The 1,134,352-nt window shown below is 48.7% G+C and overlaps 2 protein-coding genes and 2 pseudogenes across 2 annotated transcripts; 1 reads left to right on the forward strand and 3 right to left on the reverse strand.

The window, feature by feature from the left end:
* Positions 1–1,095: 1,095 nt before the first annotated feature.
* Positions 1,096–2,154, forward strand: LOC119395171 (uncharacterized; annotated as a pseudogene).
* A 39,210-nt stretch (positions 2,155–41,364) lies between these two features.
* LOC119395172 (dentin sialophosphoprotein) lies at positions 41,365–58,583 on the reverse strand. The gene is made up of 2 exons (XM_037662453.1): positions 58,578–58,583; positions 41,365–42,453 (listed from the first exon to the last, which is right to left on the reverse strand). The coding sequence occupies exons 1-2, from the start codon at positions 58,581–58,583 to the stop codon at positions 41,365–41,367; spliced, it is 1,095 nt and encodes a 364-aa protein (XP_037518381.1).
* A 214,798-nt stretch (positions 58,584–273,381) lies between these two features.
* LOC119395174 (nucleolar and coiled-body phosphoprotein 1) lies at positions 273,382–948,801 on the reverse strand. Its single transcript, XM_049416108.1, has 18 exons — positions 948,798–948,801; positions 948,321–948,351; positions 947,849–948,003; positions 886,577–886,675; positions 844,667–844,855; positions 826,332–826,528; positions 771,695–771,818; positions 760,385–760,642; positions 743,669–743,906; positions 720,641–720,885; positions 640,815–640,942; positions 582,700–582,763; positions 520,025–520,285; positions 483,645–483,859; positions 453,516–453,673; positions 357,631–357,669; positions 319,988–320,103; positions 273,382–275,279 (listed from the first exon to the last, which is right to left on the reverse strand). The coding sequence occupies exons 1-18, from the start codon at positions 948,799–948,801 to the stop codon at positions 275,230–275,232; spliced, it is 2,571 nt and encodes an 856-aa protein (XP_049272065.1). The 3' UTR covers positions 273,382–275,229.
* Positions 494,036–494,690, reverse strand: LOC125758508 (uncharacterized; annotated as a pseudogene).
* Positions 948,802–1,134,352: the final 185,551 nt, after the last annotated feature.

The following is a 1,134,352-nucleotide window of genomic DNA, read 5'->3' on the forward strand; positions in this document are numbered from 1 at the left end:
TATGTTCTTTTCGGGCGTCCTTTGCGCTAGAGTGACGCCCTGGAAATTTCGAGCTGCTTTCCGTTCTTCGCGTTACATTCGAATTCGTTGCTATCGCATTCATTGCTTCGCCGTTACGGCGAAACTGTGACTTTTTTCTCACCGAGCTTGCATTAGTTGATGAGAATTGCAGACGCTGGCAGACTGTTGAGGCCGGTAATCTTTGCAAACTTTGGGGGTTACAGCTGATCATGTTGAATGTTCCTTTATGCGATCGACAGGCAAGTGGTCAAAGAGTTAACAGCGTGCTTGAGCGACTGTAGTTCATCAAACATTTCAAGCTAACCTTTCTGTATTATTTTTTTTTTCAGCAAGAACGGTACAATGTGGCTTCCCACAAAATATTCAAAGATATGCTGTAAGCACTTTGCCGGCAACTGTATATCCGATGAAGGGAGGCATCCAGCCTACAACCCCTCTATCATTCCATCCATCTTACAAGAAGAGGGTGACAGGCGGTTCGCTTGAACGCTATGAAAGGCAAGTTTACGCTTGTCTCGTTGCTTAAACATTTTCTGCTTGATGGAATGATTGTAAGCGCGCTGCGTGACAAGTAACCTTGTCATTAACCAGGATTTACTCCACTTGTCAGAAACAGACGCTAGTTTAGACCGCTATGGAAAATCTCTTTCAGTTTATTGTGATGTTATGCACAAGATATTTCTGTGCATCCTTGGCAAGACAGATTTATCTGAGATTAAGATGTTTGCGATTTGATGTGCGTTCTGGATGTTTCTCCAATTGTGGTGCGTCTTATTTACTCGGAAGAGAACATGTGCGAGCATTTTTTTTTCAGTGAGAAGGGGGGGGACTTAAGAGACGGTTTTTGTAGTGGTTGAATATTATCTTGCGTTAATTTTCAGACAAAAGGAAAGGAAGAAAACAATGTCGGCTAAACTACTGCATGACACCATCAGTGCCGCGAGCGATACTTCTGCTTCTGAAGATGTAGTCAGCAACGACGCCGTTGCTGTCGAAGAATTTCACCTACAGGAGGCAAGTGCTCCTTACTACGAATTAACCGCTTATCGCTCAATGCAGTAAAAACGTTTTTCCATGCAGGCATCCACAATGACAGAGGGGCCAGACGAGTGCGTCATGGGTGAACCTATCTTCCTGTCCACCACGTCTAGTGGTAATGCGAGTTGCTATGTGTGCCAGCGGACTGTGTCGACTACAGATCAAGGAACCATTTGCGACATTAAGGTTTCCGACAAGTGTGTGGGTCCAGTGCAGAAAATGCCATTCTTCGGTGGCTTTCGGGCTCTTGGGAGTAACGAATCAGCGCTGCAAGCATTCACATCAGTTTCATTTCAAGCTTTTGCACTGTTTCTAAGTATTCTTCCTTCCTCAAGACATAGAGTGGCTGAGCTTTCTCTTCAAGACAAGCTCCTTCTCTTCTTCATCAAGATGAAACATGGTGTTCCTTTTTCTTTTTTAGCTGCATTGTTTTGCATCCATCGCTCAACAGCATCTCGAATGTTTAAATCTGTTGTTAGCAACCTCGAAACTGCTACAAGAGATTGGATATTTTGGCCGCCACGTGCCGCAGTACGCAAAACTATGCCTGCAAGTTTTCGCGCTTTTTACCCAATGTGCAGGATAATTATCGATTGCACTGAATTGGAAACAGAAATGCCGCCAGGAATAGAGAGAAACCTTTGGTTTTCGCAATATAAGGGAAGGTATAAATTATAGTATTTAATTGGCATTTCACCAAATGGAGCAATTACATTCCTCTCTGAAGGATTTGGTGGCAGAGCTACTGATGCTACACTAACAGTTGAAGGTCAGTATTTAGCAATGTTGGAGCCTGGTGACGTCGTACTAGCTGACAAGGGCTTTCCAGGTATTCGTACTGGTGTTGGTGACCAGCGGGCAACCTTAGTTATGCCACCATTTGCAACCAGCCCCCAGTTCACTGAATCTGAATCTGAAACAGCATCTGTTCGAATCCACGTTGAAAGAGTTATACAACGACTGAAGACTTTTTCCATCATTAGTCACAGAATACCATATGAAGTATCAGGTTACGTCGACGACATAGTACATGTTGCTGCTGTTATCACAAATGTGAAGCCAGGTATCTTTGCAAACAATGATAGCAATTCCTAATGACCAAAATGCGTCTAGTATGTACCAAAATGTTCGAATAAACAGGGAAGGCAAGGTTGATTCTGGATGTAAATTGTGGTTGTACGAGTTCACGACAGGGGATGTGATGTGGCACGGACAATGCTCAGTTCCTTCAACTTTTGTCCGGCATGGCCTTCGTGCAAGTGTCCCAGTACAGACAAAACCGCACAAACGTTTCTCATTCGACATTTTTATTCTGTCCTACACAACATTGCTATCTCGTTATCGCCACGTTTGGCAGATAATGTGTAAAATAAAAATCTCCAAGCTTTGGAATTGCTTCCGCCAAGTACTCCTCATCTCTCACAATCCTGAGTGTCTTTGTGTCTTTCGAAGTATAAATATACAACCAGCACTCTTTCAACTGCAGTACATATAATGACAGTTGAATTTGTGAATAATATGTGTGTCTTTTCTCTAACTGTTCGCCCTCTATAAGGTATGGAAGTGGTGGGGCTTCTTTCAATTTCCCATTCCTTCTACTGTATGGGCACTTGATTTCCAAGAGTGTCGTTTGGTCATCCTGTGTCCTACAAAGCAATAAAAACGAAAATCACACTTCATTGATCTTGTCTCGGTTACTTTCAGTAATGTCGACATGCACTTTCAAAGTTGATTCACACACCGGAATATGCCATCTGGGCTACAAGCAAGCCATGGTTCTTTTGGACAGACTATTAAGCCGTACAACGAAACTGTGACATTGTTTTCTTTTTCAAAAGATGCCCGTGCGGTTGATTCCATTTTATTTCCATATTGCACGGATGGGCCGTTGAATTCTTTCGGTGATATCAAGAGCTTAGCGCGCTCTTCAAGACTCTTCGTGCAGGCAAGTATCCTGTATGCCTGAAAATATAGAAGTTAATTATTTGTTTCGTGACAAAATGTTTCAAATGTTCCTAGATCATCTTGATCTCTGTTATCCGCGGGACTCTTTCTTCTTTCCACCTTCCTTTATCCTTCAAAGTTGTTTCAGCCAGAGAAGGTACATCAGTTGGTGAAATTTCGACCCGTGCCTTATAGCGCGGTTCCTGAAAGGCTGGACAAAATGCAATTTTAGCATACTCATTATCAAAGTGTCGTGCAGAAGCTTGGAGTGAGAAAAATAAAAACCTTTCAACAAAGTTTTTCTTCTTTATCACAACGTTGCCACCGTCCATTTTTCCACAGAATACGAAGGAAACTCCGTGTTTGTTCTCTGCCATTGGAAAAGTTCAATCTTATCATTTGCTTTCATCGGTTCTTCATGTTCCTCACTTGCACATGCCTCTGCTGCGAGCAGGTCGTTTGCAGCGCATTTCATGTCGCCAAAGTGGCGGAGAACACATTCCACTGGAATGGGTGTCACAACAGTTGAAATGTGGCAAAGAATTCAACAGGTTTGACATTTCTTGCGGTCCTATAAAGCCAACTACAACAAGGGCATTACAACTTATGACACTTTTCAAAAATCTAACTTGGCTTCCTTGCAGCAAAGCTTTTTCCGCCAAAAAAACTAGCTTACCGAAATAGATGCAGTATCTGAGCCAAGCTTCTCAATTGCAAAAGCACGTTCAAGGAAAGCCAGTTAGATTTTTGTAAATTGCCACCTAGTGCATACTGCAGCTGCAGCAATATTTTGCTACCGAGGGAATGAAAAGCCATTCTACAAAACGCCGGTGTTTTCCACTCCGAGTAGTGCTTACCTTTTTTTTTTCCTTTGGTTTTGTTGGCTTCGCGTACTTCCCATAGACCTTTTTTTGGTTTGGTACACCCCAAGCCTGCGGCAAACTTGTTTTGGATATGGTCCCACTGCGCTGCAAAAACACAGCTACCGCGGCCGCGTGTTAGCATTTGCCGGCGATGCCGGCTCTATACAGTCACATGTGGCGCCAATCACTTGCCTGCCTGCTGGAGATAACTGCACACACAAGCAAGAATAGAAGTATAATTCCTGACAAAACAGTGTAGCCATGCGAGACTAAACTCTCGTAACGCGTAAGTGCTTCGCCAAGAAAAGAACCTTTTATTGCGATAGCAATTATATGGACATTCTCGGCTGGATTTTGCCGTCGCCGTCATACACCGTATATGTATAAGTATGTATATATATATAAAAGCCCCAAAGAAAAATAATTCAGGAAAATGCTTCCGAAGCGCGGAATCGAACCAGGGACCTCTTGCTCCGCAGCGAGTGGCGCTAACCACTGCGCCACGAAACGCAGATCCTCCACGTAGCTAACGGCGAGCGTTATATACACACCCTTTACCGCTGGACGGACTCAGAGACGCTACGCGCTTATAAGCGTTTCTTCATTATCAGCGAGGTGGCGCTAGGAGCGCGACGGGCGGATTTAAAAGTCGTCGGCGAGCTCGCTCGCTTCTTCTTATATTTGCGTAGGGAGAACCTTGCCCTTCCGCTGTCTGCTCGCGTGGTTTTCTCGTGCTGAGGGGAAGAGGGATGTTTCACGCTTTCACCGTGATTTCCGCGCTCATGTTACGGAGCGTACGAAAGTCACTCGAGCTCAAGGGACGCCGCTAAACGAACAAACAGAACATGAACGCGAACTGTCAAGTGTCACAGCTCGACACTTGAAGCACGCTAGTTTCCTTCGCTCTTTCGGCCGCCTTTGCAAAAAGAGCGCTGTTCAAACTGAGAGCATCAATTGGCGAGCCTTACTTCGTATAGCATTAAATTCTTCCTATCGCATTCATTGCTTCGCCCTTGCGGCGAAGCTGTGACTTTTTATACTTGACACCAGCCTTTTTTTTTCTCACAACACAATGTTGTTACGAACTACTTTCGGACATATAGTGCATAAAAGTAACAAAAAGGTAAAACTTACCGTCAGCTTGACGTGCTTCGATGGTGCATTTATCCGAGTTTGTGCATACAACGGCCGGTGATTTCGACGCCAGCTACGGTGACTTCTTCCTTCACGTCGTGCACATGGCCAGCTTCGTAGAGCAGTTCACCCTTCGTTATATTTGCACCTCGGAAAAAGTTCTCGATTTTGCGTAGAGTTCGAAAACTGGGTGTTATGACCAGCGGTACTGCGCTCGGCGAAAGCATTGCATTCAACTCCTTGCGCGAGTTCTCCCGACGCTAACGAGCAAGTGGCGGTAGTGGCGCTGCTGAGGCGGCGCGATGGTGGAGGCTCCTGGCGACTGCATCGGACTCGGATATATAGAGTACAGTGTACTAGAACACTGTATTCTAGAGCATGCACAGATTGTTCAAGCTCTAGTATATCAACGTATAATAAACATTCAACTACCTCTGCGAGGACACGGTTCAGTTCAGTGTTATACCGATTCCTATGACGAAGGGATCAACTATCTTTTTTTCCCTTTCTGCCTCTCTTTCTTTCTTTAATTTTTTTATGTCTTTCTGTCGCCTCTTCCTTCTCCTTCTCTCTTTACTCGTTCTGTCCTCCTCACCTTGACATCTTTCCCGTGCCCATGCTGTACTATACAAGGATATATGACGTGCTCCGCCAGCGTGCCTGGGTAGCCCAGTTGTTACGACGCTCGCCTTCGGACCATGGGGACGTAGCATTGAATTTCGCCTCGCCAAGAATTTATTTCTTCGCCTTTCTTTGCCTTCCTTCCTTGCTCTCTCTCTCGGTATTCGCCCTCTCGCTCATCAAGCTATTGCATTCCACGCAGGAGTAATCGGCGACTAGAATGGACGCGGAGCGAAGGCGATGAAGAGGAGGACGAAGAGAGCGGTTCATAATGATGATAATTTTCTATCTACCCCACACGGCATACCTCGGCCGTAAATGCTCTGCTGTTATAAAAACTGTTACAGAACATTCTTTTTTAGTTCCGGAACAGAAACGGAACCCAAGTTGTTTCGATGGAAGGAATATAAAACCTTTGAAGAGTAGAACGTACAACGCCTCGCCTTCAAGAGTACAACGCGAAAGCTCAATCGGGCCCCGTGTGCATCGCCTTTTCAATTGCTAGCCTTGCTTCGGTTCTCGGTGCATGCCTCAACCGCGCCGTTGGCCGTTTCAAACTATCCTGGAATGCTTACTGCAAGTACAGTTGTTAAGCGCCCACTACGCCATAATTCGTTCTTCTGCGAATCAGCGAAGGGCCCTCTGCGCGTCCGCAACACGCGATCCCACGCAGCTGTTCACTTTGTTGAAGCGCTGGCTGATTATGATGAATAAATACGTCTGAGCGCTTTCTAATAGGTGGGCCTTTGAAACACCCAGCCGTTGCGCAAATCACATGTTTCGACAACTGGCGCTATTCTACGCTTCTGCCACGCAATATTGCATGCGTTAAGGAGACTCCTTCCACTAGATGACATTCATAATATATATTGTGCTTTTCCAAAGCAGTTTCATGCAGTAGCGTAGCTCTGTGGTAGAACACCTGCTTGGCACGCAGACGACCTGGATTCGATTCTCACTCGAACCTGAGATATTTGGTATTTATTCGCACCTTCTTCGAGTTTTTGGTGACGGACAAGATGATGAGTTTGTGCTCACAACCAGTGACGCCGATACCGACGCAGGAATTTCTGCGAAGCGAGCGCTTTAACGCTATTGTGTTAAAACGAAACGCCAGGCCCCTAAACCACCAACAGACGCTCGTGCTTTTGGGCTCCTCGGCTAGGAGATGCGCGCGTACTGTGCGTTTTCACCTCGGACTCCGACGAAGGGCATTCAGAGAGGTGGGCAGACAAGCCGACGAACGCGTTCGCTATAGGCTCGTGCACAACTGCAACGCCATCACTAAATTACGACCGCTGAGGGGTTTAGGCAAATGGCATATCTTTCTTTGCAATCAGGCATACAGCGTGGAGCTCAGGACTAGTTGTAATACAGAAGACCACAAAACAAGCATCAAAACCCGTGCTGGGTGATAATGTGCCTGTGAACAATGGGAACATCCTGCTCCGCGTTCCCTGTAAAGATTATGTTGCAGCTGCTTTGCACTTCAGACGAAGGCTTCAAATGACGTCAAACGGCTCTTCCTTCTCCCCGCGTGTGTTTCGCGCTTTCATATATAAAAAGGAGACCCGTCTGGCAAGTCATGCAGTTCACTTTAAGACCATCATGGGTAGGCCACGCAAATTAAAGACACCAGAAGAACAGCGTGAATACAATGCTGTACGAAAGCAACAAATTCGTCTTGCTGAAACTGGTCGCGGATCCAATCGCGGTTCACCACAGCGACCGCAAAGCGATTAGGATTACCATTACTCTAAAGTAATAATAATACTATGCTAATAAGTTAGGCGGTAGGGTACCCAGAACACGTCGGACCTTAATTTTAAGATCTTTCGGAATTACTTTCCCTAATGTAGCTGGAGTATTTGATCAAATGCAATCGGCAGTTTGTACGTCTTGCGGCGAGGAGAGAACGAGATGTACTGCTGCCCTTGGCGTTTGTTAGTCATTTGTGTTTGAGTCGGGCATAACTGAGGAATAACGCAAGCAATGAGTCGGGGAGACTCTCAGTCTTGAGGTTTCTAGCGGAAACAAACGATCCGTCCCCTCAAGACTTTGCAAGGTCCCTCAGAAATTTGTTTTCGCTGACCTTTCAGTGGCCGTACAAGCGCGCAACGAAAATTCAAAAAGACAAGATCAAGTGCATCAATCATGACAGTAAAATGTGCACCACTCACCTCGAGTGCGATTGGCCTGGCCGTTGAAAATCACAGACTCAGCTCGGCTGTTATGCCGCTCATCATGCTCACACAGTGACTAATTTGTGTCGTGCCGCCAATGCACCGTTGCAGCACCGCAGAAAAAGTCCAGACTGTGAAACGTGGGCTGATATTGCTTACTCCTTTGGAGCTAAAATATGCCAAGTCACTGACAAAGAGTGGCAAGTGCTTTTCAAATAATTTTTTTTTTGTTTAATAAAAATGCCGATGAGACAAAAAGTTCGGAGTGTTGGGGCTGCAGCAGCTCAAAAAAACAACAGAAAACTGCTGCTTTTTTTGTGAACGTGTCTTTGTTAAGGGCGTAAAAGAGACCTTTTCTATACGGGAACAGAAAATTTCAGTTAAGATACCTGTTATTTTGCACACATTTCTTACAGTGTAGTGACTTTTCGGAAAGGTTGAAACGCTTCCCGTATATAGCTCTTTTCCAATCGTTCGGGAAGTCACAAGAGCTGCATCTTGACTTCTGGCTTCGGGTCAATGATGATGCAGCGGCGGTTTTAAATGCGAATGCATTTCTTAGTCGGGCTATGTAAGGCATGCGGCGTTGTCAGCGCGCCGGCAGGTGTTATCTCATAATGCTAAAACTTTAGCGCAAAACGAGCACAGCGGACAAAGAAACGACGAAGACAAGCGCTAACTTCCAACTATCGTTTATTAAAGCAACACACACATATACAGGGTGTCCCAGCTATCACGCAGCACGATTTAAGAAAAGAGGAACGGCGTTACGCGAATCAAACCTACAGCATATTGTTCCTAGTACACTAGAGTAGCCACTGCTATTTTTTGTTAATGAGGTTTAATTAATTAGTCATAATTATATTTCTAACTCGACAAGTACTCGCCTAATTGTCAAAATGTCAATGAGGCATATGTAGGCATGTTCAAATGGCATCTAACTGCGCTACTTTCAACAACGTGCTAATTGCGCGCTCATTTTTTCCGGCTGATAAAGAAAGCCCGCTAAATATGAAAAATAACACGTGACTACGCTCCCACCCGCAAAGGAAACCAGCGCCCTCAAATAAGCTTACTGCAAACAACCGCTTTGCCTGTTGCCTGTTGCGAAAGACAGCGTTCCGCATTTTGGCAAGGGTACAGGTCGGGCGCCAGCGATATGCGTGCAATTTCACTGGAATTCAATCCGTTCGATAGTACGCCGCAATCATCCATATCTCAAGGCCGACTGTTCTCATTGATAACGCGGCAGGTGTTCTTATTACGGCCTGACTCTATAAAACCAAGCGGTGCGTTTCTTAGGCCGGTGAGTGGCAGATAGGGCAATGCGCTTTTTTTCTTTCTGCATTTTTTCCTTGATAGTGTCTGCCTCATAGGGAGCCTGTTTGAGGGCGCTGGTTCCCGACGCGCGCAACACTCTAGTCACGTGTCACTTTTCATATTTCGCGGGCTTTCTTGATCAAGCGGAAAAAATGAGCGCGCAATTAGCACGTTGTTGAAAGTAGCGCAGTTAGATGCCATTTGAACATGCCTACATACGCCTCATTGACATTTTGACAATTAGGCGAGTACTTGTCGAGTTAGAAATATAATTATGACTACTTAATTAAACCTCATTAACGAAAAAAATAGCAGTGTACTAGGAACAATATGCTGTAGGTTTGATTCGCGTAACGCCGTTCCTCTTTTTTTAAATCGTGCTGCGTGATAGCTGGGACACCCTGTATACCTGTCACATGTGATTACACAGATATCAGTCAACGCAAAAGGGGACACTTATATAAATAAAAAGCAGCAAAGTGTCCCTTTTTGCGTTTATAAGTTATACGTTAGAAGTTTTGCGTATATAAGTGTCCCCTTTTGCGTTGACTGATATCTGTGTAATCACATGTGACAGGTAGATATGTGTGTGTTGCTTTAATAAACGATAGTTGGAAGTTAGCGCTTGTCTTCGTCGTTTCTTTGTCCGCTGTGCTCGTTTTGCGCTAAAGTTTTAGCATTATGGAATACCAACTAGCCCGCTCCCACACCTTGCTAGGTGTTATCTCTCCGCTCTTACTCCCTCTCCCATAGCAACAGCTGCGGGCGCGCGCTTATCCTCGCCCCTAGCAACCGGAGCATGTGGTGCGAGAGAGTGTAGGAGAGGGTAGGTGCAGTGCTTCGCCGCTCCTTCTCTCGCCATTCGCTCTCTCTCCTCCCTGCGCCCCACTCTCCCGTCCGCTCGCGCCTCACTCTCGACCGTTCGCTGTCTGGGCGCCTCTCAAGAACATCCGGAAATGTGCGCTCGAGACGCCGCTGTGAAACGCCAACGCCGAGCCGAGAACGCTGGCGCCCCACTCTCCCGTCCGCTCGCGCCTCACTCTCGACTACAGTGTACTACTCTCGACCGTTCGCTGGCTGGGCGCCTCTCAAGGCGATTGCAGAAGTCGGTGAAGGCGAATGTCTGACGGCAACGGTACAGAGTCTTTGTGGTGACCGTGTATACATACCTCGCGCCCAACCTCGCTCGTGACGCCGTTGCCGTGCAACTGGACGCGGCTATGGAAAGTGTGTGTGTGCGCTCCAAAGTATCTGACCCCGTCGTCTTGGTTGGTGACTTTAACGTGGACGTGAGAAAGAAGAGTGGCGAGTGGTTGGTGGAGTACATGCGGACAAAGTACTCTATGCAGTGTGCCTCCGCCGAGTGCCCGACTGCCATTCACGGAAGTTGCATTGATCTCGCCTTTACCCGAAACTGTGACGTGCGCATGCTTCTCAATGACCCTTTGACTGTGCACTTTAGCGACCACAAGGCTGAGATTATGGCCGTCAGGTACAATGACAACACAAACAGATGCTGATGAATGTGTAAATAAATGGTTACGGTACAAATCCTCGTCTCGTCATTTTTTACGGCATTAAAATTACTACGCCGTGTATTCTCGGCGCAAGAAATGCATTCGCATTTCCTCACGATTCCCTTCAGGGAGGTGGGGGCATTTTTCCACTTAGGATCGGGGTCCATGTGGTCACGTGCCCCAGGGACTGCCGACTATGACGTCGTACAGGGTGTTTTCCAAATATTTTACAATAACGTGACCACTGAAATAGGGTGAAGAGATGGTGACTTTCCCTTCTGGAGCTTCGATCGTACCCCATCCGCGAGCAGCAGGTTTGCCTTAGTTCCGATCAAGGCTCTAGCGGGGACCAAAGACCTGCGTACAACTAGACTGTTGCTGCCCGTGTCACGTAGAACTAACACCTTCTGTCAAAACACCTCTCCTGGCAAGACAGGCATGTTGTACATTTCAGTGGCTTGATATCCAGACGCTTTTCCCGTGTTTTGACTGCACCGCATCGGTCTCTTTTGTCCTGAAGTCCTGACACATCTACGGGCGATGAAAGACACGCTGTCGCTTCCTTCCCACCACCAGCTTTCCGCTTGCAGGACTGAGTGTCATGACCCGCTTTCCGGCAGGAGCCACAATAGGGTTGATGCGATTTGATGCGACAATCTGACGCTTGATATCCTGGCTTACCACAAATGAATCATTTAGCTTGAGATTTGCCTGGTTCCCCATGGTTTTTCTGTCGGCTTTCGTCTTTTGGTCGAAAAACAAGCAGGTTGTTTTGCCGCTGGGCTTCCATGAAGTGGTCAGCTGCTTCTGCTATCTGTTGAACCGTTTGGCAGTTTCTTTCACGAAGAAACAAAGAAAGACGGCTGTGGCAGTCGTTCAGACGCTGTTCTGCGACGATCAAATCTCGCACTGCTTCAAAAGTTTTACCGTGCTCGGTCATCTCTACCCATCGATCGAAAAAAACTGAACAGCCTAGTAGCGTACTGCTTAGCTGTCTCATTGTCGAGGGGCCTGCTGCGACGGAATTTCTCCCAATAGCCGTCAGCGGTACGACGAAAACGCTGGACCAAAGCCTTTTTCTCAGACTCATTGTTTAGCGAGACCTCAGGCGACAAACGGCCAAACGCCTTGAATGCTTCACCATCCTGGCACAAACTCAGGGCAGTGGCCCATTTCTCTTAAGGCCATTCGTGACTATTAGCAACAAGCTCAAATCGCTTTAAATAAGCGTCCAAGTCATCCCGATTCTCGTCGAACACGGGAATCAAACTGTGAGGGCTTACGATCGATGGACGTGTTCCCTCCGGTTGACGGACTCGAGTGGTTGACAGGGCGGAACCTCCACCTTCAACTATCTTAAAGCGTAGCTCCAATGCTTTCTGTTCAAGTTCCAATCACTGCCTTGTTGCCTCGCGCTCTGTGACCCGTTCCTCACGCGCTTTGTTAGCCTCCACCTGAGCTCTTCCGGATTGCTCATGACCCATTTTTTGAGTTCCGTGCCGTCCAAACTCATGCGCTCGCCCAACGCTACAAGCTCCGCTACACTCATCGCGGTGACTCTCTAGTGATGCAAACAGGAAAAAAATGGCTTCGTCCTGTCCCGTCCTGTCGTAGCGGACGCCAATTTTAAATGCGAATGCATTTCTTAGTCGGGCTATGTAAGGCATACGGCGTTGTCCGCGCGCCTCTCCGCTCTCACTCCCTCTCCCATAGCAAGAGCTGCGGGCACGCGCGCTTATCCTCGCCCCTAGCAACCGGAGCAGGTGGTGCGGGTGGAGTAGCGGAGAGTGAGTGGAGAGGAGGAGCGCGCTCTGGCGTGTGTGGAGAGAGTGTAGGAGAGGGTAGGTGTAGTTATTCGCCGCTCCTTCTCTCGCCGTTCGCGCTCTCTCCTCCTTGCGCCACCGCCTCAATACAGTGCGTTTGAAACGCGTTTGTAGCGTTTGTGCTGCCTTGGCACAGCCTGAAAACAGCGCGTTCTAAACGCGTTTGTGCTGCATTGAAGGCGGTGGCAACATCCCTGAGGTGATTACGAACGCACGTAGGAAGAGTTCGTTGAAAGAGGCGCCCAAAAGGGAGACACTTGAGCGCGTCGATGTGTCCAGCTGTACGCCATTAAAATTACTACGCCGTGTACTCTCGGCGCGAGAAATGCATTCGCATTTCCTCACGATTCCCTTCGGGAGGTGGGGGCATTTTTTTAACCGTCACTCCACTGAGTGCAACGAGCTTGGCCTTAGATAACGGCAACTTGCGAGTGAGCATCAAGAAACCTGACATCTGGAACTGTCCAATTAAACTTATCTCCTTGAAGCCTATGGCATTCCTCGGGACATCTCTAATAATATTAATAATATCTGGGGTTTAACGTTCCGAAACCACGATATGATTATTAGGGACGCCGTAGGGGAGGACTCCGGAAATTTCGACCACCTGAGGTTCTTTAACAAGCACCTAAATCTAAGTACACGGGCCTCAAACATTTTCGCCTCCATCGAAAATGCAGCCGCCGCGGCCGGGATTCGATCCCGCGACCTTCGGGTCAGCAGTCGAGCGCCATAACCAGTAGACCATCCGTGGCGGGGCTCAGGACATCTCTAAAGTCTTGGAATGGAGATCAGCGTGGAGAAGTAGTCTGTGACGAGCCCACCGGTTGGTAGACGCAGAACTACGGTGCAATATTCATTACCGCTAGCAGCATCCTGAGCAGTACCTCGGCTAGAAGCCGATCATTCCATTGTGGCCGAGAAGATAAAAACTGATATAGAGTGTTAATGAGGGCTTCTCGGTACACGATGGACTTCGGAAAAAGAACGCTAAGACGGGACATAGACAAAAGCGACAAGACCACGCGCTGACTAACAACAATGAGTTATATTTCGCCGTACCCTTGACCAAGCAAGCAGGGGCGTAGCCAGAAATTTTTTTCGGGGGGGGTTCAACCATACTTTATGTATGTTCGTGCGTGCGTTTGTATGTGTGCGTGCATATATACGCAAGCAAAACTGAAAAATTTCGGGGGGGGTTTGAACCCCCCCAACCCCCCCCCTTGGCTACGCCCCTGCAAGCAAGCATTCTAAAAAGACAGAACCAATACACCAGATAGATTTTTTAGGCCCTCGTGATTCACACGCGCAATGAGACGCATCCGTAAGCATGTTTTCCGTAGACCTGTTGAAGAAAGAGCATGGTCTTCTTGATCATCTTTGCTCATGTGCCGTTCAGAGTGGTTTTCTTCTTATCATTTCTGTTCTTGTTTGTTTAGGCTATATATTCCGCTACGGCGAAATAAAACTCGTTGTCGATAGTCAGCGCTGTTTTTCCGAAGTTCAAGATAAAGACTGCATTCGACTAAGAAGACTCGAGTACGAAAGCCATCTTCTTCTTTTTCTTCTTCGCAGTCCATGTATTGATCTTCTCTCCGCCCCTCTCCGAAAGCTGTCTGCACCTAACGTGGTTTTGCACTGCCTCCAGGATTGGAGTCATTGCAATTTTTCTGCACCTAATGTGGTTTCGCATTGCCCCCGCGGTCGGCACCTTTGACGAAGCAATTATGTCATGTGACGTCACACTTATGTCATACAGACGGCATGGTGACGTCACAAATATTGGTGATCTGTGACGTCATGCTGACACTATATGGTGACGTCATGAAATGATGATTTTTTGCGTCACTCGTGTCGACGCCGCCGACGGTCAATTTACGCGTTTTACGAAGCGTCTAAGGCAAAAAAAAAAAAAAAAGAGCGCCAGGCCTGCGCGGAAAGCGCAGCCCAGTCACAACGAAAGTTGCAAGAGCAGCATTTCTAGAGCCCGCCGTAAACTCTCTTGGGGCTGCTAATACAAGTACACTATAGCAAGGTACCCACTACGCCATAAATAATAATTTTTATGAAGTTGGGAAGCACCCAATACGCCATTATTCGTCAATATGTTGAGAAGCGAGGTACCAGCTGCACATCTCTAAGGCATTGTGAGCTTTATTGATGTGATGGCTGAGAACGATGATGATTATGGCTGGGCCCTATGTAATGGGTTGGAAGCTTTAAACGACCCACTACTTACATAATTCGCATTGTGTGACGGCTGGTCGTTATTTCACTCTCCCACCGCGCTATATAACATGCGTAAAAGAGAGGTAGAGAACATTATTGAGACCACGAGGAAATGGATCATGGGGGGCCTTTCCATGGCAACCAATACAAGTGCACTTGCGAGGAACCCACTACGCTATAAATCATAACTTTTGAGAAGTAGGGCAGCAGGCACAATGGCATTTTTCGTCATTCTACGGAGAACCGTGGCATCTGCTAAACACCTATAAGTCATTATGTGCACTTTGTTGATGCTGTGCCTGATGATGAAGAATTACGGCAGAGCTCTTTGTAAGAGCGTGGGGTTGGAAGCATTCGACTTTTAATATTTTACTACGCTACATTACATGAGTTAATGTGGTTCCTTCCCGATGTATGGAGCCTGTATAGGGTCTTTTGGCAAAACAGTTTCAAACACCGGCATGGCTCTGAGGTGGAATACTGGGCTCCGACGCAGAGGGCCCAGGTTCGAACCCCGTTCTATCCTGGAATTTTTTTCTTATTTCGCGCGATAGCGGTTACGGAAACCGGCGGCGGCGGCGGACAACTAGGGCGCCAAAACGGCCGTTGTTGTGATCTCATAACAGCTTTCGCTGTAAAACAAAACCATTCGGAACGTGTCGTCTTTCTCAAACCCCACGCTCACAAAATGCCAAGTCGTTGCTTGCGAGCGTCCAAGGTCTTCTTTGCGAGAGCAGAACGAACTGCGGGAGTGCCGAAAATTTGGCGAAGCCGTTGCCTGAAATGAGTCCAGTCCGTGAAATCAATTTCGTGATTAAAATACCACGTTTTCGCCACGTCCGTGAGGTAGAAAGAAACACGGCGAAGCTTGGCCGGATCATCCCAGTTGTTGGTTGAACTCACACGGTCGTAGTGGTCCAACCAATCCTCCACATCTTCACCTCGAAGTCCGGCGAACATGGGGGGATCACGCTGGTGCCCACTGATAATCCATGGTGGATAGGCCGTGGTAGTCGGGGCAGTGGCAGTAGATGCAGGTGCGCCGGTTGGCTCGTCCTGAGGCATGGTACCGGACACCTGGTACAGACGGCGACCTGAGCGGAGCTCCAGGAGGTAGAGCAGGATGGGAGAGGAAGGAAGATCGCTTAGCAGCCTCCACCACTTGTGACGCAACGGTTAACGCGACCTTTATTAGGCCCTGAATGCACGGTGAAGCGACCACACCCGAGGCACAGATCTCACAATCAAGCAGCGTTCCCACCACCGATGAAGATGACGAACACTGATGATGATGAACATGCATGAAGAGGGTAGATGTGTCTAATGAACGCCCACAATATATCTGAACCATACGAATTGACGTGCCCGCGGTACAGAAGGGGAACGCTTTCTGCGAAGGGCTAGGTTGTATTTCGTATATAACAGTGGAATAAAAGTCATCTTTAGCTCAAGATGTGGAGCCGACGCAGCAGGCATCGGGAAAATGTCAACTTTGTGAGAGTGTGGTACCAAACGTCCGCGGCGGCGGGAAGCATGGGGCCGTTCAAGACGAGCGAAGGAGGATGAATGACGCCCGACAGCAACGTCCTAGCAAAGGTCTTTTAAATCCAGATCATCTCAAGTCCTTGTTTCCGCGCACTGGAACTTGTTACGACTGTTATAGCATGTTACGCGCCTCGCAATAACGCCGTTCGCACTGCGAGTGTTGTATGAACGCAATGAATAAAGAAATGAATAACTCTGCGCTTATGCTGACCTCACTCGCGCGTGTCTATTGGGTGACGGGACTAGCCATGATGATGATCATGATGAAACATGTTTCTTGACAGGGATCGGGAAAGGAGGAAGGGCTACTTAGTTTGGGACTGAGATGGCGCCGTCGCAAAATACCTTTTCCCGCAATTCTGAGCTCGAAGAGGAAGGGGGAGGGGCAAGATACAAGGGTTATGCGAAGATCTAAAGAAATGCTATTCGCATTTACAGAATCACGCACCGTCAGTGTGTTAGCTATTCAGTGCGTGCAACTAGCGCATCATCGGGCGACCACAAACCGTGCGATGTCATCAAGATCTGTTTGCCATGCGCGTGCACTTATTTCTAACGCAGCGGCCTGTATCGCGTACCAAAATACCCAGTGATTCACTGCTCCATTTCAGTTCTCTCGAGCGCGAGAAGGACAACTCATCAGATTTGCGCTGAGCGTGCCTCGAAATAGCCGCATCAACGGGCGGCGACCCTCGACGACGATGGGGCGCCTCGTTGCGCACTCGCGCCAAAGTCGAGCGTCTAAAGCCAACAAATAAGCGTTCAACACACAAGGGTGCATGACCCGCTGGGCGAAAAAGAAGTGACAGCGGTAGCTTTTAGACCGAATCATCCTCCGAAGTTGAGTGCAGCACGATGAACACTGAATGCCACGCCGTTTCAAAACTTAAAGCATCCAATTTGTTTGCACAAAAAAAAATGCGCTTCACCTGGACTTGAGGTGCATGATATGTTTGCTCGGCTATGTACCTGCCGCACTGCTGAAGGTAACAAAAGTGGTAAGCGATGTGACCTGCTGATCGTGAAACACATGATGCAGCGAAGGAGTGGTTTCTCGGGTGCTTCAGGCTGCCTCGTACTGCATGCGCTCAACTGATGAGCAGTTATGGTAAAAACAAAACTATGTAAGGGACACACGGCCTCCAAAGAGCAGGGGACGTTTTTCACTGCCCCAACTTGACCGCGACACGCGGCTGACTCCGAAAGCTCGGCTTTGTTCCTCGGACCGGTGCGCAAGGAGGACACCGTCAAGGGGTCGCGTCTGGCTCCACATTTTGCAGCGTTTACCGCGGCGAGGTGTCGTCCGCGGTTGTGCAACGCGCAAGTACCTTGCGGGTCAGCAGCACTCATGGCCCTTGTCGGCGGTGCGGAATGGGCGGCGGCTACCGAATCGCGCACATCGCTCTAAACCCAGGCGCGGCGTGTGTAAGCATGGCGGCCTGACGCATTGTATCCGGGTGTCCCACTTCACCAGAACGGGAGAACCTAATAGAATGCTTTGCTGGGCGAGTGCTCTCGTAGTCTTAAATTAAAGCAGAGACAAAAAAGAAAAAATGCAGTACAAGAGAGAGAAGCGTCCGTCGCGTCTTCCTGTGCTGTCTTTTTTTATCTCTGCTTTTATTTTGAGAAAGGGAGAAATATGTGAGAGAGACCGCGTTCTTGCGAGCGTTCCGTGAGAGCCGAGACGGCCAGTGCGAGTCGTTTGCACGCAATATGCGCTGGAATGTCTTCTCACGGCGCCTCGGCTGTGGGCCATTCAGACTGCGACGCCGGAACTGCGTGCTGCCTTGTGACAGATTGAGCCAACGTGTGCCGATTGCAATAGCAACGCACAAGGGTGAGCCTTGCTCCGTTGTCCGCCTTGGATGCTTCTGTCAGGGGCGTAGCCAGGGGGGGGGGGGGGTTCAACCCCCCCCCCCCCCCGAAATTTTTCAGTTTTGCTTGCGTATATAGGCACGCACACATACAAACACACGCACGAACATACATAAAGTATGGTTGAACCCCCCCCCCCCCCCCCGAAAAAAATTTCTGGCTACGCCCCTGGCTTCTGTACAGAGACGTCGTAACCCTTTCAGGCGCCACCTATGGCGAACTGTCTGCAAATGCGTCAAACTCACACAAAATTACTTCAAGGCACTCAATATTTTATTGCAACAAACATAATCTCATAATACGTTGATTTATGCGTTTTATAGTAATTAATCTTGCTTAAATTGTAAATTATTATCCAGTTGTACTGAAGTCATTCAGGTACTGTTTATGCATAAATAAAACCATATTTTATCCTAGAAATACTGTGCAATTTGGTTTTCGATTACAATAATGTTGAACAAAGAAAAAGTATACTTTTGATTTGGCTCGCGGAAGGCGGCACGTTGAACGACTCGTCGAACACACAGTGCATTCAGCAAAGTGATCTCTTGCAACAGTACAACGCGAAATGAAGTTAAATGAAGACACATTTATTGTGTAGGGGGTTCAGTTCATCCAAACCTCAATGTATCTTGCTCTTTTTAGCCTTTAGTAGACGCAACTAGCCAAAACAAGTTGTGTGCACAATTGTGCACAAAGCGCCTCAAAGGGTTAAAGGCGTGAAATTTGCGCATGTTCCGCCAGTTTCGTGGATAACAATAATAATAATAATATATGGGGCAGGGGCGTAGCCAAGGGGGGGGGTTGGGGGGGTTCAACCCCCCCCCCCCGAAATTTTTCAGTTTTGCTTGCGTATATATGCACGCACACATACAAACGCACGCACGAACATACATAAAGTATGGTTGAACCCCCCCCCCCCCGAAAAAAATTTCTGGCTACGCCCCTGATATGGGGTTTAACGTCCCAAAACGACGACATGATTATGAGAGACGCCGTAGTGGAGGGCTCCGGAAATTTTGACCACTTGGGGTTCTCTAACATGACCTAAATCTAAGTACACGGGCCACAAACATTTTCGCCTCCATCGAAAATGCAGCCGCCGTGGGAGGGATTCGATCCCGCGACCTTCCGGTGAGCAGTCGAGCGCCGTAACTACTAGACCACCGGGGCGGGGAAGTTTCGCGGGGACAATATTATCGCGGGCGTTCAGAAAGAATTGACATAACCATCTGTGTCTTGTCATACCTTTCTGTTCACAGAAATTAATGAGCACTAACAGACAATAATGCCAAGGAAAGTATAGGGGATGTTTTTAGTAGTAAATGTAAGGTAAGTGTGAAAAAAGAAAAGTGGACGAAAAGATAGCTTGCCGCGGGCAGGGACCGAACCTGCGACCTTCGAACCTGCGAACCGAGGGACCGAACCTGCGAAGGTCGCAGGTTCGGTCCCTGCCCACGGCAAGCTATCTTTTCGTCCACATTTCTTTCTTCACATTTACCTTACATTTACTACTGAAAACATGCCCCATACTTTCCATGGCATTATAGTCTGTTAGTGCTCATTAATTTGTGTATAACAAAGAAAACGAGCCCTTAAAATTAACACTTCTTTCCTTCTTTCTGTTCACAGGTCCCTTAAAGCAGTACGCGGGTTTTTTCTCCGGCATTGCAGAGAACGTCGCGCGGCATTGAAATGAAACTGCAGAATAGCCACGAAGAGGTGTTACGACAAATGAGCGTGTAATTGTTTGCGGATGCTGTGGCCGTGACATTTGTTTCTATAAGCGGTCTCTAAAGTGAACAGGGCGAGGAACGCACTCTTGAATATAGGCTAATTTTGTTATGATGAATGCGGTCAAGTAATATGTTTATATATGCGAAACAACGTAAACCGCTCTGTCGGCCTTGCACATATCCAATTTAAAAAAGTTCTGGCAGATCCCACGCATTCTGGGAATCGATTTCACGCAAAAATGTCAGCTCATTATGCCACCCTTTGAGTCACATCTTTGTGTAATTTGTGTAGTAATGGGCACACCATAGGCTTACTAGGCACGTTGACTGCACTGGCGTCCAAAGGATAGGTCATTATCGGGCGTAACTCCTGTCCTACTGTTTGAAGCATACGCTAGGGATGGTTTATTGAGCGAATTAAATGCCTGAAGTTTGGTGCCTGAAGTAGCACGACATAATCAGCGTTTGAAAACGCCAAGCTTACTTTGCTAGCGAGCCCCGCCACGGTGGTCTAGTGGCTATGGCGCTCGACTGCTGTCCCGAAGGTCGCGGGATCCAATCCGGGCCGCGGCGGCTGCATTTTCGATGGAGGCGAAAATGTTTGAGGCCCGTGTACTTAGATTTAGGTGCACGTTAAAGAACCCCAGGTGGTCGAAATTTTCGGAGCCCTCCACTACGGCGTCTCTCATAATCATATCGTGGTTTTGGGACGTTAAACCCCAGGAGGAGGAGGAATAAACTTTTATTGAGACCAGCAATTTGTTTGGCTGGGCCTAGGCCTCCCACGTGGGGACGTCGAGGTCTTGCCTCTCCGCCGCCTCGCGGGCCTGCTGGGTCGCCCCAGATATTATTATTATTGTTATTTGCTAGCGACTAATTACTTTGCTAGCGATTAATTCTACGTGACTATTCCATTTGGGAGTTGTTGATTAGTTATTCGTTCCGCGATAAATTTAAACCGTGACCGAATTTAATGTGTTTAGTCTTTTCAACGTTAATTTCTATTGCTCAATAAGGTGTTGCGCTGGGCCAGTTGGTACAACATATTGTAGAGTGTTTGAGCGGAAACAGCAGGAATAGAAGGAAGGAATTTCACAGAACAGACGCTCAACTTACAACTGCAGTTTATTGGAAATATTTCTAAAACAAACTCAACCACGTGCATCAGTGTTGCCTCGGCAGCGTTGAATGATAGGGAAATAGGTTTTCTAAATAGTTAAAGCGCGGCACATATCAGTTCGGATAAGTAACCTTCCTGTTGGCCTTGTCTTTCTGGTGAAAAGGTGGTTGCACATGCGCGATTCTCTGCTCTCATGTGAGTAATATTTCCAATAAACTTAAGTTGTAAGTTGAGAGTCTGTCCTGTCCTTCTATTCCTGCTGTTTCTGCTCATAGAATCTACAATATTCCACTTGTCATTCGCTGCCCCATTGAGAGAGTGTCGTTAAGTCAGATTGCAAGGTTAAAATGGCGTTCTAGTTGTATACTTTTTTATATACAGGGTGTTTCAAGAAATGTGTCCAGTATTTTTTAAAAAATCACAGAAAGGAGGTATCTGCTTGCTACCTGCGGCGTTACCTTTACTGTGGGAGAGGGCATTTTGAGATGCGTACAAACATTAATTACGGCAGTAATTATAGAAATTACGAAAATTAACTTTTTAACCAGTGGAAATAAGTGGTCGAGTCAAATTGGCGAATGGAAGCCCTTCCTGAAAAATGAAATCTGGCTCATTTTTCTGGCGATACCGAAACCTATGCACCAAAAAGCCATCTGCCATTCACTGCGGAAACGCCCTCCGTGACGACACTGTTCCCCTTGCACAGGGAGAGGGGAGGAGGATAAGCGAGCGCCGTTATCATCCGTTGATCTAGATACTTCGTTTAGTGGCAACGCTTATCCTCCTCCATCCCCCCCCCCTCCCCGTGCGAGGGAAACAGTGTCGTCACTGAGGGCGTTTCCGCAGTGAATGGCAGACGCGCTTTTTGGTGCGTAGGTTTCGGTATCGCCAGAAAAATGAGCCAGATTTCATCGCTCCGCGGTGATTACCAGTGGCCGCCTTTCAGAAATTTCAAAGCGGCGATGGGCTATTCGCAGGAAGGGCTTCCATTCGCCCATTTGACTCGACCACTTAGTTCCACTGGTTAAAAAGTTAATTTTCGTTATTTCTATAATTACTGCCGTAATTAATGTTTGTACGCATCTCAAAATGCCCTCTCCCACAGTAAAGGTAACGCCGCAGGTAGCACGCAGATACCTCCTTTCTGTGATTTTTAAAAAATACTGGACACATTTCTTGAAACACCCAGTATTACGCAGACATCTGTAAAAAGTCGTACGGTAGACTGCATGGTAGGAGATGTATCATTGATATAGATTAAAAATAGCAGCCGCTCCAAAAACTGATCCTTGTGGTACGGCCGACTTGACCCGCGTCTGTTTGGCACGGGATCGTGACGTCGACGAAGGCAGCAGTCGGCGTGTCCAATATGACACTATTTCGCCGAACTTGTGGCCGGGAAACGGAAAGTCAAACTACACACACTGCGCACTGCACACTGATAGCGGCGAACAGAGCGTCGGCCGTCGAAAAAAAACTGCTCAGCGGTAAGGCGTGTCGGCATTTATACTTGCGGCATTGAACATTCGAGCGTTATCGCTGGTGGCCGCGTTGGTTCCAGAATGAACTCAACTGTTCGCGTTTGCGCGCTCAGGCCTATAAGAAGATTCTGAAATTATCTGGAAGGTTCCCAGACATTCGGGCGTGGTTTGCGCAAGACAGTGATGATATGTAACAGACCAGTTAATAAACAGAGCAAAAGAAGCGCACGTGGCAACATCAAAATTAATGTACGCCTACTGGCGCATTATTAATGCGAAAGCTCTGGATGCCTCATCAAACGCTAAAGCTGACCGTCGGCGGCGTCAACATGAGCGATCCAAAATGTCATCCCGCGACGACTTCACCAAATGACGTCATCATGCGCAAGACAGTGATTATACGTGTAACGGACCAGTTGCATAAATATAACAAAAGAGGCGCGCGTGGCAATATATAGGAATTGATTATTACTCATTGAAGTCTGTCAGTTAGAAAGTGTCCATCCACTGAAATGCTTTTTTTATCTAGCTGCAGACTACGTAGTTTTGTTAAAAGACGTTGATGAGGGACGCGATCAAACGCTTTAGAAAAGTCAATAACGATTGCATTGAGGACCTGTTGATGGAGTTGTACAAATCGGTAACTATCTGAAACAGCTGTGTATTATAGGATTTGTGTTTCTGAAAGCCGTGTTGCTTTTCAAAAAGTACCTTATTCGATTGAAGGTGAGACATTATATGGCTGTATAAGATATGTTCTGGCATCTTACAGCAAATGAATGTACGAGGGGAGATCAAAAAGTTGTGCAACTCGCATATCAGGAATACTGCCATATCTTGTAAAAAATGTGTTTTTGAACGTAATCTCCTCGCACATTAATGCACTTCTCCGATTTTTGCGGAAGGCTTTTGATACCCTGCGAAAAAAAAAAAAACTTTCTACCGGGTTGCCAAGTCACTCTGCGGGAGTTTGAAGTGGGTTCAAGTAATCAAGCCTCGTTCCCTTGAGGTTTTGTTCAAGTTCGGAAATAGATAACAATCACTCGGTGCCAGGTGGGCACTGTAGGTTGGGTGGTTCAGCTGTTCGAAACCACACTCTCGAATGTCAGCCTGGGCAACACGAGACCTGTGAACCGAAGCGTTGTTGTGCAGGAGGTGGACACCTCTTGCAACCAATCCTCGGTTACATCCCGGTCTTTCCTCTCTCCCGTTTTCCTTCCTTCCTTCCTCGGTGTTTTTCCAGGATGGCTTTAAGCAGTTTTCGAAGAACGTTGACCTAGTATTCGTCTGTAACTGTCTCACTGTTTTCGTGATACTCAATGAGCAGGATGCCCTTTGCGCCCCAGAAAAGTGTCCCCATCACTTTCCAGCCAGAGCGTTGAGTCTTTATGCGGGTAGGAATTTCGGATGCCTCCATTGCATAGACTGGTGTTGTGTTTCGGGGTCCCAGAGTCGCGTCTCAAACTCAGTCCCAAGGCGGGAGAGAAAGTCTTCTGGGACGCTTGAAGAGGGGTTCAAAAGATCCCTTTGATGCACACCTTGATGAATGAACCCGGTGGCGTACATCTTGTGCCGAGGGGTTAAGCGGAACCCGTGGCGCCGAGACCTTGAACATACTCAAAATATTGTGCATGATAGTGAAAGCACTGCGATAGGAAATTGTGAATTCTCCAGTAACTTCGGACAGATTGATTCAGCGATTATTCATGATAAGACTGCAGACGCTGAATTGTCCAAATCAGTTGAAGTTGTCGGCTGCGCTGACTTTGGGTCGACGTCCACGTGCACACGGCCACGTTTAAGCTCATTGAACCACCGTGTCACTGTAGCATATGAAGAACACTCACTGCCATACATATTCACCCTCCTATTGTGGATTTCTCTGGAGCAACTTCTTTCTTTGCACAAAAATTTCATAACGCTCCAATACTCGAGCTTAAAATTAAGGGAGGACGCCATGTTTTACTGACTGATGCAGACCAAATAACGAACTGGAAGGCTTGATACGCAGACCATGTCCGGCTGCAGAGATGACTTTGAGATATCAGTGTGAGATATTTGGTTATAGCCAAGTTGCAAAACTGCAAAAGTTGCAAAGTGAAATGGGACCATAATTGTTAACAAGGTGCTTGTTTCCAGACTTAAAGCAAAGAATGAAATTCGCAATCTTCCAGTCATCGGGAAGGCACCCACAGTTCAGTGACTGCTGGAATATTAGTTTAAGAGGTAGGATGAAATGACTGACGACCGCTTCAAAAGCTTTGCGCTGATACCGTCCAGACCAGGACAATTTTTGCACGGTAGTCTCTCTATAGTGCGTGCTACGCCCGTTATCATGACAGATTGAAACTCGTGGGAAATTGCATGCATCGGTGTTAGTAGCGACAATTCACCAGAAAAAGCCGAAGTAAGATGTGAAATTTTCAGCCGATTCTCATATCGACTGTAAGTCACCATTTTCACATTTATGCTGTACGTTGGATTGCTTTCATTGCGATAGCAATTATATGGACAGTCTTGGCTGATTTTTGCCGTCGCCGTCGCCGCCGTCATGCACTGTGTATGTATATGTCTATATATATATATATATATATATATATATATATATATATATATATATATATATATATATTGTAAAGGACGAGACAGAGAACACCCGTTCCTGGGCCAAGCTGTTCTATTCTGTCCTCGTCTTTCTCTTCCTCTGCCCCCCGAACTCTCGCGGAAGCCGCCGAGCCCTAGCGCCGCTCTTGCTCTTCACACTCGGCCACGCTGCGGACCTGGCAAACAAAAAAGAAACGACAGTTCAATCCAAACGGCGCAATCTTTTCTTGAAACGCGACACGTGCACTGCGAAATTATTTCTCTTCCGCCGGTCGAGTGCAAAGTTTGGATCCGCGGTGCTAACGCGTCACGTGTTCTCTCCCAAGCGTTCGGTGATTGTGAAGGGCCCCTCGAACTTCGCGAGTAGCTTCTTGCCCACACAGCTGGCGCCCCTTTGAACCCACACCTCGTCTCCGATGTTGTACGTCGGGGCAGGTCGCCGGCGGCGGTCATAATTGCACTTTTGTTTCTCTTGGGCTTGTGTGGCTCTTTTCCTCGCCGCAGCTCTGATCTTCTGGCAGGCGTCCGTACGGCTGTCATGGCGTGTGGTGCTAACAGGAGCGTCTAGCTTGAGGACAGCTTTCAGTTGTGGCAGCTTCCCATACACGACTTCGTACGGCGTCGAGCCAGTCGATGTCTGCACCGCCGTGTTAACCGCATAGCCAACAGCCCGAAGGTGGACATCCCAATCGGCCTCTCCTTTCTTCTCTACTTTAGTATACGGAGCGAGTCTTGCCTGAATAGTTTGATTGGTTCGCTCGATAAGGCCGTTTGCCTGGGGATGGAACGCAGATGCATAATGGTGCTGCACCCCCGCCTTAAAGAGGTACTTTTGTAGTTGCCGGCTACGGAATGTTCTTGCGCGATCAGATATCAACTTCTTTGGCAAGCCATGCCTCCATTCAAATCTTCGTTTCAGGAAACCGACTAGATGGTCAGCGGCAAGGGATCGTACGGCTGCCACTTCCACGTATTTGGAAAGATAATCCACAGCCGCAAGAATATAGCGGTTTCCAGCAGATGTGATGGGGAGCGGCCCTATGTAGTCGATGCCTACCGTGTGAAATATCTGATCGGGCACCTCAACAGGTGTCAACAGTCCTGGCTGGCACCCTGGCAGTCGCTTACACCGTTGACATGCTTCGCAACTGGCGACGTAAGAGCGCACATTGCTTTGCATTTTCGCCCACCAGAAGCGTTCTTGTAGTTTGCGGAGCGTGGCTCATTGTCCAATGTGCCCTCCTTCGGGGTCGTCATGAATGGCCCGTGGTATTTCGGTACGCAAACATTTCGGAACGGCCAGAAGGTAGCGTTCTTCCGAGAGGTCCTTGTGCCACTGACGACGGCAGAGCACATCATTGCGTATTACAAACATCGGGTTTGTTTTTTTACCCGTTACAGACGCAATGATTGGGGCCAATTCCTTGTCCTCTTGTTGGGCTTTGGGCATGTTTGCTTGAGCGAAGTAGATGTGATTCCGTCTACTTCCGTCCACACGGGTGAGAGGGTTGCGTGACAAGTCATCGGCGATATTGTTCAAGACCCCAGCGCGATGACGCACGTCAAAATCGTACTCTTGGAGCGTAATAGTCCACCGGGCAAATTTGTGCTTGACCCAGTAAACCACGAATGTCCATGGTACGTAGCGGTATAATCCAAACATCTAGGACGAAAGAAGATGTCTTATTTGCGTCTGAAAGATGTCCCATTTTCGCTTTGCGCAATGTGGACGTCTAAAAGATATACAAAGGCTTATTGTAACGGACGTACAATGCACATGTACGCTGTGTGAACGATGGACGCATTTTGGACGTCAGTAACAGACGGTGCACATTTGTGCTTCTTTTTCACAAAACGCCGACCTTCAAGGGATTAGAAATAATCAACGAATGTTTCAACGACACTAGATCGGCGCATCAACTGAAGTCTGGCATTGATTCCTCGCGTTAGCTCGCAGAAACGGATGCAACAAAAGAGAAAGAAAAAGAACGGAATAAATTGGGCGTTTGCTGATGAAAACACCGCTGTCGTCTGCTCCTCAACGCTGCCAAAGGCGCGCGTTGCGTGTTCCCCCACCTCTAAGCGGCTCGCGGTTTGTTTTTTCCCCGTCCCTTTTTGGTTTTCCTTTCTGGGTGGCCTCCGACATTAACCGGCGGTGCACGCGCCTGCCAATCTCGGAGGCCATGCTTCCTGCACCGTGGTTGCGGCTCTGCGCCGCAAGGCGCCGTGTCTGTCGGTACGGTATGAGTTGTGCACACTGTACCATCGGTGCATTTTATTTGTGTTATTTTTGTGATGTTATCTGGCCTTCCACGGACGCCCGTTCTAACGGGAAAGTGATATTTGTTGATCCCGGCCCACATCTTGAAGCCTACATTTCAAGTCTCAAAGGCTATGCTTACTTCCGTTTGCAACGCAAAATACGTCATGGCCGCCATGATTTGTACAAAAAATCATTACTTTTGTACAAACTTAGTACAGTTACTTTTAAATTAAAATTAGCGGCAATATAAAGCATGAATTTGTACATAATCTTTCCCTAAATTGTGACCATGGTTGTGACACGCGTCGACATCGTCCCCATCACCGCCATCGCCATCACGTTTTCTTTCGCACATGCACGCATGTGTACGCACATGGCGCACATGTTTGGACCAGTTGTGGTTTGGTCTGTGGTTTGGTCCTGCCGGGGCCAACGCTGCCAACAGCGACGTTTGTCCGCCGCTTTTTATCTGACGTATGTGTACTTACGTTGACCGCTGTTGGGTGTTGTGTGTTGGATGTTCTCTTGCTGTGTCGCGTGCAACAAGAACGGTAGAAGAGTTTCTGAACTCCGGTCGCCTCGGCAGTGGGCCATTGGCCAGCAAAGGTACGTGCATACGTTCTCTTATGCTTTCCTTTAGTGAATAAGGCCGTTGTGTAATGCGTGAATGAAGGTTTTTGTTTCTTTTCGCAGTCGCGTTTTCCTAAACCCATAGTTCATACCGTGTCGTCTGGCGTGGACGTAGACCACTGTTGGGTGCTGTGTCGCGTACAAGAACCGTGGAAGAATCAATGGCCCCGGCAGTGGGCCATTGGCCAGCAAAGGTACGTTCTCTTATGGTTTCCTGGCGCAGTGATTTATCCACGTCAAGAATAATGGAAGTAGTCATGACGAAATTTCGTTGCCACGTTAGCTCCCTCAACTTTTACTTACATAGAGCAGGTCTAGCGATTTCCCCACTGTGCCTCTTCTGCAATCAGGAGGAAACAATCGATCATTTCTTTTTATCCTGTCGACGGTTCACGACAATAAGGAAAAAATCATAGAACCACCTCTTCGAAAGCTGGGCCTGGAAGTATCGGAGTCGGTTATACTTTCTTTTGGGGCCACCACTCTGGGATACAGCCACAGGGATGTTTTCTTCGCCATTGAGGAATTCATTCGACAGTCTAAAAGAATATCTATCTAAATTCTGCCTGAGTAAATATTTCATTACCAATAATTGAAACATCAATTCAGTATATTAGTTAATAATAGCTTCTACGAACGACACCCTGAAGATAATTTTAGCAAAATTCACCCTCTACTCGGCCAATCCCCTGCATTGGGTATTAGCCATGTACAGAGGACAACAACAACAACAACAAGGCCGTTGTGTAATGCGTGAATAAAAGTTTTTGTTTATTTTCGCAGTCGTGTTTTCCTATACTCGCGGACAACTTTTCTTGGCAATGAAGCGAAAGCTACGGGGGCGGAGCGTCTGCACATGTACTACTACGCGAAGTAGTCCGGTGTGGCGCGCGTCTCGTAACTCCGTGGAAAGTGATGGCTAGCGTTGCATTTCGACGCAAACGCTGCTTAGCGTCTAAGGTACGGGTAAAAGGCGCCACTTTTTCACGCACGCAAAAGCGCAAAGTGAGAACGTATAAAGTAAAAGAAATGCAAATATCTCGCTTGTGTGGGCTGCGTTCCGCCTCAAAAAGCTACATGTAGAAAATGAAGGAGTATTTTATATATTTCACGCAGAAAATACGGACGCAATTGTGGGACTACATTCATTAGCGGTAGGATACGTGCATTGTGGCTTTGTAGCCTTCGCTTCATTGCCAAGAAAAGTTGTCCGCGAGTATAAACGCACAGTTCTGTATCGCCGTGCATGCCTCAGTGATATCGACATCATTACTTCTGCTTCGTTTCCTTGATGTAATGGTTTATAGCTGCCAGAGTAGCCATGATAAGCTTAGTTTAGCGTGCCCTTTTCTAGTACTGTGCATTTGTTAGCGTTGTTTTTCGTGGTATGTCGCAGCTGTCGTTCCATTTTTATTTGTGTAGCTGTGTGCGCTTGCTTGTTGTCTCTTTCTCTAGCATGCCAAAGCTTAGTTGGAATAAGCGCCATGCTCAAATCAGCCAATGGCGGAACTGTGCACAAACACGCTATGATTTGTGGACTAACACATCATTTGTCGAGAGAAGAGGGAGAATTTATTGTACAATCCAGGGCTCGTGCTGCGCTATATTTGGCTCGTGTTTTTTCGGGAGCCTCGACTACCTATTGGCAGCGCTTTCTGACCATGCTCAAAAAGTGTTGCGGGGCCCCTGTAAGGTAGTGATACCGGCTAGGTGAACTGATTAGCTCCTACATTGAGAATTAGAAAAGGGGAAAAGTACAGTTTGCCTTCATAGAATGGGGAAATTCTCTTGCAGTTCATTGCAGTCAGTGATCCAGTTCCTTAATTCGCTCCTGAATACTGCTTGATCGCATGCTTATTCAAAGGCTGTTACCTAAACAGTCTACACGGACCTCATCGAGGTTGTGTGCAAGCTAGTATTTGGAAATCTGGATATATATATATACATACATATATATATATATATATATATATATATATATATATATATATATATATATATATATATATATATATATATATATATATATATTGTCTCGCAGAGAAAACGAGCCCTAAAAGTAATCGTCTGTCCTATATATATATATAATACAGCGTTTGTAGCCGTATTTAGTGCATAACATACCTTTCCTTTCATGTTAGCAATTTTAATAAAAGCAGCGCTTCATTGTTTGCACCTGACTGGGAACTAATGCATCACACACAAGGCTTAGTCGTGTCCAGTATGAATGTTCTCAAGCTGGCAAGAAATGTTCTCCGTAACCATTTAATGATGATGACACCATACTCGACACCCTTGATGGAAGGCTGTTTGTAGCAGGTTTCAGCTTTGTACTTGACTCTTCACTGCAGTTAATGCCCTGACTCATTTTACATTGACATATTACATTGACATATTACATATTACATTACATTGACATATTGACATTGACATATTACAGACATATTACATTGGATAATAATTAAACTTTCACCTCCACCAGTTAGTTACTTAGCTGTCATGTTTTTTTAAATAATTTAATCTACTTTTCTTGAAGCAGTGCGCCTTCATGTCACATTTTTTGGGGGAAAGACCGACAGTCTCTGCGTATCTTAATACTTTTTCAATTTAGGATAGTTTTGGGTGCCCTCTCAAAGTCATAGAATTGGGGCTCCATTGATGTGTTTTGCAAGACAGCCACTTTAAGGCATAAAATAGAAAGAGCAATGCGACAAGTTTCTCTGGTTCAAGCAGTTTCATGAACTCTCGAGTCCTTTACTGTACCGGCTCTATTTTTTTTAACCTTCCTTTCTACTTGAATCCAGGCACACAGCGATCGGACTGAGCATATCAAGTAGCCCCTCCTGTGACCCACAAGACCACACTAATTCGGCCGAGGAGCCTGTCTGGACTTATGTTGGGACTGCTGGCAGACAGTTTGTTTTTTCTGGACTTATGTTGGGACTGCTGGCAGACAGTTTCGGTTTTAGTCTTCAGCTGGTTCACAGTTCACTTTTATCATACCGCCTCATTTCTTTTTAGTGTATCTGCGTTCTCTAGACATTTCGCCTGTGTTCTTACACGTTGAGAGTACTCTTATGGTTTACAACATTGCTTTGCTCATATAAACTTTTGTGATACTGCCTTGTTACTTTCGACTCGCTTCATTCTCTTGTCATTTCGCCAGTATTGAAACACTCTTATGATTGCATGTGCAGTAATCTTTCGGGGCAATGCATTGTACTCATTGTGTGTAACAAAACATTGCAATAGCCTGAGAAGAGTATTGCACATTTGATGTGTTATCAGATGTGTTATGTGCTAATACCTAAAAGGAACAATGGGAGGCATGCAGCGTGCTCTCCATAGAAGGCAGTACAATACAACTGCTCTTTTATGCCGAGACACCTACACCTACTTCCAAAATCATAAATACTAAATTTACAAAATAGTGATTCGCAACAGTTACTTTCAGGTGACAACATTACATATAGCGAGCACTCAAGCGAGCGAAAAGTATTGTGGCCTACAGTCTGTCGAGCGTTCGTTTTTGAGAGCCATAATTAGTGCACCTCACAAGCCGCTAGACGTCATGTGGATGCGAGTTTAAGGAATGAACATCTTTTAATATGTACTGATGGGCTAGTTGGTGAGCCATGATTTTCGAATAGGCAGTGCACAAAAGGGCAACAAATACGCACACATAAGACTCAAACACAAGCGCTGTCAGCGCTTGTGTTTGCGTCTTTTATGTGTGCGTATTTGTTGCCCTTTTGTGTGCTGCCTATTCGAAAAACATCTTTTAAATGTACAGAACATCCAGCCTTAATATCCATACAACGTACTGAGAGCGTTATCCGGGTGCATTTTAGATGATCTATAGTACATCCGTGAAATGTCATATGGAGAAATGTAGATATCCAGAAGATGTACTGAATATCCCGAGACTAGCATTCTATGGATATCTAATGGACATTCATGGTTTACTGGGGAGCTGCTGCTTGGAAAACATCCATGTTAAAGCAGCATTATCTGTTACCACGGTGAACCTGCGTCCAAACAGATAGTGCCGAAATTTGTCGTCCACGCTCCACAACACCGCCAGACATTCCAGCTCATTGGAGTGATAGTGGCGCTCGGTATCGGATAGCTTCCGGCTGGCATAAGCGACGATGTGCTCGACGCCGTCTAAATCGCGCTGAACGAGCACTGCCCCTAGACCGACTTGGCTAGCATCGGTGTGGACTTCAGTGGTCCAGTCATCATTAAAGTGACTCAATACTGGACAGACAGTGAGCTTCTGCTTTATCGTCCGAAAAGCGGTGTCTTGCGCATCGCCCCATTCAAATTGGACGCCCTTCTTGAGGAGATCGCTCAGGGGAGCTGCAATCCGAAGCGAAATGGGGAATAAACCTCCGCAAGTACGACGCCATGCCCATAAATGATTGAACCTGCTTCAAGCTGGTTGGTGTGGGATAGTCTGACACTGCCGCAATGCGCTCCGGGAGTGGCTGTATACCGTCAGGAGAAATATTATGTCCAAGGTAGGCTATCTTAGACAGACCGAACTGACACTTGTCGCGGTTCAAGCGGAACCCCGCCTCGTAGAGTCTGTGGAGCACTTCGTCTAAATTTCGCAGGTGTTCGTCCTCGGTGGTGCCAACGACCAGGATGTCATCCAGGTAGACCACGCAGGCTCGGATCTTGAGGGAGCCTAGGACTGAATTCATCGCACGCTGAAATGTGCTGGGGGCCGTTCTGAGCCCAAACGGCATGCGATTGAATTCATATAAGCCTGATGGAGTGCGAAAAGCTGTCTTGCTTTTATCTTCTTCTGCGACGTTAATCTGCCAGTACCCTGCACGTAAGTCAAGTGACGAGAAGAATTTGCAGTGGCGAACTGCATCAATGGCGTCGTCGATGCGGGGTAATGGATAGGAGTCGGGCGTCGTACACTTATTGAGCTGCCTAATCTACGCAGAAGCGCACGGATCCGTCTTTCTTTCGCACGAGCACGACAGGGGCTGCCCAAGGACTTGACGAAGGCCTAATTATGCCTGCCGAGAGCATCTCGCGCACTTGATCTGCGATAACGGCGCGCTCCCTCTCAGCGTATCTTCGCAACGGCACGCATATCGGAGAGTGGTTGCCCGTCGGTATTCGATGCAACAACATTTTAGTGCCCGGGAGATCGGCTGTTGAGTCGGCGAATATCGCTTTATGACGAGACAGTATATCACCTAATCCAAGTGGACTAGGCAGCTCACCTCGCGGCGTTGGCAGGGCCGTCGCAGTAGTCTCGGTAGACGAAGACCGGAGCTCAATGTGGCCGCGATCGATGGTGATCTGGATGTCATCTGACAGTAGAAAATCTGTTCCTAGAATCATGTCGGCAGGCAGGTCCTCGAAAACAGGAATGGCTGGGAGAAACTTTGTCCCCGCTGTCGTTCGGATGTAGACTTGAAGCATGCCCACTGGAGTCACGCTGCCTCCTAGTCCGCGAAGTGGTGGCTGCGTCCACGGGGAGATGGTGTCGGGAGCGTGACGCCGGTGCAGTGCCGTTCGTTCAGCGCCGGTATCCACGAGCGCGGACAATTCGCCGATTCCTTCGACATGTACAGGTAACAGTGGTGTTTGGAACGCCTGATATTGAATCCGGGAGTGCGGTGGTTGGCGGCATTCCTTGGCGTTGTGTCCAATACGGCCGCACGAAAAGCAAGCCCGTCGCGAGGAGGTGGGTGGCGGTGGATCGGGCTGCTGAGGCCTGCCGAAACTGAGACGACGTCGAGTACTCTGCTGGAGTTCCGCGGCCTTGTGTGGGAAGATGGTGGGTGAAGTCTCCGGAGACTGAGAAGACAGGATGGCCGCATGAGTAGCATCCCACATTCCGTCGACGACGTACTGACGCGCTGCTGGAGACTGCCACGTGATCCTACAAGCGCTTAGGAGCTGGAGCTTGTCATAAATGTAGTTGGTGACGTCTTCAGTGGGAGCGTGTTGGCGCGATCGCATCCGCATGAACTGGTCATCATATGATGATGAGAGCGGGGTGAAGGCGCTCACCAAAGCTGCACTCCATTCCGTCCAAGTGTGGTGATGACAGCCGTCGTACCGCTGCCATGCTTTGGCCGAGTCGCGCAGTCGGCTTTCGGCGAACGACAATTTGCCGTCCTCAGGCCAACATTGGTGACGGGCTAACGTATCGATGGTTTGCAGCCAGAGGGTTCGGTCGTCCTGAAACCCTCGAAATTCAGGAACTTCAGTAAGATATGGCGAAGGCAGCGCTGGACGTGCCAACGCTCTTGTAATGCAGGCATTGGTGTCCTCGAAGGACTTCCTTAAGGTAGTAATTGCCTGCGTGAACCCGGCAAAGTCGCAGGAAGCCGCATTCGAGGTAGGACTAAGTACCTCTGGCATGGATGCAGAGGGCGCTTGTGTTGTTGTTGGGGCAGTGAAGTCCGAGGGAGCGTGGACAGCGTCCCTTGGGACCGAGGTAGCGTCCATCTGCAAGGCAGAGGAGTAGGCGACTTGAGGTACGGGGAAGCCTTCCGATGATCCGGTTGGTACAGGAGCGGGGTTGAGCTCGAAGCCCGAAGCCACCGTAGGAGAAGGAGCGGATCGCGAAAAAGTGCGTCCGCTCCGTAGCACGGTGTGCGGTTGCAGGTCGCCGAGCAGAGGTTGGTCGGTCGTAGGCTGCGCCATTGTAAAGGACGAGATAGAGACAACACCCGTTCCTGGGCCAAGCTGTTCTATTCTGTCCTCGTCTTTCTCTTCCTCTGCCCCCCGAACTCTCGCGGAAGCCGCCGAGCCCCAGTGCCGCTCTTGCTCTTCACAATATATATATATATATATATATATATATATATATTGACACGGACATGTAGTCGGCATCTGGCTGTTGCGCGGCTAGTTTCGCCATTATTTGTGCGTGGCAAAGAGATCGCTGGTTTGGTTTGGTTTGGTTTGCTTTATTCAAGGCAAAATTGAACAACGTTGCCTTGGGGGACACGACTAAAGGCTAAGTAAATGCCTGACTGGGTCGTGCCACCCTGGCAGCAAAGCAGAAACATACAGTATGCACAGTACGCAGAAAATTCTTACACGGGTACCATAGTACCCGTGGAGAATTTTCTGGAGAAAGACGAAGACGTGCTGCTCGATCGGAGCTGTTCCGCTGTTCGCCGTGTTTCTACTTGTTTTCCTTTATTTACCGTGACAATATATATATATATATATATATATATATATATATATATATATATATATATATATATATATAAGCCACAAAGAAAAATAACTTGGCAAACCTTTCCGACGCGCGGAATCGAACGGGCGACCTCTCGCTTTCCAACGCGCGGCGTTAGACGGTTACGCCACCAACAGTACCGTCTTTCAGCCTGCTAACGGCGGGCTATTTATATAGACCATTTCCTTCAGCATGCTTTCTTAGCCACCACATAGATGGCGCGATGTGCGCGCGTTGCGCGCTTTAAAGATCGTCGCCCCGCTCCTGCGAACGCCGTTGCTCTTCGCCCTACAGGGCGTGGTCGCCTTCGTTCGCTTATCCCGAGGAAAGAAGGGGGCGGCCAGGAGGCGAGCTTGTAATACGCAGAGCGCTCAACGCATGGCAACGGCAGCGGCGCGCTATTGGCTGCGCGCACACAGGGACGCCGCTGCGGACTTCCGCCTAGCAACGGCCGCCACGACGAGACAACGCGCTGTCCTTCTCGGGGTGTCTTTGGCGAGAATTTTAAACGGCGAACGCGGCCGCCGGGCCCCGTGGAATTTTCGTCGCCGCTTGTGAACTGCTACTGCTCTCGCGTTGACCGCAGACGCCGTCGTCGCCGTACGGTTCGGCTCTGCTTTGTGCATTTTGTTTTGTTATAACGGTGAACACGTTCGCCCCTGAACATTTGTGTGGTCGGCCACAGTCTTTTGTGTCTTGGCGCTGCAGCAATACGCGATCGGCCGTTGTGTTCTACAGTGCGTTTCTTGTTTTTCTTTTTTTAACTGTGAACACGCTCGCCCTTGAATATCTGTGCTGTCTGCTGTGTCTTTTGAGCCCTCGCGTCGTGGCAAGACATAATCGTTGTTTTGTTGTACTGATTGCTTTTGTTTATTTTTTTAACGCTGAATACGCTTTCACGTGAATATATGTGTTGTCGCCAGTGTTTTTTGTGATCTCGAGTTGTCGCAAGACGTGATCGCCGTGGGTTCCAGTGTGCTTTGCGTTCTTTTTATTATTTTTTTTCGCGGCTGTTCGTGCCAACGCATTTCGCAGCCCTGCAACGCCGGTGTTGTACGGCTATGGCCACGGAAAACAGCGCATGTGACACGTCGGCGTGCCGCGCGATCGAATGCGTTGAAGACAATGACAGTTCATCGCCTGACGTTGACGTCGTTCGGGCGAACATCACTGATGAACAAGACGCCTGCAGCTGTGTAGAAGATTACGGCTTGAAGACAAACACATCGTGGGTTGTAGACTTCGTGAAGTCAACAGCAAGATGTGAAAGGTAATCCAAAAATGGTGTTTCATAACTTCAAAAATAACTTGCGGCATCTTCTGTGGTAATTTAACCTCATGCTTTGAGGATAATGTCCAATGATGAGCCGTCTCAATTAGGTCGTATTATGTGTGCACTTGGCCCCCCTTATACGTGGCGTAAGCGGTGGGCGAAACAAAATCGAAAAAGTGCCGCAGCCACATAAGTAAATGTGTTCTAGTTATTTTCCTATCCTATGGCGTAGGTACCATATAGGATGAGAAAATAATCAGAGAAATCAGAACACAATGTGAACCAGAGCTGCATTATGGTTGGATCTCACGAAAGTATTCCACAAACCTGCACATTTGGCCATACTCACTTAGGTCACCAACTTAAACCTAGGAGAAAGATCATACAATTACATCCGATATTTCCTAACGAATAGGAAGGTTACCTTCAACATGGGGGAACTCGGGTCTGAGGTGAGGAGCATGGACGGTTTAGTTACACTTCAGGGCTCATTATAATCGCTCGTGCTCTTAATCTCATTATGACAGGATTGTCAGAAAAACGTGACGACATCGAAGGAATCAATCGCTCCGTATACACGGATGATGTTGCCATATGGATCTCGCAAGGCAGTGATGGGTAAATAGAACAGAAGTTACAGGAATGGTAGATAAAGTGGAAGTCTACCTCACAGGCACTAGGCTTGAATTTTCACCAGAGAAATCAGAACTCTTTTACAGACTCATACCATGGTCCCTCAATACTTTGACTGGTCATGAAACTCCCGCGTAACTCAATGGGAGAGCTTCATATACCGCCCGCACTTTCCGTGCCGCGGCGCTGGCGTAGCTAGAAGGGGCACGAGGCTGCTGCTGGCCGCCATTAACGGAGTGTCGGCGCGGAGTGGTGCCGTTTGTGCTGGTTGCGCCCTTTTTTTCTTTTCGCGGTCAATTCGTCGTGACAGCGATGCCCAACATCTGCTTGTATCCCGGGCTGTCGCTCAGGATACAAGGGCACCGTCGAAAAAATCTCTCTGTTCCGTTTGCCAGCCGACGCAGAACAACGCGACAGGTGGAAACGTGCAATCCCGCGACAAGAGACTGTCGGATTTTCGTTCGACTCCAAGTAAGTTCGCGTGTGGGTAAAGCATTTCGATGCAGGTGACGTACGTGCGGAGGTGTGCACAGTGAATGGAAACATCGTTTCACTGCTTTGAGATCGACCGAGACTGGCGGAAGACGCCGTGCCTAGACATGTGTGTGTGTGTGTGTGTGTGTGTGTGTGTGTGTGTGTGTGTGTGTGTGTGTGTGTGTGTGTGTGTGTGTGTGTGTGTGTGTGTGTGTGTGTGTGTGTGTGTGTGTGTGTGTGTGTGTGTGTGTGTGTGTGTGTGTGTGTGTGTGTGTGTGTGTGTGTGTGTGTGTGTTTGGAGTTTTATGTGAAGTGCGGTGTTCGGAGTGTGTGCGCTTGCTTTTGTAGCCCTTTTGTAGTTCGCGCATGTTCCATTGTGTTTACACGGCCGCGAAAACAGTTCACAGTATCCCGCAGAGCAAGTATGTGCACCGAAACGCGGCAAGTGTGTATGCATGACCTGGTGCATAGTAAAGGGTATCGTTTTATGAGCCCTCACTCGCCACGTAAGCGATGGAAATGCGCGAGCGAGTTTATCGCCACTGCTGATCTTGAATATATTTTTCTCGCTCGCTCTCTTTTTTTAAAGGTTTTCGCGGAAGAGATTGAGGCCTGACGCACTTCCGACACTGAACTTGCCAAAGCGCAAATTTGACAGGCATAAGCTACCTTGCAAGTACACGGGTGTCTTTGTGTACATTTCACCACAAGTTATAATTGTGCAAGGCAACTCAGTTTTGCGATTTCCGTGTCATTCCATTTTCTGTTCTGTTTAGGGGACAATTTAAGTACCGAAGTGTCAGACGTGGCTTGACAGAAATATTTCTCTGCAGTGGGACCAGGACCGTACACAACTAAAGCTCGTCGCGTATCCTGTAAACGACAGTCCCGAAGTTATACACCTAACCACAACGCGCAAGTGCATGAGAGCCTTTTTTTTTTAACCACCGAGCCGCTACAAGGCTATAGTCACATGAGATTTAATACTTCTCGTCTTTAGGGCAACGCCAAGTGCACTTTGCAATGCGCTTGAACCACAGAGCGGCACCTACACTGATATGACTCTCGTGAACGGACGGTACGACGACCACACACAGCACTCTCGACAAGCGCACTCACTGATCTTATTACAGTACATATACAGCCGATGAAGGCCAAATGCTTCTTTACATGTTGTTAGGCATACGTACGAGCGGTTAAAGTTGCACCAACGCAACGGAACAAACCGCCTTTTGAGGCCCTGCATGACATACGCGCACATGCAAACACAACGCGGCTAGCAGACGACGCATGGAGCAATCCACACTAGGCGCGCTTCAGCCAGTAGCCGCCAGGCGGCGACTCCGCTCGATCTCGCGGCCAAGCCTCCCAAGCTCGGCCAGGGGGCGCTGCGTCGCACGCGTTTCGCCGCCTTTCTTGCAAAAACCGGTCGCTTCTCTCCCCGCACCTGCCTTCTGACTGCGCTGTCTCAGCACGTTTCCGCACTCTGCACGCGCTGTTCTCTGCTCGCCGTGCGCGTGCAGCTTCACGTGTCGCTTCCTCTGAAGGTTTAGAAAGATCCCAGAGATGGAAAAAAACGTTTTGACAGTGGGAATCTCACCAGAGGAGGACGGTTGATCGACCACCTTTTCGGGACCGAGCAGGTCGTCAAGCGCGATGCTGTTTGTGTGAGCTACGTGCGGGCCGATGCTGAACGGGCACATTTTTTTGACATGAATAGGGAGGTGACTGCGCGAGTTCTGTAATTATGTTACCGGTAAAACGCACATTCGTTGCGGCAGTCGTGTCTACTCGGAGCTGTCAGCAAACATCCAGCACGCTTTCGCGTGCGTTTTCTATTGACAACTTTTCGATTGCATGGATGCCAAGTTTGTCGTGCGGCTTTAAATTTATTATGAGCTCAGTGTGAAGAGCATAAATTTACATCTGTCCTGTTGATTCACTGGCTGCATCGCAATGCGCAGTGTTCAGTTTCGTGGGAGTTTCACTTTTGCCGAGGTTTGCATCGAATGATAACAACGTCGGATCGCAAGTTTAATGTCACCTTGGATTTTTTTAGAGCTCCCTTTGACAGCATCATGATACGCGCAAAAAAAAAAAGAATTCATGCCCACTTCGACCATGCATGTTTCTTGCAGAGGCGTGTTTCATTTCGAATAATATCGACGCTGATCACGCACCGTGTTCGCTTATTCTAACGTCGCTTTGGTTGTTTCGACAGCTCGCTTGGTCAGCATCATACTATACAGGGGCGTAGCCAGGGAAGGGGGGGGGGTTCAAACCCTCCTCGAAAGTTTTCAATTTTGCTTGCGTATATGTACACGCACACATACAAACGCACGCACGAACATAAAGTATGGTTGGACCCCCCCTCCCCCCCGAAAAAAATTTCTCGCTACGCCCCTGATACTATACAATACCCACTGGGATTACGAATGTTTATGATTATGCCGAGATTTGTGCCCAATGATAAGCGCATCTGAATTCGCGAAGCCACCGAAAATTTAATTGCCGCCTTGGTGGGGGACTTCGGATTAATTTCGGCCACCTGGGGTTATTTAACGTGTACGTAAATCTAAGTACACCGTTGTTACTGCATTTCGCTCCCATAGAAATGCAGCTGCCGTATGCGTGAATCGAACCCATGACCACGATATTAGCAGCGCAAAACTTCAGCCTGCTATGCAATCACGGCGTGTCGTATGCAAGGCCAATATAAGCGCTCAGTGCAAACATGCAACTTAATTCTGTTTACAGGGAGCCGCGACGGGAAATGTACCGCAATCAGCTGAATTAAACACTTAGTACTCACGGTACGTTATTTAAACTGTGGTGTAAGAAGCCCACATGCTCCGCTGCTGTCACATTACAAATGGTTGACTCGGAAAGCCAGGGCGCAATCTCGAAACGTACAGCGGCTGTCTATTTGTTGTAGCTTCGCTTCACAAACGCACTTCCCTTTCAAATGAGCACGATCATCGCGTTTCTCCCCGTTAATAGTTCGTAATACTGTGTACGACAAAAATTGCTTCAAGGTGACAAGACCGCGAAAGCATCGCGGCGAACTGCCATAATCCACTCTTGATGCCTCTGCTCCTCGCACTGCTTGCATTGGAAACGGTAGAACTTGACGGGCAGTTTTCGGCCCTTCGTCATTTTTAAACTTTTGTGACAGTTCACAATGCAGCAGGACTGCGTGCCTGCTTTCGAGTACGACGAAGGAACGGCACACATAGCGTGAAAAATGCGAGATAAAAGCCCCGGGGAGCACGTTCTCCGCGTGCGCAATGGGAAAACAGAGCAAGAGCGACCCGTCCGAGCTACCGGAGCTTTCCCCTCTCTCCGCTGGGGCGGTGGACGGCGCTGCGCAAACTTGAGCGTTGGAGGCCTATGCGCTCACAGCCGCCGAGCGCCCCCATACTGCCCCCTCCCCTCGGAAAAAAGTGAGCGAAAAGGACGCGAACTTCACAAAGGTAGCCCGCGCAAGTGTCCTGGCTATCCTTGACCACGGCGGACTGCGCGTGGCACACAGGACCACCTGCCAGAACTGTCCGTCCACAACTCCTTGTAGGAGCTCATGAGCTGTCGGATGTCATAACCGCTGACTTGTGTAGCGGTTGTGCCGCTGACTTGTGCAGGCTCACCGGACTCGCTCAGGTTGACGACCACGTTCATCCGCGAGAGCAGGACCGCGAGAGCCCGGTGCAGCACCACACCCACCGAGCTAACGGGCACAGAGTTGTCACGGTAGACCTCCTGGCGCTGACGTTGTTGCTTGTTGCTGGTGCCGTTGTCGTAGATGTTGCGCTGTGTCACTCGCTGTGTCGTGTTTTTCCGTTGTAGCCGCCAGGACCAGCCACGTCGGGGTGGCGGCCACTCCTCCAGGTGGTAGTCGTTAAATGCTGGCGACCTCCGTTTCTTGAGCTCGTCTTGTCCTCAGCGTCCGACGCTTTCTCGCCTTGTTGCCGCTGTCTGTGGTTGCCTGCTCTTTTACTGTTGTTGACGTCTGGTTCCTTTTCGTGATCAGTGTCGGCATCCTCGGTATCTGCTTGCCGAGCCTTGCTTGAATCCCCGTCGTTGTTAGCCTCCTCCGCGTTTTTCTTGTTCTTGCCGTCAGCTGACTCATCCTCGTTGGCGGCTGCCGTTGGAGCCACCTCATCAGAGGCTGCCTCTTCTTCGTCATCCTCACTCTCGTACTTCTTACTCTCTACCCCGTTCTTTTCTTGACCACCATCCTTCTTAACGTTCTTCTTCGGTTCGCGTTTTGTATTTGGGGCTGTCTCGCCGCTGACGCCTCCATGCTGTGCGAGTTCGTCTTCTTTGTCCACTGCACCACCATTGGCTACTCCTTCCCAGTTTCCAGTGCCGTCGTCACTTCCTGCGTTGTCTTCGTCTTTCCTTTCCTCCACGGCCGCTACTTCGCCATCCCGGGACTCCTCCGCCTCTTCGTTGCCGTCGTGGCAGTCAACGGGCGCATAAGCAACGCTCACCTCGTCCACTTCAGCGTATTTGTCGTCACCTGCGTTCTCCGTGGCCTCCACATCACTGCGCCGCCCATCGTGGTCTCTCTTTTTCTTCCTTTTCTTCTTCTCAACCTCACTGTTTGCGCCATTGGCTGCTCTTTCTGGGTCCGCAACGTCGTCTCGACGCGCGGCGTCTGCACACATGGCGTGCGCCGCCACGCCGACCTCGGCGACCTCCCGCTCGCCGGTCCGACACTCACCGGTCTCCTCCTCGCCGCCTCGGAAGTCATCGGCTTCGTTCCCGGAGATCTCGACCGCCGCCGTGGATTGCGCGGCGTTCACGTTCTCCGGGCCCTCGCCAGCGCACGCGTCGTCGCCGCCTTCGTCGTCGGCGCCAGGTGCCGCCGCGGCGCACGAGCGCGCCAGAGCCTCCTTGACCTGCACGGGCAGCGGGACGCCGAAGGAAGCACCGAGGTGCTCCAGGGCGATGATGGCACGCCGCTGCTCGTCGGGTGTCATTTTCCCGGAAAGGCAGAGGCACACGAGGGTCTCGACCGGCTGATGTAGTAGGACCAGGTCGTAGACCCCGTAGGCGGCCATGTCCAGGAACGCTCGTTTCAGCGCCCATAGCTCCGCGAAGGCGATATCGCCGTGCCGGGGGCCGAAATCAGGAGCTGCTGGGATCCGGCGGGCGATGACCGGGCAGAACATGGCGGGGCGGGGTCCTACCCGTTGGGCGCCAGATGTAGGGTTTTGCGGCTATAGCTAGCCCTGAACCCTTCAGAGATGAGGCCGAGACCCAAAAAGACACATCTTTACTGGTCCAAGTCTCGGCCGAAACTGCCAGCTGCCAGCGGCTGCCGCGTGACACGAGCGCACGCGCGATCGTCGTTGTCTTCTATGCGCTCACAGCCGCCGAGCGCCCCCATACTATCTATCTATCTATCTATCTATCTATCTATCTATCTATCTATCTATCTATCTATCTATCTATCTATCTATCTATCTATCTATCTATCTATCTATCTATCTATCTATCTATCTATCTATCTATCTATCTATCTATCTATCTATCTATCTATCTATCTATCTATCCGCCTACGTCTGGGTGCTCTCATGATCGCCTCCTTAACTTGGTGTGGACCAAAATTGACATCGGAGGGTAAGATTTCACGAATATCACTGTCGGGTCATGGCATGACTAATGTGAAAATCCTGTCGCGTACGTCGTCAAACGCGTTCCTCTAGACATGTGTGGCACATACCCGTTTACCACGGGCCGCGGTGTACGGGAATGCACCACAGGGGATTGACAGTTTATATGTTGCCAGGAATGGCAAGAAAAGACATCCGTAATTTAAATGCTAGAGCGTTAAGAAAAACCGACATAGGCAACGTTGACTCGACGAATGGAAAGTATAAAAATTCGGCAGATCCCACGTACCGTGGAAGTCGACGTTATGTGAAGCATGCGGCGAGAAGGTGACTGTGGAGTAATCTTTTTACGGAGAGAAACGTTACAAAATGACGCTAAAGATATGTATAAATTTTATACGCACACATATATATTGAAGAGGCGCATATGTGTTATATAACCAGTTTAAAGTTGGGTAACGCTGCCAACTTCAACGTGGGTATTACCAACACCAGAACGCTTGCGGCCTGAATGTCCAACGAGACGGAATGTACAACGAGACTGAATGTCCAATAGTGGAAATTCAGTCTCGTTGGACATTTCGTCTCGTTGGACATTCCGTCTCGGTTGGACATCCAGTCTCGTTGGACATACAGTCTCGTTGGACATTCAGTCTCGGTTGGACATTCCGTCTCGTTGGACATTCCGTCCCGGTCACAAATTTCACTTTTCCGTTTTCGTTCCACACATCCCAATATTTGCTGTGAAAATTTGCCGAATGTGCCCTAACATTTGCGACGTGCGTGAAAATTCGTTTCGCCGTGATAGGACGTGGCGCTGAGACTGCGTATTACGCACGGCAAGGATATATATATATATATATATATATATATATATATATATATATATATATATATATAGAGAGAGAGAGAGAGAGAGAGAGAGAAAGCGCAAGGACACGAGGGAATAAAATAAGGACACAAGACGCAAATAATAAGTATTTAAAAATAAGAAAACATATTTAAAGAACTCCCTTGTGCACCCGTTTTCTCGTGTTCATATAACTCGATGCCTTTTCCACAAATCGAGTTGAAAGTTTGCGCTTTTCATGTTTTTTTATGTGCGCCCTCTCTAAAAATATGTACCTGTAACTTTAGCACAGTTTAACAATTATGCAAAACCAAATAACCCGGTACCTCACGTTGTTGAGCAATTGATTAGCTTTCAGTTTTTTCTTCGTAATCCGTTAGTTTCTTTTAAAAAGTAATTGTAATCGCTGACGCTCTTTCACTGTAATGCGTACAAGTCTGTTCCCGACCCAGTTTTTTTTTTCACTTGAGCTTCACAGCACTAATACCGACGTCATTGGAAGAGTATTAGAAAAGCTCGTGTTCAGGCCGGTTCTGAAAAGTACTCAAATGATTTTAAACATCATAAAAAGGGTTTTATTGTCGCCAACGATTACCTGTATGCTATGTGTTGCAATGAAAAATTATTCACGCGAAGCACTTTGCAAAACGCGAGCAAGGTTGGCTACTTCGGCAATAAGCTCAGAAAAAATGAGCAATTCACAGAGGATGGCCTGATGCTCTCTTGACCGGCCCGGTGCAGCGGAGCTGTAGGTCACCGCTCATTGCCCGTCACTTTAATGTGGTGTGACGTCACTAAAACTTTCGTTACGCTTCCTACGCAGTGACGTCGGTGTCAGTCGCGCTAGCGATGGGTCTCGATCGCGAGAATGAGCATTTATACAGACTTTGGAAGTGAATTAAAATATATTCTAAACGTTTGCTGCGTGCAGTACTTCGTGCTGAGCGTCCTTGCTTACAGAGAAAACCTACAGCAGGCTTTTTATAGCCTCAGAATTTGGTGACACCACCTCTTTACGGCATGGCCTTTCCTAGACCGGCCTGCAGTTCTCTTGTAGCCGAAATGCCATGACACGTTTCCATCAAGGTAGTCAAAACTAAAACTGATATCCCACACTCAGCATGCTTCATAATCATTTCGTGGTTCTGGCGCGTAAAACCCAAGAATTTAATTTAAAAGGAAAATTTCCTCCCTAGCTTCTTCGACCCGCATTCTTTAAGAGGAAAGAAGAATTGTTCTAGGGGCTCGTAGAAAGCCAACAATCAAGCCAAGGAAAGCATAGGTACGTTATTTGTTGATGTTTTTTAACTGTAGTGTAACGAATATGACCTAAATTGAAAGGACTTAAATGGCACGAAAAAGCACACTTTCTTTCGGTGGGATTCGAACCCACAGCTTTCGCATTACGTGTCTGATGCTCTAAGAATTAAACTACGACGGAGGGCGCTCCCTCGTCCACTTTTTTGGGTATTTACGTGAGCTTGATCCCTGGGAGTGTTAGCAAGCGCAAATCGTCGCCGTAATTATAAGGTTGTGGGTTCGGATCCCACCGATGCAAAGGGTGTTTTTTCGTCTACTTGGATTCCTTTGAATATGGGCTATAATTATTACATCGCAGTTTAAAAAAAGCAACAAATAATGTCCCCAATGTTTTATTTGGCTTAATTGGCTGTTGGTTTTCTAACAAATAACTGAGTCTCTCGAACTATTCTTCTTTCGCATTTTCATAGCAAGGGCTTCGTCCTGCCTCGTGAAGCTTTCTGGCAAAAATAGTGTTTCACACTCGCCGCCTTATCTACGAGTGGCGCTGGTAACACTCTGAGGGATTAAACGCAGATAGATACCGCACAAAGTGGACGAGGGAGCGCCCTCTCCCGTAATGCTTTAAGGGGCTGTGATGTCCGATTTATGACAAAGATAAACAGGAACAGCAAAGTATGCAAACAACCAAAATAAAGCAATAAAGTAACATATTCAACGCACATATGAAAACTAAAAATACAAAATAGAAATAAAACTAACAAAACTTGAAATTATGATAAATGCAGTAAAGCGAATACGGAAACAAAAATACGACAGCCGACGCCACAGACAGTCAATATTTGCAAAACACACACACAAAAAAAAGACGGCAGATCCCACGCATTGTGGGAATCGATGTAATGCGAAGCAGCCAGCAAAGAGCTGAATACATCGTCTTGTATGTCATGGTTTTCATGTTAACTCCTATTATTTATGTTCGTCACACAGTAACGTCGCGCAATACCAACTTCGGGGATCAAGCTAGCGAAACGGCCGCCAGCGCGCCATGAGCGTGGCACATAAGTCATGCTGTACATGACATGCGTGTCATGATTTTCATGTTAACTCGTGTTATTTATCTTCGTTACACAGTCACGTCGAAACGGCCGCCAGCGCGCCATGAGCGTGGCACGTAAGTCATGCTGTACATGACATGCGTGTCATGATTTTTATGTTAACTCGTGTCATTTATGTTCGTTACACAGTCACGTCGCAAGATACCAATTTTGGTGTAGATCAAGCTAGCGAAACGGCCGCCAGCGCCCCATGAGCGTGGCACGTAAGTCATGCTGTACATGACATGCATGTCATGATTTTCATGTTAACTCGTGTTATTTATGTTCGTTACACAGTCACGTCGCAAGATACCAATTTTGGTGTATATAAAGCTAGCGAAACGGCCGCCAGCGCGCCATGAGCGTGGCACGTAAGTCATGCTGTACATGACATGCGTGTCATGATTTTCATGTTAACTCGTGTCATTTATGTTCGTCACACAGTCACGTCACAAGATACCAATTTTGGTGTAGATCAAGCTAGCGAAACGGCCGCCAGCGCACCATGGGCGTGGCACGTAAGTCATGCTGTACATGACATACGTGTCATGATTTTCATGTTAACTCGTGTTATTTATGTTCGTTACACAGTCACGTCGCAAGATACCAATTTTGGTGTAGATCAAGCTAGCGAAACGGCCGCCAGCGCCCCATGAGCGTGGCACGTAAGTCATGCTGTACATGACATGCATGTCATGATTTTCATGTTAACTCGTGTTATTTATGTTCGTTACACAGTCACGTCGCAAGATACCAATTTTGGTGTATATAAAGCTAGCGAAACGGCCGCCAGCGCGCCATGAGCGTGGCATGTAAGTCATGCTGTACATGACATGCGTGTCATGATTTTCATGCTAACTCGTGTCATTTATGTTCGTCACACAGTCACGTCACAAGATACCAATTTTGGTGTATATAAAGCTAGCGAAACGGCCGCCAGCGCACCATGGGCGTGGCACGTAAGTCATGCTGTACATGACATGCGTGTCATGATTTTCATGTTAACTCGTGTTATTTATGTTCGCTACACAGTCACGTCGCAAGATACCAATTTTGGTGTATATAAAGCTAGCGAAACGGCCGCCAGCGCACCATGGGCGTGGCACGTAAGTCATGCTGTACATGACATGCGTGTCATGATTTTCATGTTAACTCGTGTCATTCATGTTCGTCACACAGTCACGTCACAAGATACCAATTTTGGTGTAGATCAAGCTAGCGAAACGGCCGCCAGCGCACCATGGGCGTGGCACGTAAGTCATGCTGTACATGACATGCATATCATAATTTTCCTGTTAACTCGTGTTATTTATGTTCGCTACACAGTCACGTCGCAAGATATCAATTTTGGTCTATACAAAGCTAGCGAAACGGCCGCCAGCGCGCCATGAGCGTGGCACGTAAGTCATGCTGTACATGACATACGTGTCATGATTTTCATGTTAACTCGCGTGTTATTTATGTTCGTCACACAGTCACGTCACTCAATACCAATTTCGGGGTAGATCAAGCTAGCGAACCGGCCGCCAGCGCGCCATGAGCGTGGCACGTAGGTCATGCTGTACATGACATGCGTGTCATGATTTTCATGGTAACTCGTGTTATTTATGTTCGCTACACAGTCACGTCGCAAGATACCAATTTTGGTGTATATAAAGCTAGTGAAACGCTAGTGAAATTTGGAGGAAGGTGATGACCCACTGGTGAGGTGAGGACGGTGATGACCCACTGATCAAGCTGGCTTAAAAAATGCCAGCCTATACCCAACGCGGTAAGTTGTCTTCTTCCGTGGTAGCTCCATAGATGACTAGTTAATTATAATCTCCGTATCTGTTGTATTGTAGTCCTGACGCTGTGTGCTTCACTAGACTTTGTTTCTATGCAGTCAGGTAAATGTAAAAATGAAACCTGCAACACCTGTCTAAGCAATCACAGAATGCCTGCCGCGGGGCATGCAAGGACATTTTCTCTTTGTCCAAAGAATATGGACTGGTGAAAATTAGCGGCCACGGTGGCCGCATTTCGATTGAGGCGGAATGTAGCGGCCCATGTGCTTAGATCTAGGTGCACGTTAAAGAAAACCAGATGGTGAAAATTTCCAGAGCCCTGCACTAAAGCGTCCCTCACAATCATGTCGTGGTTTGGGGATATAAAACACCAACATGTATTCTTATTGGGAAAAATGAGCTATAGTCCGCTTTGCACATCAGGTGCAAAGCTGTAGAAGCTATGCAAGAAGTTCGGCCAGCAGAATGTACAACTCCAGGCGTCTCATGCCGGAGCTTTTGACGTTCTCAAACGCTCGTGCAAGCCGAGGAGAAGCCTGTGCATGACTCGCCAGGACGGGCTGCGAATGAAAGCAACTACATGCTAAGCAATGTAGCTACGTAATAACAGACGTACAACAGCATTTCTTATTTGTTAGATACAAAACATTTTCAGTTAGCACTCATTGCAAAAATGAAAAGAAAATCCTCTTCTAAATGATAAGGACATTTAAATATTTCTTGATGTGAACGCATATACTGCAAGAAGTCTCGCAGGCCTCCACATTGTTGCACCTGATGTGTGGAACGGAGTATAGAGGTAGACGAGGCGAGGCACATTGTTGTCATTCAGTTGCCCTGGTGCTCTTTGGAAGCGGCGTAATTGATCGCATTGCACTGTTGTTGCATTTCTGAGAAAACCTGCATGTGTGCCTGAGGAAAGTGAGGGTGCCTGCTTTCTTGCCCTGACGAGCTGCTTATAAGATCCATGAAAATAAAGCACAAGAATATACAGATGGTAGGTGTATGACAAGTGAGCAGCCTTGTAGCTCGTTATGCAAATATTAAAGTCTCTGGGAGACGTGGAAACGGCTGGCATAACAAAAATCTAAGACAGCCTCACTGCAGCGATTATCTCAGTCTGATTGTTGTATGAGGACTGCACACGGGTACTTAATATTTGAGTCAGATGCTCAGCACTACATCATCTTGCAACTGGGCAAGCCTAACTTAGGTAGGTCAAAAGAACTAAGCGTTGGGCGAGTTGGTATTGCATTCCGGATTGCATTTTGCATGAAAAACATGAACACGAAGGGAACAACCACGAGACGAGCGCTCGTGGTTCTTCCCTTCGTGTTCGTGTTTTTCATGCAAAATGCAATCCGGAGTAGTTCCAAAGGTATCACAGAGCCTCTTTAAGCAATTTTTCTGTAAACAGAAATTAATTGCAAAAATTTATCCTATGCAGTACAAGAAATTCTAAAAAAAAATAACCCTACCAGATTTTTCAATTATCTGTTTATAGAAAATGGATGAGCACACTCCAAGGCAAAAAATTAGAGTGAACTTGTTCAGTGTGCCTACACTAATACTCAAGTAGGAGAATTGTCCGAGAGGCTCGTCTTTTCTGTCGGAGCTATGCAAGAAGGCTGGCAAAAAGAGTGTGCCACACTCACCTTTGCTTTGAGTGGTGCTGGGCTAACACTCCCAGGTATTAGGCACACATAAATACCCTACAAAATAATAGTGGACGAGGAAGTGCCCTCCATTGTAGCGCAAATGGTAGAGCATCCGACACGTAATTCGAAGGTTGTGTGTTCAGATCCCACTGACAGAAAGGGTAATTTTTCGTCTATTTTAATTTCTTTCAATTCAAGTGAGAATGATTACAATACAGTTAAGAAGCAACAAATAACGTCCCCTATGCTTTCCTTGGCTTAATTTTATGTCGGTTTCAATTGTTAACCTAATGCTAATAGCACACCTGTACAAAACACTTCTGTGCATATACAGTGAAACCTCGGTGATACGGATCTCACGGGACCACCAAAAATATTCCTATCATCCGAAATTCGTATCACCAGAAAGCATGAAAAATTAGCATGTGGCAAAAGAAAGCTGGCGTACATTTTCATTTATTGTTTTTCAGCGCCGCAGCAACGTCAGGAAGAACCCTGAATGATTGTCAGTTAAGTTTTTAGACGTCGGCAATCATACCATCACTCGTAAATATAAGGTCCGTACGTGCGTATTTAATTAATGAACTAGGTGCGTTGTGACCCGCGACAACAGCAGCCCCTTCCATATGTTAGTTTGCTTTTTTGCATGCGACCGGATTACTGCAGCGAAAGTACCAAAAGAAATGCTTTCACGCGATGGATCAAGGCCACAAAACTACACACATGGTCCTTTGTTCTGATTTTGTTATCGCGGAGGTGTTGGGGATAATTTTTGGGAGATTTACGGCCGTGCCCGCACAAGTGCAACCCCAACGGTCGCGCATGTTGACGTTGTGAGGCCTGACTCCTTCACCAAGACTGTTCTCGCCTTCTTTCGGTCTTCGTCCACCTTTCATAGGATGTCTGATGTACGAGGCAGGCACGTGTAAACACAATACAACGACAGCAGCCCGCGTCGACGCGTTAGAAAAACAGAGCATAGCGCTAATGTACATGTCCTCTGTAATCTAAACGCGAATTCACACGGAGGCACATAAGAGCCTCAAAAATTCACGCACACAATCTCGGAGGCCGTGACGCGTCTCTGAAGGTTTATTCTGACCATCAGAAAAGTGTTTTAGGGGCGAAGCTCCTTAAGCCATGGGTCGTGCGTCCCCGATGTATCTAGTAGCCACCTCTCGTTTAGTTCGCGGAGTGTCCGCTAGATGGCAGTACTTGTATATGATTAGTTCGTGGAGTGTCCGCTAGATCGCGGTACTTGTATATGATGAAAACACGGCTCAAGGCCGGCTAGATAACTGAGGACGACGAAGTGGGAAGCTCGAGCAGCAACCACGAATTCTCTGAGGAAGATGACGCTCGGGTCTTCGGTTCTTCGGACGTGTTCAAAGCCGGCTAGATAACTGAGGACGACGAAGTGGGAAGCTCGAGCAGCAACCACGATTTCTCTGAGGAATACGACGCTCGGGTCTTTGGTTCTTCGGACTTCAATGCCTGATGCTCACCACCCCTTCACGAAGCGGTTCTGCCAGTCCGATCCCGCAACCCGTTCCTGCAGTGGATACTCCTGTCCACCGCTACAGTCGCCGACTGCGAGGCGTTAGTCCCGAGGCCATCCCTCTGGAACTTCTCCAGCCAAGCCCTACATCAGGAGAAATGGCCACCGCCGGCGCTTCACAGGTGACTGTTGAGCAGCCGATGCGAGAAAGTTTGATGTTTAACATTTCTCACGTGTTTACTTTAGTGGGGCAAATTACTCGTATTCACGGTTTACCGATGATGCCCTCCGGAGCTTCGCCCCACTCATCATCATTCACCCCGTGGATATACTGTAATTTTTTTCTTACACCGTGATTCTGACGATTTGGCGATGCGGCGCGCATGCCCATGCTTGCGTTCCCGCGCTCGCATGTGCTTGGCGCGTCTTCCGCGACAGCGCGGACAGCGCCTCTTCGTACCTGGGCGGTTGCGTACGTTCGTATCAAACGTCCCTGGGTGATAATCGGTTCGCAACAACCGTACTCCATTACACTGCAGGCCAATGGGCCTTGGCCGGGACCAACGAAAAATTCGTATCAGCCCGAAATTCGTATGAGCTGTGATCGTATCACCGAGGTTTCACTGTATAAACAAAATTGGAGGAATGGCAACCCATGCTTCAGTAAGTGACGAAAAAATGCACATAAATTCCACTTGAAATTGTTCATTGTTTCTTTGACATGTTAAAAATACACTTAGTAATGTGCGCTATTGCCTAGTCATTACTATCGTTTGTCGACGGCCGCTGTAGGACAAAGGCCCCATCCATGGACTTGCAACAGTTCCTATCCTGCACCAGTGTTCATCCATTCTTCTACACACATGCATTACACGTCAAACAGATTGAGCTACTAATGCAGATGTTCACAAAAATGTACACTTTTGCTCTGCCCATCAGACTAGTTTGCTAACAGTGTTTGTTTTCAGTGCTCGTGACTTCTGAACAGTTTTCCAAGTAACATTAATAGGGTTATTTTATGTAGCTCCTACAAAAACCTTGCCAGATATGAAAACATACACTGTAGCAGCATACTTGTACTCATGAGAAGACGCTCAAGGGAGCCTTTCACAAGCAAAACTCTAGCATCAGGTGCGAAGAGTTGATAGCAACGGGTCATACCGTTGGATGGTCAGCATACTCTGCTTTGCTCCAGAACCAAAGCACATAGCAGCATCTGGTAAGCAAGGTGCCAGCAATGGGAAACCAGCGCTGGATAGGTGGCACGTCGAATAAGGCGGCTGGCGGGGAGTCGCGACATAACTCAGCCGCTCGCATGGCCTCCGCGCCACCGGCTTATCTCGGAGGCCATGCCGCTCGGGCTCAGACGACGGCCGCACTGTAACGCGGTGAGCGCACGCGCGTGCGCCGTTCCCGTGCTTCATTTTGGCACGAACAGCTCGAGCAGCCATTGCGCCAGTATTACTGCTCTATGGTTGAGAAAAAAGTAGCTTTGTCTGAATGTTACTTTCTCAGGAAAGCACTGGAAAACGGAGAGAAGCCCTGCAAAGCAGACTACGTCTGTGCATAAGGTGTCGAAGAGACAGTGCTGTGCCGTGGTCACGACTCCGTCGTCACCATTTTCTGCTTGCGTCCTGGGATTCGTGTCAAGCTAGTGCAGGCTCACAGGCCTCCATTGCGTGCTGCGTCGATACCAGATGCCCACTACTGCAGTAAAAAAAGTAAGAGGCAAGGGGTAGCTGCGTCAACGTTTTTCTGCCGTGGTATGTATGCCCAGCCCGCGGTATGTATGCACGCGGACGTTGATCAAGCAAACCACCGTGCTAGCATAGCATGTATGGTGGCGCGCTGTTATGCTCGAGGGCGCGGTATAGATTCCCGGCCACGGTGGCCGCATTTTGATGGGGTTTAAATAAAAAGAACACCCGCGTACACTCCAAGAAAAAAACGAGTATTCGGGGAGTATTTCTGCCACGCAACAATAATCGTCACCTGGCTTGATCGCATTTCCTTTATTGAAAACCCGGCTCTCGTCACTTTCGAATCAAGTATGCTATGTGACGCTGATAACTAGCGCCGTTCGTCACCAGGAATTTGCGGGACCGCGGTGATAATGCGAGGAAAGTACGCGAGGTGGATGACGGTTCTTGTTGTGTGGCAGAAATACTCCTCAAATACTAGATTTTTAGGGGCGTAGCTCCTCTTAGTCTAACCTTGTCACGCGTCAGGCGTAACCGGCAGTATCTTCCGAACAGTATAATATATGTCGCTGTCTTATAGACGTACTATCGCGCTCAGTATGAGCTACATCCCGCGAGCGCGTGGCCGAGCGCTCTGCAAGGTTGTACAGTGACGCCGATCTTGGCATATTTTCGAGTTATTGGGAGAGAGTTTGGCTGTTCCTGCGAACGCGCATCGCCTGCACTTGCGTTCTCCCTCGCCCTCGTTTTGCCCAGCGGTGATATCAGCTTCGAAAATGATAACTTCGCTCGTGAAAGAAAGCAAGTGGGGGCGATACGCGCTCGCACGAGCAGCCAAACTTTCTCCCGATAACTCGAAAATATGCCAAGATTGGCGCCACTGTACAACCTTGCAGAGCGCTCGGCCACGCGCTCGCGGGATGTAGCTCATACTGAGCGCGATAGTACATACAAACTGCAGTTGAGTGATGATATTCTAGATGGCGCTGCACACAATCTGTGTCGTCATCACCATTTCTCGTCTCATTTCCTAGATGGCGTTAGTCCAATAGAAGTGTGTGCAATAGTGCGCTTGTGTGAATCGCCACAAGATGGCGGTGGAAGTGCCGCTACTCTCCGACAGGCTGCTGCGCGGGCTGTGCCTGGTGCGCGGGGAACGAGTGCCTCTCTCAGTCTCCTGGATCGTCGCCGTACGTGTCGGATCGTTGGTGGGCGAAGCGAGCGCCGCGGCGAATCGAGCGCGGCGCCTGGCGGATCCTGTGACGGTGCGCGCCAATGACGCCGCGGCGCAACGTGCACTTCGAGCAGCGGACCCCGAAAGGCGAGCCCGAGAAGCAGCGGCGAAGCGAGCGCGGCACCTGGCAGACCTTGATGGTGCTCGTGCGCGGGAAGCGGCGACCAAGCGGCGCCAGCGGTCTCACATTCAAGGAGCCGACGCGCGGTTCGAGCGGGAATTTCTCGCTCATTCATTTGGCCACAGTTGCGACGTGTGTGATCGACTTTGGTTCGATGATGACCTCACCGCGGTTTCTGGCATCAGGAACGAGATCTTCACCGTACCTCACGTGGTTGCATGATGATTTTATCGGGCGAACTTCTCGGAAGATTAACGGTATCACCCATAACCTCCGGAGCTTCGCCCACCTCACCATCATTCACCTCGTGGATATGCTGTGTTTTTTTTCTTAGAGTGTACTGAGATTTATGTGCACATTAAAGAACCCCAAGCCGTCAAAATTTATCATGATTCCCACACTACGGCGTGCCTCATAATCATACCTTGTTTGGCACGTAAAACGCCAGCAATTGGCGATGTTGATCAAACACGTTTATTCTAAACAGACACAGGCAAGCGAAAAAACTAACACAGTACGTTAGGCGAATTAAACAACGAGTAAAAATCCAAGCCATTTGACCATTTTCTAGCGAGGCATCAATTGCGATGTCACTTTGCCGCGGCAGCCAATGCACAAAGAAGCTTTACCGCATCGGCTGACTCCAGAAAGCTAAGCTTCGAGTAGTTCGCTGCTTTGTTCGTGTCAAGAGTTCTGTCTGTAGCACAAGTGAAGTTCAACGGAGGCATCCATCGCGTGCGTATTTCTCATAACAGTTCAGCGGCTTCGGCGAACGTGCCCCCGTACGCATCTCGTAGACAGACAGCTTTCCTTCTGCTTAACCGTTTGCAAATAATGTAGACTACCTGCCTATCGTATCATATTCACTGCACGCGGTGGCATCAGAAGGAGCTTGGTGGTGGTCAGATGAAAATATTGTTACATATGCCGCATGCTGCATAATATGTATGCTTTATTGACGACAAAACACCGATTAAATTGTGCTTGTTGGCCGCGGTTTCCACTGGTGGCCCTCACTAACGAATAAATCTAGCAGACACGCGCAATTTGGTTTAGAGACCAGCCCGACGCCACTAGGCAAGAGAGCAAGAGCAGAACATACTGTGCTCGCCTGACAGCCGGGATGCAACGCCGCATCCGTTCCTATTTATATGTTTTAGAAAGAAAAGCATAGAATGATACGTCCTCCCCCATTTTTACGTATTGTGGCACTTGAATGCGCAACAGTAGCGCCAGCGTCCTTTGGTTTTGTTTTGACGATACGCGCCCGCATCGGCTCAACCAGTCGCCACTCTCGTCCGCTGGAGTGGCTGGAGTATGCGCTCTTTGACCGCCAGGGCGGCACTGCCCGCATCGCGGAAACTCCAGCGCTGGTTCCCTATGGCAACCACCTGAATAGGCTTGATTTTGTATACAACCTGCACTAGTGCTTCGTTCATCTGTGACCCACTCCAGAAAGCTTTTTCTCATTCATTGAAGAGTGCATTTTTTTCTACAAGTGCAAGTACACCATGATGTCATCAGCTCAATCTGGTGCACCTTATTTCCAGCCAGGAAAAAACCTTTGGAGTTGGATCGATGCACACAACACAGTAGGGTTTTTATGAGTACACATTAAAATTTCTCTGTTCACACCTATACCATAAAACAAACGTTTAAACGAATTGGATAAGAAATCATAGTTTGTGAATTAGGTTCTCTGCAACAAATATTCTGAATATCTGATGATGGCTATTATACTCGAGGAGAGCGAAGTCCAGCTTTTGACGGAAGCCTGCCTGGTTGGGAAGTAACTTCATAAAATGTAAAAGATGGACACAGGCTATGATAAAGAATGCGAAAAAGGTGTCTCATTGTGAACAAGGCTCCCGTTAGCGGAGCCGAAGCGTTTTGTTTGTAGTCGGTGTCCATAGAAGAGAAATTTGGGCTAGTTGGTGATTCAACATTGTGAAGGAAAAAACAGCGCGGCATTTGTAACAGCGGTGTCCCTCTTACATTTTATGATACTCGGGGACAGCTCATCTCTGCAGTGGAGCGAAGGCTATGGAGGTGGGGCTTCTGCACAATCATGTTACTCAGCGAGCTGTACAGCAGCTTGTGGCTGACTTCACTTCCATTTTCAGGTTTGCTTGCTTGCAGCATTAACACATTAAAAAAAAACATGAAAACTTATGAAAATTTTTCGCGGGAGAAAGACATTTCGATTGTTCATGGTACACATCATTGTCAAATTTTAACACGGCGGCGTTAAAGAGCTTGTTTCGCAAAAAATTCAGTGTCGGCGCTGGTGTCGTTGCTTGTGAGCGAAAAATCAGCACTGTCCATCAGCCAAAAGAAATTCGAGATAGATGCAAAAAAAGAAATAAAAAAAATGTTTTGTTCAAGTAGGAATCGAACCCAGGACTTCCGCGTGGCAAGCTGGTGTTCTACTGTAGAGGCACGTCCATGCTTGAAGCTGTTTCAGAAAAACGCCCTATACGAATGTCATGTACTACGAGGAGTGCCTTTAATACATGTAATATTGCATGGCAGCAGCGTAGAATCGCACCAGGCATCAAAACATGTGAATTGCGCAGCTAGTGATTTGTTTAAAGGCCCATTGATTACAAAGCATGCGGGCGTAATTAATCATCCTTACCAACAGCAGCATAAACAACTTGTGCACCTGCACAGGTGCAGGTGTTGCTTTACGGGCGCCTATTTGCAAAAGGATGAATTATGTCGCAGTGGGCACTTTGCAACTATACTTGCAGTAGTCATTATAAGATACTTTGAAACGGCCACTTTGCATGCATACAGACGTTCCTTTCCTTGTGGCACAGTTGAGGTGTCCATCAGAGAGCAAAGCCAGGCGGCCAATTGCAAAGGCGATACGAACGGAACACAATTACACTATCACGTTCTACTCTTAAAGGCAACACTCAAGCGTCCTCAACTTTTTAGAGTATATTTTTCTTGGATAAGTAAACGGCACGTTTGTGGCCATACACAGACCAACAAACGTCGGGGACATCATGTTTACTTAGGGAACAGGCATGCAGAAAAGAAATGTTTGAAAGTACACAGTAACTTCATTTTACCTACTACTTGCTATTACTGTTTATGCCTTGCAATAAATAAAGCAGTGCTTATTTGAGCAAGGCAAATGAGAAAATTGTCAGGAATATTAGGCACTGCTCCTTGGTGCGCTAGCACGCATGCGTGTTGGTTCTGTGGCTTCCACAGAAGTGCCAAGAAAAGTTGTCCCCCCATATAGTGCACCTTTGTTATCGTACGGCCACAATACGTCACTTTTTTTGAAATCTTGTAAAGAGGGGAATTTTTTCCTTGTTGTGTACGAAGTTTTCTACCGAACCAGGCGGAGTTCTGCTGAAGGTAATCACTTTAATTTCTAAGGTAGTTTTGTATCATGATGCTGCTGAGCCATAATACTGACATATGCATGAGACATATGCATGAATAAAGGTGTGGCAGTGAATGTCTAAATATTTGTTGTTTTGCGGACGTACCACCAACTGTAACTTTACCATGACAAATTTTGCTGAGAGGTTAATTCGTTTAAGAAAGAGAGTCCCATTTACAGTGATTCGACCGAGGACTTCTGATTTGGAGAAATTTTCGGAGCAGCAATATTTCCACTTTGGAGCAGCAAGAATTTCCATCTTGGAGCACTTTGGAGCAGATAATTTTCCATCTCGGAGCACTCTGGAGCAGCTAATTTTACATATTGGAGTGCACTAGAGGAGCAAATTGCATTAACATTCAAGCACTTGAATAAATATAACAGGGCTCTTATGAAGAGCTAAAAATATTTCGATTCACTGCAAACCTCATGGAAAAAATCACCTCGGGAGAACTCCATATTTCCTCGATAATAGAAAAATAAGGGCTCATGCAGTTGAGTGTTCTGGCTTAACCACTTCAGTGGTTATTTTCAGTAGTATCAAATAAACAAAATACCGGAATAATAAAATTGTACTTTATGAAATAATACTCTAAATACATCTATGTGGTTATCAGCAGACGTGGTAGACAAACGCCGTGACATACAACAGTGCCTCAAAGCCAAAGTCACACTATTTCTAATGCATTCCCCTAAGACGACTCCAAGGTGAAAGCCAGGTTCTTTTTCTTCTCGATCGATGTGTTGATCCCCCCTCCCTCTCTGCAAGCTTTCTGCACATCACCTGGTTTTGCACTACCTCCATGACCGGCTCACCGATCACGGAAGCATGACGCCATCACGTGACATTACAATATGTGACGCCATGATGACGTCACAAGGTCTGACGATCTATGACGTCACAAGTTTTGACGATCTATGACGTCATGATGACGCCATCACGTGGTGATTATTCTTTGCATAAATCGTTTCACGCTGCCGACGATCAATTTCCGTGTTTGGTGAAGCGTAGATCTAAGGCTTTCGCATTTATATTGCGTATTGAATGTTAATAGCCTGGCCGTTAACAATCTGGCCTTACATACCAAACTGTCCCCTATCATGTCACCTCTGTGCCGTGCGCAAAACAGCTTCGCTTATCATTCACTTCACAGAGTGGAATGGCTCCTGATTTTTAAAAAATTTTGTTCTGATAGCAATTATATGGACACTCTCGACGGGGTTTTGCCGTCGCCGTTGCCGTAATTTTCCGTATAAAGTCTAAATTGATAACATCACCCCGCGCATTCTACCCGCGGGTAAAAGCTCGCGAGCGATGGCGACGAACGCGGCTGAAGCAGAGATTAAACGAGCCGGCCGTCTCCGTCGTACGGAGTGCCCATGCGATAACATCTTCCCGCGTGCGGGCCTGCCGTCGATTGCTGAACAAACAGCGAGAAAACGCCCCGCCTGTCTTTAGTAACGAGCATGAAGGGGCGCCAGGGGAAGGGTGGCGGGATGACATCGCTCGAAGCGCTCAGTCGCTGGCGCGCGCTATCTTGAGGCATCGGGACACGGCTCGTAAACTTGCTGTGCTCTCAATGCCTACTTTGCATTTAGAGAACTCACAAAACGAAAACCGCTTCGGTTCCTGGATGGCCATATTCTCTTAAACAAGCGTTTCGTTCAGCTACGCGAGATCGGATCCAATAGAGTTAGCTGCTAGCCTTACTGCGTATAACAATACAATTTTTTGGTATCGCATTGATTGCAAGCGAAACTGAGTGTTTTTAACCGTCAGTTATTGACCCTGGAAAGCGAGAGGCGGACGAGTAACATGGCGAAGCCGCTTCACAGTTGGCCGTCAGCGACGGGCTCGCTACTGACAGCTGAGCATATTAAAACGCCATTGCGCCTGCTCCGACCAGGAGGCGTGTTTTTATTAACAAGATGAGATTTTATTGCGATGGCAATTATATGGACACTCTCGAAGGATTTTTGCCGTCATGTCCCGTATAAAGTCCAAATTGATAGCATCCCCCCGCACATCGTATGTTTTCCCGCGAGTAAAAGTGCGCGAGCGCGGCCGACGAACGCGGCTGAAGCAGAGATCAAACGAGCCGGCCCATCTTCGTCGCTCGGAGAGTGCATGCGATAACATCATCCCGCTCGGAGGCCTGCCGTCGAAGCAGAGAGGAAACCCCGCGCCCTTCTTGAATGTGCATGAAAAGACGCGAGAGGAAGGGGGCTGCCGCTAGGGCAGCAACTTTGAACTTTGATTCTAAGGGCGCGGTCGCGATCGCTGGTGCGGAAAGAGCATCTCTCCCTGGAGCGGCCGTGCTCTCTTACACCAGCGTTTTGTACAGTTACGCGAGATCGTATCCTTGCTATCGCATTCATTGCTTCACCCGTACAGTGAAACTGTGACTCTTTTAAAAAAACAAGCAAAGAATTCGAATCGGAACACTAACACTGACGACCTCGAAAGGGCAGGGCCTTCTAAGGGGTATTTACGGCAGAGTGATTAAAAACCCGGATGTGCTGGTGGAAGGAATTATGAAAAAGGTCTTCTGGATGAAGATCCATGGATATAGTATATGTGAGGAAAAGTGTCAATGCGTTCCCACCCTTCACGTGCTCTTCCATAGACGCGAAGCACTGAAAATTTGATATTTTACCATATATATTTTGCTAGTGATCCCATACTTCATTCCGCGATGTCCAGAAAGAGAAGTGACAGACATTTTAGTGGCACGCGTGTAGTTATTACTGAACATTGCTTTCATTACGTGCCATGCGACGCTTGAAACGAGCTATCAGCGGTGTTTCTGGAACAGATGACGTCCGCCGATGAACCGCCGCCATACTTTCACGCTGCCGATTGGCCTAGACGTCACGAGCGTCAGCGGAGAGCGCGTTTTGCTGTCAAGCCGACTTGCAGAACAGAAGCTGCGTCGGCACCGTGCATGGCATCACGGCTTACTCGGCACGCATGCGCGAGCGCTGTTTATTCAGCGTAATAATTCTTGGTGCGTGGTTGTAAGTGTGACAGCTCCAAGATCAAACTGCACATGTTTTCATGCGCCGGCGGTGCGATTGCCGGTGATAGACGCCCCCAAACCCTTGGCTCTGGTGCAGTTTGGCGCAATTTTCGTCGATATTATCAGGATGGCGCAGTATATACAATTTGGCGCACTTTGGCGCAGTTGGCGCAGCAGTGGAATCGCTGCATTTAAAAATTAACTTGGCAACTAACGACGGATTGAAACCTTGGGTCAAAATAGTAACAAAAACAAACATTAGTGTAACGCTGAAGGATAAGAAGAGAGCATCGTGGATTCCAGGACATACTCATAGAATACATCTCGTAGAGATGACCAGAAATAGCCTACGAAGTGGACGGGGAAACGCCTTCCGCCGTAGCTCAATTTCGAAAGTAGTGGGTTCAGATCCCGCCGACTGAAAATGTGATTTTTCATTCACATCATTTCAATTTATGCCAAAATGAGTACACTACAGTCAAAGACAACCATTACCATGTTTTCCCTGGTCTAATTGTCCGTTCGATTTATTTGGTAGTGTGTTTTTCTAGTTGCATTTTAATTTTTGTACGAGTGTTCTGGTCTATGTATATTTGCTTTCATTCAAGTGCCTATCTTTTCTTTTGAAAGTAGTGTGTAACAATGACAGGTTTTATATCTATACCCTGCTTTGTTCTTTGCAGGAGTTGGTGTGAAGACTTCAAAGTCCCAGGATGACAGCTGCTGGGCAGTGCTGGTGGTAACACCGATAATGAGATGAACACAGGCATTGGATGCTGCAAGGGAAATTGTGCTCCTGGACTCTACAGCTTCCTATGATGAGTCTCAAACCAATGTGACAGTGGTGCTCGTTGCCACTCCAGTGGGTGCCCTGCCTATTGTGGTACTGCTTCACAGTGCGCAAAGCACAGAAAGTTACAGCAGAGCATTCAGTCTCCTGAAACAGAACTACCCGTTTTGCTTCCGTGGTGCCCATGTAAGTAAGCTGTCAGCCCTATTTCCAAAAGACCTAAGCAAACAAATTATAATGACAGTAATGAAAAAAATTACACCATCTCCCGCTAAAGGGGACCATGAGGCGATGCGAAGCCGGAGCACTTGCACGATCGCGTTCTGTTGGCGTTCGTTGGGCATGCTACCGACCTCGCGTCGTGGAACGCGAAGAGGGACGCTACGCGCGTCGTATCTTCCATCTAGCCTGGCCGTTAATTCTCACAGGGCGAGCGGGGAACGCGGTCGACAGGCGGGTGAGAGGGGGGCAGCGTAGGAGAGGAGAGAGAAGGGGAGGGGACGCGCATGCGCTCGAGCTCATCGCGGCGTTGCGCAGGAGAGAATTTCGGCATGTCTAGCCCGCGTTTCAGAGGAAGAGTGGAAAGGGGGAGGGGAGAGGGGTATGGGAGACGGGGAGGGGAGAGGGAAAGTGGAGAGGGAAGGTAGAGAGGGGAAGGGGAGAGGGAAAGTGGAGAGGAGAAGGGGAGAGGGTGAGTGGAGAGGAGGTGTGAGGAGAGGGTTTGCGCATGCGCAGTAAGGGTGGTCGCGCCGCACATCACCACCACCGGATTGAGCTCGGCCTTAAGATACTTCGCATTTAAAAAAATCACAGCATATCCACGGAGTGAGTGATGATGAGTGGGCGAAGCTGCGGAGGTTCATCGGTAAACCGTGAATCTTCCGTGAATTCTGCCCAGTACATCATCACCGACGTGAGATCGGGCGCGTTTATACTAACGGTTCGATGAGAGTTATGACGACTTGCAGCTCACTTTAATTTTACATATACGCTGTGAATTTTCATTGTTTAATCACGCACAGGAGAAATCGCACACACGCACTACCTTGGAGGTCAAAATCGAGTGCCTATATATACGGGGCGGTCAGTGAACGGTTGTGCAGCGCGAGCGGTCGGTTTTTTCAATCAAGACGCTGCCGCGACGCTGCCTGCGTCGGCGCCGCTGCGCCGCGAGGCAAGATACGGGGGGACCATAGGAGAGGAGATACGGGACCGTAGGAGAGGAGAAAGAGGGGGAAGTGTAGGAGAGGAGAGGGCGATACATATCACCTACTGTCGCAGCGCATTGTCTTTAGGGAGCCTTCATGTGTGCACGTTTTTAAGACTGGTTCCACACTACTACGGGACGAACGGGTGCCGCTATAAGGAGCTTCGCCCCTAAAACGAAAGATGCTAGGCAACGCAGATTAAGTATGGCAAAAAAGTAATATTTCAACATACTTCGCTGCATCTGCCTATCACAGCTGCTAAACGGTTATAAAAAGAAGTTGCCTTCAATCTATAGATTCAATCACAGTAGTAATTGTTGGGCTATTTTGTTTGACATATCTTGTGAAGGAGAGCCTAGAAATGTTTTGGAAACAGCGAACAAAGCAGGATAGACACTCACTTGTAAATTAGTTGGCGTAAAAGACACTATTCACCTTGTGCATTACGCTGATGCACGAGTGCATGCACTGACATCGAATTTGTTTATTGCAAAACTTTAGTATCTGTCACAAGAAATCACTTGTGAGGAAACATCACTCCATTGAATTGACTTCACTAGAGTGAGTGGAAGCTTTGCTTGCACATGCAGGAATCCTTGAAGGGTACTTAACTGCCCCTCGTGCTTGGTGAAGAAACACACAGAGAAAAGTACACACTGCTATGAACAGTTCAGCCTTGCGCAGATGATGTGGGACGACGAATAAAAGTTCCGCGTCATCGGGGTGTAAGTTGTGGCGGTACAAAATGTTGTCTTGAAGCAAGAACATGCTCAGTGCCGGATCGAAGACGGTCATTGATGGGGAGCAACGATGCATCTCGACGTTGTTCATCCGCCGCGAGCAGAAAGTCAGTGATGGCTAAGGTGCAGGCATCGGCTTCCACCTCGCTGGAATTGGGTGGATAAACAGGGTGTCGGGATAAGCAGTCTGCATCGCTGTGCAACTTGCCAGATTTGTACACCACTGAGAACGTGTTCTCCTGCAATCGTAATGCCCACCGGCCAAGTCTTCCTGTAGGATCCTTAACTGTTGACAGCCGGCAGAACATATTGTTACGTAAAATGACACGAGGCGTGACTATTTATAAGTGTATTTGCACTGATGTGCACAAGATCGGTCAAGATGGAGGACAGCACCCACAGCCGACCGACAGGCCAGTGCTCTTTGTCGTCTTCTGTATGCAGAGTGTCTGGCTCTTGATGGGTTAGCTACGTAGCATAACCCCCGGCGGTAAAAGCACCGTCTCGGTGCACTTTAAACATGTTCTTCAGAAGGAGGGCGGTATTGTTTGAGCCGACTGACGTGCACTACGTCACTGGGCGTGTTTGCAGGCGGGTTAGTCTCCGAGACGGGAACGATCTCGTAGGTGACGTCCGTTACCTGGCGGACGATACGGTATGGACCCATGTAGCGGGATAACAATTTCTCGGACAGGCCAACACGACGAACTGGGCACCACAAGAGAACGAGGGAACCAGGCGAGAAACGAACGTCGGCATGCCTGCTGTCGTAGAGGGTCTTCTGGGTTGCTTGTGAAGCCGACAGCCTAGAGCGGGCGATCTGACGCGCGTAGTCTGCACGAGCGATAGTATCCCGTGCGTATTCGCTCTGCGGAGATGTAGTAGCCGGAAGTAGGGTGTCCAGTAGTAACGTCGGATCACGGCCATAGAGCATATAAAAAGGTGAGTAACCGGCGGTATCATGACGGGATGAATTGTGAGCGAAGGTCACGTGAGGTAGCGCCAGGTCCCAGTCATGGTGGTCAGATGAGACATACATGGAGAGCATGTCCGTGAGAGTGCGATTTAGGCGCTCGGTGAGGCCATTTGTTTGGGGATGGTAGGAAGTAGTCAACTTGTGCTGCGTTGAGGATGAGCGCAAAAGATCGTCAATTACTCGTGACAAAAATGCGCGGCCACGTTCGGTGAGCAGTTGACGAGGAGCGCCATGGTGTAGAATGACGTCGTGGAGCAAAAAGTCGGCAACGTCAGTATCAGTGCTGGTGGGGAGCGCTCGAGTGATGGCGTACCTGGTCGCATGGTCTATAGCAACGGCGACCCACTTGTTGCCAGAGTTGGACTCGGGAAAAGGGCCGAGAAGGTCTACACCAACACGGAAGAAAGGTTCGGTAGGGATGGAGATCGGGTGGAGGAGTCCAGCAGGGGGTTCGGCAGGTCGCTTCCGACGTTGGCATTTATCGCAGGAGGCCACGTAACGTCGAACGGACCGGGCGAGACCGCGCCAAAAGAAGCGGCGCCGGACACGGTCGTACGTGCGAGATATGCCCAGGTGGCCGGCAGTGGGCTCGTCGTGAAGCTCATGTAGGACCGTTGAACGCAGATGTTTAGGCACGACGAGAAGTAACTCAGGGCCATCGGGCAGAACGCTACGACGGTACAGCGTGCCATTCAAGAGGACGAACATGCGGAGTGAGGCGTCGTTAGGGGCAGATTCGAGACGGCCAATGAGTGATGAGTGAAGGAAGCATCGCGACGTTGTTCGTCACCAATCTGAAGAAACTGAGACATGGACATGACGTTGGCGCTAGGCTCGATGACCGATCCGTCTGGCTGTTCAACAGGATAACGGGACAAGCAATCGGCGTCCAGATGGAGGCGTCCAGACTTGTAGGCAACTGAGTAGGAGTACTCCTGAAGACGCAGCGCCCACCGACCAAGTCGTCCAGTAGGGTCCTTCAGCGAAGAAAGCCAACAGAGTGCGTGATGATCTGTCACGACACGGAATGGGCGGCCATACAAGTAAGGGCGGAATTTTGAAACCGCCCAGACAAGGGCAAGGCATTCTCGGTCTGTTATAGAGTAGTTGCGTTCAGACTTCGAGAGGAGCCGGCTTGCGTACGCAATAACACGATCAGTGCCCCGCTGCGTTTGGGCCAATACTGCGCCGATGCCGTGACCACTAGCGTCTGTGCGCACTTCTGTAGGAGCATCGGGGTCAAAATGTGCAAGAATAGGTGGTGTCGTTAGAGCGGTGATTAGCTGAGAAAAGGCGTCATCTTGGAGAGGACCCCAACAAAATGGGACGTCTTATTTGAGAAGGTCAGTGAGTGGGCGTGCGAGTGCCGTGAAGTTTTTCACGAAACGGAAAGTACGAGCACAGGCCCACGAAACTGCGAACATCATGGACAGAGCGAGGAACGGGGAAGTTCGTTACAGCGCGGACTTTGGCCGGGTCTGTTCGTACACCGGAAGCGTCAACGAGGTGGCCCAACACAGTAATTTGACGAAGACCGAAGTGGCACTTCGAGGAATTGAGCTGGAGGCCAGCTTGTCGGTATATTGATAGAATGGTCGAAAGGCGTTCAAGGTGTGTTGCGAAGGTGGATGAGACGATGATCACGTCGTCCAAGTAACACAAGCACGTCGACCATTTAAATCCTTGAAGCAGCGTGTCCATCATTCTCTCGAAGGTTGCTGGAGCGTTGCAAAGACCGAAGGGCATGACCTTGAATTCGTAAAGGCCGTCAGGGGTAACGAAGGCGGTCTTCTCACGATCCATGTCGTCTACAGCAATTTGCCAGTAGCCAGATCGGAGGTCGAGAGATGAAAAGAAGGTGGCGCCATGGAGACAGTCGAGTGCGTCGTCAATACGTGGAAGAGGATACACGTCTTTCTTGGTCATTTTGTTGAGGTGCCGATAATCAATGCAGAAACGCCAGGAGCCGTCTTTCTTCTTTACTAATACCACGGGGGAGGCCCAAGGGCTAGACGATGGCTCGATGATATCTTTCGCTAGCATTTTGGCCACTTCTTTTTGAATCACTGCTCGCTCTGATGCAGACATGCGGTAAGGCCGACGGTGGATGGGTGCAGAGTCACCGGTGTTAATTCGGTGAGTGACAATCTTAGTCTGGCCCAAGGGACGATCATGGACATCGAAAATGTCCCTATAGGAGGCCAAGACCTGGGAGAGAGCGTCGGCCTGATCAGGAGAAAGGTCTGATCCAATCATGTTTCGAAAATGGCGGCGTCAGAACCGGGCAACCGTGAGACTTCAGCTTGGTCCGGAGCAGTTACGGCGACAACGTTGATGTCGTCGTCGGTTATAGCTGTGAGTTGGGCGAGTGACATCTGGTAGGGCAACACTTGGGGGATGAGGCCGAAATTGAGGAGCGGAAGGAAGACGGAGTTATCCACTATGGTGGCGATGGTATGCGGCACAGTAATATTGCGCGTAACTCGTGCGTCTGTTATAGGTGTAACAATGTAGTCGCCGTCGGGAACTGGAGGGGTCGATGACAAACAGACGTACGTCACTGCTCGAGGTGGCAGGCGAACAAAAGTGGTTGGGCTCAAGCGGCTGACGGGCTTTTCACAGTTATCGGCGAGAAGAGGAAGATCGAGGCTGAGTGTACCAGAAGAACAGTCACTTAAGGCCGAGTGTGCCGAAAGGAAATCAAGGCCAAGTATGAGCTCATGAGGGCAACGAGCTAGAACGGCGAAAAGGACGACGGTGTGACGACCGGCGATGCTGACACGAGCAGTGCACATTCCGATTACTTCTACAGTACCGCCATCGGCAACACGTATTGCCTGTGTCGTGGACGGCGTCATAATCTTCTGCAAACGGCGGCGTAGAGGGGCGCTCATAATAGACAGGTGCGCGCCTATGTCAACGAGGGCGGTCACAGGAACATTGCTTCAAGCAGGCTGTGGTGTGTGGGCAGCGTCAGTAGAGGATTTGTAGGCGTCGACGGTATTGCAGCTTCACCTCCATAAGCTGCAATATCTAGTTTTCCTGCTGCGAGCGTCCAGAGAAGGTCGGCGAGGGAAAGCGTCGAGGCTGCGGAGAGCGGGATTGGCGGCGTTGCGGCGACGGCGAGCGGGAGTAGCGGCGAACGGGCGAAGTAGCGTCATTGGTGAGAGGTTCGTGAGAGGACGAGTAGAAATTGGAGGGTGCAGCGGCTGAACGTGTAGAAGTGGTAGGGCGCATGTAGGTAGGGTAGGTCTGGCGTGGTGGGTTTGACCAACGGCGACGGCAATAGCGAGAAACGTGCCCTGGATGGTGACAGGAAAAGCAGATAGGCTGGTCATCGGGTGTTCGCCATTCCTTAGGGTTGCGGAAGGGCACTGTAGAAGAGGATAGGCGAGCGTTGCCTGGGGGGTAAGGCGGTACTACAGGGCGAGTCAGGGGACATGCTGAAGGAAGGCCGAGGTTTGCAAACTCCTGCCTGACCACAGCTTGAATGAAGGCCACCGATGGCTGTGAAGGGTCAGTGGTGTGTGCTGTAAAAACGGGTGGTTGAATGGGAGCAGGACAGGCAGCTTCGATCTCCCGACGAACAATGCGCGTGACATTGTCATAGGTGGGCGGCTGGGGAGCGGCTTCACAAGATGAGGTTGCGGCCGTGTTGGGAAGCCGCGTAAATCTCTGAGTTATACGGCGGCTCTTGGCTTGTTCAAACCGTCGGCACTCTTTGATGATTGAGTCGACGGTGGCAACGTTGGTATAAACAAGCAGGTTGAAGGCATCGTCTGCGATACCTTTCAGCACATGCGATACCTTCTCCGACTCACGCATGTGCTCATCAACCTGGCGACAAAGGGCGATGACGTCGTGAATGTACGCGACGTACGATTCCGTAGAGGTCTGTGCTCGAGTTGCCAGTTGATTCCGCGCAGCCATCTGCCGTCCAGCGGTGTTGCCAAAAAGGTCGCGGATCTTCTCTTTGAAGGATTCCCTGCTCGTAATGTCAGATTCGTGCGTCTCGAACCACACCCGCGGTGGGCCATCAAGGTAGAAAAGTACGTTGGCGAGCATAAGGGTCGGGTCCCACATATAGCTGGCGCTGATGCGTTCATACAGGTTGATCCATTTGTCAATGTCAACGCCATCCTGTCCGGAGAATACGCCAGGATCACGAGCAGGAGGTAGGACTACGTAGGTCGAAGCCACGGGAGGGGCAGGCGGTGACGACGATGTTCCGTCAACTTGTGACATGGTCGGACCCGCGATGATACGGCCGTTGCGGAGCTTCGTGATGGGTACAGGGAACAACCAGCGCCTCCACCACAAAGATGTTACGTAAAATGACACGAGGTGTGACTATTTACAAGTGTATTTGCACTGATGTGCACAACATCGGTCAAGATGGAGGACAGCACCCACAGCCGACCGACAGGCCAGTCCTCTTTGTCGTCTTCTGTATGCAGAATGTCGGGCTCTTGATGGGTTAGCTACGTAGCAATATGATGGTCTGTGATGACTGCGAATGGAATTTTGCAATAGCCCAAACAAATAGCTAGGCATTCCCGCTCACTTATGGAATAATTCTTTTCTGACTGTGACAGAAGGCGGATAGTGTACGTGATTACACGGTTTGTGCCATTCTGTATCTGACCGAGTATAGCATCAATGACATCGCCACTTGTGACGGTGCGAAGCTCTGTTTAAATCAACATATTGAAACGCGCGAGCGAAAATTCGACGAAGAGGAGAACGAGGCTGGACTGGCTCGCGAGCGACGCCGTTGACTCTTGGCCGAGCTACACCTCTGCAGTTTCCCATCTTGTAAATAAACGCTTTCCATCGTCACAATTGTGGTGGAGGTGCTGGGTAAGCCAGCTACTACCAAGTGATACCGGAGAGACACCGTCCCCTAACGACGGAACCGCAACAATACGAGCTTCGCCGCAGCCGTCGACTAGCGGGCTTGGCACCACTACCTCAAGAAATGAGCTCTGACGGAGACAACCAGCAACCATCCGCAAGGACGTCGCCCTACCACTACAGGGAGCCGCGGACCTTCACAGGGAAACCTGGCGATGACGTGGACGAATGGCTAAGCCACTATCAGCGGGTGAGCCGATCGAATGGTTGGAATGCGGCTAGCCAGCTGTCTCACGTGGGGCTCTTCCTAGATTTCACGGCGCTGGTCTGGTTTGAGAACCACGAAGACACTTTGACAACCTGGGACCACTTTGTAGAGGAGATTAAGAAATGCTTTGGAGACCCAGCAACGAAGAAGAAACGCGCCGAGCAGACGTTGTCGCAGAGGGCTCAAGTCACCGGTGAGACATGCAGAACCTATATTGAAGAGATCCTGAAGTTGTGCAAGTCGGTGGATGCCCACATGACGGAAGAAGACAAAGTGGGCCATATACTCAAGGGCATCGCCGATGACGTCTACCACTTCCTCATTGGCAAGGAGAGCCTGGAATGTGTGGCCGACGTGATTAACCACTGCCGAACCTTCGAGGCCCTTAAAACTCGTCGCATCACATCGAAGTTCGGACGTCTGGCCAACGTCACGACTGTTGCCACCGTCGATGTCTGCCAAAATTCCCTGCCTGCCGACCTTTCCTCCACCATTCGTCAGATTGTACGGGAGGAACTGCGTCGCCATGTCTCGGTTCCCATGCAAGCTGGAGACCCGCCGTGTAGTGCACCGTCCGCAAGCATCAATGCTGCGAGTTTCGACGAGCGCAGCTACTCCAACCGCAGCCCACGGCTGAGGGCTCCGCCACCAACGCCTACTTACGTCGAGTCGTCTTATGCGCCCCGCAGCAGTTATAGCTTCGACAGCCAACCACCTTCGTTTGTCTCCGAGTGGCAACAGTTCCCTGAGTACCCTCATCACGCCGCAGCATTCAGTGTACATCGGGAACGCCCCGTGTGCTACCAGTGCGGCGTTCGCGGACATATCGCCCGGTTTTGCCCATCGCGACGTCGCCCACGCACGACGTTTTCTGACCGACCAGCGATGCTTCCACGGCGAAGCCAACAGTCGGATTACACCTACTGGCCTTCGGATTCAACTGCCCAGAAGCACGGGTACCGGCCGAACATCCGCAGCGACTCGCCTGCCTCTGTGAGGAGCTTGACTCCACCTACTACGCGCCAGCGACGGTCACCATCCCCCCGACCCCGGCCGCGGCTTTCATCTCCGCCACCGGGAAACTAGCCGGCGCGGCCGATGGAGGCGAGGTCGCTGGACGTACCGCTTTGCTCACAAGTATGCCTCCTTTAGTTTCAATGCTTCATAACAAGGTTCACGTACTCATTGACGATATTCCCACGATGGCTCTGGTAGACACCGGTGCAACTGTTTCTGTGATGAGCTTAGTTTTCAAGGAAAGACTTGGCCGCAAGGTTATGTTTTATTGGGATAAATCTGCTACCTTTCGAGCAGTGAGCGGCACGGCTTTGTGTCCAGTAGGTGTGTGCACTGTGTCAGTCTGTGTTGCTGGCAAGGCGTTCAAGGCAGAATTCGCAGTGCTCGCTCATTCGACGCATGACGTTATCCTCGGAATTGACTTCTTGCAAGAGTGCCGTGCGACTGTGGACTGCGGGGCAGGCGAGGTTCTGTTGTCTGCCCTCGCCCAGCAGCCTCAGCGTAGCAGAGACGACAACCTCGTTGTAGTTAAAGACGCTGTTCTACCGGCATGGTCTACGTCCAGCGTGCTCGTTGCTGCTTCGAATGCCGACTCGAGTTTCAGGTCTCCTGACATTGTGATTGAGCCGTTGCCTTTACCTTGCGTGAAGAAAAACGTCTTTCTGCCGCGCTGTGTTGTGTCTCTTACCGAGGGAAAAGCTAAATTATGGATAGTGAACTGCTCGTCTGAGTCTGTTGTACTACCAGAGGGAATGCGCCTTGCCATGTTTGAAAGGCAGTGCAGTATCTGCATAGGAGCTCTCAGCAGTGCGGCAAATTCAGACTATGCTGATGTCTCCGGCACGGAAAACGAATTTTATAAAATGGTTAGCAAGTCTATTCCCTCGCATAAGCGCAAAGTGTTGGTTACACTGCTGGCCAGGCACGCTAAAGTATTTGATTTTGCACAGAAGTCGCATAGACCTGAGGCGCCCAGCACACGCACTCGTCACAAGATCGACACCGGATCTGCGCACCCCCTCCGACAGAAGCCTTATCGAGTTTCCGCGTCAGAGCGCAAGGTAATTTCGCAGCAAGTCAGCGAGATGCTAACCTCCGGCGTAATCCAAGAATCGTCAAGTCCCTGGGCCGCGCCTGTTATCTTGGTCAAGAAAAAAGATGGGTCCTGGAGGTTCTGCGTTGACTACCGACGTCTCAACTCTATAACCAAGAAGGACGTGTACCCGCTTCCACGCATCGATGATGTCATCGACTGCCTGCATTCAGCGTCCTATTTTTCATCGGTGGACTTGCGATCCGGGTATTGGCAGATTCCCATGGATCCGGCTGACAAAGAAAAGACAGCTTTTGTTACACCCGACGGTTTGTTTGAATTTAATGTTATGCCATTCGGCTTGTGTAATGCCCCCGCCACATTTGAAAGATATATGGACACCGTTTTGCGGGGCCTCAAATGGGAAATCTGCCTGTGTTACCTGGATGATGTGGTGATTTTTGGCCGAACATTTGAAGAACATAATCATCGCCTTGACCTCGTTCTAACCTGTCTGGAGGAAGCTGCGCTTACACTGAACTCAAAAAAATGTCGCTTTGGAGAACGTGAAACCTTGGTTCTGGGACACCTGGTGGATAAAAATGGCGTGAGACCGGACCCGCAGAAAATCGCCGCTGTCAGCAACTTCAAGCAGCCGCAGTCCCTCAGGGAGCTGCGAAGCTTCCTGGGCCTGTGTTCTTACTTTCGCCGCTTTGTCCCGAATTTCGCTGATAAAGCACAACCCCTGACTGACTTGCTGCAAAAGGACGTCCCTTTCCACTGGACACCGGATTGCGAAGCAGCCTTTAAGCAGCTTCGGTTCATACTGACTTCAGGACCGGTACTACGCCATTTCGATCCTTCTGCTGAAACGGAAATTCACACAGATGCCAGTGGAATCGGCCTTGGTGCTGTGCTCGTTCAACGCCATGACAATGCTGAACACGTGGTAGCTTATGCGAGTCGTTCGTTGAGCAAGGCAGAGCGAAATTACACAGTCACAGAACAGGAGTGCCTCGCCGTCGTTTTCGCCGTGCACAAGTTTCGCCCATACGTCTACGGCCGTCGCTTCTCGGTAATCACCGACCATCATTCTCTATGCTGGTTGGTAGGCCTCCGAGACCCATCTGGACGACTGGCGCGATGGGCTTTGCGCTTACAGGAGTTCGACTTCACTGTACGCTACAAGAGCGGTAACCGGCACGCAGACGCCGACTGCCTATCGCGCCTTCCTCTACCGACGACTGAGTGCGACGCTGACAACTTCGACCAGTATATCGACGCTATTACCTCCGAGTTCCCTGACCTCGCGACTTTCCGGACAGCCCAACACGAGGACCACTCCCTAGATTCTCTGTTCGCCTCCGCGAATGAACACGCAAACCCAAGCTGTTTCGTGGTTCATGAAGGCGTCCTTTACAAGAAGAATTATTCCGGACAAGGCGCCCGTCTGCTTCTAGTTGTTCCACGCACTTTACGGGCTCACGTCTTTCAGTCCTTACACGACGACGCAACCTGCGGCCACATGGGCTTCGCCAGAACGCTTCAACGAATCCAGCAAAGGTTCTATTGGCCCAAGATGCGACACGACACGGAAAAATACGTTGCTGGATGCGAACAATGCCAACGACACAAGCGTCCCACGGCTACACCGCCAGGACTTCTCCATCCTGTGCCACCTCCTAACTCTCCCTTCGAGACAGTTGGTGTCGATCTTCTCGGTCCGTTTCCACGATCGAGCAGTAACAATCGATGGGTCGTCGTCTGTGTTGACCACCTGACGCGCTACGCAGAAACTGCTGCAATACCTGCTGCAACGGCCATGCACGTGTCGCAGTTTATGCTTCGCTTTATAATTCTCCGCCATGGTCCTCCACGCGTTGTCATTAGCGACCGCGGACGACAGTTCGTTGCCGACGTCGTTGAAGAGATCCTGCGTCTGTCTGCCTGCCATTTCCGCCATGCCACACCATATCACCCGCAGACCAATGGCCTCGTAGAGCGCACGAACCGGACTCTCACGAACATGCTGTCTATTTATGTCGATTCCAAGCACAAAAACTGGGACGAAGTGCTACCTTACATCACATACGCGTACAATACCGCGAAGCATGAGACTACAGGTTACTCTCCATTTTACCTGTTGTACGCTCGTTCCCCACGATGTTGTCTCGACACTATACTACCTTTTACGCTAGACGTGGAAACCTCGGTAGCCGAGACGCTCTGCCGCGCAGAAGAAGCCCGTCGCATCGCACGCCTTCGAACTTTGGCATCCCAACAGCGTTCTAAGAAACGTTACGACGCCTGCCATCGCTCCGTATCTTATACTAAGGGCGATCTTGTGTGGTTATGGACACCAGTCCGCAAACGTGGTTTGTGCCAGAAGTTCTTGGCACACTATTCAGGTCCATTCGTCATTCTTGACCGCCTCAGCGACGTCACGTACGTAATCTCGAGCGTCACAAGCAATGGTCACCGCTCTAGCAAAACACAGCTGGCACACGTTGCGCGCCTTAAACCGTGCTACCATCAACCATCTGAGTGACTCGCCCAGAGGGCATCGTCTGCGAACCGGGAAGTGAAACGCGCGAGCGAAAATTCGACGAAGAGGAGAACGAGGCTGGACTGGCTCGCGAGCGACGCCGTTGACTCTTGGCCGAGCTACACCTCTGCAGTTTCCCATCTTGTAAATAAACGCTTTCCATCGTCACAATATATACCCCAGAAAGTGGACGGGAGGATGACCGCCGCCGTAGCTCAGTGGTAGAGCATCGGACGCGTTATTCGAAGGTGGCAGGTTCGGTCCCTGCCGGCGGCAAGTCATCTTTTCGTCCACTTTACTTTCTTCACATTTATATTCTAAATACTACAGATAACAACCCCTATACTTTCCTTGGCGTTATTGTCTGTTAGTTCTCATTAATATTGTGTCTAACAAAGAAAAACGAGCCCTTAAGAGTCATCTCCTTTCCTTCATTCATAGCGAGGGTCTCGTCCTGGCAGACTTAATGCCTTCAGGTAGTATGCGAGGGATTATTGGTCAGCTGCCAGCTCGTAAAAAGATGACGTGCTACGTGACGCCAACAGGCAAAAAAAAGAGTGTTCCACACTCGCCGCCATGGCTGCGATTAGCGCTGACTAACACTCCTTGGTTTAAATCAACATATATACCCCAGAAAGTTGGCGGGAGGATGACCGCCGCAGTAGCTCAGTGGTAGAGCATCGGACGCGTTATTCGAAGGTCGCAGGTTCAGTCCCTGCCGGCGGCAAGTCATCTTTTCGTGCACTTTACTTTCTTCACATTTATATTCTAAATACTACAGATAACAACCCCTATACTTTCCTTGGCGTTATTGTCTGTTAGTTCTCAATAATAAGCGCAGAAAGTGTAATTCTTTAGCACTCAGGGACATTGAGGGATTGCCAACACAAGCGTCTCCAAGATAATCGATTTGTTCGGCTTCAATGATCAGCCTTGTAATTTCGGACCGGTTCCTGCTGACGACAACGGTTCCCTGAAAGTTCGGTTTGCACGCACAACCATGGCAGTGTTGCGCCAGGAAGCCGTCAGGTGGGAAGTTGCCCACATTATTACAGTGCTCTCCGAGCCGGACATTTAGGCAGCGGCCAGTCTGCCCAATGTAAGCACGGCCACAAGACAGAGGAATGCGGTATACAACGTTAGTCACACACTGCACAAAAGGTTTTCTGTGCTTAATGGAGCATTCAGACTGAGCTGTCTTATCTGGATAAGTTTTCTTGCACAACCTACTGAGTTTAAACGGGGCGGAAAAGACAACACGGGTGTTAAGTCTGGCGGCTATTTTTTTTAGATTGTGCGATACTTGATGGATATACGGAACGACTGCCACGTTTCTATTTTCAGGCGTGGGGCGATCATTGGTGCTGGCATTACAGTGCATACCTTTAGATTCTTTAAGCGGTATCGTGGTGGGAACCGTGGAACCGAAGCGGCAGCAGCAACAAGTGGGGCGGCATGGTGCTCAGCGTTATGGGCGGGAGTGCACATGGGGTGGGGCATGTGGCTGGTGGTTTGGGGAACTGCGACGCCCATGTTGGCAAACTCTTGACACACGAGGGCTAGAATAAGCAATATTGTGGCCAAGTTGTCTTGCGCAGGGAGCTGATAGGAAGCGGGAGCCATGGCTTCCAACTCCTAGCGAACAATCCTTGTGAAGTTGGTAGAAGCCGCGGGGGGATGTGGCGTCGCAGGATCTTCGCGCGAGGTAGTCGCAGCGGTATTCGGAAGTCTGTTGAAGCGGTGGGTAATCCTTTGTTCTAACCGCCGACATTCAGAGATGATGGAGTCGACAGTTGTGCAGTTCGTACACGTTAGTATGCTAAATGCATCGTCAGCGATGCCCTTCAGCACACTGCTGACCTTGTCCACCTCTGTCATGTCTGTCAGTCTTACAGCACAAGGCTAGCACGTCTTCTATGTACGCGACGTATGACTCCGTGGATGATTGAACTCGCAATGCGAGCTTATGCCTGGCCACCATCTCATGGGCAACTGACTGATCGAACAATTCGTGGAGCTTCTGCTTGTACACGTCCCAGCTTGTTAGTTCCTCCTCGTAGATCTCATACCATGCGCTTGCTGTAGCCCTTAGGTAGAAAACAATATTTGCCAGCATAAGCATGGGATCCCACCTGTAGTGCTTGCTCACGCGCTCATATAATACGAGCCATTCTTCGACATCAGTGCTGTCTGTGCCACAAAAGGTGCCAGGGTCGAGAAGATGGGAAGTGATCACGGGTGACGGAGCAGGCGCGGACTGTGCGCAGTCTTCTGTCATCGTGGCTGGGCGAAGGTGGCGTCCGCTGCGGAGATCTAGAGCCGGGTTGTTGGAAGACCCGCAACCTCCACCAAAAATATGTTATGGGGAGGATTTATTCAGTTAGAAATGGTTGAGCTAACGCTGCACAGAGCGCACAGGTTTACAGGCCCACAGGGCAGCTCTAGACTCCCATAACAGCAACGTTGTCATCTTCATTCATTAGGTGTCATGTCAGTGCCCGTGCCTGAGTGACATTTCCATACCCGTGACAATATACTAGGCTTTGTGTGCAAGTTCAAAGTAAACATTTATGAGAATCAATCTGTGAGTTACCCTCCCTTCTTAGTGCTTGCAATGACGCTATCTGTAACAAGAGCCAGCACACTATTACCTCCAGGCAAATAAAAGCTGCCACGCCAGCGCCAGCCACCACCGTGGCAACCGACCATACTATACTCAGTCACAGCCCAAGAAAAATATTATCGTCTCTGCCCACAGCCATCACTGTCCCTCCCTCGGAGATCTTAGTAGCGGTTATAGGGGGAAGTGATTCTTGGTAGTAAAAAAAACAGGAAGATAAGAAAATCGAGAGCCCCGCAACTGTCTATCTCAGTGGATGACACCTCAGCAGTAGCTCTCAGGGGGGAGGGATAAGGAGGGATAAAAAGAGTAATAGGAAAGAGTAGGAGTGGGGGTCTGGTCAGCAGAATTCAGGGATGGGGCAACGATTGGCTAGAGGCACGAGGCCATCACGGAAAGGCGAACCTTGATCGGTGAGAGGTGCTCGGCTTGGCGGACGAAGCAACCGTCATGACACGACGTTCGGAGAGAGGCGGAGGACATCACGCAGAGTCGGAATTCTATCGGTGAGCGGTGCTCGGCCTCTCGGACGGCGGAACCGTCCGTAATGGCACGACGATCGGCGAGAGGCGGAGAAGACTCAGCATCGCGGACGACGCAACCACCACGCACGAAATCCACGGAGTGCATTTCGGTGATGTCAAGCACTTACAAGTGTTTCAGATTGTTGACTTTCCCATACAGACACACATTTGTGTCACAGGTCTAAGGTAGGAAGCTTGAACGTCCTGATAAATTGCATCATCACCAGCCTGCCTACGCCCACTGCAGGGCAAAGGCCTCTCCCATGTTCCGCCAATCAACCCGGTCCTGTGCTTTCTGCTGCCACGTTATACCTACAAGCTTCTTAATCTCATCTACCCACCTAATTTTCTGTCTGCCCCTCTCGCGTTTGCCGTCTCTTGGAATCCGGTCAGTTACCCTCAATGACCACCGGTTATCCTGCCGACGTGCTACATGCCCGGCCCATATCCATTTGTTCTTCTCGATTTCAGCTATGATGTCTTTAACCACCGTTTGTTCCCTGACCCACTCTGCTCTCTTCCTGTCTCTTAAGGTTACGCCTATCATTTTCCTTTCCATCGCTCGCTGCGTCGTCCTCAATTTCAGTTGAACCCACCTTGTAAGTCTCCAGGCTTCTGCTCCGTAGGTAAGTACCGGTAGGATGCATCTGTTATATGCCTTACTCTTGAGGGATAGCGGTAGACTACTATTCATGATTTGTTAATGCTTGACGAATGAGCCCCATCTCATCCTTATTCTTCTAGTTATTTCACTGTCATGGTTCGGCTCCGCGGTTACTACCTGTCCTAAGTAGACGTACTCCTTTACAACTTCAAGTGTCTCGCCACCTATCGCAAAGCGCTGTTCTCTGCCAAGATTGTTCCACATTACTTTAGTTTTATGCATATTAATTTTCAGACCTACTCTTCTACTTTCCGTATCCAGTTCAGTAATCATGAGCTGTAATTCGTCTCCCGCGTTACTCATCAATGCAATGTCATCAGCGAATTGCAGGTTACTGAGATACTCTCCATTAACTCTTACCCCTAATTATTCCCTAATTCATCAGGGCTTCTGAAATTGCCGCTGAGCTGGACGTAATGCTTCGTGTAGTAAAATGAGCCTGTAACTCTTAATATGTGTAGTATTTACATTAGCCGACAAAAAGTACTTTCAGTTCAAGCAAAAACGATCGGGCACGACTGTATTTCAGTGGTGAACGGCAGGTGCACTGTGTTTCTGTGGGCGGAGCTGACATTTTTTATGTTGTAACCGAGTGTAGATGACACTGCTTTGTGGTCTGTCTTGGTAATTATTCGTGAAATCTTCGTTACATGTCCAAAAAAATGATGGAAATGGAAAGAGCAGCCAAGTTTATTCACAAGCAATTAAAGCATTGTTTTTAGAGAGCAAAAGCAAAGAAAAACAACAAAAGGTATGGCCTTTCAGTCCAAGCAAAAAGCTACTTCAGTGTTTTTATGTTACTTGCTCGCAGCCTAGAAAAGCATCATACAACATGACCTACTACTTTTTCAGTATGCCATAACTGATGCTTCGACATTTCTCCCACTCTAGGTAAAAATAAACGCTTACGTGTGTTTCCTAGGCATTCTAGTGGCTGAAACACGTTGCTGGAGTGACTCCCACTGGATTAAAATTTTTTGCTGCACAGTGCCACATATTTAGCTCGGCCCCACGTGGTTTACGATAAGTGTTTTGTATGAGAACAAAATGAGCATGTGCCGGTGTGTAAAGAGGAACATTGTGCAGATGCTCTTGATAACCCCACTGGCTACATGGTAACAGTGAATTGCAATTCTGGCACGAGTTTGTCAGCGCTGCTTTTTGGGCAAGTTGGTTAAATGCATTGAAAGGTGTGATAGCACTAGCACACACGGACCAGGAAAACACAAAGGGACAAACGCTAATTTTAAACCGAGTTCAGTTGAAAGTTACGCCTGTGTCACACGGGCACTTGGAAGTCCTTCCAACCGATTGTCTATTGACTCAGCTGTCAAGCACGAGCTGCTACACGGAACGTTTGGAAGGCCATCAAGTCAGCAGTCTATCCGAGTCAATGGAGCACCCCAAAACTCTATCAAAATTTTGATAGCCATTGAGCAATGGAACAGGACACAGCGTGAACGTGCCCTCTCGTTCACAGTGTGTTGTTACTCATTATTAGAAGGAAGCAATCTAACCAGTACGCTTTAAAAGCAGTGTATGGGACAATAAAACATTTTTGCCACTTCAAACGTGCGAGCTGCACATACTCTTGACAACAACAACAATGTGCTAGTCTTCGTTGTGTCGTCTTGCCGTGCACGCTTGCCACAGTTTCGCTCCTCAACAACTTAACAGCTAAATATGCATTCATGACTACGAATAAACATTTCATTGAAATGTTTTATTATTTAAAGAGGTTGACAACTAATTTTTAGGGCACTTGTTCTCGTTAGCACATTGAAAGCTAAGTGGTCAGAGTGTCTAGCCACGGAATGGAAACGTGGAAAACGCTGCGAAATATTTTTAATCAAAATTTTTCTAGCTGCGGCGAATATGAAGTCTTATACACACTTGACAACACATGCTGCAAACAGTGAGCGCGATAGCTGTTCGTGTTCGAGCGCGGCGGTTTACTGCGCATGCGGGCACTCCGCGCGCATGTGCTGCGGCTCTACACGGGCCACTGGCAGCCGCGAAGGCAGCGCCGCTTCTCACTGTGCAACTCCTTTGACCTCGTAGGCAACCCAGAACAGAGCGGTAATAGATAATAATCGCATTACAGCATCAGACTACGTACAGCAAAGTGACCATCTTCATAATCCTGTTTCAAGGCTCTTCCACTAGTCTGCGCGACATGCCAGTTTTTGTTAGTTTTAAGCACGAATTAAAAATATAAATCCTACTCACAACGCGGAAAGGATGCTAGAATGTATCACTATATTTCACGGCCTTTTCATTTCTACCAAAATCTAATCACGCGTTCTGTCGAGTTGTCGGTCCCTTTAACTTTAGGTGGCATGAGTACGAAAAAAATTACACCATTTCCCGCTAAAGGGGATCATGAGGCGATGCGAAGCCGGGGCATTTGCACAATCGCGTTCCGTTCGCGTTCGTTGGGCATGCTACCGACCTCGCGTCGTGGAACGCGAAGAGGAACGCTACGCGCGTCTTGTCTTCCCTCTAGCCTGGCCGTTAATTCTCACAAGGCGAGCGGGGAACGCGGTCGACAGGCGTGCGAGTGGGGGGCAGCGTAGAAGAGGAGAGAGAGGGGGAGGGGACGCGCATGCGCTGGTGCTCATCGCGGCGTTGCGCAGGAGAGAATTTTGGCATATATAGCCCGCGTTTCAGAGGAAGAGTGGAGAGGGGTATGGGAGAGGAGGAAGGGGAGATGGTTAGTGGAGAGGGGAAATGGGAGAGGGGAAGAGGACAGGAGGAATGGTGAGGGGGAGTGGATAGGAGGTGAGTGGAGAGGGTATGCGCATGCACAGTAAGGGTGGTCACGCCGCACAGCACCAGCACCGGATTGAATTCCGCCATAAGATACTTCTTAAATACGTCTTAAAGATACGTCTTAAAAGATACGTCTTAAAGATACGTCTTAAAATAAAGAAATGCCTGAACCACTCAACAGCCATTCAAAACTGTTGTGTGGCAGCGCAGACAGGACAACTAGCGGTTGTCCTGTCTCCTTCTTGTCGTCCTTTGTTTGTGTTCGCTAGCAATATCGAAGCATACAATCAATACCAACTAGCCCAGCTTAATGCATTAGCGGCATCTGCATGAAGTCGATAAAGTTGTGGTGTGACAAGAGTTGTGAAGGGCCATCCAGCCATCGACTGGATGGCCTTTCAAAAGTGCCCGTGTGAAACGGTTATCAGCGTTGTCCCGTTGTCTTCCCCATCCGTGTGTGCTATTACTATGACACCTTTGGTTCTGGCACGAGTATTTTGGAATTAACACACAACAAACGAAGAAATCAGCATTTCGCGATTTCACTGAATTCGGTTGTAGCAGTATGCCAGCAGGCACCACTGTGCGAATGCCACCTAAAGCTGTGTCTTGCAGTCCATACACTGCAGACGTCGCGTGTCGTTGGAGGCTAAAACTATTGCAACCACAATGACTATGATTACGGTTGAACATGTGAAACGTCTGACGTACTTTCAGAAACTCGTACATCGGGTTTATTCGGCCTTGCCACCAAAAGCTCTAACTTTCTTAAGCTCGCCCATAAGCAAAACAAAGGCGCATAAACTCATGCACAAGCTTGGCTAAAGCATGTCAGGCCTTTTCCAATGCTACTGGTAAAAGATGCGCGACTTAAGCAAGGGCAGAGTACTGCAAAAACATAACTAATGGCACGAACAGCTGTGCTAAACAAAAGAAGCGATGACGTTAGTACGTTGTATTGCGGCCACACGCTCCCTAAAGTGAGGCAGAACATTAACAGAACTGCAGCAAGAAGCAAATCAAATATTGTTTCCATACGTGCCTGCCATATGCAGGTGTGTCATTCCATGCCAAATCACACAGCGTTTTCCCGACCATCACAAATATCGCTGAAAAAATTTCCACGTTCTTGTTGAAGTTCGAAACTCGTTCTGCTCGTTTATTTCTGTTGCCTAAAATTTTCCCGCCTGTTTGTGAGAGTCCGTAGTTTTGCGCCGACTGAGCTACAGGGCATCAAACAACAATTTTTTTTCAAAGGACGTTTATGGGATGCACTCGATAAAATGGTATTTGTGGCAAGCTAATGGAGTATGTAACTGTAAAAATAAAAACTTATTTATGTATATCGATTCTTCGAGGGCTTTTCGCACGAGCAAAATTGAATAAAGTTACAGGAACAAAGCAAACTCAAAGGGTAGAAATGAATTATGTACTGGTGGCCTGTTCGACATACTACGAAATAAAAATAATTTAGTTGCTGAAGGTGTAGAAGATCGTCTGAAAAAAAATTGCGAATTTCACTTTTTTTTAGAAACGCTCTGTATTCAGCACCAAAAACTTGCTTTGGTGGTCAGAATAAAAATATGCACGATACTTCATTTGAAAGCTCTATGTATTAACTGAAGATAGGCAAAGTAACAAAAGGGTATTATTTTTTTTAACTTGAGAAATATTTTTTTGAAATTTTGTATCTCCACCAGCTTTTCGCCGACGTAACTCAAGAGGCATGAAGCGCTCACAACGGCAATCTTCAGTCCATGCCCACTGACCTGGGATGCAGACGTCAAGCATGGTACTGTCTATAAACAACCCCATTTCCTTTTTCATTGCTTTATAGACTGTACTATGTTTGACGTCTGCATCCCAGGTCAGTGGGCATGGACTGAAGTTTGCCGTTGTGAGTGCTTCATGCCGCTTAATAAACGTCGGCGAAAAGCTGGTGGAGATACACAATTTCAAAAAAAAATATTTTTCAAGTTAAAAAAAAATACCCTTTTGAAACTTTGCCTATGTTCAGCTTTCAAATGAAGTATCGTGCATATTTTTAGTTCGACCACCCCAGCAAGTTTTTTGATGCTGAATACAGAGCTTTTCTCAAAAAAAGTAAAATTCGCAATTTTTTTCGGACGATCTGCCACACCTTCAGCGACTAAATTATTTTTCTTTTGTAGTATGTCGAACAGGCCACCAGTACATAATTCATTTCTACCCTTTTAGTTTGCCTTGTTCCTGTAAAAAAATATCAGACTTTGCACCTTTTTTCAATTTTGCTCGTGCGAAAAGCCCTCGAAGAATCGATATACATAAATAAGTCATTAGGTTTACCGTTACATCACTTCATTTGTTTGCCGGAAATACCATTTTATCGAGTGCATCCCATAAACGTCCTTTGAAAAAAATTGTTGTTTGATGCCCTTTAGCTCAGTCGGCGCAAAACTACAGACTCTCACAAACAGGCGGGAACAGTTTTGGCAACAGAAATAAACGAGCAGAACGAGTTTCGAACTTCCAGAAAAACGTGGAAATTTTTTCAGCCGTATTTGTGATGGTCGGAAAAACGCTGGATGATTTGGCATGGAATGACCCAGATGTTTTGCCGTAATAGCAAAGCTTCACAATTAAGGAGCGAAAGCCCTCACCTTCGCCCAAGCTCCATGCTGCAACGACGTCATTCGTGAAAGACACATGGAACAGTGGAAAACGTCTCTACTACGACGCGCTTTACCGATGGCTTGTTAAACGTCAGATGGCAAACATCATGAGCAAATTATGGAAAAAGCGGCCGGAATGCGAAACAGGTCGCAATGCGAAACAGGAAAAAGCGGTCGCAATGCAAAACAAACTGAAGGCGTTACAAACGTTCGCGCAATTCGGTAGTAAAACACGTGGTTTCAAGCGTACTTAAGGCAAGAATAAATGTGCTCTAAAGAATTTAAGCTAGAAGAATAGTAGTTATAGACGAGCATCCACTGGCTGAGTTTTCGAACAAACGTAAAAGAAAAATGAAAGGCGATACTTAACATTATGAACTGTGTGTGCGCCGCCATCTTGTGGACCGCGCTTGGCTTGGCTTGGCTCAGACGCTTAGCCTAGCCAGTTGAAATTTTAAGTTAACGATAGACGACATTGTATTTCTGTAAACGTTTGTTTTGAAATTAAATAAAAACTGTTATTGCATGTCGTAGCGCAGATCTTAGCGCAAAAAATAAAATTGCAGTGGCTTAGCTCGGCAATGCCAGGATATACGTAGCGTTAGCAAAGGTTCAGCTGATTATTCTTAGCTTTCCAGATTGTCTAGGATGATTAGCCTTCTTCTGTTCATTCTTCGTACGCTGAACCTCTGATTGCCAGGCAACTACTTCGGGATGCGATGAGATAAGCTTCTCGGCTCTTCTGCGCCGTTCAGCAGCATTTGCGCTCTCCTTCTCCATGGCGTTACCAACCTGCAAACGCCAGTCAGAGGCGCTATCACGCGGCTCCAGCGGAGTGTCAGACGGCGACTGCACAGCGAAGGCGAATAGCTGCGCGCGCGCTGGCGCCAGTGTGTCTACCACGGCTACGACGTCACTCCTCTCGAATGCGCAGACCAGCAGCGTCGAGTCGCGCGCGGCGGTGGCGGAGAGCGCGTGAGATCGCGGTGGCGGAGCGCGCGGAGGGCGGTGTGCCAGTTGTGACATCACTGAACCTTGCGCGTGCGCAGCACGGCTCATGAGGATCCATGCGAAATCGGCTCCGGCTAGGCAAGTGTAGCTAACACTACAAAAAACCGGATGCTTGAAAATAGTTCCGACATCTGCCGGCCCAAGAACAAAACGTGCGTTGGTTACGTTGGTTACGGCCATTGTGCTGCCTTTCAAATGGTGTGCGTGGAGCGGTTTCCGAAAAGACACGCTGCGCGCACCATATCAAAGCCCGTTCGCCAGTTCAGAGAGCAATTATAGGAGTTCAAACAATTCGGCAAATTATTCTGTCGTTGTGGCACATTGACAGGTGGCATCGCTATTTCGAAGCGCCTGCTTTTCGATAATGTGGTCGGCGCTGCTCTAGACGAGTTGCAAAACCTACAAGGCAGCTGCCTGCGCACCAAAAATTCGTGCACAGTGGCGTAGCCTCCTGTCCTCGCTGGAATTGTTACGTGCAGTGAGAGGGGGGTGCGTCGCGTCTTAGTTCGACACAAGTGACAGTTGACATCACTTGTGCACAAGTGATAGTTGATTTGCCGATTCTCGTTCCACTGACACGAAGAGTCACGCAGCTGCTCTGAATCATCTGAAATGGAGAGCCTTCACTTTGCTGCTAGGTGTCACCATCCTCTCGCAGAAAATACCGACTGTCCTACTATAAATCTGAAAATTAGCACATGTTCACTAAGCGCAAAATGCTGCATAGCATTCTGTGAATGCGTACTTGGGGACCGCTATTTTTAAGATGCGCTGTACTGAAGCGGTCTAATATAAAGCCACCCATTCTAGCTGCACCCACTCCTAAATATACCTTGTTAGGTGATGTATAGCTACGAGTAGTGATAGCTCGTCTACGTATGGATGCAGTGCGACGGGAGTGGCTCAAGTCTCACTGTACTGTAGAGCTGTTTTTCATTCTGGAACTGTACTTCCTGCACGTTTTTAGGATAACTGAAATACTCAAATACATTTCAGTTAGCATATTTCATAGGTTGCTCACAAGTAATGCTTTTAGTATGCCACAGTGATCCTGCTGATGAACCAGTATGAGCCATATTATTACATTATAATCTCAATCATGGAAAATGATATTGTCTTTAGTATCACTTGTATCTTTTATGGCATCATTGTGCTTCAGTCATGGAACATGGATGAAGAAGTAGTCGTCTTAAAGCGGCCCTGAAACACTTGTTCAGCACTGTCAGAAAACGCTGCCGATTGGTAGTCAATGCCCCCGGGAACATGTACGCCAAACATAATAGTGCAGCACGCAGCCTGGAATTTGCAATTACTTCTCAAAGTCTGATAGAAATCGCTTGCTCTTTTCTCAACAAATCATGCCATAAACCCAAATGATCGCACCATAAACACAAAGTTCACGGCCATTGACTGATTTGAGCGTCGTGAGCTGTATAGTTACAGCGGCTGCCGCGGGATCTTGTGATGTGCCCGCACGCTTGCTCACGATCACGCTGAAAGTAAGCTGTGCGTTTGAAGAAAAAAAGGAATGTGATCAAGGTCATGACGCGTGCTGACGAATGAACGTGGCTTCTTGCTTGCCCCCTTGTCACACCTCCTCGCGTAGTTTTCAGCGCACCCGCTGGTACGAAAGGAGAAAGCACTTAAAGTGGCCAACAAATACTCATAACTCGGCTCATACTTGATGGATTCTAAAAATATTTGTGGCTGTCAATTCGTGAGGCTCTAAACTCCATCGGTGAAATCATTTGATGATTACTTATAAAAGTGTCGCAGGGACCTTTTAAATAATAACAAAAACAGCTCTTTGTACTTCTCTCAGGAAGAAAAATGTTTATTCCATAATCAACCATTGCATATACATGAATGCTTATGTACACAGTAGCAACTGGGTGCAGCCAACAAGCATTGCAAGGGGTCTCCCTGGTGTAACACGAGGATCGGGCAGAGTTCCCGCGGGCCGACCTTCTAAGAGTTCAGCTAGCAAAAAACAAAGCGAGCCCATGCCCTGCATTTGAGTGTAAAAGATGGAGTGCCTCATGCAAGATCACACGGAGCAGGGCACTAGATGTCACTCGAAATACACCGACAGTGCTCTAATAGGTCGTCACCGCTTAAAAGGGGCCCTGCGATACAAATTAAGCGTGTCATTTTGATCGCTTCCTCTGAAACTGTGGAATGCACCGATATTGTTGCGCAAATGGCAAGATGAAAAACAAAGCTGTCATAACTTTATTGCAACTGAGAAACCACATTAGTTTCGGACTAGAGCGACACACAATCGCTATTTTTGTGATCGAAAGTGAAGTTTCATCTCATGGGAGTGACGACATTGGCCGGGTGTTTTGATTGTTTTTGACGCGGCAAGTTGCATGTAATATTCATATGGTCCCAGCTACGCCACACTATTGAGCGATAAAGATTATAAAAGTACTCTTTATACTTTCTCAGGTACAAAAGAATTTCTGTTTTTAAATATCAAATTTTGAAAACAATTTCAAAACTATGCTAGGTGCACTGTACAACAGCCACCACGAGGCGAGTCTTCCGGCATCTCTGTAAGAGGTGCGCGGTGATTGGAGCCAGCCTTTGACGTCAGTGGGAGAGTGAAATGCGAAAGGGAACTTTTTCTCATTGTTTGCTCAGGTTTTGAAGTTTGAAGACAAATAACTTCCATTACCGTGCACCAATTTTGATAATTCTTTTAGGGGCGAAGCTCCCTATAGTATCACCAGGTCGGTCTTCGCTCCGTCCGGCGTTCCCCCGCCGTCGCGTCTCCCGTATCATTCAATAGATGGCGCTGTCCCACAGAGATGCATGCAAACTACAGTTGGGTGACGATATTCTAGATGGCGCTGTCCCATAGAGACGTGTGCAATATGGCGGTTGGGGGAATGCACGCTAGATGGCGTTATAGGTGCCGCTGCTCTCAGATTGGCTGCTGCGCCCGTTATCTCTCATTCTGCTTGATTGTCGCCGTACGTGGAGGAGCGCGCTTGCCGGATCGTGCTGCTTGGCGGACTATGGACGACGAGGAGCGCCGGGTGCGGAAGGTCGCTGCGTCTCGTGCTCGTCGGCAGGATCCCGAGCGAGCGCAGCAGTAATCAAAGCGGCGTATCGCTTTGATTACTGCTGGGCAAAACCACTGAACATTTCACGGTGTAACCATGATTGCTTCAGGAGCTTCGCCCAAGCTCTTCATCATTCACCCTTGGATATGCCTTAATTTTTTTTACGTTCATCTCAGTATTCAGCACTACATACACTCTAGTGCTGCAGAATGCAGACTAAAAAACGTTTCAGGGCCCCTTTAAGCATTGCAGCGCCGTACCAGTAAAAAAAAACACTTCCTGTGCCCAAGAAGACCATCACAATAGCAGTGTGCAGCCATGTCAGCATTCAAACACAGTTACATTGGCGATTCTTGCCTCTTAAAGGCAAGAAGACTAAAGACTAAAGACTAAAGGCAAATATTAAGTCGACGTTGATTGTTGAAATAGTGCCCCAGAAACATCGTAGTGCTACTTTTGTGCCAAGGAAGGGCTTATTTTGAAAAAATATCACGTTGTAGTGGCCGCTATCGCGTTACCGCACTTCAAATCACCCGCCTGAAAGCGGTCTTTCTGACGGCACTGTTGCCGTGCCCAATGTTGACCGCCTTTACTGCGCAGCGGAGCGCACCATTCGGGCATCCAGCAACATCACATGCATTTGGCATTTTGTCGAACTTTCTGTCAGAGCGACTTTCACGAGCATGCAAAACACACGCAGCAGTACGCGATACCGAAACTGCCACTGAGACGCGCCCGCGTGAGCGAAACCGGGCGAAGCACAGTTCAGCGAAAACGGAACCTTTGAACCACGCGCGCCGAAGAGGTTCTTTTTTCCATGAATGAAACAGAAACAACCAAGCTGCATTTCATTACGTCTCTTGGTGCACGGAAGGTTCTCTTTATTGCAGCTAGTTTGATTCATTGTAGACCGACGCTCTTACTTCATCGAGATCATTTCCAAAATGTCCCTCTCATGACTCACGTCGTGTGATACATTTAGCTAATTTCTCGGTAAGTAGGGCACTGCTGTTGATATTATTGCCGTTTTAGACGCCATACATTGAGCTTTCACTCTGCAATAAATTGTTATTTGCCTTTAGTGTCCCTTTAAATCTGGTAGTGAATGGCCATGGCTTATAAACAGCTCAGCAGGCTACATCTATGTATAGTTTATGGTCCAATAAGCAATAATTTCTCTTGCATGGCTCTTTCAAGCACCGAGGGCTGCCATCGGCATTGCGTAGCATATGTCATATACGTACTGGTCTTTGTGAGTATTCTTTTTCTGCATTGCTTATAATATTGAACTTGCATCATTTTAACCAGCACTGAAAGGTAGCATAAACGACATCTAGATGAGCTGGAGGCATTGGATGTTTATAATTGAACACAGTAAGGTAAAAAGTTGGGCGAGTTGGTGTTGGTTCATGATAAACTGAAGGGCGCGATAATACGGTACACAAGGAAGAAGATGGACACGGGACGACGCGCTACTAGCAACTGAAAATTTTTTATTGAGGAAAGAAATATTTATACTACTATGCAATCATACCTAACCAAACGAGTCGACACCAAAAAAACCTAAAAAGTTAAAATCTTGCGCTCAGCCTGCCTACGTCAAGTGACGTTCTAGATAGGCTGTCTCCCCCTCCTGCAAACTGATAGCGCGTCGTCCCGTGTCCATCTTCTTCCTTGTGTACCGTATTATCGCGCCCTTCAGTTTATGATGTTTATAAGCTGCAGCAGAAAAACTGGTTCACAAACAAAATAGGTGTATTTGTCTCATAAAGCAGACATTGCAGTGTTTGCGTCATTTCCTGCATATGCTGTTCTCTGCTGACCGTGTCACTGGGTGCACTTGTGTTGAATGTGGATGCTAGAAATAGCAGGTTCATGTTACCAAAGCATGCGTAACTCTCAGACAGTGAGCTAAGTACAAGATGAGCCGTGCATGCTAGGTTTGGAGCCCTGCTAAGCGGAAAAGCACTGCCACGCAGCAGTCGAGGTTTTCAACATTTGCTGTCATCACTGCACAGGTTTGTAAGATGTAAGTGGTCCAAAATCACAAGTAATATGCCAAATCACTAGTTCTGTTTTAGAGCATGCAGTTGCAGCATATTGTCACCATGTGAGTGCACGTACTGGAACTTATCCAGCATGCTCTCATCTAAGCTTATTTAGCAAACAAAATTCATGTTAATAAAGCTGGAGTAACAAAACCAGGACATCCCGTTCAGCATGCTCTTTGCTTTAAGTCAATAGCCAAGTATTAAGGGGATTGGAGCATGCAAGCAGTCCACTTAAGTGGTTAGCCTCACATATGCATTCTCATTAAATCACTGGAAGTGTTCTTCTCGCTGAACCCATTATAAGGTTTATTTCCTATCTACCTTCGAGCCACGGACAGAAAGAAAGCTCAAGCTTAATTTCCATCTGCTCTTTGTGAGCAGACTTAAGCTGCCCACTGTTTCCGGTATTAATGTAAGAAATTCTGGCATTTAACGTGCCAAAACGATTATCAGATTATAAGGCATCCGCATGTTATAATGCGGAGTCATTATTTTTACCACCCTGAAGATCTTTAACAAGCATTAAGAAACAGACAAGCAGTTTTGCATTTCGCGTCCATCGAAATACTAGAAGTACACGTTGCTGGGCTAGTCGGTTCATGTCCAAGTACAAGCCACAAAGTATGGCTGTGTTTGCGCGAGGAAATAACGAGGGAAGGGATCCAGGGGAGCGCAAACTTTCGACTGTTTATTCAAGAGACAGTGCAACCAAATATATAGGCACAGACATGCGCAGCAAACTAGGCAAACGAAATACTGCTGCCGGAGCTGGGACTTGATCCCACAACCTTGTGTTCAGCTGAAGAATGAGCTACAGCAAGAGCTGAGTGGTAATGTCCCAAAACACGCGAACGTTTACATACTCCATCTCAGCTACATTACTGCGATTTGTAATACAGCAACACACTTGCTTCCTTTTAATAAAAGCAACAAAATTACTGTAGAAACCAAAGGGTCATAGTGCAACAAAAGCCGCACTCGGGCACCGGAGGTGAGCTTTGTGTCAAGCCTTTGCCATGATGTCACACTAGCATTAACTGGTTAACACCTATGGAGCTCCCTATGCGTGTGTAATTCGTTATCTGTTCTTTGTGTCTTTATCCTAGAAGCACACCTGTGTTCATTGAGTCCTCAGACTAGGATTTTATTCATTTGCTTATTTGGAAAGACTGGCAATGTCGTCAGAGACTAAGCAGAGAACGCACATGAAAAAGCTGTATGGTTACGCAGAGTGGTACATGGTTAACGTTGTACATTACTATTTGAAGAACATTATTAAACCAATTTTAATAACAGATTCATCTACGAATATATCAAAATAATTCTTTATAAAAGAGAAGATCTATGCATTTGTAACTTCACAAAGGGTCAGCAGTTAAAGGCCAACTCCGGCGATTTTTTGGCCATGTCAAAGTAATGGTGCTTTTATGTTCCTGAGACGCTCCTGTTACGGGCCCGATAGCAGAAATACTCGGCAAATTTGAGAATAATTTTAAATAAGCAAAAAATCGCAACACCGAAGCCGAAACCCAACCGAGTGTACTGTCTGCGTATGATGTAGACGTCGGTATGAACGAACCGGAAGTCGTGCATGGCATGCCGGTGACGCCGGTGCGGAGTATGAAAAGTGTGACAGCCGGGATGAGCAGGTGCACAGTGGAGAGGTGAGCACGCCGCGCATCAGCTGTAATGTCTGCGACTGACAGTGCCGCGTCTGATACTGACAGTGTCTCGGCCAGCACAGCAGACGCTCGCTGTAGCGGCCGAAGTTAGCGGTGCCCTCGGCGGAGTCACTTCCGCCGCCTTCCCAATACTCACGTCACAGACGCAATGTTGCCAATAATTGTGGGAAGCCAGGAGGGCGTTTGCAGACAATCTTTAAAATTCATTTGCAAACAATCTGCGCATGTCTGAAGCCTGTAATTTGGCATAAATGACGGAAACGTGCAAAGGAACGTACCCAGCAACTTTCATTGAGATCCATTGACCTCAAAAAATCGCCGGAGTTGGCCTTAAAGATTGCTGTTAGAAGAACACCTTATTAAAACAATTTCAACAAAAGATACATTGAAGAGGAGGTTGCTGGAAATAATTATAAACAGTGAAGTTATGCGAAAAGCCTTAGCATTTAAGAGAGTCTAATCATTCTACAATGATGCTATGCTAGTTGTAAATTAAGCAATATATTTTCAATCACAGGTGTGAACTTGCTTAAGGGTAATTAGCTAGTTGCTGACGGTTTCACTGAGTTCGAGGTTTAATAGCTAAAGAGAAATGCGAATATTCAAGAAATTGGTGTACTGGAGTGCTCATGACATGTTGGTCCTCCAAGCGAGTAAGACAGAATTCTCGAGGTATCAATTTTCAGTTCTTATTATGTCATGTAGTAGCTGGAACATTAGTTTTAGTTTGGTTCTGTTTTATAGTGTTGCGATGCCAGCGTCGTTAAGCAGATGTGCTAGTGAATCTCTCGGCCTATACTTATTGAAAACAAATCTAATTGCTTTTATGTGTAGTGCTTCTGTTTTGTTCACTTGTTGTTACTTGTTGAGAAATTTAAATGAGTTATGTCATTAAATGTGAGCATACTTGTAGAGCAATAGCTGTGTTTCGAACCTGCTAATTAGCGCACATTTTATATCTTTTTTTTCTTGCAGCAGATACTGCAGTGATTGTTCCCATAAAAAAACCTTGAATAATTGATATATTAACAGTTCAACACAGGCTTGTCACCTGCAATAGTTGCTTAATTGCTCAAAAAAGACTCTCCATAGTAGCATTGTCTGTGTAGTCATTGTCCATGTACTGCATTTGATCTGTTTTAACGCGATAGCGTTAAAGAGCTCGTATCGCAGAAATTCCGCCGTCGGCGTCGGGGCCGTTGGTTGTGAGCGAAAAATCATCATCTTGTCCGTGACCGAAAAATCGAAAAAGCTGCAAATAAAATAAATAATAAAAATGTTGGGTCCTAGTGAGAATCGAACCCAGGCCGTCTGCGTGTCAAGCAGGTGTTCTACCACACAGCCACGCCTCTGCTTGGAGCTGCACTGAAAGTAACTTTCATGCTTCCCAAAAATACGCGTCCGGTATACAGGTGTCACAGTACGAGATGTAATATCGCAGTAATATTGCGTGGTACAAGCGTACGTTGCCATCGGGCGTCACACCATGTCAATATCATAACGACTTGGTGGTTTAAAGACAGCCACCCATTACAAAAGCCACGCATATCTGCGCGTATTCCCTTAAGACCACGTAGTGGGTGCATCACAACTTCGAAAAAGTTTCTCGCGCATAATAGCTCCTGGTTTAAAGCATGCTACCCATTACATAAGGCACACACCTTAGTGCGCGCATTCTCTTAAACACTCGTAATGTTCGAAGTGCGCACTAGGGGCAGGATATCGTTATCGCGTTCAACTCTTAAAGGCGAAGCTTAAGTTCCCCCCAATTTTGTGTATCGCTTTCTTAATATCTCCACAGTGCAAATAAAGTTATTGTAAGTTGTCCTTTCCCATCTTTGTGTGTGTTCTTTGGGTTCACTATTCAAAAAGTATTGCTTCCAGAAACCCGAGGCTACCAGGGTGATTTCCTTGGCAAACCTGAGCACCAAAGTTAAGAAGCACATTAGTTTACACCTGACTAACAGGTCATCAAAGGGTCTTCAGCATAGTTCGGCAAACTCACTCAGATTCCGAGCGGGCCGCGAGTCTGAGTGAGTTTGGGTGAGCAATATTTTGGCGAGTTTGTGTCCGAGCATGTGCCAGTTATGAAAATACTGGCTAGTCTGAGTCAGTCCTAAGCGCAAAATATATTTCTTGAGTGAGCTCCACCTTTTACTGCCGACCGAGGGCCCTATCTACTCATCATCAGCATTACTATGAGCGTCATATCGGCTTACGTTTATACTCAGGTCTACTTGCATATCTCAATGCACTAGCGCACATGCGCCACCTCAATATTTATTGAGGTGGCACATATGAGTTAGAGAAGGAATCACCTTGCCGCGCAAACTCTTTCACGGGGAGTTCTTCATTAAGATGTCTTGTGTGAGTCACGTATTTCATCAGAATCTTCTTACAGGATTGAAACCATGATAATCATATTTCAAGGTACAAGATCAAAAGGCGTATCGTACAGCACCGATTATGTGAGATATTGATCTTAAAGAGCATTGACACCACGATTGAAAAATCTAATTTGACACGGACTCGTGAGTCAACTCAGTCAGGCTCGGGTCAAGGTGTGAGTGAGTGAGTTCGGATTTGTAATGTATTGGTGAGTTTGAGTCCGTGTGAGAAAAGGTTTAGCGAGTCTGAGTGAGCCATCAGAGCAGAATGTATTTGTTGAGTCCAAGTGAGCTCCAATCTTTTTGCGGACCTATGGTCTTGAGTGCAACTATATATATCTGCCTTATTTGCAGAAAAAGTGACTCTCCAACAGCACAGAAAAATGGGACAGTATCACTAGATGTATCGCAAGAGGTGATCATACTGTGAAGGTAAAAACAAAACATTCTAGAAGTAAGAAAAAATGAGAAATAGGAGTAAGACAAATGGAAAATTGATACAAAGCTATGATGTGCTGGAAAAAAAATTTGACTAGTTTCTCTTCGAAAAAAGGCAAGGCCACTTATCGGAAGCCTTGTCAGTAAAATAATTACCTTCCCATCGAGAGATCCTGAAGTGAAACCAGGCAACATGATTAAATGCAACGACACGTTTAACATAGCAGAAATTACAATAATACAACATTGTATGCAATGGATTTTAATTTCAGCTTCACAATTCTGAAAACTAGTGCCGCTACATAAATCTGAGCATCTAAGAACTTCAGATAACTTGTACAAGAACCACTGCCCTCAACCAAAAAAATACAAGGCAGGAAAGAAAGAAAACCTCTTTTTCTCAAATATTTTGATCTAGCTCTAATAATGCCTGCACGTCACTTGAACTCCATGACACATTTCGCACTCTGTCTTGTGAAAAAAAAAATGTGATCTCGTGAATTGCCCCTGTTTGCCCTGCCCCATCTTATATTTTTGTATGCGCTGTCATACTTTCTAAAGGATCAAAACAAAACCTTTGCACACTTAAATTTGAACTAAGCGACTTCGTGATTTTCAAGGTGCACACCTATGACAATTCTAGCATGCGCCCCACGCACACTAATTCGTGATATTCATAGGCGATGCGTCCCAGTCAGTTCAGTAACGCTGTCTTTCATCGTTACTTCAAACCTAACAAGATCAAAAGTCATGCAGACAATCCGCGCTTAAGCAGGCGATGCCGCAGCGTTAGTGGCGTGCTCAGCGTAGTTTCCTCGACACGGTTCCCACACATAAATTAACAGCAGGATCACATGCAGACAATTGAAAAGTTTCCGTGCTGGCGCAGTAACATTTCAGAAGTTATGCAGACAATGCCGCAGCGTCTTTCCGTGCTCGCCGTAGGACGTCCCTAGCCACGTTATTTGTGCTCGCTAACCAAAACGCAACAGTTGGTTCAGAAGCCATTTTTCCTCACCGCTGTTCAGGCAAGGCCCACAACCGTACAACAGCCACTAGTTGCTGGCCACAATAGTTGTACGCGTACTGTCAAGTACGGTCCCTAGAATATACTGGCTAGTCTGCCGTCTCCGCGCCGTCCCCATGCAAGGCCGCGTCCGCGCCGCGGATGCTTGCGTAGGGGGCGCTGCGATCCATCGGAGCGCCTGAACGGTGCATGTAGCGCAGGAGAAATCAGTGGAGTATCGCGCCTTGCCTTTTATTTTGCGCTCCCGCATGAACTCCACGTTTTCGTTCTGTTCGTGTGGGCAGAGACTGGAACGTCTTGAACCGACCAAACATTGCAATCAACGTCGTCTCTTATCTGGACACTGCCGTGATCACACTAAGATCAGTGGTGGATCCAAACACTCATTTAAGAGCGCGCAGTTAATCGAAGCAAAACCAAAGGGCGAAAAATTTACTTTTATTTTTTTTCTTTACTGTTACTGTTTTCACAAGACTGCCATCATAATATATATGCTGTTAAATTGTCCTTACGAAGGCACCAAACATTTCTAAGATCAGTTTTAATTCAGCAAGCAATTCTGAGAGTAAAAACGTTACTTCAGATATATTTAGTGTGCTAAGTCTCGTAATCATAAAGGTTGGTTCTCGATATGTTACGGAGACAATAAACGCAATGCAGGTCTCAGAATGGGTGAGTATATTAATTACAGACATTTTAATGTTGGAGAAGATTTTTTTTCAACGATAAGCTATAGGTTCATACAATTTCGCTCAAAGTCTTATTACATCTATTTACTGTCCTATTATATATATATATATATATATATATATATATATATATATATATACACGCAGTGAAACAGACGCGCGTACGAAGCGATTTATTGACGTTTCGGCCGCGGGTCCGGCCTTCATGAAGGCCGGACCCGCGGCCGAAACGTCAATAAATCGCTTCGTACGCGCGTCTGTTTCACTGCGTATATTTACCCGGACCTAGAATCATCTTTTCTCGACATATATATATATATATATGTATATATATATAGATATATATATATATATATATATAGACAAAACTTTATTGTTGTCCTTGCTGCGGTCAAGGTTGGCGGGAACCGGGAGACTATATAGCTATGCCGCCACAAATAAGTTGCGCCTCCAACGGGCTGAAACATTTAGAGCAGCAGCTTGGCACATCAGAACCATGTGTATCAGCCGAAGAACAGACATATCGGAACTTTTCCACGAGTATCTTGCCACAAGGTTCGAAATTACAAAACGAAAGGTGTGTTGGCTTTCATAATGTGCGTTGTATTTGGTTTTTGGCGCCTCCACTGAAAATATATAGGTTCGTTCTTTAATGACACTGTTGTATGCCGGAATAACACATTCGCGGCACAAGAAATACTCCACAAGATGTGTCGTTCAATGTCAGTTTGTCGACTGCTCGCCCACCGCACGTTTCGCGCTGCTTATTTCTTCCGTTTGCTTTTTTTTTTTATGTATAGAGATAGCTGACCGTTCTCTCGCATCGTAGTACAAGGTATTCAAAATCGGTTACATTTCCCAAACAGAGAACACACATGACAGACTCTCGCTGCTTTTCGCCTTTCGGCTATTCACGTTTAGGTTGTTCTTTGCGGTATAGGTCTCCCTTTCGCAAGCTACTAGCGAGCACACATGTTCTCATGAAAGTATGAAAATAGAAATACTATTTTTTATACGCTTTAGACCACCGAAAAAGAGCCTAAAGTGTCCCTCCAACAAGCGACGAGGATTCGTCCCTGTACAATGTCATTAGGGGGTTATTTTTTTATTCCGACAAGGCCGAGAAAGCTTGTGGCCCCGTGGCGCCAACTCAAAGCTTTATTACAAATACGAACAGGTTAATTATAATGACCTCCCGAACGCCAAAAAAAAACCCTCTGCCCAAATTCGCCTAACTGTGCGTTTCTGAAAGAATTTCTGGGTTATTTAAAAGAATGGGAGACACATGCCACCAACACAATTGGCGGTTTGCTTTCATCGAGCAGCAGAAGGGCTCCGTGTCACAATTGAGAGCACAGTGCAGCTGCTCGAATTCCTCAGGTCTTCTGGCTTTAGATATTCGATGACCTCAAATTTAAGCCAGGACAAGCTGGAAAATATATTTGGAATTGTTCGGCAGTCTTCTGGCACAAATAATCATCCTACTGCTGCTCAGTTTTTGAGTACTATAAATGCCCTTGCATTTTATAACGTCGCAAGACCACCAAAGTCGGGGAACTGTTCGCCGCAAGTCATCAGCTCTCTTTCATTTGGGAATGACATAAAATCACACACGCCTGCCACAATTGACGTCGTTGACAGCCTCATTGTGACTTCAGTGGCGCGGAGACTGCACTAGCGTCAGGCACAGACCACAGTGCATACGTGGGAAAAAAAAGCCACGATATGCTGACCTACTACATTACTGGTTATGTGGCGCGTAAGACAGAAGACACAGTGTGAGACTTGCGCAATATGTCTCACATCAGACAAACACATCTACGGGGGAGTGATCAGGCCTCCCTATTCACAGCGCACTTTGATAACGGAGGCCTGATATACTCCTCCGGACCTCTCAAAGCAGCTATTGCAAAACTTGAAAATAGTTTTAACACCTATTTCAGCGTGAGTAAGCTGCATGAAAAGAGCATTGTGGATTTTAGCGCTTTCTTGAAAAAAAAAAAAACAGATTTGCCTCATCTGGGATGTGAACAACATCCAAATTTCATCACAAAAAGCCACATGAATTTCTACATTTTCGCAGTAGAACAGCGCCGGCGAAAACAACAGACCAGACGAGGAGAAGGACACGTAACACAAGGCGCACTAACAACTGAAAGTTTCAGTTGTTAGTGCGCCTTGTGTTACATGTCCTTCTCCTCGTCTGGTCTGTTGTTTTTGCCGGCGCTGTTCTGCTGCGATTATGAACCAACTAGCCCAAAAGTACATCTTCACATTCTTCATTTTACTTAGATACCGCTTCTTCACGAAATCACTGAACAGTGAAAGAGAAGTGAAGCGGCAAAGAATGAAGCTGCTAAAGTTGAGAAGATGCAATTAAATGATGCTGACCAAACCCATGTCGAGGAACCAATAAAGATTAAAAATTCTGATGCTCTCAATTCTGTCTCGTGAAGTGATAAGCAGGACGGATGCACTGAGGGATGGTGGTCATCACTGGGAAACTTGTGTGACGCCAGACTTCGTGCTCTTCTGCAACTTTAACTAGCGCTAAGGTATTATTTACTTATTTGTACTCAATGTCACGTTCTGTAATAAAAGCAAACACCGCAGGCCTTCGACATGAAAAGGTAAGCAAACGCGAGAGCGCAGTTGTAAACGGAAGAGAGTCGCGGGCGGGACGTCTGCTCAAGGAACTCCGACTGCGCGCAGCGCCACCGCCGCAGGCATCCCCGAGAGGCCGCGGCGGAGAGCGGAGATGACCGTACTAGAGTGACCTAGAATAGGGGGAGTGTCCAAAGCGCCGGCTCCCGCGTGGGCCTTTTGGCGTGAACTCCCGCGCCGCGCCGCTGCTGCGCCGGACCCGTGGGCTTTCCGCGCTCGGGAAGCGCGCAGAAAGCGAGTGGCGTCTGCTACGCACTGTAGTTTTTTGCGCCTAGTTTCCACACAGGGCACTTGAAGTCTACTTAACTTTTATAATGCGGTGCGGAATGGAGCTTATCCATCTTTAAGCGTTGTGTTAGTGCGCGGGTAACAACAGAATGCAAAAAATCATGTGTCAAGCGGCATCAGCGTGGCCTATAGTTCCGGTCACAGAGTTCGAGAACGTTGGTGCGTGTGTAAAAACGCGCAAAACGGACATGCACAAGCAAAGAACGAAAAAAAAAACCTTATTCGCACGAGTAATCGGGCAATAGCATCACGCATGCACGAATTAAGAGTAATAACAAAAAAGTAGATTGCACGCGCAGTCAGCTGAAATACTTGCGCGCAGTGACCGCTTCACACTACGAGCTTTTTACTCATGGTCGCCACTGGTTTGCTAGCCATACGCACACCGCTTTATTCGACAATTCATTAGCCTCCACTTGCTCTTTATTATGGACGGAGCACACCGGGAAGACGCAAGGGAAACAAAAGAAAAAAGACTATAGACGGACATACGACCGCAATGCTGTTGGCTTATTTTTGCTTCTGAGGTAGCGTACAACAAGGCTCACCGTGCGCAAACATTTGAAGGAAAAGCAATGCCAGGTAAACTAACCTTGTTCCACAAGTTTTTGCATAAAAGGCTTAATATAGAAAATGCTTTAGAAATATCCAGATATCATGAAACAAAGTTACAAATGCGTCCATTATTGCTGTACAAGCTGCCTGAACTGAAAATACGGTAAGAAATTGAAAAATAGAAGTGTAATATCTCAATCACTTCAGAAAATTGTTCAAATGCAAAGATCCCTTATGTACCAAGCCTTAAAAAAATGCGATAATATATATATATATATATATATATATATATATATATATATATATATATATATATATATATATATATATATATATATATATATATATATATATCCACTGGATCGCTGAACGTTAGTATGGAACGTTCGCGCGAGATGCATGCATTGCTTCAAGCCTTCGCCATACGAAATGAAAACAGTTTCAAACAACTCATTCTCAACTTCAGACGTTTTCATGGTTCTCGGAGGTTAGCGTTCGCCCGGTTGAGAGACTTTACAAAAAGATGTGGACGAGTAGTTACATAAAATACAATTGTTTCCGCGGCAGTTGAGCGCGCCAACAGGGCACCCGACCGCAATTTCCCACTTTTCCTGATGACCCAATATAGCGTCCACGGCAATTTCGTGCTGAAGCTCCGGAGTACTTAAAGAGCGAGTCTGCTCATCTCTTGAATAAATATAAAAAGAGGACCAAACGGGTAAAGCACGCCTCTTTTGTCTCGCAGACGCGTGCAATCAGCTGCTCTGAACTGAGAATAACGTTTGTTTTCGGGCGATCGCTCGTAACATGAAGTGAGGCATACACGATGTTGCACTGTTATCGTTTCATTTTCTTTGGTTTGTCTTTTTTTAAAGGCTAAAGCCTTAGATTCCTCATCAAACACGAAAATTGACCGTCGGCATCCCGCGTAGCAAACACGAGTGATGCACAAAATCATCACGCGATGACGTCGACAGAACTTGTGCCGTCACTATGACGTCATTCAACATGACGTCATATGATGACGCCACCACGTGACATGGTCGCTTTGCATTGTCTCCGTGATCGAGGGACATCATGGAGGCAATGTAAAAGCAGGTAAGGTGCAGAAAGCTTGCAATGCCTTCGATCCTGTCGGCAGTCCGAAACCACGTTATGTGCAGAAAGCTTTCGGAGAGGGGCGAGGGAGGATCAGTGCATCGACTGACGAAAAAGATGGCTTTCGGTTTCGAGTCATCTCAGGCGAATGCATAAGGGACCATGTTTTTTTATGTTTACATGTTTACATGTTTACATGTTATGTTTCATGTTTTACATGTTGACATCGATATCAGTGACCACCACGTTTTTTATAACCTGACGGAAACAAATCGTCAGACCACACATCGTCAGAATTATTTCTTGCTACAGAAAGCGGGTTTGCGCGCCACACACCATATTATTATTGTTAGTCGTTACGCAAACGGCAAGCATGTCAAGTTAGTGATGCCATGACGTAACGGTCGTGTTGGGCATACGTACATTCGTGCCCCTCCGTGCCAATTTTCGTGTATACCAAGTGAACGAGACGCGAGTTACGCGAGTAATTTTTTACTTTTGGTACCGCGGCCACGCCGACTGACACATTCGGCTTCGCATGAAATGGCTTGAAACAGCAGAGCGCCGGAGGCAGCCTTGTAAAACAAATGGAATGCACGAAATGAAGGACAGGACATGAAGGGTGCAAACGTGTTAGCATGCATGAGCTAGTTACTATACGTGCATATGTGCTACGTTGTCCTGGTTATCTCCAGTTTATTCTCTCCTGCAACAAGTTCACGTTCGTCATTGCACACCAAAGTAAGTTAAGCGCCTTTTCTGACGAGAAGTGCGCGCAGGATGCGTTCCTCAAACAGCCACGGAAGTGTGGACCAATGCGGTGACAAACCAGCTGAAAGGATGTATACAAAATCCTCGTTTCAGAACACACAAACTAACAAACGCATTCTCTGTGTGATGAGTCGCTGCAGTATTTTGTTGCAGTGACGCAGTATTAAAAATTACACCATCTCCCGCTAAAGGGGACCATGAGGCGATGCGAAGCCGGAGCACTTGAACGATCGCGTTTCGTTGGCGTTCGTTGGGCATGCTACCGACCTCGCGTCGTGGAACGCGAAGAGGGACGCTACGCGCGTCGTATCTTCCATTTAGCCCGGCCGTTAATTCTCACAGGGCGAGCGGGGAACGCGGTCGACAGGCGGGCGAGAGAGGGGCAGCGTAGGAGAGGAGGGAGAAGGGGAGGGGACGCGCATGCGCTCGAGCTCATCGCGGCGTTGCGCAGGAGAGAATTTCGGCATGTCTAGCCCGCGTTTCAGTGGAAGAGTGGAAAGAGGGAGGGGAGAAGGGTATGGGAGAGGGGAGGGGAGAGGGAAAGTGGAAAGGGAAAGCGGAGAGGGGAGGGAGGGGAGAGGGAAAGTGGAGAGGGAAAGTGGAAAGGGGAAGGGGAGAGGGAAAGTGGAGAGGGGAGGGGAGAGGGTGAGTGGAGAGGAGGTGTATGAAGAGGGTATGCGCATGCGCAGTAAGGGTGGTCACGCCGCACACCACCACCACCACCACCGGATTGAGCTCCGCCTTAAGATACTTCGCATCTAATATAGCCCAAATCTCCGCAATTTTAGCTAATAGCGCCCAAAATATCACGCGCGTAGCAGACGCTCGCCGGATTGACGCGGCTTCCGCCGCGGAGAAAGCCCACGGGTCCTAGAGTTACTGTATATGCTACCTTTAGGTAGCAGAGTTGCGCATCTGTCTTCCAATGCCGCTAGCAACCATGCATTGCGGAGAAGCTGCCGTTTGAGCCATTTTTTTTATTTCTCGACGCCGCCGCTGCAGCGAACTGAACTAACACTCGCCATCGACAGCCAATGTTTATCGCCGGTCTTCGACACGCCAGACAGGTTAATCGGTGGCACGGTAGGCATGCCGCCTGCAAAAACGAAGTGGGACTTCACCGCATAGTTGTGGTTGCTAGCCGGACCTATGCGCAACTCTGCTACCTAAAGGTAGCATATACAGTGACTCTAATGGGTCCGGCACGGCACCGCCGCGGTGCGGAAGTTCACCGCAAAAGGCCCTCGCTCCTCCCATGTATTCGCGCGGCGCTTTGGACACTCCCCCTATTCTAGGTCACTCTAACCGTACTGGCAAGTACAACTACTAGGGACCGTAGTACAACCGCGCAAAGCAGGGGCGGCGGCCATATGTTCTCTGCGGTGGCGACATGCCGCGGTCGCCGGTCTGATTAAGCCGGGTGTGCAACCGAGCAGCGGAACAGCCGTACAACACACCGGTTTCCTCCTCGCACTCCTCCCTTTTCTTCCTCGCGTGCGCGATCCCTCGGAGGAACAAAATTACTCGCACCGGCCCGCACCGCCGCGATGCGATCTTCGTTTGTCGAAGCGCGCTGCATGACAGCTGCTGTAGAAGAGAGCGCGCCGGGGGGAAGGAGAGAAGAGGGGAGGGAGTAAGGTCCCTGTATAGACCGTTTTCACGGAGAGGAGGAGCGTAGCCTCGAACTGGTGTATTTTCACCGCTTTCTCTCTCTCCACCTCGGCCGACCGCTGCCGCTGGTGTGTGCGGATTCCCGAGTTTTGCACTGCGTGGTGCGTGAGAGGTCAGCGTGTTTCCATTTTTCGACGCGCTGAAACAATTGTGCCGCCGCAAATCGAAATGTCGGACGAGAACAGGTCGACAAGCTACCACTGCGCGGTGTTTGGCTGCGGCAACAGCTACGGAAGCCTGAAAGACTGGCAGCCAAGGCATGCGAAGTGCACAATGTTTTTAAATGACTTCGCTTCTCTCAGGTCGCACGCCTTCTTCTCCGACAAATAGTATATTATTATGTGGGGTGTCTGCACTTATGGCCATTTCTCCAAGACACCACACCAGCTTGTGATTGTGCTTGGGTGCTGGTACACCTTATCATCTGCTCCAAAGTGAACCAATGTCAAGGCTGACGATTAATACACAAAATGTTTGGCCAAGAGTTGTTCTCATTAACCTCTCTGATTTCTATGCTACAGCACATGATTTACAATGCCTGCGGCTAGAAAATGTTCCATCTTAGTGCGTGCAATTTCGAGATTGAATGAGCACTTTTCAATTTACATGACAGAAAGGCCCGCATGACATGTGTTCTTTGGCGTAGGTACGCGTTTCTAACGTTTCGTCGAGAGCACGTTCTTTCTCGACTTGTCAATTTCGTGACGATAACTTGGGTAGCGTTATGACAACCGCACTTTTTTTTTTCGCGCGGCAGCCTGGGTGTCGTGAATAATCGGCCCACGTTCGTTAAAGCCAGGTCGTTACCTGGACACGTGCGCTCGTCGTAATGCTTCTGAAATACTCACCAGAAAACAAAATTGACAATAATGTTACCAAAAACGAGCGCCCTTTCGGTGTATCGCTAGTGGCGGCGGCTCGCGCCGAAGCGAACTTACGCCATGCCACTCTTCCAGGCGTGCAACAGGCTTATTTTTATTTTATCATCGGCGTTGTTTCTACGCCGAATTTTGAGCTCACACGTCATACTTCTGTTCCTTATCCTGCGCAAGGATCAGAGGCCACAAGCTACGACGGCGACACGAATAAACACAGGCATCGGTGTTTGTGCTCCTGTCGTTCCGTGAACATTGTATTGCAACTTGCCAAGCGGAACCAAAAGGGTCTGTGAGGGATTAGAGTTACGTTGAACTTGAATAATCACGGCATGGGAACACGGGAGCCATCTTAAACACTAATGTGCGCACCTAGCGCGCAGCCGGACAATGGCCTACGTGTTCGCTCGTCTCCATTTACGTTTCTCCGATTATACTTCGACAGTTGTTCTAAATGTTAACGCTCTTTTATAGTGATTATTCCAAGAAACTCACCCGGCCAGCTATAACAAAACATGCAATTACCAATTTACACATGCTGCTTAATTAAGAACTGCATTGGCATTACTCTCATCGTTGGCGCTGCTGCGGGAACCTCTCGTGGGCCGCCGCTGCTTGCTGTTTCAGCCATTTTGAAGCTGTAAGCTTAGCGATTATTTATCAGCGCCTTTACACGCGAAAAGCGTTGCCCTGTTTTGCCCGTGTACCGCGAAGAACAGCAATACCTTGTGAACCGAGCGCATACGCTGCACACACCGCCGCGGAACCCCACACACCGGAAGGGCGGCGAAACGTCGCAGACGATAGACGGCGCTGCGGCGGTGGAGTGCTTTAAAAATGGCAGCCTCCTTGTGAAATTGGGACTTTAGGATGGATGGACGGATGGATGCTATGAACGTCCCCTTTATAACGGGGTGGTGACAAGTATGCCACCAGGCTCGACAAAGAAATCTTTTTCCTTTTCTTTTTTTTCATTGTTGGCATAATGCCTCTAGGTGGATAAAATCTATCTTACTACAGAAAAAAAAAAAACGTAAATTCTAAGCCCAGTTCTCTGCCCTTACGGCTGGCTGTCCTCATTTTTTTCCCAATATTTATTTTTGTCAATTCTCTCTAATTTTCTGCCACCATTACTCTAACCGTCTCTTACTTATTTCAATCGCGGGTGTGTTCAGCTTTCTATTGTTGTGCCTAAAGCCCAAAGCTTCATGTAGGCTCGTGCCCGAACGTACACCTGGGTACGTTCGGGAGGGAGTAGGGTCCCTTTAGGAGGGAGTAAAGTCCCTCTATCTTGGGAAAGTACCTCCATTCATTGTACTCGCCTCCTCTCTCCCTTCTCGCCCCTTACGCATGCTCCCGTTCTCCGCCGCTCTTTCCGCGCCGACGATTGGTCTCCTTCGCGGTTGCCCTTAGAGACGCGTGGGTCTTGCGCTGTGCTGGTATTTTTCTTTTTCGCTCGCGCCATTTTACGCCGGGGCTCCGCGTAGCGAACGTTGCGCGCGCTTTGTTTTCTGTGCTTTGTGTCGGCGCCATGCCGTGCTATTGCGCCTATAACTGCAACAACGAGAGTGCGAACAGTTATGCACTTTTTACAATTCACCAAGGTAAGCGTGATGGCTTGCGCAAGAAGCAGTGGCTGCAAAACATCGGCCAAAAAAACTTTGTTCCGACAAAGGACAGCGTTCTTTGCGAGGTAAGGTGCCTGTCCTATTGCTGGTATCAAAGCATCGCCGAATGCTACATTTTAAATATCGTTCCGGCCTGCTCATCAACGTCTTTTTTTCCTAGGCTATTTGCACGTTGCTTAAAAATGGGGTTGTCCTCAATATGCTGAATATTCAGCTGAGAGTCCATCACCTCGCACGCCGGCAACCGTTATTCAGCGTGAAGTACACAACTATAGGATCCGCTTTCCGCTGCGAACAATTACGCGCGATGATACAGCTTCTCGATCGCGCTTGTCGTGATTGTTAGATTCCGTTTAACGTGAATGTTTGGTGTAAAAAACAAACAAATGAACGACTAGAAATGACACTTATTGGCGCTGGCTCCCAAATGAGGTTTTTTGAGGAGAATTCACACATAAATGAGGAGAATTCACACATAAAATTCGTGACGCAAATGCGATCAGTGGCGAGAACAAAAGAAGCACACAAACAGAGCGCACAGAAAAACAACAACATTCTGATAGCGAAAGTAAGCCGTTATCTAGCATGCCGTGACCGAAATGGCTCGTCTTGGTCCCGCCTGCATTAGCATGTCTTCCGTTCACTAATGAAAAACTAGATTATCTCTTCTACCGGTGTCACAAGGGTAGTTTCGATCGCGATCAGAATCAGTCCGGATCGGATTTCTTGATCGCGATCAACAATCATCGCTGCTATTCAATCCAGACTAATCCGGATCGAGTTTGGCGCAAACGTCAGTCAAATCGCAATCTGGGAGCCAGATATCGTTGAGCAGATCGCTGTTATCTTGATCCCGATCGGGCCTGATCGCGATTATAAGTAACAGCGTAACAGCACCTGATCTAGAACGGCCCTGATCGCGATTAGAAGTACCCCTGTGACACCTGTATTACTTATGGCGTTGTCTTCTGCATGACTACTCACTTTAGTGATCAGTTTTTTTTTCCGTGCCGTGTTTGTGCTTTCCTATTTTCCTTGCTCACATTCGCATTTGTGACTCTACTAATATGCGTGCTTTTCCAAATAAACCTCAGGTAAAATTCAGCGCTTATCCGTGTGGCCTCTACTCGCCCGTTCGTATCTTTTTCCGCGCGGTAACACTTTTGCAGGATACGTTGTCTGTTTTACTGAAAATTGGAACAGCGGCTTGTAGAGGCGTTATCTTTCCAGCTTACTTTGATATGCTCTTCAGCCACCCAAATGCAACGAATGCAGGCCCTGAAAGAATGAAATGAATGAAAGAATGAAATGAAAGACTGCAGGCCCATGGTATTGTATGAGCAGCGCCAGCTAGCTAACATTGCTTTTTTTCAGTTCGTCAATATGTTTTGAATTTGGATGCCACGCACGCATACCTGGAAGACGATTATAATTTGGTTTTCTCGCGGAGACGACGTGCAGGGGGTGTTCTGATCGCGCTCGCTTGCTTTCGATATCGGCTTCCAGCCAGAGGCCGAAAATTCTCGCTCTGATAGCAAACGCTTTAAAATCACCCTTCAGCGTTTTTTTGGAGTGCTTCTTTCTGTTCATGTAACACGAGCCAAAATCATCGCATCGATGTGTTTTGACATTCGTACGGAATGTCTCGTCTCACAGGTAAACAAAATGCTTGTTTCTTTGACACAAACGCCAAAATACTATTCTGAAAAATCTTTCTCCGGCGCTTCTGTTATTGCGGTAGGTGAGTCACTGTTGGCGCCGCTTGATCGTACTGACACTGCGCAAGCGTCCTGTTCAGTTTGGAGACCACCGTGCAGGTCTGCTTTCACGTCAGATAACACATGGATGGACAATGTATTATCCACGAAGTCATTTCAAGATGCGACGCTGTAAGTACCTGACTTGCACATGCGCGCACAGGAAAGAGGCATAAACTCCAGACACAGGCGGGCATGACGCAAGCTAAACTACATCAGATGCAAATGTAAAGCATGTTATCATGTGGCAGAAAAAAACACCTGCATGATAGAACGCTGCATAAAGCTCCTTTTAAATTAGCATGCCCTATATACACGGGTTTGGAAAGAAACTAATATTTTAATAAACGTTCATTTCAGTGTTCTCGATCTTGATATTACTATTTTTCAAAGTTTTCTACAGCACCGGGGCGCGAAAGTGGCCCGACATCACGCGCCTCCATTGATTTCTACGGCGCGCCCGCGGGAGCGCCGGCGAAAAGTGGTGCCGTGCGCAGCGCGCGCCGGCGGCGGGCGAGGAGAATCGAGGAGGAAACGCGCGCGCGGAGGAGAGTGTCGTTACTCTCCTATACTCCGTTGCACACATCAGGTGTGGAGGCTAGCGAGACTTCTTGCAGTAGATGCGTTCGCACCAAGAAAGAGTTCAATGATCTCACCAAACGTAACGTGATTGGTTTTTTTAGGCTGAATAATAAATTAAAATAACGTGTGCCTTAGAAACAAACAAACCTAGTTAGACGGTTGTCACTACGTTGTTCTGGATCGCTTATCGTCTCTTTGTTTTCGATTGTCTTGGTGTTTGATTTGCAGCCCGTCGCGACCACTCACGCGCAGGCTCGTGGTCGGCTCGCACGAGTGTTTTCAGCGACGAAAGACAAGCGAGTGATGTGCAGACTGACACATATTTCTGTCCGAAAGTCTCGCATAGCATCCACAGCGCTGCACCTGATATATGAAACGGAGTATAGATCAAGGGGCTTTAGGAGGGAGAGGAGTGGAGCGCCCCTAGCGGTGTCCGCTCAAACTAGAGCTGGCGCCGGTGTGGAGCGAGCGCTCTACCGCTGAGCCATCTAGTGGGCGCTCCGAGTACTAGCGGCGTACTGGCTACGCCGGGGGGACAGGCCTCGTTCATAAGCTGCTTCGCTCCTAAAACTCGAACGGAAATGGGAAACCCGACCTGTTAGTCGTCCCTTCTGACATGCGCGACGACATTCTTCTTGCCTGCCATGACGAGCCCACATCCGGTCACTTAGGTTATTCACGAAACATCGCCAGAGTTCAACAGGCGTACTACTGGCCCAAACTTGCTGCATACGTGAAGCGCTATGTAAAAAGCTGCCGTGAATGCCAACGCCGCAAATCTCTGCCACCGAAGCCTGCAGGCCTTCTGCAACCAATCACACCACCTAGGGCGCCATTCGATCGAATAGGAATGGATTTACTGGGGCCATTTCCGCTATCATCTGCCGGTAACAAGTGGATTGTCGTAGCGCCATATTACCAAACAAGATACGCCGAGACAAGGGCCCTTGTGATGCAGGTTCTTTTTCTGTTTACGACAGCTCTCTAAGACCGAGCTTGGGAGAGCTTTATTGAGGACAAAGCCGTTGGTTTCAACACACACAAAGACATTTAATAAACCATTAGCGCGAAAAACAATCTAAAGCCAAACATTCAACAAAAGGTTCACTGCACACGGAAAAATATTCTTAACAACCAACAAAAGGCGAGTTCAAAGACCTAAACTAGACAGTCTAGTTCTGACGCGGCTGAGCAGCGGAGCGGTGAAGAATACGAGTTCATTCTCACCAAATGGCTTCGGTCGGGGTGACTCACACGCGACAGGAACGCGCTGGCTCCGGCATGGAGAGTTGACGCGGGCTAACTGGCTGCTGGCCGGCACGATGAGACGCCAGGGGCAACCTGGCCCGGCAGCGCATTTACAAAGGCGAGCGGATAAACCCCCCCACAATGCACCGCGCCACGGCGCTCTCTGGGGCTATGCATTTTGGCCAGCCTAATTGTGTCGGGCGGCTGCCAGTTCCCGTACTTTCGTATCAGAACAGCGACGGCGGTGAGCGCGCTGTACGCCTGTACTGCAGTGCCAATGCCTCCTTGGCTGTGCAAACACAAGTGCTGGAACGACGCGACCATAGTAAGCGCCCTACGATGAATCGGATACACGCGAGTGCTTCGCGAGACGCTGTGCAGTGTGCGCACACTTCTCGCTGCCGAAGGCCGTCTCGTTCAGGACGCATTGAAGCGGACACAGCCTGCAGTGAAGAACAACACGACGGCGGGATGACGGATTTCTTGCGAGTCAGCAACGGTATTGCAGATGTGGCGAAGCTAAGGAAATGTGGGCACTGGGACGATGGGATCAAGAAAAGCCCTCTACGATGGATCGCATACGCGCGAAACTGTAGATGCTTCAAGCAACGTTAGTGCGCGCGCCGTTATCGACCTTGCCATCATCTACCGAAAGTTGCGTCGATCTGTTTGCAACGACGTAAGTATCGATGTTGACAAAGCCATATGCGGTTAAAACGACGGCATGACGGATTTGTGCAAGCCTTGACGCTGCTCAGAAAGCTGGTTTCGAAGAATGTCATTCCCTACGTCGCGGTCGTCACTTCAACATTGATTAGCTTCAGCTGATGGCCCAGCACTGGCTTCGAATTATTTTAATTAGCTACGCACTGTGAATGGGGACATGCGATGCAATAGGAATTCAAGACCTTCGAAACGCCATTGTGCTCCTTAAAACACGCTTTCGGCCGTTCGTATATTTTTGATTATATATATAAGATGGTGCGCGATCATTAAGAGAAAAATACGCTTCAGGATATCACCTATGAAAAAAATAAGGTTCAAACATAAACGAAAATTTTCTGGTGTGCCCTTCAGCCGTGCTCCTGCCGGTTTCTTTTTTTTTTTTTTTCTTTTGCAACCCACCCTCATGCAACAAGCCGTCATGCATACTTGAAGGCAAGTAAAAAACCTACCTGGCCACAAGTGCCACATAGTCGTCACATGAAAGTGAAGTAAAAATAGGAGTGCATACCATGGAAGTCGCCCACGATCTTGCAAATACACAAACACACCTTGCTTTATTTTTTGCATTACTTAAACCCAATGCATTGCAGGTGAAATGCCACCTGGAGTATCACAGGGATCATTGCTTGCACCCTTCGTCATCCTACCTTATATAAGTGATAGCCAGTTTTGTATGCATGTGCCTGTTCAAATGAACCTTGCGTATGACTGCATGATTTGTGCATGATTATAATACAAAATCAGACTTCACAATTCAATATTAAACACTTTAGAAACACATAAAATTGAATGCAGCAAATAGCAATAAACTACCTCTAGCGACACAGCATGTGCCAGACAGAAAATACTGCAAAGGCAAGTATATTCCGGAAATTCTAGCACAAGCCTTCACAGGGAACCTGGCAAATATCTCTTATGCCAGCGATGTGTATTTTCTGAGAAGCCTTGGAAGCTCTTTTCTTGCAGAAGTTGTGTCAAATGCCTACAGACCCCTTCAGCCTATAATCTTGGTGCTTTACCACAAGCACGTAATGCAAAAATCACGGGAAATATTAAAACTGGCTCAAAGATTTATGAGCTGTTCTATAAAAAAAGAAAGCAATATATTTTTTTTTGCTTTTGCAGAAGCATTCTGAACAAGAGTAGACCAATTGAGGCTGCCACAAGTGTCCTTGAAAACGTAAAAATACTTGCCAGTGGAAGCTGCTTGGGGAATGTGGAGGCCATGCGTTTTATTCAGCTGTACGCATTTCTGCTAAATCTTTTTAATGCTATGAAAATACACAAGATAACACCTATGACGAGACAGCATAACACACCCAGTTTATGTCTTTTGGCGTTGAGGATAAAAGGTAGCTTATTCCTTCATATAAATTTCGCATGTTTACAGTTATGTAAGTGAAAAGCTTGACAACTTCTTGCATGCCAGTTTATATGTCTCTCTACGAGATGTGGACATCTATAAATCCAGAAGCCCGAAATATCACTTTTGACAAATGTGAAGATGTAGAGATGCAGAACTGTGAAATGTTATTTATTCTTTAAACAAACTTCCAATTCAGCGAAGCATTATACAAGTACCAATGTTCATATGGCTCATGACTGGCATGTGGAATGGTTTTTACAAAGGTTCTCCACTGCCAACCAGGGTTGTTGCAAGTGTTGTACTAGGCATGCGTTCCCCTCTCCCCACAAAAAAAAACCCTGTGACAGCACTGCTGCCAGCACCATGGATGAAACAATGCAAGCAACGACTACAGTGCTAAATGCATGAAACACCTCGCCATCAAGGTCGAATCATTGGGCTATGGCCCAAGAGGAGCAAGGTATAGTTGCACAGAGAAGTAGATCGGGCAATTTGTAAAATGCATTGCCACGAGGCCCTCTGAGCACGCAGTCAGTGGATGCTTTATGACTTCTTCGTGGCACTCTTTCCATTATGAGAAAGACATTGATATGCTGCTTTGTTGATGTAATGATTTCTCCTAAGTTACAAAGACTACAGTGACTGCAAGCTGTGCTTAAAAGGGAGGGTAGTGTAAAGCCTGGCGATGCAGCTTTGCACCATTTTTATAGAACTCTCCCTCACTGTGTGGCAAGAGGCATGCTTTGGAGGTAGTAGCATCGACCTACTTTCTAAATTTGAGCAAACACCTTTGTATGGCACTCAAGGCATGTCAGAAGGTATTGCATGTTCTTGTAACCTACTTTGGCAGCCCAAGATACACCCCAAATTTGGTAATAAACTGCCATGAAGATTGCATCCTCTTACAAGCGGGGGCTTTTATTTTAGATGTGCAGCAATAGTGCAGGCATATGTGCCATGAATTGCACATATATTGTGAAATGGCCAGTCATTAATGACCATTTTGTAATTGTCATAATAACACTAGCATTTGTTGTTTTTATTTAAATCTTCCCAGAGAGCAAAAAATTTATTTGTAATGCATATGGCTATTATTTTAGAAGTGGCAAATTGTAGCTTATCGAGCTTAATGGGTCAGCAATGGTAAGCATCATTTCTGCAAAGTTTGAAATTGTGTTCTTGCTGTGTTATACTGATGCAATGCTGCAGAAAAGATATATTGCACATGTTGATTGCCAATTACTGTATTCATTCATCACTAGTTTATAAAATCTTCGCATGGGAAGAATGTATTATGTAGCACAGTGTTAATGTGGTGCTACATGGTGTGACAAATGGCGGCTCCTAAATATAAAAAAGGACCTTGAACCATACGAAAGGCCATGCTGTAGTCTTACTAATGGCCAACATAACTGATGAATGTGAACCATAATTAGAGTGGGTGTACCATCAACTCGGAGGTTACTTTACAAAACATTTATGCAAGACACGGTGTGGCAAAGCTAACTTATCATTAGTGTAGCTTACATATCTTGTTGTGCAAAAAGGCTGCATGTTTTTTTTTAAGAATTCATAAATTCAGAAACTTGTGAACTGCTTTTTATGAGACATCAGCGTTGGTTAGAAGGGATAGGTTACAAGGAGCGCTGCTCATATTGCCTGAAGTACACTAGTTACCCCAATTAGAATAATTTATTTACATGTCTGACAGCTTGTACATGTTAAAAAAATTTTAAACGTTGAGATATTGCCAGCAAATAGCATTTTATTTAAAATATTTCAAATGCATTAAAGAAAAACTGAATTTGTTGCACTTCGTAAAGTACACTCAGCACTCAAAGGGTTCAGGTGTGTCCGACTTTGTGTTCATCTCTGATGACAGACAGTACTGTGGTGTAATTGTGCTCATGGCTTACTTAAAGGGCCCCTGACACCAAAATGGAAACATTGAGATCTCTGTGTTGTTTGGTTGTCCTGTATAAGTGGGTACTTGTGACAGATTATTAGTGGCGAATGTTCCCTTTAAGATATTTTAATTTGGTTTTAAATTAAACGTGAATGCTCATCTGGGTTTTCAGCACCTCCTGACATCGCCACTAGTACGATGTAGACAGAGGTCCCTTATGACGTTCCACAAGAAGAGCTAGTATTGTCGATCGAAGATACGCAGGGCGCACACAATACCACGACTAGCACCCAACGAGGACTATTGTTTGTCCCCCCTCTTGCTCTGTTGTCGGGCTGCTCTCAAGGTGGTTCTGGCTGCTTACACCAGGAATGATTTTCTTTTTTCTCAAGTGGACACACCCAAAGCACCCACATCGTTTCATTCTTCACCGCGCATGGGCCCAGCGATTTGAAAAGTTTGCTTTAAGTCCCATCAGTTCTTGTTCATTATGGCTAATGAAGCTAAATCACTCCAACACTAAACTTGTCTCCTTTACACAAAATTCTAGGCGCCTCCTGACCACGTATGCACTTAACCACACCCGTAGAGTCAGCCACATCATACAAATATCTAGGACTTCACCTACAATCCGACCTATCCTGGAACTGTCACATCAATTACATTCTTGCAGCTGCTAACTGCTCCCTCGGCATGTTAAAACATGATCTGCGTCATGCTCCTGCACACATGCAAAAACTTGAGTATATTACCCTAATCCGCCCTAAAATTGAGTACTCTTCAGCTATACGGGACCCGGAACAAGCATAAATCATTGATAACATAGAATCCTTGCAGAACCATGCTGCTCGCTTCATTTTCTCTGACTACTCTCATTTCACTAGCTTCACTGCCTTAAAAGACTGTGCAGGTCTTGATAACCTTTCCCATCATTGTAAACTTGCCCGTTTATCTCTTTTTCATAAAACTTATCATCTGTTCCTTCATGACGATTTTTTTCAGTCACCCTTAGCCATCTTTCCACACAGTGATCACCCTCTCAAGATCAAATGCTTCACATGCCGTACTTCATCTTTTGCTAATTCAGTCATACCAAAAACCATCATTGAATGGGACCAGCTGCCTCGTAAAATTGCAATAAAAAGCAACATTTAGAAATTTAATGACCTTTTAAACAATGATAACCTTAAAGTTTAATGTTCTGCTCTATTCTCAATTACCCATTTGATTCTTATTTTGTACTGTATTATTATGTTATTGTTATTTTGTGTTTCGCTTTTTTAAATATCTTCTTCCAATATTTTCAATATGTGTTGCGTTATTGTGTTGCCTTTTTCGTTATGCTTAAGCAAGTCTTGTATTTTTGCAAATTTTTATGCTTGCTGTGTCTTCTATTGTATCTTTTCTTCTTTTGCTACCCCCCTATGTAATCCCTCCCAGGGGTTTCTTGAAATAAAAAAAATAAATAAATGTCACCCCTTTAAACCCTTTCAGACGCCACCTATGAAGAACTGTATGTAAACGTGTCAAACTGATACAACATTATTTGACGGCACTCAATATTCTATTGCAAAAAAAATATTGTCATAACATGTTAATTTATGTGTTATAGTAACTCATCCTAATTAAGTAGTAATTAAAAATGTATTTATCCTAACGACGTTGGTGCTCTCTTTCGGCATAAATAAAATGAAATTTTAGGCTAGAAATATTGTTCAAATTCATTCCTGGTTATGTACATTTCGAGCAAAGAAAAATTATACTTTCCACATGGCTTGAAGGCAGCGGTACATCGAACGACTCAAACAATTCGTCATCTGCTGCGGTCCACTCAGGCATACCACAAGGATCAGTCCTTGGTCCAATTCTGTTGCTAATTTATATTAACGACCTCACGTCTTCGATTTCTTCTAACATTCATCTTTTTGCAGATGATTGTGTCATTTTTCATTAAATAACCAGTGATAATGACAGTTCATTCCTCTAGTCTGATCTTAACATCGAGCAGCTTGGTGCAGCACATCGCGAATAAATTTAAACATTGGTAAATGTAAGGCATTGCGCGTAACAAGATCTGCCACCACCCCGCTAACATACTTCAACAATGTCGCACTCAATCCGGTCAGCTCGTTTAAATACTTGGGTATTCTTATCACATTGAACCTATCTTGGGCACCTCACATTGAATACATTACTAATAATGCCAATCTCATGTTAGGCTACATACGTCGCAACTTCTCAAAAGCACCATCTGCACTGAAACTACTCTTATATAAAACATGAATAAGTTCCAAACTTCAATATGCCTCTTCTGTGTGGGATCCTTACCACAATAATTTGATTACGTCACTTCATGTAGTACAGAATAACTCCGCCCGTTTCATACTTTCCAACTATAATCACATTGCCAGTACGACGTCAATGAAATCCAGTCTAGGCCTTCCTTCTTTTGCATCCCGTTGGAAAATATCCCGTTTGGCTACATTTCACAAGTTATTCCATCATCCCACCCTGCATGACCAACTAAACCTCAATCTTCCGTACATATCCCATCGCATCAACCACCGTCATAAGGTTGGCATCGCATTATGTAACTCCCAGTGTTTTTATCGATCATCCATACCTCCTACATCAGTAGATTGGAACTACCTACCTGAAGACATAGTAACTATTACTAATAGCCATCTTTTCCGACAAACTTAATATTTTGCGATAAGCAATTGTATTATGTTATGTATTGTGTTTCGTTGTCCTTTTGTCCTTACGCAGCTAACATTGTATAATGATGACTTTATTGTTTGTTGAATAACTTATTTTCATGCTGTATTTTATTTGTCAACTTGGTAACCACTCCCCTCTATAATGCCCTATGGCCTTGAGGGTAAATAAAATAAAAATAAATAAATATGCACAGTACACTGCAAAATGAAGTTAAATGAAGAGAAATGTATTACGCAGAAGGTTCAATTCATCTGAAGCTTGATATATCTTCATGTTTCTTAGCCCCTAGTTGATACAAATAGCAAAATCAAGTGGTGTACATAATTGTGTACATAGTCAAACGGTTAAGATTCCTTATGGCATTCCTTGCAAGCACTGAAAACTTATGCTGGAGTCCTTTTCATGTCAAGTTACAGTCCGATTTTAGGTGTCAACACTCCTTTAAGAGATGCAGTTGGCTTGTTTTGGAATAAACAAAAGCAAGAACTTCCTGCATTAAAAAACTATATTTTTATTATTTTTTAGTCAAAGTAGTAATATGAAGTCTCAACACTTCCAGGCTTGCTCTTGTAATTGTTGGGCCCATTTTTTATTTTAGTGAAGTAAACAAAGGCTAAATTGCACAACAGTTTTGCATTAGTCACAATGAAGAAGCATTCAGAAGTATTGCACAAAGGCAGGTGCTGTCTTCGTCGCAGTACTTGTCCACAACGAGCAGAGCATTGGTACCTGGTGGCATTCAAGCTCCTAAGGACCCAGATTCACACTGTTTTGGTGGTCAGCCTGTAAGTGGAGGAGATACCAAAACATTTTTAAGTACCGAGTTCCGCGATTTGCTCTCTAGTGACTTTTTATTCGAGTTTCTCGGAGATTTTCAAAGGAAAATGAGGAAATGGAAACAATCAGGAGTCCCAGATATGTCAGCACCATAACACAAGTCAAAGAGAAGGCATAAAATTGAATACAAACACAGAGAAGCACACAAGCAGCACACCAAAGAGAGGACCCCAGAAAAAAATGCGTACAACGCTATGCATTGCTAATGAAATTGTGCTCTTGATGACACAGATTTCTATCACTAAGCTTATCCAGGTATACTTTCAGCAAGCAGCACATCTATTGGGCACTGCACATGGAGATACATGTCAACTATGGGCGTACGCTATTCAGTTAACGTGGCTCACATTTTTCTAATGCTGCATGGGCATGGAGGACTGCCATGTGGATGTGTGTGGCAATGATTGACAGTGCTTGTGCATTGAAAAGCAGCAAAGGTGGCTCAATAAGCAATGAAAGCACCATTTGCAAGCAAAAAAAAAGAGATCAATTTGCATTAATAGTGTGTTGTTACTGCTATGTATGTCATTATTGCACCAAAGCCATTAAAATCAACTTTGGTGATTTCATTATTTATAAATAAGTGAATAAATACACAAATGAAATAAAAGCTGTGTTTTGTTTGCATTATTTGGTTTCTTCCATACCCCATGGGCGTCGGCGAGGCTTGACGAGACCATCAGAAGATTCTGGTGGATGAGGTATATTGAAGATAACCCAGTTCTGCCTTAACTAGTGCTTATGAGTAATTAAGTTTTTCAAAGCATATGCAAGTTTTGAAGGCCAAAATGCAAGGACTTTCAAGAATGTGAGGCAGCACCTCAAGTAAAAGTCTTTCGCTTTAACAATTTTACCAGAACATTACAGATAGCTTCATTGCACTAAGAATACAGGAAATCGATTGGAAATGTCCAGTCCTGCTCACAGTGAATTCCCAATATGCACGAAAATTGACGATTTGTATGCTGGGTAACCTTCAGTTCCCCCATTCAACATTTAAATGTAACACATAGGCCTGCAGCAGTCTGCTCTGTCAGAAAACATGCATGGGATTTTCGGCCACTTCTTCACACACTTGTCCAGCCCAGCCAGAAGAAGCAAGAACTCCCCAGCTGCTTCCAGTTCAACTGGTCATGGTTCCCGTTGGTGGCCAGCTGAGTTGTAACTGGGACCAGCTGCTAACTGGAACCAGTTGAAACTGGAATCAACCGGGACCAGTTGAGTTGTAACTGGTACCAGCTGCTAACTGGAACCAGTTGCAACTGGAATCAACTGGGACCAGTTAGTTCCCAACTGGTACCAGTTGATCCCAGTTAATACCAGTTGAAACCAGTTGGATTCCCAGTTACACATTTTCACCTGGGAAGTCTAGTGATTGGCAAACAGTAAATGTGAGGGATTGGGCTAGTTGGTATTCCATTATTAAACTGCTCAGCGCAAAAAATTTTACACGGTACACACACAAACGACGAGGACAAGCGCAGACTTCCAACTGATTTTTATTACAAATACGCACACATATATAGGCTAAAGACCAGAATAAGATCACATGCTTATCCAGGCACTTAAAAACAAAAAAAAACAAAAACCAAAAAACCTAAAAGGCAAGAAAGAACCCCCAAAAAACCAAGATATCACCTTGGGACACCACGTGCCGAAGAATTCAAATACGTCAATTCTTTTTCCGATAAGGAAATGGACGGTTTACTGATGCAACTTCCTTGAGCTATTGTTGCGGCTTCAATTATGATTCTAGTGCCTTCATTAGGCTGCGTCGCGAGAACACTTGCTTTTTCTAACAAAGGCTGGCATCCGCATTCAGAACAATGAGAAGCCAAAAAACCGTCCCTCCCCACATTTCCTACTTTTTGGTCATGTTCTTTCTTGCCTTTTAGGGTTTTTTTTGTTTTGGTTTTTTTTTGTTTTTAAGTGCCTGGATAAGCATGTGATCTTATTCTGGTCTTTAGCCTATATATGTGTGCGTATTTGTAATAAAAATCAGTTGGAAGCCTGCGCTTGTCCTCGTCGTTTGTGTGTGTACCGTGTAAAATTTTTTGCGCTGAGCAGTTTAATAGAAAATGTGAGGTTCTAAGGAAAGCAATTTGGTCAAATAATTTGAAGTAAAGTAGTTGGAATTGAATATATAACATATTACAAAGAAAAACGAGCATTTTATTATGATCCAACGACTTTGCACAACAATTTTACGAACGAGAACTAGGCTTGTGCGAATATCACTTGCGCTAGTGTCGTCTGGTCTCCTTTTGACAGTGTCCTTTTGTGCTGTTATACCAGGAATGTCTCTTTCTTGGTGTGAAGCGAAGCTGAAGCAAACTTATATTGAGTTTAGGATTTGAATATGAGTAGGTTGCAAGTTATACATAGTAAAATATTTGTGTTTAAAATTTTCCTACCTGGCCCATATAACAAGCTTTTAAACATAAGGGCACAGGGTAGGCCCTATACCTACTTAAGGTACATTTAAGACCAATTTCCTCGGAAACTACTACCATAAAATACCAAGCAAGCACCCCTACCTAAGCAAGCGCACCCTTCCCCTTTTCGAGAGACTTGAAATATGCGCCAAAGAATGAGCAAGCCCCCTCACCCCTCACCATTTTTTTTTCCAAGCTGTCCTCGACTATAGACTACTGCAGTAGTGGATTCTATGAACCCTAGTTTTGGGAGTCTCTCGATATGTGCACAGTTTCTTAGTACCTTTACAGTGTGTTGACTCAAGGTTGCATTGCAAGTTGTCACAAATTGTTCGTACATTTGAAGAACATCTTTCCCCCATTGTCATAACGCACAAAATTTCACACGAGGGTTCCCTCCGGTTCATTAAAAATAGCAAGTGCATGCATATTGAATAAAGCTTAGTTGGTTAGTTCGTTTTTCATGGCGCAAAAGCAGCTGAGGCTATGCTGTGCCAGTCACAAGGTGTTAAATAATGGGCAGTGATATGATAGTTTTAGAGCTTACTTAAAAAACCACATTCTTTAAGAAAGTTTAGCACATCAGACAATGGTACTAGAGGATGATCTCCTAGAAGAAAAGTAGGGCGTAGAGGTATGTGTTGTTTGTATAATTTGCTGAAGCATTTTTGTCTCTGCGTTACAACGTCGGGGCATGAGATTAGAATGTGTATGAGTGTTAGCAGTTGTTGGCATTTTTTCACATGTTGGTTGTTCTTCTTTTGTGAGTAGAAAGTTGTGTGTCAGGTGTGTGTGCCCAATCCGAAGTCTGCATAAAATGACCTCAACAAAGCATTCTTGGTGATGACAGGTCTTCCATTCTCCAAGTACAGGCTTTACCGCATGGAGCTTATTTTTGCATGAGTCTCACTGTTGCTGCCATTTCGCTAACAGTGCTTGACGAATTGTTCTTTGGTTGTCTTTCAGGAGAATTTTTATTTTTGCGAGTGCTTTGTGTGCTGCCAAAGAGATGCATTCATCTGGTTTTTCGTTTCCCCGTATCCCAACATGGCTTGGCACCCAGCAGAAATGGATAGAAATTACTACGCTATTTAAAAACACCATGTTTAAAATGTCGCCAACTAATGGCTCACACTTGGATTTAACATGCAGGGATTTCAGTGCACTTAACGAGTTGGTGTATATGACTGCTTTCTTGTGTTTACCAGCAATGATTTTCCGAACTGCTTCATATAAGCCGTAAACTTCGGCTGTAAAAATGGAAATAATATGTACTCTCACACTAAGGGCACTTTTCCCAGTCACAATCCCAATACCCACATGGTTTCTTGTTTTTGAGCCATCTGTGTAAAATTCGGCATAATCCCTATATTTATCCTGAAGTGCACGAAATTCCTGGATTAGGTGTTCTGATGGGGTGTATTTTTACTTTAGACGGCTTTATGACAAATCGCAGAGCTGCGCCAGGTCGAACCATGGCGACAGTCTTGGTGGTTTTTTTGCGACATTTAGTGCCTCTTCAGGGATGACATATGTGCGGCAGTACTCCTCAAAACGTAAGATAAGTGGCTTGATTAAGTTCAGTTTGTTTAGGTATACACTTTGTGGCAGCATTTTGGAATTGAACCGCATCTACTCTGTCGATACCTTCGGACACACGTGCCATCAAATCGGCCTGAGGAAGGATGTAATAAAGATCTTTGAAATTGATTGAAAATGCTAAATGATTAGCTTTTTCCTTGCCTGTGAAAAAATCTAGCACCTGTTCCGACTTTTTCACCAAAAAAGGATCGTTAAGAGAAGTCAACTTCAAGTACTTTTGTAGAAACAAAGCAATGCACTTTTGCCAGTTTTCATTTTCTGAAATGATCACTCGGAAAGGGCAGTCAATTTTATGCGTTTTCGCCGTGAAAAATATGTCTAGATCCACTTTTATTGTATTCTCCATTAACCTAGCCAGGCCTTCAAGAGCGTGTGAAGCACACGGATGTTGTTGCTGTTTTTAGGTTCATAAACGACTATCTGATGCTAATAATGAATGTAACAGTTTTGATGCGGTAGTTTCAGAAACACTAACCGTGTTCGCGACAGAGTTATCTCCCCTAGTGCTGATGCATGAAATAGCTAAAGACAACTTCAATAAGATTTTTAGACCTCGGTCTGTATTTTTCGCCGGCAGTAGTGTGCTGGAGCTATGAACCGTGAGGAAATAAACCGGTTCTTCCGTTTACATCCGCTCACTCAAAATTGGTAAAGCGTGCTATGATTAATTTCTGTTTTCAAAATTCACTAATGAAGTCGTGTCACCACAAGCTTGATGCAAGCTTGTGGGCCCAGGCTAAATGTTTAATAGATTCTGGTTATCCCATGCGCCTGTTGACCGCCGCAACCGAGAATGTGAGCAGGAAGGGAAGGGCAAACGCCGGGGAGCAGGCAGCCGCTACTAAGGCAGCCAAGGTTGCTGTAGTGCCCTAAATGCACGCCATTTCGCATAATTTGCAAAGGATAGCGAGGAAGGCCGGTGCGGACGTGGTTTTTTCTGCTCCCGAACGATTAAAAGGGATGTGCAAAAAGGTAAATGCAGGGAGTAGCGGGAAGTGGGATTGTATGATCAAGCACCGGGAAAAATTTGTCAATTGCAGTCGAGGCATTGTGTTTTGTATCCCTTTGACATGTGAACGCATTACACAGGCCAGACTGGAAGGTGTGTGAACCAAAGACTTAGGGAACACCAGTACAATGTATAAAAAGCTCTATCTGGTCATTTGGGAATTCACTGTCAGAGGTGTGGTTGCGCCCCAATGGTTCAATATACCCGTATTCTCGATAGGGCCTGCAGCAGAACCACGCGGGAAATAATTGAAGCCTACGAAATCGACAAAAGGAAAGAAAAATGTGTGAGTGTGCCATCTTTAGCTTTGTCAGCTAAAGAAAAGATGTATCTGGAATCATCGCTCTGACGTCGGCGGGTGCAGATTGTTGCGATTAGTGGTACACACGCAGGCTTTGTGCTGTATCTTTACATGCTGTTCTCTCGATTTTATCGATCCACTCTTATTGTATAAAAGTCATGTGTGATCGCAAATAAAACCATTAGTTGCAAGTTAGCGGTGTGTGTGTGCGTCCCTCTTCTCTGTTGCCGTCGTGGTGCGCTACGCCATATGAATTATGATAGTTTTTAATGCGTTTATGTGTGCCAGAAAGTTGAGTTTTCGGTCGAATGTAATTCCTAGAAATTTATATTGTTTTACTGGCATTTCGATGTTGTTTAGTTTAAGAATAGCGTCAGGGAATAGTCCTCGTTTTTGCGCAAAGAGAACAGCGGTAGTTTTATGTGTGGAAAATCGAAAACCATTGTGGTCAGCCCATTACGTCAGCTTATTGATGGTAAAGTGGAGTTGCCTCTCACAGGATGATTGGTTCGAGGCACAACAGGCGATTTGTAGATCGTCAACGTAGAAGGAGTGCATAACTGTGTGTGGTATGACCATGTTAATGGAGTTCATTTTAACTATGAAGAGAGTTGTGCTCAGAATGCACCCTTGTGGTACACCATTTTCTTGGACAAATATTCGTGACAGTACTGTGCCAAGACGTACTTGAAATGTTCTATTTGACAGGAAATCACATAAGCAGTTCAACATTCTTCCGCGAATCCCCAAGTCAGCTAGGTCTCAGAGAATTCCATATCGCCAAGTTGTATCGTATGCTTTCTCTAAGTCAAAGAATACCGCGAGACAGTGCTGTTTGTGTAGAAATGCATCTCGTATTTCGTCTTCCAGTCTCACGAAATGGTCAGTTGTTGAACAGCCCTTTTTGTATCCGCGCTTGTGTGAGTCTATAAGGTGTCTTGTTTCAAGAATGAAGGTAAGATATGTATATAATGCTTTTGTATGTTTTTGCGATACTTGTTAATGCAATGGGCCTGTAGCTACTCGGGGATGTTGGGGGTTTACCAGATTTGAGGAAAGGTATAACCTATTGCATTTTTCCAATCTTCAGGCATTAACCAGATTCCCACATTTTATTGAAAAATTGGAGAAGTGCCTCCGCCGATGCCTGGGATAGGTGCGCCAGCATTGTGTAGTGCACATGGTCAGGCCCTGTTGCTGTTTTTTTACCAGCGGAAAGTACCCTGTTTAATTCTTCTGTGAGATCATGGTTATAGAATTCCTTTGAGGCACTTATATTTATTTATTTTCTTTTTTATTTATTACAATACCCACAGCGCCTTTCAGCATTACAGTGGGGGGGGGGAGTACAATAAAAACATAGCCAACCAAAAGCAGGTAATTGAATAAATGTACAGCAGCAAGTAGCCAAATGGACAAAAGAAAAGCAAAACATTTTTAGTACTAAAAATACACAAGCAAATACCCCTCAGGGGATCACGAGGACTATTTACGATACGAGTTCTGTAAAGAGGAAGCAAATACTTCAGGGGAGATAACAGTGGCAATGTCATGAGGCAGTTTGTTCCACTCGCGAATTGTTCTGGAGAAAAAACGCCATCCGGAAATAGTTCGTCCTACATCTTATCTCCTTTATCTTGTAGGCATGATCAAGACGGGGTTAGACGTAATCAGGATTGTGCATGTAAAAATCCCGGTTAATACCAGTGTTGTTATGGAATATACTGTGAAAAAATTTTAACCTTATGTATTGCCTACGCTGCTGCAGTGACTCCCATCCAAGGCTTTCCTTTGCACTGGTCACGCTAAAGTGGCGGGTATAATCGGCATGAACAAATCTCACAGCTAAATTTTGAATTCTTTCAATCCTTTGAATGTCTACTTGCTGCCAAGGGTCCCAAATGCAACAAGCATATTCATGTATTGGTCTAACATTGGCTTTATACAAGAGCTCTTTTGCGGCAATAGGTAAATTTCTTGCATTTCTTCTAAGAAAATCTAGAACACTTGAAGCCTTGCACGTGACATACTCGATATGGCGATGCCAGGATAATTCTGCTGTAAAATAAACACCAAGATAGTTATGGTCGAACACTTTTGCCAGTTTTTCTGCATTAATAGTGTAACTAAAATCATTACAGCACTTTTTTCTAGTGAAGCACATATAAACAGATTTTTTCACGTTTATGTCCATGCGCCAGGTATTACACCAGCTAGAAGGGCCATGGTAGGGGCTAGTTGATTGTACATATTTGACACTTGCGACGCGCTGTTTTAACACGAAGACAGCGCGTCGCAAGTGTCAAATATGTACAACCAACTAGGCCCTACCATGGCCCTTCTAGCTGTTATTTCAAGTACATCGGGCTTCTTTGTTCCGGACCTGTCGCCCCTTCAGCGGTTGTACTAAATTCGCGCTCGTCTGTGTACTACCTGTTGTTTTTCGTGTGTCTTCGTGTTAAAACAGTGCGTCGCAAGTGTCAAATATTACACCAGGTGCTAATCAAATACAAATCGTTCTGTAGTGCAGTGTGATCATCTACGGTATGAATAACACTGTATAATACACAGTCATCTGCGAACATTCGGAGTCTGGACGAAATACCACAACAGATGTCATTCATGTAGACAAGAAAAAGAAGCAGCCCCAGCACTGACCCTTGCGGCACACCTGAAGTAACATCTACTTGATCGGACTGCATTCCATTTAAAACTCTGTATAATACGCAGTCTGACTGATCTGCCGTCTGAAGTTCAAATATGCTTTGATCCATTCAATAACAGTAGAGTTTATGTTGTACCAGGGCAGCTTCTGAATCAGTAATGAGTGAGATACTAAATCAAACGCTTTATGTAAATCCAAGTACAAACAGTCAACAGTATACCCGTTATCCAGTGCACTAGCCAAATCATGTGTGAATTCAGTCAATTGTGTAACACAAGAAAACCCAGGTCGAAATCCATGTTGCTGAGGCGATAATAAGGAGTAATTTTTTCAGGCGATTCATAATGTTTGTAAAGAGGATGTGTTTTAGAATTTTACAGCTGATGCAAGTGAGTGAGATCGGCCGGTAGTTTGACGCATTGCTGCGCGGGCCAGATTTGTGCACTGGCGCAACATAAGCAAGTTTCCAATCATCCGGCAAGACACTTTCACTCAGTGACTTTGAGAAGATAACAAACAAGTATTTTGATACAGAATGTGCGCACATAGAAAGTAAAGCAGATTGTAGGGCGTCATTTGCTCTCCACTCACACAGGTTTGTGCTGAAATGGCACCGCCACTTGAGCGGCCAGCAAAGACAGAGCTAAAATATTGGTTAAGATGTGTGGCTTTTGTAATGTCACTATGAAGTAAGTTTCCGTCTAGTTCAAGTGGAGGAATAGACACTATCTTTGCCGTTCAGTTTGACTAGCTGCCAGAGTTTTTTAGGACTTCTTTGTATTCCTATTTCAAAAGACCCGAAGAACTTCTTTTTCTGTATGCTTAACACACTTTTCATGTGCTTGGTTATTACCTCAAGTCTTTTGCACAAGTGCGATGAAGGTGTTTTTCTGTATGCAGTGTAAGCAGTTGCTCGTTTTCTGGCTAAGCTACGCACTTCCTTTGTGCACCACGGCTTAGATCTGCTGCGCCGTGGCGTCATTATCCATGACAGCACATATCGGTCGCGTAATTTGAGAAGTTTTAGCTTAAATATGTTCCATAATTCATCTGCATTTTTGGTTTCCGCTAAAGTTTCAAAAACATCGTAATATGCATCCAAAGAACTTTCAATATCACTTTTACGGGCTTTCTGATAACTATAGATCCGTCGTCTAGCGCAATTTGCGATTTTTGCATACTGTAAATTTAACTCGCAGTGAACAACAGCATGATCACTAATGCCTGGAAGTACCAGAGAAGACTTCACAGCTGTGGGGGTGTTCATGAGCATGAGATCTAATATAATGTTTCCCCGTGTTGGCTGCAAGACCATCTGTGTTAAGTCATAAGTGCCGCATAGTTCGATAATCGCTCTGGTTAATTCACTCTGCCCGCTCGATGTGGGCCCGTGATGAGCCCAATTGACCTCCGGGAGGTTAAAGTCGCCTCCTATTATCACGTAGTTCGTTTTGACAGTTTCAACCGCATCGATTAGTTCATACAAAACATTAGCTGTACTACTTGGTGGACGATAAAACGAACACAGAGAGACAGTTTTGCCGTTTGAAAGTCTAATCAGAGCCCAGACAGCCTCGCCCTAGAGTTAATCGCTTCATCTATTAGACACCACCTCCACGACATTTACGATCCCTCCGATAAGAAATATATTTTTCAGGAAAGATTTCCGTATCACTAATGGTTCCATCAAGCCAGGATTCTGTTCCCAGCACCACAGAAGGCTGAGTCATGTCTAGAAGGGCAGCAAACTCGTCTGTTTTATTCCTAATGCTCCGACAGTTCACAATCAATACTGAAAGCAGTGATCTATTTGTCGACCGTAGTCAGTCAGCACGCCTTACTTGGTCTAGCGATTCATCAAATATATATTCAGGAGAGTTGCTTGTTGGGCAAGTTGGTACATACTTAGTTAACTACAAAAGAAGCCACAAAACGTCGAAAAACGGAAAAAGCAGAGCGGCAGAAAACAGAGACAGAGTGCAGAGACGTGGCACTAACAACTGGCGTTTATTTCGGAAAAACCTGCCCCCCCCCCCCCCAAACCGTACGACGCATGCGCAGCTGACAAACAAAAACCAATCAACCCAAAACCCAAAAAGCACAAACAGCTAATCTAAGCAGATCACCTCTGTGCTTGAAACAAAAATTCTTTCCTGGTAAGATAGACCGAAGCCGCACTAATGCATTTGTCTGGACCAAGTTTCCAGATATGGAATGCCTCAATAATCTCCCGTTCTCGCTGCGTCTTAGTTTTACCTAAAATTGTCACCTTATCAAATAGAGGCGAACAACCACACAACTTGCAGTGCAGCGGCAAGTTACCACCCGTGCCCGTGGGTAGAAGATTTTCATGCTCCCTCAACCTAACATTGACACATCGACCTGACTGTCCAACGTAAAACTTGTCACAACTTAAAGGGATGCAATACACCACACATGTGTTACATGCACAGTATTTTTTGACATGTTTTATGTCACAAATCCTGCTCATCGTGCCACGCTGCACAACCTTTTTACAAAGACCCAAATATATACCTGACACCGTTTAAGTACAGGGAGTCGAATTTAAGGCATATTTTATCATTTTCCTTTTTATTTGCCTTACTGTATTCCAGCAAACGCTTTCTATTTAGTCTAACAGCAGCAGAAAAATCTTCCGATATGCTTATCTTGGAGCCCTTTAGTTCTTTCGCATTTGACAAAACAGCATGCTTACCTTTGAATGAAGCAAAACTAGCGATAACTGGTCGAGGTCGGTTTCCAGTGAACTTGCCTGAGCGATGTGCCCTTTCGATTGTAATATTATCGCATGTCAGAGTGGAAGAACATATCTCTAGCAATTTCTTTTTAACTACGTCATATGATTCACTCTTGTCTGTGTCCTCAATAACAAAAAAGATTAAATTACACCGCCTGCTACGGTTTTCAACATCACCCACTTTTTGTTCAAGAGAGTGCATTCTCGTATCCTGATTTTCACAGGTTTTTTTACACTGTAAAATTGAACTTTTTATTTCGTCCATCTTACCTATGGTCGATTCTAGTTTCGTTATGCGTACAAGTAAGGCTAGCCATTGCTGATTTGGTTTCAGCTTGCGACTTCTCAATGGCACTAAGTTTGTCTTTTATCTCCTGCTGACCACTTAGGAGCTGTTGCAGGAGTATGTCGGAAGGACCCAGGTTTAATTCTACGTCCCCACACAAAAGCAGCAAAAGCAAATAGAATGCAATGCGGCGAAAGAGCACAAAATGACGTCGTTTTCGGTACACACGAACATCGCGTAGCGAATGACGAGCGACACTTGAAAATGCCACTGGGGGTGGAACCGGCAGGGAATATACTAAGTAACCATGATAAGAGTGCTTACTAACCTGCAGAAAGAACAGTGTAAGCGTAAGCGGTGCAGTCATATCTGCACCGGTTCCATGCCCCAAGCGCCGAGTGAAGATCCGTGCTATTTGTAGGCTGCAGTCGTCTGTGCGATCAGTCCACGGTTGGTTGACCGGCAGCGGCCAATTTCAGCTGCGAGGCACACTCGTTGATTTCCGTCGTTTTGGTGAATGTCGCTTGATTCCCATGTCGAGCAGTTGAACAAAGGTTCACCGTCCGGCAAAAACTGAGCTGATAAGTCATCAGGCTGTAGTTCGAAAACTGGTTTGCTTGTGGTTGATCGGAGCAGTACCTGCAGAAAGAACAGTGTAAGCGTAAGCGGTGCAGTCATATCCGCACCAGTTCCAAGCCCCCAGTCTGTGTCGGCAGTCTGTGTCTTTCAGACGATTGTTTGTATTTGAGGAAAGCGTTTGTGTAATTCCCTGAAGATGATACCTCGTAAAAGTGTTCGCCTAATAGGTTGGCCTGGTCTTGTAGTGTTGTTTGTGTCTGGACTTGTAAGAAGTGGTATTGTGTACGATGAGTCTTCTCCTCTAAACTTCCTCACCTGGTCCCAGATACATTTGGTGTGACCGAACTATTAATTGATTATTTTATTTATTGTTTATTTATAAAAGCACATTTGATGATATATATTTTTGCCACGAATCCTTTTCCGCCTGCCTATGGATAAATCGTGCTTTGGCTTTTGCCTGTTTGAAGCTTATGATGTTGGTGTAGGTGGGGTATCTTCATAGCATTCCCCAGGACTTATTTTGTTGGTTTTTTGCCTCTGTGCACTCGCTTGTCCACCAAGGATTCAATTTAATGCGCGCAATGCCGGATGACTGCGGTATCGCCTTTTCTGCCGCTGAGATTATAATTTCAAAAAATTTTTGTTAACTTCCTGAACAGAAAGTTCCGATGAGAAAACTTCTTCAAGCTTTGCATTTTCTGTAAAAAGCGGCCAGTTCGCGAGCTTCAATTTCCACCAGCGTGGCTTGCTAGATAAAGTTTGATGGGATGACATGAGTTTGATGATGGCAGGTTGGTGATCACTACCATATGACGTGTCGAGGACCTCCCGTTTAAGATCGTTAAAAAGACATGGTGAGCACAAAGCAAGATCTAAACAATTAAAAGTGCGTGAGGTTGCTGAAAAGTAGGTCAAAGCGCCTGTGTTTTAAAAGGCAGATATCGTTTGACAAGACAAAATCTTCAACGACCTGTCCTCTTTAATCAGCTTTGTCACTACCCCAAAGAGTAAAATGAGCATTAAAATCCCCTACTAAAACAAATGGCTTTGGTAACTATTCTACTAGATTTCCTAGGTTTTTAGTGGTAAAATGGGTGTGGGGTGGGATATAAACTGTACAAATGGTAATAGTTTTGTACGATAAAATGGTGACTGCTATGGCTTCAAAAGATGTACTGAGTTGGACATCTCAGGTAGGAGTGCCACCCTGGAACACAATAGCTACTCCTCCTGACAGACGGCTAGAGCGTTCGCGGTCCTTTCGGGCAACTGTATAGCCCTTGAGAAATTGAGCATGTTTGCACCTAGGTTTGTCTCTTGGAGGCACAAAGCCACTGGTGAGAACTTATTGATGATGTCCTTTGAGTCACCTAAATTATGCATTAATCCTCTACAGTTCCAATGTATGATAAAAGCCATGATGGAATAAAATTAAGCAAATATACCTGTGGGGATTGTTCGATTAAATTAAAAGATGATAGGTGACATTATTAAGACAAAAGGGATAACTGCGCTACCTGACACACATGTACAAACCACATACACACACATTATTAGCATTATTAAGAACTTAAACTACAGACAAATGTGATAATCATTATGATTATCGCTTGCTTTGCGTGGTTATTGGGACCTTGTCCAGTTGGCGCACTCCAGGGAGCGCATGTCCTTCGGTGTCGATGACACTAAGGTTCTCAGTTGATCTCCATCGCCCTGTCAGAGGCGCTGGAAGATCGAGAGTTTGGCGCTGAGACGTGGATCTCGGGCCTTGGCATTCGAGTGATTTTAGGGCCCAGGGAGACTGGAGTCTGAGGGCCCTTTGAGGTGGATGGAGCAGCAGACGCTGCTTCCATGACGGGGGCAGAAGGAGTCACAAGTGGACCACTCTGTGTGGACCCGGAGGATGTCTGAGGCCTCTGTGACGCTGCCCCCGACTGCGTCACATCAGTGTAACTTTTGCGGAAAAGGTACGACAACCGTTTCCGCGCTTCATAAAATGAGATCTTTTTTCGACGGTGAGAGCAATTACTTCTTTTTCTTTTTTCCAGGATGGGCATGAGCGTGAGTATGCTGGGTGATCCCCCTTACAGTTCACACAAAGTGGCAATGATGCGCAGTTTACGGCTGTGTAGTCGTTTTCACTGCATTTTGCGCATGTTTCTTTTCCCCTGGATGAGTGGGATGCGTGACCGAACGTTTGGCATTTAAAACACCGTCTAGGATTAGGAATATAGGGCCTGATGTTTATTTTCACGTAGCCTGCCTCGAGGGAGGTGGGCATTTCGCTCGTTCCAAAGGAAAGTACAACGTGTTTTGTGGGGACTTCCTGATCGTTGCGGCGGATGACAATTCTCTGTACCTTTATGACGTCTTGATCCTGAAACCCCTCGAGGAGCTCCTTGTCACTTAGGCCTAAGAAATCTTCTTCAGATATTCCTCCCCTGCTGGTGTTAAGGGATCTGTGGACAGAAATTGTTACGGTAGTGTCACCAATGCGGGCGAGTTCGGAGAGCTTTGATACTTGTTCTTTTTCGGCTAGCTCTAGGAGCAGGTGACCGCTTGACATTTTCGAAACTTTGTACTTGGGTCCAATTTCTTTCTTTCAGGCACTTGGCCACCAAAAATGGAGATAGCTTTCGTACTGGTGTGCCTTCGCTGTGGATGACATGGTACTTTTGGAAGGATACTTTGGATTGTGTGTTGAAATGAAAAGTTGCCTCAGTGTGGCCTCTTTTGCGAGACTGATCAAAAATAGTGGATGCTTGTGAAGCCATAAAAAGATGAAAGTGTTCGGCAACAGCACCAACCGCCCACCATGGAGCCCAACAAGTGGACACGGCTGGACTTGTCAACAAGCCTGCACGATGCCAGCCGTACGCTGTTACTATAACCTCATCTAACTACTCATGGTAGGATATTCACACCAGGTTAACCCTTGCCGCCATGAAACACGGAAGTAAATTCAAGAGAGAAGAGGACAGGAAAGATCAAAAGTGAGAGAGAAAGACGAAAATGTGGAGACAGAGAGAGATAGGAAAAGACAACAGCCGATTTCCTCTGGGTGGGTCAGCCCAGGGGTGCCGTCTACGTGAAGCTGGGGCCAAAGGGGTGTGTTGCCTCTGCCGGGGGGGCCTTACAGGTCCAATCACCCGGCGTCGGCTCAACACCCAGGATCCCCTTTTTCTCGGACACAGCAAAGCCAAGCATGGCGAGGCGTGGGAGGGGGTCGAAACCCCCCTGTTGGCTCGGGTCTGTAGTGACGCCATTCACCAAACGCCTGCTTGCGCAGACGCCCCTGCGGGGTATTGAATAAAGCATTTCATTAGAAGCACAGATGGGTGTTCTTCTCCACCACCACATCGAATTTTGGTCTGCGACCAAACGAGGACCCCACTCCACATTGTCCAATTATCTTTCACCGTGCTTGCTCAGAATTTTACAGTATATGTAAAGCATTCATTTGATTAATTTTATTTATGAGCATCTCTTGTAATACAGCTAGAATTACAATTGCATTTCAAGTGTTGACATTTTTGCAAATTTTTAAGCAAGGCAATATTTTTTTGTTATTTTTTAATAAAGCTGCCAAAAAATGAAAGCTATTTGCATATGTACAACATTCTAGCTCAGCAGCTTTGTACTGGTGTTCACTTTATTCTGTTAAAAAATCAGCCTTCTGTCCTTTAAAGTTGTTCTGATAATGAGGCACACCTGGCACACAATTGATTCTTGAGATATAGAGACCTAAAAAGCAAGTTTATTTCATAATTTTTCAAGAAGAATATGTACTTAGCAATTTAATAGCAATGAGCCATATTAGTGATCACATGAATAAACCTTTTGCTTCTTGTTTTCTTGGTTCCCTAGCTTGTTCTATCATCTTCCGTCTCTCTTTTGGCAACATATTATCGACGGTGGTCAATCTCACCCAACCATATCACAATGTTGCGGCTTGATGTGTGAACGGCCTTCAGAACATTTACTCAGGCCATGCTGGCCTTTTTCAAAGTTAGAATGGTTTCAAAGGTGGCCGTTCTGAGGGTTTTCATTCCAAAGAACACAATCCATTGTGTTGTCTACGAGTGCGATCGTTCCTCCGCATTCTGTGCAGACACAGATACTCGTAATCACGGTTTGTATGAGCTCCACATCAATCAAAGGATAGCCATTGTCACTACAGGTAACATTTTGTCCTTGTGGCGACACCGTTTTTAGCTTACTTGCACGAGTGCTCCCAGTCTCGTTCTGTTAGTAGCTGAACAGTGTCGATTTCCAATTATACTACGCTCTCCAAACGGTGGTTTTGTCAACACGAGCATATCTTTTCCCATTGCAACAAAATCAACAAAGGTGCAACTAAACTCAAGATACGTGCGCAGAACCACGTCTCGCACACACAAGGCAAGTGGACTCGGTAAATGCTGCGAGTGTTAAGAAAACTGCACCATGTGCCTTTAGGTAGCCAAAGTGATTTTTTTAAAACCTGCTAAGCTCAGAGAAACTACCAGTTTTGGTTTTTAAAAAATTCGTTTGAGGCAGAAAGCTCAGCTTCTACACGACCTAAGAGGGCGTGGCTGCTCGTCAGCTGGTCTCGAAAACCTTGTAGTTTTGGCTCAATCAAAATGCGGTAAAATGTGTGGGGCACTGGACATTATTAAGGAAGGCCTTATTTCACAAAAGCAAAAAAAAAGAGAAAGACCAAATTTCAATAATAAAAGAAATTTACCTTAACCCGTGTCTGAAAAAAAAAGATTGGGGCAGCTACGCACCAGTGTTGCGATGGCTTCGGAAACAGTGGAGCTACATGGTGGCCTTGTCTGCAACCTCCAACTCATCTTCCTCTTCCACTCACCTTCACTAAACTATGCTAAACTCTCCCTTTCCTTTCCCGCCTTCTCACCCCCCACATCACTTCCCTCGTTACCGGACAGCACGCACTGACGGAGACAAAGAGAGAACACGACACAAGCGACACGACACTTCCCTTTCCCATCCCCTTTATACACTGTACTATACATGGCTATGCTGTACCCTCTCCCACCTCCTCACCTTCACATCACTCCTCTCCCTCACTTCCCTTTCCCACCCCTTTGCTGTACTCTCTGCTTCCTTTGTCTTGATGGCGAGTTTCTCTGAGGTCTCTTGTTTCAGTAGGGGTGCACAAATAGTGAAATTTCATTTTGAACCTAACGCTGCCGAATAGTGGCTGAAAATGTCAAATATCGAATACAGAAAGCTTTACTTGAAATTGAAAGAAAGCACAACAAAATAAAATCTGCTCATGTCTTCGAGCACATAACGTGGTGAGTGACTACTACCAAAAGACTACGAATTGTCATGACACAACCAGTTTCACATGACCTGGCTTCAGGCTTTCTTGCCCTGATGTTACAGTGTTTCCTGCAGTTGAAAACGTGCACTTACTGGGCACCTCAGTAGCAGGGTTGGGAAGGTATCGCAAAGCGATTATGGCGATACCTTGATAAAGTGCAGCTCCATGCTCTTTCCAGTCAGCTAAAGTATCATCCTTTCCTGCAATTAGGGGCTCATTGAAGTATTTGTGAACCTCTTGACTATAAGATCTGAGCTCAGTGTGCTGGTTATTTTTGAGTGCCAGCAATTTGGGTCTCACAGAATGTTCCCTGACCATGAGCAACGGTATAATCGTTCTTAAAATGAACATGCGCTCACTTTTGAACCAGCATATCGATGAAAGTTTTAACGGCAGGTGAAAATTTAGCGACGTTATTGTTACTTTTTGCCATCCCACCCTAATCAAATTGCACTGTTGGCCTTTGTCGCGTCTTAGATATTCGTCGTGTTGAATTATTCAAAACGTTGAATACTTGCTATTCGAAAGTCAAATCGAATATTCTTACACCAGTTATCAGACTTTGCCAGAGTGCGGTCGCGCCTTTCCGGTTGTCTTCCGAACTTCACAGCACTACAGAATTTTCTGTCATGTTTGCTCTGCACACATTTACAAGTTATTTACCTTGCTTCAACAAGCATTAATGTCTGTGTGTGTATATATATATATATATATATATATATATATATATATATATTATATAAACATGTTTATGCTTGTGATATACCAATAATTACCAAAAATCTTATTTGCTTGTTCTTACTTCATGGGACACTTTTCACGTTAATAAACTGTTATCTCGTATGTATTTTTTTTATTTTGCATGGGTATAGTGGTTACTACAGTGGCGGAAGTGATTTGAGTAAGCCTTGCCCTAATACATATTTTTATTGTGATGAAGCGTCAAAGTGTAGGCATCATGGAGAGTAGAGCCTATTGAGTGCACTCGACAATTTCATAGAGGAGGGTTGCACAATATTTCCTGATCACACAATATACAGCGGGAGGAAAGAAAGCTGAAACCACAAACGAGTGCGGATAAGTGAAGTGCGAGTCTCACTCGCCTTCACCGCGGAACACAGAGCCGTATTGCGGTGAAGCTATGAAAAAAAAGAAGCATATCCTCGAAGAGCTCTCAATTAAGTTCAATTTTGTCCTCTTAAATTTATCCCACTAAAGGCAGTGCTTTAGGGCTGCGTGCTTTTCTTTTATCTTCGCAAATTTGGAAGCGGCAGCACGATAAAGTTTGCGCGCAGGCTTTTATGGTCGCACGCATGCATCGCCGCTAGCTAGTGGAAGATGCGCTTGCTGCCCGAGCAACGTTCGTAGCCTTAGATATACTGACAGTAGTATCAGAAACGCGCTTTTTATAGCTTCATGCTGAGCAGCAACAAAAACTTACCGTGGAGTAGAGCAATGTCCGTCGCGTTGTTCTTCGCTGCAGGCTGTGTCGCGCTTCAATGCGTCCTGAACGAGACGGCTTTCGGCAGCGAGAAGTGTGCACACAGCGTCTCGCGAAGCCCTTGCTGTCTCTTCACGAGTATCCGATTCATCGTAAGGCGTTTGCTATGGTTGCGGGACTCGCGTCGTCCCAGCACTGCGCGCAGCAGCACCAGCAGCACAGCTGGCACAGCCGCGGTCGCTATGTTTCCGCTGATACGAAAACACGGGGACTCGCCGCCGCCCGACACAATTAGGCTGGCCTAAATGCATAGCCCCAGAGAGCGCCGTGGCGCGGTGCATTGTGGGGGGGTTTATCCGCTCGCCGTTGTAAATGCGCGGCCCGGCAATGGATGCGCAGCTCGGGCCCGTAGCCCAACTGCTGCTGCTAGGTTGCCTGCCGGCACCGGAGTCCGCAGGCCTTGGGCAGGAGTTCGCGTACCATGGCTGTGGTGCCCTCGCTCGGGAACGCGACGGCAGGAGGCTCCGGCCGGTTGAAGTCCTAGAGGCTCGGGTCCGAAACCCGACGGCCTGTCTTCAGCGCCCGGTCCGCTTCCAACCTTCCGCTTGTCTGGTTCTCTTCGAACCGACTATCGCTGGGTTCCACGCTAGTGACCTTTACACATTGGCCATCCTGCTCGGCCGCATCAGCATGCACAAACAAACGCGCTTTCGACTCGATACTATTTGTTTTGATGAGTGCTTCTGCCCTCTCATCCTGCTCTCTCAGAGAAGTAGCATCTGCGCTATTCCCAGAAGTCACACTCTTTCTCTTTAAGAGTGAGTTGTTCACTTCATCTTCGACAATGCTTGTGGCGCCTGAAACCACATCCAGCGCTACACAAGAATATGCGGCCACCACCTTAAACCTTTCTTCACAGCACTTGCCGTAATCACCCAGGTGATCTTTTTGTGCTCCTTCAGTGGAGCTGTTGAGAGGCAATCCTACCTCTTCCTGATACCTGCTTGGCCTCTCAGAGGTACCAAAGCACGACTTACAATCAATGGAACTACCTTGTTCCATGCTTTCGAAGCTGTCCTTCGCTTCATGAAGCTCTGCAAGATTTCCGCTTTCTTGGCTGCCCACCTCTCTGCCATCCTCTATCTGAGCTCCTGGCTCTAACGAAAGGCTATGGCGAGGTTCAAGGCTAACCTTACAGAAATCTAATTCGCTCCCGCAAAAACTGCTATCCGAGCAAGCATCGATCACTTGCCCATAACTCTGGCTCTCAAGGTGCGTCTTCTCATCCATCGCCACTTCGAGTCGCCGCTCAAGTGCTCGCCTCTCCACTTCGAGCTGTTCCATTTTAGCCCTAAGCTCCGATTCGAGCTTCTCCTTCTTTGCCTTTCGCTCTGCAGCCCGTTCCTCTCGCTCTCGCGCCATCCGCTCTTCATACCACGCTCTGAACTCCGCGCCCTCGAGACCCATGCGTTCTGCGAGTTCCAATATTTCCCACGTGCTCGTCATGGCTTTAACTATTCAAACGTCAAGGTGAAAAACAAACAGCTTTGTCCTGTCGCGGACGCCAATGTAACGAGCTGTATAGCGAGACAAAGATCTATACAAGACGCTCGTGTTTCTGTACGGATAATCGCGATGACTTAATCGTCATCGGGCAGTAACGAGGCCGTTTATGCAATCACACCAAAAAATGTGTTTACAAAAGACTAGAAAGGTCTAATAATAAATGAAGTAAGAAAAAATTAACAAATGCTTGGAATGCTGGAGTAAGAGTCACGAGGGCCTAGTACAAAAACCAGAAAGAGTTCACCGGAGAGGAAAGCGGTGGTCAAGTCCCGGCGGCAAACTCAACGCTGGGAAGGGACGGCCGACGCTTGGGTAGCCCGGTAGGTCCGATGACAGCCGCGGCCAAGAACGCGGCTCACTGCGGAGGTCGTTGACCTGGAGCCCGCAAGGCGTTCGCCCTGCCCATCTCGAACGCTGGCCGGCGCTCGCTGCCGTAGATGCTGGACTTGCCTGGAGGAAACGTCCTGGCGACGTTTCACCCACGCCAGGCCCGAAGCGTAAGGACGACTGGTATGGTCCCAGGTGGGAGCCTGCTGAGACCTCGAGTCCGCAACCCGACGGGTCACTGCTCCCACGCCCTGGTTCTTCGACCTCCAGCCACGTCTGCCTCACTTCTTCTCCTTCTGCCTCGAACCAGCACGTTCCCCGATTTTCGTGCGTCGTCTTCTTCGATGGTTTCTGTGGCACGCACTTCAAACACGATTACGCCACTTCGCCTCACGCACGGCCACTTCACTTATCACAGCCCTACAACGAGCTACAGCTTCCATTGTCGCCCAGTTTTTCATCGACCAGATCGGTCTTCGGCATGACGCCCCGTCGTGCGTCATCTCATCACTGATAGAGGAACAGCTTTCACGGCCCAGCTTACTGACGACGTATTCCAACTCAGCTACATGAACCGTCGCAAGACGACGGCGTATCATCCGCAGACTATCGGCTTGACGGAACGATTCAACAAAACCATCGGCGACATGTTATCCATGTATGTGGACGTTCAGCACAAGACGTGGGATCCGGTTCTGCCGTACGTATCATTTGCGTTCATCCAGGAAACAACACGATTCACGCCGTTCCATCTTGTCTACGGGCGTGAGGTCCAAGCCATGCGGGACGATATTCTGCCACACGACTACGACGCTTCGCTTACACCTGACGCTGAGCAGCTTACCCAATACGCCGAAGAAGCTCGCCAGTTGGCACGACTCCAGATCACGCAACAACAAACTGCAGACGCACGCCGCTATTATCTTCGCCATCGACAAGTCGAATACCACCCAGGTGATCAAGTTTGGGTATGCACTCCGGTTCGCCGCCAGGGGTTTGCGAAAAGCTCCTGACTCGCTACTTTAGACCGTACAAAGTGGTGCGTCGCATGAGTTATGTGAACTATGAGGTTGTCCCGCATGAAACCATGTCGCCCCAACGTCGAAAGCACTACCCAGAGATTGTTCACGTTGTGCGACTCAAGCCGTACTTCACGCGTTAGTGCGACTGTGCCTCGGCCTTGTCACATTTTTTACGAAGTGCCCACACTGTGCTCTTTGGTCTTTTATGCTTAGGTATGTCCACTTGCACGAGCATCGGGGCGATGTTTTCTTTTTTTTTTCAGTGGGGAAATAATGCCACCTGGCCATGAACTGCGGCGAGCGCGAGCCCGCATCGAGCAAAGGCAAACGAAGTCGTTTGGGACAGCGCGCGCTCTCGCTCAGTCTTTTTTTTCTTTTGGCGCGGCCATATTGTCAGACCTGCGTCAGTCTTTCTGCCTGCGTGGTATTTCTTGCCCGAGGACCTTCTTTTCGCACGTTACATTATGTATGTGCCTGACTTACTTGTGTATATGTGTAGCCTACAGCGTAATCCCACACGCGTCAGCGCATTTCCTTCTTAACTCCTATCTTTCTAGTCTTTATATTGCCCTTTCTCTTTCAACGAGCACGGGGTTGCCAACCGGTTCGCGCGGAGCGAACAGAAAACTGTCACTATAATGAGCCGGCACGTGCTCTCTTCTTCCTCTTCTTCATATTTTGCTTCTCTTCCGGAACACGTACCGCCATTTGTCAGGCGTGGGATGCAATAACTCTGATGAGCGAGAGAAAAAGTACTGAGAGAGAAAGAGAAAAAGTGAGATGGAGAGAAACCCTGGGCGAGGCGGGATTCGAACCCGCCTATCCGCGACCCAAAGGAGTGTCGTAACCACTCGGCTATCCAGGCATGCGAGCAGAGCGTAGCGTACATAGCCTTGCATAGTATAGTATAGCAAGGGGGTGGGAAAGGGAAGTGATGTTGAAAAGAGGAGGGGAGAGAGTAAAGCATCGTGTGTACTGCCCTTCCTGCTTGGGCCGAGTTGACCTGTCGTATAGTGAAATAAATAAATAAAATAGAAGGAAAGAGAATCAGAGAAAAAAAGGGAAGGAAGAGAGAGATAATTGAGGAAAGAGAGAGAAATAAACAGAGAGTGAAAGAAATGTAAAGAGAGAGAATCAAGGAAAGCGAGAGAGAGAAAGAGATAGAAAGAAAGAAGAAGCGAGAAAGAAAGGAAAATCAGAGAACGAAAGACAGAAAGAGCGAGAAAGAGGATGAAGTGCATAAAGGGAGAAAAAAAGAAACAAAAATAAAGACAAAAAAAGACCAGTGAGACGAGAGAAAAACAAAGAATCAGAGGAAGAAACTGGCTAGTAGCATAGCGCGGGAAGACACAAGGACAAAGTAGAAGAAGTACGAGACCAAGTGTCTCGTACTTCTTCCCGCGCTATGCTACTAGCCAGTCTACGATGAACCCACAAGCCCATATTGGTACCCTTGCAGATGAAGAAAGAACGAGAAGAGAAGCAAAGAAGGCCGCCCAGTGTGGCTACCAGGTCACACGTGTTTAACCCTCAATGATTATGCAGATGCACTTGCGGTGACATCACATAATGGTCGCATGATCTCTATTTTGCCGACGTTGGTGTTTGTCTCAGCGGCGCGATTTGAAAAGTTTGCCACGTCGGATACCTTTGCCAAATCGGCTTTGGCAACATCTGAGTTTCCCCACCTTAAGTATCCATGGAAAAATCGTTGGTCCTGCACTGGAAGGGCAGAAATATCAATTACGAGGATACGATGCCGAGTTCCCCCTCTGAACTTTTACCTACACAGGTCGGGTCTGGTACAGTCACCCTTATGCCTCCACTGCAACGAGAGTGAATCTCTGCATCATTTCTTTTTAACATGCAGATTGTTCACAAATCAAAGAAAACGATTGCTAGAACAAGCTCTCCGAAGAATGGGCTTAAGTTTATCCCTTCCTGTGGTTCTTTCCTTTGGTGCAACTAAAATGGGCTTTAGCCACAGGAACGTTTGCGAAGCCGTGTCCGATTTTTTTACAGAAAACAAAAAGAATATAACGTTAAGTTTATGTACACTTTCACTGTTTCAACCTATTGGTTTCATAATTTTTTTTGAAAATCTGAATTGTACCAGTGAATTTATTTTTAAATCATCCATTCCTAAACATATTCGGATTGTAAAACAATTTTATTTCTAAAATAAGGTACCACCCGTTTCATGGCCGATCCCCCACGGTGGGTTGCGTCAAGTAGCTGAGGATCAACCAACCTCTTCAGTTCCTTCACTCGTGGGCCGACCAATGCGAAGCTGCCTTGATTTTTGTTGTTCACCTCCCTGAATTTCGGTTTCCTTTGTTCTTACGCCTCGTTTTGGTATTTGTTTATATATTTTGCTATGTAGATGTGTAGATGTATGTAGATGTGCGTGAATCTGCACAACCTTATCAGTGAAAATTGGAACTTAAAGGGGTGGTGCCATCAAATTTCTCGCGTGCGCGCTCTTATTGCTCTATTAGGTATGATACACGCTCCAAGATTCATCTATTCTTGCTAATTAAGTTGATATCACCTCATTTATATGAAGGAAGGAAGATGACTTTTAAGGGCTCGTTTTTTTTTCTAGACACAATATTCATGAGAACTAACAGACAATAATGCCAAGGAAAGTAGAGGGGACGATAACTGTAGTAATTAGGATACAAATGTGAAGAAAGTAAAGTGGACCGAATGACAACTTGTCGGTCCCTGCCGGCGGCAAGTTATCTTTTCGTCCACTTTACTTTCTTCACCTTTCTATCCTAATCCCTACAATAAACATCCCCGATACTTTTCTTGGCATTGTTGTCTGTTAGTTCTCCTTAATATCGCGTCTAACAAAGAAAAACGAGCCATTAAAAGTAATCTTTCCTTCATTTATAGCGAGGGTCTCGTTCTGGCTCTGGCAAACTTGGTGCCTTCAGGTAGAATGCGAGGGATTATTGGTCAACTGCCAGCTCGTAAAAAGTTCACGTGCGACGCGACGCCAACAGGCACGCAAAGAGTGTTCCACACTCGCTGCCATGGCTATGATCGGCGCTAACACTCCTAGCTTTAAATGCACATATATACCCCTTAAAGTGGACGGGAGGATGATCGCCGCCGTAGGTCAGTGGTAGAGCATCGGACGTGTTATTCGAAGGTAGCAGATTCGGACCCTGCAGCAAGTTATCTTTTCGTCCACCTCACTTAAGAACAAGTTGACAGTGGGCTAGTTGGTTAGAAAGGATCAACGTTTCTTGCGGAAATTACAAAAAGGAACTGAAGACAGCGATGAAGGACGTACAAAACACATCAGCGCCACTCTACTTTCTTCACACTTGTATCGTAATCACTACAATTAACATACCCTGTACTTTCCTTAGCATTATTGTCTGTTAGTTCTCATTATTTATATGAGCGACTTTCGGTTTCGGTTCCTGGGCGCTGAGTTGGACAGTGACGTCACTGTGTAGGAAGCTTGAACACATGGGCCTACAAAGCTGTGACGCACGCAGTGCCCCAGGTGAAAATGATTCCCATTCCCAGCTGGGTTATGAAACCTGGAAATCTTTCCAGGCTGGAAAATTTCCCAGCTGGGAATGGGAAAATTTCCAGCCTGGAAAAATTTCCAGGTTCCATAACCCAGCTGGGAATGGAAATATTTCCAGTTGGGAATGGAAATATTTCCAGCAAATATTTCCAGCACGAAATGGCAAAATTTCTAGTTGGAATCCTTCATTCCCAGCTGGAAATGGAAGAGTTTCCAGATTTGACCTCGTGGCTATCGCATGCGTCTTAGCATGGTTCCTACAGGACCTGTTCGTCCAGTGAACTGCACACAGTCAAAGAACATAGTGGTGAAATTTAACAGCATTTATTTGAACGCTTGTAGCAAGTGTTAGACCATATCTCGAGACGTAGAATGAGTATGCTCATATCCTCGTACACCACCTGAAAAAAAAATATTTATACATAATGAGCAAACATCAAAACCACAATGACCCATAAAACGCAATTCTAGCAAAAGTATAGTTTTACCAAATCACATGAACAGCATCAATACAGCTTTCAAAAGCAGTACCACAATACAAAGTCAATGCAGTGCAAAGCAAAGGTGAGCAAGATCTGATGAGCACTGCGGTTCATACTGTAGGTGCTATGTAACGATTATTTATATCAACCTTAAACTACTCCGAATAGGCGTCCAATGAGTTCACTCGAACATATGTAATTACTCGCGTTTGTTGCATAGACGCATGCGCACCAGTAGGCACAAGCATTGCACGGCACAGGGCTACTGGAGACAAAGGCTGCTTACACAAACCGGCCTGTAGTGTACTTCGCGCATATGTAAATATTACACGCAGCCAGGTAACATGACATCGTGATAACGAAGCCCACAAACATTCGAGACAAACGTTCACTTATACTTGAAATATATAAGTGCAACTTACCTCCAAATGGAACAATTAGAGCTGAGAAAATCGCTGTCTCGGCGCTGGTGTATCCAAGACATATCGCACACAGTACAGCAATAAAAACTGCTCGAGCATGCTGGTCATCACTCGTAACACTTTCCAGAGATAAACCTGACCACAAAGAACTATTCCATGTAACTGTCACACAGATATTCATCAAGGAAACTCCCTACAGTAGCGAACACCGAGCACACACATGCACAGATATCACCAATATCACCACGACTAGCCACCATGTGCTGTACGAAACTGTGGCTGACTGCGGCGACATAGTAATTTATGTGGTCTATCGGACCGCTGTTTTTAATGGTGTTAACCTTAAAAAAGAAACATAACTTTTGTACGCTGTATTTATATTACAGAGTAGGTTATTATTTAGCATTAACGTCATAAGTCACCGAGAAATGATACGAGAATAGCGCTACTGAGACACCAACAAACATCGCGGCAGTGCGGCGTTTTTCATGGCCGCGGCGTCGGAGGGAGCAAGTTAGCAAAGTTCACTGCTATTCGATCGTGGCAGGCAATGGCGAATGCTGAAAATAATGCCCCTTTTCACAAGGAAGTAACTACTATTGTTTAAACACTAGCTATTGGCGCAACGGCTCAATGATGAACTGAGCAAGCACCTGGTTGGACGTATACAGTTGTAACATATTTGTAATGCCGTGTCGACCGGGCGCACGACTACTGAAAAGGTCAAATAAAAGTGCGTGTTACCCCAGCCATACATATTTTTCAATTTTTTTGCAACCCAGCCGTACGGGGCGCGGAAGATCACGGTTGTAAAATGTATCCTATGTGCCATGTGATGAATATTCAATGTGGTTCTCAGACATGGATGTTTCAGGGGGACCCCTTGCAGTCAGAGGAAGAGGGGGTGGGTGGGTTATACGCAATATGCAGCGTGTGAAATAGGTGCCTTTTATTTCTACGTGGCCAAGAATGGTCAGGCAAAAGTGTCACGTCAATTCGATCTGAACAACTTGTCAATAAGTTCTACTAGCCTGCAGCCACATTCAACCTCTTTATCGCGATGTTTGTTGTTCAAATATGCAAGCCTGGAAAAAGCATGCTCGCAAATGTCGTAGAAAACTGCAACAGAAACTTTACAGCCACCTCATGAAGGAGAAACATAAGTCAGCTCCGTCGCACTGCACAAATGTAATGCAGTGAAGCATACCAAAAACTAGAAGGGGCCGCTGTCACGGGACATAGTGGGCCTTCAAAAAACTCTCTCTTTTTTTGCAAGCTTAATTGGGTGTTGCAGACCCCGAAGAATGACCTCGCGGACCCCCATTTGAGAACCACTGTTCTAAGTCATGTCCAAATGCACGGTCTGCATTATACACTTAATCTGCTATCACTTAATTAATTGTATGTAGATCAATCTTTGGGCAGCTGGAATTCCTTTTGTCAACTAAACCACTTCCTCGCTCAAACAAGAAAATTTCATGCTAGCAAATTATTTCCCAACTGAAGCTGGAAAAATTTCCAGCCGGAAATATAACTTCCTAACTGGAACTGGAAACGTCAAGCTGGAAATGGCTTTCCAGTCGGGAATTATTTCCATATCCATGCTGGAAATACCATTTCCAGCCTGGAATGGGTTTCATTCCCAGCTGGAAATTGTATTTCCAGCTGGGAATGGAAAACTTCCAGCCTGAAGAGCCATTTCCAGCTGAAAACCAGGCTGGAAACCCGATTTCCAGCTGGGAATTCACATCCCATTTTCACGTGGGGCTGCATCGTCTGCTCTCGCACACACACGTGAGCAACCTGTCCAGATGCCCTCAAAACTCGCTACAAATATCTAATAGAGAATATTAGCATGCACGGAACTGCGCGCTGTACGCAGAGATCTTTGCGTAGTACCGGGTTACCGGACAATGTTATCGACATCTCGCGGCACTTCGTGTAACCTCCATTATAGCTGAGTCTCTTTGTTTTCGATTAGTGACCGTGACGAAACAATTTGAAAAGGCAACGCATTCGAAACTACGCCGCTACCGAGAATTTACACAAGTAGAAAAGGAGAATACATTAGATTTCTGCAACAACAATGCTGTGCTTGCCTGGTTCATTCTAGCGCCGCCAGGTGGCCCCGCCTATCTAGTCTCACTAGGGTGCCTTGATGCGCGTTTTGTCTCTTTAGGGTGAGGACATCTGCGGCGTCTACTGCGGCGCGGCTGCCATATTTTAGCTCACGGCTTCTTACCGGCGTCTCACCCCTCTACGGCAGCTGCGCTGAGAGGCACGAGACGCGGGGCAAAAAATGGCGTCGTGGCGGCATCAGCCCCTTCAAAGAATGGCAACAACCTAAGGGCGGCGCACACATCGAGGCACACTAGGTCTCACGCCTACGGCTACGGTCACCTGGTATGCTAAAGCAAACAAGTGCGCTAACAAGCGAAAATTTTCTAAAGTCGCCTTCGCAGTTTCGCGTGACGACTTTGAAAAATGCGAGCAAGTCTGTCTGCTTCCGTACCACGTTGATAGCAACTGAGTGTCTGTTCGCAGCCGATGCTCTCTTGGCTTGGCTGGGTACAGCAGCAGTGGGTCACCGCTATAGTGAACTAGAATATAGTATATTCCAGTTCACTATAGTCAAAGCTCAATGCACGTCTCTCTAATATGGTCTGACGACAGTAAAACTTTCATTACACTTCCTACACAGCGGCGTCAGTGTCAGTCACGCTAGCGATGGGTCTCGATCGCGAGAAGGAGCATTTAGGCCCACTTTGAAAGTGAATTAAAATATATTCTTAACGTTTGCTGTGTCCACCACTTGGTGCTGAGTGTCCTTGCATACAGGGGTAGCCTACATCAGGCTTTTTGTAGGTTTAAAATTTCGTGGTACCACCCCTGTAGTGTCCTTGGCAACATTTCTGCCAACTTTCACTTTTACGACTCAACTGTCTGCGCTTTTACTCATTTCTGTGCTTTCCAGCTCACGTGTGCGAATCCCATCAAGCATTTGTGACGGTCACTCCCCATTGCGTACAAAACTTCTCGTTCTCTTCAAGAGCTTTCTTTTCATGCGAAGAGTAGTAGCCACAACAAAGGTCCCTTCTTTTCTATAGAATACCTGCAATAAGAATAAGAACTTTATTGTTGACACGCACTTCTCGCTAAGCGGCGCCTGTGGCGCCTGAGCCATTTGTGCTTGCTCTGAAGAGGGCCAATTGACCGGTCAGTCGAAGCACTTACTGCTGGCCTGCCAGCGCGCAGACGACTGGCGCGGTTGGAGGAACGCGCTAGCGAAAACTGATAAAAAGGACTGGCGGCTTTCACGGCAAGCGCATGGTGGATCAGAGAGCATCCGCTGGCGTTGAGCGCCAAGCAGGGTTGCCAATGGAGGCTACTTTTCGCCAAATTGGCGAATTTGAGCAGCCCGTGGCGACCTAAAATTATGAATGCCGACATGGCGAATTTTTGGCGATTTTCGGCTTAGGTCTCCGCTGAGTTATGCATCCTAAGCCCAGTGTCTTCCCAACGAATGAGCGGCAACACTCTCTGTATTTTTCTTGGTTTTAGACCCACAAGTAGAATGTGCACACTACGCGTCATTCGGTATGTCCGTACTGTAACTCGTGTGTAACTCCTCAATTCATCTAGATGCAGGAGGTACTGAAACGTCCCCCAGCGACTTTCTAACAAAATGTAAGTCAGCTGACTGCCCTGCAAACCGCGAGGGGGAGTGTTTCACTATAAGTTTATGGCTTTAGGTGCTTTAAGCTTCTGTAAAGCGCCGGTGTAGAGTAGCAGGCTAGAGCATACTATCGCTCAGGCCGACCTCTCTGCCTTTCTATAAATAAACCTCTCTCTCACTTCTGAAGGGGCTAGATGACGGGTTGGCTGCGTGTTCCGACCATTTGTTCCGCCAAAGCCCCAACTGTTCTGAATAGCTTGGCGACTCATTCACTGTTGCAGTACCCCCAATTCAACCCGTAAAGACAGTTTTGGAATAGCGAATAGAGGCGGATACGCGGCTATTTGTGCAATAAAGCAACACTTATTGGGGCATTTTGCACGGTTCTCGGTGAGCGTGGGCAATGAAAACAATTGCTATAAATGTTTTACATTGTCTACCTGTTCATTATTAACGCATCGGATTGACGCGTGTAGGTATAAGTGACTATAAGAAAGGGTCGGTGGCGTCCGGTATCATATTAGTTCACACTGAAAAGGTGTAAGACTCACTAATGATCGGTACCTGTAAGAATTCTGTCGTGTTACCTTCAATAAACATTTTCATCCTTTTAATTCATATAAAGGTGCATAAAGTTGTCTACGGTATCACGGTTTTCGCCCAAGGTTTACACACAGCTTTACCTTTGAAACGAGCGGACAGGGATGGAAGGATATCATGACCGTTTCATTCATTCAACTTTGCGCCACCACACACATCCTGCGTCTAGTCGGAGAAGCAGCACCATGCACTTCCATGGAGAAGCGGGCGACTGGCATTGAGAAACGTTAATATAATTTAAGGCTCTTGGATGGTGCTGTATTCTACGGGGTTATACGTGGGTGGAAATTTTGATTACTAGGTATGCCGCACATATCTAGGATGGCGACTTTTTTGGCGAAATTTGTAAAAACGTGGCGACTTTTGGCGACTTTTTGCTCGTCGTTTGGCGACATTTACTCGAAAGTCAATGGCAACCCTGGCGCCAAGTAACACTTCGAAGACAAGGTAGACGCGCCGAGGGAATCGGCGGTGCACGTTTGGCACATTTTCCCCGTGGACAGCGCAGCCGGAGCGAAATTCCAAGTGCTTTTCCGAACCGGAGAAGGGAGGGTAAACGCCACGCGTCGTCATATAAGAAACAAAAGCCCCGTGGCGCCACGGCGGAGGACGCGGTCGCTGCCCGGCCAGGGAGAGCGCTTCTTTCGCGCAGGCACGACAGCTCGATTCGTGCAGCAAGGGCGGGGAGCACCGCGCACACGAACCTGGCACGGCGGGGAAGCGAAACGGAGGCCCTCTCGTCCAACACGCACGCGGAAACGGGGTGGCGGCCGCGCTGCTTAGAAAAACCGACGGGGAGTGGAGAAAATTAGGCTACTCGTAGTCTGTGACGCATACATTAGGAACGCTTCTCACATCGCTAATGCATACGCCGGGGAACCGGCCGTTTGCCCGTTGCAGCCACGTGTGAATGCGTGCCCACGACACAAGTCTGCGTGACCACCGTCTAATTAAGGCGAACCCAAGTTCAGCTCTAATTACACTCTGGCAACACGCTCGCTGTCTTCCCCTTCTCCCCTTTTCGAGAGCCATTTTTGTGTCTTTCGCCTCCCACACCATCCACCACATTTGTAAGCAACAGCGCACGCCTGAAGATGCCCGAATGTTAATAAAAAAGATGTTTCGTTGGTGTACACGCATAGCAAGGCGTTTCATCCCAGCTGCGGATCCATTCCTGTGTAACGCGCGGCACGGGATGTCGAGCCTGTGAAGTGCACCGCACGCGTCTTAGGATTGCCATTACGGCACCCTCCATTCATGGCTCATACGATGCCGCTAATTAAAAGGCTGACGAAGTGGTAATGACTCATTCTTGAAGGCCGCTTTAACTTGCCCCACATTGTCACGTGGTTGTGAAGTTGCCGAAGGTGGCAAGAAGACTGGGAAATACGAAACTATTTGGGTGAACTTGTGTCCAGAAAATGAAAGCTCAAAGTATAAGCTGTACATGCTGTGCACTAATAGCCGCGCGAAGAGTCGTCGGTCGTCGAGTAATCGGATCTGCGGTTAGGCGCATAGGCATTTATACTCGCGGCGTCGAACATTCGAGTCTTATCGCTGGTGGCCGCGCTAGTTCTATAATAAACTCAACTGTTGGAGATTGCGCGCTCAAGCCTATCAGACGATTCTAAAATTATCCGGAAGGTTCCCAGATATTCGGGCACTGTTGCGGAAGTCAGGGGTTATACTTGTAACGGACCAGTTACATAGAAATAGAAAGAAGAGCGCGCGTGGCAATACTATAACGACTGCCTGAGGGCAGGCCCGTAGGCAGGAATTTTTTTTTTTTTTTGGGGGGGGGGGGGGGCATTTGCTGAAAACCTTGACTATTTCAGAAAAAGGCCTATTTTCATGATTTATTTTCGATAAAACCGCATGTTTCATCAAAATTACGGAGGCCCCCCCCCCCTGGCTACTGGCCTGCCTGAGGGACTTCGGAGGGAAGCAGTTAGAGAGCGCGGAGTTGCTGCTTTCGGCTCTTAGTTAATGCGGCGTCATACACGTTGAGTTTTCCTTCCGCAGCTTCAATAACAGCCAGTAAAGTTTTTTTGTCGCCGTTTTTTATTGTGGCACAGGAGGAAAGTGCAAGACAGGCTCTCTGCTTACATGGTTACATGATCCGTGGCTTGCCAGAATATCGACTGTGAGCAAAAGCTAGTTGAAAAAAACTTGGTACTGCGAAGATGGTGTCGTCTTAATCTCAACTCAGCTAGCGTGCCGCAGTCAAGAGTCATGGGCCGCTACAGTGACGAAGCGGGGGGAGGGGGGCAGAAGGTGTCAGCTAACATAGCCATTGTTAGCAAGGCCTTTCTTATATCTCATATACTAATCTCCAAAGTCAGTGAATTGTGGACGCCGATTCTGCAATACAGAGCTTTTGTTGCTCTGTTATGGTTTAACACATGGTGAAAGCATGGGGTTCCTCACGAAAAAAAATAAAAATAACAAGAAAAAACGCATCAGACTAGACACGTCTGTGTAGCTCATGAACATACTTAATATGAAAATTTTATTGCGATAGCAATTATATGGACAGTCTCGGCTGGATTTTGCCGTCGCCGTCATGCACCGTATATGTATAAGTATGTATATATACATATATATATATATATATATATATATATATATATATATATATATATATATATATATATATATATATATATAGTCACAGTTTCGCCGCAACGGCGAAGCAATGAATGCGATAGCCATAAATTGTAATGTAACGCGAAGAATGGAAAGCAGCTCGAAATTGCCAGCGCGTCGCTCGAGCCCAAAGGACGCACGAAAACAACGCACACAGGACGAGCGCGAACTAATGCGTCACAGCTCGACACTTTGAAGCGCACTGCTGAAACGTAAAGCAGGACGCGCGAAACGAACGAACAGGTACACACAAGACGAGCGCGAACTAATTGTTACTTTTGTTACTTATTTCTGTTTGAACAGCGCGCTCCTTTCGCAAACGCGGCCGCTGCAGCGAGCGAAGCGAAGCACCCCACCAGCCGCCCCCTTCTTTCCTCGAGATAAGCGCACGAAAGCGACCACGCCCTGTAGAGCAAAGAGCAACAGCAATCGCAGGAGCGGCGCGCGTACGTCGCGCCATCTATGTAGCCACTAAGAAAGCATGCTGAATTACATGGTGTATATAAATAGCGCGCCGTTAGCAGGCTGAAAAACGGTGCTGTCGTGGCCTAACGTCTAACGCGGCGGGCTGCAAATCGAGAGGTCGCCCGTTCGATTCCGCGCGTCGGAAAGAATTTCTGAACTATTTATCTTTATGGCTTTTCTATATATATACATGCTTATACATATACGGTGAATGGCGGCGACGGGGACGGACATTTTCCAGCCGAGACTGTCCATATAATTGCTATCGCAATAAAAGCCCCAAAGAAAAATAATTCAGAAGAATGCTTCCGAAGCGCGGAATCGAACCAGGGACCTCTTGCTCCGCAGCGAGTGGCGCTAACCACTGCGCCACGAAACGCAGATCCTCCACGTAGCTAACGGCGAGCGTGATATACACACCCTTTACCGCTGGACGGACTCAGAGACGGCCGGCGCTTATAAGCGTTTCTTCATTACCAGCGAGATGGCGCTAGGAGCGCAACGGGCGCATTTAAATTTCGTCGGCGAGCTCGCTCGCTTCTTCCTATATTTGCGCAGGGAGAACATTGCCCTTTCGCGGTCTCCTCTTCCCCTCCGTGGTGAGGGGAAGTGGGATGTTTCAAGATTGTACCGTGATGTCGGCGCTCATGTTACGAAGCGTACGAAAGTCACTCGAGCTCAAGAGACGCCGCTAAACGAACAAACAGAAGATGAGCGCTAACTATCAAGTGTCACAGCTAGACACTTGAAGCACGCTAGTTTCCTTCGCTGCTTCGGCCGCCTTTGCAACGGGAGCGCTGTTCAAACTGAGAGTATCCATTGGCGAGCCTCACTTCGTATGGCATTAGTTTCTTGCTATCGCCTCCATTGCTTCGCCCTTGCGGCGAAACTGTGACTTTTTTTAACACGAAACTGTTTTATGCCGGCGTCCACCAAGACTTCGGTGACGTATTTCCGTGACGGAAATGACGTAGAAAAAATTTACACGATCAGATGTCAAAGAAAAAAAAAATTGGCCGCGTATCTGCGTGCTTCGCTGCAAATGTCGTGTAAAGACGATAGAAGAGGCACTGTGTGATATATGGACGCCATCTGGCAATACGTCGGGAAACATGAGTGCTGTGTTGCGTGCTGGTAGACCCGGCGCAGCAGCAGGCGAAGACCGTCGGTGACCAACGCGACCGGCGGGGACGCCAGCCAGCCCGAAAACGCGGTTTGGCGCGAAGCGCTGAAGCAGAGAAACGTCCGCACTCAATGAGTACTCTCCACACACTCTTTTATTTACACGTCGCCTGAGTAAAACAGGCACGCCAGAGCGGCGCCCACAACCGGCAGCCTGAGGGCCGCCCACAACGCTGCTTTTTCATTTTTTAAATTTTTTTTTCACCTTCTTGGCCTTCTCAAAACGAAAGTTTTTCGACACCAACCCATGGCATTCGTACAGTGCAATACAAAACCGAAACCGAAACACAACAATGAGCTCATGCGAAGGGCACGGAGGAAGGCAAATTTCAGCGCAGTCGCATTTTCAGCTTTGTTGAAACAGCGCTCACTAGACGACGACGAAGTAAAAGAAGGCACAGCAGCGCCTGTCCTGTGCCTTCTTTTACTTCGTCGTCGTCTAGTGAGCGCTGTTTCAACAAAGATGAACGCATACCAACTCGCTCAAGCTTCCATTCTCATGCATTTTCAGCGCAGCTTAAGAAACTAGGGTCCTTAAAATTACGTATGTATGCATTTTCTATTAAAGGAACACGCCACCTAATACTTACCTAGTGATGTTGCACCTCAGATATGCATGATATTTACTTTTTGATCGACAACGATCACAAGTATGAACAGCCGTACCAGTTCAAGACGGCTGGCCCTTGGGCAAGTGGTTCAACTTTGGCCGAGTGGCTGAATCGAGGGACGTGCCGACAAACAGAAAGACAGACAGACAGAAAGACAGACCAAAATTTCTGCGTTTAAGTTCCCCAAGAAAGACTATCGTCTTTAAAAGTTCCGTCAACCGGCATCGAACCCACGACCGCTCGGTTCGCAACCACAGATGCCGGGCACGCTATCCACTGCGCCATGGTCACAGACTCTAGAGGCTTTACAAACGCGCCTTTTATATCTACCAGTCTCCCGGTCGGCGGAGTGGTGTCGCCCTCTAGGAGCGCTAAAGTATTTCGTCATTACTGTGGCCTCCGCGATTAGCAGCTGCAACGCGTTACACGTCCGTCCCATTCGGCGCGTTTTCAATAGAAGTTCAATTTTGTCAATGCCTTAACACACCGCTAGGTGGCGACCTTACCCCAAGCGTCGTAAAAGCGTCGGCCTCGCTCATAGCATCATGCTAATCAAATCAAAAATAGCTGTGCGACGCGCGCCTGCCTCACCTGGCTGTAACACCGCGTTCCCCGCCTACGCGCTCGCCCTGAGAAAAATCTCGGCTGGTCGCTACCTGGGCGGCAGGACGCGCTTTGCGTTTCCCTCTAGTCCGGCCGTGGTGTTCAAACACATTTTAACATGCCGCGGGATGGCGACCAAGTTCAGCGTCCAATATGCGACGCTATGCTGGCTGTGACACCTCGTTCTCTGATTACGCTTTCACCGTCAACTACTACAGCTACCACAAGGGTTTGTTTAATCATTTAACATGGACATAAGTCGTCGGGAAGGAGATGCACCACCGATCATCAAATTGGGTGCATCCACGTTCAAACGGTGCTATAATAATAATAATAATAATAATAATAATAATAATAATAATAATAATAATAATAATAATAATAATAATAATAATAATAATAATAATAATAATAATAATAATAATAATATCTGGGGTTTAACGTGCCAAATCCACGATGTGATTATGAGGGACACCGTAGTGGAGTGCTCCGGAAATTTCGACCACCTGGGCTTCTTTAACGTGCACCTAAAGCTAAGTACACGGTAAACGGTGTTATAGCTGCCAGACATCAATATACATTGTGCAAACTCTCTTACATCAATTCAGTCAATTCTGCAAACATTCAGCTACTTCTGTAAGGGCACGCTTTTCTTTCGTGTTATTCCGATTCCTATGAAGAAGGGATCAACCATCTTTTTTTTTAAATATAGGACCAAGTCAGTCAATTGTGGGCCGGGTGGCAGCCGAGAGGTCTGCGAGCCGCGTGTTCGAGGCCGCTGGTGTGTAGCTCTTGGGAAAGATTAAGTGCAAAACAGACGCCCACAAAGCCGAGGTTCACAGGACAGGCGGAAGTTGGCTTTGCGAGTGTCTGTTTTGCGCTTAAGTTTTCCCGAGGTTGAGTAAAATATTTCGAGGAAGCATAAATTTTGTCAGAAACCACCCACTGTCGATGTTAGGCGAAGGAATCTGCGAGTAGGTGGCTAAGCCGCGTTCTTTGTCGCTGACCCAGGCCTTGCCAGGCGGACTGACGTCATTTTGCAAATCGTTGTGTGCATGGTGACGCGAGCGCGGTGGGCACGTCGTCTACGCTTGGCCCACTGACGCCGCGATTGCTGAAGGCTATGTCGCTTATGGCCCCACGCACCGTCGGCAATCGCGGGTGAGCGTAGACTTGGTCAGAGATGAGCGATCCGGCATAACCAGTTTACGCCGGTGCATTTCGGCAAGATCAAGCAACGCGACACGTTTAGGGTGAAGCAAAGACAGTATAGATATGTATCGATACACGCTGAACATTACGTCCTATGGGCACCGTGCATGCGTTAGGAGCCGCCACAGTCGCGCGCTGCCTCCAGCGCCAAAGCGGCAACGGCAGCAGGTTTGGCGGGATAAAGGCTCTGTTATACTCCGACGTCCGACGCGAGCGCCCGCGAGGACGTTGGGTTTCGTCACGCCGAGCTGGCGACGCTACGCCAGGCGCAAATCGGTCTCCGCTACACCCGAGCCGGCTCCAACGCGCCGGTGCGATCGAACCTCGAGGAGCGCATGCGCAGTAAAGCGAAGAACGCGCCGCGCCACCTGTCGGGAACTGACGAAACAGCCCGGGAAGCAGGTTTCTGTACATGGGAGTCCGGCGAGGCCGGCGCGAAATGCAGCAGGATCTATTCGGAGCCGATCGACGTCCGAGCGCGCCAGCAGCGGTCAGCCGCGTCAGCGGTCAGCCGACGCCGGACTATTGGCCGCGAGATCGAGCGGAGTCGCCGCCTGGCGGCTTCTGGCTGAACCGCGCCTAGTGTGGATTGCTCCATGCGTCGTCTGCTAGCTACGTTGTGTTTGCATATGCGCGTACGTTATTCGCCGCGAGATCGGGCTACAGGTGGCAGCACCGTCGCCGCGCTAGTGTGGATAGGCGGTTGTCGGCAAGCGTACAAACGTGCACAACAGCGCTTCGTTGTGAGCAATGTGACCCGATTTCCGGCAAACAAAATGCGTTGACTGCAGCTTTGTGGTAATATGTGCGCTCTTCATTACCTAATAATGCAGGAAGCGAGCCGAACGTTACAATTACTTGTGAGAGAAGCGCATTCTACCAACGAACGGGTTGCTCGCCTTCGGCGACAGTCAGCGTTTTCACAATAGGTGACGTTTTCTTGTTGTTTTATTTGTACATGTTTAGCTTGTGTTCCACCTACTACGCACTACTGTATTGCGCGACTGAATTAACTATTTACTTGTTCATTTGGATGCCCCTCAACAAAAACAAAGCCCGTATTCCTGCACGATGAGCTGAAATAGCACTTTGTGCACTGCCTGCTCAAATATTCATTCGCATTTCTTATTCAGTTCACTATGAAATGTAGGACAGTTGATAGGTTTACTGAGGAAAGCTACGTGGCTGACAGCACTTTAGCGCTACGGAGACGTTTAACACGCACACGCTTGTTTTTATTCCAGTAACAGTACACAAAGGTAACTGTACAGCACGAAAATTTCTTCGATTGATTACTTACACGACAGTAATGAAACAAAGGTCCGGTTATTTCACGGGACCAAACTACGTTTTTTCATAGGAATGATGTCCGCTGTCTTCCGTCAATGCAACACAAACGTTCAAGGTAATGTAAAGAAAAAAAGATGTGGCTTCGCTTGAAATTACTACGACATAAATGTAAACTGCGCCGTTTGGATTAATTTTGACCATCAGCGCTCTTTAACGCGCACCTTTTGCGCAAGGCAACTCAGTTTTGCGATTTCCGTGTCATTTCATTTTCTGTTCTTTTTAGGGGCAATTTAAGTACCGCAGTGTCAGACGTCACTTAACAGAAATATTTCTCTGACTAGTGAGACCAGGACCGTACACAACTAAAGCTCGTCGCGTAACGTATAAGCAACACCTAACCACAACGCTCAAGTACATGCGAGCCTCTGTTTACCACCGCGCCGCTAAAAGGCTATATTCACAGGAGATATAATACTTCTCATCTTTAGGGCAACGCCAAGTGCACTTTGCAATGCGCTTGAACCACAGAGCGGCACCTACACTGATATGACTCTCGTGAACGCAGGGTACGACGACCACACACAGCACTCTCGACAAGTGCACTCTCTGATCTTAATTACAGTACATATACAGCCGATCAAGGCCAAATGCTTCTTTACATCGTGTTAAGCATACGTACGAGCGGTTAAAGTTGCACTAACGCAACGGAACACACCGCCTTTTGAGGATCTGCATGACGTACGCGCACATGCAAACACAACGGGGCTAGCAGAAGACGCATGGAGCAATCCACACTAGGCGCGGTTCAGCCAGAAGCCGCTAGGTGGCTACTCCGCTCGATCTCGCGGCCAATACAGGTCCTCAAAAGGCGGTTTTTTCCGTTGCGTTAGTGCAACTTTAACCACTCGTACGCATGCCTAACACGATGTAAAAAAGCATTTGGCCTTGATCGGCTGTATATGTACTGTAATAAGATCAGTGAGTGTACTTGTCGAGAGTGCTGTGTGTGGTCGTCGTACCCTCACTTAATTCACGAGAGTCATATCAGTGTAGCTGCCGCTCTGTGGTTCAAGCGCATTGCAAAATGCACTTGGCGCTGTCCTAAAGATGAGAAGTTTTAAATCTCATGTGAATATTGCCTTTTAGCGGCTCGGTGGTAAAAAAAGGGCTCTCATGTACTTGGGCGTCGTGGTTAGGTGTATAACTTCGGGACTTTCGTTTATAGGTTGCGCGACAAGCTTTAGTTGCGTGCGGTTCTGGTCCCACTACAGAGAAATATTTCTGTCAAGTCACGTTTGACACTTCGGTACTTAAATTGTCCCTTAAAAAGAACAGAAAATGCAATGACACGAAAATCGCAAAACTGAGTTGCCTTGCGTAATTTTAACTTGTGGCGAAATTTATACAAGAACACCCGTGTACTTAGATTAATGTAGGCGTAAGAGAGCCCTCATGGTCAAAATTAATCCAAACGGCGTACTTCAGATTCATGTCGTAGTAATTTCACGTGAAGTCGCATTTTTAATTTCCTTTACATTGTCTTGAGCGTTTGTGTTGCGTTGTCATAGATTGACGGAAGCCAGCATTCGCATGAAAAAACGTACTTTGGTCCCGCGAAATAACCGGGCCTTTGTACAGTTACCTTTGTGTACTGTTACTGGAATAAAAACAAGCGTGTGCGTGTTAAACGTCTCCGTAGCGCTAAAGCGCTGTCAGCCACGTAGCTTTCCTCAGTAAACCTATCAACTGTCCTACATTTCATGGAGAACTGAATAAGAAATGCGGATGAATATTTGAGCACGCAGTGCACAAAGTGCTATTTCAACTCATATAGTGCAGGAATACGCGCTTTCTTTTTGTTGGGGGTATCCAGATGAACAAGAAGTAAATAATTAGGTCGCGCTACAGAAGTGCGTAGTAGGTGGAACACGGTAAACATGTACAAATAAAACAACAAGAAAACGTCAACCATTGCGAAAACTACGACTGTTTTCCAAGGCGGGCAACCCGTTCGTTTGCAGAATCTGCTTCTCTCACTAGTAATAGTAACGTTTGGCGCGCTTCGTGCAGTAATTCGGGAATGAAGAGCGCACATATTACCTGAAAGCTTCAACGCAATTCGTTTGCCGGAAATTGGGTTAAATCGCTCACAACAAAGCGCTGTTGTGTGCGTTTGTATACGCGCCGACAACCGCCTATCCACACTTGCACGGCGACGGTGCTGCCACCTGTAGCCCGATCTCGCGGCGAATAGAGGGCTGTTTTGTGGTGACGTCACGTCGCCATGACGCGTCGACGTTACGCTGGAGTATATCAGAGCCTTAAGTGAGCAGACGACGCAGGCGGCGGCAATCCACTGCGCCGTGGTTTGGTACGTCGTTTGAGGACGTTTTCTTTCCCGTTTGCTTCGTGGATTGCCTCGTCGTGACAGAGCCCTCTTATATAAGCTAAGAGTTCGCTCTGTATTAGTGCGTGAGCGATTATACCTACAAGGTCGTGTAGACAGTCCATCATGTACGTCGTGTGGCTCCTGTGAGACACTAGAACACATAATTTTTAGTGTACCGCATTCGTTATGCAGCGAGGACTGCTCATCAAGGAATATGGATTTATTGGCCTAAAGTGTACGAACCTTGATGATTGCCTGTTCCCAGGGGGTTGTGCTGCTCGGCGTGACCAGGCCCGTCAAGCCCTACTTACGTTCCAAAAAAGTACCGATTTGGCCTCGCGCAGACATTTTCCATGTGACCACTTATTTTTGTTTACGTCTGTGTTATTTGTTCTTTGTTTCTTATTTTCTTTCCTCTTTCTTTCCCGCCTATCTTCCTTTCCCCTATGTTTCCGCTTTCCCAAGTTAACAGGCAGGCGTTGTGCTCATTTAGGTGGCAGTTGTCAGCCTGTTCGCTCTCTATTTCCTCTGTCTTCGTGTTTTAGATGCGAAGTATCTTAAGGCGGAGCTCCATCCGGTGGTGGTGGTGGTGGTGGTGTGCGGCGCCACCGCCCTTACTGCGCATGCGCATACCCTCTCCACACACACCTCCTCTCCCCTCCCCCTCTCCACTTCCCCTCTCCCCTCCCCCTTTCCGCTCTTCCTCTGAAACGCGGGCTAGACATGCCGAAATTCTCTCCTGCGCAACGCCGCGATGAGCTCGAGCGCATGCGCGTCACCTCCCCTGCTCTCTCCTCTCCTACGCTGCCCCCCTCTCGCCCGCCTGTCGACCGCGTGCCCCGCTCGCCCTGTGAGAATTAACGGCCAGGCTAGATGGAAGATACGACACGCGTAGCGTCCCTCTTCGCGTTCCACGACGCGAGGTCGGTAGCATGCCCAATGAACGCCAACGGAACGCGATCGTGCAAGTGCTCCGGCTTCGCATCGCCCCATAGGCACCCGTCACTGACCAGAGGGCGCGATGGAGCTCTTATCGAACGCCTAAGTGTTGAGGGCACCAGCCGCCAGGGATACCAAGAAAATGAAACGATCGCTGGACACATCGACGCGCTCAAGTGTCTCCCTTTTGGGCGCCTCTTTCAACGAACGCTTCCTATGTGCGTTCGTAATCACCCCAGGGATGTTGCCATCGCCTTCAATGCAGCACAAACGCGTTTAGAACGCGCTCTTTTCAGGCTTTGCCAAGGCAGCACAAACGCTACAAACGCGTTTCAAACGCACTGCATTGAGGCGGTGGCAAGTCACGTTCAAGTCAAGGAGCGTTTCTGAACATGGAGGATGCGGAGGATAGACACTCGATTTTGCTGCGTCTACTCGCTAGGCTATGTTTTCTGGCGCTACCATCGTATCTCGGAAACTGCATTGCCGGGTGCCTATGGTCCCCTTTAGCGGGAGATGGTGTAATTTGTCTATGCATTCAAACCAAATAAAAATTACACCATCTCCCGCTAAACGGGACCATGAGGCGATGCGAAGCCGGAGCACTTGCACGATCGCGTTCCGTTGGCGTTCATTGGGCATGCTACCGACCTCGCGTCGTGGAACGCGAAGAGGGACGCTACGCGCGTCGTATCTTCCATCTAGCCTGGCCGTTAATTCTCACAGGGCGAGCGGGGCACGCGGTCGACAGGCGGGCGAGAGGGGGGCAGCGTAGGAGAGGAGAGAGAAGGGGAGGGGACGCGCATGCGCTCGAGCTCATCGCGTCATTGCGCAGGAGAGAATTTCGGCATGTCTAGCCCGCGTTTCAGAGGAAGAGTGGAAAGGGGGAGGGGAGAGGGGGTGTGTGGAGAGGGTATGCGCATGCGCAGTAAGGGTGGTCACGCCGCACACCACCACCACCACCGGATTGAGCTCCGCCTTAAGATACTTCGCGTCTAAAATAGCTCTGCGACGCGCATAGAGTTAAAAATCACACCATCTACCACTAAACGGGGCCATGAGGCGATGCGAAGCAGCGTTTCGGCATTTATTTCGGCATGTCGAGCCCGCGTTTCAGAGGGGGAGTGGAGAGAGGGACAGTGGAGAGGGGTAGTGGGGAGGGGAGAGCGGAGAGGGGGAAGAGAGAGGGGAGAGCGGCAGGGGACAGGAGGAGAGGAGAGGGAAGAGGAGAGAGAGGGAGCGGAGGGGGTGAGGTGGAGTGGAGGTGCGGGGAGAGGGTCTGCGCATGCGCATTACGGGTGGTCACGCCGCACACCACCGGTTTGAACTCCGCCATAAGATGCTTCGCATCTAATAATTAAAAGGCGTCAAATTGTTAGGAGCTGCCAGAGAACGTAGCGTTAGCGCATGTGCTTCTTTTCGCCAGACCTGGTATATCCTTAGGCGAACGCGACAACATAAAATGCATGAGCTGGGGGAAGCCAACGCAGGTGACGAGCCCGCTGAGCGAAACTACGCACGTGTAACGCGGGCCGCCTCGCTCACTAAACAATCACAGCTTATCACCCTCAGGCTAACGCGGCAGCGAACTCAGCGGCAGCTTGAAACTGGCGATACCAGCAATTGCACTGTCACGGCCGCAGAATGAAAAAACGCTTTCCATCTGTGTGAACCTGTAGCGCTCAGGAAATATCGATGGATTGTATGCTGGGTGCGCCTCTTCGTTTGACTTGGCACTTAATACAAAGTGCCTGCTGCATATTCTGCTGCACGGCCCCAGTGTCCAATTAGACCCATCGTTGCTGTAATGCAATATAGCATTCATAAATTCTCACTCGCAAAGAAAAAAAAAATACCCCATCTATTCACAAACCTCACTTTTGTCGTCGAACGACTGCGATTCACCGCTCACGCCGATACCTTTCATATTCTCTAAATGGAAATCGGTAAAAACGCGTGCCCGGATAATTCCTGCAGGTGTTATTGCACCCAACAACTCAGCAATTATTCCTGGAGTTCGGCATTCCTACGAACAGCGCAACCGACAACAAACGAACTGCCCGCGAGAATACCTCGCGCCGTCACGGCGGGAGCGTGGTGAGAGCTGGGGTGCAATCGCGGAGCGATGTTTTATGCTATATTATTAGGGGCGAAGCTCCTTAAAGCGGCACCCGTTTGTCCCTCGTAGTCGTAGTGCGTAACCAGTCGTAACGCTAGTACCAGATCTTGACCTCCAAGGTGGTGCCGGTGGGATATTTTTCCTGTGCGTTGTTGAACAATAAAAAATTCGCAGCGTGCGCGTTAACTAAAAGCCGAATTCTTCTGTCTCTCATTCCCCATTAGCAGCCATTGGCATGTTCCAGTAGGAAACGTTAGTAGAAGTAGAAGTGTAAGTGTTAGCTAAAAGCCGATTTCTTCTGTCTCTCATTCCAATTAGCAGCCATTGTTTACCTCCAAGGTAGTGCCTGGTGAGATTTCTCATGTGCGTGATTAAACAATAAAAATTTTGTTCAAAACGCCGTTGATTGATGAAATAAACCAACGAAAGACGCCACATGTTTTCTAAAAGCAAAACGAAAGAACGCCAGATGTTTCTAAAGCAAAACGAAAAGACGCCAGCTGCTTAACGAAAGACGCCAGATGTTTTCTAAACCAATGGTTTTATAAACAATGAAAATTCACAGCGTACATGTAAAATTAAAGTGAGCTGCAAGTCGTCATAACTCTCATCGAACCTTTAGTATAAACGCGCCCGATCTCACGTCGGTGATGATGTACTGGGCAGAATTCACGGAAGATTCACGGTTTACCGATGGACCTCCGCAGCTTCGCCCACTCATCATCATTCACTCCGTGGATATGCTGTGATTTTCTTATCGTCCACCACCTACGGCTGACTGATCGCGTTGATGACGAAACACGATTCCCTGGTCATGACATAAATAACGCAAATGGCCTGTTGCTTACGTCATGAAACCCTTTCTCTTAGTCCCGTCTGCTGCATACCACCATTCCTGTTATGCGGGTATGTGTCACAGGTGATTCACAATGTCAACACAGTAACCGAGAACATACACATTGAACCGCAAGGCAAGTGAGGGAGTTGAAGGCAGAACTACCCTGCAATGCGCTCGACTGCCATCCACTAGTCCACGTGGGCCGCCAGAATGACGCAGTGTTATCTTCATTTCTTATGAGGTTGGGCGATGGCCTCATGCTGACCGAGTATGACGTAACATTGATTGGCAGTTTGCCGTCAGGGCACTTAGCGGCTGCTTTTTAACGTGTCGCGAAGCGGCTCTCAATCCAAGTGCCCTGACGGCAAACAGCTATACTATAGCAATGCGGACGTCGACCGCTATAACGCACATTGTCTCGATGCTGCGGACAACGTGTTATGTCTTCCCGCATGCGATAACACAATATAGTGCAACAGAGTGGCTACTTGGGCTGGTTGGTACTGCATTTAAAAGGTAAAATACATTCTTTGTGCGCAAAACGTATCAGAAAAGAAGTAAGATAGGACAGAGCGCACATTTACAACCAGTTTATTGCTCAGATGGAGCGAAAATATATACAACCATGAGGGCGAGGAGAAGACACACAGAGAAAGTGAAAGTGCAACAACATCTTATTCACATCTTGAAATCATATTTCAACGAAGAATATACTCGTATTCATTGTCCAACAATTTGATAGACGGGGCACTTGCACACTCAGTTCCTGCCTTGCGAATAAAAAAAGCTTATGAATTTCACGTACCCTCTTGTCCCTCTATCTTGCCATTGCTTGGCAATCATCAAACATGGAGGTGCACCCACACTTGGCACAATGATTTGCCAAGTAAGTGCCCACTGATCCGCGCATGAGACTTCCGTGGTGCTCCCTGAGGAGATCGCTCAGACAACGCCCCGTCTGACGGATGTAACATCGACCACATAATGAAGAAATGCAATACACAACTCCTATAATGCATTCTACAAACATTTTTGCATGCTTCTTATGACACCCAACACTTGAAGAGCGTTCGGAGTTCACTCTTTTGCATAGGGACGCTAGCTTGTTTCTTGCCGTGAAAACAACCTGGACCCCTGCTGTTTCAACAATTCTTTTTAAGCAGTGCGAAACTTTGTGCACATAAAGTATGGCCCAAACTTTTGGCTTAGGCTTTTCCTGAGTTGCGTGTTTTTTATCCTTTCTCTGCTTCAATTCTTTAAGAAGTATGGGGGCGCTCGGCGGCTGTGAGCGCGTCGAAGAAAACGACGATCGCCTGTGCGCTCGTGTCACGTGGCAGCCCCATGGCAGCGGTAAATTATTGTGGAACTGGATAAGTAAAAACAATTATACTTGTTTAAATTCTAAAGTAGCTACATTTATTCGATGTAATACGAGATCTGTTTTAGACTTATCATTCGCCAGCTCAAGCCTTTTTATCTCTTCTTGGGCTGTGGTTGATGCTGCAACAAACAGCGATCACCGTCCCGTAGTTATAGACATTAATATCCCCTTGGTCCCAACGGAATGTCAATCGCACACTTTTGTAAATTACTGACAATTTAAAAAAAGTTTACAGTCAACAATATCCTCTCTGACTAGCACTGAAAATGAAATTAAATCCATGAGTTTGTGTTCTGTTTTAAAAAGCACTATGAAAAAATCACAGTTTACGAAACCTTCCACAAATTGAAAGTCTGTAAGTGCATGGTGGAATTCTGATTGTGATCGAGAGTACAGGCGCAGAAAGGCTGCATGGAAAAAACTTTTAATTAACCAGAATCCTACTAATTGGAGTAATTATAAATATGCCAAAGCTAAATTTAAGAGAACTGTTTCCGAAGCTAAAGCTAAGCATGACAATAATCGTTATGCTTTTCTATCGAAAAGCAAGAATAAACAAGCTCTTTTTAGATTTCTCAGATCTCGAAAGGCTATTCCTTCTCCTATTAACGCAGAATCAGTTGTTCCAACTTCAAAAGAATTGGCTGATTTATTAGATGAAATTGCATTGAGACTAAAACAGCGATTTGCCTCTCAATTACAAACAAAATTCCAAAAACCTTTATATGTAAATGATTTCGTTGACGTAACCATTGAAGAACTGGCGCATGCTGTTCAGTTACTCTCGAATTCAACCCCCGGTCCTGACGGTATTACGTCAGGCATGTTAAAAATATTATTTGATGTGTCTCCTCAGAACCTTCTTAATCTTGTAAATCACTCGCTCGTATGGTTGGATCCCTCCAGACTGGAGACTTGCAAAAATAATTCTCTTGCTTAAGAAACAAGGAGCAGGTATGAATATTGATAATATAAGACCTATAGCATTAACTTCGCATGTCATTAAACTAATTGAAAGAGTATTATACATTAGAATCATTAAATTTATTGCAGATAACTCGTTATTGAGCCCATGTCAGATATGATTTAGACCTGGATACTCCATCTGGCATGCACATGTAGATTTAGAGGGACGTATTAAGCTTGCTCGTCACAAGCGGCAATTGGCATTACATTACATTAGAATGATTAAATTTATTGCAGATAACTCGTTATTGAGCCCATGTCAGATAGGATTTAGACCTGGATACTCCCTCTGGCATGCACATGTAAATTTAGAGGAACGTATTAAGCTTGCTCGTCACAAGCGGCAATTGGTAGCATTAGTCACTCTAGATTTGGCTAAGGCGTACGACAGTGTTGAACATGTCATCTTGCTCAATGCCTTAAAAAACTTGAATTTTTCGGGATATATGATCAATCGGTTGTATGAGTTCCTAAAGGATAGGAAATTTTACTGTTCCCAACGTGGCTTATCATCCTCGAAATATGATCAATGTAGAGGGGTCCCTCAAGGTTCAGTTCTTTCCCCTGTTTTATTCAATATTCTATTAAGCTCAATTCCGTTGAACAATAACGTTACAGTTTATGTATATGCAGACGACATTGCATTCTTCGCTTCTGCAGGTAATATTCACTCACTGTATGCAGTGTTACAATCATACTTGGGAAATTTAGAATTCTGGTTTGAACATATTCGAATCACTCTAAACGTTAGCAAAAGTTCCTTGATTGTTTTTCCATGGAATGCTCCAGTTAACATTTCCCTTCAGTATGGTCAAGAAGTAATTCCCCAAAATGACTGTGTCAAATATTTAGGAGTTTTTTATGATGAAAAACTCAGCTGGCGCAAACACATTGAGCACGTCAAATGTAAGGCAACACGCGCTGTTGCAATGTTACGTAAGCTTGGTCACCACCCTTCTGGGCTACGCAGAGACAAGCTACTTATGATTTATCGGATGTATGTTCGACCAATTTTAGAATTTGGTTGCATATTATACTCAGGGTGGCCTGCATACAAGTTTCATCCCCTGGTTCTCATAGAGCGAGAGGCCCTTCGAAGTTGTCTAGGGGTACCAAAATTTACAGCAAACAGTATTCTATACCTAGAAGCCCGAATCCCCACTCTAGTTTCCAGATTCCCCATTCTCACCGTTAAAACATATTTAAAAATTTTTGCGTACTCACAAAGTCGAGTGCAGTTCGCATTCGTATCTGAATCGTCAACGTTTTTTAATGAGCCTTGGTCTCGAATATATAAACCACAAGTTTTGTTCGTACAGGACCAACTAGAATCATTAAATGTTAACATACGCGACATCGTAGCAAACGATAAATCATCGGCCATAGGAAAAATTGAATTTGATGATATCTTCCCATCTAATGCCAAACTTTTACCTTGTAGATATTTAATAGGATTGTTAGAGGATCATTTACTTCGATTGGGTATAGACAACATAGTTGCCACTGATGCATCCATGTGCGAAGAGAAAGCGGGAGTGGGCATATTTTCAGAGGCTTTATCATGGTCGTTCTCCTTGCGCCTCCCAGATTATACTCCCATATTCGAAGCTGAGCTCCTCGCAATTGTATTGGCGCTTCGAAAACTACCAGTAAATGAGTCATCAGTTTATTTATTTATTTATTTATTTAAATACTCTCAATGCCATTTGCGGCGTTACAGAGAGGAGTGGTTACAAGTTAGAGATGGCAGTCTTGAATGATGCATGATCAGGGTTGCTGGCGATGGAGGCAGGAAGGTGGTTCCATTCGGATGAAGTCTTCGGCACGTAGGAGTGGAAGTATATGTTGGTATGGCAGAATGGCACATGGACTTTGAAGTTATGGTCGATGCGAGATGAAAGGTAAGACGGTGGCGAGAACAATGTGCCTTTTATTTCAGGATTCATGAAAAAAATTTTGTGGAAGAGACATAGGCGGGCCTGTTTCCTCCTGTTAGAAAGGGTAGGAAGGTCTAGAGAATTTTTAATTGATGAGATGCTAGCAGTACGGGAGTAATTAGCGACAATGAAGCGAGCTGAGCGATTTTGGATGGCTTCCAGTGCATTAACAAGTAAACAAGTATGAGGATCCCAGATTGATGAGGCGTATTCGAGTTTAGATCTGACTAGTGTTTTATAAAGAAGAAGTTTTAATGAAACAGGTGCTAATGAAAAGTTCCGGCGCAAGAAGCCGAGAGTGCGGTTAGCATTGTTAATCACATAACTGATATGATTATTCCATGTTAAATTGTTATCTATGTGAACACCTAGATATTTGTAAGTATTGACAGACGACAACTGAAAATTAGAAATTGAATAAACAGGGCTAGTGCAGTCAGTACTTGCTCGAGAGATCATTATTTTACATTTGTTAATATTCAGTTTCATTGACCAGGGTGAGCACCAAGATGTAATGTTATCAAGATCAGATTGAAGTAGTGATGAATCATGAGAGTTAGTTATTATGCGGTAGATGACACAATCGTCGGCAAATAGCCTGATTGTTGATGCAATGCTGGATGGAAGGTCATTAATATAAATTAGAAAGAGTAAGGGTCCAAGGACAGAACCTTGCGGCACACCAGATGTTACTGAACAATTGCGTGAGTCATGATCGTTAGCTGTTACATGTTGGGTTCTGTTAGATAAGAAGCATTCAATCCATCGTAATATGTTTGAGTCAATATTTAGCATGCTTAGTTTTAGTAGGAGCAAACGGTGAGAAACGGTGTCAAAAGCTTTTTGAAAATCAAGGAAAATGCAATCGATAATGGAGCCAGTGTCAGATGCTGAAAATAAGTCGTTGGTGAAGAGAAGTAGTTGGGTTTCACATGAGTAGTGTTTCCTAAAACCATGCTGACTGTTATGAAAGAAGTTATTTTCTTCGAGAAATATAATTAGGTTAGAATAGATTATGTGTTCGAGAAGCTTACATGGAATACTAGTCAAAGTGATGGGCCTGTAATTAGAAGGATTAGATGAGTCACCTGGTTTAGGCACAGGAACCACCTTCCCCGCCTTCCAGTCACTGGGCAATGAGGCATTTTGCAATGACTGTGAAAAGAGCTGTGAAAAAATGACTGAACAATAAATGGCAGTTTGTTTGAGAAATTGGGGAGCGATTCCATCTATGCCAGGTGCTGAGGCTTTCATTTTTAGTATGAGGTGAAAAAGCCCCAATTGATCAATGATGATGGGTTCCATTCGGGTATATCCAGGATCGGCTTGAATTGGTAAATGATTGGAGTTGTCAACAGAAAATGAGTTTTTAAATACGTCTTGCAAAGCTTCGCAGCACCTCTCACTTGCAATCGCCAAACCAAGTTCGTCACAAAGATCAATGTTCTTATTTTTTGGACCATTTACTATACACCAAAACTTACGAGGGTTAGACTGTAGAAGAGAAGGAAGGGTATCGCTAAAGAAACTATGTTTAGCAACTGCATAAGGTTTTTTGTATTCTAATGTTGCGCTGTGATAAGCCGCCCATCTCTCCGTGGTATCAGATGATGAAGCGCTGCGGTAAAGTCGTTTTTTTTTATTACGTAAGCGAAGAAGTGCTGATGTGAACCACGGAGAGCGGAACGCCGTTAGAACAGTTCGCAAAGGAACATAACAATCTATAAGTGAATTAAACTTATTTTTGAACGATACCCAGTTCTCCTCTACAGTGTTATCAGCGGCACATGCAATGTATTTTTCAGTGAAAACTTCTAACTCAGTACATATAGATGCATAATGAGCTTTCGCATAATCTTTTATAACTTTAGTTGCGTGCATAGGACGCTGTGGTTGCATTGCGCAGGTGAAGTGTACAATGCGATGATCACTAAGCCCGGGTAGGTAGTGAATCGATGAAATGACCGAAGGATTAGTTGAGAAAACCAAATCAAGTATATTGGAAGAAAATGCTGTGATGCGCGTGGGTTCATGGATTACTTGGGTTAAATTAAAATCATTGCATATATTTAAAAAGCGATTACCTTCCGCTGAAAGACAGCTAGCCGTTCCATCCTCACTGCTCCACGTAACTTCTGGGAAATTAAAATCGCCCATGACAAATATATGAGAATTTGGGTATCTTACAGAAACTGCGTGCAAACAGTCATGGAAGTTTTCGCAAAAGTCTGAGGGGCAGTGAGGCGGACGGTAGCAAACACACAAAATCACTTCCTGATACGCAAAGCGAACGCACGCGCATACGATTTCTAGTGGCGAACATATAGGAACAATATGAGAGGAAAATTTATCTGATATCGCGATGAGAACACCGCCCCCTGTTCTTGTTATTCGATCTGATCTGTAAAAATTGTAGGCGTTTTTGCAATGTAAAACCTCAGTGTTGCGAATTTTACTTGACAACCAAGTTTCTGTTAACACTACTATGTCCGCAGAACAGTCATCAATTATAGAAGATAACTCGTCACGTTTGCTTAGCACACTTCTAATATTTGTAAACAAGACTGAAACTGGTTCAAGTGTTGCGGCACGTTTAGTAGGTTGGGATTGCTAGGAAGAGGGAAGAACACTGCTAGGAATATTGGTACCTGAAGGCCAAAGTGAAGAAGCAAATTCACGGGTAAGTTCACAAACGCTGTCGGTCTGACTGCAGTAAACGAAGCATTTTTTGTTAATGAATAACTTGTTGTAACGCACTGCAAACTGTTGACCAGTCGACTTTCCGTACTCGTACAATTTTTTACGCGTGTTCCTAGTTTCTTTGCAAAAATCTTCACTTAAGCTGACACCGGTACCTTTTAATTTGGCCTTGTTTGCCATAATACTTTCCTTAATCTTAAAAGTAGAAAGCTTTACAATTACAGGACGGCACTTCTTATTTGCGTATGAACCAAGCCTGTGCGCACGTGAAATGGCATCGGTCGGCAGTTGGAGACCTAGAGTGGACACAATCTCGCGAACCTTATCTTCGGACTGCGACCATGTTTCGGCTGCAGCATCAGGTATTCCGAAGAATAGAAGGTTTTCTCGCCGTGACCTATCCTCGAAATCATCTAGGCGTGAACGTAATTCAGCGTTCGCCCCACGAACAGTATCAGTTATAGTTTGCTGCAGGTTACTTGGAGGCATTTTGTCGAAGGAATTTACGCGAGCTTCTACAGCAACCAATCTTGAGTTAATATCCGACACAGTTTGCTCCAAAATCGCCTGACTGGACTTCACTTCATCAAGAACTGTTTTTAATTCGTTATGGCGTGCGTCAACGTGCGCATTAATTGCCTTCACGACTTTAGCCAGCTCATCAGGAAGACTAGAAGAATTATTGGGACCTGGATTGGATTCGACGTCACCACTCAAAAGCAATAGTTTCACAACATGAACACATTCGCAAATACATAAGTAAAGTACACTTGGGCATGGTACAAGCAGCAGACACAGGTCGTTTGACTTTTTAGAGTGGCATGAATGAAATTTACCAACCTGGAGTAGAAGAAAAAACGGGTTCTTAGTCGACTGCATAGCTGCTGCTCGACCATGCCCACTGAAGTCGCGCGGGGGATGACGGCTGCTTATAAACTTGTGGCTGGGTGATGACGATGCTGATGAGCATTCGGAGATTATCGGAGTGACAACAGGCAGGCTTGCTGTGCTATCAAACACGGGGCACTGCGAAGCATGATTCCAAGCCGAAGAAGAAGACTGCAGAAGCGTTGGCGGTCCGCCCTGAACAACTTGCTCCCGTGACGTGAGGCACCACGAGGGGAACCTCGCCGTGTCGTTCCAGTTGGAAGCGCCCTTCGAAGGTAGGTGAAAGCCGTCCGTTTGAGCTTCTTGGCAGGGGGCGGAAGCCAGCATCGTCAGCAACTGGAGTAGAAGAAAAAACGGGTTCTTAGTCGACTGCATAGCTGCTGCTCGACCATGCCCACTGAAGTCGCGCGGGGGATGACGGCTGCTTATAAACTTGTGGCTGGGTGATGACGATGCTGATGAGCATTCGGAGATTATCGGAGTGACAACAGGCAGGCTTGCTGTGCTATCAAACACGGGGCACTGCGAAGCATGATTCCAAGCCGAAGAAGAAGACTGCAGAAGCGTTGGCGGTCCGCCCTGAACAACTTGCTCCCGTGACGTGAGGCACCACGAGGGGAACCTCGCCGTGTCGTTCCAGTTGGAAGCGCCCTTCGAAGGTAGGTGAAAGCCGTCCGTTTGAGCTTCTTGGCAGGGGGCGGAAGCCAGCATCGTCAGCAACTGGAGTAGAAGAAAAAACGGGTTCTTAGTCGACTGCATAGCTGCTGCTCGACCATGCCCACTCAGTTGTTATAGTTACTGATTCGCCGACAGTATGTACATCTTTATCTTCTACTGCTTCTGAGTCTCCCGTTCTGAATGCATTCACTTCCTTAATCCCAAAAAATTTGACTACCGTGCGGTTGGTATGGGTCCCAGGTCATTGTGGCATACTAATAAACGAGATGGCAGACACTCTCCCGCGGTGGTCTCTGGGTGGTCCTATTTTGTCCATTGTACCTGACACAGCTTTTATTACTGATTCGAGATTTCGGAAGTATTATTTAATTCAAGATGCCAAAAGTATGAAATTACCAGTTCCCGAATATGGTCATCTTTCATTCGGCTGGAATAATAAATGGTGTCCCACTCGAAGACTGGAAGTGGCTATTACGAAATTGCAATGCCGGATACCCCCACTTAATTTTTATTTATACCGGTCTGGTCTGGTGCCATCTCCTATGTGCTATTTTTGTCAGGAATTTGAAAACATTGACCATTTCTTGCTTACCTGCCGTCGATTCATTAGGCATAGAAAAAAGCATTTCGAAATGTTATTCCGCAACTTAATGATTAGTCTGAATTCTCAAAATATTCTTTCCCTTGGGGCGTCTTCTCTTGGCTTCAGCAACAGGAACGTCTGCTCAGCCCTATGCGAATTTCTCGGTGAGACACGAAGAATTCCCTGTTAACTTATTCCTTAGCGAAATTTGGTACTCCAGACTTCCTTTCATTCATTCGTTCATTGTTTCTCATATTTTGGTATTATTCTGCTCCTTATTCTATATCGACTAGTCATTCTCAAAATTTCGTTTATTCATTCGGCTATTGATTGATTCCTAATTATATATATATATATATATATATATATATATATATATATATATATGTATATATATATATATGTATAATAACTTAACCGCCGGTTTCATGGCCGATCCCCCGTAAGCAAGCAAGCAAGCGGGCAGCTGCGGCCGAGGCTCGATGCAGTAAAGACGCATCTCTTTGGGTCTTGGCCTCATCTCTCAAGGGTTCAGGGCTAGATGCAGCCGCAAAATCCTACATCTGGCGCCCAACGGGTAGGACCCCGCCCAGACATGTTCTGCCCGATCAACATAAGCCGGATCCCACCAGCCCCTGATTTCGGCCCCCGGCGCGGCGATATCGCCTTCGAGGAGCTATGGGCGCTGAAACGGGCGTTCCTGGTATGGCCGCCTACGGAGTCTACGACCTCGTCCTCTTACTTCAGCCGGTCGACACCCTCATGCGCCTCTGCCTTTCCGGCAGAATGACCCCTGACAAGCAGCGGCGTGCCATCATCGCCCTGGAGCACCTCGGTGCTTACCTCGGCGCCCCGCTGCCCGCGCAGGCCATGGAGGCTGTGGCACGTTCGTGCGGCGAGGTGGCACCTGGGGCTGACGACGAAGGCGGCGACGATGCGTGCGCTGACGGGGTCGGCGTCGAGGCTCGTGCGGGCTCGTGCGGCGGGCCGGCACCGCGGGACGACTAGCGACGCAGTGGCGATGCATCGTCCGCCAGCGACGGTGCAGCGTCCAGGAACGGTGAGGAGAACACGGCGTTGGACGACGCGATTTCTGGGGACACGGCCGGTGACTGCGACGACCTTGACCCAGAGGTCAAAATGTCCCGGGATGACGACGATGCGGCGGCCGTGAAGAAAAGGAAGAAGACGAGAAATAAGAGGAGGAAACGGAAGCACAGGAACACAGACTAACGCCAGGCGAATCGGAGTCCGGCAGCGAGGTGGTCCGCACTCGTGACTTTGAGAGGGACAAGGCTGCCCTTGAAGCTGAGGTAGATCGTCTCAAGCAGGACACATCGCAGCCTGCTACCCGCATCAGCCAGCTGGAACGTTAGTTGGCTAACTTGACTGATGCACATGATGGTCTCAAGCACGGGCACGACGTCTACAAAGCCAACGCAACCACCATGATCACCGAAAAGGACCGCCGCATTTCTGACCTGAAGGACAAGGTCCGTAATCTGGAGAAACAGCTCGAACAGCAGCTGGACGAGTCGCAGCAACGATTCGTCGAGGCCCAGACATCCTGGAATGACAAACTCCACATCCTTGAAGCTCAGATCTTCAACATGGACCGGAAGGTGGCCCAGGACTCGCTGGAGTACAGTGGCATGGAGAGGCTGCTTGCAGATGCTCAGCAGTGCCTCAAGGATCAGCAGCACCAGTGTGCCAAGTTCGAGGAGCAATTTCTGGAGCGGGACACTCAATTGGCAAACATGCGGCGCAGCCTTGAAGAAGAGCTGCAGCGGCAACGCGCACTGCAGTACTCCCAGCTGGACGAGCTACGGATGCAAGCGGCTGTTCTCCGTGCGCAGCTCGCCCAGGCCCAACAGGACCGCGACCGAGAGGCCAGTCAAGCGCAGATACTAATTTTGAAACTGAACCGGAAGGAGGCAGAGTGCAAGAACCAGGAGCAGACCCAGGAGCTCGAGGAGGGCCAGAGGACTTTGTTGGCAAAGGTCTCCGAGCTAGAGAATCAGCACAATCTAGCGTCAGACTCTGAGACAATCCTCAAGCACGGTCTGAAGAGGAGTGAGGCTGAGCTAGAGACCATGCAGGAAGGGCTTGCAAAGCTCAACCAGGTGCTGGCCTCGGCTGAGATCGAGAACAAGCGGCTGATGGAGGAGCTTGAGGCAAGACAGCAGCAAGCGAATAAACAACAATCCAGGCTGAAAGCGGTAACCTAGCTGCTGGGATCCCGGGAGACGACGGAAGAACAGGTGGATCCGCTCGAGGTGGAACCTGCCTCGCACGCGCGCAATTTCACCAGCGTGTCTGACCCGCAGCGCAACATCAACGAGGGAGGCGTGCGCGCCGGAGGCATATGCAGTCGGGGCTTCGTTGGGGACGTCGCGCTGCCGTGGCTGCCAAGGTCACTGGCGTTCAACGATTACTACCTGGAGGAGTGGCCGCCACCCGCACGTGAATGGTCTGGAGGGCTACAACGGCAACGACACACGACAACGACAACGGCTTATGACTCTCTGGGACCGGTGCTGCATCAGGAGCATCGGCGTTCCATCATGCTCTCGACCGTGGTCATGCTGACGACCGTGGTCAACAACCTGAGGGAGTACGGTGCGCCTTCGTCTTCGGGCGGCAGCAGAATTGCCTCTGCTGCACGCGTCAGCTGTTACCGTGACCGGCAGCCCATGAGGTTCCACAGAGAGTTGTGGGCAGACAGCGCCGGCATGTGGTCGTGTGTGCCACGTGCAGTCCGCCGTGGCCTAGGATAGCCAGTACAGGACACTTGCGCGCGCTACCCTTGTGAAGTTGCCCGCGTACTTCTCGGTCACTTTTTTCCGAGGGGAGGGGGCAGTATGGGGGCGCTCGGCGGCTGTGAGCGCGTCAAAGAAAACGACGATCGCATGTGCGCTCGTGTCACGCGGCAGCCGCTGGCAGCAGGCAGTTGCGGCCGAGGCTCTTTGGGTCTTGGCCTCATCTCTGAAGGGTTCAGGGCTAGATGCAGCCGCAAAACCCTACAGAAGTGACTCCGCTATGCCTGAGAGCAGGTGGTCAGGAAAGCCTGCTGTCTGAAGTCGGTAAACGTGGTTACCAAAAGTGCTCTCAACCTGGTGATGGCAGGACCTTGACGGTGATGCCATCACGAATGCTTTTGCAATTCTTCGCTTTACAAGCTTGGAGTGTGCTGAACTAAAAGGAATCAGGGCTTTCCGGGAGCGGAGAGCGTATTGCCAACACACTTGTTTTGGCAGGAACATAATCTGTAGGTCTAAGAATCTAAGCTTCAAGGAACTCCGTCGTCAGTTGCAGGTTAGTCATGTTGTCCGAAGAAATTCTGAAAATCGTATCGACGTTCTGCCGTGTGTCACACTGTTCTGTATTATATATGACTACACAATCATGAACATAGTGGAATACCTTAACGGTATTTCTCTCAGCAAGTCTCGCTTGTATGAATTTGTCATAACGAGATAATAAACCATCACTGAGGACTGGAGCTAAACCCAATGCAGACGCCCCGTCTTCGAATATACCACTTGTCGTTCCTCGTGATGAACGTCGACTGCAGATAAAAGTTCAAAAGATCAAGAAAGCTTTCTGCGTCTGTTCCACAAAGTTTGCAAACTTCATTCTTACCGTAGCGTTGGTTGCAGCCTTTCGCCTCCTCGCACAGAATGTCCTGAGGTAGAGAAGAAATAAGTCTTTGATGTCTACAGAAAAGACAAAAAGACTTTGGGTACATCCATCACCGAGAAGGTGAAACATCCTGCGGTTTTCTTACGAGAAATGGATCCTCAATGCTCAGGGCTGTAATATGCGCTTCAAGATACCGTCCAACAAGTTTATGCCAGGAATCATTGTATTTATTCCCCACCTCAGGACATTCTACGCGAGGAGGTGAAAGACTGCATCCAACGCTACGGTGATAATGAATTTTGCAATCTTTGTGGAACAGACGTGGAAAGCTTTCTTGATCTTTTCAACTTTTATCTGCAGTCGACGTTCATCACGAAGAACGACAAGTGGTATATTCAAAGACAGGGCGTGTGCATTGGTTTTAGCCCCAGTCCTCAGTGATGTTTCATTATCTCGTTATGACAAATGGATACAAGCGAGACTTGCTGAGACAAATACCGTTAAGGTATTCCGCTATGTTGATGACTTTTAGTCATATATATTACAGAGCAGTGTGACACATGGCAGAAAGTCGATACCATTTTCAGAATTTTTTCGGACAACATGACTAACGTGCAACTGACGACGGATTTCCCTGAGAATAAGAAGCTTAGATTCTTTACCTAGAGATTATGTTCCTGCCAGAACATGTGTGTTGGCATTACGCTCTCCGCTCCCAGAAAGCCCGGATTCCTTTTTGTTCAGCACACTCCAAGCTTGTAAAGCGAAGAATTGCAAAAGCATTCGTGATGGCATCACTGTCAAGATCCTGCCATCACCATGTTGAGAGCAGTTTTGGTAACCACGTTAACCGACTTGACACAGCAGGCATTCCTGACCATCTGCTCTCAGCCATAGGGGAGTCAGTTGTTAAAGATTTGAAGCAGGGAAAGGATGCAAAAGATGCAACTCAGGACAAGCCTAAGCCGAAAGTTTGTGCCATACCTTATGTGCACAAAGTTTCGCACTGCTTAAAAAGAATTCTTGAAACAGCAGGGGTCAAGGTTGTTTTCACGGCAAGAAACAACATAGGGTCCCTATGCGAAAGAGTGAACTCCGAAAGCTCTTCAAGTGTTAGGTGTAATAAGAAGCGTGCAAAAATCTTTGTAGAATGTAATATAGGAGGTATGTATTGCGTTTCTTTATTATGTGGTCGATGCTACATCGGTCAGACGGGGCGTTCAGAAGCACACGTTGTTGGGCTAGTCAGTTCATGTTCTTTCACAAGCCACGGATGTGGCTATTTTGCGCAAAAAAATCACAAGGGAAGGGTTAAAGGGAGCGCAAACTTTCGACTATTTATTCCAAATTTACTGCAGTAGTATATATATATGCGAAGGCATGCGCGGAAAGGAAGGCAAACAACGAACAGATAACGTTTTGTGCAATGCAATACATAGGTATGGACATGCGCAAAAGGGCAGGATTACAAAGATCGGATACCATTTTAATCACAACCTGCGATGCAAGAGCATGCTCTCTGCCTGCGAAAGGAACAATGAAGTGTCACTAATGCATAATAAACCTCGTGGTTTTATGTGAAAAGCTTCCAACACTTCTCGAGCAGTGGTGTCCCTGGTTCTCCCCGGAATCTGAATTTTGTGGAGATACGGCTCACAGTTGTGGGAATTGCAGTGGGCCGGCAAATGTGTCCCATCCTTACCTTTTACTGACTGCTCGTGTTCCCGCGCACGCTCATTCACGCACCTTCCCGGCTGGCCGACATATGTCTTGCCGCAGGACAGCGGAAATTCGTAAACAACACCGGTGGCACATTTTGTGTATGAGTTTGCGCGCTTCTTGCCACAGCCACTTTTTTTTGTTCTCGTCATTAAGAATACGCGGGCAAAGCTGAGATAGCTTCCCTGGCGCGGAAAAAACAATTGGCACGCCGTGTCTGCTCGGAACCTTCTTGAGGTTGTGTGAAATCCGGTGCATATACGGGAGGACCTGAGGTCTCACCGTTCCTCGCTCTTGCTCAACCCCAGCACTGTGGTGTTCACATTTGGACTTCTGGAGGAGCGACTCGGCTACGGCGTTAGTAAGCGTGCGAGGGAAACCAGCCGAGGTCAAGCGATCCAATCGGTTTGAAGGCCCTTCTGCATGACGGGGGGCGGGGGGGGGGGGCACGACCTGGTTAGTGCAGACTCTAGACAGTGTTTGGCTATGGCCCTTTTCACGGTCTTGCAAAGCGCCGACTCGTATGGCAGCTATTCTTTTTTAGACCTAGGCAAATAAAGCAGGCAGGCGTGGCGCTCGTGGAGGTTGGTACTCATATCCAGAAACTGCAAAGCATCATCGGTCGGCAACTCGTGTGTAAACACCAATCCCTTCCCGAGACGGCAAAATGCCGTTAAAACGTTGTTAACGATGGGCTGTTATGAAGTGGTGGTTAGTCGCTCTAAAATAATCAAAACGTCGTCAACATATCTAAAACTTTCAACCCCCCCCCCCCCCCCCCCCCCCGTTAAAATGTTAGCGCAAGGCACTGTCAATAGGACACAAAAACAAATTACACGACACAGGAGCGACACAGGAGCCAATGCAACTGCCTTGTCTTTGTATATAAAAGTCTCCTTTAAAACTGATGAAGGTGAATTTAAGATAAAACTCGAGAAGGGACATAAAAGCTTCTATCGTCATGCGCGCGGCATTCTGAAAGGCAACAGCACCACTCTCTTCTGTGCAATTTTTTACACATGCAAACAATTCATCGTGCGGCACAGAGTTGAGTTCAGTTGAGTTGAATAAACTTTATTTGCCCAACGGTTGATATTGTGCCCGGGGCTAGGCTGCCAGGGATCCACCATTCGAGGAACATCTTTCGAGGTCCTCGGCGACGGCCCTGGAATAAAACAAGTGCTCAACATCAATCGAGAAAAAGTAGCCTATCGTAGGATTTGTGGAAAGAAAGCGGGTAACGCGCGTGGAATTCTCAGTCCGAAACGGGTCTTTTACAGCAACACGGTTTAACTGCTTCATTAAAAAACTACTAATCACATTTTGCCAGGTGCCTCGTTCGCTAACAATTGTCCTGAAAAAAACATTCGGTTTGGGCGTTTTGTCAGGAAAGAAAGCTGCTTGCTAGCTCCAACGGACCGGGCAAGTTTAGCAAGATACAAGTCCTTACACAGAGCCACTGCCTTGCTTTTCACTCTTGTTTCACCTGCTTTTATCTTTGTCAATTTCTTGTCGACTGCCTTTCTTGCCTTGGAACTGTATGTATACGAATCCATTGCCACGAAGCCACCTGTTTTATCTGCTTGAAGCAAACACAGATTGCTGCGCTTAAAAAGTGAGACTACTGCAGCCGTAGGGTCCTTGTTACGTGAGACGGAATGTTCTTCTCCCATTTTTGCTAGAGCTTCCACTCTCTCTTGTAAGCACCGGTCCTGAGCTTCTGCATAGCTTTCCCAGCCACTCGTCTCTTCAAAGCCGGCAATTCGTGAGCCGGCAGAGAAGGCTCGTGGCTATATTTCGGGCCTTTGTTGAGCACACTGCGTATACTGTCTGGGATGCGAACGTTTCCCAGCACAAGCAGGCCTTCTCGGACCGTTTGCGCAGGCTTCTTGGTAATGAAACGTCGGGCATCCCTTAGAACTTGGCTCCACTTTTGTTCAGTGATGTGGGTTGCTGATCACTTGGCTTCGCAAAATTTCCTCAGTGCCAACCACTCCGGGTCCAAACTAAACACAAGCGCTCGAAGCAGGTCAAACAACAAGTTCTGATGTCACGCGAAGAACGGCCAGCAGCTCGAAACTTCCTACGCGCTGCTCAAGCAGAAAGGACGCACGGAACGAACATACACAGGATGAGCGCCAACTAACTGTGACAGCTCGACAGTTAAAGCGCGCTGGTCAAATACAAAGGAGGACGCACGAAAAGAACGCACAAGTATACAAAGGATGAGCGCGAACTGTCACAGTTGCAACTTATTTGTTTTTGAGCAGCGCGCTCCTTTCGCAAAAGCGGCCGCTGCAGTGAGCGAAATGACCTCCGTGCTCTCTGTAAGTTGAACGTAAAGTTGCGGTGAGAGCGCAAGACGTACAAGATAAGCCCGCGCGCAGGAGCGACCACGCCCTGTAGAGGCACACACAGACACACGCTCATCTCAACACGGGGGGCGACGACCTTTAAAGCGCGCTCTTCGAGCCCTTCGCGCCATCTCGCTAGTGATAACGAAAACACGCTAATGTACCCTGATCTGTGAGTACCGCCACTGGCAAATGGTGTATATAAATAGCACGCCGTTAATACGACGAAGAACGTGCCGCTTGTGGCGGAGTCGTTTCGCGCTGCGCGCTGGGGATCGAGGGGTCGTAAGTTCGATTCCAGGTGATGGAACTTCTTCTTCTAGATTTTTCTTTGCCATATGTTAGTCTATATTTTACAACGTCATATCCGTGACGGAAACGCGTCAGTGGAGCCGTCGTGGACCCCGGCATAAAACACTTTCGTGTTAAAATGAGCGTACCTGCTGCCACAGTTCAGACTTTAAAATTTTACGCACCCGCTTAACATGACCAAATGAAGGTGTTGCAACCCCAAACAGGGCACTCACATCTTCTGGCATATGGCCTCTCCGCAGACAGAAGGAGATGAGCCTCGCACGATAGGTTGCGTGAACGATTTACGAGGGCTTTTACTTTCAAAGCTGGGTTTTCAAGGTTCAGACACGGGCCCACTGTAGAAGAAATGTTATCCAGAAGCACACGCTGTTGGGCTAGTCAGTTCATGTTCTTTCACAAGCCACGGATGTGGCTATTTTGCGCAAAAAAATCACAAGGGAAGGGTTAAAGGGAGCGCAAACTTTCGACTGTTTATTCCAAATTTACTGCAGTAGTATATATATATATATATATATATATGCGAGGATGAAGTTCAATGGATCCGGTGGGAAATGCAGTCGAGAAAGGAAGACAAAACGTACGAAACAAGCTTTACTAACGTTTCGGCAGGAGGGCCTGCCTTCGTCAGAGTGAATTCACTCTGACGAAGGCAGGCCCTCCTGCCGAAACGTTAGTAAAGCTTGTTTCGTACGTTTTGTCTTCCTTTCTCGACTGTATATATATATATATATATATATATATATATATATATATATATATATATATATATATATATATATATATATATATATATATATATATATATATATATGCGAAGGCATGCGCGGAAAGGAATGCAAACATCGAACAGATAACGCTTTGTGCAATACAATGCATAGGTATAGACATGCGCAAAAGGGCAGGCTTAATCACAACCTGCAATGCAAGAACGTGCTCTCTGCCTGCGAAAGGAACAATGAAATGTCACTAATGCATAATAAACCTCGTGCGTTTATGAGAAAAGCTTCCAACAGTTCTCGAGGAGTGGTGTCCCTGCTTCTCCCCAGAATCTGAATTTTATGCAGATACGGCTCACACTTGTGGGAATTGCAGTGGGCCGGAAAATGTGCCCCATCCTTACCTTTTACTGACTGCTCGTGTTCCCGCGCACGCTCATTCACGCACCTTCCCGTCTGGCCGACATACGTCTGGCCGCAGGACAGCGGAGATTCGTAAACAACACCGGTGGCACATTTTGTGTATGAGTTTGCGTGCTTCTTGCCACAGCCACTTTTTGTTCTCGTCATTTAGAATACGCGGGCAAAGCTGCGATAGCTTCCGTGGCGCGGAAAAAACTATTGGCACGCCGTGTCTGCTCGCAAGCTTCTTGAGGTTGTGTGAAATCCGGTGCCAGGGGCGTAGCCAGAAATTTTTTTCGGGGGGGGGGGGTTCAACCATACTTTATGTATGTTCGTGCGTGCGTTTGTATGTGTGCGTGCCTATATACGCAAGCAAAACTGAAAAATTTCGGGGGGGGTTTCAACCCCCCCAACCCCACCCCCCTTGGCTACGCCCCTGTCCGGTGCTATACGGAACGACCTCAGGTCCCACCGTTCCTCGCTCTTGCTCAAACCCAGCACTGTGGTGTTCACATTTGAACTTCTGGAGGAGCGACCCGGCGACGGCGTTAATCAATCAATCAATCAATCAATCAATCAATCAATCAATCAATCAATCAAAATCTTTTATTTTCACCATTTCATACATAAGGTGAAAAAGGGAGAACTGGAGAAAAAGCCGAAAGTTCTTCGGCTTGACAAAGCTCCGGTCCCCCAGGCAGTTGGTTTCAAAACAATTTGTTGGTTTCAAAACAATTGAAGAAAGCATGTTACAAAGTATAAAGCATTAAGGAAATAATAACATTTCAACTGAATATAACATGAACATTGGGATGAAAGGAAGGGAAGTGTATAAATGAAAACAAGTATACAGCCACTACAAAGTACAACCGGGAAACACTTTTTTTATAACATAGAGAGAAAAGTACAATAGCAGCAGCATGTAAAAAAAACCGCTGTGATTTTTTCCTTCCAAACACATGCTGTCATTGAGCCGCTACAGGAACAAGTCCAACATTTTATTTTCGTTTAGCGGTAACACATCAACACTTTGTTTGTTGAAATGATTAAGCAGGGAAGGCAGTGTATGACAAAGGCGCTGTTGTCCATAATTAGTACGCGAAAAAGGGATTTGCCATGGGGCCTGACGGCGATATGAATATGTACTTTTATTTTCTTGTAGATCTGTGAGGGTTAGAAATGAATCTATTTTTTCTAGCATAGCACTCTTGTAGCATTGCAGAGTTTTCAGTTTCCAAATGTCACCAGCTTTTATTATTTGAATTTGCCGGAAAAGCTCTTCCGTATGTTCGGAGAAAGAAACATTTGCAATGGCTCGAACTGCTTTCTTTTGAAGTGTTTCCAGCATCCGAATATTTTGTGCGGTGGTGTTACCCCATATGAGTGAGCAATAAGTGAGGTGTGAGTGGAAGAGAGCATGATAAATGAGGCGCCTAATTTTATAGGGTAATGTATTTCGGTAGCGATTTAAAAGACCAACAACTTTTCGCACTTTTGCCAGGACATGTGCGCTGTGAATATAACTCCGAGGGTTTTCATAGAGGACGTAATGGTAATCGTATACGGACCTAGAACAATGTTATCTGGGAATGCAGTAGAACTTCCTTGGGCACGGAAAATGACACATTTTGTTTTGGCTTCATTGAGTATCAAGCAGTTTGCCCTTGAACAGATTTGAATTTTGTTACAGACAGTGCTAGCTATACGCGTTATTTCTTCTAAGTCTTTTCCTGTAAAGAAAATGGAGCAGTCATCTGCATATGCGACAAACTTACACATATCACTAATTTCTACAATATCATTATTGCAATAAAGAAAAAATATCGGGCCAAGGATGCTACCTTGAGGCACACCCGCTGTTATAGGTTTTGTTTGTGACCTGTTGTCGTTAATTTCGACAAACTGATGTCGACTTTTTAAATAAGAGCGAATAAGTTCAAGTGTTATTCCTCGGAAACCGTATCTTTCTAGTTTCGTAAGAAACAGTTGGTGGTTTACTGTATCAAAAGCTTTGCTAAAGTCTAAGTATAACCCTAACGTTAGAAGCTTTTTTTTTCAATGTTCTGAAGAATGAGATCCTTTTGCATATTTAATGCACTTTCCGTAGACCGTTTTTTTCGAAAACCGTGCTGACTTTCAGTTAGCAAGGTATGTTTCTGCGAAAAATTATCAATACGGACGTTGATAATTTTTTCGAGGCCCTTCGATAACACAGGAAGAATAGAAACTGGTCTATAATTGCGAATATTGTTTTTATCACCCCCTTTATGTATAACTATTACTCGCGCTACTTACATATTGCGCGGGAAAGCTCCAGTCGACAGGGACGCGTTAAAAATGTGCGTTTTAACAGGAGCAAGAAGGTCTATGGCATACTTAATTGGTCTGATTTCTAAATCGCCCATATCCCTACTGCGGCTATTTTTCAGACATAAAAATGTCGAAATCACCTCAGAAGTGTTAGTAGGCTTTAGAAATAGAGACTCCCTTAACGAGGTTAGGTGCAGTGTGGGCTGAATATCATGATCTACGCATCCCACTTTCACAAAAAAATCATTGAATAGGTCCGCAAGTTCTGTGCCGCCTATAGAAGTACCATCGATATTCAGTGTATCTATTCGTGTAGTAGCTGGCCTGCGATTTAGTGTATCGTTCATTTTTTCCCATACTTTGTTAGTTTTGCGCATGCAATCATTATTAAATATACGCGTGTAGTAGTCATTTTTTGCCTTTTCTTTTTCTTTGTTTAATTGTTTAATGAGGGTGCGAGGGAAACCAGCCAAGGTCAAGTGATCCAATTGGTTTTGAATGTCCTTCTGCATGACGTGTGGGCACGATCTGGTTAGTGGAGACTCTAGACAGTGTTTGGCTATGGCCCAAAAGAATTGCTGCCATACGAGTCGGCGCATTCCAAGAGCGTGAAAAGGGCCATCGCCAACCACTGTCTAGAGTCTGCACTAACCAGGCCGTGCCCACACGTCATGCAGAAGGGCCTTCAAAACCAATTGGATCGCTTGACATTGGCTGGTTTCCCTTGTACGCTCATTAACGCCGTAGCCGAGTCGCTCCTCCAGAAGTTCAAATGTGAACTCCACAGTGCTGGGGTTGAGCAAGAGCGAGGAACGGTGGGACCTGAGGTCGTTCCGTATATGCACCGGATTTCACACAACGTCAAGAAGGTTGCATACAGGCACGGCGTGCCAATTGTTTTTTCCGCGCCACGGAAGCTATCACAGCTTTGCCCACGTATTCTAAATGACGCGAACAAAAAAAAAAGGCGCTGTCGCAAGAAGCGCGCAAACTCATACACAAAATGTGCCACCGGTGTTGTTTACGAATTTCCGCTCTCCTGCGGCAAGACGTATGTCGGCCAGACGGGAAGGTGCGTGAATGAGCGTGCGCGGGAACACGAGCAGTCAGTAAAAGGTAAGGATGGGGCACATTTGCCGGCCCACTGCAATTCCCATAAGTGTGAGCCGTATCTGCATAAAATTCAGATTCTGGGGAGAAGCAGGGACACCACTGCTCGAGAACTGTTGGAAGCTTTTCACATAAACGCACGAGGTTTATTATGCATTAGTGACACTTCATTGTTCCTTTCGCAGGCAGAGAGCACGTTCTTGCATCGCAGGTTGTGATTAAGCCTGCCCTTTTGCGCATGTCTATACCTATGCATTGTATTGCACAAAGCGTTATCTGTTCGATGTTTGCCTTCCTTTCCGCGCATGCCTTTGCATATATATACTACTGCAGTACATTTGGAATAAACAGTCGAAAGCTTGCGCTCCCTTTAACCCTACCCTTCTGATTACTTTGCGCGAATAGCAACATCCATCGCTTGTGAAAGACGGGGCGTTGTCTGAACGATCGCCTCCGGGAGCACCACGGAAACATTATTCGCGGATCAGTGGGCTGTCATTTGGCAAGCCACTGTGCCAAGTGTAAGTGCACCCCCATGTTTGATGATTGCCAAGTAATGGCAAGATATAGGGACAAGAGGGCACGTGAAATTCACGAAGCTTTTTTTATTCGCAAGGCAGGAACTGAGTGTGCAAGTGCCTCGTCTATCGACTTGTTGGACAATAAATACGAGTATACTCTTCATTGAAATATGATTTCAAGATGTGAATAAGATGTTTTTGCACTTTCCATTTCTCTGTGTGTCTTCTCCTCGCCCTCATGGTTGTATATATTTTCGCTCCATCTGAGCAATAAATTGGTTGTAAATGTGCGCTCTGTCCTATCTTACTTCTTTTCTGATACGTTTTGCGTACAAAGAACGTATTTTTCCTTTTGGAATGATAACAGAACTGGCTATAAGAATGAGCAGGTATACAGAGGTGCCCTGACCAAGGTGGCCAAGATAAACGCAAGCGACATGGGTACCTACCGGTCTCAATTTTCCTGAGCATTGGCAAGCCGTACATGATCACAAGCCAACATCAACGTAAGCGCAGCGGCCTCGTTAATGAAAACATGGGCACCTTGTGGTACATCGAACGTGACGAACACGGCAACCTCGTGCGTCTGTGACTTGAATTTTCAACCTTCGTGGAAATCACTGTCGTCCCAGCCAGGACGATGGACGTCACTACCGCAGACTCCTCAATAGAATCGAAATGGGTGCCCGTGGCAATGCTAACCACCACGACCACGATATACGCCAGAAAAATATCTCGTGTAGAAGACACAGTTTCCTCTTGCGTAAGTAAACACCATAACTATATACAAGTCACAAAGGGCCACATAAGCCCCGGTAGTCTATGGATACGGTAAGCGCAGACCACCGAAGCTGGTCTACGTAGCAGTTTCCAGGGCAACCAGCCTCGATGGGCTACACCTCAACAACGCAAAAGGTGACTTCATGTTCCGGCGTGTTGCTGGCTCTATCGACAGATGTCGATGACATGACCCGGCTTGCAAGCAGGTCTCTTGCCATTGTCTTGGACCGGGCTACCACCTTCATTTAATGCCACAGCCGAAACAATTATCTCACGCTCACCGCTTTCAACGTACAGTCTGTGCACGCGTACGTGCGTGACCTCGAAAAAGACGCTCTGCTCACAGAAATTGGCATTTTAGCACTTTCTGAAACCTGGAGCGATGACCCCACTATGTCATCTACAGCCATAGGTCGGCCCCGTAAGCAAATACTCACTCACTCACCCCAATTTGTTAAGCCTTTGCACTCACTCACGTCTACACACGCTCATAGGCACTCACTCATGGTCATACTCACGCCTACTCAGTCATAGGCACTCACTCACGTTCATACTCACGCATACCACTCATTCACTTTCATACTCACGCCTAATCACACTCATACGCACTCACTCACATTCATACCCACGTCTACTCACACTCACGTCTACTCACACTCATAGGCACTCACTCACGTTCATATTCTCGCCCATTCATACTCATAGACACTGACTCACGTTCACGCTCACGTGTACTTGCACCCATAGGCACTCAGCCACTTTCATACTCACTTTCCCGTTAAACGGCAGCGCACACCGGGTTAAGACAGATACAGAAAACACGAAAAAAGGACGACACCAGCGCTGACACCATCTTAATCACAACCCTCTTAATCACCATCTTATTCACAACCATCTTAATCACAACCATACTCACGCCTACTCCAACTCACCGGCATTCACTCACGTTCATACTCACGGCTATTCACCCTCATAGGCACTAGCGTACGTTCGTACTGACGTGTACTCACACTCATAAGCACTAATTCACGTTCATAGTCCCGTCCACTCTAACCCATTGGTAGTCGCTCACGTTCATACTCACACCACTCACACTCATAGGCACTCCTTCGCGTTCATACACTAATATGCACTTACTCGCGTTCATACTCACGACCACTCACACCCACTGATGCTCCCTCAAGTTCATACTCATGCCTACTAACACTCATAGACACTCAAGTTGATGCTCCCACCTCACGCCCATTGGTACTCACTAGCGTTCATACTAACGCCCACTGACGCTCATAAGCACTCACTCAGGTTCACTCATGTCTACTCACATCCATCGGTACTCATTTCAGTTCATACTCATGCCCACGTACGCTCATATGTGTTCACTCACGTTCAGTAACGCCTCTCACGCTCATTGGTACTCACTCCCGTTTATACTTACGTGCACTCACTCTCAAACATGCTCACTCACGTCTCGTACTCACTCATGCTCACACTCACGCCATCTCACACTCACAGGCACACACTCCCGTTCATACTCACACCAAATGGTGCTCACTCAGGTTATTACTCAAGTGTACTCAAGTGCACACTTATGGCAGTCGCTCACGTTCATACTCATACCTGCTCGTACCCATCGGTACTGATCGCCTTCAGTTCTTCTCGCGCCCACTCACACTGATAAGCACTCACTCACGCCTACTCACACAGGTTGACGCTCACATTCATTCACGTCTACTCACTCCCATGGGCACTCACTCACATTCATACTCATACCTACTGCACTCGTAAGTTACGTTCATACTCATGTCTGCTCACATCCCTCGTCACTCACTCACACTCACGCCTTTGGAATGAGCGTACTCGTGGATCAACATGCGAAGCTTTCCGCTCTACTCACACTCGCAGGCGGCCCCTGACGTTCATATTGCCAAGTGTGTTTCTTATTATCACACTTACTGTATTCGGTTTTCGCCCACAAAGACTGTCAGCAACGCTCAGCACAAACCGCGCATCATTGTTCAAGATGCTTCGCGATTATTGTAGATCGTTTTTTCAAGATTACGCGCAAGACGCGAACACTCGAGCTTATTCTAGAACTTGCGCGACAACCAGCGATAACACTGGAATATTCGACGGCACATGTATAAATGCCGGCACGTTTCACCGCTTGTCAGTTGATCGACGGTCGACGCTCTGTTCACCGCTATCAGTGTATTGCTGTAGTTTGACTTTCAGTATCCCGCCCACAAGTTCGGCCAAATCAACAGTTTCATCTCTGAAGTATTTACTGCTGCCTTCGTCGACGTCACGACCACGTGACACCTGGTGGAGGTGCTCGTTCGTCCATGTTCCGGACGCCCACACGCAGTCGGGATCCAAGTCCAAGTATTCAAGAAGAAGAACTTCAAGACATCCCAGACCGTCGAACTAGCCGCCGGCAGCTAGGACTCAAGCCAGAGTACGGACTTCTTCCCGGCAACGCCAGGCAACCTAACGCTGTGACCTCGACTGTAACGATGACTGCCCCTGTAGCTCCAACGTCGATCCGGCTACATCAGCCCCGGGAGCCGCCAACCTTCCCTGGGTCATCGCTCGAAGATCCGGAGAGCTGGCTGGAAAGGTACGACCGGGTCACCGTTTTCAACAATTGGACAAGTGAAGACAAACTGCGGCACGTGTATTTCGCCTTAGAAGACACCGCTCGGACATGGTTCGAGAACAGAGAAGCCACGCTAACGACCTGGGACCTTTTTCGCGCCGCATTTCTGGACACCTTCGGCAGCATCATCCGCAAGAAAAGAGCCGAAACCCTGTTGGAGACCCGTGTACAGCTGCCGAACAAAACCATCGGGATGTACACGGAAGAAATGACTCGATTGTTCCGGCACGCGGACCCCGCTATGTCCGAAGAAAAAAAGCTTCGTTTCCTGATGCGGGGAGTGAACCAAGAGCTATTTGCCGGACTTGTACGCAACCCGCCCAAGACAGACACGGAGTTCAGTTCGGAGGCCACAACGTTGAAAAGGCCCTAGAAATGCGTACGAGGCAATACAACCGTCGCATGCTGACGACGAACTACGGGGAAGAACATGCACTGGGCTCCGACGACTTGCGTGAGACGATAAGGGCGGTCGTGCGCGAAGAGCTCCGAATGATGTTTCCTGCATCGCAACCCCAGGTGCATTCCATAGCCGACGTCGTTCGCGAGGAACTTCAGCATTCGCTGCGAGTTGCTGCACCGCCGCAACCTGAGCCGGAAGCCATGAGCTATGCTGCCGTGGCACGCCATGCTGCCGCCACTCCGCGCAATCACCAACGCCCCGCGCCGTCGCAGTTTCGTCGCCAGACACCGCCGCCACCTCCAACGCCATACCGCCCGCCTGCAGGCCAAAGCTACACCCCCCGAAAGACCAACGTTTGGCGCGCCCCTGACAACCGCCCGCTCGGCTACCACTGCGGGGAGGCCGGCCACACATACCGCCGCTGCCAGTACCGACAGATGGGACTACGCGGATTCGCCGTCAACGTTCACGTTGACATCGACGACTACATCGCGACATCGACGACTACCTCACCGGAACACAGTGGGAAGAACGACGACCTTCCCGCTGGCCGTCGCCCGCCCGCTACATGTCACCGCGCGGTCGGCAGCAGACTGGCCCAAACCGGGGCCGGTCGCATAGCCCGTATACGGGAAACTAAGGGCAGCAACCGATGGAGGTGCGGTTGCTGTACGACGAAATGCCGAAGATCCTCCGCGGCCGCCGACGACGACAACGCGACGAGACCTGCAGAACACGGCGCGAAGCAGACGAAGCCCTGACGACGAAACATCGCTCCCTGAAGAAGACCTGTCGACGCGACGTAGAAACAGCGGGACAAGCCGACCTAGCCGTGACCCGACGCCGCGATGTCACCGCAACGCGAGACGACGGATTAGCGACCTCGACGTACTATGCGACGGCCACAACATCACCGCTCTCGTCGACACTGGAGCCGACTATGGGAGACCAGCGCTGGATAGGTGGCGCGCCGAAAAAATGCGCCTGGCGGGAAGTCGCGGCATAAGTCCGCCGCTCGATCCGACGGCATTTGTTGCAGCTCGCATATGTTTCGGCTGTGCGCGTCGTTTCGCTTCGGTTCAAGCTTCTGAGAGAGAGAAAATGAAACATTAACAAGGTTCTGCGAATGCTCATTCAGCTAGCGCCATCAAGCGAAAGAATACTGAAGAAAATTTGCAAAGCTTTATATATTTTTCGCAGGGTGCCGCGGCGAGCGCGCCTGCGTAAACCCGCTAGAGTGGTTCCCGGGTTCGCGGTCCTGTGCTTGTTTAAGTTGTCGACAGCTCTGGCGCTAGTTGTGCTCCGCTATGGTCTTAGTAAAATAACATGGCCTGAGGACCACTTCCGCAGAAAGGCACGTGAAAACGGGGCGAAGCTCTGCAAGGCGATATACGTGTACAATGTGGAAGAGACGGTGTCGTGCCGTGACAGCGATTCTCTAGTTGCAGCGAAATGCCACTCGCAAGTACACCAAGCCATCTACGATGTCACACTTCAGGTAAGCGAGCATTTGATGCTAGATCGGTTATTACCGCGTGTTCCTGTCCTGTTTCTTTACGGCGCGTGTAGTTGTGTAAAATAAGCGCGAAGCTGTACGCAGTAAATCGCACAGTTGGTTTAATCGTACAGCGAGTTGACTTCCGTGCGTGATCGCAACGCTGGCACTACATGTTTTCATTTCGAACGAAAACTTGTGCACGTTTACTTAATGCAGTTTTTATGTGTTCGCCTCTCGTCTCAGCGACGGCGCCTGCAAGCACGTCGCAGCGGTAGCACTCGAGCTCAATAACTTAGCCGATGCAACGTCGTCAACTTATATACGCTGCAGTAACCGTCGGCCTCCTTTTTTTTTTGTTCGGCGTTCAGTGCCCGCACCGCCTTCGCTAGCCATCCTTGTGCGTGTCGTCCGCGGGAGCGGCTGAGAAGTGCGCGCTTTGACCGCCAGGATGGCACGGAAACTCCAACGCTGGTTCCCTATTCCGTCGTCAGTGGACCATTCGCCACAAGGTTAAGAAAGTTAGGACCGCTTGGCAAGGCCCTGAAATCCGGACCGCTGGGGGCCATATAATAACTCCGGCTGGAATCCGCACCCCAAGAGTCACCATCAATAACCGGACATATTCTGCGAGCTTTGTAATCTTACAGCATTGCTCCAGGGATGTGATACTTGGGATGGACTACCTTAGCCACCACGGCGCCGTCATCGATTTGAGGTCTGAGTCAATAACACCACCCTCAGGAAAAGCGCTGCCGCCACACACGACGCCAGGAAACGCCGTATGGAATGTGATAGAAGAGCGCGTCACCATTCCGCCTCTCTCCAGCATCATCATTTCCGTCGGCACCGAAAAACCGGCAGACCTTGAAGGTGTCATCGACGGCGATCAGCACCTACTTCTGAACCGTCAGATTTGCCTCGCAAGAGGCATAGCCGAGCTGCGTGATGGCAAAGCAAAAGTAGTGCTGACAAACTTCAGCCACGAATATAGGCACCTCAACATCGGTACGACGGTCGCCTACATCCACGAATTCATGGAAGCCAGCAATGCTTTCGCCCTCTTGGATAATACTGAACCTGCTTCTACGGATCAACAAACCGAACTCGATTTCTACGTCAACCCGAGCCTCCCGAAGCACAAGCAAGACCAGCTAAACGTCCTGCTCCTACAATTCAAGGACTGCTTCTCGTCGTCGTCAAGGATTCGACAGACCCCAGTCGCGAAACATCGCATCATAACATAAGAAAGTGCCCGGCCAATCTGTCAGAGCCCGTACCGAGTTTCGACGTGAGAACGTGAGGCCGTCAAGAAACAGGTCGACGAAATGCTACTCGACGACATCATCCAGCCGTCCAAGAGTCCGTGGGCGTCACCTGTGGTGTTAGTGAGGAAGAAGGATAGAACCCTGCGTTTCTGCGTCAACTATCGTCGCCTGAACAAGGTCACGAAGAAGGACGTGTACGCTCTCCCACGAATAGACGACGCCCTAGATCGACTCCACAACGCCAAATACTTTTCGTCGATGGACATCAAGACCGACTACTGGCAAATCGAAGTCGACGAGAGAGACCGCGAAAAGACTGCCTTCATAACACCAGACGGCCTGTTGGAGTTCAAGGTCATGCCCTTCGGTCTTTGCTCGGCACCCGCGACTTTCCAACGTGCCATGGATACAGTATGGCTGCCTTGAATTGGCAGATTTGCCTCGTGTACTTGCACGACGTCGTTGTGTTTGCCTCAAACTTCGACGAACACCTACGAGAACGGATAACTGGGCTAGTTTGTGGGAACTCATGTTAAGGCAGGTAGCGCAAAGAGACACGGACACAAGCGAAGAATAAATGCACAGGACAAGCGCCATCCTGCGACGGCTTGAAGCTGTACTTCAGGCAATAAAGAGCTCCGGATTCACCCTGAAGACAGAAAAGTGTCGGTTTCCGTACGAACAGCTTTTGTTCTTGGGACACGTGATAAGGAAGTCCGGAGTACGCCCTGACCCGCAGAAGACAGTCGCCATCGCTACATTCCCGCCGCCTGCTCACAAGAAGGCCGTGCGTCGATTTCTCGGCCCTTGCGCCTATTACAGGCGGTTCGTCAAAAACTTTGCCCGCATCGCCGAGCCACTTATTAACCTTACCAGGACCGACGTCGACTTCAAGTGGGAAACGCCGCATGAGGAAGCATTTCAAGAACTAAAACGACGCCTGCAGGCGCCTCCGTTACTCGCGCATTTCGACGAATACGTCCAAACAGAAGTGCACTCCGGAACAAGCAATGTAGGACTCGGCGCCGTTCTTGTGCAGAGGACTGATGGATTGGAAAGGGTAATCAGCTATGCTAGCCGGTCGCTATCAAAGGTGGAAGCCAACTATTCTACGACAGAAAAGGAGTGTCTTGCCCTAATCTTAATGATCAGCTGCCAGCTCGTAAAAAGATCACGTGCTACGTGACGCCAGAAGGGCAGAAAAGAGTGTTCCACACTCGCCGCCATGGCTGCGATTGGCGCTGACTAACATTCCAAGGTTTAAATGCACATATATACCACATAAAGTGGACGGGAGGATGACCGCCTCCGTAGCTCAGTGGTAGAGCATCGGACGCGTTATTCGAAGGTCGCAGGTTCGGTCCCTGCCGGCGGCAAGTAATCTTTTCGTCCACTTTACTTTCTTCACATTTATATTCTAAATACTGCAGATAACACCCCCTATACTTTCCTTGGCGTTACTGTCTGTTAGTTCTCATTAATATTGTGTCTAACAAAGAAAACGAGCCCTTAAGAGCCATCTTCTTTCCTTCATTCATAGCAAGGGTCTCGTTCTGTCAGACTTGATGCCTTCAGGTAATATGCGAGGGATTATTGGTCAGCTGCCAGCTCGTAAAAAGATCACGTGCTACGTGACGCCAGAAAGGCAGAAAAAAATGGTTGGTTGATCCCTCCGTCATAGGAATCGGTATAACACGAAAGTGAAACGTGTCGTCACAGAAGTAGTTTATTATTTATAGTGCATTGGTATATGAGAGCTTGTACAATGTCTTCTGTTGTTTGGCAGATATAGCACCGGTTGATGTGGACGCATCTCACTCACGTTGACGCTTAGTGGCACATCTCCGTAACGACGACAAACGCCTATGATACTGATTTAACCCTTGCGGTAGCTGAAGTTCTTAACGTATACGTGGACTCCGCATATGGTGAATCCCGCGCAAAGATGGCATCAACAAGCACACAATAAACACTAATGATATGCACTCCTTCAAAGCATCGCGAAATGCGTAGAGAAACGCTACGCGCGTCGAGTCTTCCCTCTAGCCTGCACGTTACTACTCACAGGGCGCGCAGGGAACGCGGAGCGACAGCCAGGCGAGCGTCGGAGAGCAAGGAGGTTAAAAAAATTGCTGTAGTGGCGATTATTGCGCAAGAGTGAAGCCGTGCCCACCAAAAGATGGCGGCTGCGCCCGCCATCTTAGTAGGGGCACGATAAACCATCGGCGTTTAGCGAAGGAAAGCGAGCGTTATCCTCGCACGCCACTCGAGTTTATTATAGCAACTTTTACGGGTCAGATACTGCTCCAAGTGTGTCTCTGTGTTTCTAGTTTTCGAAAATAAGCCTCAAAGTCATGACAAATTTTTTTGGAGATCAATCGCCAATACTCATCTCGACGGGTTACCTTTGTCGGGAACAACGATCTTTTATTTTATAATTAACGTAGTACTTACACTAACAGATCAAAGCCATTTGATCTCCAAGTAGGCACCACCAGAAAAGAGCATGTTTCCGAGCTCTTTGGTGGGCAAAAGCTGGCTTCACTTTCGCTGGCAAGGTGTTGCAAGAGCTTCCACTCCAGAATTTTTTTTAAAACCTCCTTGCCGGAGAGCTATTTGTCGATATGGATGGATGCTATGAGCGAGGCCTGCGCTAAAACAGCCACCACACGGTGTGTTAAAGCGTTCACGAAATTAAACTTGTATTGGAAACGCGCCGAATGGGACGGTCGTTGCAACAGCGCGTTTTTTTAAAGACGATAGTCTTTCTTGGGGAACTTAAACGCAGAAATTTTGGTCTGTCTTTCTGTCTGTCTGTCTTTCTGTTTGTCGGCACGTCCCTCGATTCAGCCACTCGGCCAAAGTTGAACCACTTGCCCAAGGGCCAGCCGTCTTGAACTGGTACGGCTGTTCATACTTGTGATCGTTGTCGATCAAAAAGTAAATATCATGCATATCTGAGGTGCAACATCACTAGGTAAGTATTAGGTGGCGTGTTCCTTTAATAGAAAATGCATACATACGTAATTTTAAGGACCCTAGTTTCTTAAGCTGCGCTGAAAATGCATGAGAATGGAAGCTTGAGCGAGTTGGTATGCGTTCATCTTTGTTGAAACAGCGCTCACTAGACGACGACGAAGTAAAAGAAGGCACAGGACAGGCGCTGCTGTGCCTTCTTTTACTTCGTCGTCGTCTAGTGAGCGCTGTTTCAACAAAGCTGAAAATGCGACTGCGCTGAAATTTGCCTTCCTCCGTGCCCTTCGCATGAGCTCATTGTTGTGTTTCGGTTTCGGTTTTGTATTGCACTGTACGAATGCCATGGGTTGGTGTCGAAAAACTTTCGTTTTGAGAAGGCCAAGAAGGTGAAAAAAAGATATTTAAAAAATGAAAAAGCAGCGTTGTGGGCGGCCCTCAGGCTGCCGGTTGTGGGCGCCGCTCTGGCGTGCCTGTTTTACTCAGGCGACGTGTAAATAAAAGAGTGTGTGGAGAGTACTCATTGAGTGCGGACGTTTCTCTGCTTCAGCGCTTCGCGCCAAACCGCGTTTTCGGGCTGGCTGGCGTCCCCGCCGGTCGCGTTGGTCACCGACGGTCTTCGCCTGCTGCTGCGCCGGGACTACCAGCACGCAACACAGCACTCATGTTTCCCGACGTATTGCCAGATGGCGTCCATATCTCACACAGTGCCTCTTCTATCGTCTTTACACGACATTTGCAGCGAAGCACGCAGATACGCGGCCAATTTTTTTTTCGAGCCTGGTGGCACAGATCTCACCGCCCCGTTATAAAGGGGACGCTCATAGCATCCATCCACCCATGATCCCTGCCAGACGCAAGTGTGAAAGATAAAAGGTGCGTTCATGCCGCCTCCGTAATGTGTTTGGCGGTAGCTCAGTGGGCTAAACGCCCGGCAGCCATCGTCGCGGACCGAGAGGTCATGAGTTCGATTCCCGTTATCGGAACTTTTTGTTATAGTTTTTTCTTTGCCATCTGATGGCATTCATTTTGCTGACCTACTTCCGTGACGGAAATACGTCATGAAAGTCTTGGTGGACCCCGGCATAAAACACTTTCGTGTTAAAAGAGTGTTCCACACTCGCCGCCAAGGCTGCGATTGGCGCTGACTAACGTTCCAAGGTTTAAATGCACATATATACCACATAAAGTGGACGGGAGGATCACCGCCACCGTAGCTCAGTGGTAGAGCATCGGACGCGTTATTCGAAGGTCGCAGGTTCGGTCCCTGCCGGCGGCAAGTTATCTTTTCGTCCACTTTACTTTCTTCACATTTATATTCTAAATACTACAGATAACACTCCCTATACTTTCCTTGGCGTTACTGTCTGTTAGTTCTCATTAATATTGTGTCTAACAAAGAAAACGAGCCCTTAAGAGTCATCTTCTTTCCTTTGCCATAATCTGGGCTACATGAAATTTTCACCCATAACTTTACGGTAGGCCCTTTAAAGTTGTGAGCGACCACCACGCCCTGTGTTGCCTAGCTAACTTGAAGGACCCTTCAGGTCGTCTCGCACGATGGAGCTTGAGACTTCAAGAATTCGACATTGCCGTCGTTTACAAGTCCGGAAGAAAACACTCTGGCGCCGACTGCCTGTTTCGTGCCCCCGTGGAGCCGCCACCGCAAGACGACCAGGATGATGACTACTTCTTGGGAACCATAAGTGCCGACTACTTCGCTGAACTACAGCCATCCGATCAGGAACTCAGAGGCCGTATGGAATACCTCGAGGGAAAGAACGCCGTCGTTCTAAAAGTGTTCAAACGAGCACTGGCGTCGTTTTTCTTAGGCAACGTTGTTCTCCAAAAGAAGAACTTCTCACCACTTCGAGCCAAGTACCTTCTCGAGGTGACTTCAGAATTGCGACCAGAAGTCCTCCAGGCCCTGCACGACGACACGACAGCAGGACACCTCGGTGTTTCCCGAACGCTGGCACAAATACAGGAAAAGTGCTACTGGCCGCGCCTTGCCGCCGTCGTCACTCGCTACGTAAGGACATGCCGAGACTGTCAGCGACGCAAGACCTCGCCAACAAGACCAGCGGGCTTTCTTCAGCCGATTGGGCCACCTCGGTCACCATTCCAGCAGATCGGGATGGACCTCCTGGGACCGTTCCCAACGTCGACGAGTGGTAATAAGTGGATCGTCGTATCTACCGGCTACCTGACCCGATATGCCAAAACAAGGGCGCTACCTAGAGGCAGTGCCGCCGAGGTAGCAAAGTTCTTCGTTGAAGACATCGTTCTGCGTCATGGCACCCCAGAGGTCCTCATCACCGACAGAGGTACGGCGTTTACTGCGGAGCTAACTCAGGCGATCTTGAGGTACAGCCAGACAAGCCGCCACCGGACCACTGCCTACCACCCTGAGACCAATGGCCTCACCGAGCGGCTAAATAAGACCATCGCCGACATGCTGGCCATATACGTTGACGTTGAGCACAAGACGTGGGATGCCATCGTTCCATACGTGACCTTCGCATACAACACCGCTGTGCAAGAAACGACGCACATGACGCCTTACACGTTGGTCTATGGAAGGAGCCCAGCGACGACGCTCGACGCAATTCTGCCAACAGCCACCGACGAAGACAATCTCGACGTCGCTGCCTATTTCCAACGCGCCGAAGAAGCTCGACAGCTCGCCCGTCTGCGCATCAAGAACCAGCAGAGGGTCGACAGCCGTCACTATAATCTTCGACGACGTCACAGGGAATACCAACCCGGTGACCGTGTGTGGGTTTGGACGCCGATACGCCGTCGGGGACTTAGCGAGAAGCTTTTTTGGCGATACTTCGGGCCATACAAGGTGCTTCGACGTCTCGGCGCTCTTGACTACGAGGTTAACCCGGACGGCAGAAGTCGTTCATGTCGTGCGCCTTAAGCCGTTTCATGCGCGTTAGCGAACCTTAGGACTGTACCTTTTGCTTTATTATTGTAATAATGCTTGTACTTATTCCTTGTTGTAATTTATTTGTGTATGCACTTGTTTTTCTATGTTCTGTTTTAAGCATCGGGACGATGCTTTTTCAGAGGGGGGCATTGCCACGTGCGTTTCTTATTATCACATATACTGTATTCGTTTTTCGCCCACAAAGACTGTCAGCAACGCTCAGCGCAAACCGCGCATCATTGTTCGAGAGGCTTCGCGATTATTGTAGATCGTTTTTTGTAAGATTGCCCGCAAGACGCGAACACTCGAGCTTATTCTAGAACTTGCGCGACAACCAGCGATAACGCTGGAAGATTCGACGGCACATGTATAAATGCCGACGCGCTTCACCGCTTGTCAGTTGATCGGCGGTCGACGCTCTGTTCGCCGCTATCAGTGTATTGCTATAGTTAAACTTTGTTTCCCGGCCACAGGTTGGGCCATATAAAGAGTTTCATCTTTGACGTGCTGACTACTGCCTTCGTCGACGTCACGACCACGTGTCAATATTGAAGTACAGTGGTCAACTCTCATGTCTATAACGCCGGAGCGCCGTGCTCGGAACTGCATGAGCGACATCTACAGCTTGAAACTGGCCACATCAGAGCATGCGCAGTGTCACTGATGCGCTCGCCATGTAATTTTTGTCCTTGTTATCGCCGCGGCTGCGACAACTGATTTCGCCGTCAGAAGCGCTGTCAACTGTATAGCGCCTAAAAAAAAGAGAGAGTGCAATCACCGGATCGGCGCGTTTTATACTGCGCACTTATTCTCGGTTCGCAGTATCATATCATACCGACAATGCGCCGGACAATGGATAAACTTATAAGTGGGCGCAAATCTGCTGCTGGGACAATGTGACCGCGAACGCCAAATCAACACGCAGCATAGCTTTCATCGCGCGCTGACAACGGTTCGCTTCGCTTCGCTTCGTTTCCTTTTTTTCTTTTTTTCTTTTTGATAAACTGTTGACAGCGCTTCCGACGGCCAAAGCAGTTGTTGCTTTCGCGGTGATAACCAACGATCGAAAATGCAAGGTAGGCGCATCAGTGGGGCTGCGCATGCTCAGAGGTGCCCCGTTTTCAACTGTAGATGTCGCTCGTGCAGTTCGGAGCACGACGCTCCGTCGTTATAGATATGAGAGTTGACCACTCTACATTCCCTTTCACAGATACTCGCGTTTACACGTCTGCTAGCTCCCATCTTCGATCATTACCACTCTCACCCACTCAACCTCGCCGCGTCTCATTCCTGATCTCTCTGTCACACTGGACGTTTCGTATGATTCGAATGGAATGGCATTCGCATCCAAGATGATCTCTCAGATATTCTAGTTATATCCGAACCGCAGATTTGTAATGGATAGTTTTAGGGACAAACTGTCACGTATCTCGGGAGTGCTTGCAACGCGGAATGAAATTGAGAGAGCGAGAGAAGAGAGATTCGGGAGACACCGTGGTGGCACTGCAAACAAAACTTTATCTAACACACCACGGCACACAAAAATGAACACTCAAAATTTACAATAGTGGTACATTAGGAAATTCCAAGGCTAGTACGCTATCGCTGACAAAACATTGAAAAGCATTCTAGCTCTGCCTATCTCATTTCGACTCGAGAGTCTGTCCACTATGGCCTCTGTCAGTCGCGAATCGAACGTTCTTACTTCGTGCGTGTTCGTCGCCTTGATTCCGTGCGATAGTCGACGTTCGTCCCCGTCGTCGCAGCTACTGTCGACGTCTTAGGGTCATCATCGTCGATCCGCCGCCTCGCTAGACGTCCTCGTCGCCGATCCTCCGGCCCTTTGTCGAGAACATCGGTCTCCTCCAGTCAGGCCTAACTCTGGGCCTCCCCTTGGTGCCACCGGGACAAACTGCCGATGTGGCTCTCTGGTGATTGTCGGTGGGTCGCCGTCGTCTTGCCGAGCTGTGGTAGTGCCGCAGGTGCCACGAGAACTGCGTGATGAGGCTGCCGCAAGCCCGGGACGCCTCGCTCGGTAGACACCGAGGTCGACGGCGACCCTACCGGGGCATGCACAACGCTTCCTCCAGAACTCAGCCCTGCTGTTCGCGTCGCGGACGCGACGCTCTCCTGCACCACCTTGCTCCTCGACAACTCCACCGAACAATGCCTGCTCCTTCCTCTGGGGTTCCGCACCTCGGTTCGGGTCGCGTAGCACGCGCCTTTCTCCGGCCAATGGCTTGCGTCGACGTGGCGGGGGTGCACACCATCGGGTACTTTTCCATTCCCCGCACACCATCGACGCATTGCGCTGTCCGGCACGCGCCCCGTGCCCCTTTACTCATGACATTCCCTCATGAAAAAAAAATCACAGCATATCCACGGGGTGAATGATGATGAGTGGGGCGAAGCTACGGAGGGAATCATCTGTAAACCGTGAAACTCTTCCGTGAAATGCGCCCAGTACATAATATAAAGAGTGTGAAACATCGTGTATATATTAAACATCAAACTTTTATTGTACTGTTGGTTTACGTGGTCCCTTCATTATCACTTGTGATCGGTGAAATGCAAGGAAGAAGTCCGCTCCCGAACGAAAGAGCGCCAAGAGCGACCGCATTCCCCGCTCGCCCTGTGCGAATTAAAGGCAAGGCTAGAGGGAAGACAGGACGCGCGTTCCACGACGCGAGGTCGGTAGCATGCCCAACGAAAGCCAACGGAACGCGATCGTGCAAGTGCTCCGGCTTCGCATCGCCTCATGGTTCCATTTAGCGTCCCAAAACCAAATATATTGCTCAAGGTGTGCCTTGCGTTTTTCGTAGAAATAATTTCTTTATCATGTACATTAAGACGAAAAGTAGAAAGCTCACTAGAGTGTATCGCCCGCAAAGTATGTCTTTTAGTGTGATTTAACTCTCGTACGGCAGGGTCCTCGCGCCGTTGCCGGTCCACCTCGCCCGTTGACGATCGGGCGAGGTGGCCACATACAACTACAACTACTACACTTTAAGAAAAACATCTGGCGTTCTTTCGTTCTGCTTTTACAAAACATCTGGCGTCTTTCGTTGGTTTATTATAATCAATCAACGGCGTTTTGAACAAACTTTTTATTGTTTAATCACGCACAGGAGAAATCTCACCAGGCACTACCTTGGAGGTAAACAATGGCTGCTAATGGGAATGAGAGACAGAAGAAGTCGGCTTTTAGCTAACACTTACACTTCTACTTCTACTAACGTTTCCTACTGGAACATGCCAATGGCTGCTAATGGGGAATGAGAGACAGAAGAATTCGGCTTTTAGTTAACGCGCACGCTGCGAATTTTTTATTGTTCAACAACGCACAGGAGAAATCTCCCACCGGCACCACCTTGGAGGTCAAAGCGTAAGACTTGTTACGGACTACTACGATGACTACGAGGGACGAACGGGTGCCGCCTTAAGGAGCTTCGCCCCTAAAATGCTCTAGACAAGTCATGCCTGTGTAGCTCATGAACATACTTATTCGAAAAGAATGTGACGAAGGCAGTCACGTTCGGGCGTCGGGCAGCTTGTTTGGAACCCCTGGCTTATGCGATACTCGTTGGTCAGCACTTGCCTGAATAAGGCGACGTAGATCATGTTTCGATGGCTGACGGTCACTTTTGTAAATGCTGCGTTTAACGATAGGAATAGTGCTTTCGCCTACTCGGTTTTTCATATGTATTAAGGTGGTGTAGCGCAACACAAGACACGTGTCACTCGCCTTGCTTCGCACTGCACCGCATTTACAAAATACCACTTCACATATTGAGCATGGTTTTTGTACTGCACGTTATCTTCCTGATGCAAAGCACAGCGCCTGCAGAAGTTCGGCGCGCAGAGCGGCCGTACAGGCTTCTGCTTTCGCGTTAGCCACACGCTATGCATAAACATGCGCCGCTGGCATGTGAGGGACAATTTTCTACACCTGTCCCCCTGAAAGTGCATTGCGCTTGAGCGCTGCTCGACCGTTCTAGCACTGAATGCTTGGTTTTGCTGGTCCAAAATTGTGAAAATCCAGCGCACAATCACGATGTAGACGAGGGAGAAGCACACCACCACAGCGCTCATAAGCGTTGTGCCACATTGTGATTTCTGTGCGCCACACCAGTAGCCCCGTTAATCCTTGGATTATGCCGCTTTTTAGACATGCGACTTGACGCAGCAATATGAACGTCTGCGTTACGCCAAAATTGCGCATTTACTTGAAATACGTGGCGGAAGGTTGCAACTGAGAAGAAAAAAAGAAGAGAAAGAATGAACGCCAACTCACAACTAAGTTTATTTTCATGAAGCGTTCACAATATAAAGGCTCTTGGAGGACATGCGCAGAGCATTTCGTCAGCGCACTTAAGCGCAGTGTGTGTCCTGTCTCTTCCCTGCCCGCGTTTTCAAAGCGCACCCACATCGTAGACAGAGCATTTCATTCAAAGCACGTGCAGCCATGATCAGACGAGGTTTAAAACGAAGATCGCAAACAAGATATGTGGGAACCAGCAACAAACACATTTTCCTAAAGTAAAGTCGTCGAAAAAAAAAACCCAAGCACAAGCCTGCGCAAAGGTCGAAGAAAAACAACAACAAAAAGACTGACAGACACTTCGTAGCAATACCATCTAAAGTACATCTAGATCCAACCGTTGTAATTCACAGTTATGCAGCAAAACTGACGGCACGCTGACGCAAGAATCACCTTTCTTCCTTATGTGAAAGGCTTCCAGTAACTCTCGCGTCAGCGCATCCCGGCTCCTTCCAAGTAGTCGCGTACGATCGAACTGCGGTGTGCAGCCACACGAAGCACAGTGGAAGAGTAAATGAGACCCTGTTCCATTCCCACTTTCCAGGAAAAAGCCCGTTCTGCTATTGTGAAGAATTTTCTGCCTGCAAGTGTCAAAGCCTTAAAGGTAAAAAGTCGTGCAATTGAATTGTGCAAAAGTTTTAATTTAGCCAATCTTGCTAAATCAGTTTCCGAATGCAAAAATACTTCCTTGGAAGTCTTTTTCAATGTAAAAACGCACAAAATTGACATGCCATTTAGGTCAATTGTCACGGAAAATGGTACTTGGCAGTTGCAAGTGAGTCACTATCTGTTGATGAATTTATATGCGTTAGCGTTTGCAGGTCTTTTCGCAACAAAAAGCTCCTCTGACGTCATAGATTTCTTGAAAAGCAGAAGTGACATCAGTTATCTGTTTTCAGTTGATGTTGAGGATCTTTTTTATTCAGTGCCTCTTAATGAACTTTTATCCTGTGTAAGGGACTGTATCGAAGAACATGGGGCCACAATGTTTATCAGTACTTCTGGCGTATCCGTTACCAATTTCATGTCACTTTTATAATTTTACCTTCGTAGCACCTTTGTCCATTTTCATAATGATTTGTTCATTCGAAGAAAGGGCATTTGTATTGGCTCGTGTGTTGCACCTGTTCGGTGTAGCATATTTTTGGCGTGTATTGATCGTGCTTTAGCAAATGCCGTTGACCCAGGTAATGTCCCTAAGATTTTTTTTATATGTGGACGATTTCCTCGTGGTGTTAACTTCTACTAGCGAGGTAGATTTGGTTTTGAACCTTTTCGGACAACATGGAAAAGGCTTGTTCTTCAGCCATGAACTGCCCATTGACAAGAGCTTGCCGTTTTTAGACATTGCCTTGACTCTCGGCGAGGGTCATGTCTGTTGGAAGTTCAGCCCTAGAACGAGAAAAGGACTTCTTTCATATGATTCTCCACATTCGAAAGTGGTAAAAAGGGCTATAACTGCTATGCGTTTTCGTTCTGCGCTGTCCAAGTTATGCGAGCACACATTGTGTGATAGTTTTTCCTGTCAGTTATCGCGGTTCACTGCAGCCGGGTTTCCTTATTCGGCCTTAGTCAGTGTGTCCGAAACGTTGCTTCAGAGGCTGAAAGGGGAACGCAGGAGGCCAGAGCCATTGCATGGACAGAGAAAAAGGCCGCATGTTGCACCATACATGCACAAAATCTCCCACAACCTAAGAAAGTTTGGAAATCGGCACCATGTGCCCGTGGTCTTCTCTGCTCCGAATAATCTTTCAAGGCTATGTGGCCGCATTTCTTCGAGAGGTGCCAAGGCGGCGTGCGATAAGAAGCATGCCAAGCCTTTCTGCGTTGTGCCGTGGGCACTGTTTATGAAATTCCCCTGAGCTGTGGCAAGGTTTATACAGGCCAGACAGGGCGCTGCACAAATGACCGTTTAAGGGAGCATTCTTTATAAATTAGGAATGGAACAGGGTCTCATTTACTCTTCCACTGTGCTTCGTATGGCTGCACACCGCAGTCCAATCGCACGCGACTACTTGGAAGGAGCCGGGATGCGCTGGCGCCAGAGTTACTGGAAGCCTTTCAGATAAGGAAGAAAGGTGATTCTTGCGTCACCGTGCCGTCAGTTTTGCTGCATAACTGTGAATTACAACTGTTGGATCTAGATGTACTTTAGATGGTTTTGCTACAAAGTGTCTGTCAGTCTTTTTGTTGTTCTTTTTTACTCGACCTCTGCGCAGGCTTGTGCTTCTGTTTTTTCGACATCTTCGCATTAGGAAATTTTGTTCGTTGCTGGTTCCCAGATATCTTGCTTGCGATCTTCGTTTTAAACCTCGTCTGATCATGGCTGTACGTGCAGTGAACAAAATGCTCTGCGCATGTCCTCCAAGAGCTTTGATATTGTGAACGCTTCATGAAAATAAACTTATTTGTGAGTTGGCGTTCTTTCTGTCTCTTCTTGTTTCTTCTCAGTTGCAACCTTGCGCCACGTATTTCAAGTAACCATGCACCAACTAGCCCAACATAACGTACTGCTATGCGTATTTACTATATTGAATCAGTGTACTTGATATAAAATTATTCGCATTAAGGTGAAAGTGTTATATGCCTCATCAAACGGGAAAAGTGACCTGTAATGCCATATGACGTTCCCTTCTAGTCCATTTCCTTCGTCCATGTTCAAGGCCAATGATTAAAATAAGAAACACAGAAGAGATAGATTTAACAGATGAGATCATGGGACAGACATCATCTAAACATTATGTGCAAGGGTGAAAACTTCGTTACAAACTCATAATTTATTCCGGCGATAGCCTTGTATGTTTCACGTGAAGGTGGCCTTGGACGAAAAGCTGATTAAAAAATATAGTCACTTTCAAGCGCGGAGCTTTGCGCTAACTTCGCCTTTGCAGCCTTTGTGTTCAAAGAAAAAGCGGCGTTTGTGTGATATAAATGGCACGGTACTATAGTCGCATTCGATGGCCTTGGTATCCAAGCAGTCTTAGGCGAATGCATTAGGCGCAATCTGAACTTCTTTTTCTGCGTTCTAGAATATTCACGGTCTCTCGGTTCCTTCAAAGCCATCGTACTGAGGTAGCCAAAATTCCTTTCTCATATTGTCGCGACGTCAAGACAGAGGTCGTAACGCACATATCGAGGGAACAGCAGTAGGTCGGTATTTTTAGCATCCCGCGCGAGTGAGTTCTTCTACGTTGCTCTTTTTCCCTTCTGTACACGGCATTTGTGTTGTCGTCTGTCTTACAGCACGCACGTCTCAATATATTCAAATGTGGTGTTTTTTTTTTAATTTTTGCTTTTACCTGCATGTGAGAAGCCGGGGATGCGTGAGAAAGTGTTATGAAAGAAGCAAACTGACGGGCCAGCCCGACCTTTACGGACAACGAACTGGCACAGATACAGGTTGTCCTGTGATGCCATTTCCGGCTTTTATTTTTCGCACTTTGAAGAGTATTAACGTGAAATGTTTTCGATATAGCCGAAGTGAAATATAGTGATGATTGATGCCAAGGATTGCCCTCAACCTGAAGAGAAAAAATTACGCCATCTCCCGCTAAAGGGGACCATGAGGCGATGCGAAGCCGGAGCACTTGCACGATCGCGTTCCGTTGGCGTTCGTTGGGCATGCTACCGACCTCGTGTCGTGGAACGCGAAGAGGGACGCTACGCGCGTCGTGTCTTCCATCTAGCCTGGCCGTTAATTCTCACAGGGCGAGCGGGGAACGCGGTCGACAGGCGGGCGAGAGGGGGGGGGGGGCAGCGTAGGAGAGGAGAGAGAAGGGGAGGGGACGCGCATGCGCTCGAGCTCATCGCGGCGTTGTGCAGGAGAGAATTTCGGCATGTCTAGCCCGCGTTTCAGAGAAAGAGTGGAAAGGGGGATGGGAGAGGAAAAGTGGAGAGGGAAAGTGGAGAGGGAAAGTGGAGAGGGGAAATGGGAGAGGGGTAGAGGGGAGGGGAATGGTGAGGGGAAGTGGAGAGGAGGTATGTGGAGAGGGTATGCGCATGCGCAGTGAGGGTGGTCACGCCGCACACCACCACCACCACCACCGCCGGATTGAGCTCGACCTTAAGATACTTCGCATCTAAAAAGGGAAGTAAACCGGCAAAAGACAGGCCAACATAGATACAGTCAGGATAAAAACAAATTTGGGATTTTCCCTCACAGGTCACACGATGCTTTAAAACAAGAAGAAAATATGGACCTGGAACCATGAACAGTACCTTAACCACATTGATTTACGAAACAGCAATTTGGATGTAAATCACCAAGGCAAGCATTAGGCGATTTCTACAAAACTTCAAAAAATATTAAAGTGATCAAGTAGAATTAGTAGACTGTAGAAACTAGAACACCACTCTTGACGCAATCACTCACTGTTGCTGAGCGCCCACTTTTCTCTAATATTATTTTATGGGGTTTAACGTGCGAAAACCACGATACGATTATGAGGCACGCCGTAGTGGAGGGCTCCGGAAATTTTCACCATCTGGTGTCCCTCAACGTGTACTCACATCGCACAGTACACGGGCTTCCAGCATTTCGCCTCCATCGAAATGCGACCGCCGAGGCCGGGTTCAAACCCATGCCCTTGGTGTCAGCAGCCGAGCACTGTAACCGCTACACCACTACGGCGTACCCTTATTTTTGCGTAGGGCAGGAGCGCGGCGTAACCCGCGGCAGGCCGACGGAGAGGCCGAACGACGGGAGGGCGCGTAAAGTGACGATGCGGAGACCAAGCTTCGGCGAAACTGAAGGGAGACTGCTCTCCCGCGTTTATTGCAGGTGGTTTTAAGGAGGAAGAAGAAAGGCTATTGGTCAGCGAGGCACGGGTCACATGACCGGCATGACCACGCCGGATTGGTGGTAGCTAAGAGGCATGGCAGAGACCCAGCTCCCCCCAGTAGCATGAATAGAGAGCACAACAGCACTGGTGTTTTAGCATGTCGCCAGGGGTCGCACGACACAACACCTATTATCTCTCGTATTAGCAGAATGGTCGATCGTGGTGCTGTTGCACATGTCACCGTCCCCAGGAAAATTAGTAGCCGAAACAGTGCTACACTCTAAGAAAAAAAGAGTCAAAAGGGGGTTACGGCAACCGACTCTCTTCGGTAAATCATCTGACCCCTTTGGGAAGGTAGAATCAGAAAATAAGATTCAAGTTTTCTGCAAGAGTCAGTTGTCACTCGTGTAGCGCATTTAGATCGACTAGCGTGTCGAAGAGGCCGCCGTATGCGTCGTATACATCGCGTGGCATACGTTCGGCGCCGTTCGCGTACGCTGCCTGGCGGGGCGCCGGTGCTCGCCGTTGCGTCGGCGCCTCGGCGCGACAGTGGCGGCGGCACCTGCACTCTGCTTCCTCTGTTACATGAAGTGCCTTGCGCGTTTCGTAGTTTTGTGTTCGTGAAAATGTGCGCATCTTCGGTTGCGCCAGTGATGCCAACCCTAGGAATTTATCCCTAGGTCTAGGAATTTTCTGTCTGTTTCAGGGATTTGGCGTCTTTTTATTGGATCTATGGACTGTAGGGAGGCTCTGGAAATGCTATATTAAGCGGCCTATGGACTGGCGTTACAGTAATCACGATTTTTCAACTAGATAGGCTATAAAAAACACATGTTCTCGCGATTTGCTGTTTTTCATTTAAGAGAGTTTTGGCGTTCTGCTGGGCCTAGTGAAAGCGATAGCACATCTGTAACGCGATATTATAATATGCTGAATACTGGGGGAAAAAAAACATTTTGTCGTATAGTGCTTAGCAAGTTTGCTGAACATATCGTAACTGGCGCGAAGCTAGAGACATGAAATAGCCCAGGAGAAAAGAGAGAGAAAAGCGCCAATCACCTTTCTAGCTTCGCGCTAGTTACGAAATGTTCAGCAAAAAAACGCACCAACTCGCCCAAAAACAAGTTTTTCTAGAATATATTGCTTAGCAAGCCACACACGTATCATCGTGAGTGCCCTGCAGTGGCGTACCAACTCATTCGCGAGTGGGGGGGCTGGCGTCGCTTACTCTGTCCGCCGCATATATATATATATATATATATATATATATATATATATATATATATATATATATATATATATATATATATATCTATGGCCGCCATATACCGCAACAACACAGCAGTGTTTAATAAAATTTTGGAAATGTTACCGTGAACTTTAAAACGTACACGCAAATTTAACCTGATCATCTGAGCATTGCATCAGCAAACTTCCCAGTCTTAGTTTGGCGTTGTAGATACGATGAGTATGAAGAACATGCTATGACTCTAGTACTTTAAATTCTCGCTTATTAAACAAAACATGTGGCTGACAAAGCAAGGTACTTCGCAGGAGTCTTCAGGATAAGCCGAGTGCCAATTTCTTTGCTGTTAGACCCCTCTAATATAAAATCTTTCTTAAGAAGAAGACCAAGTTCAGTCGAATAATACTTAAGCAAACGACATTGAGCTGGTTGTGTATAGTTATAAGATTCTAAATGACTATGAATTTATATACTAGGTGTCGTTCCTTGCCCTCCTATTTTTCCCAGCTTAGGTGGGGGGTGGTCGGAAGAGCGGTGAAGTGACCCTTTACTCCTCCCCTCCGGTACCTCCAATTAAATAGCCTACCTACGTAAACTGTGTAAGCTCAAATTTTCCTTAAAAAATGTGGGCGATTATAACGTTAAACTATCCCGCATTGTTTCCTGCCGTATAGGTCGTTAGCTGTTAATGATTGGTCGAAATTTTCTGTGTCATGCTCACAGCACCTGCTCCTAAAACGACGCAACAAATGACGCGTAAGTGATCCACCGCGTAATTACCACGTACGCATGGCTGCGTAAAAAATAATAATGAACTATTTTCAATACGGCGAATTGTTTGTCATTGCTTCTTCGCTATTCGTCAAAAATTTTCGATGTGCCATAAAATCGCCTCCTTGTTACGCGACGTCACAAGTCTGCGAAAACTCGCGGCGTTAAAATGAAGTGTGCACAATAAGCCGCACATTACTGTGCTGAACAATGACTTTTTTTTCGGAATAGCCAGACAGTGTTTCTTTTTGAACGTAATTTAAGAAGGCTGCCAGCCAATCACATTGGCAGCAGCTGCTTATAGCAGCGGGTGAGATGGATTAATATGTGTATAATAAATACTTTCAGCTGTAGTATAACGATGTTGAGCTTTTTTTTGCGCGCGTACAACTTTCTGTGAACTCATCGTTGGTGACAAAGAGGTAGAGAGAGAAATAAACATTAATAGGAACAGACACAGTCCTTGACAGGTAGTCAGCCTTCTTCGTCCAGAAAACCGTGAACACTGATCATCTCCCTGGTGAGGTAGACCAAGTAACGGGGCAAACATGAAAGCTGGGCTTCTCAATGTATTCGAGTCCACTGCCTTGTTACAAGCCGCCGCGATCGCTGCAGGCTACCATACGAGGTCTGTTAGAAAAGTATCCGACCTTTGGCTGAATAAGAAAACTAGCATAACCTGGAGCGTTGGAAACCTCATCACTGTCAAAGTAGTCTCCTTGGGACTGCACACACTTGTCCCAGCGGTGCTGCCATTGTTGAAAGCATTCCGAGAAGGCTTCTTTCGGAATGGAGTTTAACAAAGCCGTCGCTGCAGCCATAACGTCCTCTCTTGTCTGATATCGCGCTGCCTCCAATGGCCTCTTCATTTTGGGAAACAGGCAGAAGACGCAGGGGCCATATCAGGAGAGCAAGGAGCCTGTTGAACTATAGAAGTCTGGTTTTTCGCCAAAAAAGTCTGAATCAAGTGCGAAGAATGTGCACGAGCATTGTCGTGAGGGACGCGCCAATTTCCTGTTGACGACAACTCCGGTCTCTTGCATCGCATAGCATCACGTAGGCAACGGAGGACATCCCTGTAGTTCTATTTGGTGATTGTTTGACCCTGTGGTGCGTATGTGGTATATAATGAGTATACTCATGGTGTACCACACCACGGCAGTCAAAGAAAGCAGTCAGCATCACTTTGACATTGCTGCGCACTTGGCGGGCCTTTTTTGGTCTTGCTGACGTGGAATGCTTCCACTGTGACGACTGGGATTTGGTTTCCTGGTCGTACCTGTACACCCAAGACTCGTCACCAGTGATTATGGTGTTCATGAAGTCGGGGTCACTGTTAGTGGAATCCAGCATGTCGTGTTGCTTTTGCTCCACTGTGAGCAGCTTCGGCATGAATTTCGCCGAAACACTTTTTTAAGGTCGAAGGCTACGGTCATAATGGAATGTGCAGAAAACGTGCTGATGCCCACCTCTTCCGGAATTTCTCGGATAGTTGCACGACGGTCCCGCATTACCAGAGCATTCACTTCGGCAATGATCTGGTCAATTCAGCATGTTGATGGCCGACCCGAGCGTGGCTGGCTCTCTACCAATGTGCGGCCATTTTTAAACCGGTTGTACCACTCCTTAATCTGTGTGCTGCTCATAGCATCGTCAGCGAAAGCCGTCTGAATCTACCGAATGCTTTCGACTTGGCGTTCGCCAAGTGTTTGGCAAAATTTGATTCAGATGCGCTGGTTCAGTCGCTCCGTCATTTTCCTTGAAATGAAAAAACCGACGAGAGCACTGCGCACTACCTCACCCAAACGCTGCGTCCCAGTGACTGACGCTATCGGCAAGCGGGAAAAAATTCGCGCATGCGCACGAAGGTTCAAGGTGGGCTTGTGCAAGCGCGCTTTTTTCATATCCATCAGGTGTTTGAAAAAAAAATACGGTCGGATACTTTTCTAACAGACCTCGTATGATAAGCCAAGTGAAGCAGGCTAATTGGAGACTAAAGTGGGAATGTATTTTAGCTGTCCTGGCTAGGCACAACTAAAATACTGGACACACCTGCACACTCATCAACTCACAGCAGCTTGAATATGGAGCAGTGGCGATGCTATTCTTTTTCAAAGAAAGAAACTGAATTTCCTGAAAAAGGAGAGAGTTTGATCGGGCTATAAAACGTTCACTGGTTCCCGCCCATATTTGCGTCGCCAATTACCTAAATTTCAGACCAGGCAGAGCAAAATAAAATCATGACAGATTGCTGTAATGTTATAGAGCCCTTGCTGAGAGATACCCTCCTCTGCAATGCTCGAGCGCAAGGCGCGCAAGCGTGGAATAGGCAGCCCGCACCACAGCGGTAGCCTACAGTGCGTGGTCATGGCACACGGAGGAGAGTCGTCAAGGCAGAATCGTAGGACAAATTTTACTACAAAATTACGTTATTGCTGCGTTCAATGAAAACTTAGCCTGACTTGTTAGTTTCCCAGTCTGCAGCCGACAATAACCACTCTCGAAAGTGGGGGGGCTCCGCCCCCCCTACATTTCCTAGGGGGGGGGGCTAGCGCCCCCCTTGCCCCCCCCCCCCCGTAGATACGCCTATGGTGCCCTGTATGGTTGCTGCATTGTCAAGCAAAGAGAAATTTTTTCGTGTAATGCGCATGAAAACGTGCCAAGTTACCGCTCGCCAGGTGCCTTCACCATGCAATGTCTTCATGTCTAATAACTTCTCGACCAGGAGCCTTTGGCAGAAAGAAATCAAAGGTAGGATTTACAATTGGGCGAGTTGGTGCGGATTCATTATCGTGGTAACGACGTGAAAAAAAGAGACGAAAACAGTATTCTTGTGTATTAATTCAGTCATTCCGTCGCACCGTTTTCATAAGAACGTAAATAGCAGCCAAAAAATTGGGGGACCCTTAAGCTTCGCCTTTAAGAGTTGAACGCGATAGCGAAATCCGGCCCCTAGTGCGCACTTCAGCCACTAAGTCCATACTTATTAATGTGTATTGTTACACACACACGCACACAGACACACACGCGCGGGCGCGAATGGTATTTTGATCTAAAGCAAGAGTCGCATGGCCTCCAAGATATACGCTGCGCGCTCGCCATCTCGGAGGCCATGAAGAGTCTCACAATGCCTCACAGATGACAGCACATTATCTAGACTTTGCTGTTTGCTTGATCAACGCCTCCGCAAGCCAGCGTTGGCTTGATATGTTTTCCGCTAGATGGACATAGTTGTCCATTTTTGTTTGAAAGTTCGTGTGTGTTTTTAGCGGCGATGGCTGCACTATCCCAGCCTTTTTCGACGTAGTTTCATGGCCTCCCAAATGCGCCTACAAATCACCGAATGGGCTCGTTTTTGTCGTGACATTTGCCGAACAAAATGCGTTAGGAGACTCCTTCCACTACATGGCATTTTTGTAGTGTTTTTTTCCGAAACAGCTGCAAGTAACATCGTGGCTGTGTGGTAGGACACCTGCTTGCCACGCGAACGGCCCGGGTTCGATCCTCAATAGGACCGAATATTACTTTGCTTCTTTTTCGATTTTTCGGTCACGGACGATTTTTCGCTCACAACCAACCATGGAGGAAGGAAAAATAAGGAGAGGCCCTGACGTCACATTCGTGAAGCCTCCACATCGCAAAAACCCGCATCGCCTCCTAGCAAAGGAGCCTCGAAACATTCGCGATTTCCGCCGTGTCGTTTGCAAGCGCATGCGCGATTCAAGCCTTCTTTTTTTTTTCTTTCGCCGTGCAAGTGGCGCCGCGGCGCAGTCGATTCACGCATGCTGCTCCTTGTGTGTGTTCTTTAGGAAAGCTACGCAATGCCCAGCTGTTGCGTATGGTTGCGTATACCCGGTGCAAATCGCGTGCACTGCGGAAAGTACCGGGTGTCACTTTTCATGTGTACGTACACGTTCGCTTCATTGCTGATCACTAATGCATGGTGTTTGCATGCGAAGCTCTCGGATATGCGCTCTGTTGCTTCTTACTCATTGTGTCAACTCAGAACACACGTGAACTTTTGTTTTTGGCGTCTGATGCGCAGTACATAACATGCGCCGAAGGCATCGTACATTTTTAGAGGCTGTGCCATTCAACGAAAGGGCAATAAACTTATGTTGTTGTTATCGGACTACGTGATGTATGTATTGTGCGGTGTGCGCTCGCTGCGTGCTTGTTGTTGTGTGCGTACTGGAATGACAAACTTTACGTGCACAATCGCGTATACAATACAGCGGTGTCCTCTTTTCGACGTGAAGTTACGTCAACCATAGGTTGGCGTTGCGCCGAATAGCTACTACGCTCACTCCATATACATGAACAAAGAACCGCTAATCCGGCAACAGATCGGGAAATCGGGCTACGAGAAAGGGAAGGCCTAACGCCCAGCAGAACGCGTAAGTTACTGCTAGGTGAGTTCGAATACGATGATGCAGGGGTTGAACGTTTTTGATCACGGAACGTACCGGTATTCTGTACTGTTGCACAAAAACACTCCACGAAGAATTTCAGCACGCAGTACTCGGGCCTGCCACACACGAACAGCCTGGTAAACGTCTGCTTGCAACATTTTACTGCGTGCGAACCGCACAATACGCGCTAAGTTTACGCCGGGACTACAAATCTGCGCTGAAGCTAACCACAGCGGAGAGCACGCCGCGGGGTGTCTGCTGTTCTGTTTGCCCCATACCGGTTTGTTTGCCCCATAAATCTGACGTCGCTTCCGCCACACTTTTCGCAATGCATTGAAATACGATAGGGCCTCTCCTTAGTATTCCTTCCTCCATGCAACCAACGGTGCCGACGCCGACGGCGGAATTTATGCGACACGAGCTCTCTAACGCTATCGCGTTAAAAATATTTGGCCATATGGGAATCTGATCAACGGTACACAGGATGGCTATCAGCAAAAAAAATTGGCCGCGTATCTGCGTGCTTCGCTGCAAATGTCGTCTAAAGACGATAGAAGAGGCGCTGCGTGAGATATGGACGCCATCTGGCAATACGTCGGGAACATGAGTGCTGTGTTGCGGACTGGTAGTCCCGGCGCAGCAGCAGGCGAAGACCGGCGGTGACCAACACGACCGGCGGGGACGCCAGCGAGCCCGAACACGTGGTTTGGCGCGAAGCGCTGAAGCAGAAGAAACGTCCGCACTCAACGAGTACTCTCCACACACTCTTTTATTTACACGTCGCCTGGCTAAAACAGGAATGCCAGAGCGGCTTCCCATGACATTCGTACAGTGCAATACAGAACCGAAACCGAAACACAACAATGAGCTCGTTCAGAGGGCACGGAGGAAGTCAAGTTCAACGCGCAGTCGCATTTTCAGCGCAGCTTAAGAAACTAGGGTCTTTAGAATTACGTATGTATGCATTTTCTATTAAAGGAACACACCACCTAGTACTTACCTAGTGATGTTGTGCCTCAGATATGCGTAATGTTTGCTTCTTGATCGACTATGTACACAAGTATGAACCTAGTGAGCCGTTCAAGATGCCTGGCCCTTGGGCAAGTGGTTCAACTTTGGCCGAGTGGCTGAATCAAATGACGTGCCGACAAAGAGAAAGACAGACAGAAAGACAGACCAAAATTTCTCCGTTTAAGTATCCCAAGAAAGACTATCGTCTTTAAAAGAAAGGGCCCTGTATATCTACTGCTAATCATGGAACGCTGATTGCAAATGTAGAAAATGAGAAATGAATCGCCACCTCGCAAGTTGCAAGTACAATAAAGCGGCTACAGGCTTGAAGCTCTTTGGCTTTCAATGATTGGGCAAAGTGAACTTGACAAATTTAGCTGTATCTGTAGCCAGTGCCCTTCGGCGCCTGTTAATACGACATTTTAGGGGCGAAGCTCCTTATAGCGGCACCCGTTCGTCCCCGTCGTAGTAGTGTGTAACCAGTCTTATAAACGGAGGGGGCGTGCACACGTGAAGGCTCCCTAAAGACAATGCGCTGCGACAGTACGTGATATGTATCGCCCTCTCCTCTCCTACGCTTCCCCCTCTTTCTCTCCTACCCCCCTATCTGCTCTCCTCCCCCCCTATCTTGCCTCGCGGCGCAGCGGCGCCGACGCAGGCAGCGTCTTGATTGAAAAAATCACAGCATATCCACGGAGTGAATGATGATGAGTGGGCGAAGCTGCGGAGGTTCATCGGTAAACCGTGAATCTTCCGTGAATTCTGCCCAGTACATCATCACCGACGTGAGATCGGGCGCGTTTATACTAAAGGTTCGATGAGTTATGACGACTTGCAGCTCACTTTAATTTTACATGTACGCTGTGAATTTTCATTGTTTAGAAAACCAATGCATTAGGAAACATCTGGCGTCTTTCGTTAAGCAGCTGGCGTCTTTTCGTTTTGCTTTAAAAACATCTGGCGTTCTTTCGTTTTGCTTTTACAAAACATCTGGCGTCTTTCGTTGGTTTATTTCATCAATCAACGGCGTTTTGAACAAAATTTTTATTGTTTAATCACGCCAAGGAGAGATCTCACCAGGCACTAACTTGGAGGTAAACAATGGCTGCTAATGGGAATGAGAGACAGAAGTCGGCTTTTACCTAACACTTACACTTCTACTTCTACTAACGTTTCCTACTGGAACATGCCAATGGCTGCTAATGGGGAATGAGAGACAGAAGAATTCGGCTTTTAGTTAACGCGCACGCTGCGAATTTTTTATTGTTCAACAACGCACAGGAAAAATCTCCCACCGCCACCATCTTGGAGGTCAAAGCGTAAGACTGGTCAAAGCGTAACACTGAATCGTCAGGACGGCAGATCACAAAGTTGCCACGCACTACGACTACTACGACTACGACTACGAGGGACGAACGGGTGCCGCCTTAAGGAGCTTCGCCCCTAAAAAAACACTGAATCGTCGGGACGGCAGATCACAAAGTTGCCATGCGCACCGAAGCCGCAGTTATAAGGACATTGTTTTTGAACTGCTCTGATAGCGTCCGCGCAACAGTAGTTGTTTGTTTACTCAAAAATTCTCATATTTTGCGGCCTAGAGTTCACAGCGCGGTGCCAAAAGGCGCTCGTAGCAAAAGCGAAACCATCAGTACGAACATACATGCATACGCTCATACATGCAGAGGCACCGTCAGTCGTCGCGAACCTGTGCGATCGCTGGCTTGAGGATTCTTTCTGTTATGCTCCGTTTGGTTATACAGGCGGTCTACTCTAACGAGATATTTCACATAGTTTGCACTCAGCGAGTGACTACCTTTCACGCAAGAAGCCGGTTCAGGGGTCTCCAACGCAGTGACAGCGTGAAGCGGGTGCTCGGTTTTCTGCAAAGAGACAGCGACTGTAGACTATCTTGTGCTTTCAGTTCGTCGAAAATAATTATTTTGACAGTAAAGAACACAGTTCATTTCGAAAGTACTTACAGAAATGCCCTGGAGGGGTTCCGCGAGGTGTTTTTGTAGAGCGCCGACAGCAAAACCTATGGGGAGCGCGCCGGCGGTATCCTGCCTAGCACGCAATCGAGGCGCGTCCGATAGAGGGCGACTCCGTAACTCCTCGAGGCCAATAGGCACTGGATTTTGACCTCCAAGCTAGTGCGTGTGTGCGATTTCTCCTGTGCGTGATTAAACAATGAAAATTCACAGCGTACATGTAAAATTAAAGTGAGCTGCAAGTCGTCATAACTCTCGTCGAACCTTTAGTTTAAACGCCCCCGATCTCACGTCGGTGATGATGTACTGGGCAGAATTCACGGAAGATTCACGGTTTACCGATGAACCTCCGCAGCTTCGCCCACTCATCATCATTCACTCCGTGGATATGCTGTGATTTTTTTATTTCTCATAAGACTCAGATGAATTGGGCCACAGAGCGAACTATCTTTCTACCCTGTTTAATGTGAATTGACCTGAACGACGACATTAAAAAGTCATTCGAGGCATTTTTCTTTCAATCCAGAGTATATTCTGGGGCCAATCTAAGGAAAAAATCACAGCATATCCACGGAGTGAATGATGATGAGTGGGCGAAGCTGCGGAGGTTCATCGGTAAACCGTGAATCTTCCGTGAATTCTGCCCAGTACATCATCACCGACGTGAGATCGGGCGCGTTTATACTAAAGGTTCGATGAGTTATGACGACTTGCAGCGCACTTTAATTTTACATGTACGCTGTGAATTTTCATTGTTTAGAAAACCATTGCTTAGAAAACATCTGGCGTCTTTCGTTAAGCAGCTGGCGTCTTTTCGTTTTGCTTTAGAAACATCTGGCGTTCTTTCGTTTTGCTTTTACAAAACATCTGGCGTCTTTTGTTGGTTTATTTCATCAATCAACGGCGTTTTGAACAAAATTTTTATTGTTTAATCACGCACAGGAGAAATCTCACCAGGCACTACCTTGGAGGTAAAGAATGGCTGCTAATGGGAATGAGAGACAGAAGAAGTCGGCTTTTAGCTAACGCTGCGAATTTTTATTGTTCAACAACGCACAGGAAAAATCTCCCACCGGCACCACCTTGCAGGTCAAAGCGTAAGACTGGTTACATACTACGCTACGAGGGACGAACGGGTGCCGCTATAAGGAGCTTCGCCCCTAAAACGTTGACTTAGGTTGGCATCACTGGGTTGCGCTCACGCGGAGGCTCCGTGCTGGAAGTGATGCTTGGAGGGGCACATATTCATCAAGCTGCGGACACGGGCAACGTGCATCTCTTAATAAGGAGTTTTAGTTGAGCGTCTGCAACAGCTCTGCGGACGCAGACTGCCATCGCGAATGGCTGGGGCAGCGGACGCCCAACTAAAACTGTGAGTCAACGAGTTGGGACCATTATGCGCGTCTTTGTTCAGGCTCCCCTTATATGAGCGATGCGATAAATTATCGAGGGCGATTCTTTGCTGACTGCAGGTTGTGTCTGCACTGCTGAAGGCACAATATGTCGCTTTGAGATGCGGTTTCGTGTAAGCCTTAACATTTGCAGTGATATTCAAGGTGCAGCGTGCATCCGCTCGCGGAAACAAAAAGTAAATAATGTGCAGTGGCTTAGCTCTACTATGCCAGGATGTACACTGTCATCCTTTATGAAAGGGAACAAGCGAGAGCGTGGCCTGCGCTCTGCGGCGGCTGCCTACAGCTCCATCAACCGACAGCGAAAGAAAGCAGGTCCGTTTTTGGCGTCATCTGCAGGAATCGCCCATCGGGTGAGCGGAGAGGGAACGTAATCTAGCAGCGCTTGTCCACCGGCCGTGACTCGTTGTGTTGTTTGCCAATAGATGACGCCAAAAGTGGACGTGATTTCTTTAGCTGTGGGTTGATGGAGCTGTAGGCCGCCGCGGCAGAGCCCAGGCACGCGCTCGCGTGTTCCCTTTCATAAAGGACGACAGTGTACGTAGCGTCAGCAAAGGTTCAGCTGATTTTTCTTAGCTTTCCAGATTGTCTAGGATTATTAGCCTTCTTATGTTCATTCTTCGTACGCTGAACCGATAATTGCCAAGCAACTACTTCAGCATCCGATGAGATAAGCTTCTCGGCTCTTCTGCGCCGTTGAGCAGCATTTGCCCTCTCCTTATTCATGGCGTTACCCACCTGCAAACGCCAGTCAGAGGCGCTATGGAGCGGCCCCAGCGCAGTGTCAGACGGCGACTGCACAGAGAAGGCGAATAGGTGCGCGCGCACAGGCGCCACTGTGTCTATGGCTACGACATCCTCTCGAATGCGGCGCAGACCAGCAGCGGCGAGCCGCGCGCGGCGGTGTCGGAGAGCGCGTGAGATGCCAGCTCCGGCTTTTCTTTATTGAAGACGATAGTTCGAGGCGCAGATTCAGTACAGCCGTTAAGCACGTATGCGGCATTTGGTTAAATTGGACACGCCTTATCGGGAAGGTGAAGAGTTCCAGATAAAACAATATTGACGGCACGCGTTGCCGGGGCCACCGCCGTGCACGCTTTTGCCCTCGTTTCTGGTTGCCGTTTTCGGGGTTTGTCTGCATCTGCGGTGACGTTTTGCACAGAATAGAACACAATGAGAGTACGTGGCTCTGTGGGTGCTATGTACGGTGATTATGTATCATATGATATGTCTGATCTCAACGTAGACAGCTTCAGCGCGCCTTTGGTGTCGTTCTACGCTCGCACACGCATGTTTTTATCTGAATCTTAAGGACGGTTTACGTTTATAAAACACCCGGCAAAAAAACCCTCACGGCGTGCCCATGAGTGCCAATGGGTGCGCTTGGGCGCCATATGTGCCGCGTAAAGCCGGGCTTACTCCGGGAGACTTTGCGATTTTTTAGAATTGCTTTCATTTGCGCATAGCCTGTGCCTATTACAAATAGCCTGGGATTATTACAAAGCGAGGTCACCGCATTCTTTTTCGTGATAATTTGTTTTCGTTGAGAAATTGTTTAAAGCAAAACACTAGATCTATAGATATAAGTAGCTACGGTGCGTTGCATAACGAGCGGTCTTAAATCCAAATCACTCTTAGGCTCACACTCATCGGGGCTCACTCAGGTTCATTCTCATTTCCACTCGCAGTCGTCGATACTCACATTTATACTCGCATTCATCTGCACTCACTCAAGTTCACACTCATGGCTGTCTGTGTCAGCGCTCTGTGTCCTCTTCTGTCCCCTCCTGTCGGCTGCGCTGTTTTGCACTCATAATCACACTCATGCCTACTCACACTCATGGGCACTCACTGGAATTTTTACTCACGCGTAGTCACATTCCTCGGCGCTCGCTTACATTCACACTACGCTCACACTCATCGGTAGTCACTCACTTTCTTACTCACTCCACTCATCCTCATTGATATTCACCCACATTTATACTCACTTATACTCACGCTCATAGGTACTCACTCACGTATTCTCATTTCCACTCTCACTCGTCGAAACTCAGATACATACTCACATCTACTCACGCTCATGAGTACTCACTGAGATTCATACTCACGTCCAGTCACATTCATCGGTCATCAATCACATCCATACTCACGGTAACTCACGCTCATAAGTGCTCACTCATGTTCATACTCACGGCAACTCACGCTCACCGGTACTCACACACGTTCATTCTCACGTCCACCCGCACTCGTCAATACTCACTCACACTCACCTCACGACTTACACATATGTATTCACATACGTATTCGTTTTATTCACACATACGTACTCACTCACGTTCATACTCATGTCTACTCAAACTCTTGAAATGGTATAGCGCATTACGGGGAAGAAGAAACGGCCTAGCAGACCGACACAAGAGGACAGAGCGCTAACTTCCAACTGAGATTTATTGTCAAAATGCATCAAATATGTAGACTTGCGCAAGCATACAAAAACACCCTAACGCATCGCCAAGATTAGACACCATCGCACCGTCACACACCACAAATTCACAGACGGTTTCCCTGATTAAGAAAGGTCACTTCATGTTCAGATAAAGCCAAGGAAGGAGCGCTGATACACGTGATGCCAGCTCTGGCTATACAATGCGCTTCTATTATTTCTCGAGTGATTTGTGACGGGTGCTTTTTTAACACTTCACATTGATCAAACATGGGGGAACATCCACAATCGCGGCAGTGAATTCCAATATGGCCCTGGATTGCTTTGTGAACATTGTAATGGTGCTCTTTTAGCCTTTCATTAAGGCAGCGTCCCGTTTGGCCGATATACCTCTTACCACATGAAAGTGGTATCGAGTAAACAACCCCCACTTCACATGGCACAAACCGAGTTTTGTGCTTGGTTGAGCAAACAGTGGCACGTGATTTGAGGGGATTGACTGCTTTGCAAAGCCGCTGTAACTTATCCGGCGCCGAAAACACCACCTTCACGCTGACTTTCTCCCCTATCTTTTTTAGTCGGTGGGAAATGTCATGCACGTAGGGTAAAACTACGGGTCTTTTTCGACGACGAAGAGCATCCACTCCCTCCAAAAGGCAACGTTCTTGGTCTTCACTACTGGCTTTCTTCGATACTCGTCTATTCAAGGCTAGGAGTTCGTGGACTGGTATTACAGGCTGATGACTGTATTTTGGCCCTTTGTCAAGAACGCGGGTGATGTCCTCCGGGATAGCGACATCTTCAGGCACCAAGACACCTGCTTTTCGGACCACCCTCTTGTTAGTTGGAACTTGCAGAAGACTTCTCATGCATCTTGACCACCAGAATTCGGTTGCCTGGGATGCCTGGCGTTTGAAATTACGAAATTGTTGCTCAGCAATTCAGGGAGAGTGGGAGGCGTAGCAAGAAACTCACAAATGGTCCCAGCAGAGTCTGACTTGATTCCACAACTCCGAGCGGATAATCTTGCAAACGCGCTTTATATGAGATCCAGATAATAGGCAGGAGCAGTGACATATTAGCGCGAGAGTTATTAACGCGGTAGCGTTAGAGAGCTCGTGTCGCAGAAATTCCGCTGTCGGCGTCGGCACCGTTGGTTGTGAGCGAAAAATCATCCGTGAGCGAAAAATCGAGAAAGTAGCAAATAAAATAAACGATAAAATCTTCGGTCCCAATGAGGATCGAACCCGGGCCGTTCGCGTGGCAAGCAGCTGTCTTACCACAAAGCCATGATATTATTGCAGCTGCTTCGGACAAAAACACTACATAAATGTCATGTAGTGAAAGGAGTCTCGACGCATTTTGTTCGGCAGGTGTCACGACGAAAACGAGCCCATACGGTAGGCGCATTCGCGAGGCCATCAAACTACGTCGAAAAACGCCGGGATAGTGCAGCCATCGCCGCTAAATACACACACGAACTTTCAAACAGCTCTAAAAATGGACAACTATGTCCATCTAGAGGAAAACATATCAAGCCAACGCAGCAAACGCTAGATAATGTGCTGCCATCTGTGAGGCATTGTGAGAACGGAGCCTGCAGTTATACCTCAAATACAAGCTGGCTCCAGACTGTGAGCCATTTTACAGGGGCGACCGGGAAAGCGCCCTTCTGTTCCAAGCGAGGACGGGGTCACTGACCACGCAGCAGCGGCGTTGGGAACTGTTTGACGCGGACCCGTCGTGCCGCCTATGCGGGGCCACGGAGGAAACCATCCAACATATCATGATGGACTGCCCGCGACTCGGAGCAAGGGCGCACTCCACGCTAAGCCTGGCGGAATGTCTGGGTCTCTCAGACGATTCCGTCGACACCCGAGTCGAGCACACCGAGAGCGCCAAGCGACGCCTAAAACTCTGGGACACACTGTGCCGGCAAGTGGACAAACACCCCGACAGAGTCCAGCGCAGCGACGGTTTGGTGACGGGCCGACAGCACGTCGGTAACGACGACACCAACGCACGACCGAGGAGGTCGTGCACCAACGACACCGACGCCACTGGATAGACTTGGCTTGACTTGGCCGGGGGCACGTTTCCCCTGGTGGCGAAACTGGCGGTGCAATACCAGGCCCAAATTTTTCAACAGTAGGGCTGAAGGCGTGTGTGTGTGCACGTGAAGTGCGTGTGGAGCGCGAAGTTTTGTCTGGTGGCGCTGCGAGCGCCTGCCTTGTGTGTGCGTGTGTGTGTGTGTGTGAGTGCGTGTTGGAGCGCACAACATTTTGTCCTGTGGCGCTGCGAGCGCCTGCCCTGTGCCAAAAGGGATTAGGAACACTTACTTACTTACTTACTTACTTACTAATATGTCTCGCCTTTTCATGGCTTCCGAGAGGGCCGGCGCGCGGTGCATATCTTGGAGGCCATGCGACTCTTGCTTTAGATCGAAAGCCTGTAAAATTCGCGCGCGTGCGTGCGTGTGTGTGTGTAACAATACACATTAATAAGTATGCACTTAGTGGTTGAAGTGCGCACTAGGGGCCGGATTTCGCTATCGCGTTCAACTCTTAAAGGCGAAGCTTAAGGGTCCCCCAATTTTTGGAGGCGTTCCACATTAAGAAGAGAGGCACGAGTTGTATCAGTGATACGTCTGTTTGTATGTTCCAAAACGAGATGGAATTATTTGACATGAAAGTGTGATTTTTTCCCTTACTGGCGCGCGCATGCGCACATGGTTATTTGTTGTTGGCCTCACCTTTCGAATAAAGAGTTGAAGTTTAGCCCTCGAGCTTTCTGCTTTCCTCTACTCTTTTCCCGTGCTTTCTTTCACAGTTTGCGCTAAAATGTACCCCATGCACTATATATAAGCTTACCGCGTATGGTGCGACAACACAGAGCATGCTGTCCTCTCATCTTTTAGTCCCTGTCTCGTTTGTGCGATTCCACACTTAAGATTATGAACCAAAAAGCCCAACTGACAGCCATTCTGAAAAATTGAATATTTGGGGAGTATTCTGCCACTTCTCACCTAAGTCAGGCGATTCTGAGAGCGACCCAGACAAGTCACCGCTGCACAACCGCCTACCCCAAACAGACAAATGGCCTCACTGAGCGTGTAAACAAGACACTCCCTGACATGTTGGCTATGTACAGGTGTCGTCACCGTCAATAAAGTGAAGGAAACCAGAGGGATGCACAGGTACACTTTTCGCTTCGGCTATTTACTTTTCGAATATACATAAAAAATAGAATACACACAGAAGGTACTGTCATCAATATTACATTGCTAATGGCTTATTCGATATTCAACATCGCTAAGTAAGAGTCCAAATCACAAACTAATTTCGCTTCTGCACGTAAAAGACAATAAAGTCCGAATTTACTTCTTTTGTGGCAGTTGGCGTCCGGTGTTGCACTTGACACTTGCTGGAGCCCTCGTAGCATAGCCGGGGGAACGACTTGGAACCAGGGACCGGAGCGTAGCCGATGTTGGTTCTGTCCAGCTCGAGTCGCGTACGTCTTCCTTTCGCCCAAGCCAAGGTTCGACTGCCCCGAGCTCTAGGTCGTCTTCGTCGAAATCCCTCTCCCGAGATTCCTTGGGGTCAATTGTGGGAGAGGAGCCTTTCCTCCTGCCGCGCCGGTGCGCACGGTGTTTACATTGAACTTTGCGCGGCGCCGGGACCGTGGGGCCCGCGCAGGGGGCAACTTCACGTTCTGCTTTAAGATACGGGGGGCCCGCTCACGGGGGCGGCTTCGAATTCGCACTGTCTGGCGACGTCTTCTTTTGGCGCAAATTCACTTGGCATTTGGTTATTCAACGAAGTCCATTTGAATATGCACACTCATGACAATATCTTCCCTCTTAAGAGTTTTACCGTGAGGGGAAACTGCTCACTGCCAATACAACTAATACAATGCATATGCAGCAACACTTCAAACATGGAACATCACTCAAATTACACATTGCTCCCATAAGTATAGATATTCACTCACAAAACACAAAAATGACAAAAAGAAAGACGCTGAGCAGTTTAGGCTAGCCTGCTCATGAAGTCAGCTCCTACGTTTTCCTTGCCTTTGATATACTGGATGTGGAATTCGTACTCCTGGAGTACCAAGCTCCACCTCATCAGGCGGCTGTTCGCCAATTTGCTCTTGGCTAAATACTGTAGCGGCTGATGATCGGTTTGCACGGTGAAGTGCGTGCCGTACAGGTATATGTGAAATCTTTTAATCGCCCACACGAGAGCCAAGCATTCTTTCTCTATGGTGGAGTAGTTCCTCTCGCATGCGTTCAGTTTTTTGCTTGCATAGAAAACTGGATGCAGCACTCCCTTCTCTTCCTGCATAAGTACAGCTCCTAGAGCGTTGTCTGAGGTGTCCGTACGCAGGACAAACTCCTTGCTCACGTTCGGTGCAAGTAAGACGGGCGGCTCTTCCATTCGCTGCTTACCATACAGGCAATTTTCTGATTGTTAGGGGGGCTTCTCTCTTCGTATTTTTTCAGCATGTTTATGTGAAAAATCTTTTTGTTTCCATTTAACTGTAGCTCGTAGTCGACGTCATTTTTCTTCCGTGTCACCGGAAATGGTCCTTTCCATTGCATGGTCAGCTTATTTCTGTCACTTGGGAGTAAGATAAGCGCTCTTTCTCCTGGCTTAAGCTGACTGTCTACCGCCTTGCGGTCGTAGAACTTCTTGTACTTTTCCCGGGCTTTATCCAGATTCTCATGCGCCATCTTGCAGGTCTCCTCTAATCTCTCTCGAAGTTCCAGCACATAGGCATACGTTGTCTTCAGTTCAGCTTCAAGCTCTTGGTTGGTCCAAAGTTCGTGAAGAATGGCTAGTGGCCCTCTCACGGTTCTGCCGTATAACATCTCGAACGGTGAAAATCCTAAGCTTGATTGTGGGACCTCTCGATAGGCAAATAACAGTGCAGGTAGGTACCTGTCCCACTCAGCGGGCCTTTCTTGACACATCTTCTTCACCATATGCTTAATAGTCCCATTGAATCCTTCTACCAAACCGTTACACATGGGGTGGTAAGGCGTGGTTAGCAGTTGCTGAATGGACATCAGCCGGTTGATTTCCCTCATTAGGTCTGATGTAAAGTTCGACCCTCGGTCGCTGAGTATCTCCTTGGGAACTCCATACCGAGCGAACATCTCCAGCAGTGCCTCTGCAATCTCCACAGTATTGATAGTCTTCAGAGCCATGGCATCCGGGTATCTAGTGGTCATATCCACCAAAGTTAGTACGTAGCGGTTGCCTTTCCTCGATGACGGGGAGATGGGTCCGATGACATCGATCGCTACTCTCTGGAATGGGAGTTCGATGGTGGGCATGCTCCCGAGGGGCGCTTTTCCCACTCGTCCTTTCGGTATAGTTCGTTGACATATGTCGCAAGATTTGACGTAACGTTTTACGTCGCTCTGCACGTCAGGCCAGAAAAATTCTTCTGTTATCCTGGTCGTTGTACTTTTCGCACCTTGGTGTCCAGCCATGACTGCGTCATGCCCGAGATTCATCACAGCGGCTCTCAAACCCTCCGGTACAACAAGTTGCAGAATTTCTCTCCCTGTGCAAAACGTGCACTTTCTGTACAACAAGTTATCTCGAATGAGGTACTCAAACGTTGTTCGACCCCTCTTCCTCTTCTGGACTTCCCCCACCGTTTTGAAACAGTGGGCGAGTGATCCGTCCTCTTTCTGCTGTTTTGCTACCTCCGCAGGTGTAACTTTCAGCGCCTCCGCCGCCGGCACCTTCAGCTTCGGTGTTTTTTCTCTGTTCGCAGTGGCCGCTCTAGCTTGCACCGCCGATGAAACCAAGGGGTTGCTTATTTCCAGCTCCTTGACCTCTGTTGTCTCCTTACTTTTTCCCTCCTTCAATTTTCTTGAGGGGGCCGTTCCTGCGTTTCTTCCGGTTGCCCGCATCTCCGCGTATTTTGTCCGGTTTCGTATGTCGCCCTCCATTCCGGATCTGGGTCATCTACCTGTCTTACGCCGGGGACATTTCCAAGAATTAAGTCGTACAAGGGCTCTTCCACGCACTTCGCCGCCACTGCTCCTGAATAGTACGGTGCAGACACGCTTATGATGACCTCGGGCAGCCACCTCACGGTACCGTCAACCAGCGTCACCGGCGTTTGCTCACCTGTGAGCTCTTCATCCTTGACGAGATTTCTTTTTACAAGGACGGTATTCGTTCCGCTGTCCCTCAAAACTGAGACACGCTCCCCGCGAATATCTCCGTCTACCACGGGCATGCTGAGTCCACAGCCGATCACTGGCTTCGCCATTTCGGTTCCTTTGATCGTGTCACCTTCAGTTTTATCGGCATTTGTGACGTCATTGCCTGCCATCCATTCCTGCCTAGGGCTCACGACGCATGCAGCCTTTTCTTGGGTCCTAACCCTGCATTCTTCGGTACTGTGACCCCTTCTATTGCAATTCTGGCAAACGAGCTGCGCCTTCCCCATTGCTCCTCCAAACCGACACTCTGCCATACGGTGTCCTGTTCTGTTACAAATAAAGCATCTAGGAGCCGGTCTGTGCGTATTTTCCTGCGATCTCTGCTTCATCGTATCGGTACCTGGCGATTTCGGTGCCTCTTCTTTCGCTTTTCCCAGGTTTCTCAGGCCCTGTGCTTCCATAAACTGGTCAGAGAAGTCCGTCAATTCCTCCACTGTCTTAAGCCTCCGCTCCTTTAGGAATATGGCCAACTTCGGGTGGCAGCAGGACAAAAACTGCTCCTTCACCATTAGAGCTTTGATTTCTTCGTAGGATTTCTCCGTACCTGACATCTCGATCCATCGGTCGAGATAACCTGACAAGCGGGATGCAAACTGTTTCCCTGTCTCTGAATCATTGGGCTTGCTGCCTCGAAACCTTTCTCGGAATCCCTCGGCCGTTAACCGAAACCTCTGTAGCAGGGTGACCTTCACTTTATCATAGTCCGTCGACTCCGTCGCGGGCATCCTTCCAAACACTGTCAGTGCCTCGCCAACCAAACAAAGACTGAGAGCTGTCGCCCATTCGCTTCGTGCCCATCCTTGCCCCGAGGCTATTCTTTCAAAGCGATGCAAATACGCATCCAGATCATCGCGCTTATCGTCAAACGTGGCCATCAACTTCCTTGGACATATTTTTGTCGCTCTCGGCACCTCTTCGCGGGCTGTCGATGAGGGTCTCTCTTCGCTCCCTGCTCGTGCCTCTGCCTCCGCTGCACGCAATCGCAGCTCTAGCAATTCTTTTTCCTGAACCGCCTTTTCTTTTTCCTGCACCGCCTTTTCTATTTGCAAGGCCGCTTTTTCTTTTTCTAACGCCGCCATTCGTACGGCTCTCTCCTCTGCCTCTCGGGCCGCTTCGCGCGCTGCTGCTCTCTCATCTCTAAGCCTCTGTGATTCCTGCTCATATAGCTTAAGCACCTCTTCTTTGCTTAGCCCTAAATTCCCAGCCATTATCATGAACTTTTCCAAGTCCATCGCTCTGGTTTCAGTACGAGCGCAAGCCTACCGACATTCACGTAAAGACAAAATGACTGGTTAGATTGTATCCTGGCAGGCTCGCCAAATTGTCGTCACCGTCAATAAAGTGAAGGAAACCAGAGGGATGCACAGGTACACTTTTCGCTTCGGCTATTTACTTTTCGAATATACATAAAAAATAGAATACACATAGAAGGTACTGTCATCAATATTACATTGCTAATGGCTTATTCGATATTCAACATCGCTAAGTAAGAGTCCAAATCACAAACTAATTTCGCTTCTGCACGTAAAAGACAATAAAGTCCGAATTTACTTCTTTTGTGGCAGTTGGCGTCCGGTGTTGCACTTGACACTTGCTGGAGCCCTCGTAGCATAGCCGGGGGAGCGACTTAGAACCAGGGACCGGAGCGTAGCCGATGTTGGTTCTGTCCAGCTCGAGTCGCGTACGTCTTCCTTTCGCCCAAGCCAAGGTTCGACTGCCCCGAGCTCTAGGTCGTCTTCGTCGAAATCCCTCTCCCGAGATTCCTTGGGGTCAATTGTGGGAGAGGAGCCTTTCCTCCTGCCGCGCCGGTGCGCACGGTGTTTACATTGAACTTTGCGCGGCGCCGGGACCGTGGGGCCCGCGCAGGGGGCAACTTCACGTTCTGCTGTAAGATACGGGGGGCCCGCTCACGGGGGCGGCTTCGAATTCGCACTGTCTGGCGACGTCTTCTTTTGGCGCAAATTCACTTGGCATTTGGTTATTCAACGAAGTCCATTTGAATATGCACACTCATGACAACAGGCGTGCTCAGTATGACTTGCAACACGGGTGCTCGAGGCCTCACGAGTTTATTGATTGCGCACGGCTTCAACATGCTTCATTTCTGTAACTTAATATTATGTTCTTATTTGGGAGCATGCCCCAGTGAGAGAACAGCGCTTAGTTGTAGAAATAAGGGCTAGTGGAAGGAATGCGAAATCTTTAAACTCGTGAGGCCACACGCTCCCGTGTTGCAAGCCATATTGAGCGCGACTGTACGTCTACGTCAAACACAAGACCTGCGATGTCATCCTTCCGTACCTGACCTTCTCATACAACACGGCCGTACAAGAAACGAAGCAAATGACGCCCTACAAGTTGGTCTACGGAAGGAGCCCGGCAGCGACGCTCGACGCCTTGTTACCCAACGTCCCCGATGAAGAAAACCTCAACGTCACTGTTTACCTTCAGCGCGCCGAAAAAGCCCGACAGCTCGCCCGCCAATGTATCAAGAATCAGGAGAGATGATCGGCAGCCGCCGTTACAATCTGCCATGACTGTCCGTACAATACAAGCCCGGCGACCGTGCTTCTGTCTGGACGCCGATACGCCGACGTGAACTCAGTGAAGAAAACGCCCCCACCTCTCCGAAGGGAATCGTGAGGAAATGCGAATGCATTTCTAGCGCCAAGAGTACGCGGCGTATTAATTTTAATGGCGTAAAGCTGGACACATCGACGCGCTCAAGTGTCTCCCTTTTGGGCGCCTCTTTCAACGAACGCTTCCTACGTGCGTTCGTAATCACCTCAGGGATGTTGCCACCGCCTTCAATGCAGCACAAACGCGTTTAGAACGCGCTGTTTTCAGGCTGTGCCAAGGCAGCACAAAAGCTACAAACGCGTTTCACACGCACTGCATTGAGGTGGTGGCGCAGGGAGGAGAGAGAGCAAACGGCGAGAGAAGGAGCGCCGAAGCACTGCACCTACCCACTCCTACACTCTCTCCACACACGCCAGAGCGCGCTCCTCCTCTCCACTCTCCGCTACTCCACCCGCACCACCTGCTCCGGTTGCTAGGGGCGAGGATAAGTGCGCGCGCCTGCAGCTGCTGCTCTGGGAGAGGGAGTGGGAGCGGAGAGGCGCGCGGACAACGCCGGATGCCTTACATAGCCCGACTAAGAAATGCATTCGCATTTAAAACATCTTCGGCGATACTTCGGGCCATACAAGGTGCTTCGACGTCTCGGCGCTCTAGACTACGGGGTCATCTCGGACGGCATTACGAGCTCCCAGCGACGCCACGCACGACCCGAAGTCGTTCATATCGTGCGCCTTAAGCCGTTTTAGGTGCGAAACAGCTTTTGCGCTGGGCTTTGTCCGTAGTTCTATTGGCGACCGTCCGCTTTCTAAAACTTACCATAGCCATCTGTAACACATTGAGCGCACGCTCGCGCCAAGGAGAAGTCTTCTTCGTCTTGTTGTTCGACCGCCTTGATGATGATACGTGCAGAGCGCGCGCTCGCGCCAAGGAGAATTCTTCGTCTTGTTCTTCGACCGCCTTGATGATGATACCTGCAGAGCACTTTAGGGGCCCGGGCTGCCGTATGCTGTCTTAGCTTGGCGTAAGGCAGACAAAACCACGTGTGCTGGCACGCGCTAGCGCGTTCGGGCCTGTGTAAGATGCTTGGTAAGACGCTATGGCCGCTCCCCCTTACATTCTCTCAGCAATCATGTGATGGCGTCGGCGAACAAGATTCTGCAGACGGGCGATCAACCAATGCGTTCTATCCTAGTCAGAACGCGCTGGCACGCGCTCGCGCGTTCGGGCCTGTGTAAGGGGCTGGATAAGACGCTGTGGCCTCTCCCTCTCACACTCTCTCAGCAATTACGTGATGGCGTCGGGGAACGAGATTCTGCAGACGTGCGATGAACCCGTGTGGCTCCAACAAGAGTTCGGGACGAGTAACAGCAACAGCAACTACAGTGAATTCATGGTGTGCTCCACATGCAAGGACGCGTTAACATCAGGCAAGGTGCCCGTGATGAACGGAACTTTAAAGGCCTAGATATAGTCCGGCGCATGCAGACAGGGGCGTAAGCAGACATTTTTTTTCGGGGAGGGGGGGGGGGCACGGGCCCGGTGTGCCACCCCCTGGCTACGCCATGCATGCAGATGCCAGAAGAGGGTAGTTCACCATCAATCGAACGTTACTGGTGAGCTACTCTGGGAATATCGTTTGCCGTGTGGGAAAAATTAATGACAAAGAGCGCCGTTCTACGTGGCTGCATACTTGGCCTGAACGAATTCGCCCCCCTCGAATAGCACTCCTTCCTGCAGTGAACTACACTAACTTTGCTGGAAAAGATCTTATGGGACAGGATACTTCACCTTTTCGGTTCGCTATGGTCAGCGATATCGAAAACTACATACCTTTCTATTTGCTCGGCTGTTTATATCTCGATCTGTTGAACAGATTACGCATGCTCTCCGGGTTATAAGGGTGACACGCACGAGAGCGAAATCGAAGATCTATTAAAATAATAACTGTTTACTGCAATAATAGCGAAAGTTGGGCTAGTTGGTGGTTCATGCTTGGGATGAAAGGGAGGGGGAAAGGTGTGTAAGTAAGCCGTCTGTGGCCCTTGGTGAAAAGGAGGTTCGGTACCGGGGTTCAGCGCTGCCACGTTAAAATGATCATTAGTTTGTTATGGACTGTTGCGCATGTTTTTTGGAGAGTATGAAGGTGGTTTTTTGCTTGTTCTCGGTTGTTACACACGTGTTGATGTTCACACTGATAAGGCATGTTTCGTACCTTGTTTGCTATGCTGCGCAGACGCCTTTGGTTTGCCACGTGCACTCTAAAAACTGAAACTCCTGCAGTGAGAGTTATAGAGCTGTGTTACTCCCACAGATCTCATTATACTCTCTCTCTCAGGGAGGCGCTTTACTCTCTTTTGGCCAGGAGGAGTGAAAGGGCCTTTCACTCCTCCTGGCGAAAGAGAGTAAAGTGCCTGTTTCACTCCCGCATCTCACGAGAGAGTAAAAGGTTGTTTTACTCTCTTGCCATATAAAAGCTTGCTTCAGAGCTTGTTTTAGTCTTGCAACTCTCCAAATATAACGAGCTGTAAAGAAAAGTTCGTGCAGTCTATTATCTTTGGCAGTAGCTCAATCGATGAAGTGACGGCGATAGATTCCTCGTCAACTTATCGCGACGAAAACCGCTGACATGCACAAAGAATCTGCGATCATAAATGTACGCGATTATACTCACACGTACGCACACTCTGAGTCAGGTCCTAGTTATTAACTGACTAGAGACGGCACGCCGCAGCGTACGCAATAAAATGCTGTGGACAGAGAGCACGAGAAAAAAAAAAGAAAAAAAAAGGGGGGGAATCTTAGTTTCGCCTTTAAAACACGACAGCGGTATTCGTACACACGCATGGTCGCGCGCGCGCGCGCAGACACACACACACACACACACACACACACACACACACACACACACACACACACACACACACACACACACACACACTATCGCCTTCTCAATCGCTAGCTTGCCTGCGCTTCTCGATGGAGACGTATACACAGTGCCGCAAGGAAAGCCAAAGTGCGAACGCCCTCTCTCTCTTTGCATCTATCTCGACTTTTCGCTCACGATCAACCAACGCTGCTTTTTCGCTCAGAACCAATGACGCCGACGCCGCCGACACCGGAATTTCTGCGAGACGAGCTCTTTGACGCTATCGCGTCCAAAAAAAAAAAGATATATATAAACGCGACTTCCTTCAAGCAGCCGCTAAACGGGAGGGCTGTTACATGAGCCGCCGAGAGAAACACGATAACGCAACCTTACGATGCAGGCACGCAGGCGCGAGCGAGGAAAGACAAAATAAAAAAAAAACAGACACACACACACACACACACACACACACACACACACACACACACACACACACACACACAGACGCGCGCGCACCAGGAGAGGAGAAGCGTGCGTGCTGAAGTCGAAGTCTCGCCGTCGCCCGTCGCTGCCTTCGCCATTTTCTCCCGTTGCCCGGTCATCGAAGTTTCCGAATTGCTCAGTTGTGTCGGCTTGTGCGTGCCCGTGTACTGTGTGTGCGCGACTCTGATCTCAACGCTGGACGTGAACGGCATTTAGCGACGGCAGTGCAACATCGCGTACTGTGAGCGTGTTCGTGTTGGTTTCATGATGGTCTGAATACTCAAGCGTGCTTGCACCTTCGTGTATTCGTGTTCGGCCAGCACCTGGTTAGGCACAGTCGGAAATGCGAACGGTAAGTGGTGCTTCTGTGTTCTCAGTTTCGCGTCGCTCACGTGTGTAGTGCTGCACAGTGTGTCGCGTGGAAAGTACAATAAAAAAAAACATGGCTGATCCCTCCGTCATAGGAATCGGTATAACACGAAAGTTCAACGTGTCTTCACAGAAGTAGTGCTTATTGTGTAGTGATATATGAGAGCTTGTCGATGTCTATTCGTGTTTGGCAGCTATAGCACCGTTTGACGTGGATGCACCCATGTTGACAGCATGTCTCTATTGCGACGATCATGATCATTATTAAACCGTTGTGGTAGCTGACGATGTGAACATATATTTGGACACAGCGAATCGTGAATCCCGCGTAAGGATGATATCAACAAGCTCATAATCAACACTGGTACCCGGTATGCGCTTCTTCAAAGCGTCGTCAATTAAGGAGAGAAACGGCACGGTGTGCGCTTTCTAGTAATGGGTAGCCGACGCCTGTGCTCATGCATACGTAACACACACTGCGATTCAGCAACACGGGAGGTAGAGGTTCGTAGCCTGAGGCGCAAACGCGTGCGTCCCGCTGGCCTCTGTCTCGCAGGCGCGGCTCTCGCTCCACCAAGGCACGACATTCGCCCGTCGAAATCGCGTCCTTTCTGCAACGCATATTACAGCAGTTTTTTTAGTCGGTGCTGTCGCAATTGAAGCAGTCGGCCGCGGAGAAATCCCGTTGGTTCACGTGGAAGCTGCGCTACTCCGATGAGCCGATGCACGCTAACACGAAGCCAAAGGCAAATAACGTAACTGCGTCAAGCGTGCCTCGGCGACGCCAGCGCGGCCAGTCTACCTCTCTGGTATCGAGACGCTTTAACCATTACCTCCAATAGCGCGTGCAATCTCGGAGGAAGCGCTAGTAAGTGTCGATCGTGAAGCATTACTTCTTTTCACACCTCACAGACGGCGGCACCGCCCCGCTCCGCCCGCCGCGAAAGAGAATGTGTGAAAGATATAAGGCGCGTTCGCGCCGTGTCTAGCATCTCCCGAGTTAGCTTAGTCGGTAGGGCGTCGGGCGCTTGCCGTCGCGGCCGCAACGTCGTGGGTTCGATTTCCAGCGGGGTATATTTTTCTTGGTTTTTTTCTTTCTCACCCGTTGGCGTCCATTTTATCAACGTCATATCCGTGACGGATGTACTTGGTGGACCCCGGCATAAAACACTTTCGTGTTAAAAGCAGAATGGAAAAGCATTAAGCGCACATACGTGTGATGCCTGACGCGCGTTTAAAAAGCTTTTGTGACGGCACACACTTCGCACGGCCAGTCTATCGAAGAGCGGGTACGCCTCAATGAAGACAATTTATGCTATACAATTTAGAGCTGTGCACGGGCCGTATTTCCGAGCCCGAGCCCGGCCCGGGCCCGCTGACTTTGTCGAAGGCCCGCCCGAGCCCGACGGCAAAGGGCTGCGAGCCCGCCCGGCCCGGCCCGACGTACGAAAACACAATCCCGGGCCCGGCCCGGCCCGGCCCGGCTTTTTGAAAGTTCGCTGCGAAAACAAAAGATCGTTTTCCGGCAATTTGGCGTTTTATTGAGCATATAGAATATGATCAAAGGACACACGACGAACAGTCTCTAATAGAGACTGTTCGCGGCACTTTTGCTATACAAGTAGACGGCCTCATGCCAGCAACAATTGAGTTCGCTCGCCAAAGCCATCACGTGTCTGGGGTATGCCCATGCAAGCGTCAGCTTGCACGAAGGCGATCTACGTCGGGTCGCTCGTCGCTGTCGCGTGCATTTTCACTGGTATGCGATTTGGCCTTAAATCCAACGCGGAACAGTCGCGTGGCGCCGTCACCACCTCAGGTGGTGCTACTTCTCTGTCTGTCGGAGTGCAACAGAGGCAGTGCTTTACCTGCTCCCCTTTTTAAAGTGGCGAATGGAAAGGAAAAGCGGTAAAGGGCGGTCGCGGAAAAGGCGCTGTATGCGTGCTGGAAAACAATTCCCGCTCATTCTCTATATTTCGGGCTTGAATCGGGCTTTGCGCCGGGCCCGAGCCCGGCCCGATAAAGCTCCAAGTAGCCAGAGCCCGGCCCGGGCCCGAGGTGAAAGTACGTCGGCCCGCCCGAGCCCGGCCCGCGGGCCGGGTCGGGCTTTCGGGCTACCCGGAGCCCGTGCACACCTCTAATACAATTTCTTTGCTTGCCATAAAGCGTGAATGCGGCAGCGTGCTTTCAGAAAATATAAACAAGCGAGAGGCCGCGGTTATCACTCCGTCATGTTTGCATTAAGGCTAACTTTTGTTTTCAGTTGATTCAGTTATTGTAGTTGTCAGCCTCGGTTGTACGATGGTTGCGGTGCTCGGCTGCCGCCCCGAAAGTAGCGGCTTCGATCTCGGCCGCGGCGGTAGCATTTCGGTGGAGGCGAAACGCTAAACGCCTGTGTACTCTGCGATGTCAGTGCACGTTAAAGAAAAACAGATGGGCGAAACTTCCGGAGCCCTTCGTCGCGTCCTTCACTTTTTTAGAAAAACGCCTATTTTCATAATTCATTTTCGGTAAAACACCCCCCCTCCATCAGAATGTCGCTCCCCCCCTTCCTCTGTGGCTACGGGCCCGACGTACGCTATTCCAAACTCCCTAATATCAGTAAGTGAGAATACTTTTCGATAACAATTTTGCATTGCGCACTTTGTTCGTCTCTAAGACAAAAGAAGAAACAGCATACCATAGGGTAATTACATCATTAGGTTGGACTAGAGCGAATAAATTATGCTGCAGAGATATGACAATGGCCATATTATGTGAAAGTTGTCTGCTAAGTGACAGCCTTTATGGTGAAGCACGTGCATTTTACGATATTGTCACCTAATTAGTGACAATTTTATGACATAATTAGTGACATCTTGAACTTTCCTGGATTTCATGTGAATATTCTCATCGAGTTGAAGATGTGCGAGCTGCCAGGCTTATTCAGTCACATCAGTGCAAGTCAGCTCAATGCAATACTGATGGCAGAGGGACAATAATTAAAAAAAATGTGACTCTCATAAGACTATTATGAAGCTTTGAAGCAAGGCTAAGCAGCCATTAAACATTATCACAGTTAAAAAAAAACTAATGTTCAGCAAGAACAGAACAACTTTAGTCATTTCTTATGGTTTACTTCTTTAAGTCATATGTAAGCTTCCTACCTTCATGCTTCTTGATGAATGTGAATATTGTGTTTAGTGCAGCACCAGAAGCAGTAGACAATGGCACGCAGATCACCAGATGACTCTATCGCAAATTCTCAAAGGATGTGCTGTTGTGCTCCTTGCTGTATCATGCTTTGTTTTGAGCTCTTTCATTAGCATGATACACGGCAAACAACTTAATTTATCAGAAACTCAAATGCTGTGTTTTTGACGAAGTGGTAGTTGTGGAGTGAACTTGAAACCACAAGTATTTGCTTTCTAGTCTCGCACAGGCAGCCAAATTTTTGGTTGGCTGTAGGTTGGCTGTAGGTTATGAATGTTTGTGCAGTTGGCAACACTGCACTACTGAACTTGATGTGTATATTTGTAAATGCTGCAAGACTTAAAATGAAGGAAGGAAAGAAAGAAATAGATGGGAAGACAGGCAGGTTAGCCACTTCTCAAACTGGCTGGCCATGCTGTGCAAAGGAAGAGGGTACGAGGAATAAATGAGAATACAAAAGAAACTTTACAGAAAAAGAACAAAGCAGGAAAGAAGAGTATGATGCCTCGTAAAGTCTGTCTCTAAGCTCCCGTTTGCGTAAGAAGCACAGCAGCACTTTCAATGCTAACATCAAACGGGAGCAGCAGTGAAAAAGCTCTGGAATCTGTTTTCCCTGAGATTAAAAAAAACGCTTTATCTACACTGCCAGTTTTGTATTATGTACTGAATTAGTTCTTGGTGTTCGAGTGCATTAGGATAATAAATTTAGAGTTAAAAGATTGTTACATGCATGGACGTCTAACTGAATTTATGCCGGTTATCTGAATTAGATATTGGTGTGCTTTACAGCTGTTTAGTGCAGCATGAAATAGTGAGTCACTGCAAAAAATCTGTACATTTTTTTTTTCTTTGCAGATGATGTTCAAGATGGAACATGCAACGCTATGCAGCTGTGGACACCAGCAGCTTGATAAGAACTCTTGAAGCTCATCTGGATGCTTCACAGTACCTTGGTTGGTAGCAGTAATCTCGTTAGGAGAGAGTGATCAAATAGAATCCATTTCTGAATTGTGCAATGCATACCTGTGTTTAATGAAGCAAGTCATTGATACATTGGAAACATTGGGAGTATCACTATTTTGAGTCCAATGTCATGGTAGCTCTTATCTCAGTAATCCGATACAGTATGCAGAATCTGCACCTGCACTCTCACGCCTATAACACTATATTGAATTTACAGTGGAGTGCCTCGATAATAGACACCTGTAGCATGATATTGACTGTATTGTGAGGGATTCATAGTGTTCCTGGCGAAATGGTCAGTACTTATATAACGGCAGTGCTACGAAGACAAGGACAGAAAGTGCACATCAAGAGCGCTTACTCACAACTGAAAGCTTTATTGCCTAAACTTGAACCTCGCCTAGCTATTACCCGCCAACTAGTTCACATTCCCGTTTTGCTTCAAACGGTCAGTATTGTGATGCATTACCTTAACAATGAAGTGGCATATACATCGATATACATTGAAGCTCACTAGCGTATTGTTATTATGGTGTTTAACTTTATTTTTGTGTTCGGTAGTTGCAAAACCGTTCACAATTTGTGACACAAATGTTAGTCCTGTTGTGAGTCACAACAGGACTAACATAGGATGGGCTGCATGCGCCTTGTGATTTCAGTTATCACTGTTAGGAAAATTTTTACATTCATTTCCACTTGATAGTTATATTAATTGCTTGTCTAGTTTGTGTTGGCTAGGGGAGATTTAAGGTAACAGCAAGCAGTAAGCAGCATATAAAATTTTCAGTATGCACGCATTTCATAGCTGGCAGAAGCAGGATGGTGCAGTGCTTACAGGCAGGTGCTATATGCACAGTTGGTTTAGTCCGAAGCGCTGTGAGAAGGACAACATCTAGATGTTGCTTTGGCATAAACAGAGTTTTATATTTAAATGTAAATTAAAAAATCGAGGCTGTCCACTGTGGCATGCCTCATAAGTACTATATATCTATATTTTGTCCCGTCGAGCCTAGGATTTTAAATAATTTATTTGGGAGAACTTGCACTAAGTTTTGAGGATAAATGAATTATTTTTGTAATAGGAGCTGCCTCCACAGAACAAGCAACACTGCACACTAGTTATTGTACCTTGTTCTTTTGCTAGGTGTATAAAAACATGGCAGCAAAACATGGACAAGCAATTGAGCCTCGTCCTTCTGTATTATAATGCTGCGTCTTTCTAGATATTACAAGAATGAAAGTGTGCTGCACACTCATTGCATATCTCACAAGAAAATACTTGGCAGCTTCTTAATTTTGTATTTTTCTGTTTTTTCGGAAAAGTCTGCAGTAAGAGAAGACAAGTGGGTATTTTGTATGCATGCAGAAAGCTTAAGGGACTTCTTTGCTTGATATCTTTTTCAGGAAGACTGAACACTTTTGGCAAAGCAGCAACAGTTCTGGCCCACCTGTTTGTCTACAAGACGGTCTCTTCTGTGAACACTCCTGTGCTTTACAGTATACTATACTGATGATCTTGTACATCTCTCAGTATTTAGGATTGTCAGCACTTGGACTGCTGCACTGTGTTATGCACGGTGCTGAGTCCAAACTTTCCAATAACAGTGTGCATTTGAAAATTTTACATGGCTTGAAAAGATGCTGAATGTAAACTCATTTAATTTACTAAGCATGGTTCTTGACTGTTTTACAGCCGTTATTTATTCCCTGTTCAATTTTTATTCAACCTCATGACATGTCCAGTCCTTGGCTCTAATGTGCCAAGCCACCATCAGTATTGATGGGCAATTTTTATTTCAAAGCATGTTATTGCCTAACTCCGAGGTAACTTTCCTGTCACGGTATTCGCGGATTCATTTTCAATGTGGCACTTCTGCATGAGCCATAAATTGCGCTGTTGAAGGTGACGAGAAACTAATTTTGCGGTCGCATTTCATGGCACTAGCTGGCATGTAAATATTGTAACCATTGGTCTACTATTTATGCATAATAATGCGGGTGAATAGGGTTGCGAAATAATGCCATGTTCCCAAGCTTAACTTTATAAATTTACATTATTTCTTAAAAATATGTGAATAAAGGCGACTGTGTTTACAAACCTTGGCAGATGGATCTATGGTCGACACCACAGGTCTTTATACAAAACATTGAACTGCACAATCATGCGTAACATGTTTTCATGCCTGAGGGCAAACTAATGCTATATATAAGAAAAATGGTACACCACCATGCCTAAGTGTTGCAAGCCTTTATTACTTATCGAGTTGCCTTCATGTGTAAGCAGACACCAAGTTCTCTGTGCATCAGAGGCATAGGCAGAAATTTTTTTCGAGGGGGGGGGGGTCGTCTCCTTGATTTGAAGTGGGAGCCGGGCAGGCAGATGTGTTCAGTTGTCATTTTGGGCTCTGTATGCCATAGCAAAAAAAAATTTCGAGGGGGGGGGGGGCGAGGGAGGCCCGGTGTGCCCCTCTGTCTACGCCACTGCTGTGCATGCCATCTCTTTGGATTGTACTTGCATACTGGCATTTCGAAGTGTATGTGTCTTGCTTTGTGATGAATTTTCGAACTATACTTTCATAATATTTTACTGCTGTGAATTAGTGCTCAGGTTGCATTGTGTATGTTGTTTCATCTGTTCAATAATGAGCATAGGTTCTGTGGTAGATGAAAATGTATAATTTACATTGACACTGTGAATGTTATTGTTTTGATTCTAATAAAGTGCTACAACCAGCATTTATTGTATCATTTGAAGTTTTAAGAATTTGTAATGCATTCAAACAAAAAAGTCCTTGTACATGTAAAAGAAATTGTTCAGGCTCTGATATATAGGTCGTGGTTCTCAGCCATGGATGTTTTGGAGACCCCTTGTGGACTGGTGGAAGTGATGAGAGACCCCTTGCAGTGAGAAGTAAGGAGGGGGGGGTGAGGGCTTATAAATTAGCACAACATGCAGCGTGAAATGGGTGCCTTGCGTTTCTCCGTGGCAAAGAATGATCAAACTGAAGTGCCACGCCAATTCGATCTCAACAGCTTGTCACTAAGTTGTGCGATCTGCCGCCACGTTTCAGCTGTTTCTCGCTACGCTTTCTCTTAAAATATGCGAGCCTGGAAAAGCACATGTGGTAGAAAATTGCAGTAATAGCTTTACAGCCATCTCATGGAAAGCATAAGTCAGCTCCGCCGCAATGCATAACCGTTATGCGGTGAAGCAAAACAAAAAATAGTGGGGGCCGCTGTCATTGGACATATTGTTTCTTCAAAAAAGGCGTATTTTCTTTTTTGTTCGAAGATGCGTTTCGCGGACCCGCGGAAATGGCTTCGCTGACCCACCCCCCCCCCCCTCTTGAGAACCACTGCATGCTACAGATAATGCTTGCGTTACCAGATGGCTTTAACCGATGATTCTTGCAAAACATCGTGCAAATAAGCGACAGGCAGTAAAGGGAAACAGATAAATCACTGTGATCGAACATTGATGGGTTGATCATTTATCAATGGTAGCATAATTTGTAGATTTGGAATCAACTACAGGTACACGAGGTAGTAGGAGTGCACATGGCACCCACTTTTTTCAGTTTTTATTTATCTGCTGCACTCATGTTCGTGCTATGTGTAATCCTGAATCACGAAAAAGTAAAGTTGTGTCCTGCCGTGACAAAAATATCCTACCAATTAAAATCAAACCTTATTTTATGAAGAACAGCTGTTTCACTGAGGCATACAATAATGCCATTTTTTTAATAGGTACTGCACAATCTCTTCAGGAGTAGTGCCAACTACACGCGGACGTTCGCAATACAGAGGCGCAACAGTATTATCTTTTCTATTTTAAGGGAGACATGTCACTCGCGAATTAATGGACATCGTGCCTAACCTTGGTGGACGCCTTCGACATACATTTTAACGGCGGCGTGATACGGAAGAGTAAAGGTTAGTTAGTAAAACGTAGCTAGTCTCCGAGTATAAAAGCAATTAAATACTGACTATGACTAATTCAGAAGCACTGTATGTCGTGCTTCAGCGCGCGTAAGTGCTCATCACGCAAATATTCGTCTAAGTGCTCAGAGGTGCCGCTGACCCTGCGTGCAGATCGCAACAGCTCCTACACGCGCAATAAATGCACATGTTTGTATAGGTGCACGCTAAAATACCCTTGGAACTCTGACATCGACGTATGTAACAAACATATGCGACATATGATGGTCTTCGAACAGCTGAGAACGCACTGCCGACACTTGCATCTCGCGGCAAAAATAACCAAAACTGCTCCAACAGCACACGCTCGTATAATACACATACATGAGTTTCGCTACCTAAAGGTACTTTTCACGCCGGTATGAGCAAATTTTTGGGCGAGCGAGACATCCACGATGTATGGTGAACACACAAAAAACACACGTTTATCATTTCTCTTGCGGCACGACAAACGACGAACAGAAGTCGGAGCTGAAGGTGCTAACGGTGGCCTTCGTGAGTTCATGGCGCCGCGCTAACTATTTACTAGCCTAATCCACGCGCAAACTCACGCCGATGATGCAAAAAAAGAAGTAGCAAGCTCCGCCCACTCGTTGCAAACCACTTTGTAAATATATAAGGCCGTGAAAAGTCAACGAAGCATGCGGTGGCTCTGTGGCATAGTGTGTCTGCTTTCGGTGCTTGTGGTCATGAGTTCGATTCCTGTGTCGTGTGCGATTTGTATGTGTTGTCATATGTGCGTGTTTACATTGATGTCCATTTTCTAATTACCCCTAGAGATAAGCTTTACAGAAATTATTCCGTGAAACGCTGTTCGAGTGCGGAAATTTTTCTTTTTCGCGCTTTGTGTGCCGTAGCTGCCGCCACGTCAAGTTGCGCCAGCTATGGAGGATAAAAACAACTAACCGACACATAATGTATGACCTTCGAGATTCCGGGATTGTCACTCGCTAAGTTGCATATTTGAGTATGGCTCTCGAAAACGGTGCCGAATCGACACGAATACCTTGCTGTCGAAGCTTAAGGACGTGAACCTAAAGCAAATAAAAGCATCAGTTCGGAGATAACGAGCGACAGCGCGCGCGAAGGCCACTTGATAGATTCGAGGTGGGCGGCAATCGCTTTCGGCGGTGCGGCCATGTTTACTGGGCGTGCGTATGCGCAGTTCACACCCGGTATTCTGGTGCAAAGCATTTTGCGTATACCGGTGTGCCGGACAGACTAAAATCCTCTAATGTATGCGTTTCGGTTGCGAGCGCTCTACGTGTTTTGGTTGCGTGAATGTGTGCGCGTATGAATGTGCCATTTTCTGTGCTCGATTAATTTTATTTCAAAGCTGTTTCAACGTGATAGCTTTACTCCCTCGGAGGAGTGCTTTCACTCTATCGCAGACGGAGTACTGTACTCCATGAGGAGGCGTTGAATCACTCCCTGTCTAGAGGGAGTTGTTTCACCCCGGAAAAGGGAGTGCCCAGCGGGACAAGCCAAAACTCTCACAAAGGGAGTGCCCCGACGCCCTTTGTTCTGAGAGTGTGACCGGGTCGAATGCTTGATATATGTGCGTGTACTTTCCAATAAAGTTTAGTTGCGAGTTCAGCGCGGTGTCGTCTCTTCCTCTGTCCTTGTCCATATTTTGCGCTGTTTTTACATCCCAAGAATAACTGTTTACTGTTATACCTCGAAGGCAATTGTGGCATGATCTTTGGCATTGCACAAAACAGAAGCGTGGAACTCTGTTGATAAAGTTGGTATAAGGCAATATTATCAAGCGTGTTTTTAAATTTGTTGCAAAAAATGCTGCTATTGCTGCATTGCACCGAGCGTACCCTTAAAATACTGTATAGTTGGTGAGAATGGTCACAGAAAAAAAAAGCAGATCCCACGCATTGAGGGAGTCGATTTTATGCGAGCCCTAGGTCTATTCATATATATACTGTGTTGCAGTAGCGTGCGCTTTAAAAATTGCGGGATGTGCTATTTCTGATCAAAAGAACATAAAGCACCGTGCCGATGAAGTTTTAATAAGAGTGCATTATGAAAAAAAAAAGTGCAGCAGTGCAGAAACCGAACCCCAGCTGTTTACGCGCTGGCAACGCCAAAAAGGAACTGTTTGTCGGAACACAGCAAAATATTTGCAAATTCATTGCAACGTTGGGAATATTAAGGAGAGAAGAAATAGGAAATGAAACAATTAAGTAGTGATGTCAAACATTTTTGATGGCCTACTTTCTACGTGTCGTAAGATAAGATGCACCTTACCTACCGCACGCCGATTCGCCCGTGCGTTCGGCTGCTGGCGTTCCGAATCAAGACGTCGCGCACAACTTCCAGTTACTGTACACACACAACTTCTATTACACATATCAACCAGTTGAACAGCCAGCACGGTGCGCAAGCAAGCTATATGTCAGCGATCAGTCGAAGGACGCAATGTTGAATGTTCTCGATGTTGTTGGATAACGTTCTCGAGTGCAGTGAACCTGAACACCGACTGCAAAACTAGCGCAAAGTGTTAAGATTCACCAAATGTCGAAGTAAATGGCATCTCGCACAATGCCACTGCGCTAATGCAACTATGTTTACAGATCCGAACCTAGGGAACACGCCCGAGCGTGACACGACGAGACCGATGAAGCCAAGAAGAGAGTTCGCGAGCACATGGCAACATTCGCCGTACGTTTCATTAGTTACACCGCTAACCGCGCAGTAGATCCATACCTGTCGATGACTCGAAATCACTTCTAATATCCTCTTGAAGAAACACACACACATAACGCCGTTCTGCCGAGCGTAACACGGCACTGAGGCTAAAAGATCGGTCACTTCTCAACACACGCCAGCAACGCGCCGTACGGTCTGGAAGGGACATGGCCGCCGCCACCGAATGTTGCCCGCTTGCAGCCTACATTTGCGGTACTCTGATTTTCAAGTGACTCTAGCTACGCGACGACGGCTACGCCACCTGCTCCGTGATTTCGCACTGTACTGTCGCGCGCGCACGCCGCCACACGGATGGATGGATGGATGCTATGAGCGTCCCCTTTATAACGGGGCGGTGACATGTCTGCCACCAGGCTCGAAGGAGAAAAAAAAAATAAAAAAAACCTTCCTTGTTTCAAGTTGGCTTAATACCTTATGTACACTGATTAAATCTATGTTATACCAAAAAAAAATATCAATTCACGGTCCATCTCTCTGCCTCTTAAGACAAAATGACGTTATTTTTCCCCATTATATGTTTTTGTACTTTATCTCTACTTTTTCGCCTCCAATACTCTAACCGTCTCTTACTTATTTCTATCGCGGACGTGTTCAGCTTTCCATTGTTGCCCCTAAAACCCAAGGCTTCATGTATACTCGTGCCCACACGTATACCTGGGTGAATATCGCCACATTCAATCAGTACATGTTCCATCGTTTCCTCAGTTCCCCCGCAGCATGTACATTGTTCTTCTTCGCTACTGAATCTCGCTTTAAACTACGCGTTTTAAGGCAGCCCGACCTTGCTTCAAACAGCAAAGCGCTTCCCCTTGAATTATCATAAAACCTTTCCCTCCTTATTTCGTTTTTTTTCCCTTTCGGTAGTTACTCAGAGCCGGCTTCTTTTCCATCGCTGCCATCCAATAACTCCTCTCCGCCTCTCTGACCTTCCGCTTAATGCTCCCTGTTGCCATATCGCCCGCACTGCTAGCCGTATATTTACTGGTGAGCCTCCTAGTTCTTTTTCTCCACTGCGTGTCAACGCTTTTTCTATACAAATACCTGAAAACCTTCTCTGCCCATCTACTCTTCTTCATTTTCCTCAGCCTCTCTTCGAATCTCATTTTGCTCTGAGCTTCCCTCACTTCAAAGCCTGTCCATCCCATATCACCCTTTACAGCCTCATTTGTCGTCTTCCCGTCAGCGCCTAACGCGAGGCGGCCCACCGTCCTTTGATTTACATCCATTCCTGATTGTACCTCTGACTTCATGCACACCACTGAGTTCCCAAATGTAAGCCCCGGGACAATCACACCCTTCCACAGCCCTCGAAGCACCTCGTGTCTATTGCATCCCCATAAAACTCTGTGCTTTGCGCGAAGCCAGCGCCATCTTCTTGAAAACTCGCTCACTTTGACCGCTGCTGCAATCAGCTGATTCAGTGGCGCATGCGCAGTTTCCACCTGACTACGCGCCCGCGGCCCCGCCCGCCCGCTCTTTTTGGTTTTTGCGCGCGCTTTTGGTTGACACACGTCGTGTTTTTTCTCGCTATGTGCACTGTTTGACTTTGCATCGGAAACGACTTTCCTCACAAGCATTGCATTCAACGCTCTGGGAGCCAGAAAATAGCTACATTGCTTGCATCAGAAATGTAAGCGGATCACGTACATACGAAAGCGAATTCCACAGGCTTCCCAGGCGTTCATTTTCCTCTCCGTGTCACAGCAGTCCATGCTGTTGCTGCTCTGCACGCACATGTGATTTATGATTCCTTCGAGTAGGCGCACAATTGTGGCATCGTCGAACAATGTGGAATAAAGCGCGGCCGCACTTTCCGAACGCGGGCCACATGCCGCCATTTTGCCGACCGCGCTGCCGCGCGCAGTGCATTGTGGTCTAACGCCTAGAGCACTGCACGGGATCGGGCCTACCCGAAAACCCGGGCCCGGCCCGGCCCGTGGGCCGGCCCAGGCCGGGTAAGGTAGCTTTCACGGCGGGCCCGGGCCGGGCTCGGGCCCGAAGCTCCAGGCTTAGGGCCGGGCCCGGGTTTGAGGTGGCGGGCTCGGGTCGGGCCGGGCTTGCACTTTGTTCGGTTCTTAAATGGACACTATAGTGAAGCACTGAATCGTTTTAGAGTGATGGAGTGTACTCTAAGAACTCTAATGCCATTCATTTCGCCGTCATATCTTTATTATCAGACGAGAAAATGAAGGTCAAAATTCCATTCTTTAAAATTTCGCGCCGAAACTCCAAGCATGACGTCACGGATTTCAAACTGTATTTGTCGTATTTGGGGGATACTGGCTCTACAAAATTTCCTGACACTGGGTATGTCAAGTCAATGGCCCCCTCAGAGATCAATGTACTTCATTTCTAGTGATTAGGAACTACGTAGGCCTCATTAGACGCCGTCAGAATCTAAGATGTCACGGAGTCTGCTGCGCGAATTTCGAAGGAGCGTCGCCACACGCATTCATCTTTTTGCGCGTTTTCTCGCTTACCAAGAGTCTTGTCCCGGCGAGCGTGGTGGTTTATAAACTGCAAAATAGTAATTTACTGATAATAGATATATTGTTTTTCTTTCTAGTACCCCTTGTTCCACATATGTTGTGCATACATATATGTTTCACGTTTTCTCTCTCGAAAAAAAAAAAAAACGCTTTTTTCATGCGGGGCAAGCTAGTTGGAGAAATTTTATTAAGGAAAAGTACTGAACTTGTTTTGCTCCTTGCATATGGGGCTACTCGATTTATCTTAAACGGGTGAGCGAAAAGTAGGTATACCAGGTGCTTATATAGTTAACATGTCGTTATTCTGTGTTTTATTTGCATTAGTTATCATTTTATATCCAAAATGCTAATGGGGGGACAGGCTAGGTCGTATCAAATGTCAGCTAACGTTGTCATTTAAAAGAAGAGCTTTCCGATATATCACATATGGGTCGTTTCTGAAGGGTATTTGGCGGCAGTATTCCAAAACCATATCGATACCTATCTTCAACATGACTAAAATCTGGACGCCGATTTTGAAATATAGAGTTTTGTGTCACGGTTAGGTATCAACACACGGTAGCCGCAGGGGATGCCTCACGACAGCAAAGCTTTAGACCTGCCATGCCTGTGCAGCTTAAAGGGGTAGTGACACCATTTTTCGAAGGCGCGTTTACTCTGCCATTCAAATCTCCTGTATGCAGAGACGGCTCTGAGCAAGTGTGAAGCTCAGCAAATGCTGATAACATATTTTATTTTGATATTAAAGTCAATTTTTCCATGGCGCATCTACTGACATCGACAACAGCTTCACATCAAGCTACAGTACAAATTCTGGTGACTTCACGCAGCAGTCTGGCTAGTTGTGATGACGTTAGGTATCAAAACTTCCAAGATGGCTGCTTGTGCGTCATCAAAACTTCCAAAATGGCCGCTTGTGCATCACCAACGGAGCCGCGGTGCGGAGCGGCCGTGGAAACGTTACCATATATTGTGCGAGCACATGACGAGAAGCTCATACCGTGTTGTGACGTCAGGGTACAGTAGGAACCGAAACTAGCTTTTAAACACATTCTGCAATTAATTTTTCAGGGCACACTCGCGCTTAGCACTACAGGTTCTTGAAGGAGTACTGACACGAATTTTAAAAATTTTCGGATTGTTGCTCTAAATAAAAATACTAGTGTCGAGAAACCTAAAACGAATATTGTGGTGCCTGGGAATGCATCGTATATATTTTAATTACCGCTACCTTAAAAAGACACTTTCGGTTTCGATATCGAGGGGGCGGCTTCTCAGTGACGTTCCATGTCAGTATGACGTCACAGGGATACAGAAACTCGCGACGTACTAGCGGCAAATCCGTCATCTGCTCGTGGTGCACATAAACAACGATGAGTGAACTGTCGTCCAGTGACCCTGACAGTGATTTCTACGATTTAGGCTGCATGCAGGACGCAGAACTCGCAAACTCGGGGCAACTGTCTTGACTCGTCGGGATAATGTCCATTGCAGTGGGGCTGGCTTGCAGATGCTCAGCGACGAAAACTTCAAAGGCAAAATAAAATATTTTATACGTGTTCTCCGACACCGGTGTGTGGACAGCGTTTACACTGCGTACCAAGGAAACGGAAAATGTCCCTTTTGCGATGTCTCAAAATCGTGTCAGTACTCCTTTGAGGGCTTGACCTTCCATTTTACGCAAAAGAAAACGACAACTGAAAATATTTGTTTCAGTATCCCTTTAAACACATACTTATCAAGAAAATGGGACGAAGCCAGTCATGTGCGGGCCGCGGGCCTCTAGGGAGAGGCCCACGGGCCGCGTGTTTGGGTCCCCTGCACTATACAGGTATAGTGTGCAGATCTACATGATACTGCTGCAACACCGTCGGAATGTGTAGGAATAGCATAGGTTCAAACAGCATAAGGCGCGAGGCAAAATATATTTGCTTGACGAAATATCACGCTTAAGAAAAGGCAATTACGAATTACGTGCCGGGTGATGTCCCTTTACCTCAAAACATATGCATCCAATGAGAAAGCGCCGAGAAGCTTATTCAAGCATTTATTACCAAACTGTAACGAACACCGAAAATAGATCAAGATCGCTCCGTCCACCTCCTGCCAATCCTACCCGCGTATTCCAGTGATCATCTTCTACCAGTACAACATCGTTAGAAAGGCATAGAACATTCACAATTTGCCGACACCTTCACAATTTGCAAGGCAGATGTGCACCCCTGTGACAAGCGCATGCAGTGCGAAAAACTTTAGCGTGGCAGGATATGTGAAGCAATGGTGGATGGCGCGCCTAAAGCCGGAATCTCTAGATAATTTGATTTTTTGCACACTAACACGTGAAGAAATAAACTACAAAATATGCCACAAAAGACTTATGGACTGTATATAGTAGCAGTGGTGTGATAAATGAAAAGAATTCTACCACAAATACATTTTTGTCCTTTCGGCTGCCTATACGTATTTCTGAGAGTACACGAGGTGCACACGCTTCGTTATAATTTTTATCTAGGTTAGTGTATTTAAAACAAGGTAATAAACTTGGCTTTCTTCCTGTATATTGCTGTGGCAAGGTGCTGCGATGCTGAAGACAGGTGCTACATATCCAGAAGCCGGGTGCACGATTGTATTTGTCGTTGGAGCATGTTTTAAGTTTCAATGAAGAGCGCAAGGAAAACAAATTGAAGAGAGCGTTCTGTTCTCTGTCTGCTCTGTTTTTATTCACTTCTTATCGAAACTGAACTCATGCTAGAGATCACTTTCCTCGCTGCAATATCTGCTACAAAACGCTCTTGATGATCCCCATTGCATTTGCAAAATAAAAAAAAAAAAAAAAACAGTTATAGTATACCATTGCCGAGCAAACATTCATTGTACCCAGTATACTCAACTGTTTCCACCGTGAGCACCTTTTTACATGAAATTGCCGTAGGTTAAAGTATAATTGTTAGCGAAACATTCGCCATCAAAGCGTCGATGTTTGCTACATAACACTGGCTGTAGATTCTATGTTCTGGCAACACCACCTATATTATTGGATCGGGCCTCTGTTGGGCCTGATCTGCCGTCGGGCCGGGCCGGGCCGGGTAGGCGAAATTTTTTCTCGGGTTCGGGCCGGGCCCGGGTCGCGCATTGAATCACCGGGCCGGGCTCGGGCGGGTAAACTTGAACGAGGTCCGGGCCCGGGCCGGGCCCGGGCTGGAAATCACGGCCCGTGCAGTGCTGTACTAACGCCGGCCGCCTGGAGCGCATGAAATAGGAACATGCTCTATCTTCACGCCGGCCACGCAGAGCGCGCCGAATGTCGCCGGGCGCGCCAGCTACGCCGTGGCGCCAGACTATAAGTTCTCCGCCTTTGGCCGGCGTAGCTTAACCGCGTCGCGCGTGCAAGCTACGCTGGGCTATCTCTAGGCCTTAGGCCAACCCATGCGCTCCTTCGCATCCCCACATGGTTCCCTTTAGTGGGAGATGGTGAAATTTTTTTATACGTTAGCGAACGTGTGGACTCTACTTTTGTTTTCCTATTGTAATTTAGTTGTGTATGTACTTGTTTTTTCCTCTTCTATGTTCTGTCACAAGTATCGGAACGATGCTTTTTCAGAGGGGGGGGGGGGGCATTGCCACGCGCGCTTCTTTTGCTATGTTTATGTAAATTGTCCGGTACACGTATAATCACTGTCTTGGGCAGACGCGCTGGAATGTCTAGGAACCTTCCAGATTACTTCAGAATCTTCCTATAGGCTTGAGTGCGCAAACGCGCACAGTTGAGTTCATTCTAGAACTAACGCGGTCACCAGCGATACGGCTCGAATGTTCGATGCCGCACGTATAAATGCCGACACGCCCTAGTGCTGAGCAGGTTACCGACGGCCGACGTTCTGTTCGCCGCTATCAGTGTACAGTGTGTGTAGTTTGATTTTACGTTTCCCGCCCACAAGTTGAGGCAAATAAAAGGTTTCATTTTCCACACGCCGACTGCTGCCTTCGTCGACGTCACGACCCCGTGACAATATGTAGCGCTTACATTCTTCAATACTTGGTAGCGCGAATTCGAATAGGAACAGCCTGGTGGCGCACGTCACGGCCCCATTAAATATCACAGCATATCCACGTGGTGAATGATGATGAGTGGGGCGAAGCTCCGGAGAGAATCATCGGTAAACCGTGAATGTTCTGTGTAACGCCCCATCAATCACCATATGAAGAGTGAGAAACACTGTGTGTATATGACAAACATTAAACCTTTATTTTTGTTAATTAGATGATGCTTGGCTTGCGTTGTCCCTTCATTATCACGGCGTTATGGTCCGTGAAGTGAAGGAACAGCGGTTCTTGTACGGGTTGCAACTGGAAATTATAAAATACCAGGTCTATACACGTCCCTCGGATGGTCTTCTCGGCGCAGCCCTGCAGCTTGTCGAGCAGCTTCGGCTTCGCGGGCTCGAACGGCGGAATCTGCTTCGCGGCGTCGACGTGCAGCTTCTGCTTCGCGGGCTCTCACCTCAGGATTCTGTCTGCGAGCGCGCGCTGCCGCCACCTTCCGTGCCCTCCGTTCCGAAGCCTTGTCTTCCATCTGGCGACTCCGAGCTAAAGAGAAAGCGTGCCAAGAGGGAGCCTCATGGCGCGTTACTTCTGAAACGTTGTCTTCGGGTGTCGTTGAGAACACGAGACGTAGTAAAGCGCGTCTTTGGTGAGTGTGAGTGTGAAGAAAGAACGCCACACAGGCGAACGCGCACGAGAGTGTCACTCGTCAACGTCGTCTTCTTCTACTGCATACCAGAACGCGCACTTCTCACAAACTAGAGGTGGCTACTACAAACCTACAAACGGAGGATGGACAGACCCACGGCATAAGGAGCTTCGCCCCTAAAAGGCCACGCTCATAGCGTCCATTCATCTAGAGAGATGTGCAAGGTGCCTATAGGATGAAAAGACTCACTTGAAGTAAAGAAGAAATTAGGCCAACTTAAGAAAGTGTTCTTTTCAAGCTTGGTGGCGCGCAGATTAGCGCCGCGTTATAAAACAAGCGCTCGTAGTATCCATTCATCCCTCCCTGCACTTGCGCACGTACATGTCGCTACACTCATAACCATAGGTCGGCAAACTCGTTCATGAGTCGACTCACTCGGACTCACTCAGACTCAGATCGAGCCGTGCGTCTGAGTGTGAGTGAGTGCGGGTGAGTAATATCTCGGTGAGTGTGAGTCCGAGTGAGTCCGGCTCCGGAAAAGTTTTCGTGAGCCTGAGTCCAAGTGAGACCTAAGCGCAAGATACATTTTTTCAGTGAGTGTGAGTGAGCTCCACTTTGCTTTGCCGACCTATGCTCATAACCAGTGTTTCTCTTAAAATAAAGCGTCTATAAAGAAAATATTTCGTTGCGGATTTCTCTAGGAGTTGAAAATTTATTTCATTGTACTCGCATCAACTTCCTATTTCAAACGCTTGTACAAACAAATTCGTTCCACTATGGGATCCTGTTGATGACACAGCATAAAAGCATGTTCATCAGCTTGATAAGAATGGCGTCTGCAGTGGTAAAGCACGAGGAAGCATAGATGCAGTGTGCACTAATACTACCTTATTAGCACAAGAAACCGTTCCGTCCTGCTTTTGAAGTTTTGGCTGTCAGCATAGGCAGCAAATAAATGAACGATTACTAACCATGTTAGCGCACATTACACATTTCCTATTAAGGAGATAATGAATTGATGTAGAGCACCAAGTTGGTCTAGTTTAAATTCATAATGACGACGAAAACTGCGCTACAAACACAAAGACAAAGACAAGGAAAACAGGACTCGCGCAGGCTCACAACTGAACGTTTAATGTTTGAAGGATGACATATTGATACTGGACTTTCGACGAAGGGTGAAAGAGAAGAAGGAAGAAGTGGAGTTGGATGTCGTTTCGGTAGTAGCCGTTCGGTGGCCAGCGATAGTCACCACGTGTACTTGTGCGACGTGAGGATGCAGGGGGTCGTTCATACTGCGGTAGAGACGCCCGACGTCGCTCCGGGCAGAAGCGGGCTATATGTCCACGAACGCCACAGTGGAAACACACAGGCGCTTCACGCACCACACGCTGCTGAAGGCAGTCAGCGGGATGATCTTGCCACGCTGTGATGTCGGTGGGCGACCTCCTGATGCCGTCGTTTGGCGGCTCATAAATATGAGTATGACGACGCGGCTGTACAGGCGTCCTTGCGTCGTCGAAGCCCGCAGCATTGATGGATACAGGAAGGGGGCCGCACGGCGTGAAAGCACCGCGGACATGTGCTATCGAAGTAGCAGCAGCGTCCCGTCGATCGAGTTCTTCGCGTACTATTTGTCGTATAGTGGACGCCAGATCACTGGACGGAGGGCCCACGTCGATGCTCGCGACAGTGGTGACGTTGGGGAGTCGACCGAACTTTGCCGAAATACGTCGAGCTTTAAGGGCCTCGAACGTCCGGCAGTGTCGGATGATGTAATTCGCCGACTGCAAGTCATCCTTGCCGATGAGGTAGTGATAGATATCCTCAGCAATTCCCTTGAGGAGATGCCCCACCTTATCCTCATCAGTCATGACTGGGTCCACACTTTTGCATAACTTGAGGACTTCCTCTATGTACATGGTACACGTCTCGCCTGGGACTTGAGCACGTTGGCTCAGCGTCTGCTCGGCCCGCTTCTTTTTCATGGTCGGGTCGCCAAAGCACTTCTTGATCTCGTCGACGAAATTTGCCCACGTTGTCAAATTCTCCTCATGATTCTCGTACCACATCAACGCGGTTCCCTCAAGGAAAAGTGGTACATTGTTCCGCTGGCTGGCAGTGTCCCAGTGGTTATAAAGACTCACCCGCCGGTAGTGCTTGAGCCATTCTTCGACGTCCTCTCCAGGTTTCCCAGAGAACGGGCGTGGCTCTCTGTAGTGTTGTCCAGGGGTGCTAGGCTGAGGCGGCGGGATGTCACCGTCAGTGTTCATCATGGTTGGCAGTGGCGGAAGTCCTGCGAGTCTGCGGCTTCGGCGAAGCTCCAGTGGTTTGTCTTCCGCCGTACTTTCTCGGGGCTCCAATGCGTTACCCAGCACTCTCCACCAATTCTGTTACGGTGAGAGATGTTTATTTTACAAGGCGGGATGATGGATGGTCGCGGAAGGCTTAGCCCAGAATCCAACTCCACTTCTTCCTTCTTCTCTTTCACCCTTCGTCGAAAGTCCAGTATCAGTCCAGTATCACCGTAACAATATATACACAGTTAACATTTGATGAAATTAGATCATTGGACGCAGATATGTCTACGTCACAAAGTGGCACCTAAATATTTCAGCTCACAATCAGCAAGTGATACTGAATGTCCACTTATACACACCAGTGAATTGTTAATCTTGAAAGCCTCGAACAACTCGCGTGTGCACCGGTCCTTGTGACGAAACAAAATCTTGGTTTGATTCACAAGCGGTTGGTACAACTCGCTGCTGCCGAAGCGAATCGGGCCTAGGCCTTAGTTTTACGACTGAGCTTCCTAGTAACAACGAGTTGCAGTTCCTAGACAATCGGCTTCGTTTTGAATCATCCGATACCCTGCTGGCTCTATCAACCTAGTTCTCAGAACAGTCCCCTCAATTTCTCATCTAGGCATTCAAAATTAGTTAAGAATGGAATTGCTCTATCCTGCACCGATGCTGCGGTGCGAAAGCCTTGCACGCACGCATTGACGGCAAGTGTGCAAATGCAGTTCAGCAGGCTAACTAAATCTGGTTATCCGTTACCTATGATTGCAGCAACCTGCGAAAAACTAATTAAGAAGTTTAATAGGAGCGGCGCGCAGTCACCCCGAAATCGCGCCAAGGATGGTGGGGGCTTTGCGGTTATCCCTTATCAGCATAAGGTAGCTCATAATTTGAAGAACGTAGCTCAACGTTACGGTGTGAATTTTGTGTTTTCGGCGCCTCAGGAAAAGTGCCAGGGTAATGAATGCCATTGACAACACCTAATTACAGCCCTTTTCTTTGCGGCATTGAACATAGGTCCAGGTTTGTCCCATGCGCCTGCGCAGTAGTTTATTATTTTCCTTTTTCTTGTGGGCAGGTGTACGTGGGACAAACGGGGAGGTGTATAAATATCCGGATGAAAGAGCATCTTAGGAATTGTTCTACAGATGGCTACTCGCACGTGTCCAAAAACTGTAGAGAGTGCAAAGTAGGCAGCAACGAGTTGTGCCAACCGCTTGTTAATAAAACCAAGATTTTGTTTCGTCACAAGGATCGGTGCACACGCGAGTTGTTCCAGGCTTTCAAGATTAACAAGACACTGGTGTGTATAAGTGGACCCTCAGTATCTCTTGCTGATTGTGAGCTGAAATATTTAGGTGCCACTTTGTGACGTAGACATATCTGTGTCCAATGATCTTATTTCATCAAATGCTAACTGTGTATATATGTCATCTTTCAAACATTAAACGTTCAGTTGTGAGTCTGCGCGAGTCCTGTTTTCCTCCTATTTGTCTTTGTGTTTTTAGCGCAGTTTTATCCGTCATTATGAATAATGAATTGAACAAAGGAAGGTTTTCTGTAGAGATTTTCAGCCTGTACTATCAATATAACATAAGTCAGTAAAGGTTGCATTGATTGATGGTTACAACGAACTCCGAGACATTCAGTACTAGTGCGCACGACTGCAGAGAATCATAACAAGCAGTAGCTTGAAAATTTGAATGCCGATTTTGCACTGGGAAGTTGTACTATATAATCCTGACAAGGACTAGTTTGGGGCATGGTGTTATCGGTTTGATGGAGGACCGTTGGACATTGTTCATAAGTAAATGATTGCATGAAACATTTGAGTTCATTATGATCGAGATTCGAGGCCAGCGTCGTCGCTCATTTGTTTGCTCCTATTCATTTCACTCTACTAGTAAGAGTGAAATGAATAAGCCCTAAAGGGAATGCAAAGAGCAGCTGGTGAGGATCAGGTAACATCAGACCTGTTGAAAGACGGTGGAGATATTATGCTAGAAAAACTGGCCACCCTGTATACGATGTGCCTCTCGACGGGGAGGATACCAGAATCTTGGAAGAATACCAACATCATCTTGATACATAAGAAAGGGGACGTCAAGGACCTGAAAAATTACAGGCCCATAAGCTTACTGTCCGTTGTCTACAAGCTATTTACAAAAGTAATTGCTAACAGAATAATTACGACATTAGAGTTCAATCAACCAAGGGACCAGGCAGGATTTCGTACAGGCTTCTCAACAATAGACCATATTCATACTATCAATCAGGTGATAGAGAAATGCGCGGAATACAACCAACCCCTATACATAGCCTTCATAGATTACGAGAAGGCATTTGATTCGCTGGAGACATCAGCAGTCATGCAGGCACTGCAGAATCAGGGCATCGACGAAGCCTATATAAACATAATGGAAGAAATCTACAGCGGATCCACAGCCACTATAGTCCTCCATAAAGAAAGCGACAGAATCCCAATAAAGAAGGGCATACGGCAGGGAGACACGATCTCTCCAATGTTATTCACCGCGTGTTTACAGGAGGTTTTCAGGGCCCTAGATTGGGAAAAATTAGAGATAAGAGTTGTGGGAGTGCTGTCGGCCCCTGTGGAGTTGGCTGCGCCTAGTGGCGCACGCGCGCCTCGCGGATAGGCCGTCGGCGGCAGTGGCGCTGGGCTCGCGAGCGTTGGGGTTTGCGCGTGAGCGACGGCCGCGCCATCGGAGAGAAGCGGGCGGGCCCGCCGTGGCCGCCGGGCGGGAAAAAGGAAGTCTCTTGGGATTTGGCGGCTGGCGTGGACGGGCGGCTTCCCGCGGTGGGGTCCCGCTGGGGGACGATACCGCGGCTCGTTTCCCTCGGGGACCCTCGTAGTGGTGAGTCGTCCGTCCTCGCGACGCCGCATTCGCGGTTATTACTTGTCGTATGTTATGGTGTATTTCATGTGTTACGTTGTTGAGTGTGTGTTATGTTATCCAAGTATTCATTGTCCGCGTGTAGTTGTTTTAGCGAGTGACTAGATTGTAATAAGATTCGGCCGGCGAGCTCGCCGAATGTAAAAGCAGTGTGTAATAAACTTGAATGTGCTTCGTTGAACCTACCGCGTCTGCTGTCTTCCGTGTGCTCTGAGAGCCGGCGATAATGAGAACACCCGATCACAGATCCCACACTGGCGCCCAACGTGGAGGCTCTTGGGGCATCGGACGACAGTTTTCGCGGTTCGGGGCATCCTTTGTGTGAGCCGGGTTAGAGTAGGCCTAGGGGGGAATTGTCATCGCAAAATGGCGGCGTGCTTTCTTGAGAGCGAGGAGATCGGTTGTTGTGGCATGTTTGAACTTGTCGGCCCACTAGTGTTTTTTTTTTGCTGTTTGCAAGTGGGGAGATTGGTCGTTGTGGCATGTTTGAACGCATCGGCACACTAAGAGTTCTTTTTCTTTTTTTTCTGTACGGAAGGCATTTTATTTTTTAAAAAAAAACGTCGTTGAGTTTTCGGTACGAGCCATGTGGTCCGCATCATGGGAGAACGAGGCATAGAGTACGTGGATTGTAGGCAAGCCCGAAGCGAGCGTGTACGGAAGCTTCGTAGGTGGTCCGGGTTTCTGTAAATAGTTTCTTCTGTCTCTTTGACTCTGGGAGTCGCGGCTTGTGTAGCCGGGTGGCCAGGGGCCACGGGTGTCGTTGCTGCTGGTATTGCGGCTCGACGCCGGGGCGTCGTGACATCGTCCGGGATGATGGGCGCCGATCGCTCGGTAAGCTGCTGTGTGCAGCGAGCGCGTAGGGCCACCTCACGGAGCTGATGTCTCCTCGCGGCTGCCTCCTCTGCGCCTGTGCGGGGTGCTCGTTTTGGATGCCGGTTGTTGTCGAGCGACTCGTTGGGCCTAAGGCTCTGCGGAGCCGCCTGTCGCGCGGGGGACACAACCCGTTGGATCGTGGCGATGAGGTGTTGCACAAATTAAGAAAAGCAACATTGGCTCACTTAAATTTGTCGTCTGCCGCCGCCGATATCATTCCTAGCCGTTGCTACGTGGGCGCTGCGCCCGTAGCTCCCTTCCCTTTGTTCTGCGGTATCGTTCTGTCGAGTGTTTTGAATGTACGCAGCGGGATTGACGTAACCCGCGGCTGGCTGTCCCCTGCACGTCGTCTTCGCCGTTGGCCGGGAATGCGGTCGAGATGTCTTGGGCAATGGACATGCCTGTGACCTGCGCGGCGGTCTTCAAGCTGGGGGGCCCTCGTGAGTGTTGCCCATAACCGGAGGACGTGTCGGTGCGAGCGACGCTCTCTCGCGCCGACGGCCACGTCGCCCTTGCGGTTCCGGGACGGAGGCCAAGCCGTCGAGCCAGTGCAGCGGTGTCGACCAGCGGCTGTATCGCGGTGCACGGACATTCTTTAGGGACATTTAGGCCACATGTGTTGTTTTTAGTAGAGCTTGTGTAGCTGTTTGTTTCCAAGTTCTTTTTTTTCGGGATATGTGTTGAATTAAGGTTGGGGGGATGTTTGTTTTCAAGTTTTTTTTCCGGGATATGTGTTGAATTAAGGTTGGGGGGATGTGGGAGTGCTGTCGGCCCCTGTGGAGTTGTCTGCGCCTAGTGGCGCACGCGCGCCTCGCGGATAGGCCGTCGGCGGCAGTGGCGCTGGGCTCGCGAGCGTTGGGGTTTGCGCGTGAGCGACGGCCGCGCCATCGGAGAGAAGCGGGCGGGCCCGCCGCGGCCGCCGGGCGGGAAAAAGGAAGTCTCTTGGGATTTGGCGGCTGGCATGGACGGGCGGCTTCCCGCGGTGGGGTCCCGCTGGGGGACGATACCGCGGCTCGTTTCCCTCGGGGCCCCTCGTAGTGGTGAGTCGTCCGTCCTCGCGACGCCGCATTCGCGGTTATTACTTGTCGTATGTTATGGTGTATTTCATGTGTTACGTTGTTGAGTGTGTGTTATGTTATCCAAGTATTCATTGTCCGCGTGTAATTGTTTTAGCGAGTGACTAGATTGTAATAAGATTCGGCCGGCGAGCTCGCCGAATGTAAAAGCAGTGTGTAATAAACTTGAATGTGCTTCGTTGAACCGACCGCGTCTGCTGTCTTCCGTGTGCTCTAAGAGCCGGCGATAATGAGAACACGCGATCTCAGATCCCACAGAGTTAATGGAGAGTATCTCAGTAACCTGCGATTCGCTGATGACATTGCATTGATGAGTAACGCGGGAGACCAATTACAGCTCATGATTACTGAACTGGATACGGAAAGTAGAACAGTAGGTCTGAAAATTAATATGCATAAAACTAATGTAATGTGGAACAATCTTGGCAGAGAACAGCGCTTTGCGATAGGTGGCGAGACACTGGAAGTTGTAAAGGAGTCCGTCTACTTAGGACAGGTAGTAACCGCGGAGCCGAAACATGAGAGTGAAATAACTAGAAAAATAAGGATGGGATGGGGCTCATTCGGCAAGAATTATCAAATAATGAATGGTAATCTACCACTATCCCTCAAGAGGAAGGTATATAGCAGCTGCATCTTACCGGTACTTACCTACGGAGCAGAAACCTGGAGACTTACAATGAGGGTTCAACTTAAATTGAGGACGACGCAGCGAGCGATGGAAAGGAAAATAATAGGTGTAACCTTAAGAGACAGGAAGAGAACAGAGTGGGTCAGGGAACAAACGGGGGTTAAGGACATCATAGTTGAAATCAAGAAGAAGAAATGGATATGGGCCGGGCACGTAGCACGTCGGCAGGATAACCGGTGGTCATTAAGGGTAACTGACTGGATTCCAAGAGATGGCAAACGCGTGAGGAGGAGACAAAAATTAGGTGGGTAGATGAGATTAAAAAGTTTGTAGGTATAACGTGGCAGCAGAAAGCACAGGACCGGGTTGATTGGCGGAACATGGGAGAGGCCTTTGCCCTGCAGTGGGCGTAGACAGGCTGCTGCTGCTGCTGATGATGATGATGATGATTCATTTCACCTCTAATTACAGATTTTAAATTGCCTTTGTTGGCCTCATGCGTTTCCCCTATGCTTCCAAGACGTACTAGGGAGGCAGAATAGTGTAAGTACTATGCGCCTAAAGCGATAAGGGCGGTGCATCGGCTGGATGCGAAATTGTCTGACATTGTGAATAAAGCACACAAAGGGCAAATACACTTTGAGTACATCGCATAAATAGCAGGGATTTCGCAGATTATAATAATGCAAAGGAACGCACCCACGTTTCCAACCATAACCAAGGCTACTTGGGCACATGCGGCAAAAGTTTAGCACTAGAGCTTCAGCGGATTTCTGACAATCTGTTTTCTAACAAACATATTGTAAGGTGGGAGACGTGGTGCATAAGTGAAGGGGGCCGGAATTGACAACACAGATTCAATAAAACATCTTCAAGAGACGACGTCCACTTAAACGGCGTTCACACTAGAGCTTTAGCCTCTGACGAGACATCAGCAGCGTTCGCCGAAAACGTCGCCCACACATTCTTTTCTGCGTTGTACATGGTGCCGCCTACTTTCCCTGCTCAGAACTGCTTGCGAGCGTATGGGCGTACGCCTCCTACGCTCACAGACAACGGGAGCATACAGGCTGATTCAACTATGGCAGAATTCTTAGCAGCAATAGACCAATCAAAACCATGCAAGACACCAGGACCGGATGGCATACCTTCTGAACTTTACAAAAACACGGAAGGCAAGGGTGTGCATGTGCTGCTGGATGTTGTAAACAAAGTTTGGTCTGCAGTAGCCGCCCTGACTCTTGGCCGCATGCAGAAATGGTTCCCATTCCCAAACCAGGGAAGCCTCCAGGCACTATCACCGACATGCGTCCGGTAGATCTCACCTCAACGTTAGGCAAACTCACAAGGCGCATGCTCGCGACACGCATCACGTGGTGGCTCAAGAGATACTCGTGGTATCATCCTGGCCAAATTGGGTTCCGTCCACATCTGGCTGCTGTGGATGGCCTTGCCTACCTCTTCTCCGTAGCTCTCATTGAAGGTCGCTCTCGACGGATTCGCCTAGCTTAAGCAATCTACGAATGTAGCAAACTTATATTTTTTGCAGCGGTAATAACTGACGTATTGCCAAGAAACGCATTAACCGGTCAACAGGGACACTGCTGAGCGTGCATGTACACGGTCTGGGGAACCAATGAAGGAGACAACTCATCAACAAGAGCGGCGGGGAGAAAGACGGTGGAGAGGGAGACAACCACTTAGAAGCGCTAGCTTCGCAGCCGGCCGGGGAGTTATACCTCCTGAAGAAGAGGGTCCCGAAACGTAGGGACAGTTTTCTAGATGCGAAGCAGCTTTTGCGCTGGGCTGTGTCCGTAGTTCCATTGGCGACCGTCCCACCTAGCATAGCCATCTGAGCGTGCGCTCGCGCCAAGTAGAAGTCCTCTTCCTCTTGTTCTTCGACCGCCTTGATGATGATACGTGCAGAGCACTTTAGGAACCCGGGCTGCCCTATGCTGTCCTAGCTTGGCGTAACGCATACAAAACCATGTGTTCTGGCACGCGCTAGCGCGTTCGGGCCTCTGTAAGGGGCTGGGTAAAACGCTGAGACATCTCCCCCTTACACTCTCTCAGCAATCATGCGATGGCGTCGGCGAACGAGATTCCGCAGACGGGCGATGAACCCGCGGGGCGTGCTCCAACAAGAGTTCGGGACGAGTAACAGCAACAGCAACTACAGTGAATTTATAGTGTGCTCCACTTGCAAGGACGCGTTACATCGGGCAAGGTGGTCGTGATGAACGGAACTTTAAGACGACCCATGCGCTACTTCTCATCCCCACATGGTTCCCTTTAGTGGGAGATGATGTAACTTTTTCAGCTCATTGCTGCCGTACTTCAGCGCAGAGAGCCATAAAGCAGATAAATATTGATTGCAGCATACAGCGGCGAATGTGAGTGAGACGTCACCCGAAAGCTTCAATCATAACTAAAGATACACAGCACACCAAGATTTATCGCCGTTAAAAAGGCTAAAAAAACTTCCGTTGCGCCTGGTTAGTACATAACTTTCAGTGCTTGTCTCATCTCTTTTTTAATTAAAGAACTAAAGACTAAACGTGGCTGGAGAGTCTCTTTATTCTTATCTATTAACCCTGCACATGCGCCTAAAGTTCGTATCTGCACGCACTTTTTATCATGAAAATTACGCAAAACGAAGGAATATTTAGGAGAGAGTGTTAGAGTTTCGACACAATATAAGTTGAAGTACGCCGCTCGAGGTTGTCAGTGGCTAGCACTGAAAACTGCGCATAATCAGATGAATGCTTTCGTGCTTGTAAATTGTGCACCTATTTGTCTTTACGTGAACTGAATACGCAGAGGTGAGGGGGCGGTTTCAAGACAGCACGAATGTAACGTTTGGCAGTATGAAACAAAGGTTGTCCTTTTCGGCCTGCAGGAATCTTATGCTCAACGGGGAACAAATATTAGTTTTAAATATTTTTTTTCTACTCTTCTAAGCCTAGTTATCACTATCGCAAAGTATGTTTGGCTTGGATTTGCAAAGGATCTGCGCCCAGTGTTGAACACATGGCACCGCTCCTGTCAATTTCCGAGCGAGCGCGGCTGCGACGCCTCTCTGCAGCAGATTACGTGGCGTGACGTCACGCCTGCGGCATATGCGCTCCGGTGTCCCACGGTCACATCTTCTCCTCAATCCTTAGCCGGGCTTCGCTTCTCGCTGGACACCTCAACTGTGCCGCAAGGAAAGAAACCCCCGTGTAAATTGGCCGTTTATAAATATCCTACATAACCTACTGCAAGTGCAATTGGGAAGCGCCACTGCGCCGTAATTCCCCAAATGGCAAAATTCTCACTACGCGTCCGTAAGGGAACATGCGCATCTGCCCACTTTGTTGATGCTGATGATGCTTTATTATGCTTGAGCGCTCTTTCATGGGTAGGCCTTTAAAACAACCACTCGTCGCACATTTCATGTTTTGACGCCCAGTGAAATTGTACGCTTTTAGCACGCACTGTTAGTTGCGGTTAGTAGGCCCCTCGCACTACATCACATTCGTATGTAGATTCTTTTAGATGCGAAAGTATCTTATGCTCGGGGCAGTGTCCGTTCTGCGGCGTTCGCACCCCTATTAAGCATGCGCCAACTCTCCGCACTCTCCTCGCGTGAGCGCGCGGAGGTGGGAGGAGGTGGCGTGAGCGCTCCGCTTCGTTTCTCCTCTCCCGTTTCTCTCTCTCCGTCACAGCTGTGCGCTCGCAGCGCGCGCTCGCTCTCGTTGCACTACAGTGTTCTAGAAGTTTGTAGTGCGCTCACTGAGCGGCGGAGCGTGACGCACTTCATGTCGCCGCCGACAGGCGGCGCGGCTCCCAGCGTCACCTGAAACTTTCCGGCGGATTGCTGGGCGCGGCTAGCGCGCGTTGCTGTTTTGCGCGCAAGAAAAGTCAAAGTTACGGTGCGCAACACATGGAGCTTCTTTTGATGCAACTTTTCTGTGAGTTGTGAAATAAATTACTGTCGCTGTGACTGATTTACGGTGGGTGGGCAATGTTTTAAGCGGCAATTGCATAGATGAATGCTCCTCCATGTAGCCGCTGCAGTAAAAGATAGGGCGTGTAGTTGCGTTTGAAGTTTTTTTTTTTTTTGTCCTGCTGATCGATACGATTTCAATGCCCTTTCGCCACTGTAACGATCATAGCGACTTCACTCTCGCCTTTCGAGCCCCACAACAACGCCTCACTTTTTTTTCTTTTTTTTTATTCGCATATATGAGCTGAGGAGAATCTGTTGCTGGGCCTGCTGGTACACATACTTGAAGAAACGAAAAAAACAGCTTACGGACGCTTACACAACAAGAGAAGACACTCGCTGGAACTAGCAACAGGTTTAATGAAACCACATAACGTTCCCTGATAAGCAAAGCGCGCATGCGTCGTACATAAAACACGTGTGATTCACAATAACAGAGAATGACATCAGTAACCACATTTTTTAAAAATAAGCAATCTCTTTCTTTGATAGTGACAGATACAGTAATTCATTTGTTCGAACCATATGTTTCCAGATTTCCGCTTCAATCACTTCCCGTTCGTATTAATTGCGTGGTTCCCTTACCAATAATTTGCGTGCCTTTCAGATCAGGAGAACAGCCGCACACCCGGCAATGGGCAGGCAGATTTGCTCCTCCTCCTGGCCTGATAGACGTCTGAACTGATTTTATTTACACAAACCCCTGCATGCCTATGTATGCGCAAATGCTTGCCATGATTAACAATGCAGAAATGGTCACGACCAATAAACAGCCGACGACGACGTTGATCTAACAGGCACTGAAGCATCCCAAAAGGAGCCCAATCCCTACAAGTCTCCCGTTTCCTGATGACAGCTACTTCAGTCTCCCCTCTACATCTCCTTTTTCTATACGAGTATGGTTTTGCTGTCACCCCCCTCCTGTTTTGTTTTGCTTTTTTTGCTTTTATTGTTACCGCACTTGACTACGCGGTCACTCCTAGCTTCTTTGGGTTCAGCTGTTTTTGTTGTCAAACGCTGCCCCAGCAATTTCTCTGCACGTACGCTGCATGCCCTATGTGCACGACCGCCGGAGGCTGTAGCGCGTCCCTCCCGTCCAGATGCAGCGGCGGACCGTCTTTGAGACAGTTGCAGTTTGCGGACAGACACAAATGCCGATCCTTCAGAAAAGCAAGCATACGTAAGTGCAGCAAAGCGGCACGAGTGGTGCCGATCGACAAAGGTCCTTCAAACGAATGAATGGCGTGAACATGCACTGCAGGGGAATCAGCTTAAAAGAAGAATAAAATGCTCGACCCCCTCAGCTGCCTCCATTTTTTTTTTTTTTTTTTTTTGTGGTCTCTCTTAAGTGTCATTGGGGTGGCCCTCTTACCGCCTTCAACTCCGCGTTTGTTGATCCCCCCGGAACTACATCGTAACCAGCGTAACCCCGACCAGGGGACGCGCTGCACACCCCGCAAGTAGGGTGCTTTGATGCGCGTTTTGGCGCACACATCGAGGCACGCTACCCGCAAGAGAAGTTTTCAGGAGAAACTGGAGGCAGCGCCCCTGGCGGGCGCCCAGGCTGTCGACGCGGAGAGGGCCATGGCGGCGCGGCGCAGGGATACGGCAGTGAGCCCACTGCCCCATTCTAGTACACTGTACGTTGCACTCTCCTTCGCAACGGCGCCCAGCTGACGTTACGGCTGTTACGGCGCGACGACAGCGCCGCGCTGCGGCTCTGGAGAGAAGCTCTGGCGCAACTGGGTGCAAGCGCAACCGGTTCAGCCTAAAGCCCCTTGATCTTGAGAAAGTACCGCCATTCAGTGTACTCGCCGCCGCGCGCGCGTCCTCCTCTCTCCCTCCTCGCCCCTTTCGCGTCCTCCCGTTCTCCGCCTCTTTTCCGCGCCGACGATTGGTCTCCTTCGCTGTTGCCCTTGGAGACGCGTGGATCTTGCGTTTTGCTGATATTTTTCTTTTTCGCTCGCGCCGTTTTATGCCGGGGCTCCGCGTAGCGAACGTTGCGCGCGCTTTGTTTTCTGTGCTTTGTGCGGGCGCTCTGCCGTGCTGTTGCGCCTATAACTGCAACAACGAGAGTGCAAACGGTTATGCACTTTTTACGATTCCCCAAGGTAAGCGTGATGGCTTGCGCAAGAAGCAGTGGCTGCGAAACATCGGCCAAAGAAACACTGTTCCGACAAAGAACAGCGTTCTTTGCGAGGTAAGGCGCCTGTCCTATTGCTCCTATCAAAGCATCGCCCAATGCTACATTTTAAATATCGTTCCAGCCTGCTCATCAACGTCTTTTTTTCCTAGGCTATTTGCACGTTGCTTAAAAATGGGGTTGTCCTCAGTATGCTGAATATTCAGCTGAGAGTCCATCACCTCGCACGCCGGCAACCGTTATTCAGTGCGAAGTGCACAACTATAGGATCCGCTTTCCGCTGCGAACAATTACGCGCGATGATACAGCTTCTCGATCGCGCTTGTCGTGATTGTTAGATTCCGTTTATAGTGAATGTTTGGTGTAAAACACAAACGAATGGACGAATAGAGATGACACTTTACTGGTGCTGGTTCCCAAATGAGGGTATTTTTTTGGGGGGGAGGGAGGAGAATTCACGCACAAAAATTGTTACACAAATGCGATCAGTCGCAAGAACAAAAGAAACGCACACAAGCACAACGCACAAAAAATAACATTCTGATAGCGGTATTGTAGTTGAGCAGCGCCAGCTAGCTAAACATTTTTTTTCAGTTCGTCAGTTTGCTTTTGAATTTGGATGCCACGCACGCATAACTGGGAGACTATTATAATTTGGTATTCTCGCAGAGACGACCTACACCTACAGGGGTGTTGTACTGATCGCGCTTGCTTGCTTTCGTTATCGGCTTCGAGGCAGAGGCCGAAAATTCTCGCTCTGATAGCAAATGCTTTCAAATCACCATTCTGAGGTTTTGTGGAGAGCTTCTTTCCGTTCATGTAACACGAGCCAAAATCATCGCATCGATGTGTTTTGACATTCGTACGGAATGTCTCCTCTCACAGGCAAACCGAGTGCTAGTTTTTTTGACACGAACACCAAAATACTACTCTGAAAAATCTTTCTCCGACGCTTAATTCTGTTATTGCGGTACATGGGTTGCTGTTGGCGCCGCTTGATCGTACTGACACTGCGCAACCGTTTTGTTCAGTTTGGAGACCACCGCGCAAGTCTACTTTCACGTCGGATAACACATGGATGGACAATGTATTATCCACGAAGTCATTTCAAGATGCGACGCTGTAAGTACCTGAGTTGCACATGCGCGCACAGGAAAGAGTAAAAAAAATCACAGCATATCCACGGAGTGAATGATGATGAGTGGGGAAGCTGCGGAGGTTTATCGGTAAACCGTGAATCTTCCGTGAATTCTGCCCAGTACATCATCACCGACGTGAGATCGGGCGCGTTTATACTAAAGGTTCGATGAGAGTTATGACGACCTGCAGCTCACTTTAATTTTACATATACGCTGTGAATTTTCATTGTTTAGAAAACCATTGCTTTAGAAAACTTCTGGCGTCTTTCGTTAAGCAGCTGGCGTCTTTTCGTTTTGCATTAGAAACATCTGGCGTTCTATCGTTTTGCTTTTAGAAAACATCTGGCGTCTTTCGTTGGTTTATTTCATCAATCAACGGCGTTTTGAACAAAATTTTTATTGTTTAATCACGCACAGGAGAAATCTCACCAGGCACTACCTTGGAGATAAACAATGGCTGCTAATGGGAATGAGAGACAGAAGAAGTCGGCTTTTAGCTAACACTTACACTTCTACTTCTACTAACGTTTCCTACTGGAACATGCCAATGGCTGCTAATGGGGAATGAGAGACAGAAGAATTCGGCTTTTAGTTAACGCGCACGCTGCGAATTTTTATTGTTCAACAACGCACAGGAAAAATCTCCCACCGGCACCACCTTGGAGGTCAAGATCTGGTACTAGCGTTACGACTGGTTACGCACTACCACTACTACGACTACGAGGGACGAACGGGTGCCGCCTTAAGGAGCTTCGCCCCTAAAAAATCCAGACACAGGCGGACATTACGCAAGCTAAACTATATCAGATGTAAATGTAAAGCATGTTATCATGTGGCAGAAAAAACGTCTGCATGATGGAACCCTGCATAAAGCTCCCTTTAAATTAGCGTGCCCCATTTACACGGCTTTCGAAAGAAACTAATATTTTATTCAACGTTCATTTCAGTGTTCTCGAACTTGTTATCACCATTTTTCAAAGTTTTCTACAGCACCGAGGAGCGACAGTGGCCCGACATCACGCGCCTCCATTGATTTCTACGGCGCGCCGGCGAAAAATGGTGCCGTGCGCAGCGCGCGCCGGCGGCGGGCGAGTAGAATCGAGGAGGAAACGCGCACGCGGAGGAGAGTGTCGTTACTTTCCTAGATCAAGGGGCTTTAGTTCAGCCTGTTTGTCGGCAGCGGGAACACGCGCGCGCGCGCGTTTCCCAGTCGGTGCGGGGAACTAGCGCGCCGTGCCGACAGCTTGGCACGCTGAACCGAGAGGCTTTCTGTGCGAAGGTGCATTTCGTTGGCAGAAGCGACCCCGCGGAAGCGCAAGCGAAGTCCGAAGTATTGCTCGGTCGTGGCCTGCCACAAGAGTGTAAACAACACCAAGGCACGCGATTCACGTGTGAAACTGTATCGGTTCTCAGGCATGTCGCAGGAGAAATAAAGGCGGCAAACGTGGGTAGCTGATAGCGCTGTCTCGCCTTCTATTTTGGCTGTCTGAGTTCATCGCTTTCGTTCGTTTCGACTACATGAATCAGTACGTAACCCGACGCACGAACGCAGCGACTGCAGTAATGATTGCTCGCAGTCTTCTCGCAATATGAATGTCCAGTTACGGTTGTAGGTGAAACAAGTTTGTGTTTTGTTACCCCGCGTTCGTGAGACGTACACGTCGTTGTTGAACGTTCACACTCGCGTTATCCGCCTCGTGCGCTGCTGCTTTCAGTGGTACTGGTGGCGCCACCAACGGCGGACGGTGGCGATAGGTGGATCTGCGCGGCTCAGAGAAGCCGTGGGTAAAGCGCCTGTTACTCTCCGTTTTTCTATTCATGTTTCATTCTGGTTTGATATTTGTACTGCCGACGCTGCTCCACTAGACAACCGTGCCGTCTGTTACGTCCATTGTTCTATATTATTTGTTTCAAAATGACAGGCCCGTTTTTTAATGCGTGCGCGCGATGCACTGCGTACGTTTCTTACGTGCATGTGTCCAAGTTGTTTGCGTGATCTGTCAACACAGATGATATAAAAATTGTTGCAGTACAAAACAGCATTCTTGTTTTATTGAACACCCCAAACAGTACAACAATGACTATTACGGCTGTATGCCTGCTTAAGAAACGCACAAAAGACACGCGATTTTATCTTCGCCCAACACTCGTAGCACTCAACTAGGCCAAGAAAACCAAAATCTAACTTGCTGAACGTTTTAACAGCCGTCACACAGCTGCATAATAATGCGTGAAAGTACTGTAGCAAATGACCAACAAACATTCACACAGCGTTTTTTTTTGTTCACAGACCGTATTAACATATGAGAAAGTTCTAACTGCATTGCAATCACATATTTCGGAATATCTAATCACTTTCACCATTGAAGCCACAATCCTCTAACACATGCGCTTTAAATTGAGCATGGTATTACTCAGACTTATACAGGAAATGCGCACGCGTGGCATTACTCAGATTTATATAGGAAATGCGCACGCGTGCAATGTATCTCGTATGCTAGATTCTCCTTTGGTACGTGCAGCTCAAAATAAAATGCGATTCTAGAAGTAATGTTCGTGGAGTAGCGAGCACATAGCGAAACAACTACTCACAGCTTCACTTACCTTTGCAAAAACGGTATTCCAATTGCAATTCAATATTAACCGACGCAACAACGATAACAAGACGCTTGTTGCACACAGGCGTACCAGGTTGACGCTCGAGGCCAAGCGCGGTATTTTAAGTGTAGCACAATCGTGCGCGTACAGTACGCTAGAATATTCTGGCACAATGTCGTCAAGCTTGCAGTCACTTCAGCGGTTCCCACGATGTAGCACCAGTTGACGTCCTCGCGTCATCAAACTTCTACGACGCCGAGAACTACGCACACAGCTGACTTGGAAAAACGCGGTCTTGCAGGAGGCCATCTTGTCCCGCAACCAACGGACAAAAGTACACAACTGAGGCGTCTGAAACATTGCCGTTGATGAGATGGCAGCTGAACGAAATCAGGGCTCGTCGTCCGACGTGTGGCCACCGCCTTAACACAATATTAACGTTGCAACGTTCAAGGAAGACGCGACGAGCCCAGCCGGTCTTGTCGGGTACGCTACAGCACAGTGCACAGCGCGCGCTCTCACGGCCACCGAAAGAAATAAAAGAAAGTGGAGAGAGGAGTTAGCTTGGAGCATGGCCAGTCGGTGGAAGCAAGAGGACGTGTTGCGTCGTCGGTGTGGCGTATTGTCGAGAGATGGCGCTAGTTTGTTTTTGCGCAACGAAATCGCAAACTTGATTCAAAATGCATGGGATCCTATGGGGGGTTGGGAGAGGGCACATCTTCCTTTCTCCTCGCTAGTCACCAGGGGAGCCGAGCGGTGGCGCCACCATACCGATGCACGAGGCGGATACCGTTAGCGTTGCGCAGTTGGTTGAATTCAACTGAAGTCGGCACATTGTCAGATGTTCGGCGCCTGCACGTCACGCGTCGGGAAGGCTGCTTTATCACACCGGAACGGACGTCTGTGCATTTTCAGCAATCTTTGACATCGCTCTGCAGGTTTGGTTTGTTTTTGTCACTTCATTAGCGTGATATTTAAGCCGCTAAATATAACTGGCACATAATAGATGCTTTGCAATTACAACCTTGAAGTAACCACTTTCTGACTTCGTGCGAATTTCTAGCCGTGTTCCCGCAGCAGGTTTTATACGCCTGTCAAGTCGGTATCCTCATAAGAAGAGAGTGCAAGCATGATGTGAGAGCCGAAAAAGTGAGGCGAGCAGTTCATCTTGCTTCACAGTGGTTAAAGCTCAGCTAGCTGCCTCGCGTCTTAATCGGCGGTTGATTCTCCAGCGGCGGGGAGGACTTCTCAGGAAACACTGTCATGGCCGTATAATTTCTTTTTTTCGCACGCCGCAAACGTTCGTTCACGACAGTACACGGCTGCTTCTGCAAGCACGCCATGTCAAAACAACAATCATATGATTCGTAGTCCACACCGCAGAACATCGACAGCGTACACGGCTTCATTTCGGAGTGCATGTGGACCATTACGCATCTTTAACATGACAGAAAGAGACTTACCTCGAGGTATACGTCCTAACGGTGTAATCGCGACATGGGAAATGCATTGCGCTTTGAGTCGGGCGTCGTTGTCGTCTATCGTCTGCTCTTCACCGTAAACGTGATTCACGAGCCTTTCTCCTTTTATAAGGTTCGCTTTTCGGAAGTGCCAGTCAAGCTTGAAGATCCTTTTGAAGCCGCACTGCAAGCGGTACATTAGCGAGTTTTAGTATAGCGGGAAACGCTTACGTTAGCGTTAGCGTGCGTCTCAACGCTAACGCTAAAACGGAACGCGCTGCGTGTCAACTGGTGGTCTTTTAGTACAGCGGAAGGCATTCCCGCTAACGCTAACGCAAGCACATACGGCGCCATCGAGACATAAAAACACTAAATGCACTGTAGAATTCACAAAAGCGCCACCGAGTCGAGCTGATCAAAAGTCACCACTCTTGCGTCTCCATGTCGCGTTTGCAGAAGTGTTGAGTTCTGACCACGGTGTAAGATATATACTCTTTAGGTGAGGACACTCGCGAGACGCGATCGACCAGATAAAGTAACAACGCCGAGAGCCCGTCGGACCGCTGACGGCAGCGGATACCTACCGGCGGGAAGATGCAACTTCAACACAAAAACGCGTTCCCGTAGCAACTGGCGCTTCGCAGGAAATCTGAATTTCCTAGTCAGCGAACGCGGCTACGGCACGCCAGCAACTCAAGTTAGAAACGAATACCGCGTTTTTCACGAGCAAAAAACAAGACATGCAGCGGACGCCGGCGTTGCCGCCGACTGCGTCGGTTGCTATAGCAACGGTGCAAAAGCATTTTCTCTCTTTAAGTTGCGTCTTCCCGCCGCTAGATACCCGCTGCGGTCACCGGACCAACAGACGCGCCGTTGTTACTTTATCTGGTCGAACGCGCTCTGCATGCAAGCCGAGGAGTGTCCACACCTAAAGAGTATATATCTTACACCGTGGTTCTGACACATTGGTTTCTGTCGACATGCAGCGTTCGAGAATTCTTCAAGACCCCTATTACCTGGCCTTTTTAAGCTGGGACGCATCACGCGTCATTTTTCATGCACTGCCGCGAAAGGCATGAAGGGAAACGAAGCCTGACATGTATGTATCTGCTTGACTTGTGGCCGTATCTTGGAAAGAGGCGACTAAAGACAGCGTCGCCATCTCTGCGCTGCTACAGAAAACATGAGCGAACCTTGCAAACAAATCTTGCTAAGCCTTCTGCAGCGCAAATCCACTTTTTATCTCAAAAACGGACCTATTTTATCGGCGGTACATGGTTGGCGAAGCCTCATTACTCAAATTTAAATCAAATGCGAACATTATTAGGGAATGAATAAGTTTAATAATGCAGGACGACGGCTACAAAGATTCGAAGTGGACGGCTCTCGCTTCAACAGGCACCGCCATCTTGCCCTACGTACGGGATCTCTTACGTGCGTTAGCGTTGAACGCTATATTGCAGAAATAGCGTTCGTACGTATGAGCTCGGGCTACGTTTACGTTCTGCTCATGCGCAATTAGGAGCACGCAACGCTAACGCTAACGCTAAATCCTTCCGTTTGCTGTATCCACTATACTAAAACTCGCTATTATGAGGCGCCGCAAGTCACCGCGACAGCTCTGCACGTGCACGGAAGCGAGCGGCAGCGCATTGGAGAGAAGGGAAAACGCGCGTTGCTTGCACCCAGTTTGTATTTTTATGCCAGAGATGGCGCTGCCTGTCAAGAGCAGCAGCGCCACTAAGCGATGCTTGGGGAGCCTGTTGACGCTTGCGAAGCTGAACGTAAACGGCTTGCCGGCAAGAGTTGCACACCCCTTCGCAACGGCGCTACGCACGCTCGTAAACGGCAACGCCGGCAAGCGTTGCAGTCTCCTTCGCAACGGCGCTATGGACGCTTGCGAAGCTGAACGTAAACGGCTTGCCGGCAAGAGTTGCACACCCCTTCGCAACGGCGCTATGCACGCTCGTAAACGGCAACGCCAGCAAGCGTTGCAGTCTCCTTCGCAACGGCGCTATGGACGCTTGCGAAGCTGAACGTAAACGGCTTGCCGGCAAGAGTTGCACACCCCTTCGCAACGGCGCTATGCACGCTCGTAAACGGCAACGCCGGCAAGCGTTGCACTCTCCTTCGCAACGGCGCCATGGACGCTCGCGAAGCTGAAGGTACACGGCTTGCCGGCAAGAGTTGCACACCCCTTCGCAACGGCGCTATGCACGCTCGTAAACGGCAACGCCGGCAAGCGTTGCAGTCTCCTTCGCAACGGCGCTATGGACGCTTGCGAAACTGAACGTAAACGGCTTACCGGCAAGACTTGCACACCCCTTCGCAACGGCGCCATGCACGCTCGTAAACGGCAACGCCGGCAAGCGTTGCAGTCTCCTTCGCAACGGCGCTATGGACGCTTGCGAAGCTGGACGTAAACGGCTTGCCGGCAAGAGTTGCACACCCCTTCGCAACGGCGCTATGCACGCTCGTAAACGGCAACGCCAGCAAGCGTTGCAGTCTCCTTCGCAACGGCGCTATGGACGCTTGCGAAGCTGAACGTAAACGGCTTGCCGGCAAGAGTTGCACACCCCTTCGCAACGGCGCTATGCACGCTCGTAAACGGCAACGCCGGCAAGCGTTGCAGTCTCCTTCGCAACGGCGCTATGGACGCTTGCGAAACTGAACGTAAACGGCTTGCCGGCAAGAGTTGCACACCCCTTCGCAACGGCCCTATGCACGCTCGTAAACGGCAACGCCGGCAAGCGTTGCAGTCTCCTTCGCAACGGCGCTATGGACGCTTGCGAAGCTGAACGTAAACGGCTTGCCGGCAAGAGTTGCACATCCCTTCGCAACGGCGCTATGCACGCTCGTAAACGGCAACGCCGGCAAGCGTTGCAGTCTCCTTCGCAACGGCGCTATGGACGCTTGCGAAACTGAACGTAAACGGCTTGCCGACAAGAGTTGCACACCCCTTCGCAACGGCGCTATGCACGCTCGTAAACGGCAACGCCGGCAAGCGTTGCACTCTCCTTCGCACGGCGCTATGGACGCTCGCGAAGCTGAACGTAAACGGGAACGCCGGCAAACGAATCTCGAAGCTGCGAGACTGCGAAAGCGCGCGTTCGCTGTGCTTCTGTCATTCTCTCTCTGTAATGGTGTGCGAAATGACATCAACAACGTCAACGTCGGCGCTAGTTGCAGTGGCTGTGCTACCGCCGCGGAGCAGAGGAAGGCTCGGGAAGTCGAACGTAAACGTCAGCGTAGGCAAGCGGTAATTCAAACGCATCGACAACCACCGTCTCATAAGTCACATCAGAGAAACGGAAACTCGATGCGCACCCCCCGCGATGCTTTCGCATCCCACCATAGTTGCCCGTAGGGGGAGATCATGTGTAATTTTTTTCGAAAGAGAGAGATACGAAGAGGAAAGGCAGGGAGGTTAACCAAGCTTTGGCTCGGTTGGCTACCCTACACTTGGGGTGGGGGAGTAATAGAAAGGAAAGGGTAGAGAAGAAGATTAAGAAAGAGATGGATGAACAGTTAGCTTGAATCTACACAACACGAACTCGCGCTGCTAGTTCGCAGGCGCTCGTGAAGTCCGGTGGTCCTCAAGAAGCACAAGAGTTTGAAGCACTGGCATGGCCATGTGGTAGAGAACCTGCTTGCCACCAGAATGCCTGGGTTCGATGTCCACGCGAATCAAAGTTTTTTATTATTTATTTATTTGCACATATCTCGATCTTTCGCTCACGGACAACGCTGATTCTTCGCTCACAACCAGCAACGCCGACACCGAAATTTCTGCTAAACGAGCTCTTTAACGCTCTCGCGTTAAAAGGTGGCGTATAAGAACCTTCGCTCTAAAACACATCCCTACAAAGCAGCGATGAGCACATGTCTCGTAGAGAGAGGGTTTAGTGGGAGGGGGCAGACCCCTCCATTGGGGGTCTTGCCTGTGTGTGTGCGTCGTTTTCCTTTTTTTCCGGGCAGTTCTCCGGATCTTGGTACTTAGACAACTAAACAACAAGTTCGCCTCAAGACACCCTTGGAGCTGTCAGAGCAACACTGTAAACAAAAGTTGGAGGACGCTTGAGCTTCGCCTTCACGAGTAAAATGCGGTTGCAAAATCGGGCCCCGTTGGCATCGCCTTCAACACCGGTAGACTGGCTTCGCTTCTGGGTCATTCCATACCACCCTAGAATGCCTACTACGCGTACAGTTGCGAAGAGCCCACTGTGCCATAAGTCTTCCTTTTGCGAATTAGTGATGCACCCACTAAGCATCCGTAAGTGCGCGTAGAGTGTACTCCATAGTGCATCAACAGCTGCACACATTGTTGATGCTGTTGGTGACATTGCTGATTAATTTTGGGTGCGCAAATTGTAGTCGGTGGCCTTTTAAATGCGAATGCATTTCTTAGTCGGGGCATGTCAGGCGTCTGTCGGTGTCCGCGCGCCGGCAGGTGTTATCTCTCCGCTCTCACTCCCTCTCCCATAGCAACAGCTGCGCGCGCGCGCGCTTATCCTCGCCCCTAGCAACCGGAGCAGGTGGTGCGGGCGGAGTAGCGGAGAGTGAGTGGAGAGGAGGAGCGCGCTCTGGCGTGTGAGGGCGCTCCTCTCCTCCTCTCCGCTGGCGTGTGAGGGCGCGTGTGAGGGTGGAGAGAGTGTAGGAGGGGTAGGTGCAGTGCTTCGCCGCACCTTCTGTCGCCGTTCGCTCTCTCTCCTCCCTGCGCCCCACTCTCCCGTCCGCTCGCTCGCACGTATATATAAATGGAGTGAAGCGCGCGCCTCACTCTCGACCGTTCGCTGGCTGGGCGCCTCTCAAAGCGATGGCAGATCCTCGTGTCGTCATTATTTTACGCCATTAAAATTACTTTGACGTGTACTCTCGGCGCAAGAAATGCATTCACGATTCCCTTCGGGAAGGTGGGAGCATTTCTAACGACCCGCTCGCTGCGCAATTCGCACGCTTTGACGCCAGGTGCAATTCTAAGCTTCTTCCACGCGTTATTACATGCGCAAAGTACCTTCCTCGCACAACATGACATTCGCGTTTGATTTTTTTTTTCGAACAGCTTGAAGGACTTCCGTGACTCTGCGATAGAGGTCCTGAGAAGAGCTATAAGGTGGGCTAGTTGGTGTTGATTCATCTTCAAAGGTGCGCTTAGTGAACACCAACGACACAAACGAAAAAGTACAGGACATAAGGCAACGAGCGCTCGTTGCCTTATGTCCTGTACTTTTTCGTTTGTGTCGTTTGTGTTCACTAAGCGCACCTTTGAAAATGGATAGAGCTCCTACTTGCCACACAGAAGGCCCGGGTTTGATTCCTGCTCGAACCGAATATTTTTATTATTTATTTAATTGTATCTCGCTCTAATTTTCGCTTGTGGACACTGCCGACTTTTTGCTCTCAGCCAACGACGGCAACGCCGGTGCCGGAATTTCTGCGAAACAATCTGTTTAACGATATCACGTTAAAATGGTTAAGTACAACGAAGACCATGTAAAAGAAAGAAAGGCCGCTCCTCTGTTGTGACTGTGCTTCGTGTTCGGCCCCGCCCGCGCCGAACACGAAGCACAGTCACAACAGAGGAGCGGCCTTTCTAGAGCCCATTGTAAACACTCTTGGGGCGACTACTGCAATCATCGTAAGTTTGCGAAGTAACTATTATTGATCATTTTTTTTCGATGAAGCGAGGTGCCCACTACGCGTCTGTAAGGCATTACATGCACTTTGTTAATGCTGATGACGATGAAGGCTTCTGGCGGAGTCCTTTGTAATGGGTGGGAAGCTTTTAACCACCCACTCGTGACGCGATTCCCAATGTGTGACGCGTGGTGCTATTCCACTGTTCTGCCACGCTGTATTACATCTCTGAACGCGATTCCTTGCTCGACGTGAACCCTGTATGGTCTTTTTGAGGAGTTTCAAGCACAGGCATGGCTCGGTGGTAGAAGGCTCGACAGGCACGTAGAGTGCCTGGGTAGAAATCCCATTCAAAGCGTGTTTTCTCTTGTGCGCGATGACTGTTACTGATTCCAGCGTCGGCGGACAACTATGCCACTAAAATCGGCTGCTGTGATCTCAACAGCTTGCGCTGTAAAACAGGCTCTCAGATGTCTGTTTAGTAAACTATGTTGCTGGTCCTGTCTTCGCACAGAATTTATCAATTTGCTTTAGGAAGGCTACGTCGCTGAAATTACCAGCAATCTTTCTTTTGCGAAGGCTGGTAGCAAATATTTCATAGTATCATCTGCAGGTTTTATTTTCTAATATTGAGTATAATTTATGCCATTTAGATTGGCTAGAATAAAATAAAGGCTGTGTACTTAGAATTAATGTCGAAAACGTTGTTCTGGACTCACCCACTACGGCTTGCTTCCTAATCCTATGGTCGCTTTGGCACGCACAACGCTAGCATAACAGAAAAGGTTACTGGACTAGAAAGGTCAATGTCAGAAACGCACTGAATTGCCCGAACCATATTGAACTACCAGGACAAAGCGTCGTCTCTGTCGTGAAGGCGATCAAAGTGCTCGCAGTGGCGCCACTACAGCTTGCGTTAGCAAAATCCATGTTAATGTGAACGTACGGTTACATCAACGTGTGCAGACGCTCAAGGTTCTACTTTCTGTCACCTTCGCTACGTAGATTTCGTTCACAAAACAAGTAATGGGCTGAACGCGCGTGACAGTAAACAGAGTTCTTCAAGTGGAAATGTCGTATTTATAATGAAGTCCTTGATAGTGGTTGTCACATATTACGAGGTTGACGCTGAAATTGTAGCGTCACAGACTGCTGAAAAGAACAAAAATACACGCACAAGGGAGTGAGCAATGAAACGTAGCACATGTGACCTTATTTAGCGCAGCCGCACGTATTATAGGCCCCAGACCTTCAGCCCTGCGTTGGAAACGGATACACATCACAGTAACGTTGGCTTTCCATTTGTATACATAGGTTTTGGAGGAGGAATGAAGCGAGGCTTTTGTGACCTTTTTTTCTTGTCGGCATTGCTTCAAAGGCATTGACTGCTTGATTTCAGAAGCCACAGTCCTTGAAAGACAATGTGTAGCCGTTATGTGCGCACACACTGCAGCGGTCCGTAGTAGTCGTGTCTGCGATCACTGTTCTCTCATGAGCAAAATCACACAGCAGCGCGCACACACCTAAAACACTGTTGGGATGGTCTAAGTCGGCAGTGCCAATATGTCAGCTTCTGCTGAACACACGCCCGTCCCGTCAGATGGCTAAACACTGTTCCGGGCCCCAATAAAATGAGCAAGTTAGTGGTTTAACCTGTGCATCACAATACGCGCGCTCTACATTAGCCACATGTCAAAGAAGTTGCAGGACGTACACGTGAGCAACCGCAAACGTCAATCGCGCACAACACCTCAGCTACGGAAACGTCCTGTGTTCCTCGCGTCACGGCCGTCAAAGGCGTGACGTTTTATTTTGTCTCAAGTCTACTTCGGAAATTCGTAGCGAAGAGGAAGCAGGTAGCTGGAGATAGCCATGGCTGTAATGTGGAGTGGCAGTGTCCTGCGACCGCCATTTAGCAGTCGATGATATCAGAACCGGACTTCCGGCGCCGGCCGAAAGCACCTGCAAAATAGAAAGGAGAGAGAATAGTACCGATCGGAAACGCGCAGCACGAAAGAGTTCTTCCCCGCACTCGCAACTTTTCCCATTTGTTACAAATTATTAGTCAGCCATCTCGAGCCAGTTTTTTTAATAACAAAAAGACATCATGTATAAAGTGTTACGAACTTTAGCGAACCACTTCGAACTGCTTTCTGTAATTACAAAAAAGACATCACGGATACATTTTTCTGCTAAGCGGTGCACACTGTACTAAAAATAACAAGCTATTTGTTTGTAACGCTAAATATGTTTTCTCTTTTCGATGTCAGACAACCATCACGCCCAGCGCACGGGATGCAGTGCGCAGAATCGGGATGCAGGAAAGAAATAAACCGCGCTGACTCGAAAACAGTTTGCAAGTTTTCCCCCAGTGGACCATTAAATTATCTTCATTTTCTATTTCTCTGCCTGATAGTGGCTTGTGTGACCATTTTTGATCAACCGATGTTTGTCTTTACATTCAGCCCCATGTTTCCAATTTTTTCAATGACATCGGTAGTTGAAATATCCAAAAACACGCTGTATTCATGTAGAGGCAATGCGAATGTAGGGTTTAGCAAACATTCAAAAACGACCAATCGGAAAGAGTATTTTAACGATTCAAGTACTAGCAGCACGAGGCACTAAATTTGAAATTGAAACGTTCCGCGAAACCGACACGTTCGCTAGGAAGAGTACGGGGACAAGAGCGCTCGTCCCTGTACCCTTCCCTGTGAACGTGCCTTTGTTTCTCGCAACCTTTTAATTTCAAGTATGCTTAACACACTAGGCCAACAACGATTGCTGCTATGGCACTAAATGTTCATAAGCTGAAAACAAAGCACTATACTCAGTCTAGCCGCCAACTTCCGCGGCAAGATTTGAGCAGAAAAAATGGCTTCAAGCTTGCGATAAGCCGATACACAGCGAAGCTGATCGGTGTCATGCTTATTTATGGCTGTAACGAGGCTGAACTTAGCTTTATCTAGGCAGAACGTGGCTGCAGCGAGCTTGAACTTGGCGCCGATCAGCCTCGCTGTGTTTGAGTTTTGCGCGTCTTAGTACAAGCTGGAAGCAATTGGAGACCGAAGTTCTCAGAACGCATACTCGTACGCTAGTTCTTTGACGATCCGATCACGCAATATATGTTTTTCGGAATCAATGTTGCATGCAATGATATTAGCTGCTTTAACGCACCCGTGGCTACTGACAGCTGGCAGAACGATTCGCTTGACGACATGAACAGCGCGTGAACCACACAAGGACGAGTAACCGACGAGGACTAGCGCTGTTTCTTTTAGGGGCGAAGCTCCTTAAGGCGGCACCCGTTCGTCCCTCGTAGTCGTAGTAGTGCGTAACCAGTCGTAACGCTAGTACCAGATCTTGACCTACAAGGTGGTGCCGGTGGGAGATTTTTCCTGTGCGTTGTTGAACAATAAAAAATTCGCAGCGTGCGCGTTAACTAAAAGCCGAATTCTTCTGTCTCTCATTCCCCATTAGCAGCCATTGGCATGTTCCAGTAGGAAACGTTAGTAGAAGTAGAAGTGTAAGTGTTAGCTAAAAGCCGACTTCTTCTGTCTCTCATTCCCATTAGCAGCCATTGTTTACCTCCAAGGTAGTGCCTGGTGAGATTTCTCCTGTGCGTGATTAAACAATAAAAATTTTGTTCAAAACGCCGTTGATTGATGAAATAAACCAACGAAAGACGCCAGATGTTTTCTAAAAGCAAAACGAAAGAACGCCAGATGTTTCTAAAGCAAAACGAAAAGACGCCAGCTGCTTAACGAAAGACGCCAGATGTTTTCTAAAGCAATGGTTTTCTAAACAATGAAAAGTCACAGCGTACATGTAAGATTAAAGTGAGCTGCAAGTTGTCATAATTCATCGAACCTTTAGTATAAACGCGCCCGATCTCACGTCGGTGATGATGTACTGGGCAGAATTCACGGAAGATTCACGGTTTACCGATGAACCTCCGCAGCTTCGCCCACTCATCATCATTCACTCCGTGGATATGCTGTGATTTTAATATTTTTTGTCGGTTACTCGTTTGGAATGACACGTGGCAGAGCCGCATGGCTTCGTGGTTAATCGCCTCCCGGCGAGCCCATTCGCCCACCACCAGATGATGAAACTGGGCGCGGTAGACGAGCGTTCGTTGCAATATAAAACGGACAAGGAGGCGAACCATGTTAGTGTTAGCGCCACCACATTTCTTCGCGATCAGACGTATGAAATGTATTAATTCTGAAGCCTGTTGTTTTGCATTCCTGACCAAAGGTCCTGCACATCCAGTGGCAGCAATTTCCAGGCCATGTATGCGGAGGTTTGAAGGCTCATGTAGTTGCTGCTGATACAAAATACACTGCTGAGGCCAGAATCCCAGTAGATGACGCCCATACTTGTTGGCAATTTACATAAATGTCTTTTTTCATTAGAGATTTGAAGCCCTATCTGGGTGCACCAGTTATGAGTTATGTCGAGGGCCTCTTGCAAAGCTTCTTCTTGGCGGTCGATTTCAGGATGCGCTCACCAAAGGGTAATGTCATGTGCGTACATGATTTATTTTCGAGCTGTGTCGTCGCCAGCTTCCATGCCATTGGAAGAGGAGAGCGTTAAAGAGAACTGGAGCGAGCACAGATCCCTGTGGCACACCTCTATTCGAGACGAACTAACTGGTTGCCCATCTAGGTCGATGGAGAAGGTGCGATCGTGGAGAAAGGCTTTGACGAATTTGCAGCCTCGACCGGGCAATAGGAACCAGTGGAGAATTTTCACAGCAGCATCATAGATAACATGGTCATATGCTTTGCGAATGTCCACGGACAGAATGGTGCGAATCCGTCAAGAGCGGCCTCTAGCGAGAACTACGGACGAGAGGGGCAAGGCCATCCTCAGTGGCCAGATGCGGACGGAACGCGATTTAGCCAGGATGATACCAGGAGTATCTCTCGTGCCACCACGTGATGCGTGTCGCGAGGCTACGCCCTGTCAGTTTGCCCAACATTGAGCTGAGAGCTATCGCATGCATGTGGGCCATATCGCCTGGAGCCTTTCCTGCTTTGGGAATTGGAACCATTTCCTCATGCCGCCAAGAGCCAGGAATGGCTCCCGTAGACGAAGGTTTGTTTATGACCTCCATCAACACAAGTAGAAGCTTGCCTTCCGTGTTTTTGTAAAGTTCATAAGGTATACCATACACTCCTGGTGCCTTGCACGGCTTCGATTGATCAATTGCTGCTAAGAATTCTGCCATAGTGAAGTCAGCCTTTATGCCCTCTATATCGGTGAGCGTAGGTGGCGTTCCTGCATATGCTGGCAGGTAGTTCTGAGGAGTGTTTCTAGTGCGTTGTTATTATTATTACGATTATTATATTAGTATTGTTGCTAACTTGGGAACCGCAACTTTCCTTTAAAAATGTAAAAATTTGGGGTAATAGACGCGTTGTACATTTTTATACTCGCCGTATTTGCATTTGCGGCATTGCTTACAGGTCTCTGCGGCACCTAAACGTAAATATGCCAATGTTAACGGCGTGACCAAAAATTTTACTTGAAAAAAAATCACCGACGATTACGATACGGCCTAATGCGCATTCGGAGTGCACCTGCGTGTTGGGGCAAGGTATCGACTACGCCATAAATCATAATTTTATGAAGTAGGACAGCACCCACTATGCCATCATTCGTCTTTCTGCGGATAAGCAAGGCACCCGCTACACATCTGTAGGGTACTATGTGCACTTTGTTGATGCGGCATGTGGCTGATGAGATGAAGAATTATGACTGAGCACTTTTCAGTGGGTGGGAAGCATTAAACTGCACACTCGTTGCGATATTCGCATTGTGTGATCACGGCTTGTTATTTTACTCTTCTGCCACGCTATACATAGATTCATGAGATTCGTTGCCGACATGACGCCTATCTAAGGTTTTTTGCAAGTGTGGTTCGAGCTCCAGCGTGGTTCTGTGGTAGAATACTCGACTTCCACGCAGAGGGCCCGGGTTGAAATCGCATGCCATCCTGGGTATTTTTTTTATTTTTTCATGTATATCGGTTACTTTCTTATGTCTATTCGCTACGCCACCGACGACGATAGCGACGCCACTAAGCGCAGGAACGGGCGCCGAAGAGCTGAGCTCTAAAGTGTGAGCGATTATACCTTTAAACTACCCCGCGTTGTTTCCTTCAGCATTGGTGGTTAGCTCTTTATGATTAGTCAGCATTTTACGGGTCGTGTACACAGCATTGGCTCGTAAGGCGATGCAACAATTGATGCGAAAATGATCCATCGCGTATCGACCACTTATGCACGACTACATAAAAAATTAGAGAATGGAATATTTTCAATTCAGCACACTTTTGCGCATTTGTTCTTCGCCACTCGTCAATATATGGCGTGCCATAAAATCGCCTGCTTGTTAGGCGACGTCACAAATCTCCGAAACTTCGTGGCGGTGACATGACGTGACGTGCACGCACTAAACAGCGCATTACTATGCTGAACAATACTTATACATTGTTGGAATAGCCGGACAGTGTCCGTTTCCGAATGTCATTCATGAAGGCTGCCCGCCAATCACATTGGCAGCGGTTACTTATAGCAGCTGGCGAGATGGATTTATGTGACTCTAATGAATGTTTTCACTTGCAGTATAACTATGTCGCGCTGTTTGTTCGCGTATGTGAGCGACTCCTTGATGAGAGAAACAGAGCTGCGCGTGTGTGCTTTTTTGCCGTCCCTGCTGTGTTTTACGCTGTACAAGTCAATCATACATTAATCAAGACGAACACCCGGCTGTATATTCAGTCTCCTTACTCCAGAAAACTTTGGACCTTGACCGTTTTCCTGGTCCGGCAGCTGCAGGGCAACCTAGAAAGCTGGGCTTCCCGATCTGCTCGAGCCGTATTCGTCGCCTTGTTGCAAGCCGCCCCACTCGCTGCAAGATACCATATGATCAGTTAGGCAAGTTAATCGGAGACTAAAGGGGAAATGTTTTAAAGACGATAGTCTTGAGGAACTTACACACAGAAATTTGATCTGTCTGTCAGTCTTTCTGTTTGTCTGTCACCGGATTTAGCCACCCGGCCAAAGTTTAACCACTTGCTGAACGCCCAGCCATCTTGTGAACATTGTCGATCAAAAAGCAAATGTTACGCATATCTGAGGCGCAACATCAACACGTAAGTATTATGTGGTGTGTTCCTTTACTGAAAAATACATAGATACGTAATTCTAAAGACCCTAGTGTTTCTTAAGGTGCGCTGAAAATGCTAGTGTTTTTGGGCTGCGCTGCGAATGGGACACTATGAGCAAGATGCGGCAATTCAACACAGAGGAGGAGGACTCATGTACTACGGCCGGCAGAAGACTATTGTCTTTGGACGACATTTGCAGCGAAGCACGCGGATACGCGGCCAATTTTTTTAGCTCTCCTACGCCAGCCCAATTAAAACGCTCAGCACTTCTGCACCCTCATCGACTCACAGCAGCTTGAATATCGAGCACCGATGATTCTATTTTCTTTCGATGAATGAAAATGAGTTTTCAAAACAGGGAGAGCGTTTCATAGGCACATAAAATGTTTACTGGTTCCCGCCCGTATTTGTGTCGTCGATGATGGAAAACAAAGGCATGACAGACTGCTACAACATAATACATAGCCCCTGCTCAGCTCTTCTGCGATGCTGGAACAAGGCGCGAAATGTTCGCTTAGGGGCCTACAGTGCGTGGTCGCGTGACGTAGAGGACAATCTTCACAGGAAAAGCGTCGGAAAAATGCCAGTATGCAATTACGTAATTGCTGTGTTTAAACAAAGCTTCACCTCAGCTGTTTGCTGGTTTGCTAGTCCACGTCCGACAGTGACCATTGTGGAAAGTGGGGCGCCTGCGCCCCCCTAACTGTTCTCAGTGAGAGCGGGCGCGTGCCCCTCCCCCCCCCCCCATAGATACGCCTATGGCACAGACATTCCCTAATAAAGGAGTCTGCCGACCAAGAAAGAAGGCGACAGTCGGAATTCGCACAGATCCGCCTAACTGCTGACTGAACGCTGTACGCTTTGTAAGCAGCTCTTCGAGCCACGCTACATCATAAGTGACTACGGACGCACTGCGAATAGTGAACAACTACCAAACCCACAAGGAAAGCCTACGGCCAATCTGTCGGCACTCCCTTGGCTATCCATAGCTTTGATCCTTAGATGCGCTCACACGCGATGGATTGTTTCATGAGTAGCCTGAGAACAAATAACTCTATCATAACATTTATATTTGTGACGACTGAGTTTCACTCTACCTGTTTTGCGCTGCTTCTTTAATGCCGAAACGCTATCTTGTTTCAGCTGCGTGCTTCCGCGGTTGCTGTGCATTGGTTATGCGACCTCCGAGGGCTTAAGATACCAGGAAGCTGGGCCAGGGAGCAGAGCTGAAGGCGCGTGTTTACCTCCGAGCCACGAACGTACTCGATGGATGAGGGATTATCTCCAGCGTATTAAGAAGCACAGAAAATCACTATAACCAGTTTTCCTTTTCTATAGGCATCTTATACTGCGCTGTTTTCCAGATCTTGTATTGATGCCGTTACCAGAGTGTCGGAACGGAACGAAAACCGAAAACGAAAAACGAAAAAAACGATATTTTTGACCGGAACGAAAACGTAACCGAAACGTTATTTATTATTTCGTTCCGGAGTGAAACCGAAATTTTTTCAATCGTTTTTCGGTTCACGAGAAAATTTCGCAATCCGAAACAACTGAGCTCATGCAATGTGAGCATATCTCAGGGCATAGTATTAGCGCGTACCTAAGACAGGAAATCCAAAGCAAAGATATGTTGAAATTGTCCGAAAAACGAGAACAGTGGCAACCAGAGATGTTTATATTAACGCAAGTGGACTTCTGCGTGCCTGTCAAGCAGGCCAAAGTGGAGAGGGCATTGTCGGCGCTGCAGTTTGTTACAGCGAAAGCTGTTATGAGATCACAACAGCCGTTTTTGGCTCGATAGTTGTCCGCAGCCGCCGGTGTACGTGACCGCTATCGCGTTGCATAAGAAAAAATTAAATGAGAAACAAATTTCTAGGATCCACGCCCTCTGCGTGGCAGTCGGGTCTTCCACCACAGTGTCACGCTGGTGCTTATAACTCCATCGCAAAAATACTCTACACAGGCGTCATGTCGCGCAAGGAATCGCGTTAACATATGTAATATAGCGTGGCTGAAGAGTAAAATAACAACCAGTCATCACACAATGCTAATAGCGCAAAGAGTGTGGTTTAATGCTTCCCAGCAGTGTTGCGGAGTTACCACTCCGGAATTGGAATGACTCCGGAATCTTCAACATATCCGCGACCCCGCAATGGAATGGGGACAACGCTCGGAAGAATGGAATGGGAATGGAATTACATCTTTTTCCGAAAATAGAGGACGTTTTCGTCTACGTGGTGTTTTTCAAGCTTCAAACGTTAGTAAGGCAGAGCCTCGCAAGTTAACACAAAAGCAGTATTTTTAAAATGGCTTAGCTGATTACAAGCACGGTGCATTTATAAGCAACGCGCCTACTACAAACGGAGGCATAAGTTAGTGTACAAACAAATGCATTGTCCCAGCAGATACCGAAGGGAGAAACAAATTACCCCTGCCCGTTGGTTCCCATTGATACCCTCACACGAAAGTGGCGAATACTCTATGCACAGCTTGATCTTTATCTCACGAGCAGTTTAGTACCTGACACACGTAAATAACCTTTGCGACAAGGAAGACATTGCATGCCTGTGCACAGGCGAACACAGAAAGTTCTCCTCACCCCATCCATGCTTGCGAGGCGCGCTTGACAAGCGTGAGTGCTGACAGGCAGTGCGGCCCAGTGTTCCGTATTCGATGCAAAGGCGCTTTTGTCAGCATAAAAATACGCTATGTCGTCATTTTAGCATTAACAGATTTAAGCTTAAACAATATTGAAACACCACCATTCGTTCAAACTTGTTGACCACGCAAATACTATAGGTAGCGGGAGAACTGCCCCTATGGGAATTAGTAGGGTGGTTGTACTACACGAGATATGTCACCAAGCTACTTTTGCAAGCGTACTTTCGCAGTTCCTAATGAATTCGATGACATCAGCTTTCTGGGGCGTTCATTCTCAACTCCATAAAACTATCAAAATGCCTTTCCTACGTTGAGGAATTACAGGAATGGAATCGGACTGCCAGGCCATTCCCTTTGTGCCAATGGGCTAAGTTTTTTTCATTCCGAGGAATTGAAAGGAATGGAATTGCGGCAAGTTCTAATTCCCCGGAATGGAATTGGAATCGAATGGAGGCGCCCATTCCGCAACACTCCTTCCCACCCACTGCAAAGTGCTCAGCCACAATTCTTCATTATCAGCCACAGCACAAAGTGCAGATAACGCCTTACAGATGTGTAGCGGGTACCGCGATTCTCCGAAGAATGAAGAAAAATGGCATAGTGGGAACTTCGCTACTTCAGAAAACTTGCGACGATTTATAACGTAGTGGGTACGTTGCATGTTTGCTTGTATTAGTTCCCCCAAGAGATAGCAACAGGCTCTACAAAGTACGCTCTTCTAGCTTTTGCTATGACTTGCTGCGTGTTTCACGCAAGCTTGGCGATCTTTGTTATCAGAACAGCGATCTCGCACATCAGACAGTGCACTCAATGGCGTGCTACTTCTGCGATCGTGCTCACTCCCTTGACACAAAGAATTAAGCCAACTAAAAAAATTCGTATTTGTCTTGTGAGAAAATAAATACTATGACTTTGAAATTAATACTGGATTGTGCTGGTTGATAGGAATTCGTGGTACAGTTACTTCCGCTCCTCTGAAGAACGTGTTTTACCCTTGTCCCACTTTCTTAAGAGGAGGGCAAGTAACTACATCACAAATCCAATGTTTTTTTTTAAATGATTGGTTTACCTTTTTCATACTTTCTTTTTTATACAAAGAAAAAAAACCGTTACGAACCGTTACGGAACGTTTTTTTTTTCGTTCCGGAACAGAAACGAAACGGAACTTTTTGCGGCGAAACGAAACTAAAACCGAAACGAAAAACATTTCGTTCCGACACCCTGGCCGTTACAAGCAAGTGAACGCATGTTTATGACAATGTCTAACATTATGAATTTAATTCCTTTATCTATCAGGTGCCCGAAGTGTAGCCAGGAGGGGCGGTGGCCCTCTGCGCTTTGTGATATTGCGCTTGTATATGTGCCTATATATGCACGCACAAATACGGAGAGTTAAGACACACCTCCCTATCCCGCCCTAGTGACAATATACGTGGAACGTCCCTGAGAACGGTCGTTACCTCTACGGGCTCCAATTACATAAGACATGATATCTTTGAGCCCTCATAATTTCGAAAAAGCGCGCTTACACAGCGCATCTGAAAAGAGACACACCATAGTGAGCTTCGCCAATCACCAATGCCTGTTCTCGCCGTTCCTGTGGCGCATACCCGCAGGCCGTCTTATACTAGTATGTGCCACCCGCATCTCGAGAAAGGATATGACGACGTACGCGGCGGGATTTTCACGTTATTCATGTCATGACCACACAGTCATATTAGTCAAACCCACTTACCCTCCAACACGAAGTTTGGTCTACACCAAGTTAATGCGGCTATCACGAGAGCTGCCAGACCTAGGCGGCTAGATAGATAGATACGTAGATAGAAGCGCTCAAGGTGCTTTAGGTTCGGTAAGAAATGCTTCGCATTTAAAATTTGGGGAGGGGCGAAGCATGTAGGGAAGGGTCTTCCAGCTCCACTAATGTTAAACCTGTGGAGCAGCAAAGCATGCAGTGTGCGTCGCTGTTTCCCACAGCAAAATCACTGCTAATGGGCAATTAGAGACAGAAGAAAGCTTAGACACAAAGACCCGCAATGTGCTTTTTGTTAACGTGCAGGCTGCGAATGTTTATTGCTCAACTACGCAGAAGAGAAATCTCCCAGCGGCACTACATTGCAGGTCAAGATCCAGTGCCTATATATACGGGGTGGCCGGTGAACGGTTGTGCAGCGCGAGCAGTCGATCTTGTAGCGTTAGCTACACTGGCCTAGCCGAGCCAGTTTCGCGTCGCTCCTCAAGAGCCGTCCTGCGCATGCGCGAGGATCAGTGATGTCACGCACCGGAGCCGGCACCTCCCGCGCTCTCCGCCGCTGCCGCGCGCGGCTCGCCGCCGCCGGTCCGCGCTTTCCAGACGAGTGACGTCGTAGCCGTGGCAGACGTATTGGCGCCGGCGCGCGCGCAGCTATTCGCCTTCGCTGTGCATTCGTCGTCTGACACTGCGCTGGAGCCGCTTGATAGCGCCTCTGACTGGCGTTTGCCGGTGTGGTATAGCCATGGAGAAGAGCGCAAATGTTGGTCAACGGCGCAGAAGAGCGGAGAAGCTTAACTGATCGGATCGCGAAGTAGTTGCTTGGCAAAATAAATATACATGTACCACATAATACGTATACCATGTGTGTGCCATTCGAGCAGCAGTAAGCATGATAATCAAGCTAATCCCAGACAATCAGACAAGCTAAGAATAATTAGCTGAACCTTTGCTAACGCTCCTGGCATAGCCGAGCTAAGCCAGTGCAACATTTTTTCAAGAAACTCGCTGGCATACGCTGCCTGCATCGGCGTTCTCTCTCGTGGGCGAGGGCGCGCTCTCGTTCCTCGCGAGCTTGCAGTTCAGCGTTCATCGCAGAAAGAGCTTTTCCTTAGTCAACGCGGCCCGTTCGCTCTGGTGTCACACGGTGCGCGCTGAGGCAGTGCCGCCCTCTCTTGCGCTCAAGCAAATGGACAGCAGACGACGGTGCACCACCGACAATCCGAAAGCCTAACTTGCTTCGCCCTTAAAACGCATCTTAACATGCAATGTAAGAGTGTTTTAATACAGTGCAGCATATAGAATGTAACCCTGCTGTGAGTGATGAAACGCATGTTCTATACTCATAATACGCACAAAAGTGGAAGTTATTTATGAATTAAAAAATGGTGAATAATCAAAATGACAAAAGGATAGTCACAGTTTCCCCGCAACGGCGAAGCAATGAATGGGATAGCAAAAAAATGTAGTGTTATACGAAGTGAGGCTTGCAGCTAACTCTTTTGTATACGATATCGCGCAACTACAATACGCTGGTGTAAGAGAACACGGCCGCTCCAGGAAGAGATGCTCTTTCCGCATAGTGACTTCGCGTTGAGAGCGCAGCACGTAGAAGGGGTATACCAGCCGCCAGCTGACGGCTCCTCAGATGGCGCGCGCACCAGCGATCGCGACCGCACCCTTAGAATCAAAGTTCAAAGTTGCTGCTCGAGCGATATCCCCCTTCCCCCTCTCGCGTCAAAACGGGCGGGGCGTTTCCTGTGTGCTTCGACGGCAGACCTGTCGAGTGGGGTAATGTTATAGCATGTGCTCTCCGAGCGATGGAAATGGGCCGGCTCGTTTCACCTCTGCTTCGGCCGCGATGGTCGCCCCGCGCGCGCTTTTACCCGTGGTAGAACATACCATGTGCGGAGGGATCTAATTATTTCGACTTTATGCTGGACATGACGGCGCCGGGGACGGCAAAAAGCCGTCGAGACTATCCATATAATTGATACCGCAATAAAATTACATAGTACGCAATTATAACAGCCCACCCCTACCTCTTAAGGTAGGTCACCACCTTCGAAAACGCGTTTTTCTGAAAAAAAAAATGATTTTTTTTGAATTCGACATTTTCAAGCTCGTTGTCTATTCAAGAATATTTAGCAAAAACAATTGTGTAGTTATCTTGAGCTGATGGAAAGTTATGACTAGAGACCGGGTTATAGGCAAATGCCTATTTTGTTCCTTGCATTCCTATCGTGCCACTTTGATATATGAGCATGAATTAGAGGTTAAGAAGGGGTTTTATAGTGTTTTTATAGTGCCTATAAATGCCTATTTTTGGGGGTTCGTGCCTAAATCACAATAGGTGCCTATAAATGACTATTTTCAAAAACGGCGCCTATACGAGCACCATTTAACCTCACATTCGCTTTCGAGTGCAGTTTGAAACCGTTATTCGTGTTACCGGGCAATATTGACCTTTTAAAACTCTATGGGGTTCAACCTAGCCCTCTAGTTCAACCAACAACCGCAAAAATAACCGCTAGCAGCAGTGAACCGGAATGGAAGCTCGTCTCAGCGTCTGCAGGGGAATAGGGATAGGGAAGTAAAGATGAAAATCAGAAAGAAGAGGAGAGTGGCGTCCATTGCCCAGTACGCGGCGGGTGGCTTGTACAGCCGGTTGTCCAGTCCAGTGTCCCCAAGGAACGGGGGCGTAGCCAAGGAGGGGGTTGGGGGGGGGGTTCAACCCCCCCCCCCCCCGAAATTTTTCGATTTTGCTTGCGTATATAGGCACGCACACATACAACGCACGCACGAGCATACATAAAGTATGGTTGAACCCTCCCCCCCCCCCGAAAAACATTTCTGGCTACGCCCCTGCCAAGGAAGTAAAGAAGAGCCTTAAAGACCTGGGTGTATCGGTGGGCAGGAAAAAGGGGGTCTCTCTGTGCAGCCGCGGGAAGGTGGAGAACGAATGCGAAACTGTGGAGTGCCGTCAGGGGAAAGGTGGGTTTCGATCAAAATAAATTTTAAAAATGTGGTGCGCACGTGGCTCTTGTTTTCTTTGTAAGCAGCTCACGAGGTGACATAAGCAATTGTACTTAGACACCGGGAGTTGCTGCGTGCCCAGCGTAGAGCGTTTTACCAAAAGAATGTTTCAGATTGGTTCATTATGATCCGAGAAACCGTGATGCGAGAAGGCGATCTTGAAACCCTTGCCAATAGGCCCTTGTAGCCTTCGCAAGCCAAGTCCCTTCCTTGCACTCTTCAGTATCGGAGCCGTAGGTTTACATGACGCACACGCATCAACATGTCATGCGCACGCAAGGTGACGTGCGCATGACGTGCCAGGCCCAGCTCGTGAACGCAATCGCTGTTGAGTCGTTTCGGCGTTCCTTTCTGTGGGATGGACCCCTCGGTGCGCGCACGTTTGGAGAGGCTGGATCGGATCATGTATCGTTACCGCGAATACACCGCGTCGCACACCTAGAACTGTTGTAAGGGACGATGCACCAAAAAGGCGCCAAGCGTTGTCGGGGCTGGCATGGCCACGACGCGGGAATGGCGAGAACACGAACGCATGCGTCGCGCAAACGCACGCAGAATAGTCTGGCATCTCGCTGCGATTAGAAGTAAAAAAAATTGGCCGCGTATCTGCGTGCTTCGCTGCAAATGTCGTCTAAAGACGATAGAAGAGGCGCTGCGTGAGATATGGACGCCATCTGGCAATACGTCGGGAAACATGAGTGCTGTGTTGCGGGCTGGTAGTACCGGCGCAGCAGCAGGCGAAGACCGGCGGTGACCAACGCGACCGGCGGGGACGCCAGCCAGCCCGAACACGCGGTTTGGCGCCAAGCGTCGAAGAAGAAGAAACGTCCGCACTCAACGAGTACTCTCCACACACTCTTTTATTTACACGTCACCTGGGTAAAAGAGGAATGCGAGAGCGGCGCCCCATGGCATTCATACAGTGCAATACGGAACCGAAACCGAAACACAACAATGAGCTCGTGCAGAGGGCACGGAGGAAGACAAGTTTCAGCGCAGTCGCATATTCAGCGCAGCTTAAGAAACTAGGGTCTCTAGAATTACGTATCTATATATTTTCTATTAAAAGAACACAGCACCTGTGAAAAGAGTGGCTGAACCAGGGAAGGTGCTCGTTCTAGGAGATACACCTGTGGATGAAGAGCAGACAACGGTGCTCAAGTTAGGACCCAAGTTCTGCGTGGAACCATCGCTACGGATACCCGACAGACTTGCTTTGGCGCGGGACATTTCAAGGAATGTGAGTGACGAAGAAAAGGATTCTTGCGTTAGAAAATGTGTAGAAGCCGTAGCGAGTGCTAGGAGCAATTGTAGACAACGTCCTATTGTGGGAAAGCTTGCTCGCTATTTGTACTCTAAGGGATTGAGGGTAGTAAAGTCGGACAAAGAAGGTTATCTTGTGGTAATGCCGGACGACTTGTATTCCAGTAAGGCTTGGAATGTGATGCATAAATGCTTCGAGGAAGTAAAAGTTAAACCACAAGAACTTAAGAAGCGTGCCGTCGAATTGTTAAAAAACTATGGATTAGAAAAAATGGTGTCACTAATGAAAAAAGAAAAAGGTCTTACTTTGGAAGTGTTCTTTGCGGCGAAAACGCATAAGTTAGAGGTTCCGTTCAGAGCAATTGTGTCAGAACACAATTCGTGGCAGTTTATTGTGTCTGGCTTTCTGCAAAGGATACTCGCGTCCGTGTCACATAATGACCCATTTTTCATCAAGAATTCTGAGGAGGTAGTGTGTTACCTATCTGATGTTGAACAGGGAGGATACAGAGGCTTTAGTATTGATATTCAAGATCTGTAGTATTCCTTGCCGCATGATGCTCTGTTAGATTCTGTAAAAGAGTGCACTGAACAGGACAATGACGAAGTGTCTTTTCGCAATAGAAGTGGGATGTCGCTGGAAAAGTTTCTGGAAATACTATGCATGTACCTTGATAGCACGATTGTTAAGTTCAAAGATAAATTGTTCCGTCAAGAAAAGGGGTTGTGTATCGGGTCGAAAGTAGCCCCTGCGCTAAGCACAATTTTTTTGAGTAAAGTAGACAGGTTGGTGAATTCGGAACTGGAAGGCAAGGGTTTGAAAATAAAAATAATCAGGTATGTTGATGATTATTTGATTTTGGGCTTAAACAAGGAATGGGATGAGGTTACCTCAAGTGTGTTGGATACATTCAGAAGAAGAGGCAAAGGCCTAAATTTCACAGTTGAACAGCCCAGTAATAACTGCTTACAGTTCCTAGACTTAAAGCTTATTTTTGAAAAAGACCATTTGTGCTGGGAGTATTCCCCGAGGACAGAAAAGCCCTTGTTACAATATGGCTCCGCCCATTCAAGGTTAATAAAAAACGGGATCGCAATGGGGTGTTTTCATTCAGCTCTGACGAAATCATGCAAGCACAGATTAAGGGAATCTTTCCTAGAGCAGAAGTTAAGGCTGGAAAAGGCTGGATACCCAAACTCGGTTCTCCTAACGGCAAGCGAAAGGTTATTGAAGAAAATGAAGTCTGGGAAGAAGGAGGAAAGGAGCCAAGAATCAAAAAAGATATCAGTAATCCCTTACGTGCATGGTCTCTCTCATAAACTTAAGAAGGTGGCAGCTGAATATGGCGTCAAGGTAGTATTCTCGGCAAAAAACAAAGTTGGAGGAGTGTGTTCGGCTGTGAATAATATGTACGAAGATAGGCCTAATGATATCGGTGCTAAATGTTCCAAACGTGAAGATCACCGGGTAGTAGAATGCAAAAGAAATGTAGTGTATAAAATTCCGTTCAATTGTGGCCACTGTTATGTAGGTCAAACGGGCCGATGCTTGAATGTGAGATTAAAAGAGCATTTGAACAATTTGAAGGGAAGGCCAGAAACACATCTGACTATGCATTGCGCGCGGTGTTCTTCTAGGTCGTGTAACCCGTTGTTTGATAGAACTGAAGTTATGTATGTAAACCCCAATCAGAAGACAAGAGAAATAGTGGAGGCGTGGCACATTTCTAGACTTAAGGACATGTGCGTTAGTCACCCTTCAGTATTGCTGCATGATAAAGAAATAGAATTGTTGAACAAGATGTAAGATTACGTCATCCTTTGTAAAGGTTTTATTTTTGTGAAAAATTGTACGATGCCAATTTGCTCATGCGCAGTGTTCATGAGGGCGGAAATTGAGTATATATGATGGTTTCCTGGTGAATAAAAAATCAGTTGATAGTCTGCGCTGGTCCGTGTGTTCTTTCTTGTGTGTCCTCGTGTGTGTGCGCTAAAGTTCCAATATGCAGCAAAACCAACTAGCCCGCTTTTCCGTATTATTACACCTAATACTTGCCTAGTGATGTTGCGCCTCAGATATGCGTAATGTTTGCTTTTTGATCAACAATGTACACAAGTATGAACCTAGTCATCCGTTCAAGGTGTGTGGCCCTTGGGCAAGTGGTTCAACTTTGGCCGGGTGGCTGAATCGAGTGACGTGCCGACAAACAGAAAGACAGACAGACAGAAAGACAGACCAAAATTTCTGCGTTTAAGTTCCCCAAGAAAGACTATCGTCTTTAAAAGAAAAAGAAAATTACACCATCTCCCGCTAAAGGGACCATGAGGCGATGCGAAGCCGGAGCACTTGCACGATCGCGTTCCGTTGGCGTTCGTTGGGCATGCTACCGACCTCGCGTCGTGGAACGCGAAGAGGGACGCTACGCGCGTCGTATCTTCCATCTAGCCTGGCCGTTAATTCTCACAGGGCGAGCGGGGAACGCGGTCGACAGGCGGGCGAGAGGGGGGCAGCGTAGGAGAGGAGAGAGAAGGGGAGGGGACGCGCATGCGCTCGAGCTCATCGCGGCGTTGCGCAGGAGAGAATTTCGGCATGTCTAGCCCGCGTTTCAGAGGAAGAGTGGAAAGGGGAGGGGAGAGGGGTATGGGAGAGGGAAAGTGGAAAGAGGGAAAGTGGAAAGAGGGAAAGTGGAGAGGGATAGGGGAGAGGGAACGGGGAGAGGGGAAGTGGAGAAGGGAAGGGGAGAGGGTGAGTGGAGAGGGGGTGTGTGGAGAGCGCATGCGCATGCGCAGTAAGGGTGGTCACGCCGCACACCACCACCACCCGATTGAGCTCGGCCTTAAGATACTTCGCATCTAAAAAAATTGGCGAGTGTTGCACTAAGCCGCGCAAAGCTCGAAACAGCGAAACTGGACGATTCTGAAGACTCATCCGGTCGCTTCGGATGTTTCTAGGCCTTAGCTAGGTGATGCAGGTTATTTATACGGGGATACTCAGCGTAGAGAGGTTCGAATGAAACCAGACAGTCACAGACACGACAAGTCGTCGTTGACTTAGATCTTCCATCGCTTCGGGGTCTTCTCGAAGCCGCCGTTGCCTTTCCCGTTCCCTAGTATTCTCTGGTTGTACGTACTCGGGCTCTTCGGCTCGCCACCACAGCCATTTGTTGGGCTAAATGTTGCCTTCTTCATCTTTAGTTGACCAGTAGTGAGTAGTGGGACTTACCCAATTTCTGGGGCACATACCCGTTTACGATGATGATAGTTTTCTGGTTGGCCACGCGCATTACGGCTAGCCTTAACAGCTTCGCTGTTAAAACGCGTGCAAATTCCGTTTCTGTCTTTTATTATTTCTCTCAGCATTCGGGTGTTCATTCAAGCAACAGATTAAACAAATTACACATGTCGTCTCGAATACTTCTCGCAGCGACATATGCTATTGTTGGTGACGTCAGAGACTCAGAGCATCAATGTCTACGTAGGTGAGCGACGCAAGAGCACAGGACCACTCATTGTTGAACGTCAGCCCTTCCTGCACAACGCAGGGCCACTCATTGTTGTACGTGAGCCCTTCGATCTTGGGGCGCGCGCCTACGAGAAGAAGGGCAACGGCGTTCAGTTTCAAATTTCACATCTTTCCGCGGCGCGTAGCGTTGTAAACTTTGTCAGACGTGATCGTGAGCGCCCAGTGCATGAATTGCACTTGTCAGCTCGAAATGCTCAAACATGGTGAGGGGCCCTCTGGGGTGTTCACCAGCAGGGAAGAAATTGACCCTACGCGATTAGCCCCGGCCATTACGAGGCATCCCTCCCTTCTGGCCTTTCAGCGGTCTGGGTATCTGCTCCTGTGCTGCCCTTCTCAGCCACGCCGAAAAGAAAGACCCAGGAGTGTGTTGATTCGGCGGTGGGCACTTGACTCACCATTTTAGGCAATAAAAGGAGAGACCGTGTTCTGCGAGCCGCGCGGGTAAAGGGACAATTGCATGGCTATGCTGAACCGTTGGCGCCTTTGTGCCATCATAAACAACATTATTTCTGGCTTTCCTGTCGTACATACGGGTCGGGCACATCTTTGTTTGAATTTATGTAAAAATATATTGTGCCTATATTTACGATTTTGGAGGCCTAAAACGGTGTTTTGCCTGCCTATTTTTGGCGCCTAACAAGCACTTTTTTAGTGCCTAAAGATCCGGCCTCTAGTTATGACCATTTTTACAACACCTCTGAGACGCATTCGAAACTTAAACTGAAGGTTTCCGATTTTACAGCACTTGCCATGCCGTCATAAATGTTTTACAGTGAAAGCTGTGATGAGGTCACAACAAGGGCCGTTTTTGCCGCCATAGTTGTCCATCGCCCCCGCCGCCACCGGTGTCCGTACCCACTATCGCTCGAAATAAGAAAAAAAAAACGAAATAAAAAATATCCGGAATGGAACGAGGTTCAATCCGGGGCCCTCTGCGTGGGAGGCCAGTGTTCTACCTCAGAGCCATGCCGATGCTTGAAAATGCATTGCAAACGAACCCTTTACAGGCTTGATGTCGGGAAGGAACCACATTAACATATGTAATGTAGTGTGGTAGAAGAGTAAAATAGTGACCAGGAGTCACACAATGCGAATTTTGTAACCAGGCGCAACGAGAGCGTTGTTGAGTGCTTCCAACCCGTTACAAAGGGATCTGCCATTAATTCTTCGTCGTCATCAGCCATAGCATCAACAAAGTGAACATAATCTCTTACGGGTATTTAGCGGGTACCACGGTTCTCCGCATAATGACGAAAAATTGCATAGTGGCTGCTTCCCTTCTTCACAGAAATTATGATTTATAGCGTAGTGGGTTCCTCGCAGTGCACTTATATTTGTTGCCAAGGAAGCACATAAGGCTCCCATAATCCATTTCCTCAAGGTCTCAATAAAGCTAATTCCCACTCTCTCAATCTTTCTCTCGTTAACTATTGTTATAAAGCGTGGTAGAAGAGTTCAATAACGACCGGGTGTCACACAATGCGAATTACGTAACTAGTGGGTCTTTTAAAGCTTCCAACCCATTACAAAGGGCTCAGCCATAATTCTTCATCGTCATCAACCGTCTCATCAACAAAGTGCACATGATGCCTTACAGATGGTACCTCGCTTCTCTGCAGAATGACGAATAATATCGTGGTGGGTGCTTCCCAACTTCCCAAAAATTACAATTTGTGGCGTAGTGGGTACGTTGCTAGTGTACTTGTATTAGTAGCCACAACAGAGTTTATAACGGGCTCGAGAAATGCCGCTCTTCCAGCTTTCGCTGTGACTGTGCTGCGCTATCCGCGCAGGCCTGGCGTTTTTTCCTTATACATATTACATATTGTGAAGTTGTCTAATTACATTCTTAAGCTTGTGGAGAAGAATGTTTTCGATTTATTTGAAAATTTCTACTACACGGCTTCGCCACTCTGTTTAAGTTGCGCGCGTTTTTGCTCCGCTATCTGCTTTTTCGTACACCACATCGAGGTCTTGGACTTAGTTCTGGCCTTTCAAGGAGAACGTTGTAGTACTCCATGAAATATTGCAAAGTATAGGACAATAAAGAGGCATCAACGCAAGTTATGGAATCAATATACTAAGCGTGCACCCGCTGTGGCGCATGTAGATTACAGTCAGCTGGAGACGCAAAACAGGCTAGAAAAAAATTATATGTTCTTCAGCTCACTCAAAAGGAGAATGCGCCGCTTCAGAGGAGGTCCCAAGCTATGGTCCTGGAGAATTTCAGACATATTTAATGTTTGCACAAGGGGAAAAATTCAGCCGTCTTGGTAAGACATTCGGAAAAAATTTAGTGCAAAATGACACAAGGACGAGAAGGGAGGACCAAAGACGTGCGCTAACTTTCAACAAAATGGTTTATTTCAACTGATGCACGAATATATACAGTGGTGATGGTCAAACGATAGAGCCAGATGTCATGCGCAGAGAAGTACTATATTGTCATTCTGATTTTAACAGCAGCCGTGCGGAGAAGTGATATTTTCTTATCATACCCTTTTATACAAAATATGCGTACCAACCACAATACTAATGCATGTTCAGAAAATACAGTTCTTTTTCTGACAGGAACAGGGACGGCGTACTTACACAACCGTTACCCAACTTTGTGATTTTGGCTGCTTCTTCTATTAGTCTCGTTAGTTCATCATGGTTAGTCAATAACACCATGGTGTTCTCAAAACCGAGGCGCACCCACAAGCTCTGCAGTGCATCGCGAGCCAGCCATCCTTACCCTTCTTTGCAAGGTTGAATTGCTCTCGTAACATGTCATTCAGACAGCGCACCATCTGTCTGACGTACTGCTTTCCGCAAGAGAGGGGAATCTGATACACCACCGCCTCTCTACAGTCCGTGCACGGGGTAGCCAGTTTCTGGCTACCCCTTGCACGTCCAGATGTCAGTCGCCGAGGCCTTTATTAAGAAATACCGGCACGCTAATCAAGGTCGTCGTTCGAACGCTGATGCCGCGCGTAACAAGACAGCTGTTGTGCCGTACATGCACAGAATCTCGCATAACATAAAACGGGTGGGGTCACGTGCTAATATGCAGGTAGTTTTTTCCGCCCCGTGCAAGCTTAATTTTATTTGCAGACTGAGTAGTCCAGCACCGCGAAACGCCTCTGCTTGCAAGATGAGACATAGCAGAAGAGTTGAGATCTGGGCCAGTTGGTTCATGATACTTGACGAAAGCCAGCAAAAAAACGGGACACAAGAAAAGGCAGACACACACACCGCTGATCCAGCGGTGTGTGTGCCATCTACCATGCCGCAAGACGCTGCTCAGTAAACGCCACCTCCTGCCCCAACCGCTTGTCCCGTTGTCCCCCGTATCCGCGACACTCCTGTCCTCACCGGCGCGGATGGCACCGACGTGGAGGACTGGCTTGCGACTTACGAACGGGTGAGTGTCCCCAATAAATGGGACGAAGCAGGCAAACTCAGCAACTTGGTTTTCTACCTCGCGGGTGTGGCAGGCATGTGGTACAACAACCATGCATCCGATTTCCCGACGTAGTTCGATTTCAAGACCACCATCGTCGACGTGTTTGGCCGCCCTGGCGTTCGTGAGCTGCAAGCCGAACAGCGTTGGCGTGAACGAGCCCAGCAGGCAGGTGAATCGTTCACGAGCTACATTGAAGACATCCTTGACCTGTGCATGAAAGCTGAGCGAGCATGACGGAGTCTGAGAGAATCAGGAATGTTATGAAAGGTATCGACGACGATGCCTTCACCATGCTGCTGGCAAAAACCCTCGCACAGTGGTAGAGGTCATTACGCTGTGCCAAAGCTACGAGGAGCTGCGCCGGCAGCGCTTGATGACCCGTCAACCGCCATCACGCGATACTGATATAGTGGTCTTGTCGGCCACTCCTGACCACTCCACCTTGCTCGCCGAAAGAAAGTTGTTCGTGCGTGAAGAAATGCCCGCCGAGTCTCTCCACTGGCTTTCGCTGCACCGCAGCATGCTGGCCAGCCCCCAACTGCATTTCTGCCTCCTCTCCGCCGAGCGATTCAGCAAGAAATCGCGGAGGTGATTCCTGAATACCACCAGTCCCCTCCAGTTCCTGCACCACTAAGCTATGCGCAAGCTGTAGCCAGGTCACCCCAGCGATACCTATGGCTGTCCCGCGAAGTTACGCCGAAGCCGTCGTCGGACCACAGGCCTTCGAAGCGGCTGTGCCGCCCACATAAGTCGACGTCGTCCCCAGGCCCCGCCTGCTGCCAACAATGCACTGATATCAGCAGCCGCCTCGTCCATCCATGTCGCAGAACGGGATGGACGAGGCGGCTGCTGACATGAGTGCATTGTGGGCAGCAGCATTGTGGCCCGCGAACCGCTGGCGCACTTCCGACAACCGCCCCATCTGCTTTGCGTGCGGTTGCGCCGGTCACGTCGCACGCTACTGCAATCGCGTGCAGCCGCCTCGGGTCGCATCAACCCTCACCAGCCCCTCAAACCACCCTTATTATGGCCAAGCGCCGCCTATGTCACCGACGTCCCGCTCCGCACCACCTACCCGCCGTTCACCGTCTCCACGCCGTCGCTCACTGTCACCGATGCGGCCACGTCCGGTCTCACGCGACCAGGAAAACTAGTCGCAGTCCACGAGGCAAGGGCTGCGGCGCTATCGAACTGCGAAAGCCCTCAGCGAAGCCCCTCGAACGTAATAGACGTGTTTGTGGACGGTGTTCGCGCATCTGTCCTTATCGACACTGGAGCCGCCGTATCCGTCATGGACGCCAAACTTAGCCGATTACTGCGAAAAGTGACGACGGCATTTTCCGGGCTCTCCCTCCAAAGTATTCACCCTACAGCGGTGTGCACAGCCCCCGTCATTATCCAGGATGCTCTGTACGCCATCGAATTGGTCATAATTCCTGCCTGCTCTCACGACGTCATCCTAGGATGGGATTTTCTCTCCCGCTTGATGCCGTAATTCATTGCGCACCAGTCCAAAATTGAGCTCTCACCATTCTCTGATTTGACGACGGCAGACAGTCCATCGGCTGCTGGCAAGGTACTTGTCAAAGACGACACCAAGGTGCCTGCAAACTCGTCAACGGCGGTGTCAGCCTATTGCGCCAGTCTCTCCGACACCGTTGCACTCCTCTCGCCATCTGACCGTGTTTGCACGAGGAGAGGCTTTCTGGTGCCTTTCGCAACCGTGCAAGTCACTCGGGGCAGCACCTTTGTTTTTCTTATCAATCCATCCCCGTACAGTGTCACGTTGGTGCGAGGGGAATGTCTCGGCAGCGTGGAACCCCTCGAAGACGCACAAGTTATGGATGAACCAGATGAAACGCACTACCGCAGTTCCAGTACGCTCGGTGCTGTTTCGACGTCTGGATCATCACCCGCTGATGTATTTGGTTCCTCCACTGCTGACAACCTTACGCCGGTCGAGCGTTCCCAGCTTCTGGGCCTGTTGGAAGAATTTCGCTCTTCTTTCGATGTCGCTCAAACTTCTCTCGGCCGCGCGTACGCCGTTACGCATCGCATCGACACTGGCGCCCAGCCGCCACTGCGGCAACGTCCATATCGCGTATCTCCCACGGAGCGCCACGTAATCAACGAGCAAGTCGACGACATGCTCCGACGCGATGTTATTCGACCTTCTAACAGCCCCTGGGCGTCTCCTGTCGTCCTTGTGGCGAAGAAGGACGGTTCTGTGCGGTTCTGTGTGGACTACCGACGACTGAAAAAGATCACTCGTAAGGACGTGTATCCACTACCGCGAATAGACGGCACGATTGACAGCCTGCAAGGAGCAGAATGCTTTTCATCTCTCCATTTACGCTCAGGTTACTGGCAAGTACCTACGGCTGATGACGCTCGACCGAAGACCGCCTTTGTCACGCCCGACGGCTTGTACGAATTCAACGTCATGCCGTTTGGGCTGTGTAATGCGCCCGCCACCTTTGAGCGCATTATGGATACCGTTCTGCGCAACCTGAAATGGCACACATCCTTGTGCTACCTCGAAGACGTCGTTGTTTTCGCTCCGGACTTCTCCACGCATCTTCAACGCCTGCGGCAAGTTTTGACGCGTTTGAGCGACGCCAGTCTGCAACTAAATCTAAAGAAGTGCAGATTTGCAGCACGGCAGCTGACAATACTCGGTTACGTCGTGTCCAAGGACGGTATTCTCCCCGATGCAGCCAAGCTTCAAGCAGTGACCGAGTTCCCCAAACCTACGTCCGTCAAAGAACTGCGCAGTTTCGTAGGACTGTGTTCCCACTTTCGGCGCTTCATCCGAAACTTTGAGAATATCATATTACCGCTGACGAAGCTCCTCGGAAGTAACGGGCCCCCCAATTCGTGGTCATCAGAGTGCGATGACGCTTTCGCGAAGCTCCGTCGTTTGTTGACGTCGCCTCCCATACTCCGCCACTACGACCCTACCGCCCCTACGGAGGTACACAGACGCCAGCGGTGGCCTTGGCGCTGTCCTTGCGCAGCGCGAACCGGGGTTTCCTGAATATGTCGTGACATATGCAAGTCGTACGCTTACCAAAGCCGAGACTAATTACGCCGTCACCGAAAAGGAATCCTTGGCAATCATCTGGGCCCCTATGAAGTTCCGACCTTATTTGTATGGTCGTCCATTTGATGTCATACCCAACCACCATGCACTATGCTGGTAACCGCTGGGCCATTGTCGCTGTAGACCACCTTAGGCCATCAGCGGTGTAATAATATAATATCTGGGGTTTAACGTGCCAAAACGAAGGTATGATTATGAGAAACACCGTAGTGGACGGCTCCGGAAATTTCGACCAGCTGGGGTTCTTTACCGTGCACCTAAATCTAAGTACACGGGCCTGAAACATTTTCGCCTCCATCGAAAATGCAGCCGCAGCGGCCGGGATTCGATCCCGCGACCTTCGGGTCAGCAGCCGAGCGCCATAAGCACTAGACCACCGTGGCGGGGCCATCGTCGCTGTAGACAACCTGATGCGATACGCCGAAACTGCCGCCCTCCCAGCGGCTACAGCGCGCGATGTAGCCTCCTTCCTGCTCCACCGGTTCATGCTGCGCTACGGTGCACCCCAGGAGCTGCTCAGCGATCGAGGCCGTGTCTTCCTGTCGGAAGTCGTCGAAGCCATCCTCAAAGAGTGCACGGTCCACCCCAGGAGCTGCTCAGTGATCGAGGCCGTGTCTTCCTGTCGGAAGTCGTCGAAGCCATCCTCAAAGAGTGCAACGTTGTTCCCCGCAAAACTACTGCTTACCACCCGCAGACGAACGGGCTCACCGAACGCTTTAACCGGATGCTCAGCGACATGCTCTCGATGTACGTCGCCGCCGATGACACAAATTGGGATTCCATTCTGCCTTTCGTCACCTACGCCTACAATACCGCCCCTGAAAGCACCACTGGTTTCTCACCTCTTTTCTTATTGTACGGCAGGCACCCGTCGCACACAATCGACACAATCCTTCCACACAAGCCGGATCGATTAGTGTGTGCGCCTATTTCTGCCAGAGCCAGACTTGCTGAGGAGTATCGCGAGCTTGCCAGGACCTTTACTACGCAGGACCAAGAGCGACAGAAGACCATTCACGGTGACACCAACACTTCTGCACTCACGTTCGTCCCTGGCGCGCTCGCATGGCTCTCGGTCCCTACCACTGCAACTGGCCTCTCTTCCAAACTACTGCCCAAATACGAAGGCCCCTACCGTGTCGTCGAGCGCACGTCCCCGGTCAACTACCTGATTGAACCCATCGAACCATCTTCGGACATGCGCCGTCGAGGGCGCAACATTGTCAACGTGGAGCGCCTCAAGACCTACCATGACCCGCTCACAGTGACCAGCTGTTAGGTCGCCAGGCGGATCCCTTTTCGTGCCCGGGGTAATTGTAGAGAAGCGTTGGAACGCTGTAATGGGTCGTCCTCTCGAGCGCCTTCTAGTGGGTCGCCCTCTTCACCGCTTCTCGGAGAGCACGCCCCTCGCGCTCGTGCTCGTGAGAGTCCGCTCTCTGTTGTGACTGTCGTCGTTGAGCATCGTCGCCGTCAATCCCGCCGTCAATAAACACCTTCACACAACACGTATATATATATATATATATATATATTGTGAGGAAGAAGGTCGGCAAGCACGAAGACCCATCGCCATCGGCAGGCACACACCGACAATTCGCAATCTTGCCACGCCCTGCGTGCTGCTGCTACGATTGTCACACTCGTAGAATCATGAATAAACCCCCCGTAACAAGTGGTGGAGCTGCGGGGTAAGCAAATCTGGAACTACTCAACGGGAAACTGAAGCCCGCCTATACAATGACGGAAGGGGGATCAATGCAACAACAACCGGTGCCACGGTGACTACAGTGCTCTGCCCTGGCCCGTTCCCTCAAATGCGACCCACCAATTCACCGGCGCAGAAGCGCAAGATGTGGAAGACTGGCTCGCTGAATACGAACGAGTGAGCGTGATAAACCGCTGGGACGACGCAGGAAAGCATAACTACCTGTCATTTTACTGGAGTGGTGTCGGCAGCGTGTGGCATCGAAACCACCAACGTGACCTCCCGACATGGGATGCCTTGAAAACTCACGCGAGGGAGGTATTCGGGCGCCCCGCAGTTCGCAAGCTTCGAGCTGAGCAACGTTTGCGTACTGGAGCGCAGCAGAGCGTTGAGAACTTCACAAGCTACATAGAAGACGTTCGTAATCTCCGTAACTGCGTTCATGTAGCAATGATCGATGCCGAGAAGATTAAGCATATCATGAAAGGAATCGAAGACGATGCCTTTCATATACTACTAGCGAGGAACCCATCAACAGTCTCTGGCCTAGTCAGCTTCGACTAAGCCAGAGACTGTTGATCTAGGCCAGAGTCAGCCTAGTCAGCTCTGGCCTACTCACCTTTGTCAAAGCTTCGATGAACTGCGTAAACAACGTGCAGCCACCCGCCAATCTCCGCCACCCGCGACTTCACTGTCCGGCTTGGCTGTTGCTCCCGATAACACGTCCCTGCTGCAACAGATTAAGGATTTCGTTCGAGAAGAAGTCGCTCGTCAGCTTTCGCTGATGCGGCTTATTCACGGCCCGTCGACTTCTCCATTGACGCCCGCTCACCAGAACATCATCAGGGATCAGGTAGTCGATCAAGTTCCATCTTCTCTCCTTTCGGCTTCAACTGCTGCTCCCCTGACGTACGCTGAAGTCGCAGTCGCTTCGAGGCCTGTGCTGCAAAGTTACGGCCCACGTCCGCCGCATATGCGCCCGCCAGTATCTCCACCCGCCCGACCAGCAGTACAGTACGCACGAGATGAGGATCCTTGGCGCGCACAGGACAACCGTCCTATTTGTTTTCACTGCGGTCTTCCTGGGCATGTGGCACGTCACTGTCGCTTTCGTGTACCGAACGTCTGGAACAATGTGCGTCCACCATGGGTCACGTATGCGCGACGTCAGCCCCGCTGTAGTTATTTGGGCGACCACGAATCTGGTACTGTCGCCGAGGTACCATTCTCTTCTCGCCGTTCGCCTTCTCCTCACCGCCGTTCCCCTTCACCCATGCAGCGACGGCGGAGCCCTCTGCGCCAAGAAAATTAACTAGCGCAGTTCAGGAGGCAAGAGCAGCGGTGCCAGCGAAATGTGTAAGGCCTCAAATTTCCCCGACGAACGTTATTGATGTTGCCATAGAAGGAACACGGACTAGCCCTCGTCGACACTGGCGCTGCCCTTTCAGCAATTGATGCCCGCATTTGCCGCCGAATCGGGAAAGTGATGACACCACTTTCTGGACTATCTTTTCGTACCGCCAACGCACAGCATGTCGCGCCGTCCGGCTTCCTGCACAGCCCGTGCCGTCATTCAGAATGTCGTCTATGTCATCGAATTCATCGTGTTGCCATCGTGTTCTCACGAGGTAATATTAGGCTGGGATTTTCTCTCCACGCATCATGCGATCATCAATTGCGCCCGCGCCGAAATCGAGTTGTTTGGGTTTTCACCATACATTATTAATGACCACATCGACTCTTATCGTAATATCGCCGTTTCCGAAGACACCGTTATACCGGCCTGGTCTACTGCTGTTGTCAGCATCTCTTGTACTTCTATCAACGACGGCACCTTGCTTTTCGCACCCTCTGACCTTTTACTTCGCCGCCGATCACTACCACTGCCGTTTGCCGTCCTTCAGTCAATTCTGGCACCTCGGTAATGTACGTCTCAAACCCAACGGCCGCATCAGTCACACTGCGCCACCGTGAAAGCCTAGGGAGAGCCGAACCACTTCCATCTTCTTCAATTTTCGACATCATGGAAGACTCCGCTGACCTGGCCGCCCACGAGACCTCGCCTCCTCAGTCCGCAGCAAACACTGCTGCGATCTTTCACACCAACTATTGCCAACGACCTTACGACGACGCAGCGCGACCAGCTTCTTCGCTTGCTCGAAGGTTTCTCATCCTCGTCTGACTCCCACGCCACGTTGCTTGACCGCACGATGACTGTGTCGCACACCATCGATACTGGGAGCCATGCGGCCATTCGACAGCGTCCTTACCGAGTATCGGCGAGCGAAAAGCGCGTTATCGATGAGCAGATGAAAGACATGCTTCAACGTGGTGTCATTCAACCTTCCAACAGTCCCTGGGCCTCGCCAGTCGTCCTGGTTCGGAAAAAAGACGGTACCATACGATTTTGCGTCGATTATCGACGGCTTAACGAGATTACCCGAAAGGATGTGTATCCGTTGCCCCGTATTGATGACGCGCTGGACTGTTTGCTGGGTGCGGAGTTCTTTTCTTCCTTGGATCTCCGCTCTGGCTACTGGCAGGTGCCCATGGCTGACGCTGACTGTTCGAAAACAGCGTTCGTAACACCAGACGGATTCTACGAATTCACTGTACTGCCGTTCGGTCTCTGCAACGCACCCACGACCTTTGAACGCATGATGGACAGCATCCTGCGCCGCTTGAAGTGGCGCACTTGTCTCTGCTATCTTGATGACATTGTCGTCTTTTCCCCAGATTTTCGACTCATCTGCATTGTTTACATCAAGTTTTGAACTGTCTTCAGAATGCTGTCCTCCAGCCTAACTTGAAAAACTGCCAGTTTACGGCTCGAAAACTGACTATATTAGACCACGTCTTCTCCAAAGAAGGCATTCTCCCCGACCCTGCTAAACTCCGGGCCGTATCCGATTTCCCAAAGCCCACTACCCTGAAAGCACTACCCAGCTTTATTGGCCTATGCTCCTATTTTCGACGAATCGTTCATAATTTCGCTAATGTCATCGCACCCCTGATTGAACTTCTCCACGGCGACAATGAACTGTCTACCTGGTCGGAATCCTGTGATCACGCGTTTACGACTCTTCGCCGCCTGCTTACATCTCCGCCAATCTTGCGCCACTTCGATCCCAGCGCAAGGACAGAAATTCACACTGATGCCAGTGTTGTTGGCCTTGGTGCTGTGCTCGCACAACGTGAGGACGCCAACACCGAATACGTGCATGGTCACCTATGCCAGTCGTGCGCTCACGAAACCTGAAACCAATTACTCCGTCACAGGAAAAGAGTGCTTTGCTATCATATGGGCTCTTCAGACATTTCGCCCATATTTTTACGGTCGTCCTTTTGACGTCGTAACGGACCACCACGCTCTTTGCTGGTTGTCGAACCTGAAGGACCCATCAGGCCCGCCTCGCTCGTTGTGCTCTCCGAATCCAGGACTACGACATCCGTGTTGTCTATCGCTCTGGCCACCGACACTCTGATGCTGACGCCCTTTCTCATTTTCCCCTCATCTCAGACGACAGCACTTCTACTCGCGATCAAGATATGTCGCCGCTTGACATCATGGACATGACCTCAAAACAACGAAACGACCCATGGATCGCCACCGTTTTGAACTTTTTGTCATGCCCTCCGACAGCGTCGGCCCCTCGCGCACTGCAACGCCAGGTGCAGCATTTCGCTACCCGCGACGGACTTTTATACCGCCGCGACTACCGCAACGACAGCCGCACATTGTTTCTAGTCGTACCCCGTAATCTTCGTCAAGAATTGTGCTCCGCTTTTCACAATGACCCACAGTGTGGTCACGGTGGAGTGTCTAAGACGTTCATGGGGCTCAGTGGACGATATTATTGACGGGCATGTACAACTTCGTCTGCAAGTACGTCCACTCTTGCATCCCCTGCCAACGACGCAAACCAGTCTCGCACCTCTCCACAGCACCTCTCCAGCCACTTCCATGCCCAGCCCACCCGTTTGAAAACGTCGGCATCGATTTATACGGGCCTCTTCTATGCACTGGTGCTGGAAATCGATGGATTGTCGTTGCCGTGGATCATTTGACAAGGTATGCCGAAACCGTCGCCTTGCCTGCTTCAACAGCAAAAGACGTTGCCTCGTTTATTCTACACAACTTCATTCTTCGCCATGGCGCACCTCGTGAACTCCTGAGTTACTGGGGACGTGTATTCCTCTCGGACATGCTGCAATCACTCCTCTTTGAATGCCAAATATTCACCGCACTACTAGCGCTTATCACCCACAGACCAACGGCTTCACTGAACGATTTAACCGGACCCTTGGTGACATGTTGTCTATGTACGTTGGCTCCAACCACTGCAACTGGGACCACTGCAATGTTGTACTTCCATGTGTCATATACGCGTACAACACCGCCTACCAAGCCACTACCGGGTTCTCACCACTCTTTTCCCGTTATGGCCGCCAGCCCTCCAGCACGATTTATACAATTCTCCCGTACCACCCAGACCCTGCGGACTGCCAACCTGTGTCCGAGCTCGCCCAGCACGCTGAGAGATGCCGAAAACTAGCCCGATCTTTCACCTATGGTGAACAGTGTCGCCAAAAACAGCGCCATGACTCCAAGCCACCTCCGGACCCTTTTCCTATCGTTTCCCTCGTGTGGCTTTGGATGCCTCCATTTGCTGCTCCCGGCCTTTCATCTAAGCTCCTTCCAAAGTACCACAGACCCTACCGCGTGGTTGCGCAAACCTCCCCTGTCAATTATGTGGTCGAACCCGTTACGCCATCTTCCGATCTCCGTCGTCGCGGGTGAGAGACAGGCCACATTGACCGCCTCAAGGCATATTATGATCCTCTAACCTCTATCTAGGTGGCCAGGATGGCTGCCTCTCCGTACCGGGGGTGATTGTGAGCAAGACGATCGGCAAGCACGAAGGCCCATCGCTATCGGCAGGCGCACACCGACAATTCGCACTCTGGCTTCGCCCTGCGTGCTGCTGCTACGATCGTCGTTCTCGTAGAATCCCCAATAAACCCCCCGTAACAGTACAGTACGAAGAGGAAGTACTCGGCGCAAAGGCAGCATCATCGAGTGTGCAGCGGAGGCTCGAGCTAGCGAACTGTTCTCGGCGCAGTGCGCGACCAGCGACCAGCTACACGCTCAATAAATCGCCTTTATATTTGGTGGAGCCGTGCTGTGTAACGTTCCCTCTACCGTCCCCCTACCATCCTGGATCTCCGTTCTCGGCGGCTACCTTCTGCTATGCCGGACGCCAACCAGCAGACGCCTCCATCGCCACCTGCCACCTGTCCTGGCACTGTTCCGCAGCGAGAGCCTCCAACCTTCAGCGGAACAGACGACAACGACGTTGAAGATTGGCTGTCGACTTACGAACGGGTGAGCGCTCTAAACAAATGGACGGACGCGGACACGTTAACACGCGTGTCGTTGTATCTCGCGGGCGTGGCCCGTCTTTGGTTCAAGAACCACGAGCGAGACGTCAGCACATGGCCGCTGTTCAAAATGTCAATCACGGCAGTCTTCGACCGACCCGCCGTCCGAAAACTCTGAGCCGAGCAGCGTTTGCGCACACGCGCAGAAGAGACAGGTGAAACGTTCACCAGCTATATCGAAGACGTTGTCGACCTGTGCAGACGCGTGAACGCTGCCATGACGGAAACTGAAAAAATCAAGCACATAATCGAAGGGATTGATGATGACGCTTTTCAGATGCTGCTGGCGAAGAACCCGATCACAGTCAACGACGTTATAAGCTTGTGCCAGAGCTATGATGAATTGCGGAAGCAGCGAGCTCTGACAAGACGTCCTCCCGCACACGATTTGGCATCACTGTCGAGTCTGACCAACGGCCACGACAACGCGTCGCTGATGGCCGAAATCAAAGTCTTTGTCCGCGAAGAAGTCGCGCGACAGTTCTCTCTGGTGCCCTTCACTCTGGAACCTACCACAACAGTACCATCGCCCCCCCCCCCCCCGTGGCGTCATTCAAGGAGAGGTCGCTGAGGCGCTGCCAGCTGCCCGCGAGCAAAACCTTGTGGCTGCTCCACTCACATACGCTGCGGTTGCTGCCATGCCCACTCGCAAAGCACCTGCACCACCATTCCAGCATCCTCTGAACTACCACCCACCTCCTGTTCACTGGGCCAGTACAGCCGCCGCCAACCCGTGGCGCACGCTCGACAATCGTCCGATATGTTTCGCATGTAGATGCCCCGCACACGCCGCAAGGTACTGCTGCCGCCGGGTTCAAGCCACTGATGACAACCCCCGAGAGCCCTACTTCCCATTTGACTCAAACGCGCATTACGCTCCCTCCGCGCCAGCGCAAGCTCGCTACCAGGCTGATCGCCGCCCCAGAATGGAACATCGCTCGCCCTCTCCTCGCCGCCGCTCGCTTTCTCCTATGCGTCGACGGCCCGCACCTACCGACGAGGGAAACTGGACGACGCAGTTCACGAGGCAAGAACTGCGCAAGTTTCGGTTTGCCCAAGTCCTCGTTGTTGTCCTGCCAATGTTATTGATGTATTTGTCGAAGATGTCGCTACAGTCGCTCTTGTAGATACTGGTGCTGCTGTTTCTGTCATCGAATTCGTAAAGTCACGACGCCTCTCTCCGGACTGTCGCTTCGTACAGCCAGCGCTCGGCCCATTCAACCGACCGCAGTCTGTTCAGCCCGTGTGACCATTCAGGACGTTCTGTACACGATAGTGTTCATCGTTCGTCCGTCGTGCTCCCATGCCATTATCTTAGCATGGCACTTTCTGTCGCGTCACAACGCCGTAATCGACTGTGCTCGGGCTGAAGTTGAATTATGCTTACTCGATGACCCAGCCTCCGTCGACCCTCAATCTTCCGCTAAACTTGTCGTCCATGTCGACATCTACATCCCGCCGTGCTCTTCGGCATTCGTACCAGTCTCGTGCAGCGCCATATCCGACGGGACGGTCTTCTTCACGCTATCCCGCATCTTCGTTACCCGACGAGACCTTCCGTTGCCTTTTGCTGCTCTTGACCTTGTCGAAGGTTTCACCACGATGCCCATTTATAATCATCACTCACCACCGCTGTCCTTGTTTTGCCACGAATGCCTTGGCCACGTCGAGACGGTCAACTCCTCACGAATCATTTCCGTCCCCGATGAGGTGTCTTCTACGGCCGTCTGTGAACTGGGTGCCCTCTCCGCGCCTAACCCAGCATTTACTGATATATTTCGACCATTCATCGCCGAAGATTTGACACCTTCGCAGCGATCACAGCTTCTCACCATCCTTCAGCACTACCGCCCTACTTTCGACGTTGCACAAACATCTCTAGGTCGTGCCGTAACAGTCGAGCACCACATCGACACTGGTTCTCACTCACCGCTGCGGCAACGTCCATATCGCGTATCCGCTACGGAACGCCGCGTCATTGCCGACCATGTCGATAACATGCTCCGCCGAGGCGTCATTCGACCTCCACAGAGCCCATGGGCGTCTCCGGTAGTACTCGTCAGGAAGAAAGACGGTTCTATCCGCTTTTGTGTCGATTTCCGGCGATTGAACAAGATCACGCTGAAGGATGTCTATCCACTACCGCGCATTGACCATGCTCTGGACTGTTTACAGGGTGCCGAATTATTTTGCTCGTTAGATTTGCGGTCAGGCTACTGGCAGGTGCCGATGGCGGAGGCCGATCGCCCAAAAACCGCTTTTGTTATGCCAGACGGCAGGGCTGGGCAAAGATACTTTGAAATTGTATCGCGATAGGATACAAGATACTTGGGCAAGAAGTATTTGTGATACAGATACAAGATACTGTGGTAATATTTGTATCCGATACGATACTTTGTAATTGTATCTTAAGATACTTCGATACATTCGCAAATTTGCTATTATAGATCAATACGGGGCAATTAAATTTAACCTTGATGATTTTCTTACAATGCCACCTCTGCAAATAGGTTGTGTGGTCAGGTGGACAGAAAATGAGATGGGAATTATCGCTGTCAGCCGCCCAGCTTACATGCAACGACGGACTTTTTATTTGCTGCAATGAGCAGGCATGTTTGTATGGAAAATTTAGAGGCAGTCGCTCTTCTACACAGATCAAGGTGAGTACATGGGTGCTCCGACATATCCAAAGTTCAAATTGTGGTTCGAATGGCTACGCATGCTATACAACGAGGATTGGAGCAAGGTTTCTAAGTTATGTGACGCGCAGTGATTCTTTCATATCGCCAGCTGGTAATAAAAGGGTCATCTTTGCATAAACGCCGCACGAAACTTCCGCGGCACTTTGGGGCGTTGCTTTGCGCCAGTCTGTATACTGTCTTGCGTGCGTAATCGTGCGAACCGCAGTTAAACTTCGCGGCTGGATATCTAGGGGCACGGACATGCTAGAAGAATTCTGCCAAGTGGAACTGAGTGAAAACACACTCTAACTTTTCAATACAAACGTGCCCACTTACAGCAGCCACTAAAAAGTTCATTGAGTAATCTTAGACAATTGGGCGGCTGTCGGCGATAATTATGATCCCACTTTGTGTCCCCCTAGACACGTAACTTTTGCGGAAAGGTAATCTTCACGTGCCTACCCGTGGTGAATTTTAGGAAAACCATAAAGCTTAATTCTGATCACCATCTATATCGTTGCATCAATTGTATGTGCACAAAATATTTGCATTGAAAATTTCTTAACTGCGACCAACTTTGTTTCATTTGAAAGAAATGTCTATTGGTATCTCAAAAGTTCTGTATTTCTTGCTCAAAGTATAATAGTTTCATTCCGAAACAACTTATTGGGGCTGTTTTAGGATCTTAACGTGACATCTGTTTATACACTGCGCTGTCAGTGGTTTTTGCTTGTCGCTTTCATAACTCATGGGAGCCGCTGCTGTGCTTGCCGACCAGCTAGGGGGCTGCCATATAATTATAAGCACTTCAATAGGAAGCCTCCACACGATGGCGCAAATACCGATGTGCTGTACCTTGTCCGTAAACGCATTACCGTATTCGCTGTACCGGATCACCGGACAGGGGCATAGCAGCCAGGGCTGTTAACGACATACTAACGTGCAGTCTTTTAGCATTCATTCGTCTATTACACAGCATGTGCTGAGCTAGAAACGTTGCAGACGCGTTGTATAGTTGCACAAAGAATCACAGGACACCACCGCTATTCACACTCTTGCCACTTGAAGCTCCCATCACTTGATGATTAATGTTGTATATTTGGTTTTGGTTTCACGATCACTGCCGCTGGTGGCACCAGTGTCGCCTAGGTATATAAGCATGCGTACGTTTGAATAAAGGGATTTTGTTATTGTGTTGGTTACTCGATCACTTCTTGAGTGGCGTCACACGCCGCCACTACACTGGCGACGAGGGTGGAACACTCGGCCGTGAGACTCTCGTGTATGAGACTTCGGTACTGTGAGACACTTTGCGACTGTTGCATGCAACTTCGTGAGCTTTCTGATACGTGCTCTTTTCCTTCTGTGGAAGATTCGCTGCGTGACCAGTTCGTTGCGGGTGTATCATCTCTGAGCTTGCGTGAGCGGTTTCTTCTGGAAGGGTCCTCTCCCTCGTTTGCTCGAGCTGTAGTCATGGCAACGCAGTTTGAGCAGGTAACAAACGATCTCCAGGAATTTACGCCTGCAAATGTTGAGCGCATAACTGCTCGGGGGAATACGCCAACGCATTCGCCCCATTCAGACGACAGCTCGAAGCCTTCACGCAACCACCAGACTCGTTGCTACCGCTGTGGTGCATCCCAGCACAATGCGGCCTCATCTCGCTGTCCTGCCAAAAACAAGCGTTGCCATCACTGTGGTATCACGGGTCACTTCCGGTCTGTTTGCAACAAACGATACGTCGCGCCTGTTCGTGAGGTAGAGAGCGACAATCCATCCAACGAGGAAGTTTTGAGCATTCTGGCTGTAACGACGTCCGCTCGCCTAGCGATCCACGTCACCGTGCTGATTGGTCGTACGGATATAACTTTCCTCGTAGATTCCGGATCATCCGTCTCTATTTTAACACATGCCCTTTTTAGGCAGCATTTTGAAGGACAAGCACTTTCTACTCCTAGAGTTAGGCTACTAGACTATTCAAAGAGGCCAATTACAGTTCTTGGTTGTTTCTTCGCAGACGTCACACATAAGGATTGCACAAAATGCCTTCTGTTCTATGTCGTGAAACAAGGCACTTCACTCTTGGGTGTAGACGCCATCAAGGCGCTCGGTCTCCAGATCGATGGCTCGACGCTGCGGTGCCTCGAAACGACAACGCTGCCTACTAATGTTGGAGAGGAACAGTCCTCTGACAAGAAAGAAGTGCAGCAACCCGTTCAGCTTCCAACAGAATTAGCTCAGGAGTATGGAACTATCTTTGATCCAGGGCTTGGCCTCGCGAAAGGGTTCGTTCACCGTGTCAAAACGCGATCCACAGTGCAACCTGTTGCATCAAAGCTCAGGCGCCTTCCGCTCTCACTGCGACCAGTCGTCTCGGAAGAACTACGCCGGCTGGAAGAAATGGATGTTATAGAGCGCGTGGAAGCATCAGAATGGGTGTCCCCTATTGTGGTAGTTAAAAAGAAAGAGGGAGGTATTCGTCTGTGCGTAGACCTTCGACAGGCAAACAAGGCCGTCGTAGCTGACAGTTTTCCCCTTCCTCATACAGAAGAGCTACTGCATAGTCTAGTGGGAGCAACACATTTTTCTAAGCTAGATCTCGCATCCGCTTACCACCAGGTCTTGCTTCATCCTGAGAGCCGCGATTTAACTGCATTTGTAACCCACGACGGCCTTTTTCGTTTTAAACGAGTGTGCTTTGGGCTGGCTTCCGCGCCCTCTGCATTTCAAAGTATGATGTCCAAAATTCTACAGGGATGCAGCGGCGTGCTTTTCTATATTGATGATATTATTGTCTTTGGGAAGAGCAGAAAAGAGCACATGGTAAACCTTGCCGCAGTACTTAGGCGCATTAAAGAGGCAGGACTCAAATTGAACAGGAAATGTGTATTCGATACGCAGGAACTTGTGTTTTTGGGCCACAGGGTCACGGCAAATGGTATTGTCCCACTGAAGGAAAAGGTAGCTTCCATACAGGACACGCCAGCGCCTACTGACGCAGCCGGCCTCCGATCGTTTCTGGGACTGGTCGAATACTACGCGAGGTTCATTCCAAACTTTGCTGACATTGTTGAACCAATGCGTGTTCTTCTGAGAAAGGGCCAGTTATTTGAATGGTCTGGCGAGGTTGAGGCCAGTTTTAGAATGGTCAAAGATGCACTTGCGTCCAGCACCATTCTTCGAATGTTCGATGCCTCCCTTCCAGTAGTCGTTTCCACCGATGCTTCTGACTGCGGGCTTGGAGCAGTGCTACAACAGAGGGAGGGACAGGAACTACACACTGTCGCATTCGCGTCTAGAGCTCTGTCACCAGCAGAGAGGAAGTACTCGGTAGGAGAACGGGAAGCACTTGCGTGTGTGTGGGCGTGCGAGAGGTGGCACGTGTACCTGTGGGGACGTCATTTCACGCTGATGACTGATCACCAGGCCTTAGTGACGTTGCTGACAACGCAAGGGCCAGGGAGGCGTCCCTTGCGGGTGGCACGATGGGCAGAGCGCCTGTTGCGGTACAACTACACGGTAAAGTACCGAAAAGGGTCGAAAAATCAAGTAGCAGATGCACTGTCACGTCTCCCCGCGGCATCTCCGCAAGAAGAGCCCTTGTTAGACGAAGTGGTATCAGTGGTCCAAATCCCTGCTTGTATTACCAGAGAGCAGTTTGAACAGGCCCAATCAAACGATAGAACGCTGCAACAAACCAAGGCCTGTATACAGTCGTCATGGCCCGCCCACAAATCATTGCCAGATGAACTGCGGCCGTTTTTCAAAATACGCGACGAACTTTCAGTTGTGGACAACTTGATCTTGCGGGACGAACGGCTTGTCGTTCCAACGTCACTTACATCTCAGGTAATTGCCGCGGCTCACGAGGCTCATCCTGGAGTAGTGCGAACGAAAGCGCGGCTGCGAGAGAAATATTGGTGGCCAGCGATGGACCGGGAAGTGGAGCTGTCGATCCAGAGGTGCAGCATATGCCAGACAGCAGACAAAAGCACCAAAGTGACGCCTGCACCATTGCAACCAGTCCCCTTTCCAGATCAGCCGTGGCTGAAGCTGGCCATTGATATTGTCGGCCCATTCGAAAGAGCGCCACACGATTGTAGATATGCAATCACGCTGGTCGATTACTATTCGAAGTGGCCCGAGGTGCACTTTTGCAGCGATACCACAACCCGCACAGTAACAAGCTTCTTGGTGTCTGTGTTCGCACGGGAAGGCTACCCGGAAGAAATTGTGTGCGATAATGGGCCTCAGTTTTCATCTCGTGAGTTCGAAGCGTTCCTGGAAGATCGTGGGATCCACTTGAGGCATTCGTCCGTATACTATCCGCAAGCAAACGGTCAAGTAGAACGGTTTAACAGGGTCCTTAAAAGCTTCGTTCAAGTGGCTACACTCGAGCAGCGTCCCTTACGGCAGGCGGTTACAGAATACTTGGGCGTTTACCGTTGCACACCGCACGCCACCACTGGAAGTGCCCCAGCCCTTCTCCTGCACAGACGGTTACCAAGAACTAGGCTGGATGTGATCGGCCACCCGTCTGCCGCATTCTCTGCTGACCCTGGTTCGGAGCTCCACCACCTACGTGAGCGGGTGAAGCAAAAGCAACAGTACAGCAAGCGATACACGGACGCTCGGAGGGCCGCAAGAGGAACCACAGTAGAGGTTGGCGACTTCGTCAGAGTGAAGAAACCCAAAATGGCCTTTAAAGGAGACCTGGAATTCAGTGGCCCCAGAAAAGTGATTAGCAAGAAAGGACCGTCTTCTTTCCGCCTTGATGACGGTAAAACGTGGAATGCTTCGAAGTTGTCAAAGGTGCCACGAGCTTCTGCTGCACTGCACACGTGGGGCGAAAGAAACGGTACAGCTGGCGAAAGCAGGGCTCCGCCTGTAAGTGAGGAACTTGTTCCGGAGGCGACTACCAGTCTCTCTTCGGCTGCTGCGGCCGCCGGTACTTCTACTACTGCGACAGAGCAGCCGTCCAGGCCACCCGTCACTTTCAGTGCGTCCGAACATAGTCTAGTCACCAGTGGTTCTCCTAAAGCATCGGAGCCGCCACGGAGGGTACAGCCACCAAGAAATAGACGTCCCCCAGACCGCTATGGCTACCAAGTGTAAGCGGCGATGTGGTGCTGTTGGGAGACTCCGCTTCGGTAACACTCGGCCGTGAGACTCTCGTGTATGAGACTTCGGTACTGTGAGACACTTTGCGACTGTTGCATGCAACTTCTTGCGATTGTTGTATATCTTGATAATGCCAATGAATTGTTTTCTCTTTGTTCTTCATTGTTGTGTAGAGCTAAGTGGATAACACAGACGTTGTTGTTAATGTACATAGAATTCTATGTGGTTACACTAACTTACTACATTACTAACACATGTAGCTGTTCTTGTAAGGAAGGGAATATGTTGTATATTTGGTTTTGGTTTCACGATCACTGCCGCTGGTGGCACCAGTGTCGCCTAGGTATATAAGCATGCGTACGTTTGAATAAAGGGATTTTGTTATTGTGTTGGTTACTCGATCACTTCTTGAGTGGCGTCACACGCCGCCACTACAATTAATAACAGCAAAAAAAAAAAAAGAAAATGAGAAGACCTAAAAAAGGAAAACAAATATATATCTAAGTAAAATAGAAATGGTGTTACCAAACTATCAGAGTGAATAAGAACAGAGACACGATACAGGCGGCACACCTACTAGCCATGACAATTAGGCATCAATTATCGTCAACTTAGCTGCCAAGGCTAGACAATAGAAAACTCATTGACTATGGAAAATATCATAACACAGCTCTTTAGGAAGCTTATGATAAAAAAGGGTGCATTTGGTATAACAATGCTTCTCGAATCTTCTTCCTAACCTTTTCAAGATGGTTTATAATGATTTTCTTAGTAACTGAAACTCAATTTCGCTATTTTACGATGTAGTGAGCAGAAGTTTTGTTACTGTACAGGCACCTCCGTTTCATTATATATCTGTCTTCAACATCGCCTTGACATATAAGTAAACTCGAGTAGAATGTAAATAATCAAACAGCAGCAGAAATGGCGCAGACAGTTAAAAGTAAGAATATAGCCAATAGCTCATTTCGACAGAACGTTACAAGACATATTGCTGTAAACAGACAGTGAAGAATAGAGAGACCTGAGTAATGTATGTCATTCAAAAGAAGGACAGTACAGCAAGTGTCATGGCACTGACAAAACTAAAAAGGAATAAAATCTGGAAAACAAAAGGTCAGCAGGGCGTAGACGTTCGCGCACTTGGTTTTGTCCGAGACGGCGCGAGCGCCACCATGTGACTGTGCTCCACCAATAGGGACGCGGAGACACCTTCGTCTGGTCTTGCTAGAAGACTCTGGCGGAAAGATCAGAGACTGTTACTGCGTTTAGTTTTATTCAGCTGTTTTAGCGGCAGCAGTATCACCATGAGAAACTGTCTTCAGCCAGCGTTTATTGTTTCGCACGGGTGTGTTGCGATGCAGTATCTTGTATCTTAAGATACACGATACATTATTGAATGTATCGGAAATACAGATACTGATACACGTCTTGCGAAACGTATCGCGATACAGATACAACATACCGAAAGAGTATGTAAGATAGTATCTAAGATACATGTATCTTCGATACTGCCCAGCACTGCCAGACGGATTGTATGAATTCACCGTCATGCCTTTCAGACTTTGTAACGCGTCTGCTACGTTCGAAAGAACGATGGACAACGTTCTGCGTGGTCTCAAATGGAAGATCTCCCTGTGGTACCTCCATAACACCTTGGTCTTCGCCCCTGACTTCGCAACACACTTTCGCCACCTTCAGCACGTCCTTACTTGCTTGACCAACGCCGGTTTGAAATTAAACCTTAAAAAATGTCGATTTGCCATGCGTCAACTCACCATTCTAGGCCACGTTGTATCCAAGGACGGCATTCTCCCGGATCCCGGGAAATTGCGCGCTGTCACTGCGTTTCCTAAACCTACTACAATCAAAGAGCTGCGCAGTTTCATAGGCTTATGCTCTTATTTCCGGCGATTCGTTCGAAACTTTGCGTCCGTTATATCACCTCACACACAACTCCTCGGCGACAGTAAAGATCTATCATCGTGGTCCCCTGCCTGCGACGAAGCATTCACCACCTTGCGACGGCTTCTCACGACGCCACCCATTCTTCGCCATTTTGACCCTCAAGCTCCAACTGAGCTCCATACCGATGCCAGCGGTGTAGGCCTGGGTGCTGTGCTCGCACAGCGTCAACCTGGCCACACAGAATACGTTGTGGCATACGCTAATCGCACACTTACCAAGGCAGAGACCAACTACAGCGTCACAGAAAAGGAGTGTTTGGCCATCGTATGGGCGCTTGGCAAGTTTCGCCCATATTTATATGGCCGTTCTTTTGACGTCGTGACCGACCACCATGCGCTGTGCTGGCTTTCGAAGTTAAAAGACCCTTCTGGCCGCCTTGCTCGCTGGGCGTTGAAAATTCAAGACTGACATACGCGTGGTTTATCGTCCGGGACGGAAGCATGCTGACGCTGACGCGCTTTCCTGTTCCCCTCTCTCCCTGACAGCCACTGCTGACTCCTCATGTGAGAGCACATTGTCATCTCTTGTCTTTGACAACATTGCTGTGGAGCAACGCAATCACCCGTGGACTGCTTCTCTTCTCGACCTTCTCTCCGACACCTCTAAAGTCGCAACATCGCGAACGCTCGGGCGCCAAGTTCCGCACTTTGCGATTCGCGACAAGCTCCTCTATCGACGCAATTATGCACTAGAAGGTCGCAAGTGGTTGCTCGTCGTCCCGCGAGCCTTGAGGTCGGAGATCTGTTCCTCTTTTCACGCTGACCCACAGTGTGGTCACGCAGGAGTCTTCAAGACGTACGAAAGACTGCGACACCGTTACTACTGGCGTGGCATGTATACCTTCGTCCACTCTTGCCGCGAATGTCAGCGCCGAAAATCTCCACCGCACGTCTCTGCCGGTGAACTACAGCCTCTGCCATGCCCTTCCCGACCTTTCGATCGGGTCGGTATAGATATTTATGGGCTGCTTCCATTGACTCCTACCGGCAACAGGTGGATAATAGTTGCAGTCGACCACTTAACACGCTATGCCGAGACTGCTGCTCTTCAAAGTGCTACAGCACAGGATGTCGCCACTTTCATACTGCGCCGTTTTGTGCTGCGTCATGGAGGTCCTCGAGAACTCCTCAGCGACCGTGGCCGTGCCTTCTTATCCGAGGTCGTTGAAAAACTGCTCGCTGAGTGTGCTATTGTACATCGCACATGCACCGCTTATCATCCACAAACAAATGGTACTGCAGAGCGCTTTAATAGAACTCTTGGTGACATGCTCGCTATGTACGTCACACCTGATGTCTAATTGGGACCTAGTTCTTCCATTCGTATCCTACGCCTACAATACCGCGACGCAAGCTACGAATGGTTTCTCCCCTTTTTACCTCCTTTACGGTCGTCACCCTTCACACACCATTGACACCATCCCTCCCTATCGACCGGACACGTCCGAGTGCCCGCCGATCTTGGACACCGCCAGACACGCAGAAGAGTGTCGCCCGCCGCTTTACCTCCGATGACCAGAACCGCCAAAAAGCAATCCACGATGCCCAGAACTCGACTCCCGTTTTTCTTCCAGGTGCCCTTGTGTGGCTGTGAGTGCCGCATCGCACACCAGGGCTCTCTTCCAAACTTCTTCCTAAGTACGATGGGCCATACCGCGTTTTAGAACAGACTTTTCCAGTGAACTACCTTATTGAGCCCCTCACGCCGCCGTCTGACGTGCGACGTCGTAACCGCGAGGTTGTACACGTTCAGAGACTCAAGCCGTATCATGGTTCTACGGTCCCTGCAGACGACCAGTCGCCAGGATGGCTCCTTTGTTTTTAGCGGGGCAATTGTAACGAAGAGAAAGTACTCTGGCGCAAAGGCAGCATCATCGAGTGTGCAGCAGAGGCTCGAGCTGGCGAACTGTTCTCGGCGCATTGCGCTACCAGCGACCAGCTACACACTCAATAAATCGCCTTTATAATATATATATATATATATATATATATATATATATATATATATATATATATATATATATATATATATATATATATATATATATATATATATATATATATATATATATATATATATATGAAGGCCACAAAGAAATATCATTCAGAAACACTTTCGGGACGCGCGGAGTCGAACGGGCGACCGCTCGCTTCGCAGCGCGCGGCGTTAAACGGCTGGGCCACGAAGAGTACGGTCTTTCAGTATGCTAACGGCGAGCTATTTATATACACTATTTACTTCAGCGTGCTTTCCTGCTCACCAGCTAGATAGCGGGAAGGGCACGAAGGGCGGGAGGGGCGCGCTTCAAAGGTCATCGCCCCGCTCGGAGCGTTGCGCGCGCCTCCGTGCATTTCGCCCTAAAGGCGTGGTCCCTTGCGTGCGCGCTTATCTCGTGGAGGGAAGAGGGGGTGTTGTGTGTCTTGTGTTTTCACCGCGATGTCCGTGCTAAGTTACAGAGCGTACGAAGGCTGCTCGCTGAGCGGCCGCATTTGCGAAACGAGCACGCTGTTCAAACAGAAATAAGTAACAACTGTGACACGTGATAGTGCGCGCTCGTCCTGTGTGTTTTCTTTTCGTGCGTACTTTGTACTTGAGCGACGCGCGGGAAATTTCGAGCTGCTTTCCGTTATTCCTGACACACTACAATTTGTTGCTATCGCATTAATTGTTTCGCTGTTGCGGCGAAACTGTGACTTTTTTTTTTTATTTTCCTGTCTCCAGTCAGCGTGCGCTGCGAACAAGTTAGCTAGGGTTACGGAGCCGATGCACTGGATTATCGCGCTCATCGTTTCGGTTATCACGGGCCCTCGTATGTTGTTCGCAATAGCGTACGGTAATTCAAACGCCACTGTGAGATACCAAAGCAAGGAGCGCAATATTGCAAAAAGATACTCAATGAACTCACATGTATAGCAGTCAAGAAAACAGGACGACAATACTAAATCCGGGCATTAGATCACATCCACAAGACATTATAAGCAACCAGTGTGTAGTAAAACACCATTACGAAGTCGGGCCGCTTTCTTTTTACAGTTAAAACGCACGCGCTTGTATTGCGGCGCACCTTTCACACACGTGTCCATATCTTGCTTCTTCCGCAAAAACAGCGAAACCTGCCACTGCCAAAGGTTAGTAATGCCTGTGGCTAACATAGTGAAGCAGCACAGCGTTGCACAGGTTCCGCAAAAACACCGTGATTTCGATATCTGATCTGTGTTTATAATCGCAGCCGGAAATACAATAAAGATGTATTGTAACGCAATGTTATCATAGAAATTGGGCAGTCGCATCTCCTCGGCAACGAAGATTTTCATGAACACCTACCTCAGATCAGAAGCGCACGTCTCTAGGAAACAACAGTTCGGCTTTCCCAAGTACCTTACAGCTCGGGTGAGTTTCTAAGCGCGCATAACTCCGATATCGCGTTCTCGCCGACTTGTGGCAGCACAGTGGTGTCCGCTAACCATTCGGCGCGGGAAGTCGAAATAAACAACCGCATTTTCTTGGTTCGAAAGCTCCGCCAACGAATGCGGTTCAAGCCCACCGTGGCCTCTCCTTACGGAGGCGCTAGCAGACGATTACGCAACTACAATAATAAAAAAAAATGCCGGACGCGCCCACTGTTGCCGGAGCACCAAGTATTATGGCTATCCCAAATTTGTCGCCTAGATTCTGTTTTCTTCATCCATTGGGTGTCGTTCTGAGAATGCTCAGAAAGTGAAAACTGACTTGTGTGCGTCCAACAATAGTAGATTAACCAGGCGCCAAAGCATGAAGTAAACTAACCTTGGGAAGAACGATCTGTCTCCGAGAACTCGTTTGAGGAACTGCCGCGCACCATGTCCACCTGACCAAACGTGGAAGCTGTTCCTTCACTTTCGTCGCTTTCGTCACTGGACAACCTGCGGGGAGATAGAAAGATCCCTCCGTCACAGAAATCGGTATAACACGAAAGTTAAGCGTGTCTTCACAGGAGTTAGTTGACTGTTTATTGTACATTGATGTATGAGAGCTTGTACAATGTATATTGGTGTTTGGCTGCTATAGCACCGTTGAACGTGGATGCAACCACGTTGACGCCAAGTGACGCATATCTATCCCGACGACTAACGCCCATGATCTTGACTTAACCCTTGTTGTACCTGTAGTAGTTAACATACAACCGGACACAGAATAGCGTGAATTCCGCGCAAAGATGACATCAAAAAACGCGTAATGAGCACCGGTACTCAATATGCGTTGATTCAAGGCGTCGTCATCTGACGAGACAAATGCCCAGGTATGCGCTCCCGAGTAATAGTGTAACGAACGGCTGTACTCATGCATATACCACACGGCGTTTCAGGAACGCGAGAAGCAGAGCGCTTAGCTTGAGTAGTGAACGCTGGAAGGCGTCCTGCTAACCGCTGGCAGCTTCTCTCGCTGAACTAAATCACTCACTGCGTGACATTCGTCCGTCGACGTCAGCGCCTTTATGTGCCGCTTATTGCGGCAGTTTTGTTAGCCGGTGCTCTCACACTCGAAGCAATACGCGGCGTAGAAACGCCGTTGGTGCATGTGGAAGATGCACTACTCTGTCGACGAGGAGTCGTGATGCTTACATGAAGCGAAAGGCAAAGCATGTACTGCGTCGTCACCAAACTTATAATATAGCATTGAAAGCCCCCACTGGATGGATGGACAGATGCTATGAGCGTCCCCTTTATAACGGGATGAAACATACAGCGCGAGTAAACAACGGGGACACATGAAGGGAGCACACACAGCCTGTCTCCCCGTTGTTTACTCGCGCTGTATGTTTCATCATGCTTAACCAACGCGCCCAAGTTCGGTCCTTCATAACGGGGTGGTGGCAAGTATGCCACCAGGCTCGACAAAGAAAAGTTTTTTCCTTCTTTCCTTCTTTTTTTAATGTTCGCGTAATGCCTCTACTTCGATTATATCTATCTTACTACAGGAAAAAAACAAATTCTCAGCCCAGTTCTCTGCCCTTTACGGCAGAATGTCCTTATTTTTAGATGCGGAGCAGCTTTTGCTCGGGGCTGTGTCCGTTCCTTGCCGACCGTCCACTTTCTACCACCTAGCATAGCCATCTGTAACATACTGAGCGCGCGCTCGCGCCAAGTAGATGTCTTCCCCTTGTTCTTCGACCGCTTTGATGATAATACGTGCAGAGCACTTTAGAGGCCCGGGCTTCCGTATGCTGTCCTAGCTTGGCGTAACGCAGGCAAAACCATGTGTGCTGGCACGCGCTAGCGCGTTCGGGCCTGTGTAAGGGGCTGGGTAAGACGCTGTGGCCTCTCCCCCTTACACTCTCTCCGCAATCATGTGATGGCGTCGGGGAACGAGATTCTGCAGACGCGTGGTTCATTATTGCAGCATTCTTCTTTCCTTTTGCTGCCGAGGCTTTTAGGAGCTTGCTCGCCAAGCTTCTTATGCTCGCGCCTTGCCCGCCGGCCTGTACACTACTGCTCATTCTCTCTCCGGTGGTTTCAAGAATGATTACTAAATGACGCTCAAGGCGGCACACACCACGCTCGGCGCAAGTATATTCTAGTTCACTGTAGCGCAAGTACAGTGTTCTAGAAGTTTGCACTGCGCTCACTGAGCGGCGGAGCGTGACGCACTTCATGGCGCTGCCGATAGGCGGCGCGGCTCGCAGCATCACCTGAAACTTTCCGGCGGGTTCCAGGGCGCGGCTAGCGCGCGTTGCTGTTTTGCGCGCAAGAAAAGTCAAAGTTACGTTGCGCAACTCACGGAAGTTCTTTTGATGTAAATTTTCTGTGTGTTGTGAAATAAGTTACTGTCGTTGTGATTTACGGAGGGCGGGCGATGTTTTAAGCGGCTATTGCATAGATGAATGCTCAGCCGCTGCAATAATTAGGGTTTGTAGTTGGGGGCGCTAGTTTTTTTTTTTTTTGTCCTGCTGATCGATACGATTTTCAATGCCCTTTCGCCACTGTAGTGATCATAGCGACGCCACTCCCGCCTTTCGAGCCCCACTATGCCGAATATAAACAACGCCTAACTTTTTAATTTTTTTTTCGTATATATATATGAGCTGGTGTGTGTAACTAACTCACTTAATGTTTTTTTTTTCGCGAAACAATAATGGGCGGAATCACTCGGATTCGTAATAAATGTATCCGCAACGTACTCTTAAAAATTTTTTATTTGCAGACGTAGATCGTATAAGGTTACCAAAACTGCAGTTGGACTCGTATGCCCAATGAGAAAAAAAAACATTTATACATAGTTATTACGAGTGCATAACAAGTAACATGCATCTCGTGCGTACACACATTTTTATTGCACCGTAGAATTGCACCAGTTCTTCAGCACCGCCGATAAAACAGGACACGAAGAAACACTCGACAGCGTCACGCGCTGCCAAACTGATTTTATTTACACAAAACGATAAACCCTGCCTATGTACGCGCAAATGTTCGCCATATCACAATATGGATTAACAATGCAGAAATTGTCACTCGTGGTCGAACAATAAACAGATGCGACAAACGTGTATGAACATCTGCTAATCGACTACGAAAATGAAAAATAAAGGACAGCAAGAAACGCTGGCGATGCTTGCAGTAGACAGCCGACGACAACGTCGATCTGCCAGGCACTGGGGCATCCCAAAGAGAGCCCAATCGCCTTGGACCTCCCCCGCTTCCTAATGAGAGCTACTTCAGCCCCCCTCTACATCTCCTTTTAGGGGCGAAGCTCCTTAAGGCGGCACCCGTTCGTCCCTCGTAGTCGTAGTAGTGCGTAACCAGTCGTAACGCTAGTACCAGATCTTGACCTCCAAGGTGGTGCCGGTGGGAGATTTTTCCTGTGCCTTGTTGAACAATAAAAAATTCGCAGCGTGCGCGTTAACTAAAAGCCGACTTCTTCTGTCTCTCATTCCCCATTAGCAGCCATTGGCATGTTCCAGTAGGAAACGTTAGTAGAAGTAGAAGTGTAAGTGTTAGCTAAAAGCCGACTTCTTCTGTCTCTCATTCCCATTAGCAGCCATTGTTTACCTCCAAGGTAGTGCCTGGTGAGATTTCTCCTGTGCGTGATTAAACAATAAAAATTTTGTTCGAAACGCCGTTGATTGATGAAATAAACCAACGAAAGACGCCAGATGTTCTCTAAAAGCAAAACGAAAGAACGTCAGATGTTTCTAAAGCAAAACGAAAAGACGCCAGCTGCTTAACGAAAGACGCCAGATGTTTTCTAAAGCAATGGTTTTCTAAACAATGAAAATTCATAGCGTACATGTAAAATTAAAGTGAGCTGCAAGTCGTCATAACTCATCGAACCTTTAGTATAAACGCACACGATCTCACGTCGGTGATGATGTACTGGGCAGAATTCACGGAAGATTCACGGTTTACCGATGAACCTCCGCAGCTTCGCCCACTCATCATCATTCACTCCGTGGATATGCTGTGATTTTTTTCTGTACGCCTCTATCCAGCCCGTTTCATCCGTCAGTATAGCTCTGTGCTTGGGACTTCGATAGCGAAACAAGCAGCGACGCACCAGCGTTCTTTATTATTTTTTAGAAGTACCCCTGACCCCCCCCCCCTCTACCCCGCCGTTTTACCAAAGCACGAGTATAGTTTTGTTGTCACGCCCTCGCGCGTTTTCTTGCTTCTATTGTTGTCGCACTTGACTGTGCGGTCACTCCTAGCTTCGTTCAGTCCAGCTGTTTTTTGTTGTGAAACGCTGCCCCAGAAATTTCTCTACACGTACGCTGCATGCTCTATGTGCCCGACCGCCTGAGACTGTAAAAAAAGCGCGTTCCTCCCGTCCATATGCAGCGGCGGGCCGTCTTTGAGACAGTTGCGATTTGCGGATAGATACAGATGCCGATTCTTCAGAAAAACATGCATATATAAGTGCAGTAAAGCGGCACGCGTGGTGCCGACAAAGGTCCTTCAAACGAATGAACGGCGTGAACATGCGCTGCAGGGCACACACAAATGCAAATAGTAGCTTCAACTCCTTGGGTCAGTTTAAAAAAAAAGATTAAAGTGCTCGACCCCCTCCACTCATCTTCTTTTTTTGTGATCTCTTCTTGTGTCATTGTGTGATCTCCGCGCCACCAACCCCGCGTTTGTTGATACCCCCGCAACTACAGCGTAACCAGTCTAACCACTACCGACCAAGGGGACGCAATTCACACCCCTCATGAGTTTCCAGGAGAAACTGGCGGCAGCGCTCCTGGCGGGCGCTCAAGCTGTCGACGCGCAGAGGGCCGCGGAGGCGCGGCGCAGAGATACTACAGTAGAGATACGGCAGTGCGCCCACTGCAAGCGCGGGCACCGTGCACGTACACTACTTCTCATTGGTCCCGCCAGGAGCGCAGCTGCGCTCTCTCCGGTGATTTCAAGAATGCTCACTAGATGGCGCGCCGCCGCTCAAGGCGGCACACACCATGGAGGAAGGAAAAATAAGGAGAGGCCCTGACGTCACATTCGTGAAGCCTCCACATCGCAAACACTCGCATCGCCTCTTAGCGAAGGAGCCTCGAAACATTTCGCGATTTCCGTCGTGTCGTTTGCAGGCGCATGCGCGATTCGAGCCTGTTTTTTTTTTCGCCGTGCCAGCGGCGCCGCGGCGCAGTCGATTCACGCATGCTGCTCCTTGTGTGTGTTCTTAAGGAAAGCTACGCAATGCCCAGCTGTTGCGTATACCTAGTGCAAATCGCGTGCACTGCGGACAGTGCCGGGTGTCACTTTTATGTGTACGTACACGTTCGCTTCATTCCTGATCACTAATGCACGGTATTTGCCAGGGGCATAGCCAGAAATTTTTTTCGGGGGGGGGGGGGGTCAGCCATACTTTCTGTATGTTCGTGCGTGCGTTTGTATGTGTGCGTGCGTGTATGTGTGTATGTGTGTGTGTGTGTATACGCAAGCAAAACTGAAAAACTTCGGGGGGGGGGGGGGTTCGAACACCCCCCAACCCCCCTCCCCCCTTGGCTACGCCCCTGGTATTTGCATGCGAAGCTCTCGGATGTGCGCTCTGTTTCTTAAACATTGTGTCAACTCAGAACACACGTGCACTTTTGTTTTTGGCGTCTGACGCGCCGTACATAACATGCGCCGAAGGCATCGTACGTTTTTAGAGGCTGTGTCGTTCAACGAAAGGGCAATAAACTTATGTTTTGTTATCGGACTACGTGATGTATGTATTGTGCGGTGTGCGCTCGCTGCGTGCTTGTTGTTGTGTGCGTACTGGAATGACAAATTTTACGTGCACGATCACGTATACAATACAGCGGTGTCCTCTTTTCGACGTGAAGTTACGTCAACCATAGGTTGGCGTTGCGCCGAATAGCTACTACGCTCACTCCATATACATGAACAAAGAACCGCTAATCCGGCAACAGATCGGGAAATCGGGCTACGAGAAAGGGAAGGCCTAACGCCCAGCAGAACGCGTAAGTTACTGCTAGGTGAGTTCGAATACGATGATGCAGGGGTTGAACGTTTTTGATCACGGAACGTACCGGTATTCTGTACTGTTGCACAAAAACGCTCCACGAAGAATTTCAGCACGCAGTACTCGGGCCTGCCACACACGAACAGCCTGGTAAACGTCTGCTTGCAACATTTTACTGCGTGCGAACCGCACAATACGCGCTAAGTTTACGCCGGGACTACAAATCTGCGCAGAAGCTAACCACCGCGGAGAGCACGCCGCGGGGCGTCTGCTGTTTTGTTTGCCCCATAGGGGTTTGTATGCCCCATAAATCTGACGTCACTTTCGCCACACTTTTCGCAATGCATTGAAATACGATAGGGCCTCTTCTTAGTATTCCTTCCTCCATGGCACACACCACGCTCGGCGCAAGCGCTAGTTAGGGGACTGCTCAAGGGCCGCGCCTCTCGTTTGGCTCGCTTCCTTTCTCTTCGCCCGGAGCTCACTGAGTGAACACTCTTCGTTGCCGCTCCGCAGCATGAACACCCCAGCCAAGGCAGCAGCGCGACGGGCTCGCAACGCAGCAGCATCTCGGGAAGATCTCGCGTTGCCAATAACCAGCCACAGCCCTAACGGGGAGCACGCCGCTGTGAAGCTCTCATCCGGGATAGTCGTCATGGCCATGTACTTGGCACCGAACTTTTCACAAGGAGACGTCGCGAAGTACATCCAGGAGGCAATGCATCGATACAGCACCGAGTTCAAACGCGGTCCCTTCGTACTCGTCTGAGATCTGAACGTTGACATCATGCAAAGGGATTGGCTAGTCCAACACATGATATCACGTTACGCTCTCTGATGCGTATCGTATGAATGCAGACGTCCCACCACCATCAGGGGCACCTGTATCGATGTTGCCTTCTCGAACTTTCCAATGCGTCCCATCATCGAATTCCCTTGGCAACATACTTTACTGAGCAAGGCGTTGCTTCGGGCTAGTTGGTAATCCATAATTACAAAACTTATAGCGCGGAACTTCAACACAAGGGACAGAGAAACACGACAAGCACAAGCGCTAACTTCCAACGAACGTTTATTATCTGCGCTCGAAAATATATACAGTGAAAGAGAAGAAAAGAAAAAAAACAACAGCACCCACTCGTCTGATCAAAACCACACGTGCTCGTTACATTGCATTTTTACCACGTGCCATCGAGAAAACGTATCTCTCTTTGGGATAAGAGAAGGGATGCTGCGCTGACACACTCGTAATCACCGCAGTTCATTGCTGCCGCTTCTATTATTAGATGCGAAGTATCTTATGGCGGAGTTCAATCCGGTGGTGGTGGTGGTGGTGGTGGTGGTGGTGTGCGGCATGAGCACCCTTACTGCGCATGCCCATACCCTCTACACTTACCCTCGCCCCTACACCTCTCCACTTTCCCTCTCCCCTCACCCTCTTCTTCCCCTCTCCCCTCCCCCTTTCCACTCTTCCTCTGAAACGCGGGCAAGACATGCCAAAATTCTCTCCTGCGCAACGCCGCGATGAGCACCAGCGCATGCGCGTCCCCTCCCCCTTTCTCTCCTCTCCTACTCTGCCCCCCTCTCGCACGCCTGCCGACTGCGTTCCCCGCTCGCCCTGTGAGAATTAACGGCCAGGCTAGAGGGAAGACAAGACGCGCGTAGCGTTCCTCTTCACGTTCCACGACGCGAGGTCGGTAGCATGCCCAAAGAACGCCAACGGAACGCGATCGTGCAAGTGCTTCGGCTTCGCATCGCCTCATGGTCCCCTTTAGCGGGAAATGGTGAATTTTTTCACGTGTGCACCGGTCTTTGTCTCTAAACAGCACTGCAGTATTGTCAAAGTACGGTATACACCCACAATCCTGGCATTGTTGTCTTAGGTGCCCTTGTCTTCCTTTTGCCACGTTGCCGCTGTGCTACCTTAAAGGGGCCCTGCAACACTTTTTGAGCAGGGTCAAAAAGCACTGCCAATCGGTAGTCGAGGCTCCCGAGAACACGCGAGCCAAATATTATAGCGAAGCGAGCGGCCTGGAATTTACAATAAATTCTCAAAACCAGCTGAAAATCGCTCCCTCTTCTCTCGACAAATGATGTATTAGTCCGCAATATATGACGCGATTGTCGGCAGTTCCACCATTGGCTGCTGTTATAATCACGATAACACCCTCATTATTACCTTCGTTGTTAATTTTGAGTTCAATAAGTAGATAATATATACGTTTATATTGTGTTATGCCGTTAAAACACCGAACAAACCTTAATATTAGCACTTCCGGTATCACCAACAGCTCGTCTGCTCGTAGTTGCGTGGTTGCGTTTTCTTCGCCATGCGCAGTGCCGAAATCGTGAATATTTCTGTGCTTTTGACCATTGCCGGTTGCCGTTGCGAGTGGCAGCCGTTCGAGTGTTGCCTCGTCAGCTGGAAACTGCATCGTCGGCACGTTCTCACGACCAACCGAGGCAGGTGCAGCATTTCTCCGATAACAATGCTGGCGCCGGCTAGCTTAGGATACCTGTGTTCGCTGTATGGCGAGAGTCCCGTTCGCTGTCTGTTCAGTATGTCATCCAGCCGTACCTCGGCGTATCCACCCCGTAGTCTCAGGTTCCCGAGAAACCGCGACACAGCAACCAAGCAGACTCGCATTTTCACGGTAGCTGCAGACAGCCGGGGGATGGGTCCTCGCCGGCCCGATGCCCCATGATGCCTTCTTCTAGTCTTTAGTTCTTTGTTGTCAGCCCGCACTCGCTGTTGCGCCCGCATTCGAAGAGCAAACAGCATCGAAGTACCGCCACTGGGAGAAGGGTGCACGCAGCTTTGCCGTGTTGAATACGATTCAACAGGGCAAAGTGCGACGATGCGGTGTATCGGAGTGTGGGTCGAAACCCATCTCTGCTGTCATTCGTTCCAAACTCAGTGGAGACCTAAGCCGAAAATCGCCAAAAATTCGCCATGTCGCCATTCATAATTTTAGGTCGCCACGGGCCCCTCAAATTCGCCAATTTGGCGAAAAGTAGCCACCATTGGCAACCCTGGCAAAAACCAACGTGCGTCGTACTCTCTCTCTTGTCCCTTATATATATATATATATATATATATATATATATATATATATATATATATATATATATATCCGAACATGACGGCGACGGCAAAAATCAGCCTAGAGTGTCCATATAATTGCTATCGCAATAAAACACCACGCTTGCTGTGAGAAGACGCTTAGTAAGCGAGAAAATGCGCAAAAACAAAATTTGGGTGGCGACGGCACCTAGAAGTTTCCGCACCATTCGCCGTGGCGTCACAAGTTTTGATGGCGCCTACTAGGGACTACGTAGTGCCTAATCGATAAAAACGAAGTACATTGTGGTCTGAGGGTGGCATACACCTAACATACCAAGTTTGGGGTAATTTTGTTGAGCCAATGGCGCCAAAATACGATAAATACACTTTAAAATCCGTGACGTCACGCGGGGGAATGTCGGATCGAAACTTGAAAATGAAACTTCGAACTTGATTTTCTCCTGTATGAAAAAACCTATGATGGCGAAATAATTGACATTAGAGTTGTGAGAGCATATTTTTATCGATCTAAACCGATTCATTGTTTCTCTTTAGGATCCCGGTAACTATACGGCTGGCAGTGTAAGCGATACGGGAACAAGAGCGTTATGCGAAAAGTCAGAGAGGCGGAGAGGATTTATTGGCTAGCAGCGATGGGAAAAAATGGCTCTGAGCAACTGCAATAAGGTACGCGTTTTGGCTGGTTGGTTCATGATTGACTGTGGAAAACAGCGCTAAAAGACGGGGCGAAGAAAGGACACAAACCACGGCGCTGACCAATAACCAAATGTGTTTTATTCTTCCAGTCCGCATGTATATACTCCGCCACAATCTCAAGTAAACAGAAAGGCAAAAAAACAAAGAAAAAGATGATCAGCCTGCGCAGACACAAAAAAATCCTTAATCGGACAGAAAAACTAACTCCTTCGGAAGGAGGGTGATCGAGGGGAGGCTGACTGAGTAACTACCGAAAGGGCAAAAACCAAATAAGGAAGGAGCCTGTAGAATAAAGGAAGCTTCGTCGTAGATGAGTGGAAAAAGGGGCGAATTTTAGGATAATTCAAGGGGAAGCACTTTACCGTTTGAAGCGAGCGCGGGTGGTCTCAGTACGCGTAGTTATAAAGCAGGATTGAGTAAAGAAGAAGAAAATATGGCAGATCCTACGCCTTGTGGGAATCGGTTTTATGCGAAGCAGTCAGCGGATATCTACGCTGAATTTTTTGCTTTGATCCAAGAGTTGCGAGGTACATTGACGTGTTTTTGAAAGTGTAGTAGTTGTGTTTACATGGTGGGCTTACTAGGCACGTGGATAACACTGGCGTTTAGATGCTAACTTATGGTCTGACGTTACGTCAGCACTGACGTTAGAGCACATACGTCAGTATTATCGAAACGAAGTGCACCTTACGGTGCGATGATATGGATATCATAGATAGCTTTCTTTAGCGTATCCCTCAAGGGTCGAGCCACGCTTGAATATAGCTTGCTGAATCATAGGAATAAAATATAATGTTCATTAGAATGCAATAAAAGCGGGATCAATACTGGAATCAAACCGACTTTAACCCGACATGACGCCTGTATCATAGGAGTACATATGTAATATTTATTGCTTTGTTATAAAATTAGACAGCCAGCACCACAACCACCATTCATGTTGCACCGACATTACGCCAGCCTAGGGTCCTTTTCCAAAGCAGTTTGAATACCTGGCGTGGCACCGTGGTAGAACACCTGACTGCCTCGCAGATTGCGTCGGTTCGATTCCACGATACTGATTTCTATTCTTTTCATGCGTCAGGTCCACGCTGCCGATGTCTGTTTTTGTGAACGCCCTCGCATTCAAAATACCAATGCATGTTCTCACCGTTCCTGCGTAGATATAAACTGTCAATCACCTGTGGCGCGTACCCGTACGGCCCCTGGTATACGGGTATGTGCCATGCGTGTCTGCAGGAAAGGGTTTGAAGACGTACGCAATAGGATTTTCATGTTATTAAATGCGAAGCATTTCTTAGCGAACCTCTGGCACTTTGAGCGTTTCTATCTACGTATCTATCTATCTATCTATCTAGCCGCCTACGTCTGGGTGCTCTCATGATCGCCTCCTTAACTTGGTGTAGACCAAAATTTGCATGGGAGGGTAAGAGGATTTGGCGAATATGATTGCCGGGTCATGACATGAATAACGGTAAAATCCTGTTGCGTACGTCGTCAAACTCTTTCCACTAGACACGTGTGGCACATACCCGTTACCACGGGCCGCGGTGTACGGGTATGCGCCACAGGTGATTGACAGTTTATATCTACCCAGGAACAGCGAGAACAGACATTGGTAACCTGAATGCGATAGCGTTAAGAAAAACCGAAATCGGCAGCGTTGACCCAACGAATGGAAAGAATAAAAATTAGGATCCCAGCAGGAATCGAACCCAAGCGCTCTGCGTGGCAATCAGGTATTCTACCACAGAGCCACGCTAGGTCTATAAACTGGTTTGGAAAAAGAGCTTATGCAGGCGTAGTATTGGTGCAACCTCAATTGTGGTTGTGGTGGTGCCTATCTAATTTTACAAGAAACCAATAAACACTACATATGTACTCCTACAATACAGGCGTCATATCAAATTAACGTCTGTGCTTCCAGTGTTGGCTCCGCTTTTATAGCAGTCTAATAAACATTACATTTGTATTCCTATGATTCAGCAAGCTATATTGAAGCAATGCTCGACCCCGGAGGAATATATTAACGAAAGTTACGTATAATATTCACATGATCGCACCGTAAAGTGCACTTAGTCCGCCAGAACAACGCACTGTCCTCTTCATTTTTTACAAGGCTGGGCGATGGACTCATGCTGACCGAGAATAATGGCAGATTATTTGACAGCCCCCTTTTAGACTAGGCTAGGTAGGCCACATACGCCCAGGTAGTCTACGAATACGACAAGCGGCATCCACTGATGTTGGTCTACGTAGCACTATCTAGGCCTACCAGGCTCGACGGCCTATAAATCACCAACGAGAAGGGTGACTTCAGGTTCCGACATGTCGCCGGCTCTATCGACAGACAATTTGTCGACGAAATAGCCGAGGCATCCATGATTTCCAACGCGCGTACTATACCTCATACTTCACTACACATGGACCTCTCGTCACCGCGTTTGCGACCGGACCCGATAACAAGTCATGACCCTGCTTGTGCTCACTGATCACGGTGATGATGCCCTTCTTCAAGAACTGTCAAGAACTTCTTCCACACATGCACACGGGTTCGTGAAACGTGCGTGCGTTCTCGGGACACGTATAGCACTACATATCAGCTTACCGCTTCTGGTGTTGGTAATACCCACGTTACCATTGTCAGCGTTACCCAACCGTAAACAACTGGTTATATAACACATAATCCATATGCGGCTATTCAACACATATATATGTGTGCGTAGAAAATTTATACAAATCTTTAGCATCATTTTATAATGTGGCGCTAAGTAAGAAAATGTTACGCCACAGTCACCTACCCGCCGCATGCTTCGCATAACATCGACTCCCACGGTACGTAGGATCTGCCGAATTTTTTCATGTTATGACCAGAGAGTCATATTCGTCAAACCCTCTTATCCTCCCATGCCAATATGGTCTACACCAAGTTAAGGAGGCGATAACGAGAGCACCGAGACGTAGGCGGCTAGATAGATAGATAGATAGATAGATAGATAGATAGATAGATAGATAGATAGATAGATAGATAGATAGATAGATCACAAGCCCATAACAGGACGTTGTCTGCCTCGGCCTGTAAACTTACGTGACGCGCCGTAGCTTTTCTCGTAGGTGCTTCTTTATTTCATGATTGATGCAGTGCTAAAGACGAAGGCGAGAGGAACACAGAGCGCACAGGACGAGCACTGTTTCGCAACTGAAACACTTATTTTCGAAACAACAAAACAGGATGCCAGGCATTGTTATACTGCTTCTGTTTTTCACGGATGGTGGTGGTGAAAAACGTCTTCTTAGCTATTTAGAAAGGCGAGCGGGTGAGCAGACAAAAACTTTGTCACCTGCTTGGTGAGACTCGGACTATGATGTGGGCAGCCCAGTGTGACGTCGTGTTTTTTTAAGCAGGAGACAACCTCTTCCAAGCTGTCGCTGTGCAGCTCGTTGTAACTAAATCACATTTAAAAAGTTATTTCAGGGGCGTCTACAATGAGAAGAGCTTCTCTGAAGGGTAAAGACGGCTTCTCTCGTTGTCGCAGAACTTGGTGAACCTTGCCATTTCTTCCTTAGCTTCGTTTCAAGGAAGAAGGCGCTCGTTAAAGCATTCCTTACATGCAGTCTTCAAGATAGTTTTGCGCGAAACATAATCTGCCATGAAAAAGACTTACCACGAGTCGCTTATGTTTTCAGTGTTCTCACGGTCAGGGAGCTTTGCAGCCTTTGTCAGATTATAAGCTTCTTCAACTTTCCAATTGTCCAGCAGCGCGTCCAGTTCCTTTCTGGCACCCTCAGTACCGAGGAGAAATATAAGATTACCGCTTTAACAGTTGCCACTGCTGGGAGCTTTGACCAAATTGTAGGAACAGAAGTAGTTCACGGTGAGCAGAGATTGTGCAGCAGTAGAATGGTGGTTGCAACCAGGAAATTATCTTATGATGCCAACAACTTCTCGAAGGCCGTCATGGCTTAGATGAGATATCGGCAGGTACTTGAAGCCAACCTTCTCGTGAAGGTACTTCATCAGATGAAGCGTAGCCTGAAGGGTCACTCTTAGCCCCTTGGTAGTGCTTGCTGTGAGAAATCCTGCTGTTGAAGTTTCTGCGTGAACGCGCTACCGGTTTAGGTAGCCTAACACATCCTTTATGTGCCTTTCATGTTCGGAGATATGTTTTAGCGATTCTGATGGAATGAGCAGCGTCATTGCTTTCACCAGCTTCCACATCAGCAGAACAAAGGCTTCCGTTGGTGCAGGGTCACCCCATTTCTCTTCTATTTCTTTCTTGCAGAAATACAGACCACGAATCAAATGTGGACTGAAAAGATGGAAGGCCAGGTCCACCTCCTATTCAAAGTTGTTAGGACTCACATGAGCAAGAGTGATCTTCGGCATTGCTTTAAACGTCAGCGGACACTAATCCTTATTGTGTGCTGCTATGATGTGTTCAATATATACAGAACCTTCAGGTGGTATGTATCTTGCTTTTAAAAGGCCGTTTCGAACACATTTTACCAAGTACGGAAAGTCCCAAGGGAAAAAGAGGCGCCTTCATGGTCGACGAGATGTCGTGCAGATGGCTTTATGGATGTCGAAGGGACAGAAATCCCGAATAGGCGCCCCATTGAACGGTTCCATGAAACTCCTTCCGCTCTCACGTGATCCACCTATAGTTAGGCCTTTTCTGCGAGGGAAATGGCCTCTATTAAAATCTTGTACAGAGGTTGTGCCTTCACGTTTGCTGTAGAACAGGTTTTGGCAACCTTTTGAGGCGAAGGACCGAGTTGCATGAAATCGACATGGCGGGGACCGCACGGCAACGCATGAAAGGGGGAGGGGGTGCGTGGGGGTCTTGCAGGCAAAGAGAAAAAAATTCGGTGAATTGGCAGTAATGCACAGAACTGGAATAAAAATAATGTTTATTTTCAGCACGCGTGGGACAACTTTGCAAGTTACAAACTTAGGTAGGGTACACCATTCGAGGTCAAAACTGCCAAGTCAGCCTTCATGTAGGAAGTGACGAAGGGGAAAAAAGGGGGAGGGCTGTTTGACGTCATGCCGGGGGCCGCCCTTCTACGTTCACCGCTTCCCTGGGCCCCACGAGCCCCAGTAGGGGAAACTAAGAGCAGCGACCTCGGGGGGTAGGGCAGCTATCCATCGCACTCCGAAACATCCTCCGCCGCGACACTCCGACGACGATAGCAACGACGATAACAACGACAATAACGGGGGAAATAACGACACCAGCTACTGCTTACCATCGAACCTTTGTTCGAGAACGGTGACACTGTTTCAGCCGACATACTCGTTTCTGTTGATAACGGAGGCGAAAATTTTTGAGGCCCGTGTACTTAGATTTAGGTGCACGTGGAAGTACCCCAGCTGGTCGAAATTTCCGGAGCCCTCCACTACGGCGTCTCTCATAAACATATCGTGGTTTTGGGACGTTAAACCCAAGATATTATTATTATTATTATTATTATTATTATTATTATTATTATTATTATTATTAGCATGCGTAATTTTATTCCCCAATATACACCTAAACAACATAAATATCCCCACTGGTTCTCATTTGAACTTATCAGTGCACTGAAGCATAAAGATCACGCACACAGGAAATCTAAATCCTCTCCATCTAGCGAGTGGAAGGAAGAATTCAGCTTCTTTCGAACTCTCTCTAAACGCCTATATAAACGGGATCATAGATCGTATATTGAATTCTTCAGAAAAAAGCGCCTCTGACAGGCCGGCTGAGTTTTGGAAGTATGTACGTAAATGGTCTAGCAAAAGCGGAGAGTCCTTCAGACTACTGGACTCAAATGGGGTAGAAGTGCATGCCGTCGCTGACTGTTTTGCCACGCATTTCTCATCCGTTTATAAGGCCCCAGACTCTAGCACTGATATCAGACAACAGCCCAAGGCGGTTAGCTCATCCAGTGCTTTGTCGCTGGATGAAAATCTTATCTGCGAATGCATTAAGCGCTTAAAACCATCCTTATCATGTGGGCAAGATGGCATCCCCTACGCCATACTAAAAGCTTATGGTAGTATATTTGTCCCAGTACTGACTACGATATTTAATAACTGCCTGGACACTTCCACATTCCCTAGCATGTGGAAAACTGCTCGCGTTTTTCCAGTATTTAGGTCGGGCTCTAAAACAGATGCTTCTAATTATCGCCCGATTTCTCTACTTTGTGCCACATCAAAGATTTTCGAGCTAGCTCTTCACAACATATTGTCTTTTAGTGTGAAAAACTCATTGATTCCTAATCAACATGGTTTTCTCGCTGGCCGCTCAACTACCACAAATCTTGCTAGTTTCATGACGCAGATCTCCACACCTATTTCTCAGAGAGGACAGGTTGACGTCACTTACTGTGACCTGAGCAAGGCTTTTGACGTAGTCAGCCACACACTGATTATGGTTAAACTTGCGCACTTTGATGTTGACTTGTCAGTTGTGAATCTCCTGCAGAGCTATCTGCTCAATAGATATTGTTATGTAGCCGTAAATGGCCAAACGTCTTCTTTGTATAAAGTGACTAGTGGGGTCCCTCAAGGGTCGGTATTAGGCCCACTCCTATTTTTAATTTACGTTAATGATGTTTCTTTTGCCATTCGTAATTCTTCTTTCCTCTTGTATGCCGATGACATCAAGATTTTTAAGGAAATTCATTCAGTTAACGACTGTCGCTTGCTGCAGTCAGACTTGCGCTCTTTTTCCGAATGGTGCAACGGTAATAACCTTTCTCTGAATACCTTGAAGATAAAATTCATGTCTATCACTCGCAAAATATCTAGCGTGTCATTTCAATACTCTGTCAATTCTGTGTCCTTATGCAAGGTTTATGAGATCAGTGATCTTGGTGTTGTTGTTGACAGCGCGTTAAACTTTTCTGCTCACGTTAAGCGTGCTGCTATGCGGGGCCTTCGTTCTCTCGGATGTGTTTGTAGAATATCACGAGAATTCAGGTCTCCCATAGCCCTCCACAAATTGTACACGGCAATATGTCTTCCACAACTTGAGTATGCGTCCGTGATATGGAATGGCATTGCTCAATCCAGCGGTAACACCTTTGAACGAGTCCAGAAAAAATTCCTCAGCATATATAACCATCGCTTTGCTAAAAAATGACTCTAGACCTCGTTCAAATACTGCTGAATTATTATCACTGCCATCACTTCGCTGCCGACGAAATCGCTCTGATCTCTTATTTCTTTACAAGCTAGTCCACAGTATCATATTGTCACGCAAAGGTCAAGAAGCACACTTTAATTAATAGCTTAAACTGGGCGAACTTGTGCCCCTCTAAACAAACAAGTTAGATCAAACAATGGCTGTGTCTCTCCTGCAGGAACGCCTTCCCCTTGTTCACCGGAGTTCGGCACCTCTTCTTCTTTTCTTGTCCCGTGCAGTTCGCACGTGCCTGAGTTGTCAGCGGTGATCCTGGCGTGCTCCATCGACGCTTTGCTTCCTCTGTTTCCCACGCACGCCGTAGACAACGTGGAGGGCGTAGCAACTGCTGGGGCGCGTAATTGAATGTATCTTGCGTCATTATTCCCCTTCCGAGGAATGCATCGTCCCGATGCTTGTTTTGGTTTGCAGGCTGGTATTTAAAGTAATTGCCGGTAGAAACAGGCATCAACCGGCAGTGGTGCTTGATACATTATTGCCTTTCGTAGTATGGCTTCATTCGGACGACGTGCACAGTTTCTGTGCGATGCCGCCGTCTCGCTGATGTTACTTGCTCTTCTGGGACAACTTCATAGTTCAATGGACCAAGCTGGCGAAGTACCTTGTAAGGACCAAATAACGCCGAAGTAGCTTTTCGGAGAGCCCACGTACGCGTACGGGTGTCCATACCCATACTTTATCTCCAGGAGCGTACTTGACGTCTCTTCGTCGCAAATTATACCGATTGGCATCGTCTTTTGTTGCTGCCGAATGCGATGTCGCGCAAGCTGCCTTGCTTCTTCAGCTCTTTGCGTGAAGTCGCTGGTACTATCGTCGTGATCGGAGTTGTCATCGACCGGTAGCATTGCATCCAGGGGGGGTGGTAACAGTTCTGCAAAAACAAGTTGAAAAGGTGTCATTCGCGTCGTCTCTTGCACAGCGGTATTGTATGCGAATGTTGCGTACGGTAATATTTTGTCCCATGTTCGGTGCTCTACGTCCACGTACATCGACAGCATGTCAGTCACGTTTCTATTCACGCCGCTCTGTCAGTCCATTCGCTTGGGGATGATACGCTGTTGTTTTCTATGGCAGGTGTGCGTCAATTTCATAATGGAATTTGTCAACTCAGCTGGTAAACGCTGTTCCTCGGTCCGTGATCAGCACTGTAGGAGCGCCATGCCGCAGTACGATGTTGGTCACAAAGAATTCGGCCACTTCGACAGCCGTTCCCCGAACAAGAGACCTGTCTCAGCATATCGCGTTAAATAGTCCGTGCAACGATGATCCATCGCTTCCCTGACAACGAAGTGGGAAATGGGCCAAGTAAGTCCATTCCCACTTGTGCGAAAGGGGCTTCTGGTGGCTCTATAGGTTGGAGGAGACCTGCTGGCTTCAGTGGTGGTGTTTTACGTCTTTGGCAATCCCGGCAAGTTCTTACGTAGTGCTGCACAGAATTTTGTAACTTTTGCCAGTAATATTTCGTGCGAATACGTGCCAACGTTCTGCTCACTCCTAAGTGTCCTGCTGACGGGTCATCGTGGCATGCTTCCAAGATCTCGGATCGTAACGCTGTAGGAACGACAAGCAGGAATGTCTCTGTACTATGTTCGAAATTTCTCTTATACAAGACGTCATTTCGGAGGACGAACGACGACAAGCCACGGGAAAAAGCCACGAGGAATATCGACAGGCTGTCCCTCTAAGTACTTGATAAGGAGCACTAATTCAGGGTCAGATTTCTGGTGCTGTGCCATTTGCGACGAAGTCACGGCTCCCAAAAAAGGAATGTCTAGTCCACTTTCCGTGGAGGCGGCTTCCGGCATTCAACTGGTGCACGTGCAAACAGTCCGCATCACTATGCTTGCGACCGCACTTGTAGACAACCGTTATGTCGTATTCCTGCAATCGCAGGCTCCATCTCGCAAGACGTCCTGACGGATCTTTAAGATTTGCCAGCCAGCAGAGTGAATGGTGGTCACTGATGGCTCGGAAAGGTCTGCCGTATAAGTATGGCCGAAACTTACTGATGGCCAAACCACCGCGAGACATTCTTTTCTGTCGTCGAGTAGTTGATCTCGCCTTCGAAAGTGTACGACTAGCGTAAGCAATGACCCGCTCTACACCATTCTGCCACTGAATGAGCACGGCCCGAGGACCTAAGTTGCTTGCGTCTGTGTGAATATCAGTCTTGGCTTTCTCGTCAAAATGTGCGAGGGACTGGGTGGCTCTGAAGGCGCTGTCGCAGTTCGTTGAAGGCATCCTGCTGTTCCTTCAGCCAAATGAAAGGCGCGTCGTCCTTTGTCAGCCGCGTTAGTGGTTCGGCAATCTTCGAAAAATTTTTGACAAAGCGACGTAATAAGCGCAAAGTCCCAGGAAACCGTCTAACCGCTTTTTTGTCCGTTGGTTGTGGAAATTTTTCTACTGCCGCTGTCTTCTCAGGGTCCGGACGAATGCCTTCAGCACTGACGACATGGCCAAGAAAGAGGAGCTCTTGGAAACCCGAAGTGACATTTCTGTGGCTTTATCGTCAGATCTGCCGTGCTAATGGCTTTCAGCACAGATCGCAGTCGTTCTACATGCTGCTCAAAGGTAGCAGGAAAAAACCACACATCGTCAAGATAAACGAGACAGGACTGCCACTTTAGTCCGGAGAGCACACTGTCCATCATCCGCTGAAACGTTGCGGGAGCTGAACAAAGGCCGAATGGAAGTACCTTGAATTCGTATAGCCCGCCGGTGTCACGAATGCAGTCTTCTCGCGATCTCGTTCGTCCACTTCGATCTGCCAGTATCCGCTTTTTAGGTCTAGGGAAGAAAGAAACTTCGCATCTCTTAGTCTATCCAGGTGTCATCAATTCTCGGAAGAGGATAAACATCTCGCTTAGTGATGGAGTTCAGCTTTCGGTAGTCAATACAGAAGCGTAGGGACTGGTCTTTTTTCTTTACAAGTACCACCGGCGACGCCCACGGACTGGCGGATGGCTGAATTACGTCGTCTCTGAGCATTTCCTCGACCTGATTTCCGATAGCTTCTCTTTCTTTTTGTGACACCCTGTAGGGGCGCTGGTAGATAGGTCTGACTGACTCGTCGACAATGATGCGATGTTTGGTAATAGGCGTTCGTCGGACTTTGGATGACATTGAAAGCATGCGACGAATTCTCTCACGAGGTTCTCTATTTGTTCTTTCTGGCTTGGCAATAGTCGCTGGTCGATGTCAATGGACTCGAGCACAGAATCCACGTCTTGGGAATCAGGTGGTGACGTCTCAGAGGCGCTCAGGTCCGCAACTTGGACGAAGTCATGGATGCTTGCAATGACGGTTCCCTTTGCTAGGTGCTGTACCTCCTTTCCAAAGTTTGTGAGCAAGACGTTAGCACATCCGTCACGAAGCTGGACAAGGCCTCTTGCCATGCAGATTCCCTTTTTGAGTATGAGTCCAGTGTTGCTGTCGGCGAGCCCTTTATGATCACTGAAGTATTGCTCCTTACTGTAACAGCTATGCTGGACCTCGGAGGTACCACCACGTCGTCGTCCGCAATGCAAAGATCATTCACTTTTCTTCTGTGTCAAACGTTTGCAATCGCGTGCCTCGTAGAAATGAGACGCATGATTCCGGCAAGTTAATTACAGCGCCGTTAGCCTTCAGGAAGTCCATACCAATAATTAAGTCCCTAGAGCATTCCGGGAAGCACCACGAAACTTGCGACGTATGTAAAGCCCCTTATTCCTATTCTAGCCGTACACATTCCCGTCGGGTCGATGAGGTGTCCCCCTGCGGTGCGAACTTGCGGTCTATTCCAAGGAGTCAGTACCTGTTCAGTGTCCTGGCAAGGTCGCCACATGATTACTGAGTAATCCGCACCTGTATCCACAGGGCGTTCACTTCGTAGCCGTCGACGAATACACGCAAGTCGGAAGCGACGTCGCGATCACTGCAGCGGCTTCTTAGTCCGTCGTCGTCGTTCGGAGTCAGCGATGGAGGTTCTTCTGTTTCAGCGTCGGCAGCGGCCTTACCTCCACAGGTCGCTGACTCTAGTTTTCCCGACGCGGACTCTGTGAACGGCGCCTTGGAGTGGGAGAGGCTGATGATCGACGGGGGCTCGGCGACCGATATCTCAATGGCGCTGTGGAGCGAGGCTGATGTTGCTGAAGGTCATGCGTGCCCTGACGAGTTGACAGGTATTGCTCAATTTCGAAAGGACGCTCACCGTTTCGAGGCCGAGGTGCATTCACTGCGAAACCACGAAGCCCCGCCTGGCGATATTGGCACATTCGATAGAGGTGGCCGGCCTCTCCACAGTGGTAGCAGAGAGGTACTCTGTCAGGAGTGGCCATATATCTGTCTTCCTTGGTCTCCTATCCGGTGGCGGGGGCGTGCTCGATGGCGCAGTGCTGTACACCGAAGTGGCTGCGATTGTCCCATACGGGCGGGAGGCCCTTGCAGTAGAGCGTCGGCATATGAGGATCTCTGCGGTCGCTGCGGTGGCGCTTCTGCCTGGGCGTATTGCTGAGGTCCCCGAATGGGTTTGGGGATCCCGAACGGCCATTCTCACTTCCTCACGCACCACGTCGGCCAGTGACGACACAGCTGGAGCGCTATGGTCCAACCGCTGCCTCTGGAGCTCCTCTCGCACTACGGATCGCACCAGTTCACGCAAGAACTCCACGCTGTTTCCAAATACAGCCGGCACTGAGTCATGGAGGCAATGCCAGATCCCGGTTGTACATCCTCGCTCGTTGCTGAAGCGTTCTTTCCATTGTGGCTGCCTCAGAGCGGAACTCAGCGACGGTAGACGGTGGACTCCGAACCAAACCAGCAAAACAGTTCCTGTTTCACACCTCGCATTAGATGGCGAAGCTTTTTGTCTTCGCTCATGTTCGGATCTGCTCGGCGGAAGAGACGGGACATGTCCTCTACATACATGGCCACACTTCATTATTCCGCTGGTTTCTTGCTTGTAGAGCAGCTTCGGCTCTCTCCCGGCGATCAGTACTCGGGTAGGTGGCAAGCAGCTCCCGTCGGAAGTCATCCCAGGACAAGATGGCAGCCTCGTGGTTTTCAAACCACGTTCGTGCAGAGTCTCCAGCGCAAAGTAAACACGTCGTAGCTTGCGATCCACATCCCAGCCGTTGACCTTCGCGACGCGCTCAAAGCGTTCGAGCAGTCCTCTGCGTCTTCGTATGCGTCCCCGTGGAAAGGTTCGGGCGTCATCGGCGGATCCACTATAATTTGTGCTGGCGTGACCTGAGAAGTCATTTTGGTAGCGTCTTCGCTGACAGCTGCTGCTGTTCTTGTGCAACACAAAGGTGAAAACTCGGGGACCTCACCGCGTAGGCGACGACTGCTGCGCTGATGAACAGGAGTCAGCTCGTCGGGTCCCAGTCTTCTTTGCTCCGGGCTGCTTCCTCCAACTTCAGAAGAGCTTGGGTTCATACCCCGCACCTCCACCAGATTTGTCACGCAAAGGTCAAGAAGCACACTTTAATTAATAGCTTAAACTGGGCGAACTTGTGCCCTCTAAACAAACAAGTTAGATCAAACAATGGCTGTGTCTCTCCTGCAGGAACGCCTTCCCCTTGTTCACCGGAGTTCGGCACCTCTTCTTCTTTTCTTGTCCCGTGCAGTTCGCACGTGCCTGAGTTGTCAGCGGTGATCCTGGCGTGCTCCATCGACGCTTTGCTTCCTCTGTTTCCCACGCACGCCGTAGACAACGTGGAGGGCGTAGCAACTGCTGGGGCGCGTAATTTGAATGTATCTTGCGTCAATATCCTGCCCTGTACTTCTCAATTGTGTTAATTTTCGAATTCCGCATAAGTTAACCAGAGAGAACAGACCGTTTAATGTACCCGCCTGCTTCTTCCCACACTCTACCGTTCACAGAATACGAAGTCTCTATATTGTTAATTTTCTTGATCTTGACGTTTTTCATAGCCCACAATCATTGTTTTTATCTGAGCTTTGCACTGTTTTGACATAGTGTGGCACAATGTACAAAGTCTTCCCTTCTCAGTCTTTCCACATAGTTGTATATATGCAATCTAATTTTTTATTCCCCGTCAATATTTCTCGTGTTGTCTTATTTTACTCCTCCCCTTTTGTGTTCATTTCTCTTTGTCTACGTGTTTACGCTCTTTTTATTTCTGAAAACTGTCTGTATTGTATTGTTTAATTTTATTGTTTTTTTTTGCTTGCGCCTGCACAAAGACCTTACGGTTGTTCCTGGGCACGTTAAATATGATTGATTGATTGATTATTATTACTATTATTATTATTATTATTATTATTATTATTATTATTATTATTATTAGTAGTAGTAGTAGTAGTAGTAGTAGTAGTAGTAGTAGTAGTAGTAGTAGTAGTAGTAGTAGTGCCACGGAGCACTATGTTCGTCACTGTGGAAACTGACGATGACACTCCCGTTCTCGGCGTAGCTGAGAATAATCTCTGTCTTGTTGGCTCGACAGGTTTGCGTAGCCCGAGGCATGCTACAGCTTTCGTCACGGACTGCACATATTTTAACGACGAATTTCAGCCGTGAATACCAGCACTTTGCGCCACGAACGGCGATCGCCCATTTTGAGCGAATCAATTATTCTGCTGATTGTCTTACGGTTGCACAAGATGTAGTGATGCACAACCATCGATGGTACTATCGATACTATCGATAGCTGAGTCACTATCGAACTATGATTGGTATAAAATACTATTGATAGCGCTATCGATAGTAGATTTGATGGTACTTTAGATAGTATGAAATCGACAGCGCTAACTCAATGTAGAATAAACTTGGTTCCCCGCGCGCGTGGTACATAGTGGAGCCAGAGGAGCACGTTGAAGCGCAAGAAAATTGACATGCTTGTGTTTTCGCCAGAGTGCATTGCTGACACATGATCAAAAAGTCAAACTGTTCAGCTGTGGCGGAAAGGAAGCCGTATCCTGTGGTGGAACTGCGCAGCTTCCAATTATTATTGCATTTTATGATTTCAAAAAAAAAAATATCCACAAATAAGTTCTAATTGTAAGGTGTAACTGGGTGCTTTTGGGCATGCATTTATTGATGGAAACACTCCGCCGTTTTCACTGCGGAAATAATTTATTTCTCTCATTGCTCATAATATAGTGAAGCTGATAGTAGGATATCGCAAATATTTTAATACGGCAGGCCAGCAACAGCATCATTATTCAGGCCACTATCGATAATACTGTCACGTGGTTGTGACGGCGAATAATGCTGCAGCAAGAGTGGGAAATACGGAGCTTTTTATTCCGGCGAACTTGTGCCCAGAAAATCAAAACTCAAAATACAAGCGATACACGCTGCGCACTCATAGCGGCGAGATCAGTCGTCGGCCGCCGAGTAATCTGCAAGGGTTGACGCTTGGGCAAGTTGGTGTGGATTCATTTCAAATTGTTAACAGCGCAAAGAACGATTAGGAAGGGACGAGACAACAGAGGTAATTTTCGATAAGAAGTGCATATATACATGGCAAGTCAGAGGGCGCTAGACAAGAACAGAAAGGAAAGGATGTACGGGTGCTGCCACAGTTGCCTCATTATCTCCAATACAGCGCGCATATCACCACGTGTGCCCTAAAACCTAGCCAGAAAATCAATTTCTTGATTTAGAAGCGCGATAGAGGGAGCACTAACGCATTTATCTCCTAGCTTATGTATCAAATCAGCTTCAATAACTTAGGGAGTTAGCTGAACCCTACCTGTGGTGTCTCGTCCCTTCCTAATCGTTTTTTGCGCTGTTAACATTTTTAAAAGAGTAATCTGATAATCGGTGGAACGCGTCGTCTTTTATACATGTCACCGAACCTTCGAGCGTTATCGCTGGTGCTCGCGTAAACTCTCGAATAAACTTGACTATTCGCGTCCGGCGCGTAATCTTAACAGAATGATCTTAAACAATTTTGAAGCCTCTCAAATATTATGGCGTGGTCTGCTTCAAACGTTGCTAACAGTGTTTGTGGGTGAAACCCGATTACATCAACACAAAGCAATAAACAGGCATCAAAGAAATTGCGCGAGGAAAACACGGACAGAGGAAGACAAGTACAAAACACAGCCCCAAACTTTCAACTGAATTTATTGTGCCACTGGATCTGCTTATATATTGCCACAGTATACATCACGCATGCGCGCAAATGGACGCGACGCGAAAAGACGTCATGGAACACCAACTAGCCCAAAATGCTGCTCTCAATAAACAGGCGTTGCAGTAGTGTCGCTGGTAATAATAACGGTGGTACTACCGATTAGTACTACCGATAGTTTATTTAAAATATTGTCGCGATGCAACGCGAGGAAAAGACAAGAAGACCTTTCGGCAGCGAAACAGCGTGTTGAAAATCAGCTGAACAGGCGAAATGTCTTCTTCGTCTTCAACTAATCACAGCCCCACTAGATGGTGTCCGTTAAAGCCCCCCATCGTCGTCGTCGTCCACATGTAGTATACACGCGTCATTTGCCTCTCCCTAAAGGAGCATCGCCCCGATGCTAAATCAGAAATGCAGCTTTTTTTTTTTAAACAAAGGTCTCGCACAGTCACTCGCTGACATATAGGCACCGTCCACTGACCAGAGGGAGCTGCGTTGCTCTCACAGGCCCGTCCCAAGTTCGCTGACATTGGCCGTTAGGGGCACGCAGAAGACAGACGCGCGAACGCGTCCCCCGTGTAGCCCGGCCACAGTTCACCCACTAATGCAGGGAGGGAGACGCGCGCACCGCGTTCCATTTTGAACGGCACCGTCTCAGAGTTGCTTTTTCTATCCGCTAGACTGTGCGTTCTGGCGCTGTAGTCACACGGGAAAACTCGACTGCACGGTGCCTATGGCTTCATGCGCATAACATGCACAAGTTCAGGACGGTGCTGGCCACGCCTCGTACACTGGGGACTGTCGGGACGACTTCGTAGGTGACATCACTTAGGCGTCGCAATACTCGGTATGGTCCGAAGTATCGCCTTAACAGCTTTTCGGATAGTCCTCGTTTGCGTATGGGCGTCCAAACCCATACTCTGTCGTCGGCTTGGTAAACAACTGTTCTGCGGTGAGCATTGTAGCGGCCTGCGTCGTAGTCTTGTTGCTGGCGGATCCGCAAGCGGGCAAGTTACCTAGCTTCTTCCGCGCGTTGCGCAAACACATCGGCGTCGGTGTGAGTGTCGTCACATTCGTGCGGTAGCATCGCGTCCAGCATAGTCCGCACCTCCCGTCCGTGAACGAGGCTGAACGGAGTCATGCGAGTCGTTTCTTGCTTGGCCGTGTTGTACGCAAACGTGATATAAGGCAAGATTTCGTCCCAATTTTTATGTTCAACGTCAACGTACATTGAAAGCATGTCTTCAATCGTTTTGTTTAGACGCTCTGTTAACCCATTCGTTTGCGGGTGGTAGGCGGTGGTCTTACGATGAGTTGTTCCACTCAGCATCAAGACGTGATCCAAAAGAGCTGCCGTAAATGCGGTTCCTCTGTCTGTGATCACGACAGTTGGTGCACCATGCCTCAGTATAACGTTCTCGACGAAAAATTGTGCAACCTCCGCTGCTGTGTTTCTCTGAATAGCCTTTGTTTCAGCATAACGGGTGAGGTAGTCGGTCGCGACGATAACCCAGCGGTTTCCTGCACTTGAAGTTGGAAGTGGACCCAAAATATCCATTCCAATTTGGTCAAACGGTGGTCGTGGCACCGGAACGGGTTGCAGGAGGCCAGCTGGCTTAGTCGCGGGTGACTTGCGTCGCTGGCAGTCGAGGCAAGTACGAACGTGGTGCTTCACGGATGTGGTGAGTCGTGGCCAGTAGTATCTTTGCTGTACTCTGGCCAATGTTCGCGCGTAGCCTAAGTGGCCAGAAGTCACCTCGTTGTGGCATGCTTGAAGTACTTCGGTGCGAAGTGATGCCGGGATGACGAGCAAATAGGTGGATCCGGTCGACGAAAATGCCTTTTGTAGAGTACTCTGTCTCGCAAACAAAACGATGACAATATTCTTGCGAAAACCCTAGGTGCTTTCTGAGATCTTCCGTCTAAGTAAATAATTAGACCAAGCAACTCAGGGTCGTCACGTTGCTGCTGCGCAATGGCGGACGTGTCGAGAACACCAAGGAATGCTGTTTCCTCCTCATCGGGTAGAGCAGCCGACTCAATCGGTGACCGGGACAGACAGTCAGCGTTCATATGTCGCTTCCCCGACTTGTGCGCGACCGTCATATCGAACTCCTGGAGCCGCAGACTCCAACGCGCTAATCGTCCGGTAGGATCTTTAAGATTTGTCAACCAGCACAAAGAATGATGGTCGCTAATAACTTTGAACGGGTGGCCATACAAATACGGGCGAAATTTCGTAACCGCCCATACCACGGCGAGGCATTCTTTCTCAGTTGTGGAGTAATTAGCCTCTGTGCCTGTTAGCGTTCTGCTTGCATAGGCGATTACTCTTTCAGCGTCCTCCTGCCGTTGCACAAGGACAGCTCCCAGTCCTACATTGCTGGCATCAGTGTGAAGCATCGTAGGGGCTCCCTCGTCAAAGTGTGCGAGCACCGGAGGCATTTGTAGACGCTGGCACAGATCATTAAAGGCAGCTTCCTGCTCCTCTTTCCATTCAAAGGCAACGTCTTCTCTTGTGAGACGAGTTAATGGTGACGCAATGCGTGCGAGGTCCGCGATGAACCGCCGATAATAGGCACAGAGGCCCAGAAAGCGCCTTACAGCCTTCTTATCGGACGGCACAGGGAACTGTGCTACGGCTGTAATTTTTTCAGGATCTGGACGAACGCCTTCGTGACTGACGACATGACCAAGGAATTGCAGTTCTTCAAAGCAAAAGTGGCACTTCTCTGGTTTCAATCTTAGACCCGCTGACCGTATGGCTCGTAAAACCACTACAAGCCTTTCAAGGTGCTCGTTAAATGTTGCGGAAAACACTATGACATCGTCAAGATAGACTAAGCAGGTTTTCCATTTCAACCCAGAAAGCACGGTATCCATGAGCCTTTGAAAGGTAGCAGGCGCCGAGCACAAACCGAAGGGCAAAACTTTAAATTCATATAAGCCATCTGGCGTCACGAAAGCGGTCTTCTCGCGGTCTCTCGGGTCTACCTCGATTTGCCAATATCCGCTCCTCAGGTCCATTGAAGAAAAGTAACGAGCATGTCGAAGTCTGTCGAGAGAGTCATCTATACGGGGAAGCGGATACACATCTTTCTTGGTCATCTGACTTAGCTTCCTGTAGTCCACGCAAAAGCGGAGGCTCCCGTCCTTTTTCTCGACTAGGACCACAGGCGATGCCCAGGGGCTCTTTGATGGCTGAATGACGTCATCTTCAAGCATTTTGTCTACTTGTTGTTGTATCGCTTCGCGTTCCTTTGGAGCCACGCGATAAGGGTTCTGGTGAATAGGTCTCGCAGTGTCTTCGGTGATTATCCGATGCTTGGTAAGAGGCGTGCGACCAACTCTTGATGTGGACGAAAAGCAGTCTTGGAATACCGCTAGTAGCTCAAGGAGTCTCCGTCGCTCGTCATTTGACAAAGTAGTGCTAACGTCAAGAACGGGTGCTGGATCAAGTTTTGGCGCTTCGTCGAGTACTGACAAACAGGCTTGGGCATCCACGACATTGTCAAAGTAGGCGACGGCCGTGCCTTTTGGGAGGTGTCGGCGCTCAGCACTGAAATTGGTCAGCCGCAAGTCCGTGCGGCCAGCAGTGACACTGACTATACCTCGTGCGACGGAAACGCCGTGGGTAAAGAGGAGCGAGCTTATTTGGTCTGCAACTCCTTCGCCGTCAAACGGGGCATCACCTGCCACGGAAACAAGCGTGCATGACCTAGGAGGGAGGACCACATCGTCATCAGTAAGACGCAGAGGGTTATGTCTCGCCTCCGGACAATCAGCTAGGCCAGGACTGTTGCAGAACGTAATCAAACTGTCCGAGATGTTTATGACGGCACCATATTCTCGTAAAAAATACATGCCAATGACTAGATCTCTGCAGCATGCGGCGAGAACGACGAACGACGCGACGAAAGGAGAACCTCCTATGTCAATTCTCGCTGTGCATCTTCCGGTAGGCATTAGTAGCTGGCCGCCTGCCGTTCTGATATGAGGGCCTGTCCACGGCGTTTCCACTTTCTTGAGGCGGACGGCGAGGTCGTGGCTTATAACAGAAAAGTCGGCACCAGCGTCAACTAAGGCTGTCACTTTCTGTCCGTCAAGGAGAACAGTAAGGTCGGTGGTCGCAATTCCGTCGATCTCACGTCTTGTCGGCTTTACGGCGTCGTGCACTGGGAAGAATGGGGGCTTTTTATTCTCTTCGTGATGGCCTGAAACCTTACCCCCGGAGGTCGCCGCGCTCAGTTTCCCCGGCGCGGGCTGGGTGACCTCCTTCCATTGAGGTCCGCGAAGATGCGTCGGTGCGAAGGCGAATGCGCGGGAGAGGGAGAGCGTGATCGACGTCCCAAACCCGCCTGGTGAGTAGGCATTGCTTCCGCGTCAGTGGTACGGCAGTCGTCAAACTGAGAACGAGGGGGCCCTTGAAAAGAAGCGTCGTCGAGGCGTGGTATGTATTCGTCGGTGGCGCGTCGGCCGTCAAACCATGCTCGAAGAGGTCGAAACGAATTACCGCGATGCCAGCAATGGCGGGAAATATGGCCTGCACCTCCGCAGTTAAAACAAAGTGGTCGCCGGTCTACTGTGCGCCATGCGTCTGTTTTTCGGATCTGTGGACGTCTGAACATCTCATCTTGCGGCACTGCCCATGGCGCGGTTGTGGACGGCTGGCGGTACGGCAAGACTGGTGGTCGCCTCAACGTCTCCTCTTGCGGCGGCGACCAAGGTGCTACTGGCGGCTGGCGGTACGTCGGCGGCGATGACTTAGCGAGTGGTGGACGTCGAACAGCGGCGGCGTAGCTCATGGGACGCTGCTCGGCATCAGGGTCAGCTGTCGAGAATGCTTGCCGGATTTCGTCGCGCACGACTTCGACGACGGACGCCATGGGTGTTTCAACGACCGGTGTCCGCAACTTCTGAAGTTCCTCGCGGCCAATCTCCCTAATCAGGTCTCACAAGGCACTCTGATTCTCAAACGTCATGCTGGCGGCACTGATTGGGGCGCTGCTGGACATTCGATCATACTGCCTGCATCTTTGATGAAGTGCCCGCTCGATAGCCGTAGCTTCCTTGATGAAGTCAGCCACGGTACTTGGAGGATTGCGCAGGAGCCCGGCGAAAAGCTGCTCCTTTACACCTCGCATGAGGTAGCTCAATTTCTTTTCATCCGTCATGTTCGGGTTAGCTCTGCGAAAGAGACGAGTCATGTCCTCGGCGAACATCGCGATGGTCTCATTGGGTTTTTGAACCCGTAGATCCAATAGCTGCTGAGCACGGTCCCGTCGGTCGACGTTGGCGAAGGTATCAGCAAACTGCTGTCGGAAGTCGCTCCATGTAGACAGACTGGCTTCTCTATTCTCATACCAAGTACGAGCACTGTCGTCAAGGTAAAAATAGGCGCGGGTGAGCTTTTGCTGATCAGACCACTGATTGATCTTGGCAACACGTTCATAGTGTTCAAGCCAGTCATCAACGTTTTCACGGGCACCGCCACTAAAGCGATCAGGCACCAATGGTGGAAAGAGCGTCACCTGGGATGGGTTCGGAAGAGAGCTGCCTTGGGGCACCTGTTGTGGGCTGGTGTTGGCCATTGGTAGAGGTATGCGGCGCCTGAGAGAAGGTTCCGGCGAGGAGGTGAGCTCCGGGGAGAGGCCTCGCAACCTCCGACTGAAGCGATGTACGGGAGTTGTAATAGGTGACAATGCGTCCGGGCTGGTTGAACGGCTCCCAGTAGGGGTGTGCAGCATCACGCAGGGTTGCGGTCCAGCACCTCCACCAGTGTCGCGATGCAACGCGAGGAAAAGACAAGAAGACCTTTCGGCAGCGAAACAGCGTGTTGAAAATCAGCTGAACAGCCGCACGTGTTCTTCGTCTTCAACTAATCACAGCCCCACTAGATGGTGTCCGTTAAAGCCCCCCATCGTCGTCGTCGTCCACATGTAGTATACACGCGTCAATATTGATAGTTTCGAGAAAAAAATACTATCGATGCTATCGATGGTCAACTTACCGATAGTTCTGAATCATTAAAACATGTCAGAGATTTTTACGGTGACGAACTGACGCACGTTAAGATCGACGTGAATTCGAAACTATCGAGTGTCCAACAAGCGAGCATTCGAAGCCTTTTAGAATCTTTTGCGGACTGTTTCGCCGCGACGTCAGAGGTGAACCAAACGCCCATCACCAAACACAGGATCATCACGAACCCTAATGGAAGGCCTCTACGCCAACGTGCCTACCGCATCTCTCGTCGGGAGCAAGACGCTATCCGAGACCAAGTCAAACAAATGCTTCCTGATGACATCATGCAGCCTTCGAACAGCCCATGGACGTCGCCAGTAGTACTCGTGAAAAAAAAAAGACGGCACGATGCGATTTTGTGTTGACTACCGCAAACTTAAGAAATTTACAAATAAGGACGTTTATCCCCTTCCCCGCGTCGACGACACTTCGGACCGCCCTCGACATGCCCGATACTTCTCGTCAACGGACCTCCGCAGCGGCTACTAGCAGACAGATGACGAGCGAGACCGCGAAAAAACAGCATTTATTACGTCAGACGGCCCCTACGAATTCAAGGTCCTTCTATTCGGCTTGTGCTAAGCTCCTGCTACTTTTTAGCGAATGATGGACACGGTTCTCTCAGAGCTCAAGTGGCAGCCACGCCCCGGCTATTTAGATGATATAGTAGTGTTTTGTGAAACGTTCCGATATCTGTACGGTCGACCGTTTAGAGTTGTGACAGACCAACATTCGTTGTGCTGGCTCGCGCTGGAGTCTTCGTTTACAAGAGTATGACATGACGATCACGTTCAAGTTCGGGCGTAGGCCCACCGACGCCGACTGCTTGTCACGTGCTCCGCTTCAACTTTCCCAAGTCGACGTTGATGGATTAGGCGCATTCCTTTCCATTCTCAGGGCGCGCGACATAGCAAGCAGCAGCGCGACGATTCAGAGCTCCGACCACTCATCGAGTATCTCGAGGGCTTTTTGTCGGAGCCACCTCGTACGTTCGTCCGTACATTGTTATCGTTTTGCCTCCGCGATGGCATCACGTATAAATTAGCTTTTCACTCTACTGCAGCCGGCTGACTCCTTCTTGTGCCGTCCATCCTACGTGACGACATTTTACGTGCCTATCATGTCAAGCCAACATCGGGACATTTCGGCTTCACACGGACGCTTTCGCGCATGCGCCAAAGGTACTTCTGCTCTAACCTTCGCAACGACGTGAAGCAATATGTTAAAACGTGCCGCGACTGCCAGAGACGCAAGACACCAGCCATGCGTCCCGCTGGACTTCTGCATCCCGTTGATCCTCCATCGACGCCTTTTCAGCAAGTTGGCATAGATATGCTCGGACCATTCCCCACGTCCAGGGCTGGTAACCGTTGGATTGATGTTGCCACGGACTACCTTACGCGATACATCGAAGCCCAAGCTCTCCCGCGAGGCACAGCTAGTGATATTGCCACCTTATTTTTACACAGCATCGTACTCCGCCACGGTGCTTCGACAGTAGTAATAACCGACAGGGGCACAGTATTTACAGCGCAGCTCACAGAACATATGCAGCTGAGTGGTACCGTTCATCGAAAAGCCACTGCTTACCATTCTCAGACAAATGGGCTCACAGAGCGGCTAAAGAAAACCATAGCAGATATGTGGTGCGATCTTGTACGCGTTACAAAATAAACACGGAGGCGTGGCATGACAACCAGCCGCACGTGACCGCACGCGATTGGTCAATGCAGAGTCGTGACGTCTGTCGCGGTTCAAATGGGCCATTCGCGTGCGGCATGTGCGGTCACGTGCGGCTGGATGTAATGCCACGCCTCCGTGGTTATATTGTAACGCCTACAAGATCGCACCAATGATTTCCATGCACGTTGACGTCGACCACAAAAACTGGGATGATGTTCTTACGTACGTTACGTTCGCATATAATACCGCCGTCCATGAAACTACCGGCTTCGACCCTTTCCGATTGCTGCATGGCCGGGAAGCATTAACAACGTTGGATGGAATGCTCTTTCCAAATCACTGCTCCAATGTTGCCAGTCATGCTGCTGAATTCGCTAGACGCGCCGAAAAAGCAGGCCAGCTCACACGAATGCGTATCCGCTATCACAAACACAACGATGCCCGCCGATATAACCTTCGCCGTCGAGACGCCACATACCAACCAGGCGATAGAGTCTGGGTGTGGACACCAATCCGTAAGCGTGGTCGGTCAGAGAAACTTTTGCGCTCCTACTTTGGCCCTTATAGGATCGTCCAACGGCTCAGCGACGTGACGTACGAAGTGCTTCCTGAAGACGAAGGAACCATCCGCCGTGCTCGGCGTCCGCGCCAGTCAGACGTCGTCCACGTATATCGGTTGAAGCCTTACTACTCCGGCTGAGAGCAAAACAGTACACGTCGTTCATCATTTCCTCTCCTTGTCGGAGTGTCGGCTCCGTAATAGTTCCGCATCGAGACAATGCTATCTAGGGAGGGGAGTAATGCCACGACCTTGACAGAACAGAAAGTAGCTCGGCGCAATCACCGAAGGAAACAACGAGCAGGTGGATTTAGTATACAAACCTACGCCGATTTTGTGTGGTTTTGTCCGTGACAATATATTGTCGCCACGTCAAGGGAGAGGTCGTAACGCCAAGATCGAGAGAAGAACAGCAGGTCGGTATTTTTAATACCGCGCGCCAGCGAGTTCTTCTTTCTTCTTTCTGGCTCCTGTATAACGCGTATGAGCCTTTGCGCTGTCGTCTTCGTCTTTCTCATATAGCACGCACGTGGCAATATATATGTAGGTCGCCGCTCTGCGAGCACCTGCCCCCCCCCCTCCTATGAAGGGAGACTTTAAAGGGACACTAAAGAGAAACAATGAATCGATATAAATAGATAAATTGTTCTCTGAGAACTCTAATTTTAATTTCGCCATCATAGATTTATTAATAAAGGAGAAAATCAAGTTAAAAGTTTCATTTTTAAATTTCGCGCCGTATCTCCCCGCGTGACGTCACGGATTTCAAAGTGCATTTGTCGTATTTTGGCGCCATTGGCTCAACAAAATTACCCCAGACTTGGTATGTTAAGTCTATGGCCCCCTCACAGGACAACCTGCTTCATTTTTACCGATTACGAGCTACGTAGACCCTAGTAGGCGCCTTCAAAACATGTGACGTCACGGCGAATGGTGTGGAAACTTCAAGGTGGCGTCGCCACCCACATTTTGTTTTTGCGCGTTTTCTCGCTTACTAAGCGTCTTCTCGCAGCAAGCGTGGTGTTTTTGGTATCGTGAAAGAGTACTTTACTGATATACGAAAAATCGTTTTGCTCTTTAGTGTCCCTTTAAGTCTTGCAACCCCTGAAAGAAACAATGGCTTTTCTTTTATTCGCGCCATGCGTATATATATAGAAGCGTTGGTGTCAGACTCCTACCGCGCAAGAAAAAAAAAAGAAAATGCAGTGGCTTAGCTCGGCTATGCCAGGATATACGTAGCGTTAGCATAGGTTCAGCTGATTATACTGAGCTTTCCAGATTGTCTAGGATTAGCTTGATTGTCATGCTTACTGCTGCTCCAATGACACACATTCGGCCACATCGTTCAAAACCGGTAGACCTGGCAGCATGGCCGGTTAACGATACCCATTGGTAACGCTAAAGAGCGGAATGCTCTGCTTAACGAGAAAGTTCTTGCACGTTGTACAAACTCGCGCCACGGTTTCACCACACTCAGGCGCCGCCACTAAACTCAACGTTTCACGCATGGTACTACTTAGCGGCGTCAAGTCTTTCATGTGCCATAGTCTTTCACACACATCGCGCACGTATCCAAACGGATTGTTTACGAAGTCCGTCTCGAAGGTCCGAGTCGCACTGGCGCTTTCGCTGAACTTCACAGTATAGGCAGTCGATCGGCGAGCCTTGACGTCATCGACGGCGCCTTGTTGCTGCTGCAGAGGTGGTTGGGCACGTCGCTCAGCATCCTGGCGACGCCGCTGTGCTAGACGTTCCTCCCTTTCCTCCAGTGTCTCCGCAGCACGTTTAGCATTCCTCTGTTCATTCTTCGTACGCTGAACCGCTAATTGCCAGGCAACTACTTCGGGATCCGATGGCATAAGCTTCTCGGCTCTTCTGCGCCGTTGAGCAGCATTTGCGCTCTCCTTCTCCATGGCGTTACCCACCTGCAAACGCCAGTCAGAGGCGCTATTGGCCGCGAGATCGAGCGGAGTCGCCGCCTGGCGGCTACTGGCTGAAGCGCGCCTAGTGTGGATTGCTCCATGCGTCGTCTGCTAGCCGCGTTGTGTTTGCATGTGCGCGTACGTCATGCAGGGCCTCAAAAGGCAGTTTGTTCCGTTGCGTTGGTGCAACTTTAACCGCTCGTACGTATGCCTAACACGATGTAAAGAAGCATTTGGCCTTGATCGGCTCTATATATAATGTAATAAGATCAGTGAGTGCACTTGTCGAGAGTGCTGTGTGTGGTCGTCGTACCGTCCGTTCACGAAAGTCATATCAGTGTAGGTGCCGCTCTGTGGTTCAAGCGCATTGCAAAGTGCACTTGGCGTTGTCCAAAAGATGAGAAGTATTAAATCTCATGTGAATATAGCCTTTTAGCGGCTCGGTGGTTAAAAAAAAAAGGATCTCATGCACTTGCGCGTTGTGCTTAGGTGTATAACTTCGGGACTGCCGTTTATAGGTTACGCGACGAGCTTTAGTTTTGTACGGTCCTGGTCCCACTGCAGAGAAATATTTTTGTCAAGTCACGTCTGACACTTGGGTGCTTAAATTGTCCCCTAAACAAAACAGAAAATGGAATGACACGGAAATCGCAAAACTGAGTTGCCTTGCGCAATTATAACTTGTGGCGAAATGTATACAAAGACACCCGTGTACTTGCGAGGTAGCTTATGCCTGTCAAATTTGCGCTTTGGCAAGTTCAGTGTCGGAAGTGCGTCAGGCCTCAATCTATTCCGCGAAAACCTTTAAAAAAAGAGAGCGAGCGAGAAAAATATATTCATCAAGATCAGCAGTGGCGATAAACTTGCTCGCGCATTTTCATCGCTTAGGTGGCGAGTGAGAGCTCATAAAACGATACCCTTTACTATGCACCAGATCATGCATACACACTTGCCGCGTTTTGGTGCACGTACTTGCTCTGCGGAACACTGAGAACTGTTCTCGCGACCGTGTAAACACAATGGAACATGCGCGAACTACAAAAGGGCTATGGGACTCTCGTTTAAACACTCATAGCCAAGCGCGAACAAACTTTGTATTCACAGCGCAGACGGTACATGAATGACATTGAATAAATTCCATGAATTAATTTTCTTCTTTCTCGATTGATTCTCGCTTAATTTTCCTGCGGAAGTGTAGGAAAGTCAAAGCACAGGGAAGCTTCCCCGAGCATTCGCTTACTACAACCGTCTTCACGCTCGTAGTGCACAGCAGCAACAAGCATATAAATGCACACATTAGCGAAGTTATCGCTGACTACTCACCATCCGTTCTCGTTCGCGAACGCTAGAATGCACCGTCGTCGAAGTGCTCGCTGCACACCATCGCGTACTTAGGCGTCTTGCCGTTACGAAGCCTAACGAGCCACAGTCGGCAATATTCCGCGTCGGTGGGATATAAATGGAAGCTTATCCCTGCCTCTGTGCAGTATGTGCGGCATTGTGGCACCGAACAAATACTCACCATCGATAACTAAGAGTTTTCTGCGGGTACGGAACACAAAATCACGATGTGAAAACAGAAGCCCCGTGCACCTCTACACACACCACACGAAACCAGTATCTACACTAGCGGGGTGACGGTGCTGCCACCTATAGGTCGATCTCGCCGCGAATCAAGCGGCACCAGTGCATTGTCAGACGGCGACTGCACAGCGAAGGCGAATAGCTGCACGCGCCATGGCTACGACGTCACCCCTCTCGAACGCGCAGAGCTGCAGCGGCGAGTCGCGCGTGCCAGCGCCAGTCTGTCTGCCCGGCTACGACGCCACTCCTCCCGCCCTCCGCCACCTCCGCCACCAGCAGCAGCAGCCAGCCGCGTGTGGCGGTGGCGGTGGCGGAGAGCGCGTGAGATGCCGGCTCCGCACTCATCCTCGCGCATGCGCAGCACGGCTCATGATGACCCACGTGAAATCGGTTTCGGCTAGGCAAGTGTAGCTAACGCTACAAAACGGAGACAAATGTGCGCGACTCACCGCCGGTCGAACTGCAAAAAAACGTATAAACGACTGCGCGCGCCCCCTCGCGTCTCGTTTGCAGCCGCTTCAATGCGCTCCGTAGGCGCGGCTTGCCGCTCATCACACTTCCAACACTTCCTCATTCTAGCGGTTATACGTCAGTTAATCACAGAGGCAGCGGTTTCGCGGCGTGCGCGGCCGCCTGCTTTGACAGATGGCGCCAGGCTGCGTGCGGCGCACCAGCCTAGTGCCACGTCGCAGTCGCATGCGCTGCACAAAGGCTGAGATTTATCTCACACAGTGACAGGAAATAATGAGGGCCTTATGAACGAGCACACAGTGTGGTGTGGTGTTGCTTGGTGGGATGTGCGCTTGCGAACATGCAGAACATTGTGGATAGTACTATAATTTCCAACCAATCTGTTTTGTCGGTAGCCATTTCATCTTACACCTAGTCTCGATTACGGTAGAGCCAGCCATTTTCTTTTTTGCTATGTACTTCAAGAAACTGTTGAGTGCCAGGACCAGCCTCAAAGACTAGAAGGGAGTATGACGGAAATAAAAATATTGGATTACTTTCTCTTCTTCATTTGGAGCCTCTCGCATAGTCAGTATGCTTCCTCTTCACACAGTGAGAAATTTCGCCAGGTTGAGGCGGGAAGAAAGAACCGTACAGTGTGTCCGTACAAAATTGACCCGCAGAAATTAGTAGCACGAATGGGCTTACCGAATGGCATGAGGACGCGTGCTTCGTGAGTCCGGGCAGCTGTTGGAACGGGAGAAATGGGTAAAAACGGGAGCCATGTCATTCGAACCAGACTCACTGCATGGATGAACTCGTAATGCGACCGGCCTAGCTACTCCGTCGAAACAAGAAAAAAATCCGTGCCTCCACAGCATTCGTTACTACAATACATCATGCGACAGCTGTGCGACATCACTACGCTAGATCACTTGTAATTTAAGATATAAGTATTCCTGTCTTAGAACGCCCCTGTTAGTTTTATCTAAGTACACACCTGCTGTTGACAGGCGTATTTTTTCTGATGAATGTAAAGTATTATTAAAGTTTGGGTAGGCCTATCGAGTAAATATATTTCTTCGTTTCCTTATTGGACACTGCTCCTCTTCACACCAAGCTCAGCCTGTCTGTGAGCATTCTTACCGAACATTTTCATATAACGCGTGCTCTCAGATGTGCCATATCATAACATTGCACACTACAGCCCGTCCCCCAGTTTTCTTTCGGTATAAGCAAGCCCGACAATAATTTTCACAATTTATACGCACTAAATATACACATTATTGATTCAATTCGGTTACCGATAAAAGATTGGTGCTTATACTTTTTTTCGGAACGAACAAGATGCTCGGGATCCCGACTGGCTTATAGCATCCTATGCGAACTGGCAGCTTTCAATTACTTCAGTAGAAAAACTCAGCGTTAGGCCGATCACGAACCTTGCTGCAAGTGCCACAGCTGCAGTGTTGCTTATTGTGAGCCAATGTGGCGTTCACTACGGTCGGTTGTTTTGTAATTTCGCGCATTACGCGTCGGTTCTTTTTCGCAGGCGGTGTGAATATTTTGGCTAGTCACGGTATCAGTGCAATGAACTTTGTTCAGAGTGAGCGCCAGTTTACATCTTCGTTGATACAACAGGGTGTCTGCAATTGCTGCCTCGCGCAGGCAGGTAGGGTTAGCGAGCTCTATAGTCAAGAACAGTGCGGCTACATCCCGTCAAAGGGCCCTTCTCTAGCCAACGGCGCCGTCGTGTCACTGTGATGTCGCGGCTGACAACCTTTGGTCGCGGTCACGAGGGAAATCTACCGTTCTTACGGACTTCTATAGAAATGATTACTTACGCTCTGTATTCATCGGCATTGTCGGTAAGATCGCGCTATCTCAAGCTGACTTTAGTGTCTCTCATTCGTACTACATGTAGAATTCCGTGAAGAGACATGTTCGTGTGTTGCGTACACTGTTTTTAACATGCTCGGTAACGAAGATCGGGGCGGTGTTTCGTGTGCTGCGTCAGTGCACGGCGCTTCCGCGAATAGCCGCTGCTGCAAGTACCGGGATATCGGCGCCTTTAATCGACGCTTTAATGTGCTGTGTGATGCGAAGCGGTCGTCATCATCCTCTGCGGTGCTGTGTCTTGAGCGTGAAGTGGTGCTCATTCTACCGTTCCTCCTGCGTCTGTGGTGCACGCTCCTGCCCAAGCCTTTTGTCAAACCAGTGAATGCGACAGCCAGCTCCTTCACTTACAAGCCACAAGAGTATGGCTGTTCTAACGAGAGAAGGGGCCCAGGGGACCCCTACCCTCTGTATTTTATTGCGCAAAAAAAGCCATACTCTTGTGGCTTGTAAGTGAACATGAACCGACTAGCCCAGCAACGTCTATAACTCCTTGTTTTACAGCAGCGCTCTTATAGCTGAGTTTCGCCGTGTGTCGTCGATTGAAAATTATCGCCATCATGAACCGGCTTTATTCATTTGGTCGCTGCATATATATGCACTTTTTATCTCACGTCCCAAATAAAACGATAGAAGGGGAGAAGAAAAGAGGAGGAAACACATGTCAAGTATACCTCACGTCAAAAACAAAAGCTGCGCCGAAAATTGCTTTCTGCGCTATACAGAGCAACAGAAGTGTCACTCACGCAGTTGTCGCCTAATTCCTTAATACAAAAAGCTTCTAGCAGCTCACGACCCACTCTCTCCTTGCTCCTTCCTAGAATTTTTACCTTTTTGAAGTCCGGCTCCCACCCCATGCATGAGCTGCAATGCGCGGGCAAGTTCGCTCCTTCTCTTCTCGTAATCGACGCAGCATGCTCCCCAACGCGCTCATTCACGCAGCGCCCTGTTTGGCCCACGTAAAAACGTCCGCACGTGAGAGAATTTGGTACACCACTCCTGCGGACGTTTTTACGTGGGCCAAACAGGGCGCTGCGTGAATGAGCGCGTTGGGGAGCATGCTGCGTCGATTACGAGAAGAGAAGGAGCGAACTTGCCCGCGCATTGCAGCTCATGCATGGGGTGTGAGCCGGACTTCAAAAAGGTAAAAATTCTAGGAAGGAGCAAGGAGAGAGTGGGTCGTGAGCTGCTAGAAGCTTTTTGTATTAAGGAATTAGGCGACAACTGCGTGAGTGACACTTCTGTTGCTCTGTATAGCGCAGAAAGCAATTTTCGGCGCAGCTTTTGTTTTTGACGTGAGGTATACTTGACATGTGTTTCCTCCTCTTTTCTTCTCCCCTTCTTTCGTTTTATTTGGGACGTGTGATAAAAAGTGCATATATATGCAGCGACCAAATGAATAAAGCCAGTTGATAGTTTGCGCTCTTTCCGTTTACTCTGTCCTTCCTTCCTGTGTCGTCCGATTGAATGCGCAACGATTCCCACCACGAACATGCACCAACTCGCCCAGCAAGAAGTTCTTCTAAAATACATGAACCGGCACGCGCTCAATGACAGCCCCAGCATTCTGTACAAATGGCTGACAAGAGAAATTGAAGCGCTGTGGGATTTGCCCAATTTCTGTGGCACAAACGCGCTATAGGAATTTCACAGCAGAGGAACGTGGCGTTTTAGGCGTGTTGCTATGTCATACTGAAGATTATAGCGCACGAAAAAACGGGGCAAAGGAAGACGTGACACACACAGGCGCTATTCACAGCGGAGTTGTTATTGCCGCGGTTTGCCGTGTGTCGTAGACATAAAATTATCATCATCATGAACCGGCACGCGCTCAATGACCACCCAAGCATTCTTTGCAAATGGTTAACGAGAGAAGCTGAAAGGTGCCTACTAGCTCTGCTGCGCCTTGTGCGGCCTAGTGCTAGCTATGTAATTTTTAGTATCTATCTATCTATCTATCTATCTATCTATCTATCTATCTATCTATCTATCTATCTATCTATCTATCTATCTATCTATCTATCTATCTATCTATCTATCTATCTATCTATCTATCTATCTATCTATCTATCTATCTATCTATCTATCTATCTATCTATCTATCTATCTATCTATCCATCCATCCATCCATCCATCCATCCATCCATCCATCCATCCATCCATCCATCCATCCATCCATCCATCCATCCATCTATCTATCTATCTATCTATCTATCTATCTATCTATCTATCTATCTATCTATCTATCTATCTATCTATCTATCTATCTATCTATCTATCTATCTATCTATCTATCTATCTGCCTACTTTTGGGTGCTGTCGTGATCGCATCATTAACTTGCTGTAGACAAAATTGGCATGGGAGGATAAGAGGTTACGTAACACAAACAAGAGATAGATGATCTAATCGCCAACATCTAATCGTTCACGTGGTTTTTATTGTTACTTATATTCCTGTTTCCTTCAATAAACTTCCGGTTGCTAGTCTGCCCTTGTGCGTGTGTCTTACCTGTGCCTGTTTATTTTGCGCAGTTTTTCGTAGTAATAGAGCACCAACTCGGCCAACGCTCAGTCCTTTTAGAGGATAAGAGGGTATGACGAATATGACTGTATGGCCATGGCATGAACAACGTGAAAATCCTGCTGCGTACGTCGTCAGGCCCTTTCCTCCAGACACGTATGGCACATACCCGTATACTACGGGCCACTGTAAGCGGTTATGCGCCACAGGTGATTGACATTTTATATCTTCCCAGGTAGAACGCTCACGTTCGGCGGGACTGTCCGGGTTGCCGTGCAGCCATGGGCGAGAGCCCTAACCACATGCCTACCAATCTAAGACCTGCGACCCTGGACGACTGGCTGGCGGACTCCTCCCCCGACATCATGAAGGCACTACTCCGACATCTGAAACCTTTAGGCCTGTCTTGTGGCTAATCCTTGCCTTTTTTATTAGTGGACCCGTACTGGGGTTCGTTTATTTTAATAATAAAGTTGTTCTCTCTCTCTATCTTCCCAGGAAAGGCAAGAACAGACATTGGTGCTTAAAGTGCGAGAGCGCAAAGAAAATCGGCATCGGCAGCGTTGACCCGACGACTATTAAACGGGCCCTGCAACACCTTTCTTAGTTATATTGGAATAGTCTCATTATTGACGTATGACTCTTCACGAGTCATATGCCGCAAAAATTTTTCGAATCCGTCAAATCTAAGTGGTGTTACCAAATTATAGAGATAACGTTCCGCAGCTTTCTCCCTCAACTCAACGCCGCGAGCGCGCGGAAAGCTGCGCGGGGCGTGAAGGGAGGGAGGGCGGAGGAGCGAGGAGGCGCCGAAGAGTTACGTAAGCGCCGGCGGCATTTTGCTTCATTTTTTTCTCTCTGGCGTCTCGGCGCAACCACGTGATCTGTGGCGCCACTTCCGGTCGGCTTGCGTGGTCGTCGTCGTGCGGAGCCCATCGCACCGTGTATCGCGCGTGCTTGAAAACTGCGAGTCGGTTTGGTAATGTTGGGTGTGCACCTCGAACTGCCGTAGTGTTTTCATCGCTCTGCGAACCATGGACGCAAACCTGCGTGCGCGTTTGGAACGAATGACAGCTGAGATGGGTTTCGACCCACACTCCTATACACCGCCTCGTCGCACTGCTCGCGCTTGAATCGTATTCAACACGGCAAAGCTGCGTGCACCCTTGTCCCAGTGGCGGTACTTCGATGCTGTTTGCTCTTCGAATGCGGGCGCACAGCGAGTGCGGGCTGACAACAAAGAACTAAAGACTAGAAGAAAGGATCGTGGGGCATCGGGCCTGCGCGGACCCATCCCCCGGCTGTCTGCAGCTACCGTGAAAATGCGAGTCTGCTTGGTTGCTGTGACGCGGTTTGTCGGGAACGTGAGTCTACGGGGAGGATACGCCGAGGTACGGCTCGATGACATACTGAACAGACAGCGAACGGGACTCTCGCCATACAGCGAACACAGGTATCCTAAACTAGCCGGCGCCAGCATTGTTATCGGAGAAATGCTGCACCGCTGCCTCGGTCGGTCGTGAGAACGTGCCGACGATGCAGTTTCCAGCTGACGAGGCAACACTCGAACGGCTGCCACTCTCAATGGCAACCGGCGATGGTCAAAAGCACAGAAATATTAACGATTTCGGCACTGCGCATGGCGAAGAAAACGCAATCACGCAACTACGAGCAGACGAGCTGTCGGTGAGACCGGAAGCGCTAATATTAATGTTTGTTCGGTGTTTTAACGGCACAACACAATATTAACACACATATTTTCTACTTATTGAACTCAAAATTAACAACGAAGGTAATAATGAAGGTGTTGTCGTGATTATAACATCGGCCAATGGTGGAACTGCCGACAATCGCATCATATATTGCGGACTAATACATCATTTGTCGAGAGAAGAGGGAGCGATTTTCAGCTGACTTTGAGAATTTATTGTAAATTCCAGGCCGCTCGCTTCGCTATAGTATTTGGCTTGCGTGTTCTCGAGAGCATTGCCCCCCTCGCCAACCCTACGCGAGAGGACTGGGAGGCGACGCTGCTTAGCTGCTCTGACCTGGGGGCCCAACGAGCCCTCATTGCGCATTGCAAAAGCAGCGGTGTCGTCCAATGACGTCCCGGACTGAGGATGTCACCTAGATCAGCAGGGCCCTTTCAGGGGCTCATACATTCTCTTTTATAATAAAGTTTTTCACCACCACCACCACCCTCGACTACCGATTGGCAGCGCTTTTTGACCCTGCTCAAAAAGTGTTGCAGGGCCCCCTTAAAGATAATCAGGATCCCCGCAGGAATCGAACCCAAACATTCTGTGTGGCAGTCAGGTATTCTACCACAGAGCGATGCTACGTCTTGAAACTGCTTCGGAAAAAGACCCTATGCAGGCCTAATGTCTGTGCAACATGAACTGTGGTTGCAGTGCTGGTTATCTAGTTTTATAACAAAGCAATACACATTACATCTGGTTCCAATGATGCAGTCGTCATGCCAGGTTAACGTCAATTGTGGTTCTAGTTTTGGCTCCCCTTTTATAGAAGTCTAATAAGCTTTACATTTCTTATTCCTATGATTCAGCAAGCTATATTTAAGCGTTGCTCGACCCCGGAGGGATATGCTAACGAAAGTTACGTATGATATTCACATCATCGCACGGTGAAGTGCACTTCGTTTTGATAATACTGACGTCTATGCTCTGACACGTGTGCTAACGCTAAGTCAGACCATAAGTTACCTGCCAGTGTAGTCGACGAGTCGACTACACTGGCGAGCTCTGTCGAGCCCGCCCAGTGATGCCAAGCTAAGTCAACGTTTTATCCCTAAGGATAAACATCAGGATCTCAGCAGGAATCGAACCCAAGCATTCTGTGTACCCTAGATTGCAAGAAAAATCCCTGGATTGACTTTTTAACGTCATCATTCAGGTTAATTAACCTTTAACAAGCTATAGGGATTGTGCGACAATATTGCCACGTGCGTTCCTTATGATCACTTTTGTTGTATTCTCTCAGATCTCACGTGGTCGTGACGTCGACGAAGGCAGCAGTCAGCACGTCCGGGATGAAACTCTTTATTTGGCTGAACTTGTGGCCGGGAAACTGAAAGTCAACTACAGCAATACACTGATAGCGGCGAACGGAGCTTCGACCGTCGATAACCTGACAAGTGGTGATGTGCGTCGGCATTTATACATGTGACGTCAAATATTCCAGTCTTATCACTGGTGGTCGCGCAAGCCCTGGAATAATCTAGGTTGTTCGCGACCTGCGCGCAATCTTAACAAAACGATCTTCAATAATCGCGAAGCTTCACGAACAATGAGGCGCGGTTTGCGCTGAGCGTTCCTGGCAGTCTTTGTGGGCGAAAAGAGAATACAACAAAAGTGATCATAAGGAACGCACGTGGCAATGCCCCCCTCTGAAAAAGCATCGTCCCGACGCTTAAAACAGAACATGGGGGGGGGGGGGCGGGTACGGTCAATGCATGCAACAATAAATAACAACAATAAAGAAAGAAAGTACAATAAACAATAATCGCAAGCAAGAAAGTACAATAATAAAGGAAAAATACAGCCTTCGGAATCACTAACGCGCGTGATGCAGCTTGAGGCGCACGAAGTGGACGACTTCAGGTCGCGCATGGCGCCGCTGGGAGTTCGTAATGCCGTCAGCGACAACTTCGTAGTCGAGTGCGCCGAAGCGTCGAAGTACCCTGTACGGTCCGAAGTATCGTCGAAGAAGCTTCTCACTAAGTCCCCGTCGGCGTGTTGGCGTCCATACCCATACACGGTCACCGGGTTGGTATTCCATGTGGCGTCGTCATAGGTTGTAGCGGCGGCTGTCAGTCGTCTGCTGGTTCTTAATCCGTAGGCGGGCGAGCTGTCGTGCTTCTTCGGCGCACTGTAGGTAGATGGTCACGTCGATGTTTTCCTCGTCGGTCACGTTTGGTAACATGGCGTCGAGCGTCTTTCCCGGGGTCCGTCCGTAGATCAACTTGTATGGCGTCATCTGCGCCGTTTCTTGTACGGCCGTGTTGTACGCGAAGGTGACGTACGGAAGGATGGCGTCCCACGTCTTGTGTTCGACGTCGACGTACATGGCCAGCATGTCGGCGATGGTCTTATTTAGACGCTCGGTCAGGCCGTTAGTCTGAGGGTGGTAGGCAGTAGGTTTGTCTGGCTGTACCTCAAGATCGCCTGAGTTAGGTCCGCAGTAAACGCGGTACCTCTGTCGGTGATGAGGAACTCTGGGGTGCCATGACGGAGAACGATGTCTTCAACGAAGAACTTCGCCACCTCAGGGCACTGCCTCTAGGTAGGGCCCTCGTTTCGGCGTAGCGGGTCAGGTAGTCGGTAGCTACGACGACCCACTTATTACCACTAGTCGACGTCGGGAGCGGCCCCAGTAAGTCGATCCCGATCTGCTGGAACGGTCGCCGAGGTGGCTCGATCGGCTGAAGAAAGCCCGCTGGTCTTGTTGGTGGTGTCTTGCGTCGCTGACAGTCTCGGCATGTCCTTACGTAGCGAGTGACATCGGCGGCAAGGCGCGGCCAGTAGTACTTTTCCTGTATTCTTGCCAGCGTTTGGGAAATACCGAGGTGTCCTGCTGTCGGGTCGTCGTGCAGGGCCTGGAGGACTTCTGGTCGCAATTCTGAAGGCACCACGAGAAGGTACTTGGCTCGATGTGGTGAGAAGTTCTTTTGGAGAACGCCGTTGCGTAAGAAAAACGATGCCAGTGCTCGCTTGAACACTTTCGGAACGACGGCGTTCTTGCCCTCGAGGTATTCCATAAGGTCTCTGAGGTCCGGGTCGGATCGCTTTTGTTCAGCGAAGTCGTCGGCACTTATGGTTCCCCAGAAGTAGCCATCATCCTGGACGTCTTGCGGCGGCGGGTCCACGGGGGCACGAGACAAGCAGTCGGCGTCAGAGTGTGTTCTTCCGGACTTGTAAACGACGATAATGTCGAATTCTTGCAGTCTCAAGCTCCATCGTGCGGGACGACCTGAAGGGTCCTTCAAGTTAGCTAGCCAACACAGGGCGTGGTGGTCGCTCACAACTTTGAAGGGCCTGCCATAAAGGTAGGGGCGAAACTTTGATGTAGCCCATATTATGGCAAGGCACTCCTCTTCTGTCGTAGAATAGTTGGCTTGCGCCTTTGATAGCGACCGGCCAGCATAGCTGATTACCCTTTCCGATCCGTCAGTCCTCTGCACAAGAACGGCGCCGAGTCCTACATTGCTTGGGTCGGTGTGCCCTTCTGTGTGGGCGTATTCGTTGAAATGCGCGAGTAACGGAGGCGTCTGCAGGCGTCGTTTTAGTTCTTGAAATGCTTCCTCCTGCGCCGTTTCCCACTTGAACTCGACGTCGGCCCTGGTAGGGTTAGTAAGTGGCTCGGCGATGTGGGCAAAATTTTGACGAACCGGCTGTAATAGGCGCATAGGCCGAGAAATAGGTGCACGGCCTTCTTGTCGGCAGGCGGCGGGAATGTAGCGATGGCAACTGTCTTCTGCGGGTCAGGACGTACTCCGGACTTGCTTATCACGTGTCCCAATAACAAGAGCTCCTCGAACGCAAAGCGACACTTTTCTGGCTTCAGGGTGAGTCCGGAGCTCTTTATTGATTGAAGCACTGCTTCAAGCCGCCGTAGGTGTTCGTCGAAGTTTGAGGCAAACACAACGACGTCGTCCAAGTACACGAGGCAAGTCTGCCACTTCAAGCCAACCAGTACTGTATCCATGACACGTTGGAAAGTAGCGGGTGCCGAACAAAGACCAAAGGGCGTGACCTTGAACTCGAACAGGCCGTCTGGTGTTATGAAGGCAGTCTTTTCTCGGTCTCTCTCGTCGACTTTCATTTGCCAGTAGCCGGTCTTGAGGTCCATCGACGAAAAGTACTTGGCGTTGTGGAGTCGATCTAGGGCGTCGTCTATTCGTGGGAGAGGGTACACGTCCTTCTTCGTGACCTTGTTCATGCGACGATAGTCGAGGCAAAAGCGCAGGATTCCATCCTTCTTCCTCACTAACACCACAGGTGACGCCCACGGACTCTTGGACGGCTGGATGATGTCGTCGCGTAGCATTTCGTTGACCTGTTTCTTGACGGCCTCGCGTTCTCGTGTCGAAACTCAGTACGGGCTCTGACGGATTGGTCGGGCACTTTCTTCTGTTATGATGCGATGTTTCATGACTGGGGTCTGTCGAATTCTTGACGACGACGAGAAGCAGTCCTTGAATTGTAGGAGCAGGGCTTTTAGCTGGTCTTGCTTGTGCTTCGCGAGGCTCCGGTTGACGTGTAAATCGGGTTGGGTTCGTCGATCCGTTGAAGCAGGTTCGGTAGCATCGAAGAGGGCGAAAGCATTGCTGGCGTCCACGAATTCGTGGATGTAGGCGACCGTCGTACCAATGTTGAGGTGCCTATATTCGTGGCTCAAGCTTGTCAGCACTACCTTTGCTTTGCCATCACGCCGCTCGGCTATGCCTCTTGCGACGCAGATCTGACAGTTAAGAAGCAGGTGCTGATCGCCCTCGATGACACCTTCAAGGTCTGCGGGTTCTTCGGTGCCGACGGAAATGATAATGCTGGAGAGGCGCAATGGTGACGCGCTCTTCTATCACATTCAATACGGGGTTTCCTGTCGTCGTGTGTGGCGGCAGCGCTTTTTCTGAGGTTAGTGTTATTGACTCAGACCTCAGATCAATGACGGCGCCATGGTGGCTTAGGAAGTCCATCCCAAGTATCACATCTCTGGAGCAATGCTGTAAGATTACAAAGCTCGCAGGATAAGTCCGGTTATTGATGGTGACTCTTGCGGTGCAGACCACAGCCGGAGTTATTAGATGGCCCCCAGCGGTCCGGATTGCGGGGCCTTGCCAAGCGGTACTAACTTTCTTCAACCTTGTGGCGAATGGTCCACTGACGACGCAATAGTCGGCTCCCGTGTCGACGAAAGCTGTGACGTTGTGGCCGTCGAATAGTACGTCGAGTTCGCTAATCCGTCGTCTTGCGTTGCGGTTAAATCACGGCGTCGGGTCACGGCTAGCTCGGCTTGTCCCGCTGCTTCTACGTCGCGTCGACAGGTCTTCTTCAGGGACCGAGGTTTCATCGTCAGGGTTTCGTCTGCTTCGCGTCGTGTTCTGCAGGTCTCGTCGCGTTGTCGTCGTCGGCGGCCGCGGAGGATCTTCGGCATTTCGTCGTGCAGCAACCGCACCTCCATCGGTTGCTGCCCTTAGTTTCCCGGATACGGGCTAGGTGACCGGCCCCGGTTTGGGCCAGTGTGCTGCCGACGGTGCGGTGATATGCAGCGGCCGGGCGACGGCGAGCGGGAAGGTCGTCGTTCTTGCCACTGTGTTCCGGTGAGGTAGTCGTCAATGTCGCGGGGCCGTTCGCCTGGCTGCGGGCGCGGCGCGTTGACGGCGAATCCGCGTAGCCCCACCTGTCGGTACTGGCAGCGCCAGTATGTGTGGCCGGCCTCCCCGCAGTGGTAGCAGAGCGGGCGGTCTTCATTGGCGCGTAGCGCGGGGCATAGCGCTGGGCAACAGGAGGACGGTAGGGTGTCGGTGGTGGTGGCGGCATCGGGCGGCGGAACTGCTGCGGCGGCGGGGCGTCTTGACGTGGACGAGGAGTAGGGGCGTTGCGTCGGGCTGCAGCAACGTAGCTCGTTGCTTGTGGCTGAGGCTGCGCTGGTTCAGGTGCTCCCAGAAATTGCTGGACTTCCTGGCGTACGACGTAGGCGATGGGGTCCACTTGAAGCTGGGAGGAGGGCAACAATTTACGCAGCTCCTCCCGCACGATAGCTCTGATGGTGTCACACAGGTCATCGGATTGCAGCGCGTGAACCTCCCTGTAGGTCGTCGTAAAAATGCGGCGGTTGTACTGTCTCGTACGCATTTCCAGCGTCTTCTCGATCGCTGTTGCTTCCGTCAGGAATACTTGGACGGTCTTGGGTGGGTTACGCATCAGCCCAGCGAAGAGTTCTTGCTTGACCCCTCGCGTGAGGAAGCGGACTTTCTTGTCCTCGAGCATGTCGGGGTCAGCGTGGCGGAATAGTCGGTTCATTTCTACTGTGAAGATGGCCACGTTTTCGTTCGGGTGTTGCGCTCGTGTCTCCAACAAGGCCGCGGCCCTTTCTTTTCGGACGACGCTCGTGAACGTCGCCAAAAAATAGCCGCGAAAGAGCTCCCAGGTACGGAGTGTGGACTCCCGATTCTCGTACCAGGTCCTTGCTTCGTCTTCCAAGTAAAAGTAGACGTGGCGCAGGTTGTCGCCGGAGGTCCAGTTGTTAAATGTCCAGACCCTTTCAAACGTCTCCAGCCAGGTCTCGGGGTCTTCACATTGTGAACCACGTAATGTCGGCGGCTCCCTGGGCGGCTGCATTACTATCGCTGCAGGGGACACTGCGGCCGTCATTGTGCTTGTTGTCTTCGTCGCCGTGGCTCTAGGCTTGTCCGGTAGGGGTCCGTATTGGGGGGGGGGGTAGTCCTTTCAGTCTGCGGCTGGCTCGACTGTCGCTGACGGTGTCGGTGCCTTCTTCGCAACGTGGGCTGGGTTCACGGCTTGACGGGGGCGTCCGGTACATGAACGAGCAGCACCTCCACCAGATGTCACGTGGTCGTGACGTCGACGAAGGCAGCAGTCAGCACGTCCGGGATGAAACTCTTTATTTGGCCGAACTTGTGGCCGCGAAACTGAAAGTCAACTACAGCAATACACTGATAGCGGCGAACGGAGCGTCAACCGTCGATCAACTGACAAGTGGTGAAATGCGTCGGCATTTATACATGTGACGTCGAATATTCCAGTCTTATCGCTGGTGGTCGCGCAAGCCCTGGAATAATCTAGGCTGTTGCGGCCTGCGCGCAATCTTAACAAAACGATCTACAACAGGGGCGTAGCCAAGGGGGGGGTTGGGGGGGTTCAAACCCCCCCCGAAATTTTTCAGTTTTGCTTGCGTATATAGGCACGCACACATACAAACGCACGCACGAACATACATAAAGTATGGTTGAACCCCCCCCCCCCCCGAAAAAAATTTCTGGCTACGCCCCTGATCTACAATTATCGCGAAGCTTGACGAACAATGAGGCGCGGTTTACGCTGAGCGTTGCTTTGTGGGCGAAAAGAGAATACAACAAAAGTGATCATAAGGAACGCAGGTGGCAATATCGTATTAACAGCCACTGAAGGTCTTTTTTCTGCACTTTCTATGGAGTAATTGCACACAAAGGGCTTGCAGATGGCGCAAGTTGCTGCAGAGACAGACAAGTTTGTCAAGTTCACTTTCCGACTAATTGAAGGCATAAATGTGATGATTCGATCGGTTTAATTGCAAGTCTGTATTTACGAGGTGGTGGTCAATTTCTAAATTTCCACATTTGAAATCAGCGTTCCATGATTTGCAGTAGATATACAGGGCCTTTTTTACTGGCCATCCTGTGTTCTTTTGATAAGCTTTCCATATGGCCAAATATTTTCGCCACTATTTTCGTTCTTATGAAAACGGCGCGACGAAAAGACTGAAAAACACGAACAGTCTTTTTGTCTCTTTCTGTCACTCCGTTTTCATATAATAACGAATCCGTACGAACTCGCCCAGTTGTCATACTTACTTTCGATTTCCTATGGAGGTCTCTGTTAGTCGTGAAGACATTGCACGGTGAAGGCACACGACGAGCGTGAACTTGGCACGTTTTCATGTGTACTACAAGATAAATTTTATCATTGTTTCACAGAGCAGAAATCACTCAGGGCCCTCACAAGGATACGCCTGTGCATGCTAAGCACTTCAAGACAACGAAGTTTAATTTCCCCCAGTATTCAGCATATAATAATATCGCTTCATAGAACTGCTATCGCCTTTACTCGGCCCAACCAGAGCTCTCTTATATGCACAACAGAAAATGGCGAAAACTGTTCTTTTTTATTGCCTTTCTAGCTGAATAAGCGTGATTACTAAGAAAACGGTCGTTATTGGGCCATATGATGTAATATTTCCAGAGCAATACAAAAATACCTAGATTCGATAAAAAGACGCCTAATTCCTGAAACAGATAGAAAATCCCGAGGTCCCTAGATCTAGGGATAAATTCCTTGGGTTGGCAACACTGAGCTCGCCCGAGTCGAGCCGGCGCGATCGCGGCTCGAGGAGCGCATGCGCAGTAAAGGGAAGAGTGCGCCGCGCCATCAGTCGAGAACCGAAGAAACGGCCCGCCAAGCAGGTTCCTGTACATGCGTGTCTGGCGCGGCCGCGTGCGGCCGAGGGGAAATGCAGCGCCAGGAGCCGTCGGCCGCGTCGACGGTCAGCCGACGCCGGACTTTAGAGGGCTGTGTTGTGCTGACATAACGTCGCCGTGACGCGCGCACTCGCGCGTCGACGTTACGCTGGAGGATATCAGCCCCTTTAACCTTTAAGCGGCAGTGTAGTCAACGTGCCTAGTAAAGCCACGATGTGCACACAACTACTACGCTTACAAAAACACGTCGATTCACCTCATAATGCTTGGCTCAAAATCCAAAAAAATGCAGCATCGTCAAATACTGGCTGACTGCTTCGCATGAAACCGATTCCCACAAGGTGTGGCATCTGCCGAATTTTCAATGCAGGATCTCTTAGCGAATCCACGGCACTTTGAGCGTTCCTGTATATCCGTCCGTCCCTATTTCTATCTATCTATTTTTTAATTTTTTTTTATTTACAGGTGCTGCAACCACCATTCAGTGATTTTATCAGGCTGGTACATAAGGTTAAGCTAGAAGAAATGGCACGTGCATTGACATAATTTCTACAAGATATACAATGTACAGCGCAGATACAAACTTCCACGGGCAAGAAAGATACGTAGAAGATTGCATAGAAGATACATAGAAAAATAGAAGATTGCAATGCAATACAATTCAACTGGCAAGTGCACCTTCTAATTCTTATGAAAGCAATGCCAATGAGGGTGATGAAACTATTGTATCAGTTTATTCCTCTCGACTATGGTGTGAGGAAAGAATGAATACTTAAAGCAATTATTGCGTGTGGAAAAGGGGGTTATCGTGAGGTCATGCATCTGCCTAGTAGAGTAGCCAAAAAAAAAGAAATAAATATCGTCTAACTTTACTTGATATTGGCCCTTAATTAATTGATAAAAAATCGCAGCATATCCACGGAGTGAATGATGATGAGTGGGCGAAGCTGCGGAGGTTCATCGGTAAACCGTGAATCTTCCGTGAATTCTGCCCAGTACATCATCACCGACGTGAGATCGGGCGCGTTTATACTAAAGGTTCGATGAGTTATGACGACTTGCAGCTCACTTTAATTTTACATGTAGGCTGTGAATTTTTATTGTTTAGAAAACCATTGCTTTAGAAAACATCTGGCGTCTTTCGTTAAGCAGCTGGCGTCTTTTCGTTTTGCTTTAGAAACATCTGGCGTTGTCTCGTTTTGCTTTTAGAAAACATCTGGCGTCTTTCGTTGGTTTATTTCATCAATCAACGGCGTTTTGAACAAAATTTTTATTGTTTAATCACGCACAGGAGAAATCTCACTAGGCACTACCTTGGAGGTAAACAATGGCTGCTAATGGGAATGAGAGACAGGAGGAGGCGGCTTTTAGCTAACACTTACACTTCTACTTCTACTAACGTTTCCTACTGGAACATGCGAATGGCTGCTAATGGGGAATGAGAGACAGAAGAATTCGGCTTTTAGTTAACGCGCACGCTGCGAATTTTTTATTGTTCAACAACGCACAGGAAAAATCTCCATCGGCACCACCTTGCAGGTCAAGATCTGGTACTAGCGTTACGACTGGTTACGCACTACGACTACGAAAACTACGAGGGACGAACGGGTGCCGCCTTAAGGAGCTTCGCCCCTAAAACATGGTTGATCCCTCCGTCATAGGAATCGGAATAACACGAAAGTAAAGCGTGCCCTTACAGAAGTAACTGAATGTTTACTGTACATTGATATAAGAGAGTTTTCACAATGTATATTGATGTCTGGCAGCTAATGGTACCGTTTAACGTGGATGCACCCACTTTGATGACTGGCGGTACATCTCCATCCCGACGACTAACGTCCATGTTAAATGATTAAGCAAGCCCTTGTGGTAGCTGTAGTAGTTAACGGTGAAAGCATAATCAGAGAACGAGGTGTGATAGCCAGAAGAGCGTCGCATATTGGACGCAGAACTTGGTCGCCATCCCGCGGCATGTTAAAATGTGATTGAACACCACGGCTGGACTAGAGGGAAACGCAATGCGCCTCGTGCCGCCTCGGTAGCCCGGCCGCGATTTTAGGGGCGAAGCTCCTTATAGCGGCACCCGTTCGTCCCTCGTAGCGTAGTATGTAACCAGTCTTACGCTTTGACCTGCAAAGTGGTGCCGGTGGGAGATTTTTCCTGTGCGTTGTTGAACAATAAAAAATTCGCAGCGTTAGCTAAAAGCCGACTTCTTCTGTCTCTCATTCCCATTAGCAGCCATTCTTTACCTCCAAGGTAGTGCCTGGTGAGATTTCTCCTGTGCGTGATTAAACAATAAAAATTTTGTTCAAAACGCCGTTGATCGATGAAATAAACCAACAAAAGACGCCAGATGTTTTGTAAAAGCAAAACGAAAGAACGCCAGATGTTTCTAAAGCAAAACGAAAAGACGCCAGCTGCTTAACGAAAGACGCCAGATGTTTTCTAAGCAATGGTTTTCTAAACAATGAAAATTCACAGCGTACATGTAAAATTAAAGTGCGCTGCAAGTCGTCATAACTCATCGAACCTTTAGTATAAACGCGCCCGATCTCACGTCGGTGATGATGTACTGGGCAGAATTCACGGAAGATTCACGGTTTACCGATGAACCTCCGCAGCTTCGCCCACTCATCATCATTCACTCCGTGGATATGCTGTGATTTCTTGTACGGCCGTGTTGCACGCGAAGGTCACATATGGAAGGATGGCGTCCCACGTCTTGTTTCCTGTGCGTTGTTGAACAATAAAAAATTCGCAGCGTGCGCGTTAACTAAAAGCCGAATTCTTCTGTCTCTCATTCCCCATAGGCACCCTGCAATGCAGTTTCCGAGATACGATGGTAGCGCCAGAAAACACAGCCTAGCGAGTGGACGCAGCAAAATCGAGTGTCTATCCTCCGCATCCTCCATGTTCAGAAACGCTCCTTGACTTGAACGTGACTTGCCATCGCCTCAATGCAGTGAGTTTGAAACGCGTTTGTAGCGTTTCTGCTGCCTTGGCACAGCCTGAAAAGAGCGCGTTCTAAACGCGTTTGTGCTGCATTGAAGGCGGTGGCAACATCCCTGAGGTGATTACGAACGCACGTAGGAAGCGTTCGTTGAAAGAGGCGCCCAGAAGGGAGACACTTGAGCGCGTCGATGTGTCCAGCAAGCGTTTCATTTTCTTGGTATCCCTGGCGGCTGGTGCCCTCAACACTCAGGCGTTCGATAAGAGCTCCATCGCGCCCTCTGGTCAGTGACGGGTGCCTATTAGCAGCCATTGGCATGTTCCAGTAGGAAACGTTAGTAGAAGTAGAAGTGTAAGTGTTAGCTAAAAACCGACTTCTGTCTCTCATTCCCATTAGCAGCCATTGTTTACCTCCAAGGTAGTGCCTGGTGAGATTTCTCCTGTGCGTGATTAAACAATAAAAATTTTATTCAAAACGCCGTTGATTGACGAAATAAACCAACGAAAGAAAGCCAGATGTTTCTAAAGCAAAACGAAAAGACGCCAGCTGCTTAACGAAAGACGCCAGATGTTTTCTAAAGCAATGGTTTTCTAAACAATGAAAATTCACAGCGTACATATAAAATTAAAGTGAGCTGCAAGTCGTCATAACTCATCGAACCTTTAGTATAAACGCGCCCGATCTCACGTCGGTGATGATGTACTGGGCAGAATTCACGGAAGATTCACGGTTTACCGATGAACCTCCGCAGCTTCGCCCACTCATCATCATTCACTCCGTGGATATGCTGTGATTTTTTCTCGGGGCAAGCGCGTGAGCGTGGAACGCGGTGTTACAGCCAGGTGAGGCAAGCGCGCGTCGCAGAGCTATTTTTGGTTTGTATTAGCGTGATGCTATGAGCGAGGCCGACGCTTTTACTACGCTTGGGCCACATATCTTACACCGTGGCTTGGGCAAAGGTCCGCACCTCGCGGTGTGTTAAGGCATTGACAAAATTCAACTTCTATTGAAAACGCGCCGAATGGCACGGACGCGTAACGCGTTGCTTGTGCTAGTCGCGGAGGCCACAGCAATGACGAATTACTTTACCTTACCACTCCCAGAGGTCGACACCACCTAGCCGACCGCGAGAGTGGCAGATATAAAAGGCGCGTTTGTAACGCCTCCAGAGTCTGTGACCGTGGCGCTGTGGATAGCGTGCCCGGCATCTGTTGTTGCGGACCGAGCGGTCGTGGGTTCGATGCCCGGTGACGGTACCTTTTTTTCTTTGCCATCTGATCGTGTATATTTTTTCGACGTCATTTCCGTGTCGGAAATACCTCACTGAAGTCTTGGTGGACCCCGACATAAGACACTTTCGTGTTAAAAAAACTCAAGCTTTGCGTTGCCGTATCTAAATGATAAGGGTGAAAGTTTAGCTTTATTTGAAAGGTCCGTAACAGAAGTCCTTAAAAATTGTTATAAACAAAACGCACTGCTCTTTTTTGCACGTTTTCTAATTTGTTGATATTAGTCCTAGTTAAAGGATCCCATATGATGGCGGCGTATTCTAATATTGGTAGGATAATTGATTTGTACGCTAAAAGGCGGACATCAGAGCACGACGCAAAAAAAAAACAGTTTACAATTTGCATTTGTTGTTACGTGTGTTATGTGTTTGTTCAAGCAGAGATCATTTGATATGCAAAGCCCCAAGTACCTATAGTTAGTGACTTCAAACAAAAAAACATGACTGATCCCTCCGTCATAGGAATCGCTATAACACGAAAGTGAAACGTGTCTTCACAGAAGTAGTGCTTATTGTGTAGTGATATATGAGAGCTTGTACAATGTCTATTCGTGTTTGGCCGCTATAGCACCGTTTGACGTGGATGTGACTGTTGACGGCATGTCCCTATCGCGACGACTAACTCCCATGATCATGATGAAACCGTTGTGGTAGCTGACCTTGTGAACATATATTTGGACACAGCGAATCGTGACTCCCGCGTAAGGATGATATCAACAATCTCATAATCTACATTGGTACCCGGTATACACTTCTTCAGAGCATCGTCAATTAAAAACGGCACGCGGGATGCGCTTTCTAGCAATGGGTGAATATCGCCTGCGCTCATGCATACACTACCACACACTGCGCTTCAGCAACACGGAAAGTAGAGGTTCGTAGCCTGAGCCGCAAAAGCGTGCGACCCGCTGGCCGCTGTCTCGCAGGCGCAGGTCTCGCTCCACCAAGGCACGACATTGGCCTTCGAAATCGCGTCCTTTCTGCAACGCGTATTGCAGCAGTTTCGTTAGTCGGCGCTCTCGCAATCGAAGCAGTCGGCGGCGGAGAAATCCCGTTGGTGCTTGTGGAAGCTGCACTACTCCGATGAGCCGACGCACGCTAAGACGAAGCGAAAGGCAAAGAACGAACTGCGTCAAGGGTGCCTCGGCGATGCCAGCGCGACGACGCACACCGAGACGTTTAACCATGACCTCCGATATCGCGCGCAATCTCGGAGTAAGCACTAGTAAATGTCGATCGTGAACAATTACTTCTTTTCACCTCTCACAGACGTCGGCACCGCCCCGCTCCGCCCGCCTACCTACATCGCCAACAGAGAGCAGCGTGCGAAAGAGAATGTATGAAACACATAAGCCGCGTTCGCGCCTCGTCTTGCATCTGCCGAGTTAGATGAGTCGGTAGGGCGTCGGGCGCTTGGCGTCGCGGCCGCAAGGTCGTCGGTTGGATTCCCAGCGGGGGATCTTTTTCTTGGTTTTTTTTTCGTTCTCACCCGTTGGCGTCCATTTTATCAACGTCATATCCGTGACGGATGTACTTGGTGCACCCCGGCATAAAACACTCTCTTGTTAAAATATTGTTATCATTGTACCTGAAGTGCAAATGATTTTCTTGTCAGTAAATCGCATAAAGACAGTTTTGTCAAAGTTAAAAAGTTGCCCTTCCTCGCACCAGCAGGATACTTTTAAAAAGCTTGATTTATTAGAAGTTCATCGAATGTGCTGTCAACCTCGGAGTACAAAACACAGTCATCTGCGTAAAGTTTCACTTTAACAGGAATTTGTTTTACAATATCATTAATAAGCAAAATAAATAGTAGAGGCCCTACAACTGAGCCTTGGGGAACGCCACAATCAACAGTTACGTATATTGAGTAACAATTGTGAAAAGAAACAAATTGTCGTTTGAAAAAATCCGTAAACAGGGGGTGGGTGCTCGAGCCGAATTGTCGTTTAGTTGTATAAAAATATAGTCAACCATTAACATTTGGTTTTAGGTGCTCAGTCTAATTTAAACAGTAATTTATTGTGCGAAAATTTATCTAAGACTAAAGCGAAGTCCATAAACATTGCATCTATTTGTTTGCCGAGGTTAATGGATTTCGCAAACTCGTGTACGGCTTCAACGACCTGAGTGCAGGTTGGAAAGTCTTCTGAATCCGTGCTGGTATCTTGTTAGGAAGTTGTGTTCGTTGAGAAACTCTACGATATGATTGCCAGTGATGGTCGTGACGTCGATGAAGACCGCAGCCGGCGTGTTCAAGATGGGACTGTTTATTTGGCCGAACTTGTGGCCGGGAAATGAAAAGTCAAACTACAGCAATACACGATGTATACTGATAGCGGCGAACAGGACGTCGGCCGTCGAAAAACTGCTCATGGCGGGGATGCGCCGTCTTTTACACATCATGCATCGAAATTTCCAGTCTGATCACTGGTTGTCGCGCAAGCACTGGAATAATCTACACTATTCGCGTCCTGCGCGCAATGTTAACAAAACGATCTTCTACAATCGCGAAGCTTCTCGAACACTGCGGCGCGGTCAGCTTCGAGCGTTGAGAACCATCCTTGGTGGTCAAACTCGAATACATCAAAATAAAAGAAGAAGCGGGCGCGCCATTGCCTCCCTCTGAAAAAGCATTGTCCCGATGCTTGCGACAGAATATAGAAGGGAGAAAAAAAAACAAGTGGATACACAAATATATTACAATAACAAAGGAAAAAGTAGAGTCGCCAGGTTCGTGAAAGCACCAAAAACGGCTTAAGGTGCACGATATGAACGACTTCAGGTCGTGCACGGCGTCGCTGGGAGTTCGTAATGCCGTCCGGGACGACCTCGTAGTCAAGAGCGCCGAGACGTCGAAGCAGCTTGTATGGCCCGAAGTATCGCCGAAGACGTTTTTCACTGAGCCCACGTCGGCGTATTGGCGTCCAGACCCACACACGGTCACCGGGTTGGTACTCCATGTGGCGTCGTCGAAAATTATAGACGGCTGTCGACCCTCTGCTGGTTCTTGATGCGCTGGCTGGCCAGCTGTCGAGATTCTTCGGCGCGTTGCAAATTGGCCGCAACGTCGAGATCGTCTTCGTCGGTGGCGGTTGGCAGCATTGCGTGATGTGTCGTTCCCAGGCTCCTTCCGCAGACCAGCTTGTACGGCGTCATTTGCGTCGTCTCCTGCATGGCCGTGTTGTATGCGAAGGTCACATACGGAAGGACGGCATCCTACGTCTTGTGTTCGACGTCGACATACATAGACAGCATGTCGGCGACAGTGTTGTGTAGCCGCTCGGTGAGGCCTTTGGTCTGTGGGTGGTGCGCTGTGGTCCGGCGGTGGCTTGTTTGGCTGTATCTTAGTCAGCAGTAAACGCCGTACCTCTGTCGGTGATGAGGACATCTGGGGCGCCATGACGCATGACGATGTTCTCAACGAAGATCGTCGCTACCTCGGCGGCAAAGCCTCTGGGTAAGGCCCTTGTGTCGGCGTAGCGGGTGAGATAGTCAGTAGCTACGTCGATCCATTTGTTTCCGGTATTGGATGTCGAGAACGGCCGCATTAAGTCCATCCCCATTTGCTGTAACGGCCGTCGAGGTGGCTCAATAGACTGCAGAAGTCCGGCTGGCCTAGTCGGCGGTGTCTTGCATCGCTGACAGTCCCGGCATGTCTTGACGTAGCTAGTTACGTCGGCGGCAACTCGCGGCCAGTACTACTTTTCCTGTATTCTTGCGAGCGTGCGAGAAACAACCAGATGTCCAGACGTCGGGTCGTCGTGCAGAGCCTGGAGGACCTCTGGTCGCAATGTCGAGGGTACTACAAGAAGGGAATCGGCTCGAAGCGGCGAGAAGTTCTTAAGGAGAACACCGTTGCGCAAGAAAAACGACGCCAGTCCCCGCGTGAATACCTTCGGAACAACGGTGGTCCTGCCCTCGAGGTATTCCACAAGGCCCCTGAATTCTGGGTGCGCTCGCTGTCGTTCGGCGAAGTCGTCGGCACTTATGGTTCCCAACAAGCAGTCATCCTCCTTGTCGTCCTGCGGCGGTGGGTCGACGGGGGCGCGGGACAGGCAGTCAGCGTCGAAGTGTTTTCTTCCGGACTTGTAAAGGACGGTTATGTCGAATTTTTGAAGTCGTAGGCTCCACCGTGCGAGGCGACCTGAAGGGTCCTTCATGTTAGCTAGCCAACATAAGGCGTGGTAGTCGCTCACAACTTTGAAGGGCCAGCCGTAGAGGTAGGGGCGAAACTTCGATGTAGCCCAGACGATGGCCAGGCACTCCTTTTCTGTTGTGGAATAGTTCATTTCTGCCTTTGATAGCAAGCGGCTAGCATAACTGATGACCCTTTCCAATCCGTCGGTCATCTGCACAAGGACGGCGCCCAGTGCTACGCTGCTTGCGTAGGTGTGGATTTCCGTATCGGCGTATTGGTCGAAATGCGCAAGTATCGGAGGCGTCTGGAGGCGTCGTTTCAATTCTTGAACTGCTTCAGCTTGCGACGTTTCCCACCTGAATTCGACGTCGGCCTTCGTAAGTTACGTCAGTGGCTCGGCGATCCGTGAAAATTCCTTGACAAAACGTCTGTAATAGGCGCACAAGCCGAGAAAACGGCGTACGGCCTTCTTATCGGTGGGCGGCGAGAAGGCAGCGATGGCAGCTGTTTTCCGCTGGTCCGGGCTATCACCATCCTTGCTGATCACGCGACCCAAGAGCAAGAGCTCCTCGTACGCGAAGCGGCACTTTTCAGGCTTCAAGGTGAGTCCGGAGGTCTTGATTGCTTGAAGTACAACTTCAAGGCGCCGAAGGTGTTCGTCGAAGTTTGAGGAAAACACAACGACGTCGTCCAAGTGCACGAGGCACGTCTGCCACTTCAAGCCGGCCAGTACTGTATCCAAAACCTGTTGAAAGGTCTCAGGTGCCAAGAAAAACCAACGGGCATGACCTTGAACTCGAACAGGCCGTCTGGTGTTATAAAGGCGGTCTTTTCTAGGTCTCTCTCGTCGATTTCTATTTGCCAGTAACCGGTCTTGAGGTCCATCGACGAAAAGTACTTTGTGTTGTGTAATCGATCCAGGGTGTCCTCTATCCGGGGAAAAACTGCTCATGGCTGGGATGCGCCGTCTTTTATACGCAATGCATCGAACTTTCCACTCTTATCACTGGTTGTCGCGCAAGCACTGGAATAATCTAGACTATTCGCGTCCCGCGCACAATCTTAACAAAACGATGTACTACAATCGCGAAGCTTCTCGAACACTCCGGCGCGGTCAGCTTCGAGCGTTGAGAACCGTCCTTGCTGGTCAAACGCGAATACATCAAAATAAAAGAAGAAGCGGGCGTGGCAATATGTTCTAATATTTAAAGAGGTTGAAGTTAAGGAAATTGGTCGATAGTTCCTAACCTTGTTTCCTTTTTAGGGGCGAAGCTCCTTATAGCATCACCTGGTCGGTCGTCGCTCCATCCGGCGTTCCCCCGCCGTCGCGTCTCCCGTATCATTCAATAGATGGCGCTGTCCCATAGAGATGCATGCAAACTGCAGTTGGGTGACGATATACTAGATGGCGCTCTCCCATAGAGATGTGTGCAATATGGCGGTTGGGTGAATGCACGCTAGATGGCGTTATAGGGGTCGCTGCTCTCAGATTGGCTGCTGCGCCCGTTATCTCTCATTCTCCTTGATTGCCGCCGTACGTGGAGGAGTGCGCTTGCCGGATCGTGCTGCTTGGCGGACCATGGACGACGAGGAGCGCCGGGTGCGGAAGGCCGCTGCGTCTCGTGCTCGTCGGCGGGATCCCGAGGTGCGAACTCGAGAGGCTGCCGCCAAGCGAGCGCAGCAGTAATCAAAGTGGCGTATCGCTTTGATTACTGCTGGGCGAAACCACTGAACATTTTACGGTGTTACCATGATTGCTTCAGGAGCTTCGCCCAAGCTCTTCATCGTTCATCCGTGGATATGCTGTAATTTTTAAAGACGATAGTCTTTCTTGGGGACTTAAACGCAGAATTTTTGGTCTGTCTTTCTGTTTGTCGGCACGTCAACCGATACAGCCACCCGGCCAAAGTTGAACCACTTGCTTACCGCCCACCCATCTTGAACTGGTACGGCTGTTCATACTTGTGAACATTGTCGATCAAAAAGTAAATATTACGCATATCCGAGGCGCAACATCATTAGGTAAGTATTAGGTGGTGTGTTCCTTTAATAGAAGATACATAGATACGCAATTTTAAAGGCCCTAGTTTCTTAAGCTGCGCTGAAAATGCGACTGCGCTGAAACTTGTCTTCCTCCGTGCCCTCTGCACAAGCTCATGTTGTGTTTCGGTTTCGGTTCAGTATTGCATTGTACGAATGACAGGGGCGTCGCTCTGGCATTCCTGTTTTACCCAGGCGACGTGCAAATAAGATAGTTTGTGGAGAGTACTCGTTGAGTGCGGACGTTTCTTCTCCTTCGGCGCATCGCGCCAAACAGCGTGTTCGGGCTGACCGGCGTCCCCACCGGTCGCGTTGGTCACCGCCGGTCTTCGCCTGCCGCTGCGCCGGGACTACCAGCCCGCAACACAGCACTCATGTTTTCCGACGTATTGCCAGATGGTGTCCATATCTCACGCAACGCCTCTTCTATCGTCTTTAGACGACATTTGCAGCGAAGCACGCAGATACGCGGCCAATTTTTTTATGTATTACTTTATTTGGCAGTCACCCAATCATGCGGTAGTTCGCTATCACGTAATGATTACATATAAATACTTTGATGCCCATTCTTCGTACCTTTTTAAAAAGGCATTGGGGATGCAATCAGGGCCAGGCGATTCTTTCCACTTTCTGAGATAGCAGCAGGCATGGGAGGAAAGGACACTTTGAAAGTTGGCCAGGTACCACTGTATTCGGTGAAAACAGATCTGAATTGTGCATTAAGAAGGTTCGCAATTGATTCTGGATCACTAATTTCTCTGCCATGGTCATAAAATATTTCACAATCGTTTGACTTAGAAGAAATCCTTCTCCAAAACTTATCTGGCGATGTAGTAATGAAACTGGGTAATGACTCACGAAAGTGTATTTGTGACTTAACTCTAATTTGACATGTGACTTCTACAATTTTCTCTTGACAACTCAAATCAACACGAGTCTTACTTTTCTTTTTTAATCGTTTTACCTGCCTTCTCAATTTTAATGACTCCCTAGAAATCCAAGCGTTCTTGGTTCTAGGCTTTTTACATATGGTTGGTACAATACGCTCAATGCTTTTACTCACAATGTCCATAAATTTTATCCAAAGATCAGTTACACTATCAGTGCTAAATCATCGAAATGAAAAGAAAAAATATCGAGTATGAACTCGTCATCAGCTTTACAAAAGTTATAAAAAAAATTAGTCATCTAGGGGTTTTCACGGACAGAAACATTTCATACTGTTAGCACTACAGCAATGTGAACGGAAATACCGGGGACATCGTCACAAGCACAATTATGTGTTATATTTACAGAAATCGTACTGAAAGGGAATGTCTATCATGGCATCTGCGGAAGCATCACAGTGACTCGTGTGTGCCATTGGTGACCACTCAATATTTGGCAGATTAAAGCCACCTGCTAAGAAAGCACGGTCCCCGGCTTTACATAAGTTGCCATATATATATATATCAAGATTGACCTTGCAAAATATACATTCAGCATTAGGAACATCTGGCATTTTAGTTAATTCTATTCCTTTTTTTACAGAATACATACGCCACCTCCTTTTGAGGTACGATCCTTTCAATATACACTGAAACCCGGTGGAAAGACTTCGCTGTCATAGATTGAATCTGCTAACCAAGTTTTAATTAGGAAAGCCATGTCAGGATTCTGTGACAGTAGAACTCTTTATAACTCAACAGCTTTGCTTACAACACTCAGGCAATTATTACTAAGAATTTTAAGCGAGGCGTTATGTGGCCCTCTTTAGTCAGTTTCTATTGTTGTTCCTAACGCGGTAACGAGATTCTTCAGTGTCGTCCCACCCATACGTTACTCCGTCAATGATTAGTTTGTCGTACGAGAGCTTGACTTTCGAGCCTTTGGCCCTTTTGGTAGTTGATGTTTGCCATAACCGCCTCCTGATATCCCTAACAAGCCTTCAAAAGTCTTCAGATGTAGGTAGGTCACTGTTCTTTAGTTTTGCTAGCTGCCTTAAGAATAGACACCTTTTCGCGATGATCCAAGACATTTATTGTAAGAGGTGGTACTTTCTTTTCAGCCTTTTTATCTAGTTTGTGGATTCTTTAAATGCCAGTCACTGACACCCCAAGCTTGTGTCGGAAAACTTCACCACTTTCTGTCTTTGCGAGTGTTTCCGCAGTCTAAGTACGTACGTACCTCAGTTAGACCATATATGAACAAGTAATTCCTGCGTCCCCTGTTTTTAAGCTAATCTATTTTTGCGTCGTGTTGTAAGCTGTTTTAACAGTTTCACAATATTCGCCTGAAGTGCTTTTACTCTACCTGACAATGCGCTCACTGTCGACAGCAGTTTTTCAATGCTATCGACTCGGTCTGCTAGAGTAGATTATCTATCTATCTATCTATCTATCTATCTATCTATCTATCTATCTATCTATCTATCTATCTATCTATCTATCTATCTATCTATCTATCTATCTATCTATCTATCTATCTATCTATCTATCTATCTATCTATCGATCTATCTATCTATCTATCTATCTAGCCGCATACGTCAAACCGCTCTGGTCGCCACCGAAGGGTACGACTGCATGAAAACCAAGGCTGACAGGTCATGATTTGAAAACTCACAGCAACCCTTATGCCTTACGCTAAGATGATTAGAATGTAAAAGTTACCTTTTTCTACTGAGAAAAAGACGGCATTCAAAAACATGGAACACTGCTTACTCTTCGTTCCAAAATGAGTGAAGTATGGGCTGTAACGCGTGGTAGTCGAGCGCCGCACCCTCCCCTTTGGCGCCTCGTTCCGCAGCTAGCGCGTGCTGGCCCCGCCGTTAATCGGCTACATGGCTACCGTGGCTACGCCGCCAGGCCTTTTTGCCTCGTGCTAGCCATGCGGCAGGGTTCCCCGCACGGCGCCACGTGTCCGGACATGTCCCAACCATGTTCGCCGCAAAACACGCTAGCATACGTCACTGCGCTTCGCCAGTCCTCATCGGCCGCCAGTGACAACCCCCTCTCCCAGGAGCTCGCTTCTGTCTGGCGCTGGCTTGCCGCGTCAGATGCTCCCAGGTCTACACGAGAGGTTGACGCGCTGCTCTGGCAGGCGCCTTCTCGTCCGTGCGCTCGACTGCTGCCCCTAGCGTGATAGCCGTAGCGCCGCTGGCAAGCGTACTCGACAGGTCTTGTGGAGTTTCCCTTTACGAACTGCAAGCCCGTGATTGTCGCACTGTGCTGCATCTTGGGTTAATAGACAGTTATAGTTTCGCGGGCTCGGCGGAATATCTGGCTTAGCGGAATAGCGGGATAGAAATGCGCATGCGCAGTACGCTAAACGACCTGTATTACTTACCGTACGTACGCTATTTTACAGATTTAGCGTTACTGTGTTTGCTTGGTTAACGTAGTGTACGTAAAGCATGGCGGTGGTTTTGGACGCCCGCTTCGAACTGAATTTAGCGTTGAAGTCACCGGATCCACTTTTTTTTTGTAGCAAACGACTGTGCAAAAGGGCTTCGCTTGGATTCAGGTAGGTTCGATGACCGAGTATTACGGATATCTTAGCGTAGTTTGTGTGAGATCGCTTCCCATTTTTAGCGCCCTTGGGCCTAGCTAGAACGTCGGTGTAAACAAATCTGCAAGATGAAAATTTTCACTTTTGGTGCGCGGTTCACATTTATTTACTTTTATTGTTAGTAAAATAAAGTAGTAAATTGCTGCGTGCGGGGATACAGGCGAGAATTTTCAGTTTTTTTTTTCTTTTTACTTTTTTAACGCATTCACCTTCCTCTAGGTGGCGCCACCGTCCCAGCCTGGGCGCGTAAACGCTATGCCGCGAAACTAAAACACGCTGTCCACAACGAACGTTTGCGGCACGGTAACGCTATTCCCTTAACCGCCGCTATCACGCTAACGCTAAACTATACCTGTCTAATAAACCCGTTCACGATGGTTAGCGCAAACGGAACATGGACGAAAAGAAGAAAAAAACGTCGTCCGTGTGCCGTTTGCGCTAACCATCATGGGCATTTTCCGACTCGCCCAATTCGCTACTCTCTTACAGTTTAAAAAACCCGCGTTTGTTGACAACCTACCTCTAGTGCTTTTTGTGCGCCGTGTTAGAGAGTCGACGAGCCCGGCCGTAGCGTCTTTGTGCTCTGCCGCAGTGGAAAACGTCACGTCCCTTCCCGGTCGCCTCGTAGGGTAAGTTTCTCGCAGAGCCATCTTCAAAAACGTAGAAACCCCGACGCATCAGCTGAGGTGGTTGAAGCAACTGCCATTGTTTCAGTATACGGCATTCCCTACGTTCTGGGCCCCAGCGAATAGCTCGTACGTGTTGTGTCGAAGCAGGGAATAAAAGTGGCGCATAAGCCAACTTCCTCACTCGGCCGCATCTTTCCGCGCCCAAAAGACGGACCGCCCAAACAAAAAGCGCAAGGAATGATTTACTATATTCGTTGTTAAACTGTGGCGCTTCATGCGTGGGGGATAGAAAGAACTTCCCTGAGAGGCTGCAACAATACAGGAACGTGATGTGAATGCGTGATGTAAAAAGACGGCACGTCCCAACCATGAGGAGTGTTCCGACGGCCGACGCCGCTATGAGTGTTGTTATGCCAGGGCTCCCAACCCAAACTTCCTTGCTTCGACAAGGAATTCAAGCTGGTAAAACGTCTGACGCAACCAGCGTCGACACCCGCTGATGCAACGAAGCGGGAGTCTTACGCAATCCCCGACAACTCCGGCGATGAGGCTGACTCAACCAGCGTCAACACCAGCTGATGCAACGAGGCGGGAGCCTTACGCAATCCCCGGCAACTCCGGCGCTGCGCCTGACGCAACCGACGGAAATCTCTCCCGCAACGTGCGGCAAGCCCTCCTCCCCGCGGATCCGGTTCGAGCCAGCGACCAACGGCGGTTCCTGATTGGAGGCTTCGCACTACTGGCTGATGCAAGCGATCGCCCAGGGCTATAAAAGAACCAAGCTGCGCGGAGAGAGGGAGACAGCGAGACAGCGAACGAAGAAATCGCGGGTCGTCGTCGCACCGCTGTGCGAGACCAATAAGCTGTCGGCCCCAGCGCCGAATATGTAAAGCCTCTGTATATATGTATATAAATTTGCCTTAACTCACCGTCGCCTTGATCGCTCCGTCTATCAGCTCTGCGCAGAAGCAGTCGCAAGCTGAGACACCTGTTACCCAACAGTGGTGGCAGCGGTGGGATCGGCCGGCGTCAGCTACCTCGATGCGGTGAGTGCCTGATGTTTTCCCTTCAGTTCACCAGACTTCTCTAGCACAGGTTATCGTAGTTTAGAGAAGGTTGTGTGAAGCATTGGAGTGAGCTTTGATTGTTTCGAGCCAAGTCGGAGCGCTTTGAAACCAAAGTTAATGCGGAGGGTGTAAACACGGCAGGTTGAGAATTGCCTGCGTATCTTTCTAGTAGACTTATAGGGGATACAGCAAGTAGATTCTAACGAGGGCAAATAGCAAGAGGCTAGTGTGAACGATGGAGAACCTTAAAGTGAAGGAACTCATCGAAATTTGTGAAGAACTCGGCCTTACTCTGGGCCGTGCGAAGCGAAAGCAAGCGATCCTTGAGATCATGCAGAAGGAGGGAGTAACGGCTGAGGAAGTCGATGAGGCCTGGGCGGATATCAAAGAACGCCGCGAGGAGGCCGAAAGACGAGAACGAGAACTTCGTGAGCGTGAAGAGGCGGAAAGGCAAGAACGCCGCGAGCGCGAGGAGGCCGAGAGACGAGAACTTCGTGAGCGTGAAGAGGCGGAAAGGCGAGAACGCCGTGAGCGCGAGGAAGCCGAAAGACAAGAACGCCGCGAGCGTGAGGAACGCGAAGAGCGCCTCGAGATGAAAAGAATGGAATTGGCGCTCCGTCAGTGTTCGCAAGCGCCTAACGTAGCTTCTGCGACGGTTCAGGCTAGTGGACAGAATTCGGGACCAACTGCCACCGTTCGTAGTGGGCGAGGACATGGCGAAGTATCTCGTGAAGTTCGAACACGTCTGCGATAGGAATGGCATCGAGCGGTCTCTTTGGGCACAGAACCTGTTAGCTCTTCTCCCCGGGGAAGTATCCGACGTGATAACGTGCTTGTCGAGGGAGGCGTCTGAGAGCTATGACGAGGTTAAGGAGGCCCTGTTGAGAAGATATAAATTGTCACCCGAGGCTTTCCGGCAAAGGTTCCGGTATGCAAAAAGGGGGAATGAGTCACACGTTGACTTCGCGTTTCGTCTTAAAGCCGATTTAATTGAATGGCTCAAGGGCGAAGATGTCTATGACGATCGCGATAAAGTGGTAGAGTGCATAGCATTGGAGCAATTCTACCGCTGTATCGAAGATGATGTCAAGCTTTGGCTGCAGGATAAGCTTGGAGAAGTACACCTAAACAAGGCAGCAGAGTTAGCTGAAGAGTACTACACTCGTAGAAACTTGCACAGTAGGGCCGTGCGTGTTGAAAAAGCTGAGAGAAAAGAGGGCTTTTCAAAAAAACCTGATGACCGAAAACCTGCTCCGCACCGTAATTTCAGAAAAGACCCGTCTTTTACGAAGGAGACTGTGAGGGAAGGGCAAACGGAAGCGCAGAAGTCGAGTGAGCTTCCCAAAGAGCGCACTGATACTACACGGGCGTTTAACTCACGGAAGCCGCTAATCTGTTACAATTGCAAAAAAGAAGGGCACATCGCGGTAAATTGTAAACAAAAGGTTGCTTTCGCAACGATCCGTGAATCAGAAAAGAACATGCGGTTGTTAGAACCGTATATTCAGGAGATTAGCGTCAATGGGAAAACGTGTCGAGCACTTCGAGACTCAGCGGCAACTATGGACGTTGTCCATCCTTCATTAGTGTCTCCGAACGACTTGACAGGAGAATGCGCAGGGATCAGGCAGGTCGCCGAGGAGCAGAGCACTTGCTTACCGATCGCTACGGTGATCATTGAAGGCTCTTTCGGTAAGCTTCACACCGAAGCGGCTGTGTCTGCTGCTCTCCCAGATTGTTTTCCTTATCTTTTTTCGAACAACTCGGAGCAGCTTCTCAAAGAGCAGGGTAAATCGTTCTTTCCCAGCGTTGCGTACATGGCCCTCACGCGATCGCAAGCGCGGAAGCTTTCACGGGAACTTGATCTCGTTCCATGTAGTACGCCACCACCGGCAAAAGCGGCCGAGCTGCGTGACCTTGGCAGCGAGTCGAGCGAGCCTCGGACAGAAAACTCTCGGGGTGGGTTACTCGAGCCGTCGGCAGCGGAAGCGGGTAGCGTCGTCTCCGTCGGCGGAGAAACCGAAGTGGCGCCGTTGGGCGAGGCGGGCAATACGCTCAAGCCTGTAGCTGAAAGTTGGTGTGAGCTGTCGAGGGTTGATCGAGCGACGCTCATTCGAGAGCAGCGTGAAGACATCTCGATAAAAGCGCTAATGGAAAGCGTAAAAGTGAGAGTAAAGAAAAAGAATGCTTCAGAGGAGGAAGGAGCAGAAATTCTGACTTCTAGCGATGTAAGCGAAAGGGGTTCAGAGGTAATGTTGGAACAGTTGAACCTGGAGCCAAGGTTAAGTCAAGTCCAGAAGGAGGACTTGAGGAGGATTGTTTCTGAGTTTAAAGACGTGTTTTCCAGCCGTCCCGGAAAAACGACGGTTATTAAGCACGACATCGAGCTGACATGTGAGGAACCAATCCGTAGTAAGCCATATCGATGTTCCCCTGTCCAGAAGCAGATCATGAAGGAGGAAATCGATAGAATGCTTGAGTTGGGAATCATAGTACCGGGTGAGAGTGACTATACATCTCCTCTAATATTGGTTCAAGTGCCGGGAAAGGATCCTAGGCCATGCATCGATTATCGGCGCCTTAACGCCATAACTCGAGACCAGACCTATCCGATACCAAATCTAGAGGAAAGGGTGGAAACAGTGTCAAAGTCAAACTACATTTCCACGCTAGACCTCGTGCGAGGTTATTGGCAGGTCCCTCTTACCGAGCGTGCTAGCCGCTACGCCGCGTTCGTTTCTCCATTCGGAACGTATCGTCCCCTTATGCTGAGTTTTGGACTGAAAAATGCGCCTTATTGCTTTTCGGGTCTAATGGACCGCGTTCTTAATGGCCTGTCCGAGTTCGCACTGCCGTATCTCGACGATGTCGCCATCTTCTCGAACACCTGGGAAGAACACGTCGAACATTTACGAGTCGTGCTGAACAAGTTGAAAGAAGCGGGTCTTACAGCGAAACCTGCTAAATGTCACCTAGGATGCGGCGAGGTGTCTTACCTGGGACACGTTGTGGGGCGTGGCCGGCGTCGACCATCAGAGATCAAGGTAGCCGCCGTCGTGAACTATCCACGACCAACCACCAAGTCTGAGATAAGGGCTTTCTTAGGACTAGAGGGATACTATCAGCATTATGTGCAAAACTACTCTACCATTGCCAGCCCTCTAACTGACGCACTTCGAAAGTCGGAGCCAGTTAAAGTGACATGGGACCCGGAGAAAGAGAATGCGTTTTGCAAGCTTAAACAAGCCTTAAGCGAAAAACCCGTTCTCATGGCGCCTGACTTTTCCAAGGGCTTTATCATTCAGTGCGACGCGAGTGATCGCGGAATGGGAGCTATATTGTGCCAGGAAGATGACACTGGTCACGAAAGACCAGTTTTGTATTTAAGCCGAAAACTGAGCTGCAGGGAAGAGGCATATAGTACCTCTGAAAAGGAATGTGCCTGCCTCGTGTGGGCCGTTCAAAAGCTGGCCTGTTACGTCTCCGGTTCCAAGTTTGTGGTCGAAACGGACCACTGTCCTCTAACCTGGTTGAATAACATGTCGTCCAAAAGCGGCCGGTTATTAAGGTGGAGCATGATACTCCAACAGCACAACTTGAACGTTCCTTACAAGAAAGGAAAGCTAAACGCGAACGCAGACGCACTGAGTCGCGCGTTCTAATCAGTGCCGTCTTCGGCTATCCTTTCGGTTTTCGCTGGCAAATTGGGGCAAAATTTTGTCCTCATTGCGGCCTCAGCTGAGCGCTTCCGTCCTGAGTGATCTCAAGGGGCCAAGATTATTTTGAATTCTGTTTCATTGCGTTTGTTACACGTGTAATATTTTGAGTTCTGTTTTTAAGAGTTTTGGTGTCTCACATGTGCCTCTTGATATAGAGGGAACAAAATTTCGACATAAAGGTAGCTAGGAATATATTATTCTATTTAGGTCTGGTGTTCTGTGGGGTGACCGAGGGCACTTGCTTGTGTCGTGTGTTGTCTGTTGTCGGACCGTTCTTGACAAGTTGCAGAACGATCAACAAGTGCTGATACGAAAGATCGTCAGAAGAGACGAGCAAAGCAAGTCGACACATCTTGGCGACAAGCCACTGGAGCCGGGATCCGGCCTGGCGACTGGGATCTGTTCACGGAACGAAGCGTGGAGCCGAATGTCCCCATGGCCCTGGAGGTGAACCTGGATGGACCTGGCGAACGAGCGCGCCCGGCATCCGAGCCACGTGGAAGCAGCTCGTCTTTCCGGCGCATTGTCTGGCGGCGGGGGTGCTGTTATGCCAGGGCTCCCAACCCAAACTTCCTTGCTTCGACAAGGAATTCAAGCTGGTAAAACGTCTGACGCAACCAGCGTCGACACCCGCTGATGCAACGAAGCGGGAGTCTTACGCAATCCCCGGCAACTCCGGCGATGAGGCTGACGCAACCGACGGAAATCTCTCCCGTAACGTGCGGCAAGCCCTCCTCCCCGCGGATCCGGTTCGAGCCAGCGACCAACGGCGGTTCCTGATTGGAGGCTTCGCACTACTGGCTGATGCAAGCGATCGCCCAGGGCTATAAAAGAACCAAGCTGCGCGGAGAGAGGGAGACAGCGAGACAGCGAACGAAGAAATCGCGGGTCGTCGTCGCACCGCTGTGCGAGACCAATAAGCTGTCGGCCCCAGCGCCGAATATGTAAAGCCTCTGTATATATGTATATAAATTTGCCTTAACTCACCGTCGCCTTGATCGCTCCGTCTATCAGCTCTGCGCAGAAGCAGTCGCAAGCTGAGACACCTGTTACCCAACAGTGTACAGTGTGTATCGCTGTAGTTTGACTTTCCGTTTCCCGGCCACAAGTTCGGCAAGATAAGGAGTTTCTGTTTTGGACACGCCGCCTGCTGCCTTCGTCCCCGTCACCACCCCGGCACATTATGTCCCGTAAGCAGTTGATTGTAGCCGTCGTGGTGGCTTGTTTGAGAGGGAATGCTTCTATCCACTTTGTATGAGAATCAGTTATCACCAGATCCATCAATTGTTCCGGCAAAATCCACGTGAATGCGTGACCGCTTCTCCCGCGTTTGTGGCCAGCTTGCTGGTGGTGCGACCGCCGGCATGCCTAAGTTATCGATGCAGTTGTTGCATGTCACTGGCAGTCTCTCAATTTCTCGGTCCAGGCCCAGCCACAAAAACAATGATCACGCGGTAGACTCAATCGCTGACGACCCTTGGTGATTTTCAAGCAGGGACTCCAGCCGGCGGTTAAAAAATGCCTCCATGTCCAGCTCCAGGCTCTTAGATCTTCTGGGCCAATCCTGCAGTACGTAATGCTCGGTGCGTGCGAGCATCGAGTCGCGGTCTGTCAGGTGTTGTAGTTCGCGCGTCGTTACTGTGCCTTCATCAAGGCTTTCCAAACAGAAGACATACTCTTGTGTCTCGACAGCGCGACAGGAACCCGGTAGTGGAAGCCTGCCGAGGGCGTCCGAATTCAGCAATTGCCTTCCGGGAGTGTACGAAGCTTGTAGTGATCACCACCGAGATATTGTACCCAGCGTTGAATGCGGGACGCTGCCATAACAGGAGTTCGGCCGTCGAATCTGATCAGTCCCACGAGTGGTTGGTGGTCCGTCACTAGCGTGAATGCACGGCCGAAGAGGTAGTCCCGGAACTTCGTGACACCAAAAACGAGTGCCAGCGCCTCGCGCTCTAGTTGCGAGTAATTTCGTTCGACTTTCATGAGAGTCCTAAAACGAAATCCGATTGGTCGATGAGTGCTGCCTTCTGTGTGGAACAACAGAGAACCAATGCCATGCTGTGACGCGTCACATTCCAATTTCAGCTCTTTCAACGGATCAAAGTGAGCAAGTACTTCTGCGTCCTTCGGACATTGTTTGGCCTTGACGAATTGTGTTTCCTGTGCGTGATTCCACTCCCACCATGCGTTTTTTTCCAGCAAGTGATACAACGGTGCTAACGTTGTTGACATATTTAGTAAGAATCAGGAATAGAATGTCAACAAGCCGACAAACGAGGGCAACTCGCTAACATTGCAAGGACTCAGTGCCTTCACGATAGCTTCCACATTTCTTTCGGTGGGGTGCCGGCTTTGTCTAACTATATGTCCCAGATAAGTTACGGATGGTTGGCTAAAACTGCATTGGTCGTACCTCAGCCTTACCACGTGTTGCCGGAAGCGTTGCAAGACTGCTTTCAGCCGAGCTCCGTTGTCTGCCACCTTTACAGACACAAGCACATCGCCCAAGTACGCTTGCACTCCAGGAACTCCTACCAGCATGGTATCAATTTTCCTCTGAAATATGGCCGGAGCCGAGGAAATAACGGACGGCAGCCTGTTGTAACAGAAGAGTCCCAGATGCGTGTTAATCACGCACAGCTTGCGTGCACCTTCGTCTAATGGCATCTGGTTGTAGGCATCTTTCAGGTCTAGCGTACTGAACACGTCCCCACCGCCTAATGACGCAAACATGTCCGGAATCACCGGAAGGGGATATTGCTCCGTTTCAGAAGCTTGGATCATTGTGGCTTAAAATACCCGGAAATACGAAATGCGCCGTCCTTTTGAAGCACTGGCACTATGGGAGTCTCCCAGTCCGAATGTTGCACGGGTGATATAATGCCCAGGGACACCAGCCGTTCAAACTCCTTGACTACTTTGTCACGGAGGGCTTACAGAAGTGATCTCGCTTTGCAAAATTTGGGAACAGCACCATCCTTCAGCATCAAGCTCGCTGGGGGCCCGTTGATCAGTCCCAGTTCCTCCGAGAAGACGTCTGTGTATTCAGCGCAAGTGTTGTCGTGGCTGATGGCTTGTACCGTGCCTGGTGTCACCCTTTTTTCAACTTGCAGTACCGAAACTCCAGCCTTGTCCAGCATTTTATGAAGTTTCGTCCGCACAGGCTTGGTCCAACGCAGTCTAGTACTACGAGCTTACAATCAACCGCAACGCCTCGGTACGTAACCATCAATTGAAGTTCACCTAGTACTGGTAGTCTTCCTGCGTAGTTCGAAAGGCTAAGCTGTGAAGGTTTCAGCTTTGGCTAGTGCTTACAATGTTCTTTCAAAAGCTTTCGGGCTATGACACACACCGGAGATCCTGCCTACCTCCATTCTCAGCTCCACACGGGCCCAACTGAACGCGCGCCGAATCGGCGGCTCGAGCCTGTTTTTCCGTTCTGACAGCAACGTCCAGATATGAGCATTCTCATAGTAATGTTCCGACGTTCCTTCTTGCACTGCTAATGCCTTTCCGTTAAGCCCCGGCGCTGTGGGTCCTGCTTCTCTGCCTCGGCGGCCGGGACACATTCTTGCGATACGCCCCCGTTGACAACATTGATAACAACGTGCCTTGATCCAGCTTGAGCTGTTAGCAGCGTGTTTAGAACTTCCACATCTTCCGCAATCCCGGCCTCCTGTGTTTTCAGCGCTTTCTCTGAGATTTGTTCGTCGACGCGCCTGCATTTTTAACAGCGGTGTTGCTTCGGCTGAAATGCTTTGCGCATCGTCTGCGGCGGCTTCGGCAGGTATTACTATCGCTTTAGCTTCCAGCGTCAGCTCTTCCCGCGATAGCAGTTGTTTTCGTACTGCGAGCGGCTGAAGAACTTGTAGCTCTCCGCAATTTCGTTGCGGTTAGGGTCATAGTACTCATTCAAGGTTTTGATAATATCGTCATAAGTCAAGGAATTCGGCTTCCAGGGAGCTACTCTTACGGCAAGAAATTGAATGGTCTGCGTGCTCAGCGCAGCCACAAGAAGTGGTCTTTTCTTGCTTGACTCAGTAATGCCGTTTCCTTCGAAGTACGCTTCTGCTTTGATCACTACGGGTTTCACTTCTCTGGGCTCTCGTCCAAACTCGGAAGCATCTGGAAAGCCATGGACGCCGCTGGCACGGCTGTCTGCAAGGTCCGAGTGCCCGGGTGTGCCTTGATTTTGTGGGTTTCGATGTGACTTGTCTTCTTCGCCACTGCTGTGTCGCCGCGGCCTATTGGCCACGGCACGAAAGGAACGCACGTTCACACGGTTAGCGAAGGCTAGCAAAGAATGAACGTTTATTACCTGTGGTAGGGCGTTAATATAAGATCGTGGTGAGGGAAAAGCGAGAAGGAAACAGCAAAGAAACATAACGCGTGCGCAGTGGACAGCCTGTCTGTGACACTGCAGCCGATACAACATATACATACCGTGAAGAAGATGCGACACCATGCAGCAGCATCGCGAACGCTCGGCGCGCGTTTCGGATTGCCGCTGTGCCTCTGGACGGTTCTCGCTGCCTTGCCGCTGACAACCACTACGTCATTCAACGACCAATAAACCTCTTCACATTTGTTGGAGCGTGCTGTTCATCCCCGTCGCTACACTCTGGAGCTGCGAAGCCGGACGCTTCCGCCGATCATGACTGACAACACAAACCCACCGGCGCCTTCGGCCCTGTCCGTCACCTGCACCGGGCTTCCTCGGCTCCGGGACCCAAAGGTCTTCAGCGGTGCAGATGAAACAGACGTGGAAGACTGGCTTGACCACTACGAACTGGTGAGCGCGTATAATAAGTGGGAGGACCCCGACAAGCTAGGCCATGTCATATTTTATCTGACTGGCGCCGCCGAATTGTGGTACAACAACCATAAACACAGCATCCCCACATGGACCGTCTTCAAGACGTCCTCCTCTGAAGTGTTCATTCGACCGGCTGCCCGCAAGCAGCGCTTGCGCGTCCGCTTACAGCAGACTGGAGAAAGCTTCACAAGCTATATTGAGGATGTCGTGGACCTTTGTCGACGTGACAACGACACCATGCCGGAAGCTGACAAGATCAAGCAAATCCTGAAGGGCATTGACGACAGCGCATTCCAAATGCTCTTGGCTCGGAATCTGGGCCCAGTTTCAGAAGTTGTCAGCTTGTGTCAGAGCTACGACGAGTTGAAGAAGCAGCGCGCTCTGACTCGGCAGCCTCCACGTGGTGGCGAGTCGCTGTGCAGTCTCCACACCATGCCTGACGATTCGACGTTGCTTCAGCAGGTTCGAGACTTCGTCCGCGAGGAAGTTGCCCGCCAACTTTCCCTAATGCCTTTTACTCACGAGCCTACCACCCGTCTGCCCGCCCCGCTGCGCAGTGTTATTTTGTACGTGGTTGCCCACGCTGTTCCCCTTGCGCGCCACGAGCCGCCTCCATCCAGCCCTGTTCACTACGCGCGTGCAGCGCAGCCAGTGGCCGCTCCTGTCGCCTATGGGCAAGCCGTGCAGCCTGTGGCCGTGCCCCTCACGTATGCGGACGTTGTGCGTAGGCTTCCGCAGCCACCTTACACCACGCGCTCACAGCCCACGCAATCGCCTGTCTATACTGCTTCTTGGGCAGCACCGACAATCGCCAATTCATGGAGGACGCCTGATAATCGACAGAATTGCTACGCCTGCTACACTCCCGAACACGTCGCCCGCTATTGCCGCCGTCGGCCCCAAACTTTCGGCGACCGTGCTCGGTCGTCGCAATCCGGCAGCCAGCCCTTTCCCCAATACGTTCCTGGCCCATCACCGCGCGATGTCCCTATTCACCGCCCTGACATCCAGCCGCAGCGCTCACCATCTGCTCGGCAGCTATCGCCCTCCACCATGCGTTGCCGGCCCGGACCCTCCGACCAGGAAAACTAACCGCCGCAGTTCAAGAGGCAACAACTGCGCGATCTTCGTACTGTCGAAGCGCTCACGCCTCTCCTGATAACGTGGTCGCCATAACTGTTGAAGGTGTTCGTACTTTTGCACTTGTGGACACCGGTGCAGCCGTTTCTGTCATAGCCCCTAATCTCTGCCGTTTATTACGCATGGTGACGACGCCGCTTTCTGGACTGTCACTCCACACCGCAAGCTCGCAGCAAGTGACGCCTCTTGCAGCCTGCACTGCAAGAGGCAACACGCCGACATTGAAGGCAATCTGTACATCGTCGAGTTTGTTGTCCTTTCTGCCTCTTCGCATGACGTCATCCTCGGGTGGGATTTGCTATCCCGCCTAATGCCGTCATCGACTGCGCACGTGCCGAAGTTGAGTTTTCACCATCGTGTGACGCCCCATTACTTGACGCTCTTCATCAGCCGCCTAAGTTAACCCATTAAGGCCCAAGCAAAAACTATTTGTTGAATATAATTGAAATTTCGCGCACTTATCTAACTACAGTAGACAATAACATCTGGCAAGTTTCATAGCGTTACATCTATTCCTTTAGAAGTTATGATACTGTACTTTAGAAAGTACGCTGGATTCTTGCGATAGCAATGCAAGCTGGCTCGGCACACGAATAGCCAGCATGCTTGGCCCTTGCCATACTAATACAAACGTTGTTTTGGCACATGCAACTTGTCAAAGCAGCGACGCATCATGCAAAGCGTTGCACCATACTTTTCGCAGCATCATTTCTATTTATCACAGACAGTGCACTTCAACCGTTTTTCAATCTTCTTGTGAAATGCCCATTGGATGGAGGGGACTGGCAGGCACACTGGACACGGAAGACCTCTTGATAGTTCTATTGTGTACACGGCACAGGTAGTGTCTTGCAAGTATGCAGGTGAATGACAGCAGTCGACGCATAGAGGGTCTGCTAACCTCCAGTAGGTAGGCAGATCTTCTATGCATTCAGTGCAGCAATGTTGATGATTTGTGTAAATAGGTGCTTCCATCTCATTTTCCCACGAATGAAAATTCTGAAGTTATACGCAGCTTGATTGTGGAGGTGAACCTCTGCCATGGCAATATTTCTCTAGCTGCTGACGATGTTTCGTGATGGCACTACGTTTTCCTTTTGAGTTGATGATCATCTGCTTACAGAGCGTAGTGGCTCGACTGTGTCATAGTTCACTGCCATAGCAACTATGCTATTGTCTTTGCCCTTTATGAAAAGAAACTCGTTTCCCGGATCAAAACAGAAGCAGTCTTCCCGATTTCTTTCGTTCCATCAGGCAGAAGGCATTCATTCGCACAGCCGTCTTCCCCCTCCTCCTCAGCTGTTTGGGAGTGACAATTACTTCACCAAGTAGCTCTCGTATAACCCTGCCGGCATCTGTTGCAGTCTCCCGAGTCTCAAATGACCGTAAAAACGGCATTTTTCTGAAGAAAATACCTGGTTCGCTCTCTGAGGCAACCTACAACGCAATGCACCTGTAAGCTCCCACAAAGGCCCAGTGTACTACAAAAAGTACACCAACATTTGATACCCCTCAGAGCAAAACTGTGCCTACAGCTGATTCTTGCGCTTCGCTGCGGTTATATGTACCTTTTGAAGCACAATCAATCTGTTTTTCAATATATACAGCGTGAAACCTAAATTAATTGAGAAAACGTAGTAGTCGTCACAGGCGTTCGACGGTCGCTCGTTTTCCCAAAAGTTTAACAACTCGTAGCACAGAAAAATTGATTTGAGTCAGTATGTTCGATTAGGAGTGTCCTTGCTGCAACCTTTAGCATCAAAATGCTAATCAGAAAATTAGAATATTGGATAGTGTTTTTCTATTCCAAAAAAATGAAGTGTACTTTGTAAAGTACGCTCGGCCCTAATGGGTTAATCGTCCGTGAGAATACCGACATCCCTGCTGGCACTTTCGTACATGTTCCCGTTTCCTGCAATGCCCACACCGACCCTACGGTCTTTTTCACGCCGTCTGATCTCTTCACGGGTCGTAGATCACTGCCGCTACCTTTCGCAACAATTGACATCGCCACCGGCAGCAGCAATATATTCGTCTTAAATCCGCTCTCCGCACCTGTTACGCTGCTTGCAGGCGAATGTATCGGCCGCGTGGAAGATCTCGGCTATTCGTCTCTGGTTGACGTCCCGGATGACTGCTGCGACCAACCAAATGCCCTGTCGGCACTCGGGGAGTCGTCCAGAGACATGTTTTCCAGTGCCAACGCCGATACTCTCAACCCTGCCGAACACGCCGACCTACTTGATCTTCTGCACGAGTTCTGGAACTCGTGTCGCACGTGGCAAGTGCAACATTACGTTGACAACGGTTTACACCGGCCGCTGCGTCACAGACCATACCGCGTCTCCGCTGAAGAGTGCCGCGTCATTAACGACCAAGTCGAAGATATGCTTCGTAGAGACGTTATTCGACCATCGCACAGTCCCTGGGCGTCTCCTGTCGTCCTGGTGCGAAGACGGATCCATCGGGTTTTCAGTACACTACCGTCCTTTAAATAAGATAGCCCGTGAGGATGTCTATCCTTTTCCGCGCATTGATGACGCCATTGACACCCTTCACGGAGCAGAATTCTCGTCGCTGGACTTGCGGTCTTGCTATTGGGAAGTGCCATTGGCTGAAGCCGATCGCCAGAAGACTGCATTTATTACACCTGACGGACTATACGAGTTTAACGTCATGCCCTTTGGGATTTGTAACGCGCCTGCTACGTTTGAACGACTTATGGATAATAGGCTACGTGGTCTAAAGTGGCCTATGTGCCTCTGTTACCTCGACGATGTCGTGGTTTTGTCGCATGATTTCCCTACGCACCTCGTTCGCCTCAGGCATGTTTTGACTTGTCTGACCAACGCTGGCCTTCAGCTTAACCTCAAGACATGCCGCTTCGCCGCCCGGCAGCTCGTCATCTTAGGCCACATCGTATCCAAACACGGCGTATATTACCTGACCCTGCAACACTTTGTGCAGTCGCGGAATTTGCCAAACCCACGACCATGAAGGAACTCCGAGGTTTTGTAGGCCTATGTTCGTATTTCTAGCGCTTTGTTCGCAATTTTCCATTCATCATGTCACCGTTAACCCAGCGTCTTTGCGGCGACGCCAACCGCTCCTATTGGTCCCCTGCATGTGACGTCGCCTTCGCTACACTGCGCCGCCTGCTGACCTCCCCGCCTATTCTTCGCCACTTCGATCCGACGGCTCCTACCGAAGTACACACAGACGCCAGAGGGGTCGGGCTTGGCGCTGTCCTCGCAAAACGAAAGCCCGACTATTCAGAATACGTCGTAGCCTACGCTGGTCACACGCTGACGAAAGCCAAAACTAATTACAGCGTTACTGAAAAGGAATGTTTGGCTCTGGTGTCGGCGCTTGGAATGTTCCGGCCGTACTTATATGGCCGCCCGTTCGATCTAGTCGTCGATCACCACGCGCTTTTCTGGCTCGCCACGTTGAAGGTCCCTTCTGGCCGCCTAGCGAGATGGGCACTCCGTACCAAGAGTTACGACTTTCGCGTCGTATACCGCTGCGGACGCAAGTACTCTGACGCTGACGCCCTCCCCCGCTCACCTTTACCTCCAGATCCAGCTTGCGCAATAACTTGCGTCCACCCCTTGTCATCTCTCTATTTCGACTCCATTGCCACCGAACAATGCTGTGACCCGTGGATCGCATCTCTTCTTGATTATCTATCTGGCACATCCACTCTTCCTGTATCTCGATCCCTCCGACGTCAAGCTTCCCATTTCACCGTCCGCGATGAACTGCTTCATCGCCACAACTACGCTGCCGATGGCCGCCGGTGGCTACTGGTCATTCTACGCAGCTTGCGATCGCAAGTAGGCGCCTCTCTTCACGATGATCCGCAATGTGGCCACGCCGGGGTGTTCAAGACATACGAATGGCTTCGCCATCGTTATTACTAGCGCGCAATGTACAATTTCGTGCGGAAATTCGTGCAGTGCTGTCCTGACTGCCAACGACGCGAATCGACACATTTACGTGCGACTAGCACATTGCAGCCGCTTCCATGCCCTGCCAAACCTTTTGGTCGCGTCGGCGTTGACCTCTATGGCCCCCTTCCAATGACCCCAGATGGCAATCGGTGGATTATAGTGACTGTCGACCACCTGACACGCTACGCCGAAACTGCCGCTTTTGCGAGCGCTACCGCATGGGATGTCGCCTCTTTCATTTTACGTCATTTTACCCTTCGACATGGCGCCCCTCGAGAGCTCCTTAGTGACAGAGGCCACGCGTTTCTCTCCGAGGTCGTCGAAGCGCTGCTCTCGGAATGGCACGTCATTCACGGGACAACCACAGCATACCACCCGCAGACTAACTGGCTCACGGAACGGTTTAACCGCACGCTGGGTGATATGCTCTCGATGTACGTCGCATCTGACCATAGCAACTGGGACCGTGTTCTCCCCTATGTAACATTCGCATACAACACCGCGATACAAACAACTACCGGATTTTCGCCTTTTTTTCTCCTTTACGGACGCGAGCCTTCACATACTATCGACACTCTACTTCACTACCGCCCTGATGCTTCCGAGTGTCCACCAGTCTCCGAAGCTGCTCGACAAACCGAAGAGTGCGGCCAGCTCGCCCGCACGTTCACCTCGCAAGAGCAGCAACGCCAGAAAGAAAACCGCAGCACCTCACTTCTAGACTGTAGCTATGCCTCAGGGGCTCTCTGTCCCATACCAAACTCCGGGACTCTCCTCGAAGCTCGTTCCAAGGGCCTTTACACCGTCTTGGAGAAAACCTCTCCAGTTATTTTACACCGTCTTGGAGAAAACCTCTCCAGTTAATTTTTTTTGTCAAGCCAGTTTCTCGACCGGATGACATGCGCCGGCGTGGACGTGACATCGTTCATGTTTCCCGCCTCAAGCCGTACCATGAGCCTCTGTCTGAAACTTAGGTCGCCAAGATGGCTCCTTTTTCAGTGGATGCGACTGCGAAGAAGAAGATGTGCCTCCATGCAGCAGCATCGCCAACGCTTGGCTTGCGTTTCGGATCGCCGCTGTGCCTCTGGACGGTTCTTCTCTCTGCCTTGCCGCTGGCAACCACTACGTCCTTCAACGACCAATAAATCTCTTCACAATACATAAATATACGCATATGGGACATGAAGGGAACGGCATCGGTGACGGCAAAAACCAGCCGAGAGTGTCCGTGTAATTGCTATCGCAATAACACGCGCGTGCAGTTGAATGCTGCATTTTAACGCGACAGCGTTAAAAAGCTCGGTTCGCAGAAATTCCGATGACAGCGGCGGCGTCGTTGGTTGTGACGGAAAAATCTGCATTGGCCATGAGCGAAAATTCTAGGTAGATGCAAATAAAGATAACAGGCGGAGGGATTTTGCACTGTCGCTTTCCTTGCGGCACAGTTTAGGTCTCGACCGAGAAGCGAAGGCAGACTAGCGACTGAGAAGGTGATAGTGTGTGTGTGTATGTGTGCGTGCGTGTGTGTGTTTGTGTGTGTGTGTGTGTGTGTGTGTGCGTGCGCGTGCGTGCGTGTGTGCGTGCGTGCGTGCATGCGGATATTCCTTTCGCCTTCAACTCCTAAAGGTGAAGCTTAAGGTAGCCTCAATTTGCTCTTTGTTACAACTACAACTCGAAATTTTCGGCGTGGGTTTCAGAATTGCATTCTGTTTATTACAGGTTGGCATGCAGCTAAATCGCTGCAAGAAATATAATTGGCGCTGAACAATGGCACTGAAGAACGAAGATGCGGATTGAAATCCAGACATCAGCTGCCCTACGGTTGTTCCCTTTTTCGGCTAAAGAGGCATTGATTGGTACACTCCTACATAGCGTTCTCTTCGTCTCTCTCATCCAATCGTCAGTACTGGGAGCTAATCTATGGGTATCTGTGACTGCTCTCCGATGTATGTAGAAGCAAGAAACACATGTGGAGGTTCACCTGGATCTATTTTTGGATGCGTGTGTCATGCGTAATACCGTGTCACACTGTATTAAACTACACAAACCAAATTTCATGCGGAGCAGAAGCATGTTGGCGTGTGCATCGCAAAATGCGGTGAAAGTGTCAAGAAGTTACCGTGTAATCATTGGGAAGGAACAGCAGCGCTCAAAATGGACGAGGACTGAGGTGGCGCCTGTGTCCTGTTCTCCACCTCAGTGCTCGTCCATTTGTAGCGCTGTTGTTCCTTCCCAATGATGAATCACCAACTAGCCCAAGTTTCTCTTCTAGTTACTGTGTAATGTTTCCTCAGTCACGGCTGCATTGCAAAAACTTGTTATCCTGAAAATATGATCGCATGATTCAAAAGAATTCTATTAAGAACTGATTGTCACCAGTGGTTTCATTGGTTGATTCATGATTCTGCTTCTTCAAATATATATTCTAGACACCATGGACGCTTTACATGCAGCTTGATGAACTGTGCCATTTTGGAAAAAAGCAGCAGTGCTGGAAAATTTCTCTGCAATGGTTATTGGTAAACTGGTATCTCTTGGTTTATGTTTTAAGATCTGTAGCATTGCCATTAGGTCACAATTAGCTTATTGCATATATTCGCTCATGTTGTTTCAAGACATGTCCCGCTTTTCTAGCATTGTTTGTATGTAGGAATGTTTCTCGAAGGTTCATTCCAGCATGCGATATTCCTGGAATGAAAAAAAAAAGTAAATAAGAAATAAGACTGTCACAAATTCGGGCTGCTCTAGTAGGGGTGACAAGGCGAGGTCCCCCGTGGCGTGGCTAACATCCCTTGACGTTACTGACTCGCATTATCGCATCGCTTTCGTCAAATCCCCTGCAAGGTAGCTTCAAGACACGTCATTCGTGCAGTGAAGTCCAGGGTTCGACGGAAACCCGTCTGGTCGGGAAAATTCATGGTGGGAATGGCAAGCACCGAAAAATCGCTGAAACAAACACACAAATTGACGTTTCGGCCCCGCTACGGGCGCCTTGTTCCAGGCCCCCGTAGCGGGGCCGAAACGTCAATTTGTGTGTTTGTTTCAGCGATTGGTCGGTGCTTGCCATTCCCACCATTCGTGCAGAAAAAGCAAAGGAAACGAGCAAACGTTCGCGTCCTTTATCGATGGCCACTTTCGTACGCTCCAAACGTGTCGATATTATACTTCGACACGCCACGTGATTATGGCATCCGCGCGGAGCTCTTCGTCTTTAGGCGCCTTTCTATCACGCTACTTTGTGCACGTCCTTTTGTCAGCGAGAAGCTGTGCAGATATTTCGACATTCGCAAATGCGGCCTCCGGATGACGAAATATAGCAAACAAAAGCAGTAGCATTGCGACCACGATTACCGAGCCGGGAGACTCGTCAAGTTACGCAAAGAAAAGGATGACAAGACGGAAGCTAATGCCGCAAAACGCAAAGTGCATTCAGCGAGATTTCTGAGCTCCCGCAGCGCAGCTGGCTGGCTCTCACACTCTTTCCATCCAAGTCAAAATCACGCTTCGTAGACTTGGTAATGGCGTTCTTTTCATGCGTAATCAGCATCGGCCACGGAGCCGTTTCACGTGACAGAAAGAAAGATCGAGAAACGTGAACAAACGAACAGACAAATGCACCGATCGAGGAACTACCCATCCTCGGGAGCCGAAAAATCCTTCTCTTCCAGCAAAGCATTCGCTTTGTCAGAGACGAGCGCAGGAGCGCGTCAGCTTGCAGCATGGCGCTGTAGTAGCGCGGTCGTTTTTTTTTTTCGTTTATTTTTTCGGCTGCTTCTCATTCGCGTCAGTGCGCTCGCTCGACCATGCCCTGTAGAGTGAGGGCTCCTTTTTCACAAGACGGTTTCGTCTTATACATCTTCCTCTTACGCCTTACGTTTTCTGTTTCGTTTTTTTGTTTTTGTTTATGATGACGTGCTTGCCGTCTTTCATGTGCCAGCGTGAGAACCCTCTCTAACCCTTCATCCTTGCTTCAGCGTTTGCGCGCACCTCAGTCGACACTTGACCGCCTAGTCGCGTGGGCACTTTCCGCTGAGACACTCATGCCTGACTGCAGCGCGAGAAATATTTTTGCGAGGCAGCAGAGCCTCCTGCGCTCACGCAGCGCCTGCCCTGCAAGTTGCTTTCGCCTCTCCTACTCTCTTTCCTCTCCCTTGGTCGAGTTTGTTTTATGCTGCACATCCTCACTTTCTCTGTTGGCGTGCGCAAATGTTCTGAATGGTGGAGCCATTGATGTGCGTTAATAGGATATCGGTGTTGGCGATAATTGTTTCTTTCTTCTGGAGCCAGACGTAGGCTTAACCCGAGCTGGAGGGAAGACGAAATCATTAGGTTGGGTTGACAAATGTTGCATTTTAGCGATGCGAGAGAAAGCCCGACCAAACGAATAGCTATCGGAAACGGTTTCGTAAATACGGTTTCGGTTTCGGAAAACAAAAGGTGAATGATTCCATCTTTGCTGCATAATAAATCATCTCAGTCCCACAGAAGGAACCATATTGACACGTGCGTTTCTTATTATCACTTTTGCTGCATTCGGTTTTCGCCCACAAAGAGTGTCAGCAACGCTGACACCCTTTGTGAATTTGAAAACCCAACTGAAAACCCAACTAGCCCAACTATGAAACTATGAAATGAAAACCCAACTAGCCCAATGCCTCACTTTGCTTGCGTTTTCTTTTCCTGCGTCCTTCGTGCATGAGCAGCGCGCAGCAAGTTTCTAGCTGCTTGCCGTTCTTCCTGTCAGATTCCAAATTCTTGCTACCGCATTCATTGCTTCGCCCTTGAGGCGAAACTGTGACTTTTTTTCTGAATCAATTTTTCTTCCTCCTTATGCTCCTCCTCAATAGTGGACAGGGAGGGGGTGGGCTTAGCCTCTCCCTTCCGAATTTCGACAGTAACGCGGGGGGAGAGGAAGGAAGGGTGCAAGCGCCCCCAGTGGCTTCGGTGCTTGCAATGGTGCATCTTAGCGGTGGGCATTATGCGTACGGTGGTTCAAGCGGACCAATGTATGCTTCGAGGGATCAAGAACGGCGGCAGTCGGTGAGTGTCCTTGCAATATTTGGTTTTCTGTAGGTTACATAACTACCGGGAAGTTCACTGGAGTCATCTTTCAACAGCGGATCAGTTTAAGCCGAGCGTAAGTGCCTCCGTCGTATGCGATGCAGCAATTGGGCAAACCCCACTATCCAGAAAAAAAACGAAATCAAATTTCTTCGCGAGGGGAAACTCCGTCGGTCATCTAAAAGAACTATCATCATCATGAGTGCAATAACTCAAGGGGCACACGATATCTTCGTCCTATTCGTCATCTTCGCTCTCAGAACACGTGTGCCGGTTTGTCCGACGTGGGATGCAATAACACAGACGGGCGACTGACCGAGAGAAGGAAAGCGAGACAGAAAGAGATAAATAAAGGAAATAAAGATATGAAAAGATAGAAAGGCATAGGAAGAAATATACAGAGAGAAAGAGAGAGAAAGAAAGAAGAGATAGAAAAAGATAGAGCGATACAGAAAGAGACAAAAAAATTGGGGGACGCTTAAGCTTAGCCTTTAAGAGTTGAACGCGATAGCGATATCCGGCCCCATCCTCATCGTGCTCTATTTCTCTTGTCATTATGTTCAGTCGCCCGGTCTCACACACGCACACACACGCACTCGATATACCTATAGTAAATGTAAAGGTTTCCGCCCTCTTCAACATCACTTTTATGACAACAGTGTACCCACTACGTGTGTGCAAGAGAATGTGTTTGCCCTTTGTAATGGGTAGCATGCTTTAAAGCAGCAGCAATTACGCGCGTGATCCTTTTTCGTTTCCAAGTTGCGATGCGCCCACTACGCGTTCGTAAGGGAATACGCGCAGGAATGCGTGTGCCTTTCGTAAAGGGTGGCCGGTGTGGTGTCCGGCGGAGCGCCGAAGTTGATAGTCGAGTCGATAATGCGCAGGCGCGCGAAACGAATAAAAGAAACGCGCCGTATCCTGCTCGTGGCTTATCGGGACCGGGCGACGCAACGATGAACGTGTGACAATAAACGTCGCTCGCTCCTAGGAAACTTGTCTGCTCCTTCTTTCGCACGAACCGACGCTGACAAAACAACTGGCGACGAAGATGTGATTTGAAGCCGTTGTTCTTCAGTTTGGAAGGCAAGTGTTTCCGCAGTTTGCTCGGCAAAGGAGACCGTCTTTTCGCAGTGTGCAAAGCCGGTGACTTTCGTCATGACTGAGGCGGAGGCAGCGGGGATGCACTTCGCCGGGAGAAACAGGGCATTATCTCGCCGGTTACGACGTCGGAATACGCTACGCCGGCGGTACCGGTAATCAAGCAAGATGGCAGCATAAGGAATTGTGGCGACTACAAGACGACCGTGAACCCGGGCCTCGATGTCGACCGCTACCTATTGCCGAAGGTGGAAGACCTGTTCACAGCTTTGTCGGGAGGTAAGCATTTCTGAAATGTTGATCTCAATCGGGCCTATCAGCAAGTGGTCATGTCAGAGTCGTCTAAACAATACCTCACGTTAAATACTCAGAAAGGATTATTTGCTGTTCATCGACTCGCGTTTGGAATTTCATCCGCACCCGGAATTTTCCAAACAATACTAGACACCATGCTGAAGGGCTTACGCGGGGTTTGCTGCTACCTAGACGATATCCTGGTGATTGTTAAAATAGCGAAGAACATTTCATAAACCTGGAAGCCGTGTTAAAACGACTTCTTGAAAGAGGCGTCCGCGTCAAGGACAAATGTTCGTTTTTCCTGCAGGAACTTCGGTACCTAGGTCACAGGATCAGCGCACAAGGCATCTCGGCAACCACGGAGAAGCTTGACGCACTCCTCAAGGCGCCAGCCCCTAAAGAAAGGCAGCAGCTGCAGTCGTTCCTGGGAGTCGTCGATTTCTACGGCAAGTGCCTTCCTAACCTAGCAACGGCAGCGCAACCATTTTTCATGTTGCTACGTAAAAACGCCCCGTGGTGCTGGGAGAAGCACTGCCAGGAAGCGTTCACCAAGATCAAGAGCTTGCTAGCTTCTCCGCCCATTTTGGCGCGGCTATGACCCGCGCAAACCGTTGCAGCCATCATGCGATGCATCACAGTACGGTCTAGGCGCGGTTCTTTCACAAGTTTTGGATGATGGCAGCACGAAGCCAATCGCTTTCGCATCGCGGACGTTGACCAATGCCGAAAAAAAATACAGCCAGCTCGACAAAGAGGCCCTCGCAATAGTATTTGGTGTTGAGAAGTTCCATTTCTACATTTATGGTCGTTCGTTCACGTTAGTGACAGACCACAAACCGCTTCAGACAATCTTGGCCCCAACAACCGGCATTCCGACCATCGCGGCGGCACGCTTGCAGCGCTGGGCAGTCACTGTATCAGCTCATCGGTATTCTCTCATCTTTAGACGATCAAGCGAAACGCCGAAATCGATTTCTGCTCGCGCCTCCCGCTATCGGTTGTGGAAGATGAAACACAAGAACGAGAGAAAACCTTCTATTCATTGCGGTTGCAATCGATGCCAGTTTCGAGCCAAGACATTGCGCGAACAACAGCTCGGGACCGCTTGCTTTGTAAAGTGATGGATTTTGTTAGTGCGGGGTGGCCGTCATATGTGACTGAAATAGATTTGAAGCCTTTTATGACGGACGCAACGAGCTCACAGTTCACCGAGGCTGCATCATGTTTGGGATGCGAGTGATCGCGCCGGCAGTTGCGCAACTTGCTGCTGGACGAACTCCACGAAGGGCACCCAGGCATCGTGCGCAGCAAGCAACTGGCGCGCAGCTAAGTGTGGTGGCCGTGCATCGAGGCGGACCTCGAGCGTCGTGTCAAGGCTTGCGTAAGTTGTCAAGAAAAACGTTGCGAACCGTGCGAAGCGCCCCTTCATCCTTGGTCTGGGCCAACAGCACCGTGGCAGCGTGTACATGTAGATTTTGCTGGCCCTTTTTGCACGCAATGTTTCTTGTAGTCGTGGACGCGCACTCCAAGTGGCCAGAAGTGCTTGTTATGCGCTCGACTACGGCGGAGGCTACAGTTGACAGATTGAGAGAACTGTTTGCGCGTTTTGGTTTCCCTGAGACCATTGTCACTGATAACGGCCTGCAGTTCATCTCAGAAGAGTTCAAGATTTTTGCCAAAGAAATGGGCTGTCGTCACGTACGTAGAGCACGGTATCATCCCAGCTCAAATGGGCTTGCAGAGTGTTTTGTGCAGACACTAAAAAACGCTCTTCGTAAACCTACTGGAAATGACATGTTACATCTGAGACTACAAAAGCTTTTGCTTGCATATCGCAACGCGCCTCACGCGAAAATTAAGGAGTCACCAGCAAACTTGTTTCTACACCATCGGCTGCGATGTCGACTCGATGTTGTCAAGCCAGAGGTGGGAGGAAGGGTTGCGTATAATCAGTTCAAGCAAACCTTGGCTCGCCCACGTCGTGATCATGACATAGCAGTCGGTAACCGAGCGATGGCTCGCAATTATCGTGGCAGACCCAAATGGGTCCCTGGCGTTGTGGTGGGACAGTCAGGCCCTTTGTCTTTTACCGTTCGTGTTACCACTCCCAGGGGCAGTTTCACCTGGCGTCGTCACAAGGACCATCTGCTCGGGCGGACCACAGATCCACACCGCGAGGCATCGGACTAGGAGGGATCAGAGTTCCTGGTGGTTCAGCCGAGCGTCGACCCAGTTACATCCTCCGCTCCTACCACGAGTGGTCCTGGCGTTTCGCACGAGATTCAGACGGCGGGAGCTAGACGCTACCCGACGAGAAACTGTTGACAACCTGAGAGACATCAAGCTGGAGTTTAGCTTGTTAGAGCAGCCAATATAAAAGGGGAGGGATGTTGTGTCCGGCCGAGCGCCGAAGTTGATCGTCGAGTCGATAAGGCGTAGGCGCGCGAAACGAATAAAAGACACGCGCCGTATCCTGTTCGTGGCTTATCGGGACCGGGCCACGCAACGATTAACATGTGGCAGTAAACGTCACTCGCTCCTAGGAAACTTGTCTAAGCCGGCCTTAAACCACATACTCGTTATGCAGTTCACATGGTGTGACGCCCGATGGCAATATACGGTTGTACCTCCTTTTACTGCGATATAACATCTCGTACTGTGACACCTGTACTGCAACAAGACGGCGAGATGGGCTAGTTGGTGAACATTCATATTTAAAGCAAAAGCTTTTTAAGCGCAGATCAAACGAGCATAGCAGAACTAAGATTTTAACTAAAAAGGTAAGATAAGATTTTAACTAAGAACTAAGATAAGCACTGTCCTGTCAAAGTTTCGTCCTCGTTTTATGTGCGCTTAAGAAAGCTTTTGCTTTAAACATGGCACTTGTACACAGGACGCGTATGATTGTAAAGCAATAAAATTTATTTTAGTGCAGTTCCAAGCAATGGAGCGGCTCTGTTATCCCCATCCGGATCTTACCGGAGAACAGGCGCGAGATTGGCGTCGAGTGCAAACCAACACTTACCCTCACTTACAAAGACAACACCACATACACCCCACAATGTACGCGCGCAGCTGCCCATAGTGTGGAGAACGGCCAACTCTCGCCCAGATTACGTGGGAATGCCAATCCCGGCCCCCAAACGTCAATTCTGCCCTTTTGGGGACACAATCTCGATCAAGGCAGTGGGAGAGCTGGCTTGCTAGCAAGGATCGGGAGAGCCAGCTGGCTCTGCTCGACCAAGCCCAGCGAGCCGCAAAGGCCCTGGACTGAGGACCCCACTCACTTGCCCAGAAACGTTATATAAGCAATCAATGTTTTTTACTACTACTATTTTTTCGGTCACGGACAAGATGATGTTCTTTCGCGCACCACCAGTGACGCCGCCGCCGGAATTTCTGCGGAACGAGCTCTTCAACGCTATCGCGTTTAAAGAGAGAAATACAAAGAGACAATGACAAAGAGAGAAAGGGAAATAGCAAGCCACAAATAGAGATAGAGAGAAGCGAAGGAAGGGATAGAAAGATAGCGAGAAAGAAAAGGATAGACAGAAATAAATACAAAGAAAGAGATACAAAGAAGAGAAAGAGAAAAATAAAGAGAAACAACAAAGGCCGCCCAGATCCTCTCTGCCGTCAGGCTTGGCACCACTGCTGCCTAGCTGGCTTAATTTTTTTCCCCTTTCATGGCATTTTCTTCAGCTCACGCAGCATTTTCGGAAGCGCGTGTCCAGAAGTCGTCTTGGGTACAGGCACGACCACATTTGTTTGAGTAACCTCGTCCTTGGTTTTGGGTAGAGATCAATAATAGCGGAAAATAGCTGAGGGTATTTTGTTCTCTACCGATTTTCTTATCCACGCAGTTTTTAAGGCTATAGCATTAAGGAGCTGGCTTCGCAGACATTAAGGTGTCGGCGGCGTCTTTTGGTTATGAGCAAAAAAGCGACGCTGGCCGTGATTGAAAATGCAAGGTAGATGCAAAAAAGACCTCTCTTTTTTTAAAGGGCCCCTCAGCAGGCCACATAGCAAATTTTAGTTAGACGCTGGAAGTTGTTGTGTGCCGAATGAAGAGCAGTATGCCGCAAGAATTTTTCAAATCGGTTCATAACGAGCTGAGAAAAACAATAGTTTTTAACGGCGCGAAACCATGATGCGAGGAGGCGAGTTTCAAACCCTTGCCACTCGCCCCGTGTAGCCTTCGCAAGCCAAATCCCTTCCCGGCCCTCTTCACTTGACACATACGCATGAGCACGTCATGCGCATGCATGGTCACGTGCGCATGACGTGCCCGAGCCAGCCCGAGCACGCGAGCGGCGTTGCACAGCCGCTACCTTTGTTTTGATGTAGCGGCCGTGGGCGTTTTGTCGGCGTTCCCTGTGGTGTACTGCCTGTTTCTACGGGACGGGCATGAAAGTTGAGACATTTGTACGGGCACGAGAGTGGCGGTATCATGAGCCAGTGCGGCATTAACGTTTACTTGGACGCGGTAGAATAAATGAGCATAATGAATGATCGAACGCGCCACAACATTACTTTCGTTTCCAGGGCTGGCGTCTGCTCGATGCGCTAACCGCGGGGACACGAACGCATGGGAAAGGGAGGCACATTAGCCCCGCATCTCGCTGCAATTCACGAAAAAAAAATGAAAAAGACGCACACATTCCCTTTGCGTGTCTCATTATTTCTCTCAAGTTTTATTAATCTGTTCAAGCAACAAATTACACAAACTACACATGTCGTGTCAAATAATTATCGTAGTGTCACGTGCTACTGTTGGCGACGTCAGAGCACAGTCGTCTACGTAGAGGAGTGACGTCACAGCACTATACATCTACGTAGTGTCATTTTCTCATGTACGTCATTCCCTCATTCTCTGAAGCGCGCGCCCGCGAGAGGAAGGGCAAGCAGCGTTCACCTTGAAATTTGACCCATTTCCGCGGCGCGTAGCGTTGCAAATTTTGGCAGACGTGATCGTGAACGCCCAGTGTATGCATTGCGCTCGTTAACTCAAAATTGTCAAACCTGGTGAGGGGCCCTTAAAGGGCGAAGCTCCTCTTAGTCTAACCTTGTCACGCGTCCGGCGTACGGCGTAACTGGCAGTATCTCCCAACCAGTATAATAGTAAGAATGGCAGACTGGGCTTGTTGGTTTAACATATTTGAAGTTATAAGGCGCGAATAGGACTCCGTGTGTGTGTGTTCCTATTCTTCGTCAGTGTCTTATTCGCGCCTTATAACTTCAAACAGTATAATAGATGGCGCTGTCTCATAGAAGTACATACAAACTGAAGTTAGGTGATGATATTCTAGATGGCGCTGTACGCAATCTGAGTCGTCATCACCATTTCTCGTCTCATTTCCTAGATGGCGCTGGTCCAATAGAAGTGTGGGATGTGGATCTAGCGCTTGCTAGAGGACGGACGTGTTTTTCGTGGGCGCCGGAATGACAGCGTCAGATAAGTTTTTTTTGCATGATTCGAGCTTGTTTTTTTAGTTATATGAGTACATAAGCCATTAGATTGAAGCTTAATAGGGCTTACAAATTTGTACTGATTCGTGTGTGACAGCCGCCTGGGTTTTTTTCTTATTTGTTTGTTCGGCCACCACGTGGCTGAAAGTTACACATGTGCTTTGAAGTGTAACATACTTGTGGAGTTTTGTGATACCATTTGGCTTTAAGTGTATCTAATCCGCCGTGTGAACGGTCTAGCCATGGTCAAAAACAGCTTAAAGTGTTCAGGGTGCGGAATGGGATGGAAAGTAGAGGTTTGTACGGATGAGATGACAGAGGGAGCTGACGCCAAGTATAAGCAATACGAGTTAGAGGCGAAAGTGGAAATAATGATGGCTGCCCAGAATGAGCTCATGGTAAGAATCACCGAGCTGGAGAATGCGTTGGCGACAGAGCGGGAAAAAACGATGGCTATGGGGGAAAGGCTTAAGTCAGCCGAGGAGGGGTTAGCAAAGGTAGTCATGGTGGACGAGGAAGCAAGCGACAGCGGGAACAGCTGGGCATCGACCCCCACAGTGGTAGACGCGAAGGGGGAAACAGGTTAGGAAAAGACAGGTGCAAGGGTCACACGACCCAGCTTCCGCGAAGTATTTTTGGGAAGGTGAGGGGACAAAACAGCAGCAGTGGCACGCACTAGTAACCGAGGTAGTGGCCAGGTGCGGGACAGTCCATCACAAAAGTCGGAGCACCTGATAATCGCCGGGGACTCGAATTTAGTTAGATGCGCAGAAGCAGTCAAGGAAAGGGTGAGAGGCGACAAACGAGTGTTAACAGGGAAGTTCCCGGGACATAGGCTGGGATCAGTGATGAGACAAGCTAGCGCAAAACTCGCAACTAAGGCCAATGGACGTAACCCCGTGATAATCGCGGGAGGTCTAAACGACGTCTTGAATGAAGAATCAGCCGAACTAGCGACCACATTGGAGAAAGGGGTCGATGACATGCACGCCATTTCCCCTCAGGTGCAGATAGCGGTATGCACAATACCGGAGGTACCAGTGCGTGACGGCAACCTGCAAAGAGCGGTTGTCCACGCAAACAATGAGATATGGCAGATGAGTCGAGAGAAAGGCATCGAGGCAGCGGAAATAAACAGAGAGGTGCACCGGTGGGGTGGTTTTCGAAGAGACGGAATACAGAAAGAGAAAATAGACAACCACCCATTTGTAGCACGAAGCCACGAGGAAAACCATACGGATTTCTCAGAAATAAAGCCTCTTAGTCACCGAAAAATTCGTCCTGGTCCGGGGTTCGAGCCCGGGACCAACGCCTTTCCGGGGCGGTCGCTCTACCAATTGATCTAACCAGGAAGCTAGCAATTGGCAGCGCGAGGGCGAATTCATCGACAACTCGAAGCAACTGGACATATATTGAAAATCAGACGGAATTTCAAGACGGAATACACTTCGATAGGAGGCTTGGTCATGAGGTGGGTTGGCGACTTGCAGGACGCGCAGTAGCTTTTTTCGGGTGGCACGCGGGCCCTTCGGTGCCCAGGGTAGCTTGTAATGAGGAAAACAACCAGGGGGACTCTTTGACAGGCAGTATAGCGAAAAACCAGAGAAAAGGTAAAAGAAGGGAGGGAGAAGGCGCGTGTTGCAATTAGTTACATAAACATGCAGGGTGGCAGAAAAAGGCAAAATGGTTAGAGATTGAGGAGCAGTTAAACAAGGAACAGATAGGTGTTTATGCGGTTACAGAAACACACATTAGAGACTTGGAAGAGCCACCACATATTGACAATTATATTTGGGAAGGATGTAACAGGATCACATCAGAAAGGAGAGGTGAGGGTGTTGGAATGCTAATTCATCATCATCATCATCATCAGCCTGTCTACGCCCACTGCAGGGCAAAGGCCTCTCCCATGTTCCGCCAATCAACCCGGTCCTGTGCTTTCTGCTGCCACGTAATACCTGCAAACTTCTTAATCTCATCTACCCACCTAATTTTCTGTCTCCCCCTCACGCGTTTGCCATCTCTTGGAATCCAGTCAGTTACCCTTAATGACCACCGTTTATCCTGCCGACGTGCTACGTGCCCGGCCCATATCCATTTCTTCTTCTTGATTTCAACTATGATGTCCTTAACCCCCGTTTGTTCCCTGACCCACTCTGCTCTCTTCCTGTCTCTTAAGGTTACACCTATCATTTTCCTTTCGATCGCTCGCTGCGTCGTCCTCAATTTAAGTTGAACCCTCTTTGTAAGTCTCCAGGTTTCTGCTCCGTAGGTAAGTACCGGTAAAATGCAGCTGTTATATACCTTCCTCTTGAGGGATAGTGGTAGATTACCATTCATGATTTGATAATGCTTGCCGAATGAGCCCCAACCCATCCTTATTCTTCTAGTTATTTCACTCTCATGGTTCGGCTCCGCGGTTACTACCTGTCCTAAGTAGACGTACTTCTTTACAACTTCCAGTGTCTCGCCACCTATCGCAAAGTGCTGTTCTCTGCCAAGATTGTTCCACATTACTTTAGTTTTATGCATATTTATTTTCAGACCTACTCTTCTACTTTCCGTATCCAGTTCAGTAATCATGAGCTGCAATTCGTCTCCCGCGTTACTCATCAATGCAATGTCATCAGCGAATCGTAGGTTACTGAGATACTCTCCATTAACTCTTATCCCTAACTCTTCCCAATCTAGGGCCCTGAAAACCTCCTGTAAACACGCGGTGAATAACATTGGAGAGATCGTGTCTCCCTGCCGTACGCCCTTCTTTATTGGGATTCTGTCGCTTTCTTTATGGAGGACTATAGTGGCTGTGGATTCGCTGTAGATTTCTTCCATTATGTTTATATAGGCTTCGTCGATGCCTTGATTCCGCAGTGCTTGCATGACTGCTGATGTCTCAACCGAATCAAATGCCTTCTCGTAATCTATGAAGGCTATGTATAGGGGTTGGTTGTATTCCGCGCATTTCTCTATCACCTGATTGATAGTATGAATATGGTCTATTGTTGAGAATCCTGTACGAAATCCTGCCTGGTCCCTTGGTTGATTGAACTCTAATGTCGTATTAATTCTGTTAGCAATTACTTTTGTAAATAGCTTGTAGACAACGGACAGTAAGCTTATGGGCCTGTAATTTTTCAGGTCCTTGACGTCCCCTTTCTTATGGATCAAGATGATGTTTGCATTCTTCCAAGATTCTGGTATCCTCCTCGTCGAGAGGCACTTCGTATACAGGGTGGCCAGTTTCTCTAACATAATCTCTCCACCGTCTTTCAACAGGTCTGATGTTACCTGATCCTCACCAGCTGCTTTGCCTCTTTGCATTCCCTTTAGGGCTTTCTTTACTTCTCCTGTCAATACTGGTGGGATGTCAGATTCCTCTGCGCTATTACTCCTTCTTACGTTATCATCCTGAATGCCTCGGCTGCTGTACAGATCTCTGTAGAACTCTTCCGCTACCTCAAGTATTCTATCCATATTGTTTGTGACCTTGCCTTCCTTGTCCCTTAATGCATACATCTGATTTTTGCCTATGCACAGTTTTGTCTTAATAGCTTTGAGGCTTCTTCCGTTCTTTAGAGCAAGCTCAATTCTCTCCATATTATACTTTCTTATGTCGGCTACTTTACGCCTATTGATTAACTTCGAAAGCTCCGCCAGCTCTATTTTGTCTGTTGCATTTGAGGCTTTCATAGCTTGACGTTTCTTAATGAGGTTTTTCGTCTCTTGGGATAGCTTACCAGTGTCCTGTCTAACGACTGTACCCCCGCCTTCCACTGCACACTCCTTGATGATACTAGCCAGATTATCATTTATTGCGTCTACGCTAAGGTCGGTTTCCTCGGTTAAAGCCGCGTACCTATTCTGAAGTGAAACTCTGAATTCCTGAACTTTCCCTCTCAGAGCTAGTTCATTAATTGGCTTCTTGCGTATCAGTTTCTTCCGTTCCTTCCTCACGTCAAGTTGAATTCTAGATCTTACCATTCTATGGTCACTGCATCGGATCTTGTTAACTACTTCCACATCCTGTACAATGCCCGGGTGGCCGCACATTATGAAGTCTATTTCATTTTTAGTTTCTCCATTAGGACTCCTCCACGTCCACTTACGAGTAGCCCGTTTTCTGTAGAAGGTATTCAAGATGCGTAAATTATTGCGTTCCGCAAACTCTACTAGTAACTCCCCTCTGGCGTTTCTAGAGCCGATGCCATATTCCCCAACTGCATGATCTCCAGCCTGCTTCTTGCCTACCTTTGCATTAAAGTCGCCCATCAGTACAGTATACTGTGTCTTTACCTTATTCATTGCTGATTCTACGTCTTCGTAGAAGCGTTCAATCATTTGATCATCATGGCTGGATGTAGGCGCGTAGGCCTGTATCACCTTCATCTTGTACCTCTTATTAAACCTAATTACGATACATATCACCCTCTAATTAATGCTATAGTATTCCTCTATATTGCCAGCTATATCTTTATGAATAAGGAACCCCACTCCTAGTTCTCTTCTGTCAGCTAAGCCACGATAGCATAGGACGTGTCCGTTCTTCAGCACTGTATAAGCCTCCTGTGGCCTCCTAACCTCACCGAGCCCTATTACATCCCATTTAACACCCTCTAATTCCTCGAATAGTACAGCTAGACTCGCCTCACTAGATTCATAGCAGAACAAAATTGGATAGAGTGAAACAAAGGTGTTCGGAGCACATGTGGGTTTCGGGCACACTAGGGGGAAGAAAACGTGGCTAGGTGTAGCTTACTTGTGGACGGAGAATACCTGCAGAGAAAAGAATCTGGAGAGTGTGAAATGCATAAGCACCGATATTAAAGAATTTGGTATAGCAATGTAAATGCGCTGAATGACGCACAGACGAGAAACGTAACAGGGGACAGGACAAGTGGTCCTGTCCCCTGTTACGTTTCTCGTCTGTGCGTCATTCAGCGCATTTACATTGCTATGCCGTACCAACTAGCCCAAATTGAAGCTTCGCTGAAGAATTTGGTCATGATGCCGAAATAATCCTTCTAGGAAACATGAACGCTCACATTCATGACCTTGACGGATATTCAGACACCAATGGCAAGTTATTGCTTTATCCCTGCGAGCAACACAGTCTTGAGATAGTTAACGTGGGGCCTAAGTGTGAGGGGCAGATCACGTGGGAAGTCGGAAACAGGCAATCGAGCACTGATTATTGTCTCATGACGGAAGCAATATATGACAAACTTAGAGGGATGAGAATAGACGAGGAAGGCATTAACAGCTTGTGTAGTGATCATAAGCGCATAATATTACAAATGGGATATAAAACTGAAAATAAGAACATAGAATCAAAGTTTGGCAGCTTGTATCTAATGACAAACAAATAACAAATATAGCCGCAAGAGTCGAGGAAAAAGTAGACGAACTACCAGGCAAAGACTGGAAGTATAGTGAGCTGGTACATGTAATCACGAAAGAAATGGAAAAAGAGAAGAAAACTCTTTGTTGAAAATTAAAGAGAAAGCCAAAAAGTTGGTGGAACAAAGAAATCCGGGAGGCGATCGAGAAGCGACGTGAGCCATCACGGGAGCAGAGACAGGCAAAGAAGGAGAAGCGGCCACAGGACGAAGTCAACCAAATATGGGAAATATATTTATAGCAAAAATCCATTATGCAGAAATAAGTCGAGGCAAAATTAAAGGTGAAAGTGAACGCTGGATGACAGAGATTCGCGAAAACAAGAAGGCCGCGCCCAGGATATTTTGGAGCCACCTAAAAGCGCTGGGTAGGAAGTCTGTCACAATGCAACAACATACGGTAGATGAAGGAGGAAATGAATTGGAAGGGTATGAAGCGCTAGGTTACATCCGAAAGATAACAGCCGATTCGTATAAAAAGGTCGCCCAGGGGATTCCCCCAGTGAGTAAAAGTACACCAAGGAGTGCAACCGACGAAGATGTAGTACTAGAGAACTTCAATTGGAAGAAGGCCGGAGGAAAAACTCCTAAGCGCACTACTCCGGGCTTAGATGGGGTTCCCGTCAGCCTCATAACGAACTCGGACATAACACTAAAGAAGCACTGCTGAAAGCCGTAGAAAAGTGCTTACAGGAGAGGGAAATACCAGACAGTTGGCGAAAAAGTAGAATGAACTTAATCTATAAAGGCAGGGGAGAAAAGGATAACATTCGCTCGTATAGACCGCTAACCATTACATCGGTGATATACAGGTTAGCGATGCAGGCAGTGAAATTAAGAATAGAAGCGTGGGTAGAACAAAAGGATATTTTGGGAGAACTTCAGAATGGTTTTCGAATCGACAGGCGGTTAGACGATAATCTGTTTGTTCTTACCCAGTGTATAGAAATATCGAAAATAGATAACAGGCCCTTATACGTAGCTTATCTAGATATCACCGGGGCGTATGACAACGTGAATCAGGAAATTTTGCGGGATATATTGAAAGAAGTGGGCGTAGGTGAGGACTGTATACAGCTTTTGAGGGAAATATACCGAGAAAGCGCAGTTTGTATAGAATGGGAAGGAATAAGTAGCAAGGACAGCGTTGAAATTAGCAAGGGGCTGAGACAGGGATATCCTTTGTCCCCGTTGTTATTCATGCTGTGCATGATGAGGATGGAAAAAGCGCTAGAAGGTAGCAACATTGGATTTCATTTGTCACACAAACAGCTCGGCACGATGGTTGAGCAGAAGCTTCCAGGTCTATTTTATGCTGATGATATTGTCTTATTTGCGGACAGTCAAGATGATATACAGCGACTGGCAGATATATGCGGAAGGGAATGTGAGGCTCTAGGACTAGGATTTAGTGCAACAAAAGGTGGATTGGTGGTATTCAATGATCACGAAGACCATGCGGTCTTAATACAGGGCCAAAAAATACCGAGGGTAAGCGAGTACAAGTACCTCGGAGTGGGTAATTGAGGGGGATAGATATATGGAGGTACAAGAGAAAGCATCGGTAGCAAAGGAAAAGAGGTATGCTGCAATTATGAAGCACAGAGCTTTATGGGGATACAATAGGTACGAAGTGCTTCGAGGGCTCTGGAAGGTTGTGATGGTCCCGGGGCTTATATTTGGGAACTCAGTGGTGTGCATGAAGTCAGAGGTACGATCAGGAATGGATGTAAATCAAAGGACGGTGGGCCGCCTCGCGTTGGGCGCTCACGGGAAGACGACAAATGAGGCTGTAAAGGTTGATATGGGATGGACAGGTTTTGAAGTGAGGGAAGCTCAGAGCAAAATGAGATTCGAAGAGAGGCTGAGGAAAATGAGGGAGAGTAGATGGGCAGAGAAGGTTTTCAGGTATTTGTATAGAAAAAGCGTTGACACGCAGTGGAGAAAAAGAACTAGGAGGCTCACCAGTAAATATACGGCTAGCAGTGCGGGCGATATGGAAACAAGGAGCATTAAGCGGATGGTCAGAGAGGCGGAGAGGACTTATTGGATGACAGCGATGGAAAAGAAGCCGGCACTGAGTAACTACCGAAAGGGAAAAAAACGAAATAAGGAGGGAAAGGTTATACGATAATTCAAGGGAAAGCGCTTTACTCTTTGAAGCAAGGTCGGGCTGCCTTAGAACGCGTAGTTATAAAGCGAAAGTCAGTAACGAAGAAGAACAATGTACATGCTGCGGGGGAACTAAGGAAACGACGGAACGTGCAGTGATTGACTGGCGATATTCACCCAGGTATACGTGTGGGAACGAGTCTACAGGAAGCTTTATGGTTAGGGGACAACAATGGAAAGCTGAACACGTCCGCGATAGAAATAAGTAAGAGACGGTTAGAGTATTGGTGGCAGAACAGTAGCGATAAAGTACAAGACTAAAAAATGGGGAAAGATAAGGTCATTCTGCCTTAAGAGGCAAAGAGATGGACCGTGAATTTATATTTTTTGGTATAATAACACAGATTTAATCAATGGAGATAAGGTATTTGGCCAACATGAAACAAGGAAGGTTTTTTTTTCTTTCTTCGAGCCTGGTGGCAGACATGTCACCGCCCCGTTATAAAGGGGACGCTCATAGCATCCATCCATCCATCCATCCATCCATGTGTGCAATAGTGCGCTTGTGTGAATCGCCACTAGATGGCGCATATATATATATATATATATATATATATATATATATATATATATATATATATATATATATATATATATATATATATATATATATATATATATATATATATATATATACCACCACTTTGTTAAGACGTTTATTGACGGCGAGATTGACGGCGACGATGCACAACGACAGAGCGCAGACTCGCAGACTCTCACGAGCACGAGCACGAGGGGCGTGCTCTCCGAGGATAGGCGAAGAGGGTGACCCACTAGGAGGCGCTTGATAGGACGACCCATTAGAGCGTTCCAATGCTTCTCTACAATATATATATATATATATATATATATATATATATATATATATATATATATATATATATATATAAGGTTTCGAAAGAATGTTCCTGGCTATTGGTTTAATTATATGAAAGAAAACTAGTCACAGTGAAAAACATAACATTGATTCTGAGCTTTCGGCCGGGGACCGGCCTTTATCAGAGAATGCATTCGTACATGGCGTACGGGTTTAAGTACAGATTTTCTCAATACATAGATGTAGACACACCATCGTGATTCGTTGGACCATGACATGGGAGGGGCCAGAACAACAACAGCAAACAAATCCCAGGGAGAGAGCGACACGCATACAAGGTGACATACGCAGCACTGCACTCTGTGAAGAGTAGAGTATAGGCGGTGTCAGAACGTACACAAAATAAATAAACAGCGAAACGAACCTACGTGTGTGGTTCGGAACGAGAGGCGGAGGGGAAAAAAAGAAAAAAACATGGCTGATCCCTCTGTCATAGGAATCGGTATAACACGAAAGTGAAACGCGTCTTCACAGAAGTAGTGCTTATTGTGTAGTGACTTTGGGACGTTAAACCCCAGATATTATTATTATATTGTGTAGTGATATATGAGAGCTTGTACAATGTCTATTCGTGTTTGGCAGCTATAGCACCGTTTGACGTGGATGGACCCATATTGATGGCATGTCTCTATCGCGACGACTAACGCCCATGATCATGATTAAACCGTAGTGGTAGCTGACGGTGTGAACAAATATTTGGACACAGCGAATCGTGAATCCCGCGTATGGATGATATCAACAAGCTCATAATCAACACTGATACCCGGTATGCACTTCTTCAAAGCGTCGCCAATTAAGGACAGAAACGGCACAGTGTGCGCTTTCTAGTAATGGGTAGCCGACGCCTGTGCTCAAGCATACACTAACACACACTGGGTTTCAGCAACACGGGAGGTAGAGTTTCGTAGCCTGAGCCGCAAACGCGTGCGTCCCGTTAGCCTCTGCCTCGCAGGCGCTGCTCTCGCTCCACCAAGGCACGACATTCGCCCGTCGAAATCGCGTCCTTTCTGCAACGCGTATTGCAGCAGTTTTGTTAGTCGGTGCTCTCGCAATTGAAGCAGTCGGCGGCGGAGAAATCCCGTTGGTGCACGTGGAAGCTGCACTATACTCCTATGAGCCGACGCACGCTAACACGAAGCCAAAGGCAAAGAACGTAACTGCGTCAAGGGTGCCTCGGCGACGCCAGCGCGGCCAGTCTACCTCTCTGGTATCGAGACGCTTTAACCATGACCTCCGATATCGCGTGCAATCTCGGAGTAAGCGCTAGTAAGTGTCGATCGTGAGCATTACTTCTTTTCACATCTCACAGACGGCGGCACCGCCCCGTTCCGCCCGCCGCGAAAGAGAATGTGTGAAAGATATAAGGCGCGTACGCGCCGTGTCTAGCATCTCCCGAGTTAGCTTAGTTGGTAGGGCGTCGGGCGCTCGCCGTCGCGGTCGCAACGTTGTGGGTTCGATTCCCAGCTGGGTATCTTTTTCTTGGTTTTTTTCTTTCTCACCCATTCGCGTCCATTTCATCAACGTCATATCCGTGACGGATGTACTTGGTGGACCCCGGCATAAAACACTTTCGTGTTAAAAAATGACAAAGATGCGAACGCACTTACCACGCTAAATGGGGAGACCCATCAACTACGGGACTAAAGAGAATACGCTCACGGACGCCGGATGTAAACGTGCAGCACGCGTTTCCTTGCTACCTTCAAAAAGCGCGTCAAAAGCAGTTAAGTGTTTGCCCATCCATGCGCCTTTTAGAGAAGTGGGTTCGGTACGGCTTTTGAAGTCGACCGGTCTCCGCGGGTATCTTGCAGGTGCTCGCGGCAATGACCATAGCCCTCCCTTAAAAAACGCCAGGCCTGCGCTGAAACCGCAGCACAGTCACAGCGGAAGCTGGAAGAGCGGCGTTTCTAGAGCCCGTTCTAAGCTGCCTTGGGGCTACTAATACAACTTCACTAGAAAGGTACCCACTACGCCATAAATCACAATTTTTGTGAACTTGGGAAGCACCTACTAAGCCATTATTCGTCATTCTACGGGGAAGCGGGGCATCAGCTACACGTCTGTAAGGCATTATGTGCCCTTTGTTGACGCGACGACTGATGACGATGAAGAATTATGGCTCAGCCCTTTGTAATGGGTTGGAAGCTTTAAACGGCCCACCATTTATGCAATTTGCATTGGGTGACGCCCGATCGCTATTTCCCTCTCCCGTCATGCTGTATAACATACGTTGACGTGGGAGGGAGACGGGGGGGGGGGCGCGAAGAACTTTACTGAGACCCCGAGGAAATGGATCATGCGCTTATGGGCTTCCTTGGCGACCAATACAAGTGCACTTGCGAGGAACCCACTACGCTATAAATCATTGTAATTTTACTGAGACCCCGAGGAAATGGATCATGCGCTTATGGGCTTCCTTGGCAACCAATACAAGTGCGCTTGCGAGGAACCCACTACGCTATAAATCATTCTAATTTTTTAGAAGTAGGGCAGCAGGCACTGTGCCATTTTTCGTCATTCTACGGAGAGCCGTCGTACCTGCTAAATGCATGTAAGACATTATGCGCACTTTGTTCATGCTGTGCCTGATGACGATGAAGAATTATGGCAGACCCCTTTGTAATGGGTTGGAAGCATTCAACAACCTACTCGTTGCGCAATTCGCACTGTGTGATGCCTTGTGACAGAATTCGCGTGGTGCGACGTTTGGTGCTAATTTTACTCTTCTATCACGCTATACTGCATATGCTAATGTGGTTCCTTCCCGACATGAAGCCTGTAGAGGTCCTTTTTGCAAGGCAGTTTCAAGCACCGGCATGGCTCAGAGGTTGAATACTGGGCTTCCACGCAGAGGGCCCAGGTTCGAACCTCGTTCCATCCTGAAATGTTTTTCTTGTTTCGTTTTTTTTCTTATTTCGAGCGATAGTGGTTACGGACACCGGCGGCGGCGGCGGACAACTACGGCACCAAAAACGGCCGGTGAAATGTTCTCATAACAGCTTTCGCTGTAAAAGAAGGATACGACTCGCCGGTGAACAAGATTGAGGACAGCTGCTGTTAGGCGGAATGCGTGGGCACATGACATATTTCTTTCAATCAAGAGACATGATAAACATGTACATATACATGTACATATCCGTACATGCACACACACATATAGATACATACGGATATACATACACATGCACATACGTACTCATATGAACCAACAACCGATGTTCAAGCGTAAAAAAAAAGGGGAGGGGTACCGCATTCGTACTTGCAGGAAGGGGGGAACGAGCACGCACGTAATACCCGTAATCACAGTACCAAACCTAATGACATTTGCATTTATCAAGAAATGGGTCCAGGCTCGAATAGCACAATGCGCGACGTGTGTAATCACATGTGTACATGCATGCACATCAGGGTAAACGGATGCTTCAAATTCTGCATCCCGAGTACAAGAGTTTCTTGGGAATCGGTCACCTAGTTGCCGGCAGAATCAAATTTTTCGGGTTCGTTGCAGGTCAAGCATGATAGTCGGCCTATGCTTTCATTTATGCCACCAGAGACACTGTTAAATTTGTGGATCAGGTATGATTCACGAGCCTCCCGGTCATAATGGGTTTCGAAATTGGATTGGAGTACCGTCGCGGAAAATGTATGGAAGGGGTGGCCAAGGTTATTAACATGTGTAGATAGATGAAGGTGCGGTAGAGCCTTTACGTGTGCTCTGTGATTATTGATTCTCATCCTGAACGCAGTCTCAGTTTGACCAATGTACTGTGCATGGCATAAGGTGCACTCGAGAAGGTAGATTATGTTCGCGCTGTCACAGTTGAAGTTGCCTCTTATCTGATAAGAAAACGAAGACGCGGTACTTGTGACGGTGGACACTTTGTTCATCATTGGACAGAGTTTGCACCTAGGCTTGTTGCAGGGGCCACTGCCTGTGAATTCAGGGGTGTTGACTTTAGAGGGCGTTACAATATCTCTTAATGTTCTTCGCCCGTCTGTAGACAACGCGTGGAGGTTCCGGGAAAACACATCGTTACTTGTCGCTTTCAAGTAGAATGTTGTGGTGCCTTCTGAGAATGCGGTTTATGTTAGGCGGGGAAGCTGAATATGTTAGAATGAGATTGGGAGTAGTATTTGCGGGTTCGGATTCTGTCTTCTTTATCAGGTGGCGGCGGTCCTTCTTTTCAGATTTCCTAATAGCATCGTTGATGACAGACTGTGGCTATTGTTGCCGTGTGAGGTCTGTGCTTAGTTGTTGACAGATGGAGGCGGTCTGTGCTTAGTTGTTGACAGATGGAGGCGAAGTCGGCCTGGTCAGAACAAATACGCCTAAACCGAAGAGACTGGCTGTATGGTATGCCGAGTTTACAGTGCTTGACGTGTTTGCTGCTAAAATGAAGGTATTGGTGTCGGTCGGTTGGCTTCCTATAGACTGAGGTCACGAGCTTATGGTCTGATATTTTCACTGAAACGTCAAGGAAGTTAATGGTAGAGGCCGAATATGAATGGGAGAATGAAATATTCTCGTGGGCATTGTTGAAAGCACTTATGAAATTCCCGAGTTTCTCTTCCCCGTGGCACCAAATGAGAAAGATGTCATCAATGAACCTTCGATAAAGAAGGGGTCGGAATGGGGTGCTGCTTAAAAAATCGGACTCAAGTCTGCCCATAAAAATATTGGCATAGTTGGGGCCTATCTTTGTTCCCATCGAGGTTCCATTAGTTTGAACATAGTGCGTGTTATTAAACTCGAATTGTTCATCTCCAGAACGAGCTTCATAAGTGTACTGAGAGTTTCGCCGTCAATCGAACTGTTCTGGGGTGAATCTTCGTACGCCTGAACAACAGATTGAATGCCATCCGAATGAGGAATGTTCGTGTACAGAGATGAGACGTCAAGTGTAACCAGCAGACTATCCTTAGGTATAACCAGATCAATAATGTCAGCCAGAAAATGGTTGGTGTCTTTGACATAGGAAGGTAATGTTGGAGGAATGTCTTTGCTTAGGCTATCGATGAAACTGGATATTGGTTCAGTTAGTGTTCCTATGCCGGAAATAACGGGTCTGCCTGGATTGCCTGCTTTGTGTGTATTTGTGTGTGTATTTTGGGAAGCATGTAGAATCTTCCAGGAACTTGACTTAAAGCTTGAAGTGACGCTGCAGTTTTTTCGGTAATCTTTTTGTTTTTCACAAGTGTCGCCAATGTCTGGCGCACTTCGCTTTTGAAGTGAGTCGTCTGATCGGTATCAGTTGAACTATGGAAGAAAATCTGTACTTAAACCCGTACGCCATGTACGAATGCATTCTTTGATAAAGGCCGGTCCCCGGCCGAAAGCTCAGGATAAATGTTGTTATGATTTTTTTTTTTTGCTTGCGAGGCCTTCTTGAAGTGATGGTTGCGCAGGGTTCCACAGTACCGAGACATTCACCGCGAAGCAACGTAATGGGGAATGGGATGGATTACACACAAGTACGCCAGTCGCATACATTCAAATAAGCAGAGTTATTGGGAGCGGTGAGGGGTGGCGATGAACGGAAGCAGTGGAAGGCGGGAAGAGTACGGCAGCGTCGGAGGCAGCGGAACATGATCCAGATTCCATGCTCAAAACATGATCCAGAAATGCATGCGGAGGAATCATTAGTGATTGCCAACTTCGTGCGGTAAAAGGGAACGTATAGGATCGTCAAGTGAGGAGAAGGTGACTTCTGCGTGGGCAGGATCAATGACGGCTTGGTGAAGGGAGGTAATATGACAAGCTAAGATACTATCGAGGGAATAGTGCGGAGGCACGACGACCTGGACTGTGTAAAGCGCTCCTTGAATTACAAGTCTGGCGGTGTACACAGCCACCGGCTGGACGGACCGTGCTGTGACCGTGTGACGAAATGGAACAGAGAAGGCCGTCGTGACTTTTCGTATTCATCGGCGCAGTTTTTCGGCGATTTCGGATATTTCGGCACCCGTATTAATGAGGCCACGGGCAGACACCTTCAAGAATGACATTAACAATATTTTCCGGCGTAAGAGGAGGGCTTGTACTTTGGGACGACGACGCAGTTCTTGCCTCGAGAACTGCGCCACCTATTAAACGAGAAGCATTAGGCAGCGAACCCAAGGCTCTTTGAGCAAGGTGGATAATTGGGCAAGTTGGTATATCTTCATCTTAACAGCGCGCACACACGGACACAGAAGAATAAGGAAACGACGACACGAGCGCTGACTATCAACTGAAATTTTTATTCACCACACACATATAAATATACACATTGAAGGGTCACATGATGAAACATATGCGTATCAGTTTACACTTTTATGACATTAGGCACGAGTTCGGCAGAACAAGATATCACACTTCTTACGTGGCATCTAAAAAGCTAATCTCCTTTTCCAGGAGATTAATTGAGGCCTGACTAATACACCCCTCTCCCCCTTTCTTGATGTGGAAGGCTTCGATGATTTCTCTGACTGTGCGATCTTGATGTCTGTATATGACGCTTGTGTCTTTGAGGACAGGATAGCAATTGCACTTGCTACAATGGGCAGCCAAGTGGGCATGCTCATTTTTCTTTAGCGTCGTTCTGTGCTCTCTGAGCCTTATGTTAACGCATCTGCCCGTTTGACCGATGTAAGACGCACCACAGGACAACGGTATTTTATACACAACATTCGTGGCACAAGAAACAAAGCACTTATCATCTACATGACTAATTCCACACCCTCCTTTCCCTTTGTTACCCTTGCCGTCACACCTTCTTTGCACCGCTGCGCATATGCTACTCGTCTTTAAGGGCGCTGAGAACACGACATTCACTCCAAACCGTCTACCTATTTTCTTTATACCGTGAGACATTTTGTGCACATACGGAATAAGTGCTAAATGCTTCTCATTCCTGCTATCATCCCCATCTTTTTCTTGTTTCTTGTTTTGTAACTTTATCCATTTCAATAGCTTTGTTGCTGTCATTCTAAGGACCGAGTTAGGGTAATCTGCCACTTTCAATCTGTTTATCTGCTCTAAAAAACTTTCTGCTACTGCGTGATGACACGAGCGAGTTAGAGCGGCACGCAAACACGTGAAGGCCACCCCATTTTTGATTAGTTTGGAATGCCCTGAACCATAGTCTAGTAACGGCTTCGCTGTCCTGGGCTTATACATCCAGCATAAATGGTTGCGTTCAAACTTTAATTGCAGGTCCAGGAATTGTAACTTGTTTTGCTGTGGGGTCTCCATCGTGAACTTTAACCCATATCCACATTCTTGGAATGCTTTCAGGACACAACCGGCGTTTAGTGAAAAACCTTCACTTCTTATCATTACTAAGTAGTCATCCACATATCTACACACCAGACTGGCCACATCTTTTAACTTCTTCGTTACACCTCTGTCTACAAAACTAAGAAAAATATTGCTTAGGACCGGAGCGACTTTGGACCCGATACACACCCCATTGCGCTGAAGAAACAGTTTGTTATTCCACCCAACTACAGTGGACCTGCAGTACATGGACAACACCTCCAGAAAAGCTTCAATTGATACACCACACATGTTCCGAAAACCTATTTCATCATTTTCTAGAATACAATCTTTAACACATTCCATCAGCTTGTTATGGGGCAAAGAGTAATATAGGTCAGAGACATCGATACTTAAGGCTCTGCATTCCCGGAAGTCTCGTTCCTTCAAGGCCTTAACTACAGCTTCAGAATTTTTAACCAGAAATGGGTCTTCCAACCTCAAAGAAGACAGATGTTTTTGGAGGTAAGCGGAGACGGCGAGCTGCCAAGTGCCCTTCTCTGATACAATAGTCCTAAACGGAATGCCTGGTTTATGTGTCTTCGCAGAAAAGAAAACTTCCAACTGAAGTTTCTTGGCATTTTTCACATCGGACGCCAAACGATCAAGATTCAGCTCATCGAGCAACTTCAAGGCACGTCGCTTTAAGCACGTAGTCTTATCTTTCACTGGAGCGAAATTCTTTTCAACCGCCTCAAAGCCCTTCTGCGAAAACATATCACCTGGCATAATCACAAAGCATCCTTCTTTATCTGACAAAACTGCTCTCATATCCTCCGACACGAGATAGTCAATCACAGGTTTTAACTTGCCTTGGACCCTCGGTTGACATGTAGTCCTGGAGATATAGTCAACGCACTCGCCTAAGCACATGGACCGCTCTTCTTCTGGCACGCACCTGGCAACGGCTCTCGCTGCACCAAGTTTTTCCGCAGGCGATAGCCTCGGCTCGAACCCAAACTTGGGTCCGCGAGCCAAGACTTTCAAGTGGTGGTCCGGAATGGGCTTGCTACCCAGCACGTAGACCCGTGCTTGTTGGGGAGGACTGTTTTCTTTTTTCTTCTTCTTTGGAAGAAGTGGTCGAACTTGAGACCGCCAGTGTTCCGTGATGTCGTCTGTGGTCTTGCTCCATGCGCGGAAATCACCAAGATGCCGACGCCCACCGCGGTTCACTTCACACGTGACGCGAAGGGAAACTCTGTACAATCTTGCCCGTTGATACCACTCAGAAGATAGAATCTTGCAAATCCTTTTGGAATGTCCCGGGGAAGGTTCGACACTGCCGAACAGCATGCTTACTTCAGCCGGGCATACTCCCTGCCGGATGTGCCAGGATGCACTTCTAGCCTTGCACACACATACCGCTATTAGTGCAGCCAAAAAAGCTGGATCCGAAGTGACAGGAAAGTTAGCACACGGAAAAGGGCCCGATGTAAAAGGGCCCGATTCACGCACCTTCCCGTCTGGCCGACATACGTCTTGCCGCAGGAGAGCGGAAATTCGTAAACAACACCGGTGGCACATTTTGTGTATGAGTTTGCGCGCTTCTTGCCACAGCCACTTTTCTTGTTGCCGCCATTTAGAATACGCGGGCAAAGCTGAGATAGCTTCCGTGGCGCGGAAAAAACAATTGGCACGCCGTGCCTGTTTGCAACCTTCTTGAGGTTCACATGGACTTCTGTGCACAAAGCACTCAGCGGTTGCACAAAGCATTGCTGACTTCTTTCTGAAGCCGAGAAGCAAAAAAAAAAAAAAGACATGGTTGATTCCTTCGTCACAGGAATCTGTATAACCGGAAAGTAAAACGTGTCCTTATAGAAGTGGTTGAATGATTACTGTACATTGATATAAGAGGGCTTAGACTGTGTTTGTTGGTGTTTGGCAGCTACAGCACAGTTTAACGTTGACGCTTGGTGGCACATCTCAACCCGACGACTAATGACCATGATGAATGATTAAACAAACCTTTGTGGTAGCTGTAGTAGTTAACGGTGAGACCGTAATCAGAAAAGGCGGTGTGACAGCCAGAAGAGCGTCGCTCATTGGACGCAGAACTTGGGCTAAGGTCGCCATCTCTATTGAACACCACGACCAGACTAGAGGGAGGTTATGTTGTGTCATGCTTCGGAAGTCCACTTTTTTGTACTGCCCCCCTTACACAATGCCTCAACAGAGGCCTGTAAGGTATTTTTGAATAAATAAATAAATAAATAAACGCAACGCGCATCGCGTCTCCGCTCTAGCCCGGCAGCGATTTTTCTCGGGGCAAGCGTAAGGGTGTATCCACACGACGGACAAATCCGCGGAAATCTCGTCCGTGGACGATGGTTCCGCCGCCCGTCCGGCTGCGAATAAATGACATGGCGGCACCGCTTGAAGCGAGAGCTGACCGCTTCTAATCTTTAAGCTCTTCGTTGCGCATTGCGTTGCCCGCTAGTTGAAAAGTGACGCCTGTAATTGTTTTATGTGTGTATTCCGAAAGCTTCGACAGCAAAATCTTCCTGACGATTTCGCACCGTTTCCGAGAGCCGTACTCGCATTCACGCAGCTGTAGGCTTAGCGAGTGCCTCTATGGACAGAACGTTAGCTCGGAGATCTGCGGAGCTCTAGCGCTAGCGAATCTCACAGACCATATTGTACGATTGTTTGCTTGCTTCCTTTTTCTCGAGATGGCGCACCAAAGGCCCGAACAAAACGAGAGAAGAACGACAAAAAGGTCGCGTTTGTTGCCAGAGCCTTATGGCTTCGTCGGCTTAATCTAGGAAACAAAAGGAAAAAAAGCAGCTCTTGTTTGCCACACCTATAGCGGCCCCATCGGCCAAATCTACTATGTTAGTCCGCAAACATCCGGATGCGAAGAAGAGCTTGGCATTTTCTGTCCGTTGACGCGGCACTGATGGCACAAATCCCTGACGCGGGGTCACGTGATGTGCCATCCGCGGCGCAAAAGACGGATTTAATCCGTCGTGTGGATACACGCTAAGCGGGGAATGCCGTGTCCCAGCCGGGCGACGTACGCCGAGGCAGTCACGCGTCGCAGAGCTATTTTAACACGAAAGTGTCTATGCCGGGGTCCACGAAGTACTTCCGTTTTGGTTATGACGTTGATATAATGGACGCCAACGGGTGAGAAAGAAAAAACCAAGAAAAAAGATCCGCCGTTGGGAATCGAGCCCAAGACCTTGCGGCTGCGAAGGTAAGCGCCCGACGCTTAATCGTCTAAGCTACTTAGGCAGACGCCGGAGACTTCACCCAGCTCGCCTTGTACATTTCACACATTCTCTTGCGCACGGTGCTCTCAGTTGGCGGTGTAGGTAGGCGGGGCGGAGCTAGGCGGAGCGGGGCGGTGCCGCAGTCTGTGAGACGTGAAAAGAAGTACTGCGTCACGATCGAGACTTACTAGCGCTTACTCCGAGATTGCGCGCGATATCGGAGGTCATGGTTGAAGCGTCTCGATACAGCGAAGGGACACTGGCCGCGCTGGCGACGCCGAGGGACCCTCGACGCAATTATATACTTTGCCGTTCCCTTCGTGTTAGCGTGCGCCGCCTCATCGGAGTAGTGCAGCTTCCACATGCAGCAACGGGATTTCTCCGCCGCCGACTGCTTCGATTGCGAGAGCACCGACTAACAAAACTGCTACAATACGCGTTGCAGAAAGGACACAATTTCGACGGGCGAATGTCGTGCCTTGGTGGCGCGAGACGGCGCCCAGCGGGACACACGCGTTTGCGGCTCAAACTACGAACCTCTGCCTCCCGTGTTGCTGAAGCACAGTGTGCTAGTGTATGCATGAGCATAGGCGTCGGTAACCCATTACTAGAAGGCGCACACCGTGATGTTTCTCTCCCTAACTGACGACGTTTTGAAGAAGAGCATATCGACTACCAGTGTTGATGTCATCTTTACACGGGATGCAAGATTTGCCGTGTCCAAACATACGTTCACAACTTCAGCTACCACAACGGTTTAATCGTGATCATGGGCGTTAGTCGTCGCAGTAGAGACATGCCACTAGGCGTCAACATGGGTGCATCCACGTCAAACTGTACTATAGCTGCCAAACACGAATATACACTGTTCAAGCTGTCATATATCACTACACAATAAGCACTACTCCTGGACTACTCCTGAGCACTACTCCTGTGCACTACTCCTGTGCGTTCGTGTTATACTGAATCCCATGACTACGGTCCCTAGAATATACTGGCTGGTCGGCCGTCGCCGCTCTCCGCCGCGGCCGCTCGGTGATGCATGCGGCGGTGGCGCTGCGGGCAATCGTAGTTCCTTGAGCAGACTCCTCCAGCGCCTCCCGCGTACGGGCGGGTTGGCGCAGCCGTTTACAACCGCGATTTCGCGTTCTCTTACATTTGCACATCGAAGGTCTGCGGTGTTTCTTTTTATTACACAAGGTGAGACTGTGTACGCATAAGTAATGGTGCTTTATGGCTCCGGATTGGGCGCCCACCTTCGCACTTCCTGGTCGGCTTCAAGCCTGGACTAGGAATTGAACCCATCTTTTTCTGCTTTCTGCAGTAAAGCCACTGTGCATTGACAAATCGTCGTCGCTTTTTGGAAGAACTCATTAGACTCTTTCTCGGTGGTCTAGGTGTCTTTTTATTATGCATGTCTGCCTCCTTTAACTCTTTAATGAAGGCATGTGTGCTCGCTCCCCGCTTGCGAAAAAGGAAAGCTATAGCGGAGCCTAAACGTGGAAAGCCGAACGAAAAAGAAAGGCGTAAAGCAGTGCGAGTCCATCACGTGTGCTCACGAAATGTGAAATATTTCGAGTACCTTGTACTTTCACTGGAGCTGCCTCTATACATCAACAAAAGCAAAAGCAGCGAAGAAAAGAAATAAGCAGCGCAAAACAAGTACGGTGGACGAGCAGTGAACAAAATAACATTGAACGACACGTCTGGTTGAACGTTCTATGTGCCGCGAATGTGCCCTTCGTGAGCACACGAAAGAATATGAAGAAAACAAAACATTTTTGTAACAATATTATATATGTCATTTCTTTCTGCGTTGTGTACGACGGCAAAGATCGTAATTACCCTTCACAAGAACTTGAGTCTGGCCTAGTTAGTGCTTAGTGTTTACCGCCCGTGTCGTCGTGCCACTCTCTGTTCTCGTCTTTTGTGTGCGGTCAAGATGTCAAACAGAGTGTAATTATCGTCTACTGTTTTTTGCAATGCACACTTCGCGCCTATTTCGCGCTTATTCCGGCTTGCAATTGCAGTGTTATTAAAGATCGAACCTATATAGATTCAAGGGAGGAGGCAAAAAACGAAATACAACGCAAGTCATGAGAACCAACACTGCTTTTTATTTTATAGTTTAGAACTTCCGGTAAGTATACAGTCCTAAAAGGAAAAAAAAATCCCGTATATCGGTTCTTCGGCTGACACACACGTTTGTGATAGCATCTGTGCCGAGCTTCTGCTGTGTTTGTCTCAGCCAGCGGCAGGAGCATTTAATTTGTCGCGTCATTATACTGTGTGACAGGAAATATACCTAATAATCATTCCAGCGAAATATTATGAACTTCGCCTGAAAAAATAAAAAAAATATTTTGATGTCTGTAACGAACATACCTACACTCCCATTCTAAGAATAGCATAGCGCTTTTTTTCGTAACCAACCTCTGTGATTTGGATACTTAGCGCAGTAAATATACTTCAAATAATTTTTTCATTCTCACAATCGTTTACGTGTGGGGAAATTGATCATAGAAATGATTGGTACCTTTATGATAACAAATTAACACTATTTATGGCAGCCTTGTGAAAACAATAACTCCTAAATGCAAAAGAAAGTTATAATCTTCGGCTCTTTGGTTTTGCTTCGAGCAACCACGTTCTCTTAACTGAGTGGCTGGATCCGCACTGATCTTGGTGTGATTATGACAGTGTCCCGAAGAGAAACGGCGTTTAATGCAATGCTTTGTCGGATGAAGACGTTCCAGCCTCGGCCCGCGCGAAAAGAGTGAAAAGGAGTAGTTCATGCGGGAGCACAAAATTAAAAGACAAGACACGATGCGCCACTGATTCCTCCTGCGCAGCCGGCGTGGACGCGCCATGCACGCGCTCCGATGGATTGCAGCGCCCCCTGCGCATGCATCAGCGGCGCGGTCACGACCTTGCATGTGGACTGGCGCGGACACGGCAGAATAGCCAGTATATTCTAGGGACCGTACTATGACGGAAGGATCAGCCATGTTTTTTTTAATACGGATACATGCTATGAGCGAGGCCGAGGGTAAGGTCGCCGCGTCGCGGTGTGTTAAGGCGTTCACGAAATTTAACTTCTTATATTGGAAACGCGCCGAATGGGACGGACGCGTAGCAGCGACGCGTTGCAGGAGTTAAACGCGGAGGCCACGGTCATGATGCATTACTTCACTTTACCGCTCCCAGATGCCGAGACCACCCCACCGACCAAAGCACTACGAGAAGAAAGTGTGAGATATAAAAGGCCCGTTAGTGAAGTCTCGAGAGTGTGTGACTGTGACGCATTGGATAGCGTTCCCGGCATCTGTAGTTGCGGACCGAGACGACATGGGTTCGACTCCTCATGACGGGGCTTTCATTTTTTTGCCGCCTGATCGTGCGCAGTTTTTTCACGTCATTTCTGGGACGGAAATGCGTCACTGAATTCGTGGTGGACCCCGGCATAATACACTTTAGTGTGAAAAAAAAAAACGGTTTGCTTAGTTTGCGTACAGATCAACCTATCCAAAAAGAAGGCACTTATAACGACATTAAAGGTGTGAGCCACACACTTGATGTAGAAAAGTAACAGCATGCCCATCGCTGTTTCCTGCTACTCGAAGCATGGTGGTTTATATTGCCTCTGGAAGATATAGACAGTAGTCGTGCTTTTATTGCGATAGCAATGATATGGACAGTCTCGGCTGAATTTTGCCGTCGCCGTCGCTGCCCTCATGCACCGTATATGTATAAGTTGTATATATATATATATATATATATATATATATATATATATATATATAAAAGCCCCAAAGAAAAATGATTCAGAAAAATGCTTCCGAAGCGCGGAATCGAACCAGGGACCTCTTGCTCCGCAGCGGGTTGCGCTATCCACTACGCCACGAAACGCAGATCCTCCACGTAGCTAACGGCTAGCGTTATATACACGCCCTTTACCGTGGATAAACTCAGAGACGGCAGGCGATTATAAGCGTTTCTTCATTACCAGCGAGATGGCGCTAGGAGCGCGACGGGCGCATTTATAAGTCGTCGGCGAGCTCGCTCGCTTCTTATATTTGCGCAGGGAGAACCTTGCCCTTCTGCTGTCTGCTCGCGCGGTTTTCTCGTGGTGAGAGGACGATGATTGTTTCAAGCTTTCACCGTGATGTCCGCGCTCATGTTACAGAGCGTACGAAAGTCACTCGAGCTCAAGGGACGCCGCTAAACGAACAAACAGAAGATGAGCGCGAACTATCGAGTGTCACAGCTCGACACTTGAAGCACGCTAGTTTCCTTCGCTGCTTCGGCCGCCTTTGCAACAGGAGCGCTGTTCAACTGAGAGTATCTCTTGGCGAGCCTCACTTCGTATAGCACATTTTTTTCTTGCTATCGCATTCATTGCTTCGCCCTTGTGGCGAAACTGTGACTTTTTTTTTTCACGCATTTCTTGACCCATAAACCGCGAGACTAGCGAGTCCGCCTACATCAGGCTGGCATGATTTCTACTCAGTGCTAGTGCTTTATTATAAACGCCTCTTCTTGTCTCTCTCTCTCTCTCTCTCTCACACACACACACACACACACACACACACACACACACACACACACACACACACACACACACACACACACACACACACACACACACACACACACACACACACACACACACACAGTGGCCCCTTTTCAATTTATGTAGCTTATGCCCGCCGTCAGGTAGATGTCTTCCTTTCGTCTTCCTCGTCTTTATGTGCGACTAAAACTTGGTGTCATTGTATCCGACGCCCTTAAAAAAGAAAGAACAGTAGAGTTACATTAAATAGTTTGTGCTATCGCCTTTCTTGGTATTACCGCCACGATGGTCTAGTGGTTATGCTGCTCGACTGCTGACCCGAAGGTCGTGGGATCGAATCTCGGCCGCGGCGGTGGCATCTTTGATGCCAGTGAAAATGCTTGAGGCCCTAGTAGTTAGATCGAGGTGCGCGTTAAGGAACCCCAGCTGCTCGAAATTTCTGGAGCCCTCCACTGAGGCGTCCCTCGTAATCATATCGTGGTCTTGAGACGCTACACCCCAAACATTATTCTTGGTATTACCGTCAGAAAATGGGAGTTCCTCGCCAGGCAGTCTCTCGATAAATGCAATGTATGCAATGTACGGTCATGAAGCAGAGCACCCTGCAGAAATCAGCAGACGGAACACCAGCGCTGGGCAGGCGAGGCTTGTGCTGGACGTTGCTGCTGTGTCCAGTGGCTACGCTCCTGTACTGTCGCGTCTTCCAGCTGGTGTCAAGAGCGCTCTTCCATTATTTATTATAATTGGTGCACGTTGGTGCAGGTTGCAACCGGACTCCACCAGCCACCATGACCACCGAATCTAACACAAGCCCATACCACCCACCATATGAACCACTACCCAGGCCACCGTATGAACCAGCACGGTCCGTCGGCGGGACCCTCCAGTGTCGAGCGACACTCATAATTACGATGTCGACGACTGGCCATTTACTTATGAGCATGTGAGTGTCCTCAAATAACGGGACGTCGCCACGAAATTGGCCTCCCTTGGTTTGTACCTGAAATACTGATTGTAGGCCAGTTGGTTCATACGTGAGCGTTAAGGCAGCGCGTAAATAAGGGACAACGGAATGAAGCACGCAGACAAAGCGCTCTCTGACAACGATGTTTATTATCGCTTGACAAGCAATACATAGGAATAGACGTGTGACGTCACAAAAAACAGGAAAATCACACGCACCCACTATTATTTCCATCAGAAGCACAATCGAATTTGGCATCCGAGAAAACAGATTTCCTTCACTGTAAGGGCATCAAAGAGGACAAATGACGCAGTCTTGATTTGTTTTGTTAATTTCGAAACCTTCCTATCCTCTCCGAGTACCGGCCCATAACTTGGCACTTATAAAAAAAAAAAAATAGACGGCACGCGCAATCTGCAACGTGCGGCAAGTGTGCTCCCGGAAGTGTTTCGATACCTGTAAATATGGGATGGCGGCGCTGACGGCGACGGTAAATATGGCCCAGTGTTCCCATTGAATTGGTTCAGCAATACCAGGGGCGTAGCCTGAAATTTTTTTTCGGGCTACCTTACCTTAAATGTTCGCGTGTGCGTTTGTATGCGTGCGTGCATAAATACGCAAGGAAATCTGAAAATTTTCGGGAGGGAGCGGTGGGGGTTAAACCCCCCCCCCCCCTTGGCTATGCTTATGAGCAATACGATCTATATTTTTGTCGCGCTTTAATGTCAAGCTTCTCACGACAGCTTTTATCCTGTAGCAGGATAATCATAATACTGTAGTTGAAATGTGTTGCAATAATACATAGAACAGTGGGCGTCTCTCGCTTCGAAGAGCGGAGAGATGGCAGGCTCCACTGGTTGATATCACATGGGGAGCAGCAGTTCAGGAAGAAATTACCCTGGCGCCCGAGTGCCGCAGTTGGTTGCCAGCGTGAAGCCTCGTTTCTCTCTTACTGCTTGTTTATCCCACGTTAACCTCAGTGGACGTGAAAACAGGACACCACAGGCACCAGTCTGTATGTCTAGTGTGCCGTTGTCTTCTGCCGGCTTCCTCGTTAGCGCGCTGTTGCTCGCCACGTTTTCGCGATTCGTGGCAGCTCGCAACTTGTTTGTTAAATAAAAAGATTCATCAAACCACGGCTGCAATACGTGCTTATGTTCGTGACATGGACTGGCTATAGGTCTACAGGCGAGAATGTACCTCAAGTACGTGTGCAGCTGGTGATCGCCGGGTAATATTTACAGCAATGAAATGATAGTTTTTGCGTATTGCCTAATCTTTATCGCAGCATTGCTGAAAGCCCCAAAAATCCCGAAGGACTGACACAACCTGGAGCATGACAGAGAAGCGATCTAAAAGAATGTCTACACAATGGAAGCGCCTGGTACGTCGGAACAGTAATTTCGCTGGTCCGAATTCGTGAGAAACGAGCGCGTTAATAAGACGTGCGCGCGGCCGCTTTCACACGACCGCGGGAATAGGTGGTGTGTTGGAGAGCAACACGGCGCGTCCTCTGCTACGGTGCTTGCGGTTCGAGGCCCGTCTCTTCGCTGATTCAAGGCGCCTGATGTTCAGTGTAATCGGGGAGCAAACGCGCTCTTCTGCGGCGCATTTGTTACCGGTTGTCCACCGATTGTGTTCTTGGAATCTTTTGCGAATGGATGCGTGATATTTCGCAGTTTAGAGAAAGAAGCGAGAAGTGGAAATGGGCAAACACGGGGAACGGTAAGCGGTAGGTCTCAAGCGCAGCATGCCAGTATAGATATACGGTTATGCTTTAAAGCACGCAGTAATAGGGCCTTTTATCAAGTTATAGAAATACGGTACGCAAATACGCTACCCTATGACGGTACCGCTCTTGCTTTGCAGGTCGTCGAACTTTTGCCGGTGAAGGCACCCCAACACCACATAAAAGCTTTTTAAAAATAAAGCTGTGGGGTTGTCACGCCTCATTGTTGCCTGTCAGCCTACGCATTGTTAACAAGACACCTGTCGTTTTGGGTACGCATTTTCACTAAAACTCGGAGCGGCAAAAGCACAACCAGCGGGAAAGGAGGAACGCTACCGTACTGCCTTACCGTAAGTATTCGCTTCCGTATTTCCGTAACTTGCTGAAACTCTCTAATATTTTGCAGACTTAAATACATAATTTAGCGGAACAAAACAACGACAGAGAAAGACGCACACAGCTACGCGTCGCGCATGCGACGCGTAGCTTGGCACGCGCAGCTTGCTGTGAAGGCAAAATGGTGGCGTTTCTATCACTTTACATGTCACCTGTCCAGAGTAAAATTTTCAGTTCAAGTCTAGCGGTCGTCCTGTGTGCTTCCTTCTCTGTCCTTTTTTTGTTCCGCTACATTATGTATTTAAGGCAAGACCAGCTAGCCCAAATTTCAGCTTTTACTATTTGCAGAATCAGCTTCGTTTAGCGTATTCGAGCACAAACGGTGGCTGCCTCAGAATCACTCACGCATATGAGCACATGGTGCCAAATGTCAACATACGTACTCTCCCAATTCACGACTAGAGTACGCGTACTTTGCATACATGAAGAGTACGCGTATATATACATGCATATATACGTATGTATACATGCATAGAATATACTGCACTGCCTACTTTCAGTGAAGTTTATGAAAACTGCTGAGCGCGTGAAAGGACAACGTAAGGAGCGAAAATTCCGCTCAGTTACTGCTATCGTAGTACGCAAAACGATCGAAGTTGGTTTTAAAGCAACAAGTTACATGGTATGGCCTCTATAGTAATTCAGAAACTTGCAAGCGTGAAGTGTCCATACCTTTTAGTGGAAAGGCAAGTGTATGTTGAGTGCGAAGAATTTCCCATGCATTGATCGAAACACAATGTTCGAGTGCGCGAGGGAACGACATCTCACGTAAAAGAAGATTCAGAGACGTAAAAAAAACCGACAAAACTGCCAGAGCTGTTTACGCTTAGCGCAAGAAACGTTTTGCTATTGCCATTATATCGAACCCGATTTTTGCAACACAAAAGTAAACAAATAATTTTACGAGTTAGCAACAGGAAAACAGATTCGGCAGATATTTCATCACACTATAATGTGCAACAAATCTTTATATGCCGCAAAACGCCCTTTGCGGCGAAACAACAAGCATGTGTCCGGAGGTGCACTCCACTTGAATGACGACGTGACCGTTCGCACCATCATAACTATTCCGTAGTGATTGCACTTGTTATTCAGCTGAGCTGCCCATCACTCCCAACAATTATGCAGTAATTTGTGAGAAAACGGGACCGATACGGCTTGATGGAACACACAGAAAGCGACGGCACTAGCAACAGCGCCCGCTCGGCGGCACGGCGTCTCGAACCGGAAGTTGATGCAGACGGGCGCCGTAGCACATAATCCTTTGCGAGAGCGACGTTTTTGCTATCCACCTATTCACGGCGCCAGCCGTTCGCTCAGCAAGCAAGCGCAACGAAAAAAAACAAGTATCAAAAGATGCCGGCGCGCCGCCTCCTCACCCCCTCGAAACCATAGAGGAAGGAAAAAGAAACGAGGGAGTACTACGTCACGCGATTGAAGCCCACCGTGTCGGCCCACTACGTGATCAAAACGTCAGAGCACGCGGTACGTTTCAGTACTACCGGTGGCGTTCCGTGTTTCAACCTCATCCGTGACCCAGCCGGTCTGCGCCGAACGCGTACGCTTCGATTAATAGCTACCGGGCCCCACACGCCGAAGTCTCGGCAAATCTCACTTCTTGCGTGGCCTTGACGCAAAAGGTCACGTGTTGGGCCGGCACTGCCGGCTTCAAAATGGGTCGGCTTGCCAAGGCTCCCTGCGTGGCGTAATGCTCCCTCCTTTCTTTTTCTTTCCTCCATGCTGGAAACAGCCACCGTCGAACAAACGCCCGGCAAAGTCTGGAAGCATCAAGAAAGAAAACATGATGCGACGCCGAGTGACGCCACCGGAAGTGGAACCCACGAGAAGAATCTCGCCCTTCCCTAGCTTTGGCTGTGCTTCACGATAAAGATAACACCCGAAGCTACTAGAACCCGGGGGCGAGGAGATGTATCCGTGCAGCGAGGAGCAGTCGGAGGTAGGTCCGGAGATGGTAAAGAAGTTATGTTGAGTGTGGTTCCTTCGACCAATGAAGACGTGTTTTATGATAATGTGCGGTCAGTCAGTCGTCGATCTGGAAGATCCGACGGATGACGCCGTGTGAGCACTGAAAAGTTACGCGAGTGTTTCCTGGAAGAGCAACATTCGGGACCGACGACGAAAGGAAACCACGACGATCAGCGCTGGAGTCTGCGTGAGTGTTTCCTGGAAGAGAAGCATTCAAGTGACGTTCCAAGAACTGTGGGCTGGACACGTTTGGTGAATATTGAAGACTTTAAGTGTTCTTGAACCGTTTGTAATGCATGAGATTGCATTTGTAGCGCGCGATCTGTTTCTTTATTCCCGTTGTTTTAAGCTCCATCTAAGTTATATTGTCACGAGGTCATGACCTCGGCGAAGGCAGCAGTCGGCGTGTCCAAGATGAACCTTCTTATTTCGCCGAACTTGTGGCCGGGAAACGAAAAGACAAACCACAGCAATACACACTGTACTCTGATAGCGGCGAACAGAGCTTCGGCCCTCGATAACTCTGATCCGCGGTAAGCCGCGAAGGCATTTATACCTGCGGCACCGAACTTTCGAGCCTGATCGCTGGTGGCCGCGTAAGTTCAAGAATAAACTCAGCTGTTCGCGTTTACGTGCTCCAGCCTAACAGAAGATCATAAAATATTCTGGATTATTCCAAGACATTCTGGCGCGGTTTGCACAACGCAGTAACTACACGTGCAATGGGCTGGAAACATAAAACATAGAGAGAAAGGAGCGCGTGTGGCATTGCCCCCCTCTGAAAAGGTATCGTTCCGATGCTTTTACAGAAGATGTAGGTTAAGTAACAAAGCAAGAACTTACAATAAGCAATAAGTACTAGAAAGAAAGTACAATAATAAAGCAAAACGTACAGTCCTCAGGTTCGCTAACGCCCAAAAAGCGGCTTAAGGCGCACGACATGGACCACTTCATGTTGTGCGCGGCGCCGTTGAGAGTTTGTAATGCTGTCTGGGATAACCTCGTAGTCTAGAGCGCCGAGACGTCGAAGCACCGTGTATGGCCCGAAGTATCGCCGAAGAAGCTTCTGGCTAAGTCCCCATCGGTGTATTGGCGTCAAAACTTACACTGTCACCGGGTTGGTATTGCATGTGGCGTCGTTGAAGATAATAGTGGCGGCTGGCGACCCTCTGCTGGTTCTTGATGCGCAGGCGGGCGAGCTGTCGAGCTTCTTCGGCGCATTTGCAAATAAGCAGGGATGTCGAGATTGTCTAAGTCGGTGGCAGTTGGCAGTATTGCGTCGAGCGTCGTTCCCGGGCTCCGCCCGTAGACCAACTTGTATGGCGTCATCTGCGTCGTTTCTTTTACGGCCGTGTTGTACGCGAAGGTCACGTATGGAAGGAGTTATGTTTTTTTCTTGAGTTATGTTTTTTTCTTGTTCGTTTTCTCCTCGATGTGGGTTGAAGTCCCGTCAAGGAGATGATCGACGTCGATGAAGCAGGAGGCAGGCTGGAGGTAATAAAAACTTGAAGGTATATTGCAGCGAAATATTTACAGTCATATGTACATCTTGCCGAAGCACACTGATGATAACATAGACATCAACAGTATCTTACTCTTCTACTTAACTTTTCTTAAGTTAGAGCCTAGAACACTGTTACTACATACGAAGAACCGAGTCTCACTGTTCGACCACCGAGTGGTTACGGCCCAGACGAAAGTTGCATCGTACGGAGTCTTACTGATCGATCAGTTAAGTGATTACAGCCTAGACTGAAGGGAAACGAATTCCGTCCAGTCTTAAGTACCTTGCGGTAACAAAGAAAAGGGGAGGTGGCCACTGGTGGTCCGCCTCGACATTCCCTTATCCAATCCGTTTATCCTCAGAATAAGCCACTCCCTACTGGGCTGTCCCTAATCTCGACAGCAGTGTCTTTACAGTGCAGACAGGCGTTTTGGCACTATTTCCCATCATGACTCTCCCTCTCCTTATCCCACGCTCTCAGGGATACTCACGGTCGAAACACGTGTATCTTAGCCCTGGTGCATTCACGCCATTTTCCCATACTCATCGAGTTGAACTCGCGGGCCAGTCGTTAAACGGTTCTGGGATAGAAAAGGCGTTTGCGTGACCCTGCCTCCCACGCATTCGACCTAGCATTGTTGCGAAGCACATGTCGGTCGTTGTTGGGGTCACGCATACTGTCGCCTCGAGCGACGGCATAGAGCAGGGGATGTCCTCCTCATTTTCCCACACATTCGGGCCGCCGACCTCTGAGAACGGTCGCTTGACCGCAACCCATGCTGGCCATCGCTGCTCAAAGGAAGCCGTTTGCTTTCTCTTGATAATTGCACAGCCAAATACCAGGCAGGGGGAGAGCCGAGAAAGAAGCTTTGTACGACGTACCGTGCCGCGCCGTCCCGTCCCGTCCACACGATCGACTTATAAGCGGTAAAACCTAACAGAAGGATAGCGTCCACGTCTTGTGTTCGACGTCGACATACATGGCCAGCATGTCGGTGATGGTCTTATTTAGACGCTCGGTCAGGCCGTTGGTCTGAGGGTGGCAGGCAGTGGTCCGGCGGTGGCTTGTCTGGCTGTACGTCAAGATCACCTGAGTTAGGTCCGCAGTAAAGGCAGTACCTCTGTCGGCGATGAGGACCTCTGGGGCGCCATGACGCAGAACGATGTCTTCAACGAAGATCTTCACTACCTCAGCGGCAGTGCCTCAAGGTAGGGCCCTTATTTCGGCGTAGCGGGTCAAGTAGTCGGTAGCTACGACGATCCACTTATTACCTTTAGTCGACGTTGGGAGCGGCCCCAGTAAGACTATCCCGATCTGCTGGAACGGTCGCCGAGGTGACTCGATCGGCTGAAGAAAGGCCGCTGGTCTTGTTGGTGGTGTCTTGCGTCGCTGACAGTCTCGGCTTGTCCTTACGTAGCGAGTGACATCGGCGGCAAGGCGCGGCCTCTAGTACTTTTCCTGTATTCTTGCGAGCGTGCGGGAAACACCGAGGTGTCCAGCCGTCGGGTCGTCCAGTAGGGTCTGGAGGACTTCTCGTGGTGCCTTCAGCACCACGAGAATGCAGTTGCCTCGAAGGGGTGAGAAGTTGTTCTTTAGGAGAACGCGGTTTTGCAGGAAAACGACGGCAGTCCTCGCTTAAATACCTTCGGAAGAACGGCGGTCCTGCGCTCGAGGTATTCCACGTGGCCCCTGAGTTCCGGGCTGGCTCGCTGTCGCTCGGCGAAGTCGTCGGCACTTATGCTTCCCACGAAGTAGTCATCAGACATGGGCGGTGACGGCGATGGTGGAAGGTCGCCCCCCTTACATCAATATTCTATGCTTTGCAGCTGGACTCAACATGAAGTGCTGCGCCATTTTCAAGGATTCTTGCCCGCACTGACGTCACGCACATTTATTCATCTTGCCTGCGCTGGCTGCGCTCGTGATGGTCAAGCTGATCCAGGTCACACGGGCGGTGACGGCGGTGGTGGAAGGACGCCCCCTCACATCTGTATTCTACCCTTTGCAGGTTGGTAAACTCAGGTTCATTCCTGAATAAAGACTTGCCCTATATCTTTTGCCACCGCCACCCCCGTTACCGGCGTGTTGATACTTGTCTTCGTGTCACGTGTTTTGGAGTTTGGTACTCTTTGCACTGTGTGTACACTTAGTGGGCCAGTGAAGATGCAATGCCGCTCCTGCAGCGACTCCCTTCCCGCAGATAGACGCTTCAAGAAATGCTCCGAATGTGAGCACGGCTACCATTTCGGCGATTGTTCAGGCTGCAGTGAAGCAACATATAAAAGTAAAGGCGAGAGTGGGCGTAGGGCGTGGCGATATGCGGTGTGCATCTTGGCAGAGATAACTCGCAAATTAGACAAGCTTACTAGCGTGCCATAGCAGGTTGAAGAAGTGAAGGCTTCAATCCACCTAATGTCTCAAAAATACGATGACATACTGTGTCGTCAAGTTCCCCAGGAAAAAAGAATTAACCAGCTTGAACAAAAAAGTCTCTAAGCTCGAAGAAAATGCAAACCCAAGCGATATTCAGCAACTCAAGGCATCTGTAAACGATCTTGAATGGCGCAGCAGGAAACTTAACGTTGAAGTGCATGGAATGCCAGTAACTGATCACGAAAATCTCATCACAAAGCTAAATGAAGTAGCAAAATCGGTGAGCTTGTCAGAGCTGACCGCTACTGATGTCGAGGCGGTATACATGTTGCCTTCGCGACAAGGCAAAGTACCTGAAATCATCCTCCGATTTTCACAGCTCTCTCTGCGAGACAGATGTATCGAAAAACGCAGTTTTACTGTAGTACTTGCGCGAGAACAAACGGGGACGAAGAAAGGAGACACACGGACAAGCGCAATCTAACAACTGATTTATTTTTGAAAAAAGCGTTTGCTTAAAAGCCCAACGTGATCTGCGCGCTTCCGCCAGAGAGCACACACCATCCGCGCATACAACAATCAATGGACCACAATTCCCGAGATCACACACACACACGTCTTCGTCCCCGTTTGTTCTCGCGCAAGTACTACAATGAATTCGTTCCAACTAGGCCGGCTAGCAGTTTTGCCGCAGTTTTACGACACATGCGCTCTGACTGTCAATCTGTGAAAACATGACCGTACAGAACCGGAAACCGCTGCGTGATGTGAGAGAATGGGCAAATTCAAATGATTATCGCTTCGTGTGGCACGCGAACGGGAAAGTTCTTGTTCGAAAGCAAGAGAACGAATCTGCGGTTGTCATCCGCTGCACGACTGACCTTCACAAACTCTCCAGCACTTGAATTTTGATAGCCAACTTATCTTCTAACCTGTGTTGTTTTTCATGGACCGAGTAAATTTCTCTGACTTATATACTATCATGCGAAGCCACGGTTCGAATTGCTACAGTTGCATACATTTTAACCTTAGGTCTGGTAGAAACAAGAGAGATGAACTTGACTGCATTTTTGGCGGAACAGAATGTCGATTTGGTGTTGTGATGTTTTCGGAAACATGGTTTGCTTCAGAAGATGATGTGTACAGTTTTGCCGGTTACAAATCCTTGACATGAACCGCCGTGATAGACGTGGGGGAGGTGTTTCAATGCTGTTTTCAAATTCGTTTATCTCCCAGCTTCTTTCTGAATTCTGTTGTACGAATGAGTAATGTTGTACTATGTTGCTGTCGTAGTAAATGTAGCAATAAAATTTTTTGTGTTAACTCGTGGCCTGCATCGGGAAATTATTTGCTGTTTTTCTCGTATTTAGATTCTCTGTTAGAATTTGTTAACAATACCAATTACCGAGTAGTTCTTGGAGGTGACCTAAACATAAATAAGATTACCCAGAAATAGATGAAATTAGAGCTAGAATCTCTCTTAAATATTCATCTCTGTCAAAATCTTATAACAGCCTACGCGAGTTACGGCAACATGTGAAACTGCATTAGACTTGTTCATAACCAGCTTTGATGTGTCTTCTGTAAAAGCTGGTGTTTTATTATAGCGACCGCTTACCTGTGTTTATATTCATTGCTACATCAGTTGAAAACAAAAACAAGTACATCAAGCGTACTCTTATCGGCTCGTAAATACTAACACCTTGTCTGCATCCGAGAACGTCTTGCCAGTTGCACATGGAATGATATACATAGAGAAAAAAAAAACGCAGATGCGGCTTATGACAAGTTTATGCAGTTATTTTTAGAAATATACTCTGCATGTTTCCCGGTGAAAACTACAAAGCAGACAAATAAATGTCGCAAACCATGGATAGATAAGCACCTGCTTAAGCTTATAAATAAGAGAGGTTGTACGGTTCATTATCGGAAACAAAATCACCGGAAGCATTAAAAGCACTTAAAGAATAAAGGAACTACGTCAGAAAACAATTAAGGGTCCCTAAGTAGCACTATCACTTTCATCTCTTCAAATTATCTGCAGGGCGACCCGATAAAATTTGGAGGTCACTTGCTTCGATAACTGGGACTGCGCTTCAAAAAATCACCACAGTCCCAAAAGACGGCAATGAACGTACAGGGGTTGATCTTATTTTTTGTCCCTTGTTCAGGCATATGATGGTATCGATTTTTGGTACATAAACTCACCAAATGAGCAGTCATTATTCCTAAGGGGTGTTACAACACAAGAAGTTATTTCTTCATTCTTGTCGTTAAGTAACAGCAGAGCCACTGATGCACTTGGTATTCAAACAACGCCGATAAAATTCGTCATAGACATAATTGAATCTTCCCTAGAGTGCATTTTGAATCTGTGTTTGTCAACAGGCGCTTTTCCTCGTAGCATGCAGACGGCAAATATGACAGTAATATTCCAAGAAGCCGACAAGTATGATCTTTCACACTGCCGTCTTGCGTCAGTGTTGCCTGTTTTTTCGAAAGGTTAAGAGAAGGTGATTTTAGCGCGGTTTTTTTCGTTTACTGACCACTTTAATAACGAGATCTAACACACAATAATGCCAAGGAAAGTGACGGGGATGTTACTTGTGGTAATTAAGATATAGATTTGAAGAAAGTAAAGTGGAAGAAAAGATAACTTGCCGCCGGCAGGGGCCGAAACTGCGACCTTCGAATAACGCGTCCGATGCTCTACCACTGAGCTACAGCGGCGGTCATCCTCCCGTCCACTTGTTGGGATATATATGTGCTAAAAATAGGGGTGCTGTACGTCAAGAAAGGGTCAGACGTTGCTTTACGAAAGGCTCTTTATAAGGCAGGTCCGGCTACTGGCGAGCGCGTGCGCGAGCGACAGCCACAGCCACCGATCGTCGTGGTGGTCTTCTGTAACAGCGGAGCGTCTGTCATTCACATTCAGTGCAATTATTCCCCGCGAAATAAGGAACCATCCAGGCGACATAGAAACCAGTAAACACGGGAGGGTCGTAGCGCTGCTTGAGTCTGGACACGTGGACAATTTCCTGGCCGCGGCGACGATGGTCAGAAGATGGTTCCATTGGCTCGATGAGGTAGTTCACCGGTGATGTTTTTTGGAGTATACGATATGGGCCGTGGTACTTGGGGACCAACTTGGTGGAAAGGCCAGGAGAAGCAGAAGGGACACGCAGCTAGACGAGCGAGCCTGGATCGTAGGAAGGAGCGTTAGTGCATGCGTCGTGGTGCTGCTTCTGGCGCCCTTGGTGTTGTGTTGTTAATGACCGTGCCAGCAGGCGGCATTCTTCAGCGTATGTAGCGGCTTGGCATAGAGTCGTGAACTTGGAGGCGTCAGGTCTGTACGAAAGAATGGTGTTCATAGTGCAGGAAGGTTCGCGTCCGTAAAGGAGAAAAAAAAAAGGGGAGAATCCAGTAGTGCTTGGAATGGCGGTGTTATAGGCGAACGTAATAAACGGTGTACTCGGTCCCAATTTGAGTGGTCTGACGAGATGTACTGCTATGAGCAAAAGTATACGGACCACGGGAGCGCGTGCCGATGTTATGGTTTGCGCCATCTAGAGGCGAGCTGTCTGTTGTCGAGAGCATTGCTCTGGCGATTGCGCGGCCAGACCTGTGCTCTCGACTGCAGACGGTTGGCCACTAGATGGCGCAGAGCGCAACTTAGGCACCCGCTCCTAAGGTCCGTATACTTTGCTCCCGGCATTACATAGACAGCATGTCACACGGTTGAAGCGTTATTTCATTCCATTGGTTTGGGGATGATAGGCGCTTGTGGTACGGTTGACGACGCGGCACTCACGCAGCAATGCTGCGATGACGTCGGAGAGGAACACGCGACCACGATCACTTAGCAACTCGCGAGGCGCTTCATGACGAAGGACGAGATTGTCCAGAAGAAACTGGCAACGTCTTTTGCTGGAGATGAAGGAAGAGGTCATGTTTCGGCGTACCGCGTGAGGTGGTCGACGGCAACGATAATACAACGGTTCCCGTCTGCAGTGCTCGGAATCGGACCGTAGATGTTGAGGACGACGCGGTCGAACGACCGGGAGGGGCACGGCAAAGGTAATAAGGTACCGCCGGTGTGTTGAGGGGGCGTCTTACGTCTCTGGCATGTGGAACAAGCCCGAACGTTCTGTTCAATAAAACGGTACGTACCCCGCCAGTAATATCGGAGCCTGATCCGAGAATACGTCTTTAGGAAACCTGCGTGTGCACATTGGGGGTTATCATGGAACGTGGAACAGTTTCGGACCGCAGGTGACGTGGAATGACGAGTAGCCACTGACGGCAACCAGGTGTGTAGTTTCGTCGGTAAAGCACGTCATCGCAAGTGGTGAAGTGCTCGACTTGACGACGCAACGTCCGAGTAGACAGAGAAGCGGTCCGACCAGCCAGGATGTCCAGAATGGATGCAAGCCACGGATCCTTGCGCTGCTCGGATAGCATGTCGGCGATGGTGAGGGCAGTGGTATCACAGAGAGGACTTGTGCAGCGGGCAGGGTCAGAAGAAAGGGGTGAACGGGAGAGGGCGTCTGCGTCCGAATGTTTGCGGCCGGAGCGATACACCACGCGGATATCGTGCTATTTTAGGCGTAACGCCCATCGCGTGAGGCGACCACTTGGATCCTTTAGTGACGACAACCAGCAAAGGGCATGGTGGTCAGTCACGACGTCAAAAGGGCGTCCATGCACGTGAGGCCGAGATTTCTCTATCGCCCAAATAATGGCCAGGCACTCCTTTTCGGTGACAGAATAGTTGCTTTCGGCTTGCGTAGGCAACGATGTACTCTTGGAAGCCGTCTTTCCGCTGCGCAAGCATAGTGCCCAGCCCGACACCGCTAGCGTCTGTGTAGATCTCTGTGGGTGCAGATGGGTCCTAGTGTCGCAGAATAGGGCGGCTACGTAAGGAGGCGGCGCAGTTCGTTGAAAGCATCGTCACAAGCGGGAGACCATGCCGAAAGATCACTAGAGCCGGCGAGGACCTTGTTGAAAGGAGCGATGAAGGTCGCGAAATTGTGAACGAAGCGCCGGAAATAAGGACAAAGACCATGGAAGCTTCGGAGCTGTTTCATGGTAGCCGGTTTGGGAAACGCTCAAACGGCTGTAAGTTTGGCTGGGTCAGGGAGAATGCCGTCCTTCCAAACCACATGGCCTAGGATTGTAAGCTTTCGAGCGGCGAAGGGGCATTTCTTCAAGTTCAGTTGCAGTCCCGCGGCGGAGAAGCAAGCAAGATCTTGCTCGAGGCGGGTTAAATGGGTAGAAAAATCGGTTGAAAAGACGACAATGTCGTCTAAGTAACAAAGGCAAATATTCCACTTGAGGCCTCGAAGGATCGTTCCCATCATTCGCTCGAATGTATCTGGCGCGTTGCACAGGCCGAAGGGCATGACTGTGAATTTGTAGAGCCCATCGGGCGTGACGAAAGCTGCTTTTTCGCGATCGACCTCCGCCATGGGTACCTGCCAGTATCCAGAGCGCAGATCTAAGGAAGAGAAGAATTCTGCTTCCTGGAGGCAGTCTAGGGCATCGTCGATGCGCGACAGAGGATAGACATCCTTGTGGGTGATTCGGGCGAGACGCCGGTAATCCACGCAGAATCTGATGGATCCGCCGTTTTTCATCAGCACAACTGGGGAGGCCTATGGACTGCTGGATGATTAGACTATGCCACGTTTGAGCAAGTCATCGATCTGGCCACTGATGACACGGCGTTCAGCAGTTGACACACGGTATGGACGCTGCCACAATGTTGTCTGTTGACAGGTATCAGTACGGTGGACAACAGCTGTTGCTCGACATAAGGAAGGCTGGTCGTGGTCGAAGGAGGCTCAAAAATGCTGGAGGAGCTTGACCAGCTGTTTCTGCTACCCAGGCGTGAGGTGAGTCGATAGATTTGCGGAACACGTCCATAGCAACTTTGGTGTCGGTTGCAGGTGTAATGGCACAAGTCGGTAGTGATGGCTTGTCTGGAAGCATTGGGTCATCGAAAATGCAATCCAAGGTCTCGACGGTCCCCAGACACTCGCCAGGTAGGTAGGATATACGGGCACACAGAGACGCTGCATGCGTAAAGTGCCGCGGAACCATTGGAAAAGTCGGTGGCAGCAACTGGGAGGAGGAAGGTTCGGTTGCGCGCACTAGCTATAGATGGTTGAAACAGTAGGGTCGAGGCAGCAGGCGAAAACATAGGCACTAAACTGCGGACAAAGGCGCGATGTGGACGTCGGCTGCGGCAAATACTTTAGGCGCACTGCGGTCGTCGAGGTCAGGGCACGGAGTCGTCAATGTCAGTGCAGCACGAGCGCAGTCGACGAGGGCCTGATGGGTAGAAAGGAAATGCCATCCTAGTATGACGTCGTAGGGTGAGCGGGGAAGAACATACTTGACGGCATACCAAACAGCTTGAATTACAACGCGAGCTGTGCACTGAGCCGTCGGTGCGATGTAATTCGAGGTCTCCGTACGCAGGGCAAAATGGTAAGTGGCGTTGTGACTTTTCTCAAATTGCGGCACAGTTCTTCACTAATTACAGAAACGACAGCGCCTGTGTCGACAAGTGCACGTACGGCGACACCTTCTACTTCTATATCGATTTCGTTGGGCGGATAAAGAGGAGGTCTTGAAGAGTTGGACGACAACGCAGTCCTTGCCTCCTGAACTGCGGCTGTCAGTTTTCCTCTCGTGCGGGGCTAGGGCGGCGATGCATCGGGGAAACGGATCGGCGACGGGGCAGTGATGACCGGCGGGGATAGCAGGCACAAAAAAGAGAGAAAAAAGCCGAGAGCAAAACAAAACAAAGAAAGCGAGTAAGAAAGAAACAGAAAACTGGAGACAGCTTCGCACTAGTGGCGCCAAGCCTGAAGGCAGCTGTGCGGCCTTCCTGTCTGTTTTTCTTCCTTTCATCCTCTTTCTCTGTTTTACTATGTCTTTCTTGTGTCTTTCTCTTTTCTTTCTCTATCTGTTTATTTCTCGCTCCTAATATTTTTTTGTCTTTCTTCTATTCCTGCATATCTCTGTCTTTCTCGGTTCGTCTTTCTATCTCTCTATTTATTTATTTCACTCTATTTCTTTGATTTTAATAGAACTTTTTGTTGGGCTAGTTGGTACATGCTTACTGAAAAACCAAAAAGACGCGTACCATCAAGGAAAAAAGTAACTTACTTACTTACTAACTTACTTACTTTTTTCCTTGATGGTACGCGTCTTTTTGGTTATTCTTTGATTTTCTCTCTCTTTCTGTCTCCCTATTTCTCTCTTTCTTTCTATGATATGTTTTACTCTCTCCCCTGCTTTCCTTCCCTCCTCCTCACCTCGCATGTCTCCTCATCACCCTAACTCCCTTTCCCACACCCTATACAAGGATATGTTATGCTCTGGCAGCTTGCCTGAACAGCTTAGTGGTTACGATGCTGGCTCCTCGGATCGTGGGTACGCGGGTTCGAGTCCCGCCTTGTGAATGAATTGTTTTCGTCAAGAATTTCTCTCTTCCATTCATTCTCGTTGGTGAATCTTGCAATGAGCCGCGCAGTTTGTGTGGCCCGTTTCTGAATACAACTTACCGCTAGCTTAACGAGCTTCGCTGTTCAAAAACAAACAGGGTCCCTTATGCACCGGCCTAAGAAGAGCGAAGATCATCTTCTGTTGAGATGATGTCCCGCGTCGAAAGCCTTCTGCAACTGGCGTCGTCTACGCGATTCCTCCAGGAACCTTTCTGCACCTCACTTTGTTTCGCACTGCATCCAGAACCGGCCCAGCCCACCTTTGATCAAGCAGCGATGTCCTATGAAGTCACAGTGACGTCACATATTTTGGTGACCTGTGACGTCATCACGTTATGATGATTTTTCGCATCACTCGCGTTGACGCCGCCGACGTGGGACGCCAGTTAAGTTTCGTGTTTCATAAAGCAACAATGGCTTTCGCTTTAATAAAGAGCAACGCACTTCTTTCAGGCTCGGCATGTCTAGATCGAAGCTGCCTTGATTTTGGAGGGTGAACTATTTTAATGCCACACAGACTGCTCGGGTTCGATTCCGGCTCGAACCCTGATCTGTATAGTTTGCATCTATCGCTGACTCTATTCTCTGCATCACTGACGCACAACGCCGCCGGGTTTTCTGAGACACGGGAGCCTTAGCTCTATCGCGTTAAAAATGGCAAACGCGCTACACGCTCTAGCAAATAGAACAATGAGTGCGACGCAGAAGTGCATCATTTGAATATCGGAAGGACTGCACTTACCCTTTCTTGACAAATCTCGCTTGCTGCGCCGATGAAACGGCCGTAGGCGCAGGCGTGCTGGCCGACAGCACCGAGCCCTTCTTCGTTGGAAGCGGTGGGGGTGGGAGTGGTTGCTGAGACTTGGATGACTGCGCTTTGTTCTGGCTTGGCATTTTCACCTAGAGGGTACAGGCAACAAAAGGGGAAGCATAGGTACACTGCAGTGTTGTACACGTTCCTCTAAAACAGGGACGAAATCTCGTTCCTTCCCAATCTTTCCTGTTACGAGTTCCTTTAATGCGAAAGAACTCGTTCCAGTTACATTTCGAAAATTGGAACGTGTCGTTACATTAACGTTGCATTTGAATGTTTTATTCAAAATATTGTTACGGAGATGAAGTGAAGGAAGACGAAGGGCTCGACAGCCTGACTGGCGCGCGAGTGTGCTGGTCAGCCATCTTGACTCTTCCACCAATTCTTATTTGTAAATACATATTGTATATATTCAAACAACCCCGTATCAATATAGTGCTGGATAACCCTGAGGCGAAATAAAGTCAGCAATTTATAGCTCACATGAAGCTACAAATACCTTACGAATCTGACATTGCCGGCAAGAGGTTACATGTAGATAAAATGAATGTAAAAGAACACTCCTAGAAGAATTTTATATAGACCACCGGCATATGTCTAAGTACAACTTTCGGGCTCATCTATTACAAGTGCAACACATGGGCACTTTTCTCATCAGTTTTCAAATGCGCCTTAAGAATACTGCGCTTCAAATATTCAAATAGAAATTCCCACACATGCACTAATATTAATAAGTTTCTTGCACAGGAAACCACATCGAAAAGAACAATACATAGGCTTTTAATGAGTGCTGATTCAATGTTGCAGTGTGAATAATAATGTCCAGGATACGTATTCGAAACTCCGTAAAGTCTCTTCGTACTCAGCAAGAGTCACATTTCGCTGTTGGTTTCCGACTGACTAGCCTGTTTTCTCGTCAGCACTTCGTTGGCACTGTTGAAGAGCCGTTCCATCAAGTGCTTGAGGGTAATGTCATGTTGTACACAAATAGGGACAAGTCAACCGTGGTCGTAGGGTCGAGGGCAGGCTCAGCGGGCGCAACAGGAATGTAGCGCTGGATGTACGTGTATCATTTATAGCAAAGACAGACGTTATCGGTGCGGCGGCTGTTCAACTGAACTATAATAAAAGCCATAGACCGATAGCCGCGGAAATAACTCGCATGCTGAAGGGATGCCTGCCCAAACGAAACCATCGAAGGCACCGAACAGGCGCCACTGCAGCACCCGCGCCCACTGCGTTTCGGTCCTTTTCCCCGCTAAAACTGGGTGTCAAGCCGGCGGCATGCACGAGATACTGAAGGGACGATCGAGCAAGCCGTTAAAGACCACGCGGCGAGAGAAACATTCCCAGGAACTGGGCCTAAGCTTCGCAGTTGGCAGCGCGCGAATATAAAACCAATAAAACGTCGGAAGAGTAAGCTGCACGCGGCAAGGCGCTCATTCACAAGGGTTAGAACCAGAGTAATTTCGCCATCGTTACAGTGGGGCCGAAGACCATTCATGCGCAGTGGGAGGTCACAGCGCGGGATTTCGGCGGTTATCAAGTCGGTGAAACACTCATTTTCTGCGGCCTCTCGCGTTGTGATTGACTCCTCTGTGCCATGCGCGTCGAACACCAGATTCGCGACGATGATTCACGCCGTTCGAAATCTCCGCGGAACCACGCGTAGGCGCCTCGACTGTGGTATGTCGGCTCCACCACGTTTCCCTATGCCGACAACGCCACGGGGTCGCGCAGTAGAACCGCTCGAATACGCACCCCCCCCCCCTCCCCCCACCACACACACACAAAAGGTACTTTGGAGTTGGCCGAACGAAAAAGTCACCGAGGTAAAAAAATAATCCGGCAGTTTCCACGCACTGTGGGAATCGGTGTAATGCGAAACAGCCAGCAAATAGCGGCATACATTGCCTAGTTTATCTTTGAAGCAAAGGAAGTCATTCTTATCATGAAAACTAGTTCACTATATATCGCATCTTAGTCATGCATGCATGCATGTACAATATGGTATATACAATGGTAATGGAAGGTATATCATAAAATGCATTACCTGTCATTTATCTTCGTCATGCACTCATGTCATGCCATATCAACTTTGGCATATATCCAGTTAACAAAACGGCCGGAAGCGCAGCAAGGCAGTGTCATGCAAATCATGAAGTACATGACATACATGCCATTATCATGATTTTCGTGCTACCGCCTGTCAGTTATGTTCGCCATACAGTTACGTCGCGCAATATCAATTTTGGGTGTATATCATACAAGTGAACCGGCCGCGAGCGCACCATGAGGTTGGCATGTAAATCATGATGTACATGAAAAGCATGTCATGACCTGTCGTTTATGTTCGTCGTATAGTCACGCCACACACTACCATATTTGGTACATATCAAGCTAGCGAAACGGCCGCCAGCTCACCATGAGTGTGGCACGTACAGTCACGTAGTGCAATACCAATTTAGTATATCTAAAGCTAGCTAAACGGCCGCGAGCGCACCATGAGCGTGGCAGGTAAGTAATGTCGCACATAACATGCATGTCATGGTTTTCATGTTACCACCTGTCATTTATGTTCGTCATACAGTCCTGTCACCCACTACCATATGTGGTACATATCAAGCTGTACGGCATGTAAATCACGCCGTACATTAATGAGAACTAACAGACAATAATGCCATGGAAAGTATAGATGTTATGCGTAGAAGAACTGATAGCTGGGCCAGTTGGTGATAATACTTGAACATGTTTAACACAGCGCAACGACGACGAGGACACAAGAGAAGAGGAGACAAACCACAGCGCTGACTCGCAACTGAATATTTTATTAGAAGACAAGAACGAAAAAAGGGGGGCACTTCAACCCTACACCCATGTGACACACAAAACCAATGAAACGGCAAGTCAGCTGACATCCTGAACAATAAAGAGCCTCACGCAGACCACGTGTACTCTCCAGCACCACATGTGTCTCACATGTGTCCCAGCATGTTGCGCAGTGCCATTGCGCACCCATCTTTCATGAGGCTGAAGTGCTATCGACACACCGAGATCAAACTACACGAGAAATAATTGAAGCTTATAATATCAGAAAAAGGGGAGAACAGTGCATTAGTGTGCCTTCTATTGCCCTACATGATAGCGAGGTTAGGTTTCTAGATAGCACGATATCTTAACTTCTCTGGTGCTGGAGAGTACACGTGGTCTGCGTGAGGCTCTTTATTGTTCAGGATGTCAGCTGACTTGCCGTTTCATTGGTTTTGTGTGTCACATGGGTGTAGGGTTGAAGTGCCCCCCTTTTTTCGTTCTTGTCTTCTAATAAAATATTCAGTTGCGAGTCAGCGCTGTGGTTTGTCTCCTCTTCTCTTGTGTCCTCGTCGTCGTTGCGCTGTGTTAAACATGTTCAAGATGTTATGCGTAATAATTGGGATATAAATGTGAAGAAAGTAAAGTGGACGAAAAGATATCTTGCCACCGGCAGGGACCGAACCTTCGACCTTCGAATAACGCGTCCGATGCTCCACCACTGAGCTACGGCGGCGGGCATCCCCCCGTTCACGTTATAGGGTATATACCCAGGCAGCACGCCGCCATTGGACCGATCTTGGCCCAACGGCGGCAAATGACGGCAGCAATATTGGCCCCACGTCGGCAAATTACGCTCGCGCTACTTTCACCCGCATCGGGCCGACGTTGGCTAGCCGCCGTTGGGCCGATGCGGGCTTGCCGGCTTCGGGCCGACGTGGGCTAGCCAGCGTCGGTCCGAGACGGGCCTGCCGTTATTCAGCCGATGATGGCAAGCCGTCATTGAGCCTATGTATGCTAGCCGATGCTGGCGTGGTGTCGACGCCGCCGACGTCGGGTAGCCGCCGGCGTGACCGTTTACACCCGTTATTATGTTTTAGCAGTGGTGGCTTACCGTGCGTTAAATACGGTAGTACTGTACCATCGTGGTCTGCACGTAGCTAGTTTATATGGGGACACTGGCGGTAGTTGCTCGACGCGTAAAGTAACTTGATCAGGCAGGCTGATACACGCGTTATAAAATAAAATGGCTGTGTGGCAGCCACGGCAGTTCGGTATTACTGTGGCCACTGTACTGTAAGTCAGCAGCGCTAAAATACTCTATTCGCGGCTCAACGGCATTCATCGACTACCATTGGTGCCATATTCGAAAAATGCTTCCTAATTAGTACGACTGCTCCACTGATGTATTAGTGTGCGATTAAGACCCACAATCCTGTCGAACCGTGCAAGGCCGAGAACGAAAGTCAATATTGTCTCTAACACAACTAAATTGATGAAAGGCCTGCTGTACCAACTACGCATGCGTCTGAGAAATTAAGGAGCAACACATTTGCAAGGTGATAAACACAAATTTATTCACAGATATGAACACACGCCAGCACTTCCGGAATAATTATGCCACTTGTACACATGCTTGTCTATGCCTATTGCTATAATAGGAGTGTATATAACCTATATTGCTTCCATTTCAAATCACTCAAGTTTATGTATATCACTTTAATTTGTATAACTAGGGCCAGTAATTCCTACATTCTATGTGTTCTGTCGCGACCACTACCCCTGCCTGATGTAACTGGGGGTTGGGAACTTAGTCAAGCGGCTAGTCGCTTTTTTTCTCACCCCCTCCATCAACACTGTATTGATGGGAATAAATTTATTATTATTATTATTAATAATATAAAGCAATATCTAAACATCTATAGATACCGTAGCCAACATCTAAAACAACCCCACAGCCACCGTATTCCTCAAAAAAAGCAGGGCAATCCTAATCGAGAATGGGGTCAGGCGCAAATTCATAGGCGTGAGCAGGGTTCCCCTACAGAGGGGGGGGGGGGGGAGGGCGAAGGTTCATCGCGCCCCCCCCCCTCCCTATTAAGTCAATGTGTTTGGCGGACCTTGCGCCCACCTCTTCTTAGGTGACTACTGGGGCCAGCCGCCCCCCTGCCCCACTGTGCGCACGCCTATGCGAAGAGCTACAGTCTCTTCAACGTTATGCGCGGCACATTCACTATAAATATTGAAAGAACTAGAACGGGCAAAAATAGGAATAAGGATTAACGAAGAAAATCTTGGCTACTTGCGTTTTGCGGACGATATCGCGCTTTTCAGTAACGACGGTGCCGAATCACGAAAAAAATTCTCCAGATGTAAACGAAGGCAGCATTAAAATAGGATTAAAGACGGGCCCGAAGAAAAGAAAGATAATGTTATGCGGCTTGCCGAAAAGGCGAGGTTAAGAGTGGCAACTAGACTAGAAGATTGTGTATACGCGTGAGCTAATTATGAGCAGAGGAGCCCCCCCCCCCCCGGCTTTTATTAAATTCACCAAGGAACGTGAAGACAATTAAAACAAAACTCTGACCACGATTAAAAGCAAATAAGAGCACGACGTTTCGGCCCCCGTACGGGAGCCTTGTTCACAAGTAAAAAATGACTGTGTGAGCGGTCCGGTTTGTGTGTTATAAAATGTGACGTAAGCAACGTGTGTAGGCGTGTGGAAAGTTTCCGTCATTTCGATTGAGTGTGTGCGCCGTTGTCTGGATCGTGATAGATTCGAGATGAAGCCGAGATGACCAGTTCTTTTCTCTTTCAGTTATTCTTGCGTTATCCCAGTCTATTTTGTGTCCGGACGTTTCCACGTGCTCGGCCAGCGCATTTGATGAGACCTTCTTCTCTTTTACGTCATGCATATGCTGTTTCAGCCTTTGTGGAAAATTACCAGTCTCGCCGATGTAACTTCCACTACAGTCTGCGCACGGGATGCTGTAGACAACGCCAGGAAATGTTTTTCTTTTGTCAGCTTGTCTTTTACCCTCACAAGGGAATGCCTCAACTTGTTTGTTGGCACGTGTGCTACCTGCACATCGTAAGGGCGTAGAACACGCGCAAGGTGTTCGCTGATGCCCGGAATATATGGCACAGAAGCACGTTTTCTTGGGCGAGAGTTTCCAGAACCTGGCGACCGTGCCAGCTGACGTTCCACGGAGTGCACGAACGAGTCAGGGTAGCCACTTTGCGAAAGATCCCGATGCACATGCTCCATGTCGGCAGTGAAGTCCTCTGATTTTACGCAAACTCTCTTTGCGCGATTCATCAGCGAGGTGACCACGGACCTTTTGTGGGAAAGCGGGTTCACGGAATTGAAATGCAAATAGCGACCCGTGTGGGTGCTTTTTCTGTAGACACTGAACGACATGCCTTCTCCTTCGCGCTTGACGAGGACGTCTAGGAAAGGAAGTTTACCGTGCTGCTCCTCCTCTACGGTAAACTTGATTGCTGCGTTCATGTTCAGGTGCTGAGTGAATGCATTCAATGCCTCCTTCTTGATTATGCTGAAGCAGTCATCCACATAACGTAAAAAGGTCTTGGGGGCAGGACAAAATGAGCCGAGTGCGCGTTGTTCAAGACGCTCCATCGTCAGGTTTGCTGCCGTTACTGAGACGGCGGCACCCATTGCTGTTCCGTGTACCTGCTTGTAGAAGCAACCCTCGAATGTGAAGTACGTGTTGTCGAGGCAAAACGTCAAGAGGCGCCGTAAATCCTGGACTTCAATAGGTGTACGCTCGGGCAATGTTGGGTCAGTTTCGAGGGCTGAGACACAAGCGTCAACTGCCAAGCCCGTAGGTATGCTCGTGAATAGAGACTGGACGTCAAAAGACACCAGGATATCGCCATCCTCGAGGGCGATGTCGCGCACCTTGTCTATGAAGTCACCGGAATGTCGGACGTACGTGTTGCTTCTGCCGACAAGTGGTCGCAGCACCCGATGCAGGTACCCGGACAGCTTATGAAGGGGTGAGCGAGTGTAATCCACGATGGGGCGCATTGGAACCTCGGGCTTATGAATCTTGGGCAATTCGTACAAGGCTGGCGCAGAACCATTATGGCAAAGGAGGGAGTAGTACAGGGGCTTGTGTTGAGCGGGAATGCAACGGAATATGTCGGAAAGAAGCTTTTGAAAGTCCCGTTGCAGCTTCGATGTAGGGTCCTTCCCAAGGCATTGGTACGTGCTGCTGTCTGAAAGCAGAGCCATCACTTTGTTGTGGTAGTCGGCACTATCAAGTAGCACTGTAGCGTTGCCTTTGTCTGCAGGGAGCACCACAATTTTGGGATTGTTCCGAAGCCGTTTTATCGCTGCGTTTTCTGTCGGAGAGAGCGGTGAGAACGACGCTCGAGGCTGAAGTCGCGAGAGGACACGAATGGCTCGAGTGCGAGCCTCATCACGTCTGGAGGGATCAACTTGCATCACCGCATTTTCCGCGGCACACATCACTCGTTTTGCGTTTGTCGTGGAACCCACATTGAAACTGAGCCCTAGGCTCAGAACGGAGAGTTCAGCGGCATCTGGCTTGTGCGAAGACAAGTTGTGTACAGTAGACGTTGCCGGGTTGGAACTCGAAACCGGGTTTCTGTGATGCAGTCTCTCGAGCTTGCCCTCTTGGCTCTGTTCGGCAGGGCGGCAACGCAGTCTTGCTTTGAAGTTAGCATGCAGCTGAATACTCGCGAATTCCTTCGGGAACTGGTACTCCAGTCGACGACGGGCGAAGAAAGCCTCGTTCTCGAGGGCTCGTGCTTTTTGTCTGCAGTCTAAAATTATGGCTTGCAGCAGCAGGCGCTCCGCCTTGAAAACAACGCTATTCCCGAAGCTGGTAGGCACAGGTCTCTTGAGGCGAAGTGAACGCGGAATAAAACCACGGGTTTTGCACTCCAGGTTGAAGTTAAGGTGCCCTTTGAAGGCGGCCATACGGCTGGTCAAGGAGATGTACTGGCGAATCTGAGTGATGGCGGGTTGGCCGTACGCCCTGCGTAAGTTGATGAAATCGATAGTTGAACGGAAACCCGTCTGGTCAGGAACAGACATGAAGACAATTAAAACAAAACTCTGACCACGATTAAAAGCAAATAAAAGCACGACGTTTCGGCCCCCGTACGGGAGCCTTGTTCACAAGTGGAAAGTGACTGTGTGAGCGGTCCGGTTATGTGTGTTATAAAATGTGACGTAAGCAACGTGTGTAGGCGTGTGGAAAGTTTCCGTCATTTCGATTGAGTGTGTGCGCCGTTGTCTGGATCGTGATAGATTCGAGATGAAGCCGAGATGACCAGTTCTTTTCTCTTTCAGTTATTCTTGCGTTATCCCAGTCTATTTTGTGTCCGGACGTTTCCACGTGCTCGGCCAGCGCATTTGATGAGACCTTCTTCTCTTTTACGTCATGCATATGCTGTTTCAGCCTTTGTGGAAAATTACCAGTCTCGCCGATGTAACTTCCACTACAGTCTGCGCACGGGATGCTGTAGACAACGCCAGGAAATTTTTCTTTTGGCAGCTTGTCTTTTACCCTCACAAGGGAATGCCTCAACTTGTTTGTTGGCACGTGTGCTACCTGCACGTCGTAAGGGCGTAACACGCGCAAGGTGTTCGCTGATGCCCGGAATATATGGCACAGAAGCACGTTTTCTTGGGCGAGAGTTTCCAGAACCTGGCGACCGTGCCAGCTGACGTTCCACGGAGTGCACGAACGAGTCAGGGTAGCCACTTTGCGAAAGATCCCGATGCACATGCTCCATGTCGGCAGTGAAGTCCTCTGATTTTACGCAAACTCTCTTTGCGCGATTCATCAGCGAGGTGACCACGGACCTTTTGTGGGAAAGCGGGTTCACGGAATTGAAATGCAAATAGCGACCCGTGTGGGTGCTTTTTCTGTAGACACTGAACGACATGCCTTCTCCTTCGCGCTTGACGAGGACGTCTAGGAAAGGAAGTTTACCGTGCTGCTCCTCCTCTACGGTAAACTTGATTGCTGCGTTCATGTTCAGGTGCTGAGTGAATGCATTCAATGCCTCCTTCTTGATTATGCTGAAGCAGTCATCCACATAACGTAAAAAGGTCTTGGGGGCAGGACAAAATGAGCCGAGTGCGCGTTGTTCAAGACGCTCCATCGTCAGGTTTGCTGCCGTTACTGAGACGTCTGTTCATGTCTGTTCCTGACCAGACGGGTTTCCGTCCAACTATCGATTTCATCACCAAGGAACGGTAGGCATTCGCAACACATGACTGGCAATTAAATTAGCGTTATCCTTTAAGCGGAAATTGCAATTTTTTCAGTGATAACTTAAGGGCCAAAAAGATGGATAAACTGCTGCACGCGACGCGAAAAACATTGCGAGCGGTACCACAAGATCCCATGAATTCTACATCTAAACAAGATAGACACGCACGCATTCCTATCTAAAGGTAAGATTGTAACAGAAATGAATCGTGCATAAAAACCACTCACGTGTGCCCGTTGGATCGCTAAAAACACGAGCGAATGAAAAATGCAAGAGCACCATATCAGAATACACAAAACACGATGGTCAATACAAAATACGCGATAAGAAGAGAACAAATATCTGATGACACGTAACAGTAGTGAACACGTGGCCTTATATAAGGTGAGCGAGCTCAACATGGAAGCAGGGGGCCACTGGTTTCTCGCTGCGGTGATCTCTGCCGAAAACAATGCCGTAATCCTGCCGCGTATCCGTCTCGTGCATGATTTTAACTTTCCACCACACATGTCCACACACCGCACTTCTTGAAGAATTCTGGTGGTCGGAGTGAAAAAAACCTGCTCCCGCAGCAACGATTGTTCCACCTTCGGGACGGCTACCCTACCCTGCCTGGCCAAGCGAGTTTCGCGACAATGACGCTGAACGAGGGGAAGGAAGGGAGGGGGGGTAGAGGTTGAAGAAGACGAAAAAAAAACGAATTCTCCCTTCTTGAAAGCACGGCTCAGCCTACCACAATGGTGTGCGATCCCCCCAGCATGTCTATGGGAATGCCGTTTGTGAAAGGCGTTCGTCGAATTTTCAATGCATCACTTGTTGCCACATGTCGCTACATGAAAACTTTGCGTACACCACGTTGGAGCCGCATTTTTCATCGTATTTCACGTGCCATAATAATAATTTTATGCGGCTGTTTCTGAAAGCACGTGGGAAGCAATCTTTGAGCGAGATTTTTACTTGAAAAACATATGTGTGTCACAAAATGGACGGCAACGAAGTGCAAATACGAACTGACAAACACGTGGCAAGCACGTGTTTGTCAGTTCGTTAAGGATGGTCAGCGGGCTAGTTGATTTGGAAATATTCAAACGACAAAACCTGTCTTCACATCGCCCGGTCTTTTTTGCACCATACCTATTTTTCTCAAGTAATGAACCAACTAGCTCAGCAACACGCCTTGCTGAGCTTTTCACTATTTTCATAAAGTAAAATTATGTGGCATCGCTGAAGCAGATGCGCTTGTTTCGCTTGACCCAAACACGCGCGTGAGTAAATATGTGTAAACACGGAGATCGGAAACTGTCCGTGTAGTATATGAGCGCTCGCGCCACACATTCAGCGGCTGAAAGGATATAGCGCTATAAATATGATGGCATGCTCGATTTATGCGCAGAATTAGTATTCACATAAAACTTCTTCCGCTAAAAGCATTCGTGCGGGAATGTTTGGGTGAATTTTGTTGCTGGATACATTAGTGAAGTCGGCCGAGCAGTGGCGAAAACATTTACAAAACAGAAGTACTTCGAATTTGGCCCATGAGGTTAATGGTATGTGTCATAACGTTTCAACATTTTTGATAACGTTGAACAACTGGTCAACGAAGTGGCCATCTATTTTGAGTCAGTTATTCTTCTAAACACCATCCTTTTTTTGGAGAAAAGTGACTGTGCTAGTGATAGTTGTTAGTCATTGTCATAGCAAAAACTAATAAGAGAATGCGAGCTATTCAGTCGGCGATACTTCGCGCCCCGAGTCGTACGTGCGGCATTAGCACGGTACAATATTTGAACTTTGTTATTTGTGCTAGTACAGCAATCCATGTAGCGGCATTCTGCACCTTAAGCTACAAATATTCAAGCACCTAATGCTCTATTGCATTACGATTGTATCCTAGGCGGGCGAGCTGCCGGGATTCTTCGGCGGGTGAAGGTAAAGCGCAACGTCGAGGTTATTCTCTTCACTAACGCCCGGCAACACGGCATTCAGCGTCATTGAGGGGCATCCGTGAACTAGTTTGAACGGCGTCATATGTGCGCCGTTTCTTACACTGCGTGTTAACTTCAGGTTATGTGCGGAAGATATTATGGCCTCCCATGTCATGTGTTCGACGTATAGTACATTGCCAGCATGTCGGCGAAGGTTTCATTTAGCCGCTCGGTGAGGCCATTCGCCTGCGGGTGATGTCCGTCGGTGACTTGTGTGGCTCTATTTCAAGATGGTTTGCGTTAGCTCTGCCGTAAAACCCGTACCTCTGTCGGTGACGAGGACTTTTCGAGCGCCGTGACGCAGGAGGACGTTCTCAACAGGGCATGTATAACTGTCTGAAGGGAGACGAGAAAGTTCCAACATCGTCGATAAGCCATCGGCTCCGCCGATGTCAGCTTAAGCACGGCAAAACGGCGGCAAACTCGGCCCAATGTTGCCGGTGAAAGCCATCGGCTAAGCTGATATCGGCGGAAGAACAGCAAACCGCCGGCAAACTCGGCCCACTGTGGCCGGTGAGAGAAATCGGCTAAGCCGATATCGTCGGAAAGAGGGCAGTATGCCGGAAAACTCGGCCCAATGTTGCCGGTGAAAGCCCAACATCGGCTGAAAGACGGCAAAATCGGCCCAATTTTGCCGGCGAAAGTAAACGGCTCCGCCGATATCTGCGCCAGGCTGGCAATGCTAGCCCCAGGTGGGGCCGCGCACAGCCGCCGTAAAACCAATATCGGCCCGATGTTGTGTGCTGCCAGGGTATGCGCATTTAAACCTAGGAGCGCCGATCGATTAAGCAGCGCCGATCGCAGCCATGGCGGCGAGTGTGGAACACTCTTTTTCTGCCTTTTTGGCGTCACGTAGCACGTAATCTTTTGACGAGCTGGTAGCTGACCAATAATCCCACGCATACTACCTGAATGCATCAAGTCTGCCAAATCGAGACACTTGCTATGAATGAAGGAAAGAAGCTGGCTTTTAAGGGCTCGTTTTCCTTTGTTAGACACAATATTAATGACAACTAACAGACAATAATGCCAAGGAAAGTATAGGAGACGTTATGTGTGATAATTGGGATAAAGATGTGAAGAAAGTATAGTGGACGAAAAAATAACTTGCCGCCGGCAGTTACCGACGCCGGCTACGTGACGCCAAAAAGGCAGAAAAAGAGTGTTCCACACTCACCGCGATGGCTGCGACCGGCGCAGACTATCACTCCTAGGCTTAAATGCGCATATATACCCCACAAAGTGGACGGGAGGATGACCACCGCTGTAGCTCATTGGTGGAGCATCGGACGCGTTATTCGAAGGTCGCAGGTTCGGTCCCTGCCGGCGGCAAGTTATCTTTTCATCCACTTTACTTTCTTCACATTTATATCCCAATTGTAACACAGGACATCTCATTTACTTTCCTTGGCATTATTGTCTGTGAGTTCTTCTTAATATTGTGTCTAACAAAGAAAATGGAGCCCTTAAAAGCCATCTTCTTTCCTTAATGCCGTACATGACATGCATGTCATGATTTTCATCTTACCACTTGTTGTTATGTTCTTCATACAGAAATGTCTCGTTATACCAATTTTGGTATATATCCATTTATTTAAACGGCCGCGAGCGCCCCGAGACCATGTCATGTATATCGTGTTGTACATGAAATGCGTGCCAGGATTTGGACGTTTGGACCTGTTACTTGTGTTCGTCATACACTCTTGTCATGCCATACCAATTTTGGAATATATCAAGTAAATGAAACGGCCACCAGAGCACCAAGACCGTGACATGTAAATCATGTCGTTCATGACATTCATACCACGATTTTCAGTTATGACCTGACATTTACGTTTGTCATACAGGCACGTTGTGTCATACCAATTTTGGTATACATCCCATTAACGAAACGGCCAGGAGAGCACAAAGTCGTAGGCGGCTAGATAGATAGATAGATAGATAGATAGATAGATAGATAGATAGATAGATAGATAGATAGATAGATAGATAGATAGATAGATAGATAGATAGATAGATAGATAGATACGCTCAAAGTCGCAGAAGTTCGCTAAGAAATGCTTCGCATTTAAAATGGCGTGCCCTTTCCTGGCGGCAGCCTTACACTGGGGTTCAATGATTCTCGAATGTCAAGTAAAAGTTATCCAAGGTTTGTCTACACTCCAGAACTGCCCGTGATTGCTGTCAGACTGGCTCAGACAGAAAGAAAAAAAATCCGCTGTTCCTCCCGCGTATGGACGGTCTTGACAAATTCACCGCGGAGCCATATTCCCCTTGTCCGGCGTCTTTTTGACTGGTTTTTGCCTCAGAGCCATATAGGTTAAAGTGAAACAGACATGTTCAGAGCACCTCTGGGATTTGGGCACAGTAGGGGGAAAGTAAAATGTCTAGGCGTAGCCTGCTTGTGGACGGGGAATGACTGCAGAGAGAAGAATCAGGAGATAGTGGATTGCATGAGTGCGGATATCCAGCAATTTGGTAATGGGGCCGAAATCTTCCTTCTAGGCGACATGAATGCCCACATACATAACCTTGACGGATATTCAGGCACCAATGGGAAGTTATTATTAGATTTCTGCGAAGAAGATAGTCTGGAGATAGTTAACACGGGGCCTAAATGTGACGGCCAGGTCACGGGGGAAGTCGCAAACAAGCAATCTAGTATTGATTATTGTCTCATAACTGAAGGAATTTATCACACACTGAGAGAAATGAGAATAGACGAGGAAAGGATTTAGAGCTTGGGTATCGATGAAAAACGAATAACATTAGAAATTGGATATGAAACTGGAAATAGGCGCATGAAACTGGAAATAAGCGCATGGAATCAAAGTCTGGCAGCTGGTATTTAAGTGACAAACAAATAATAAATATAGCCGCAAGGGTCGAGGGCGAAGTAGTCAATATACCAGACAAGGACTGGGATAAGGTACGAATTTGGGCGGGTTGGTTCATGATTAACTGTAGCAAAACAGCGCTCGAACGGGACGAAGAACAGACACAAACCACGGCGCTGACTAACAACCAAATGTGCTTTATTCTTCCAGTCCGCATGTATATACTCCGCTACAATCTCAAGGAAACAGGAAAGCAAGAAAACGAAGAAAAAGATGATTAGCATGCGCAGAGGCCCAAAAAGTCTTAATCGAACCACTTCGCAGGCTAATCATCTTTTTCTTTGTTTGGTTGTAAGTCAGCGCCGTGGTTTGTCTCGTTTCTTCGTCCCATTTTCTAGCGCTGGTTTCTACAGTTACACTGTAAACAAAAATGAGCCGAGATGGGAGCTTTTCCAGCATATGAGCCCCTAAAACCCCTATGCCCCAATCATTTACTCCGTGGTAGGGGAGTGAAGTCGGCACATGTCGTCGTAAAACGCCCCTAGCTTAATGAGGGAGTTTATGAACGACATGACCTTGTTAAACTCCCCACGGAGTTTTAGATCACGTGGTTAGAAACTTCCTATGGGAGGTTTAAAAGGTATTTTTGGTCGTGACGTGCGTGTCACCTGGTTAGAAACTCCCTATGACAGTTTTAAAAACCATTTTTGGTCGTGACGTGCGTGCGTGTGTGAATGTGCGTGTGTGTACGGGCATCTGTAGCACGCCGGTGTGAAGCTCCAGTGCCTTGTGTGGGTCGCCGTGTTAGCATTTGTCGACAGACAACGAAATTATCAGTGCAGCGAGGATTTGCAACGGCCAGTTGGTTTGTGTAGACGTGTAGGACTATTTTCTCTACTGAACCGTTCTGGTCAGAGACAAGCTCAACTCGCGCCAGCGTCCGACCGCGGACACATCGAGCTGGCTGTCCCGTGTTTATTCTCCCGTCAAGCGGCAATGCCCATGCACACGAGTGCAAGCCTCCGACACGCCACGGATACCTCGCTTCAACGTGCCGAGTTACGAAGTGCGAAGAATAATTTAATCAGTAACAAAAGTAAGCTGTTGCGCTCGTCAGAGGGTTGTTTCTGGAGTTTCACCGGCTAAAACTTCGAAGCAGTAAAAAGTAGGTTTCGCTACGTCGTCGGCATCAAGCCGGCCGGCGGCCGGTGTGAGAGCTGCGCCGGCGACGCGCTCGCCCCGACCACCGGCAACGCTTGCTTCTCGGAGTATCACCGAACCGATGTTTCACCGGCTGCAACTTCTAAGCGGTAAGAAGGCTTCGCTACGTCGTCGGTACCAAGCCGGCGGCGTAGCGAACTCGCACCGCCACACCGGTCGCCGTGGTGAGTTCTACGAGCTCGCACCGGCGACCGGTGAAGCAAAGAATATGTTTCACAGAAAATAAAAGCTGCTGGAATGAATAAGTTTAAATTGTCTCTTTTGCGCCATGCAACCACCGCTGTCAAACGTCTAGCGAGAAGGCGAGCGCCGATACGAGACAGATTGAACCAACCTGCGACCGCCTATGCACTGCGAGCAACAGGAACCGCGACTATACGAGCCGTCTCGTTCGTTGTAAGTGCATCGCTCCGTAGCTTAACGTGGATAGCGGACTCGGATAGCGGCAGTGCGTGTGTAAAATAATGGCGACGAAAACTGTACTCTGAACTGCTCACCACGCTACGTCAGCTTCAGTCCGGGCAGTCAGCCATTCTAGACCAACTAAAATCTATTCAAGTAACCCTGACTGATCATGAGAAAAGATTTCTCGAAATAACTTCTAGGTTGGCCAAAATTGAATCTGAGTGCACCGAGTTTGTGGCTACCAAAACTGAAATTTCCACACTTCGTACGGCAACTGACGCTTGCATAGCACATGTGTCTGCCCTGACTGCCCGAGCTGACGACGCCGACAACAGGTCTCGTCGATGTAACCTTGTCTTTTATGGGTTAAAAGACACTCCTAATGAAAGCTGGCGTGAGTCCGAAAAACTAATCATTGATCACTGCATTCAGCATCTTCAGTCCCCCATTGATTCGCGTGAAATTGAACGCGCTCACAGACTCGGATCATATCGTAACGGCAGGTCAAGACCAGTCATTGTTAAGTTCGCACACTTCAAAGACAAAGATCGCATTCTTTCATTAGCGCACAAATTTAAAGGATCAAGTTTTGACCTTTCTGAAGATTTTTCCCCTGCAACTCGACTAGCTCGTAAACACCTTATTGAATATGGAAAGACTAACAACCTCCAGTTCAAGCTACGTTACGATAAACTTCTCTCTGGCGGCAAAACCTTCGTCTACGACCAGCAGGCCAACAAGGTAGTCGAGCGCAAATCCTAGCAGTTACCCCAGTCTAAACCTCAAACACCGCAACGCAATCGTTCTTCCATATCGTTCTTGCATACTAATATCCGTAGTGTAATTCCAAAACGTGACTCGTTATGTGGCCTCATCAGCTCATCTTCGTGTAATGTTGTTTTGCTTACTGAGACGTGGCTTAACACATCCATACGCGATTCCGAGATCCTGCCCCTCTTTCCAGACTTCGATATATTTCGCAAAGATCGAGTCGACAATACCCGCGGTGGTGGCGTCCTTATCGCCACAAGCCATGAACTACGATGCATACCGATATTAATTCAATCCCCTCTTGAAATGCTATGGCTATGTTGCACTGCATCCTTCCCGCGCATCCTTCTTGGCATTTGCTATCGCCCTCCTTCTGCCGATGCCGCATTCTTGCCCGCTTTCCACGATGCGTTGGGCCAGATAACTGAGTCGTATCCTAACACGCCTATCTTGCTCTTTGGTGATTTTAACTTCCCATCTATCGCTTGGTCAAATCTCGCTTCCACACTATCAAAAAGTAACATGGCCAGTGAATTCGTCAACACGTGTCTTACATTTGGGTTATCGCAAGTTGTCAACAATCCCACTCGCACTACTGACCATTCGGATAACATTTTAGACTTAATATTAACTTCACACCCTGAAAACCTTTCCGATATCGCGTACCTGAATGGTCTCAGTGATCATAAGATACTGCATGCTACTTTTTCATGTCACATGTCCAATCCAACAAGAATAAAAAAAACACTCACGCTTTATGACAGGGGCGACTACAACAGCATGTCCCAAGATTTAACAACCTTTTATGGTAACTTTGAGGCGGACTTTCACCACCGTTCACTTGAAACTAACTGGTTGCTGTTTAAATCTGAATTTTTGCGCCTAGTTAAAAGATACGTTCCCACCATAACAATCAGTGAACGGAAACAATCTCCGTGGTTTAACACAACACTAAAACGTCTGAACAATAAAAAGAAACGTCTCTTTCGTTCTGCTAACTCCTCTCAATCTGACTTTCAGTGGCAGAAATACCACGCTGCGGTCAAGCAGTATGAGAAGCACGTCGCAGACGCCAAACGTGGCTTTTTTTTCAACCACGCTGCCCTCCATGTTGCACATTAACCCGAAACGCTTCTGGCAATGCATTAATCCCCAGGTGTCTAGCAGTGTTTTTCTCCGTGACAGTGCTGGCTGCCCTGTTCCGGAATCTGAGACTGCTGATGCTCTAAACACTGCTTTCTGTTCTGTGTTCACTAATGCATGCCCCGAAATTCTTCCTCATTTGCCACCGTCTAATTACCCCCCCATGGAAAACATCACTTTCGACGCGAACGGCATTGTTACAATTATTGAGTCATTAAAAAATTCATCTTCGCGTGGCATTGATGGCATAAACGCTAAGGTATTAAAAAACACCAAGCACATCACCAGTCTCTTCCTAAGGTTAATATTCCAGCAATCCCTCTGCACTGGATCTATCCCCTCTGACTGGAAAGTTGGTAAGATAATTCCCATTTTTAAAAAGGGCGACCGTACAAATCCTAGCAACTACCGTCCCATTTCCCTCACCAGCGTTTGTTCTAAACTAATGGAGCACATTCTACATTCACACATTGCCAATTTTCTGTCATCTCTCAACTTCTTTCATCCTAACCAGCACGGGTTTCGCAAAGCTCACTCTTGCAATACTCAGCTCGCATTATTCCTGCATGATGTACATTCTAACCTGGATTTGAACATCGCCACCGACGCTCTTTTTTTGGACTTCGAAAAAGCCTTCGATAAAGTATCGCACATTCTTCTCATGCATAAAGTTTCGCACCTAAACCTACACCCCGACACTGTTAATTGGATACGTGAATTCTTGACCGATCGCCTTCAATTTGTTTCCACCAACTCATTTTCCTCCTCTCTATCTCCTGTTTTATCTGGTGTGCCGCAAGGCTCCGTACTTGGACCGCTACTCTTTCTCATATATATTAATGACCTTCCTGTTAATGTATCATCTAATATACGCCTTTTTGCAGATGACTGTGTTCTGTATCGTCCAATAAGAAATTCCATAGACTCTTCCTCTCTCCAGGATGACCTCCTTAAAATCCAGGCGTGGTGCAACCAATGGTACATGTCCCTCAACGTCAGTAAGTGCTCCCACGTGTCCTTTCATCGTCGCCGTAACTATGTAGCTCCTTCTTACTCTCTCAACAACAACACATTAACCCAATGCAAGACATTTAAATACCTAGGAGTACATATATCTAGTGATCTGTCCTGGGCCCATCATATTCTCCAACTAACTAATTCCTGCAATCGCCTATTAGGTTATCTACGCCGTAACCTATCATCAGCATCCCCTGCAGTCAAACTACTTGCATATAAAACGTTGATTCGATCCAAACTAGAATATGCCTCTGCTATTTATGACAATCACCAAGTTAATATAAACAATTCCCTTGAATCAGTCCAGAACCGCGCTGCCAGGTTCATTCTTTCCGATTATTCCTACAGATCAAGTGTATCCGCCCTAAAATCCCAGCTCTGCCTCCCCTCACTTTCTTCTCGCCGCAAGACTGCTCGTCTAATATTATTTTTTAGGTTTTTCCATTCGCTGCCTCCAGGAAACCAAATCATCATTCCTGCACATCGTTCCTCTCGCCACTCGCACCAAAATGCTGTATATCTACCACATGCACATACGACCACCTACCAACGTTCATTTTTCCTGCATACTGCCGGAGAATGGAATGCCCTTCCATCCGATATCGCCCTCATCACCGACGTTGCTCAATTCAAAGCTGCCATTGAAGACCATCTTTCAAGACATGAAACCTAACCAGACCCGCCAGTTTTTTCGTTCGCCCACCCCTCATGTAATGTCCCATGTGGGACCTTTGAGGTATTATGAATAAATGAATAAATGAATAAATTTCGTGATCGCGAGCTGTCGTTCATCGTATAGCCGTGCCGTACTCCTGGGAGAGGCCTAGCGACGCCGTCGGCCACAGCGCGGTATACCGGCGGGGCGACGCGGTTCTTCGCCGATGTTGCTCGTGAATGTGTGCCGCTGAAGCGTTCGTGCACGGCCGCTCGTGGTTCGTGTACGATTATGTGCATTTTATAGACTCACGCACAGTACTGCTAAGGCGGATATATCCCATGCGACAGAGTGCCAGCTGATAATCAAAATTCGCTAATTAAAAAGGCGTTGAATGTTAGGCGGGTTTATAGTAAAAGATAGATGTGCCTCAGTGGTATCTATAAGCCCACCGCAAATTTAAACGTACGCTATGAATGTTTGTTGCTTAATTACACGGAAAAGAAGTGTCCCATCTGAGCTACGTTGGAGGTCAAGATGTGGTGCCTATATATATTCGGTGACCAAAGTATGGTTGTGAAGCGCGGGTGGCAAGCGGTTGTCAGTGTGAGTGTTGTATTGCTTTACGAATGTTGTGTGCATGTTTGTGTACGTGTGATCGAATTTTCGTGTTTCGATGCTAATTTAATTAAAGATTCTCTGGCGCATGGTGCGACAGCGAAAAGTATATTTTTTTTTCGATGGTTATAAAAATTTACTCCCCTACTTGCCTGGAAAAGCCCCCCAATGGATGTAAACAAATACTCCCCTCAGTCCATCCAAAACCTCCGTCCTTAAGGGGGATAAATTTTTTACTCCCCTGGACGGAGTATATAAAACCCCCATCGGGGCGTGCGCTGGAGGACAAGTCCATTTACTCCCATCTCGGCTTTTTTTTGCTTACAGTGTACGGACAGGGAATATAGTGAGCTGTTACATCTAAAGACGAAAGAGATAGGGAAAGAGAAGAAAACTATTTGCTGAAAAGGAAAGAGGAAGCCAAAAAATCCACGCCATCTCCACGAAGTGAACGCTGATGAGTGTGGCGAAGCTCCAACACAAACTAGCGCGCGCGCCGAGTGTGCAGCGGAGCCGGGGAGTGCAGTAGTCTGCCACGCCGCCTGAGCGGCGGCGCTTCATCTCGTGGGCGCCCTTTCAATTGAGGCACAGCTGCCCCACTAGCGGGAGCAATGAGAACTAGCGCACACGGCACGAAGCACATAGCCCCGGCTAGAGGACTTCGCCCCTAAAAGTTGGTGAAACAAGGAAATCCGGGAAGCGATCGAGAAGCGACGTGAAGCATCACGGGAGCATAGCAGGGCAAAGAAGGAGAAGCTGCCGCAGGATGAAGTCAACAATATATGGGAAATATCGTTACAAGCAAGGAGTACACCAAACGGTTAAAAAACAGGCGAGCCTGGGTGGTTCGCGTATACTTCCGCAAGGGGTCTCGAGGCAGCACACCAAACGTCGCTTTCCCTTTCCACTTTTTGTCTGCGCATGTTCATTCGCGCTGGATGCATTGAGCATTGTAACTGCTCGTGACATTTCCCCGTTGGCAGAAGCCCGCCAGGCGAGTCACTCAGTGGTTCGTGGATTGCAGAGCTTCATGCGAGCGACATGCCCCACTTCTGTTTTGGCCGAGCGCCGTCCAGTGCTTGTGAGACGCGCTATGCGAAAGTTGACCTCACTGAGGCGTTCAAGGATAACGTAGGGCCCGACATAGTTAGCGACAAACTTCTGACACAGGCCACGCCACCGTAGAGGCGTCCAGCGCCACACATGATCTCCAGGAGCGAAGTAAACATGTCGGTGACTGTCGTCATAGAGGATCTTTGACCGGTCCTGCGAGGCGACGGTGCGTAGCCGAGCGAGGGGTCGCGCTTTTTCTGCTCTACAGAGAATCTCTTTGATCGGCTCACTGTCATGAGCGGAGTAGGGAAGCATAGTGTCCAGAGTTTAGCACAGTTGACGAGCATAAAGGAGAAATAAAGGTGAATAACCAGTGGTCTCGTGTCTTGCGGTGTTGAAAGCATAGGTGATAAAAGGCAAAATAGTGTCCCAGTTCCTGTGCGCGGAGTCGATGTACAAGGACAGCACGTTGGCAAGCGTTCGATTCATGCGTTCCACTACACCGGTAGTCTGTGCATGGTATGGCATGGAATGGCGGAAGCTAGATGAGCACAGGTATCTTCGACAACATCCGCGGTAAATTGCCGCCCACGGTCGCTGATTACGATGCGAGGAGGTCCGTGTCTAAGGATAACGTGAAACAACAAGAAAATGGAAACGTCTTTTGCTGTGGCCGACCGCAGTGCTGCCGTGTCACAATAACGGGTTAGGTGATCTACGCAAACGATTACCCAACGATTGCTGTCTGTGGATCGCGGAAAAGGGCCCAGAAGATCGATTCCAACTTCTTCAAATGGGGTGCTAGGAGGCGAAACTGGCTAAGACGACCAGATGGCGCGTCAGCAGGTCGCTTGTAACGTTGACATTGGGTGCAGCTGGCGACGTACCGTTCGGTATCACTGCGCATCCGGGGCCAATAAAAGCGTTCCTGGGCACCGTAGAGCGTTCTTGTGCACCACAGATGTCCGGAAGTTGGTTCGTCGTGCATGGCAGATAATACATGACTTCTAAGGCCCTTGGGACAACCAAAAGGTAGCGCGAACCGGTCGGCGAGTAGTTCCTCTTATATAGGGCGCCATCACGTCAACGAAAACGATTGTCTGCAGCGGACTCCCGCGTGGCCGCAAAAAAGCGGCTATAAGCTGTCGTCCTTCCACTGCTCGGATATGAAGGTATCCAAATCCGGAAATTCTGTGGACACAAAAGCAATGTATTCAGTCGTCGGGAGTGGCAGGCGAGATAGACAATCAGCATCAGCGTGTCGCCGGCCGCTCTTGTAGCAAACAACGAAATCATACTCCTGCAGACGGATTGCCCAGCGTGCGAGTCGACCAGATGGACGCCGAAGATTCACAAGCCAACATAGCGAATCATTATCCGTGACCACGGTAAAGGGGCGCCCGTACAGGTACAATCAAAACCGTTGCACAGCGAAGGCGACCGCCAGACACTCTTGTTCGGTGACCGTGTAATTGCGCTCGGGGCGACTCAAGGAGCGGCTAGCGTACGATATCACATGCTCACTGTTGCCGACACGCTGAACTAGTACAGGGCCAATGCCGACACCACTAGCATCGGTATGAAGCTCTGTCGGTGATGACGGACTGAAGTGGCGAAGAATAGGCTGGGACGTCAACAGCAGCTTTAAGTGCCAAAACGATGAGTAACATTGTGAGCTCCACTCGAAAGGAACGCCTTTTTGGAGAAGGCGCGTGAGCGGCTGAGTTATGTCAGCAAACTTGGGAATGAATCGGCGAAAGTAGAAGCATCAGCCTAAAAAACATCGTAGCTGCTTCACAGAGCGAGCTGTCTCGAATGCTTCCACGGCTGTCGTCTTTTGTGGATCTGGTCGTATAGCTTCTTTGTCGACCAGATGTCCCAGCACAAGTGTCTGTCGTTTACCAAAACGGCACTTTTTAGAATTAAGCACAAGGCCGGCCTTCCCCAAGCAGTTTAGTACCAAGTCCAGGCGCTCCTTATGCTCACGAAATGTTCGGCCGAAGATCACAACGTCGTCTAGGTAGCACATACAAACTTCCCACTTCAAACCGCGAAGTATAGTCTCCGTGAACCTTTCAAACGTTGCTGGCGCGTCACAGAGCCCGAAAGGCATCACGTTGAATTCAAATAGTCCGTCGGGCGTTGAAAAAGTTGTCTTCGCTCTGTCGTCCGTGTGCATAGGGATTTGCAAGTAACCTGACCGTAAATCCCGAAAAGAGAAATAAGATGCCGCAAAGAGGCAATCGATGCCGTCGTCAATTTGTTCGAGCGGGTATACGTCTTTCTTAATAATGGCATTTAGGCGACGGTAATCAACACACAGAATCGCCACGTGCCATCTTTCTTCTTCACCAGTATGACTGGAGCTGCCCAAGGGCTAGACGATTCTCGAATCACTGCTTTGCTCATCATTTCTTCGACTTCATCGCTGATGATTTTCGCTCCGCAGAGGACACACGATATGGTTTTAGGGGCGAAGCTCCTTATAGCGGCACCCGTTCGTCCCTCGTAGCGTAGTATGTAACCAGTCTCACGCTTTGACCTGCAAGGTGGTGCCGGTGGGAGATTTTTCCTGTGCGTTGTTGAACAATAAAAAATTCGCAGCGTTAGATAAAAGCCGACTTCGTCTGTCTCTCATTCCCATCAGCAGCCATTCTTTACCTCCACGGTAGTGCCTGGTGAGATTTCTCCTGTGCGTGATTAAACAATAAAAATTTTGTTCAAAACGCCGTTGATTGATGAAATAAACCAAGAAAAGACGCCAGATGTTTTGTAAAAGCAAAACGAAAGAACGCCAGATGTTTCTAAAGCAAAACGAAAAGACGCCAGCTGCTTAACGAAAGACGCCAGATGTTTTCTAAGCAATGGTTTTCTAAACAATGAAAATTCACAGCGTACATGTAAAATTAAAGTGCGCTGCAAGTCGTCATAACTCATCGAACCTTTAGTATAAACGCGCCCGATCTCACGTCGGTGATGATGTACTGGGCAGAATTCACGGAAGATTCACGGTTTACCGATGAACCTCCGCAGCTTCGCCCACTCATCATCATTCACTCCGTGGATATGCTGTGATTTTTTTTTAGGGGCGAAGCTCCTTATAGCGGCACCCGTTCGTCCCGTAGTAGTGTGTAACCAGTCTTAAAAACGGAGGGGGCGTGCACACATGAAGGCTCCCTAAACAGGGTGTCGGAACGGAACGAAAACCGAAAACGGAAAACGAAAAAAACGATATTTTGGACCGGAACGAAAACGTAACCGAAACGTTATCTATTATTTCGTTCCGGAGTGAAAACGAAATTTTTTCAATTGTTTTTCGGTTCACGAGAAAACTTCGCAATCCGGAGCAACTGAGCTCGTGCAATGTGAGCATATCTTAGGGTACGCTATTAGCGCGTACCTCAGGCAGGAATTCCAAAGCAAAGATATGTTGAAATTGTGCGAAAAACGAAAACAGTGGCAACCAGAGATGTTTATAATAACGCAAGTGGATTTTTGCGCGCCTGTCACGCAGGCCAGCGTAGAGAGGGCATTGTCGGCGCCGAAGTTTGTTACAGCGAAAGCTGTTATGAGATCACAACAGCTGATTTTGGCGCCATAGTTGTCCACCGCCGCCGGTGTCCATGACCGCTAACGCGTGATATTAAAAAAATAAATGAGAAACAAATTTCTAGGATCGGATGGCATTTCAACCCGCGCCTTCTGCGTGGCAGTCGGGTCTTCAACAACAGTGCCACGCTAGTGCTTCTATGCCTGCGAAGAGCGCTTGACAAGCGTGAGTGCTGACGAGCAGTGCGGCCCAGTGTTCCGTATTCAATACAAAGGCACAAGGTGCCCGAGCGGTGCACTGTTCCAACTAATACCAGCAGATGTAGAGGGTCTTATTCCTCATTAACCAAATCTTATTTTTCTGCATATTCACAACCGCTCCAGACGCGTAGCAAAACTGCTTAGTTTTTTTGTATACTACTTTCGTCAGCATAAAAATAGACTACGTCGTCATTTTAGCATTAACACATTTAAGCATAAACAATATTAAAACACCACCATTCGTTCAAACATGCTGACCATGTAAATACTATAGGTAGCGGGAGAACCGCCCCTGGGAATTAGTAGGGTGGTTGTACTGCACGAGATATGTAACCAAGCTACTATCCCTCGATCTTGGTAACCTGTTTTGCGTACTCTTGCAGTTCTTAATGCATCTGATGACATCAGCTTTATGGGGCGTTCGTTCTTAACTCGATAAAACTATTAAGATGCCTTTCTTACGTGGAGGAATTACATTGATGGAATTGAACTGCCCGGCCATTCCCAGAGTCCGAATGCGCTAAGTTTTTTTCATTCCGAGGAATTGAAAGGAATGGAATTGCGGCAAGTTCTAGTTCCCCGCAATGGAATTGAAATAGAATGGAGGCGCCCATTCCGCCACACTGCTTCCCACCCACTGCAAAGTGCTCAGCCATAATTCTTTATCATCATCAGTCACAGCGCAAAGTGCACATAATGCCGTATACATATGTGTAGCGTGTACCACGAGACTCCGTAGAATGACGAAAAATAGCATAGTGGGAACTTCTCTACTTCAGAAGAATTGGGATGATTTATGGCGTAGTGGGTACCTTGCATGTGTACTTGTGTTATTGCCCCAAGAGACTCTCCAGCGGGCTCTACAAAGTCCGCTCTTCCAGCTTTTGTTGTGACTGTGCTGCGTGTGTCGCGCAGGCCTGGCGATCTCTTTATCAGAACAGCGGTCTCACACATCAGAGAGTACACTCAATGACGTGCTGCTTCTGAGATCGTGCTCACTCCCTTGACACAAAGCATTGAGCCCACTGAAAAATTCGTATTTGTCTGTTGAGAAAATAAATACTATGACTTTGAAATTAATACTGGTTTGTGCTAGTTGGTGGAAATTCGTGGTACAGTTACTTCCGCTCCTCTGAAGAACGTATTTTACCCTTGTCCCACTTTCCTAAGAGCACGGTAAGTAACTACATCACAAATCCAATGTTCGTAATGATTACCTTAACTTCAAATTTTTCCATAAAAAATACCGTTACGAACCGTTACGGAACATTTTCTTTTTCGTCCCGGAACAAAACCGGAACGGAACTTTTTGCGGTGGAACGAAACTAAAACCGAAACGAAAAACATTTCGTTCCGACACCCTGTCCCTAAAGACAATGCGCTGCGACAGTACGTGATATGTATCGCCCTCTCCTCTCCTACGCTTCCCCTTCTTTCTCCTCTCCTACGGTCCCCCCCCCCCCCCCCCTATCTTGCCTCGCGGCGCAGCGGCGCCGACGCAGGCAGCGTCGCGAGGCAGCGTCGCGGCAGTGTCTTGATTGTAAAAGCGACCGCTCGCGCTGCACAGCCGTTCACTGACCACCCCGTATATATAGGCACTGGATTTTGACCTCCAAGGTAGTGCGTGTGTGCGATTTCTCCTATGCGTGATTAAACAATGAAAATTCACAGCGTACATGTGAAATTAAAGTGAGCTGCAAGTCGTCATAACTCTGATCGAACCTTTAGTACAAACGCGCCCGATCTCACGTCGGTGATGATGTGCTGGGTAGAATTCACGGAAGATTCACGGTTTACCGATGAACCTCCGCAGCTTCGCCCACTCATCATCATTCACTCCGTGGATATGCTGTGATTTTTTTTTTGTCGAATCGGCTCAGTGGGTCCTGTGTTGATGCGATGTCGAGTTCGGGATGCAGGAATCGATGTCGGGCCGTCGTGCTGCACAGAGTCAAATATTGAGGAGTGTTTCGAAAGAAGGGACATCAAAAGACGACGTTCATGGTCACTGAGAGATTTAGCTACGATTCGGAGCAGGTGTTCGTTTGCGGGGCGCGGGACACTGGTTTGTGCTGTATCCGGTAGTTATGTAAGCACTGCCATAGGTATACACGACTCTCCCTGAAACGTAGCAAGCTTTAGGCCTTGAGACAGCACTATTGCTTCAGTGGAGCAATTTAGCGTCCATAGCCATGTGCATTCATTAGTAACTGAAACCATACAATACCGAATCAACACGTCTTTCTTAAGGCAGTTTCTATGTACCGGTTCCACTGCAGCATCGAATGAAGTACTAATAGAAGACGAACAAACAACAGGAACGCGCATCGCGGAAAAAGCGGGCACAACTGTGTCTTCGGAAACGCAAAACACACTCTCTTGCTGGGATGATTCTTCCAAGAGCGCAGACGACACACTTCCGCAGATACTCAGTTCTCCTGTTCGGCAGTCAACATTTGCGCCACACAATTGCAAAAAGTCAATCCCGAGAATTACGTCGTGTGTGGAACGCGGAAGAACGGTAAACTCAGTGTTAAAAATTTGTCCACCCAAGAAGACATCCACGTTACACACACCAACCGGGTACAATGCGTCCCTACTCACTCCAAAAAACTCGTGCTGTGGTCCCAATGAAACATAACCTTGCGTCCCAGCAGACTTTTAAACACCACACTCATGACAGAAACAGTTGCTCCCGTGTCGACTGAAGCCATGGTAGAAACGCCACCAATAGGTACACTGACCCTATTCTTCAGCATGAAGATAGTTGGAGGTATATGAGTCGGCAGCAAAGATTTTCCAGCGACCTCACCTCCATCGGCCGCGCTGGCTAGATTCCCAGCGGGGGTGACGCGAAGCGGCGTCGAAGAGATGATGACGTCACACGCCGTCTGGGGGAAGGAGATCGAGACGCTCGGAAAGCTGGTGGTGGCGTCAGAGTACGTTCGGAGGCAGGAGAGCAGTAACGATTCCGGTACCTTTCTTCTTCTCCAAAATAGCTGTCCAAAGGGGAGTGACGGCTTCTTTCGTCTTGGAAGTAGCCTTCAAGAGTGGTGTTTCCAGACCATCGAGTGTCCGGGGTACGACCACTGTGTCGCATAAATGACCCCTACTGTCCATTGCTGAATGCCCGACATCGGCTACAATATCTAGCTATGTGTCTAGGCGTGCAACAGTTGTCACACACGGGCAGAGGACAAACTTCCGGACGCTGATTGAAGTATTCCACAACGGCCACAGGCTGAGAGTAACGCAGCCCCTCCCCTTGGATGTCGTAGGCAGTGCTGGGTCTTCGTGGGCGAAAGTCGCGTGGGTGCTGATCAAAACGCCGATCGATCGAGTCGTAATGGTGTGGTTCGGTCTCGTGATAATGTGGCTCGTGTCGGTTGGTGTTACAATCCGCAGCATTCACTGAATGCTGCCAAGTGGCCGGAGGAGGTACGCAGACGGCGTCTTGGAAAGCGACGGAGGTGCAACGCGGCACCGCATAATGCACTTGTTCTTCGTGCCGCAGGAGCTCCTCGCGGACAATCTGCCGAATGGTAGCTGAAAGGCCTGTCTGCGAAATCGCGTCCACGCTAGCCACAGCCGTGACATTGGCCAGCCGTCCAAACTTCGGCGTGATACGGCGAGTTTTCAGCGCCTCGAATGTGCGTCAGTGCCGTATCACGTCTGGTACGGTGTTCAGGTTGTTTTTTCTAATGAGGAAGTTATAGACGTGGTCTCGTGAGCTTTCTTGTCCCGTCTATTTAGCGCTGCTTTTCACTCGTAGCATGAAGAAACCGGCCCAAATGCGTACCCTATCATAGACGTCTTCCGCAATACCTTTTCAAAGGTGTCCCACTTTATCTTCCTCTCACATTCGAGGATCGATGGTCTTGCACAGCTTGAGAACGTCTTCAATACACGTCGTGCAAGTCTCGCCGATCACCTGAGCTCTCTGAGCTAAAGGTGTTTCCGCCCGTTTCTTCTTAGCGTCCGAGCCGCCAAAGCACTTACTTCTTCATTTCTTCAACAAGACTGCTCCAAGTAGTAAGCGTGTCGGCATGGTTTTCATACCAAACCAGGGACGTGACCGTCAAATAAAAAACGATATGCCTGAGCTGGCTGGCCGGATTCCAGTTATTCCATTGGCTTACCCTTTCATAATGGGCCAGCCGTTCATCGAAGTCCTCCCCTGGCTTTGCTGAGAACGGCCGCGGCTCTCGGTAATGCTGATACAGCGCTGGTCTTGCCGAGGCATTGCTGAGGGGGTCATTTTGCTCTAGAGACGTGATGGGGCGCGATGGCGAAAGTACGGCAAGGCGACGACTTCTATGAAGTTCTGGTGCTGACGGCTCCATCGTAGGTCGTGGGAGGTACCCCGCACCTCCATCAAATGTTACAAGCAAGAAGTACATCAAACGGTTCAAAAACAGGCGAGCCTGGATGGTTCGCGTTTACTTCCGCAAGGGGTCTCGAGGCAGCACACCAAACGTCGTTTTCCTTTTCCACCTTTCGTCTGCATGGTCATTCGCACTGGATGCGTCGTGCGTTGCAACTGCTCGTGACAATGTATTTAGAGAAAAAATCCAGTGTACAGAAATTGGTCGAGGCAAAAATTAAAGGTGAAAGTGAACGCTGGGTGACAGATTCACGAAAAAAAGGAGGCTGCGCCTAGGATATTTTGCAGCCGCATAAAGGCGCTAGGTAGAAAGTCTGTCACAATGCAGCAACAAATTGTAGATGAGGGAGGAAATCAATTCGAAGGGTACGAAGCGCTAGGTTACATCCGAAAGATAACAGCCGATCCGTTTAAAAAGAGCGTCCAGGGGATTTCCCCGGTGAGTAAAAGTGTGGCGGTGAGAGCCACCGAGGAAGAGCTAGTACTTGAAAATTTCAACTGGCAAAAGGCCGAAGGAAAAATTCCAAAGCGCAACGCCGGGGGTTTAGATGGGATTCCCGTTAGCCTCATTAACGAATTAGGACATACCACTAAAGAAGCACGCACTGCTGAAAGCCATAGAAGAACGCTTACAGGACAGGCAAATACCGGATAGTTGGCAAAAATGTAGAATGAAGTTATCTATAAAGGCAAGGGAGAAATAGATAAGATTCGCTCGTATATACCACTAGCCATTACATCGGTACTATAGATGTTGGCGATGCAAGCAAAAATCAAGGCTTTGAAGTAAGGTAACATTTAGTCACCCGTACCGTTCTTTATAGAAGGTTATTAGTTTAAATTATGGTGGAAACCATTTGCTCTAGTGCAGCTCATGTAAACGAAACAAAAGTCTTCAGTGATCCCACTAGGCGCCCTGAATATACCGTAGCATCTTTGTCGCGACGCAGCCTTCGACGATATAAGATGTATGTTGGCATGACTAAGGATTAATCTAGTCTCCTTCGACTTGATTGTATAGATTCAAATTCTATTTGGAAATTGACAATCGCAGAGCTGTTTTCTGGCCTGCAATACCTGAGGAAGGTGACCTGCCCTTGCGACGAGCGCTGATCTTCCAGGCAGTGGTGCGCGGTCCCAAACCGCGAAGCAGGCAGGTATAGCCGACGACTGGCTTGGTGTGTTCACGGGGGTCGCGTCATCCGCACCACCATCAGGGCCGATGCAGCCCGCGCTGCTGCTGCTGCTCGAACTGCTCGAGCTGCTCGTGCTGTTCTCCTTTGAGAGGCCACCTGCACAATCATTGGTAAGCAGCGCAAGAAACGCTACTATAAATACGGATGTCTCCTGTAATATTTGTTACAGGGCGTAGTGGATAAGTTAGTTACGCGCAGCTCAATCGCCTACCTTTCGGGCCGGATACTATGAAAGGGCTTTATACCTTTCACAGTACCGGCGTACACCAGTGCACATGAAGTAATCTTGCTCTCTTAATTAGTCACTGTCCAGGGACAGCATGACCGCAGCTGCCAAGCAAATATGGCGGTCGCTATTCCGAAACCTGGGAGTCCGGAGGCCCCAGCAGATTGCATCAGAGCTCACATTCGCTGTAGCCATCAATCACTCTGATCACAACTCGTGTCTTTCTATTGGGTACTCCATCCCACCGTAGAGCAAAACACAGACGCACAGGAAAACACACTACTTATGAAAGGAAGAACTGCTATCCACCCGTTTGTAGGATAATGCAAGAAAAATATCCACACTAATTTGTCACAATAAAAACTAACATTAGTTTATGCGCCGACGTGTCAGCCTGCCGGAGCTAATCGAGCATGCCGTCGCAATGCTTTAAAATGGCCACTTTCTAACACTCCATAAAGCCCTATTTGGGTTTCGTTTCACAGCTAGTTTGCTGGTGTCACTGGTGTGGTCCTCGATTATGTTGCTCGGTGGCGAGTACGCATCACTCATGTTTTCTAAACGAAAACGTTACTGGGCTAGTCGGTACATATTCCAGAGTACACCAGACAAAATGTAAGAATGGCAGTCTGGGCTTGTTGGTTTAACATATTTGAAGTTTAAGGCGCGAATAAGACACAGACGAACATAAGGAACACACACACGGAGCGCTCCGTGTGTGTGTTCCTTATCTTCGTCCGTGTCTTAATCTTCGTCCGTGTCTTATTGGCTCCTTAAATTTCAAAGAGAAAAAATATCGGCAGATCCCACGCAGTGTGGCAATCGATGTAATGCGAAGCAGCCAGCAAAGAGCTGCATACACCGTCTTCTTTGTCATTGAGGCTAATGAAGTCATTCATGTCGTGACATCTAGTTCGCCATATATCGCGAGATTGTCATACATGCATGCGTGTAAATTCTGGTATATGCCATGCTAATGAAACACATATTCTGCTACATATATACGATGCGTGACCTGCTATTTATCTTCGGCACTCCTGTCATGCGACACCAATTTAGGTATACATCCAGGTAACAAAATGGCCGCGAGTGCAGCATGACCGTGGCGTCTAAATCACACCTACATGACATGCATGTCATGATTTTCGTGTTACCACCTGTTATTTATGTTCGCCACAGAGACGTCGCGCAATACCGATTTTGGCCTATATCAAGCTAGCTAAACGGCCGCCAGCGCACCATGAGCGTGGCACGTAAGTCATGCTGTACATGACAGGCGTGTTATGATTTTCATGTTAACTCCTGCTATTTGTGTTCGAAGCATACACGTCGCACAATACCAATTTTGGTATATATCAACTAGCGAAACCGCCGCCAGCGCACCATGAGCGTGGCACGTAAGTCATGCTGTACATGACATGCGTGTCATGATTTTCATGACACACCTGTTATTTCTGTTCGTCACACAGATACATCACGAGATACCTATTTTGGTGTATATCAAGCTAGCGAAACGACCGCCAGCGCACCATGAGCGTGGCACGTAAATCATGATGTACATGACGTGCGTGTCATGATTTTCATGTTACACCTGTTATTTGTGTTCGTCACACAGTCACGTCGCGCGATGCCAATTTTGGTATATATCAAGCTAGCGAAACGACCGCCAGCGCCCCATGAGCGTGGCACGTAAGTCATGATGTACATGACATGCATGTCATGATTTTCATGTTACACCTGTTATTTGTGTTCGTCACAGTCACGTCGCGCGATGCCAATTTTGGTATATATCAAGCTAGCGAAACGACCGCCAGCGCACCATGAGCGTGGCACGTAAGTCATGATGTACATGACATGCGTGTCATGATTTTCATGTTAATTCCTGTTTTTTATGTTTGTCACACAGTTACGTCGCCAGGTACCTATTTTGGTTTATATCAAGCTAGCGAAACGACCGCCAGCGCACAATGAGCGTGGCACGCAAGTCATGCTGTACACGACATGCGTGTCATGATTTGCACGTTAGGACCTACCACTTATGTTCGTCATACACTCTTGTCACGCCATACCAATTTTGATATATATCAAATTAACGAAACGGCCGCAAAATCACCAAGCCCGTGGCATGTAAATCATGGCGTTCATGACATGGGTGTCATGATTTTGATGTTATGACCTGTCATTGATGTTCGTCATAAAGTCATGTTTCGCCATACCAATTTTGGTGTAAATCCAATTAACGAAACGGCCAGCAGAGCACAAAGTCGTAGGCGGCTAGATAGATAGATAGATAGATAGATAGATAGATAGATAGATAGATAGATAGATAGATAGATAGATAGATAGATAGATAGATAGATAGATAGATAGATAGATAGATAGATAGATACGCTCAAAGTCGCAGAAGTTCGCTAGGAAATGCTTCGCATTTAAAATGATGGCGGTTCAACATGAACAGATAAAGAGGGAAGGGGACACGCTGAGCGCAAACTTTCGACTGTTAATTCATACTATCTGTTTATTCATATTATTCATATTATTCATACTAACCGTACGCCCGCACATGCGTTGACCAAAAAATGATCCCAAGTTTTTAGAAACTTTGTGATTAGCACTTATCCATATCACCATGTGCATATCATGCCGACTGATATTATTCTATCCATTGGCGTGCGCACAGGGGGGGGGGGCGGCTGCCCCCTCTAATCACCTAAGAGGGGGGGGTGCGAAATGTGCCACGTACGTTGACCCTTCATGTCACCTAAGAGGGGGGGCGCGCAAAATCTGCCCCATATATCGACTTAGTAGGGTGGGATGGGGGGCGCTGCGATGAACCTTTGCCCCCGTGATGGGGAGCCCTGCGCACGCCTGTGATTCTATCTTTGCTTTCTTTTTTCTTGTCCGTACCTGCTGGCGCTTCGTATGTGCATATGCCTGGTATCGTCCGCGAAATGAACAGTTGGAGGTCAGCGCTCTGTCGTTGTTGTCGTCCTTTCCACTTTGCCGCGCTGTTACATGAGTGGCAATAAGCCAACTAGCCCAGCAAGGAACCTTTCCTCACTCATAATTGTTCGAGGAATGCTATAGAAATAAGAAAAAACGCGTTGTGAGGCCACCTAAAACTGCGCAGGCGCCCTAAATATCGGCTCTATATATTGCAGTAAACAAATGATTAAGCATTGCGTCAGAAAATCAAACTATAAAGCATGGTGGCAGTACCGACAGATAAACGCAAACACGTCCTACTTGGTGATCGGGAGGACTGGTTTTCAGAGCGCTAGCGTGATAAGCAGCGCTCACGTAAGCGAGCGACAGCATTGATCCGCTGATCACACTTTTCAGATAAATTAATAAGCAATTTTAGGTGCGCATTAATCTGGGGTTGCCGGCGCAGCCGCGTCACACGAAGCCAACAGCTATGTTGATATGACATGATATGAAGTCATGTCGGTTGGCTGAACCCTTCTTGGTAAACGCCGCACATTGTTTAGAAGACGGCGCGCGCGCACTGCTTTTATGACATTGGCAGCGGGGAGCAGCCCTAAGTTAGCCGTGCTGATCCCCCAAGGCCGGGCAGAGCAGAGTGTGAGAGACCCTTCGCTATTATCCACCCATCTCACCCACTCGTCTACCACTCCGGTCCGCTCACCACATTGTCTAACAGAGAATCTCACTAATCGATTAACTTATTGATTATTGACAAGTGTTCCGTAAAACTAACCATCGTTTTCTATTTCCGCCGTTCATGTGCTGACCTAATAAAATAAACGTCTTCGATTGAACGATTAAAAAGACTGAAAATTATGAAACCGTGCCACAATGCTGAGCAAAAAACTGATGCTGCGGCGAGTGCATTGTGAGCAGGTGAGAGTGACTTTGTCGTGTCCACTGTTCTTGTGGGATTCAAATAATGGCGCAGCCGTCGAAGTTAAGCGTTTCCCCCCATTCCCCACACTGCGCGTGCATTATGTGAAGCAGCCAAGGTTGCCAGGCGAACTCTTCTTGTTAAAATTTAATGCATACATTTCGCCCTTGTATCACACTACTAAAACACTTCTTTTTGGAGTAGCTTTAATGGATGCACCCTTGTTAGGCTGTTCTGCCATAACTTGCGGGCAGAGCGAGAGTGCTAAAAGCGACCGCGTGCTCTGATGCGAAGATCGTGCGATGGACCGACACTTGTTACCTTCAAGTATTGCTGCTCAAAGCTCTCCACGAAAATCACTTCACCGTATTGCGCTCGTACAGTTGAAGTTGAAATTTATTTGCATCATCATAATGCGGCAATGCTCGGGCAAAAAGTGAAAATCGATTCACTTGAGAAGCGCCCGAGCCCCCATATACAAGGCACACAAAATGGGCTACAATGTACACTAACAAGACCTTTTAACCATTTCACATACAGGTCAACCTGTAATGTTATATAATATAATACGAAGAGCTTGACAATATTTACAAATACACAAAAACACTAACATCACTGGAAGAGCAAAGCACTGCCATCATGGAATGAAACACTCTCTTATATCACGTATGCTGCACTTTCCCACATAAATGTTTTCCGAAATCAGTTTGTTCAACAGAACTGCAAGTGCATGACGTAACATTTGCTGTCCATGCTGAGTACGACAAAGTGAAACGTGCCAATGCCCTTTGATGCGAAATGGATATACAGAGGTATTCGTTTTCAGCGATAATATGCTAATAAACGCATGCTAGCAGTTATACGCAGATTTTTTGTAGCGCATACATAAAATGAACTCATTGGGTTTGGGCACGGGAACAATTTTAAACTGGCGAAACAGTTCAGCAGTGTGTACATTGTAATCAGCATTAGCCATATGACGTAACGCCTTCTTTTGTAGCACATGTAGTTTGCTAATGTTAGACGACGTGGTTTTCCCCCAAACCAAAAAACAATCGGAGGGAATGCAGCGGAAGACGGGGACGGGCGACGCACACAGCGCTCTGTGTTCCCGTCTTCTCTTGCGCCGTATTCCCTCCGATGTCTAACCAACACGCCCAAGCCTCGAGGCAGAAAAGAATAGTTAACGTGCGATGAGAAGATTGTCTCATAGATTAACAATTTTACGGATACGCGAAGGTGTGCGCGGAATTTCGCTAGAACACCTATTCAGGCGAGATATAACTGAGCTAACATGGTCTTACTGAAAAAAACATTTCTAGCGTTTTTACAGTATCCACTATTTCAATGTTACCGTTGTCGAACGTTATCATTGGTTCTAAAATAAGCGGGCTTGGATGCGAATAGAACAGCACAGCTTTTGTTTTGTTTTTGGAAATTATTACCATCAGTTTGCAGCGCTCCATATACTAAGTTCTTCCATTTTTTCGTTGATCAGCAAGGTGAGGTGCTCTATGTCGCTGGTTTTAAATAGGAGGCTTGTGTCATCCGCATACAAAATGTAATTTGCATCGTTGCTAATAGTTGTTATATCAATAATATATAGTAAAAACAATAATGGGCCCAGGATACTTCGCTGAGGGACTCCCGTGGTCATAATCTGGCAAGTAGACATGTGGCTTCGTATCATCACCACAAGCTGGCATCGATATTGTAGGTAAGTTTTTAGGAGAAAAGCTACGATTCCCCGAATACCATATAATTCCTGTTTTTCCAAAAGTATTTCATGATTGATTCGATCGAACGCCTTCGAGCAGTCTACAAATACACCGATGCACCATTCCTTGTTTTCAACGGAATTAATTCTTTTTGCTTCGGGAGAGCTGTTTCTGTGGACCTTTTAGGTAGGAAGTCATACCGTGAAGAAGTAATCAGGTTAAATTTCATGCAGAGTTTCATTTGCCGTTTGTAAATTATCTTCTCCAAGCCCTTGGAAAAATGGGCAGAATCGAAATTGGCCTATAGTTTGCCATATCATTTCTGTCACCCCTTTTAAAAAGCATACTGACTTTAGCTACTTGCATCAGTTTTGGAAAGCAACCTAAAGACATTGCCATGAGCCAATTATCTCAATGCCATCAATATTACGTGCTTTGCTATTTTAAATGAGTTTAACGAGCAAATATGGCATATATTTCGGCCTCATTGGTTGGTTCGATATGCATGCTCGAAGGGTTCCTGTTTAGAGCGTGATTTGTCCTACTTAACCTTCGTGGACCGAACACAACATCTCTGAGAAACTTATTAAATTGTTGAGCAAGCTCGAACCCCTGAATATGATGTCCTTGATGGTTTATCTCCGTGACTGCTTGCGAGACTGGTGTGCGATTTACCAAACTGTTGAGCGTGTTCCACATCTGTGCACTGTCCTTACAATTCTCTTAACTAAATCGATCATGCAGAAAACAGCGCTTTCCATTTTTTAGAAAAGTGTTAAGCTTATTGCGGTATTTTTTGTACATATCGAGATCCTCTGGTGACCTGGCCTTAAGAGATTTTGGGAACAATCTTTCTTTCTTTTTATTCTGCGTAGACACTCACGGTTGATACATGGTTTCTGGCTTTTGTTACATTTTGGCTATATTTTTATTAAATGCTCGAAATATGTACATTTCAAAGCACAAATGAAAGCCTCGTAGTCGGCCGTTAAAGTATGGTAAACGTCAGTCCAAATTTCTTTTTCAAGGCATGCGTAGAAGGTATTTAGGTTGTAGGTACGATATTTTGTACCGTTTACGTCATTCATTCGCGCATATGCAAGTTGATCTTCACCCCTGATAAACAAATTGGTCGCTCATATCACAATTCAGGACCCCGGTTGTCAAGCTTTCTGTATTTATATTTGTAATATAAAGTTCGATGATTGTCTTTGTGTGGGATGTAACGCGCTTTGCCGTATCTGTTATGATGGCTTGACCAGATGACTATATTGCTGAAAAAAGTGCGTCCTTATTGTGGCAAGATTTTAAGATATTGGCACGTGCGTTTCTTATTATCATTATTGCTGTATTCGGTTTTCGCCCACAAAGACTGTCAGCAACGCTCAGCGCAAACCGCGCCTCATTGTTCGAGAAGCTTCGCGATTATTGTAGATCGTTTTGTTAAGGTTGCGCGCAAGACGCGAACACTCCAGTTTGTTCTGTAGCTTGCGCGACGACCAGCGATGACGCTGGAACATCCGACGGCATGCGTATAAATGCCGACGCGCTTCACCGTTTGTCAGTTGTTCGAAGGCTGACGCCCAGTTTGCCGCTATCAGCGTACAGCGTGTATTGCTGTAGTCTGAGTTTTCATTTCCAGGCCAGAAGTTCGGCCAAATAAAGAGTTTCATCTTGACCACGCCAGCTGTTGTCTTCGTCGACGTCTTCAAATACAGCGAGACGAGCCACCGCTGCACCACCGCCTACCACCCGCAGACCAATGGCCTCACCGAGCGTCTAAATAAGACCACCGCCGACATGCTGGCCATGTACTGTCGGCCGCAAAATTTTGCGGGATCTGCAGCGCGTGGCGGAGCGACGAAAAACTGCATTGCTGCGTCACCTACCGTGACGCCGCCGGTGTTGAGGCTATCGGCCTCGGCGATTAGCGACGACGCGTTTAGACAACGTGCCATTGCTGGATCTAATCGCGGAGGCCGCGGCCGATAGCCTCAACACCGGTGGCGTCACGGTAGGTGACGCAGCAATGCAGTTTTTCGTCGCTCCGCCACGCGCTGCAGATCCTGCAAAATTTTGCGGCCGACAGTACGTCAACGTTGAGTAGAAGGCGTGGGACGCCGTCCTTCCGTACGTGACTTTCGCTTACAACACGACCGTCCAAGAAACGACGCAGATGACGCCGTACAAGTTGGTCCACAGAAGGAGCCCGGCGACGACGCTTGACGCCATGCTACCCAACGTCACCGACGAAGAAAATCTCGACGCCACCGCTTACTTACAACGTGCCGAAGAAGCTCGACAGCTCGCCCGCCTGCGCATCAAGACCCAGCAGCACACCGACAGCCGTCGCTACAATCTTCGACGACGTTTCGTGGAGTACCAGCCCGGCGACCGTGTCGGACGGCAATACGACGACGCAGACTGAGCGAGAAGCTTCTTCGACGGTACTGCGGACCGTACAGGGTACTTCGACGTCTCGGCGCACTCGACTACGAGGTTGTCCCCGACGGCATCACGAACTCTCAGCGGCGCCGAGCTGGACCCGAGGTCGTGCATGTGGTGCGCCTTAAACCGTACTCTGCTCGTTAACGCATCTAAGGACTCTAATGTTTGCTTGCTTTATTAGTTTTCTTTAATATTGCATGTATTCATGTTCTGTTTTTAAGCATCGGGCCGATGCTTTTTCAGAGGGGGGCATTGCCGCGTGCGTTTCTTATTATCATTTTTGCTGTATTCGGTTTCGCCCACAAAGGTTTTGAGCAACGATCAGCGCAAACCGCGCCTCATTGTTCGAGAAGCTTCACGATTATTGTAGATCGTTTTGTTAAGGTTGCGCGCAAGACGCCAACACTCGAGCTTGTTCTGGAGCTTGCGCGACAACCAGCGACAAGGCTGGAATATTCGACGGCACGCGTATAAATGCCGACGCGCTTCACCGCTTGTCAGTTGTTCGACGGCCGACGCCAAGTTTGCCGCTATCAGTGTACAGCGTGTATTGCTATAGTCTGAGTTTTCATTGCCCGGCCACAAGTTCGGCCAAATAAAGAGCTTCATCTTGACCACGCCAGCTGTTGTCTTCGTCGACGTCACGACCCCGTCACAATATCAATATTTAGATGTCCGCCAAGAATTATTTTCGCTTTTTTCGAATTCACATTATTTAAAAGCTTTTCAAGGTATTCAATGAAATTTTGCATTTCTCGCTTAGGTGGCCGATACACGACAGTGAAAAAAATTATCGGGGGATAATAACGTGAAACACTATGTCCTGAGATATAATGGAAAACTGGGTATCAATTTGACATTCTAACTCGCGTTTCACGAGAACATCTAAATCCCCACCTTGCTTAGGTTGTCTATTAAGGAACAAGCTTTGATAACCACCACGGTTGAAAATTTCAGTATTTGCCGAACACCATGTCTCCGTAAATTTTCACTTCGAAAGTGAAAAGAAATTCATCGAAGGAAATTGACAGTTCATCCTGGTTTTTTCTGAGGGAACCCACATTCAAGTGAAAACACGTGAAAGGGTTTTTAGAAATGTGAAATGCATTGTTAACATATTCTGGAGACAGAGCCATTGCAGAAACACTAAATAACGAAAAACATGTGCAGTCGACGCGAACTAGCTAATCCTTTCTAGATCACGCTGTCTGCGAATGTGCGTCATCGGTGACGTTTGATGTTTCCTGGCCAAAATCTTTTCGCTGCTTGACCAAACAAATCGCCAGTTTTGCACTCTCTTTTGCGCAAGCGCTATGCCAAGAACATGTTTCAGCGTTGGGTAAAGATCCTCGTTAACGAACAGCGGTGAACCGGGGGGGGGGGATCAAGATCAATGGATCAGGAGTCGACAAGGCGTAGGTGCTTTCGCGATTCCAGGTGTGCTATACCTGAGTGCTTGAATATCACTCCGATTCCAGGCTGCTTTAAACATTGCAGGTTCGAAGCACTTATTTTACATAGCAATGTTTTAACACGAAAGTGTATTATGCCGGGGTGCACCAATATTTCAATGACGTACATCTGTCAGGGAAATGACGTGGAAAAATGCACACGGTAAGGCGGCAAAACAAAAAAGTTCTGTCACCGAGAGTCGAACCCACGACATCTCGGTCCGCGACAACAGATGCCGTGCACACTCTGAAGGCCTTACAAACACGCGTTTAATACCTGACACTTTCCTCTCGCAGTGCTTGTGGTGGGAGGATTCGAGCCGAGGTGGCCGAAGAGGCAGGCTGAAGCCCGAGGGCCGCGGAGTAAAACACACGCTCCAAGTCCCCAACAGAAGTGCCCCTGTTTATTCACAGTACACCCTTTATATCTAGTACATCCTATAGAGGGGCCTCATATTTGACATGGCACTCGCGCCCTCTACATCCCCCCTTTTGGGAAAGCCACAGAAAGCAACCCCTCACTCTCAGGCATGCAACGCAATGACAAATGTCTCATGGCGCGTTCTACAAGTTCAGCCGCACCGGTGGCCTAACACAACGTCCAGACCAAGTGCGCACAACCGACCCAGGCGGTCTTGAGGGAGTAGCTGGGGCAACCGGTGGCGAAGCACCTGGTAGAGGAGTACGTGCCCTGGGAGTTGGACTGCTGCACACAGGCTCTGGGCGAGTTGGAGTCTGTGGCAGGCTTTCGGATCCTTGTGTCCGTGGAGTGGAACTGTTGACGTCAAGAACCCCTGATGACGCCAGACTGCTGCGGAACCAGATGTCTCCGGTTGCGGACAAGAACACCTGCATCCGTCTTGACCATATAGGAGCGTGGACGCTGCGCTGGGCTGAGAACAGTGCCAGCACAATCTGTGTCGTGAATCCACACTCCCTCTCCCTGCTCCAGGAGCCGCAAATCTTGTACAGCATGTCGACGGTCAAAGCCTTGACGCTGGCGACGTCGTTGGGCAGTGTCATGTCGGTGGAAGTCGGCAGCGTTAGGCAGTTCAGGAAGCAATGCGGCCGTTGGAACCGGAAGTAGAGTCCTGAGGTTGCGCCCCATGAGCAGCTGAGCAGGGCTGTACCCAGTCACGCCAGGTGCATTGCGGTATGCCAAGAGGGCCAAAGGCCAGCCCGGACACTTCTTGAAGAGTTCCTTGACAGTTCGCACCATACGCTCGACTTCCCCATTGGACTGCGGGTACCTGGGACTGCTGGTGACGGGGGAGAAGCCGCAGCTCTGGGCGAAGACACGGAATTCTGCAGATGAATATTGAGGCCCATTATCACTTACGAGGGTCTCTGGGATCCCATGCCTTGCGAAGGCGCTTTTGATGATGGAGATCACCGTTGTAGACGTCGTCGAGCGAAGAGACAGCACTTCTGGGTACATCGAGTAATCTACGAGGAGAAGGTAGTCGGCTCCTTCGCGATGAAAGATGTCCACCCCGACTCGCTCCTAGGGACGGCTAGGCGTCACAGTAGGGAGCAGTGGCTCTGCTCGCTGGACCCGCGTCGTGGCACAGTTGGGACAGTTCTTCACCAAGGTCTTGATCTGGCTCCCCATGGTCGGCCACCAGACAGCTCCCATGGCGATGGCACGGCAGCGGTTCACTCCGAGGTGTCCGTCGTGAATGAGAGAAAGGACGTGCTTCCGCAGAGAAGCGGTCACCACCAGGCGTCCGCCGCAGACGAGAAGGTCGTAAGCGATACTGAATTCGGCGCGATGAGCCCAGAATTGAGCCATGCTGAGAGGCAGGTTCTCTTTCCGAGGCCACCCTTGCTCACAGTACAACTTAAGCTGCGCGCGCTCCGCATCTGCAGCATGGTGAGCTCAGAAGTCGTCGAGGAGGACTGCAAATGTGGGAGGGATAGCAGCTTGAACGTTCAGCTCCACCTTATCTACTGCTGGAGTCGCTGGCAACTGGACGACTGGGTCCCTTGAGAGTGCATCTGCAGTGGCCAGCTGTTTCCCAGGAACGTACTTGACGTCAAACTGGTACTGGAGAAGGCGGATGCGGAAGCGCTGGATTCGTGGTGGCATGAGATCGAGATCTGCGGTTCCTAGGAGCTTTACTAACGGCTTATGGTCGGTCTCCAGGGTGAAACGAAGACCCCGAAGAAACTCGTCGAATAGGTTGATGGCCCAGGTGGTAGCCAGTGCCTCCTTTTCGATTTGGCTGTAGCTCCGTTCCGTTTCAGTCAGCGCTCGAGAGGCGTATGCAACTAGTCGGCGCTCCCGTGATGACTGGTCTTGAAGAAGAACAGCATCCAGCCCGAAGGAACTGGCATCTGCGGAGACTGTCGTCAACAGTGCAGGGTTATACCTTGCGAGGCAGATGTCTGAGGACAGCATGCTCTTGAGCTTTTCAAATGCTGGTCCCCATGTCCAGGCTGCAGTCTTGTTCAGGAGACTTCTGATTGGCGCAGTTGTTTGAGAGAGGCCCGGGAGGAAGCGACCGACATGGTTGAGCATACCGAGAAAGCGTTGGACACCGCGAACGTCCTGAGGAGCTTGCATGCGCTGAATGGGCGCCACTTTGCCTGGATCCGGAGTGATCCCATTGGCACCGACGACAACGCCAACGAATCGCACGCTGGACACGCCGAATGTGCACTTGGCAGCGCTGAGGGTGACCCCCGTTTGTTGGAGGTGACCGACGACTGCCTGGGGGCGTTGGTCGTGTTCTTTTGTGGTGCGGCCAAACACAAGAATGTCGTCCATATGGTTAACAACACCGGCCAACCCTTCCAGCAGGCGAGACATCTGACGCTGAAAGTATTCCGGGGCCGATGTTATGCCGAATGGGAGGCGGCAGAAGCAATACCTGCCAAACGGTGTGACGAAAGTCGTGTACTTCTGGGAGTCGACCGCCAGGCGTACTTGGTTGAAGCCTGAAGTTGCGTCCAACTTCGAAAAAACGCGTGCGTCAACGAGAAGTCCGAGGGTTTGGTCGACGGTCGGGAGTACGTGGCGTTCACGCAGAACGACTTGGTTGAGTTTCGTCAAATCAACGCATGGGTGGTAACCCCCCGCTGGCTTCGGGACGACGACAAGCCCCGCGCACCAGTACGTCAGTTCGTCGACGCGCCGGATCACGCCCTCTTGCTCCATCTTGTCGAGCTCCTTTTTGACTACGTCTCGTAGCGGTATCGGGATACGCCGGGCTGTGCTGAGGGCATACATTACCGGTCAGGCTTGATACGTTTCGTGTACTCTTCCGGAAACGTGCCCAGGCCGGTGAAAAGGGCTGGCGGGACTTCACGGGGTGGTGCGTCCGGCAGAACTGATGTGACGGCGCCGACAACCTTGACGACCCTAAGGGCAACGATAGCGGGATAGCCCAGAAGTGGCTGCTCTTGTCCCGCAACGACGTAGAGGCGCTCGTTGACTTGCCTGCATCTCCAATACAACGCCGCGTCGAAGGTGCCGAGAAGCTTCAGGGATTGTTTTCCGGTACCCAAAAGTTCTTCGCCGCGCGGCTAATCGAGGACGGCTGGGTAGCCGGGAAACGTGCGCAGACCCCCGAGACGTCGGCACCAGAGTCCACTTTGAAGACGAGAGGGTGCCCGTTGACTCGCACCTCAACGTACCGCCCGTTGCAGGCCACCGCCACGACGGAGTGGAGCTCCACGGATCCGAGGCGCTTCCTTGAGCGACATACCGCCGCGAAGTGGCCTCGCTTCTTGCAGTGGTTACAGACCACTTTGGCCATTGGACAGTCAGACCGTCGGTGAAAGTCGTGACCGCAAAATTGGCACTGCCCACTTAGGCCTAGGCCGCTTTTCGAAGCCTCGTCGGCTCTGTTGCCCGTGTGCGCACCGTCGCGCCGGTCACGTGACGCAAAGACTGCAAAGTTGCTAGAGTCCCGTCTGTTGCGTCGTCCACGTGCACGCTGCGCGGGTTTACGCAAAGTCGCCGCGTCCACGTGAGCTGCCGTAGGCGGTTGCTCAGCGGTGAGGGAGAGGCGTTGTTTTTCGCGTTCGGCGTCTTCGTGCTGACGAGCTTGCACGGCAGCGTCGTCCAGGGAGTGCCACACAGCTTGTCCGAAAGGTGAGAATCTGCCGAACCCACGACGAAACGGTCGCGAACAAGACGCTCTTCAACGGCAGGTGACGGGTAGTTACACTTGCGTACCATGTTCTGAAGGGCCGTGAAGAAATTGTCGACAGTTTCACCTGGCTGTTGCGTCCGCTTGTGGAACCTAGAGCTCTCGTACATCTCGTGTACGGGGTGCACGAAGTAGCTTGTGAGCCGCTGGGTGACTTCCGCGTAGGGCTTGTACGCTTCCTCGTCGAACATGAGTGAAGTGAGGACGATGCGTGCCCGGGGACCCATACAGTAGAGGAGAATCCTAACCCTAGTCTCGTCCGGGGCTGCGTGCATAGTCCTCAAATTGCTGTAACCAGGGCAGCCACTCGCCGGCATCGTCGAACGAGAACGGAGCCGGACTCCGAAGACTGGCGGCAGCGAGAGCAGGAACTGGAGCGTCTTTGTTATCCATGTCGAGTGGTGGGAACCAGGCATTCCACTTCTGACACCATGTGGTGGGAGGGTTTGAGCCGAGGCGGTCGAGCGGGCAGACTGAAGCCCGAGGGCCGCGGAGTAAAACACACGCTCCGAGTCCCCAGCAGAAGTGCCCCTTTTTAGTTACAGTACACCCGTTATATCTAGTACATCCTATAGAGGGCGCCTCATATTTGACTTGGCACTCGCGCCCTCTACAGTACTCTTGGCCGGCGGGGTGTTGCCGGCGACTGGGAGCGGTGACGTAATTCACCATGACCGTAGCCTCCGTGATGAAATCCTGCAACGCATCATTGCTACGGGTCCGTCCCATTCGGCGCGTTTCCAATAGGAGAGGTGCAATTTTGTGAACGCCTTAAACACCCCGAGGTGTGTCATACTATCTCGGGAGCGCTTGCAATGTGGGATGCAATTGAGAGAGAGACTGGATGCGGCTGTGGCACGACAAACAGAGTTTACCCGACACAGCAGGGTACGAAAACAAATTAAACCACCACTCAAATTTACTATAATAAAAAATACATATTACCAAAATTCCTCAAAAGAATTCTTAGACTAAACGGAGTTTCTAGCTCCCCTAACAGTCCGGCAGCACTAGCCTCTCGGTAGCATCCAAAATGAAACCCACTTACTTGTCGTACGGTCGTCGCGGTGTCGAAGTCGATCTTTCGTGGTACATATTGCGTCGCGCTCGCCATCGACGTTCTCGGTTAGACCCTGCAGTCACCGCTACCTCGGAATCCGGACGCCTGCTGCTCTCGCCGCGAGTGCGATGCTGACTTCTTCCACCTTCATCGAACAGCGCTCCACCGAACAATCCCAGTCTCTTCTCCTGTGGTTTCTCACCACGTCTCGGGTCGCGTGCTACGCGCCCGTCCCCGGTCAATGGCGTGCGCGGACGTGGCAGGGGTGCACGACATCGAGAAATTTTCCATGGCCCGCACACCATCGCCACTTTGCGACATTCGGCACGTGCCCCTTTACTCATGACAACGTGGCGACCTTAGTCCAAGCCTTGACCTGACTCATAGGATCCATCCATACTAAAAATAGCTCTGCCACACGCGCCTGCCTTGGCCTGCCTCGCCTGGCGACCTTAGCCCAGGTTCTGCGTCCAATCAGCGACGCTCATCTGGCTGTCACACCGCTTTCTCTAATTACGCTCTCACGATTAGCTACTACAGATACCACAAAGGTTTCTTTAATCAATAATTACTGACATTAGATGCCGGGATGGAGATGTGCCATAAAGCGTCAACGTGGGTGCGTCCCCGTTAAACGGCGCTATAGCTGCTAAACATCAGTAAACATATTGCAAGCTCTCTTACATCAACGCACAGTCACGGCGAGATTGGGAAGGCGCGCGAGCGTTACGGAACGCTCGCGCCTTTCCAGTCCGGCCGTGGTACAGTCAACGGTCAACTACTTCTCTCTTTCCTTCTTTCGTTCTTTTTCTCTTTCAACTGCTCTCTTCTCGTTTCGTTCGGCGTTCTCTCTTTCTTTCTTGTTTCTTCTCAGTTGCAACCTTGCGCCACGTATTTCAAGTACTTCTGTAAGGACACGTTTTACTTTCGTGTTATGCCAATTTCTACGACGGAGATATCAGCCATGTTTCTTTTATAACACATTCGTTACCTTATTGGGGCCAGTGGTTATTGCTGTTTCAGTGCTATGGATAGAGAAACAGCACCTTAACGCATCGCTAAGGCGATTACAATGAAGAAAGAGTTAGTATTTACTAATGCGGCGAGAGGCCTAACGGCTACTTGAGATCGCTTCAACTGAGATATATGAGCGTCCATGAGGTGCTTGAAAACCAATAATATTTGCATGTCGAAAAATGAGTGACAGCCACATTTCTTCCTGCCTTCCAATGCGATTCGTGGGTAGCAATGGATCCAGTAGTCGATCACCGAAACATCTGCAGCGTCCGAGAGGCTATTCTCACAGGTTGACTGTGTGTGTGAGAGAGAAAGCTCCTCATTAAAAAGTTGCAGGATTAGCCAGATTACACTCGCCTCCTTGTTATTATGTACGGAGAGGGGAACTTAGGAGAATGTAGGCAGAAAGATACGTAAGAAAAGACTGATATACCGGTCTTGTAGCAGCTGCCCTTGGCGAAGAACGTACATTGTCATGGCAGTTGTTGTGAAATATGGAAAAAAAAGGAACACTTATAGGTATATTACACTTTCTTTTTTAATTGAAGGAAGAAAGTTTGCTGTGAAGACTAGTAGATTCGATGTAAGCAACCAAGAGACTGAGTTTTTTTTTTTGCTGTTTCGATGGGCAGGGCCAGGGACGCAGCTCCGTATTAACGACAAGGGGCCTCGGACGAGCTTTCTGTAGGTTACCTTGATATTCTTGTGGCTCGTATTTGTATGCTCGGACCTTGAGCAAGGTTTGTTCGACGAACTACACAGAACACCACTTGTCACAACATAGGTTTGCAGTGTGGCCGTTGCGGCTAAGTACACTATTAGCGTAGCCAATATTTATCAAATCCCGCGATACAGTGTTTACAAATGACGTGGTAGACATTGCGGTAGACTTGATCTGAGCTCTTGTATATCGTGTATAAAAATGAACAGTTGCCTGATAGCGAAAACCAGCTTCTGTTCCTTTCCGTGAGCATGTAGCCCTTTGCTATTCGGAGGTCTCAGTTTCTATAAAAATTACACTCACATATCTGCTTGTGTATGACCTTTCCCAGCTGCAGCATCCCACTTCCAATTCGAACACGAGGTCCCGGTCACCATTCCCGATTTTGATGAAATTTAGCGTAGGCCTAGGTATTAGACCCAAAACAATGTGTTCAGAGTTAGTTTTGGGAAAAAAATTGTTTGCTTGAAACAAATTATATTGATTTTGGCTGCAGAAAACACTTTTCCGCCAATGTCGCGATTTCTGAATTATGAGCGCACCTAAGGAAAAAATTACACTATCTCCCGCTAAAGGGGACTATGAGGTGATGCGAAGCCGGAGCACTTGCACGATCGGGTTCCGATGGCGTTCGTTGGGCATGCCACCGACCTCGCGTCGTGTAACGCGAAGAGGAACGCTACGCGCGTCGTGTCTTCCCTCTAGCCTGGCCGTTCATTCTCATGGGGCGAGCGGGCAACGCGATGGACAGGTGGGCGAGAGGGGAGAGCGTAGGAGAGGAGAGAGAGGGGGAGAGGGAGCGTAGGAGAGGAGAGGAGGGAGGAGGAGGATGCGCAGTAAGGGTGGTCACGCCGCACACCACCACTGGATTGAACTCAGCCATAAGATGCTTCGAGTCTAAAAACCGTACTCAGGCGCATGAATCACGAGGCAAGCTGTCCACACATGCGGTCACACACAAGGACACGAGAAAACACACGAAATTGCTGTTAGTTTGTGTAGCAATGTAGATGCGCTGAGTGAAGCAAACACGAGAAACGTAACAAGGGACAGGACTAGTGGTGCGCACCACTAGTCCTGTCCCTTGTTACGTTTCTTGTCTGTGCTTCACTCAGCGCATCTACATTGCTATGTCGTACCAACTAGCCCAAATTGAAGATTTGGTGTTAGTTTGTGGGCTGATGCTGACGCTTGCTTGCGCCAACCCACTAACTGACGGGACTGTTGCTTCCATCGCACTTCATCGGACCATCACACTTCATCGGAAGCATCAAGGGAGTCAAGCGGAGTCAACCGTAGGAAGCGGTGCACTGAACGCGCACATCGCTCTACCCGCTTTATATTCACACTTGAAGGAGAGGAGACTAGAAGAGGAGAGTAGCGCATGCGCCGCGAGAGCAGAAGCGAGAACGCAGGAGAAGCGCAAGCAGGTGGTAGGAGAAAAGTGGAGAGAGTAACGGGCAGCTGTTGGAAAGAGGGAAGGAGTAAAGTTGCGCATGCGTAGTGTGAGTGCGGACGCCGCGGGACATGCCGCCGCTATAAAACGCTTCGCATCTTAAAAATGGCGCACTTCTAGGTCACAGTATTTGTTCCCCTCAAAGAACAAAGTAAATACATTCTTATGAGTCTATTAATTTTCTTGCTTGTCGAAGCATTTTTGAAGAAAAAAGTGTCAAACCTGGCAAATCGACAAATTACCTGAATTTTAGGAATTTATTGCTGCAAACAAGTTAAAGTGAGGGTAATAAAATTGGTGCATATTTGAATTTTTTTGAATTTGAATTTGAACTTTATGGAGACAGACATTGTCTGGGATGAAAGGGCTAAAGGCAGATGCAACTGCCTGACAAAGCCCCCCCCCCCCCGCCCCCCACCCATACATTGCTCAAGGGTGGAAAGCCGCGGCACATGAGCAAGTACAGGTAACAAGAATGAAGGTGAAAACACAGGCATACAGGCGAGCAAAGTAGAATAAGTAAAGTAGTTACTTTCGGTACACACTAATAATAATGCGTGACATGGAAATGTTTATAAGAGCCCTGATGATGATCAACCTTGATACTCTTGCTCTCTTGTCAAATAAAGTCCCTAGCTTCAGCACGCTCCGTTATCTCGATAATTGGGCTGAAACGTAAGTGATTTACCAAAAACGCCGAAGTTTGGAAATAGTTTTCTCGAAATGGCCAGCTTTAATTTTTTTTAAATCCCTCTGATTGAAGTCCAGGACGTCATCTACCATTGTGCATAAAAACGTTGCATTATTTTGTTTGCTAACAAGTTAAAATGCATGAAATGTGACCAAGTCTACCTAGCACCTACGCCGTTTAATATGTGCTGAAAAGCGGTGCTGAAAATCAATATGTGCTATAAATTGTTCAAAATAATTGTACGCGACATAGTCACAAAGTAGCAGCTCCACAACAACAACTGCGCAGCCAGGTGTCATAGTGCAGCAGGCTGTATCTTGCGATCAGCTGCTTGATGAACCCGCAGCAGCGCCCGCTCGACGCTGCGGGCGCTCACATTACATGAGTGCCGCTTCGACTGCGGATCAGCTTCGCTTGTGCGCCAAACTACGCTCAGAGGACGAACGAGAGAACGAATGCATCACTGTGAAATTAAAGGCGGTTAAGTGACAACAAAAGCGATATTATGGAATGAAAACTCTGCCGGCAATTTCGCAGTGAGCTCCTTCAATACAGCACGCATGTATTTCTTGCCTGCTGTTATGCCCGCAGGCACCAAATATTGTGACAAACGCTCGGCTTGCGTTGAGTATTATATCTGCGGACGCACAAGAATATAGTATTGTCAAAGTGGTGGTCTAATGAAGCAAAGGACTTGGACTTCTTTTCACAGCCGGCGAGCTTACACGAGTGTTGCACGAGATGGAGAGGAGGAGGATACAACTTTTTTCACGCCATGATGAGGGTAAGGCGAGGGAGATGAAGCCGACGTGCCCCCGGGCCGCTAGGTGGCCGAAAGTCCTTGCGCTTCGGTGGCCCCCATGGCCCAGCACACTATCCGGAGTCGGTCGTCTGGTCGTGAGCAGCCACAACTGTAGTTTGAGTTGTTCGACCATCGAAAGCACATATGACAGCCTTCTTTAGATGTCACAGGCTGCTGCTGATAGAGTGAACCTAATTATCTTTAAGCCATCAGAAGAGAGCAAGCCAGGGTTGCCAATGGTGGCTACTTTTCGCCAAATTGGCGAATTTGAGAGGCCCGTGGCGACCTAAAATTATGAATGGCGACATGGCGAATTTTTGGCGATTTTTGGCTTAGGTCTCCACCGAGTTTTGAATCCTAAGCTCAGTGTCTTCCCAACGAATGAGCGGCAACATTCTCAGTACTTTTCTTGGTTTTAGACCCACGAGTAGAATGTGCACATTACGCGTCATTCGGTATGTCCGTCCGGTAACTCGTGTGTACCTCATCAATTCATCTAGAGAGATAATAAAACGTTTATTTGATGTTCTGTGAAAATAAGATCAGTGAGTGGGATCCTTAGTTCGGCATGCCATCTAGATGCAGGAGGTACTGGAACGTCCCCCAGCGACATTCTAGCAAAATGTAAGTCAGCGGACTGCCTTGCAAACCGCGAGCGGGCAGTGATTGACTATAGGTTTATGGCTTTAGGTGCTTTAAGCTTATCTGAAGTTTCGCATCTGAAGGGGCAAGACGACGGGTTGGCCGCGTGTTCTGACGATTTGTTCTGCCAAAGCTCCAACTTCTCTGAATAGCTTGGCGACTTATTCACTGTTGCAGTACCCCCAGTTCAGCTCACAAAGACTGTTTTGGAATAGCGAAGAGAGGCGGATACGCGGCTATTTCTGCGATAAAAATTATTTATTGAGGCATTTTTCACTGTTCTCGGTGAGCGTGTGCAATAAAAACAATTGCTATATAACATTTTACATTGTTATACAGCAATAACGCATCGGATTGACGCGTGTAGATATAAGTAACTATAAGAAAGGGTCGGTGATGTCCGGTATCATATTAGTTCACACTGAAAAGGTGTAAGACTCACTAATGATCGGTTCCTGTAAGAATTCTGTCGTGTTACCTTCAATAAACCTTTTAATCCTTTCAATTCATATAAAGGTACGTAAAAGCTGTCTACAAATAATTATTTCACGGTTTTCGCCCAAGCTTTATACCCCACTTTTAGCTTTCAAACGAGAGGACAGGGATGGAAGGATATCATGAGCGTTTCGTTCATTCACCCTTGCGCCACCACGCACATCTTGCGGCTAGTCGGAGAAACAGCACCATGCACTCCCATGGTGAAGCGGGCGATACGACTGGCATCGAGAAACGTCAATATAATTTAAGGGTCTTGGATGGTACTGTATTCTACGAGGCTATACGTGAGTGGAAATTTTTATTACTGGGTATGCCGCACATATCTAGAATGGCTACTTTCTTGGCGAAATTTGTAAAAAAAATGGCGACTTTTGGCGACTTTTTGCTCGTCGTTTGGCGACTTTTACTCGAAAGTCAGTGGCAACCCTGGAGCAAGCACACGTGAGCGCACTACTGGAGGCGGTCACTGCTAAGTTGCCGGCAGAGTTTTCGTTTTTTAATAAGGCTTTTGCTAGCACTCAACAGCCTTTAACTTTCACAGTGATGCATTCCTTCTCTCGCTCGCCCTCTAGCGTAGTTTGACGCGCAAACGGAGCTGATCCGCACTCGAAACGGCACTCATGTAATGTGAGCGCCCGTAGTACCTAGCGGCCGCTGCGGCGGGTTTGTCAAGCGACCGATCGCAACACAGAGCTTGCTGAACCACGACACCTGGCTGCGCATTTGTTGGTGTGCAGCAGGGTTGCCACTGACTTACGAGTAATTGTCGCCAAACCACGAGCAAAAAGTCGCCAAAAGTCGCCATTTTTTTACAAATTTCGCCAAAGAAGTCACCATTCCAGATATGTGCGGCATACCTAGTAATAAAAATGTCCAGTCACGTATAGCCCGTAGAATACAGTACCTTCCAAGACCCTTAAATTATATTGACGTTTCTCAATGCCAGCCATATCACCATGGGAGTACATGGTGCTGCTTCTCCGAATAGACGCAAGATGTGCGTGGTGGCGCAAGGTTGAATGAATGAAACACTCGTGATATCCTTCCATCCCTGTCCGTTCGTTTCAAAGGTAAAAGTGTAGTAAACCTTGAGTAAAAGCCGCAAAAACTTTGTTTGTAGACCGCTTTACGTACCCTTATATGGTTTAAAAGGATTGAAAGGTTTATTGAAGGTATATCGACAGAATTCTTACAAGAACCGATCATTAGTGAGTCTTACACATTTTCACGGTGAACTAATATGATACTGGACGCCACCTACACTTTCTTATAGTCACTTATACCTACATGCGTCAATCCGATGCGTTATTTATGAACAGGTAGAGAATGTAAAACACTATATAGCACTTGATTTCATTGCACGCGCTCACCGAGAACAGTGGAAAATGCTTGAATAAATATTTTTTTTTATTGCACAGCGAGCCACGTATCCGCCTCTCATCGCTATTCCAAAAGTGTCTTTACGGGTTGAATTGGGGGTACTGCAACAGTGAATAAGTCGCCAAGCTATTCAGATGAGTTGGAGCTTTGGCGGAACAAATGGTCGGAACACGCGGCCAACCCATCGTCTAGCCCCTTCATAAACGAAACTTTAGAGAAGCTTAAAGCACCTAAAGCCATTAACTTATAGTCACACACTGCCCCCTCGCGGTTTCCAAGGCAGTCCGCTGACTTACATTTTGCTAGAAAGTCGCTGGGGGTCGTTTAAGTACCTCCTGCATCTAGATGAATTGAGGAGATACGCGCGAGTTACAGGACGGACATACCGAATGACGCGTAACGTGCACATTCTACAAGGTCAATCTAAATAGGTCGTGAAAGTCGGAACGAAAAGTGGTCGGAAACCTATTGCGACAAACATCAACACCCGCGTGACGATTGAAGCGCTACTAGGTGAGGCGGGGGGACAAATAATGAAAACGAAAAAGTATTAAACGTTTATTTTCATCAGTTTTAATTTTCTTTGTCACGAATTAAATTAGTAGATCACTTTAATGAAACTTTAGTCTTGGGTATGTGGTTGAGTGGCCAATTTTTTTCGTTTATTTTCAGAAAGAGCGGGCACACGAAGGCAGTCTGGTAACATGGGCCAACGGTTTTCGCATTTTCAGATGCCAATGGCGTCGCTCGTTTTTGCGCAGTAGGTTTGTGCCTGTCGTCCGTAGGTGATTTCCTCGCATAAGCGTTGTTTTCTAGTCGTGGTACTTGGCAGAAGGTAATATAGCCCATCGCAGCCATCGGGAACCGTTTCAGTGACTGTGTTTTGCCAGCGCACGGCCGGCGTGCTGTCGCCCTTCGGGACGATGAGTCCGCCACGCTACGCGAACAAACGCTGCGCTGTCTAGGGATGCAAGAGCAACACGTGTGCAAGGTTTGCGGGCACGTTGAAATGTTATGCTACTTCTGAATTCTGTGTTATATATTTTGGGGTAATATCCTGTTCAACTGCAATATTTCGCCAATAAAATACACCTTATTTATCAAATCTGTCTTTTTCGTCTTCCCGTTATCTTGCAGGCTTCCATTATGGAGCCGTCATAGTGATAAGAAAAAGAACGTGCAGCTATAAAAAAAAGTAATAAGGGGCGCCTGTCAAAGACTTTCACAATCTCGCGCCCATCGCGTTAAAACGTGACGTCATTTACGCTTCCGGTTGTGACGTCATCTTTTTCTCTTTTTTTTAATTCTGTTTGTCCCCTCCTCACATAGATGGCGACTGTTGCAACAACTAGCCACCGGCTTGACACGTGGGCTTCTACGGAAGTTTCGCTACCAGTTTACATATACCTTGCATTCTACTCGTGGGTCTAACCCAAGAAAAAATACAGAGAATGTTGCCGCTCATTCGTTGGAAAGACGCTGAGCTTAGGATGCATAACTCAGTTGAGACCTAAGTCAAAAATCGCCAAAAATTCGACATGTCACCATTCATAATTTTATGTCGCCATGGGCCTCTCGAATTCGCCAATTTGGCGAAAAGTAGCCACCACTGGCAACTCTGGCGCGCAGCTGCTTCTTTGTTCTTATGTCGCGTACAGTTATTTTGAACAAATTACATCCCAGGAGAATCTGTTGCTGGGCGTCTTGGTATATACTTGAAGAAACGAAAAAACCAGCTTACAGACGCGTACACAAGAGAAGACGACATACACTCGCTGGAACAAGAAACAGGTTTAATGAAACCATCACAGATATCGTTCCCAGGAAAGCCAAGCGCGCATGCGTCCTACACAGGACACGTGTGATTCACAAAAAGAGAAAATGACATCAGTAGCCACATTTTTCTAAACTCTAAAATCGTGAAGCGCGCCATAGTCACCTTATGCATCAACAATGCCCTGAACAGAAGCTGCCATCACTTGATGGAGCAAAGTTTCCAAGAACAGATAAAACGTCTGGAAGCAGCTGGCTTCCCCAAACTGTTCTCAAGGCGGTAACATAGGCAAAACTAAAAAAAGCTGAAACAGGAAACTAAAGCAGAACGAGTTAGCAGTGCTAACAAAACTGCTCATGACGACCGTAAGAGAGTAGAAGTCATGCCGTAAATTCATAAGGTCTCACATAACGTGAAAAAGGTTGCCACACGGCATGGTGTTGGCGTTGTGCTTTCGGCGCCGTGTAGGCTATCAAGCCTCTGGCAGCATTGATGGGAGTAAACCCAGGAGGGTGCCTTCTGTACCGGTCATAAATCTCGTATTACTTCGTGCATCGCAAATGTTATTTATCGTATACCATTGTCGTGTGGTTGCGTGTATATTGGACAAACGCGACGGTGCAATAATTTGCGCCTAAAAGAACATGAAGCGTCTATCAGGTCAGGATGAGCAAATCTGCCGGCTCATTGCCGGGTGTGCGGCTGTTCTCCTGATCTGAAGGGTACCCAAATCATTGGTAAGGGAACCATGCAATACGAACGTGAAGTGATTGAAGCGTGTCAAATCTGGAAACCTGGTGCGAAAAATTGCGTTAGTGTGCTTTCGCTGTCAGTATCGAAGAGAGAGATTGACTATTTAGAAAAATGTGGCTACTGATGTCATTCTGTCTTTTTCAGAATCACACGTGTCTTATGTAGGACGTATGCGCGCTTTGCTTTCCTGAGAACCTAATGTGTGATGGTTTCATTAAACCTGTTGCTAGTTCCAGCGAGTGTCTGTCGACTTCTCTTGTTGGGTACGCGTCATTAAGCTGTTTTTTTTTTTCGTTTCGTCCACTTATATCCGATTTTCAGCACATAACGAACGGCGCGGCCGCTAGGCTGACTTGGTCACATTTGACGCATTATAACTTGTTAGCAACCAAAACAATGCAACGTTTTCTTTATGCAGAATGATTGATGACGCCCTTGACTTCAATCGGAGGGATCTGAAAAAAATTAAAATTGGCCTTTTTGAAAAAGCTAATTTCAAGCGTGTTTCTGGTAAACTCTTACGTTTCAGCCCGATTGTGGAGTAAAACGGACTGCGATAAAGCCACGGAAATTAATTTAAAAGAGACCGAAAGTATCAAAGTTCATAGGTACCGACTCTAAACTTTAACTTATTTGCAGCAATAAATTCCTGAAATACAGGTATTTTGTGCAATTTGCCATGTTCGTGATTTTTTTCTTCAAAAGTGTTTCCACAAGCAAGGAAAATAATAGACTCATTAGATTGTATTGCATTTGTTCTTTGAGGGGAACAAGTATTGTGACCGAGAAGTGCACCGTTTCTTCCCTAGGTGCACTCAAAATTCAGAAATCGCGAAATGGGCGGAAAAGTGTCTTTTGCGGCCGAAATATATATATAAATAATTTTTTTTTTCAGGCAAACAATTTTTTTTTCGCAGAACTAACCTCCAAAGCATTGCTCTGAGTCCATAGATGCCTAGGCCTACAGTCAATTTCATCACAATCAAGAATGGTGACCGAGACCTCGTGAATGATCTTTTCTGGACACACCACACTTTTTTTATTGGATCTGATGTTACTTAAATGAAGAAAAAAGGCACAGTTTCGCCGAAACTGCGAAGCAATGTATGCGATTCCAACAAATTGGAATGTAACGCGAAGAACGGAATGCAGCTCGATGTTTCCAGTGCGTCGCTCAAGCGCAAAGGACGCACGAAAGAAACACCCACAGGACGAGCGTGAACTATCAAGTGTCACAGCTGGACACGTCAACCGCGCTGCTCAAACATAAAGTATCACGTACGAAATGAACGCACAGGTGAACGCAGGACGAGCACGATCTGTCACGGTGGTTACTTCTTTCTGTTCAAACAGCGCGCTCCTTTCGCAAACGCGGCCGCTGTAGCGAGCGAACTGACCTTCATACGTTCTGTAACTTCAGCGTGGACATCATGGTGAAAGCACAAGGCATACAACAACCTCCCCCCCTCACGATATAAGCGCGCACGCAGGCGACCACGCCCTGTAAGGTAAAGTTCACCTTGCGAGGCATGAGGCGTAGTAGTAGTAGTAGTGGTGGTTTGTTGAGAGCGCGCGCATATGGCAACAGCCGGAGCGACGACCTTTAAAGCGCGCCCTTCGCGCCAACTCGCTAGTGACCAAGAAACTACGCTGAAGTAAATGGCGCATATAAATAGCTCGCCGTTCGCATGCTGAGAGACGTACGGTTCGTGGCCTAGCCCTCTAACGCCGGGCGCTGCGGAGCTAGAGGTCGCCCGTTCGATTTCGCGCATCGGAAAAAATTTTTCTGCATTATTTTGCTTTGTGGTTTTTATATATTGTAAGCACATTTAACGCGACAGAGCAGCAAGTTCGGCTAGTTGGTTGATGTCCATTCTTCAAAGGTATACTGCGCTATAAGAAACAAGGACACAGAAAAGGGGGTGACAACACATGCGCAGACTCACAACTGAAATTTTATTGAGTGAATGGTGACATATACAGTAAAGATAAAAAGAAGGATGAGTTCTTTCGGCAAAAACTGGCCAAGTGAACGCGTCAATAACCATGTGAAAATCTAGATTCTAGATACCGCACTTCACAGTCAGCAAGCTGCGCCGACGGATCCCTTACACACGCCCTTGTTTTTCCAATCGCATAAGCTTCGTATAATCGCATAAGCTTTAAGAGAACATTCAAAGAATTATTCTTCTGATGTTTACTCTCACGTCGCTAAGCACTGCTGGGAATGTGAACAGGAGACGAAGAGGGCGTACCATCCCCTTCTGGATAGGACCAAGGTCCTGTACCGTCACAAGGACCGCAATACGCGCGAGCTCTACGAAGCTTATGCGATTGGAAAAACAACGGCGTGTGTAAGCGATCCGTCGGTGCAGCTTGCTGACTGTGAAGTGCAGTATCTAGAATCTAAGTTTTGACATGGTGATTGACGCGTTCACGTGACCAGTTTTTGCCGAATGACCTTATCCTTCTTTTTATCTTCGCTGTATATATGTCACCCTTCACTCAATAAAATTTCAGTTGTGAGTCTTCGCATGTGTTCCCCCCCCCCCCTTTTCGGTGTCCTTGTTTTCTTATAGCGCAGTATACCTTTGAAGAATGCATCATTCAACGTACCTCATCGTTACCACTTGTACAGGGTCGACCACATCCACGCTGAACACCTCATTAGTATTCAAGACCTCATTGAAGCTGTTGTTTAATACATAATTCGGAAAATCATTACTGTGTTTGTCGACACCATGATCAGACGTTCTATAACGGGCATTGTACTCGTGAAGTATAAGAAACGTACTAGTTTTACCGGTTTGAATACTAATGAGGTGTTCAGCTTAGATGTGGTGGACCCTGTACATAGCCACCATCATCGCTATTCTTCTTGTTGGTGTTGCGTGCCGTGGCAGACACTGCGGAATAAACGGCTCTCCTGGCGTTATCTGGTCCAGTCGCCCTGCATCTTTAACAGTGGTGGTGGTTCGTCAAGATTCAGACGTCCTCCTGCGTTCGTGTCCTACCTGGAGCTACGATCCGGACGCCGCGTGCGCCACCCAGAGCGATACAGAGCCATCGGATCTAACTGCTACCCCTAACGTTACAACACCGATGCCCCCCTTATCCACTGTTACAAGCCCTCAACACGGACCACCCGTGTTTAAATTTCGCGGGTTTCCGTGGTGACGACGTCGACGACTGGCTCGACATTTACAACCGCCTGAGTTGAGTGAGTCGGTGGACTGAAGCCGAGAAATCGACTTATGTCGCCTTCCATGTCACCGGTGTTGACAAAACGTCGTACGTTATTCAGGAAACTGACTTACTTCGTCGATTGGTCCACTTTTGCCATCAAAGTGCGACAAATTTTCGCATCATGATCGGGCCGTTCCGAGACCACCAAACAGAAGCTCGCTGCGCGTGTTGAACTCGCACACGAGCCATACATTTCATACATCGAGGATGTCTTGGCCCTCTGCCGTCGTGCGAATAGCGATATAACGGAAGCCGAGTGCGTTCGTCACATCCTAAATGCTTTGGCTGTTCACAATCCCGCTACCGTTGAAGACATTACTTCGACATGCCAACGCCTGGACGAGCAGCAGCTCTCGCCTCACGTCTCACTCTGATTTACGAGCATTTACAGGCTATTAAAGTGGGGGTACTAATTTGGCTGAGCATTGCGCGAGTTGCTATGTATGTGAGCCGAAACTAAATGAGATAAAAATTTTGGTCAGAGGTAGGGATAAGATGGCACGGTAGCTACTGGAAGCGTTGCATATCAGGAAGATAGGGGGTAGGTGTGTCAGTGACACATCGGTGAAGCTTTGGAAGGCAGAAACGGAATTTCTTTATACTTTTTACTGATGTGATTACGTGTTTGAGACAATGCATTTGATTTCTGCGCATGTGTGTTTTCTTAATATATTTGCTGGCGAAGCCGCAAATAAAGTGAGATGAAAGTAGCGCCCGTCCTGTCTATATCGTCTTCTGAAGTGTCTGGTTTTTGCGCACAAAGTTTCCCATCATCCAAAACCTCATCCTCGAAGAACATCAAGTGCAGTACCAGAGGCCATCCGCTGCTGCCTCCACTCCATCCCCACCTTTCGACTTAAGCAACCTTGAGAAGCAGGAGTTGGAAGCCATGACGTTGCCGACAGCACCTGTTGCTCCGCCAACATGCCCAACATACACTGCTATGGCAGCCATGACGACACCGACACCATCAGTTTTTCAAACAGCACGTCTGATGCCCACGTACGCCGACACTGCTGCAATGATGCCTGCTGCCATCACATTTGGACCTACTGACCTTACCTGTGGCCATCTGCCTTCTGTGGGCGGCCTAGCACCTGCTGCACCTTCGTATTCTGGGTGGCATTCATAATCTCTTTTTACTGCCGTATACGTGGCCACATATCTAGCTACTGCCGTCGCCGCCAGCAGGATGAACGATGAGGCTATGCTCAGCTTGAGCGAGACCTGATCCGTAAAACCGGTTCCTTATAACCCAGACTCCCACCGTTTCACGCAGCACTGGTTTCTGTCTTCTCCAGCGTCCGCGCGTCAACGTCAAGACTCCCGTTCCTCTAGACGACGCGCTGCTTTGCCCTACCGCCGCTCTACATCGCCGCTTCGCCCTATCTCCCGCCTTGTTGACGAAAATTAGGAAAATTAAGGACTGCAGCTTTTGGAGTAAAAACTGCATCCTGTGGATTATCTCAAGTACCTCCTGTCCGTCCGGCCAATATGTTGTCAGTGACTTTTGAAGGTGTTCCTGTGCAAGCTCTTGTCGATACCGGTGCCGCCATTTCTGTTTTGCGTAGCGACTTGTGCTCGCGGCTTCGCAAAGTCAGAACTCCTTATGTAGGACCTGTGTTGCGCGGTGCAAATAACGTAGTGATTCAACCCAAGGGACAGTGTACGGCTCGTGTTTTCATCGACGGCATACGTCGCCACATCAAAATGATTGTGTTACCCACGCGCGTTCATGAAGTTATCTTCGGTTGGCACTTCCTACATTCTGCCTCCGCCGTTATATCATGTAAAGAGAACGTCGTTCACATCACGGATACATCGGATGCATATTTTGGCCCTGTCACCCTCGATATTCAACTTGGCTTTCGCTGACAGCCGCGTCCTGCGCCCTGGTCTCGAACAAGTGTTAGCTGTCACATCTGACCAAATAGCCTATGATGACGCACAGGTTTCGCCTTCTCCTCGCTGCACTTCGCGTGTAATTCGCGTCGTCTCTTGTCTCCTCCGGTTGTCTCGTGGCCGCGCTCTTCTGCTCGTTTGCAACACAACTGCAGAATTCATGATGTTGCCCAAGGGGATGACTGTGGCAACGATAGATGCCTCTCCACTGACCTCCATCACAGCACTGCCCGTCTTCATCACCAGTAGCAGCTTCAGGTTCGAGTTCTTCCTCTCTCCCAGCAGTCATCGGTTCTGACCTAACATCTGCGCAGTCCGAAGCGCTATTGGCGCTTTTAGCTAAGCACAATGCCTGCTTCGATAGCTGCTCTACAACCCTGATCCGGACCTCCGATGCTGTACACCGCATCGAAACAGACCGTTGTGGTGTTACACGCTATCGGCCATATCGTGTTTCGCAGTCGGAAAGGAAAGTCTTTGAAGAACAAGTTGACGACATGCTACCACGACATATCACACGGCCTTCCGGTTCCTGGGCTTCTCCGGTCGTTTTAGTGAGAAAAGAAGATGGCTCCGTTCGTTTCTGTATTGATTACCGAGCGCTGAATAAGATCGCACGTAAGAAGGACGTATATCCCATGCCTAGAATTGATGACGCTTTAGAAACACTCCAAGGGACGAGTGATTTTTCCAGCCTTGACCTTCGATCGGGCAAATGGCAAATCTCTGTGGAGGAGGTGGACAAAGAAAAAAACAGCCTTTGCTACACTGGACGGGCTTTATGAATTTATTGTAGTACCCCTTGGCCTGTGCAACGCTCCAGCCACATTTGAGCGCATGATTGATACTGTCCTTCGTGGCCTAACATGGAAGATCTGCCTCTCTTACTTGGATGATATCGTTGTCTCTTCATCTACCTTTGCCCAACATATTCAACGATTAGACGAGGTACTTCAGTTCCTTTCCAATGCTGGCCTTCAGATAAATACAAAAAAGTTCACATTCGCCAGCGAAAGTATCAAGGTCCTCGGTCACGTCGTTTCCAAAGACGGTATCCAGGCAGGCCCTGACAAGGTCTCAGATCTACTGCAGCTCCCTCGACCATTCAACCAAAAGATGTTGCGCAGCTTTCTTGGTCTGGCGTCCTATCTTCGTCGCTTTATACGCAACTTTGCTACCATAGCGGCTCCCCTAAATAAACTCTTAGTCGCTGGTACTTCAATCACATAGTCGAACGACTGCGAGTTCGCATTTGAAACACTTAATGGACACCTGACATCAAGGCCAGTGCTTCGCCACTTCGACGAGAGAGCGCCCACTATTCTCCACACTGATGCAAGCGCACCAGGTATCGGTGCAGTACATCTGCAGCGCGATGCCGCCTCTAAAGAGCAGGTTGTGGCGTATGCTAGCCGGACCCTGTCGACAGCTGAGACAAACTACACGTTCACGGAGCAGAAGTTCCTGGATATTGTTACGTCGATAAAGAAACTTCGCCCGTACCTCTACGGTCGGCACTGCAACATCGTCACCGACCATTACGCACTGTGTGGGTGTCATCAATGAAGAATATGTCAGGACATCTAGTGCGCTGGATACTGCGCTTGCAAGAATACGATTTTACCATCACGTACAAGTCTGGCAAATGCCATCATGATACCGCCGCGCTCTCCCGATGCCCACTTTCGCTCTCTCTTGACAACACGTCCTCCGCATCTCCTTCCAGTGACTCCGACGTCCCGCCTGCCTCACACCAGCTCTCGATCACCTCACTGGATCAGATGCAGCGTTCTTCGGATTCCGATTTCCGCTCGTTACAGCGGGCAGACTCCTATATACTGTCATACTTTCATTGGTCACCTTCGCGGCATCACTAAACCACCCAACAGCCGCTACCGACGCCAACTTCGACAATTTAGACTACACGATCGGGTGCTTCATCGCCATATTTATCATTCCCCGGGTAACAAGTGGCTGCCAGTCCTTCCCCGCTGCCTTCGCCTTCAAGGTTTAGGATCATTTCACGATGGCATTGCTGCCGGCCACCTAGGCTTCCACAAGACCTACGACCGCATCATGACCCACTGTTTCTGGCCTGGCTTATCCACAACGGTAGCCAAATACGTGGGCTTGTGCGCATCGTGTCAGCACCGTAAGAGATACACATCCCCTACCGTCAGTTTTCTTGAGCCTCTCCCATGTCTGATCGCACCTTTTCAATTTGTCGGAATTGAGTTGTATGGCCCCTTGCCTTTGAGGCCTTCCGGTCACCCTTGGATTGTCACTGCAGTCGACCATTTAACAAGATACGCCGACACTGCGCCTCTTCGTTCTGGTATCGCTGCAGAAATCGCTGCCTTTTTCTTGCAGTCCATCGTATTGCGCCGCGGATCACCTCTTGTTATTTTGAGTGACAGTGGCAAAGCCTTCATTTCCCAGGTCCTCGACGAAATCCTGCGGGCGAGTAATACGAAGCGTAAAACCACTTGTACATACCACCCGCAGTAGAACGGCCTTACTGAGCGCTTCTACCGAACGCTCTCTGACATGATTTCTAGGTATTCCATCCTGACCACAAAAACTGGGACAACATTTTGCCATTCGTCACCTTCGCCTACAATACTGCGACACAACGATCTACTGGCTGCAGTCATTTCTTCCTCGTCTATGGACAATCCGCCTCCTACATCTTCGAGACAGCATTCTTTTTTGCCCCTGCTCCGTGCAGTGCTTCCCTACTAGACGAGTTTGCAGCTCGAGTCGCGCATTGCCGTGAAATTCCTCGTTGAAACACGGAAGCTACTCAGTAGCAACGAAAACGTCGCTGCGATATAAACGAGGCGACGTGGCCTTTCATCCTGGAGATGAGGTCTTACAATGGGCCCTGGTTCGATCGTCTCTGCATTGCAAGAAATTTCTTCACCGGTACATTGTCTCCTACACCGTTCTACATCAAACTCCTCCAGGGAATTATCTCGTCATCCCACTTTAGTCCGCCACTGACCACCGTCGTCGTAGCACAGAAAGTGTTCACGTTTCGCGCAGGAACCCTTTTATTGATCATTCTGTCGATGGTTCAGTTGCGGCCACGCTGGCCGCTTCGAAGAGGGGGGGGGGGTGTGATATTTAACGTACGTGACCGTTCTCACTTGTACATAGCCATCATGATCGCTATTCTTTTTGGTGTTGTGTGCTGAGGCAGACACTGCGGAATAAACGATTCTGTTGGCGTTATCCGGTCCGGTCGTCCTTCGTCTTTTAATATATATACAAACATATACATATACGGGACATGACGGCGACGGCAACGGCGAAGGACGACGGCAAAAACTAGCCGAGAGTGTCCATAGAATTGCTATCGCAATAAAAGAATGTACCGGCTCGAACGTGTTCCGTCAAGAAGATCGGCAGTGTGCTTTGGTTCGGAAATGACCAGGACGCGGCTCTTGAACCTCAGTTCTAATGTCTCTGTGCAATTTAGTTGCTCGCCTGCAACATATGCTAGCTTTGCAGAACAATATATTGCGATATATGCATTTTAAAAGATACGGCCGGCGTCACACATGGGCGAGAGTTAATGATTCATTAACGTTAGCATGTCGGTGTTGCAGATCGACGAAAGCAACGATTTACGTATATAAACGTTTCTATGTAGTGCCACAGACGGCGCTGCGCACATCCGCGGTAAATCACTGCCGCCACAGGATTTCATCACGCATCTCTTTGCAAGCTTCGCAAGGCAGTGTGCGAAGTACGTAGTGCACAAGCTGCGTCTGCCCTTCCATTGACACCCCCTTATCTCTCCCTTTTTATTTTTTTTTGCTTTCTTCGGTCAGCGTGCCCTGCCAACACGGAGCAAAGTGTTAGGGAGCCGTACAGTAGATGGAGCAGTTTCTTCGGTAGATCATAGCACTCATCTTTCCGCTGATCGCGTGCCCTCGCGCGCCTCCGTGGATAACCACGGAGGCACGGTTATGCACGACTCCGCCGCATTTGAAAGCAACGAGCCCAATATTTGAAAAAGACATGCCAATGAACGTGCACGTATATCGTTCAAGAAAAACGAGAACGCCAATCCTGAATCCGCGTGAGAGGTTACTACCACAAAACCTTATAAAGCAGTGTGCAGTAAAAGAGCATTACGCGGGTCGCTCTCTTTGTATACCGTTCAAACGCGTGATCAGTATTTTTATTCGGTTTGCGGTGCACCGCTCAAGCACATGTCCATGCCTTGTTTATTTCGGAAAAATCTTCAACCCACGCTACTGCGAATGGTGTGGAGATGCCTGTGGCTAAAGAAACGAGCCGAGGAAAGCAACACAGCGTTGCACTGGTCTTATAAGTGTTGAGGCTTGGGCTAGTTGGTTGGTAATCATACTGGCAGGTTTTTGCAGCGCCCGAACATAGGAAAAAAAGGACAGAGTAGACAGAAAGAGCGCTGACTTCCAACTGGCTTTATTTCGCAAAGTGGCAAATATATATGAGCGGAAAAGGAAGATAAAAAGGAAACATGCAGCCTAATCAAATTCACTCTAATCAACGCACGTGGAAGGGATTCACCATTACCTTAACGCTCGGCCAAGTATTCATGTTCTAACTGTGATAATGCAACTGATGGGGAGCTTACGCAGTTTTCACCTAGTGAGTGAATTATTTCTGCTTCGATGATCTCGCGGGTTAACTGATCCCTGTGCCTTGCCTTTATCCCGCATCGATCGAAGAGAGGAGTGCAACCGCCATCCCGGCAATGGATGCCAAGGCACCCTTGTATCACATCATGTACATTATTTCGGTACTCTCGCAGGCGGTCGTTTACGCCGCTGCCTGTTAGGCCGACATAAGCCTTGCCACACGTCAGTGGGATCGAGTAGAAGACTCCCACTGCGCATGGGACATAGCGTGACCTGTGCGCTACAGTGCACGGGGCAGAGTATGCGCGAGGTGTGTTGGCCTGCTTGCATAGTCTCTGCAATTTTTCCGGTGCAGAAAAAAGCACCTGAACGCTGGCGGTTTGGCGAATCTTTTTTAACCTGTGCGATACATCATGCACGTATGGTAGTACGACAGGCCGGCTCTTTTCGACACTGTTTCGCTCCTCACGCCTTTCGCCGCGCTGCACGACATTCACCAGATTTTCTGCTACAGAAACCAGTACGTGTGCAGGATATCCGGCTTCTTTCAAACGCTCTATTTGTAGAGCGAAACTGCGATTTACAGTGTGGGTGCAGGACTTTTTCAACGCACTCGCAAGGCAAAGGTTCACGATGCTCCGTTTGACCAATTTTGAATGGGCCGAGCTGAAAGGCAGTAGTGGCTTGCCGCTCCTTGGCTCATACGTCCAACAAACATGGGAGGATTCTATCGAAAGCTTGAAGTCTAGAAACCTCAAGCTGCCATCAGTCCATGTGTCAGAACAAGCGGCTGCAAGCTATCCCGGAAAGCGGTCATAATGCCAGAGGAAATGGTCTGGAAATCTTGGCTTTCGCATTGAAAAAGTACCAAATAATCGTCAACAAAACGGCAAACTTGAAAAACTACAGAGTTGTTAAGTTTGTTGGACAACACACGATCATGATGCGCTAGGAAGATGTCACTAAGAGTGGGCGCCAAACAGGATCCAATACATACTCCACTTTTTCGCGCAGGAGCAACGTGGTGTCGATATCTGACGAGTGTTTATGACGCGTGTATAAAATGAAAGCGGGAAATACAATAGAGTGTATTGCAGTGCAAAGTAATCTTAGAAGTTTGACAGTCACACCTCCTTTGCAACGGACACTTTCCTTGAACGCCTACCTCAGATTGGAAGCGCACGCCACTTGAGATCTGCACTTTGGCTTTTGCAAACCGGTGCACTTCTTGCAGCATATTGTAAAAAAGTCAGCGCAAACAAGACGGAACACAAGAAAGGAAGGACACAGTACGAGCGCTGCCTAACAAGTGAAGTTTTAATGAAACAAAAAGAGAACACGACGAAAACCAACAACTTTGTTTCATTAAAACTTCAGTTGTTAGGCAGCACTCGTACTGTGTCGTTCCTTTTTTGTGTTCCGTCTTGTTTGCGCTGACTTTTTCACAATATGCATCAGTTCCAACTCGCCCACCTCTCTACCTTACTTCTTGCAGCTGCCATCCGGATGAGTTTTTGAGCGCCCAAATCACCGATATTGAGTTCTTGTAGATTTGTGGCATCACAGTGAGGTCCGCTGACCATGCGGAGCTTGATGACGAAAAAAGAGCCGCATTTTCTTGGTCGGAAAGCTTCCCCAACGACTGCGACTCAGCCTCTCCGTGGGCTGTCCTTACGGAGGGGCTAGCAGACGATTCCGCGATGGCGCCCCAAAAAAATGGCGGACGCGCCCACTGTTGCCGGAGCACCAAGCAGTATGAATATACCCTGTTAGTCGCCATTTAACTGTTTGCGAAGGTACTTGCCTTCCGTCTGTGTACGTACCTCGAGAGCCTGGCGTGATGCAAGCAGCTTGTCTCCTTTCGTTGGGTTCAGGCGGCGACTCTGTGAATTGCCTTATACCCGGATCGGTGCTGCCTTCAGAGCCCGTGGTGTGGCTGTCGTCGGGCGCATCGTAGTGCGTGAGGGCGCCGCCGGTCGAAGCCTGTAGCGAGGAACCCGGTGGGTGCCGCCGGGCGTATTCGTACGCACGCAGCAACTCGTCTTGGTTGGATGAGCCCGACGTCAGGCTGTGGCTGTTCGCCGCTGCGTTGAAAAAGCAAATGGTACACGCATTACACTTGGTGGCCATTTTTATATGTGATACTATCGTTGGTTGCCCAAAGTCAACCTTATTACTGATTGTGAAAAGCGATTTCAGTGCCGATGATATGCTTTGATACTCTATCGTAGTTGGCTGTTAGGAGAGCCAGCGCGCTGACTGGAAGCTGTGTTCTAGGTCCCTTCAATGCGTCTACGCACGCGGTACCCTCTCGCCCTATAAAAGGTAGTGAAGTAAGCAAATCAGCGTTGATCGTTGCTCAACCAGTCGATGTATTCTTGTACGAGGTCTATAGTCGGTCACAAGCTACTAGACCGCAGTTCACTTTACTGGCATGCCTGCGCAACGTTAATGAAGTAGTTCCTAAAGAATGGCAATCGTTTTCTCGTATAAACAATTTAGTGCTCAATACTGTCTTACAATGTAAATAAAAACCGGAAAGCTAGGCAGCATAACTTGTGAAAGCGCCAATTTTAGTGTCAGCAAAACAATATATCTGTTGTTTAAAAGGCAACCCCCCCCCACAACGCGGGAATATTGGAGCCTCATTGCACATATCAAAGGCGATGCTTCTAAGCAGTATCTACTCCGGCGTAAAAACATACGATATTGCGTTAAATGTAATATATAAAGTAAGCTAATTGTTTCTTTTCTTTAGTAAAGGACCTAACAAAGATATTTGTGTCGAGGTAAACGCCAAAGCGACATTTAGCGGCCTTGTTATAATATCCGTGAAACTGATCTGAAAAAGTGGCATTGTACTAAGCGAGTATTGGAGTAGTTTGAGCCAGTGTGTGCTACTTTCGTGCCTGTAAAGCTTCTTTCTTTGCATTTAAAGGCCTCTATTAGCGGACACTGCAGCATAGTTCCTACCATCAGACGGCAAATTCATGAGTCGACTCACTCAGTCTAACAGAGGCTCAGATCGGGCCATGAGTCTGAGTCTGAGTGAGTCCGAGTGACTAATGTTTCGGTGAGTTTGAGTCTGAGTGAGTCCGGCTCAGGAAAATTTTACTTAGCCTGAATTCGAATGAGTCCGGTTGAGAAAAATGTTCGTGAGGCTGAGTCCCAGTAAGCCCTAAGTAGAAGATATATTTCTTGAGTGAGTCTGACTAACCTTTACCTTCTATTTCGACAGATTGTCCAATCTACTCATGATCAGTATTACAACCAGTCAAGTCAAGTCTACTCCCACATTGTTCAGAGGCGTGAGTAAGGGGGAGGGGCGCCATGATCTCCCCCCGCAAACTCTTTCCCGGGAAGTTCTTGATAAAATATCTCGCGCGACTCGCGTATTTCATTAAAATGTCACTGAATTGAAACCGCTGATAACACGTAATTGAAATTACAAAATTAAAAGGCGTATCGTAGAACACCGATTATGTGAGATGTTGGCGTCAAAGAGCATTGGCACCAGGACCGAAAAAGCTGATTTTACGCTCACGGACTCATGAGTCGACTCACCCAGACTTAGGTCAAGCCATGAGTCTGAGTCCCAGTGAGTCTGGTTGAGTGATATGTTCGTGAGTCTGAGTGCAAGTGGATCCGGTTGACAAAAAGCTTAGTCAGTTCAAGCGGGTCCGGTTGAGGAACATTTTATGAGTCTGAATTCGAGTGAGCTCTTAGAGCAAGACATATTTCTCGAGTGAGTATGAGTGAGTTTCAATTTTTTTGCCGACCTATGCTTCTCACGTGCCGCGATTTATCAGCAGTGGCTTGTGCGGCGTGTACCCCGCAGGAAAAGCTTGCCACACGAGCAGGATATAAATTGATTGGGTACTGATCATCGCGCGCAAGCTCCGCATCTGCGTCAGTGCATTTAGTTTTTAGACGATATAAAAGTGCAAAGCGCGCATGGTGCCTAACTGCGCACCTCGTCGCTAACATCACGTACACACCAAGGCGGTCTTTTCGACAGCATGGACTGGCCTGCCCAAGGTTCTGGCAATGTATTATGACGTGAAGATTACTAGGTGTGACAAAAACATGATGGAAATAGCTTTTAGGCGTATGGCCTCTAAAACGTTCTCAAAAATTGAGGCCTCAGAATGAATAAGACCCTCTACCATGTTTAATGAAAACGATGGTGGTGAAATGTGGTGCGTTCGCGAATTGAACCATTTCGCCTGGGGCTTCACTGAAAAATAAGCTCTATGATGTATGCATAGCAAACAAGTTACTTTTCTTTCCAGCTAAATGACGCACTTGCATACGCAAGATGAATACGAGCCATGAAATTACCACCACACCACTGGGCAGCTGGAGGTGATGCTGGACAGTGTGTTGCACAGCTAAAGAAAGCTCTTGTGCACGGTGGCACTGTGGCCTTGCAGCGCCCAAATGTGAGTTCCTGGATCGGCAGCAAATCACATATCGCAGCACAAGAAAACGGAGAAGAAAATGTTCCAGCTAGATATTACGCCCTATTTACCTGCTCAATGAAGAGGTAAAGATTGACAATGCAACAAAGCCACCACATTAGTTCTCATAATGCTACAGTTAATGATAAACGAAAATTCATGAAAGATGACATTTGTGCTACATCAGAGAAGACGTATAGCTTGTCTAATGCGGCAAAGAGAAAGGTTGGCTACCATTACATTTACGCCGTGGAAACAAGAAGGATGAACACAAATACAGAAACAATGTGACACTGCGGCCCTACATGTGTTCAATTGTACTGTTCCTGTTGCTGCAACCTTGGAAAGATGACGAAGGGAAAGCAGGGGGGGGGGGGACCCACTACGCACCTGTTTGTCCTTCTTCAGATTCTTTATGTCGTCATTAAAGCGATTGTAGAGCAGTTACGCACGCTTCGAGTTTTACTGCCGTATGCTTGAGGATCGGCTATGTCGTGCCATATCATATGGTGCCGAAAACCCGGGATCTGCGGCTAATCGGCGACACAGACGACAGCTCCGACAAGAACAATTTCTCCGAGGAATAATCGTCGGTGCTTGGTAAGCCTCGTCGGTAGCCGCGCCCAGTAACGTCAACGTGTGGACTCATGCCCAAGGTTTCCCGTGAGTAGAGTGCAACAATGGCACATTTGAAACAAAAGAGATCATCGGCACGCACACAGAATACGAAAATAATCAACGAGGCGACAGCTATATTGGACAGCGACAGCACCGATAGAGCGACACTCATCGCATTGAAAGAACGGCGGCCATTCAGCACAACCAGCTAACGGAGATATCGGAAGAAATGGAAGATCACATTCAAACAGAGGAGCTCGCGTCTGAATACGCCGCAGCAGGAGACTATGAAGATCAAGCGGTAGCGACACTTGCACGTCTGCAGTGCCGAATCGAGGACATCAACAGCGCGCAAACAGCCGTCGACGCTGGAAATCCGACAAGTACTGTCCAGTACCGTCGGACAAGTACTGTCGGGAATGCCAGCAATGCGCAGATCGGACCCCGCCTACTTCTACTAGAGATCACGCCATTTAATGGAAGCATAAGGGAGTGGACGGCTTTCACGGAGCAGTTTGACCGCACCGTGCATTCGAACGCGGCACTCAGTGAGACTCATAAGTTGTGTGATGAAGAAGAAGTGCACCCTGAAGAGATACACAGTCGTATCGTCAGCGCTACACTGGAGCGGCTCGTGCTGAACATTGTTGCTGTTGGCGCTGGCTAGGCTTACGGTTCTATACTCTGTCATATTACAGTTTATCTTGTCGACGCCGTGTCTCAACTCTTTATTTTAATTGGTGGAGACTGCTAGGTCTTCTAACAATCCTGGAGTTGCGCAACCGGACTCTACCTGCCGCCATGACCACCGAAACTCACGCAAGCCCGCCGCTACCTGCTCCGCAGGCCACCGCATGCTCCGGCGCGGTCCGTCAGCGGGACCCTCCAATATTCAGCGGCACTGATGACCACGACGTCGACGACTGGCTCTCTACCTTCAACTCGTGAGTGTCCTGAACAAATGGGACGACGCCATGAAACTGGCCACTGTCGGTATTTACCTCGCCGGCATTGCTCACTTGTGGCTTCAGAACCACCAATCCGACGTTCCCACCTGGACAGCGTTGAAGGTTAAGTTCAGTGAAGTCTCCGGCCGTCCTGCTGTCCGCAAGCTTCGCACGGAACAGCGCCTGCAATCGCGCTCTCAGCAACCTGGCGAGACCTTTACCAGCTATATTGAGGACGTCATCGACATGTGCAAACGCGTCGATGCGACCATGGTCGAGGCGGACAGAATCAAGCACATGTTGAAGGGCATAGACGAGGACGCATTCCAGATGCTGATTTCGAAGGGCCCGGGTACTGTCCCCCAATCATTGAGCTGTGCCAAAGCTATGACGAGCTCCGCCGGCAACGCCTCGTCACCCGCCGCCCTGTCCAACATCATGAATCGTTGTCTGGCTTCACTCCCTCGCAAGACCCCGTACTTCTCTCGCAGATTCAAGTTTCTGTTCGCGAAGAAGTTGCTGTCCAGCTCTCACTCATCCCCAACCTGCCGGAGCGAAGTACGCCGCTCAATCCCACACTACAACGCCTCATACAAGGCCAAGTGTCTGAGGTCCTTTCACCAAAGCTGCCGACCCCAGTCAGCGTACCGTTGACGTACGCCGAAGCAGCAGCACGACCACGACCACAGACGTTCCGCGTGCCGTCTCCGTTGTCTACTCCTGCTTACGCCACGATGCCGCCACGACCTCCGATCCATCGAGTCGACAATCCTTGGCGCACAGAGGACAACCGGCCAATCTGTTTTCATGCGGTCTACCCGGACACGTTGCACGCCTGCGCCGCCGCCGACCACTACAATCACGTGACGACCCACGGGCACCTGATTACAGCCACGCGTTCTCCTACGCTTCAGACCGCGAGTTGCCCCTTCCGCGACCAAGCCTTCGACCAGCTTCTCACCGTCCTTTTCCTTCTCCTCATCGTCGCTCGCTCTCCACGATTCATCGACGTCCATCTGCAACCGACACAGAAAACTAAATGGCGAAGTTCCCGAGGCAAGAACTGCGTCATCGTCGCAAAGTACAGGTCCTCTTCTTCCGCCACCGAGTGTTAATAATGCCGTTCTCGAGGGTGTATCTGTTCTTGCTCTCATCGATACGGGTGCCGCAATATCTGTCATCGCCGAAAAACTGTGCTGCTCAATCTGAAAAGTGACGACCCCTTTCTCCGGTCCGTTTCTTCGCACTGCCACAGCACAGCCGGTCCAGCCTGCTGCGGCGTGTAATGCCAGACTCCTCATTCATGGAGTACCCTACACAGTCGAGTTCGTCGTACTTCAGCACTGTTCTCACGATAATATTTTAGGTTGGGATTTTCTGTCCCGTCACCAAGCCGTCATCGATTGCGCCCGTGCAGAAGTCGCCTTCTCCTCTCTTGACGATGCCCTACCTGCCGACGGTCACCTTACCCGCACGAAGTTGGTCATCACTGACGACACCCAGATCCCTCCGCACGCTACTGTCTTGGAACCTGTATCATGTTCCGCTGCCTCCGATGGTATCGCGCTCTTCGCGCCTTCCGCTGCTTTCGTTCATCGCCACCTCTCGCCGCTCCCAACCGCTCTGCTTACCCTTCAAGCTGGTGCGACCGACGTACCTGTGGGCAAGCCATTCCCATTGCCGATTACATTTCTTTGAGGTGAATGTATCGGCACAATGGAGCCTTGCGAAACTATCACGTACGTTTCTGATGGTTCATCAGAGGTCAACGCCCTCTTCTGTAGTCCCTCGAATGGCGCAGACTCCTAGAAGTTTGTCAGCCGGTACCATGGACCCTACCGCATGCTACAGCAAACTTCTCCCGTTAACTAGCTCTTCGAACCCCTCACGCCCACTACGGACCTGCGTCGCCGAGGCCGCGAAACTGCTCACGTGGATCGCCTCAAACCATACCACGACCCCCCTTGTTCTTACGACACCTTAGAACGCCCAATGGGCTCCGTCTTCAGCGAGGGAGAAAATGTGATGAAGAAGTGCACCCTGGAGAGCTACACAGGAGTGGCTCGTGCTGAACATTGTTGCTGTTGGCGCTGGCTAGGCTTACCGTTCTATACTCTGTCATATTACAGTTTCTGTTGTCGACGCCGTGTCTCAGCTCTTTATTATAGTTGGATTACCTTCAAAATCACTTGAGAGGAGAAGCTGCTGCAGCAATCGCTAGATTTGCGACTACAAGCGCATGGTACGGAAATACAGTTCAGCCACTCAGACAGGTATGGAGATAAAATGCAAAAAGAACAAAACCACCTACGAGCCTTGAGAGACATTCGATGTGTGAGAATGGCATCTGACGTAAAAGAGCTGCGCAATCTATACGACCAGGTCCAGATGAATATGCGTGGTCTCCGTGCTCTTGGGGTGCCGACAAGCAGATTTTCTGCGATGCTCTATGCCGGTCTACTGAAAGCACTGCCGCAAGAGATCGTCATTTCTTTTCACCGCCAGCACCGTATAAGTGAAGTCATGTTCCGAGCAACGGTCTCTGCAACCAAAGAAACAGCGGCATCATGTCAGTAGCTCGAGAGCTTGCTACAGTTTACCCGCATCGAAATCAAAACCGAAGGCGATCAGGGGCACAATAATCGTCAGAACGCACTCATCACCGCAAGCATGTTCCATCCGCATCTGAGTAGCACTGACAATTGGGCGAGTTGGTACAGATGCATGGCTTCAGAACGGCGCAACAAGGAAGACGAAAATACGAAAGATCACACGAACACAAGCGCCGACTCACAACTAAAGTTTATTCCATATCACAGAGCAGATATATACACACACGTGGCCACACACAACGTCAAAAAACAAAAAAACAACCAAAACCCAAAGCACGTTAACCATTCAGGTACAAGATTTCTTTATCCTGTAGCGCAATCGAGGGACAGCTGACACAAGACTGTTTTTTATTTTGAATGTTCCATGCCTCGATTACTTCCCGAGTCGTCTTATCATGATGCCTTGAAATGATGCTAGTGAGGCTAAACTGAGGCGCGCAGCCGCACTTCTGACAATGCTGAGAAATGTGCGAAAAACTATCACAACGTAGGTTGGCCGCATGTTCCCTTAATCTCACGTTAACACATCGGCCCGTCTGGCCTACATAAGCAGAGCCGCAAGACAACGGCAGACTGTAAACCACATTCGTGGCACAACTGATAGCCGGATTTTTGTGCTTAACACCACAACCTTCTCTCTTTTCTTTTTCTTTTTTGGCCTCTGCCTGTCTCTCTACACGTTCGCAAATAGCCCCTAATTTGTTTGGTACCGAAAAAACCACTTCCACCCCATATCTACGTGCGACATTTTTCAAACCATGGGACAAAGCATGAACATACGGTACAACGGCCACACATTTCTTCTTTTTCTCATCGATTTGTTCTTTCTTTGCTTCCTTGCCCTCCCCTTGTTTTACTGCTCGAATTAACTTTTCACAAGTACGTGTCAAAACATGATCCGGGAACCCCGCACTTTTTAACCTACCGACCTGTCTTGACACACTGTCATTTATTTTATGAAGGCACGTCTTATTAATAGCTGACCGTAGAACAGAGCCAGCAATGCCATCTTTCACAATTTTTGAATGGCCAGACGAATAGCTCAAAATTTCTTGTTGGGAGTTTTGGCCACGTTCTAAAAAAGAAATTTTGAGCTATTCGTCTGGCCATTCAAAAATTGTGAAAGATGGCATTGCTGGCTCTGTTCTACGGTCAGCTATTAATAAGACGTGCCTTCATAAAATAAATGACAGTGTGTCAAGACAGGTCGGTAGGTTAAAAAGTGCGGGGTTCCCGGATCATGTTTTGACACGTACTTGTGAAAAGTTAATTCGAGCAGTAAAACAAGGGGAGGGCAAGGAAGCAAAGAAAGAACAAATCGATGAGAAAAAGAAGAAATGTGTGGCCGTTGTACCGTATGTTCATGCTTTGTCCCATGGTTTGAAAAATGTCGCACGTAGATATGGGGTGGAAGTGGTTTTTTCGGTACCAAACAAATTAGGGGCTATTTGCGAACGTGTAGAGAGACAGGCAGAGGCCAAAAAAGAAAAGAAAAGAGAGAAGGTTGTGGTGTTAAGCACAAAAATCCGGCTATCAGTTGTGCCACGAATGTGGTTTACAGTCTGCCGTGTCTTGCGGCTCTGCTTATGTAGGCCAGACGGGCCGATGTGTTAACGTGAGATTAAGGGAACATGCGGCCAACCTACGTTGTGATAGTTTTTCGCACATTTCTCAGCATTGTCAGAAGTGCGGCTGCGCGCCTCAGTTTAGCCTCACTAGCATCATTCAAGGCATCATGATAAGACGACTCGGGAAGTAATCGAGGCATGGAACATTCAAAATAAAAAACAGTCTTGTGTCAGCTGTCCCTCGATTGCGCTACAGGATAAAGAAATCTTGTACCTGAATGGTTAACGTGCTTTGGGTTTTGGTTGTTTTTTTTGTTTTTTGACGTTGTGTGTGGCCACGTGTGTGTATATATCTGCTCTGTGATATGGAATAAACTTTAGTTGTGAGTCGGCGCTTGTGTTCGTGTGATCTTTCGTATTTTCGTCTTCCTTGTTGCGCCGTTCTGAAGCCATGCATCCGCATCTGAGCTGCATACAGCTTAGGCGGTGAAGCAGAAATATTGTGAGTGTTTCTCCTGCAAGTGTATGAGATATGAAACGGTGGTATGCGACAGTTATCTAACCCTCGCAGACAAGAAGGATAGACTCGCCAGAAACATGAAGTGCTATAAATGCACTATAAATGCACTAGAGATTGTCGAAGACGCGTACAGTGCATGTCTTCAAAAACAAAGGGTACGCCACAACAATGCCTCTAGATTGATCAAGAAAATAAACATTGAATGAATTGAATGTACAACCCAAACGTAAAGCAAAAGAGTAATAAGCGAATAAACACAACGACAGCATCTGTGAATCAGACACAGTCAGAGCAGAGCGAAAGATCAACTGCCGTAACGAGCTGCCAAGCTCGTTACGGCATCTCGTTATCTCGTTATCGGCATCTCGTCTCGCCAAGCTCGTTGCGGCTCGTTACATCTACAAACCTTTCGTTCCTGGGTCGGAAGAGAAAATGAGGCTTGTTACATAAGAGGAATCTTACAGCGGTAGCCAGCGTTCCTTTATAAAGGAAAAAAAGTTGCTCCACGTTTGCAGCTGAAAGTAATCGGAGAATTGAGGCTGGCAATCAACAGGTTTGCGTCTGAAGTACCTTCCTAACCACGGCAAAGTAAAATAATTCAAGTAGACGTGAGAAGCCAGTTCGATGACAAAGATCAAGTCATCGAAGCTATCCCAATACCAGTGATCTGTCAAGATGTCGCAGTCACAAACGCTTACTGTTTTAGGATTGATAGGTGGGCGAGCTCACTAATCCTATGGTGCGTTCCGAGCGTGGAATAAGCTTGATTATCGGATCGGACTTAATATGAAAGATCATAATCCGTGAAGTTATTAGAATGCAAGAAATTGAAGGTTTGTGGCTATTAACATCATATTGGGTTGGACACTACAAGAACCTGTGAAAAAAAGGAGTTTATGCAAAGCACATCTAGAGTGATGGTATTTGTATTAAGAACAGATACCTACAGGCAAGGAGAGACTGATGATAATCTGCACTCTTTTTGGACTTTGGATGTTGTGGGCATCTCCCCAGAAGAAGAAAAACCCACTTCTTCTAACACGTTGTTTAGGTTCCTGGAGAACATTGTAAAGAAGGTCGACGGTATGAAGTCGCAGTGCCGTGTAAAGAGCCTGACAAAGACCTCATTGAAGACAATTACCTCGCAGCAAGTAACCGCCTTCAGACTGTTGTTCGACGACTATAAACTAAAGAGGGCCTGCAGGAACGGTACGACCACGCCATCCGGCAGTATGCTGATTCGGGACACGCCGAAGTAATCTCAAAAAGGAAACCCAACGAAAAGCGTACCTACTACATGCCGCACTGGGACGTGATCTGTGAACACTCGCGCGCTACGAAGTTGAGAGTGGTATTTGATGCGTCGTCGCATGCAAGAGTCCAGAAGTCGTTGAATGATTGCCTACAAACCAGCCCGAACTTTAATCCTCAACTGCTACAAGTCCTTGTGCGATTCCGCTGGTCAAAGTACCAATGACTGCAGACGTAGAGAAGCATTTCTGCAGGCTAGGGTTGGAACACAGGACAGGGATCTTTTCAGATTCCTATGGTTTGCTGAGAAGCCGACGTTACCGTTCAAGGAAGACAACATACAGGTCTGGCGAATGACAAGCGTAGCTTTCAGATCAACTTCAAGTTCATTCGTGCTTGCAGCGACCACTCAGCATCACCTCAAGCAGGTGTAGCAAACGACCAGTACGCAGTGGCCCAACTACTTGCGAAGTCATGCCACGTAGAGAATTTGCAGTTTGGGGCAAATAATTTACAAGCAGCTGTTGAGATACACGCCACCGCGAAGGAAATAATGAATGACGCTGGAATGCCACTCAGAATGCGCAAGTTGTCAAGAGCTGCCGGAAATATTCGACTCAAGTGAACCAGCTCTACCTAATAGCAGCAGACAAACGTCATCCAGCACAAAAGTGCTCGGAATGACGTGTAACATGAAGATCGATAGGCTTACTTATACCTCTCAAAATATTGTTACGTGAGTGACGAGCCGCTTTTACTAGTCGCTATTCACAAGATATATTTGCAAGAGCGGTTGCAGCGCTGACCAGTCCGGCTCCGAGCTCGAGCAGCGAGCGACCGTCGTCCTCTTCGTCGGGCGCACACGCGCGTCGGCAATAAGAATTCCGGCAGCCTACATGTAGCATAACACCCGGCGGCAAAGGCGACGTCTCGGCGCATCTAGACGTCAACGTCATTGGGCGAGTGGTACTGCTTCAGGCGTGCGACGTGTGCGATGTCGCTGGTATGCAGGGTGGATGAAGACGACGAGGCAGCAGGAGCGATTTCATAAGTGACGGGAGTCACCGCACGAAGCACTCGGTATGGCCCTGTGTACCGAGAGAGCAGTTTGTCGGACATGCCAACGTGCCGGGTCGGATACCACAGCAGAACCTAAGAACCGGGCGAAAAGTGTACGTCGCGGTGTCGTTGATCATACCGACGGCGTTAGGTCTCTTGGGAGGTCAGAAGGCGAGTACGAGCGGCTTCGCGTGCATGAGCGGCCCGGCTGATAGCGTCCAGGGCGTATTCAGTGGTCGGAGCTGCTGGAAACGCAATGACTGTAACGAAGGGCAATGTGGGTTCGCGGCCGAACAGGAGGAAAAACGGGGAGTAACCAGCCGTGTCATGGCGTGAATTGTAGGCAATGTCACATACGGTAGAGCAAGGTCCCAGTCGGAGTGGTCTGAGGAAACATACTTTGAAAGCATGTCGGTTAGGGTTCGGTTCAGACGCTCCGTGAGGCCATTCGTTTGCGGATGGTACGACGTAGTGAGCTTGTGCCGCGTTTCACATGAACGCAGGATGTCCGCTATGACTCTCGATAGAAATGTGCGGCCACGGTCCGTGAGCAGCTGGCATGGAGCACCGTGTTGCAAGATCACGTCGAACAGAAGGAAATCGGCGACATCTGTGGCGCAGCTTGTTGGAAGAGCTCGTGTGATGGCATAGCGTGTGGCGTAGTCGGTGGCCACAGCTATCTACCTGTTGCCTGCAGAAGACAGGGGAAAAGGGCCGAGTAGGTCCAAGCCGACGCGAAAGAAAGGTCCGGACGAAATGTCGAGGGATTGAAGGCACCCCGCCGGAAACGTCGATGGTGTGTTGCGGCGGTGACATTGCTCACACGCCGCGACGTATCGTCTGACGGAGCGTGCGAGACCAGGCCAATAGAAGCGACGGCGGATCCGGTCGTATGTGCGGGACACACCAAGGTGACCGGCAGTTGGAACGTCGTGAAGTTCGTGCCGTACAGCCGAGCGGGGGTGTTTGGGTACAACAAGCAGCAGGGATGGTCCGTCTGGATGAAAGTTGTGGCGGTATAGTGCACTATTCTGGAGTACGAACGAGCGATGAGATCGGTCCGAAGGTGAGGATTCGAGGCACTCGATGATAGTCCGTAAGGATGCATCACTGCGTTGCTCGTCGGCTATATTGGTCAGTTGGGAAACGGTGAACACGCAAGCGTCGGTGTCAAGGACGGTGCGCGACTCGCCAACCGGATAGCGAGATAGGCAGTCGGCGTCCTGATGCAGGCGTCCAGACTTGTACGTCACTGCAAAAGTGCACTCTTGCAGGCGCAGAGCCCAGCGACCAAGTCGACCTGGTGGATCCCTTAATGATGAAAGCCAGCAAAGCGCGTGGTGGTTGGTGACTACGGAGAAGTGAGTGCCATATAAATATGGACGGAACTTGGAGACCGCCCAGACAAGAGCAAGGCATTCTCGTTCGGTGACTGAATAGTTGCGCTCCGCAGGTGTAAGGAGGCGGCTAGCGTACGCGAAAACGCGGTCGTGTCCCTGCTGGCGTTGGGCGAGGACTGCTCCGATCCCGTGACCACTGGCATCAGTTCGGACCTCAGTCGGGGCGGATGTGTCAAAGTGGGCCAATACAGGCGGCGTCGTCAAAATTGTGATGAGGTGAGAGAAGGCGTCAACTTGAGTGGACCCCCACGAAAATGCGACGTCTTTCTTCAGAAGATCAGTAAGTAGTCGAGCGATCGTTGCAAAGTCTTTCACCAACCGCCGGAAATAGGAACAGAGTCCCACAAAACTCCGAACATCTTTTGCGGATTGGGGTACTGGGAAACTGGTGACGGCACGAATTTTCTCAGGGTGCGGGCGCACACCAGAAGCATCAACGAGGTGGACCAACACTGTAATCTGTCGGCGGCCGAAGTAACACTTCGACGAGTTCAACTGGAGGCCAGCATTGCGGAAGACGTCGAGAATAGACGACAGACGCTCAAGGTGGGTCTCAAATGTAGGTGAAAATACGAGGACGTCGTCTAGGTAACAAAGGCATGTTGACCGTTTGAACCCTTGTAGCAGCGAGTCCATCATGCGCTCGAACGTGGCTGGGGCGTTGCATAGAGCGAAGGGCATAACCTTGAATTGGTACAGGCCATCGGGAGTGACGAAGGCGGTCTTTTCTTGGTCTTTCTCATCCACGGCAATCTGCCAATAACCGCAGCGAAGGTCTATGGATGAAGAGTAGCGTGCGCCATGGAGACAATCGAGAGCGTCATCAATGCAGGGCAAAGGATACACGTCCTTTTCCGTAATTCGATTTAGATGCCGGTAATCGATGCAGAAACGCCACGTGTTGTCCTTCTTTTTAACCAGGATGACGGGTGACGCCCAAGGGCTTGATGAGGGATCAATAATGCAGCAAAACGGTAAGTTGGGCCAGTTGTTTGGTATTCATTTTTTCACTCGGGGACAGCGCAACACACGAGGACAAAAGAGAAGGAAACGGACAACACGGCGCTGGTGTTGCTGAGAAGGAAACGGACAATCCACGGCGCCGTGTTCTCCGTTTCCTTCTCTTTTGTCCTCGTGTGTTGCGCTGTCCCCCAGTGAAAAAATGAATACCAACCAACTGGCCCAACTTACCGTTTTGCTGCAATATATTTCTAGTACCCAGGGCTCTTTTTTATGTGTTAACTCACAGCGCCGTGTTGTCCGTTTCCTTCTCTTTTGTCCTCGTGTGTTGCGCTGTCCCCGAGTGAAAAGATCAATAATGCCTTTAGCTAACATCTTGTTCATTTCTTGAATAATCTGGCGCTCCAATACGGACACCCGATACGGTCGACGGTGAATGGGAACAGCATCACCTGTGTTGATACGGTGCTGCACAAGAGAAGTTTGGCCGAGTGGTCGATTGTCAAGGTCGAAGGTGTCGCGGTAAGAAGCCAAAAGGCGGATGAGGGCGGCTGATTGCGTTGGGGGGAGGTCTGGGGCGATCATGGGGCGTAATGCCATGTCGAAGCTTGTGGCATCGAGTGGGCGACAAGGAAGATTGGAGTATACGTCTGCTGCAAAAGAGGTGACGTGGTCATCGGCTAAGGAACGCAACGTGGCGATTAAGATGCCTTGAGGGAGGACTTGCTTCGTGAAGCCGAAATTTATCCGGAGATGTGTCCGGTTAGCGGCTATAGTTATGACGCAGTGAGGCACAGTGATGTCATGCGCCAAAAGGACATCAGTAATAGGCGTGACGACGTAGTTCCCATCCAACACGGATGAAGCCGTTGTGAATTCGGCGAGTGTTAGGGCTTTAGGCGGTAGGTGTATGAAATCCGTGGTGCAGAGGCTGTGTGGAAGGTCGGGGTGAATATCTGGCTGAAGAGGAAGGTCCAAGCAAAGAGTACGAGCGGAACAGTCTATCAGGGCAGAATGGGTCGAAGGAAGTCCATCCCTAGAATGAGGTCATGAGGACGATTATGGAGCACCGTGAATAGGACAGGAACGTAACGGTCGGCGATGCTTATGCGAGCTGTACACATTCCAGTTTCAGGAACAGTTCCGCCATCGGCGACGCGTACAGCTTTTGTAGTAGCAGGCGTGAGGACTGTTTTCAGTCGGCGACAAAGACGAGCACTGATTATGGACACGTGAGCTCCAGTATCGACTAGAGCCGTCAAAGAAATACCGTCCACATGCACATCGATGAGGTTCTTGTTCATAGGAAGCGTCAACGGAGGATTTGGTTCAGAAGGAGATGATGCAGCACTACCTCCAGGAGGATCTATTTTTCCGTCGGGTACGATGCAAAGTTGGGCGGCGAGGGGTGGCGGCTTGGTTGGGGCGACGGGGAACGACGGCGTTGAGGGGACGGCGAACGAGCAGGAGGGCGGCTGTCAGGTGTGTCACAAGCAGGGTCTGTACGGCTGGGCGAATACCGGCGAAGATCTTCATATGGGCGGGAAGGCGAGAAAAATTGGGCCCTATATGGCGGCGTCCAAGTGGCGTGGCAGTAGCGGGAGACATGACCAACGCGGTGGCACCGGAAGCTGATGGGTCTGTCGTGAGGAGTTCGCCATTCCGCTGGGTTTCGAGATCGTGGAGGAACGAATGGGTCACTTCGAGATGCATTCACGGGCATTGGTCTGGACGAGGGGCGAGAGACGGGGCAGGCGACAGGGAACCCGAGGTTGGCGAATTCTTGTCGTACGACCGCCTGAAGAACGGAGACCGCGGGGGTTTGTTGCATAGTGGCATGGTCGAATGTAGAGGGCTGGAACGGCGCTGGACTTGCCGCTTCAAGTTCCCGTCGAACGATACGCGTGACACTCTGTTCAAAGGGCGGTGTAGCGGCGGAATCGGAGCAGGTGGACGTGGCAGCCGTGTTTGGCAACCGAGAAAATTGAGTGTTCACACGACGGCTTTTTGCCGTTTCGAAACGGCGGCATTCTTGAATAATGCGCTCGATAGTCGAGACGTTGGTGTAGACCAGCAAATTGAAAGCGTCGTCCGCGATGCCTTTTAAAACGTGACCCACTTTGTGAGCTTCGGGCATTGCCTCGTCCACTTTCCGGCAAAGAGCAAGCACTTCTTGTATGTAGGAGACATACGACTCAGTAGGCGACTGGACACGGGTAGCGAGCTCTTGTCGTGCAGCCGCGTGACGACCGGTCGGGTTCCCAAAGATGTAACGTAGCTTCTCCTTGAACGTGTCCCAGCTGGTGAGCTCGGTTTCAGGTGTTTCGTACCAGACGCGCGGGGTTCCGTCCAAGTAGAAGAGAACATTAGCGAGCATCACGGTAGGGTCCCACCGGTGTTTGACTGACCCGTTCATACAGGAGAAGCCAGTAGTCGACGTCGAGGCCAGGTTGCGCGGTGAATGTCCAGGGATCGCGGGGGGTGGGGACCGCGACAAAGGTTGTCGTAGGAGCCGCAGGTGGAGATGGGGACGGGTTGTCATTGGAAGCCATGCCGAGAGGCTGGATGACGCGGCCACTGCGGAGCTGCGTGGTGAGGACGGGGAACGTTCCACCTCCACCAAATATGTTACGTGAGTGACGAGTCGCTTTTACAAGTCGCTATTCACAAGATATATTTGCAAGAGCGGTTGCAGCGCTGACCAGTCCGGCTCCGAGCTCGAGCAGCGAGCGACCTTCGTCCTCTTCGTCGGGCGCACACGCGCGTCGACAATATGAATTCCGGCAGCTTACATGTAGCAATATCTTGTCATTTCTGGAGAAGGCTAAAGATGCAAAGCGCTTTCTTCTTCTTCAAACTGTGTGTAGAGTTCATGACCCACTGGGACTAGTTGCTCCTTTCGTGGTACGAGGGAAATGTCATTTCAGTAGCTGTGGGTCCGTAAGGTCGACTAGGGTGAATAGCTGCCAGGTGATATTGCATGGCAAGTGGAAGAAAGAGCTCGAGAAGTAATTTGGTTCATCTTACAAAGGCCAATGTTCCCAGCCGTTTGACGTCAGTTGGCAGCTCAAATTCGTGACATTGAAATACATGCATTTGTGGACTCAAGCACAAAAGCTTATGCAGCGTGCGCATATGTTCGCTCTGAACTACCAACGGCAACATCTACAAAAGTCTAATTGCTGCGAAATCAAGAATCGCCCCAATGAAGCCTCTCTCTTTACCACGCGTCGAGCTAATGGGAGCGCTAATAGGCAGCAGATCGCTAAAATATATAGAAGAAGCATATGCTCCTTTTTTTGACAGACTAGTTTCTTTCATGTGGACAGACTCTACAATCGTTATAAATTGAATTCCAGCAGATTCATGTAAGCAAGAAGTCTTCGTTAAAAACCGCATCGCTGAAATTAAGGCACTGACACAGATACGGGATTGCAGCTGGCAGTATTGTCCAGGTGATGAAAATCCTGCAGACTTAAAAACAAGATGTGAATCGCTGGACGCCAAGATACAAAATAACGCTTTATGGCAAGGACCGTGTTCGCTGCGGCAAGGTCGTTCGGAATGGCCACAGAAAAAACTCTTAGCCGCTGAAGAGGATCATGAAGCAATAAACTCAGCAGCCCTTCATGTAGGTGACAAAACGCATGAGCGGAGAGCGCCAATCTTTGGCGTAAAAAGGCACAGTTCTCACATCAAACTGCTGAGAGTCACGGCGTGGGTACAGCACTTCATACACAACGCTAATAAAAGTTGCCCGAAGTATGGATGTCTGAAGACAGAGGAAGTATTGGCAGCTGAGCGTCATTGGATACACCAAGTTAATAATAATAATGTCTGGGGTTTAACGTCCCAAAACCACGATATGATTATGAGAGACGCCGTAGTGGAGGGCTCCGGAAATTTCGACCACCTGGGGTTCTTTAACGTGCACCTAAATCTAAGTACACGGGCCTCAAACATTTTCGCCTCCATCGAAAATGCAGCCGCCGCGGCCGGGATTCGATCCCGCGACCTTCGGGTCAGCAGTCGAGCGCCATAACCACTAGGCCACCGTGGCGGGGCGGATACACCAAGTTCAAAGCGAAGCCTTTGGTGAAGAAATGTTCACGCTTCTTAAGAAGCAAGTTCCACCCAAGAGTTCAAAGGTGGCTCACTTGCGACCGTTTATGGACTGAGAAAAACTGCTTCGAATAGGTAGGAGACTTCAAAACCTGAATGAGAGCCCTGGTACAAAGCATCTGTTGGCGCTACCTGACGGTCATTATTTCACGTTTCTTCAACTTCGAGATTCACATGTTCGCACAATGCGTGGAGGCATAAATGCCACGCTAAACCACATGAGAGAGCGCTTCTGGGTTATAAGAGCTCGCCAAACACGGAAGAGGGTCATAAAGCGTTGTGCGTTATGTGCTCGCTATAGATCGAAGGCAAGCTCGCCGCCACTGGCTCCACTGCCGACCTGTAGGATTGAACGATCGAAGCCAACGACGCTACAGCAGTGGATTTCGCAGGGCCACTCTTTGCGAAAAATCCGGAGAATGCGTCCGAAAATGTACACCGTAATCTTTACTTGTGCATCAACGCGGGTGATACACTTGGAATTTGTGGCCGACATGACTGCGAAAGGTTTCCTGCTGGCATTCCGCAGATTTATTGCTAGGAGAGGATTGCCCAGCGTCATTTACTCAGACAACGCTCGACCATTAAAAAAAGCGTCTAAGGAGTTAAAGGAGATAACGGACCGGATCGACGAGACCGACTTCCAGTCATTCCTCATGACACAGCAGAATAAATGTAAATTCATCGTGGATGCTGCTCGGTGGCAGGGCGGCTGGTGGGAATGGCTGATTAGATCAGAGAAGTTGAGCGAACAGGAGAAAAAGGGCCTCAGACAGGCTGGCCGACGTTTCGATAGGGCACCTATCTTTGTCAAAGGCGCCTTGTCATCCCTGGCGTGTTAGTTTTAAGGGGTTGGTGATGACGTCATATCTAGCGGTGGCGCGTCTGTTGCTGTTGGTAATTGCTGCCTGGAAAGAGAAAAACTAGAAAGCCGAGGAGTGTAGCCCTTGCCACATTTCAAGAAAGTTTGCAAGCGCGCTCAGGTGTCCATTCTCAGAGCTAAAGGGGCCTGCAAAAAAAGAAAAAGAAAGAAAAAAAAGAAGTGGGTGGGTATAACAAAGCGAGAGGGCGAGTCGAGCCATCACAAAGAGCTGCAGAAGATGGTGGGGAAGGCAACTACAGACGGGGAGAAAACCAGGCGGCGTACGTGTAAAGGTCCACGTGTCTACTTTAAGTGATATTGAAAGGGGTGCCTGAAAAACTCGTGCTTAATGGGTAAAGTCATTGGCTGACATATGCATCAAGTGTCGTCGATGGCTTCAAAAGTTGGGCGGCCGTCAAGGCACAAAAGGAAGAGGGGCGTAGTGAAACACACAGCGCAAAACAACGACGGGGACACAGGAAGGAAACACACACAGCGGTGTGTGCCAAAGTTTGTTGGATAATTTCTGGAGACGTTGGAAGCACGAGTATGTCCTCACTCTACCCTCTGCACATCGTTCTCTTGGATCTTCTCGAAACTTCGCAGTCGGAGACATAGTGATCGTGCACACACCCAACAAAGCAAAGTATATGTCGCCTCTAGCAAGAGTTGAATAGGTTTACCTTAAGAATGACGGAATTGTTCGCGCTTGCCTGTTACACCTGGGTAGCGGAAAAGTTTTGCAAAGACCCGCGCAGAAGATGTACTACCTGGAGATCGGCGCTACCGCAACTCAGGCCCCGGAAGATGATGGAACCTAGGAACAATGGCGAAGGGGAAGCGGGGAGGCGGGGGCGACCAACTACGCACCTTCTTTTTTCTTCTTCTTCAGATTCTTTATGTCGCCATTAAAGCGATCGCAGTACAGTTCAGTACGCTTCGAGTTTGTTGCCGTGTGCTTCAGGATCGGCTAGGCCGTGCCATTTGACCTGTCATACCTTTCTTGCATGCCATTCAAGCAGCAGTTTTACAACCATCCGAGGGAGACATCATCAGCACATATTACTATTTTACATGTCTACAAGGGTGATAGGAAGAGGTAGTCTAAAGGAGATAGGACTCTAGGTAACTGTTAATAAGACGAAATATCAGTAAAGAGGAATATTTTTTTGTCATTTCAAAGTGCAATATAGTTTACATAGCTATGCTATGTGTTCCATTTTTACGTGACATGCTGAAATGGTTAAATGCACGAAACTTTTATTGGTAAAAGATGCACATCAAATCCCAAACATCACGTGCATAAGTATCATGTACCATCATGCCCTCAGAACACACATACAGAGGCAAGCGTTGCAATGTTGTGCAGAACGTAGAAGGTACATGAATGATTGCAACCTTGCATTACGTCTACAACGTTACTCTTGGGACAGATCGAGAAGTAGGATAAGCTGCTATGATTCAACAATCAATGAATGTCACTTTTTAGTGAGGAAGTAATGTGCGCAAGCAAAATGGCGTAAAGAAACATTTCAAGACAAAAGCAGCATGAAACACGATGAACACATCACACGTGCATCCACATGTAACGTACTGCGACAAAAAAGAAACTGCCTAACAACAGAGCTTTCTTAAGAGACGAACTCATTTTGCTGTATTACGTGCATAGTAGAAACTTACACCATGCTTTGTAATATGAATGTGCAGTCAACAGCGCTACAGCTGGATTTGTGTCACCTAGCGAAGCTTATCAGATTGATGTAATTATTCAGCGCAACTAAAGGTTCTCACAACACAGCCCATTCGCTTGGTGGCAATTTCTAGACAAAATTGCACTGCATTTTCTACGATAGCGGCAGCAGAGTTTGCTTTTACAGTGTACTACACAATACAGCCGCCACTAACACGAAAGCAAGTACTTCATGTTGTTACAATAGTGACTTCAGCTGATCATTAATTGCAAACGTCGACATAAGCAACTGTATGCATACTGCCATCTGCAATTATTCTATATCACGCTAATTTCATAATTTTAGCACACATGTCGAGGGCCTTCAATGTGGTGGTGTTTCACACTAGCATACTAGGTATAGGTGGATATCACAACTGCACGCCACCTGTCAAAAGTAAGTTGCTCTCAACTGCATAGTTGCAGGGGGATAAAGACCCCTGAAAGCAGTGGCAGCAGTCATTTCTTTGCTGTATGGTCCAGACAACACGATACGTCAAAACCATCGCTTCAATCATTGGACATCCGAGATTGCATGTCACGCAAAGTGACTCTCGCCAAAAGTGATCTCACAACGTGGCCCCGACCTGTGAACTCAAAAACAAATATATTCATGAACAACTGCTACTGTACACTTGCGTTATGAAATGGCTCAGTTTACTATTGTCGGGATGCTATTTTAACAAATAAACGTTAATAAACACCACAAAATATTCTGCAACGTCATTGGGTAATTCCATACCATGTAGGGAGCTTAGTTTTCAAAATTCCCAGCAACAAATATGCTTTGAGATGGTGTTTCGGCGCACTAAATTTGCAATAGGCAGACTGCATTATCCTGGACGTCCTGATTTTAACACCGAAGCTTCTGCAAATGTTAAATGCAAACACTGCGGATTACAACTATGAAGTGAAGAAATTGCGAATTATCGCACGGTGATGAAACAGCGCTAAGAGACGATTACGAAAGGGCACACACACGAGCGCTTACTCACAACTGGTTCGTGTGTGTGCCCTTTCGTCCTCATGATAAACAGAAGGGCGCGATAATACGGTACACAGGGAAGGAGAAGGACACGGGACGACGCGCTACAAGCAACTGAAATATTTTTATTCCGGAAAGACATGTTTGTACTACCATGCAATCATATCTAACCCAACGAGTCGACACAAAAAACTTAAAAACTTAAAATCTTGCGCTCAGCCTGCCCACGTCAAGTGACGTTCTAGATAGGCTATCTCCCCCTCCTGCAAACTGATAGAGGGGTGATTGATGCAATCCAGCCCTTCCCTTTGGATGACGAAGGCCTCTACGATCTCCCTCTGCACGGAGCCCCTGTGCTTGTAGATTACTGTCGTCTGATCAAAAGCAGGCTTGCAGCTACCTTCGTCACACCCCTTGCAGTGAAGCGCCAGATCGGTGAACGGCCTTCCTATTAATGAGCTGTTGTGCTCTCCCAGACGCACATTAAGGCATCTACCGGTTTGCCCGATATATGCCTTGCCGCACGACAGTGGTATTCTGTACACAACACCACTTGCGCAAGGAACAAACTGCCTTCCATGCTTGATGGCACATCCTCTTTTTTCACCCTGTTGTGGCTTGCCTATTTTCTTACTAACTGCTGGGCAGATGCGCAAGTGGTGTTGTGTACAGTAATCTACAAGCACAGGGGCTCCGTGCAGAGGGAGATCGTAGAGGCCTTCGTCATCCACAGGGAAGGGCTGGATTGCATCAGTCACCCCTCTTTCAGTTTGCAGGAGGGGGAGATAGCCTTTCTAGAACGTCACTTGACGTAGGCAGGCTGAGCGCAAGATATTAAGTTTTTAAGTTTTTTGCGTCGACTCGTTGGGTTAGATATGATTGTATGGTAGTATAAACATGTCTTTCCGGAATAAAAATATTTCAGTTGCTAGTAGCGCGTCGTCCCGTGTCCATCTTCTTCCCTGTGTACCGTATTATCGCGCCCTTCTGTTTATCATGAACCAACACCAACTCGCCCAACTTTTCACATTGCTTTCGTCCTCGTCTCTTAGCGTAGTTTCATCACCATGCTTCCAAACCAGCTAGCCCCACCGACAAGCACTAGCGAATAATGATCGCATAAACAGTAAACAGCTACTAACTCCTAAATAGCCGAAATGTATAACTTCAACAAGGGCCACCCATCATTCAGGGAACATTTAATAGCAATTAGAAAATTGAAATACAGTAAACTTTCAGTGAATACAAATCGCTTAAACGAAACCGCTGCTTAATTGGAACTGCCACCTTGAAAAAATTGGGCAGATCCCACGCGTTGTGGGAATTGGTTTCATGCGAAGCACACAGCGAGTACTTCTATGCTGTATTTTGTGGCTTTGAGCCAAGCGTTACGAGCTGGATCGACGTGTTTTTGTAAGCGCAGTAGCTGTGTGCACATCGCGGGCACACTGGCGTCCAAAGGGTAACTTATTGTACGGCGTAAGGTCAGCCCTCACGTCACCGTAGGTACGTCAGTATTATCTAAACTAAGTGCACTTTATGGTGAAATCATGTATCATGCGTAAATTTTGTTATGCATTCCTCCGGGGTCGAGCAATGCTTCAATATAGCTTGCTGAAGCACATGAATACAAAAGTAATGTTATTAGACGGCTATAACAGCGGAGCCAACAAGAGAACCGCCGACGTTAACCTGACATGACGCCTGCATCGCAGGAGTGCACATATAGCGGTTTTTGCTTTGTTATAAGATGGCATATCCAGCACACAACTACAATTGACGTTGTACCAACATTACGCCTGCATAGGCTATTTTTCCAAACTAGTTTATAGACCTGGCGTGGCTCTGTGGTTGAATATCTCATTGCGACGCAGAACGCGTGGATTCGATTCCTGTTGGGATCCTAAGTTTTTATTCCTTCCATTCGTCGGGTCAACGCCGCCGATATCGGTTTTTCTTAACGCTCTCGCATTTAAAATGCCGATGTCTGTTCTCGCCGCTCCTGGGTACACATAAACTGTGAATCTCATGTGGCGCATACCCGTACACCGCGGACGACGGTAAATGGGTATGTGCCAAACGGGCCTGGAGGAAAGGGTTTGACGACGCACGCGACAGGATTATCACGTTATTCATGTCTTGGCCCGACAGTCATATTCCTCAAATTCTCTAACCCTCCCATGCCAATTTAGGTTTACACCAATTTAAGGAGGCGATCATGAGAGCACCCAGACGTAGGCTGCTAAATAGACCGAATATAGAAACGTAGATAAAAACTATAATAGTGCCAAAGATTCGCTAAGAAATGCTTCACATTTAATAATATTGGTTTCGTACTGCCATCGTGGATCTCTGTTCATCCATAAGTAGTGCCCCGCCGCGGTGGTCTATTGTTTATGGCGCTCGACTGCTGACACGAAGGTCGCGGGATCGAATACCGGCGGCGGCGGCTGCATTTTCGATGTAGGCGAAAATGTTTGAGGCCCGTGTACTTAGATTTAGGTGCACGTTAAAGAACCTCAGGTGGTTCAAATTTCCAGAGCCCTCCACTACGGCGTCTCTCATAATCATATCTTGGTTTTGGGACTTTAAACCCGAGGTATCATCTTTAAGTAGATGGCAGTCCCGTTACATAACATATTTTTCCGGACCCTTCATGTTTTATTTCATGAGAGGCTGCTGTAGTTTAGTATAAATTGTAAAGAGGTTTATTGGCCGTTCAAGGACGTAATGGTTGTCAGCGGCAAGGCAGCGAGAAGAACCGTCGAGAGGCACAGCAGCGATCCGAAACACGAGCCGAGCGAGCCGACCGTTGGCGATGCTGCTGAATGGAGGCGCATCTTCATCACAATCGCCCCGCTAAAAAAAATCACAGCATATCCACGGGGTGAATGATGATGAGTGGGGCGAAGCTCCGGAGAGAATCATCGGCAAACCGTGGAACTCTTCCGTGAAATTCGCCCAGTACATCGTATAAAAAGTGTGAAACACCCTGCATATATTAAACATCAAACTTTTATTGTACTGTTGGTTTATGTGGTCCCTTCATTATCACCGCTTTGTGATCGGTGAAATGCAGGGAAAGTGTCCGCTCCCGAGCGAAAGAGAAAGCGCGCCAAGAGCGACCGCGTTCCACGTTCGCCCTGTGAGAATTAACGGCAAGGCTAGAGGGAAGACACGACGCGCGCTACGCGCGTCGGTAGCATGCCCAAAGAAAGCCAACGGAACGCGATCGTCCCGCTTCGCATCGCCTCATGGTCCCATTAGCCAAACATCTTGCGCAAGGTGTGCTTTGCGTTATTCGTAGAAATAATTACTTTATCATGTACATTAAGACGAAAAGTTGAAAGCTCACTAGAGTATATCGCCCGCAAAGTATGTCATTTAGTGTGATTAAATCAAGGAACACTACGATGTCTTGTATATTATGATATCTAGTGAATTTCTCATCTAGCGAGCAATTTATTAAACTAGAGCTGGCTACATACTACTACTACTACAGAGGTGGGAACGACCCACACCCTAAGGAGCTTCGCCCCTAAAAAGGAGACATCCTGACTACCTAAGAAGTTTCAGGCATAAACTCATGGTGCGGCTTGAGGCGGGAAAAATGGACGATGTCACGTGCACGCCGGCGCGTATCACCCAATCGAGAAACTGGCTCGATCAGAAAATGAACTGCAGAGGTGTTCTCCAAGACGGTATAAGGCCCCTCGTACCTTGGAACGAGCCTCGAGGAGAGTCCCGGAGTTTGGTATGGAACAGATAACCATACGAGAGACCCTGGGACATAGCTAGGGACTGGAAGTGAGGTGCTACGGTTTTCTTTTTGGCGTTGCTGCTCTTGCGAGGTAAACGCGCGGGCGAGCTGGCGGCACTCTTCGGCTTGTCGAGCAGCTTCGGAGACAGGTGGACACTCGGAAGCAGCAGGACGGTAGAGAAGTAGAGTGTCGAGAGTATGTGAAGGCGTAAAGTCCGTAAAGTTCGCAAAGCAGAAAGAACGGCGAAAATCCGGTAGTTGTTTGTATTGCGGTGTTGTATGCGAATGTTAGATAGGGGAGGACATGGTCCCAGTTGCTATGGCCAGATGCCACGCACTTACATCGATAGCATATCACCCAGCGTGCGGTTAAACCGTTCCGTGAGCCTGTTAGTCTGCGTGTGGTATGCTGTGGTTGTCCAGTGAATGACGTGGCATTCCGAGAGCAGAACTTCGACGACCTCGGAGAGCAACGCGTGGCCTCTGTCACTAAGGAGCTCTCGAGGGGCGCCATGCCGAAGGGTAAAGTGACATAAAATCAAAGAGGTGACATCCCGAGCAGTAGCGCTCGTCAAAGTGGCCATTTCAGCGTAATGGGTCAGGTGGTCGACAGCCACTAGAGTGGGCTTGGCAGCACTGGAGAGACAAGAATGCTAAACCCTGTCTTGTTGTTTGCACAGGTGCTGCTGCTGCTTCGTTCGGCTACACAACAGGCCGTTAACGGCTTTACTCCGCCGGAACATGCTGCTTGGTGTTTGGACGCGCGCAAGTTTCACGAAATCTACGGATCTACGGAACGGGCAATTGTCGCCGAAAGTGCATGGACACCGAAAGCACTAGGATCATCGACATCAACTCAGGTCGCGGTTTCTTCGAGCCAGGATGCTATCTGTGCCGTCAGTGGGCTTGGCAGCACCGGAGAGACAAGAATGGTAAACCCTGTCTTGCTGTTTGCACAGGTTGGTGCGAAACGTTACTTTGGCTCTATTCGAGATGACTGTCGTTGTCTTGTAGTGCTGCCGAGCCCACAGGCAATCAGTGTACTTGTTGCCGAGTGTTGGGAGGTCATATTGTTGTTACTAGCGTGTAGCGGAGACGTGGAAACAAACCCTGGCTCTGAAACGCAGGAGCTGCTCTTGCAGCTGATAGAGGGGCAAAGGGAAATCAAAGCAGAAATGAAACAAAAAATTGTTAGTGCAGAAATTGCTTTGTCCCAGATACCTGCGCTGGTAAGAAGGGTAGAGCTGACTGAAACAGAGTTATTAACTCTGCGATCCACTGTGGCGAAACTGATAAAAAAGGTTGACCAAACAGAGAATCACCGTAGAAGTAATAATATTCTAATCAGAGGCATTCCAGATGCGTAGAATGAGACAGAGCAAACTTTGAAGCAGGAGGTTGTAGTGGGAATTCTGCAGGGAAAACTGAATCTATCAGTTACAAGTGTCGAACGTATACATCGAATTGGAAAACCTTCTTCAAACGGACCAAGACCCATCATTCTGCGCCTGGGAAACCTCACAGAAAAAAACGACGTACTACGCAATCGCAATAAGCTCAAGGGCACGAATATTTTCATCAATGAGGACTTTTCGCATGATGTAAGAAGGGAAAGACAATGCCTGTGGAACTGCGCATTAGAAAACAGAAAAAGGAAAGAGAAGGTTGCACTTCTGTATGATAAAATGAAGATAAACGGAGTGATGTACGCATGGGATGAAGCCACAAATCAACGCTATCGGGTGGCTGACAGCCCGTCTAATACGGCTGCAAGAACCACTGCTTCCTTAAATGACTGACATGCGCATCCGGGCAAGCTTCGGCTACTGAACGTCAATGCCCGTAGCCTTGTTAATAAGGCTTTAGATCTGGAGCACGTTTTATTTGAGCATCACCCAGATATTGTTTTTGTAACAGAAACGTGGCTACATGACGGCGTGCGAGATTGTGAAATATGCCCACCAGGATATAACGTGATCAGAAATGACCGTAGTAGGAGGGGTGGGGGCGTTGCCATCTTTCTGGAATGCAGCCTCAAATACACGGTCCTTTACAAACCGTCCGACATTGAAGCAATATGTTCCAAAATTCTTGGCCGCCCCGACTTGATTGTGGGATGCGTATATCGTGCTCCGGGAAGTACTGCCGCCAGTGTTGATGCACTGAATAAGAAACTGCATGACTTACGCGTTCAGAACAAAAATGTTATCATAGCGGGGGATTTTAATGTTCCAGACGTTGAATGGGACGAAATGGAAACGGGTACGCGAGACCGTGATGCCGGCGCAGCAATTATAGATATGTGCTTTTCACATGGGCTTACACAAGTAGTACGGGACTTTACTAGGGTCTGCGGTAATAGCAAATCTGTTCTTGACCTCTTCTTTTTAAGTCATAGCATTGTATCAAGATACTACAGAGTTGATATTCTGCCCGGGATCTCGGATCACTCGATTGTAAGATTGTCTTTAAATATAGGTTCCTTTTCAAGGGTCCCTAGACATGTTTCATATTATAGACAGTTCAACGAAGCTGATGATACTTCAATAATAGATGAACTGGCCTTTTGTTTTGAGAAGTTTGAAAAATTTAGTCAAGATGAATCTGCGCAAATCGATGAGTTGCGTTTAAACTTTAAGAGAACGGTTCACAAATGTATAAGCCACTATGTTCCTCAAATGTAAATCAAAACGGGTACACAGCCCATGGATTGCGAGAGATATCATACAACTGAAAAGAAAAGTGGCAAGGGGTAGGGCACTTTATAAGCGTACACGCGATTCCGCTGTTCATGATGACATGTCAAACTTAAGTAAACAGTTAAAATTAATGATGAAGGAATCTAAGGACAAGTATTAGGGTGTCACTATGGATACATTTCTACGCGAATCACCTCAAAAGTTTTGGAGGCACCTGGCTCCAATAAGAAGGCAGTCACTAAAATATGCACAGAATAAGGAACTATTGAGGATAAATGTGATATAGCAGACGCCTTCAATGACTTTTTTGCTCGTGTCTTCACCAATGATGATGGAAAGCAGTCAAAATTTGAGGTACACCAACAGCTTCCAGTTGCAGAGGAATTGCGGTTAACATATGAAGGAGTATTAAATTTGCTGCTGAACCTAAGTACAAAGAAATCGGCAGGTCCTGATGAGATACCAAATTTGTTTTTAAAGAGGTATGCTGAATGGACTGCGAAGTACCACTTCATTATCTTCACGAAGTCACGACGGTCAGGTACACTTCCTGAAGAATGGAAAATGAGTAAAGTTATACCCGTATTTAAAGACGGTGACACCACGTCTACTGCCAATTATAGGCCCATTGCGCTAACGTCAGGCTGCTGTAAGGTGTTAGAACATATTGTTTCTAAGTACATTCGGCTATTTTTGTCACAGAACAAAATTCTTAGTAATTATCAACATGGGTTTCGCGAGGGTTTGTCAACCGTTACACAATTACTAGAAAGTGTTCACGATTTTAGTAAAGTTATTGATGGCAAGGGACAAATAGATCTGATCTTTCTCGACTTCAAGAAGGCCTTTGATAAGGTTAATCATAGAAAACTGTTAATTAAATTAAAGGCTATTTTAGGAGATACAGATGTAGTCAAATGGATGGAAGACTTTCTTACTGATCGCCGACAGTTCTTCAGTATTGATGAAAATAAGTCCGGGATGTGATGTAAGATCAGGGGTGCCTCAAGGTTCAGTTCTTGGGCCTGTGTTGTTCCTGGTATACATCAACGACCTGATCGTAGAATCGGCTACAGTTACAGCGAGGTTATTCGCAGATGACTGTGTCATATATACAGAGGTGAAATCTATTAGTGACCAGATACTCTTAAATAACCTCTTAAGAAAAGTTCAACAATGGTGCGACATGTGGCAGATGTCTCTTAACTCAGCAAAGACAGTATTTATGACCATCACGCACAAACATTAACCTCTGTCATTCACACACACTCTACAAGGCGAACCACTTCATCGCGTAACAGAGTACAAGTATCTCGGAATTTTAATAACATCTGACCTTAGTTGGACACCACACATTAAAAAAGTAGTAGAGAAAGCCAACCAGAGATTAGGTTATATTCGACGTGTCCTTAAAGTGGCTTCTCCAGCCACGAAATTGACTGCTTATAAAGTGCTCGTGCGCCCAATATTAGAATATGCGTGTGAAGTGTGGGACCCGTATTTGAAAGACTCAGAGTCAAAACTAGAGCAAGTTCAAAGACGTGCATTGCGGTTTATTTATTCCCGATACCGTCGGCAAGACGCCGTAACACCACTTTACGCGAGGCAAAACCTGCCCCTACTTAACGTCAGGAGGAAGGGGAAACGACTTAGCTTTTTCTATTTAATCATTAATGAGCTGCTACTTGTTGACAAGTCTCGCTACATAAATGAATGTAAGACCAGCATAGTGCGAAACAAACATAGTAGGCACGTTAAGGAAAATAGATTTCACAAGAATTGCTATAAATACTCATTCTTCCTTTCGACAGCACGTGACTGGAATTGTCTCCCTGCAAACATTGTAAACGCAGAGACTCGTGATCAGTTTTCTGCACTTGTTTCCGAATATTTTCAACAATAGGGCGTATATCACTGTATCGCTGTATTCTATTGTTCCGTTGACTGCTTGCTGTATGTTGATGTATTATTACCACTCCTGTCTTGGTCCTGATGTGGACCGACAGTATCTGTAAATAAATAAACAAATAAAATAATCCACCGATTGCCATCTGGGGTCATTGATAAGGGACACCCTTTCAATGACGCCAGATGTATTGAACACCCCGGCGTGGCCACATTGCGGATCGTCGTAAAGAGAGGTGCATACTTCGATCGCAAGCTGCGTGGAATGACTAGTAGCCACCGGCGGCCATCGGCAGCGTAGTTGCGGCGATGAAGCAGTTGATCGCGGATGGTGAAATGATAAGCTTGACCCCGGAGGGATTGACATACAGGAAGAGTGGATGTGCCAAACAGATAATCAAGAAGAGATGCGATCCACGGGTCACGACGTTGTACGGTGGCAATGGAGTCGAGATCGAGAGATGACAAGGGGTGGGCGCAAGCGGTTACGCACGCTGGATGTGGAGGTAAAGGTGAGCGGGAGAGGGCGTCAGCGTCAGAGTGCTTGCGTCTGCAGTGGTATAGAACGCGAACGTCGTGCTCCTGGATGCGGAGTACCCATCGCGCTAGGCGGCTAAAAGGGTCTTTCAGCGTGGCGAGCCAGCAAAGCGCGTGGTGATCGGCTACTAGGTTGAACGGGCGGCCGTATAAGTGCGGCTGGAACTTTCCAAGTGCCCTCACAAGAGCCAAACACTCTTTTTCAGTCGCGATGTAATTAGTTTCGGCTTTCGTCAGCGTGCGACAGGCGATGGGTTCGACGTATTCTAAATAGCCGGGCTTTCGTTGAGTAAGGACAGCGACAAGCCCGAACCCGCTGGCGTCTGTGTGCATTTCGGTAGGAACCGTCGGATCGAAGTGGCGAAAAATAGGTAGGGAGGTGAGCAGGCGGCGCAGTGTAGCGAAGGCGGCGTCACATGCAGGGGACCAGCAGGAGAGGTTCACGTCGCCGCGAAGAAGCTCGGTTAGCGGTGACATAAGGGATGCAAAATTTCGAACAAAGAGCCGGAAATATGAGCACAGGCCTAGAAAACTTCGAAGTTGCTTCAAGGTTGTGGACTTGGGAAATTCCTCGACTGCGCGAAGTTTTGCAGCGTCAGGTAATACGCCGTGTTTTGACACGATGTGGCCTAATATGACTAGCTCCCGCGCAGCGAAGCGGCATTTTTTGAGGTCAAGCTGAAGGCCAGCGTTGGTCAAACAAGCCAAAACGTGCCTGAGGCGAAGAAGGTGCGTAGGGCAATCATGCGAGAAAACCACGACATCGTCGAGGTAACAGAGGCACATAGACCACTTTAGACCACGTAGCGTATTATGCATAAGTTGTTCAAACGTAGCAGGCGCGTTACAAAACCCAAAGGGCATGACGTTTAACTCACATAATCCGTCAGGTGTAATAAGTGCAGTGTTCTGGCGATCGGCTTCAGCCATTAGACATAGCCGGTAGCCAGACGGCAAGTCCAGCGACGAGAAGAATTCTGCTCCGTGAAGGCTGTCAATGGCGTCATCGATGCGCGGCAAAGGATAGACGTCCTCGCAGGTATTCTTATCCAAACGACGGTAGTCCACACTAGAGCACTGCACGGGTCCGGGCCGACCCGAAAGCCCGGGCCCTGCCTGCGGGCCGGGCCGTCCGAAGCGTTTTCTGGCGGGCCCGGGCTCGGCTCGGGCTTGAATGCGCGGGCCTGGGCCGGGCCCGGGCTCGAGGCTGTAGCCCGGGCTGGACTCGGGCGCGTTCATTAAAAGGCCTAAGTCGGGCCTTCGAGCACACGCGAACATTATGCCTTGCTTGGTCTAAAGCATTCTGTGCCAGTTAGCTTGATTATATAATTATATTGTACGTGGTGATAACGTTTTCGTGACGACGTTAGAATATGAACGATTTATATTTCATCTGCTTTTGGTGGCTGTTCACCATATATAACGTTAACGTATTTGATCTTGCTGCAAAAAATTATTAATCAGGAGTCTCTTTTAAAAAATTGTGTAATTATTGTTTCCAACGCGCCTGTAGAAAAGGACATCAAAGAAAATGTCTCGGGTTTGCTTCTATCCGCTTTTTCATGTTAGTTGTACTCTTCTCTAAATAAATTTTTTCGCTATGTTTTATTTTCACTATACTGTTATTGTAATGACTTGCCATGTGCCATATAAGCAACATTTCATTTATATTCCTTGTTATTACGTGCCAGGACCACGATATGATTACGAGGCGCGCCGTAGTGGGGAGCGGATTAATTTCGACCACCTGGAGTTCTTTAACGTGCACCTAAACGTAAGTACACGGGTGTTCTTGCATTTTGCCCCCATCAAAACGCGGTCGCTGTGGCCACGAGAATCGCACCCGCGTCTAAGGACTTAACACCGAAACAGCTAGCTTAACCGCTGAGCTACCACCGCGGGAAAAGCAACATTTCGATGCATGTACACACAGAATTTTTCGTCCGATCGTCCGCTACAAAGCGCAAGGCATCATTAATAATCATCATCAACACTAATATCTTCTAGCGGGCCTGGGCCGCGTCTGGTCATGACCAAGTGCGCCCTGGATAAGTTTAGTAATGAACCCCCGGGCCCGGGCCGGGCCTGGGCTTGGAACCACGGACCCGGGCCGGGCTCGGACTGGGTTCGGTCATGTACGCCCGGGCCCGGGCCGGGCCCCGGCTTGGAACCACAGGCCCGGGCTGGCCTCGGGCTTCATAAAGCGGGCCCGGGCCAGACCCGGGCCGGAAAAGCAGGACCATGCTGTGCTCTAGTCTACACGAAACCGGATAGATCCGCCTTTCTTACGCACCAGCACGACAGCAGACGCCCAGGCACTGTGTGATGGTCGAATAACGTCTCTACGAAGCATGTCTTCGAATTGGTCGTTAATGACGTGGCGCTCTTCAGCGGAGACGCGGTAAGGTCTTTGACGAAGCGGCTGGTGTAAACCGGCGTCGACGCAATGCTGCACTTGCGAGGTGCGGCCCGGTTGCGGTTGCGATACAGCGAAAGAATTCCGCAACTCGTGCAGAAGAGCAAGTAGGTCGGCGTGTTCGGCAGGGGTGAGGGTATCGGCAATGGCACTAGAAGACATGTCCCTGGACGACTCACCAAGTGCCGACAGCGCATGTGGTTGGTCGCAGCAGTCATCCGGGACGTCAACCAGAGGCGAAGAGCCGAGATCTTCCACGCGGCCGAGACATTCGCCTGCAAGCAGCGTGACAGGGGCGGAGAGCGGATTGAAGACGAATATTTTGCTGGTGCCGGCGGTGATGTCAGTTCTTGCGAAAGGTGGCGGCAGAGCTTTGCGACTCGTGAAGACATCGGACGGCATGAAAAAACAGTTGCGTCGGTGTGGGAGTTGCAGGAAACGAGAACAAGTGCGAAAGTGCCAGGCGGAATATCGGTATCCTCACGAAGGAGCAACGTAGGCGGCTGAGAAATACCGTCAAGTAATGGGGCGTTACACAATGGTGAAAACTCAACCTCGGTGCGTACGCAGTCGATGACGGCATTATGGCGGGATAGGAAGTCCCACCCGAGGATGACGTCATGCGAACAGGTAGAAAGAACAATAAACTCAACGATGTGCAGATTGCCTTCAATGAACACTATTGCAGTGCAGGCTGCGAGATGCGTCACTTGCTGCGCGATCGCGGTGTGGAGCGACAGTTCCGAAAGGAGCATCGTTACCTTGCGTAATAAACGACAGAAATTAGTGGCTATGACGGAAACGGCTGCGCCGGTGTCCACAAGTGCAAATATGCAAACACCTTCAACAGTTATGGCGACCACGTTAGCAGGGGAGGAGTGAGGGCTTGGACAGTTCGAAGATGGCGCAGTTCTTGCCTCATGAATTACGGCGGTCAGTTTTCCTGGTCGGAGAGTCCGGGCCAGTGACGCATGGGGGTGGGCGATCGCCGCCGAGGAGATGGTGAGCGCTGTGGCTGGAAATCAGGGCGGTGAGCAGGGGCATCGCGCGGTGATGGGCCAGGCTGAGGATTGAGGGAACGGCTGGTAGCCGCAATGCGACAACCGGGCACGGTTGCCGAAAGTTTGGAGGTGACGGCGGCAACAGCGGGCGACGTGTCCGGGAGTGTAGCCGCCGTAGCAAATCGGTTGATTAGCAGGCGTCCTCCATGGATTGGCGATTATCGGTGCTGCCCACGATGCAGTATAGGCAGGCGGTTGCGTGGGCTGTGAGTGCGCGGTGTAAGGTGTTTGCCGAAGCCTACGCACAACGTCCGCATACGTCAGGGGCGAGGCCACAGGCGGCACGGCTTGCCCATAGGCGACAGGAGCGGCCACTGGCTGCGCTGCACGCGCGTAGTGAACAGGGATGGATGGAGGCGGCTCGTGACGCGCAAGGGGAACAGCGTGGGCAACCACGTACAAAATAACAGTGGGGAGCGGGGCGGGCAGACGGGTGGTAGGCTCGTGAGTAAAAGGCATTAGGGAAAGTTGGCGGCCAAATTCCTCGATGACGAAGTCTCGCATCTGCTGAAGCAACGTCGAATGGTCAGGCATGTTGTCGAGACAGGACAGCGACTTGCCAGCCCGTGTAGGCTGCTGAGTCAGGGCACGTTGCTTCTTCAACTCGTCGTAGCTCTGACAGAAGCTGACGACTTCTGAAACTTTGTCCGGATTCCTAGCCAAGAGCATTTGGAATGCGCCGTCGTCAATGTCATTCAGGATTGTCTTGATCTTGTCAGCTTCGGTCATGATGTCGTTGATGTCGTCTACAAATGTCGACGATGTCCTCAATATAGCTTGTGAAGCTTTCTCCAGGCTGCTGTTGGCGGACGTGCAAGCGCTGCTCTGCGCGATGCTTGAGGACGGCCGGTCGACCGAACACTTCAGAGGAGGACGTCTTGAAGACGGTGCATGTTGGGATGTTGTGTTTGTGGTGGTTATACCACAATTCAGCGACGCCAGTCAGATAAAATATCATGTGGCCTAGCTTGTCGGGGTCGTCGCACTCATTATACGCGCTCACCAGTTCGTAGTGGGTAAGCAGCCACCTCCACCAAATGTGAGGAGGTTATTGGTCGTAATTGTTGTCAGCGGCAAGGCAGCGAAAAGAACCGTCTAGAGGCACACCAGCGATCCGAAACACGAGCCGAGCCAGCCGAGCGTTCGCGATGCTGCTGAGTGGAGGCGCATCTTCCTCTTCACAAGATAAATTATCACTGGGTAATGCGTGCACGCAATGCAGGCGAACAACAAAAAACAAACAAAAAGATGTCTTAGGCAAAAGCAAGACTTCCAAACATGATAACATTAAACATGATACAACACCATTAAAAAGAAAAACTTTTTTTTTTCACTTGTGGGTAACGTAGCTTTAATGCGTCCACACGAAAAGACGTAACAGCAACAACTGGTCAACCGAACTGATTGCGGGAGCACACGCAGGTTTTTGTCTTCTGAGGGCGAGAGCATTCTTATCACACTGGCGCTCGGTTAAGTAGCGTCGACACTGAGCGAAGGCGCAGAAGCGGCACCGCACCGTGCCGCCACACACTCAATAATAGGTTTAGCACCGTCGCTTCAGTTGCAATCACGCGCAATCACGTTCAATAGCAATCGAAAGTTCCTGTGGCACAGCGATATTGCCACGTGCGTTTATGTTGGTGGCCGCTTCTTTGCTCAGCAACTTATCTACAGCAGCACGTCGTTAGTGCGTCGCTCCGTCGCTAGCGCACTCGGCATGCATTTGATAAAAGAGCGGGACCACGTCATTGGCTGATGTGCGCGATACGGTGCGTTCGTGTCCGAGAGTTTGGCGTCGCGCGGTTCTAAGATACTGCAGCGGCGAGAGTACGGGCATTTCTTGCGCCGACGTCGGACCACACATCGCTTCCCTGCCGCCGAATAGTCTTTTTGACGGAAGTTTTCTTATGAGCACAAGTTAGCCTAAATAAAGTTTATTATTTTTTTAAGTCGCCTCGTCACCGTGCTTACGGACAAAGACCGTCACCTCAACGTGACAGTTCGTGGAGCTGCTTATGATTCGAACACCCCCTTCAAGCCGCGAAACCAGCCCCGTGCGCACAGACGACCACACCAAAGCCTTTAAGGGAAGAAACCCTGCAGAAATCCGAACCAGCCGTAGGCTCCTAGGACTGCGCCCGGAGTACGGACTCTTGCGTGACTCTGAACGACGCCTCGAAACCCGTCCTTCTACAACGATGACCAGAACCACTGCACCCACTACATTCACGTTCCAACAACCGAAGGAACCCCCGAAGTTTCGTGGCTCCGCCTGCGAGGACTCGCAGGAATGGCTGGACAGGTTCGAGAGAGTTGCACCGTATAACAGGTGGTCGGAGGAGGAAAAGCTGCGCAACGTCTTTTTCTCGCTCGAAGAATCCGCTCGCACGTGGTTCGAAAACCAGGAAATTGCACTGAAGACTTGGGGCATCTTTAGAAGACGATTCGCATCAACATTTCCGAGCGCTCAACGAAAGGAACAAGCTGGGGCCATGCTTCAAACCCGGCAGCAGCACCCGAATGAGCCTGTAACTGTGTTCGTCGAAGAAATGCAGAAAATCTTTCGACACGTGGACGCCGATATGACTGAGGAGAAGAAGCTCCTGTACCTGATGCGGGCCGTGAAGGAACAGCTGTTCGTCGGCCTCATTCGCACCCCGCCGAAGACATTGCAGACTTTGTGACGGAGGCGCTACAATTGAAAAAACGCTTGAGCTAAGGGCCAGACAGTACAACCGCGACTTGCCAGCTCTCACTTCCGGCAACATAGTCTGCAATGCACTTGACGGTAACAGTTTTCGTGCGACCATTCAGACTATAATCCGCGAGGAACTTAAAAAATTGCACCCTGCGGTTAGGCCACATGTCGCAGCTGTGACAAGCATCGTTCGCGACGAGCTGCGCCATGCGCTACGAACAGCACTGCCGACTCAGACAGTCCTGCAACGTGAACCGGTGCTGTCGCCGGCAGTGATGACCTATGCTGACGCTATCCGTGGCCAGGCGCCTCTAGTCCCGCGCACCGAACTATACACGCCGTCGCCGCGTCCCCAGCCCTACGCGCCGGTACCACGACCGCAGCTGCAAAGCCGGCCTGTGGCGTATCAAGAAGCCAGTTCGAGGAAGTCTGACCTCTGGCGGACACCGAACCGACGCCCATTATGCTTCCACTGTGGGGAAGCCGGCCACGTCCTCCGAACATGTCCTTACCGCCAGATGGGCCTACGTGGCTTCGGCATCGACGCCCCACGCCCCTTTCCAGGCCAACGGCCACCTGAAATCGAGGCTTACCTGAGGGAAATGGAAGGACAAGCCCAGTCGCGCTAAAGGTCACCCTCACCGCTCTCACGCCGCCCCCAGTCGCCACAGCCAGCGTATTCCTACGGAGCAAGAGGGCGATCCGCGAGCCCTCATCGGGGAAACTAACGAAAGCGACGTACGGAGGTGACGCCGCTTCCCCGCCAACCAAGCAAGGCCCTCCAACTGCGACGCCACGAACCGACGCTGCGACGCGACAACCCGACGACATGAGGCAGCGACCCGACGACGTGACGCCACGATCCGACGCTGGGTCATTACCACTGAACACGGCAACATCGCCCAACTTCGATACTTCCACCCGACGTAGCCGTGACCGGTCCAAGCGACACACCGCACCTTCGATCATTCATCAACCTCGAAGTCGGACGCCAAGTGTCGACTTACAGGTTATGATCGACGGACGTCAAGTAACCACGATTGTAGACACTGGCGCCGATTACTCGGTGATGAGCGGACCATTTTGACCAGGAAAGTCAGAACTGCGTGGGACGGACCGCAAATTCGCACAGCTGGAGGGCACGTCGTAACGCGCACTGGAAGGTGCACCGCGCGAGTGACTCTTCGCGGTAATGTGTACTCAGTGAGCTTTGTCGCCCTGCAACAATGCTCGCGTGACGTCATCCTTGGGATGAACTTCCTGACCGAAAATGGTGCAGTGATCGACCTGAAAACGAGGTCGTTAACGCTTACCAGTGAGCAGGCCATATCACCTGAAAGCACCGACTACCGACGCGCCGCCCTTACAATCCTTGAGGATGAAGGGACCATCCCGCCTCGTACAAGCGTTCTCGCATTCGTCGAAATGTAAGCAAAAGCAGCCGGAATCGCGATCATCGAAACGAATGCGCAGTTGCTTCTTGATCGGCAAGTTTGTGTCGCACGTGGTGTGGTCCAATTACATCGAGGCCGAGCAGACATTCTCATCACGAACTTCAGTTCGGAGCACAAGCACTTAAATAAAGGCACGACAGTCGCATTTGCAGAACCCATCGACGAAGTAGGAAGTGCACTCACGCTATCGCAATCATCCCACAGCGTATCATCGGTGGTGAACGACGACCCAAAGTTTGACGTCAACCCTGCCCTTCCAGAGCACAGACAAGAAACGTTACGCAGCCTTCTTCTTGAGTATGCCGAGTGTTTTTCAAAGGCGATCGAAAATTGGCCAAACGCTGATTGCAAAGCACCGCACAACTACCGACGAATCAGTCCGATCATTTCGCCAGAGCCCATATCGCGTGCCATCACGAGAGCGCGACGCAATCAGAACACAAGTCGAAAAGATGCTTCGCGAAAACATCATTCAGCCATCAAAAAGCCCCTGGTCTTCACCCGTCGTACTCGTAAAGAAGAAAGATGGTACACTGAGCTTTTGCGTTGATTACCGCCGCCTCAACAGCGTCACGAAAAAAGATGTGTACCCACTACCGAGAATCGATGACGCTCTTGATGTACTCTGCAGTGCCAAGTACTTTTCCTCGATGGACTTCAAGAGCGGTTATTGGCAGATGCAAGTCGATGAACGAGACCGGGAGAAGACCGCGTTCATTACACCGGACGGCCTCCTTGAATTTAAAGTCATGCCATTTGGACTTTGTTCTGCACCCGCAACATTCCAGCGAGTTATGGACACAGCGTTGGCAGGACTTAAGTGGCAAACCTGCCTCGTTTATCTCGATGACGTAGTTGTTTTTTCAGCCAACTTTGAGGAACACCTCAAAAGGCTACGAGCAGTACTCGGAGCCATCAAATCGTCGGGCCTAACCTTAAAGCCAGAGATGTGCCGCTTCGCTTGCGAATAACTTCTGTTTTGAGGCCACGTAGTTAATCGTGATGGTGTACGCCCTGACCCGCAGAAAACGGCCGCCATCGGAAACTTTCCACCACCCTCTAACAAGAAGGCCGTCCGCAGGTTCTTGGGGCTTTGCGCCTACTACAGGCGTTTTGTCCGGAACTGCTCACAAAAGAAGACTCCTTCCGGAAACTTCAGCGACAGCTGCAGTCGCCGCCACTACTTGGTCATTTCGATGACAACGCCGACGCCGAGGTTCACACGGATGCAAGTGGCGTAGGGCTTGGCGCTGGTTTTTCCAAACAAAGGACGGCCTCGAACGGGTCATAGAATACGCAAGCAGGTCTCTCTCGAAGGCTGAATGCAATTACTCAACAACCGAGAAGGGGTGACTCGCCGTCGTCTGGGCGGTCACGAAATTTCGACCCTACTTGTACGGCAAGGCGTTCAAGGTTTTCAGCGACCACCATGCTCTGTGCTGGCTCGCCAACCTGAAGGACCCGTCCGGCCGCCTGGCTCGCTGGAGCATAGGGCTACAGGAGTTTGACGTCACAGTGGTCTACAAGTCAGGGAGAAAACATTCCGACGCAAACTGCCTCTCAAGAGCACCCGTCGACCCCGCTCCGCCTAAGGACGATGACGACGACGCTTTTCTCGGGCTAATAACTACTAATAACTTCGCAGACAACCAACGCGCCGATCCCGAACTACGCAGCGTCATTGACCTTCTGGAGGGCAACACCGATTCACCGCCCAAGACGTACAGGCGCGCCATCTCGTCGCTGTGCCTCCGCAATGGCGTACTCTGGAAGAAGAACTTCGCACAAATAGGTCATCATACCTCCTAGTCGTGCCAGACAATCTGGGGCAAGATATTTTGCAAGCGTCCCAGGACGAGCCTGCCGCCGGACATCTAGGATTCGCTCGTACTTTATTAAGATTCCGGGGAAAATAATACTGTCCGCGTCTGAACGTCCACGTTGCTCACTATGTAAGGACCTGCCGTGACTGTCAGCGCCGCAAGACCCCACCTGCTAGGCCGGCTTGACTACTGCAGCTTATCGACCCTCCAACGAAGCCCTTTCAACAAATAGGGATGGACCACCTTGGCCCGTTCCCGACATCGTCTAACGCAAACAAGTGGATAGTATAATAGTATACGTTGTTGGGCTAGTTGGTTCATAATCTTCAAAATTGGCTAGCGCGAAAATCGACAAGGACTGAGAATTCTACCGGTATCTCGGTCGATAATTTTATGACCTTACTAGAGTACTACCTATCCTCAAATTATGTTGCTTCTGACAGCGAGACGTTCATCCAGCGAAAGGGAATTTGTGTTGGTTCATGTGTTGCCCCAGAGCTCTGCAATATTTTTTAGCTGCCATTGACCGCGTCTTGAATAACCTATTGGACAGCGAGAAAGTTTTACGAATTTTCAGATATGTAGACGACTTTCTCGTGATTTTAAGCCCTAATCCCTTCCAGACAAATACTAGTGATGTTGATGATATTTTAAACCTGTTTAGACGACATGGAAAGGGTTTAACCGTCACCCATGAACTTCCTAACAATGACACCTTGCAATTTTTAGATCTTAATATGCTTTTAAGGGGGCAGCATATTTGCTGGAAGTACTCTCCGCGAGCCCAAAAAGAGCTTTTACCTTTTGATTCTGCTCATAGTAAGGTTGTAAAACGAGCTATTGTCTCACAATGCCTTGAATCGGTGCTGGCAAAGTCCTGCGTTCACTTGGCTCAGGAAAGTTTTAATAGCCAGATGGAGCGCCTACAGGCGGCTGCGTTCCCCTGCTCGAACTTGACTGCTGTGTCCGAAACCCTCCTTCAGAAACTGAAGGGGAAGAAGAGGCCTGGCTCTGCTCGTGCAGAAAAAAGGCCGGAAGTGGTGCCGTGTGTGCACAAAGTGGCACATAATTTAAAAAATGTGGCAAATAGGTACAATGTACCTATATTTTTTCCGGCGCCGCATAAACTGGCTGGGCTATGCCCTCGCATTTCGGGACCACTTAAAAAAACCGACGTGCGGAAAAAAGCACGTTCGGGCCTACGTCACATGCGCCGTAGGCGTCGTGTACGAAATCCCACTCACTTGTGGCAAGGTTTATATCGGACAAACTGGTAGTTGCGTCAACGATTGAGCACGGAAACACGAGCGATCTGTTAAAAATAATTTGACTTTTCATCTGCCTATGCATTGTAGGACCTGTGCCTGTGAGCCAGTGCTGTCTAGCATTCGAATTCTGGGCAGAAGTGGGAATGCGCTGGCGAGAGAACTAATGGAGGCTTACCACATTAAAAAGAAAGACCGTGAATGTATCAGTGACACTTCTGTTGTTTTTCGCAGTAAGGAAAGACTGTTCTTAGATACTTGGTTATGATGCGAATATGTTTGGGTATCCCGATCCTGGTCAGCATTGTCGACTGTCATGTGCATTGCGCCTGCGCGCGCCACTCGGCTGTGTATATATGTAGGAAGACTATTCTGAATAAAGCTTAGTTGCGAGTAGCGCCTGTCCTGTACATCAGTGTACATTCTCAGTCCTTGTCGATTTTCGCGCTAGCCAGTTTTGAAGTGGATAATAGTGGCGACGGACTACCTGACACGCTACGCCGAAACAAAGGCGTTACCGTCAGGAAGTGCACTGGAGGTCGCAAGATTCTTTGTGAGGAACATTGTTCTCCGGCATGGCGCACCCGGGGTCCTCATTACCGACAGGGGAACGGCATTCACTGTAGAGCTCACGCGACAGATACTGCGTTTCAGCCACAGGTGTCATCGCCGAACTACCGCCTAGCACCCCCAGACGAACGGCCTGACGGAACGTTTCAACGAAACGCTTGCCGATATGCTCGCCATGTACGTGGACGTCGAGCACAAGACGTGCGACGTAGTTCTCCCCTACGTTACGTTCGCGTATAATACGGCGCAGCAAGAGACAACGCCTATGACCGCTTTCAAACTTGTGCATGGCAGAGAAGCCACCACCACGCTGGACGCCATGCTACCACACGTCGACGACGAGAACATCGACGAAGATGTTGCCCGCTTCCTACACCGTGCCGAGGAAGCCCGCCAGCTTGCCAGAACACTCGTCAAGAGGCAGCAACAGACCGATCCCCGACATTACAATTTGCGACGCCGGGAACAAGACTTCGCACCTGGTGATCGTGTAGTGGTGTGGACACCAATTCGCTGTCGCGGTCTCAGTGAGAAGCTCCTTCGTCACTACTTTGGCGCCTACAAGGTCACACGGCGCCTTGGGCCGCTCTCATACGAAGTTGTTCCCGATGGGGTGACGCAATCTCAGAGACGCCGAGCGCGCCTCGAAGTCGTCCACGTCGTGCGCATGAAGTTTTTTCAGCGTTAGCGGACTCTCGGGTCATATTTCGTGTTGTGTGTGTGTTTTTTTTTTCGCTACATTGCAAGCGTCACATTTCATTTGTAGCCTTTTTCTTTGTAGCATCAGGACGATGCTCTTTCGTGGGGGAGCATTGCCACATGCGTTTATGTTGGTGGCCGCTTTCTTGCTCAGCAACTTATCTACAGCAGCACGTCGTTAGTACGTCGCTCCGTCGCTAGCGCACTGGGCACGCATTTGATAAAAGAGCGGGACCACGTCATTGGCTGATGTGCGCGATACGGTGCGTTCGTGTCCGAGTGTTTGGCGTTGCGCGGTTCTAAGATACTGGATCGGTGAGAGTACGGGCATTCCTTGCGCTGACATCGGACCACACAACGCTTCGCTGTCACCGAATAGTCTTTTTGACGGAAGTTTTATTATGGGCACAAGTTCGCCTAAATAAAGTTTATTTGTGTTTTTTTAAGACGCCTCGTCTCCGTGCTTACGGACAAAGACCGTCACCTCAACGTGGCAATATTATGTAGCTGGTATCATTTCGCGTTTTGGAGACAACGATTACGTCGATCGGCGTTTTTCACACAAGGCGTCCGTGTGTAAAGCGTGAGACAACGGCTTGCACAACGGGCACTTTAACCTAGCACATCATTACGGAATAAATGGATGCGCACAAAGTACAGACAAGGACGCAGAAGGCATGGACGAGCGCAATCCAACGAGCGCGTATCCATGTCTGCCTTGCAAGTCCACACCAACTCGCCCAGCAGCAAGTCTTACTGGACCATCATTATGGGCTCGTGGATGAACTGAATTCCGTTAACACGACGCGACTGCGCTAACCAGTACACGTGACATAATCACACACGCTCAAGGTGAGTACAATTGATTTCTTATCATGTACGCGCCACTACATATTCTGCCCACCTGGATTTTTTACTTTCGGAGTTGGCTGCGCTAACATGCTTTGTGGGTCAAATCAAGGCTTCGACGGACGCCCGTCTGGTCGGGAAGATTCATTGAATAAAAAAGATGAAGACTCAGACCACAAGAGATTAAAAATATTATGACGTTTCGGCACCCAGAATGGGAGCCTTGTTCACATTGAGAGCGAAAGCCGGAAGCTAAGCGTGTAGTCTACAGCACGTCACATAAACATCTTGCGTATCCGGGGGGCAGGTTGCCGTCCGTGCGGTTGAGCGTGTTGTTTCTCGTTTGTATCGTCAAAGATTCCAGATACAATCTAGAAGTAGTCTTTCTCGGTTGCGACGACACGTGTTCTGCCCCAGTCTATCTCATGATTTCAGGCTTGCGCCTGCTCGGCGAGGGCGTTTGATGACACCTTCTCCTTTTTCACATCATTAGTGTGCTGTTTCAGCCGTCGCTCGAAGTTCCCGGATTCACCTATATACACACTATTGCAGTTCGCGCACGGGACTTCGTACACAACACCAGGAAAGCACTCTTTTCGTAATTTGTCTTTCACGTTCACGAGAGTGTCTTTCCGCTGGCTGAAACAGCACAGTAATAATGTGAAAAACCAGAAGGCGACATCAAATGCCTTCGCCGAGCATGCGCAAACCTCAAATCATGAGATAAACTGGTGCAGAGCACGTGTCGTCGCTACCGAGAAGGACTTGACTTCTACATTGTATCTGGAATCTTTGACGATACAAACGAGAAACAACACGCTCAACCGCACGGACGGCAATCTGCCCCCCGCATACGCAAGATGTTTAGGTCACGTGCTGTAGACTATTTAAACGCTTAGCTACCGCCTTTCACTCTCATTGTGAACAAGGCTCCTGTTCTGGGTGCCGAAACGTCATTACATTTGTATTCTCTTGTGGTCAGCGTCTTCGTCTTTTTTATTCAATGTTTTGGGGGTCACATTTTTTTAATGTCACGCTTCTTCTGCACTCGAATCACTAACTTGAGCGCACTGCACAGCGCATATCATAAACGATCGCGAAGATTCCCACGTTGCGAGCGCTAAGTAAGACACATACACATGCAGCAACGTTAATGCGATGGCTCTTGCAGGCGATCAATCGTACGCAGACGCGGACATTCCGACTCCACCTTCACGTCACCGCACACAAAGAAAACGACGACAATCGGCGAATGTGGTGGCCATCAGGCAAGTACAGCCGTCAGCACGCTCACTCGAGCGCTCTGCCGGGTGGCCTCGACCCGTTTCGACAGACGCGTTGGACACGGTGTGTTTGTTGCAGCTAAATATAACTAGAGCCCGGGTCAATTGCACTAGAAAATTTTTGTTCACTTCTACCTGACTGGCGGCTCGAATACACTCACTTGGCAGATCCTTCCTCGGGTATGCGCTCTCAGGCACGCCCATGAAATTCGTCGCCGTATGCTTATCTCGGGGCAAGAAAACAGCGCAAAAGACAGAGCGCAAGACAAAAGGAACCACAAACAACATCGCTGTTGTTTCTGTTTCCTTTGGCCTTGTGCTCCGTCTTTCGCGCTGTGTTCTTTCCGCTATGTCGTACCAACACTCCCAAGCATCCACTTTAGATGCTTATCTCGACAATGAACCATTGCGTGCGACAACTCACGCGCCGAGATAACCAATACGGCAGCGAATTTCATGCGCGCGCGTGAGAACGTAGCCACGAGCGAATCGTGTGGAAAAAGCATCTGCCAAGTTAGTGTATTCAAGCCGCCCGTCAGGCAGTAATAGACAGGGATAATAGACAAAAAAAGACAGGAAGTAATAGACAGCGCTATGTTAACGAGATTTATAGTTGAAGCTGCGGAAATGAAACGGGATAATTTTGATTGTGGGAACCCACCATCTATATCGCTTACACAGAAAGAACTTCGCTTTTTTGATGATTTGTTATGTGATGATGTGACGCTTCATACGAAGATGGATCTGTACCAATTAGCCCCATCTACTTGTATATTAGATTTAGGTGCAGGTTACAGAACCCTAGGTGGTCGAAATTTCTGGAGCCCACCAGTACGGCGCTCTTTTCTAGAATAACAGAGAGCTGAGCTAGTTGGTAAGTATTCATTCTAAAAAGACAAGGCGTGCAAACAAGGACACAAGAAAGAAGTCAGAACACCACAAACGCCGACTAACAACTGAAGAGACGCACAACGGCTGAAAAGGATAGAATGTGAAACCAGAAGCATGTTCTTTCCTTTTCAGCCGTTGTGCGTCTCTTCAGTTGTTAGTCGGCGTTTGTGGTGTTCTGACTTCTTTCTTGTGTCCTTGTTTGCACGCCCTGTCTTTTTAGAATGAGCTCTTTTCTATGTTTTATGTTACCGGCCCATTCCACGTGTAGCCGCTGTCTTGCGCCAACCGCTCCAGAATGTCTGGGCACATTCGAGATTATTTTATAATGATCTGTTAGGCTTGAGCGTGCAAACGCGAACACATGAGTTTATTCGTCAACTAACGCGGCCACAAGCGATAAGGCTCGAATGTGCGATGCTGCAAGTATAAATGCCGACGCGCCTAGCTGCAGTTCAGTTTACCGATGGCCGACGCTCTGTTTGCCGCCGCTACCAGTGTACAGTGTGTATTGCTGTAGTATGACTTTCTGTTTCAAGGCCACAAGTTCGGCCAAATAAAGAGTTCCATCTCGCACGCGCCAACTGCTGCCTTCGTCAACGTCACGACCACGTGACATTTGGTGGTGGTGCTGCTTCCTTGATGTTCCGGAGGCCTTCGAAAAGCCGGGCTTTAAGCCTACAGCGTCAAGAAGACACCGAAGCCCTCGTGTAACAGCGCGCTAGCGGCAGACTACAAGGCTTGTAACCAGAACACGGACTCCTACCGAGAAGTGAAAAACTACGGCGACGAACACAACAACGGCGATGACCGCCGCAGTGTCACCCGCGAGAGTCGTGATACTGCAACCCAGGTAGCTGCCGACTTTCCGTGGATCATCGACTTAAGCCCCAGAAAGCTGGCCGGAGACGCATGGCCGAGTCGCCACCTTCAAAAACTGGGACACCAAAGAAAGACTGCGTCAAGTCTACTTCTACCTAGAAGACGCCGTGAGGACGTGGTTCGAGCACCGAGAATCCGCGCTACAAACCTGGGATCTCTTTCGGACGACGTTCCTGAGCATGTTCACGAGCGTGGTCCACAAAGGAACGGGCCGCAGCTATGCTGGAGAACCGTGTTGAGCTGCCCAATGAAAACATTGTGATCTACACGAATGACATAAATAGCTTGTTTCCGCACGCCGACCCAAGTATGCCTGAAGAGACGAAAGTCAGATTCCTCAAGCGGGGTGTAAAACAAGAACTTTTCGCTGGACAAGGAACCCGCCGAAGGTGCTCGCTGAATTTACTTCTGAGTCTTCGACAATCGAGAAAACGCTTGCGATGCAAACGCGGCATAAAACCGCAGCTTCTTGGCCACAAGCTACACCGGCGTTCAAGCGCTAAGAGCCGCCTACCTGCGTGAGACGATCAGAGCAATCGTGCAAGAGGAGCTACGAAAAATTCTACCTTCGTCGCAATCTCAAATGGATTTCATCAGTGACGTCGTGCGCCAGGAGATCGAGCAATCACTGGGCGCTCCTCACTAGCAGAACCGCAGCCGCAGGGTATGAGCTATGCTGGTGCAGCCCGCTGTCATGCTCCTCCGCCACGCCCACGCCAGCGTGCCACACCGCCGCAGTACCCTGCCAAACCGCCGCATACCGCACCGCTATAGGACAGCGCCACCCTGGTACAGCTGTGCCCTGTAGCTGCTTCACGGACAGCTTCGCGGAGTGCCCTGCGACAGTCATCGACATTAGGTGCAAGGTGTGCTCCTTCCTACAGGTGTCAGACTCCGCGTCGATGCCTGCCACACAACCACGCTAGACGAAAGACTGTCTCGAAGCCCGAGCAGCCGGCGAGCCGCCATCCAAATTGGCCAGCGATAGAGTGCCTGGAGGCGTCGGCCTACTGTGTGACGTCGTCACCTCCATCGCTACCAGCCGGCGACGAAGCACTAGCCATAACTCCCGCTTATGGCCCACAGTCAGAAGCCACACATACTCAGACATCCCCTCAGTAACTGGCCGCGCGTGCGGACGCTCGCCACTTGCTACGTGCCGTCTCCTTAAGAGAGTCTGAAATGCTTATGCCACCGAGTACGGTGTCATTGGAGACCTACCGGTACAGGCTATATTTGCACCTAGTTAGAATGCTTCTGACCAGGGCGGCTTGATTGCACGTCGCACATGTCATGAACCACCATCTCGAGCAACACTATAATATCAGCAATACCGCAAAAGCACGACTTGCCCCACAGTCAGTACGTGAACTCTGCCCTGCGATGCCACACGTGTCTAGTGGGACACCCCATCGCCCCTTGACGCACAGCGAACGGCGCAGACGTCCCCGCTCTGTGTGGAGAGTCGTGACGCTGCAACCAAGATTCGCTGCCCTGTTTTCCCAACTGCGACGGGATAGCCATGACCTGCAACCGATGCCACCACTCCGCATCAGCCAGTACCACCTGCTAGTTCCATATCCTACAGGTGACCACATTCATTGACAGCATTGGCAAGACCTGCAACGACCACACCGACGCAGCCAGTGTGGTCCACCAAAAGGTTTGGCAGCTCAGCAAAACAAGTCGCGGCGTGCGCATAAATGACCACCGCTGCATAATGAAGGCCACCCCCGTAGAAAATTTTCGCAGCTTTCCATGTAGCATGTCAACGCGGGATCGAGTGTAATGACGAAAAGCTGAACCGCGACGCCGGCGCTCACGCACGCTCGATCGGCTACGCGAAGCAGAGGAGAAGGAAGTTCACGATAGAACAGCCGGACTGCAGAAAGAATAGTTAAAAAAAATCAAGCACGTAGGAAATATATATATTGTAAGGAATCAGACACGGAGACAGCACCAGTTCCTCGGCCAGCTGTTCCATATTCTCCTCCTGCCTCTAGCTGCCCGCGCGCCAAAGCCTCAGTACCGCTCTTCATCACACTCGGCCATGACTGCGAGCGCGTGGAACAGCCGGAAATGTCTCTGGTGAGCGGTGCTGGTTGCATCGCGGTGGTCGGTCCCGACCACGCTGCATGTTGGTTGGGAGACTTGCCAGAAATGCCTCTGGAGGCCGACACTGGTTGAATCGCGGTGGTCGCTCCCGGCCACGCTGCGACTTGGCGTGTAGATGAGTCATAAATGTCTGGTCGGCGAGACTGGCTGCATGGCGGTGGTCGGTCCAGGCCCCGCGGCGACTTGGCTGGAGAAGGTGCCTTAGCATGCTCTGGCGGGCGGCCCTGCTTGATATAATGTGGTCGTATGTAGTTCGCACGTTTATCCCGTGGCAGTTGGGAGAACAGGGCAGGAAGTGGTGGGTCCTATAACGCCACTTGCTGCACCGAACGAGGCCATCTGCGCTTTTTGCAATGGTTCGAGGGGCCTTTAGGTATTTTACTAGACGTCTGTAGCAACAGGAAGCGGTGTTCACGCGCTGACGTTCGACGCTGACCTTTTCTTGAAGCGACGCTGCGAGCAGCCGAGACATCTTTGTCAGAAGCCGCTCCAACAGCCGGAGACTTGTGCTGCACTGGCAGGTCTTCGATCGAAACGATCTCAGCCGTGTCAGACACCTTGGCGGCTTCTGGATAGACGTCTCGCAGCAAGTTGCAAAGGTTCTTACGTTCTGCCATTGCATGCGGCGAGGTACGCTGATCCGCTTTCGTCTGTTCAGAGGGGGTCTTGCTGGAATCCACGGACAGATACGGCGCGTTGCATAGTAGAGCTTCCAGTACTGCAAGTGCCGGTGCCTCCAGGTGCTCAAGTGAAGACGAGCATGGGGGCAGCGTTTCCGACAGATGTGGACGGAAAACGATCTCGGCCACCGCCAGGGATGTTATGGCGTTAGATACCGACGCCAAGTCCGTGACTTGAGGTGGTAGGCCTGGTCTCAGTTGTGTGTTTGTCCCAGGGCAGGTTGAGACACTGTCTGCAGGTGAGCTGCAACGCGCAGTTGCAGCCTCGAGGTGGTGCCCCTTCAGAGCTCTATCCTCGGTATCGGTGAGGTTGGACTGGGTGATGGCAGCGAGGTGCTGGTCATTCGGTCCAAAGGCAGCTATGAGCCTGGTGCTCCACTCGGCCCAGTGCTGCTGCATCACGCCTTCGTACCTGTGCCACGCCGCGGCACCATTTCGAAGGCAGTCTATGGCCACGGACCACTTCTGCTGATCCGTCCAGCACTCGCGAGCTCCGATTGCGTTCACGGCCGCCACCCAGTTGACAGCGTCGTTCTGGAAGCCGCAGAACTCCGGTAACTCACAGACAGCCGGCGACGGTTGGGTGGCAGACGAAAATCTGGAGTATGCCAACGCCAAGGAGCCAATTTGAGATGCTAGCTGCGTCAGAGCATACAGGAGCTCTCTACGGCTCTGTACTGAGCTGGATTGAAGGCCTTGTGAGGCAGCTGCAGCAATCAGGGCATTCATTGCGCACATTGATGGGATAGCGGCAGGATACAGCTCGGAGCACCGCGCTATCCAGGTGTTAATCTCGACGCGGAGTTGTGCGATGGTACGCAACAGCTCCTCGGCGCTGTCGGATGAGGTACACAAGGAGCGAGTATTCACGTCCCCGGAGTATGCGGTGGTAGCAGTACTCCCGACGGCAACATCCACGTCCAAGGAAGCCTGAACGGCGTCCCTTGGATGCTCACCCGTCGGAAGAGTCACGCGTTGGAAGGGCACGGGATGCGTGTCACGGGATGCGTGTCACGGGAAGCGTACGCGACGTTCCCAGACGACAGGAGCCCGTGCACATTCTCAGACGTAAGTGGTAGCATGGTTCCTGGAAGGTCGTACGCTGGAACCCCCGAAGAGGCATGGACGCCATCCGCGGATGATTCCATGAGCAGCGGCAACAGCGGTCGAGTCGTGGAGTCCATTATCGAGGAAGCGTGGACGGCGTTCCTTGGATGGAGAGAACCGCGCTTCCGACGACCCTCGTGGACACGTGGCTTCAGCTTCAAGGTTCGATTCGCGTCGTAGGCTGCGCCATTGTAAGGAATCAGACACGGAGACAGCACCCGTCCACATATATATATATGTGACGTCAGCAGGCATGCAGGTATGGCTGGTAGAAGCCGACGATGAAGAAGAGCGCGTGCTATGGAATAAAGGGGACCATGAGGCGATGCGAAGCAGTGTTTCGGCATGTAGAGCCCGCGTTTCAGAGGTGGAGTGGTCAGGGGAAATGGGAGAGGGGAAGTGGAGAGGGGGGAGGGAAAGGGGGAGAAGGGGATGGGTGATGTGGAGAGGGGAAAGGGAGAGGAGGAGTGGAGAGGGGAAGTGGCGAGGGGGATAGGAAAGGGAAATGAGAAGGGAAAGGGAAGGGGAGAGGTGATGTCGAGAGGGAAAGGTGAGAGGGAGTGGAGAGGGGAAGTGGAGAAGGTTTGCGCATGCGCAGTAAGGGTGGTCACGCCGCACACCACCACCACCACCATCACCGGATTGAACTCCGCTATAAAATGCTTCACATCTAATAAAAGTATGGCGTATGAGCCACGGCCCGTCTATCATTCACAACGTCACACAAGTCGACAGGATGGAGACCTGGCAGCCGACTCATCAGCCGCACATCAGCAGCAAAGCCATCAGCAAGACACCTTGACCGCATGCAGACCACCGAAGCAGTGCTCGCTGCCCACAGCGACCAGCATCATGACAGAACCATCGGTTGACCTTGACATCCCCAAGTACACCGGATCAGCAGGCGATGGACCCATACAGGACTGGTTCGACCTATTCGAGCTCCACGCTACCGCTGCATGCTGGTCGGAACGGGAGATGGTCACCAACTTCAATGACTACGTCACCGGTGAGGCATTCCGATTTTACCTCAAACCCATATTTGAAAACAACGAATCATGGGCAAAAATCAAACAAGAAATCACTACCCCTTTTAAAGACTACGACGAAGGCTCGCTTATAAGCCACCATACAGAGACGATCGCACTCAGCCGTCACAGTAACAAACAGTTTTCACGCACCCGAACACCAAGCATGAATTTACAATTCCCTACGGATAAAGTAAGGCGTATGCTCACGAAAATGCATCCCGGCCGCACAAGACCCGACCTGCAACCCAGTTTCCCATCCGCACAAAAGTCGCCATCGCCTACCTCTTCATTGCACTACAAAAATCTAGTCAATATTCAAGCACCTGTTGCCCTTGATTTCTCGCCTCGCATACGCATCCCACCTCCTGGTTTTGCGTCAAGTGGCTCTTCTGGTGCTTGTAACTCTCACCGCACGCCTCATGGGATCATTACGTGCGCGACGGACCAGATGAAATATCGAGAAAATACCTTGCCAAGCCACTGCCATGCCGAAAGAGTTCATGCTTCGGGAGGACTTTGCTCGATAGTTCAACAAAGCGACACACATTCACAATTGACCAAGTCTCCGCTGCTCGACAAGCACGACAGCAACACACCATGCACCAGCTACCTACCGGACATGACATCAACTTGCGAAGAAAAGGAACGTCATGATTCGAAAAGGGCTACACTTAAATTTCCTGAGCAACATCAGCAAGACCAGCACAGACAAGTCGACGAAAATCAAGGACTACAATCGATCCTCCGACAAGCACAACAACCAACGAAAACTTCCTCGAAAGCACAATCACAGCTGAAAGGACGACGTCGTAAAGCAAGCCTTTTAAAGCAAAGACAAATTCAAAATGTAAGGAAGCTTCGCATAAAGGACCGTCGTCAGAAATGCGTTCTGCACAAGAGATCAAGACTGCGCCTGCGATTACACCATCCACATCTCAAAAGACACCGAGAAAAACAAGTAATCAGCCCTTGTCCCTCGCAAGGACTCGAACATCGTCCGATTCACCTCAGTCAACGAGCATGGAAACTGAAAGCACTGCCTGTGTGCCAGTCAGGACAAGGAATGCGACGTCCACCACAGCCGAGCTTCCGATGCTTAAAGTTCTATTACTCAGTTGTGACATTTCCACGAACCCAGTCATCGTCACTCTCCATGTGCAATGCATGGTTGAGCTTTCCTGAACGCAACAGCCAGCCTCGCCCACCAGAGCTTTCCTACATATCACCGGACTGGTGCCCTCTTCTGTAAAGTCTTCAGTGCAAGTTAACGGAACTTCATTGTGACATGGAAGTACTGTGCATTTCGACATGTTTTGCTTCTAAGACTGCGTGTTCATGCTTTGTTGTTCGTAACTCGCGCATTATTCCGGGAGGAGGGGGAATCCTGTGACGTAAGCAGGCATGCAGGTATGGCTGGTAGAAGCCGACGATGAGGAAGAGCGCGTGCTATGGAATAAAAGTGTGGCGCCTGAGCCACGGCCCGTCTATCATTCATAACGTCACATATACTCCGCACCTCTACCCCGCACCTCCGCCACTTGTGAGGCAACGTTTAGTACTCTCAAGACTCTTCTTTATTGTCCCGAGTATGAGCCCCACAACACAGACACAGTTGGTGATGATGAGTATGTACATATGAGAACATGAAGGGCATAAACAATGCTCACACTATATATATATATATATATATATATATATATATATATATATATATATATATATATAAACAATGAAGTGCTAACAAAGGACCCGGAAGTAAAAGTTCAAAAAAATCAAGCACGTAGGAAAAATTCTTCTGTAAAGGACTGACGTTTCGGCCGCGGGACCGGCCTTCGTCGGAGTGATGCGAACATGCAACGGTACCGCAATATATAATGCGCAGTAACGTATCATAGCGCTGTTATTGGCTGACAAGCGGTTGTTAAAAGCACGTGGGGAAACAGTGCGCGTGATAGGACAAGAAACACGAGAATAAACGCGTGCGCACTTGCGCCAAGACGAAACGAATAAAAGAGTAAAAAATGATTAACACTGAGTAAATATGATGAAGCCACATAACGTGTGTGTCACCGGTACAAACATCAATAGCACGTCATAGGTACAACTGCGAGCAAGTTATCGATAAACATAAACGCGGGTGTAACATCTTGTCATGATCCGACAAAGCTCAAACAGGGAACTAATCTATCTGCGTGAAAGCATAGCGGCAATAATAGCGGGGGTAGTCAAGAGTGTTTAGGAAACTAAATGGGTAAAAATGAAAGTTTGCCAGCGCTTTCATTCATACCACAAGTGACGGCTTTAAACTTATAGATTAAATACGATTCTCGAAGCTCTCTTTCGTGGTGGGAACGGAAACCAGATTGAAGGATTGTGGCTGTAATATTATCAAATGAGTGGCCCGGAATGTGCACGTGTTTTGATAGCGGAAGGTTAGGAATGGTGGCAGCATGACACTTGTGGTTGTTGAACCGATATCTGAAGGGCGTTTCGGTTTGTCCAATGTACTGTAATTTGCAGACGGAACATTCGAGCAAATAGATGCAATTGTAAGTGTCACACGTAAAATTTCCTTTAATTTTATAGAAGAAATCAGAAGCAGTGCTTTTAGCAATGTGTGACGTCGTCATATGCGCGCAAACCTTGCATCGTGGTTTTTTGCAAGGTCGACAACCGAAATTATCGGGAACCCTTGTTTTAGATGAAGTTAGGATGTCATGCAGATTGCGAGACCGTCTGAAGACTACCCGAGGTGGCAATGGAAAGATTACTTTAAGATGAGCACTTTGCGCTAGTATGTTGAAATGTTTTTTGAGAATTGAGGAAACGTTTGGCACCGATGCTGAGTGTGTTAGAACTAGATTACTTTGTGCCTGAACGGATGGTTGCTTTTTAGCGCTAAACAAATCCTTGCGATTCAGTGCATCGGCTCTTTTGACGGCATCCTCAACAATGCGGGGTGGGTATTGCTGCTGGATCAAAGATTCGCGGAGTTGTACGCAGTTTGCATAAAAGTCTGACTGCTCAGAGCAAATTCTCTTAAAGCGGAGCGCCTGACTGTACGGTATACTGGTTTTCCAATGTTTTACATGTGAACTTTTAAAATGAAGATAACGGTGCCTGTCTGTAGGTTTCCTGTAAAGCCTAGTGGTTAGTTTGTTGTCAGAGATGCAAACTGTGACGTCCAGAAAGTTAACGGTAGAACGAGAGTATTCATGCGAAAACGAAATAGATTGGTGAACAGTGTTGAAATCAGCTATAAAAGATAAAAGTTCATTTTCACCATGGGGCCAGATCAAAAAAATGTCAGCTATAAATCGCTTATAATAAAGAAGCTTTAACGCGCGATTTCTTAAAAAGTCATTTTCCAGAACAGACATGAAAAGGCTAGCGTAATTAGGTCCAATGCGAGTGCCCATTGATGTTCCACTTACTTGAAGGTAGTGGGAGCCATCAAATTCAAAATTATTAAGCTGTAAGATTAATTTCAATAAGGTAGCTAATGTATCACTTTCCAGTCCTTTACAGAAGAATTTTTCCTACGTGCTTGATTTTTTTGAACTATATATATATATATATATATATATATATATATATATATATATATATTATATATATATTGTAGCGAAGCTTATTGGAACTCTGAAGTGGGTCGTCCTCTCCGGCCCCTTCTAGTGGGTTGCCCTCTTCGGACAGCGCGCAGCTCGCGCAGAGTCGGCCCCGCCTTGACTGTCGCTGTCGTTCATCTTCGCCGAGTGTCCGCCAATAAACATCTTTATAATTTGGTGGAGGTGCTGGGTATCGATCCCCGCACCTCTCGCACACGTACAGTCCGTCCATATTACGAGCCGCCGCCGCCGCCGCCGCCTATGTCACCGACTTCACGCCCGTCTCCATCTACCCGCCGTTCGCCATCCCCAAGACGCCGCTCACTGTCACCGATGCGGCCAGGAAAACTAGTCCAGGAAAACTAGTCGTCGCAGTCCAAGAGGCAAGGGCTGCGACGCTATCGAACTGCCAAAGCCCTCAGCAAAGCCCATCGAACGTAGTAGACGTGTTTGTAGATGGCATGCGCACATTGGCCCTTGTGGACACTGGAGCTGCCGTATCAGTTGTGGACGCTAAATTTAGCCGACTACTACGAAAAGTGACGACGCCGCTTTCCGGGCTCTCCCTCCGTACAGCCAGCGCCCAAAGCATTCACCCGACAGCGGTGTGTACAGCCCGTGTCGTCATTCAGGAAGCTCTGTACGCCGTCGAATTCATCATAATTTCTTCATGCTCTCACGACGTCATCCTGGGTTGGGATTTTCTCGCTCGCCACGACGCCGTAATTCGTTGCGCACCAGCCGAAATAGAGCTCTCACCATTCTCAGATTTGACGCCGGCGGACAGTCCACCGGCTGCGACCAAGGTACTCGTCAAAGACGACACCACAGTTCCTGCCAACTCGTCAACGGCTGTGTTCGTCTATTGCACCGGTCTCTCCGACACCGTTGCACTCCTTTCCCCCTCTGACCGCGTTTTCACCAGGAATGGTTTGCTGGTGCCATTTGCGACCGTGCAAGTCACTCAGGGTGACACCGATATTTTCGTTACGAACCCATCCCCGTACATTGTTACGTTGGTGCGAGGGGAATGTCTCGGCCGAGCGGAAGCCCTCGAAGACGCACAAGTTATGGACGCACCGGGTGACACGCACTCTGCCAGCTCCCGTACGCTCAGTGCTGTTTCCACATCTGACTCGTCACCCGCTGATGTATTTGCTTCCTCAATTGCTGACAACCTTACGTCGGCCCAGCGTTCCCAGCTTCTGTGCCTGTTGGAAGACTTTCGTTCTTCGTTCGATGTCGCGCAAAGTTCTCTCGGCCGCACGTCTGCTGTCACTCATCACATCGACACTGGCGCCCAACCACCACTGCGGCAACGTCCATATCGCGTATCTCCAGCAGAGCGTCGTGTAATTAACGAGCAAGTCGAAGACATGCTTCGCCGCGATGTTATTCGACCCTCAAACAGCCCGGGGGCGTCTCCTGTCGTTCTCGTTACGAGAAGGATGGCTCTGTGCGGTTCTGCGTGGACTACCGCCGACTCAATAAGATCACCCGTAAGGACGTTTATCCCCTCCCTCGAATAGACGACGCCATTGACAGCCTGCAAGGAGCAAAATTCTTTTCGTCGCTCGATTTGCGCTCATTGTGCTGGCAAGTCCCCATGGCTGATGACGCTCGACCGAAGACAGCGTTTGTCACACCCGACGGCTTGAACGAATTCAACGTCATGCCGTTTGGGTTGTGTAATGCGCCCGCGACCTTTGAGCGCATGATGGATACCGTTCTGCACAACTTGAAATGGCACACGTGCCTGTGCTACCTCGACGACGTCGTCGTTTTCGCCCCAGACTTCTCCACGCATCTTCAACGCCTGCGACTTGTTTTGATGCGTTTGAGCGACGCCGGGCTACAACTGAACCTAAAAAAGTGCCGATTTGCAGCACGGCAGCTGACAATACTAGGCTACGTCGTGTCCAAGGACGAAATTCTCCCCGATCCAGCCAAGCTTCGGGCCGTGACAGAGTACCCCAAACCTACGTCTGTCAAAGAACTGCGCAGTTTTGTAGGACTATGCTCGTACTTTCGACGCTTCATACGAAACTTCGCGACTATCATATCGCCGCTGACAAAGCTCCTTGGCAGCAACGGGCCTCTCAATACGTGGTCGTCAGAGTGCGACGTCGCTTTCGCGAAGCTCCGTCGTTTGTTGACGTCTCCTCCGATACTACGCCACTACGACCCTACGGCCTCTACAGAGGTACACACGGACGCCAGCGGTGTTGGCCTTGGTGCTGTCCTTGCACAGCGCAAACCTGGGTTCCCGGAATATGTCGTGGCATATGCAAGTCGCACGCTTACTAAAGCCGAGACCAATTACACCGTCACGGAGAAAGAATGCCTGGCAATCATGTGGGCCCTTACGAAGTTCCGACCTTATTTGTATGGTCGACCGTTTGATGTCGTCACCGACCATCATGCGCTGTGCTGGTTGTCGTCATTGAAAGATCCCTCAGGCCGTCTCGCCCGTTGGGCACTTCGCCTGCAAGACTACGACATCCGTGTACTGTACCGCAACGGACGCCAGCAGCCGACGCCCTGTCGCGCTCTCCCTTGCCTGACGACAATGCCCACAGCTCAGTGTCTCCCCTTGCCGTTTCTTCCATCGACATTCAGACAATCGCTAGCGAACAGCGCAAGGATCGCTGGATTGCCTTACTGATGGACTTGCTGACTGATCCATCGGCAACACCATCCACTCGCGCGTTGCGTCGTCAAGCCCACCATTTCTCCGTTCGCGACGACCTCCTCCACCGACGCAATTACAGCGGCGACGGCCGCCAGTGGCTACTAGTAATATCCCGAAGTCTGTGTTCTCACATATGCGAATCGTTCCACGCTGATCCGCAGTGTGCGCATTCTGGGGTATCGAAAACTTACCATCGCATCCGCCAACGGTACTTTTGGCGAGGGATGTACCGCTACGTGCAGAAGTTCGTTCGCTCCTGCATCGATTGTCAGCGCCGCAAAACTTCAACGCACCTGTCGCCGGCAGGTCTGCAACCTCTACCTTGCCCTGACCGGCCGTTTGGGCGTGTTGGCATCGATTTGTATGGACCACCTCACGCGATACGCCGAAACTGCCGCCCTCCCGGCGGCTACAGCGGGCGATGTGGCCTCCTTCCTGCTCCACCGATTCATGCTACGTCACGGTCCACCTCAGGAGCTACTCAGCGATCGAGGCCGTGTCTTCTTGTCGGAAGTCGTCGAAGCCATTCTAAAAGAGTGCAACGTTGTTCACCGCAAAACTACTGCTTACCACCCGCAGACGAATGGCCTCACCGAACGCTTAACCGTACCCTCGGCGACATGCTCTCCATGTACGTAGCCGCCGATCACACCAACTGGGATGCCATTCTGCCCTTCGTCACCTACGCCTACAATACCGCCGCTAAGAGCACCACTGGTTTTTCTCCCTTTTTCTTATTGTATAGCAGGCACCCCTCGCACACAATCGACACAATCCTTCCATACAAGCCGGATCGGTCTGAGTGTGCGCCGAATTCTCCTACCGCCCGACTTGCTGAAGAATGTCGCGAACTTGCCAAGACCTTCACTACGCATGACCAAGAGCGGCAGAGGAGCATTAGCGGTGACAGGATCACTTCTGAGCCGACGTTCCTCCCTGGAGCGCTCGCATGGCTCTCGATCCCTACCACTGCACCTGGCCTCTCTTCAAAACTACTGCCCAAATACGAAGGCCCCTACCGTGTTGTTGAACGCACATCCCCTGTAAACTATCTGATCGAATCAATCGATCCATCCTCGGACATGCGCCGTCGAGGGCGGGACATTGCAAACGTGGAGCGCCTCAAGGCGTACCATGACCGCTCATTGTGACAAGTTGTTAGGTAGCCAGGCGGCTCCCTTTTCGCACCCGGAGTAATTGTAGCGAAGCTTATTGGAACTCTGAAGTGGGTCGTCCTCTCCGGCCCCTTCTAGTGGGTTGCCCTCTTCGGACAGCGCGCAGCTCGCGCAGAGTCGGCCCCGCCTTGACTCGAGTGTCCGCCAATAAACATATTTATAATATATATATATATATATATATATTAGTCAAAGAAAGACACAGAGACAGCACCCTTGCTGCGGGCCGGCCGTTCTTTTTCCCCTTCGTCTGCCTCTCCGTCGCGCGCGCGTACCTGCCCCCTTCTTCTACCCCTTACTGAGAAGCATCGGGGGCTGCCCTTCTCAACTGCTCGACACTGGAGCTTCAACGAACTCTAATGACACGGGCGCGAGACGTGGCCTCGTGATACAGCGTCCGGGACTAGGGACGCCGACCATGTAGCAGGATCATGCTTTGGCCCCCAAGTATTTGTTTTACAATAAATGTTTCGGCTCTCTCTCTCTCTCCGGTGTCCTTCATTACATTCGGCTATGACTGCAAGAGCGCGGAGCTGCCGACAGTGTCTCGTGGGGCTGGAGGGCGCTGATGAACCATCGAGCTGGTGCCCCACGTGAGCTCGATGTATGAGAGTGGGCACGATGGTAAAAAGCACAGGTGCAACATGCCCTTGCTCATCTCGTGCCACGAGAGAAGGCAGAGTGGAGGGACGATGTGCGATGTAGAGATGGTGAGCCTCACATCTCTCATCCGCGGTAGAGCATGGGTCTGCAGGGAGGAGGTCACGGGCATTGAAAACGGCCGAAAAATGCCTGTGAACGTAGCACATCATTCACGCCAGGATTGAAGCATGATACCTTCGTCGTCGGCATGCCATGTCATGCCTTGGCGGCATCGCGAAGGTGGTCGATGACGACCGACCATTTCTAATGGTCCGCCTAGGCCTCGCGAGCTCCGAGAGCGCTGATGGTCACCACCCATGTTTTGGCGTCGTCCTGAAGAAACGCGTAACACCGGTAGTTCGCATGCAGCAGGCGATTGTTGGACGGCTGGCGAAAATCGGTAGTGCGCCCACGTCAAGCAGCCCAGTTGCTCTGATAGCTGCGTGAGGCACACCGGGGCTCTCTGCGGTTCTCGAGAGAGCTGGCTTCAAGATCTTGTGAGGCGGCCGCAGCCAACACGGCTTTGACCGCGCACAGTGCTGGCAAGGCGGCAGGAGACAAATCGGAACTCGACGCTGTCAAGGCGTTAGTCGTGGCACGGAGTTTCGCGATGGTATGCAGCAGTTCCTCGGCGCTGTCGTTTGATCCGCATGGACAGCCAAGGCCACTATCTGCGAAGGAGAGAGCGGGTCTGGTACTCACGGTGGCACCATGACCAAGGACGCGTGGACGGGATCTGTTGGAGGCATGATGATAGAGTCCTGTTCACGGGATTCATGCCATGGGGAGCGTTAACCGCGTTCGTAGACATGAAGAGCCCGTGCCGTGTCTTCGCGCGAACTGGCATCGCGGCGCCGGTGAAGGAAAACCTAGCCTCCAAGGAAGCGTTGACAGCGTCCGCGGATGGCGTTCACGGCACCGAGGTTATGAGGCGCCGAGGAAGCATAGGCGCCGTCCCCGCACTGTGCTTGGTGTGGTGACAGGTGGGCGGCTTCCGTGCCCGAGGAAGCCAGTTATATACAGAGCGTCCCAGGTATCACGTACCACGATCTAAAAAAATTACTCCATCTCCCACTAAAGGGAACCATGTGGGGATGCAAGCAGCGCTGTTCCCTTGTGTTTCCATTGTCGTTCCGTTTGTATGTTTCCGTGTATGTTTCATTTGTGTGTGGAGTTTTGTATATGCTGTGTACCGCTTATGTTATCCCCCCAACTCAATGTTTCCGTTGCGCTTCGGCTTCGCGTTGCCTCGCAGCTTCGAGATTCGCTTGCCGGCGCTGCCGTTTACGTTCAGCTTCGCGAGCGTCCATGGCGCCGTTGCGAAGAAGACTGCAACGCTTGCCGGCGTCGCCGTTTACGTTCAGCTTCGCGAGCGTCCATAGCGCCGTTGCGAAGGGGAGTGCAACGGGAGCGAGCACGCGCCGCATTATATACGAGCGCACAACTGTGGCGGAGAGGGAGAAACGGGAGAGGAGAAACAAAGCGGAGGCACCGCTCACGCGACCTCCTCTACCCCACCTCCTCCCACCTCAACGCGCTCACGCGAGGAGAGGGGGGAGAGTTGGCGCATGGGCAATGGGACGCGGACGCGTGAGGGAAGGATGGACACAGCGCAGAGCAAAAGCTGCTTCGCATCTAAAAAACAACGTCTTTACCTGAAGCACACCTAGTGCATATTGTCCCAGCATACCTTAGCTGCCACTACTAATTAATGAGTCCTAATTATGGTTCTAACTGGAAAAGTACTCACATAATCATCAAAATGTCAATTAGGCATAAGTAGACATGCTGAAATGACATCTAACTGCGCAATGTTGCGCAAAGTACTAATTACGCGCTCATTTTTTCCGGCTGATAAAGAAAGCGCGCGAAATATGAAAAAGGCAGCAGCGCGCATCAGGAAGCAGAGCCCTCAAACAGGCTCACTGTGAGGCAGCAAGACGAGAAAATTGTATGGATCGCCCTATCTACACTCCCCGACCGAAGAAACGCGCCGCTTTTTCGTTAGTCAGTGCTTTGGCCGCGTTATCGATAAGAACTGTCGGCCGTGAGGTAAGGATAATGATAGCTGCGTAAATCGAGTGCGAGAAACCGCTGAAAAACGGCAACGCGCGTTGTTGGTACTCGTCTTGTACCCTTGTCCAAGTGCCCAACGCTGTCTCGGGCAACCGAAAAAAGGAAAAGCGGTTGCTTGTAGTAAGCTTGTTTGAGGGAGATGCTTTCTTTTTTTTTGCCAGTGGGAGCGTAGTGTTAGCATGCCAACATATGCCTCATAAACATTTTAATGGTTATGCGAGTACTCTCGTGCTAGAAACACATTTAGGACTAATTAAATAAAACTCGTTAGCGAAAAAATTAGTAGTGGCTATGACAGTATACTGAGAGCAATATACAGTGGGTTTGACTCGCGTAACGACGTTCCTCTTTTTTTTTAGATCGTGTTGCGTGATAGCTGGGACGCCCTGCATATATTACCGATTATAGACAGAATGAAGGAAAGAAGATGACTTTTAAGGGCTTGTTTTTCTTTTGTTAAACACAATATTAATGAGAACTAACAGCCAATAAAGCCTGACGCGTCCATTTCCGCGCCGGTGGGAGAGGCCTCTCTGGTGTAATGAAATCTTCTCGATAAGAAGCACGTCGAGGTCGTTCTCTTAACGTAAAGCATTCCGGCATTGGTACCTATTTGATTGTTCGTGTTAGACCCGCATAGCTGCACGGCAGTTTTTGTTGAGAGCTTCTTTTTTTCTTTCGCGTCAAATAGAGACCGAGCACGCTGCGTGCTCATTTTGCCGTCTCTCATCACATCGTCTTGCGGTAGCGCACACAGCGGAGAAATATACGGTACACGCGCTCAGTACCGCGGCCTTTCAAAAGAGCAAACGGAGTATGCTGTGAAATAACGTTTCTAGAGCCCCGTTATCAGCAGTGAAGTTTGCGAGGTTGGCGTCTCACAATATTTAGTGCAGAATATCGGCTCACGTAACGCAGTAAAGACGAAATCCGCGCACTGCCCGACAAGGTGGCCAGCGCGCGCTGCCGTAGCAGACGACGCGGTTCAACACAATGCCCTTCGAGTGTCCGCGCACGTGCGAGCTGCTGCCGGCACGCGAGTGCAGCGCTCGCTGCATCGCGATCTCATGCGCTCCGAGTTTTCCCTTAAGTGTGAAACAGCGTGTACATTGATCTGAAAGAGGGGTGCTCGGCTCATTGGCATAGAACGCGTGACGCCGCCTATGACTGCTTAGGCACGAGAGAATGCACCAGGGTACCCCACAGGCAAGTGCCACTACCTGACACCTACGTCAAGGATTAGCGTCACCTCCAGGTTTTTCGCGCGAGTTGTCTGAAAATGTTTCATGTGGCTTTATACCTTGGCGGTTGACCTAAGTGCTGACACCGGCCTACACTTGGTTATATATGGCAGCTCATCGAAAATCGGTTAGCCTACACAAGGTACGTTCCCTCGTTCGCGCCATTTCTTATGCTAGAGAGAAATGTGTAGCTAATGCGAGGCAGGTGCCTGGAGCAAGCATTCTACACCCGATGTGTTTGGTGCTTACCGTGACTATGGCTGTAAAACTCGTCTTTCCCTTTGCTGTACGTCGACGGCGCATCCAGGCTTCCCTGCGTAACAGAAGAAAAAGAACGTGCAAAATTACAAGGAAGAAATGCGCTGTTTTCAAGAGCTGTCTTCCTGTAATGTGTGTACTCGGTGAAGCGTCAAGTGATTATGCATGGGCTTGTCATACAAGAATAATCAAAGCTAGAAGCCATGCTACTACCGGCCGGTCCGCAGTTCTGCGGCTCACAGTTGCGTGAGGACACGCAGGAGCTCTGCGCCGCTGTCGTTTGAGCTGACCGCTGAGCCTCCTCTCCCAAGAATATCCATTGCTACATATGTTTTATTTATTTATTTATTTATTTATTCAAGTATCTTAAGGGCCAGCTAGGGGCACTACATAGGGGGGGGGGGACATAAACAGAACACAATTTTTACAGATAATGAATAACTGCAGGTTAATACAATGCTATAGCAGAAATTCGTAGAACGTAGCAACAAGCCAAGCAATACAGCATGAGTAAACATGAGATAAAGCATATTTATTAATGAAAGTCACCGGGTTCCAAATAGGTTAGCAATGCTGAAATAAACAAAGAAGTCTCAGCTATTGTAGCAATCCTGGAAGGTAATTCATTCCATTCCTTTATTGATAAAGTTAAAGGCGAATTTTTGAATTTTTCCGTACAGGCGAAGATAGGGTTGACTTTGAAAGCATGATCGGTGCGATTAGAAGTATGAGGTGGCGGTAAAATATGCGTTCGGGCAAATGATGTGTTAGAGTGATAAAGGGTATGAAAAAATGATAATCTGGAAAATTGCCTGCGCACATCAAGCGGCGGCATATTCAGCTCTGCTTTCAAAGATGAAACGCTTTGAAATCGTGAGTATGATGATAAGATGAATCGAGCTGCTTTATTCTGGACGGCTTCCAGTAGATTAGTAAGGGTGATCTGGTGGGGATTCCAGTGAAGGGCGCACAAGGAAATTATATGCTTGAAGCCTGGTGTCCCTGTCGGCTAGATATAAACGTCGCTTCAGAAAGCCAACTTTCGTCTGCGCTTTGCAAGTAATGAGTTCTATGTGGTCAGTCCATGTTAGTCTTGAATTGATATGGACGCCGAGATATTTAACCGTTGTAACTGAGTCTACAATTTATCGTTTAGTACATAAGTATTACATTGTGACTTCAAGTCTGAATTGAAAGTGAAGTGTTTAGTCTTTTCTAGATTAATTTGCATCTGCCATATGCTGCACCATTGTGTTAGCTTATGAAGGTCAGATTGTAGAGCTATGACATCGTTAGGACCAGCTATTTCTCTGTATATAGCGCAATCGTCCGCGAAAAGGCGAATTGTTGAATTAAAATTTGATGCTATGTCATTAATATATATTAAAAATAAAAGCGGTCCTATTACTGTACCTTGAGGGACACCAGACTTGACAAGTGTTGGTCTGGATATATAATCATTTAGTTTAACGACATGAGAACGATTTTTTTAGAAATTACTCAAGCCATCGTGTTGTTTCGCAGTCCAGTTCGAGATTACGTAATTTTAGTGTTAGTCGTTTATGAGGTACGCGGTCGAAGGCCTTTGAAAAGTCAATAAAGATTCCGTCAACAAAGTGCAGTGAGGTGTGAATGTCAGTTACCAACTCGTAAAGCTGTGTTTGGCATGAGAGTTTCGGACGGAAACCATGCTGATTGGTTATGAGCAAATTATTTCGATTGAGAGGCGCCATTATGTGTGTGTAGATTATGTGTTCTAGCAGTTTGCAACTAATTGAGGTCAGTGATATAGGACGATAGTTATTGAAGACAGTGGTCCACTCTTAGGTATGGGCAGAACACGAGCTATCTTCCAGTCTTCTGGTACGCATCCAGAGTCAAGTGACTGTTGGAATATTAAAGAAAGCACAATTGCTGATATGTGACTGGTTAATTTTAAATGTTTAGCGCTGATGCCATCCGGGCCTGGGCTGGTCTTGAACGGCAAGCGGTCAATAGCGCGTTTTACATCATTAGAGGTTATAATGATTGATGGAAAGCTAAACGGAATGGCTGGTTGCGGAAGGATCAAGGAACTATTGATGGCTGGTTGCGGAGGGATCAAGGACATGATTGTCCTTTGTCCCCGCAAGGCTCCTTGTTGCGTCTTGCGTCATTCAATCCAATTCCCGGCCGTCCTCGACGGCCTTTGCCATCCTTCGGTACTATTCTGTTGGTCTAATATATATATATATATATTGCCAAAAGTTATTCGACACCCTTTGAAGAGCACGCCGCTTCCTCCTTTTATAAACTCCGCCACAGAACTGGCACGCGAAGCGCGCAATACAACGCCGGATTGCCGGATTGCGCGTGCCACGACACCACGGGTTGAAAAGAAGACTGGCGGCTGATGGAATGAGCGGCACGCGACTACATGTGTGAAGAAGAATTAAGTAGACGAGGTTCGGACTAGCTAGTGGGGGACATCTCTGCAAAAAGTTGTGTGTCTTGAGTTGACGGGCACAGGTTCGCCCTAAATAAATAGTTATTTTTAGCAGCAGGCGCTATATTTGTTGGTTCCAATATATATATATATATATATATATATATATATATATATATATATAATATGTGTTGGCGCTGGAGAGACCCGTGGCCATGGAACTAAAAGCAAGCAAACTTTATTTGGGCATAACACTTACAGGGTTTGCCCGCGAAGTAAGGCAAAACGAGGACTTAAACCCCCTGACTAGGCCTTACCTCGCTAGGGCAGCCACTAGAACATAATCAAGGAACAAGAAGTTAATCACTAGTACAGCAAGAAAACAATAACTAATTACAGTAATAACACATGAGAGTAATGACACAGTAACAGTAAGGGCGTAATCACTTATGCAATAATAACAACAAGAACATAATCAGTAATGCAAGGAGTAGTGATACATAGTAACAGAAACAATTAGTACTATTGCTAATGCAGTAGCCAAACATATCAACATTTCTATAATACATCGAATTCTGAAGCAACAAAGATGTTCATTAATAAATGTTTTAATTCATGAATTTTTTCTACAATTTTTGGCTACTTCAACTACATTAGGATACATATTACATGAACAGATAGTTTCATACTTAATTGTTTGCATGCCGTAGTTTGTGCAGGGCTTCCTCATTACTAATGATATGTTGCGCAAACTGTATCCTGTGTCTCGAGATACCGGTTTGAAAATGTCTCAAAGTTGCTCGCGGTTTCTTTAAACTACCGAATGGAAATCTTTGCTCTGTAAGAGTTTCTAACGTTAAGGATAATGTAGCGCATCATTAGTTTAGAAGACCTTATGTATTCATTTGAAGAGCTAAGAAAACGAACAGCTCGACGTTGTAGGACTGCCAGTTTTTCTGTATCGATTTTGTTTCCGTTTACCCATACTAATAAGACATAGCTATTATTCAAATGTACAAGTGAAAAGTACAGTTGTCTGACGCGCCTGACAGATACATAGTATTGGATTCGTCGTAGTAAACCAACGGAGCTGGCCACCTTGGTGCGAACCTTATGTGCTCTGGCGAGCTTAAATTTTTATATATAACACCTACAAAAGAATGGCTTGTCACATGCACTTCCTACTGAAAATTCCTATATATACAGGACCCATACATATGATGTTATTGGATACAGGTCGTATAGGGGATACGGCTTATAGGTGATACAGGTTTATAGGTGATACAGGTTTATAGGTGATATAGGTTGTATAGGTGATAGGTCGTATAGGTGATACAGGTAGGTTGATTATATCGGTGTTACAGGTGATATGGGTAATATGGGCCGAATCAGCGATTTGGGTCACAAATGACGTGCAGCAAAGGAACATATTGATAAAGACATGCCAGTTTATGAAGCGTGTAATAAAAGCAAATATATACAGCAATTCAAGCTGTAATGATATCTCGCAGCAGTGTAATTATAAGAATGTAAGAATTCACTGTTGCACTTACATATATACTTGAAGAAAAACGATCAGGCAAGAATATTTGGTAACTGATTATTTATTTAATCTTTAAGCATCTCCGCAATAAAACGGTTCATCTTTTTCAAACGTTCAGCTCCCGGTACTTCGTTGGGCTTCTCGGCCACATACTTGTTGAAGGCATCTGTGGAATAATGAGCAGGAATGTGAAGGAATTTTAAGCACTCATAAGTTCACATGTATGGTAAAAACGAACAAGGTAAAAACTGGGAGAGAAGTCGCAAATTAGTACACGGGCACACTATTCACATGAATGGCACCATACACGCACATGCACAGTGATGCTGATGCTGTGATTTCTTCATTGTGTAAGCTGCAGCGGACCTTCGGTGTTCTGTAAAGTGTTCAAGTCAAAATAGCAAACACAGATCTGTTAACATCTATATTTATTTTTACGAAAACTCCAATAGGGAGGAAATCCATCATTTAGTTGGCGTAGCGCCTGTTTCCGAATAACCAGGGCAAGGCCTGCCTGTAAGAAATACAAAAAAAGAGAGAAAATCTTGTCATAAAAAATAAAATAGCTAGAAGAGGACGGTTTAATAATGTAAACCACAATAGTTACGTAGTTGCATACTGATACAACATCCAACGCACAATACTTTTTTTCAGTTTTCATGACTTTCGAGTAGAACGTACGAAGGCAGTGAAAATGATAAACTTACTTTCAAAGATAATCAACAGAGGCGCGTGGTTTGGAGATCCAGCAAATACAGAAAGTGTTGATGGCACATCATGGTGACGGTATCTGTCTCTGCAGCTTTGCAGAAGGGAAGCTGCGATGGAGTCTTGCATGTAGGCTGAGGTGTCCATTTTTCCGCAGGAAAGTTGCGATGCTGGGTCTGGTGAACAACCGTTCCGCCGAAACAAACTTCTATGTACGGCCACAATTGCAGCACATGAGCGAAATATGTTCTTCACTCTTTCGCTGATAGCCTGTGCACATCGCGGTACTCGATGTCCACGAAATCAGAGCAAGAGAGATCGCAAGTGACGAACACGATCCGCACTCGTGACGCTGGTGAGCAATTCTGAAGAAGAAAGTGCGGCGCGGAGGGATACACAACAAGAACTAAAGTGACCGTCAGAAATTTACACTGGTGTAACTGCCAATAAATTCTGCGAAGCTTATTTGTGAACTATCAAGTTTTCATGGCTCAATATTAGCACCCTATAAAATACAAATTGATCTTTTCTCGCGTTATTTTCTTGATCGCAACAGTAGACGGGCCTCCTTGCACCTGTGCAGCGAAAGTTTGCGACATGCGTTCTCAGAATTCTTCCCCGCTCAGGGTCTCGCCACGTGCAAAGACTACCATCCGCGACTTACCAGACAGGCGAGTTTCGAAACAATAGGGCGCGCCTTTTCCCCCCACGGGGTAGAGCAGATTAAAAATGCACGACCATTGAAAGACGCGTTCGTCGAATCCGCATTCTTTTCGCGTAAGCCGGCTACCACGACGTGTTTTATCCCCATTTTTATCGTACTTCTCATGAATAAATAGTAATAAAATAATAATAATAATAAAGACACTGCCTGTCAAAGCATTGAATACACATTCCGATAAACATTGAATCAAGGGTATTTTTGCTAATTTTGGAAGGCAGCATTTTAGCGCATCATTGAAGCGAATGCACGTGTCGCACTTGACCGCGACACGATCCGTCTACACAGTTCAGAAACACGTGCGCCGCACAGTCAGTGCCTGAAAGCATATACTTGCATGCAGTTTTATGTAATACAATGCTGCTCCACTGAGTGCTGTAACTGTATCTTCAAGTTTGGTTTATGCCTAATTCAGGACCCTTATTAACGAACGTGTCTTACAGAAAAATGGGAAAATATGCGTAAGAGAAAACTGCAGCCAATAGTGGTGCTGGCCATATGACACACACACACGCGCGCACGCACGCACGCACACACGCACACGCACACACACACACACACACACACATTAAGTTTTGTGAATTCTACCCCAGAAGCTAATGTAGGTGTCAACATCCCTCATTGAGGGCTCTCAATACTACGTCAATTAAATGTGTAGTGGCCGTGGGTCAATTAAAACTTTCTTAATGTATGTCAATTAAAAATAAAATGAGTGAAAGTCAACTGAATATTTCAAACCTAATGTCAATTCCATGTTTATTGAGGGCACTCGATTAGAAGCTCCCGTTTAATTGACCAGCTATTGAGTCAAAAAGGCCTCGGTTCGGGGTCAATTGACACGCAAAGTGCATTTTTGTAAGGGGTGCGCGTGCAAAAAGATGTTGTAAGAGGTGTAGATGAAAGCGGATGATTATGGGCTGCACTGCCACTTGTCAAGATAAAAAAAAAAGCCAACTGGTTCGAGAGCTAGATGGAGATGAAAGGGAATTTGAAAGATAACATTGAGAATTAAGTGCTGTCCTGCCACTTATAAAGATAAAAAGGCGAACTATTGATCAGGAAGAGATTGAGAGAGGTTTGAATGAGAGCGGATGAAAGAAAACAACTCCTGTGTTGATCCTATATGCCGCCATATAGGTCCTGGGAGGCCCTTTTTGTATCCTATAACCGCCATATGGGTCCTCTGGAGGTCCTATTTGAGTCCTATATACCGCCATATGGGTCCTCTGTAGGTCTAAAGTGCGTTGGCGTGCTAGTTGCGTCCTACTTGCGTCTTATGTACCGCCATATGGGTCCTGTTTAGGTCCCATTTGGATCCTGTTTGGATCCTATATACCCCCACACGGTCCTATACAATTCCTGTATTTAGTCCTGTAAGTCCTGTATAAAACCACACGGATCCTGTGTGAAACCATATAGGTTTTTTCAGTAGGGCTAGTTGCGAATCCACAATAAAAAGTTTTACAATAAAAAGTCTTTATTTTTAGAACAAAAACCGCAAACTTTGTTTGCTTCGCGTTTAAGCTGAATTAAATATAGGCATTGGTGAAGTTCTCTTAACCAAGAATTTGCAGTAACTTCTAGTTCCTGAAGGTCAATACCAGAAAAGAAATACATTAGTGTCATCCGCGTACACGACCATTTCATCTGTGAGTGGAATGCTCACTATATCATTTATACACACGATAAATAAAAATGGCCCTAAAATTGAACCCTGTGGTACCCCATATTTATTTACGTTTTTTTTTTCTAAACTGTAATCTTACAGGTAAGTATACTGCAGTCGAGAATAAAGGTAACTATTCATACGTGCGCCGCGAATGTCATATACTTGAAGCTAGTTAAGCAATATTTCATGTTTTATAGAATTGAGGGCCTTTCAAAAATCTAAAAATATACTAAGAGTAAGTTTTTTTTCTTTAATAGTCGTTTTAATTGTATCTCTTATTCTTTATAATGCCATTTCGGCTGACTTTTTCTTCTGAAAGACATATTGCTTATCCGTAATAATACGCTTGTCCTGTAGAAAGCTATTAAGGCGCTTATATGTAATACGCTCAGCTACTTTTGAAAATAATGGCAGAACCGAAATCGGTCAGTAGTTGTTTAGGCCGTTGTGATTCCCATCCTTAAGGATTACTGCAACATGAGCTAGCTTCACGGCTCGTGACCTCCTCCAAGTCCTCCGAAATAAGGATAGACTGCTATTGACTATCCTGGGACGACAGACTGTGGCCGGCACGGCGCAGCTTAAACCAGTGCAGACGTTCCAAACGATTCCGGACCTCAGTCAGAACATCAGTGCTTTCGACGGCTCCGAGGACGCTTCTTCGGCACGTAAACGCACCGACAGCATTCGCCGAACGTCAATAATTCATGGGTGGCCTGCTGCCAACACGTTGCAAACTGCCAAGGCCCGGTTGGTTGGAGTTGCCAAGGACTGGTATCGTTCCAGAAGCTTGCAAATCATATCGTGACAAGAGTTCGACGAACGTTTGCGTCGAACCTTGGCGACCCAAACTCGAGTTGCGGTACGATGGCGCAGGACGCAAGGGCGCGTGCAGCAGCGAAACGAGAGCACGACCGTCTACTTTCATCCCTAGGTGCGTCTTTGACACGTAATTAACTGCGACAATAACGATATGCGAGAAGAAGCTCTCGCGGTACTAAGGTCTTGTCAATTCTGCACCATGCACGTGAAAAGGACGCATGACGATGACTACGGGCCTCTCCACGACATCCTGGAGTTCAAACGCATCGAACAAGAACGGTGGGAGCTTTTTGGATCACACAAGTGAAGCCCTGTGTCATCACTGGGTTCGGAGCGCAGCCTGCCCGCTCTCATTACAAGTAACCACCGACGCCAATAAAGGAACAGATCGACGCCTAGGAATTGCCGCCATCACCCACACGCTGACCGCAAATGCTATACACCAGAGCACACCTGTCTCGCACCCAGGCTGCTGGCGAGCCGAGCGGATACTCTCGCATCCAGACGCCGGGATGGTCGGGCTGCCAAGGCTCACGTGGGTTGCGCCAAGTAAACAGGGCAAGCTGCAGTTCTGAGCTCAACAAAATGCGTTGGCGGGCTTGTTGGTGAGAATCCATATTGCTTTTTTAGCGCAAAAAACGACACCACAAGAAAGAAGACGGAACACAGCGCTACTCTCAACTGACATGGTTTATTGCGTCACTCCACTCTTTATAGCAGCCAGATACCGGTAGGACATGCGCCGTGCACCCTATGCGCACAATCACCACACCTTGGACACCTGAGCGCAATCATGAAAGCGCATCCAAAAAGCAAAATTCAGCAGAAAACAAGGTAATGGACGGCACACTAATGCACTGCGACCCCAATGATTGAATGAAAAAAGCTTCCGATAATTCTCGGGCGGTGGTGTCACGAATCTTCTTTAAGATAGTGGTTAGTCTTAACAAGGCTTGACAATTGCATTTTTTGCAGTGTTGAGCTAAATGTGAGCCTGTACCAGTCGGCAGGGATCGCTCATGTTCTTTAAGGCGCTCATTCACACAGCGGCCTGACTGACCTACATACACTTTGCCACAAGAGAGTGGAATCTTGTAGACCACCCCTACGCTGCACTCGACAAACTTCTGGTGTCTCTTTTCACATTGCGGCTTTTTGTTTTCTTTACAAACACGCCTGCACAACATAGACAGTTTCCGGGGGGCAGAAAATACAACCGGGATTTGGTACCTAGTGGCCACATTCTTAAGATTGTGAGCCACTTTATGGCAATACGGCACTACTACTGGCTTCTTCTCTGTGTCGTTTCTACACTTCTGGCGCTTGCCTTTCAGCTTCTGAAGCAAAACTTCAGAGACCGACGTCACAACCACACTTGGGTAACACGCATCCTGCAACCTTTTTAACTGCGCGTTAAATAAACCATGTCAGTTGAGTTGAATAAACCATGTCAGTTGAGAGTAGCGCTGTGTTCCGTCTTCTTTCTTGTGGTGTCGTTTTTTGCGCTAAAAAAGCAATATGCAGTTCTGAGGCTTTAAAGTGCGAAAAAGTACCAGTTCACGCCACTTCTGCGCATAAGAGCTTGCCTGGGCACTACTGTTTTGTCTTTGGATGCCAAAGTAAGCAGTGCAACAGAAGGATATTAGCGCTGTCTACGACGATCACGACCCTCCACGGGAATAGTGCCTGTGCAGTGCTTTCAGCTTCGCCGTGAGTGGATAATTGTAATTCAAGCAAAAAAACTACGAGCCGAGTGAAATAAGTACAGTAACTGCATGCATCGTGGATCATTGTAATTCAAGCAGAAAAATTAGGAGCCGAGTGAAAATGCGCGAGTAAGTACACTAACTGCATGTATTCTATGTGTGATGCCAGTCTATCCATTTTACGAACCTAATTTGCGTGACCCACAACTGGTTTGAAGGCAGACGCAACCTTTGTGTGGGGGTGCACTTATTACCTTTGAGCGTTTCCTTTGACGAAAATGTAGTGCATGGTAGTGCTTTCAAGCACAAGCAATCAGTATGCTTTGCCACTTTCAACGTAGCTGTAGTACTATTTATAACATCCATGCCTTCAAGATTACAAGCTTTCGTCTTCAAACGACAGTAAATGGCAATGTGCATGTTTGGGCTAGTTGGCAATCCATTGACTGGTGCGGTGTTCCTCAACAGCTGGCCAGAATTTCGTGCCTTCATTTCAGTGTTTGATGCCCACAAATTTATTTGGACACGAAGCATCCAGCTGCACATAATACACATATTTGCACGTAAGTAAACAGCCCTCTTGCCACTGTCCTTTACGTCGCAGGCGTAGCGTTACCCCAAGCAGCTAATTTTTTAGCATACTTACACAGTACGCATTTATTAATAGACAGCTGGATTCCGCCCATTTTAATATCGGCTTAACCAAGAGTAGCACACTTTCGCTTGTGAAGCATCATTGTTACAGGATTAAAATCTCGCAGACAGCTTCCAAAAGGGATCGATGAACGATACTGTAGGTGATACTCTGTGATAGCACGCTTTTGTGAGCAAGACGCATTATTGTAAGAGCACTCGTGAAACAAAAATTGCGTTACGCGAAACCACCCGCAAAGCGTACTCTAATTATTACGCGATGCATGTTAACATGATGAGTTTTCACAAAACTTTGTGCGCAACTAGTAATATGCGGCAACAAAACATTTCACTCTTTCGCGAGCGGCCCTACAATTACGACTTACGCTTACTACAGCGAGGACGTCTTTTAACAAATATAACAGCGTACGTACCTGACGAGGTTGATTCCGCAGCCTGCTCAGCACATACTGTATACATTGTGGACGTGCACGGGCAAGGTGTTTTTGATGTTCCAATAAAAAGAGCGAAAATTTCCAGGCTAGAACAAACGGGATACACGCTCTCCGACGGGCTGAGTTTCGCGTTTGCTCTGTATAGCGCCTGCTGGCATGGCAGCCCGGGCATGTAGTTTCGTCGCGTGTGCGATAGATGGCGCCACGCGCGATGCAAATATGGCGCTACGCATGGAATTCGCTGTGTTCTGGTGTATAGGGATCCCAGGCTCAACTTTACGGGGCGACGACAGCGCTGCGCTGCGGCTCTCGATAGAAGCTTTAACCGAAACTGGGGGTAGATGCACCCGACTCGGCCTGTTTGTCGGCAGCGGAACACGCGCGCGCGCGCGTTGCTCAGTCGGTGTGGGGAACTGGGGGGCCGTGCCGACAGCTTGGCACGCTGAACCGAGAGGCTTGCTGTGTGAAGCTGCATTCCCGCGTTGGCAGAAGCGACTCCGCGGAAGCGGAAGCGAGGTCCGAATTATTGCTGTGTCGCGGGCTGCCACAACAGTGCAGAGAACACGAAGGCACGTGATTAAGGTGTGAAACTTTATCAGTTCGCGGGCATGTCGCACGGAAAATAAAGGCGACAAGCGTTTATCACCACAGTAAGGAAAATCAGGTATGTCGTAGCTGACAGCGCTGTGTAATGATTACTCGCTGTTTTCTAGCATTGTGCAAGTCCAGTTACGGTTGTAGGTGAAAAACTTTCTGTTTTGATTCCCTGTGCTTGAAAGACGCACTCGTCATTGTTGAATGCTCACACTCGCGTTTACCGCGGTTAGCTTTGCACGGTTGGTTTAATTCAACTGAACTCGGCAGGTTGTCAAAAGTTAGGCGCCAGCAATTTACGCGTCGGGAAGGTTGCTTTATCACGCCGGAACGGACGCCTGTACATTTTCACCAAAATTTGACATCGTTCTGCTGGTTTGTTTTATTTGTCACTTTATTAGGGCGATATATATTTAAGCCGCTAAATATAACTGGTACTCACTACATGTTTAGCAGTTGCCACCTTGCAGTAGCCACCTTCTGAATTTATACGGTTTTCTAGCCGGGTTCGCGCAGCAGGTTTTATACGCCTGTAAAGTCGATATTCTCGTAAAAACAGAGTGTAAGCATGTCGCGAGAGCCGAAGAAACGAGAAGAACAGTTCAACTTGCTTCACAGTGGTTAAAGCTCTGCTAGCTGCACTCATGAGCACACTCGCTCACACTCATTTGAACGTTGTGAGTTTGAGCATGAGTGAGTGACGAGTGGTATGAGTAGAGGTGAGTATGAACGTGAGTGAGCACTCATGAGTGTGAGCGGAAGTTAGTGTGAACGTGAGTACTCATGAGTGTGAGTAGACGTGAGTATGAACGTGAGTGAGTACTCATGAGTGTGGGGAGACGTGAGTGGGAACGTGAGTGAGCACTCATGAGTGTGAGTAGAAGTGATTATGATTGTGAGTGAGTACGCATGAGTGGGAGTAGGCGTGAGTATGAACGTGAGTGAGTACTCTTGAGTGTGAGGAGACGTGAGTTAGAATGTGAGTGAGTACTTATGAGTGTGAGTAGATGTGAGTATGTACGTGAGTGAGTGCTCATGAGTGTGAGTAGGCATGAATATGAACGTGAGTGAGTACTCATGAATGTGAGTTGACGTGATTATCAACATGAGTGTGTACTCAGTTATGCGGGTAGGCTCCAGTAAGAACGTGAGTGAGTCTTGGTAGTCGTGAGTTGAGCGTGAGTGAGTATTGACGAGTGTGAGTGGAAATGAGAATAAATGTGAGTCAGCATCTATGAGCGTGAGTATGAAAGTGAGTGAGTATCGATGAGTGTGAGCGGGCGTGAGTACGAATTTCAGGAGGTGCCGATCAGTGTGAGTGGACATGAGTGTGAACTTGAGTGAGTGCCGCGAAATGAAATATGAAGTGTGAGTATCGATGAGTGCGAGTGGAAATGAGAATGAACGTGGGTGAGTGTGAATATAAAAGTGAGTGATTTGGATATAAAGCCGCTCTTTCTGCAACGCACCGTAACTATATAAACCTATGAAACGAGTGTCTTGCTTTAAACAATTTCTCAACGAAAGCAAATTTTAATGAAAATGAATGCGGGAACCTTGTTTTCTAATAGTCGCAGGCTATGCGCGAAAGAAAGCACTTCTGAAAAATCACGAATGTCTCCCGGAGTAAGCCCGGCTTTGTGCGGCATATCCGGAGCCCAAGCGCACCCATCGGCAGTCATGGGCACGCCGTGAGGGGTAATTTACCACGTGTTTTACAAACGTAATCTGTCCTTAAAGACTCAGATAAGCACACGTGAGTGCGGGCGCGTGGACACCGCCTGCGTTGAGATCAGGCATATCATATGACAGAGGATCACCGTGCATAGCACCCACAGAGCCACGTACGTTCATTCTCTTCTATTATAACGCGAAATGACGTGCAGGCAAACCCCGAAAACAGCCACCAGAAACGAGGGTCAAAGCGTGCACGGCGGTGGTCCTGGCAACGCGCGCCGGCGGTATTGTAATAACTAGAGCTCTTCACCTTCCCGACGAGGCGTGTGCAATTTGACCGAATGCCAAGTACGTGCTGGAAGGGCCGTACTGAATCTGCGCCTCAAAATATCGTCTTTAATAAAGAAAAGCCATTATATTTCTTTAGTACACCGAAGAGCTCTCCACACGAATTAACTTTTTTGTTTCACGTTACCGCGAGTGGACACACGCTGAACATTGAATATCGCTCCAAATGTTATTAGGACTTACAAGAAACCGTGTCTCAAACATTTGAGGACTTCAGCAGAGCAGACGGAATCTGCAGTGAGCAAACAATCGCGCTTGATAATTCATTGCATCACTCATGTAACAGGAGCCTGTACAAAGACGCGCATAACGGTCTTAACTCGTTGATTTACAGTTTTAGTTGGGCGTCCGCAACAGCTCAGCGGACGCAGGCTGCCAGCCATTCCGCAGCTCTTAATTGAGCATACGTAACGAGCCTACGTACGCAGCACGACTGCGGGAGAGAGTACATGACGCTGCGCAGTACGCAACGTATCTATTCCAGGGATGCGTGCGTACGCCCGTAACAAGACGTTGCGTACCTAACGCAACGCTTACTACGTTGTGTTCTCGTGAGACCTCGAAAAAATAAGAAACGAGAGCACATGATGGCTGCAGTGGCTTTCGACGCAGACAGCAACAGCGAACCCGGTGCAAGTCATGTGTACTCCAGATTGAAAGGACATGGCTCCATGCCAGACAAGGTGCAATCAAGCGGCCCGTTCCGGCGTCCTGACGAGTGAGAAGACATAGCGTGGCGTCTCACAAAAATCCTCAAGCAACCGTCTTCGACAGGCTGTGTGCGCGCACGCGTTATCTTTTTCTGTCAGGCCTCTCAGCGAATGACGCCGTATAAGGAATCGGTATAACACGAAAGCGAAACGTATCATCACAGAACCAGTTTATTGTTTATAGTGCAATGGAATATGAGAGCTTCTACAATGTCTACTATTGTTTGGCAGATATAGCATCGCTTGATGTGGATGCATCGCACTCGCGTTGACGCCTAGTGGCACATCTCCGTACCGACGACTAACGCCCATGATCATGATTTAACCCACTGCGGTAGCTGAAGTTCTTAGCATATACGTGGATACCGCATATGGGTGAATCCCGCTGAAAGATTGTACCAACAAGCACATAGTAAACACTGATACTCAATATGCACTCCTTCAAAGTGTCGTGAAACGCGAAGAGAAACGCGACGAGCGCCGTGTCTTCCCTGTAGCCTGGCCGAATTCTCTCAGGGCGAGAGGGGAACGCTGTGCGACAAGCAGGCGAGCGTCGGAGAGCTATTTTTCAATATGGATGGATGCTATGAGCGACGTTTGGTCTAAAGCCGTCACCCCACGCTTTGTTAAGGCGTTGACGACATTTGACTTCTTCTATTGGAAACGCTGAGAACTTGATTATCGTAGCAAGGGCGCGTTGCAGGAGCTAATGGCGGAGGCAATGAAGCTTTTGTTTTTGACCCTGGTGGCACATATTTCACTGCCCCATTACAAAGGGGACACTCATAGCATACACCCACGAACACTGCGAGAAGAAAGTGTGAAAGATAAAAGGCGCGTTCATGTAGCATCCTTATATGTTTCGCGGTAACTCAGAGGGCTAATCGCCCCCCAGCCATCGTCGCGGACCGAGAGGTAGTGGGTTCGACACCTGTCAACGGAACTTTTTCTTAGTTTTTTTCTCTGCCATCTGATGGCGTTCATTTTGATGACGTATTTCCGTGACGGAAATACGTCATAAAAGTCTTGGTGGGCCCCGGCATACAACACTTTCGTGTTAAAAAATTGGCCGCGTATCTGCGTGCTTCGCTGCAAATGTCGTCGAAAGACGATAGTCTTTGGCCGGCCGTAATACATGAGTCCTGGTCCCATTCGCGGCCACCCATGATGCTGTTGTCAAACCATTTCCGTCCTCGCATGATAAATGCAGTGGGGGTTTGTTTGAACAGATTTAATTTTACCGCATTATCACTGCTGGCATGCCATGTGTTCGTACTTCCACGACATGTCAGCAATGTTTGGGTCGCGCGCGGTACTGTATAGCATGATAGTTTGCAAAGAAAACCAGCGGTGGCCAACGCGACCGGCGGGGACGCCGGCCAGCCCGAACACGCGGTTTGGCGCGATGCGCTGAAGGAGAAGAAACGTCCGCACTCAACGAGTACTCTCCACAAACTCTCTTATTTACACGTCGCCTGGGTAAAATAGGAATGCCAGAGCGGCACCCCCTGTCCACGGTGTAAGAAAGAGTTAGGTGCTGACACTCGCCGCTCCGCTTGAGGAGAGGGCGCGGGCAGATTATGTTCGCCGATGACCTTTAGCCACGAGCAGTTTTCGCGGCGCGCGTTGAGATGGCGCTACGGTCAGGGGTCTCAGGGGCTCGCGCGGCGCTCATTCTGAAATTCGCGCGCAAAGAAAGATCTTCCTGAAAGCTTTGTGTGCATGACATTTTGTGATTTATAAACGCGTTGCCCTGTGCCTGTGAGCCCTGTCAGTGCATTTGTTTTGCTAATTCGTCTATTGTGATTGAGCGCACGTATACCTCGACGCTGTGTATGATGCCGAGTACCCTTTAGCGGCCTTGTCGCTGGCTGCGCCTCGAAATTGGCAAAAAAATGTTTTGTCCCGAATTGCAAGTCGGGGTATAGGACTTGTGCGGAGCGTGTTTCGCTTTTCAAGGCTCGGCGCGTGAACCAGAGCGCTTAGGTAAGTGGCGACGGTCGATTCCGAGAGCAGACAGAGTATTGGAGCATACTGACCATGTTTGCGCGAAGCATTTCCCGGAAGAAGCGATCTCTGCAACATATCATGCAGAGTACAAGGGAAACGTCCTGTTGCACGCCCAAAAGAGACCTACGCTCTCTTCGGATGCTGTGCCTAGCATTTTCGACGGCTGCCCAAAATACCTGGCCGTGCAGCAAAGAACCAGGAAACCTCCGCGAAACGCCAGGCTCTGCTGCCGCCTTCTCGGAAGCAACGGGGGCGAAAAGGTTCAACTGCTTCGAGAGTGCCTTACCCGACCGCTGAATGTACGCCAGATGTATTGCACGTAGAGACAGCGACTCCACGGCATGGCGATGCTGAATCAAAGGGCACGCAACGCAAGAGTCCGCGTTTCGACTTCAGCAGCGACGAGCCTCCTCCACGTGAAGAACAGGAGGCTTCTGAACACAACACTGACAGTGTGAGTGGCCTATGCGCTACCGACTCACGTCGTCATCAAGCCGGAAAGGCAATTTTTTGTTTTAAATTCAGATGCCACTTTTTGAGCTGCCTCATCTGTGCCTATTAGGACAAAGAAACATTAAATATTTTAGAACAATCAGTGAACAGAAATCATTGTACATACTACTTCTCTGATGCAGTCGCGTTTTTTACGTTCACGGTATTCACGTGATTATAATCAGTTTGCCAGGGGTTGACCTTCGGGACCCAATGAAGTTCACACCATATCATGCAGCCTACATTGCCAGAGGCCAAAATGCAGCAAATGCGAGACGCTAACCGCAAAACTGGCAGGGGTCGCGTGTCGATTGAAGTTCTTACTTAATAGAACACGTGTAAGTGTCGTGATACATTCGTTGAAACTTGTCTGACGAAGTTTTTTTTTTCGTTCAGTTCGCTAAGCAACTAGAGCGCAACAGCGATATCCACACGCAGACACTCACACATACACACAAACACACACACATACGCACGCACACGCACACGTGCCCTCGCACACACGCACGCACGCATGCACTCACACACGCAATACGCACACAAACGCACACACGCACATGCATACAGACAGGCACACGCACGCACGCAAATGCCCACACACGAGCGCACGAGCACAAATGCACACACGCGCACGCACATCTCCTTAAACACGCGCACGCACACATGCACTCACACACACGCAGACACACGCGATACACACAAACACGCACACAAATGCACACATGCACATGCACACAGGCACGCACACATACGCACGCGCGTAAATGCACACACACGCGCAGGCACATGCCCTTACACACGCGCACGCACTCACACACACGCAGACACGCGCGCGCATGCACACACGCAATACACACACACAAATACACGCGCACGCACACAAATGCACACACGCACATGCACACAGACGCGCACACATACGCACGCACGCAAATGCACACACACACACATGTACTCACACACACGCAGGCACACTTGTACGCGCACACACACACACACACACACAGGCTCACACACACGCGCGCAAGCACACACTCGCAATACACATACGCGCGCACACACATGAGCACGCACGCACACTATCGCCTTCCTTATCGCTAGCGTGCCTTCGCTCTTTGGTGGAGACTGCCTCAAGGTAAGCCAAACCGCAAACGCCCTCGAGTTGCTATCCTTCGAGTTGCTATCCTTATAGCAGCTACCTCGAATTTTCACTCACGGCCAACGATGCTTTTTTGCTCAGAACCAAAGACGCCGACGCCGCCGACACCGAATTTCAGCGAAACGAGCTCTTTAACGCGGTCGCGTCAAAATGCGACCGCTCTGCAGATCAACATTTGCTGCTGTCGGAACATTTATATGACAAGAACGCTGTTGGGAATTAATCTTCTGATACAATTAAAAATCAATTTCGTTACTGTAGAATCTCATTGTACTAATTTATTCACATCTATGTGCATAGGTATATCGAACGTAATAAACAAGCGAGGCTGCGCAGCAATAACCTACTACGCGCGGATCGGCGCCTTTCTCCAGTGAGCCCCCGTATGTTAGCGCCACCTGTCGCAGCCAAAGGAAAGAGCCAAGGCGGCGAACACCAGAGCTAGAGTGACCTAGAATAGGGGGAGTGTCCAAAGCGCCGGCTCCCGCGTGGGCCTTTTGCCGTGAACTACCGCGCCGCGCCGCTGCTGCGCCGGACCCGTGGGCTTTCCGCGCTCGGGAAGCGCGCGGAAAGCGAGGGGCGTCTGCTACGCGCTGTAGTTTTTTGCGCCGCGGTTCCACACAGGGCACTTGAAGTCTACTTAACTTTTATAATGCGGTGCGGAATGGAGCTTATTCATCTTTAAGCGTTGTGTTAGTGCTGGGGCAATAACAGAATGCAAAAAATAATGTGTCAAGCGGCATCACCGTGGCCTAGTTCCGGTCACAAAGTTCGAGAACGTTGTGCGTGTGTAAAAACGCAAAAAATGGACACGCACAAGCAAAGAACGAAAAAAAAAACCCTATTCGCACGAGGAATCGGGCAATAGCATCACGCATGCACGAATTAGGAGTAATAAAAAAAGTAAATTGAACGCGCAGTCAGCTGAAATACTTGCGCGCAGTGACTTCACGAGCTTTTTACTCATAGTCGCCACTGGTTTGCTAGCCATATGCAAACCGCTTTATTTGACAGTTCATTAGACTCCACAAGCTCTTTATTATGTACGGAGCACACCGGGAAGACGCAAGGGAAACAAAAAAAAAGATTAAAAAGAGTAGAGACGGTCATACGACCGCAATGCTGTTGGCTTATTTTTGTTTCTGAGATAGTGTACAACAAGGCGCGCCGTGCGCAAACATTTTAAAGAAAAGCAATGCTAGGTAAACTAACCTTATTCCACAAGTTTTTGCATAAAAGGCGTAATATAGAAAATGCTTTACAGATATCCAGATATCATGAAACAAAGTTCCAAATGCCCCCATTCTTGCTGTACAAGCTGCCTGAACGAAAATACGGTAAGAAATAAATATACATATTATATATATATATATATATATATATATATATATATATATATATATATATATATATATATATATATATATATATATATATATATATATATATATATATTATCGCATGTTGCATTGGATCCCTGGACGTCAGTATGAAACGTTCGCGCGAGATGCATGCATTGCTTCAAGGCATCACGGCTTCACCATACGAAATGAAAACAGTTTCAAACAACTCATTCTCAACTTCAGATGTTTTCACGGTTCTCGGAGGTTAGCGTTCGCCCGGTTCAGAGAGTTTACGATAAGATGTGTACGAGTAGTTACATAAAATACAATTGTTTCTGCGGCAGTTGAGTGCGCGCCAACAGGGCACCCAACCACAATTTCCCGCTTTTTCCTGATGACGTCAATATAGCGCCCAACACAATTTCGTGCTGAAGCTCCGGAGTACTCAAATAGCGAGTCTGCTCATCTCTTCAATAAATATAAAGAGATGACCAGACGGGTAAAGCACGCCTCTTTTGTCCCGCAGGCGCGTGCAATCAGGTGCTCTGCTAGTGAGGATCACGTTTGTTTTCGGGCGATCGCTCGTAACATGAAGTGAGGCATACACGATGTTGCACTGTTATCGTTTCATTTTCTTTGGTTTGTCTCTTTTTTAACGCTAAACCTTAGATGCCTCATCAAACACTAAAATTGACCGTCGGCGTCCCGCGTAGCCAACACGAGTGATGCACAAAATCATCACGCGATGACGTCGACTGAACTTGTGACGTCATATATGAGGACGCCATCACATGACATGGTCGCTTTCCATTGCCTCCGTGATCGGCCCCCGATGTAGGCAATGTAAAAGCAGGTGAGGTGCAGAAAGCTTGCAATGCCTTCGATCCTGTGGGCACTCCGAAACCACGTTATGTGCAGAAAGCTTTCGGGAGGGGCGAGGGAGTATCAGTGCATCCACTGACGAAAAAGATGGCTTTCGTTTTCGAGTCATCTCCGGCGAATTGATAAGGGACCATGTTTTTTTTTTCATGTAATTTTTTCGCATAAATTTTACCTACGTCAGTTCTTCAATATGCATATGGGTAAGTCTAACATGTTGACATCTATATTGGTGACCACCACGTTTTTTATAACCTGACGGAAACAAATCGTCAGACCACACATCGTCAGAATTATTTCTGGCTGAAAGCTGGTTTGCGCGCTATGCACCATATTATTATTGTTAGTCGTTACGCAAATGGCAAGCATGTCAAGTTAGTGATGCCATGACCTATCGGTCGTCCGTGTCTGTTTCGTCCGTCGTCTTAGAAAAAATTTTGCGCAAGAAGTAGTGACTATCGGTCGTGTTGGGCATACGTACATTCGTCCCCTCCGCAAGTGAACGAGACGCGAGTTACGCGAGTAATTTTTTACTTTTGGTACCGCGGCCCCGCCGACTGACACATTCGGCTTCGCATGAAATCGCTTGAAACAGCAGAGCGCCGGAGGCAGCCTTGTAAAAGAAATCGAATGCACGAAATAATAGATAGGATATTAAGGGTGCAAACGCGTTAGCATTCATGAGCTAGTTACTACGTGCATATGTGCTACGTTCTTCTGGTTATGTCCAGTTTATTCTCTCCTGCAGCAAGTTTACGTTCGTCATTCCACACGGAGGTAAGCTAAGCGCCTTTTCTTACGATGAAGTGCGCGCAGGATGCATTCCTCAAACAGTCGCGGAAGTGTGGACCAATGCGGTGACAAACCAGCTGCAAGGATATATACAAAAACCCCGTTTCACAACACACAAACGCGTTCTCTGTGTGATGAGTCGCTGCAGTATTATGTTGCAGTGACGCAGTATTAAATGTTGCCCAAATTTTCCCAATTTTAGCTAATAGCGGCCAAAATATCACGCGCGTAGCAGACGCTCGCCGCTTTGACGCGGCTTCCGCCGCGGAGAAAGCCCACGGGTCCGGCACGGCAGCGCCGCAGCGCGAAAGTTCACCGCAAAAGGCCCTCGCTCCTCCCATGTATTCGCGCGGCGCTTTGGACACTCCCCCTATTCTAGGTCACTCTACCAGAGCCGTCGATGGGGAGAGTCTGGCGAATGGGCGGGGCAGTGACGTCGCGGCGCGGCGATGACGCTGTTCACGTCACCGCCACGCCTCCGCTCCGGCGGCGTCCGCCATATATAGTCTTTCCGCGCAACGGACGCACGGCTGAGGCTATGTGCGCGTTGTTCATTCGTGAAATCTAGCGCTCCTAAACAAATTGCGAAAGCGAAATTGTGCAAGAACATTGTTACACAAATTTAATGAAGAATATGGAGTGAATTAGGCGTGTCCATATCATCGTGAAACTGAGTTGTGCACGCCGATTCGAGTCCACGACGTTCTACGATACGCGCTATGCTTTTAGGGCGCAGCTCTTAGGCGTCCGTTCCTGCGTTGTTCGGCATCGCCGTTGGCGTAGTCGGCGTAACCGATAGCGCGAACGAGGACGAAAGACAGCGAACGTGGATTCTGTCGATATCACGAGCCACTGGCCTCTAACATCGCTTTCTTCCTCCGTCATGCGTGCTCGCCCTTCGGTCGGAGCTCGTGCGCATGCAGGGCTGGTGGGTGCGCTGCTACTGTCTCGCTTGTCGTGACGGGGATGTCGATGACGCCTGCAATGCACAGAGTGGCGTGCGTAGCACTCGAGCTCTGGCAGTTTCTGTGGCAATACGTAACGAATGTTCCAATGCGGATAGCCAGAAATTCAAACACAGTTCGCGTTGCCTCAACACAAAGCTGCGCTCAGAATTCGCATGAGGGAGTATCGTGATCATCGGTGACTTTTCGAGCTATGAAGACCTGTGGGTTTGCGACTATCTTGGTTTTTTTAAGTGCGAAGCATTTCTTAGCGAACTTCTGCGACTTTGAGCGTATCTATCTACCTATCTAGCCACCTACGAATTTGTGCTCTCCTGGCCGTTTCATTCATGGGGTGTATACCAAAATCGGTGTGGTATAATGTGACTGTATGACAAACGTAAACGACTGGCCATAGCATGAAAATCATGACATGCATGTCATGTACAGCATGATTTACATGCCACAGTCTCGGTGCTCTTGCGGCCGTTTCGTTAATTTGATATATACAAAAATTGGTATGGCTTGACAAGAGTGCATGGCGAACATAAATAACAGGAGTTATTATGAAAATCATGGCACGCATGTCATGTATAGCACGACTTACGTGCCACGCTCATGGTGCGCTGGCGGACGTTTCGCTAGCTTGATATGCACCAAAATTGGTATTGCGCGACATGACTGTGTGACGAACATAAATAACGGGAGTTAACAAGAAAATCATGATACACGTGTCATGTATAAGATGACTTACGTGCCACGCTCATGGTGCGCTGGCGGCCGTTGCGCTAGCTTGATATACACCAAAATTGGTAGTGCGCGACATCACTGTGTGACGAACATAAATAACGGGAGTTAATGTGAAATTCATGACACGCGTGTCATGGACAGTATGACTTATGTGCCACGCTCATGGTGCGATGGCGACCGTTCCGCCAGATTGATATACACCAAAACTGGTATTGCGTGATGTGACTCTGTGACGAGCATGTATAACAGGTGTGATTTTTGGAACATGTCAGGTGACAAGTGTTACGTGAGAATCATTGCATACCACGCCGGAAAAGTCTGTGCACGTGTTCTGGCAGCAAAGCAGAAGATAAAGAAGAGGACGGATTGCGTGCCGGTTCATGATGATGACAATTTTTATTTGCCACTAACGGGGATTCTCCAAGCTTAAACAGCTCTGCTTTTAAAAGAAACAGAGATACCAGCGCACGTAATTGTATTAAGGCCACAAAAGCGCAAAAGTGGCCGTACACAAGCGGCTTGGGGATCTCGATCCGTAAAATTCCCTCCTAGAGAATTTTAGTGCCGGGACTCCAAAGTGCCTTGCGTACGTAAGCCCCTTACATTCCTCTGTATAGTCCATGGGTGCGGCTGAGAATACAGGGGAACGTAAGAGGGTGAATAAGGAAGCGGCTTGGAGTCCCCGGCACTAAAAGTCTCTAATAAGAGAAAAAAAAAAAAAACTCACAGGGTCCCTTGTGCATTCGCCTAAGACCACTCGAAGGCGAAAGCCGTCTTCCTTTTCTTCAGTTGATATATTGTTCTTCACGCCCCCCCCCCCCCCCCCCACCTCGAAAGCTTTGTGACCTAACATTGTTTTGCACTGCCTCCAAGATCGGAGGCACTGCAATCTTTCTACACCACATCTGGTCATGTGCTGACGTCATCGCGTGAAGTCACGTTATTCGACGTCATGATGAATTCACAATTTTTAGTCGTATGGTCACGTCAATACGTGATGATTTTTACGTCCCTCGTGTTGACGCCGCCGAGGCCACGGACGCCGGCGGTCAATTTTCGCGTTTGGTGAGGCATCTAAGGTTTTCGTCAGAGCAGGTGCAGGGCCCCCAGTAGGCGCGTGTTAAATGAAAAGAATACCTCGTTCAGCTTGTATGATAGCGGACATCATGTTGGTTTACTTTAAAAAGAATTTTTCTGCTCAACTTTTTCGCGCTCTATACTTCCTAATCACGAAATTTCATCGAGCACATGAGGGCTCCTTGCTATAGTGGAAGGGCTTCCTGCACGAGCACAAACATCGTGCACTATATGTGCATGACTAAAAAGCGCAAGGCACATTCGCTTAGCACAGAGACGCAGATTAATTTACATGCGCGAATTAAACGTGAAACTGGCAGCAAGTACACAAGCGCCAACACAGCGGTAAATGACACTATAGGCTGACAGCCACAGAAACGCAGACCACATAACGCATAACATGCCATAACCACATAACATGCCAGGTAACCGCCGCAGCTGACGCGCGGCGGCACTAACCTGCGATATCGAAATGAATCTTCCCCTCACAACATCACGGTAACATCCCAACCTCGTGCTCAGAACGCGCGATAAATTACGTAAACGCAACACATCACGCTTGACACTTATAGCGTGATCGCTGCAAAATTTCATTCTGCCTAAGCGATCGAAACGCGAACCATAAAACTCCTTTTTTTCAGCGTGACAAAATGATTTTTAAAGTTTGTGCGCCTGAAAGGGCCCCATTGCACAACAAATAATAAATTTGTGTTAATGGTACGCTGTTTATAATACCAGCAATATTCAAGCTAAATAGTCAAATACGTATCTCGCATAGCACGGAGCAATTGGTCGGGGTCCATTTGCTGCGTCTGATGTTTCTGATCCAAAGGCGTCGTCGCTTCTTTTCCTTCGGAAGCCTAAAGAGGCAGAAACCCTGCGCGCTGCTGTTTGAACAGCCAACCGCGCAACTGCAGCCCATCACACGCAACAAATTCACGCTTGAATGCGAGGAGCAGTCGCCATGAATACGCGCGGCTCCGCACAAGAGCTTCGTAACCTACGCGCGCTCCTCAGCGATCGTGTCGGCGTCTCTCCGTCGCGGCAGCGCTGGACTCCGCGCCGCGCTGTCGCCACTGCCGCCCGCCGCCGCCGGTGAGGAGAGAGAGTTTACGTCAAGAGAAGAGGGCGGCGCTGGGGCGAAGCTCGTACGAGAAGCTCGGAGAGCGGCGAGATGAAACAATCGCCAAACTCTCCCGAAGAGTATATTGGCTTCGAGGAGTTACGGAGTCGCCCTCTATCGGACGCGCCTCGATTGCGTGCTAGGCAGGATACCGCCGGCGCGCTCCCCATAGGTTTTGCTGTCGGCGCTCTACAAAAACACCTCGCGGAAGCCCTCCAGGGCATTTCTGTAAGTACTTTCGAAATGAACTGTGTTCTTTAATGTCAAAATAATCATTTTCGACGAACTGAAAGCACAAGATAGTCTACAGTCGCTGTCTCTTTGCAGAAAACCGAGCACCCGCTTCACGATGTCACCGCGTTGCAGACCCCTGAACCGGCTTCTTGCGTGAAAGGTAGTCACTCGCTGAGTGCAAAATATGTGAAATATCTCGTTAGAGTAGACTGCCTGTATAACCAAACGGAGCATAACAGAAGGAAGCCCCAAGCCAGTGATCGCACGGGTTCGCGACGAGTGACGGTGCCTCTGCATGTATGAGCGTCTGCATGTATGTTCGTACTGATGGTTTCGCTTTTGCTACGAGCGCATTTTGGCACCGCGCTGTGAACTTTAGGCCGCAAAATATGAGAATTTGTGAGTAAACAAACACCTACTGTTGCGCGGACGCTATCAGAGCAGTTCAAGAACAATTTCCTTACAACTGCGGCTTCGGTGCGCATGGCAACTTTGTGATCTGCCGTCCCGACGATTCAGTGTTTTTTTTTGTTCATTTTTGGTCTAAATTCGGGTACGTTTCAATGTCATTTGACAAGTTGTCTCGCACAGCGTATTGATCGGTCTTCTCAGCGGGCAAATGCCGCTGCTTATGTTTTTTTTATTCCGCGCATTCGTTTCGTTTGGTGCTCACACAAAACGTGAGCAAATGCGACGCCTTTTTTTAATGCTCCTTTATTATCGTTCCGTTTGCATTCCAGTGAACTTGCCGCTCTCTGTCATCAACAAATTCATAGACCAAAGCTTCACCACTTCGAGACTGCTGGTGGAAGAAGAACCAGTCTACGAGACCGAGCATGTAGTAGCATGCGACGCCTAGGAAAAGAAAGAAAACACAGTAACGTTTGCGGACTTGTTCTGCAAACGTCGGCTGTGAACTAGGACCCACATGAACTTGAAATAGCGGTGAATAAAATAGAAGTTATTGCAGCAACCAACAGCCGCAATATAGGATAGTAATTATTTGGCAGGTACCCCACCAATTTTGGCAGCAGTGTCGTGTCTAACGCCAACAGGGTGGCATCTTTCCCACGTAAATAAATGAGGCTCCAAGAAAATACATGGGGTTGGCCGGTGGGCCGATCACGGAGGCAATGCAAAATTTATATAGCTTATGAAGCAATGCATGCCTCATAAAACAGGAAGGTTGCCCGTCGGCGTCCCGCATCGGCGGCGTCAACACGAGTGATGCAAAAAATAATCGTCACGTGATGGTGTCACCAAATGACATCATCATGACGTCACAGATCGCCAATATATGTAGCGTCATTATGACGTCACATAATGTGACGTCACATGATGACGTTTTCACATGTCATGGTCGCTTTGCATTGCCTCAGTGATCGGTCACGGAGGCCGTGCAAAACTGCCTTAGGCACAGAACGCTTTTGGAGGGGGGCGCGGGAGAATCAGTACATCGACTGACAAGAAGAAGATGGCTTTCGCCTTCTAGTCATCTTTAACGAATGCATAAGGGACCCTGTGCGTTCTTTAATTTAACATATCTAAACAATGACTTGCGCATCTGCAGCCAATTTTGTGGACGCTGAGCACGGGCCCGACGATCAAGAGGTCGCACTGGAAGGTTCTGAGATGGTATCGCACGTGGTAAAAGGTAGCGCTTTTACCATCCTGTGGCAGATAAGCATCATTTGCCGGCGGGAAGCGCGCGCGAGCCATCGTCTCAGTGCGCGCTGTCTGCTACTCACCGAGCATCGCAGGCCCGAAGCAGTAACAAAAGTCTTCGTCGCGGAAGTGCTTGTTGCACACAGGACTCGTAGCGGATGGCTACTTGCCGGTTCTTAGCTTTACAACCCATGCTTCACGCTGTTTCTTCTCCCGCGGTTACCAGTGCAGGCTGACACTGGGCTTCTTTGCGTAAGCGCGGCACTGCGGCACCGAGCGGTAGAGCCCCATGTTCGTCGCCTTGGGAGGCAGCCACTCTATTACAATGGTTTCAATTGAGTAGAAAATGAGAGAAAACTTCCGAATTTGAACAGACAGCAGCGCATGTGGGACTTGAAACTCGTTTTCAAAGCACGCGGCAGTGCGCCACAAGCAGCCGACGCGGCTGCTGAGACCACGTGAACCTGTCAAACACGTCACGCCGACGGTGGCGCCGGCGTTTCCAGTGGTGGGCCTCGAGGCCAATATGGCTCTGGCGAACACAATCTGGACGCGTCGCCGGCGGCAGAGTCATCCCCTAACTTATTCTTACACCGTGCCCCTGTCATTCGTACAATGCAATACTGAACTGAAACCGAAACACAACATGAGCTTGTGCAGAGGGCACGGAGGAAGACAAGTTTCAGCGCAGTCGCATTTTCAGCGTAGCTTAAGAAACTAAGGTCTTTAAAATTGCGTATTTAAACTGCGCTTCGCCTCAGCATGCGTATATGGTCCCGTTCTCTACTCGATATATTCGACATATTGGCCGCTCACTATAGTTTATGCTAGTCTTGATGTATTATTACGCGTTGCGTCATCTGTAATGGTAGATAATGGTCTGTAGTGTGTTTGCCCGTTTCAGTTATATGTTTAAGGCGTCGGATTAGCTCGCTTATGTACCACGTCGTCGGAACTTCATCGTAGCGGTGGTAGTCCTGTAGTTTTGAATTCGATTGCTCACACGTTTATGAAACTAAAGTGATTGCTCGAAAGATGTGTGTCGATCCCGGCTGTGGCGGTCGCATTTCGAAGGAGGCGAAATGCTGCAAGCTCAAGTAGTGTGCGATGTCAGTGCACGTTAACCCCAGGTGGTCGAAATTTCCGGAGCCCTCGACTATGACGTGCGTCGTGGTTTTGGCACGTAAATCCTCAGAAAATTTCATTAAGTAATTGCTTATTGTGACGAAAAAGGCGAGGTGGGGTCGTTCACTTCGGAAGAGAGCCATATATGAGAAGGTAGCGTTTTGGGTTCACAGGGCGTGCGCAGCAGACTGAGGCATCATGTTCCAGGACACGTCATTAAGCACCTTCAAGATGACGTTATAGTTAAAAGCACCGGAAGTGATTACGTCCATCATATAAAATCTAGTTTTACCTGCACTAGTTCAAACGTTATCTACATGATCGAATGTTCATATTGTCAAAAACTGTACATTGGCGAAATGGGACAACCTGTTAATGTCAGATTAAACGGGCATCGCGCGGACACAGCGAAAAAGTTACCCAAAGCAGTGGCACATAATTTTAATGTAGCAGGTCACAACTTCGAAGATCTCAAAATTTACATACTTCAGTCAAACTTCCGGTCCCCAAGAGACAGAAAATATACAGAGTCATACCTTATTCACAAGTTCAATACACTCCAGCCAGCAGGCATTAACGTTTCTAAGGGGGCTCTCGAATCTATTCGATATGGTACATACACAACGAAAACGAATGAGAGATAATCCCTTGTTCTAGGCATTTCGAACCTACTATTGTTAAAATGCCACGTGCTTCCATTGACAATCATTCAGTGAAACGTACACCCTCCCGTCCCCCCCCCCCCGCCTTTTTTTTTCTCGTTCCTTATGACTCACCCAGTCGTCGCGGTGGCCTCTCCCCCCACCCCTTCTCCCCTTCTCCCTTCTGGTGGAGAGGGCACGAAGCATATACACACGATAGCTAAGGAAATCAGTTCCAGCCTTGAAGAAGACAAGTCCACTTGTCGAAACGTTGGCTCGAGCATCCACCCCCTGTTTTACGGATTTTTTCACATCAGGACACGTCATTGTGAGTTTTGGAAGACGGTTTCTACCTTGGACGCTTGTGACCAAACAGGACCTACTGAGGAATGTCGCTCAGTTCTAATATGAAAGTGGGTATAATTTTTATGCTCCATTTCACAGGGCTTAGAAGTCGTGAGCAACAAATAGTTGCAATATCGAATTTGCTCAGCGTCTGAAAGAGCATTGTAACTTCGTTATATGAGTACTACCATATCTTGGATGCCCCCTGCCATCTTTTTGAAAGGGAAATGTGCAAGTGCATGGCAGGGGGCCTCATCTGACTCATGTATGGCAGAACTAAATTGGAAGTTGTTGTGCTTGCAAATACACCGTGTAAAACGTTGTTTCTAATTCCAAATATAACTTGTAGCATGCTTTAAACAAGAACACCTATATTCAATTGAGCATAGACATACTGTATCGCAGTTTCTTAAATGGTTAAAGCAGTGATTGTGACGGGCAGCATGATTACTATATCAGATTACACTATGCGCACATATATATCAACAAAGAAGAGAATGTGCCAGATTGTCGGCAGACAGGACACCTTTGCCATCGCTTATAATTACCACCATAGTATTATTTTCTGGAAAGCGTATTTTGGCATATGCACATCTGTCTGCTTCCAGTTTGCCTAATTTCAGTTTTCACTGTTTATCATTGTGTCATTTTGCACACTTTGCATGAATACTTTGATTAGTTTTATTTATTTTTATTTTTTATAAAAATAAAGTTCTTGTAGATTAGTTCTTGTATGGTTGGACACAATGTGACAGTAATTCAGACCTTCTCCTTTTACATTTTGGAATGTTACTGTTGGACATGCTTGAAGTTTATACTGCACAAGAAACGTGCCTACAACAGTTCTTTCAAACTTTCAGACACAAATCTAAGCAAAACATCATCTACAACACAAGTGTGCAGCACGGAGAAAACTTTCGTCATATTGCAAGTTATACTATGAAATAGAGATATGGAAGGATGTTGTGTAGAGGTACTGCCTAAATTATCTATCAGTTCTGCCTCAATAATTTCAAAGGTCAGATTGCTGCTGTTTTTGTTAAGGATTATAAAGGCTAAATAAAGAGGAATATGTGAGGCAATGCAGCACAAAGCTCACTTGCAAAACGAAACACCAGCCAGTTAGTTGACTGTGCAGAGTCAGCTGTATATAACATGCATTGGACACTATGCTGGTGTATGCAGAAGGTCTCGAACTGATTGCTTCCAAGAACACTAGAATAGCCCGGCAGTGGCTGCATTAATGGTTTCTTGATGCACGCTCTAAAAAATAAAAACAATGAAAGCATTGCGGAACCGAATTAGTTTTATCGAGCCTGTACAATTTTTAGCAACTACAGCAGTTGACTGGCCTATAATATTATTGAGGTGGAATTGATCTATTTGGGTGATATTGTGTGTAAATACAGTCTCTGTCTCCCAACAAGCTTTCGTACCTGTGATTTCACATAAATTCTAGATCACGCAAGCTGCGCATGCGTGATCTAGAATATGTATTGAATGTATTTTTTGTGCACCCTTAAATATAAGCTTCTTAATTGCCGCCAGCGTGTTTCATGTTTTCTGCTTGTCCTGGTCTTGTGCGCTTTGTGGTTCAGTGACTGTGTAGTTGCTTTACTAACAAGGGCTAACTTGCATAATGCAGGCATAAGACGCCTCTTATTTCAGAAATATGTAATCTGCTATCTTTAAACTGTGCAGGGTGAAGGTGTTCACTGCTCTATGAACTCTCGGTCACCTGTGAGCGCGAGCACCTGCAGTGAGTGAGTTGCATCGATCATATAGGGAATTGCCACAAGTGGCATCGTCGGATGGAGCACAGGCTGCCATATGCACTGACCATGCACTCCGAATTTCGTTGTGGGCATCTTGACTACTAGCATCTCGCAAAAGCTCTCAAGCATCCTTGGATGCCTTAAACAGAAGCATGTGAGTATCATAGCGGAGTAAAATCCAGTGTGTGAACATAAAGAAGCACATCCATGCACCGCACACCATCAGACATTGGTATTTCATCTTATGGAAACTAGCAAGCATTCACAAAGAGCTGCACCTGCAGTGAGTGACTGTCCTTGCAACATGAGCTGATACCTTAATATGAGCTGGCGTTTTTGCAAGACACTTGTGTTTTGTCGTTGCAGAAAGGATACCATATTAATTCAAGTGACCACGACATAATCAGTTCATTTCAGTCAGTGCTTCCCTCCTTCTACTTCCAAACCTTTGAGAATTGATGGTTATGAACTTGAGGTTTAGGTAAACGACCACCTCACTGGGCCAAGTCAGTGTTTTTTAGGGGCGAAGCTCCTTAAGGTGTGGGTCGTCCCCTCTGTAGTAGTATTATGTAGACACCTCGCCCGATCGGCAACGGGCGAGATGGATCGGCAACGGCGCGAGGACCCTGCCGTACAAAAGTTAAATCACACTAAAAGGCATACTTTGCGGGCGATATACTCTAGTGAGCTTTCAACTTTTCGTCTTGATGTTGATGATAAATAAATTATTTCTACGAAAAACGCAAAGCACACCTTGAGCAAGATGTTTGGTTTTGGGACGCTGAATGGGAGCATGAGGCGATGCGAAGCCGGAGCACTGGCACGATCGCGGTCCGTTGGCTTTCGTTGGGCATGCTACCGACCTCGCGTCGTGGAACGCGAAGAGGAACGCTACGCGCATCGCGTCTTCCCTCTAGCCTTGCCGTTAATCCTCACAGGGCGAGCGGGGAACGCGGTCGCTCTTGGCGCGCTTTCTCTTTCGCTCGGGAGCGGACACTTTCCTTGCATTTCACCGATCACAAAGCTGGGATAATGAAGGGACCACGTAAGCCAACAGTTCAATAAAAGTTTGATGTTTAATATATACACGGTGTTTCACACTCTTTATATGATGTACCGGGGGAATTTCACGGAAGAGTTTCCCGGTTTACCGATGAATTCCTCCGGAGCCTCGCCCCACGCAGCATCATTCACCCCGTGGATATGCTGTGATTTTTAGGGGCGAAGCTCCTTAAGGCGGCACCCGTTCGTCCCTCGTAGTCGTCGTAGTAGTCGTAGTGCGTAACCAGTCTTACGGTTTGACCTCCAAGGTGGTGCCGGTGGGAGATTTTTCCTGTGCGTTGTTGAACAATAAAAAATTCGCAGCGTGCGCGTTAACTAAAAGCCGAATTCTTCTGTCTCTCATTCCCCATTAGCAGCCATTGGCATGTTCCAGTAGGAAACGTTAGTAGAAGTAGAAGTGTAAGTGTTAGCTAAAAGCCGACTTCTGTCTCTCATTCCCATTAGCAGCCATTGTTTACCTCCAAGGTAGTGCCTGGTGAGATTTCTCCTGTGCGTGATTAAACAATAAAAATTTTGTTCAAAACGCCGTTGATTGATGAAATAAACCAACGAAAGACGCCAGATGTTTTGTAAAAGCAAAACGAAAGAACGCCAGATGTTTCTAAAGCAAAACGAAAAGACGCCAGCTGATTAACGAAAGACGCCAGATGTTTTCTAAAGCAATGGTTTTCTAAACAATGAAAATTCACAGCGTACATGTAAAATTAAAGTGAGCTGCAAGTCGTCATAACTCATCGAACTTTTAGTATAAACGCGCCCGATATCACGTCGGTGATGATGTACTGGGCAGAATTCACGGAAGATTCACGGTTTACCGATGAACCTCCGCAGCTTCGACCACTCATCATCATTCACTCCGTGGATATGCTGTGGTTTTTTCTCCTTTTGCACATTTATCATGTCGCATTTTTACTTGTGCATTGTGAATTGTTACCTATTTTACTTAATATGTCACACCGATTTGTTAGTACAGTGAATGTTCTTACTGGCCGTCGCAGTCGCACATTTGATAGAGGTGAAAATACTGGGGGCCACTGTACTGTGTGATGTCGGTGCACATCAAAGAACCTCTGATGCTTAAAATTTCCGGAGTCCTCCATTACGGAATGCCTTATAATCATCGGGATTTTGGCACGTAACGCCCCAGAAATTAATATAGTATGAATGTTCTTACTGGTCTCTCTAGGTTCAGTGAACTTTTGAAGCAGCTTCCAACCTTTTGAGAACATAGAAATAATTTTAGTCGCGCTCTGTAGCTTCTTAGTCGGCCCTTATCAAATATAAAGTTTTTTAAGGAATACGGATCATTTATAAAAAATCTGTGACAGTTGCACTTGTGTCGTTATTGCACATGAACTCCATGTCTAGGTGGAAATACTTTTCAGAAGCTAAAATTATATTCTTGCTACTAATTAACGAAAAGTCCTTAATTAACTTTTTAATTTTTCTGGTCAGTGCAGTCTTTTATATTAGAAACTTGTAGTGCGTCCCAATTTATGGCATACGTTTTTTTCAGAAACTGCGAGAGTTGCACGTAGTTAGATATTCATAATCGAATTTTAATGGTGAAATCGAAACTGATTGCACGCGGTGCACAGGAAACGTTCTGTTGCATAAGACCAGAACTACACGTGACAAGGAAGTGACCAAATTGTAATCAAGCCGTGCTGCATCAGAATGTGGTCAGGAAAAGCAGCACGCATTCTGAGGTACTCTAGTGGGCAGCTTATTTTTGGGTGGGAAGTGCTATGTTAATCTGTTTCTGTTTAAGCTACTAACAGGCGCAAACATTTTTCGCTCGTCTGTGAGAAGTGCCACAGTGGCTGCCAGAATTTTATGTTGCACAGGCAAAGAAAAGGTTGATATTACGTTTTTCTGGCACGCAGCTCAAAATAAGCAAATAAGCACTAACCGCTGCTTGCAAAGGTGAGGTGATCCGCTGGCGCAAGGGTAATGATTTGCCGCTTTTTACGAAAAGATACAGTCAAGATATGCATTCACTCAAATTTCGTCACTTCCTTGTCACTGGTAGTTTCGGTCTGATGCAAAAAAGTGATTGCGTTTCCTACATGCTGGATGCGATGAGTTTCAGTAATACCCTTACAATTCGATTATGAGCATTTGAAATTATGTGCACCTGTTCTGATTTCTAAAAAAGGGTGTGCCATATATTGTCATACACCAAAACTTTCTAATATTAACAACTACCCTCATGTCAATTGGTATTTAGTCACAGAAGTGTTATTTTAGCTGTGGCAAAGTATTACAGCCTTGACGTAGAGTTCGTGTGCAGAACAACGGGAGCCTTATTGTCATAGGATTTTTACTAACAAATCTATATTGCCTAAAAACCACGCTGTATTTTGCAATGTAGGCTCTTGGTGTATTGTTTGTCTGCTACCTAGTCATTTCTATTTACAATATCTCTGCCCCGCCACGGTGGTCTAGTGGTTATGGCGCTCGACTGCTGACCCGAGGGTCGCGGGATCGAATCCCGGACGCGGCGGCTGCATTTTCGATGGAGGCGAAAATGTTTGAGGCCCGTGTACTTAGATTTAGGTGCACGTTAAAGAACCCCAGGTGGTCGAAATTTCCGGAGCCCTCCACTACGGCATCTCTCATAATCATATCGTGATTTTGGGACGGTAAACCCCAGATATTATTATTATTATTATTATAATATCTCTGACTGCTTGGTGAGCCGTAGCATGCATTTTCACTCATTTGTTTATGATTTTTAAATGTGCTACTTATTTTAATATTGCTACCCAACTACAACAGCTTTTACATGACGTTTCTGTAGGAGTACTTCACCTGACATAGGTGCCATATTCTAGGTATTTCGTCATCGTTCTTCATTTATGAACATTTTCTCAATCTTCGTTTTCCTTCACTATTGTGGCAGTGTATATATCTCGCTATGCCATTATTTAGTGGTGCATTTTAATGCTAATGCCTTACAGTCTTGCCTTCTGTTTCAGGCTGGCCGTGTTCTCAACTTCCTAAAGCGAAACTTCAAGAAAGCTCCTCCTAAGTTGAAAGAAACTCTTTACTTTTCAAACGTTGAAATACGGATGCTCCGCATGGGACCCAGGTACAAAGACTTGCATTGCCGAATTGGAACGCATTCAGAAGCGTGCAGCGCGGTTTGTGTCTTCCAACTACGACTTTACGATAAGCTCCTCTGATATAAGAGCCGATCTCGGATGGCCGACTTTGCAGGATAGACGGAAATACATGCGCCTAAAGCTCTTTCACAAAATTTTTGTTGGAGCAACATGCCTAAGGAAGGAAACATATATCCTTGATCCCACCTACAGGTCGGCCCGTCGCGATCATTCTTTAAAGGTCAGAGAATATAGCTCTCGCATTAACGTATATAAGCATTCGTTTTTTCTAAGAACATGCCATGATTGGGATAGTCTACCGGAGGAGGTTGTCTTGTCGCCAATCAGTTCCTTTGACTCTGTCCTTGCTGAATTCTTGTTCAAATAGGTATCGTGTCACCTCTACACGGCATTCAACTCTTTTTAACCTTTTGTAGTTATACTGTGATGTACTGCTCTTGGTTTGTCTAGATATATATGTGTGTATGCATCCATTATTTTTTTTCTCTCGAATGGTCTGTTCGGAATGTACATGTGTCATGCCATCTGTATTAAACGTATTGCTGATCTTCTTATGTTACCTCTTGATGCTGTATACCACCTGTAATGTATTCTTTTTTGTTTTCCCCCCTACAATAATGCCCATTGGGCGCTGTAGGTATCTAAATAAATAAATAAATAAACAGTTTTTTTTATCAACAATGTCAATATTGGTGGCAAGCTGTCATACTGCTGTGCTATGCAACTTTCTTGCTGCAGAAGGTGTCACTCAACATTTTTCGTAATTTCATTTTTTTTATATAATTTGTTCACAATGTAGAGTCGCGCTCAATATGACTTGCAACAATGGTGTGCGTGGCCTCCCAAGCTGGCACAGAACGCGTTTACTTGTGCGAACAAGGGCTAGAGGAAGCCATAAGTGATCTGCGAGCTCGTGAGGCCATGTGCTCCCGTGTTGCAAGTAATATTGAGTGTGACAGTACATGATTAAGTAGTTATTGTACTGACTCACTTAAGCTAAATATGTATACTTGTATACCAGATGCTACTCTTTCTGTGTATTTGTCGGGCCACGTCAGTACAGAGAGACACTTTTGTTCATTGTTGTACTTGTGTTCAGAATTCACTTGTGCATCTTTTTCTTTAGCATCAAGTTTTCTTAACATGGCTGTTATTACAAGTATTTTGTGAATCAAGATAGCCTTGTTCTGACGACACACTAAGAACCAGTTTTGTTTTGTAAATTTTCATTACAAGTAGGACTATTGTAAATCAGTGGTCACCCTCATTGAAAACAAGCCAACTTATGTTAGGAAATGTGTGCTTGTGTATCATGTAAAGTTGTCTATTTACAGGGTAAATGTTGTTTTCTGGCAGCTATCAGCCACCACAATTTGCTGAAAAGCGTTAGATGCTACTGTCTACTAACTTTACATGTGATAGCATTTAGGAAGAATAAACTGTGTACGGATATCTCCTGCGCTTTTTGTACCTATAACTTTACGCAACTACTTCAGGTTAGTAAATGATGCGCCTCCTGAGTTCTGAGAGCTTACAATAGCAGCTCATGCAAGTATATATAGATTGCATTATTTGCAAATGTAAGCTTTCAGAACTCTGCGCACATTGTTTAATAATTGAAATTCTAGGGGACAGGTGCATATGTACCCTGACAGTGCCTTCTTCCCTCTTCTTTCTTTCTTTTAATCCCTTCATCCCTTCCCCCCAGCGTAGGGTAGCAAACCGGACGCGCGTCTGGTTAACCTCCCTGCCTTTCCTTCATTTCCTTCCTCCTCCTCCTCCTCCTCCTAGGGGAAGGCCACGTACTGCAGCTAGCGCATCTCCAGAGTACGTCACATATGTATGGGGCGACATAAATCTGACCTTACTTCTAGTACAGGATGTTGATAGCATGTTTCAAATGTCCAGGTGCGACATGTGGTCAACGTTTTTTCAACGTGATTCGGGCGGCCGATTGTTGGTTGTGGCAACGTTGATTCTTGGTAAAATGGGTAAAAAAGATCGTCTGATGGATATGTCTAAGGTTCCGCCAAGAACATCTTTTGGATGTTGATGTGATACATGTGGTTTACTGGGAGGCAGCTTACGCGAACGGCGCCGAACGCCAGCCACGCGATGTGTATGGCGCATACGGCGGCTGCTTCGACACGCTGGCCGATCGAAACGAGCTGCTCGAGTGACAATTGACTCTTTCAAAAAAGTTTAATCTCATTTACTGATTATGCCTTCCGAATGGGGTCAAAAGTGACCCCATTTCGACTCTTTCGTTTTTCTTCTTAGAGTGTAGCACTGTTTCGGCGCTTCATTTTTCTGGGAATGGTGACACGTGCAACAGCACCACGAGCCGCCTTTTTAACACGAAAGTATTTTATGCTAGGGTCACGGTGTAAGAAAGAGTCACAGTTTCGCCGTAAGGGCGTAGCAATGTATGCAATAGGAAGAAACCGGAATGTCACACGAAGAACGACAACCAGCTCGATACTCACAAGGATTGATTGTTGGGCGAGTTGGTAATTGATGATGAAAGCAAATAGCGCGAAAAAACGTAAGACTAGACGAAGAAGGCTACAGCACAAGCGCATATGCGCTTGTGCTGTAGCCTTCTTCGTCTAGTCTTACGTTTTTTCGCGCTATTTGCTTTCATCATGAATTACCAACTCGCCCAACAATCAATCCTTCTAAGTTATATTACTAGTTCCTTGGGCTCTTTTCAGTGTTCTATGCGCTTGTGCTGTAGCCTTCTTCGTCTAGTCTTACGTTTTTTCGCGCTATTTGCTTTCATCGATACTCACAGCGCGCCGCTGAAGCACAAAGATGGACGCACAAAAAGAACACACAGGTATACACAGGACAAGCGTGAACTAACAATTGTCACAGTTGCTACGTCTTTGTGCTTGAGCAACGCCCTGCAATTTCCACAATGGAGAATAAGATTCTCTTATATATTTCTTTTACTTTTGAACTGCGGCGCGTGAAGGGACTCCTTTGCGTCTCCTGCCACACGGGGGCGTCTCACGCAAGGTGTGCCCGGCATTCTTTTTTTTTTTTCGTTCCACATCACGAGTGGGTACAGAAAGGGGCCACTTTCTCGTGCGCGTATAAAGGGCAGTTTCCAAGTTGAAAGAAAATGCAGGAGCGTTGCGTGATAGAAAACACGCCCAAGCCCCTCCTTCATCTGCGTACCACCAGCGGTAAATATCACCAGCGGCACCAGCGTACCACTAGCGGTACCACCAGCGGTTTTATGTGATGTAAAAACGAGCGGTTGGTGCAATAAAGATGTGAGTTGTAAGTTCAGCGCTCGTCCAGTCTACTGTGTTCCTGCGTCTTCGTCCTTTTTTGCGCAGTTTTTCCTCAGCTAAGCATGTACCAACTCGCCCAAGTCAAAGTCTTGCTCGAGAACATTTGCCATACAATGGGCCCTTTTCTATCTGGAAATTTTCGCTCCGACCCCGCTATTACGTGTGCGAACCTGATTGCCATTTCCACCTGCCAGTCAAGGGTGATAACCTACTTCATCAAGCAAAACCTAGTTCCAAACAAAGTCCAAGCGCTCTTCGGCTTCGTTAGGCTGTCATGGGGCCATTGCAGACGCGTATGCAAAATACTGAAGTCCGAGTATTGGAGACAAGTGCGACTGCTCCATGATCGGCTTCGTGTTCTCGTGGTAATAGGGGAATAGCCATGGAAGGAAGCAAAGCGCCTGGAAGAATTGAAGCGACAAGCTGCCGCTTCAACTGAGTTCCTTTGGCTTCCCCAAGGTTGCTATTTGGGCCTGTTGGTTTGCCATTAGTGGGTATAACGCTGCGCAAAAATTGACACGGACGTAAGAGAGACGATGTAACACACAGGGCGCAAAAAAACGCCAGGCCTGCGCTGAAACCGCAGCACATTCACAGCGAAAGCTGGAAGAGCGCCGTTTCTAGAGTCCGTTGTAAGCTCTCTTGGGGCTACAATACAAGCAGACGTGAAAGGTACCCACTACGCCATAAATCACAATTTTTGTGAAGTTGGCAAGCACCTACTAAGCCATTATTCGTCATTCTGCGGAGAAGCGAGGCACCAGCTACACGTGTAAGGCATTATGTGCACTTTGTTGACGCGAGGACTGATGACGATGAAGAATTATGGCTCAGCCCTTTGTAACGGGTTGGAAGCTTTAAACGGCCCACCAGTTATGTAATTTGCATTGGGTGACGCCCGCTCGCTATTTCTCTCTCCCGTCATGCTGTATAACATACGTTGACGTGGGAGAGCGACGGGGGGGGCAAAGAACTTTACTGAGACCCCGAGGAAATGGATCACGCACTCATGGGCTTCCTTGGCAACCAATCCAAGTGCACTTGCGAGGAACCCACTACGCTATAAAGCATTGTAATTTTACTGAGACCCTGAGGAAATGGATCTGCGCTTATAGGCTTCCTCGGCAACCAATTTTTTTTTTATTTATTTACAAATACTGCAGGCCCTATTCGGGCCCAAGCAGGAGTGGGAACAGCATTAACATAAACAATAACAACAATACTGATTACAACAGTCGCTAAATTACCGGTAAAGCAAACGCAAACTACAATCAACATATGCTTCGCAATTCCAAACACACAACATTATAACCGTGATAAAACATGCACATACAACAATTCAACACATGAGGTAAATTCTCTATACATAAAAAAATGAACGTGGGAATCAACTGCCAACATAGCTGTTCAGCATAACATAGCTTTACATGTCAAACGAAACGACAAATGCAAACATACATCAGAAGGGGGCGCCCAGGCGCCCTTTTTCTCCACTGTTGTGGTGGGACACAATTGTCCTACCCAACCTTCCCAGGTCTTTTGCCTGTGGGATACATGTCGCCAGAAGCCAGGCTTACAATACAAGTGCACTTGCGAGGAACCCACTACGCTCTAAATCATTGTAATTTTTAGAAGTAGGGCAGCAGGCACTGTGCCAGTTTTCGTCATTTTACGGAGATCCGTGGTACCTGCTAAACGCATGTAAGGCATTATGCGCACTTTGTTGATGCTGTGCCTGATGACGACGAAGAATTATGGCAGAGATCTTTGTAATGGATTGGAAGCATTTCACAACCTACTCGTTGCGCAATTCGCATTGTGTGACGCCTCGTTACAGTATTCGCATTGTGAGACGCTTGGCGCTTATTTTACTCTTCTACCACGCTATAATGCATATGCTAATGTCCTTCCTTCCCGACTTGAAGCCTGTATAGGACCTTTTTGCAAAGCAGTTTCAAGCACCGGCATGGCTCAGAGGTTGAAGACTGGACTCCCACGTAAAGGGCCCAGGTTCGAACCTCGTTCCATCCTGGAATTTTAGATGCGAAGTATCTTAAGGCGGAGCTCAATCCGGTGGTGGTGGTGTGCGGCGCGACCACCCCTACTGCGCATGCGCATACCCTCTCCACATACCTCCTCTCCACTCACCCTCTCCGCTCCCCTCTCCACTTTCCCTCCCCTTCCCCTCTCCACTTTTCCTCTCCCCTTCCCCTTTCCACTCTTCCTCTGAAACGCGGGCTAGACATGCCGAAATTCGCTCCTGCGCAACGCCGCGATGAGCTCGAGCGCATGCGCGTCCCCTCCGCTTCTCTCTCCTCTCCCACGCTGCCCCCCTCTCGCCCGCCTGTCGACCGCGTTCCCCGATCGCCCTGTGAGAATTAACGGCCAGGCTAGATGGAAGATACGACGCGCGAAGCGTCCCTCTTCGCGTTCCACGACGGGAGGTCGGTAGCATGCTCAACGAACGCCAACGGAACGCGATCGTGCAAGTGCTCCGGCTTCGAATCGCCTCATGGTCCCCTTTAGCGGGAGATGGTGCATTTTTTTTCTTATTTCGTTTTTTTTTCTTATTTCGATCGATGCTGGTTACGGACACCGGCGGCGGCGGCGGACAACTACGGCGCCAAAAACGGCCGGTGAAATGATCTCATAACAGCTTTCGCTGTAAAAAGGGCTTCGAGCCCTTTCATCTCTTTGAGTTCGAGAAAAGAAGACAAGCATCCACAGCAGCAACGTGTCTGTTTTTGGAAACGTCGACGTTCCAGACGATGTCATGAAAGTGTTGAACAAAGGCCAAAGTTCTACGCTCCACCTTCTGTCAGACGTCAGCGTATGCTGGCCATGGTCCGGCAGGTTGTTGACCGGTGTGGTGAACAAGGGAGAGAAAGCGCCATTGTGGACGGTGTAGAGTGTTTGAAATCATGCTCTGCTGTGAAAGCCATGAAGAAGCCGCCTCTTGAAAAAGTGTCCAGCACCCTCAAGGATCGTGGCATCGTTCTGCTTCGAGCAGAGAAGGAAGGTGGTTTCGCAGTTTTGACGAAAACACTGTTCAAGCAAAAAGCTATGCGCACGATGGAGAAGAATTTCAAGGCGGTTGCATTTGATCCAAAGAAGCAGAAACGCCGCGCTCTTCAATTCCTGGATGACCTCAGTTTTGTCAACCTCGGACTACAAGCAAAGAAAGAGGAAAAATTACACCAATTTCCGCTAAAGCGGACCATGAGGCGATGCGAAGCCGGAGCACTTGCACGATCGCGATCCGTTGGCGTCCGTTGGGCATGCTACCGACCTCGCGTCGTGGAACGCGAAGAGGAGCGCTACGCGTGTCTTGTCTTCCCTCTAGCCTGGCCGTTAATTCTCACAGGGCAAGCGGGGAACGCGGTCGACAGGCGTGCGAGAGTGGGACAGCGTAGGAGAGGAGAGAGAGGGGGAGGGGACGCGCATGCGCTGGTGCTCATCGCGGCGTTGCACAGGAGAGAATTTCGGCATGTCTAGCCCGCGTTTCAGAGGAAGAGTGGAAAGGGGGAGGGAAGAGGGGTAGTGGAGAGGGAGATGGGGAAGGGGAGAGGAGAAAGTGGAGAGGGGAAGTGGAGAGAGGGTGAGGGTATGCGCATGCGCAGTAAGGGTGGTCACGCCGCACACCACCATCACCACCACCACCACCGGATTGAACTCCGCCATGAGATACTTCGCATCTAAAAAGCTTCCTTGTATTCTTTACGGTGAAGACTCACAAACCTGCAACCCCCATTCGAGCCATTGTGTCTGAGAGTGGAACGTGGCAGCGCCTTGTCAGCCGGTGCCTGCAGAAGAACCTTCAAGGCCTGGTGAGCAATGACCCGATGGTAGTGCGCAGCTCTTTTGAAGTTGTAGCGTCATTAGAAAACATGAGCAAGGGTTCGTACAGTGGTTTTTCTATAGATATAGAAGACATTTATTATTCAATCCCTCATCAAGAGTTGTTCAGAGCGGTTGGAGGCAAGATTGAGGATTTTGGAAAATTGGATTTTGCAAATGATGTGGACCTATCAAGCAACAACTTCCTGTAATTGTTTTTTACTTGATTTCTACGGTTGTACAAATGAAAGACAAGTTCCATGTGCAAAGGAATGGTATATGTATTGGATCCTCGGTGGTACCCATCCTGTGCGACATCTTTTTGTCTGTGGTTAGCGCACGCATTAGATCGATGTTGAAGATGGATATGTCGTTAAAATATGTAGATACGTTGATGATATTTTTATTGTCTTGAAAGGACCTGCAAGCGAGAACTTTAACCGAATCATTGCTAACGTAGTTAGTGTTTTTGAGAATGAACGTGAGGAATTAAAATATACCTTTGAAATCCCAGAGAATGATGAAATTGAGTTTTTGGATATTAGGCTGCGTTTCTTGCATGACCATATATGCTGGGAGTACCTTCCAAGGACAAAGAAGGCGCTGCTTCCTTTTGATACTGCTCACTCCAAGCTAGTTAAGAGGGACATCATAACGAATTGCCTTAACTCAGTCTTAACTAAGTCCTGTGTTCATGTGAAGTCAGCAAGCTTTCACAATCAAGTTGCCCGGCTCGAGGAAGCTGCCTATTCCTCGATGGTGATTTCAAGTGTTTGTGAAGCGCTGTTGCAGAAAATTAAACGACGAGAACGCAGCACTGCAGCACAGAAGAAAACAAAAAAACGTTCATGTGATTCCATATATTCACCGGGTGTCCCAAAAAATAAAAGAATAGCGTCCAAACACAACGTTGAAGTGGTGTTTTCTGCACCCTTCAAGCTCTCTAAATTATGTGCCATGACAAATAATGATGCACGATGGCAATGCACTACGAAGCACAGAACGCGCTACACACGATGCGTTTGCGACGTGGTTTACAAGATACCTGTTACCTGTGGACGCCAGTATATAGGGCAGACCGGAAGGTGTTTTAATGAGAGAGCGAAGGAACACATTCTGAATGTACGTAACAAAACGGGAAGCTTTCTGGCAGAACACTGCAAACAATGCGGATGTTCGCCCACTTTAGAGAACACACAATTTTTAAAGAAGGCAAATGGCAAAACAGAACGTGAAATCGTGGAAGCGTTTTTTTATCAGGGAAGCAGGAGATAGTTGCATCAGGAAGCCATCTATTTTGCTCACTGACCCTGAGATTCAATGTACAACTCTCTGTGAACTGATCGTTGCTGACAAAGAGGTAGAGAGAGAAATAAACATTATTAGAAACAGACACAATCATTTGCACGTAGGCAGCCTTCTTAGTCCAGAAAACCGTGGACGCTGATCATCTCCATGGTGAGGTAGATCAAGTAACGGGGCAAACATGAAAGCTGGGCTTTGCAATGTGCTCGACTCCACTGCCTTGTTACAAGCCGCCACGATCGCTGCAGGCTACCATATGATAAACCAAGTGAAGCAGGCTGATCGGAGACTAAATTGGGAATATATTTTAGCTGTCCTGGCTAGAAACAACTGAAATACTGGACACTTCTACACAATCATCAACTCACAGCAGCTTCAATATGGAGCAGTGGCGATGCTATTCGTTTTCAAAGAAAGAACTTGAATTTCCTGAAAAAGGACAGCATTTGGTCGGAATATAAAACATTTTCTGGTTCCCGCCCATATTTGCATCGCGTATTACTTAAATTTCAGGCCAGACAGGACAGCACAAAATCATGACAGATTTCTGTAATGTTATAGAGCCCCTGCTGAGCGATAGCCTCCTCTGCAATGCTCGAGCGCAAGACGCACAAGTGTGGAATAGGAGCCCGCACCACAGCTAGCCTAGAGTGCGTGGTCATGACACACGGAGGAGAGTCGTCACAGCAGGATCGTAGGACAAAATTTTATTACAAAATTAAGGTACTGCTGCGTTCAAGTAAAACTTTGCCTGACTTCTTAGTTTCCCAGTCTGCAGCCGAGAATAAGCACTGTCGAAAGAAGTGAGGGGGCCGAGCCCCCCCAACATTGCTCATTGGGGGGCCAGCGCCCCCCATGCCCAACACCCTCTAGAAAAATATGAAGGCCTTAGCTCTCTTCGCGTGACGTCGCACGATGGGGCGGAGTGGAAAAAAATAAGGAGCGCTGTTCAAGAGAGGTTGTCTCGCAGGTGCACTGCGCGGAAACTTTTTTTTTTGCATGAACAATGAGGCATGCATTTAAAAGAAATTAGAGGGAAGATTACTGTAGCAGGAAAACATTTATTAACGGACCCCAGTTTCTTTTTGTACTTGCTCTATATTAGAAGCAATACATGCAGTTATTTGGCCTCGGCACTTGTGGCTTTCCTTTTGTTTTATTTATCGGCAGCGTCGAGAAGTTTATCGTTCAGCTTCCTGCAAAATTTCTTTAGCAGAATGTTGGTGCTGCACCGCAGGATGTGTTTAAGCACTAGTTCAGTCGTGTGGCCATTCTCACACGTATCGAAGTCGGACTGCTCTTCACTAGCCGACAATTGTAGCGTCAGTTTCGTGACGACCTGGCGTCGTTCAGGCATCATAAGCAGTGCTGGCTCTGTAGCGAGCTGCTCTACCGCAACGTAGCTGTGAGCAACAGCGTTAAGTGCAAACATTGATGGATAAACTAAGCCTCCTCGGTCCAGGTGCTTCACGAGACCATAAGGTTCGTTTGTGGCAGAGACTGTGATCTCGTTCTCCACGGTCAACGAGGCCCTGCATTGCGCGCAATTCAACTTTTTAAGGGTGGCGTATACTACATAACCTGCAACGTAGACGAGGACTGGGAGGACGTCCTGCAACTTCGTGAGAGCCTGGCTGGTCAAAACGACGTTGCTGCTGGGAAGCAATGGCTCGACTTGCTTTCCGACATATTCCCAGTGCTGGTCAGTGGAAACTGTAGGCAAGGTACTTTGCAGGCGCAGCTTGTTTTCGACTTCATATATCTGCCTGATGGAGGCGTGATATTGTGCACCTGCCAGCTGCCTATACTTTCCCAAACCGATCTTTAAGGCAGTCGGCATGTATCTTCCCAAAAAGCACATACGACATTCCAAGCTCTTCGAAGCTGTACCTATCGAGCTCAACAAGCGCATAAGTAGTGTGTTCGAGAGCAGCGTGAGTCTCCATTCTCAGAGTACCCTTGTCAAGACCTCTGTTTTTCCACCGATCTAGCCATTTCAGAAACATGTGCAAGACAGCAATTTTTGGATCGTTATCAATGGAAAGCACTGGTTGTTGGAACTGATCTCTCAGCCTTTCTCCCTTCCATGGAGTTTTCACGTTTACAATTTTCCACGACGATATCGATGAATGTAGCAGCGGCCTCAAAGGAGAACAGGTTGTGCTTTGCTCCAAGAGCGCGTCACGCCTCTGGTAAATAATCATTGAGGATTTGTAAAGCAAGCTTTACGTGCTGCCTCTCAAGTTTCTCGACAGCCCATAGCCGTATTTCAACAGCTGGTGACACTCTTTGCTGCGAAGGTTCCCGATTGTCGCAAGTGACGCTGTTTGCATTCGCTCTGATTGGGGCGTGTCTCCTTGTATCTCCGGGAAATGCAAACAAATTTGGTCATTCTTCCGATTGATCTAATTATTTTGTATGCGTTTTACAATGTGCACTGGATCTATAACGAAGAACAGCGGCCTTGAAGGGTCTGATGGATGTTGGTACACAATTCTGTTACGAGGACGTGATTCAAAGAGGGACATCGCTTTTCTGTTGACAGAGTTGTTGTCGATGACGACGCACATAACCCGGTACCCAATCTTTTCCAGACAGCAAATCACTTCTTTAAGCGTCATTTACAGGAACTCCGCCTCTACTCGGTGCACCAGCACGATGTGCGCAACTTCTTTGAATTTACACGTCAGGCTGTGCACCATAAAAACGAGCGCACAGTTAGCAGCTTCATTTCTATTAAGCGCGGCGCCGGTAATATACCTCCTTTGTAGTCAAAGTAGGGTTTTATATGTATTTCATCTACCATAACTGTCACAAAGCGCTGGTCATCTTTCAGGTCAGAAATTCTTTTCGCCATATAGCTGAGGAATGTTTCGCTCTGAGGCTCTTGTTGAGGACTCATACCATAAGACGAGCACACTGATCTGATTGTCATAGCATGCGGCAAGGTGATGCTTCAATGGGTGCGCATGAACGCGTATGCATGGGGCGATATAGTGAAAAGAATGCAGCAGAACATCATGAAATCAGCAGAGTAGCGCCTGCGCTGTTTTTTCGATACGTGCAAGGTGACTTGCTTCTTCATAAATCAAATACAGTTGGCGTCGTCTTCTGCTTGGGACGTACAAAGCATATCTAGCAGTAAACAAACCGCCTCGCAAATTTCCGCGACTGAGTTGCACATCAGGTCACCGTCCCACTTCTCGATGCCTTCTAGGAGTTCCACCATACCCCTTTCACTGTTAGCGATTTCGGGAACGCAGAGATTTGCGCCTAGCATTTTTACGGCTGTTTTTATGACGTGTAGTGTCACGCTCAAGTCTCCTTTCACGCAAACAGACTATTTCAACCACGGCGCTCCATCGTCGACGATGTGAATGAGAAGAAGCCTTTCATTTCTTTCTATTACATCCCAGAACTTCATCCCTTGGCTGCTCAAGTGGTTTGCAAGTTCGCTCAAACTGTTGACTTTATCCTCCTCGCGTGCTCTGATAAACGGCTCATTGGATTCAGCAATGGCTTTCTGGAGGGCTGCATTCTCTATGCACGCGCGCTTGGAGTCAGGATCTTCCCTTCTCGCAGTCTTTCTGGACATGTAGCTCGGATAATTCGGGAACTTCGACGGTACAGCGCCTGGGCGAAGGCGCACATGAGCTAGCGGCACTGTCATTACGGGGCCAGTTGCTATATCTGTATGTGTCGCGACTCGAATAATGTCCTCGTCCATGAAATGAAGTTCGCATACCTAGAAAAAGAATTACCTCCAATCAGCAAACCGATGGCTACTTGTCATACAAACGTGCGGCTCATGAGCCACTTACACATGTACGTATATATAATTTGAATTACCTAACACTTAAATACGAAAAAACAAGAGCTTACCCTGGAATTTTCGGTGACCGTGAGGTTTCCTCGTGGCACAGCACGAATCTAAGCGTTCCTCAGAGCTTGGTCTCTCGGTAACTTGAAGACGTGCACAGGTGCACAGCATTTGCACGGCATCTCAGCGTCGTCGCTTTCACATTCATTTCACAGTGAAGAAAACACGGTCAACTGAACAGCGATGAGATGTACTACGTCTGTACAGACGCGCCCGGGAATGAGTTTCGGCAGACGCGCGATGAACGCGCACCAGCGCGATCCGGACGCGCGGATGCGTCGTTCGCGGCGACTAGAAAGGAACGCTGATCTCCCCGAAGGGAACGCTGATGGGATGCGAAGCAGCAGCGTTGCGCACGGGTGCCGTCACGGGTTGAACGGCGGGTGCTGCGGTGAGCGCTGGAAGATTCGTTTATTTATTTTTATTTATCCTAAATAAACGAATCTTCAAGCGAAACTCGGTGTAGCGTTTACTGGTGTAAACGTTTCTTTGAAACGCAGACACGGGAGGCGAGCGGGCGTTCGAGCCGGCAGCTGCAGCGCTCCGGCGGGTGAGGGAGAGAGTGACGTACGCGCGCACCTGCGAGGGAAGCGTGCGAGGGGTGTGTGACGTCAACGCCCAGCTGCTGCATGACCTACTTGGCACCACTCCAACACCTGCGCCGAGGGTGCGCGTTGCCTCGCGTTTGTGCGGACGGACAGCGTTACACAGGCTAGTCAAAGAGCTGCTACGCATCTAAATCTCGCTCGCCGCCTCATGCGTTCGCCCTATCTTGTGACGTGGCGCAAGTGGAAAGGGAACATACCTAAGGCCTTCATATTTTTCTGGAGGGTGTTGCCTTGCCCCCCCCCCCCCCCCGGTAGATACACCTATGGCGCTCGTATATAATGCAGAGCGCTGGCTCCCGTTGCACTCCCCTTCGCAACGGCGCTATGGACGCTCGCGAAGCTGAACGTAAACGGCAACGCCGGCAAGCGTTGCACTCTCCTTTGCAACGGCGTTATGAACGCTCGCGTAGCTGAACGTAAACGGCAACGCCGGCAAGGGTTGCGCTCTCCTTCGCTACGGTGCTATGGACGCTCGCGAAGCTGAACGTAAACGGCAATGCCGGCATGCGTTGCCCTCTTCTTCGCAACGGCGCTATGGATGCTCGCGAAGCTGAACGTGAACGGCTACGCCAGCAAGCAAATCTCGAAGCTGCGAGGAACGCGAAGCCGGAGCGCAACGGAAACATCGAGCTGGGGGGGGGGGGTAACATAAGCAGTACACAACATATACACAACTCCACACACAAATGAAACATACACGGAAACATACAAATGGAACCACAATGAAAACACAAGTTAACACCCAGCGCTGCTTCGCATTCCCACATCGTTCCCTTTAGTGGGAGATGGGGTAATTTTTTTTTCTGTACCTCCATGTACATATCAGCCATTTACGCATACTCCGAGATACTTGTATTCGCTTACTCTTGGTATTTCTTGGCCCTGTATTGACACCGCCTGATCATTGGGATCACTGAATGCCACCAATTCGCATTTTGTTACATTAAATCCTAGTCCAAGAGCTGCACGTTCCCTTCCCCATATATCCACCAGCCGCTGTACATCATCTCGACTGTTCTCAAATAAGACAATATCGTCCGCATAAAATAAACCTGGAAGCTTCTGCTCAATCATCACGCCGCCCTGTTTGTGTGACAAAATAAAACCAATGTTGCTACCTTCTAGCGCCTTTTCCATCCTCACCATGTGCAGCATGAATAACCGCGGGAACAAAGGACGTCTCTGTCTCAGCCCCTTGCCAATCGCAACGTTCTCTTTGCTACCCACTCTTTCTCATTGTATGCAAATTGTATTTGCTCGGTACATATCCCTCAAAAGCTGTATGCAGTCCTTGCCTATGCCCATTCCTTTCAATATATCCCACAATATTTTCCGAATTACGCTGTCATACGCCCCAGCTATGTCTAGAAAAGCTACGTTCAAGGGCGTCTTTCCTATTTTATATATTTCTATACACTGAGCAAGAACAAATGGGTCATCGTCTAACGACCTGTCGACTCCCAATCCGTTCTGAAGTTCTCGCAAAATATCTTTATGTTCTGCCGACATTTCTATTTTTATATTTGCTGCCTGCATCGCCAATCTGTATAGTACCGATGTAATGGTTAGCGGTCTTTACGAGCGAATGTTTACCTTTTCTGTCTTGCCTTTACAGATTAAGTTCACTCTACTTATTTCCGAACTGTCTGGTATTTCCGTCTCCCCTAAGCATTTTTCTATGGCTTTCAACAGCGCCTCTTTAGTGGTATATCTTAGTTCGTTAATGAGGCAGACGGGAACCCTATCTAAATCCGGGGCAGCGAGGCTTGAAATTTTTCCTTGAAGTTCTCAAGTACTCGCTCTTCCGTCGTTGTGCTCTCCGTCATACCTTTACTCACCGGGGAAATCCCCTGAACGCTCTTTTTAAACGAATCGGCTGTTACCTTTCCGATGTTACGTAGCGCTTCGTACCCTTCCAATTTGTTTTCTCCTTCATCTAAAACGTGTTGCTGCATTGTGACAGACTTCCTACCTAGGATTTTTATGTGGCTCCAAAATACCCTAGACGCGGCCTTCTTTTTTCGTGAATCTGTCACCCACTCTTCACTTTCACCTTTAATTTTTGCCTCGACTAGTTTCTGTACCATGGAATTTTTCTCTAAGTATATTTTCCATATTTTGTTGATTTAATCCTGCGGCCGCTTCTCCTTTTCTGCCTGTCTATGCTCCCGTGATGCCTCACGTCACTTCTGGATCACTTCCCGGATTTCCTTGTTCCACCCACTTTTCTTGCGATAGAAATTATATGTACACTCTCGGCTGGTTTATGCCGTCACCGTCAGTCGGCGCCGTCGCCGTCAGGGACTCTATATGTATATGTATGTATATATAGGTATAAAAGCCACAATGAGAAATATTTCAGAAAAAATTTTTCCCAAGCGAAAAATCGAACGAGCGACCTCTCGCTCCGCAGCGCGCGGCGTTAGACGGCTAGGCCGCGAGAAATACGTCATTCATTACGCTAACCGCGAGCTCTTTACACAATTTAATTCCGCATGCTTTCTTGGTGACAAGCGAGGTGGCGGAAAGTGCGCGTGTGGCGCGTTTTAAAGGTAGTCACCCCGCTCGTTGCGTTGCGTGCGTGCTTCTTGCCACACCGATGCTCTTCGCCCTACAAGGCGTGGTCGCCTGCGCGCGCGCTTATCTCGGGGGATTGGGAGGGGTTGTATGTTTTGTCCTTTCCCCGCGATGTCCGCGTTGAAGTTACAGAGCGTATGAGTGTCACTTCGCTCGCTGCAGTGGCCGCGTTTGCGAAAGGAGCGCGCTGTTCATACAAAAGTAAGTGACAACTGTGACAGTTCACGCTCGTCCTGTATTATCATTGCGTTCGTTTTGTGCGTCCTGCTTTATGCTTGAACAGCGCGCTTCGTGTCGAGCTGTGAAGCATGATAGTACGTGGTGTGCTTCGAGCCAATGGGGCCCTGAAGTAAGGGCTCCACCCAACGAGGACGATACTTTAAGCCTGCATAACTAAAGTTTTCTCTCTCTCGCGCGCGCGCGCTCGTCCTGTGTGTGTTCTCGTCCGTCCTTGGGCTTCAATGACGAGCTGGCAATTTCGAGCTGCTTTCCGTTCTTCACATTACATTCGAAATCGTTGCTATCGCATTCATTGCTTCGTCGTTGCGGCAAAATTGACTTTTTTGGCTTCCTCTTTCCTTTCCAGCAAATAGTTTACTTTTCTTTCCTTATCTCCTTCGTCATTATATGTAAAAGCTCATTATACTCCCAGTCCTTGCCTAGTATCTTGCGTACTTCTTTCTCGACTCTTGCGGCTATATTTGTTATTTGTTTGTCATTGAAATACGACCTTCCATACATTGATTCTACGCTCTCATTTCCAGTTTTATATCCCACTTACAATATTATGCGTTTATGATCCCTGCCCAAGCTTTTATTGCCTTCCGTGTTTAATCTCATTTCTTTCAGTTTGCATGTGACTTTGCATGTGATCTGCCCATCATATTTAGGCACCGTTTTAACTATCTGAAGGCTTTGTTGCTCGCAGAGATGTAGCAATAACTTCCCATTGGTGTATGGATATCCGTCAAGGGCATGCATTGGACATTCATGTCCCTTAGAAGGGGTGATTTCGGCCACATTACCAAATTCTTTGATATCCGTACTTATGCAACCCACTATGCCCTGATTATTTTCTCTGCAGTTATTCCCGGTCCACATGTAGGTTACCCCTACCCACGTTTTCTTTCCACCTACGGTGCCCAAAACCCTAAAGTGCTCTGAACACGTCTGTTTCACTCTATCCCATTCGGCTCCGTGGTGAACTAGCATTCCTACACCCCCAACTTTCCTTTCTCATATGATCCTGTTGCGCCCTTCTTAAAAATAAGTGTCATTGTGTGGTGGCTCTTCCAAGTCTCTAAGGCGTTTTTCTCTAACTGCAAGAACGCCTATCCGTGCTCTGTTTTACTGCTCCTCAATCTCTAACCATTCTGGCTTTTTGTCTGTCACCCTGCATGTTTATGTAACTAATTGCAACACGCGCCTTCTCTTTTTTCCTTTACTTCTTTTTCTGTTTTCTCGAAATACTGTCTCTCAATGAGCCGCCCTGGTTGTTTTCTTTGTTACTAGCTACCTCGGACTCCGAAGGGCCCGCGTGCCCACAAGAAAGCTACTGCGCGTCCTGCCAGTCGTCAGCCCACCTCATGACCAAGCCTCTTGTCGAAGCGAATTCTGTTTCTTTGGAAACCACCCCATCTGTGCACCTCCCTCTTTATTTCCACTACGTCAAAGCCTTTCTCTCGACTCATTCGCCATGTCTCTCTGTTTGCGCCGACAACCGCCCTTCGCAGGTTGCCGTTGCTCACTGGTACTTCCGGTACCGTGCATATTACATGCTGCACCTCGGCGACATCGTCATCGACGCCTTTCGCCAAAGTCGTGGCTAGTCCTGACGATTCTTTTTTCAAGATGTCATTTAACCCTCCCGCAATTACCACGAGGTTACGTTCGTGAGCTTTAGCTGCAAGCTTCTCACTCGCTTGCCTTATGACTTAGAGCACTGCACGGGCCCGGGCCGGCCCGCGGGCCGGGCCGGGCCGTCCGAAGCGTTTTTCGGCGGGCCCGGGCTGGGCTCGCGCGTGAAAGTGCGGGCCGGACCCGGGCTTGAAGCCGCGGGCCTGAGCAAGGCCCGGGCCCGGCCCGAGCTTGAAGCCGCGGGCCTGGGCCGGGCCCGGGCTTGAGGCTGCGGGCCTGGGCCGGGCCGGGGCTTGAGGCTGCGGGCCGGGCCGGACTCGGTAAGTCGGGCCTTCGAGCACACGCGAACGTTATGCATTGCATGGTCTAAGGTATACTGTGCCAAGCTGAAGTGACACGTGCAAAGAGCTGGCTCTTAGTAAAGCTTAGCAATAAAAATAGAAAAACAGTTGAAGTGCTATTTTTTTTCACCAGTATAGATATAAATTGGCACTGTACATTTTCACAAACGTTTCGTCTGCTGGACCAGACTTTGTCAAAGTAACAAGTACATCGAGGTGGGTTTCCTTATAAACACGCCAGATCACGTATATATATATGTATATTAACAGCACTAACAATGGGCCAGATCACGGTTGTTCCCATGGGAGGAATAAAGATTTCGGTCTTTTATTCTAGGTTGACACATACGGTACATTTCATTTATATTCCTTGGTATTACGTGCCAAAACCGCGATATGATTACGAGGCACGCCGTAGTGGCACCAGATTAATTTCGACCACCATGAGTTCTCTAACGTGCACCTAAAGATAAGTATATAGACGGGTGTTCTTGCATTTCGCCCCCATCAAATTGCGGCCGCCGTGGCCGCGGGAATCGCACCCGCGTCCTAGGACTTAACAGCGAAACAGATTAACCGCTGAGCTACCACCGCAGGCAAAGGAACATTTCGATGCATGTACACACCGGACTTTCCGTCCGATCGCCCGCTACAAAGCGCACGGCATCATAAGTAATCATCATCAACAACTAATATCCTCTAGCGGGCCCGGGTCGGGTCTGGTCATGAACAAGCGCACCCTGGATTAGTTTAGTGATGAACGCCCGGGCGCGGGCCGGGCCCGGGCTTGGAACCACGGGCCGGGGCCAGGCTCGGGCTGGGTTCGGCTATGTACGCCCGGGCCCGGGCCGGGCCCGCGCTTGGAACCACGGGTCCGGGCTGGGCTCGGGCTTCATAAAGCGGGCCCGGGCCGTAAAATCCGGCCCGTGCAGTGCTCTATTATGACTGACCCCAGCGTATGTCCTGGGAACATCCCTATCGAAACTCTCTTATCGCCTTGCCCCCTCTTCTTGATTGTCTCTGCGCATCGAACTAAATTCTACTCACCGGCTATAATGACCTGCTCAGACGTTCCTTCTGAAGTGACCTGCACATGGCTGCTGGCTAGGTGACTAGCGTGAGTCACGACTGCCGCTTTGTCCCCTCCCTCCTTCAAAACTACTTCCCGGAAGCTGGGCCCTGTGACCTTTGTACCTGCGTTCTTCACGCCTGATGCTCTTTTCACCTCTCCCCCACGGGGGGTCGACGCCCTAATGATTCCGCCGTCACCTGCGTCCTCTCTGTTCACTTTGACGACCTTCGATAGGCCCTCATCGGTTGACCTAAGCCTTTCTCCCATGGCCTTCGTTTTCTCTCGCTCTGTCGCCAACGCATCTTCAGCTCTTCGATTCTCGCCATCAGCCCACTATGGACAGCCATCATTCTTTCCATTTTCCACACGAACTCGCATTGCCTACACTTGGCGTCCCCTTCTTCTGCTTCCTCATCTGCACAAACTTCCATTTTCCAACCTACCCCGCACCTTGAACACTTTACGGCCTTTTTGACCATGACTAGATCATCTCGCCGGTGACCACGTGTTAGAAAATTGTCACATCAGGTAATCACAACACACGGCGTATTAAATACACTGCCTTAAGCCAAACGGTACTACAAAAATCTATCTATGCGCTGCACTTGAAAACACATGCGCCTACACGTGACACGTGGTAGGTCTTCGCACACACCTTCGCACGTGGTGGCAGGAAAAGATTAAAACCAAACGACTGACACGAAAAAAAACTTCACAAAGTAATAAGTCCAATTAAGCTTTGCACTAGTGGCTTATGTAGTCAGAAGGCTACAGATAGAGGCAAGCTCAAATCATACAGAAACACTTATCTGTCGCTGTTGTTCCGGAGCTTTCGAGAAACACGTCGTTCCCCTCTTGTATGTAGGCAGCGAGCGCTGCGCGGCACGCCGCCTGTTTCCGGTCCTTCTTGCGCAACGTCATTTTAACGTCACGAAGCTTTTGCAACTCTCAACACAAATGAGAAGAACGGAAGGCGTTTGATCGCAAGGAATGCTGCCCCCAAGATCCGCCTTCGGTCACACTTCTCAGAGGCCGTGCATGAACTCCAATCACGTTAGCCCTTGAATTGGGTTTAACACGGCCGCCCGCCTGACGCACCTGGAAGGTCGATACGCATTCTCTGCACCATTCTCAATTATCTGAACACGTCGATACGCAAGTTAAGGCTTGCCAAGTTTGTTTTAGTGTCCTCTTACTGTACATTTCGCCCACGTTCTTTCTATTTACGCTGGAAACGTGCTGGCGTGTTCCGTGCGTTGACGTGACCAAAGCTTGCCGCTTTTTTTCAAGTAACTGAATGCGCTCCGGCGAAGTGGCTATGTCCATTAGGTGGATACATCGAGAAAAGCTCCCCTGCCATCGAATGCTGATCGGTCACGATCGCTGGCGCACGCGCTATCTCGGCAGGCTTCAGTGGGTGGCTCCTGCAACCTTCTACGTGCAGCGCTCTCAGCGCGAAAAGAATGTGAAAAGCGTATTTCTCTCTGCAGCGGCCGTATTCTCTTAAACCAGCCTTTTGTACACTGACGCGAGACCGGATCGAAAAGTGTTAGGTGTCAGCCTTATTTCGTATAAGAATACAATTTGTTGCTACCGCATTCATTGCTTCGCCCTTGCGGTGAAACTGTGCTTTTTTTTTCGAGGATGGGTTTCGTGGACTCCCATAAATGGCTTCGGGGACCCCCTGGGGTCGTGGACCCCTCGTTGAGAACCACTCCTCCGGTGCTTTTGTGGAAAGGGTCTTCAGCATCGCAGTGGATCGAAGAACTGGTGGATGAACTTTATTTTCCAGGAGAGAGGCTCTACGCTGATGGTGCCGGGGGCAGGGAGGAAGAGGAGGGTCAGTTAATTGGAGAGAATGCTGGGGGATGCTGTCGCGAAGGCTGCACGAGGCCTCCTCCCTTCTTTCGGTGACCAGTTTGAGGATTCTTTTAACGCGATAGCGTTAGAGAGCTCCTTCCGCAGAAATGCCGTCGCTACGTCGCTTGTGAGCGAAAAATCGTCCGTGACCGAAAAATCGAGAAAGATCCAAATAAAATAAAGAATAAAAATCTGCGGTCCCCCTAAGGATCAAATTGGGGCCGTTTGCGTGGCAAGCAGGTGTCTTTCCACAAAGCCACGATGTTACGTGCAACTGCTTCGGGAAAAAGCACTACATAAATGCCATGTAGTGAAAAGAGTCTCCTGAACGCATTTTGTTTGGCACGTGTGACGAAGAAATTGAACATTTGCAATAGAGTGAACTTGGGCGTGTTGGTTAAGCATGATGAACCACACAGCGCGAGTAAACAACGGGGACACAGGAAGGGAACACACACAGCGTTGACTTACAACAAAATTTATTGAAGCAACATTTCACATATATACAGGGGATCAGCCAACTACTGCGCATGTCATAGCAGATAACTTTCTAATCAACTTGGAAAAGCCGAACGGAGAAATTGCAATTCTTTATCTGATAAAGATATCGACGGCGAACTAACACATTTGTCACCCAACCTTTGAATCATCTCTGCTTCAATTATTTCACGGACATATTTATTTTTATGTTTACAAACCACGTCAGCTTCCTGAAAGACTGGTTTGCACGTGGAGTCATTACAGTGCAGAGCGAGAAGGCCTCCCTGTCCTTTCGTGACATTGCTGGCATGCTCACGAAACCTTTCATTGATACATCGGCCCGTTTGACCGGCGTAATGTTTACCACAACTTAGCGGTACAGAATAAACTACGCCTACTGCGCAGTCTTGAAAAGGCGCTCGGTGTTTCTTTGCGCAAGAAACTTCTTCATCGATAGCTCTGTCTGGTTGAGTTAACCTACACAAAGAGGCCAACTTAAGCGGGGCAGAGAATGCAGTTGGAACATGTGACTTCTGAGCGATTCGTTTGAGATTGTGTGCCACCTTATGAATGTAAGGGATGACCACTTTCTTCTTCGTGTTACTTGGTCGCGCCTCAGGTGGTCGCACCAGTTTTTTGAGTAGTCCTTCAGCTACTGAAATTTGCAAATGCATCGGATAGCCCGCTAGAGTATCAATGAAAGGTTTCGTGAGCATGCCAGCAATGTCACGAAAGGACAGGGAGGCCTTCTCGCTCTGCACTGTAATGACTGCACGTGCAAACCAGTCTTTCAGGAAGCTGACGTGGTTTGTAAACATAAAAATAAATATGTCCGTGAAATAATTGAAGCAGAGATGATTCAAAGGTTGGGTGACAAATGTGTTAGTTCGCCGTCGATATCTTTATCAGATAAAGAATTGCAATTTCTCCGTTCGGCTTTTCCAAGTTGATTAGAAAGTTATCTGCTATGACATGCGCAGTAGTTGGCTGATCCCCTGTATATATGTGAAATGTTGCTTCAATAAATTTTGTTGTAAGTCAGCGCTGTGTGTGTTCCCCTCCTGTGTCCCCGTTGTTTACTCGCGCTGTGTGGTTCATCAAAATGAACATATTCTACGATTTGTAGGCGCCTTGGCGAGGCCATCAAACTATGTGTTTTTGCGCGACGCCATGCTTCGAAAAAAAGCCGGAATAGTGCAGCCATCGCCGCTAAAAACACACGTCAACGTTCAAACAGCCCCAAAAATGGACAACTACGTCCATCTAGCGGAAACATATCAAGCCAACGCCCGCTTTTTAGAGGAGGCGTGGATCAAGCAAACAGCAAACGTTAGATATTGTGCTGCCATCTGTGAGGCATTGTGAGAAATATGTCTCGACGCTTGCACCAGGGAACTGCTTTACATCGAAAGCCTGTACCATTACTAGAGATACATCGCGCGCGTGCGCAGTTGTGTGTGTAACAATACACATTAATAAGTATGCACTTAGTGGCTGAAGTGCGCACTAGGGGCCGGATTTCGCTATCGTGTTCAACTCTTAAAGGCGAAGCTTAAGGGTCCCCCAATTTTTATCTTCCCTGGCTGACAGCGAGGTGCATTTTGAACTTGACCCCTAGTCATCAATAACGTGGGGCGGCTTAATCTCACAGGACAAGAATAGGTGCTGCCAGTCCGTTCAATGATGACCGCATAAACTGCAGTCAGCTGTCCAACTACTCGTATGGTATCTTTTAAGGAGATACGGAAATCAACGTATTTGCGATATTCGCAGAGACCGAGACAGTTCTTAGCTGAGCCAGATGTAGGGGACCGAGAACTTTCGGCGGCCCTGCCTGTAGTATTCCGATGTCTGCGCGTATGAGTGTCCCCATTATAGCAGAAGACGGCTCATTTCCAGCCCTTTCGTCAGTGCACGGGCCAGCGAATTCACCGTTACCATTCCGAGATGTTCAGCATGAGCCGGCAGCCATGCCATAGCACTGAAAGAGCTTCGTTTCTTGGTCTGAGAAATATGATTTTGGTCGTATTGGACTAAAAAGGAGATTTTTTAAAGTGTACTAATTGAATCGCGTTATTATTATGCATTCAATTATTTATGTAAAGTAAATGCAGCGCCCGAAGGCATTATTGCAGGGGGGAATATTATTATTATTGTTATTATTATTATTATTATTATTATTATTATTATTATTATTATTATTATTATTATTATTATTATTATTATTATTATTATTATTATATTTGGAGCCCTTCAACGCAGCTTCACAAGGCGGTGGGTGTAAACGGTATTGCACAATCTTAGGGATCGGCGCACCTTTTTCAGTGAGGAGGACGCTGGACGACGCCACAAGAAAAAGGCTGACTAAGTAAGGGCTAACAACTTGGCAGTAGTAACAATTACCTGCAATTACAGTTGTTACAAACACCTACCTTGGTAAGATACGGTGGCTCCCCGTGATGAATGGTGAAGGTCTTGAACTCTTCCCCGTCGTCATCGATGTTGCCTTTAGTTGGGGATAGTTGAAAAGTCGCATAAGGCGTGATTTCCTCGTCAAAAACTGAAAGATCAAAAGAGTGATACAGGAGCAGTCTGTTTGAAAGCCTTTAGTTTGCATTCAAAAAGTCACAGTTTCGCCGCAAAGGCGGACCAGTGAATGCGATAGCAAGAAATTGGAATGTCACACGAAGCATGACAAGCAGATCGATACTTGCAGCGCGCCGCTGAAGCACGAAGAAGGACGCCCGAAATGAACGCACAGGTATACACAGGACTATAGTGTACTAGAATAATTTTTCTAGTACACTATACACAGGGCAAGCATGAACTAACAACTGTCACAGTTGTTACGTCTATAAAAAAGATGGTTGATCCCTCCATCATAGGAATCGCAGTAACACGAAAGTAAAGTGTGCCCTTACGGGAATAACTGAATGTTTACTGTACATTGATATAAGACAGTTTGTACAATGTATATTGATGTCTGGCAGCTATAGCACCGTTTAACGTGGATGCACCCACTTTGATGAGTGGTGGTACATTTCCATCCCGACGACTAACTTCCATGTTAAATGATTAAACAGACCCCTGTGGTAGCTGTAGTAGTTAACAGTGAAAGCGTAATCAGAGAACGAGGTGTGATAGCCGGAAGAGCCTCGCATATTGCACGCAGAACTTGGTCGCTATCCCGTGGCCGACATGTTAAAATGTGATTGAACACCACGGCCGGACTAGAGGGAAACGCAAAGCGCGTCGTTCCGCCCCGGTAGCTCGGCCGCGATTTTTCTCGGGGCGAGCACGTGAGCGGTGAACGCGGCGTTACAGCCAGGTGAGGCAGGCGCGCGTCGCAGATATTATTGGTTTGGGTTAGCGTGATGCAATGATTGAGGCAGACGCTTTTACAACGTTTGGGGTAAGGTCGCCACCTCGCGGTGTGTTAAGGCATTCACATAATTGAACTTGTATTGAAAACGTACCGAATGGGACGGACGTGTAACGCGTTGCAGGTGCTAATCGCGGAGGCCACATTAATGATGAATTACTTTACTGTACCGCTCCCAGGGGGCAACACCACCCCGTTGACCGGGAGAGTGGTAGATATAAAAAGCACGTTTGTAAAGCCTGTAGAGTCTGTTCCTGTGGCGCAGTGGATGGCGTGCCCAGCATCTATTTTTGCGGACCGAGCGGTCGTGGGTTCGATGCCCTTTGACGGAACATTTCAGGGGCGAATCTCCTCTTAGTCTAACCTTGTCACGTCTCCGTTGTCCGGCGCAACCACCTTTGCAAACTGCCCACTACTTCGTCTTTGCAAACGTCCCACTACGACCCTTCACCGATCCTTTGCAAACTGCCCACTACTTCGTCTTCGCAAACATCCCACTACGATTCATCACCCATCCATTACTTCACCGATCATAATGCCGTTATAATGAAGGGGAACGGAAGCCACCTATGCAAACTGCCCACTACTTCGTCTTTGCAAACATCGCACTACGACCCATCACGGATCCATCACTTCACCGACCATAAAGCCGTTATAATGAAGGCGGAACGGAAGCCACGTCTAGCTACCACTTACGATTAATAACATTTCTTGTATAAATATATACAGTGTTTGTAACGTCTTTGATGATGTACTGGCTATCGCTTTGATTACTGCTGGGCGAAACCACTGAAGATTTCACGGTGTAACCATGATTGCTTCAGGAGCTTCGCCCAAGCTCTTCATCATTCACCCGTGGATATGCTATGATTTTTTTTCGTCTGGTTGTGTAATTTTTTTCGACGTCATTTCTGTAACGGAAATACGTCACTGAAGTCTTGGTGGACCCCGGCATAAAACATTTTCGTGTTAAAAGGCACAAAGAAAAATAAAACACAAGAAAAATTCGGCAGATCCCACGCGTTGTGGGAATCGGTTTCATGCGAAGCAGTCAGCGAGTACTTCTATGCTGCATTTGATGGCTTTGAGCCAAGCGTTACGAGGTGGATCAACGTGTTTTTCTAAGTGTATTAGCTGTGTGCACATTGTGGGCTTACCAGGCGCGTCCACAACACTGGCGTTTAAAAGCCAACTTATGGTGCGACGTAACGTCAGCCCTCCCATTAGAGTACATACGTCAGTATTATCGAAACTAAGTGCACTTCATGGTGCACTCATGTGAATATCATCGTAACTTTCGTTAATGTGATCTTCCGGGGTTGAGCAATGATTCTATACAGCTTGTTGAACCATAGGAATAAGAATGTAATGTTTATTAGACTACTATACTTAAGCGGAGCCAGCACTGGAATTACAGACGTTAATCTGATATGACGCCTGTATCGTAGGAGTACGTATGCAGTGTTTATTGCTTTCTTCTAAAATTAGATAGCCAGCACCACAACCACAACTGATGTTGCACACACACTACGCCTGCATAGGCTGTTTTCCAAACCAGTTTATAGACCTGGCGTGGCTCTGTGGTAGAATACCTGAATGCCAGGCAGAATGCTTGGGTTCGATTCCTGCTGGGATCCTAATTTTCATTCTTTGCAATCGCCGTGTCAACGCTGCCGATGCCGGTTTTAAATGCGGAGCATTTCTTAGTCGCGGCGTCGGCCGCCGTCCACACCCCCACTGCGCATGCTCGGCTCGTCACACGCCATGTATGCGCCTGCGAAAGAACGGTGAGCTATTTATGTTTACCATTTACCGCTGGTTTTATGGAGATCTCGGAGGAGCTTGGACGTGTTTGCTATCACGCAACGCTCCTACCTTGTCTTTCAATTTCAAAAGTGCTCGTGAGACGCGCAAGACAAAGTAGCCCCTTTCAGTACCCGCTCGTGATGTGGAAGGAAAAAAATTGGCCGCGTATCTGCGTGCTTCGCTGCAAATGTCGTGTAAAGACGATAGAAGAGGCGCTGTGTGAGATATGGACGCCATCTGGCAATACGTCGGGAAACATGAGTGCTGTGTTGCGTGCTGGTAGTCCCGGCGCAGCAGCAGGCGAAGACCGGCGGTGACCAACGCGACCGGCGGGGACGCCAGCCAGCCCGAAAACGCGGTTTGGCGCGAAGCGCTGAAGCAGAGAAACGTCCGCACTCAACGAGTACTCTCCACACACTCTTTTATTTACACGTCGCCTGGGTAAAACAGGAACGCCAGAGCGGCGCCCACAACCGGCAGCCTGAAGGCCGCCCACAACGCTGCTTTTTCATTTTTTAAATATTTTTTTTTCACCTTCTTGGCCTTCTCAAAACTAAAGTTTTTCAACACCAACCCATGGCATTCGTACTGTGCAATACAGAACCGAAACACAACAATGAGCTCGTGCGAAGGGCACGGAGGAAGGCAAATTTCAGCGCAGTCGCATTTTCAGCTTTGTTGAAACAGCGCTCACAGACGACGACGAAGTAAAAGAAGGCACTGGACAGGCAGCGCCTGTCCTGTGCCTTCTTTTACTTCGTCGTCGTCTAGTGAGCGCTGTTTCAACAAAGATGAACGCATACCAACTCGCTCAAGCATCCATTCTTATGCATTTTCAGCGTAGCTTAAGAAACTAGGGTCCTTAAAATTACGTATGTATGCATTTTCTATTAAAGGAACACGCCACCTAATACTTACCTAGTGATGTTGCACCTCAGATATTGCTGACATTTACTTTTTGATCGACAACGTTCACAAGTATGAACAGCCGTACCAGTTCAAGACGGCTGGCCCTTGGGCAAGTGGTTCAACTTTGGCCGAGTGGCTGAATCGAGGGACGTGCCGACAAACAGAAAGACAGACAGACAGAAAGACAGACCAAAATTTCTGCGTTTAAGTTCCCCAAGAAAGACTATCGTCTTTAAAAAAAAGAACACCGGGCACACCTTGCACCAGACGCCACCGTGTGGCATGAGACGCAGATGGGTCACTCCACGCGCCGCAGTTTAAAGGGCCCTTGATAGCAAAATTTTTGCTTGTGCATTTTTTACTGCAATTTGTAGCTTTGTGTCTGGCAATCCCTAAGTTGAATCGTAAATGCTCTAACGTATCGTGTAACTAATTCGAACGTAGTTAATTGTGACCATTTTAGCGTGACTTCGAAACTCCCGCCTAAAAACCATGAGAAACTAGCGCCCCATTGGGGGGGCGGGGCGCCAAAAATCATGTTCACACAAGCTGTGGTGACGTTAGAGCGCAGTTTTCAAATCGGGGCCCCGCGTGCGGCACAGAATGAAAGTATGTGGGTGCCTCGGTACAGGGTTAACCCTGTTAAGCGCGTGTCCCCTTACGAAAACTACCTCGAGTGCAGTCTGACAAGAGAGGGAGAAGGGTGCGGAACAAGAGGCCTCGCCGGGTGCCAGTCATGGTATTGCGTGCGCCCCGCAAACCTTCTGTGACGTACACAATACTTGCTTTACTCGTGGAACGTCACGCGGGGCCTCTATCTACGTCATACCAAGATGTCGCGAGGTGCAGCCAAGTCAAATGAGCACTCACGCTTACTTTAAAGCCAAATTAAGATATCTGAAAGGCAACGTTCGCCACTAATTATCGGTCAGAAATAAAAGAAGTAATTATCGGTCGCTATATAGGAAAGTGAAACAATACAAACATCTCGAGGTTTCAAAGAAAAAGAAGTATCTAAGAGCGTCTCATTCTACATTGTCGACACGCAGTCCTGGCCAATCCCCCAGAGTGGCTATGTGCCATAGTTTTGAAAAAACATACAAACATTCTCGACACTTGCAGCGCGTTGTTCAAGCACAAAGACGTAACAAATGTGACAATTGTTCACGTTTGTCCTGTGTATACGTGCGCGTTCATTTCGGACGTCCTTCTTTGTGCTTCAGCGGCGCGCTGCAAGTATCCAGCTGCTTGTCGTTCTTCGTATGACATTCCAATTTCTTGCTATCGCATTCATTGCTTCGCCCTTGCGGCGAAACTGTGACTTCTTTCTTTTAAACTGCAGCGCGTGGAGTGACCCCTCTGCGTCTTCTACTACATGGGGTCGTCTGACGCACGGTGTGCCCATTGTCTTTTTTTTTTTTGTTCCACATCATGAGTGGGTACAGCAAGGGGCCACTTTGTCGTACGCGTCTCAAGGGCAGTTTTCAAACTGAAAGAAAATGTAGGAGCGTTGCGTGATAGAAAACACGCTCAAGCTCCTCCGAGATTTGTGTACCACCAGCGGCAAATGGTGAACATAAATAGCTCGCCGTTATTTCGCCAGCGCATACATGGCGTGTGGTTAAGCTGTCTAAAGCAGCGTGCTTGGGAGCGATGGGTCGCTGGTTCGAATACCCGGTCGGGTACTTCAGATTTTTTTCTTCTGCCTTATATTTCTTTGTGCCTTTTTATATATATACATACATATACATATCTCGGACATGATGGCGCTGGCAAAAGTCCGCCAAGGGTGTCCATATAGTTGCTATCGTAATAAAAGACTAAAATGTGGTCACAGTGGCCCGCGCGTAACTATCAAAAATAGGACCCGCCGTGCTAGCTTAACTGCTGAGATGTGGCGCTCGGGACCAGGTACATCAATGTAGGAGCATATTAGAGAAGCCGGAATGACGAAAATTAATGGGAAACACCTCACTACGGCTTGCCTCAGTCATGTCGTTCTGGCATGTAAAACCTCCAAATCTTTCAATCGGATGCATCAGCGGCGCCTCGGGCATAACATGCAAGACGGTAAAAAATACTGATAAGGAAACGTATCGCAATCTGGAGGAGAAACAAGAGTACATGCTAGCTTCACATCACACTTGGCACAGTGACGGGCCAAATGGTCGCCTCCGCTCTTTCCAAACACTGCGCAGCGAGATACTGTTGTGGCGGTGGTACAAGGTCGGCGGTGACATCCATTCACGACCCTCTGGTGTCCTACCTAGTGCATTGTGAATGCTAACGGCGTTCGGGCTGCAAAGTTAGCACGATTTCTTAATGGTCCAATTTGTGTCACAAATATGTTTTAGTACGCATGCAATGTACGCAAACTGCATGGTCTAAGAAAGTGCGAATTTTTAATAAGAGGAAGCTCGCAGATAAACTGTAACAGTGTTTTCTTCTTTTTTTTCAGATTATTCGCCAATATAATTATTACAAGGTTGCCTAGGCAGCACAGACGTACACTTTAAGGCAAAATTACGTGAAAAAGGAGTAACAGAGCCCAATAGGCGTGCGCGATGAACGGATAGACTGTTGAGGAGCAACTACAGAGGAATGCGTGCCGTGTGAAAACCAGTTAGTCTGCATAGGATCAACTGCGTGGGAGATGCAGGACATGTGCATGCCGTTGTCATGGGAACTACCCGTCCTCCTCGCTCTTGGGTCAGTCTTACCACTTGTGTTGGTGGTGGCGTGTGGGCGCTCGGAGAGTTGGACGCCGCGGTGCCTTGCACGTGTGCGTGGATGAGCGCGTGGTGCTGCTTTTATGTTTCGCCGCACCCGTGAAGTCTGGAGCTGGTCTCGACACGTCGCGACGCCGCGCTGTGTATCTCCGGCGTTGTCACGGCACTGTGTCGCCACCGACAGGGAATGGCACACGGGAAGACAGTAGGCTTATGGGATCCACGATTTTAATCTGACTCTGGGCAGATATCGGCGCTCGATATTTTCACAAGTAAGTGATCATTCTTTATTCTGCCGTGCCTGTCGCGTGCACGAAACGCATTGCGCTTGCCGGCAACGGGCACGATCGTGTTGTATAATGCGCGCACGAAATGCACCACGAAGGCCGGTTTGGGCGTCAGCTCGCCTGTGCTTTGAGACCGCCTGGAAATTGGCCGCCATTGCCGTCGGCCACCTCGCTCATCGAGTGTTCGCCGGTGATGAGCTGCGGGCTCGCGATATTGGGCCCAGGCGTCGCCGCTGCCCTGCCACTCGTTCAAAACGCATTGCGGTGGCCGGCAACGAGCTCGGTTGTATGTCGCGCGCTTGAAGTGCACCGACATGGGCTGACGGGGGCTACTTAAGCTGTGCTTCCGAACTCTGTGGAAACCGGTCGCTATTACCGTCGGCTTTCCTGCAGTTGGCTCGCAAGCAGCTCGCAGCGGCGTTTGCTCGCTGTACTGCCGCTCGCTCGAGAAACTTTGTGGAAATTGTACCCCATTACCGTCGGCTTCCCCGTCGCTCGTAGGCAAGCAGCTCGACGCCGTTCGTGGTGGCGGCCCCGCGTTCGCTCGCTGTACTGCTCGAGGTTGGCTGGCGGCAGCGGCTGCTGACGGGCTTGCTCGAGCTCTACGACGCCGCTCACAGAAAGCTCAATGACTTGTTGGCGGCAAGGCGGTTGGCGACGCCTCGGCGTGATGGCTGCGGCTACCGCACTTGAGCTGTTGCGCTATGTGGCTCGAAATGCGTCTTCGATGATGGATGAACTCACGGTGAAATTATTTGCATGTCATATTTCAGACGTGTGTTTTTATTTCACCTTGAACGTATTTGCCATGTACTGTGTCTTCATCCTGTTTGTCACGCGTGACTAACTATTTGCAATCTTTTTGTGCTTTACAGGATGCAGCCGTTGTTCACAACGTGCAGCATACTGTGGGCGCTGGCGCGTGCAATGCCAGTCATCTGTTGCTTCCGTTGGAGCACCTTCACAAAAAGGACGGTACGAGATATGACAACGCGGCTGGACCTGCATTGGACATTTTACAGTGAATTCAGTGAAAAAAAAGCGGAAACTTCGTAGGTATAAAGAAAAATAAAACGTTTGGTTGTCTCACTTTTGTCTTTCGTTGTCGCATTGACTGCGAAAGCAGTGATACACGCAAGACTAAATATTTTTTCGCGTGTTGCTTTTCGCGCCATTTGCTGCTTACCGAGAAAACAAAATACACGTGAAAGTATGAAGCCTTGCGGAGAGTAACTGCAGAAAATCATCTCTAGGGATTAACGGTTCTTTGAACTGGGGATAGAAAGTTCATTCGAATAGAGTATTCGAATGGACCGACAGTTCTTCCGGCGAGGTGCAACTGCGGGGACTAACGGTTGCCCGGTTAGGTTTAAATGTGAGGACTAAATGTTAGTCCATTGAGATGAACTGTGGGGTCTAATAGCTAGCTGCATGGAGACTAACTGTTAGACCCGGTGCCGTTAGTCCTTAAAGGGAGTAATGGTTGTGGCAACCCCATTAATCCCCAAAGGGACGAACCACACACCCTTTTCACACTCCTTTCCTTTAGAGTGTAGCAAAAAGAATAACCAAGGGGGGTGGGGGGGGGGGTTAAACTTGCTGAATTTTGACTTTTTCTATACATCGAATATGTACACGTACGCATGCAAGGCCGCACAGAAGTATCACAGTCATTACACATGCAGTGGCATCATACCACGTAGTACCTCACGCAAACAAAAAGGAACCACACTTGTCATGAAGGTATGACAGAGGTGGTGACAGGATGATCTCTCATTGGTGATAATACGTTTCATTATTAGAGCGGAGCAGTCAAGCTCTCGCAGTGACGTTCATCGCCGAGAGGAAACTATCATGAACCGGCACGCGCTCTCTTCCTCCTCTTCCTCTCCTGCTTCACTCGCAGAACACGTTTGTCCAGCGTGGGATGCAATAACTCTGATGGGTGAGAGAAAGAGCACAGAGAGAGAGAGAGAGAAAGGAAGATAGCCAGAGAGAAAGAGAGCAATTCTTTGCAAAAATAATAGTCTTGCCGAGGCGGGGTTTGAACCCGCATGTGCATGTACTTGTCTTCTTCTGTCCGTGTTTTCGTCGCGCAATTTCTTTGACGCATACGCACCATCGCAAGGCAAGCGTCGTAACCACTCGGCTATCCAGGCATGCTAGCAGAGCATAACATAGACTTGTATAGTATAGTATACATAATGTATTATAGCATAAAGGGAGATGGGAAAGGGAAAGAGGGTGAGGAGGAAGGAAATGAGGACGGGAGAGAGTAAGGCATAGCATACAACGAAAAAAAAGAGAGAAATAGAGACAAAGAAAAAGTTGAAAGAAAGAAAGAGAAAACATGTCCAGCTTTCTGGGACATCGACTACTGCTGCAAAGTCGACCCCAAGGGGATGCGCTCGGCGTAACTCTATGGGGAGCAATCTTTAAAAAAATGATTACTAAACAATGCCTCATATTTCGCAATTTGCACTCAGGGTACTTAACGCCGACATCGTTCTTATGCTGTACATCGCGATTAGTTTTAATCCGCCGGCAGGATTTTCTTTCCAGAGACACTTTTGTGCCTCTATTGAAAATGCATGGGGTGATTTTTTAAAAGTAAACTGTAGCGCAACGATCAATTAATCGCTATTTGCACCCTAGTGCCAGATACACTAGGACAAGGTTTCTAAGTGTTTGTAATGCGGTGTGATTACGCCGAGTGGATTTTTTTCCCGAAGAGTTTTTCTCATTCTATACTGCGCGAAAGCCGCCCTATAGGGTAAAAAGATTGCCTGTCGCTAAAATGACGGGAAAGTGCGTGGTGATCGCAATAAAACTCAGGAAAAGTGAGCAGATGTGAAGCAAATTGTCACTCTGACGTACAGGAATTTAGTAATAGTAGTAATTATTAATAACGAATCGAACAATTTATGTTAAACTTATGGGGCCAGATGTCCGTATGGAAGCACATGTAGAGTATAGATGGTATTTCAATTTGTAGTGTTACGATAAATGATAGATCATATATTTCATGTAATAGATTTGTACTGTTTATTGTTAAGATTAACTAGCAATGCAGGTTAATTTTCATTATTTGACTGAATGCAACATAGTCTTCAGTGGTGTCTAACGAAAAGTATCTCAGATGGCAATATAGCTTTTTAACGCAAAACAATTCTAAGCAAACCACGGCGACCTTGAGGGTATCTATCTATCTATCTATCTATCTATCTATCTATCTATCTATCTATCTATCTATCTATCTATCTATCTATCTATCTATCTATCTATCTATCTATCTATCTATCTATCTATCTATCTATCTATCTATCTATCTATCTATCTATCTATCTATCATGGCCGTTTGCGTCATGGGATGTATACCAAAATTGGCATGGCATACCATGACTATGACAAACATAAATGACAGCCCATATCATAAAAATCCATGACATGCATGTCATAAACGGCATGATTTATTTGCCACAATATTGGCGCTCTTGCAGCCGTTTCGTTAACTTGATATAAACCAAAATTTGTATGCCATGACAACAGTGCATGTGAAAAAATTTTGAGTTCTCACTTACATGAACTTTTCAGAAGGATGTATTTCCACGACGTCGGAGAACGGGTAGTGATATTATAGCTTGGTAGCATGAGACGTATTTTCACCAACATAATTTCTAGCTTCCGCTTCATTATCACATTTGGGTTTTGCTTTTATCGCTTTTGTAAACTTTGTCGCTTTCCTAAAATAACAAAAAATACACCATCTCCCGCTAAAGGGGACCATGAGGCGATGAGAAGCCGGAGCACTTGCACGATCGCGTTCCGTTGGCGTTCGTTGGGCATGCTACCGACCTCGCGTCGTGGAACGCGAAGAGGGACGCTATGCGCGTCGTATCTTCCATCTAGCCTGGCCGTTAATTCTCACAGGGCGAGAGGGGGGCGGCGTAGGAGAGGAGGGAGAAGGGGAGGGGACGCGCATGCGCTCGAGCTCATCGCGGCGTTGCGCACGAGAGAATTTCGGCATGTCTAGCCCGCGTTTCAGAGGAAGAGTGGAAAGAGGGAGGGGAGAGGGGTATGGGAGAAGGGGAGGGGAGAGGTAAAGTGGAGAGGGAAAGTGGAGAGGGGTATGGGAGAGGGAAAGTGATGAGGAGGTGTGTGGAGAGGGTATGCGCATGCGCAGTAAGGGTGGTCACGCCGCATACCACCACCACCACCGGATTGAGCTCCGCCTTAAGATACTTCGCATCTAATATAACTGACAAATCTTAAGCTGCAAATCGTGACAGGCATGTCATCTAAGGCATGATTTATAATGTGATGGTCTCGGGACGCTCGAGGCCGTTTAACATGAGGGATATGCAACAAAAGTGGTATTCCGTGACGTGTCTCTATCACGAACATAAATGACAGGTGGTAACATGAAAATCATGACATGTTATGTGCGCCATCACTTAGGTGCAACGCTCATGGTGAACTCGCGGTCGTTTCGCGCGCTTGATATGCACCAAGTTTGGTGTTGTGTGACGTGACTATATGACGAAGATATATGACAGGTGAGAATAAGAAAATAATGACTTGCACGTCATGTGCGCCATGACTTACGTGTCACGCTCATGAGGAGCTCCTGGCCATTTCGCTCGCAGGATATACACCAAAATTGGTGTTGCGTGATGTGACTATATGACGAAGATTTATGACAGGTGGTAACATGAAAATAATGACATGCATATCATGTGCATCATGACTTACGTACCACGCTCATTGGGAGCGTGTGGCCATTTCACGCGCCTGATATACACCAAAATTGGTGCTGTGTGCCGTGACTATGGCAAACATATACGACAGCTGGCAATAATGATTTGCATGTCATGCGTCGCATGATTTACATGGCGCGCTCATGGTGAGCTCGCGGTCGTTTCGCTCGCTTGATATACACCAAAATGGTTGTTATGCGATGTGACTGTATGACGAACATATATGACAGCTGGTAACATGAAAATAATGACATGCATGTTATACTTATCATGATTTACATGCTGCGCTCGCGGCCACTTCATTCACTGGCTATATACCAAAATTGATATGGCGTGAGAGAAATGTATAACGAGCATAGATGACCGGTTCTAACATGCAAATTATGATATGCATATCATGTACGACATGACCTACATGCAAAGCTCATGGTGCGTTCGCGGCCATTTCGCCAGCGCCATACACAACAGAAATAATATCGCGCAGCGTGACTGTATGACGAACATAAATGACAAGTAATAACAAAAAATCACCAGATGAATGTCATCTACACCATGATTAAGATACGATGCTCATGGTGCGCTCGAGGCCGTTTCGCTTTTTAAATATGTGCCAAAAATGGTATGGCGCGACATGACCCTATGGGAACATAATGGACAAGTGACAACGTAAAAATTATGATATGTATGTCACGTACGGCATGACATGTTTAGCTCATGGTGCGCCCGCGGCCGTTACACAAGATTGATGTATAGCAAAATTTGTGTTGCGTGATGTGACTGTATGAAGAACATAAATGAGAAAAAAATCACACCATCTCCCTCTGAAGGGGACCATGAGGCGATGCGAAGCAGCGTTTCGGCATGTCGAGCCCGCGTTTTAGAGGGGGAGAAGAGAGGGTTTAAGGGGGAGAGTGGAGGATAAGGGAAAGGGGAAGTGATGATTTGGAAAAGGGGATAGGAGAGGGGGAGAGGGAGGAAGAAAAAGGGAGAGGGGGAGTGGATAGACGGTGTTTGGAGAGGGTTTGCGCATGCGCAGTAGGGTGGTCACGCTGAACACCACCACCTCCACCAGATTGAACTCCGCCTTAAGATGCTTCGCACCTAATAAAAATTAAGAGACGTACGTCATGTATTAGACACTTTTATGTCAGACATTTTATTACAGGGGAGCTGTAAATGGCGTACCTGCTTTACTTTTGAAGCGCGTTCGCGTCCGGCCACTAACAGAAAAAAAGACACTTGACCTCCGCCAAACGAACAATGACGTGAAGTAACGACGTCTTGACTTGATGTCATCACGACGGCACACAACTCAAAATTTTGCGCCGTCGCACAACGACGCCAATACATGATGCCACGTGATGTCACTAATTGAAATCGCCAATTGGTCAACGGTTGGCCGATCCTGGAGACAGCGCGACCGATATAACAGGTGGCCTCTTCGCGGAAGCTGTACAGAAAGTTTAAGTACAGCGGTACGGGGATGTTTGTGCGTGTTTCGCCGCGTCAGTCGTTGGCACGGTCTTGCCTGGTAATTATCAGTGCACCGTTCATTGTGAGCACACCCGAGTAGCAGCGCTTACGAGGAATGCCGAAGACAGCAGAGGCGGGAATACGCCCGTCAGCTCCACCGGTCATCCAACTTCAGAGAGTGACATAACTCCAACTTTTTATAGTGATTCGCCTAATTATGTGATGAATGGACGGACATGCAGTTCTCTCGTTGATACTTAGTTGGTAATTATTCGTGGAGGTAGTAGTACTTAAACTTCTGTTTTGACAAATACAAAGAGGAAGAATTTTTCAGCGAATAAGGCGCGCTGTTGCATAATTACATGACACTGAATTAGATAGCATTATTACTGCAATTACATTTATCTTTAGACAGTGAGAAATACAAATTTAAGTCAACCCTACTGCTAATACTATTGCAACAAAATGAGATGAAATAAAATTAGACCGCGCAATAAATACTTGAAATACGTGGCACAAGGTTGCAATTGAGAAGAAACAAAGAAGAGACAGAAAGAACGCCAACTCATCACTGAGCTTATTTTTATGAAGCGTTCGCAATATAAAGGCTCTTGGAGGACATGCGCAGAGCATTTCGTTCCCAGCACGTGCAGCCATATCCAGACGAGGTTTAAAACGAAGATCGCAAACAAGGTGTCTGGGAACCAGCAGCGAAGCTTCCTAATGTAAAGACGTCGAAAAAAAATAGAAACACAAACCTGCGCAAAGGTCGATGAAAAAACAACAAAAATACTGACAGGCACATTGAAGCAAAACCATCTAAAGTACATATAGATCCAACAGTTGGAATTCACAATTATGCAGCAAAGCTGACGGCACGCTGAAGCAAGAATCACCTTTCTTCCTTATGTGAAAGGCTTCCAGTAACTCTCGCGCCAGCGCATCCCGGCTCCTTCCAAGTAGTGGCGTGCGATCGAATTACGGTGTGCAGCCATACGAAGCACAGTGAAAGAGTAAATGAGACCCTGTTCCATTTCGAATTGATAAAGAATGCTCCATTAAACGGTCATTTGTACAGCGCCCTGTCTGGCCTGTATAGACCTTGCCACAGCTCAGGGGAATTTCATAAACAGTGCCCATGGCACAACGCAGAAAGGCTTGGCATGCTTCTTATCGCACGCCGCCTTGGCACCTCTCGAAGAAATGCGGGCACAGAGCCTTGAAAGCATATTCGGGGCAGAGAAGACTACAGGCACATGGTGCCGATTTGCAACCTTTTTTTAAGGCTGAGGGAGATTTTATGCATGTATGGCACAACGTGCGGTCTTTTTCTCTGTCCTAGCAATGGCTCTGCCCTCCTGCGTTCCCCTTCCAGCCTCTGAAGCAACGTTTCGAACACACTAAGACCGAATAAGGAAACCCAGCTGCAGTAAGCCGCGATAAATGACAGGAAAACCATCACGCACTATGTGCTCGCATGACTTGGACAGCGCAGAAGGAAAACACATAGCAGCTATAGCCCTTTGTACCACTTTGGAATGTGCAGAATCATGTCAAAGAAGTCCTTTTCTCGTTCTAGGGCTGAACTTCCAACAGACATGACGCTCGCCCAAAGTCAAGTCAATATCTAAAAACTGCAAGCTCTTGTCAATAGGCATCACGGGTGAAGAACAAGCCTTTTCCATGTGGTCGGAACAGGTTCATAACCAAATCTACCTCGCTAGAGTGCGTTACAGGGTTAGTAGAAGTGAACACCACGAGGAAATCGTCCACATATCTAAATATCTTAGGAACTTTGCCTGGGTCAACGGCATTTGCTAAAGCACGATCAATAGACGCCAAAAATATGCTACAAGGAACAGCTGCAACGCAGGAGCCAATACAAATGCCCTTTCTTTGAATAAACAAATCATTATTAAAACGGACAAATGTGCTACGAAGGTAAAATTCTAAAAGTGACAAAAAATTGGAAACGGATACGCCAGAGGTATTGATAAACGTTGTGTTCCCATGTTCCTCGATACAGTCCCTTACACAGGATAAAAGTTCATTATGAGGCAGTGAATACAAAAAGATCCTCAACATCAATCGAAAAAAAGATAACCGATATGTCACTTCTCCTTTTCAAGAAATCTATGACGTCACAGGAGCTTTTTGTTGCGAAAGCATCTACAAACGCTGACGAATTTAAATTCTTCAACAGATAGTGACTGATTTTAAACTGCCAAGTACCATTTTCCGTCACGATTGACCTAAACGGCATGTAAATTTTGCGCGTTTTTACATTGAAAAAGACTTCTAAGGTCTCGAAAAAATTCCTCAACGTCAATCAAAAAGCAAGTAACGATGTACCAACTAGCCCAACGTAACGTACTGCTAAGCTTCATTTCTTCTAGAAGGGACACTTTCCAGTCTGTTTTACCTTCTACTCAGGCTCAGGACTACGTGCGCTTGATCGCTTCTTCTTCTTGCCGTGCTAGGTCTATTGGTTTTTGCTTAAGAAAAGGATTAATACCCTACGACGTCATAATGCTTTTTGGTCCTGTTCATCCCTCGTTTGGCCACGCTAAACGCATCTGCAAAATTATTAAGTCGGAAATTTGGAGGCGAGTACGCCTATACCATGACCGGCTACGGCTGTGGTGTTTTTCAGGTCTCCCGGGAATTATAGCTGAAGAAGAACTGCGGGTATTTCGTCGCTCAGCGAATGACACAACGGAGCATCGGTGGCAGTGCATCTTGGTTCGGCTTCCCAAGCTCAAGACCAAGCGACTACCGAAGCCGGACAATTTACCAGTTCTTGGGAACGTGTCTCTTCCTGAGAAGGTTGCTTCGGTGCTCAAGAAAGGACCAAAGTTCAGCGTTGTTCCGAAGGTCTCAGCTCACGAATTGCTTGCTCGGAACCGAGGTATTTCCCCGAGTGGTGACGATAAAATCGTGAGCGGTGCCTGCTTGAAGGTGCGGACTCGCTTTTGCGGAACCGTAGAAATGACCGTCCCAAGTTGACCACGGGGGGAGCTGTCTCGTACTTCAAGGAGCATGAACTTTCCCTTCTTCAGGCATACAAAGAAGGCGGATTTTTGGTTATGCCTACTTCCACTTTCCAGGAAAAAGCCAGTTCTGCTATTGTGAAGAATTTTCTGCCTGCAACTGTCAAAGCGTAAAAGGTAAAAAGTCGTGCTATTGAATTGTCCAATAGTTTTAATTTAGCCAATCTTGCTAAATCAGTTTCCGAATGGAAAAATACTTCCTTAGAAGTCTTTTTCAATGTAAAAACGCACAAAATTGACATGCCGTTGCGGTCAATTGTGACGGAAAATGGTACTTGGCAGTTTAAAGTGAGTCACTATCTGTTGAAGAATTTAAATTCGTCAGCGTTTGTAGATCCTTGCGCAACAAAAAGCTCCTGTGACGTCATAGATTTCTTGAAAAGGAGAAGCGACATATCAGTTACCTTTTCTTCGATTGATGTTGAGGATCTTTTTGTATTCACTGCCTCATAATGAACTTTTGTCCTGTGTAAGGGACTGCATCGAGGAAGATGGGGGCACAATGTTTATCAATACTTCTGGCGTATCCGTTTCTAATTTCATGTCGCTTTTAGAATTGTACCTTCGTAGCACTTTTGTCCGTTTTAATAAGGATTTGTTTATTCAAAGAAAGGGCATTTGGTATTGGCTCCTGCGTTGCAGCTGTTCTGTGTAGCATATTTTTGGCGTCTATTGATCGGGCTTTAGCAAATGCCGTTGACTCAGGCAAATTCGCTAAGGTTTTTAGATATGTGGACGATTTCCTCGTGGTGTTAACTTCTACTAACTCTGTAACGCACTCTAGCGAGGTATATTTCGTTTTGAACCTGTTCCGACAACATGGAAATGGCTTGTTCTTCACCCATGAACTGCCCAATGACAAGAGCTTGCAGTTTTTAGACATTGACTTCACTCTGGGCGAGGGTCATGTCTGTTGGAAGTTCAGCCCTAGAACGAGAAAAGGACTTCTTTCATATGATTCTCCACATTCGAAAGTGGTAAAAAGGGCTATAACTGCTATGCGTTTTCGTTCTGCGCTGTCCAAGTTATGCGAGCACACATTGTGTGATAGTTTTTCCTGTCAGTTATCGCGGTTCACTGCAGCCGGGTTTCCTTATTCGGCCTTAGTCAGTGTGTCCGAAACGTTGCTTCAGAGGCTGAAAGGGGAACGCAGGAGGCCAGAGCCATTGCATGGACAGAGAAAAATACCGCATGTTGTACCTACATGCACAAAATATCCCACAATCTGAAAAAGGTTGCAAATCGGCACCATGTGCCGGAGGTCTTCTCTGCTGCGAATAATCTTTCAAGGCTCTGTGCCCGCATTTCTTCGAGAGGTGCCAAGGCGGCGTGCGATAAGAAGCATGCAAAGCCCTTTCTGCGTTCTGCCGTGGGCACTCTTTATGAAATTCCCCTGAGCTGTGGCAAGGTCTATATAGGCCAGAAAGGACGCTGTACAAATGACCGTTTAAGGGAGCATTCTTTATCATTTAGGAATGGAACAGGGTCTCACTTACCCTTCCACTGTGCTTCGTGTGGCTGCACATCGCTGTTAGATCGCACGCGACTACTTGGAAGAAGCCGGGATGCGCTGGGCCGAAAAGGAAGAAAGGTGATTCTTGCGTCAGCGTGCCGTCAGTTTTGCTGCATAATTGTGAATTCCAACTGTTGGATCTAGATTTACTTTAGAAGGTTTTGCTACAAAGTGTCTGTCAGTCGTTTTGTTGTTTTTTTCCCTCGACCTTTGCGCAGGTTTGTGTTTTTTTTCGACGTCTTTACATTGGGAAATTTTGTTTGTTGCTGGTTCCCACATATCTTGTTTGCGATCTTCGTTTTAAACCTCGTCTGATCATGGCTGCACGTGCGGTGAATGAAATGCTCTGCGCATGTCCTCACAGAGCCTTTATATTGTGAACGCCTCATGAAAATAAACTTAGTTGTCAGTTGGCTTTCTTTCTGTCTCTTCTTTGTTTCTTCTTAGTTGCAACCTTGCGCCCCGTATTTCAAATAACGATGCACCAACTAGCCCAACATAACTTACTGCTAAGCGCAATAAATAAATTTCCGAAATATTTGTTTAGTAAGTAATCAACAGAGCAACTAGAAAGATTACAGCTGAACAATTTTGTCACCAACAGCCCGGTCATTTGTCGGAGCATTCTTGGTCTACTCCTTCCCTTTATTGCAGCAACATTGTTCGTTCTTTGGCAAATAACAACAACCACCCTAATGTGAACAAAAAAACATTAGTTCGGAACTTTAGAAAGCGCCTAGTCTGAATAACTGCACTCTGTCTTTAGCTTCTAGCACTTTATGTTGTTCGAGGCAAGCTGCACTCGAACAAAACTGCTGTATTTCATTTCGTACAATTAGACTTCTACATACCGTATTTACTCTAATGTAAGCCGATGTTTTTTTCGAAAAAATGTTATGCGAATGTGGGGGAGTCGACTCAGATTCGAGTACAGTGACTAAGTTTTTTTTCTATCCCTGCGAATTTCGGGGGTCGGCTTAAAATCGGGGCCAGCCTAGATTCGAGTAAATATGGTATGAAGATTTGAAATTGTTAAACTATTTGTCAGGATCTGCAGTTGTCCACAACGGGAGCTGTGTGGTGGCCTTGTGTGCGGTTTTAAGAAAAAAACTTTTCAACACAACATTCCACAGGTGAAAAAAAAATAAACGCAAGAACATCCGAAACATATGTCGATCGCAAAAACGATATAGCTTAGGAATCAAGTAGCATCAGCTGCAGTTCGTGGCAGACCCGACGTTTTGAAACCTGTTTGAACCTTTCTTCAAGATTGCTAGGTGCTGAACTGAATTCTTTCACCCAGCCAGGCAGATCTTTGTCAAATGTGTTTACATATATGGTTAGAAAGAGCGCGTAGCACTATGCACAGACAAAATAGAAACATGCAATATCTAATGACATTTGTTATATACACCACATTAAAAAATAGGACATCGTTTCGTTTATTTGGTGATGTACGAAATACAGACGTGAGAACAGATATGCGCACTTTCCTGTCAACTCAACAACTAGAAATAAAATCCCACTACTTCATGCGTTTCTCAATGCATTGTTATACATTTTTTCAAACCCAGAAAATCAGTATAGCATTAGCTCTCGAAATAAAAATTTTCATGTTTGAGAATAAAGTACGCCTCCTCAAGCAATAGGAAACTCCCATTTGGCATAGCGACAACAACAACTTTCTTTTAGTGGGGTTTATGAGAGAGCAATATTGCCTCAGGTGGTGTAGCGTGAAGTAGGACAAGGCACGCAATGACAATGAAGACATCTACTGCTTCGCGCTACACCACTTGAGCAGAAATTGGATACCATCTAACTCACGGGGATACTTTTCCAAGTACAGTAACAGCTCGTTGGTTCGGTTTTAGCGGGAGTGGAAAAAATGTCAGAATTAACCTAACGCTGAATAATCGAAAGTATCAAGAGAACAATAATCATACGTATGTTACATCAATATTCATGTTCCTTGTGAATACGCAAATCCTGTACTTATTCTGCGTAGGAACAGTGTAAAAGCCGCAATTTTTCTTGTGTGCGAATTCATTCCCAATGCGAACACAGCGCCAGACATCCGCGGTAAACTTGTCCTAAACGTGCTCTGCATCCCTCCCTGATTACATACCTCAAACACCAGCACGCGCACGTGATGATAGTCCCTTCACAAGTAGCACAGTCATATCTAGTGGAGGGGGGCAAAGGGGGCACTGGCGCTCCCCCCCCTACCTGAGAAATGTTAGGGGGGCGGACAGAGAGAGAAATAAACGTTTATTTTCGAAACAGTGTTTCGAGCGATGCTCGGTATCACCCTATGGTGGGAGGGCTCCCTAGTCCAGGAACCCTCTGGCTTCAACTGCCCTCTTGGCCCTGATGACAAGTTGTCGCTTGTCTTCCAGGTCCTCGAGGGCGAGCTTGGCCTCCCACGTTTCGGTTAGGTGGTTGTCGTTCGTGTTTAGTGCTCTATTGACGTCCGTCTCCCGTTGCATATTGAGGTCTACATGACACGGGCATAGCCCCCTCTTTTTTCGACAATGGTCATTGTCGGCGGCAGACTGGGAAACTAACAATTCAGCAAAGTTTTACATGAACGCACCAAGCACGTAATTATGTAATAAAATTTGTCGTACGAATCTGCTGTCACGACTGTCCACCGTGTTTCATGGCCACGCACTGTAGGCTCTCTACGGTGCGGGCTGCCTATTCCACGCCTTCGAGCCTAGCGCTCGAGCACCGCAGAGGAGGCTACCGCTCAGCAGGCGGTAGCCTCCTCTATAACATCTGTCATCAGGGCAATCTGTCATGTTTTTATTTTGTTCACGCCTGGCTTGAAATTTATGTAATCGACGAGGAAATTACGGGCAGGAACCAGTAACCGTTTTCGATCCCGATCAAATGCTCTTCCTGTTTCAGGATATTTTGTTTCTTTCTTTGAAAACGAATAGCATCGCCGCTGCTCCACATCCAAGCTGCTCTGTGCAGAAATGTCAAGTATATTTGTTGTACCGAGCCAGCAGAGCCAAAAAAAGGTTCCCGCTTTAGTCCTGCTGCACCTTGCTATTATAAGGTAGCCTGCAGCGATCGCGGCGGCTTGTAACAAGGCGATAAATAAGGCAGTCGACTCGAGCGCAGTGAGATGCCCAGCTTTCAAATTTGCCCCATAACTTGATCTACCTGAGCAGGGAGATGATAAGCGCCCATGGTTTTCTGGACTAAGAATACTGCCCACCTGCAAAGGATTGCGTCAGTTCCTAATTGTTTATTTCTCTCTCTACCTTTCTCTCAGCGAGGATGAGTTGACAGAGAGTTGTATACGCGCAAAAACAGCTCAATGTAGTCGTACTACGTCTGAAAGTATCTATTATACCCATATGAATCCGTCTCACAAGCTGCTATATGTAGCCGCTGCCAATGTGATTGGCGGGCAGCCTTCTTGAATTAGGTTCATAATGAGGCACTGTCTGGCTATTACCGAAAAATTAGTTATTGTTCATCATAGTAATTCGTTGTTTATTGTGCACACTTCATTTCAACGCCGCGAGTTTTCGCAGTCTTGTGACGTCACATAAAAGTACTAAGAACATTTTAAGTAGTAACTGCAGGTTAAAAAGACAAAGAGGCGATCCTAGAATTGCAGGCCACGAGAAATGGTTTGTACTGCGATGGCGCACCACTTATGGGAAACAATCTCTGGCTTAGTTTCAATGTACCGTATCTTTTCAACAAATATCAGAAGCAGGGTATTGATTTTAACAATGTTTGCAAAAAATAGTTGCGCGAATATCTGATATCTGAACTGCAATAAACTGTGCTGTCTGGTTTTACCGTTACGTGTTTCTTTCATTGTACAATAGAATAATTTTTAATATTTGTGCTGTAACGTTATATCGATATAAACCTGTTTAAAGCTAGCATGTTTGAATGTACGTATCGTGATCCGAAGTCATTACATTTAAGTATAAGTCTATTTCCGTTTATGTGTGCGCGTGTATACAGTGTGTATATGTACGTCATATGTAGAGACCGGATTTTAGGCAAATGCCTATTTTGTTCCTTGCGCTCCTATCGCGCACTTTTGATATATGGGGATGAATTAGAAGTTAAGGATGGCTTTTATAGTGTTTTTATAGTGCCTATAATTGCCTATTTTTGGCTTTCGTGCCTAAATGCTTAGAAATGCCTATAAATGCCTATTTTTCAAATTTGCGCCTATATGAACGCTATTTAGCCTCAATTTTCGCTCCCGGGTGCTGCTTGAGACCGTTATTCATGTTATCGCGTAAGGTTGACTGTTAGGAACTATGAGGTTCAACCTAGTCCACTAGTTCAACCAACCAACAACAGCTAGCAGCGGTGAAGCGGGACGCGCCGGCGAGCATCCGCCGCCGCGCTGACATGGACCGAGCGGTTGGCGAAGGAGAGTAAAGAGCAAAAAAAGAACGAAAGATGTGATGTGCGCGCAGCTTTTCTTTTGTTTGTAATTTACTTTTTAAGGTGTTCACCGCAGTAGCCAGAAATTTTTTGGGGGGGGGGGGACGGGGGGACAGCCATACTTTATATATGTTCCTGCATGCGTTTGTATGTGTGTGTATACAAACACGAAAAACTGAAAAGTTTCGGGGCAGGGGGGAGATTGAACACCCCCACCCACCTGGCTACGCCAGTGGTTCACTGCCAGGGGAGAAATTGGCTTTACGCAATTTGACCCGGCCAGTAGGAGGAATCCCTCCCTTCTGGTCTTTTAGCAATCTGGCTGTCTGCTCCTGCTCTGAGAAGTCATGCCGGAATGATACTGAGGAGTGTGTTGAATCGTCATTGGACGCTTGACTCATCGTGCAGAACACGGGCGCACCGTGCGGGACAATTGTACGGCTATGTTCAACTGTTGGCGCCATTGTGTCATCTTAAGCAATAACATTTTTGTTTTTCTGTCGTAGATAAAGGTCGCGCACGTCTTCATTTGAAAATATTTGCATTTATGTGAAAATTTATTGTGCCTATATTTATGATTTTGGAAGCCTAAAACATTGTTTTGCCTGCCTATTTCTGGCGCCTAAAACGAGCTTTTTAGTGCCTAAAAATCCGGCCTCTATTCATATGTTTAGTAATATTCTTTGTTTTTCACTATTTTAAACATCCTTTGTTCATTATGTACCCTTTTCGCCTGGGGTGACCCCCAACTATTATGTTGGAAATAATTGTTCTGGATTATTGAAGGAGGCGGTTTTATGGCACACCGGCAAATTTTGGTGAATAGCGAGAAACAAATGACGAACAATACGCTGTATTGAAGATAGTTTATTGTTTTTTTGTTTTTCTTTGACGTAGTTATGCGTAAGTGGTCATTACGCGGTGGATCCCTTACGTGTCATTTGTTGCATCATGTTACGAGCAGGTGCTGCGAGCATGACCCAGAAAGTTTCGACCAATCATTAACAGCTGACGATGTATGCGGACGGAAGGAAACAGTGCGGGGTAGGTTAAAGATATAATCACTCGCACTCGCAGTCGCAGTTTAGCTTACACTGTTTACGTAAGCGTATTTACTTGGAGGCGCCGTAGGGGACGAGTCAAGGGCCTCTTAACCTCATTTCCCTCCACACGCCGCCCAAGCTGGAAAAAAGAGGGCAAGGAACGACACGTACTATATAAATTCGTAGCCATTCATAATCATAAATACGCAACCAGCTCAATGTGGTTTCCATAAAAATTAATCGGCTGAACTTGGTCTTCTTATTCAGAAAGGCTTGATACCATGGGCCTTTAATATAATGTGAAAAATTTCGCACTCGGCTTACTCTGAAGACTTCTGCGAAGTCAATTCCTTTTAAAGCCGCATGTTTTATTTAATATTATTATTGATATATGGGGTATTACGTGCCAAACCATGATATGGTTATGAGGCACGCCGTAGTGGAGCGCTCCGGAAATTTTTACCATCTGGTGTTCTTTAACCTGCACAGACAACGCACAGAACACGGGCCTCTGCCGATTCGCCTCGACCGAAACCGCAACCATTTTCTCAGCAGCCGAGCACCGCAACCGCTACACCACCGTGGGGGACTTTAAAGACGACAGTCTTTCTTGGGGAACTTAAACGCAGAAATTTCGGTCTGTCTGTCTGTCTTTCTGTTTGTCTGTCTGTCACCCGATCAGTGATGTTCCGTCCTGCACCGAAGAATTCCCATTCCGAGGCATGAAAATTGTCTATATCAGGCATTTTCCCCCGCATGGATCGAAAAAAATCCAAGCATATTTCCCAGCACAAAGACCACAAAGACATATATATATATATACATATATATGTATATGTATATACATATATATATATATATATATATATATATATATATATATATATATATATATATATATATATATATATATATATATATATATATAGATATGGAGGCGGAAAAACAGAAAACGATGGCAAGAACCGGGAAGACTCAAGGAATTATACCAGCCGAAAACAGACGAGCACAGGAAACGGTGAAGGAGACTGTGTTCGTCTGTTTTCGGTGGTATAATTCCTTGAATTCCTTGATGCAATGCACCAACTAGCCCAACAACGAGTTCTACTAGAACCGGGAAGACGTCGCGCAAGCATAATAAACACCTCTCTCTCTCTCTCTCTCTCTCTCTCTATATATATATATATATATATATATATATATATATATATATATATGTATGGGTATAATACAACGGAGGCGTTGTGAACAGTGATGATATAAATATTTATTTCCCAACAGTTTCAGGAGGGGGCCTCCCTTCCTCGGGGGATGAGTTAAAACTGACGTCGAAGTTCGGTCTTGCTTCTTGCCGCGTCGCTCTCGCCTTCAAGGACATTTCAGAGAGTGGGGGAGATAGATTACGCGAAAAACAAAAAAAAGAGAGAGAGAAGAACACCGACGAGGTCAGAAAACGAGGCGAGGAAAAAAAAAACGCTAACTGTGCATGGCATGAAGTCGTTGAAGGTGTTTCTCGGTTCGCGTCGGGCGCAGGGCCACCCAAAATTGTTGTCGCAGAGGGCAGAATGAGGCACCTGACGGAAGAGCGTCCCCTTAATACCGCCTTTCATATCCACCCGCCCCCTGTGAATAGGCTCCAAGTGGTAGAGGAGCGTAAGCACTTTACATTGTACAAGTAGTGAAAAACATGAACAAAAAATAAACAAAAAAGGGAGAAAAGAAAAGCAAGCAAGTACACGACACTGCACACGTACGAGCCAGTCAAGAAACAGGCATGGTCCCAATTATGATTCCGTGTTGCCAAATTCATTTCGTCTTATCTCTCGGAGGCAGGAGAGTCTTCCATGGTCCTCATTGATGCCGGCTGTTAATGTTCTAAATTTAAAGATAAAATATGCCTCACGTTGTTCGCGCGCACGCGTGTTTTGGAAACCGGAATGTAAAAGAGTTACGCTGATATTTTCAAAGCTGTTGTTTGGCAAGCGCAGATGTCTGGATAAGGGTAGCTTCGGCAGTGAAGTGGCGTGGTAGCGGTGATTAATAAACCGCAGCCGAAACGGCGTGTCCGTTTGGCCGATGTATTCTTGCCCGCAGACGTTACAATGTAACATGTATATCACATTGCTGGAGTCACAATTTAGGTTTTGGGTGATGCTGAATTTGAAATCTGAGAAGCTTGCCTTTGATTCATGCGTTGTGACCATGTGTGGGCATACCTTGCAACGAGCTTTTCCGCAGGGGCGGAAAACCATAACCATAACCATAACCTAAAGCATAACCTAAACCATAACCTAAACCATAACCTAAACCACAACCATTTTTAGTTTAATGGCAAGCACTTCCTTCAGGTCAGTGGCACTGCAATGGGCACAAAAATGGCCCCGAACTTTGCAAGCACCTTTATGGCATCTCTTGAAATCCCGTTTATTGAGGGGCGCGCCTTGAAACCTTTGTATTACAGAAGATTCTTGGATGACATATTGATTATATGGAACCACGATGAGGGGAGGCTTCAACAGTTCATATGGGATTTCAACGAGCTCCACCCATCAATTAAATTCACGCATAGCATTTCTAAAACTAGCATTAACTTCTTGGACGTGACTGTTTCTGTCAAAAATGAACGCCTTTCAACATACCTTTACAGAAAGCCTACAGACCAGCAAATGTACCTACATTTCAACAGTAGCCATCCAAGACATTGCAAGACGGGTATTCCATATTGTCAGGCCTACCGGTATCGAAGAATATGCACCGATATACAGGAATTCGAGAAACACGCCGAACGCCTAAAGAATTGCCTATCACAACAAAATTATCCCGAAGACATTATTGACGATGCCGTACTACGTGCTCGCACCGTGAACCGGAATGACATAATTAGGGAGCCAAAAACAGTATCCAAAACAACTTCCCAAACAAATGTTGTACTAACTTGCTCCTCATCGGTGCCAAGAGTTAACAACATACTTTCCCGCCACTTCAACATAATTAGGCAAAGCAAACGGCCGACTTCCATCTTCGCGGAGCCACCTCGCGTGGTGTACCGCAGGGATAAAAACCTGAGGGACATTCTTGTCAGAGCAAAAACAAACCCCGCCAAAATTGAGCCAGGGTGCCGCCCCTGCGGAAAAGCTCGTTGCAAGGTATGCCCACACATGGTCACAACGCGTGAATCAAAGGCAATCTTCTCAGATTTGAAATTCATCATCACCCAAAACCTAAATTGTGACTCCAGCAATGTGATATACATGTTACATTGTAACGTCTGCGGGCAAGAATACATCGGCCAAACACACACGCCATTTCGGCTGCGGTTTAATATCACCGGTACCACGCCACTTCACTACCGAAGCTACCCTTATCCAGACATCTGCGCTTGCCAAACCACAGCTTTGAAAATATCAGCGTAACTCTTTTACAGTCCGGTTTCCAAAACACGCGCGCGCGCGAACAACGTGAGGCATATTTTATCTTTAAATTTAGAACATTAACAGCCGGCATCAATGAGGACCCTGGAAGACTCTCCTGCCTCCGAGAGATAAGAAAAAATGAATTTGGCAACACGGAATCATAATTGGGACCATGCCTGTTTCTTGACTGGCTCGTACGTGTGCAGTGTCGTGTACTTGCTTGCTTTTCTTTTCTCCCTTTTTTGTTTATTTTTTGTTCAAGTTTTTCACTACTTGTACAATGTAAAGTGCTTACGCTCCTCTACCACTTGGAGCCTGTTCACGGGGAGCGGGCGGAGATGAAAGGCGGTATGCCGACCCATTAAGGGGACGCTCTTCCCTCAGGTGCCTCATTCTGCCCTCCGCGACAACAATTTTGGATGGCCCTGCGCCCGACGCGAACCGAGAAACACCTTCAACGACTTCATGCCATACACAGTTAGCGTTTTTTTTTCCTCGCCTCGTTTTCTGACTTCGTCGGTGTTCTTCTCTCTCCTTTTTTCTTTTTCTCGTAATCTATCTCCCCCACTCTCTGAAATGTCCTTGAAGGCGAGAGCGACGCGGCAAGAACCAAGACAAAACTTCAACGTCAGTTTTAACTCATCCCCCGAGGAAGCGAGGCGCCCTCCCGAAACTGTTGGGAAATAAATATTTATATCACTGTTGACAACGCCTCCGTTATATTATGCCCATTACCCGAGAAGAACTGGCCCATTGAACCATATCTACACTTACTTATATATATATATATATATATATATATATATATATATATATATATATATATATATATATATATATATATGTAACGTATTGTAGTGAGGAAGAGAAAGAAGAGCTTCCGCGTCTGTTGTTGCTGTGCGCGCGATCTACCTTCGTGTTCTGCCGGTGCTACCTCGGCTGTTTAAGACGTCGCTGTCTGATAATAAATCGTCGTACGACATCTGGTGGAGGTGCTGGGTATCGATCCCCGTACCTCTCGCGTATGAACAAAGCGGTGGTAGGAGAAGGCGACGAAGAATAAGTGCGCGTGCATTAGAATAAATGCATGAGAACTGAACCACGACGCGTCTCTGTTTTGTAACGTTACACAAGTCGACAGGATCGACCTCATCAATCTGCGATGGCTAAGACGAAGCCTCCGCTCAACATACCGAAGTACAAGGGAACACCAGAAGACGTACCCGTCGACAAGTGGCTTTTTCTTTTCGACACGAAGGCGGTCGAGGCATCGTGGACACACAGCGATCGGGTCAGTCACTTCAGCGAATACATCGAAGGGGAAGCGTTCAAGTGGTACCTAACATAGATTTTCGGCAAAGGCGAGACATAGGACGATATCAAGAGCGGCATGCAAAACCGCTTTGCTACGACCGACTGAGATGCCTTCCGTCTCTTCATTCGCTACCGGCTGAAAGGAGGGCAGACCATCAAGGACTACTACGACGAGAAAAAACGACTGGGCTCCTTCGCCGACCTTAAAGAGTGCCACATCATTTCTGGACTGACTGACGGTGTTCCTCCTGATGTGGAACTAGCGCTCGCCGGACTGTCTTTCACCTCGTCACCAGAGTGGCTCGCCGCTGCTCAACGGGTCGAGACATCCTTAAAACGGGTGAGAGGAGTTCCTTTTGCTCGTAATCCTGGCACTACATCAGGAGCTTCACGTCTCTTCAGCAAACCGCAGCAGCCAACGTTGACTTCTCGACCGCGTGCCCCACAAAACGAATGTAAATATTGCTCAGCTGCTGGCTGACCACGGCAGTTTCATTGGCACAACGAATGTCCGCCCCGCGGCAACGTGTCCGCTATTGAGACTAGACCGGGAAACGAGGAGAGCGACCCAGAGTTTCATTAATACGCTTCAAAGCTCTCATCAACGGAAGGTCAGTAACTGCAATTCTTGATACAGGAGCAACCATTACTTGTATCAGTGAGGATGTGTACAAACAGCTCAAACTACAGTTGATGAGAGACTCCAGCATCGCTGTCCAGCAAGTTACTTCAAGAATTCGAACTTTGGGTCGCGTAAACATTCACTTGCGAATTGGGAATGTAACAAAGAAAGTTTATGTACACGTTCTGCGAGGCATGAGAACGCAATTAATTCTTGGCCTAGACATCGCTTCGTACTTCAATCTTTCTGTAAATTTGGAAAGCAAGTCAGTGACGCAAGGACGTCAAAATTTGAACCTACCGGATCATAATGAAAAGAAAACCATTGAATCCCCGCTGATGAACACTCTGACTTCAGAAAACTTATCAGAGCGTGAATCTGCAGTGCTCGACTCTCTTTTAAACAAGTATGACGAGATCTTTTCGAAATCCCAAACAGATATTGGATGCATCACTACTGAGCAACATAGGATCGCACTTACCAATGCTATCCCAATTCATCGAGCACCATACAGATGTTCACAGGCAGACAAAGCGGAGATTGACAAACAAGTTGACGCCCTCATTAAGCAAGGGGTTGTGAGGCCTTCGTTGTCCCCCTACGCCGCACCGGTCATCTTAGCGGAAAAGAAGGGCGAAGGACGTACTCGGCTATGCATTGACTACCGCAAGCTCAACGCCATAACGGTACCCGACTACCAACCAATTCCACGTATAGATGATATTCTTGACCACTTCGGAAAGGCGGAGTTTTTCACTACGTTGGATGTAACGTCCGGATACTGGCATGTCCGAATGCATCCCGATGACGTTCAGAAAACTGCGTTTGTCAAGGCTAATGGTCATTATGAGTGGTTGGTAATGCCGTTCGGGTTAAAGAACGCTCCGGCTACTTTTGAAAGAGCCATGAAATCAATAATAGCCAAACATCAGCTCACTAATGCTAACAACTACTTTGACGATGTGGTCGTATACTCGTAGATATTTGACGATCATATACGACACCTTCAGGTTTTATTGAAAGCTCTTAAAACCGAGAACGTAAAACTAAAACGAAAAAAGTGCCAGTTTGCAAGATCCAGCATTGAATATTTGGGCCACAGATTTCACGTGGAATAGTGACACCTGAGCAAAGTAACGTGGCTGCAATACTCAGATTTGCGACACCTAAACGAGAGAAAGATCTCCAGCGTTTCCTGGGCACTGTAAACACTTACAGACAGTACATCCCTCATTTCAGCGATATCGCTCTTCCCCTCACGAAACTACTCTGCAAAGGCAGCAAGTGGTCGTGGACAGAAGCATGCGAGCAAGCCTTTCGGGAACTGAAGGAGCGAATGACTGAAGAACCGGCGCTTCGCATATACGATCCTTCTCTACCATGTACTGTGTACTGTGACGCGTCTGCCGAAGGCATTGGTGCAGTGCTGAAGCAGCCTGACGACAAAGGCAAGGAACATCCCATTGCCTATTATTCCCGCAAACTACTGACGCATGAGATGAACTACGCTATTACAGGGAGAGAATGCCTTGCCATTATAGATGCCATTGATAAATGGCATTGCTACCTGTACGGAAAGCCATTCACTGTCGTAAAGGATCACTTTGCACTTCAGTGGTTGAAGAATGTTAGGAGTCCTCAAGGTCGTCTCTTCCGGTGGTCTTTAAAACTGTCAATGTATGAAGTCAACATCAAACATCAAAAAGGCGTAAGCAACGTAGAAGCGGATGCACTCTCCAGAGCCCCCATAGTTCAACTTCTGTCACACGACGAACTTCAACGATGCACCACTGAGCACCCAAGAGGACCGTATTCATTGGAAGGCAACATAGTCATCGTCAAAAGAAAAGGACTAAGGAAGATATATGTGCCACATGGACTGCGCCCTACCATTCTTAAGAACGCACATCAACATTTCGGGCATGTTGGAGTGAAGAAGACACTGTCACTCCTGTCTCCACAATACTATTGGCCGGATATGGTAACCGATGTTGCCACCTATATTCGGCATTGCGATACATGCCAGAGATGCAAGAAGACGAAAACAAAGAAGTATGGGACACTTGAATCACTGCCTCCAGCTGAAGAGCCTTTTGACCTCTTCGCAATGGACACCATTGGAGGATTTTCTGGATACGGCTCATCAAAAAGGTTTATCCATTTGGTTATTGATCATGCTATTCGCTACGTATGGGCGTTCGCTCATAAAAGTGAAAACAGCGACGCCTACATCTCATGCCTGAAAACCGTTTTTGCTGCGGGAAAACCAAGGAAGTTCCTTTCAGATCGTGGAACGGGATTCACTGCAGGAAAATTTAAGCAGTTCCTAAAGCACAACCGAATACATCAACTCTTCACTTCATCTCATCATCCACAATGCAATGGTATGAATGAGCGGACAAACCAGACCATTGTAACCAGACTTAAATGTAAGATCAATGACGAGCCACAGAAGTGTTGGACAAAACTGCTCTCGGAAGTAATAGACGAGTACAACAGAACGCCCCACGAAGTTACCGGCTACGCACCTTCATTCCTGATGTATGGAATTCCATCGTATCCAACTATTCTGGAACAACGAGAAGAAACTGTTGAAGAAGCGTGGAAAGCTGCGGTTAACAATTCCATCGCCTACCACAATAAGAACAAAGTCAGCTATGATAGGACATTTCTCCCGATTGAGTTCCAAGTCGGTGACTTTGTCCTTTACGAGACACCATGGCATCCCAACAATGGCAAACTGAGTTCCATCATGGAAGGTCCTTACAAGATTCTACGCAAGGTCTCACCAGTGAACACTGAGATCAACCGCTCTGTGTTTCCTTTAGGTAGAAACTCTGATATTGTTCATGTTAGCAACCAGCGGCGTTATTTTGTACCTTCTGAACTGCGAATATATATATATATATATATATATATATATATATGTATATAGGTGTTTAATATGCTTGCGCGACGTCTTCCCGATTCTTGCCATCGCTTTCTCTTTTTCCGCCTGCCCACGTGCACAACACAATCGCATTGCCTCCGAGATGGGCTTTGAATACTTCGAGGGAGCTACCTTGGAGCTCGCTTTTAGGAGAATGGGCGATGCGGAAGAGATGCTGTACGTACGCACTTCTGTACACATGACCGCTGAATAAAAAATAAAAGTTTTCATTATTTTGTTTAGTGAGTGCCGTGGTGTTGTTTAGTCCCGAAACGTAGTGTGCAATGCTGAGCAGCATCATCCCTTCCAGGGTCCTCGGCAGGCATGCAGCAGCAACACTTGCAGCAAGATGTGCTGAGTGGCATATGCATCGAATATACCAGATGTTTATTGACCTTCATCAGGCGGGTAATTACCGAGTTATGCTTTTCCACCATAAAGCCCGCGCTATCAGATGCCAGCCCTATGACATTTTTTAGTCGAATACCTCTCCCTTGGAAGCACCGTTCGACGGGCTGAGAACACACCTTAAGCTGTCCCGTCGGAAGCCATAAGTTGAACAAGTTGCAAGAGATCTGTCTTCACCTTGCCCGAAGGCTAGTCTACATATAATGTACAAAGACTCACAGTTGTTTCTGGCTGCTCATATCCGTGGTTTCATCCATTAAAATAAAAAAAGCTCCGTTCTCGCAGCGCTTGAACTAGTTCCTCAGTCTCAACAGTTGCCCGAATGTTCTTCACAATTTTAGTACATTGTTTTTCGCCCCAATGTGACCTCACCTACCACTTTGGATTGAGCAATTTCTTTCATCAGCGGAAAAAGGTGACGAACCACTTCGAATGTGACGTTTTGTGTAGCGAAGAACACTGCCACTTTGATCTCCGCCGCCTTTATTGGGCCATTTTCAGCGTGGGCTTTCTCAAACATAACACTTAATTGTCGACAGCGTGTCGTTCGTTGATCTCACAGCCGCCTGGTCTTTCGCGATTTTACAATATTTAAGAAGATCACTGTTCAAAAAAAAAAATACCCTCCGTGTATATACAGGCAAAGAATATCAAACGCTATGATTTTGCATACGATATGCGCCAGGAGCTATTGGAGAACCAGAAACCGCCCCGTAACCGCTATATTTTGGACATTATAAAGAAAATTCTCCGCCCCTGAAATTCCTTGCAATATCGTAAAGATTCCCTTTTCCCTTTCGTACAAATGACAGTCGAAAACTTCCGGAAAATGGGAAAATTCCCCGCACGGCCAAAGTTGAACCACTTGCCGAAAGTCCAGCCATCTTGAACTGGTGGCTACGTTCATACTTGTGTACGTTGTCAATGAAAACGCAAACATTACGCATATATGAGGGGCAACGTCACTATGTAAGTATTAGGTGGTGTGTTCCTTTACTAGAAAATACATAGATACGTAATTCCAAAGACCCTAGTTTCTTAAGCTGCGCTGAAAATACGGCTGCGCTGAAAATGCGACACTATGCATGCCGACGAAAGCCCTCTGCCACGGAGGAAGGAAGAACTTTCCTTCCTCCGTGCCCTCTGCACAAGCTCATGTGTCCCGACGTACTGCCAGATGGCGTCCATATGAAGAAGAGGAGGAGAGGTTGAGGAAAGGAAAAGGCGCAACTTTTGCAACCCTAATTGGGAGCACGGCTCAGCGCCTGTAGGGGAAAGGTGGAAAGGGAGATAAAGCTGAGAAGAGGGAGGAGAAGGAGAGGAGGAATGCTGTCCATGACCGAGGACGCGGCGGGCGGCTACTTTAGCCGGTTGGCCAGTCCAGCGTCCCCAAGAAAGCGAAGAACCGCCTGGAAAACCTGGGTGTGATGCTGTGCAGGGAATATGAGCTCCCTCTGTGGAGCCGCGGGAATACCCTGGCGATGGATTGCGGCGAGCAAGGCGGCTCGTTGTGCTTGAAGCGCTGGGCACCAGGTCTGTAGCCAGGGGGGGGGGGCGAGGCCCCCCCCCCCGAAATTTTTATGATACATGGTGTTTTGCCGAAAAAATGGTGAATATAGCCATTTTTCTCAAGTAGTCAAGGCTTTCAGCAAGTGCCCCCCCCCCCGAAAAAAATTCCTGGCTACGGGCCTGCTGGGCACACACACAACAGTTGAGCAATTGTTTCGTCTGCCCCACAGGCACTGCCCTTGAGGACTAGCCATGATGGCTGGGAGTGTTCTGCAAACCACCGGCTTGAAGGCAGATGGCTTTCAGTGGACTGTCTGATGGGACCAGCTAGCCGACGGCCCGCCGTGTGAGCTGCAGTGAGGCGATAATGGCTTCCCGCGGATCATCCCGTAGTTGTGTCATGGGCGCAGCATATTGTTTCTCAGCAGGGCTTACCGGGGAAGCCTTGGAAGCGGGGCTAGGCAGCACCGAGCAGGCATCAACCAGTTGAGGAACAGGTGTTGGTGGAGGAGGCGGTGTGCCGGAGACGGCCTGAGCATACGTGCGGGTGGCTGCGCTAGGAGGAGGCGTCGTAAGCTGTGAGTGATTCGCTTCCTGTACCATGGCTCGCACAGCTCGCCTTGAAAGTGGGACCATAGAGAAGGCCATGGTAATAACCACCTTGCGTTCCTCTTGCGATTTACGACGGCTAGACTGTTTGCAGGGTGGTTGTGTCCGCAGTTGAAACAACGAGGTCTGGCGCTGCAGCTCTTTGTAGAGGGGTGGCTCCGGTCGCAGCGTACGCAGCAGTTAGCTCGCCTGCAGGTCGCTGTTGCATGTCCAAGGCGGCTACACTGCAGGCATTGCAGTGGACGCGGCCTGGCAGGACGCACGCGACAGCTCAGCTTGTAGAGGATCACATGCTCTGGCGGAATAGGGCCAGCAAATCGGAGCGTAACTGTGTTCCCGTTACGGGCGGCAGAAACCAACGTAACGCTCGACTCAATGGACTGTAATAGCTCGTCGTCCGTAAGATCGCCCTCCATACCATGCAGGCACCCGGTGCTGTATCCTCGATCGGCGGGAAGCCGGGCGGACACCGGGATGCCGCAGAGCTCCGTGACACTAAGAAGCTCCTCGATGCACTCCCGTGAGGACACGTCGGCTGCCACGATATTTCGGCGACGGTTGACTCGCACTTTGAGGACGCCGGGCCGCGTCGATAACGCACTCGCCACAACCAGACGCGAACTCTGCATGAAGGCACCGTTCGGAGCTGACGGCTTGAATGAAACTGTACCTGCTACCGCTGGGTCATCGGGGAGCACAGGAGACGAGGCAAGGGCCCTCGCACGTCGACGAGGGCTCCTTGAGGAAGCCAGCGTAAAGTCCTCAGGGGCAGAATCTCTGGCGTTCGGTTGAGAACTAGCTGTTCCGTTGGCGCTTCGAGGGAGCTCCTTTGGGCACGGAGATTGCGACGCGGTTTCAGTGCCTGAGGCGTCGATTGCAGACTTCTCAGGGAGCTGTGGAGTAAAAGGAGCCCTCCGGCACTTGGACCTACCCTTCTTCCGAACAGAGTTAACAGTCATCGGCTGCGGGTTTTCCTTTAGAAAAGCTGCGGCGGTGTGTTGAGGAAGTTTTGGCGTCGGAGCAGCCATGCTCGGCTGTGACAGCCCACCATAGGTTGCTGAAAGCTGTGCGGGACGCGGCAGCGCGTCGCAGCCACCATGAGTCTCCGGCCGCGGTGGGTTATGTGCTGGTCGCATAAGCTTGCGTGGAGCGTCGCAGTCGCACCCCTCATCATCGCGGCTTCGTTTGCGAGAGCTAGTGGAGTCCATTTGCTCATCCGGGGTGACCGCAGGCAGCGAGCAAGCGCTGGGGTCATAGAGCATATTGGAGGGGCTAACTTTGAGCCGGGTGAAGTCACTGTTACAGAGGCACCGATTGTGCCATCAGGCTCACAGATGGGCCCGGCAGCACAGCGGCAACAGGAGGGGCCGAGATTGCGGCAGTCGCTGCTGAGGAGGCAGCGCGTCTCGTCTGCCACAAGTCCACAATAGTGGACGCGTTTTCTTGAAGGGTATGACAGAGTCGGAGTTCCTCGTAGCTGGTGGGCACCAAGGACGCCGCTGACGCACTACAAGAGCGGTGCTGGCACTTGCGAGGGACGCGCCAAGCGGGGGGTGCAAACTCGGCCATGGTAGCGTTCGTGCCTCGCGGTAGGAAACACGCGGCACGAAAAACCACCGAAGGTCGTCGAAAGCACAGTCACAGTCACAAAGGGAGTCTCATCGGGCGACTCGTACTAACAGTAGAAAAGTATGTACGCAAAGGCGAACAAACTGGCGGCGAAATGCAAGAGACGCCACATCGTCTCTCGCATACGCAAGAGCTCAGAAGAACACGTGCGTTCGCTCTGGACGCTCGAGATACTCCCTCAGCGTCCATATTTCACGCAGCGTCAAGCCCCTTGGTCTACAAAGCAGCGACAACGCGCGCGCGTTTTCCTCCTGAATTCTCCTCGGAATTCTCCCCTCTCCTGGCCGGCGCGCTGAACCCTCCTCTGGCTCGCCGCAGCTACAGTGTACTAGAACATTCTAGTACACTACCGCGGGCGCATTAGAATCACTGCGCGCGCTTGTTTATTCGGCCCCTTGAAGCATTAAATGAGAATCTGTCTCTTAAGCAATAGTCATGACAAAAGTGGGCTTCCGATAGAACAAAGTGACAAATATATTTTTAAGACGCTTCGATAAATACAAATAAGCACATGGAAAAAAAATCACAGCATATCCACGGAGTGAATGATGATGAGTGGGCGAAGCTGCGGAGGTTCATCGGTAAACCGTGAATCTTCCGTGAATTCTGCTCAGTACATCATCACCGACGTGAGATCGGGCGCGTTTATACTAAAGGTTCGATGAGTTATGACGACTTGCAGCTCACTTTAATTTTACATGTACGCTGTGAATTTTCATTGTTTAGAAAAGCATTGCTTTAGAAAAATCTGGCGTCTTTCGTTAAGCAGCTGGCGTCTTTTCGTTTTGCTTTAGAATCATCTGGCGTTCTTTCGTTCTGATTTTACAAAACATCTGGCGTCTTTCGTTGGTTTATTTCATCAATCAACGGCGTTTTGAACAAAATTTTTATTGTTTAATCACGCACAGGAGAAATCTCACCACGCACTACCTTGGAGGTAAACAATGGCTGCTAATGGGAACGAGAGACAGAAGAAGTCGGCTTTTAGCTAACACTTACACATCTACTTCTACTAACGTTTCCTACTGGAACATGCCAATGGCTGCTAATGGGGAATGAGAGACAGAAGAATTCGGCTTTTAGTTAACGCGCACGCTGCGAATTTTTTATTGTTCAACAACGCACAGGAAAAATCTCCCACCGGCACCACCTTGGAGGTCAAAGCGTTAGACTTGTTACGCACTACGACTACTACTACGACTACGAGGGACGAACGGGTGCCGCCTTAAGGAGCTTCGCCCCTAAAAAATGAGTATACCAACTGGCGGCTGAACGCTTTACCTCTCCGTCGCCGCCTCGGCTGTACGTAACGCGGTGGTGTATTAAGCGCATATAATGTAACCAGCATAAAGTATAGGGGAGAATTTTTTCCTAATTGTGGTGTTGTCGAGCTCAAAGAAGGCAGCCAAGAAGGAATGCGGTGGTTTACTTAAATTGAATTGGGCCAAATGAGTGGGCCCGAAGCCGTTTTGTGTCAATGCTGCTGTCAGACACGCACGCACGCGCACAATACAGGCACACATACACGCTCATACACACGTGATAAAGAAACGCACATACATACACACGCACATCGATACACAAGCGATACAGACACGAACGCACATGGATACACACTGTGACCAGGCGCAACGTCATCAAGCATTGCAGCGACCACGCATGCGCAAGCCTGATCTGCCTATGTACAAATACACCGGCATCACGCAATAAAGCGTTCTTTCGTTTCCTGCTGCTCGGCTGTTCACATGGTGTCAGAAGTGGGGGCGGTGGTTCGTTTGATACCACCGCAAGTCGGCAATGAATGAACCCACTGACCGGCCGGAAACGCCCGTCGCGAGAATGGCGTCAACACTGCTGCAGCCACCGAGGCCACTAGACATGTCTGGGGACACGTTTTACAACTGGACCGCATGGAAACGTGAGTTTGACCTTTTTGCTACGGCGACGGGACTGAGCCAGCAGCCTAAGGAGGTTCAAGCCGCAACCCTTTTGATGACAATAGGCGAGGACGCGAGAAGAACATTCTATACGTTCAAGTTCGACAGCGAAGACGATAAAAAAGACCTCAGAATTATTTCAGCAAAGTTCGAGGCAAATTTCAAGCCGTCTGAGAACCTCACCTTTAACGAATTCCGATTTGGCTCCAGGGACCAACAAGAGGGAGAGTCGTTCAACGACTGGCTTACGCAGCTGCGAATCCTCGCGGGAAGATGCGAATTCGGCGAGCTTGAGGAACGGCTGATTCGGAGCAGGATAATTCTTGGCATCAAAGATAAGGATTTCCAGCAGAAGCTGCTCTCGGAAAACCCCTCGTTTTCAAAAGTAGTGCAAATGTGCCGCGCAAGGGAACAAGCAAAAGAACAGCTACTAGAAATCAGAGCCAGAACGGACAACCCGACAATTGCCGCAATCAAAGAGAATACAGCGCCTTGCACGCGCTGCGGTCTTGAAAAACACAAATATGGAAAGTGTGCGGCGCAGGGCAAACACTGTAACAATTGCGGCAAAAGCAATCATTTCGCTCGTGTGTGCCGTCAGCCAAAGCAAACACCTAGATCGGCCGCACGCGAAGTGAAGCAGGTTGTTTTAGGAGTTGAAGACGAGTACTTTCTAAAAGCCCTAGAAGCATATGCTATCTCCAGTGAGGACCGTTGGTCGGCGAAAATTGTTATCGCTGGTTCAGCGATTGAATGCAAAATTGACACGGTAGCTAACTGCTGTGTCATGCCTGAGGTGACGCTTCGGAAACTAACTACGCAGCCGGCGCAGCCATGCTCGACCACCTTGCGCGCCTTTTTCGGCCATAAGCAAACAGCGTTGAGTAAAATCACCTTACCGACTTCGTACATGGCTCAGACCTGTCAAGTGGAATTTTTCATCGTACCCCAGTCCGTGCCGGTAACAGTGAGTGGCGGTGTTGCAGAGCGCTTAGGACTAATATCCCGCGTACGCGCAGTCGACGCACTGCCATGCCATGACCCAAGTGCCGGTTTCGATGATGTATTCCAAGGCCTCGGGGAGCTGAAGGGTGCTACGTACCACATCGAGCTCAAACCAGGCGCACGAGGGAGCGTCAAGCCAGCTCGGAGAGTCGCGGTTGCTCATCAAGACCGCGTGAAACAAGAGCTCAATAAAATGGAGCACGACCTCGTCATTGCAAAGGTAACTGAACCTACTGCCTGGGCAAGCCACATGGTAGTAGTAGTTAGGAACGACAAAGTGCGCATTTGTCTAGATCCTTCGGACTTGAACAAGGCCATACTGAGGGAGCACTATCATATGCCGACATTAGAGGATGTAGTTCCGCGCCTGCATGGGGCAAAGTACTTTTCAACGCTAGATGCATCTTCAGGATTTTGGCAAATTAAGCTAGACGAAGAAAGTTCATTACTATGTACCATGAGCACTCCCTACGGCCGCTACAAATTTCTGCGCATGCCCTTCGGGATTGCCTCGGCCCCAGAAGTTTTTCAGCGGGCAATGCACCAGGTAGTGGAAGGCCTGAGTGGTGTCGCCGTTGTAATGGATGACATTCTCGTTTGGGGAACCTGTCGAGAAGAGCATGACACAAATCTAGCAGCTTTGTTCGCAAGATGCAGAGAGCACAACCTAAAGCTGAATAAAAAAAAGTGTCATTTTTTGCAGCCGCAAGTTCGATACATGGGTCATATCCTCACGCAAGAAGGACTTTGCCTGGATCCCGGGAGAGTAGACGACATCTTGCACGTGCCACCACCGCAAAATTGTAAGGAGCTGCAGGTTTTTCTCGGGATGATGAACTTTGTGGCGCGTTTCATCCCCAACATGTCGGCACTGTCTGCCCCCCTCCGGGAGCTATTGAAGAAGAACACGGCTTGGGTCTGGACACAAGAGACCCAAGAAAGCTTCAATACACTTCGCGCCTGCCTAACAAAAGCACCCGTTCTCGCCTATTTTGCGAAAGGTGTCCCCTTGACGTTGTCCGTGGACGCAAGCCAGAAAGGGGTAGGGGCAGTTATTTTGCAAAGTGGACACCCAATCGCCTACTCTTCGCGTTCGCTTACCGAAGCACAAAAGAAGTACGCCCAAATCGAGAAAGAGCTGCTAGCCATTGTTCACGGGTGCGCAAGGTTTGAAGACTACATCCTAGGGCAGCCAGAAGTAATCGTCGAATCCGATCACCGCCCTCTAGAGTCAATATTTAGGAAACCACTATGTGAGTGCCCGTTACGATTGCAACGTATGAGACTCTCCCTTAAAAGGTTTCCTATAAAAGTGGTTTACAAACCAGGAAAAGAACTCTTTCTAGCGGATGCACTCTCGCGCTTTCCAAACCAGAAGGAGCTGAAAGAAGAATCACTGGATTTTCATGTACATGCTCTCTCTTCTCTTCCAGTCTCTGATCGGCAACTGCAGGAAATCCGGGAAGAGGTACTCAAGGATGCAACAATGACCGAACTGTGCAGCTATTGAAGCACAGAATGGCCTGAGAGCAAGCTTCAGGTGTCTGAGACCGCACGAGCGTATTGGAACTACCGCGACGAACTTCACGTCGAAGATGGCCTTCTCCTAAGAAGCAACAAGTTGGTCATACCGCCAACAAAAAGGCAAGAAGTACTTCGTTTGCTTCACGCGGCACACGGGGGTGAAGAAAAGATGAAGGCAAGAGCCAAAGCAGTTATGTACTGGCCAGGCATGTCGGCGGATATTGCAGCTCTAGCGAAGGCGTGTCAACTTTGTCAAAGGTACAAGAGCAGGAACGCCAAGCTACCAATGCTTAGTCCCGATATACCTACTTTGCCGTGGCAAGTAGTCGGAATCGATCTTTTCTATCACGAAGGCCATGAATACCTGGTTGTGGTGGATTTCTATTCCTTTTTTTTCGAGATCAAGCAGATGCATCGAACTACGGCAGAAGCAGTGACAAACGTGTGCATGCAAATCTTCGCCACGCACGGCATACCAGCAAAGATATGCAGCGATAACGGCCCCCCCGTTCAATAGCACGTGCTTCCGTGTTTTTTCAACGCAGCTGGGCATCATCCACGTGACTTCCAGTCCGCATTACCCTCGCGGTAACGGCATGGCTGAAAGGGCCGTCCAGGAAGCAAAGAAACTACTGAAGAAGTGCAGGTTTGGAACACTGGAGTTTTACAGCGGCCTGCTTGAATGGAGAAACATGCCAAGGGATGACCGCCTAAAGTCACCCGTCCAACGGCTCATGGGTCGACAGACGAGGACCAAGCTGCCCGTACTAGACTGTCACCTAGAACCCCAAACCGTGCCGACCGAAGTTGTCCGAAAGCGCCTCGACGAAATACGGCGAAAACAACGCGTCTTCTACAACAGATCAACCCGGAATCTACCGGAAGTGCACAGTGGGTCCACAGTATCTGTTTATGATACAATAAACAAGACCTGGGCACCAGCAGTCGTCATGGGCCCGCCAAGTACACCACGCTCTTATATTGTTGCGACTGAGAACGGCCAGCATCTACGACGCACGAGGGAACACCTCAGGTCCACAAACGGGCAGGTTCTCTCGCAGCAGCCAGAAAGCGCGACAGCGTCCGCGCAATCCAGTCCGCAGCCGTGCACCACCGAGCAGCAAGCACCTCAAGAAGCGCTGCGTAGAAGCGCAAGACAGCGAAGAGCGCCACAACGCTATCCTCTCCCAGAGTGCCCAACGCAAACTGTTCAGCGGATGTAGTGAAAATTGAACTTTGAGTGGGTTTTTCAATGTGCCTTCGTTTAGACATTTTGTGTTCTGTTTCTTTTTTCGTTTCTTTTTCTTTTTTTTCCCAAGGGAAGGAAGATGTGACCAGGCGCAACGTCATCAAGCATTGCAGTGACCACGCATGCGCAAGCCTGATCTGCCTATGTACAAATACACCGGCATCACGCAATAAAGCGTTCTTTCGTTTCCTGCTGCTCGGCTGTTCACACACACGATCATACGCACGCGATACTTGCACGCACGCGCAGGCGCGCGCACACACACACGTGCGTACACGCACAAACACGCGCGAAGACACTACACAAACGCACGCACATGCACTCACTCGTTAACACATGCGCACCCGCACATACAGACGCAGGCGCACATATGCACACATACAAACACGCATACACCTGCACACACCCTTACACACACGCCTGGAAGGTTCATGGCGTGCGTGAGCAACTGAAAGCGCGCGAAGTTTGCTTGCGCTCGCTTCTCCTGACGTCAGGGTCACCTGACTGGGAGGTATCGCGCGTCGCAGCCATTCATCGTTGCGGATGCGCCGGCGGCGTGGATAAAGGAGCGCCGCTACTTTCCATCATCAAAGGTCTTTAACGCAGCGCCTCCTCTATCGTCTTTTACGACATTTGTAGCGAAGCACGCAGATACGCGGCCAATGTTTTCTTTAATAAGAGAGCCTAAGGCACTAGAGTGAAAGCAGACTCTTCATACTCATCGCGTTTACAACGCCGAACCGAGTCTGTGGAGTTTGCAGTTCGAATGCAAATATGAAGAACAGGTTCGCTGTGGCTGTACTTTTCAAAATTGGCGGTAATTTTTTCATAATATTATCACTCACTGCTGTGTTGTCGCGGTATAGGGCAGCCCAGGTTACAAAATCTGTTTGGGCAGCTTCTTCCTTGGTTTCAGTCAACAGTTTTGAAAAGCGAAATATTTCACGGCATATAAACAATTCACCGCCATATCCACGAAGTGAATGATGTTAGAGGAGCTTGCTCGGAGGTGATCGGGTAACTCGCGAATGCTCGTACACATTCCTCTACCATTATACATAGACGTGACAATGTTGTTATATATGCATTACATACACAATATTTATTAATGTATGGCTGGATGCAATATATACATTTTGATGAAGTATATATACATTTCGATGAACTATAAACACTATATATACACAAGACGTGTTTTACGAAGTTCAAACACATGCCTCTACCATAATATATAGAGGTGACAACGTTGTTATATACGCATTACATATACAATGTTTATCAATTTTCGGTTGAATGCACTATATACATTTCGATGAAGTGTCTATACATTTTGATGAACTATAAACGTTATATATACACAAGAGATGTTCTTTTACAAAGTACAAGAAGGGCGTCCCTCGATGAGCTTGGAGACTCGTTCTCCTTTAAAGATGAAGGCTTTATGATCAGTGAAGTATGTTGCCAAGGGATCATCGATGATGGGACGCAATGGAAAGTTCGAGAAGGCAACATCGATACAGGTGCCCCTGATGGTGGTGGGACGTTTGCAGTCGTACTATACGCATCGGAGAGCTTAACGTGACATCATGTGTTGGACTAGCCAATCGTTTTGCATGATGTCAAAGTTCAGATCTCCGACGAGTACGAAGGGACCGCGTTTGAACTCGGTGCTGTATCGATGCATTGCCTTCTCGATGTACTTGGCGACGTCTCCTTGTGACAAGTTCGGTGCCAAGTACATGGCCATGACGACTATCCCGGATGAGAGCTTCACAGCGGCGTGGTCCCCGTTATGGCTCTGGCTGGTTACTGGCAACGCGAGGTCTTCAGCCGCATCAGGTAGTTTGACGTAGATCCCGCAACCGCCCGCAGGACGCTCCGCTTCTTTGGTGCAGACGACTTGAACGAATGCATTGATGTGCATGTTTCCAGCGCTCCACATCGCACCCGCACCTCCGGGTCCGCTTGACGGCGCGCCCGCCTCTCTTCTGCTTTGCTGGCCCGCAGCTCCGGGTTTGCTTGACGGCGAGCCCTCTTCGCTTCGGCCTCCCGGGCTCTCACCGCAGGGTCTTAGCGTCGAGCCCATCGCGCTGCTGCCTTGGCTGGGGTGTTCATGCTGCGGAGATGTATCCAAGCGGAGATGTATCCTCGAGCAGTCACCTAACTAGCGCTTGCGCCGAGCTTGGTGTGTGCCGCCGTGAGCGGCGGCGCGCCATCTAGTGAGCATTCTTGAAATCACCGGAGAGAGCGCAGCTGCGCCGAGCGTGGTGTGTGCCGCCTTCAGCGACGGCGCCGTCTAGTGAGCATTCTTGAAATTACCGCAGAGAGCGTAGCTGCGCTCCTGGCGGGACCAATGGGAAGTAGTGAGCCGCCGGCGGGCACGCCGCGCATGGACAAGGTGCGAGCATAAGAAGCTTGGCGAGCAAGCTCCTAAATATCATCGTGCTCTCTCTCTCTCTCTCTCTCTCTCTCTCTATATATATATATATATATATATATATATATATATATATATATATATATATATATATATATATATATATATATATATATATATATATATATATATATATATATATATATATGCTCCAAGTGTCATGCTCCAAGTGTCAGCGCCGGAAGAGCCCCCCACGTATAGTCACTGGACCGCTCCAGCCGTTGCCTTGTCCCTCCCGGCCTTTTGATCGCATCGGAATTGATTTGTACGGCCCCCTTCCGTACACACCAGACGGGAACCGCTGGGTGATCGTCGCTATCGATCATCTGACACGCTATGCTGAGACTGCCGCGCTGCCAGAGGCCACATCACGTGAAGTCGGCTTATTCATACTTCACCAACTTGTTCTTCGCCACGGCGCGCCTCGCGAGCTACTCAGCGACCGCGGACGCACGTTCCTCTCTGATGCCGTACAAGCCCTCCTCCGTGAATGCAACGTTGTGCACCGGACAACCAGCGCCTACCATCCACAAACCAACGGAATGACTGAGCGCTTTAACCGCACACTAGGCGACATGCTGTCCATGTACGTCTCCGCTGACCACACCAACTGGGACCGCATACTACCCTTTGTTACGTACGCTTACAATAGCGCTACTCAGTCTACGACAGGATTTTCTCCTTTCTTTCTTCTTTACGGCCGCGAACCTTCCTCATTTATGGACACCATTCTTCTGTACCGCCCGGACGCTTCAGAGTCCACAACTCTATCTGAAGTCGCCACCTACGCGGAGGAATGCAGGCAGCTCGCACGTTCCTTAACCGCACAAGACCAAGCACGCCAAAAGGACCTCCATGACGCAAACCTGCCTCCCCAGTCATATACGCCTGGAACATTGGTGTGGCTTCGCGTTCCCTCCTCTGCTCATGGCCTTTCCACAAAGCTACTGCAGAAGTATGAAGGCCCCTACCGCGTCCTAAGTCAAGCCTCTCCCGTCAACTATGTTGTCGAGCCCGTTCAACCATCCGCAGACCGGCGCCGCCGTGGCCGTGAGATTGTTCACGTCGACCGACTGAAGCCGCATTACGACCCACCAGTCGTCCCTGTTCCTTAAGTCGCCAGGATGGCTCCTTTTCTGCGGGGGAGTGATTTGTAGAATGGATAGGGCGCAAACAGGGGCGCCAGTGAAAGACGAAGACGAGGACGGTTGTTGGTGCTCGCGCTTGCTCCGTTTCGGACTGCTGGTCGCTGAACCTGTGCTATTTATTTATTAAACGCCTCACGGACTCAGCGCTAAACGCATACCATCAATATATATATTGTCACGATCAATAGCCGACAGGACGACAGAAGACAAAGAGGCGAGCAGCACGAGCTGCAGCTGTTGGTTTTTCTGAGGAAGACGACGTTGAGGCGTCTGCTCTTTTTGTTATCGGAATACAGACTTGTCTTTCCTCGTCGCAACGTGGTCCTGTATCTCGTTATTTCCGCGTTGCGACACTGGTGGAGGTGCTGGACTTCTACGTCTGATGCTCGGGACTCCGCCACGACCCGGCACTTCAAGTCCGACACCAGAACCTGTTCCTGCAGTGGACACTCCTGTCCACCGCTACAGTCGCCGACAGCGAGGCCTCAGTCCCGAGGCAATCCCCCTGGAACCTCTCCAGCTAAGGACTCCGTCTGCAGAAATGGCAACTGGCGGCGCTTCACAGGTGACCGTTGAGCAGCCTCGGATTCCCGAGACCTTCCACGGCGAGGTTTATGAAGACGTCGAGGATTGGTTGGACCAGTATGAGCGAGTCGCCAAGGCGAACCATTGGACCGTCGAACAGAAGCTCGCGCGCGTCTACTTTGCTCTAGCGGACAGCGCTCGCACGTGGTATGAGAACCGCGAGGCCACATTGTCTTCTTGGGATGCCTTTCGGCAGCAGCTTCGCAGCACCTTCGCAAACAACGACCGCCGCGATTCGGCTCAGCAACTCATCGAGTCTCGTATACAGAAACCGAATGAGAGTGTCGCCATGTTTGCGGAGGACATGACCCGCCTATTTCGACGAGCTGACCCTGAGATGCCTGAAGCCAAGAAACTACGACATTTGATGCGAGGCGTCAAAGAACAACTGTTTGCCGGTCTTCTTCGCAACCCGCCGACAACCGTTGCGGAATTTGTCCAAGAGGCTACAACTATCGAGCGAGCACTACAGCAACGGTGCCGCTATTACGACCGACCAAACAACGCCTCGATAAGCGTCTCTGCTCTGACAGCCGGCAGTGGGGGTTCTCTACGTGAGCTCATTCGCGAGGTTGTTCGTGAAGAAATCCGCAACCTCCTTGTGACTCCGCAAGAACCTGCAATGGCTTCGGTTGCAGAAGTCGTACGACATGAGATCAGGCAAGCATTTTCTTTGCCCGAATCGCTACCAGACCAGCGATCGGTTAACTATGCGTCGGCCGTCCGTCGTCCAACGCCATTGTCGCACAACTCGTCTCCTCTAGCTCATCCTTGCAACGAGCCGGTGATCCCATCGTACATTCCACCGCCGCACGAACCGGTGGTGATTCCAGCGTACATTCCACCGCCGCCGCCGCCGACTCCACAGCTTAATGCGCATACGGAAACGTCGCCGTTCTACCCTCCGCCAACGTCTGCAGCCTGGTCGCAAAGGATGGCCACCAGTCGACCATTTGCTCGAAAGACGGACTTGTGGCGCACCGTCGACCGCCGTCCACTTTGTTTCCATTGCGGAGAAGCCGGCCATGTTTACCGCATTTGCCCTTACCGTGACCAGAGATCTCAGACTTTTGCGACGCCCTTTCCACGTCCTCGTTTTGACAACCGCCGCGACAGCAACATGCAGCCGCAAGCAGAGCCATTCGGTCCGTATCGTCGACCCCGCTCTCCGTCACCTGCGCCGAGCCCTTCGCCGCACCGTCGTAGTTACGCCGACGCTGCCCGGGGCAGATCCCCCAGCCCTCGTCGGGGAAACTAACAGCAGCGACCTTTGGGGGGAAGGTTGCCGCCCGTCGAGACGCTACAACACCCCCAACCGTACGATACGACGATACGACGGACGATGCGACGTCGCCGACCCCGAAGGAAATCGTAAGCGCCGACATAGCTATTTACATAGACGGACGCCCAGTGACAGCGCTGGTCGATACTGGTGCGGATTTCTCTATTATAAGCCGGAAGCTCGCCGACTGCCTCAAAAAAGTTAAGACTTCATGGACGGGGCCCAACATCAAAACCGCGGGTGGTCAACTGATGACGCCGACCGGCAAATGTACCGCCAGAATTAACATCGGTAATTCGGCTTTCGTTGCCACGTTCGTCATTTTGTCGGAGTGCTGCAAGGACCTGATCTTAGGAATGGATTTCCTGTCTGAATACGGCGCCGTTATAGACATTCCGGACAGGTCCGTTACATTTTGGATGGCCCCAGATCAAGTTGCGGATATACGCTGTGCAGATCAGCCACGTAAGCATCTGCGCGTCTTCGACGATGACGTGACCATCCCTCCGCGGTCCAGCGCTCTCGTGGCTGTAACATGCGACCTACTAGGCAAGTCCGACAACATCGCCGAACAAATCCCAACATTGCTATTCAGCCATGGCCTATCCATTGCAAGAGGCGTCATAAGCGTAAATTGCGGACACGCGCAAGTTCTAGTAACAAACTTCAGCCCTGAGCGACGACATCTTGCGAGAGGTATGGCAGTCGCGTACGTGGAGGAGCTCACTGAGGTCGCAAGCTGCTTAACTGTGGAGCAAGACGATCACACCGGCCTGCTGCCCGTACCTCTATCCGTCGATGTTGGCCCAAGTTTGCTGCCTACGCAGAAGGAAAGCCTCCTGGACCTTATTAATCAGTTTCAGGATTGTTTCTCTTCGACGTCTAGAGTTCGTCAAACGCCTTTGACGAAACATCGCATCATTACGGATGAAACGGCCAGACCCATACGGCAAAACCCGTACCGAGTAGCTCCGCGGGAACGTGAAGCCATAGAAAGTCAGGTGCGCAAGATGCTTCAGGATGACGTTATTCAGCCGTCGAAGAGTCCTTGGGCATCGCCGGTAGTTTTGGTGAAGAAAAAAGACGGCACCTTACGTTTCTGCGTGGACTACCGCAAGCTCAATCAGGTTACTAAAAAAGACGTTTACCCGCTACCTCGTATAGACGATTCCCTCGATCGACTACGGCATGCACGTTATTTCTCGTCGATGGATTTGAGGAGCGGATATTGGCAGATAGAAGTCGACGAAAGAGACAGAGAAAAAACCGCATTCGTGACACCCGATGGCCTTTATGAATTTAAGGTACTTCCTTTCGGCTTGTGCTCCGCACCGGCAACATTTCAGCGGCTCGTGGACACCGTACTATCAGGCCTCAAGTGGCAAACGTGTCTGGTATATTTGGACGACGTGATTGTATTTTCTGCCACATTTGACGAGCATTTGAAGCGACTACACGCGGTATTCCAAGCGATACGATCTGCTGGACTAACGCTTAAACCAGAAAAATGTCACTTTGGCTTTGAAGAGCTTCTGTTTCTGGGGCATCTTGTCAGCAGTGAAGGTGTGCGGCCTGACCCCGACAAAATAGCTGCCGTTACAAGTTTTCCCGCACCATCTGACAAAAAGGCAGTCAGACGATTTTTAGGACTGTGCGCCTATTACCGACGCTTCATTCAGAACTTTTCACGCATTGCCTCGCCGTTGACACGTCTCACCAGAGAAGACGTCACATTCGTGTGGGGTGAAGAGCAGCAGGAAGCGTTCAACGAGCTGCGGCAACGCCTCCAAAAGCCGCCAGTCCTGGGACACTTTGACAATGACGCTCCGACAGCGGTCCACACCGACGCCAGCAATGTCGGCTTAGGAGCCGTACTCGTGCAGTGGCAAGATGGCGCCGAACGAGTAATTGCTTATGCGAGCAGGACCCTCTCCCGCATGGAAGAGAATTATTCCACCACTGAAAAAGAGTGTCTTGCGGTGGTGTGGGCTGTTATAAAGTTCCGCCCATACTTGTACGGCCGCCCGTTTAAAGTTGTCAGCGACCATCATTCTCTTTGTTGGTTGACGAACCTAAAAGACCCATCAGGACGATTGGCGCGCTGGAGCCTTAAGCTTCAAGAATTCGATATGGCTATTGTGTACAAATCAGGGAAGCGACATACGGATGCCGATTGCCTTTCTCGCGCGCCACTTGAACATGCAAATTCTGAAGATGACGACGACGCGGCCTTTGTCGGGGTTGTCAACACGACTACAATCGCACAGCAGCAACGCGACGACCCGGAACTGCAATCCATTATTGGTTTCTTGGAGGGACGCACATCCGCTGTGCCAAAGCTCTTCGCAAGAGGAGTAGCATCATTTTGCTTGAGAAACGACGTCCTATATAAGGTGAACTTTTCGCCGAACGGAAACACCTACTTACTCGTCGTTCCAACACCACTGAGGAGAGAAGTACTACAGGCGTGCCATGATGAAGCAACATCCGGTCATCTGGGTTACACACGAACGCTATGCCGAGTGAGACAAAAGTACTACTGGCCAAGACTAACGGCAACCGTTCAACAGTACGTTCGGACTTGCCTTGAATGCCAGCGTAGGAAAGTGCCAGCCGTCAAACCAGCAGGGCTCCTCCATCCGATTGATGTACCGGATGTACCATTCACTCAAGTCGGAATGGATCTCCTAGGCCCATTTCCAACTTCGGCTGCAGGGCGCAGATGGATAATTGTAGCCACGGACTACCTCACTCGCTACGCCGAAACCAAGGCTCTGGAGAGGGGCACGGCAAGTGAAGCAGCCCGGTTTTTTATAGAGAATGTAGTGCTGAGGCATGGCGCTCCATCTGTAGTAATAACTGACAGGGGAACAGCATTCACAGCCGAGCTGTTACACACAGTGCTGAAGCTTAGCGGCACATCTCACCGGCGTACAACGGCATACCATCCACAAACGAATGGTCTGACGGAGCGGCTAAACAAGACACTTGCCGATATGCTCTGCATGTACGTTGATGTGGAGCATAAGAACTGGGATGAGATCTTGCCTTATGTCACTTTCGCATATAATACGGCCCAGCAAGAGACAACACGCATGACACCGTTCCGTCTTCTCCACGGCCGTGAAGTCACAACCATGCTCGACGCTATGCTGCCGCATGAAAACGATGGCGTCGGAACAGATGCAGACTACATAACTCAGCTTGCTGAAGAAGCCCGACAACTTGCGCGCACGCGTATTCGTCGCCAGCAGGACTACGACACAAGGCGCTACAATCTACGTCACCGAAGCAGTCTACTACGAGCCGGGAGAGAGAGTTTGGGTCTGGACCCCAGTTCGCCGTCGTGGCCTCTCAGAGAAGCTATTACGGCGGTACTTTGGGCCGTATAAAGTCCTCCGACGTCTCACTGATGTTAACTATGAGGTTGTTCCGGACAGTCCACATTGCTCAAGGCGTCAAAAGCATGCACCAGAGGTTGTTCACGTGGTTCGGATGAAGCCTTATTTGTGCGAATGAACTCATGGGCTGCCAGTGAGTACAAACCCTGCTGCCGTGACGATGAAGCATCGGGACGATGCTTCCTTGGAAGGGAGGCTGTCACGATCAATAGCCGACAGGACGACAGAAGACAAAGAGGCGAGCAGCACGAGCTGCAGCTGTTGGTTTTTCTGAGGAAGACGACGTTGAGGCGTCTGCTCTTTTTGTTATCGGAATACAGACTTGTCTTTCCTCGTCGCAACGTGGTCCTGTATCTCGTTATTTCCGCGTTGCGACAATATATATATGAATTGCAGCGAAGCAGCTTTCGGACTCGGAAGTGGGTCGTCCTCTCCAGCCCCTTCTAGTGGGTCGCCCTCGTCGGCTCTTTTCGCAGAGAACGCAGCTCGTGCAGAGAGTCGGTCCCCGCCTTGACTGTTGCTGTCGTCCATCGTCGCCGAGTGTCCGCCAATAAGCATCTTTATAAATTGGTGGAGGTGCTGTGCCCTTTAAACACCTACGGTCTGCATTCGATGCCGTGCCGTGCCATCTATCCATGACTCAAGATGCCGCCCAGCAAACGCCCTGCACCGACGGGATGTCCCGGTGTCCCCCGTATTCGCGGCCGACCTGTTTTCACCGGCGCGGATGGCACCGACGTCGAGGACTGGCTCGCGATTTACGAGCGTTTCAGCGTACCCAATAAATGGGACGAGGCAGGCAAACTGAGCAACCTGGTTTTCTGCCTCGCGGGTGTCGCAAGCCTATGGTACAACGACCACGCATCCGGTTTCACTACGTAGTCCGTTTTCAAGACCGCCATCGTCGACGTGTATGGCCGCCCTGCCGTTCGTAAGCTGCAAGCTGATCAGCGTTTACGTGGACGATCCCAACAGTCCGGCGAGTCTTTCACGAATTACATTGAAGACGTCCTCGACTTGTGCAAGAAAGCCAACGCGACCATGTCTGAGTCTGACAAGTTCTGGAACGTCATGAAACGCATCGACGTCGATGCCTTCACCATGCTGCTCGCCAAAAACCCTTGCACAGTGGCTGAGGTCATCACACTGTGCCAAAGCTACAAGGAGCTGCGCCGGCAGCGGCTGGTGACACGTCGACCTCCATCACGCCACGCCGATCTCGCTGGCATGTCGGTCATTTGAGACCACTCCGTCTTGCTCGCCGAATTCAAGTCATTCGTGCGCGAGGAGATTGCCTGCCAGTTCTCTCTACTGGCCTTCGCTCACACGCACCCTGTTGAACAGCCGTCGACCACACTGCTACCTCCCCTACGCCGGGCCTTTGAGCAGGAAGTCGCCGAGGTCATGTCGGAATACCATCAGCCCCCTCGGGCGACTGCGCCGCTCAGTTACGCGCAAGTTGTAGCCAGGCCGCCCCCAGCGATCCCTGTGGTTCCCCCACTTGCTTACGCCCGAGCCGTCGCCAGGCCTCGGGCCTTCGAAGAGAGTGTGCCGGCTGCGCATGCCGACGTCATCCACACGCCCCGACTGCAGCCCACCATGCAGTCATATCAGCAGCCACCCCGTCCCTCGCGTCCTACGACATGGATGGGACATGGCCTGGCAAGCCGATGGCGCACTTCCGACAACCACGCCATCTGCTTTGCGTGCGGTTGCGTCGGTCACGTCGCCCGCTATTGCAATCGCATGCAGCCGCCTCGAGTCGGATCGACCGTTACCCGCCAGTACAGCCGCCCGTATTTCGAGCCGTCGCCGCCTATGTCACCGACGTCACGCCCGTCTCCATCTACCCGCCCAAGATGCCGCTCACTGTCACCGATGCGGCCTCGTCCGGTCGCATGAGACCAGCAAAACTAGTAGTCGCAGTCCAAGAGGCAAGGGCTGCGACGCTATCGAACTGCCAAAGCCCTCAGCAAAGCCCATCGAACGTAGTAGACGGGTTTGTAGATGGTGTGCGCAGATTGGCCCTTGTAGACACTGGAGGTGCCGTATCCGATATGGACGCTAAATTTAGCCGACTACTACGAAAAGTGACGACGCCACTTTACGGGCTCTCCCTCTGTACAGCGGACACCCAAAGTATTGACCAGACAGCGGTGTGCACAGCCCGTATCATCATTCAGGACGCTCTGTACGCCGTCGAATTCATCATAGTTTCTTCATGCTCTGACGACGTTATCCTGGGTTGGGATTCTCTCGCCCGTCACGACGCCGTAATTCGTTGCGCACCAGCTGAAATAGAGCTCTCACCATTCTCCGATTTGACGCCGGCGAACAGTCCATCGGCTGCGACCAAAGTACTCGTCAAAGACGACACCACAGTTCTGCAAACTCGTCAACGGCGGTGTCCGTCTATTGCACCAATCTCTCCGACACCGTTGCACTCCTTTCTCCTTCTGACCGCGTTTTCACGAGGAAAGGTTTGCTGGTGCCATTTGCGACCGTGCAAGTCGCTCAGAGCGACACCGATATTTTTTTTACGAACCCATCCCCGTACATTGTTACGTTGGTGCGAGGGGAATGTATCGGCAGAGCGGAAGCCCTCGAAGACGCACAAGTTATGGACGCACCGGTTGACACGCACTGCGCCAGCTCCCGTACGCCCAATGCGGTTTCCACATCTGACTCGTCACCCGCTGACGTATATGTTTCCTTCATTGCTGACAACCTTACGTCGGTCAAGCGTTCCTAGCTTCTGTGCCTATTGGAAGAATTTCTGACATATGCGTTCTGAGTTCTGACATATACGAGTTGTTCCACTCTGATCCTTAGTGTGCGCATTCTGAGGTATCGGAAACTTACCACCGCATTAGCCAATGGTACTTTTGGCGAGGGATGTACCGCTACGTGCAGAAGTTCGTTCGCTCCTGCATCGATTGTCAGCGCCGCAAAACTTCAGAGCACCTGTCGCCGGCAGGTCTGAAACCTCTACCTTGCCCTGACCGGCCGTTTGGGCGTGTTGGCATCGATTTGTATGGGCCACTTCCTCTGACGTCCGCTAGTAATCGCTGGCCGATCGTCGCTGTAGGCCACCTCACGCGATACGCCGAAACTGCCGCCCTCCCAGCGGCTACAGCGCGCGATGTGGCCTCCTTCCTGCTCCACCGATTCATGCTACGTCGCGGTCCACCTCAGGAGCTGCTCAGTGATCGAGGCCGTGTCTTCTTGTCCGAAGTCGTCGAGGCCATTCTAAAAGAGTGCAAAGTTGTTCACCGCAAAACTACTGCTTACCACCCGCAGACGAATGGCCTCACCGAACGCTTTAACCGTACGCTCGGCGACATGCTCTCCATGTACGTCGCCGCCCATCAAACCAATTGGGATGCCATTCTGCCCTTCGTCACCTACGCCTACAATAGCGCCGGTCAGAACACTACTGGTTTTTGTCCTTTTTCCTTATTGTATGGCAGGCACCCCTCCCACACAATCGACACAATCCTTCCATACAAGCCGGACCTATGTGAGTGTGCGCCAATTTCTGATACAGCCCGACTAGCTGAAAAGTGTCGCGAACATGCCATGACCTTCACTACGCATGACCAAGAGCGGCAGGGGAGCATTAGCGGTGACAGAACCACTTCTGAGCCGACGTTCCTCCCTGGAGTGCTCGTATGGCTCTCGATCTCTACCACTGCGACTGGCCTCTCTTCAAAACTACTGCCCAAATACGGAGGCCCCTACCGTATCGTTGAACGCACATCCCCTGTAAACTACCTGATCGAACCCATCGATCCATCCTCGGACATGCGCCATCGAGGGCGCGATATTGTAAACGTGGAGCGCCTCAAGGCCTACCATGAGCCTCTCATAGTGACCAGCTGTTAGGTCGCCAGGCGGCTCCCTTTTCGTACCCGGCGTAATTGTACCGAAGCCTATTGGAACTCTGAAGTGGGTCGTCCTCTCCAGCCCCTTCTAGTGGGTCGCGCTTTTCGGAGGGAACGCAGCTCGTGCAGAGAGCCGGTCTCCGCCTTGACTGTTGCTGTCGTCCATCGTGGCCGAGTGATCGCCACTGAACACCTATATATATATATATATATATATATATATATATATATATAGGGAGAGAGAGAGAGTGCGCGACGCTCGCCCCCCCCCTTCCCTCCCCCCACTCGCGATCGAGCTGGTACGCCACTGATGGCCAGCAACCGATAGCTCGTCCGTCACGATGTAGCAAAGAAGTTTTCTGCATACATTCCGACCGCGGCTGAAAGCCCTTACTCTTCAACAGCCTACGCAATGTTTGTGTTTTGTGGCTTTGCGCGCGGATTGCATGAAGCTAGAACGAAGCTGCTGAGTGCCGAATCCACATGTGGACAAAAGCGTGCTCACTGACTGATATATAATAATTGTTGCGGTCTATCGTCGCAAGACAGCGGTATGATTATGAGGGACGCCGTAGTGGGGGGCTCTGGAAATTTCGAACACCTGGGGTTCTTTATTGCACCTAAATGTAAGTACACGGGAATCAAGCATTTTCGCGTTCATCGAAGATTCGGCTACCTTATGGGCCGGACAGCACCGCCTCGTTTAAGTTGCTTGTGGATGCTGCTTCCGCTTTTGGCTCGGTACTTTTGCGGCGCTTCGCACATCGTCCAAATGAACCCGGTTGCGGCCAAATGTGGCCGAGCTAACGCGAGTTGTATGCCATAAAACAATGCATATGCTTGCCGGGACCAGGAACCGCGTCCGAATTTTCAGATTTTTCGAATGGAGAAGGGTTTAATTAAGAAGCTCATACTGTAAAATTAGTTCCACTTAATTGGACGGTGAAGAAGGCAACAGTGAAAATTGTAAAAAAATGAATTCTTACTGGCGAACAATACACACACAAAAATAGGAAACGCTCACAGCAGGACAGCGGCGATCGCGATTGTCGGTCGACGATGTTCTTACCTGGGAGAGAAAAGTGTTGTCATTTATGCATGCGGCATGCGCAGGGACGATGAAAAGAAGCGTGAACAGCGCGGCGTACTGTCTCGCTCTGAACTTGGTGGCAATGAAAAATTCACCCACGATTACGATACTGCCTAATGCGAATTCTGAGCGCACTTTGTTCTGGGGCAAGGCCAAGTGTGTCTGAATTTATAGCTATCCGCAGTTGTAGCAACGTAACATTCGTTACATATCACCACAGAAACTGCCATCGCTCGAGTGTAACGCACACCGCTTTGTGCATTGCAGGCCTCGCGAACCAAGCCAAAACGCCGACAGCGCCGTTATGACAAGCGAAGCCAGCCGCTGCGCGCGTGCCAGCCCTGCATGCGCACGAGCTCCGACCGAGGGGCCAGCATGGGGCCAGCGTGCGTGACGAAGGAAGAAAGTGAGGTTAGGGGTCAGTGGCTCGTGATATCGAGACACCGCGTTCGCTCTCTTTGGTTTTCGTTCACTCTGTCGGTTACGCCGAAGACGCCAGCCAATGACGTTGACGCTCAAAGCAGTAGCGGGCGCCCAAGATCTGCGCTATAAAGGTGCTACAATGCCTCTCGAAGCTAGGGCAAAGTCTTGCGCCGTACGCGTAACCTTAGTTCCGGAGGCGACCGCTACAGGCGCAGCTCGCTCGAAAGAGAAGTCTTCTTCCTCTTGTTCTTCGAGCGCCTTGATGATGATATTAACGCAGGCAAAACCACATATAGCATAGCCAACTGTAGCATGCGGCGCTGGCTCCACTCCGACAGTGCGCTTCGATACTGATCATATGAACGAAGAGGACAAGGCAGTAGAGCGGAGGGCTCGCACGGCAGCACCAGCGCGGGCGCGCCGCCATACCCTGCGGTGAGAGCTCGCGAGGCCGCAAATAGACGTCAGCGTTGTGCGGACCCCGAGATACAAGCCCGCGAAGTCGAAGCAGCGCGGAAGCGGCGGCCAGAGAACCTCGAAGAGGTAATGGCGCGGGATGCAGTGGGTAGGCACCGAAAGCGGTCGCTACCTGAGGTTGGTGGCGCCGACGCGCGCTTCAAGCGCGATTTCCTCGACCACACGTTCGGTCACAGCTGCAAGGTCTGCGACCGCTTGTGGTTCGACAACAACCTGACCACAATCGCTACTATACCAACGTGTGTCGTCTTTACATGACAGTAGGGGAATCGTACGGAGCATTCACGCTTTACCCGATTCTCCCCGAGCCATCTCCTTAATCATCATTCACTTCGTGGATGTGGCGTGATTTTTTATCACCATCCAAGCTACAACCGCTTGAAAATAAATGCCAAAGAGAGAATTTGGAGGCTGCACAGTTCGCGTTTCTTTCCACTCCCACTGTACGAAGATATCAACGTTATCACTGGTACTGGCGTAAGTTCCAGAATGTACTGATCTGCAAGCGTCTTGCATGCACTCTCAGTAGAACATTAGCGTAATTCTACAACGTTTCTGTAGATTCAGGCCAGGCCTGCGCGCAGCGGTACCAGGGGTAAGAAATTTTTAGACGTTGAAATCCACGGTCGCCATGAAGAACAAAGATACGTGCCAGCAGTGTCGCAGCCGTTTCTTTTAACGTCGTCGCATGAGGTACACTCCCGTATTGCTGTAATATGCCATGATTACACTGATTATACAATGTGCTGTAACGTGTCACGCAACACAGTGTTAATGATGTGCTCAAACCAGTCATGGAAACGTTGCCAGTAAAAAGTTCAAGTGCTACAGTTGTGCTACAGCGCTGTGCCATGTCCACTTCTTGCTTCGTCGTCTACGTGTTCCGCGCTGTTAGCTGCAATGAATCTACACCAACTCACCTAGTTTTAAATCCTATTTAGTGCAACAGTTAAAGGGACCGACAACTGATTTTTCTCGACCCTTTTTTTTTTACGGCGCGACAGGAAGCTCACCCTTCGTAGCGCTTTTAGCTGGAGTGGTTTATCCGAAAAGCACGTAGTTATTTTATAAGCAGTATTTTTCGATCTGAAAGGCTCCAAACACGCATGGAGGCTTGCTCCAGCAACGTTGAGAATTGATAGCGATGCTGCTAGCTCTTGTGAAAGCTGTCGTTGTTCTGCTTTCGCAGGAGTTACTGTAACTATGCTTAACCACCTTTATTTTGAGCTTTCCAACCATTTTTGAAAATAGCAAGCTGTCACAATGAGATGTGTGGCTTTATACACCTTCCCGGTATTTGTACAGCGTTGTGTGCGCCTGCGCCCAAGGTTGCCTGCGCCTGTGTCATGGATGGCTTGTCCCGGCATCGTTACTCTCTCGATACACGAGCCAAGCCAAGTAATCGAAAACGTAACTGTGCGTATGCACGGCCGCACCGAGTAGCAGCGCGCGTCATCTCTGAGACGAAGTGTAGGTAGCAAAATTATGTCGCTCCAAAATCTTAGCGACCTGTAAACTGCGTGCACGTTTGCAAGAGCACGCTGAAAAGTTGCTCAAGACGCGCTAATGAGCATGGGATCATTACGTCACGCGAAGGCAGCGCCACTTTAATGCATACTACTAACGCAGGCCTATATGTACATTATTATGGAGTAATACCTTTAATTATGAAGAAACGAACACTATTTCAATACTAACAAAAAAATCGTCGACCGCGTACAGCAGTCAACGGTCACGTGGCCGTCTTCATCGGATCATTCATGTTCTTGCCGCCAGAGGCGCCACAGGTCATTTTTCGCGACTTTTAATTAAGAATTAAAAATATAAATCCATCTCTCACGAAAAAAACAGGGTTGGTTTGAGTCAGTGCAACGCACAATCTTTACATCAGTGGAGTCAACTCATTTCATATTCTGGGCAGTTGTCAGTTCCTTTAAAGTTACCTAAGCCAAAAATGTAACTCTGTTAAAGTCACATTTACGAAGTTTCCAAAAGTAGCTTGTGACAGTTACAATTACCGTGCAAAATAACGCCGTTACATTTCCGTTACTTTATAGAATACGTGATTATACAAAAACTTATTTACTATTAACGTACGAAGTAGAATGGGGAGAGCGTAACGAGTGAAGACGACGTCCAATTGAGTCTATTAAGGCCTGTAATGTCTCATGCTCACATCCCTCCGTCCGTGCCCAGTCATGATACAGACCCACAATTGTGTCGCTGATTTCATTTCGGAAACTAGAACGTCCTGGTAAATTTCGTTCGGTATTCTAAAATCGCAGCTTCGCCAAACATAATATTAACAGTAACGACGAACCTTTAAAGGGACTAAAACGCGTTCTTGGGCTAGTTGGTGCATGGTCTGACAAAAATTTGGAGGCACAAAGGAACAAGGACAAGAAATGACAGGACTGGTGTCAAACTAACAACTGTTTTATTGGAAAGAACATTGCATTCCAGGTAGCTTCACGCGCATGCGCGAGTCACATTGACATTCACGGTAACAGAATGACAACCTACTTTGAGTTATCAAAACTTGTCTAAAAAGTGCAATTCGTTGCAATATAAATTCAAGGAAGGCACACTAACACATTGGGCACCCTTCTTATTTATGCAAAAAGCCTCCAACAATTCTCTGGCCACCTGCTTTCGACTATTCCCAAGCACCCTGGTTTCGAAAAACCGGGGCGCGCATGCGCAGGACTTCCATTGCGAAGGCAAGCGTAAACCAGATACACTGTTAAGGGAGGCTTCATAATCCTTTAATGGAATATTTAAACATCGACCAGTCTGGCCGATGTATGTCCTACCGCAGCCTAGGGGTATTTCGTAAACCACCCCAACTACGCATGGGCAATACGGTTTTACATGCTGTATGTCACAGGCGGCCTTATTGTTTTTCTCAGACACACGGGCGCATAGCCGCGAGGGCTTGTTAGGGGTGGAAAACACCACGGGAACATCGTGTCTGCCCACAACCTTCTTCAGGTTGTGGGCGACCTTATGAATATAGGGTATAATTTCCGGCCTTTTGTTATGCTGATTAGGTTCCGCCCTTTTTCCCATGCCTTTCAATTTCTTGAGCAAGCTCTCCGAAACACTAGTTATGACTGAGGACGGAAAACCAGCTGATTGTAGACCTGCATTCCGCGCTAAGCAGATCTTGCGAACACATGATGGTCCACAGTTTTGATTATCAGGTGTCGCTTCTGCAACCTGAAGAAGGTTGTGGGCAGACACGATGTTCCGGTGGTGTTTTCCGCCCCTAACAAGCTCTCGCGGCTATGCGCCCGTGTGTCTGAGAAAAACAATAAGGCCGCCTGTGACATACAGCATGTAAAACCGTATTGCCCATGCGTAGTTGGGGTGGTTTACGAAATACCCCTCAGCTGTGGTAGGACATACATCGGCCAGACTGGTCGATGTTTAAATATTCGATTAAAGGAACATGAAGCCTCCCTTAACAGTGTATCTGGTTTACACTTGCCTTCGCACTGCAAGTGCTGCGCATGTGCGTCCCGGTTTTTCGAAACCAGGGTGCTCGGAAAAAGTCGAAACCAGGTGGCCAGAGAATTGTTGGAGGCTTTTTGCATAAATAAGAAGGGTGCCCAATGTGTTAGTGTGCCTTCCTTGAATTTATATCGCAACGAATAGCACTTTTAGGGGCGAAGCTCCTTAAGGCGGCACCCGTGCGTCCCTCGTAGTCGTCGTAGTAGTCGTAGTGCGTAACCAGTCTTACGGTTTGACCTCCAAGGTGGTGCCGGTGGGAGATTTTTCCTGTGCGTTGTTGAACAATAAAAAATTCGCAGCGTGCGCGTTAACTAAAAGCCGAATTCTTCTGTCTCTCATTCCCCATTAGCAGCCATTGGCATGTTCCAGTGGGAAACGTTAGTAGAAGTAGAAGTGTAAGTGTTAGCTAAAAGTCGACTTCTTCTGTCTCTCATTCCCATTAGCAGCCATTGTTTACCTCCAAGGTAGTGCCTGGTGAGATTTCTCCTGTGCGTGATTAAACAATAAAAATTTTCTTCAAAACGCCGTTGATTGATGAAATAAACCAACGAAAGACGCCAGATGTTTTGTAAAAGCAAAACGAAAGAACGCCAGATGTTTCTAAAGCAAAACAAAAAGACGCCAGCGGCTTAACGAAAGACGCCAGATGTTTTCTAAAGCAATGGTTTTCTAAACAATGAAAATTCACAGCGTACATGTAAAATTAAAGTGAGCTGCAAGTCGTCATAACTCATCGAACCTTTAGTATAAACGCGCCCGATCTCACGTCGGTGATGATGTACTGGGCAGAATTCACGGAAGATTCACGGTTTACCGATGAACCTCCGCAGCTTCGCCCACTCATCATCATTCACTCGGTGGATATGCTGTGATTTTTTTAGACAAAGTTTGAGAACTCAAAGTAGGTTGTCATTCTGTTTCCGTGAATGTCAATGTGACTCGCGCATGCGCGTGAAGCTGCCTGGAATGCAGTGTTCTTTCCAATAAAACAGTTGTTAGTTTGGGACCAGTCCTGTCATTTCTTGTCCTTGTTCCTTTGTGCCTCCAAATTTTTGTCAGACTTTAAAGGGACACTAAAGAGAAACCGGAAGTTGATCTTCAATGGTAGATCATCTTATTACGATTACATTGGTAGCATTGTTTCGGTGAGCAGAGCTTTAGTAAGCGAAAAAATCCTGTCCTTACTTTTTCCTTGATGGTACGCGTCTTTTTGGTTTTTCAGTAATTTGTAGACCCCATTGGGCACCTCGTCCATGCTAACCAGATGATGATACGCTAACGCGTTCTCCTCACTGGAAATACCGGCTTGAAGGCAAGCGATGCGGACGTTGGCGTCAGCCGGCAGTACAAACGGCCCAAAGCGTCCCCTCAAGGCCAGCGACAGTGTCAACCCAACTGTATCATTTCATGTGGTGCTGCACGATGAACCCCGTCGTTCGCAGTGGCTCAACGCTGTGCCCATGATTACACGACAGAAGAAGGAGCCAGAGAAACCGATGCTTTCTTCTCTGCACTTCTCGCCATCGGATTATGTGTACAATCCTGCGCTCGGGAAGGCTCTTGGCGTGCCCAAAAGGGGAGTCCTTTCCCGTTCAGCTGTTCCCTCCGGACATTCCCGCCACAGGAGCCCTTGCAGGAGCAAACCAGCGTTCCGGTGGGTGTCGTTAATCCCACTTATGGTCGCCACCGTAAACGTGTACCCAGTAGGCGCGCCACTTTTTCGTCTTGTTTGGTTTTTCAGCTAGGTTGCTATTGCCAAATCCGCGATCGAGAGGGACGCAGCTGGTGTAACTGTGGAAATCCAAACTCGGGTAAGTTGAGGCGTCCTCATTAGCTGCAGTAGTCTATTGCAGGGATGAAGTGCGTTAAGAGATTGCCTGCATTACAAAACTGTACGAAGGTGCGGACGAGTGTTTGACGTCCAATAAGGCGAAACAATTCAAACTTTTCTTGTGTGCGACAGAGAATTGCTCCTACTCTCCAGGACAACTGCGTTGCAGAGACCGAGGTCGCAGGATGACGTAACCACTGCGCCGTTTCGAAGCCAGAGAGGTACTAGCAATGTTTACGGTATCATATCCTGGTACTCCATGATACAAAGGAATCAGAACTAAGCTTGACTGCTTTGCGCATATAGAAATGGGGCACTTCACTCGAAACTGGGTCAGTTTCTGTCATGGCAGCAAACATTATTTGTGTTTCAGGTCGACGATTCCTAGTCACTTCACGCAATACCAATTTCGGTGTATTTGAGGTTAATGAGCTAGCCGTGAGAGCACGATGAGCGTGGCATGTAAATCATGCCCTACAGGACAGGCATGCCATGATTGTCGTGCTGCCACCTGTCATTTATGTTCGTGGTACAGTCACGTCATGCAACATAATTTTTGGTGTATATCAAGCTAACGAGCCGGTCACGAGTGTACCATGAGCGTGGCATGTAAATCATGCCTTACTTGGCATGCATGTCACGATTCTCATGTTAGCACCTGCCCATTATGTTCGCTGTACTCTCGCTTCACGCAATACCAATTTTTGTGTATATCAAGCTAGTGAACCCGCCGCGACTGCACCATGAGCCTGGCATACAAGCCATTCCATACATGACATGCTTGTCAGGATTTTGATGTAACCACCAGTCATTTATGTTCGCTATAAAGTCACGTCACGCAATATCAAATTTGGTACATGTCAAGCTAGCGAAACTGCTGCGAGTGCATCATGAGCATGGCAAAGGTGTCATGCCGAACATGACGTACGTGTCATGATTTTCATGTCACCACCTGTCCTTTATGTTCGTCATACTGAATTCTTTAGTGATACCAGTTTTGGCATATAGCCATTTAATTTGTTAAGCTGTTTATTGGACGGCACTCGGCGACAATGCGCTATGGCGACAGCCAAGGCAAAGGCATGGGCTCCGAGCGCGAGCGGCGTTTAGAAGAGGACAACTCACTAGGTGCCGCTGGAGAGTGCAACCGTTAAACAGTACCAATTGCTTCGCCACAATTACCCCGGGTACGAAAAGGGAGCCGTCCGGCGACCTAACAGCTCGTTACTATGAGTGGGTCATACTAGGCCTTGAGGCGCTCCACGTTGACTATGTCGCGCCCTCGACGGCGCATGTCCGAAGCTGGTTCGATGGGCTCGATCAGGTAGTTGACCGGGGATGTGCGCTCGACGACCCGGTAGGGGCCTTCGTATTTTGGCAGTAGTTTGGAAGAGAGGCCGGTTGCAGTGGTAGGAACCGAGAGCCATACGAGCGCTCCGGGAAGGAACATGGACTCAGAAGTGGTGTTTCCAACGCGAAGGCTCTTCTGCCGCTCTTTTTCGTGCGTTGTAAAGGGCTTTGCAAGCTCGTGACAGTCTTCAGCAAGCCAGGCTGTGTCAGAAATAGGCGCACAATCAGATGGATCTGGCTTGTAGGGTAGTATTGTGTCGATGGTGTGCGACGGGTGCCTTCCGTACAACAGGAAGAAGGTGAAAAACCAGGAGTGCTCCCAGGGGCGGTATTATAGGCGTAGATGACGAAGGGCAGAATGGCATCCCAATTTGTGTGATCGGCGGCAACGTACAGTGAGAGCATGTCGCCGAGCGTGCGGCAAAAGCGTTCGGTTAGACCATTCATCTGCGGGTGGTAAGCAGTAGCTTTGCAGTGAACAGCATGGCACTCTTTGAGAATGGCTTCGACAACTTCCGACAAGAAGAGACGGCCTCGATCGCTGAGAAGCTCCTGGGTTGGACTATGACGTGGCATAAATCGGTGTAGCATGAAGGAGGCAACATCGCGCGCTGTAGCCGCTGGGAAGGCAGCGGTTTCGGCGTATAGTGTTAGATGGTCAACGGCGACGATGGCCCAATGGTTACCAGCCGACGTCAGAGGAAGTGGTCCATACAAATCGATGCCCACGCGCCCAAACGGACGGTTACGGCAAGGTAATGGTTGTACACCGACTGGTGACAGGTGCGTTGAAGGTTTTCGGCGTTGGCAATCGAGGCAGGAGCGGACGAACTTCTGCCCGTAGCGGTACATCCCTCGCCAGAAGTATCGTTGTCGAATGCGGTGGTAAGTTCTGGATACCCCAGAGTGCGCGCATTGCGGATCAGGGTGGAAGGACTCGCATGTTTCAGCACGCAGACTTCGGGGTATCACAAGTAGCCACTGGCGGCAATCGGCGTTGTAATTGCGTCGGTGCAGTAGGTCGTCACGAATGGCAAAATGGTGGGCTTCACGACGCAACGCGCGAGTGGTTGGTGTTGCCGGCGGATCAGTGAGCAAGTCTATCAGCGAGGCGATCCATTTATCCTTGCGCTGCTCGGTAGCGATGTTGTGAACATCGATAGAAGAAACAGCAATGTGAGATACTGAGCAGGAGGCATTGTCATCAGGCAAGCGGGCGCGCGTTGGCGTCAGCATTCTGGGGTCCGTTGTGGTACAGCACGCGGATGTCGTAGTCTTGCAGGCGAAGTACCCAGCGGGAGAGACGGCCCGAGGGATCCTTCAATGAGGACAGCCTGCATAGTGCGTGGTGATCGGTGACAACATCAAATGGGCGACCATACAAATAAGGTCGGAATTTTGTAAGGGCCCAGATGATCGGCAGACACTCTTTTTCCGTGACGGTGTAATTGGTCTCGGCTCTAGTAAGCGTACGACTTGCGTAGGCGACGACATATTTGGGGAACCCTGGTTTGCGTTGTGCAAGGACAGCGCCGAGGCCTACACCGCTGGCGTCCGTACGTACCTCCGTTGGGGCCGTAGGGTCGTAGTGTCATAGTATGGGAGAAGACGGAGCTTTGCGAACGCGTCGTCGCATTCGGACGACCACGATTGTAGGGGCCCGTTACTCACAAGGAGCTTCATCGGCGGCGATATCAAGGTGGCAAAGTTGCGTATGAAACGTCGAAAATAGGCGCACAGTCCTACGAAACTGCGCAGTTCTTTGACGGAGATAGGTTTGGGACATTCGGCCACGGCCCGAAGCTTGGCCGGATCGGGAAGGATTCCGTCCTTGGACACGACGTAGCCTAGGATTGTCAGCTGCCGTGCTGCAAATCGGCACTTCTTCAGATTCAGTTGGAGGCCGGCGTTGCTCAAACGCGTCAAAACATGCCGCAGCCGTTGAAGATGCGTCGAGAAGTCTGGAGCGAAAACGACGACGTCGTCCAGGTAACACAAGCACGTGTGCCATTTCAAGTTGCGCAGAACGGTGTCCATCATGCGCTCGAAGGTCGCGGGCGCATTGCACAGACCAAACGGCATGACGTTGAACTCGTACAAGCCGGCGCGCGTGACAAAGGCTGTCTTCGGTCGAGCGTCATCAGCCATGGGTACTTGCCAGTATCTCGAGCGCAAATCGAGAGATGAAAAGTATTCTGCTCTTTGGAGGCTGTCAATCGCGTCCTCGATTCGTGGCAGCAGATAAACATCCTTCCGAGTGATCTTGTTGAGCCTTCGGTAGTCCACACAGAAACGAACACAACCGTCCTTCTTTGCAACGAGACAACAGGAGACGCCCATGGGATGCCCGAGGGTCGAATAACGTCGCGTCGAAGCATATCGTCGACTTGCTCATTAATTGCCCGGCGTTCTGTGGGAGACACGCGATATGGACGTTGGCGCAACGGTGGTTGGGCGCCAGTGTCGATGCGATGCGCAACAGCGGACGCGCGGCCGAGAGAAGTTTGCCCGACATCGAAAGAAGAACGAAATTCTTCCAACAGGCACAGAAGCTGGGAACGCTGGACCGACGTAAGGTTGTCAGCAATGGAGGGACCAAATACATCCGCGGGTGATGAATCGACGTGGAAACGGCACTGATGGTACGCGAACTGGTGCAGTTGGAGTCATCGGGTGCGTCCAGAACTTGTGCGTCTTCCAGGGGCTCCACCCTGCCGAGACATTCCCCTCGCACCAACGTAACAATGTGCGGGGAGGCGTTGGTAACAAAAATAGCGGTGCTATCCTGAGTGACTTGCACGGTCGCGAAAGGTACCAGCAACCCTTTCCTAGTGCAAACGCCGTCAGATGGCGAAAGGAGTGCAGTGGTGTCGCAGAGACCAGTGCAGTAAACTAGCACGGCCGTCGACGAGTTTGGAGGAACTTTGGTATCGTCTTTGACGAGGGTCTTGGTGAATACCGATGGACTGTCTGCCGGCGTCAAATGTGAGAACGGTGAGAGTTCGAGGGCGGCAGATGCGCAGTGAATTATGGCGTCGTGGCGGGTGAGAAAATCCCATCCCAGGATGACGTCGTGGGAGCACGCAGCAATTATGATGAACTCGACGTCGTATAGAACGTCCTGACTGACGACGCGAGAAGTGCATACTGCTGTAGGCCAAATACTCTGGGAGCTGGTGGTAAGGAGGGACATCCCAGAAAATGGCGTCGTCACTTTTCGAAGTAAGCGGCTAAGTTTTGCGTCCATAACGGATACGGCGGCTCCAGTGTCGATAAGGGCAGATGCGCGAACACCGTCCACAAACACGTCTATGACATTCGATGGATTTCGCTGAGGGCTTTTACAGTTCGATAGCGTCGCAGCTCTTGCCTCGTGGACTGCGACGACTAGTTTTCCTGCTCTAGTGCGACAGAACGTGGCCGCATTGGTGACAGTGAGCGACGGCGTGGAGACGGAGAGCGGCGAGTGAATGGAGCTGGGCGTGACGTCGGCGACATAGGCGGGTCGTAGAATGCACGGCTGGACTGGCTGGTGGTGTGTGACGCGACTCGAGGCGGCTGCACGCGATGGCAGTAACGTGCCACGTGACCGGCATAACCGCATGCAAACAGATGGGCCGATTTTCGGGTGTGCGCCATCGGTTCGCCGGGGCAGGTCCCGCCCATGTCGCAGGATGCGATTGAAGGGACGGCTGCTGAAGTGACTGCAAGGTGGGTTGCAGTCGGGGCCTAGGGATAACGGCAGCATACCTAGCCGGCACGCCCTTTTCAAAGGACGGAGGTCTAGCGGCGGCTTCGGCGTAACTCAATGGTGCAGCCGCAGGGATTGCGTGGTGCGTCCTGGCGACAACTTGACCTCTGTGGCGCAGGAGCCGGAGGTTGCTGGTAGTACTCAGGCATCACCTGCGCGATTTCCTGCTCAATCGCTCGTCTTAGGGGAGGAAGAAGGGTCGTCGATGACTGTTGAACGTGCGGCGGGTGGGCGAAGGCAAGGAGAGAGAACTGGCGTGCGATTTCCTCGCACACGAATGCCTTCACTTCTGCCAGCAGCGTGGCCTGGTCAGGTATGGCAGCCAAGCCATCAAGTTCTTCGTCGCGTGATGGAGAGCGACGGCTCATCGAACGATGCCGGCGGAGCTCCTCGTAGCTCTGGCACAGTGTTATGACCTCGGCCACGGTGGAAGGGATTTTGGCGAGCAACATGGTGAGGGCATCGTCGTCCATGCCCTTCATAATGTTGCGAATCTTGTTGCGAATCTTGTGTTGAATGGTGCCGTTGGCTTTCTTACACAAGTCCAGGGCGTCTTCGATATAACTGGTGAAAGATGCAGCGGCCTGCTGAGCTCGTTCGCGTAAGCGCTGTTCTGCTTGTAGCTTACGAACTGCAGGCCGGCCAAAAACGTTGATAACGGCGGTCTTGAAATCCGACCAAGTCGCAAAATGGGACGCGTGGTCGTTGTACCACACGCTTGCTACTCCCGCGAGGTAGAAGACCTAGTTACTCAACTTGCCTGCTTCGTCGCATTTGTTGGGTACGCTCACGCGCTCGTAAATTGCGAGCCAGTCCTCCACGTCGGTTCCATCGGCGCCAGTGAAGATAGGTGTATCGCGGATGCGTGGGACACCGGGACATGTGGTCGGTGTGGGAGGCGGCGTTTGCTGAGCGTCGTCTTGAGGCATGGTAGATGGCAGAGTACGGGAACGAAGCTCCAGGGGCATTGAATGGGAGCACAGCACTCTCCACCAATTTGTTAAGCTGTTTATTGGACGGCCGCTCGGCGACAATGCACTATGGCGACAGTCAAGGCAAAGGCACGGCCTCCGAGCGCGAGCGGTGTTTAGAAGAGGGCGTCCCACTAAGAGCCGCTGGAGAGTGCAACCGTTAAACAGTACCAATTGCTTCGCCACAAATTAAACAGTCACGAGCGCCCCGAGACAATGTCATGTAAAGTGACAGATCGTAACATGCAAATCATGACACGCATGTCATGTAAAGCATGCTGTACGTGACATGCGTGTCATGACTTGCATGTTAGGATCTGTACTTACCTTCGTCATACGCTCTTGTCACGGCACACGAATTTTGGTATATATCAAGTTAACGAAACGGCCGCAAGGGCACAAAGACCGTGGCATGTAAATCATGCCGATCATGACATACATGTCATTATTTTCTTGTTATTACCTGTCATTTATGTTCGTCATATAGTCATGTTATGCCATAGCAATTTCGGTATAAAGGTATACATCCTAGTAATGAAACGGCCAGGTGACCACGAAGTCATAGGCGTCTAGACAGACAGACAGACAGACAGACAGACAGACAGACAGACAGACAGACAGACAGACAGACAGACAGACAGACAGACAGACAGACAGACAGACAGACAGACAGATAGATAGATAGATAGATAGATAGATAGATAGATAGATAGATAGATAGATAGATAGATAGATAGATAGATAGATAGATAGATAGATAGATAGATAGATAGATAGATACGCTCAAAGTCGCAGAAGTTCGCTACGAAATACTTTGCATTTAGCAATGTTTATTACAGAGGTTGCACTGAAAGGCTGTCTTTTGGGAGCTGTAAGTGCTACAAATGCTTTCCTACATGGTTTGGGCCTGTTATAGGTGCTGCCTATCTGTCAGTACCAGTGGATATCTCAAGCAAAAGGATTCTTCCCGGTGCCCTGCAAGTGGTACAACTAGCCGCAGCATTGGACTTGATCAAAGTGTGCACGTTCATGGCAGCACGTTGAGGCAGTGTGTTCGACTGCACTGGCTGCCCTGTCAGCCCAGTTCAGGTGACCATGCTTCCTCATTAGTGTGCAAGAAAAAGAAATTGGATGTTATGTTAATAACATCTCCATAATCTCAGAACTGTTATTGTGTTGTGCATGGAAAAGTAGTTAATAGTTGCAAAGTGGGCAATGTCTTGTGTCCACTTTTTTCCCTTATTCTAGCTCTAAATATTGTTCCAAAGATTAGACGCGCTGTAACGCTTTCAGGAACCCCGCAGCGCCCAATAATTAACTGCCTGAAAACTTCTTTGCATATTGATTGTCACAGCACACAGGTGTGCATTATTTCTGCGAACAGCAGTCTCAAGTTCATAGAATTCGTACAATGAAAAAGGTTGAGCTCATCAGTTTTTCCATTTACGTTTCATACTGTTATGATTTGTGCTTCATTTATGTCAACCTTTTTGCTATACGTAGAGTTCTAGTGACCTCATTATAAAGGGAAAAAAAGATGAGGGCCTCCAGATTAACATTGACGATGTGACATCCACACCATAAAAGCGACAACAGCAAATCCCCCCTGAGACCAACTATGTCTCCTCACCTAATTTATCACCTGTCCGGACCAATATGGACACCACTGGCTCCACATACCAACCATACGAGTCAGCTTGGACCCTGGGCTTGAGGAGGATGACGACTAAGCGGGCTTTGATTAATTTACGTTAGCCCTAGTGTTCCATAGACCGAATGGATGAAATAGAATTTCTAGGGGTGTGCGTAAGTGAAATTTCATCTCGAATCGAAAGTGCCGAATAGTGGCTAAAAATATCGAATACAAAAGATTTATTGAAAATTGAAAGAATAAAAAAAGAAATGAAATCTGCTTATGCCCTCGAACAGCAAGAGTCGAGTGCCCTAACACACACACGTACACATGGTGATGTCAGCCTCTTGTTGGCGACAAGCCAAAGGGAAACACTGACTTGGCCACAGCATTGCTGTTTTCTGGATTGAGTGTTTGCCTCCAGCCTATGAATGATGCGTTTAATGGGTCTCCAAGCAGTCATTGAGCAATCGTTCTTCTGAAATAAGGCATGTTGTTGGTATAGTTGGTTCATAAATTTAGAACAACGTTTAAAGTGCACGAAGAAGATGACACGTTAGAAACATATATTACGCACACACATGAAGTGCAGACATTCAAGTGTGTTTATTTATTGAAGGTAGAACATTTATAAGAGTTGACAGAGAGCGATTCCACTGATAATCTAACAGGCTGCGAAAATGTGGCAAGACCACGGGCGCGTTACATTTCCAGAAGGGTCCATCTTAGATATGACCATCTAAGAAATTTATTTCCGTTTTTGTCTTTTTTTTTTGCGATGAAGAGAGCCTTGATGTCACCTTTCTGTTCTCGTTTTTGCCTTAGAAGGAAATTTATTTTTTTCCAGCTGAGGAAAATAGCTCATGCTGTCGTAGTTGTTGCATTGTAAGGCCAGATAACTATTGGAGCCAGTGCGCATGGATTGCTTGCGTTCCTGCGCGCATTCATTGAAGCAGCGGCCGGTTTGACCAATATAGGACCGACCACAGGACAAAGGAATTTAATAAATAATATTTGACATGCATTCTGGTCCTTTGAACACGAGCCTTGCTCGGTTTTTCCTTTAGTCAGCAGAGGGCACAATTTTTAAAGTTTGCATGACACTAAAACCACGACGCAAATTCCGTACCTTTCTGCTACCTTTTCGATGTGTGATACACAATGAAAATATGGCATAACTTGAGGTGGTTCTTGAGTCAAGGGTTGCTGTTTCTTTCTGTAGATTTTATTTTCTGAAGTAGGCTTTTCGAAGTACTGCGGATTAGGTGATCTGGGTAACCGGTGGACAGCAGGCACTCCAGCTGGCTGTTGAAACTGGCTACAGCTGTGTGTGCACAGGATTTTTGCAGGACTGAGAGGAAGCTAGACAGGATGCCTCGCTTCATGAGTTTGGAGTATGCGCTCTTGTAATGCAACATACTTTCGTTGACCTTGGGTTGTGCGACCAGCAAACGAGGCTGTCGGTCAAATGCAGTTTAAACTCTAGAAACTGGGTGCAGTTGATCTTGGTCAACAAACTGTGCGAAGTACGTAGCACAGAGATGTTTAGACACGAGGTGGAACTCCGGGTTCTCTGTGACGCTTCCTTGAGGCTGCGCAGCAGTGACAGGGTCTCCCGTCTCTCGATAGCAGAGGCACTCCTCCTCACTGAAGTTGGCGAGTACCACGCAATGTTCGCAGTCGCACCTGAAACAGCACCAAACAAGCACTCAAAAATTTCACGTTGGGCTGCGTTCATAAGATAGTGCACGCAATACATAGTTGCTGGAGGCGCCTTTTTGCGTGAGGTATCGTTGTTCGGGAGCTGTGTATGACAAGGTAACAGGGATCATTCGGTCGAGGTGGAGCCGGATTAATATCTAATACCTTGATGAAAATTTAAATAGCTTCATTCTTCACTTATTCGCGCAAACACGCAGGGACAAGAATAGACTTACGAATACAGACGCGATCTAACAACTGATTTATTTTTCGCAATACGCACATATTTAACAGCCCACTGTTCAGCTCGAACAGGTTAAATACACCAAAAACATGAAACGCACACACTGCATCACATGAGCACACGCCTTAACGTACTGATATCAGCGACAACTCTTTTGCAAGCAATGCAATCTTAAGTCTCTTCTTGTCCCTGTGTGTTTGCGCGAGTAAGTGAAAAATGAATTTGTTCCAACTAGGCCAAATCGCAGTTTTAGTTAAATAGCTTCCTTGCGGTGTCAATCGTAGTAAATAAGTTCTATCCTGGTGCGGGTGAGTTGGTGTCGTTTGACGTACAATACAGGTGTCGCAAGGCGCGCTTATGACAGTTGTCGATTCCAATCATAATTTTTTTTATCGCGACCGGCTCCCAGTTGCGGTCCCTATCGCGGCTCGAATGCGATCGAAAGTGCACCGTGTGACGAAACATTCAGCGCGAATGGCGCATTCGTAGACACGACGGCGTAGACACGCCTGCGGACTGGGCTCAGTGACATCGCCCTGATACTGCATAAATAAGACCGCAGGAGAGATTGCACAGTGCACGCGGACGGAATTCTGGCCCGCGGTAAACCCTCGCTTCGTCGCGTTGACGCACCATCCTACTTCCGAGGCACCTAGCAGAAGCAGCATTTCTTTTTCGAGAACGGAAAAAAAATACGTGGGCAGTTAAACGCTTGAGCACTTACCAGGTAGTACGGGTGAGCCGTGAATGAAGCTCTTCACCGACGACTTCGCTTGGCTGACTGGCCGCCTCGCCTTCCGTCGACCAAAACGAGGCTTCGCTCTCCGACGGCGTGCTCTGAAACACTAGCCGCGCGAGCTCGAAGAAGTATATCGCGCTCCACTTGGCTGAATTTGCTGAAATGTAAACCCATTTCTCTTGCGAGGTCTTCGTTGCAGGGTTCAGCAGGTTCAATCTGCACCGCTATCCATTGCAGCCATGATTGCGGAAGTCACGGAAGCAGCCATGAACCAGCGGCAGCAGCCGCTTACGCATGCGGTGACGTATCATGGCGCCCTCTGATTCGCTGACAGCAATGATATCAGTGACGACAGAGCTCCAGCGCCAGATTTGAGGCGAGAGAAACTGAGGAAGAGGTATTTGGTCTTTGATTACAAATTACTCCACTAATAATCATCTTTTTGCACCGCACAAAAACCTGCACGCATTATCGAATGCCCATCTTTCGTCCCGTATCAACTTCGTGTTGCTCTTTAGTGTCCCTTTAATTACACGCTTTAAAAAATTTAGCGAAATGCTTGTAACTATTAGCAAATAATAACAGCAGCTGTTACTAAGTTTCTTGGACCATTACAAACTCTTTTCCGCCTTTTTGCTACCTACGTTAGCAGACATAACTTGCAATGGTTACTACGTCTTAAGTACCGTTACTAATGTTTTGCCATGGATCTGTTAAACGAACTTCTTGAACGATCCTCAGGCGTAATTATTACGAGCTTTTTTCAACATATTACTACCTTATGGATCCATTCAAGTTCACTGAGGCGATATCAGTAAGCTTAGTACCCCGTCTTTGGTATTGTTATGTCCGAATATGCTTGATTAAAAGTCCTACTACGCTATGTGAGCACGCGCACCTAACAAAATTGTACGCTGTATAGATACAGGCGCGCATCGTAAACTATTCATTCTAAAATCTAGCTGCTCACCGGGCCCAGCTGCATTTCCCAGGGGTACGGGCATGCTGTTGGAAACGCTCATGAATAATACGTGTCGTGTATGCTCGGGAATTTGACCGTACAAAAACAGGTGATTCGTGAGGCGAAATGATCGCGGTTACTACGTTTTTTTGTGGGTAGTAACCGTTCCTACCTATGTTTTACTAGTTAGGAACGAGTAGGGTAGTAACCATTACTAATTGCATCTGTAACGGCGAGGGCAGTAACGGTTACTAACCTCCCCGTTACTAAGTGTACTTACTAACAGGGTTGTAACATATGTGACAAGTAGTTAGTAAACTGAAGTTAGTAAGTACTGCAACCTTCTCAGTGGCGTAAATCCAGAAAAATCTCAAGGGGCGACACTCATCTTGATGCCATGGCGGCCATCTTGTTTTTCATAAATATACATTTTTAATTATTTTTAACTTTATTACTGATTTATTATACCGAAAACTCAAAATAGTGTTTTCAAATAAATTAAGGAGGATAGGAGCGTGGGCGTGAGCAGCCAATAGCTGGCAAAATTAGTGTCTATGTGCAACTCGTATACGTATAGGCTCTAGCATATATGTAGCTGATATGTCATTCGGGTTAAATAATCAACTGAAAATCCTAACACTTTTTTGTTTTAACGCGTAAAGCAAATGCTTTTATTTACCTTCAGCTCCAACCGTGTATCCTGTTAGCATCCCACGACTTTACGCGGGAATCGTTCTTTTGTAAAGCGCGTTTATATTCACGAGTTATTTTTTTATAACACAATTGTATTCGAGAAATCGCCTTCATACTTCATTGTCAGTGGCTTCTAGTCCATCGTCTACATAAATAAATAACGGTAGATGATCGGGAATTGTTTGCTTTGCGCTTCAAAGGCCAGCATAATGAACACTTTCGGCACATCAGAAGTCACCCGTAGCATTTCATAATATAATATCTGGCGTTTAACGCCTCAAAACCACAATATGATTATGAGCGACGCCGTAGACGAGGTCTCCTCAAATCTCGACCAACTTTAACGTGCACCTAAATCCATGTACTCGGGCCTCAAGCATTTTAGCCTCCATCAAAAATGCAGCCAGGATTCGATACCGCGCCCTTCTGGTGGCGCGCCATAACCGCTCGACCACCGTGGCGGGGCCTTTCAGAAAACCCTTTTGAAACAGCTTTCCCTCCTCGTGTTCTTTTTTTCTACTTATTAGTAGGGCTTCAGAGTTGAATTTATGGAGAGTGCACTGTGCTTAACTGCCAAGCAATTCAAATATGACATTTCAAAGGTAACTTTCAAGGGGGGACACTTGCAAGGGGTGTCCCCCCAGCCTGAACACAAGGGGGTCAGGACCCCCCTGACCCCCCAAGATTTACGCCACTGAACCTTCTTTTAAGAGCGTAATAATATGCGTGGTGCGTATACACGCCGACAAACAGTACTTGCAGTTTGAGCGGAAACCAGCCAGTGCGACTGTCTTTCGCAGGAGATGGGCAGGGGCGACGGCAAGCGATACGGCAAGCGGTTCGGAGAAGCGCCCCAAGAATGTGGATTCCCCCGATACCAAACGGTATGCCGAACGCTATACATGCATGAAAAAGCAAAAAGAAAACCCAAAGACATGGCAGAGTCGGTCGAGTGGTCCCACGCTCTCGAAACACACTTTGCCATTTACAAAGTGTCCTTCGATTTTTTTTTGCTGGCGCATTTGGGGTTTATTACCAAGAAAAAATGCCTGCGTGCTCCTCAAAACAATAAAATAAATGCAGGAAGGCATGCCCGTGAAAGTTGCGGAAAGATATTGCAGTAAGGTAGAGAGGTGGGCGAGTTGGAACTGAAGCATACTGTAAAAAAGTCAGCGTAAACAAGACGGAACACAAGAAAGGAAGGACACAGTACGAGCGCTGCCTAACAACTGAAGTTTTAATGAAACAAAAAGAGAACACGGCGAAAACCAACACAAGCCTGCCCAGAAAATTTAGGTGATGTCAAAGAAATGGTTGAGCTTGCGTACGTCGCAACCTAGTCGACAAACAGACGGTTCAGATATACGATCATTGCCCTCATTTCTGATAAAGAACGCTTCAGCTAGCTCACGCGCCCTTTTGTCTTTATGTTTCAGCATAATAACAGTGTTACTGAAAAACGGTTTGCATTGAAATGATCTGCAATGGGCCGAAAGGTGTGACGTCGGCGTTCCCTTTAATGTATTGTTCCACCAAAAGTATGTAAAGGGCGGTCACGTGACTAAAAGCACGTAACATAACGCAACAACTAGCCACGCGAATAGTCACGTACCTAGTGACGCGACTAAGATCACATAACTAATCACGGGACATGTTCCCGCTAAAACCACGTAACATCAACTCACGTGGCGTGTTTGAAAACTACGTAACAGCAATAGTCGCGTGACTAAAATCACATTGCATCGCGTAACGTATTCATGTGACTAAAAATCACGTAACATCACGCGACAGCTAGTCAAATAACTAAAATTGCATAACAAACATCACGTAACAGCTAGTCACGTGACTAAAAGAGCAATAACCGGTCGCTTGATATGTTCCCGCCTAAAACCACTTAACAGCCAGTCACGTGATTAAAATCATAATATCACGTAACAGCTAGTGCGTGACTCGTTGCCGCCAAAAACGCGTGACACTGCGTAGGTAGTGTGGGGAACCGGCCAGAAGAAAACGAGAATCAAAAGGGGCGCTTGTCTTGTGTAGTTCTTCCTTTTAAAGACGATAGTCTTTCTTGGGATACTTAAACGGAGAAATTTTAAAGACGATAGTCTTTCTTGGGGAACTTAAACGCAGAAATTTCGGTCTGTCTTTCTGTTTGTCGGCACGTCACCCGATTCAACTACCCGGCCAAAGTTGAACCACTTGCTTACCGCCCACCCATCTTGAACTGGTACGGCTGTTCATACTTGTGAACGTTGGCAATCAAAACGTAAGTATTACGCATATCTGAGGCGCAACATCATTAGGTAAATATTAGGCGGTGTGTTCCTTTATTAGAAAATACATAGATACGCAATTTTAAAGACCCTAGTTTCTTAAGCTGCGCTGAAAATGCGACTGCACTGAAACTTGTCTTCCTCCGTGCCCTCTGCACAAGGTCATGTTTTGTTTCGGTTTCGGTTCTGTATTTCACAGTGCGAATGCCATGGGGCGCCGCTCTGGCATTCCTGTTTTACTCAGGCGACGTGTAAATAAGAGAGTTTGTGGAGAGTACTCGTTGAGTGCGGACGTTTCTTCTCCTTCGGCGCATCGCGCCAAACAGCTTGTTCGGGCTGGCCGGCGTCCCCACCGGTCGCGTCGGTCACCGCCGGGGTTCGCCTGCCGCGCCGGGACTACCAGCCCGCAACACAGCACTCATGTTTCCCGACGTATTGCCAGATGGCGTCCATATCTCACGTAGCGCCTCTTCTATCGTCTTTAGACGACATTTGCAGCGAAGCACGCAGATACGCGGCCAATTTTTTGGTCTGTCTTTCTGTCTGTCTATCGGCACGTCACTCGATTCAGCCACTCGGCCAAAGTTGAACCACTTACCCAAGGGCCAGCCATCTTGAACGGCTGACTAGGTTCACACTTGTGTACATTGTCGATCAAAAAGCAAACATTACGCATATATGAGGCGCAACATCACTAGGTAAGTATTAGGTGGCGTGTTCCTTTAATAGCAAATGCATACATACGCAATTTTAAAGACCTTAGTCTCTTAAGCTGCGCTGAAAATGCGACTGCGCTGAAACTTGCCTTCCTCCGTGCCCTATGCACGAGTTCACTATTGTGTTTCGGTTTCGGTTCTGTATTGCACTGTACGAATCCCATGGGGCGCCGCTCTGGCATTTCTGGTTTACCCAGGCGACGTGTAAATAAAAGACTCTGTGGAGAGTACTCGTTGAGTGCGGACGTTTCTTCTGCTTCAGCGCTTCGCGCCAAACCGCGTGTTCGGGCTGGCTGGCGTCCCCGCCGTTCGCGTTGGTCACCGACGGTCTTCGCCCGCTGCTGCGCCGGGACTACCAGCCCGCAAGGCAGCACTCATGTTTCCCGACGTATTGCCAGATGGCGTCCATATAGTCTTTAGACGACATTTGCAGCGAAGCACGCAGAGATGCGGCCAATTTTTGGTTTTCCGTTTCTTTCGCGCTGTTTATTATTACGAACCGGCCGATACTGGAGTAGGATAGCCAAGCCCTAACCAGAGTTAGTACTAATAGCAAAAACTTAGCAAGTCTAGCAAAAGCTTGACATCACTAGCAAAACTAAAAGATAGTTCGAACGCTGTTGGTACCAGCATTGCGCCACGTGCAAGCTGCGGTTTTTGTTTTTCTTTTTTTGTCTTGTTTGCACTTGCCGCGAGGGCGCGGTTTCAATGTATGACTTCGAACAAATCTGCCTACCAGCATATATCCACTGTGCCAACGAGGTGGGTTTCTGGGTCGTGTATACAACAGTCTATTCGCGTTTATTGTATTTTCAGAAACACTGAGAAGAAACGCGAGATTGGGCTCTGTAGCGTGCCAAGCGCTTAACAAAATAAATTGTTTGCAGCGCATTTTATTGTGAGCTTGAGAAACGGAAGCAATGTGGTTCAAGCGAAATCCCCTTAAATAAAATGCTTTAAAGAAGAAGGTTACTGAATATTAATCAGTTTTTAAACAAATGCGTGCCTTTACTTATGCCGCTTATTCAGCTCACTAAAACGAAGTTGCTCTCAGCGACTTTAACACGTGGCTTGGCGCTTTCACCCAATTGTGCAATATCGTGGGTTTGTGAAATGACGCCAATAAAATTAGGAAAGTCAATCCCGAGCATGCATTTTCTGCAACAACGCGACCATCATAATTGAAGATGGTAGTATTTCTCAATATTAGCTTCAGCGATTCAAAACACTATAGAGAGACCGAAGGCATTCTCGCCAACTTTAAAAGGAACCAGGGGAGGCCAACGGCAGTACGATCGGATGAAAAATATTGAAGGGGCTGGAGACGAGAGGAAGGGCAGGACGCCCTTTCCAGATTCCGTCGTATCGATGAAGCAACGAGCCACTGTGACACAAAACTGCCGATTCACTGTTGAGGACTCGCCCGCTCGTCGTATGCGTTGTCGTTATCAGTCGGCGATTGCCGGTTCGCGCTCGGCGGTGAAAGCCTATATTGTCGTCTGTCTTTGTGGGCGCTACGCTGTCGGCGTCATCGCGCGAATTTTGAATATTCAAGATCTGTACGCGTGGTGTGAAAAACGGTGAACTAAAAGCGATGTCCTGAATTGCTGGGTGTGAAAGTGGAAGCGAGAAACAGAGAGAGAGAAAGAAAGAAAGAACGAAAGGAAAAAAGACAAGAATGGGCGAGAAAGAAACAGAGAAGGATAAGGAATAGGAAAAAATTCGCGAAGCTTGCACTAAGCCGCGCAAGGCTCGAAACAGCGAAACTGGACGATTCTGAAGACTCATCTAATTGCTTGAGGTTGTTTCTAGGCCTTAGCTCGGTGATGCAGGTTGTTTCTGGGTTGTTTCAAGGTCGTTGCTAGGCTTTAGTTAGGTGATGCTAGGTTATTTCTACGTTGATTCTAAGCGCAGAGAGGTTCGAGTTAAACCAAAGACAGTTACGGACGACATGGATGTTCAAACTGCAGAGAAAGAAACTCGCGCTAAAACCAAGCATTAGTCCCTTTCAGATATCTACGGGCACGTCACCGTTGGCGTAGGCCTCCCATCGCTTCGGGGGTCTTCCCGCAGCCGCCGCTGCCTTTTCCGTTACCTAGTATTCTCTCGTTGTACGTACTCAGGATCTTCGGCTCGCCGCCGTCGCTTCGCTGCAATTTGTTGTTGGGCTAACTGTTGCCTTCTCCATTTTTATTGGACCATTGGTGAGTTGTGCGATTTCCCCAATTTCTGTGGCACATACCTGTGCATGATGATGACCCTTTTTTGGTAGACAAAGAAGGCTTCCCAGCTAGACTAGTGCGTCATTGCGGCGCGCGGCCATTTGTCTTTTCTTTGAATCCGAACGGGAGGTCTGAACATGAAACACATCAGTTTACCAACTTTTCTTATCTTTGTCCCCTCCAGAAGTCTCACGACTATTGAACGACCTCAACGCTAAGGCGTCTTCAAGCATTAAATGGCGACGTCCCAAATCGCTGGATAGTATATTCTTGGAGTCCGGAACGTACTACACCATGCATATATAAATAAATATATCGATGCGTTCGTACACTTTATTCCTTTCATTTTTACTCGTGTTCATATAGAAACAAACATTGAAGAAAGGACACTGAACTAGGTGCCGCAGTATTCTATTCTTACTGCGCACCAACTCTTAACAGCGGAGACGATGCAGCTTTCCAGAGAAAAGGCGAGCCCGCTTCCACGGTTTTTGTATTTTCTTATTTGCCAAATTCAAGGGACTACCTCCTCCCCCTCCCCTCTACAGTAGCGCGCCGCCACTGGAGACACCGGCGCACTGGTCTAGATTCCTTCTGGCTTGGCAGCACTAATGCGACGCTGCCTTAATTTTATTTTTAGTGGAAAGCGTATCTTTCTCGCACTGAAGCTGCCCTCGACGTAAGATGTTCACCTCTCGACACGTCGGTCTCTCACAGCAGACAAGACACGCAGTAAGCCTCGGTCGATTTCTCCCCCCTGAAGATTTCTGCACCTCGCGTGGTGTTGCACTACCTCCGACCTTTGATCAGGCGACAATGCCACGTGATGGCGCCATCACTTGACCTCGCGATGATGTCATAGTATCACCTATTTCTGCAATCTGTGTCGTGACGTCACATAGTGATGTCGCTACGTAACTTCATTAGCTACGTAGGTCGCGTGGACTTTTCTTGCATCACTTCAGCTGCCTGTCGTGCGATGTTTCGTACTTATCTGTTTCTTTCGAACCATGCGCAAGAAAACCGCAACTTTCACCTTCCCTTTCGCTGGACAGCGTAAAACACAAGGGCAGCCACTGCGGCGCTTCTCACAGACAAGCTAAAGAGTTCTTTGCGCCTGCTTCAAGCTTACGAAAGACACATATAAGCACTACAGATCACTCGAAAATAAAAAGTAGTTCACTTGTGTATTTTTAACAATGATTGTTGGGGTTTTACGTCCCGAAAGAGTGATATGATCATGAGGGACACCCTACTGGAGGACTCCGCAAATACCGAAAACCTGGGGTTCTTTAACGTGCACGTAAACTAATATGTAAATCGCATTACACGTATACTGATTTGAAACCAGAAAATAATACTTTTACGACGTAAGCAAGAAAAGTGGAAGGAAATGCCCACTTACACTGTTTTTTCGTTGGTGACGTTTGAATCCGAGGCGTTCGCTCTTGTTCTTCCTTTTGTTTGGATGTTTTGTTGAGCTGCTTGTTGACCTGCCTGTTTTTTTGATGCTGCTGCTTATGATGCTGTTGGGGCTGTTGTTGCTGCTGCTGCTGCTGATGCTGCTGCTGGGACAGCAGCTGTTGCGATCCGGCGTTGCTAGAAGTCTTCGAAGTAGCTATCGATTGGGATTTCCGAATGGGAGAAGACCTGCGAACATGGGAATGTGCAATTTCGAAAACAGTTTGCTCTGGTCCGAGCCTGAAGAAGTGACCCCTGTATGAACAAAACATTCAACTGGTCGAGCTTCAAAGTCGCCGTGAGAATCACTGTTCCAATGTAGGCAACAACGAAACTGCTCAAACAGATAATGTTAAGTCACTACCAGTGTTTTACCCCTCACCTGAAACTTTTGCGTACGCCAGCTAATCCGTAGCGGTGAGCTAGGTTTAAAGTAGGGTAGTTTTGCATTGCCGTGCGAGAACAGTGCACGTCGCGACTGATAGAAACACGTCAGACTGACTCAGACACAAAGGGATATTCGAATATAATCGTCTTCGTCTCAACGGGTACCACTTTTTCTTATAGCGCTCCCTCTTCTACATTCTCCCGCCCTGCCGAAGCAGATGTACTCTGCTCTGGGTAGAGTCTTTGCGCAGGCCTCGTTCACTATCCGCCACAAGTCTGAACTCTGCAGGCTCCTACCGGTCCGTCACCTCGAGGATACACCTCCGTTGTTCCTCCGAGTGGCCAAACGCATCGTGAGGCATCGGGCCCACGACATCACTATGTCTTCCACCTTTGAAAGGCTTTTGTCGGCCGCTGTTGGGTAGTGACGCAGCGAACGAAGCTCAAGTAGATAATATTTTGTCCAAGAAAGCCACGGGTACTCTGTGGGCCTGTTGCCTAGCCTGCAATACCCAAAACCTTTTTCGCACTAGCATCGTTGTGCTTGATATGGCACAACGTAAAACACGGCTGTGGGCATCTGTCATAGTGAATCTTGTAAATGCATGTATATGCCTTCCAAATCTTGTACCGGCCTTGGCTTCCTTTTCTGTTGTAAATAATGTTGTGTCTAGAAAAGAAAAATGAGCCTTTAAAATTCCCTCTTTTTCGTTTGCATGAGAGATTGAGATGATTTTTACACCAAATGCTGCTAAGAGATTATAAAAACAGCCGATCTTGGGGGCGCAGTTGCCCGTCACGGCCGGTGCCCGTAACCACTTTCGCGCATTAAGAGCGGCGTAGGATGAAACTTCATTATAAAAATCCAGTGGCCTCGGTGTGTGCGCCACGTCTAGGCGTCAGCCAGGAGCCTCACCCAATCACGCACACACATGATGATTGAGGCGTGCGGAGAAAAGGTGGCTGATGCCTCAGTCACCTTTTCGGTATAACACGAACGTGAAACGTGTCGTCACAGAAGTAGTTGATAGTTTATAGTGCATTGGTATATGAGAGCTTGTATAATGTCTACAGTTGTTTCGCAGCTACAGCAGCGCTTGATGTGGATGCACTCACGTTGATTCCTTGTGGCACATCTCCGTACCGAAGAATAACGCCCATGATCATGATTTAACCCTTGCGGTAGCTGCAGTTCTTAACATATAGGTGGAAACCGCATATGGCGAATCCGGCGCAAGGTTGACATCAACAAGCACATAATAAACACTGATAATCGATATGGACTCTTTCAAAACGTCGTGAAACGCGTAAAGAAACGCTACGCGCGTCGTGCCTTCCCTCTAGACTGGCCGTTAATTCTCACAGGGCGAGTGGGGAACGCGACACAACAGGCAGGCGAGCGTCGGAGAGCTATCTTTCGATATGGATGGATGCTATGAGGGAGGCTTGGGCTAAACCCACGACCTCGCGGTGTGTTAAAACGTTGACGAAATAACACTTGTATTGGAAACGCGCCGAATGGAATGGCCGTAGCAACGCGCGTTTTTTTCTTCGAGCCTGGTGGCACACATGTTACCGCCCCGTTATAAAGTGACGCTCATAGCATCCATCCATCCATCCATCCATCCATCCATCCAAGAGCACTATGAGAGGAGAGCGTGAAAAAAAAGCGCATTCATGTAGCCTCCGTCATGTGTTTGGCGGTAGCTCAGTGGGCTAAATGCCCGCCAGCCATCGTCGCGGACCGAGCGGTCATGGGTTCGACTCCTGTCAACGTAACATTTTCCTATAGTTTTTTAGATGCGAAGCATCTCTTGCTCGGGGGTATGTCCCGCGGTGGGCTAGTCCGCACTCAGTCGAACCAAGCGGGTTTCCTCTGGGCTGTTGTCCGCAGGAGAGTCGGCGGGGGAGCAGGAGGGCGGCGCGGTGTGCTGGGGTAACCCGCGGCTGCTTGTCTCACTCTCCTGCTGTGGAGGTGCGAAGTGGTTTTACAGACGATAGTCTTTCTTGGGGAGCTTAAACGCACAAATTTTTTTCTGTCTGTCACCCGATTCAGCTACCTGGCCAAAGATGAACCACTCTCCGAACACCCAGCCATCTTGAACTGGTGGCTATGTTCATGCTTGTGCACATTGTCGATCAAAAAGCAAACATTACGCATATCCGAGGCGCAACATCACTAGGTAAGTATTTGGTGGCGTGTAGCTTTAAGAGAAAATACATAGATACGTAATTCTAAAGACTATAGTTTCTTAAGCTGCGCTGAAAATGTGGCTGCGCTGAAAATGCCACGCTATGCACGCCGACGAAATTCCTCTGCCACGGAGAAAGGAAAGAACCTCCTCCATGCCCTCTTGCCAACGTGGCCTCCGAGATGGCGGGCGCGCGGCGGGTGTCGCGCCCGCCATCTCGGAGACCATGTCCACGAACTCATGTTTCCCGACGTATTGCCAGATGGCGCCCATATCTCACGCAGCGCTCATCTATCGTCTTTCGGCGACATTTGCAGCGAAGCACGTAGATACGCGGCCAATTTTCTGTCCTGCTGTGTACAGCATTCCTCCCGGTTGCTGCTGCTTGCCGGCTTCAGAAGGGAGTTTTGAGGAGAGGGTGTCTGGCTGTCTGGGTGCCTTTGCGACAAGGCTGGCGGCGAGATGACCTCGGTTGTCTGCTGGGCCGACTTTCCTGACAGGGATGAAGGAGCGGTAGTGGGGAGTGCTGTCATGGCGCTCGCATGACCATTCCTGGCTTTGCCTCGCTGTGGTGCGTTCTTAGGGGCGGTCAGAGCCCTGGCGGCCTTTCGGGTGCGTGTGTGGTACGCATGCGCAACTATCCTCCTTCCTTTCTCCAACAGCTGCGCGTTACTCTCTCCACTTCTTTACCAGCCCCTGCTTGCGCTTCCCCTGCGTTCTCGCTTCTGCTCTCGCGGCGGAAGCGCTACCCTCCTCCTCTAAGCTGGTAGAGCGCAGCGCGAATTTCAAGACCCACCCACTGCACCGCTGAAGTGAATCTCACGGTTCACTTCAGCGACCATAAAGCCATCCTCATTACAGCAAAGTGCACACCTCAAGTACTACACGCTGCTCAATAAAGACCTTCGTTAACCGTTTCACCTTCGTCTACAACGTTAATAACACCGTTAATAACGATCCGAGGTCAGTAGCATGCCCAACGAACGCCAACGGAACGCGATCGTGCAACTGCTCCGGCTTCGCATCGCCACATGGTCCCTTTTAGCGGGAGATGGTGTAATTTTAAATGCGAAGCATTTCTTAGCGAACTTCTGCGACTTTGAACGTATATATCTATCTATCTATCTAGCCGCCTACGACTTTGTGCTCTCCTGACCGTTTCGTTAATAGGATTTACAACAAAATTGGTATGGCGAAACATGACCTTATGACGAACATAAATGACAGGTCATAACATGAAAATCATGATATCCACGTTATGAACGACATGATTTACATGCCACTGTTTTGGTGCTCTTGCGGCCGTTTCGTTAGTTTGCTATATACCACAATTGGTATGGCGCGACAAGAGTGTATGACGAACATAAGTGACAGGTCCTAAAGTGCAAATCATGACACGCATGTCACGCACAGCATGACTTACGTGCCACGCTCATGGTGCGCTGGCGGCCGTTTCGCTAGCCTGATGTACACCAAAATAGGTATCTCGCGACGTAACTGTGTGACGAACATAAACACCAGGAATTAACATGAAAATCATGAAACGCATGTCATGCACAGCATGACTTACGTGCCACGCTCATGGTGCGCCGGCAGCCGTTTCGCTAGCTTGATATATACCAAAATTAGTATCGCGCGACGTGACTGTGTGACGAACACATATAACAGGTGGTAACATGAAAATCATGAGACGCATATCATGCACAGTATGACTTACGTGCCACGCTCATGGTGCGCCAGCAGCCGTTTCGCTAGCTTGATATATACCAAAATTGGTATCGCGCGACGTGACTGTGTGACGAACACATATAACAGGTGGTAACATGAAAATCATGAGACGTATGTCATGCACAGCATGACATACGTGCCACGCTCATGGCGCGCCGGCGGCCGTTTCGCTAGCTTGATATACACCAAAATTAGTATCGCGCGACGTGACAGTGTGACGAACACATATAACAGGTGGTAACATGAAAATCATGACACGCATGTCATGCACAGTATGACTTACGTGCCACGCTCATGGTGCGCCGGCAGCCGTTTCGCTAGCTTGATATATACCAAAATTGGTATCGCGCGACGTGACTGTGTGACGAACACATATAACAGGTGGTAACATGAAAATCATGACACGCATGTCATGCACAGTATGACTTACGTGCCACGCTCATGGTGCGCCGGCAGCCGTTTCGCTAGCTTGATATATACCAAAATTGGTATCGCGCGACGTGACTGTGTGACGAACACATATAACAGGTGGTAACATGAAAATCATGAGACGCATGTCATGCACAGCATGACATACGTGCCACGCTCATGGTGCGCCGGCAGCCGTTTCGCTAGCTTGATATATACCAAAATTAGTATCGCGCGACGTGACTGTGTGACGAACACATATAACAGGTGGTAACATGAAAATCATGAGACGCATGTCATGCACAGCATGACTTACGTGCCACGCTCATGGTGCGCCGGCGGCCGTTTCGCTAGCTTGATATATACCAAAATTGGTATCGCGCGACGTGACTGTGTGACGAACACATATAACAGGTGGTAACATGAAAATCATGAGACGCATGTCATGCACAGCATGACATACGTGCCACGCTCATGGTGCGCCGGCAGCCGTTTCGCTAGCTTGATATATACCAAAATTAGTATCGCGCGACGTGACTGTGTGACGAACACATATAACAGGTGGTAACATGAAAATCATGAGACGCATGTCATGCACAGCATGACTTACGTGCCACGCTCATGGTGCGCCGGCGGCCGTTTCGCTAGCTTGATATATACCAAAATTGGTATCGCGCGACGTGACTGTGTGACGAACACATATAACAGGTGGTAACATGAAAATCATGAGACGCATGTCATGCACAGCATGACATACGTGCCACGCTCATGGTGCGCCGGCAGCCGTTTCGCTAGCTTGATATATACCAAAATTAGTATCGCGCGACGTGACTGTGTGACGAACACATATAACAGGTGGTAACATGAAAATCATGAGACGCATGTCATGCACAGCATGACTTACGTGCCACGCTCATGGTGCGCCGGCGGCCGTTTCGCTAGCTTGATATATACCAAAATTGGTATCGCGCGACGTGACTGTGTGACGAACACATATAACAGGTGGTAACATGAAAATCATGAGACGCATGTCATGCACAGCATGACTTACGTGCCACGCTCATGGTGCGCCGGCAGCCGTTTCGCTAGCTTGATATATACCAAAATTAGTATCGCGCGACGTGACTGTGTGACGAACACATATAACAGGTGGTAACATGAAAATCATGAGACGCATGTCATGCACAGCATGACATACGTGCCACGCTCATGGTGCGCCGGCAGCCGTTTCGCTAGCTTGATATATACCAAAATTGGTATCGCGCGACGTGACTGTGTGACGAACACATATAACAGGTGGTAACATGAAAATCATGAGACGCATGTCATGCACAGCATGACATACGTGCCACGCTCATGGTGCGCCGGCGGCCGTTTCGCTAGCTTGATATATACCAAAATTGGTATCGCGCGACGTGACTGTGTGACGAACACATATAACAGGTGGTAACATGAAAATCATGAGACGCATGTCATGCACAGCATGACTTACGTGCCACGCTCATGGTGCGCCGGCAGCCGTTTCGCTAGCTTGATATATACCAAAATTAGTATCGCGCGACGTGACTGTGTGACGAACACATATAACAGGTGGTAACATGAAAATCATGAGACGCATGTCATGCACAGCATGACTTACGTGCCACGCTCATGGTGCGCCGGCGGCCGTTTCGCTAGCTTGATATATACCAAAATTGGTATCGCGCGACGTGACTGTGTGACGAACACATATAACAGGTGGTAACATGAAAATCATGAGACGCATGTCATGCACAGCATGACATACGTGCCACGCTCATGGTGCGCCGGCGGCCGTTTCGCTAGCTTGATATATACCAAAATTGGTATCGCGCGACGTGACTGTGTGACGAACACATATAACAGGTGGTAACATGAAAATCATGAGACGCATGTCATGCACAGCATGACTTACGTGCCACGCTCATGGTGCGCCGGCAGCCGTTTCGCTAGCTTGATATATACCAAAATTAGTATCGCGCGACGTGACTGTGTGACGAACACATATAACAGGTGGTAACATGAAAATCATGAGACGCATGTCATGCACAGCATGACATACGTGCCACGCTCATGGTGCGCCGGCAGCCGTTTCGCTAGCTTGATATATACCAAAATTAGTATCGCGCGACGTGACTGTGTGACGAACACATATAACAGGTGGTAACATGAAAATCATGAGACGCATGTCATGCACAGCATGACATACGTGCCACGCTCATGGTGCGCCGGCAGCCGTTTCGCTAGCTTGATATATACCAAAATTAGTATCGCGCGACGTGACTGTGTGACGAACACATATAACAGGTGGTAACATGAAAATCATGACACGCATGTCATGCACAGTATGACTTACGTGCCACGCTCATGGTGCGCCGGCGGCCGTTTCGCTAGCTTGATATATACCAAAATTAGTATCGCGCGACGTGACTGTGTGACGAACACATATAACAGGTGGTAACATGAAAATCATGACACGCATGTCATGCACAGTATGACTTACGTGCCACGCTCATGGTGCGCCGGCAGCCGTTTCGCTAGCTTGATATATACCAAAATTGGTATCGCGCGACGTGACTGTGTGACGAACACATATAACAGGTGGTAACATGAAAATCATGAGACGCATGTCATGCACAGCATGACATACGTGCCACGCTCATGGTGCGCCGGCAGCCGTTTCGCTAGCTTGATATATACCAAAATTGGTATCGCGCGACGTGACTGTGTGACGAACACATATAACAGGTGGTAACATGAAATCATGAGACGCATGTCATGCACAGCATGACTTACGTGCCACGCTCATGGTGCGCCGGCGGCCGTTTCGCTAGCTTGATATATACCAAAATTAGTATCGCGCGACGTGACTGTGTGACGAACACATATAACAGGTGGTAACATGAAAATCATGACACGCATGTCATGCACAGTATGACTTACGTGCCACGCTCATGGTGCGCCGGCAGCCGTTTCGCTAGCTTGATATATACCAAAATTGGTATCGCGCGACGTGACTGTGTGACGAACACATATAACAGGTGGTAACATGAAAATCATGAGACGCATGTCATGCACAGCATGACATACGTGCCACGCTCATGGGGCGCTGGTGGCCGTTTCGCTAGCTTGATATATACCAAAATTGGTATCGCGCGACGTGACTGTGTGACGAACACATATAACAGGTGGTAACATGAAAATCATGACACGCATGTCATGCACAGTATGACTTACGTGCCACGCTCATGGGGCGCTGGTGGCCGTTTCGCTAGCTTGATATACACCAAAATTGGTATCGCGCGACGTGACTGTGTGACGAACACATATAACAGGTGGTAACATGAAAATCATGACACGCATGTCATGCACAGTATGACTTACGTGCCACGCTCATGGTGCGCCGGCGGCCGTTTCGCTAGCTTGATATATACCAAAATTCGTATCGCGCGACGTGACTGTGTGACGAACACATATAACAGGTGGTAGCATGAAAATCATGACACGCATGTCATGCACAGTATGACTTACGTGCCACGCTCATGGTGCGCCGGCAGCCGTTTCGCTAGCTTGATATATACCAAAATTGGTATCGCGCGACGTGACTGTGTGACGAACACATATAACAGGTGGTAACATGAAAATCATGAGACGCATGTCATGCACAGCATGACTTACGTGCCACGCTCATGGTGCGCCGGCGGCCGTTTCGCTAGCTTGATATATACCAAAATTAGTATCGCGCGACGTGACTGTGTGACGAACACATATAACAGGTGGTAACATGAAAATCATGACACGCATGTCATGCACAGTATGACTTACGTGCCACGCTCATGGTGCGCCGGCGGCCGTTTCGCTAGCTTGATATATACCAAAATTGGTATCGCGCGACGTGACTGTGTGACGAACACATATAACAGGTGGTAACATGAAAATCATGACACGCATGTCATGCACAGTATGACATACGTGCCACGCTCATGGGGCGCTGGTGGCCGTTTCGCTAGCTTGATATATACCAAAATTGGTATCGCGCGACGTGACTGTGTGACGAACACATATAACAGGTGGTAACATGAAAATCATGACACGCATGTCATGCACAGTATGACTTACGTGCCACGCTCATGGTGCGCCGGCGGCCGTTTCGCTAGCTTGATATATACCAAAATTGGTATCGCGCGACGTGACTGTGTGACGAACACATATAACAGGTGGTAACATGAAAATCATGACACGCATGTCATGCACAGTATGACTTACGTGCCACGCTCATGGTGCGCCGGCGGCCGTTTCGCTAGCTTGATATATACCAAAATTGGTATCGCGCGACGTGACTGTGTGACGAACACATATAACAGGTGGTAACATGAAAATCATGACACGCATGTCATGCACAGTATGACTTACGTGCCACGCTCATGGTGCGCCGGCGGCCGTTTCGCTAGCTTGATATATACCAAAATTGGTATCGCGCGACGTGACTGTGTGACGAACACATATAACAGGTGGTAACATGAAAATCATGACACGCATGTCATGCACAGCATGACATACGTGCCACGCTCATGGGGCGCTGGTGGCCGTTTCGCTAGCTTGATATATACCAAAATTGGTATCGCGCGACGTGACTGTGTGACGAACACATATAACAGGTGGTAACATGAAAATCATGACACGCATGTCATGCACAGTATGACTTACGTGCCACGCTCATGGTGCGCCGGCAGCCGTTTCGCTAGCTTGATATATACCAAAATTGGTATCGCGCGACGTGACTGTGTGACGAACACATATAACAGGTGGTAACATGAAAATCATGACACGCATGTCATGCACAGTATGACATACGTGCCACGCTCATGGGGCGCTGGTGGCCGTTGCGCTAGCTTGATATATACCAAAATTGGTATCGCGCGACGTGACTGTGTGACGAACACATATAACAGGTGGTAACATGAAAATCATGACACGCATGTCATGCACAGCATGACATACGTGCCACGCTCATGGGGCGCTGGTGGCCGTTTCGCTAGCTTGATATATACCAAAATTGGTATCGCGCGACGTGACTGTGTGACGAACACATATAACAGGTGGTAACATGAAAATCATGAGACGCATGTCATGCACAGCATGACATACGTGCCACGCTCATGGGGCGCTGGTGGCCGTTTCGCTAGCTTGATATATACCAAAATTGGTATCGCGCGACGTGACTGTGTGACGAACACATATAACAGGTGGTAATGAAATCAAGAGTTCGACGAAAACTCGTCTGGTCGTATTCAAAACTTAATTAGAGCGCAACCACACGACACATTCACACACCCAGACACCAACCACGCACAGCGCTCACTTCCAACTGATTTATTCATCGCACGGGCTTGAATATATACATGTGGCACATGCGCGCATTAACATCAGATAAGGCCAACACACACACAATCAAGACATACATTTCCTTCCTGCTCCTTCCATATCACAGTCTAGAGCTGATGAAGTGAAATTCACTGGGAAACAGAGATAGCGACGGGGTGCTTACACAGCGGTCCTTGTCTTTTTCTATGGAAAATGCCTGGAACACTTCACATGCAGTTTTCCTTGTGCTTCTGCCCAGAATCTTTGTCTCGGAGAATCCTGCGTCACAGCCACACATTATAGCATGCGCAACCAGGTGCGCATACTTGTCATCTCGTTTTATTAATTTTTCGGCGTGTTCCCTTAACCGGCCATTACCACTTCTTTCGGTTTGACCGATGTACACCGTGCCGCAGGATAGGGGTATCGAGTACACGACCCCCGTGGAACATTTTACAAAAGGCCTCTCATGCTTCTTCTCGCAGCCGCGCTTTTTGCTATCGCAAATACGTTGGCACAACTTCCCGATTTTCTCGGGCGCCGAAAAGACCATCGGTACACCGTGCCTACCCGCGACTTTCTTGAAATTGTGCGAGAGCTTATGGATGTATGGCACAACTTGTGGCCTAATCCATGAGGGCTGGGTAGCTGTCGTCGCTTCCCATGTTCCATGTTTAAACTTCTGCATCAGAGACTCAGCAGCGGCCGTGATGACCGATGGAGGGAAGCCAGCAGCCTCTAATCGGCTAACCTGATTATGAAAACTACGTTGCATGCTGTGTGGACAGGACCTCCTCATCGCCGATTCCCAGCAGAGAGAGGCTACGCCCCTCTTGACAATCTTTGAGTGGGCAGAGTCGTACGGCAACAGCTCCTTCTTAACACGGGGATGAAAAAACCAGCAAAAGTGCTCATCGTTCCACGTGAGCCTCAAATCTAAAAATTGCAGACAAGCTTCTTGCGGTAATTCGACAGTGAAAGGTAGGCCTCGTCCTAGTCTTTTAAAAACGTTTAAAAAATAGCTTCAGGGGATGTAAGGTCTCCCTGTAAAAGAATTAAAAAATCATCTACGTATCTAAAAACGTTTAAAACATCTTCCCTTTAAAAGCATTATCCAAGTCCCCATCTACTTCAGCCAAAAAAGATATCGCAGAGAACCGGCGCGACGCACGAACCAATGCAGATTCCCTGCCGCTGAAGGTAGGGCTTTTCGTCAAACATTATAAAGGTAACATTGAGATAAAATTCTAAAAGCGATAAAAAATTGTCAACTGTAACGCCTGCGTCATTGATAAAAGGAATGTCGCCGTTCTTTTCGATGCAGGATTTTACAGATTGCAGAAGCTTGTCGTGCGGTACAGAATAATATAGATCTACCACATCCACCGAGAAAGCGTTGCAAGTACCAACTAGCCCAACAACAAGTTCTTTTAGAGTCGTCTGGTCGGGAACAATCATGGTCAAAAGTAAGAAGACGCCGACCAAAAACTTAAAAAATAATAACAAAGACTTTTCGGCTCCCGTACGGGGGCCTTGTTCACAAATGTTTGTGACTGAAATGTTTGTACGGGGTCCTTGTTCACAAAAGCATTTGTGAACAAGGGCCCCGTACGGGAGCCGAAACTTCTTTGTTATTATTTTTTAAGTTTTTGGTCGGCGTCTTCTTACTTTTGACCAACAGGTGGTAACATGAAAATCAGTACACGCATGTCATGCACAGCATGACTTACGTGCCACGCTCATGGTGCGCCGGCGGCCGTTTCGCTAGCTTGATATATACCAAAATTGGTATTGCGCGACGTCTGTGTGGCGAACATAAATAACAGGTGGTAACACGAAAATCATGATATGTATGTCATGGAGGTATGATTTAGACGCCACGCTCATGGTGAACTGGCGGCCATTTTCTTAATTAGATATATTCCTAAATTGGTATGGCATGACAGGAGTCTATGGGGTACATTTTACCGCAAACTGTGAAAGAAAGCACGGGAAAAGAGTAGAGGAAAGCAGAAAGGTCGAGCGCTAAACTTCAACTGTTTATTCGAAAGGTGAGGCCAACAACAAATAACCATGTGCGCATGCGCGCGCCAGTAAGGGAAAAAATCACACTTTCACGTCAAATAATTGCATCTCGTTTTGGAACAGACAAACAGACGTATCACTGATACAACTCGTGCCTCTCTTCTTAATATGGAACGCCTCCAATAACTCTCGCGCTAATGTGTCACTGCTCCTGCCTATTATCTGGATCTCACGAAGCAGAGGCTCACAATTGCAGGCTGCGCAATGCGCAGGCAAGAAGAGAGGCATGAGTTGTATCAGTGATACGTCTGTTTGTCTGTTCCAAAACGAGATGCAATTATTTGACATGAAAGTGTGATTTTTTTCCCTTACTGGCGCGCGCATGCGCACATGGTTATTTGTTGTTGGCCTCACCTTTCGAATAAACAGTTGAAGTTTAGCGCTCGACCTTTCTGCTTTCCTCTACTCTTTTCCCGTGTTTTCTTTCACAGTTTGCGCTAAAATGCACCCCATAGATTTCAACCAACTCGCCCAGAAACAAGTCTTACTCATGACAGGAGTGCCGAACATAAATAGCAGGTCACGCATCCTATATATGTAGGAGCATATATGTTTCATTAGCCTGACATATACCAGATTGTACACGTATGCATGTAAGACAATCTCGCGATATATGGCGAACTAGATGTCACGACATGAATGACTTCATTAGCCTCAATGACAAACAAGACGATGTATGCAGCTGTTTTGCTGGCTGCTTCGCATTACATCGATTCCTACACTGCGTGGGATCTGCCGATTTTTTTTTTTTTAGCGTTACCTACACTCGCATAGCCGGAGCCAATTTCGCGCGGATCCTCATGAGCCGGGCTGAGCATGCGCAAGGTTCAGTGATGTCACACAGCTGGCTTACCACTCTACGCGCTCTCCGTCACCGCGATCTCACGCGCTCTCCGCCACCGCCGCGCGCAACTCGCCGCTGCTGGTCTGCGCATTTGAAAGGAGTGACGTCGTAGCCATGGTAGACACGCGGGCGCCAGCGCGCGCGCAGCTATTCGCCTTCGCTGTGCAGTCGCCATCTGACACTGTGCTGGAGCCGCTTGATAGCGCCTCTGACGTGCGTTTGCAGGTGGGTGACGCCATGGAGAAGGAGATCGCAAATGCTGCTCGATGGCGCAGAAGAGGCGAGAAGCTATCTCATCGGATCCCGAAGTAGTTGCCTGGCAATTAGCGGTTCAGCGTACGAAGAATGAACAGAAGAAGGGTTATAATCCTCGACAATCTGGAAAGCTAAGAATAATCAGCTGAACCTCTGCTAACGCTACGTATATCCTGGCATAGCCGAGCTAAGCCATTGCAAATTTTTCTTTGCGATATGATGTCGTTCATTTTGCTGACCGATTTACGTGACGGAAATACGTCACACGGGAATACGTCATCAAAGTCTTGGTGGGGCCCGGCAAAAAACAGTTTCGTGTTAAGAGCTCTTGTCATGACAGCTTGACAAGCCCGCAGACCATGGAGTTGGCAACATTCCACAGTGGTCAGCAAATGAAAGAAAAACTAACATACATATTCTATCGGTAACTATTCTGTATGAAAATACATTAACCTTTTAGAGAATTGCGTTGCGATACCGAGAAACACATTCTGCATGAATTAAAATTTACAGGCACTTTGAAATGCTTAACGTCACAATGAACAAGCGGAAGCTGTAGCGCATTAAGAAGGACAATTCGCACAAAGGCTTGGGCCTAAACAGAAAGTATACATAGAAAGAACATTGCAAATGAAATATTAGTGAAAAGAATTTCTTGCTTTCAACAACGAAAATACTCACGAAGTATCTTAAAAGTAGTGATGTCGGGCTTAATATTTTTGTCGTGCAATGCACTTAACAGTTTTATGGCCTATCCGAAGAAATTTTCAAACCACATTTTGTGCTACATGTGTCATCTTCTTATCCCTAAATTTCGTGCATTATGTGCGGTAGATAGCTGTTTAAGGTGTGTTAATTGGCGAAAAAAAGAAGCATCCTTCCTATCACCAGCTTTGTATATAAATCGAACAAATTTCATCAAGAAGTAACACATTATACGTGAGAAATCAAGGTTTAAAAATATATTAGATGGCGACATTTGCAACAGCATGTAGAAGTCGTTTTCGTAGCACATAAAGGTAATGCATACCGTTTAGTGTAGTAGAGGCCAATACTGCCCAAAAATAGCGCAGTCTTTATCAATATAAGGCATTATAAATCTACGTCATTGCATACACGGCAGCAAGCCTGTGCTTCGGTACAAGAGTCCAATAGAGACAATAACGCTTTCGTTAATTAGTTTATGAGCATTCCACGACATGCTCTCATAAAAAAATCGGCAGATCCCACGCAGTGTGGGAATCGATGTAATGCGAAGAAGCCAGCAAAGCGCTACATACATCGTCTTGTTTGTCATTGAGGCTAATGAAGTCATTCATGTCGTGACATCCAGTTCGCCATATATCGCGAGATTGTCATACATGCATGCGTGTACAATCTGGTATATGTCAGGCCAATGAAACATATATGCTCCTAAATATATAGGATGCGTGACCTGCTATTTATGTTCGGCACTCCTGTCATGCCATACCAATTTAGGAATATATCCAATTAACAAAATGGCCGCAAGTTCACCATGAGCGTGGCGTCTAAATCATACCTACATGACATGCATGTCATGATTTTCGTGTTACCACCTGTTATTTATATTCGCCACACAGACGTCGCGCAATACCAATTTTGGTATATATCAAGCTAGCGAAACGGCCGCCGGCGCACCATGAGCGTGGCACGTAAGTCATGCTGTGCATGACATGCCTGTCATGATTTCCATGTTACCACCTGTTATTTTTGTTCGTCACACAGTCACGTCGCGCGATATAAATTTTGGTGTATATCAAGCTAGCGAAACGGCCACCAGCGCCCCATGAGCGTGGCACGTAAGTCATGCTATACATGACATGCCTGTCATAATTTTCATATTACCACTTGTTATTTGTGTTCAGCACACAGTCACGTCGCGAGATACCAATTTTGGTGACTATCAAGCTAGCGGACGGCCGCCGGCGCACCATGAGCGTGGCACGTAAGTCATGCTGTGCATGGCATGCGTGTCATGACTTTCATGTTACCACTTGTTATTTGTGTTCGTCACACAGTCACGTCGCGCGACACAAATTTTGGTGTATATCAAGCTAGCGTAACGGCCGCCAGCGCCCTATGAGCGTGGCACGTAAGTCATGCTGTACATGCCATGCCTCTCATGATTTTCATATTACCACTTGTTATTTGTGTTCGTCACACAGTCACGTCGCGAGATAGCTATTTTGGTGTATATCAGGCTAGCGAAACGGCCGCCAGCGCACCATGAGCGTGGCACGTAAGTCATACTGTGCATGACATGCGTGTCATGATTTTCATGTTACCACCTGGTGTTTATGTTCGTCACACAGTTACGTCGCGAGATAGCTATCTTGGTGTACATCAGGCTAGCGAAACGGCCGCCAGCGCACCATGAGCGTGGCACGTAAGTCATACTGTGCATGACATGCGTGTCATGATTTTCGTGTTACCACCTGTTATTTATATTCGCCACACAGACGTCGCGCAATACCAATTTTGGTATATATCAAGCTAGCGAAACGGCCGCCAGCGCACCATGAGCGTGGCACGTAAGTCATACTGTGCATGACATGCGTGTCATGATTTTCATGTTACCACCTGGCGTTTATGTTCGTCACACAGTTAGGTCGCGAGATAGCTATTTTGGTGTATATCAAGCTAGCGAAACGGCCGCCAGCGCACCATGAGCGTGGCACGTAAGTCATACTGTGCATGACATGCGTGTCATGATTTGCATGTTACCACCTGGTGTTTATGTTCGTCACACAGTTACGTCGCGAGATAGCTATTTTGGTGTATATCAAGCTAGCGAAACGGCCGCCAGCGCACCATGAGCGTGGCACGTAAGTCATACTGTGCATGACATGCGTGTCATGATTTTCATGTTACCACCTGGTGTTTATGTTCGTCACACAGTTACGTCGCGAGATAGCTATTTTGGTGTATATAAGGCTAGCGAAGCGGCCGCCAGCGCACCATGAGCGTGGCACGTAAGTCATACTGTGCATGACATGCGTGTCATGATTTTCATGCTACCGCCTGTTATTTGTGTTCGTCACACAGTCACGTCGCGCGATACAAATTTTGGTGTATATCAAGCTAGCGAAACGGCCGCCAGCGCACCATGAGCGTGGCACGTAAGTCATACTGTGCATGACATGCGTGTCATGATTTTCATGCTACCCCTTGTTATTTTGTGTTCGTCACACAGTCACGTCGCGCGATACAAATTTTGGTGTAAATCAAGCTAGCGAAACGGGCCGCACAGCGCACCATGAGCGTGGGCACGTAAGTCATATGTGCATGACATGCGTGTCATGATTTTCATGTACCCACCTTGGTGTTTATGTTCGTCCACACAGTTGCGTCGCGAGACAGCTTATTTTGTGTACATCAGGGCTAGCGAAACGGCCGCCAGCGCACCATGAGCCTTGGCAGCGTAAAGTCATACGTGTGCATGGACATGCGTGTCCTGATTTTCAGGTTTCGTTACCACCTGGCGTTTATGTTCGTCACACAGTTGCGTCGCGAGACAGCTATTTTGGTGTACATCAGGCTAGCGAAACGGCCGCCAGCGCACCATGAGCGTGGCACGTAAGTCATACTGTGCATGACATGCGTGTCATGATTTTCATGTTACCACCTGGTGTTTATGTTCGTCACACAGTTACGTCGCGAGATAGCTATTTTGGTGCACATCAGGCTAGCGAAACGGCCGCCAGCGCACCATGAGCGTGGCACGTAAGTCATGCTGTGCATGACATGCGTGTCATGATTTGCACTTTAGGACCTGTTACTTATGTTGGTGATACACTCTTGTCACGCCATACCAATTTTGGTATATAGCAAGCTAACTAAACGGCCGCAAGAGCACCAAAACAGTGGCATGTAAACCATGTCGTCATGATTTTCATGTTATGACCTGTGATTTATGTGTCAATTTTGGTGTAAATCGTATTAACGAAACGGTCTGGAGAGCACAAAGTCGTAGGCGGCTAGATAGATAGATAGATAGATAGATAGATAGATAGATAGATAGATAGATAGATAGATAGATAGATAGATAGATAGATAGATAGATAGATAGATAGATAGATAGATAGATAGATAGATAGATAGATAGATAGATAGATAGATAGATAGATAGATAGATAGATAGATAGATACGCTCAAAGTCGCAGAAGTTCGCTAAGAAATGCTTCGCATTCAAAAATTACACCTGTAGTGAAGAGGTGGCGGCCCAGCTGGCGCTCTACCTGTACTCTGATACAGTATTGCCTGACATTTCTAAATGTACAGCCCAAAAGCTCACTGTTGTGTCCGACACGGATATACGACCTGCAATGTCAGTGCTTCTGCCCATCTCTTGCTCCACCGCGCCGGATGCTACCGTCCTTTTTACGCGGTGGCCTATTTTTCTGCGTCGCAGGGCTCTCCCTCTCGCGCTTGCCATGATCACTACCGAATGTGGATTATCGGATATGCTTGTGTGCAATCCGTTTCAACAGCCTGTGACCTTGCTTCGAGGAGAATCTCTTGGTCGTGTTCAGCCTGTTGATCCGCTTCACATCATCGAGACTTGAGATGACACACTCCCTGTTATGACCTCGACGCCTTTACTTCTCCCGTTAAGCGCACGTCTTCTGCATCATCATCACCTTCGCCTTCATCAGACAAATTTTAATGTATTGGATGCCGATCTGCCACATCCACGCCACACGCAAGTACGTGCGCTTCTGCAGAATTTTCGCTCATCGTTTTATTGCGACCAACCGCGCTTGGGCCGTACGGCGAACGTCATTCACAGACACACAGGTTCCCATCCTCCATTACGCCAGCAACCTTACCGTGTGTTGACAGCCGAGCGTAAGATGATTAACGAGCAAGTCAATGAAATGCTGCAGCGTGGCGTCATTTGCCCTTCCCACAGTCCTTGGGCGTCTTCTGTGGTATATTAGTACGCAATAAGGACCGGTCGATACGCTTCTGTGTGGATTACCGTCGGCTAAATAAGATCACACGTACGCAGAGTGTCGGAACGGAACGAAAACCGAGAACGAAAAACGAAAAAAAAAACAATATTTTTGACCGGAACGAAAACGTAACCGAAACTTTATTTATTATTTCGTTCCGGAGTGAAACCGAAATTTTTTCAATCGTCTTTCGGTTCACGAGAAAATTTCGCAATCCGGAACAACTGAGCTCATGCAGGGCAACTGAGCTCATGCAGGGTACAGTATTAGCGGGTACCTCAGGCAGGAATTCCAATGTACAGATATGATAAAATTGTGCGAAAAACGAAAACAGTGGCAACAAGAGATGTTTATATTAACGCAAGTGGACTTTTGCGCCCCTGTCAAGCAGGCCAAAGTGGAGAGGGCATTGTCGACGCTGAAGTTTGTTACAGCGGAAGCTGTTATGAGATCGCAACAGCCGATTTTAGCGCCATAGTTCTCAGCCGCCGCCGGTGTACGTGACCGCTATCGCGCGATGTAAGAAAAAATTAAATGAGAAACAAATTTCTAGGATCGGATGGGAATTTAATCTGCTCCCTCTGCGTGGCAGTCGGGTCTTCCACCACCACAGTGCCACGCTGGTGCTTGTAACTTCATCGCAAAAATACTCTATACAGGCGTCATATCGGTCAAGGAATCGCGTTAAAATATGTAATATAGCGTGACAGAAGAGTAAAATACCAACCAGTCATCACACAATGCTAATAGCGCAAATAGTGTGTGGTTTAATGCTTCCCACCAGTGTTGCGGAGTTGCCACTCCTGAATTGGAAAGGCTTCGAAATCATTCCACATTTTCGCGACCCTGGAATGGAATGGGGACAACGCTCGGAGGAACGGAATTGGAATGGAATTAAGCGCATTTTGCACTGAATGGAATGGAAATGGAATTACGTCTTTTTCCGGAAATACAGCACGTTTTCGTCTAGGTGCTGTTTTTCAAACTTCAAACGTTAGTAAGTCAGAGCCTCGGAAATTAACAATACAGCAGTATTTTTAAAATGGCTTGGTTGATTACAAGCCCCTGCGATTACAATGATTACAAATGACCCCTGCGCGTTGGTTTCCATTGATACGCCCACACGAAAATGCCGAATACTCTATGCGTCAGCCCTTCACTGGCAAAGCGGTCCGAGCGAGCATCAACATCATTTCCGATCGCTGAGTTATGCGATAGACTGCAGAAGCTCCTGGCTGCCACTACTCGTAGGAGCGCTTCTCCTCCTTCACGTCGACTCACCGTTCCCCATTTTATCAACGCTGCCCATTCATCGAGAGCCAGCGCAATGGTGAAGCACAGCAGTCTGAAATCTGTTGGTATCGCCGCCGTTTTGGCATTCGCGCGCGTCGCTGCCTCCTCCCTTGCACCTGGTCGGAAAACCGTTCGGCCGACCGCTAGCGGTGACGAGCGGTCAGGGGCCCACCCCATGTTGCCTCTTCTATGTCAACGACAAGGTCACTGGGCAACGCTTCCTAATTGACACAGGCGCACAGGCCAGCATTCTACCTGCCACACGAATGGGTCGCACCGCTACTCCCATGCTGTACTTGCAAGCTGTGAATGGAACGCGGATTGCACTATTTCGACAACGGTCGCTCACACTCAATCTGGGAATACGAAGACCGTTCTGCCTCACCCGAATAACAGCCGGAAAAATCGCCACCTTAAAAGCCAGCAGTGTGAAGCCTCTGTGGGCATGCTGCTGAGTAAGGGGCCAAGCATATACCACGCGGCTGGAATTTCGGCTTTACAAGGGGGCTGCCAGCGCGGTGCAAGCCTTTGCACTGGCCGTGGTGCAGCTGGTGCCGCACCACATTGAGCAGGGGGAGTGGCAACACTGCACGGCAGTTCGGATCTTCATGGGTCTTCCTCACCAGTCGCCAGTCTCTGTCTGGTTCGGGAAGGCCCAGACCTGGCTTATGTCCCTCATAATACCGCAACAAGTGCTACGCCACGTGTACCGTCTCCATAGGGCCCCGCGGCACTAACCTCCTTTGGAAACTGCGGAGCCGACCAGCTTCACGGATAGTGAAGATCTGCACTCTATATGCAGAACTGGTACCACAGCCACCAGTCAGGCGTGGCGAAGATCCACGGCAGGCTGCGGGGGTATCTGCTGGTGTCCACGAAAGGGTCTGCCCGGGACAGTCTCCGCTCGGCATCGGCTGCTTGTCTCGTACCATGGAGTGGGACGACCATCAGATGCAGCGTTCCCTTCCGCACCAGCTCTATTGCAGGTGAATTGGCTGGCCTTCACTTGACAGCCGAGTACCTCGCTGCTGCAACATCCGAGCTTGCCATGGGCATCCTCTGCGACTGCCTGGCAGCCCTACAAGCACTGCTGCAGCCAGACCGAGCCATGATCACCGTGGCGCTGCTGCACACCAAGCTAACCGCCATCAGCGCTAGCGGTGTGTGTCTGTCCTTCCACTGGCCTCCTTCGCACGTTCAGATAGCTGAGAACGAGGAGGCAGATGCCGCCGTTAAGGGAGTACACCACGACGACAGCACAGCCACCATGGCTGTGGCCCTGTCGGATTAAACTCGGTTAAGACTGGGACAGCTACTACAAACGCCCTTTCCTGAGAAGCGGGTGGCAAGCGGCAAACAACTACCCCCCCCCCCCCCGCCAGGGCCCGCCCTGAAAGACACGAGCGATGGCTGCTGCTTGACCTGGGGACGACAGCGCCTCTCCACTTGCGCGGATGTACTCCCTCGGTCGCTACTCGTCACCTGTGTGCCACGAATGCGGCAACGCGGCAACACTGCAGTATATCTCCTCCTGCCGAGTTGTAGCCGCTGAACGTCGTGAAATGGTGAGCCGCTGCAGTCTACTTGGTCCCCCTGAGACAACCGCGGATGACTTCCTCTTTTTCGCACGGACACCGATACCAGGCCGGCGAGCCTTCCTCGAGTTTGTGGTTCCTGCGGACCTCGGTCCCGTAGACCTGGCAGTCCTGGCTTTGTTGCTCCGGCCTTCATTGACGGCATACAATCTTGTTGAGATTCTCTGTTCTTCTTTCTATCATATTTACTCTCCTCTTCCCTATCCCTAAAGGCGCTGAGCCGTGCACCCACGATGGAACGCAGAAAATAAATACCTTTTTATTTCTTCAGCTTTTCTCAGCCGCTATATGCAATGCGTGGTGTTCAAAACGTGCTGTTGTTCCAGGTTGCAATGTGTCATGCTCTAGTTTGCGCACGTTGAGTGCCGCTCGTTCGTTCATTTACTCCGTTATGCCTAGTCGGGGAGCAGACAGGAACTAGGCGCCTAGATTATTGTCATGATCAGCGCTGGCACTCGCGTGCGTTACGTCGCAGCTGCCCCACTCTTCCCGATTTCCTTAACTTGACAATATGCTGTCATATATATGCCACCTGTCAGTGTCCTCTGTGTTTCGAAGCGCCCAAATGCCAGGTTTCGAAAACATTTATGTCAGGTTACTTCTGTGGTCCTCACTTCCATTAACTCAATAATGGACAGTTTCTTCTCAAGAATGGGTAGGTAGACCAAGACGCCAACGGCTTATTCGTGTAGTGGATTTTGTGACGTGTGCACGCGGCGGGCACAGGCAGCGGCATCCTGTGGTAACTGAATAGGAGACGAGCGAAAAAAAAGTTATATCTCACGATAAAAACTTGCGATCAAAACGGAATTCCGGTTCTATACAGCGCAGCCCACTGACGACTTTCGGTAAAATTCCACTTGCGTGTCAATAAAAAAACGTGGCTTCTGGAATGGTTAATGTTGTACAATTCGGCCACTATGGTTTCCAATAGGTGGTATTCAATAGAATTCTAATCCACGTTCTTTTTATTGCAATACCGCCAGTTTCAGGCTTCGTAAAAAAGCCTAATAGGCTTATAGGTGTAACCTTATGCGACCAGAAAACAAAGGGGGGTTAAAGACATCTTAGTCGAAATTAAGACGAAAAAAAAGCCATGAAAAGGGCATGTGGCGAGACGACAAGATGACCGTCGGTCTTTGCGACAATTATAGCACCACTGGCGAATTTGCTTAAGACTAGTAACGGCATCTCCGCTTAGTCAACTTAGTGCGATGAAGCCTTCAAACAACTACGGCGCCTACTTACTTCTCCGCCCATCATTCGACAATACGATCCCACAGAGTCTCGAGAATAACAGAGTGAATTCCAAAAGAAGGCAAGCGCACTAGGGGGAGGCAGACGTTTTCAAGAACAGAACAAATTGAGATGTTTTCGGGGATAACACGGCCGCAGGAAGCACAGGGCCGCGCCTAGTGGAGAAACATGAGTGGGGTCGTTGGCCTGCAGTAGCCGTAGTCGGGCTCATGATGACTACAATAATACCGTCTTGCAGGCTAGTTGGTTCATCTCATTGAACGGGTAGCGTACTGCGCAAGCACGAAGGCTGCAGGTAGAAAGGGAGGCATGAAAGAGCGCAGTTTATCTTTCTTCTTCCATCCTTCGTGCTTGCGCAGTACGCTGCCCGTTCAATGAGATGACTACAACTTCACCAGAATGTTCCAGTTGGTCTAGAAGGTGGCCTATTTCTCGTTCAGGTGTGGTAGGGCGTTGTTGCCACTGCCAACGAGAGATTACACAACTTAGAGACATTTCAAAACCTTAGAAATGCTACTTTTTTGCTGCCTGCTACTGAAGCGAGTTGCCTAGGTGCAAAATGTAGCGCACCTTGCGGCGCTGGACAGCTGTTCCCGGCTTCGCCTTGCGGCATCTTTGTTCTTCTTTTGTGGAAGAGCGGGTGGCACCGATGCACTGCCTCCTCCACCGCTGGCACGCCGGTCCGCTCCTCCGCTGGTTCCACTCGACCGCTCAGGACGACTGTCGCCGGCACGCTCGTTGCCACCGGTTGTAGAGATTGTTGTCGTCGTCGTGGCAGTTGCCAGATCGCTACTGCGGGACTCTGTGGCTGTGAAATGAACAGGCTCTGCGTCACTGAGCACCTACATGTTTTGCGTGCTCTAAAACAGACACGAATAACGTGGAATCGTATTCAAGAGGAAAGTGACACCTGTCTATACACAACGTAAAACAATTAAACGGGTACAGAAGCTTCCAGATATTAGGACGGGAACACAGAGCCCTGGACTCACGACGATGGAAAAACGACAGGCAAGGGCGCCGAAATAAGAACCACTGGATTTATGCTGGGATATGGAACATATACAGAGGCTCTGTGCAGAAAAACAAGAACACTGATCTGCGCAGAGACAGACAAAAAGTCATCACATCTGGTGAGCACTTCTTGTCCTACGTCCCGCGCTGTTTTTTACCGTCTTAATCATGTACCAACCAGCCCAGTGAGGCGCACTCCTGCAGGTCGCTTCCAGGTATTGTTCCCTAAGCGAAGCAGCGCGTTGCAGTTCTGGCAGTATCAACTTGCGGTACACAGCCTTTTAAGTATTCTTTTCGACAAAAGCCACTAAAACGTCGAAAAAGGAAGAAACCTGAGAGGCAGGAGCAGAGAGAGTGAACACAGGGGTGCCACTAACAACTGACGTTTATTTCGAAAAAAACGCCTTTTTCTTCTGCAGCCTTCGTGCTTGCACAGTACGCTACCCGTTCAATAAGGTGAACCAACTAGCCTGCGAAACGGTATTATTGTAGTCATCATGAGCCCGACTACGGCTACTGCAGGCCAACGAACTCTCTCACGTTTCTCCACTTGGCGCGGTCCTGTGCTTCCTGCGGCCGTGTTATCCCCGAAAACTTCTGAATTTCTTCTGTTCTTTTAACCGCCTGTCTGCCCCTGATGCGCTTGCCTTTTTTTGGGAATTCACTAGGTTATTCTATAGACGCTGTGGGATCGTATTGTCGAATGATGGGCGGTGAAGTAAATAGGCGTCGTAGTTTTCTTCCTTTTTCGACGTTTTAGTGGCTTTCGCCGAATTTAAGCATGTACCAACTTGCTCAACTACCAACACTTTTTAGTATTTTTTATCAGTAGAGCTGCGCAAATAGTCCAAACATGTAATGTTCGATTCGAATAGTTTGTAATGCAATTCGATTTGCACGGAACTTTTACCATTCACAATATTCGAACAGCACGAAACTTCATAAGAACTACTGAAGTAAGCGCAAAGAATTACATACCTGTGCTGAATTTCACATACTAATATGCACAAATCTGTAAATTAGCTTCGGTTGGCGCGTCCACCTCTGTGCTTTGGCAAACGTGCCAGTATTGAATTGTAGTGGCCAAAGCATGACATTCCGTATGAGGCCGAGAACGATTTTGCAATAGAGTACCGATATTATTCTTCAGAAACCACCGAAACAAGCGGGGAGATTTTGCCAATTGAGAAATGAATGTGTAAAAGTCCTGAAATCCAAAATCACTCTCGGTTGTCTGAACGTAACGCACCTGCAATGAACATCGTGTCGATCAGTTGTCATCGCTTCAAGTAATTTAACAAGCAAGCTTAGAGAATTAACCTACGACGACAAGATTAGCACAACAGCAGCAGTGTGTCTAGTGGCTAGCTGTTTTGCTTGTCTGAAGGAGTGGTGACATACGCAACCAAAAACTGGCCGCGGGGCGCTGAGCTCTCTCTTCTCTTACATACCATGGGAGGATGTAGAACCTGCTGCCCCTAGTAGCGCCGTAGTGCGCAACAGCCTTGGGCCTCACTGGCAAATGGAGGTGTGCACGGGCTTCGGGTACCCCACACGCCCAGCCCGACCCGCGGGTCGCGATCAGGTAGGTCGACGTCTTCACATCTCGGGGCCAAGCCACATTGTTTTTTATCGGGTGGGCCACGCCAGGTGCAAAGCTCGAATGAAGTCGAAATATAGACGTTGTGCCGGAATTGTTTTCCAGGACGGAGCGATAAGCACACAAGATGAGCTTTGTGATTTTCCATGGAATCATTATCCTGTCCTGCATCTGAGGTACTAAACTTCTGGAGGAACGAGGAGTCGAAGTATCCCAAGCTTGCTATGCCTGCAAAAAACTTATTGGTAGTTCCGGCTACCAGTGCGAGGAGCGAACGGAACTTCAGTTCGGCGGGGCATGCAAAGCAGGAACGCCGCACTTCACTCAAACTCGATTCATGGGACAGCTTGTTATTTTTACACGACAACTTGTAACATGTGGATATAGTGAGTGTCATGTGTTGTTTGCTTATGTTTCACTTTGATATCTTTCATAACAAGCCACATTATTGGAAAATAATATCTCTTCTCCGCAGTAAACCTTCATAAATCGGGCTGGACCGTGCCGGGCTTGGGCTTTTGTTTTTTTACGCCGGGCTGGGCCGGGCGAGCTCGCAGCCCTATGGAGTCGGGTTCGGGCGGGCGTTCGACGCACTCAGCGGGCCCGCCCTTACAAAAATGTATGTAGACAGCCTATAGACTGTATAAAAATGGGTTTAGACAGTTTGTAGACTGTCTACATAGATTTTTGTAAGGGCGGGCAGGCCTCGGAAATGTGGCGCTTGCACGGCTCTACTGGCAACTGCGGGCTATTAGGGAGGAGTCAGCGCACGTGAGCATTCTCAAGGCTGCGTGAAAATGTGAGTGCCAGGAGCGGAAAAAGGTCAAGCGTGCTTGCCCTGTCGGGAAAATCGGGGCAAGCGATCCTTAGTGTGTGCATGCGTCACATGCTGCTTTTTTATTTCCTCCTTTCTATCATTCAATTTCTACTATTGTGCAACGCTCCCTCCTAACTGTTCCCTTTCTTGATGCTGGAAAATTGAACCTAACACTTCAGTTGCTAATGGTAACGAGGGTCATGTGTTCATATCCAGGCACAGGGTTGCCAATGGTGGCTACTTTTCGCCAAATTGGCGAATTTGAGAGGCCCGTGGCGACCTAAAATTACGAATGGCGACATAGCGAATTTTTCGCGATTTTCAGCTTAGGTCTCCACTGAGTTATGCATCCTAAGTCAGTGCCTTCGCAACGAATGAGTGGCACTATTCTCTGTATTTTTCTGGGTTTTGAGGTGCACATTACGCGCCGTTCTGTATGTCCGTCCTGTAACCCGTGTGTATCTCCTCAATTCATCTAGATGCTTCTAACTCAATTCATCTAGATTCATCTAGATGCTTCAGAGCTTCGCTAAACTTTTGCTTCTGAAGGGGCTATAGCTGACGGGTTGGTCGTGTGTTCCGGCCATTTGTTCCGACAAAGCTCCAACTGTTCTGAATAGTTTGGCGACCTATTCACTGCTGCAGTATCCCCTAATCGAGCTCGTATAGCGAAGATTCGCGGATACGCGGGTGTTCGTGCAATAAAAAATTATTTATTCAGGCGTTTTCTACTGTTCTCGGTGAGTGTGTGCAATGAAAAGAATTGCTATATAACATTTTACAATGTCTACCTGTTCAATTATAACGCACAGCATTGACGCGGGTAGATGATTATGGGAAAGGGAAAGTGGCGTCCGGTATCATATTAGTTCACACTTAAAGGTATAAGGCTCACTAATGAACGATACCTGTAAGAATTCTGTCTTACTACTTTCAATAAACCTGTTAATCCTTTTTTTCATATAAGGGGACGTAAAGCTGTCTACAAACAACGCCTTCGCGGTTTTCGCCCAAGGTTTACCACACTTTTACCTTTGAAACGAGCGGACAGGGATGGAAGGATATCATGAGCGTTTTATCCTTTCATACTTGCGCCGCCGCGCACATCTTGCGGCTAGTTGGAGAACCAGGTGCACGAAGCACTCCGATGGTGAAGGGGCGATGCGCCTGGCATTGAGAAATGTCAAGATACTTTAAGGGCTTTGAATGGCACTGTATTCTACGGGGCTATACATCAGTGGAAATTCTTATTACTAGGATATAGAAGGAAAGGAGGGGACTCTTAAGGGCTCGTTTTTGTTTGTTAGACACAATATTAATGAGAACTAACAGTTAGTTCTCATTAATATTACTAGGATATGCCGCACACATCTAGAATGGCGACTTTTTTGGCGAAATTTCTCAAAAATTGGCGACATTTGGCGACTTTCTGCTCATCGTGTGGCGACCTTTACTCGAAAGTCAGTGGCAACCCTGCCAGGCAACACTGAAATGTGGCAATGGAAATGCCTCTACAAAAGAGCAGCCCACGACTGAGAGAGCATCATTTATTCGAGTACCTCATGTCTGTACGTTTTCCAGCACCAGGCTTTTCGCGTACGACGCCAAAATCTGTCATTTCAAAAAGGTTCGCTTTAAATGCAAGGGCCAGTATGACACCGGCGTAGCCAGCGAGAGAGAGAGCACAACGCATCCATGCTGCGTGGTAGTGACGTAAGTGCAGATAAGTCCCTAGGGAGACACACATCTCGCCACGGCGGCTGTAATTTTTTTCAATATAATTGTTATTTTTCAATTATTTGAAACCTGCAGCCATCTGAACTCCGTGAAAGCCATCGAAACAGCGGGGCTGGTGGTCCCCCTCGTCAGGCTGTTGCCTTGATATTGCCACACACGCTCCTTTTTTTCTATGTTTTCTACCGGCCGATTACACGTGTACTTGCTGCCTTGCGCAAAGCGCGCCAGAATGTCTGAGGAGGTTCCAGATTGTAGTAGATCATTTTGTTAAGATTGTGCACATGACGCGAATAGTCAGGATTATTGCAGAGCTTGCGCGACCGCCAGTGAAAAGACTGGAAACTTCGATGCGAGATGTAAAAAAACGGCGCATCCCAGCGATTTTCAGTGTTTCGACGGCCAACGCTCTGTTCGCCGACATCAGTGTGCAGTGTGTATTGCTGTAGTTTGACTTTCACTTTCCCGGCCACAAGTTCGGCCAAATAAGGAGTTTCACCTTCGATACGCCGACTGCTGCTTTCGTCGACGTCACGACCCCGTGACGTCTGGTGGAGGTGCTCCCCGGTCCATGTACCGAACGCCCCCTTCTAGCCGTGAGCCAAGCCCACGTCGCGAAGAAGACACCGACACCATCAGCGACAGTCGAGCCAACCGCAGACTGAAAGCACTACCCCCACAATAAGGACCACTACCGGACAAGCCAAAAGCCACGGCGACAAAGACAACATGCACGATGACGGCCGCAGCATTGCCTGCCGCGATAGCGATGCAGCCGCTCAGGGAGCCGCCGACATTCCGTGGTTCACCAAGTGAAGACCCCGAAACATGGCTGGAGACGTTCGAAAGGGTTGCAACATTCAACAACTGGAACGCAGACGACAAGCTACGCCACGTGTACTTTTACCTGGAAGAAGCAGCAAGGACATGGCTCGAGAACCGGGAGTCCACACTTCGAACCTGGGACCTTTTTCGCAGCGCGTTTTTGGAGCTGTTCACGAGCGTCGTCCGAAAGGGAAGGGCCGCAACCTTGCTGGAGACGCGGGTGCAACTCCCGAACGAATATGTGACCATCTTCGTGGAAGAAATAACCCGGCTGTTCCGCCACGCTGACCCCAACATGCCTGAAGAAAGGAAGGTTAGTTTCCTCATGCGAGGGGTAAAGGAACAGTTCTACGCTGTAGTTATGAGTAATCCACCAAATACCGTCCAGGAATTTCTCCCGGAGGCAACAACAATAGAGAAGACTCTGGAAATGAGAAACCGCCAGTACAGCAGCCGATTGATCCAAGACAGCGCAACGGTTCAAGCCATCGACTCCGACGATCTGCGCGAGACCATGAGGGCCGTAGTGCGCGAAAAACTTCGTCAAATGTTCCCGTCGTGCCGGCCTCAAGTTTCCTCGATCACAGACATCGTTCTAGAGGAAATCCAGCAGTCGGTGGGCATCCCCAATTGAGCGCAGCCGCAGCTACAAGAAATGAGCTACGCTGCTGCAGCCTGACGCAAAGTCCACGTCAAGACGCCACATCGCCGCAGCAGTTCTGCCGGCGCCACCGACGTGATACCGCCCACCAGCCGGCCAGCGATACACGCCGAGGAAGACCGACGTTTCGCGCGCCCCCGACCACCGCCCACTCTGCTACCAATGCGCGGAAGGTGGCCACACCTACCGCCGCTGTTAGTACCGACAGATGGGACTGCGTGGGTTCGCCATTAACGCGCCGCGTCCATAGCGGGGTGAACGACCACGCGACATCGCCGACTACCTCGCAGGAGCGCAGTGGATACCCCGACAACCTTCCCGTTCGCCGTCGCCAGGCAGCTATGTCCCACCGCAGCGCCGCCTGTACACTGGCCCAACCCGGGGCCGCGCCGCTCGCCTAGCCCGTATCCGGAAAACTAAGAGCAGCAACCGACGGAGGTGCGGTTGCTGTACGAAGAAACATCGAAGATCCACCGCCGCCGCCGACGACGCCGCGGTGAAATCTAAAGAACACGCCGCAAGCCGAACGGAGCCCTTACGCTCGAACTTCGCGGTCCGAAGCAGACCTGACGACGCAACGTCGAATCAGCGGGACGAACCGACGTAGCCGTGATCCGACGCCGCGGCCTAACCGCAACGCTAGGCGACGAACTAGCGGCATCGGCGTTCTCATAGACGGCCACAACGTCACCGCTCTCGTCGATACTGGAGTCGACACAAGTTCGACAGGAGCACTTAAGCACTCAAGCTGGCTAGAGTGTGCCCGGTGCACAAAGGTGGCACAGACTACACTTTTAATAATTGCCGACCCATATCGGTATTACCGGTGATGTCAAAGATTTTTGAGACAATCATAAACGTCCGCATTGATAGTTTTCTCCAAAAGTACTCTATTTTGTCTGGCGTGCAATATGGGTTTAGAAAAAAAAAGATCCTGTGAAGAAGCGTTACTCTCTATTAATCATGAAATAATAAAAAAACATTGAACAAAGATTATACACCATCGGTCTCTTTTTAGATTTAAGAAAAGCTTTTGATTCTGTAAACCACGCCATTTTGTTGACTAAGATGTATGATTGTGGGATAAGAGGGACAGCACATGACTTGATTCGAAGTTACTTACAAGACAGGTATCAGTATGTATCTATCAAAAATTCCAAATCTCCGAAATTAAAGATACTACAGGGCGTCCCACAAGGATCTATACTTGGACCCTTGTTGTTTAACCTGTACATAAACGATCTTTCTTACATACCATATTCTCAAAGTGTAATTATGTATGCTGATGATACTAATGTGTTTTTTTCCGGAAAGTCATTGCAAACGTTACAGATTTCAATAAATAATTACCTAAAACTACCTATGTCGTGGTTGCACAGCAACAAACTGCAACTTAATATCAACAAAATAAATACATCATTTTTGCACCTATTAACCCACCAATGAATTTAAGTTAACAATATTGTTTCAAGATGTCCAAATAGAGCAACTAGAAGCTCATAAGTTCTTGGGCATCTGGTTTAGAGGCGATATGTCCTGGACGACACATGTAGAAAAATTATCTGCAGAACTTGGTAAAATCACGGGATGCTTTAACAGAATCCGGGAATTGATTCCGCTTTTGCTTAAAAAAGTATTATATTACTCTATGTTCTACTCTCGACTTACATATTGCTTGCTTGTTTGGGGTACGACATACACAAAAAACTATCAACAATTGATTAATATTACAAGAGAGAGTCCTTAGATGCTTTGAAAAGTACACAGGTAGTCTTCGAGATTTGCGAACGTATGATTTGTTTATTAAACACACTTTGCTGAAAGCTAACCAGATATACTACTATAGACTATTTCAACATATAAAAACGAACAACCTCTACACAGCTAAATCATCCCAATCAAAATGTCGATATTCCCTACGCAATGAAACTAGGGTAATACCGAAGTTCAGAACAGTTTATGGCAAGCAGCATATAGGCTACCAGGTTCCGCAATTATTAAATCGCCTAAGTCCCCTTGATTTTTGTACTTTGTCAAAAAAATCTATGAAACTGTATATTATAGAGCATTAAATGGAATATGCATGTTGTGTATCATTTTCATGTCATACTGTTATGATTTTTATTTTTTTCTACAATTGAATAATGCAATTCACTCTTGTTTCCTATGTTATTTTTTTACTGAAGTCACAGGAAATTTATTCTACAGTTTCTTAATCATCTGTACTTAACTATTGTTTAATGCACATATTTCTTTTGTATTCCGGGCTACTTATCCGGATTAACTTGATTTAAGATACATGTTCTTTTATGTCTTCATCTGTTATTCATCATGTGATCTGTATACTGCTTATGTGACATTTAATTTGATATGAACATGTGTGATGCATTTTGTATTGTCATTTGTACCGCTGATGCCGAGTGCCCATAGGAGCGGGAGCCCTTTGTCAGGCCTTTGTAGCCTTTTGCTCCTGCTCCTTGTTTCTGTAATGGAAGCAAAATAAACTTCAAACTTCAAACTATTCCGTCATCTGTGGGCCCTTCCCCACGAAGCTGAAGAAAGTGAAGACTGCTTGGGAAGGACCCGAAAAACGTACCGCTGGAGGCCATCTAATAACGCCGCCTGGAGTCTGCACAGCAAGTCACAATCAATAATCGCACGTATCCTGGGAGTTTCGTAATCTTGGAACACTGCTCCAGGGACGACATACTTGGCATGGACTTCTTAAACCATCACGGCGCCGTCATCGACTTCAGAACCAATTCGACAACCCAATCGTCAGACAAAACGACTTCGGCGGATACGAATCCATATCAACATGCCCTCAACGTGCTCGAGGATGAAGTTACCATTCCGCCTCGCTCCAGCGTCATAAATCCCATCAGCACCGAAAAAACTGAGGAGATCGAAGGTGTCATCGAAAGCGATCAGCGTTAGCTGCTATTCCGTGACTCGCGTCGCACGGGGCATTGCTCGGTTGCATGAAAGAAAAGGTTAGCGTGATGCTAACGAACTTCAGCCAAGAATACAGACACCTGAGCAGGGGCACGACGATTGCGTACATCGAAGAAATCTTGGCCGACAGCAATGCGTTTGCCTTTTTAGATTCTGAGGAAGCCACGACGACGACTCCAAAACCTGAGCCACCCTTCGACGTAAACCTAAGTCTACCCGCTCACCAGCAGCAACAGCTTCGATGCCTTCTGCAGAAATACAAGAACTGTTTCTCGTCGTCATCGCGGGTCCGACAAACACCCCTTCTAAGCCCCGCATTATAACAGAAGAAAATGCTCGACCGCTTCGTCAGAGTCCCTACCGGGTTTCGACGCGGGAACAGGAGGCTGTTGAGAAACAAGTCGACGAATTGCTACGCGACGACATCATCCAGCCGTCTAAGAGCCCGTCGGCGTCTCCCGTGGTGTTAGTGAAGAAGAAGGATGGGACCCTACGTTTCTGCGTCGATTATCGTCGACCGAACGAAATCACAAAGAAGGACGTGTGCCCTCTCCCACAAACAGACGACGCCCTGGATCGACTCCGCAACGCGAAGTACCTTTTGTCGAAGACCCGCTACTGGCAAATCAAAGTCGACGAGAAAGACCGAGAAAAGACTGCCTTTAATTATACCACCCGACGGCCTGTTAGAGTTCAAGGCCATGCCTTTTGGTCTTTGCTCGGCACCTGCAACTTTCAAATGCGTTATCGATACAGTGCTGGCTGGCTTGAAGTGGCAGACGTGCCTTGTGTACTTGGACGACGTCGTTGTCTTTGCCTCAAACTACGACGAACACCTCCGGTGCCTTGAAGCTGTACTTCAAGGCACCGTTTCGTGTACGAGGAGCTGGTGTTCTTGGGCCACGTCATTTGCAAATCTGGAGTTCGCCCCAACACGCGGAAAACAGCTGCCATCGCTGCCTTCCCTCCGCTTACCGACAAAAAGGTCGTACGCCAATTTCTCGGCTTGTGCGCCTATTACAGACGCTTCGTCAAGGAATTTTTACGGATCGCCGAGCCACTAACTCACCTCACGAAGAGCGACGTGGACTTCAAGTGGAGAATGGCGCAAGTCGAGGCTTTTCAAGAACTGAAACGACGCCTGCAGACGCCTCCCATACTTGCCCATTTCGACGAACACGCCGATACGGAAATCCACACCGACGCAAGCAGCGTAGGACTCGGCGCCGTCCATGTGCAGAGGACCGACGGACTGAAAAGGGTTATTATTTATGCTAGCCGGTCGCTATCCAAGACGGAAGCGAACTATCCTACAACAGAAAAGGAGTGCATTGCCATCATCTGGGCTACATCTAAGTTTCGCCCTTACCTTAACGGCAGGCCCTTCAAGGTTGTGAGCGGGCATAACGCCTTGTGTTGGCTAGCTAACTTGAAGGACTCTTCAGGTCGCCTCGCACGGTGGAGCCCAAGACTTCAAGCATTCGACATTACCGTCGCTTACAAGTCCGGAAAAAAAACACTCCGACACTGACTGCCTGTCTCGTGCCCCCGTCGACGCTCCGCGGCAGGACGACCACTATGATGACTGCTTCTAAGGGAACCCTAAGTGCCGACGTCTTCGCTGAACGACAGCAAGCCGACCCAAAACTAAGGGCCCTTGTGGATTACGTCAAAGTCAGGACCGCCGTTGTTCCGAAAGTATTCAGGCGAGGATTGGCGTAATTTTTCTTGAAAAGCGACGTCCTCGTAAAGAACTTCTCTCCGGCCCGGGCCAACTACCTTATCGTTGTACCTTCGGCACTGCAACCAGAAGTTCTGCAGGCCCTGCACGACGACCGGACGGCTGGCCACCTCGGCTTTTCCCGCACGCTCGTGAGGATACCGGAAAAATACTACTGGTGACGTCTAACTGCCGGCGTCGCTCGCTACGTGAGGACATGCGGGGCCTGTCAGCCCCGCAAGAGACCGCCGACAAGGCCAGCGCGACTTCTGCAGCCAATCCGACCACCTCGCCGACCTTTCCAGCAAATAGGTATGGACGTAGTGGGGCCGTTCCCGACGTCGACTTCAGGAAACAAATGGATTGTCGTAGCTACCGACTACGTCACCCGCTATGCCGAAACAAGGGCCCTGCCCAAAGGCAGTGCCGCCGAGGTAGCCAAGTTCTTTGTTGAGAACATCCTGCTGCGTCATGGCGTCCCAGAAGTCCTCATCACCGACAGAGGTACGGCCTTTCCTGCTGACCTTACTCAGGCGATCTGGAAATACAGCGAAACAAGCCACCGCCGGATCACAGCCTCAGTCCTCAGTCCGGGTCGCGCTGCCCTCAGCAAACTATGTTTAACTACCAACTCGCCCAACTTGTCGTTTTGACACAGCCTACCACCCATAGGCCAATGGCCTCACCGAGCATCTAAATAAGACCATCGCCGACATGCTGGCCATGTACGTCGACGTCGAACACAAGATGTGTGATGCCATCCTTCCATACGTGACCTTCGCATAACCAACGGCCGTCCAAGAAACGACGCAGATGACACCATACAAGTTGGTATGCGGAATGAACCCGGCAACGACGCTCGACGCCATGCTAGCCAACGTCACCAACGAAGTAAACCTCGACGTGACTGTCTACCTTCAGCGCGCCAAAGAAGCTCGACAAGTCGCCCGCCTAAGCATCAAGGATCAGCAGACGACCGACAGCCGCCGTTAAAATCTTCGACGACGTTTCGTGGAATGTTAAACCCGGCGATCATGTTCGTGTCTGGACGCCGACACGCCGACATCAACTTAGTGAAAAACGTCTTCGGCGATACTTTGGACCATACGAAGTGTTTCGGCGTCTCGGCACTCTTGATTAAGAGGTTATCCCGGACGGCATTAGGAACTCTCAACGGCGCCGTGCATGACCTGAAGTCGTTCATATCGTGCGCCTTAGGGACTATACACGCGCTATCCGCACACCCGCTCCGCACGTGGCGGGATACCTGCCGCCCGCAAACGGAGGAGGAAAAACCGGAACGACGCCAATCGGCGCTCACGGGGTACCGGTTTTTCCTCCTCCGTTTGCGGGCGGCAGGTGTCCCGCCACGTGCGGAGCGGGTGTGCGGATAGCGCGTGTATAGTCCCTTAAGCCGTTTTATGCGTGTTAGTTAACCTGAGGACTGTACCTTTTGCTTTAGTATTGTAATTTTGCTTGTACTTATTGCTTGTACTTTCTTGCTTTATTATTGTACGTCCTTTCTGTATGCATTTGTTTTCCCCTTCCATGTTCTGTTACAGGCATCGGGACGATGGCTTTTCAGTGGGGAGCAATGCCACACACGCTCCTTTCTTTCTATGTATTCTGTTACCGGCCCATTGCACGTGTAGCTGCTGCCTTGCGCAAAGCGCGCCAGAATGTCTGAGAAGATTCCAGATTGTAGCAGATCATTTTGTTAAGATTGCGCACATGACGCCAATAGTCAGGATTATTCCAGAGCTTGCGCGACCACCAGTGATAAGGCTTTCGATGCGTGATCCAATAAAGCGCATCCCAGCGCATCCCACCGTGAACATCGCTGGGATGCGCTGTCTTTTACTCATCACGCATCGAACGATGCGTAAGGCATAGTTCGATGCGTGATGAATAAAAGACAGCGCATCCCAGCGATGTTCATTTTTTCGACGGCCGACGCTCTGTTCGCCGCTATCAGTCTACAGTGTGTATTGCTTTAGTTTGACTATCAGTTTGCTGGCAACAAGTTCGGCCAAATAAATAGTTTCATCTTCCGACTGCTGCCTTCGTCGACATCACGACCCCGTGAGAATATCTTTTTGCTAGTATTTTGTAAGTCGGGTGATTTCTTGCTCGCGAGTGCGTGTACTCTTGGGCATTCTGGAAAGCCACAAACAAGCGGCTCTCTGAACCAAGCAGACAGCTGCCACCTGGCACGCCTATCCACTCTTGCAGATACCAGCGTTCTCTACGCGCTTTCGGCCGAGCATCACCCCTGATTCCGCCTCAACGGGTTCTCTTTATTTCGGGCTTGCGCTATAATACTTTAGCGTAAAAACAGGTTGCCGCCCTAGTCACGACCCCAGCTTTATTTTGACGAAACTGCATGCCACGCCCATGCTCTGAATAACGGAATTAACAGTCGTTGGCGCTTTTACATACCAGACGGCGTTAAGGGATGTGCCGCTTTGTTGTCCCGATAAGTGCTCCCGCAGGAACAATTTTAGCATATAATGGTTTAGGATACAGAGGCTACTGTTATCGCTTTCTTGATCTGCCTGCTCGCACAATTATTACATTCGTTCTCCGCGACTTTGAATATCGGCGGCTTGCCATAGATTCATGTGACCTTCGACCACGGCTGTATCGCCTGGACATGGGAGGTTTTATGGTCGGGTGACGTTTCAGACTTCATGGCCGGGCTGCCCTCGCGAAGATTTCACACGTGCAGGCCTGCGTTAGTGGCAAATAAAATACTGCGGTACACTTCAGTTGCCGCTACGGTACAATTTTAGAATCCGAAGGGCCGGGTAACTCCTTTCTAGATTTTACGAACTTCCCAATTCAAAGAAATAATTCGAGCGCGGTCATGACTTCCTGGAATGAAATTGTATTTTTATATTCTTCTTTGCCCATGGGCGACGACATACTATGCTCCCACAAGCTCGCTTTCTGTGTTGCCATGACTCATCAATAGCATTTTGCACTCGGATAGTTTCGGCTTACGGGTGGCACTTGAGTCCTTCGAGGAACCTTGCCACTGATCAGCCATTTGGATACCTGTCGTTGTCACCTAATTACTTTCATTGTCACCTCAGCGCCTTCGTTGACCTAACTGCTAATTTATGCCACATTCGGTTTGTCCGACGTATACGTCGCGCATGTAAGAGGTATTTTAGAAACGACCCCAGTTTCCCATGCAGCAATAGTGCAGACGTCAAAACATGTGAATTGCGCAACGAGTGGGTGACTTACTCACCCATTACAAAGTGCTCAGACATATTTAATCATCATAATCATCAGGAAAAGCATCCACAAAGTGAACAGCTGTGTAGAATCGCGTGTTGGCTTACGAACGCGTAGCGGGCCCTTCGCTGATTTGCAATCGGAATAATTATGGCGTAGTGAGAACTTAACAACTCCACTTGAAGTAGGCATTCCAGGATATTTTGAAATGGCTAATGTTACGCTCACAGTTGTTCGTTTCTTTACGGCACGCTTGGGCCATGCACCGAGAACCGAAGTTAGGCTAGCAATTGAGAAGGCGGTGCCCACTGGGCTCGATTAAGCTATCGCGTTCTACTCTTGAAGGCGAAGCTCAAGCGTCCTCCAAGATTTTTATTGCAATTATATGGACACTCTCGGCGGATTTTTGCCATCGCCCTCACCGTGATGTCCCGAATATGTATCTGTATGTATATATACATAATACGCACAGAGAAAAATAAAGCAGAAAAACAATTCCAAAGCACCCGACCTGGGATTCGAACCAGCGACCCATCGGTCTCCATCGCGCTGCGTTAGAGAACTCAACTACACGCCACGCATGCGCCGGCGAAATAACGGCGAGCTATTTATAAGCAGCATTTACCGCTGGTGGTACGCAGATCTCGGAGGAGCTTGGGCGTGTTTCCTATCACACAATGCCCCTAGATTTTCTTTGAGTTTGAAAAGTGCCCTTGAGACGCGCACGATAAAGTGGTCTCTTTCTGTACCCACTCGTGACGTGGAACGAAAAAAAAAATGAACATTGGCACACCTTGCGCCAGACGCCCCCGCGTGGCAGCACACGCAGAGGGGTCACTCTGCGTCTCCTGCTCAAGCACAAAGACGTAACAACTGTGTCTCTTGTTTGTTCACGCTTGTTATGTGTATAGCTGTGCGTTCTTTTCGGGCGTCCTGTGTGCTTCAGCGGCGCGCTGCATGTATCGAGCTGCTTGTCGTTCTTCGTGTGCCGAGGGGCTGTACCGAGCTGTGAATGAAAAAAAGTCACTTTCGCCGCAAGGGCGAAGCAATAAATGCGATAGCAAGGAATTACAATGTCACACGGATTTTTTTTATCTTCGTGTGACATTGCAATTTCTTGCTATCGCATTTATTGCTTCGCCCTTGCGGCGAAACTGACTTTTGTCATTCCCAGCTCAGCACAGTCCCATCAGCTTTCCTGGTCATCAACTTGCTCGATTCTATAGGTTGTGCACTTCCAGAAAAACTAAAAAGTCGTCCACATATCTAGCACATTTGACAACACTATGATCAAGGCACGCTGCGATGCGTCTGTCACGGTAGGCTAAAATTATCTCGCAAAACCTGGGGGCGGCACAAGAGCAAATACATAATCCTTCTCTCTGCAGAAAAGACTCGTCCTTAAAGGAAACAAAGGTGGAGTCAAGGGAAAACATTAAAAAGTCTAAAAGTTTTTCAGCGACACTCCGCTCACATTCCAATATAACATCGATCCTGCTTCTTCAATCAACATCCTCAAAGCCTCAAATAATTCATTTTTAGGGTTACTATCAAATAAGTCCTCAACGTCTACAGCTAATTTTGCCTTCTCAGATGACGTGGAGCATTTACGTTGAAAAAAGAGACAAAAAAAACATATAAAAGCAGAGAAATCAAACAAAAAGACAGAAACATAGGAAGAAATAAAAATAAAGAGAAACAAAGAAGGCCGCCCAGCTCCGCACTTCATTCTGGCTTGGCACCACGAATGCGATGCTGCCTTAACTTCTTTTTTTTTTCAAAATTATTTTTTTTGCCAAAGTCACAGGTCGTAATATCCGTATTCCAAAATATTCAGAAAACCTTCTATTGAATTGGCACATTGTTTTCATTATTCCGATTGTCTTTCAAGCTGAAGATTTCGTGTTCGCACAGCCATAATTATCAATCATAACTTCCGTTTCGGTAGTGTAAAAGTTGTTTATTTGTTTGCGCAAACATCACTCCTACAGCAACTATAAAGTTCTCATACGAGTTTGTCGCTTTTCGGGATTCGAAATTCTGTAAACATCCCGCATTAAAACAAGAAAGTCTAAACACAGTGAGTATGAGTATTTTATTAGGCCAGTTATAATTTTACTGCAGTACCGGCCGAAGTGTAATTTAGAGTTTCCACTCCGACGTGCATTTGTAATACCCATCTTGAAAGCGGCTCAGATATTTTGCCACATTGTTCGCAAACATACCGATATATCAGCCATAGCATGGTAAATGCATTTCTATGCTTGAAGAGTATTTAAATGTTGCAAACATACTTTGAAATGCATGTATGATGCAGTGGGGAGCCTGTTGATAATCGCACACGTATTCAGGTTGTATTGACTAAGGCAAGTAAGGCACATTATTCCTGAAAATGCTGTGTGACAGCTTACGTTAATTTGTCTGGCAACAATAGCACTGCACAATAATGCAGAAGCGCTAAAATATATTCTCTTCTTTATGCTAACATCGTCTTGTTTCAATACCATGTAGTGACTGAGAGAAAACAATTATTGAAAACGCTTTTACGAAAGTCTATGTACAGCGTAGTCAATAGGAGTGCGAGCTGCTAGGCATTAAAATTGTTTTTAAAAACCGAGTAGTTCAAAAGCAACTAAACGAGCTGCACTTATTTTGTTATAATCGATTCAAGGCAGCCGTATGAGCAGACGCATGTCAGCATAAAAAGAAATACTCACGCTTTGGCTGTACCGGTTGCTGCTGCGAGGACGAAGTACGCGGTTGACTGGACACCGGTTTCCGTGTGTTCTTGGCACCCGAACGTGCAGAGGATGCGGCAGCGGCGCGTCCATTTCGGCGCCGCTTGTAGAGCACCAAGCAGACGACGGCAATGAGACCGGCGAGCAGCACGACCCCGGATGAGGCCATAGAGACCAGCGTGGTCATGTCTTCAAGGAAGGCAGCCACCGCGGTCTTCCCTTTTCCTGCCGCATCAGCTGCGCCCCCGACGAACCCAGGGGAGGAAAAGCTTAACACATTCAATCACAATGACACTAACACCGCGGAAATTATCATGAAAAGCATAAACAATTTTGGGGACTTATTCGAGGCTCCTAATTGTATTCTGTGTAGTGAATTATCAGCGATGCTTCTGTCATATTTGTCTACTCAGCTATACTCACGTTGCACATTATCAACCCACTTCAGTTCTCGTTTGCCGTTTGCAGTGATGGCGCTGGCATCGGTAGCGATATTCAGGAGTGCTTGTGTCACTTTAGTTCGCTACATTGCAGCGCGACAATCGCGTATTATTTACCGATTTACTTTCACATACATTTCCAAGTGTGGACCAGCTGAGTGTTAAATGCAAGAAGTGCGAAAGACGAATAATTCGAGTTATGTGCGAGGTAATTTATAGCAGAGATTTCGCTGTAAAATATAGGCAACGGTGCAATCAAATGGATGACCTTTTAGAGTGTCACAACGACTGCCTTCTTGATTCTGTTCTTTTAAAGACGATAGTCTTTCTTGGGGAACTTAAACGCAGAAATTTTGGTCTGTCTGTCTTTCTGTTTGTCGGCACGTCACTCGAATCAGCCACCCGGCCAAAGTTGAACCACTTGCTTACCGCCCACCCATCTTGAACTGGTACGGCTGTTCATACTTGTGAACGCTGTCGATCAAAAATAAATATTACGCATATCTGAGGCGCAGCATCATTAGGTAAGTATTAGGTGGTGTGTTCCTTTAATAGAAAATACATATATACGCAATTTCAAAGACCGTAGTTTCTTAAGCTGCGCTGAAAATGCGACTGTTTTCAGTGACTCCCTTCTTCAGTGAACAGTGAGTGCGTGTATTGCTCCCAACGCAGAAGTCCATTTGACTGTCTTATGGTTCTCCGCAAGTTGTTTTGGGTAGTCAGGGGGTGCCTTGACCTCCCCCACAAGCTATTCCAAGGGAAGGTCTTGATAAAAATATCTCGTATGAATCATCCCTTTCAATAAAAATGTCCTTACTGGATTGCGACCCCTGTTAACTCGTATTAGAAAAGACGAGATGAAAAGGCACCAACAGAGCACCAAGTATGCGAGAAATTGGTGTTAAAGAGGATTGACAACGTAGTCAAAAAGGCTAATTACAAATTAATGGACTCATGAGTCGACTCGCTTAGGCTCATTCAGACTCGCTCAGACGCATATAAAGCCGTGAGTCTCATTATGAGTGAGTTCCAGTGAGTAACATTTTGGTGAGCTTGTGTCCGAGTGAGTCCGGTTGAGGTTGTGTTTGGTGACTCTGAGTCCGAGTGAGGCCTAAGGGCTAAACAGTTTTTGCCGAGCAATGGTGACGGTGTACGTGGCACCACTCGCAAGAGTCGGTACAAATACTTCGTGGTAGTCAATGTGACACTCCGCAACAAGTAATGTTTATCTTTGTTCTGGTAGATATTGATGAATCCTGCTGAGTTTATGTGTCTTTAGTGCTGATTTCAAACATGTAATTACCTTTCTAGCAGAAAACGCAGTTTTATTACATAAAATTCTATATGTTTATTTAGGACCAAGCTTCCTTTCTAAACTGAGAGAGATAAAAGGTACATCACTACATAATATTAATGAGCACCAACAGACAATAATGCCAAGGAAATTATAGGGGATGTTATTAGTAGTAAATGTAAGGTAAATGTGAAGAAAGAAAAGCGGGCGAAAAGATGACTTGCCGCCGGCAGGGACCGAAGCTGCGACCTTCGAATAACGCGTCCGATGCTCTAGCAACTGAGCTACCGCGGCAGCCATCCCCCCGTCAACTTTATAGGGTATACATTTGCATTTAAACGTAGGAGCGTCAGTCAGTGCCGCCAGTAGACATGACGGCGAGTGTGGTACACTCTTTTTCTGCCTGTTTGCGTCACGTAGCGCGTGAACGTATTAGGAGTTCGCAGCTGACCAATAATCCCTCGCATACCACCTGAAAGCATCAAGTCTGCCAGAACGAGACCCTCGCTATGAATGAAGGAAAAAAGTGTTTTTAAGGACTCGTTTTCCTTCGTTATACACAAAATTAATGAGCACTAACAGACAATAATGACAAGAAAAATAAATCAACACTTCTTTCCTTCATTCATAGCGAGGGTCTCGTTCTGGCAGATTTGATGCTTTCAGGTGGTATGCGAGGGATTATTGGTCAGCTGGCAGCTGGTGACAAGGTCACGCGCTACGTGACGCCAACAGGCAGAAAAGGAGTGCTTCATACTCGCCGTCATGGCTACTGGCGGTGCTGACTGACGCTACCACGTTTAAATGTACATATGTACCCTATAAAGTGGACGGGGAGATGGCCGCCGCGGTAGCTCAGTTGGTAGCGCATCGGACGCGTTATTCGAAGGTCGCAGGTTCGGTCCCTGCCAGCGGCAAGTCACCTTTTCGTTCACTTTTCTTTCTTCACATTTACCTTAAACTTACTAATAACATCCCCTATACATTCATCGGCATTATTGTCTGTTAGTGCTCACTAATATTGTGCATAACAAAGAAAAATGAGCCCTTCAATATTAACACTTCTTTCCATCATTACCTAATAGTAATTTAGGATAAAAATGTGCGCAGCTTGCACTAGTGGTGCAAGGATGGAATCAACAGTGGAGTCCATCTAGCTCCTAAGTTTTTGCTAGTAGTATAAAGTATGGCTAGGCTTGGCTATTCTCCTCCGGTTTCGGTCGGTCCCCCACACTACGCACGTGTTACGTGATTTTGGCGGAAGCATATCACGTGAATAGCTGTTACGTGATGTTGTTATTTCAGTCACGCGACTATCTCTTACGCGGTTTTTGGCGGGAACATGTCAAGTAAATAGCTGTACGTGATTTTAGGTAGGTGACTAGCTGTTATGTGATCTTACGTGATTTAGGTCATCTGACTAGTTGTTACGTGGCGTTACGCGATTTTAGGCACGTGGCTACATGTTACGTGATATTGCGTGATTTCAGTCGCGTCAGTAGTTGTTAAGTGATGTTACGTGATTTTAGTCACATGAGAAGATGTTACGTGATGTTGCGCGATTTTTAGCCACGTGACCAGTTGTTACCGGATGTTACGCGATTTTAGTCATGCGACAAGCTACGCGATGTTATGTGATTTTTAGTCATGTGACTAGTTCTTACGAGATGTTACGTGATTTCAGCCCAGTGACTAGTTGTTGCATGATGTCACGTGATTTTTAGTCACGTAAACAGACTCGCCCATCATTGTTTTTCATGTTACGCCGAACAAACCGGCGCACTAGTTGTGGCAGCGAAGATGAAGAAGAGAACGAGGCGAGCGCGTTCCTGATGATAATTTTTGTTCGCACTACCCGGCGCTATGTGACGTTATGTGTGGTTGATCTTTTGTGAGTGAAATTTGAGCTAGCTAATTGACTTGCTCGTCAATTTTAAGCACATGATAACTTTTGCTCAAGTTGGTCAAGAACGTGCATTCTAGTTTTCCGGCATACACTTCTCATTTCAGATTATGACGATATCCTTACTTTGTTATTCGTTCAAGTCACAGTTTGGCTCCTAACTTGTAACATGCAATGTTTCATATTTTAAAGGCTACATACTGTAGTAGAAAAAAAAAACACGGCTGATCCCTCCGTGATAGGAGTCGGTATAACAAGAAAGTAAAACGTGTCTTCACAGAAGTAGTTGAGGGTTTATTGCGCCGCAAGGACAAAGCAATGAATGCGATAGCAACAAATTAAATGTCACGCGATGAAGAGGAAGCATCTCGAAACTTGCAGCGTGCTGCTGAAGTACAAAGGACGCATGAAAATAACACGCTGTCACACTTTGTGTACTTCTTTGTGTTTGAGCAGCGCGCTCCTTTAGACAACGTGGCCGCTGCAGCGAGCGAAGTGACCTTCGTGCACACCGTAACTTCAAGGTACACTTGCGGTGAAATCACAAGATGTACAACTCGCCCCCATCAAGACATAAGCGCGCGCAAACGGGCGACCACGACCTGTTGGGCAAAGTACAGGTGGGGGCGCGCGCACACCGCAACCAGCGGGGCGATGACCTTTCAAGCACACCTTTCGCGCCATCTCGCTGGTGTTAAGCAAAACAAGCGGCTCCAAGCTCCGATTACAGCTAGCGGTAAATGGTTTCTATAAATAGCTCGCCGTCAGCATGCTGAAGAACGTAGGCTTTGTGGCCGAGTCGTTTCGCGCCGCGCGCTTCGGAACGAGGGGGGGTTCGATTCCCAACGACGGAAAGTGTTCTTGTTTTTCTTTGTCATCTGTTATCGTATATTTTACAACGTCATATCCGTGATAGAAATACGTCTGTGACGTCTTGGTGGACGCCGGCATGAAACACTGTCACGTTAAAAATAATTCTCAATTCAAAATCACAGAAGAAATATAGATTAACTAAGCAGGCTTTATGAATTTGATTAATAAGTTGCAAAAAAAGATAGCTGATTTCTCCTTCATAGGAATCAGTACAACACGAAAGTGAAACGTGTCGTCAAAGAGGTAACTGATTGTGTGGGATGTCGTCTCGATGGAAGGACGAATCCCAACAAAAAAACTTGCAGTGGCTTAGCTCGGCTATACCAGGATATACGTAGCGTTAGCAAAGGTTCAGCTGATTATTCTTAGCTTTCCAGATTGTCTAGGATTATTAGCCTTCTTCTGTTCATTCTTCGTACGTTGAACCGCTAATTGACAGGCAACTACTTCGGGATCCGATGAGATAAGCTTCTCGGCTCTTCTGCGCCGTTGAGCAGCATTTACGCTCTCCTTCTTCATGGCATTACCCACCTGCAAACACCAGTCAGAGGCGCTATCAAGCGGCCCCAGCGCAGTGTCAGACGGCGACTGCACAGGGAAGGCGAATAGCTGCGCGCGCGCTGGCGCCAGTGTGTCTGCCATGGCTACGACGTCACTCCTCTCGAATGCGGCGCAGACCAGCAACGGCGAGCCGCGCGAGGTGGTGGTAAAGCCCCTTGATGTTGGAAAGTAGCGACGCTCCTTTATCCACGCCGGCTCATCCTCGCCGCGCCGTCAACCTCCTCTTTTTTCACCCTCTCTTTCGCGGAGCCGGCGCATCCGCAACGCTGAATGGCTGCGACGCGCGATAACTCCCAGTAAGGTGACCCTGACGTCACGAGAAGCGAGCGCAAGCAAACTTCGCGCGCTTTCAGCTGCTCACGCCCGCCATGAACCCTCCAGGCGTCAACCCTCCAGGCGTGTGTGTACGGGTGTGTGCAGGTGTATGCGTGTTTGTATGTGCGCATATGTGCGCCTGCGTTTGTATGTGCGTGTGCGCACGTGTTAACGTGTGATTGCATGTGCGTGCGTTTGTGTATTCGCGGTGTTTGTGCGTGTACGCACGTATGTGTATGCGTGCGCCTGCGCGTGCGTGTCTGTATACTCTGTATCACTTGTGCATGCGCGTGCGTCTCTGTATCGCTGTGTATGTGCGTGTGTGTCTGTATCGCGTGTGTATGTATATGCCTGCGTCTCAGTATCGCGTGTGTATTTATGCGCATGCGTGTCTGCATCGCGTGTGTATGTGTGTGCGTGCGTGTCTGCATAGCGTGTGTATGTATGTGCGTGCGTGTCTGCATTGCGTGTGCATGTATGTGCGTGCGTGTCTGTATCGTGTGTGTATGTATGTATGAACGTGCGTGTCTGTATCGCGTGTGTATGTTGTATGAGCGTGCGTGTCTGTATCGCGTGTGTATGTATTATGAGCGTGCGTGTCTGTATCGCGTGTGTATATCTGCGTGCGTGTCTGTATCGCGTGTGTATGTATGTATGTGCGTGCGTGTCTGTATCGCGTGTGTATGTATGTATGAGCGTGCGTGTCTGTATCGCGTGTGTATGTAGGTAAGAGCGTGCGTGCCTGTATCGCGTGTGTATGTATGTATGAGCGTGCGTGTCTGTATCGCTTGTGTATGTAGGTAAGAGCGTGCGTGCCTGTATCGCGTGTGTATGTAGGTATGAGCGTGCGTGCCTGTATCGCGTGTGTATGTATGTGCGTGCGTGTCTGTATCACGTGTGTATGTATGTGCGTGCGCGTCTATATCGCGTGTGTATATATTGATACGTTCTCAGGTGAAGCAGATGCTCGACGATGACATAATCCAACCCTCGACCAGTCCATGGGCGTCCCCCGTCGTACTTGTAAAAAAGAAGGACGGCACTCTTCGATTTTGCGTGGATTACAGAAAACTCAACACAGTGACGAAGAAAGACGTCTACCCTCTTCCACGCATAGACGACTCACTGGATCGACTTCGACATGCCCGATATTTCTCATCCATGGATTTGCTAAGCGGCTACTGGCAGATTGAGGTCGATGAACGCGACCGTGAAAAAACAGCGTTCATAACTCCCGACGGCCTCTACGAATTTAAAGTGCTACCGTTCGGCCTCTGCTCTGCTCCAGCGACGTTCCAAAGGATGATGGATACCGTGCTGTCAGGCCTGAAGTGGGAATCGTGCCTTGTCTATTTAGACGACGTCGTTGTTTTTTCGCAAACATTCGATCAACATTTACAGCGACTTCAGTCCGTCTTCGTCGCAATTCGCAAAGCAGGCCTATCACTAAAACCGGAGAAATGTCATTTCCGCTACGACGAACTAAAGTTCCTCGGCCACCTTGTCAGTCACGATGGCATTCGGCCAGACCCAGACAAGACAATGGCTGTTGCTGCATTTCCCCCACCTTCCAACAAACGTGATGTGCGCCGATTTTTAGGCCTCTGCGCATACTACAGGCGCTTTGTGCAGAATTTCGCGAACATCGCCGAACCCCTCACCCGCTTAACGAAAGAGGATATTCCTTTTGTCTGGGTACCCGAGCAAAGAGACGCTTTTTCCGAGCTTCAGCGGCGCCTCCAGACCGAGCCCGTACTAGGACACTTTGACGAAGATGCCGCCACTGAACTGCACACTGACGCAAGCAACGTCGGTTTTGGTGCAGTGCTCGTCCAGTGGCAAGATGGCGTCGAGCGTCCCATTGCCTATGCTAGTCGCATTCTGTCATCTGCGGAAGCTAACTACTCGACCACGGAGAAGGAATGCCTTGCTGTTATCTGGGCGATATCAAAGTTCCGACCGTATCTATATGGCCGTCCGTTCAGAGTCGTCACAGACCAACATGCCCTCTGTTGGCTGGCCAATCTCAAGGACCCTTCAGGGCGTCTCGCGAGATGGAGCTTGCGCCTTCAAGAATTTGACGTTACAATTGTCTACAAGTCTGGCCGGAGACACGCTGATGCCGATTGCCTTTCGCGCGCTGCACTTGCAACGACATCAAGCGATGATGATACCGAAGGCCGTTTTCTTTGTGCTGTCAGTGAATCTGACTTGGCCCAACAACAACGGAACGATTCAGAGCTTGAACAACTTATTAAATACCTTGAAGGCCGTAGCTCGAGACCTCCGCGGGCATTCGCGCGTTCAGGATCATTCTGTCTCCGTAATAACATCCTCTACAAAAAGAACTTCAAACTTTATGCGACTGAACACCTGCTCGTCGTTCCATCGGTGCTGCGTGCCGACATTTTATCTGCCTGCCACGATGAGCCTTCGTCCGGCCACATGGGATTCGCGCGTACCCTTGCTCGGATTCGTCAGCGCTACTACTGGCCAAAGCTCATTCAGGATGTCAAGCATTACGTAAAAACGTGTAATGGTTGCCAGCGTCGTAAAGCCCCACCTATGCGCCCAGCTGGTTTCCTGAAGCCTGTTGCACCGCCAGCAGAGCCGTTTCAACAAATCGGCATGGACTTGCTCGGGCGCTTCCCGAAGTCTCATGACGGCAACCGCTGGATCGTAGTCGCTACTGACTATTTGACGAAGTACTGCGAAACAAAAGCCCTACAACGAGGCACTGCCAATGAGATTGCGTACGTCTTCGTGAACAACATCGTCCTCCGCCATGGAGCGCCAGCAGTTTCATCACTGACCGTGGAACAGCTTTTACAGCGCAAATGATGCAAGACGTCATGAGGCTTAGCGGAACCGCTCATCGCAAAACTACCGCATACCATCCACAAACCAATGGTCTTACGGAGAGATTAAACAGGACCCTCGCTGACATGCTCTCTATGTACGTTCACCAAGACCACAAAAACTGGGACGACGTTCTACCATACACTACGTTCGCTTATAACACTGCGGTTCAAGAGACTACGGGGTTCACCCCTTTCCGGTTGCTTCACGGCCGAGAAGCAATTACGATGCTGGATGCCATGCTGTTACCCGACAGCTGTTACATTACCACCGATGCGAATGACTTTATCCGGCTCGCAGGCGCTGCTCGCAAGCTTGCACTCGAGCGAATCCAAAACCAGCAACACATCGACTCCCACAGGTACAATTCTCGTCATCGCGAGGTTATTTACCAGCCCGGTGATCAAGTGTGGCTGTGGATTCCTATTCGCCAAAGGGGCCGCTCGGAAAAATTACTCCACCGCTACTTCGGTCCTTATCGAGTTCTACGTCGCCTCAGCGACGTCAACTACGAAGTCCTGCTTGAAAGCACGGCTCGCCGATCTCATCGTTTAAAGCAAGCAGACATTGTGCATGTATCGAGGATGAAGCCGTACTACCCCCGTTGACTATTGAAGTCTACTTGGATGATCGTTCGAACACCTCGACACTGCTACATCATTTGTGCGTGTGTGCGTGTGCGATTATTTTCTGTTTTATTCACCATTAAGCATCGGGACGATGTTTTTTTTTTGGAAGGGGAGTAATGCCACGAGCATGGGATGGCATTTGCGCTATTCTACTGTGTGTATGTGCCACTGTAAAACTGACGAGAGGAGAAGGAAGTGGAGAGGACGAAGAAGTCGTGTTTTCCTGTGTCGGTTCAGCTCGACGTCCTGGTGTCCCGACAGACAGAGGTTCTGTACCGTTCGTAATAACGTGACAATATGTATGAGCGTGCGTGTCTGTATCGCGTGTGTATGTATGTATGAGCGTGCGTGTCTGTATCGCGTGTGTATGTATGTATGTGCGTGTCTGTATCGCGTCTATATGCGCGTGTATATGTATGTATGTGCGTGCGTGTCTATGTCACGTGTGTATGCGCATGTGTATGTAGTGCGTGCGTGTCTGTTCGCATGTCCACGCACGTGTGTCTATAACACGTGTGTACGCGCGTGTGTATGTATGTGCGTATCTATATGGCATGTGTATGAGCGTGCCTGCCTGTATCCCGTGCGTATGATCTTGTGTATCTATGTGTGTGCGTGTCTGTATCGCGTGTGTATGCATGTCCGTGTGTGTATATGTGCGTGTCTTTATCACGTGTGTATAGGCATGTGTGTGTGCCTGCGTGCATGCATCGTGTGCGTGCGTGCGTGTCTGACAGCGGCATTGACACATTGGCCCAATTTAAGTAAACCACCACATTCCTTCTTGGGTGCCTTCTTTTAGCTCATCAAGACCACAATTATGAAAAAAATTCTCGCCTATACTTTATGCTGGTTACATTACATGCGTTAATACACCGTGTTAAGGACAGCCCAGGCGGCGACGGGAAGGTAAACCGCTCAGCCGCCAGTTGATATACTCATTTTTTTTCGAAGCGCTTATTTGTATATACCGAAGCGTCTTTAAAATTATATTTGTCACTTTGTTCTATCGGAAGCCCACTTTCGTCATGACTATTGCTTAAGAAACAGGTTCTCATTTGACGCTTCAAGAGGCCGATTAAACAAGCGCGCGCAGTGATTTTAATGCGGCTGCGGCGAGCCAGTGGAGGGTTCAGCGTGCCGTGCGCAGCGCGCCGGCCAGGGGAGGGAAGAAATCCGAGGAGAATTGAGGAGGAAAACGCGCGCGCGGAGGAGAGTGTCGCTACTTTCTAGATCAAGGGATTTTAGGTGGTGGCGGAGTATACGCACGTGCCGGCGCCAGCGTGTCTGCCGCGCCTACGACGCCACTCCTCCCGAACGCGCAGACCAGCAGCGGCGTGCCGCGCGCGGCAGTGTCGGAGAGCGCGTAAGATGCCAGCTCCGGTGACCCAGCTGTGTGACATCACTGATCCTCGCGCATGCGCAGCACCGCTCATGACCCTCCACGCGAAATCGGCCCCGGCTAGGCAAGTGTAGCTAACGCTACAAAATCACGTAGCATCTAGTCATCTGACTAAAATGGCGTAACATCACCTATTAACTAGTCACGTGGCTAAAAATTACGTAACAACTAGCCACGTGCCTACGATCATTTAAGATTACGGTAAAGCTAGTCACGCGACTCATATCACGTAACATTTAGTCACGTGACTAAAATCACGTCACAGCTAGTCACCTGGCGAAAATCCCGTAACAACTAGACAAATGAATAAAGATCACGCAATAACTAGTCACATGACTAAATGTTACGTAACCACTAGTCACGTGACTAAAAAGCAACATCACAGAATATCTAGTCACATGACAAACAATTGCGTAACATCACGTAACAACTGTCACGTGACACGTTCCCGCCAAAAACCACGTAAGAGCTAGTCACGTGACTAAAATCGCAAGATTCCGTAACACGTAGTCACGTGACGTTCCCGCTAAAACCACGTAATGCGTGGTTAGTGTGGGGAAGCGACCGAAACCGGAGAAGAATAGCCAAGCCTAGCCATACGTAACTCATTACTAATAACAAAAGCTTAGCATCTCTGGCATAACCTTAGAGAAGCCAGGTCGAACGCTAGCTCCTCTGTTGGTTGCAGCCTTGCGCCACTAGTGCAATCTGCGCACATTTTTTTAAAATATGAATTAGTCATTTTCCTAAATGCCCTTAAAGGCGCAGCGAAACGAAATGATGCACCGAAAGTAGCAAAACGGCACTTTGCATTCATTCGTGCATAACGATCAATACTCTTTTTTACGACGGTGTTGCATGACGTGGGAGTGTTTGGAATATTCGCATTGCAGATGTCATTGCGGGGAATACTTGTAAATGAGTTTGCTTTTCCTGTACACTGTCTATTAGGCATCCCGAATTTGCATCATATAGTCAGATAGGAAGTTCCTGTGTAGCAAGTTACTCACCTCGGGCGCTCGGTATCATGACGTCATACTTAACTTTGGTGAGGCCTGCAGCATTGGCAGCCATCAGGCGAACGACGTACCAAGTTTCTGGCTTAAGTCCTCCCAGAATTACAACAGGGAGGTCCTGTAGTGAGGGACAATGCAACGAAGCGTTTCAAAGGGCGGATCATGATGCTCAGCATACGCATGGTAACCGTAAATACAAATACTGTTCTGTAATTCATTGTGTACAGTTGTTTCTCTAGAATGTGAATATGAGTTTCTCTACAATGTGAAAACCACAATGTGAATACGAGGGATGCCGTAGTGGAGGGCTCCGGAAATTTCGACCATCTGGAGTTCTTTAACGTCAACCTAAATCTAAGTACACGGGCCTCAAACCTTTTCCCCTCCTTGATTCAGTCAGATATACGATAGGCGGTTTTTCCGTTTACAATAAAGGTTGGCCCGTAGGAGCTCAGCCATATACGAGTTGAACAAAGCAGGATATATTTTTTGAGATATTTTGCTGGTCCTACGCGGTCCTCAGTGGTGCGCCTCGCCACGGTGCGGTGGCCGCGAGTTCTGCTTGTGGAGGTATTTATTTGGGTGCTCCTTTCGCTGCTTACATCTGGAAAGCAATAATAATAATGTGTGGGGTTTAACGTCCCAAAACCAGCTGGAAAGCAGAGTGGCGCTGAATTAGTAGGTTAGAAGCATTAAAAATGCAATGGAAACAATGTATTAAGGTTTCATATCAGATAGGAACGACTCGCATACGAAGACATATAAAGTCAGCTATTTCGAAAAAATTGGCAGATCCCACGCCTTGTGGGAATCGATTTCATGCGAAGCATTCAGCGAGTAGTTCTATGCTGCTTGGCTTTGAGCCAAGCGTTACGAGGTGGATGGACGTGTTTTTGCAGGTGTAGTAGTTGTGTACACATCGTGGGCTTCAATCAATCAATCAACCAACCAACCAATCAATCAATCAATCAATCAATCAATCAATCAATCAATCAATCAATCAATCAATCAATCAATCAATCAATCAATCAATCAATCAATCAATCAATCACATTTTATTCTTAACACAAAGTACAAGATAAGGATATACAGAAGGAAGTCCCGTAGTGTAACCTGAAATTGGACCTCCTATGCAATATTAGCATAAATATTTCATTAGCAACGACAGTAGCAAAATTAGTAAGGACGTCGACAACGCTGGCGTTTAATGGATCACTTATGGTCTGACGTAACGTCAGTACTCGCGTTAGAGCACATACGTCAATACTATCGAAACGAAGTGCACATTACGGTGCGATGATGTGCATATCATACGAAACTTTCGTTCGGCTATTCCTCCAGGGTCGAGCAATGCTTGAATATAGCTTGCCGAAACATAGGAATACAGATGTGATGTTCATTAGACTGCTATAATAGCGAAGCCAGCACTGAAACCCCACACGTTAACCTGACATGACGCCCGTATCGCAGGAGTACATGTGCAGTTTATTTCTTTGTTAGAAAATTAGATAGTGTACAACACAACTTATATGTAACTTTCGTTAGAGTATTCCTCCGGGGTCGAGCAACGCCTGATATAGCTTTCTGAGTCATAGGAATAAAATTTGATGCTTATTATTATTAATTTTTTGCGCTACTGTTTACAATTATGCAATACCAACTAGCCCACCAGTCTGTCCTTTTATTTATTAGATGCGAAGCATCTTACGGCGGAGTTCAATCCGGTGGTGTTGGTGTGGTGCGGCGTGACCATCCTTACTGCGTATGCGCAAACCCTCTCCCCACACCTCCTCTCCCCTTTTCTCTCTGCGCTCCCCCTTCCCGCCTCTCCTCTCTACTTTCCCTCTCCACTCCCCATATCCCCTTCCCCTCTGCCCTTCCCCTCTCCACTTCCCCTCTCCACTCCCCCCTCTCAAACGCGGGCTCGACATGCCGAAACGCTGCTTCGCATCACCTCATGGTCCCCTTTAGCGGGAGATGGTGTGATTATTTTATTTTATTTTTACATACTGCAGCCCTGTGAAAGGTCTATCGCAGGAGTGGTCTATCGCAGGAGTGGGAAAGTCGCAACAGATAAAGAATACACGAAAAGTAAAAGCAAAACCATTTGCAACAATCAAGGAATGAAGCTTTTGTTATAAGTAATGGTTTTCAACAAGAATAGACGCGCAGTCATTCCGGGAGAGTGAACGAGTGCGGCCAGGTATGGAATGGCATCATTCTACAGTGCGGGGAAAGCAGCTATACTTAAATTTATCGGTGCGCGCAAAAAAGCTAGGAAGAATAATTTTGTGGATATAAAGCGTAGAGGAATTCTTGGCAAAGCACAAGAAAGCTGTGTTTGAAATGCGATTTGAATTGTTGATTATAGCGAAAAAGCCATTTAGGCTAGTCGGTAACGGTTCATATTTTAAAGCAAAAAAGCGCACTGCGGGAACAAGGACATAAGAAGGGAGGAACCGACGACACAAAGCGCGCACTCGCAACTGCAGGTTTATTGAAAGAACACACATAAATATGTTACAAAATGGCACGTGGTGCGATTTCCCTCGCCGAAACAAAACAAGATGAATATCCCCTTAACAGATCATGAAGGCGCAGGCGTCTATACAAAAAGTAAGGAACTAATTGAAGCTTTTCACATAAAGAGATGCGGGGATAGATGCGTTAGCCACCCTTCGAGCGCCATAACAGAGATAGAGTATTCATATTTGATCAACGCCCTGCATTAAACTTGTCTGCCTCCTCTGCCCCTCTGAATATTTCTGAAATGCTGAGCGAACTGTTGACTGGACAGAAACAAATTGTTTGAGATATTGCCGATATGAAGTCTTTTCAGCCAACTATCGATAAGCGTTTCGATGCCTTGGAATCGCGCGTAAGCGCCCATGAAAAAAACCGCCACCGATCCTGTTGTTTCATCTGGTCAATTCTGCTCTGACATAAGCTCCTTCTCTCGGGCTGTCTCGGACTTGGCGAAAAAGAATGATGGCGTGGAAAACCGTTCCAGGCGTAACAACATAACTGCACACGGAATCCATAAACCAGACAGTGAATACACTGACACACTTTTGGCAAAGGTAAACGAAATTTTCGCAGAAAAGCTTCCTCGCCCGTCTCTTGAGCGCTGTCACAGAATTGACACCAAACGAGAAGTTCGATCGCGCTCAATTATATTGCGTATACTGAACTTCAGCTACAAAACTGAAATAATGGAAACTGTTTCAGAACTCAACGGAACACAGTTTTACATCACTGAAGATTTTTCAGATAAAGCGCGTGCCACTCGTAATAAGCTCTGGCAGCGACCTCTTTGTTTCATGACCGTGGTTCTGTGGTAAAGAAATGAAGCTTAGTAACGTGGCGTTTTGGAAGTGTTGGTATGTCATACTGAAGATTATAGCGCACGAAAGACACGGACAAAAGAAGACGTGACACATACAGGCGCTAACTTGCAACAATGTTTATTTCGAAAACAGGGAACCACATATATAGGCAGCATCGCTTGTCACCATCATCATACATGCACTTTGCAAGTTCAACTATCTTTACGTAGATAGGCTAACTCCTTACAGGAGAGGGCAATCGACGGTTTGGAAATGCATTTATCTTCCAGCCTTTCAATCCACTCAGCCTCGATAATTTCGCGGGTTAGCTGACCTCGGCTGGTATTGACAATTGAACATTCTTGAAAAATGGGCATGCACGTGGTCTGAACATTGTTACTTGCACTGGTACCTGAGTTAGTGCAGTGTCTGCAGTGGGCATCGAGGAACCCACCCCTTTTTTCTTTCACGTTGTAGTGGTGCTCCTTTAAACGCTCGTTAACGCACCGTCCACTTTGACCCACATAATTTTTGCCACATGTTAATGGAAGCCTGTACACTACTTCATCAGCACATTTTACAAACCTATTTTTATGCTTCGTTTTGCACCCCTGCTTCTCCGATGAGGCAGGTCTGGTTAGTCTGCACAAACACCGCAATTTTGTGGGAGCCGAAAACACTACTTTTACGTTCGCACGTTGTCCTATCTTTTTTAGTCTGTGTGATAACTCGTGGATATACGGAATGACCGCGACTTTCCTCGTGTCAGCTAGACCCTGGCAGGCAGGAGTCTTTTTTGACGAGTTAGACTTGAGGATGCCCTCAGAAACGCTGACAAGCACGTGCGTAGGGTAACCCGCGGTCCGAAAGCGGCCAATCTGTTCATTGAAACTTTCGCTCATGCACTCAGGACATGATTTGCGTAGGGCGCTGAGCAAGCAAGTTTTAGCTATTCCCCTCTTCACCAACTTGGAGTGCGCCGACTGATACGGAAGCAGTGGCTTGTTGGCGCGAGGGTCGTACTTCCAGTGAATGTGTTCGTCATGAAATAAAAGCCTGATGTCCAGAAAGCGAATACTACCGCCAGTAGGTAACTCATGTGCTACGACTAGAGGGGATAAGCCCTCGCGTACGAAAGAAAGAGCGTTAGTGGCTAAAGAATCAAAACAGTCAGCGCTGCAGTCAAGAAAAATTAAAAAATCATCGACATATCGAAATATTCTCTTAATCTTAAAAACTGGGAGCCGATCACACATGTTTTTGTCAAGTTCCGCTAATAATAAATCGCTAAGAACGGGTGCAATGCAGGAGCCGATGCAGATTCCCTGCTTCTGTATATAAGGATCCCCTTCCCATAGAAGAAACGTAGACCGCAGATAAAAACTCAGGAGCTCTAAAAATCCCGCGCTTTTCATTCCGGTAGCGTTCATGAAGGCGACATTTCCAAATCGGTCAATACAAACCTGAACGCAAGAGAGCAGACTAGAGTGTGGCAGGGAATAGAAGAGATCAGCAATGTCTATGGAAAAAGCATTAAGATGCTTATGCGATGACGATCGAAGATAGTCCAAAACAACGTCAGAGTTTTTTACAAGGAACGGATCCTCAACCGGTAACATGTTGATAATTTTTTGGAGAAACAAGGCAATACACTTTTTCCAGGTGCCGTTTTCCGACACAATGGCCCGGAAAGGTGCGTCTACCTTATGCGTTTTTACGCTAAAGAACACGTCCAGGCAATCACATTTAGTAGCACTAATACCCTTAAGAACACTGTCTAGTCGTAACCGTTTACAGAGCTTCTTAGCCTTTGCTTTTTCGTTAGAAATCGACAAATTTTTACATGGTTTAAAAGCTTCCTCGACAGCGTCAAGGGCTTTTGAGTTGAAGGTACCATGAGCCAATGCCGCAAAACCACCCTCCTTGTCAGCGGGTAAGACGCAGAGGTGATTGTCCTTTAGAAAAGTAGCTACACGTTTTACAGATACCTTTGGTACAGGCGGCTTGTTCAAGTTCAAGGCATCGACACCATCCGACACACAACGCACTGCGTCCTCAGCCGGCACCCTCTGGGAAACCTGTCTGACGAGAGTGAGAAGTGTGTGTGTGTCACGTCTTCCTTTGTCCGTATCTTTCGTGCGCTATAATCTTCAGTCTGTGGTAAAATTGCGTAATGACCATGCTTTCATAGACGGTGTCCGTTAGAGCTGGGATGACGCACCAAGCTCCCTAGTCAACAAATCGGTTCTATCTGTAACACTTCGGTGAACCATTCCAACGTCCTTCCAAGATCGTCAAACACACTCCCAGCTACATCGTCTTTAGCATGGCAAGTCTATGACTCGTGCAATGCCGCTTTCCCATACCTCAATGAAAGAAGTTTAGTCGACAAGTTCCCGCAGTTCCTTTCTCATGTAACATCTTACACGCCTCATTTTATTGGTGTCACTGAGACTTGGCTTCGCGATAAAATATTTGACTCTGCATTCACACCACTCGGTTATGTAGCTGTGCGAACAGACCTTAAAACTGGCGACGGTGGTGGAGTTGCCCTTTTTTTAAAATCAGACCTAAAGTTTTCTCTTATCTCTCCCCCAGTCGAGCTCGAATACGTTTGGTATAAATTGTACGTAGGCAATAAACCTATTCGTTGTGCTTAGTAAAGACTATGATGTGAATGCACTAGTTCGACAGTTTGAGAACATTGTACATCCATGCATTCATCGCTTTGTTCCCATTAAAAACAAAAACAAAAAAGACACAGATTCACCGCAACGGCGAAGCAATGAATGCGATAGTAACAAATTGCAATGTAACGCGAAGAACGGAAAGCAGCTCGAAATTGCCAGCGCGTCGTTCGAGGCCAAAGGACGCATGAAAAGAACGCACACAGGACCAGCGCGAACTATCATGCGTCACAGCTCGATACCTGAAGCGCACTGCTGAAAGATAAAGCAGGACGCACGAAACGAACGAACAGGTACACACAGGACTAGCGCGAACTAAATGTCGCAGTTGTTACTTATTTCTGTTTGAACAGCGACCTCCTTTCGCAAACGCGGCCGCTGCAGGGAGCGAAGTGAGCTTCGTTGCGCTTCTCGCGTCATCTCGCAAGCCAAAAAAAAAAAAAAAGCGCTTATAAACGCCTGCCGTCCCCGAGTCCGGCCAGCGGTAAAGGGTGTGTATATAACGCTCGCCGTTACTTTCCTAGAGGATCGGCGTTTCGTGGCGTAGTGGCTTGCGCCACGGGCTGCGGAGCGAGAGGTCCCTAGTTCGATTCCCCGCTTCGGAAGCATTTTACTGAGTTGTTCTTCTTTGGAACTTTTATATATAAGTACATACTTATACACATACGGTGAATGACGGCGGCGGCGGCGACGGGGACGGACAAAAACCAGCGGAGACTGTCCATATAATTGCTATCGCAATAAACGAAATCACGCTATTTCTTGCATTACCAGAGACATATTGCAGTTATCTCTCCGTGTTAGGCGCCTCAGGCGCTCTAAAAGCAGTGACAACCCCATTGCCAATGCCAGATTCACATCCGCCGAAGGAGGAACTTCAGCAGAGAGCAAGGCTCGCCAGGTACTTCTCTATGATGTCGAGGTATCGGGGCTACTCAGATATAACCCGCGAAAGTTTTGGTGTTCTGTCATGCCTATTACTGATTCTGCATCATCATTTACTATCAAAGGTGAAAGTATAAGTGATCCTATGCATTTAACGAATATTTTCATTATGTCTACGCGTCTGATTCTCAAGCGTATCCGGTTTCTGATAATGATTCAGATCACTCCGTTCTAGACATTAGAATTACTGCTAGCGGTGTTCTTAATTTGATTTGAAAACTAGATACCAAAAAATGCAGTGGCTCAGATGATGTTCCGAACTCTCGTTACTGCGTTATCTCCAAGGGACCTCTCGCTACGTTGTTATTATATTTAAGAAATCTTTAGAAACTTGTGCCGTTCCTTCATCTTGGAAGCTTTGTATATATTAGGTAGCAAGTCCGGCATCACCAATTATAGATCAATTTCATTAACTCTTTATTCATGCAAAATGTTAGAGCATATAATCTACAAACACATGATGGGTTTTCTCGAGTCAAACCATATTTTAACTAATGCACAGCATGGCTTCAGAAGTGGTTTCAGCACCGTCACGCTAAAAAACTGCTATAAAGGACTGCTATGAAAGCGAAGCCAGCACTGAAACCACAGATGTTAACCTGACATGACGCCCGTATCGCAGGAGTAGATGTGTAGCGTTTATTGCTTTGTTATAAAATTTTATAATGAGCGCCACAACTGACGTTGCATCGGCATTACGCCTGCATAGGGTGTTTTTCCAATGCAGTTTCTAGACCTCGCATTGTTCTATGGTAGAGTTCAGTTCGGCTGCTGTGCACTATTGGCAAGCATCTAACGTACTGCATTTTCGCAGATACCGACGATGAATCGAAATTTGGTGGCAAAGCCTCGCAGTAGTCCCACGACAAGTAAGATGGAATGCTGCAACCGTACTTGTCCAGCGCGTCGCTGACCACGTGGCACCGCTGGTGCGCCTGCGCAACGGGATGAAGACGGCCTGCGGCGGGATATAAAAGCCTACCACAATCGGACCCCGGCTCAGCTCGGCAGGTGTGTACTGTTGGCAAGCATCTAACGTACTTCATTTTCGCACGTAAGAAATTATACTGCAAACCGTTGAATTTTCATAGGTGCGTCTTTGTGGTGCACGGCTGCCGAGCACAGCAAAGTGTTGATTTTAATGCTTTAGTTTTGGAAATGGGGAAGGATGCTACAACTAAAGATATTAAAGATGACAGCAAGAGTCACGAAAAAGAATCGACCGACGCAAAATACATGCGCGAGTTGATATGGGCCTTTGAAAACTTTAAACGCAACTTTCGCGAGCTGAAAGACAGCGTGTCCTTCTGCACTCACGTCTGTAAAGATGTGAAAGAATTAGCAGATGAAATCACGCAACTGAGAGTAGAAGTGAATGATCTAACAGAAGAAAACAAGGAGCTAAAGGAAGAAAGTAGGCTCCTGTCGGAAAAGCGCGAAGTGCGCAAAAGTGCGAAAAGTCCACACTCCGAAGCCTGGAATCCAGAACATTATTGTTCGTTTTGTAAGAAGAGACATGCGCAAGGCTTTGTTCGCAAAACGCAGAAAGAAAAGGGTAGACACCACTGTGCTGGGTCACCGGGAAGGAAGGCCAATCTACGTAAACGAGCCCATTACCTAGCGCAACAAACTTACTATGTCAGGCTTCCCTGGTTCGTTGCTTACGTCAGTGGTGGAAACTCTCCTGCAGAAGATTAAAGGCAGAAAGAAACCGGCGGTAGCTAGCACGGCTACTAGCACCTTAAGACCTGCAGTGGTGCCTTATCTTCATAAGGTGACCCACAACTTCAACAATGTGGCAGGCAGGTATGATGTCCCCCTTGTTTTTTCTGCCCCTGTGAAGCAGTCTCAGCTCTGCCCTCGCACCACTGCTGAGGGATCCGCAGGCTGCCGCGTGAGACACGCTCCGGCTTACACTAAATGTGAGACAGGCGTTGTATACCAGACACCCCTGATGTGCGGCAGGTGTTATGTTGGGCAGACTGGCCGCTGTATGAACGTACGAGCCAGGGAACATGACAGAAATCTAAGGAAAGAAAATGAACTTGCGCATCTTCCCGCGCACTGCAAGGTCTGCAAATGCGAACCACGATTTTATGAGGTGATGATCCGGGGTAAGAGCTGGTATCAGACAGCCCGTGAGTTATTAGAAGCGTTTTATATCAATAAGTTAGGTGATGAATGTATAAGTGGCACGTCCATACAGCAGCGGTCTTCTGAGATTAGATTGTTTGAGTGGTGGGTAGGCTAGGCACCGTTGTTAGCTATTCTGTGCATGTGTGTGTCACATGTATATATCCCTATGTTTCATGCCTGAAATAAATCAGTTGGAAGTGCCGCCCTTTTGTCGTCCTGTTCGTCTCTCTTCTGTGTGTATTTTTTACTAGCGACGAGATGACTCCCTAATGTGGATGTGATATGCCTCCGCGAGCTCTCGTGTGGTGCAATCACGGTGCCTAAACAGAATGACTGTATCCGAAAAGCGTGCCTCGCACCCACTCTGCGCACAATGCATCGCCAAATGCGTCAGCGGCCTGCCCTTCAAAGACGAGTGGTGCTCCCGTTGGGGTATGTTTAGGCAGCGACCAGTCTGCCCCACATACGCTCGTCCACATGTTAGAGGAATACAGTAAACAAGGTTAGACGCGCATGGAACAAAACTAACCTTGTGCTTAACATTGGAGGCTCGAGTGCTTCCTCGTCCTACAGCATCCAGCTTATTACCAGCCATGGGGCACAGCTTAGCCAGTTTGTTCTTGGCCGTAAAAACAACATTCAGCCCATACCTATGGGCGGTCTTTTTATTTCGGTGTGACAACGCATGTACGTACGGTATCGCCTCGAATCTGCCCCGTTCACGCTCCTGCTGGCAGTGTTGGCTGCTTTTAATATGCTTCATAAGGCGCCTGCAAATTACCTGCAAAACAGACTCGGGGAAGCCGGCGTGCTTTAGCCTTAGTACCTGCTCCCTGAAGCTCCGCAGTGCCAAGTGACGACACGACCTGGTGACGGCAGATTTTAGACAAGAAAGGGCTACTCCGTTTTTATTTTTTAACAAGACTGTTTGTTGGCCTAGTTGGTACTTGCTTAGTGACATATTTTAGCCGCGAAAGAGCGCACACACAAAGCAAAGATACCCACAACGACAGGACGGGCGGCACTTCTAACTGAATTAGACTGACCGCAAACCCAGTAATAAATATGCAACATACACACATGCGCAGTCTCAACACAACCTTACGCTATCCAGCTATCGAACAATCTCTTTTCTGATCCATACAACGTCACCGACGTATCACTGATACACCTTTCTCCTTTCTTTCTTACGTAATAGGCTTCCATCAACTGACGCGCAGTTTGATACTTGATTCTGCTATAATCTTGATCTCTTTAAAATGTGGTCACACTTGCAGGTTTTGCAATGCATAGGCAAATGTGCCACGCCGTCCTTCATTCAATTCAGTTCATGCTCCCTGGCTCGTTCATTAATACAGCGCCCGGTCTGCCCGATGCAGGAGTTGCCACAAGAAAGGGGAATTTCATACACCACACATTTGGCACATTTCCCGTACGTCGTGCCCCTTGGCTATGCCCCTACACCCGGGGCATAGCCAGAAATTTTATTCGGGGGGCGGGGGGGGGGGGGGCGGTTCAACCATACTTTATGTATGTTCGTGCGTGCGTTTATATGTGTGCGAGTATACATACGCAAGCAAAACAGAAAAAATTCGGGGGGGTGTTGAACTCCCCAATCCCCCCCCCCCCCTTCGCTGCGCCCCTGGCCTACACCAACGACAACCTCTCTGATCAGCGTAGAAACAACCTAGCACCACCTAGCTAAAGCCTAGCAACGACCTTGAAGCAACTTAGAAACGCCCAGATTAGTCTTCAGAATCGTTCAGTTTCGCTGTTTCAAGCCTTGCGCGGCTTAGTGCGAGCTTCGCCAGTTTTTTTTTTTTCTTTTTGCGTTGTCGCTAGAACGCATTCATATGGTTCAGTTGACATTGGGCAAGCATGGGCGCATGGTGACATTGGGCAAGCATGGGCGCATGGTGACATTGGGCAAGCATGGGCGCATGGTCTAGTTCAAGACACTGTTTCGGACGACGGGGACCCGGGTCCGAACTGCAGCCCCGGAAATAAAATTTCTTTTGTTTTATGTAGTATTTATTTTGTACGCGCGCGCCAGCTGCGGGTGAGCAGGGTTCTTCCGAACACCCCGAGCTACGCAGCTCAGTCAATACAAGATTAGCTTGTATACCTAGTATAATAAGGTTTACCAATGTCCGTTACTGGGCTCTGTTGAATAACAGCGAAAAAGGGGGTTTAGATCGAGGACTCGTATCTTCTGTTTTGACACAACCTCAGGAAACAATGAAGCTCGGGCAGATATCGAGGACATTACCTGTATGTTTATACACAGTCGAGTAATTATGATGTAAACGAAAAGAAATGAAAGTGGCGGTGACTTGCCGCTGATGGGACCGAATCTCTCAGCTTCCGAGTTCAATGCTCTACCAATTGAGATACAGCGGATGTTGCATTCCCATCCACTTTATTGCGTATTTATGTTTGTGCTCTCCTGGCAGTGTTAGCCAGGGCCGCTCGCAGCCATGACGGCGAGTGAGGAACTCTTAATTTTTCACCAGCTGGCGTCACGGAGCACATCATCTTATTACGAGCTGGAAGCTCGCCAACGGGCCCTAGCATAGTACCGAAGGCATCAGATTTGCCTAAACGAAACCCTCGCTATGAATGAACGAAGGACAGGGTTCGATCGAGCGCGCGTTTCGTTTGTTATACACAACCTAAGGAAACCAACACAAAGTGAAGCTAAGGAATACACAGGGGGCAGTAATTGTATGTCATAACTGTACCACAGTACATATGACGTAAATGGATAGCAATTAAGGTGCACAACTTAATCAACTTGCCGCAGGTAGAGACGACACCTGCAACCTTCGGATAACGCGTCCAATGTTCTACCGATTTAGATTCATTAGGTTCTAACAACAGAAACGGCAACGGCAGTAGCAGCGATGGTGTGTACTTCTCGAGTGATTCCATCAGGCCTTAAAGTCTCTCTTCATTGGGCGGAGGGGGGGGAGGCTCATAAGGCGGCAACACGCACACACACCTATATATATATATATATATATATATATATATATATATATATATATATATATATATATATATATATATATATATATATATACTAAATGGAGGGAGGGCACGACAGGTCCGGGTATTTTCTATATTGAATAAACTTGCAGGTAGCACGTTTTGAAAAGTAAAGGCATTTTTTCCTTTTCAAAACGTGCTACCTGCAAGTTTATTCAATATATATATACATATATATATATATATACATTCCCTGACGAAGGCCGGACCCCGGCCGAAACGTTGGAACAATAAAAGTTTTCGTACGTTCGTTCGCTCAAGCCAATTTTTATTAATCACTGGATCCACTGAAACCACTTGCCTGATATACATATATATAGATATTGTCACGAGGTGTTCGGGGTGGTGACCAAGTTTTCAGAAGGTAGAGCCGAGCAGCGCGAGCTGACACCCGGGATAACACCGAAACGTAGCTTTTATGAATAAACCCGTCGTCGTCTTCTCCTTCCAAGCCATATCTCCACTACACATTATTTCCAGCACAGTTATCTCCCCCGAGGAGTAGAAGTCGTCCCGGCTACTTAGGGGTACGATAGCACAGGGGGATCATAGTATCGCTTTAAACGTTCTACAAGCATAATTTTGCGCTTTCGACGTCGCTTCAGAGGCTCCACGATATAGTTCACGGAAGATGTTTGGTTCACTACAGGGTAGGGACCCTGGTACTTTGACATTAGTTGCGTGGACAACGGAGAGGTCGAGGCAAGCACCCAAAGCCACACAAACGAACCAGGAGCATAGGATGGAGCCGCGACGGCAGCATAACGGCGGCGCTTCTGGCGCTGCTGGCCCTCTGACGCCAACATACGGGAGAGCTTTCGACACTCCTCTGCGTGTGCAGCAGCCTGTGACAGGGTAGTAGATTCCTAGGCATCATGGCGATACGGAAGAATGGTATTGATGCTGGAGGATGGTTCGCGCTCATAAAGTAGGAAGAAGGGGGAAAATCCTGTGGTGGCCTGCGTGGCAGTATTGTAAGCATATGTGACAAATGGGAGAACACGGTCCCAATTGCTATGGTCAGATGCGACGTAAATGGCCACCATGTCACCAAGAGTGCGATTGAAGCGCTCAGTCATCCCATTAGTCTGCGGGTGATGCGCAGTTGTTGTGCGCTGAATGATACGACATTCTTTGAGGAGAGCTTCTATGACGTCGGAGAGAAGTACACTGCCTCTATAGCTGAGTAGTTCTCTTGGGGCTTCATGGCGAAGTATGATGTGAAGTATGATGGCGCTGAAGTAACAAGGCAACATCAAGCGCAGATGTGCAGGGCAAAGGTGAAGTTTGCGCATAACGCGTAAGATGGTCGATGGGCACAATCAACCAGCGGTTGCCATCTGATGTGCATGGTAGAGATCCATAGAGATCGATGCCTACGCGATCACATGCACGTCCTGGGCAAGGCAGAGGTTGCAGCCGGGCAGCTGAAAGAGGAGGAAGATCCTTGCGGCGTTGGCACGCGAGGCAGGAGCGTACATAATTACGCACGAATTGGTACATCCCACGCCAGCAATAACGAAGGCGTAGGCACGTTTTGAGGACCCCTGCATGTGCGCACTGTGAATCGTCGTGAAACACCGCAAAGAGATCCGAACAGAGATGTCGAAGGACCACAAGTAGCCATTTACGACCGTCCGGGGGCTAGTTACGGCGGTACAGAAGCCCATCGCGAACGGAGAAGTGATGTGCTTGGCGACCTAACGCACGGCTGGCGGGGGGTGCCGATGGGTGTTGCTGGAGGTTTAGCATGGAAACAATCCATGGCTCCTTCTTCTGCTCCAAAACAATGTTCGTGGCAGAGATGGACGAGTCGGATAACGGCACGGAGAATTAGTTTCGCTATGTAGTGGACAGCGAGACAAGGCGTCTGCGTCGGAGTGTTTTCTGCCAAAACGGTAGAGTACTCGAAAATTGTACTCTTGTAGTCGAAGCTCCCATCGAGCTAGACGACCAAAAAGTTCATTTAACGAAGAAAGCCAGCACAGGGAATGATGCTCAGTTATCACGTCAAATGGGCGGCCGCCTTTGACGATAAGGTCGATAAGGTTTGACGATAGCGCTCCAAGAGATAAGGTCGAAATTTAGTTATGACCCAAATTATAGCCAAGCATTCCTTTTCTGTGACAGAATAGTTGGTTGCAACCTTCGGGAGTGCGCGGCTGGCGAAATCAATGACGTACTCATTGAAGCCGGCCTTTCGTTGTGCAAGAACGGCGCCGAGGCCGACACCGCTGGCGTCCGTGTGAACTTCTGTCGGAGCACTGGGGTCGAGATGCCGTAGGATCGGAGAAGTGGACAGGAGACGACGCAGCGTTGTAAACACGGCCTGGCAAGTTGGAGACCAGGTTGAAAGTTTGTGGTCAGCACGAAGAAGCTTTGTGAAAGGGTCTCTGATGGTCGCGAAGTTGTGAATGAACCGGCGAAAGTACGAGCTTAACCCGATGAAGCTGCGAAATTCTTTCAAGGTCTTTGGCCGTGGAAACTCAGCGACAGCTTGAAGTTTCGACGGATCAGGGAACACCTCATCTTTTGACACGACATGACCGAGAATGACTAGCTGTCGAGCGGCAAAGCGACACTTCTTCAAATTGAGCTGGAGGCCCGCGTTGGCGATGCATGTCAAGGCGCGTTCAAGTCGAAGTAGGTGAGATGGAAAGTCCGGTGAAAATATGACAATGTCGTCCAGATAACAAAGGCAGAACTGCCAATTGAGTCCGCATAGGATCTTATCCATCATTCTTTCAAATGTTGCAGGCGCATTATTGCACACGCCGAAGGGCATGACGGTAAACTCATATAGACCGTCAGGGGTGACGAACGCAGTCTTCGGGCGGTCGGTCTCAGCCACCGGGACCTGCTAGTATCCGGACCGTAAGTCCTGGACGAGAAGAATTCGGCGCCTTGGAGGCAGTCTAGCGCGTCGTCAATACGTGGTAGAGGATAAGCATCCTTACGGGTTATCTTGTTGAGTCGACGGTAGTCTACGCAAAAGCGAATGGTGCCATCCTTCTTCTTAACCAGCACTACAGGAGAGGCCCAGAGACTGCGAAGGTTGTATGACGCCGCGTTTGAGCATGTCTCCTACGTGCTCGTCGATGACGCGGCGCTGCGTTGAAGATACACGATACGCCATTGGTGCAATGGCGCGTGGTCTCCGGTGTCGATGTGGTGGGCAACTGTGCAAGTGCGGCCTAAACGGGCTTGTCGTAGGTCGAATGATGTCAGAAAGCAGTTAAGAAGGTCGACAACCTTGGCGCGCAGACTCAAAGTGAGGTTGCGGTCAATGCCCCGAGAAAACGTGACTTCACGAGACGGCTCCGCAGGGAGAGCATCAGCGTCGACGGCGTCAACCTGTACAGGAGCCGGGTTGTCAGGCGCAGTATAAACAAAACTTGGGTCGAGTTCGTCAGCATAACCGAGACACTCATCGTGGTGCAACGTAGCAGGACAAGGAAACATGTTCACAATGTAAAGTGCGCTGACATCCTGTCAAACGGTAAGAAGGGCAAAAAGGAGCAGGAAAGGATGACGATTAGTAGCAAGCTTTGACGGTGTGAAAAGAACTGTGGAGTCCGAACATACAGCGCCGGATACGGGTACAAGTGTGGAAGAGAAAGGAGGAACGTCGGTGTCGGTGGCCACTAACACTCGACCAGAGGCGCCAGAGTAATCTTCGAAAATGTTGCCGCCGAATGGAGACAGTGAAAGTCAGCACGGGCGCAGTGGATAACGGCATCATGAGGTGACAGCAAGTTCCATCCTAAAATCATGGCATAATAGCAGCGAGGCAGAACGACAAACTCAATGTGGTACAGGGCGTCGTCTATAGAAACCCGGACGGTGCACGCTCCCAAGGGGTCAATCGGCTCGGCGCTTGCTGTACGTAGCAAAATCGCAGAAAACGGCGTCGTGACTTTTGCGAGCTTAAGACGAAGCTGGTGAGAAATCACAGACACCACTTCTCCAGTATCGACAAGCGCATGAGCGGCAAAACCTGCGGTATAAACTACAATTACGTTGGTATGGAATATTATTATTTAATAATATATTATTTTTATTAATATATTATTATTTAATAATATATTATTTTTTCAGATTACTCACGTCATTCAAGCATCACTGCACTAAGATATCGCGCCGAACTTGACCCCTTATCTCATCGTCGCCAAGCAGCTCGCCTTTCGCTTTCTCACAAACTATACCATCATTCCATTCTTTCTGACGATTTCTTTCAGCCCCCTGCAGTCATTTTTCCTCGCCGCGATCACCAGTACAAAGTCAAACGACCCATATGTCACACTCATCGTTTCGCTAATTCATTCATACCACGCACTATCATTGAATGCAACCATTTATCATCGCATGTAGCTACCGAAAAAAACATAACGAAATTTCAAGATCTTCTACGCACTGAGCATATTGCCTAAACGTGCTGTCCTACCTAATTCATTTCTTTTCACCTATTTTTTCTTTTTCTTTTCGCATATTGTAGCGGTATTCCTTCTGTATTGTGTATTTCATGTACTCTGTTTGCGTAGACATTCGGTAACTGCCTACTGTGCTTGCACCTTTTTTCTTTTTTTTTACCATTTGTGTCTAGTTACTTCAGTATGTTGTAGTTTGCATTTACTTCATTGTCGTTGTTGTTGTTGTTTTCTATGTATACCAGCCAATTGTCAAGATTGTACTTTTTACCGTTTTTCTCACTCTGTTATTTTTCCCAATTTATTGTAAAATGTCCCCCTATGTAATACCCTCGTTGAGGGCCTTTAGGGGTATTTTGAATAATAAAAAAAAATGAGGTCTTGAGCAGTTCGCTCATATCCAAGTTCTTGAATCTGGAACTGCGTCATTCAGTTTTCCTCGTTGATAGCTTCAGGTAGGCGGATGAGGGGAGACAGAAAACGTCGACGAGGGGATGGAAACCGACGGGTACTTAGCCTCGGGAAGAAAAAGGTGCGGTGTCGAAGTGTGGACCGGCAGGAGCAGAACGGTAGGTGTAGTCCGTACCATTGCTTTGTGGCCGGGCAGAGTCGGAATACCAAGCACGGTGGCGGCAGAATCATGCTACATGGCCAGCACATCCGCATGGAAAACAGATGGGCCGGTTGTCTTTGGCGCGCCACGAATTGAAAACAGGAGCCGCAGATTCGGCGAACTATTGCCGAGCTGGGACTGTGGTGGCGGACAGTAGTTTCTTCTCGGCGTATAGTTTGCAGTCGCGGGTAAAGTTGAAGAGAAGGTGGGCCTAGGCGCGCATTGCACAGCCGCATTGCACGGCCTAGGCGCGCATTGCACAGCCTTGGCTTGGCGACGGCGGCAGCGTACGTAAGCGGAACTGTCACTGGGGCCGGCCAATGAACAAGAGGTACGATCATGATGAAACAAGCGCAAAATATACGAAGACTCAGAAAGGACACAGGACGGAGCGCTTACTAGCAACTGAAAATTTATTTTGGAAAGAACAATCTTATATATGCATAACATGCATCCTCGTCACCACACACCACCCTTGTTATCACAGAGTGAATCAACAAAACACCACTTCGATAACCCATCGCATACATCAAGTAAACACGTGTTAAGCCCTTCCCCCCCCCTCCAAACAAGAAAAAATAAGAAAAAATTTGCACTGGTTCATGTCATATCTAAAAAAGCAAACTCAGAATCGGTTAGCAGAACAGTCGCCTGGCTAACACACATCTCACCTCCTTTCTTAATTCGAAATGCTTCAATTATCTCTCTTGTCGTTCGCTTTCTGTGCATATCAATTATCTCTGTGTCACAAAGTTTTGGCTGGCAGGTGCACTCTTTGCAGTGCATCGCCAAGTGCGAGTACGGGGCCCCCTTTAGTGAACTCTCATGCTCGCGAAGGCGTACATTCAGGCAACGTCCTGTTTGACCCACGTATTCCTTTCCACATGTGAAAGGAATACCGTAGACTACTTCTTTTTTGCACTCAACAAACCTCCTGCCATGTTTAATTTGACATCCATCCGTTTTTTCCCTGCTTTTCTTTGTGGCCAGCCTTTCCACTGCCGGGCAAATCTTAGACAATCTGTTTTTGGCTGAAAAAACAACCCGCACCCCATACCTTGAAGCAACTTTTTTCAACCGATGCGAGACGTTATGCAGATACGGGATAACCACTAATCGCTCTTTGCCGCCCTCGACTTGCTTGTCTTCTTCACTAGCGCTGCTTACTGTTTTCTTTACTTCTCGGCGATTCTTTTCACAAGCCAAGAGGAGACACTCGTCTGGATACCCAGCTCCCCTTAAGCGCTTAATCATGAACCTATACCAACACGCCCAACTGGCAGTCATCCTAAGAGGTACGATGCCTGCGACTTGTTCGTGTATGACCTGACGGATCTCGGGAGTCAGGAGCGATTCAGACGCTTGGGCGGCTGGTAGAAGAGACGGCTGGCGTGCGACTTCTTCCCGAACAAATTGCTTTATCTGCTCCAGAAATGACGAGTCTGAAACAGCAGCACATCAACTGTTGGTTAAAGCCGATAGCGTGCCCTCTGGTATTAGAGCTCGTAGCATGGAAAGCCGTTGTTCACGCAGTGCTTCGTAGCTCTGGAAAAGAGTAATTACTTCGGTGACTGTCTGAGGGTTTTTCGCCAAAAGCACCTGGAAGGCGCCGTCCTATATGCCTTTCTTGATGTTCCTTATCTTCTCGTCTTCGGTCATGGACGGGCAAATGTCAACTACATCTTCAGTGTAGCTGGTGAAGTGTTCACGTTTTACAGCGAAAGCTGTTATTAGATCATTGCACCGGCCGTTTTTGGTGCCGTAGTTGTCCGCCGCCGCCGCCGCCGCCGGTGTCCGTAACCAGTATCGCTCGAAATAAGAAAAAAAACGAAATAAGAAAAAAAATTCCAGGACGGAACGAGGTTCGAATCTGGGCCCTCTGCGTGGGAGCCCAGTATTCAACCTCTGAGCCATGCCGGTGCTTGAAACTGCTTTGCAAAAAGGTCCTATACAGGCTTCATGTCAGGAAGGAACCACATTAGCATATGCAATATAGCGTGGTAGAAGAGTAAAATAAGCACCAAGCGTCGCACAACGCGAATTCTGCAACCAGGCGTCACACAATGCGAATTGCGCAACGAGTAGGTTGTGAAATGCTTCCAATCCATTACAAAGATCTCTGCCATAATTCTTCGTCGTCATCAGGCACAGCATCAACAAAGTGCGCATAATGCCTTACAGGCGTTTAGCAGGTACCACGGCACTCTGTAGAATGACGAAAAATGGCACAGTGCCTGCTGCCCTACTTCTAAAAAATTACAATGATTTATAGCGTAGTGGGTTCCTCGCAAGTGCACTTGTATTGGTTGCCAAAGAAGCCCATAAGCGCATGATCCATTTCCTCGGGGTCTCAGTAAAATTACAATGATTTAGAGCGTAGTGGGTTCCTCGCAGGTGTACTTGTATTGGTTTCCAAGGAAGCCCATAAGCGCATGATCCATTGCCTCGGGGTCTCAGTAAAGTTCTTCGTCCCCCCCCGTCTCTCTCCCACGTCAACGTATGTTATACAGCATGAAGGGAGAGGGAAATAGCGACCGGGCGTCACCGAATGCAAATTACATAACTGGTGGGCCGTTTAAAGCTTCCAACCCATTACAAAGGGCTGAGCCATAAATCTTCATCGTCATCAGTTGTCGCGTCAACAAAGTGCACATAATGCCTTACAGACGTGTAGCTGGTACCTCGCTTCTCCGCTGAATGACGAATAATGGCTTAGTAGGTGCTTCCCAACTTCACAAAAATTGTGATTTATGGCGTAGTGGGTACCTTTCTAGTGTACTTGTATTGTAGCCCCAAGAGAGCTTACAACGGGCTCTAGAAACGCCGCTCTTCCAGCTTTCGCTGTGACTGTGCTGCGGTTTCAGCGCAGGCCTGGCGTTTTTTGTTGACCACGACAGCGCAGCTGTTGCTCAGCCCGAAGCTTGCGGACGGCGGGGCGAAGGAATATTTCTTGAAGTCTAGCTTCGAATGCCGTCTAAGTAGAAAACTCTGATTCATGGTTGTGGAACCAAACGTTGGCGACTCCGCAGAGGTAGAAGCTAACGAAGGTGAGCTTATCCACGTCATTCCATTTATTAGAGACGCTAATTTTGTCGTACAATGACAACCAATTGTCCAAGTCTTGATCTTCAGCTCCATTGAAGCTGGGAGCATCTCGTTGGCGTGGTGTACCTGAACAGACGACTGCAGGTGACGCCTGGGGAATATGCTCCACCCAGCATCGTCAGGCATGGCTGGTACGAGAGGGATGGTCCGGTTTCGGGGTTCTGGGCCTGGAAGTACCCCGCAGCTCCACCAAATGTCACGAGGCGTTCTGGGTGACCAAGTCCTCAGACGCCTTTACCTTGGAAAGAGTGGCAGCTCTGTGCAACGAACCTTTCCAGCTCCATGAACTGACAGCGTCTCTCGACCGCTCGAAGTGGCGCAATACTCCGGGCGCTGACGGGATAACATTCCACATGCTCCGAAATCTGGCAGACAGCGAGAAGGCCCAGCTACTGGACTATTTCAACGACATCTGGAACAGCGGACAGCTCCCTGCGACCTGGCTTACTGCCATCATCGTGCCGATACTAGAAGCACGAAAGCCGGATTCGGCCTCCTCGTCGCACAGGCCTGTCTCCCTCACCTCTGCCGCCTGCAAGGTGATGTAGACAATGGTCTTGGCCCGCCTTGAGTGGATTGCCAGGGCTTTGGACTACTTTCCCGAGCAGCAGACCGGATTCCGGCGCCACCGCTGCACCGCTGACTCACTTGGTGACGTCGTCTCGGCACTGGAGCATGCGAGAAGCAGGAAGGAAGCGGCCCTTCTAGTGCTTTTGGACGTGCAGAGCGCATTCGATGGCCGGCCTCACCTGGCGGTCGAGCAGGCACTAGCAACCTTGGGCGTCGGAGGCCGCATGCTGTGCTTTGTGCAGGGCTTTCTGTCTGGCCGTTTTTTCCGCGTGCGAGTCGGCCGAGCTCTCAGCACTCCGCATCCGGTCACGTCAGGTGTGCCGCAGGGCTCTGTAATGAGCCCCTTCCTATTTAACGTCGCCTTGGCACATCTTCCTTCTGCCATCCCTTCCGGACAGCGCTACCCGGTCCACTGCTCCATATACGCTGATGACGTCGCCCTGTGGAACTGGGGCCCCACCAGGAATCTGCGTTCTGTCCAATCCTGCCTCCAGGATACACTGAACGCCGTGGTCGACCACATCGCCTCTGTTGGCCTGGCGGTGTCTTCACCCAAAACGAAGGCCCTTCTTGTGCACCCTAAGGCAAGAACGCGCAGCCGCGTTGGCGCGCCTCACCTGGGAGACTACAGTGACGTACCTTGCGCTCCGCATCGACCACCGGCCGTCCTGGGCTCCCGCCATCAAAGAGGCCATGGCGATGGTGAAAAGAGTTCAGAAGGCGATGAAGTGCATCTTCCTGAGCGGGCGCGGCTGCACACCATCCTGGGCTCTCCGTCTTCATGCCGCAGCTGCAACCACGAGGCTCCTGTACGCCTTGCGTCTGGTGGCACTTCCTCTCCGGCAAATGGAGCGCCTCGAGCTGTTGCAAAGGGGCTTCATTCGGAGTGTCCTTGGCCTGCCGCGGTCATCGCGAGTTGCAGCTACCCTGGCAGAGGCGGGCGCCTGGCCCCTCTCCTTGCTCTTACAGCAGCGTGGTTTCCTCCACAATGATCGGCTCGCCCACGAGCCTGATGGGCGCCCTCTCCTTTCCCGGCTGGAAAGCCGACCAACATCTCGGATGGACGCGCTGCTACAGATATACCGAGAAGCTGTAGGACCAGTGCCTCCAGCCATGCCCCCTCCTCCGCCGACAGTGACACCATTGAAATTCACTACCGATCTAGGTCGGCTCTCCAAGCGTCGCTCACCCACCTGAGCTCTGCACCAGGTCGTTGCCTCTAAGCTAGAGGTAGAGCTGACTGGTAGGCTGATTGTCTACACGGACGGCTCAGTCCTCCCAGCTACAGGCTCCGCCACGGCCGCCTGCGTCATGCCAGCCCTTGGTAAAGCGGCCTCCTGTCGTCTCCCCTTTGATGCCTGCTCTACCGCCGAGCGCTGAGCCCTGCTCCCAAGTAGGGTTGCAGAAGTTGCGCCTTTTCCTCTCCTCAACCTCTCCTCCTCCTCTTATTAATAAACCCGTCGTCGTCTTCTCCTTCGAAGCCATATCCCCACTACCCATTATTTCCAGTACTATATATATATATATATATATATATATATATATATATATATATATATATATATATATATATATATATATATATATATATATATATATATTGAAGCACCATTAGACCTAATGGCTACGCATTTCTGCGAAACGAAATTAGTGCAGAGCGAATTTCAGTTCTGCCAACGTAATGTATGACATCATCCAATGCCTCTCACGTCATGTTGATCAGAGATTTTCTGAAAGAGTGGGTACAGAGAGCGCTTTGCGTTTTCAGATCTATATCACCTGTGACTCTCGCGTTCACACATACGCCACTCTGTCTACAGAAGAGATTGTAGCGAGCGTCTATACCTCAAGAAGAAGAAGAGGTGGAGAAAGTGACGCTTGTAGAGGAAGGCTGGATGAATGAATGAAAGAACTTTATTCAGGCTCAATTGGTCGCGCGAGTCTTCTATTACGATGAGGGCCGTTCCCATGTTGGGACCGAAAGACCTAGCCTTCCGGCCGCTTCGCGGGCCCGTTGGACTGCTCATAACTGTCCCTCTAATGTGATACTGCGCAGAGCTGCGTCCTACAACTCTTCCGTGTTTTCCTTGTCGCTGCGTAACGCGGAGCAACGCCAGAGCACACAGTGAGTTCTATGGTGTCGTGGCATTTATCGCATGTTGTAAGAGTAGACAACACCGGATAAACCTTGTTAATCAACAGCTGGTTCGGGTAGGTTCTTGTTCGAAAGAGACCCAGAGTAATGGCCTGAACCCTATTTAGTTTACTGTGGGGATCGGGGAACACCCTGCGTCCTAGATAGAAGTGCTTGGTTAGCTCGTTGTAAGAGAGGAGGTGATCCCTGCATTCTGAAACCTTAGCATCTTCTTGCCTTGTGGCTGCACGGTTGGCAAGTCCTCGTGCAGCACTGTGGGCAGATTCGTTGAGGTTCGCGGGAGCACCGTTGATTTCTCCCATGTGAGCAGGAAACCAGCACCAAGAATTTCAGCTAAAGAAGCACTGCTGTGCTTGGAAAAAGTGAACTCGTTCACTGCCCAGCAGTGTTGTGCCCTAAAACGTTTTTGGACACTGTGACTCAATTCATGACCACTGAAGTCCTAAGTGTTCATCTACAGAAAAAGATAACTACATTCTTCAGAACATGCTAAATGAGCGGGAATTCACATTCAAATCAGGAGCATTGCAAATAAAAGGGTTGAAATTTCATTTCAACAACCATTGTTTTTGTTTACTTTAGCTCCTGGGTGATTCCACGTAAGATCGAACAAACGGTGGCTGGTCGATCTGTCAAATTTATTTCAAAATTTTATATAATATTGCCTGATCAGTGGAAAGAAGAGATCCGCAATTTGTTTTGCCAGCAAAATTTTTTTTGAAGCACAGGAAATCAATAATGACGAAGAGGTGGAGTGGAGCGCTCATCCGCTCTGCTGTTTTGGCCAACTTTCGTTATGAATTGCACAAAATATATTAAAGTTAGGTAGCTGAAATTTCTTTAACTAAATATATGCATGTTTTTGCTTCTGCTCAGGTATTTTTAGTTTTTGTGTAGTGTAGATGTTTTTATAAAAAAAAACTTCAAAATTGGCCCAGGGAACGGTATTTTCTTTACTTTGAACGTCCTTATCTCAAAAAAGCCTTGTACCAGAGCGACAAAAATTCCGCATTACGTTCTGCGCATGCTTATCTACCAACCTCCCTAATCTTATAATTATATAACGTTTCGGTAAAGAGATATGAACGGGCTAAATTCAAGAAAACACCGAACAATGCAAATTTCTTACGACAATTAAAAAAGAACACCCATTTTTTACATTTCTTAAACTTTGTCCACTTATTCTCCTCCACATCAGCTTTCACAATCATTAAAAACATATTGCATAATATCGTTGCACTAATAGTTACGGCCCCTCCAATAAGACCCTTAGGCAAGGAGTGGCAATTCCGACTTTTTGCCCAGCAAGTGTATAAAATGCAGGCAGGATTGAATTTCTTTTTATTAAAAGGCCAGTAGTACCAAAAAAAGTATCCACAGCACTGAAGAAGTTAATTTTGAAATTATTTGGTCACTGCAGCGGCGACGAGCGCGGGGCTACCAAGCAGGCGCGCGCGCACCCGAGATGCTCGTTGTAAGAGACGGCGCAGTGGGAGCTCGTTTTCGCGTCCTCAGACCGATTGTGTTCGAAACAGCAACACCTCTCGGGTGACTTGAACGCACGTGCACTGGAGCTTCGCTATTCTATCCACCCTCTGTTCGCATCGCAGCTAGGCGCTGATAGCTAGGCGCTGATGATGGCGGAGGTGGAAGCAAGATGAAAACTCTATAAGGGAGCTATGAGCGCTCGCTTCACGCATGCTGCTGCCTGAGAAACTGCGCTGCGCCAGTTGCGATCAGTGAAAAGCCAGAACGCGGTGCTCCAGTGGCAAAGAAAAAAATATGGAATGTCAAAGGAAAGAAAAGCAAAACTATCGGTAACCGGATGCGCTTGCCTATTTTAGATGTCGGCAGCAGACGGCCTGAATTGGCCGCGCGTTCGGTGCGCTGTTCACACTTCATTCGGCACGGATAGGTCTTGTGTTTTACTCTTTCTCTACTCCTCCTGTGCGTCTCATGGCGAGAAAGTATAGCTCTGAATGACTGTATTGTGGAGACTACCTTTTGAAGCACAAGAAGCTTAAAGGAGTACTGACACGAATTTAAAAAAAATTCGGATTGTTGCGCTGAAGAAAAATACTGGTGTCCAGAAACCTAAAACGGCTATCGTGGTGCCTGGGAATGCATCGTATATATTTTAATTAGTGCCACCTTAAAAAGACATTTTCGGTTTCTATATCGAGGGGGTGGCTTCTCAGTGTCGTTTCATAGCAGTGTGACGTCACGGAGATACAGAAACTCGCGACGTGCTAGCGGCAAATCCGTCATCTGCTCGTGGTGCACATAAGCAACGATGAGTGAATTGTCATCCAGTGACCCTGACAGTGATTTGTACGATTTAGGCTGCATGCAGGACGCAGAACTCGCAAACTCGGGGGAACTGTCTTGACTCGTCCGGATAATGTCCTTGCAGTGGGGCTGGCTTGCAGATGCTCAGCGACGATAACTTCAAAGTCAAATTAAAATATTTTATACGTGTTCTCCGACTCCAGTGTGTGGATAGCGTTGACAGTGCATACCAACGAAGAAAAATGTCCCTTTTGCGATGTCTCAAAATCGTGTAACTACTCCTTTAATTATTGCAAAGAAGCCAAAATTTCGCAGAGTTACCGACCTAGACATAAACGCTTTGAAGGAACGTTTAACGCCCGAAAGATCAGTGACTGTCAGTGAGACGGACTACTTGTGCTACTCGTGCTTTTGCTACCACTGCAATGAAAGATCTTCACGGAACGCACAGTTTAACGATGACATTCTTATGCCCCCTGAAAAAGAAATCGACGTCATTAACCAGATCACTGCGACTACCGGTGCACGTGCGTTCAAGTCACCCGAGAGGTGTTGCTGTTTCGAACTCAATCGGTCTGAGGACGCGAAAACGAGTTCTCACTGCGCCGTCTCTTACAACGAGCACCTCGAGTGCGCGCGCGCCTGCTCGGTTGCCCCGCGCTCGTGGCCGCTGCAGTGACCAAATAATTTCAAAATTAACGTCTTCAGTGCCGGCGACGCCTTTTTCGGTACCTGCTGGCCTTTTAATAAAAAGAAATTCAATCCGGCCTGCATTTTATACACTTGCTGGGCAAGAAGTCGGAATTGCCAATCCTTGCCTAAGGGTCTCATTGGAGGGGCCGTAACTATTGATGCAACAACATTACGCAACATGTTTTTAATGAATGTGAAAGCTGATGTGGAGGAGAATTAGTGGGAAAAGTTTAAGGAAAATAAAAAATGGTCTTTTTTTTAATTGTCGTCAGAATTTCCATTGTTCGGTGTTTTCTTGAATTTAGCCCGATCATATCTTTAACGGAAACGTTATATAATTATAAGATTCGGCGGTTTGGTAGACAAGTATGCGAAGAACGTAACGCGGAATTTTTGTCGCTCTGCTACAAGGCTTTTTTGAGATAAGGACGTTCAAACCCTATTGCAAAAACCAGCGCCGTTCCAGTACCCCCAGCGTGATACTAGTACGATTTTGGCACTGGGTCGCACTGGGAACACTGGTATGCGCTCAAATTCACTGGGACTCCGGTGAAAGCACTGGGAAAGAGCTGAGTCGCACTGGTAGGCGCACTGGCTTTGCCGCTGGGACACTGGCGCTCACTGGGAAGCGCTCGAGACGCTGGAATTTTCACTGGCGTGCGCTGGTACATACTGGAGCCTGCACTGTTTCTGCCAGTGCTGCGCGCTGCCTTCAGATCGTGCGCGGCGGAATGGTTTGGTATCGTTGAATACTGAATTTTTGATTCGATGGTGCCGACAGATGCTATCCTAATGGGTTCCAATCCTGTGTTACAAATTCTAGCATGGCAGAGAAAGACGATGAGATGCACAATATTTTCATCATACAGGGTGTTTCAAGAAATGTGTCCAGTATTTTTTTAAAATCACAGAAAGGAGGTATCTGCGTGCTACCTGCGGCGTTACCTTTACTGTGGGAAGGGGCATTTTGAGATGCGTGCAAACATTAATTACGGCAGTAATTATAGAAATTAAGAAAATTAACTTTTTAACCAGTGGAACTAAGTGGTCGAGTCAAATGGGCGAATGAAAGCACATCCTGAAAATAGCCTATAGCCGCTTTGAAATTTTTGAAAGGCGGCCACTGGTAATCACCGTGGAGCGATGAAATCTGGCTCATTTTGCTGGCGATACCGAAACCTACGCACCAAAAAGCGCGTCTGCCATTCACTGCGGAAACGCCCTCAGTGACGACACTGTTTCCCTCGCACGGGGAGGGGGGGGGGATGGAGGAGGATAAGCGTTGCCACTAAACGAAGTATCTAGATCAACGGATGATAACGGCGCTCGCTTATCCTCCCCCCCCCCCTCCCCGTGCGAGGGAAACAGTGTCGTCACTGAGGGTGTTTCCGCAGTGAATGGCAGATGCGCTTTTTGGTGCATAGGTTTCGGTATCGCCTGAAAAATGAGCCAGATTTCATCGCTCCGCGGTGATTACCAGTGGCCGCCTTTCAGAAATTTCAAAGCGGCTATGGGCTATTCTCAGGAAGGGCTTCCATTCGCCCATTTGACTCGGCCACTTAGTTCCACTGGTTAAAAAGTTAATTTTCTTAATTTCTATAATTACTGCCGTAATTAATGTTTGTACGCATCTCATATGCCCTCTCCTACAGTAAAGGTGACGCCGCAGGTAGCACGCAGATACCTCCTTTCTGTGATTTTTAAAAAATACTGGACACATTTCTTGAAACGCCCTGTATACGTGATATGATATGTGAAATCACGGTCACTTTTAATGTTTCCCTGTCGAATGTGAAGAAAAATGTGTTAATAACCAAAAGCAGCGAAGACTGATCATTTTGAATTCCAGCACGCTTTTTTTTTTTCATTCATGTAGTGCCAATAACATCGTAAATTTTTGCGGAGCACGTAGCAGCAATTAATACACATATTGTGCATGCCGCGCATATCTATCAGTTTTGCATCCGTGATGTGTTGCGGTAATGTCTTCATATTGTAATGTTTATAAGTCTGGAGGCGGCTGTCTGAACATACAGAGCAACTCTTTACATCGCTGTGCAGTTGGCAAGAAGTAAATGAGCTCTGGCTTCACGACCGCTCCCAATGGAGGCCAGAAAAACAGCCGTCGTTCGATATCGCCGCACCGAAAACGCATCTCGGGCAATTCTTGCACTTCCTCTCACTTCAGCTATATGTTCGGTAACAGGTAAAAAGGTTCCAAGGGCAAAATGCAGAAACTTGAACCATCGCAACTCATCTGCGCCGAGATCGCTCCTACCCAGTGCGGCTCCCAGCGAGCGTTAGGCCTACCGTACCGGCCGAGTCCGTCTACATGCCACCGGCGCTTCTAAGAATGGTTTAGGTACACGCAATTCCAACGTGTAAGATTTACTGTAAAGTGTAGTCTGGACATCCGTTAACCTAAATTAACCATTTTTTTCTTGTGTACGGCATCCGCACAAGGAGCGATGACCATCGATGCGACGCGCTTTCAGCAACGAGCGCAGGCTCACCGAAAGCAGCCGGCCGCACTCGCCGGTACTTCTCTGACTCATACGTCAGAACACATACCTGTCAACTGGTACGCGTTAGTGAGGTAACACACCGGTATCTTTTTTTCAACTAATTGTATTTGTTTTCACGGAGCGGTTTTATAGATGTAGGTATCGATAGAACTGCCAGTCAGAAGAGACACGCCCGCTCCGCAGTAATATCGTCGCTCGCGCGAGAAAACTACTCAGTATCAATTCATGTAGGCCGTGTTTATCGAACGAGTAATCATAAAGCTTCTGTACATGTTCATCATTAGCAAGGACGAGAAACGGCTATTAAAAATCGGCAGTAACAGCCGTCAAACTGTACCCTGCTCCTCGATCCATTTGATATTTTTCGGAGTTAAGACGGGAATTCTTAAAGAAAGTTAGCGCTCTTGTCATTGTGGGCATTTCATTCGTTTCCGGCAAACCTTTGTTTGTCTCTAATAAAGAATCAAGCTTGATTTGGAAAGAAAGATTGCCTCTGCCTGGAATACGCGACATCAAAAGATGAAACGAAACGCTGCCTTACTGTACTGACTAGCCCTTTTACACCAACGTCGGCATGTTTCAGCGTGGCTCAGTGGTAGAATACTGGCTTGAAGATTGAGAGGTAGCGAGTTCGAATCTTCGTGGCCGAGCTTTTTTTTTCATACGGCTTGTTTTTTTTATTCCACCAATGCTTTCCATATGAGTTCCTTTGCTAATATATTTATGTAGGGCACGTAAGCACCGCCGTTTTAACGCTGTAGAGCCATTCTGCGCTTGAGTACCCAGCGCCTCCCATTGAAACGCCACTCCAGCGGCCCAGTGTGCAGCGCGACGCTGGGCCCATAATTAGGTATGGCACTGGACTCTGGTACCCAGTGGCACTGGTTTTTGCCATAGGGAAGTAAAGAAAATAACGTTCCCTTGGGCCAATTTTGAGGGTTTTTATAAAAACATCTACACTACACATAAAAACTAAAAATACCTGAACAGAATCAAAAACATGCATATATTTAGGTAAAGAAATTTCAGCTACCTAACTTTAATATATTTTGTGCAATTCATAACAAAAGTTGGCCAAAACAGCACAGCGGATGAGCGCTCCACTCCACCTCTTCGTCATTATTGATTTCCTGTGCTTCGAAAAAAATTTTGGCGGCAAAACAAATTGCGGATCTCTTCTGTCCGCTCATCAGGCAATTATATATAAAATTTTGAAATAAATTTGAGAGGTCGACCAGCCATCGTTTGTTCGATCTTACGTGGAATAACCCTCCTGATAAGAAGAGCAACATAGCTATTTCAGTTCAGTGAACGTTCACTTTGCCGAACTTTTTTGCTGGGGCCCTTTGAATATATATATATATATATATGTGTATATATATATATATATATATCGAAAACACCGTCTGGCAGCCATTTTTCCACCACAAAACCGACGCTTGCGCGGCCTCAGCGGCCCTGCGACGCGCAGATCGTGGGTTGTTAGAACGCTGTTTGAGTTAGCATACAGAAGAATAAACGCAGTATTTCTAAGTATATCGGTCAAGATCCCCTTTCGTGATCGTGTTACCCAATTCGGGCAATAATGTGATGATATTAAACGCATGAAAATGCATTATTTTCAAGGGATGTTGGCCACGAATAAAAACAAAAACGTGTTACGGCTAAACACGTATCATGCAGAAGCGTATAAAGGAGATTACACTGCATATATATATATATATATATATTTATATATATATATATATATATATATATATATATATATATATATATATATATATATATATATATATACATATATATATATATATATATATATATATATGGCAGTGAAGCCAACTGAACAAATGCTTATGAATGTTATACAAATACTTATATTATTTAGAAGGTATTTCGCGCATTTCTTCAACGTGCCAATCCAATCAAGCAATAAATGAAGTTAACTTGGGAACGATTTGTTAAAAAAGTCACAGTTCCGCCGCAACGGCGAAGCAATGAATGCGATAGCAACAAATTGGAATGTAACGCGATGAACGGAAACCAGCTCGAAATTTCCAGCGCGTCGTTCGAGGCCAAAGGACGCAGTAAAAGAACACACACAGGACGAGCGCGAACTATCATGCGTCACAGCTCGATACCTGAAGCGCACTGCTGAAAGATAAAGCAGGACGCACGAAACGAACGAACAGGTACACACAGGACTAGCGCGAACTAACTCTCATAGTTGTTACTTATTTCTGTTTGAACAGCGCGCTCCTTTCGCAAACGCGGCCGCTGAGCTCTGTGACTTCAGCGCGGACATCGTGGGGAAAGCACAGAAAGCACCTGACAGACAACCCTCCGCTCCCCCCCCCCCCCCCCGCCCGCCCCCTTCTTTCCTCGGATAAGCGCACAAATGCGACCACGCCCTGCAGGGCGAAGAGAAACGGCGTTCGCAGGAGCGGGGCGAGCTGGCCGAGGCCTTTAAGTGCGCCCGTTGCGCTCCTAGCGCCATCTCGCTCGTAATGAAGAAACGCTTATAAGCGCCTGTCGTCTCTGAGTACTGCGGTAAAGGGTGTGTATATAACGCTCGCCGTTAGCCACCTGGACGATCTGCGCTTTGTGGCATAGTGGTTAGAGCCGCGCGCTGCGGATAGAGAAGTCGCTGGGTCGATTCCGCGCAGCGGAAGGTTTTTTCGGCATTACTTTCCTTTGGGACTTTCACACACACACACGCACACACACACACACATATATATATATATATATATATATATATATATATATATATATATACTTATACATGTACTCAGCATGACGGTGGCGATGGCGACGGCAAAAACCAGCCGAGACTGTCCATATAATTGCTAACGCAATACAATAACTTGTGATGTAATGGCTTAAAGATATGTAAACTGAAAGTAAATAACATTAGTTGACTCACTGTATTGAGAACCTCAGGCACGACAATGCTATATTTTATTTTCACTACTACTTGCCTAGAAGAGCAGGCAAGATACATGCGTCTTTGGTATTACAGCAGATTGTAATACACAACCAAGAGAATGCAAATTGAGTGGTAAACTAAATAGACTAAGGTGAACCATTATTGATTCACGAGCATAGGCTGTGGTATCGGCGACCCTTTTATGTTTCGATGTAGACTCGGTAAAAGGACCGAGAAGCTCTATACGAACACAGAATCAACGTTCGGTCGCGATGGAGAGTGGTTAAAGGAGTCCAGCAGGTGGTGCGGCAGGTCACTTCCCAAGTTGTCATTTATCGCAGCAGGACACGTAACTTGGAATGGGTCGGGCAAGACCATGCCAAAACAAGTGGCGGCAGATACGGTCGTACGCTCGCGATACGCCCAGATGCCTGGCAGTTGGTTCGTCGTGAAGCTCATGCAGCACCGTTGAACGTATGCGTTTGGGAAAAACGAGAATGTACTCAGGGCCCTCCGGATGGACTTTGCGATGGTATAGCATACCATTTGGAGGACGAAAATGCGCAATTACGAGTCGCAACAGTTTATGAGCGATACCACAGTAGTATCACGGCGTTGTTCTTCACCATTCTGAAAACACATGGTTGATCATTCGTCATAGGAATCGGGATAACACGAAAGTACAACGTGTTCTTGCAAAAGTAGTTAAAAGTTCACTGTAAACTGACGTTAGGGAGCTTGCACACCCGCCACGGTGGTCTAGTGGTTGAGGTGCTCTACTGCTGACCCGCAAGTCACGGGATCGAATCTGGGCTTGGGCGGCCGCTTTTTCGATGCAGGCGAACATGCTAGAGGCCCGTGTACACAGATTTAGGTGCACGTTAAACACCAGATGGTCAAAATTTCCGGAGCCATCCACTACGGCGTCTCTCATAATCATTAACTGTAGAAAACAGCGCTAAAAGGCGGGACGAACAAAGGACACGAACCATGGCGCTGACTGACTGACATTTCTCAGTGACATTTTACTAGCCAGCTATGACTGTAACCTCGAGAGCAAGCTCAGACAGAATAGCACAGTAAAGGTGATGTGATACGTGGACGACTTTATAATTTTTTGTAGCACTAACTCTCTTCACGTGCAGCCTGCTTCCAAAATTTTTGACGTGTTCCTGACGGAAATAAGTCCATTTGAATTGACCACTGAGCATCCTTCAGACAATAGGCTACACTTTTTGGACTTCGAAATTTCGCTCTAAAACAGCCATGTGTGTTGGGATTATGCGCCTAGGTCTCAAAAGAGCTTTCTCCCTTTTTCTTCTGCGCATTCGAAAATTGTCAAGCGCGGTATTGCAAGGGCTTGCATGAAGGCGGCGCTTGAGAGGTCCTGTGACCACCAAGTCGAAGCGAGCTTTTCTTCTCAAGTAGCACGCCTGAAGCTCGCAGGTTTCCCATGAACGCTTTTGATGAGCATCGCAGAAGGCCTCGTATCTGGTTTTCAAAGCAAGTGCTGATCAGCTGTTCAATCAGTGACACACCCGCCGAAAAATGTAGTGGTCATTCCTTATGTGCACAAGGTGGCACATAATCTTAAGAAAGTGGTCAGCAAGGCAGGCGTTAGACTGTTGTTTTCTGCCAGAAATAAGCTTGGTAGCCTGTGTCAGCATGTAAATCGTGAGACTAAGACGAAAAGATGTAGCAAGAAGCATCGCCAGAAGTACGTTGAATGTTGCGACAGTGTTGTGTATAAGATACCTCTTTCTTGCGTCCGTTACTATATTGGTCAAACGGGGCGGTGCGCTAATGACCGCATGCGCGAGCATGCGAGTAACGTCCGTAAACAAGCCAGAGATAGTCAATTGTCGCTTCACTGTAATGAATGTGGTTTCCAGCTATCTTTTAAAGATTCGATATTCCTGTCAAAGTACCATGATGAACAAGCGCGTGTCATTTCCGAAGCGTACGATATCTATAACGGCGGAGAGGCATGTGTCAGCCTCCCCTCGATGTCCCTCCTTCAGAAGGAGTTAACCTTTCTGTCCGATTGAGGATTGTTTGGCCTCTGCGCAGGCTAATAATCTTTTTCTTTGATTCTTTGCTTTTCTGCTCCCTTGAGGTTGTGGCGGAGTATATACATGCGGACTGGAAGAATAAAACACATTTGGTTGGTAGTCAGCGCGTTGGTTTGTTTCCTTTCTTCGTCCCGTCTTTTAGCGCTGTTTTCTACAGTTAATCATGAAACAACCAGCCCAAATACGTACCTTATTGCATCTCATAATCATATCGCGGTTTTGGAACGTTAAACCCCATCAATTAGGAGAGCTTGCACAATGTCTACCGGTGCTTCGCAGCCATAGCACCCTTTAACGTGGATGCACCCACGTTGACGCTTGGTCACATATATCCATTCCGAGGACTAAAGTTCATGATCAATGAAAAAACAAACACTCGTGGCAGCTGTAATAGTTAACGGTTAGAGCTTAATCAGAGAAAGTGGTGTGACAGCCAGAAGAGCGTCGCTGATTGGACGCATAACTTGGGCTGAGGTCACCATCCGGCCGCATGTTAAATAGTTACTAAGGAAAACGCAAAGCGCATCGTGTCTAACCTGTTGCCCGGCCGCGATTTTTTTCGACGCGAGCGTAAGCGGGGAACGCGATGTTACAGCCGGGCGAGGCAAGCGCGCGTTGCAGAGCTATTTTTAATATAGATAGATGCTATGGGCGAATACGAGGCTTGCGCTAAGGTCGCCACGTTGCGGTCTGTTAGGAGTTGACAAAATTGAAGTTCTGCTATTGGAAACCCGCCGAATGGGACGGACGCGTAGCGACGACTCGTTGCTACGAGTCCACAGTGATGAAGCACAGTCATGATGCGTTACGTTACTTTACCGCTCCCCGACGGCGATACCCCCCCGCCGACAAGAGCACTGTGAGGGGATGGTATGAGATATAAAGACGCCTGTTCGTAAAGCCTCCAGAGCGTGTGACCGTGGAGCAGTGGATAGCGTGCCCAGCATCTGTTGTCGACCGAAGTCGTGAGCTCGACTACCCTTGATGGAGCTTTTTTTTAAAGTTACTTGTGGGATGCGGAGTCGGTGAAGGACGGATCCCAACATAAAACAAACGATGTTTATTAACGTAATAGCAGCAGCAGGGCAAGCATGCCGATGCTGCGCTTCGGAAGGTTAGAGAAACAAACATGAAACCAAGCTTGGTAGCTTGGGTTATATAGCCAGCGGTGGTGACGTAAGCCTCCGACGGAACTGCGTGGCGCTGTCTTTTATCGGAAGCGTGTTGCAGCAGGTAGCTGTGTCACGCCCGGCTAATCAGTGACGAGACGGAGGCTGCGTAGGTCTGTGCGCAGTGGTCGCCACATCACCCCCCCGCGGAGTGGAGAGCCCTCAGGGCTTGTAGAAGTCCGGGAGGCGTAAGGAGTTCCACCAGTTCCGGTGGACGGCACTGCGAACCATGCAGCGGGCGAGGACCACGATGACTGCGCGTGGCTCGTGGCAGCGAGCCAAGCAGAGGGACGCGTTGGTGTTGCCGGTGGTGAGGGTGGTCCAAATGCAGTGGTCGACGCAACGCCAACAATCGTGCGTTGGACGCATCACAGCTGACGGGCGCGGGAGGGTGGTCCCCGCCACATGTGTAGCCAGTTGTTATCGGCTGGGGAACAGTTCCGACTGGCCATGGTGCGGGTTCGTCTGCTGCTGCGGGTTCGCCTGCCGTCGCGAGCGGTGCCGGGGGCTCGTCTGCCGTCGCGGGCGGTGCCGGGGGCTCGTCCGCCGAAGCGGGCGGTGCCGGGGGCTCGTCCGCCGAAGCGGGCGGTGCCGGGGGCTCGTCCGCCGTCGCGGGCGGTGCCGGGGGCTCGTCTGCTGCGGCGGGTGCCGAGGGCTCGTGTGCTGCGGCGGGTGCCGCGGGCTCGTGTGCTGCGGCGGGTGCCGAGGGCTCGTGTGCTGCGGCGGGTGCCGCGGGCTCGTGTGCTGCGGCGGGTGCCGAGGGCTCGTCTGCTGCGGCGGGTGCCGAGGGCTCGTCTGCTGCGGCGGGTGCCGAGGGCTCGTCTGCTGCGGCGGGTGCCGAGGGCTCGTCTGCTGCGGCGGGTGCCGAGGGCTCGTCTGCTGCGGCGGGTGCCGAGGGCTCGTCTGCTGCGGCGGGTGCGGGCACGGCTGCTGCGGCGGTTGCGGGCACGGTTGCTGCGGCGGGTGCGGGCACGGTTGCTGCGGCGGGTGCGGGCACGGCTGCCGCGGCGGGTGCGGGCACGGCTGCCGCGGCGGGTGCGATGCCGTAAAACTTGAGCACGGCGTCCCGCAGATCATCGTAAGGGCGAGGGCGCCACGCGAAGTAGGTGAGGCTGCGTTTGAGGTCACGCGGAAGGTGGTACTCTAGTACCTCAAACATGAATGCTTGCAGCCAGATGCCGTTAAGCTCCAACGCCGCCGCGAACTCCTCAAACCATGACTCGAGGTTGTATGTCCGGAACGGTGGCAGAGGCGGGTCGAACTGTGGCTGCCAGGCTTCAGCAGGCTGGAACATGGCTGCGGAGCTCGGTGGCAGCGGTGCAGCGCCGGTTGCGTGTTCGAAGGTCCGGGTCACCAGATTGTGGGATGCGGAGTCGGTGAAGGACGGATCCCAACATAAAACAAACGATGTTTATTAACGTAATAGCAGCAGCAGGGCAAGCATGCCGATGCTGCGCTTCGGAAGGTTAGAGAAACAAACATGAAACCAAGCTTGGTAGCTTGGGTTATATAGCCAGCGGTGGTGACGTAAGCCTCCGACGGAACTGCGTGGCGCTGTCTTTTATCGGAAGCGTGTTGCAGCAGGTAGCTGTGTCACGCCCGGCTAATCAGTGACGAGACGGAGGCTGCGTAGGTCTGTGCGCAGTGGTCGCCACATACTCTTTGCCATCTGATTGTGTGCATTTTTTCGACGTCATTTCCGCGACAGAAATACGTCGCTCAAATCTGCGTGGACGCCGGCATAAAACACTTTCGTGCTAAAGAAAACTCAAATGAGGCATACACACGACGCAGGGGCTAAGCTCGGTGTCTGGTTGGCCGTCTGGTTGGCCAAAAGCATAGCGGAGCAACGAATCGTTGTCCAGATGGACTGACCAGACTTTTACACAACTCAGGAAAAGATCTTTGAAAGGTGCGAAGGCCAACCACCAAGACGTTAAGTAGTAGGATGGAAAACTGGGCGAGTTGGTGTAGATTAATTGCAGCTAACAGCGCGAAACACGTAGACGAAGAAGCAAGAATGTCCGCTTCTTGCTTCCTCGTCTACGCGCTGTTAGCTGTAACGTTCAGCAGGGTCTTTCAGCAATGCGGCAGTTTGGGCGCGTTGGTAGTCCATCTTGAAAAAAAAAACTAAGAGCGCACGGAAAACACGGACGTCACGTGTGTGCATATGTGTGACTTTTTTTTTTGTCGTCTGTGTCTTCCGTGCGCTCTAAGTATTTTTTTCAAGAGGGTCTTTCAGTTGAGAAAGTGAACGGAGAGCGTAATGGTCAGTGACAAAAAGAAAAGGTGGACCATACAAGTAAGGACGGCATTTCCAAACCACCCACCCAAGGGAAGGCATTCTCAATCTGCAATAGAGTAGTTGCGCTCAGAATTAGAAACGAGACGACTTGCCGTTGCAGTAACACGATAGGTGAGTAGCACTGGCAATTGGGCCAGTTGTGTTCGTGTGATCATCTGCCTTGTGTTCGTCTGCCTTGTTGCGCCGGTCTAAATCCACGAACACGATCGGTGCCACGTTGAGTGCAGGCCGAAAGTGCACCGATTCCACGACCACTAGCGTCTGTGCACACATCTGTGGCGGCTGCTGGGTCAAAACGGGCAAAGTTAGTGCCTCCACACCACTAAGGCACCAGCATGCAGAGTACCCCATCAAAACGGGACGCCTTGTTTGAGAAAGCCAGTGAGTGGGCGTGCGGGTGTCACAATTTTTTTCAGGAATCGGCAAGAAGCACAGTCCCGCGGAACAACGAACACCATGGACAGAGTGTGCAACGAGGAACTGGTGTCGTCAGAGGCTGATAATCGTGAGCCTTCAGCTTGGTGAGCAGCACTTATAGCGACATTGGCGTCGTCGTATGTCATAACAGTAACTTGCACAAGCGACATCTGGTAGGGCTACACTTGTGAAGTCTGGCATTTCGTCTGGCAGCGGAGTGCTCGGACGTCATTTCGTCTGGCAGCGGGGGCAGCGGAGTGCTCGGACGAGCAGAATCTGAACAGCTTGTATATGCAGGGCGTGCTGTCAAGATTTCACTGCTGACGACGGAATCGATCCTATCAAGCCGCCTGCTGAACAAGGAAGCCTACCGACAAGGAGAGCCTACCGACACGTGCAAAACGGCTACCAACAGCGCGCCCCGCCCCCCACCCCAGAGTACTTAAAAAGACCAGGAATCACGGCGACTGCATCATTTCGTCTGGCAGCGGGGGCAGCGGAGTGCTCGGACGAGCAGAATCTGAACAGCTTGTATATGCAGGGCGTGCTGTCAAGATTTCACTGCTGACGACGGAATCGACCCTATCAAGCCGCCTGCTGAACAAGGAAGCCTACCGACAAGGAGAGCCTACCGACACGTGCAAAACGGCTACCAACAGCGCGCCCCGCCCCCCACCCCAGAGTACTTAAAAAGACCAGGAATCACGGCGACTGCATCATTTCGTCTGGCAGCGGGGGCAGCGGAGTGCTCGGACGAGCAGAATCTGAACAGCTTGTATATGCAGGTTGGTTTTAACCTCCTATTTTCTTGAACTTAGCTGTTCTTTTGTGCTGCCTCTGCTGCCCCTGCTGCTGCTGCCGTTACTGTTGTTCCTGCTTGTTACTCTGGGTGTTATAGCGATGGCTGCCGGGGAAGGAGATACTTGCTTATCATGTTATCAAGATTTTCACGACAATGAATCAGTCATGAAGTGTGCTGACTGCCTTCAAAACTACCATTTTGGGAAATGTGCCGGGATAACTGAACGCGTGTACAAGGGTAAAAATGAAGATGTGAGGAAGGAACTGAAATGTCCCGCATGTCGTATATCTGCGTCTCGCGGCTATTCTAGCACCGATAAACAGTCTGCAGCGCAGCTGACAGTTCTCAGCAAGCAACTGAGTGAAATAACCAAGAACCTGGCCATACTTACAACAAAAGTAGACGACCTGTCTGTTCTAAAACAAACTGTAGCAAACATTGAAAAGTCAGCGCAGTACATTTCAGAAAAGCATGATCAGTTGCTTGAAGTATCTACAAGACATGAGAAGGACATTCAGAGCCTTCGAAATAGAGTCGATGCTGTCGAAAAGAGCCAAGAAAAACAAGAAATAACCAAATTAAAGCAAGAATTGAACGATTTGCAGCAGTATAGCCGACGCCACAACTTGGAGGTCCATGGCTTGCCCCACAGCGAAAACGAGAACCTTCTTGAAAAACTGAACAACCTTGCTCAAAGACTAGGCTTACCACTCCTGAGCGAGAATAACTCAGAAACATTTCATCGTCTTCCGCTCGGCAAAAACAAAGACAAAGTGCCAGTTACACTAATACGCTTTCATGCGTTGGCTACCAAGGATGCCTGGCTTGCAAAACGTGGTAGTCTGAAAGAGCTTGGAGACGACATTCGGTTTTTTCCCAACCTGACGGCCCTGAACAAAAAATTGCTGTGGCTTGCTAAAGAAAAAGCAAGGGAAGCAAACTATCGCTTCGTGTGGTCTTCCAAGGGCAGGATCTTTGCAAGAAAAGAACCTAACGCCCGTGCGATAAGGATCGCGTCAGAAGACGATGTAGCTAAGATCTCGTGAACTGCTGCCAAGAGCAGCAAGAAGTGACTGTAATCTTCAGCAGCCATGACGTCGTACTTTGATGCAGACCTCTTTAATAATCTAATAAGCAACGGTAGTCACTCTCCAAATCGAACCCTTTCCCTATACCATTTAAACGCGCAAAGCCTTAAAAACAAAGCAGAGGAATGGGAGGCAAATATGCAAATATTAAAATACTGCTTTGACATCATTGACTTCTCAGAGACGTGGTTTAGATCCAATATGGATGTCAGGCATCTTCCTGGTTACAACAACATTTCTATGTTCCGTGAAAATAAACGGGGAGGTGGTGTGGCCCTATATATAAAAGCAAACCTGCTTTATGACATTGTTCATGAGTTTACTGTTATCAATGATGCCTATGAAGCAATTTGTGTTGTTACTAACAAGGTCGCTGTTCTTTTATTATATCGTCCTCCTCAAAGTAAGGTAGAAACATTTTTTGAATTTGTTGAGACTTTTTTGGAATTTGCTGCTCTCAACAAATGCAATGTGATAATATTTGGTGATCTAAATATAGATTTACTTGCAACCAGCAATGTTAAAATAAATCTGATTGAGATAATGTCGTCTTATGGGTGTGAAAATGTCGTTCATCAACCCACAAGGGTTACTAAACAATCTACCACATTGCTTGATGTCTGTTTCACAAGTTTTCATCCGGAAAACATAGTGTCTGGTGTGTTTTCGTCGGGATTGAGTGACCACTTGCCAGTTTTTGCTCTGTTCGCCTTAAAAAAAGAAGTATCAAAATCTAATTACACACGTCGGATAATAAACTCCACTAGCGTTACTAACTTCTGTTCTTTAATGAGTGAAACTAGCTGGGATGAATTGTACCGCGAATCTGATCCATCAAAAGCCTATGATATCTTTATTCAAAAAATCAGTGAGAACTATAATTATGCTTTTCCACGTGTTATGGTTAAGAAGCACAGAAAAGCTAGAAAAGAATGGATCACACCGTCATTATTCAAACGCATTAAAGAAAAAGACTTCATGTTCGCTCGTTTCTTGAAAACAAAGAATCAGGCAGATTTAGTCGCGTTTAAAAAGTATGGGAAAAAATTAAGCTTAGACCTAAAAAAGGCAAAAAATGCATATTATCAAAATAAGATTTCCCCGCTAATAATAACCCTAAACGGCTTTGGGGTGCTGTTAACAAAATTATAGGAATTGAACGACCACGTATACCTACTGAACTACACATAAATGGAACAGCCATCTCTGGCACGACGCTTGCAAATCAGTTTAATATGCATTTTTTGACATCAGGTGCTTTTCTTGGCCCCAAGATAGCATCATCTTCTAAATCTGCTATTTCCTACATTCCCACAGCGTACATGGATTCTATGTTTTTAACACCTACCTCAGATGAAGAGATAGCATCTACCGTGCTCGCCCGGTTACGATGAAATCAGCGTTTCGCCGATTAAAGCTGCTATCTGTCACATCTCTGGCCCACTAACTTATATCTGCAACAGAATGTTGCAGACTGGCATTTTCCCTGATAAAATGAAGGTTGCGCGTGTTACTGTCATTCATAAAGGTGGCAGTAAAAATGACCTCAATAATTATCGACCAATATCGGTACTGCCGCTTTTTTCAAAAATTGCAGAGCGTATTATTTATAAACGATTGTATGATTTTATTCAAGTTAAAAAGATTATTTCGAAACACCAGTATGGCTTTCAATCTGGAAAATCGGTGGAATCTGCTCTACTGCAGGTAAAAGAAAAGATACTTAGTAATTTCGAACAGCGATATTTTACAGTGGGAATTTTTCTTGACTTTCGAAAAGCGTTTGATTCGATCAAACACCAAATCTTGTTTCATAAGCTAACGACATATGGTATGCGTGGACTGGCCCTGACATTATTAAAGAGTTACCTCGAAGGCAGAATGCAATATACACAGCTTCATGAATTAAAGTCAGACTTAGGTAACATAAACTTTGGGGTCCCACAAGGATCTATTTTGGGTCCTTTGCTCTTTCTTTTATATATTAATGATATCGCTAACATTTCGTTTACTCCCGCCATTGCTATGTACGCCGATGACACTAACGTTTTCTTTTCTGGTCCAGATCTAAGTTTATTAGAGCAGCGTGCTAATATCTGGCTAAACGAACTTCATACCTGGCTTAATGTGAACGAAATAAACTTAAACGTAAAGAAAACACAGTACGTAATATTTCGTCCAAAAAATAAACCACTTCTTCATAACTTAAAATTGAGTATCAACAGCAATATAATAACGCCAGTCAACTCTTGGCGATTCTTGGGAGTCGTTTTTAGGTTTGACCTCAGCTGGTCCGAGCACATAAATTATGTTCGTGCTAAGCTGTCTAGGTCTCTTGGTATGTTATACAGGCTAAAATATTTATTGCCGTTGCGTGTTAGAAAACAATTGTACTTCGCTTTTATTCATTCCCACCTAACATATTGTCACCTAGTATGGGGTACGTGCAACAAGACGGATGCTGAACGTGTTTCCTCTCTACAAAAAAGGAGCCTAAAAATGATTTCTTCCCATCCTCCCTCATCAACTGACTCACTGTATAAAACTCTGAACGTACCACCATTTTCAGAGTTATATAAGCTTTCTTTGGCAACAATGATTTTCCGCGAATTCAAACACGATCGTACCATGTTCTCAAACAAATATCTAAACAGACAAGTGGCATATGACCTTCGCACTATTTCATTGACGGGATCAAGACCAAGAACTAATTATGGTACTAAAACTATAGATTAATCAGATTATTTCATTGTTGAATGCATACCCATCCCTAATCGAATTGACCAATCAGAACTCAAGTATGTCTCGTTTTAAAAAACAAGTTAAGCTACTTTTCCTGCCTCCTTGAAATACACAATTATTTTGCTATGAACGTGAAAATTATGTAATTTTGCATATTTGTATAACTTTATAAAATTGTTAAACCTGAACAATGTAAACTTTGTATAATTTTTGTCCCATGTGTTTTTACTGTTCATGTTGTTTATATAAGCGGTGCAATGAGCACTGTATTTATTTTCTCTGAACTGGCTCCTGCTGTCCGACGTGTAAGTCCGGGGTGAAGGCCTCGTCAGGAGACATACGAGTCTCCTTTTGCCTTGCCTCGTGGACATATTTCATGTTATGTAACTATGTCCGAAATAAATTGAAAATTGAAAATTGAATTGAGTGAGAACTAAACTTAAGTGGAAAGAACACAGTTACCCGCTATTGTGACAGCGGTACGTGGCACTGCAACATTACGCTGCAGTGGCACGTCAGTAATCGGTGTGAGGATGTAGTAGGGAGGAACTGGAGCACTCGATGACAAACACACGTGCGTGACGGCTTCAAGTGGTAGGCATTCAGAAGTGGTGGGGTGGCTGACGAATGTTTCACAGGCATGGGACAGAAGAGGAAGATTGAGGCAGAGTATACCAGGAAAGCAGTCAATTAAGGCTTAGTGTCAAGGAAGTATGTCAAGAAAGTCAAGGCGAAGTATGCTGTCGTTTGGGTATGCTGGCGAAGACGACAAAAAGATACAATAAAATTCTTCGGGTTTAACGTCCTAAAACCACGATATGATCATGAGGGACGCCGTAGTGGAGGGCTCCGGAAATTTCGACCACATGGTGTTCATTGATGTGTGACTAAATCTGAGTACACGGGCCTCAAGCATTTTCGCCTCCATCGGAAATGCAGCCTCCGTGGCCGCAATTCTTTCCCGTCACCTTCGGGTCAGCAGTCGAGCCCCATAAGCACTTGACCACCGTGGTGGGTCGACAGCAAAAAAAGTCGCCCGCATCATTCCACGGGGGGAACTCGAGTAAATGCGTCGCAGTGGGGTGGGGGTATCGCGTGAATATTGCGTAAGTGCGTATGGTTTGGGAATACTTAATTGTTACACGATGCGCACACAAAGTACGACTTGAACGGCTCCAGCGTGCACGAAGTTCCGGGTCCCCAGTTCGCTTCAAACGCTTGCGTTCAGCGTCGTATGCTCGTCTCTTCGCAGCCTTGTCTTCTGCGTTGCTTGCTGTTGTTCACGCCGACGACGGTGAGGGTGGGGTAACGTTGCCTTCAACGAGTGGTGGGACGCTGATTGAAGGTACTGTTGCTTCCATCGCATCTACTCGAGTCAAGCAAAGAGTCAAGTCAAGCGAAAGCCAAGACGCCCTTGACTGAATTCCGAACGCGCGCTCCGCCGCTTATATACACAGCGCCCGCCTTCGAGGAGGGAGGGAGGGAGGCGGAGAGGGAGGGAGAGGAGGGAGGGAGGAAGAGGAGGGAGGGAGGGAGGGAGGGCGAGGAGAGGCTTGCTGCCGGCACGAGACGAGCCGAGCATGCGCAGTGGGGGTGTGGAAGGCGCCGCCGACGCCGCAGGTGCGTCTAAGAAATGCTCCGCATTTAAAAGACTGACGTTGTAGTGACCGGCAATTCTGACTCGGGTAGTGTACATTCAAATTACTTCAACAGTACTGGCATCACAACACGTGTTATCTAGATCATAGAGGGCGCCGTAATCTTCAGCATGCGGCAGCGTAGGCGGGCGCACATAGTGGACAGGTGTGTGCGGAACAGTATCGACGTTGGCTTCAAGGAGGTTATGGTGTGTGGGGAGTGTCAGTAGATGATTTGCAGGCGACAATGGTATTGCAGCTGGACCTCAATAACCTGCAGTGCCTAGTTTCCCTCCTGCGAGCGTCCATGGAAGGTCGGCGAATAAAGCAGCGAGGTTGCGGGAAGCGGGATTGGCGGCGTTGCGGTAACGGGCAGCGGGAGTAGCACTGAAGAGGGCAAGTTGCGTCAGGTGTAACAGGGCAGCCGTGGTAGGACGGCGAGCAGTAATTAATGGGTGTTACGGCTGAACGTCTAGAGGGAGTAGGACGCACGTAGATAGGCAAGAGCTGGCGGGGCGGGTGTGGCCGTCGGCGACGGCAGTAAGGAGAAATACACCCAGCCTGGTGGCGGGTATAAAGAACACAGAATAATGGCATGACTGCCTTCTTCCCCTTTTAATCCCACACTAACCCTAATGATGACTGCAAGCGCACGGTGCGCGACCGTCATCGTCTTTCAGTTTCAACATCTTCCCGCCCGCGACAAAGAAGTGAAAAGGAAAGGATGGCACACAAGCGAAAAGAAAAGGATGGCACAATACAACAAAACACTGCCGAGCCGCCGCACTGGCTGGGCGGTAGTTCACGTCACTTGTAACATGTAGCGCCATCTTTTCGTTCGCTAGCTGCAGATAGGTCGATGCGCGATGCACTCAACGTTCGGCGCGAGCTTAACGTTCGCAGTTTAGTCCCGCACGGACTTTGACGATCCTTTAGTTCGGTGTAGTCAATCAAACACAGTTCGCAATCGTCATAATGCAGTCCGTGGTCGTGCAGTCAAGTAGGAGCTGTCGGGATGTTAGCGAGAACCTTTCTTTTCCATCGATGTTTGAAGCGTTTGGAGCGATTCCGAATTACAGTTGCTCTTCCGACATGAAGTCGCTGCTTGCATGTGGTTAGGTCAGTCAGTGCCTCGATCGTTCTTGGTATGAAGTGTCGTCTTTGAAGGTTTTTACGTGCTTTTATGCTCTTTGGTTCTAGGTCTTGGCTCTCACAGGAGTAGACCGGCGTTGCATTCTTTTCCTGAATTTCTTTGCATTCGATGGCATCAATCTGCCTTTCCAAGCTGTCAGGTGCTTTCGTTCGGTTCTTTTGTCCTGTACGCCTTGAGCATGATGGCAATGTCTCTTCAATCGCATACCACGGAAGTGTACACTCTCCTTCAGGCTTTTTGTCTTGATAGCCGAGGTCGTGATCTGTGCGGCTGATAGTGATTCACACGTGTCTTGTCCAAGAGTATTTGCATGCTTGTCCTCTCGGGAACTTCTATTTTTCCTTGCCTTGGTCCTTTGGTGTTCGTTACCCACGTTTGACGCTTTTATAGCAGTCGTGTCGGCTCTGCCATGAGCTCCAGATCGAGCATTACTGGAAATGCCTTCAAGGCTCTCACAACCGACAGATGATAAAGCATCAAGTTCTAAGACGGTATATTTGGCCCAAATGTTGGAACTAGCTTCAGACGACTTGTGCTTAACCGGGGCTTGTGTCACTTCCTCATTTTCTTCACCACTTACTCTGAGAGTTACATTGGTTAGGCCATGTTGCGAATTGGCAATGAAATTCATTATAATGACATTCTTGCCTCCGTTGCCATCGACTGGCATTCTGTCGCCGTGCGAATAAATCGAACTCTGTTGTAATCGCAACATAATTTCCTGCTTGTTGTGCGACTGCGCACAACGGTGTTTTTTCTAATTTTTTTAATCGAAGTTGGAGGTCTGATATCACATTTAAGATGTCACAGTCAAAGTTTTCGCAGCTTTCGACGTCATTTTCAAGTTGTGTCATGAATCTGGCGGTCTACTTTCTTCAAGTCATGTCGCATCAGTTCAAGGTTTAAGTGCAAATCCTTGAGCTCGTTTCTATTCGGTGATTTAGAGGAAAGTACTGTGTCACTTTCTTTCATGACTTCTTCAATGTCTGCTCGCAAAGATCTCCGCATAACTTGAAGCTGCTTCATGTTCTGGTCTTCTACTCTTTCTCTCTCCTCCGCACTCACGAGTCCACAGTTATTACGCGTTAACATCAGTGATGCTGGCGTGGCACTATTTGATTCAAGGGCAGGACATTCACGATTACTCTCATTAAACGGCTTCAGCATTCCGACCCTGAGACTCTTGAATTGACTATCTTCGCGCATGCGCACTGGGTCGACTAGTGAACAGTCGGTAGCTTCGAGGGCTAGGCCTGCAGGACGGTTGCCATCGCAGCGAAAGTTCATCGTCCTGGCCTCGCGAGCCATGTAGTTGTTGCCGAAGCGAAAATCTAGTGAATGGGCAGTATGCTGGTCTCGCAGCTCGCATTTGACGGGTCAAAGCGTCCGCTATCCAGCCAGTCAACGGTCGGAACACTGGTGAACATTTAAACAAAACTAACTTTAATTAGCAGGAATAGAGATACATTTCATTTAAGACATTCACAAGCACTCGGTCCCCGTAAAAAAGCGGTGCTGTTGGTTGGGCTGGTGGGACGAGACTGCCGCTTGCGTTTCTTCTTTCGTCGGCCGCGTTTTCTCACTCTCCATGAGCCGACAAAGACGACGCCGAGCTGCACTCTGATGGTCGCACGTGTCGCCCGTTAAAGTGGGTAACAAAGGAAGGGGTTCGAAGATAAGAACGGGCCCTCCAGTCGGGACATATTTGGGGAAAGGAGGCTCCTTCGGCGGGAAAAGACGCTCCTTCGGCGGCACTTCAAAGGCAAACACACACAGCCCATGGCCGCTCTCTTCAAGAGGGGACAGAACACTCCCCGTCTGGTATCTGCGGTTGTTAGACGCCACTGTTGAATTAAGGTGAAAACAAGTGCACCACTTCTGATATCGGTCGGCAGAAGGTCTTGGTTGCCCCGTTCCTTGTTATTTTCACCTCCACCTTGCGTACCATTCCATCTGCACTGGGCAGGCTTTGGGTGACAACACCGATGGGCCAATCGTTGCGGGTTGCTTCTTTGTCCCTCAGGAGTACGACGTCTCCTTCTTTGATGTCAGATTTTGGTACTTGCCATTTTCGGCGTTGTTGCAAAGTAGCAAGGTACGTTGTGCGCCAAGGTTTCCAATATTGATCAGCCATGTTCTGCACTTGACGCCAGTGTCGTTTGTAGAGATTGGCCGTGTCTATTTCTCCAGTTGTTGCGGATGCGCATCCTTTCTTCTGTGTCAGTAGTGTCGCCGGAGTAAGGATGGTGGGATCTTCAGGGTCAGAAGAAACCGGAGTTAGAGGCCTGGCATTCATGATGGCCGCAACTTCTGCCATGAAGGTGGCAAGAATGTCATGAGTAAGCCGTTGATGGCGTGACTACATAAGCATTGAATCAAGAATGCGGCGTGCCATGCCGATCATCCTCTCCCATGCGCCGCCCATATGGGGCACGTGCGGTGGATTGAATATCCACTTACAGCCAGTGTTGGCTAGAAACTTGCCAATTTGTGAGCTGTTGAGGCTCTCAGCATTGATTCCAAGTTCTCTGCATGCACCGGCAAAATTCGTCCCGCAGTCAGAGCGTACGAGCTTGACAGGCCCTCTCGCTGACATGAACCTTCGGAAAGCATTTATGAAGCTCGACGTGTCCATTGATTCGATGAGCTCTATGTGCACTGCGCGAATGCTTAAGCACGTGAACATTACTGCCCAGCGCTTGCTGTTGGCAACACCACCTCTCGTTCGGCGGGAAGTAATCATCCAGGGGCCGAAAACATCAATTCCCACATTCGTAAAAGGTGGCTCTGTGCTGATTCGGTCAGCCGGAAGGTCAGCCATCTTCTGATCGTGAAAACGCCCTCGCAGCTTCTTGCACGAAATACAAGCCTCCAACACAGATGAGATGCACCTTTTGCCTCCAACAATCCAAAATCCGGCAGCTCTCACAGCTCCCTCGGTGATGTGTCGACCCTGGTGCTGCACGCAGTCATGGTGGTAGCGCACTAGTAGCTTCGCGACATGGTGTCGGCCCGGTATTATCAAAGGGTTTTTCTCTTCATCTGGAATGTCACCCTTCTTCAAACGTCCGCCGACACGGATTAACCCATGGCTGTCTAAGAATGGGTCAAGCTTCCGAAGCGAGCTTGTTTTATGAACCGGCTCTCCTCTCTGGATGCAACGTAGCTCTTCCGAGAATACGTCCTGCTGCAGAGCGTGAATGATGATGAGTTTGGCTCTAGAGAGCACCTCAATCGAATCCATTTCTTGCTGAGAGGAACTCTTTGCGCGACGGGCAACTCGGATTATGCTTGCCACCGCCCGTGTGAGTGAGCTCCAGCTTGAAAACCTGTTGAATCGTTCGGCTCCGAGTTTCTGTCGTTGGTTCGCTTCCGTCGCGAAGGCGCGGACTTCGGGGCGTATCTCTTCGTCTTGATTAGGGTTTACGAGCGTGAAGCCTGATGATGGCGCTTCCCCTTGAGGTTTGGAGAGAAATTCAGGTCCTGACAACCAGTTTGTCCTCTCGAGCTGCGCTGCTGGGATTGTTCTGGTGGCATGGTCCGCGGGATTTTCCTCCGTACGCACGTACTTCCATTGTTCAGGTCGTGTGCTGCCACGTATGCGCTGAATTCTGTTGGCCACATACACATAAAATCTTCGAGTTTCATTGTGTATGTATCCCAGCACTACCTTGCTGTCCGTGTAAAATGTGACAGCGCTCGGCTGGAAGTCTAACTCCCGTAGTATGACATCGGCCATTTCTACAGCAAGGACCGCTGCACACAACTCTAGCCTTGGGACTGTGTGGTCTGGTTGTGGCGGGAGCTTCGCCTTCCCCATGACAAATCCGACATTTGTGTTTCCTTGCCTGTCGGTTACGCGTAGGTACGCTACCGCGGCGATGGCACCTGTGGACGCATCTGAGAACACGTGAATTTCTCTGGTTGCGGCTTCAGCAGTTGAGTTTGGTACATAAGTTCTCCGCACATGAAGGTGATGAAGTGCTGTGGAGAGAATTCTTCCACTCGTCCCAACTCTGTTTCCTTTCATCCGAAAGCGGTGTGTCCCAGTCATAACCTTCCGTCACGAGGTCACGGAGCAGGTTCTTCCCTTGAATCGTTATAGGTGCCACGAAACCCAGCGGGTCGAAAAGACTGTTGACGGTCGACAACACCCCTCGCCGCGTGTAAGGCCTATCTTGAAGAGGAGCTCTGAACACGAAGGTGTTGTTGCCTACGTCCTAAAGTAGACCAAGACTTCTCTGCATAGGCGATGCGTCTTTGTTGAAGTCGAGGCTCCTCAGTCCCTGCGCACGGTCTTGTGGAGAAAAGGCATTCAACACGTTCTGCCTGTTCGACGCAATTTTGTGCAGCCTTATGTTAGATGTTGCAAGCATTTCCTGCGTTCTTTGCAGCAGGCTGATGGCGTCTTCCTCGCACGGAAGGGACTTGAGAGCATCATCAACGTAGAAGTCTCGCTCAACGAACCTCTTGGCGTCTTCACCAAATTGCTGGGCAGCCTCTTGAGCAGTCCGCCGAAGCCCATATGTTGCGACAGCGGGCGAAGGACTATTGCCGAAAACGTGGACCTTCATTCGGCACTCCATGATTTCCCGGGTGATATCGTTGTTCTTAAACCAGAGGAATCTGAGATAGTTCTGATGGTCTTCGCGAACAGCAAAATTGTAAAACATCTGCTCGATGTCTGCTGTTATCGCAACTGGTTCTTGCCGGAAGCGTATCAGTATTCCCACAAGGTTGTTTGTCAGGTCGGGTCCAGTGAGAAGGACACCGTTCAGGGATACTCCCTCGTGCCCGAGCGCTGGAGTCAAACACCAGCACGGATTTGGTCGGGCTTTTGAGGATGGTGAACGCCGAATATGGGTAGATACCAGCACTCTTCGTCCGCGTTAAGTCGTGGAGCTTCCTCTGCATGACCCTTGACGAACAGCTCTTTCATGAAGTTGACGAAGCGTTCTCTTGTCTCCGGGTTCTTTCGGAACGTGCGTCGCAGCGAGTACAGTCGAGAAAGAGCTTGGTTTCTGTTGTTCGGAAGCCGACCTCTCGGCGAGCGGAAAGGCAGAGGGGCGACCCAGTTGCTTGACCTGTCTCGGTTTAATTCCTTTTCCATTATCTTGAGGAATGCCCTGTCTTCTATAGAGAGACACGCTCGTTGTCTTCTCGCGTTGTTTCGAATAGATTAGGTGCTAGGGTGTCATCTGATGGTGTTACTGATGAGAAACTATTTGGGGCCCGATGTCTATCCGTAGCGCAGAGAACCGGCGCTTCCTTCACGATGAAATGTTTTGTGCATGGGCTGAAGAGAGATGGTCGTCCGTTGTCGAGAACGTGTGTCTTAAACACATTTATAGTGCCTGTTTTGCGTGTACGACCCACGCAAACGTCTCCGACAATGACCCATCCGAGATCGAGCCTCTGTGCATAAGGAGCGTCGAGCGGCCCGTTTATGGTCTTGCGAACTTTGTGAACTCTGAGTACGTCTCGGCCAAGGAGAAGCAGTATTCTCGCCTCCTCTAGAGGCGGAATGTGAGTTGCAATGGCTGACAGGTGAGGGTAGTTCCGTGCCGCATCTGGTGTTGGAATTTCTTCCCTGTTGTCTGGAATCTCATCGCACTCGAGAAGAGGCGGGAGGGGAAGCTTGACATCACCCGATACGCTCCGTACGAAGAAGCCGTGAGCGATCCTTCCAACAACTTCAGTACTGCCGGAACAAGTACGTAGTGTGTACTTCGTGGGTGTCCCCTCCACACTGAGCTCGTCGAGAAGTTCTGGCCTGACCAATGAACGGTTGCTCTGCTCATCGAGTATAGCGTATGCTCGGAGTGTCGTTTCAGGCTGAGACTGATGAATCACATCCACGAGGCAGATTTTAGCAAATGATCTGTAGCTGTCGTTCGCGTTTGCTACCTCGGTACGCGTAGATGTGACTCTTCCTTCCGAATGATGTGCAGAGCTGTTATCGCGTTCAGCAGGCTTCGGTGACTCTGAGCACGGAGATGATGGGTGGAGCGCTGTTGCATGGTCACCACTGCTGCATACATGACACTTCACGACCACCTTGCATTGCCACTGCGTGTGGTTTGTGGATAAACAACATCGTAGGCAGATACCCTGCGCTCTGAGGAATGTTATCCGCTGTTCCAATGCTCTTTACCGGAAAGCGCGACACCGTTCAAGGGGGTGAGGTTTCTTGTGATGCGGGCACCATTTTTCCAAGCTCTTCGACTCGAGCAGCTCCTTTGGAGTGGTTTCTTGGAACTGTTCGAAGGCGTGATCCACGTTTGTTTTTCTTGCTGACACGGATGATTTTTGCCGCGGGGTCTTGGTCGTACTTTCTTCTTTTTGTTGTGTGCACGAAGACGACATATTTGCGGTTGCAAGATGAAACTAGGATAATTCCTCATGCTTGCCTGATCTTGAACAAATTTGGAGAAAACCACGAAAGGTGGGAATGCAGTGTTGTGTTGTTGTTTGTATTTTGTTCCCACTGACATCCAATTCTCTTGAAGCCCGGATGGTAACTTCGAAACAATTTTGTTTACACCTCTCGCAGTATCCAAATAGCTAAGACCGGCGAGGTACGGATCAGTCTTTGCAGCTTCGAGTTCCAGCAGGAGGTCGCCGAGATCTTGCAATTTGGTATTATCCCGGTACGGTATTTTTGGGAAGTCCTCCAATCTCTTCAGCAACGCATCTTCAATTGCCTCGGGACGTCCGAAGGTGTCGTCAAGACGTTTCCACACGACGTTTAAGCCCTTCGAAAAGTCATCGACATGCACAGATTTCAACCTTCGAACCTGACGTGATGATTCAGGACCAAGCCATTTGATAAGGAGGTCGAGCTGTTCTTGCGCAGAAAGATCTACATCCCTAATGACGCCCTTGAAAGATGACTTCCAAGCACGAAAGTTCTCAGGGCGATCATCAAACTTCGTCAGTCCAGTAGAAACAAGGTCCTTTCGGCACAGGAACTTAAGGACACCGACAAGCTCCGAGCTGGGGCTGTTGGGCGGCGGCGTGTACGCAGGCGGCTGCTGATAATGATGCAAGTCCGTGTGGCGGTTTGTTGCTTCGGCATGCTCCAAGCTCTGGCTTCTTGCGTGCAGAAGAAGAACGGCTATTTGGGCTAGTTGGTTAATAAGCATATTGAAAGGGTTTGCAGCGCAAGCACGGTAGTGCTGAAGGAAAGGTATAAAAGCGAGGAACGGAAAGCAAAGATGGACGACACAAGCGCTGACTACCAATCTGGTTTTATTGCTCACGACACACACGTACATATATACACAGAGGTAAAAACTTTTATCAAGCAGACGTGCACAACAGTCGCCCCAAGAGACGCAAGCTCTGCATCACGTATGGTTGGTTGCTCAGTGATGTAGCTCGAAACCCGTTCTGCTCGGTCTATAGGTGGGTGCGGCGCACACACTCCCCGCCATCCTGTTCTACGGCTGCCTCGAGTGCACTTGCCTGCGCGTCTGCTGCAGCTGCTTCTTTCTCATGCTGTAAGACTTCAAGTTCGGCCTCAATTCTTGCTTTCTCTAGGCGCATCGCGGCCTCTTTACGACCAAACTCAGCTCTTGCTTTGACAGCCTCGGCTTGCGCGCGTGCCTGCACAGCGGCTAGGCTAATCGTGGAGGAGCCCGATCGTCGTGATCGCGAGGAAGCTCTTGAGTGGGCCGATATAGAGAACTGCGAAGCTGTTTCCTGTGCATTGTCGCGTTCTTGTTGCGTAGCCTCACGTACCTTCTCGCTGACGATCGCCTCACGGTCTGCATCGATTGCCGTTTGGAGCTGTAATTCCTGCCTGGCTTCAGACGTGTTCGCCTTGTCGAGAAAGGAAGCGTATCTTGCGGTGACATGCTCGTAGCGCTCATAGCTTGCACGAAGCTGCTTTCCGGCACTGGTAAACTGTCCTTCCTTCGCGCATGACAGTCTGTGAAGAGCGGTCTCCACTTTCTTCCAAATAGCGTCTAGTTTGCGGCAGTGCTCTTCGCGGCATGTTTCATAAATTTCTTGAGCCTTCATCGAAAGTGCTGCTGTTCTTTGCGGTCGAACGTTTGATGTGGAAGCTTCATCCTCTGATGTGACACTTCGACACTCATGCGTCAGCTTGTCCTGATTCATTCTTGCGTGTTTCACGTTTTGTCTCGAAGCGGACGTATGTGAAGTGAATGGTGCTAAGCTGCGCGTTGAATGATGAAACGAGCCCACCTTGTTGCTGCCCTTGTGCTGTCAGCGGCTCTACTCCTGGGCGATGTAATCCTTGCAGTGGGCGAATGTCTGCGCCAAACCGGGGGTCTTGCCGTGGCGACGTATCCCATTGCCGGCGGACGTTGAGTTGGCGGCCGATGGCAGTTGTCTCGCTTTTTTACTATGCTGGTCTCGCAGCTCGCATTTGACGGGTCAAAGCGTCCGCTATCCAGCCAGTCAACGGTCGAACACTGGTGAACATTTAAACAAAACTAACTTTAATTAGCAGGAATAGAGATACATTTCATTTAAGACATTCACAAGCACTCGGGCCCCGTAAAAAAGCGGTGCTGTTGGTTGGGCTGGTGGGGCGAGACTGCCGCTTGCGTTTCTTCTTTCGTCGGCGGCGTTTACTCACTCTCCATGAGCCGACAAAGACGACGCCGAGCTGCACTCTGATGGTCGCACGTGTCGCCCGTTAAAGTGGGTAACAAAGGAAGGGGTTCGAAGATAAGAACGGGCCCTCCAGTCGGGACATATTTGGGGAAAGGAGGCTCCTTCGGCGGGAAAAGACGCTCCTTCGGCGGCACTTCAAAGGCAAACACACACAACCCATGGCCGCTCTCTTCAAGAGGGGACAGAACAGGCAGACATACCGTCAGCTGCTCCGAGGGCTGGGCTGACAGGATGTGACTCTCCTTTCTTCATGGACATCCTAGCCTTGCGAACCTCGGGCCTTCGCCTTGAAGGGCAAGGGTAGACGAGAGCCGAAGTAATCGTAAGGGGCTCCCGCCTCGCGAACTTCCAGGCGACGGACGCTGCCTCAATAATCCATCAGTCACCGTCTAGGCCTCAGTTCGAGCCGGAGTCGTAGTCCCGGGTTTCACGGCACCAAATATAAAGAACAAAGAACGACGGCATAGCTGCCTTCATCTTCCCCTTTTAATCCCACACTAATCCTAATGATGATGAGGGTTTTGGAAGGACCAAGTAGAAGTGAAGGGTCAACGAGCGTTTCCTGGGGAGTAAGGATGCACATCAGGTTGAGTCAGTGGGTACGCTCATGGAAGGCGTTAAAAATCGTAGTTATTCGAGAAATGCTTCGAAGACAAACTAACAAGTATAACCAGCTCTCGCCTAATACAAATGTCGATGCAACGAAAGAAAACATTGTTAGGAGATGATTAGACACTTGGCAGCAACACCTCGACTATTACCGTAATGGAAGTCCTCGTTAACTAGCTTAGGTAAAGTCAATGTTACGAACTCGTTATTTCGAATATCCACAATCGACAAGATTAAAAACAGCGGTCTTCCTGAGACGACCTTATCGGCTGGCGCTTTTACAACTATTCATGCTCACAAACCCTGTTGGTTCGCGAGTAGGCGAATGAGGTGAATCTTGTTGGTGCACTTTTAAGGAAATATTTTCTCAGATAGCAGCACCTAGCAAGCCACAGGGACAACGAACAATATCAATAATTAAAGGAGCTATATGCTATGAAAGTTTGCGGCGGGAAGTAACACTGCTGCTAAAACTCGGATGCTCGTGAACTTGATAAGCATAGAGTCAGCGCTTGACCACGCGACTATATGCAGATAATATACCTGCGGCAGCACACCTGCTGCTGGGCTGGTGTGATTCCAGTGAGCGATCCATTGCGGCTGTTCGTCGCGCAGCAAGCGGTACTCGACGCTGAGACGCATCAAGGGGCATCCACCCGATCGCCAGGCCGATGGCATGACTTCAACATGCGAGCTGTTCAGAGCACGCACAATGTCCTCCTTGTTGGGAGCAACCGGGGCTGTAATGCCAGTGCAACCACATAATGTTAAACACTATAGACGCCCAAGCGACGTTAAAAAAATATTGGCCGCAATATCTTTCTTAGCAAAATTTCACAGGTAAAGCACCTTCGTGGAAGCACAGACACGATTATAGATGAACTTACAGCACGAGTTACGAAACAAATGTGATGTTTTTACAGCTATAGCACGCATGCCGAAGCTTCTGGGCGCATGTGTGTGTAGTGTTGCTTCCGTCAATGCTATTGCACCTACTAGAATCTGTGCGGCCACAGAAAGAGCAATATTGAGATCGCATTTCCAACTAGTGCACGTTTCCTCCAATAAAGTTATTTCCGTGCAAAATTTCTGTTTCAAACTTGAGTGTCTGTGTCTACCGCGGAACAACACCGTCGAGCGGCATAAAAACTGCTGTTAAGGAATCGTCAGTAGATATAACGCTCCACCACTTGGAAAAAGTTTGCTTACGCTAGGATCTAAGCATTCCGTCGTGCGACGTATGTGGAGTTTTATTGATAACACACATTTTTGTAGCGCTTAAGCACAAGAGAAGAACACAAGACGACGGGATGGGCAACATGTGTTTCTCGTCATGTGTTTCTTTCGGTTGTGAGCCTGCTTAAGTGCAACGAAAATGTCTGTTAGCAAGTAAGAACTCACCCAGAAAGACGTTCTTCTGCTGTTTATTGGTTGCCTGAGAGAATGGAAAAATAGATTCAAGAAGAGAAGGTGTCATGGGGTACTACGTGAATCAGGTTATTGTCCTTACGCCCTTTTTTCCTCATTTGATAAAACTATTGGGCAATTTCTCCGAGGTGTCCGCTGTCGTCTCTCTCTCTCTCTCTGCTAGTTGACAGTCCACCCGCCTTCGCAAGGGCATGTATACAGAACAGCGTGATCCTGCTGCAGAATACGCCTATATACCCATAATTCCGGCTCAGGACAACGTACTTGCTCCCCGCATTCGCGGCAGCAAATGAGCACGACAAGCACGGTGCTAACGATCACAAACAGACGGCAATTAGGCTATCCCTCTGTCACTGGAATTGGTATCACACAAATGTGAAATGTGTCTTCATATCAGTTGTTGAAAGTTCATAGTGCATTGATATATGAGAGTCTGTACAATGTCTTTTAGTATTTGGCAAACAAAGCACAACTTGATGTGGACGCATCCACGTTGACGAGTAGTGGCACATTTCGGTCCCCATGACAAACATAACAATTTAACCGCTGCGGTAGCTGAAGTTGCTAATACATACCTGGGCACCGCATATAGCCAATCCCGTGCAAAGATGGCATAAAAACACATAATAAACACTAGTGCTCGATATGCACTCCTTCAAAGCGTTGTTAAATGCGAAGAGAAACGCGAGGCGTGTCGTGTCTTCCCTCTAGCCTGGCCGTGATTTTCCACAGGGCGAGCGGCGAACGCGGTGCGACTGCCAGGCTAGCGTCGGAGAGCTATTTTTTATTTGGATGGATACGATCAGCGAAGCTTAGACTTAAGCCACCACCTCGCGGTGTATTAAAGCAGTGACAAAGCTACACTTATCGTAATGGAAACGCACCGATTGGAACGGTCGCAACAACGGCGCGCGGAATCCACGCATTAATTCACTCTACCGCTTCCAGACAACGACACCGTCTCACGAATCAAGAGCACTGAGAGAGGAAAGTGTGAGAGATAAAAGGCGCGTTTGTGTAACCTCCTCCGTGTGTTTGATGGAAGCTCAGCGGGTTATACTCCCGCTAGCCATTGCCGCGGACCGGGACATCGTGGGTTCGACTCCTGCCAACGGATTTTTTTCGTGTCATTTGTTTCTTTGCTATCCGATAGAAAATCCGATATCCGAGATCCGTTCATTTCGCTGACGTATTTCCGTCCCGGAAATACGCCATGAAAGCCTTGGTGGAACTCGGCATAGAACACGTTCGTGTTAAAAATGAAAAATGATTATGCTAATATACGTATGAGGAAGATGTGCGTAATAAATGCCCACACTAATTTCGCTTTACGCGAAAGAATTCATACTTGCCTCACGTCACGGTGTCGAAGAGTGCTGCATGAGAGGTTTCATACGGGAGCCGTGACGAACTCGGTGCTACGGTCTTTGGTCCCTTGTAATATTGCCACAGGCGCTCCTTTCTATGTTTTATGTTACCGCCCCCTTGGACTTGTTACTACTGCTTTGCGCAAGCCGCACCAGAATGTCTGGGAACGTTCCAGATAGGATCATCTGCTCAGCTTGAGCGTGGAATCACGAACAGCTCAGCCACCAGCGTTAAGGCTGGAATGGTAAATGTCGCATGTGTAAATGCCGACGCGCCTTACCATAGAGCAACTTATCGACGGCCGACGCTCTATTCGCCGCTCTCAGCGCACAGTGTGTATCGCTTGTAGTTTGACTTTCTGTTTCCCAGCCACAAGTTCGGCCAAATAAAGAGTTTCATCTTGAACACGTTGACTGCTGCTTTCGTCGACGTCACGACCCCGTCACATCTGGTAGAGGTGCTGTTCGTTCATGTTCCGCACGCACCCGTCAAGCCGTGAACACAGCCCAATTCGTGGCGAAGACACCGACACCATCACGGACAGCCCACCCAGCTGCAGACAAAAAGGACAAGCCCCGCCATACGGACTCCTCCCGGACAAGCCAAAGGCCACGGCGACGAATAGAACAGGCACAATGACGGCCGCTGTGTCCCCCGCAGCGATTGTGATGCAGCCACCCAGAAAGCCGCCGACCTTCCATGGGTTACCAAGTGAAGACCCCGAAACCTGGCTCGAGACATTCGAGAGGGTCTCAATATTCAACAACTGGAACTCCGAGGACAAGCTGCGCCACGCCTGCTTTTACCTCTGGAAGACGCAACAAGGACCTGGTTCGAGAATCGGGAGTCCACACTTGGAGCCTTCGACGTCTTTTGCAGCGTTTTCTTGGAGACGTTCGCAAGCGTCGTCCGAAAGGAAGGGCCGCAGCCTTTCTGGAGACACGGGTCCAACTCCCAAATGAAAGCGTGGCCATCTTTGCAGAGGAAATGTACCGAGTGTTTCGCCACGCTTACCCTGCAATACCCGAGGACCAGAAAGTCCACTTCCTGATGCGGGGTGTTAAGCAAGAGCTCTTAGCTGCGCTGATGCGGATCCCGCCCTCGACTATCCAATAATTCGTCTCAGAAGCGACGACGATTGAGAAGACGCTGGAAATGCGCACCCGCCAGTATAATCGCCGATCGATTCAAGACAGCCCCAGCTGTTCATGTCCTCGGCTCCGGCGATCTGTGCGAAACAATTCGAGGAGATTATGCGGGAGGAACTTAGCAAGCTGTTACCCTCACCACAGCCTCAAGTGGACTCGTTTGCAAAGCTCGTTCGAGCAGAAATACAACAGTCGCTGGGCACCCTTGAACCGCCACAGCCTCAGCCGCAAGACATGAGCTCCGCTGCTGCATCCAGACGCTTCGCTCCCGCGCCGCGCCCGCGTCAAAACGCCGCATCAACGCTGTTCCCTCACCAGACACCACCGCCGCCGCCATCATCGATACCCTACCGCCCACCTGTCGGCCAGTGCCATACCCCGAGCAAGACCACCGTCTGGTGCGCGCCCGACCACCCCCCGCTCTGCTGCCACTCCGGAGAAGCTGGTCACAGCTACTGCCGCTTCCAGTACCGACAGATGGGACTGCGTGGTTTCGCCATCGACGCGCCACGTCCAGAATGAGGTGAACGGCCACGTGACATCGCCGACTATCTCGCAGGAGTGCTATGGAGCCTCCGAGGACCTTCCAGATCACCGTCGCCAAGCCGCTACGCCTCTACTCAACGCCGACTATACACTGGCCCAACATGGAGCCGCTCACCTAGCTCTTATCCGGAAAACTAAGGGCAGCAACATATGGAGGAGCGGTTGCTATACGACGAAATACCGAAGATCCTCCGTCGCCAACGACGACGCCAAGACGAAATCTAAAAAATATGGCGCAAGCCGAACGGAGCCCTGGCGTCGAAACTTCACGGCCCGAAGAAGACCTGACGACGCAGCGTCGTAGCAATGGGACAAATTGACGCAGCCGTGAACCGATGCCACGACCCTAACCGAAACGCGAGACGACGAACTAGCGACCTCGACGTTCTTATCGACGGCCACAGAGTCACAGCTCTCGTCGATACTGGAGCCGACTATACTGGAGCCCCCCTCCTTTCCCACTGCCTACTTTTCTGGGCCGTTGTGTTGAGCTGTGGGAGGGCACGTTAAAGAATACCAGACGGTCGAAATTTGCGTCGCCCTCCCCTACGGCGTGCATGTAATCGTATCGTGGTTTTAGCACGCAAAACCCCAGGTAATAGTATTTTAGTTTAATAAAGAAATCGCACTATTTAGGCAGTGTTTCTTGTTTCCTTGCGCACTTCGATCGACGGAGCCGGTGAGCAGAAGATCCGTACACTCTAACAAAAAACAGTGTGTGCGACTCCTGTCGGGGATTCCTGACTTGCCACGTATGTGACTCTCTTTAAAGTGGCACTGCGACTCCCTTGTGGGTCATGCGACTCTCCAAAGAGTGTATGATGATCTCTAGAGAGAGTTTACGAGACCCTTTAAAAGAGGGCCATATAGTGGCAAGCCCAAATGGTCAGAAAACACATTTTTTTTTTCTTAGAGTGTAGCGGTAGCACACGCGCGTGATCATTTGTGAGCCGATTTGTGTGCGCCGCGAGCCAACACCTTATAAATGTATTACTTTCCACTTGGAGTCATATATTACGCAACAGCGTGTTAGGTGACGGAAGCGAATCACGGAGGCAGCGTGAGCATTTCGATGGACGCAACATGCTAGAAGCCTGTGAGCTTAGATTTAATGCACGATAAAGAACATCACGGTGTCGAACTATCGGCGGCCCTGCACTACAGCGTCACTCACAATGTCATCGTGTTCTTGGGGCGTAAAACCACAAAAATTATTGTAAGAAGTATCACCACCTTCTCCGTAGCCAGAGATACCTAGCTGGAAATAAACAGCTCTAAAACACGGGGAAGGCAAGTGACCAGACGCTGCAAACTAAGAAACTTAGGGCTCGATATTGCGAAATGCTGTCATGAGACTGTTAAATGTACGCCAACACCTCGATATCTGCCATCGGCCGAGCGTTTCGACCCAGCAACATAGTTGCGTCGCTTGCGTTGAGTCGCACAAAACTGGGGGAGAGCAGAGCTTGTCGGCCCTCGGCTGTTCCTGGCTTGACTAGACACACATGAAATCACAAGCCCATACACGAAGTGTACACGTGATCACATTGTAATTCACGAGTATTGGCTACGTGTCATTCGGGCTCCATTGGGAATCGCTTGTAGATCACAGCGCCAATTGACACGCCCACACACAAAGTGGTCACGCGATCACACTGTAATTCACGAGTATTGACTACGTATCGGGCGAGTTCCATTGGGGATCGCTTGGCAATCACAGCACCAAGTACCCTAATGTCCTCAATGAACTTAATTGGCTCCACTTGAATATTTCAGGATTGGTCACATATTGCTTGCATCCCAAGTCAACGTAGGCTTAAATATAGTTGATTATTTTAACTACATACATTTACTTGCATATTCGAGGCTTGGTCCCGATTAGCTTGCATACCAAGTCAACCTAAGCCTAATTAGATAATTAGCTTATTTCCCAATATCTAGGCTCACTCTTAATTAGTGTTAATTAGACTAAGCTCGGCACATATTACCGCGCTCGGCATGTCTCTGCACAGGAAAATCCCAGCTCGGCTGAATTAGGATTTATTAAGCTGTGATTTCATTTGCTTAGTTATGTGAAACTAATTAGGTTTCACCATGCTCAACATAGCTTAATAAGGCTTGTCAACGGTTACATTGCCTTAACTAGGTACAGCTATTCTTAATTATGTAACTTAAAAGCAATTATGCTTGACGTGGCCTCGCCGATGCGACCACGACACGGTGTCTACGCCGGCAACCGGACAAACGGCGGCCATTGCACAACTGCTGTTGAAAGAAAGGGAATAAATGAACCCGTCTGGCTGCACTTTCGATACCTCCGGTGTTGTCGTGCGCCGTTCTCTTATTCTGCAGCGTTAAACGAGCCGTGGCCAAAGAAACGCGAAATGACTAGCCATTTTAACAACTCGCCGGCCTTATCTTCGTCGCCGACGCAACGGAGAACAGCGGCAGACCAAGCCAGCAGGTGATGCTGTGTGTACTGAACTCTTTTTTCTTTCTTTCTTTCTTTTCTTTCTTGCCATGACGCAACTCTCGACTTCGCGCGAGATTAAAAAAGATAAAAGCCATGCGGCACGTGGTGGAAGACACGCGAACTAAACGCCGATGTCCAAGAAAGCTGGATCGGGTTGTTTGTTCCTGTCGAACCCTACTTGAGGTCAAAACTGTCATATCTGCCGCGAGACTGGAAGTGAAAAGGGGAGGGGAGAGTTCTGACGTCGTGCCGGAAGACGCATAACATTGTCCTGATGGCCGCATGCTACCCGCGGACCGCAGGTAGCCGATCCCTGTTCTGGTCAACAACGTCGATGGCATGAGATTGTCCATATGAACCTGCTGAAGCCTGCACGTTGGGCGGAGCACCAGAGTGCAGTGGTGTGCCACACAAAATTCGCCAGGATGTCTCTTTTCCGGAGATGAAACAAATGCGACAAATAAGACCGGTACTGCTTGCAGAAACAGAGAACGCTGCTCATGTAGAAAGACGGCGATTCGACAATGCGAGCCTACGCTGGTTCTAATATTGCGGACCATGTTTCTACGTATGCGCTGCCGTTATTCTCAATACGCCAATTGCCTGAATTATTAGACGCGTTTCTTCATTGCTATGCCGATAATAAACTGCGCATGCATCGAACTTTGGCGTGCACTTACACTCTCAGCGATGTAAAGATAGATTAGATGGTGAGCCTCCGGCTAGCGATCTGTTATGTTCTAGCAATCTTTGATCAATGTAGCGACCCGTCTGCCTACGTTGAAGCGGCCGCAGCTGAACATAACTTTATAGACTATTTTACGTAAGACATGTGGGCGCCGCCACCCGGGGCTGTTGGGCTGGTAAACAAATTTCTTCTTATTCTTATGTTTCACGGCGTGAATTGATAAGGCCAAGAAACGTCGAACGCACCAACCCAACCGTTATCATGTGTGTACGTCAGCGCACACTTTATTTATTTGTTGAAGATACCACAGGGCCACGCTAACAGCCCAATATGCCGGCACCGAACCCATCCGTAAAATAGTCTATACACCACACCTGTACGGCAATCAGTGAATTTGTCCGCGTGTTTCACTGAACAAAACAAATCCACGCATAACCACGAAGTGAATGATGAGCGGGCGAAGCACTGGGGATCGTTCGGTAACCCTGAATCTCCCGTGACATCGCCCACTCGCGCATGTAAATGAGTGACAACGCGTGTGTACAGTTATACAAAATGTTTATTGGTCATAAATGTTACGTCGTGTTCAGTTGTGGATTCCATTTTCCTTTCATCACTGCTTTGTGGTCCGTGAAATGCAGAGGCAATGGTTTTTCATTCGGATCTAGCCTGAAGTTGGCAAAGACAAGGTCTATGCACATCCCCTGTATGCGTCGACGTTGCCTTTAGCGGGCGAGCGCGCGTTCACGGTCCATCGCAGAAAGAGTATGTGCGGTCTGGAACGCGCTTATATATACCCATTTTCACTGCAGCGCCTGATCGTGTATTTTTTTTCACAGATATTTTCTTTTTCACGGCAGCGCCCTCCCGTGCATTTTTCAACGATGTTTTTTTTTTTTACTTCAGCGCCCCGTCAAGTATTTTTTTTCACAGATGTTTTTTTTTCTGTTGCGGTTCACAAATGTTTCTGTTTTTTGTCTGTTTCGCCTTCGTGGACCGTGTCGGACGCGGACAACGACGAGGCTCGGCCCTAAGGAGCTTTGCCTCTAATATCGGTCATTCCTTGTCTTTCACTCGCTCATTCTTTCTCTGCATAGCGGCGATTATATCTTTCTTGGCTTATTGGCTGCCGTAAAAACAACGTTAATGCCGTATCTACTTCTTACTTTCGTTAGCCTATCAGATACGCAATGAATGTACGGAATACCTACGACACATTTCTTCCTATCGCTTTCGGCAACCACGCTCGGACGTAACATAACGGACTTCTTTAAACGTTCCGCCGCAGTGGCTACTGCATCGTGAGGATAACGTAGTACACCTAAAAGACGCTTAACCTGGCCATTAAAGCTATCATAAATTTTGTGCTCACACGACTTGGTGAGGGAAGACTTGAAGCATCCGAGCCAGAGAAAGCGAGTCCGTGCGGTACCTGCAGCCACTCTCCAGAGCAATCATAGGCCGGAAGGGAATACGCGTCACCGCCTCTTCTGTAGCAAACACACGAGCCACGGGAGTCGCGTGAGTGAGTGAGTGAGTGAGTGAGTGAGTGAGTGAGTGAGTGAGTGAGTGAGTGAGTGAGTGAGTGAGTGAATAAGCGTTTATTTGGTTTAGCAAAGCGTGACTAATCGCGCACCCGGCTAATCCCACTACGGGACCGACAGGTCTAGCCTGCCGGCCCGATCACGGGCGCGCTGGACGGCCAGGATTTGGTCCTCATAGACGGGACTTCGCAGGAGCGCGTCCCACTCTTCCTTGGTGAACTTCGGGCCCAACGACCCACACTCCCACAGCATGTGAGATAAAGTAGAAGCCTCGCCACAGGCTGCGCAAGCACTATTCGGGTAAATTTCCGGATACTATATGTTATTAAGGGGCGCCGGATTTTGGTAGAAGTTAGTTTGCAGGACTCTGAGCGTGACCGCCTGCGGCCTGTTTAGCTTGGAATGAGGCGGCGGGAAGACCCTTCTCTTTAAGCAAAAGAATTTAGTAATTTTGTTGTGCATGCTAGGAGAGGCGGCCGAGCAAGTGGCCATTGCACTCGCCATGCAAGACGGTCGGAGAGACAACGTGTATAGCGATTCGAAAGCGGCCGCCAGGGCATTTCAGAGAGGGCGGGTGGCCCGGCAGGTATTTGAAATTCTGAAAGGCTCCAAAACAGTGACAGCTCCTCACGTGATCAGATCTCGGTCGGACTCCGAGCACAGAGTGAGAGCTCTCAGAGATGCAGCGTGGTGCTCTGAAAGAACCAGCCGAACGTAGTCAGAGCGCTCGATTTCGACCAGATGGACGTGACGCACGTCTCCAGAGCGCTCGAAAACGACCGATCGAATGTACCAACAATCAAATCGTGCCAAAACAACGACATAATGAAAACGCTAAGCACCCGGTAAGACTGGAACAAGAGGACGACACACACAGAGCGCTTGTTGTTCTTGTTCGGTCTTCTTGTTCTAGTCTTACCGTGCGCTTACCGTTTTCATTATGTCGCTATACCAACTAGCTCAGACCGAGCCTCTGATTCAGTAGAAAACAACGGCTTCATTATGAGCCACGCCGTGGTGAAAGGCTCCGGATAATACAAGGGCTTCTGGCATTTTGACTTCCTTCGAGAACGCTAGAGCCCCGACCGGCATAAAACCCGTGTCCTTTGGGTCACCAGCATAGCACCGTAACCCACTGTACCCGCACGCAAACAGGAGCAATACTGTAAAAAAAGAAAGAAAAAAATATTGGCCCGAATCGAACCTTCGACGCAACGTCCACACGCGACACATGTACCACTGCTTTACCGATTCGGCCACAACGCCAGCCGACCCAGCGGTGATAAAATTGGTCTTATCAAGATACTACGATGAAAGATGCAACTTCACCATCAGCGCAAGAACGGACAAGGGACAAGAAAGGGAACATAGACGAGCGCTGTCTTCGAACTTAGGGTTTATTGAAAAAATGCACATGTGTATATGTTATCATACCAGGTCACGTGAGCGCTCACAAAAAATCGCGTAACTATCGTGAAGAGGTTAAGGAGAAACCATACGGCGGACATGAACAAATACATAATGAATGAATGCGCCGAAAGGCCACCGTAAAACATATCAGTGGTGTGGATCGTTGTTTACGTTATAAAGAAAAGCCAGTTCTTTTGGGGTCCAGGTAACTGAGTGCTTGCTGACGCAGTTATCTTAGGCAATTATCGAGGCCTCAATGATCACTCTGGTTTGGTCATTTGCATGTCTGTCCAGGACCCCGGTTTGTTCGAACGCTGGAGTATACAGCCGCACTGGCAACAGTGCTGAGCAAGGAACCCGCAAGTTGTGTTCTTGTAACCTGACGTCCAAGCATCGCCCGGTCTGTCCAACATATTTTAGACCACAGGAAAGGGAAACACTGTACACAACTTTCTCGGAACATTCAACAAAATGGTTTTTATGTTTGCCCTTACACTTGCGCGGCGCCTGCTTTACAGGGCATGTCCTAGCACACAACTGATGCAGTTTGTGCGGCGCGGAAAAAACGACGGTAACACCCGAACGTAGGCCTATCTTCTTAAGCCTATGTGGCACACGATGCAAGTACGGAATGACTGCCACCTTCTGCCTTGATGCTGGCTGTTCTTCGCCAACTCTGTTGGCTATTCTGATTCTTCGTCGCAACGCCTCCGCCACTGAAATGAGCAGATGCGTCGGGTAACCAGCTTCCTCAAAACAGGCGATTTGCGCTCTGAAGCTGCCGTCAACAGCGTGAGGGCAGGATCTGGTGAGTGTGTTCCAAAGACATGTGTGCACGATAGCCCTTCTCACGAGCTTGCTGTGGGCTAACCCAAACGGCAGAAGGGGCTTATTTGCCCGTGGTTAGTATTTCCAACACAGGTGATTGCCTGAAAGGGTGAACTCCAGGTCTAAAAAACGCAGCGAACCATTTTCTGGGACTTCATGGGTAAGCGACAACGAACTTAGGCACTCTTTGAATATAGCCAACGTGTCGTGAACAGAAGAATCAAAAGCAGAGTCATCACAATCCTTTAAAATAAGGTAGTCATCTAAATACCGAAAGCATTTTTGAACCCGTGATTCTGATAGCCGGCCGCTGACCTTCCTGTCTAGGCGTGCAAGAAACATATCGCTTAAAGCTGGGGATATGCATGAGCCAATGCACACGCCTGCTTTTTGCAGGAACATATTTCCATTCCATTCAGTAAAGGTCGAGTTCAGGTAAACCTTGAGCAATTCCCAAAACCACCCGTTGTGACCCCACACTCATTTTGAAATGCTACAACACCAAATGTGAAAATCGCCTCTTCGACAATCGACAAAAGATCTTCGTCTGGTAAGGAATAATAAAGGTCCTTAACATCTATGGACAAGGCTTTATAGGCAACGTTGCTGTGCTGTGCAAGAAAGTGAATCATTTTAGAGGAATTGCTAACCAGAAACGGGTCATCGACGTGAAGCAAGTTCAGTTTCCCTTGCAACCAAAGCGCCACTGATTTTTGCCAAGTATCCTGCTCAGAGACGATTACCCGAAAAGGTACGTCCTCTTTGTGTGTTTTTGCTGAAAAGAACATTCGTAGCGCCAATTTCTCTTTCTTTCCCACAGACTGAACCAAACCTGTCAGGTTCAATTCCTCGCACTCGCGTTCAGCTTGTGCGAGGAAATGAGTGTGCGGTCACAACGGGTGGTTTTTTGGAAGTGCTCAAGGTTTACCTACATTCGACCTTTGCTGAATGGAATGGAAATGTGTTCCTTCAAAAAGTAGGCGTGTGCATTGGCTCTTGCATAGCTCCAGCTTTAAGCGATCTGTTTCTTGCACACCTAGACAGGAAGGTCAGCGGCCGGCTATCAGAATCACGGGTTCAAAAATGCTTTCGGTATGTAGATGGCTACCTTATTTTAATAGATTGTGATGACGCTGCTTTTGATTCTTCTGTTCACGACACGTTGGCTATAATCAAAGAGTGCCTAAGTCCGTTGTCGCTTACCCATGAAGTCCCGGAAAATGGTTCGCTGCGTTTTTTAGCGAAATTTCGGTGGCTTCCATAGGATCCCATTTTTTAAACTTTACTCGTCGTGGGAACAAAATGTAACGCCCCGATAGTAAAAGTACTGCATTTGTGAGGTACAGTACAACTTCTAGAACGTGCCTTCCTGGGAAATTTTGGAAGTCGCGCCTCTACGATTTTTTATCGCCGAAAAATGACCCTGTCCCATTGAAAACGGCCGAGCTTCCAGCAGTGGCCACTTAGAGCGCTGATCATCCAGTGTCCCTGAAAGCTGGATACAGTGGCACCCTCGCACCGAATGTCCCGCTCGCAGTGTGTTGTGCAACTTTTGTCGCAAGAGTGGCCATTTTGAAAACGTGTGCCGCAAAAAGAAGCGCTTAAACGGGACGCACACACGGAAGCCTTTGGCCAGCTCCATCGAGTTGCATGCAGTTGCGGGAGAGCGCCCGAACGCGAAGTTCGTCGACGTACTCGTCGATGGCCGCCCACTTTATTTCAAGGTGGACTCCAGCGCCGAAGTTTCAGTTGTACCCAGTACGTTTTCCGGCGTCCCGTCGAAGCATCAAGACGACAAGAGCGAGCTGAAAGGCCCAGGCAACAACATCCTGCCGGTCATAGGCACTTACGTCGCTACCCGGTCGTGGCACGGAAAGTCGACCAAGCAGCTTCTCTACGTCCTGGCAACCAAGACGGTCTCGCTGCTACGCTTCCCGGCAATTCAAGCCTTGGGCGTCTGCACGTTTCTCGACGTAGGCGCGAGGACTTCACAGCCGACGGCTGACTTTTGTCTCGATCCGAGTCTCTTGCGAGGACTTGGGACGCTTCCCGAAGCCTACACTATCAAGCTGCAACCCAATGCTAGGCCTTTCTCGTTGAGCGTACCCCGGCATATTCCATTCCCTCTCCGCGATGCCGTCAAGACTAAGCTAGACAAGCTAGAAGCAGAGGGCGTGATTCGTCGGGCGGACACACCCACCGACTGGTGTGCTGGGCTCGTTGTCGTCCCCGCGGTCTCGGGTGGCTATCGGCTGTGCGGGGACTTGACACGCCTCAATAAGCTGATCTTCGAGAGCGTCACGTGCTCTCCACAGTGGAACAATGCCTCGAATTGCTTGGAGAGGCGACAGTTTTCTCCATGTTAAACGCCACGTCAAGCTTCCACCAGGTCAAGCTGTCCCCAGAGTCCCAAGAATTGACCACAATCATAACGCCGTTTGGACGCTACTGTTTTCTCCGGCTGCCGTTTGGGATCACGTCTGCACCGGAATACTTCCAGCGTCAGATGTCCCGGATCCTCGAAGGCCAAGCGGGTGTGGTGAACATGATTGACGACATCCTCGTCTTTGTAAAGACACGCTTCGAGCATGACCGCCGTCTCGGACAAGTCATGGACCAACTAGCAAAGGCAGGAGTCACGCTCAACCGCGAGAAATGCTCGTTTGCGGCTTCGAGTGTCAAGTTACTTGGCGTCGTGGTCAGCGCGGAAGGAATTTCTCCAGACCCAGACAAGGTTGCAGCAGTCCGAGCCATGCAGCCACCCGAAGATGTCGCAGGGGCCCGTCACCTGCTAGGCCTCGTGAACCACATCGGACGCTTCTTACCACACGTTTCGTAGGTGACCGCGCCGGAGCACTGCTGCTCAAGAACGCTGCCTGGAGCTGGGGCCCGGCGCAGCAGTCTGCCTTCTTCGAACTGAAGAAGCTACTGTGCTCAGACCTCTGCGTGGCTCGCTACAACACCACGTACAAGACCACGGTCTTTTATTTTCATACCTCACAATAAAGAAAGTCTCAGCTGACGCCAGCTCCTATGGTCTCGGGGCCGTAATTATCCAAGAACAGCCGTCCGGTGAGCGTCGAGCCGTCGCCTTCGCATCGTGGTCCCTCATATGCACAGAGCGCCAGTACAGCTAAACAGAAAAGGAAGCTTTGGCGGTCAGCTGGGCGGTAAAAAGGTTCGAGGAATACGTCCGTGGACTCCAGTTCTTCGTCGAGACGGACCATCAACCGCTAGTGGCGCTCTTGGGTTACATGGATGTTGACGAACTGCAACCATGGATGCAACGGTTTCGCTTGAAGCTCATGCGTCTCCAGTACGAAGTACTCTACGTACCAGGGAATCTGTTGGCAACAGCCGATGCGCTTTCGCGCGCACCGCTGGACTCCCCTTCATCCAACCGGGTGAATCAAGTAGAGCTCTTTGCCCAAGTGGTCGTCCTCTTCTTCCCAGACATCGTCTCGTAGCAGCTCGAGCACCTGCGCCAGGCCCAAGTCAACGACGGCGAGTGCAACCGTCTGCTTCAGTACTACGCCAATGGCTGGCCTCGGCACTCCCACTTGCCCCTCCATGTGAAGAAGTACTGGCAGCACCAAGGAGACCTCAGTGTCTGCGAGGGACTGCTTCTGAAAGGGTCCCGCATCCTCGTGCTGTCTGTCCTTCAGCGCTGCATGCTCGAGCTTCTCCACGACGGGCATCAAGGCATCAACCGATGCAAAGCTTTAGCTCGGAAGTCCGTCTGGTGGCCGGGCATCAACAACCAGATAGAAACACTTGTGTCTAACTGCCACACGTGTGTCGAAACCAGGGTAGAGTGCTCGGAGCCCGTGCTGCCCTCAACCACTCCAAGTCGACCCTGAGAACAGGTGGGCATCGATCTTTTTCATCTCAACGGCCAAGACTGTCCTTCTGGTAGATTACCGGTCACGCTTCCCGCAAGTCATCACTCTCCGTTCAACCACAGCACTTGCAGTCATCAACGCCATCAAGAGCCTTTTCGCATTCCATGGAATTCCGAGACTGGTGCGCAGCGATAACGGTCCTCAGTTTGCTGCGAAAGAGTTCTCCGCCTTCGCCAAGTCCTGCAGCTTCTACCACGTCACCAGCAGCCCCCATTTTCCACAGCCGAATGGGGAGGTGGAAGGGATGGTGAGGACAGCCAAAGACCTGCTGCGGAAGGCGGATGATCCCTACCTGGCACTTGTGGCATACCGGGACACACCGGGGGTAAATGGAGTGAGTCCTGTTCAGCTGCTCATAGAAAGGCGTCTACAGACCCGGCTGCCGAAGGCGTCACACCTGCTGAAGCCAGTCTGGCCTCCTTCGGTCACAATCACTCAACGGGACCAAGACAACCGGAGGCGCCAAGCGTCAGACTTCAACCGAAGGCACGCAGCTCACACATTGCGGCGTCCTCAGGCCGGAAAGCGGGCCTGGGTGCAAGATGTCAACTCCCTAGTAGCCGTCTTAGGGCCAGCTCAACGCCCACGTTCCTACGTGGTGGAGACTCCGACGGGTCACTTCAGCGTAACCGGATGCACCTGGTGCCAACGACGTGAACCCCCACTGCCAACCCACCTGGAACACCTGTGGCGGATCAGTACGAGACGACTACAACACCTGGAGCTGACCAAGCAGCACAAGACCAGCAAACCACGTCTCCTCGGGAAAGCACCTCCACTGAAGAGGAACCTCAGGGTTCTGCTTCTACGCCACGCGTCTCACGGTCGCGGTATGGCAGGAGGATCCGCAGGCCGAAAAGACTCGACCTGTGAACATCGTTTTCTTTTGGACCGTGGGTTTTGGTGCACATGTTTGGTTCAAGTTTACTGTGGGGGGTTGTAGTGTACGGCAGTATCACTAGATAGCTGTACGATTTATGTAGTGTACAACAGTACTGCCAGATGGCAGCGCGGCATGTACTGGATTCAATAATAAGGGCTGCCAATAAACCTGCCGTCACTTGTCCGCCTGGATATTCGGCTGTCCTGTCACTTACTCGCCCGATGCCACTGCACACTTCTACTAAAAAGGATAAAGGCAACAGTGAGTCCAAGAAAATGGCTGCTAAGCGAAGACGGCGAAGCGAAGACTCCAGTACGTACAAAGAGCGAATACCAGGGTACAGGAAAGGCAACGGTGACTGCGAGAAGACCCGAAGCGATGGAAGGCCTACGCCGACGACGACATGCCCGGAAATCTACGAGAGATGCGAACGCGTGGTTTTAGCGCAAGGTTCTCAGGAGTTTGGACATCCATGTCGTGTCTGCGACTGCCTGTGGTTTAACTGGAACTTCTCTGCACTAAGAATCAACGCAGAAACATTCTAGCATCTCCTAGATAACGCCTAACTACGACCCAGTAGCAACCTGGAAACAACCTGCAACACTAGCTAGAAACACGCTAGAAGCAACCATAACAGTCTTCAGAATCGTCCAGTTTCGCTGTTTCAAGCCTTGCGCGGCTTGTGTGAGCCTCGCCTTTTTTTTGTTTAGTTTTTTCGTTAGACGCACGTTATGAATGAATTATGCAGCGAAAGCCCTTCTATATTAGCACCTGTTATTGTGTTGACTGCGGGGCCTTGTGTTTGCAGGTTTTTCGTAACTACAGTTCACTGGGAACGAGGATACTCCAATCCGCCACTACTGGAGATCGCCGAACTCCCTTTGTGAAACACTGTTTAACTTCCTTGGCGTAATTAAGACCGTGTGACACGGACCACAAATCCCTTGGCGTACAGTCAAGGGTGTAAACGGAGTTCGCGGGTGCCCGTGAGGCAGGGGCATTGCAAGGCACGTTGACTACAAAGGCATCTAAAGGGTGCCTTATTATCTCACTTAATGCCAACACTTACGCTACATCACAGGCACCACTTTCATCTAGACTAATTGAAAGCAGCGTTTGTTGGCGGAATCTTGCGGGCATAGGCGTGCGCATGGGGGGCGACCCCCCCCCCTAATTATCAAAAGGGGGGCGCCAATTTTCCCCAATACATTTACTCAGTTGCACCGTCATTTTTAGTGCACAGGGTTAGGCTACGCATGTTTTGAACACGAAAGTGGTTAATGCCAGCGCCCACCAAGACTTCACTCACGCCGGTTTTGCCACAAAAGTGACCTCGGTAAAACGCACACAAACAATGAAGTCGAATAAATTTGCACAACAGTACCAACGGCGTTCCTCTACCGCCTACTGCTTCGAGCGCGATAGCACCGACTGATAAAAGGCCTGCAATAAGCGGCAGAGAAAGGCAATGACAGAGACAGGTGAATGTCGCGCAGTGAGTGTCATGGTGCAATTAGAGGCACGCCAGCGGGAAGCCGAATGCCTTCCCGCGTGCAAGGCTCAAGCTACGAACTCTGCCTCTATCATTCCTGAAGCGCTGTGTTGTATGTGCGTGACTACAGGTGTATGTTTCTCTGTTACTGGCGAGCGCACATCTCGGCTTTTCTCTCGTCAAATGAAGACGCTTTGAATGAGTACGTACCGAGTGCCATTGTTTATTACGTGCATTATGATTCCATCACTGCAGGGAATTCACTCTATGCTGTGGCCAGGTGTATGTCAACTACTTCACCTATCACAAGGGTGAAATCATGATCCTGCTGACTGTAGTCGTTGGGATGGTGGTGTACCACTAGGCGTTTACGTGGGTGCATCCACGTAAACCCGAGAGCCACGCCTGTCATTGAAGAGCTTTCGGAAAGATACCCTATATGCAGGGGTCATGCCAGGCAAGGAATCGCATAAACAGTTGTAATACAGCTAGAGTAAAATAACCATGCGACGCAATGCTTCCTATTCATTACACATGGCTTAGACCATAATTCTTCATCGTCATCAGCCACAACATCAAAAAAGTGCACATAATGTCTTACAGATGTTGTGCAGGTACATTGCTTCTCCGCACAATGCGAATAAAGGGCTTGTGGGTTTTCCTCTACTTCGCAAAATTACGTTCATTGTGGCGAAGTGGGTCACTTGTATGTGTACTTCCCAAGAGAGTTTACAAGGGGCTCTAAAACGGCCGCTCCCCCAGCTTTCCTTGTGACTGTGCTTCGTGGTCCGCGCAGGATTGCCGTTTTGTTGTTTAGTTCGTACAAGATGTCTGATGAAGCTTGCAATGTATGTTTCCGCTGTGCTGCGTTGATTTAGACGGCGAGTTAGTAGTGGCGTATACCCGCGTACCATGGGCCATTGTGTGCGGTGTATGCGACGCACGTGGCTGTGGGGAAAGGGTTTCATGATGTACGCCACGATCATGTGTCATGTTTTGCAAGTCATATTCAGCGCGACTCTACATATATGCAATTCAAAGGATCACAGCCATAGGCGAGTTAAGACCGCCATGTAGGTTCGTAAAAGCCCTCCTTAAGATGCTCTTTGTAGGAAATGCTGCGACAGCAAGATGCGTACGCCCTTTGCAAAACTTCGAAACCACTCACGGCTGCCGATTGTGCTCGCGGCTAGTAGGTCACTCTGTTCTCGGTGGCCGCTTGCCAAAAAGGCCACAGCATACAGTTGGTAGCGAGTGCCGCACTGCAGCCCATCCAGGTGGTACGTGTCGTTGTGGCGGCCCGTCAAGGAGCGCTGCTGCCACTCCCCATTTTCTGACTTCAGGTGAACTTCCAGCACTGTCGAGAGAAGCAGGAAAGACGAACTGAAACAATTAGTGGTGCTTCGTAATTTTCTTCGTCTTCATTTACACTGGCGCTATATACGGTGGCCGTCGTTGAAATAGCCCGAAGCCTATTGCAGCAGCAACGCTGAAATTGGTTTTGAGATACCGGTAGTGGAAACAGTGCTTACTTCACTGATTGTTTTCTTTGTCGACGCCACCCTGCAGTGTTTTGACTACAGGCAGCATATGGAACTCATATTGGGGCGACCGTACGTACTCATATAGGTGTACGGGCAAAAGATGACCAAAACTATGAGTGCCGTGTGCGCGAGCCCTTAGAAAGGTTTTATGTTTTTATGTGCAGCACTTTTAGCTACCCGCTATTGCATTGCCATTTCAGCAGATGCGTCGCGTGACCACGTGCATATTAGCAGCGAAACAAACTGTGCTAATCTTTTGTTTTTGTTGGTTCCTTTAGCCCACACGTCGAGGTTTCAAATTTCAAGTTTATTGTTAGGGGGGTAGCGATACATAAAATGAACGAGACGTTTTACAGACTAAGGACCCATAGTCCGAAGACTGTAGGGGGACCCACGATGAAGAAAGAATGTGAAAAAAAAATGCAAACGCAAGTGGCAAGAACACGTAGTATCAGAACAGCAGTATCATACAACTATACAAAAAATAAACAAAGCTATAAAAATAGTAATAAGTAAACAACACAACAATTATACAATAATTACACTTCAAACTAAATAGGACAAAATAGAATGACTTATGACGGTAGAACATATAATTTCAGTGTTTGTGTTTTTGAAGTGGGCAGATTAGAAAAATACTTTAGATTGTGTGGAATAGGGTTCCATAATGAAAGAGCTCTAAATGGAAACGACCTTTTGCCGTAATTAGTACGAACTCGTGGTAGCAATAAACTTCCTTCTAATGCAAGACGAGTACGGTTAGTATTGTTTGAGCTAGTCACAGCTGATAAGATTGAAAGGTAGTTAACAGTTTAATAATTTAAAAACAAACAAGTACAATGAAAATGAAATACCTTACTAATACATAGAATATTATACTGTCTGAGTAACAAAAAGCATTAGAAGGGCGAGGACTGAAAGGCATATCACAGATTGCTTTGGTTCTGTGCGAATTCGTGCGCGAGTAAAAAAACCAGTCTTTTGCTCGATTCCAGACAAATGTAGACCAAAACTTGACGATCGAGAGGGAGTTTTTTAGCGATGCCTGATTATGTGAAGTCCGCTATATCACCAGTTTTAAAATATCGTTACAAAGAGTCTGCGAAAACTCATGCTGCATTCAATTTGAGCTTTTTACTCATTGTTAACTGACACTCATTTTTAAGCGCTCTTTTTCTCTAAATTCATTTGAGAAAATTTCATGTTTTTACACGTGTTATTTGATAACGACAATCGCATGTTTTGGCAACAAACAGTACATACAGCGAACATACATTCGTATTCATTGTTTTCGCGCATCGCGTTTCGTGATTTAAAAACTTGCTAGAGAACGAAGGGCATTTTGAGGGATCTTTTCTTCTTACCAGCTGTGGTACTTTCGCAGGTGATGTGTTTCATCACTGGGCGGCGAAGTTCGATGGCTGGCTCTAGAGGCCGTATGCGAATGGGGCGAAATTGCAGGCAAATCCGTCTACTTAGATCTAGACGCCCGTTAAACAATCACTGGTGGCCAAAATTATTCCACATTCCCCCACTACGCCATGCCTCATAGTCATGTCGTGGTTTTGGCACAGAAGACCAGGGAAGTTTCCTTAAAGGGCTGTTTTTTTAGATATATGGACTGCCCACTCTTTCATTGGGTATTAAGTTTTGCATCTAGAGTGCGTAAATGCGAATAGAACCATCGTTTCCAATATAAGAGAAAAGAAAGAGTGAAAGTTCACCCTGTCTCTATTCGCTTATTTTTTGGACCACTTTCAGAATCAGGAATTAAGGCTCCATGGATCTGTCGACGTCGCGCGTTTCAATAGGCTTCCGGGTACGTCATGTACATCACGTAGCTGGCGTAAGGCGTCCTTCGTGTACACGGGTGGCCGTCCACGAGACGGCGCCCCCTTCTCGGTCGCGCCGGTTTCTTGGAGTGCGTTACGTGCATTGTAGTTTTGTTGGATTTGTGGTCGAGAAAACGGGCGGATCTTAGGATGTAGTCATACCATATTGTGACGCGGAGGCTCCGCGGTGGAAGATGCGCTTGGGAGGAGTCATATTCATGGAGCTGTGGACACGGGCAACCTGCGGCTGTTATAGATGACTGCCCTGCTTTTGTGCACACTAATTCTACAGCATTAGCTGGGCGTCTGCACCGGCTCTGCGGACGCCGGCTGCCAGCTATTTCTAATGACGATCTGCATCCATAGGACTGTTGCGGACGCCCAACAGAAGCAGTTCATTAAGGCGAAAGCCTTCGATGTCTCATCAAACGTGAAAACTGACCATCGGTGCCGTCAACACGAGTGATTGAAAAAATCATCATTACGCGATTACGTCAAATGACGTTACAGATCGCCAAAATTTGTGACGTCGGATGCTGACGTCATAACACTACGTCGTCGCCTGATCGAAGGTGGCCGATCACTGAGCAAAACCAGCTGAGGTGCAGGAAGCTTGCAATTCTTCCAATCCCGAAGGCCGCGCCAAACAGCGTTACACAGGCAGAGAGCGTTCGGAGGATCAGCGCGTCGACTGAGAAGAAACGGAAGATAGTTTCGCCCTCGAGTTGTTTTAGGCGAATGCATAAAGGAGCCTTTAAGTTTAACAGCGAAAGCTGTTATGAGATCGCAAGAACAGCCGTTTTCGGCGCCGTAGTTGTCCGCCGCCATCAGTGTCCGTAACCGCTATCACGCGAAATAAGCAGAAAACGAAATAAGAAAAAATATCCGGGATGGAACGGGGTTCGATCCTGCGCATTCTGCGTGGGAGCCCGGTTATCTGCCACCGCGCCATGCCGGTGCCTGAAACTCCGTTGCAAAAAGGCCCTATACAGGCTTCATATCGGGAAGGAAGCGCATTAACAAATGTAGTATAGCATGTTAGAATAGCAAGATAACAACCAGGCGTCACACAATGCGAATTGCGCAACGGATAGGTCGTTTATTGTTTCCAACCCATTACAAAGTGCTCAGCCATAATTCTTCATCGTCATCAGGCACAGTACCAATTAAGTTCACATAATGTCTTACAGATGTGTTGCGGGTACCACGGTTCTCCGCAGAAATATGAAAAATCGCATAGCCGCTGCTGCCCTGCTTCTCCAAAACTATGATTTATTGCGTAGCAGGTACCTCGTCGCAAGTGTATTTGTATAAGTTACCAAGGAAGCTCATAAGACCCCCCATGATCGGTTTCCTCGTGGCCTCAATAAAGTACTTTCTCTCTCTCTCTTTCTCACGTTATCATATGTTATGTAGTGTGGTATGAGAGCGAAATAATGACTGGGCGTCATACAGTGCGACTTACGTAACTAGTGGGTCGTCTAAAGCTTCCAAGCCATTACAAATGCTCAACCAGAAATCTTCATCGTCATCAGCCGCCGCATCAACAAAGTGCACATAATGCCTTACAGATGTGTAGCGGGTACCTCGCTTCTCCGCATAATGAAGAATAATGGCGTAGTGGATGCTTTCCAACATCACAAAAACTATGATTTATAGCGTAGTGGGTAGGTACCTTGCAAGTGTACATGTAATAATATCTCCAAGAGAGCTTCCAACGGGCTAGACAGACAGAGACTCTTTATTAGACAAATTTATACTTTTGCCGGCGTCTGTATACCGCTGGCACGCTACTCTGTGCAGAGTTGGGGAATGAGATAGAGAAGAGAGAGAAGAATATAAGAATCAAAAGAAAGAATATAAAAAATATTAAATTCGCAAGTTAACCTCATAGAAATATACACAACGAGGGCGTTAAGTTAGTTAAGGTATGTGAAATAATCATTCATTAGAGCTTCCCGTCTAGGCAAATTTTGTACAGGTAATTAAGCAGTGACTGTAAAACCCGTCGCTGTTTTGAAGGGCCGGGAACCGGGCCTAATATGCTGTGTAACGTCAACTGATCGTGGCAAATCATGTCAATTTGTCGCTCAAATAATTCTCTCTCAGCATTCAAGTAATATGTGGTCCACTGTCTCTTTGCTACCACAGTTATCACAGCAGGGACTACTGGTACGCCCTATGCGGTACAAGTAACTGTTCGTGTAAGCCACGTAATGTAACGCAGAAAGTTATTTTAGTGAAGGGCAGATTCCAGAGGCGGTCTTTTTCTTGATAGGCATATTTTTTTGCGATGTTCGAGGCATCGGCTTTAGGAAAAAATATTCTTCTGAAATTCCGGTACTGGAGTCCATTTCGGGCAACTTCATCCACTTTTTCGTTTCCCGAAACACAAGCATGGTCAGGTATTCATTTCGTGATTAGGAAGTATAGAGCGCGAAGAAGTTGAGCAGGAAAATTATTTTGTAAAGTAAACCAACAGGATGTCCGCTATCAGACTAGCCGAACGAGGTATTGTTTTCATTTAACACGCGCCTACTGGGGGCCCTGCACCTGCTCTGACGAAAACCTTAGATGCCTCAGCAAACGCGAAAATTGACCGCCGGCGTCCGCGGCATCGGCGGCGTCAACACGAGGGATGTCAAAAATCATCACGTAATGACGTGACCATACGACCAAAGATTGTGACGTCATCACGACGTCGAATAACGTGACTTCATGCAATGACGTCAGCACATGACCAGATGTGGTGCAGAAAGATTCCAGTGCCTCCGATCTTGGAGGCAATGCAAAACAATGTTAGGTCACAAAGCTTTCGAGGGGGAGGGGGGGCGGTAGGAGCAATACATCAACTGAAGAAAAGGAAGACGGCTTTCGCCTTCGAGTGGTCTTAGGCGAAAACGTAAGGGACCCTGTGAGTTTTTTTTTGTCTCTTATTAGAGAGTTTTAGTGCCGGGGACTCCAGGCCGCTTCCTTATTCACCCTCTTACGTTCCCTTGCACTCTCAGCCGCACCCATGGACTATACAAAGGAACGTAAGGGGCTTACGTACGCAAGGCACTTTGAGGTCCCGGCACTAAAATTCTCTAAGAGGGAATTTTAGGGCTCGAGATCCCCAAGCCGCTTGTGTACGCCCGCTTTTGCGCGTTTGTGGCCTTAATACAATTACGTGCGCTGGTATCTTTGTTTCTTCTAAAAGCAGAGCTGTTTAAGCTTGGAGAATCCCCGTTAGTGGCAAATAAAAATTGTCATCATCATGAACCGGCACGCAATCCGTCCTCTTCTTTATCTGCTGCTTTGCTGCCAGAACACGTGCACAGACTTTTCCGGCGTGGTATGCAATGATTCTCACGTAACACTTGTCACGTGACATGTTCCAAAAATCACACTTGTTATATATGCTCGTCACAGAGTCACATCACGCAATACCAGTTTTGGTGTATATCAATCTGGCGGAACGGCCGCCATCGCACAATGAGCGTGGCACGTAAGTCATGCTGTACATGACACGCGTGTCATGATATTCACATGAACTCCCGTTATTTATGTCCGTCACACAGTCATGTCCCGCACTACCAATTTTGGTGTATATCAAGCAAGCGAATCGGCCGCCAGCGCTCCATGAGCGTGGCACGTAAGTCATGCTGTACATGACACGCGTGTCATGATTTTCACATTAACTCCCGTTATTTATGTTCGTCACACAGTGATGTCGCCCACTACCAATTTTGGGTATATCAAGCTAGCGAAACGTCCGCCAGCGCACCATGAGCGTGGCACGTAAGTCGTGCTGTACATGACATGCGTGTCATGATTTTCATAATAACTCCTGTTATTTATGTTCGCCATACACTCTTGTCAAGCCATACAAATTTTGGTATATATCAAATTAACGAAACGGCCGCAAGAGCACCAAGACTGTGGCATGTAAATCATGCTGTACGTGACATGCATATCATAATTTTCATGTTATGACCAGTCATTTACGTTTGTCATACAGTCAGATTATGCCATAGCAATTTTGGTATACACCCCATGAACGAAACGGCCAGGAGAGCACAAATTCGTAGGCGGCTATATAGGTAGATACACAGATAGATACGCTCAAAGTCGCAGAAGTTTGCTAAGAAATGCTTCGCATTTAAAAAAAAAACCAAGATAGACACAAACCCACAGGTCTTCATAGCTCGAAAAGTCAGCGATGATCACGATACTCCCTCATGCGAATTCTGAGCGCAGCTTTCTGTTGAGGCAACGCGAACTGTGTTTGAATTTCTGGCTCTCCGCACTGGAACATTCGTTTCATATTGCCACAGAAACTGCCAGTGCTCGAGTGCTACGCACGCCACTCTGTGCATTGCAGGCGTCATCGACATCCCCGTCACGACAAGCGAGACAGTAGCAGCGCACCCACCAGCCCTGCATGCGCACGAGCTCCGACCGAAGGGCGAGCACGCATGACGGAGGAAGAAAGCGATGTTAGAGGCCAGTGGCTCGTGATATCGACAGAATCCACGTTCGCTGTCTTTCGTCCTCGTTCGCTCTATCGTTTACGCCGACTACGCCAACGGCGATGCCGAGCAACGCAGGAATAGACGCCTAAGAGCTGCGCTCTAAAAGCACAGCGCATATCGTAGAACGTCGTATCGTAGGACTCGAATCGGCGTGCACAACTCAGTTTCACGATGATTTGGGCACGTCTAATTCACTCCATATTCTTCATTAAATTTTTATAAATGTTCTTGTACAATTTCGCTTTCGAAATTTGTTTAGGAGCGCTAGATTTCACGAATGAACAGCGCGTACATAGCCTCAGCCGTGCGCCCGTCGCGCGGAAAGACTATATATGGCGGACGCCGCCCGAGCGAAGGCGTGGCGGTGACGTGAACAGCGTCATCGCCGCGCCGCGACGTCTCTGCCCCGCCCATTCGCCAGACTCTCCCCATCGACGGCTCTGGTGGAAAGAAAACGTGGCTAGGGGTTGCCTACTTGTGGACGAGAAATAACTGCAGAGAAAAGAATCAGGAGATAGTGGATTGCATGAGTGAGGGTATTAAGGAATTTGGTAATGGGGCCGAAATCATCCTTCTAGGGGACATGAATGCCCACATACACGACATTGACAGATATTCAGACACCAATGGGAAGTTATTACTAGATCTCTGCGAGCAACATAGTCTGGACATAGTTAACACGGGGCCTAAATGTGACGGCCAGATCACGTAGGAAGTCGGAAACAAACAGTCAAGTATTGATTATTGTCTTATGTCTGAAGGAATTTATCACAAACTGAGAGATATGAGAATAGACGAGGAAGGAATTAAAAGCTTGGGTAGTGATCATAAACGAATAACATTACAAATGGGATATAAAACTGGAAATGAGAGCATAGAATCAAAGGCTGGCACCTCGTATTTAAATGACTAAGAAATAATAAATATAGCCACAAGAGTCGAGGAAGAAGTAGGCAAAATACCAGGCAAGGACTGGGAGTACAGTGAGATAATAGATCTAATGATGAAAGAGATAGGGAGAGAGAAGAAAAGTATTTGCTGGAAAGGAAAGAGGAAGCCAAAAATTGGTGGAACAAGGAAATCCGGGAAGCGATCGAGAAGCGGCGTGAAGCATCACGGAATCATAGAAGGGCAAAAAAGGACAAGCGACCGCAGGAAGAAGTCAACGAAATATGGGAAATATATCTAAAAAAAATCCATTGTACAGAAATTGGTCGAGGCAAAAATTAAAGGGGAAAGTGAACGCTGGGTGACAGAGATTCACGAAAAAAAGGAGGCCACACCTAGGATATTTTGGAGCCACATAAAGGTGCTAGGTAGGAAGTCTGTCACAACGCAACAACATATTCTCGATGAAGGAGGTAATCAATTGGAAAGGTACGAAGCGCTAGGTTACATTCGAAAGATAACAGCCGATTCGTTTAAAAAGAGCGTCCAGGGGATTTCCCCGGTGAGTAAAAGTGCGGCGGAGAGAGCAACCGAGGAAGAGCTAGTGCTGGAGAATTTCAATTGGAAAAAGGCTGAAGGGAAAATTCCAAAGCGCACTGCCGCGGGTTTAGATGGGATTCCCGTTAGCCTCATTAACGAACTAGGAAATAGCACTAAAGAAGCACTGCTGAAAGCTGTAGAAAAATGCTTAAAGGACAGGCAAATACCGGATAGTTGGCGAAAAAGTAGAATGAACTTAATCTATAAAGGCAAGGCAGAAAAGGATAACATTCGCTCGTATAGACCACTAACCATTACATCGGTACTATACAGGTTGGCGATGCAAGCAGTAAAACTGAAAATAGAGAAGTGGGCAGAACACAACGATATTTTGGGACAACTCCAGAATGGATTTCGAGTCGACAGGCGGTTAGACGATAACCTGTTTGTTCTCACTCAGTGTATAGAAATATCTAAAATAGAAAATAGGCCCCTCTACATGGCTTTTCTAGACATCACTGGGGCGTACGACAACGTTAATCCTGAAATTTTGTGGGATATATTGAAAGGAATGGGCATAGGCGACGACTGTATACAGCTTTTGAGGGAGATATACCGAGAAAATACAGTTTGCATAGAATGCGAAGGAATGAGTAGCAAAGAGAACGTTGAGATTAGCAAGGGGCTAAGACAGGATGACCTTTGTCCCCGCTGTTATTCATGCTGTAAATGGTGCATATGGAAAAAGCGCTAGAAGGTAGCAACTTTGGTTTTAATCTGTCACACAAACAGGGCGGCGTGATGATTGAGCAGAAGCTTCCAGGATTATTTTATGCTGACGATATTGTCTTATTTGCTGACAGTCGAAAGGATGTACAGCAGCTGGCGGATATATGCGGAAGGGAAGGGGAAGCTCTAGGACTAGGATTTAGTGTAACAAAAAGTGGATTGATGGTATTCAATGACCCTTGTGATGAGGCGATGTCAATACAGGGCCAAGAAATACCGAGGATGAGCGAATACAAGTACCTCGGAGTATGGATAAATGAGGGTGACAGGTACATGGAGGTACAGGAAAAAGCCTCAGCAGCAAAAGGAAAGAGGAATGCTGCAATAATGAAGCAGAGAGCGTTGTGGGGATACAATAGGTACGAGGTGCTTCGAGGTCTGTGGAAAGGTGTAATGGTTTCGGGGCTTACTTTTGGGAACTCAGTGGTGTGCATGAGGGCAGAGGTACAATCGGGAATGGATGTAGATCAAAGGACTGTGGGACGCCTCGCGTTGGGTGCTCACGGGAACACGTCAAATGAGGCTGTAAAGGGCGATATGGGATGGGCAGGTTTTAGGCGAGGGAGGCTCAGAGCAAAATAAGGTTCGAAGAAAGGCTAAGGAATAAGAAGGAGAGTAGATGGGCAGAGAAGGTGTTCCGTTACTTGTATAGGAAGAGCGTGGACACACAGTGGAGAAAAAGAACTAGGAGGCTCACTAGTAAATATACGGCTGGTAGTGTAAGCAGTATGTCAACAAAGAGCGTTAAGCGAAAAGTCAGAGAGGCGGAGAGGATTTACTGGATGGCAGCTATGGAGGAAAAACCGGCTTTGAGTAACTACCGAAAGGGCAAAAATGAAATAAGGAGGGAGGCATTTTACGACAATTCAATGGGAAGCCCTTTACTGTTTGAAGCGACATCGGGTTGCCTTAGAACGGGTAGTTATAAAGCGAGATTCAGTAAAGAAGAACAACAATGCACGTGCTGCGGGGAAAATCAGGAAACGGCGGAGCATGTTCTGATTATATGTGGAGACATCCACCCAGGTGTGCGTTTGGACACGAGCCTACATGACCCTTGGGTTTTACAGACAATGGAAAGCTGAACACACCCGCGATTGAAATAAGTAAGAGACGGTTAGAGTATTGGTGGCAGAAAACTAGAGAGAAAGGACAAAAATAAATATTGGGAAAAAATAAGGACATTCTGCCGTAAAGGGCACAGAACGGAGCTGAAAACTTAAGGTTTTTTTTTTCTTCTGGAGTAAAATAATTTTAATTGAAGTAAAGACACTAGGCCAACGCTAAAAAAATAGAGTAAAGGTTTTTTTTTTGAGCCTGGTGGCACACTTGCCACCGCCCCGTTATAAAGGGGACGCTCATAGCATCCATCCATCCTCTCCGATTGGCTGCTGCGCGGGCTGCTCGGTAATGCGCGGGGAGCGAGCGCCTCTCTCATTCTCCTGGATCGTCGCCGTACGTGTCGGATCGTTGGTGGAGCATGAACGATTCGCAGCGGCGGGCGCTCGCTTGGCGGCAGCCAGGCGGATCCCGGGACGGTGCGTGCCAAGGACGCCGCTGCGAAACGGGCTCAACGAGAAGCGGATCCTGGAACCATGATTGCTTAGGAGCTTCGCCCAAGCTCTTCATCATTCACCCGTGGATATGCTGTAATTTTTTTCCAACGCAATTTATAGACCTGGCGTGGCTCTGTGGTAGAATGCCTCATTGCCACGCAGAAGGCTTGTGTTCGATTCCTGCTGGGACCCTAATTTTCATTCTTTCCATTCGTCCGGTGAACGCTGCCGATGTCGGTTTTTGTTAACGCTCACGCATTTAAGTTACCAATGTCTGTTCTCGCTGTTCCTGGGTAGATATAAACGATATAAACTGTCAATCACCTGTGGCACATACCCTACATCGCTGCCCGTGGTCAACGGGTATGTGCCACACGTGTCGGAAGAAAGGGTTTGATGACGTACGCGAAAGGATTTTCACGTTATTCATGTCATGTCCGGATAGTCATATTCGTCAAGTCCTCTTACCCTCCCATGCCAATTTTGGTCTACACCAAGTTAAGGAGGCGATCATGAGAGCGCCCAGACGTAGGCAGCTAGATAGATAGATAGATAGATAGATAGATAGATAGATAGATAGATAGATAGATAGATAGATAGATAGATAGATAGATAGATAGATAGATAGATAGATAGATAGATAGATAGATAGATAGATAGATAGATAGATAGATAGAAACGCTCAAAGTGAGAGAAGTTCGCTAAGAAATGCTTCACATTTAAAACAGTGTCTTTGCCCAGTGACGCAGAAGCCTTTGCGGCAAACCTTTACCACCATCCTCACTTCCAGCGGTACATTAAACCCCCTTCCCACGTGATTGCGAGAGGGGATGACACGTGCTTGGCCATAGACGGCCTCCCTTCTTCGACGTTCAAAGTTCTGTGGGGCGGGGGGGGGGGGGTGGCGAATGATTAGCCCGGAGGGATCCGGCTGAACGGGAAAAGGGGGTAGTATATGCGCTGGTATGAGGATAGCGAGAAGTCTCACACACAGAGGAGACCCGAACAACGCTCTCACGTTCCGCTTCTTTCAAGAACATCGTCTTTGAAGCACGCAAGAACGAAAACCGCATGGCTAGTGTGCTCCTTCCTTTTGTACTCGTTCAAGCGCTGCTTTTCCTTCATTGTAAGAAGCTTAGCCTGCACCCTTAAAGAAAAGGTTGTAGTACTTACCAAATTCGGTTTACTAACTACTTGTTACATATGTTACTACCCTGTCAATAAGTGCGGTTAGTAAAAGGAAGGTTCGTAACCGTTACTACCCTCACCGTGACAAACGCAATTAGTAGCGGTTACTACCCTTCTCGTTGCTAACTAGTAAAATATAGGTAGTAACGGTTACTACCCAATACCGAGTGATAAAAAGAATTCTGCTCCTTGCAGGGTGCCAATGGTGTCGTCTATTCGAGGTGGGGGATAAACATCCTTTCGAGCGATCTTTGTGAGTCGTTGGTAGTCGACACATACGCGCACAGAGCCGTGCTTTTTTTGCAACGAGAGCGACAGGAGACGCCCATGAGTTGCTTGAGGGTGAAATAACATCGCGGCGAAGCATGTCGTCAATTTGCTCGGTAATTACACCACATTCTTTGGGAGATACGCGATATGGATGTTACCTCAGTGGTGGTTGGGCGCCAGTGTCGATGCGATGCGTGACAGCGGACGTGCGGTTGCGAGGTTTGCCTGACATCGAATGAAGAACGAAATGCTTCCAACAAGCACAGAACCTGGGAACACTGGACCGGCGTAAGGTTGTCAGAAATGTAGAGTGGCGAATCGGATGTGCAAGAAGCACTGAGTGTACGGGAGCTGTCGCAATGCGTGTCATCCGGTGCGTCCATACCTTGTGCGTTTTCGAGGGGTTCTGCTCTTCCGAGACATTCCCCTCGCACGAAAGTAACAATATACAGGCATGGGTTGGCAACAAAAAACGCCAGGCCTGCGCTGAAACCGCAGCATAGTCACAGCGAAAGCTGGGAGAGCGGCGTTTCTAGAGCCCGTTGTAAGCTCTCTCGGGGCTACTAATACAAGTACACTAGCAAGATATCCATTACCCAATAAATCACAATTTTTTGAAGTTGGGCAGCACCTACTAAGCCATTATTCGTCATTCTGCGGGGAAGCGAGGCACCAGCTACACGCCTGAAGGCATTATGTGCACTTTGTTGACGCGTCGACTGATGACGATGAAGAATTATGGCCCAGCCCATTGTAATGGATTGGAAGCTTTAAACGGCCCGCCAGGTATTCAATTTGCATTGGTTGACGCCCGGTCGCTATTTGCCTCTCCCGCCATGCTGTATAACATACGTTGACCTGAGAGAGAGGTGGGGGCGAAGAACTTTACTTAGACCCCGAGTAAATGGATCATATGCTTATGGGCTACTGGCAACCAATACAAGAGCACTTGCGAGGAACCCACTACGCTATAAATCATTGTAATTTTTGAGAAGTAGTGAAGCAGGCACTATGCCATTTTTCGTCATTCTACGCAGAGCCGTGGTACCTGCTAAACGGATGTAAGGCATTATGCGCACTTTGTTGATGCTGTGCCTGATGGCGATGAAGAATTATGGCTGAGCCCTTGTAATGGGTTGGAGGCATTCAACAACTTACTCGTTGCGCAATTCGCGTTGTGTGACGCCTGGTTACAGAATTCGCGTTGTGCGACGTTTGGTGCTTATTTGACTATTCTACCACGCTATATTGCATTTGGCAATGTGGTTCCTTCCCGACATGAAGTCTGTATAGAACCTTTTTGCAAGGCAGTTTCAAGCACTGGCATGGTTCAGAGGTTGAATACTGGGCTCCCACGCAGAGGGCCCTGGTTTGAACCTCGTTCCATCCTAGAATTTTTTTCTGATTTCGCTTTTTTTTTCTTATTTCGAGCGATAGTGGTTACGGACACCGGCGGCGGCGGCGGACAACTACGAAGCCGAAAACGGCCGCTGAAATGATCTCATGCCAGCTTTCGCTGTAAAATATCGGTGCTACTGGAGGGACTTGAACGGTCTAAAAATGGCACCGGCAAGCCCTCCTAGTCAGATGAAGCGAGGTCAGATGATGAAAGGAACGCGACAGTGTCTGAGAGACCTACGCAGGAGACTGACAGAGGAGTTGACAAGTTTGAGGGCATTTCGGTATCGTCTTTGGCGAGTGCCTTGCTCGAAGCCGATGGGCTGTGTGCCGGCGCCAACTCTGAGAATGGTGAGAGTTTATTTCGGCTGGTGCCAAATGAATAATGCTGTTTAACGAACTGCAAATTGGGCTAGATGGTGACGATTCATTGTGAGCGAAGCGCAAGAAACGCAGACGGAAAAAAAGAGAACGACACAGGACAGGCGCTACTTCAACTGGTTTTTAATCGCAGAAATCACACGCAAGAAAACTAACAAACAAAACAACAACGGCAAAACGTGGTGCAGCAAGACTGTTTGCAAAGGGACACGTGACCATGGTGGTGCACGTTCCTCTCATATTCAAATAGTTGAATGTGTTGCTCGTTCTTTTGTTATGCGGCAGGGTTCTGCTGTGGTTGCTTTGTTTGTTAGTTTTCTTGCGTGTAATTTCTGCGACTAAAAACCAGCTCAAGTAGCACATGTCCTGTGTCGTTCCCTTCTTTTTCGTGTACTGTTTCTGCATTTCGCCCACAATGAATACTCACCACCTAGCCCAATTTGCAGTTCTGTTAAGCATCATTTCTAGTACGAAGGGCAGTTTTCCGTGTGCTAACCTTTCCCTAAGTAACCCGGCAACTATCACGTCGATGATAGCAGTATACATGTGTCGTGCAAGAACGGCCTCTTGGCATGCCAGACATTCGACTTGCCTCCGGAAGTGCAGATGTTATGTGGTTTCATGAAGCCGAGTCGCGGGCACTCGAGGCGCTTGTGCCAGCTTTCAGCATCGGAGTGGCGTTCCCAGGTAAAGTTTTTGAAGGACTGCCTGAAGGTGGAGTGTGATACAGAAGGCAGCAGGCCTGGTAGCTGCAACACTTATCATGGATGGATCAAGATGTCTATCCAGACGACAGAGTTCTTGTGGGATCAAGTTAGACAAACTCTTCCAAGGAAAGAAAAAGCCAACTTCAAGGAAAGACCTGTTCTGCTGCTTCAGAAGGAGCAACTTCCTGAAGTTTGTCTGAACTTGCTACGCCTAGGACCCAAGTACTGCGTCGAGCCCCGCCTTCAACCAGTGGACAAAGTGCTTATGTCCAGGTCAGTGGCTAGTCGAGCACAAGAAGTCAGGACAAGGTGTGTTGTAGACTGTACGGATGCTTTGTTAAAAAGTGTGAATAGGCCGTCAACAAACGTGAGTCTTTTGCCAATAATCACGTATTTCAAATCTAATGGGCTCAGTGTCGTCCCTTCTGATAAAAAGGGGTTTTTCGTGGTAATGAATGAGAAACAGTTTATGGATAAGGGCAGTTTTGCCGTTGCAAAAAACTTCAAACAAGACTTGAAAATTCCCGAGAAGGTTAGGCAAGAGCTAGTAGACTTCTTGAAAAGCCTCAGCTTAAACAAGTTAACCAGCGAAGTCAAGAGGTCGAAGGGCCTTTTGTTGGAACCTTTTTTCACGGCAAAAACGCATCAGCCAGATATACCCTTTAGAACCATCGTTTCTGGACGTGACACGTGGCTCAGTGTGGTTTCGAAATATTTGCAGAAGCATTTAAACTCCTTGGATATTGAAGAGCCACTGCTGCTAAAGAGCTCCTCGGGTCTCGTAAATTTGTTAAAAGAAGACAATCTGCGAAGGTTTAAAGCGTTCAGCGTTGATATAGAAGAGCTTTATTATTCAATGCCTCAAGAGAAGTTCTTGAATTCTGTAAATGAATGTATTCGGGAACACAACGGTGAACTGTTATTTGCAACCAGCAGTTTAATTCCGTGGGGAGCTTCATGGAGCTTTTGTCCAGATGTTTGTCTTCTACATTCATCACGTGGAACGATACTGTATTAGTCCAACGTTCCGGCGTGTGCATGGGGTCGAGGGTGGCGCCCACCCTGAGCAACGTTTTTTTTGGCGAAACTTGACAGAGCTGTTGACAGGAATCTGAACGGCGTGATTGAGAAAATGTTTCGGTACGCCAATGACTTTCTTGTCCTAATGAAAACGTCAACAGGAAGATGAGAGACACCTTGAAAGCTTTTAAAGAGCTTGGCATTGGACTGCATTTCACGGTAGAAGCTGCAAAAGACAATAAGTTGCAGTACCTAGACCTTAGGCTCGCTTTTTCTGGTGCGCATGTCTCCTGGCAGTATCTCCCAAGATCAATGAAACCTATCCTAGACTTCAGATCCAGTCACTCCAAGCTGGTAAAAATAGGCACAGCCACATCATGTTTGCGGTCGGCTCTTTCAAAATCTTGCATCACTCCTTGCAAGCGAGCGCGATGTCGCAAATCAAAATACTGAAAGGTGCTGGCTATCCCAATTCAGTATTTCCACTGTCTTGTGAAAAGTGTTAAGAAGCCTCAAGTAAGTAGAGTGCGGGGAAGGCAGTGCCAAGGCTGATACCAAGCAAGTGGTGGCCATTCCCTATGTTCATGCTGCTTCACCGCCTGAAAAACGTGGCCAGGAATTACAAGGTTGACGTGGTGTAGTGAATGGAGGAAACTTGTAGAGGGAATTTATGTTTGTGAACTTTTGATGGAATTTTGAGATGTTTGTGCAGGCTTATGAGAATGAAGACGACGGCGACATGAAGGCGAGCCAGGGGCAGGTGGCACGCGCGGCGGCGGCACAAGAGAAAAAAGGAAGACAAGGAAGAGAAGCGCATGTGGAAGGCGCAGAGGGCTGAGCGAAGCTGGTCGAAGGACATGCCGGACGAGGGCGCTGTCCGAGAAGATTGTCGTGGCCGTGCTCGGCGAGGTCTGGTGCTTGCCTGGTGGTTCGGGCGTTGGTGGTGGCTCCAGCGAGGACGTGCCGGACCAGGGCGCTGTCCGGGGAGCTCCTCCGGCTTGTTGTTGGTGAAACCTGGAGAGCCAAGGTACCTGCCTGGTGCTACCAGTAGCAGGCGCGGCTCCTGCAGTGTCGGCGTGCGAGACAGGGACAACCGGTTCCTGATCGCCACCGCTATCTGGGACGGCGCAAGGCCGTGTTCTGCTCGATGCCTAACGGAGGCCTTGTCTTCGTGCTGAGGCCGCACGCGGGACGTGTGCCACCTGCGTGTCTTGGCTCGCCTGCGACAAGGGTCGTCGCAGCACGTGACGATACGCCGCCTCCGGAAGACGTCGTGGTCTACGAACTCGTGAGACCTCGTTTTTCCTATAGGTTGCACAATCCGCCACTAGGACTTTGAGTGTAGTTGTGTGTTTAACTCCGTCTCTGCTTGTATTGCGTGATTGTCCTTCTAGTGTTTTTGTATTGATGAATGTTTCGAGATCCTTAGTGCGTCTTCTCTTCTCGTTTACTCTGTTAGGCACGCACACGCACACGTGACGAACCACACTGTCGTTACACGCGGTTTTCACGTCGCGTCGTAAATTAGGAGCAATTTGTGCTGAAGGTACTAGAAAAGACCGTGACAAGTCATCCGAGCGAGCCACATGTAATGTGAAGCACAAAATGAAGTTTGTGCCATGTGAGTGCGGGGTGGTTTACCGATTGCGCACCAGTTGTGGAAAGGCATACGTAGGCCAAACTAGCAGGTGCCTGAATATAAGATTACGTGAGCATCATAGCTCTCTGAAGGGTGCACCGTATTCTCATTTGGCCATGCATTGCAAGAGTTGCGGCTGCGCACCGGTCTTCGGTGAAATGTAGCTTATAAGTGTAGAAGCCTGGGCTAGTTGGTTACTATTCATACTGGCAGGGTTTTGCAGCGCGCGAACATAGGAAAAAAGGACAGAGTAGACAGAAAGAGCGCTGACTTCCAACAGTTGGAAGTCAGCGCTCTTTCTGTCTACTCTGTCCTTTTTTCCTATGTTCGCGCGCGGCAAAACCCTGCCACTTCGGTGAAACTTCCGTGATCTTTCGTCATAAAAACCAGAGAGAATGTGAAGTGGTGGAGGCCTACCAGATAAATAAACATGGACATTCATGCATCAGCCATTCGTCTGTGGCACTATCACACAATAAAATACACTTGTTGGAAAAGGGGTAGGAATGTGCGTGGTGCAGCAAGGCTGTTTGCAAGGGGACACGTCACCCTGGTAGTGCACGTTCCTTTCATATTGCCACGTACGTTTCTTATCACTTTTGCTGCCTTCGCCCACAAAGGCTGTCGGCAACGCTCAGCGCAAACCGCGCCTTATTCTTCGAGAAGCTTCACGATTGTTGTAGACGATTTTGTTAAGATTGCGCGCAAGACGCGAACGCTCGAGCTCATTCTAGAGATTGCGCAACCACCAGCGATATCGCTGGAAAGTTCGATAGCGCCTGTATAAAAGCGGACGCGCTTGACCGCTTGGCAGTTGATCGACGGACGACGCCCTGTTCGCCGCTATCATTGTACAGCGTGTATTGCTGTAGTTCTCGTTCTCATTTTTCCGGCCACAAGTTCGGCCAAATAAACAGTTGCACCCTGCAAAGGCCGACTGCTGTCTTCGTCGAAGTCACGACCACGTGACATCTGGTGGAGGTGCTGCTTCATGATCCGGACGCCACCGCGGAGCGCTGACCCAAGCCCAAGCCGCAAAGAAGACGACTCTAAGGACAACCCGGATCCTCGAACCAGCCGCCGGCAGAAAGGACTACCCCCCGAATACGAACCCCTACCGGACAAGACCAGGATCACAGCGAAGAAGACAACAGCCCACCGAAGACGGTCTCGGAATTCGTTTCGGAGGCCACCACAATCGAAAAGGCACTAGCAATCCGCACTAGGCAGTACAACCGCCGCATGCCGACGACGAACTACGGGGAAGCACATGCGCTGGGCTCCGACGACCTACGTGAGACGATCAGGGCGGTCGTACGCGAAGAGCTGCGAAGGATGTTTCCTGCATCGCAACCCCAGGTCCATTCCATAGCCGACGTCGTTCGCGAGGAACTTCAGCATTCGCTAGGAGTTGCTGCACCGTCACCACCTGAGCCGGAAGCGATGAGCTATGCTGCCGTTGCACGCCATACTGTCGCCAATCCGCGCAATCACCAACGTCCTGTGCCGCCGCAGTTCCGCCGCCAGACACCGCCGCCACCTCCGATGCCATCCCGCCCGCCTACAGGCCAACGCTACACACCCCGAAAGACCGACGTTTGGCGTGCCCCTGACAACCGACTGCTCTGCTACCACTGCGGGGAGGCCGGCCACACGTACCGCCGCTGCCAGTACCGACAGATGGGGCTACGCGGTTTCGCCGTCAACGCGCCGCGCCCGCAGCCAGGCGAACGGCCTCGCGACATCGACGACTACCTCAACGGAACACAGTGGCAAGAAGGACGACCTTCCCGCTCCCCGCCGCCCGGCCGTTACATGTCACCGCATCGCCGGCAGTACACTGGCCCAAACCGGAGCCGGTCGCCTAGCCCGTATCCGGAAAACTAAGGGCAGCAACCGATGGAGGTGCGGTTGCTGAACCACGAAATGCTGAAGATCCTCCGCCGTCGACGACGACGCCACGACGATGTTCTGAGCCCCCGCCGCACGCCGAACCACGTCCTGAAGACGAAACTTTGCGACCGGAAGCAGACCTGACGACGCAACGCGGAAGCAGCGGTGCAAACCGACGTAGCCGTGACCCGACGCCGCGACACAACCGCAACGCAAGACGGCGGACTAGCGACCTGGACATTCTCATCGACGGCCACAACGTCACCGCTCTCGTCGATACTGGAGCCGACTATTCCGTCATCAGTGGGCCGTTCGCAGCAAAGTTGAAGAAAGTTAAGACTGCTTGGGAAGGCCCCGAGATCCGGACCGCTGGAGGTCATCTGATAACGCCGATTGGTGTCTGCACGGCGAGAGTCACCATCAATAACCAGACTTATCCTGCGAGCTTTGTAATCCTAAAAAACTGCTCCAGAGATGTGATACTTGGAATAGACTTCCTAAGTGACCACGGCACCGTCATCGACCTGAGGTCTGAGTCGATAACACTAACCTCAGACAAAGCGCTACCGCCCCACGCGACGCCACGGAACCATGCACTGAATGTGATGGAAGAGCAGGTGACCGTTCCGCCGCGCTCCAGCGTCATTATTTCCGTCGGCACCGAAGAACCCGCAGACCTTGAAGGTGTCATCGAGGGCGATCAGCACCTACTCCTGAACCGTCAGGTTTGCGTCGCAAGAGGCATAGCCGAGCTGCGTGATGGCAAAGAAAAGGTAGTGTTGACGAACTTTAGCCACGAATATAGGCACCTCAACATTGGTACGACGGTTGCCTACATCGACGAATATGTGGCCGCCAGCAATGCTTTCGCCCTCTTCGATGCTGCCGAACCTGCTTCGACGAATCGAGGTCCCGAACCAGATTTCGACGTTAACCCGAGCCTTCCGAAGGTCAAGCAAGACCAGCTCAAAACGCTGCTCCTGCAATACAAGGACTGTTTCTCGTCGTCATCGCGGGTCCGACAAACGCCCCTTGCTAAGCATCGCATTATAACAGAAGAAAATTCTCGACCACTCCGTCAGAGCCCCTACAGAGTTTCGACTCGAGAGCGCGACGCGATAAAGAGACAAGTCGACGAGATGTTACGCGACCACATCATCCAGCCGTCCAAGAGCCCCTGGGCGTCACCCGTGGTATTAGTGAGGAAGAAGGACGGGACACTGCGCTTCTGCGTTGATTACCGGCGCCTGAACAAGATCACGAAGAAGGACGTGTACCCCCTCCCACGGATAGACGACACCCTGGATCGACTTCACAACGCGACGTACTTTTCGTCGATGGACCTCAAGACCGGCTATTGGCAGATCGAAGTAGACGAAAGAGACCGAGAAAAGACTGCTTTTATAACACCCGACGGCCTCTTTGAGTTCAAGGTCATGCCTTTCGGTCTTTGCTCGGCACCTGCGACGTTCCAGCGCGCGATTGAAGTGGCAGTCGTGCCTTGTGTATTTGGACGACGTCGTCGTGTTTTCCTCGACCTTCGACGAGCATCTCCGGCGGCTTGAGGCAGTATTTCAAGCAATCAAGACCTCGGGACTGACCTTGAAGCCAGAAAAGTGCCGATTCGCGTATGACGAGCTCTTGTTTCTGGGTCATGTGATCGGCAAGTCTGGAGTGCGCCCAGACCCGCGGAAAACAGCTGCCATCGCCGACTTCGCGCCACCCACCGAAAAGAAGGCCGTGCGCCGATTTCTCGGCTTATGCGCCTATTACAGACGCTTCGTCAAAAACTTTTCACGAATCGCCGAACCACTTACGCTTCTCACGAAGACTAACGTGGAATTCAGGTGGGAAACGGCGCAAGTGCAAGCTTTTCAAGAACTTAAACGACGCCTGCAGACGCCACCCATACTTGCGCATTTCGACGATTGCGCCGATACGGAAATCCACACCGACGCAAGCAGCGTAGGACTTGGCGCCGTCCTTGTGCAGAAGACTGACGGGCAGGAAAGGGTCATCAGTTATGCTAGCCGGTCACTATCCAAGGCAGAAGCCAACTATTCCACAACAGAAAAGGAATGCCTTGCCATCATCTGGGCTACGTCAAAGTTTCGCCCCTACCTCTATGGCAGGCCCTTCAAAGTTGTCAGTGACCATCACGCCTTATGTTGGCTAGCTAACTTGAAGGACCCTTCAGGTCGTCTCGCACGTTGGAGTTTGAGGCTTCAAGAATTCGACATTACCGTCGTGTACAAGTCCGGACGAAAACACTCCGACGCCGACTGCCTGTCTCGTGCCCCCGTCGACGCGCCGCCGCAAGACGACGACGATGACTGCTTCCTCGGAACTATAAGTACCGATGACTTCGCCGAAAGGCAACGAGCCGACGCGGAACTGGGAGGCCTTATGGAGTACCTCGAGTGCAAGACCGCCGTTGTTCCGAAGGTATTCAAGTGAGGACTGCCGTCGTTTTTCTTACGGAACGGCGTTCTCCTGAAGAAGAACTTCTCGCCACTTCGAACCGACTACCTTCTTGTCGTACCCTCATCATTGCGACCAGAAGTCCTCCAGGCCCTACACGACGACCCGACGGCTGGACACCTTGGTGTTTCCCGCACGCTCGCCAGAATACAGGAAAAATACTACTGGCCACGCCTTGCTGCCGACGTCGCCCACTACGTTAAGACTTGCCGAGACTGCCAGCGACGGAAGACACCGCCGACTAGGCCAGCGGGACTTCTGCAGCCAATCGAACCACCTCACCGGCCGTTCCAGCAAATCGGGATGGACCTACTGGGGCCGTTCCCGACGTCGAATTCCGGCAATAAGTGGATCGTCGTAGCAACTTACTACCTCACCCGCTACGCCGAGACAAAGGCCTTACCCAAAGGCAGCGCCGCCGAGGTAGCCAAATTCTTCGTGGAGAACATCGTCTTGCGACTTGGCGCCCCAGAGGTCCTCATCACAGACAGAGGTACCGCCTTTACTGCGGACCCCTCTCAGGCGATTTTCAAATACAGCGAGACGAGCCACCGCCGCACCACCGCCTACCACCCGCAGACCAATGGCCTCACCGAGCGTCTAAATAAGACAATCGCCGACATGCTGGCCATGTACGTCGACGTTGAGCACAAGACGTGGGATGCCGTCCTTCCGTACGTGACCTTCGCTTACAACACGGCCGTCCAAGAAACGACGCAGATGACGCTGCACAAGTTGGTCTACGGAAGGAGCCCGGCGACGACACTCGACGCCATGCTACCGAACGTCACCGACGAAGAAAACCTCGACGCCGCCGCTTACTTACAACGTGCCGAAGAAGCTCGACAGCTTGCCCGCCTGCGCATCAAGACTCAGCAGCACACCGACAGCCGTCGCTACAATCTTCGACGACGCTTCGTGGAGTACCAGCCCGGCGACCGTGTCTGGGTCTGGACGCCAATACGACGACGCGGACTGAGTGAGAAGCTTCTTCGACGATACTTCGGACCGTACAGGGTACTTCGACGTCTCGGCGCACTCGACTACGAGGTTGTCCCCGACGGCATCACGAACTCTCAGAGGCGCCGAGCTCGACCCGAGGTCGTGCATGTGGTGCGCCTTAAACCGTACTATGCTCGTTAACGCACCTGAGGACTCTAATGTTTGTGTGCTTAGTTTTCTTTAGTATTGCATGTATTCATGTTCTGTTTTTAAGCATCGGGACGATGCTTTTTCAGAGGGGGGCATTGCCACGTACGTTTCTTATCACTTTTGCTGCATTCGCCCACAAAGGCTGTCGGCAACGCTCAGCGCTAACCGCGCCTTATTCTTCGAGAAGCTTCACGATTGTTGTAGATGATTTTGTTAAGATTGCGCGCAAGACGCGAACGCTCGAGCTCATTCTAGAGATTGCGCAACCACCAGCGATATCGCTGGAAAGTTCGATAGCGCCTGTATAAAAGCCGACGCGCTCGACCGCTTGGCAGTTGATCGACGGACGACGCCCTGTTCGCCGCTATCATTGTACAGCGTGTATTGCTGTAGTTATCGTTCTCATTTTTCCGGCCACAAGTTCGGCCAAATAAACAGTTGCACCCTGCAAAGGCCGACTGCTGTCTTCGTCGAAGTCACGACCACGTACAATATTCAGATAGTTGAATGTGTTGCTCGTTCTTTTGTTATCAGGCAGGGTTGTGCCGTGGTTGCTTTGTTTGTTAGTTTTCTTGCGTGTGATTTCTTCGAATAAAAACCAGTTGAAGTAGCGCCTGTCCTGTGTTGTTCTCTTCTTTTCCGTCTACGTTTTTTGCGCTTCGCCCACAATGAATTACTGTGTCATGGCGGAAGAAAAAATCCCATCTCAGGACGACATCGTGAGACCATGCAGGAGGTACTGTGAATTCCACGGCGTACAGAATTGTGACATGGGCTGTGCATATTGCTGTAGAATGAATACATTGGGCGCTAGGTGTACGGATGCACAGCTCGGAAAGTGATATAGTCACGGTACGCAGTAATCGGCTGACTTTTGCGTCCATAACAAATACGGCGGCTCCAGTATCGACAAAGGCAATTGCGCGAACACCGTCCACAAACACGTCTATTATGTTCTATGCGCTTTGCTGATGGCTTTGGCAGTTCGATGGCGTCGCAACCTTTACCACGTAGACTGCGGCAACTAGATTTCCTGGTCGCGTGCGACAGGACATGGCCGCATCGGCGACGGTGAACGGCGCGCAGATGGAGCTGGGCATGAATATAGGTAATATAGGCGGCGGTCGTGGGACATAATACGTGCGGCTTGATTGGCGGGTGACGGTTGATGCGAGTTGAGGCAGCTACGCGCGATTGCAATAGCCTGCGGCATGACCAGCGCAACCACACACAAAGCAGATGGGAATGTTGCCGGAAGTGCGCCATCGGTTCGCGGCTCCCATCCATGTCAAAGGACGTGATGGATGAGGCGGCTGCCGATATGACTGGATGGCGGTATCCAGTCGGGGCCTATGGATGCCGTCGGCGTATGCAAGCGACACACCCGCGTCGAAGGCCTGAGGTGTGGTGACAGCTTCGGCGTGACTAAGCGGGCCAGCCACAGGGATCACTTGTGGTGGCCTGGCTACAACTTGCACGTAACCTAGTGGCCCAGGCACTCGAGGGGGCTCGTGCTTTTCAGCCATGACCTCCGCGATGTCCTGCCGGATCGCTCGGTGGAGGGGAGGAAGAAGTATAGTTGACGGCTGTTCAACATGTTGCGATAGAGCAAAGGTCAGCAGAGAGCCCTGGCGGGCAATTTCCTCGCGTATGAATAGCACTGCCCTCCTAATATAGACCTCCCATCTATTCCCCTTCCACCTCAACCCCTAAATACACTGCGTGCCCGTAGAAATGTTCTCCAGCAGGATACACGGGCTCTTATACCACCGTGTGTCTGCTCTCTCCCCCTTCACCTTACTAGGGCGGAGGAAGCCGTGCTTAGGAGGCTTCGGGCAGGGGTGGCCCTTACACCAGCTGTTATCTAAACATGGAACTGGTGGCATTTACCAGTTGGTGCTACGTGCCCGTACTGTTCTGTTCCAGTGATGAAAGCAGATGCATACCACCTTATATGGACATGCCAAGGATCACAGTCGGAACGCTCCCGTCATCTCCAGCAAGCTGGTCTTCGCTACAGTGACACAAACAGTTATGACCGATGGATACATGACAACACATTCCACAAGACACTTCTTCACTTCATACACAACACCGGCCTAACGGCATATATTTAACACAAATATACATAACAAATATTATGCCTTAAGGGCAAGTCTATGACGCAAATAAAAAAAAAGAATAACTTCATTTCGTCGAGAAAGGCGGGATGGTCAGAAATGGCCGACAAGCCAGCTAGACCTGCATCGCGGAACGAGAGAGGACAAGTCATCCACTGCTGCCGGCGCATCTCCTCGTATCTTTGGCGCAGCGTGTTTACCTCTGCTACAGTGCGAGGGTTTTTGCCGAGTAGAATGGTGAATGCATCGTCGATGTCTTTCAGAACGAATTTTGGTTGCAGCGCCAACTTGGCCCAGGGACACGAGAAGCGCTGCGTATGTCGTCTTCCTTCTCGTGTCCCTGTGCCAAGTTCGCGCTGCAACCAAAATTCGTCATGACTTAGCAACAAGCCCACTTCTTGTTGACCCTTTCAGAACGTTACTGATTTTGTCAGACTCCGACATGGTCGCATCCACTTTCTTGCACAATTGAATATACGAAGAGCGCAACTGACAAGGACAGAAGAAGGTAACAACACACAGCGCTGGCTTTCAACAATGATTTAATAGCGGAGCGAAGTACATATAGAGTGAAAAAATGGGCATGCGTAGAAGGGTGCAGTTAACAGCCACTGCGATACAATGCCAGCAAAACAATTGTCACTTATTGATTGAGCTGGAAACCAGTACACATCTTAAAAATGATCGAGATACGCAATCTCTTTTTGCAATAGCGCAACGGATGGGGAACGTACACATGTACCGTCAAATTTACTTATGTGATAGGCCTCAATTATCTCACGCGTGGCCTGCGAGTGGTGCTTGCCTATTACCTGGCAACGCTCAAAGAGGGGCACGCAGCCGCAGTCGCGGCAGTGAATTCCGAGGTGTCCTTGAACCGCATTGTGCACATTGTAATTATGCTCTCTTAAGCGGTCATTCAAGCACCTTCCAGTTTGCCCTATGTATTTCTTACCGCAGGAAAGTGGAAGAAGATACACGGCACCAGTAGCACAAGGAACAAAGCGCGTTCTGTGATTCACAGAGCATCTTACTCTATTTGCAGCTGGTTGATTCACCAACTTACAAAGCTTCGATAGCTTTTCCGGGGCGGAAAAGACAACAGTGATGCCAGCGCGTTTCCCAATTTTTTTCAAATAGAGTCAGATGCTCTGTGAATCACAGAACGCGCTTTGTTTCTTGTGCTACTGTTGTCGTGTATCTTCTGCCGCTTTCCTGCGGTAAGAAATACATAGGGCAAACTGGAAGGTGCTTGAATGACCGCTTAAGAGAGCATAATAACAATGTGCACAAAGCGGTTCAAGGACACCTCGGAATTCACTGCCGCGACTGCGGCTGCGTGCCCCTGTTTGAGCGTTGCGAGGTAGCAGGCAAGCACCACTCGCAGGCCACGCGTGAGATAATTGAGGCCTATCACATAAGCAAATTTTACGGTACATGTGTAAGTTTCCCATCAGTTGCGCTATTGCAAACAGAGATTGCGTATCTCGATCATTTTTAAGATGTGTACTGGTTTCCAGCTCAATCAATAAGTGACAAGAGTTTTGCTGGCATTGTATCGCAGTGGCTGTTAACTGCACCCTTCTACGCATGCCCATTTTTTCACTATATATGTACTTCGCTCCGCTATTAAATCATTGTTGAAAGTCAGCGCTGTGTGTTGTTACCTTCTTCTGTCCTTGTCAGTTGCGCTGTTCGTATATTCAATTATGACCTACCAACTTGCCCAAATTTCCACGCTTCATAGCTTCTTGCACAAGTCGAGGATCTCTTCGATATAACTCGTGAATGATTTGATGGCCTCTTGAGCTCGTTCGCGTAAACACAGATCTGCCTGCAGCTTACGAACGGCAGGGCGACCAAGCACGCCGACAATGGCGGTGTTGAAATCGTACCAAGTAGGAAATTTTGATGCTTGGTTGTATTACAGTCGAAACCCGCGATAACGAAATCCAGAGGGAACGAAATTCTCACCGCAACGAAATATTTTTGGAGCACCGGCGAACGCCCATAGGAGTTAATGCATTTCGTAACTCAAGACTACGAAAGATATTCATACCGCAGTCCCTCATTAACGAAATGTTTGAAACACGAGTGCGCAAATAATCTAATCTCGCAACATTAACTACATTCGAAAACCGCTGAAATGCATTCATGCTACACTTAAATTGTGCAAAACTATTGCTACAGCGCACTTGAGGAGCAGCCGCCATCATTGTTCACAAAAAAATATAAAGCTGGAGACAATGATGATGATGATGGCTTGCCGAAACACCTGCTCGTTATCGCGGACTACGTAGCCAAATCGACATACATCATGGAGTTTCGTTCGTTGGTTTGGCTCTGTGCTTGGCTTTGTCGGCTTATTTTTGCGCGCACATGGTCGCGTGTGTGGAGCCATTTGTGGAGCGTTTGCTCTGTCGCTTGGTGCAACATGAACTGTGTGTGGCGATTACTTCGTCCGATTTCGCTGCCTGCGAAGATGCCGCCTCCCCCGAAAAAGCGGAAGTTCATCACGCTGGAAGATGAGGCTGCAGTCATCAGTGAGGTGGAAAAGGGCAGGAAAAAAATGGACATAGCCGCAGAATTCGGCGTTGCGTGCAGCTCGCTGTCCACGATTCTGCGCTGATCCAGTGGAGCCTGAAGAAGGTTCGCCTGTTGGCGCACTTGATGACGGTACTGGTGACAGCGCAGTGCCGCCGTCACTGACCAGTGCATGGGGCGAACTTTGTGCCGTGGCAAACGAGATTCCCCATCGAGAGGCATGAAACTGCTGCATGGTAAGGCCCGCCTAAGCAAACTTACTAACTTTTAGAAATAAAATGTGTTTTTTGTAAATTCCATGTCTTTTCTGCCGCATTCTCGCGCTAATGAAATTCCCGCAAGAGCGAAATTTTGTGCTTTCCCCGCCGATTTCGTTATTGCGGGTTTCAACTGTACCATAAGCTTGCGACACCCGTGAGGTAGACTTTTTGAGGTACCGGAATCGATACCCAACACCTCCGCCAAATTGTAAAGGTGTTTATTGGACGACACTCGGCGACGGTGCTCAATGGCGACAGTCAAGGCGGAGTGCGGACTCCCAGCACGAGCGGCGTTCTTGTAGGTGGGAGCTGGAGAGACCGACCGACTAGAAGGCGCTGGAGCAGACAACCAATTACAGAATTCCTAAGCTCCGCCACATAAGAAAGAAAGATCACGTATAGTATTTTTGAATAGCGCTGGCCGCAGTATGTGTACATTCGAAGAAAAAAGAGTTTGTGTGACTCTTCTCGGTGAGTCCTCACTTGCCACGTCTATTTACTGGACGAGGCAGGTGAACTTTCTTCATGGCACACAAAGCCACACGTTAGGAAGAGCCCACTGCCGGAAGGAACTCCGCCGCCCAGGAGCGATGGGACAAAATTGCACAAGTAGCCCGCTTGAAGTTCCCCGGTCTGGAGAAGTTGACAGCCGGGAACGTACGAGGCGTGACGGCAAGTTGCGTGCAGCGGCCAACCGCCGAAAGTCACTCGGACGAGAGCTGGCAGGAGCGGCAGGCTTGAACAGCAGGTGGCTAGGAAGGCACGCCGAAGCGACCAAGCTCGGGCACGAGCCAAAGCTTGACTAGGTGGACCAGCCGCCGAGAGCGGCTGCCAAGGCCACCAGGTGTGTTAGGTCAAGGTGTGGTGTCTGTAAGGGAAAAAGCAGGCAGCAGCCACAGCAGGGAGGACCAGGGAACAGCAGACCACATGGTCAGGAACAGCTCGCGGCACGGTAGACCCAGGTGCAGGAAGACTACAGAACGAGTGGATAGCAATGCCCCCGGTATAGCCGACTTGCCAAAAAGGGCACCTGTCGGGCGGTACTGCCCAAAAACGTGGCGCTTGCCAGGGTAAGACTTGGACGACACATGAGCGGGTATTTCCGGCCAAGAGGGCCCTTCACCATTTCCAAATGCGTCCACGCACCTTAGCAGTTCTTCTGTATTCACTATCATAGCATGGAATAAAGTCCAGCTACCTGTTAGTGGGAGAAAGGTTGCTTCAGTGTAGCGCCATCGGTATAGCCTGCGTTCCCGCAGGTTATACCGATGGCGTGACTTGGGGCCAGGGCTTTCCTGCGATGCGGTGACCGGCTCCCCCTCTCCCAAGTCATTGCTGCGGGCGACGAAATGTTTGATGTCGGAGACATTAACTGGACCGCCGACTTGCCGTCCTTGGGAGTCGGCCAGCGTGTACACCAGAGGCGACTAGGTAAGGACCCAACAACTTGGCCGACAGGGAGGCAGAGGTGCCTTTGGCGGCCTCACTCAAGACGTGATTGGACCTGAGGACGAGATCGCCGGCTTTGTAATGCACTTCCCGATGCGACCGGTCCACTGAGCCTTCTATCCAGCTCGCGTTTTTGCCAGGTTGGAGCGCGCCAGATCGAGGGCTGCGTCCATCCGTGAGCGCAGTTACGCCGCATAGCCAGACGCGCCGGCTTTGGTGGCGCACGCCTTGCTGCCGCCCCGCAGGACAAGGTCTGCGGGGTTAGGCAGCTCTCTACCGAAGTTGAGGAAAGCGGGCATGAACCTGACCGAAAGGTTAACCGTAGGCCGCAAGGAGAAACACACCTCGCTAAGATCCCAGTCTCTTCGTTGCTGCGCAGAGGCTGTCAGCAGGGCTTGAGGTTCTGGTTTATATGCTAAGTAGTGTTGGCCTGTGGCTGATACGTGGTTGTCTTGCGCTGCTTAATTCCAAAGGCAGCACACTCATCCAGGAACACCTTGGCCGTGAAATAGCACGGATTGTCTGTGATCAACAGCACCGGAAAGCCACAGCAGGTGAAGACCTCGGTGAACTTGTCCCAGATTGTGCGTGCCGTTAACTTTCGAAGAGGAAACCACTCGACCCACTTGCGAAGAGATCTGTAACAGCCAGAATAAAAACATGACCACTCCGGCTTCTTGGGGAGAGTCCCATTATGCGACAGGCCGCGACTTGCCACGGTTGTTGGCTGTCAATCAGCTGCATGAGCCCGCGAGGCATGCCATCACGCGGGTTCACACCTTGGCACACGCCGCATGAGCGGGCATAGTGAAGGGTATCACGCTTCATGCAAGGCATGTGGCAGAGCGGTAAAACTTTCGAAATGTCTTAATGCCACTCTCATGTCCAGCCAATCACCAGTCGTAGAAATAGCCGAGGGTGGCTTTTCTTAGACTGCGGGGCATGATCCCCTGGAAAATTTTTCCTGGGGAGCTTCTTTAGATGGGACGTAGCGCAGGAGAACGCCATCGGCATCAGGCAGGTATAAATGCAACGTGCCCGCAGCAAACCAGTTTCCATCCAGCATTCGGCGCCGACCGCAATTCCAGCTGTCCGTTTGCGCCCGGTGGCTTGGCCGCCATGCTCCTCTTGGGGGCTCCGCACTTTGGGCCCGTGAACAATCTCTTGAAGAAACGGACCGCTCTGCTTTGCCTTGAGTAGGTCCTCTCTGCTAAGAAGACACCGGTGGACGTGACAGGGTATACCAGGTATGCGTGGTCACCCGAGGCGGTCGACTCAAAAGTCACTTCGCCGGGGTTCTCGCCTTTCGACCCATTGGATCTAGAAGCCCCGGTGTCTACTTGGTGCGACTGCTGTCGGGAGTGGTGGACACAAATGTGAGACGCCAAAACGGGGGCACGCGACAAGGCACCAGCCACGACGTTACGGTAACGCACAAGAAAGTTGTACCGATCCAGAATCAGCGCCCAGCGCGTGTAGACTCTGTGTGGACTACTACCGGCTGAACGAGGTCACGAGGAAGGATGTTTATCCTATGTCTATTGTTGGCTCGATCGTAGCTGGCCCCCCAAGAAAAGTGATCTCTCCCGGTAACTGAAAGCAGAGGGCCGCCTAGGCGACCATACCTCGTGCTGTCGGTGTCGTCCGCATTGAACGAAGTCCGTCGCCACAGGATCTAGCAGGAACAAGCGCTTCGAGGGGGTCTGCTCTGAAGCCATGCCGAAACCATGTTGGGCGTCAGTTAGGTGGAGGTAGGTTTGCAAGAAGCTTACCCAACGAGCGCGACCGGGTTGGAACGCTACGTGCTCCACCGCCTTCACAGACACGCGGCGGCCGGGTTCGTCGGCTCTCCGACCCGACGCACTCGAGGCAGGTTGTAAGCAGAAACGGGTTTATTAACTCAAGATGCACTAGGTGCGACTATCCCGGCCTTGCAGGCCGCGCAGGGAAACTTCGCAAGACCAATCGAGTGTGCGCTTGCCGGCAGCGCTACGACTTTCCATGCAAATGGCACAGTCGAACGCACGAAATAGAAGCCGCCTGCCAGAGCACCGCGTCAACCTCTTGTGCAGGTCTGAGAGCATACCTCGCGGCGAGGTGGCGCCAGACAGAAGCACGCCCATGTAGAAAAGGGATGTCAGTGGCGGCCAATGAGGACAGGCGTAGCACAGTGACGTGCGCTAGCGTGGGGCGTGTTCCATGCAGGGAAGGCGCGACGCATGAATTGCACCAGACAAAAAGCCCAGGCACCGCAGCAACTGTCGTCATGTTGCCGTTCAAGACGGCTCCCGGCTCTCGAGGCGCACAGGGCTGGCACATGCGCTATCTGGGGAACGAGGAGCCAAAGTGGAGGGCGCTCTCGATTCCAAGAGTATAGGCAACTACCATGTGTGACTGCGATGTACTATGCGCGTCAAACGAAACCCTAACACCGGCAAGCCTTCGCATTGGTATAGTGCGCGCCGTCCAGTTATCACCATGGACAGGCGCGCATATGCGCAGTGGGGTCAAACTGGATGCGCGCGCCTGTCAATGGTGATGACAGGACGGCGTGCACTACACCATGCGAAGGCTTGCCGCTCTTCGGATTTCATTTGACGCGGATAGTACATAGTCATATATGCTGCAAAATCGACTGCACAAATCAGCATCATGTTTCTATATTGATTTCTTATGATCATGAATAAATCAAAACGCAGTGATGTCTGGAGGCATCATACTTGTGACTTGCTATGTATTCGTTCCTGTTCAGTTTAAGCAGCCATTAAAATGGTATCTGAAACGCAGGACGCGATATTCTTATAAGAAAAGGGTATTCTAATAAGAATTTGCAAAGCACTCCACAATAATTGATCTGCATAGATACAATAAAGGCTCACAACAAAACAACAAAGGCAAACAGACATGGCACGGAACAGTATTTGCCAGTATCGTGTGAAACAAATCTTGGAAACAGTATCTTTTGCAACGTGTCACTTTCTAACAAACATGCAGCACAAGATGATGTGGGCCTATTTTAAATAACAAACGATATTGGTTAAGGCTCCTCTTTTCTCTGTCCTCTTGACCAACCAAAGGCAGTGTAGCACCGAGTGCCTCTCTGACAAAGCGAACGGCGCTGATGGCTTTCCCATCACGAGTGGCGAGGCGACAAAACATCGCGGCACCTTTCTTTATCCGACTGTGGCCGTCAACTGGAGTAAAGAGGCTGGAGAAGCAAGCCAGCTTTCTGGAAATAACGAACGCGCACAGCAGATTACTTCGATTGGAAAGCACCCTTGGCGCTTGCATCGTAACTGGCGTCACATCTTAACTGTACACACATATGACACGAGTGTTTCGCTTTAAATTATTTCTCAGCGAAAACAAATTTTCACATAAAAGAAGGCGGGAGCCTCGCTTTGCAATAGGCACAGGTTATGCATGAACGAATGAAATTTTCTTTCTGAAAAATTGCTTCAACAATTGCTCCCGGAATGAGCCAGCCTTTGCGTGGGCTTAATCTGGCACCCAAGCGCACCCTTCGGCAGTCAGGGGCACGCTGTGAGCAATTTTTAGGCGCGTGCTTTACACACGCAATTCATCTTTAAAGGCTCAGATAACCACATGCGAATGCAAGCGACCAAACGCCCAGTGCGCGCGGACGTCGTCTCTGTTGAGATAGGACATGTCATGCTAGAATTACCGTACATAGCTCCTACAGATGCTGGAAGCGTCGGAAACCTGCACATCAAATTGCAATCTTTATTAAGCAAAAACCACAATATTTTGTACGTGTAAGTGTTCTGCACGCAATATTTATTCCCGTTTGCTCGCATGCACGCACGCTCTACATTTATTAGAGATACAAATGTTATTAGGACATAAATCAAAGCGCATCTCACAATGACACATTTTGCCTTCAGCAATGCAGACAAAATCTGTGATCAGCAAAAAATCGCCGTTGATAATTGACTGTATCACTCATATGACGGGAGTTTGTACAAAAACACGCACGATGGTCTCAACTCCTTAACAGACAGTTTTGGTTGAGCGTCCACAACAGCCCAGTGAGCGCAAGCTGCCATTGGAAACGGCTAGAAGTCAATTTCGGCAGAGCTGCTGGCGAAGGAAGCCAAGGCGTTATAATGAGTGCCTACGAAAGCAGTACACTCACCGTTAACAGGCGCACGTTGACCGTGCTGGCAGCTCTATGAATATGGCCCTCTCCAAGCATGACTTCCATCACGGGGCCACGGAGCCACCGCTACAATATTGCGTCAGCGCAACCGAAGATGCGCACGCTTTCTCGAACAGAAAATTACAAGACACGCAACGCACTCCAAGAGAAAAGGGAGACTGAGAGAGGAGGCGCCTTAGCCACCGTCCCCGCCGTCGAGCCTAGGGCGCGTCGCAGGGCCGTTGCACACAGCGTATAGAACAGCGCCGAACACCAGCCGCTCGATATACAGATTGTCCCACATAACTTGAGCCAAGACTGAAAATGAAAGGCACTTCAGAGGCAAATTCAGCCAAACGTATACTGCTCGCACTAGCCTACAGATAATCCGGCTATTTTTTATTTTCCCCTAAACTAATTAGTTATTTTTTATTTACTTAACTTTTTGCCTATTGGCTGAAAACCCAAAATATGAAGACTGAGCTGTAGAGCACTTTTAGAAACCACGGACTCCATCATGCTGATACCAGATATCTTTAATCCTAGCCAGTGGAACATTGCACAGAAAATTTTGAAGTGGTCCATCGAAGATATCGTTGACATATCGTTCGCCTGTAAGTAAGCTGTCGAGGAAGACATGCCCGATTACAGTACCACCGTAAATGCCACACCACACACTGAAAGACCACTGATATTGGTGACGCACCTGCCAAACCCAGTGAGGGTTCTTGTCACTCCAATAGTGAACGTTGTGAATGTTCACTTGAGCATTGCGCGAGAAGTTAACTTCGATCGTCGGTCCAAAGTACCTTGTTAACGAATCCTGGGTCTTCTTCTATCTTGATTAGGATCCAGTTTGCAAAGTCTGTGCGATTCGGGAAGTCGCTAGGCTTTAATGCTTGGGGCAGCTGCACGTGGTAGGGATGAAGTTGTCTATTCTTTAGTATTCTCTACACCGAAGATTTCAAGACACCAGCTTCAGCACCCACACTACGGACACTTGCGAGGGGGTCTGCAGAAAACATGGACAGGATATCCCTCTCCACTTCCTCTCTCAAAACTGAAGATTTGTGCCGTTTCGTGGTAAATGTCCCATTCTCTTTCAGCGTTTCATACGTACGCACAATGGTCATTGAGCTTGGCCACGTACCGGGATGGTAGCGTATAAACAGCTTAACTGCCTGCCTTCTGTGTCCGCGTGATGCACCTAGGGCGAGAACCATATCCGCTCGTTGCCCATTCGAGTACGGCATATCAGCTGCTTACACAGATGAAAACAGTGTAACGTTGCTGTCCAGAACACGAACACTCTTAGAAAAAATAGTCGGCGTATTCACTAACTAAATACTAACCGTTTACTTGTCACAAAGTACACTAGTCCCTTAGTAAATGAAGGTAGTAAAATGCAGGTTAGTGGATCTTGCTACCTAGTTAGTAAGGGAATAGTACTAGCTCAAATGGCTAGTCCATTACTAAGTTGTTAGTAACCGTGCTAGCAACTTACTAACCGTATTAACTCTACTACATATAGCCAATTAGAGGTTTACGCCTATTTTGTTTATATGTGCGTGTGCATTGCCATATCAAGATGATTATATTACAAAATTATTTAAAGGATGAAAAAAAAACGAAGTGGCATTGTTCCCGTACATTAACTAATGGCCGCTACTTACTTCATGTAATTATCATGGCAAGTACACATCACAGCAACATACATAAGGCATACATTGATCACGAATGAGAACACACATGCAAGCGCACACACAGAATAGCAAGACTTTTACGTCGCCGATATCTACTCTAGCAGCGGCTTGAAGACTATTTATGCTCCTACTTTGGGATAGCACACCGTGTACTGGTTAGCAACCATAGAATTTAGAAGAATAATTGATGTTTTCTACACATTATCGTGTGCCCTTATATTTGCTTACATGCGTGCCATCACGTAGAGCGAAACCTTAATTCCAAGGTAATCAATGAAATTAAAGTTTGTTTAAATTTTGCTGAAGACCGTCACGATTACGGCAAAGTATACTGAGCATCTACAAAAGATCTGGCAACGTGGGTGGCTAGTAGTTACCTAGTTAAAAACACCAAGTAAGCTTTCTGGTTAGTGAAGGCAGCACTTTAGGACCTTTACTAACTGCTCGCTAGTAAACAGATTTCGCGAAGGTAGTAAAATACGCTTGAAACTAGTAAATGCAAGCATTTACTAACCATTTACTAACTTTTTTTCTAAGAGTGAAGGGTTACGGGTGTCTGAGGAGCACCTGAACATAGACAACGCGTCAGGAATGGTTCGCACGACGCAGACGCTTTGTGGGGTCTGTTTTTGTTCAAACTGCGAAATTGCAGCAGCCATCGAGGCTTCTCGTCCTGTCGCGTTTCGCCCTTTCTGCATGAATCAGAATCAAACTGCTGTTTTTTTTTCCTCGCAGTCGGGACCGCTTTATCACCGCGGCAGCGCTCGGCCAGCAGCGTGCATTTGCACCGTCATTGAACGAAAGACGGGCGCCCAGACATCGACCACTTTCAAAGCACCCTGTCGCTTCCCCGTGGCAGCCGCAGGCGACCTCGTCCTCCGGTTGTACGCTTGAGAGCAGCACTATAGCAGTGCGCTCGCGGTCCGTCACGTGGCCTCTTTTCAAATTTCGCGGGCTTTCTTTACAACGCGGAAAAAATAGCACCGCGAGACGTATCGTACAGGAAACAATTCAGTCCGTTGTTTCTAAGAGTGCTCTACAGCTCAGTGTTCATATTTTGGGTTTTCAGCCAACAAGTAAAAAGTTAGGTAATTAAAAATAATTAACTAATTAGTTTAGGGGAAAATAAAAAATAGCCTGAGTATCCATAGGCTAGTGCGGGTTGCATACGTTTGGTTCAATTTGACTCTGAAGTGCCTTTCATTTACAAAGTCTTAGCTCAAGTTATGTGGGACAACCTGTATATGACATACACGGCGGCGCCTTCAACACAGAAGCCAATCGAAACCACCGCACGAGAGTCAATTCACTCTTGAAGAACAGTTAACCCTCATTTTCTGATGCTACCTTCCGAAAGGGGTAAATTGCATAACCAAAGAGAGTCAGGGTGCAGTGACCCTCTTCTGACTGCTTTTTTAGGGTGTAGGACACAAGAGGTGGTCGGTTGAGCGACGCAACGTGCACCAAGAGATTGGAAACGCAGCCTTGCATGGAGCTCGGTGTGGTGACAGTGAGTTAAGTGGGGTTGGTAGGTGTAATATGAAATGAGCCCGCTCAGGGCATTGTCAACAGGAGATGACTCATAGGTTTCTTCGTCCTGTAGTGGACTCGGATAAATGCAGCGCGACTTGGACGAAGACAGGAGACACATAAAACACAGACGAGCGCCGACTTACAACTGAGTTTATTTGCACTTCGACAGGCCTTTTTGTATGCACCACCCAGCCTGTATCAACCATCACACAGAAGCAGATAAACGAGGATAAAACGATAAAGGACTTAATGATGCTGTAAGCAAAAAATATCACATGCCTATAACAAGACGAAAAGCCACCGTTTATGCGCACCTATATCACACAAGCGAACTAATTTTTGATGACAAGACAGCGCAAAGAATTACACATTCCAAAAAACGCGCCAACAAAAACCAAGCCGAACACACGCACAGCGTGAAATATCTTGTCCTGGTGACGATTGAAGTAGGCATCTAAAAGAACAATGACCAAAAACCACGGAAAAGCATGAAAGGATGAAACACTCAATGACAACCTAGAGATCAGAAATCGGCGTCAGGTAGTAAAACCAACAGACTGCTTGCGCTCTTACCGAAAAAAAATACAAAACCAAAAGCAGACAAAATCAATACATTTAACTGTGAACGGATCAAAATAATTCAAAACAACCCGGCGCCGGGGTGACAACCACGCACTGTGAAAAACGAATTATTCACCTCATTTGTGTCATGGATAACAAGTGTAAAGATGAACAAATGACCAACAAAAACACGGAAAAGCAGGTGAGGGCGAAAGGACACGTCACACAAAACCATCTAAAAAGTCAACCTCAGCGTCCGTTAATGTGACTGAAGGCGTGCTTACACATTGATCGGCAGCTTTCCTAATAAAAAACGCTTCAACAAGTTCTCGTTCTGTCCTGTCTTTGGCTCTTTTCAGAAAATTTGTACTGTTGAAATTTGGTGTGCAGCCGCAACGCTTGCAGTGCTCAGCTAGGAAGCCACCAGCGTTATTGCGTACATTAAGGTTGTGCTCTTTTGCTCGCTCATTAAAACATCTGCCCGTTTGCCCTATGTACCGGCGGCCACAGCTGAGGGGAATGTCGTAAACGACATTTGCGACACATTCTGTGAACCTGTTTTTGTGCTTAGTCGTGCACTGGGGTAACCCTTGCCGATTGATCATGCTGCACAATTTCGACAACTTACAAGGGGCTGAGAATACTATCTGAACATCGTGTTTTGATGCCACCCTCTTGATATTGTGTGATATTCTATGAATGTAGGGAATCACTTGTACCTGCTTCCTTTGATTCTCCCGTTCTTTTCCCCCGTCAGAACGCTTAATCTTTTGAAGCAACGACTCGGACACCTCAGATACCAGGAAAGACGGGTACCCTGCGCTCCTCAAACGTGTTACCTGATCTTTGAAGCTTTCAGACATGCAATGTTCACAAGATTTTGTTAGCGCGGACTGGAGACAATTCGTTACTATTCCTCTCTTAACGAGTTTCGAATGAGCACTTTCGAAGGGAAGTAGGCCTTTCTTTGACCTCGGACTGAATTTCCAGCAGATTCTTTCAGAACTGAACAGCAGGCTTAAGTCCAGAAATTGAAGCCTGTTGTGTTCTGGCAGCTCCCACGTGAAGTTAAGACCTGCGCCATGTTTTGTGAAAATATCTACAATGTTCTTCGCAACACCTTCTATCTCTTCGCTGCATACATCTTTTAGAATTACAAGGAAGTCGTCTACATACCTATGAATTTCTACCACGCGTGAGCCCTGAATGTGGGTTTGAATGCGCATTCCTATGACTGACAAGAAAATATCGCAAAGAACCGGAGCAACTGACGACCCAATGCAAATACCGCGTTTTTGAATAAAGAAGTTCTCTTCAAACTTTATAGCTGTTGACTTCAGGTAGAATTCTAACAAGTCTAAGAAGTCCTCACTGCGTATTCCTGCTGCGTTCTGGAATTCAGTTTCTCCGAAATCTGATATCTTTTCCTTTAAAGCGCTTAGTAATTCCTGATGCGGAACAGAATAATACAGCTCTTCAATGTCAATGGAAAATCCAGTGTACAGACCTGGAGGCAAACCTCCTAAACACTTTACAACGTCCGATGAACTTCTAACTAGAAAAGGATCCCCGCTCACCAACACATGAAGATGCTTTTGTAGGTATCTTGCGACCAGGCGTTGCCACGTACCATTTTCGGAGACAATGGCTCGAAGAGGTGCTCCATCCTTGTGTGTCTTGATCGTGAAGAAAACTTTACTACCTGACGCCGATTTCTGATCTCTAGGTTGTCATTGAGTGTTTCATCCTTTCATGCTTTTCCGTGGTTTTTGGTCATTGTTCTTTTAGATGCCTACTTCAATCGTCACCAGGACAAGATATTTCACGCTGTGCGTGTGTTCGGCTTGGTTTTTGTTGGCGCGTTTTTTGGAATGTGTAATTCTTTGCGCTGTCTTGTCATCAAAAATTAGTTCGCTTGTGTGATATAGGTGCGCATAAACGGTGGCTTTTCGTCTTGTTATAGGCATGTGATATTTTTTGCTTACAGCATCATTAAGTCCTTTATCGTTTTATCCTCGTTTATCTGCTTCTGTGTGATGGTTGATATAGGCTGGGTGGTGCATACAAAAAGGCCTGTCGAAGTGCAAATAAACTCAGTTGTAAGTCGGCGCTCGTCTGTGTTTTATGTGTCTCCTGTCTTCGTCCAAGTCGCGCTGCATTTATCCGAGTATGTACCAACTCGCCCAAGTCAAAGTTTTACTGTAGTGGACGTAGAATAAGCTTACAATGATGACAGTGAAGAACTAGTTGTCGCTGTATAGCGACTGGTCTGACAGCAAGCGTGTTCAAACTACCGAAATTTCTATGTTTGTCTTCCTAGCGCTCGCGCCAGGCTAGGGCTCCTCAAATCAGGTTCCACAGCTCATCTTAATAAACTTCATAAAGACTTGAACAAGCGCAGCCGGCGCGAGATCTATGTAGTCTTCAGATTCAACGGAAAGTGTAAAATTGATGAAAACACCGATGGATGCCGGCCAAGGTGAAAAGTATTTTGTCGCGTTTCATCTGTGTACAAGTAGTCTTTTTCTGTGTGGACGATGCTACCCAAACAACAAAATGAACAGTTGAAGACTTTGGCATTTTCATTACCTTGCAAGAACCAGACAGACATCTGTAGAAAATCGGCAAAGTTGTTTTTAAAGCTTTCAACGTAAAGCGCTATACGGAGGGGCACAGGAGAAGGTGACATTAGGAAAAAAATTAGCGTAGCTGGCACTACTAGCGCAGAGATGGAGAAACAGCGGAGCTGATCGACACCTTGCTGGTGCATATTGCGCTAGGCTGAGCTCAACCAAGCATTTTGTAGAATTTATTGACTACCGATTGATCATAGATTGGCTATCATTTGGCCATTACAAGGTATTGGCAACGCATTTTGAGCTAAGGTGAAGTCAACAAGGCATTTTGTAGAAATTACTGGATCGATGATCGATTCGCTATTGATTGGGCATTAGAATGTATTGGCCACGCATTTTGAGCGAGGCTAAGCTCTATAAAGTGTTTTCTGGAATTTCTTGAGGATTGCTCGGTCACTGAATAGCTATTCATTGGCTATCAATTGGCCATTACAAGGTAGTAACCATGCATTTTGGGCTAGGCTAAGCTCTATAATGTATTTTCTGGAATTTCTTCAGGATTGCTCGGTCATAGACTAGCTATTCATTGGCTATCAATTGGCCGTTACAAAGTAGTGGCCACGCATTTTAGGCTTGGCTAAGCTCAACTAAGCATTCTGTGGAACTTAATGATTATAATAATCATATTTCTTTCCGCTTCAATGTATACAGGGGCAGCTGCAGAGAAAGCTGTCATAGACAGCTTGACTGAACCGTAACCTCTAATTACGAGGCGACAGCGAAAGGCAGTTCAAAAGGAAATTGGCAAGCACATGCGGCTCCATATAAAAAAATAAAAAAACAGCATTGAAAAACAGACATGTAATGAACATATATAGTGTTATCTGCACATTTTACAAACAACGAAAATCGCTTCCTCAAAAAAAAAAAAGAAAACATAACTCATTCCTAAGACCATCATGTGTCAAATAAGAGCACAATTGAAAAATCTAATTTCAAAATAATAAAATACAGATACAGAGGAACGAGACACATACTATTTCAGTTACCCCAAACCTAAAATACATTTGAGGGTACATCCTTATACATAAGAAGGGTGTCGACTTGGCCTTGTTGGTTTGTCGTTCTCGTAAACTGTTGCGCGTAAAAGACGTAGACAGGGAACACAAGATGACACACATGGTGCGCTCCGTGTGTGTCATTTTGTGTTCCCTGTCTACGTCTTTCACGCGCAACAGTTTACGAGAAACCTTAGACATGCTACGAAGTTTTACATAGGTGCAGGTAAACAGGTTAAAGTTTGAAGCTGCGTACACGTTTAGAAGAGTGGGAAATGTACGTTGAAGGTGATCTCTTCCTGCGTTTATGCATACTGTTGGCACCAACCAGTTTTCGGCTTTTCTGAAAGTGTAACTCGTTTTCTCCCCTTCCAAGTTGGCGAGATGTTGGTTATTCGTTATTCATCTATTATCCATTAGGTATTTATTGGCTATCGATTGGCTATAACATGTTATCGATTGCTAGACTAAGCTTAACTAGTCTCAACCACGTTCAGCTTGAATAGGCCAGGCATAACCAGTCTTGACTTATACTATCTAGGCTGTGCAAATTCAGGCCTAGCTTTTGCGAACACCACGTGGACCAACGGCGAGCTTAAACGGCTTCGCTGTTAACCCTTTGCGGTCCGTTGTCGGGCAGCGCCCGACAACGCAACACGGCCGTAGCGGTCCGCTGTCGGGCCCCGCCCGACAAGGGTGTTCGTGGTTTAAATTTTGCTGTTTTTCTCACCGCGAGTCGCGCGCATTTTTTGTATACATGAAGGGCCATCTCTTGAGGAATAAGTGAGCTTTGTTTGTTGAGGTTTTACTTTTTTGACACTAGGGTGCAGCACTATGATCAGCACGGGGCCTAGAGCGTACCCACTCGCGCGCGCGGTTCGCTGAGAAGCATGGCCACGTTTTCACCGCGTGCGTTTTACGGCGGTGCTTTTAGCGAAAGCGAGGATGACTTTAGTGAGGAAGAGAATTACGTGCCTCCATCAGGCAGTGATGACAGTGATTCGACAGAAGTGAGTGACGAAGACGACGACGGCGGCGGTGGAAACCTGCAGTAATAACCCTGGCCTGCACACAGGGGAATGCTTTGAGCGGTATCATACGTTGCCCAAACATCACTAAAAGAGTTGCCTGCAGAATGCAGGAGCAAAAATAAATATCCTGTGCGTTTCTCTTCCACAGCTTGTGTTTTTATTCGCGGCGCCAGAAACTGGCGAAATAGTTTCGGACCGCTAGAGCCGGAAAGTGGGTAAAGGTTTTGGACCGCAAAGGGTTAAAATTGTTCATTCAACGAAAGTTGTAGATGAAGTGGTCAAGCACACTTACCCTGCACGACTTGATCGTCTACCGCAGAGCCACTAGCCGTCATCTGCAGAGAAGTGGCCGTTTGGCTGACCACCTTGAGCACAAATCCTTCCACGTGGGCTATGCAAACAAGTAGAAAACATCACTGTCACACAGGCGCTCACACGAATATAGAAATACAATATAGAGCTCTCAATAAACAGTGTTCGGCACTGTAAAAAGTTTGGCCTTTCCTCACAGAGAAGATTACCTTAGTAACCTGCTATTTCCCGATGGGATTGCATCGATCAGTAACTCAGGGGAGAAATTGCGACTCATGATTGCTCAATTTTACAAGGAAATCAGAACGGCAGGTCTGAAAACAGCGCTTTAAGACAGGTAGCGACCAACTGGAAGTTCAATTCAATTCAATTCAATTCACTTTATTCAGTTTCTTTACAATGCAGCGTAATTAGTGATATGTATTACATTCGGAGGTCCCATAGTTCTGAGAACTGACGGGGGGACCTCCTAATACTGAAACACATGTATATTAGGTGTCAAATGCAGCATGAGAAAAAAAGGAGTGCATTGATAAAAAAAAATTACTGAAAGGCTAGGGAGAACGCAAGATTGACAAATAAAAGCAAAAAGTGACTGAAAAAAAAGTAAGCAAAAAAACACTGCCATGGTATATAAATCTATGATTATACAATAGTTAGTATAAGCTGAAGAAAAAAAAATGCTAGAGAAAATCTGCATGATGCAGACATCAAGAAATCATCGAAACAAAGTGAAAACAACAAAATCGAAAACAAAAGCAATATACAAAACAATGAATACAAAACGATATAGAAATTGCCGCAACGAAACAAAAGCAAGGTGAATTCATCTTGAAACAATAACAAGTATTCAAAGGTAATGATAGCGAATCAAGCATGCACAATAATAAAAAATAAATGAGCTAATCATATTAAAATAACAGAGGAAGAATGGCAGATTAGTAAGTTATTGTAATTCCTCACATAATTGGTCGAGACAGTATTTATTGTGAAAGTTTTTAAATATATGTATCGATGGGGATGATTTAATTTCATATGGTACTGAGTTCAAAAAGGATATGCCTGAAAAGAGGGCAGTTAGTTTCCCGTAATTTGTGCAAATGCGCGGGAGAAGTAGATCACCGTTTGAAGAGAACCTGTTAATGTTAGTATTTATAAGCAGTTCGTTTCGGCATGCCGGGATGGAGGTGCCACATTGCGTAAGCTTTTTAAAGGTAAATTGATATAGTTGATGTTTAAGTAGTCCTTTTAGTGACAGAATATTTAAATGTAGGTATAGTGGTTTTGAGGGTGTAAAAACAATATTGAAGGTCACTAGTCGTACAGCTTCGTTTTGAAGGCCCTGAAGAAAATCCAAGTGACAGTAATAAGTGTTAGTGAGAGTGACGCAGTGAGTGTGACGCAGTGAGACAGATGACTATAAGTGTCACCCAGTGAGACAGATGACTGAATGTAGGAGCAATAGAGCGCACGAATAATATGTCTCTGGAAATAATTACTGTGATTTAATGATGACATGTATGCCAAAAGAAACTTTCTGCATTAGCGAATGAACGTGAAGATGATGTTTTAGGTGTTTATCTAATGTCACACCCAGAAACCTGGCGCTGTTAGTAAACGGTATTTCATTGTCCCCTATTGTGAGCACCGCGGGTGCCACTTTTAGTAATGGAGAATAAAATATTACGAATGTAGTTTTAGTTGGGTTAATGTGCAGGCTTTTGCTACTGCACCAGTCACTGACGTTTTTTAAGTCTACGCTTAGCTTTTCTAGAAGTACGGAGATGCTTTTATGAGATGAATATATGACTGTATCGTCCGCATATTACAAGCAGTCAGTATGGCGAAGTGTTAGGGGCAAATCGTTATTAAATAGCAGAAAAATCAAAGGGGCCGGAATAGATCCTTGAGGCACTCCTTGATTAGTAATTTTGGGACTGGAAATGCTACCGTTGACTTGGACAACTTGCGATCTGTTGGTTAGGTAACTCTTTATAAGACTCAAGGCTAGGCCTGTAATACCGAAAGATGTGAGTTTATGTAATAGAATGGCGTGATAACAGTGCCAAAAGCCTTAGTAAGATCAACAAACACCGCAACAAATAGTGAACCGCCATCAATAGCTAGTTTGATTTTATCAGTAAAACTAATGAGCGCCAGTTCAGTTGAAAAGCCTGGACGGAAACCAAATTGATGAGCAGAGAGTAAGACGAACTTTTTTAAGTATGACATTGGGCGTTTATACAAAATCTTTTCGATTACTTTACGATTACCTTTCTTGAAAATGGGAGTTATGCTACCGTTTTTTAGTGAATTTGGAAATCTGCCGCTTTTAAACATTTTGTTGATGATGTTAGCAAGAACAGGTGAAATTATATCGTTTACTAGCCTAACCAGAAGGGTGAATGGAATCTAAACCTGCCCGGTTGTTTTTAATGATGATATGACAGAGTGAACTTCAGCGCTAGAAGTAGAATACAAGGAAAAAGAACGCGGACAGCGCGATAAGTGGGGAAGTGATGGTGTGTGCAGATTATTTTCGGTGTTGGTGAAATGGACGTTAAAAGCGTTAGCAATATCGATTGGCTCAGTACATGTGCTGGATTCAGTGTTTATTTTAGTAATCGCGCATGGGAATCGTTTTTGTTCAAAAACTCTTTATTAGCTGCCAGTTACGTTTAGTACCAGTTCTGTTAATCAATATGCGCTGTTCAGAATAGTCGCATTTTGCACGTTTCAAAGCTGCACCAAGCGTATTAGAATATTTATTAAAGTTATTTGTAGCGTTGTGTTAAATGGTTGACATTTGAGCTTCTTGTGCATTCGTCTTGTGGCAAAGCAATAAAGGAATAGATGGTCACTACCGTCTACTGAGGACAGGCAGTGACCGCAGAGCCGCAACATGGGTCAGGAGTAACTAGAAGAATAATGGGGTTCGGCAGTTATTCACACATAATGAATAGTAGTTTACCACTAAGCCTGAAGAGGAAGGTATATAGCAGCTGCCTCTTACTGGTACCTACGGAGCAGAAACCTGGAGGCTTACAAATAGGGTTCAACTTAAAGTTCAACTTAAACATCCGCTTAGTGGTAACGCCGGCTGGCATCAGAACAGCGTCATTACAAACCCATTACTGTTCCTTGTACAGGTATTCCTGCCTGTGCTGTCTACGGCGGCCAGCGCATCGACTGTGCAGACCAAGATAATTGCCACCGCGCTCCTGTATCAGCAGTGGAAACGTGACCAAGAACCGCACCCGCACATGCTGAATCTTTCTACACCACATGACGGCGCCTCGACTGCATCGACTGTGGCAATAAAAGGACTGCTACACCAACATCCGCGCAGTGGGAACGTCGGCTGGCATCGGAACGGCGTCATGACAAACCCATTACTGTGCCTTGTACAGGTTGGTGATGGTTATTCTACAGTTAAAACAAGCAATCGTTTTATTCAGCTGACGTGCCCAAACCTTCTATATGCTTTTATTGCGATAGCAATTGTATGGACAGTCTCGGCTGGATTTTGCCGTCGCCGTCGCCGTCATGCACCGTATATGCATAAGTTTGTATATAGAAGCCCCAAAGAAAAATAATTCAGAAAAATGCTTCCGAAGCGCGGAATCGAACCAGGGACCTCTTGCTTCGCAGCGAGTGGCGCTAACCACTACGCCACGAAACGCAGATCCTCCACGCAGCTAACGGCGAGCGTTATATACACACCCTTTACCGCTGGACGGACTCAGAGACGGCCGGCGCTTATAAGCGTTTCTTCATTACCAGCGAGATGGCGCTGGGAGCGCGACGGGCGCATTTAAAAGTCGTCGGCTCGCTCGCTCTCTTCTTATATTTGCGCAGGGAGAACCTTGCTCTTCCGCTGTCTGCTCGCGCGGTTTCCTCGTGGTGAGGGGAAGAGGGATGTTTCAAGCTTTCACCGTGGTGTCCGCGCTCATGTTACGGAGCGTACGAAAGTCACTCGAGCTCAAGGGACGCCGCTAAACGAACAAACAGAAGATGAGCGCGAACTATCAAGTGTCACAGCTCGACTCTTGAAGCACGCTAGTTTCCTTCGCTGCTTCGGCCGCCTTTGCAACATTAGCGTTGTTCAAACTGATAGTATCCATTGGGGAGCCTCACTTGGTATAGCATTAGTTTCTTGCTATCGCATTCATTGCTTCGCCCTTGCGGCGAAACTGTGACTTTTTTTTATTAACACGCGGGATCGTGCCCTGTCTTTGCTATTGTCGTGCGGTGACATTGAGCTCAATCCTGGACCGAGAACTCAGGAACATCTCAAGCAATTACTTGATGGACAGAAACTTATACAAGAAAGGCTAGATGCCATTGAATCTAAGTTGCAAAAAGTTGACAGCATCGAAAAACGCGTGCAATGCCTTGAAAAAAGGCTTGCGGATTTAGAAGGTCGAAGCAGACGCAACAACCTTATCGTTTTCGGCATTCCAGAAAGCGAGAACGAATCAACCGATGCTCTTAACGACAAGGTAGTCACTGATCTTTTTACAGATACGTTAGGAGTAGACGTGCGGTCGGTAGAAAGATTACATAAAATGGGGCGTCGCCAGCCGAGCAAACCTCGCCCTATAATACTAAAATTGTTTGACCATCGTGAAAAAATAAGCGTACTGAAAAACTGTTTTAAGTTAAAAAGAAAGCGCATATCAATCTCTGAAGACTTCTCCGCTTCCACAAGGCAAATAAGAAAGCAGCTCTGGGATAGCGCTGCCGATCTACGCAAGTCGGGAAAGAATGTCAGGCTCGTGTACGACAAAGTTAGAATTGACAATGAATTGTTTGAATCGGATGACGAACAAATGGCTCGAGTACCAGTTTCAAAGAACCAAGGGAGGACAAGGCGAAGAGATGCATGACCACGCAATCGCACCGAAAGTTTTACTTGCCTAAACGTTAACGCTCGCAGCATTTTCAATAAATCAGCTGATTTGGAAAGCAGTCATCGCGCACAATCCGGAAATTATAGTGCTTACGGAAACACGGTTGAGCAGCGACAATAACGACTATGAAATTGCACCCCCGGTTACTGCTTGTGTAGCAACGATAGAGGTTCACGCGGTGGTGGAGTTGCGATTATGTTCAGGGACTCGTTGCAGGTGTTGCGACTGCCCGACATCGTGGGAATCGAATGTGTTGTAGTCAACGTTGTCTTGAAAGAATGTGCTTTGATAACTGGTGGTTTCTACAGGCCCCCGAATTCAGACAAATCCTTCTACGAAAGACTTTATAACAATTTATTGCCGCATAGAATTCACTTCTGTAATCTAATGCTTGTTCGAGACTTTAACGTTCCCGATGTTGCCTGGGACGACTTTCCCTACGCGCTTTCAAATAATGCTGAACATATTCTTGATTTATGCTGTTTCATGACTTAACGCAACTTGTCCAAGTACTTACGCGTGTACAGGGTACCAAACAATCGGTCCTACATTTATACTTCGTCAAGCCCAAGGTACTACAGCGACAACATACCAAACGCTTTTTTAGTGCGCTACGTAGAATGGTGTTCTAAGTACCTGAGCGTAATATTCCGCAAATCCCTTTCTCGAGCAGAATTTCCCCATGACTGGCGCTACGCCAAAACAGCTCCCTTACCAGAAAAAGCGAACCAGTCCATACCCTTCGCGTACAGGCCAATATCACTGTTATGCGTATGTCACACTGTGTTAAAGTTCTAGAACACATAATATTCAAGCACCTTTCTGTGTTCATCGAAAGCAACAACATAATAGGCAATAGACAGTCGTCAGCATGGCTTCCGACGCGGCATGTCGACGGTTACGCAACTGCTTGAAATGGTACATGACCTTGCCATTGGATTAGCCAAACAAAGCCAAATTGATATATTATTTCTTGATTTTGAAAAAGCGTTTGACCGCGTTTCACACCGTAAGCTACCTATCAAACTAAAAGCAATTCTGAAAACTGATTTCTTGTTGGCTTGGATCGAAGCATACTTGAGCTGCAGGCAGCAGTGCGTTATGGTCGGTGGAATCGTCGTCCGTGCCCTTCCAATCCGGCATACCTCTTTCTTCTTCACTACGACTCGTGTTTTTCAACGACGCCCGAACACAACGTCATCATCATCATCATCATTATCATCATCATCATCATCATCATTTATTATCCCTTAAGGGCCCCTGATGGGGCATTACATAAGGGGGGAAGTAGCAAAATATACATACAAAGTCACAATTACAAAGAAAAGAAAAAGAGGCAGGTTAGCTTTGTACACTGCTACAAAACCGGAAGTTGAAACAAACAAAAAGACACATGCTAAGTGGTGCTGCATGTGTTCAAAAAGTATTTGCGTTGTGGTTTCACAAGCACAAAAAAATTATAACATCATAAAATTATAACAACATCATAATAAGTGTTTACAGTATGATCGGTGAACTGGTTTTGAAAGAAAAGTCGTTATACATTCTAACGGAGCCTCAGACCATGAAATCGTATCACTTTGCAGGCACATTATTAAAGAAAAGAATGAAAATGAAGAGGTACAGGGCAAAATAGTTGTACACTAGGAATAAGGAGCAGCTCGAAGAGAGGTTCCAGTTTCATGTTTGAGTTGGTGAAGAAGTCATCTGCTTTATTTTGACAAGTGAGCTAATACCAACTGCCTTAATTTTGAACTGTCACGCTGATGGACGATTGATTCGGGAAGGGACTTCCACTCTTCTGTGGCCATTTCAGAAGTAACGCGCCATGAGGCTCCATCTTGGCGCGCTTTTTCTTTCGCTGGAAGGCAAGGCTACAGAGACCCACCCACGAGATAGCCGTTAACTTTGCAGTGGTCGAACGTCTTGGCAAAAGATTGCCGTTCTCTTATGTTTTCTTTATCTGTTGTTGCCTTCTGTAGTTTCCCGCCTACCATGTAAGCCTAGCTGGTTTGATATCAAGCTTGTAGATGATGTGGAACGGGACCCCATACTTAGTGCGGTGGACGTTCTCTATCTTACCGAGACGTGGAACGCCAAAAGACCGAATATCAAACGATACGTTCTGGTCGCGTGCATCGATGATGCAGAGCGTCCTGCAGGTGGTGTGGCTGTATACGTCAAACAAACAGAAAAGGCACAAGATCTGAAGCTACTACCAACGACACAGAGCCACAACGGTGAATATGCTGCCATCGATTTTGATGGATGCATCATGATGACCATGTACCTTGCACCCAATTTGTCGAGTGGGAATATGAAGACATTCATTGACACGGCATCGTGTAATTATGACAAGTACAAGAATAGACCATTTGTGTTAGTTGGTGACTTGAATGCCGATATTACCAAAAAGAACAATGAGTGGTAATACAACATATGGCAGCCAAATATGCTCTCACGTGCACGTCCTTTGATCATATGAAACCAACGACCATCCGAGGGACGCGTATAGACCTGGTATTTTCAAATTTCCAATTAAAACCCGTACAGGAACCGCTATCTCTTCATGAAGGGACAACGAAAACCAAGCATGATCTAATTAAGAAAAATAAAAGTTTAATGTTTGTAATATACACACAGTGTTTCTCACTTTTTATATAACGATTGATGGGGCGTTACACAGAAGATTCACGGTTTACACATGATATCCTCCGGAGCATCGCCCCACTCATCATCATTCACCACGTGGGTATGCTGTGATTTTTTTATTAATAATATCGTGGGTAGCATTCCAGTTATGATAAGCCTTTTCGCAGACGACTGCGTGCTTAATGAAGTTAACGCTTGCAGGGACCAAATTCTTTTAAATAACTCTTTATCTAAAATTAAAAACTGTGGCGATGACCATATTGCGCTCAAGAGATCCACTAAAATTGCAATACAACCTAGGCAATCACTCCTTGTCTTTCGTCTCGCAGTATACGTACCTTGGCCTTGCAATCACATCAGATTTAAGATGGAACGAGCATATATCTTATATTGAGAAAAATGCTTTTAGAAGATTAGATTACTTAAGGGGGCCCTGCAACACCTTTCTTAGTTATATTGGAATAGTCTCATTATTGACGTATGACTCTTTACGAGTCATATGCCGCAAAAATTTTTTCAATCCGTCAAGTCTAAGTGGTGTTACCAAATTAGAGAGATCACGTTCTCTAACTTTCTCCCAAGACTCAACACCGCGAGCGCGCGGAAAGCTGCGCGAGGCGTCAAGGGAGGGAGGGCGGAGGTGCGAGGAGGCAGGGAAGAGTTACGTCAGCGCCGGGGGCTTTTTTTTTTCATTTTTTCTCTCTGGCGTCTCGGCGCAACCACGTGGTCTGTGGCGCCACTTCCGGTCGGCTTGCGCAGTCGTCGAGCGGAGCCCATCGCACCGTGTATCGCGCGTGCTTGAAAACTGCGAGTCGGTTTGGTAATGTTGGGTGTGCACCTCGAACTGCCGTAGTGTTTTCATCGCTCTGCCAACAATGGACGCAAACCTGCGAGTGCGTTTGGAACGAATGACAGCTGAGATGAGTTTCGACCCACACTCCGATACACCGCCTCGTCGCACTGCTCGCGCTTGAATCGTATTCAACACGGCAAAGCTGCGTGCACCCTTCTCCCAGTGGCGGTACTTCGATGCTGTTTGCTCTTCGAATGCGGGCGCACAGCGAGTGCGGGCTGACAACAAAGAACTAAAGACTAGAAGAAAGGATCGTGGGGCATCGGGCCGGCGCGGACCCATCCCCTGGCTGTCTGCAGCTACCGTGAAAATGCGAGTCTGCTTGGTTGCTATGTCGCGGTTTCTCGGGAACCTGAGCCTACGGGGAGGATACGCCGCGGTACGGCTCGATGACATACTGAACAGACAGCGAACGGGACTCTCACCATACAGCGAACACAGGTATCCTAAGCTAGCCGGCGCCAGCATTGTTATCGGAGAAATGCTGCACCGCTGCCTCGGTCGGTCGTGAGAACGTGCCGACGATGCAGTTTCCAGCTGACGAGGCAACACACGAACGGCTACCACTCCCAACGGCAACCGGCGATGGTCAAAAGCACAGAAATATTGATGATTTCGGCATTGCGCATGGTGAAGAAAGCGCAATCACGCAACTACGAGCAGACGAGCTGTCGGTGAGACCGGAAGTGCTAATATTAATGTTTGTTCGGTGTTTTAACGGTGTAACTCAATATAAACATACATATTATCTACTTATTGAACTCAAAATTAACAACGAAGGTAATAATGAGGGTGTTATCGTGATTATAACATCAGCCAATGGTGGAACTGCCGACCATCGCGTCATATATTGCGGACTAATACATCATTTGTCGAGAGAAGAGGGAGCGATTTTCAACTGATTTTCAGAATTTATTGTAAATTCCAGGCCGCTCTCTTCGCTATAATATTTGGCTCGCGTATTCTCGGGAGCCTCGACTACCGATTGGCAGCGCTTTTTGACCCTGCTCGAAAAGTGTTGCAGGGCCCCTTTAAGACGGGCAACCCGCGAGACTAAACTACTTGCATATAAGACGTGCGTAATAAGAATACTAGAATATACGTCGGCTGTCTGGGACCCGCACACACAAGCTAACATAGAGTAGCTCGAATAAGTGCAGCGAAATGCTATAAGGTTCATATTTATTGCGTACCGACGCGATACCTCTCCCTCAGCTCTTTTGGAAAGTGCTAAACTGGAAACTTTGGCGTCGAGACGTTACTACGAAAGAATGAATCTGTTCTATCTCATATATAACGACAAACTAGCAATACAGAAAAGCAAATAAATCGAACCAATCTTGCGCCGCGAAACGCGCTCCTCCCACCCTAAAAGAGGTACCGAGCAGCTCTGCCATACTAACATATACAGGTATTCCTTTTCCCCCCGTACAATTAACGAATGAAATAACTAGCCCCCAGTGGTCCTTGAAAGTGTCGATCTGAAATCGTTTCTTCGGGCGTTACCTGCTCCATCTGGCTGATAACTATGCATCATTTTTGCAGTGCGCTTTATTCTTGTACACACCTTAGTCAAACTGATAGCTTGATGTTCAATTTTGTCGCTTTTGTATATTAACCACGCCCGGGTGTACTTATGTATCGTAGCCGACTTTATTTTCACGACCGTTGGAACCTGGTGACTTCTTTGTACTTTTTACCCGGAGAACATAACCTACTCTGCCATGTTTTCAGATGGTGTTTGTATTGTTTTGTATGACACGGCCATTGTTGTGATTGTGGACTGTATTTCATGCTGCTTTTTTGTTTTGTTTTGTGAACCATCGCTTTCTTTGTTTTTTGTTGTTGTTGTTAAATACTACCTTTACTGCTGTATATTCCGCTCAACATTTCATACTGTTGTACTTCCTGCACATTGTTATGTTCATTGTACCACCCACCCCTGCCCAAAGTCTGGCATTCAGACTGGCAGTATTCTCTTAAATAAATAAATAAATAAATAAATAAATAAATAAATAAATAAAAAATATATGCATACATTGTCGCGGTGCACCGTAAACGGACAACCAAGACGTTAGGAGAAGAGCAAGCAGCCCGTTTCATACAGCAGCAAGACAAGAACATAGACACAAAACACGTCTTCTTCTTCGGTCACAGTCCCGTTCCGCGAGACTGTCAGAGCGCACATCATCTTCTTCGTTGTCTGCATTAGAGCGGGCGCGGCTTTTGCCTCCCTCTAAAAGAGCATCGCCCCGATGCTATAGTCGGGTCAGTTGTACAAGGCGCTTTCTAGAAGTGACAGTCGCTCGCAATGTCACTCGCTTACGTAAGGCTTTATGCGCACTACGTGCACAAGTTCAGGTCGGTGCTGCAGACGCCTTGCACAGTGGGGGCTATCCGGGACGACCTCATAGGTGACGTCACTTAGTCGTCGCAGCACTCGGTAAGGCCCGAAGTATCTTCTAAGCAGCTATTGGGATAGTCCCAGTCTTCGTACAGGCGCCCGCACCCATGCCCTGTCGCCGGTTTCGTAGGTTACAGGTCTATGATGCAAATTATAGCGACCTGCGTCGTACTCTCGCTGTTCGTATATTCGGACACGTGCGAGCCGCCTGGCTTCCTCCGCGCGTTGAGTAAATACGTCGGCACTGGTTTCAAAGTCGTCGCATTCGTGTGGCATTATCGCGTCCAACATTGTCCTTACTTCTCGTCCATGAACAAGACGGAATGGGTTCATCCGTGTCGTTTCTTGCTTAGCGGTGTTGTAAGCAAACGTTATATAAGGTAGAATCTCGTCCCCATTTTTGTGTTCGATGCCCACATACATTAAAAGCATGTCTTCCAGGGTTTTGTTCAGCCGCTCGGTCAGTCCGTTGGTTTGTGGACGGTAGGCTGTCGACTTATGATAAATGGTACCACTGAGCACCAACACATGATCTAAAAGCGCTGCAGTGAATGCGGTTCCGCGATCTGTTATAACGATCGATGGTGCGCCGTGTCTCAACACGATATTCTCTATGAAAACGCGGGCCACCTCCTTTACTGTGCATCTCTGGATGGCTTTTGTCTCGGCGTAGCGAGTAAGGTAGTCGGTCGCCACAATAACCCAGTGGTTACCAGCACTAGAAGTAGGAAGTGGACCCAAAAGGTCCATTCCGATCTGGCCAAACGGCGTTGGCGGGACCTGGACTGGGTGTAACACACCGGCTGGTTTCGTCGAAGGTGACTTGCGCCGCTGGCAATCGAGGCAGGTCCCAACGTGATGTTTCACGGCAGCAGTGAGTCCTGGCCAGTAGTACCTCTCCCGCACTCTGCTTAGTGTGCGCGTGTAGCCTAAATGCCCAGAGGTGACCTCGTGGTGGCACGCTTGCAATACTTCACAACGAAGGGCGGTAGGAACCACCAACAGGTAAGTGGATCCGTCAGACGAGAGGTTGATATTTTAAAGGACTTGGTTTTGTAAACAAAATGACGATAAGCCTCTTGCAAAGGCTTTGGGCGCTTTCTGAGTTCGTCCTTCTAAAAAGTTCATCATGCCAAGCAGCTCACAATTGTCATGTTGTTGGTCTGCAATATCCGACGTGTCGAGAATCCCGAGGAATGCTGTGTCTTCATCGAGAGTAGCAGCTGACTCTATCGGTGACCGAGACAGGCAGTCAGCCTCTGTGAGTCGTTTCCCCAACTTGTTCACAATCGTCATACCGAACTCTTGTAGTCTAAGGCTCCAGCGTGCCAATCGCCCGGAAGGATCTTTAAGATTTGTCAGCCAACACAGAGAATGGTGGTAATTGATCACCTTGAAAGAGCGGCCGTACAAATATGGGCGAAATTTCATAACCGCCCATACTACGCCGAGGCATTCTTTCTCAGTGGTTGAGTAGTTTGCCTCTGTGCGTGAAAGAGTTCTGCTTGCGTAGGCGATCACCGCGGCGGCTGCATTTTCGCCTCCAGGTTACAAACATTTCGCCTCCAGGTGCAGGTTAAACGTTTGAGGCCCGTGTACGTAATTTTGGTGCACGTTAAAGAACCCCAGGTGGTCGAAACTTCCGGAGCCCTCCAGTACGGCATCTCTCATAATCATATCGTGGTTTTGGGACGTTAAACCCCAGATATTATTATTATTACGCGTAGGCGATCACTCTTTCAGTGTCTTCCTGGCACTGCACAAGCACGGCTCCAAGGCCAACATTGCTGGCGTCAGTATGCAGCATTGTAGGGGCTGTCTCGTCAAAGTGCGCAAGCACTGGAGGCGTGTGTAGACGTTGCCGCAAGTCATTGAAAGCATTTTCCTGTTCGTCGCCCCAAACAAAGGCAACGTCATCCCTTGTGAGGCGGGTTAACGGCGACGCAATGCGTGCAAAATCTGGTATAAGCTACCGATAATATTGCCACGCCCACTTCTTGTTTTATGTTGATGTATTCGGGTTTGACCAGCAAGGACAGTTATAACGCTCGACGCTGTCCGCGAGCAGTGTTCGAGAGGCTTCGCGATTGTAGTGGATCGTTTTGTCAAGATTGCGCACCGCACGCGAATGTTCCAGCTTAGCGAGAGGTAACGCCGCCACCAGCGATATCGCTGGAAAGTTCGATAGCGCCGGTATATAAGCCAACGCGCTTGACCGCTTGTCAGTTTTTCGGCGGCCGACGCTCTGTTCGCCGCTATCAGCGTATTGCTGTAGCTTGGCTTTCAGTTTCCCGACCACAAGTTCGGCCAAATAAAAAGTTTCATCTCGGATACTCTGTCTGCTACCTTCGTCGACGTGACGACCACGTGACAATATGCGCAGAGGCCCAGAAAACGCCTGACAGCCTTTTTATCTGACGGTATAGGGAACTGGGCGACGGCGGCAACTTTCTCAGGATCCGGACGAACTCCTGCGTAACTGACAACATGGCCAAGAAACTGCAGTTCTTCAAAGCAAAAGTGGCACTTCTCCGGCTTCAGCGTCTGGTCGGCGGACCGTATGGCCTGCAGAACCACCTGCAGCCGTTCAAGTTGTTCGTCAAGCGTTGCGGAAAACGCCATGACGTCGTCAAGATAGACTAGGCAGGTCTTCCACTTCAGCGCTGAGAGCACGGTATCCATGAGGCGCTGAAAAGTAGCAGGCGCGGAGCATAAGCCGAATGGTAAGACCTTAAATTCGTACAGTCCGTCTAGCGTCACAAACGCTGTTCTTTTTAGGGGCGAAGCTCCTTAAGGCGGCACCCGTTCGTCCCTCGTAGTCGTCGTAGTAGTCCGTAACAAGTCTTACGCTTTGACCTCCAAACCTTGGTGCCGGTGGGAGATTTCTCCTGTGCGTTGTTGAACAATAAAAAATTCGCAGCGTGCGCGTTAACTAAAAGCCGAATTCTTCTGTCTCTCATTCCCCATTGGCAGCCATTGGCATGTTCCAGTAGGAAACGTTAGTAGAAGTAGAAGTGTAAGTGTTAGCTAAAAGCCGACTTCTTCTGTCTCTCATTCCCATTAGCAGCCATTGTTTACCTCCAAGGTAGTGCCTGGTGAGATTTCTCCTGTGCGTGATTAAACAATAAAACTTTTGTTCAAAACGCCGTTGATTGATGAAATAAACCAACGAAAGACGCCAGATGTTTTGTAAAAGCAGAACGAAAGAACGCCAGATGTTTTTCTTAAAGTGTAGTAGTAGTAGTTGTATGTAGCCACCTCGCCCGATCGTCAACGGGCGAGGTGGACCGGCAACGGCGCGAGGACCCTGCCGTACGAGAGTTAAATCACGCTAAAAGACATACTTTGCGGGCGATACACTCTAGTGAGCTTTCAACTTTTCGTCTTAATGTACATGATAAAGAAATTATTTCTACGAAAAACGCAAGGTACACCTTGAGCAATATCTTTGGTTTTGGGACGCTAAATGGAACCATGAGGCGATGCGAAGCCGGAGCACTTGCACGATCGCGTTCCGTTGGCTTTCGTTGGGCATGCTACCGACCTCGCGTCGTGGAACGCGCGTCCTGTCTTCCCTCTAGCCTTGCCTTTAATTCGCACAGGGCGAGCGGGGAATGCGGTCGCTCTTGGCGCTCTTTCGCTCGGGAGCGGACTTCTTCCTTGCATTTCACCGATCACAAGTGATAATGAAGGGACCACGTAAACCAACAGTACAATAACAGTTTGATGTTTAATATATACACGATGTTTCACACTCTTTATATTATGTACTGGGCGCATTTCACGGAAGAGTTTCACGGTTTACAGATGATTCCCTCCGTAGCTTCGCCCACTCATCATCATTCACCCCGTGGATATGCTGTGATTTTTTCACGATCTCTGGGGTCTACTTCAATTTGCCAATGTCTACTCCTTAAGTCCATCGAAGAGAAGTAACGTGCGTCGTTTCGAACCCTGTCGAGCGAATCATCTATACGGGGAAGCAAATATACGTCTTTCTTTGTCACCTGATTTAGATTTCGATAGTTCACACAGAAACGCAGGCTGCCGTCCTTCTTCTTGATTACAGAACAGGTGACGCCAAGTAACTCTTTGACGGTTGAATCACATCGTCTTCAAGCATTTTGGCTACCTGTTGTTATATCGCTTCTCGTTCTTTTGAAGCCACACGATACGGATTTTCATGGATTGGTCTCACTGTGTCCTCTGTGATGATTCGATGCTTAGTCAGGGGTGTCCGGCCGACTTTCGAGGTCGACGCGAAGGAGTCGTGGAACTCGGCTAGCAGCGCTAGAAGACGTTCTCGCTCCTGCTGAGGTAAAATAGGACTGACGTCAAGGATGTGCGCTAGGTCTTGGAGATGTTGTGCAGTCCTTGCTTCGAGTGCTGAAAAGCAGTAGCGAACATCTGCTACCTCATCGAAATAAGCCAAAGCTGTGCCCTTTGGAAGGTGCCGGCGCTGTGTGCTGAAATTGGTCAACAGCAAGTGCGTGCGCCCATCGTTGACATGGACTGAAAAAACATGGACCTCGTGCGACTGAAATGCCGTGAGTGAAGAGCAGCGAGGTTATTCGGTCTGCCCTTCCTGCACCGTAAAACGGTACGTCACAAGCCACTGAAACAAGGATATACGATCGAGGTGGGACAGCTTTGTGGTCGTCATTGAGGCGAAAGGAGATGCGTTGCGGCAATAAAGAATCAGTCAGACGAGGACTCTTGCACAACGAAACCATGCGGTCCGAGAAGCTGATTACAGCACCGTGCTCCCTGAGAAAGTCCATTCCTATAATTAAATATTTGCAGCACACTGGGAGAACGATGAATGTCACGACGAAAGAAGTATCTCCTATGCTGATTCTTGCTGTGCATCTTCCAGTAGGCTACAGTAACTGACCGCCCGCAGTTCTTATATGCTGTCCTGTCCATGGCGTTTTCACTTTCCTGAGACGAGCGGCGAGGTCTTGACTTATCATGGAAAAGTCGGCACCTGTATCGACTAAGGCCGTCACTTGCTGTCCATCAACAAACACATCGCCCTGCCACGATGGTCTAGTGGTTATGGCGCTCGGCTGCTGACCCGAAGGTCGCGGGATCGAATCGCGGCCGCGGCGGCTGCACTTTCCATGGAGGCGAAAATGTTTGAGGCCCGTATACTTAGATTTAGGTGCACGTTAGAGAACCCCAGGTGGTCGAAATTTCCGGAGCCCTCCGCTACGGCGTCTCTCATAATCATATCGTGGTTTTCGGACGTTAAACCCCAGATAATATTGCCACGGCAAACCGCCATGGCTCAGCACAACGCAGGCGTTGCAAACCAAGCGAAACGCTCAAGGCATCGTTACGACAGATGAAGCCAGCCGCAGACCGCCGGCCGGTCCTGCATACGTACGAGCTCCAAGCGAGTGGCCAACGCGCGTGTGGAAGAGAAAGGCGACGATCGAAGAGGTGGCTCGCGAGAACTACGGACTCTCGGTTCTTTTTACTAAACTGCTGTGATTCTTTTTGCTTTGGGCACAAGTTCGCCTTTAATAAATAGTGCAAATAGCAAGTCCTTGTATTGAGTTTTGTTACATTTCTGGTGGAGGTGCGGGGTAGATGATTTCGAGCCCCACACTAGCAAGAGATTGCAGCCCAAGCCCTAACCAACCGTAAGCCGTGGAACTTACACCTGTGCACAAACGGGCCAGCCGCCGTGTTCGAGGTGATTCCCCAGAATTCGGACCTCTTACCTTTGCGTCAAGGGTACGGGCAACGGGGACTAGCGAAACTGCCACCATGACCAGCCAGGTTCCACCGGCACAGCTCATCGTAAGCCAACCTGCCGTACCAAAGGTATTCCACGGTGACTCGTTCGAGGACGCCGAAGACTGGTTGGACCATTTCGAGAGAGCTAATATAAACCAATGGAACGAAGGACGCAAGCTGCGCAACGTCTACATTGCTTTAGAAGACTCTGCGCGAGTGTGGTATGAAAACCACGAGGCATCCCTAACATCCTGGGAAGCGTTTCGGCGGGAGCTGTTGTGTACGTTCGGTAACCGGGATCGCCGGGAAAAGGCAGAAGCAGCTCTTCGTACACGGAATCAAAGCACCAACGAGAGTGTTGCGATGTACATAGAAGACATGTCCCGCCTGTTCAAGCGAGCTGATCCCAGCATGACGGAAGACAAGAAGGTGCGCCATCTCATGTATGGGGTCAAGCAAGAACTATTCGCGGGACTCGTCCGCAATCCGCCGCGCACTGTTGCAGAGTTTCGGTCGGAAGCAACAACCATCGAAACCACACTGCAGCAAAGAGCGCGGCAGTACAATCGCGACGTAGCCTGTACATCGGCAGGTGTCCACTCGGCAGGCGTTGCGGATAATCTAGATACCCTGCGGGAGCTCCTCCGGTCTGTAGTCAGGGAGGAACTACGGAAGCTGCAGTCACCCGATGTCTCACCGGAGCTGTCTATTGCTGATGTAGTCCGAGAAGAAATTAGGCAGGCGATGCGCGAGCCACAGAGTGATGCACCACCGGCACAACACGCGGTAACGTACTCTGAAGTGCTCAGGCGACCGGCTGTCCACTGTGCGCCGATCGAGACGCCAAGTACCTAGGTCCAGACAACACACAGTTTGCCCCATATGGTAGAAGCCCCAGGCAGTGCACCTCGTGTGGCAGAGACAAGGCCTCGGAAAAGCGACGTATGGCGAGATGCGGAACGTAGGCCCCTGTGCTTCCACTGTGGAGAGGCTGGTCACCTGTACCGATTTTGCCGATACCGTCAAGCTGGTCTCAGGGGATTCGCCATCAACGCACCGTGTCCGCGAAACGGCGAAAGACCATCCGACATCGAAGAGTATCTATGCTCGCGTCAGCACTTTGATCTGCCCCGTCATCAACCTCGCTCACCATCTCCTATGCGCCACCGCTCGCCGAGCCCACGACCCTTCCCAAGCGCGCCTAGGCATCGTTCGCCTATCCCAAACCCGGGAAACTGAAGAGAGCGACCTGTGGAGGCGAGGCCGCTGGCGATCAGAGATGTCAAGATCCTCCATTGCGACACCAGCATGACGACGACGACTGTTTCCAGGTAAAAGAGTGCTGTAGCGAGAAAATAACTTTCGACTTGCCGTTGGTTATTGACGGACTACAGCTCAATGCTCAAATCGATACCGGTGCGGATTACTCTGTTATAAGTTACGGCTTAGCGAAGAAACTAAAGAAGGTTTTCACCGAATGGATTGGGCCCCAAGTACGTACGGCAGGCGGTCACCTTATAACACCTCTCGGCAGATGTACCGCAAGAGTTGGGATACGGGGTTTCACTTACGTCGGGGACTTCGTCGTCCTACCGGTGTGTTCGAGGGAGGTTATACTGGGCATGGATTTCCTACAATCTAACGGTGCCATTATCAACTTACAGAGGTCAAGCATTTCATTTTCGACGGAACAGGCTATAAAGGTAGCGGAAGCAGAGGAGCGATACGCCACTCCATTGCGCGTCGTTGATGAGGATGCGACTGTACCGCCACGGAGCAGTGTAATGGTTCTCGTCAGGAATGATGCATTTAACGACTACGAAGGTGTGGCTGACAACAACGCGGATGTTTTCCTGAAAAGAGGAGTTTGTGTGGCACGAGCAATCGTTCAGCTGCGAAACGGGTACGCAGATATCGTTCTGAAAATTTCGGCAATGAAATTCACTATATCATGAAGGGAACAACCATAGCCTTTCTCCATGAGTTCTGTGCAGAGACAGAAATATGTAGTCTCGAAATAACGTCAATCGACGTGAAACGAACACCCGACGTCTGCGACGTAATATCTGTCAATCCCAACCTTTCAGAGATTCAACGGCGACAGTTGTACGACCTCGTACGGGAATTCGCCAACTGCTTTTCCAATAGCTCAAAGGTACGGCGCACGAGCATTGCAAAACACAGGATCATAACGGACGAGACATCTAGGCCGGTATGCCAGCATCCATATCGTGTTTCGCCAAAGGAAAGGGAGGTAATCAAGAATCAGTTACGGTAGATGCTTGAAGATGGCGTTATCCAGCCTTCTAACAGTCCGTGGGCATCTCCCGTGGTGCTTGTCAAGAAAAAGGACCACACGCTGCGGTTTTGTGTCGACTACCGGAAAGTGAATGCTGTGACTAAACGGGATATATATCCCCTTCCGCGCATTGACGACACGTTAGATCGGCTTCGGTGTGCAAAGTTTTTCTCCTCACTCGATCTGAAAAGCGGATAGTGGCAAATCGACGTTGATGAACGCGATCGCGAGAAGACTGCTTTTGTTACCCCGGACGGACTCTATGAACTTAAGGCTCTCCCATTTGGTCTCTGTTGTGCGCCGGCAACGTTCCAGCGCATAATGGACACTGTACTTTCCGGATTGAAGTGGCAGTGCTGTTTAGTGTACCTAGACGACGTGGTCATCTTCGCCGCTACATTCGAGGAGCACATGAAGCGTCTGCGGTCAGTGTTAGAGGCAATCCGTTCGGCAGATTTGACAATCAAGCCAGAGAAGTGCCAATTCGTTTTCGAAGAACTTTGATTCCTCGGGCACGTCGTCAGCGCACAGGGTGTTCGCCCTGATCCCGATAAAACAGCCGCCGTCGCAAGGTTTCCGGTGCCAACAGACAAAAAGTCAGTACGGAGGTTTCTTGGTCTATGTGCCTATTATAGACAATTTGTCAGAAATTTCTCGAAGATCGCAGAACCCTTAACGAAACTTACGAGAGACGATGTGCCCTTCCAGTGGGAAAACCAGCGAGAAAGCGCCTTCCACGAATTGAGAAAACGACTGGAAAAGCCCACAATTTGCCCATTGTGACGAGACAGCTGACACAGAAATACACACAGACGCCAGCAACATCGGCCTTGGATCGATTCTAATACAGTGGCAGAATAGCGAAGAAACGGGGATAGCTTACGCCAGCCGGACTCTATCGAAAGCGGAGACCAACTATTCAGCCACAGAAAAAGAATGCGTTGCCGTCATCTGGGCCATCAGTGAATTTCGGCCGTACCTATACGGCAGACCTTTCAAGGCCGTCAGCGATCATCATGCCCTGTGCTGACTGGCGAACCTCAAAGACACATCTGGAGGACTAGCAAGGTGGAGCCTCAGACTGCATGAATATGAGATAACCGAGGTATACCGATCCGGGAGGAAGCACACCGATGCCGACTGTTTGTCACGGGCGCCTGCTCACACAGCACTATCAGAGGAAGAGGACTTTCTGTTCGTAGGCATTGTCGAGACTGCTCAAATAGCCGAATGTCAATGCGCAGACGAAGAATTGCTCCCGCTCATTAAGCACCTGTAAGGAGCCAATGTATGAATACCCCGCATATTTTGTCGAAGCCTCACATCGTTCTGCCTCCTAGGAAATGTTCTCTACAAGAGAAACTTTAAGCCGACTCGTGAAAAGTTCTTGCTCGTCGTTCCTACAACTATGCGGCAAGAAATACTACGAGCGTGCGGGGACGAGCCCACATCTGGACATTTGGGCGTGACTCGAACGCTTGCTAGAATCAGTCTGCGTTATTATTGGCCCAAACTGTTAGCATCAGTACAGCACTATGTCAAGACATGCCGCGACTGCCAAAGACGAAAAACACCAACTATTAAACCAGCGGGCCTTCTGAAACCTATAGATCCACCGAAAGCGCCGTTCGAACAAGTAGGAATGGACCTCTTTGGACCCTTTCCGACCTCTTCAGTAGCCAAGAAATGGATCGTTGTGGCAACAGATTACTTAAACAGATACGCTGAAACAGACTCCCTGCACCGGGGCATGGCGGCTGAAGTTGCAGGGTTCTTTGTACACAGCATAGTTCTCCGGCATGGCGCTCCAACTGTTGTAATCACTGATCGTGAAGCGGCCTTCACGGCGGAACTTATGCAGTGCCTGTTGACCATGACTCATACTGTCCACAGAAAAACCACCGCCTGCGATCCTCAAAGCAATGGCCTCACTGAACGGCTGAACAGAACTGTAGCTGACATGATGTTTATGTATGTCGATGTTGAGCATAGGAAGTGGGACGAAATTTTACCATACGTCACCTTCGCCTATAACTCCGCCGTACAAGAGACTACCAAGGCTACCCCGTTTCAACTAGCTTACGGTCGTGCGGTTGCCACAACACTGGACGCCATGTTACCGATAGACGGAGATGACTACTCCCCTGATCTTGACGATTTTCTACAAAGAGCGGAAGAAGCCCGCCCGCCAGTTAGCAAGGTACCGAATATGTCGCCAACAACAGATCGACGCCGACCGCTACAACCGGCAAAGACGTGAAACGCGGTATGACGTTGGGGACAAAGTCTTGAGATGGACCCCAGTACGACGACGCGGCCTATCTGAAAAGCTCATTTGCCGATATTTTGGCCCCGATGAAGTAGTACAGCGACTGAGTGACGTGGTTTATGAAGTCAAGTCTGCTGGACAAGCGCATTCACAACGACGCAATGCCAGGAAGCGCGTACACATTGTACGCATGAAGCCATACTACGACAGATACGAGGACTAGCCACCCAAATCGCCCGCTATACTACCACCTCATTCCTCCAAGCCCGTCCGCAAAACGAACTCCGCATACAGCCTCTTCGTACGCATCGGGGCGATGCGCCTTGAGAGGAGGGACAATGCCACGGCAAACCGCCATCGCTCAGCACAACGCAGGCGTTGCAAACCAAGCGAAACGCTCAAGGCATCGTAACGACAGATGAAGCCAGCCGCAGTCCGCCGGCCGGTCCTGCATACGCACGAGCTCCGAGCAAGTGGCCAACGCGCGTGTGGAAGAGAAAGACGACGATCGAAGAGGTGGCTCGCGAGAACTACGGACTCTCGGTTCCTTTTACTGAACTGCTGTGATTCTTTTTGCTTCGGGCACAAGTTCGCCCTCAATAAATAGTGTAATAGCAAGTCCTTGTATTGAGCTTTGTTACAATATTAACAAACACATCGAGGTCGGCGCTCACAATTTATCATCTTGTTGTCGGGCTGCGACCTTACCCCGTGAGGCTGCCGCCTTTAGTTTCACCGGAGTGGGCTGTGCGACCTCCTCCCACGAAGGTCAACAAAGGTACGTCGATTCGGTTATGACGACTGTGCAGGGGATGGAGAGCGTGACCGGTGGCCGAAGTCGGGCTGGTGATTGGGCAGCGACTCGTTATAGGGAGACCGCGTCATTGGAGGACCTTGGAAATTAGCGTCGTCACAGCGAGCCATGTAGTCGGCGTTGGCGCGGCGACCGTCATACCACGGCTGAGGAGGGCGAAACGCTGTGTCACCGTGCCAGCAATAGCGAGCTATATGGCCAGCACCACCACAGTTGAAGCAGAGGGGCCGGCGATCGACAGTGCACCAAGCGTCCGTTTTTCGAAATTGCGGACGTGCCATGGTGTCCTCTTGCAGTGGTGACCGAGGCTCGACAAAATTTGGCCCGCGGCATGATGGCATCGGAGTCATGGGCGGACGTCTCAAGGCCCCTTGCTGGGGGTGTGACGAAAGTGCGGCTGTAGGCGGCTGGTAGTACGACGCGATAGCTGTGACGGGTGGTGGACGTCGGACGGCATCGGTGTAAGTCATCTGACATTGGTCGTAACCAGGATCAGCGGAGAAAGCATGTCTAAGTTCGTCACGAACGACTTCGGCAACGGCCGCCACGGGTGTATCCGTTGTTGGAGTCGAAAGATTCTAAAGTTCTTCTCGAACAATCTCCCTGATGAGGTCACGCAGGGAGCTCTGATTGTCCATAGTCATGGAGGCGGCGTTGATTGGGGTGCTAGTGCACAGGCGATCGTACTGCGTGAATCTTTGGTGCAGAGCTCGCTCGATGGCAGGGGCTTCCCTTATAAAATCAGCCACAGTGCTTGGGGCATTGCGCACAAGTCCGGCGAACAGTTGTTCTCTCACGCTGCGCAAAAGGTAGCGTAACTTTTTATCCTCGGACATGTTGGGATCAGCCCTACGACACAGGCGTGTCATGTCCTCGGCAAACATTGCCACAATTTCGTTAGGTTTCTGAATTCTTAAATCTAGTAACTGCTGAGCACGCTCTCGACGATCGACGCTACCAAAGGTGTCAATGAGCTTCTGTCGAAAGTCATTCCATGTCAAGGTATTGCCTTCTCGATTCTCAAGCCACGTGTAAGCGCTGTCATCGAGAGTGAAATATGCGCGGGGAAGATTTTGTTGAGCATTCCACGGATTGTTGTCGGCAACGCGTTCATAGTGGTCAAGCCAATCTTCAACATCTTCATGTGGGGCACCACTGAAGCGATCAAGTACAAGTGGCTGAAGAAGAGTTACCTGTGGCGGATTGGGAGAAGAGGTGCCATGTACAACCTGTGGCGGGCTGGTGTTGGCCATTGGCAGAGGTACGAAATGCCTGGTAGTCAATTCCTCGAAGGTGGTCAGCTCAGGAGCGAGGCCTAGCCACCGCCGACTGAAGCGGTGCACGGGGGTTGTTACAGGTGACAGCGCGTCAGGACTCAATGAACGGCTCCTAGATGGAGTGTGGAGCATCAGGCAGGGTTGCGGTCCAGCGCCTCCGCCAGTGTCGCGGTGCACCGTAAGCCGACAACCAAGACGTTAGGAGAAGAGCAAGCAGCCCGTTTCATCCAGCAGCAAGAGAAGAACATAGACACAAAACACGTCTTCTTCTTCGGTGAGAGTCCCGTTCCGCGAGACTGTCAGACCGCACATCATCTTCTTCGTTCTCTGCATTAGAGCGGGCGCGGCAAATATATATATATATATATATATATATATATATATATATGCTTCCAGAAACCCAAGAGGTCTTAGACTCTATATGAACCCTGCTACCTGTGAACTATCCACTGCAAACAAGCTTAAGTGGCAAGAAGTACTGACAGATGCTTCACTTAAGCTCGTTTGTATCTTCATAAATCACTAGAAATTGTCGGTTGGTACGCTCTTGAAAGAAGAAACTACCCCGGCTAGGCAACTCGGCCCCCATGAAGCACATTTGCTGAGTCTTTACGAAAAGAAAAAAACAAACGCCTCACGCAAAATAAAAACTCGAAAGCTATTGCGGGACAGTGTTCCGATACCACCCAATTTGGCCAAAATAAGCAGTTCGCCTAGTTCTGTAACCCCAACTCCTAAAAAATTGCCGGAGGTAAGCCAACAGAACGCCAACATAGTCAACCTTTCTGACATTACTCTTCTCCCTGTGGAAGAAACGGTTCTTTCTAAAGGCTCCAATTCCTGCCCAGCCTCTGGCGGCTTTGACGCATTTCAGTTGATAACGGATATAGAAAACTTCGCTCAGAATCTAAGACTAAAAGAATACTTTTATCACCATGCTAGCAACAAAGAGGATCGCCGGCTATACCGTCCACGAAACACTGGACGCCCGCCTCACAAAGGGACAAGTGCCTAGACCTGTACATCAAAGCTGTTTCACGCGACGTGCTCGACACTTACAAGACACGTGGCCGGTTCCAGAGAAATCTTTCCGCCAGTGAATCTTGTAGTGTACGGAGTACCACTAAATGGCTGTATGATTTATGTAGTGCTCAACAGTACTGACAGATGGCAGCGCGGCATGTTCTGGATTCAATAATAAGGGCTGCCAATAAACCTGACGTCACTTGTCCACTTGTCCGCCCGGAGACTCGGCTGTCGTGTCAATTACTCGCCCGATGCACTCGACATGGTGTCAGAAGTGGGCGGGATTCATCTTCGCTCATCCCGTGCTTGCATCCTCGTGACACGGCCCCTCCGCCGCCGCTGCTGCTCTGCCATGACGACTACCGGTGTTGAGAACTCCGCCGGGATGTCGGCCGCTCCGTTCTTGCAAGGCATGGCCCAACTACGTTCACCGTCGCCGTTCGACTTTGACAACCCCAGCTCATGGCCTACATGGCTGCTGCAGATCGAGGATTTCTCGTTGGCTACCGGATTTTACGTCGCTCCGGCAGAGGTACAAGTGCGCTCTATGCTTTACTGTATGGGCCCGCAAGCCAGGGTTGTCCTCGCGTCGACCACGCTAGGCGAGGCAGATATGAAAGACGTCGCCGCCGTGCAGAAGGCTTTCACCGACCACTTCGTGCACCCGCCGAACGAGCTGTACAAGTCAGCGCGCTTCCACCGCCGTACGCAGCAACCAGGTGAAACGGCCGATGCATTTTTACGGCGCTCCGGACAATGGTCAAGTCCTGCAACTATCCGTCGCCCGACGTCGAAGAGCGGCTCGTCCGTGACCGTTTTCTCGTGGGCTTGCCCGACCGCGAACTCTCGGACGAGCTCTGTCGGAACCCGAAAATGACGCTACACAAAGCGCTGACGTACGTTCGTCAGCACGAAGAAGCAGGTAACGAGCGCAGAGTTCGTGACTCGGCAGAGGCATCTTCGCTCGCCGTCAACGCCACTCGGGTTCTCAAGGGAAAGCAAGCAAGCGATAAGACAACGCAACAGATGTGCCCATTCTGCGGACGAGCGTCACACCCTCGCGCCGGCTCTCCCGCTCGCAGTGCGTCGTGCAACTTTTGTCGCAAGAGTGGCCATTTCGAAAACGTGTGCCGCAAAAAGAAGCGCGTAAACGGGAAGCACACACGGAAGCCTTTGGCCAGCTCCATCGAGTTGCATGCAGTTGCGGGGGAGCGCCCGAACGCGAAGTTCGCCGAGGTACTCGTCGACGGCCGCCCACTTTATTTCGAAGGTGGACTCCGGCGCCGAAGTTTCAGTTGTGCCCAGTACCTTTTCCGGCGTCCCGTCGAAACTTGAAGACCCCAAGAGCGAGCTGAAAGGCCCGGGCAACAACATCCTGCCGGTCATAGGCACTTACGTCGCTACCCTGTCGTGGCACGGAATTCAACCAAGCAGCTTCTCTACGTCCCAGCAACCAAGACGGTCCCGCTGCTAGGCTTCCTGGCAATTGCGGCAAGTTGGGCAGGTTGGTAAAGTTGCATTACTTCGACTGGGTAGCGCAAAAACACGGAACAAAAGATAGAGACGTAGACAGCACAAGCGCTATGCGCTTCTGCTGTCTACGTCTCTATCTTTTGTTCCGTGTTTTTGCGCTACCCACTCGAAGTAATGTTCCTGGAAATCCAAGCCTTGGGCGTCTGCACCTTTGTCGACGAAGTCGCGAGGACTTCACAGCCCACGGGCGGCTTTTGTCTCGATCCCAGTCTCTTCCGAGAACTCGGGACGCTCCCCGAAGCCTACACTATCAGGCTGCAACCCAATGCTACGCCTTTCTCGTTGAGCGTACCCCGGCGCATTCTACTCCCTCTCCGCGACGTCGTCAAGACTGAGCTAGACAAGCTAGAAGCAGAGGGCGTGATTCGTCGAGTGGACACACCCACTGACTGGTGTGCTGGGCTGGTTGTCGTCCCCAAGGTCTCGGGCGGCTATCGGCTGTGCGTGGACTTGACTCGCCTCAATAAGGTGATTCTTCGAGAGCGTAACGCATTCCCTGCAGTGGAACAATGCCTCGGATTGCTTGGAGAGGCTACAGTTTTCTCCAAGTTAGACGCCAAGTCAAGATTCCACCAGGTCAAGCTCTTCCCCGCGTCCCAAGAATTGACCACATTTATAGCCCCGTTTGGACACTATTGTTTTCTCCGGTTGCCGTTTGGGATCACATCTGCACCGGAAGACTTCCAGCGGCAGATGTCCCGGATCCTCGAAGGCCAAGCGGGTGTGGTGAACATGATTGACGATATCTTTGTCTTTGGGAAGACACGTTCCGAGCTTGACCACCGTCTCCGACAAGTCATGGACCGGCTAGCAAAGGCAGGAGTCACGCTCAACCGCGAGAAATGCTCGTTTGCTACTTCGAGTGTCACGTCCCTTGGCGTCGTGGTCAGCGCGGAAGGAATTTCTCCAGACCCTGACAAGGTTGCAGCGAACCGAGCCATGCATCCACCTGAAGATGCCGCAGGGGTCCGTCGCCAGCTAGGCCTCGTGAACCACATCGGACGCTTCTTACCGCACTTTTCGGAGGTGACTGCGCCGATTCGAGCACTGCTTCTCAAGAACTCTGCCTGGAGCTGGGGCCCGGCGCAGCAGTCTGCATTCTCCGAAATGAAGAATCTACTGTGTTCAGACCTCTGCGTGTCTCGCTACAACACCACGTACAAGACCACGATCTCAGCTGACGCCAGCTCCTATGGTCTCGGGGCAGTACTTATCCAAGAACAGCCGTCCCGTGAGCGTCGATCCGTCGCCTTCGCATCGCGCTCCCTCACATGCACGGAACGCCGGTACAGCCAAACAGAAAAAGAAGCTTTGGCGGCCAGCTGGGCGGTGCGAAGGTTCGAAGAATACGTCCGTGGATTCCAGTTCTTCCTCAAGACAGACCAACAACCGCTAATGGCGCTCTTGGGTTCTGTGGATGTTGACCTACTGCCACCACGGATCCAGCGGTTTCGCTTGAAGCTCATGCGTTTCCAGTACCAAGTACTCTACGTACCGGGGAAGCTGCTGGCAACAGCCGATACGCTTTCGCGCGCACCGCTGGACTCCCCTTCATCCAACCGGGTGAATCAAGTAGAGCTCTTTGCCCAAGAGGTCGTCCGCTCCTTCCCAGACATCGTCTCGTCGCAGCTCGAGCACCTGCGCCAGGCCCAAGCCAACGACGGCGAGTGCAGCCTGCTGCTTCAGTACTGCGCCAACGGCTGGCCTCGGCAGTCCCACTTGCCTCTCCATGTGAAGAAGTACTGGCAGTACCAAGGAGAACTCAGCGCCTGCGAGAAACTGCTTCTGAAAGGGTCCCGCATCCTCGTGCCGTCTGCCCTTCAGCGCCACATGCTCGAACTTCTCCATGACGGGTATCAAGGCATCAACCGATGCAAAGCTTTAGCTCGGGAGTCGGTCTGGTGTCCGGGCATCAACAACCAGATAGAAAAACTGGTGTCTAACTGCCACACGAGTGCCGAAACCAGGGTGCAGCGCTCGGAACCCATGCTGCCCTCGACCACTCCAAGTCGGCCCTGGGAAGAGGTCGGCATCGATCTTTTTCATCTCAATGGCCAAGCCTTTGTCCTTCTAGTGGATTACCGGTCACGCTTCCCGGAAGTCATCAGTCTACGTTCAACCACAGCACTTACGGTCATCATCGCCATCAAGAGCGTTTTCGCACGCCATGGGATTCCGAGTGGTGCGCAGCGACAACGGTCCTCAGTTTGCTGCGAAAGAGTTCTCCGCCTTCGCCAAGTCCTAAGGCTTCTTCCACGTCACCAGCAGTCCCCATTTTCCACAGTCGAATGGGGAGGTGGAACGGATGCTGAGGACAGTCAAAGACCTGCTGCGGAAGGCGGATGATCCCTACGTGGCACTTGTGGCATACCGGGACACAGCGGGGGAAAAAATTGGCCGCGTATCTGCGTGCTTCGCTGGAAATGTCGTGTAAAGACGATAGAACAGGCGCTGTGTGAGATATGGACGCCATCTGGCAATACGTCGGGAAACATGAGTGCTGTGTTGCGTGCTGGTAGTCCCGGCGCAGCGGCAGGCGAAGACCGGCGGTGACCAACGCGACCGCCGGGGACGCCAGCCAGCCCGAAAACGCGGTTTGGCGCGAAGCGCTGAAGCAGAGAAACGTCCGCACTCAACGAGTACTCTCCACACACTCTTTTATTTACACGTCGCCTGGGTAAAACAGGAACGCCAGAGCGGCGCCCACAACCGGCAGCCTGAAGGCCGCCCACAACGCTGCTTTTTCATTTTTTAAATATTTTTTTTCACTTTCTTGGCCTTCTCAAAACTAAAGTTTTTCAACACCAACCCATGGGATTCGTACAGTGCAATACAGAACCGAAACCGAAACACAACAATGAGCTCGTGCGAAGGGCACGGAGGAAGGCAAATTTCAGCGCAGTCGCATTTTCAGCTTTGTTGAAACAGCGCTCACTAGACGACGACGAAGTAAAAGAAGGCACAGGACAGGCAGCGCCTGTCCTGTGCCTTCTTTTACTTCGTCGTCGTCTAGTGAGCGCTGTTTCAACAAAGATGAACGCATACCAACTCGCTCAAGCTTCCATTCTTATGCATTTTCAGCGCAGCTTAAGAAACTAGGGACCTTAAAATTACGTATGTATGCATTTTCTATTAAAGGAACACGCCACCTAATACTTACCTAGTGATGTTTCACCTCAGATATGCATGATATTTACTTTTTGATCGACAACGTTCACAAGTATGAACAGCCGTACCAGTTCAAGACGGCTGGCCCTTGGGCAAGTGGTTCAACTTTGGCCGAGTGGCTGAATCGAGGGACGTGCCGACAAACAGAAAGACAGACAGACAGAAAGACAGACCAAAATTTCTGCGTTTAAGTTCCCCAAGAAAGACTATCGTCTTTAAAATGGAGGGAGTCCTGCTCATCTCTTAATTCCACTGCTCGTGTCTACGTCTTCTTTCTTCTCTTTGTCCTCCTGCTTGTTGCCGCGCGGCCGCAATCGCCCGCAACATACTCCCAAGGGGCCAAGGCGATCACGAGGCAGTTGAATCTCGCTGACTTGCCTCCAGAATGTATAACTTTTGAACGGGTCATTTTATGGTGTGTGCCGATGCTAGTCGAAGGGTGCAGATGCGCGCGATGTTATCCCTTCCCGGGTGCACTGCCAGAACCTTGCCCAGCTTCCATAGTAGCGGATGTGTGCCTTCGTCATGCACAAGCACCACGTCACCTTCGTGTATCCGAGGTAGTTTACGATGAGGCGCGTTGTGTGCGGATCGAAGCAGAAGGAGGTAGGACCGCTTCCATCGGCTCCATAGCTCCGCTGTAAGACGCTCACGATAGCGCGCGACAGATCAGGTCCTCTCTCGTCGATGACATGTCATAAGAATTGCTGACTTCTTGCGGAAGGCAGATGAGGCGTCTCCCAAGCAAGAAGTGTGACGGAGTCAGCGGTTGCTGTTCATCAGGGCTGCTATCAAAATAAGTAAGAGGTCTGCTGTTTATGACCGCTTCCACTTCGCATAACATTGTAGCGAGGGCCTCAGCGTCGAGACTGTTGTGCCCAAGCGACCGTTTCAACGCGATTTTTGTCGATCTGATGAGGCGCTCCCACCAGCCCCCCCCCCCCCCCCCACCAAGGAGCTCTCTCAGCGATGAACTTCTATTTGATCTTGGTGTTGGCCGCATATTCTCGCAGAGCTGGCAGAATGGTCTTGAGCACTCGCGCTGAGCCGTGAAAAGACAGTGTGTTATCCGAGTAAACGGTGTCGGGGATTCCACGCCGCGAAATAAAACGGCGAAAGGCGAGAAGCGTTGTTGTCGCTGTCATGTCGGTTTTCAATTCCAAATAGATAGCTCGAGTGACAGCACAGGAGAACATGAGTATGTAGGCCTTTTTACTAGTAGCAGCCGTGTCACGTGTGTAGAGGGGCCCGCAGAAATCCAACCCATCGACAAAAAAAGGACTGGCTTCCGTGACTCGGTCTCGTGGCAGTGTAGCAAAGGGTGAGGTCTCAGCGACATGCTTGTAGTGTTTGCAAGGCAAACAACTCCTCAGTACCCTTTTAGCGGTCTGTCGTCCTTTCACAACCCAAAACTTCTCTCGAAGCTCGCAAAGCGTGGCCTCTACTCCGCTGTGAAGGACGCGTCCATGCGCGGCTGAAACCACAAGATGAGTGAAGGTGTGCCTTGCTGGCAACAGGATTGGGTGCTTGACGTCAAAAGAGGCTGCTAGCTCCTGCAGACGACCTCCAACGCGAAGCAGACCACCTTCGTCCAGGAAAGGATGTAATCGAAGAACTGGACTCGCGGACCGTAGTTCTTTCTTTGCGCGGAGGGCCTGCACTTCTTCGGAGAACATTTCTTCTTGGACCCTTTGCAACCAGTAGTGTTCTGCCTTGTGAAACTCTGCTGCTGTTAACGGTCCGGCTGTGGAACACTGTTTGTTTGACGCGTTTGCAGCGAAGCGGTACACCCACCCGGTGACTCTTAGCAGTCTGTTCAACTTGCTGTACTTGCTTACAGATAATATAGCGCTCGAACCAAAGCCCGCGGGACACACCGACGTTTCTTCTGGACTCTGTTCGAAGAATGCAAATTCTTCTGAGAATTCAGCGCGCTCAGTAGGCATTGGTTCTTCGGGATCATGAAGCCAGGTTGGACCATGCCACCACATTGTTGACACAAGAAGATGAGGTGATGAATCCCCTCGTGTGACCAAGTCCGCGGGGTCGTCTTTTCCGGAACAGTGATGCCACTGCGTCGGCGATGTCAGGCTATGAATCTCGGAGACTCGATGACGTACAAACAGCTCTCTTTTGGCAGGCGTTTTCCGAATCCAATGCAATGCCACGAGTGAGTCGGTCCAGAAGTGTACAGGAACGGAGCTTAGCACTGGTACTGTTTTCACGTATGCGCACAACCTTGTGCCGACGACGCATGCTAAGAACTCTAGACGTGGCAGCGAAATATGTTTAAGTGGTGCGACACAGCTCTTGCTTATGAGGAGCTGTGAGTTGCAGGCGCCGTTTGGTGAGAGCGCCCATGCGTAGATGCAGGTACCATATGCTCTGTGACTTGCGTCGCAGAACACGTGTAGTTCGATTGAAATCGCTGCATCAGCTGATTGCAGGAATACGTAACGATCGGCGGAATATGGATTCATGCTGGCCAATTCAGTGCGCCAACTGTTCCAGCTTGCTTGTTCTTCTGGTGGGAGGGCATCGTCCCATGCGCATTTCTTCTTCCACAAGTCTTGAAACAGTAGCTTTGCCCTGCCGAAAATGGAGCTAGATACCCCAACGGATCGTACACTCTTGCTAACGTCTGAAGCACAATGCGCTTGGTCGAAGGCTTGTTCGCAGCGAAGTCCGACGCTTCGCGCACCATGAGGACAATTCTGTTGCCTTCACGTTCCCAAGGTATACCGAGGACTTTGATTAGGGTACTCTCTCCGGCTTCGTTTTCAAAAGCAATCTTGTCTTTAAGGAAGATTTTTCGCAAGGCATGTGCTTTGAAAGCCCACTTGCGCAGTTCCATGCTTGCTTCCGAGAATATCTTGCGTGCTTCATTGTACACTGTGGCCGCTTCTTCCACATTCGGAAGTCCCACGATAAGGTCATCGACGTAAAAGGCTTTCTCTAGTAATGCCACAGTCTCCGGATGTTGTTCTCGACAGAGTGCTAGGTGATGTCGAATGGTAGCTGCGAGCAAAAATGGGCTAGACGAGGCTCCGAACGGGACCCGCGTCATTCTCCACGTCACCAAAGATGGAGATGGATCATCATCCGAGGGCAACCGATCAATCCAGAGGAATCGCAGCACGTCGCGGTCTTCCGGGCGAATAAGCATCTGCAAGTATGCCTTTTGCAAGTATGCCTTTTAGTCCGCGATAAGGACTACCGGGTGACATCGGAAGGTGAGTAGCAGCTGCACAATGTCAACTCCAAGCTTCGTACTCTTGAACAGAACATCATAAAGGCAGGGATGGCCAAGCGCGTGCGAGGAAGCGTCAAACACCACCCGAAGTTTTGTCGTAACGGCGTCTCTTCGTATGACGGCATGATGAGGCATATAATACACATTTTCTCTTAGCAGTAGCTCTTCTTCAACTCGCTCTACGTGGTCCTCGTTAAAATACGCTCTGATTGTCGTGTCATACTGCTTGAGGAGTTCGGGCTGTGGTCTGAACCTATTTAATTGCGCTTGCAGACGGCGCTCCGCCAACCATCGATTGTCGCTGCCGGCAGGTATTCCTGGATCCTTTTGCATCAGCGGCACCTGGTAGCGCCCGTCTAGCTTGACAATGCCGTAGCGCCCGTCTAGCTTGACAATGCCATCTTCAAATGACCCAAGTTCTGGCAGAACCTCGCTCTTTTCCTGAGCAGGTGCTTTGATCCCAATGACGTCGAGACGCCACATCGCAGAAAGATCACAGTCCAGGCGAACTTGGTTTCCACGGCCGTCAGGTTGCTGGTTAAATGATCAACCTTTCCAGTCGCGACCTTCCAGTAGACGTCGGAACCAAGTAATACGCTTACTTCCTGTAGGTGCCATGTGTCGGGATGAAAGTTGTCTGCTGCATCATAGATCTTGTCGCACAAAGGTTGCAAAATATCAGTGCTGAGCGGCGGGCTTGTAACTGTACACACTTCAGGGACCTCGAAGTCCTCCACGGTTACCGCTATGTCCCTACGTTGGCCTCGTAAAGTCAAAGCTACCCGTCGACTGCGCATTACTTCGCGGGGCTTCGAGTGGCCGAACATCACCAAGGAAAGTTCTTCGGTTCCGATAACCGCGCATCTGAGGTCCTTTGAGACATCCGCTCGGATGAATGTGCGCTAGCTACCGCTGCCAAGAAGAATGCGCACGACACGCTTTTGGGACCCGCACTCGATCCAGACTCGTCCTGTTTGGAGAAGAACGGCGTTGATTCCGCTCAGGGCGCTTGGGGCCGATGTCACTGACACCGTGTTCGTGCCTCGCCCGGCGATGCGAGGCTCGTCTTGGTTCACTGTTGTCGCGTTTGCACGGGTTGGGGCTGCGGGCGTGAACAATTCACAGATGATAGTGAGATGTAGTCGGTTGCACTTACTACAGATGATGCTGCGCGCACGTCGGCAAAAAAGCGCCGTGTGGTTTTGCAAGCCGCAACGGTAGCAGCAACGAGCAGTGCGCAACCGAGCCCGTTTCTCCTCAGCTGAGAGTTGAACGTTGCATTCCGCGATGGTGTGCTGACAACGGCTGCATAAGGGGCACACCTCTTCCGCAACTGCAACAGATTCGGCAGCAAGGGCGGACGCTGTAGGCAAACGTCCCATCGGTGCTGACGGAGGTTCGACGTCTTCGGGCAGTAACCGCGAGAAAGCAGACGGCGTTCGTCCTGGCCTGCCTTCCTCTCGAACCTCAATTTGTATGCGCAGGAAGCTTAGCATTTCTGCATCCTGACGAGCTCTTTCTTGGGGGGTCGCAACACCGGACGTATCCTGCGTGGCTTCTTTGGACTTCTGCCGGTAGAGGATAGCGAGGTCGTCAGGGGGTCGGGTGGGACGCCCAAACCGGTCCAGTGCCGAGACGCGAAATTGTACCTTGTCATAGAGTACGCGAAGTTTGTCGACATCTGCCGAAGACTTGACTGGTGGTAAGGCGAGCAGGTGGTCGATGTGCTCGTTGATGAGCAAGTCGCGTCGACCAAATCGCTCCGTCAAGGTCCTGATGGCGATCGCATAATTGGCCTCCGTGAGTCTAATGCCTTCGATGGCTCTCTTCGCGGCGCCACTCAAATACGACAGGAGGTACCTAAATTTCTCAATCGGCAGAATGTCTTCATTACGGTGAATCGTGGCACTGAAGTGGTCCCAGAAGGTCTGCCAGTCGCGAAGTGCGCCGGACGCGGCACGGTTGCTGGGCCGGGTGTCCCCTTTGTTACGCGAGGTGCAGTGTCAGTGACCTCGGTATTCGCTGAGCTGCCGGCCCCAGCGACGTCGGCGTTCGGTAACGTAGCCTCGGGCCTTGAAGTCCTCGTTGCCGTCGCTGTGTTGGCGTGTTCGCGCAGGAAGAAGCGCGCTCGAAACACGGCATAGGACACCTTCCGGTCGTAGTCTTCCGCGGCCTCGAGCTCTTCGTCATAAGCGTCATCGTCCGTGGCATCGAGGATTTGCTCATTGAGGTTGCCGAGCTCGACGTTCTTCTGAGTCAGGTATGTAACGTGCGTATCAACTTGAGCGGCATCGGGAGCCGTGGCCTGAAGTTCGTCGGTCAGCAGCGTAATGGTTCGTGTGACGCTGGCCCTGACGACGCCACGGTTCTTGCGGAGCCGCTCGAACTATGCCATGGAAGCTGGAAGTCTTGGAAGGGCGATGACCGGGGGGTTTTCGGCACCAGAAAGAATGTCGCGTAATTAATACCCGAGCCCTAGACCAAGCATTCTATCTCTTTATTCCACTGCTCGTGTCAACGTCTTCTTTTTTCGCTTTGTCCTCCTGCTTGTTGCCGCGCGGCCGCCATCGTCCGCAACACTGCTCATGGGTAGGCGCCAACAGACCCGGCTGCCGAAGACGTCGAACCTGCTGGAGCCAGCCTGGCCTCCTTCGGTCACAATCACTCAACGGGACCAAGACAACCGGAAGCACCAAGCGTCAGACTTCAGCCGAAGGCATACAGCTCACACCTTGCGGCCTCTTCAGCCCGGAGAGCGGGTCTTGGTGCGAGATGTCAACTCCCCCGCAACCGTCTTAGGGCCAGCTCAACGCCCACGTTCCTACGTGGTGGACTCCGACGGGTGTACTTCAGCGTAAACGGATGCACCTGGTGCGAACGACGGGAACCCCCGCTGCCAACCCACCTGGAACCCCAGTGACGGATCAGCCCGAGACGACTACAACACCTAGGGCTGACAAAGCAGCACAAGACCAGCAAACCCCGTCGCCTCGGGAAAGCACCTCCACTGCAGAGGAATCTCAGGGTTCTGCTTCCACGCAACGTGTCTCACGGTCGCGGTATGGCATGAGGATCCGCAGGCCGAAAAGACTCGACCTGTGAACATTGTTTTCTTTCGGACCATGAGTTTTGATGCATGTGTTTGTTCAAGTTTACCGTAGGAGGGATGTAGTGAACGGCAGTATCACTAGATGGCTGTACAATTTATGTAGTGTACAACAGTACTGCCAGATGGCAGCGCGGTATGTACTGGATTCAATAACAAGGGCTGCCAATAAACCTGGCGTCACTTGTCCACTTGTCCGCTCGGAGACTCGGCTGTCGTGTCACTTACTCGCCCGATGCGCTCGACATATCTGATGCTCTTAGAAGCCTGAGTGCACGCGATGACATTATCATAAAACCAGCGGACAAGGGTCGTTCGATTGTGATAATGATATAAAGAAAATTACGTAAAAGATGCCGGAAGATAGTTATATGACGCAACGTTTTGCGAACAACTTCCCGCTGATCCTACTGCCGACTTTCTTGTCATCATAAAAGATACCATTAAAGCATAAGTAAAGAAGAAAAGGATCGACGATAAGACAGCACGCAGCCTCATTCCGCTTAGTCGCGTTGCCGGAAGATTTTACCTACTGCCTAAAAAATCGCCCGCATCTTCCCACGGGGGGAACTCGAGTAAATGCGTCGCAGAGTGGTGGGGGTATAGCGTGAATGTTGCGTAATTGGGTATGGTTTGGGAATGCTTAATTGTTACACGATGCGCACACCAAGTACGACTTGAACGGCTACAGCGTGCACGAAGTTCCGGGTCCGCAGCTCGCTTCAAACGCTCGCGTTCAGCGTCGTATGCTCGTCTCTTCGCAGCCTTGTCTTCTGCGTTGCTTGCTGTTGTTGACGCTGTCGACGGTGAGGTTGGGATAACGTTGCCTTCAACGAGTGGTGGCACGCTGAGTGAAGCTACTGTTGCTTCCATCGCATCTACTCGAGTCAAGCAAAGCGTCAAGTCAAGCAAAAGCCAAGTAAAGACGGCTTTGACTGAATTCCGAACGCGCTCTCCGCCGCTTATATACACACCGCCCACGTTCGAGGGAGAGGAGGGAGGGACGGAGAGGAGGAAGGAAGGGAGTGAGAGGAGAGGCTTGAAGCCGCCACGAGACACGCCGAGCATGCGCAGTGAGGGTGTGGACGGCGCCGCCGACGCCGCAGGTGCGACAAAGAAATGCTCCGCATTTAATACACAAACCAGGAAACCCAGGCCGTCCCATTGTTTCGGGCGTACAAACAATAACAGGAAACATATCTCGTTACGTTGACAGTTTGATCAAATTTATTCCAGCCACATTCGCTTCCTTCGTTAAGGATACTAATGACTTTTTCAACGGCGTAACACTGCCTAACTGTTCCTGAAGTCTCGTTTCTGGTGACGATGAACGTCACTTCCCTCTAAACTAATATCCCCCACAAGGATGGCATTTAGGCTGTTCTAGATTCGTATGAATACCTCCGATCGGACAAGCTGATTGACAGCTCAACCCTCGAAACCTTGCTGAAGTTATTTCTCGAGTTCAACAACTTCAAATTCAACGGTTCTCATTATGTAAAAATAAATGGAACATCGATGGGAGCAAAATTAGGCCCTATCTACGCCAACGTCTTCATGGGAGTGCTCCAAGACGCGTTTCTTAAAAGTGTGCCACTTAAGCCGATGTATTTCAAAGGTTACATCGATGATATACTTTTCATTTGGACAGACAGCGAAACAGAACTTCTGAACCTCATAGAGAAATTCAGCCAGGCGCACCCCACTATCACATTCTCGTATATTTACTCACCCGTGTATGTATACTTCCTCGACGACACGATTACTATTTACCATGGACGCCTAAGTACTAAACTCTTTCAAAAGCCAACTGATCATCATTCATTTCTTCATTTTTAAAGCAGCCACGTGCGGCATTGCAAGACTGGCATCCCATATAGCCAGGCACAGCGCTATAGGCGCATATGCTCCGAAGTACAAGAGTTTAATTCTTCTTGTCAGGAGCTCAAGAGGAATCTTCTCAAACGAAAATAGCCGGAGAAAATTACCCACGATGCAGTACACCGAGCTGCAGAACGCGACCAGATGGACAGTTTAAAAGGTAGCAGAAAGGCCAGCGGGTCGCAGTCACATTCGGCGTCCATCCCCAAGGTTGGAGGCATACTGCGTAAACATTATAACATCCTTACCCAAAGCGACAGACTAAAAGCCGTTTTTCCTGAGCCTCCTCGTGTCGTGTACAGACGCTCGAAAAACATAGGTGACATTCTTACGTCATCTAAAATTGTCACCGCTAATCATGCCGGTTGCAGCCGCTGCAACAAACCACGGTGTAAAGTTTGTCCTCATACAACACCTTCAATCACTCCCACCAGTACATCAAACCAATTCACATTTACACTTAGAGGAAGTCTCAATTGTGACTCATCTAACGTAGTGTACCTCCTTGAGTGCGGCACCTGCCACATGCAATACATAGGGCAGACGGAAACACCATTCAGAATCCGGTTCAACAATCACAGGTCGCATACCAAATCCCAACCAAAACTTCCACTATGAAAACAGATCGACATGCCGGGTCACTCATTTAACAACCTCAAGGTGACGGTACTAGAATCTGGATTCCGCACTTGCCATGACCGTGAGCTTCGTGAATCGTACCTAATTCATAAATTTAACACTCTCTCCTCTCGAATCAACGCAAGCAAAGGAAAACTAACTTGTCTAGCGCTAGATTAAGAATGAAGATGCGCTTGTTGCGCAGTGTAGCGCCTTTATCGCCTGTATCGCTTTCTTGATGTGTTTTTTTCGTTTTACTAGGTTGTTTTTCCTTTATTAATTGAATGGCTTGAATAGTACGCTCATTTATCACCCTCGCTGCACTGAGATTGTACTTATACTGTCATGCCTTGTCATTACACCTGTGCATATGTATGTCTTCTCAATACACATAATCACGGTACACGTCACAATTATCGGAGAGATTCGATCTGTATATCTCACTGTCTGTATTCGCATTCTGTTCTGTTCTTAAAACACGTGATAATGTGTGATGCGAATTGCTCTTCCAATCAGTGCAGATAGCGCTGACTTGTTTTTGAAAACTGCTTTGAAAGCCATGTATCAAATGATCTCGCATTACTCTGACGAAGGCTGGTCCACTAGCTGAAAACGTTAAGTAAATCTGCTTTCAAGAAAGTTTCCTCGCCCCCTCCTTACACATTCACACACCCACACACACACACACACATATATATATATATATACACATATATATATATATATATACGCTAGAAAAACAGGTCGACAAACGTGCGAAACACAAGTTTTACTAACGTTTCGGCAGGAGGGCCTGCCTTCGTCAGAGTGACGAAGGCAGGCGCATATATATATATATATATATATATATATATATATATATATATATATATATATATATATATATATATATATATATATATATATATATATATATATTGTAGAGAAGCCTTGGGACATGGTAATGGGTTACCCTCTCCAGCGCCTTCTAGTGGGTCGTCCTCTTTGGTTGCTTGAAGAAAGAACGCCGCTCGCGCAGGGAGTTCGTGCCTTGCCGTGACTGTCGCCATTACTCATTGTCGTTGAGTGCTGTCTATTAAACACCTTAACAATTTGGTGGAGAGTGCTCTGCTCCCATTCAATGCCCCTGGAGCTCCGATCCCGTACCTTGACATCTACCATGCCTCAAGACGCCGCCCAGCAAACGCCTCCTCTCGCAACGAGCACATGTCCCGGTGTCCCCCGTATACGCGATCCACCTATCTTCACTGGCGCCGATAGCACCGACGTGGAGGACTGGCTCGCAATTTACGAGCGCGTCAGCATCCCCAACAAATGGGACGAAGAAGGCAAGTTAAGCAACTTGGTATTCTACCTCGTGGGCGTAGCAAGCTTGTGGTACAACAACCACGCGTCCGATTTTGCGACTTGGGCCGATTTCAAGACCGCCGTCATCAGCGTTTTTGGCCGCCCAGCAGTTCGTAAGCTGCAAGCCGAACAGCGCTTACGTGAACGATCTCAGCAGGCCGGTGAATCTTTCACAAGTTATATCGAAGACGTCCTCGACTTGTGTAAGAAGGCCAACGGAACCATGTCTGAGTCTGACAAGATCCGGAACGTAATGAAAGCCATTGACGACGATGCCTCCACCATGCTGCTCGCCAAAAACCCTGGCACAGTGGCCGAGGTCATAACGCTGTGCCAGAGCTACGAGGAGCTCCGCCGGCAGCGTTCGATGACCCGTCGCTCCCCATCACGCGAAGCAGAGCTCGCTGGGTTGGCGGCAATATCTGACCAGGCCGCGTTGCTGGCAGAAGTCAAGTCATTCGTGCGCGAGGAAATTGCACGCCAGATCTCCCTCCTCGCCTTTGCCCACCCGCCGCACGTTCAACAGTCGTCGACCACCCTTCTTCCTCCTCTCCGCCGAGCGATTGAGCAGGAAATTGCAGAGGTCATGCCTGAGTACCACCCGCAACCTCCGGCTCCTGCGCCTCAGAGTTACGGTCAAGTTGTCGCCAGGACGCCCCAAGTAATTCCTGCGGCTGCCCCAATGAGTTACGCCGAAGCCGCCGCTAGACCTCCGTTCTTTGAGGCGGGTGTGCCGGCTACATATGCTGACGCCATACCTCGGCCCCGACTGCAGCCCACTATGCAGTCATTTCAGCAGCCGACCCGTCAATCACGTACTGCGACATGGGCGGGACCTACCCCGGCGAACCGATGGCGCACCCCCGACAACCGGCCCATCTGCTTTGCTTGCGGTTACGCCGGTCACGTGGCACGTTATTGTCAACGCGTGTAGCCGCCTCGAGTCGCGTCACCTGTCACCAGCCAGTCAAGCCGTGCATTCTACGACCCACCTCCACCTATGTCGCCGACGTCACGCCCACCTCCAGCTACTCGCCGCTCTCCGTCTCCCCGACGTCGGTCACTGTCACCCATGCGGCCACGTTCGGTCGCAAGAGAGCAGGAAAACTAGCCGTCGCAGTCCAGGAGGCAAGGGCTGCGACGCTATCGAACTGTGAAAGCCCTCAGCGAAGTCCATCGAATGTAATCGACGTGCTTGTGGACGGTGTTCGCGCATCGGCCCTTATCGATACTGGAGCCGCTGTATCCGTTATGGACGCAAAACTTTGCCGCTTACTTCGAAAAGTGATGACGCCACTTTCTGGGATGTCCCTTCGTACCGCGAGCTCCCAGAGTATTCATCCCACAGCAGTATGCACTGCTCGCGTCGTCATTCAGGACTTTCTGTACGACGTCGAGTTCATCATAATTGCGGCATGCTCTCACGACGTCATCTTGGGATGGGATTTCCTCTCCCGCCACGACGCCGTAATTCGTTGCGCACCAGCCGAAATCGAACTCTCACCGTTCTCACATTTGACGCCGACAGAAAGTCCATCGGCAATGAGCAAGATCCTCGTCCAAGACGATACGAAAGTGCCTCCAAACTCGTCAACGGCTGTGTCGGTCTACTGCGCCGGTCTCTCCGACACCACTGCACTCCTTTCGCCATCTGCCCGCGTCTGCACTAGGAAAGGGTTGCTGGTACCTTTTGCGACCGTGCGAGTCACTCAGGGCAGCACCGCTATTTTTGTTACCAACCCATCCCCGTGCATTGTTACGTTGGTTCGAGGGGAATGTCTCGGCAAAGTGGAACCCGTTGAAGACGCACAAGTTCTGGACGCACCCGATGACTCGCACTGTACCAGTTCCCGCACCATCAGTGCTGTTTCCACGTCTGATTCGTCACCTACTGATGTATTTGGTCCCTCCATTGCTGACAACCTTACGTCGGCCCAGCGTTCGCAGCTTCTGTGCTTGTTGGATGAATTTCGTCATTCTTTCGATGTCGGGCAAACTTCCCTCGGCCGCACGTCCGCTGTTACGCACAGGGTGTCGGAACGAAATGTTTTTCGCTTCGGTTTTAGTTTCGTTTCACCGCAAAAAGTTCCGTTTCGTTTCTGTTCCGGAACGAAAAAAAAAACGTTCCGTAACGGTTCGTAACGGTTCGTAACGGTTTCTTTTTTCTTTGTATATAAAAAAAGAATGTATGAAAAAGGTGAGGCAATCATTAAAAAAAACATTGGATTTATGATGTAGTTACTTGCCCTCCTCTTAGGAAAGTGGGACAAGGGTAAAACACGTTCTTCAGAGGAGCGGAAGTAACTGTACCACGAATTCCTACCAACTAGCACAAACCAGTATTATTTTCAAAGTCATAGTATTTATTTTCTCAAAAGCCAAATACGAATTTTTTTAGTAGGCTCAATGATTTGTGTCAAGGGAGTGAGCACGATCTCAGAACCAGCACGTCATTGAGCGTACTCTCTGATGTGCGAGACCGCTGTTCTGATTAAAAGATCGACAGGCCTGCGCGGAACACGCAGCACAGTCACAGCGAAAGCTGGAAGAGCGGACTTTGTAGAGCTCATTGGAGAGTCTCTCGGGGTAATAATACAAGTACACATGCAAGGTACCTACTACGCCATAAATCATCCCAATTTTTCTGAAGTAGAGAAGTTCCCATTATGCCATTTTTCGTCATTCTTCGGAGTCTCGTGGTACACGCTACACTTCTGTAAGGCATTATGTGCACTTTGTGCTGTGGCTGACGACGATGAAGAATTACGGCTGAGCACTTTGCAGTGGGTGCGAAGCGGTGTTGCGGAATTGGCGCCTCCATCCCATTTCAATTCCATTGCGGGGAATTAGAACTTGCCGCAATTCCATTCCTTTTAATTCCGCGGAATGAAAAAACTTAGCCCATTCGCACTCTGGGAATGGCCGGGCAGTTCAATTCCAATGCTGTAATTCCTCGACGTAGGAAAGGCATCTTGATAGTTTTATCGAGTTAAGAATGAACGCCCCCTTAAGCTGATGTCATCAAATGCATTAAGAACTGCAAAAGTATGCAAAACACGTTGCCAAGTCGATGAATAGTAGCTTGGTGACATATCTCGTGCAGTACAACCACCCTACTAATTCCCATAGGGGCAGTTCTCCCGCAACCGATAGTATTTGCGTGGTCAACATGTTTGAACGAATAGTGGTGTTTCAATATTGTTTAACCTTAAATCTGTTAATGCTAAAATGACGACATAGTGTATTTTTATGCTGACAAAAGCTCATTTGTATCGAATACGGAACACTGGGCCGCACTGCCCGTCAGCACTCACGCTTGTCAAGCGCGCCTCGCAAGCATGGATGGGGTGAGGAGAACTTTCTGTGTTCGCCTGTGCAATGTCTTCCTTGTCGCAAAGGTTATTTACGTGTGTCACGTACTAAACTGCTCGTGAGATAAAGATCAGGCTGTGCATAGAGTATTCGCCACTTTCGGGTGGGGGTATCAATAGGAACTAACGTACGCGCAGGGGTAATTTGTTTCTCCCTTCGGTATCTGCTGGTATAATGCATTTGTTTGTACACTAACTTATTCCTCCGTTTGTAGTAGGCGCGTTGCTTATAAATGTACCGTGCTTGTAATCAGCTAAGCCGTTTTTAAAATACTGCTTTAGTGTTAACTTGCGAGGCTCTGACTTATACTAACGTTTGAAGCTTGAAAAACAGCACGTAGACGAAAACGTGCTCTATTTTCGGAAAAAGACGTAATTCCATTCTCATTCCATTCCTCCGAGCGTTGTCCCTATTCCATTCCGGAGTCGCGAAAATGTGGAATGATTCCGGAGTCATTCCACTTCAGGAGTGGTAACTCCGCAACACTGCTGGGAAGCATTAAACCACACTCTTTGCGCTATTAGCATTGTGTGATGACTGGTTGTTATTTTACTCTTCTGCCACGCTATATTACATATGTTAACGCGATTCCTTGCCCGACATGACGCCTGTGTAGAGTATTTTTGCGATGGAGTTATAAGCACCAGCGTGACACTGTGGTGGAAGACCCGACTGCCACGCAGAAGGCCCGGATCCTAGAAATTTGTTTCTCATTTATTTATTTCTTATACCACGCAATAGCGGTCACGTACACCGGCGGCCGCGGACAACTATGGAGCCAAAATCGGCTGTTGTGATCTCATAACAGCTTTCGCTGTAACAAACTTCAGCGCCGACAATGCCCTCTCCACTTTGGCCTGCTTGACAGGCGCGCAAAAGTCCACTTGCGTTAATATAAACATCTCTGGTTGCCACTGTTCTCGTTTTTCGCACAATTTCAACATATCTTTGCTTTGGATTTCCTGTCTGAGGTACGCGCTAATACTATACCCTGAGATATGCCCACATTGCATGAGCTCAGTTGTTCTGGATTGCGAAATTTTCTCGTGAACCGAAAAACGATTGAAAAAATATCGGTTTCACTCCGGAACGAAATAATAAATAACGTTTCGGTTACGTTTTCGATCCGGTCAAAAATATCGTTTTTTTCGTTTTTCGTTTTCGGTTTTCGTTCCGTTCCGACACTCTGGTTACGCATCGCATCGACACTGGCGCCCAACCACCACTGCGGCAACGTCCATATCGCGTGTCTCCCACAGTACGCCGGGTAATTAACGAGCAAGTGGACGATATGCTTCGACGCGATGTAATTCGGCCCTCCGACAGCCCATGGGCGTCTCCTGTTGTTTTTGTTACGAAGAAGGACGGTTCTGTGCGGTTCTGTGTGGACTACTGACGGCTCAACAAGGTCACCCGCAATGACGTTTATCCACTGCCGCGAATCGACGACGCGATTGACAGCCTCCAAGGAGCAGAATTCTTTTCATCTCTCGATTTGCGCTCGGGGTACTGGCAAGTACCCATGGCTTATGACGCTCGACCAGAGACAGCCTTTGTCACGCCCGACGGCTTGTACGAGTTCAACGTCATGCCGTTCGGTCTGTGTAATGCGCCCGCGACCTTCGAGCGCATGATGGACACCGTTCTGCGTAACTTGAAATGGCACACGTGCCTGTGTTACCTGGACGACGTCGTCGTCTTCGCTCCGGACTTCTCCACGCATCTCCAACGTCTGCGGCATGTTTTGACACGTTTGAGCAACGCCGGCCTCCAACTGAATCTGATGAAGTGCCGATTTGCCGAACGGCAGCTGACAATCCTCGGCTACGTCGTGTCCAAAGACGGAATCCTTCCCGATCCGGCCAAGCTTCGGGCCGTGGCCGAATTTCCCAAAACTACGTCCGTCAAAGAACTGCGCAGTTTCGTCGGACTGTGTTCATACTTTCGACGCTTCATACGAAACTTTGCCACCATCATATCGCCGCTGACGAAGCTCCTTGGAAGTAACGGACCCCTAAATTCGTGGTCGTCCGAGTGTGACGACGCGTTCGCAAAGCTCCGTCGTTTGTTGACGTCTCCTCCCATACTACGTCACTACGACCCTACGGCCCCTACGGAGGTACACACGGACGCCAGCGGTGTAGGCCTCGGCGCTGTCCTTGCGCAACGCAAACCAGGGTTCCCCGAATATGTCGTGGCATACGCAAGCCGTACGCTTACCAGAGCCGAGACCAATTACTCAGTCACGGAAAAAGAGTGCCTGGCGATCATATGGGCCCTTACAAAGTTTCGACCTTATTTGTATGGTCGCCCATTTGATGTCGTCACCGACCATCATGCACTATGCTGGCTGTCGTCATTGAAGGATCCCTCAGGCCGTCTCGCCCGCTGGGCACTTCGCCTGGAGGAGTACGACATCCGCGTGCTGTACCGCAACGGACGCCAGCATGCTGACGCCGACGCCCTCTCGCGCTCTCCCTTGCCTGACGACAATGCCCCCTGCTCAGTATCTCACATAGCTGTTGCTTCAATCAGCGTTCACACCATCGCTACCGAACAGCGCAAGGATAAATGGATCACCTCGCTGATCGACTTGCTCACTGATCCGACGGCAACACCATCCACTCGCGCGTTACGTCGTCAAGCCCACGATTTCGCTGTTCGTGACGACCTCCTGCACCGCCGCAATTACAACGCCGACGGCCGCCAGTGGCTACTAGTGATACCCCGCAGTCTGCGTTCTGATATATGCGAGGCCTTCCACTCCGACCCGCAATGCGCGCACTCTGGGGTATCCAAAACTTACCACTGCATTCGACAACGATACTTCTGGCGTGGGATGTACCGCTACGTGCAGAAGTTCGTTCGCTCCTGCCTCGATTGCCGACGCCGAAAACCTGCAACGCACGTGTCGCCAGCAGGTCTACAACCATTACCTCGCCCTAACCGTCCGTTCGGGCGCGTGGGCATCGATTTGTATGGACCACTTCCTCTGACTTCGGCTGGTAACCGCTGGGCCATCGTCGCTGTTGACCATCTAACGCGATACGCCGAAACCGCCGCCCTCCCAGCGGCTACAGCGCGCGATGTTGCCTCCTTCCTACTACACCGATTCATACTGCGTCACGGTCCACCCCAAGAGCTTCTCAGCGATCGAGGCCGCGTCTTTTTATCGGAAGTCGTGGAAGCCATTCTGAAAGAGTGCCATGCTGTTCACCGCAAAACTACTGCTTACCACCCGCAGACGAATGGCCTAACCGAACGCTTTAACCGCACGCTCGGCGACATGCTGTCAATGTACGTCGCCGCCGATCACACCAATTGGGATGCCATTCTGCCCTTCGTCACCTACGCCTATAACACCGCGCCTCAGAGCACTACTGGTTTTTCACCGTTCTTCTTACTGTACGGAAGGCACCCGTCGCACACCATCGACACGATACTTCCATACAAGCCAGATACATCTGAGTGTGCGCCTATTTCTGACACAGCCAGGCTCGCTGAAGAGTGTCGCGAGCTTGCCAAGACATTTACGACGCAGGAAGAGGAGCTGCAGAAGAGCATTCGCGATGGCACCACCACTTCTGAACCCACGTTCCTTCCTGGAGCGCTCGTATGACTCTCGGTCCCTACCACTGCAAGTGGCCTTTCTTCAAAACTGCTGCCGAAATACGAAAGCCCATACCGGGTCGTCGAGCGCACATCCCCGGTCAACTACTTGATCGAACCCATCGAACCAGCTTCGGACATGCGCCGTCGAGGGCGCGACATTGTCAACGTGGAGCGCCTCAAGGCCTACTATGACCCACTCATAGTGACGAGCTGTTAGGTCACCGGACGGCTCCCTTTTCGTACCCGGGGTAATTGTAGAGAAGCCTTGGGACATGGTAATGGGTTACCCTCTCCAGCGCCTTCTAGTGGGTCGTCCTCTTTGGTTGCTTGAAGAAAGAACGCCGCTCGCGCAGGGAGTTCGTGCCTTGCCGTGACTGTCGCCATTACTCATTGTCGTTGAGTGCTGTCTATTAAACACCTTAACAATATATATATATAGGGTGGATAACGAGAACTTCTGGCTACCGTAATAGCAATTGTGAAAAACTTCCTGCTACAATATAGGAAACAAAACAAATATTTATTATACCCTGACTGTTTCGGCTGGGCGCCCAGCATTCCTCAGAGGATGTAAGTGAAATGAAACAGCCATTGCCGAACCCGCTGCACAAGGGCCGCCCACCCAGTTTGAGGGTCAGACGGTACTTTCAAAAAAGCAAAAAAGAGAGCAAAAATAGATAAAGAAAGAGACAACTAACGAAGGACGCTACAGTGACAAAACGAGGGAGCTGTTCATTCCCTCCCTCGTTTTGTCACTGTTGCTTCCTTCTGTATATATATATATATATATATATATATATATATATATATATATATATATATATATATATATATATATATATATATATATATATATATATATATACAGAAACATCAAAAAGAGACGCGTGGGCCAGCCTTTCATGGACCAGCATTCGACTGAGTCCATGAAAACCAATGTGCTTACTGCTGACATCATTTGTGCATCACCCCCTCGAAATAGTCTCCCTTGCAGTCTATACACAGCTTGCCACGCTTCTTGAGCTCTTGGAAACAGCTGGGAAACGCTTCTTTTGGCAGGGCTGTCAGCGCCTTTGTCGTGGCGTCTTGAATGGCCTCAACGCTCTCCATCCAGCGAACTTTTAGGGCTCTCTTCACACGAGGAAAGAGGAAAAAATCACATGGGGAGAGGGCAGGCGAGTATGCCGGATGGGGAAGTACAGTAATGCTGTGCTTGGCGAGAAATTTTGTGTTTACACGCTGTTCGAGGTGGACGCCCATCTCTCCACATTCAGTCACAGTAGAATGCGCAGATGACTAATGACAACGTATTTTTCTACATGTGATGCTATCTAGCGGCTGCCGCAGCAATTAACATAAATAGCTCAGGTTAGCCCGAAAAGATGGCGCTACACATACGCTCCAAGGTTTCTTTTGTGGAATCATCTCGAGAGCAGAAAATAAATCAGTCTCGACACTTTAGGGACAAAGGTTGCATATATATATATATATATATATATATATATATATATGGAAATCAGATGCAGACGATTTTTAAGGGCTCGTTTATCTTTGTTAGACACAATATTAATGAGAACTAAGATACAATAACTCCAAGGAAAGTATAAGGGGTGTTATCTGTAGTATTGAGGATATAAATGTGAAGAAAGTGAAGTGGACGAAAAGATGACTTGCCGCCGGCAGGGACCGAACCTGCGACCTTCGAATAACGCGTCCGATGCTCTACCACTGAGCTACGGCGGCGGTCATCCTCCCGTCCACTTTCTGGGGTATATATGTTGATTTAAACCAAGGAGTGTTAGTCAGCGCCAATCGCAGCCATGTCGGCGAGTGTGGAGCACTTTTTTTGCCTGTTGGCGTCACGTAGCACGTGATCTGTTTACGAGCTGGCAGCTGACCAATAATCCCTCGCATACTACCTGAAGGTATTAAGTCTGCCAGGACGAGACCCTCGCTATGATCGAAGGAAAGCAGATGATTTTTAAGGGCTCGTTTATCTTTCATAGACACAATATAAATGAGAACTAACAGACAATAACGCCAAGGAAAGTATAGGGTGTTATCTGTAGTATTTAGAATATAAATGTGAAGAAAGTGAAGTGGACGAAAAGATGACTGAAATGACTGATATATATATATATATATATATATATATATATATATATATATCAGTCATTTCAGTCATCTTTTCGTCCACTTCACTTTCTTCACATTTATATTCTAAACACTATATATGCTTTTCGTGTTATTCTGTCGACAAGTCAGGTTTCTGACAACTTGCACATACCACCGACGCTGTATTTAGGATGATCGCAGTGTACTGAAGCGAACTGCATGCGGAATGGAACAAGTGCTTATGAATATTTTACAAATAAGTACATAATTAAGAGTGTATTTCTGTCCTTTATTCACTGTCCAGATCCAATCAAGCACTAATGGACATTATCACTTCGGATACACCTTTTCAATAGAGAACTGGTGATGTAAAGGGTTAAAGATATGTGAGCTCATAGCAACGAACTCTAGCTGCAGCGCAGAAGGTTCGTTAGTTGACTAACTGCAATGAGAACCTCAGGCGTGATAACGCTGTATTTGTTTTTCACATCTAATTACCTGAAACGATAGGCAACATGGAAACGTACATGGTATTACACCAGATTCGCATTGCAAAACTAAACGAATGAGTATTGAGTGAGAGAGAGAGAGATGTCTTTAATGAAGAACATAAAAATCTGTGAGCGTATATCAAGGCGCTTACACGCTATTCTGTATCGATATTGAATGCTGTCCTATAGACACCAAGGCGAACCTTCACTAATTCATGGGCAGGTATCTTCACGTGCAGGGGCCTAGTGAAACCGTTTGCTGTGCCAAGAAGCTTATGTTGAATTCCAATGGCAGAGTCGGAGCAGCCGATGGACTCTGCAAGCGAGCACTTGACTCTGGCGTAGAGCAACGCCTCCAAATCTGCGATTGGAACACAATCCGCGCTGCCGGAGCAAGCATAGGAGCAAGAAGGAAGTGGAAGTGCTTGGGTTGCCGAGAATGCCTTGTATGTAGTTATTCCTCTCTGCTAATTCCGTTGTCAAATTCCCGCTCGTACGTCGCAGTTTCAGCGTCGCTGTCACTATCTGATGAATCACTCGTGCACGAACTGGAGTGGTCTAACTCGGAGCTGTCGCTATCGGTCAGCGGAAGCAATGCGGCACGATTTGCTCTAACGCCATTACTGTCAAAACACGCGACAGCGGCAGCGCTCCTAAGCAGGCAAGCGTGTTAAAGGAAGTACGTACAGCCGAGTTCCAGTCGACTCCGCCGATTTTGGCGGAGCGACATTTCCAGCTCCATGGAGTGACTCTCGCTCTGAATCCACTCCGACTCTCCCATTGGAACGCTAGACTCCCGCCCTCACTCTGCCATTGGAACACACTTGCTCGAAAAGGAACAGAAAAGCTTGCTCCGACTCCGCCATTACAATTAAACATTAGTCGAACGCGGTGGTGACTCGTCGTGTGCAGTGTCTCAGGGAAATGCATGCAGCAGTACGACGATAACGATTTTTCTCTTTTGCTCGCACCATATGAACCAAACAATCGCGAATAAATCATTATTCGGAAAATTGGAGAGTTATAATTTCCTCGCACAAAGCACTCGGCAAAAAATTAACTCGAGCGCTTGTGAAATGGGTGCCGCAAAGCTATACAGTTGACCTGTGGGGACAGGAGGGGTGGGCCGCACTCCTCCTCAATGTATGGAGGAGGGCCGGTGCCCCCTGAGCCCCCTGTCATTAGGCCCGGGACCCTGTCGACCCTTAGCACTCGAGATGAGAAATGAGAATCTGGCGTGGCAAAGGCAGGTGCAATGACCACAACGCCCACCTTGTGGGAAGTAGCTTTGAGGAAGGGAGGGGACAACGTAAACAGCCACGACTCACGCTTTTGATCAGGTCAGTAGCGAAGCGCAGCTCACTTCAGCAGGAAACCTTGAGCACATTATCACTGTCGGCCACTCGAACTTTGCTATATGCACTGAAGCAATCAAGGAGAGGGCGAAAGGGGGACAAAAGAGTTTCTACAGGGACATTTCGAAGAGATACGCTGGGGTGAGGCGATGGAAAGAAAAACTGGCCGCTATAGCTCACGGACGCAACCTCGACGTCACTGTGGGAGGGCTCAATGCCGCCTTGAACGTAGAATCGGTAGTACTAGAGGGGCACTTGATAAAAAGGGTCGATGGCATGCGGCCCATGTCCTTCAAGGTGCAGATTGCCGTGTGCTTGGTACTGGACCTATGAATGCGTGACGCCAACCTGCAAATGGCGTTTGTCGCCGCCAACGAAGAGATACAGCGAGTGAGCCGAGAGGGAAGTTTTGCGATAGAGGCAATAAGCAGAGAGTTGCAAGGCGGGGTCGTTTCCAATGAGACAGAATTTACTTCGATCATAGGCTTGGTCATGAGATGGGGTCTGGTGGGACGCGGAGTAGCTTTTTAGGGGCGCGATGGCCCTCCAGAGTCGAGGGTAGCTAATGACAAAGAAAACACCAGTAGACTGTTTGACAGGCAGAATTTTGAATAACCGGAGAAAGGTAAAGGAAAGCTAAAGAAGCCCCATGTTGCATTGAGTTACATAATTATACAAAGTGGCACAAAACGCCAAAATTCGTGGAAATTGAGGGGAAGTTAAGCAAAGAACAAGTAGGTGTCTATGCGGTTACGGAAGCGCACCTTAGAGAATTGGAAAAGCCACCACATATTGACGTTTGGGAAGGGAGCAACAAGACAAAATTAGAAAGGAAAAGGGCGTGGAGAGGGGGCGGGCTGCAATGCTAATTCATCCTGGATCCAAATGAGATAGAGTGAAGCAAACGGCCGCAGAGCACTTCTGGGTTTCGGGCAAAGTGGTACGAAAACATGGCTCAGGTAGCGTCACTGGTGCACGGGACATTACTGCAGTGAAAACATTTGGGATATGGTGAAAAACATAATGAGTGGTTTTCAACTCAAACGACGAAACACAGAGAAGAAGGAGGAACACGAACACCAGCGCTGTGTCACAACGAACTTTGTTTAGCAACGAAACCACACATTTTAAAGCACAACCTATTCCACGTGGGCACACGTCCATGATGCCAGACAAAAGATACAGTACGAAATCAGTGTAACTGTAAACATATTGTATCACGAAGCAAAACAGTTCAAGAAAGCAATCTCTCTGTCATGCAAGGTGAAACACATATCTCCGGTAGTACGAGTTGTGAGACAGCGCTGGTGTTCGTGTTCCTCTTTCTCTGTGTTTCGTCGTTTGCGCTGAAAACCACTCATCATGTTTAGCGCAATCCAACTCGCACAAATGTCGGTTCTTCAATGGGATATGGTGAATCGCATGAGCACGGACATTACGGAATGTGGTAATGGGTCCGGAATCATTCGGTTAAGGGACATGAAAGCCCACGTACATGACTCTGACGGATGTTTAGACACCAAGGGGAGTTATTGCTAGATCTCTGTGAGCAACATAGTATTGAGATAGCTAACACGGCACCCAAGTGTGATACACAGATCACGTGCGAAGTCTGTGGCAGTGAAACAAACATTGATTTTGTGTCCTGACGGAAGGAACTTGTGATAACCTGAGAGAAAAGAGAATAGACGAGGAAAGGATTAACAGCTTGAGTCGTCAACATAAACGTATAACAATACAAATGAGATATGAAACTGGCAACATAGCATAGAACGAAAGTTTGGCAGCGCGTGTTTAAATCGCAAAGAACTCGCAAATATTGTCGCAAGATTCGAACAAGTAGGCGAAATGCAGGCCAGAACTGGAGGCATAGTAAGCTCTTATGTGTTGCGCAAGAAAGCGTAGCTTCGGCGGCCGGGCAGTAAAGGCGGGCAACGTTGGGCACGGCAACTTCTACGTCAGAAGGTCCGTTCAGGCGGGTGATTTGAAGTGCGTTAATGCCGTGCAGACCACTAAAATGTGATTTTTATTCAAAACAAGCATTTCCTTGGTAGGAAACAAGCACTGCGAGGTTTCTGCAACGCTATTGCAACAATGAACGTTGACTTAATATTTGCCTTTATTGTCCCTTTAACCATTTGTTAGCATAGGAGCAGATAGGACGTGCGGACGTACGGCCCGTGCCACTTTCATCGGATGAAGTCATGAACTGCAATCAAGTGGATATGAGACCAAAATACTTCCCCAAACCATGGAAATTGCTAAGTGCTCACCACCGAATTATTGTCTGTGGTTTGAAAAGTTATATTTTAGCTTCGTTACTGCGCGTCAACGATGCTTTGCGAAATCCTGTGCATGGTATAGAAAACTGCATGAACTAAAATTGACGTATGAACTTAACGGCACTCCGAGGTATTACGTGGTGCTACCTGATTTAGAATGCCGGCGGCGGCTCCCTCGGTGTAATAACTTTTGTGTACTCTGTATACCGGAAGCAGTTGCGTGCGCCTGAAACGCGTCACGGCCGCCACGATTTTCATATTCAACTATAATTAATCTGGATTAGTCACGCTAACGTAGCAAGCGGGGGACTCGTGGAGGCTTTCTAGCCGCTATCTGCCTCGAGCGCCGCTGCTTTGAGCAGTACAGAGGGCGCCCCTTGCAGCCATCGTTGACGACGAGTGGGCGTGCGCGGCTCAGAAGCCTTGAGCAAAGCAAACGCTACTCGGCGTTTTCGAAGAGCTTTCGAAACACTCGGCGTTTTCGAAGAGCTGCAAAAGCTTTGCAAACGCCTTGTGAGGGTGCTCCTGAATTCCACTTGGCGGCGCGACACTCTATGGACATTGCGAATACAACTGCATCGTAATTACTTATTTCGAGTTTGCTTCTAGAATTACTAAAATGCTTAGATTTAGACGTATAATTGCGTATAATTGCAATAATCGGCAAGCAAATACAAGGCGGAATCGTTAAAGCTGTGAACAAGTCTGGATTTTTCTCAGTTCTAGCCGATGGCACAACTTACGGCGCACAAACTGAGCAGTTCTCCCTCTGTGCATGGTATGTGCAGCATGAACGTTGAAAATAAAAGAACATTTTCTCACCTTTGTGACAGCTTCAGATCTCAGTGGATCGCGTCTGGCGGAAACGTTAAAAACTGAGCTTGTTCGACTCGGTTTAGACCTTAATTGTATGAGTGGTCAAGGCTACGATGGAGCCGCCGTCATGAGTGGTTCATTTCGTGGCGTTCAGGCTCTCATTCGCGCAGCGTATCCTTTGGCAGTTTATACACACTGATCTTCGCATTCGCTAAACCTTTGCTTGAACGATGCATCTAAGGAAAGCAATATCCGAAACGCTTTCGCAACGACTAGTGAAATTTGCTCTTATTTCAGAAGCTCCTCAAAAAGAACCGTTGTTCTCAAGAAGTACCTCGAGTCTTCGTCGCGCACGTCTTCACGCCTTCATGAATACTGCGAGGCCAGGTGGGTTGAGAGTCACAAAGCCGTAATTCTCTTCAGTGAAGCATTGCCTGGCATCGTCTAGTCGCTGGAACTACTAGTGGAGTGCGAAACTGGGACAAGTGCAGCTGCTTCTGCACTTTGCAGTCGTCTGTGCAGCTTCAACTTTCTGGTCTCTCGCTCAGTGAGCGAAATGTTTTTCAGTCTAACGCTTCGTTTGTTTGTCTCAGTACCTGCAAGGCAACTTCTTGGACATGACCGTCGCCCTCGAGCATATAGACTTGGTGCTGAAACAACTCAGTCACACCAGAGAAGATTCTCATGAGAAGTTGAAATAGATTTTGAACCATGTGAAGGAGCGGCAAAAGGATTCGGTGTTCAGCCAGAGATTCTCAGAAAAGTCGGTTCTCAGAAGTACAGAGACAGCCACGATTGGTCTTCTCCTGAAGAATATTAAAGACGTGCATGCTTCATCTGGTATTTGGGAGATCTGCGGTCTGCACTGAACAAGCGCTTCACTGGTCACAGAGTGATGTTGTAGAGTCTTCAACTCGTGCCCCAGAATTACGCCACTCACAGCAGCTTCGAGTCGCTACAGCCGGCAGTACAGTTCTACATGGCGGACATGGAACCGAAAAATCTCAGAGTGATGAAAGGAGAGTGGGACATACGGAAGAAAAAATGGCAAGCAGCACCTCCGGAAGAGAAGCCGAGGTATGCGACTCAGGCCCTCAAGCAGTGCAACACCAACCGGTTTCCTAACGTCAGCATTCTGCTCAAGACACTTGCCACACTTGCTGTCACCGCAGCTGCAGGTGAGAGAAGCTTTTCGACGCTGAAGCACCTAAAACACTACCTCCGCAACAGCTCTGTTGAGGAACGATTGAATGGGTTGGCTCTGATGCCACTCTATAGAGAGTCCGTTGACGTGAGCAACGTAATCGTAACGTTTACGAAGAAGGCACGGAGACTTGTCTTTTAGGCTTCTGTACGTAAAGGGCCAATGCGGAGAACTTTAAAGCAAACGGACGCACCACGCCACGGACTTTTGGGACCGGTCGAGATCACTGCCGACCGTTCCACGCCAGACGTCGGGTTAAACTATTCTTGAGTGTGCGACAATCAAACGAACATTCCCATTCTCTGTCTTTTAAATGTTGGCTCTGAGTAAAACTGTATCATTTTAAATGCGAAGCATTTCTTAGCGAACCTCAGGCACTTTGGCCGCTTCTATCTATCTATCTATCTATCTATCTATCTATCTATCTATCTATCTATCTATCTATCTATCTATCTATCTATCTATCTATCTATCTATCTATCTATCTATCTATCTATCTATCTATCTATCTATCTATCTATCTATCTATCTATCTATCTATCTATCTATCTATCTATCTATCTATCTATCTATCTATCTATCTATCTATCTATCTAGCCGCCTACGTCGGGGCGCTCTCCTGGTCGGCTCCATAGGTTGTAATATACCAAAACTGGCATAGCAGGAGATCAGTGTATGACGAATACGATTCACTGGTCATGACATCTATAACGCAAAATACCTGTCGCGTACGTCGTGAAATGCTTTCTCTCAGTCACGTGTGGCACATACCCGTAAACCAGAGTTAATGTTATGCGGGTATGTGCCACAGGCGATAGAGAGTCTTAACCAACACAGAAACCGCGAACACACACATCGACACGCAAGCAAAGTGATAAGAATCGTTGTTGTTTTACGTCCCAAAACAACGATATGATTATGAAAGACGCCGTAGCGAAGGGCTTCGCAAATTTTGACCATCGGATATTCTCTCACGTGTAGCGAGATCACCAGTACACAGGCATGTAGCATTTTGCCTCCATAGAAATGCGACCGCCGCGGCCGGGATGGAACCCGCGACCTTCGGGTCAGCAGCCGAGCACCGTAACCGCGGCGGACGGAAGGAAAGTGAGGAAGCTGAAGACAGAACACCCCTGGAAGACGCTCAACTACCATTCGCTCGTCCACGTGGTCATCAACGTGGACCACGTGGATTGCGCATAAACCGGGGTCAATGTTTCCCTACAATAAATCTGCTGAAAGGACAATGTCTCTAATCAATAACGGTGACTTCAACATTGATTTATCAAGACCCAACAACACTTGGTCCTTATACCGCGTGAAAGGCGGCTTGGATGTGGACAGGGCATCAAAAGACTTCGCTGCCACGTCCACTACAGGACACATCATAGATCCTTTCATCGTAACAGGCATCCAGGATTTCCACCAGCTGCACTATACCTCGCACTTCACTACACTTAGACTCATAATAGCCGCGATCACGAATGGATCCGATTAACAAGTCCCGTCCAGCTGCTGGTACTCACTGATCACGGTGAAAATGACATTGTTCAAGAACTGTCGAGAACTACTTCTACACATACACACGGGTTCGTAAAACGTGCGTGCGTTCTCCGTCATAACGGACAAGCAACTGTAACTTTACTGTAAGGTACGTGCAGTGCGCCTGCGCGTGCCACTCGGCTGTGTATATATCTAGGCAAACTTTCGTGAATGAAGCTTAATTGCAAGTAACTCCTGTCCTGTGGATCTGCCTTTCGCCTGTGTCCTGTTCGGATTCGCGCTATCCAGTATTGAAGAAAATAAGCACTACATATCAGCTTAACGCGTCTGGTGTTGGTAACAGCCATGCTGCTGTTGGCATCGTTACGCAACTGTAAAAAAAGTGGTTATATAATACATATGCGACTCTTCAACATATGAGTGTGCGTATACCACTTCCACATTTCTCTAGCGTCATTCCGTTACGTTTCGCTCAATGTGAAAAATTACGCCGCAGTCACCATCCCACTCATGCTTCGCCTAACATTGATTTCCATGGTACGTGGCATCTGCCGAATTTCTTTTTCGTGAAATTTTTTAGACGAATTGTCCGTATCAGTTATTATACTACTATGAAGATTCATCTCAAAACTAGAAATTTGAAACTATCAATAAATAGTATTTGGAAACTCACATAACTTACATACTGCCGTTTTTACCAAAAATATATATTTAAAATATGTGTTTTCTCAAATACCCAAGAACTTCAGCAAGTGCCCCCCCTCTCCCCAAAAGAAATTCCTGGCTACGGGCCTGGCCTGCCTGATCACCCTTTCGACGCGTTCCTCGTTCGAAGCCATGGGCTCAGCGATAGAGAAAAGGTCTGCCACTGCGCGTACGTACTCCTGAAGCGACTCATCAGGAGCTTGTGCGCGGAGCTCGAGCTTGCACCGCATCCTACTCTCGCAGTCAGCGGGTAAGAATTCGCGCACGAAGGGAGCGTGGCAATCATCGAGGGTTGCTGCTCGATGGCCTGAAAGCCGATAGCACCGAGCCGCTGTGTCAGTCAGTGTAGCCGGGACGACGCGTCCGAGCACCTCCTGATCGTCTAAACCCATGGCTGTCTGGTAACGTATGAGGGAGTCTAGGTAACTTTTTGCACTTTGCACATCACTGTAACCACATTAAGTCGGAATGGCCAACATGACAGCGGGATGAATGCGTTTCCAAACGGCCGAAAGCGTTTAAACTGCCCCCATGAGTACCTGCATCACTTGGGCGGCATTTTGCAGCACCGTCTGTGCACCCGCTTCAAAGGAAGCTGTTGGTGCATTAGTGGCGCGGTGGTGGTGGGGAACTGTCTCTGAGCTCGATAAGCGGCGCAGTTTCAAAAGGGATACCATTCTCGGGGAGTGCCTATTGTCGTTTACATCCACTTGGGGCTGCTTCGCGTGAAATGGCTAAGCCGCTTGCGGCAAGCGGCACAGGCGCGTGCTTGGCTGCTTGTTTGCATAGCAGCCAGCGCGCAAAGTCCGGCACAGGCTGCGACCGCGTTTCCGAACTGCGCTCCGTCACCTCCGCAGGGAGTCGATTGGGAGCGATGTGACTTGGAACTGCCGTGCATTCCAAAGGGAGCAGTGGCAGTCCAAATTCCAATGCCCTGAGCAGCTCGATGATTGACAAAATGGTGGTTAAGGTCTTCAGGTATGTTGATGATTTCCTGATCTTGTTAAACTTGAAGAACCCCACTGACCTAGATGATGTATCATGTGACATTTTAAACTCATTCAGATCATGTAGTAATCTTTTAAATTTCACCAAGGAACTGGCTTCAGACAACGAGATTAGGTTTTTAGATTTAAGTTAAACTTTTCAAACACAGGGCACGTTTGTTGGATGTATACGCCGCGCACTAAGAAACAGCTTTTGTCGTTCGACTCATCACATTCTAAGCTTTTCAAGCGTGGCATAGCAAACCTGTGTGTTTTAGCAATGCTCTCAAGAAAAGTTGCCACCACTCAATGAACCAAAGTTTCAATGAGCAAGTGACGCGCCTAAAGGCGGTGGCTGAAACAAAACTGAAGAAGTTAAAGAAAGAAATAGGTGGCATGCCACGCACCGGGCACAATGAGGACCATAGGCGAGTGGAAGTCCTTCCATATATCCATAAGCTTTCACACAGTGTCAACAAAGTTGCATCGAGGCATGGCGTACGAGTAGTGTTCTAGGCGCCATGCAAGTTGTCACGCCTTTGTGCGAACATTGAGGAAAGAAACTCTAAGGACACTTGTACAACTAGACACTCCTCAAAATTCGTCGACTGCGTCACTAATGTAGTGTATCGCATACCACTTTCATGAGGTAGGTTGTACATAGGACAGACGGGGCGCTGTGTGAACACGCACCTGAAAGAACATGAGACATCAGTCACTTCAGGAGGAGGCGCGAACTTGCCTGCGCATTGCAGAGTGCGCGGCTGTTCAGCCATTTCTAACGGCACTGAAATTATTGGTAAGGGTTCCACGAAATATCAGAGGGAAATAATTGAGGCATATCAAATGCAACAACACGGTCCAGCTCGTTGCGTAAGCACACTTTCCCTCGTCACCTCACGAAAAGAGGTGACGTTTTTAGGCAAACGTAAGTAGAAGGTGCCTCAATGGGCGTTTTAACTGCGAGGTTTTTAAAGCACTTCAGCGTTATGGGTGTGCTTCGTCGATTGTCACATGCTGACCACCCATTTTTCCCCCTCCCACCTAAGATATCTTGTAGGGCGCATGCGCGTTTTTTTCGGGTTTCTTTTTCGAGTAGATGTTTTTTTCATTAAACTGTTGTTATTCCCAGCTTGTGTGGTCGTATTTCTTCTCTTCTTGTGTACGTGTCTGCTGAAGGCTGGGTTCCTCGTTTTCAAGCTACGTACCAACAGGCCCGACACCAGACTCTTCTACATTAGGACAGCTGACAACCATCAAGCGTCTAACAGCATGGATTAACGTTTTCAGCGACACATAAAGGCTGCCCTTGTGCGTTCCGACAACAGCATACCTTGGAGGGAACGACTTCCTTTCGTCCGCCTTGGCCTCCGCAGTGCACTGAAGTGCAACTACCTGTTCTCTACAGCGGGAGTTCTTTTTTTGCCACAGCAATCTGAGTGCCCGGAGAGTTCTTTGGTACAAAGTAATGACGTGTTCCCTTGGTAATCCGGCTTCGTGCAATGACGGACGCCGTTCTTCCTCCCCGTGTTCGCCCCACTCGTCAGAACACTTTAGTCAGCCAATGCCTCAGCGACTACACACGTCTTCATACGCCGCGACACAGTCGATGCTCCACTAAAAAAATCATAGGAAAACCCTTCAGTGTACTCATCAGTACAGTTGCGCCCAATATTACTTGCAACACGACAGCGCGTGGCCTCACGTGTTTAAGGATTGCGCATTCTTTCCACTATCCCTTATTTATACAGCTAAACGATGTTCTCTCACTGGAGGATGTTTCCGAATAATAAAATACTATTTAGTTACAGAAATGAAGCAAGTTGAATTCATGCGCAATCTTTAAGCTATTAAGGCCATGCGCTCCCGTGTTGCAAGTCATACTGAGTGCGACTGTACACCGAAGCACTCTGCAGTGTTGATCAATGGATGGGAAGACACGGTGTGCATTGACCATCTTAAACCGTCTCCTTTAGACAATGAATCGTTAAGCACACACACCACCCCAAAACCTTCGAACCCACGTATCGCGGTCCTAGAGTGGATTTTGCTATAAATACGACCTTCCTTTTTTTATTAGCACCACTTACTCGAGGCAGGGTCCTGTCGCGTTTGCATATTTTAGTGCGTAGGCCAAAGAGGGAAGCAGGCAAAATCAGGAGCGCGCGAAGTGTGCCGTTCTCGCCGACTGACGTGTTTTCGTCAGTGTGCATGCAGAGTAATATTTAAAGGTAAACATTCGGCAGAAGTCTGCCTGGTTGGGTGAAAGACTAAAGACAAAAAGAGAAATCTCCAACCAGAAGGCTTATTTTAAAAAACCCGACGTTTCAGAGCCTGACCGGCTTCTTCTTCCGAGGTGAGATGGCCCGAGGTGCACGGCGCTTATATGCGCTCTCTTGCCGACAGTTGCCGCAAGCCTTGACAATAGAGGGGGGGCAAGGTCCCCGTGGTGCGGTTGATGTGCCACGACTCGAGGAGAAGCCGCCGGCGCCAACAGCTTTCCTGTTCCAGGATCACCGCATTGTCAGGACTAATGCGGTGGTCACATTTTTCGCAGTGTTCCGCTACTGCACTCCTTTCGCTGTTCAGCTGACGCAGATCGTTCTTATGCTGCCGCATCCTTTCGCGGAAGTTCTTTGTTTCCCCGACGTACGCGGCGGGGCAGTCTGAACACGGGATCCTATACACGACGCCCTGCGCTTTTTCCGCAGGCGCGCGATCTTTGGGAAGGGGGAAAAAACGGCCGATGGTGGTAGTTGGCTTGTGTGCCACGCCGACCCCCGCCTTTCCCAGAATGCGCGCTAAAGTTTCGCTCGTTCCCGCGATGGAGGGAATCGGCACCCGGCGTCGCTGAGGCGGCTCCGCTGGCTCTCTACCCCAACCGCCCTTATTCCTGCGCAGGGCCTTGCGAATGAACGCCTTGGTGTTCCAAGGCACACAAGCCAACCACCACTATCGGCCGTTTTTCTCCCTTCCCAAAGATCGCGCGTCTGCCGAAAAAGCGCAGGGCGTCGTGTATAGGATCCCGTGTTCAGACTGCCCCGCCGCGTACGTTGGGGAAACAAAGAACTTCCGCGAAAGGATGCGGCAGCATAAGAACGATCTGCGTCAGCTGAACAGCGAAAGGAGTGCAGTAGCGGAACACTGCGAAAAATGTGACCACCGCATTAGTCCTGACAATGCGGTGATCCTGGAACAGGAAAGCTGTTGGCGCCGGCGGCTTCTCCTCGAGTCGTGGCACATACAGAATACAGCGGAAAACATCAACCGCACCACGGGGACCTTGCCCCCCCCCCCCTCTATTGTCAAGGCTTGCCGCAACTGTCGGCAAGAGAGCGCATATAAGCGCCGTGCACCTCGGGCCATCTCACCCCTGAAGAAGAAGCCGGTCAGGCTTTGAAACGTCGGGTTTTTTAAAATAAACCTTCTGGTTGGAGATTTCTCTTTTTGTCTTTAGAGTAATATGTACCATATGTCGCAAACGACTGTGTTCGTGAATTACCTACAAGACTTCACCAGTCTGCCCACCTACACGTCATCCTGCCGTTCCTCAGTTGGCTGGATCGCCTGACCGGACGCGCCCATACTATATACGTCCGCACAAGTTATATGACCTTCAATCCGACATTGCACCAAAACGACTACATGCTCACCCCGCACGATGAGAGCGACAATCCGCCGGTCGTTCGCGAGCCGGTTGCGCACATGGCATGTGTAGTTGCCGGCGCTGGTGGCGTCCACAAGGCGCAAGCTTAGGCTGCCGTCGCTGCCCAGCTCGGTCCGGTTGGAACGCTGCACCTGTTCCTCGCTGCGAATACAAATGGATTGTTCGAAAATCGTGAAGCTGCAGCGACGTGCAAACAACCTTCACTCGTGCTCATGAAACAACCATGAGCCTCCGAATCGTAAATAAATATACCACGAAATTTGTAAGAAGAGACGTGCGCTCTTCCATAGCAATGGAAAACTAATGCAAGCAACCAGGCTCTGCTAGAGCCTTAAGTACAGAAAGAGGGTCTCCTGCAATTTGAATGAACGTCCAATAAATTTCAGTAGAGCTTGACACAGATGGAGATGTTTTCCGGCGAGCGGGAGGTGATAGGCGCGCTTATTTATCCAGCTCACCGATGCCGAGAGGTGATAATCACGAAGTACTCTGCAATTTCGCGCCCATATTATATTGCGGACGTATGCATCTTCTAAATGAAGGCTACTGCAACATTCTTCTTGAAATTATTTCTTTTAAGGCACATAATTCAGGCGTGGACTGCCCTTTACGGATGCCTAGATGAGCCTGACGATGATGGTCACCATTTGGAACTGATTAACAGAGTTTAACTTGTTCAATAATAACAATATATTCCATATGATTGAATTAGCATGGTAATGCTCATTCTAATATTCTTCGCTCGTCAAGTTAGTTTACAGCTCATTTACCGGAGCAAATCACTCCTTTTATACTGCGCGGTGTCTTCACTAACTTGCACGAGTTTCTAAGTGCGGTTTCTGCTCTTCCCGGCCTCTATATATCCTTCCTTGGCTACAGGTCACGTCAATTTTATTTATCGGTTGGAGCATGCAAAATGCAGAGACAATACCCACCCATGCTTCCATTCCCAGTGCACGGGCGCTGTGCCCAGGAAACGGCAGCTGAGGCGCACATCTTCGGCTGGTGTCACTTGGACGATCTCGTCGAAATCAACGATACGGGCAGGCACTGCACATGTCGAGTTCAAAACTATATTAGAAGGTGGAAAATTACCGTGTCTCTGAGGCTGAAAAGAAATTGTTGCAAGCGGGAACTTCAATTCCATGACGTAAATAACTTACAAGCAGCATATAGAAGCTCATGAATGTGGACTGACGAATAGTCACGAAAACGTTTGATTGGAATACACAAATGACTCCGCAATTAGAAATCGCGTATTCGGTTTCTTTTCATGAAACTCGCTCTTAGTCCTATCGCGTAAAGTGCCAGACTAACACAAATTTTCATCGAAGTTTTCCGTACAAAACCATAGGAACTGCAGTAAAATGGGTTTGTTTGAATTGCTGCGGCGCTGGAAATGAATCGTGTAGTTCGTGATGTTTTTTTTCGTTATTTTTTCTGAGATGGGGTTGAAGCCACAAAGGCTGCATAGGAGCCGAACGAAAATGCGGACGGAACATAAAACTGTTCCGTTCGCATTTTCCTCCATGCTACATGACGCCACATTTCCGTCAACACCAACGCAGGCACGAGGGGGAACCAGCAATATTTTTGTGAAAAGCCTAGTCAAATGCCCTGTTACTTACAACCCCGCTTTCATTCTTGGAACACGAATGGCATTGCCTGCTCTGGAACGATTGTCATCTACCCACTGTAAGCGCTCCGAAGTGGAGAGGGTTTCTTTTGGCTGAGTTCTAAGAAAAAAAGCAGGGAATGAAAGTAGTGCATCGTCCGATTAGTTCTGCTGGTCCTACTAATCGTGCAGTTACTTACAAAGATCGCAACAACTTGCAGCAAGACGATGAAAAAAAAAACGTGCAGCTTCATCCAAGAAAAGCGCTCGCATGTGGTTCAACGGCTTTATAACAAATAATAATAAAGATCATTATTTAGGTTTAACGTCCGAAAAGTATTTATTACTAGAGACGCCGTAGTGTAGGGCTCCGGATATTTTCACCATCTTGTGTTCTGTAACGTGCACCTAAATCTAAGTACACGGGCCTCGCCTCCATCGAAAATGCGGACGCGGCAGCCGGGGTTCGATTCAGTGACCTGCGCCTCAGCAGTCGAGCCCCATATCTACTAGACTCCATAACCACTAGACAACCATAGCGGATGGCTTTATAACACCACTCCATATAATGCGCTGCTGTTGTTTCCTTCCTCTGTGTCCCTGTGTTAGTTTGCGCTGAAAGGTTCTCAAGATCAATATATTAATTACACAAGAATAATGTATACTTGCAAGCAGCTGCCAACGAAAGCTGCCAAAATGATCGGCAGGCAGCCATCTTCTATTCCGTTCGGACGTGGCCGCTACTCGGCTGTTCCATGAAGGTGTAGCTTTATGTCGGCAATAAATGAGTTGTTTAGTGATTTTGACGTCGTTAAACCAACGATAATTATACATCTAGGGGTAAACGTTCTATATGAATCGAGGCCAAAACAAGGAAATGTTTTTTTTCTGCAACCGCAGCCTCACCGTACATGAGTTAGATGTTAAAAAGACAGGGCGTGCGCATAAGTACACAAGAGGAAAGTCAAGACACCACAGACGCCTACAAACAACTTGTGGGAATCTCGCCCATCGCGAGGCTCGCGTGACACGTGCTGAGCACCAGTGATGCGCGTCGTGCACTCACGGGCTTTAAAAGCGGCAGCCTTGGCGCGGCCCGAACAGTCGGTGACGGAACGCTGTGTGCGCGGGAGGGGTACGCCCCGCCGGGGCCAAGGTTAGGGGCGAGTGCGTGTGCCCACGTTATTGCACCGTGTAGCGCTTGCATAGTTCTGTTAGTTTTATTAAACCTTCATTCTGTAGTTCAACCGGCCAGCATCACTTCCTTGACAGCGCGACGGCGCGAACCCTTCAAAATGAAAAAGGCGCACAGCGGTGGCAAAGAAGGTACACATGAAAACGTATCTGCGTATGCCCAGGCAAGAGGCGGTACCTATCAATACGGCACGCGTGGTACTCCACGTGAGAGATAACTGTTCAGGCACTTGATTCCTTCTGTATGCATGTTTACCAATGGTTGGCTTGCGCATGCACTGCTACTATTAGCAATATACCTAGCCGTAACCATTCGACACGTTTCCTTATTCCTATGTGTGCGGAAAACAGAGCATTCATCGAATATTGGCGTGCGCTTACGCTCTCGACAATGTCAAGATAGATTAGATGGTTCCCCTCCAATTGGCAATCTCTGATGTTATTGTTTAGTTAACACAGCGACCCGTCTGTCCTGAGTAAAAGCGGCCGCAGCTAAACCGAATCTGATACATCACACCCGTACGGCAGTCAGTAACTTTGTTGGTATGTTTCATGAAACAGACGTCCGTCCGCTTCTAGTCTATTACCCCCTCATCCTTTCTCTGCACGGTGGTACATATCTTACCTAGCTTATTGGCAGCCGTAAAATCACACACAGTATCTACCTCCCACTTCCTTTAGCCTCTGAGATAAGCAATGAATGTAAGTGTAGTGGTAAATATGGTTACCCGTAGAGAAACGATGAAGAATACGGTTGTTGTGGTTGGTGCTCGTGCTCGTGCTGGCTCCGTGTTTGGGAACTGACTGCTGTCACGCTGCTCCGTCGTCTGTAAAACGCTCGCCGTACCTAATGCATTAAACATATACTGTCAATTGGTGGAGGTGCTCTAATTGCTCAGCGGTGGACGCGCCCTATTTGCTCAGCGGTGGTGGTAACAAAAATCGTCTGGCTCTTCAGTGATCGCTGTCCTCTGCTTTTGCAGATACTGCGCATCGAGAAATTCTGCAGTCTTCAAGAACGCAAACTGTCTGCTGCAACTTCCAGACAGGAGCCAGTATCGGCCGCGATTTCTACGCCCACTGTTTATACGTCATGCACCACGTCGCCACCTGGACATGTTGAGACAGCGGAAAATCTATCGACGGGCATTTGCTCAGCGGTGGTGGCAACATAAATTCGTGTGGCGCTTCAGTGATCGTTGTCCTCTGCTTTTGCAGGTTGGTTTTTTTGTTCTTTGCTCTCTCTGTTTACTGGCTACCTATAACGTACTGCCACCACCACTGCTGCACATATTGCACTTTCTGAGCTGTAGCATTCTTTTAACCCCTGTGCTGTGAACAGAGATGTATGTATGGTGTTTGGTTTGTAGTGAGGCTCTCTCGGACCCAGGAGAACCGTGCTCCGAATGTAACTACGGCTACCATTTAGGTTCATGCTCGGGATTAACCAAAGCCGCCATCAAGGCTAAGGATGACGAGTATAAAAGAGCATGGAAATGCGAAACATGCGTCGTCTCAGCTGCTCGTAGCACTCAGTCTGCGGGGGGTGGCCTGAGAGATGAAAAAACACTCGAGAAAGTGCTCACTGAAATTAATAAAAAATTGGCTCAGTTACCAGTAATCCAGAACAGGGTGGATGCCTAATTTCTGTCAACGAGACTGTCGACAAATTGGATTACTCGAAGGAGCAATTGTCGGGAAAGTACGACACGGTGCTTGCAGAATTAAAAATGCAATCTACTGAAAATACAATCCTCAAGAAGAAGCTTCGAAGCGCGCATGAAGTTTCTGAAATAAAAAAACAAGTACACGCCCTGGAACAAGACAGTGGACGACAGAATCCAGAAATCCAGGGTATGCCGGTTGTCGATAAAGAGGATCAGCTTGGAAGGGTTAATGAACTTGCCAACAAAGTTCGCCTTGCCGAGTTGACCCGCACTGACCTTGAGGCATTACACAGGCTGCCCGCTAAGCCTGGAACCAATCCCGCAATTCTACTTCGTTTCACTTCACGTGTCATACGTGATGAGTGGATGTGAAAGAAAAAATTACAGCATATCCACGGGTGAATGATGAAGAGCTTGGGCGAAGCTCCTGAAGCAATCATGGTCTCGGGATCGGCTTCTCGTTGAGCCCGTTTCGCAGCGGCGTCCTTGGCGCGCACCGTTTCGGGATGCGCATGGCTGCCGCCAAGCGAGCGCCCGCCGCTGCGCATCGTTCATGCTCCACCAACGATCCGACACGTACGGCGACGATCCAGGAAAATGAGAGAGGCGCTCGCTCCCCGCGCAGCCCGCGCAGCAGCCAATCGGAGAGCAGCGGTACTTCTAGTGCCATCTAGTGTCGATTCACACAAGCGCCATATTGCACACATTTCTATTGGACCAACGCCATCTAGGAAATGAGACGAGAAATGGTGATGACGACACAGATTGTGTGCAGCGCCATCTAGAATATCGTCCCTGAACTGCAGTTTGTATGTACTTCTATGAGACAGCGCCATCTGCCGTTTACGCCGGACAGAGATATTGCCTTTTACGCCGGACAACGGAGACGTGACAAGGTTAGACTATGAGGAGCTACGCCCCTAAAACGAGCTTAGAGGTGCTAAACTGGCGGTTCAATTCAGAGACAATTTTACGCCGCAGAACGAAAAACGTCTCTGGATGATGAAGGCAAAAGCCCGGGAAATGCACTACGATTTTGCATGGCAGAAGGATCGCAAACTTTTTGTGCGCAAAGCTTCTGGCCAGCGCCCACTGCTCATCGAATGCCAAGCAGATCTTGATAAAATTGTTTGAGCGCCGTCGGCACTTTTATGCTTTTCTTTGATTACAATACTGCTTTCGATGGCTGCTGACTACACTAAGATTGTGTATCACGATACTTCTTCGTTCAAATGTTTAGTACATACTGTGCGCAGTAAAAATGACAGCACGCGTCTTTTCCACGTAAAGATAAGAAGCTTAAATAACAAAGAACAAGAAATTCATTCATTTTTTCAATCGCTTGACTTCAATTTTAACTTCATAGCAGTTACAGAAACTTGGTTTCAGAATCATCAGGATGTTGTACACTTCAGGTTATACATCGGAAGGTGTTTACAGATCAGATCGTAGAGGTGGAGGAACCTCGTTATATAAGAATGCTATAACTTGTAAAGTGTTGTCTGAATTTTTGGGTGTTACCGAATTATGAGTCAGTTGTTGTGAAGAGCGTCGGAATAGTTATTGCTTTGTTTTAGCGCCCACCTTTATATGAAACTAAGCCATTTTTTTAATATATTCCTTCCCTGTCCTCCGAAATGTTGCCTATTGTTCTTGTTGGTGATTTCAACATTGATATATTAAGAAACACTCCACAATCTGATGAATTATTAAACTTAGTCTAATCATTCTCCTGCGAAAATCTTATATATTTTCCAACAAAAATAACAGGAATATGTGAAACTCTGATTCATTTGTGTGTGCGTAGTTTTAATAAAAGCGATGTGACTCCTGGCATTTTCGCGAGCAATTTGAGTGACCAGTCACCCATTTTCTGCATCTTTCCTGTCACAAAAACACTAAATGCACCGCACTCGTGCTACTCCTGTTCCTCATTGTAGGTTCAATGAAACTTCTCTCTCCTCCTTTCTCCCGTTGATGGAGCTTGTCGACTGGTCGAATGTTCTCAGGGAAGAAAACCCAAGCATATCATACGACATATTTCTGCAAGAGGCCAAGCGTTGCTATGAGGAAGCTTTCCCTAAGCGTTATGCAAAAAATACACAGAAGAAGTAGAAAACCACGGGTAACAAAAGAGTTACATAGGAAAATTAAAGCCCGAGATAGCATGTACCATCAATTTATAAATCAAAAAGATTTAGCGCTTCTTAACGAATACAAGAAAGTGAGAAACAAGTCAAAGTATGATCTCAAGAAAGCTCGGGCTGAATATTATAAAAACAGATTCATTGTCATTTACCATGACCCCAAAAAAGTTTGGAACACATTGCGTTCTCTAATTGGTCGAGAACACAATAGCATCCCGAGTACGCTGGTGACTGATGGTGTCTCATACAGTAAATAGGCTTTTTCAAATAAATTTAATTCATATTTTTGATCTTCCGGTACATATTCGTCTTTCACCAATCAATTAAACGTTGAATGATACATGGCTTACTCTTGTACGAATTCTCTATTTCTATCTCCATGTAGTGAACTGGAGATCTAATCTACTCTTATGGGGCTAAGCAAAAATACTGCTGCCGGTAACGATGATATCAAAGCTATTCCAATAACGTTTGTTGTCAACTTCCTTTCATCACCTTTACAACATATTTGTAACAGAGCGCTACTAACAGGCATTTTTCCAGCCGCCATGAAACAGCGAGCGTGGCAGTTTTACATAAGTGAGGCCCTATCAATAATATACCGACCGATATCGGTGTTACCCTTATTCTCGAAGGTGTTAGAAAACGTAATAAAAACGAGAATAACGAGGTTTCTTGAAGATCATGAATTACTTATGAGTGAGCAGTTCGGTTTTCGTGAAAAGAAATCTACAGAAATGGCTTTACTTGGCATTAATGAACAAATAGCTAAAATATAGACCGCAAGGAGTTCACCCTGGGAATATTTTTAGACTTTTAAAAAGGCATTCGACTCGGTTAAGCACGGCATACTATGGCATTCGAGGTGTTGTCCTAGAGTTAGTACGTAGCTATTTAACAGACAGGTTACGGTATACATGTGTTCATGGGTATAAATCGCAGTTAAAACCAGTAAAACTAGGTGTGCCACAGCGTTCTATACTGGGCCCCCTATTTTTTTTTATTATTTACATAAATGACATCGTCCACTTGCCAGTAGCTTCTTCTGTAGTCATGTATGCAGACGATATTAGCCTGTTTTTTCTCTGGCAGCTCTTTAAAAGATCTAGAGAAGAAAGCGAACGAGTGCTTGGTCTCACTTTCATGCTGGCTAGATTCAAATCAACTACAACTGAACGCTAGTAAAACTAAATTTATCTTATTTAAGAGCAAGAACAGGCGTGAAGGTTATAAAATTTCTCTCTGGTTTAAAAATAACGAGATTCAACGTGCCCGTCTGTTTAAATTTTTAGTTGTACTTTTCAATGAGCAGCTAAGCTGGACGCCACAAATAAACAAAATACATGCAAATATGTCTAAATCGATTTCTATTTTATACCAGCTTAGGTCCCTAGTTGCAAACTGGTTTAAGCTCCAGCTATATTATTATTTAGCTCGTTCACATCTAAATTACGGTCTTTTAATTTGGGGCACTTCTTCAAAAACCAACCTTGACCGGCTATTAGTTTTACAAAAAAGGGCTGTACGCTTTATAGAAACTATACAACCTAGGGAACACACTCCTCCATTTTTCGGCAAGCTTCAGATACTTACTGTCTAACAATTAAACAATCATAAAGTCGCAATATATATCGGCAAAGAGATCGGAAACACTATTGGAAGTTACATGAAGCATTGCTACCCAAGCGATGCTCCCTATGATCTACGCTTTGGCCGTTCTCGATTGCCTTTATTTAGGACAACTTATGGAAAGCAAACCTTATCTTATCAAATACCTCATCTAATCCACAACAACAGCTATGTCCGTGAACTAATATTTTAGAGCAAAGTAATGCTAAAACAGTTTGACGAAAAAAGTTAGGATGTACTTCCTTCCTTGTACCGTGCCCTAACTATATTATCTATTACAAATATTTCTTTTGGCGTTGTTTGTACCTTTGTTTTTTCTGTGAAAGTGTCTTTTTTTTCAAATGTGTATTTCTGTATAGCACTTTGTCTTCTGACTTAATATTCTCTTGGTATCAGTTTTTTTGCTTTTTTGTCGTGCTAGGGGCAAATTGGTGTTGGCTGTCGTGTGATAGTTTAAGCTGCATGTTTCAGGTATGCTTTCTAGTCTTTGAATTTGGCGTTTGTATTCCCTCAACAAAAAGGGGGAAATATGTATTTTTGTTGCACTGTTTCTGAGCAAATGTATGGGTGGAGGGACCCTAGTCAGGCAGAGGTAATCTGCCTTTAGTCCCTTCAAGCCAGGCAAATTTTTCTTTTGTCTAATGTAATGAAGACAGCGGCGCTCGGGCACCGGCGCATGCTCGGCTAGGGCGAAGACGAGAAAGACTAGGCAGAATAGAACAGCCGGCCCATAGCAAGGGTGCTGCCTCTGTGTCTCTTCCTTGACAATGGCGCAGTCTACGACCATCGAACCGTAAGCGCGAACCTCGTGCATGACACCAGTCAACGTGCAGCCGCAGTAAGCATGAATAGAGGACGGCGTCCAGGCCTCCCCAGCATCCACTAACCTGCCGCCGCTGCAACCACCGTTCGGGGACGGCGCCTAGGCCTCCTCGACGGCTCCACACCGTTTCACTGACGCGGCGATACCTGTTCACGAGCAGGGACGCCGTCCAAGCATCCTTGACCATGGATTTATCCATTGTGAGGACCGGGACCGCCGCGTACGCCGTGGACACCGCCCATGGCTCGTCAGGCGCCTCAACCGACAACGGCGCGGAACTCTTTCGTGTCCTCACGGAACTCTGTCGTCAACACCACCGCGTGACGTCGTTGAACTCCGGGTTCTTGCCTGCCGCTTCACCATAGTCGGCTGTTTGGGCAGTGCCGGTGTCCCGCGGCTTCCAGGACGACGTCTCCGGGTGGGTTGAGACTATCAACTCGCTCGGCACCCACCACGCCTGGTCGGACCATCAAAAATGGCTGATTGCCGTCGACCGCCTTCGCGATGCCGCCAAGGCATGGCATGCCTACGAGGGCGTCTGGCAGCGATCCTGGTCGGAGTGGCGTGCGAAGTTGACGAGTCTCTTCCGCCCACTTTTTCATGCCTGCGACTCCCTGCCTACCCTCCCACTGTCTACCCCGGATGGGAGCTGTGAGACGGACAATCCCGACGGTGCAGCTCGGGCTCCCACCCTGCCTTCCTTCGGTGACCGAGATCGTGAAGGGCACGGTGCAGCTGTGCCCGTGGTAAACAACGTGCCCGTTCTCGAACATGGAGCTCAGTTTGGGGCGACACGTCGATGGTTGATCAGTGCTGTCCAGCCCCACGATAGACTACAACACCATCCTCAAGTCAGAGCCGTTGGCGAGGCCGCCTCCAAGCTCGACAGCACTTGGGCATATGGAGGCGTTGGCCCCTGTCGTGCCGGACGAATCACGAATCCACGACCCCAACCAGTCTCCGCATGACTGTACCAGCACGGCCTACGCTGTACCACTCCACAAAGTAGGCCTTCCAGTGATGCCAACAAGATCGGCCCTGACCAGTCTGAGCCATATGTCCAACCGCCGCAGTTTTTGGACGAGCACGCGGACGCTCATCATTTCCTGGACGATGTCTCCCTCGAAGAAATTGAGGTGCCTATCCCGGTTGAGGTGACAGCCATCGATGACTTGTCGGGCCAGACCAACTCTCCTGCTGGCAGCACTGCTTTCGAGCGGGACAGCTCGAATGCACGCGGCACATCGTCAAGACCTGCCAGCTCGACCACCTCATAGGGCACTACAGCGACAATGCTGCAAGACCATGAGCTGCGTCGCAGCTCATATAGGGAAATAACGCACTCATTGACGCAGAAGCCTCGCTGTACGCCTCGATGGAGCTCGACCAACCATGAAGCAGGCAAACTACTCCAAATAATCCGACACTCGACTCTACGGCAATCTGCAGATCTTGAGCCTTCAGCAGTTCCACATGTTCTATTTTCAGAACGGCGACGGGACAAAGCTCAGCACTTTGGATTGGCCCTGCGACCATGTCGAAATAGTCAGGGCTGCCCGCCAGAACCGTCGCTGAAGAACTTTCATGCCAAGTATAATTATGACCAGGAACTACGACTACAACGAAGCCGCCAATTACGTCCACGAGAGGGGAATGATGCAGGTTTCCAAGGAAAGTCACAGCGTGGCCGAGGACGACCGCCGCGGCACAGCCAATGTCGTCCCGCAGAGCCATCATCGGCAAAGAATAATGCCAAGCCCCAGCGTCCACAGCGACAGAGCCAGCACCGACCGCCAGAGAAAGTTTAAGCAGCTGTCCATGCAGTGTCGCCGCCGGGCAGGGATCGGCCTCTGCCAGGCAGCCAATGCTGCCCGCCAGAAGCATCAGTGCTACCTATGATGGTTCAGCGCCCAGGACCCCTGCATGTTTTCACCAGCTAGGAAACAACCACCGCCAATGAAGGGTCATTTTTTGGCAGGACGCCGTGCTCGCAGTGTGGCCGAATGTAATGAAGACAGCGGCGCTCGGGCACCGGCGCATGCTCGGCTGCGGCGAAGACGAAAAGACGAGGGAGAATAGAACAGCCGGCACGCAGCAAGGGTGCTGTCTCTGTGTTTCTTCCTTGACACTAAATAAACTGAATGAATGAAAAGTGCTGGTTTCTTCCCCCTGGAACTACGTTCTCGGACTCTATCCTCCCCCCCCTCCCACCCATCGCCAATGCCTGACGACATGGCCGAGCAAGCCGCGGCCGCAACTCCATCTGTTACCTTTTCCGGCATGCCAAGACAGCGAGATCCGGCGAGTTTTAAGGCCTCCGACGAGCAAGACGCCGAAGACTGGCTTTCTTCATATGAAATAGTAAGCGCTCACAATAAGGGGGATGAAGCCGATAAACTTGGCTACCTTCACTTCTATCTCGCGGGTGTAGCACAGCTGTGGTTTAACGACCACGAAGCTGAAATTCAAACTGGTCGTCGTTTAAGGCACGCTTCGCAGAAGTATTCGGCCGACCCGCTGTTCGCAAGCTCCGCGCCGAACAGCGCTTTCGCGGCCGCGCGCAGCGGTCTGGCGAAAACTTCACGTTTTATATCGAGGATATTGTAGACCTCTGCCGTCGTATCGATCCAGACATGTCTGACAGCGACAAAATGCGGCACATTATGAATGGTATCGAAGACGACGCCATTCACATGCTCGTTGCCAAAAAACCCCAAACTGGCACAGAGGTAACTCAGTACTGTCAGAGCTACGATGAGCTGCGGAGACAGCGCATTTCTACACGACACCCGTGCTTCGACACGGCCACCACGTCTGCATTAAGCGCTGGCGCTGTTTCTACCGAACAGACCGCGTTAATGCAACAGATACAGCAGTTCGTCCACGAAGAAGTGGCGCGACAATTGTCTATTGTGCCTTACATTCCGGCCAGTGCGCACGCGCTGACCCCAATGCTCAGAAAAGCGATAGAGGAGCAAGTCTCTGACGCTCTGCCTCCCACCTACCATCATTCGCCTACCTCCACACATCGGACGTACGCTGAGACCGCCAGACGACCATCGCCGTCGCTACCACTCGTCACGGACCCTGCTCGACAGGCTAATGCCTTCTACGGAGCAAGTCCACCTGTACGCCAGGAACCGCCTCCTTTTCGCCGTCCCGCACCATCGTCCACTAATCCATGGCGCACACCAGACAACAGGCCGATCTGCTACTTCTGCTGTCTCCTGGCCATGTCGCGCGTTTCTGGCGTCGTCGTGGTTTCCGCCAAGGTGCTGGCGAAGAAGGTTACGGTTACTATCGTGCCGAGCCGCCTCAGTCGAGTTCCTCCCAACCCACGTCGGACACGTCATCGTCAAATCGTCGCGGCTTTGACAGGCATCGGTCGCCCTCAGCACGGCGCCCTTCCATCTCTCCTATGGTTCGTCGACCGCCACCCGTCCAAGCGGAAAACTAACCATCGCAGTTCCCGAAGCAAGAGCTGCGCTCATATCGAAAACTTCAAGGCATCGATTACTACCCGCAAACGAAATAACCGTGTATATTAGTGGTGTAGATGTGCAAGCGCTCGTTGATGCTGGTGCTGCTGTGTATGTGCTGAGTGGTGAACTGTGCCGCAAGTTAAAGAAGATTACGATCTCACTTTCTGACTTCTCCCTCCGCCCCACATTCAACTGCGCCCCACATTCAACCTTCCGTGGCATGCAGAGCTCGGCGAGTCGTAGAGAACGTTTTCTATTCAATTGAATTCGTTGTGTTTTCACCATGTTCGCAAGATATCATATTCGGCTCGGACTGCCTTTCCGCTCGTCATGCCATCGTTGACTGTGTGCGTGCCAAACTAGAGTTGTCAACGATGTGTGAACTGCCGCCGTGTGAAACGCCGATGCATGGCGGGCCCTCTGACCAGGCATTATCTTCTCGAGTAGTCGTCGCTGCGGACACTCACGTCCCTCCTCTTTCTTCTGTTCTTGCGCCACTCTCTTGCAACGACGCGCCGTCTGTTTTCACTCTCCGATGCCATTGGCTCTCCCAAGAGCTTCCTTCTCCCATTCGTAGTTGTCACTACAGAAAACTCTTGCGGCGCCATGTATATCACGAACCCGTTTTCTTCAGCAGCCACCTTATTCCGCGGCGAACTCGTAGGTCACCTTGAGGAAATACTTTCTGTTTACTCCAGTCACCTGCCTGATGGCTCGACAACTCGTCAAGTGAACAGCATTACGTCCGATACCACTACCACTTCGTCTCTCGAGGCATTTTATCCATTAATTGATTCTGCACTTTCCCCTGCTAAGCGTACCCAACTCTTGGCGCTACTCGATCGCTTCAAGACGTCATTCAACCATAACCAACGTTTTTTGGGCCGCACGTCTGCCATCGTTCACCACATTGACACCGGCAGTCGCGCTCTCACTAAAGCGGAAAAGAACTGCTCAGTCACGGAAAAAATGTCTTGCCATCGTTTGGGGAATCAAGAAATTTCGACCTTACGTATATGGTCGCCCATTTGTCGTCGTGACTGATCACCACGCTTTGTGTTGGTTGTCGTCATTAAAAGACCCATCTTGTCGCCTAGCTCGTTGGGCGCTACGTCTTCAAGATTATGACATCCGTGTCGTCTATCGGTCAGGCCATAAGCATTCGAATGCCGACGCTCTTTCTAGTTCGCCACTTCCCCTTGAGTATGGTGCTGCTTCTATTTCCAGCTGCGATTGTTCATCTCTTGAACATGCCGACATGTCATCTGAGCATCGCCAGGATCCATGGATAGCCTCTCTCCTAAAGTACCTGTCCCAGGCGTCTCTACGTACAATCAATCGCTCGCTTCTACGCACTGCTCGCCACTTTAAAATCTGTGACGGCCTTCTGTACCGCCGAAATTACATGTCTGATGGCTGCAAATGGTTGCTGGTAATCCCTCGCCATCTACGTCTGTGCCTCCTTTCACGCGGATCCGCAATGCGCCCATGCTGGTGTGGTGAAGACGTATGCCCGCTTCCGGATTCGATACTACTGGCGCGGAATGTACCGCTTTGTTCGGCAGTACGTCCGTTCATGCTCCAAGTGTCAACGCCGGAAGAGCTCTGTGCACAAGACCACATGGCCACTCCAGCCACTGCCCTGTCCCTCTTGGCCGTTCGACCGCGTCGGGATCGATTTGTACGGTCGCCTGCCATGCACACCACACGGCAACCGGTGATCGTCGCTGTGGACGATCTCATGCGCTACGCTGAAACTTCGGCGCTTCCAGAGGCCACAGCGCGTGACGTCGGCTTGTTCATCTTTCGAAAGCTCGTTCTTCGGCATGGTGCGCTTCGCGAGCTACTCAGTGACCGCGGACGTTCCTTCTTATCCGAAGCCGTAGAGGCCCTCCTCCGCGAATGCAACGTTGTCCATCGAACTACTACCGCATATCACCCGCAAACCAACGGAATGACATGCTCTCCATGTATGTTTCCGATGACCACACGAATTGGGACCGCACACTGCCGTTTGTTACGTATGCTTACAACAGCGCCATTCAATATACTACGGGATTCTCTCCCTTCCTCCTGCTTTATGGTCGGAAACCTTCCTCGTTCTCGAATACTATTCTTCTGTATCGCCCGGACCCTTGAGAATCTACAACTCTAGCCGAAGCCGCCACTTATGCTGAAGAATCGGCAGCTCGCACGCTCGCTTACCATGCACGACCAGGCCCACCAGAAACACTCTCATGACCGAAACTTATCTCCTTCGTCATATTCACCTGGAACAATCGTGTGGCTCCGCGTGCCCTTATCTGCCTTCGGCCTTTCCACAAAGCTCGTGCCTAAGTACAACGGTCCTTACAGGGTCCTACGCCAGGCTTCATTGGTCAACTACGTTATTGAACCTCTTCAGCCACCTACGGATCAACGGAGCCGCGGACGCGGACTGTTCACGTCGACCGATTGAAACCTCACTATGACCCACCAGTATTACCTGTACCATAGGTCGCCAGGATGGCTCCTTTTCTACCAGGGAGTGATGGTACCCTTATGAAAATGAGTCTTGAGTGTCTAGTGTCGACTAGGTGCGCTCCTAATGAGTCACTAGACAGACATTAGACATGCAAAGCCTAATGTCGTTTAACATTAAGTGTACATCGGAGAGTCAAATGACTATGTGCACTTTAATTTCTGGTGACTGAAGTGTTCAGACTTTCAGTTGCCGTTCCTAATGTCAAAACGCGCATCACAACAAAGAAGTTAAAAAGCCTTAATCGCCACCGTAAAATCAGTTTATCACAATAGACAAGTTCGTCTTTCAGAGACTACAAGCAATAAACAATTTGTGTTGCAATGTACACAAATATCGTGTTTCAGTAGAATGCGTAAATATTTTACATATATCGCCCATGCACCGGCGATCGAAGAATTGCTGACGACCGCAGCAAGGTTCATTATATTACCTGCCGTATATATAGAAGTAAGCATTTCCTTTTTTTTAAAAGGCATGAGTCGATCACATATGCAAATATGAACAGATATGATCAAGTGACACTGCGAACACTCGCTCAGGGACCCATGTTGCCCATTTTTCCAGTAGAAGTTAACGGAGGAGAGTGGGCATTACCCGCACGGCGTCGCGAAGGATTTTGGGGGGCGGAGAAGAATTGGAACTGTGGACAATGGGTGACGTACAGAAAAAAAGTTCGTTATTGTTGTGATAAAAATTAGGGACTGTTCTTATGCATGGTGCACTTACATATATGTCCAAAACAGAATGTTGTTGGTTGCAAAGATACGCGGACAAGCATTTTTCCCAACCTCAAACTACTGTCTCTATCTCTCCTCGCTGTTGCAACGCTGGTCAGAAGCAGCCGACAACCAAAGTTCGATTTGGCCCAACGTCGCGTACATCCTTCTCCCGCCCCGCCTCCTCGTAATGTCGTCTCCACGCGACTCTCTTCCGTTCTCCACGGCGTCAACTCCTCTCTCCCTTCACTCCTTCCTTGTCCCATTCACCTCCTCTGTGTGCAACGTTGGGTGTCGCCTATCACACCCTACCCATTCCCTCCTCCTATCATAATCCCTACCTCTTTCTATCCACGGGAGAGGGCAGTAACTTGAAACAAAAAAGCGTTTCTTTTGAGTAAGGACTCAGAGATGACCGTCGTCTGCGATGCGAGTTTGAAAACTGCCCATTTCTAACTTTCATTTCCCCAAAACAAAATGTATAGTTGTATAACAAAATCGAACAGCCATAACACATTCCCAACATGCACACACGGGTTAAAAAAAGCCATAAATACACTTTTTTTTTATGTACAGTGACAAATAAAAACAACAACATTGCTTTATTTTCTACGGAGCGCTGTTTGAAGAGAGGGTCAGCGCGCACCAAGGAGATATTTATATTTCTTTTGATTTATGCAGCGTCATTTCGCGTTTTTGCACTCGTGAAAACGTCGCACCTTTTACGTGCACCTCACAGTCAAAATAGCGCCTTCGTCTTCAAGTGAGCGCTCGTCACCCTCCACCTTTCCCGACGACTCGCCTAGGGAGCTTCTGACGAATTTCACTAGCAAATGGCTGTATAAGCCTGAGACGGCCGCTCGAACAATGAAATGGCCGTCACAAGAGGTACGGAAGGTTCACAAACCAAAACTAAATTCGAAACGCGCGCCGAACCGGACTATTTCGCGGAGCAGTACATGTGCAGTAGCTCCGCCCCCGTAGCCTTCCCTTCATTGCCAAGAAAAGTTGTCCTTGGGGGCGCTTTAGTTGTTTGACGGGTGCACGGTGCGCGCGGTTTGTGTGTGTGTGTGCCATGCTGTGTTCTGCAATGCTTCGTTACCACGTTTATCGATTATGCACGTTGGTTACTTCATTCAATGTCAAGTGTACCTTCCAAGACGATCTAGGTCCTAGTCTCGTGACTGAAGGCGAGTGCGGACGTACAGCAGCCTTTTGACAAGACTGTCGCCGAGTGTATGGTACATTGTGGACTGTAAAGCTGAAGAGTGCACAGTGGATGCCTGATTTTGGTAAGTTCTAGAATATTTCTGAATTACACAGCTAGGTTACTTCATTACATGACGTCTTTTACGCAGGAATCGAGTGTGATCGTCTGGGCGGTGTGTTCACTCTGCGGGGATGATGGCCAGAGGAAGGATGATAGACGGGTATGTTTTACGCTGTGCTCAATGCTTTCTGTGCACTTTATACGGTTGTATGAAGCACTCACCATGTGCGTTCACTACCTACAACTGCAACGGGTGGATGAAGGCGCGTTGCTTTGCGCGATACTCCGCTCGCTTCTGTAACGCAAGCGTTTCTTGTCATGGCGCTCTTCTTCCTTGGCTGTTTTTCGATTCCAAGAATGCCTGTCGCTCGGCCCGCCCGCTTCCCGCTGCTGCTTCTCTACTCGGGAACTGGTTGACCTTGGGGACGCCTGCGCGATGTATGTGTCGCAGGGAGGGCAACACTCGCCCTTTTGGGCGTAGGGGACCGGAGGGGGGAGGTGAGGTAGGAGGGAAGGACTGAGAGCATGGCTCTTTCCCGGAGAGGGGACGGGTCGCGACCGAGGAGAGAGAGAAAGTGGCCCGCTCTTGGCATTCCGCCGCTCAGAAGCGATCGTAAACCGAAGGAAGAATAATTTGCAAGATTTTTTGTATCCGAGTTGTGATTCTGTAAATAAACTTCTTAGCGTCGTCGAAAGTTATTGAAATCGACTACAGCTGTATACTGCACGAGATCATCGCCTGAAGCTACTTGTACGATGGCTTATCACTTCGGAAATAGAACTGCTTTAAACATAACGTTCATCGCCTAGCCTTCTCATGATGCAGGTACAAATGAAGTAACTTTTCAGGAAACTCAGTAATAATTGGCATGTAGTACGCGGGGAGGAAGATATAAAAACACGCTGCGGCTGCACATGCGCGCGCGGTGCTGTTCAGTGGCGTGTGTTTGTGGCTTTCTCCGCGACTACTGCACCGCGCTTGTTTTTGTTAGAAGTTAGTTGCACTATGGTTAGGATTTTAATCTGACTGTGCAAGGTCGTTGCTACAAGAAACGAACTTGCGTTGGGTGAACCCACTTGAAGATAATACAAGTCAGTGAATTACGTTATATTCTGGTACTAGCACCATGTGTACAGTAATTTGAAAGAGCACAAGATGTATATAATTATCAATTCTAGACAAATGTGCCAGTTGCGTTTGGCAAGGTGCCCTTTGTTGCAATATTTGTGTTTGAGAAAAATGATGTGAAATATTTTTCCCGTCGTTATATTGTTTCCTGAAGCATACTGGTTTATATTAACAGAAGTTGTTGTAATGGTTAAGCAGCACTGTTCCAAGAGCTTTTTATCCACTGTGCTGGGGTGGCAAAAGCACACCTCAATTATGTGCTTATCTAAAGTTCATGTTTCTTTTGTGAGCTTTTCTTAAGGCAGCATGAAACTGAAAAAGCGCTCTTATTTGCAGGTTGTGCGACTAAGACGTAGCATTCATTGTGAGAGTGCTACTTTAATTTTATGAAGTAATTATTATGGGAAACAAATCTAAATTCTCATATGTAACTATGTGTGCAGAAGTTTAGAAAAGGCTGACAAAAGTGGTTAACGGTTTTTTTTTATGGCTTGCAGCACTACAAATTCAAGCCGATATTCCAGGCATTGATTGGCTTTAACACGACTAGAATTGCTTTCCTAAACGGCTCAAATTCATCATATAATACAATATGTAAAGCTCGGCATTATGGAGTGTGCACATGGGCCACACATACTCTTATTTTATCAATTTATGCATTTTATATTGTGTAGCAGAGTTGATGTAATTTTCGTCATTTAAATGCCCTATATCGTAATCTGCGTTCTCCAACCACATAGTGTTTACTAAGTACATAAGTTTCTGAAAGTTCGGCTTGCAATGGCACCATTACAGTTGTCTGCCATGAGCCGTTGCGCAGGTTATACTTGTTCTGATAGCGCAATCTGAGTCCATCATTCAAGGCCCTTGCTGGTATATAAACATAGACTTGCCTGAATACATTGTATGTATTGTGTGTGAGCTGTAAGGTCTGTGTGGTGCGCCAACTCATGAATGTTTTCTGGTATCTTAACATATGTACCCGGTGATCTCACCTGTTCGTGGAACTGAAGCAGACGACAGCTTGCAGACGAAGATGGGAGCGTTCTACCTGTGAGCCTGGTCGAGCTTATATTTTATGGTAGGCATATGTTTCAATCTTTACAAAAAGCTTCGTCATGTTGCGCCTGCTCATGGACCTATTGCAACTTTTTTGAGGGAATTCTAAGATCAAAGAAACAAGACCCTAGACGTAACTCCATTAATGTATACTTGATGCTGGACTTGACCTTCTGTGTTGTTTTCCTGTTTTCTTACAGGATTTGCTGAAAGTTTCTATTGGAAATGCGATATAAGATGCAATTTTGACTAACTCTAACTTCACAAAAGTGCTTTTTGTCAACTACCTGCACGGGGCCTTGGCAGTACATCTAAGTGTTCTAAGGTGCACGATGTGTTGGATAAAGTTTTCTTTGCAACTCTTATATATTTACTGCGATCTTTCGTGCAGGATACACATGCATGTATACACATACATGGATTCCCTACAAGGACCCTGCGCATCAAAAGCAATCTGTCATCAATGTTAAGTAGAGATTAAACGAAACGAAGATATGACAGGTGTACACCATATTTTTCTTTCATTTAACCTCTGCATGTTTTCCAGTCAATAAATGTTTTTATACATTTTCTTTTGTTGAGAAATGTCTTTGTACAGCACAAGTGTCGTAGAAGGTGCATACATGCACTTTTGTATGATGCTTGGCTGCATGTGTATCAACCAGCAAACACATTGTCAGGCACAACTAATATGTGATTCCGTACTATCATCCGGACATATCATAAATCTTATCATGCACTGTAATAGTTCTGTTTCAGGAATGTTATGAATGTCATTGGCCACGAAGCACAAGCTTGGCCGAGGGTCATTGCAAACAGGATGTTTCATACTCACAAGAAAGTCACTCATAAGGACACATTAGAATGACGGTGGCCAATATGTTTTTGAATGACATTATGAGTACATTAAAACAATTCTGAAGAAATACATTAGAGAATCAAATGAGTGTTGATGTCAAAGGTCGTTTCATGCTCACTAGACTATCAAATGTTAATACGCATCGGACTATCACATGTTAATCCGCATCAGACTATCACATGTTAATACGCATCAGAATGATCGGCCAATATGTTTTTGAATGGCATTTCAAATACATTACAAAATTCTAAAGGGACACATTAGAGCGTCAAATGACTGAAATGTCAGAAGTCATTAGACTTTCTTTTTGAACTCGTCTCACATTTTCATAAGGGTAGTGATAAATACGGTTACCCGTAGAGAAACGACAAAGAAGACCGTTGTTGTGGTTAGTGCTCGTGCTTGCGCTGGTTCCATTTTTGGGAACTGACTGCTGTCCCGCTGCTGCCTCGTCTGTAAAACGCTCACCGTACCTAAAGCATTAGATATATACTATCATAAGGAATAGCAACGACCCGCTTGTTACTATTGCTTTCTGCAACCATGCTCGGACTTAACAAAACGGACTTTTTGGAACGTTCAGTGACAGTGGCCACTGGCACGCGACGATAATCTGAATATAAAAGAGGCGTAACATGTGCGTTAAAACTGACACTTGTTCCGTTCTCACACAACTATGTAAGAGAAGACTTAAGACATGATGTGGCTGTGCCATTTTTACAAAACTTAGAACGTTTGTACGAAAAGTTTTACAGCGGTTATGAAGCATACATGGTTCTTCTCAAGCAAGCGTTAAAGAAATGTCTAGAAATTTTATTAATGAGAACTAACACACAATAATGTCAAGGAAAGTATAGGAGATGTTATTTGTAATAATTGGGATATAAATGTGAAGAAAGTCGACGAAAAGATAACTTGCCGCCTGCAGGGAGCGAACCTGCCCATCCTGCCAAGAGAAGTTTTATTGCGTCATTCGACAGGGGGGTAAGGCCTACCTCTCTCTTTTTTTGTGTGTCGTGTCTTCTTCTCATAATCCCACGTGTCTTATTTTTCATGAGTTGAAGCTTGACCCACAAAGACTGTGGGCAACGCGTTGCGCGGGCCGTGCAGCGGTGTGTAAGAAGCTTCGCGATAGTTTTAGAACGTTCCGTTAAGATTGCGCGCCGCACGCGAAGGTTCCAGCTTTGACGAGAGATAACGCCGCCACCAGCGATATCGCTGGAAAGTTCTATAGCGCCTGTATAAAAGCCCACGCGCTTGATCGCGTGTCAGTTTTTCGACGACCGACGCCCAGTTCGCCGCTATAAGTTTACAGCGTGTATTCCTGTAGTTTGAGTTTACATTTCCCGGCCACAAGTTCGGCCAAATAAAAGTGTCATCTTGACCACGCCAGCTGTTGTCTTCGTCGACGTCACGACCCCGTGACAATATGTACCGCACTAATACAAGCTAAATTCCATCCAGAAAACCTGGAAGCTGTGAATGACGATTCGACGGCAGGACCATTCGAATTTTATCGCACGCTCGCCAGGATACGTGAAAAGCACGATTAGCCTCGGCGCACTGCCGGCGTCGCCCATTACGTAAGCACGTGCCGAGACTGTCAGAGACAGAAGACACCGCCGACTAGACAAGCCGGACTTCTTCCGCCCATCGAACCACATCGCAGACCATTCCAGCAAATCGGGATAGACTTACTAGGGCCGTGCCCTACGTCCACCTCCGCAAATAAATAGATCATCGTTGTCACCAACTACCTGACCCACTACGCCGAAACAAAGGCGCTACCCAAAGGAAGTGCCGCCGAGGCAACAAATTTTTTTGTTGAGAACATCGTCCAGAGTCATGGCGCCGCAGAAGTCTTCATGACCGCCAGAGGTACGACCTTTATAGCTGACCTAATTCATGCGATCTTCGAATACATCCAGACAAGGCACCGCTGGCCCACTGCCTACCATCCACAGACCTATGGCTGCACCGAGCCTCTTAAGACTATTGACTGCATGCTGGTCATGTACGTCGACGTCGAACACAAGACGTGTGATGGCATCCTTTCCTCCGTGACCTTCGCTTAAAACATAACGGTACAACAAATGAGGCAGATGACACCATACAAGCTGGTCTGCGCAAGGAACCGGCAATCAGGCTCCACACTATGCTGCCCAACATCACTGACGAAGAAAGCCTTGGCGCTGCTACCTACTTGCAGCGCGCCGAAGAAGCTCGATAGCTCAGCCGCCTGCGTATCAAGTACCAGCAGAGTGTCGACAGTCGTAACTATAATCTTCGACGATACGACGTGGAATAGCAACTCGGAGATTTTCTTTGGGTCTGGACACCGATGCGGTGACGTGGACTCAGCGAAAAAGTCGTTGGACGTTACGACGGGCCCTGCAAGGTGCTCAGACGTCTCGGCCCGCTGGTATACAAAGTTGTCCCAAAGTGTCCGAACTCTCAGCGGCGCCGCACGAGACCTGAAGTCGTCCATGTCGTGCGCCTTAAACCGTTTTATACGAGTTAGTGAACCTCAGAACTCTACTCTGCGGGTTCTTATTCTTGTTTATTTGGGTATGCATATTTTTTTAATTTCCATGTTCTGTTCTAAGCATCGGGACTACGCCTTTTAGAGGGGCAACACCGTGCACTCTTGATATTTTTTTTGTAATCGGTCCGTAACACGTATAACCACTGCCTTGCGCACACCGCGCTCGAGTGTCTGCGAACCTCAAAGATTATTGTAGAACCTTCTGGTAAGAATATTTATTATCTCTGGGGTTTAACGTCCCAAAACTACGATATTGTTGCGGTGAAAAGAACGAGGAAGCTGGCCCCAGATTAGAGGAAGACGACGACTCTTACCGCCGCTTGAGAATCAGCTGTATTTATCGTAAAACACCAACTCTACACTCTTGTACCTGTTTTCGTCGTGCACCATTTTGGTGGAGGTGCTGGGTACCAGTACGGAACTTCGCAGCGGACGTCATCTGCCTGCCGCCTCGATGGCACACCCACCGTCAGCTTCCGTGCGAGCGGTCTTCCTCACCCATCCGCGGGGTCCTGGGCCGTTTTGTGGCACGGATAAGACTGATGTCGAGGAGTGGCTAACACTGTACGAGAGGGTGAGTGACAGCTACAAGTGGGACCCGACCCTCATGCTAGCGAACATGATATTTTATGTTAAGGGAACTGCGCGGCAACGGTATGACACGCATGAAGCTGATCTAACGAGCTGGGACGTCTGTAAACAGAAAATGGGAGATCTGTTTGGCAGACTGGTTGGTCGTCAGCTGGCCACAAAGAAAGAACTTGCGGGCCGCGCTCAGACGTCAACAGAATCGTATGTCGTCTACGTACAAGATGTGCTGTCTCTCTGCCGCAAAGCTGACGACAGCATGACCGAGGCAGACAAGATCGGGCACATATTAAAAGGTATTGCCGTCGATGTCTTTAACCTCCTAATGTGCAAAGATTGCTCTACGGTCGATGAAATCATCAAGTAATGTCGGCGCTTCGAACAGGCAAAGGGCCGTCGAGTTGCTCAAGACAGATTGCCGAATACCGACGCGACCTCTTCATGTGGAGACCCGCCACGGCTCCTCCAACCGACAGCACCTGAAGACATCACGCGCCTTATTCGCCGTCAGCTTGAGGCCATGTCTCCGGCTCCAGTTCGTTCAGAGTTTAGGGACAACATGCCCTCCATCTCTCTCATACAAGCTGTCGTTCGAGAAGAAATCGCAAGTTTGGGCATGCCATCATTCTGCTCGGTCAGTCACACGAACGCTTACCAGGTTTCCCCGGCCACTCGCAGCCAGACGCAAAGTCTTGTTCCGCCGCGCCGCAATCCAGCCGAGTGGCGCACCGTGGACGATCGACCAATCTGCTTTAATTGTTCCCGTATTGAACACATTGCCCGTCACTGCCGTAGCCGCTTGTCGTCACCTCCTCGGTGGTCGTCTCCTAGTCACTACCACCAGCCGCCGGACAGTCATACTTCCTCGCCCTATACGCCGACTCGGAGCATCAATGTCGACAATGTCCCGCCAAGGTCCAGCCGCTGCCCGTCTCCGCAAGGTCATCGCTCGCGTTCACCTCTCATTCACCGCTCCTCGTCCCCATCCACAACCGGCCGCTTCACTTCGGGAAACTAGGCGGCGCAGCTCCCGGAAGTGACGCTGCAACTAAGACCCGGCCTTCAAATTCTCTACCGACCCTGCCTACATGCGGAAACTTACTGGCCGTAGAAGTTGAGGGCGTTCATGTCACATCTCTTGTCGACACAGGGGCGCAGCTTTCAGTTATGAGCGCTGCTCTCCGCCGAAGGCTCAGGAAAGTTCTGACACCCGCCGCTGTGAGCACTGTACGAGTCGCCAATGTAGTGTGCCTCGATGTGTGCGCCCCAAAACGCGCATCAAGGCACCCTACGCCAATGGTGGCACTGCAGCTCTTCTAGGAATGTGTACAGCACGTGTTACCCTTGGTGGCCACTACGCCATTTTTTTATTTATTGTACTCGAACAATGCCCGCACGACCTCATTCTCGGCATAGACTTTTTTTCGAAGCACTCAGCCCGAATTGACTGCTCCGAAGGAGTTGTACAGCTGGATCTGCCGTTCTCTGCCGACGCCGCAACTTGTGCATCACCTCGTTTATGTTCTGCTGAGTTCGCTCGCCTGTCCCCACGAGTTGCTACAGCTGTTCTCCTGACGCCCTGTCCTCCCATTCCAGATGGCGACTATGTTGTGTCGCCGCTCACCGACGTGGTTCTGACGCGAAATATTGCCCTGCCAAGCACCATAATCCAAATAATCGAGAATCGGGCGTGCGTCGCCGTCATCAATTTTGGATTTTCTACTCACGTGCTCCCACATGGCATCGCCATGGCGCATGTCACCCCTTTGGGAGAATACGAGGTCCCTTCTTTGGCCACTGAATCCCTCTACACTACCACCACACCATTGTCGCCTATTACTTCGTCCTCGTCGACTGCGGACAGCATCTGTAAGATGATTGCGCCTGATCTTCCTGCAGAACAAACAACAGCTCTTCGTCACCTGCTGTCATCTTATCGGGATATATTTGACTTGAACGACCACCCTCTCGGACAGACATCTGTTGTCACCCATCGCATCAACACCGGTGACGCGAGCCCCATTCGTAGGAGACCATATCTCGTCTCTGCTGCGGAAAGGGCCATCACACAAAAATAGGTCGTCAAGATGATGGACAAGCACATCATTGAACCATCGAGTAGCCCGTTGGCATCCCCTGTGGTCTTAGTAAAGAAAAAAGACAACTCGTGGCACTTCTGCGTCGACTAATGTCACCTCAACCGGATAACAAAAAAAGATGTGTATCCACTGCCGCGCACAGATGACGCCCTTGGCTGCCTTCATGGATCCAACTATTTTTCTTCAATTCATCTCCGTTCAGGCCATTGGCAAATTAGCGTTGATGAGATAGACAGGGAAAAGCCGCCTTCGTAACACCAGATGGTTTATACCAGTTCAAAGTCATGCCTTTTGGATTGTGCAATGCGCCAGCTACATTCGAGCGCATGATGGACTCGCTTTTGCGTGGCTTGAAGTGGTCAACGTGCCTATGTTACCTCGACGATGTGATTGTCTTTCCGTGGACTTTTGAAAGCCACCTGCAGCGCCTCAGAACTATCCTCTCTGTGTATCGCGCTGCTCGCCTTCAGTTGAATTCATCTAAATGCCATTTCGGTCGCCGCGAAATCACCGTGCTCGGACATCTCGTAAACGCAGCAGGAATCCAACCTCCAAAGAAAGTTCCAAAGAAAGTTCACGCTGTGCGATATGTTCCTATTCCTTGTTCGACGAACGATGTCCGCAGTTTTATGGGCTTATGCTCTTACTTCCGTCGCTTTGTAAAAAAACTTGCCGACATCGCTCGTCCTCTGACCGACCTTCTCAAGATGGATGCCCCTTTCTTCTGGCGACTACACCAAGAGCAAGCATTCTCTACCCTTATTGAGCGGCTTACCAGTTCCTCGCACTTCGACCCTTCCGCGCCCACTGAAGTGCGCACTGATGCGAGTTGTCATGGCATCGGCGCTCTCTTCGCTCAGCATCAACAGGGCAACGACCGTGTCATCGCCTACGCGAGCCGCCTTCTCTCCACACCCGAACGCAATTACTCGATAACTGAGCGAGAATGCTTTGCGCTCGTTTGGGCCGTCGCGAAATTTCGACCATACATGTTTGGTCGTACCTTCCGCGTTGTAACTGATCACCACGCACTCTGTTGGCTATCCTCTTTGAAGGACCCAAGTGGACGACTTGCACGTTGGGCATTGCGTCTGCAAGGGTACGACTTCTCCATAGTGCATAAATCTGGACGCATGCATAACGACGCTGACTGCCTTTCTCGCAATCCCGTGGATCAACCAGACGACACCGATGCTGACGTGGACATCTGTACTCTGTCCCTATCCGGCTTTCTCCACATCGTTGACGAGCAACGACATGACCCTGTTCTTTGGAGCGTTATGGACCGCCTAAGCTACGCGTCCACCGACCCTTCTGTCCGGATGTTCGCCTTTCGTGGTGGGATTTTATACCGCCGCAACGTTTATTCCCGTGGCCCTGAGCTGCTACTAGTCGTTCCCAAGCATATGCGACTGGCCGTGCTCCAGGAACTCCACGACGCTCCTACTGCTGGACGTATGGACATCACTCGGATTAACGATCGCGTGAGGCGCCGCTTCTTCTGGCCCGGTCTCTATCGCTATGTTGCTTCTTGTGACCTGTGCCAGCGCCTGAAGACGCCTGCTTTGCCTCCCGCTGGTTTGCTTCAACATATTGAAATCCCTACCGAGCCATTCTTCCGAGTGGGCCTCGACCTACTTAACCCGTTTTCTATTTCTACCAAAGGCAACAAGTGGATTGCAGTCGCCACAGATTATGCAACAAGATATGCCATTGCGCGTACGATACCGACCATCTGCGCTACAGATGTTGCCGACTTCTTACTCTACGACGTCATCCTACACCACGGCGCCCCTCGCCAGTTACTCACGGACTGAGGCCGTTACTTTTTTTCGAAGGTCGTCGATGACCTGCTCCGCTCCTGTTCTACCGAACACAAGATCGCTACCGCGTATCACCCTCAAACGAATGGGCTCAACGAACGCCTGAACCTCACTTCAACTGACATGCTTACCATGTACGTTTCCGACGATCACCGTGACTGGGACGCTGCTTTACCGTACATTAATTTTGCTTATAATTCGTCCCATCACGACACCGCCTGATTTTCGCCATTCTATCTTTTGTATGGACGCGACCCTGTCTTGCCCTTCGACACGTTGCTACCCTCTGACGTACAACTGTCAGCGACTGATTACGCCCGCGATGTAATAACCTTGGCCGCCCATGCCCGAGAGGTCGCTCGTCATCGCCTCACAGCATCACATGTTTCTAAAAAGCAACGCTACGATCATCGGCACCGAGAACCACAATTTTCGCCTGGTTCCCTTGTCCTCCTCCGCACGCCCTCTCGTCGTGTCGTCCCTCTCGTCGGACCAGGCTTAGCGGACCAGGTGCAGAGTTGGTAAAACACCAACTCTGCACTCGTGTGTCTGTTTGCTTCCTGCAACAATATGATTATGAGAGACGCCGTAGTGGAGGGCTCCGGAAATTTCGACCACCTGGGGTTCTTTAACGTGCACCTAAAGCTAAGTACACGGGCCTCAAACATTTTTGCCTCCATCGAAAATGCAGCCGCCGCGGCCTGGATTCGATCCCGCGATCTTCGGGTCAGCAGTCGAGCGCCATAACCACTAGACGACCGTGGGGGGGGGGGGGGGTGGCTTCTGATAAGGCAGTGTGGTGAACTCGCACCATACAGTTTATTCTGGAAATAACCAGGACGCGTGCGATAACGCTGGAAAGTTCGATAAGACATGCACAAAAGCCGACTACTCGATGACCGACGAATGTTCTCGCCGCTATCAGTGTTCAGTGTGCATTGCGGATGTAATCGAAAAAAAGCACCTAGATATCATGCGAGCTGTCAAACGTGCCGCTAGCGGCCGGCTTTGGCTATGTCGCGGAGAAAACAGCGGACGCGGCATACAAAGAGGAAGATACCGGAACAGCATCCGAGGAGGCATCTCGGCTAGCATAATTTGTCGGTGCATTTTTTTGTTAAATCCACGCCCTTGGCAACAGAGGAAGTATGACCAGGATCTTTTTCAGCAAACCGAAGTGTCTGTGGCTTCGGAGGAACTGGGCAGAACTTTTCTTCCGCCTCATTCTCCAGCTTAATAATAGGGTATTCATTCTCTTTACAGCGACGTCTGGTGGTTCTGGAGGCGGTCCAGTTGGCACACTGGGTGCCTTTTCTGGAGGGTGAAGCGCAGTATTCTTCAGGGTAGATGATACTACGTCCTCGCGCAATGAGATTAGCGACGGATCAGCTTTCTCGCGCTTATCGCAGAGAAGCTTCTCGCCCAACACCGGCTTCATGGACACATTGCACTCTATTTATTCGATCATTAGCATGATCCATTGATGTGCTGCAGGTTCTTCAGTGGAGGCGTGTCAGGCTCTAGAGAAGCTCGCATCTGCAAGTCTCCCAGCGAAGGCAAACTTGGGGCCAGCTCCTTCAACTGTGAAGTGTGGCAAATCGGGCTACTTGGTGCTCCATGGTCAAAATCGTAATAGCGCTGAAGCAACACAAACGACAAGAAGGGACGCAGACAAGCGTTAACTTTCAACTAAACTGTATTGTGAAACGAAAGGTGTATATATGCAGGCAGTGGGTGAAATGACAAAGAGAAAGAATAAATGCAGTCACGTGTCAACCAAGCATCAACGGAATGAACGACGCGTGCACGAACATGGCAAGTGCAGAAAAGCAAAACCAAAAGATCAACCCCCTCCCCCTCACCCCAAAAATAAAACCCGAAAATAACCCTAGCGGTTATTGTGTTGCTTCCGCGCTATTAAAATGTGGAACTTCAACTACACTGGATGCGGAGTGGTGAAACCCTCTCTCATTGATGTTATGGCATTGGATACCCACGCCGAGGCTTCGTCCTACAGCGGAGTGCAGCAGCTGCAGCGGGCGTCAGAGGTTGGCCTGCCCAAGACGCTCAATGTTGTGGAGTCGCAGGGCATAGCTCTAAATTGAATCGATCTGTTGCGTCATTTGCGGAATGGCACGTATGAGCTCCGCGACGCTGCCGGGTGAAGCGCCCGAAAAGACAAGGTTAACGTCCGCGGAGTATGCGGTTGTGGGATGCCGTGTCGATGGAAGGACGCATCCCAACATAAAACGTAACAACTGTTTATTAACGAAGTAGCAGCAGCGAGGCGAGCATACCGACGCTGCGCTCAGTCGGGTAGCGAAGGAATGACCATTTCCGAGCTTGGCGGCTTGGGTTTATAGCCACCGTCGGTGACCGAAGCCTCCGGTGACGCTGCGGTCGCGCTGTCCCTTATCGGAGGCGTGGTGCAGTATGCAACCGTGTCACGCCGGGCTAGCTAGTGACGAGGCGGACGTTGCGCCGGTTTATGCGCAGTGTGTCGCCACATCACCACCCCGCGGAGTGGAGACCCCTCAGGGTCTGTAGAAATCCGGGAGGCGTGCCAGACGTCCAGAGCGTGTCGTGAAAGGAGCTGACTGCGACGTCGGCGGCTGTGGACAGATGCCTGTCGATGGAGTGGCGCTGCCCTGTTCGTTCGCAGCGATGTATGTGGGCTTGAGCCGGTCAATCGAGACGCGGACGTCGTTCCCATTCAGGCGCAGCGTGAAGTTTTTGTCGTCGCGAAGGACGATCAGGTAGGGTCAGCAGTAGGGTAGCTGGAAAGGCCTGCGGACGGTGTCGTCGCGCAGGAAGGCGTGCGTGCACGATGCTAGCTCCTTGAACACGGTGTAGACTTGCTGTAGTGGGCTGCAGGTGGCGGGCGTAAGCCGGCGATGGTGCGTCGGAGCCGGGCGACGAAGTCGGTGGGATCCGACGTCGCAGTGCGGGATGGCAGTGCAGCGAGAAATTCACCTGGGAGACGGAGTGGTTCCCCGTAGACAAGCTCTGCTGGTGTAGCGTGGATGTCCGGCTTGAAGGTGGCGCGAAGACCGACGATGACGGCTGGGATGGCCTCGAGCCAGGTTGAGTCCGGGTGGCAGATAATGGCTGCTTTGAACTGTCGGTGGAAACGCTCGATGATTCCGTTGGCGCAGGGTTGGTAACTGGTGGTCCTCAAGCGTTCAAAGCCGATGGTCAGCCCGAGGAGCCTGAAAAGGTGTGACTCGAACTGTCGTCCTTGGTCGGTGCTTACGCGGCGGGGGGCGCCGAAACGAGCAATCCAGCTGGTGAAGAAGGGCGAGGCGACGTCTTCCGCGGTGATTCCCTCGAGGGGCCATGCCACGGGCCATCGAGTGTACCGGTCGATGGCGGTGAGGCAGTAGCGATAGGGTCCGGCCGGGGGAAAGGGTCCTATAATGTCGAGTTGGACGTGCTCAAACCGACCAGAAGGCTGAGAGAATGTTCCTAGTGGTGACGTGACGTGCCTGGTGACTTTAGCGCGTTGGCATGGAGTGCAGCAGCGCGCCCAGGTGCGACAATCCCGCTGCATGGAGGGCCAGACATAGCGGTCAGCCACGACGCGTGTGGAGACGCGTATGCCGGGATGGCTGAGGTTGTGGAGCTGGTTGAAAAGACCAGGGCGATAAGACAGGGGCGCATAGGGCCTGCTTCGTCCTGACGACATGTCGCAACAGAATGTGGTTGTCGATCCTGGAATGGGGACTTGTTGCAGCTGTAGTGAGGACCTGCCGTGGAGAAGTTCCTGCAGTTCGACGTCTGTAGTCTGAGCCTCGGCGAGGACGTCCGCTGTTATCTGCACCGAGCTGATGGCTGCTACACGTGAAAGCGCGTCGGCGACCACGTTGTCTTTCCGACCACGTTGTCTTTCCACGTTGTCTTTCCGACCACGTTGTCATTGCACAGTTCGGTGGTGAACTGTGCAATGAACGAGAGTTGGTTTAGCTGCACAGGCGGGAGTTTGTCGCGACGTTGAGAGAAGGCGTAGGTAAGGGGCTTGTGGTCTGTATAGATGGTGCAGTTCTGTGCTTCGATAATATGGCGAAAGTGTTGCACTGCTTCGTATATCGCTAGAAGTTCTCTGTAGTAGGCTGGCAAATTTGTCGGGGCAGTAGTCGTGGTTTCGTCAGTGGAACTGGCGGTTGAAGGGGTCGTTTTCTGAGCTGCGAGTTTCTTGGAGAAGAACGCCAAGGGAGGCCAGGTGTTGTCCACGCGGTGCATGAGCGCGGCGCCGATGGCGAAGGTAGATGCGTCCGTGAAGAGTCCCAAGGGAGCGTCTGGCGCGGGGTGGGTGAGGAGTGTGGCGGTGCAGAGAGCGGCTTTGCATTCTTCGAAAGTTTTCGATAACGTCGGTGTCCACGTGATGGGTTGGTTTCCTCGTGGCCCAGCCAAAGCATCATGCAGGGGTGCATGGTAGTCGGCTGCGTGTGGAGAAGTACATATACAAAATACATATACATATACATATACAAAGTACATATACTAAAATTGGAACGATACAGAGAAAATAAATAATCAATGAAACGCCTGTAAATGATCAGCATGCCGAGGAAACGGCGAAGATCTTTAGCGGTGGTGGGTTGAGGGTAATTTTGCAGGTCCCAGATGCGTTCGGGCAAGGGCCGAGTTCCCTCAGATGAAACTTCGTGTCCGAGGAAGTGGACGACGGAAGCGCCTAGCGTACTTTTTTGGGTATTGACGAGTAGACCGTGGTCATCGAGGCGTTCGAACAGCAGACGAAGGTGGCTGTGGTGTTCTTCGGCGTCGCGGGAGAATACGAGTATGTCGTCAAGGTAAACGAAGGAGACGTCGGGACCGCGGACGACTTCGTTAATGAAGCGCTGAAAGGTTTCTCCAGCGTTCCTCAGGCCGAAGCTCATGAAGGGAAACTCGAACAAGCCAAAGGGAGTGATGATTGCCGTTTTCGGGACGTCATCTGGATTGACGGGTATCTGTGTGTAGGCCTTCACCAAGTCTAGTGCGGAGAACACGTGGCAGCCATGAATGCGATGGGCGAAATCCTGTATGTGGTGGACGGGGTACCTGTCCGGGATGGTGCGCGCGTTGAGGGCACGGTAGTCCCCACAGGGCCGCCAGCCTTCGGTCTTCTTTGGCAGAAGGTGAAGTGGCGAGGCCCATGGACCGTCAGAGCGGCGGGCGATCCTTCGCAGAGCATGGCCTCGAACTCTGCTTTGGCTATGCGCAAGCGGTCCGGGGCAAGCTGACGGGGCGGCAGAAAACCGGGGGGCCTGATGTGGCCTGGATGTAGTGCACGGTGGTGTGCTGCACTTTGCGTGGCAGTCCGCTGGGGCGCGTCAATCCGGGAAATTCGGCGAGGATGGCGTGGTACGGCGAATGGTTGTCAACACTGAGTACCTTGATGCTTGGCTGTTGGGAGGCCGTTCGCTGGCCTGGTGTGGAATGTCCCGTTGTTGCGTCGCTGAGGAGGTCGTTCCGGCAGTCCGGAAGCAGGTTGTAGTGTGCCAGAAAGTCTGAGCCGATGATTGGCTCGGCGACGTCGGCGATGACAAAGTTCCAGTGAAGGTCACGGCGTAGGTTTCTGAGCTGGATGTGCAGGCGGAGCGAGCCGTACGTCTTGATTGTGGAGCGGTTTGCCGCACTGAGCTCGAAAGACGTAGGCGCACGAGGACCTTGAAGATGGGATCGCGGGTAGCAGCAAATATCGGAACCGCTGTCGACAAGGAACCGCTGCTTCGTGATTTGGTCAGTGATGAAGATGCGACGGCCTTTGGGTTGGCAGATTTTGGCCGTCTCTACAAGCTGCCGTTAGCGTTTTCCGCATGCCCAGCGGAACAGGGTGGTTGACATTGCCGGGCTCTGTCCCCGAAGCGTCGGTGGTAGTAACACGGGCGGCCATTGTTATCGGGTTGCCGCGACGAAGTGGTGTTAGGGTCGTGGCTTTGCGGTTGGCGGCGCTGGTGCATCGGAAGACCTTCACCTAGGCGTTGTTGAACGAAGGTGAGCTTCCGGTCGATGTCATTTAGACGGCGTGCAAGCTCGGTGGTGTTCAGTGGTGTGGCGACAGCCTGGGTGGTGGGCGACAACTGCGGCAAGGAGACCTCGATGACGCAGTCGGCGACCTCGGCAAGTTGGTCGAGAGGTAGCGTCAGCTGAGCCCGCAGAATTGCCTGAACGTGCAGTGGAAGTCGTTGGAGCCAGAGTGATCGCTGGAAAGGTTCCTGGACTTCCATGTTACCCACGAGAGCACGTATGTGGCGGAGTAAGTGGGAAGATTTGCGCTCGGCAAGTTCTGTGGACTGAGGTTGTCGCACTTTCTTGTCTTCCGAGAGTGACAGTCGGTGGATGAGTTCGGTCTTGAGGCATTCGTACAGGTTGGCCCTTGGTGGGTTGGTGAGGATATCCCGGACCTCGTTGGCGTAGCGGGCGTCCAGGTGGGCGACGACGTAATCATAGCGGGTCCAGTCTTGTGTGATGCGCGCCAGGGAGAACTGGGCCTCGACTTGGGCGAACCATACCTCGGGCGAGTCCGCCCAAAATGGCGTAAGCTTGGCATTGACACGCCAGACGTGCAGGTCGGCAGCGGCCGCAGTGGTAGCAGCGCCTGCGTTGACAGCGACCGCTGGAATGGAGCTTTGGGAGGCGGAGTCCACAAGAGGCTGTGCGGAATCGTCGGGCGAATGCGGTCCATTTTGCATGCGCTGCTGCTGTTCTTGAAGTTGCTGTTGAATCTGTTCCACTTGCTGCCGAAGAGCGGCAAGGGCTTCCGGGTGGGCCATAGCGGTCCGGTTTGTTCAGTTTCCGGGTCACCAGATGTGGGATGCCGTGCGGATGGAAGGACGCATCCCAACATAAAACGTAACAACTGTTTTTTAACGAAGTAGCAGCAGCGAGGCGAGCATACCGACGCTGCGCTCAGTCGGGTAGCGAAGGAGTGACCATTTCCGTGCTTGGCAGCTTGGGCTTATAGCCAGCGCTGCGGTCGCGCTGTCCCTTATCGGAGGCGTGGTACGCCGGGCTAGCTAGTGACGAGGCGGACGTTGCGCCGGTTTCTGCGCAGTGTGTCGCCACACGGTAATAGCAGCAGAAATGGTGGCCTCCAAGGAAGCTTGGACAGCATCCCTCGGAGGATCATACGAAGGAAGGGTCCTGGGCACGGGATTCATATCATTGGAAACGTCATCCGCGTTCCCAGGCAAGCGGAACCCTTCTTGACGTCTTGTCATGAACTGGTATTGCGGCGTCGATGAATTCAGGTTGAGCCGCCGAGGAGGCCTGGACGCGGTCTCCGGGTGGTGCCTGCGATGCCGGTAGGTTACAGGTGCCGAGGAGGCGTAGACGCAGTCTACAAACTGCGCATGGTGCGGCAGCAGATATACGTGTTCAATGGATCTGTAACGCTGAAGACGCACTAGCACAGGTGGCTTCTCTCTTGAAAACCTTAAAAGCTTTCAAGGTTTTTGTGGAGTCTGCCATTTCCATGAGTTAGACAGAGCCAACCCCCGCTGGCTGAGCAAGCAGTTCTATTCCTCTTCTTCGCGCGAGCTGCCCGCGCGCCAGTGCGGGTGGCTAGCGCATGTTGTGGCAGAGAGGGACAGTGTGTTTCAACGAACACTTGAAAACATTTTGAAAGGTAGGTTTTTCGGCATCAAGGCGATGGACTGTATGGTAGTTGGTACATGTCGAATTGGATAAAAATAGTCACAGTTTCGCCGTAACGGTGAAGCAATCAATGCGATAGCAATAAATTGGAATGTAACGCTAAGAACGGAAAGCAGCTCGAAATTGCCAGCGCGTCGCTCGAGCCCAAAGGACGCACGAAAACAACGCGCACAGGACGAGCGCGAACTATCAAGCGTCACAGTTCGACACTGGAAGCGCACTGCTCAAACATAAAGCAGGACGCACGAAACGAACCAACAGGTACACACAGGACGAGCGCGAACTGTCGCAGTTGTTACTTATTTCTGTTTGCGCAGCGCGCTCCTTTCGCAAACGTGGCCGCTGCAGCGAGCGAAGCGACCTTCGTACGCTCTGTTGATTCAGCGCGAACATCGCGGGGAAAGCGCAAGTCATACAACCCCCCGCCCCCCCCCCCTCCCGCCAGCCGCCGCCTTCTTTCCTCGAGATAAGCGCACGAAGGCGTCCACGCCCTGTAGGCTGAAGAGCAACGGCGTTCGCAGGAACGGGGAGACAAACGGGGCGCCACGCGCGCACATCGCGCCATCTATGTGGTAACTAAGAAAGCATGCTGATGTAAGTGGTGTATATAAATAACTCGCCGTCAGCAGGCTGAAAGACAGTCTGTTGGTGGCCTAACCATGTAACGCCGCGCGCTGGAAAGCGGGAGGTCGCCCTTTCGATTCCACGCGTCGGAAAGATTTTTCTGAATTATTTTTCGTCGTGGCTTTGATATTATATATATATGTATGTATATATATATATATATATATATATATATATATATATATATATATATATATATATATATATATATTGTCACGTGATTTATTCACGTACAAACTGCGAGAACGCTGTGGAACGTCAAGGGCCAAGATCCAGGCAAGCGCAAGCTCGGGGCGCATGGCTGTCGCTCGTACTGTGGCTTGCTTTCTTCGCTCTTCGTCGTCGTCACGTACTCTTCACTACATTGGCCCCTGGTGAATAGCGGAGCCATCCTGGCGACCTAAGGCGTTGTCAGTATAGCGGGGTCGTAATAGGGCATCAGGCGGCTGACAAGGACGATTTCCCGACCACGACTACGTAAATCGTGGGATGCTGTCAGAGGCTCAACCTCATAGTGGACAGGAGACGTGCGAGAAAGAATGCGGTAGGGCCCCTGATATCGGGCACGTAATTTCGAGGAAAGGCCAGGAGTGCTCGATGGGATCCAGAGCCAAACGAGGTCACCAGTCGTGAAAGTAGAGAGAGGTCGGTCGGTGTCGTGCCGTAGCTTCTGGTGGCCTTGGTCCTCGGTGGTAAGCGAACGGGCTAATTGTCTGCAATCTTCGGCGTATCTGGCAACGTCAGAAATCGCAGTATATTCAGACGAGTCCGGCGTATAGGGAAGCATAGTGTCCAGCTTGCAGGACGGGTCGCGTCCGTATAAAAACATGGCTGATCCCTCTGTCATAGGAATCGGTATAACACGAAAGTGAAACGTGTCTTCACAGACGTATACTATAGTTGAGCGTTTGTTGTGCATTCTTTCTCCCCAAGCGCGAAGGAATGAATGCTACAGCATCAAATTGTAATGTTACACGAAGAACGGCAAGCCGCTCGAAACTTGCAATGCGCTGCTCAAGCAGAAAGGACGCGCGGAACGAACATACACAGGATGAGCGCGAACTGTCACAGTTCTTACTTATTTCTGTGTGAGCAGCGCGCTCCTTTCGCAAAAGCGCGGCCGCTGCAGTGAGCGAGGCGACCTTCGTGCTCTCAACGGAAACTTGCAGGCAGAGCGCAAGACGTACAAACCACCGAGATCACGAGATAAGCGCCCACACGAGCGACCACGCCCTGTCGAGGCGCGCGCTAATCCGCGTCGGGGACGACTTTTAAAGCCCGCTCTTCGAGCCCTTCGCGTCATCTCGCTAGGGATAACGAAAACACGCTGTACCGCCGATCTCTGAGTACCGCCACCGGCAAATGGTGTACATAAATAGCTCGTCGTTAGCAGAGCAGAGAACATGCCGTCTGTGGCGGAGTCGTTTCGCGCTGCGCGCTTGCGATCGAGAGGTCGTAAGTTCGACTCCCGGTGACAGAACTTTTTCTTAATAGTTTTTTCTTTGCCATATGTTAGTCTTTATATTTTAAACGTCATATCCGTGACGGAAATGCGTCAGTGGAGCCGTGGTGGACCCCGGCATAAAACACTTTCGTGTTAAAAGAAAGAAAGGTGAGAAACCGGTGGTCGCGTGCGTTGCGGTGTTGTACGCGTACGTGACGAACGGCAGGACGGTGTCCCAGTTGGTCTGGTCTGATGCCGTGTACATTGTCAACATATCACCGAGTGTGCGAATAAATCGTTTCGTGAGGCCATTCGTCTGCGGATGATATGCGGTGGTCATTCGATGAACGATGTTGCACTGGACGAGCAAGGCCTGAATAGCGTCAGACAGGAAAACACGCCCTCTGTCGTTCAAAAGTTCACGGGGAGCACCGTGGCGAAGGACAAAGTTGCGCAAGATAAAAAACGCAACCTCTGTTGCGGTAGCTGTTGGAAGTGCTGCATTCTCTGCGTAACGGGTGAGGTGGTCACCACCAACAATGATCCACCGATTCCCAGAGGAAGTCGGGGGAAGCGGGCCATATAAGTCGATGCCGACGCGGTCGAATGGACGTCCCGGACAAGGTAGAGGCTGAAGTGTACCGGCTGGGCGTTGAGGTGGAGCTTTACGCTGCTGACAAGCAGTACAAGCACGTACGTACTTGCGCACGAACGTGTACATGCCGCGCCAGTAGTATCGCTGACGCAAGCGGTTGTAAGTCTTCAGAGCGCCAGCGTGAGCGCTTTGCAGGTCGTTGTGAAAAGCAGTGCAGACTTCTGTGCGCATGTGGCGCGGGATCACTAGCTTCATCGCACTCTGGTGACCAAGCCGACAGGCCTTTAGAGGCTGTCAGTGGGTTGGTAAGTGGTGCGATGATAGAAGCGTAGTCGCGCACAAATCGACGAAAATACGAGCACAGCCCAATAAAGCTTCGGAGCGTCTTGATGGAAATAGGCTTGGGGTACTCGGCCACGGCACGAAGTTTAGCGGGATCCGGAAGAACGCCTTCCTTGCAGACGACGTGACCTAGTATGGTGAGTTGGCGCGCATCAAAATGGCACTTCTTGATGTTAAGTTGAAGGCCAGCAGAGGCGAGGCACGTGAGAATAGCGGGAAGACGAACAAGATGAGTCGGAAAATCGCGGGAAAATACAACAATGTCGTCAAGGTAGCACAGGCAGGTAGCACATTCCACTTGTGGCCACGAAGGATGTTATCCATCATTCGTTCGAAGGTAGCTGGGGCGTTGCAGAGTCCGAAGGGCATCACCTTGAACTCATAAAGCCCATCGGGAGTAACGAACGCAGTATTCGGGCGGTCAGGGTCAGCCAGTGGAACTTGCCAATAGCCCGATCGTAAATCCAAGGACGAGAAATATTCTGCCCCTTGCAAGCAATCGAGGGCATCGTCGATGCGTGGCAACGGGTATACATCCTTCCGAGTTATCTTATTCAGGCGGCGGTAGTCGACGCAGAATCTGATAGAGCCATCCTTTTTGCGAACAAGCACGACAGGGGACGACCAGGGGCTCTAAGATGGCTGAATGACTCCGCGTGTGAGCATATCATCGACTTGTTCATTGATAACACGGCGCTCTTCCGCCGAAACGCGATATGGTCGTTGGCGTAAAGGGGCATGACCACAGGTGTCGATGTGGTGCGTGACGCTCGTTGTGCGACCCAGAGATGGCTGACCGCAGTCGAAGGATGAGCGAAACTCTTCTAGAAGGGCCAATAGTACAAGTCGATGGTCCAATGATAGATCCGGGGACACAGAAGGGTGAAAAATGTCTGACTTCGGAGGTGCCGTAACAGGGGCTGTCATGGCATTCAGCTGGTGGTGAAGTGGGGCTTCAGCGAACTCCAGAAAGCGAAGCAGGTCAACGGCATGTATGCTTCCCAAACATTCCCCGCGAAGTAGACGAACGGGCGAGGTGCGCAAGTTGGCAATCGGCATGATGGTAGCGCCGGATTCGACGGTGAGTACGGCAAACGGCAGTCGTAGGGCGTGGTGGCGGAGAAACAGCTCTGACGGGGCGAACAGGACAGCGCCGTCAGGAGCGGCCGGACAAGTCAAGGCGACAAGGGTGGACGTGTTTGGGGCTACGTCAGCGTCGGCAGCAATGACAAGTTTACATGCGTCAGATATGGTAGGCCCCGAAACAGAAGATTGCAGCGGCGTAAGGGCGACTTCTGCTCGGGCGCAATCTATGATGGCGCGATGACGTGAAAGGAAGTCCCAGCCGAGGATAACGTCGTGAGAGCAGGACGGCAGCACGAAAAACTCAATGACGTAAAGTTCTCCTTGAATATTAACGCGCGCGGTGCACACGGCTGAAGGTGCTATGAACTGCGAGTTCGCAGGGCGTAGCATGAGTCCTGAGAGCGACGTGGTCACTTCTTTTAACTGGCGGCAGAGGCTCTCGCAGATTACGGAAACGGCGGCCCCGGTATCAATTAGAGCTTGGGCCGTGGTCCCTTCAACATTGACGTCGATAACGTTTTGCGGCGAAAAAGACGGACGCCTTGGGCAGTTCGCTTCGCATGCAGTTCTTGCCTCCGGAACTGCAGCGATCAGTTTCCCTCTTGCGCAGCAGGCTAGCGACGCATAGGTGACAGGGAGCGTCGTCGAGGGGACGGTGACCGGTGGGTGTCGTTGGGTCGTTAATCACGGGCATACTCCGGTGGCGACCGGGACGACGACGCGACCGGCCTGCCGTCGGCGTCGAAGTGAGGAGGGGCGTAGTTTGGGAGCGACATGGACGACGACGCAACTGGCATGCCCACGGCGTCGAATGTTGGAGGAACCAGGCGACAATGGCGAGCGACGTGGCCAGCGAGGCCACAGGAGAAACAGATGGACCGATTGTCCGGGGTTCGCCACGCGTCGGAGCGGCGGAAAGACGGAGCCGAGGGGGTTGGGATGGGCGGCGACGAAGCATACGCGGATGTTGGCAAGACACGGGGCGGCGTAAGTGGCCGAGGTGCAGCGTAAGGCATAGATTGGTGATACGCGGTGGTCGCCAAGGCATGGGACGGCATCAGTGGTCGAGGTGGAGCAGAGGGCATAGGCTGTTGAGGGGGGCGAGCAGCAACGGCGGCGTAGGTAAGCGACGCAGTGACGGGCGGTTGTTGGAACATGGGTGGGAGAGCCTCAGCAACTTGCGTCCGAATGGCTTGTTGAATGCCCGGAGCCAGAGGATGCGCCGGCTCGTGAGTGAGCGGCAGTAAGGACAGCTGGCGCGCGACTTCTTCACGGATGAAGTCTTTGATCGTGGGCTGGAGAGTCGGCTGAGCGGCCGGAGGGACAGCTAGCTGCAAGCTGGAGAGCGTGTCGCGGGTCGGGAGGGCCTGACGGGCGATCGCGCGCTGCCTGCGCAATTCGTCGAAACTCTGACAGAGTGAAACTAGCGCAGCGACTGTGGTGGGATTCCGCGCGAGCAGCAGCTGGAAGGCGCCGTCCTCGATGCCCTTCAAGATGTGGTTGATTTTGGCCTCCTCAGGCATAGCGGGGTCGACGCGGGTGCACAGATGGAGGACATCCTCGATGTAACCCGTGTAGGTCTCACCCGGTTGTTGTGCACGCTGACGCAAGCGCTGCTCGGCGAGAAGCTTGCGAGCCGCAGGCCGTCCAAAGACGCCCTTGATAGCAGTCTTGAAAGCTGACCAAGATGGAAGCTCGGCCTCGTGGTTGTGATACCACAGTTGGGCTATGTCGGCAAGGTAGAATTGCACATACCCAAGCTTCATTGGATCGTCCCATCTGTTGCTAACGCCGACTTTGTCATACCTCCACAGCCACTCGTCCACGTCCGATTCACCGGAGCCCGAGAAGATGGGGGGGTCCCGCTGAGGATACACGGCGCCACAAGTGACGTGGACAGCCGAAGGGCCAGGCTGGGAAGGAGTCTCGGTGGCCATGTTGGTATCACGAAGGGGGGGAAGCTTACGGGAGCGAAGGTCCAGGGTCGTAGGGGAAACCCACGTACCTCCACCAAATGTCACGTGATTTATTCGCGTACAAACTGCGAGAACGCCGTGGAACGTCAAGGGCCAAGATCCAGGCAAGCACAAGCTCGGGGTGCGTGGCTGTCGCTCGCACTGTGGCTTGCTTTCTTCGCTCTTCGTCGTCGTCACGTACTCTTCACTACAATATATATATATATATATATATATGTATAGTGCATCACGGCGACGAGGCTGACAATCAGCCGAGGCTGTCCATATAACTGCTATCGCAATAACACCAGCGAGAAATACAAACCACAGAACCACAGAGAAGGCACACGACCATCCTGCCCCGTCGTGTTCCTTTTCTGTGGCTTGTGTTTCCCGCTGGTTCTTATCCAATTAGGTTTTTCGACACATATTGATATAGGAATACTCTTAAGGAGCTAGCAGTCAGTTTGGACGGACGTTAGCGGTTGTGAGAAACATGTGAATTACATAGTTATTCACAAAATTGTCGAACAAACCTTTTAATTAGAGACATTTGGCGGCAAATGACAATGGCAAGTTTGTAGCCACGGAGGCGACGATGCGGTGCAAAGAAAAGACAATGCCGGCAGATCTCACGCATTGTGGGAGTCGATGTAATGCGAAGCAGCCAGCAAAGAGCTGCATACATCGTCTTGTATGTCACTGACGAAAATGCGTGTCAATGATTTTCATGTTAACTCGTGTGTTATTTATGTTCGTCACACAGTCACGCCGCGCAGTACCAATTTCGGGGTAGATCAAGTAAGCGAAACGGCCGCCAGCGCCCCATGAGCGTGGCACGTAAGTCGTGCTGTACATGACATGCGTGTCATGAGTTTCATGTTAACTCGTGTTATTTATGCTCGTCACACAGTCACGTCACAAGATACCAATTTTGGTGTATATCAAGCTAGCGAAACGGGCGCCAGCGTACCATGAGCGTGGCACGTAAGTCGTGCTGTACATGACATGCGTGTCATGATTTTCATGTTAACACCTGTTATTTATATTCGTAACACAGTCACGTCGGAAGATACCAATTTCGGGGTAGACCCAGCTTGCGAAACGGCCACCAGCGCACCATGAGCGTGGGACGTAAGTCATGCTGTACATGACATGCTGTGTCATGATTTTCATGTTTACTCGTGTTATTTATGCTCGTCATACAGTCACGTCGCAAGATACTAATTTTGGTGTATATCAAGCTAGCGAAACAGCCGCCAGCGCACCATGAGCGTGGCATGTAAGTCATGCTGTACATGACATGCGTGTCATGATTTTCATCTTAACTGGTGTTATTTATGTTCGTTACACAGTCACGTCGCAAGATACCACTTTTGGTGTATATCAAGCTAGCGAAACAGCGCACCATGAGCGTGGCACGTAGGTCATGCTGTACATGACATGCGTGTCATGGTTTTCATGTTAACGGTGTAATTTATGTTCGTCACACAGTCACGTCGCAAGATACTAATTTTGGTGTATATCAAGCTAGCGAAACGGCCGCCAGCGCACCATGAGCGTGGCATGTAAATCATGCTGTACATGACATGTGTGTCATGATTTTCATGTTATGACTTGTTATTTATGTTCGTCATACAGTCATGTTACGCCATACCAATTTTGGTGTACATTCGATTAACCAAGCGACCAGGAGAGCACACAGTCGTAGGCGGTTAGATAGATAGATAGATAGATAGATAGATAGATAGATAGATAGATAGATAGATAGATAGATAGATAGATAGATAGATAGATAGATAGATAGATAGATAGATCTGATCTATCATCAGATCACCAAGCACTATTACCTAGGGCGCAGGGCATTCCCCTTGCCACATTCTAGATTAAACAGGCCACAGGCGGTTACGTTAAGGCTGCTGCAGACACGGACGTACCCTAACCCGGTCGTCATGATTAAAATTAATCCGGACTGCGGGATTTCAGTCTACTGTAGTAAGTGTGGGGGTTTGCTTGATTTTGACCACATGCTTTGGCACTGCTCGGCGTTGGCTGGTGATCATTCTCAAGGCGAACAGTGATGGCAGCGAATGCTGCACAGTGACGCGCTGGCGGACGAACTTCGGGCTGTCCAGAGGGCCCGTGTGGCGGCAGAAGGGCTTGGCCTTTCTGTCCCGACGTGGGAGCGGCCCGCGTCAGTCCTGGACTGAATCCTCAGGACATCAATAAAGTTATTCATACCATACCATCGGCAGCGTTGACCCGAGGAATGGAAAGAATAAGATTAGGATCCCAGCAGGAATTCAACCGAAGCATTTTTCGTGGCAATGAGGTATTCTACCACAGAGCCACGCCAGATCTATAAATTGGTTTCGAAAACAGCCTATGCAAGCTGAATGTCGGTACAACGCCAATTGTGTTTGTGGTGATGGCTATCTAATTTTACAAGAAAGCAATAAACACTGCATATTTACTGCTACAATACAGGCGCCATATCAGATTAACGTCTGTGGTTCCAGTGTTCGGTCCGCTATTACAGCAGTATAATAAACATTACATTTGTATTTCTATGATTCAGCAGGCTGAATTGAAGCATTGCTCGAACCCGGAGGAATATATTAACGAAAGTTACGTCTGATATTCACATGATTGCAACATAAAGTGCACTTAGTTTTGACAATACTGACGTATGTGCTGTAACGTGAGGGCTGACGTTGTGTCGCAGCATCAGTTACCCTTTAAACTGCAGTGTTGTCGACGTGCTTGGTAAGCCCACAATGTGGACACAGCTACTACCCTTAAAAACACGTCGATCAACCTCGTAACGCTTGGCTCAAAGCCATAAAGTATGCAGCATAGAAGTACTCGCTGACTGCTTCGCATGAAACCGATTCCCACAACGCGTGGAATCTACCGAATTTTTGTATTTTTTATTTTGCAATGGGTAAGTGTTGTTGATTATATCGTTATATTTTCAAGTGCATGTTCCAGTTATTCTTTGTACTTTTTTTAATTTTGCTGTTGTGCTTTTGTGTCCCTAAAAAAGAGAGAATGATCCGTATTTTTATGTTACACCACATCTAAGCCGTGGAGCACCTAACTCGCAACGCGCAAACGGCAGCTCTTCCCTCTGGTTCTGCCTCTGAAGTTGCCAATTTTGCCCTGCGCGCCATTTTTTAGCGCCAACACATGTCCTTGCTGAAGTCTCCCAGGCCTTTAAACACCATCCATAAGACCACATCAGCATATCATCCTCAAAAAAAGCGATGGTCTTACCTAGCATTTTCACCCAACTTTGTCCGACATGATCATTATGTATGTTCAATCAGATCACAAGAACTTGGACACTATACTTCCTTTCGTAATGTATGCCTATAATACTGCCGTACAACGCACGACTAATTACAGCCCGTTTTTCCTCGTGTATGACGGTGCACCGTCTTTTCTTCTGAACATCACCTTTCTGTCCACGCCCTCTGTTCATCTACGTGCCTCCCTGAAGAGTTCGCTGCTCGCGTCTCCCGCTGCCGTGAAATAGCCCACGCCAACACCGCTGCCATTCAGGACGTTGGTTTTGATGCGAAATGTCGAGTTGTTTCGTTCAGCCCAAGCGGCGAAGTGCTCCTGTGGACACCTGTTCGTGCATCTAGGCTCTGTGAAAAATTTATTCATAGATACCTCGGTCCCAGGGGCGTAGCCAGAAACGTTTTTCGGGGAGGGGGTTCAACCATACATTATGTATGTTCGTGCGTGCATTTATATGTGTGTGTGTATATAACGCAGGCAAAATTGAAAAACTTCAGGGGGGGTTTGAACCAGCCCAACCCCCTCCCCCCCTTGGCTACGCCCCTGCTCGGTCCATACACCGTGCTGTTAAGGACATCTACCTTGAACTACCGCGTCGCTCCTGTCAGCGCGGCTACTGATCGTCGGGGCCACAGCACCGAGATCGCTCACGTCTCGCGCCTGTAGCCATACATCCGGCGTTACTACCCTTGTTAAATTGCTGACCGCTTCCGCGAAAGGGGGAAAATAGTGTGAGCTGTCACTATGCAGTTCATCCTCTCATCTGTATATACAAAACATCGTAATCATCATTACCTTTTGTCACGCAGGCTGCGTGACTGCATTGTAATATAACACACACACAAACATATATATATATATATATATATATATATAGTTCAAAAAAATCAAGCACGTAGGAAAAATTCTTCTGTAAAGGACTGACGTTTCGGCCGCGGGACCGGCCTTCGTCGGACCGGCCTCCGACGAAGGCCGGTCCCGCGGCAGAAACGTCAGTCCTTTACAGAAGAATTTTTCCTACGTGCTTGATTTTTTTGAACTTTTACTTCCGGGTCCTTTGTTAGCACTTCATTGTTTATATATATATATATATATATATATATATATATATATATATATATATATATATATATATATATATATATATCGGTTACGCTTTGCGTTCTAATTATCATCTCATGCTCACTTTACCCGCTGGTTTCGTAAGTAATAAGACGAGCCCGTGCCTTATGAACGAAAGCATATGGACGTCGCCAGCGGGCGGCTTTAGTTCGGCGAGCGTGACCTAGCTACTAATATTTATACTAATAATTTTTAGGGGAGAAGCACCTTAGTGTCGAGGCTTCTATATTGTTTTTCGTTGTCCGTGCTTACGGCACAGCACCGTGTAAAATCGAAACATCAGGTTCAACAATAGACTAAGACTAATATCACTCATCATTGCGACGGAACAATATAAAACACCAACAAGCACAAACCCTTTATACAAGTCGGCGACTTCAACGTACGCATTACGGACCTTAGGACCTAGCTATGCCGTCGACTATCACTGCCGGCTGTCACGGTATATAGAAAACCGTTGCTATAGTCGAAGCGTATGTGTGCGTATATGAATAAAAAAGGTTTGTAACAGACGAACATCAATCATAATTGTGACAGAACCACATAAATAACGTACCAGCACAAACCCTTTACACTAGTCGGCGACTTTTCAACGTTGACATTATGAACCTTAGGATTAGCTTTGTCGTCGACCCTTTATGTCACTTTATGTAACTCAATTTATGTTACATGTATGTGTGTTTGTGAATAAAAACACGTTTACAATGGAAGAACATGAATAAAAATCGGCACAGAACAATATAAAACACCTACAAGCACAAATCCTTTATACTAGTCGGCGACTTCAGCATAGGCATTCTGGACCTTAGGACCTAGCTTTGTTGTCGACTCTTTATGCCACTTTATGTCACTTTATGTGCCTCAATTTAGATTATATGGGGCGACGCTCGGGTAACGTACGGTTCCTCATCCATACGATGCCCAGAGCTTCGACCACTCGTCATGATTCACTTTGTTGAGATGCGTGCATTTTTATTTCTGCCTCACTAAATACAAGGACAGGGCAGCTGGAGGAGAAGCTGTCGTACATAGCGTGACTGAGCCGGAGCCATTAAATACAAGGCGACAACGAAAGGCAGTTCAAAAGGAAACCGCCCTACACATACGAATTCATGTTAAAAAAGAAAATAAAAATGAAAAATAGCACACTGAATAGCAAAACAGGCAAGGAATGTGCAGACAAAGTGTTCTTTGAACTTCTTACACACAACTAAAAGCACTTCTTCAACAAAAAAAAGACATAACAAGACATTCCTGAGATCACTGTGTGTCAAATAATAGCACAATTGAAATATAATGAAAAGTAATAAGTAATAAATATACACTATATACAGATACAGACAAAGGAGAAACATCCTATTTGAGTTTTACCAAACCAAAAATATATTTAATTTTAGGTCTGACTTTTCATTCCAAATAACTTGCCTTGATCGCTAGTAGTCTGAGCAACTATCTTGCTGGGTGGACCCTCGCCGACTCTCGAAGACGCGGTGACCCAGACTTCAACCCTGGTGTTTCGAGGAACCAGGGTCAGGTTGTACTCCATTTTGCTCGTAGGCACTAGTTTCACTGTCGCATTCTATGACAGAAGGCAGAACAGAGAATACAGGCTCAGCAGCAGTAATTCCAAGAGTTTTTAAATAGATTTGACACACCTGTTTTTCCTGTGTCTTTGCATAAATGGAGTACATGGTAATAAGGCCATTGCGGTGAACAGGTGGCCTCCAAGCCACCAGCAGCGAAGTAGCAGACACAGTCAACACTTTTAGGTCTTCTGGGGCATCCGGAACTAGCATGAAAACAAGCGGGAATCGTATCAGGTGAAGGAAAGCAGTTGCAGCAGTGCAGAAGACATGCGCGATTGGTCGAAACGTCGCCTCCAGCGATACCCTGTTGTCACGATTTCTTCATCTTTTTGACTACGGGATGAAAGATACTTAGCATGCCTTTGAGAATTTCCCGCAGCCAAGGATTGGCGTGGCCATGTATGATCGCGTGATCGTAACTTGACATCCCGCAAAGGAGCCGTGGCCGTACCACACAAGGTTGCAGCAGGGTGTAAGCAAGTCACATGCTTGCGCAGCAAAACATAGTTCGATATTTCATCGCCTAAATATTGACAAGGTTGAGACATTTGCGTTTGTTTGGCACGTACTACGCCACACCAATAAGTGATATGTTTATTCTAGTTCGCATTTAAGCGTATGCCTTTATTGTTGCATTAGCAACCGCCAGAAGCTGTGTTTGCACGCCAACATGGCAGCACCCGTGCCCACGCTACCGCACGGTTCGTTCATAGCTTTCTCTTGCTACTCGCCCAGTGTCCTGACAGCAATGCATAAATAGCAAAATCGGCTATCGCTTTGTGTCATCTCACAAAGGGGACAAAGCGTCAGGTATATTTCGACTTTATTATCACGATCAGCTGTTTCTTTAGGCAAGTCTGCTAAGCCTTGTGTACGAGGGTACTTGCAGTGTCTCCAGTAGATCTTGGAGACACTGCAAAGTAGCGACATTGCTTTCGAAACTTGAGGAGGAATATAAAGTAAATAAAATCGTAGGTTTCAAACTAACGGGCCACAAGTCACATCGGCCACAAATCGCACGAACGTACGCGCAACAAATCCGAGGCAAAAGGAAAGCGCATCCACAGATGCCGCCGTGCTGACTTTCTTCCGTCGCTGCCGTCTGAGCAGTGGTGCAAAGGCCATGTGCCGGTGGCGCCATCTCATTTTATTTGAGGAAAACCAGCTGCAGATGATCGTCTATAGACAATATTCTGCAGCTGGTTTTTTCAATCAAAACTACATGGTGCTACCACACCGTTGCCTTGCCCTGCTGTGGCCTTTTGCAGCGCTGCTCAACATGTCTCCATCCGGGCTGCGTTGTCTGCTCGGCGTCCCCGTAGCGTCTGCGCACACGCGTTGGGCAAGTAAAAGCGAGCAGACGGCAGCGCTGGAAAGAAGTCAACATGGCGGCACCTGTGGACGTGGTTTACTTCCACCTGTAATTTATCACGTCGTCGTCCTGCTCTGTGTGGCCCGTAAGCTCGAAACCTACCCATTTATTTGCTTTATATATGCGCCCTGAATCTTGGAGAACAATGCATTTGTCTGATAAATGCGGCAAGTTGGGCAGGTTGGTAAAGTTGCATTACTTCGACTGGGTAGCGCAAAAACACGGAACAAAAGATAGAGACATAGACAGCACAAGCGCTAACTTCAAACCACGTTTAGTTTGGAACACGCAAGAATATATACACCACTAATCACAACGATCTCAACTATCGGCTCATGATACGACAACTCTTTAGACTAACAAGAAAAAACTATTCGTACTACTGCGCAGAATACCACATGCGTCGGACGGCGAACACACCTCAAAAAACAACAAATGATTCACTCATTTAGAAAAACAAAAATTTCATACACTCTTTTCGATTCCACTCGCGACATCAGGTAATGACGCGATATTAGGACGCTAAACTAAGGAATGATAGTTCCTTATCGTGTAGGTGTACAGACGACTGGCTTACGCACGAGGTGCCTTGCCTCTGGATGATGCAAGCCTCAGTTATCTCACGAGTTAATGGTACCTTGTGACGAAATAAAACGGAGGTTAGTTCAAACTGCGGATCGCAACCACACTGATGGCAATGTAAGGCCAAATTTGACGACGGAGCACATTTTAAGGAGCTGTGGTGCTCGCGCAGACGGATGTTCAGGCAGCAGCCAGTCTGGCCCACGTACGTTTTGCCACACGAAAGGGGCATCTGGTACACAACCCCCTTTACACATGACACAAAGCGAAGGCCATGCTTCATGGTGCACTGTCCTCTTGCTTCTTATTTTCTTTTCTGCCGATACTGCAGTCTCGGGCAAATCCCTTTGAGCTTATTTGTGGCTGAAAAAACAACATTAACGTTAAACCGTGCCGCCACTCTCTTGAAGCGGTGGGACACTCCGTGAATGTAAGGGATCACGGAGAACGGCCTGCTTTTTTCACTTCTTCCTCCCGGTGCCATCTTTCCATGTGCTCTTACTTCTTTTAGCACACGTTCACTGGTGGCCGCTATTACAGCATCAGGGTAACCGGCCTGCTGCAATTTTCCCGCCTGCTCGTGAACGCTTTGGCTCACTAGGTGCGGGCAGGAATTTGATATCGCAGACCGAATACATGACATCGCATTGCCGTTTTTTACGAGTCTCGAGTGGCCAGACTGATAGCTGAGCAAACCCTTTTTTCATCTCGGTCTATATTGCCAGCATATTTTCTCAGGGCAAAAAACCATGTGAAGGTCAAGATACTGCAACGTATCGTTCTGTGGGCTCCCACATGTGAACGTGAGTCCCTGCCCTTGTTGCCTGAATACCTTTATAGCATCAACCATTTTTCTGTTGAAATCACGCCTGTCAACAAACACCAAATAGTCGTCAACATAGCGAACTACCTTGTTTGTTAGACCACAAAGGTTACTCTCAACGGCCCTATCCACCTTCGCTAAAAAGATCGTACTCAGAATCGGCGCCACGCAAGAGCCAATGCATACGCCAGATCTCTGAGCGAAAGCTCTCCCCTTCCAGGTGATGAACGTCGAGTCTAAGTAGCACCTAAGCACCTTAAGGAAACCACCAACCGAAACGCCCGAGCGAGTGGTGAACGCGTGTTCGTCATCTTGATCACTTATGCACTCCTTCACACACTGCAGTAAAGGAGCTTGCGGTAAAGAGTAATATAAATCCTCGATGTCAAGGCTGAAAGCACGTGACGCTCCCGCATAAAAAAGAAGAAGCAAGAGGACAGTGCACCATGAAGCATGGCCTTCGCTTTGTGTCATGTGTAAAGGGGGTTGTGTACCAGATCCCCCTTTCGTGTGGCAAAACGTACGTGGGCCAGACTGGCCGCTGCCTGAACATCCGTCTGCGCGAGCACCACAGCTCCTCAAAATGTGCTCCGTCGTCAAATTTGGCCTTACATTGCCGTCAGTGTGGTTGCGATCCGCAGTTTGAACTAACCTCCGTTTTATTTCGTCACAAGGTACAATTAACTCGTGAGATAACTGAGGCTTGCATCATCCAGAGGCAAGGCACCTCGTGCGTAAGCCAGCCGTCTGTACACCTACACGATAAGGAACTATCATTCCTTAGTGTAGCGTCCTAATATCGCGTCAGTACCTGATGTCGCGCGTGGAATAGAAAAGAGTGTATGAATTTTTTGTTTTTCTAAATGAGTGAAACTTTTTGTTGTTTTTGGGGTGTGTTCGCCGTCCGACGCATGTGGTATTCTGCGCAGTAGTACGAATGGTTTTTTCTTTTTTTTTTCTTGTTAGTCTAAAGATTTGTCGTATCATGAGCCGATAGTTTAGATCGTTGTGATTTGTAGTGTATATATTCTTGCGTGTTCCGAAATAAACGTGGTTTGAAGTTAGCGCTTGTGCTGTCTACGTCTCTATCTTTTGTTCCGTGTTTTTGCGCTACCCAGTCGAAGTAATGCATTTGTCGGTAATTTGCAATGTCTCTAAGATTCCTCCTCAAATTATTGGTGACAGCGCTTATCAGGCGCGCCTAAATAAACACAGCTGATATGAATTGTAAAGACAGAACATACCTTATGCTGTGTCCTCAGCGTGAGATGACGCGAACCGATAACCGCTTTCGCCATTTATTTATTGTCAAGACAGTGGGCAAATAGCAAGCACGAGTTCGAATCGAAGTGGGTGGTCGCGTCTGCATGGCTGCTGCCATGCAGGCTTGTAACCCCAGCTGCTGGCGGTCGCTAATATAACAAATAAAGGCATAAATGCGAAGTAGAACAAACATATCACGTATCGCTGTGGGGTAGCTGTGGCGTACCAAACAAACGCGAATGTCTCGACATTATCAACTTTCAAGTTAGGCGAATACATCTAGAACTATGTGTTCCTGTGCAAGCATGTGACTTGCTAACACCCTGCTGCAACCAGCTTTTGTGTTACGACCACGGCAGCTCCGCTGGCCCAATGCGTTGGCAGGGCTCGGGGAAGGTCAGTTATGATCACGCGGTCATACAGGGCCACGCCCGTGCGCCGCTGCGGAAAATCGTCCATATATGTGGTAGTATTTGATAGGTTTTGAATGCACTTTACTTGCGTCGCTTTTTCTTCACACTTATTTCCATTATTCGTTTTTGCACTCATGACGCTCGCATTTCACTTGGCGCATACTGTTCACACAACTCTGCGCACTAGGTAAGCTCTTATTCCCCTGTATGACCATTCCTAGCAGATCGCTTGCCGTACCGTCCTATTTGTATAATTACACTAATTAAATCCTGCGCTACCTATTCATTCGCTACATATGTATTTTATATTGACGTTTACACGATGGCGAGCACTTCGTAACTCTTGCATCAGCGCTTTCTTTCATTAGACATATTATAGCAATAATGCTTGTTAAATGATTGTACGAGCAACGTAAACTCCCTGTATATAATCGGGTGCAACGTAAACTCCCTGGTGTCGCCAGCAAAAAAGTTGCTACTGTACACTTTTGCAGCCGCGGGGTATTCTGGAAATGGCAATAAGTGACGACGAGCTAAAACTACGCTGCACATGTATTTACCGTCCTCCAGGGTGCGACAAAACACCGGCTCGCTCTCTGTACCAAGGCCACGCTGCGTGAACGCGGCCACCTGGATGAAGTAATTCGTGAACTTGCGCAAATCCACCAAGGTGGTCTCTTGACCCGTCACCGCTTTCTCTTCGCGGCCGCGCTCTGTAAAAAAACGTGTAGTTCCATGTGAAAATTAGGGCAAATGTATTATTTTTAAATGGGCTAGAACATACAGGTAACGAGACAAAGAAATGCATGTGGAAACGAAAAATGTGCCTACATGCTGGAGGCGCAGTACTTCAGTACCTGAGCGTATTTTTATCGACAAGCTTTTTTGCGCTGTGATCATACATTCCACATATTGTCACTCGGTTGTGACTGTGAAGAAACCAAACGCATGTAGTAAAGCTCAAACGCCTTATTGGGCGAACTGTTTTCCAGTCAAAGAAGGAACACTCAGAGTGCAGCAAAGCGGCGAACACAGACGTCGGTCGCCGGTGATCTGTTCGCTGGCGGACCGCGTCGTCTTTTAACGCGATGCCGTTCAAGAGCTCGTTTCACAGAAGCTCCCGTGTCGGCGTTGTTGGTTGTGAGCGAAAGATCGCCATTGTCCGTGAGCGAAAATTTGTTACAGATGCTAATAAAGAAATAAAAAAGCTTTGGTTCAGGTGGCAATCGAACTCACGACTTCCGCGTGACAAGCGGGTGTTGTACCACAGAGCCACGCTCTCGATCTCCTTTGAAAAAATACTGTGCGAATGTTACGCATTCCGAGGAGTGTCATTGTGCGCCAGAAGCGTAGAACCGCATCACCCGTCAAAACAAGTGATTTTCGCAACGAGTAGTTCTTCCAAAGGCCCACCATTTACAAAGCATACAGGCATTCCTAATTATCGTCAATTAAAACAGCAGCACAACGTGCGCAGCTTGGCAGATGCGCGTGCGGCCTTAGGGACCCATAGTGGGTACGTCGCCAACTCGCAAGAGGAAGAACGCTGTCATAGCGAGCATTTTGCGACTCTACTTGCAGTAGTCATTCTCGGATAGTTCAGTTTAGAGGCGCACAGACGATACTTTCCTTCGCTTAGGTGTCCAGCGAGAAGCGAAGCTAGGTTGAGCAGGCGATGCGGAAAGGGGTCCGATTACGCAATCACTTTCGACTCTTGAAGGCGAAGCTCAAGCGTGCTCCAAAATGTTCAGGCATGAGCTGGCGTTATCGGCGGTCATTGCGTTAGTTCTAGAACGAACTCGGCTACTCCTGTCGTGCGCGTTATCTTATCAGGGTAGTCTAAAACAATGGAGCAATTTGCTACCAGTAGACGCGCGGCCTGCTACGAGCGGTGCTAACTGCTTTTCTGGGTGAAATTCCGTCATATTCAAATGAAGAAATGAGCACACATGGCACTGCCCTCCTCTGTAAAACCAGCGCTTCGATACTGAAAGCAGTGCATGCACGTAGAAATACCTGCGAAGAAAGTGATTAAAGTACGTCCAAAAAAAAACATGGCTGATCCCTCCGTCATAGGAATCGGTATAACACGAAAGTGAAACGTGTCTTCATAGAAGTAGTGCTTATTGTGTCATGATATATGACAGCTTGTACAATGTCTATTCGTGTTTGGCAGCTACAGCACCGTTTGACGTGGATGCACCCATGGTGACAGCATGTCTCTATCGCGACGACTAACGCCCATGATCATGATTAAACCGTTGTGTGTGACGGTGTGAACATATATTTGGACACAGCGAATCGTGAATCCCGCGTAAGGATGATGTCAACAAGCTCATAATCAACACTGGTACCCGGTATGCACTTCTTCAAAGCGTCGTCGATTAAGGAGAAAAACGGCACTGTGTGCGCTTTCTAGTAATGGGTAGCCGACGCCTGTGCTCATGCATACATAACACACACTGCGCTTCAGCCACACGGGAGGTAGAGGTTCGTAGCCTGAGCCGCAAACGCGTGCGTCCCGCTGGCGTCTGTCTCGCAGGCGCTGCTCTCGCTCCACCAAGGCACGATATTCGCCCGTCGAAATCGCGTCCTTTCTACAACGCATATTGCGGCAGTTTTGTTTGTCGGTGCTCTCGCAATTGAAGCAGTCGGCGGCGGAGAAATCCCGTTGGTGCACGTGGAAGCTGCACTACTCCGATGAGCCGACGCACGCTAACACGAAGCCAAAGGCAAAGGACATAACTGCGTCAAGGGCGCCTCGGCGACGCCAGCGCGGCCTGTCTACAGACGCTTTAACCATGACCTCCGATATCGCGTGCAATTTCGGAGTAAGCGCTAGTAAGTGTCGATCGTGAAGCATTACTTATTTTCACCTCTCACAGACGGCGGCACCGCCCCGCTCCGCCCGCCGCGAAAGAGAATGTGTGAAAGATATAAGGCGCGTTCGCGCCGTGCCTAGCATCTTCCGACTTAGCTTAGTCGGTAGGGCGTCGGCGCTTGCCGTCGCGGCCGCAACGTCGTGGGTTCGATTCCCAGCGGGGTATGTTTTTCTTGGTTTTTTTCTTTCTCACCCGTTGGCGTCCATTTTATCAACGTCATATCCGTGACGGATGTACTTGGTGGACACCGGCATAAAACACTTTCGTGTTAAAAAGTTCCACAGGTAATGAGCCCGCACAGTAAGGTTTAAGGCACACTATGTTCGATAACTTCGAGCCAGAGCATCTGAGAGCTCACATTTCCGCCAGGGATAACCTCGTGGCCCTGTGCGCCGAGACGTCCAAGTACCTTGTATTGTCTCAAGTGTCGTCGAAGAAGCTTTTTACTGAGCTCATGTCGGTGTATGGGCGTCCCGACCAAAACACGGCGGCCGGGCTGGCGTTCCACGAAGCGTCGTCGAAGGTTGTAACGGTGATTGTCTATCGCTTGCTAATTTTTGATGCGTAGACGCGCGAGCTCTCGGGCTTCGGTCTACTGCAGGTCCACCGCAACGCCCACAGTGTCCTCGTCCGTGACGGTTTGCAGCATGGCGCCAAGCAGCAAAACGTGTGCAGGAGCGGAAGGAGCCCCTAAAGGGCGCCATGCACCCTTTAGGGGCTCCTTACGTAAACAAGCTTCAACGCCGTCATGTGCGCTGTTTCTTGCACTGCCGTGTTGTAAGGAAAGTTGTGTGCGGGACGAATGCCGTTCCCGACGTCGACGTACACTGCCAGCATGTAGACAGGGGTTTTTCTTAGACACATCGTGCCATTTTCTGTGCGTACGACGGTGACTTGTCTGGCTGTGTAATGTGTGGTGCGCGTTTGAAGTGTGCGCCTTTCAAAAGTGCGCAACATGAAAAGAAGGCTAGCGCGCGTAAACGGTGGCCAAATAAAAGGCGAAGACGACGACGTAACGTCCAGCACGAGAGCGCCTGTCGCAAATCTTCGGCGTGCAAGTCGCCCAATGGGAAGTCACCACGAAGATTCCAGGGGCCAATAGTTCGGCACCATGAAACTTCAGTATCGCCAATCAGGACGGCCCAGGTTGACCCGAGACCGAGGAAACGCCTGGGTCGTAGAAGAGCCGGGGAGTTCTAAGGGAACGAGGCAAGGAGAAGGTTGCCACCGGACCGGGCGCTGAAGATGGGACGTCGGGTTGCGGACCCGAGCCACCAAGACTTCAACCGGCCGTGGCCCCCTGCCATCTAGTTCCCGTGCGAGACCACAGCTGTGGTGCACGAACTCCACCCCAAGGCCTGCGGACTCCGAAGCCGACAGGCGACGTAGCATCAGTAGTCGGGCTACAGACCCGAGCTGTGCGTCCAGCTGCCTGGCCAGGTTGCCCTGGCATCTCAGAGCGTCGGCCAGCAGCCACCGTTGCCTCTTTGTCACCAGCCAGCCCGCGTCAACTCAACAAGCCTGAGCCACCACGTGCCGGTTGCGTTTGTCTCAGCCAGTCCGAAGTGATTTGGTGAGAGAGAACTCGTTATATTCCCCCTCCACTGCTCAGCCGCGTCAGAAGTAGAGTGGTTAGTTTAAATCTCTGAACTTGCGTTCTGTTTGTAGTTAAGAATGTTTTACCGCGTACAGTGAACTTTTTGTTAAGCGTTTACTTGTGTATAGTATTTCTCCTTCACTGTATAATTAAACGTTTTGTGTGTTGTTTGGTAAACCAACGGCTTTGTCCTCAATGAAGCTCTCCGACGCTCAGTCATAGACAGCTGTCGTAAACAGAAAAAGAACCTGCATCACTGGCTGTATTACGAGCAGAGTTTAACACGCATTACAATTCTGAGTTGAAAAAACCCACAAGAATGGGTTTTTGTGTGTTCTGGTGTGTTGTGTTTTTAACACCAGGCTGCTGATGTGTACTGGTGGGAACACTAGCCTGTTTATTGTGACCGTAAGTACAGAAGCATGGTGTGGTGTGTTCTCTTGGGGCGCAACCCTGGTGTGGTGTGTTCTGGTGGCAGCACGCACATGTAGTGATGTTTTTAGGAGGGAAGACCAGCGGTCTGGTGTGTCGTGTACTGGTGGGAACACCAGCTTTGTGTGATCTCTAAGCCAACAGCACACCACGTTTTTAATAATAATAATAATAATAATAATAATAATAATAATAATAATAATAATGTTTATTTCTCATCAATACATTTGATGAAGGATAGCTGCAGGTAAAAGCTGCTCTCCGAAAGAGGCAGCTTGACAAGGGCCCACAGCCACCTTTGAACACGACAGCAGTGGCAACAGTCAGCAGTACAAACTCAAATGACATGCAACAAAACAAACGAAGCCCAAATTCCAAAAAAGAAAAATAACAGCACTAATAACAATATAGCAATTGCAGAGGATGATCAAAAACTGAACATGTGTATTTCGCGCAATTGGTTCTGTGTACAGTGTGCGAAATCTATGCCAGCTTTCACATATTTATTAAGTAACGTAGGAACTATGTAGGAAAACTTATATTTGGAGTAGTTTGTGTTGGAAGTTTTGATTTTCCATGTTTCCTTATTTCGTGTATCGAACAATGTAGTATGTGGCTGTAGTTTTGAAAGGTCATGCAAAAAATATCGACTTTCTTTCGCTTCACGCCTGATCGCCAATGCTAACTTAAAATCGTAGAGGTGATGGACGGGTAGTATCCCAGCCTGTCGAAACAGTTTGCTAGTGTGAGCACCATACGGTAAGTTGAAAATGATTCTAATATATTTATTTTGCATCAGGTACAGTTTTTGCAAGTTCGTGTTTGTTGTAGTCCCCCATACCAAAAAACAATACGTAAGATGTGAATAGAAAAGAGACTTATAAAGCAAGAGCTTTACCCTGTATGGTAGCACCGTTTTGCCACTGTACACCATACCCACTACGCGCGATAACTGTCCCAGCACACTGTCAACATGTTCATTCCACAGCATATTGCTAGAAAATGTAACTCCAAGAAATTTTATACAATTTACTAGCTCAATATGAGTATCGCCATACTTAAGATGCAGGTTGTCGTTCAAAGGCTTATTTTTTGGCCGAAATAGTATCGCCTTTGTTTTACTTGTGTTTATGCTTAAATTATTCCAGCATGACCAGAGTTTTAGTTTCACAAGAAAGTGGTTCATTTTTTCTTCAAGCGTGATACTCTCTTCAGCTGAAATAAACATGCTGACATCATCGGTATATAAGACGTATTTAGCATCCGGATAAATTCGAACTAAATCATTTATGCAGACCATAAAAAGAAGGGGTCCAAGGATGCTTCCCTGGGGCACACCCTTTGTAATACGCTTAAGCTCCGAGAACTTTCTATCTACTTCAACTACCTGTTTGCGATATTTAAGGTAACTTTTTATCAAGTCTAGTGGATGACCACGAATTTCATAACATTGTAACTTTTCAAACAAGGTAGAATGCTCAATGTTATCAAAGGCCTTGCTGAAATCAACAAACATACCGAGAACGGCATGTCTGTTTTCAAACTCAGATAATATGAACTCCTTTTGCTCTAATAATGCCATTTCCGTTGATCGGTGTTTTCTGAAACCAAACTGAGTTGGGAAAATCACGTTGTGTTTTTCTAAGAATTGGTACAGTTGACGATGCATTAGTTTTTCTAACCCTTTTGGAAATACTGGCAGAATAGATATGGGTCTGTAGTTTCGAATATCATTTTTGTCGCCTTTTTTAAACAAAACACTAACTTTTGCTATCTGCATTCTTTTGGGAAACATTGCATTTGACAGAGATTGAATATGTAAGTGATAAAAGGGACAAGGATATCTAGGGCACATTTAATGGGTCTAATCTCCATACCATCAACATCACGAGATGAAGTGTTTCTAAGTTGCGAAAAAACGGAATAAACATCTTCGTCCACTAGAGGCTCACAAAATATGGAGGATGAGTTCTGATCAGGTAGAAATTGAATAAAATCACTAGACACTTCATTTTGTGTATTATTGACTAATTAGTCATTGAATATATTTGCAAGTTCAGCTCCTGATACGTTGCGCCCGTTGATAGTCAGATTCCCTACACATGCCCGTGTTGGGCCCAGATTCAGAATTAAGTTGAGCTTTGTCCATAAGGCGCGAGTCTTATCTGCGCTGGCTTCTATTTCAGTATGTATGTAGTGCGATCTGCGCTTGCTAATTTCCCTATTTAACCGATTTCTGTAGACGTTATACTCTTTTAAAATATCATTTCTATTTACAAGAAACTTGTGATAAAGTTCATTTTTATGTTTAATTATGATAAGCAAGTCCCTGGTCATCCACGGCTTACGAGTTTTCTTATTCAAACGAACTTGTTTTTCGGGTGAACAGCGTTTGTAAATATCTAAGATTTTGTCTAAGAATGTATTGTAGGCTTGCTCTACGTTTTGTATCGAAAAGATCTCAGTAAGGCTACTATAAGCAATTCATTTCTAAAAGCTTCTAGGCTAGATTCAGAGATATCTTGAACGGTTACCGTCTGTATTTTACGTTCTCGAAAGGTGCTTTTTTTATAAAGAGGATGATAGGAAGATGATCGCTGATATCCTCAGACAAAACGCCTGCAAAGATGTTATTATCGTTGACATTTGTAATGAACATATCTAGTAAAGTTGCACTGTTTTCTGTAATCCTGGTCGGTCAACTAATAGCATTTTTAAAGCCATTCGATACAATAATTGCATTCATAATTTGTTGTGGTGCAGAGTTGCATAACATATCAATGTTAAAGTCCCCTCCCGATACCAAAAAATACGCATTGTCTGAAGAAAAACGTAAAAGCTTCTCATAGAAACAAAAGAAGCCGTCAAGCTTTCTGTCTGGTGGCCTATAACACACGGAAAAAAGGTATTTACCGGATCAAACTGCAAGCATTTCAAAATCATCACATGTAACACAAAATTCAGGAAGCAGTTCACATTGCGTGCCTTCCTTCAACAGTAACATGACACCGCCCCCACGACGCGTTGGGCGATTTAAAGAAAAAGACTGATAAGAAGTGAAAAGGAGCGCCCCATCCTTATCTTTGCGCTTATCTTTGCGTTTAATTTCCCCAAGAAAGACTCTCGTCTTTCTTGGGGAGCATGAACGCAGAAATTTTGGTCTGTCTTTCTGTTTTTCTGTTTGTCGGCACGTCCCTCGATTCAGCCACCCGGGCCAAAGTTGAACCACTTGCCCAAGGGCCAGCCATCTTGAACGGCTGACTAGGTTCATACTTGTGTACATTGTTGATCAAAAAGCAAACATTACGCATATCTGAGGCACAACATCACTAGGCAAATATTAGGTGCTGTGTTCCTTTAATAGAAAATACATACATACGTAATTCTAGAGACCCTAGTTTCTTAAGCTACGCTGAAAACGCGACTGCGCTGAAACTTGCCTTCCTCTGTGCCCTCTGCACGAGCTCATTGTTGTGTTTCGGTTTCGGTTCAGTATTGCACTGTACGAATGCCATGGGGCGCCGCTCTGTCACTCCTGTTTTACCCAGGCGACGTGTAAATAAAAGAGTGTGTGGAGAGTACTCGTTGAGTGCTGACGTTTCTTCTGCTTCGGCGCTTCGCGCCAAACCGCGTGTTCGGGCTGGCTGGCGTCCCCGCCGGTCGCGTTGGTCACCGCCGCTCTTCGCCTGCTGCTGCGCCAGGACTACCAACCCGCAACACAGCACACATGCTTCCCGACGTATTGCCAGATGGCGTCTATATCTCACGCAGCGCCTCTTCGATCATCTTTATACGGCATTTGCAGCGAATCACGCAAAATACGCGGCCAATTTTTTTGTCAGCGGAAAGATGGGAGCTCAATGCGAGTCACTGAAATATATTTTGTGCTTGGGGCTCACTCGAACTCCGAATCACAATTTTTTTCAACTGAACTCACTCGGACTGAGACTGCGAACATTTTCTGAACTGAACTCACTCGGACTCCAACTCGCCAAAATATTATTCAGTTGGAATTATTCAGACTCGGACTCACGAGTCGATCTGAGCCCGAGTGAGTCGACTCGCGAGTGCGTTAACGTATAAATAACTTTTCTGTAGCGTTAGCTACACTGGCCGAGCCGGAGCGGCTTCGCGTGCGCTTACAAGAGCCGTGCTGCGCGTGCGCGAGGAGCAGTGATGTCACACAGCTGGCGCACTAGAACGCTGGAACACTCTAACGCTATGAGCCCGTGGCTGCGGGCGGGCTGATCGCGTCCCTGTCACGTGTGCAGCGTCGACTGACCGAGTGCGTCCAGTTCTGCCACTGCATGAATGCGCAAACTCCACCATGGGCGATAGCATCCCTCTCCGTCGGGCAAGGTCTGTGACTTCACGGAGGGAGTGCGCAGGGCTTCTCTTGTCTAGGTGGTGTTGACCAGTCCCGAGACGCCGCCATAGAGATGGCAGCGTGTTACTACACTGAGCACCGAGCCCTCTTTGTGGCAATAGGCAAATGGCGTTGAGCAAAAAATAAATATACATGTGTCACAGAATGCGTACACCATCTGTGTGTCATTGAAGCAGGCGTAAGCATGATAATCAAGCTAATCCTAGACAACCAGGACATCTAAGAATAATCAGCTGAACCTTAGCTAATGCTGCGTATGTCCTGGCATAGCCGAGCTAAGCTACTACATAGCCGTGCTAAGCTAGCCGAGCATAGCCGAGCTAAGTTTGTCGGCACGGGGAAGTGCTTCAGTGTTCGAATCTTTTCCGGATCAGGCTGTAGCCGAAGGCATCAACAATACGCGCAAGGATCGTAATGCGGCGGCGGCCGAACCGGCACTTGGACGAATTAAGTTGAAGTCCGGCGAGACGGAACACTTCAAGAATGGCTGAAAGTCTCTCAAGGTGAGTGTAGAACATGGGCGAAAACACAATTACGTCGTCTAAATAACATAGGCACGTAGACCGCTTGAATCAGTGAAGCAGGGAATCCATCATTTGTTCGATGGTGGCTGGAGCATTGCATAGGCCGAAAGGCATGACCTTGAACTGGTAGAGACCATCAAGTGTTACAAAGGCCGTCTTCTCTCGGTCCACGGGATCCATAGCGATCTGCCAATATCCGGAAAGAAGGTCGATGGAAGAGAAGTACGCGGCACCATGCACACAATCAAGGGCGTCGTCAATTCGCGGTAGAGGGTAGGCGTTTTTCCTTGTGATGTTGTTGAGATGGCGATAGTCCACGCAAAAGCCCCACGATCCGTCCTTTTTTTTAACTAACACTACCGGAGACGCCCAGAGGCTGGAGGACGGCTCTATAATATCCTTAGCTGGCATCTTGTTTACTTCCTGTTGCATGACGCACCGCTCACACGAAAACACTCTCTAGGGGCGGCGGTGAACAGGGTTGGCATCGCCTGTGTATATGCGATGCTGGACAACGGACGTCTGCCCTAGAGGTCCGTCACCGATGTCAAAAATGTCCTGGTAGGACCAGAGAATGCGCTGGAGGGCTTCAACGTGTTCAGGCTGAAAGTCAGCGGCGTTCATGTTTAGAATTTGACGGCTGGCACAATTTGTTAATTGGTGTATTCATGTGGGAGGATGTGATGGGGCCCATTCGGCAAGCATTATCAAGTCATGAATGGTAGTCTACCACTATCCCTCAAGAGGAAGGTATATAACAGCTGCATCTTACCGGTTCTTGCCTACGGAGCAGAAACCTGGAGACTTACAAAGAGGGTTCAACTTAATTTGAGGACGACGCAGCGAGCGATGGAAAGGAAAATGATAGGTGTAACCTTAAGAGACAAGAAGGGAGCAGAGTGGGTCAGGGAACAAACGGGAGTTAAGGATATCATAGTTGAAATCAAGAAAAAGAAATGGATAGGGCCCAGGCACGTAGCACGTCAGCAGGATAACCGGTGGTCATTAAGGGTAACTGATCGGATTCCAGGAGATGGCAAACGCGTGAGGGAGAGACAGAAAATTAGGTGGGTAGATGAGAATAAGAAGTTTGTAGGTATAACGGGGCAGCAGAAAGCACAGGACCGGGTTGATTGGAGGAACATGGGAGAGGCCTTTGCCCTGCAGTGGGCGTAGATGGGCTGCTGCTGCTGCTGCTGCTGATGATGATGATGATGATGATGACGACAATTTGTTGGCGGTAGCGTCCGCTGCGTAGGAGCAGCGGCATCCAAGGCAGAAATCTTCGACCTGTGAATCTAGTAGCGAACAAAGGTGGGCTACGGAAATGCCTTGTTGGAGCACTTGATTTGCGAAGCCGAAATTTACAACTGCTGGCCAGGTCCTATTAGCCGTGATGCTGATAGCCGTATAGGGGACAGCAACAATATTTTTTTGACCAAGGTTTCAATAATCTTTAAAGAGTACTGACGCGGTATTCAGACATTTTTCGTTTTCTTGGCAAGTAGTGTGAACGCTCTCCACGCACCGGAACCAGGAAACGCGTATAACATATTGTCGCGACGTCAAGAGACAGGTCGTAGCGCACAGATCAAGAGGAGAACAGCAGGTCGGACTTTTTAATGCCGCGCGCAGCGAGTTCTTTTTTCCTTCCTATCTTCTGCACGCAGCATATGCCCATTTGTGTTGTCGTCTTTCTTATCGCATGCACTTGGCATTTGCCTCCCTCCGAAAGCGGCATTGTCCCGATGCGCAACCTAGGCGCTCTACTTAGCTTAGCACACACATATGCAGTGGAACCCATACAGTACACACGAGTTAGTTGGATAGGTACGGTTTCATCCGCACGACGTGGACGACTTCGGGTGAATGTTTCCGGCGACTGGAGCTGCAATCACTGTCGGGAACGACCTCGTAGTTCACGTCTTTCAAGCGTCGGGCGACTCTGTATGGCCTAAAGTATCGTCTCAGCAGTTTTTCACAAAGTCCGCGTCGACGTATTGGTATCCAGACCTATACTTTGTCGTCTGGTGCGTAGCTAACGAATTTGTGTCGTAGGTCGTACCGTTTCGCATCTCGATGTTGTTGATGACAGATGCGCACGTGGGCAAGCTGTCTGGCTTCCTCGGTGCGCTGAATAAATTCTTCGGCGTCTGCATGAATGTCGTCACACTCGTGCGGCAGCATAGCGTCCAACGTTGTCGTGACTTCGCGACCATGGATCAAACTGAACGGTGTCATGCCTGTAGTTTCTTGTCGAGCGGTATTATAAGCCAAGGTTACGTAAGGCAATATCTGATCCCAGTTTTTATGTTCAGTGTCGACGTACATGCAGATCATGTCTGTGAGGGTCTTATTAAGGCGCTCTGTTAGTCCGTTTGTTTGGGGATGGTATGCAGTTGTTCTACGGTGAGCTGTATCACTGAGCCTGAGAACCGAGTCCAAAAGTTCTGCGCTGAAGGCAGTTCCTCTGTCTGTGATCACAACTGTTGGGTCGCCGTGCCAAAGGACGGCGTTTTCTATGAAGAACTGAGCCGCTTCTGCTGCTGTGCCCCGCTGCATAGCTTTAGTCTCCGCGTAGCGGGACAGATAATCGGCGGCGACGATAATCCATCTCTTCCCCACTGTAGAAGTTGGGAATGGGCCTAGGAAATCCATTCCAATTTGGGCGAATGGCTTTGCTGGTGCTTCGACTGGATGTAAGAGACCGGCTGGCTTGCCAGGGGGCACGTTGCGTCTTTGGCAGTCGGCACAAGTCTGCACGTGGTGTTTAGCGGCAGCAGGTAGCTTGCTTCGCAGTCGGCACAATATCCGGGTGTAGCCTAGATGACCAGAAGTTGTTTCATCATGGCACGCGTTCAGAATTTCTTTTCTAAGTGATTCAAGCACGACGAGCAAGTACGTGCTGCCGGTGGGAGAAAAGCTTTTCTTCTAGATAACATTGTTCCGCAGGAAAAAAGACGGCAGTCCTCTGGCAAATACTCGCTGCGCGTCTTTGCATCGTCCTTCTAAGAAATCAATGAGCGGTAATAGCTCTGGGTCGCCGCGCTGTTCTTGTGCAATGGTGGCCGTGTTGACGACTCCCGAGAATGCAGCCTCCATGTTTTCGTCATCAGTAGCGGCAGGCTCGACAGGCGACCGCGAGAGACAATCGGCGTCAGTATATGCCTCTTCCCGGATTGATAAATAATGGTCGTGTCAAACTATTGAAGCCTCAGACTCCAGCGCGCCAAACGGCCAGATGAGTCTTTCAGGTTAGTAAGGCAGCAAAGAAAATGGTGATCGCTGACAACGTTGAATGAGCGGCCGTACAAATATGGACGAAATTTAATTGCCGCCCACACCACGGCGGGGCACTCCTTCTCGGTTTTCGAGTAGTTCTCCTCCGTGCGAGAGAAAGTTCTGCTGGCGTAGGCTATTACTTTTTCAGAGCCATCTTCCCACTGCACGAGTACGGCACCCAGACCCGCATTGCTGCCGTCGGTGTGAAGTGCTGTAGGGGCTTCCTGGTCGAAGTGCGCAAGAAATGGTGGTGTTTGCAAGCGTTGACGTAGTTCATTAACTGCCGTTTGCTCCTTCTCGGCCCAAAGGAAGGAAACGTCCTCTCGTGTGAGTCGTGTAAATGGCGCTGCAATAGGTGAAAAGTCCGCGATGAATCGGCGGTAATACGCGCACAGCCATAAGAAGCGCCTCACTGCTTTTTGGTCTTGCGGTGCAGGGAACTTTGCCACGGCGTCTATTTTGTCCCGGCCAGGTCGAACACCTTCGTGACTGACGACGTGGCCTAATAAGCTCAGTTCACTGAAGCCAAAGTGGCATTTTTCTGGTTTTAACGTCAGGCCAGCTGAGCGTATTGCTTGGAGAACTGCGCATAGCCGGCTTAGGTGTTCCTCGAATGTTGCTGAAAACACAATAATGTCGTCTAGATAGACCAAGCATGTTTGCCACCTCAGGCCTGACGGTGTCCATTAGGCGCTAAAGAGTGGCTGGCCATGAGCATAACCCGAATGAAAGCACCTTAAATTCGTAAAGACCATCGGGCAGTTTTCTCACGATCTCTCTCGTCGACCTCTGTCTGCCAACAGCCGCTTGGCAGGTCCATGGATGAAAAGTATCAAGCGAATTGTCTATGCGTGGCAGCGGATAGACGTCTTTCTTCGTGACTTGCTTTAACTTGCGGTAATCTAGCGCAAGGTGCCGTAATTCTTTTTTACCAAAACCACGGGGGAAGCCCAAGGACTTTTCGAAGGCTGTATGACGTCATCTCCGAGCATCTTCTGTACTTGTTTTTGAATCTCCTCGCGTTCTTTCGGAGCCACACGGTAGGGAGTTTGTCGGACTGGTCGTGTGTTATATTCAGTAATTATTCGATGCTTGGTCAATAGTGTTTGCTTGACCTTTGACGTAGAAGAAAAGCAATCTTGGAACTGGTGTATCAATTCCAATAGGCGTTTCCTATCTGATGGCGACAGCGTAGAGGAGACGTCGACAGATAAAGGAGTCGAGGCAGGATCAGTCGCGTCGTCCGGTTTCAAAGCGAAACAATGCCTTGCTTAGTCTATGACGTCGTAGTAAGCAATTGCGGTGCCCTTCTGAATGTGACGGCGCTCGTTGCTGAAGTTTGTGAGGAGCACTTCTGCCTGCCCATCAGTCAGTGCCAAGACGCCTCTCGCGATGGAAACGCCTTGCGTAAGCAACAGCGTAACTATTTGCTCTGCTATCACATCCTTATGGTATTGCCTTTTACATGACACCGACACAAGGCAGCAGGATCTCGGCGGGAGCGTTACATCAACAGCTACTCGCAAACGCCCGTGTGGTTCGTCAATGGTGGAGTCGACATATGGATGTGCTGAAAACGTCACCATGCGTTCTGGGATGTTGATGACGGCGCCGTGATCTCGCAGAAAATCCATACTCAAAATAAGCTCTCTACAACACTCTGGCAAAATGACAAAAAAGGCGACGAAGCTAGAATTACCGATGAGGAGCCGAGCGGTGCATATACCCGAGGGAGTCATTCGGTGACCCCCAGCACTTCTTATGTGCGGTCCTGTCCACGGTGTTTTGACCTTACGAAGGCGGTTGGCGAGCTCTTGCCGCATAATCTAGAAGTCTGCGCCTGTGTCAACCAGTGCTGTCACGTGATGTCCTTTTATGAGCATACTGAGATCGGCCCTTACGACTTCGTCGGCATTAGTATTCGTCGTTGTCGTCGTCGTCATATCGCCTTCTTGCGGTGGTAGGGGGGACTTTTCGGCGTCTCGACAATTGTCAACCTTGCCCCCGGAGGTCGCAGCAGTTAGTTTCCCAGGCGTGGGCTAGGGGAACGGCCTCTGGCGACGTCAGCGTAGCTCTGGTGGTTCGGCGAAGTCTGACGCACAGGTGACGGAGATTGCCAGCGACGACGTGGTGAAGTTACTTGGCTGGTTGGCAGGCGATTGTCGTCGTTCGCTCGACGGTCTTCAATGTCAAAAGATGCGGGGCGAGAAAAGTTGGCCAACCCAGCATCTCGATGATGGCAGTAGCGGAGAATGTGGCCTGGTTCCCCGCAGTGAAAGCAAAGGGTTCGACGCTCGGCTTTGCGCCACAAGTCGGTTCTGCGAACTGGTGGTCGTCTCACAGAATACCGTTGCCACCAAGGCACGGCAGCAGACCGTGGTTGGAAGGGCGCTGCCTCAGATGTGGGCGAAGGCCGACGGATCACATCAGCATAACTCAATGTACGTGGCTCAGGACATGGTGCGGGTGACGTGAATGCTTGCCTCAACTCCTGGCGCACGATTTCGGCAACAGAAGCGACTGGTGGCTCAGTGGAAGGAACGCCAAGGGCCCGAAGTTCCTCACGCAGTATTTCTCTGATCATGTGTCGTACGGAACTTTCGCAAACGGCAGCGTTCTGAGCCGCAGCGCATACTGGCGTGTGGCTGGGCAGGCGGTCGTAGTGGCGGCATCGTTGTTGCAGTGCCCGCTCCATGACAGTCGCCTCTTTTATGAATTCGTCTACGGTTGCTGGTGGATTTCGTACGAGGCCAGCGAACAGTGCTTCCTTTACTCCCCGCATCAGATGACGCACCTTCTTCGACTCAGGCATGTCAGGGTCAGCCCGGCGGAACGGACGGGCCATATCCTCTGCGAACATACTACGGTTTCGCTAGGTTTTTGAAAGCGGCCTTCAATCAGTTGCTGTGCGTGATCCCGCCGGTCCGAGCTGAGGAATGTTTCGAGCAGCTTCTGGCGGAAATTGTCCCAAGTTTGGAAAGTGGCCTCCCTGTTTTCGTACCATGTGCGAGCGCTATTCTTCAGCACGTAATAGGCACGGCCAAGCTTTTTTTGTTCGCTCCGGCGATTGAGCACAGCTACCCGTTCTAACTGTTCGAGCAAGTCCTCGCCATCCTCACACGCTTCCCCGCGGAAGAATTCGGAAACGCGAGGATGCTCAAGTGTCACCTGGGATGGAAGGAGATCCGCCGATGTTGTAGGCGCTGCCATGCTGGTAAGAGGAGGGACAGCCGAGAACTCCAGACTTAGGCCTAGTAGGCGCCGGCTGAATCGGTGTACTGGAGTCGTGACGACAGGTTGAGTATCCGGACTGGGCTTACGGGTCCGAATCAGGCTTTCCTGCATCGCATTGCAGGCTCCAGCACCTCCACCAGTGTCGCGACGTCAAGAGAGAGGTCGTAACGCACAGATCAAGAGAAGAACAGTAGGTCGGACTTTTTAATACCGCGCGCAGCGAGTTCTCCTTCTTTTTTCCTTCCTATCTTCTGCACGCAGCTTTTGCCCATTTGTGTTGTCGTCTTGCTTATCGCATGCACGTGGCAATATTTTAGTTTGGTTTTAAACTTTTCGTCACCCAGCATCTGCAAGACGAGCCCACCTAATGGACATTAGTGTGACGAGTCAACACACTTCGCTGCTTTTGCGAACTCTGTGTTCGGGATGCAACTGAACTTGCTGTCGTAGTCACTGGATCTCAATACACTCTTCATTTGTAATCATATTCGTAGCCCAAAAAAACGCCACGCCTGCGCGAAAAGCGCAGCAAAGTCACAGCGAAAGCTGAAGAGTGGCATTTCTAGAGCCCGTTCTAAACTCTCTTGGAGCTACTAATACAAGTACACTAGCAAGGTATCCATTACGCCATAAATCACAATTTTTGTGAAGTTGGGAAGCACCTACTAAGCCATTATTTGTCATTCTGTGGCGCAGCGAGGTACCAGCTGCACGTCTGTAAGGTATTATGTGCACTTTGGTGACGTTACGAATGATGACGATGAAGAATTATGGCTCAGCCCTTTGTAGTGGGTTGGAAGCTTTAAACGGCCCACCAGTTATGTAATTTGCATTGGGTGACGCCCGGTCACTACTTCCCTCTCCCGCCATGCTGTATAACATACGTTGAGGTGGGAGAGAGAGGGGGGGACAAATAACTTTATTGAGACCCCGAGGAAATGGATCATGCGCTTATGGGCTTCCTTGGCAACCAATACTAGTGCACTTGCGAGGAACCCACTGCGCTATAAATCATTGTAATTTTTGAGAAGTTGGGAAGCAGGCACTGTGCCATTTTTCGTCATTTTACGGAGAGCCGTGGTACCTGCTGAACACATGTAAGGCATTATGCGCACTTTGTTGATGCTGTGCCTGATGACGATGAAGAATTATGGCGGAGCCCTTTGTAATGGGTTGGAAGCATTCACAACCTACTCGGTGCGCAGTTCGCATTGTGTGACGCCTGGTTACAGAATTCGCGTTGTGTGACGCTTGGTGCCTATTTTACTCTTTCTACCACGCTATATTGCAAATGTTAATGCGGTTCCTTCCCGACATGAAGCCTGTATAGGACCTTTTTGCAAAGCAGTTTCAAGCACCGGCATGGCTCAGAGGATGAATACTGGGCTCCCACAGAGAGGGCCCAGGTTCGAACCTCGTTCCATCCTGGAACTTTTTTTCTTATTTCGTTTTAAACTGCCGCTCAAGTGATCTCATAACAGCTTTCGCTGTAAAACCAGACGCAGGCAGCAACACATGTACAGGACGGGCGCTAGACCATCAACTGATTTATTACTGAAAGACAACATAAAAAAGCCAAAAAAGCGTCGGACATGAGCGCACGGGCACCATCACACTCCGAGGTGCTTTCCTATACATGCATCCCCACGTGTTACTACCTTACATGGGCAAGTGTTGCTTTCAGATACTCAAGGTCTTTACGGTACAAAGCTCCCGACGCAACACTGACACATTTTCTTTCATTCTCGCCTATAGCAAACGCGTATATGGTTTCTCGCGTTGCCTGATCCTGGGCTTTCTTAAAGGGCCCCTCACCAGGTTTGACAATTTCGAGCAAACGAGCGCAATGCATACACTGGGCGTTCACGATGACGTCTGCCAAAATTTGCAACGCTACGTGCCGCGGAAATGGGTCAAATTTCAAGGTGAACGCTGCTTGCCCTTCCTCTCGCGGGCGCGCGCCCAGAGAATCAGGGGATGACGTACATGAGAAAATAGCCCTACGTAGATGGTAGTGCTGTGACGTCGCTCCTCTACGTGGACGACTGTGCTCGGACGTCGCCAACAGTAGCACTTGACACTGCGATAATTATTTGACACGACATGTTTAGTCTCCGTAATTTGTTGCTTAAATAGAATAATAAAACTGGAGAGAAATAGACACACAAAGGGAATGTGTGCGTCTTTTTTCATTTTTTTTTCGTGAATCGCAGAGAGATGCGGGGCTAATGTGCCTCCGTTTCCCATGCGTTCGTGTCCCCGCGGTTAGCGCATCGAGCAGACGCCAGCCCTGGAAACGAAAGTAATGTTCTGGCGCGTTCGAGCATTCATTATGGTCATTTATTCTACCGTGTTCAAGTAAACGTTAATGCGGCACTGGCTCATGATACCGCCACTCCTGCGCCCGTACAAATGTCGCAACTTTCATGCCCGTCCCGAAGAAAGAGGCAGTACACCGCAGAGAACGCCGACACAGCGCCCATGGCCGCTACATAAAAAAAAGAAAAGTAGCGGCCGTGCAACGCCGCTCGCGTGCTCGGGCTGGCTCGGACACGTCATGCGCACGTGACCATGCATGCGCATGACGTGTTCATGCATATGTGCCAAGTGAAGGGGGCAAAGAAAGGATTTGGCTTGCGAAGGCTACATGGGGCGATTGGCAAGGATTTGAAACTCGCCTCCTCGCATCATGTTTTCGCGCCGCTACAAATTATTGTTTTTCTCAGCTCGTAATGAACCGATCTGAAAAATTCTCGCGGCACACTGCTCTTCATTCGGCACACGACAACTTCCAGCGTCTAACTAAAATTTGCTATGTGGCCTGGTGAGGGGCCCTTTAAGTACCTAACACACGTAAATAACATTGGCGACAAGGAAAACATTGCATACCTGCGCACAGGAGAACACGTAAAGTTCTCCTCACCCCATCCATGCTTGCGAGGTGCGCTTGACAAGCGTGAGTGCTGACGAGCAGTGCGGCCCAGCGTTCCGTATTCGATGCAAAGGAACAAGGTGCCCGAGAGGCGCACTGTTCCAACTAATACCAGCAACTCTAGAGGGTTTTGTTCCCGATGAACCAAATCTCAGTTTTCTCCATATTCACGACCGCTCCTGACGTGTGGCAAAACTGCTTAGTCTTCTTGAATGCTTGCTAAGGCACGTTGCTGGGCTAGTTGGTTGGGATTCATAATACGCATGGCGTAGAGCACCACGACAGGGAAATAGAAGGGGGACGCACACACACACCGCTAACTTGAAACTAATGGTTTTATTTGCGATCACACATGCCTTTTATACAATAACAGTGGATCGATGAAACCGAGAGAGCAGTATGTAAAGATACAGCACAAATCCTGCACGTGTCATCACTAATCACAACAATCTGCACCCGCCAACGTCAAAGCGATGATTCCAGATACATATTTTCTTTAGCTGACAAAGAAGGCACACTTACACATTTTTCTTTCCTTTTGTCGATTTCGTAGGCTTCAATTATTTCCCGCGTGGTTGTGCGACGGGCGCTATCGAAAATACGGTGTTACGATCGCGCTACGACCCACCACCGTAAAGGCTCCCACAGGCTGGACCCCGAGCATGACTACCTGGGCAAGTGCCTTGGAACCGAGCTGCATTAAGGTGCAGAACGCGCGACCCCTGTGCAGTGCTCTCTTCCTTGCTGGCGTCCCTCTCAGAGACACTGGACGCGTTCCTCGGAGACGCCGGACGCGTCCGAACAGCGGAGCTGCGCCCTCCTCCTCTTAGCGTCCGAGGGCTGATAAAAGGCCGGCGCATCGAGCGTCGAGAGCTTCGACTTCCCCATGCTTTGTGTGTGTTTTGTCCTCGTCATGTATTAAACGTCTTTTTTCGTTGGCTAACTTTTGCCTTGCCACTGCCTGGACATTCCCGGCCCAGTCCTTTGGCCCTCGTGTCATGCTACCCACGAGACCCTGGTGCATCTCGTAACAACTGGATGGCAGAGGCGGGATTGCAGTGGCCCTTGCAACTTGTGCCAACTGAACCGTGGACATCACAACGAAGCCCGTGACTGCAGCTACGTGAGTGTCGGACTTTTCTCCTTTGAGGTTTGCCAGGCTTTTAAGAATAGCTTTGAAGCTTGAAGCTGGCAGGTTGTCCTTATCGGTACTAAGTCCCTTTGCGTTATCGCACTTGGCGGTAGCTGATAAAGAATGGATAAGGAGAGGGGTTCAGCGTCTGAGCTGGTCATGGATCTCAATTCTCTACGAAAAGCCTGAATTGTTGTTGCTAGGCGCAGAATTGGGAGTGGAAGCGGGAAACGCCATGCGGAAAGCGCAAATCATTCAGGCTTTGCTTGCCTTGGAAGCAGATGACAGCGAGCTTTTAGAATGTTGGGAAATTGTCAAGGAGCGCCAGGCAAACGAACAGAAGAGCCGGGCTGATGAGAAAAAAATCACAGCATATCCACGGAGTGAATGATGATGAGTGGGCGAAGCTGCGGAGGTTCATCGGTAAACCGTGAATCTTCCGTGAATTCTGCCCAGTACATCATCAACGACGTGAGATCGGGCGCGTTTATACTAAAGGTTCGATGAGTTATGACGACTTGCAGCTCACTTTAATTTTACATGTACGCTGTGAATTTTCATTGTTTAGAAAACCATTGCTTTAGAAAACATCTGGCGTCTTTCGTTAAGCAGCTGGCGTCTTTTCGTTTTGCTTTAGAAACATCTGGCGTTCTTTCGTTTTGCTTTTACAAAACATCTGGCGTCTTTCGTTGGTTTATTTCATCAATCAAAGGCGTTTTGAACAAAATTTTTATTCTTTAATCACGCACAGGAGAAATCTCATCAGGCACTACCTTGGAGGTAAAGAATGGCTGCTAATGGGAATGAGAGACAGAAGAAGTCGGCTTTTAGCTAACGCTGCGAATTTTTTATTGTTCAACAACGCACAAGAAAAATCTCCCACCGGTACCACCTTGGAGGTCAAAGCGTAAGACTGGTTACGCACTACGACTAACTACTACGACTACGAGGGACGAACGGGTGCCGCCTTAAAGGGCCCCTCACCAGGCCACATAGCAAATTTTAGTTAGACGCTGGAAGTTGTTGTGTGCCGAAGGAAGAGCAGCATGCCGCAAGAATTTTTCAAATCGGTTCATTACGAGCTGAGAAAAATAATAATTTGTAGCGGCGCGAAACCATGATGCGAGGAGGAAAATTTCAAACCCTTGCCACTCGCCCAGTGTAGCCTTAGCAAGCCAAGTCCCTTCCCTGCCCTCTTCACTTGACACATACGCATGAACACGTCATGCGCATGCATGGTCACGTGCGTATGACGTGCCCGAGCCAGCCCGAGCACGCGAGCGGCCGCGAGCGGCGTTGCACGGCCGCTACTTTTGTTTTTATGTAGCGGCCGTGGGCGTTTTGTCGGCGTTCTCTGTGGTGTACTGCCTCTTTCTGCGCGACGGGCATGAAAGCTGAGACATTTGTGCGGGCAAGAGAGTGGCGGTATCATGAGCCAGTGCCGCAACAACGTTTACTTGGACGCGGTAGAATAAATGAGCATAATGAGTGCTCGAACGCGCCAGAACATTACTTTCGTATCCAGGGCTGGCGTCTGCTCGATGCGCTAACCGCGGGGACACGAACGCATGGGAAAGGGAGGCACATTAGCCCCGCATCTCGCTGCAATGCACGAAAAAAAAATGAAAAAGACGCACACATTCCCTTTGTGTGTCTAATTATTTCTCTCAAGTTTTATTAATCTATTCAAGCAACAAATTACACAAACTACACATGTCGTGTCAAATAATTATCGCAGTGTCACGTGCTACTGTTGGCTACGTCAGAGCACAATCATCTACGTAGAGGAGCAACATCACAGCACTACCATCTACGTAGGGCCATTTTCTCATGTACGTCATCCCCTCATTCTCTAAAGCGCGCGCCCGTGAGAGGAAGGGCAAGCAGCGTTCACCTTGAAATTTGACCCATTTCCGCGGCGCGTAGCGTTGCAAATTTTGGCAGACGTGTTCGTGAACGCCCAGTGTATGCATTGCGCTCGTTAGCTCAAAATTGTCAAACCTTGTGAGGGGCCCTTTAAGGAGCTTCGCCCCTAAAAGAGCGTCAGGCAAACGATGAAAAGAGGCGTGTTGATGAGAAAGAGAGACTATTGCTTGAGCTCGAATTAAAGCGCTTAGAGCTGGAACTGCAGAAGGCGAAGCCGGCTAGCGTCGAAGCGCACCTGCCAGTCGCAGAAGCGCGAGAAAATTTTAGTATGAAGGATTGATTGCAGCCTTTCCAAGTAGGAGAGGGCATCGGAATGTTTCTCGTGAACTTTGAACGGACTTGCCAAAGAATGAAGTTCTCTAAGGCGTCATGGCCACAGCGCCTGTTAACCGTTTTGCCGTGCCAGGTAGCGGACGCTATGGGGAGACTTAGCGCAGAGCAGTATGAGGACTACGATATTGTAAAATCCAGTCTTCTTAAGAGGTACCGCCTGTCTCCAGAAGCGTTTCGGCAGCGCTTTCGAAAAGCCACTAAGTTGAAATACGAGTCGTACGTTGAGTTCGGATACAACTTAAAGCTCAACTTCGTTGAATGGCTAAGAAGTGCGGAAGTTTACGGAGACATGGCGAAGGTTGTCGAGTGCCTGTGCCTAGAGCAGTTTTACAACACAATTCCTGACCGAATGCGTTTATGGATCCTCGACAGGCCCGACGTGACCACAGTTGAAAAAGCGGCCGAGCTCGCGGAGGAATACGCGTCGCGTCATGCATCGCAGCAAAGTGAAGGGCGGACGCTCGACGCGTTTCCGAAGCAAGGCGCGGAGAATGGATCCCCAAAGCTTTTCACACGCAACGGTAACGCGAAAGACCCAGATCCAGAGAAGGAAATTGAGCAGACGTTGCCTGAAGCTGCATTTAAAGACAAGAAGAACAAGCAGTTTGAAGCGCAGAAGCCGATAACATGCTATAAGTGCCTTCAACCGGGGCACCTTGCCTCAGGTTGCCGAAATCAGAGTCTTGTATTCTCGTATGTCAGTGCCGACGATGAGAACTTAGAGCTACTTAAGCCGTTCACGAAAGAGTGCACGGTGAACGGAAAGCGCTGCAGGGTACTTAGAGATTCCGCAGCCACCATGGATGTCGTTCATCCATCTTATGTCAGCGCCAAGGACTTCACTGGCGAGTGTGCATGGATACGACAGGTAGTGCAGGAGCACAGCGTTTGTCTTCCACTCGCGCGCGTCCGTATCGAGGGGCTCTTTGGAACGCTCACTACTCAAGCTGCGGTTTCGGCCAGACTCCCACCACAGTATTCCTACCTATTTTCGAATAGATCAGAAATGTTTCTGAGGAATATGGGAACTTGTTTTGAACAGGGGGAGGTTTGCCCGCTTACCCGCTCAAAAGCACTAGAACTTGCTAGGCAGCTGGACCATGATCCGCCTGCCTTGATAGACGCATGTCAAACGCCACAGCCGAACGCGGATGGCCCAACTCCAGAAAGCGTTGCCGATCTAGACGCTAGAACCGTTGCTAGAACAGATGCCGCGTTTCCGGAGGCGCAAGGGCAAGCTACCATCGAAAAATGGGGCTCTCCAGAAGAGCAATGGCATTTTGTTCCACCCATATCGAGAAAGGGGAGGCGTCGTCTACGGCGAAAAAAAAATGTGCCAGGCAAACACGCTCTTCGCTTGAGCCTCGCCCCCCCCCCCACATTTCAGGAATTCAATTTCCAAATGCGATGAAAAAAAAGGTAATGCAGATGGCTTAAGCGGCTGCTTCGAATAACAAGTGCGCCTGAATGTATTGCAAACTCGCGTCTGCAGTGTTTTCCAAAATGTAATTATTTGTTTTAAAAAAATGTATTCCTTCCACTTTGAGAATTGAGGTACTGGCTAATGCGTTGGGCATTGGATTTTTGTTCCTGTCGCCAACCAACATTATTGATTGTTTTAAAGTGAGCCTGGTATGTCTTTGGGTGAATTGTCTGGCGCTTGCGGGCTGCTTTCACCGAGGTACTTCTAGTGAAGCCACCATCAAGATCGCACTTCTGAATACGTACAACAAGGCCAGAACTGTTTTGAGTTTTCACAACCGACGCACCAAAAGGAAGCCATCCATACAGCGGTGTGTATAATGGGTGTTGCTGTGTCGCCTTATCGTAGTGCACTTTCCAGGACGACAATAGGCATCGTTCAGTCGAGTTTGCCAGTCTGACTGCAGCGCCAGAATACATAGCCTAGCGGTTAAAAAAAGCAACCTTGAGACGGCCTCAATGACATTGGAACGCGACGCGCGCGTTTCGCGCCCTGCATCTGTCGGCGGATTGTGGCCGGGATCCGTGGCCGGGATACATGGGGGACGCGAGCACGCGTCTATTTTCTGCGTGCCCCTAACGGTGAATGTCGAAGACTTTGAGACGGGGCAGTGTGAGCAACGCAGCTCCATCTGGTCAGTGTGCGGTGCCTATTGCGCCGCGAACGACAGCGAGTCCAAGCGTCGCCAGCAACGCGCACTTCAGATTTCCACAAAGTATCCCTCTGGACAGTGGTTGCTGACCCTTGTCCATCGGGACAACGATACCCCGGCGGAGAAGCTGTTACGATCGCGCTACGACCCACCACCGTAAAGGCTCCCACAGGCTGGACCCCGAGCACGACTACCTGGGCAAGTGCCTTAGAACCGAGCTGCATTAAGGTGCAGAACGCGCGACCCCTGTGCAGTGCTCTCTTCCTTGCTGGCGTCCCTCTCAGAGACACTGGACGCGTTCCTCGGAGACGACGGACGCGTCCGAACAGCGGAGCTGCGCCCTCCTCCTCTTAGCGTCCGAGGGCTGATAAAAGGCCGGCGCATCGAGCGTCGAGAGCTTCGGCTTCCCCATGCTTTTTGTGTGTTTTGTCCTCTTCACGTATTAAACGTCTTTTTTCGTTGGCTACCTTTTGCCTTGCCACTGCCTGGACATTCCCAGCCCAGTCCTTTGGCCCTCCTGTCATGCTACCAACGAGACCCTGGTGCATCTCGTAACAACGGGTATTTGGAAACATTGCGGCGCAACCACACCACTGACAGTGAATTCCCAAATGAACAGGTACAGCTTTTTCCACATTGTACTGGTGTTCCCTAAGTCTTTGGTTCACACACTTTTCAGTCTGGCCTATGTATATGCGTTCACATGTCAAAGGGATACAATAGACAACTCCTCGACTGCAACTGACAAATTTTTCCTGGTGCTTGATCGCACAATCCCGCTTCCCGTTATTATCTGCATTAACCTTGAAAACTACTTTTTTCAGCATAAAAATACGCTATGTCGTCATTTTAGCATTCACACATTTACGCTTAAGCATTATTGAAATATCACCATTCGTTCAAACACCATGCACAGTAAACCACTTTACATACTCATGGGGTTTTGCCGTGTCTATAACTAACACCCTTACGCCCTAGGAAAAGGGTGTTTTGACGTATCAAAACACCCATACCGTAGGGTGTTGCCACTGGCCTGACACCCTTATCATGGGGTGTTTCAAATGGCCTAAACACTTTTATCACTGAAAAATGTGAAAAATAAAATCTACCAGTCAGGGAACATGCAATTACTGATGACATCAGCATAGAAGGTCCACGCACGCGCCAAACCGCACACACAACATAGCGTATTGTAAGGTACCACACGCTCGTGCTACACAGCCTTACACTGACCATCTGGTATATATAGCTATAGTATATTAACCCTTTGCGGTCCGTTGTCGGGCAGCGCCCGACAACGCAACACGGCCGTAGCGGTCCGCTGTCGGGCCCCGCCCGACAAGGGTGTTCGTGGTTTAAATTTTGCTGTTTTCTCACCGCGAGTCGCGCGCATTTTTTGTATACATGAAGGGCCATCTCTTGAGGAATAAGTGAGCTTTGTTTGTTGAGGTTTTACTTTTTTGACACTAGGGTGCAGCACTATGATCAGCACGGGGCCTAGAGCGTACCCACTCGCGCGCGCGGTTCGCTGAGAAGTATGGCCACGTTTTCACCGCGTGCGTTTTACGGCGGTGCTTTTAGCGAAAGCGAGGATGACTTTAGTGACGAAGAGAATTACGTGCCTCCACCAGACAGTGATGACAGTGATTCGACAGAAGTGAGTGACGAAGACGACGACGGCGGCGGTGGAAACCTGCAGTAATAACCCTGGCCTGCACACAGGGGAATGCTTTGAGCGGTATCATACGTTGCCCAAATATCACTAAAAGAGTTGCCTGCAGAATGCAGGAGCAAAAATAAATATCCTGTGCGTTTCTCTTCCACAGCTTGTGTTTTTATTCGCGGCGCCAGAAACTGGCGAAATAGTTTCGGACCGCTAGAGCCGGAAAGTGGGTAAAGGTTTTGGACCGCAAAGGGTTAAGCCGCCGTTCAGTGCCGGTGGAGATATTTCTGTTCCTTATAAATGAACATCAAATGTTAGGAGAATACGCGTAAATTTATGGTACGCTTGTAGATAGCTCTAAACGAGACATATCTTTTATTCTAAATTCGCCTTAGGTCCAACGACGTTTTATTCAGCGAGTCCCAGTTATAATCTGGCACGCTGTGGTATACGCCATGGGTGTTTCGATAACCCATACCCTTAACACCTAAATGGTGTTTAGTTAGAGCGTTACCCCATAAAGGCTATTTGGGGAAGGAAAACACCCTTACACCCTAATTTTTGCAAATTTTGGTTAGGCAAAAAGGTGTTTTTGTTTGCATGAAACCCCGTAAGGGTGCAAAGTGGTTTACAGTGTGCGCAAATAGGTAGCGTAAGAACTTCCCCTATGGGAATTAGTAGAGTGGTTGTACTGCACGAGATATGTCACCAAGCTACTATCACTCGACCTTGGTAACGTGTTTTGCATATTTTTGCAGTTATTAATGCGTCTGATGACATCAGCTATATGAGGTGTTCAAGATGCCTCTCCTACGTTGAGGAATTACAGGAATGGAATTGAACCGCCCTGCCATTCGCCGAGTGGGAATGGGCTAACTTTTTTTCATTCCCAAGAATTGAAAGGAATGTAATTGCGGCAAGTCCTAATTCCCCGGAATGGAATTGGAATAAAATGGAGGCTCCCATTCCGCAACACTGCTGAGTGCTTAACCATAATTCTTCATCATCTTCAGCCACAGCCCAAAGTGCACATGCCTTACAGATGTGTAGCGGGTACCACGATTCTCCGAAGAATGACGAAAAATGGCATAGTGGGAACTTTGCTACTTCAGACAAAGTACGATGATTTATGGCGTAGTGGGTACCTTGCACGTGTACTTGTAGTAGTTGACCCAAGAGACTACAACGGGCTCAACAAAGTCGCTCTTCCAGCTTTCGCTGTGACTGTGCTGCGTGTTCCGCGCAGGCCTAGTGATCCTTTTATCAGAACAGCGGTCTCGGACATCAGAGAGTACACTCAATGACGTGCTGCTTCTGAGATCGTGCTCACTCCATTGACACAAAGCATTGAGCCCTTACGAGAACGGAAATCTGGGCGAGTTTGTAAGAATTCATCATAGAGCAGGTAGCGCAAAAATTACGGGGACACAAGAAAGCAACATAAACACTAGACGAGCGCTAACTTCAAACTGAAATTTATTCTCAGAATCCACGCCTATTTATAAACCAGCAGATATCAAAACAGCACATCGTCACCCAAGAACGTATATCGTAATCCACAATGAATAGTATGAAAATATCTTGATCTGCTCTTACAACTTGATCTGCTCTAGATCAACATCTTGATCTGCTCTTGTAAGAGCAGATCAAGATGTTGTCATACTATTAATTGTGGATTACGATGTACGTTCTTGGGTGACGATGTGCTGTTTTCATCTCTGCTGGTTTATAAGTAGGCGTGGATTCTGAGAATAAATTTCAGTTTGAAGTTAGCGCTCATCTCGTGTTTATGTTGCTTTCTTGTGTCTCCATAATTTTTGCGCTACCTGCTCTATGATGAATTCTTACAAACTCGCCCAGATTTCCGTTCTCGTAAGGGCTCAATGCTTTGTGTCAATGGAGTGAGCACGATCTCAGAAGCGATCTCCCACTAAAAAACGGTATTTGTCTTTTGAGAAAATAAATACTATGACATTGAAATAATGCTGCTTTGTGCAAGTTGGTAGGAATTCGTGGTACAGTAACTTCCGCTCCTCTGAAGAACGTGTTTTACCCTCGTCCCACTTTCCTAAGAGAAGGGCAAGGAACTACATCACAAATGCAATGTTTTTCTATGATTCCCTTAACTTCATATTTTAGCTAAAAATACCATTACGACCCGTTACTGAACATTTTTTTTTCGTTCCGGAACAGAAACGAGACGGAACTTTTTGTGGTGGAACGAAACTGGAACCGAAACGAAAAACATTTCTTTCCGACACCCTGTCTGGAGCACAACCACACCGGCGGCAATGGTCCGCCAGATGTCCCGCCGCTGCCTGTGCATCAGCTGCCGCACGGTGCTCTCGCAATCTGTCATTAATACAGCGCCCGGTTCGTCCTATGTAGCATCTGCCACAAGTAAGTGGTATCTTGTACACGACACCCATCTCCAAGGGCCATGGTGGGGTCTACTTGGTTGTACAGATTTGACACTTGCGACACGCTCTTTCAACACGAAGAAACACGAAGAACAACAGTTAGTACACACACGAGCGCAAACTAACAACTGTTTATTTGATGGAAACATCACACATATATACTGGGTGAAAGAAAGAAAGAACTGGTAGCCTGCGCAAAGCACAGAGCAGGAGAACAACCATTTGCGTCACATAATCAAATCTGTACATGTATAATTCTAAATTCCTTGAAAAAATGACACTGGCTACCAGCTCTTTCTTTCCTTCTTTCTTTCGTCCAGTATATATGTGTGATGTTACATCAAACAAACAGTTGTTAGCTTGCGCTCGTGTGTGTACTACCTGTTGTTTTTCGTGTGTCTTCGTGTTAAAACAGCGCGTCGCAAGTGTCAAAAAAGACACCCATCTCGCAAGGTACGAAGGGTGTCGCGTGCTTTTTGGTGCACGCACGTTTTTCTTTGGGATTGTTCACTACAGGGCACATACGGGCCAGCTTCTTTGGAGCAGAAAAAACCACCGACATACCGCATTTTGCTGCCACCTTCTTTAGCCGGTGGGAGAAGCAGTGAATGTATGGCAAGGCTACAGGCCACGCACTTGGCTTGCCAGAAGACTTGGATCGAGCCCCCCTTCTGTCTCCGCCTCCTTTAGGAGGACTTCTCCCACAGTACTGATGAGTTCCTTGGAAAAACCCGCCCTCTCGAGAAAATCCGCCCTTTCTTAAGAAAGGCAAGTGTCCGACAACGCGAGAAATCATAGAATCGTTTGCTATAATGAAAGATAATGTGTCAGTGTTGCGTCGGTAGCTTTGTCCCGTAAACAACGTGAGTATCTGAAAGCAAATCTTGCGCATGTAAGGTGGTAACACGCGGGAATGCAGGTATATGAAAGCACCTCGGAGTGTGATGGTCCCTCATGTCCGACGTTTTTTTTCGCTTTTTTGGCTTTTTTATTTTGTCTTTCAGTAACAAAATCAGTTGATGGTCTAGCGCCCGTCCTATGTATGTGTTTCTTACTTGTGTCTGCGTCTGGTTTTTGCGCTACGAATATGATTAAAAGTGATTCAAACCAACTAGCCCGCATCACCGCCTTGACACCCTCCATTGTTTGCGTGCAACACGTACACTACAGAGTGCTGCAGGGTTGCCGAGTGTTGCTGTCCCCACGTGAATTAGGCCATGATGTGTTTACATGTCAATGGAAACCAAGAAAAAATCATTGCAATTATACGGACAGTCTCGGCTGTTTGGCCGTCCCCGTCGCCGCCGTCATGCACCGTACACACACACATATATATATATATATATATATATATATATATAAGCAAAAAAATAAGCATATTTAAGAAAAACTTTCCGACGCGCGGAATCGAACGGGCGACCTCTCGCTTCCCAGCGCGCGGCGTTAGAGGTTAGCCCACAAACAGCAACGTCTGTCAGCCTGCTACCGGCGAGCTATTTATATAAACCATTTACTTCAGCATGCTTTCTTAGTCACCACATAAATGGCGCGATGTGCGCTCGTGGCTCGCTTTAAAGGTCGTCGCCCCGCTCCTGCAAACGCCGTTGCTCTTCGCCCTACACGTCGTGGTTGCCTTCGTGCGCTGATCTTGAGGAAAGAAGGGGGCGGCCTGCGAGGTGGAGCGGAGGGTTGCATGTCTTGTGCTTTTTCCGCGATGTCCGCGCTGAAGTCACAGAGCGTACGAAGGTCACTTCGCTCGCTGCAGCGGCCGCGTTTGCGAAAGGAGCGCGCTGTTCAAACAGAAATAAGTAACAACTGTGACAGTTAGTTCACGCTCGTCCTGCGTGCGTTCTTTTCGTGCGTCCTTTGGGCTCGAGCGACGCGCTGGCAATTTCGAGCTGCTTTCTGTTCTTCGCGTTACATGCGAATTTATTGCTGTCGCATTCATTGCTTCGCCGTTGCAGCGAAACTGCGACTTTTTTAAGTAAACGGCATAAAAATATATCAAGCAATCTGCAGGCAGCTACGATACACTTTTACAGCGAAAGCTGTTATGAGATCATTTCAACGGCCGTTTTTGGCGTCGTGGTTGTCCGCCGCCGCCGCCGGTGTCCGTAACCACTGTGGCGCGAAATAAGAAAAAATTTCCAGGATGGAACGGTGTTCGAACCTTGGCCCTCAGCGTGGGAGCGCTGTGTTCTACCTCACAGCCATGCCGGCGCTTGAAACTGCCTTGCAAAAAGAACTATACAAGCTTCATGTCCGAAAGGAACCACACTACTTTATGTAATATAGCGTGATAGAAGAGTGAAATAACAAGCAGATGTCACACGACGTGAATTCTGTAACCAGGCATCACAGAATGCGAACTGCGCAACGAGTAGGTCATTCAATGCTTCCAACCCATTACAAAGAGCTCTGCCATAATTCTTCGTCGTCATCAGGCATTCAACAAACTGCGCATAATTCCTTACATCTTTTTAGCGGGTACCACGGTTCCCCGTAGAATGACGAAAAATGGCATAATGGCTGCTTGCCTACTTCATAGAAATTATGATGATTTAGAGCGTAGTGGGTTCCTGGCAAGTCCACATGTATTGGTTGCCAAGGAAGCCCATAAGCCCATGATCCATTTCATCAGGGTCTGAATAAAGTTCTTCCCCCTCTCTCTCTCTCTTTCTCACGTCAACGTATGTTTATAGCATGGTGGGAGAGTGAAATAGCGACCGGGCCTCACACAACGCGAATTACATAATTGGTGAGCCGTTTAAAGCTTCCAACCCATTACAAAGGGCTGAGCCCCAACTCTTCATCATCATCGGTCGTCGCGTCAACAAAGTGCATATAATGCCTTACAGATGTGTAGCTGGTACCTCGCTTCTGCGCAGAATGACAAATAATGGCGTTGTAGGTGCTTCCCAACTTCACAAATATTGTGATTTATGGCGTAGTGGGTACCTTGCTAGTGTACTTGTATTAGTAGTCCGAAGAGAGTTTACAACGGGCTCTAGAAATGGCGGTCATCAAGCAATCACTGTAACTGTGCGGCGCTTTGCGCGCACGCCTGGCGTTTTTTAGTGTTCTCGACTCCAGTACTTTTATTAAGAGCAACAATACAAAAACTCCTAAAAATCATGTCAGTTCACCTCTAACGCCAATATCTCAGATAATCGGTGCTCTACGCGGCACCTTTTGATCTCGTACCTTCAAATACGGGTTATCAGTGGCTGTAATCCAGTTAGCACATTTTTATTGAAAGACAACTCACATGAGACATTTTTACCAAAAACGTCCAGTGCATTGCGGGGGGAGTTCAAGGCAGCTCTCCTCTGTAACTTACACCTCTGTTCAATAAATGTTGATGAGCAGTATGAAATCTAGTGCATTGAAGTATGCATGACGAGAAGTCTTTATCAAAGTAAGACGACATAAGGCTGATAGTAGTGCTAAATTTGAGTATATAGCAGCATAGGTCAGCAAAAAAAGGCGGAGCTCACTCAGACTCCCTCAAAAATATATTCTTTGCTTAGGGCTCACTAGGACTCACTCACCAAAATTTTTGTCAAACCGACTCACCCGGACTCATATTCACCAAAATATGACTCACTCAAACTCACTCAGATTCACTGCTCAGTCTGTATCCAAGTGAGTCGACTCATCCCTACTGAAAAAAAACCTATATGGTTTCATACAGGATCCGTATGGTTTTATACAGGACTTACAGGACTAAATATAGGAATTGTATAGGACCGTGTGGGGGTATATAGGATCCAAACAGGATCCAAATGGGACCTAAACAGGACCCATATGGCGGTATATAGGACGCAAGTAGGACCTACAGAGGACCCATATGGCGGTATATAGGATACAAATAGGGCCGCCCAGGACGTATATGGCGGCATATAGGATCAACACAGGAGTAGTTATCTTTCATCCGCTCTCATTCAAACCTCTCACAATCTCTTCCTTATGAATAGTTCGCCTTTTTATCTTTATAAGTGGCAGGACAGCACTTAATTCTCAATGTTATCTTTGAAATTCCCTTTCATCTCAATCTAGCTCTCGAACCAGCTGGCTTTTTTTATCTTGACAAGTGGCAATGCAGCACATAATCATCCGCTTTCATCTACACCTCTTACAACATCTTTTTGCACGCGCACGTACACGGCCCAACCAAACATTTTGACACCCAGACACCAAAGTTTTGCAGTTCTGAAGTGTTCTTAACCCTTTGACACGCTATGTACACAATTGTGTACACCACCTGTTTTTGCTAACTGTGTCAACTAGGGGCTAAGAAGGAGTATTTCATGCAAGTGAGTATTTCATGCTTCATTAATTTCGCTTAATTTAATGACATTCATTTTTACCATACATGTGAACCTATGAGTGCTTAAAATTCCTTCACATTCCTGCTCATTATTCCACAGATGCCTTCAACAAGTATGTGGCCGAGAAGCTCAACGAAGTGCCGGGAGCTGAACGTTTGAAAAAGATGAACCGTTTTATTGCGGAGATGCCTAAAGAGTTAAATAAATAATCAGTTACCAAATATTCTTGCCTGATCGTTTTTCTTCAAGTATATATGTAAGTGCAACAGTGAATTCTTACATTCTTGTAATTACAATGCTGCGAGATATCATTACAGCTTGAATTGCTGTATATATTTGCTTTTATTACACGCTTCATAAACTGGCATGTCTTTACCAATATGTTCCTTTGCTGCGCGTCATTTGTGACCCAAATCGCTGATTCGGCCCATATTACCCATATCACCTGTAACACCCATATAATCAACCTACCTGTACCACCTATACGACCTATATCACCTATACTACCTATATCACCTATAAACCTGTATCACCTATAAACCTGTATCACCTATAAACCTGTATCACCTATAAAGCCGTATCCCCTATACGCCTTGTATCCAATAACATCATATGTATGGGTCCTGTATATATAGGAATGTTCAGTAGGGATGAGTGAGCTTGCCGACCTAAGTATATCCCACTCTGGTATGCCGTGTTCTGGTGCACAAACGGAGTCCTCACGTCGCACAGCACAGCTAGCCCAGATTGCCAGAGCATTAAAAAACGCAACACAGCCCTACAGTTTACTGTAAACACAAAATCCGTACACAATGCGGACCTGCAGACCGGCAAAATATGCACAAGACATAGCTAAACAGCAGTGTGAATACTTTATTTCCGAATGCATATTTGATTAAACCAACACAGAGTTCTACTGCCAAATAGTATGTACAAGATCTCATATAAACTGTCGTAAGAAAATGTTCATGCTTGCCCAACGGATAGTCATAGGTATTGAAACAATGGAAAAATTCAACAGACTATTCTGCAAATTAGGTACTTAAGTATAAGATTACCTAAATTCCGCATTCTCTTGAATTGTTGCATTGCCTTCTCATGGGAATAAATATTGAAAGTCGATTTGAAGCAGTCATCGACACCCAGCTGGTGCGCATGTTTGGTGCACGGCAAACGCACATGTGGAAATGTGCGAGATGGGCAAACTGACATGGCATCCTAGGTCCACTGACACCAACTGATATGGTCGTACACCAGTGCGATGCATTGCGAAATGTGAAGAGCGATACAATAATTGTGAAAATGTATGAGTGTCTTTTCTTTTCTATGTAAAGCCTTCACTGTCGCTTGAGCGCAAGCTTCTACCAGCAGGGGTGCCGACAGCGGATTCAGCTTCCGAATCGAATAACTTTATAACCTCCGGCCCCATGTATGGGGCTTCAAATTCTCGCCAAGATTTTAAATAGATCATAGATGACATATGGCATTGAGTTTGCGAAATCTGTATTATGGAGGCAATTACAGAAATATTTTTCAGTTCTGGTTCTTTTTTGCGTCCAAATGAAAGGCCAAGCCGTCAAGTGCTCACAAGGTGTACTAGCAATATTTAGCATGAGTGCACCCTGAAAATTTATTACATATCTATCGGAGCCTTGCATCTGAGTAGTGGAAGGATGGATGGATGGATGGATGCTATGGGCGTCCCCTTTGTAATGGGGCGGTGACATGTGCGTCACCAGGCTCGAGAAAAATATTCTCGTTCCTGTGCCCTTCTTTTTTTAATGCTGGCCTAGTTTCTCTACTTCAATTAAATCTATCTTAATACAGGAAAAAAAAACATATTCTCAGCCCAGTTCTCTGCTCTTTAGGGCAGAATTTCCTTATTTTGTTTCCGATATTTATCTTTGTCCTTTCTCTCTATTGTTCTGCCACCAATGCTCTAACCGTCTCTTACTCGTTTTAATCGCGGGTGTGTTCAGCTTCCCATGGTTTTCCTAAAACCCAAGGCTATACGTAGGCTCGTGCCCAAACGTATACCTGTGTGGATATCTCCACATTCGATCAGAACATGCGCCATCGTTTCCTTATCTCGTCCACAGCATGTTCATTGTTCTTCCTCTTTACTGAATCTCGCTTTATAACTACGCGTTCTAAGGCAACCCGCTTTGGCTTCAAACAGTAAGGCGCTTCCCCTTGAATTATCGTAAAATGCCTCCCTCCTTATTTCATTTTTGCCGTTTCGGTAGTTACTCAGAGCCGGTTTTTTTTCATAGCTGCCATTCAGTAAACCCTGGTAAACCAGTAAACCCTTTCCGCCTCTCCGACTTTTCGCTTAACGCTCTTTGTTGACAAATTGCTTACACTACCAGCCGTATATATACTAGTGAGCCTGCTAGTTCTTTTTCTCCGCTGTGTGTCCACGCTCTTCCTATACAAGTAACGGAACACCTTCTCTGCCCATCTACTCTCCTTCATATTCCTTAGCCTTTCTTCGAACCTTATTTTGCTCTGAGCTTCCCTCGCCTCAAAGCCTGCCCATCCCATATCGCCCTTTACAGCCTCGTTTGTCGTCTTCCCGTGAGCACCTAACGCGAGGCGTCCCACAGTCCTTTGATTTACATCCATTCCCGATTGCACCTCTGCCCTCATGCACACGAGTGAGTTCCCAAAAGTAAGCCCCGGAACCATTACACCTTTCCACAGACCTCGAAGCACCTCGTACCTATTGTATCCCCACAATGCTCCGTGCTTCATTATTGCGCCATTCCTCTTTCCTTTTGCTGCCGAGGCTTTTTCCTGTACCTCCATGTATCCATTACTCCCATTTACCCATATTTCGAGGTACTTGTATTCGCTTACCCTCGGTATTTTTGGCCTTGTATGGACACCGCCTGATCACAGGGATCATTGAATACCATCAATCCACGCTTCGTTACACTAAATCCTAATCCAAGAGCTTCACCTTCCTTTCCGCATATACCCGCCAGCCGCTGTATATCATCTCGACTGTCCGAATAAGTCAATATCGTCCGCATAAAATAAACCAGGAAGCTTCTGCTCACTCATCACGCCGCCCTGTTTGTGTGACAGATTAAAACTAATATTAATGAGCACTAACAGACAATAATGCCATACAATTCCAGAAAATAATGTTAGTGCTCATTAATATTTCATATAAGAAAGAAAAAGGAGCCCTTAAAATTAACACTTCTTTCCTAGATTAAAACTAAAGTTACTATCTTCTAGCGCTTTTTCTATATTCACCATAACAGCATGAATAACAGCGGGGACAAGGACTTCCCTGTCTCAGCCACTTGCTAATATCAGCGTTTTCTTTGCTACATATTCCTTTCCATTCTATGCAAACTGTAATTTCTCGGTATATTTCCCTGAAAACCTGTATACAGTCATTCTAAAAAGACAGAGCGTGCAAACAGGACACAACAAAGAAGTCGGGACACCACAAACGCCGACTAACAACTGAAGAGACGAGTAAAAGACAAGAAGCGGACCGATATTTGTTTCGTAAAACACACCAACAAATTCACTGATTGCCGTACGAGTGTGGTGTATAAGGTCCCTTTCAGCTGCGGTCGCTTCTACGTAGGACAAACGGGCCGATGTATTAACCAGAGATTGTTGGAACATAAGAGATCGCTAACAGGAGGCTCACCTTCTAATCTATCTTTACATTGTCGAGATTGCAAGTGCACGCCAAAATTCGATGAATGCGCAGTGTTGTACCGTCATAGAAATGAAGAAACGCGCCTGATGATTGAAGCATGGCATATCGAGAATAGTGGTAGCGCATGCGTGAGCCAACCGTCAATTAACTTGCATAAAGATGAAATCAAATGCCTTAACAGTATCTTCAACGTAGACCGCCACGCGTGCCGGATTGATAGGCTCGCCTGTTGCATGGGCATGCGCAGATAAGTTTTCGTGCCTTCTTTCCTTTTCAGCCGTTGTGCGTCTCTTCAGTTGTTAGTCGGCGTTTGTGGTGTCCTGACTTCTTTCTTGTGTCCTGTTTGCACGCCCTGTCTTTTTAGAATGAATACTTACCAACTAGCTCAGCTCTCTGTTATTCTAAGCTGTATACAGTCGTCGCCTGTGCCCATTCCTTTCAATATATACCACAGAATATCCTGTTTACCTTTGTCGTATGCCCCAGTGATGTCTAGAAAAGCCACGTACAAGGGCCTATTTACTATTTTAGGTGTTTCTATGCACTGAGTGAGAACAAACAGGCTATGGCCTAACCGCCTGTCTACTCAAAATCCATTCTGCAGTTATCCCAAAATATCGTTATGTTCTGCGCACGTTTCTATTTTCATTTTTACTGCTTGCATCGCCAACCTGTATAGTATCAATGTAATGGTTAGTGGTCTGTACGAGCGAATGTTATCATTTTCTTCCTTGCCTTCATAGATTAAGTTCATTCAACTTTTTCGCGAAATGTCCTTTATTTGCCTGTCAAGTAAGCATTTTTCTGTGGCTTTCAGCAGTGCTTTTTTAGTGTTATGTCCTAGTTCGTTAATGAGGCTAACGGGAACCCGATCTAAACCCGCGGCAGTGCGCTTTGGAATTTTCCCTTCGGCCTTTTTCCCGTTGAAATTCTCCAGTAATAGCTCTACCTCGGTTGCTGTCTCCGCCACACTTTTACTCACCGTGGAAATCCCCTGGACGCTTTTTTTTTAAATGAATCGGCTGTTACCATTCGGATGTAACTTAAAGCGCTTCGCACACTTCCAATTGATTTCCTCCTTCATCTACGATATGTTGTTGCATTGTGACACACTTCCTACCTAACGCCTTTATGTGGCTTCGAAATACCCAAGGCTCGGCGCCCTTTTTTCGGGAATCTCTGTCACCCAGCGTTCACTTGCACCTTTATTTTTGCCTTGACCAATTTCTGTAAAGTCGATTTTTTGTCTAAATCTATTTCGCATATTTTGTTGACTTCGTCTTGCGGCCGCTTCACCTTTTTTGCCCTTCTATGCTCCCGTGATGCTTCACGTCGCCTCTCGATCGCTTTCCGGATTCTCTTGTTCCACCAACTTTTTGGCTTCCTCTTTCCTTTCCAGCAAATAGTTTTCTATTCTTTCCCTATCTCCTTCGTCATTGGATGCAACAGTTCATTATTGTTTGTTTGTTTGTAGCCTTAAGGAGACTGGCTCATACCCACTAGGGGGATTGGCCGCACTGACAATTATAAAGGGAAGTTTAAACCCTATGAAACATCAAAATAAATAAGAACGAAACGCGATGTAAGTAAAAAGTGAGAGAGTGAAGAAATAAAAAAAGCCGTAGGATAACGATTAAAAAAAAGGAACAATAAAAAAGGAATAAAAGTTGGTTTTAGTGATCGGCTGCTGTAGCAGCGTATTCCTCCGGCTAAGTTGAATGAACTTGTGTAGTGCAGTCATAGTAGTACTGCGGCTTGCCCCAAACTGATGGGCTCAAAACGACAACAGGTTAGAAGTAGTAAGTTGTAAGCCCAGCCTACCAGTCGGCATTTCCAGAAACATTCTACGGAGTGAGGCGAAACGGCGGAATGATAGAAAAAGTGATTATCGTTTCCGGTTCATTGCAAAGTGCACAGAAATTAGTTATTGAGAAGCCAGATTTATGCAGGCAATAACTTAACTGGGGAACTCAGCAGCGAAAGCTTGTGAGGATCACCTCGCATTGACGTGAAATACATTTGGTGGTGTTCCATGGGAACTGTAAGTGCCGGCACTCCTCTGATTGTATGAGAGCTGTTTTGGTTTTTTTGAGTATAACAGACGTTTGAATCTCTCTCCGGTAATGAAAGACAAAAGGGATACTACAAGTAACACTGGACCATCTAGAGACGCTGTAGCGAGTGAGTCAGCAGCTCATTATACTCCCAGTCCTTGCCTGGTATCTTGCCTACTTCTCCCTCGACTCTTGCGGCTATTTTATTATTTGTGTATTATTTAAATACGAGATGCCAGACTTTGATACCATGCTGTTTCCATCATGTGTTCCATTTCTCCTCGAACTCGCATTGTCTACACTTGGCGCCAGCTTCTTCTACTTACTCATCCACACAAACTTCAATCTTCGAACCTACCCCGCACCCTGAACACTTTACGGTCTTGTTGAGCCACTAAAAGGTGCTCTCCAGCGTCTTCTAGTGGGTCGTCGTCTTTGCCTTCTCCTGAAGGAGCGTCGCTCGCTCTGATAGTCCGTGCTTTGCTTTGACTGTCGCCATTGCACAATGTTGCTGAGTGTCGTTAGGTAAACACCTTAACAAGGTGGTGGAGAGTGCTGTGCTCTCATTCGATGCCCCTGGAGCTTTGATCCCGTACCCTGTCATATACCATGCCTCAAGACGCCGCCCAGCAAACGCCTGGTCCCGCGCGACTACATGTCCCAGTGTCTCTCGTGTCCGCGATCCACCTATCTTCACTGGCGCCGACGGCACCGACGTGGAGGTCTGGCTCGCAATTTACGAGCGCGTGAGCGTACCCAACAAATGGGACGAAGCAGGCAAGTTGAGCAACTTGGTATTTTACCTCGCGGGAGTGGCAAGCTTGTAGTACAACAACCACACGTCCGATTTTGCAACTTGGTCCGATTTCAAGACCGCGGTCATCAACGTTTTCGGCAGCCCTGCAGTTCGCAAGCTTCAAGCAGAACAGCGATTACGCGAACGAGCTCAGCAGGCCGGTAAATCTTTCGCCAGTTATATCGAAGGCGTCCTCGACTTGTGTAAGAAAGCCAACTGCACTATGTCTGAGCCTGACAGGACACGGAACGTTATGAAAGGCATTGAGGACGATGCCTTCACCATGCTGCTCGCCAAAAACCCTTGCACAGTGGCCGAGGTCATAACGCTGCACAAGAGCTACGAGGAGCTCCACCGTCAGCGCTCGATGACCTGTCACTTTCCATCACGCAATGCTGGATTGGCGGCCATATCTGACCAGGCTGCGCTGCAGGCAGAAGGGAAGTCATTGTCCGCGAGGAAATTGCACGCCAGTTCTCTTTCCTGGCATTCGCCCACACGCCGCGCGTTCAACAGACGACCTTTCTTCCTCCCCTCCGCTGAGCGAACAGGAAATTGCGGTGGCCATGCCTGAGAACCACCAGCAATCTCCGACTCCTGCGCCACAGACTTACGCTCAAGAGTCGCCAGCACGCCCCAAACAATCCCTGCGGCTTCCCCACTCAGTTACGCCGAAGCCGAGGCTACATTACCGTCCTTCGAAACGGGCGTGCCGGCTACGTACGCTGCCGTCACTCCTAGGCCCCGGCTGCAGCCCATCATGCAGTCATTTCAGCAGCCGCCCGTCAATAGCATCCTGCGACATGGGTGGGACCTGCCCCGGCGAACCGATGGCGCACACCCGAATATGAGCCCATCTGCTTTGCGTGCGATCTGCTTTGCGTACGTTACTGCCATCGCATGCAGCCACCTCGAGTCGCGCCACCCATCACCAGCGAGTCCAACCGTACATTCTAAGACACACCTCCGCCTATGTCACTGACGTCACGCCCAGCTCCATCAACTCGCCGCTCCCCGTCACCACGACGTCGCTTACTGTCACCTATGAGGCCACATTCTGTCGCACGAGAGCAGGAAAACTAATCGTCGCTGTCTACGATGCAAGGGCTGCGACGCTGTCGAACTGTGAAAGCCATTAGCGAAGTCCATCGAATGTCATAGACGTGTTTGTGGACGGTGTTCGCGCATCTGCCCTTATCGACATTGGAGCCGACGTATTCGTTATGGACGCAAAACTTAGCCGCTTATTCCGCAAATTGACGACGCCACTTTTTGGGATGTCCCTCCGTACCACCAGCTTCCAAAGTATTAAGCCTACAGCAGTTTGCAGTGCTCACGTCGTCATTCCTCTGCACGACGTCCAGTTCATCATAATTGCCACATTCTCTCACGACGTCATCCTGGGATGGAACTTTCTCTCCCGCCACGACGTCGCAGTTCATTGCGCACCAGCCGCAATCGAACTCTCACCATTCTCACGTTTGACGCCGGCAGAGAGTCCATCGGCATTGAGCAAGATCCTCGTCAAAGACGATATCAATGTACCTCCAAACTCGTCAATGGCTCTGCCAGTTTGCTGCGCCGGTCTCTCCGAAACCATGGCACTCCTTTCGCCATCACTAGGAAAGGGTTGCTGGTACTTTTCGCGAGCGTGCAAGTTACTCAGGGCAGCAACGCTATTTGTTAGCAACCCATCTCAGAACATTGTTACGTTACTGCGATGGGAATGTCTCGGCAGAGTGTAGCCCCTCGAAGACGCATATGTTCGGGACGCACCCGGTGATTCACACAGCACCAGTTCCCGTACCATCAGTGCTATTTCCACGTGTGATTCATCCCCCGCTGATGTATTTAGTCCCACCATTGCTGACAATCTTACGTCGATCCAGCGTTCCCAGCTTCTGTGCCTGTTGGGAGAATTTCGTTCTTCTTTCGATGTCTGGCAAACTTCTCTCGGCCGCACGTCCGTTATTACGCATCCCATCGACACTGGCGCCCAACCACCACTGCGGCAACGTCCATATTGCGTGTCTCCCGCAGAACGTCGGGTAAATAATCAGAAAATCGACGATATGCTTCGACGCGATATTATTCGACCCTCGGACAGCTCATGGGCGTCTCCTGTTGTTCTCGTTGCGAAGGAGGATGGTTTTCTGCGGTTTTGTGTGGACTGCTAACGGCTCAACAAGATCACTCGCAAAGATATTTAGCCACTGCCGCGAATAGAAGACACGATTGACAGCTTCCAAGGAGCAGAGTTCTTTTCATCTCCCGGTTTGCGCTCGGGGTACTTGCAAGTACCCTTGGCCGATGACGCTCGACCGAAGACAGCCTTTTTCACGCCCGACGGCTTGTACGGGTTAAACGTCATGCCGTTTGGTCTGCGTAATGCGCCCGGGACCTTCTAGCGCATGATGGACACCGTTTTGCGCAACTTGAAATGGCACACGTGCTTGTGTTACCTGGACGACGTCGTCGTTTTCACTCCGGACTTCTCTACGCATCTCCAACATCTGCGGCATGTTTTGACGCGTTTGAGCAGCGCCGGCCTCCAACGGAATCTGAAGAAGTGCCGATTTGCAGAACGGCAGCTGACAGTCCTAGGCTACGTCGTGTCCAAGGACGGAATCCTTCCCGATCCGGCCTAGCTCTGGACCGTGGCCGAAATTCCCAAACCCACGTCCGTCAAAGAAGTGCGAAGTTTCGTAAGACCGTGCTTAGACTTTCCACGCTTTATAAGCAACTTTGCCACCATCATATCGCCGCTGACGAAGCACTTTGGAAGTAACGGCCCCTAAATTCGTGGTCGGCTCGATACTTCCATACAAGTCGGATCCATCTGAGTGTGCGCCTATTTCTGACACAGCCAGGCTTGCTGAAGAGTGTTGCGATCTTGCCAAGACTTTGCAACGCATGAACAAGAGGGGTAGAAGAGCATTCGCGGTGGCACTACCACTTCTGAGTCCACGGTCCTCCCTGGAGCGTTCGTATGGCTCTCGGTCCCTACCACTACAACTGGCCTCTCTTCAAAACTACTGCCGAAATACGAAGGCCCCTACCGTGTCGTCGAGCGCACATCCCCGGTCAGCTACCTCTCGAACCCATCGAAGCATCTTCCGACACGTGCCGTCGAGGGCGCGACATTAGACTGATTTAGTTGGGCGTCCGAGGTAGCTCTGTGGAGGCAGCCTGCCAGCCATTTTCTATGGCAGGCTGCGTCCGTAAAGCTGTCGCGAACGCTGAACTAAATCTGTCCATTGTCAACTTGGGGCGCCTCAAGGCCTACTATGACCCGCTCATAGTGACAAGCTCTTAGGTCGCCGGGCGGCTCCCTTTTCGTACTCGGGGAAATTATAGCGAAGCCTTGCAACTGAGTAGTGGATTGCTCTCTCCAGCAGCTTCTAGTGGGTCGTCCTCTTTGGCATCTCCTGAAAGGACGCTGCTCACGCTGAGAGTCCTTGCTTTGTCTTTACTGTCACCATGGCACATTGTCGCATAGTGGCGTCAAATAAACAAATTAACACATGTTTTTTGAAAAGCTTGTTTTTGTGCCTACTTCACCCTGACGTCACGAGATGACATGAACTTCTCACACCATTACTCAAGATATCGCGACGTTTCCATGGCTGCTCCCTCGCTCCATTGTTGGTGCACAGGCAGGCATTTTGTCTCTTTTGGTCCCTTACGTTATCTCAACTGCCCATGATGGCGCGTGGAGTCACCAGAACTTATAGTGCAGCCTGACATCAGAATAGTGTCGATGTCGAAAGGTAAAATTGACTGCAAATCTCAAAATAAGCTGTGTTCTCTGCATTTCCTCAGCTTCACACTTGCTCGGAGCCGTCTCCGTATACAGATCTGTGTGGCGGAGGAAAGTTAGGTTTGAAAGTTTGTGTTAGTGCCTCTTCAGGTGAATGTAAAAAATATCTTTTCAAAATATTGAGTTAATTAGGAGGCCAAGTGTGGGAAAAACATTTTAAGAAAGCAATAATCACTAGATATTTTTAGTCTACATTGAAAGCTGACATTTTTAGGAGGATGCTGACAATGAAATCAGCTTTGTTAACTGTATCCTGTATAAAGTTGGTAAGCTTAGGCTGAAGAAACATCACCAGTATTATGCACTCAAGTGCAAGTCGCAATGCATGTGACAGATACGAGCACTAGTTTCGTTTATGTGTACTCGTCTGTGCAAAGCATTGTCATTGTTGTACAGCGAGATGAAGCATTTCTTGCACAGTCTATACCTGTTCTTGAACGCTTTTACTTTAGCTTTTACATTAAGGAACCACTTCATGCATAAACATTGTTTACCATGCCACAATACAGCTGTAGATAAGCTTTGTAAAAGAACGTGGCTGATCCCTCCGTCATAGGAATCGGTACAACACGAAATTGAAACGTGTCTTGACAGAAGTAGTGCTTATTGTGTAGTGATATATGAGAGCTTGTACAATGCCTATTCGTGTTTGGCCGCTATAGCACCGTTTGACGTGGATGCACCCATGTTGACAGCATGTCTCTATCGCGACGACTAACGCCCATGATACTGATTAAACCGTTCTGGTAGCTGACGTTGTGAACATATATTTGGACACAGCGAATCGTGAATCCTCCTTAAGGATGATATAAACAATCTCATAATCAACACTGGTACCCGGTATGCACTTCTTCAAAGCGTCGTCAATTAAAAACGGCACGGGGTGCGCTTTCTAGCAATGGGTGACTGACGCCTGCGTTCATGCATACACTACCACACACTGCGCTTCAGCAACACGGGAGGTAGAGGTTCGTAGCCTGAGCCGCAAACGCGTGCGTCCCGCTGGCCTCTGTCTCGCAGGCGCTGGTCTCGCTCCACCAAGGCACGACATTCGCCCGTCGAAATCGCGTCCTTTCTGCAACGCGTATTGCAGCAGTTTTGTAAGTCGGTGCTCTCGCAATCGAAGCAGTCGGCGGCGGAGAAATCCAGTTGGTGCATGTGGAAGCAGCACTACCCCGATGAGCCGACGCAAGCTAACACGAAGCGAAAGGCAAAGAACGAACTGCGTCAAGGGTGCCTCGGCAATGCCAGCGTGCCGACGCACACCGATACGTTTTAACCATGACCTCCGAGATCGCGCGCAATCTCGGAGTAAGGGCTAGTAAATGTCGATCGTGAACCATTACTTCTTTTCACCTCTCACAGACGGCGGCACCGCCTCGCTCCGCCTTGCATACCTCCATCGCCAACAGAGAGCACCGTGCCAAAGAGAACGTGTGAAAGACATAAGGCGCGTTCGCGCCGTGTCCTGAATCTGCCGAGTTAGCTTAGTCTTTTTTTTTTTCTTTATTGCCTCACAGAAGTATTTTCACACAGTAATCGTAAACCAGGGAACAGTACAATGATACACCATCACCTGTTAGATGACTACATGTAAAAAAAAAGCCGAGTTAGCTTAGTCGGTAGGGCGTCGGCCGCTTGCCGTCGCGGCCGCAAGGTCGTGGGTTCGATTCCCAGCGAGGGATTTTTTTCTTTCTCACCTGTTGGCGCCCATTTTATCAACGTCATATCCGTTTCGGATGTACTTGGTGGACCCCGGCATAAAACACTTTCGTGTTAAAATGTTCAGCAAGACAGATGTGAGCAATTATTGTTCAGCTCTTCAGATGTTCATTTGAGTGTCCGCAAATATTTGGCGAGATTTTGAGTATAGTGTGAATCTTCGTGGCTTCCCAATTATATATTTGGTCTGAAGGTGTGATTTATTATTAAATGCTTCATCGCGAATGAAAGGTCGTAGTGATAGATTGCTTTTGTATTCTTTCTACAACATATGTCTCTACTATGATATTATTACATTACAGGAGGCATCATTAAAACACAGAAGTACTGCGTAGATCGTCTGTTTTGGATAGTAACTTGCACAGATAAACTTGAAGCTGCCAAATATAAGGTGCTGGCGAATAATATTAGGATTTTTTAGCATTTACCTAGCTTCGCTCATTGTACAACTGTTGTGGCTCTTAAAGGTGTTTGCATATGCAGCTTTTCTGGACACCAGCGGCCTAGTTCGCGTGAACGACACCACGTGGCGTATCGACCTTAAAGAATTCAAAAGTCCCGCCATGACGTATGCAGTGACGCGGCACTAAATAAAAGAGAATCAAAAGAAACAGTACACACGCCCCGAGACTGTCGCTTCACCTCGGTGCGCAGAAAAGAGAGCGCTGTTTGTCGGCGTTATCTCGACGGCGACGACCGGCAATGAATTGGCAGTTTTTCTAGACGTGCCGTGCCAAATGTCTGGCCATTATAGACGCGCCCATGATGCATGAAGAGAATCGTGTTTTTATTTGTTTGTTTGTTTGTTTAGTTTCTTGCGCTGGCCGTACCGGTGGGATATTGGAGCAGCATGCTGCTTTCCGAGTTTCTTTTTTCAGCTAGCGGGAACCATTATGTTTGGGTACGAACAGGATATTGTGGTTGCATAATAAACCGAATTTCCTCTGGTGTACCACTTGGGTGATGCTTGTTTGCTCCTTGCGTTACCTCAAATTAGAGCTGGATAAGTTTGAGAACGCTAGGAATGAGAGTAAAAAAAGGGAAGTTAAAGATAGTTTTTATTTGTTTTCATTTAGTTCTTATTGAAATGTGGCTGCCACCGCAAGCTTGGCGCCGTCTAAGCGGGTGTGCGAAAATGATACAGTCGTTGAAAGATGATCTTGTACACCGGAAAATGTGAACTTGGTTAGTTTTTTTGTTAGGAATGAACGTATAGTAGAACATATACGACTGGCGTGTTGTGTAATAATCTCTAGATCTGCCGTCTATCCCGCTAAAAAAGGCACTTATCTATCCTAATTGCATTTCTTCTTTCTCTTTGTTTTTTTTTTCCCCTTTTTTTCTCACGGTCGAATGACTCATATGCTCGAGGTGATTGTCTTGAATCCTGTTGGCTCAGATACACCAATAGGTTACTCTAATGGCCTGGAAGTTCTCCTGAAGCTCTCCTTTCATGTTCTGTAGGCGCAGTCTCTTTCAACTTTGCACTACAGCAAGCACAAAGTCGATCATTAATCACCTACTGGCCCAATCGTCCACTTTGATCAGCACAAAGAAATTCAGAAGAGCGAATTCTGGCGTTTCTGCGCTGACAACAACGATTGTTAATGCAACATAATATAGTAACTATTCCTACAATCTCTCAAACCCACTTCTTTATTCCGTATCACTCCTGATGTAGAATGCAAACATGCATTTGACTTGCTCAACAACGGGTCACAAGACACATCAGAGAAAAGCAAACCCTTTAATTCCCCCTTCCTTCGTTCACTCAGCATATGAAAATTTCTTCAGTTGTGAGTGGAGCTCCTTCTGTTGCCACGAAGATGTGCAGGCGTTCCAAAGGAAATCTTAAGCCTTTCTTTCCAGGAGGTTCCCTTAAAGGGGCCCTCCAACACCATTCAACCCCCCATTTTTTACTTGCGGGTTGCGTAGAATGATGGCTGGGGATAATTTTAGGATAAGTCTAAGCACCGATATCAAATTATTTAGTATTTTAATCACGCGTCGAAGTCCCTACATCGCTACTGACCGCATCAGCGCGTAGTGGCGCTTGCCAGAACTATTGCGGGCGGAAATGACGAAGATGAGCGCTGGCCTATGATTGGATAAATGTAACGTTAGAAGTAATAACGGCGTTGCATCAAAGTTGAGATTACTATTGTGTTTCGTTTTTCTTTTCTGTGTTTTTTCAATGAACTCCAAATAGCCGCCGTCGCAACAAAAAATATCACTACAACCACAAAGTACGACAGAGGCGCCGGTTGCCATTTCGCCTCTGGTTGCTCTGGCTTTCTTTTTTTTTTTTTTTTGCCTGCGCCGGTCGGATGTCCATATGAAACGCTTGCCCCTGTTCCTTCTTTTTGCGTCTGTACGTTTGCGAGCTGCCTCTTTCCGCATGTGCGGTAGGCTCATGATTGTTGTTGAAACGGTGCAAGTAATCCTCTTCGTTGAATTGTTGTCGCTGCACACTTGTAACTCGTCGGGCTGCTCACCGAACAACCCGCGTAGGGGCGACCGTGTTTAACCGCCCATGCCGCTCCACAAATTCCCTTCTCAGAATGAGAAGAGGGAATGACATGGAATGTCGTTGTAAGGAACAGCAGACAAAGCCTCCCCAGCCTCGCTTCGAAGCAGTAGCGCCCGCTCAAGTTCTGACAAGTCAGGTTTCAGGAACCACGTTTGTTACTATGGCAACGACGTCAACAATACGTTGTAAAGGAGAAGCAACAATGGTGTGCGAGCTTCCCCTACGTAAGAGCTTTCAGCCCATTTCATTGGAGCGCCATTCGACGTCACAGCAGAGAGTGAAATGTGGTCACGTGACCCCGCGAAAATCGAGTTGAGGGTAGGCATTTTTTTTCTTGTATTTTGAATTTTCTAAATTGAATAACTTCGTACTGCGTGCCGCTATCGCTGCCGTTCTTGCTGCACTAGTTCGTCCGTACTTCAGTCTACGCAATCCACGAGTAAAAAATGGGGGGTTGAAGAGTGTTAGAGGGTCCCTTTAAGAGAACAATGGTGTTTATGCACACAGGAATTTTGATTAGTAGTTTTTCGCTCGTAGCAATGACTGAAAAATACCAGTCTTCAGCCAGATAAAGCCTAAAGAAATCTGCTTTTTCCCTTAATATCTACTGCTTTTCAAGCAGTAGTCTTCTTCCTCTGAAAGCCCAACGGAAAATGACCCATGTAGAATAGAATGATTACAGCTCCGCTCGAGGGTCTTCAAAACCGGAGCTTTTTTTTGTACTTCATGATGCAAAATATCAGCCGCGTATTGAATCCTAGAATCTTCTGGCTTGATAGGAATGTCAAAGCTGCGAAGACATTCCTGGTTGGGATTCTTTTTTGGCCCGAACGTGTAGGCCCACCTTGAAAGTCCCTTCCACTGTATCGGGTAGTTTTGTCTCTATTGTAGATACGGAAATCATAGTAAAATAGATAGTAAGAAATATATAATTCAATATTAAATTTTACTGCAACATAAAAGTTGCAATAGAAATACGCGCGGAAAGCGACTAAGATATTTCAGAAGACACGATAACTGGCATGTAGCCTCGACATTAATAATAGAAATATCTGCAATAATAGGGATATCTGCACACAGGTGTGAAGTCTGGTTAATGCGCATCAATAGCACAGTGCTATCATAGATGCACGCGTTTTAGAAAACACCCTCTGGACATGGTATTCCCTCTCAGCTTTGTCTGAGTGGAAATAGCTCAAAGAATTGAATTCCTGTCAATCTGATAACATGTTATTTTTTTTCTTAGATTAGGCCCTAAATCTGCCCTAAACGGTGGCTCTGCGCAGCACAGCGCACACGCGTGTGCTGTACAGCGCAGAGCCACCATTTAGGGCAGATTTTGTAGTGACGCTGAAATTACCTCCTTGATAGTGAGAAAGTTCAAATATGTATACACAATAACCTTCTCAATATTTACTTATGGACAAATATTTGGGATCGTGGAACATGAGGTGAGCATGAGTGAGGTCACGCCTTTTTAGAGTAAATACTTACTCTATCACTATATATATTCGCGATGTGCTTTCTTAAAGGGACTGACAACCAATCGAAATGTGTCACAAGACCCTGGCTGTGAATTACAGTGATATAAACGAGCTTTTTTTTCACCATATGATTAGGATTTGTATTGTTGAATTGCACTTTGAAAGTCACAACGGCATGTCGCGTTGCCTGACGGGCAAGCCTTCATAGTGCACGAATGAGATGTGCAGAATGCTGTACGCAGTCCGCTACTATTTACTAGAGAAAAAAATGCGTTTAAAATTAATCCGCACGTTATTAGGCATTCTCGATTTATTCTGTGCTTATAAAAGAGTAAAAGGAGTTGACGTTGAGACGTGGCGTTGCCTTCGCGACTGTCGCATGTCGAGCAACGGCGCATGCGCGCGGCGCTTTCTACATTGAATGAACTTCCAGGTAGCACACATCAAAAACAGGAAAAAAAAGGCATTCCATACCGCTGGGGCTGTGGCATGGGCTTCGCAAGACACTGACCTACGTAGGCGGTGTCACGGCTGAAACGTTAGTGAAGGCATCTTTTCTTTTTTCAGTGAGTACTACCCGCAAGGCATTCTCTCTCTCTCTACACACACACAAACACACACACACACACACACACACACATTATATATATATATATATATATATATATATATATATATATATATATATATATATATATATATAGTGCATTACCGACCACGTTAGTCATAAACCTCAGGCGAACAAGCAAGACGAGCTTGATCTGTTCATTAGTTTGATGAACCGTAATTAGGCTTGGCTCGGGAACACAGTGCGGAGGGCAATCTAGTGAGCGTCGAATACTTGGCTCATTGAATCGGTAAGCAGAACTGTAAAGCTAAAAGCGCTTGTTAGTTTTGAAGTCGTCTTCCTCGCTGTTTTCATTCACTCTGTTGTACATTGCTGCTAACGTGGGTACCTGTTAAGGGAAAGCCATCAGTAAAGACAACATGCATGTGTCCATGCCTAGACTTCCCTCTTAGTTACTCCCTCTTATTACTCTCTCAACGGCGTGAAGTGGCGTTGCGGCAACAAAGGCAGTGAGTAATCGGCTAATATTCCCGATGAAGTTACCTACACTTTTTCAGGAAAGCAGCGTACACTAAAGAACGTGTTGAAAGGGTGTCGTTTCGCCTCACAAAAACAGGCCTGATATCGTGCATGCCTCTCGATTGCATTATCGCCGCGCGCCCGGCACTTCCAGGTCACAAATGGCATGCACGTTATGAGCGTGAGACAGCATTCTTCATAGGAAAGTGGCGAGTGCCGAGAATTCAAGAAAGGAAACGCAAGCAAGCAGCAAAGCAGCCGGTTGAAGATCTCTCCGTCGTCGCTATGGCAACGGCGCGCGCGGCCGCGCTCGCTTCCGCATCTGCTTGCCTACCGTTTCGCCGTCTGTTCCGTGCACACCGCTCCCCGCCGCCGGCCTGCGCCAGTCAGCGAGAAGGGGGGGGGGGGGGAGGGCGTTGGGTAAAGGGAGGGGGCACATGCTGAAGGCCTTGACAGTTTGAGAGAAACACCTATTCTCAATATTCTTGTCAGTAAAACACCGACTCCGTCAAACTTTTGGGAGGGTAGGCGGGCCCTTGGGACACACCCCCTAGCTACGGGCCTGGCCTCTGGACTCCTAGGTGGCCCCGGTCGGTCTACGAAACTTCTTCCGAAGTACCACGGCCCGTAATGTGTGGTCTAGCAAGCCTCGTACTTCATTATATACGCCGTCAAGTCGCTTGAGACTTATTGTAATCAAACGATGTCGAGGCATGAAATTGTGCATATGGACCTGCTAAAGCCTCACTGTCACTGTGCAGCTGTCCGTAATTAGCCAGGATGGCTCTTTTTCGGAGGGGAAGTAAATGTAATGCAAAAGAGCAGCACTACTTGAAGAAGCAGAGAACGCTGCTCTCGTAGAAAAAAAGGCGACGATTCGACAATACAAGCTTTGCGTTGGTTCTACTATTACTGGTTACGTTTCTGCGTCGTCTCTAATAGTAGAGTACTTCTTTAAAACGCTTCATTATATTATAAATGGCTGCCATCATGCTTTCCTTGGTTTCGTTTTGTATTGCCTTCTTATGGTTAACTAAAACCTGGGTTCCTTTTCTTCGTTATTAAGTAATGGGTTGTGTGGTAATAAAAAATAAAACATTAGAAGTTTACTTGCTCCATTTCCAAAAGCGAAACCGAAACTGCAGCAAATATCTTGGTTGCAATGCTCAAGCGAAAAAAAACAAGCAACTAAAACTTCAACAGCGTTGTACTAGTAATAATAATTGCTAGAGTTCTACGTGCCCAAACCATAATATGTTTACGAGGCGTGCCGTAGAGGAGGGCTGCGGAAATTTCGACCACTTCAGGTTCGTAACGTGCTACTGAAACCAAATACACGAGCCTCTAGCATTTTCACCTTGTTGAAAAATGCCGGAGCTGCCGTCAAACATGTGCCCTTTGGGTCAGCAGCCGAGCACCGTAACCGCTGTACCACCGCGGCAAACATAAGCAATTCTGAGAGAGACAAAAAAAAAAACCGCATTGGGATTCGAACCAAGGCCCCAGCGATTGCGCGCAAACAGCCAGCATGGATGATCAAACCCACTCAACCACAGCGCGCGGCGGCTAGCCCGTGATACGATAGCGATTATAAATATACTACGGTCAAACTCTCCTTGCAACGCTCCTTGCAAGTGTCCCCACCTTCCAAAGAGCAGGAACGGAATGCAAAAGTGAAAACAGCTGCTTTCTGTTTGCAAAAATGCGCTGTAGATCATAATTCGATGTTTCACAGCGCAAGGAACGCGGACGACATTGGAAAACACACACAGCGCTGAACTTAAAACTGACTATATTTTCAAACATACAGCAATATATATGCGCTGCAGGAAAGAAAAAAGAATATAGCAAATGAAGCATACAAAAAATTCAAAAAAAAATCGTAGAAGCCCAAACAATTTTGAAACGTGATAAAAAGTGCACGAGTGCAGCTTCGCTTGCTCTTTCGAGCAACGAAAGTGAATTTCTCGTGATCGTAAAATATATGTGATATCGATGATGGGTTGTTGTTTCCTGCGACTAGAATTTTTTGTACACCAGGCCTGCAATTGTCGCGTGACCAAAATCACGTAACATCGCACACCTACTTATGTGACTACAATCACGTAACAACTAGCCACGTGACTAAAAGTCACGTAAAATCAAGTAATTAGTCTTGCCACTAAAATCCCGTAACGTCAAGTAACTATTGACGTGACGTGTTGGCGCCAAAAACTTCGGAACAACCGGGTGGCGCGGGGCAACCTCAGCGTCCGCACTGGACTCTAATAAAGATGTACTTTCTCTCTCACGTGACTAAAATCCCATCACGTAACTACTAGTGACGCGACATTTCCCCTTCAGAACCACTCAACAAGTGCGTAGTCTGGGGAACCGAGCGAAACCTGAGAAGAATAGATTATCCAAGCCTAGCCATAACCTATAATACTATACTAGCAAAAACTTTGCACCTCTAGCAATAGCTTGGTATTACTAGCAAAACTTTAGAAGATAGGTCGAACGCTAGCTCCGCTTTCGGTTCCAGCCTTGCGCAACCAGTACATGCTGCGCACATTTTCATTTACAGATGTTTAAAATGGCATCTTATTGCGGTACGTTGAGGTGGGCTGCGAGTGCGTGCGAAAAGCTGCTGAATCACAGGATTTTCGTTTTGTAACTGGGAGCACCAGTCCCTGGACTTCCCGAAAGCTTTGATCCACACATGTCATATCACACGGACCTATCCGATGCAGCGCACAGTGCTATATGATCTTAAAGGAGAAGGCATGCTGGTTTTTTTCTGCTCACGTAGGGCGATAGATATGACAAGAGATGAATAAAAATCCCAGTTTCACCGCAAGGACGATGCAATCAGTGCGATAGCAACAAAAGAAGTAAAGCTGCAGGCAGCTAACTCAGATGCAGTCTCGCGTAACTCTACAAAATGGTGCTGTAAGAGAACACAGCCACTCCAGGTAGGAAAGGGGATTTCGCACAGTCTCTTCGAGTTGAGAGCGCAGCATGTGGAAGGGTATATGAGCCGTCCGCTGATGCTTGTCGAGATAGCGATTTTGATTTCATTTAAGTTAGGGCGAAATCATTGCACTGCTGTTTGAAAAAGAACAAATAACTTTTCCTATTCTATGATTGGCTTAATTATCTGTTGGTTTCACTAGTAGTGTCTAACAAAAAAAAGAACCCCTCGAAAAATTCTCCTTCATTCGTTAAGATTACGACAGACACTTGCGTTAGCCCTAAAGTAAAAAGCAACTGCAAAAACGTCTAACTTTGTCACTTAATTACTATGCCTCGCTTATCTAAAGCTTAGTTCGCTTCCTTTACGTTGCTGAATTGTAGGTACCTGAGAAGATCGTAACGACATCATGAGAAGGGAGAAATAAGTTTCCACCACAATACGCGTACAAAAGTTCGAAAGAGCTTTGTTCACCATAACTTGATCGGGCGTTCTGTTCCTTAGGACGTTTATAAAAGAATAAAGTAAGAATTACAAATGTAGATCTGAACGATGTGATACGCGTGGAGTGTTTAAACATACACTAAAAACTCATATAATACAGAGAAAAAGAAACGGCAGCTCAAGATTACAGTCAAGAACCGAAACCGAAACGAAAGCTCTTATAGCATACTGAAACGCGGTTCCGAAAACACAGCGCGGTTTATTATTGTATCTCCGCCATTGTTCCAACTACCTCTTCTTTCTCCACAGCAGACTACCCACTACTAGTTTATGTCCCAAGTGCGTCGTGCCAGAAGAAGAAGAAAAGTATGCCACAGATAGGCCCCCCCTGCAGACAAGTGGCCGTGGGCACTTGAAGAAAAAAAAATGGTCAGACTGAGCTTGTCAGAATGGGTGCCGGCTTGATCCTTTCAATGCTGACTGTGTCTTCATGCCCATTACGCAGGATTGTAAAATGATGTTCAGAACGCTTGATGACTGGGAAAGGACCGTCATAGCGAGGCTGAAGAGCACGGCGAGACGCATCGACACGAACAAAAACGTGTGAAGATGTCTGTAGGTTTGCCGGCAGAAAAACGTCGTTCTTAGTATGAGCTGAAGTTGGTGATGGGCGCAAGTTTTGCATGAAGACCCGCAGACGCTGGACGAAAGAAGATGGATCCGAAACACTCTGCGTAGTAACGGGGCTGACGAGGTCACCAGGCAAACGGAGTGTGCAGCCATAAACCATCTCGGCTACAGAGCAGGCAAGTTCTGGCCGAAGTGTTGAACGCAGGCCGAGAAGCACGATAGGGAGGTGTGATACCCAATCTTCGGCGTGAGGCTGCGAGGCGAGTGCTGCTTTTAGATGACGGTGGAGTCTCTCCACTAAGCCATTTGATGCTGGATGATACGCAGTTGTGCGAATACGCGCACAACCCAGTAGAGATGTGACAGAGGTGAAAAGCGCTGACTCAAACTGTCTGCCTCGATCGGTAGTCACCGTTGATGGTACACCGAAACGGCTAATCCAGGTAGCAAGAAAGGTACGAGCAACTGTTTCTGCCGTGATGTCAGGCATTGGAGCTGCTTCAGGCCACCTAGTGTACCTGTCAATGCACGTAAGCAAATACGTATTTCCCCGACATGGAGGTAAAGGCCCGACAATGTCCAAATGAATGGTGTCGAAACGTGCATCAGGGAGAGGGAATTTTCCCCATGGAGGCTTGGTGTGCCGTTGTACCTTGATACGCTGACACGCTGTGCAAGTGCGAACCCAGTCACGAATGTTAGCGCGTATGCGCGGCCAGACATAGCGTTCAGTGACCAGGTGTTGCGTAGCTCTTACGCCTGGATGGCAGATGGAGTGGAGGGTGTCAAAAACAGCACGACGCAGCTGTGAAGGAACATAGATACGAGTGCAGTTGTGTGAAACATCGCACCAGAGCGTAACGTCGTCGTCGGGAAAGTTGACTTGTTCCAGTCGGAGGGAAGTAGAGTATCGGAGTCGTGGAAGCTCATCGTCTAATACCTGTGCCTCCGCGAGCGAAGACAATGAAAGGTCGGTGGTGCCTGTCGTGGCATTGATGGTAATACGACTGAGAGCGTCCGCTGCACTGTTAAAACTGCCTTTTACATAACGTATGTCTGTGGTGAATTCGGCAATGAAAGCAAGGTGCCGAAGTTCTCTAGGAGTGTGCGTGGCACTGCAGGAACGTAAAGCCGAAACAAGTGGCTTGTGGTCGGTAAGAATGGCAAATTGTCGCCCTTCAAGGAAGTACCTGAAATGCTTCACCGCAAGGTAGGCTGCGAGGAGCTCCCGTCCGAAAGTACTGTATCGGCGCTCAGTGTCGCGTAACTTGCGGGAGAAGAAGGAAATTGGAGCCCATGCACCATTGATCCATTGATGAAGAGCGGCTCCAACTGCTTCTGAAGAAGCGTCCACCATGAGGCTAGTGGGAGCAGTTGGTGAAGGGTGATGCAGGAGGGTGGCCTGGGCGAGTTTGGTCTTAACGGCGGAAAAAGCTTGATCCGCGACCGTGTCCCAGGGAAGTGCGGCTGACTCGGCTTGCGAAGTCGAGAGTAGTGCTTCCAGAGGCTGCAGCAGTGTAGAGCATGAAGGGATGAAGCGGCGATAAAAATTGACGAGTCCGAGAAAACGTCGCAGACTACGTATGGACGTGGGAGGCGGGTACTCGAGGATAGCTTGAACCTTGTCAGGTAGAGGAGTGATGCCATCTTTAGTGATCTGATGTCCGAGGAATGCTATCTCCGAGACTCCAAACTGACACTTTTCTACATTGATGACAAGGTCGTAATCACGCAGTCGAGTGAAAAGCTCACGTAGATGTGCCTTGTGCGTTTCAGCGTCCTTGCTGGCAACGAGAAGATCGTCGATATAGGCGAAACAAAACGGCAAGCCTCTTGTGACTTCGTCTATAAAACGCTGAAATGTCTGAGCTGCGTTTCTCAAACCGAAGGGCATTCGTAAATACTCATAGAGCCCAAATGGGGTAATTATTGCAGTTTTGGGAATGTCAGAAGGCTCAACGGGGATCTGGTGATAAGCTTTCACGAGATCAATCTTCGAGTATACTGTTGTGCCGGCTAAAAAGGCAGTACAGTCCTGAATATTGGGTAACGGGTATCGATCTGGAACGGTGACTTCATTGAGAGCCCGATAATCACCACAGGGCCGCCAGTCATTGTTCTTCTTGGGAACCATGTGTAGCGCCGACGACCACGAGCTTGATGACGGACGAATGATCTGCAGCTGTAACATATGCTCAAACTCGTTGCGAGCAATGCGAAGTTTATCAGGGCCAAGTCGGCGAGGGCGGCAGTGAACCGGTGGGCCTGTGGTTACGATGCAGTGGGTCACAGTGTGCTTGGGGGTCTTATCCATTGGAGACTGCGTTGTAATCTCCGGAAACTCGTTGAGCAGAGCTGTATATGGTGACGTAGGCGGTTTCACGAAAGTGGGGTTTAGGGCCGTAGCGCGTGACAGAAAACCATTGACCGATAAGCCGGTATAGCTATCCACCAGGCGACAGCGGTTCATATCCACGAGCAGATGAAAATGCCTTAAGAAATCGGCGCCTAAGATTGCGTAGCGTACGTCTGCTATCCAAAATAACCACTGCAGTTTCCTTTTGAGACCGAGATCAAGGGTCAGAGACTTCTGTCCGTAAGTTGCGATGACCGAAGAATTGATCGCTTGTAAAGGAGTAGACTTCTCGCGGAGACGCCGGTCAGTTTTGGACGCTGGAATTATGCTGACTTCTGCTCCAGTGTCCACCAGCAAGCGAAGACCTGTGGTTCTGTCGGTGATGTGGAAGAGGCGGCTTGATGCTTGGCCTTGATCGCCCGCCGCTGTTACTGACGATCGGCCGGAGCGTTTCCCATGCGCCATGAGCAGGGTGGCACACATCTGCGAGCCGCGGCACGAAAACGCCGGTGATAGTAGCATGTGTTCTGCGGTGAAAAGCGGTGCTCGGGCTGGTGGAGGGGCCGTTGCGGAGCAGGCGACGTGAGAGATGGTCGGTGTGGACGAGGATGGTCATTTAAGTTATGAATGCTCAGCAATTGCAGACGCAAGTTAGCGACTTCAGCTGCGAGATCTTTTACTGTTTCTCGAAGGGAATCTGCTTCAGAAATCGGAGAGGTGTGGGCAGCGTTTATGACTGCCGGAGCAACGTCCATCATGTCATCGGCCATTTCTGCCAGCTCCGACAGCGTCTTATCCTGAGCTGGGACAAGAGCCATTCGCACGGTAGGTGGAAGACGCTGTAGAAACAACTCACGTAGTATGGATGTTTCTAAGCCGTCCGGCTGGTCCCCAAGCAGGTGCTGCAGGTGACGTAGAAACTGTGTGGGACGGCGGTCCCCGAGCTCTTCGTTGCACAGAAGTTGCTGAATGCGCCGATGCTTAGGCGGAACGAGTCGGTGAAGAAGAGCCTGTTTGACTGTCGTATATGGAGTGTCACCAGGCGGGCCCACGAGGATGTCGCGTATTTCGGCCATTGCCTGTGGCGGCAACGCTTCAACGAGGAGCTCATGCTTGCGAACTTCTGACGTGATGCGATGAATGCGGAACTTGTTCTCGACTTGAATGAACCATAAGGAGGGATCGGCAAGCCACAGCTGTGGTAGCGTTATGGTAGTAGTACCTCCAACAACGCCGGAAGAGGGTACATGGCCAGGTGCAGTGGCAGCGGTACCAGGGCTGAGGCCGTCGAGATGCTCACGCTGCTCCATGGAAGGTCGCGTTCGTAGTCCGGGTCGCCAATAAATATAGCACACTGAAACGCGGTTCCGAAAACACAGCGCGGTTTATTATTGTATCTCCGCCATTGTTCCAACTACCTCTTCTTTCTCCACAGCAGACTACCCACTACTAGTTTATGTCCCAAGTGCGTCGTGCCAGAAGAAGAAGAAAAGTATGCCACACTCTTTTTTGTTTCGGCGGCGACATCCTGTGCGAAGCTGTGGAACTAAGTCACGGGCTGAAAAAAAAATGCTGATCCGTCGCCCGGAATCGAACCGATGACGGCGCGGTGATGCCGCGCTTTGAACTTGAGCGATTAGCTCTCTCGGCCACGGTGGACGCCTTGTAGCCTGTGGTAAGCAAGGGTTTATCAATTTACCACAAACATTTGAACGACCACGCTTCAAAAAACGCGTTAGGGAACAATGTTATGCCAATTGCGGCAAGTTGAAAATGGCTTCAAACGAAACCTGAGTGTCAGGACTAGATGTGTTTTCCTGACCATTAACATAACTTGCTTAGTTTTACGACAGTGACCGTTTTTGCCTCGAAAAACAGGCCACATTTTTCGCCGTTTCCATAGACTCCCATTGTACAATCTTTAACTGCTCTGGGAACAAAATGGAGCTTACTGCAACGTGATCGCTGCAGTCCTCTCGTGCGTTTAGGTTCCCAGAAGCGCTCTGTGGCCTGCGTTTTTCAACATTCACCCTCTACACTTAATTATTCGGGAAAAACTCGCCAGTTCCATTGAAAACGCGCTAGCTTCGCGCCGGGGCCGCCAGGGGCGCTGGCTGTGATGTGTCCACAAAAGCTGGATATGTTCATATGTCCGTGTTCATTCCTTGCTTTTTTATTTGTCATGCAATTACTAAGAGTTGCAATGACTGGACGGTTGTCAATTTCGTGTAGGGTGTACACACTGTGCAACATGCACGGTGTGTAATTTATCTACAGTCTGCGTTTGTTTCCCTTTGACCTTACCTAGTTCATATCTCCAGAGAGTCTAGTAAAATGCTCACAATTTAAGAACAATTTTCCGGCTGCATTTGTGCTATTGTCATACCTGATAATGAATTTTGGTCTGGTGCTGTTGTTTTCAAACTTTCATCGTGAATATGCAAATAAAGTACTTGTATTTGCAACTTTGCACTAGTTGTCAATGTTTATGTAACATACCAATTCACAACATGACATTTTAGTCTGGTGTGTATATGGTATCAGGCAGCAGGAATAAATAACAAAACACACTTTTATGTCTTTTCCAAGTTACCTTGCCTGCCACAATGATTTGGTACGAATTAACTCAATCAAATTGCTAAGTACATATATTAAGGCAGTTCACATAATGATTGCACACCGATTTGGTGTTAATGAATACTCTGGGGGTATCGTGTCTGCCTACGCCTACCGTACGCTACTGTCGGACTCATTTTTAGTGACACTTATTTGCTAAGAATGAAATGTTTATTAAGATAAATGCACTTAATCAACATTGTTGCAAAATGCACTGGTCTGAAGTGATAAAAGGCAACAAGTACAATCAAAACGTAACACAGCTGTGGCATTTATTTCAACCTAATACTCATGTCATGAACTTCAATTAAAAAAAAGTACAGATACTCTGAAATGGGAGGATGTTAGTTACCTCCTGGCATTGCTACTGCAGTTTAAAACAACTTAAATAATTAAAAAAAATACGAAAAATAGCAGTGAAGGAGCAGGATGTAAACAAGCTTCAGAGCAGCTGTGTCTATATAAAAGTTTTGCCAAGGACTAAAGCAATGCAACCAAAAAGACAAACAAGAAAATATTTACACTGTTCATGTAGCCATCGCATGGCCTTCAATTACGGATTATTCATTGTGACAAAATCATAGGTGGCTGAAGGTTTGCTAAAACGCAACACATGTGGAAGATCTCGTCCATAGCAGGAATCAGTGAAATTGGTACTCGGTGATTTAAGATGTTGTAATGCTTGATCCTCTTAATTGCTCTCTCTACGTGTATTCGGACAGAAGCAACTGAAAAAGTCTGTTCCATTTCCTCGGGTGTGAAGCAAATATTGATTCCTTCTGAAAAAGGTGGCATTATGAGGATTACTCCTCTATCAGCAAGGGAAGTTCTGATGCCTGGGAAGCCCCTGTCGGCCCAAGTTCTGTCTTCCGGTTCAATATTGTTCAGAAACTTGGAATCTAATGTAATATCAGTATCCGAACATCTACCACCATATGGTTTGAACTTGAAGACAACCATTCCATTTGCGATGATAGCAACAAGAAATTTCAGTGTGTAAGTTCTTTTGTAGGAAAGCAGAGCATGTTTTGCTGCCTGACCTCGGGTGGGGTTTCAGTTTTGAGTTCTGTGCAGTCGATGACGAGGTTGCACTGTGAGTAATTTGCCTTAAAACAAGATGGATGTGACAACATTGTGTCAGTTATTGGGGGCTTGTAGATCCAGTCCCTCGTGATTTCAACGAGTGTGTGAAGCACACTGTAGAATGCGTGGGACACAGTTTTCTCATGTACTCTAAAAACAGTAGCAACTGCAGATAATTATATGCACTGCTTCATTTTCATTAAAAATATGAGCACCTTCTTTTGAACTGTAGCGTCGCTGCTCCTGCCCCTCACTCTTGGTAACCAGCCATGCAGTAATACAAGCACGTTGCCGTCGACGCCACATAGGCTTCTGAGAGAATCTTGGTTTGCAATAATACTGTGATAGCCGAAAAAAACACTTTCTCGTGCTGGGACCAACTGCAACGCTCCTTGCAATGTGTTCTTGAGTGACAACACTTTCACATTCTGTAGCAGCAGCCTCAACACTTTAAGGGTAAAGCCCAGGATCTTCACCTCCTTCAATGTTGGGGAGAACGTCATCTGTTTCGGTGCTCTGAATCTGCGGGCAAGGAAACAAAAAATAGAAACTGTAGTTACGTGCATTTGAAATTCCAGGAATTCATACCAAGCACATCTTCATCATGGCAAACTTACATCTTGTATTTCAGTTTCAAGATTTTTTTGGGCTGCACGAGAGCTTGGTACAGTGCTGCTTGCACTTTCAGCAGAAGTCGAGGGGTCTGTACTTTGCATAGTTGTGGCTGCTGCATCTGCCTGGTGTCTTTTCTGCCATCTGAAAGTAAAAATGCTGAGGCATGTATATGACGCATGTAGATAGTGAACAAGAGTTGCTATAAATTTTCCAGTTATATATCTTTAGCTCACTCAGGCACAAAATTGTTAAACGAGTTCGAGCACACCCGTCTTTTTGTTACTTTGTTCTACAGGTTTGTTCTTAGGCATATCAGCACAAAAATCAAGGAATTTCAAAGTGGTTCATATTGAAAATATCCTGAACACCAGACTTGAGTATATTCTGTATTTTTAGGCACATTATGATAACGTGTTTAATCGAGCAATTCTTTACAGAAAGTAAATTGTGCCAGTCTTTTAATTTTGTAGAGCAGGTAAAATACGGCCTCGTGCGTTTCTTATTATCACTTTCGCTGTTTTGGTTTTCGCCCACAAAGACTGTCAGCAACGCTCAACGCAAACCGCGCCTCATTGTTCGAGAAGCTTCGCGATTGTTGTAGATCGTTTTAAGATTGCGCGCAAGACGCGAACACTAGAGCTTACTCTAGAGCACCAGCGATAACGCTGGAATATTCGCCGGCACATGTATAAATGCCGACACGCTTCACCGCTTGTCAGTTGATCGACGGTCGACGCTCTGTCCGCCGCTATCAGCGTATTGCTGTAGTTTGACTTTGTTTCCCGGCCACAAGTTCGGCCAAATAAAGTTTCATCTCTCACGTACTGACGTCACGTACTTCGTCGACGTCACGACCACGTGATATCTGGTGGAGGTGCTCCTCTTCAATGATCCGGACGCCCCCGCTAAGCGTTGACCCAAGCCCACGCTGCGAGGAGGACGACGGCAAAGAAAACCCGGATCGTCGCAGGCAGAAGGGACTGCAGCCAGAGTACGGGCTCCTTCCCGAAAAAACCAGGCAGCCCCAGGTCCGAACACCGACCGCAGCGACGATGACCGACCCCGTGCAGCCTGCGCCGATACTTCTCCGATACTTCTCCGCGGGTCGTTATTCGAAGACCCGGAAACCTGGCTCGAGAATTTCGAAAGGGTCTCAGCATTCAACAACTGGGACTCCGAAGACACGCTGCGCCACGTTTACTTTAACCTTGAAGACGCAGCAAGGACCTGGTTCGAGAATCGGGAGTCCACTCTTCGAACTTGGGACGCCTTTCGCAGCGCTTTCCTGGAGACGTGTGCAAGGGTCGTCCGAAAGGAAAGGGCCGCAGCCTTGCTAGAGACACGGGTCCAACTTCCAAATGAAAGCGTTGTCATCTTTGCAGAGGCAATGACCCGACTGTTCCGCCACGCTGACCCATCCATGCCCGAGGACAAGAAAGTCCGCTTGCTAATGCGAGGGGTAAAGCAAGAGCTCTTCGCTAGGCTGATGCGGAACCCAACCTCGACAGTCCAAGAATTCGTCTCAGAGGCGACGACGATAGAGAAGACGCCGGAAATGCGCAAGCGCCAGTATAATCGCCGATCGATTCAAGACAGCCCAGCTGTTCATGCCGTCGGCTCCGACGACCTGCGCGAAACGATCCGAGCGATCGTGCTGGAAGAACTGCGCAGGCTGTTACCCTCACCACAGCCTGAAGTTGCCTCAATCGCTGGCATCGTCCGATTGGAAATACAGCAGTCTCTGAGCACCCCCGAGTCAGCGCAGCCGCAGCTGCAAGCAGTGAGCTATGCTGCTGCAGCCCGACGGAACGGCCTCCCTCCTCGCCCACGCCAAGACGCCGCGCCGCCCCAGCAGTTCCACCGCCAGGCACCGCCGCCGCCGCCACCAACGTCATACCGCCCGCCAGACGGCCAGCGATACACGCCGAGGAAGACCGACGTTTGGCGCGCTCCCGAACACCGCCCACTCTGCTACCACTGCGGGGAGGTCGATCACACGTACCGCCGCTGCCATAACCGACAGATGGGGCTGCGCGGATTCGCCGTCAACGCGCCGCACCCGCAGCCAGGCGAACGGCCTCGAGACATCGACGACTACCCCACCGGAACACAGTGGCAAGAACGACGACCTTCCCGCTCGCCGTCGCCCGGCCGCTACATGTCACCGCACCGCCGTCAGTACACTGGCCCAAACCGGGGCCGGTCGCCTAGCCCGTATCCGGGAAACTAAGGGCAGCAACCAATGGAGGTGCGGTTGCTGTACGACGAAATGCCGAAGATCCCCCGTGGCCGCCGACGACGACAACACGACAAGACCTCCAGAACACGACACGAAGCAGACGAAGCTCAGCCGACGAAACCTCGCAGACCGAAGAAGACCTCACGACGCAGTATGGAAGCAACGCAACGAATCGACGCAGCCTAGATCCGACGCCGCGACCTAACCGCAACGGAAGGCGACGGACTAGCGACTTCGACGTTCTCATCGACGGCCACAACGTCACCGCTCTCGTCGACACTGGGGCCTACTATTCCGTCGTCAGTGGGCCATCCGCCACCAAGCTGAAGAAAGTAAAGCCCGCTTGGAGTGGACACGAAATCCGGATAGCTGGAGGCCACCTGATAACGCCGATTGGTGTCTGCACGGCGAGCGTAACCACCAATAGCCGGACTTATCCTGCGAGCTTTGTAATCCTAGAAACCTGCTCCAGGGATGTCATACTTCGAATGGACTTCCTTAGTGACCACGGCGCCGTCATCGACCTGAGGTCTGAGTCGATACCACTAACCTCAGACAAAGCGCTCCCGCCCCACGCGACACCAGGGAACCATGCATTGAATGTGATAGAAGAGCAGGTGACCGTTGCGCCGCGCTCCAGCGTCATTATTTCCGTCGGCACCGAAAATCCTGCGAACCTTGAAGGCGTAATCGAGGGCAATCAGCGCCTACTCCTGAACCGTCAAATTTGCGTCGCACGAGCTATGGCCGAGCTGCGTGACGGTAAAGCAAAGGTAGTGCTGACAAACTTCAGCCACGTATATAGGCACCTCAACATCGTACGACGGTCGCGCACAATCTGTGGCCGCCAGCAATGCTTTCGCCCTCTTCGCTGCTGCCGAACCTGCTTCGACGAATTGAGGTCCCGAACCAGATTTCGACGTCAACCCGAGCCTTCCGAAGGTCAAGCAAGACCAGCTCAAAAGCCTGCTCCTGCAATACAAGGACTGCTTCACGTCGTCGTCAAGGATTCGACAGAACCCAGTCGCGAAACATCGCATCATAAAGGAGAAACTGCCCGACCAATCCATCAGTAACCGTGCCGAGTTTCGACACGAGAACGCGAGGCCGTCAAGAAACAGGTCGAGGAAATGCTCCGCGACGACATCATCCAGCCGTCCAATAGTACGTGGGCGTCACCTGTGGTGTTAGGAGGAAGAAGGATGGGACCCTACGTTTCTGCGTCGATTATCGTCGCCTGAACAAAATCACCAAAAAGGACGTGTACCCTCTCCCACGTATAGACAACGCCTTAGATCGACTCCACACGCGACGTACTTTTCTTCGATGGACTTCAACACCGGCTACTGGCAAATCGAAGTCGACAAGAGAGACCGAGAAAATACTGCTTTCATAACACCGGACGGCCTGTTCGAGTTCAAGGTCATGCCCTTCCGTCTTTGCTCGGCACCTGCGACTTTCCAACAAGTCATGGATACAGTATTAACTGGCTTGAAGTGCCAAACTTGCCTTGTTTACTTGGACGGCGTCGTTGTGTTTTCGTCGAACCTCGACGAACACCTCCAGCGCCTTGAATCCGTACTTCAAGCAATCAAGAACTCCGGGCGCACCTTGAAGCCAGAAAAGTGCCGCTTCGCTTACGAGGAGCTACTTGTTTTGGGTCAGTGATCAGCAAGACTGGAGTGCGCCCAGACCCGTAGAAAACAATTGCCATCGCCGCTTTCCCGCCAACCACCGACAAGAAGGCCGTTCGCCGATTTCTCGGCTTGTGAGCCTATTACAGACGCTTTGTCAAAGACTTTTCCCGGATTGCCGAGCCACTAACGCAGCCCATGAAGACCGACGTCGAATTCAGGTGACAAACAGCGCAAGTCGAAGCATTTCATGAACTGAAACGACGCCTCCAGACGCCTCCGATACTCGCGCATTTCGACGAATATGCCGATACGGAGATTCACAACGATGCAAGCAGCGTAGGACTCGGCGCCGTCCTTGTGCAGCGGACGGACGAACTGGAAAGGGTTATCAATTATGCTAGCCGGTCGCTGTCTAAGGCAGAGGCCAACTATTCTACAACAGAAAAGGAGTGCCTCGCCACCATCTGGGCTACGTCAAAGTTTCGCCCCTACCTCTACGGCAGGCCCTTCAAAGTTGTGAGCGACCATCACGCCTTGCGTTCGCTAGCTAACTTGAAAGACGCTTCAGGTCTCCTCGCACGGTGGAGCCTAAGACTTCAAGAATTCGACATTACCGTCGTGTACAAGTCCGGAAGAAAACACTCCGACGCCGACTGCTTGTCTCGTGCCCCCGTCGACCCACCACCGCCTGACGACCAGGATGATGACAGCTTCTTGAGAGCCATAAGTGCCGACGACTTCGCCGAACGACAGCGAGCCGACCCGGAACTGAAGGTTCTAGTGGAATACCTGGAGGGCAGGATTATTGTTGTCCCAACAGTATTCAGGCGAAGATTGGCATCATTTTCCTTGAAAAACAACGCCCTTTTCGCGCTTTTCGCCCATTTCCTTGAAAAACGTGGCATAGCGATGAACTGTCTGCGCGGCGCTCTACAGAAGTCTTGCCGACACAGGGTCGCGGAAAGCGTGCAAGCGCAAGTGTCTCGCTTGGCAGACGCAGGGTTCCCCCGTGAACTGGTGGCCTCTGTTGCAGAAAGCCTTCTCAAAGAAGTAAGGAATGAAGCACGTTCTTCCACAAAGGAAGACCGAAGCCGACTTGGTATTCGGCGGGTAGGGGTGCCCTACATTCATCAGCTTACGCATCGGTTGAAAAAAGTGGGCAAGAAATGCGGTGTTGATGTGCTCTGCACTGCACCGGGTAAGCTGATGCGGTTGTGTCCTGCTGTGAATGAGAATAGAACGCAAGGATGCACAAAAAACACGCTACCGGTTTCGTTTCCTGTGTTGAAGGCGTCGTCTACAGTATCCCTTTGTCGTGCGGAAAATATTACGTGGGACAGACGGGACGCCGTTTGAATGACCGGCTAAGAGAGCATCGAACAGCGGATTCATCGCTTGCCGCGGGGGGCCACTTGGCCGATCATTGTAAGCGTTGTGGGTGCACCCCAGCATTTGGTGCAACTCGGGTGTTGGGAAGGGGTCATGACCAGATACGACGTGAGATATGTGAGGCCATGTATATAAACAGGGAGGCGTATAGGTGTGTAAGTGTGTCCTCAATTGCCCTAACGAAAAAGGAGATTGGCTTCTTGGAAGGGCGCATGCGCGACGCGTAGCTTGGCACGTGCAGCTTGATGCGAAGGCAGAATGGTGACGTTTCCATCAGTTTAGATGTTGTTTTACACTTTACATGTCACGTGTGCAGAGTAAAATTTTCAGTTGAAGTCTAGCGGTCGTCCTGTGTGCTTCTTTCTCTGTCCTTGTTTTGTTCCGCTATATTATGTATTTAACTCGTAAAGAAGAACTTCTGTCCGCCCCGAGCCAGCTACCTTATCGTCGTACCTTCGGGACTGCGACCAGAAATTCTTCATGCCCTGCACGACGACCCGACGGCTGGTCACCTCGGACTTTCCCGCACGCTCACACGAGTACAGGAAAAGTACTACTGGCCGCGCCTTGCCACCGACGTCACTCGCTACGTAAGGACGTGCCGAGACTCTAAGCGACAAAAGACACCGCCCGCAAGACCAGCAGGCTTCCTTCAGCCGAACGAGCCTCCTCGGCGACCATTCCAGCAGATCGGGACCTCCTGGGGCCGTTCCTAACGTCGACTTGCGGAAATATATGGATCGTCGTGGCTACCGACTACCTCACCCGCTACGCCGAAACAAAAGCCCTGTCCACAGGCAGTGCCGCTGAGGTAGCCAAGTTCTTCGTTGAGAGCATAGCGCTTCGACACGGCGCCCCAGAGGTTCTCGTCACCGACAGTGGTACGGCGTTTGAGGCTGACCTAACTCAGGCGATCTTAGAATACAGCCACACAAGCCACCGCCGGACCACCGCGTACCACCCACGCACCAACGGCCTCACCGAGCGTCTAAATAAGACCATCGCCGACATGCTCGCCATGTACTGTCGGCCGCAAAAGTTTGCGGAATGTGCAGCGCGTGGCGGAGCGACAGAAAACTGCATTGCTGCGTCACCTACCGTGATGCGGCGGGTGTTGAGGCTATCGGCCGCAGCCTCCGCGATTATATCCGGCAACTGCACGTTGTCTAAACGCGCCGTCGCTAATCGCCGAGGCCGATAGCCTCAACACCCGCCGCATCACGGTAGGTGACGCAGCAATGCAGTTTTCCGTCGCTCCGCCACGCGCTGCACATCCCGCAAACTTTTGCGGTCGACAGTACGTCGACGTTGAACGCAAGACGTAGGACGCCACCCTTTCTTCCGTACGTGACCTTCCCGTACAACACGGCCGTACAAGAAACGGCACAGATGACGCCATACAAGTTGGTCTACGGACGGAGCCCGGCAACGACGCTCGACGCCATGTTACCGAACATGACCGACGAGGAAAACATCGACGTGACCATCTACCTACAGCGCGCCGAAGAAGCACGACAGCTCGCCTGCCTGCGGATTAGGAACCAGCAGACGACTGACAGCCGTCGCTACAACCTTCGACGACACCACATGGAATACCAACCCAGTGACTGTGTATGGGCATGGAAGCCAATACGCCAACGGGGACTTAGTGAGAATCTACTTCGACGATACTTCGGACCGTACAGGGTACTTCGACGCCTCGGCGCACTCGACTACGAGGTTGTCCCTGATGGCATTACGAACTCTAAGCGGCGCCGTGCGCGACCTGTAGTCGTCCCTGTCATGCGCCTCAAGCCATATTACGCGCGGTAGTCAATCTGAGGACTGTACTTTTGCTTTATTATTGTACTTTCTTGCTTGTGCTTATTGTTTGTTGTACTATCTTGCTTGTGCTTATTGTTTATTGTACTTTATTGCTTTATTGTTGTTATTTATTGTTGCATGCATTGGCCACCCCCTCCCGTGTTATGTTTTAAGCATCGGGACGATGCATTTTCTGAGGGGGGCAGTGCCACGTGCGTTTCTTATTATCACTTTTGCTGTATTCGGTTTCCGCCCACAACGACTGTCAGCAAAGCGCGCCTCATTGTTCGAGAAGCTTCCCGATTATTGTAGATGGTTTTGTTAAGATTGCGTGCAAAACGCGAACACTCGAGCTTATTCTAGAGTTTGCGCGGCAACCAACGATAACGCTGGAATATTCGACGGCACATGTATAAATGCCGGCGCACTTCACCGCTTGTCATTTCAGCGACGGTCGACGCTCTATTCGCCGCTATCAGTGTATTGCTGTAGTTTGACTTTCTGTTTCCCGGCCAAAGGTTCGGTCAAATAAACAGTTTCATCTCTGATGTGCTGACTGCTGCCTTCGTCGACGTCACGACCACATGACAATACAATACCTAGCGTGGCACTTTAAAATTCAATAGCTGTTTGAAAAGGCATACTGTGCTTTCTTTTTAAGCTAATCAAGCAGTACCCTGCTTGTTTAAAGTAATTATGCGGATAACCAAACAGTCTCAGACTTAACAAAACTATACAGAACCCTTTCAGCTACATTATAGTTCTTCTTTCAGCCGGGGCGCTGGCCGGGGCAAATGAGATATGGCGCGATGCGGTTAGCCCGCGCGCTTCTCGAGATGAAAGCATGTGATATATTTTGTTAGAGCATTAGAAAAACAATAGCGCGTATACTGGGAAGTCTTCCAGACTCGAAAAGTGGCAGTGAGAAGAGATTACTAAAGGTGCATGCCCGTGGTGCGAGAAAAATCTTCGGTGCTCACTATTTTCTGCTGCAAGCGATGTTATCAGCTCAGTACGTTGCGCGGCAGCTTTTTGTCGCCTCCACTAATCTTCAAGCGGTCGTTTAGACCCGCTATCTTTCGTTCGCGGCACGACAGTAAACCAACGAGTGTGTGTCCTATTAATCTCGGTGGAGAACGCACTGACGTACGCGACACCTTCGTGTGTCGGCGACAGCACCAGCCACATATCGACAGGTGTTTTGGCGCCTCTTGGTCAGCAAGCGATGGTGTCCTTCAACCGCGTTTTTCGAGGCAGCAAACAGCGTGCGAACATAAAGGAAAAATAGGTGTCGTGAAGTATATCAGCGCGCCGCATCTTTCTGTAGCGCGGGAGATACACGTACAGCACCGCTCAGTACCTTTGAATTTTTCGCAGACTCATCAAACGCATTCACACCCACGCACGAACACACACACATACACAGAAATAACTAAATAGACACGCCTTTTTTTTAGACACGTGTGCGTTACCTACTATACGTCCAGTTCTCCAACAGCAACATTACTGCGCACATTTAAAAACCGCAGTTGAATGGGGCTCAATGCATTGCGAAACATGCTCAAGAACAGAATTTTGAATTCGTAAAGGAACAAAATGGTTGGCTAAACTGACCTGCCGAATCTTTCCATTCCACTTGTTGAGTCAAGCGGAGGCCGACGTCTGTAAAGAGGTGGGAAGATTGAGGGCACATAGGCCGAATGGTTCGCCACGTTATTTTTTCTGCTGCCAATGAAGTGGCGGCTGCATATTCTTGAGTTCTCGCTTGGTTGCCACGGTTCTCCGTCAGGACTACACAAAACAATAACAGCACAACAGCATTATCACACTTCTTCACGCGAGCGGCTGTGCCGTGGAGAATGCAAGTAATTCGCTTACCCAACACGTTGAACGGCCCGTATCCAGCGCTGTCGCCTTTCCGCTTCATACGACCGTGATGGGAAGCGGTAAAAGTGAACGTCGTTATCGAGTCCTTAGCGTTCATAACAGAGAACAACGCAACAGTACCGTCGATTGCGGCGCTATTTCGTAGAGCGAGGAGCTGCCGCGTCTGGTTTCGTTTTCGCAATCGTCTGCGACTGGCGATAGTGAGCGAACAATCACTTTATAGCAGTTCGGTGGCGCGTTCAACTAGCGGAGAGAAATTCATAGCTCTCCTTCTCAGTGTTAAATGCGCAAAACACACAAAATAATAAGCTTAATTGTTGTTTCGCACTCGCTTGTTGCACCTGGTTCCATAGCAAACTGTGCAAAGGAGTCGGGCTTTGCACTACCCAAAACTGCTGCGACAGGTGGCGCCACGCGTCTGCGAAACTCTAGAGTCTGACGTCTAACAGAGAAAGCGGTGTGAAAACCAGAAGAGCGTCGTTCATTGGACGCTGAGCTTTCTTACTGAGATCGCCCGCGGCCGGACTGGAAACGCAATGCGTCTGTTTCCGCCTCCCGCCGCACCACCGTGTTGTCGCTGCGACTCTGCCGTTGCTAAAGTCCCTGGATATTTTTGGGAAAGTACCGTCTTTCTTTTAACCGAGCCGCCACGTCGAGCACCCTCCTCTTCCGCCTTCCACCTCCCCGCTTCATGGGCCGTCGCACGGGAAACGCGCGCGAACTCCTTTCTTTTTTTCTTCGCGTTACTACCGCGGTTCTGGCTCTTCGTGGTCAGCAACGTTGCGCGCGTTATCAGCGTGACATAACCTTCTTGGTAGGAAAGTGGCGCGAGCGGGGTTATAGGGCCGGCGCCCGCACGGTGGCCGTTTGGGAGAGGATAGAGATAAGGTTTGGGCACTTGGGAGAGGAGGGTTGGACACTTTGGAGAGGATATGGAGGAGATTGTCGCTACTTTCTATATATTAAGGGACTTTAGCCGTTGCTAGGGTGTCTTGATGCCCGCGCGCTCGGCTGAGGGTGAGGACAGCCGCGACATCCGGAAATAAGTGCATGCTAGCAAACTTTTCCTTTTCTTTTATGAAGCTTAGGCAGCATTTAGTGCTGTTGTTGCCTAAATGTTTAATAAGGGAGCATGTAATTCGTGTAAGCTGACGGCCTGTGAATGTGTTATGCGCTAGAGGTAGACGTAGACTTCGTTATGTTGAAAACGAATCCTCTTCCTTACGCCGGAAACGACAGGGATAAGTCTAAAGCCTTATTTATTTTTCTCTTAAACTCTGAATTCCAAATACACAAATAATTGTTTAAATATTTATATACATGTCAGCAGCAGCAGCATATGTATCTCAACACATTTTAGTGTTGCGAAGCTACCTAAGCGCGATTAAATGGGCTTATTTTGCTAAGTTTACAAACAATTTACTCGTTTATTAGGAATGGCATCGTACATATTGTGCACAAGATAAAGGGCCGACGGGCAGTATGGCGCAAATATCTTGTTAAATGAAACGAAAGTTACTTTATCATTATTATTGCTAATATTTCTTGCTCACAATACTTGCACAATATTTGCTCGCATATTTGTATCGGCACTCGAATTGCACCTTGAGTCGTTATGAAAACGGTGAATACGTTGCTATGTAGTATGCCGTAATACTGTGCATATGCGCATTATCTGCGCGTTTTTTCTTCTTTTTTGTATCTGCAGCCTTTCTTTTCTTATTGTATGCCCAATTGCATGCACATGTTATTCAGTGTTTTCAAAACAGTTTTGCATTTCGTGCGGCAGATCCACTGCGTCGTTTGTCTGTTATGTTAAAAATAATATCTTCGGTTGTACGTGCCAAAACCACGATATGATAATGAGGCACGCCGTAATGGAGTGCTCAATGAATTTGACCATCTGGCGTTCTTTAAGCTGCACTAACATCGCACCGTACACGGGCCTCTAGCATTTCGCCTCCACCGAAATGCGACCGCCGCAGCCGGGATCGAAACGGCGACTTTCGTGTGGTCGTGAACGCAACGTTCCGCAGCCGTTCCGTTCACGACTGCGGACCGTGCAAAAGTATGCGCGAGCGGGCGCGAGCGTCTTTCTCGGCAAGCATCAAGCAATCAAGCAGCAATCAAATACACCTATAACTACGGTTAGGGAGCCTACATGAACGACCGTTTTTAAAACGGTCGTTCATGTAGGCTCCCTAACTACGGTAGGGTCGCTGCGCCTCTCGCGTTGAATAGTGACGCTAACCGCGGAGAAACGCTGCCATTGTGTTGGAGTCGTTTGCGAAGGCCGTAAGACGCAACGCTCGCGCGCCTTCCCAGTCCGGCCTTGTGTCGCCATACCGCGGAATTAAAGAGTTAACGGGAAGATCACACCAGAACCGGGCTAGAAAGGCGAAGGGAAACGCTGCACGCCTGGTGTCTCCCCTTTAGTCTGGCCGTCATTTACCATGGTTCGAGCGGAGAACGCGGTGTAACAGACAAGCGAGCGTCGCGGAGCTATTCTTTAATAGGGACGGATGCTATACGCGATGCTTGGGCTAAAGTGGCCACGTCGCAGTGTAAGGCGCTGACAAAATTACGCTACTTTTGGGAACGCGCCCAATGACACGGCCGTACCAACAGTGCAACGGCGCGTTGCCGAAGCTAATCGCGGAGGCCATTCTTTACATCACTCTACTTCTTCAGACGGCGACACCACCCGCCAACCAAGATCACTGTGAGAGGAAAGTGTGACAGATAAAAGGCGCGTCCCTGAACGCTTCTGAATGTGTGACCGAGGCGCAGTGGTTGGAGCGTCCGTCACCTGTCGTCGCGGACCGAGAGGACATGGGTTTGACTCCCATTGAAGAAACTTTTTTGCTTGTTTTTCTATTCCATCTGATAATGTCCACTTTGCTGCCGTATTTTCGTGGCGGAAATACATCACGAAAGTCTTGGTGGACCCCGGCATAAAACACTTTCGTGTTAAAAACTAGAAGAAAATCACTATCGTGTTATATGGATTCCTATGGCGGAGGGATCAACCAAATTTTTCTTTTCTTGGCGCGGCCGAGTAAGCCGCGCCATTCATTCAGCAACAGAGGTACCAATGTCGGTTCCACTAACATCCTGTTGCTGGGCTAGTTGGTGAATACTTGACATCTTCATTTTAACGCTAAAAGGAAACACACATCTGAGACAACGGGGCACGAGTTGCTCAGAACTGGTTTATGTAGTGGTTGCAATGAAATACATAGGAAGGCGGCGCACGGACGAACCGAGCGCATATCTAGACAAGAGCACTTATCAGTCTGATAATAAACCTGATATCTCTCTACTAAAAGAATTTGGACCGGTCGCTAACTTATTCAGTTCCTCTTTTCTTTATGTAAGACGCCTTCCGCAATTCACGGACTGATTTGTTGCGGCTTCTACCTAGGATATTGGCTTTGCGAAAGATCGGCGCAGGTGAATTTTCTGCAGTGGGAGGAAAGATGGCTACCACTCCTCAGTCGGCTATGCGCCAAATTTAAAGAAAGTGGATGGTGCCCAATGTTGGGGACCTAAGTGCTTCGAACAGACCGCGTCAGGCACTATGACGTCAATCTTATGAAGGATCTCACGAACACGACTTAGTTCCCCGGAAGCTTACACCGGCAACGGTACTATCTATTCATCGGCATGGTGCATGCGTTGCTGCGCACGCCGTTTCCGCCAGAAATGTGGAATCACATGAAGCGAGCCAAGCAGTTTCTAAACAGGTGATTGTGAGAGCACCTATGCGTGCGAATTATATAAAAGAGATCTCCACGATGTGCGCCTTCAGCTTCAACGCAGTATGCTACTCGACATAGCAAAGATAAAAAATCCGTAAATAAGGGGTGGGTGCTCGAGCCGACGTTTCGACAAGTGGACTTGTCTTCTTCAAGGCTGGAACTGATTTCCTTAGCTATCGTGTGTATATGCTTCGTGCCCTCTCCACCAGAAGGGAGAAGGGGAGGGGAGGAGAGGCCACCGTAACGACTGGGTGAGTCGTCACGCAGCTTTTCATCGCAGCTTCCATCTTCCACTTCGTGCCGTTTTCTGGACATAGGAAAGCAACATGCAATGAATCGTCACATTCCGAGATGTGGAAGTCTTCCGCGAAGAGCTGGTGAATCCTTCAGGGCACTCCTTCCAGAAGTTATGAAGCTTCTACGAATTGCAGTGATGATTCCTGCCAATTCTTGTTCTTCAGCAATATTTCGCATATCTCGGTATTGTAAACAGTTACCTGCCCTGAACAATTGCTCCACTGCCAGAAACAGCTCGCTTGGCAAGCGAATCTAGATCTTGTGGCCAACGAGCTGTTTCATCGAACGGTGTCAGCCGATTCATTGAACGGTCGTTAAAAATACACATTTTATGTTGAAATCAAAGGCGACCCTGCTCAGCAAAAGGCTCTGAGATGTCTTCCGTTCCTCAAGTTTCTTGTTTTCTCAGTCGTTTACATCTATATTTGGTTTTATCTATGCGTATAGAACGACCGTTATACCACAGAGCAGTAATAGTTTTCGTATTGCTGTGCCCTGAATGTAAAAAAAATCATTTTCACCGCAAGGGCGAAGCAATGAATGTGATTGCAGCAAATTGTAGTGTTATACGAACTAAGGCTGGCCGCTAACTGTTTTGTATTCGATGTCGCGTAACTACAATACGCTGGTGTAAGAGAATACGGCCGTTCCAGGTATGCTCTCCGCATAGTCACTTCGCGTTGAGAGCGCAGCACGTAGAAGGGTATACGAGCCGCCCGCTGTGATGGCGGCCGAGATAGCGGCCGCGCCTTAGATTCAAAGTTCGAAGCTGCTCCCCGCGCGAGACCCCCACTCCGAGCAAATGCACCTTCCGTCGCTAGGAGGGCGCATGCATCTTTTCGTTCTCCTCAAAGACTGGCGGGGCGTTTCCTGTCTGCTTCGACGGCAGGCCTCCCGAGCGGGGTGATGTTATCGCATGCACCCTCCGAGAAACAGAAATGGGCCCGGTCATTTGATCTCTGCTTCGGCGGTGTTCGTCGCCACCGCTCCCGCGCTTTTACCCGCGGTAAAGCATATGACGCGCGGGGGGATCTTATCAATTTGGACTTCATACGGGAGGGACATCGCGGCGACGGCGACAGCAAAAGCCCGTCGAGAATATCCATATAATTGCTATCGCAATAAGACACTGTGAAATGTCAAGCGCTTTTGCAATTGTAGCCCTCAAGAGAGAAGTGGTGCTCGCAATGCAAGTATCTTGACTCATGTAAAATTTACCTGGGAAAGAAATGGTTTCTTTTCGGTACGATTAGTTGACATATATTTTGCAAGAATTCTTATTGTAACTTGGCTACTGCGGCGAAAGGCTGGAATTCTATGAAGCAGGATGTCTGTACAGGCTAGTTGGTATTCCAGCAGGGTAAGCGTGTTGGCTAGTTGGAAGTCAGCGGTGGTCTCTGTCGGTTCCCTTCATCTCTTGCTGCGCTGTACCCAGGTTTATTATGGAATTGGTCAGCGCGGGTTAGCGAATTGCGCGTTCATTTTGCGAGGGGAAGGAGTCTGCACTGTTCCTCATGGCAGAGTTGTGATGGCATGTGCCCACTACCACCGAAAGACATCCATTTATGTTTACCTGTGTGCAGATGACAATTCTCTTCCGCTTTTGTCACATGTTCTTGTTGCTAGAATATTGCCGCGCGGCAATATAGCGAGAACAAGTTGAATCAATACTCGCTGTACGACGATAGTGACGAGCACAGACGCCGGTCGTCGAGTAATTTTATTGTCGGTGCAACAACTCGTCTTTTATACATGAACTGACGAAAATTCCGCATTTATTCCTGGAGCTCGCGTTTGCTACAGAATACACTCGTCTAACCGTGCCGTGCGCGCGCATATTCGGAACCGCCTAAAACAGTGTCGAAGGTTCACAAACACTGCGGTGTGGCCTGCGTCCAGCGGTGGTATCAGTTTTTTGTGAGTGAAGCCCGACCACATAATACGAATCAAGATACAAGTGTGCACGGCACACTGCCCGTTCACAGAATCCCTTATAGGCTTCGGCAGTTGACTGCTGTGAAGACAGCATTCCCTACCAGCTTCGCAAAGTTCCCACGTGCGTTTCTTAATATCACTTTTGCTGTATTCGGTTTTCGCCCACAAAGACTCTCAGCAACGCTCAGCGCAAACCGCGCCTCATTGTTCGAGAAGCTTCGCGATTATTGTGGATCACTTTGTTAAGATTGCGCGCAAGACGCGAACACTCGAGCTTATTCTAGAGATTATGCGACAACCAGCGATAACGCTGGAATATTCGACGCCACATGCATAAGTGCCGACGCGCTTCACCACTTGTCAGTTGATCGACTGCCGACACTCTGTTCGCCGCTATCAGTGCATACCGTGTGCATTGCTGTAAATTAAATTTCCTTTTCTCGGCTACAAGTTCGGCCAAATAAAGAGTTTCATCTTGGACACGTCGCCTGCGGCCTTCGTTGAGGTCACGACCACGTGACAATAACATTATGCCACTATGCATCATCGATGCAGTGATTAAGTGTGTGTGTGCAGGCAATGAAGGATATAATATGACACAATACTACAAAAACACATAACACGTAGCATAACTTCAAAAACAGGCACAAGCCAGTGTCCGTCAATTCATTCGAGCGAGACAGTTATCATGATGATGATCATCATCATCATAATCATCGTCAGCTTGACCACACCCACTACAGTGCAAGGGCCTCTCCTATAGAGCGACAATTAACCTCGTCTTATGCTTGCATCGGCCACGCTTTTCCCGGAAGCTTCTGAATCCCAACTGCCCCCCCCCCCTATCTTTCTCCCTTACACTGGCACTCAAGCCTAAGGTATGGTCATTTTTAAAGCTAATTTTGCAAGTTTCGTTCAAAGAATCGTAAACCCTCATATAGATCACCCTAGCTCGCTGTAACATATTATTATGGATAGCAATATCTGGAGTCTTACCTCCCGAAAGGACGATATGACTATGAGGTATGCCGTAGTGGAGGGCTCCGAAATTTCGATCATCCAGTGTTCATAATGTGCACCGAATCGCACACCACACCAGCATCTAGCATTTCGCCTCCATCGAAAATTAGCTCCCGGTATGTGCATTCGCATCATAAATGCTGGAAATGGACTTGAAAGTGGGAGTATGGATAGCGTTTCTGTATTACCTCGGGAGGCCGGTAGCTGGGCGTACCAGATGCGGTATCCTTGTAGGTAGCCGTGGATGGCGGTCTTGGGCGGTGGCTGCCACGTAACGCGGATGGACTCCGAGCTCAACGGCGAGCACTGCAGCTCTTGAGGAGCCTGGCTGGGCACTGCAACCAACAAGCGTAATCTCACAAGGTTGAATGAGTGTTGCGGGATGAAATTCTCTACCATGCATAACTACATCATAATCTGCAGAGCTGCACCGCTTAATCTTTGTAAAGGAATTATTTCGTATTTAGCGCAATTATCCCGTGAAAGGAACACGTGTAGTCGTTCAATATCCGCAAGATAGAGTTAAATTATGGCTATACTGTAACTGTGGTAACACACAATGTTTGAATTCTCATAATATTTTACGACCGGGAGAAGCCACGTAACTAACGAGTAGGGCTATTTTTTGCATATACTTACAGTACGATGACACGATAGGCGTGAGCAGTGTTCCCCATTAGGGGGAGGGGCGAAGGTTCATGGCAGCGCCCCCCCCTTTACTAAGTCAATGTACGAGGCAGATTTTGCGCCCCCCTCCCTCTTAGGTGACTAGGGGGCGTCCGCCCCTCCTGCCCCCCCTCTTCGTGCGCACGCCCATGGACGACATTACTCTGATATGAGTAACTCTTTAAAAGGAGAAAGAGATAGGAACACCGGATTTGGCTTCCACGGCCCCTCCTCTACCCCTTGGCATCTGGGTTCGCGGCAACGCAACATTCCGCTGACTGCATCCTCTTACGTGCACAGGTATCTACATATCTGGCGCAAAATCACCGCGAACCCGCCGGAGCACTGTACAGCGGTCAATAGAAGTCTGTGCTCCTAGTACAGAGAAATCATCGAACTGGCTGTGTCATCACAGCGCCATGTGCCACCTGTGACGAACGCCACCTGTTCATCTACAGCAGAACCATCTTTTGGAAGCTATATAAACTGGGATCATCCCGGACTCTTCACTTGGCAGTTGGGTTGACGGCAAAGCAACATTCTGCTGACTGCATCCTCTTACGTGCACAGGTATTTACATATCTGGCGAAAAATCACCGCGAACCCGCCGGAACACTGTACAGCGGTCAGTAGAAGTCTGTGCTCCTAGTACAGAGAAATCATCAGACTGGCCGTGTCATTACAGCGCCATGGTCCAACTGTGACGAACGCCACCTGTTCATCTACAGCAGAACCATCTTTTGGAAGCTATATAAACTGGGATCATCCCGGACTCTTCACTTGGCAGTTGGGTTGGCGGCAACGCAACATTCTGCTGACTGCATCCTCTTATGTGCACAGGTATCTACATATCTGGCGTAAAATCACCGCGAACCCGCCGGAGCACTGTACAGCGGTCAATAGAAGTCTGTGCTCCTAGTACAGAGAAATCATCGGACTGGCTGGGTCATCACAGCGCCATGTGCCACCAGTGACGAACGCCACCTGTTCATCTACAGCAGAACCATCTTTTGGAAGCTATATAAACTGGGATCATCCCGGACTCTTCACTTGGCAGTTGGGTTGACGGCAACGCAACATTCTGCTGACTGCATCCTCTTACGTGCACAGGTATCTACATACTTAATGAAAAACCAAAAAGACGCGTACCATCAAGGAAAAAAAGTAAGGACAGGACAGAAAGGGCGTCACTCGCAACTAACTTTATTCCCAGAACATCAGCATCATATATAACCACAGCGACCCTGCGCGCGCACATCGCCTCACAAGCTCGTCAAAAACCGCGATAACAAGATTAACTAATCGAAAAATGAATCGATGAAACTAAATTCACCCCCACGCAGAGCAACAGATGTGTCACTAACACAGCATTCTTTCTTCTTTCTAATATAGTATGCTTCCATAATTTCACGCGCTAAGACATCGTTACTCTTTCCAAGAACGGAAACACTGGCAAACCCAGGCTCACACTTGCAGGAACCACAATGCACAGGCAAATGTGCTGAAAGTTTATTTTTCACCGAAAGTTCGTGCTCCCTCATCCTGTCGTTTATGCACCGGCCTGTTTGGCCGATATATACCCTACCGCAACTAAGCGGGATCTCGTAGACCACGCCAACCGAGCAGGCGACAAAAGGCCTTGCGTGCCTCTTCCCACACGGGGAGGGCCTCGGTGCAGAAGAAATGCGTGGGCACAGGCTAGCCAACTTGCGAGGCGCCGAGAACACCAAGGGTAACTTGTACCTGTTGGCCACATTCTTAAGGTTGTGAGCAACCTTGTGCACATATGGCATAACCATGGGCCTCTTTTCCATAGGCTGCCTATTTCTTCTCGATCCCTTCAGTTTCTGAAGGAGGGTTTCCGAGACTGCAACAACGACAGAACCAGGGTAGCCGGCTGAATACAGCCTCGTGACCTGATTATTGAAACTTTCCTGCATTAGATGAGGACAAGATTTCACCAGCGCTCCTTCCAGGCACATGGAAGCAACGGCCCTCTTGACAAGTTTCGAATGCGAGGCATCATAAGGAAGAAGTGCCATCATAAGGAAGAAGTGCCTTATAATCAGTTTTATATTCAAAGAAAAGGAATCTGTATAGGTTCATGCGTGGCACCTGCGTTATGTAACATATTTTTAGCGGATTTTGACAGAGAAGTGCTCAGGTTATTGACGATGCTGAAGTGAAAATTTTTAGGTATGTTGATGACTTTTTAATCATTTTTAAAGCTAACCCTTCTTTGACAACCACTAACTCAGTGGATGAGGTTTTAGCTGTTTTTAGACAACACGCCAAGGGTCTTTTATTCACGCATGAGCTTCCTGTTGGTGGTGTGCTGCAATTTTTAGACCTGAGTCTCACTTTCTCGGAGACGCACATATGTTGGGCATATTGCCCACGTTCACGCAAGACACTTCTTCCTTATGATGCCTCGCATTCGAAACTTGTCAAGAGGGCCGTTGCTTCCATGTGCCTGGAAGGAGCGCTGGTGAAATCTTGTCCTCATCTAATGCAGGAAAGTTTCAATAATCAGGTCACGAGGCTGTATTCAGCCGGCTACCCTGGTTCTGTCGTTGTTGCAGTCTCGGAAACCCCCCTTCAGAAACTGAAGGGATCGAGAAGAAATAGGCAGCCTATGGAAAAGAGGCCCATGGTTATGCCATATGTGCACAAGGTTGCTCACAACCTTAAGAATGTGGCCAACAGGTACAAGCTACCCTTGGTGTTCTCGGCGCCCCGCAAGTTGGCTAGCCTGTGCCCACGCATTTCTTCTGCACCGAGGCCCTCCCCGTGTGGGAAGAGGCACGCAAGGCCTTTTGTCGCCTGCTCGGTTGGCGTGGTGTACGAGATCCCGCTTAGTTGCGGTAGGGTATATATCGGCCAAACAGGCCGGTGCATAAACGACAGGATGAGGGAGCACGAACTTTTGGTGAAAAATAAACTTTCAGCACATTTGCCTGTGCATTGTGGTTCCTGCAAGTGTGAGCCTGGGTTTGCCAGTGTTTCCGTTCTTGGAAAGAGTAACGATGTCTTAGCGCGTGAAATTATGGAAGCATACTATATTAGAAAGAAGAAAGAATGCTGTGTTAGTGACACATCTGTTGCTCTGCGTGGGGGTGAATTTAGTTTCATCGATTCAATTTCGATTAGTTAATCTTGTTATCGCGGTTTTTGACGAGCTTGTGAGGCGATGTGCGCGCGCAGGGTCGCTGTGGTTATATATGATGCTGATGTTCTGGGAATAAAGTTAGTTGCGAGTGACGCCCTTTCTGTCCTGTCCTTACTTTTTTTCCTTGATGGTACGCGTCTTTTTGGTTTTTCAGTAAGCATGCACCAACTAGCCCAACAAAAAGTTGTATTAAGGTATCTACATATCTGGCGCAAAATCACCGCGAAGCCGCCGGAGCAATGTACAGCGGTCAATAGAAGTCTGTGCTCCTAGTACGGAGAAATCATCGGACTGGCTGTGTCATCACAGCGCCATGTGCCACTTGTGACGAACGCCACCTGTTCATCTATAGCAGAACCATCTTTTGGAAGCTATATAAACTGGGATCATCCCGGACTCATCACTTGGCAGTTGGGTTGACGGCAACGCAACATTCTGCTGACTGCATCCTCTTACGTGCACAGGTATCTACATATCTGGCGCAAAATCACCGCGAAGCCGCCGGAGCAATGTTCAGCGGTCAATAGAAGTCTGTGCTCCTAGTACGGAGAAATCATCGGACTGGCTGTGTCATCACAGCGCCATGTGCCACTTGTGACGAACGCCACCTGTTCATCTATAGCAGAACCATCTTTTGGAAGCTATATAAACTGGGATCATCCCGGACTCTTCACTTGGCAGTTGGGTTGGCGGCAACGCAACATTCCGCTGACTGCATCCTCTTACGTGCACAGGTATTTACATATCTGGCGCAAAATCGCCGCGAACCCGCCGGAGCACTGTACAGCGGTCAATAGAAGTGTGTGCTCCTCGCACGAAGAAATCGTCGGACTGGCTGTGTCATCACATCGCCACGTGCCACCTGTGACGAACACCACCTGTTCATCTACAGCAGAACCATCTTTTGGAAGCTATATAAACTGGGATCATCCCGGACTCTTCACTTGGCAGTTGGGTTGACGGCAACGCAACATTCTGCTAACTGCATCCTCTTACGTGCACAGGTCTCTACATATCTGGCGCAAATTCACCGCGAACCCGCCGGAGCACGGTACAGCGGTCAATAGACGTCTGTGCTCCTAGTACAGAGAAATCATCGGACTGGCTGTGTCATCACAGCGCCATGTGCCACCAGTGACGAACGCCACCTGTTCATCTACAGCAGAACCATCTTTTGGAAGCTGTATAAACTGGGATCATCCCGGACTCTTCACTTGGCAGTTGGGTTGGCGGCAACGCAACATTCTGCTGACTGCATCCTCTTACATGCACAGGTATTTACATATCTGGCGAAAAATCACCGCGAACCCGCCGGAACACTGTACAGCAGTCAGTAGAAGTCTGTGCTCCTAGTACAGAGATATCATCGGACTGGCTGTGTCATCACAGCGCCATGGGTCAACTGTGACGAACGCCACCTGTTCATCTACAGCAGAACCGTCTTTTGGAAGCTATATAAACTGGGATCATCCCGGACTCTTCACTTGGCAGTTGGGTTGGCGGCAACGCAACATTCTGCTGACTGCATCCTCTTACGTGCACAGGTATTTACATAATTGGCGAAAATCACCGCGAACCCGCCGGAACACTGTACAGCAGTCAGTAGAAGTCTGTCCTCCTAGTACAGAGATATCATCGGACTGGCTGTGTCATCACAGCGCCATGGGCCACCTGTGACGAACGCCACCTGTTTATCTACAGCAGAACCATCTTTTGGAAGCTATATAAACTGGGATCATCCCGGACTCTTCACTTGGCGGTTGGGTTGGCGGCAACGCAACATTCTGCTGACTGCATCCTCTTACGTGCACAGGTATTTACATATCTGGCGAAAAATCACCGCGAACCCGACGGAACACTGTACAGCAGTCAGTAGAAGTCTGTGCTCCTAGTACGGAGAAATCATCCGACTGGCTGTGTCATTACAGCGCCATGTGCCACCTGTGACGAACGCCACCTGTTCATCTACAGCAGAACCATCTTTTGGAAGCTGTATAAACTGGGATCATCCCGGACTCTTCACTTGGCAGTTGGGTTGGCGGCAACACAACATTCTGCTGACTGCATCCTCTTACGTGCACAGGTATTTACATAATTGGCGAAAAATCACCGCGAACCCGCCGGAACACTGTACAGCAGTCAGTAGAAGTCTGTGCTCCTAGTACAGAGATATCATCGGACTGGCTGTGTCATCACAGCGCCATGTGCCACCTGTGACGAACGCCACCTGTTCATCTACAGCAGAACCATCTTTTGGAAGCTATATAAACTGGGATCATCCCGGACTCTTCACTTGGCAGTTGGGTTGGCGGCAACGCAACATTCTGCTGACTGCATCCTCTTACGTGCACAGGTATCTACATATCTGGCGCAAAATCACCGCGAAGCCGCCGGAGCAATGTACAGCGGTCAATAGAAGTCTGTGCTCCTAGTACGGAGAAATCATCGGACTGGCTGTGTCATCACAGCGCCATGTGCCACCTGTGACGAACGCCACCTGTTCATCTACAGCAGAACCATCTTTTGGAAGCTATATAAACTGGGATCATCCCGGACTCTTCACTTGGCAGTTGGGTTGGCGGCAACGCAACATTCTGCTGACTGCATCCTCTTACGTGCACAGGTATTACATATCTGGCGCAAAATCGCCGCGAACCCGCCGGAGCACTGTACAGCGGTCAATAGAAGTCTGTGCTCCTCGCACGAAGAAATCATCGGACTGGCTGTGTCATCACAGCGCCATGTGCCACCTGTGACGAACACCACCTGTTCATCTACAGCAGAACCATCTTTTGGAAGCTATATAAACTGGGATCATCCCGGACTCTTCACTAGGCAGTTGGGTTGACGGCAACGCAACATTCTGCTAACTGCATCCTCTTACGTGCACAGGTATCTACATATCTGGCGCAAATTCACCGCGAACCCGCCGGAGCACGGTACAGCGGTCAATAGAAGTCTGTGCTCCTAGTACGGAGAAATCATCCGACTGGCTGTGTCATCACAGCGCCATGTGCCACCTGTGACGAACGCCACCTGTTCATCTACAGCAGAACCATCTTTTGGAAGCTGTATAAACTGGGATCATCCCGGACTCTTCACTTGGCAGTTGGGTTGGCGGCAACGCAACATTCTGCTGACTGCATCCTCTTACGTGCACAGGTATTTACATATCTGGCGAAAAATCACCGCGAACCCGCCGGAACACTGTACAGCAGTCAGTAGAAGTCTGTGCTCCTAGTACAGAGAAATCATCGGACTGGCTGTGTCATCACAGCGCCATGTGCCACCAGTGACGAACGCCACCTGTTCATCTACAGCAGAACCATCTTTTGGAAGCTATATAAACTGGGATCATCCCGGACTCTTCACTTGGCAGTTGGGTTGACGGCAACGCAACATTCTGCTGACTGCATCCTCTTACGTGCACAGGTATCTACATATCTGGCGCAAAATCACCGCGAAGCCGCCGGAGCAATGTTCAGCGGTCAATAGAAGTCTGTGCTCCTAGTACGGAGAAATCATCGGACTGGCTGTGTCATCACAGCGCCATGTGCCACCTGTGACGAACGCCACCTGTTTCATCTACAGCAGAACCATCTTTTGGAAGCTATATAAACTGGGATCATCCCGGACTCTTCTCTTGGCAGTTGGGTTGGCGGCAACACAACATTCTGCTGACTGCATCCTCTTACGTGCACAGGTATCTACATATCTGGCGTAAAATCACCGCGAACCCACCGGAACACTAGCTGTACAGCAGTCAGTAGAAGTCTGTGCTCCTAGTACGGAGAAATCATCCGACTGGCTGTGTCATCACAGCGCCATGTGCCACCTGTGACGAACGCCACCTGTTCATCTACAGCAGAACCATCTTTTGGAAGCTGTATAAACTGGGATCATCCCGGACTCTTCACTTGGCAGTTGGGTTGGCGGCAACACAACATTCTGCTGACTGCATCCTCTTACGTGCACAGGTATTTACATATCTGGCGAAAAATCACCGCGAACCCGCCGGAACACTGTACAGCAGTCAGTAGAAGTATGTGCTCCTAGTACAGAGATATCATCGGACTGGCTGTGTCATCACAGCGCCATGTGCCACCTGTGACGAACGCCACCTGTTCATCTACAGCGGAACCATCTTTTGGAAGCTATATAAGCTGGGATCATCCCGGACTCTTCACTTGGCATTTGGGTTGGCGGCAACGCAACATTCTGCTGACTGCATCCTCTTACGTGCACAGGTATTTACATATCTGGCGAAAAATCACCGCGAACCCACCGGAACACTAGCTGTACAGCAGTCAGTAGAAGTCTGTGCTCCTAGTACAGAGATATCATCGGACTGGCTGTGTCATCACAGCGCCATGGGCCAACTGTGACGAACGCCACCTGTTCATCTACAGCAGAACCATCTTTTGGAAGCTATATAAACTGGGATCATCCCGGACTCTTCACTTGGCAGTTGGGTTGGCGGCAACGCAACATTCTGCAGACTGCATCCTCTTACGTGCACAGGTATTTACATAATTGGCGAAAAATCACCGCGAACCCGCCGGAACACTGTACAGCAGTCAGTAGAAGTCTGTGCTCCTAGTACAGACATATCATCGGACTGGCTGTGTCATCACAGCGCTATGGGCCACCTGTGACGAACGCCACCTGTTTATCTACAGCAGAACCATCTTTTGGAAGGCATATAAACTGGGATCATCCCGGACTCTTCACTTGGCAGTTGGGTTGGCCGCAACGGAACATTCTGCTGACTGCATCCTCTTACGTGCACAGGTATTTACATATCTGGCGAAAAATCACCGCGAACCCGACGGAACACTGTACAGCGGTCAATAGAAGTCTGTGCTCCTAGTACAGAGAAATCATCGAACTGGCTGTGTCATCACAGCGCCATGTGCCACCTGTGACGAACGCCACCTGTTCATCTACAGCAGAACCATCTTTTGGAAGCTATATAAACTGGGATCATCCCGGACTCTTCACTTGGCAGTTGGGTTGACGGCAACGCAACATTCTGCTGACTGCATCCTCTTACGTGCACAGGTATTTACATATCTGGCGAAAAATCACCGCGAACCCGCCAGAACACTGTACAGCGGTCAGTAGAAGTCTGTGCTCCTAGTACAGAGAAATCATCAGACTGGCCGTGTCATTACAGCGCCATGGTCCAACTGTGACGAACGCCACCTGTTCATCTACAGCAGAACCATCTTTTGGAAGCTATATAAACTGGGATCATCCCGGACTCTTCACTTGGCAGTTGGGTTGGTGGCAACGCAACATTCTGCTGACTGCATCCTCTTACGTGCACAGGTATCTACATATCTGGCGTAAAATCACCGCGAACCCGCCGGAGCACTGTACAGCGGTCAATAGAAGTCTGTGCTCCTAGTACAGAGAAATCATCGGACTGGCTGTGTCATCACAGCGCCATGTGCCACCAGTGACGAACGCCACCTGTTCATCTACAGCAGAACCATCTTTTGGAAGCTATATAAACTGGGATCATCCCGGACTCTTCACTTGGCAGTTGGGTTGACGGCAACGCAACATTCTGCTGACTGCATCCTCTTACGTGCACAGGTATCTACATACTTACTGAAAAACCAAAAAGACGCGTACCATCAAGGAAAAAAAGTAAGGACAGGACAGAAAGGGCGTCACTCGCAACTAACTTTATTCCCAGAACATCAGCATCATATATAACCACAGCGACCCTGCGCGCGCACATCGCCTCACAAGCTCGTCAAAAACCGCGATAACAAGATTAACTAATCGAAAAATGAATCGATGAAACTAAATTCACCCCCACGCAGAGCAACAGATGTGTCACTAACACAGCATTCTTTCTTCTTTCTAATATAGCATGCTTCCATAATTTCACGCGCTAAGACATCGTTACTCTTTCCAAGAACGGAAACACTGGCAAACCCAGGCTCACACTTGCAGGAACCACAATGCACAGGCAAATGTGCTGAAAGTTTAGTTTTCACCGAAAGTTCGTGCTCCCTCATCCTGTCGTTTATGCACCGGCCTGTTTGGCCGATATATACCCTACCGCAACTAAGCGGGATCTCGTACACCACGCCAACCGAGCAGGCGACAAAAGGCCTTGCGTGCCTCTTCCCACACGGGGAGGGCCTCGGTGCAGAAGAAATGCGTGGGCACAGGCTAGCCAACTTGCGGGGCGCCGAGAACACCAAGGGTACCTTGTACCTGTTGGCCACATTCTTAAGGTTGTGAGCAACCTTGTGCACATATGGCATAACCATGGGCCTCTTTTCCATAGGCTGCCTATTTCTTCTCTATCCCTTCAGTTTCTGAAGGAGGGTTTCCGAGACTGCAACAACGACAGAACCAGGGTAGCCGGCTGAATACAGCCTCGTGACCTGATTATTGAAACTTTCCTGCATTAGATGAGGACAAGATTTCACCAGCGCTCCTTCCAGGCACATGGAAGCAACGGACCCTCTTGACAGTTTCGAATGCGAGGCATCATAAGGAAGAAGTGCCATCATAAGGAAGAAGTGCCTTATAATCAGTTTTATATTCAAAGAAAAGGAATCTGTATAGGTTCATGCGTGGCACCTGCGTTATGTAACATATTTTTAGCGGATTTTGACAGAGAAGTGGCTCAGGTTATTGACGATGCTGAAGTGAAGATTTTTAGGTATGTTGATGACTTTTTAATCATTTTTAAAGCTAACCCTTCTTTGACAACCACTAACTCAGTGGATGAGGTTTTAGCTGTTTTTAGACAACACGCCAAGGGTCTTTTATTCACGCATGAGCTTCCTGTTGGTGGTGTGCTGCAATTTTTAGACCTGAGTCTCACTTTCTCGGAGACGCACATATGTTGGGCATATTGCCCACGTTCACGCAAGGCACTTCTTCCTTATGATGCCTCGCATTCGAAACTTGTCAAGAGGGCCGTTGCTTCCATGTGCCTGGAAGGAGCGCTGGTGAAATCTTGTCCTCATCTAATGCAGGAAAGTTTCAATAATCAGGTCACGAGGCTGTATTCAGCCGGCTACCCTGGTTCTGTCGTTGTTGCAGTCTCGGAAACCCTCCTTCAGAAACTGAAGGGATCGAGAAGAAATAGGCAGCCTATGGAAAAGAGGCCCATGGTTATGCCATATGTGCACAAGGTTGCTCACAACCTTAAGAATGTGGCCAACAGGTACAAGGTACCCTTGGTGTTCTCGGCGCCCCGCAAGTTGGCTAGCCTGTGCCCACGCATTTCTTCTGCACCGAGGCCCTCCCCGTGTGGGAAGAGGCACGCAAGGCCTTTTGTCGCCTGCTCGGTTGGCGTGGTGTACGAGATCCCGCTTAGTTGCGGTAGGGTATATATCGGCCAAACAGGCCGGTGCATAAACGACAGGATGAGGGAGCACGAACTTTTGGTGAAAAATAAACTTTCAGCACATTTGCCTGTGCATTGTGGTTCCTGCAAGTGTGAGCCTGGGTTTGCCAGTGTTTCCGTTCTTGGAAAGAGTAACGATGTCTTAGCGCGTGAAATTATGGAAGCATACTATATTAGAAAGAAGAAAGAATGCTGTGTTAGTGACACATCTGTTGCTCTGCGTGGGGGTGAATTTAGTTTCATCGATTCATTTTTCGATTAGTTAATCTTGTTATCGCGGTTTTTGACGAGCTTGTGAGGCGATGTGCGCGCGCAGGGTCGCTGTGGTTATATATGATGCTGATGTTCTGGGAATAAAGTTAGTTGCGAGTGACGCCCTTTCTGTCCTGTCCTTACTTTTTTTCCTTGATGGTACGCGTCTTTTTGGTTTTTCAGTAAGCATGTACCAACTAGCCCAACAAAAAGTTGTATTAAGGTATCTACATATCTGGCGCAAAATCACCGCGAAGCCGCCGGAGCAATGTACAGCGGTCAATAGAAGTCTGTGCTCCTAGTACGGAGAAATCATCGGACTGGCTGTGTCATCACAGCGCCATGTGCCACTTGTGACGAACGCCACCTGTTCATCTATAGCAGAACCATCTTTTGGAAGCTATATAAACTGGGATCATCCCGGACTCTTCACTTGGCAGTTGGGTTGGCGGCAACGCAACATTCTGCTGACTGCATCCTCTTACGTGCACAGGTATTTACATATCTGGCGAAAAATCACCGCGAACCCGCCGGAACACTGTACAGCAGTCAGTAGAAGTCTGTGCTCCTAGTACAGCGATATCATCGGACTGGCTGTGTCATCACAGCGCCATGGGCCAACTGTGACGAACGCCACCTGTTCATCTACAGCAGAACCATCTTTTGGAAGCTATATAAACTGGGATCATCCCGGACTCTTCACTTGGCAGTTGGGTTGGCGGCAACGCAACATTCTGCTGACTGCATCCTCTTACGTGCACAGGTATCTACATATCTGGCGTAAAATCACCGCGAACCCGCCGGAGCACTGTACAGCGGTCAATAGACGTCTGTGCTCCTAGTACAGAGAAATCATCGGACTGGCTGTGTCATCACAGCGCCATGTGCCACCAGTGACGAACGCCACCTGTTCATCTACAGCAGAACCATCTTTTGGAAGCTATATAAACTGGGATCATCCCGGACTCTTCACTTGGCAGTTGGGTTGACGGCAACGCAACATTCTGCTGACTGCATCCTCTTACGTGCACAGGTATCTACATATCTGGCGCAAAATCACCGCGAAGCCGCCGGAGCAATGTTCAGCGGTCAATAGAAGTCTGTGCTCCTAGTACGGAGAAATCATCGGACTGGCTGTGTCATCACAGCGCCATGTGCCACTTGTGACGAACGCCACCTGTTCATCTATAGCAGAACCATCTTTTGGAAGCTATATAAACTGGGATCATCCCGGACTCTTCACTTGGCAGTTGGGTTGGCGGCAACGCAACATTCCGCTGACTGCATCCTCTTACGTGCACAGGTATCTACATATCTGGCGCAAAATCGCCGCGAACCCGCCGGAGCACTGTACAGCGGTCAATAGAAGTGTGTGCTCCTCGCACGAAGAAATCGTCGGACTGGCTGTGTCATCACATCGCCACGTGCCACCTGTGACGAACACCACCTGTTCATCTACAGCAGAACCATCTTTTGGAAGCTATATAAACTGGGATCATCCCGGACTCTTCACTTGGCAGTTGGGTTGACGGCAACGCAACATTCTGCTAACTGCATCCTCTTACGTGCACAGGTCTCTACATATCTGGCGCAAATTCACCGCGAACCCGCCGGAGCACGGTACAGCGGTCAATAGAAGTCTGTGCTCCTAGTACGAAGAAATCATCCGACTGGCTGTGTCATCACAGCGCCATGTGCCACCTGTGACGAACGCCACCTGTTCATCTACAGCAGAACCATCTTTTGGAAGCTGTATAAACTGGGATCATCCCGGACTCTTCACTTGGCAGTTGGGTTGGCGGCAACGCAACATTCTGCTGACTGCATCCTCTTACGTGCACAGGTATTTACATATCTGGCGAAAAATCACCGAGAACCCGCCGGAACACTGTACAGCAGTCAGTAGAAGTCTGTGCTCCTAGTACAGAGATATCATCGGACTGGCTGTGTCATCACAGCGCCATGGGCCAACTGTGACGAACGCCACCTGTTCATCTACAGCATAACCATCTTTTGGAAGCTATATAAACTGGGATCATCCCGGACTCTTCACTTGGCAGTTGGGTTGGCGGCAACGCAACATTCTGCTGACTGCATCCTCTTACGTGCACAGGTATTTACATAATTGGCGAAAAATCACCGCGAACCCGCCGGAACACTGTACAGCAGTCAGTAGAAGTCTGTGCTCCTAGTACAGAGATATCATCGGACTGGCTGTGTCATCACAGCGCCATGGGCCACCTGTGACGAACGACACCTGTTTATCTACAGCAGAACCATCTTTTGGAAGCTATATAAACTGGGATCATCCCGGACTCTTCACTTGGCAGTTGGGTTGGCGGCAACGCAACATTCTGCTGACTGCATCCTCTTATGTGCACAGGTATCTACATATCTGGCGTAAAATCACCGCGAACCCGCCGGAGCACTGTACAGCGGTCAATAGAAGTCTGTGCTCCTAGTACAGAGAAATCATCGGACTGGCTGTGTCATCACAGCGCCATGTGCCACCAGTGACGAACGCCACCTGTTCATCTACAGCAGAACCATCTTTTGGAAGCTATATAAACTGGGATCATCCCGGACTCTTCACTTGGCAGTTGGGTTGACGGCAACGCAACATTCTGCTGACTGCATCCTCTTACGTGCACAGGTATCTACATACTTACTGAAAAAACCAAAAGACGCGTACCATCAAGGAAAAAAAGTAAGGACAGGACAGAAAGGGCGTCACTCGCAACTAACTTTATTCCCAGAACATCAGCATCATATATAACCACAGCGACCCTGCGCGCGCACATCGCCTCACAAGCTCGTCAAAAACCGCGATAACAAGATTAACTAATCGAAAAATGAATCGATGAAACTAAATTCACCCCCACGCAGAGCAACAGATGTGTCACTAACACAGCATTCTTTCATCTTTCTAATATAGTATGCTTACATAATTTCACGCGCTAAGACATCGTTACTCTTTCCAAGAACGGAAACACTGGCAAACCCAGGCTCACACTTGCAGGAACCACAATGCACAGGCAAATGTGCTGAAAGGTTAGTTTTCACCGAAAGTTCGTGCTCCCTCATCCTGTCGTTTATGCACCGGCCTGTTTGGCCGATATATACCCTACCGCAACTAAGCGGGATCTCGTAGACCACGCCAACCGAGCAGGCGACAAAAGGCCTTGCGTGCCTCTTCCCACACGGGGAGGGCCTCGGTGCAGAAGAAATGCGTGGGCACAGGCTAGCCAACTTGCGGGGCGCCGAGAACACCAAGGGTAACTTGTACCTGTTGGCCACATTCTTAAGGTTGTGAGCAACCTTGTGCACATATGGCATAACCATGGGCCTCTTTTCCATAGGCTGCCTATTTCTTCTCGATCCCTTCAGTTTCTGAAGGAGGGTTTCCGAGACTGCAACAACGACAGAACCAGGGTAGCCGGCTGAATACAGCCTCGTGACCTGATTATTGAAACTTTCCTGCATTAGATGAGGACAAGATTTCACCAGCGCTCCTTCCAGGCACATGGAAGCAACGGCCCTCTTGACAAGTTTCGAATGCGAGGCATCATAAGGAAGAAGTGCCATCATAAGGAAGAAGTGCCTTATAATCAGTTTTATATTCAAAGAAAAGGAATCTGTATAGGTTCATGCGTGGCACCTGCGTTATGTAACATATTTTTAGCGGATTTTGACAGAGAAGTGGCTCAGGTTATTGACGATGCTGAAGTGAAGATTTTTAGGTATGTTGATGACTTTTTAATCATTTTTAAAGCTAACCCTTCTTTGACAACCACTAACTCAGTGGATGAGGTTTTAGCTGTTTTTAGACAACACGCCAAGGGTCTTTTATTCACGCATGAGCTTCCTGTTGGTGGTGTGCTGCAATTTTTAGACCTGAGTCTCACTTTCTCGGAGACGCACATATGTTGGGCATATTGCCCACGTTCACGCAAGGACACTTCTTCCTTATGATGCCTCGCATTCGAAACTTGTCAAGAGGGCCGTTGCTTCCATGTGCCTGGAAGGAGCGCTGGTGAAATCTTGTCCTCATCTAATGCAGGAAAGTTTCAATAATCAGGTCACGAGGCTGTATTCAGCCGGCTACCCTGGTTCTGTCGTTGTTGCAGTCTCGGAAACCCCTCCTTCAGAAACTGAAGGGATCGAGAAGAAATAGGCAGCCTATGGAAAAGAGGCCCATGGTTATGCCATATGTGCACAAGGTTGCTCACAACCTTAAGAATGTGGCCAACAGGTACAAGGTACCCTTGGTGTTCTCGGCGCCCCGCAAGTTGGCTAGCCTGTGCCCACGCATTTCTTCTGCACCGAGGCCCTCCCCGTGTGGGAAGAGGCACGCAAGGCCTTTTGTCGCCTGCTCGGTTGGCGTGGTGTACGAGATCCCGCTTAGTTGCGGTAGGGTATATATCGGCCAAACAGGCCGGTGCATAAACGACAGGATGAGGGAGCACGAACTTTTGGTGAAAAATAAACTTTCAGCACATTTGCCTGTGCATTGTGGTTCCTGCAAGTGTGAGCCTGGGTTTGCCAGTGTTTCCGTTCTTGGAAAGAGTAACGATGTCTTAGCGCGTGAAATTATGGAAGCATACTATATTAGAAAGAAGAAAGAATGCTGTGTTAGTGACACATCTGTTCGCTCTGCGTGGGGGTGAATTTAGTTTCATCGATTCATTTTTCGATTAGTTAATCTTGTTATCGCGGTTTTTGACGAGCTTGTGAGGCGATGTGCGCGCGCAGGGTCGCTGTGGTTATATATGATGCTGATGTTCTGGGAATAAAGTTAGTTGCGAGTGACGCCCTTTCTGTCCTGTCCTTACTTTTTTTCCTTGATGGTACGCGTCTTTTTGGTTTTTCAGTAAGCATGTACCAACTAGCCCAACAAAAAGTTGTATTAAGGTATCTACATATCTGGCGCAAAATCACCGCGAAGCCGCCGGAGCAATGTACAGCGGTCAATAGAAGTCTGTGCTCCTAGTACGGAGAAATCATCGGACTGGCTGTGTCATCACAGCGCCATGTGCCACTTGTGACGAACGCCACCTGTTCATCTATAGCAGAACCATCTTTTGGAAGCTATATAAACTGGGATCATCCCGGACTCTTCACTTGGCAGTTGGGTTGGCGGCAACGCAACATTCTGCTGACTGCATCCTCTTACGTGCACAGGTATTTACATATCTGGCGAAAAATCACCGCGAACCCGCCGGAACACTGTACAGCAGTCAGTAGAAGTCTGTGCTCCTAGTACAGAGATATCATCGGACTGGCTGTGTCATCACAGCGCCATGGGCCAACTGTGACGAACGCCACCTGTTCATCTACAGCAGAACCATTTTTGGAAGCTATATAAACTGGGATCATCCCGGACTCTTCACTTGGCAGTTGGGTTGGCGGCAACGCAACATTCTGCTGACTGCATCCTCTTACGTGCACAGGTATCTACATATCTGGCGTAAAATCAGCCGCGAACCCGCCGGAGCACTGTACAGCGGTCAATAGACGTCTGTGCTCCTAGTACAGAGAAATCATCGGACTGGCTGTGTCATCACAGCGCCATGTGCCACCAGTGACGAACGCCACCTGTTCATCTACAGCAGAACCATCTTTTGGAAGCTATATAAACTGGGATCATCCCGGACTCTTCACTTGGCAGTTGGGTTGACGGCAACGCAACATTCTGCTGACTGCATCCTCTTACGTGCACAGGTATCTACATATCTGGCGCAAAATCACCGCGAAGCCGCCGGAGCAATGTTCAGCGGTCATAGAAGTCTGTGCTCCTAGTACGAGAAATCATCGGACTGGCTGTGTCATCACAGCGCCATGTGCCACCTGTGACGAACGCCACCTGTTCATCTACAGCAGAACCATCTTTTGGAAGCTATATAAACTGGGATCATCCCGGACTCTTCACTTGGCAGTTGGGTTGGCGGCAACGCAACATTCCGCTGACTGCATCCTCTTACGTGCACAGGTATTACATATCTGGCGCAAAATCGCCGCGAACCCGCCGGAGCACTGTACAGCGGTCAATAGAAGTGTGTGCTCCTCGCACGAAGAAATCGTCGGACTGGCTGTGTCATCACATCGCCACGTGCCACCTGTGACGAACACCACCTGTTCATCTACAGCAGAACCATCTTTTGGAAGCTATATAAACTGGGATCATCCCGGACTCTTCACTTGGCAGTTGGGTTGACGGCAACGCAACATTCTGCTACTGCATCCTCTTACGTGCACAGGTATCTACATATCTGGCGCAAATTCACCGCGAACCCGCCGGAGCACGGTACAGCGGTCAATAGAAGTCTGTGCTCCTAGTACAGAGAAATCATCGGACTGGCTGTGTCATCACAGCGCCATGTGCCACCTGTGACGAACGCCACCTGTTCATCTACAGCAGAACCATCTTTTGGAAGCTATATAAACTGGGATCATCCCGGACTCTTCACTTGGCAGTTGGGTTGGCGGCAACGCAACATTCTGCTGACTGCATCCTCTTACGTGCACAGGTATTTACATATCTGGCGAAAAATCACCGCGAACCCGCCGGAACACTGTACAGCAGTCAGTAGAAGTCTGTGCTCCTAGTACAGAGATATCATCGGACTGGCTGTGTCATCACAGCGCCATGGGCCACCTGTGACGAACGCCACCTGTTCATCTACAGCAGAACCATCTTTTGGAAGCTATATAAACTGGGATCATCCCGGACTCTTCACTTGGCAGTTGGGTTGGCGGCAACGCAACATTCTGCTGACTGCATCCTCTTACGTGCACAGGTATTTACATATCTGGCGAAAAATCACCGCGAACCCGCCGGAACACTGTACAGCAGTCAGTAGAAGTCTGTGCTCCTAGTACAGAGATATCATCGGACTGGCTGTGTCATCACAGCGCCATGGGCCACCTGTGACGAACGCCACCTGTTCATCTACAGCAGAACCATCTTTTGGAAGCTATATAAACTGGGATCATCCCGGACTCTTCACTTGGCAGTTGGGTTGGCGGCAACGCAACATTCTGCTGACTGCATCCTCTTACGTGCACAGGTATTACATATCTGGCGAAAAATCACCGCGAACCCGCCGGAACACTGTACAGCAGTCAGTAGAAGTCTGTGCTCCTAGTACGGAGAAATCATCCGACTGGCTGTGTCATCACAGCGCCATGTGCCACCTGTGACGAACGCCACCTGTTCATCTACAGCAGAACCATCTTTTGGAAGCTATATAAACTGGGATCATCCCGGACTCTTCACTTGGCAGTTGGGTTGGCGGCAACGCAACATTCTGCTGACTGCATCCTCTTACGTGCACAGGTATTTACATATCTGGCGAAAAATCACCGCGAACCCGCCGGAACACTGTACAGCGGTCAGTAGAAGTCTGTGCTCCTAGTACAGAGATATCATCGGACTGGCTGTGTCATCACAGCGCCATGTGCCACCTGTGACGAACGCCACCTGTTCATCTACAGCAGAACCATCTTTTGGAAGCTATATAAACTGGGATCATCCCGGACTCTTCACTTGGCAGTTGGGTTGGCGGCAACGCAACATTCTGCTGACTGCATCCTCTTACGTGCACAGGTATTTACATATCTGGCGAAAAATCACCGCGAACCCGCCGGAGCACTGTACAGCGGTCAATAGAAGTCTGTGCTCCTAGTACAGAGAAATCATCGGACTGGCTGTGTCATCACAGCGCCATGGGCCACCTGTGACGAACGCCACCTGTTCATCTACAGCAGAACCATCTTTTGGAAGCTATATAAACTGGGATCATCCCGGACTCTTCACTTGGCAGTTGGGTTGGCGGCAACGCAACATTCTGCTGACTGCATCCTCTTACGTGCACAGGTATCTACATATCTGGCGCAAAATCACCGCGAAGCCGCCGGAGCACTGTACAGCGGTCAATAGAAGTCTGTGCTCCTAGTACGAGAAATCATCGGACTGGCTGTGTCATCACAGCGCCATGTGCCACCTGTGACGAACGCCACCTGTTCATCTACAGCAGAACCATCTTTTGGAAGCTATATAAACTGGGATCATCCCGGACTCTTCACTTGGCAGTTGGGTTGGCGGCAACGCAACATTCCGCTGACTGCATCCTCTTACGTGCACAGGTATCTACATATCTGGCGCAAAATCACCGCGAACCCGCCGGAGCACTGTACAGCGGTCAATAGAAGTGTGTGCTCCTCGCACGAAGAAATCATCGGACTGGCTGTGTCATCACAGCGCCATGTGCCACCTGTGACGAACGCCACCTGTTCATCTACAGCAGAACCATCTTTTGGAAGCTATATAAACTGGGATCATCCCGGACTCTTCACTTGGCAGTTGGGTTGGCGGCAACGCAACATTCCTGCTGACTGCATCCTCTTACGTGCACAGGTATCTACATATCTGGCGCAAAATCACCGCGAACCCTCCGGAGCACTGTACAGCGGTCAATAGAAGTCTGTGCTCCTAGTACGGAGAAATCATCGGACTGGCTGTGTCATCACAGCGCCATGTGCCACCTGTGACGAACGCCACCTGTTCATCTACAGCAGAACCATCTTTTGGAAGCTATATAAACTGGGATCATCCCGGACTCTTCACTTGGCAGTTGGGTTGGCGGCAACGCAACATTCTGCTGACTGCATCCTCTTACGTGCACAGGTATTTACATATCTGGCGAAAAATCACCGCGAACCCGCCGGAACACTGTACAGCAGGTCAGTAGAAGTCTGTGCTCCTAGTACAGAGATATCATCGGACTGGCTGTGTCATCACAGCGCCATGGGCCAACTGTGACGAACGCCACCTGTTCATCTACAGCAGAACCATCTTTTGGAAGCTATATAAACTGGGATCATCCCGGACTCTTCACTTGGCAGTTGGGTTGGCGGCAACGCAACATTCTGCTGACTGCATCCTCTTACGTGCACAGGTATTACATATCTGGCGAAAAATCACCGCGAACCCGCCGGAACACTGTACAGCAGTCAGTAGAAGTCTGTGCTCCTAGTACAGAGAAATCATCGGACTGGCTGTGTCATCACAGCGCCATGTGCCACCTGTGACGAACGCCACCTGTTCATCTACAGCAGAACCATCTTTTGGAAGCTATATAAACTGGGATCATCCCGGACTCTTCACTTGGCAGTTGGGTTGGCGGCAACGCAACATTCTGCTGACTGCATCCTCTTACGTGCACAGGTATTTACATATCTGGCGAAAAATCACCGCGAAGCCCGCCGGAACAGCTTTACAGCAGTCAGTAGAAGTCTGTGCTCCTAGTACAGAGATATCATCGGACTGGCTGTGTCATCACAGCGCCATGGGCCACTGTGACGAACGCCACCTGTTCATCTACAGCAGAACCATCTTTTGGAAGCTATATAAACTGGGATCATCCCGGACTCTTCACTTGGCAGTTGGGTTGGCGGCAACGCAACATTCTGCTGACTGCATCCTCTTACGTGCACAGGTATTTACATATCTGGCGAAAAATCACCGCGAACCCGCCGGAACACTGTACAGCAGTCAGTAGAAGTCTGTGCTCCTAGTACGAGAATATCATCGGACTGGCTGTGTCATCACAGCGCCATGTGCCACCTGTGACGAACGCCACCTGTTCATCTACAGCAGAACCATCTTTTGGAAGCTATATAAACTGGGATCATCCCGGACTCTTCACTTGGCAGTTGGGTTGGCGGCAACGCAACATTCTGCTGACTGCATCCTCTTACGTGCACAGGTATTTACATATCTGGCGAAAAATCACCGCGAACCCGACGGAACACTGTACAGCGGTCAATAGAAGTCTGTGCTCCTAGTACAGAGAAATCATCGAACTGGCTGTGTCATCACAGCGCCATGTGCCACCTGTGACGAACGCCACCTGTTCATCTACAGCAGAACCATCTTTTGGAAGCTATATAAACTGGGATCATCCCGGACTCTTCACTTGGCAGTTGGGTTGGCGGCAACGCAACATTCCGCTGACTGCATCCTCTTACGTGCACAGGTATTTACATATCTGGCGCAAAATCACCGCGAACCCGCCGCAGCATCTGTACAGCGGTCAGTAGAAGTCTGTGCTCCCAGTACAGAGAAATCATCGGACTGGCTGTGTCATCACAGCGCCATGTGCCACCTGTGACGAACGCCACCTGTTCATCTACAGCAGAACCATCTTTTGGAAGCTATATAAACTGGGATCATCCCGGACTCTTCACTTGACAGTTGGGTTAGCGGCAACGCAACATTCCGCTGACTGCATCCTCTTACGTGCACAGGTATTTACATATCTGGCGTAAAATCATCCGCGAAGCCCGCCGCAGCACTGTACAGCGGTCAATAGAAGTCTGTGCTCCTAGTACAGAGAAATCATCGGACTGGCTGTGTCATCACAGCGCCATGTGCCACCAGTGACGAACGCCACCTGTTCATCTACAGCAGAACCATCTTTTGGAAGCTATATAAACTGGGATCATCCCGGACTCTTCACTTGGCAGTTGGGTTGACGGCAACGCAACATTCTGCTGACTGCATCCTCTTACGTGCACAGGTATCTACATACTTACTGAAAAACCAAAAAGACGCGTACCATCAAGGAAAAAAAGTAAGGACAGGACAGAAAGGGCGTCACTCGCAACTAACTTTATTCCCAGAACATCAGCATCATATATAACCACAGCGACCCTGCGCGCGCACATCGCCTCACAAGCTCGTCAAAAACCGCGATAACAAGATTAACTAATCGAAAAATGAATCGATGAAACTAAATTCACCCCCACGCAGAGCAACAGATGTGTCACTAACACAGCATTCTTTCTTCTTTCTAATATAGTATGCTTCCATAATTTCACGCGCTAAGACATCGTTACTCTTTCCAAGAACGGAAACACTGGCAAACACAGGCTCACACTTGCAGGAACCACAATGCACAGGCAAATGTGCTGAAAGGTTAGTTTTCACCGAAAGTTCGTGCTCCCTCATCCTGTCGTTTATGCACCGGCCTGTTTTGGCCGATATATACCCTACCGCAACTAAGCGGGATCTCGTAGACCACGCCAACCGAGCAGGCGACAAAAGGCCTTGCGTGCCTCTTCGCACACGGGGAGGGCCTCGGTGCAGAAGAAATGCGTGGGCACAGGCTAGCCAACTTGCGGGGCGCCGAGAACACCAAGGGTACCTTGTACCTGTTGGCCACATTCTTAAGGTTGTGAGCAACCTTGTGCACATATGGCATAACCATGGGCCTCTTTTCCATAGGCTGCCTATTTCGTCTCTATCCCTTCAGTTTCTGAAGGAGGGTTTCCGAGACTGCAACAACGACACAACCAGGGTAGCCGGCTGAATACAGCCTCGTGACCTGATTATTGAAACTTTCCTGCATTAGATGAGGACAAGATTTCACCAGCGCTCCTTCCAGGCACATGGAAGCAACGGCCCTCTTGACAAGTTTCGAATGCGAGGCATCATAAGGAAGAAGTGCCATCATAAGGAAGAAGTGCCTTATAATCAGTTTTATATTCAAAGAAAAGGAATCTGTATAGGTTCATGCGTGGCACCTGCGTTATGTAACATATTTTTAGCGGATTTTGACAGAGAAGTGGCTCAGGTTATTGACGATGCTGAAGTGAAGATTTTTAGGTATGTTGATGACTTTTTAATCATTTTTAAAGCTAACCCTTCTTTGACAACCACTAACTCAGTGGATGAGGTTTTAGCTGTTTTTAGACAACACGCCAAGGGTCTTTTATTCACGCATGAGCTTCCTGTTGGTGGTGTGCTGCAATTTTTAGACCTGAGTCTCACTTTCTCGGAGACGCACATATGTTGGGCATATTGCCCACGTTCACGCAAGGCACTTCTTCCTTATGATGCCTCGCATTCGAAACTTGTCAAGAGGGCCGTTGCTTCCATGTGCCTGGAAGGAGCGCTGGTGAAATCTTGTCCTCATCTAATGCAGGAAAGTTTCAATAATCAGGTCACGAGGCTGTATTCAGCCGGCTACCCTGGTTCTGTCGTTGTTGCAGTCTCGGAAACCCTCCTTCAGAAACTGAAGGGATCGAGAAGAAATAGGCAGCCTATGGAAAAGAGGCCCATGGTTATGCCATATGTGCACAAGGTTGCCTCACAACCTTAAGAATGTGGCCAACAGGTACAAGGTACCCTTGGTGTTCTCGGCGCCCCGCAAGTTGGCTAGCCTGTGCCCACGCATTTCTTCTGCACCGAGGCCCTCCCCGTGTGGGAAGAGGCACGCAAGGCCTTTTGTCGCCTGCTCGGTTGGCGTGGTGTACGAGATCCCGCTTAGTTGCGGTAGGGTATATATCGGCCAAACAGGCCGGTGCATAAACGACAGGATGAGGGAGCACGAACTTTCGGTGAAAAATAAACTTTCAGCACATTTGCCTGTGCATTGTGGTTCCTGCAAGTGTGAGCCTGGGTTTGCCAGTGTTTCCGTTCTTGGAAAGAGTAACGATGTCTTAGCGCGTGAAATTATGGAAGCATACTATATTAGAAAGAAGAAAGAATGCTGTGTTAGTGACACATCTGTTGCTCTGCGTGGGGGTGAATTTAGTTTCATCGATTCATTTTTCGATTAGTTAATCTTGTTATCGCGGTTTTTGACGAGCTTGTGAGGCGATGTGCGCGCGCAGGGTCGCTGTGGTTATATATGATGCTGATGTTCTGGGAATAAAGTTAGTTGCGAGTGACGCCCTTTCTGTCCTGTCCTTACTTTTTTTCCTTGATGGTACGCGTCTTTTTGGTTTTTCAGTAAGCATGTACCAACTAGCCCAACAAAAAGTTGTATTAAGGTATCTACATATCTGGCGCAAAATCACCGCGAAGCCGCCGGAGCAATGTACAGCGGTCAATAGAAGTCTGTGCTCCTAGTACGGAGAAATCATCGAACTGGCTGTGTCATCACAGCGCCATGGGCCAACTGTGACGAACGCCACCTGTTCATCTACAGCAGAACCATCTTTTGGAAGCTATATAAACTGGGATCATCCCGGACTCTTCACTTGGCAGTTGGGTTGGCGGCAACGCAACATTCTGCTGACTGCATCCTCTTACGTGCACAGGTATTTACATATCTGGCGAAAAATCACCGCGAACCCGCCGGAACACTGTACAGCAGTCAGTAGAAGTCTGTGCTCCTAGTACAGAGATATCATCGGACTGGCTGTGTCATCACAGCGCCATGGGCCAACTGTGACGAACGCCACCTGTTCATCTACAGCAGAACCATCTTTTGGAAGCTATATAAACTGGGATCATCCCGGACTCTTCACTTGGCAGTTGGGTTGGCGGCAACGCAACATTCTGCTGACTGCATCCTCTTACGTGCACAGGTATCTACATATCTGGCGTAAAATCACCGCGAACCCGCCGGAGCACTGTACAGCGGTCAATAGAAGTCTGTGCTCCTAGTACAGAGAAATCATCGGACTGGCTGTGTCATCACAGCGCCATGTGCCACCATGTGACGAACGCCACCTGTTCATCTACAGCAGAACCATCTTTTGGAAGCTATATAAACTGGGATCATCCCGGACTCTTCACTTGGCAGTTGGGTTGACGGCAACGCAACATTCTGCTGACTGCATCCTCTTACGTGCACAGGTATCTACATATCTGGCGCAAAATCACCGCGAAGCCGCCGGAGCAATGTTCAGCGGTCAATAGAAGTCTGTGCTCCTAGTACGGAGAAATCATCGGACTGGCTGTGTCATCACAGCGCCATGTGCCACTTGTGACGAACGCCACCTGTTCATCTATAGCAGAACCATCTTTTGGAAGCTATATAAACTGGGATCATCCCGGACTCTTCACTTGGCAGTTGGGTTGGCGGCAACGCAACATTCCGCTGACTGCATCCTCTTACGTGCACAGGTATCTACATATCTGGCGCAAAATCGCCGCGAACCCGCCGGAGCACTGTACAGCGGTCAATAGAAGTGTGTGCTCCTCGCACGAAGAAATCGTCGGACTGGCTGTGTCATCACATCGCCACGTGCCACCTGTGACGAACACCACCTGTTCATCTACAGCAGAACCATCTTTTGGAAGCTATATAAACTGGGATCATCCCGGACTCTTCACTTGGCAGTTGGGTTGACGGCAACGCAACATTCTGCTAACTGCATCCTCTTACGTGCACAGGTCTCTACATATCTGGCGCAAATTCACCGCGAACCCGCCGGAGCACGGTACAGCGGTCAATAGAAGTCTGTGCTCCTAGTACGAAGAAATCATCCGACTGGCTGTGTCATCACAGCGCCATGTGCCACCTGTGACGAACGCCACCTGTTCATCTACAGCAGAACCATCTTTTGGAAGCTGTATAAACTGGGATCATCCCGGACTCTTCACTTGGCAGTTGGGTTGGCGGCAACGCAACATTCTGCTGACTGCATCCTCTTACGTGCACAGGTATTTACATATCTGGCGAAAAATCACCGCGAACCCGCCGGAACACTGTACAGCAGTCAGTAGAAGTCTGTGCTCCTAGTACAGAGATATCATCGGACTGGCTGTGTCATCACAGCGCCATGGGCCAACTGTGACGAACGCCACCTGTTCATCTACAGCAGAACCATCTTTTGGAAGCTATATAAACTGGGATCATCCCGGACTCTTCACTTGGCAGTTGGGTTGGCGGCAACGCAACATTCTGCTGACTGCATCCTCTTACGTGCACAGGTATTTACATAATTGGCGAAAAATCACCGCGAACCCGCCGGAACACTGTACAGCAGTCAGTAGAAGTCTGTGCTCCTAGTACAGAGATATCATCGGACTGGCTGTGTCATCACAGCGCCATGGGCCACCTGTGACGAACGACACCTGTTTATCTACAGCAGAACCATCTTTTGGAAGCTATATAAACTGGGATCATCCCGGACTCTTCACTTGGCAGTTGGGTTGGCGGCAACGCAACATTCTGCTGACTGCATCCTCTTACGTGCACAGGTATTTACATATCTGGCGAAAAATCACCGCGAACCCGACGGAACACTGTACAGCAGTCAGTAGAAGTCTGTGCTCCTAGTACGGAGAAATCATCCGACTGGCTGTGTTATTACAGCGCCATGTGCCACCTGTGACGAACGCCACCTGTTCATCTACAGCAGAACCATCTTTTGGAAGCTGTATAAACTGGGATCATCCCGGACTCTTCACTTGGCAGTTGGGTTGGCGGCAACACAACATTCTGCTGACTGCATCCTCTTACGTGCACAGGTATTTACATATCTGGCGAAAAATCACCGCGAACCCGCCGGAACACTGTACAGCAGTCAGTAGAAGTCTGTGCTCCTAGTACAGAGATATCATCGGACTGGCTGTGTCATCACAGCGCCATGTGCCACCTGTGACGAACGCCACCTGTTCATCTACAGCAGAACCATCTTTTGGAAGCTATATAAACTGGGATCATCCCGGACTCTTCACTTGGCAGTTGGGTTGGCGGCAACGCAACATTCTGCTGACTGCATCCTCTTACGTGCACAGGTATTTACATATCTGGCGAAAAATCACCGCGAACCCGCCGGAACACTAGCTGTACAGCAGTCAGTAGAAGTCTGTGCTCCTAGTACAGAGATATCATCGGACTGGCTGTGTCATCACAGCGCCATGGGCCAACTGTGACGAACGCCACCTGTTCATCTACAGCAGAACCATCTTTTGGAAGCTATATAAACTGGGATCATCCCGGACTCTTCACTTGGCAGTTGGGTTGACGGCAACGCAACATTCTGCTGACTGCATCCTCTTACGTGCACAGGTATCTACATATCTGGCGCAAAATCACCGCGAAGCCGCCGGAGCAATGTACAGCGGTCAATAGAAGTCTGTGCTCCTAGTACGAAGAAATCATCCGACTGGCTGTGTCATCACAGCGCCATGTGCCACCTGTGACGAACGCCACCTGTTCATCTACAGCAGAACCATCTTTTGGAAGCTATATAAACTGGGATCATCCCGGACTCTTCACTTGGCAGTTGGGTTGGCGGCAACGCAACATTCCGCTGACTGCATCCTCTTACGTGCACAGGTATCTACATATCTGGCGCAAAATCAGCCGCGAACCCGCCGGAGCACTGTACAGCGGTCAATAGAAGTGTGTGCTCCTCGCACGAAGAAATCATCGGACTGGCTGTGTCATCACAGCGCCATGTGCCACCTGTGACGAACGCCACCTGTTCATCTACAGCAGAACCATCTTTTGGAAGCTATATAAACTGGGATCATCCCGGACTCTTCACTTGGCAGTTGGGTTGACGGCAACGCAACATTCCGCTGACTGCATCCTCTTACGTGCACAGGTATCTACATATCTGGCGCAAATTCACCGCGAACCCGCCGGAGCACTGTACAGCGGCCAATAGAAGTCTGTGCTCCTAGTACGGAGAAATCATCGGACTGGCTGTGTCATCACAGCGCCATGTGCCACCTGTGACGAACGCCACCTGTTCATCTACAGCAGAACCATCTTTTGGAAGCTATATAAACTGGGATCATCCCGGACTCTTCACTTGGCAGTTGGGTTGGCGGCAACGCAACATTCCGCTGACTGCATCCTCTTACGTGCACAGGTATTTACATATCTGGCGAAAAATCACCGCGAACCCGCCGGAACACTGTACAGCAGTCAGTAGAAGTCTGTGCTCCTAGTACAGAGATATCATCGGACTGGCTGTGTCATCACAGCGCCATGGGCCAACTGTGACGAACGCCACCTGTTCATCTACAGCAGAACCATCTTTTGGAAGCTATATAAACTGGGATCATCCCGGACTCTTCACTTGGCAGTTGGGTTGGCGGCAACGCAACATTCTGCTGACTGCATCCTCTTACGTGCACAGGTATTTACATATCTGGCGAAAAATCACCGCGAACCCGCCGGAACACTGTACAGCAGTCAGTAGAAGTCTGTGCTCCTAGTACAGAGATATCATCGGACTGGCTGTGTCATCACAGCGCCATGGGCCACCTGTGACGAACGCCACCTGTTCATCTACAGCAGAACCATCTTTTGGAAGCTATATAAACTGGGATCATCCCGGACTCTTCACTTGGCAGTTGGGTTGGCGGCAACGCAACATTCTGCTGACTGCATCCTCTTACGTGCACAGGTATTTACATATCTGGCGAAAAATCACCGCGAACCCGCCGGAAGCACTGTACAGCAGTCAGTAGAAGTCTGTGCTCCTAGTACAGAGAAATCATCGGACTGGCTGTGTCATCACAGCGCCATGTGCCACCTGTGACGAACGCCACCTGTTCATCTACAGCAGAACCATCTTTTGGAAGCTATATAAACTGGGATCATCCCGGACTCTTCACTTGGCAGTTGGGTTGGCGGCAACGCAACATTCTGCTGACTGCATCCTCTTACGTGCACAGGTATCTACATATCTGGCGCAAAATCACCGCGAACCCGCCGGAGCACTGTACAGCGGTCAATAGAAGTCTGTGCTCCTAGTACGGAGAAATCATCGGACTGGCTGTGTCATCACAGCGCCATGTGCCACCTGTGACGAACGCCACCTGTTCATCTACAGCAGAACCATCTTTTGGAAGCTATATAAACTGGGATCATCCCGGACTCTTCACTTGGCAGTTGGGTTGGCGGCAACGCAACATTCTGCTGACTGCATCCTCTTACGTGCACAGGTATTTACATATCTGGCGAAAAATCACCGCGAACCCGCCGGAACACTATACAGCGGTCAATAGAAGTCTGTGCTCCTAGTACGGAGAAATCATCGGACTGGCTGTGTCATCACAGCGCCATGTGCCACCTGTGACGAACGCCACCTGTTCATCTACAGCAGAACCATCTTTTGGAAGCTATATAAACTGGGATCATCCCGGACTCTTCACTTGGCAGTTGGGTTGGCGGCAACGCAACATTCCGCTGACTGCATCCTCTTACGTGCACAGGTATCTCTGGCGCAAATTCACCGCGAACCCGCCGGAGCACTGTACAGCGGTCAATAGAAGTCTGTGCTCCTAGTACAGAGAAATCATCGGACTGGCTGTGTCATCACAGCGCCATGTGCCACCTGTGACGAACGCCACCTGTTCATCTACAGCAGAACCATCTTTTGGAAGCTATATAAACTGGGATCATCCCGGACTCTTCACTTGGCAGTTGGGTTGGCGGCAACGCAACATTCTGCTGACTGCATCCTCTTACGTGCACAGGTATTTACATATCTGGCGAAAAATCACCGCGAACCCGCCGGAAGCACTGTACAGCAGGTCAGTAGAAGTCTGTGCTCCTAGTACAGAGAAATCATCGGACTGGCTGTGTCATCACAGCGCCATGTGCCACCTGTGACGAACGCCACCTGTTCATCTACAGCAGAACCATCTTTTGGAAGCTATATAAACTGGGATCATCCCGGACTCTTCACTTGGCAGTTGGGTTGGCGGCAACGCAACATTCTGCTGACTGCATCCTCTTACGTGCACAGGTATTTACATATCTGGCGAAAAATCACCGCGAACCCGCCGGAAGCACTGTACAGCAGTCAGTAGAAGTCTGTGCTCCTAGTACAGAGAATATCATCGGACTGGCTGTGTCATCACAGCGCCATGTGCCACCTGTGACGAACGCCACCTGTTCATCTACAGCAGAACCATCTTTTGGAAGCTATATAAACTGGGATCATCCCGGACTCTTCACTTGGCAGTTGGGTTGGCGGCAACGCAACATTCTGCTGACTGCATCCTCTTACGTGCACAGGTATTTACATATCTGGCGAAAAATCACCGCGAACCCGCCGGAAGCACTGTACAGCAGGTCAGTAGAAGTCTGTGCTCCTAGTACAGAGAAATCATCGGACTGGCTGTGTCATCACAGCGCCATGTGCCACCTGTGACGAACGCCACCTGTTCATCTACAGCAGAACCATCTTTTGGAAGCTATATAAGCTGGGATCATCCCGGACTCTTCACTTGACAGTTGGGTTGGCGGCAACGCAACATTCTGCTGACTGCATCCTCTTACGTGCACAGGTATTACATATCTGGCGCAAAATCACCGCGAACCCGCCGGAAGCACTGTACAGCAGGTCAATAGAAGTCTGTGCTCCTAGTACAGAGAAATCATCGGACTGGCTATGTCATCACAGCGCCATGGGCCACCTGTGACGAACGCCACCTGTTCATCTACAGCAGAACCATCTTTTGGAAGCTATATAAACTGGGATCATCCCGGACTCTTCACTTGGCAGTTGGGTTGGCGGCAACGCAACATTCCTGCTGACTGCATCCTCTTACGTGCACAGGTATCTACATATCTGGCGCAAAATCACCGCGAACCCGCCGGAGCACTGTACAGCGGTCAATAGAAGTCTGTGCTCCTAGTACAGAGAAATCATCGGACTGGCTGTGTCATCACAGCGCCATGTGCCACCTGTGACGAACGCCACCTGTTCATCTACAGCAGAACCATCTTTTGGAAGCTATATAAACTGGGATCATCCCGGACTCTTCACTTGGCAGTTGGGTTGGCGGCAACGCAACATTCCGCTGACTGCATCCTCTTACGTGCACAGGTATCTACATATCTGGCGCAAAATCACCGCGAACCCGCCGGAGCACTGTACAGCGGTCAATAGAAGTCTGTGCTCCTAGTACAGAGAAATCATCGGACTGGCTGTGTCATCACAGCGCCATGTGCCACCTGTGACGAACGCCACCTGTTCATCTACAGCAGAACCATCTTTTGGAAGCTATATAAACTGGGATCATCCCGGACTCTTCACTTGGCAGTTGGGTTGGCGGCAACGCAACATTCTGCTGACTGCATCCTCTTACGTGCACAGGTATTTATATATCTGGCGAAAAATCACCGCGAACCCGCCGGAACACTGTACAGCAGTCAGTAGAAGTCTGTGCTCCTAGTACGGAGAAATCATCCGACTGGCTGTGTCATCACAGCGCCATGTGCCACCTGTGACGAACGCCACCTGTTCATCTACAGCAGAACCATCTTTTGGAAGCTATATAAACTGGGATCATCCCGGACTCTTCACTTGGCAGTTGGGTTGGCGGCAACGCAACATTCTGCTGACTGCATCCTCTTACGTGCACAGGTATTTACATATTGGCGAAAAATCACCGCGAACCCGCCGAGCATTCTACAGCAGTCGTAGAAGGTCGTGCTCCTGCACAGAATAATCGTCGATGCAGTTGTCTCACTCGCCATGTGCCACTTGACGACGCCACCTGCTTCTCTACACAAACCACTTTGGACTCTATAAGCTGGATCATCCCGCTCCCTTGGCAGTGGTGGCGCACGCATCTCAAGCAGTCTCTTACTGCAAGCAGTATTACATATTGGCGCAAAACTCCCGGAACCCTCCGGAGTGCTGTACAGCAGTCAGTAGACGTCTGTGCTCCTAGTAAGGGAGAAATCATCGACTGGCTGTGTCATAACAGCGCATGTGACACCTGTGACGAAACGCCAATGTTCATCTACAGCGAAAACCATCTTTTGGAAGCTATATAAAACTGGGATCATCCGGACTCTTCACTGGCAGTTGGTTGTGGGCAACGCACATTCTGCTGACTGCATCCTCTTACGTGCACAGGTATCTACATATATGGCGCAAAATCACCGCGAAGCCGCCGCAGCATTCTACAGCGGTCAATAGAAGTGTGTGCTCCTAGCACGAGAAATCATCGGACTGGCTGTGTCATCACAGCGCCATGTGCCACCTGTGACGAACGCCACCTGTTCATCTACAGCAGAACCATCTTTTGGAAGCTATATAAACTGGGATCATCCCGGACTCTTCACTTGGCAGTTGGGTTGACGGCAACGCAACATTCTGCTGACTGCATCCTCTTACGTGCACAGGTATCTACATATCTGGCGCAAAATCACCGCGAACCCGCCGGAGCACTGTACAGCGGTCAATAGAAGTCTGTGCTCCTAGTACGGAGAAATCATCGGACTGGCTGTGTCATCACAGCGCCATGTGCCACCTGTGACGAACGCCACCTGTTCATCTACAGCAGAACCATCTTTTGGAAGCTGTATAAACTGGGATCATCCCGGACTCTTCACTTGGCAGTTGGGTTGGCGGCAACGCAACATTCCGCTGACTGCATCCTCTTACGTGCACAGGTATTTACATATCTGGCGAAAAATCACCGCGAACCCGCCGGAAGCACTGTACAGCGGTCAAGTAGAAGTCTGTGCTCCTAGTACAGAGAAATCATCGGACTGGCTGTGTCATCACAGCGCCATGTGCCACCTGTGACGAACGCCACCTGTTCATCTACAGCAGAACCATCTTTTGGAAGCTATATAAACTGGGATCATCCCGGACTCTTCACTTGGCAGTTGGGTTGGCGGCAACGCAACATTCTGCTGACTGCATCCTCTTACGTGCACAGGTATTACATATCTGGCGCAAATTCACCGCGAGCCCGCCGGAGCACTGTACAGCGGTCAATAGAAGTCTGTGCTCCTAGTACAGAGAAATCATCGGACTGGCTGTGTCATCACAGCGCCATGTGCCACCTGTGACGAACGCCACCTGTTCATCTACAGCAGAACCATCTTTTGGAAGCTATATAAACTGGGATCATCCCGGACTCTTCACTTGGCAGTTGGGTTGGCGGCAACGCAACATTCCGCTGACTGCATCCTCTTACGTGCACAGGTATCTACATATCTGGCGCAAAATCACCGCGAACCCGCCGGAGCACTGTACAGCGGTCAATAGAAGTGTGTGCTCCTCGCACGAAGAAATCATCGGACTGGCTGTGTCATCACAGCGCCATGTGCCACCTGTGACGAACGCCACCTGTTCATCTACAGCAGAACCATCTTTTGGAAGCTATATAAACTGGGATCATCCCGGACTCTTCACTTGGCAGTTGGGTTGGCGGCAACGCAACATTCCGCTGACTGCATCCTCTTACGTGCACAGGTATCTACATATCTGGCGCAAATCACCGCGAACCCGCCGGAGCACTGTACAGCGGTCAATAGAAGTCTGTGCTCCTAGTACGGAGAAATCATCGGACTGGCTGTGTCATCACAGCGCCATGTGCCACCTGTGACGAACGCCACCTGTTCATCTACAGCAGAACCATCTTTTGGAAGCTATATAAACTGGGATCATCCCGGACTCTTCACTTGGCAGTTGGGTTGGCGGCAACGCAACATTCTGCTGACTGCATCCTCTTACGTGCACAGGTATTACATATCTGGCGAAAAATCACCGCGAACCCGCCGGAACACTGTACAGCAGTCAATAGAAGTCTGTGCTCCTAGTACAGAGAAATCATCGGACTGGCTGTGTCATCACAGCGCCATGTGCCACCTGTGACGAACGCCACCTGTTCATCTACAGCAGAACCATCTTTTGGAAGCTATATAAACTGGGATCATCCCGGACTCTTCACTTGGCAGTTGGGTTGGCGGCAACGCAACATTCTGCTGACTGCATCCTCTTACGTGCACAGGTATTACATATCTGGCGCAAAATCACCGCGAACCCGCCGGAGCACTGTACAGCGGTCAATAGAAGTCTGTGCTCCTAGTACAGAGAAATCATCGGACTGGCTGTGTCATCACAGCGCCATGTGCCACCTGTGACGAACGCCACCTGTTCATCTACAGCAGAACCATCTTTTGGAAGCTATATAAACTGGGATCATCCCGGACTCTTCACTTGGCAGTTGGGTTGGCGGCAACGCAACATTCTGCTGACTGCATCCTCTTACGTGCACAGGTATTACATATCTGGCGCAAAATCACCGCGAACCCGCCGGAGCACTGTACAGCGGTCAATAGAAGTCTGTGCTCCTAGTACAGAGAAATCATCGGACTGGCTGTGTCATCACAGCGCCATGTGCCACCTGTGACGAACGCCACCTGTTCATCTACAGCAGAACCATCTTTTGGAAGCTATATAAACTGGGATCATCCCGGACTCTTCACTTGGCAGTTGGGTTGGCGGCAACGCAACATTCCGCTGACTGCATCCTCTTACGTGCACAGGTATTACATATCTGGCGCAAAATCACCGCGAACCCGCCGGAAGCACTGTACAGCGGTCAATAGAAGTCTGTGCTCCTAGTACGGAGAAATCATCGGACTGGCTGTGTCATCACAGCGCCATGTGCCACCTGTGACGAACGCCACCTGTTCATCTACAGCAGAACCATCTTTTGGAAGCTATATAAACTGGGATCATCCCGGACTCTTCACTTGGCAGTTGGGTTGGCGGCAACGCAACATTCCGCTGACTGCATCCTCTTACGTGCACAGGTATCTACATATCTGGCGCAAAATTCACCGCGAACCCGCCGGAGCACTGTACAGCGGTCAATAGAAGTCTGTGCTCCCAGTACAGAGAAATCATCGGACTGGCTGTGTCATCACAGCGCCATGTGCCACCTGTGACGAACGCCACCTGTTCATCTACAGCAGAACCATCTTTTGGAAGCTATATAAACTGGGATCATCCCGGACTCTTCACTTGGCAGTTGGGTTGGCGGCAACGCAACATTCCGCTGACTGCATCCTCTTACGTGCACAGGTATTACATATCTGGCGCAAAATTCACCGCGAACCCGCCGGAGCACTGTACAGCGGTCAATAGAAGTCTGTGCTCCTAGTACAGAGAAATCATCGGACTGGCTGTGTCATCACAGCGCCATGTGCCACCTGTGACGAACGCCACCTGTTCATCTACAGCAGAACCATCTTTTGGAAGCTATATAAACTGGGATCATCCCGGACTCTTCACTTGGCAGTTGGGTTGGCGGCAACGCAACATTCTGCTGACTGCATCCTCTTACGTGCACAGGTATTTACATATCTGGCGAAAAATCACCGCGAACCCGCCGGAAGCACTGTACAGCGGTCAATAGAAGTCTGTGCTCCTAGTACGGAGAAATCATCGGACTGGCTGTGTCATCACAGCGCCATGTGCCACCTGTGACGAACGCCACCTGTTCATCTACAGCAGAACCATCTTTTGGAAGCTGTATAAACTGGGATCATCCCGGACTCTTCACTTGGCAGTTGGGTTGGCGGCAACGCAACATTCTGCTGACTGCATCCTCTTACGTGCAGAGGTATTTACATATCTGGCGAAAAATCACCGCGAACCCGCCGGAACACTCACTCTAAGAAACGATCGAGTAAAAAGGGCGTCTTTTTGTCCCACAACAATAATCGTCATTTAATTTGCCTTCCTTTCCTTGCACTATCGCCGCGCTACCGGCACTTTCCGGTCACGAACGACATGCGCGCTATCAGCGTGACATAGCATCTTGGCAGGAAAGTGGCCAGCGCCGAGTTTTCAAGAAAGGAAACGCAAGCAAGCCAGATGACGATTATTGTTGTGGGACAAAAAGACGCCCTTTTTACTCGATCTTTTCTTAGAGTGCTGTGCAGCAGTCAGTAGAAGTCTGTGCTCCTAGTACAGAGATATCATCGGACTGGCTGTGTCATCACAGCGCCATGGGCCAACTGTGACGAACGCCACCTGTTCATCTACAGCAGAACCATCTTTTGGAAGCTATATAAACTGGGATCATCCCGGACTCTTCACTTGGCAGTTGGGTTGACGGCAACGCAACATTCTGCTGACTGCATCCTCTTACGTGCACAGGTATCTACATATATGGCGCAAAATCACCGCGAAGCCGCCGCAGCATTCTACAGCGGTCAATAGAAGTGTGTGCTCCTCGCACGAAGAAATCGTCGGACTGGCTGTGTCATCACATCGCCACGTGCCACCTGTGACGAACACCACCTGTTCATCTACAGCAGAACCATCTTTTGGAAGCTATATAAACTGGGATCATCCCGGACTCTTCACTTGGCAGTTGGGTTGACGGCAACGCAACATTCTGCTAACTGCATCCTCTTACGTGCACAGGTATCTACATATCTGGCGCAAATTCACCGCGAACCCGCCGGAGCACGGTACAGCGGTCAATAGAAGTCTGTGCTCCTAGTACGGAGAAATCATCCGACTGGCTGTGTCATCACAGCGCCATGTGCCACCTGTGACGAACGCCACCTGTTCATCTACAGCAGAACCATCTTTTGGAAGCTGTATAAACTGGGATCATCCCGGACTCTTCACTTGGCAGTTGGGTTGGCGGCAACGCAACATTCCGCTGACTGCATCCTCTTACGTGCACAGGGAGCTACATATCTGGCGCAAAATCACCGCGAAGCCGCCGCAGCATTCTACAGCGGTCAATAGAAGTGTGTGCTCCTCGCACGAAGAAATCATCGGACTGGCTGTGTCATCACAGCGCCATGTGCCACCTGTGACGAACGCCACCTGTTCATCTACAGCAGAACCATCTTTTGGAAGCTATATAAACTGGGATCATCCCGGACTCTTCACTTGGCAGTTGGGTTGGCGGCAACGCAACATTCTGCTGACTGCATCCTCTTACGTGCACAGGTATCTACATATATGGCGCACAATTCACCGCGAACCCGCCGGAGCACTGTACAGCGGTCAATAGAAGTCTGTGCTCCTAGTACAGAGAAATCATCGGACTGGCTGTGTCATCACAGCGCCATGTGCCACCTGTGACGAACGCCACCTGTTCATCTACAGCAGAACCATCTTTTGGAAGCTATATAAACTGGGATCATCCCGGACTCTTCACTTGGCAGTTGGGTTGGCGGCAACGCAACATTCCGCTGACTGCATCCTCTTACGTGCACAGGTATTTACATATCTGGCGCAAAATCTCCGCGAAGCCGCCGCAGCATTCTACAGCGGTCAATAGAAGTGTGTGCTCCTCGCACGAAGAAATCATCGGACTGGCTGTGTCATCACAGCGCCATGTGCCACCTGTGACGAACGCCACCTGTTCATCTACAGCAGAACCATCTTTTGGAAGCTATATAAACTGGGATCATCCCGGACTCTTCACTTGGCAGTTGGGTTGGCGGCAACGCAACATTCCGCTGACTGCATCCTCTTACGTGCACAGGTATTTACATATCTGGCGCAAATCTCCGCGAAGCCGCCGCAGCATTCTACAGCGGTCAATAGAAGTCTGTGCTCCTAGTACGGAGAAATCATCGGACTGGCTGTGTCATCACAGCGCCATGTGCCACCTGTGACGAACGCCACCTGTTCATCTACAGCAGAACCATCTTTTGGAAGCTATATAAACTGGGATCATCCCGGACTCTTCACTTGGCAGTTGGGTTGGCGGCAACGCAACATTCCGCTGACTGCATCCTCTTACGTGCACAGGTATCTACATATCTGGCGCAAAATCACCGCGAAGCCCGCCGGAGCACTGTACAGCGGTCAATAGAAGTCTGTGCTCCTAGTACGAGAGAAATCATCGGACTGGCTGTGTCATCACAGCGCCATGTGCCACCTGTGACGAACGCCACCTGTTCATCTACAGCAGAACCATCTTTTGGAAGCTATATAAACTGGGATCATCCCGGACTCTTCACTTGGCAGTTGGGTTGGCGGCAACGCAACATTCCGCTGACTGCATCCTCTTACGTGCACAGGTATCTACATATCTGGCGCAAATTCACCGCGAACCCGCCGGAGCACTGTACAGCGGTCAATAGAAGTCTGTGCTCCTAGTACGGAGAAATCATCGGACTGGCTGTGTCATCACAGCGCCATGTGCCACCTGTGACGAACGCCACCTGTTCATCTACAGCAGAACCATCTTTTGGAAGCTATATAAACTGGGATCATCCCGGACTCTTCACTTGGCAGTTGGGTTGGCGGCAACGCAACATTCCGCTGACTGCATCCTCTTACGTGCACAGGTATCTACATATCTGGCGCAAATTCACCGCGAACCCGCCGGAGCACTGTACAGCGGTCAATAGAAGTCTGTGCTCCTAGTACAGAGAAATCATCGGACTGGCTGTGTCATCACAGCGCCATGTGCCACCTGTGACGAACGCCACCTGTTCATCTACAGCAGAACCATCTTTTGGAAGCTATATAAACTGGGATCATCCCGGACTCTTCACTTGGCAGTTGGGTTGGCGGCAACGCAACATTCCGCTGACTGCATCCTCTTACGTGCACAGGTATCTACATATCTGGCGCAAATCACCGCGAAGCCGCCGGAGCACTGTACAGCGGTCAATAGAAGTCTGTGCTCCTAGTACGAGAAATCATCGGACTGGCTGTGTCATCACAGCGCCATGTGCCACCTGTGACGAACGCCACCTGTTCATCTACAGCAGAACCATCTTTTGGAAGCTATATAAACTGGGATCATCCCGGACTCTTCACTTGGCAGTTGGGTTGGCGGCAACGCAACATTCCGCTGACTGCATCCTCTTACGTGCACAGGTATCTACATATCTGGCGCAAAATCACCGCGAAGCCCGCCGCAGCACTTCTACAGCGGTCAATAGAAGTCTGTGCTCCTAGCACGAAGAAATCATCGGACTGGCTGTGTCATCACAGCGCCATGTGCCACCTGTGACGAACGCCACCTGTTCATCTACAGCAGAACCATCTTTTGGAAGCTATATAAACTGGGATCATCCCGGACTCTTCACTTGGCAGTTGGGTTGGCGGCAACGCAACATTCCGCTGACTGCATCCTCTTACGTGCACAGGTATCTACATATCTGGCGCAAATCACCGCGAAGCCGCTGCAGCATTCTACAGCGGTCAATAGAAGTCTGTGCTCCTAGTACGGAGAAATGATCGGACTGGCTGTGTCATCACAGCGCCATGTGCCACCTGTGACGAACGCCACCTGTTCATCTACAGCAGAACCATCTTTTGGAAGCTATATAAACTGGGATCATCCCGGACTCTTCACTTGGCAGTTGGGTTGGCGGCAACGCAACATTCCGCTGACTGCATCCTCTTACGTGCACAGGTATCTACATATCTGGCGCAAAATCACCGCGAAGCCGCCGCAGCATTCTACAGCGGTCAATAGAAGTCTGTGCTCCTAGCACGAAGAAATCATCGGACTGGCTGTGTCATCACAGCGCCATGTGCCACCTGTGACGAACGCCACCTGTTCATCTACAGCAGAACCATCTTTTGGAAGCTATATAAACTGGGATCATCCCGGACTCTTCACTTGGCAGTTGGGTTGGCGGCAACGCAACATTCCGCTGACTGCATCCTCTTACGTGCACAGGTATCTACATATCTGGCGCAAAATCACCGCGAACCCGCCGGAGCACTGTACAGCGGTCAATAGAAGTCTGTGCTCCTAGTACGGAGAAATCATCGGACTGGCTGTGTCATCACAGCGCCATGTGCCACCTGTGACGAACGCCACCTGTTCATCTACAGCAGAACCATCTTTTGGAAGCTATATAAACTGGGATCATCCCGGACTCTTCACTTGGCAGTTGGGTTGGCGGCAACGCAACATTCCGCTGACTGCATCCTCTTACGTGCACAGGTATCTACATATCTGGCGCAAATTCACCGCGAACCCGCCGGAGCACTGTACAGCGGTCAATAGAAGTCTGTGCTCCTAGTACAGAGAAATCATCGGACTGGCTGTGTCATCACAGCGCCATGTGCCACCTGTGACGAACGCCACCTGTTCATCTACAGCAGAACCATCTTTTGGAAGCTATATAAACTGGGATCATCCCGGACTCTTCACTTGACAGTTGGGTTGGCGGCAACGCAACATTCCGCTGACTGCATCCTCTTACGTGCACAGGTATCTACATATCTGGCGCAAAATCACCGCGAAGCCCGCCGGCAGCACTGTACAGCGGTCAATAGAAGTCTGTGCTCCTAGTACGAAGAAATCATCGGACTGGCTGTGTCATCACAGCGCCATGTGCCACCTGTGACGAACGCCACCTGTTCATCTACAGCAGAACCATCTTTTGGAAGCTATATAAACTGGGATCATCCCGGACTCTTCACTTGGCAGTTGGGTTGGCGGCAACGCAACATTCCGCTGACTGCATCCTCTTACGTGCACAGGTATCTACATATCTGGCGCAAAATCTCCGCGAAGCCGCCGCAGCATTCTACAGCGGTCAATAGAAGTGTGTGCTCCTCGCACGAAGAAATCATCGGACTGGCTGTGTCATCACAGCGCCATGTGCCACCTGTGACGAACGCCACCTGTTCATCTACAGGAGAACCATCTTTTGGAAGCTGTATAAACTGGGATCATCCCGGACTCTTCACTTGGCAGTTGGGTTGGCGGCAACACAACATTCTGCTGACTGCATCCTCTTACGTGCAGAGGTATTTACATATCTGGCGAAAAATCACCGCGAACCCGCCGGAACACTCACTCTAAGAAACGATCGAGTAAAAAGGGCGTCTTTTTGTCCCACAACAATAATCGTCATTTATTTTGCCTTCCTTTCCTTGCACTATCGCCGCGCTACCGGCACTTTCCGGTCACGAACGACATGCGCGCTATCAGCGTGACATAGCATTCTTGGCAGGAAAGTGGCCAGCGCCGAGTTTTCAAGAAAGGAAACGCAAGCAAGCCAGATGACGATTATTGTTGTGGGACAAAAAGACGCCCTTTTTACTCGATCTTTTCTTAGAGTGCTGTGCAGCAGTCAGTAGAAGTCTGTGCTCCTAGTACAGAGATATCATCGGACTGGCTGTGTCATCACAGCGCCATGGGCCAACTGTGACGAACGCCACCTGTTCATCTACAGCAGAACCATCTTTTGGAAGCTATATAAACTGGGATCATCCCGGACTCTTCACTTGGCAGTTGGGTTGACGGCAACGCAACATTCTGCTGACTGCATCCTCTTACGTGCACAGGTATCTACATATCTGGCGCAAAATCACCGCGAAGCCGCCGCAGCATTCTACAGCGGTCAATAGAAGTGTGTGCTCCTCGCACGAAGAAATCATCGGACTGGCTGTGTCATCACAGCGCCATGTGCCACCTGTGACGAACGCCACCTGTTCATCTACAGCAGAACCATCTTTTGGAAGCTATATAAACTGGGATCATCCCGGACTCTTCACTTGGCAGTTGGGTTGACGGCAACGCAACATTCTGCTGACTGCATCCTCTTACGTGCACAGGTATCTACATATCTGGCGCAAATTCACCGCGAACCCGCCGGAGCACTGTACAGCGGCCAATAGAAGTCTGTGCTCCTAGTACGGAGAAATCATCCGACTGGCTGTGTCATCACAGCGCCATGTGCCACCTGTGACGAACGCCACCTGTTCATCTACAGCAGAACCATCTTTTGGAAGCTGTATAAACTGGGATCATCCCGGACTCTTCACTTGGCAGTTGGGTTGGCGGCAACGCAACATTCCGCTGACTGCATCCTCTTACGTGCACAGGGATCTACATATCTGGAGCAAAATCACCGCGAAGCCGCCGCAGCATTCTACAGCGGTCAATAGAAGTGTGTGCTCCTCGCACGAAGAAATCATCGGACTGGCTGTGTCATCACAGCGCCATGTGCCACCTGTGACGAACGCCACCTGTTCATCTACAGCAGAACCATCTTTTGGAAGCTATATAAACTGCGATCATCCCGGACTCTTCACTTGGCAGTTGGGTTGGCGGCAACGCAACATTCTGCTGACTGCATCCTCTTACGTGCACAGGTATTTATATATATGGCGCACAATTCACCGCGAACCCGCCGGAGCACTGTACAGCGGTCAATAGAAGTCTGTGCTCCTAGTACAGAGAAATCATCGGACTGGCTGTGTCATCACAGCGCCATGTGCCACCTGTGACGAACGCCACCTGTTCATCTACAGCAGAACCATCTTCTGGAAGCTATATGAACTGGGATCATCCCGGACTCTTCACTTGGCAGTTGGGTTGGCGGAAACGCAACATTCCGCTGACTGCATCCTCTTACGTGCACAGGTATCTACATATCTGGCGCAACATCTCCGCGAAGCCGCCGCAGCATTCTACAGCGGTCAATAGAAGTGTGTGCTCCTCGCACGAAGAAATCATCGGACTGGCTGTGTCATCACAGCGCCATGTGCCACCTGTGACGAACGCCACCTGTTCATCTACAGCAGAACCATCTTTTGGAAGCTATATAAACTGGGATCATCCCGGACTCTTCACTTGGCAGTTGGGTTGGCGGCAACGCAACATTCCGCTGACTGCATCCTCTTACGTGCACAGGTATCTACATATCTGGCGCAACATCTCCGCGAAGCCGCCGCAGCATTCTACAGCGGTCAATAGAAGTGTGTGCTCCTCGCACGAAGAAATCATCGGACTGGCTGTGTCATCACAGCGCCATGTGCCACCTGTGACGAACGCCACCTGTTCATCTACAGCAGAACCATCTTTTGGAAGCTATATAAACTGGGATCATCCCGGACTCTTCACTTGGCAGTTGGGTTGGCGGCAACGCAACATTCCGCTGACTGCATCCTCTTACGTGCACAGGTATCTACATATCTGGCGCAAAATCACCGCGAAGCCCGCCGCAGCACTGTACAGCGGTCAATAGAAGTGTGTGCTCCTCGCACGAAGAAATCATCGGACTGGCTGTGTCATCACAGCGCCATGTGCCACCTGTGACGAACGCCACCTGTTCATCTACAGCAGAACCATCTTTTGGAAGCTATATAAACTGGGATCATCCCGGACTCTTCACTTGGCAGTTGGGTTGGCGGCAACGCAACATTCCGCTGACTGCATCCTCTTACGTGCACAGGTATCTACATATCTGGCGCAAATTCACCGCGAACCCGCCGGAGCACTGTACAGCGGTCAATAGAAGTCTGTGCTCCTAGTACGGAGAAATCATCGGACTGGCTGTGTCATCACAGCGCCATGTGCCACCTGTGACGAACGCCACCTGTTCATCTACAGCAGAACCATCTTTTGGAAGCTATATAAACTGGGATCATCCCGGACTCTTCACTTGGCAGTTGGGTTGGCGGCAACGCAACATTCCGCTGACTGCATCCTCTTACGTGCACAGGTATTTACATATCTGGCGCAAATTCACCGCGAGCCCGCCGGAGCACTGTACAGCGGTCAATAGAAGTCTGTGCTCCTAGTACAGAGAAATCATCGGACTGGCTGTGTCATCACAGCGCCATGTGCCACCTGTGACGAACGCCACCTGTTCATCTACAGCAGAACCATCTTTTGGAAGCTATATAAACTGGGATCATCCCGGACTCTTCACTTGGCAGTTGGGTTGGCGGCAACGCAACATTCCGCTGACTGCATCCTCTTACGTGCACAGGTATCTACATATCTGGCGCAAAATCTCCGCGAAGCCGCCGGAGCACTGTACAGCGGTCAATAGAAGTCTGTGCTCCTAGTACGAGAAATCATCGGACTGGCTGTGTCATCACAGCGCCATGTGCCACCTGTGACGAACGCCACCTGTTCATCTACAGCAGAACCATCTTTTGGAAGCTATATAAACTGGGATCATCCCGGACTCTTCACTTGGCAGTTGGGTTGGCGGCAACGCAACATTCCGCTGACTGCATCCTCTTACGTGCACAGGTATCTACATATCTGGCGCAAAATCACCGCGAAGCCGCCGGCAGCATCTGTACAGCGGTCAATAGAAGTCTGTGCTCCTAGTACGAGAAATCATCGGACTGGCTGTGTCATCACAGCGCCATGTGCCACCTGTGACGAACGCCACCTGTTCATCTACAGCAGAACCATCTTTTGGAAGCTATATAAACTGGGATCATCCCGGACTCTTCACTTGGCAGTTGGGTTGGCGGCAACGCAACATTCCGCTGACTGCATCCTCTTACGTGCACAGGTATTACATCTCTGGCGCAAAATCACCGCGAGCCCGCCGGAGCACTGTACAGCGGTCAATAGAAGTCTGTGCTCCTAGTACAGAGAAATCATCGGACTGGCTGTGTCATCACAGCGCCATGTGCCACCTGTGACGAACGCCACCTGTTCATCTACAGCAGAACCATCTTTTGGAAGCTATATAAACTGGGATCATCCCGGACTCTTCACTTGGCAGTTGGGTTGGCGGCAACGCAACATTCCGCTGACTGCATCCTCTTACGTGCACAGGTATTTACATATCTGGCGCAAAATCTCCGCGAAGCCGCCGGCAGCATTCTGCAGCGGTCAATAGAAGTCTGTGCTCCTAGTACAGAGAAATCATCGGACTGGCTGTGTCATCACAGCGCCATGTGCCACCTGTGACGAACGCCACCTGTTCATCTACAGCAGAACCATCTTTTGGAAGCTATATAAACTGGGATCATCCCGGACTCTTCACTTGACAGTTGGGTTGGCGGCAACGCAACATTCCGCTGACTGCATCCTCTTACGTGCACAGGTATTTACATATCTGGCGCAAAATCTCCGCGAAGCCGCCGCAGCATTCTACAGCGGTCAATAGAAGTCTGTGCTCCTAGTACAGAGAAATCATCGGACTGGCTGTGTCATCACAGCGCCATGTGCCACCTGTGACGAACGCCACCTGTTCATCTACAGCAGAACCATCTTTTGGAAGCTATATAAACTGGGATCATCCCGGACTCTTCACTTGGCAGTTGGGTTGACGGCAACGCAACATTCCGCTGACTGCATCCTCTTACGTGCACAGGTATCTACATATCTGGCGCAAAATCACCGCGAAGCCGCCGCAGCATTCTACAGCGGTCAATAGAAGTGTGTGCTCCTCGCACGAAGAAATCATCGGACTGGCTGTGTCATCACAGCGCCATGTGCCACCTGTGACGAACACCACCTGTTCATCTACAGCAGAACCATCTTTTGGAAGCTATATAAACTGGGATCATCCCGGACTCTTCACTTGGCAGTTGGGTTAACGGCAACGCAACATTCTGCTAACTGCATCCTCTTACGTGCACAGGTATCTACATATCTGGCGCAAATTCACCGCGAACCCGCCGGAGCACGGTACAGCGGTCAATAGAAGTCTGTGCTCCTAGTACGGAGAAATCATCCGACTGGCTGTGTCATCACAGCGCCATGTGCCACCTGTGACGAACGCCACCTGTTCATCTACAGCAGAACCATCTTTTGGAAGCTGTATAAACTGGGATCATCCCGGACTCTTCACTTGGCAGTTGGGTTGGCGGCAACGCAACATTCCGCTGACTGCATCCTCTTACGTGCACAGGGAGCTACATATCTGGAGCAAAATCACCGCGAAGCCGCCGCAGCATTCTACAGCGGTCAATAGAAGTGTGTGCTCCTCGCACGAAGAAATCATCGGACTGGCTGTGTCATCACAGCGCCATGTGCCACCTGTGACGAACGCCACCTGTTCATCTACAGCAGAACCATCTTTTGGAAGCTATATAAACTGCGATCATCCCGGACTCTTCACTTGGCAGTTGTGTTGGCGGCAGCGCAACATTCTGCTGACTGCATCCTCTTACGTGCACAGTTATTTATATATATGGCGCACAATTACCGCTAACCCGCCGGAGCACTGTACAGCGGTCAATAGAAGTCTGTGCTCCTAGTACAGAGAAATCATCGGACTGGCTGTGTCACCACAGCGCCATGTGCCACCTGTGACGAACGCCACCTGTTCATCTACAGCAGAACCATCTTCTGGAAGCTATATGAACTGGGATCATCCCGGACTCTTCACTTGGCAGTTGGGTTGGCGGAAACGCAACATTCCGCTGACTGCATCCTCTTACGTGCACAGGTATCTACATATCTGGCGCAACATCTCCGCGAAGCCGCCGCAGCATTCTACAGCGGTCAATAGAAGTGTGTGCTCCTCGCACGAAGAAATCATCGGACTGGCTGTGTCGTCACAGCGCCATGTGCCACCTGTGACGAACGCCACCTGTTCATCTACAGCAGAACCATCTTTTGGAAGCTATATAAACAGGGGTCATCTCGGACTCTTCACTTGGCAGTTGGGTTGGCGGCAACGCAACATTCCGCTGACTGCATCCTCTTACGTGCACAGGTATCTACATATCTGGCGCAACATCTCCGCGAAGCCGCCGCAGCATTCTACAGCGGTCAATAGAAGTGTGTGCTCCTCGCACGAAGAAATCATCGGACTGGCTGTGTCATCACAGCGCCATGTGCCACCTGTGACGAACGCCACCTGTTCATCTACAGCAGAACCATCTTCTGGAAGCTATATAAACTGGGATCATCCCGGACTCTTCACTTGGCAGTTGGGTCGGCGGCAACGCAACATTCCGCTGACTGCATCCTCTTACGTGCACAGGTATCTACATATCTGGCGCAAAATCGCCGCGAACCCGCCGGAGCACTGTACAGCGGTCAATAGAAGTGTGTGCTCCTCGCACGAAGAAATCGTCGGACTGGCTGTGTCATCACATCGCCACGTGCCACCTGTGACGAACACCACCTGTTCATCTACAGCAGAACCATCTTTTGGAAGCTATATAAACTGGGATCATCCCGGACTCTTCACTAGGCAGTTGGGTTGACGGCAACGCAACATTCTGCTAACTGCATCCTCTTACGTGCACAGGTATCTACATATCTGGCGCAAATTCACCGCGAACCCGCCGGAGCACGGTACAGCGGTCAATAGAAGTCTGTGCTCCTAGTACGGAGAAATCATCCGACTGGCTGTGTCATCACAGCGCCATGCGCCACCTGTGACGAACGCCACCTGTTCATCTACAGCAGAACCATCTTTTGGAAGCTGTATAAACTGGGATCATCCCGGACTCTTCACTTGGCAGTTGGGTTGGCGGCAACGCAACATTCTGCTGACTGCATCCTCTTACGTGCACAGGTATTACATATCTGGCGAAAAATCACCGCGAACCCGCCGGAACACTGTACAGCAGGTCAGTAGAAGTCTGTGCTCCTAGTACAGAGAAATCATCGGACTGGCTGTGTCATCACAGCGCCATGTGCCACCAGTGACGAACGCCACCTGTTCATCTACAGCAGAACCATCTTTTGGAAGCTATATAAACTGGGATCATCCCGGACTCTTCACTTGGCAGTTGGGTTGACGGCAACGCAACATTCCTGCTGACTGCATCCTCTTACGTGCACAGGTATCTACATATCTGGCGCAAAATCACCGCGAAGCCGCCGGAGCAATGTTACAGCGGTCAATAGAAGTCTGTGCTCCTAGTACGGAGAAATCATCGGACTGGCTGTGTCATCACAGCGCCATGTGCCACCTGTGACGAACGCCACCTGTTCATCTACAGCAGAACCATCTTTTGGAAGCTATATAAACTGGGATCATCCCGGACTCTTCACTTGGCAGTTGGGTTGGCGGCAACGCAACATTCTGCTGACTGCATCCTCTTACGTGCACAGGTATTTACATATCTGGCGAAAAATCACCGCGAACCCACCGGAACACTAGCTGTACAGCAGTCAGTAGAAGTCTGTGCTCCTAGTACGGAGAAATCATCCGGACTGGCTGTGTCATCACAGCGCCATGTGCCACCTGTGACGAACGCCACCTGTTCATCTACAGCAGAACCATCTTTTGGAAGCTATATAAACTGGGATCATCCCGGACTCTTCTCTTGGCAGTTGGGTTGGCGGCAACACAACATTCTGCTGACTGCATCCTCTTACGTGCACAGGTATTTACATATCTGGCGCAAAATCACCGCGAACCCGCCGGAACACTGTACAGCAGGTCAGTAGAAGTATGTGCTCCTAGTACAGAGATATCATCGGACTGGCTGTGTCATCACAGCGCCATGTGCCACCTGTGACGAACGCCACCTGTTCATCTACAGCGGAACCATCTTTTGGAAGCTATATAAGCTGGGATCATCCCGGACTCTTCACTTGGCAGTTGGGTTGGCGGCAACGCAACATTCTGCTGACTGCATCCTCTTACGTGCACAGGTATTTACATATCTGGCGAAAAATCACCGCGAACCCACCGGAACACTAGCTGTACAGCAGTCAGTAGAAGTCTGTGCTCCTAGTACAGAGATATCATCGGACTGGCTGTGTCATCACAGCGCCATGGGCCAACTGTGACGAACGCCACCTGTTCATCTACAGCAGAACCATCTTTTGGAAGCTATATAAACTGGGATCATCCCGGACTCTTCACTTGGCAGTTGGGTTGGCGGCAACGCAACATTCTGCAGACTGCATCCTCTTACGTGCACAGGTATTTACATAATTGGCGAAAAATCACCGCGAACCCGACGGAACACTGTACAGCGGTCAATAGAAGTCTGTGCTCCTAGTACAGAGAAATCATCGAACTGGCTGTGTCATCACAGCGCCATGTGCCACCTGTGACGAACGCCACCTGTTCATCTACAGCAGAACCATCTTTTGGAAGCTATATAAACTGGGATCATCCCGGACTCTTCACTTGGCAGTTGGGTTGACGGCAACGCAACATTCTGCTGACTGCATCCTCTTACGTGCACAGGTATTTACATATCTGGCGAAAAATCACCGCGAACCCGCCAGAACACTGTACAGCGGTCAGTAGAAGTCTGTGCTCCTAGTACAGAGAAATCATCAGACTGGCCTGTGTCATTCACAGCGCCATGTGCCACCTGTGACGAACGCCACCTGTTCATCTACAGCAGAACCATCTTTTGGAAGCTATATAAACTGGGATCATCCCGGACTCTTCACTTGGCAGTTGGGTTGGGGCAACGCAACATTCTGCTGACTGCATCCTCTTACGTGCACAGGTATCTACATATCTGGCGTAAAATCACCGCGAACCCGCCGGAGCACTGTACAGCGGTCAATAGAAGTCTGTGCTCCTAGTACAGAGAAATCATCGGACTGGCTGTGTCATCACAGCGCCATGTGCCACCAGTGACGAACGCCACCTGTTCATCTACAGCAGAACCATCTTTTGGAAGCTATATAAACTGGGATCATCCCGGACTCTTCACTTGGCAGTTGGGTTGACGGCAACGCAACATTCTGCTGACTGCATCCTCTTACGTGCACAGGTATCTACATACTTACTGAAAAACCAAAAAGACGCGTACCATCAAGGAAAAAAAGTAAGGACAGGACAGAAAGGGCGTCACTCGCAACTAACTTTATTCCCAGAACATCAGCATCATATATAACCACAGCGACCCTGCGCGCGCACATCGCCTCACAAGCTCGTCAAAAACCGCGATAACAAGATTAACTAATCGAAAAATGAATCGATGAAACTAAATTCACCCCCACGCAGAGCAACAGATGTGTCACTAACACAGCATTCTTTCTTCTTTCTAATATAGCATGCTTCCATAATTTCACGCGCTAAGACATCGTTACTCTTTCCAAGAACGGAAACACTGGCAAACCCAGGCTCACACTTGCAGGAACCACAATGCACAGGCAAATGTGCTGAAAGTTTAGTTTTCACCGAAAGTTCGTGCTCCCTCATCCTGTCGTTTATGCACCGACCTGTCTGGCCGATATATACCCTACCGCAACTAAGCGGGATCTCGTAGACCACGCCAACCGAGCAGGCGACAAAAGGCCTTGCGTGCCTCTTCCCACACGGGGAGGGCCTCGGTGCAGAAGAAATGCGTGGGCACAGGCTAGCCAACTTGCGGGGCGCCGAGAACACCAAGGGTACCTTGTACCTGTTGGCCACATTCTTAAGGTTGTGAGCAACCTTGTGCACATATGGCATAACCATGGGCCTCTTTTCCATAGGCTGCCTATTTCTTCTCTATCCCTTCAGTTTCTGAAGGAGGGTTTCCGAGACTGCAACAACGACAGAACCAGGGTAGCCGGCTGAATACAGCCTCGTGACCTGATTATTGAAACTTTCCTGCATTAGATGAGGACAAGATTTCACCAGCGCTCCTTCCAGGCACATGGAAGCAACGGCCCTCTTGACAAGTTTCGAATGCGAGGCATCATAAGGAAGAAGTGCCATCATAAGGAAGAAGTGCCTTATAATCAGTTTTATATTCAAAGAAAAGGAATCTGTATAGGTTCATGCGTGGCACCTGCGTTATGTAACATATTTTTAGCGGATTTTGACAGAGAAGTGGCTCAGGTTATTGACGATGCTGAAGTGAAGATTTTTAGGTATGTTGATGACTTTTTAATCATTTTTAAAGCTAACCCTTCTTTGACAACCACTAACTCAGTGGATGAGGTTTTAGCTGTTTTTAGACAACACGCCAAGGGTCTTTTATTCACGCATGAGCTTCCTGTTGGTGGTGTGCTGCAATTTTTAGACCTGAGTCTCACTTTCTCGGAGACGCACATATGTTGGGCATATTGCCCACGTTCACGCAAGGCACTTCTTCCTTATGATGCCTCGCATTCGAAACTTGTCAAGAGGGCCGTTGCTTCCATGTGCCTGGAAGGAGCGCTGGTGAAATCTTGTCCTCATCTAATGCAGGAAAGTTTCAATAATCAGGTCACGAGGCTGTATTCAGCCGGCTACCCTGGTTCTGTCGTTGTTGCAGTCTCGGAAACCCTCCTTCAGAAACTGAAGGGATCGAGAAGAAATAGGCAGCCTATGGAAAAGAGGCCCATGGTTATGCCATATGTGCACAAGGTTCCTCACAACCTTAAGAATGTGGCCAACAGGTACAAGGTACCCTTGGTGTTCTCGGCGCCCCGCAAGTTGGCTAGCCTGTGCCCACGCATTTCTTCTGCACCGAGGCCCTCCCCGTGTGGGAAGAGGCACGCAAGGCCTTTTGTCGCCTGCTCGGTTGGCGTGGTGTACGAGATCCCGCTTAGTTGCGGTAGGGTATATATCGGCCAAACAGGCCGGTGCATAAACGACAGGATGAGGGAGCACGAACTTTCGGTGAAAAATAAACTTTCAGCACATTTGCCTGTGCATTGTGGTTCCTGCAAGTGTGAGCCTGGGTTTGCCAGTGTTTCCGTTCTTGGAAAGAGTAACGATGTCTTAGCGCGTGAAATTATGGAAGCATACTATATTAGAAAGAAGAAAGAATGCTGTGTTAGTGACACATCTGTTGCTCTGCGTGGGGGTGAATTTAGTTTCATCGATTCATTTTTCGATTAGTTAATCTTGTTATCGCGGTTTTTGACGAGCTTGTGAGGCGATGTGCGCGCGCAGGGTCGCTGTGGTTATATATGATGCTGATGTTCTGGGAATAAAGTTAGTTGCGAGTGACGCCCTTTCTGTCCTGTCCTTACTTTTTTTCCTTGATGGTACGCGTCTTTTTGGTTTTTCAGTAAGCATGTACCAACTAGCCCAACAAAAAGTTGTATTAAGGTATCTACATATCTGGCGCAAAATCACCGCGAAGCCGCCGGAGCAATGTACAGCGGTCAATAGAAGTCTGTGCTCCTAGTACGGAGAAATCATCGGACTGGCTGTGTCATCACAGCGCCATGTGCCACATGTGACGAACGCCACCTGTTCATCTATAGCAGAACCATCTTTTGGAAGCTACATAAACTGGGATCATCCCGGACTCTTCACTTGGCAGTTGGGTTGGCGGCAACGCAACATTCTGCTGACTGCATCCTCTTACGTGCACAGGTATTACATATCTGGCGAAAAATCACCGCGAACCCGCCGGAACACTGTACAGCAGTCAGTAGAAGTCTGTGCTCCTAGTACAGCGATATCATCGGACTGGCTGTGTCATCACAGCGCCATGTGCCAACTGTGACGAACGCCACCTGTTCATCTACAGCAGAAACATCTTTTGGAAGCTATATAAACTGGGATCATCCCGGACTCTTCACTTGGCAGTTGGGTTGGCGGCAACGCAACATTCTGCTGACTGCATCCTCTTACGTGCACAGGTATCTACATATCTGGCGTAAAATCACCGCGAACCCGCCGGAGCACTGTACAGCGGTCAATAGACGTCTGTGCTCCTAGTACAGAGAAATCATCGGACTGGCTGTGTCATCACAGCGCCATGTGCCACCAGTGACGAACGCCACCTGTTCATCTACAGCAGAACCATCTTTTGGAAGCTATATAAACTGGGATCATCCCGGACTCTTCACTTGGCAGTTGGGTTGACGGCAACGCAACATTCTGCTGACTGCATCCTCTTACGTGCACAGGTATCTACATATCTGGCGCAAAATCACCGCGAAGCCGCCGGAGCAATGTTCAGCGGTCAATAGAAGTCTGTGCTCCTAGTACGGAGAAATCATCGGACTGGCTGTGTCATCACAGCGCCATGTGCCACTTGTGACGAACGCCACCTGTTCATCTATAGCAGAACCATCTTTTGGAAGCTATATAAACTGGGATCATCCCGGACTCTTCACTTGGCAGTTGGGTTGGCGGCAACGCAACATTCCGCTGACTGCATCCTCTTACGTGCACAGGTATCTACATATCTGGCGCAAAATCGCCGCGAACCCGCCGGAGCACTGTACAGCGGTCAATAGAAGTGTGTGCTCCTCGCACGAAGAAATCGTCGGACTGGCTGTGTCATCACATCGCCACGTGCCACCTGTGACGAACACCACCTGTTCATCTACAGCAGAACCATCTTTTGGAAGCTATATAAACTGGGATCATCCCGGACTCTTCACTTGGCAGTTGGGTTGACGGCAACGCAACATTCTGCTAACTGCATCCTCTTACGTGCACAGGTCTCTACATATCTGGCGCAAATTCACCGCGAACCCGCCGGAGCACGGTACAGCGGTCAATAGAAGTCTGTGCTCCTAGTACAGAGAAATCATCGGACTGGCTGTGTCATCACAGCGCCATGTGCCACCAGTGACGAACGCCACCTGTTCATCTACAGCAGAACCATCTTTTGGAAGCTGTATAAACTGGGATCATCCCGGACTCTTCACTTGGCAGTTGGGTTGGCGGCAACGCAACATTCTGCTGACTGCATCCTCTTACATGCACAGGTATTTACATATCTGGCGAAAAATCACCGCGAACCCGCTGGAACACTGTACAGCAGTCAGTAGAAGTCTGTGCTCCTAGTACAGAGATATCATCGGACTGGCTGTGTCATCACAGCGCCATGGGTCAACTGTGACGAACGCCACCTGTTCATCTACAGCAGAACCATCTTTTGGAAGCTATATAAACTGGGATCATCCCGGACTCTTCACTTGGCAGTTGGGTTGGCGGCAACGCAACATTCTGCTGACTGCATCCTCTTACGTGCACAGGTATTTACATAATTGGCGAAAAATCACCGCGAACCCGCCGGAACACTGTACAGCAGTCAGTAGAAGTCTGTGCTCCTAGTACAGAGATATCATCGGACTGGCTGTGTCATCACAGCGCCATGGGCCACCTGTGACGAACGCCACCTGTTTATCTACAGCAGAACCATCTTTTGGAAGCTATATAAACTGGGATCATCCCGGACTCTTCACTTGGCAGTTGGGTTGGCGGCAACGCAACATTCTGCTGACTGCATCCTCTTACGTGCACAGGTATTTACATATCTGGCGAAAAATCACCGCGAACCCGACGGAACACTGTACAGCAGTCAGTAGAAGTCTGTGCTCCTAGTACGGAGAAATCATCCGACTGGCTGTGTCATTACAGCGCCATGTGCCACCTGTGACGAACGCCACCTGTTCATCTACAGCAGAACCATCTTTTGGAAGCTGTATAAACTGGGATCATCCCGGACTCTTCACTTGGCAGTTGGGTTGGCGGCAACACAACATTCTGCTGACTGCATCCTCTTACGTGCACAGGTATTTACATATCTGGCGAAAAATCACCGCGAACCCGCCGGAACACTGTACAGCAGTCAGTAGAAGTCTGTGCTCCTAGTACAGAGATATCATCGGACTGGCTGTGTCATCACAGCGCCATGTGCCACCTGTGACGAACGCCACCTGTTCATCTACAGCAGAACCATCTTTTGGAAGCTATATAAACTGGGATCATCCCGGACTCTTCACTTGGCATTTGGGTTGGCGGCAACGCAACATTCTGCTGACTGCATCCTCTTACGTGCACAGGTATTTACATATCTGGCGAAAAATCACCGCGAACCCGCCGCAACACTAGCTGTACAGCAGTCAGTAGAAGTCTGTGCTCCTAGTACAGAGATATCATCGGACTGGCTGTGTCATCACAGCGCCATGGGCCAACTGTGACGAACGCCACCTGTTCATCTACAGCAGAACCATCTTTTGGAAGCTATATAAACTGGGATCATCCCGGACTCTTCACTTGGCAGTTGGGTTGACGGCAACGCAACATTCTGCTGACTGCATCCTCTTACGTGCACAGGTATCTACATATCTGGCGCAAAATCACCGCGAAGCCGCCGGAGCAATGTACAGCGGTCAATAGAAGTCTGTGCTCCTAGTACGGAGAAATCATCGGACTGGCTGTGTCATCACAGCGCCATGTGCCACTTGTGACGAACGCCACCTGTTCATCTATAGCAGAACCATCTTTTGGAAGCTATATAAACTGGGATCATCCCGGACACTTCACTTGGCAGTTGGGTTGGCGGCAACGCAACATTCCGCTGACTGCATCCTCTTACGTGCACAGGTATCTACATATCTGGCGCAAAATCGCCGCGAACCCGCCGGAGCACTGTACAGCGGTCAATAGAAGTGTGTGCTCCTCGCACGAAGAAATCGTCGGACTGGCTGTGTCATCACATCGCCACGTGCCACCTGTGACGAACACCACCTGTTCATCCACAGCAGAACCATCTTTTGGAAGCTATATAAACTGGGATCATCCCGGACTCTTCACTAGGCAGTTGGGTTGACGGCAACGCAACATTCTGCTAACTGCATCCTCTTACGTGCACAGGTATCTACATATCTGGCGCAAATTCACCGCGAACCCGCCGGAGCACGGTACAGCGGTCAATAGAAGTCTGTGCTCCTAGTACGGAGAAATCATCCGACTGGCTGTGTCATCACAGCGCCATGTGCCACCTGTGACGAACGCCACCTGTTCATCTACAGCAGAACCATCTTTTGGAAGCTGTATAAACTGGGATCATCCCGGACTCTTCACTTGGCAGTTGGGTTGGCGGCAACGCAACATTCTGCTGACTGCATCCTCTTACGTGCACAGGTATTTACATATCTGGCGAAAAATCACCGCGAACCCGCCGGAACACTGTACAGCAGTCAGTAGAAGTCTGTGCTCCTAGTACAGAGATATCATCGGACTGGCTGTGTCATCACAGCGCCATGGGCCAACTGTGACGAACGCCACCTGTTCATCTACAGCAGAACCATCTTTTGGAAGCTATATAAACTGGGATCATCCCGGACTCTTCACTTGGCAGTTGGGTTGGCGGCAACGCAACATTCTGCTGACTGCATCCTCTTACGTGCACAGGTATTTACATATCTGGCGAAAAATCACCGCGAACCCGCCGGACACACTGTACAGCAGTCAGTAGAAGTCTGTGCTCCTAGTACAGAGATATCATCGGACTGGCTGTGTCATCACAGCGCCATGTGCCACCTGTGACGAACGCCACCTGTTCATCTACAGCAGAACCATCTTTTGGAAGCTATATAAACTGGGATCATCCCGGACTCTTCACTTGGCAGTTGGGTTGGCGGCAACGCAACATTCTGCTGACTGCATCCTCTTACGTGCACAGGTATTTACATATCTGGCGAAAAATCACCGCGAACCCACCGGAACACTAGCTGTACAGCAGTCAGTAGAAGTCTGTGCTCCTAGTACGGAGAAATCATCCGACTGGCTGTGTCATCACAGCGCCATGTGCCACCTGTGACGAAACGCCCACCTGTCATCTACAGCAGAACCATCTTTTGGAAGCTGTATAAACTGGGATCATCCCGGACTCTTCACTTGGCAGTTGGTGTTGGCGGCAACGCAACATTCTGCTGACTGCATCCTCTTACGTGCCACAGGTATTACATATCTGGCGAAAAATCACCGCGAACCCGCCGGACACACTGTACAGCAGTCAGTAGTAGAAGTATGTGCTCCTAGTACCGAGATATCATCGGACTGGCTGTGTCATCACAGCGCCATGTGCCAACTGTGACGAACGCCACCTGTTCATCTACAGCAGAACCATCTTTTGGAAGCTATATAAACTGGGATCATCCCGGACTCTTCACTTGGCAGTTGGGTTGGCGGCAACGCAACATTCTGCTGACTGCATCCTCTTACGTGCACAGGTATCTACATATCTGGCGAAAATCACCGCGAACCCGCCGGAACACTAGCTGTACAGCAGGCAGTAGAAGTCTGTGCTCCTAGTACAGGAGATATCATCGGACTGGCTGTGTCATCACAGCGCCATGGGCCACCTGTGACGAACGCCACCTGTTCATCTACAGCAGAACCATCTTTTGGAAGCTATATAAACTGGGATCATCCCGGACTCTTCACTTGGCAGTTGGGTTGGCGGCACACGCAACATTCCGCATGACTGCATCCTCTTACGTGCACAGGTATTACATAATCTGGCGAAAAATCACCGCGAACCCGCCGGAACACTTCGTACAGCAGTCAGCTAGAAGTCTGTGCTCCTAGTACAGACATATCATCGGACTGGCTGTGTCATCACAGCGCCTATGGGCCACCTGTGACGAACGCCACCTGTTTCATCTACAGCAGAACCATCTTTTGGAAGCTATATAACTGGGATCATCCCGGACTCTTCACTTGGCAGTTGGGTTGGCCGGCCAACGCAACATTCTGCTGGACTGCATCCTCTTACGTGCACAGGTATTTACATATCTGGCGCAAATCACCGCGAACCCGCCGGAGCACTACGTACAGCGGCCACTAGACGTCTGTGCTCCTCGTACGGAGAAATCATCGACGGCTGTGTCACACAGCGCCATGTGCCACCTGTGACGAACGCCACCTGTTCATCTACAGCAGAACCATCTTTTGGAAGCTGTATAAACTGGGATCATCCCGGGACTCTTCACTTGGCAGTTGGGTTGGCGGCAACGCAACATTCTGCTGACTGCATCCTCTACGTGCACAGTATTACATATCTGGCGAAAAATCACCGCGAACCCGCCGGAGCACTGTACAGCAAGTCCATTAGAAGTATGTTGCTCCTAGTCACGAAGATAATCGTCGGATGGCGTGTCATACAGCGCCATGGTCCACTGTGACGAACGCACTGTTCATCTACAGCAGAACCATCTTTTGGAAGCTATAAACTGGGATCATCCCGGACTCTTCACTTGGCAGTTGGGTTGCGGCAACGCAACATTCTGCTGACTGCTCCTCTTACGTGCACAGGTATTCTACATATCTGGCGCAAAATCACCGAGCAACCGCCGGAGCACGGTACAGCGGTCAAGAGAAGTCTGGCCTAGTACGGAGAAATCATCCGAACTGGCTGTGTTCATCACAGAGCCATGTTGCCACCTGTGACGAACGCCACCTGTTCATCTACAGCAGAACCATCTTTTGGAAGCTGTATAAAACTGGGATATCCCGGACTCTTCACTTGGCAGTGGGTTGGCGGCAAACGCAAATTCCGCTGACTGCCTCATACGTGACAGGGAGTACATATTCTGGAGCAAAAACACCGCGAACCCGCCGCGCATTATACAGCGGTCATAGAAGTGTGTGCTCCTCGCACGAGAAATCATCGGACTGGCTGTGCATCACAGGCCATGTGCCACCTGTGACGAAGCCACGTTCATCTACAGCAGAACCATCTTTTGGAAGCTATAAAATGCGATCATCCGGACTCTTCACTTGGCAGTTGCGTTGGCGGCA

This window comes from Rhipicephalus sanguineus, chromosome 5 (assembly GCF_013339695.2).
Source record: "Rhipicephalus sanguineus isolate Rsan-2018 chromosome 5, BIME_Rsan_1.4, whole genome shotgun sequence".
In the NCBI taxonomy this organism is placed as follows: Eukaryota; Metazoa; Arthropoda; class Arachnida; order Ixodida; family Ixodidae; genus Rhipicephalus; species Rhipicephalus sanguineus.

What these genes read in the sequence shown, in the direction of transcription:
- LOC119395174 (XM_049416108.1), bottom strand. An exon ending in ATTATCACCTCTCGGCATCG is followed by an intron (nt 948,004 to 948,320) that starts GTGAGCTGGATA and finishes TTGTATTCGCAG; the next exon opens with CGAGGAACAGGTGCAGCGTT. An exon ending in AGACGATCAAGTCGTGCAGG is followed by an intron (nt 844,856 to 886,576) that starts GTAAGTGTGCTT and finishes TTCTCTCGACAG; the next exon opens with TGCTGGAAGTTCACCTGAAG.